At 38.7% G+C, this 1,153,433-nt stretch overlaps 7 protein-coding genes, 2 long non-coding RNA genes and 2 pseudogenes across 19 annotated transcripts; 6 read left to right on the plus strand and 5 right to left on the minus strand.

Moving 5' to 3' along the window:
• Nucleotides 1-20,838: 20,838 nt before the first annotated feature.
• FOXA1 (forkhead box A1) lies at nt 20,839-25,922 on the plus strand. The gene is made up of 2 exons (XM_081148497.1): nt 20,839-21,355; nt 23,600-25,922. Exons 1-2 carry the CDS (start codon nt 21,284-21,286, stop codon nt 24,932-24,934), a joined length of 1,407 nt encoding a protein of 468 aa, XP_081004623.1. The 5' UTR covers nt 20,839-21,283; the 3' UTR covers nt 24,935-25,922.
• A 34,622-nt stretch (nt 25,923-60,544) lies between these two features.
• Nucleotides 60,545-330,891, minus strand: MIPOL1 (mirror-image polydactyly 1). 4 transcript variants are annotated; one of them, XM_081155067.1, is made up of 14 exons: nt 330,668-330,880; nt 310,322-310,366; nt 301,969-302,106; nt 301,308-301,386; nt 283,814-284,024; nt 281,799-281,937; nt 280,396-280,501; nt 266,466-266,595; nt 247,684-247,717; nt 247,254-247,424; nt 220,920-221,027; nt 163,003-163,097; nt 105,366-105,596; nt 60,545-63,151 (listed from the first exon to the last, which is right to left on the minus strand). In XM_081155067.1, exons 4-14 carry the CDS (start codon nt 301,324-301,326, stop codon nt 63,085-63,087), a joined length of 1,311 nt encoding a protein of 436 aa, XP_081011193.1. In that variant the 5' UTR covers nt 301,327-301,386; nt 301,969-302,106; nt 310,322-310,366; nt 330,668-330,880; the 3' UTR covers nt 60,545-63,084. The 4 variants fall into 4 exon arrangements, with proteins under 4 accessions (XP_081011193.1, XP_081011194.1, XP_081011195.1 ...); XM_081155068.1 differs by lacking the exon at nt 310,322-310,366 and having other exon boundaries at nt 330,668-330,891; XM_081155069.1 differs by lacking the exons at nt 60,545-63,151; nt 105,366-105,596 and adding an exon at nt 140,680-140,786 and having other exon boundaries at nt 330,668-330,870.
• LOC308563453 (monocarboxylate transporter 13 pseudogene) lies at nt 143,798-145,237 on the minus strand (annotated as a pseudogene). The gene is made up of 2 exons: nt 144,743-145,237; nt 143,798-144,654 (listed from the first exon to the last, which is right to left on the minus strand). The product of its transcript is annotated as a monocarboxylate transporter 13 pseudogene (transcript).
• A 9,046-nt stretch (nt 330,892-339,937) lies between the features above and the next one.
• Nucleotides 339,938-802,781, plus strand: SLC25A21 (solute carrier family 25 member 21). 3 transcript variants are annotated; one of them, XM_081155130.1, is made up of 10 exons: nt 339,938-340,428; nt 604,794-604,842; nt 664,121-664,204; nt 751,774-751,840; nt 757,596-757,655; nt 760,833-760,940; nt 773,234-773,398; nt 792,156-792,337; nt 793,225-793,277; nt 796,308-800,462. In XM_081155130.1, exons 1-10 carry the CDS (start codon nt 340,359-340,361, stop codon nt 796,367-796,369), a joined length of 900 nt encoding a protein of 299 aa, XP_081011256.1. In that variant the 5' UTR covers nt 339,938-340,358; the 3' UTR covers nt 796,370-800,462. The 3 variants fall into 3 exon arrangements, with proteins under 3 accessions (XP_081011256.1, XP_081011255.1, XP_081011257.1); XM_081155129.1 differs by lacking the exon at nt 796,308-800,462 and adding an exon at nt 802,700-802,781 and having other exon boundaries at nt 340,008-340,428; XM_081155131.1 differs by having other exon boundaries at nt 340,008-340,428; nt 799,579-799,659.
• Nucleotides 800,469-814,357, minus strand: PAX9 (paired box 9; the record flags this gene model as incomplete). The annotated part of the gene is made up of 4 exons (XM_081155109.1): nt 814,011-814,357; nt 812,622-813,248; nt 809,550-809,692; nt 800,469-800,723 (listed from the first exon to the last, which is right to left on the minus strand). The coding sequence occupies exons 1-4, from the start codon at nt 814,012-814,014 to the stop codon at nt 800,469-800,471; spliced, it is 1,029 nt and encodes a 342-aa protein (XP_081011235.1). The 5' UTR covers nt 814,015-814,357.
• Nucleotides 814,358-882,807: 68,450 nt separating this feature from the next.
• On the plus strand, nt 882,808-884,585 carry NKX2-8 (NK2 homeobox 8). Its single transcript, XM_081149714.1, has 2 exons — nt 882,808-883,084; nt 883,720-884,585. The coding sequence occupies exons 1-2, from the start codon at nt 882,922-882,924 to the stop codon at nt 884,268-884,270; spliced, it is 714 nt and encodes a 237-aa protein (XP_081005840.1). The 5' UTR covers nt 882,808-882,921; the 3' UTR covers nt 884,271-884,585.
• A 33,184-nt stretch (nt 884,586-917,769) lies between these two features.
• LOC308563371 lies at nt 917,770-940,241 on the minus strand. Its single transcript, XR_013999783.1, has 4 exons — nt 940,039-940,241; nt 927,899-927,996; nt 927,474-927,571; nt 917,770-918,862 (listed from the first exon to the last, which is right to left on the minus strand). It is a non-coding gene; the product is annotated as an uncharacterized lncRNA (long non-coding RNA).
• On the plus strand, nt 939,561-943,299 carry NKX2-1 (NK2 homeobox 1). 3 transcript variants are annotated; one of them, XM_081150364.1, is made up of 3 exons: nt 939,561-939,676; nt 940,357-940,736; nt 941,653-943,299. In XM_081150364.1, the coding sequence occupies exons 1-3, from the start codon at nt 939,600-939,602 to the stop codon at nt 942,387-942,389; spliced, it is 1,194 nt and encodes a 397-aa protein (XP_081006490.1). In that variant the 5' UTR covers nt 939,561-939,599; the 3' UTR covers nt 942,390-943,299. The 3 variants fall into 3 exon arrangements, with proteins under 3 accessions (XP_081006490.1, XP_081006489.1, XP_081006488.1); XM_081150363.1 differs by lacking the exon at nt 939,561-939,676 and adding an exon at nt 940,120-940,250; XM_081150362.1 differs by lacking the exon at nt 939,561-939,676 and having other exon boundaries at nt 940,184-940,736.
• Nucleotides 943,300-978,250: 34,951 nt separating this feature from the next.
• Nucleotides 978,251-989,137, plus strand: LOC308560857. Its single transcript, XR_013999395.1, has 4 exons — nt 978,251-979,244; nt 981,781-981,956; nt 987,187-987,429; nt 988,849-989,137. It is a non-coding gene; the product is annotated as an uncharacterized lncRNA (long non-coding RNA).
• A 104,994-nt stretch (nt 989,138-1,094,131) lies between these two features.
• Nucleotides 1,094,132-1,115,328, plus strand: MBIP (MAP3K12 binding inhibitory protein 1). Of its 2 annotated transcripts, none has more exons than XM_081133016.1 (9): nt 1,094,132-1,094,346; nt 1,098,018-1,098,137; nt 1,099,909-1,100,133; nt 1,100,230-1,100,326; nt 1,103,079-1,103,144; nt 1,103,392-1,103,544; nt 1,107,311-1,107,408; nt 1,113,276-1,113,314; nt 1,114,537-1,115,328. In XM_081133016.1, exons 1-9 carry the CDS (start codon nt 1,094,218-1,094,220, stop codon nt 1,114,642-1,114,644), a joined length of 1,035 nt encoding a protein of 344 aa, XP_080989142.1. In that variant the 5' UTR covers nt 1,094,132-1,094,217; the 3' UTR covers nt 1,114,645-1,115,328. The 2 variants fall into 2 exon arrangements, with proteins under 2 accessions (XP_080989142.1, XP_080989143.1); XM_081133017.1 differs by having other exon boundaries at nt 1,114,540-1,115,126.
• A 30,204-nt stretch (nt 1,115,329-1,145,532) lies between these two features.
• LOC308560977 (RNA guanine-N7 methyltransferase-activating subunit-like protein pseudogene) lies at nt 1,145,533-1,145,897 on the minus strand (annotated as a pseudogene). The gene has a single exon. The product of its transcript is annotated as an RNA guanine-N7 methyltransferase-activating subunit-like protein pseudogene (transcript).
• Between the last annotated feature and the right edge of the window lie 7,536 nt (nt 1,145,898-1,153,433).

Here is a 1,153,433-nt window from a genome sequence, read left to right on the forward strand (position 1 = left end):
TTCAAAAGCAAAATGGGCCCGGCCAGGCGTGGCTCAGCGGTTGAGCATTGACCTAGGATCCAGGCGATCGGGGTTCGATTCCCAGTCGGGGCACATGCCCAGGTTGTGGGCTCGATCAATGACTCTCTCATCATTGATGTTTCTATCTCTCTCTCTGCCTCTCCTTTCCTCTCTCTGAAATCAATAAAGATATATTTTTTTAAAAAAGCAAAATGGTAAAATTCTATTATATAAAATTTATAATTTATTTAAAAGAGTAAATATCTAGGAATAATATAAAAAATGTCCCGCCTGGCCAGTGAGGCTTGGTGGTTGAGCAGTCACCTATGAACCGGGAGGTTCCATTCTAGGTCAGGGCACATGCCCAGATTTCAGGCTCAGTCCCCAACAGGGGGTGTGCAGGAGGCAGCCAATCAAGGACTCTCTCATCTCTGATGTTTCTATCTCTCCCTCTCCCTCTCCCTTCCTCTGTCAATTTAAAAAAAAAAAAGAGTCCTAAAACTACATAAATAAAATTTTTTAATTTTCCTGAAGGACGTAAAAGAGACTCAGCTAAATGAAGAGAGAGTTAATGTTCCTTGGTGAGAAGACCAAATATTTTAATTACATCAGATCTTCCCAAAATACTGTATTGGTTTAATACCAGTATAATCAAAATCAAAATATATTTTGAACTTTAAAAAGTAATCCTGAATTCATTTCAAATAATAAACAGAGTAGATTAGACAAATTTTGAAAAGGGCAATGAGGAAGCACTTGTCCAACAAGATAATTAAAACTTATCAGATACAAGAATTAAAACTGAGACCTGCTGCTAAAATCAACATATAGACTGAGTGAGCAAAAGAATTAAGAATAATATGGCTTCTGTTATAAAGACGGCATTAAATTGGTGATAAAAGAAGAATTCTTACTAAATTGTGCTAAGGCAAATGGTTGACTATAGTATGGGGGTATGGCGAGGAATTACACTTCATTTTACGGCATGCTTCAAAATACAATGGATTTAAGACTGAGATGTGGAAAATACGTTCTTATTTTACTTGTATTCTTTGCTTAGCACTTATCCACATTCTTGGTTGGATTTCTTTATATCAACTCCTAAGAGAATTAATTTTACAATTAGATTTCTTCATTTGCCATTTAATATGTGAAATATGAAGAAAAAATCCTACTTAGCCTCCAAATATAGTCATATTACTTTTAATCTCCAAAATATCCTTACTAATTCTCAAACCCAAGACCTATCTACATGCAAAGCTCTCATCTGTGAATCTAGGCAGCTTCACCACTGACCAGACCTTAGACAATTCAATTCTATCTGTAACAAGATTTCATGTTAAAAAGTGAAAATAGTAATCTTTTGCCTCTTTTCCAGGCCATAGTATATGAACATTAGAAATGATTTCTAGAGCCCTTAAGGAAGTTTCCTTATTTTAAAAATGCTGTATAATCCTTCTCATAGTGTTTTGGCAATTATTGTTAGCACAGGTGGTAATATGTCCATCCTGACACCATCTGCATTTCTTCCTACAAAAGACTAAAAGGTGGTAACTGGAACAGAACAGACCTGAAAAACATTAATACCTGATGAGAATTTGACTTGACTCTCCCAACTGCACTTCCCTTTTGTCTCTTAGTCCCTGCTTTGTATTCCCTTCCCAACTTCTCCCAGGCTTGTGGTTTTCTACTGAAGTTTAACAAGTGTTCATTGTTCAACATTCCTCATTACATTCTCTGGCCTTCTTCATAGGAAAGTTGCTCTTTATATGTTAAAATAAACCAATAGGAAATAGAACTTCTAGTTTAACAGGAACTTCTATTATGTTTTCAAAGTAGGTGGTATCCCAATACTAAATAGGCCAGTCCATCAAAGCTTGGTGCCCCACTCACCCCTCAACTCTGTAAAACATGTAAAATCATTTTTAAACATCCAGTCTCAGCAGAAAATAACATGCTCTCTTTTTCTTGGTAGTAAATTATTTAAAAGAAAGAGACTAGGTCCAGTTTGGAGATACTAAAGGAAAAATAATGTAGCCATCCCAAAAGGAGAAAGTATTAATCTACAAAAGGTAACAAGACTGTTGCTCACAATCCAGGTTGATTAATTTTATGCTCTACTTTAAAATGGGAAAGAGTGTGCTTGAAATCTTTGCAACCTGAGCATTAATTTCACTCTCCTCTTTTTTCCTAATTATTGGAACTCTGTGCCTTTCCTTCCTGCTGTACCAGGGGGTTCAATATCTAAGCAATGAGGTAATGAGAAAGGTCAATAGCCAGCCTTCTCTCCTGTCCCACAAGATGTGGTCAGACATAAGGAAGAAGTTCACTGGCCAAAAATGACCAAAGGTACAGGGAGGGCTACCTGTGTGAATGCTCTAGATTCTGGAACGGGCTGCTCTCTGGTTCTTGCAGGTATGGCTGCTCCTGCTATTAGAACAAAAGATCCAAAACTCTACTCTAGACTCTAAGGTAGAAATAAAGAGAGCAGACCATCAGATGACTTGGTTGCCAACACCATGAACACTTCACATAGGAAATGAGTCCTTCATAAGTTAAGCCTAGTTTACAGAGTAATACACTAGAAAAGGATTGTCAGAGTCATACATTGGGAATGGAGCCAAAGCTTCAGTTGGTTACATGGATTAGTTTACCTTGACCTCCACTATAGGGTCATGAGTACCTCAGTGGGAAAAGATGACCCACTAAGAACAAGATTTAGGTTCTCTTGGATCCATGGCCAAAGATCATCTCAATTCACTTCCTAAACTTTACACCAACATCAACTTCAAAAGCACAGCACTAAAGTTCCAAAAGAAACATTTAAGCCCAAGGGCCACTTATCTAGTAAAATCATCAGCATTGCAAGAAAAAGAAAAATATTCTGGAAACAATATTTGATTTTGAAATATCAGTAGTAGAAACAAGATCTGTCTGTGCACTGATTATAATTAATGAAAAAGTCTAAAAGGAAATATACAAACATTTTAACAATTTTGCCAAGAAAATGGAATAACAGTAATTTTTTCTATTTTTCCACACTTTCTATAATATTGGTTTTGCCACTTTTGATCCTAATTATATCAATAATACTAATAACAAATAACATATATTATGCTGGCTTAAAATGATATAGGAAAGAAAGAAAAGCTGTTTTCAAGCTCAGAAAAAATCTTTTTCTAAACTATTCAGAAGCCCACAGAAATTTCACTAAACGTCTTTTATCATTCTGGCCAGAAGAATCAGTGAAAAGCTCCCAGGCAACAACCACAAAAGAGAAGTGAGAGAGAAATCCTAGGAGAGATCCAGAGAAAGTAATTTCCCAGTTCTATGTCTAAACACCACACAAGTCTAGACTGACCTCTGAACAGTGCATATGTGAGACAAACTAAAAGCAACATAGCAAAGGCTTAAAGAGCTGAAATGAAATTTAGATGAACATAACCTCCAACCACAGAGAGTGAGATGGAGTTTACAATGAATCTAACCTGTTGAATTGCCTGCTAAACAAACAAACAAAATCAACATTCTTCAGAGGGATATAACAGAACCCAGAGTCTACACAACAAAACATTCACAATGTCCAATATATAACCAAAAAATATTTGACATAAAAAGATATAGGAAACCTGACCCATTTTCAAAGGCAAAGATAATTAACAGATGTTAGTCCAGAGATGACCTAGATGTTGCAATTATTAAACAAGGACTTTAAGGCAGCTATTATAACTATGCTCCATGAAGTAAAGGAAATATGCTAAAGATGACTAAAAAGAAAATTTTAACAGAAAAATTTAAAAAAAAAAAGAAATATTATATCTCAAAAATAATGATATTTTCAATAAAAATTTGACTAGCAGAAGGGAGATGTCAGCGGAAAGAGGTAGTGAAATGGAAGACAATTCTTCAGAATTTATGCAACATTTAAAAGAGAGAAAGAAAAGCTTTAAAAAAAGCCTCAGCCCCAGCCGGGTGGTTCAGTTAATTGGAGCTTCATCCCATGCACCAAAAGGTTACGGGTTCAATTCCCAGTCAGGAACATACCTAGGTTGCGGGTTTGATCACTAGTCAGGGTGCAAATGGGAGGCAACTGATCAATGTTTGTCTCTCACATCAATGTTTCTCTCCCTTCTTCTCTCTAAAAATCAATAAAAACATGTCCTCAAGTGAGAATTAAAAAAAAGAAAAGAAAAAAGCCTCAGAGCCCTGTAAGACAGTATCAAAAGCTTTAACATTTGGTTAATCTGTATCCCAAAAGGAGTGGGGAGGATGAGGTGAGAAAATATTTGAAGAAATGATGTCTGAGAACATCCCAAATTTGAAGAAATACATTTATAGATTCAAGAAGCTCATTACATTCCAAGTAGGATAAAGTCAATGAAAACCACATGTAAACTGCTGGAAACCAAAGACAAAGATAAAATACTGAAAGCAGACAGAGAAAAACAACACATTATTTATAAGGAAAACATTTGCAAAGTCCAGGATATAACCAAAATGATCATGGACTTTCCATCAAACACCACTGAGAACAAAAGACAGTGAAACAGGATTTATAACACACTAAAAGACCAAAAAACTGTCAACCCAGAATTACATATCCAATAATCATATTCTTTAAAAACTGATGGCAAAATGAAGACACATTCAGATACAGGAAAACTAAGAGGATCACTTTCCAGCAGACTAGAACTTCAAGAAATGCTAAAGATAAAGTTCTTCAGGCAGAGAAATTATACCAGAGGAAAAGTGAGTCATCAGAAATGGCAACTATCTGGGTAAGTTTAAAAAACAAACAATTTTTATCTTGTTTTAAAAAGTTGTATGAAAAATTATAACATTGTCGTGTGGGGTGTTTGTATACACAGATGTAATGCACAACCACCACCAAAAAGCCTGGGACAGGGGTGGGTAAGGGAACTATGGTTGTTAGTTTCTGCATTTTATGTAAACGAGTTCAATATTAACTCTAGACTGTGAAATGTTAAGGATGTATATTGTAATTCCTAGAGAAACAATTTTTAAAAGTACATTTGTAATACTCTCAACAATAAAATTAAAAAATAAAAAATCTACAGGTATCATTGTAAAGTAAAAAAAAAAGTAATGCAAAGAGGTGTAACTGGCAAGTCAATAGATAATAAGATAAATACAAAAATATTATTAAATCTTAGAAAATATTTTAGACTAAATAATAATGAAAATGCAACATATCCAAATGTGGTGGAAGCTAAAACAATGCTTAGAAGGAAAAGCACTGCTTAAATCTAAAAGAAAGGTCTAAAATCAATAGCCTAGGATTCCACCTTAAGAATCTAGAAAAAGAGGAGTAAAGGATACCCCAAGTTAATACAAAGATAAAAGTATATAGACATAAATCAATCAAAATAGAAAACAGAAAACTAATTGAGAAAATTAACAAAGCCAAGATCTGGTTCTTTAAAAAATATGAACAAAATATTTAAAACCCCTAGCTAGACTGTTCAAAAATAAAAGTGAGGGAACAAAAGTCAATATCAGGAATGAAAAGAGATTTTCCCTACAGATCCTAAGGACAGTAAAGAATAATAAGATAATATAATAACTTTATGCCAACAAATTCAACAATTTAGATTAAATGGGTAAATATTTGAAAATTGCAACTTGTCAAAATTAACATTGAAAAAGCAGAAAATCTGAATAGTCCTATATTAAATAAACTTATTCATTGCCAAAAATCTTACAACAAAGAAAGTTCAGGCCCAGATGGTTCTCTCAAACACTCAAGGAAGACATAACACCAATCTTACACAAATGTTTTCAGAAAATAGAGTAAGAAACTCACTTTCTGAGGTTTGAATAACCCTAATACCAAATCTGAAAAAGGTATATATTTATTTTATTTTATTTTTTTATAAATATATCTTTATTGATTTCAGAGAGAGGAAAGGAGAGGGAGAAACAGAGACAGAAACATCAATGATGAGAGAGTCATTGATCGAGCCCGCAACCTGGGCATGTGCCCTGACCAGGAATCGAACCCCGATCACCTGGATCCCAGGTCGATGCTCAACCGCTGAGCCAGCCGGGCCGGGCAAAAAGGTATATTTTTAAAAAAGAAAATACATACCAGTACCCCTCATGAGCATAGATGCAAAAATCTTTTAATAAAATATTAGCATTCAAAACTAAAACTATATTTTTTAAAAGGGTAGTATATCCTTATCATATATCATTTACCCCATGGTTGAAAATTTGATTTAAAATTTGAAAATCAATATAACTCATAATATTAACAGAATAAAAGAAGATAAAAATGATCATTTCAAGAGATGATGGAAAATCATTTAAGAAAATCCAATACCCATTTATAATAAAAATAAATAACTCTAGGCAAACTATGAATCATAAGGAACATCCTCAAACAAAGAGAATTTACAAAAAAATTTATAACTAACATTATCTTTTTGCTTTCCTCCTAAAACTGAAAAATAGGAAAAATGCCTCAACTATTACTTACCACATCTATTTAACATTGTACTGGAGGCCCTAAGCCATTACCATAAGGTGAGGAAAAGAAATAAAAGGAATAAAAGGTGAAAAGGAAAACTGTCTTTATTTGCAGAAGATACGATTTTTTAGGTTAAAAATCCCAGTGAACCTACAAAACAATTAATAGTGCTAATGAGTAAATTATCAAGGTTGTACAATAAGACAAGGTTAACGCACAAAATCATTGTATTTTTATTTACTAACACCAAAAAACTGAAAAATAATGCCCCCCAAATATAATACTTAAAAATTAATCTAACAAAAGATGTCCAAAGTCTGCACAATGAAAATTATAAAATATTGCTAAGAGAAATTAAAGGCCTGCAAAAATTCACAAACCATGTTTGTAAACTGGAAGACCCAATATTGTTAAAACGGCAGTTCCCTCCAAATAGAGCTATAGATTCCATGCAATCCCAGTCAAAATTCCAGCAGGCTTTTTTATAGAAATTATAAGGTGGTTGTAAAACGCATACACAAACTCAAATGACTTAAAATAGCTAGTGTGATTTTTAAGATGAAAAAGCTAGAGGACTTACACTACCCAGTTTCACCCTGTCTGTAGTAATCAAGGCAAAGGTCCTGGCAAATCATCATGCTGAGTGAACAAAGCCAAACACACAAAAAAGTATCTATTGCATGTTTCCATTTATACAAACTCTAGAAAAGGCTACCTATTCTAGGGTGTCGCACAGAAGACCAGTAGTTGGTCGGTGTGGTAGGAAGTGGGGAGAGCAGGTGGATAGCGAAGAGGGCAGAGGAATGAGAAGGTTCAGTTACCTCGTCTCCAGTAACTGTTTCAGACTCACATACATCTGTCCCAACTCACCAAACTGTACACCCGTACATGATACACATCGTATGTTCTGCACATTTATTGACTATAAACCATACCTCTGTAAAACTGCAGATAGGGAAAAAAACACAATCTGTTAAACTTTTATATTTCATGTTAAAAGAACTCTGGAACTCCTTTCAGTTCCCTCAGTGGCAGTCTGGGGCCTCAGTGCCAGAATCCTTGCGTCCCACGGCCCACCCAACAGCTGGGGGCCGCACTCAGGAAGCAGCTCCCTATTCCAAAATCAGGCACACAGACCCCAGCGCTGGAGCCGAACGTCACCTAAAGATGTTTATGGTTTGTCTACAACAACCAGCCCCTTTGGGGGGATAGCAGAAAAAGCCAGGGAGTGGGAGGCGAGGTCCCTTCCACGGTGACCTTTCGCCCTCCACAGCCCCTCTGATTCCTGCCCCTCTTTGCCTCACCCGCCCCTTTTCTACCCTCGCTGCCTGGGGGTCACATCTGCCCGCTTTTCCCTTGCACCCGGTTTTCAGGGCTCCGGGTCCCCGCTCAGCCCGTGCTCCCCCCGGTGCCGGCGCAGCCCGGCCGGGAGTCTGCCGGGACTCCGCCGGCTGGAGCGGATTGGAGAGGCGGGGCGGGGCGGGGCTGGGCTCCGCGCGAAGGCCCGCCTCTCGGCCCGCAGCCTCCCGGGCCGAGTCGCCGCCCCGTCCGCGGCCACGCTCACCCGCCTCCGGGGACGCCCGGGACCCGCTCAGGGCGCAGGGGCGTTGGCTCCGCGGCGCTGCCGGGCACCCAACCGGCCGGCGGGGCGGGCGGGCGCGCTCGCGGCCCCGCGGGGTGGGAGCGCGCTGGGTCGCCTGGCAACAGGCCGCGCCCCCATCCCCACTCCCACCCCGCCCCCTCCCCACCCTTACCCCCCCACCCCGCCCCCGCCCCGGCCTCGCGGGCCCTCGCGCCGCGCGCCCTCCCCGGGCTCTCCGGCCCCGCGGAGCCGGCCCCCGAGCGGCCTCGGCCTCGGCGCGCAACCCGGCCGGGCGGCCCCGCCTCTCGCCCGCGACGGCGCTGGTCCCGCAGAGCCTCCGGACTGGAGCCGCTGTGTCTGCGGATTCACCGGCTTAACCAGCTGCTGTCTCGGCACCCTCGTTCCTCCTACAGTTAATGAATAATGCTGGGCCGCGAAACTTAAAGCTTTTCTTTAAAAAACAAAACAAAAAAACCCACACCACTATATGTCTGCATGATATGCTAATTAAAGGTATATTTTCGCGGGGGTGAGGGGTGGGAGTGTCCATGCTTTCCATCTGGAGCCCAACTCGTAAAGAGAATTTTGAAATCAAAGGCATGAGATTCGGGAGAGTTCCTATTAAATATCAGGTTCCGCCATATTCAGAGTGTTTGATGCCCAAGAGAAGAGAAGAAAGGTTATACGAGGCAGTAACTGGCATTACCTATTAAAGCTGAATGTACACACGCTCCATGCGCCAGCAGTTCCACTCCCGGTAGAAATGCGTTCACGTGCGCACCAAGAAACACCAACACCACTATTCACTGCAGTTTCATTCACAATAGCTGAAAACTAGTAACAACCCAAATGTCCATCACAAGCAGGATGCATAAATCACTTGTGGTATAAAATGCAATAGTATGTATGCATGAAGGAAATGAATAAACTTCTCTGTGGATAACAACATAGATCAATCTCTCACAAATAATAAAGTTCAGCTATAGAGCCAGACACAAGGGAGTACATTCTGTACCATTCGTATCACATAAAGTTTAAAACCCAAGTCAGCAAAAACTATAGTGCTTATGGATGCGTGCTCAGTCGTTGTACTACAAATAAACACAAGAAAGTAATAACCATAAGAGTTAAGAGTCATTTGGGGGGGGAGGTGATGGTGAGTGGGTGGGCAGTACAGGAGTCCTGGGGTGTTAGGGCTGTTCTATTTTTTAACCTTGATGATGACTGCTTGAGTTTTTTTCTTTGTGATAAACCATTGTTTTCAGTTTTGTTCATTTTCCTGTGTTATATTTCACCAACGGATGTAAAGAAAAAGAAAAACCAGTTAGATGAAATAGTGTAGGTGATAGTTCTTTGCTCAGTGCCTGGCACTTAGCAGGCCCTCAAATATTTATTTTATATCCCTCTACTCTCTACCAACCTCTCTTTCTCTCTCCAAATTCTTAGGCAACTAATAAATGAGATCAGGAAAGTGAACGATTAAACCACCTGTGAGTCCTCCATGAGGTTCCAGGTGCTGGAAGGGAGCAACACAGCTTCCCAGGAGTACCAGAGAAAAGAATGGTCAGTATTGCCCAATCCCCTGGTGCTGGGCCTCAGAGCAGCCCGGTTGTAGGGCTGGATGCACTCAGGCACTTCCAAGTCTTCTGGCGGAAGCTCTGGCTCTAGAGGCACCTGAGACCAGGCAGGCAGCCCAGCTTTGTCACTTGGGCAAGTTGCTTCCTTCTCTGTGTTTTTGCAACTTCATCTGTAAAATGGAGACAATACTCTTACCTTGAAGGTTTGTTGCTTTACTCCCTAACGTAATAAGTTCAAAAATAGTTGCTGAATACCCACAACACGAAAAGCATTCTACAAAGAAAAGCCATCCCTGAGGATTCATGGCACCTGCATCGCACCCCACTGCCCTGTGGGTGCTCCGCGTGGGCAGCTCTGCTCTAAGTGTGGCAGTAACCCCTTCGGACAATAAGAGAATTACTTTTCTGTGCTAATTAAAATAATGTGCAAATAACCAAAGTGCTTAGGAAGCGACTAATTGTTCTTGGCACCATCCTGGATACTGCACAAAAATAACATATAGGTCATGTTCCTAACCTGGAAAAATGTGAAAATTAGCGTAACCTTGAAATGTGTCTATTGTATAGTCAGGAAATGATTTAAATGGTAAATAAATATTTTTCATTAATACTTTTTATTATAAAAAATGGTAAAATAAGTATTCAGATATCCATATCATATGGATAGACCATAGGATCATAGAGATTGGCTTCTGGGGCAGAGAACAACAGGGCAGAGGAAGGAGCTCAGAAGAATAGCAGAGATTAACGGGCAAAGCCCACTACTCCAAGTTGCCTGTACTGTGTTAATCCACAGAAACTAATGTACTGAGACAGCTTCCCTGCCTTAAGGCCCTCCCCTGGCATTGCTCACCCCCAGTCTACTCACCCCGTTTTTCCCCCGGTGACCTGATTAACATATGCCAGACTCCCCTTGGCTCCAAAACCCAATGTGATTCTAACACTTCAGATTGTGGAGTTTAAGAATGGACCCCTGAGAAGTCAACCTTCACCCTTCCCTGGGGTGCCTCAGAAGTCTGGTCACCCAGCCTAATCTCAGGATTTTTAAAATTAGATAAAAATAGCAAGCACTGAGCAGAAAGAAAACTGTGAATAAAATTATCCGTTTGAAAAGAAAAGATACAAATAACACTAACAAGCCTGGTCCCAAGCCGGTATACCTGGCTGAGAATTAAGGGTTTATTTTTCTTGGAGGTAGTGGCTGGTATTTAGCATTCCAGTTACACTTTACACTTTCAGAGGGATTTGCTTATGTGTTCCCCAAGTATGGTAATGCACTAGAGATCTTAACTGAGTTTGAGGTCAGAACCATTCCTTTTCTAAAGGTAGACATGTAAGATTGTTGGATGTGCTTTGTAGCCTAAACATTGAACTTAGAGAACCAATGCCTGGTTTATCCTTAGAAAAACTAACAGCTCTCCCTAAGTAAGCTGTAAAAACAGAAGCTGCATTTAGCCAGAGATCGCTTGCTGCCGGAGACTTCTGCGCACCAGTCTGCTTCCCCCAAATGCACCTCCCCCAATACCAATCCATGGAAAAATAATAAGCTTTGAAAATGTGTTGTTTTTCTGTTCTCCAGTGAAGGAAATAGTTTTTTTACCCACTTGGTTCTTATTATTCAGTAAACCAGAATTCAAAAGCCTATCAGAGCCTTGTACACAGAAACTTTTTAGCCCATCAAAGCCCTGTCTGAAATTTGTGGGTCATTGTTCATCGAGGCCAGGAATTCACCCCAAAACTCCAACTCTTCCAACTCATGAATCTTCACCTCAGCAGATGAATCTATATCTGGTGAAACCCTTTTGTGGTTTGGTCTTTTCATACAGTATATATTGTTTGTCTTAATTAAGCCTTGGCACCCCACTAAGCTTTCTTGCACATGCAAGGCAATATTTAGGGTCTATTAGGTCTATTAAAGACCCTAATGTTAAATTTAAAGGACCCATCATAAACCTAACATGCTTGCTTCATTTCAGATGGACTTAGATTCCAAGAAGAAACTTTTTTAGGGAATCTATATCAAATAATTCTAAAAGACAGTAGCTAAAACTTCCTTGTGGTAATATCTTGGGTTCTGAGGATTTTAGAAAATGACTTGAGTGATACTTCTCCAAATGAGTCCTAAGAGGTTTCTTCTAACTCTGTCCAATAGAAGAGAATCTAGGGAGAAAGGAAAGTGTCTGGGTAAATCAGGGGTCCTGATTTCTCATATCAGTGCTCCCCAACTTCAAGTGCTGAAAGTGGAATGGCCTCCCAGGAGCCCAGACACTTCCTTCACCTTTCTTACAAGGATGCTTCCTGGACTCAGGACCCAGGTCTTGCCATTGGTGCCACAGCCAGGGAGATGGTGCAGGTCCGCCCTGCCTAGTGCACCTGTGCCCAGGAGAGCATCTTGGGAGCTCTGGGGAACCACATCTTCTCACTCATCAGTGGGAGAAGCGATTTGTCTGGCTGTCCTCTGGTTCTCTGTTGCCTGGGGAGCAGGAGGCATGGGAATCTCTCATCTCTTTGCGCCTTGAGCCTCCTCCCTCCAGAAGGTCCTTAACCTGTGCCTTGTGCACTATCCGCACCCTCTGCACCCTCTTTGGAGTCGCATTCCTTCTGCCAGCTCCACAGTGCGGGAGACTGGGAGGGGATTCTAGGCAAGGTCGTGATGGATGCTGAGAAGTGGGCTGGGCGAGACACCAGGACTCACCCCCCACACAGGAGTTCCCTTTTCCTCATGGACTGTAGCCAGGAGGGACCCCAATTTCCAGGGAGCCAGGCTGGTAACCACCTGCAAAAGACCTGTGAAGGGGAGGGGCGAGCACTTGGATTGCAGGTCCGCAGTACTTGCCACTAGGTGTTCAGCATCCTACACCTCATAGGCTCTTTAGTTTTGCTACCATTTAGTACATTTGCTCTGCACACAATTGGTGTGAGGTAGGCACTAATATACCTCTTTTAAAGTTGAGAAAACAGAGGCTCAGAGAGAGCAAGTATCCTGCAGAGCGTAGATTCGAATCCAGTTGGATTCCAAATCCCATGCCTTAAACATAAACCCTATTGTCCCTATCAGTTGCATGAACAAGCCAGGTTGGAGCTCGTGTAATGAGAGAAACCCTCAGCCTCAGTGAAGAAGCCAGCCCTGCCAGGAGAGTGTGCCCAGCTCTGTGCCTCCTATTACCTGAGGAGACTTTGCCTGGGCTTGCAAACTGGAAGACAGGCTGCTTGCTGTCTTTCGAGATGCTGGGAAGTGAAAAAGGGAAAGGCTTTTGCCCAAAATTTACCATGAAACATAGACTACAAAATTAGAGCAAAGGGAAGGGAACTCTTCTTCCTAGTGCCTATTCTCCCAAAGACCTCTGCCCTTCCTGAGAGACACAGCCTCATCCCCAGCTCCAACCCTTCCTAGATTCACACAGGTCCTGGTTCCCCTGGGTGAGGTCATCCAGCCACTCCAAGCTTTGTTCCTATAACAACGGCTGGAAGTTGGAGTCCAAGCCCCTCATTTGGAAAAGAAGGGAACTGAGGCCCAAAGGGTCTTCCCTGGTTCCCCAGAAAATTTGAGGTTGGTTGGACCATGGCCAAGCTCCCCACGGTCTCCAACACCCTTTCTGAATCTCCTCATATCCTCTCTAGTCCTCGCTTCCTCCCTCTCCCATCTCTTGGGACAATGGCCTCGTTTATTCTCATTCCAACACCTGCAGGAGTTTTAGAAGCTTCTGCCCCAGTGTAAACTGACCTTCAACCCGAGCACTGCGCACTTTATTTATTGAAACCACTTCTTTTGGTGGGGTGTGAGGGGAGGGTCACGAGGAGGTCAGAGGAGACCAGCAATTCACAATAGAAGGTATTTGGCAGGAGGAGGCTGGTGGGATGAGAAGAGCGAGATCCACCCAGCTGACTACATCGTTGAAAGCATTTGAAAGAAAACAAATCTATACCAGATCAGCTAGAACCCTAAGTCTCCTAGGCAGAGGGCTCCATTGGAGTTCTGAGTCCCTCTCCCAGGCCAGGGTGACCAGGGTTGGGGTGGGTGCAACCAGAGTAAAAAACCATGGTCTGAAAGCAGGGAGTTTGCAGCACAGATCCTGAACCCTGGCACAGCCCCACACCACTGGGTGCTGGGTGCTGGTGGGGAGTAGGGGAATGGGACATGAAGAACACCAGAGGTGGATGGAGCACCCTGCTGCCAGGTGGCTTCCTGAGTGACAGTAGCCAAAAGAAAAGGAGGCACACGTGCTTCCTCTCTCAGGGACTCCCACGCCTGCTTTCATGGCAAATAAAACTTCGGGAGGGGTCTCCAGTAAATACTTTGCAACAAGGCAGGTTCAGAGAGGTTGGGTGGTCTTTTAAGAAAATCATTACACCACACAGGTAAGGCGTGGGGAATAAAATGTTTTGAATGCTAAAGATGGGGAGGCAATTAAGGTAAATGCCTGATCATTTGGACCACGCTGCCATCGCCACCGTGGCCGAGAGCCTGGCACCCAGGAGGATATCAGTAACTCTCACTGTGCAAACTCAAACCCGGCGCAGCCCCCGCTCCAGTCGCTCTCAGCTTTGGCGTGGGAGGGCGGCACTCCTCACCCTAGAAGCCCAAGCACAACCCTGGGCTAGCAGAGTTTTGCTGCAAGACTTTCCTTCTCACTACATGAGCTCAGCTTCATTTGTTTGCCAATTTAAACATATTATTTAAACACAGACGTTTCCTTTACAGTACCAAGTAAAACATTTTGCTTGATGGAAAGTTGATGGGGTTCTTTAACTTTTAATCAATATCTACTATTGAAAAGTATAGCTGCTGTCTTTTCACAGTGGGGTGGGGGAGTGAAATAATTGCCTTGGGCCACATGTTGATGGCCCTGGATGAGCAAGAGAGCTCTGATTCTGCCAAGTCCAGGTACCCATGAGGTGAGGGCATTTCTGACTTGATGTCACCCTGGTGATTTTGCTTAATGGGTGCCAGGGGAAGATCCATGCCCAGTGGGCCTGGAAGTCCAGGGATCCCAGGGCTCTGAGACCCTGGCCTTTCTACCAGACATAGCTGTCTCCATTCATTCATTCCTCTTTTGGTCCATTTATTCCACAAGCCCACTGGGCTGAGAGAGCCTCTGGTATACTCTCACTTGGAGACTTTGGAGTGAGTAGATATGGTTTCTAGATGCCAGCATCATTTCCCACCTGACACCAGCCTGTCCAGTGTCTGGATTGGGTAGTTAGTTCATTGATTGAGTCAACAACTCTTTAGTGAAAGCCTACTATGCTCCAGGCTCTGCTCTAGCAGCAGGGACCACTGTGGTCCCCACCCTCAGAGAGCTTCTAGTCCAGCAGGGAAGACAAATAAAATGAGAAAGACAGACATGGAGTTTGCTTTAGGGGACTGATAAGAGCCTGGCAGGGATCTGGAGCAAGGTGTGGACCTAAAAAGAGAAGAGCTCATTTGATTGGGAAGGTCTGCAAAGTCCTCACCACAGAGCCAGGGAGGCTGTGCTGGACTTGCCACCTCAGACAACGCCCAGTGTCGGCAGCTGCATTTACTCTGATGCATTTACAGGAGGCGTTCAGAAAGTGGTCAGAGTTCCTGCGAATCCTGCCAGTAACCCAGCAAAAGGGAATGCTGCCAAGGAGGCTTCTTCCCAGTGCTTCTCTTTAGAAGCAAACTCACGGCAACGTGAGCGAGGTACTCATTTTGCTCTGCGGCCAATAGAACCAGAAAAATCAAACGACTTCAGACAAAGGCACGACTTTGAAAACAAAACTTTATTCTGACGTTAGTTCTGAAATCACTGCTGGAAGTCCCAGAAGCCACTCCGTACAGTGTCCTCCAATTGAGTTTTAATTTTAAGTAATGAATGTAACCACCTTCCAGCCATGCCAATAAGTTAGTCTTTTGTCAGTCCAAAGCACAATTTTAAAATTAGGTGAGAATCAGGAAGCCAACACAATGGGGGGGAAAAGCCTGGCTAGAACGCGTTTTTACATTTTTTTCCATATGTTGGATATGATTTTTTTTATTGTTACAAAAGCTTTGTTAAATAGAACTATGTAAATTTGAGGGTAATCACATTTGAATAGCCAAAGTTAAACCACCAGTTCTGATCAAGAGGCCGTGGGAAAGTTCCTCAGTACACCGTGTGGGGTGGGAACCAGGGGATGAAGGGGGCAGGGTGTCAGCACCTGAGAAGCTAAACAAGCATAAACTGTTCAGGAAGGATCTAAATTTATGCTGGCAGCCTGGAGACGAGAGATGACATTCATTGAGTTTTCTGGGGCCCTCAGCTTCCACCACAACTTCCCATTATCTCAAGCTTCTCCTTGGGGAGGAGTCCAAGGCCCAAGTACCCTCACTCAGGCGTCCAGCCTCCCAGCTTTTCCCCATCCCACCCTCCCACCCCCTGTAGCAGGTGGGGGAAAACGAGGGATCCTAAAGGGCCTCGCCCCAGTCTGTGACACACAGTAGTCCTCTGCTGCTCTAGATCCTTTCTGCTCTCAGGCCTAAAATTTGTCACATTTCCCCCTAATTTCCCAACTCTGTCTGAGGTGTGCATTTCCGTTCCCTCCCCTAGGGCCACAACCCCAACGGTTTTCAAGCAGCCAGAGGAAAGTATGGGCACCATTGAACAGAGACGGGGCTGCAGGGGCGCACGGGGTGAGGAGAGGCTGCCTGGGACGCGGCACTTCCAGAGCCGGCGCAGCCCGACCTGAGCAACGCGGTCTGTAACCCGGGACACGGCTGCCTGCAGGTGCTCGCAGGCTTCGAGGAACCAGGTCCGGGCAGGGTGCCGTGTCGGACACTCAGGCCTCGAGGGAGACAGGCTCCTGTTCCCTGCGGAGGCCCGTGGGACAGTTACTCCTTCCTTCCAAGGCCAGTGATTGCCCAAGAGGGCACGTCGTCTTTCCCAATCTGCCTCATTTGAATACATGAAAATGCAAGTTGATTTTGGCAAGGTGATGCTCGTTCACAGCCAGATGGACCGTTTTGTCGCCCAAGGGTGAGGCCAGGGGCGAGGAGTAGCTCCGGCTCCAACATCCGGCTGCGGGCGAAAGAGGCCCGCGCCCCCCGGCGGCTCAGAATCCCACGGCGGCTCCCGGAGCAGCGGGGGAAGGGACAAACCCAGAGGTAAAGAATTAGGATTAAAATGTTACACTGAATGCTTTTTAGTCAAGTGGAAGCACTACATGTGTCATATGTATTGGTCCCCACACACCTGCACCGACCAAGGAGCCCGGGAACCTTAGACTTCTGCACAGGGAGCCGCAGGGCAGGGCCCGGTTAGGTGGTCCCAGGGCCCCTTCCTCCTGAGGGTCCGATGCCTTGTGAGTTGTGAATTAAGTTCTTAATTAAATATTTAATGACAGAAGGAAGGTCAGGGAAAGGTACGTATGAAGAGAGAAAAAAACGGAAAGGAAAAAAATAAGAGCCATCGAAGGACCGAACAGGAGCCCCTCTCCGGGCCCCCTGCGCCCCTCCCGGCCCCCTGCGCCTCGGGCTGGTCGGGGCGGCCGGGCCCCGGGGGGGGGGGGGGGCTGGAGGCTGGAGGCAGGCTCCGGGGTCCGCCCTCTCGGAGCCCCGGCCCTCCCCAGCCCCGGCGCACACCTTGGCTCGCGCAGGCCGGGCGCGCGCGAGGGCCGACGGCCGCCTCCAGCGTCCCAGGCCTTCCCCAGTCCTAAACTGGCCCCGGGTCCCAGCCCGGGTCGGCTTTAAACCGCGTCAGGACAACAGGTCTTAGTTCCATTGCCTCCGATTCTCCCCCGCAGGCAAAGGAGTTAAGCTTCTTAGCTGGGCGGCGAGCGGGGACCACCCTGCGCCGAGCGTGGCTGGGCCCGCGGCCGAGACCTGCCCGCACGCCCGGTCGGGGGAGGGTCGGCGGGAACGGGAGCAGCCTAGGGAGCGCCCGAGCAAAAAGCGCTCGAGAGGCTCCGGGGACCACCGCAGAGCCCCGCGCCCCGGCCCTGCTTTCTGCCCCCTCCGTGGGCCAACTAAACGGGAAGGACCGCGGCGCCGCCCCGGGCAGCGGCGGGGCCGAGGCGCGGGCCCCGGCCTCTCGTTCGTCTCTGGCCGCCGGCACCCGCCGCTTCTCCCTGCCCTGGTGAAGATCCATGGAGGGGGCCCGCGGCCAGGTAATGCTGGAAGGGCGCGGAGGTGGCCGAGTTTGGCCGCCGCTTCCACTGGGAGACCAAGCAAGGCGCGGGCCCTGAGGGCGTAGGAGGCTGTTTCCCGGAAGGGCGGGGCCGCTTCCCCTTCCCTGGGGCGTCAGGAGTACCCCGCACCCCGCAGTCTTGCCAGCCCGGGCTTTTCTACCTGAGGAGCCTGCCTTTCCCCGTGCCTGGGGCGTCCCAGACCCGCACGGGCCCGTTCTTGCCCAGGTTTGGCCTGGGACTCCCCAGGAGCCTCCACGTGGCGGCCCTAGTAGCGCCCCAAGGCTGAAAGCAGGTCTAGTCCCCTGAAAGCGCAGCAGTCTCCTGTACAGCGTAAAGACAGGGCCTATTTGGGAGAAGAAGTTGGAAACCATCAGGGTGCAGCAGCCACTCATGCCACCTGTCTGCCGACTGGCCAGCAACCGGGAGGCAACAGGTTTATTTATTTGTTGTTTGTTTTCCAAATCAAAGATCCGGCATGGTCCCGATGATTCACTTTTAAACCTTGAGGAAATGACTGGCTGGCTTCTGAGGTCACTAAACCTTCACCTCCTAAATCTGTTAGGTGTCTTGGAATACCGCCACTGAGATGGTGAGAGGCTGGGAGCTCACCGGGCTGCCACCTCTCCTCTAGGCCTTTCGGCAGCCAGCTGAGCGAACCAAAATCTCTGGCCGAAGGAGGCGCGCGAGGTTCCCGGCTCCTCCGGCGAAGCTTGGTCGCGCCGCCGGCTGAGAGAGTCAGTGTTGCCTCCCCACGACAGGAGGCGCTGTGAGCGCGGTAATTCCTCCGGCCTCGGCCCCGGGAACCCCCAAGCTGTATCAGGGCTCTGAAGCTGACCGAGTCCACTCTTTACCACCGGTCCTGGGTATTGAGGAAGCTCTGGAGAAACTTCGCTTTGACCACCCCGCTACGAACAGGGGGCTTTATTTTTATCTTAAGTTGACTTTTTTTTTTTTTTGCGATGAGGCCTAGTAGATTTGGCAAATGGACTAAAAGAGGAAAAATACTTGCTTTCATTGACACCCTTTAAGGTGAAAGCAGCCCGCCCCCTCCCCCCTTAAAGCACCGGTTTCTTGTGCACCATAAAAGCTGTTACTAAGTTGTCACTACCCATAGAAAAATACCCTAGTCATGCCAAGAGGGCGTTGGAGATCACCACCGTAGGAACCAGGAAGCTCATTAGCACTGAAAGGCCCTCCCCACCCCCACCCGCCTCCCCCGCCCCAATCAGGCCCCGGAGCTAAGCATCCCTGTTCTTTACAGATGGAACCAAGGTCCTGCTGCTGACGGGAAGCATGTGCAGACCCACGCGGTTGCAGATACGTTTACACAAAACCGATGGGGCTGACTTGCAGTCCCAGGGGCAGGCTGTATTTAGGGAGGGCTCCCCCTCTTCTGATTTCCAGGTAGATCTAATTTCACTCTCATTCCTTTCCTTACAATGTGACATCCCCCCCCTTTTTTTGTTAAAAAATGAATTGTAATCCAATGCTTTTATCTTTTTTTATTTCCTTAACTGCACATCTTCACCCGGTCCTGCTCCCCTGCTGATTTAAGAGATTTGTTTGGTTCAAGGATTTAACGTGATTCTGTTGCCAGATTTCAAGGAAGAAAGATTTAAAAGAACAAAGCACGGGGTGGGGTGGGGGGGCTATCTGTTTGGAAGACAAGTTAAAACACATTTCTCAAAATGAGATTAATAACATTCTAAAAACTTTGCCAAACAAGAATATTTTCTGGATTCTTAATCATTTTAGAAAGACTTCATTTTATTGCTACTTAAAGAAACCTAGTGCTTCTACAGAGGCTACGACACACTCAGAAACATATGGTCACACTAAACGCACACACACACACTCAGAGCCACACTCAGAAACTCACACATGCACCATCACGCAACCTATCACCAACGCAGCGCCTATGGCCCGGTCACTGCAGCTGGTTCGCCTCAGGACTTGTGGGCAATCCACTGCCAGGGCCTCAAAGGAGCCAAGGGACTTTGTTCGGAAGAGAATTTCCCACCGATGTCCGGGACCGATTAGCAACCCACTGAGCGCCTGGAGTCCCAGCCCAGCCCCTCCAAGCCCGAGATGGGGCCGGGCGCCGCCGCGGACCCCCGCAGGCTTCGGCCTGGCTCCTCTCTAGCCCAGTAGGTGCGCTCCCGCCGCGCCGCCCGGGCTCTCCCAGCTCGCTCGCAGTTTTAGGGAGATGTCCCCTCCCCCTGACCTTTCCCTATCAGAAACCGGACGGTCGCCTCCAGCTCAGTCCCCAAGGCTGCGGAAGGGGGGCGGGAGGAGGGGCCGGGCGGAGGGAGGCCGGCCCGCCTCGGGTCCGCCTGCCCTATCACACAGACATCTGCTCTCAGCTTCTTCCTCTTCATGATTGCTACCGATGACAGGGGAGTAGAGCAGACCGAGGCGGAAAAAAAAGTTATGTCATAAAGGTATAAAACGGTGCTGTGACTCACCCGCTCTTAGCCGCAGGTATGGGTTTCGCGGCAGCGCCTCCACTCTGCTAGCCCGGAGCCCGGGTCGGCCTCCGGCCTCGGCGCGGCTGCCTCAGGTGCCGAGCTCCTAGGGACCGGCCAAAAGTGGGACTTTTCCCTTTTTCGAGCCTGAAGCCCGGAGGAGCGGGGGTGGGGTGGGAATCTGTATTCTCCCGTTTCCCGGGGCTGTACTTTAGGTCAGGATCAGGAGAGTGGGGGCTGGCAGCGGGCAGGAGGGCAGGAGGGGCGCGGGACCCGTGCTGCCCGCGCCCGGGCGTCGGAAAGGTGGCGGGTCCCCCTGGGGAGGGACCCGGCCGCTCCGCCGGCCCTGCCCCGCCAGCCTGAGCTCCAGCGCCACCGCCCCCAGCCCTTCTCCGGCCGCGCGGGTCCTACCGAGAGTCGCGCCAGCTCGCCCGCCCAGCCTATTTTTCTTTTTTCGTCTTCCAAAGGGGGTTACACCCCCTACACACACACACCACTCCCCCCTCCCCCCAGCCTCCGGGCTTAAACCAACTACGCTGCTTTGCAAACAAAGTGAGGGCCGCGTTTGGGGGAGGGGGCTCGGCAGGAGGGGGCTCGGGGGGCGCGCGCGGCGGCGCCGCGGGGCGGGAGGCGCGGCGGCTGGGCTGGCGGGCGGCCGCCTCGCAGGTGCACCTCGGGCTTTGTAGGTGCGAGCGTCTTTGTGCGGCGGACAAATGGGGAGAGGACGAGGAGGTGGGCACTCGAACGACGTAAGATCCACATCAGCTCAACTGCACTCGTCTCACAGAGGCCGCGCGCTCACTTCCCGCGGAGGCGCTCCCGGGCGCCGCGCTCCGCGGCCGCCTGCCCCCGCCCGCCGAGCCGCCGCCGCGCACGCCGCGCCCCTCCGCGCCCGGCTTCCTCCTCGCTAGGGCGGTGTTGGGCCGGCGCGGGCGCTCCCGGGACCGCGGTCGCTCGGCTCCCGGCCCCCCGCCTCGCCCCTCGGGGCCGCCCGTCGCTGTGCCCCGGGCTGTGTGGTCGCATCGGGCAGGGTGGCTCCAGGATGTTAGGAACTGTGAAGATGGAAGGGCATGAGAGCAGCGACTGGAACAGCTACTACGCGGACACACAGGAGGTGAGAGACCGGCGGCAGGCGGGACATGCTGGGGGCCCGTGGGTGGGGAGGCCGGGCGGCGGGCTGGGGGCGCCTCCTCGATGCCACCGCTGCCCGCCCACCCGGTGTCGCCCCGGGCCGGCCTTGGCCGGGCCTCGGAGCCGGATCCACCGCCCGGCGAGGGAGGCCGGGACGCCGCGCTCTGCGCTCAGCGCCCGGAGCGGACGGAAGGATTTCGGGCTATTCTGGGCTCTGAGAGCGCCCACTCTGGGAAGCACTTGCCTCTTCCTTGTGGAGAGCCCGAGCCGGAGCCGGGCGCGGGGTGCCGCGGGTTGGCGCTGGCGGGAGTTGGAGGCCACTCTGAGAAAGCCATAGTTTGCCTCTAAGGGCGGCCTCTTCCTCCCGCATTTGAACTCGCAGATGTCTTCTGATGAAAGCGCGCTGCCGCTAAGTTGAGCGCCTTAATAAGGAACCGATTCCGAAATTTTATAAAACTTCTTCAAAAGCCGTTTGGGGGGAAAGTGTGCTCGTTCTTCTCAGGACCGCTAGGTGGCGCTGGTGCAAGCTGACTTTTCCTCCGGCACTTGGGGTGAAGAACCTGTTTCTCTTCATTGTCCCCATGGTGGCACGTTCATGTAGTTTATTTTACAGCGTGCACAAAGGGATTGCGAGGGAAGTCAGGTACGGGCAGGACCACTACCAGTAGGTTTCTCTGGAAACAGCTAGTGATTACCTCAGAAAAGATTACCATTATTGAAAATGCTTACTGAAGCTGCCTTGGACAATTTCGGGGGAGAGGAAAAGACAAAAAAGTGAAAAATAGTTTGAGAGGGACAGAAAAATATGCCATCAGGAAATATTTTATGGTAATTTATTTAGATTTGTATATTTATATCCTCACCAACTTACCTCGAGGTTATTTGCATACCATAGCAGAGTGTGTGCCTAGTTAAATCTGTTTGGTCACCTTTTGTTTTAAAATGAAGTCCTATTTCCTGATGAAAGCAAATGTAAGGATATCATTATTTTTATTAAGTTATCAGAGAAGTAGCTGTTACATTTATGGACTCTATATTTTTTATATATCTATTGCATTCCAAAATTGCTATTGATAAGGGTTTTCTCCTACTGATAATTTTAAAAGGAGCTCAGAACTCTTTCTCAGGTTTAATTCAGATGCAGTCATCTCCACCCACTAGTCAATTAAGCCCTCTATGGAAAAAGAGGTTTCTTACAGGTTAAAGGTGAGAATTGGGAAGTAAAAAATAAGTAGACTTTGATTTTGGAATTTTAAAGTATTTTAAACTATTAACCAGGGTTTGAAATGATCAACAGCAACATGTCAGTGTGTGAAAGAGAATAATTATTTCAACAATTGTGTCACAAAATTTTCAAACGTTAGGGGGCTAGAAATACATAACGAAATTAGTGCAAGTTTTTGAGTGGCTTAAAGAGGGATCCATGTAAAGTCATCTTAAAGTTAATTGATGTGGTGTATTGATAGTACTAGCAACCCTTCCTACCCCTTCTCCTGTTGTAGGTCTCTTTTAAATTTTTTCCCGAAACTTAACCTGTGAGTTTCTTTCTCTCTTAATATTACAGTTGCTACAGGTAGATGGAAAATACTACTTAAAAATATAATAAACAACAAAAAGTCACCATTTGGCAAAAACTGCTAAGACAGTAAAGCCAGTTGTTGGGAAATGGATGGTGGTATGGCCAAGGATGCTTTACTCTCTCAGGAGAGTTTAATTACTAGCCACCCCACAGGTCCGCAGATCCGAGGCTGCTATGCAGTCAGCCCACCTGGCAGGTTTAAGTGAGATAGGTGCCGAGTTGGTGCCCTGTTGCCAACCCACAGCATCCTTAAGGTGAAGAGGGTCAGAGCTTAATTCTGTTTTCGGAGTTTAACCTCCTTTTAACCAAAGGGGCACGTACTTTGCGGAGGTGGGTCTGGGGTGGAGGCCGGAAGGCCGCCTTGTTTGGATGGAAGAGGAGATGGAGGGACCCCCAGAAGCCAGCCCCTGAGTCTGGCGTGTAAGACGATTACACCTCTTCCTGGGGGACATTTGCTGTGAGCTTCTTTCATGCTTGCCACGCAAGGATTTTTTCCCCTGCAGCGAAAGATATCTCTTTGCTAGTTTTGGGGAGAACCCCAAAGGTTTGCCCAGGGTAGGGGGTCCTATGCTTTGCTCCTCTTGCCTTGGGGTTTGCGCACTGCTAACCCTGCTCTTCGGGGCTCTTCACCCATTTTCTCTGCTCCAGGCCTACTCCTCAGTCCCAGTCAGCAACATGAACTCGGGCCTGGGCTCCATGAATTCCATGAACACCTACATGACCATGAACACCATGACCACCAGCGGCAACATGACCCCAGCTTCATTCAATATGTCCTACGCAAATCCGGGCCTGGGCGCTGGCCTGAGCCCCGGCACGGTGGCTGGCATGCCCGGGGGCTCCGGGGGCGCCATGAACAGCATGACAGCGGCGGGAGTGACGGCCATGGGGACTACGCTGAGCCCCGGCGGCATGGGCGCCATGGGCGGGCAGCCTGGGGCCTCCATGAACGGCCTGGGCCCCTACGCCGCTGCCATGAACCCCTGCATGAGCCCCATGGCGTACGCGCCGTCCAACCTGGGCCGCAGCCGGGCTGGGGGCAGTGGAGATGCCAAGACTTTCAAGCGCAGCTACCCGCATGCCAAGCCGCCCTACTCTTACATCTCGCTCATCACCATGGCCATCCAGCAGGCCCCCAGCAAGATGCTCACGCTGAGTGAGATCTACCAGTGGATCATGGACCTCTTTCCCTATTACCGGCAGAACCAGCAGCGCTGGCAGAACTCCATCCGCCACTCGCTGTCCTTCAACGACTGCTTCGTCAAAGTGGCGCGCTCCCCGGACAAGCCGGGCAAGGGCTCCTACTGGACGCTGCACCCGGACTCGGGCAACATGTTTGAAAACGGCTGTTACTTGCGCCGCCAGAAGCGCTTCAAGTGCGAGAAGCAGCCAGGGGCCGGGGGCGGGAGCGGGGGCAGTGGGGGCGCCAAGGGCGGCCCCGAGAGCCGAAAGGACCCCTCGGCCTCTGCCAATGGCAGCGGCGACTCACCCCTTCATCGGGGGGTTCACAGTAAGGCCGGCCAGCTAGAGGGCGCACCGGCCCCGGGGCCCGCTGCCAGCCCCCAGACTCTGGACCACGGCGGGGCGACCGCTACAGGGGGCGCGTCGGAGCTGAAGACGCCGGCCTCCTCAGCTGCGCCCCCAATCAGCTCTGGGCCTGGGGCCCTGGTATCGGTGCCCCCGTCCCACCCGGTGCATGGGCTGGCGCCTCACGAGTCCCAGCTACACCTCAAAGGGGATCCCCACTACTCCTTCAACCACCCCTTCTCCATCAACAACCTCATGTCTTCGGATCAGCAGCACAAGCTGGACTTCAAGGCGTACGAGCAGGCGCTGCAGTACTCGCCCTACGGCGCCGCGCTGCCCGCCAGCCTGCCGCTGGGCAGCGCCTCGGTGGCCGCGCGGAGCCCCATCGAGCCCTCAGCCCTGGAGCCGGCCTACTACCAAGGTGTGTATTCCAGACCTGTCCTAAACACTTCCTAGCTCTCCTAGACTAGGGGTTTATTTGTGGTGAGCGTGCCGGTAGCAGGAGAGGGGGAAAACAAAAGCAAATAAAACCACACATACCAAGCCGACGACAGCGTAATAAAATACCAACTATTTTTATTTTTTTTGTGTGTGTGCACAATCTTTTTCCCAGTGCAAAGGACTGTTACTTTGTTGTTCTTCAGATGCCTAGTGTATATTATTTGGAAGAAAACCAACCCCAGACCAACAAAGGTTTTTTTTTTTCCCCCTACAAAGTTGAATGATCCACATGTGTATATATAAAATCCTCCTACTTCCGTATCCCTTGCCCTTTCTTTCCACTTTCCCCTCCAGACACATTCTAGTGTGTGCAGGTTTTATTTAAAAAAAAAAAAAAAAGAAAGATGGTCACGCTTGTAAAATATTTGTTTGTACTTTTATTCCCTTCTCACCTGGCCGCCCCCCCCCCCCCAAGCACAAAGTTTACAGGTCTATGGCAATACTCTTAACCGTAAGAACCGAAAGGGTGAGGAAACAAGTAGACACATGGGCTGTTAAAAGTATTGAAGGACAGTACTGCTAATTATGCAGCAAAACATAAACAGATTATAAACATCAGAGCCATTTGTTTTTCTGCTTACATTTCCGATACATTCAGATAACAGATTTCTTAAAATGAAGTACATACGTATTATGTACTGACTTATTTATGCACATGCTCGGATATGTAGACATCCTCCGTATATTTACATAACACATAGAGGTAATAGGTAGGTGGTATACGTTCTGCATTTGCAAGAGTTGCCTGACCAACAAGTTACAGAGACACCCCCTCCTTGTCCTCTCCCCCCACAGAGAGCCCTGGGAATCAATTCCTCAAGAATTGCCATTCTCATTAACTCTGCTCCTTGCTTTGCAGAGTGCCATGGTCATGTCATTCTGAGGTCACGTAACATGTATAAAATTAGCTTCAATGTATCTATGCCATTTAAAGAATATTTTTCTCCAGAAAAAAAAAGGGAATATTACAATGTTGGAGGAGAGATGTTATAGGGAGCCGTATTTCAAAATTTGGTTCCAGATTCCAAAATCCAGTTGATTGTGGTAATTTTAATTATTGTCATCGTGTGCTTGTTCATGCAGTGTTGATGCACTTTTCACAGTTGGACATGGTGTTAGCATAGTCAGGCGGGTTTCAATATTCCTCTTTGCTTCCTCAATGTTAATTTATTGCATGGTTTTTTCTTTCTTTACAGTCGAAATTGCTTTAAATGATGGTTTAAAATACAAATTAAAATGTTAATTTTTATCAATGTGATTGTAATTAATTTGATTTAAATAACAAAAATAATAAATTTTAAGCCGTGGAATATGTTCTTGATCATTTGCAGTTAAGGACTTTAAATAAATCAAATGTTAACCCAAAAAAAAAAAAAAAAGATTTTTGTTATTTTCATTAATTAAATCCAAAATAGATAATCTGAATATGGTACTTTTCAAAGTCTGGCGCTGAATGTAAATAACAAAAAGTAAAATAATCTAAAACAGAATTGTTTTGTTTATGTTTATTATAGGAACATGTAGTTAGTAAAAAAAAAAAAAAAAGGTTAAAGAAATTCAGTAAAACTGGATAGATAAATTGAAATAATATCCCAAGAATTGAGATTAAGATTCTTTATTCCAAGTAATGTTTACTTCAGTTTTTGACATGGGCTTAAGCCTACTATGTTTCCTTTGAGCCTTTCCACGCTGAAATCAAATACTATTAAACTACCTTTCCCCCTTTCCCAATATATCATTTTCCTTTATCTGAGAAGAATTTGAATGAGAATAAAATATCAGATGTGGCTGTTAAAATTAAGTTGTCTACAACAGAGAATCCTGAACCCTCTTTACATTAAAAGAGAAACAAAACATAACCATCCTGGTCACGTTGGGGAGGGGGGGACAAGGGAGACCAGTTAATTCACTCCTGCAGGGAAAGCTTTGTGCCAGCAGGACATTTCACTAGCTCCTATTCTGAGTTGTGTGAATATATTTTTAAAATATTGTTTCTAAAAATATCGTTCCAGAGAACTTAAAGCTGATGATCTGTTTGCCTTCTAAGAAGCTTTTAAATGCAACTTCACACCCCTACAGTTGCTTGAGATCACAAAATCATTAATCTCCTTTGATAGTAGGCTCACTTTCCAGTCCACCTATTTCTTTGTAAGTCTTGGTAGGATTGACACCAACAATAACACCAGCAGCCCGGGCAGAGGCTGGCCTGCCTGAGCCCTGCTGTATGAACTCCGTCCTGCCGGGGCTTGAACTTGGACAGCCCTTACTTTGATCGCCCCACTCCACACCGCGGACAAGATAAAAAGAGCTGTGTGAGTCCCTTAATTGTCGCGTAATTGCCTCCCCAGATGAGAGAAGGGGTGCCATGTAGCACTTGAGAAAAATCCAGAAATCCCAAACCCCCACTCTCACCTCCGCTAATGAAAGGAGGAGAGGGAAATGACTGGTTTGAGTAATTTCAAGGCCTAATTTGGAGGCCTGGGAAAGACACTAAAGGTCCAAAGAGGATAACGCTTTCAATCCCGACATTTATTTACGTTTAGATAGCGGGTAAACAAACGCTGGGAAATTTGAATTACAAATGTACCATCGGGCGCGAGCCTGGGCCTCGGAATTTCCCGCGGCCGCGGCGGACCTCCCGCGCCTTCCGAGCGGTGCCCCCGCGTCGCTCGCTCTAACGAGCAGCCTCAGCGTCCTGCCTTCGCGCACCAGGCTCCTCCGCCTTCGCTCCCGCGCTCTCACTGCGCGGACACTTTCTGTGGGCTTTCGGGGCCGAGGAGCCTCGGGGTACGGCCCACGCCCGCTCCGCAGACCTGCCTGAGGAGCTAGAGCGGTGGACGGCGGCGCGGGGAGGGGGCCGGCCTCGCCTCGGGGGCTTCTCCCCTGGTCTTCTGCCGCCGCTGGGCGTCTTCCGCGCGCCCGGCCGCCCCTGGGCGCTGCCGTCTGGCCCCAGCGCGTCGGGAGTCGCGCGGGCCGGGCCAGGGCCGCCGGTGGCCGGGGAGGCGGGCGGAGCGGGACCGCCAGCATCTCGAGGTGACGGGCGCAGTTAGCTCCTCATTGTTTGGGCATTTTCCCCTTCTAGCGAATAAATCTTCTGTTGAGCCCGAGCCCTAAAAGTCAACAAAGAAGGCCAGGCCCCTCGTCGCGGCTCCCGCGGCCCCCACGCCCGCGTCGCCGCGGCTGCTCCCGCTGCGTAATCCTTCGCTCGGAAACCCGGACACACAAACGCCGGGGAGCGCGGGGCGGCGGCGCCCCGGGGCAGGGGAGCGCGGGGCCCCTCCAGCGCGCTGCCTCCCCGCCCCTCGCCCCCGGCTCGTCACCGCGCCCCTGTGTCCGCACCTGGGACGCTCCCGCGGACCGCGGCCGGAGCGCGACGGCGGGCGCCGGGCCGCGGGCCTCCCCGCGCGCCTCGGTGCGGAATTTCGCCAGAGGTGGGGGAGGGGTCCCCCAGGAGGAGGGGGAGAGAAGGAAAACCCTCGCTACACACTAGCGCGCGGCGCCCGGGGCCCTCGGAGAAACACGTCTGGGGAGTGAGCGTAGCGCCGAGGAGGAAACTTCAAATGTTACTTTCGCCTTGTTCCAGGCCTGAGACGTTTTTCAGGCGCATAAAACGCGAAGACAGCTGAACTTAGGTAAGGAGCGAGGAAAGCTCACCAGTTGTACTCAGCAGAAACCACACGACGTAGAAGTGTTCCCAGGTAGAAGGCAGCTCAGTCTGTTTTCTACGTGATGGCAAATACTGTGTTTAAATGAAGGGTGATATTTAATTTACATTGTCCCTTCCCGATCCCCCCCGTAGCAGAATAAACTGGTGAGAATTATTATGGGAGGAGGGATTAAACAAACAAAATCCTATTAAAGTCCTTAACTTCTGTTTTCATTTTCTTCAGGCTAGATACCCAACTGATTTCACTGAAAGAGTAAAAAAAAAAAAAAAAAAAAAGGTAGCTTTTTTTTTCAGGGCTGATTTGAAATGGCCTGGCACAAAAGTATTCCTGGAGTGACAAAATTTTATCGCGTTGTTTTGGCACTTTAAAAAGTCGATCTCGATTCCACAAAAATGCTTATTAAATGTATTTATAAAAACTTCTTCAATCAATACAAATTCCTTTCAGTGCAGACTGAAGTAGGAGGCCTGTAGCCCAAATTCATTAACCTTTTCTCAAGATCAATTGGTTTTCTGTTGATTTAGAGGTAATGTTGTAGAATATTTAGCTATAATGTATTTAAGTGTGATACCTCAGTATGTCGAGAGGAAAAAACTCATTGAAAAGATAAAATTGCTTAAGCTATTTATTAGATGTTTATTAAATTTGTAAAAAATATTTCACTTTCAAAATTAAGTTTTAATTGTTTATTTGAATTGTAGTAAAATGTGTTTTGCAACTAAATGTAGTTAAGATAACGTTTAATTACTTCAAGATAATTATGTGTAAAAAGGTAATTATTTGTAGGCTATCTTGGGCTAAATATGTAATTACATTTTGCTGAAATTTAGAAAGACGATTTTCCCCAATAATAAGAATCATTAGCATCAATAGAAACACATGAGAGTAAGAATGTAATAAAATGAAACAACTTGTAAGATCTTACAACCTTCCTATTTAGAAATAGAATCCATTTGAGGAGGTACAAGATTTTTTTTTAAAGTAGCCATTTATGCAAATTTTATTTTCTACTGATGACACTATCCTATCCAAATAACATTTAATAATAGATTACTTTAAATATTGGGGTGTTTTCCCCCTTCCAGATAGTTAAGTTCAAGGCCATAATGGTTCCACTAGTGTTTCTCCTTTTAGCTCCCAGCCTAGCTTGGTTCATTGAACTTTGGACACGTCAGGCTGCAGCCCTCACCTTTTTTTGTTTGTTTGGTTTTTTCTCCAGCCATCAATCTAGCAAGCAATAAGGGGGTTGGAAAATACCCACACAGTTTAATTTTAACTTGAAAATGCATACATTTTCCTATTGTATGTTTTTAAATACCTGACAAGGGGGAAATCCTCACTATGCTACCTTTCATTTTCTAACTTCCTCATTTCTCCAATTATGTCCGCTGTAACTACAGTGTAAAAGCAAAACTCATGGTGAGCCTGAGCTCCCCTCTACAGCCCTGGAAAGTGAGGTGCATCCCTCCTTCTAGATGCCACTTCATGATACTTTTGGGTTCTGTATGTTCTAGTTAACTTAGAGTATAAAAGCAGAACATTGCCCCCCAATATTCAGGAAGGAAAGGGCTTACATAGAATAACTGCTTGAGGACCTAAGGATCCAGGTGGGATGCTGGTGAAGGCACATCAAGATCAAGTTCGGAACCTGGCCAGTGCCATGGCAGGCCTGACTCAGAGTTCTAAGCATGAGGTTGCTTTGGGTTGACTTTCTACTTCTCCAACTGTTCTTCAAGATTATGCATCAGGTTTTGTTTGTTTGTTGTTTGTTTTTAAATTCCAGCCACCAGGAAAAACAACCTGAAAATATCCCCCCCCCCCCCCAGCATTGCCTGGAAATAGGGAACAAAACATTCAACTGGAAACCTCCTTAGTTTTTTCCCCTCTCCCATGAAACTTTAGTTACTCTTTAGCTTGTCTAATCACGTCCCAGGTCAGTTCTCCTTTCTCTCTCTCTCTCACAATCTCCCCCCCCCCCAAGGGTGGTTATTTTTAAAACACAAACAATTTAACGAGAAGAATGTAAGGGGCTTTGTGGTGGTTTGTTTCGTTTACACATTTACTTTTAAGGACCCTTTATGCGGGGAGGAAAGAGGTTCCCGCCCAAGGAAACCTTGGAGAGCTGATTTTCTTCGCGCGATTCAGGTGACTAGGGCGCTTTTGTAACGTTTGTCCAATTCTAGGAGCCTTGGGCTTTATTCCCATAGCCCACCTGCTAACGCCCAACCCAGCAGCCGCCCAGTCCCGAGCGCCAGCTCCCGCAGCCTCGCCGCCGCGTTCCTAGGCGGAGGCCGCTCCCGCGCTCCGGCCGCAGCGAGCCGCGTCGCAGCACAGGCGCCGTCCAGGTTCCCTCGCTCCTCTCACTCACGCTGCCTTCTGCTGACACGCGCTTCCTTTGTGTTATGCCTGGCTAATATATTAATGGGGCGGATAACCCGGATCCTTTGAGGAGAGATGGCAGGGGGGTGGAGGCACGGGAGGGAGGGACGGGAACCCAACAGCTAGCTCTAGCCGCTGACCCTTGAGCCAAAAGAGTTCAGAGGCTGGCGGGGTGGGGAGCGCAGGATGCCAGTCGAGCTGAGGGAAGTTCACGTTGCAGGCACTGAAAGCAAATTTACATGCTTGCAACACTTTTTTAGAAAATGTTATCTGACGTTAATGTGCTGTGGTGGGTTCAGAACAGCGAGGCCGACCCCGCGCACGCGGGGGAAGCTGCCCTGCGGCCTGTGTCCGTCCGCCCTTTCCACGCGCGCCCCGCCCTCGCCCTCGCCCCCGCGAGATGGTGTGGAGTCACAGGTGAACAATCCTGTCGTCGTAAGGATGCCCCTCTTTGAGGTGTACACCTTCCGAGACCCATCGCGTTGTAGCTAAGTCAACCACCTTAGATGCTGGGTCCCAGTGGTTAAAAATAGGCCCCCGACCACCCTGGCGGGACGCGCTCAACCAGACCCCCTGCCTTGTCCACCCTCACCTCCAAAGGACAGTCTGACCGCCCAGTCCGAGGTCTTCACCGATTAACCACAGATGGAACCTATGCGCTAGGCCACGGAGCGGGAGCGAGGAACCTCGACCCCGGGATGGATGCCCGGTGCCCGGGGAACGCTGCGGGGTTGTCTCCCGTCGGGGCCTCCCGGGCCCAGCGCGAGAGCGAGCCCCCTCGGGGCAGGCGTGCGGCCCCGCCCGGGCGCCCGAGACGGCCGCTGCCGCGGGCGCGCGGCCCGACGTGGTGCTCCGCGCCGAGGCGGTTCTCAGCCCCTCAAAAGCCCCGGCTTTCTTCAGCCGTATGGGCCGCGAGGTGAACAACAATGCCCGGGCCCCTTCACTTCAAAAGCGGCGATCAGGGGAAAGGCTCCCCCAGAGATTTTCTTCCTCTTCAGCCTTTCATTCCTGTTTTTTTTTTTTTTTTTTTAAAGGCATCAGCAACTCCGGGGCCCGGGCGCGCCTAATGCCCTTTGATGGGGATTGAATTCATTATCTCCAATAACACAATTGTGCTTGGCCAACGAAAAGAGCAAAGCGGGGCTCTATCCCGCCCGAGGGGCCCGGCCGGGCGGGGCTGGCAGGCGGGCGGCGAGCTCCTGGGACCGGCTCAGGGGCGCGGTCTGGGCAGGACGGGCCTGGGCTGCGGCTCCCCGGGTCCCCGGGGCGCAGGGGGCTCGGGCCCCCCGGAGGCCGCCGGACGGATGACGCGGCCCGCAGAGGCCGCGCGGGCGGGGCGGGGCCGCTCCCCGGCTCGATTTCTCTTTCGTGCCTCCCTTTGCATCGTTCCCCGAGGGCTGCCCGAGGGCTGGGCGTTCACTCTCTTCGGTCTGGGCCTCCAGCTTGTGGAGCAGTCCCTGCACCTCGGGCGCGACCGCCACAAAGGCCACCCTGCGCCCCTGGATGAGCGCGAAGGACTGAGCATTCCGCCGCGCCGCCCGACCCCGGCGCCCCGGGCGCAGAGCCACGTTTGCTCGCAGCCCAGCCCTGATAAAGGGGCTTTTAATCGGCCCTGCCCTGGAGCCCACGCTGCTCAAGCTGTCCCCACTAGCGGTCACGCCACCCACGGGCTCTGATGGCGGCACGCGCTCCGGGAGCCTGGGCGGTGACGGCGGGGCGCCGCGCCTGGCACGGGGGCGCGGGGTCCGGGGGCCCAGAGCGCAGTGCCGCCCCCCTCGCTTCCCGCTCGGTGGACACGGCCGGGGACCGCGCCCTCCACGTGAGCGCCTCCTCCCGGTCCCGGTTCCACCGCCATCCTCGCCCTTTCAGCCCCCTCCAGCCCCCGGCTTCTCTGCTCTGCTGAGTGCAGAGAGGCTAAAACAAGCACGACCACGTGCCTTGACCTCGTGTGTGTGTGTGTGTGTGTGTGTGTGTGTGTGTGTGTGTGTGTGTGTGTGGTGGGGGGAGAGGGAGGAGAGAGAGAAATTCCCCAGGAATCATGATCAAAGAAGACTTCTCTATTGCTTGGTGTCTAAAATACGAGTTTAAGTCATCCCATTATTGGGCATACTCCCTACACAACCCTATTTCCCCCTCACCTATTGCTGAGAAAAGTATGTATTGCAGCTTTATTTCAATCGGAATAAGAATAATAATAACAGAATTTAAAGTGCCTTTTTTTTTTTTTTTTTTTTTTTGCAAGAACACTTATGGAATGCTCAAAGGCAGTAACCATGGATTAGTTCCTGCCAATGAATCATGTCTATCCCAATCTTCAAGCGATCTACTATTCAGCTTTCTCTTCGGGGAATTTGAGCCAGCACAAGTATAGAGGGGTGTGTGTGCGTGTGTGTGTACATACAATTAGCCTGTGAGACTGTCCCCAAAGCAGGAAAGCAATAAATTGATATGCTGCTCTGGGGTAAACCAAGAAAAGCATTTTAGATTTAAGACTTTCTGCTAGGCACCTTCTCATCAGGAGATAATAGGAATTATTTCATTCCCTTCAGCATCAGTAGACTCACAAATTTACAAAATTTACAAATTCAGCTCATGGAACTCTGACCAATCCCTTCAATTTTTAGGCCTAGGCCCTTGGGGAAGGGAGAGGGGAAATTCCATTGTGATAGATGAGACTAAAGGGAGTATTTCAGTTCTTTTCCCTTTCCTTTCTCTTTTTTCCTCTTTTGTCTTATAGGACAGCATCCTGAATACAATGCACAATAAAACACTACATATTTACTCTTGTGAGGTCTTTATGATTTTCATTTACATCAAAAAAGATGTAAAATATTGGCCTTGCAGATAGTCTGAGTCTCTAATAAAGAAGTTGTTGGGTCATGCTATCATTACCTGAGCTATTAAACTCCAAATACTTATTAAAGTTATTAAAGAATGAGTGGCTTCTCTTCTGGACACTTACCCCACTTTTTAAAAAATATGTTTTTATTGATTTCAGAGAGGAAGGAAGAGGCAGAGAGAGGTAGAAACATCAACGATGAGAGAGTTAGCAATCAGCTGCCTCCTGCAGGCCCCCCGCTGGGGATCCAGCGGGCAACCTGGGCATGTGCCCATCAAACCGTGACCTGCAGGTTCATAGGCCTACGCTTAATCACTGAGCCATGCTGGCTGCTGGGCTTTGCCCCACTTTTTATTAACTTATTAAATAATATGTCTGAATCTTGGTGACTGATACATTTACAATGCAATGCTACTTCAGTCACCTTTTATGAAATCTCTTTTGTAACATCAGGTGGAGGTTCAATCTTCATCCTCAGTTGTGATACACCATCCTTCACCCAGTGGGCTGGTGGGCTGCTGTGCTTCCTTTGCCTTTTCATTGTCACATGTTTAGAAATACTGGGGAGAGAAAGGCATTTATATGGGGTGAAGAGGGCAGTGATTTAGATTTTAAAGATTAACAATTTGAATCATTAACACAACATGTATGACCAGAATAACTTCTATGTAGGTATAGCTATTTGGGAATTAATTTTTATGATTATTTTGAAGACTTCAGAGTAACCATATTCTGGACCCAGTGTAAGAGCTATTCCATGAATAGCAATATGTTCAAAACAACCACCAAAAAAGCTTTAATTCTGACATATATCCACCAGACCACAGAAGCCACAGGATAGTCCTGTGGTTTATCACATGAACAATTTGTTGAGTGCCAGAGCACACATAAAAGATTATGTGACTTCTGATGAGTTGGGCACCACAGGATGGATGAATTACTAAACAAGATACCACAATTTTCATGTCTTTAGCCAAGAAACAAAATTAGGAGGGAAGGAAATGTAAAACATTTCAGTAGAAATGAGAATTCACTGTTATTAAAAGTACAACCTCTTGAGCCTTGAGGTTAACTGAATCATGGGACCATAGAATATAGTGATGGAAAATATTTATTTTCTAGTCCACTCAGCTGCAAGATTACTCCCCTCAGAGTTTTCCTGATCCACATCCAGATTTTAAATATCAGGAATTGAAGTACTCTCACTTTTTGTGTTTATCAATATAATGACAAGCAATATATTCACAGGGCAAAACATTTTGCCAGTGGAATATTTTCTCTGATATTTATGTAGAGTCCACTTACATTTTAAGTATGCCTCTTTGAGGATCCATTTTTATTAGGTCTCAAACCTGTTTCAGATACCTGAATGCCTGTCTCTCTATTTATTTAACCAATCTATACACATTTACTTTCCTTAGTTCCCACCTAAGATTGAATCAAATAAGTGCTCCAGGTGGGAAAACATTTTTAACATGTATAAGCATTTAGCTTTATATTCTTAATACTGAGAAGGGAAAAATAAAGTTAAACCTTAATAGTTTCTTTGAATTATACCAGCTTTATAAACAGGAAGCTTGGTCCATTTGGGAAATGTCATCCAAATGCTAGGAGTTAGGTTATGCAGCCTCCTCACCTTTTTAAAAATATATATTTATTAATTGATGAGAGAGAGAGACAAAGGAGAGAGAAACATTGATTTGTTGTTGCATTTGTTTATACATTTATTGGTTGATTCTTGTATGTGCCCTGACCTGGGATTGAACCTGCAACCTTGGTGTATCGGGTGACTCTAACCAACTGAACTACTTGGCCAGGGCAACCTCCTCACTTTTTGAATATGACTATCATAAGAAATCAAAGGACCTCAGCTTCTTAAAATATGGTAAGTTCATATTATAAGAATAAGACCTAGAAACCAACCTAGGGGTTGGATCATTTAGAAAAAATTCTGTTCTGGAGAGAGTTGACTATTTGTTAACTTGTGGCTCACAGATTTACATGTGGCCTGTCAGAAATATGTTGGAGTTTAATATAATAAAGAGACCAAGAAAGTTCATTATAAAACTTCTGAAGGAAAGCTAAACTTTTACATTTCAATCCCAGAGGTGCAGGAGCTGAGGACTCAATGCTGCATTGTGATTTGGAGTCTCAAACTCAAAACCAGACTCTGGACTCTCAAGGAGTAACCCCTTTCCTGTATGGTGATCACTGAGCCATGCTATGCCAAGTAGTAACACTCCAGGCTACACCCATATCTTAAGTTACAGCATCTTGACTGAGTCAGGCAATTAGAGGAAATGCTTAACAATATGACAAATATTTCACTTTGGAAGTATAATCATAGCAGGAACAGATTGTGAGTTAAGTAGGGAGAGCATATGAGAAATGATCTCTACTGCATTCCACTCACCTATCTCATCTTATAAAATAGAATAAGTGAAAGGGAAATTGTAATCAAAATGAAAGGTTGTAAGGCCTCTGGTGACTCAAAGAGTGACATTAAGAAGTTGTGTAATAATATTATAGTTCATATAAATGCACTGAAAACAAAATTGCAATGATATCAGCTCTTAACAAGTTGGTGGTTGGGTTTTGAGATGGGCAAGTTCTACCCAATCCTTGTTTCATATGGTATAGCAGGTGAAAGTGTTGGGTTTTATTTAAATCTTTGAATGAGTAGAACTTTGACAATATTCAAAGAGCCTTCTTAAATAAAATGAAGTCTGCACTTTTTGGGACCTTTTTCCCCCCAAATATGTTTTTTGTTTGTTTTTTTTTAAATAATTGATTTCAGAGAGAGGAAGGAGAGGGAGAGAGGGAGAAACATCAATGATGAGAGAGTCATTGATCAGCTGCCTCTTGCATGCCCCCTACTGAAGATCGAGCCCGCAACCTGGGCATGTGCCCTGACCGGGAATCGAACTGTGTGACCTCCTGGTTCATAAGTCAGTGCTCAGCCACCGAGCCACGCCAGCCAGGCATTTTGGGACATATTTTAATGTCATAATATTTACTTAAATTTGTTACCAGATGATGCTGTCTGTGGAATTACCTGAGATTTTAATAATACGCATAAATTACCTTTAATAGAATAAAGCATAGCCCTTTTTATTTAGCTTTATCTTCAGCAACAGAAGGATGGTGTCGTAGCCAGCGTTCAACCTGAAAAATATAAAATGTAGAACTTAGATCATTCTCGACTACGCTCAAGGCCCCTAAAAATGGACTTACCATTTTATCTTGAGGGGTAATAAATAATGATTACCATGCTGTGACTTTGTGCGTGTGTGTGTGTGTGTTTTCAACTCGGAATAAACTTGTTTTCAAGAGAAACAAGAAAATAGAGATTGCGGGGGAAATGGAAGGGATGAGAAGATGGGGGGGGGGAGGTACCACAGCAGAAAAAGCGGAAAGTATCGGGTCTTACATGGACTCGCAGACCGAGGGATCGGGGGTGAGCGATGGGACGGAGGCAGTTAGTGGCTGGGAGGGCCAGACGGCGAGCTGAGCGAGGGCCGGCGAGAAAAGATTTGGTGTCGTCATAGCAACGCGCTCAGCCCTGCTCCCCCTGAAGCCCATTCAGCTCTGAGCTGCCGGAACACGTTTTTAATTAAAGCGTATAAAAGTTGTTTTGTAAGGACTTCTCCTCATCCGATAGATTTCAAAATGGTTAATCAGGCTTCATGTGCTTTTGATGCTCACAAGAGCAGGGCTCGGCGTGCACAGAAGCTGCGGCCCCGCTGCCTCTCGCTGTCATCTCTCAATCACACCCAACGCCAGCAACCAGGGGCCATCCAGTTATTTAGATGCACAGAAGCAGAGAACTCAAGTGGGACTGGGGTCCATTTTATGACTTAAGTGGAAACGTTAATGTTAATTTTCTTTGCTCTAGAAACTATGGAATTCATACGTCTGGATGGCTGTTGTCTCTGGTAGATGTCTGTTTAGCTTTTAAAAATAGCAAGATTTTTTCCTTTGGGAGACACAGTTCAAAAGCCAAAATAAAAGTTACAAATTATTTGTATCACATAATATTTAATCTAGTAGCCCAAGAAAAAGTTTTGTTTGTACCACTCTTATATGACAAGATGGCAACCCATCCTATTTTTTTCAGAGAATAAATGGGCTCTCACTACTAAATTGCCCATAAATCAACTATATACAGCAACAGTTGCAGCTTTTTCTTTTATAAAATGGATGATTTAATAGAAAACAGCATCTTTTGTTGATTCACCAGACAGCTTCTTAGCAGATAACTCAGACCTTCTCCAGGCTCTCTCATCTGCCTCTCTGCCACACCTTGGCGGATGGTCTAAAAAAGAAAACAGAGAAACCATTTCCCTGCCATCGGTGCCTCCCTCTGCCCTGCGCTCCAAGTCGACATTTCTCTCTCAGTCCTGGTGTCTCCTACGCCCAGTCTGTCCCCTCACTGGGACAAACGTGTCCACTGAAGTTCTTGGTCCCAGGCTTTTCTTCTCCTGGTTTTCACTGCTTTACTAGCATCTTTACTGTTTCTATTTCCAGTGGCTCCTTCTCCTCAGCTTCAAAGTCATAATGGTAATCTCTATTTTAGGCAGAAAAAACTGCTTATCTTGGTTTCACAAAATCTTCCAGTTAACATTCCCTTGCTCTTCTTTTCCCTACAAACTTTTCACATGAGTGGTCTTCACCCGTAGTCTCTAACTCTCCACAGCCTTGCAATCTGACCTGTGGCCCCATAAACATCTTTCCTGAAGATCATCAGTGATGCCTTGATTCCATGGGGTTTTTACTCCATTTTTTTTCCCCTCTGAGTCTCAAACAGTCTTAACAGTTCTGAATATTCTTAGTAATGTTGACCACTCTTCCATCGATGACCCCTCAGCACCTGCCTGTCACCATCTTCCACCTCCACGTGACTGCTTTTCTGTCTCTGTAACTGTCCAGTGTAGCTCCCCAAGGCTAAGCGCACGGCCTGAGAGAGAAAAACAGTCCCTCATACTTGTAAACTGGCTGGACACTTCCAGCCAGGCTGTGGCATCTTTGGGAGTTCATCTGGCTCTCATAGTTAGGCCTAGATGTCCACCTGTCAAATGCAAACAATTTCACTGAACTCCAGTAATAGACAAGGCCACTCTATAACCATAGAGAAATGAGACAAAAAGACCACTTTGTAATTTTGTCTATGAGCAAATAAAAAGAAAGTTACTGCAAACAACAAAAATAGTAAACATTTCTCCATCTTAGCTAATACTAATACTGTTGCTTCTTTACAAATTAAGCTTTAGCTTTGCTCTTGTCTCCCTTCTAGATAAGATTTCTTAAGATGCCCAATCATAGAATTTCCTTCACAGCATCCAATTCAAAGTCTCACTTTTTTTTTTCTTTTTCTAGAGAAAGAGGACGGGGAGAGAGAGAGAAAGAAGGGGAGAGAAAAAGAAAGAGAGAGAGACATCAGTGTGAGAGAGACTCATAAGTCGGTCGCCTCTGCAACCAAGCAAGGTACATGCTGGTGGCCTGAATCAAACCCTGGACCCTTCAGTCAGCGGACAGATGCTCTAACCACTGAGCAAAACTGCCCAGGGCTCGTCCCACTTTCTTGAACCCTCCCCCAAATCACCTAACAGAAGCCCAATCCTGTAAGTCCTTTCTAACACCGTCTTACTAAAATGCCACACAGTTCCGTATGGTATGTGGTCTCCTTTATCTGCAACAAGGAATTAACCTGACTTGTTCCACTGTAGGTATGTCCCTGAAGGTCTTTGGCTAGAGGACATTGATAGCCCTTTTTTTCCCTGGTTTCATGGCTTGAACTATCATATACCAAAGTAAAGAATCCTTATCCTCCAACAAAAACTCATCTTATTTCTATATCTGCCTAAAAGGTATTTCCATGAACATGTGATACATTTAAATTACAGCGGCACATTTCTCTAAGCTACAAGGCATGCCTCCTCACATCCAGATTTTTCTCATTTCCTTTATCACTCAGGCTTGAAAAGTTGTCATCATTGACTCACCTTTTCTATTGTCCATACATCTGCACTTAATCATGTACTCTAGCAATACCCCGATTTCCCCAAACTTTCCTTCCTTGACATTCCAAAGGTCACAATTTTAGTCCATACTGTCCACTATCTGTTGAAATAGCCTCCAGGAGCTCTTTGGCCAGTTCTTGTCTGTGCTCTATGTCTAGCCTAATATTCCTGAACAATAGCTTTGAATGAACACAAATAAATCCTAATCTCTTGAGGCCAGAGTTTTCACAGAGGTTAAATTAGGAATTATATATGAATAAACTGCATGATTTGTCCCCCTTAGAAAAGATAAATGCCAATGCTGCACACACGGAATGGGGAAAGCAAAAATACCCTGGTCATCACAGGATTGTGTTTTACGTGTTGGGATCTATTCTTTGAGAAATACAGAGAAAGTGAGGTGCATTTAGAATATTCTTGATTAGATAAGAACTGGAACATGCCTTGTGATGAATGGTTTATCCTGGGGATGTTTAGCCAAAGAATGAACAATTTATGTTACATTAGAGGATACTATAGTTATATCAAGGATGTGTTAGAGAAATTAGATTATTTATTGCAGCAGAATGAGGGCCAGAGGTAGAAATTTGAGAAGATTACAGATTACAACTCATTATAAAGACATTTGTAACATAGTTATAGATAGGGTAGAGTACCTCAGGAAATAGTGAGCTTATCAACATTGAACATTCAAATGTAAACTAGATGACCACTTAGGTAAACATTTCCCTCTAGTTCATGCTTTAGTTAACTAGTCAATATTCATTTATCTTACACATTTGCCTGTTCTGGTGCTCTCATTCTTTCTTATATTACCATGATTCACTCTGTGTCACTTTCCATTTGCCTAAACAACTCCTTTCAGAATTTCTTCTAGTGGAATTCTGTTTTGTGATATTATCTCATTTTTTGGGTGGACATTTAATTGTAGGTTGTTGATTTATTTTTTATTTTTATTTTTTTACTTTCAAAAGATATTTCATTTTATTCTGGTTTCTGTTTCTCTGAGAAGTTAACTAATAGTCTTATTGTTACTATTTTGAAATTCATGTCTTTTTATTCTTTTTTTCTCTTTTTTAAAGTCCCTGATAATTCTAACATCTAGGTCATCTGTGGGTCTGGTTTTATTGGCTATATTAACTTTTTCTCATGGTTCTTTTTTCTTTCATTTTTAAAAATTAAATGCCAGGTATTGCGTATAAAAGAATAGTAGAAACCGGGATTCAACTCTCAAATTCATTCTCTTACTCATATTTTATGGTTTGACATATATTTGAAGTCACATTATGGTAACATTTATTTTTCTGTAAATTTTGGTTGATTAGTCAATAAAGATCACCTGGTTAAAAATTATAATTCTAGAGGAGTTGAATATCTTGGTACTATTTAATCTAGCATGTTTGTTTTACCTAAAGGACAGAAAGCCACAGATTAACATCATTATGAAGAGCAAACATTCAATTTATGATATAGATTAGAAGGACATTTTAAGCTAAAGATTGTTTGAAAATAGCAAGAATTGGAAATGGAAGTGTGTTAGTATTAAATACTTTTATAATGTCTAATGAAAGATTTAAAAATGAATATAATCTGAATTTATATTCAGAGCTTACACATGTAGAATGCATTGACAGAGGAAGTGACTGGTGCTGAATGACTCTTTTAAGAAGGACGTTGAAACATGGTCCCCTGCTAAAGGAGGCAAAAATGGAAGGATGTGATTCATACTATAACTTGTGGGATCTTTCAGTGGAATGGATGGAACTGAAGACAGGAAAGAGTTCAAAAGAATAAATACAATGAAGCCAAATGCCATTTATTTACTTTTAAATGTTATTTTCAGACAGTTAAACTGAAGAAGTCACAAATTGTATTCTTGCAGATAATTGTAGGAGGAAACTTCATGGCATGGAGATAAAAGATTTGGCTGCTATCTTTGTCTTCCTGAATTTCAGGGCTAAATCTCCATTTGAGATTAATTTATTTGTTAATATAATAAACACATTTGTTGAACAATCGCTATGTGTAAAGCATTATAATAAATACAGAGTTATATTAGGTAATATTTGATCTCAAAGAATTTATAGTCTGATATGAGTGATGAGACAAAACAGTTATTCAACTGTGGGGAAAAAGTAGAAAATGGCAATTTCAGTTTCTGGAGCATAGTAGGTGCTCAATAAAGGTTTGTTGAATAAATGAGTGAATGAATGAATGGCACAGAGAAGCAGATATAAATACTAAGAGTTCAGAAAAATTATATGTGGGAAGATCAAGAAAGGCTTTTATACAGAATATGACAACTGAGTAAGACCATAAATGTCAGATAAATCTAGCTACAAGATTGCAGGGAGGGGACAATTTTAGGTGGGAACAACAGTGTCAGGAAATGGAAGCCAAAAAGTTCAGGATACAGAGGGAAAGGGAAAGCTGAAGCATGAAAGAGGAGGTTCAGGAAGCTGAAGCTGATAAACTAGGCTGGAACGGAAATCTGGAGGGTCTCGCATGCGCTAAGGGGTTTGGAGTTTATTCAGTAGGTCATATTTAGAATTAGAAAGATAAGGCATGGACAATAAAATATTTGAATCACTTGAGGATATATGGTTAGAGGTGTAAAGAGAATTATGAAAAAGATGGAAGAGAGGAAGGAACGAGAACACTTCATCGGGGTGTACTTGGCAACTGAGACTGTGGAGCTCCGGAATAGAAAGGAAAATAGAAGAGTTCAGGGTCAAAGCTTTTTATAATGCAAAAGTGTAGATATATCCATCCTTCAAGCCCTAAGGCTCTTGCCAAAAGGATTCATGTTATTGAGCTTGTATGAGTGAAATGCAATTTATTCACTAACACATAAAAAAATCGATTACTATCATTAGACTTAATTATGCTATGCGATGTGATGTTCCTTATTAAATTTTTTTTTCAGATGCAGCAAGTAAGGGTTAGCAGACAATTTCCTGGGAAAAGTAGTCTATGTTTTCTCTCTCCATTTCTACATTTTCATCCACTTCTTAATTCCCTGCAATCTGGATTTTGTCTCATTACAGTAGAAACTGCTTTCATTAAAGTCACCGTGGACTCCTTAATTGCCAATCCCAGTGGCACTTAGTTCAAACGTCATCTCCTCTGGGAAGCCGTCCTTAATCTCAAAGGGAGGGCAAGATGCCCTTTCGCCTGCTCTGTGAAGGCTTTCTAAGACTACTTCTATTATAGTACCTATCATGCCGTATTATAATTATCTGCAGTTATATCATTCCCTCTGGACTGTGATTTTCATGATGGCAGAAACTCTCTTATTCAACTTTGTATCTCCAGCACCTGGTATGGTGTTGTCTGAATTGCTGACAAATACAAACAATAAAAACCCCTCTATTAGCTCTTTCAATTCTGTCATCTAGATATACTTTTAGAAAAATACGGAGGACTTTCATATATATATATCAGAACAGACACGTTTCACCTGAGAACACTACTTTCACCTCCACTTGTATGGTAAGTATTGTGAGACATTAAATGATTAATATATTAATAAAGTTAAAATGTGTTACAACTTGCCATAGTCTATTATCCATATTTCTTGTGACTCTATGCTATTGTGATTTCATTGGGCAAGGACTATTTGATTTAGCTAAATATTTTTAATTGTTTCTTATGTTCATATGTTCTAGTTAGTGCTGGAGACTCAGATATAAGAATTAATATAAACAGCCCAAGTGCCCATCAGTAGATGAGTGGATAAAAAAGCTGTGGGACATTTACACCATGGAATACTGCACAGCTGTAAAAAAGCAGGATCTCTTACACTTTGAGAAAGCATGAAGGGACCTGGAGATTATTATGCTGAGCAAAATAAGCCAGTCAGAGAAAGGCAAGTATCACATAATCTAACTCATATGTGGAATCCAATAAACAAAATAAACTGACAAATAAAATAGAACCAGAGGCATGGAAACATGGAACAGACTGACGATTCTCAGAGGGAAGGGGCGGGGAAAAAAGAGATTAACCAAAGAACTTATATGCATGTATGCACAGCCCAAGGACAAGATATTATGGTGGTGAAGGCCTGGGGTGAGGTGGGAACCGGGTGGAGGGGGACAGTGGGGGGAAAATGGGGGACATCTGTAATACTCTCAATAATAAAGATAAAAAAGAATTAATATAAATAAATACCTTCCATGGAATTTATGCTATAATTTACTTTGTAAATTTTATCTAACATAGTTTTGTCTACTAATATAGCTCATAGTCAATAAAGATGCTCAGTATTTTATTACCCTAGTTCTGTTGCCGCATCCTTACAGCTTTGAAATGTAATATGTAAAGACCACTATTGTCTTCATTTTTATAAACACACACACACACACACACACACACACACACCCTCTTTTACCCAATTTCACAAATACTTTGAGAATCACCAGAATCCATATATGTGATAGTTTGGAATTACCTTTGATTCTTTCTCTCCCTTTTGCTCCTTTATTTCAGTTTTTGCCGAATTGTTTCTTCTCGTTATCCTCAAAGTTCACCATTTTCATTCTTTTCTTTGACAAGTGTTCACAAGCGGTAGAGCTAAACTTCATTGATTTCACATGAAGATTGGTGGGGCTCAGGGAGAGCCACGCTGCCCTGATTTGATATTACTTGTAACAAATGTCTTAATGTCCTCATATATTATGTATATATTCCATATTTCTAAAAAACATATTTATCAAACTAATTTAAATAACTGTAGCTTAAGTGAATATACTATGTGATAATAAAATATGTGACCAAAGGAATCTGTAAATGTTTTGCTATGAATTTTTTTTTTGCTAAGAAATGTTCGATTTAATAATGCTGAAGATAGTTATTGAGTAGAGGAGTTGAGGACACATCTATTTAAAAATCATGTTCATACATATTTTTTTAGAATAAATGAATATATAAGCTTATACCAAAATTTAGTTTATGACTTTTTTTCTTAATGTAACAAAAAAATCAATGAAGGAAATTCATTTGTATAATTACAAGTTTATTAGTAGATGCATTAAAGAAAATTTAAGCATTCCTATAAGCAGTATTTTTAAAGTGTCGACTTAAAAGTTGTTTTTGGAAATAGTTTCCTTGGTTCTTATAAACAACTGGTCTGTTATGATGGGGTAGCAGCAATGGAGGTTTGGGGTTTGCTGTTAAAAAGAAATGTGGAGCATCTATGGATTTAGATACATTAAAAGCATTATGAAGACTGCAACAGACTGAAAGGAAAACTGGTGGAAAACTGGTCTTTAAACTTACCTCATCACCATTCTTAAGGGAAACTTTTCTGACTTCTAATTATTCCTTACTTCTAATAAAGTACAAACTATGTATACATGGCAATGTTTTCTAGTAGGGGAAGCTTAGACACGATTTTCAAGAAATACAATTTTTAGGAAATAAAATATTCTTTACAGTGTATCATTTGTTAAGGAATTAAGAATTAGACCTCTAGTTAATAAAGATAAAAGAAATTAACAGAATTAAATGTAAGATATATGAATATAAACTGGCAGTACATTTATTTAATTTTAAAGATATCAGAATTAATATATTATACAAAACCACGTATCCTTAAAAGCATAGCATAATTGCCTGCCACAGTTATTTTAATATACTTCTAAGATAAATTTTTAACTCAAGAAAGCAAGGTCTGGAAGGGGAAGAGTTAAAAAACACGAAGCAACAGTAACCCCATTTAGATAAGGGGATAGATGGGTGGAGCGAGGGAACAATACACTAAAGTGCTTTTCTTTCACAGATCTTGGTTCAAATTAAGGTTAAATTCCACAGGAGGATGTGTTTTCCCCATATGGAGCCTTAAAGGCCATGCCGTTGTTTCCCACTTCCCAGAGAAGATATATGTTAACACAAACAAAGCATTTCAAAATAAATTTAACTTTTATAGAGTGACTCATGCCCTGTGGAGATAAGGTAGACTCCCAGTCACCTGTGTTTAATCCAGGCCGAAGAGCTTATGCCAAGGGCGCACTGACAGGCTTTCTTCCTTTGGCGAGATGGCAGTAACTTGGTAGGGACAAGAAAGGGTCTTGGTTTTTAAAGGCTCGTTGGAATGACTCTGCCTTCCTCCCTGTGAGCACAGTTTAGCATTTATGTACTTTGGAAGGACAAAGAGGTGAGGTAAGTCTGCCAAAATTGGAACCTGTGCTTCTGGGAACCTGTTAGTAGGTCAACTGTTACAAATGTGTGAGAAACTGCAAGGCAGCGGTGGGTACTAGAACTCTGGGAGCTGGGCCATAAACAGCTTTATTAGAGCTGCTGCTTCTAGCTCTCAAGCGAGGAGACGCGATGTTTAAAGTGCCACCGAGGATCACTGTTATGCCATCAAATCGGCTTGGGGGGAAGGGGCAGCCTAGAAAGAGACATGCTTTCCACTAGAAATATTCACTTTACAGTTTATAGAACAAGTGTCTTTAAAACTTTTCTTCGAATAGTGTTCACAGGAATTTATTCATCTCTCTCTTCTCAGGAAGATAAAGTATTTCTGTAAATAGTGCTTTCTCCCTGTTTTTTCTTTCTTTTCTCTTCATTAACTAGAGGCCAAATTCTTAGTTCCTTATTCTTGCAAAATGTCCCTGAATTGATGGCATTGAGCATATGCACCCCTTTTCCATGTGCAAATCCACGGATTCACCTGCAGATGTAGGTTAGTCCTGCGGCACGTGAAGGAGCTCCTTCTGCAAGAGAGGGAAACAAAACCTGTCTGTATCCGTCGTGTCAGACGTATCCGACCATACAGAACTTAAGGTTTAATTTATTTTCTGGATTCATTCTGATGAAAGGAAGGAAATAAAAAATCTATTTAAAATGTAAATAAAATAGAATAGCATTCGCCCTCCTCCTCCACTCACTAAAAAAGGAGGTACTGACACAGAAGAAACTTGATTTTAAGTTTATGAGAGTTTCTGAAACATCTCTTTAGTTTATCCATCTGCAGGCCACTAATATTGATACTAGGTAAAACATCGTTATTTATTCCAAGATACTTATTTCTTTATAGTCCCAATTTCCTTCTTGTGCTCTGAAATAAATTTTTAAGAAACAGCATCCATCTTTTTATGGTAGTCAGTGACTAACAGAAGAAACTTTTCTGACCCTAAACTGTTAGACAAGAGTAATGAGATTTCTCTTCTCGGGCTATGCAACACTGAATCCAAAATTCAGAAATCAATTAACTATTCAGAGAGGAACACCACAAGGGGGCAGGTGAATCCAGGCTAGGTCCTAGGTGAGAGGGTCCCAGCACTGGGAATTCTGGTCAAAAGAGAGGAAAGATGAGATGAAAGTTAGAAGCAACTCTAAAGGTAATATTTCTTCATGAACATAAGCATTAGATCTGGGTCATCCAAGTGGAATTTTATTTAGAATATATCCAACGGCATTAATTACAGTATACCAAGAAAATAAATGAAAGAAATCAAGCCAGTGTAGTCACACATAGTAAGCACTTAGTATATTTGTAAAGGCCAAGAGTATGGTTTTGTGAAGAGGAAGACTATTGCTAAGAAGAAATTCAAAATTTACTACAGGGCAACTAGGGTATGCTTTGAAAATAAATTGTAAGTATCAAATAATTAAAAAGGTATGTGAGAAGATATTTTTGCTTCAAAGTGATTTTAATAACCAACAATTTCAGAGCAGAAGTATAAACTTCAAATAATAGAGTTATAGCAGTTCTTTTCTCCCACATATGAATTGAGAAATTAATTTTAGGTGTTACAGGAAAAATAAAAGTTACTGCTTAAAAAGGTTATTTAAAGAGTCTGCTTTGATGTTCATTAGAAATTAAACTTAACCTACCAATAGGAGGTAAAAATTGAGATTAAAAATTACTTCTCTTAAACAAATATTTTAAAATTGACACCAGCCATCTCCTGTGAGACTGTCCATGACAGTACCTTCAATGGCCAGCCTATGCCTACTTTTTATGCCAAGTAACCAGGGTTAATTCTATTTGCTAAAGCTGGAAATTAGCCCCAGTATCCCGTTTATATCTCACTAAGGAAACCCATTTAATTATTTGATGTGGTAGATAGTATGTTATTTTATCTTTCACAGATTAATGAAATGAAACACATAGACTATTACAGCATAATATATAGTATAATATAGTAGAGTATTATGTATAGTATAAAATAATATAGTGCAATAAAAGAGTATTACATAGTATAGTATAACTAAGTATACAAGCTTTGTTTCTTCCTGGTGGTTTTTATGTAGTTTCTAATAACCATTAGAATCTTTCAAGTGAACTTTTAAGTAGCTCCTCTTATTTATGATAAAACCGACTTCTTATTTAGGCCCCTGCGACAGTTTCCCGTAGTAACAATGTAGGCGTCACGGCTATTATACATCTATTGCTGATGAGGCCGCCTCCTAATACCCTGTAGAGCACTTGGGGGCTGCTGCACGTGACATCGTTGGTTTCATGATCCCGCAGCACAGCACCCGCTGAGCTAGGCCCTTCTGAAAGCAACCCCCGGGCCCGTCCCGATGCGCCGTAGCCTGTGTCCTCCGCTCCCCACCTGCGGCGGCCGGGGCTGTGCCCCCTCGTGGCCCGTGGGGGGCCCCTCTCCCTCGTCTCCCCTCATCCGCCAGCCGCAGGGGCCTCCGGGGCGCGCTCGCCCGCAGGACGTGGACGCAGCTCCTGCAGCGCTTGAAAGGATAACGCGCTGGTTTTTCAACGTGAAAACGGGATGGCTTTTAAAAGCTGCGCAGTCCAGGGCTGTGTGCACATAGTAGACATTCAATAAATATTTGTTGATTTTATTTATTCTAGAATAAAGAACGGAGTGACGAGTCTTTTTTTCTTCACTGATGTGCTATGGTGGAGCCTGTGTACAAATGCATTTATGGGTAAATATTACTGGTCATGGTCATTGAAAATGTATTAGAGGGAAAAAAGTCTGGATCTGCAGGCTGTTGGTTAGGAATAGTAATGATTGGGAGTATGTTTTTTGTTGTTTTTTTAAATCCTCACCTGAGGATATGTTTTTATTGATTTTAGAGAGAGAGGAAGGGGGGGAGAGAGAGAGAAACATTGATTGTTTGCCTCCTGCAGGCTCCCCAACCAGGAACTGCACCTGCACCTGGGCATGTGCCTGACCGGGAACTGAACCCGCGCCCTTCTGATGAACGAGAAGACGCTCCAACGGACAGAACCACCGGCCAGGGCCGCGAGTTTGTTTAATAAAATACTCTAAGTATAAAATAGTAGATGACAGGCACCATAAAATAGGGTTTAACTGAAGAGCATGCTGATAAATTATTTGGAAACAAAGTGGCTACCCCATAGTTTTTGAGTCAATCACAGGCTGAGGGCTTAAATGGCTGACTCCATACACCAAGGCAAAGGGCCTTTTCCTGACGCAAATAGGGAGAGCACTGTGGCTATGAAGCACTGAGCATATTTAAGCCCCTAACACTGCCCTTGGTGTACGCTCCTTTGTAATGTCACAAAAGTGTTTATGTATATTTTATTGACAATTGAGAGGTCTTGAACATACAAAATAAGGATTTCTTCCAAATTTCAAGTAATGTGTAACTTTTAAAGAGTTAAACTCTGTACTCCTATCATTCAAAAGAGCATAACTGATTTATTTCCTTTTCTGGTCACTAACAGTAAAAACTGTTTCTGAGCTTACAACATGTTATATTTTGGCTCAAGGCAAATTTACAACAGCAAGGTTTATGATAAAATCTGTCAAAACATTAACCATGATGGCACAACTTTCAGCTCTTAAAAGAAACAAGGAAGCAGGCGCTTAGGAGTGGATACACATTTGTACTTCTAGCTCTGAATATGCCTGCCTAGGTCACACTATGAAAGTTATTTAATGCCTTTGTTCTCATTTTACCCAAATGTGACAGTTCCGTGAGGTGACTATGTGTTTTAATTAACTGGTTTCAAAAGGATAAGAGATCCTAGGATTAAAGCTCTAATTCTAAGTAAAAAATTACTAGCTAAGAGAACTTCAGATGTTCAAGACAAAAGCTAAGACTATAGCATTTTCATTTCTTGTCTGATACATGTGGAGAAAAATTAAGTCTCAATATAGGTAATGTCTTCACCTTTTGGCTACTTTAAGACAAAGATGATTCACCGGGCCGTGTGCCAGCATTTGAGCACTATTTATTACGGTGGTTTTAATTTAAATGATGTTGGTAGTTTTGGTTTATTGTTGCTTGACAAGGAAAGAAACTGTATTTCCTAGAAAATTACTAATGCTGTTAGAGAAAGTGAGTCAGTCTGCTGGTGATCAAGTGTAACCAAAATAGCGAAGCGGTGCATGCTAGAAACAGTTTCAGGGAAGCACATGCTCTCCTGAAACATGGAATTTGATTAGACACAGCTAGGACAGAGTCAGGAGAAGAAACTCTTCTTTAAGGAACTTAAAGGTTTTCTGTGTGTCAATGTCATGGTCATACGAGTAAAATGCAGTGCATACTGTATGCCTGGTTGTTTCAAAAAGACTTTGCTATAACTGACCTATTTATTGAAGAATGGAGTGCTTTTTTTTTTTTTTTTTTAAGTAGGAGTTTCATTCAACAAGTAACATGATGAAAATTGGTGGAGACTAAAGTAGAGATGAGATAAAATTAGTAACTAAATATTAATTTTTGAAGTTGTAGTTTGGTGGGTAATGTTCATGCACACATTATTTTTGCTCTCAAATATCTTTAAATGTGGTTCAGGTAAATGAAAAAATAATATATAACTAGATGATAAAATTTCAAGAAAGTTTATTAAAATAATCAGAATTCAGAAAACTTGAGTTACTTTTAGGAAACAAGGAGTCACTAAGTAATGGTTTAAAGTGCGTTGAAGCAGTCTACGGCCATGGCGCCCCGACCGTGCCTGGTCTTGTCTGAAGTCCCCGAGGCGCTCAGAGGGCAGGCGCGCCGCACAGGCTTCCCACCGCTGGCCTGATGCTGTGTTCGCCCGAGTTTTGACACACTTAGTTCCAGAAAGCAATTTGGTTATTACTGTTGTTCATAAAGATTTACATAGCCGATTTCGCGGTCTGGGGATTTTGCATAAACTTTCCAAGACTACGAAACCATGTCTTCATTTTATCATAGAGTGAAATGTCAAACTTTGGGCTGTATGGGACCAAAACTTAATAGCTACACAAGAAATTCTGATTTAAGAAAACCAAACCTAACCAAATCAAAACAAACAAACAACAACCCAAAACTCCAAAACTTCTCACTTTAAATTGACATGGTTAAAAGGTGAAGTCTTCAGGTGAGCAGTGTTTCACCTGGCACATTACCAGATAACATGACATAATTGAGTATTTTAACACCACTATTTTAGGAAAGGATACTCAACTCTTAATCTTTTAATGTTATATTATTTTTTAGAAAGATGGGTCACACGAAGGCTTATAAAACAAAAGTATATTCTGAAAATTTAGGTTTCATTATTAACAAGAATGATTGTTCATCAAATATTGACCTGGGAGAAGAAATATGAACAAGACCGGACCTCCGACCTCCGGAGCTGCCGCCTGGAGGGGGACAGCCCGGGAACACGGCAGAAGCGGCCGCGGGGCTGCGAGGCACAGGGAAGAGACCCAGCTGTCACTTGGTGATGGCTGGGGGGAACTGGGGAAAGCTTCAGGCAGGTGGCATAGAAGTATTCCTGAAGAATGAATTGGACTTAAACCCATGAAGGTGGACTGACCGAGTAGAGGATGACATATGGCAAATGAGCTAAATAAAGGAAGCGCAGGGTAGGAGCTGAAATGCAGAGTATGCCGGGAGTACTAGGGTCTAAGGTGTGAGTAAGGATGAGAGTCGCTTTTAGTAGTTTTCTTGCCATTCACAGGAAAACAAAATAATGTGTCAGAACTTCAATGCATGATTTGGGCAATTGGTTCTTTAAAAAAAAATCCAATATGGGCCCAGAAAAATCTTCCTAAACTCTAAAAAATAAAAGTACACATATTTCATCATTTGATTCTAGAGCCAATGAAGCCACTGTTTGTCTTATTGCAACTTAAAGACAATACCAAAGGCAATATAGCAGTATTTCTTGAAAAAGTTGTTGCAATTTTTATAAAAGCAGAAGTAAGATAATGATTTTTGGTATGATTTAGGATGTGAAAGGAAACTTCTGATTTCAAAAGTTTTTCCTCACTTGTACCCGACAAACAAAATTATGTGTCCACATTCCTCTCTGTCACCAAAACAGAAGGCTGGAACTGCTCTTTATAATATAACCACAGGCTAAGAACAGAAGATGCAAAAAGCTAATCTAATTTCGCAAAGTGGTGAGACTGTGATATAAGACATTGGCAATCAGTGCATGCGTCAAGAGTAGCTCTTCAAAGCAGCAGCGGAGACATTTTATGTCGGGTTTTATGTCATTGTCAAAGCTGCATTTGCAATTTCTCCTCCAGAATTATATTCAGAACTGGCTTATGACTTGGAGAAGAAATTCATTCTACTCTTTTAGTCACCTGGTTTTGTTTTCAAAACAATATATTTAGAAGCACAATGAAGCTTAGAGATTTAAAGTCAAAGCTTGACTTCAGCAAGCCCAGTGTGTACAGAATCCATATGGGTCTGAGAAACGTTCCCTGTGACATTGTCTGGGGCAGCTCCCTAAGCAACCAGAGCTGTTGGCTTGAAAGAAAAGGGCCACGTGAGGCAAAGTATACTTTACTGATGCATTTGGCAGCTCCCGCTTTTTCAAATATTATGTAATTTTGGTTCCTCCATTTTAGGCAAAGTTCCTGAGCTTTAAAGCAGCCATGCATTTTGAAGTTTCAGTTACAATAGGTGTGCCTTTTGAAATGAGAGTCACTTCTTAATTTAAGGTCCTTAGGTGCACTTTGGTTAATTTCTTTATTTTTGTACATAATTTGAAGGCTGCTTTCTGGGGAGCAGTTGTAATAGGCAAGAGTGTCTACTTGTCTGAAGACATATAAATTATACATTTTAATGATAAAACCAGAAGTGTTGATTGCTGCCGTTTTCTAGGTCTTGCTTTACGTGGAGCCAGTGTTAAAAGTTCATTAGCTAGAGCTTAGCAAACACAATGGCTGAAGGAATGGAGTTACCACACAAGTGTTTAAATTCCATGTCGGATCCCTAGCTACAACGGAGAAGAAAGTTCAAACAACAAAACAGAGTTGCAAGGTCTGAACTTGTGTGTCACGGATACCTTACTCATCGCCAGGCGGCTCTCATTCAGGGCAGCCAGGCCTCCCAAGCAACGTGGTTAATTGAATAAGGATCCTGAACATTTGGCTGCAGATAAACCAAAGTGGCACATGGCTCATAATTCAAACATTTCATTGTAGGCAGCTGTTAGTTTTCTTGCCCAGGCTAATTTGGACTTTTCAGTCATAATTCTTTTCTCTAGTGAAAAACTACTTGTAGTTACTGGTGGGGACAAAGAGCTGAAATTATAGATCTTGGAAGGTAAAATTATTATCTACTCATTTTCATCAGGTATATAAGTGGCACTAAATTTGGAACTAAATCCAGAACATTTTATTAGCAGTACAATTATTTGTGTGTCTATGTGTTTGTGCACACTCGTGTGTGTATGAACTTAATAACATTCAGCCCTGACTACTGTTTCTTGCTTTGATAGACCTGGAACCTCTCTCAGTAAGCAACTAAAAATACTGGGTAGAAAAATGACAACATCTTCTCAAATGCATCAAAATTTTGGCAGGTTGCTAAGTTGGTATTGAGAGGCCAAAACTTAAGTAAAACCGGGAACTCTCAATAGTAAGTGAAGCACAAAAGGGAGTTTTTACCTTGAAAGCATTTGCCTTATGATAGGGGTAAAGTTGAGCTTTGACATCCATAACCTTCTCATGGGGCAGGGTGTAGGGACAAAGTCCAGGGTCTCTGCAAGGAGAGAAATCTTGAACTCAGGCTATAAACAAAGGATTAAAAAAAATTTCCCTATGACTTTTTTTTTTTAAGATTCCACATATGAGATAATACAGCATTTGTCTTTCTGTTTTATTTCACTTAGCATAATACCCTCAAGGACCATCCATATTGTCGCAAATGGCAGGATTTCCTTATTATTTTTTATGGCAGAATTATATATATAATCACAGCTTCTTTATGCATTCACCTGTTGATGGACACCTAGGTTGTTTCCATGTCTTGACTGTTGTTAATAAGGCTGCAATGAACACAGGGGGTGCAGATACCTTTTTGAGTTAGTGTTTTTGTTTCCTTTGGAAATATTCCCAGAATTGGAATTGCTGGATCATATAAGTTCTATTTTAAATTTTTTGAGGATCCTCCATACTGTTTTCCACAGTAACGGTGCCAGTCTGCAATCACACCAACAGTGTACAAGTATTCCCTGTTCTCCACATCCTCAGTGGCATTTCTTTTATCTCGTCTTTTTTATGATGTCCATCTTAACAGGTGATATCTCACTGTAGTTTTGATTTGCATTTCCCTAATTACTAGTGATGCTGAGCATCTTTTCATGTACCTGTTGGTCTTTCATGTATCTTCTTTGGAAAAGCCTATTCAGGTCTTTTGCCCATTTTAAGTTTAGATTATTATTATTTTTGCTATTGAGTTATATGAGTTCTTTTTATGTTTTGGATATTAACCTCTATGTTTACTTCTAGAAGATTTATGGTTTCATGTCTTACATTTTAGTCTTTAATCCACTTTGAGTTGATTTTTGTGAGTGATGTAAGATAGGGGTCTAGTTTCATTCTTTCCATGTGACTATCCAATTTTCCCAGTTCCATGTATTGAAGAGACTGCCTTTTCCCCACTGAGTATTCTTGTTAAACATTAGTTGACTATATATGTTTAGGTTTATTTCTGGGCTTTCAATTCTGTTGTAGTGATCTATTTGTCTGTTTTCATGTTAGTGCCATACCGTTTGAGTTACTATATCTTTATAGTATAGCTTAACATAAGGAACTGAGATGCCTCCTACTTTTTCTTTTTTCAGGATTGCTTTGGCTATTTGGGGGTCTTCTGTCATTCCACATAAATTTTAAGGTTTTTTCTACTTCTGTAAAAAATGCCATTGAAATCTTGATAGGGATTGTATCAAATCTATAGATGGCTTTCTGTAGTATGGACATTTTAACAATAGTAATCCTTCCATTCAATGAATGTGGATTCACTATGAATTTTATACCATAAGCAAGCCCCCATGTCAGTTTTCAACCCAAATTATCTTTATTTAAGTGGCTCAGTAAAATTCAAATTAAGATTTTTAAAGTACTCTAAAGCCTGTACATGATGCCAGGTGACTGGCAGAAGCACATGCAAAGCCTCTGTGGAGGAACCCATCTCAAACCCAGGCCTGGAAAAGTCCCACTAAGGATAATTCTAAGAAATAGAAGCTCAAATTCATGAATCACCAAACATCCAAATAAATTAGGTAACATAAATGTAGCTAGCAGAAATAATAGAAAGCAAAATTGAAGCATTAAATACTTGAGATATTAAAATAATCAGAAATTAAGAATATAATAAACATGTTTAAAATGTATAAGAAAATTTAAGAAGGGATTGAAAATGAGGTGGAAAAAGAAACCATAAAAATTACCAAATAGATTTGAGGATGAAAGTAATATAACCTCCAGAAATGAAAAATGTAAAACTCACTAGAATTCAGCTTTCAGACACAACAGAGTAGTTTGTGGCAGACCAATGCTCCTGCCAAGAACAACTAGAAAAGCTGGATCAAATACAAAATGTATCTGTTTAAAAGTGTTATAGAGGGGCTGAAACAAAGACAACTGGAGGGATGAGGATTCCAGAGAACAGAGAGGTAAACTGATGACATGCAGCTGCTCCTCCCTGGAGGCATTTGCTGGGAGAAAGTGACAGAATGATAAGCTGGTTTCTGTCCTGGCAGAAGATTGTTACTAGGGACAGAGAAACCACCAGTGCTTTGGCAATCTTGCAGGGCTGGAGTGACAGATCTGGAGAGCCAAAGGGCCTGAAACACATGCCTAGTTTCCCTTTCAAAAAACTTGTCAAATTCTCAGGTATCCTAAGTGGGAGGTTAAAAAAAGCTCAGATGAGAATATCTAAAAGGGCCCCAGTGAAGATATCACTTACACCTTTGAAAGCCCTAGTGAGATGCCACAGGAAGAGAGGCAAACCAGAGAAAACTGAGCTTTATTCAAAATACAACCCAGCATCCATTTGGCACAATAACTGACTGGATTATGATGATTAGCTTCCACTCAAACTTCCCAACAGAGGAAAGGCTAAGCCCTCTCTGGAGGAAGACAAAATCATCTGAAGGCTCAGGATGTCCCACATTCAATCAACAATTAAGAGGCATGTCAAGAGACAGAACCATACATCTAGAAATCAAGAAACAAAACAGACAGTAGAGAAAGAACCACAGGTGGTTCAGATATTGGGGTTAGTAGACACAGACTTTTAAATAACTGTGACCAGAATGTTCAAGAAAACAGAGGCAAAGGAGGAGACAATATAATTAGAAAGATGAGTATTTCACCAGAGAATTGGAATATACCCCCCAAATCAAGAGAAAACTGTAAAATTGGAAAATATCAAATCTGAAATTTAAAATTGAATAGATGGCTTTAGCAGCAGAAGACAGGATTGGTGAAATGAAAGGCGGGTAATTTTGAAAATTCAAAACTGATGCACATAGAGTAAAAAAAGATAACCCAGAAGAGAGTGGGAATGATATATGGGAACAGGGTGAAAAAATATATATAATTGGAATCTCAGAAGGAGGGGAAAAGATATTGATCAAAGATTTCCTAAAATTGACAAAAGTTATCAAGTCATAGATTTAAGAATGTTTATGAACTCAAGCAAGAAATCTATGCCCTGGTCAGTTTGGTTCAGTGGTTGGAGCATTGGCCCATGGACCAAGGATCCGAGGTTCAATTCCCAGGCAAGGGAGCGTGCCTCTGTTGCGAGCTAAATCCCAGTTGAGTGAGTGAGGGACACAACGAATCAATGTCTCTCACATCGATGTCTCTCTCTCTCTCTCTCTCCCCCTCTCTCGCCCCCTCCTCCCTCCCCTCCACTCTCTCTAAAAAAAAAAAAAAAAAAAATGGAAAAAACATCCTTGGGTGACGATTAAAAAAAATATATATATAAAGAAGACCACATCTATGCACACAATAAAAATGACAAAAAACAAAGAAACAGAAAAAGTCTAAAGAAGTCTAAAACAATCATTGAAAACAGAAACTTTACTTCAGGGGAAGAACATTCAGATTGACAGCTGATTTCTCAACAGGAAAGAGGGAAGCTGGATGTCAAGAGGATGACGTAAAGAGTTATAGGAGGACACATGGAAAAATCTTTAAGGCAGCCAGAGGACATAGTACACACAGAGAACAAAAGCAAGGATGACAGCAGGAATAAAGCAAGCCAGAGACAATAAAGCAACATCTTGAAAATACTAGAGGGAAAAGAGGTTAATCTAAATTTCTATATCCTGCAAAAAACGTTTTTCACAAAATGAAGGCAAAAGAAAAAAAAAAGGAGATTTTCAGACATACAAAAGATGAAAGAATTCTTGCCTCACAGCCCTGTGTTAGTGTAAATGATAAATACTTGAGGAAGCAGGTAAATGGCAACAGGTGGAAACTGGGATCTGCACAAAGCAAAGCACTGGAAATGGTAAATATGTGGTAAATATAAAATAATGTTCTTATTTTTAAATCTCCTTAAAAATATTTGACTGCTTAAAGCAAAAACAATATTGTTATTACTGTGTCCGTATGTAGAAGTAAAATGTGTGACAATAAGATCACAAAGGCCATACATGATAAGACTTTCTTTTTGGTTAATCCCCACCCAAGGATATTTTTCCACTGCTTTTCAGAGAGAGTGAAGGGGAGGAGAGAGGAGAGAGAGGGCGAGAGAGCCAAGAAACATCGGTGTGAGAGAGACACACCAATTAGTTGCCTCCGGGACACTCCCCAACTGGGGCTGAGGATCAATCTGCAAATGACGTACGTGCCCTTGACCAGAATCGAACCCAGGACCCTTTAGTCTGCAGCAGACGCCCTAACCACTGAGCCAAACTGGCCGGGGCAGGACAACATATTTTTTTAAATACACAGTAATGGCAATTTAGATATTACCAATTTATTGAATCTTTGCCCTGAAGACTCCTATGGCACCCCCTCACCCCGGTCCTCTTTTAGCCATGTACCCTAAACTTGAAACTCTAAGTTCACTACAGGTGATAGAGCGTTATGCAGTTTGTTTCTGTTTATCTTCTTATGATCAAGTAATCAAACCCAACAGAAGCAGCGTTTTTAGATTTCACTGTTGCTTCCACTGACACATTCCACAATGAGTAGAGGTACTTTGTAGTAGACTTGAATCAGTCTATTATTTTTTAATTAGAATTTGATCTCCCACCTTAGGGTTTTTCTAACCATTTACCAAAAACAATGTTTCTCTTTAATATATTACTATACTTTTATTTTATATCTAAATAGTTTAGAAAGGTCCCTAAGGTACTTAACAAATTTGTTCATATTGACTTTTATCTTTATTAAACTGGTTAAGGAAGTCAGGTACAGTTTCACTGTGAACTTAATCTGTTGCCTTCCTGCAGTCTACTTTATAATGCATATCCTGTCTTCAGGAGTGTACACTTATAAATCTGATTACGATCAATGTATAAGAACTGCACTGAAATATATAGAATTTGCAATAGGGGATTTTATGTGACTAAAAAGTAAATATATATTTTAGATACTTGAGTTTGTGCATTAAAATGCACCTTTGATAATAATTAGTTGAGAAACTGGTGGCTTCCAAAGTACTAGCATACTGTAAAACTATATTTAGAAAACAAGAAAATTAAAACAATGAAATTAACAATTACTAGCATACTTCAAAACTGTATCTAGAAAACAGCAAAAAAAACCCCAATAAAATATGTATATTACATTTCTGCAAATATTAATAGCATTCAATATTTTAATCATTCTCAAAAATACATTTATCATTGTTAAATTCTATTTATGAAATTTTACATTAAAAATAACAAAATCAACCTTTATAAATTTTAAGTACATAATAAAAAAGGAAAAACTTTTCAAAAAGGTTATTCTAGCAGAAGGATTCCAAGTTTGGTAACCTGAGATGCTACTCTGGAACTTATGCTACTAGTTCAAATATGCAAGCTCCAACTTAACAAATGTTTAAAATATTTGAGCTTTTAAAACAGAGCCAAAATAAACCACATCTTTTCTAGAGATGACATATTTAGCTAAGCACAAGCAATATAAATCTTTCAACCATTCCATGTATTTGTATAAAAACCTCAGAAACCATGTGCATTTCTAATAAAACATGAACAAAATACTGAAATCACTGGAGCCTAACAGTTGTCTTACAAATTAATATTTATAAAAGGCAAGTGTACTTTTCTGCGTGTGACTGTGTGTATATACTGGTGTATATAGATATATACATGTGGTATATGTCTATGTATACAGATACGTATTATATATGTAATAGGTACAAATAGACAGTTTAATTGTCACTAGTAGTTAGCAACAACACAATGCTATGTTGTGAAAAATTTGGGTCCCATACAAACCATATGTGAGAAGAGAAAATGTGCAAGCCATGGCTATATTTTAAAAAAATGTTTTTAATTGGTTTTAGAGAGAGAGGAAAGGAGAGGGATAGAGAGATAGAAGTATCAATGAGAGAAGCATTGATCAGCTGCCTCCTGTATGTGCCCCACTGAGGACTGAGCTGGCCACTCTCATCTCGGGCCCGTGCCCTGACTGGGAACCAAACCGGTGACCTCTTGGTTCATGGGTTGATGTTCACCCACTGAGCACACCGTCCGGGGCCATGGCTATTTTATCGTTATAATATGACTCATTAAAACAGAAACTTTAAAAATAATTATAATCTTTGAAAATACTACACATAAAAATGCTTTTCTATGCAATTATATCCAAAATAAGACAACAAATTTTTAATGTTCTAACCCTTTTCTGTGTGAAGGAAAAAAACCCTCCAAAACAACTTAATTCTCTCAGTAAGTGATTTAACAAGAAGATTCTTCAGTTTATTTGAATAAGGAAATATAGAAGGGATTCAGTTTCTCATTGAAAAGGGAAAATATTTTATTAGGTAAAACATTTTAAATAATTTTAACATATGGCTTATTTATAAAAGTAGAATGAAATTTTCTCATATAAAAATAACTATTGACTTCACTATAACTGCTTATGTCTTGCTTATAACCAATAACTTGCTTATAGCTTGCCTATAACTGGCTTTATCTCTAACAGTTGCTCCGGGAGGTAGAGTGAGCCTTGAAGTTTAGGCTTCCATTTGATAAAACAACACTGTCAGTTTTTAACATAAGGCCAGCTTAAAATAGTAAAAAGCAACTCAAGGGTTTTTTTAAATTAACAATGAATTGTCACAATATTCCTAATTAGTGAAGGCTAAGACAAAGCATGCTGCTCCTGTAACCCCAGAGAGGTAGCAATGAAGTGATGCTATTTACATCCATGTGCCATTCACATTATTGTGTTTCATTGAAAGAAATGCACACAAGCTTGATTTTTAGAGATTTCATATATAAGTGTATAAAAGAAATGATACAACAACAGAAATTATACAAGTTCAAATCTTTATTAAAAAGAGTTTTGTTTTTAAATTTAGAGGGGTTTGGAGACCTATGGTTTGCTTGGAGATTTAGTCATAAGCCCTCAGTGGTAAGTCCCAGCCAGTCTTTGGCAAGTTCCTGGCCTTTCTGTTTCCTCATCTGTAAAACGTATGTAATAGTAATAACAATAATACTAAAATTATCATCATCATCATGTGGCTGATATAGATATAATTTATTATTGTTGTTATATGGCTGATAGGATAAAAAAATATATAAATGCGAAAAACCTTTGCAAATCATCAAATGCTACACGTTTGTATTATTTTCCTGATTTTCTTCTGAACTACTTATTTTTCCAAGAAACGATTTCTCATGTTACTGTAGGGATTACATTTGATGTTTAAAGCAAACTAAAAAAACATCTCTGGGCATCTTTAAATACTTCTGAAGTTGCTTTATTATTGAATATGTAGAGAACTGATCTTCAGTGAACAAGGTTATCTCTTCATACAATAAAAAGAGACAATTTGAAACACTGTTGGTGCATATTTTTAAGTGCAAGAAATCAATTAATGAGAATAGTTGTCTATAATACTTAGCATTGTAATTTTGTAGACAACTCATTTTCAAGGGGATGTGTGATATTTTGGGGTGATTACCTACATCGAATAATAGTGGATGTTTGAACTGTTTTGTAAATTTAACTTCATAATATCCAATTTTATAGAAGTTCTGAATACTGATTACAGGAACTGCTGGCTCTAATCTGATCGTTTAGGTATAGAGAGAACTGTTTGGAAGTTGTAAAATGTCTTTATGCCACTCTACACTTTGTGTTTTATAAAACCCCAAGCAAAATAACTCAGAGAGACTTGTCTGTTCTTCAGGACTAAATGGATAATTCAAGTGTCCTTGTGACATCTCTGAAGAGGATTCAAGAATGGACAATTTCGTGACAAAATTTTTCTCTTTACTTACCTTCGTGATTTGTTCCTTCACAAGTTGAGCTGTTATGTTTCAATTAGAGCTCAGGGACAAGACTCCATGTAAGACCAAATTATTTAAAATTTCTCTGTTTATATGGCCTATGAGAGGCTATAATTCTTTTAGGACTATAGAGAAGATCCTGGTAGCTTACTTTTAACCCCTGTTGTTCTTCATTTTCTAATTCTCATAGTATAAAATAATAATTAAAAGCAGGCAACGTACCTTAAATTCAATGGGATGATTCTAACTCTCAGTTAATGTAAGGATTTAATGAGGAAGAAACTGGGGTAGCCTTCCAGTTCCTCCGTCACTCTGTGATAAAGCACCTTCCACCTTCCTGCAGAATAAAAAACCTCAACCGGACAGTCTCCAATGGTGTAGGAAGGAATGGTGCATAAATTAATCTGTGCATGTCTTGAAAACAGGCAATGATAGATCATTTACTTCAACCTTAAAGATGAATTAAGGAAGTGTATGAACTTAGAAAAATTTTCACTTGCCTACAAAATTTTTCATGAATTCAGTCTCTGCTTGTCTTTTTCATCCAATTCTAGACATAGTCATTTTCTATTGGCCTCTCATCTATTAATCTTAAAAAATGAAGATATGTCTCCTATAGCCTATATGTAAATCTTAGTTTTATTAATAATTTCATATGGTTAGACATGACTATGCTGTAACTATTTTAAGTTCTTTCTTAAATAAAAAAAAACTATGTAACCTGAACCAAACTGTAGGTTTGCTTTTTTCCAAGACCATATGTTTTTACATTATAATTTTATTGTATATTACATATTGGATTCTCTTCCTCCACAACAAAAATTCAAGTGGTAATCTAATTATCCATCCAAGCATTAAAAAATATTGAATTTGCAAGTACACATGAACAATATCCTCTTTTCATTGAAGACAGTCTGCATTGTTTTTATTGAAACAAAAATCATTCCTTGATTAGTATAATTTTAATGTACCAAACTCTTATTAAAAGAAATTATACATTTAATTCTTAGTATCTATACTTAATATTCTTTAATACTAACAAAGATTACATGCATGCATTGAAGGAAGACTAGATACTCTTATGTCTGAGCTTCTCTCATCAGGTAAGAAATAAACTCTATATTGAAAAATGCATGTATTTGAAGTTTTGACCTTACACAGCAGATTAAGGTTTAGACATATTTACTTTGCTGCATTTTGATTCAGAAAGGGCCATATGGGAAGATATGATCCCACCAACTTCACAATGTTTTTATAATAGTCTCTCAGTAAAAAGAGCTTTATTAAATATAGTGAGACAGAAAATAGTTACAAAATAAACTACAACTTTATAGCTACCCATTGGTAAAAGCCTACAGTTAATACATTTGGATAAATAACTCCAGTCAGCAACAAAGTGGTTAAACATTTGTGATTTGATTTTATCTCAGCTTGGAATGTGGTTGGAGTGTCCCACTTCTAACAACTGTTTGCTAAGTTAAGGCTTTGGTGTTTACACAGTGCTGAATGAAGCAGCCTGGTCCCCAGATGTGACTGCTTCCCAGGCGGCCTTGTTTCAGTCAGATCACGGTCCGCACGGTCCCCGCTCCAACCTTCTTCCTCAGGACGTCCACCAGCCTTTCCAACCTGGGGGGGGGGGGGAGAAAAAGGGGAATATATAAAGTGCAATTATTGTCAGGAATGTTTTGGCTGAAAAAGGACAGTATTTGCCTGTGACCAAGCAATCCGGGTAGTCATGTTAAGAAATAAAGCGTCGCTGTAAGCAAGAGGCACCGGTGTAAAGTGCCAAATATTTGAGGTTAAAAAACAACAACAACAACACAAACTTTAACCCAGATCTTCAGATTATGTCAGCAGGAGATGCTACATGAATACAGAAGATACTCATTTCAACACTTACCTCCTTGTGTTAAGGTGGTGAATCTATGATTTCCTATGCAGTGACAGGGTGACACAGTCAACGTAGAGAGTTTCAAACTGATTTTTACCTAAGAAGTACTGATTTCAATACAGAAACGCTAGCACTCTTACATCTGTTACTTAGCTAAATAAGTGACACACGAGTATACTGTACAATTCTTATAAGTTAAATGTCTTTTTCACAGAGTTAGCTGATGAAAATCCAGCCAGGAATTAGGTGGCTAGTGGGAAAAACTTCATGTCTCAGTGGCATGAAAATAATTTAAATATATACAAATGATTTGATGGTCCTAAAAACAGGCTTTCTGTACTACATTTAAAATCTTTCTATTCCTGAGTAGTATAAACAGGTTAGAAATGATTACATATGCTTTTTAGTCAAAGGTAAGTGATTTTTAGTTAAGAACTCACCCATTATACTGAAAACAGATGAAAAGTTCAGAAGGGCATTCTGTAGTGTTTTTAGGCTACTTTATGGGAGGGAGACCACATTCCTGTGGACCAGTGAGAGTTTTGCTTGACAAAAGACGATGGAATCAGACCATTGATTGTTTTTTTTCTTTTAGTTTCTTTACTGAAAGTATAAAATGTTAACTAAAACTTGCTTGGTGTTATACATAGAGAAATCATCATTATAAGTGAAAATCGTGCCTAGTAGTTTTTATATACACAGCCTTCCCTCCCTAGATTGCTGAGCAACAGCCTCGTCTGCTCCAGCCTGCCTCATTTATATGGGAGCAGCTTGCTCATTTATATGGATCCATGCATGAGGGTTCTTTGCAAATAAACTTAGTACAGAGCTAGACACTAAAGGAATGAAGGCATTCTTAGTGTCATACACACTGGCTCAGACACACTCATCAGCTGCATCCAACGCTGAAAACTAGCTCCAGGTTACTGGGTGATTCTGCATATATCAAGTCCTGTTAGAAAACACAAATGTGAAATGGAAGAATCTGGTGCATCAAAAAATCTTTGCTTTGAGAATGTAGCAATGATCTTAGAGTGAAAATGCAAATCTGTCCTACATTTGTTACTACAAATTTCTCAAATGTAAGCTACACTTAAGTATTATACATTCACAGCTTCAGCCTATTGGTGCAAATACCTGAACTAGAAAATTCACTGGACAATTCACTCTCTTCATACATCAAGTTGTATAAGTTGGACTATTGACAAAAACTAGTGCTATCCTATTTACTCTGAATATTATGATTCACAGGATTACATAAATCCTTTAATTTAGACAAAGTTTCACTAACTTGAATTGTGGAGGAGGGGGAAGAAAAATGTCAGTATGAAATTTAAAGTGCATTGTTAAAATATGATAGTAACTTGAATGAACTATTGAGAAATAGCTGCCAGTAGAAATCTGCAGAAGACATCAAGAGCCTCTCTCTGCATATATTGTAAAAAGTCAGGAAATCATTACTTTCAAGTTGGTTAAATACATACCTCCTCCACAAAATCATCTGCACTATTAAAAAACTCCCTCGTAATGTAAAAGTAAACTTTATTCTGCATAACTATTATTATCACCACAAGTTCTGAATCGTTGGAATCCCAGATTACTGAGATGAATCCGAGTGTGCTTCTTTTGGCTTCTCCTTTACAGATAGACAGGCTCCTCTTACTTTTGTTTCCTTTTTATGCATTAGGACTTTTTTCAGTTTAGAACTAGAACAAAGTGCTAAGGGAAGAGGTTAGGAGGAAATACTTAAATATCATGTTTTGCAATGTCTTTACTATATTTCAACAATTACTAGATCAACCACATTCTCAGTTTATCCAGGTTGAATGATTTATGAAAATTTGATCTCAGAAATGAGAAAAATGTCAATTACTTAGTTTTGTGAAAGCTTACTGACTTCTGAAACACAATGGAGCACCTATTCCTTCCTGTAAGGAATGAAATGCACCTGCCAAACGTGCACTGTGCCAACAGGAAGGTTGGCGTGCATGTCTCTGGAAGCACCTTGCAGGATTTGCCTGCAGGCTACTCTTTACTGTCCAAATCAATAATATTTTTAAAAAATTATGTCGCTTACTAGAACAGGCTCCAACTACTTTACATTTTACTCAGCAATTGCTTCCAAGGGCTTCACGCAATAGGAAAAAACGGTTAGAGCTAGGGTTAGGATTTCCTTATTTTAAATACGAAGAAACTGAAGCACAGACAAGTAAACTTGTATGCAAGGTTCTGTGGTAAAACAGTGACAAATCTGGGCCTAGCTTCCTTGTTCTTAGTTCAAAGCTACTTCCACTAGGGTTTGGGTGACTGGAAAATTACAGATTTCAGGTTAGAGGTTAATGGATTCTTTGTCTTAACAGCTTCATTAAAATTTTCCCTCAAATTCTTACTTAAGTCAAATTGGGAACACATTTGTTGGTTTATTTCATCTATTATTTTAGTAACAAATTATAGAAAAGTAAATTGATGGCATTGCACATAATTAGGATTTATTAGTTATAACCTATTTTTGCTATAATTTCTATATAAACTTAAAAATATACTTACAGCTATATTCTAGATAGAAATCCTATTTCAGCAATAAACATTTTTATATTTGGTACGTGTATATAATATGTATATAGTACAACAAAATACATCTTTTTTTAAATTTTATTTTTAAATTGCATTTATTGGGGTGACATTGGTTCACAAAACCATACAGGTTTCAAGTGTACAACCGAACAAAACATCAGCTGCACATTGGGTTGCGGGCCCATTGCCCCAAGCAAAGCCTCTTTCCGTCCCCATTCCCCCTCCCCTTTGCCCACCTCCACCTACCCCACCCCCTTCTCCTCTGGCTATCACCACACTGTTGTCTGTCAATGGAAATACATAGTTTTCCATCAAGTAAATGAACCATAAGTTATTTACAATTTTCTTAATTGGTTTACTTTTAATTTTCACTCTTACAGAATACTGTGATATATTTTAAAAGGCAAGTAATACTTAATGACTACTTTGTGCCAGGAACTATGAGAAGCGATTTATGCACAGATTTATTTTTCATTATAACTCCATGACGAAACCAAAAGTAATCTGATCAGAGCCACACTGCTAGTGGGTTCTGGATGCAAGGCCAGGTTAATTACCATCCCGCATCTGTCCGGTGCTATACCACTTCCAAAAATACTGCGACTTTTAAGGCTTATTTCTAAATTTTTGTGAGCTTGAATTACTTTTATTGACTTGATAATTTTGTGGCAAAGTGGCAGAAAGGATTAAAAACAGAACAAATTCCTCATTTTGAGAGAAATTTTTGTACTTGTTAATGTGAGAGTAGCATTCTTATCAGCTCATCAGTTTTCTCCAGAAAAAACACTCCTATTATTTAGGCAATGAGGTTACCCCATCAAACATAGTTGTCTTAAAGTGTTTTATTTCAAGAAGAAAGAACTGGGGAAATTCAAGAGAGATGGGTAACAACCATCCTCCCAGCAGAGAAGACAGAAAAGCCTGGAAAAATGCTGCCCCTAGAGTGTTCCGTTAGTTCCCAAGATCTTGCCCTCCTTCAACCATGACGGCAGGGTGAGGCGACTTGAAATGGACTTTTTTCTTTTGCTATGATGCTGTTCTTTCTCTGATCTTTTAAATGTCTATTTATTTTATCACCTTTTCTTTACACTTTTCATGATTTCCTCAAGAGATGTTATTTGCTTCCTCAATTCCACTTAAACGCTATGACTTCCAAATACAGATCTCCATCGCAACTCTCTTCTGAGTTTCAGACTCATGTATCCAACCGCCCTCAAGTCATTTCCTCTTGCTTCTTATCTAAAACAAAACCTACCTTCTTTGTATGTTTCAGTATTTCTTATCTTGATTAATATTGCTGTTCATTAATTCACTCAACCCTTAAGTTGAAAAAATTTAGAGAAACTTGATACTATATATGTGTATGTGTATTTCCTCACTTCAGTTTGAACCTGTGCAAACTTTGTGATGAAACCACTAATGAAGACAGTGGGAAGCAATGAAAGGGCTTTAGCTCATCTAGTACCATTATTTTCATTTTAGAAATATCACATTGTCAAGAATGTAGGGATGGGATGGAGGCAGGTTGGCCCATAGGTAGGGAGGAAGTCCAGATAGTGCTTTTAAAAAAAAATAATCCTAGTAAGCACAACAATGTGTATCTACTTAAGACCACAAAACTGTACATTTAAAAATAGTTAAAATAGTAAATTTTATGTTATGAAGATTTACCACAAAAAAAAAATCTTAGGAGATATGAACCAGAGCTGAGCTGTGCAGATGGCAAGGAGGGGTGAATCTGACAGATATCTAGAGTATGGAACCGAAAGGACCTAGTGACTGCTGAGGGTCGGGTCCGGGGGATGTGGTGGTCAAGACGGATGACTCCCAGGTGTCTGGTTTTGGTGACTAGACAGCCAGCCATCTGCTAACCAACACAGTGGAGAGGAAGAGCAGTGGAGAACGAATTCAGCTTGGTACGTACAAAGTTGAGACGTTGGTGGGACAGTTGGTGGGCTCTGTATGTAAGGGCATGTGTTAAGAAGGGATTCTAGGTTTATGATGCGGGTTTCCGTTCAATGGGCGAGCACTCACTCTGTAGTTTCTGTGTACCAGGCACTGTTCCAGGCACTGACTGTTCAAAAAAGAGGACACGGGCCCTGCGGAGAAGACTGTGGAAGACACTGAAGTAGAGGGAGGGAGGAGGCCTTTGTAAGCAGGCTCCGGGGCTGCGATTATAGGCATGACTCGCGGCGCCGTCACTGAAAACAGGCCTGGACAACTTCTCCTTGAAGGCTGAAGGGAAACGTGGGAAGGACACAGCTGTGGGCCATTCTGAAGGTGCGGAGGAAGTGACCTGGCAGATCGTCCCTGCCAGGTTCAGTTTCCCCGTGGAGTAGGAGGTGGGGTTCTCTGCGAAAGCACAGGGCAAGAGGAAAAAGACGCCTGGAGGAGAATGGGGACAGTTTAATGGGACAAGGAAGGGAGGTGATCTTGGGCATGTAAGGGAACGTTAAAGGTTACATAATTTGTAGGAGACATTGATCGTCATAGTAGTATAACCCCCCCATTAGCTCTATACTTTCGGGGTAGATATGGCTCTAGAGGGCAAATTATAGAAGTTATAGGTAAGTATGACACAGGGCAAGTGGGCTGAAACACAGCGTGGAAGGCTGTGTCCTGGGGAGAAAATGATTAAACCTAGAAGCCAGACTGGGTGGAGAAGAAAGCAAGTCTGTAAGGGGCTGGCAGCTTAGGAAAAAATGGAGGGAGCAAGGGGCTAGATGTTGTCTTGATCTGCATCGAGGCTAAACAGCGAGCGTGCTTGAAATAAGCCTGTGGTTATTGTCAAAGAAGCAGCTTTGATCTTAGGATTTCGATGTAAAAAAGTTCTGAGAGATCTACAACGTCCACTGTAGCTGAAGTGGAGAGGAGGTAAAGGTCGTTAGCATTCACAGAGGAACAGGACAGATGACTGACACCGATGCTGACATTTCTTAGCGTGAACGTCGGGGAAGAGAGGGCGAGGCACTGAATCAGGTGCCTGAAACTCACACTGAAGGAATGGGCCGAACAGCAGATACCGCTGACGTGGAGCGACAGAGAGAAAGCTGGATGCTCTCATCTGACCACATGTGGCGTGGAAGCAAGAGTTTCTAGGCTGTGATACCTGGCAAATGTGACGGATTTGTAGAGCACGGCTTGCTGAAGTTGATGTCATGCCTAATATAGTTCACTGCCCACAGCCCTTACTCTATTTTTAAATTAAAATTTAATTATTGTTCTGTGTTTCAACTTTCAAGATATATTCACTAAAAAGTTCATGAGTCATTCTTTATCAAAACCAAAAAATAAATTCCAAAATTTTACCAACCTAACAATACTATGATGGTATCGTGCATTTTGTCTGACCCCCAAAAGACATTTTTAAAATGGAAAGGGTTCACTATTAAACAGATAAGGGCTTACAAATAGATCTCACTTTTATAAAACTTTAAGCCTAAAACATTTTGTGTGTGTTTTTGTCAGCAAGTCAGTGTTAATAATGAATTGCGGCTGATTTAGACATGGGCATAATTTATTTATCTATAATTGACATTATAACAACAATAGTTAAAATATGATTTCAACTGTAATTAGACTAGAGTAAATGAAGAAAAATTGATAATCAGAGATGTGGGAAGCCAAAGTAATTATCACAAGAACAATTTACTGAAGAAAAAGGAGGATATACGACAATTATTTACTATATAAATTCATGTAAAATATTTTGAAAGGATGCCACAAAAAATAGAGACTGCAGATGAACATCACTTTTAAGATTTTTATTGTAAAACAGATTATCAATGCAAATGGCTAGGGACATTTTTACTTATTTTTAAATTACTTATTTTGGGGGGTTATCTTAAAAATAAATTTTTAATTGAATTTATTGGGGTCACATTGGTTAATGAAATCATATAAGTTTCAAGAGTACGATTCTATAACACATCATCTGTACATTGTACTGTGTTCACCATCCAAAGCCTAGTCCCCTTCCATCACCATTTCTACCTCCCCCATCCCCTTTCCCTCTGGTAATCACCATACTGTTCTCTGTGTCTATGAGTTTTGTTTTTGTTTTCTGCTTAATTCCTTCACCTATTTCACCCAGCCTCCCAGCCCTTCTCCCCCCTGACAGCTGTCAGTCTTTTCTCTGTAGGAAAAAATTTTAAAATATCTTAACAAAAGATTGTGTTAAAAATATTAGCCTAGGTTAAAGGACTTAAGTAGACACTTCTCCAAAGAGCACATACACATGGCCAAGAGATATGGAAAAATGCTCAAGTCACTAATCATCAGAGAGATGCAAATTAAAACCACAATGAAGTATCACCTCACATTTGCCAGAATGGCTGCCATCAATAAATTAACGAACAACAAGTACTGGCGAGGGTGTGGAGAAAGGGGAACCCTAGTACACTGCTGGTGGGGATGCAGACTGGGGCAGCCACTATGGAAAACAGTATGGAGGTGCCTCAAAAAATTAAAAATGGAACTGCCATTTGACCCAGTGCTGCCACTTCTAGAAATATATCCTAAGAAACCCAAAACACCAATTAGAAAGCACTTATGCACCCCTATGTTCATAGCAGCACAGTTTACAATAGCTAAGATCTGGAAACTGCCCAAGTGCCCATCAGTAGATGAGTGGATAAAAAAGCTGTGGGACATTTACACCACGGAATACTATGCAGCTATAAAAAAGAAGCATCTCTTACCCTTTGGGACTTGGAGAGTATTATGCTAAGTGAAATAAGCCAGTAGGAGAAAGACAAGTATCACATGATCTCACTCATATATGGAATATAATGAACAAAATAAACTGATGAACAAAATAGATCCAGAGACATGGAAGCAGCGAACAGACTGATGAATCTCAGTGGGAAGGCGAGGGTTGGGGAGTGGGTGGGGAGAGATTAGCCAAAGAACTTATAGGCATATATGCATAACCGGTGGACACAGACAATGGTGTGGGGAAGGCCTGTGTCCGGGGGCAGAAGTGGGGTGGAGGGGATCAATGGGGGGGAAAAGGGGAAATCTGTAATAAAAAAATATTAGCCTAGTTAATGTCATAGATAAATTTACATGGATATGCTATAACACTGAGAAGAATCTAGCATTCATCTCCCTGTTAATCCTCATATCAAGATCTTTGAGATTAAGTAGAAACCTCTACCATCCCAAACACAAGATAATACTCAGGAAATAAAGCTTACAAAATTACTATGGCTCTTGAAATGATTTTGGGCCACATCTTTCCTACACTTCAGATGAAAAGATTCCATAACATTTGTTTTGTTTGGGCCAGTCATAGGGCACAGGTGTGAAAGTAGAAAAGTTAGTCTTTATTTCCCATAGACCTATGCCTAAAATAATTTGGTAATGATAATTATTAAAATGGAATTCCAATAGCAGTAAAGAAATCTAGAGGGAGAGACAGAAACCAAAATCAAACCAAAAAACAAAACCAATGCTAAGCAGAAATTTACCCAAAGGCACTTCTCTGACTTCCCATCAAGAACCTAGTCCCCGAATCTTCTCTTCCCTTTGACTAAATACTAGCCTTTAAAAACATGATGTTGTTTTTAAAAATAATGTTATGTGATTGAAAGGAACTGATTTCCCCCACTTTAAATGGGGAGAGTATAGGGGCTTGTTGGAAAAGATGTTAAGTGAAATTTCACCCTAAGTGAGAACTAAGTTAAGGTTACCCTTTTTGTATCAGGAGGAATTTAGTTAATGTGACAATAATTACTGATTCTTAAAACCAGCATCTTTAGCTCTTTTTTTGATTTTATAACTTGTCAGGACAGAAAAACTAAGCACACAAAAGAATGGAATTGCCATAGATGTGAATTATTTATGCATCTTCAACAGGAGAAGCACCAGAGTAAACAGCAAGCCGGCAGCCCTGGCCGGTGTGGCTCAGTTGGCTGGAGCATGATCCCTGTGCACCAAAAGGTGGCAGATTCGATTCCCGGTCAGGACACATACTCAGGTTGCGGGTTTGATCCCTGGTCAGGGCATGTACGGGAGGCAACTGATCAATGTTTCTCTCTCATATGGATGTTTCTCTCTCTCTCAAATCAATAAAAACAAACAAAAACCAAGCAGGCATATGTAGGAAAAATTTGATAACAAGGATAACCATTTTAACTATTCCATTCAAAACTCTTGATTTTTAAGAGTTGAAATGGGGTATGCTAGTGGTATTATTTAAAAAGAATGCAGATTTTAAAAAAATTCTGGTTTTTGTGTTTTGCCCTGCTCCGAAGTTTAAAGGACAGTCCATATGAACCTCCCCCTAAGTTACATGTGAAGCTACAGAGAAGACCTTTGTGTCTTTTAGCCTGAAACGGATTGTTTTGGTTATGTCATTGTCCACTTAAAATATCATTTTCTCTACTTTTAGAGGGTCTTTTGTTTAAAATTAAGAGTGATAAGTCATTTCTTTCTTAAATATTGTTTTGAAAATTGCTGAATTATATTGTGCCAAAAGTGTTTTGTTTTTTTCCCTATGGAGAATTGATCTTTGGTTTCAAAATAAGGATACAGTAAATAGAAGTTTGGAGTTTCATCTCATTCATGGTATTTTTAGACTGCTGGGTAGTCACTGCTTCTTTCTGGCAGTATCAAATGCAAAGTTATCAGATTTAAATATTTTACATAAAGTCTTAAATTTTTTAAAAATATGTTTTTATTGATTTGAGAGAGAGAGGAAGGGGGAGGGATAGAGAGATAGAAACATCAATGAGAGAAATATTGATCAACTAGTTGCCTCCTGCACGCCCCCTACTAGGGATCGAGCCCGCAGCCGGGGCATGTGCCCTGACCAGGAATCGAAGTGGTGACCCCTTGGTTCATGGGTTGACATTCAACCACTGAGCCACACTCGCAGGGCAAAGTCCTAAATTTTTTATATGAATAAAAGAAATTAATCCTTCTAAAACATTAAAATTTAGCTAAGTAATGTAATCATGAAAAGGCAGATTTCTCTGAAAAGTTTTATACATACTACTGATAGAATATACATTATTTATTTAGAATTGCCATCACAACAACATATAAAAGGTAAAGCATTATAAAGGTCTATACCATGCAGGTAAAAAAATGAAACATATTTATACTTCATACATTTCAAAAATAGTATATATTCCAAACATATACACTTTTTTAAACTTTAGTGTTGACACTATTACAGATATCCCCATTCCCCCCACCTTAACTTGCCTCCACCCAGTCCCTCCCCCCTCCCTCTGGCCATCACCACACTATAGTCTTTGTCTATGGGTTATGCATATATGTTCTTTGGCTAATCTCTCCACCTTCTTTTATCCAGTCACCGCCCCCCGCCTCCCCCCCCACGGACAGCTGTCAGTCTGTTCCACATATCCATGCCTCTGTTTCTATTTTGTCCGTTTATTTTGTTCATTTGATTCCACATATAAGTGAGGTCATATGGTATTTGACCTAACTGGCTTATTACACTTAGCATAATAATCTCCAGGTCTATCCATTCTGTCATAAAAGGTAAGATTTCCTTTTTTATGGCTGTGTAGTGTTGCATGGTGTAAATGTATCACAGCTCTTTTACCCACTCATCTACCGATGGGCACTTGGGCTGCTTCCAGATCTTGGCTACTATAAATAATACTGCTATGAACACAGGGGTGCATATATTCTTTTGAATTGGTGTTTCAGGTTTCTTTGGATATATCCCCAGAAGTGGGATTGTTAGATCAAAAGGCAGCTCCATTTTTAATTTTTTGAGGAAACTCCATGCTGTTTTCCACAGTGGCTGCACCAGTCTGCATTCCCACCAGCAGTGCACTACGGTTTCTTTTCTCCACACCCTTGACAACAGTTTGTTGACTTGTTGATGGTGCCATTCTGACAGGTGTGGGGTGATATTTCATTGTGGTTTTAATTTGCATCTCTCTGATTAGTAATGTTGAGCAGTTTTTTCATATGTCTCTTGGCCACCTGTATGTCCTCTTTGGAAAAGTGTCCATTTAGGTCATTTGCCCATTTTTTAATTGGACGGTTTGTCTTTCTGGTGTTGAGTTGTACAAGTTCTTAATATATTTTGGAAATTAACCGCTTACCGGATGTCTCATTGGCAAATATGTTCTACCATACAATGAGTTCCCTTTTCATTTTATTAATGGTTTCTTTTGTTTTGTACTTTATAGATAAGGAATTCTGGATGCATAGAAAGACAAGCATTTCTGAGTTTCATTTCTTTCTGGTATCTCATTTTTATATGCCACTTGTAAATGCCAATTCTGTTCTTTAATATCCATTCACTTCACAGTTAATACTTTTCAAGCACTATAGAAGACTTGAAATTGAATCACATATATCTTTTTTTATGTGTTAAAGTGTTAGTATTAAAGATTAATGGGCTTTATTCTCAGTATCTAGATTAGATTATTCATTGGTGGTTACTGACATAGAAACATATTAACTCTTTTGAGCTGACAGGGCACTATTTAGTAAATTGCCTTAGAGGACTGAGTTACAGTGATCTTAAATGTGAATTACACTTATGTTCAAATTTATTTACAGTGAGTAATTTATTCACTGATGGATTTTTCATGTGACTTCCTTTCCAGGTGTGGGGAAACTTTTTTCTGCCAAGGCCATTTGGATATTTATAACATCATTTGAGGGGTATACAAAATTATCAACTTAAAAATTAGTTGTGAAAAAAACTCCTAGATTTATTGAACTTTGAGTCCTGCCTGCAGTTGCTGTGGCAGGGCCAGACCAAATGATTTTGCAGGCCGTATACAGCCCGTGGGCCGGACGGTCCCTACTCCTGCTTTACACTTCCAGTATTTGCACTGTTAACAATACATATAGATTTTTATATTCTAGAAACTGCCTTAAATTTGGCAGCAAAGGTAATAAATAAGGCCTCATATATTTATAAGGAGTATGACTTACAGAGTACTAGATAGCATTTTGTAAGGCCAATGAAAACTATTTCTTAATTAATGGAGCATTCTCACCTGGGTGTGAAGAACAGCCTTATACCTGCCTCCTGATAAAACTGATAAAATCCTAAAGGTTTTTCAAACATACTATAAAGCATGATACATAAGAGTTGTAATTTATCATTATTTTTCCTTAGATTAGGTTGTGTTTGGTCAACATAGTAGTGTTTATGTCTTCTGCTATATGTTTTGTTACCTAAATTTGGTAGAAATACTTCTTTTGAGTAAATAACCTAGATGATATTAATGAATAATTGCTATAAATCTTTGCTAATCGCCCATGCTCATCATGTGCGTTTTTAAACAAAATAATTACAAGAATTCTTTCCCCATCTGCTTTCAGCTGCATGACACCCACCTAGCAGCCCGGTTTAGTTAGTTCTTCCAGGTGATACCATCTCAGGAACTGATCCGCCGTTTGCCCAGTAAGGAGTTAGGAGTGACACTTGGAACCACAGCCTTGGCATCAGCCTGGCTTTGAATGGCTTGAGGTGCAGCTCGGAAGAATAATCTTTGTCATTCAGAATGACTTTGGACATTCTGACTTTCAGCACTAAACTCTACAGAAAGAGTTTGATTATGTGGGAAACAGGGCCATGTAACCTAAACTGCCGTCATTCCGAAGACATTCCCATGGGTATTTCAATTATTCCCAGAGAAGGAGCCTCCGAAGCCCTTCCCTTCTTTTACTCTTCAGTGTCTGGAAGCCAATTTTGATGAGTTTTATATCTGCTATCACACAGTGCTGTTCTCAAACTCAACTTAATATTTTTTCTCATAAGTTCATAAGTTAGGGTTACACAGAAAGAAAATGAAATTAGTTCTTAGCACTGAACTAAAGTCATTCTATTAATGGCACTGTGTTATTCCTGTTAGGCAGAAAAATCCTAAAAATACCGCCTATTTCTTCACTCCTCACGTTTCTCTAGTCACCAGATCACAGTGTTTTTCTCCACGGTGTTTCTGATACGAATCCCTTCCTGCACCCTGGCTGCCGCCAGCGGCCTGCACCAGGGCCCGGGGTACTGAGAGGGCGCCCGGCGAGCACTGGCCTAAGGCGAGCCCGCTCCGGCTGACCCTCCCCAGGGCTAAGCGAGACTGATACTCCTAAAATGCGACTTCCATTAAGAAACCTTTGCCGCTTACGAAACTCTACAGGGGCTCATTCCCTGTCACACGCACTCTAGACGCCTTTGCCTGCTTTTGAACGCATTCAGTAACTAAGCCCAGCCTAGACTCTCTGATGTCATCGCAGGAACCTGGGCTCCTGCCAGGCCGACCTTTGCACTGTCCCCTCTTGGCACCTCTGCTTCATTTATGCTCTTTCCCTCCTCTCTCCTGTCTGTTTCTTCAAGTCCCAACCATTCTACAGGACCAAGTTCAATTTCCTCAAGGCTTCCTTTCCTCCAGAGTTCTCGCACTGAACAATTAACAGGTTATTCAGTACCACTGCGCTCTGTAAAATGACAATAAGGCAAAATAGAAACTAGATGTTACTAGTGTCACATCAGATGCAGGATATGAAATATTCTCTAGCTCAACAAATCCAGGAATTTGTGCCTTCTCGAAATATTTAGCTACAACTACGTACAATGAAGTAGTATTTGGAAGTAACTAAATACCAATGCTTTAAAATTCTTGTGGGCAAGAACCATATAGCCCACCTCTTATTGATTCCATCAAATTTAATAGAGAGCTAAGTACCTAACAATATTTTTGTGAGTTGTCTTTATATCTTGTAATAATAGTAACAGAGATGAAAACATAATCCTAATTTACTGCTTGTTTTCCCCTATACTGGTCTATATTTCTCACTAAAATCCAGTATCTTTCCAATTTTTAATTCCACATAGTATGTAGTCAGACTAAGCAGAAACTTTTTGTATTCATGTTTACAATGAAACAGCTAGGAGAACAGATACTGCCAGCTGTAATGGAACAAGTTAAAAGAGCCAGTCTTCTTCATAGTTGTTACCTTTTGCCAAACAGTTTCCATTGGCAGTGTGCTTCTAAAGCTTATGTACACACACCCATGGACTTAAGTCATTCATATTAATCTGTCAAAAAGTGCTGGTCCACTACTTTGACATGCTTGCGAGAACAGAGCATGACTTACTATCCTCAAAGCAAGCTATTAACTCCTGTCTAAACTTTCTCAATCTGAACTAGACCATAGGGCAACTCTTTGAAGGGAAGCATACTCTGCCTTTTTGAGCTTTACAGCATTCTGCTCTATTATGTGCCAGTGTCTTTGAAGGATATAAAAAAGCCATATTTAAAAAGTATAGAAATTTTGAATAAAAATTCTCAGTCCTTATACCATAAGAAGTACATCTGAATTAAATTCTATATATATCCTTATATATACAGAGTTTATAATTTAGGTGATTCTTATGATAGAAAGTATTTATGATGTGTTTTATAGTTAAAGGGTAAGGTGAAATGTTAATCCATATACTATAAAAATCCCAGCACTATATTTCTCTTTCCCATATATCCAAAGAGATTTAAAATCTGCAGTTTTTCAGTTGCATCTCCATAAAGAGCCTAATTGCTTTTCTAATTAACAGAAACTTTTTCTAAAAATTCTAAATAGTTTTTAACTCAACAATTCCACTTCCAGGAATTTGTGTTCTCTGCAATAATTGCAGATATGGGCAAATATTTAGCTGTAATTATGTTCATTGCAGCAGTATTTTAAAACAACTAAGTAGTAACAATAATGAATTAGTTAAATAAATTATGGTAAACCATATGATAGGTTTAAAGTCATTTAAGTTATTTAGTAAAATAGTATGGACAATGTCATGGATGGTCATTCATAACATTTAGTGAATCAAGTTATATTGTATGTACTATTAAATCATTTTGTCAAAATGCCAAGTTGCTTAGCAATATTTAATTTTTTTCCTAAAATTAATGTATATTGCTTTAGTAACTTGCAAAAATACATACTGTGGTTAAAAAGCATTTTTAAAATGTTTGGTCTATCAAAAATGATATTATTTAATATTTCTCTCAATAAAGATGCACACGTACTTAGCCACTACAGTGAACAACAGGCGCTTGGAAGAGAAAATGCCACCTCCTTCTCTTCCCGTTCTCACTTGGTTTTTGTTGAACCCTCCACAGGTTTGGGGGTTCTGTGAGGCTGCCAGAAAGCATGCGGCTTAAAAGTTACATGTGGCTCTAAAGTATTTATATTTAGTACCTATATTATATAGATTTTACAATTTTACTTAATAGCTAGAATTTTCCTAGAAAAAACAAATTAAGGGGACATATGGTACACAAAGATTTAAGAACTACTCATTTCATTGTTTTTTAACATGAATAAAGGCTGTACAATTTTGCTAATTAAGTATTTACAAATAAAAAATTATTTGAGCTAAAAGACACACTTCCTTATCCAGTCAAAGCTACCTCAGTACCTCCCTTTAATCTCCCACACCCAAATGAGGCCAAGCCAGCCTGCGGAGCTCAAACCGCTCGCTGTTTTGATCCTGTTTGTCTATCCTTGCAGGGTATTTGCTTTGGAAGAGGAGATTTATGGTTGAAGAACTATGACTAAATAGCTTATTTGCGAAGATAAACCACCCAGAATTACTATTAAGGTATAAAAACAATTATCCACGGAACTGCTAATTAATAAAAACAATCTTTTGTTTAAAAGAAAAAAAGTACACAAAGACCAAGTTTATAAATAGTTCTCATGCTTTTTCTATGCACTTAATTATAAATAATTAATCTCCAGTAGGCAACTCAAGAGAAGGCAAGGTGCCTTAGTTATCACAAAATGCTACAATTTAACAAATGTAAACCTGACAATGTAAAAAAACAACAAAAAAACCCCTCTGTTCAAAAAATAACATAAGCAAAGTTTTAAATGGGGGAAATGTTCACAGTACATATAACAAAAAGCTAATTTATTTACTATCCAGACTTTATATTAATTAATAAAAATTAACAGTCTATTACAAAAAATGGGAAAAGGTCATAATGAGGCAGTTCACATAAAAAGAAAAACATACTGCAAATAAAAATACAAAAAATCGCTTAACTTTATTCATAATTTAAGTTAAATAAGCATATTAAAATGAGATATAATTTTCACCTTTCTGATTGAAAGGTTAAAAACATTGATAACACTAAATAGTGGTGAAGCTTGGGAAAATCAATATTCTAATAGATTATGAGTTGTTCATATAACCTTAAAAAAGTTTACTGATTTCAGAGAGGGAGGAAAAGAGAGAGAGAAAAAACCACTGATTTGTTGTTCCACTTATTTATGCATTCATTGGGTGATTCTTGTATGTGCCCTAACATAGGATAGAACTTGCAGCCTTGGTGTGTTGGGCCAGCACTCTAACTGAGCTACCCAGTCAGAGCCTCATATAACTTTTTAAAAGAACAATTTGCTAATACTTGGAATTGAAAAGGGAGACATTTTTGAACCTTAAAATTTTCATTTCTAGAAATTTATCCTATAGTTCTATTGCAAGAACCATAAAAAAATATGCTTAAGAAAGGCTGTTCACTTGTAGCACTGTTTGTAACAGCAAATTAAAAAACCTAAGTAAGCAAAACCAAATTCTTTTCTCACAGAATTTGCACTCTAGTCAACAAAATATATATGTATAAAGTAATTTTTTAAGATTGAAATTAAAATTTTACAATGTTTTGTACTGGCTGGAAATGAACAATCAGTGGTTATATATATTTTGTAGGAAAATTGATTATATTTTACAGACTGAAATTTCCAAGTTAATTCTTTTAGCATTATTAAGTTACACACATTTGCCTTTACTTTTCTTGGGCACATCAGTATACATTCTTATTCATGAGTAGGCAAAATGCTTTGCTTAAAACAGATCAGATTCACAGAATTGTGAGGAAAGAGTTTTTAGGGAGAAGTTCAAACCAGCTTGTATTTGGGCTACAATGAGAACTTGATGCTCTAAAATACTTTTGTTTCTGCAGTTTATCTTCTCCTTTTGTGGCTCATCCTTCAAAAGCTACCTGCAGGCTGTAATAAAAGGACATCTTTTCCAGAGAAAACCATAAATTCCTCTTTCAAAAAAAAAAATCCTTTATGTGTGGCCTTTGGTTTTTTCCTTTTACTTAACCCAACTAATAGGTGGCTAGCATCTCACTAAGCATAAAACTTAACTAACTTGTGAGATTCCAGGAAAGAACTTTAACAACAATGGAATAAAGTTTTGGGAAGTTTTTGAAATATAAAAAGCTCCTACTGTGACAAAACCCTCACGATAAGTTCAGCCTGGTGCATTAAGTCACGACATGACCTGGCATCATAAAGCAGCATACCCCATACGTACAACAGCTACCCTGACCAGAGGCTTGGCATAAATATTAGTTTGAAGAGACTGTTATTTAATACAGTTATTAAAAATCCTATTTAATCAAAGAAGTTATATGCATTGCCCATGGGCACAGACAATAATACAGTGAAGCCTGGGGTGGAGGGTAGCCGGGTGGAGGGGGCAATGAGGGAAAAACAAGGGTGGGCATCTGTAATACTCTCAAAAATAATAAAAACACAAAACAACATTTATCACTCTTTTATAATTTTCTGTTACTGAAACTTAAACAACTTTTGATATGCCATAATCTCTTAGAAATATTATGGTAAAGAAGCCATTAGGAATATTCTCTGCCCCTTCCCACTGATCCTCCCCATCACTGAGGAATAGTCAATATACCATCATAGCGGGATGAGTGAGATCTTGTCCCTAAATTTCAGCGATTGGTACTCTAGGCACAGAAACAATGTGAAGTCTTCAGCAGGTATCCATTTGTTAACTTATCAGGCCCAACTATCTTTTTATGGGAAAGAAGGCTATCTTCAGAATCCTTTAATGTACAATTTCAAAATTCAGAAAGCTCTGGAAAACTAAAAGTATTTTTATAACTTTGCTGCAAAAACATGTAGTAGCAAAAATCTGACCTAGGATGACAAATCATATATTTCAATGCAGATATATTCATATGTTTGGATATAAGGTGTTTTCTAGAAAAACTGAAGGTAGTATACAATAAAAGAAATATACATCATATTACCTCCATAAAATTTTTTAAAACTCTAAATTCTGAAACACATATAGCTATAAGGGCTTTAAATGAAGGATGTGGACCTGATTAGGTTATTTCCTCAGTAGGTGAATATTATATATGCTATAGCATAGTCAATATTTTAAAATTATAGTTTGGGGGCGCTGAATCTTAATTTAATTTTTAAAATATATTTTTATTGAATTTATTGGGGTACATTGGTTGATTAAATAGGTTTCAAGTATAAAATTCTATAATACATCACCTGTGTATTGTATTATGTGCTCACCACCCACAGTCTAGTCTCCTTCCATCAACATTTATCCCCCCTTTACCCTTTTCTACTTCCACTCACACCCCCTTCTTTGTGGTAATCACCATACTGATGTCTGTGTCCATGAGTATTTTTTAAAATATGTTTTTATTGATTTAAGAGAGAGAGGAAGGGAGAGGGATAGACAGAAACATTGATGAGAGACATCAATAAGCAGCCTCCTGCATACCCCCTACTGGGGATTGAGCCAGAAACCTGGGCATGTGCCCTGACTCGGAATCGAACCAGGGGCTTCTTGGTTCATGGGTCGAAGTTCAACCACTGAGCCACACCTGTTGGGTTGTTTTTTAGTTTGTTTGTTTTTTTTTGCTTAATTCATCTATTTCACCCAGCCCCACCCCCAACAACTGTCAGTCTGTTCTCTGTATCTATGAGTCTGTTTCTATTTTATTCATTAGATTCCACATATAAGTGAAATCATGTTATTTGTCTTACTCTGACTGGCTTATTTCACTTAGCACAATACAGTCCAGGTCTACGCATGCTGTTGTAAACAATAAAGTTTCCTCCTTTTTTACTGCTGAGTATTATTCCATGGTGTGAATGTCCCACAGCTTTTTTATCCATTCATCTACTGATGGGCACTTGCACTGTTTCCAGATCTTGGCTACTGTAAATAACACTGCAATGAACACAAGGGTGCATACATTCTTTTGAATTGGTGTTTCAGGTTTCTTTGGATATAGTCCCAGAAGTGGGATCGCTGGGTCAAAAGGCAGCTCCATTTTTAAATTTCTGAAGAAACTCCATACTGTTTTCCACAGTGGCTGCCCCAGTCTGCATTCCCACCAACAGTGCATGAGGGCTCCCTTTTCTCCACATTCTAACCAACACTTGTTGTTGGTGGACTTATTGATTATAGCCATTCTTATAGGTGTGAAGTGATATGTCATTGTGGTTTTAATTTGCATCTTTTTGATGATTAGTGGCATTGAGCATCTTTTCATGTCTACTGGCCATCTGCATGTCCTCTTTGGAGAAGTGTCTATTTAGGTCCTTAGCCCATTTTTTTTTTTTTTAATCCTCACCTGAGGATATTTTTTCCATTGCTTTTCAGAGAGCATAGAAGAGGGCCGGGGGGGGGGGGCGCGGGGGGGAGAAACATCAATGTGAGAGAGACGCATCGATTGGTTGCCTCCGCATGTACCCCTCAGGGATTGAGCCTGCAACCAAGGTATGTGCCCTTGGCTGGAATTGAACCTGGGACCTTTCAGTCCATGGGCTGAAGCTCTAACCACTGAGAAAACCAGCTAGGTGGGGCCTTTGCCAATTTTTTAATTGGATTGTTTGGTGGTGTTTTAGTTCTCTATAAATTTTGGACATTAACCCCTTATCAGATGCATCATTGATGAATACGTTCCCTCATTCAGTGGATTTTCTTTTCATTTTGTTGATGGTTTTCTTTGCTGTGTAAAACTTTTTAGTTTGATGTGGTCTCGTTTTTTCCCCCCTTGCATGAGGATATATATTAGAAAAAATACTGCTACAAGAAATATCTGAGATTTTACTGCCTATGTTTTCTTCTAGGATTTTTATGGTTTCAAGTCTTACATTTAAGTCTTTAATCCATTTTGAGTTTATTCTTATATATGGCGTAAAGAGGTGGTCTAGTTTCATTTTTTTGTATACACTGTATCTGTTAAATTTTCCCAACGCCATTTATTGAAGAGACTGTCTTTACTCCATTGTATGCTCTTGCCTCCTTTATCAAATATTAATTGATCATAATGGCGTGAGCTTATTTCTGGGCTCTCAGTTCTGTTCCATTGATCTATATGCCTGTTTTTATGCCAGCACCATGCTGTTTTTATTACTATGTCTTGTAGTATAGTTTGATATCAGGTAGTGTGATCCCTCCAACTTTGTTCTTCTTTCTCAAGATTGCTGAGGCTATTCGGGGTCTTCCGTGGTTCCATATACATTTTTGGATTGCTTGTTCTAGTTCTGTGAAATATACTATTGGTGTTTTGATAGGAATGTGCCGCATCTATAGAAATTCATAGCAATGCAAGTCTACCTTAAGAAGCAAGAAAAATCTCAAATAAACAGTCTAACCTTCCAGGTAAAAGAATTAGAAACAACAACACCAGTGACAAGAACAAACAAAGCCCAGAGTAAGTAGAAAGAAGGAGTAAAGATCAGAGCAGCCCTGGTCCGGGTGGCTCAGCTGGTTGGAACGTAGTCACATACACCACAGTGGCTTCAATCCTCTGTTGGGTCATGTATGGGAGGCAACTAATCGATGTTTCTCTCTCTCTCCCCTCTCCCCTCCCCTCTAAAATCAATAAAAAAAGCATGTCCCTGGGTGAGGATTAAAAAAAAAAGATTAGAGCAGAAATAAATGACATAGAGACTAAAAAAAATATATACAAAAGAGGGACTCCCGCAATAAAAAATAAATAAATAAATGAAACCTAGAGCTGGTTCTTTAAAAAGATAGACAAGATTGACATGCCTTTAATCAGACTCATAGAGAATAAAAGAGAAAGGACCCTGAATATTAATTTTAGACCATTTTGCTACGGCATGCTCTAACAGGCAGTCAAGATTCCTAGCAACACAACCCACAAAGTTAACAGAACATGTATGCTTTTCACAACTATGAAACCTCCCCTGACTGACCAAAGTCTGAAATAGGTATCCTTCCTAAGTGCTCCCACAGTAGCACACACTTCCCTGTAATAACAGTCAATCTCACTTTGCTAGATTGTAAGCTCAGTGATGGCAGGTGCTGCCTCTTTTATTTTATTTACCAGTGATTCTCAGTGTCTAACTCAATGCATGGTAATATTACATACTTGATTAAAATAATAATTGAATTTGAGAAGATATGCTTCAAAAAAAATTCTCAGTACTTTCAAGTAATTCAAGGTACTTAGAAAAGGACAGGTACTACTTTCATTCAACTTTCATCTTTTCATTATTTAAAGCTCTTTTCAGTCTTATTTTACCAAACTATTTTAACAGCTGTCCACTCACTGACATTTCTATTGTGGCAATAATCATGTTTACTATTATTTTAACTTATTTTTTGGTAACCTTTTTGGTCAATAATTTGGTCAATGATTTGTTCTTTTAAATGTTTCTTTTGAAGTATTTAAAAGTGTACTTTTAAAGTGTTTAAATATTTATATTTGATAACGTTTTTTGCTAAATTTCCATTGCTATTGATTTTTTTTTAAAACCATGCTTATCACTAACAGCATCAATATCAACAACAAAGACGGAAGTACCAATAAATTGCTACACTTCAGCATATATTCAAATAACATTGACTGGCTTTCTACATTAATCTGAGCTGAGCACCCTCATTATTTTATTTTTGTCATTTTTACTAGTAGGACTAATTAAAATCTTAACTCAGATTCTCTGTACTCATCCTGATTTGAAAGAGGTAAAAATCCAATTCCTCCTTCCGTGCTTCTTACACTAGCTAGAGGGACTTTAAATTTTACAATTCAAATTTGTAAGTAGAAAGCTGGCCAGAACTGAGAGCAGACAGAGAGATCCTGCTTACTCCCTGTTCATGATCATTAGTTTCTGAATATGCATGATTCTTGGTACTTAATTTTGGCTCAGGCTTTGCTTTCTTTAGAAGTTTTAACCCTGCCATGACCTCTGGTTTCTTTAGGCAGGATCTTGTATATTTTCAGAGGATTGTGACGGTATCTTAAGGTCAGATTGTGGTTGTCCGTTTTCCCACAATTGTCACTGCTCATGAAGCAATATAATTAACTGAAGGTCTTACAGACTACCAATTTTCAGCTACCTAAGGCCCAATAATAATAACTTTAAAAAGCTTTGAGGGAGGTAGCTTCTAATTCTAACATGGCCCTCAGTGATCTGTGCCTCCTGGTATTCACACCACTGTGTAATCCCCTCCCCACTGGTGTGGCCTGGACCTAGGTGACTTGCTTCTAATGGGAAGAACATGGCAAAAGTGATGGGATGTCACCTCTATGATTAGATTACAAAAGGTTGTGACTTCCTTTCTGCTAGTTCTCTCTCTCTCTCTCTGGTTCTTTCTAATGAAGCCACCTGCCATGCTGTGAGATGCTATATGGAGAACCCACACAGAAAAAAACAAAGAAGGCCTTGATGCCTTGACTGTGAGAGGAACCGAGGCTTTAGTCCAACGGCCTGTGAGAAGCCAATCCTGACAACAAACATGTGAGTTATCGAGAAAGCAGACCCTTCCGATCAGGCCTTGAGATGACTGCATCCTTAGGCAGACCCAGAGCCAGAGGACCCAGCTAAGTTGCACTGAGATTCCAGACCCACAGCTAGTGTCAAATAATAATAGCTGTTTTAAGCCACCAAGTTTTGAGGTAAATTGTTATATATCAATAGTAGCTAAACTAATAAAAACCTCAAAAGCAAAACATTTTTTTTTGCCCTAAAACAAAATGTAACATAAGATTATGGTTTCAAATTATATAGTTGTCTGGTTAATATGAGTCCATTAACTGATACATACAGCAAAGAAGAGTTCTGGCGCAAAGTATGGACCCATATGTGTGAATTACAGTTTTAAAACCTACACTGATTCTTGGCAAGATGGTTCACTGAAAATGTTTAGATAAAAAGTTATCTATTCTATTGGAAGGAAAAAATATACTAACTAAAATAGTATTGTTACATTATACCTCCTATTGTAGACATCAAACATCACGGGCTATTAGCCGGCCTCTTCATATAGCCTAATGGTTAGGTTATCATGCTAGAGAACTGCAGGTTATCCTTTTTTCATTAGAATATTTTTACAATAAATATAAGATATAAACCCCAAATGCTTGCTTAAATGGACCTACTAACAATCCTGAAGGATCACCTGTTATAAGTGTAAGTCTTTGAGCAACTAAGATATCAAGGATATCTACTTAAATGTTTTGCATGCTACTTAAATTTTACTCATTTAAAATGTGTTAGAGTAACCAAGGAACTTATACACATATATGCACAACCCAAGGTCATGGACAATGGTACGGAGAGGGGCTGGGGAGGGGGGTGGGACAGGGTGGAATGGGTCATTGGGGAGAAAAAGGGACATCTGTAATATTTCAAACAAAAATAAAAAAATAAAATTAAATGTCTTTCCATGTCAGCTCTGTTCATCCCCTAGTCTTCCCAATCTCAATAAATGGTATTTATTCTCATCTATCAGGTTGCACAAGGCAAAAGCGTGGCAGTTCCCCTTCACACCGCGCAGCCCCGTTCACTGCCGGGCGCCCCGGAGATCCCAGCCCCGCTGCTTCTCTCCGCCTCCAGGGGCGCCCCCACAAACGCTCCTCCTTCCTAGCGCGTCTCGGCCTCTGCTCCTGCCCGCTCCAGCTCCCCCTCCACACAGCAGCCGGGGTTAGTCTTTAAAAATGCAGATCCGAGCATGTCTCCTGGTTAAAATCTAAAAACGACTTCTACCGCTTGTAAGATGAGGTGAAAAAACAAAAACTGCCCGACGGAAGCCCTAACAAGGGTTACAAGGTTCCTCGAGATGCGGCTCTGGCCCAGCCGGCGTGGCTCAGCGGCTGAGCGTCGACCTGGGATCCGGGCGACCGGGGTTCGATTCCCGGTCAGGGCACAGGCCCGGTTGCGGGCTCGATCAATGACTCTCTCATCACTGATGTTTCTCTCTCTCTCTCTCCCCCTCTCCTTTCCTTTCTCTGAAATCAATAAAGATATAATTAAAAAAGTAAAGATATATTTAAAAAAAAAAGAAAGGCAAAAAAAAGATGTGACTCTGCATCCTACACCACCCTCTGTTTTGGGTCCTTGCTGTGCTCTCTAGCCCCAAAGATCTTCCTTCAGTTTCTCCAACATGCCACGCTCTCTGCTTTGGTGTCCATGGAAGGTTTTTGCCTCTGGCTAACTCCTATTTATACTTAGAAAAAATGTCTTTCCCTAATACAAATCTAAATTAGATCTCCTGTTATATCCTCTTTAGTTCAGAAGAATTTTTCCTTATTGCATTAAACACAACTTGTAGTTATATACTTATTTACATGGATATTTAATACTTGTCTCTCCTGAAATGCGTGCTTGATGAAGTCAAGGAACAGTATGATTTTGCTCTCCAGTGCCTGACATAGTGCCTAACACATAGTACATATATATTTTTTGCTTTTTATTGAATTTATTGGGGGTGACACTGGTTAACAAAATTATACCGGTTTCAGGTGCACAATTCTTCAACACATCATCTGTACACTGTATTGTGTGTTCACCACCCTCAAGTCCAGTCTCCGTCCATCACCATGTTTCCCCCCATCCCCTCCTCCACCTCCCCCACCCCACCTCCAGGCAATCCCCACACTTTTGTCCGGGTCCATGAGTTTTTTTCTCTCTCTTTTTTCCTTTTTACAATCCCTCCCCTCCCCACCCAGCCCTCCAAACCGCCCACCCCCAGCTGTCAGCCTGCTCTCTGTCTATGGGTCTGTCTCTGCTTCTCTTGATAGTTCATTTTGTTCATTACACAATACATATTTTAAAAACATTTGTTGAATAAAGAAATGGCTAAAATTGTTCATGATCCTGCTTACTGTAATCATAACTGGAAAATAATTAAATCATGGCCTTTCATCTATCAGGAATTTTCTCTTTCACCTTTTTTATTTAAAATAAATTACATTTGTTTTTGAAGTATCTGGCATGGCTGTTATAACTCATCTATTTACTTCCTCGATCAATTCAGTTGTAATGATTTGTACTTAGCTCTTCACTTTATAGTAGCTAATAACAGCCACATCAGCCCATTATAAATACAAACGCCACTTTCTAGTAGCAAAAGGGGTATTTCTGAAAGTGATAAAATGTATCAGGGAAACAGTATTAAAGTTATGTTATATCACAGTAGAGTCTCAGTAAAGAATTAGGCAGCCGGATGAGTTAGCTCTTTAAGTCTTGGTCAAGTTTTGAGGGAAGCGGGTAGTAAAGGGTGTAAAACATATGGGTCATTTGACTCTGGGTGGCGGGCACACAATGCAATATACAAATGATGTATCATAGAATCGTACACTTGAAACTTATATAACTTATTAACAATTGTCACCCCAATAAATTTAATAAAAAGGGAAAAATAATATGCCTGTGCAAAACGTAAAAAATTAAGACTTGGTCAAATTAATGAGTAATGAAATATTACATTAAGCAGGAATTATTTAAAACTGAGCAAGATGGCATGACTGCTAAGTAAATTCTTTGATGAATTCATTTTACTCCTTTCTAAACACATTCACTTAATCAGTGTAGAGTTTATTGTGTTTAAATTGTTGCTTAAATATTACTTAAGCATTTTAATGCATTTTTGCTATCTTTCATAATATGATATAGAAAATGTACGAAACCAATATAAAATTCAGTTACTAAGGATACCAATTTTATTAACAAGTCCTCCCAGTTTCACTTCCTAAACAAGAAATGTGATTCATATCTATTAATTTGCTCAAAGATACCATAACATGTAGCTCTTCAGAATAATTACTTACAATGTATTCCCAGGATATAAACATTTTCATTGTTTTACTATTCACTGGATTTATTATTCACAAAATTATGAGCAATACTACAACCAACATATACCACACTGTGAGTGATGTATTCTATGAAAGCCAAATGTTTTCAGAGTTGGTACAATCACAACATGCCTCTTTTTGGACTCGTGTTCACTTACAGTTTGCTAATAACTGCTGCATAGTGATAGGAATTTGTACCTTACAAAAAGATTTTATTGATTTATTAGTTACAGAATATTCTAAGCATACTCAGTAAACTGGAAAAGCTAGCTCTGGCACTATGATCCTATAACAGCAAGCTGTGGAGTACTTCAGAGCAAAATCAGAGTGTTGGCACAGGAAAAAGAAATGGTATAAGCTGGAATAGTAGAAACTAATATTTGGCAAGTTCTCTAACACAAACAAATCAGGTCTCAGAGTTGTACACTTTGCTCATGATGAGAAAAATATTTACTTAGTATTTTAAAGGACTGTCAATTATTCTATAATAAACGATTAAATATTCTTTCCTGAAAAATGTTCTCTTATTTGAAGATCTGCAAAGAAACCATTAACATTTATTTAATATGCTAATACATACTTTTTCTAGCAAATGATTCATTTCTTTCAGTAATATTTCCTAATTTAACTAATTCAGGTAATTGATTTGACTTTAACGTGTATTTGAGGGGGGCTAATTAATAAAGACCACAAATATTTTAACATATGTTTTTGAGGAAACAAATGTTTTTAAAACTGTATGTGCTTAAATCTACAAAAAGTAAAAAGGGTATGCAAAACTATATATTGAAATTCCCTCAAGCATCATTTTTTCATTTTGTAATTTAAAAATGCACAAGAGATCATGTAGCCAAAGGTGGTAATGTCTGTTCTGAGTTCTTTTTTTGAAGCCAAAGCATAAAATTAGTATTAAACATTTTTCCCTTTATTATTTTATTTTACTATTTTGTTTTATTTATTTTATTTATTTTATTTTATTTTATTATGTTATTTTATTTTATTTTTTCTGTATTAAGACTTTTAAAAGGGACTAGTGTAAGGGCTTCTGAGTGCGTATGAGTGAGCAAAGTGGAAGTGAAGCTCAGCTCAGTTCCGCGTGTCCATGACTTCATCTCTTAGTTGATTTATCATTCAGCTGAACACAGATGGCTAACATGTTACTTTTGAGCATAATTTTTTTTCTTTTCAGTTGTAAGCTGTTTAATTTCCACCCCTATTGGACCACTGAGTATTTAGAGGAAGCAGAAAGTATACCGATGTTGAAACGGAAATTAATGAGGGGCATTAAAAGTAAATTCACCTCGATTCTCTTCACCAGATCTCTAAATTGTGTTCATTTGATCAGACTACTCACATTGCCATTTTAGTTGCTGTTACTTAAAAAAACAAAGTTAAAGACAAAAAAATTGGAATAGTAATAATACATGTTGAGTCTAGTTTTACATATATTGAAGTAAAAATCAAAACACCCATAATGTGTTATTTGTGGAAATATTTTAGTGAGTGGAAGCTGAAAAACCACTATTATTTCATTTTAAAAGTAAAATGTTAAGAATTCCAAATATCCTTTCACAAGCAGTTATTTGTCATAACATATTATAAAATTTTAATCTACTTTCTTATATGTATTTAGTCCCTAAGCCAAACTTAATATGCCATTATAAAACTTAATAAATTATGCTTTTTCTTATTACAACGGAAGGCAAACACCATGTGATGCTACATATTATTAATATTAAAGATTGTTTTTAAATAAAATTTATAAAGCAATCAATGCAAATTAACTTCTTTATCTTATACCAGTGCAAAAAAAAAAATGCTTACAACTCTACCTAGAGAATGTGCATTACTATTAAAGGGACTTAAGAGTAAAGAAAGGTTGGGAAACATTGCTGTGACATTGCTGAGGTTTTGGATCATTTTAAACCCAGAAAAATTTCAATTAAGGATAGAGGAAGTGAGTCACTGATTTTCCTACTGCCAAGTGAAACGCAGCAAGCTTGAACAGCTGGTTAGTTTTATTAAGGTATCTTATTAAGATGGCTTATTAAGCTACTCACTGTTGTTTTCATACGGCTTTAGGTTGATACTAAACTTTAAAGTGTAGGATTCTTTCCTTCCTAACTTTCATAAAAGTCATATATAATTAGCACTGAATGAAATTTTCTAATGTCAACATTTCAAATTTTGATTAACAGGGAATACAAATCAACCTTATTCAAGATTAATTCAAAAGACAGGTGACATCCTTTGGGAGACCAGTAGAGATAATACATCAATGCACCTTCAAACTTCAGACTAAGCCAGGGACCTACAAAGTGAAAGTAATATTCCACTTATTAAGCTGGCACTGTCAAGGCAATTTTCTCTACCCGATTTTTCTTTGATTCATAAAAGCCATATATTCTGAAATTGAAATCAACATTTAGGGTCTAGAACACAATTGCAACCCTACTATTGATAGATATGATGACTGATCTACACAGATGATGGAAATAAAAACAAAGCAACAGTTGACGGAAGTGCAGGTAATGACTATGACGTAAGAAACAGAAATTCAGACAGAAATTCAGGCTTTCTGGACAGTATATTAGTAAAAACCTGGCCCGATTCCACAGGGTGGGAGGCAGCACATTTGCTCAACTCCATCATTTCGCTGTCGTGTCTGGACATGAAACACCCTTCAGTAGAAATCACGCAAGCCAGGGTTACTTTTCACTGTTATTACTTTTTGAGTAAGGGTAAACTAGGGGTGTTTTTTCCTCCATTGGTGTCTTTTTCATCTTTTTTTAAAATATGTTTTTATAAAATATGTTTTCATTGATTTTAGAGAGAGGCAGAGAGATAGAAACATCGATGAGGGAGAAACATCGCTGGGCCGCCTCCTGCACGCCCCCCACCGGGGACTGACCCCGAAACTGGGACCGGGACTGGCAGCTCCTGGAGCACCGGCTGACGCTCAGCCAACGAGCCACACCGGCCGGCCTCTTTCTCATTTTTTATAGAGTACACAGGGCTAGAACTGGGGTGAGGTGAATTAGGCACTAAATTTAGATGAAGAATTTAAGGAGGTGTAAAAATCCCTTCATTAACCAAGATAAATAATATTTTAATGCAGTATTTTAAAAACCCCAAATTAACCAAAAACCCCCACCTCTATGATACACAAAATATTAAATTTTAAATAAAGGATAAGTAGCTAGTCTAATATTGATAAAGTCTCAGGCAAAATTTCTTTACATTGTAGGGAGTTTTTTTAAAAGATGAATTTTGATAAAAGGCTGAATGGTTAGGTCTATCTCCTATCATTTACATAAGCACATATATTTGAGTAAGAAAAATTTCTAAAGTAAATTTAATAATAAATCCCTAAATATTGTTTGAAGGCACTCGACATCCTAAATCCCCATATCTAAGCCCTCTCTGTTTTAAGCTTTAAACTCCTTGGTTTATGCTAAGTTTTCCCAAACTAGACTGACTGATTCTAGTGCCAAAGTAGCTTCTTTTAACTCATTCTATGGCTGATGGATACTCTTTGCTTGAATTAATTACACTGGGGATTATAAGGAAGTGATTTTCTTTTCTTTTTTTAAATATATCTTTTATTGATTTCAGAGAGGAAAGGAGAGGGAGAGAGAGAGAGAAACATCAATGATGAGAGAGTCATTGCTCGGCTGCCTCCCGCACGCCTCCTGCTGGGGATCAAGCCAGCAACGCCCGCAAGTGCCCTGACCGGGAATCGAACCCCGATCACCTGGATCCTAGGTCGATGCTCAACCACGGAGCCATGCCTGGCCAGGCAGGAGGTGATTTTCTAATTCTATCATTATATCTACATATATTAACTGCTATTTTTATTTAAAAATATTTTTTTCATTGATTTTCAGGGAGAGAGGAAGTGAGAGGGAGAGAGAGAGAAAAACATTAACATGAGAGCATCAGTGAGCTGCCTCCTGCATGTCCCCCACCAAGCCCACAACCGGGGCATGTGCCCTGATCCAGAATCGAACCAGCAACCTTTAGGTGCATAGGATGACACTCAACCAACTGAGCCACACTGGCCAGGGCAACTGCCATTTTTCTGTACAAAAGGGCTTCTTCCTTTCCACCCTCCATCTTTTTAAAGCATCTTTATAGACTCTAAGATACACATTTAAATATTCCATAATAAAATAGTTCTTGATTTGATGCATAAATTGTCCCAAATTTGGTCAATGGGAAACTTTTCAAGCTGGTTCCCATGTCCTTTTGACATAACCTTACTAGTCTTTGAGTACTTCTTGCTTTCTGGCATAAAAAGATATTCTAGACTCACTGTAATTTCGTTGCTATAGACCTGAGAGCTCTGGTATGCCCTAATAGGAAATGTATTTAAAACCTAAAATCTGGGTGTTAGGTGTGTCCATTGCTTCTAAGGCCTTTTCAATAGATGGAACTAAGAAAAAATACATAGTTTTAAAATCATGAATTCATATTGATTCAAATTTAACATTCGGTTTCTTTTTCTTCATTTCAATTCAATTTTAACATTACAATTTCTTTCTCCTAATACCACTTATTTTACAGTAAAAATCTTGGCTCCCAATATTATTTATTTAATTCCTCAGTCCAACAATGTACATAAAACGATTTTAAAATCTCACCCAGATGGCGTGGCTCAGAGGTTGAGCATCAACCTATGATCCAGGAGATCAAGGTTCGATTCCTGGTCAGGGCACATGCCCGGGGCTGTGGGCTCCATCCCCAGCAGGGGGCGTGCAGGAGGCAGCTGATCAATGACTCCCATCATTGATGTTTCCATCACTCTCTCCCTCTTCCTTCCTCTCTCTGAAATCAATAAAACCATATTTAAAAAAATCTTAATAACCAGTAGAACAACTGAGTATAAATATCCTGAGCAAAGTTTAAGATTTCTTTGTATTTCTTTTTATCCTTAGAATATATGCCACTAAGGATGTATAGTCAAAGTCTGATGATCAAAAGATACTTGAATTAATTATTTTCTCTTCACAAGTATCTTACCGATTTACTATATATACAGTTAGGTACATTTATGTTTATTTGTATGTACTATCAGGTTTTTCAAATATTTTGTTTTATTTTATTTCTGAATATTTAAAACATACACATGGTTCAAAAGTCAAAACTATATAAAACGGCATAATCAGAAAAGTTGCACTCCTATCCTATGCCTGTATCTATTTCTCATCTGCCTCCAAAGGTAACAATTTTTTTTAGTTTTTGGTTTATCCTTCCTGTTTCTTTTACTCTTATTTCTCACATAAAAAGTAGTGTATTATAAGCACTAGATTTTTTTCCAGTTAACAATATGTCCTACGCTCATTCAGTATCAGTTTATAGACTTTTTTCTTTTTAACTGAATTTATTGGGGTGACATTAGTTAATAAAATTATACAGGTTTCAAATATATGTGTCCCAACTGGGGATTGAACCTGCAACCTGGGCATGTGCCCTGACCTGGAATGGAACCCACCACCTTTTGGTGTACGAGAGGATGCTCCAAATAACTGAGCCTTACCGGCCAGGGCAGTCTTTTTTTTAAATGGTTGCATGGTATTTCACTATGTAAATGTGTCCTAGTTTATTCATCTGCTCTCCTATTTATTTGGGTTGTTTCTGTTTGCTATTAAAAATAATACTGTAACATGTGGAATCTAATGAACAAAATAGAAACAGAGGCATGGATACATGGAACAGGCTGACAGCTGTTGGGGGTGTGTGTTGGGGGACTGGATGAAAGAAGGTGAAGGGATAAGGGATTAGTTAAAGAACGTATATACATAGCCCATGGACACAGACAACCGTTGGTAATGGCCAGAGGAAGGGGGGGGGTGAAGGTGGGGTTGAGGTGTGCAAAGGGGGGAGGGGAATGGGGACATCTGTAATAGAGTAAATAATAAAAATAAAGTAAAAAATAAAAATACTATAATTCTTACATTGTTTGACATTCAGGATAGATTCCTAGGAGTGATTTTCCTTAGTCAAAGGATAAATGCATATGTAATTGTTAGATATCATCAAATTGTCCTCCATAGTGGTTTATGTCATTTTGCATTCTCACGAGTAATGTATAAAAACATACAGAATCCTCTTCATTCCAGTTTCTAAGATCTATGTGAAGGCTCTCTTTTTCCAAAATTACATGGTGTTTACATTATGTCTCTGAGACTAAAGTATTATTTTTCTCATTTACTATTGCTGGTTCAGATGAGGTGATTATAACTTTTTATTAAAATGTGTAAGTAGAAGATATTCTTCAGCCAAGGCTTGCTTTTATAGAGCACATTATACTTAGCAAAGTATATTTGTGCACAGACATTCTATTTGATCCTTGGCAGCCGTGCTTTGCAGTAGTTAGGGCAAGAGCATCAGCTCTGCCTTCCAGATGAGGAAACAGAGGAAACGCAACTTAATGACTTGTACATGCCCAGTTTACGACAGCCAAGGGTTCTGTTAGTTCACTGATATTTCCACTAGGTACTAAGTTGCCTCCCTTTTAACTTTCATTCCTAGCCTTTTAATTTATTACATATTAGTGTCACTAGATAAAAATATTTGGAATACAAGCTTACTTATTATATTTGCTTTACAAATAATAGAAATATGAAAGCTATTAAGTTATTTAAGTTCATATTTTAAACTTATTTTGGAAAATTAAGCTTAATTTGTTTGGGTTTAGCTTAAGAATTTTACAAACTAAAAAGTGCTAACCAAGTGTAATAATAAAATTTATTCTGGAAAAATACACCATATTTAAAGATTCAGTTATGTAAGCATAAGTAACAAGTTGAATACAGTGAAATACCTTTTAATATATAAACAATTAAGAATTTCCAAAAATCTTAGGAAATGAAATGCAAAATAATAAGAATGTAATTTCAAGACTGTACTGAAGTTTAGAGGCTTTCTTTGTCCTAAATAATGTCTCTTCATTCTCTGGAGAGGTGAGAAAAATGTTCTATTCCAAGTATGAAATATTTTGGCCTAAGTTTTTAATTAGATTGACTCATCCTTGAGAATGGCAACGTATTTATCCTACCTAGTGAGTGTCAAGGAAATATTGAAGGGTAACAGTAACAAACATTGTAAATCAAGAGTCCTCGAATGGAAGCAATAAAATCAACGAGGGTAACGACAGACCCCAATTCTGGCCTCTTTTTCACAGTGTAAACTGTTTTCCATGAAACACAATCTGTACGTTTGTCATTTATTTCTGAAGATAAATGTCGTTTATTTTTCAAGTTGAGAAATAACAAAAAGACTTTAGACCCACATGCAGAAAGTACTCCTTTTACCCTTTGCTGACACTGACCGTCTGCCCACTTAAAAATGACCCCACAGCTTTCCGTTATTAAACCTTTGTTTTGACCTATTAGTATTCACCAAAGGGCCACTTTCTAAAACCGCGCGCTGAATAGACGGGGCTGGAGGTGCCGTCTGCAGCTTCAGAGCGGCGTTTGCGCCGAAGAAAAGAGCTTTGTGCTTCCAGGGCCGAGCGGACGCCCCCGCCCGAGGCGCCCCGGGCTCCCCTCTCCGCCTCCGCCGGCTCTGCCCCGCAGCCACCGCCGGGCCTTAGCCACATTCTGCGCACGGCCGTGTGAAAAAGAGCGTCGGAGAGCCTTCCAAGGCCAGCGCGTGCGCCTGGCCCCCGGGGCAGGGTGACCGCAGGGCGCGGGCAGGCCGCAGGCGTCCGCCCCGTCCCGGAACCGCGCCGCCCGCCTCTCCGCGGGCACCGGGCCTCCCGCGGAGGGGAGCGCGTCCCCAAGGCTGCAGGACGGGGCCGCTCTGCACCTTAACTTTTCAAAATTCGTTACTTTTGTTATTTGTTACTTTTCCCATCACGCAGCTTGACAAAGGGCATATAACACAGAGGTAACACGTGCTCGCACAGGCTTGGAGAACACTGTTAAATGCGGCGAAGTGTCAGATGATGATATTCCAGGAACTGTTAGTTTGAATGGTGTATGTGCTAAAGCAATAAAAATGTTAAAATCAGTAACAAAATATTGTTTACTATGTAATCTTTGGAGTCTTATTTTACACTTTTAGCCAGTCTTTCTACAGAAACACCTAATAAAGTAATTTACAGTAGTATAATTATTTTTTTAAAATTTATACTTAGTTTAAGAAGTGAAGTAAAAACTATCTCCGTTGAGCTGTTCAAGAAGACAGGGGTGGGAGAACGTAGGTTTACAGTTGTAATACAAATAAATAATACAATAATTAGTAATAATACAAGAAACTCTGTGTTTCTCGTACTCATAACTACAAACCTACCTTCCCCCACTCCTGTATATAATAATAAAGGGGGAAAGAAGGTGCATTTCACCTGCCACCATACACTACATTGTCACAGAATGATTTTTTCTCTAATGTAAATGATCAAGAATGAAGCTTATGTGTGGACAATGTTTATGGTTTCACTATCAGACAAAGTTACACTGAAATAAGCCAAAGACTGGTTCTGTATTTATCAAGGCCAAATGTGCACATGGGCACATCTCTGACCAACTGGGGAAAAATAAACATGGAATCTTAGGATCCAAGTGAAATCTGTATTTCTACTTGTTCTGGGGCACAATTTACTTTTTATCCCCTCAATTATATTTTGAAAGAAAAACCTATGTGTTGGAAGGAAATAGCCATCAGATTTTAGATGAGTACACTGAGGATTTATTTATTAAATGAAAAGAAGACCATACAAATACAAATGTAGACATTTTCTACATTAACAGATAGGTACATTATATCTGATCTTCTATGTGTTTAAGAATAGAGAAAGCAAAGGAGGAAGCTCTGAGTGAGTTCTCAAGTATCATGAGGTTCAGCAACAGCCAAGCAATGATGAAAACTTCTAACAATCTAGTTTCTACAATAGCTTCCTTTCCCCCTTACTACAACAAAAGTATTCTTAAGTACACTACTGCTACTGTTACCTGTCCTAGGAAGTTCGAATCCCCTATATCTTATTTTTATCAATTTAAAAACTATTCTCGGGTATAATGGGTGAGTTCTATTCTCACAGAAGCACCCAGGAGCTATGAAGCCTGTCTAGGGTTAAACGGTAACAAGGCTTTTAACTGGAGCAAAGAACAGAACCAAGGAAAAGGATACTTGTTTGATCACACAGCCACTCTAAGAAACTTACATTTCATGTATGTGTGAAAATCCCATCTCTGAGGTATAAGAACTCCTGTTGCATTTTCTTAGCCTGTCAAGTTCCAGTTAAAATGTACATGATCATCATTAGGTGGATCCTACAATTTTCCTAAAATAACAGGAATTCCATTTGTCACTTTTAATTACTGTAACAATGGGATTAAGAAAAAAACAACAAAAATTCCTGCATTTTATTTAGTTTTAAACCTAAACAGAATGGATCTCTCTCCTATTTCAGTCTTTTGTTCTCTATCCCTCCCCACCCTGCTCATCTGAAACGTTTCCTCTACGTTAGTAGGCAGATGTATCCTACCTCAACTCTAGACCATCTACTGAAAGGCTCTGATAAAGCAGTAGATCAAATGTGAGAAGCCCTGTGGAAATTTCACGTTCAGTCCCTACTTTCATGCTCTTTGTGATTCACTCCATAATGTTAACTACAAAAGGGAACTTATCAGGGGAAGTGCTGATTCTTAGGTTTAGAGATTCCCTTTTCTTCTTTAGCCTGGATCAGTCCCTTTCCATTGCACTGGGATGTCTCAAATTTTGGTTTAGGCTCCAATTTTAATAATCCTACTTTAATCCTTCCTTGGGAAAAAGGAATGACCTAGACAATTAAAACAATGCTTCTTTTCATGTCAAAGTGAGACATTTCTGGAGCAAGGTGTAAGCCAAAATTCTTTAATTTTTATCAAGAAGTGACTATAATTATATATCTATCAAACGTGGTAGGTATCTCTATAAATAAAGTAGCTCTAAAGAGACCCGCTTTATATACTCAATGGATGAGAAGATGATCCACTATACAAATATGTAATGGAATTAAATTTTTAATAAAATACATACTTATTTGATAAAGTACAAGACTTATATTTCCTAAGTTAAATATGTATTTAATTTAAAGACATGTGTTATGATTTACAAATCTAGAATATTAAAATCTTAAAAGGATATCATTGTCCAAGAATAAAAATTAAGCATGTTAGTTGTTGTACATCTTACAATGACTGCTTAGGAGTCATCTGAGTCTGTCTTCCATATATAAATGACAATAAAGCTATATCTAATTAGATCTAGATTTACGGTGTGTCATCTAAAGCTGACGGGGGTGTTCAATTGTACATAAATTATCACAAATAAATGAACCATTTGACTGATTATTTGCTGAAGTATGTTTCATATTTCAGAGAGCTTTTAAATCTCAAACACAATAATTTTTTTGAAGAGCAATTTAAGAAGAGTTTTAAATCCTTCCATTTATTAGTCAGACTGATAACTCAAAGTCAACTTTCAACATTTATTAAATATTGATTTAAACTTTATGCTGAGTTAAGAATTTATGAAACTTATTCTTTGATTCACTCAACAAGTATTTATAAAATGTTTAGATGTCTAATATTGCCTTGCAACTTACAGTCCAACCAAGAATTTATAGGGAAAATATCACAGGTAAAGTTAGTAAGAAACAGGATAATTGAAAAGACAATGCAATTATAAAAATTCACTGATAGCTTTCATATTAAACTATGTAAGAATATTTTAGCACAATTATTTTTCAGTATGACTAAATTCAGATTCTGGAACCAGCAACAAAACTAAAAAGTTTGGAGAAGTCTTTTGATGAAAATCGTAGGCTTTTCTTTTTTAAAAATAAGAATAGCAGGGGTTTTTTTCTTTTTAAATCAAGAATCTGTGGAAATGCTCTGTTCCCCTTCCCTGCACCCAGAGTCATCTACTCTGTTTTATAATTCAACCTGCAAACAGATTAAGCAGCTGAGTTTGTGGAAAGTATGTTTGCTCTACACTAAGAACCCTTGTGTGACACTATGGCGACTCCCTTGACACCTCGAAGAGAGCTACAGACAGTTCTGACTCATCAGCAGGGAAACCAGGCTGAGAATTCACAATTTCTTTGTACCCTCAACTTCTTCATAGAAATCAGTATTTGGCGAAAAGGCAGGAAAGATGTTTTGTTAGCTTTACATGTTCTTCTTCTTTTTTCCTGTCAACACCACCCAAAAGACACAGTGTGCCCCATATTTTAAAATGAAATGTTTTGTATTAATCTTTGATACTTTAATTATGCAGTTAAAAATTAACAGAATATATACAAATTTTAAGTAACTATTTTTTTTTTAAAGAAAAATATTGAAAGAAAGAAAATTTAAAGAGTGGATACATTTTTTCTTGAAAATTTGTTTAAAATTTACATTTTTTCCTATATATTTTGTCCTATATGTTATATAGTTACAATTTATGAGGGAATTTGAATTGTATCAGTGTAAATCTGGCCCATAGTAAAGATGACATGTGATAAAAGATATTTTATAGTAAAACCTAGATCTTCGATAAATATTCTGACCTTACAAGCCTGGCTGTAAATCCTTTTAAGTAACTATGTGTAGCTTAGGCATGTTAAATATAGTCAAATACATTTAAAAAATCCTCTAGAAACTTTTGTTCTAGGCCACAAGAAGCCTATTTGTGGATGGAAGCACAGATAGAAAACAAAGTATAGTAAAATGAACCACAGGGTTTTAAATCTCTTGTGATGATAAGAACATCAATTAATGAATTGGTGTATCAGTGTTTTCTTTAATAAATGAGGATCACGAAGGGTCCTTGGAAAAACTAAGAGTTTTTCTTATAAAGTTCCTGTGCTCTCAACCAGCTCTTTAGTTCCTCTTCCTCCACATAATTCTCCCAAACTGAGCGCATGCAGGATCAGCAAGAGAGCAATTTAAAGCTAAACCACACCGTGCTCCTCTTCCATAAGCATATACATTTTTAAAGAGACATATGTTAGGAGAATAACCCAAGGGAATGGATTTTTGCTGGTGAAACTTTAGGCATTATGATACCTGGGCCAAGGAGCTATTTTTGGATAATGAGGTCTGGCATTCATTATATTTTGCTCTTTAAGTGACTATCTGTCTATAAATATTGGTTGATGTATGGATGGCAATTGTGCACAACTTTCCTTTCCAGGAATACTCCCATAGGTTAAAACATTTAAGAAATTTTTTGACTCTGAAAGAAAATAAAATATAAATTTAAAATTCTATTATTAGAAATAGTATATGGCCTCTCTCCACTATTACTGAAGATTTCAGGAATTTTAAATGTAATTAAACTTAATGGAAGTTGGTGGTTAGACCAAGAGTTAAAAGCTGATCACTAGGAAGTAAGTTCCCAACTCTGAGGGGAGTGTGGGGAGTGGAGGTGCCAGTGAGGGGAGGGGGCATGAAGGGTCATAGTTTTCAATGAAATTGGTAAGCTGTGGGTACTGGAGTGGAATAAAAATTTTGAATCTAGGACTTCACGCAGATCCTAGCACACCTGAAGTTTTCATGTGCCTTCCTGACCGGCCTGCTTTTGCTTTGTTCGTCATTCTAGCACACTATTAAATTGTTCTAGTTCATTCGTTTATAAGCATTTATGGAGCGTGTACTTTACAGAGGCATCTGTGCGAGTATTTGGAGGAGACGGGAATAAACAGATGAACAGAACACTGCCCATGTCTTGGGAAAGCTCGGTAATGGGTAACTTAGCAGGGGGTGAAACAGACAGAAAACAGATATAAGAATGGTGATTACACAGAGATGATTGAGACCTCTAATAAAGGTATGGACTAAGTACTATGACCACGACAAAGAATACAAAACTAAAGAAACATTTTAGGGGTAACATTTAGACTGGACTTCAATGAGTAACAAAAATTTGACTAGGCCCTAAAAGGGGGGAACATGTTCTGAAAAGAAACAGCATGTGCAGAGATGGTGGGGGTCTCGGGAGGAAGCGGTGCTGGACAGACGGGAGACGGCCGCTGACAGGCCTCACGCGTCACGCTAGGTTGTTTACGCTTTAACCTGCAGGGGAGGAAGAGCCTCTGTAGGTTTTGAACAGGGAAGTAACATAACCTGGTTTAAGTTTTAGAAAAGCCAACTCCAGTGGCAGCGAGGAAGATAAACTTGAGAACTACAGGCAGGCAAACAAGTTTTCTGAGTGTTCCAATAGCCTAGGTGGTGACGCTGAGGCCTAAATCAATGCAGTCAGCGAGTGAGGGTGGGTGGAGAGTCGGCAGGTGCTTAAGCAGTGGACAAAGCAGAGGCTGATGGCTGAGTGAATGCAAATGGTACAAAAGAGTGAGGGGACAGGACAGCACTGGCACTGCTGCAAACCATTAACGAGGCAGGAAACACAGGACGGGGAGGGCTTCATTTTCCAGGGAGTAATTCTCAGCAAAAATACTGTGACAGCACAGAAGAGAGTCACTTAACTTTCTAGGAAGTTGGAGAAGACTCTGTAGAGAAGAGAAAACTGAACTAGTCTTGCTGGTTTGAGCAATTGATGATACTAATAATATAAAAGAATGCTTATAATAGTAAGTTAACTGGTATTTTACATGCATTTTACATGCTATCCAGTTTATTCCTCACGCTAATCTTGCCTGTGAGGCCAGTGTTACTGTCCGAATCTTCTAACTTAGGATCTTTTGCTTCTAGGGTTGAGTAATTTGCCCTCGATCTCACAGGAAATAAGCAAGAAAAGCAGGGATTCAAACACAGGTCTGTCTGACTAGACTGCAAAGCCTGCCTCTGTCCTCCGTGCTGCACTGGATCTCACAGGATGGCTAAGCTTCTCACGGGGGAGAAGAGCAGAAGCTCCCAGCAGAGGAACCAGCGCATATAAAGGCATCAGTCCTGGAAGGACAGAGCCCTTCTAAGGAGTGCGCGCCCTGGGGAGTAAAATGATGAGAGGAGGGAGTCTGTAACAAGCCTAGTTCTAAAAGCATTACAGACATTATCTCATATGATTCTCTTTTTTCTCATTTCACAATTTATTATTTTTTTCCTTTTTATTGAATTTACTGGGGTGACACTGATTAACAAAATTATACAGGTTTCAGACACACAATTCCACACACATCATCTGTACATTGTCTTGTGTGCCCATCACCTCAAGTTAAGACTATGTCCATCACCATTTACTATGAAGCAGGACTATTACTGTCCATGAAGGAACAGTGTTTTGAAATAAAATGTCAAAGTTCATATACATACACATTCTGAATCTGAAGGCTGAGTTTTTGAACCACTATGCTGTGTTGCCGAAGATATATGGCCATCTTTTCTTATTTTTTACCATGATCATATATTACTTTTATAGTAAAACTATAATTAGAAGTGGGGCATTGAATTTAACAGTTAGGAAATTACCGGTAATCTTAAGAACAATCCCAGTACAGGAGCTAGTCATTGTGTATTGAGTAGCAGAGGAGTAAATGAGAATGGAAAAATTCAAGGCAGTGAATATAGATCAGTTATTCAAGAAATTTGGTTGTGACAGGAGAAGGGGAAACATGAACATTTTAGTTTGAATTGTAATGATTGCCTGGAATACTGGCATATTTACAAAGAACCTTCAAAAATAACTGCTAATAAGAGAAATTTAAGATTGGCTAGAGAATACTAATATCATCTAACAAAGTCATATAAATTGGTTTCCTGGAAGGTTACCCTCTTAAATCCAATAAAACAGGCTGATGTTCACATTAACTGCAATGAAGATACACTGCCCAATTGAGGGTAATTAAAAGTGAAATATAGTGGACTGAATGTGAAAAGGAAAGCCTGACAATATTTCATCTAAGTCTTATTGCTAGAAGTCGGAATAAAAGATTAAACATTTAAATTAAAATTACTTAACATTTAATCTCATAAATGATATAATTGTTGCATTTAACCTCTGTTCATGAATTGATGCAGTTCCACTAAAAAGTTTTGATCTGTTGTGATTAAATGTGAAGAATAGGGCAATATAGTGTGCTTTTCAAAAGGTTAAACTTATTCAATTTAAAGCATTATCTGACATGATGTTATTTCTACTTCTTGGTGTACAAAGTTATTTCTTTAAAAATTATAATGATAGTTGATGAGATCTAGAAAGTAAAAGGTTGACGTGGTAACATTTCCAAAGAACTTTTTAGAAATATAATTGTTCTCTGGGAAACACTTGTAGGGAATTTTAGCTATGTATAGAAATTAAAAGATTACGTATAAAGAATTACACACAACTGTGAAAATAATTACACTTGAAATTTGTAATTATTTGTAAATTTTAAGCAAATAGAGCTAAATCAGATCCTATCAAAAGTTACTGATTTATATTTTACATGAGGTAAAATCTACCTATGTCTTGGTGTTTGTAGAATATTAATGCACATTGTGAATAATTGATACAGTTTCTGACTGAATATAAGCCCAATAATTAAATCTATAAAAATATAATACCATAAATCACAAGTCTCAAGGCACACTGATAGCACAGATTAATATGTGTAATTCCTAATCTGTTTTAAAATGGTCTTGACCAGAGATTTACCTGACCTTGGGCTAGTGCTCAAAACATAATTTCAGGAATGTTGGGGAAATGGTTGAGATGATTTATTTTCAAATAAAAAGTGGTGAGAAATAAGTAACCTTGAAGTTAGCACTAATTCTTCATACGGTGAAACTAAAAAAAGTTGTTAAGGAAAAAGGTTTGTCTTAGAAATTGAAGGTGATTAGGTATATGAATGATGTAATGCTATTAACAATACATAGGGAAGGGCTCAGTTAGAATGACAAATTCTATTACATTAAAGCTGCGTTGGAAATTCTCCTACAATGTTCAAGTCCCATAGGTTACCAGGTGACTTCTTTGTCTGATAAATTTTTTGTTAACATTTTGCTGGCTATCATAAGGACTGACTTATTATGCAACTTTATTTAAATTTTAATAAAAATGCAAAGATCATTGAAAATTAACAAATATAATTATGCACTGTGAAAAGCTGTACTGAATACTTCTGAAGAACACTACACTGAAAATCAATTACACTGCACCTCATTCTGTGTGTTCAGGGGTCTCAGATTACAAAGTCACAGATGATCTGAATTCAAGCAGGATTATTGTGAAGCTAAATGAGTCAAGTTGGAAATTTGACTGCCTCCTCCCCTTGCTAATAACTTTATTACTTATGAAATGATTTTAATAGTATGGGCTCCATACACTGATGAAGATCAGATATCACATAAAAATGGCTTGCCCTAAACAGTAACCACGATTCCAAACTAAATGTTTTTTTGATCCCAAATGTGGTTATGATAGGCAGTCAAAAAAAGTTCATTTGGCTCAATGAACTTTTGTCTTAAAGTATTAGTAGCGCGAATGATAAATAATATATTATTTAGTTGCTAAAAGAAAGTGTTTTTGTTGTGCCCATGCTTTTGAAATAGTGCGAGATCATTTTACTCACTTCTGGACCTTGTCATTGGCCGCCTGCGAGGCCTCCAGGGCGTGCTGAAGCTCTAAGTCCATGTTTGCTCGGTCTGCCAGGGCTTGCTGCAGTTGGGAAGCCAGTTCCTCATTTTGTTGCTGAGTGATCGAAACAATGTTCTCTCTATTCTTTAAGGCTTCTTCATAGGTACTAAGGGTATGGTTAAACTGATCCTTCAGATTTTCTTCTTGGGATAAAGATTTGTGCAAACTGACAAAATACAAAAATAAATAATTTAAACATAAATATGTAGGCTGACTGACCAGTAAGCCATTTAACAAAAATCTCCAGTTAGAAATATACATTTCTAAAAATCAATAAAGACATACTTAGATGAGTAAATGAAAATAAGTTTTACATCACAATATTACATTGATAATTATTTCTCTGCTTCTAGGCTGAAAGCTACGCAGACAAATGATTATCCACGCGATCAAGACATACAAAAAGATGCTGCAAGATGTAAATTGAATTATATCAGTGTAAATATTACATTCAATTTTCTTTAAAAGGAATAGCAGAAACTTGAAAAATAAAGTATCTTTAGGCGACTATAAGAATACAATAAGCCGACTGCAAAGAAGTGAGACGTAAGAGTGGGCATCATCAGTTTAGTAGATCCAGGGTCTATTGGGCTGAGCACTTAATGAGAATGAATGAAGTTTGTACAAATACCAATCAGCCTCATATAAAGCATTTTCTACTTGTCATAGCTGAGATATGAAAGAAGTTAAAATCATTAGTCAGACTGCACAGAAATAATATGTATTCGGATATATTTTCTTTTCGTTAATGGATCTTATGCCAAATACAGCCATTCATTAAGTTACACAGAGAAATAGCATATAAATTAAGACTGAATGCAGAAGAAAATGCAGACAAATAGAATCCTAAAATGCTAAAGGTCAAATCTTTGATATGTCATTACACCTACCACCTGAGGTTATTTTGAAATGGCACCAAGCACCTCACTCAATTAAATAAGGACATTTTGAAAATATAAATATTTAATAAGGGAAATTTAAAATCCACACAGGAGATGTTCTTTTTTATTAAATAAAATCATTTCAGTATATGCATACAAAAGAAATGTCGACAGGAGACTTAAAGTAAAACAATCTAACTGTATAATACAGATTGATAATGTGAAAGAAAGTAATATAATTCTTGAAGCTGCAAAAAGCTAGTCGGGGAACTTCCAGCACCGGCCGAATATCTCGTCTAATACTTTATTTAAAACTCTTCAAACTAAAGTAATTATAAATTTCTTCCTTTTGTTTAAGTAACCGGCAAGCCTCTCCAGTGCGCTCACTGTGGAGAAGGTGTCACACAGATGTCAGGACCTGAAACAGGGACAGTTAGAATTCCAAAAGAAATCATTTCAGGACTCAAATTAGTTCTTAAGAAGAAAGACTGCTGCTACTGTGGTCAACTGATTACTGCATGTAAAACAAGAATGGTGAAGAGTGCCACATTTGTAGAGTGTAAAAAATTGCCTTTATAGTTTTCACCTTATTTATCTCTTATTTCATTCTTCTCAGTTCTATGGACCCACACGTCTAAAGACACTCGTCCCCTGTCCATTTTCCCCTGCTATGTTCTTTCGCACTTTTTGCATCCTTCCTATTCCAACCTCAATTTCCTTCAGCCCACCTCTTTGTCTATTTGAAAGATCCAAGAAAAAGAGAAACTAAACACAAACAAAACAAAAAGCCTTGAGAAAGACAAGTCTGTTTACGTTTTTTAACCTTTAAAATATTATTACTTATATTTTAATTGTTAATTATATTTTAAATTACATAAAAGGCACAAATTTAAAGTATTCAGCTTGACAGAATGTAAAGAACAAAACACAGAACAAACCCACAAGAAGGCTGGCTCCCAGGGTTCCCTCCCAGTTGATTCCCCTCCCCCAATGTAATCACCAGTCCAACCTCTATTAAGATTAGTATTGCCTGTTTCTGAACTTTTGTCTGGCTTCTTCGATTAACATAAGGTTTATGAGATTCATCCTGTAGTTGCATGTAGTTTATTATTTTTTATTGCTATGAAGTATTCTCTTATATAAATAACCCACAAATTATTTAACCATTTCACTATTGTTGCTATTAATATTCTCGTAAATGTCTTTTGATGGACCTAAGTACTCATTTTCCCCCAGTTTTATTGAGATATAATTGATATAAGTACTCATTCCTGGAAAAGAATTTATCCATATGGTGTATGTATGAATATTTAGATTTAGTAGATGCTGCATATAGTTTCCCGAAGTGGTTGTGCCAATGTACACTCCCCTCAGCAACGTAGGAGTTCCAGTTCAAACATACTCCCTTAGAGTGGGATTGCTGGTCTTTTTAGCTTTAGCCATTCTAATAGGGCTGCAATGATATTTCATTCTCTTTATGTTTTCTTTTGATGAATGTGATTTCTTAATTTTAATGAAGTCCCATTTATCATTGTTTCTTTAATGGTACTGCTTTGTGTGTCCTATTTAAAAAATCTTAGCCTACTCCATTTCTTTATATTTTAATCTTACATACATGATCTCACTTAAAACTCACAGTGGACCATCTTAGTTTGGGAATTCTGCATTTGTCTATATCTAAAACACTATTCAGTATGCTCTAACCAATTAAATATTAAGAATCAATAATTCAGCTTTAAAATCTCATGATTAAGATCATGATATCCTGACTTAGTTCCTTAGTTGTTCACCTCCTAGTCTTCTATCACTTAATCTAATATTTTTGGCAAATTTATACGTGATTATGATTTTTCTCTCAGATGAACCTGTGACTTTAATGCTCAAAAGCTACTCATCATTCAAAATGCCTTGGAAATCTTTAAATTCCCATCAAGACTTTCGCAAATAGAAGCAGTAGCTGGAGTAATCTTTTAAAAGATAAATTAGGTAATGCCACTTAGAATTCTGCAATAGCATCATATTGCACTCAGAATGAATCTCTAAAAATCATAACAACAAATTACATATTTTAACTCAACCTCACAACCTATGAGAAGTCCTGTCAATATATATATATATATTTTGACTACGAGTTGAAACAAATAGAGGTAAGTAATTTAACTAACCTCACACACCTAGCAGAGTCAGAAGTGGAACCCACAGCCTTTCTCCCTGGGCCAGACCACTCCTCACTACTTGCCATGAGCCACGAAGCCCTGCAGCACCTGTACCTCCTCACCTTTTAGCCAGACATTACGTTTCTCAAGCACACCAAGCTTTTTTCTGCTTGAGGCATTTGTTCAGTGCCTTTCCCTCTTCCACAAGGTCTCAGCACAAATACTGCTTTCTCAGATAAACCTTTTATGACTATTAAATATAAATTTTGACGTTCCCTCTTTGTTACTGTCTCCTTAACCCTAATCTTTTTCTTCTTAGAACTTATAATAATTTGTAGTTTTTTTTAGTTTCAGTTTGTGATTTACTCCCCAACTCCAACATATTAATACTCCATTATATTTTTTACACAGGGCAATTATACTTTATGGAAAAGACTTGTTCCTTAAGAACTTCAATAAGTCAAAATGTATATAATTATAAAGACCTTTACCTACAAAAATCAGATGAAGTACAGGTGCTATATTCCCAGCACATGTAAATCTATAATCTCTGAAGCACCCTTTTGTTTTCGTGCTGTCTTCCCCCTCAGAGTTCTCTTCCCTAAACTGACAACAGGGCCACACTGTTTAGCTTTCTTCACTGAGTAATATCACATTTAACTTCTTGTCAAAGGTGTTGATCTTCAGGTGCATTTTCAGCATGATAGCAGCATTAAATTTCCTGGCGCTTCAATAACACTGTACGGGGAAATATTCTAAGTTACAGTAAGAATCATGATAAAACAACAACAGAATAGCCGTTAAATCTCTCTTGGAATTTCCTAAGCATGTAACCAATAGCGTGGCTCACAAAAACTGACACAGGGTGGCAACTACCTGGTTATCATGAAGGTAAAGAGGTAATATCATAAGTGTCAATTCACTCTTCTAGTTTTAAAGGTTTGTGATTCTTAATAAATTGAACTTTCCTACTTTAGTGTAGAAAGTCAGACTTTAAAACTATTTTTGCTTAGTACTTTCATGTTATCATAGTTCCAACCCACAGCAAATGAGACTGCACATCACTCCTGTGCTGCTCACCGCACTGGGTCCAAGAGCAGGCGGGGCAGGAAACGCCCTTCAACGGGCACTGCGCCAGCAAGTGGCCTGTGACAGATTTCCTTTCCGAAGTGGCTCTGCGTTCACTTCAGTGTCTTCTAGTCTATACCCTCATGTCTGTGGTCTTAACTATTTTTCTGGTCCCTGAGTCTTTGTACCACCTCAGCTTAAAATACTTTGGGATTTTCGGGTTTATGACTCACTTTAATGTTTTGCTTGCAGATATTTATTTACATTCTCCTCAGCTTGTCTGCTAACCAGTTTCTCTCTCAATTGTAATGTCACACATGAATTCAGCTTATTCTTGCAACTAGTACTTTTCCATCTATACCAAGTTTTGATGTTACTTTTCCTGGCTTCCTCTCTTGTCTCCATGATCAGATATTACTTAAGTCCTTGCATGAGATCACTTTACTCCCATCTTACAATATGCACCTACTCTTCTGCTTATGTTTCATTTATTTATAGTAGCTGTTCAATCAATAGTTTGTCCATATATACTGTTTTTAAAAATGGAATGAATATTTTTGCATTAAAAATTTGGAGGTAAGCTACCAGAGTATATACCAGTGATTTTCAACCTTTTTCATCACATGGCACACATAAACTAATTACTAAAATTCCGTGGCACACCAAAAAAATACATGTTTTGCCCATCTAACAACAATAAAAAGGTATAATATTGATTCACTCACATCAGATGGCTATTGTTGTGTTGGCTGTTGTCATTTTTTTATTTGACAGTCTAAGGGAAAAGAAGCCAGTGTCCCTGACTAAATAGTCGGGTATTGCATGTTTTAAAAATTCTTGTGGCACACCAGTTGAAAATCACTGCTATAGACCAATAGTTATTAACTAGGAGTATTTTGTCCCTCAAGGGACATTTTGTAACATCTGGAGCTATTTTGGTTGTCACAAATGGAGGTGGAGATGCTGCTAGCACTTAGTGGGTAGAGGCCAGAGATCCTGCAATGCAGAGGATTCTCCAGTCCAGTATGTCAACAATGCCAAACCTGATGCAGATGAAGGGATGCTGGGTTTGGACTTTAAAGAGGTAGATTCAAATTTCAGTTCTGTCATTCACTCTGTATGTCCTTAGGAAAATATCCATTTGAGTATTAATTTCCTCAACTCTAAAATAATGACAAAAATCCCATGGAGTTAATATGAGAACAAAATGAGGTGATCTATCTATGTGAAAATATCTAGCCCAATACCTGACAAAGAAGAGGCATTCATACATGTATATTTTTTAAAAGAAATAATTAACTTTGTACAAAATCTTATATCATACTCAGACATTTTAGAAATACTTTGACGAAAAACAATTGCCTGTTTCTACAGTTTTTTTATGAATTGGGAGAGTAAAACTAGTTTTTCTAACCTTTATCACTGAACTGATAACATTCTTAAATCATTCTGGAAAAAAAAGAGAGGGAGGTTTGGCTTGGTTTTACTTAATTAAAATAAATAAAGAGCCCGGCCAGGAGTGGTTCAGCAGTTGAGTGTCGACCTAAGATCCAGGTGATTGGAGTTCGATTCCTGGTTGGGGCACATGCCCGGGTTGCGGGCTCAATCCCCAGTCAGGGGCATGCAGGAGGCAGCCGATCAATGACTCTCTCATCATTGATGTTTTTCTCTCTCTCTCTCTCCCTCTCCTTTCCTCTCTCTGAAATCAATAAAGATATATTTTGAAAAATAAATAAATAAATAAATAAATAAATAAATAAATAAATAAATAAAGACGAAGGTAGGAAAGGGAGAAGTATTATGCTACCTTGTTCTAAGTGTACATTTTTTGAGAGGACAGTGTCTGTTTTAATTTCCTTGTTTACTAAATCAATGAGTTTGATCTGAATTTCTGACCTATACAATTTGCCTTCTCTTTGAAGATCTTTTAACATTTCTTGTAAGGCAGGTGTACTAATGCCAAATTCCCTTGGTTTTTGTTTGCTAGAAAAAGTATTTCCCCTTCACTGTTGAAGGATAAATTGATTGGATATGGAATTCTAGTTTAATGTCCTGAGTGTTAGCCTGACATTCAAGGTGCTCCAAAATTCTCTTTTCTTTTTAGACTTCCTCTTACCTAACCTATGAAATAATTTTCTTCTAGCCAAATATAAGCTGTCTTTGAAGATGCTCTCACACATTTCAGTTTGGATTACTGCTCACATGGTTGCCTCCAGATGAATGCTCTGTCCCTGTCCCTCTTGTCACTACACAAGATCCACATGAACTGCCACAATCGTCATGAGGCACACTCCACACCCTGACCAACGAGACACTCCTTCTTCTAAGCTCCCATAGCCTTTCCATATCCCTTAAAATATAGTCACCACTTTATACTATCCTTTATAGCTACTGTACACTAAATTTATCTCCCCTGCTAGAGTCTAATACTGTTGAAGGAAGGGACCATGTTTTACTCTTCCCTGTTTTGTTCTAGGGCCAAACACAGTGGCTTCTCTGTAGGAGGCATATAAAAAGCATTTATTGAACACTGCTGCTTAAATGCTCCATTTGAACAAGGGGACTCTAGTATTATAGAAGAACCACATCAATTTTAGTTCTCTTCCTTTTCTCATCTTAATGTGCAGCCCTACATGCCCCACTGCTTTCCCTCACCCACTTTCCATTCCATTCCATCTTTGGAGAATATTTTTGAAATAAACTTTCTGTAGTCTTATTTATTTATTTATTTAGTTTCCCTCGCACAAAGAGATATACCAGAAAAACATATCCCTAAGGGAAATGTTGAGATTTTACTGCCTATGTTTTCTTCTAGAATTTTTATGGTTTCGAGTCTTACATTCAAATCTTTTATCCATTTTGAGTTTATTTTTGTGTATGGTGTAAGGAGGTGGTCTAGTTTCATTTTTTTGCATGTACCTGTCCAATTTTCCAACAATATTTATTGAATAGACTATCTTTACTCCATTGTATGTTCTTGCCTCCTTTGTCAAATATTAATGGCCATAAAGGTGTGGGTTTATTTCTAAGTCTCTATTCTTTTCCAATGATCTATATGTCTAGTTTTTATGCCAGTATCATGCTGTTTTAATTACTATGACCTTATATTATAGTTTGATATCAGGTGGCATGATACCTCGAACTTTGTTCTTCTTTCTCAAGATTGCTGTGGCTATTCAGGGTCTTTTGTGGTTCTCTATATAAATTTTTGGAATATTTGTTCTAGTTCTGTGAAATATGCCATTGATATGTTGATAGAAATTGCATAATCTATAGATTACTTTGGGTACTAAAGATATGTTAATGATGTTAATTCTTCCTATCCATGAACATGGTATATACTTCCACTTATTTGTATCTTCCTCAATTTCTTTCTTCAATATCTTCTACTGAAGTACAGGTCTTCTACCTCCTTAGTTAAATTTATTCCTAGGTACCTTATCTTTCTGGATATATTGGTAAATGTCATTGTTCTCTTAATTTCTCTTTCTGACAGTTCATTATTGGTGTATAAAAATGTCATTGATTTCTAAATATTAATTTTGTATCCTAGTACTTTACTGAATTTATTTATCAGTTCTAGTAGTTTTATGGAAACTTTTTTGCACAGCAAAGGAAATGAAAAGACAACCCACTGAATGGGAGAACACATTCACCAATAAAGGTTAATATCTAAAATTTATAAAGAACTTATAAAACTCAACACCAAAAAAACCCAAACAATCCAATTAAAAAATGGAAAAAGGAGCTGAAGAGGACATACAGATAGCCAATAGACATATGAAAAGATGCTCAACGTCACTAATAATCAGAGAGATGCAGATTAAAATATAGTGAGATATCACCTCACACCTGTCAGAATGGCTATCATCAATAAATCAATAAACAACAAATGTTGGTGGGGATGTGGAAAAAAGGGAACCTTTGTGCACTGTTGGTGGGAATGCAGATTGGTACAGCCACTGTCGAAAACAGTACGGAGTTACCTAAAAATTAAAAATGGAATTGTCTTATGACCCACTGATTCCATTTATGGGAATATATCCAAAGAATCCTGAAACACCAATCAGAACAAATATATGCATCCCAATGTTCATTGCGGCGTTTGCTATAGTAGCCATGATTTGGAAGCTGTCCAAGTGTCCATCAGTGGATGAGTGGATAAAAAAGCTGTGGTACATTTACACAATGAAATACTACTAAGCCATAAAAAAGAATAACTCTCAATCATTTGCACCCAGTTGTGTCTGGCTCAGCAGTTGAGCATCGAACTAGGATCCAGGAGATCACAGTTGGATTCCCGGTCAGGGCACATGCCTCGGTTGCGAGCACAATCCCCAGTCGGGGAAGTGTAGGAGGCAGTCAATCAATGGCAACTCTCTCATCATTGATGTTTCCATCTCTCTCTCCCTTTCCCTTCCTCTCTCTGAAATCAATAAAGATATATTTAATTAAAAAAAAAAATCTTACCATTTGCAACAGCATGGATAGACCTAGAGGGTATTATGCTAAGTGAAATAAAGCCAGTCAGAGAAAGACAAACACTATATGATCATAGGTATGTGGAATCTAATGAACAAAATAAACAAAATAGAAACAGACTCATAGATACAGAAAATAGACTGACAACTGTCATAGGGAAGCTGGGGAGCTGGGTGAAAAGGTAAAGGGATTAAGCAAAAACAAAAGAAAACAAATCTTCATAAAAAACAGACCACAGTGTTGTGCTTACCAGACGGAAAGGTGGGTGGAGGCAGGTAGATGACAGTAAACGGGGGATAAATGATAATGGAAGGAGACTAGACTTTGGAAGGTGAACACACAATACAATATACAAATGATGTATTTTAGAACTGTACACTTGAAACCTATATAATTTTATTAAACAATGTAAACCCCAATAAATTCAATTAAAATTACAATAAAATAACCTTTTTGTATTAAGATCCTTGAAGAGTCTTATGCAGTTGTAAGAAATAATACAGAAAGATCCCTGGTGTCCTTCACCCACTTTCCTCTAATGGTAACTCTGTAAAATTATAGTATAATAACACCACCAAGATACTGCATTGGTATAATCACGATACAAAAGTTACATCACCACAAAAATCCCTCATGTTTCCTGACATCCCTTCCCCTCCTTGAACCCTAACAACCATGAATCTGTTTCTCATTTCTATAATATCATGTTAAGAGTGTTATATAAATGGAAAGGCTATCTTTGGGATTATCTTTTTTCCACTCAGCATAGTTCTCTGGGGATTCATTCAGGCTGTTACATGTATCAGTTGTCAGTGTGTTTTGAGAATATGGTCCATTATTTCTAAATTACCATTTGTATGTGTGTAGAGTTGTTCATAGTAATCCCTTATCATTTTTATGTCTGCAAAGTCTATAGTGATATCCTCTTTTTACTTCCTGATGTTTGCAATGTTTCTTCTCTCTGCTCTTATGTGCTTTTTTCCTGTTCTTATCTTTATTATATTCTTCCTTTTGCTTGCTTTGCATTTATTTTTCTGTTCCCTTTTTAGATTCTTGAGGTAGGATTTTAGATTGCTGATCTGATACATTTCCAATTTTCCTAAGGTATGCCTTTAGTGCTATAAATTTCCCTCTCAGCACTGCTTTGGCTATATCCCATTAATTTTGTCATGTTGTATTTTTACTTTCATTCACTTCCATGTATTTTTTAAAAAGTTACCTTTGAGAATTCTTCTTTGACTCATGGATTATTTAGAAATGTGTTGTTTAGTTTCTATGTGTTTGGAGATTTGCCTGTTATCTTCCTGTTACTGGTTTCCATTCTGATTCTATTGTGGTCAGTATTATTTCAGTTCTTTTAAATTAACTGAGGTTTGTTATGACTCAGAATATGATCTATCTTGGTATACATTCTGTGAGCATTTTAAAAGAGTATGTATTCTTCTTTAGCTCATGGCCTGTCACTCCAATCTCTTCACATAACTTTTTCCTTTGTGTGTGCCTCTCAAAACTCCCCCTGCCTCCTTCTTAAAAGTAGACATGTGATTCCATTTAGAACTTACTTTGATAATCCAGAAAAAGCTCCTCCTGTCAAGTTCCTAACTTAATCACATCTTTTGTCAAGTAAGGCAACACTCTAAGGTTCTAGTAATTTAATGTGGATATACTTGGGGGACCATTTTTGGCCTACCACAGTCTATAATATTGATAAATCTTTAGCCAGGCTAACTAAGAAAAAAAAGAGAGAAGACACAAATTACTAATATCAGAAATGAGAGGTTGTTACTACTGATACCGGGGACATTAAAAAGATAATAAAAGAATGTTAGGAACAACTCTATGTCCACAAATTTAATAGCTTAGATGAAATGGACCAAATTCCTTGCAAGATACAAGCTATCAAAACTTATACAAGGAGAAATAAATAATTTGAATATGTCTTTATTAACTAAAGAAACTGAATCAATAATAATATTCCAAAAAAGAAAGCACCAGGCACAGTGGATTCATCAGACATTTAGGGAGGAAATAATACCAATGCTCTACAATCTCTTCCAGAAGGTAGAAGCAGATAAAACTGTTAACTCAATCTATGACGTAAGTATTACCCTAACACCAAAACCAGGTAATGACATTATAAGAAAGGAAAACTTATATACTAATATCTCTTGTGAATCTATAGATGCAAAAATCCTTAGCAAAATAGTAGCAAATCAAACCCAACAACATAGATAAAAGAATTATGCACTATTACCAAGTGGGATTTGTTCCAGGTACGCAAGGCTGGTTCACCATTCAAAATCAAATCATGTAATACACCATAAAACAGTATACAGCGGCAAAATAATTTGATCATACCAACAAATATAGAAGAAGCATTTGACAAAATCCAACACACATTCATGATTTAAAAAACTTTCAGCAAACTAGAAATAGAGGAGACATTCCTCAAGTTGATAGTGAACATTTTACAAAAAAAAACCTGAAGCTAATATAGTACCTAATGCTAAGAAAATACTTTTCCCAAAAGATCAGGATGTCTCCTCCCACTACACCTATTCAACACAGTTCTATAAATCCTAGCTAATGCAATAAGACAAGAAAAAAAAAGGTATAGATTGGGAAGGATGAAATAAAACTGTCTTTGTTTACAGATTACATGATTGTGCCTGTAGATAACCTAAAAACAAAACAAAACAATAACAAAAATTCCTAAAACTAATGAGTGATGACAGCAAGGTTGCAGGATACAAGGTTAATATAAAGTCAATTGCTTTGCCATGTAGCAGCAGTGAACAATTGTAATTTAAAATTAAAACACAATATCACTTACTATCACCCCCCAAAATGAAATATTTGGATATAAATCTAACAAACTATGTACAGAATCTATATGAGGAAAACTCTGATGAAATAAATCAAAGAAGACCTAAATATATGGAGAGATATTCCATGTGCATGGTTATTGTTAAGATGTTAATTCTTTCAAACTTGATCAATGGATTCAATGCAATTCCAATAAAAATCCCAGTATATTATTTTTATATATTGACAAACAGATTGTAAAGTTTATATGGAGGGACAAAAGGTCCAGAACAGTCAACCCAATTGAAGGAGAACAAAGTCAAAGGACTGACACCACTCAATTTAGAGACTTATTATAAAGCTACAGAAATCAAGACAGCATTATACTTGTGAAAATATAGATCAACTGAAGAGAACTGAGAGCCCTGAAATAGATCCACACAAATATGGTCAACTGATCATTGACAAAAGAGCAAAGTCAATTCAATGAATAAGGGATGGCTTTTTTTGAACAAATGATGCTGGAACAACTTGACATCCATATGAGAAAAAAAAAGAATCTAAACAGAGAACTTACATCTTTCACAAATGTAACTAAAAATGGATCATGGGCCCAAAGAATAAAATGCAAAACTATATAACATGTAGAAGATAACACAGGAGAAAATTGAGGTGGCCTTGAGTTTGTAATGAGTTTTACATATGGCACTCAAAGCATAATCTATAAAAAATGTAAGGCCTTATTAAAATGAAAAATTTATTTATTTTTCTGCTGTAAGACGCACTGTTAAGAGAATGAAAAGACAACTCACAGACTAAGAGAAAATCTTTACAAAACACGTATCTGATAAAGGACTAGTATGCAAAATATACAAAGGACTTAAAACTCACCAATAAGAAAACAAACCACTCAAAAAATGAACAAAAGATCTGAACAGATACCTCACCAAAGCAGAAATACAGACGACAAATAAACATATGAAAAGATGCTCAACATCATATATCACCAAGGAGTTCCGAATTAAAACAATGAGATATCACTATATACCTATTAGAATGGCTCAATAAAAACTAGCAATACCAAATTCTGGTGAGGATATGGAGCAACGGAAACTTTCATTTATTGGTGGTGGGAGTGCAAAACGGTACAGTCACTTTGAAAGACAGTTTGGCAATTTCTTAAAAAGCTAAACATAATCTTACCACATGATCCAGTGACTGTGCTCCTAAGTATTTACCCAAGAGTGACGAAAACCTATGCACATACAAAAACCCACACATCAATGTTTATAGTAGCTTTATTCATAATATCCCCAAACTGGAAGCAATCAAGAGGTCTTACAATAAGTGAATGTATAAACAAACGGTGGTACATCCACATAATGGAATATTATTTAATGATAAAAAATGAGCTATCAAGCCATGAAAATACCCAGAGGAACCTTAAATGCATATTACTTAGTGAAAGAAGCAAGTCTGAAAGAAGACAACCTGGAAGGCTACACACTGTATGATTCCAACTATATGACAGTGTGGAAAAGGCGAAACTATAGAGACGGTAAAAAGATCAGTAGCTGCCAGGGGTCAGGGGAAGGGGGCGGAGGATGAAAAGAAAAGACACTTTAAAATAAAGCTGTGGAGCCATGTAATGGTGGACATGTGGCATTTTGCATTTTTCGAAACCCACAGGACTATACAACACAAGTGAACCATAACATAACAATAATGTATCAATATGGCTTTATTAATTTTAACAACTGTGTCACACCAATAAAAGATACATGTAGGGGGGAGGAAGTATATGAAAACTGTACTATCTGCTCAATTTTACTATAAATCTAAACTGTTTTAAATAATAAAGTTTATTAATTATCTCTCCCCTACAAACACACAGAGAATAGAAGTGAAGATTAGCTAACCGTAAATTCAGCAGGAATCAAAAATGACATGGGACAGAAAGCAACAAGGGCAAGCATGGCCAGCGATGGTGGAGTGTCCAAATCAGGGCTAATCATACCTGAAGTCATTATGTCTGTTATAATTCATTAGTGAAAAATTAAAGCACCTCCAGTGGAGGGCTTATCAGGTCCAGTAGGCTATATCTGTGATCAGGTATCACTATATTTAGGTAGCCAGTAGACAACCTGTTGGAAACAGTGTAGAAGAAATCCTTGCACAATATTAAAGGTTGGATTAAATCACCTCTGGACATAAGTGATCTCGCAATGCTGAGGCCTAGCTAAATGCAATTTACTATAATTTGTCATCCTAATTCTGATGAGCTGGGCTGCCCCATCTAAGAACAGTCACAAGAGAAGAGTTTAATCTGCCTAAGGGTCAGTTCTCCACAAAAGGATTTTTGAGGAGCTCAGCACACACACAGTAGCTGATTTGCAAATGGCTAGCAGTTTGCTCAACTCTTGAAAAGTATGCCCCATACCAACTGCATAAATAACATGATGATTGTACTAAAACTGTAAAAACAGCAAATAACCGACTGTTTGTACGTAGTGTAAATATTTTCAGTTAACAATCCTCATTAACTCCCTTAGGAAGAGTAAATCATGTCCTATACTGATCTCAGATATCCGGTCTAACTAAATTCGTTTTATGAGACCACTGTAAGTGCCCAGTGCCTGATCTATGGCTGTTGTTGAATAGCTGGTTGGTTAACTGACCTGTTGAATACAGGGGTCAGTCACTATATGCATCGTGGAAGCATGTGCTTTGATTTACTTGGAACTGGGTGGCTTCATGGACACCTCAAGATCTGCTTACTCTCTCCCATGAATGATGACATATATGGGGACTCTGCTGGAGCTACAGCTAGACTGGTCACTAAGCACACACTTCAAATGATTATAAAAGCTATACTGGAAGGGATGTGACTTTTGAGTTGAGATTTAAAGATAAGAGTAGGGCTAATTAGAGAAAGGGTAGAGAAAGAATTTAAGGCAAGGAAAGAGCATGTGCAAAGGTCCGATAATGAGAAAGGATGGCCCAAGAGGAAGATGAAGTCCAGTTAGCTAGTGTTAGTGTTCAGAGACCAGCAAAAAAGTGGTGGGGCTTAGGTCACAGAGGGACTTTTTGGAACATAAGAGTGTTTTGTCCTAAGGCAAACAAGAAGCTTCTGAAGGATTTTAAAGAGAGGGTAACAAGATTTGTCTTCTAAAAACCCATTCTGGCTGGGGGTGTTCTGTGTACCTCCGTTACCTGACAGGACAAACAGCCTCTAAGTAAGACTGACCTTGTTCCTCCCCTGAGTGCGACAGCTCTGGAATTTCAAGAAAACAAGGAACTATACTGAGGTTCAAATTTAGGAAATATAATCAAATTCTAAAACTCACCTTATACACTACTTATGAAGATTTTTGTTTGTTTGTTTTCTGTCAGGGATTCTGACTCACTAAGTTCTAAAGATATTCACGTACGGTCTTGAATGGGACTTTTCTTGGACCTAGTTTGGGGATCACCTCCTTTCAAATCAAATGTGCTTGCTGTCTTCACTTTCTCAACTTCTACTCAAGGCTCTCAAATCTGCTCCGTCCACAATGCTCCAATGATCTGGTTGCTAAGTATAAAAGACATTTTAATCTTTACCTTATTTCACCTATCTAAAGGCAATTCTTTCCGGAAATGCTTTCTTTCCCTGCTTTCCATGAAAATACTCTCCTGGCTTTCTCTTTTGTCAAAAGTATTTCTTAAAGCTTCTCAATTTGCTTTTAGAGCTTCTTTTCCTCTACCCAGCCCTTAATTCTTGGTGTCGTGTCTTCTGCTCTCATTCTACCCACTCTCACTTGATTTCAACCCACTCCCATGGCTTCACTCAATCACCTATATAGCTAATGACTCCTAACTCAGAAGCATTTCTCTTCAGCTGTTTTCTACTGTGAGCACCAGATACACATAACCACCTAGTAGGCCTCTCCACTTGACCATCCTGCAAATATCTATAACCCAATATGCCTAAAACTCAGTCCATGATCTCATTTTATTCTCTTGAAATCAGCCCTTTACCCGTCCTCCCCTCTCACCAGGCACCAGTATCGGTGTTCAATCTCCAAACCTGCGCATCACCCTTGACATCTATTTCTCACCACACAGTCCAGTGAACCCTTCTGATTGAAACTTAAATCTCCCTCGCATCTCTTGTTTCTTTCCAGTGCCATTACCATTATTCTTAATTTAGAGTGCCTGCTATTCTTCCGTTAATGGATTACTGCAATTGTCTTTCCCTTGCTCTTTGCCTTGCGTGAATTTTCTAAAGCACAGCTAGGAATGCCTCACTACCGGGAATAAAACTCTTCAATGACTCCTCACTGGTCCCAGGACAAAGTCCAAATTCCTTAGGTAAGCTCGAGGGGAGTGCGTGGAGGTGGAAGAGGGTATAGGGGGATAGATGATGATGGAAAAAAAATAAAGAAAAAATTGAAAAAATTTAAATGAAAACAAACAAACAAAAACACAAATTCCTTAGACATCATTTACGATGCTCTTGGTGCTTTTCCTTTCAGCTCATTTCTCATTCACCTACTTGCCTCCATACTCCAGCCAAGATGAAGGACCAGGATGAACATGCCCTAGAGCACTGGCTCTGTCTACTTTTATTTAACGAGCTCCTACTCCGCCTTCAGATCTCAGCTTGGATTTGAGTTTCCCCAAGAAATCTGACCTGTTGTCCAGATTAGGTTATCCTCTCACGAGTTCCTAAAGTATTCTAACCGTTCAACTGGATAGATGTCAAACAGTTGCCCCCCTGACCCCCAACGCATTTGACATCTAGTGCTTGGGAAAGTTTTTTGTTTTTTAAAAATATATGTTTATTGATTTCAGAGAGAGGGAGCGAGAGGGAGAGAGAGGCAGAAACATCAATGATGAGAGAGTCATTGATCGAGCCCACAACCCAGGTATGTGCTCTGACCGGGAATCAAACCGCGATCTCCTGGATCCCAGGTCGACGCTCAACCTGCTGAGCCATGCCCGGCCGGGCAAAGGAAAAGTTTTAAATAAATATTTAGGGAATTGACTAATTAATTACTGATTCCTTAGGCCTGCTTCATGTGGTTCTTAATTTTTGTATGTCTTTATGGCTGACTAGAATCTTTGTAACTGGTGTGAGCCCTGTGGAGAATATAAGTTATAGCTGTTTAGTATCGGTCTGTAGTTAATCAATAAGGCTTACAGGTTGATTGCTTTGTGAACACGAAGAGTAATAAAAAGCCTAAGATTTTAAGATTTTTTTTTAAAAAAAAGAAAGAAAGAAAAGTAAGCAAAAATAACTTTCATGAGGTATGCTATTCTGGAGGGGTATTTAAATTGACTCTCATTGCTATAGCATCATTGTGAATTTCAGTAGTTTTCCTGGAATACTAGAAACAGGTGCTACTAGAGGCCCCCCTGGTGGCTGAGTGAACATCTGCTTGTAGAGAAATAATCCGTGAATGGGGTCATTCATTCAATAAATATTTATTGAGCAACTATATATATAGTGTCAAGTACATAGTAAATGCTTGTGGATACAACAGTAACAAAGGCAAATAAAAATGTCAGATCTTACAGAGGTTTTGCTCACCATTGTATTTTAAGTGCTTGAAAGAATTGCTTACTAAATACTTGTGAATTAATTAATGAATGTGTCTAAAGCCTAGCTTCTAATCTGAATCATTCTGTACTTCCTCACATCTTGAGAGCCTTCCATTCTAGAGGCGGTTGCAAGGCAGATCCACAGAGAAGGAAGAAAAAGGGCTGTGACTCAATTCTCCTGGAGGTAACCTCTACATATTTCTGATTTTCCTTATTTCTCTGATTTTAAAATCACTTCCCCCCATAATTTAGTGTAACCACAATAAGTATTAGCTTGTATAATTTCAAGCAGTCTCTTTATAGTGAATGGAGTTGTAAGAAAATATCTTTCACCATAACTTGGTGATTCTGGCTATGGTAATTATAAAGAAATGTTATTCACACACACTAAGATGTCTTTAATTTTAGCAAATTTCACATGTGCTCTATACACCTTATTTAAAAAGAATCGATTTGTTATTTACTTTGCTGCTGTGTTTTGGCAGTTTCTCTGTACCATATGTGAAGAATGAAGACTTGAATAAAATCAGCCCAAGCTTCTCTCAGACAGCTTTATCTACATGCTTTAGGGATTATAAAGATAAAAGTAAGGTTATTGTTTCTTTGAGAGCTAACTACTCAGTAAAGCATTCATTCGGGTTTCTTCCAAAAGGGAATGCTTGGTTTATCAGCAGTCTGATAACACTAAAACATGCCTTATGTCACATTCATAGACATCAGAATTCTTTCAAAAAATGTACCTAATGATCAGGATGAATGTCATTTACTTTTGTTTTGGTCTCCAGGGAATATTGTTTACTTTGCTTTAAAATTTATGTGAGTCATTTTGGCTATATGCCTTTTTTAATTAGCTTGAAGGAAGCAATCACTGGGGAGAAAGCGGAAATCAATTCTGATCCGATATTGATAGCTACTGTGCTGTAAACTGTGTGTCCTTTCTAATTAAATGTAAACATGTTCAGTTCTAAAGTCCAGCAGCGATGACAACAGTCACTAGGAAAGATTGCCTAAGTACTGCTCGGCTGACCCGCCTGGCCTTTACTTCTTTCATAGTCGTGCTTGTGTAATCATTGCTGGGGCGAATGCTGGTTGTAACTGGCTTTTTTTAGGTCATCTTCAGAGAAAAGATTTGACAAGAATGTAGAGTGCTCTGTAATACCTCAAGTTACTTATTAACTTTGTCCTTCTGATAGCTAATCAATGGCATTGCACAGAGTCAAATTTGTTGCACTAAACTGCCCCCCTGCCCAAAGCCAAGTCTTGGTAAATATTTAATGGCAGTAAAGGTGTTTTGCTAGTTATCAAACTGATATATTAAAGGACTCTTAAAAGCAACTTTATCTTGCCTTCCCTTCCATAAATAATCTGCTCAGCAATATAGTCTGTAGGTATAAAAGCATTTGGATTTCATTTTCTTAAATATCTTTTCAGAAAAAGACCAAATAAGAATTAATATTTTTAAAATGCTCATTTTAATCAGTACTATATCACAAAAATGAGAAGGAAAACAAAGTACCACCAAACTTCTCTCCTTGGTGAAACGTCAACTCAAAGCATAAAACAGCCAGGCCCTTTCGCTTTACTAAACCCCAGAGCAGACTTGCTTAAAACCGGCTGTGCAGCTGCTGTCGGGAGAGGCTCAAAGTTTCTGTTGCTACACAGAGGCTGTGTGCTCTGTAAAAACTGGACGGCACTTGGATTTTTGCTTTTTATTCAACATAGTAAAGCTTGGGTTTATTTACATCTTTACCTTCTTAGTTATCTATTGAATTTCAGGCTTCCTTGTTTTATTTAATCTAACTCCTAGCTAGGCAATAAAAAAATGACAGCTTTGTTTTTTAAATAAAAAAAATATCTTCAGACTCAAGTTTTATGAGAATACTTGGAAATTGCTTAGGATCGTTCTTTTAAAAAGGCTGATTTCTTTAAATTTACACTTATTACACGCTTACAGATTTTAAAGAAAATTAACACTTTTTTTTATCCTGGCATATATCTCTGTCTAAAAATTTAATACTAAATACTGATTGACTTATGAAGAATAAATTTTAATAGCCTAACTTTAGAAAGTCATAAGTTATCTCCCAAGTATCAAATAAGAGCTGGTGACTCAAAGCATTCTACTGTATTAATGATTCTTCAAGATGCATCCTACATCCAAAGGGTTAAAAATTTTTAAAAACTGTGAGAGTAAAAAGGTTAAAGTTAAATTTTCAGAATGAAAAAGGTTACAACTGTGCCTGACTTGAGGTGGAAACTCTGGATTTTGCAATATTGGAACGATCTGTTTATTTTACTTTGTGGTGATCTGAAAGGAATGTTTATATATTTTTTTGCCTGAGATGACTGGTGTATGGAAGAGAAACAACCTCCTGCTATTAGTGACATTGAAGTTAATCTTTAAGATATTACTACTGATGGTCCAATAGCTCTCAAGGCAAGATTTCTGTCTTTTTCCTAAAATCCTAATAGTTAATTAGTAATACGGTATTGTATACTTTGAGAGAACAGGGAGCATGCTCCAACTTTAAAAGTAGTTTCATTTTGTACGTTACTGACCTCAGCAGGTCAAAGTTTGGAAAGGTGGCACAGAATATGTTTTTAAATTAGTATTTCTGGTTTCATCTTTTGAAGACATGTCTACATTGATTTTGACCTCTGAAGTGTTAAGTGATATAATGATATTTCACTACTTCTCAAATTTTGGCCAGAGACCCAGGGCAGATCAGAGCTACAGGCAGGCCAGTAGGCACATGTCTGGGACTTCAATTTAAAATGGTCACAAAAATCTCACTGAAATAAATTAAAAACATGGTGCTCGTTAATTCATGTTGCATAGGTAACCAATTACATAAATGGAAAAAATGTACATTGGGCGTAGTGCACTAAAATAGGCACATCAATTGGAAGTTTAAAACAATTTTTTTCTGGCTCTGATACACAATTGCATATTAAAACGTATAATGACAAATCTCATCAACTACACTTTACCTGCCGGATAATTTTTCAGACCAAATAATATATGGTGTGATGCCACAGGTGATTTAGTTCTAAACCATTTACTTCCTATCTTCAGAAACTGTCTGGTCTGGAAAATTTCAAAGTACAAGTAGAATGAGCTATGGGAGTACACAATAGGGGGCCTAACCCAGATTGAGGGATGGGGGCTTCTTGGAGTAGATGAAGCTGAGTCTCGGAAAAGAAGTAAGAGTTGCTCAAACAAGGATAAATAAAGGATATTCCAACTAAAGAAGGTTGTGGGTATCGGCATGGTGGTATGAGAAAAATTTTGCAGGAAATATATAACTCATTATGCACTTACAAATATGGCCAGTCCTAAAAAGAAGCCTTCATGTATGTGTAAAATGGGGAAGGCAGAAATTATCTTAAGAGGGAAAGAGTGTTCTCCTACTTTCCAGTAATTTCTGAAACCAAGAAAGAGAATCACTGGTGCTCTGATTGCTGGGAGGCCAATGTGTGGGAAATCTTGGGTCTGGTTGAGGACATGCTAATATCATTCATTCATTCAACATATATTTACAGAACACCTACTTTGTGCTAGGCACTAGGCATAGAGCAATGAATAAAAGAGACCAAGATCCCTACTCTTGTGAAACTCTGAGAATGAAGTGTATGCTTTAGCAAAGACACATCTGGCAAATAAGGTCCCTTTCTGGGACCTCACCTACAAGCCCTAGTCCAAGAGGCTCTAACCTCTCACCTATTTTCCACTCTACCCTCTACATCAAGACTCCCAGATACCAACTGGTTGTTTTTTATAACTAATGCTTTATTTCAAATTTCATGATGAACCCTCTTTTTATATTATATGTAGCTCTGAAATAAATTTGCTGTGAGCAAAGTATAGAGTGCTATAATATGTTCCTTTTAATAGTAAAGATAAATCAGGATATTATGCAAATACCCAAAATAATATTAGCTACAATTTTTGAGAAAAATTCATTTGTAAAAACCATTCCTTGAAGGTAGCCTATAAAGTGAGTTTTTACATATTTATGATTATTTTCCAAAAGTATTCTTATGAGAAAAAAATTAGGATGAACTGAAATATTTTGATATTCCAAAAAGGTCTGAAATCATAAATACTAGATTTTATAATACTTTAATATCTCTATCTATGTGCTCGTGACCACTGACTGTAGGAGGCTTACCTTTGGGAATCGCAAACATAACTCCTTGATCTCTTTGAAGCAAGTAAATTATCAAAACAAAGCAACCAATCTAACAAACCAACAGCTAAATGATATAGCAAGGAAGTTGGTTTTTTGGTCTTTAACGGCCAATATTTAGCTAGTTTTGGACTGAAATTTGTAGATTACGGTAAGATAACACTGCCACTGAGCTTTCTATAACAAAGAATGTCAGGCTAATTCCAATACACAAGACTGTATTTCCTTTAGCTGAAAAATTCATAGCTACAACATGTGTGTTTTTATTTAATAAGTTTCTCTTATAGGCATATATTGAACTTATTCATAATTATAAGTGTAAATACGGCCCCAGCTACACTTTGCTCTTTACTTTGAGAATATGCTCTAAACAAGTATCATGTAGTGGCATTTATTTAGGTTGGGAACACCCACTTGATCTTGTTTCCCGCTTAAGAAAATACCTGCTAATTGAAAGGCAGATTCATCCAGGGAAAAAGAGAAAGGAACACTTATATTTTAATGGGTAAAAAACTGAAAACTGGCTTTCAATTTATTTTATTCTGTTTGTTCCTGCTGTGGGTATGATGAACATACAAACTAAAAGCTGCCAATATCAATATCATGTAGAATAAACCTAAATGTTCATCTACAAGGTATTAATGAGACGGGGCCTCTGTGATGACATTGTCAGCATAGACTATTATTTTGTGATTCACTGAAGCACATTCCAAAACAGAATACAATAGCAAATGATTATTTATTGTAATGATAAAATGAGATATAAGTGAAATAAATCCAACTTAGCAAATAAGAATTTTCCAAATTTGAGCTACTAAGATCATTATCACAATTAAACAGATTTTAAAAATTAGAAATATAGTTTTCATGAATAAGACAATTCTAAATGTGTATGCATTTCAAAAACATCTGAGTGTCTATAATGTACCAAAGGCACTACTAGCTAATGGTATAAACTGAGTAAGAGCAGCCCTCCACTTAAGAAAATTCAGAGTGTAGTTGAGAAGGCCAAAAGTTACAATATAAACAAGGAGGAGGTACCTCTAATTTGGCTGGTGAATGGGAGGTGAGGGAGGCAACAGGTTATTTAGAAGAGAACAATTCCTAAAAAAAAGCATGGGACAGCATAGATAAAGGCACAGTAGCAAGAAAGAACAGCTGTGTCCAACTATAAGCAGCCTGGAGGATGGGGCCTCAAGGAACTGGAGAGAAAGGGCAAAAGAAAAAGCTGAAGAGGCAGTCATGGGGTAGATCACTAAGAGTCTTAAAAACCATGACATTATTTTGTGGAAATGGAGGACTTTTACAGAAAGGGTTTTTTTGCTTTTCTTTTTGTAGTGCTTGAGAACTGGCATTTTTATTTTTATTTTTAAATTTATCTTTATTGTTGAAAGTATTACAAATGTCCTCTCTTTTCCCCATTGACTCCTTCTACCCCTTCTGCCCCTGCCCCCACCACCCCTCCCCTTCCTGCCCCAGGCCTTCACCACACTATTGTCTGTGTCGGTTTTAAGAAGGGAAATGGCAGTTAGGAGTGGGGAATGGATCTCAAGAGAACAAAACTGTAGAGAAATTATTTAGGAGGCTATTTCAGTAGTTCAAGTGAGATATAATGAGGATCTGAATAGGGTACCAGTAGTCAGTCACTATAGAAATGAAAAGACAGATTCAAGAAATATTTAAGAAGTGAAATAGATGGACTTAGTTGACTAGGCATTCAGAAGGAAGAGCTGCTTTTTAAAGGAGGTTGCTGCCTTGGGTTTTAGACATTCTGAGTTTGGGATGCCCATGAAACATTCAGAAGATAATTTTCTATAAAAACTGACACTAAAGAGAAAGGTCTGGGCTGCATAACTGCACTTAGGAGTCCTCAGCACATAGGTGAGGGTTAAAATCAGAGGAATAAGTGGAGGCAGTCCACGGAAAAGACTTAAAGAAAAGTTATTATCATAAACAATGAAAAATTCCAAAGACATAGTTATAATAAAATCACAGTAAGGTTTTTTTCCCCTAGAAGAGACCATCTAGCTCCCATGTGCTCAGTATTGAGAGAAATAAGAGAAATGTAAGACTTATTTCTTAGCTAACACTTTGCCAGTACTTTATTTCTCACATGGATGTCTATACAGATGGTTTTTCTACATGGCTCCCACATCACAACATAGAGCTTTATATTTTTATTCTTCTTTATTTTGACACTTTTGTTATCACTTGTCAGCAACAGGATCATGAGCAGTGATTGAGAGGTGAAAGAAGCGTGGGGTTTGTGGTCAAAGGACCTGGGCTCTTCCATTTATCTGTCTGACTGTGGGCAAATTACTTAACTAAATTTTAGATTCCTCAATTGTAAGACTAATAATACTGCTTACTTCACATAGTTGTTAGAGGATCAACTTAGATTATGATTATGAAAGAACTCTGCCAAAAGTAAAGCTCTATATAAGTATTAGCTAACACCCTCACTATACCTTCTGTGGTGGACTACCTAGAGAGCATGAGAAGTGAAGGTTGGAACTAGCCCCAGAGAAGGCAAAACTTGAGTAGACCCAGAAGCCTATAACCCAGTAGAAGTAAGGGATGTGGAACTACGAGCAAAGTTCAGGTCAGAGAGCATGCAGAGCCATGGACAGAGCCAGTAGACAGAACACAAGTTTCCATGGATTGACAAATCTTTATACTGGAGCAACTGTATGACCTAGTGTAGAAGTATCTTATGTTAGTTTTCTAGGTCAGGGCTAACCAGACCCATGTTGCAGATTCTGATAAATGGCTATTGAAAATCCTCTCTTGATGATACTATCTCTTTAAAAAGAACAGGATGCTTTAAATCACACGTCATAAAGAAAAAAAAAAAGGAATTCTGGCCTAAGTGACAGACATTCAAATTTTAAATTTTGGGGACAGGTAAAGAAAATGATGATATTATTGAGTAATGTGAGTTTTCATCAATGAATAATTCTGACTAAATAGCTTAGACAATGTCAATAATTAAGAGAGAACATTGCATATGCAAAGAACAATGAATTTGGTTAGGACACTTTAGTTCTAACTCTATCCTTGCCACTAACAAGCCATATTACCTTGACTGATCCTGTTTTTAACTTCTCTAGGTCTGATTAGAAATCTGCAGATAATAATAAAAATGAGGCCTATTGTTTTATCTACTGCCTTCAATAAGTTCATTGGTTTATGTTGTTCATTTGATTCCACATAGGAGTTAGATCATGTGACACTTGTCTTTCCCTGACTGGCTTATTTCACTTAGCATAATATTCTCTAGGTCCCATCATGCTGTCTCAAAGGGTAAGGGATCCTACCTTTTTATAGCTGCATAGTATTCCATTCTGTAAAAGTCCGAGAAGATGCTTGATATGATTTCAATCTTCTTGAACTTCTAGAGATTTGTTTTGTGTCCTAACATGTGGTCTGCCTTTGAGAATGTCCCATGTGCACTTGAGGAGAATGTATATTCTGCAGCTTTGGAGTGAATGTTCCGTAAATGTCAATGAAATCCATATGATCTAGCATGTCATTTAGGGTCACTATTTCCTTGTTGATTTTTTGTGTGGAAGATCTATCCAGTAAAGTCAGTGGGGTGTTAAAGGCTCCTACTATGACTGTATTGTGGTTGATCTCTCCTTTAAAGTCCTCCAGAAGTTGTTTTTTTTCCAGCCTGTGTGAGTCTTTTGTTTTGAGGTGGGTTTCTTGTAGACAGCATATATTTAGGTCATGTTTTCTTATCCATTCAGCTACCCTATGTTTTGATTGGAGCATTTAATCCATTTATATTTAAGGTTATTATTGATAAGTACTTATCTATTGCCATTTTATTTCTTTAAGCCTATGTTTCTCTTTCTCTTTATTTCTACTTCTTATTACAGCAGTCCCTTTAACATTTCTTGCAATGCTGGTTTGGTGGTGACAAACTCTAGCCTTTTTTCCCCCTTGGAAGCTCTTTATTTCACCATCTATTTTGAATGATAGCCCTGCTGTATAGAGTAGTCTTGGTTTCAGATCCTTGCTTTTCATTATGCTGACTAGTTCATGCCATTCCCTTCTGGCCTGTAGAGTTTCTGATGAGAAATCAAAGGACAGCCTTACAGAAGCTCCTTTGTAGGTAGCAGATTGCCTTTCTCTTGCTGCCTTTAAGATTCTTCGTCTTGAATTTTTGGCATTTTAATTATCATATGTCTGGGCGTGGGCCCCTTTGGGTTCTTTTTGCTTGGGACTCTCTGTGCCTCCTGAACTTGTGTGAGTTTTTCCTTCACCAGGTTAGGAAAATTTTATGCTATTATTTCTTCAAACAGGTTTTCTAACACTTACTTTCTACATATTCTGGCACTCCTATTATGCGAATATTGTTATGTTTCATGTTGTCCCATAGCTCCCTTAAATTGTCCTCATGTTTTTTAATTGTTTTTTCTTTTTTGGTTCTCTGATTGAGTGACTTTTTTTCCTACCCTGTCTTCTAATTTTCTAATCTGATCATCAGCTTCCCCTAATCTGCTGTTTATTCCTTCTAATGTATTTTATATTTCTACTATGTCATTCTTAATTTCCTTCATAGTTTCCATATCTTTTCTCATGCTGTCGAGTATCCTTATGATCAGTATTCTGAACTCTTTATCTCATAGATTGCTTATCTCCATTTCATTTAGCTCTTCTTCTGGAGAATTCTTTTGTTCTTTCACTTGGGGCTTGTTTTTTTTGTCTCTCCATTTTGGCTGCCTGTTTGGATTTGTTTCTATGTATCAGGTAAATCTGCTAGGACTCCCAATCTTTTGGATGGTCTCTGGTGTAGGCCAATGTCAGACACTGTTTGTGACTGGCCTTGAGTACCCTGTTTGAAGCTTTAGGTACTCCACAGTTTGTGGTTCCCTCTGCTGGGGCTGGGTGCTTTTGGAAAGGACCAAGATGCCCACCAAGTTCTGCTTTCCCAAGCTCTGGGACCTGAAGCAAATCAGGTAAGGACTTTTCGAAAGCACCCAGAGGCTTATTGTTATTCAGTCTCTCAATGAGCCTCAGGCTGTAGAAACTGCACAAAGTGGGATGGCTCATTGCTATTTAGTCTCTTATTGAGCCTGAGGCTTTAGGAACTCCACAGGGTGGGGTGGGAGGTTTTCAATGGGTGGGGCAATTGCGCCCCTCTCCCCCCAGGCAAAAGATGCTTGGAAGGTAAATGTCTGCCTGCTGCATGGGGGAATGAATAAGCACAGGAATCCAGTTAGCTGCCCCCTGAGCTCCATCCCCCAAACCAGCACCCGTAGAATCTCCTCACACACCTCTAGTCCACTCTGCCCTCCCTCTGCTGGAGCACACCCAACTCTTGCATTGGTCCTTTAAGAGGGTGCCTGCATTTCTAGCCATCTCTCCCTGGCAGACAGAAGCCCTGCTGCTTTTCACAGTCAGATGTTATGTTCTCACCTTTCCTAGTTCGGGTGCTCTGGGATTGGGAGCCCAGCTTGGGGTTTAGACCCCACACTTCTCCGCAGAAACCCCCACAGCTGAGATAACCTTACTGACCTTCAGCTGCCACTCGTGGGAGCCCAGACAGCCCTCTTGTGCCTTTGCACTTCCTACCAGTCTCTATGTGGTCTCTGCTTCACGTCCTTTGTTATGAGGGTGCTCTTCAGTTGATTAATCAGGATGATTTTCCTTTATTTTAGTTGTAATCCCAGTTTGGTTCTGGGAGAGTGTCAGTGTAGCTTCTACTCTATCTGCTGCCATCTTGGAATCCAAAATCATGCCATTTTTGTTTTTTAAAATATAATTTTTCCAGAACTCTTTCAGCCTTAAGATTTTATAAGATTAATGTTTAATCAAATACAATGAGTACATGTTCCAAATTCTATTATGTAGTATATGAAAGATTAATTATGGGAGCCTAAGAAAACCATGAACCCTCTCCCTGTTTCACTTTTTAAACCATTTTTACAAAGATAAGAACACAATAATCAGCTCATAAGAGGTGGAAAATAAAAAGTGCTTATGGCCTTGATATGGAAAATACAAAGATTAGGAATAATAATAATATTATAATTGCCTATTATATGTCTAAGAAAGCTTTTAAAATTTCTTAAATTAAAAAAAAAAAATCATCTTCCATAGGTAAATAAAATGCACATTTACATAATTCATTTCTCAATCCATTACTGCTGCTTCTTAATACCACTGCCTGGTTTCTGAAAGGCAATTCTTAAGAAGGCAGTTTAACCAAAAATACCTAAGGAACAAAGTTTAAGGAAGAAAGAATGAACATCCTGCTACTTGACATTAATCACATTAACTCAGAGTACATAACAGACAGCTATGGCATTATTCCTAACTGGAAGACACTGAAATTAAAGCTCAGGGCTTCAAAGTTAATGGGAGTTGCACAAAATGCTGTATGTCAACTTAGTAATATGCCCCTAAGTTATTGTTCATGGATAGTGCCATTCCTCTGCTTAATCAAGAGTTAAAGCATGTGCAGGTATTCCCTATTTTTATAATATTATTTCTGACAATAAAGATAACAGCTATGAGAACAGTTTTTAGCTGGCTAAACCTGATGTACTGGTTTTGTTAATAAAAAATTCATGACAATTAATGAAATGGATCTATTAAGACAATCCCCCAAAGTAGTACAGCTGCCCCACCTACAAATGAACTTCTTATGACCTGTATTATCCAGAAAGAACTGTAGTAACTTGCTCTAAAAATTATTACACACAAAAGGTTCAAACCAAATCAAAGCATTACTCAGAAGTTGGCAAGATACTTCAAGTGAGGAATGCCTGATATGGCCACCTTTAATCAAGTTTTCATTTGCTGTTCATGTTCATAAGACTATTTCTGTAATTTGTGCTTTTCTAGCATATTAAATTTTAATAAATGCAAATCTACATTAAAAATCATTTTAAGATATTAATAACTAACACTTGGCTGTGTTCCAGATTTTGTACTTTGTTATTCCAACTGCACTGAAAACAGAGACTGTTGAGTAGCCATATCTCTTTCTTTTCATCTCAAGTCCTTAGTGCTCAAGTGCTAGGCAAAGAGAATAGACAAAAGAACTTTAAGGTTCATAATGATTTGTTTGATATGCTTTGACAAATACAACTAAGCAGAACATTTATTTTATATAGTTTCCCCCTTAAAAGTAATCCTTTGCTTTAAGTCATGCTTTGATTTTTAAAATCAGTTGAATGTCAATTATTTTTCTACTATATACATATATTTTCTCTCTCATTAAACAATCCTATGCACAACAATGTGAATGCACTTAATGCAACTGAACTGCACACTTAAAAATGGTTAAAATAGTAAGTTTTGTTATATACCTTTTACCACAATTTGAAAATGCCACTTGCTAACGGGAAGGTATTTCCTAGAAAAGCTCCTGTTAGCAAATAGCTGTGGTGGAAATTTTCTATCTACAGACAACTTATTTTTATTCTTGGAAATGGAAAGCTACTTAAAAACAACAATAAAGAAGGAGACTGCCTTTTTCTACTTATACAAATATATGTTTCAAATCCACTGACCCCCCCCCCAAAAAAAAAAACACCAAAAAACTTCAAATAAAGTTTAGGAGATTTTCAAAGTCATGTATTAGGAAGTTGAAGATTTAGAAAATATAAAGAAAAATATGAAAGAATCAGTTCAGGAGGTACAACATCTGGCAATTAGAAAACTAGAAAGAGACATCAGAAAGAAAGAAAAAAGGAGGGGAGAAAACTATCAAATAATCTTAAGAAGCATTTCTCAGAGATGAAAGACAAGAATTTTCAAACTGGAAGCACCTATAAGTGCAGAACACAATAAATGAAAGAAGAGCCACTCTCTGACACCTCCTTCTTAGACGCAAGAACACCAAGCTGGAAAAAAGAGGTAATATCTCTTCTGAGAAAAGTCTACAAAGGAAGACTGATTTGAATCATTGTAGAATCAGTTAGTGGAAGCAGAAAAGGAAATGAGTAATACCTTAAAAGTTTTGAAGAGATGTAATTTTTAAACTTGAATTCTGTATTCAGAAAACTCTACCATCTACCCTTTCCTTTGGAAGTTACTTGAACAGGGAATAAGCAAGAAAGAATCTGAGAAACAGGGAAACCAACCCAGTAGAATGATGAAGAGATATCCTGGGATGACGGCTTGCAGCAGCCTAGAGAGCAGCCAATAGGTCCAGGTTATAGCAGGAGGACAGAGGGCTCTGGTGAAAAGGGAACTATATACAACAGAAAATGAGAGTGGCGAGATGAGAAAAGCTGAAATAATAAAGCACAAGATCCAAGAAAAAGAAAGGAAATCAGAAATTTCAGACAGGATGAAACAACTGTACAAGAAAGTCATGGCTCAAATAAGATACACAAAATATGGTGTAACTTCAAGTATTTGATGGAGAAAAAACAATCCTTTTGTCTCAATCCAAAGAACATTCTCTTTTGGCACAGGGGCTGACAAACTCAATCCAAAAGAAAAGAACTATAATTTTTTTGAATACCACATGGCCCAGCATGGTTAATAATGTTGCTTTCTATTTTTCAAATAGGAAAATTTTAATTCTTAAACATCACCTTGTACATAAAGCAGAAAAATTTCATTCCTAGTTCCACTGAAGAACAGGTAGAGAAAAGAAAATTAAATTCAAATTCTCCTCCTTCATTCAACTTGTTGAATGCTTTTCATAACAATAAGAGTTCTTTAAATAATCTATGTGCTTGATATTTCAATGTTTTCCAGAAGTCAACATTTTGTCAGTGTTTATATGATACACATAATTATTTAAAATATAATCTAAGTGTGTGTATACCTTATTTGAGTATTGTGACAAGTATTGGTGGATTAATGCCTAAGATTTATTTCCATTTTTAAAACTGATAATATTGATAGCAGAACCCATTAACGGAGATTAAAAGAAAATGGAATAGAGCTATTGATTCTTAGAAATGACTTTGACATGGCAAAAATTTCAGCAACCTGTCTGATCAAGTACTGATGTATAGAACGTGAAAAATACTTCTCAGGTGACAGAAGAAAGAATGTGGTCTTGCTGCCATTCACTCCTTTGTTGGCATAAACCAACAAATTATTTTAAGGTGGTCTTTGAGACTTTCATATGATTTAGAAAATTTTCAAGAGTTATGTAAAAAAAAATACCTAGAGAACTTAAACTTGAAAATATAAAGGAACATGTCTGCCATGGAATTTCAACACAGTATGTATTCCTTAACAAATATTAAGGCAAAATCTGCGAGAGATCTTCACATACGTGAAAGACTACTGATTCTGAAATCTGAGATCCTGTTGTTCTTTTAGTCTAATTAATAGCGTAAAGGAAGACTTTTCGTTCTCTAAGATCCCTTTAGGATGTTTTATACCCTTGCTTAACCCTACCCCACTGGTTTTAAAAGCCAACAGCACAATAAACAATATTAACTTCCTTGTAAAGATTTTAAGACTATTTAATATGTAAGGAATAAAGTGAACTATTGAGACATTGAAAGCTGCTAATGATTTTGCTAGTTGTTATTAACATGTATTTATTGGTAAATCAAAAAATCATTTAAGAAAAAAGTCAATAGTTTAGTCAAATAAAAAGAATTTTCCTACATATTAGAACTTATTTATAATAACATCAGTTAAAACTAATACAATTTCCTGCCAGTGACACAGTAGGCACTTTATAAACTACTATGATACTAGAACTTAGAAAGACTAGTGTCAAACTAAATAGCATAAACACCCTGATTCACGTTCTTGTTTAGAGTATGTGTTGGCCTCTGCAACACTTCTCCAGTCCTACATCGGCCCACACTGGCTACGTAAAGGCTGCCCCCCTTCAAAGGAAGGTGAGCAAGCATGGAAGAGTCATAAAGGACTATTAGACCTAACTGGGATTTTCTTTCTGTTGTAGTGATTGACGTAATAACATGAAACACAGCTTTAAAGAGAAGCATTTTGTTTTCTGATAGTCAGACTTTTTTGTTTTGTTTTTAATTTAAGAGCATATCCAGTTTGCAGCCATGCGATGAGGGAGGTATTCTATAACACAGCCTATTTCTTTAAGAATTGTTTTATAAAGTCAGCCATCAGGAGTCCTGGACTCTGCCTCCAAATTTTGCTCTTCTGTGTCAATGGTCAAATCACCTTACCCATTTAGTTCATTTACCAGCATTAATCACTGTCCATCTATCCATATATTGAAAAGATAGGTACCTACATCCTTTAACTTCTTTGAGCAGAAAACACTCATTATGCTTATATTATAATTATTATTTAATTCTCACCTAACGACATGTTTATTAATTTTTATAGAGAGGGGAAGGGGGAGAGGAAGGGAGGAAGAGGGGAAGGGAGGGAAGGAGGGAGGGGGAGGGAGAGAGAGAGAAAGAGAGAGAGAAATCTATGTGAGAGAGGAACATCGATCGATCGTCTCCCGCAAGCACTGTGACGGGCCAGGGATGCAGCCTGCAGCCTAGGTATGCGTGCTGACCGGCAAACAAACCTGTGACCTTTCACTGCACAGGACTCCTCTCCAACTAACTGAGCCCCACTGGCCAGGGCTGTACAGCCTTCTAAAAGTGTGATAAACATTTCTAACTGAGATTAGAGCCAGAAACCAGGAGAACTACAGCCTAATCATCTATTCATCACACATATTATTATTAGGATCTCCTATCATCTGGACAGTATATATTAAATCAGAAGCTGGAATAAAAATTCAAATAAGACAAAGTCTCCGTTAAGGTAATTTTTGTGAATGATGTGAGATTAGGGTTGTTAACTTTTTATATATATTTATCCAGTTGTTCTATCACTATTTGTTGAATAGACTTTTCTTTCCCCTATGAATTGACATTATCCTCATTGTTGAAAATAAACAGACTACCAATTTTATTCCTGTTATCAATGTGGTACTTCTATCCTTTCATCTGTACCAGTGACTTGATATCTGTGACTTTATAGAATATATCTTAAAATCAGATAGTATAATTCTTCCAACTGTTTCTTTTATAAAATTCCTTTTGTAATTCTAAATCAATTGCATTTCCATATAAATTTTAGAATTATGTTGTTGATATCTACAATAAAGAGTGATGTAATTTTCCTTAGGATGGCGTTAACTACAGATAAATTTGGAAAGAATGAATATCTTAGCAATACTTAAGACTTAGAAAAGTCTTATTGCTTATGAACACTGTGTATTTCTCCATTTACTTAGGTTGTCCATAATTATTTTCAGCAACCTTTTGTAGGTTTCAGGGTCGTGGTTAATTCATCCTTAAACTTTTCATAATTTTGGATGTGACCATAAAAGAAACTAAATTTTTAAATTTCATTTTCCAATTGTCCACTGCTCATAGGTAAAAATGCAATTGACTTTTGTATACTGACCTGCATTCACTTGCTCTAGTAGCTTTTTGGAAGATTCCTTAGGATTCTTTATGTATGCAATCGTGCTCTCTGTGAAAAAGCCACCTTTACTTTTCAACTTTCAAGGATTGTGACTTCCTATCTGAAGCTGAATTGAAATGGTGAGTGGATATTCTGGCCTTGTTCTAGATCTTACAGAGAAAGCATTGGTTCTTTATCATTATTAAATATGTTAGCTGTACATTTTCCCCTACATGTTGTGAGTCAGATTGAGCAACTGAATTGAATTTTATCACAGTTTTTTTTCTGTATCCATTAAGATGACTTTTTCCTCTATGCTGTTAACATGGTGAATTACACTGATTTTAAAATGTTAAACCAAAGTTGCATTGCCAAAAAGCAGTATACTTTTTACACACTGTTGGATCTTATTTCCCAATGTTTGTTGAGGATTTTTCGAGTCTGTGTTCATGAGGAACACTGACCAGTAGATTTTGTTTCTTGTATGCCTTCACCTGGCTTTTATACTAATGTAAAATTGACGTCATCAACTGAGCTGTGAAGTTCTCCTCTAGTTTCTGAAAGAGTTTGTATTAAGATTGTTATTATCTTCCTTAAATCATTGACAAAATTCACCAAGAAGACACTTGGGCCTAGAGTTTTATTGTGGAATGTTTTAAATTATGAATTCAATTTCTTCTTCTTTTTCTTAATCCTCACCTGAGTATATTTTTTTCCATTGATGCTCTGAGAGAGTGGAAGGGAGGGAGGAAGGAAGAGGGTGGGGGGAGAGCGAGCGAGCGAGAGAGAGAGAGAGAGAGAGAGAGAGAGAGAAACATGGATCTGGAAGCCTTTTATTTCATGTTCATGCCTAATTGCCCTTGTGATAACTTCCAGTACAACGTTAAACAGAAATGGTGAGAGTAGATTCCTTGTCTTGTGATCGAAGGAGCAAAGCACCAGCCTTTCATCATTAATTATTATGTTACCTGTGGTTTTTTTATAAATGCCCCTTTCAAGGCTGAGAATATTCCCTTCTATTCCTAGTCCGTTGAGGTTTTTGTTGTTTTTTTTTAAATCATGAAAGGTTGTTGGATATTGTCTAATGCTTTTCTGCATCTATTGAGATGAGCATGTGAGTTTTGATTTTTATTTGTTTTACTTGTATAGCATTTTGTGTATATTTAGTTTTATATTAATGTGTATGTAATGTGCATGTATATGTGATAGTCTATTTTATATGTCAACTTGGCTGGGCCACGGTGCTCAGACATTTGGTCAAACATTCCAGGTGTTTCTATGAGGGTGGTTTTTGGATGAGATTAACATTTAAATTGGTGAACTTTAGTAACTAACGCAGATTAGTCTCCATAATATGGGTGGAGGCCAGAGCTTGAAGCCAAGGAGGAGGACTGAACAGCGGGCCTTAAAATCTCCTGGATTATGCCCAACAGGCTTGGGGCTTGATTGGGACCTGTGACCCCTTCTTTTTGATTTCTCCCTTTGGGAATAGGAGTGTCTAGCCTATGGCTGTGCCATTTTACATTCCCACCAGCTATACACCAGAGTTCTGGTTTTTCTGTATCCTGACCAAAATTTGTTATTTTCCATTTTTTATTATATCTATCCTGGTGTCTATAAATGTTAACTTTAACGACAGAGCTTTGCTTTACTTTGAGTTAGTTTAGGATGAGACACAGCTCGGACTGAGCACAGGTGGAGTTCTTCTCTACCAGTATATCTCCAAGCCTAAACTTGTGGCTCCAGTGAACTTACTGCAGCTCTCTTTAAGGTCGATCTCACGGACTATATTATGAAGCAGTTCTACGAGGCCACATTACAACGAAAGCTGCAGGACAGTCTTGTGAATGGAGTGCAAGACACCTCTTTTAAGGAATTTTAAAATCTAGTTTCAGATCACAGTGGGTCAAATGATAGCTAGGCAGAGTATATTTATTTCAATTTTTACACCTTACCAGCTATGAAGAGTATGAAAGAAACTAAGAATTAATGTACAGGTCAAAAAGTATGAGAGAAGTAATAGATAATTCAGGAAATATAGTACAATATATAGTATAAGAAACTAGCATACAATTATTAACTAAATGCTTTTAAAAATTTTTAATTGATTATAGAGAGAGAGGAAGGGAGACATACTTGTGCCACTTATTTAAATTTTATTGATTGATTGAGTGATTGATTTGAGAGAGAGGGAGGGGGAAGGGAGAGAGAGAGACAGAGGGAATCAGACAGACATTGAGCTGTTGTTACATTTATTTATGCATTCACTGGTTGATTCTTGTATGTGCCCTGACTGGGGATTGAACCAGCAACCTTGGTGTATCAGGGTGACACTTTCACCAATTGAGCACCCCACCAGGGCCTAAATACCTTTGAAAATAAAAAGTACTATATAGCTAGGCACAGGAAAGAAGTTTAGAATTATATATTCCAAAATATCATGAAAACAGTTGTGGAACTAAAAGCTCATTTTAATTTTTGTATTTTTGCATTTTATATTATATATATATTATAAATAAGTTTTGCATGGATGCTAAAAATGTTATAAAATACTTTGCACAAAATAGATATTTATAATATACTTACTGCTTTTTTTCTTTTCTATGCTGATTTCTAATTTTACAATATTAATGATGACTATCATATAATAATAAAAAGGGAGTATGTGAAGACTAAAGTGAATGATGTTCTAAGAAACAATAGCATCTAAATGTATATATATAAACATTAGAAGTAGAAAAAGAGGTAACTTGAAAAGTTCATTCAATGTTGTCTCACGAGAATGCAATCAGCAAGATTCTCACCATGGAAACTGTAATAGAACAAAGAAACCCGTTTTTCAACAAATAAATTATAACAAAAAAATAAAGGTGCAGTGGAAACATATAGACTAAAAAATATGTATCAACAAACTGCAATGTGTGGATTTTCTTTAAATCTTGATTAAAACCTACAAATTAATAAGACACTATGACAATAATGAGACAACTGGAAGTTTAAACTCCGACTGGCTATTTGATATTAAGAAATTAATGTTAAATTGTTTTTAACTGTGCTAATAGTATTATGTGGTTATGCTAAAATAAGTACTTATTTTCTTAGAGATCCATACTGAACTATTTATAGATTAAATTACATGGCATATGGGATTTACTTTAAAATGCCCGAGCATGTGGGTATGTGCATGAGGGTGTGGATGGAACAAGACTGACTGGGGGTTTATGGTTTCGGGGCAAGTGATGGGGGCGTGTTGAGTTCATTCTGTCTGCTTTTGTGTACTTTCAAAATTTGAAAATTCATTTAAGCTTTTAAAATGCATTAAATTTCATGTAAATTACAGAGTATATTTTTGGAGTATAAATTTCATTTTTAATGTTTTAAAGAAGATGTCCCAGATTCCCAAGGCTCTGTATCCCTAGGGAACACAGATTCAAAATTAAGTGCATGTTAGCACTCAAATTCCTGCAACTTAATCTCAGTCCCATACTGTAACTGATGTTCCCATTACAACTTCTTCACTTTTGCGTGTCCTGTTCTTCTAGACTACAATGCCCTTCCTCCTCCTCCTCTCTTCCTATCAGAGTCCTATTTTTACTTCAATTTCCAAGCATTCCATAAAACTTTGCCTATTTCAGTCTGTATAATTTCTCCCTTCTGCAACTTTCCATGGTAATATCAAATTATTTTATTTAATAGAATATAATCTTATTTGTTCATTTTGAGTATATTTTTTCTTTCTACTTAATTATAATTTATTGAGGGTAGCAATTGCATCTTATCCTTTGTTACTCTATTTTCCATAGGAGACTGCATAGTCTGTAGTAAATGTATATTCTTAATAAATTCATACAGAACTGACAATGGCTATTTGGTTAATGATTACTTCTAAATATGGTTAATGTTATATTAGTGGTTGTGTGGATAAAACATCAATACTACAATATACAAGTAAAAATAATGAGTATGTGGATAAAATTACTTTTGGGCATAGTATTTACCTTTTGTAGTCTGACATATGATATAATGCTAAAGCTTAAAGGTTCTAAAAGAAATTTTGAAGTAGTCTATTTATAAATCCAGACACTGACTGCAGTTGTAATCTATATAGTTTGGTTGAACACAGACAAAGACTGTTAAACTCCAAAGCAGGTCATATTCTATTATCATTTTAACATGTCTTTAACTTGGTCTCAGAGGTGTGCTTTATGTGATAACATATCAAGCATATCCAAATCAGGAAATAATGCAGAAGTACCAGTTTTGCTTCAGCAGTGATTCTGAGAGAGGCAGGGTTGGCAAAAGCTGTCTAGTACATAAAGTAAAAGGCCCAAGGAGCAGACGGGTTAGGTAATATTTATACTTCTGTTACTGGCCCTGCTGTGACCTATGGCAAGTTAGTTCATAGCTCTGTGTTTCAGTTTCCTCATCTGTGAAAAGGGATAATACCTCCCAAAGATGTTGAAGAGATTAAAGAAGATAAAGTATGTATGGAAATCCAACACACACGATAGAAAGAATTAGACACATAGCTTTAAAATTACATCCTTATTATTTTCTGGGGTAGATTTTATAACAGAAAGCATTGTGAGAAATGGTATATGTTGAATTTATACTCTATAAATATATGTTTTTAAAAAGGTAGAAGAAAAATGAAAATATTAATTTCCTAATTCTCAGATTTCTAAACATTGCAATGCTCCCATGTGACTAAACAACTCCTGAAAATAACTGGTTATCCAAAGCTAGTCAAATCTAAGTTCAAGCACATCATTTTGACTAAATATATTTTCAAAGTGTCCTACAACAGGGAAAAAATAAACCCTTTAATTCCAGTGAAAATTTGTTACCAATGAAAAATCAAATAATTCCATATTGCAATCACAATATTGTATTTGAGCCAAAATGGAATGTATTAACCGAATCTCAAAGAAAAGTAAATTACAACTCAGTATAAACTCAGCATAGGAATTATAATAACAAGAGTTGACTTTTATTAAATACCTAAGTCTATACCCAGGTAGTGTTCTTGACATGCATTATATCATTTTACTTTTTTCTCAAAAATAATATGAGGCAGGTATTATTACAATTTCAATTTTACAGGTTGGGAAATTGAGGCTTTAGATAGGTTAATCACCAGAATCTACACCATCTGTCTTCCTGTGGTGTTCGTTCTGAATTAAAACACTATATTCTATCAAAAGAATGAATGCAAAATAAAAATTTTACAAATAAAAAGATAAAGACCCAATTAAATCAGATTTAGAAATAAAGTTTTCTTTATGCAAAATATAATGTCTATTTTAAAGTCTATTTTTATGTCACCTTTTAATAATGTTACTAATTATAAACCAAAAAGAAATACCTATTAAAAACCAAGTCAGGACACAAAAGATTAATACTTGGTGATTTTTTTTGTTCGTTTTTTTGAGGTTCTGATTATTATCCAGTTTTCTTACTCAGTTTTATCTCAAAGGGGCATCTCTCTTTCCCACACACATGTCTTCAGAGAAGAAACTTAGCAGGCAACACTAGAGATCATTTGTAAAACACAGTAAATCTCTTGGCCTTTGATTTTCATAGTTGATTCACAGCTCAGTGGAGCAGGCTAACTCTTGGATTCTGCAGAAAAGGCTGTGGAAGCAAATAGGAGATAGGAGTCCTCAACAAAATGCAAAGGGTTGGCACCCACATCACAGGAGCCCAGGCCTACTGTGGTGGAAGACAGATCAAGATGCTTAAGGCACTGTGGTTCTGTGGGAGCCAGTGCCGCAGGAGGAGACCTGGAGCTGCCAGTCTTGGCTTTCTGGGTCTTTTAGGAGTTCAGTCCTCTCCCAGCTCTTCCTTGAGCAGGGGGACTTTGGTATCCAGTGGCTCTGTGACAAGGTCCTGGGGCTTAAAGGTAGGAGCTGAGCAGCAGCAGAAGTGGGGCAGAGTGATGAGAACTCCACTCCCTACAAGAAGGAAGGCCCCAGCCACCATAAAAGCAGCTGTGTAGGTGCCTGTCACATCCTGGAGACAGCCTGATAGAGGAGCCCTCAGGAGTCCCCCGATGCTTCCTACCATCCCCTGATGCCACAGTATCTCCTTCCAGTCCCCACCAGGTGAGGCAGCGTGGGGAAGGCCAGTGGGGTCAGGGCCCCTGATGCAAAGCCATAAGCCATGGCTAGAGCCAGCAGGGCTGTGGGAGCCTGAGCCATGGGGAACAGGGCCAGTGACACTCCAGTCAGGGTAGTGCCACAGGCCCTGGGACTGCCTCTCCTAGCCACCCCAAAACCACCTGCCCCACGAGGACAGAAATGGCAACCACCGAGAGCAGGAAGGCAGCAGGCAGCGGATCCCAGTCCAGGTCCCGGAGATGGGCCACCGGGTGCACACAGGGAGTGAAGCAGCCAGTGCTGATCGGGGTGAGAGCAACAGTGTAAGGGAGGAAGGGGCCGTGATGGGGGAGGGGGGCGAGCTGGGCCCCAGGGCCAGGCAGGGGGAGTGGGCGGAGGGAGCGGCGGCCACCAGCAGCAGGGTGCCCCGCCAGGCATCGTGGCCGAGCAGCCACTGGAAGAGGGGGGCAAAGGCAAAGGAGGAGACGCCCGCGCCAGTGAATGCCAGGCCCAGGGCCAGGGGCCGCGGGGACCGCAGGTGAGGCGGGGAGGAGACAGGCAGGCCAGGGTCGGAGCGAAGGTCTAGGCCCGCCCGGCGCTCAGGTGCAGGTGGGCCGAGGCGCTAGCGAAGGCGGCGAGCAGCGTCCCCGGCGCGGCCAGAGGCCCCCGCCAAGGCCCGGACTCCGCGCTCAGGGTGCTGCCCGCTGGGCTCCGGGACTGCCGCACGGCGACCCCCGCGGGGCCATGCGGGGACCCGCTGCCGCTCCTCCGCCGCCGCCACAAAGCCCGCGCGGAAGACGCTGAGGAGCGGGCAGCCTGGCCCCGCGCCCCGGGAAGGGCTCGCGCGCCCCCACCCAGGGAGGGAGCGGGCCGCGGCCACGGAGAGCGGGCGGGAGCAAGGCTCAGGGCGCTCCTCCTCCGCGCGCCCGGGCAGGAACGGCCGGGGAAGAGCGCGGCACCGCGAGCGCTCGGGGCCGCCGCCAGGCTGCGCGAGGCCGGCGCCGGTCTGCAGGGGCGGGGGCGGGGCGACCCGGCCCGGGAACTGCCCGCGGGAGCCCTGGGCGCGGCTCCGCTGGGCGCCCGGCGGGCAGGGCGCGGGCTGGGGCGGGAGGCGGAGGCGGAGGCGGGAGCGGCTGGGTCTGGGCCCCGCACCCGGGCGCACCATTCTCCGGGTGGATTATCTATTTTATCGTTGCAAGTGGCAGCACCTGGCCACCCTGGCCACGGCCAGCATCCCTGCCCACAGCTCGCACGGCTCCTAATACTTGACTTTTTAATTTCATCTTAGTTTTCAGGTAAGAGTAGGATAAGCAAAAAGTGGTTATTTCAATCCTGAATCATATAGAACAAAACAAAACAAATATTCAAAAACAAATGAAACCGAAACAAACAGAATCAGGAAATGTATACAGCTTAATGGAGTCAACAGTGTGTCCAACTTTCTAGAACAAATTTAGAAAATTTTCATCCTTTACAGTTCAGAACAGCTAACCAAGCTTGACAGGTCAACTAAACTTTACATGGATTTAAGTGAATTAAAATAGTTATCAGATCAATAATGTCTAGTAAAACCAAACAAAAATCCCCAGGCTTTTGAATTTGATTGTTTTGTATAGCAACTGAAATTGTTTATTTCTGATCTAATCAGAAGCAGTTATTTGGGGAAATACCTGGAACCATATTAATAGAATACTGATAGTCATAAAGCCCTTATAAGCCCAAAGGGAACAAGATATACTGAACAATAACATTAAAAACTTAACAACTAAGCAGAATAGCAAATTAAACCCCAATAAACTCAGAAGTTTCACAAATATCTTGGGTTTGAAATAGAGGAACAAAATATTTTTATGTTGACAGTTCATGGAACAAATTTTTGTTTGGAATTATGGAAAAAAGTTAATTAGCCTATTTTTACCTTTGCAAACTTCCAAGGACAACTACTTCTTGATTTAAAATGTGAAAACTCTAGCTATTTCATATATAATTGAGACTGGAATATTTACACATCTAAATGCCTAACTGCAGGTAAACATTTGTCCTGTTGGGAGAGGCCCAGGTGGAAGGGCCCCATGGCAAAATGACAATTAAGTCCCGGATGTCTGACTGTACTGCCAGTACCACCAAGTCTTAAAAATATTGCTGGATCATCATCGTCATCCTCAGTCAATATTTGCTAAGCTCTTTAGGACAGCAGTGGCATTAGAAAGTTTATAGAAATCAACAGTAGCTCAAAGATCTTTGTTTATTATATCTTGTTCTGTATATTAACATTATTTTTTGATTTTGCTATCAATGAATCAGAATGTTTCTGAACAAAGGTCTTCAATTATTAGCTATTATTTCCATTTGTCAAATATTTTAAAGTAGTTCAGATTCAGTAAAACTTTAATGCATTTAATAATACATATATGTCATGTATAGAAAGCAAAGAGAAAACATTTATAATTCAAATATGCTACATAAATCTAGTTTACTGAGTGAAGTCTCTTGAAATACGAAGGAATTCTCTCCTTTCACTGTCATTTCTGGTCATAGTTAATGTTCACAGGGTTAAGGATTTTTAAAAGGCACCCTTTTCCTCACTAACCTGTCACGGGCCCCTGCTTCTACCAAGTGGTAGAAGAATGTTAAGATTAATACTTCTTTTAAAGTTGGTAATGTTTTTCTTAACATTTTATTATTTAAAAGTACCTGAATTTATGAAATGTGAAGCACTTTAAAAAGTGTAAAGTATCTGGCAAACTAAAAGCCTAAGTGAGGTTATCATTTATCAGGATCTAACTAAAAATGTGGGTGAATCTACACTTGATTGTCATTCCCTTATATATCTCATCTTTTTCATAAAGCACAACACTAATCTACTAAAGAAAATGAAGTTCAATATCATATATACATACATATCTATTTTTCAGATTGCTTATTTCTACGCATAAAATTTAAGTTGTGCAGGTTATTATGAATAAAGATACTTTTATTTTTTATTTTATTTATTTCAATTTATCTTTATTGTTAAAAGTATTACAGGCCCCCTTTTCCCCCCATTGGCCCCCTCAAACCTGCACCCCCCATCAGGCCTTCACTGCACTATTGTCTGTGTCCATGTGTTATGCATATATGCATATAAATTCTTTGGCTAATCCTCCCCACCCCCCTGAGATTCATCAGTCTGTTCCATACTTCCATGTCTCTGGATCTATTTTGTTTTACAAACTCATTTTTACATAAAAGTAACACACATAAAAAATTCTAATACTTTATTAGTGTATAAAATGCAAGTTAAAATTTCCTTTCCTCTTACTCAGCACACATACAATAAATCTAACTGCTAGAGTCAATCTCATTTCCCAAAAAACCTGCTGTTAAAGTTCTGATGTATCACAATGTTTAAGCATATATAAATATGGTTAGTGTTATGTAGGCATGTCTACTATGAAGAAAAATAAAGGAGGGTAACAAATAGAGCAATGCAGTGAGTAGGTAGGCTCTTTTAGATAGTGTGTGCGGTCAGGAACATTTAAGCAAAAAGTTGAACAAAGTGAAGGAGCAGACTTGTGCTCTTTGGGGGTGGGGGCAGATCATTCCAGGCAGAGAAAAAAGAAGTCAAGGCTCTGAGATGGGAGCATTCTTAAAATGTTTGAGATGATAAGGGAGCTAATGAGGCTGGAATGAAGCAAGAGTAGAAACATGTTAAGCAATGAGGTTAGAGGGGCATCCAGGGGCCAGGGAATATGTCTATTTGTACAAATACTCTTTTTTTAAAATAAATAAGATCACAGAATACACCTGGGGTCACAAATTTAAATGCCTATATGACAAAGGCACATGACTGTAAATGCATGAGGTAGGCAGGATGGGAACTGTGGTGACATGGAGAGTGCATGCCCCTTTTAGACAAAGTAGCTTCTAATTAGCCCCAATATTTTTAGCTTTAAAAAATTGTTCAAATGCACAGGTGTGATGGTTAACTTTATGTGTCAACTCATCTAGGCTATGGTACCCAGATATGTTTTTAAACAGGAGTCTCGATGATGCTGTAAAGGGATTTTTTAGATATGATTAACATTTATATCAGTAGACTTTGAGGAAAGCAAATAACTCTCCACAATATGGGTGGGCCTCAGCCAACCTGTTGAAGACTTTAAAAGAAAGGCTTAGATTCCCCCAAGGTAGAAGGAATTCTGCATCTTCGGACTCATGACTGCAACATAAACTCTTCTCTGGTTCTCCAGTCAGCAGGCTTGCCCTGTACATTTTGAACTTGCCAGCCACCACAACTGCATGAGCCAATTTCTTAAAATAACCCCCTTCCCCGTATATACATAGTCTATTGCTTCTGTTTCTCTGAAGAACCTTGACTAATGCACATGCCATAATCCTAAGGCTCCCATGTTGGCAGATATTCCAGTTTTTATTTTGACAATTAAATTAATATTTTTAAACCCTGTGCTGACTAAAGAAAACACTCATAGGAAATATTTTATTTTTTTCACGATAAGAAACAATACTACAATGAAAATGAGATAATGATATTGTTTCCTTTTTTTTTTTTTAATTTCAAGAAAGGTAAAATTCAAACAAATGTTTCTGATAATGGTTTTTGAATGTGAACACTGTTGGCCTGGATAAAATAAACTTTGCTGGCAGATGATATACTACTTTATTACCTGGAGACTTTGTTTTGCCTCACACATCTGCAAACAACTAACTAATATGCTGGAATAGGTCCATGTTACATCTAATCACTTCATTCAGCGCGGAGCTATTATTATATTCATTTCACAGACTACCACTCTGCAGAAAAAAATTTTAATCTGAAGAAACTTTCAATCTGGTGTTAAATTTGATTGTTCATTCATTTGTTTGGCAAATATTTACTGAAGCTCTGCTATATATAATTCCCTTGGTAGGGGAATTAAGAGAACAATTCATACAGCCATCACATGGGAAAGCAGGAGTTATGTATTGTGAGAGAGCCACTGTGAATAAGTATGATAGTTTTGGGTAGAATAAAATAACTTCTGGGTGACGTCAGATCAATGGCGGTGTGAGAGATACCCTTGTCCTTTCCCCCTGAAATTTTGACACATTAACCAACTATAATTCAATACTATCATTCAACAAAGAATTCCCTATTCAATACAGAGGCACGCCTGAGAGACCCGTGCATTGAAACATCTAAAGGTGAGCAACTGGGAATAAGTGGGAATAAGCAGGAATAAGTGGGGAGCCAAGAAGGGAGGAAAGCTCAGATGGCCCTCAGACACAACCCTGCAGCTGGAGCTCAAGGCTCAGAGCAGTGGGGAGAGGGGAAGAAGCTGGCAGTAGCTGGTGCTTCCTTCAGTCAGGAGGAACAGAGAGCTTCAGGGGCCAGTCCAGCATGGTGAGCAGAGTGATTGAGCCAGCAGAAGCCTGACAGAGTGCGGGATTCTGCTGTGCAGATATCCACTGTCAGGTGGGGGTGTTTCTGACAAAGAAATGGAACCACAGAGCTCCGCAGCCCCTTGAACTCCCAAAACTCACTTCCTGTTGGCCTCAGTGTAGGGTCAAGGAACATTTTATCTGTAAACCAAGAGCTATTGCAGTAGAACTTCTGTTTCCCTCTGTGACTGATCTCCAGGATTGGTGCTTGGGGCTAGACCCATGGAGGTCCGGGGATTGGGGTCGCCATTAGGGTGAGGGCAAAGTAAATCCCACCCCCAAGTAGCACAGCTGTACTATCTTATGGAAGCCATGGAGGTCAAGTTTGGGAGAACACAGAGGTAAAAAAAATTGTAATTCACACCATCTACTGGAAAATAGTAGAAAGAACTCTTTAGAGAATGCTACTATCAGAGGGAAATTTATGCCTAGACAAAGGAGAGTAGCAAGTACCATGAATAACCATGGTAACAACGATGATCAGAAAGAAAATAAAAAATCCTCAGAAAGCAAGCTGGAACACATGGAAATATGTGATATAAATGACAGAGATTTCAAGGCTGCAGTTCTGAAAATACTCAATGAGATGCAAGAAAATACAGACAGGCAATTCAGTGCACAAAGAAAAGAAATAAATGAACAAAACGAGTACTTTACCAAAGAGATAGAAATTTTAAAAAAGAGCCAATCAGAAATACTGGAAATGAGGCATGCAATTAAGGAGATTAGGAATGAGCTACTGAGCACAGAAAACAGAGCAAACCAGATGGAGAAAAGAATTAGTGATACTGAAGATAGGAATCTAGAAATGACGCAGAGGGAAGAAGAGAGAGACATGAGCATAAAGAAAAATAAGAGTTCTATGGAACTACCTGACTCCATCAGAAAAAGCAAGATTAGAATAATAGGCATTCTAGAAGAGAAGGACAAGGGAACAGAGAGCCTATTCAAACAAATAGTGGATGAGAACTTCTGAAACCTATGGAAAGAACTAGATCTTTGAACCCAAGAAACAAACAGAACACCTAGTTACCTCAATCCAAAGAGGCCCTCTCCAAGGCACATTGCATTAAAACTGTCAAAAAATTAATGACAAAGACAAAACTCTCAAAGCAGTCAAGGAAAAGAAATAAGTGACATACAAAGGAAAACCCATCAAAATTTCATTCGACTTCTCAGCAGAAACTCTACAAGCCAGAAGAAAGTGGAACCAAATATTCAAATGTCTGAAAGAGAAAAATTACCAGCCATGAATAATGTATGCAGCAAAATTATCCTTCACATATGAGGGAGAAAAAGAGATGTTCTCAGACATACAGAAGCTGAGAGATTTTATCACCAGAAAATCTCCATAGTAGGAAATACTCAAGGGAGTTATTCTACCTGAAACAAAGAATATAAGGTCACAACACTACGAGTAAGATCACCAAAAAACATAACACTTTTTTTTTTTTTAAATATATCTTTATTGATTTCAGAGAGAGGAAAGGAGAGGGAGAGAGAAAGATAGAAACATCAATGATGAGGGAGTCATTGATTGAGCCCGCAACCTGGGCATATGCCCTAACCGAGAATCGAACCCCGATCACCTGGATCCTAGGTTGATGCTCAACTGCAGAGCCACGCCCAGCAGGGCTCACTTCTTAATATATATGCACCCAACCAAGGAGCACCAAAGTATATCAAGCAACTACTTACAGAACTAAAGGGAGAAACAGGTCAAAACACAATCACAGTTGAGGACCTTAATACTCCATTGACAGCTCTAGACAGATCAACCAAATTATTACTGTTACAACATAAACAGGGATAATTTGTGACAACAAAAACATAAAAGGGGAGCGGGAAAAGGTCTGAATTGTCAAAGGAGGATGAGTATCAGATGCACTAGAAAGAAAGAAAAAACTATTGTATATATGCAACTTTATTTTTTATAAACCTAATGATAACCACACACCCAAATCCCCAAACCAGGACACATAGCTTAAAAAAAGACATTGAGGAAAGGAGTATGAAATACCACCAAACAAAAACAACAGACAGAAGTACAAAGGAAAAGAACCAATGGAGGCACAGAGCTATCAGAAAACAAGAGATAAAATGGCTAGAGGAAATCCTCATACATTAATAATTACTCTAAATGTAAATGGTCTGAATTCGCCAATAAAGAGGCACAGAGTAGCAGAGTGGATCAAAAAACAAAACCCAACCATATGCTGCCTACAAGAGACATATCTAAACTGCAAAGACAATGGTAGATTCAAAGTAAAAGGGTGGAAAATGATTCTACAAGCAAATAACATCCACCGAAAAGCAGGTGTAGCCATACTTATATCTGACAAAGTAAATTTAAAGATAACAAGAGACAAAGATGGACACTTTATAATGATAAAGGGGACACCACATCAAGAAAACACAACACTTCTTAATACATATATACCCAACCAAGGAGGATTGAAATATAAAAAGCAACTAGTCACAGAACTAAAGGGAGAAACAGGTCAAGACACAGTCATAGTTGGGGAACTTAATACTCCATTGACAGCTCTAGACAGATCACCCAAACAGAAAATCAATACAGAAATATCAGCCTTAAAAGAAATGCTAGACCAAATGGACATAACTGACATTTACAGAGCCTTCTATCCCAGAACATCAGAATATACAGTTTTCTTCAGTGCACATGGAACATTCTCAAGGATAGGCCATATGTTGGTTCACAGAACTAGCATCAACAAATTCAAGAAGACTGAAATTATACCAAGCATATTTTTTGACCACAATGCCTTGAAATTAGAAATCAATTGCAAGAAGGAAGTAAAGAAACCCACAAACACATGGAGATTAAACAACATACTACTAAGAAATGACTGGGTCAAAGAAGAAATAAAAGATGAGATCAAAAGATACATAGAGGCAAATGAGAATGACAATACAACATATCAAAACTTCTGGGAAGCAATGAAAGCAGTAATAAGAGGAAAGTTTATATCATTACAGGCCTATCTCAAGAAACAAGAGAAATCTCAAGGAAACAACCTAACAGCACATTTTAAAGAACTAGAAAAAGAACAAAAGCAACCCAAAGTCAGCAGAAGAAAGTAAATCATAAAAATTAGAGCAGAATTGAATGAAATAGGGAACAAAAAGACTACACAAAAAATTAATAAAACAAAGAGGTTGTTCTTTGTAAAGATTAATAAACCTGACAAACCCCTGGTTAGACTCATTAAGGAAAAAAGGGAAAGGACCCATATAAACAAAATCAGAAATGAGAGAGAAGTCACCACAGACATCACAAATATACAAAGGATCATACTAGAATACTATGAAAGACTATATGCTACCAAATTCAATAACCTAGAAGAAATGGGTAAGTTCCTAGAAATATATAACCTTCCTTGACTAAATCATGAAGAATTGGAAAATCAAAATATACCGATCAGCAGTGAGGAAATTGAAACAACCATCAAAAACCTTCCAAAAAATAAAAGTCCAGGACCAGATGGCTTCACCAGTGAATTCTACCAAATGGTCAAAGAAGATTTAAAACCTATCCTTCTCAAACTCTTTCAAAAAACTGAAGAAGAGGCAATACTTCCTAACATATTTTATGAGGCCAATATAACTCTGACACCAAAACCTGGCAAGGACAACACAAATAAAGAAAAGTACAGACCAATATCTCTGATGAATACAGATGCAAAAGTCCTAAACAAAACAGTAGAAAGTACAACACAGCAATACATCAAAAAATAGCACATCATGATCAACTGGGGTTCATTCCAGGGCACAAGGATGGTTCAACATACATAAATCAATCATGGTAATACAACACATTAACAAAAGAAAGGATAAAAATCATATGATCTTATCACTAGATGCCGAAAAAGCATTTGATAAGATACAACATCCATTTATGATGAAAACATTCAATAAAATACGAAGAGAAGGAAAGTATCTTAACATAATAAACACCATATATGATAAACCCTCAGCTAATGTCATACTTAATGGTGAAAAACTGAAAGTTTTTCTTCTAAGATCAGGAACAAGACAAGGATGTTCACTCTCACCACTCTTTTTCAACATAGTTTTGGAAGTCCTAGCCAGAGCAATAAGGCAAGAGAAAGAAATAAAAGCATCCAAATAGGGAAGAAAAAAGTAAAACTGTCACTTTTTGCAGACGACATGATTCTGTAAATAGAAAACCCTAAAGACTCCACCAAAAAACTATTAGAAACAATAAGCAAATGCAGTAAAGTTGCAGGATAAAAAAATCAATGTACAAAAATCCATTGCCTTTCTGTATACTAACAAAACTTCAGAAAAAGAAATGAAGAAAACAATTTCTTTTGCAATTGCAACCAAAAGAATAAAATACATAGGAATAAATTTAACAAAGAACGTGAAAGACATATATTGAAAATTACAAAGCATTATTAAAAGAGATTGAAAGGACAGCAAAATGGAAAAATATCCCGTGTCCACGGGCTGGAAAAATCAATGTAGTTAAAATGGCCATATTATCCAAAACAATATACAGATTTAATGCAATCTCCATAAAAATACCAATATCATTTTTTAAAGAAATAAAATGAGAAATCATCAGATTTGTATGGAACCACAAAAGACCTCAAATAGCCAAAGCAATCCTGAGAAAAAAGAACAAAGCTAGAGGTATCACGTTCCATGACTTCAAATTATACTACAGAGCTACGATTATCAAAACAGCATGGTATTGGCACAGAAACAGACACTCAGATCAGTGGAACAGAATAGAGAGCCCAGATATAAAACCACATGTAAATGGGTAGACAATTTTCGACAAAGGAGCCAGAAACACACAATGGAGTAAAGAAGTCTCTTCAATAAATGTTGCTGGGAAAACTGGAAAGCCACATGTGAAAGAATGAAGCTGGATTAGTTTGTCCTCATATAAAAAATTAACTCAAAATGGATCTAAGGCTTAAAATGTGAGACCTGAAACAGTATGTTACAAGGAAGAAAACATAGGTACCAATCTTACAGATCTTGGTCTTAGAGAACATTTTATGAACTTCATCCCAAAGGCAAGGGAAGTAAAGGTAAAAATGAATGAATGGGACTGTATCAAACTAAAAAGCTTCTGCACAGCAAAAGGAACTGACAACAAAACAGAGGCGGCCAATCAGATGGGAGATAATATTTGCAAACAGTAGCTCCAAAAAGGTTTCATTTCCAAAAAATATAAAGAATTCATACAACTCAATACCAACCAACCAAACAAACAACCCAATCAAAAAGACGGCAGCCTGGCCCAGCAACTGAGCATTGACCTATGAGTCAGGAGATCGCAGTTCGATTCCCAGTCAGGGCACATACCCAATGGGGGGCGTGCAGGAGGCAGCTGATCAATGACTCTCTCTCATCATTGATGTTTCTGTCTCTCTCCCTCTCCCTTCCTCTCTGAAATCAATAAAAATATATTTAAAAAAAAAAGTCGGCAGAGGACCTAAACAGACAACTCTCCCAAGAAGATATATGAACAGCCAATAGATATATGAAAAGACGTTCAACCTCACTAGCAACTAGGGGAATGCAAATCAAAACTACAATGAGATCCCACCTCACACCTGTTAGAGTGGCTATTGCCAACAAGACAAGCAATAACAAGTGTTGGAGAGGTTGTGGAGAAAAGGGAGCCCTCATTCACTGCTGGTGGGAATGTAGACTGGTCCAACTGCTATGGAAAGCAGTCTGATGATTCCTCAAAAAATTAAGAATAGAGCTACCATACCACCCAGCAACCCCTCTCCTAGGTATATACCCAAAAAACATGAAAACATGTATTTGCAAAGATATACGCACCCCTATGTTCATTGTAGCATTAATCATGGTGGCCAAGACATGGAGACAACCAAAGTGTCCTGTGATAGAGGACTGGCTAAAGAAGATGTGGTGCATGTACGCAATGGAATACTACACAGCCATAAGAAAGGATGAAACACTGCCATTTGCAACAACATGGACAAACCTTGAGAATATTATGCTAAGTGAAATAAGTCAGAAAAAGTTAAGAACCATATGATTTCACTCATATGTGGGATATAAAACTGAAATTCATGAACACAAACAGCAGTGTGGTGGTTGCCAGAGGGAAGGGGGTAGGGAGTGAGGGGTCCTAATATATAGTGACAGGGAAGATATGACTTCGGGTGTTGGGCACACTGAGCAATATACAGATCTTGTAACATAGAAACCCACACCGGAAACCTGTATGTTCATATTAACCACTGTCACCCCAATAAATTTAATTTATAAAATCACTTCTGGTTGAGAAGACCAGAAAAAGATTAATAGTTGGTATTTAAATTGTGTTCTGAAGGCTCAATAAGAATCTGATAGACAGAGATGAAGTAATTCCAGAAGAATATGTGACATAAGGGAAAGCACTGAAGTGGGAAACTTCGGGGGGTGTCTAGGAAACAGTGAATGATTCGTTTTGGAAGTACAAATAATAGTCAATTCACTATAACAAACATTTGTTGAGTACCTACTATGTGTGAGGCAGTATGAATGAAATTGGAAGGTAAAAAGATAATTGGTGAAACATTAAATCAGAAAGAATGTCAAGGGTTCATGACTGCTAGGTTGAAGAGTTTGGAATTTATTACATAGGTGAGGTGGTATTATTAATTCTGTTGATGGTTGAGTGAGAGGATGAAAATATTATGTTTCAGAAATCTTAAGAGGAGTAAGGAATGGACAAGTAGAAGGAGTAGCAAAAAAATCCTGGGCATGAAATTATACAAGTCTGGTCCAAGGTAGGAACTTTGAAAAATAACGTGGAAAAATAACAGACATTGCAAGAAAAAAATCTAGCAAAATTTGATTACTGAATAAATTTGTGAAAAAGAACAAATCCAAGATTACCTATGTATAAGGCACTTGTAGAACACTAATAATGGTGCTTTCAAGTGCCAAGACTAAGGGAGACATTTTACTTTTTTACCTAACAAAACACAAAATTAAATTTTCTCAAACTGATAGAAATAATGTTAATAGGTGGCAAACTCCAGGAACTAAACTTGGCAAGGCCATTCTAACTCTGGGCCTTTTACAAGTCACAATTATTAAATGGCAAGATATTTCATAAAATGATCTTAAGAGAAGGCCGAGTCATTTTACAGAACAGAGAGTTGAGAGTTAATGATGAATTTTGGTCTTATTCTTGTCACTTACTATTAGAATAAGGCACAGAAAATAGTGAAATCAAATAATGCAAAAAATGTCTTCTGGATACAAGGTCATACAAGATAGAAAACACTTCAGTAGAAATAGCCTCTTTACTAATTTGTTTCCTTATATCTTACTAAAGTAAAAATTTTAAAGTAATTTTATCAAACATACTATTAACATATTTCCTTTGTACAGTCCTTTACAGTTTTCAAAAACATACACATATCTCCTTGATTTTCATAATAAGCAGGTCAGATATGATCTCTATTAGAGGTAAAGAAACTGACATTCAGAAGTTAAGTAACTTATTAAATGTCACATTCTATAGCATTGAGCGGAGGAAGGAAAAAATCTCTAATAATTATACTTCAAATCACTGGACTGATAAAAAATGAAAACGTTAAGGCTTTGTTTTTGAAATTTCATTTTAATTTTCTTTTTGTTGTGCATTTCAGAGCCACTAATACATACATATGGTGACCTGAACAGTAAAGGTGAAGCAAGCTATACATTATATATATATATATATTTAAATATATCTTTATTGATTTCAGAGAGGAAAGGAGAGGGAGAGAGAGAGATAGAAACATCAATGATAAGAGAGTCATTGATCGAGCCCGCAACCCGGGTATGTGCCCTGACCGGGAATCGAACCCCGATCGCCTGGATCCTAGGTCGACGCTCAACCGCTGAGCCACGCCCGGCCGGGCAAGCTATACATTATAAAGGCCTTGAAAATAGGTACATTTTAATGGTATAAGAAGACAGTTCTTGATTCTAAACATCACCAAAAAAAATTAATCTATCTCTTATGAAAAGGTGACAAAATTCCACAAAATGTTAGAGTTCGAAAAAGCCCACATGTCAAAGTTAAAGAAACTGAAACCTAGTTTGGAGCTCACCTACATTTTCTTTGTTCTTTTTAATACTGGTTTAGCAGTACGGGACTCTAACACAGCTCCACAGACAGTTCACTCTTATGGAAAATGGAGATGTGACAAGATGGTTATGTCGTGGGGTAGCCCAATTAGCACAAGTGATTAGCACACAGAACTACTGAGGCCAGGAGCCAGTGTTCAACTGCTCTTGATGAAGGATTTGCAGTAAGAACACTGTAGCTCCACGGCTGGGGTTTGCGTGCCATCTTACCCGCATGTAGTTCTTACTGAGAGAACATCTGGTTCAATAAGAAACGGTTGCCACCATAACCACCCCCAACCAGGTACTAGGGACAGTAATATTTCTGTTTGCTAAGAATTGCATACAGACAGGCAAAGATTGTACATAGAAAGTCAAAGAACCATACTAAATAGAATTTATAAAAAGGATGTAGAGAAAAATTAAGAATTTCTCTCTCTCCAGTATATTTTACATGGCCTCTATCTTTATGGCTTCCAAGATTTTGAAATGTACATTACAACCCCAGTAAGTAGCGTTCATGTTTAGTCTAGTTTTCACTATATCAAACCCGTAAGTATTTTATTTACTTATTTAAAAAATACTAGCACACCACAGGAAACTTACTATCATAAAATAGATCATTCCATTCAGTATTTGTGGTCAAAAATGAAAAATCTGCCATATTCTGAAAGACATTACAAATTCCCCCATGTAATTATACATAATAAAAAATTTAAATATAAACTGCTGTTATTACAAGTAAGTATATTAAATCCTAGTCTATTGGCACCAAACAACAGAGTCTAATTCTTATATACACATTTGAATTTACACTCTTTAAGCAAAAGAAAATATAAGGAAGCACTATAAAATCAGCCAACACTGAAACTGAGGCAGTCTCTTGATTAGAAAAGAGTCTGTTATTATTATGCCTCCTGAACCTAGGAATGCAGCACTACAGGTTTACAACAACAGGAAAAAGTCATTACCAAGTACTAATCTAACAAATCTAACCCTTACCAGTTTAAGAAGCTTCCCTGTTGGAACTGTTTAGATTTACAGTAACAAAGCAGTAGCAAATGAATTCAGCGTTCGGCTCAGCAACAAGGAAGTACTAGTACTTTCTTAGCACTTTTGTAATAAAGGAAATTTATTTTAAATCTTATATTGTTATTCCTCTCCTGCTATCCCTTCTGCTTAATGTGAAAGAGCTTTCCGTTATAATGGTAAGTTTAGTATCCTTACCTGTTCACCTCATTCCACCAAAGGAAACAAAGGCCAACATTTCCTTTTCTTTGTATCTCAAATTATACAACTCAAAGGAAACGAACAGAAAAGAGAAACTCTGAAAGATGTGGTTCCTATTCCTTATTTCCATACAGGGAGATGCAATGCTCAAGCAGCACTAGCTCTTAGTATAATCCAGCAAAAGAAAATAATTTTTTTCAGGAAAAAGGTCAACATCAGCAATTGGTAGAATTAAAGGCAAGGTAAAATGAAAGTCACCAGCAGATTTTAATCTGCCCCTAAAACTAAACATCCTCCTCTGCTTTGGCTGTTGCATAGTTGAGAGCCAGGCTTATTCCTTTAGTTAATTAATTAATTTTAGAGAGAGAAAAAGGAGATCGATTTGTTGTTCCACTAATTTATGCATTCATTGGTTGACTCTTGCCCTGACTGGGGATCCAACCCCCACCCTGGCATATGGGGACAATGGTCTGAACTACTGAGCTACTTGGCCAAGGTGGGGACTTATCCTTGAGGCTAACTCTCTTGCTGTTTCATTGTACACATGCAAGCTGTATACTGATTGGCTCCAGGCTCCAGCGCCATATGTATAGGTAAGTATAAAATTTGAAATACGCAAAGTGTATTTTTTCTTAAACTTTGCTAAATAAAATCCATTATGAATTCTTTACACACACACACACGAAAATTACAGAATTAGTCTTGGTTTTCTTTATATAAAAATGGAACTTTTGTAACAGGAAACGGGGAAAAAAACTAACATCTCTATGAGACGGTTGTGTTTCATGTATTGATTCATAGCCACTATGGGTGTGTAAGAAATAATGTGTACTTTCAATTAAGTCAACTTGAACCTGAATGTAAACTTCCAGGAAATTTAAGCTTTGTTGTTTCTGGTAATTGTCTCTTTCTTCCTAGAGTTTTATATCCCAGGGACCTTATACCTATTCCATTTAAAATAAATTTCTGTACATCCTCAGGGAACATTCTCTGTACCTTTAAAAAACTGTGGTAAAAAAATAACATAAAACTTAACATTTTAACCATTTTTAAGTGTACAATTCAGTGGCATGAAGTACACTGACAATGTTGAATAACTATCACCACTATCCATTTTCAGAACTTTTTCAACATCACAAACAGAAACTCTACCCACTAAACAATAACTCTGCAGTCTCTTTCCCCAGCAACTGGCAACCATCATTCCTCCCTTCCCCTAGTCCCTGGTAATCTCTATTTTGCTTTCTGTCTCTATGAATTTGCCTATTCTACATACCTCATAGAAGTGGAATTATATAATATTTGTCTTTTCTTTCTGGTTTATTTCAATTAACTTGTTTTTAAGAGTCATCCATGTTGTAACAGGTATCAGAATTTCATTAATTTTTATGGCTGAATAATATCCCATTGTAGGTATAGAACACATTTTGTTTATTTGTGTATCTGCTGATGGACACTTGGGTTGTTTCCTCCTTTTGGACAATGTGAAAAATGCTGTTATGAACATTGTTATACAAGCATCTGTCTGAGTCCTCGCTTTCAGTTATTTTGGGTATATCCCTAGGGGTGGAATTGCTGGATCGTATGGGAATTCTATGTGTAACTTTCTGAGGAACCACCAAATTGTTTTCATAGCAGATGCATCGTTTTACATTCCCATCAGCAATGCACAAAAGTTCTCTGTACCTTTTTGTTTTGATAAAAACATGGGTCTCTCTGAGGCTACAACTTTCCTATTTTTCTTGAGGCGATACCACACATTTTTTCATGCATCACACACTGTACAGTTTTATTCCTTTGCTACAACTAGTTATATGTCACTCTTCATTTCAACATGCAGCTTTTATCCATCTATTGTTAGGTCACTTTCTACTATGGCACTTACGGTCAGTACCCCAACCTGTGCCAATATTTTCAGGGACAATATACAAATGGGCATTTAATAGTTTAGTGTCATAAATCTGACTTCAGAGCTAGTGACCCTCACCTTCTCTCCATTTCAACCAACCACTTCTCAGGCAATGCCTTCAGCATTGTCACTGCTCAGATCCGGTGCTTCACCTCTGAGATCTTAAATAGCAACGTTCCACTCTCCAACTATGACTTCAATCCTTTCAGCTCTTAAATTTTCTTATTCCCTCCCGATTTATTCTATAATCTCCTCAAGATTTATGATTCCTTGATTTTTCCCTTTTCTCTCAGTACATGTCCCTTCCATTTCAGTTCCTGCCCTAATTAGCTTAGACTATCCCTCATCATTTCAACAACTCTTCTGCTAATGTACCCTCAACCACTGTCCTCTCCATAATTTTAGTCCTGAAAATTCACAGTTCTCACTCATGTTGATCCTTTGCCTTCTGTGCTGCTATATAAGGACAGCTGGATGTGTTAAGTTACACAACCATACAAACTAGAACTCATACCTATTTAGGGCATTCGTTCCCAGATTAATCTTCGAGATTGCCTGACTTTGCTCTTCTTATCTTTATTTGGCTCTTTCCTCCCGTTGCCTTCAGTAGCTCATCTATTATTCCTTTCAAAGCCTCCTGACTTCTCACTTCAGAAGCCCACAGTGGCCCTTGCTTCACAGAAAAAAAACTACTCACTGAGAACTGAACTTTACTTATACTCACAGCTATTTGCCTCTTCTTCGCTCCTGTCCCTGAGCACAAGGTGATCGTCTTTCTGTTCAAGGCAAACTCTCCTTCAGATTCTAAATTCTACCTCATCCCACTTCTTTAGAAATCTTAGTTCATGAAAATTCTCTCTAGTGGCTCCTTCTAATTAGTCATAAGTGTGCTCAAGGACCTGCCATTTTTCAAAAACCAAAACCAAAATCCTTAACCTACCTTCTTTCGTCTCAACTATCTTTCTCATTCATGTTTCTTCAAAAAAAAAAAATTATTGATTTTTACAGAGAGGAAAAAGGGAGAGGGGGAGAGAGAAACATTGATGTGAGAGCGGAACCTCCATCAGTGGCCTCCAGCCTGCCTCCTATTGGGGACTTAGCCTGCAAACCAGGCACGTGCTCCCACCGGGAATCAAACTGGTGATCTTTTGGTGCAGAGGACGCCGCGCAACTGAGCCACACTGGCCAGGGCTCTTATTCACGTTTCTTTAAGGACTACCCAATTGCCAAACTGCTATGCTTCTTTACCTTTAATCGTGCTTCATCCACAGAAAACTGGCTTCCATATTCCCTGCTTTATTAAAACCACTGTGGTGGAGGTCATTAATGACCACCTAATTTCAAATAAAAAGGATACTTTTTGTCCTTACCTTAACCATTCAGCAATATTTGACTTTTTTTTTAATGTCCTTCCTTGGCTTCAGTAATATTATATTACTGAATATAATATATCTTTTTTCAAAAAGCAATGCAAGATTGTCACATGCCTCTTGGAATTCTTGGACACTGTCACTTTATCGACACAGCACCTGCTGTCCTCTCTCACAAGGATGGCAGGAGAAGGTTCCATAAAAATTCTCCTTTCTATGGGGTGAAGCCACTGTGTACCACACTGTAGCACCTAAAGTCTGGGCACAAATCACACAGTACTCACGTCCTAATAAAGGGTTTAATACATGCTCTACCAAGAAGAGACCCCTAACTTAATGCAGCTAACTAAAATGTGCGTGTAAAGCAGTGGCCCTCAAACTTGGCCCCGCCTGGGAATTTCTAGGGAGCTTTAAAACACACTGGTAGTGGAGTGGGGGTCACAGGTTATCCTGTGCGATGGCATTCCTTTAGAAACTTCTCATATTATATTGTAATAGGTGAAAGGCTGTTATTGCTGATATTCATGTACTATTTTGAAAATACATGTTATCATTTTAGAGGTAGCATTTAGGTCAGTCAGTAGTTCAATGGCTGACCAGGCTCTATTCAGACAACTGGTTACGAGTTATATAAATTTTACAAGTCTGTTGGGAGTCTAAACTTAAACCTTACCAAATGGAGGGAGGAAAGGAGGTAAAATAATAAAAATTTTATGCCAGAATCATTTTTAAATTTCCAAAAATGTTTTAAGTGCATGATGTGTAATTTCATTGATTTATTTCCTTCTCACCACTGTAAAATCGGGTATCAGCATCTCCCAAACCAATACTCACTTATGCCCAGGCTAAAAAGAATTTTACCTGTAATAAACTCGAAGTGTCTGGATTTCTTCTTCCAGTTTTTTGTACTGTTGAACTGCAGTTTCTCTGGCTTGTTGCATAGCTAACAACTTTGCCTGCAAGAAATCAAATATTTTAAGAAATTTAATATTAGTTTGATATACAGTTAAAATATAGTACTACAGTATGAATAGGAGACTTAAATTGCTGTTAGTTTTAAACCTGTCAGTATTTTTAGGAGTGTTTAATAATTTCCCACAAAATAATCCAATTATATCAATAACAGAAATACTGCAGACTTGAACCTATTAAATATACCAGCTTTACTCATTCCTGAACTTCACCCTTATTCATCTGTATCATCAGATATATGCCCTTCTGCAATGTTTAACTTTATACACAGAATTCAGAATGTGGAACAGGGGGCCAAAGCAATATCTAGAGCAGAGATAAGCACACTGGGTGTTTCAGATACAAATTTACTGTGGCTCCACTGCCTGATCACACTAGATTTTCTTTTAACTTTATTAATAGTAAAACTCAGAAAATTCTAAATATGTTGTTAAGCTATCTTTGATATTTAACATGAAAACACACACACACACACACGACTGATTCCCACAGATATAAGTTAACCTTCTCAGTTCCTTTTCTGCAGGAAAGTCTCTAAAGGGAGGATGGGCGCAATCTTGAGTGTTAAAGATATTTTACTCAGGAAACGCTATTGTTCCGAGCTGCCTACAACATTCTAATTCTAAAGGGTCTGCAATCAGTTTTTCAACAGAGTTCAAACTAGTAATTTTAAAAGAAATGCCATCTTCCAACCATCGTTCCCACTTGATTTCAGGCATAGCCAAAATGTTCTCAACATAACTTTTAAAATATGGCACAGGAAAATCAGGTTTCAGTTTTGTTTACTTGGAGTTTAATGTGCATAAAAATGTTGTCCTTCACTTTAAATGGTGTTTGAGAGATAACACAGAGCAAATTGTTATCACACATATCACAAACTACACTAATGGCAATAAAGGCAGAAACTCACTAATTTTGCTGAACTCATATGAGTTCACTGGAATTATATTTTGACACAAGGATGAAGTCATAAGAAAAATGTGAAATCCTGATCATAGTGTAATATAATAAGAGATCATTAGACAATGCCACTTTTCTATTTTAATAATGGAGAATTATAAAAACATACAGCAGTTTGGATCTTTGTGTATAAATTTAGGCACTAAATTAATTAATTTGCTTTCCGTTTGGGGTAGAGTTACCTTACACAATGGAATACTACTCAGCCATAAGAAAAGATGAAATACTGCCATTTGCAACAACATGGATAGACCTTGAGAATATTATGCTAAGTGAAATAAGTCAGGAAGAAAAAGCTAAGAACCATATGATTTCACTTATATGTGGGATATAAAACCAAAACTTGTGGACACAGACAGCAGTGTGGTGGTTGCCACAGGAAAGGGGGCTAAGGAGGTAGGGGGCGAAGGGGACCTAGTATACGGTGATGGAAGATGATTTGACTGGGTGGTGGGCACACAGTCAATATACAGATCTTGTAGCATAGAAACTCACACCTGAAACCTATATGATCCTATTGACCAATGTCACCGCAATAAAATAAAATAAAATTAAATTTAAGATGTCTGAACACTTGCTTTAACATGTCACATTCTAGAATTATAGATGAAATATTCTCATAAATTATTATAAAGCATTTAAAATAAAAATAGGTGGCTGTTTCTTAATGCCAATAATGAACAACTTTGCCAACTTTCAATATACTATAAAATGTGACTGAAATAGTAAGTTGGAGGACACAGATACCTACTGCGACAGTGGCAAGTAAAAAAGAATCACACAAAAAAGCACATATCACATTAAACTTACAAAACGTCAGACATCCTGTTGCATGTATCTAAGGAACATCAAATATTAGACAGGTAACAGAGAATTTGCTAAATAAATGTTACCTTAATTGCTTATTCTGATTTTTTTTAAGCTGGTACTTCTAGGGGAAAAAAAACACCCCCCAAAATATAAACCCATGTTCTAGCAGGAAAATGCCATAATGAAGATTATGCTTAAATTTCTGCAATTAAAATAGAATCATGAAAACTTTATTTTAATTCCTAAGTTTTGGGTAGTATTGAACATTTCACTTCCTACATTTAGTTGGTTATGCAGATGTGGTGTTACTTCATAGCAATCAACTTAATTTCTCAATTCTAAACATCTAATCTTCTGTCTGGGCGCTGGAGCCTTGCCTTCCAAGCTCTGATAAACTTTGTGGCTTTACAGCCTCCTTCCTCTATCAGATATGTTCTTATCTGGCCAGCATATCTCTTTTTTGAGGGGGAAATACCCTTACTCTATGCCACAGTGATCTTGTTCAGTGCTGGGAGCTAGGATGAACTCAGGTAGATAGGATCCACTAGCCCTAAGGAGAAAACAATCCTGATGACATCATTTGTGTCCCTGGGTCCCCGAGGGCCAGACAAATCCTCATCCATTTCTTGGACTTTCTGGGTACAGTCATCCTTTTTGTCTTTTGGTTTATGCTAGTTTGAGGTGGATTTTTGTTATATATACTGTAAGAAAATATAACTACAAAAAATAACTAATTTAAATGTGCTGTTTCTTTTGCATTTCCTAGTTTCATTATTATTAGCATATAATTCCAACATGTTACAAGTAAAACATATTTCATATCACAGATATTAAGAAAACTAACAAATCAGATTTTTTTTTGGTTTTGGCCCATCATGCTTCCCATACTTTTGGCAATTGTTTTTTATAAAAACTGCATGCATTCATTTATTTATTTTATAATCACATAAAAATATATGCATCTAAACCCCCCCAAATTCAAAAAATATAAAAAATATACAATGTAAAGTAAATCTTTCTGCCACCTCCAACCCTCAGTATTACAAATTCCCTCCTGATATTATTACTTACCTGTTTGTTGTATATCCTTCCAGAAATAGTGTACACATAAATATATGTATATTTGCAACTAAATATACCTATCTACAATATTGATGGCATTTACAGTTCTAAACCTTATTTTAAATTGAAAAATGTTTTGCTGTTTTGCCTCCTTAAAAAAAATCCTCCACCCCAGCACATGTATCACACTAACTAGTCACATTCCCTCCCTTCCTTTCGACCCCCAAAATGAAACACTTGCATGAATTTGGGTTCATCATTTTCAAGAATATTTTATACTTTCACTACATAGTTATGTACTTATAGATAATATATCTTATTGTTTACAGGTCTTTAAACATTATACAAATGATACTCTAAATATTTCACAGACAATTGCTTTTTTGGCCGGTATTATACTTCTATTATTCTTATTGATACAAGTATCCTTTCTGATAATACTTATCTTCATACAAAATGTTCCCTTGTGCACCACTATAGTCAATGCCCTCATTTACACCCAACCTGTCAACCACTTATATGATTTTTATCCCTATAGTTTTGCTTTTCCAGAATGTCGTATAAATGGATTCATATAGTAGGTAGCCTTTTGAATATGACTTCTTTCACCTAACTTAATGCTTTTGAGATTCATTCATATTATTACATGTATCAGTTCATTCCTTTATATCACTGAGTAGTACTCCATTGTATGGATATACTATTATCTGTTTATCCTCTCATCATTTGATGGACATTTGGGTTGTTTCCAGCTTTTGTCAATTATTTAAAAAGCTGCTATAAACATCTGCATATAGGTAGTTTTGTGGAAATATACCTTCATTTCTCTTAAATAAATACCAAGGAGTGGAATTGCTAACTCCTATGGTATGTGTGTATATATGATATATATATATATATATACTGTTTATATAACATATAAACTTTATAGAGTTATAGAGATTATAAAAAAACTGCCAAAGTTGTAGCCTAAATTTATATAACCTTCAAGAATCTGTGCTTAACTACTAGTAATGCCACTTGTTGAATGTCTACTATAGGAGGTTGGGCACTATACCAAGTGCTTGAAATACATTACTATAGTCTATACTCATAACTACACTATGAGATAATTCCTATTATCCCTATTTTACAGGTGATAAAATGAGACTTATGGACATTAAGTCACTTGTAAATATAACACACAGCTAGTGACTAATACAACTCAAATATAAATTCAGGCCTGTTTGGTCCAAAGTACATTGTTTTTGCCTCTTACACACACACACACACACACACACACACACACACACACACACACGTGTGTGTATATATATGTACACACATACCTATATACACATACATATAAACAAATGTATATGTATGATAAATCAACCTATATTCTCAAGAACATGACAGATAAGAAAAAATATTATTCAGTGATTTGAAAAACAATACAAATGTGTGCGTTGACAAAAACTTGATTCATTTGTAACTGTCACAGCCACACTTGCAGGAAAAAGGACAAGCAGAAATGTACCAGATACTCTTGAGCATGCCACCTATTTATTTATATTGAAATATCATTGACATACAATATTATATTAGTTTCAGGTGTAGAACATAGTGATTTTACATATACATTATGAAATAATCCCAATAAGTCTAATTACCAGTTGTCATCATACAAAGTTGGTAAAATATTTTCTATACTCCCTGTTGTACATTCCATTCCATGACTTCTTTATCTTATAACTAGAAGTTTGTACCTTTTTTGATTCCCTTCACCCATTTTGCCTACCCCTGAATCCCCTGGCAGCCATCTGCTCTCTGTGTCTATAAGGTTGTTTGTTTTATTTTCTGGTAGATTCCACATATAAGTGAAATCATATGGTATTTATCTTTCTCTTTCTGACTTATTTCACTTAGTATAATACTCTCAAGGTGCATCCATTTTGTTGGAAATGGCAAGACTTCACTCTTTTTTATGGCTGAGTAATATTTCACTGTGTATATATACCACATCTTTTTCCCCATTCATCTATGGATGGACACTTAGGTTCATCCATATCTTGGCTACTATAAATAATGCTGCAATGAACATAAGGGTGCATATATTTTTTCAAATTAGTGTTTTCATTTTCTTCAGATATATATCTAGAAGTGAGATTGCTGGATCATATGGTAGTTACCATTTGTATATCTATTATCAGCACTACACTTTTACTCCAACCCACATTATAGATGTCAAATTTTACATCTTTTTATTTTATGTATCCCTTAACTAATCATTGTAGTTACAGTTGATTTTACTATTTTTGTCTTTTTACCTTCATACTAGATTTATATGTGTTTCATCCACTACCTTTTCTATGTATTTGCCTTTACATGGTAGAATATCCTAGAATATCCTTCCTTTGTATCTTTTATTTCTAGTTAAGGCTTTTTTTTTTTTTTTTTTTTTTTTAGCTTAATAAAACCCCTTTAACTTTTTTTTGTGTGTGTGTGAAGCTGGTGTAGTGGTGATGAACTCCTTTATCTGGGGAACTTTCTCCTTCAATTCTGAATGGTACCCTTCCCAGGGGAGAGTATTCTTAGTTGGAGGCTTTTCCTTTTAGCACTTTGATTATATCATGCCAATCCCTTTGGGCTTACAGTTTCTACCATAAAAATGAACTGTCTTATGAGGTTGCTCTTATGTGTAACTGTTATTTTCTTGCTGCTTTTAAAGATTCTCTATCTTTCATTTTTGGCTTTAAATTATAATGTGTCTTGGTATGGATCTCTTTGGGCTCATCTTGTTTGGGACTCTCTGTGCTTCTTGGATAAGTATATCTGTTTTCCTCCCCAGGATAGGTAAGTTTTCAGCCATTATTTCTTCAAATAAGTATTCTACCCTTTTCTCTGTCTTCTCCCTCTGAGATCCCTATAATGTAAATGTCCATATGCTTGATGTTGTCCCACAGGTCCCTTAAGCTATCTGCATTTAACTTTTTTTCTTTTCTTTCTGTTGTTCTGTTTGGGTAATTTCTATTTTCATGTGTTCCAAGTCATTGATCCATTCCTCTGTATCCTCTAGTCTACTGTAGATTCCCTTGTGTATTCTTTTGTTCAGTTATTGTAGTTTCAGCTCTGTGAGTATTGTTTGGTACTTTCTTATATTTTCTATCTCTTTGTTGAAGTTCTCAATGTGTTCATCCATTCTTTCTTCTAGTTTGGTGAGCATATCTATGTCCTACTTTGAACTCTTTATCAGGTAAAATACTTGTCTCTGTTTCACTGAGGGTTTTTTCTGGGGTTTTACCTCATTTCTTCATTTGAATATGTTCCTTTGTTTCCTCATTTTGTGTGACTTTCTGTGTTTATTTCTGTGTATTATGTTAAACAGCTATCTCTCATGTCTAGAAGGAGTGGCTGTGTGTAGGACATGAATCTTACCATTTAACCTTGCTCTAGCTCTTGGTTGTCTCTCAAGCTCTTTCTCTGACTGTTTCAGACCCACAGTGTCCAGAATTGCAGTCCCCCATGGCAACCTGATCCTGGTGCTCAATGGGCTTCCCCTGTGTCCTCTTTGTGTTCCATCCATTGGCTCTGACAGAGTCTATCAAGCTGTGTGGGAGGCTAGAGCTGCTTGCCAGCAATGTCTGTCAGGTTGTATGAATGACGGGGTAGGGCAGGGCTGTTTTCCTGCCTCTGTTAGCAGGTTAAAATGGGGGTGCAAAATGGTACCCTTCTGCACTGATGCCACTAAGGTAGAGGGTGCTGGTAAAAACGGTGTCTGCCAGTGTACTATTCCCAGAGAGAAACTCAACAGATTCCTGCCCCTCTGGCAGATGCTTCAAGCCTAGCTGTGAACTCTTTCACCTATGGTTCAGGCTCCCCTCAAACTGTTGCTTTTTATGCTGTGTCCTAGGGCAAGTAAGTCTGTGCACAAGCCCTTTAAGAATCTTTTTCCCCCGCAGTCCTGTGTTTCTCCTCGGTGTGAGTGTGGTTTTCAAAGCCCAGTGTCTTGGGGACTCATCTCTCCAGTAGAGGAGCTGAGGGCTATGGTGCCTCTGTGAGATACAAAACCCCTGCTCCTTAAGGAGAAAATCCATTTATATGTATATTATTTCCTTTGTTTTTCTGAGGTTCCATCCAGACTGTGTGGGTCACTGTACCAGAGGAGGGGCTTTTGGTGAGAGTGTGTCTCTGCCGCTCCTACAACTCTCAAGAAAGCCCTTTTATTCTTTGTTGTGGAGTGTTCAGCTAGTTCTCAAGTTCTTATCAGAGGTAACTGTCCCATACATAGTTGTATATTTGTTGTGTCTATGGGAGGAGGTGACTTCAGGGTCTTTCTGTGCCACCATCTTGAACTGCCTCGCCATGCCATCTTTCTACATATCACTCAAACCTTTCCACATATAATTATCTTTTTGTTCTTTATTCTAACTCCTCAGTCTTACTCCACCCTCTACCCAAATCCTGCCCAAGGTAAAAATGCAAGAAACTTGTTGCTGCACTTCTGATAATTATGTACATTATTTACATTCAGCTCTGATCCATATTATGTTACTGGCATGAAGGGGTCTTATAACTGGGAGTCATGCGTGTATTTAGTCGTAGTAATGGGAAAAACTGGGAGTCATGACTGCATTTAATATTAGCGGGATCTTCTGCTTCTCCAAGTCATGTTCAAACTGTATTGCTGGTGTATCTCTTTCTAATAGTAGGAAGAATATAAATATTCTGTTGCTTACTCCATCAAAATTTGCCTATAAAAACATTTGTCTTAACTAAGATGTTCTCCTAAATCCAATAATTTTAGTATTGTAACAAAAAAGTATTCCAAGGCTATATAATCACAATTATACTCTTAACACTCTCTAATCAAACTTTATAACGTTATTACCAAATTTTATTGAATCTAAGATGCTACAGATTTTAAAATATACCATAATTTTATGCAGAAAAATCAGGTCAATTATACTTCTAAGATATCATCTATTGCAATAAGTGTATGGCAACGTCAAAATGTGAAATGATACTAACCCAATATATTTTCCTCCTACAAAATAATGAAATTCTCTTCTGAGCAATACCAAAGTATTTTTTTCTGCTCACAGTATGTATTTTAAAATTCTTCTCATCTCCTTGCCCCACTCACAAAATCCCCACCTTCTCTTTTTTTGTTTTCTCTATTAAATAAAGAAAACTACATCATTCCTAATCCTTTCTTTTGTTTTTTTATATAAGGAAAATGCTGAAATTTTGATCGCAGTCTCCAATGGTGTCTCTTACGTTTCTTCCAACTACCTTTCATATTTTCTTCCCACCATGTAAAAGGTATTGTTTAAAACACTGGGAAAGAGCAGCTGAACTAATTCCAGGTGAAATAATGAATCAAATCATCATTTGACAACAGTTATTGATAATAACGGAAGTTTACAGTTTAATTAGTGTGTTTTGTATCTTCAGTATCCTCTCAATATACCTTAAATTTTTTTGGTAACATCTTTTTTTCTTTCTGCTTTCACTGAGATATAATCGACATAAAGCACTGTATTAGTTTCACAATATAATGATTTAATGTACATGTATATTGCAAAATGATTAAGATTAGTTAACATTCATTACCTCACATAGTTAAATTTTTTTCTTTTGATGTTAAGATTTAGTCTCTTGGCAACTTTCAAATATATGATACTGTACTGTTAACTTTAGTTACCACGCTGCACATTACATCTCCAGAACTTATTTACTTTGACTAAAAAAAAGGTTGGTAACTCATGTTAGGTTAGTCATATAATTAAATGTCTCATTATTCTTAAACTGTATACCTTAAAAACTGCCATCCAAACAGGACAACCATTTGTACTGCCATTGCATTAAAAATGAACTGTTTCCTTAGAGGTTTTTTCTAGTAATTTAGAATGATAGACAAAGAAAAGACTACACTGTTCATATCACTGAACACTATTTGTTTTGGATTTGTAGAGAAACCACTTTTATCTTACTTTAAAATCTTGTTATGTTTGGTTTGAATGTGTTTTTAATGGTAATAGTTTTATATAGTTAAGCCTCCCTTTGGTAACTCCAAGACCATTAATGGAAGTCTGTTTTTATCAGAGAACAGAGGCATTTGATCTTGTGTGTGATAATCTGCTAAATAAAGAAACAGAGAGTACAAATTAAATCACAGAACCAAATAATTTTAGACCTGAAAAGGATCTTAGAGGTAATAGAGTACCCTACTTTTATAGGTGAGAAAACTGTTGCTAATACAACATGTTTAGGGAAACATTTGGAAATTGTCCAAGGTTTCATAGCTGGTTAGAAAGGAAAGTGGAAACTAGAATTCAAGTATCCAAAAAACACTGCCTATTCTACTATATGAAACGGCATTTCAACATGGTATAATATAATATGTATGTTAGTTGTTTTAACAGAACTGTTTTATAGTGTAATTATAAATATATAAACTGAATTATTAAACACATCTATAAGATATCTAATTAGATACTTTTGAAAAATAGGTGCAGTTAGACAACTGCTCAAACATATCTATTGCCACCTGAGTATTTGTCTTTTTAGTCTCTGGAGCAGATTAAGAACCTAGTAAAGAAACATAACTAAATATCTTACAAAAGGATATCCCCCAAAATTAAAAGCTAATATCAGAGGAATAAAGAAACCAGATTTCAACATAGCTCCCCTTCACAGAAAGACTTGGATTGCTTACCACAGCATATTACCGAAGTGTATTGTATTGGTCTTTACGGGTGATTCTTTACAGGCGATGTTTTTCCTCACCCCGTGCCTCCCAGACAGGGATGAGCAGATTCCTGACTCAAAAGCAGTCTTAGATGCACTGTATAGTGATTTAGTGACACGAGAAAGGGAAGAAAACAGTTTGTAAAAGAAACAGAAATTAAAACATTCATAGGCAAAAAATGATCCACAGGCAGTAAGCAGAGCCCATGAAACAGAAAGGGAAAGTTGAGAGAAGAATGCCAGACAGTACAGCACAATGATTAAAAGCAAACTTGAGTTTGGCCACCAGCAATTACAACTATAACTCTGAATGAGTTAGGGACTCTAAACCTCAGTTTTCTCATTGGTCAGATGGGGGGTGATAATACTCATCTCACAGGATTATTATGCAAGGATAAAATGAGGTACCTTACAATATAGGCACATTAAAGTGAACAAATATGTAAGCTGTGTAATAGGAACCATTGAATCTTTCCTGTTAAGTTACTGTGGACCCTGATGTCAGTAAGGAATAGTATTGGACCAAGTAACAGTTAATAGGGTAGAAGGGAAGAGGCTTAAAGTGAAAATGCAAGCCACATGGTAGTCCAGAGCAGGGTCATTCAAGTCCAGACAGTAAATATTTTAGACTTGCGAGCTAGTCTCTGTTGCAGCTATCAGCTGTTGTAGATAAAAGCAGTCATAGACAATATGTAAATGAACAGGCATAGCTGTGTGCCAGTAAAACATTATTTACAGAGACAGGTAGCGGGTCCAGAGGCCATAGTTTGCAGGCTATGGATCTAGCATATCAGACACAGGTTTGCATAAAGCTCAGAATATCTCTGTTGGTCTTTATAAGTTTTGGTTAAGTTGTTAGGCACCTGAAACAGTGAAAAATGGAAATGCTGACCACATTTTCAATACATTTGTCCTGTCTAAAATGAACATATTTTTGAATGTAATGAAACAAAATACCTGAAGTTCACAGTTCTAGAACAGTTTCTTCAGGACATATAATGACAGGAAGGAAAAAGTCTATTGGGGTGGTAAGAGCATGTGCTCACATGGTAGCCTTGCACTGACAGGGAACCGTCTCACCAGGGAGGTTGCTTTTACCTATTACATACAAAGGAAAACAAATTTTAAAAATCCTGTAGCTTTTAGTTTTATTTAATCTGATGTTAACATAGTTTCAAGAAAATTCTTTTTATGAGTATTTGCATGGCATATTTTTACATATCGTTTTTTCCCCCCATCACTTTTATATGCCTAGGTTTAGATGTGATTATAAATAGTGCATAGTATTTTTTCCAGTCTAACATTTTTTAATAGAATTTATTGGGGTGACATTGGTTAATAAAACCATACAGGTTTCAAGTGTACAACTCTTAACACATTGTCTGCATACTGCATCATGTGCTCACCACCCAAAGTCAAGTCTCCTGCCACCATTTATCTCCCCTTTGCCCTCTTCCACCAACCAACCCTCTCCCACCCCCCTTTTTAATGTGCATTGTGTTTATATCCACCATGATGCCTGCTGCTCCCCAGCTCAAAAGCTTGTCTTCTCCCTCACTCACCAGTGGGTCTACTGATAAATTTTTTTTATGAAAAACTGAAATGTAAGATGAATAAGATAACTCCTATAAAGTTAAAAATTTATTTGAAATATGTTTATAAAGTATCAAGTAGAACATAAACCATACCCACGACAGTAAACAAATCTGATAAATTACGTCATCAGTATTCTGGTTTTGATGTAACAGGGCACATTCTCCCCCTTTAAACTAGTTCTAAAAATTTTAACTACCACTTATCTGCCTTGCCCTCAAACATTCTCATAAAATGGGGTGTTAGTAGAACATGGAAGGGAAGGTTTGAATTTTATTTATGATTACTGTATTTGGTATTAGATCTATGGGTAGCTGGCTGAAAAGGTCAGGCATGACTGTCTGGGTGTGACCCAGAGCCACTGTCAATGCCACTGTACAACATCCATGTTGATTATGGCTACATCCAGTTTGAATGTTTGCGGAACGTCTACCAGCTGTGGTAAAATCATAGAAACAGGTTTTGAGTAGTACCCTGTCAAATCTACTAAGATAAGAAATGAATTACATTGGGTCTTTGGGTTCTTTCTTTTGTATATATGTTTGTTTTCAAGTCCCCCTTTCTTTGCTAAGCAACTCTAAGCAGATACTTTGACTCAGTGAATACATATTAAGTGGCCTATGTATATCCAGTTCTGAGACAAAACTGACTACTCTTGGAAGCTATGAAACATATTTTTGTGAAAGCAACAACTGGCGTTTACTGTGCACTTAACACATTCTAGGCACCAGACATTAACTTCCATGTATTATCTCATTTAAGTCTTTACAATAATGATATCAGTTTGGGTTTATCATCATCTTCCTTTAACCTAAGATTTATGTTAAATCACTTGCCCAACTGGGCCTGTCTGACCATAGAGCCTGAAGTGTTAATTTCCTTGCAAGGTCTCAACATTCTTTTTTTTAAAAAAAATTTATCTTTATTGTTGAAAGTATTACAAATGTCCTCCTTCCCCCCTTAATAATCCCCTCCACTTTGCACGCCCCCTCCAGGCTTCACCACACAACTGTCTGTGTCCATGTGTTAGGCATATATGCATATAAGTTCTTAGGTTATACTCTTCTCCATTCCCCCGCCTTCCCTCTGAGATTCCTCAGTCTGTTCCATGCTTCTATGTCTCTGGATCTATTTTATTCATTGGTTTATTTTGTTCATTTGATTCCACATATGAATAAGATCATGTGACACTTGTCTTTCCCTGACTGGCTTATTTCACTTAACATAATATTCTCCAGGTTGCACCACACTGTCTCAAAGGGTAAGGGATCCTTCTTTTTATTAGCTGCATAGTATTCCATTGTGTAAATGTCCGAGAAGATGCTTGATATGATTTCAGTCTTCTTGAACTTGTAGAGACTTGTTTAGTGTTGTAAGAAGTGATCTATCTTTGAGAATGTCCCATGTGCACTTGAGAAGAATGTATACTCTGCAGCTTTGGGGTGAAATGTTCTGTAATGTCAATGAAATCCATCTGACCTACTGTGTTATTTAGAGTCACTGTTTCCTTGATTTTTTTTGTCTGGAAGATCTGCCCAGTAAAGTCAGTGGGGTGTTAAAGTCCCCTACTATGACTGTATTGCTGTCGGCCTCTCCTTTAAAGTCCCCCAGAAGTGTTTTATTTGTTTTTTCAGCCCGTGTGAGTCTTTTGTTCTGATGTGGGATTCTTGCAGACAGCCTATATTTGGGTCATGTTTTCTTATCCATTCAGCTACCCTATGTTTTGATTCATTTATATTTAAGGTTATTATTGAAAAGTACTTCCCTATTGCCATTTTATTTCTTTATGCCTATGTTTCTCCTTCTCTCTATTTCTACTTATTACAGCAGTCCCTTTGACATTTCTTGCAATGCTGGTTTGGTGGTGATAAACTCCTTTAGCCATTTTTTTTTTTTTTCCCTTTTCCCTGGGAAGCTCTTTAGTTCACCATCTATTTTGAATGATAGCCCTGCTGGATAGAGTATTCTTGGTTTTAGATCCTTGCTTTTCATTACCTTGAATACTTCATGCCATTCCCTTCTGACCTATAGATTTTCTGGTGAGAAATCAGCTGAGAGCCTTAAGGGAGCTCCTTTGTGGGTAACAGATTGCTTTTCTCTTGCTGCCTTTAAGATTCTCTCTTTGTCCTGAATTTCTGGCATTTTAATTATGATGTTTCTGGGCATGGGCCTCTTTGGGTTCTTCTTGCTTGGGACTCTCTGTGCCTCCTGAACTTGTGTTTCTTTTTCTTTGACCAGGTTAGGGAAGTTTTCTGCCATTATTTCTTCAAACAGGTTCTCTAACACTTGGTTACTTTCTACATCTTCTGGCACTCCTCTGATGCAACTATTGTTACATTTCATGTTGTCCCATAGCTCCCTTAAAATTGTCCTCCTGTTTTTAAATTTTTTTTTTTGGTTCTCTGATTGAGTGATTCTTTTCTACCCTGTCCTCTAATTCGGTTGATCTGATCCTCGGCTTCCTCTAATCTACTGTTTATTCCTTCCAATGTATTTTTTATTTCTACGATGTCATTCTTAATTTCCTTCATACTATATCTCATAGATTGCTTATCTCCATTTCATTTACTCTTCTTCTGGAAACTTCTCTTGTTCTTTTACTTGGGGCTTGTTTTTCTGTCTCCCCATTTTGGTTGCCTGTTTGGATTTGTTTCTATGTATTAGGTAGACCTGCTAGGATTCCCAGTCTTTTGGATGGTCTCTAGTGTACGCTAATGTCAGACATTGTTTATGACTGGCCTTGAGACGGGCCTGTTTGAAGCTTTCGGCACTCCACAGCTTGTGGTTCCCTCTGCTGGGGCTGGGTGCTTTTGAAAAGGACCAAGATGTGCACCAAGGTTTGCTTTCCCAAGCCCTGAGTCTAGAAGCAAATCAGGTAAAGACTGAAAGCACCCAGAGGCTGATTGTTATTCAGTCTCTAAAGAGCTTCAGGCTGTGGAAACTCCATAGGGTGGGGTGTGAGGTTCACAATGGGCAGGGCAATTGCTTCCCCCCCTCCCTCCCCAGGTAAAAGCTGCCTGGACTGTAAATATCTGCGTGAGAAAGATGTCTTCTGATGTACAGGGCAACAACTCAGCACAGGAATCCACTTAGCTGCCATCTGAGCTCTATGACCCAAGCCAGCACACATGGATTCACCTCACACAGTTCTAGTCTACTCTGCTGTCCCTCTACCGGAGCCCAAGGTGAGTGGCTGCACACAAAATTTTGTGTGTTGGCTCTTTAAGAGGGTGCCTGCATTTCCAGCCATCTCTCCCTGGGAGACAGAAACCCGGCTGCTTTTCACAACCAGATGCTACATGGGTACCTTTCTCAGTTCTGGTGCTCTGGGATGGGAAGCCCAGCTTGGGGTTTAGATCCCAGAGTTCTCAGTGGGTATCCTCCATAGCTGAGAAATCCCTCTGGACCTTCTGCTGCTGCCTGTGGAAGCCCAGCCAGCCCTCTTGCACCTCCACACTTCCTACCATTCTTTATATGGTCTCTGCTTCCCATCCAGCTAGTCTTCAGTTGATTATTCAGGATGGTTTTTCTCTATTTTAGTTATAATTCCAGTTTGGTCCTGGGAGAGTGTCAGTGTAGCTTCCACTCAATCTGCCACTTAGTTCCAGTTGGAAGGATCCTTGTAGAACCATGTTCCTAATTTTATTTTATTTTATTTTTTATTTTTATTTTTTTTCATGATCAAGTGGCATCCATTCCGGAGACAAAAGGTTGGTACCATATTTGCAAATCAATAAATGTGATACATCACACAAACAAAATGAAAGGTGAAAATCACATGATTATACCAATAGATGCAAAAAAAGCATTTGACAAAGTCCAGCAACCATTTAATGATAAAAACTCTCAGCAAAGTGGGAATAGAGTGATATTTCAGCATAATAAGGCCATATATGACAAACCTACAGCCTACATCACACTCCACAGGCAAAAACCAAGTGTTTCCCTTAAGATCAGGAATAAGACAGGGATGCCTGCTTCCATCACTCCTATTCAACATAGTACTAGAAGTCCCAGCCACAGCGATCAGACAAGAAGAAAATTTTCCACTTAAACCCAGAAAAGCATTAGAGGAAACAATGTGATAAATGCCCTATCTCCCCTGACTTTCTCTTACTACTACTAGTTTTGCTGTTTCCTTGCTTATGTGTGATTTTTAAACATTTTCACTTTATCTTTTAAATTTAGGCTTCATTTTGTTGCTGAATGACATTTCCAAAAAAAAAAAAGAATCTTTACGTGGAAACTCTTAATCCAAATGATCTTAACCAACTTCCCTAGTTTATATAACTTTAACTCTTTACTGAGTCTCTTTTAACAAAAATTAGGTACTTCATCTGTTACTGGTTTCCAGATTCTCTAAAAAGTATACCAAATGTTTCAATCACAAGTGTCAACTTAAAATGCTGCTTCATCAGAAACTACAATTTTACCAGGTGTCAAGTGAGTAGATAGCCACTGCTGCTGAGTAGTGCCAAGACAGGAAACCTCTTGATATCCCCTCTTTAAAACAAAAAAACTGCCTCTGTAATGTTAATACTTGCCCTCCAGTATGCTTATCTGAGTCACCTATTGGAATGCATATTCTGAGAAATAAAATCTTATCTGAGGCTAAGCTAGCTAAGCCAATCAGTTTAATTCAGTTCACCTGTGGTTTGCAAAATCAGTGACTTTTGCTGTATACCTGTCTCCATGGAAGTATGTCTCTTAAAATGTCAGTGTGTTTGCCAGTAAAAAAGCCTATCTAAAAGTTACGAAATGTGTTTGCCAATCTAGGGAATGCTAATTGCTCACTTTTAATTTTTCTCTTTACCTGATCCCTCCAGAACTTGGCAGTTCTTAGTGAGTCATGGCAATATATTTCTTTGCATAAATACAGTAAGACCAGTTCCATACTGTGTAGTCTTATTAACCAAGACTTTGACTGGAATGCCATGTCTAAGAGAGACATACCTAGATTGTGGATATCACCAGAAAGCCTTAAGGAATTGAGATTGACTCTCAAACTGATTGAAGCCAATGGCAGAAATGACCCGACACCTTGCCTGGCCACATGGTTCATGGCAATCTTTCCAGGGAAGAAAGGGCTGTTGAGATGAACCTCAAAACACCTTTGGGGCCCTAGCTGTTTTCGCTCAGTGGTTAGAGCATCTGCCCACAGACTGAAGGGTCTCAGGTTTGATTCTGGTCAAGGGCAGGTACCTTGGTTGCAGGCTCAATCCCAGGCCCTGTCCTGGGCAAGTGCAGGAGGCAACCAATCCATGAGTCTCTTTCACACTGATGTTTCTCTCTCTCTCTCTCTCTCTCTTTCCTTTCTGCCCTCTCTGAAAAGCAGTGGGAAAAATATCCTTGGGCCAAGAATAAAAACAAACACTTTTGGGGTCCTCAAATTTGGAACTTGAGGACATGACCCAAATTTACAGGTGTTCCGGGCACAGCCTGATCGCAACTGTGGCCTTGGCTTCTCTGCCCTGAGGGGCTGACTGCTGACTGAAAGTCAATCTAAAGATTCCTTATGAATAAGTGAGATTCTAGCCAGACAAATTTGAGAAAGCCTGTATCATCGATTTGATCAGTTGCTACTCTGGTTGTGTTTATGCAAATAATCAAGTCAAATTAAAACTGGACTTGTAGTGGAAAAGACTCAGGCCGTACACCGGAGGAGGCGAAAGGAGACCTTTATAAACGCATGCGGTCCCAGAGGGGGCAGTCTCCAAATTCTGGGCCCCGAACAAAGGGCTTGGGTCAGCTTTATAGGGTCGGAGGTCGGGCCTGCTTTTGGCGTGAAAATAGTGGGCGAGGTTACAGAGGTTAGATAAGGTTACATGTACATTCAGGCAGGTAATCTGATACCTGAAATGGGGAATCTTCCTAAAATGGCGGCGGTTCCTGCCTCATTTCCCCCCTCTGATGCTATTGTTGCTGCAGCAATTATTGCATCATGATCCACGTCCCTATCCTCCGGGTCTTCAGTTTCCCGGAGTCCACGATAATGGACCTGCTGAAGGGCTAGAATCTTGGCGGTGGCCCTTCTGGTAACAGTGGTTTCTAGGGTCCGGATGGCCGTTCTAATTACATACGGCCCGATAGATATTCCTGTTAGGATGATAAGAATGGGCCTGATTAACGGAACGAGCCACTGAACCCAGGCCTGAGTGTCTAGGCCCCAATTCCAGTTCCTAGCCTCCTCTCTGCCTCTCTGTATGCTTCCTTTTAATTCCTCATGATTCATGTTACTTAATGGCCATATTAGGTCCCAACATACCTGCCGCCCGGGTGGTCCTTCCTCGGCACTTCTGAGCCTGGTAGCCCCTAGTTCCCTGCATAACCCCTGTCCAGTGGACCTTATTATTCCAGGTACACTGAGCCTTGTTTGGTTTTGCACAGTCTGGTGGCATGTCAGTGCTATAGGAAAGGGGCTTCCCTCAACTACATACGATACTATACCCGAGAGTCTTATTCTCTCTCTCGGGGTGCTGCACTGGCACCGGGGCACTGTGATAACGGCAGGGGCACTTATAGGAAGCAAACTATATATCCACACAAACAAGCAAAACTGAGGTATAGTCCTCCAAGGGCTATCTGCCCCCACAGGTTCCAGTCCTGAGGTGCCGTCGCTGCCAGTCCTACTCCAAAGATTGTGGCGAGGAGCCTGGCAGCTGCGAGGCGCCATTCTGGACAATGATCCATTCGTGGGTCGGTCCTTTCCTTAGCTTCAAGGAGGGTAGCCGCGGCTGGGGCCGGTCCTCAGGTTCTCCGTTGACCTCAGGATCGGCTGCCCTCTTGACTCTGGTGTGATGAACCCAGGGCGCTGCTCCTGCAATCGGTTCCGAAGAGATCTCGTCCTGTGTCCAGATCCGTTCGTCCTCCCCCGGCAGTTCCGCGGGTGGCCGTCCGCAGAGATCTGGACGGGCCAGGACCCGAAAAGACCAAGGCGCGTGCTTCCCTCCCGCCTCTGAGCTCCGCAGACCCCCTGCGGGTCCCTCACCGGTGGCAAAGCGCCTGCACGCATGAGTTGTTTCCCGGTCAGGGAACCAAAATGTAGCAGAAAAGACTCAGGCCGTACCCCAGAGGAGGCGAAAGGAGACCTTTATTAATGCATGCGGTCCCAGAGGAGGCAGTCTCCAAATTCTGGGGCCATGTTCCTAATTTTAAACAACAACTCTTAAATGTTTATTTAAAACAAAGCTGAAGATGACTAACTCAAGTTTCAGTTGTCTGAAAATGTTTATTTCATATTCATTTTTGGAGGATATCCATGCTGGGTATTTAATTCTAAATTGCCAGTTATTTCCTTTTAGCACATTGAAAGTGTTATTATAATGTGTTTTGACTTCCATTGCTCTGTTGAGAAAACATCTATAAAAGCCTAAATGTTACTCATTCAAAAGTAATCTTTTTCCTTTGGCTTGCTACTTACTGATTTTCTCTTTGGTATTACAATTCTTCTACTTCGTTATGATCATTATGATGTGATTAGGTTTGTATCTCTTTTTTATCCTGCGGATGAATATCTTTCATTAGTTTCAGAAAAATTTCAGTCATTTTCTGTTCTTACAATACTTTTCCTAGATTGTTTATATTCTCTCCTTTTGGGACCCCAAATAAATGTCTATTGCACTATCTTACTCTAAATTTCCTAACTTTGTTTCATTTATCGGTGTTACAGTATGGGTAATATTTCAGATATACTCCAACTCATATGACTTTCAGTTCACTAATTCTTACTTCAGTTGTGTGTAATCTGATGTTAACTTCTAGAGTGTTTCACTTAAAAAATGTTTTCATTTGATGTGATTCCCTTTCAGATTTGCCTGGTATTTTCTAGAAAACATTTGTGGTTTACTCATAGTTGTGATTCATATTCTATTATTTTAAAATGTTTTTATTGATTTTGGAAAGAGGAAGGGAGAGGCAGAAACATCAATGAGAGAGAAATATCGATCGACTGCTTCCTGCATGGTCCCCCCTTGGGGACCAAGCCCACAACCAGGGCATGTGCCCTGACCAGGAATTGAACTGGTGACCTCCTGGTTCATGGGAAAGCGCTCAACTGAGCCACACTGGCTGGGCTCATAGTCTATTTATTTAAACATTCCTTGAAGCATTTCATAGTATCTATTCTTTAGACAACTTTATTGTTTGGTGTATGTGCAAGCGCATGTGTGTGTTCTTCTACTGGGTTTGTTGTGTCTGTTGACTTTCATTCCTGATGGATTTCTCCCTTACGTGCTTGACTGATCTTTGGTTGTGAATTTGTATTTTCCTATTATCATCTTTGGGAATCCTGTTGGACTGAATTAGGGATGCTTTCTGTTAAGGGTTTGTGTCGCCTGCCTGGCGTTGCTCAGCAGATTGAGCATCAACCTATGATCCAGGAGATTGTGGTTCAATTCTCAGTCAGGGCACATGCCCAGGTTTCAGGCTCAATCTCCAACAGGGAGCTGTGCAGGAGGTAGCCAATCAATGACTCTCTCTCATCACTGTTTCTCTCTCTCTCTCCCTCTCTCTCTCCCTTTTTGTCCTGAAATCAATAAAAATATATCAATAATATATAAAAAAATGGGGCTGTGTCTATTTCATCAAGGAACCAGGGGAGACAATTCCTTAAAAAAGTTTAAGAGGGCTCTGGCCAATGTGGCTCAGTTGGTTGGAGCATCGGCCCATGTACTAAAGGGTTGTGAGTTCAATATGCCCAGTCGGGGCATACACTTGGGTTGTGGGTTTGATTCCTGGTTGGGGCATGTATGGGAGGCATCCAATTGACGTCTCTCAATTGATGTCTCTCTCTGACATTGATATTTCTCTCTCAAAAAAAAAAAAAAAAAAAAAATTAAGAAGCCTGGATTAATGCTGGTGTTTCTGGCTTAGTTTCTTACTCTTGCTGCTAGTCCAAGGATTGGGATCCTAACTGAAGTACAGTGGAACCTTGGTTCTAGAACGTAATTTGTTCCACAAGGCTTTCGAGAAGCAATTTGTTCAAAAACCAAATCATTTCTTCCCACTAAAAATAACATAAATTGGATCCATTCCAGACCCCAAATGATTCCCTGTTTTAACCTTTTTTTTTTTAAAACTTTAAAAAATATATATATCTTTATTGATTTCAGAGAGAGGAAAGGAAAGGGAGAGAGAGAGACAGAAACATCAATGATGAGTCATTGATCAAGCCCGCAACCAGGGCATGTGCCCTGACCAGGAATCGAACCCTGATCGCCTGGATCCTAGGTTGATGCTCAACCGCTGAGCCACTCCTGGCCGGGCTTTTTTAACCTTTCTTATATGCAGTACATGTCTAAGCTCTATCGTTGTTCTTAGAACTTTTCACTTTGCTCCTCTCACTAACCTTCTAAAGACCCATGGCAACTTACTGTAACCATTTAATAATAATAATGAGCAACAAAAGCAAAAAATATGAAAATATTCACAGCACAATTTTCTGAGATGTTAACAACATGAGGTTTAGTGGTAAACTGATTCATACTTGCATGTTCTCTCCTTCATTTGTTGCCAGAGAGATGTGTGACTGATCATATAGGTATCAGCATGAAATAGTTTCAGGTCAAGAACCAAAGTTTTGTTCGACAACTGAGATATTTTCCCTCAGTGAACAATTTGGTCAACCACCGAATTGACTGAGATGGGAGACATTTGAGAACCGAGGTTTGACTGTACTTCTATAGATGTTTTCCCTTGGTGCAGCTGTGGACCATCTGTTTGCTTACTATATATAGTGAGGGGTTATCTTAATTCCCAATGTTTTTGAATTAAAGTCTTTGGAAGATTTCCTCTATTTTTTTCTGAGTCTAGTGATGCATGAAATTTATATTTTGTCTATGACCTGGCAGGTTATCAGCAGAAGAGCCCCTACAGTGTCTTCTTGCCACACTGTAGGAAGGAGAAGTCTATAATGAAATTTAATACATTTATACCATCAAAAATAGACCAAACAGTCTTTATAATTTAATGTTTAAAATTTTTACATTTGGCACATTATTTGGGCTTATTTATTTATTTCAATAATTTTCCTGAATTGCTTTCAAATAGAAAGATACAGAAAAAGTTTTCAGATTGCCATTTGCTAGCCCTTCTCTGAAACAACCACCATGGGGCTGTTTGGTCTAAAATCCAAATATATAAAAGGCAAGTAAATTTGGATATATTCACCCTAACAATACTTTTCTCTTTTAACACTGTTTTATGGAAGTACTGACATACAAAGATTGACTACATAAGAATTATGATCAGATGTTAAGAGCATCATGAGATAAATTTCCAAAAGCATCACTTTTAAGGTCTATATTAACTTGTATGCCATTAGTATTTCTTTTCTTTCCTGTCTTTAAACAATAGTCTCTTGTTCTACACTAAACACAATGTAAATTAAGAATTAAAACTATTTTAAACAATTTAATGGCCAGAACCAGTGCTCACTACAGCAGCGAGTACTGACTGAGTCATAAGTTTATCCTATGTCTGTTCTCTAATAACTGCCATATATTCTAATTTAACAATAGAGGTTTCATAGTATCACTTTTTTTTTTTTAAAGGGAGAAGATATGCAATTCTTTAGTCCATCAAATATTGAAAAGTAGAAATTGAAACATTCTCCATAACTGCCTTTAACAGTGTGAACCTATCAGTGACAAAACAAAACAAAACCACAGGATAGAAGAACCACTTGGTAGGAAATGATTTACTTAAACCCTTTCAGTTTTCCAGGTTATAAATAAGAATGTCAGAAACAGATTCTGCACTCAGAACTCTCGACTAACAGTTCAGTAAATAATCCTGAGTCTGCGCATTTACTACTCTGCAAACTGCTTCTCCAAATTTAAACATGCCACACATCCTACTGTGATGGCCCTAGGGTTGATACCATTTACTCCAGCTTCTAGCTCTTTTTCCAGTCACTATCAATTACTTTCAAATCTTTTCTTTGTATTTTTTATTTTTATGATGTCATAAAAATATTTGCATATCATTTACATTTTAAGTCTTAAGTAATTTAATATATTTGTTTTGAGCCATTCCTTTGTGCATTAATTCAGACTGTGGAAGCTTAATCTTTCCATTGAATGAACCCTATTCTCAGGAAATACTTATCATGACCTTAAGTTTGTTGCTAGTTAGATGTTTGGCTCCTGAGACTTCCTGACTATTCCTCTGAAAGTGATTCATACTGACATGTACAAAATCACTGATCACCTCACTGGCTTCACTAATAACCCACCCATCATTTAATGATATTTGCCCTTTTTAAGATCTAGAAAACAGGTCAATCATGTCATATGTATAGTACTCAGAGAATACCTATGAAATTACTGAGTTTCTGTCTACCACATCGCTTGTTAATGAGGTCATTTCCTCAGGAAAAAAATTATATGCAAGAAAACACTTAAATCATCAAGGGGAAAGTGAGTTCCCCCCAAAAGTCCATTCTCCTTTCTCATGGCACAATACATTCCTTTCACTAAGCTTGCTTTCTTTGGTACTACCTAAGAACATGAGCACACAGAGAAAATTAAATTCTTATTTAAACTCAAGAAGCAAACATTTCCCAAAATGACAATATTCCTCTCCTTTACACTTGAGTAGTAAACACTTCTCTACATGCCAGTGCCCTTCTACTTAGTTAGAATTTTAGTCAGCAGTATTTTGTTTATTTGTTCAGGATCGTGTATATTTTTTCACTACATCTATAATACACTTCAACACCTGAACACCTGCTGAACTAAACTTGTCTTGCTGGCAGAAAAATTTAAAATTATGCAATCTGCAATTCAGTCCATGGCAAGCACTTGGGTAGAATTTCTTCTATACCTTTCAACATACCTAGCAACAATTAGAGAACTGCCTGCATAGAAGTATTGCCAACTGAAAAGTTAGTGAAGCGAGTTTAATCAAGTGAACTTGACTAACAGTTTAGCTAAGGATTTTTCAGATACACAAATTAATTAAGTACAATAATTGTTTTCTATCCAAATAACCTTAATGCAAAATTTTACGAATGCATTAACAGGGAAATCAGTATTATGTGATTTATAATTACTAAAAATAAATTTTTCATTCATTAAAAAGTTTTTATACATACAGGCTATAAAGACAATGTAAAAGACTATGGAAAGGGCTATTGACAAATCAGCCATGACAACCAGAAAACTGTATTTTTAAAGAAAGAGTCCATCCTAATAAATTATATTTCACATGCAAAATTTAAAGTAGGAGACAAACAGATTTTACATGTAAACACTAATATGTAACCAGCAAAAACTCATTATAAAAATATAAATATAAAGCTTTACCACCAAGGCTATATGAAAGATAATTTACTAAAAATAGTTCATAATTAAATTGGGTGCTGTAAGAATCCAAATAAAATAAATGTTAATTTATAAGTCTCTCATTTGTGAAACTGTTTTCCTCAGGTTTCTAAGACTAAGCCAGTAAATTTTCTATTCCTTTATTACAACAATCAACAAGAAATAACCAAAGCTACCTGAATTAAATGCATTTTTTTTAAAAAAAGACCAAAACACATTTTCAAGAAAAGCAGACCAAGCAAAATTTCATAAATAAGCTAAAAGTTTTTTTGACTACTCTAAGTTGACATATAGGCATTAAAAAAACAACAAAGTTTTAAGAAATGACAGTTTAGTTTTCAACCAAATGAAGAGGAATTTCTAAACCTGATTTCATTTCTGCTACTAAATATATGTAGTAATTTAAACAAAAGTTCTGTATATGAATGTGGAAATTACTTGAAAGTTGTGTCTAGGCATGTGAAAAGCATAAGAAAAGAGATTTCCCTGTTTCCTTTTGGATGCTGCAGACAACAGCAACCCAGCCTAGGGCACACTGCTGCGGATTTTAACTGTTGTATGGAACTACTCAAAATGCTTTTGATCCATTTTATCTTGCAAGTTAGCAAAGAAATGTTGCAATAAGAAACACCAACAAAGATCTGAAAACGTTAAGCTCTGGATTACCATATTGTGTTCTCCTGCCATTCAATGCTCCATACAAAGGCAGTGGTGTTCAAAGTAAGGGGAAAAAAAGTGGAGGGAGAAAGAAAAAAGAGAAACTGGTCTCAGAAAGTGCAAAGCACAAAGTAAATAATATTCTTCTACATCCCTTCTTTTTCACAGATTGGATGTTAAAAGAGCTGCAGCAATTAGGCTTTTGTTAATTACCAGCTGTTGAAACAGATGTGTTGACTATCCTTATTAGTCAACAGCTGGGTGAGAAGAACAATTGGTGCTCCCTAAAACCAACAGCCAGCTGTTCTGCAGTAATTATCTCCAATTAATAATACAGGTGATAAAGGCAAAAGCTCCTGTCTCTCTGTTTCAATAACTTTGGCGGTTTCAATAACTATGGCTTTATGATTACACAGCAATAGAGAATACATTTATTACAACAAGGAAGGTTGTATATTAGAGTTGCATTAACTCTATGGTAGTTTCCATTACGCAATTTCTGGAGAAGGAATCAGGCAAGTGCTAAAAGTAGAAGCAGACATTCTGTAGGCTTTTATTTATCATATTTCAAATGTCACTGCCAACTTACTTCTCTAGTACTAACAATAATAGCTAAGCACTTAAGTTCTTTGAAAAAGAGAAGCATAACTAAAATCTGTTCTTTTTGATTTCCAGGTGTTTTCACTGATCATATTTTATATTCATTTCACTGAAGCAATATATTTCCTCCTGGTATACCTAAATATCCATGTCCTGTTCCCTAGCTTACATTTCCTAGGTGACTGGAAGAAGCAATTTTACCAAACTCAAAAGAATTTATTCCATAGCAGTAAACATTATTTTATGTATACAAGAGATCAGCAGAACAAACAAGCAAGCAGGAAAACAAAAAATAAAACCACCTTTTATTTTGTAGACACCATTTTATATATAATATTCAAGTTTCTAATTATGATGATGTTAAAAAAGAAATGTAATGGAGCATATTGATAAAATAGCAATCATTACATGTTTTAAAAAAAATAGCTTTTCCTATTTTCTATTGTTAAATGTTCATATTAAAATGTCACTTAAAAGAAATGTAAAACAAAGATTTAAACAAGCCAGGCATCCATCTCTGTCCTACAAAAGAGGTGTCTACAAGACTTTACAACCATATCTCTTCACTAATTACAGAACACTTAGAGACACTGCCCTTCTGAAAACCAGGATTAGAGCTGGATGAATACACCCTTTTCACAAACCGTCCTCACGCCTCTGTTGGGTCATCATAAGCAGCTTGTTCTTCCAGCATTAAATAGAAAAGCCTACTGATGATCAGTTCTGAATGCCTCAGTTAGGCATCAGGACAACTGACATGGAAGAAACTTTAAATAACAGGTAAATAAATCATTTCACCAAAAAAGTTTGTAATAAAAAATAATGAACAAAAACTTTCAAAAGCAATATTATTTAGGTTGCCACTTGGGCACTATGGCTTTCCAATATGAAAAATATTTGCTGGAAAACTCTCTTCCCACATTCCAAGTGATTACGGATCCTAAAATAGGAATTTCAGCATTTATATAATTACAAATGACAGCTAAGCACATTAACAGAAAAGATTATCCTTTTCATGAGAATTTGTGATATTTAAAATTCTATTATTTATAGGGAATCTCCTGATATATAGATGCTAGCAAAATGAGTAAGTAGAGGAACAAACTGTAAGCATTTGAGTTTCAGAATCTTCATCAGGCCATAGAATTTACTCTGTGATTTCTCAACTGTAAGAAAAGACCAAACTTCTCAGCACAGTAGCAGTAAGAGCAAATATCTTCTGCGCTGCCCTTGGAGCCGTGCTCCTTTCCTTCTGTACTGTGTAAGAATATCGGAAAAGCACACCAGTGATAGAGCAGCTGATCATGCTTCTGTCTTCTCTGCGGACATGAACAGGCGCGGTTCTCATCTAACAAGCCCACACGTTTCGTTAGCCATGGAGGGCAGCCATGTCTCCACCTGAGCTAGAGTGCTGTCCTCTCATTATAGCCCAAACAGGGCAGGCAGGAGTGAAACCTATTTTGAAGCCATGATTCCTAAGCTCATTGCTCTTTAAAAATAAGCCAAGAAATTTATATCCTCTCCTCTCTGCAAAAAAATTAATGGCAATTTGTAGTGAACATCTGATTGCTGTACATAATTCCTCTAAATATAAAAATATAAAAATACCTAGGCATAACCCAGAACAGTACTGAAGTATTCAGAGATGCTTTCAACAGGGGACACTTGAGATATCTAATTTTCACACCCATTTCAATTTAAGAATTTTGCTGTATGATTGCATAACCTGGGACAAACACCTGCATTTTCTCATCCATAATGTATGTCTCACTGCTCAGCATGCCCTGCCCACCTTGCTCATTGGCAGACTCCTAAAGCTCCTCCCGGGTAAGTCTTTCACATCTCCCCCAAAGACTGTTCTTTTTGCTAAGCTTCACTTCACCTTATGAGTATATCTATTACAGCATTCCTCTAATTCTACCTGGATTTTCTATACATCTACCTCCTCAATAGAGGGCAAATTTCTTTTCCTTTTTGTATTCCCAGTATGTAGTATCTAAGTGCTCATGAAACACTTTCAATGAATAAATATAAATATTAAAAATAACAAGGTATCTATCTCTAGGAATTGTTCAAGAAGTAAACTTTTATAAAGATATGATTTATTTAGTCTAGGATGACCCACCATGCATATCCCCATGAATAGGAAAATCTATCTTCTTAACTGAAAAAATCAACTTGGCTTTACTGAATCTCATATTCAAGACACTAATTCCAGTTTTACATTCCCTCATAATTGGCATACTTAATAAAGGAAGAACTTTAAAAGCAAAAGTAAGATGTGTAAAAAACCTCCTCTATCCTCACCTTCTGCAGTTTACTTGGAATTATTTGAAACTGTAGTTCCATGCCGTATTTTGGATTTTTCCTGTTGCATGTAACACATTTTGAGAATCCTTTATCAACTATCCAATTAAAAATGATCTTATCACCTTATCACTGCTTTAAGACATACTGGCTTCCATTAGTTATCTTAGTCTTTCCCTTTTTTTGAGATTTGTTACACTTTTCTTTTGACTATCATAATTCAAGAAATTCCCCAGAAATGATCAATAGGTACTTCCTCACTTAGCCTTACTTGTTACAAAACAAGTCTTTGTTAAGTCCTCCTGTATAAATGATATTTTGGCTAGTTACAGGACTCTTAAATTGCAGTCTTTTTCTATAAGATTAATAAACATAGTTGTACTGCACTACTTTCCAGTTTTGTAAGTGAGAAATTTAGTAAAATTATGATGCTCTTTTCTTTACAAACAATTTTATACTGGAAAGATACAGCATTTTCTCTTCACTATTAAAGTACAGATTTTACCCAGATATGTCTATACATTTATCATATGTATGTAAATTTACATAGGTAAGTATGTAATTTAAAATTTTATTCTACTCAGTCTTTGTATACTTTAAATTTGATAACCTGAGTTTTTCTTTCCTTCAAGTGAGTTTTCTTCTATTATTTCTTTGAATATAGTCCCTCTTAATCTACCCTTTTCAGTTCTACAGTTATTTCTGTTTTTCAAATATTAGGTTTTCTTTGTCTATTATTTCATTCCATTTGTTTGCTTTTGATTAGTGTTCTTGCCTTTGTTCTTACAGATCACTAATTAGACTTTGTCCCTGATCATTTACTTTATGAACAATTGCTAGACAAGTCACCATATCTTTTTAAAAATGTTGGTCTATTTTGATCATTCTTTCAAAATAACTCTTCACTGGCTGCCTCTCAAGCCTACTCATATTGGCTGGTATGGGTTCCCTCACCACATCTGAAAACTGGCCTGTTTGGAATAGTGGGGATGAGCAAGTGTAAGCGGTAAGTCGTTCCTTCACTGGACAGATTGCAAGTTTCTCCCTAGGGCCAGTAATTAACTGGACACAGATAGCTTCTTTCCAAGGTAAGAGGACCTACTGGAGCTTGGGTAGTCAGGGCAAAAACCACCTTTATTCTATCACTTCTTTCCCTATTATTCCTTCAAAATTTTAAAGATTGCATTTGTCTTCCTTTTGTACAAGTGGCAGATAGTAATCCTTATAGATCATAACACTGACTCCATAGGGAGTTAGTATTGGTCCTGCACAGTGTTCACTGAACTTTGTCCTTTCCTTATCAATGTGCTCTGGTCTTGGTATTTTCCACTGCCAACTATATATCTACTTTATGCACTTCATGAAATACACTAAACCTCTATGTCAAACTTCCTTACCTTACTATGTCTGCCCTAATTAATTCCATTAAAATTTGTGAAATTACTTTTCTCCAACTCTTGATATTATCAAAGTTATGTTATCACCCCTCCAGGAAAGAAATCTTTACTGCATGCCTAATTTCTACTTTACCAAATATGATCTCCTCTGCTTCACTTTTAGGAACCCGCTCTACAACATGAGTGGTCCACAGGCTGACCAATCACTTTAGGAAACTCCTCCATGGGACATACAAAGTCCCGGTCTTTGGCAACAGGCACAGAGGTTGTAGGGAAGTATACAATCAGTATGGTAATACAAAAAACTATGGCTAAAAGCAATACTGGTTTCAGTGTCTGAGAGATACAGTATAGATTATCTGCCTCCTGCAGCTGCTGTTTCTTCTCTGGCCACTAAGGCCAGCAACCATGACTTGCAGTTCATAATCATGGATCATCCACTACTGCGTTATCCCTAGTGATGACACTTAAGTTCACCATAAATACATTGTCATTGTAAGAGTTCAAAGTTCAGCTTTGACTTTCTCTGTGAGTTCACTGTTGTGCTTTGTATTAAGATAGTACTAATTTAACTTTTAACATTGTGAATATTATGAGGTGCTTTCCAAGAGTTCAGATAATGAAAATGAGAATGACAACAGCAATGCGAGCATGACCCAGACATCACCAAAAATGAAGGCCAAACGGAAGGACACATACAGCTGGATTAGGAAAATAAATAACCCAAAACAGAATATGCAGAAAAGAATTTGGGGTTGGGCATGTTGGAGATGTGAAAAGCAAGTAATTCCAAATCAGTATTTTTGATTCCCCAAATTACAACCAGGAACAGCAGCTGCTGAATTAGCCTGGGGCTACTCTATGGAACACACAGTGTGGTATTGTTTCCTTGGTTGTTCAATGAAGATGAGTAAAACTACATATCTTGACTCAGTGGTTGCAACTAAGATGTCTCATGGATAAACAAAATAGGAAATTTTGATAGGAGATGTGCTGGCCCCTGACAACATAGAGCTGACTCTGTGAGTGCTTAATAGCAATCTCGCTTTCTACAGAGTATCCAGTGATGTGCCAAATCACAATAACAAAAATCATTCTTCCTACCTATTAGGTACTTTTATTTGAGAGAAAAAATTAGGTTGTTACCTGTATTTTCAAATCTTCTATATCCTTTCTGATTTTGACTTGTTCTATCAATTACTGAGAAAGATGTGTTAAAATGTATCGCATGATTGAATATTTGTCTTTTCTCCTCTCCATTCCATCAGTGTTGCTTTACATATTCAGAAGCTACTATTAAGTGTATAGACTTAGTATTGTTTTATTTCCCTTTGTTTATAATAATGCTTCTTGATTTAAAATCTACTTTGTTTGCTATAATTATAAATATCTCAACTTTCTTTTAGCATCTGCATAGTGTTTCTTTTTCCATTCTTTGTTTTCAACCTTTTGTGGCATTATAATATTTAAAGGTATATTTCTTGTAAGTAGTATATAGTTGGGTTTTGTTTTATTATGTAGTCTGACAACTTTTGAGTTTGAATTGGGACATTTAGTTCTTTTGATTAAATAAATTACCCTTAACTTTACAATTATGTTTATTATTTTAATGTTGGTTTCCATCTGACCCACGATTTTTATGTTTCTTTTTCTCCTTTATTATCTTCTTTTGAATTATTAAAGTATATTCTATTACACCAATAAGCCCCTCTATTAGTTCCTAAATATGCATGGTTTAGCATACTTTTCATATACATTGTTTAGCATACTTAGAAATTCTAACTTGTTGCCTGGCCAGGCGTGGCTCAGCGGTTGAGCATCGACCTAGGATCCAGGCGATCGGGGTTCGATTCCCGGTCAGGGCACATGCCTGGGTTGCAGGCTCGATCAATGACTCTCTCATCATTGATGTTTCTCTCTCTCTCTCTCTCCCTCTCCTTTCCTCTCTCTGAAATCAATAAAGATATATTTAAAAGAAAAAAAAGAAAAAGAAAAAAATCAATCATGATTAAAAACAAAAAAAAAGAAATTCTAACTTGTTTTCCTAACATAAATAATATGAATAATTACTTTTATTACTTCCCCAATAGAGCTCAGAACATATAGAGTCCATTACCCACTTCCAGGCATTAGGGTTATTTTTGCCATGCATTTAAATTATACATACACTTTAAACCTCAGAAGACATTACTATTATTGCTATGAATGGGCTACATTAATATGTTAATATCTGCCAATACTGCCTTCTGGTTGCTCTTCATTCCTTCTTACATTTCTGTGTTCATGATTTATTGTTTTCCATTTCCCTGAAGAACTCTGCTTACTATTTTTTCCAAGGCAGTTCTGCAAATGACTTATTCTTTCAGTTTTTGTTTGTCTGGAATGTTATATTTCACTTTACACCTTGAAGGGTATTAATCTGGGTACAGAATCTACACTGGCAATTTTTCCAGAGATTTTAATGATATCATCCTACTATCTTCTGCGTCCATTATTTCTATTGAGAATGCGGCAGTCATTCATTGTTCTTTGACAACCGTTTTTCTTAGCCTGTTTTTAAGATTTTTCTCCTTATCTCTGAAGTTCATCACTGTACTATACTGTGAGTATGTGTGGTTTTCATTAATTTATCCTGCCTGGAGTTCTTAGAACTTCATGAATTTGTGATTCGGAAGTCTTCCATCAGTTTTAGTAAAATCTTGGCTTATTATCTCTTCAACTTTTGCTTCTGTCCCACTGAATTCGTTTCCTTCAGGGATTCCAACTACATATACATTGGGCTGTTTAAATCCCGCTTGCCTCTTCAGCTATGTTTTATGGCCCCCACATTCTTTTTTATGCCTGTGATTCCCTTTCAAAATTTACTGGCAACCTGTTATCTAGTTTAGTAATCCCATCTTCTGTTGCTAAATCCATTTAATAAGTTGGTAATTTCATATATCTTGTTCTTTGGTTCTAGAATTTCTATTTGATTCTTTTATAGAGATTCCAATTTTCTGTGAATTGCTTAATCTGATTATTCATTTTCTCCATTTTGTGTATTTTAATCATAGCTATTACCAAGTCCTTGTTCATCCAACGCCAACATTTGGATCAACTTTGAGTTGGTTTATACAATACGCATTTCTCTTGGTTTTGGTCATGTGTTCTATCTTTTCGCGTGCCTTGTAATTTTCAACTGAATGCCTGTCATTGTGTGTAAAATAATGATGGAGATTCAAGATATTACTTATTCTAAAGAGTAATATGCCTTATCTATGCCTGGCAGATGGAAAAGGGGGCTAATCATTTAATTTAAACAAGAAGTGTGCAGTGTAGATGCCAGTTTGTAGCCTCTGGTTCATATAAAGGAGCTGCCCATCCTGCTTTTCCAAGACTTTCTGTTTGTTTTTAATCTCCTAACCTGTGTAGCTCCTTATGTCCTGAAAGTGCTACTGGATGTGTGCTTGGTGCCCCCTCCCCTCAACATCACCACCCAAAACCTGCCGATTTTTCATATTTTTCAGCAGTGACCTTACATGAACATAAAGCTGGAATTTTCAGATTTCTGCCTATAGATAATTAACAAACGCCTACAGGTAAAAGTGGCTGCAGAAAACAGTTCTTCTTTCAGGTTTTTTTCCTTCCACTGTCTTGGCCACTCTAGTTCTCATTTCTCTAACAGCTTTCTGATGTCTTCAAATGATTTTTCTTTTGTTGTTCTCAAAAGTACTGTTGGAGTATTGTAAACCACTCTATCCCACTGAGAAGCAGAAGCTGGAGCTATTTTAAAAAAACAAAAAGAAAACAACCAGATTTTGCCCTGGCCAGGTAGCTCTGTTGGTTAGAGCACTGTCCCGATACACTAAGGTTTGGGATTCAAACCCTTGTCATGGCACATACAAGGATCAACCACTGAATGCATAAGTAAGTGGAACAATAAATCCATCTTTCCTTTTTTTTCTTTTTAAGTTTCTTTGTCTTTATTGTTGAGAACATTACAGATCTATCTTTCTCTCTCTTCCTCTCTCTCTCGAATCAATAAGTAAAAATAAAAGACATTTTTTGTGCGTGCGAATAAAGGATTCTCAAGAATAAAAAAAAAAAAAAATCAAAGGTTAGAAAACAGGATGCAGAATATATACCATAAAAATAGATGGAAAAAGAATAAAGAAAGAACTAGATTATGAGACAGTCAATGAATTCAGTTTAAAAACCATGGATATACCCCATGCAGACCATATGACTTAGCCATAATATATGTATCTATATAAATATGTCAATGTATGCACACACACATATACAAGTTTAACTTGTGATTATCTTTAAGAGTTGAAAAGGTAAGGAATAGAATCTAAATTCAGTTTTACTATATCCAGCATAAATGCTTTTAGTCATATATTATTATTGTGGAAACAGGTTTTGGTTTGTTTTACCACCCTTTGTTCTTTCTTAGTTCTCCTGGTAAAATAATATTTCAAATTTATTTTGGAAAACCATCTGTGTTATTCAGAGTTCTCCAGAGAAACACAACCAGTAGGGTTCTAAGAAATCCTATGATCTGCCTTCTGCAAGGTGGATACCCAGGAAAGCCGACGGTGTAGTTCAGTCTGACTCTGAAAGCCCGAAAACCAGGAGAGTCAATGTTAACCCAGCCTGAGTCTGAAGCTGTAAGAAGTAAGGGAGCTCATAGTGTAGATCCTAGTCTAAGTGCAGGAGAAGACCAATGTCCTAGCTCAAACAAACAGAGAAGGAATGAATTCTTTCTTCCTCTGCCTTTTGTTCCATTCAGGCCCTCAATGGATTGGATGATGCTCACCCACATTGGGGAGGGCAATCTGCTTTACTGAGTTCACCAGTTCATATGTTAATCCCATCTAGAAACACTCACAGACACACCCAGAAATAATGTGCAGCCAAATATCTGGGTACCCTGTGATTTAGCCAAACTTACACAAAATTAACCATAATACCATGCATCCTCACTCAGACTCTAATTTTCGGGACAGACCTAGATTGTCCTGAGGCAGTCTTACATTTTTCTTTTCAAAAATTTTTTTATTGAATTTATTGGGGTGACATTGGTTAATAAAATTACATAGATTTCAAGTGTACAATTCTATGATACACCATCTGTATACTGTATTGTGTTCACTACCCAAAGTCAAGTCTCCTATCACCATATGTCCCCCGCTTTGCCCTCTTCTACCTCCCCCACCCCCTTTTCCTCTGGTAATCAGCACACTGTTGTCTGTGCCCGGGTTTTCTTTGTTCTCTCTCTTAATCCCCTCACCTTTTTCACCCAGCTCCCCAAACCCCATCCCCTCTGAGAGCTGTGAGTCTGTTCTCCATCTATGAGTCTGTTTCAATTATTTTGTTCATTAGATTCAAGTGAAATCATGTGATACTTCTCTTTCTCTGACTGGCTTATTCCACTTAGCATAATGCTCTCTAGGTCCATCTATGCTGATGCAAAAGGTAAGATTTCCTTCTTTTTTACAGCCAAGTAGTATTCCACGGCGTAAATGTACCACAGCTTTTTTTATCCACTCATCTACTGATGGACACTTGGGCTGTGTCCAGATCTTAGCCATTGTAAATAATGCTGCAATGAACAGAGGGATGCACATATTCTTTCAAATCAGTGTTTTGGGTTTCTTTGGATATATTCCCAGAAGCGGGTCATAAGGCAGTTCTACTTTTAGTTTTTTGAGAAACCTCCATACTGTTCTCTACAGTGGCTGCACCAGTCTGCATTCCCACCAACAATGCACAGGGGTTCCCTTTTCTCCACGTCCTTGCCAATATTTGCTGTTTGCTGACTTATTGATGGTAGCCATTCTGATAGGTGTGAGGTGAAGTCTCATTGTAGTTTTAATTTGCATTTCTTTGATGATTAGTGATGTTAAACATCTTCTCCTATATCCATTGGCCATCTGTATGTCCTCCTTGGAGAAGTGTCTATTCAGGTCCTTCACCCATTTTTTAATTGGATTGTCTGTTTTTTTGGTATTGAGTTGTATGAGTTCTTCATATATTTTGGAGATTAACCCCTTATTTGATGTATCATTGGTGAATATGTTCTCCCATATAGTAGGTTCCCTTTTCATTTTGTTGATGGTTTCCTTTTCTGTGTTAAAGCTTTTTAGTTTAATGAAGTCCCATTTGTTTATTTTTTTCTTTTGTTTCCCTTGCCCTATGAGATATATCAGAAAAAATATTGCTATGGCCCAGCCGGAGTGGCTCAGCAGTTGAGCACTGACCTGTGATCCAGGAGATCCCAGTTCAATTCCTGGTCAGGGCACATGCCCAGGTTGCAGGCTTGATCCCCAGTGGGGGGCGTGCAGGAGACAGCCGATCAATGACTCTCATCATTGATGTTTCTCTCTCTCTCTCTCCCTCTCCCTGAAATCAATAAAGATCTATATATATATTTTAAAAATACTACGATAAATGCCTGAGATTTTACTGCCTATGCTTTCTTTTAGGATTTTTATGGTTTTGAGTCTTACATTTACGTCTTTATTAAATTTTTATTCACTATATTTCATTCCTTTGGCCACATAAATTATTTCAGAGATAAGTGAATAAGCACATAACCCCTAGTAGTTTAATCCAATTTAACAAGACCCAATTCCAATATTTCTATTTTTGATAGTTTGTCTTTTCTTTCAAGACTTCAACTGGGAAGCATATAGGCTAAAGCTTCTACTTCCATATAACCCCCCAAATTAAGCAAATACATAGAGGAAAACAAACAAAATCCAGAAATAGAACACAACCTTTGGAGTCCTATGCAAGGCTCTCAAAGGTAAAGAAATAAATGAACTACTGCCACACACAACATGGATAAATCTCAAAATCAACATGCTGAAAAATGCCATACACAAAAGAATACATATTATATGATTCCATTAATATAACTTTCACTATAAATTTATAGTGAGAAAAAGCAGATCAGGGGTTACCTGGTGGAGGGATGAATAGCTGGAAAGCAGGACAAACAATCTTGTGGTGGGGTGATTGAATGCTCTGTTTCTTTACTATGGTGGACACATCTGTCCAAATGAATTAAACTATACCTATGATGGGTACATTACTGTTTCTGAATTATACCTCAGTTAAATTGACTGAAATAAAAGTTAACAAATGAACGAAAAGTCATCTCTAAAAGTTAGCCCTATCCTTGATTTTTTAGTCATATGAATAAGTTTTATTTTTGCTTTGGCAATTTTGAGTGTCATTTTCTGGCCCTTGAAACAAGCAAACCCTATCTAATACAATTACATTAGGTTCACAAAACTTACTATGGTAATTAAATGTATTAATACATTTTTGAAAGATAGTCAACAATGTTTGAACAAAAAGGCTTACAGATGCTTAATGACTCAGCTTTCTTTTAAACAAAAAACATGATTTTTCAAAAAATGCTGATTAACTCACGTTTTATTTTTAATCTTTTCTAAGAATACAGTCCAACAATGTTTCTTAAGCTATTACATTGTTTAGGAAACTGTTACTTAGTGATTTTCCTGATTACCGATTAGAAGTAAGCATGAAATAATATACACATAATTCTCTAAATAATGTTATCGTCCATTTCCATGGCTATAATCCACATCTTTGGCTTTCTCTCTTCTTGATTCAATTGTCTTAATTTCAATCTTAACATTTATTTAATTATTAGAACATCTTTTGGATCTTAAAGTTTTCCCATTTCCCCTTTATAATTATATGGGAAAATATTAGTTTTAGAGAAATACGAAATTTATTTATTTATTGTGTTATCCTCACTTGAGGATATTTCTTTCATTGATATTTAGAGAGAGAGAAATGGGGGGGAGAGAGAGGGAGAGAGAAACATGGGTGTGAGAGAGACTCATCTTTGGTTGCCTCCTGCACACACCCCACGTGCCCTGGAGAATGAACCTGCAACCCAACTATGGACCTTTGACTGGAAATCAAACTCACAACCCTTAGGTGCTCTAATCACTGAGTAACACCTGACAGGACAAGAAATATGAAATTTAAACATGCAATAGCTTAAGATTCAGGAAATCTGCCGTATATGTATACAGAACTATGGTCTCACAGCTAGGGAAGTTGAAAGTGTGCTTAAGACACAAACATTAACTTTTTGTAAAGGAATTATAAATCTTATATAACACAATAAAGTAACTATACATGAATTATGCTGAAACTTAGGTCACAGATATATACTACTCATTAATAAGAATTACCACCAGGACAAAGTTGACACACCCAATAGAAATCCTGTATCACATTTCATTATTTAAGTCAAGCAATTTTAGTTCCTGGAAACAAATGTGCTAGCAGAACTAAGAGAATGTTTTGTCCCTCTTACTTCCTCATCAGAAAGAAATGAAAATGGAAGACTTTAAATAAAATTATTTTTTTCTCAGTGGTTTCCTCTGATCAAAACAGTTCTTCTGATTTATGTTAAACTATACACAATATAGTAATATTATAAATCCTTGTTAAACTATTTTAGTTATTTGTCATACAACTTAGGCTACTTAAAATAATTCTACTGCATTTCCTATGTTGAAAACACTTTTTACTTTTAAAAAATTTTTAAATCAATTTTATTTAAATACACACACACACACACACACACACACACACACACACAAATGGGCCAAATGACACTCAAGCCTGACAGGGCTGCAATCTTTTTAAAGAATGTAATAGTCCAAAAAGGCTAAAACTTATGGCTGATTCAGCTCACAATATCAACCCTCTTCAAGCAGCAACACAATCACTAGCAAACACCTTATGGCCACATTTTATGGGTACTGGAGATTCAATGAGCAATGAGCCACAGCCCTGCCCTCCAGGAGCTTACAGTGTATGTAGCTGGAGAGAAACGAAACATCCAGAACAGACACAAAGTCCACACATGTATCCCAAACAAAAGCAATTACTGGCATAAATCATCACATGTTTTAACAAATGAGCTGTAGGAATATCTTGGCAACTATACACTACATCAAGTTTCAACCTGACATGCTTTTCTCAAGTTTTCATTATCTTCCAGATGAAACACATTATTATTATTATATATAATTCCTTTAGGGTACTACCTGCAGTTGAGCATTATCCTCCCAGACGGGTGCCAACACCAAAATGATTTAGTTTTGGAAGTAGAATATCTTTTTTTTTTTTTTGCAGCTTTTATGTAATAATATTAGTTGAATTTGTTTTAAAAAGTAATACAGTAGGGAAATTGTAAATTGCTTCTGTCTAGACAAATGAGATAATTATAGTTTGTAATTCAAGTCTATTGAGGTGCTGGGTTTAGGACATATGTGTAGCCATCATAGACTGTGAAGTATATTGTTAAAACTGTATTCATATTTAAAGCTGGTAAAATCAATTGTTGCTTTTTGTTCAATACCTAAAAGATAACTAGTACTAACTAAGCACTTAACACTTTTGAGTCAGTGGTTCTGTGATATACTAGATTAACAACTATCTGAACAACTATCTAAAGAATTAACACCTAAAGAAAATAAGACCTAGAATAGGGGTTCTTAAACTGGGGCACATGGATGGGCTTGGGAGGGAATAAACTCCTTGAAGCTATATGCAAATTTCTGTGTATGTGTGTTCTTCTTGGGAGAAATTTCAAAATTTGCACTGGTTTCTCAAAAGGGTTTCAAAACACAAAATGCTAAAAACCAGTTATATTGAGAAATAAAGAATACCAATCTCTTATTAAAAGACACAATTACTCCTTTTACACATCAACGAGGCTTGAAATTAACTGTAATATCACAGAAATGACTTGCTACTATAATCAAGAATTGAATGTAAAAGAAACACATCACAGAACATAAGATATCTGACCTCTCTCTATAATAAAGAGTTCTGAAAACAAAACAAAAAACTTAAAACAAATTAAAAAAATTAAACTTTATTAGACTTTATTAAAGTGTCATAGCTCGGAATATCTCAATTTTTAAAATAATAAAGCTTAATTAATATGTAGGTTTCATTTGCCTATTATAAAATAATAAGAAATGTAGAAAATAATTGTTTAAAAAGTACATGTCTGTAAAATGGAAAGCAATGATAAATAAATTAAAACATCAACCTATCCAAACCACTTAAGAAGGCGTAAATTAGCCTAAAGGGAAAATCACATTTAAAGATTTATAAAAATGCTTTAAAAGAATCCCTACTAGAGGATAATAAATTAACAAAATAATATAATAAATGTCAGGCCATGTTTATCTCTCTCCAAAAAGGTATTTAAATTTTCCCTTTCATTTTTCACAAACTTCTTTAAATTATGAATTAAAAATACATTTGTACAATAAACATTTTCACCAGTTTTTTCTAGTTAGTGTACAAAAAGCAAAACATACATAAATGGCTTTGTTATATTATAATCCATAGATTACAAAAATCATGCATAATCTAATGCACATATGTAAGCATATGAAGAGATAAAATGTATGAGAAGTAAATGCTTGCAACAGAAAACTGAAGTATAAAGTTTAGTTCCTTTTCTGCATTAGAGAAACCCCAGCCATCATGAGGCTTGTGCCATTCTTAGGCCACTTTCAGGCAGATTCTGAAAAGCTGGAAAGTAAACACAGGTGTTTGAAAACTGGAGCGGCCGTCACGGACAACCGCAAACACCCTTCACTCGGAGTGGCAACGCCTCTTTCCTGCCCTCTGTTTTTTAAAGCAATGCCCCAAAAGAAATGTCAAATGTTTCACCTTTCAACACCTCAAAATAAGTAAGAGCTTAAAGTATTGTTTCGCAAATCTCTAGCAAATAGATAATTTTTTCACTACTTTTAAATGAGGCCAATTAAATATTAATCACATAAAATAAAAAGTAGGGTTTCTGAAAGGATTACCACCACCCCCAAACTTATATCCCCCATTCCACCATATTTTTTTAGCCTTTTCTTTAATTTCTAAGAGCAAAATATTTTGTTTAACCACATTTAGATAGTTTATTCTGTCATGAAATTTTTACAGAAAGTATCTGATCTATTCCTGTAAGTTTTAACACAACAACTCAGAAATAAAAAGAATTAAAAAAAAAAAAAGTAGACAAGTACCTTTCGTTACCATGCAAGGAAAGACTTAGACTTAGAAAAATTCAAAACCTGAAAATATGCAATTCTCTTTTAGAAAACTGTGTCCGAATAGATACTTAAATAGGGGTAGAAACTGTTTACAAGGAAAAAAAAGCAAAATAATTTCCAAACTGCTCTAGATATGGGACTTATATTCATGAATGGAATCAATTTTCTAATACTGAAATCATTTAGTTCCTATAATCTTATAAAACAGCACCCCCACCAAAGTAAGGAAAACGTTCATTAACAACTGATGAGCTGCTATCTAACTAGTGAACGTAAAAACCAAAGTGAATGAGGTTTTTATATTTTACCATAATCATCAAGAAGCAGGTGGTGTTTAGAGAATGGCCAAATGTCCATCAGCTCCCAAGTTAGTCTTAGGGTTATTTTGGGAGGTTCAGTCCTACTCCCAGAACTCCACGTACATTCCTTTGTGCGATTCCCAGGAGCGCTGCTCAGTGAAACTGTATGTGTATTTGATTATTCACAATAAAAACCAGTACTTTCTCACTGCTCTAAGTTTTTTTGTAAATAAATAGAGATATTTGCCTTTTAAAATGATAAAACAAAAATTAATCATCAGGTATAAAATTATGAGTCAATAACATTTTTATATTAATATCTACATTTTTTTCCAAAAATTTTCTCAGATATTTTATAATTTGCTCTTGTATTACCTTTTTCCAAAATGTAAAAAACTAATCAGAGCTGCATAATATTTGGCTAATCAGAGGTAATCAATTGCAAATGAGAGAAAAGTGAATAAATTTGTTCATCTTGTTCAGATCCACCCGTGCACTGCTTCATCTCACAGGTGAAGGACATTATATAGCGTTGAGACAAAATAATGTTAAGTTGTGACATAAGCCAACAAAGTAAAGAAATTAAGAATTAAGTTTGACATTTCTTAGCTGAGTCCACTGTACTCAGGTATTACAACACACACACACACACACACACACACACACACACGCACACACACACGCACACGACACCTACAGGCACAAAGGAGCAAGGAAAGGGCAATATGTCAGCCTTAGAAGTTAATTTCCTTGCTTTTGTTGGTTTATATTACCATCTAATATTACGTAAACAATCCGTTCCTAGGCAATTTATTTTTTCCTCTAACATAATGAGCTGAGTCCGTTTGGACGCTAAATATCTTTCAGCATATAAAAATCCAGCTTAACACCCACAGCAACAAAAGCTCTTTAAGGAATGCCACTTAAAACTTAAATTTGCAAAAAATAGAAGATTATACAATATTCACTTAACTGGAAAGAACACTATTACATGTATTTTACAACCTCTCAGAAAGTGAAGGTAATTAATACAGCAGAATTTATTAAAAAATAAATGGTTTACCTTAGAATTTTTAGGGCTTATTAGTAATTCTTTCTTGGTCTTTCTAAAAGTAACTTATTACCTAAAAACTTATGGATCTAGATAAAAAAGTCAAAATAAGCAAGTAGCAAAAGTTAGACAGTAACAACTATTTAGAGTAATATGTGAATTTAACTCCAGAGTTAAAAGCCAAGCATCATAAAATGGAGCAAATATATAGTGGACAAATGTACATTTTGATCACTGTGATTATGACTTAATTTCATTATCCTCTTATTCTAGTAAAAACAAATACTGTAGTCATTTCAGTATTTAAAAGAATAATTTATGTAATAATATTCAATTTAAAAAATTAGCACTTTCAGAAATAAGGACATAAATGCTCATATGTCTTCAGAGTAAAATGCACAGAAATGATCCTGGGCCTCAAATAGCAAGTGTTAAAAGGAGGCGAAGATTTAACTAAATGGTCCTAAACTACAAAGAGTACTAGAAACAAGATACTGGACTGGAAATGCTTCCATGGAATAGATAAAACTACACAGTATGATTTTGTGAAATTATTAAGTAGAAATACAAGATATCATTCAGATATAATTGTGGTTGTGCAAGATTTGAGGTTAATATTTTCTAAAGAAAGGGTTACAAGTTATTAAAACTCCTGAGGCTGCTATTTATTTCTGAAAGTGCTCAAAGTTTTTTCAAGACTTTGAAATATATTCTAATATATATTTAATATAAATATACAATAAAAATATTGGTGATATGCTTTTTGTATTAAACTTTAAATATTAAGCATTAAATTATAGGATGTTTTAAAATGTACCTATGACCCAGTAGGCAAGAGTGACTTTTCAAGATGCCTATTTTTGTTTCAGTTAAAATTAAAATCCATGCTGTCTAATCCTTGGAGTCAATTTGTAATTAAGGGGATTTGATGAGAGACCAGGCGCTGAATTAATGATAAAATTTAATATCTGTTTTAATGCATCAACATAACAGAAAAACTAACACTGAACAACACAATGAAGTCATTTTGGTGTAGAGGGCATGGCAACAGCTATGTCAATTTGTGAATGTTAGTTTTTAAAAAATAATAAATGTATACGCCAAAGTTCTGTAGGTGCATTACTAAAACTGTGTGTCTGAAAAAGCAATCATCAAAAATGCTACTAGAATATTGCGTGGTACAGAAAACTACACTATTAAACATGGTTACTTTTACTGAGAATTTTATGCAATTTCTAATGAAGGACTTAACTGTTTTCCATCATCATGTCTGAAATCAGAAACATTTTTACTTAGTAGCCAAAGTAAATTAATTGAATTTGATAATCTAAAGTTTGTTTTCTAAAATATATTTTAGTTTAGGTATAATGTAAATTTTAAAAATCCATCAAATTAACTATCACAGCATTTTAAATAACAATCTGATTTTATACTATACTTTTCATGCTATTACTACACTGCAATTCAAGACAGAACTTAATGTATCAGTCTAAATCACTACAGCCTTATGTAGGATTTGGTTACAGTAAACGCTAAAAATGAAAGAGAAAAATTTCTTTTGGCCAGCATTCTCCATGTAGGCTTATCCAGCCTGCCCCCAGAGTACCAAGAAATCACTTTAAAAAGACATAAAATTGATAACCCACCAAAATATTGACATCAGCCCAACACTGAAATCAAGTAGAAAATTAACCAGAACTAAAATTAAAAAGCACAATTAGCAAAAAACAAATTATTTTCATAAGCAAAAAATCTATAGGCATAAAAAGTTAGGGACATATTTTGTTCCTATTTTACTTCTAAACACCAAATCTATGTCAGCAAGTTTTCAAATTCAGTATAAGATAGTCCAATTCAGTTGGCTTTGGTCAGACTCAGATTTATTATTTTGAAAACATCTTTTGATGATTCTAATACATGCCTCTGTTAAGAACCAATAACCTATACTCATTACCTAACAATCAATTAAGTGGGCCTCTATTCCTTTTAAAGGTATCTAGAGTATAATTTTCAACAATGTATCATGAATATCTGCTCTTTCATATCTCCTTGGCCACTGTAATACCAAAAGTCAACAGGTTATGAAGAAAAAAGAGGAGTTGATACTGACATGAGAGCTGAAGGCAAGGGGAAAGTACTGCGAGCAGAAATAAGACAGACCTGAGAGGAAGTCTTGGGAGCACTGAGAGTTTCTCATATATTCCATTTATTTTCATATCAGTGCTAACTGTTATTAAAACAACTTAATTTTTCCACACAAACCCCTCTCCAATTTGGCCACAGACAAGAGGACTGTGGACACAGACAAGAGGACCATGAACATAAAGGATGAGTAGGCTTATGTGGGCAAAGGAAGTAGGGCAATAGGTTATGTTGGGTATTTTAGTCAGAGGAGATACCAGGTGCAAAGACAAGGCGATACAAAGACTGAGGAAAGGTTCCAGAATCTACCTAAGACCAGCTCACATAAAGATTAATCTGTGCGGCATGTTTAAAATTCAGTCTCCTACTGAAAGTATTCATTTTGTTTAATTTTTTGGCTTATTACAAAATGTATAAGACTGGAAAGAATGTAATGTAATTTTATATTTCTATCATATACCAAACTAAAAATCTCAAATTCCTAAAATATCATGAAACTAAAAATTAGAAAAATGTTAGTAACTAATATTAAGAGAAATTTATATGTAAGTATTTACAAATATTACATATGTGGTTTGCCACTGATAATCTCCCCAAAAGTTTCCCACAGTAATTCAGTATTCCTTCCATTTAAGAAGTTATAATTCACAATTGTTTCAACTGCACCTCATCAATTTTTAATGTGTCTTGATGGACTTGAACTTAAACAGGCTTTGAGTACTTGGCTATACCTGGTGCTATACAGAGCCACCCTTCAGTGTAATTAATTGTTCATTTCAGAGAGCCTACAATGAATGCTGTCATAGCAATTCCCCATTTGGTATGCAAAGACTGTAAACCTGGTTTGCTGAGAGTCTTGCTTGTAATGAAAGACTCTCTCAAGAAAAAATTTATTGTATGAAAAACCAAGTCTGGCATGGGAACAGAATGCTATTAGGAACCAGGGCAGAATCTCCATTTCCCATGTTCAGAATTTGTGTTTTTAAAGCATGGGCTCCTATTTTTCCAACTGACTCCTTCATAATTTCAGATTGCACCTGGCCTACAGTAGACCACCTGACCCTAACCCTACCTCAGAATAGTCTTGCTCAGCATTCAAAGCTTACTGGCCCATACCTCTTTAGTTTCCCAATTCCAAATTATTAAATTATTATCTGATTTACCAATCTCTTTCAGCTAGGACATGGACGTTGTCATCAGCTAGCTTTGGGTTAGACAGCCACACATCAGCTTTCTTATAAAAGGAAAATGGTTGACGAAACAAGATTTGACTCTGGGTGGTGGCACATAATGCAGTATACAGATCATGTATCATAGAATTGTACGCTTGAAACCTATACAATTTTATTAACCAATGCCACCCCAATAAATTTAATTAAAGAATGGTTGAGAAAATGTTTGCTATAATCTCCATTCTTTAAAATAAGTCATCCTCAATGTTACATTCATATTATACTCTAATCCTTGCACTTTTACTTTGTAACTAAGCTCCTAAAAACCATAATGTACATGCCCTGGTAGGTGGCTCAATTGGCTGAGCGTCAAGGTTGCTGGTTTGATTCCTGGTCAGGGCACATGCCCTGGTTGCAGACTTCATATCCCCGTGGAGGGGGGGTGCAGGAGGCAGCTGATCGATGTTTCATTCTCACATCAGTGTTTCTCTTTCTTCTGCTCCCTTCCCTTCTCTTTAAAAATCAATAAAAATATATTTTAAAAAATAACCTACATTTTTTCTACTTTTAAACTTTCCATTTACTCTTCAATTTACTAGATTTAAGGCTACCACCACAACCACTTAACTAGAACTGTGAAGACAAAGCAACCACTGCTCTCCTAATTGCCAAATCAAATGGGCACTTTGATCTTGATTTCTCTGTAGCATTTGACACTGTGAGCCACTCTCTTCATGGAATTTTATTCTATTCTAAATTCTATGATAACACAATCTCTTGGTTATCCCTCTTATCTTTCTGACTATTCCTTCTGAGTCCCCTTTGTGAACCACTTACATTTTGCACTAATAGTAAAATGTTAGAAATCACTATTGTTCCATTTATTTCTCTTCTTCCAAATCTGACCTCTGAATATTGCCATACATTTTAATGATTTGAACTACAACCTGTACAAGGCCTGGTATAGTTCTCTCCTTCTCAAGCTAATTTCCTGTCACTATGCTTCCCACTATATGATAACATTCACTAAGAAACATATTGGAAAGTTACTCTACTTTTATTTAAAATATATGTAAAGCATTAGAACTGTGCCTGGCACTCAGTAAGTGCTATCTGAAGGTAGAGTATTATAAATATAATTTTAAAATCAGTGACAGGAAAAGTGACAAATCAAATCCAACAGTTTATTCAAGAAATTGTTCAACATCAAGAACTCAATAAAATTTGTTATATCCATTAATAAAAACTTTAAAAAAATAATTCTATAAAGAAACTAGTTAAATATGACGAAACAATATTCATCAAAATCCAGCAGATAAAATTTCCAGGCATAGGATGCAAAGAGCTGGAACAACTGTCACTGTATGTTACCAATAAGAAAAGCTGAATAAAGCACAAGGTCATAACTTTTCTCAAGCTCATTAGAGAGATAAGCTCACAGGAAAACCAGACAATCTTAAAGGAAGGACAAGACTCCAAGGAGAAATGGAGATTTGCATTTACTGGTAGGCTCTTTCCCACACAGCTCCCCTAGGTGCTCATGAGAAATATCAAGGGCAGGGTAGAAGACCAGAGACAGCTTCCCCCCGATGATACACACATGTGGGGTGTTTGTGGGGGGGGGACTGGCTGCTGCTAAGGAAGGAGGAAAATCCTCCCCCCTCTCCCAAGCAGTCCCTTCTGTGAATACAGCAAAAGCCATGTATAGCTGAAAAGGGACAGCAAAACCCTCAGGGAACAGGAAAACCACACTGTTTGGGAACGAACTCCCTCTATCCCTGGGTGAGAGGCAGGATACAGATCCAAGTTCCAAGAACCTGTGCCAGTACTATTAGTTTCTGTAACTAGGAGAGGGGCAGGAAAGTGTCCTATACAATACCTGTCACACATACAAGTGAAAGTGTGGCTGCCATGGAAAGAACTCTGAGAAGCCTCGCCCCAAAATATAAGCACAAAGAGACTGTCTTAAGGTCGAAGCAGAGAACTCTTAGTCCTCCAACACTGGATCATAAACCAGAATTCTCCTGCTGAAAGAAGGGTAAGAATACAGCGTGAGCATCCTCTGAAGTTCAAGCACAGAGTCAACTGAAAACCAAGGGGAAAGCATGAACGCTGAGAAAAATCCTCCAGCACGTAGGCTTCTATCTTGAGCATAAGGCAACAGCAACCTGCTACTAGAACAATTTGAAACATATGATGCATGGGCAGTAACCACAGCAATAACAAAACCCAATTCCAGCTCAACTCCTGTGTGGATCAACTCAATGCTCACACTACTGGACTAAAAGGAGAACCATTGTTTTATTCACAATGACCAGCATTCAATAAAAAATTTTGAGACACATGAAAAGCAAAAGCAAAACCAAACTGTCAAATGACAAAGCAATCACAAAACCAGACTCAGAGATGACCCACATATTGGATCTATCAAACTCAGACTTTAAATTATGAAGGAAACAAGAAAGTCATGGTAAATGCCAAACTAATTGGTGCAATGCAGAATCTATTCCCACTAAAATTATGTGTGAGAGAGGGATATCCACTATTGTAATTCCTAGTCAAGATCAATTAGGCTGGCCTAGAAATGTGGGAGGAGAAAGGGAGATATTATTAGTTTTCTTTATATATCTTAGCACTGTTTTCACTGGATATGGTGAACTTGTTAATTTTTAAGTAACTTATTTTGAAATAACTTAAGGCCCATAAGAACTTGCAAAAAGCGTTCCTGTGTAGCATTCATTTAGCTTCTCCCAGTGATGACATCATACATGTAACATAGTAAATTGTCAAAACCAGGAAATTGACATTGGTACAATGTCAGATATAGGCCTTATTTAAATTTCATGTTTTTACATTTTCGCTCCCACCCTCCCTTATAAAACCAAAATAGAGTATTGTTATCACACTACAAAGAAACCTCCTGTTACCCTTTAATAGTCATACCCTGTTCCTAACCCTAACTCCAAAAAAATATGATCTTTTCCCCATCACAATGATTTTACCACTTTGGAACTTTTATATAAATTGCTTCATATAGATACAACCCTTTCAAGTTGGCTTTTCTCATCCAGCATAGTGCCCTTAGGAAGCATCCAGGTTGCTGCATGTATCAATTAACTTTTCCTTTTTATTGCTGAGTAATAATTATTCATTGTGTAGATGTAGATCCACTGACCCACTGAAGGATATCTGGCTTCTTTCTAGTTTGTGGCAATTTCAAGTAAAATTTGCTACGAACATTTCTATATATGATTTTTGTGAACACAGATTTCCATTTCTTTGGGATAAGATCCACGAATGCAATAGCTGGGTTGCATGGAAGTATATATTTATAAAAAACTGGCAAACTGTTTCACAGAGTGGCTGCATCATTTTATGTTTTCACCAGCAGTGTATGAGAGATTCAGTTTCTCCGCATCCCACCAACATTTGGTATTAAGAGTATATATATTTTAGTCTTTCCAATAGGTGTTGATGTGGTAGCTCACTATTGTTTTAATGAACATGTAAATTTTAAAAGAGATATTTCATTTTTTAAATGTTTTAAAAATAATAAATTAATATATAAGATTTCTGGATCCTTTTGTCATATATTCTGCTTCATTAATCCTGAAATTGAGTCCAGGAACCTGAATTTAAATGTTCATACTGTTTATTCAAGTACTCTGCTTATGGAAATCTATCCTGCAAAAGTAACATATAGTCTAAAGATTTAACTCTCATATATCATTTCTCAGGAAACTATTAGAGAACATGCTCTATCAAAAGGAGAGAATAAATCAGGTCAGAGAAAAATAGGGCCCAGGAAACAGGTGACCCAACATAGGAGAAGCAAAAAGAATGTACCAAATAACAGTGAAGGTAGGTTCTAGGACTGGTAATGTCCCACAGAGCAATCAGTTCATAGTCTCAAAAAAAAAGGGCAACCAGGGAACCAGGTGGCTACTGCACACACAGTGGGACTACATCACAACTGAAGAACTCTAAGCTAAGGGAAGCCCAGTCTTCTATAAATATTGCTGCAGCAAACCTGCCTGACTTTTGCCTGAGAGGGAGATACTGTTTTATAGTATTGAGTAGTAGACAATATTCTGCTTCAGTGGAAGACACTATCTCTATCTTCCAAGGCTATTTGCTAAACAAATATTCCTTAGAAACATAGTTCAGAACAAAGAACATTAGAAATGCTAAATACACGGATGGGGTGGGGCAAAAGTAGGTTTACAGTTGTGAGTACCCAAAACACAGTATATTCTCGTATTATTACTTATTACTTATTGTATTATTTTCCATATGAACAACTTTAAACCTACTTTTGCTCCACCGGTATAGTATAGGCCATATAGAAATATTAAAAACCCATGTGAGAATTGTCACTCAACATGGTTAATTTAGAGAGCCACAACCATCATTTGTTTTTAAAACATTAAATAGAATTTAAAATGCTTTACTACAAACATGTCATTAGAGTATTTATATCCTTACATTTTGCTTTAATTTCAACCTCTTCATTTTGAAGATATAAAATAATTTGACAGAGATGATCTAGTTTGTTAATGGCAGAGCAAGGTGAAGAAAACAGGCGTCTGACACCTAGACCAATGTTCTTTCTACACCCAATGGAATGGTAGGCATTAGGCATAATGTGTCATACTTTATAGATAGACTGTCCATACATTTTATCAATTGTAACAATATCTCTGCTCTCATCTTAAAAATGTGGGGCCCAACACTCAGAGAAGTTAATTGACTTAACCAATGCTCTACAACTAGTAAATGGGAAATTCAGAACTTTTAAATTTGAAATACATTACTAGAATTATGTACCTGGAAATAATCCCCAAACCATACCCCACAGACAGTAGATGGGTGGCATCATTTGAGCATATCAAAGGCAGTCCACTAACATGGCTAACATAGGAAAATGATTAAGAACTCAACCTAATATATGATTTCATCATAAGAAATTACATTATTATTTACTATCAAGTACAAAGGGTGTTTGCTAAATATTCAGTCTCCAAAGAGTTTATCCTGCAGTGACCTCTAAATAGCAAAAAACAAATAAACAAATAAAAATCTCAATATTGCCTGGCCGGGTGTGGCTCAGCAGTTGAGCACTGATCTAGGATCCAGGAGATAGTGGTTCGCTTCCTGGTCAGGACACATGCCCGGGTTGCGGGCTCAAGCCCCAGTCGGGGGCGTGCAGGAGGCAGCCAATCAATGATGACGCTCATCACTGATGTTTTTTGTCTCTTTCTCCCTCTCCCTCTCCCTTCCTCTCTCTGAAATCAGTAAAGATATATATATTTTTTAAAATCTCAATATTTTTAAGCCAATAGTAAAAAACTAGAATTCCCGATACTGTTCAATTCATGAGCAAGTAAACTTTAGCACAAAATAAAAATCCTTCTAGAGAGTTTTAGTTGGGCAGTTAGTGACTATGAAGACAATATTATACCAGAATAAGTCCATGTCCTCCATGTCCTGAATTTAGTAGATGCTAATATGTTGACTTCAACTAGGACAGATTAAAATTTATTTCTGATTTTCAAACCTTACTGATCATGAAATATGAGTTCAACAATGTGCTAAATTGCACAAGAATAGCAACATGAAATAGCTACTGATCCCTTATGCTTGCTTTTGATTTAGGGAAGATGACATGTAAGCAATCAACTAATATCAGAGAAAGAATTAAATAAAAGCCATAAAAGAAGTAACGACTAGAGGGAATTAAAGAACATGACACATACGAAACTCTAAGGAGTAGGAGATACTGGGGTTTATGAATACTAAAGAGAGATAAATGGTTCCAAAAATAAAAAATAGAAAGAAAATAAAAACCAGGCTAAAACTAGTGTAGAGTCCTAAATTTCATCCTTGGGAGGTTTAGCTTACATTCCTTAGACAATAAAAAAGCAACTAAATTTTTTATTTTTCTAACCACTATTTTACTCTTGCTCTTGACAGTTACTTTCTCTTTGTATGTGTAAAAAATTATTCCCCTTGTTGCTCTCAGTGTATTTAAGATATTTCATTATTACTGTTGAGAAGTCAGTGAGTTTAACTGCCATTCCTTTGTAAATATGTCTTTTGTAATGGCTGTTTTTAATAGTTTGTCTTTAAATCTGATGTTCTGCAATTTCTTCTAGGTTGTCACACTTAGAATTCATTTGGTATTCCTAGATCTGAGGTTTGTTTCATTTGACAGTTCTGGAAAATTCTCATTCCTTACTTCTTTGTATCTTGCCTTTTCACTGTTTCCTGTATTATCTCCTCTAGAACTCTGAGTAGATTTATTTTAGATTTTTTCACTCTATCTTTTGTGTCTTTTAACATCATTTTTCTATTTTGTACTTCTTTGTCTCTCTGACTTCCATTTCCATACTTGTTCAACTGTACCTTCCAGTTCATTAACAGTTTCTTAAACTCTGAAATCTGCTGTTCAACCTACTTGATGTTTAATTTTAATTTTTGTAAGTTCAATCTAGTTTTTCCCAAATCTCCCTGATCATTTTTAGTCATCTTCCTTGCTCAAGCATCTCTTTTGGAAGATCTCACTTAAACACTTATATTCTATTTGATTACGTACGTGATTCTGCCTCCTCATGTGTTTACTAATGTTCATTAAAGGAAGTAACTGCTTCTCTTACATGTGTTTTTGATAGCTCAGGGTCTCTGAAACTTTATAGGAATATTAAAGGCCCAATGTGAAGGTAATTTGCGTTATCTGTTGTCTACAGGCCCCTTCAGGGTAGGACTACTTCAAATCAAATCCTCAGCTTTTAGAACCACACAGACAACAAAAATTCAGGCAACCTGTGTGGTTCTCAACCTGCCTGAAAGGGGGCTGTGGATAATATATTCTCAGTGCTATTTTCCCCTTCCGTAGTCAAGAAAGTCAAGATACCTTGTTGTCTTCTTTTGTACAAGGGGACTGACTCCTATACACCTAAACGCGAATGCTGTGGCCACCTAGGAGATCAGCTTCAGGAGAGCACACCTCATGTGCACTCTCTGGCTAACAGACTCTGGGCTCTGTCTGCCCTATGTCTTCCCCTTGAAGCCATTAAAATGGAAGCTCAGATTTACCCACGTGTGACGAATGCACTCAGGGTAAAAGACCGCTTCAGGCAATCATTTATTTTCCATATTTTGTTGTGTTTTCCCATCCCCATTTTGTTTAAGGCCTTTTCAAATTCCATATCTTCCTACCTTCTCAGTAATGTTGTTGTAAAATATTTTTAAAATATAACTTTTAACCATCCTTTTTCATTGTCTTTATCAGGAGGGTCATTCAGGATATCCCTATTTTCTTACACTGCTGAAAATACAAGATTTAGTGAAGGGTTTTCAGTAGAAAAGTGTTACCTGTTTTATAATGATAGCTAATGGAAGTGTGACAATTGATTAAAGAGGAGAGAAACTGGGGACAAAAATTAAGTTAGGAGGGTACCATTGTCTAGATCATGAACTTGACGGAGGATAGAGGGAGGATAGTTAAGAGAAAAAGAGAAGGAATCACTGTTGCAGAATTGACAAAACAAATGCTAAGTTGCTTTGTGATGGGGAGAGCTTGGAAGGATACAATTATGTAATTGTATTAGTTATATCTAGGAGTATGGTAGTACCATTAACTAATGGATGTTAACTGATGAATAATAGAAACCATTAAGAGTGATTTAAAATATCCGGCAGCCCGGCCGGGCGTGGCTCGGCGGTTGAGTATCAACCTGGGATCCAGGCGATTGGGGTTCGATTCCTGGTCAGGGCACATGCCCAGCTGCGGGCTTGATCAGTGACTCTCTCATCATTGATGTTTCTGTCTCTCTCTCTCCCTCTCCTTTCCTCTCTCTGAAATCAATAAAGATATATTTAAAAAAATAAAAAATAAATAAATGAAAATAAAATAAAATATCCGGCATTATTTCTGTCACCAGAAAAAGAAATCAGGGTATAGGTGCTTAACATTCTCAAAGTGTTCCACTGGCTAAGGGGCTTGATGATATTAAAATGACAGGCCGGCTTCTCTTCGCATTCTTTTCTTGGCTATAAAATAGCTGCTGCAGCTCCAGGCAGTGAATAAGTGTTCTAGGCAAAAAGAAGAAAGGAATGGTGCCTGATGCGCCTGTCCTATGTCAGGGAAACAAAACCCTTTTCAGAGACACTCCAACTTCTTCTCCCACCCCTACTGTAGAATTCCTCTTATGCCTCATTGGCAAAAAGGAAGGCTGAGAAGGTGTTTACCTTCAACAGCTTCTATAGTAAAGGCAAACAAAGAAAAACAGGATTGGGAATAAATCTTAAATTATACTGTCAATAGCGTTTGACTCAGGTCCTGACTTCTTTCCACGGAGAACAGAAGGCTTAGGGAGTCAGATCAGGGATTTGGCTTCAGAGTTGTTAAGGTTAAGGAGACATTAAGATATTCAAGTGGAAGGCGTACAAGGCAATCATTAGGATATAAACTATAAGTGATATTACAGGAATGGATGAAATTTAAAGAGACAGGCCTAAAATAAAAATAAAAAAGAAAAGAAAACAAAACCCCCACCAAATGCTGGCAAGAATGTGGAGCAAGAGAAACTCTCCTTCATTGCAGGTGGGAGTGAAAAAGGGTACGGCCACTTTAGAATATAGTGTGGAAATTTCTACAAAACTAAACATACAACCCAGCAACTGCATTTACCCAAATGACTTGAAAATCTTATGTCCACACAAAAACATGCCCACATATATTTATAGCAGCTTTATTCATAATTGCCAAAATCCAGGAACAATCAAGGTGTCCTTTAGTAGGTGAGTGGATAAATAAAATGTGGTGCATCCTGAAAATGGAGCATTACTCCACACTAAAAAGAAATGAGCTATGAAGCCACCAAAAGATATGGAGGTACTTTAAATGCATATTCCTAAGTGACATTCTGGAAAAGGCAGAACTAGGGAGATGATAAAAAGACTAATGGGTGGCAGGTCTTGGGGAGGCAGGAATAAATAGGTAGAGCACAGAGGATTTTTGGAGTAAAACTCTTCTGTAGGATACTACTATGGCAGATACATGTCATTTACATTTGTCAAAATCCATAGACTATACAACACTAAGAGTGAACCGTAATGTAAACTATGGACTTTGGGTTACACTGATGTAGGCTCATGGATTGTAACAAATGTACCCCTCTCTTGCTGGATGCTGTGGGCATGTGCATGTAGGGGGGAGAAGGGATATGTGGGAACTCTATACATCTGTGAACCTAAACTCCCTAAAAAATAAAAACATTTTTAATGGAGAAAAATAAGGAACTAATCACATATTCCAGGGGCTCATTTATACTTTAGGAATACATAGAAAAAGAGGGACCAGCTAAAGAACAGCGATCAAGAAAAGAAAATAATGAGGATATAGTAACAGAGAACTACAGTATTTCAAGAGGAGAAGCTGAGAAGATTGAAATATGTTCTAGTTAGGTTGACTAGGATAGAGAGCAGGATAAGGAATGGTAAGCTTCACAGGTTTAATCATCAGAGGTCACTTATAATCTCAGAAAGAATTGGTTCCAATGGAATTAGAGTGGAAAAGTCCAATCGTAGAAAATTAAAGATATGTGATAAGAAAGATAAATAAATAAAAGAGGAAAGAAGGGCACATATATATAATTTCTTAAATATTTTTTGCAGACTGAAAGCTCCTAGAGAAAGTAACCCAGTCTGTGTATTTCTGGATAATCTAAATTTATTTTAAAAACATTAAATGTCCAAAACTGTATTCTTCAAGAAACTAATTTGTTAACGTAAGTGGATACATTTTAAAGGAATAAATAAGATGGGTGTTTTTTTTTCCAGTAACTCTCAGCCTCTCATCCTGTATGTACAACTGTGTTTTAATTGTTACTTGGGAAAATTACAAATATAAAAGTACGGAAACAGTGTCATGCTAGCAATTTAGCTACTATAATAGTATAATTCCATACTACTTCAAAAATAATGTATAAATGATCACCAAAAGTTCAATTTTATGTTTTACCACACACACAAAATAATTTAGAATGAATTTTCTGGTCATTAGAATAAACATGTTATTCAAATAGCACAAGATTATTAAAAAGTATTTCCTTGTATGATAAGTGTGTATTTGCCATAATTATCCATTGGAAAGTCCTATGTAATGCTTGACCATTAACTTAGAATTTTCCTAAACATATCTCTAGGACTATTTCCTTCAGGAATTTCAGTGTAACACAATGAAATAAAACATGGATTTTTAGTTCTCACTCTATTCAAGTTTACCTTTATTAGTGATATTAACAATAGTACTGTTTATGATAAAATACTAGAAATATTTTTGACAAGCTGAAAGCTCCTAGAGAAACTAACTTAAAAAAAAAAAGTCTTCCTAAAACTCATTTTAATACTATCTAAATAGTAAACCAGTTAGAAACAAGAGAAATGATAGTTGTAAGGAGATTGTAAAAGTATTACTGCTCAGAAAAAAGACAAACAATTAATTCATCAGATAGCTTGCTAGTCAACTTATTATTCCTAATTTACATGGTAACTTGAAGATACAGAATACAATAATAAAGCACTAAATAAGGAACAAAATAAGAAAAATTTAAAAACTGATTTAGAATAAAGCTGATGTTTTATAAACGACCTAATTTTCATAATAAATTTAAGGTTTCACATGAGGAAATATGGCATAAAATAATGAAAAAGTGTTATACAAAACAGACATTTTTACTTTTATTTTTATTTTTCCACATCCATAATCATTTATTTTTCTTAAATTTATCTTTATTGTTGAAAGTATTACAGATGTCCCCCTGTCCCCCCCATTGACTCTCCCCACTCAGCTCCCACTCCCTCCCCAGGGGGAACCTCTTTAGTTTGATGTAGTCCCATTTGTTTATTTTTTCCTTTGTTTCCCTTGCCCTAGGATATATATTGGCAAAAATATTGCTACGAGAGATGTCTGAGATTTTACTGCCTATGCTTTCTTCTAGGATTTTTATGGTTTTGTGACTTGCATTTGAATCTTTTATCCATTTTGAGTTCATGCTTGTATATGGTGTAAGTTGGTGATCTAGTTTCTTTTTTTTTTGCATGCACCTGTTCAATTTTCCCAACACCATTTATTGAAGAGACTGTCTTTATTTCAGTGTATGTTCTTGCCTCCTCTATCAAGTATTAATTGACCATAAAGGTGTGGGTTTATTTCTGGGCTCTCTGTTTAGGAACCTACTGCATGGGAGAATTTATTTGCCAATGATACATCTAATAAGGGGTTAATTTCCAAAATATAGGGTGTCCCCCCAAAATGTATACACACACTTTGAATAAATTATAAAGGCAGTGTTTATTAAAATACATTTCATTCTCAAAATTGAGGTATCAGCTGTTAAAGTATTTATAGATTTTTTGGGGGGACACCTTGTATATAAAGAACTTTACAACTCAATACCAGAAAGACAAACAATCCAATTAAAAATGGGCGAAGGAGCTCAACAGACACTTCTTCAAAGAGGACTTACAGATGGCCAATAGACAGATGAAAAAAATGCTCAATGTCACTAATCATCAGAAAGATGTAACTGAAAACTACAATGAGACATCACCTCTCACCTACCAGAAAGGGCTGTCATCAATAAATTAACAAACAACAAGTGCTGGTGAGGATGTGGAGAAAAAGGAACCCTTGTGCACTGCTGGTGGGAATGCAGACTGGTGCAGCCACTGTGGAAAACAGTACGGAGTTTCCTGAAAAAATATAAGTGGAACTGCCTTTTGACCCAGCAATCCCACTTCAGGGAATATATCTTAAGAATCCTGAAATACTAATTAGAAAGAATTTATGCACCCCTATGTTCATTACAGCATCATTTACAACAGCCAAGATCTGGAACCAGCCCAAGTGCCCATCAGTAGATGAGTGGATAAAAAAGCTGAGGTATACACTTACACAATGGAATACTACGCAGCTATAAGAAAATAAGGCTCTCCTACCTTTTACATCTCATGGCTGGACCTGGAGATTATTATACTACGTGAAATAAGCCAGTAAGAGAAAGACAAATACCATATGATCTCACTTATATGTGGAATATAATGAACCAAATAAACTGAGGAACAAAATAGAAACAGAGGCATGGGTACATGGAATAGTCTGACAGCTGTCAGAGTGGAGGGAGGTGCTGGGGGACTGGATGAAAGAAGGTGAACGGATTAGTCAAAGAACACATATGCACAGCCCATGGACGGAGACAACAGTGTGGTGATGGGCGGAGGGAAGGGTGGGCGGGGGCTGTGTGGAGGTGGGTAAAGTGGGGAAAATGGGGATATCTGTAATAGTGTCAACAACAAAAATGAAGTTAAAAATAAACAATGTTACTTTCAATTTGCAAGTATATATTTAAAATTTATTATACCTAATTTTACTCATATAAGAATAAATTCCTTGGGGTAATTAATAATTACAACAATCTACAGAAGCCTTTTCCATTTTTTTCCGTCTATAAATTTGAAAGAAGAAAAAGTGCATTAAACAATAATAAAAAAACCCACCACTGACTGAGAGTTTCAAAAGGAAGCTAAGTACATTTTGTACAAAGATATGTTTTCAACCAAATCTCATACTTTTTGGACATGTTAAAAATATATTCCACATCAAAATGCCCACATTTTCTCAATTTTGATAGATAATTCAGGCTTAGTGAGGTACAGTGCTAATGCCATAATATTCTTCTGTAATTGGCAGCAAAAAAATGAATTAAAGACAACAAAGCACTTATACAATCCTCCAGACAGCACATCTTTTTTTCTGCACAATATCAACAATGATGGGTTTTTTTTGTTTCCCCTGGATATGTTTTTGTTTTTACTTTTAACCCGTTCATGAGATTGTTAGCACCTTGAGGGCAGGGACCTGTACTAGGTCACAAGAACTATCTATGCTAGGAACCGAGGCAGTCAAAAACATCTTAAGAAAAAAAATATATAATAGTGTAAGTAGAATCAAAATAATGTCCTCATTCATGATTATTGGATCTATATTACAATGAAACAGAACTTCTTGTCATGAAATGTACACATTAGTTTCAAATTCTAGTAGAATATGTTTTCTTTTTTTGATAATAAGCAACATTTTAAGTACCATTTCAATTCCCAAACATATTCACATACCCTTCAAGGAGTGTTAGTTCTGTGGGTTACTAATACTAAAAGTCATTTAAAAAACTAATGTAATAAATACTGATGGGAAAAAAAGGTTCATGATTTAATTTTTTCTTCTAGTGTGGCCATTTTTTATTCACTACAAAAGTTAACATTATAAAAATCTGAAACAGAAAGAACATGTACCAAAAGTTATTAATAGACCACCACTCAAAATTCAGAAAATATGTTGTTTTCATGTACACGTACATGAGATAAGATAATACCACAGCAGAAGGGTGCTGTATCTGTGTTTAAAGAAGGGGTTGTTGGCAAACACCACAGCTCACTTCTGCTGAAATGTACACAACTGATATATGCAGCACAGAAAGCTGGCACCAAGGGCTTACAACCTTAATTTGCCTGCAAGAAGGAACAGAGATTTACCTTCAGAGCACGTTCTTGATTGTTTTCAGCAGTCAGATGTCTCATGTTGTTTGCTGAAGTCTGGTTCTGCTCTTTCAAATGATGAAGCTCCTGCTCCAGCCGTTTGCACTGCCACAGGGGAAGAATCCCATTAAGTAAAGGAGTTGTAACATTTTTTTCACCAAGCCCCATGAATTAATGTACATAATGCCATTGTATTCTCTAAAATACAAGGTACCTTTTGCAAAAAGAACGGTAAGTTAACAGTACTGTTGAATATGAGTACAGTTTATAGTACTCTGTTCAACTGCAACTTTCAGTTCGTTGCTGTTTTTTTTAATAATCTAAACGTTACCATGTAAGTTAGAAAATACTCACTATTTTTATAAAATTAAGATCAACTACACTTAAAAATTTTTTTCATTAACCAAATACTTTTCATTATATATCTATTGGCTGAATATAAAGATGTTTCTAAAGATCATATTGGGTTCTAAATAAACTACAATATGGTGTTCTGTTTTGAATTTTTATTAACTTTTGAAAGTTAAAAATATAAAAATATATATTATGAGGTTTTTCAGGTTTTTAGAAATATCTAAAGAAACAATTGTGCAGGGAAAAAAGTGGCAACCACAGAGTGCTTTAAGACTTGGAAATAACTAAGGAACAAGTGTTCTTAATTTCTATTTTGACTACATCTTATTATTAAATCAAGTGATAACAAACATGTGAAATGACTTTCTTTTTTCTTTTTTTTTTTAAAATATATCTTTATTGATTCCCGAGAGAGGAAGGGAGAGGGAGAGAGAGAGATAGAAACATCAATGATGAGAAAGTCATTGATCGAGCTCACAACCCGGGCATGTGCCCTGACCGGGAATCGAACCACGATCGCTTGGATCCTAGGTCGACGCTCAACTGCTGAGCCACGCCCGGCCGGGCTGAAATGACTTTCTGACCTACTGGGAACATATGAGAATATGAGTAAATAATAATTATGAATAAAAGCATAAATGGGCTAACAGAAGTATCCATGTTCAAAAAAATCATTGAAATGTGCCATTTGCATATAAGATCTTAATACAAATGTATCAAACATTTTACACAATAATTGTACAGATTATAAACTGATATGCTGCAAATCAGGACCATACAAACATACATGGGGAAATTGGCTAAATAAAGTACTAAATCCATCTTTCAGGAAAAGGTTAAAAATCCCTATCGATTTTTAAATTAGGATATTTAATTAACAACCAGAAGTAATTTACACATATTGATGCAAGATCTAGATTATTTGACAAATGGCTAGTTGTCATAATAAATTAAAAATCATTATTATGCTATAATCAAGATGCTAGCATAATCCAAATTGGCATTTCTTACTACTTTAATGTCGATTCCTTCTGCCTCTGGCCTCTATAATATTCTGCAGTCTGTATCATTATTTCCTAACCTTGAGTAACATACAAATCCTTTTCAAAAAAAGAATATTAGACTCTTGATCTTGACTTAAATTATATGATGATGTTTGTATACAAATACAATTAATATGCCTCACCATATTAATACAATTGTAAAACTAAAACACATTTATAAATTAAATAAATAGCCACAAAATAAAAACTTTTAAAATCAGTATTAACAAAGTAGATAGAGCTTTTGCTGAAACTAAGTTCTGCAAATACAATATAGAGTAGCAGATGCTCTCACACTACCACATCTATTCCACTATGTGTTGTGCAACAACTTAATTCACCTATTATATTTTTTAAAGTTACATGAGTAAAATATTTGTGACATGACATCACTTGGCTCTTATTTGAAGGGGACACATGATTTACAAATTAAACTGTGTATCTGTCTCTTTTTAGTTTTTAACAAACTACTTGGTTGCAATGCAATCTAAGTACAAATGTGTTTAGTGAAGACACAAATCATGAGGCTTGAAAATGAGTAAGACATAGCGGCAAGCACTGCAATCCAGTAGAAATATTTTACTAGAATTATCCTCTACACTTTCAATTAATTTTAGCACAAAATTATTATGCATTAAGTATTAAAATGAGGACTAAACATGAACTATGAGGTTACAAAGGTGGGGTAGATAAATTTGGCTATGGGGTGGGGGTAAAAGAACATTTCATGGAACAGATCACACGCACGTTGCGCTATCTGGGCCACACGATTTCATAAGCTGAGAGAGGAGAAAGGGGAAGGAAACAGGAGAAAAGGGATGAAGGTAGAAAAATCTGGTAAAATGAGAAACCGTAGTTACAAGTTGTGTGACCACCTATTTTTTGTATTCCCAAGTAAATAAAAAATGGCCCAAGGATAGAGACTTCTTTCCTATCTACAAAAAGATTGTACATAGAGAAGACTTCTTTCATATGCACAAAAAGAATTCACTCACTCTAGCTTGAGAAATGTTTTTTAATTTCTTCATGAGGGTTAAATTCAACATTCACCTAGCAATCAAATTGTGGGGAGCCCATAATAACTTTGAACTAAATAAAAACCTACACAAACGTTCTTGTCAAATACACTTTTGGATTTATATTTAACTATATTTAAGATTTCTTTAGATTTATTCAACCCTGTATTATTTCTTCATTTGATGTTCTTTCATTCTTTCTGAAATGATGGGGGGAGGCACTCCCAGGTCAAGTTTTAAAAATACTGTAACCAAAGAGATAAGTAAAGCTTAAAAACAATAAAGTTAATTTTGCACTGAGCGCATTTATCCAGAGGGCATTTATTTATCCACATTGTATACTTGGGCTCAGTTTCCATACAGGCAGCACAAGAGGGAGAGAAGATAAGGCCCAGGACCAAAGTGGCAAGTGTACCAAAGGGCTACACTTTCAGATGTTTAATGATCCTCCCTGTTTTAATGAATGAAAAGAAACAAGACAAATGCTAGAGAAGATGTCCCTAAATCACATAATATATAATGGTTTTAGACAGTTTCCTTTTGAACTGACACAATTAAAATAACACAGGATCTTCCCTGTTCACATTCTACCAAATGCTAATATTCTTAAGAGTTCTAATGCATGGATCTGACCTAGGAGTTTTCTTATATATTTTATACTTTAAAAAATTTTAATACTCAAATTGAACTTAGGTAAATGCTACCTGTCTATGGTTGTTCACAGTGTCCTTGAGAACTAGGATTCTCACTACGAAATGCAAAAGACACAGATAGAAGATTAAAAAGTTAAGTAAAATTCCTGTAATTAAGAATTTGAATTAGAAGACCAAAAAAATTTATCTTTTAAAAATGTGTGTGTGTGTGTGTGTGTGTGTGTGTGTGAGAGAGAGAGAGAGAGAGAGAGAGAGAGAGAGAGAGGGAGAGAGAGAGAGAATTTTCTGGTGTTGCCCATTGAAAAAGGCTAGGAACAACAGCAAGCCCAGCAGCAATGAGCATCCCTAGTACCTAGTCTGTGGGTTCCAAGTACCATTTCTGACTAAAAATAAAGAACTCCATGGATATATGGCTGACTCAAGGTCTAGGACAAGAAATGTACAATATGACCCAGTAACATCTGTTATTGGCAGAGGTTGTATTAACTATCAAAACTGAGGAACTATGAAAGACTCAGAAAGGACTCAGGAGCCAACCTGAAAAGCTCCCCCACTAGTTAAAGATAAGACAATTTGAGCACCAATAAGGATAGTAACTGCAATATACTGACACATAAAATGTTTAATTTATTGAATTTATAACAATAAAAATTTTAAAAACTAATTGTCATTGTTGAGTGAATTGTCAATGTGAGTGAACTAAACATATAGTAAGCCAAGAATTTATGCATGCCTTCTAATATGAACTTTACCAATAGGTAATCGAACAATAAATAAGATGACTATAAAAATATTCAAGGTTATAAAGAGAACAGGAATGTGTGATTATCACAATTTTGAATATATACTGAGCTCTAGACACTGAGACCTGCTAATAACATAGTTCTTTCACAACAAAACATGTGTTTCCAGATGAAACAATACAAAACTACCTGTAAAGTAGTCCTATTGATAAAAACTAATCTAAATCTGATCAAGCCTCTAGATCAGAATGCCATATTTATAGGAGAAGAGAGAAGACAGAAACATATTAAATGACATAACAGAGAAGCAACGAATAAGCTGGGAAACTAAACAAAAATTGACTGTTTATTTAAAACATAAATTCCAAAAGAAAAGAAATAGAAGGGGACTTTATAAAGTGTTAATTCAATCATTTGCAATGTATGATTCCTATTTACATACAGATTCAAAATGAAGAGGAAAAGTTACAACGTTTAAGAGATTATTTGAACTTGAAAACCAATTAGATGTTTCATAATATTAAAGAATTATTATTCATATTGTTGGGGTGATAATGGTATTGTGGTTATGTTTTAAACAATAGTCTCTATCTTTTAAGAATATAAACTATAAGTCACATGTAAAAGGGATATTTTGTCTGGGATTTCTTACAAAATAATATGAGGAGGAAATGAGTGGAACAATCTAGATTAAAAAACATGGATAGTAGTAACAGGGTAAAAATATCTTGGTTTATGACTCTACGCTCTCTAAGCTCACTGATGAAAAGAAAATTAAATTTGCCTCTATGAACAAACAAAACTAATTCTACAACATGACAACTAAACATATAAAAACAAAAATTTATGGCAAATTTTTATAAAATGATTTGGCCCATAATTACTACAAAATCTGTTTTCACCAGTGATTTCTTTTTACTCATTGTGAATTCTGAAGAATTATATCAAGCAGACAATACATTATGATTTTGTTTTACTTTATGTTTACTTTCTGAAAGATAACATGCCTTCAGTTTTTAACAAAGTTCTCTAATACTAAGTGTTCACAGCTGCTGTTTCTCCTCCTCTACAATCTGCTTTCAGTCACAGATCATTTTGATTGTATCACAATCAAACATCTTCCACTTGGATGCTATACAACTCTTTCCTTTGCAGACAAAAAATAATACCAGACTCTTCCAGTCAAAACAGAAACTAACTTTGGTGTCAATGTGAATTATGTACATTGAACTGCAGATGTTTGGAAGTACTTAGGATTATATAAATAAGTTTTTATTTCTGTTCACTTAGAAAAAATTTTTAAAATCACTTTCTAGATTTTAAAATAATAACTAGAATGTTTTTCTCATATTACAATAACTTGGAATAAAGAGTTTTCAAGTTCAAAAAGGTACCTTGTTTCTTCAAAGGCCCTGGCAAAATATGAACAACTTGGTTTAAGTGAATATATAATACTCAGAGGTTTAAAATTACCAAAGATTAAAAAAGAAAATAAGTATGTGATTTAGTCCTTGAAACTGCATATGATACAGCTGAAGTGAGAGTGTGTTTGGTGTGTATAAAACATAAATTATTCAGTAAATATTCATTGAGCATCCATTCACTAGGCTATACACAAACACCCACCAGGCAACATGCCAGGTGATAACATATTTCTACATATTTCTACATGTATATCTTAATGATATTTAAACACTTCAAAAACACCATGTAAAAGTAAATAACTAGGGGTTTAAAAACAAATACAGAACTTCATACTAATTTTAAAATTATATTATTCAAAAAGACTAATTTAAATAAAAATTTTTAATCAAAAATCAAAAGAATTAGTAAACATGACAATTATTTAAAGAGATATAAACATAGATATAGATATTTATTTAGTATACTATGATATTAAAATAGCATTTCTGTAATGCTGTTTAAGATTATTATGTTAGCTGTACTTAGGAAAAGCTATTCATTTGAAAAATTGTGGTTTGAGTCTCTATTTTATAAAGGTTAACAGATATCAATAATGATAGTCAACTATAAGTGAGAAATTAGTATCTGCCAGGCCTTGCTCGAAGGACTTTCCATGAATTCTGTAAATCTTCATGTAGATTCTATTAGCTACCTCTTATTCCATTTTATTTATTTTTATTTTTGACAGTATTGTGGATGTCCCCCAATTCTCCCCCTCTACCCAGCTCCCACCCCATCCCAGGCCTTCACCACTTTATTGTCTGTGTCCATGGGCTATGCATATATGAATACATGTTGTTTGATTAATCTCTTCCAGTCCCGCCCTGTCAGTCTACTGTATGTATCCATGTCTCTGGTCCTAGTGTTTGTGTTTATTTTGTTCATTAGATCCACATATAAGTGAGATATTTGTCTTTCTCTGACTGGCTTATTTCACTTAGCATAATAATCTCCAGGTCCATCCATGCTGTTGCAAAAGTAAGAGTTGCTTCTTTTTTGCGACCGCATAGTATTCCATTGTGTAGATGTACCAAGCTATTTTATCCATTCATTTACTGATGGGCACATGGAATGTTTTCCAAATCTTAGCTATTGTAAATACTGCTGCTATGAAGATAGGGGTGCATATATTCTTTCTGATTGGTGTTTCAGATTCTTAGGATATATGCATTTCCATTTTTAATTTCTTGAGAAAACACTATACTGTTTTCCATAGTGGTTGCAACAGTCTGCATTCCTACCAGCAGTGCACAAGGGTTCCCTTTTCTCCACATCCTTGCCAGCACTTGCTGTTTGTTGACTTATTTAAGAGACCTATCCTGGCAGGTGTGAGGTGATACCTCATTGTCGTTTTAATTTGCATCTCTTCGATGATTAGTGACTGAGCATTTTTTCATGTCTATTGGCCATCTGTATGTCCTCTTTGGAGAAGTGTCTATTTAGGTCCTTTGCCCATTTTTTTATTTTTATTTTTTGTTAATCCTTACCCGAGGATATTTTTTGCATTGATTTTTAGAGAATGGAAATGAAGGGGAGAAACTGAGAGGAATACCGATGTGAGAGAGGCACATCAATTGGTTGCCTCCCACACACACCCAAACTGGGGCTGGGACTGACCCTGCTACCAAGGTAAGTGCTCTTGACCAGAATCAAACCCATGACCCTTCAGAGGGCTGACCCTCTAAACACTGAGCTAAATTGGCTAGGGATACCCTTTTTTTAATGTTTGTTGTGTGTGTTTTTTTTAATATTCTTTTATTGATTTCAGAGAGAGGGAGAGGGAGATAGAAACACCAATGATGAGTCATTGATTAGCTGCCTCCTGCATGCCCCCAACTGGGGATGGAACCTGCAACCCGGGCATGTGCCCTGACCCGGAATCAAATTGTGATCTCCTGGATCATAGGTCGATGTTCAACTGCTGAGCCAAGCTGGCCCTGTGGGCTGCCCATTTTTTAATTGGGTTGTTTGTCTTCCTGGTGTTGAGTTGTATAAGTTCTTTATATATTTTGGAAATTAATCCCTTATCAGATGTGTCATTGGTGAATGGGGTTCCCTTTTATTTTTGTTGGTGGTTTCATTAGCTGTGCAGAAGCTTTTTAGTTTGATGTAGTTCCATTTATTTTTTCCTTTTTTTTCCTTGTCTTAGGAGATGTACTGGCAAAATACTGCTATGTGAGATGTCTGGGATTTTACTGCCTATGTTTTCTCCTAGGATTTTTATGGTTTTGTGACTTAAAATCTTTTATCCATTTTAAAGTTATTCTTGTGTATGGTGTAAGTTTCATTTTTTTTTGCATGGATCTGTCCAATTTTCCCAGCACCATTTATTGAAGAGACTGTCTTTACTCCATTGCATCCTCTTGTCTCCTTTGTCAAATATTAACTGACCATAATGGTGTGGGTTGAATTCTGGGGCGTCTGTTCTGTTCCATTAATCCATACGCCTGTTCTTATGCCAGTACCAGGCTGTTTTTATTAAAAAGGCTTTGTAGTATACTTTGATACCCAGTACTGTGATCCCTTCTGCTTTTTCTTCTTTCTCAAGATTACTGAGGCTATTCACAGTCTTTTTGTTATAATATAAATTTCTGGAATATTAGTTCTAGATTTGTGAAATATGTGGTTGGCATTTTAATAGGGATTGTGTTGAATATATTTAATGCTTTGGGTAGTATGGACATTTTAATGATGTTAATTATTCCAATCTATGAACATGATACATGCTTCCACTTGTTTGTATCTTCCTCTACTTCTTTCTTCAATGTCCTATAGTTTTCCAAGTGCAGGTCTTTTTCCTACTTGGTGAAGTTTATTCTTAAGTACATTATATTTTTTGTTGCAATGGTAAATGGGATTTTTTTTTAAGTTTGTCTTCCTGAGAGTTCATTATTGGTATATAAAAATGCCCTCCATTTCTGGATGATAATTTTGTATCCCACTGCTTTTACGAATTCATTTATTAAATCTAGTAGTTTTTTGGTGGAGTCTTTAGGGTTTTCTATGTACAATATCATGTCATCTGCAAATAAGGACAGTTTTACTTCTTCCTTTCCAATTTGGAGTCCTTTTATTGTTTCTTCTTGTCTGATCGCTGTGGCCAGGACTTCCAGTACTATGTTGAATAAGAGTGGTGAAAGCAGACATCTCGGTCTTGTTCCTGATATTAAAGGAAACACTTAGTTTTTGCCCATTGAGCATGATGTTGGCTGTAGGTTTGTCATATATGGCCTTTATTATGTTGAGTTATGATCCCTCTAATCCCACTTTACTGAGCGGTTTCATCATAAATGGGCTTTGGATTTTTGTCGAATGGTTTTTCTGCAATTATTCATATGACCATGTGATTTTTTATCCTTCATTTTGTTTGTGATGTATCACTGTTATTGATTTGCAAATTTTTTTTTTTAAACATATCTTCACTGATTCCAGGGAGAGGAAGGGAGAGGGAGAGAGAGAGAGACAGAAACATCAACGATGAGACAGTCATTGATCGAGCCCGCAACCCAGGCATGTGCCCTGACCGGGAATCGAACCCCGATCGCCTGGATCCCAGGCTGACGCTCAACCGCCGAGCCACGCCCGGCTGGGCTGATTTGCAAATATTGTACCAACCTTGCATCCCTAGAATAAATCCCAGTTGGTTATGATGTATGATCTTTTAATGTATTGCTGGATCCAATTTGCTAATATCTTGTTGAGGATATTAGCATCTATGTTCATCAGGGATATTGGCCTATAATTTTCTTTCTTTGTAGTGTCTTTATCTGGTTTTGGAATTAGAATAATGCTGGCCTCATAAAAAGAACTTGGAAGTCTTCCTTCCTCTTGAATTTTTGGAATAATTTGAGGAGAATAGGTGTTGTTCTTTGAATGTTCGGTAAAACTTGTCTGTGAAGACATCTTGAGTCCAGGACTTTTGTTTGCTGGGAGATTTTGATTAATCCTTCAATTTTATTAGTTGTTATCAGTCTATTCAGGTTTTCTGATTGACTTCTGGAAGATTGTTTCTAGAAATTTGTCAATTTTGCCCAGGTTGTTCAATTTGTTGGCATATAGCTGTTGGTAGTACTTTCTTACAATTCTTTGTATTTCTGGGATATCAGTTTTTACTTTGTCTCTTTCATTTCTGATTTTATTAATTTGGCTTCTCTCTCTGTTTGTTGATGAGTCTGGCTAGGGGTTCATTAATCTTGTTTATCTTTTCAAAGAACCAGCTGTTGGTTTCATTGATCTTTTGTATTGCTTTTTAAAATCTCTATATCATTTATTTCTGCTCTGATTTTTATTACTTCCTTTCTTCTTCTTACTCTGGGCTTTTCTTGTTCTTTTAGTTGTAGAGTTAGAAGGTTTATTTGAGCTTTTTCTTATTTCTTAAGGTAGTTCTGTAATGCTATGAACTTCCCTCTCAGAAATGCTTTCAATGTGACCCATACATTTTGGTTTGTTGAATGTTTGTTTTCAGGAATTTGTTTCCAGGAATTTTTTTATTTCTTCCTTGATCCTCATTGGTAACCCACTCATTGTTTAATAACATGCTATTTAGCCTCCACGTATTTGAGTGCTTTTGAGTTTTTTACTGTAGTTGATTTCTAGTTTCATGCTATTATGATTTGAGAAGATGCTTTATATGATTTCAAACTTCTTAAATTTGTTAACACTTATTTTGTGTCCTAACATGTGGTCTATCCTTGAGAATGTTCCACGTGCACTCAAGAAGAATGTATACTATGCAGCTTTGGGATGAAATGTTCTATAAATATCAACTAAATCTATCTGATCTTTTGTGTCATTTAAGACCTCTGCTTCCTTGTTGATTTTTCTGTCTGGAAGATCTAGTCAGTGATATCATTAGGGCGTTAAAATCCCTACTATGAGTGTATTGCAGTCGATCTCTCCCTTAAAGTCCTCCAAGACTTTTTATATATTTAGTTGCTCCTATAGTGGGTGCATATATGTTTAACAGGGCTATATCCTCTTGTTAAATTGACCCCTTTACTATCATGCAATGAATGTCTTTGTCTTTTGTTATGCCTTTGTTTTGAAGTCTATTTTGTCAGATATAAGTACTGCTTCCCCAGCTTTTATTTTCATTTCCATTTACATGGAATATTTTTTCCATTCCTTCACTTTCATCCTGTTTGAGTGTTTTGTTCTGAAGTTGGTCAGAGTATCCCATTTTATAGAGAAGGAATCAGAAGCAGGGAGTATGACTCCTTCAAAGTCATGTCACTGATAAAAAATAGGATTCAAATTCAGACAGTACTATCTAACTTATTAACAAAATATATAGTGTACACACATATATACAACAGCAAAAGAAACAGATAGAACTACAGAAAAAATTAATAATAAACATTTTAAAATTTGAACTTTGAGCAATTAGAGATACAGATAAACTATAAGTAGTACAATGATCTGACATTAGGAAGTCAACATAGATCAAAATGAAATATGGACTAACTAGTATATAAAATTATTACCTTTTAACTCAGTTCATTCATACCCAACAGAGTCTATGCTAAGTTAATAATAAAGAAAACTAGGCAATTATTTCTTACCTTTTAATTGTACATTCTAAGGCTCACATAGTATCTAAAATCATAACACTTTTTAGAAATATAAAACAAAAATAGCTATTCTTTTATTACATTGGAAGTGTTCTCTTTTAAATGAAGGTCTTATAAAAGCTACATGTGTATGTATACATATACACACTTATATACTCATATTAGTATATTAACATATATATTATGTATGAATATACAAAAACATGCCCTTTGTATAAAACTGAAATCATCAGGTCTTCACATGAAAATGCCAAAAGTATCTATTTCTCCTTTGTATAGATTGTAAATTCCAAGATGGTAGAGCCAACTGTATTTGTTTATTGATAAACAGTAAGCAAGGTACCTAAAACATAGGTGGTATTAAATATGTATTTATTACTTTACTGTACACCCTGCTTATAAGTGGCATTTACTCAATCATCCTGCTAAACTTGAAAATCATCCTAAACTCCTGCTTATCTGTATCCTAAAATTGGACCAAGTCCTAGTCCTTCAACATGCTTTAGTCTCTGTCCCCACTGTAATACCTTTCATTCGGCCTTCAAGTTTCTCAATAACTAGCAAGTGTCATGCCCTCAGTCTAAAGCCCTTCCAAACTATTTTCCATTCTAGCAGTCCCCAAAGCTGGCTGCAGATCAAAATTACCAAGGCATTTTCAAAAAAGAATCAAACTAGACTGCTATCGTCACCATATACAAAAATTAACTCAAAATGGATCAAAAACCTAAATATAAAACATGAAATAAAGTACTTAGAAAAACACACACACAGAGAGTAAATTTATGGACTTTGGTGTTAGAGAGGATTTTGTGAATTTGACCTCAAAGGCAAGGGAAGTAAAAGCAAAAATAAAGGACTGGGACTACATCAAATTTAAAAGCTTCTGCACACCAAAATAAACTGACAACAAAACAAAAAGGTAACTCACCTAATGGGAGGATATATTTGCAAACAACACCTCTGATAAGAGGTTAATATCTAAAATATATAGAGAATGCTTACAATTCAAAAACAAAAACAATCCAATTAAAAACTGGACAGAGGACCTGAACAGACACTTTTCCAAGAAGACATACGAATGACCAAAAGACGTATCCAAAAAAGCTCAACTTCACTGTTAGGGAAATGCAAACAAAACTACAATGAGATCCCACCTCACACCTGTCAGAGTGACTATTATCAACAAGACAAGCAATAACAAGTGCTGGAGAGGTTGTGGAGAAAAAGGAACCCTCATTCACTGCTGGTGGGAATGTAAATGGGTAAAACTACTACGGAAAACCATACGAAGGTTCTTTGAAACATTAAGAAGAGTCACCATACGACCCAGCAATCTCTCTTCTGGGTACCTACTCAAAAAACTTGAAAACATTTATTCACGGAGATATATGTACCCTTATGTTCACTGCAGCACTATTCATGGTGGCAAGACATGGAAACAACGGAAGTGTCCTTCACTAGATGAATAGACAAAGAAGTAGTGATACATATATACAATGGAATACTACTCAGCCATAAGAAAAGGTGAAATACTGCCATTTGCGATATGGATGGATCTTGAGAATATCATGCTAAGTGAACTAAGAGAAAAAAGGCAAGAAGCATATGGTTTCACTCCTATGTGGGATATAAAACAGAAAGCAACAAAGGAACAAACAAGAAAAACATAAAAATTCATAGACACAAACAACAGTTATGGTGGTTATCTGAGGGAAAGGAGGGTGGGAGGTGATAAAGGGGGTCAAATATGTGGTGATGGAAGGAGATTTGATTTTGGGTGGTGAACACACAATGTAATATACAGATGATGTATCATAGAATTGTATATTTGAAACCTATATAATTTAATTAATCAATACCACACCGACAAATTTTAAAAATTAATAATGTAACATACTAAACCCATTGGGAATTTTAAAAGTATGTGTATCTGTGTGTGCACATGGTTTGAAGTTGCATGTCAGAGCTAGTAAGTGTTCCAGACAGCTATGTCTAAAATACAATTCTGATGACACTAACTCCTACCTATCTTGATTTTCTTTATTCGCCTTTCCACAGCTTGCAGAATTAAAAACAAGTTTTGGAGAATGATAGTAGCATTTCACAAACTGGTCAGACCCACTATATATTTTCTTATTCCCCCTCAATTGCACACTTTTCTCTACTTCAGACACACTAAATTATCCACAGTTCACAAAATACAAACATTTGTTACCACTCTCTTGCCTTTGTGCAAGTTTTTTAGATATGTCTGATTTATCTACACAGCACCAGACCCCTTCTCACTGGGAATGCCCTCTGCTTGGCATTCTCCCTCACACCCACCTCCGATCCCAGGGCCAAACCAAGGACCTGGTTCACTGAAGCTATCTAATGCATGTTTATTAAAAAATGGTGTGATAGTCATTTACTGAAATCTTATTTTTTCCACGTACATTTCCTTCTAAAATTAAAGGAATATGCCACTAGACAACATGTAGGCAATCAGCATAAGAATATAAAATCTGGCAAAATTATATGAAAATAAGAAATTACTAAAATATAGAAATGTGCAAAATAAGTATTATGTTTCCTAAGATAAAAAATATATAAATTTAAACTGTGACTATTTAATGACATGCTCTTTAATTGAATCCCAAAGAAGAAGCATAAGTGTAAACATCTAAAACCTTGGGATACAGCAGCAATGTGGTAACACAAGAGGGACCATAACAACAATAGAAGTAGTAGTAACACACCAAGATTCCAGATAGGAAAAATAGTGCCCCAAATGAGAGGAAGGACTTGGAAGTAGAGAACAAAAAAATGTATCAAGATAAATGGGAAACTTTTAAAAAAAAACACACACATAAGCAAAACCATTTTTTTTTCTTTTCTTAAATTTATCTTTATTGCTGAAAGTATTACAGATGTCTCCCTTCCACCCCCCTCCCCCACTAACCCCTCTGCCTCTCTCTCCAGTACCCCTCCCCAGGCTTTCACTGAATTATTGTCTGTGTTCATGAATTCTGCATATATGCATTTAACTTCTTTGGTTAATCTACCATCCCCCGCCTCATCAAATATGTCAGTCTGGCACATGCTTCAATGTTTCTGGGTCTATTTTGCTCATTGGTTTATTTTGTTCATTAGCTTCTTCTTAAAGACGACCTTTCAGCATTTCATGTAATACCGGTTTGATGGTGATGAACTCCTTTAGCTTTTTCTTGTCTGAGAAGCTCTTTGTCTGACCGTCAGTTCTAAATGATAGCTTTGCTGGGTAGAGAAATCTTGGTTGTAGGTTCTTGCTTTTCATCACTTTGAATATTTCTTGCCACTCCCTTCTGGCCTGCAAAGTTTCTGTTGAGAAATCAGCTGACAGTCATCTGGCAACTCCCTTTTAGGTAACTAACTGCTTTTTTCTTACTGCTTGTAAGATTCTCTCTTTGTCTAGCCTTTGGTATTTTAACTATGATGTGTTTTGCTGTGGGCCTTTCTGGGTTCACCTTGCTAGGAACTCTCTGTCCTTCCTGGACTTAGAAGTCTATTTCTTTCACCAGGTAGGGAAAGTTTTTTGTAATTATTTTTTCAAACAGGTTTTCAATTTCTCACTCACTCTCTTCTCCTCCCAGCACCCCCATTATTAAATGTTGGTACTCTTCAAGTTGTCCCAGTGGCTCCTTACACTATCTTTATATTTTTGGATTTTTTCTTTTTGCTCTTCTGAGTGGATGTTTTTTGCTTCCTCATGTTCCATACCACTGATTTGATTCTTGGTGTCCTCTACTCTACTTCTGATTCCCTGTAAATTACTCTTGATTTCACTTAGTATATTCTTCATTTCTGACTGGTCCTTTTTTATGTTGTTGAGGTTCTAATTTCCTTGAAATTCTCACTAAGGTCCTTGAGCATCCTTAAAACCATTGTTTTGAACTCTGTATCTAGTAGTTTGCTTGCTTCCATTTCATTTAGTTCTTTTTCTAGAGATTTCTTCAGTTCTTTTATTTGTGACATGTTTCTTTGTCTCTACATTTTGGTTGCTTCCCTGTGTTTGTTTCTATGTATTAGGTAGAGCTGCTATGTCTCCTGGAATTGGTAGAGTGGCTTTGTGTAGTAGGTGTCCTATAGGGCCCAATGGCTCAGCCTCCCCAGTCACTGGAACACTCTAGGTGCTCCCCTGTGGGGACTGTGTGCACTGTCCTACTGTAGTTGATCCTTGGTTGCTGTTGGTATCACTGGGAGGAATTGATCCTCAGGCCAATCAGCTGTGAGGACCAGCTGCAACTACAGCTGGAGAGCTGCTGTGCTGGAGACACCCCTATGGAGCAGGATTTGCTTTAGTGGGGCTTTGGTGCTCACTGAGTCTGCCCTTTGATTGTGTCACTTGTGGATGTGGTAGGGTTGTAATTTGGCGCAGTTGAAGCTGACCACTCGTTCTTGCAGTACAGAAACTGACTGAGCGATATTTTGATTTGTTTCAAACTGAACACCCACTGAAAACATTCCCCTCCCAATTTCCTATAACTTTCCATATATCTTTTCCTAGTATCTGCAAAGTTGGTGATTTTCTAGCATAGTTAATGGGAAATAAAATTAAGTACATAAATTCCTAAACATTTCCTTAGCAGTGAAATTTCTCCCCAGGGTTTGTAATATGTAAATGATAACAATGAGTAAATTAAAAGTAAATTAGTAATAGTCTTTATTAGTTAGCATCTAATAACTTTTTGATCTTTTTTGTACAGTTATAGCCTTGTAATGCTGAACTCTGTAGTTAGCTAATGGCCAGGAAAACAAAATTCAGTAAATAATACCATTGTAATGAGGTGGTTCTTAAGTAAACTTCAATGGATTTTCTAAAAATCCATAAACAAACAACAGTATAACCTAAATGTTAAGTTGGCAGTTATTGCACAAAAGGATATAGACGCTTCTGGTACTAGTGTAAAAGAAACACAAAGCGGAGTTCAGGAAATGGTATTAGTACTCACTGGATGCTAGCCATACTTTAATAGTTTATTAAGCTGTTTTTCAGCTATTATATTCCAGGAATCACAGATACCTCTCCTTGGTTTGCAAACTTTGTTTGTTTGCTATTATAAATGTTGTAATCTCTATAGAACCGTCAATTACTTAAGTGCTCATTCTTAATTTTCCTGTTGTATAATGAATATTGCTCAAACATTGTTAAATCCTAATAGAAGCCACTCCAACTTCTAAGATTACTATAGGAGAAAAACTAAAATGTTGCATGACAAATCCAAGTATCAACAAGGTGAATATTATATAAAAGTCATTCTCTTTCAGAGATAAGACTCTAATTATCTTTGAATATGTAAATATGATAACTAGTGTTCGCCGCAGAAAACAATACTTGGGGACAGATTTGCTGACTACTGTAACAAAAGCTTTGGAAACCTGGAACGGTTCTCAGGACACTTCCTAGTTTTTCAAGAAAGGCAATCAGTTTTACTTTTTAAATTTTTAAAAATGTTCTTGAAATTGTTTTATTGATGTTTATATGCAAGGCTAGGAACATCATCCAAACCACTCAGCAGTGATTAATTTAAGAGCTATCTCAGTGAAAAAAAGTTTATGTTATATTCAACTCCCCTGGAGTGAACTACAACTCTACTTTTCTTCTGGCTTAGCTGTTTCTCTTATGTACCTTCCTTGTACTTTTGTCATCTGTGGTCTTTGGAAGCACTTTTTCATTGCTAAGAGGCTTTCATAAATTCTTAAGCTTAATGCCCTTTATCAGCTCAATAAAAAAAACCTACCTCACTTCCAGTGACACCTCTCTCTGAACCCTCTCTAGTAGAGCACATCTCCTCTTTCACATGCTGTTTCTTCAGAGGTACAAATAAGAAGTTGCATTGCCCTGGTTCCCAACTGTCATTTCCAGCCCGACTAATCCTTCATTAAACAACCCTTTCACTTTGCAAGTTTCTCTTATGCATTTAGAGTGTGTGGTCCAGGGGCTAGTACTGGTCAGAAATGATACTGAGATGAAGCTAGTACTAAAATGCATCGGAAGCAATTAAACATTTTAGAGGAATTTCACAGAGCAATTTTAAGGCTGTTGAGCCCAGTAACAACAACAAAAATGTATGCATGAATTTTGCATGTTTAGATACTTTTCATTTCATTTTTTGGTAATTCATTTTTATATGTTATAAAAGCCATAATACCCTGGAAAAATATTTGTAAAGAGCTGGTCCTTCGCTGATTTGGATGACGTGCTTCTCATCTTGTGCAACTGTGACCTAACATCAAGCTAACTTTCCTATATTTTAAAAGAAACATCTTTCCAACATTCTAGACCAAAGCAACACTTTTTTCACAATTTCTTGACTCACTTATTCTAATAAAATCTACCTTCAAACCACATCCAAACCAGTACCTTGTTCTTACTTCTCTTTAATTCTTAACTCTGAAACTGCAGTCTTGGATCACAACAGTCTATTCTACCTTCTTACTAAAATGGCTCTTTACTGTTCTTACTGAAATGAACAATTCCTCTGGATGTGGATTTGCTTCCCTGAATGCAATGCTTATGCAAAATCAGCCACCGCTGACTCACAGAATACCTGTGCTCCCACGGGATCCCACACAGCACTGCTCCCACACACAACCCGCCTCACAGCAAATCAAGTGTGACGCCGTGCCATGCTCAGGGAATTCACTGATCTCACTATGTTCCCCATTATCTGGACACAGCTGACTTGATAAAACAGTGGAATGAATTTCTGAAGACTTGGTGATAATGTTAGTTAGGTGGCAACACCTTGGAAGGCGACAGTAAGGTTCTACATGATAATGCATATGCTCTAAATCAGAGTATGATACTTTTTATCCACAGACAGAATTCACGGGTCCAGGAATCAAGGGGTAGATATATGAGTGGTTTCATTCACTACCACCCACAGTGATCCACTAGCAAAATGTTAGCTTTCCATTTCTACAAACAAGTTCAGCTAATCCAAGTGGTCTTGGTTCTAACGAGAGAAAAACTTCCACGTAGAGACAAAAATTCTGTTGAACTGGAAGTTGAAACTGTCACCTGGCTGCATAGAGCAATTCATGCCTCTGATTCAATATGTAAGAAAGGAGGTTATTGAGCTGGGAGGGGCAACTGATTCTGACAACCAAGGTAACTAGACTGCTACTATATAATGGGGGTAAGAAGGACTATATCTGGAATACAGGAGATCCCCTAGGGTATCTCTTATATATCTAGCTTATATAGTATATCCATCTATATCTAGAGAATGTGTCTTTAAAAAATGAGGGTGAAATGGGGGGCAAAAAGGAAAAAGAAAATGCCTAAAGATGTTATTCAAGTTAAGAAAAATAACACAAAGTGAAAATTTATTCCAACATGAAAAAAAGTACCTAGAATGATAAATGTATAGACAAAGACAGAAGAGTATATTTTTACTTCTCATAATTTCTTTGAAAGACAATTTATTATTTGAATCAAAATAAACATTAAAATATATCAGTATATCTAAAGAATGAAGGAAAATGAAATTTGGCTATTTTAAGATTCTTACAACTTAAACCATGTGGTACATTTATTAATATTAAGAAGGTTGTGAGAAATGCCATAGATTGAAAAACTAAAAATTGTTAAGATGACAATTCCCCTTCACTCTAATGATCTAGAGATCCAATCATATCCCAACAGGCTTTTTATGGATATTGGAAATCTGATTTTAATATTATAGGAAAATGCAAAGAATTTATAATAACTAAAACCACCTTAAAAAACAACAAAGTTGGAGGACATCAGAATTCACAGCAATCAATGCAGTATAGTATTGGCATAAGGAGAGACAAAGGGATCATTACAATAAAATAGTATGTCTGTAAAGAGACATATACTTATATGGTCAAGTAATTTTTAAAAATGTTACCAGAGCCATTCAAAGAAGAAAAAAAAAGCACCTCGCATTTTCAACAAATAGTGCTGGAACTGAATATTAACTGTTAAGAAAATAAATACCAAACTTGATCTTATACCATACACAACAGTTAACCACAGATTAAAAGTAAAAACTAAAACAATAAAGCTCATACAGAAAAAAATAGGACAGTATGTCTGCAATTGGGGTGAGAAAAGATTTTAGACAAAATACATTAAAAATTGATTTATTAGACCATCAAAATTGAAAATTTTGCACATCAACACAGAATTAAGAAAATAAGTAAGAAGAAAATGGGCAGAAAGTATTCTTAAATACATATGTCTGACAATAGACTTCAGAAGAGGACTCTTAAAAATAAAAAATAAATATTAAAAGGTTAAGTCATCCAATTAAAAGATAAACACTTCTCCAAAGTGGACATACAGATGACTAAGAGACATGTGAAAAAATGCTCAAAGTCACTAATCATCAAAAAGATGCAAATTCAAAGGACAATGAGGTGTCACCTTACACCTGTCAGAATGGCTCCCATCAACAAAACAACAAGTGACAAGTGCTGGTGAGGATGTGGAGAAAGGGGAACCCTAGTACACTGTTGGTGGGAATGCAGACTGGTGCAGCCACTACGGAAAACAGATGGAGAGCCCTCAAAAAATTAAAAATGGACCTGCCATTTGACCCAGTGATCCCACTTCTAGGAATATATCCTAAGAATCCCAAACCACCGATCAGAAAGAATATATGCACCCCTATGTTCATAGCAGCATTATTTACAATAGCCAAGATCTGAAAACAGCCCAAGTGCCCATCAGTAGATGAGTTTAAAAGCTGTGGTACATTTACACTATGGAATACTATGCAGCTATAAAAAAGAAGAATCTCTTTCCCTTTGAGACAACATGGAGGGACCTGGAACATACTATGCTAAGTGAAACAAGCCTGTCAGAGAAAGACAAGTATCACATGAACAAAATAAACTGATGAACAAAACAGATCCAGAGACACAGAAGTGCAGAACAGACTGACAAATTTTAGAGGGAATGTGGAGGTGGGGAGTGGGGAGAGATTAACCAAAGAACTTATATTCATAAGCTATGGACACAGAAAATAGTGTGGTGAAGGCCTGAGGGGTGTGGATGGGGGCAGGACTGAGGGGGTCAATGGGGAAAAAAGGGGGATATCTCTAATACTTTCAACTACAAAGATAAATTTTAAGAAATAGGCAAAAGACCTGAACAGATATTCATATATATATGAATGGCCAAGAAGCACATGAAAATATATTCAGCATCTTTAGTCATAGGGAGATGCAAATTAAAACCACAATATATACCATTACATACTCGCTAAAATCACTATAATTAAAAATACCGACACCAGCAATTGTTGGTGAGTATATGAAGCAGTCAGAACTCCCATAAATATCTGATGAGACTGTAAAATGATACAATAACTTCAACCAACAATTTGTTAATTTCTTTTAAAAATAAATACCTACCAACCTTATGGCCCAGCAATTCCACTCTTAGGTATTTAACCCAAAGAATGAAAATGTATGTCCATAAGAAGACAGAATTTTCATAGTAGTCTTAATCATAATAGACAAAAACTGGACAGCTCCAAATGTCCATCATCAAGAGAATAAATAATAAATGTAATTTTATACAATGAAACAGTACTTATCAACAAGAGGAACAAACTACTTATACAAAGAACAACATGGATGAGTATCACAAATATTTTGCTGTCACCATATCAATCACTTATATGAAGTCTGAGAATAAGCAGAATGTATCTATGGTTAAAAAACATCAGAAAGGTTGTTTGGGTGAATCAGGAGAAATTGGCAGGGAAGGGAAACAAATGAGACTTTCTACATCTTTATAAAGTTGTGGTCACATGGGTATGGGTATCTGTCAAAACTCATCAAATTGCTGATTTCATATTTATGTGTTTTATTTGTGTGTAAATTTTATCTGAAATCACAAATGTGAACAGATAAAAAGTAAACATATTAACAGTGAAAAACTCAATGTGTAATGATTACTAAACCAAAAAACATACTCATGAAAATCTATTTTACATTTATATTTCTTGAAGATATTTTCCCCCAAAATTACAATTTAAAAGTATATTTTATTACATATTTTAACCTACTTATAAGATTGTTATAATTGTTTTACACAATCAGATAACGTTAATGATGAGTTAATATATAACTTTGGAATTTTTTTCAAGGGATTATAATACTGAAACAGACTACCAGTAACAATAAAAACCACCTTCCCATGAATCTTTTCAAGGTATCGACATTAATATTTAAATTAATTCTAGGAAGTGGTTTGAAAATCTGATCTTTTGTGATCCCAGAGCTTAGTATTATGATAGATGAGTCAAGTAGCAATTAGTCAAACCAACCTGAATGCAAATGTACAAGCACAGCTACAGAGTCATTTTCAAAAGAAGAGTGAAGGCCTTGATATACTATGTTGAGAATGCAAGTTTATTTTAATGGTCCTGACACTTTGGACTAAGGACAAGTAATCTGCTGTGAATGACATATAGAGATATCTTTACATTTTTCCTGCAACATCTGTGTAAGCACGCTGTATAAGTTTACTAGCTATTCGGTTGCATGTACTTTTGTTTTTGAAGATAAAATTTAGCAAAAATATAATCCAATAAAATGTTAACTGAAAAATTTCCTTATGAAATCAAGAGATATACTAAAAAAAAATAATTTGAATTTTTGTACCCAAATAAGTTTATACAACCACCAAGTGGTTTTCTAAGAATAATACTACAAAACTTCAGTTCCCTCTGAAAAGTCCTATCTTTAGAATAAAGATGCTTTCATGGTACAATTTTTCTAAAAAGGCAATTTAAAAATACTTGATCCAGTTTTTCTGCTCTAGGGCTATTCCCTAAGGAAATAAACATGGATATATATAAAAATTTAGCTACAAAATGTTCACACTATCAAAAAAATAGAAATAAAAATAAACACCTTCTCAAATGGCAGATGAGTTCAACAAATCTTAATATATCCACATTATAAAATCATAAGTATATCTGACAAAATAGAAAATCAAAGTGAAAAATTAGGTTACCAAGTAGTATGTGTGATATAATATGCACTGAAAAAAAGACAAAGAATCTTTATATTATTTATAGAAAATGAGTTTATGAGCAAATTTTCCCTTTTTCTTGTTTATCTCTATTTTCTGAAGTTACCTGTAGTTTTAAAAGTTGTAAAAATTTTATAATAAGAAAATGAAATGTTATTAGAACAGATCAAATATCAACAATATATTTTAGCAAGATGGACTGGTGAAAAACATGCACAGGCAAACAACTGTATGATAGAAAAGCAAATTAACAAATTGACATGGGAAAAATATTAATAAAAGTTTTATAGTCACTATAATAAAGAATGTGAAACATGCTTCCTACTTTTCCCGAAAAATGAAACTCTAAATATTATGATTTATTTTCCTTTCAAGTACGAGCATTTTGTCAAACTTCAGTATCTTGCATCTATTATATGGTAGGCACTATGCAAATTATAAGGGATACAAAGTAAAGGCAATACTACTAACAAAGGAGAGACTAAGAAACTAGGTTATCTTTTCCTTTGCTACTGTGGAAGTTTAACTTTGGTGGTTAAATCACTGGCCAAGATATTGGGTTTGCTCTTCAAGTGGATTTGTTAGTATTTGTCACACTCCCTAATCTGCTTTTACACAGCGACCTTTGGTCATAGAGAATATCAAGTGAGAAATTCAAACCGGGTGAGGAGTGTTCTAAACAGACTTCTGGACCTCAAAATACATTATTATATTCATCTTCTCAGACCTTCAATTCTGTGCCTCATACAATAAAGAGAAAATTATTTTTAAATTTCTAAATTAGTTATACCTTTCCCTCAGATGTGTTCCCTCTTTTACCACTTCTGGATCTCTCTTGCTGATATGTAGTAAAATATCCAATGTAGTTATTTTCTCCAATAAACCAATATAACAATTACACTGAAAAAGATCTGGAATACGTTAATCCTACTAATTGCAATGGCTTCAAAATCTTTCTTTCAAGTGTCCTTTTCTCTTGACTACAACTCACAGCAGCACTCCAAATGAACAACTCAGACGCAGGGACTTACCAGTGCTTTACTGTCCTGGGTCCTGCCTTCTGTGTCACTCATGACGCCTCCTCCTCTTTAAGCAAGAGAGACTCCAAGGCCCAGCACTGTAATAACTCCCTATCCCTTTACCCATTAAAACCCCACCCAAGTTAAAATAAAAACTGTAGGACATCATGCTACACTCAAGATCTGAATCTTGCTTAAAGAAATCACGCAACTTTCCTGACAAGTTTCACCTTTAAATCATTACCCTAATTCTCATACAGACATGGTAAGACAAGTCCTCTATCAAACAAATGCTAATGGTAAAAGTTTCAATTCATCCTATGAAAGAGTAAGGCTTTCAATTCTCTGTTTGAAACAGAAAAGGCATAGAAGAATTTGAATAAATAAGAGTATAAGAGTTCATCTAAAAAGAATAAGATTTTAACATTTCCATTCAGAACTATAAGACAGTAATTAAAAAGTTTATGTTTATAATGATTATGACATAAAAATTATAATGATTACCACTTGGGCCAGAAAGCTTGAAAAATATGTAAATTAAAATAATTAAAATAAACAAGAACTGCTTCTCCATAAAAACATAATAAATGCAGTGATAGATAATATATTACAGTGAGAGATATTTATAAATGAAGATATGCTGCTAAATATTACCAAATAATGATTTCTTTATATTTTATTATATAAAAAGGCAGTGAGCAAAGAAAAGAGGAAGAAGGAGTGAATGGCAAGCAATATTTAATTAGGCTCTATGTGTTTATTTTTAGTTAACTTAAAGTATAAATGATAAGCCTGGCCAGGCATGGCTCAGGGGTTTAACATCGACCTAGGACCCAGGAGACCACGGTTCGATTCCCGGTCAGGGCACATGCCTGGGTTGCGGGATCATCCCCAGTCAGCGGCGTGCAGGAGGCAGCTGATCAATGACGACTCTCCCATTATTGATGTTTCTCTCTCTCTCTCCCTCTCCCTTCCTCTCTCTGAAATCAATAAAGATATATTTTTTAAAAATTAAATAAATGATAAAAAATCAAATGTTTGACTTTATATTAAAATTATTTCCAAGCACATAAAAATAGTTTTGGCTATCTCTTCAATATAATATACCAAATGATCCAAGACTGAATACACTTGGTAGAGAATAAAATGGTAATAACAGTTGCTCGTCTTAAAAGTTTAAGGACTTTTTCCAACTCTAATCTGAAGATAAATGTCAAATCTCCACATCTACACAGGATGAAATCACTTGTGGCAGAACAATGCTCCAGCTAAGGATAAGAAAAGCCAGATAAATTAAAACATTATCTGGCCCTGGCCGGTGGTCTCAATGGTTAGAGCTTCATTCAGCCCACGGACCCAAGGGTCTCGGGTTCGATTCCCATCAAGGGCGGACACTTGGTTTGTAGGTTCAATTCCCGACCCTGGTCGGCCTGAGTTTTAAAGACTGAAGGCATGGGCCAGGGCAGAGAAAACCAGCTTTGATCACACAGAGGGCTCCTGTGGGAGGACAGAGAAATTATCTAAGTTTTTGGCAGTAACACTGGACTGAAGTGACAAAGCTGGAGATTTGAGAACTTTTTCCACCTCAAATCATTTGCTAAACCCAAACCTTGAAGTAAAAAAGCTAAGTCCTAAAACCTGAAAAGAATGATGGCGTTTTCCACAATTTTCCAATGCTGAGGAGACAAAAACTAGAATATAGGATCTGCCAGGAATAGCGAGTACACAGTTCTCAGTGTGGGAAGGAAACAATTGCTGGGGAGGACCTCAAGTAGACCAAGACTTACCGAAACATCCACCATGGGAGAATCCGTGGGAGATACCAGCGCACTTTAGACAGTGATAGAAATGAACTAACGAGAAACATTTTATGAAGTAGGAGAGAAAAGGGATAATTGCTTAGGTGATACCCTTAAGCAGGCAAGAAAAGATGTGAACTAGTGCAGAAATAGAGGTGGCCCTTAGACAGATGCACGTAGTAAAAAAAGGACATAAATTAGAAAAGTCAGAGCTATGAGTCCAAATGCAGGTAAGCTGGTGGATGGAATGGTGGGGACAAGCAGTTCTTTTTTCCATTTGGTAGGAGAGGGTAGACATCTGAGAAGAAGAGAGAAGAGATAAAATGGGCTCTAGGGGGAAGAATGAATGGACTAACAGAAAGCGAGAAGACTGTCTTGGTAACACCAAGGGCCTGCTTGAAGAAAGTGGTCATAAATTTAAGGGAAGCTCATTTGGAAAATTTCTGTGATACTGTCCTGCCATATAAATCTGTGAAGATGTAGAACAGGCAAAGTTAAATTTATAAGGCTTAGGTTTTGCTGGGTGAGTAGGACAAAGGGAGAGAGGGCCAAGAGAACTAAGGTCATGTTGTATTAAGGTTGGTGATAATTATAGCAAATTATATATGAAACCTGAGCTAAAGAGGAAAGTAAGAGCATAAGAGGCTTGAGGGACAGGAAAGCAGATGGGAGAAGATCCATAGAAATAGGTGCCAGTGAAGTTGAAAATGTACTACAGTCCGAGTTCTAGGATAAGTGATCTGGAAAGAGAGTGAGTGGTGGTCAGAAAGTGGGAAGTTTGAAATTGAGACTGGTAATGTCCAAGGATAGGATGTGATCGTAGGGTGGATGGCAGAAGTAGTGTAGAAGACATGATGTTTGGAGGAGAAAAATTCAAGATAAGAGGCCAGGATATTGAAAAATCATTTACGTAGATATTTAAATCATCAAGAACTATGACAGAAGTAGGCTGAAAAGAGACAGTGAGAGAGATCCTAAAATCTTTAAGCAATGAGGGACGCGACATAGGAGTGTGTACACGAGTGCAACAGGAGTATGTACTGGGTGGTAAAACGCATGAACCTTAGAGACAGAGGTGTTTAGAGAGGAAAACGAAACAGTGACCTAAAAACACCAACGAGGAACAAGCCTCAGCATCCACTGGAATAGCTGCCTGGGAGGGACACAATTCCTGCTTGAGAGGACTGCAGTGGAAGCAGGACCTCAGGATGGTGATCAGGTTTCAGTTAGAGCAAGAGGGTGTAAGTAATGTTCAGAAAAGAATACACTGACAATTTGATTCATTTATCAATATTTACTAAAAGGCATTGAATTAGGCACTGGGCATAAAAGAATAATAAAGATATAATCTCAGCCCCCACAAAACTACGACTCAAATAAGTCTCATGTTCGAGTGATTACATTAAAGAACATAGTTATATTTTTATAACGAGCTAACAGCTTATTAAGAAATGAGGATGCATGTATTTGAAGAATGATATAATAGAAGCTGTGATTATTTTAATGTATCTACCACTGTGATATTAATTATATGGCAATAACTGATTTAAGAATATGTGGGGGGAAGTAACTTTTTAACAATAAAGGCAGGGGCAATGGTAAGTCTGTGCTTTCACAGATACATGCAGTTACCTGAGACAAAGCAGCGTCGCGCTCTTCTATCACTGCATTCATTTCTTCTGCAGTTATTCTCTCTTTACATGCCTTGGTCTTGCAGATTCTATCCACAATTATAGCTCCAATCTTCTCAATAGCTATCCCTGTGTCTGCATTGTTTATTCTGTTCAGTAATTCCTGTAATGTCTACCAACACCATCATATGTTAGTCAGACATGAAGTTTTAATATATTTTATTTAATATAGGGTTTTAATTAATAGGCACATGTGAATTGTAAATTGACTGAGTGAAGTTATTGAATTTTCATATTGCAGCAAAGATGTACATTATTAGTGTGTCAATTCTTCTTTTCCCCACATCTTAGTTCTTGAAACCCACTCAATTGAACTTAAGCCTCTAAGATATAAGACTGACATCAAGAAATCTCCTCAGAGAATGGCTTACCATGTCATTTTCTTCAGGGTTAATATTTTCTAGCCTAGAAAAAAGGGACACAGAAAGCCTGATCAGTAGCATTTCCTTAGTGCAGCAAAATGAGTTCGCTTTTTAAATCTTTAGAACCTCAAGTAATTTCATTCGACTAGTCTTTAGAGTCAACCATGACACTGAACATATTAAAGTGCCACCTGCTCGACTCCATCTTTCAATAATGCTCCATATCTTCTGCACTGACTTCAGACTGTTAAGTTATTAATGTTTACTGCTATATATGACTACAAGGATCAATTGTTCATATGTGCTCAGATGAAGAAAGTTCCCCAGTGATAGGAGCATTCATTCTCATCATTACATTTATTCCTGGACTTTCACTTCTTACCAGAAACTGTAATTCCTCTGTTTTTTGGACATCATCACAAATAAAAGCAAGTATTTTTATTACAAATTTTAACTATGTTACCTCCAAAGCAATGACAAATAATTACCAGTAAATTTGACTTGAAAATCTCCCACTGCTACCTATTTGTTAACACAAATATATAGAAAGGCTGACCAAAACTGAACGACATTTTTTAGAAGACTAATATTATTTTCTTTTTCATTACATATATAGAATTATTCAATTAGGGACAAAGAAAGCAAATTGGGTCCCCTCAAAAATTCACATTGTCGTAGAAGAATCACAGTGCTTACAGAAATGACTGTTGATTTGGGACTGAAGAAATGCAGTAAAAGGGAAAAAAAGTCTAAATGACATATCTTAGAAAATGTCTATAATATAATTTAGGCCACCACTAAGTTTGGTAAATGAAATGAAAATCTGTAACGAGTATTAGTAAAATGATGTAGATTTTAAAAATGGCCTCAATTATTTTAAAATTCTACTAGAAGGTTTAGATATCCAAGTTCCGGGTTTTTCAAGCCCCCCGCTCCCAATTCCTGTGCTCCTACTTACCACAAAAAAAAAAAAAGGCTACTAGAAAAAGATAATGGAAGACACCTAATAAATTTGTTACAAAATTATTCCAAACTCTACAGTTCAATAAAATAGCTACATTGATGGAAAGTACAAATTTTGGAACACTGAATCTTAACAGAAAAAAAAAAAGAAAAGAAAAAACTTTCTACACATATTTAAGCAGTATAAGTTAACAGGAAAATACAGTAATTTTGAATTATATAAACTTATCGTATCTCAAACTACTGTCTTCTTGGATTCACATTTTAACAAGGGTAAACATTCTCATGTTTTCTCTTTTTTCTCCTAAAATAAATGAACAGTTTCCAAATACCTTGTTTCATAAAAGCTTTTTCTATAAGAACTGTGAAGATGATCACTTATTTTTCACTCAATTAAAAAGCACAGTGGAAAAGTGTAAGATAACAGAAGTCTTACAGTTATTTATGGTCATGTAAAAGCATCTGAAGAACACCAGTGGCATGCAACCATCAGTTATTGATTGGGTAAATATGATTTAAAAAGTAAGCCAGGAGGGTGAAGATGGCGGCCCTCGCTCCCAGCCATGGACTTGATTTACTCCTAAAATCCTACGCAGCCAGCTTGGAAAAAACAGAGAAACATACCTGAGTGGACAGAATGCGAGTGGGGAGCACTGAAGAAACATCACGGAGTCTGGTAAGAGAGGGGGGCGTAGGAGGGGGAGTCCCCCCTGAAGCCTGTGCTGGGCTCTGAGCCCCGAGGCTTGGAGGCTGCAAAGTTCCCTGCCCTTGGGAGTGTGGACGGCATCCAAATGCGGGGATCGCACACCCTGAGCGGACGAGAGGGGAAGGAGCGCCCCGTGCACAGGGCAGAGGGACCCAGGGGAGCGGTGTGTCCCTGAGGAGGGGACTGCGCCTTCTTAGGAAACAAAGCCTCTAATGGCAGATGGTGCCTTCCTAGGAAACAAAGCTCCTAATGGCGGACGGCACCTTCCTAGCAAAACAAAGCTTCTGCTGGCGGACGCACCCCTATCTAATGCTCAGTGTGCTGACCATAGGAAGGGCTGTCCCAAGGTGTGTGGCACCTGAGTGGTAAGGGACCAGAGGACTGCGCTGAGCATCCGCACACAGGGACCCTCTGCCTCCCTGTGGGGCACTGTGTTGAGCCCCAGAAAGCACTGAATCTGCATGGCGTGGGGGAGGGGAGGAGCCTTCCCACCCTGATCTCCGGGTGCTGAGAGGCTGGGATCTGTGACCAGCCCTTAGGGGCGCCATGGTGGCGCATGAAGTTGCCCCAGCTTTGCTGAGACCAGCGGTGCAGGGAGCTGCATGGAGCTGACTCTGGGTCCCCTCCTGCTGGGTGGCTTGGCGCACAGGCGGTGGGACCTTTCAGGGCGGACTCTCTGCCTGTGTGCTTTGCGCGTTTTTTGATTCTGATCACTGAACTGACCCCCACCTTCCCCGCGTGCACTGCGTGGACAGACCAGTGAAGGCTGGGATTGGGGTCTGCACAGTGGACCGTCTGAGGGGCGGGCCTGGTGCGACCAGCCAACCAGAGCTAGGAAGGGAGGGGCGGAGCCCACTTGCCTCTCCTGCAGCCCGGAGCACCGCCCCCAACAGGAAAGGGGTGGGTCCCACTCACTGAGGCCCCAGACACCCCTGCAGGGCACAGTCCTGAGGGGGAAAGGAGAATAGCTCACTGGAGGACATTACAAGAATAAGACTCTCAGGGACTATTGTTTGGGAACTGGAGGAAAAGCTGAAAACCCTTGCTGGGGGCAGGGCAGGCAAAGGACTCACCAGAATGTGTTTTTAATAGAACCCACTGGGCCCAGGCTGCTGAAACAGCCAATACACAAAAGGCAACAGGCTGAAATCAATCTGAAACTGCAGCAGGACAGAGGCTGGGGAACTAGAATCAGAGAACAAGGTAGGGACTAAGGAGCCGGTGGTGGAGCAGAGACTAACTCCCACAGAATGAGCACCTGACAGCGACACCTCTAAGGGGAGTGATACCCTGAGCTACACTAGCCACCCTGCACTCTGAAGACTCTACAGAAGATTCTGGAGTAAGACCAGGCAACTACAAGGTTGCAAAATAGCTGACAAGAGGAGGTGGTCCACGGACAGCCTCAGATCAACCATCTACCTAAGGACACCAGAGCCAAACCTAGACAGCTCCTCATATTGAGTGATACACAAGTACCTCCCAGGAGAACAGAAATCACCACACAAAACAGTGACCCGCAAACAACACAAGCGGCTCAGAAGGAAGACACCTGTTTGTCTTTTTTTTTTCTTCTTCGTCTCTTTTTCCCTTCGGAAGAAGAGGAAGGGAGAAAAAATCATTTGTTTTTTCTTCTTTTTAAATTTTATAATAATTAAAAAATTTTCTTTTTAAGTTTTAATTTTTTTTATCTCTTCAAAGAATTTCATTTTGCTTAGCTTGTTTTTGGTTTTGTTTCTCTGTTTTGTTTTCTTTCTTTGCTTTGTTTTGTTTTATCCTTGCTTATAATATCAAGACTTTCTTGATATTTCTGCTTAATGGCTGGGACTTTATCATTATAACCAGCAAGTTTACTGCTTTCCTCTATAGTTTCCCCAAATCTCTTATTGGACTCCCTCCCTACCCAGGCTTTATCTCTCTCTCCTCTCAATCTATTGGCATAACTTTTTTTTCTTTCTTTTCTTTTTTCTTCTTCTTTTCCTTTTTGCTTTTGTTTTCCTCCCTTCTGTCTTCCTGTATTTTTGTTAGATTGTTAGTTTCTCTTATTCTATTTAATGTATTTTTAGCTTTTCATTTTCAACTATTATCCTATTCCTATTCTCTCCCTTAACTGTTTGCTGGCTGCTCTTTCAAAATCTTTTCTCTGCCTCTATTATCTCCCAGTAGCTTCTCTATTTTTAACATTTCAGTTTATTATTATTATTTTCTAAATTTTAGTCACTATTAACAACAAAATACTTCTATCTCTCTAAGCTTTACTTTTCTTTCTCTTTCTTTTTTTAAGCTATTTTTGTCTCTAGAACTTCTGTTCTCCCTTCACGCTCCCAGTTCTGGTTTCACTTGGGTTGTCTTCATTGTGACTGTCGAGATATTTTGTAAGATACCCCTTGTTTCCTGGAAGTTTAGTTGGGTATTGTCCTGCCTTGTCAGCACCCATACAACAGCTTACATGACAAGGTTCAGGCTGTGACACACAGCCAATCTGAGAGGAGAGTCCTCCCAAGGACCGGTCAACAACAATCTAGACCCAACCACAACAGCAGAACCCAAAGAACACGCAAAAGGGACACGCCTAGAGAGCAAAGAGCTCAGAAGTATAAGGAAAACACACCTCTGGGTTCCACTGGACTCACAATACAAAATCCCTCCCCACAAGACTGGGAGACAGCAAATAAATCTAATATATAGATACAAACACTAAGACCTACCAAAATGGGGAGATAAAGAAACAACCCCCAAATTAAAGAAAAGGAAACACTGCCAGAAAAAGACTTTGATGAGATGGAGTTAAGCAAGTTTTCAGAAACAGAGTTCAGAATATTGATTATACAGATGTTCAAAGAAACTAATAAGAAAAACAAGGTACTAGATGGTAAGATTGAGGAACTTAGTGAAAACATGAAAAAAGAGATACATACCATAAACAAAACTCAGAAAGACATAAAGAATGCTATATCTGATATCAAGAATGCACTGGAAGGAATTAAAAGCAGGCTCAATGAAGTAGAGGACAGAATAAGTGACTTAGAAGACAAGGTAGAAAAAAATCAATCAGAGCAGCAAAAAGAAAAACCACTTAAAAAGTATGAGGACAGTCTAAGGGAGCTTTGGGACAACATAAAGCAAAATAACATTCGCATTATAGGAATGCCAGAGGGGGAGGAAAGAGAGCAAGGGATACAGAATTTGGTGGAGGAAATATTGAGAGGAAACTTCCCTATGCTGGCGAGGGAGAAAGCCACACAAGTTCAGGAAGCACAGAGGGTTCCAAACAAGAGGGACCCAAAGAGACCCACTCCAAGATACATCATAATTGAAATGGAAAATGTCAAGGACAAAGAGAAAATATTAAGGGCTGCAAGAGAGAGACAAGCAGTGACCTACAAAGGAACCCCCCTAAGGCTGACAGCTGATTTCTCAACAGAAACTCTTCAGGCCAGAAGGGAGTGGCATGAAGTTCTCCAAGTAATGAAAAGCAAGAACATGCAACCAACACTGCTTTATCCAGCAAGGCTATCATTTAAAATTGAGGGTGAAATAAAGAGTTTCCCCGACAAAAAAAGGCTAAAGGAATTCAGTACCACCAAACCAGCATGGCAAGAAATGCTAAAAGGACTGCTCTAAGAAAAAGAAAGAATAGTGAGAGAAAAGTACATCAGCATAAAGGGGAAAAATGGAATTAAATAAGTTAATATCAATAGTAACCTTAAATGTAAACAAAATAAATGGTCCAATCAAGAGACATAGAGTAGCTGAATGGATAAGAAAACAGAACCCAAATATATGCTGTCTACAAGAGACCCACCTGAGAGCAAAAGACTCACACAGGCTAAAAGTGAAGGGATAGAATAAAATATTCCATGCAAATGGAAAGGAAAAGAAAGCTGGAGTAGCAATTCTTATTTCTGACAAAACAGACTTCAAAATAAAGACCATAACAAAAGACAAAGATGGTCACTACATAATACTAAAGGGATCAATCTAACAGGAGGAAATAACCCTTATAAACATTTATGCACCCAATATAGGAGCACCTAAATATATAAAAACTTTCTTGGTGGACTTCAAGGGGGAGATTGACAGCAACACAATCATGGGGGGGACTTTAACACCTCACTGTCAGCACTAGACAGGTCATCAAGACAAAAAATCAACAGGGAAACACAGGCCTTAAATGACTCACTAGACCTAATGGATTTAATTGACATTTACAGAACATTTCACCCCAAAGCAGCAGAATACACATTCTTCTCAAATGCACATGGAACATTCTCAAAAACTGGTCACATGTTAGGGCACAAGGCAAGTCTCTACAAATACAAGAAGACTGAAATCATATCAAACATCTTTTCGGATCACAATACCATGAAACTAGAAATCAACCACTATAAAAAAACTCAAAAATATTCAAACACATGGAAGCTAAATAGCATGCTATTAAACAATGAATGGGTTACCAATGAGATCAAGGAAGAAATCAAACACTTCATAGAAAATAATGAAAATGAACAGACAACAACCCAAAATCTATGGGACACAGCGAAAGCAGTCCTGAGAGGAAAATGCATAGTATTACAGGCCTATCTCAAGAAACAAGAAAAAGATCTAATGAACCATCTAACACAACAACTAAAAGAACTAGAACGAGAACAGCAAGAAAAGCCCCGAGGAAGTAGAAGGAACGAAATAATAAAGATCAGAGCAGAAATTAATGACATTGAAACTAAAAAAAAATACAAAAAAATCAATGAAACCAAGAGCTGGTTCTTTGAAAACATAAATAAGATTGATGCACCTTTAGCCAGACTCACCAAGAAACAAAGAGAGACAACCCAAATAAATAAAATCAGAAATGAAAGAGGCGAAACAACAACTGACCCAATAAAAATACAAAGGATTGTAAGAAAATATTATGAGTCACTATATGCCAATAAACTGGATAACATGGGTGAAATGGACAAATTCCTAAAAGCATACAACCTTCCAAAGCTGAATCAAGAAGAGGCAGAAAGCCTGAATAGGCCGATAACAACTAATGAAATTGAAGCAGTAATCAAAAACCTCCCAATAAACAAAAGTCCTGGACCAGATGGATTTATAGGTGAGTTTTATCAAACATTCATAGAAGAATTAACACCTATTCTATTCAAACTATTCCAGAAAATTAAAGAGGAGGGAAAATTCCCAAACACTTTTTTTGAGGCCAGATTCGTCCTAATCCCAAAACCAGATAAAGACACTACAAAGAAAATTACAGACCAATATCCCTGATGAACACAGATGCTAAAATCCTCACTAAAATACTAGCAAACCAGATCCAGCAATACATTAAAAAGATCATACACCACGACCAAGTGGGATTTATGCCGGGGATGCAAGGCTGGCACAACATCCGCAAATCAATAAACGTGATACATCACATAAACAAAATGAAGGACAAAAATCATATGATCATATCAATAGACGCAGAAAAAGCATTTGACAAAATCCAGCACCCATTTCTGATAAAAACTCTCAGCAAAGTGGGAATAGAGGGATCATACTTCAACATAATAAAGGCCATATATGACAGACCTACAGCCAACATCATACTCAACCGGCAAAAACTAAAACCATTTCCATTAAAAACAGGAACAAGACAGGGATGTCCACTTTCACCACTCTTATTCAACATAGTACTGGAAGTCCTCGCCATAGCCATTAGACAGGAAGAAAACATAAAAGGTATCCAAATTGGAAAGGAGGAAGTAAAACTGTCATTATCTGCAGATGACATGATATTGTACATAGAAAACTCTAAAGACTCTCTAAAAGTACTACTAGATTTGATAAACGAATTTGGCAAGGTAGCTGGATAGAAAAATTAACATTCGAAAATCAGTGGCATTCTTATATACCAACAATGAACTTTCAAAGAGAGAAACTAAAAAAAAAAATACCATTTACCATTGCAACTAAAAAAAAACGATACCTAGGTATAAACTTAACCAAGGATGTAAAAGACCTGTACTCGGAAAACTACGTGACACTGGAAAAAGAAATAGAGGAAGATTTAAACAAGTGGAAGACTATACCATGCTCATAGATTGGAAAAATTAGTATCATTAAAATGTCCATACTACCCAAAGCAATTTATACATTCAATGCAATTCCTATTAAAATACCAATAGCATATTTCACAGATCTAGAACAAACATTTCGAAAATTTATATGGAACCAAAAAAGACCCCGAATAGCTGCAGCCATCTTGAGAAAAAAGAACAGAGTGGGAGGGATCACGTTGCCAGACATCAAACTGTACTACAAAGCCATTGTAATCAAAACGGCCTGGTATTGGTACGACAACAGACATATAGATCAATGGACCAGAACAGAGTCCCCAGAAATAGACCCATGCCATTATGGTCAGTTAATATTTGACAAAGGAGGCAAAAGCATACATTGGAGTAAAGCCAGTCTCTTCAATAAGTGGTGCTGGGAAAATTGCACAGATAAATGCAAAAAAATGAAACTAGACCACCAACTTTCACCATACACAAAAATGGATAAAAGACTTAAATGTAAGTCACGAAACCATAAAAATCCTGGAAGAAAAATAGGCAGTAAAGTCACAGACATCCCACATAGTGGAATTTTCACTGATACATTTCCTAGGGCAAGAGAAACAAAAGAAAAAATAAACATATGGGACTACATCAAACTAAAAAGCTTCTGCACAGCAAAAGAAAACAGCCTCAAAATACAAAGGAACCCCCGGTCTAGGAAAACATATTTGGAAGGATGTATCTGATAAGGGGCTAATTTCCAAAGTGTACAAAGAACTCAGCAAGAGGAAGACAACCAACCCAATTAAGAAATTCGTAAAGGACCTGAATAGACACTTCTCCAAAGAGGACATATAGATGACCAAGAGACATATGAGAAAATGCTCAACGTCGCTAATCATCAGGGAGATGCAAATTAAAACCACAATGAGGTATCACTTCACACCTGTCAGAATGGCTCCATCAACAAATCAACAAATGACTTGTGCTGGCAAGGGTGTGGAGAAAGGGGATCCCTAGTACACTGCTGGTGGGAATGCAGACTGGTGCAGCCACTATGGAAAACAGTATAGAGGTTCCCCCCAAAATTAAAATGGAGCTGCCTTTTGACCCAGTGATCCCACTCCTAGGAATGTATCCTAAGAATCCTGAAACACTATCAGAAAGAATATATGCACCCCTATGTTCATAGCAGCGCAGTTTACAATAGCTAATATCTGGAAACAGCCCAAGTGCCCATCAGCAGATGAGTGGATAAAAAAGCTGTGGGATATATACACCATGGAATACTACACAGCTGTAAAGAAGAAGGATCTCGTACCCTTTGGGACAGTATGGATGGACCTGGAGAATATTATGCTGAGTGAAATAAGCCAGGCAGAGAAAGACAAACATCACATGATCTCACTTATATGCAGAATCTAAAGAACTTAATAAACTGATGAACAGAATAGATTTAATGACATGGAAGCATAGATCAGACTGACGAATGTCATAGGGAGGGAGAGGCGTGGGTGGGTAGAGGGGGAGAGAGTAACCAAAGAATTTATGTGCATCTATGCACAACCCAAGGACACGGACAACAGTAGGGAGAGGGACGGGGGAGGGGGGTTGGATGGGGTGGAACGGGTCATTGGGGAGATAAAGGGACATTTGTAATATTTTAAATTAAAAAAATAATAATTAAAATAATTTAAAAAAATAAAAAGGAAATTATATGTGATGAGAAATATTTACTTTAATGTTATTTTTTCAATGAAATCAGACTAAGAGTTTATCATGGCAATTGCCAAATAAAACTCAACTTAAAGTTTTAAACTTCACAATTAATTTATTAAACTTGATAATTTAAAATGTAAAAAGATACATTAAATTGAGCACTTAGATTGGTAGATTACCCGCAACTTTTGCAAAAAAATTTAATTCTCAAGGTTATAAATCTTCCTTTTCTGTTTCAAGGAATTACATATGGTCACGAAGAAAATAACAGTGTAGGCAGGTTACCTAATATGTGTATTTCAAATAACACAACAAAGAGTTTATGGAATTCCTATGTAATACTTATAAGTTTTTTTCAAGTAATGCAATGTGAGGAATTATTACTTTAACAGATGGTTTCAATGTTTCAAATTAACATCTTTCAACATGATATTGCTAAGATAATTGTAGGCAGTCTAACATTAAAATACCCTACTAACAACTAAAATTTTAAAAAATTAAGGTAAAATTTTCTTATCAAAGGTTATTCTGGCCTGGCTGGCATGGCTCAGTGGTTGAGCATGACCTATAAATCAGGAGGTCACATGCCGGGGTTGCAGGCTCGATTCCCAATAGGGGGTGTGCAGGAGGCAGTGGATCAATGCCTCTCATCATTGATGTTTCTCTCTCTCTCCCCCTCTCCCTTCCTCTCTCTGAAATCAATAAAAAATATATAATTTATTTAAAAATATATATTTTTTATATAAATAAAAAGGTTATACTAAATCCTTGGCATATGAATTTAGCATTCAGACTATAAATAATTTATGTGATTATCCTTAAAAGTACATAATATATAGTAATTGATCATTTTCCTGATGAACGGGAATCATGTTTGGTAAGTATGCCAGGTCTGACATATAGGGCACAAGTGAGCCACTTAGCATTTGAATCTCAATTTTGCTTTGCTAAATTATACTTTAAAATTGAAGTCAGTAATAGTCATTTGGAGAAAAATAAAACTTTAATAAAAATCAACAAATGATTATTTTGAGATTTGAAAGCTTAAATAGAAACAAAGTAACTTTCAATACAAACATAAATTTGGAAAGAGAAAACGCCAATACTTGCATTTCTCTATTTGTATTCATTTAAAAGTCTCAGAAAAGCCCAAGCTGGTTTTTCCCAGTGGTTAGAGCCTTGGCCCTCGGACTGAAGGGTCCAAGGTTTGATTCTGGCCAAGGGCACATACCTTGGTTGCAGGCTTTATCCCTGGTGCCGGGAGGCAACCAATAGATGTGTCTCTCTCACATCAATGTTTCTCTCTCCCTTTCACTCTCTCTGAAAAGCGATGGAAAAAATATCCTCAGGTGATGATATAAATAAATACATAAATAAATAAATAAATAAACAAATAAATAATAAATAAATAATAAAAGTCTCAGAAAATACTTATCACAGATATCAAAGATCAACTACATTATAATTTAGTCTCAGCTAGATTATATAGAGCAAGGACAGTAAACTTTTTATGTAAAGGGTCAGATAGCATTTTAGGTTTTGCCACATGTTCTCTGTCACAGCTACTAAACTCTACCTTTGTTGCACAAAAACATCCATAGGTAATATATACATGAACAGGTGTGGTTGTCTTCCAATAAAACTTTATTTACAAAAGTAGGAGGAAGGCTAAATTTACACCACAGGTCCTTTACTTTGTTGGTCCCTGAATAGAGCACTGAAAAATGAGACCAGATTTTTTGTTTGTTTTTAAAATATGTCTTTATTGATTTCAGAGAGAGGGAGAGAGAGAAAGAAACATCAGTGATGAGAGTCATTGATTGGCTGCCTCCTGCACGCCCCCTACTGGGGATCAAGTCCACAACCTGGGCATGTGCCCTGACCAGGAATTGAACCACAATCTCCTGGTTCATAGGTTGATGCTCAACTGCTGAGCCATGCCAGCTAGGTGAGACCAGGTTTTTTATGTTAACACATTGTAAGTGCCAATTCAGTATATTTGACATATTTTTCTGAGCTGGATCATTCAATGTCTAGCTAAAGATTATTCATAAAATAAAGTGGTTTTCAGAAAGTTAAATTCAGCCCTACAGTCAGTATATCACTTACTTTATCACTTAAAGAAAACATAAAAATTAGACAAAAAATAGGCCTTTAAGAAAAAAAGACAATATAAAACAGTTATATAAGGCATTCAATTTTTATGTAAAACGCCTTTTTAGGTTTAAGATTTACTAGCAGCATGTACAACGTATAAAGTTTTACTGGTTTCATAAAGACTTAAAGTAATAGTGTTATATGAAATATAGCTAAGAAAGTATAAATTAGATATCAATATGAGATTTACAATTATACACAAGAATCTCAACCTTTTTTAAACTCTAAATTATGCCTGCAACATTCTAACTCGACATAGTCATGATAATTAGTAAGAATTTTGCTGAAGTAAATGTCCATGGGCTCAAGTTTCAATTGATTTCCTATACCATGCAAATTCTGACTGACAACCTTGCACTCTAAGTGAAAAGACCCGTGCATGAAATGTCACATTTCTTGATTTATCCCTAAATCACTCAATATCATGTCTTTCCTTTCCAAACCTACAGTCATTCACCTTGCTCAATGGAAAGAAGCTAAAATTTGGTGTGGAATGCTAAAAGAACTAGTGATCAGCTAATCAGAAAATTCTGAATTGTTTGCTTTATGCTCGGCCTCATTTTTACACAGTGCCATCCTTAGTACGTTAAAGAATTCACCAACAATAACAGAGCGACTGAAACAATATACTGTGATCTCAAGGGTTGGAATATACATATGCAAACATGTCTATATTAGTATGCATATGCAAGTCATTTTAACTTCAGTCCTTTTGGCTTTTTTCCTATTTTTAGATAAAAGGAAAAAAGGAGAAAGCACTAAACATTCAAGGGGAAAGAGAATGCAGAGAAGTGGCAGAATAATAAGACAAAACAGACATTAAACATAAAGATGCAAAGAGATCAGAGTGGTTAAGAAAAGAGAAAAAAGACTAAAGAAATCTGAAGATTATAGGAAGCAAAAAATAGGGAATTAAAACAAAAGAGATGTGAAATAATTTATATATAATTTCAACCTATACTCCAAATGTGCTTTCCATCAAGCAAAGCTCAATTATAAACTGGTTTTATCTTAACAAGGATTTAGTCTAAATGCACCACTGAAAGTCCAGAACCTAGACTTCAGCTAAGTAGAAAGAAACCTGTACAGTGCCATTTAAAGCTATGCTGACATACTTGTCTTCCTTGTTGTTGTTTTCCTTATTTACAGTTTTTCCTGATCCTCCACATGTACCCCAAAATAATAATTCATGAAGAGATGACTCTAAACTGCTCCTAGGAAGCAAAAGTTCTTCATATCAGTTAACATTATTTTAAGTATTTATGTAATATTTACTTAATGTCTTCTTCCTAAGTGGGGACTATAATGCTGTGCTCTGAGCAAACAGAACTGAACCAGACACATAGTATACGAACATACAGAAATCTTAAAATTAACAAGAAAATGAACAACCTAATTTGAAAAGCTGATCGAATATATAGACACTTTAGTAAAGAAGATATAAAGGTGGCAAATAAACATAAAAAAAGATGCTCAATATCATTTGCCACTAGAGAATGGTTAACATCCAAAACAAAAAACAAAACACACACACACAAACAAGAGTTCCAAGTACTGGTAAGAATGGAAAGCGGCAAGAACTCTGATTTATTGCTGATAGGAATACAAAATGGTACTGTGGAAAAGGGTTCAGCAGTTTCTTGTCAAGTTAATAGATCTAACATATGTTAAAATCATTGCTACTAGTTTTAGCCAACTAATTTGAAAACATACATGCACACAAAAACTGTATGCAAAGGCTTACAGCAACTTTATTCAAAATCACCAAAAATTAAAAAAAAAATCACCAGATTAACTAATCCTAGGATAGAATGCCAACTATGAATAAGAACCTGACTACATTACAAATATATGGTATAACCTCACTTCAGGAGGTAGGGGGAACAAAAGAGCCAACCTAAATAATTTTGGGAAGTGGTATTTTGACTGAAAACTATAAGACTCTACTAAGAAAACTATACATAGACAGCGTACTCTGGTTGGTAAAGTTGTTTCTCATGGAGATATGGGTTAATGATTCTGAAAGAGTTATAACGTATACCAGGGTAGAACAAATACATGAGTAAATGGATGGTGCAGGGTGGGAGTCAGGTTTCTTACTGTTAGAAAAATTACACATAAGGAAAAAGGGGAAAGCTAGAATGAACTGGATTAGAATCAGGGACAGCCTGGCCGGGCGTGGCTCAGCGGTTGAGCGTCGACCTAGGATCCAGGCAATTGGGGTTCGATTCCCGGTCAGGGCACATGCCCGGGTTGCAGGCTAGCCGATCAATGACTCTCTCATCACTGATGTTTCTATCTCTCTCTCTCCCTCTCCTTTCCTCTCTCTGAAGTCAATAAAGATATATTAAAAAAAAAGAAAAGAATCAGGAACATCAGAATAAATTTAGGTTTAGCTTAATTAAGATACAGATGAATAGATACAACATTACAGTTATGTGTGTATACATACATCCGTTAGTCTACATACATACATTTCCTAGCTCTTTCTTCTGATTGGGCCTAGAAGTAGTCACACCCAGCAACAAGGAGCACACCTGGCATCAAGATCTTGGTCTCTAATACCATTTTCCAATAAAGGGAATCAGGTCTTCTTGGAGGAATGGCTGATTCTGGAGGTGGGGGGAGTATATCTCTAGACATCCCTATAAAACATAACCCCCAAAGCATCCTGAAGTGCTAGAAAGAAAGAAAGTGCTCAAAAATCAAGAAGATAAGTACACGTCAAAGGGATACGGACATCAACTGAAAGAGTTCCCAATGGCTAAAGATGGAATGCTCCATGTACCAAAACAAATAACAGTATCAGATTATAAATCAATATCCACGAGTCCATATGACATAAATATGGGAGCAGAAGGAGCAGAGAATTACAAATAATTTATGTAGACATTCTCCCCTGGGGAAAGCAGAGCTCTAGTAACCAACCTCCTTCCTCCTCTTTCCTTGAGTAAGGGTTGCACTTAAGTGATTTGCTGCTAAGAGTAGAGTATGAAAGGAAAATGTGGGTGAATAATTTTTAGTGGAGAGGCGAGCACTGCCTCGAACAGGTGATGAAGATTAGCATCATCATTTGTAAGTCATGTTGATAACATATAACTATGAAATAATCTGATGAGAATGGCACTTCACTCCTGTACCCTCTTGTCCTAATAAAACAATACCTCAGTCTAACAATGAAAAAGACTTCAGAAAAACCCAAATGGAGACATTCTATAAAATAGCCGACCAGTACTCCTGAAAACTGCCAAGGTCATCAAAAACAAAGAAAGTCTGAGAAAATGTCACAGCAGAGAAGGCAAAGGAGACATAGCAACTGAATGTATATGAAATTCTTGATAGAACCTTGAAACATAAAAAGGACACAAGAGAAAAATTAGTGACATCTGAATAAAGGGTGGAGTTTAGTTGAGAGTTATGGAACGATGTTGCTTTCTCCTCTGCGGTGTGTACCATAGTATGTAAGATAACAATAAGGGAAACTGGGTAAGGGTTATGAAGGACCTCTCTGTACTAATTCTGGAACTTTTCTGTAAAACTTTTCTGTATTCTTTTAAAAAAAGTTTATTGGAAAAAAAGTCCAAATAAATGGGGCAGAGTGAGATCTGAACACAAAAATCTACTTATCCCATCATATAGCCAAATGAACAGTCAGTAAAAATGCAACAGTAAAGGAAACAGAATATTATATAGTAATTTTTTTTTAAGTAGGCACAGGGTAGAGGGTGGAGAAATGATGACTTTGGCCAGGTCTACCCAACTTTCCCTTTTACACATGAACACAGGTATAAGAAGAGAAAACTCTACAAATCCTGAGAATTTTTCACTAATAACACACAGCTTGGAAATAACCTGAGAGACCAATGAGTTGAGTAGATAGCCCAAAGAAAAGTAAAAAATGTCCTTCCTGAGTAGAAGTCTGCATTACTGAAGAATCATTATAGAAGAAGCAAGAATCATCAGGGTTGGCCAAGGAAAATTCACCAGTACCATATAAAAACAAAGAAAAGTTCTTGACAATTTAAGCATGAGGAAGATGACGAGACATAACATGTCAACTATGAATAATACACCACAAACACATGACAAAACACCACACAAAAGAGACAAAGTTCATAATATAAAAAGGTAACAAAATCCAGGGGAAGAAGAAAATTTTCCTCCCAGGCATTTTAGAAGAACACAATAAGAACATGACTTCAATTTAAAAAGTTCAAAGAGAAAATGCAAAAGCAAAAGTGGGAATAAAAAGGGAAATTAAAAAAATTAAAGAAACAAGTTGAGAACCATAAGTAAATAAACAAACAATTCAATAAATGAACCAGAAATTGCAGGAAAGGGAAAAGTAAAAATTGAATTTTCTAACATAAAGGAAAGGTTTGAGGTTATCACAGTAAATGCAGAGAAAAAGAGGGATTAAAATAATTACTGAACAGATAAAAGATAAGGGCAAAAGTGCCCCTTAATAAGAATAACTGGAATTTCTAAAATAGAAAAGCTATAGGTTTTAATTAAAAAATAGAATAAAATAGAAAACCTAAAAAACAGAATAGAAAATCTACAAACCTAAAATTTCCATGAAATAAAGGAAGAATCAAATAGTCCTCAGAAAGGTTAGCTGTGGATCCAAAAATATTACTATAGACTAATCAACACAAACATCCTGATTCAGTTCTTCTACTTCAAGAATAAAGAAAGAATCCTGCCCGGCCGGGCGTGGCTCAGCGGTTGAGCGTCGACCTGAGATCCAGGCGATCGGGGTTCGATTACTGGTCAGGGCACATGCCTGGGTTGCAGGCTCGATCAATGACTCTCTCATCATTGATGTTTCTATCTCTTTCTCCCTCTCCTTTCCTCTCTCTGAAATCAATAAAGATATAGTTAAAAAAATAAAAGAAAGAAAGAATCCTTCAGATATTCAGGCAGAAAAGAACAAGTAACCTCAAGGGAGGAAAAAAAAAAATCTGATTAATCTCAGACTTTTCAGCCACACTCAATGCCAGAAAAAAAAATTTTTTTTACAATGTTTAGAATGAAAAGTATTTAACCCAAGAATTTTATTCATAACCAGTTTGAATATATGGATACCACATAACCAATCTGGGGCATGTTAAATCAGAGAAATGAGCCTTCCCTCAAAAACCTGTTTGAAAACAGAAATTCTGTTACCCTCAGGAATTCCCCACAATAAAAAACTCAAGCATAAAAATGCCATTTATGATAAAAGTGCCAGTGTTGATTATTCAGTCCTTTTTTAAAATATGTTTTTATTGATTTCAGATAAAGGAAGGGAAAGGGAGAGAGAAATAGAAATATTAATGATGAGAGAGTCATTGATTGGCTGCCTCCTGCACGCCCCCTACTGGGGATCAAGCCCGCAACCTGGGCATGTGCCCTGACAAGGAATCGAACCATGACCTCCTGGTTCATAGGTTGACACTCAACCACTGAGCCATGTGGGCCAGGTATTCAATCCTTTTAAAGATTATGATTAAACAACAAAGGGGCACTTTGGCTGTAGAATATAATACAACTTTTACAAAAATTTTAGAAGAATGATAAAGCAAAAGAAAACAGGAGTTTAAAATTACTTATTTCATAGCTGAGGGTCAAATATTGTTTACGTGAAACTGCATGTTTCCAAAAACTAAAAAAAAACCCTGACAAATCCAACACTTTAATGTTTTTCAGACTCTTTTCTTAAATTGAGATGGCTCCTTAGGGAATTATATCTTACTGAAAGAAAACATTGAAAGAAATTTAACAATTTCTTCAGTTTCACTTCAATTAATTAGTACTCCTAAATTCTCATATAGCACTTGCTACAAGCCAGGTACTTTTTAATATTTATTAAATCATTTAGTCTTCATAATAACCTCTATAAAACAGACACTATTTACTCATTTTGTAGACAAAAAAACTGAGTCCCAGAGACTAATCTGTCCATGGCTGTACAGTTAGGAAGCAATAGAGCCAAGATTCAAAGACAGATGCAGGGCTCCTAACCTCTACACTGTGTCTCTCAAATGAAACAGCATGTAGAGAATGTTTTGATTTTTACCAAATTAATTGTATGTATGCATCCATTCTACAACCAACTATCCATCTTTCCAGATAATAGTGTTTAAATATATAAGCAAAGAGAAATGTTTGGAATTATGTTTCCCTATTAAGATAGTTATCTGGGAGAAGAAAGTGTAGCATTTAGGTAAACTTTTTTGTACCTTTATTTGTATTTTCTCTACCAGTCTTCAAAAAAAAAAAAAGCCATTAATCTAAACAAAAAACAAATCATATTACCTAATCACAACTTGAATACTGTCCTGTTAATTATTTAATGATTATTGTCTCTCTAATGAGCCATGTTTTAATCAGGACTTTACTGTGATCCCTCACAGAGCCTAGTACAATGTTGAACAGAGCAAACACACAGTAAGTATACTGATGGATCATAAAATATTATATTACAGCATTTCATCTATCTGACCAGTAACACATTTCTAGATGCTGTAGTGTCTTTCTACCCAAAGTGGACCCTTTAAAATAGCGTCATCTGTATCACCTGGGAGCTTGAAAAAGCAGAACATCAGGCTCCACTCCAGACTTACTGAATGAGAATCTGAATTTTAACAAGATTCCCTAAGTGACTGAAATGCACATTAAAACTGGTGAAGTATTATTTCTAGGGCACTGTTTCTGTAATTGTGATCCATTGTTTACCTATATTAGAATCATCTGAGTTGCTTGTTAAAAATGCAGATCGTGAGACTCCATTCTATTTTGGGTGTCACGTTTAAGAGCCACAGCTAAAAGTAGTAAAATGGAGTAAAGAACAGGAATGAGCATATGATATAGGGAGCAGTGAAAGAACCCAGGTCGCTGAAATAAATCCAGAAAGTGATAATAAGAAAGAGTGAAGAAAGGACATCGACAACAGAACTATGAAGTCAGGAAAGTAGCTGTACTCAGAGTGCTGTGTGTTTCTTTTCTTTCTTCTTTTTTTTTGGGGAGGGGGGTGGTAACCGTTACTTCTGACATGCAAACTACTACGGCATGCTGGAAGTTTTAGAAAGACTGTGGGGACAGGGAATTTACCACTGGAACACACAAGAATCAGTAACATTTCTGAATATGTAACCACCACATAATGCATGCACTTTATAAATGCCTCTAATGTCATATAGTTTAAAATGTGTACATACACTTTTAGAGACATTTCCATATGCTTGGCTCGTGCAATTGCTTCATCTCTCTCCTCATTGGCTAATTGTAGTCGAGACATAATAGCTTCATCACGTTCCCTTTGTGCAAAATACACCTCTTCAACCAGAGCTACAAAAATTATAAGCCATAATTAATCAGAGAAAATAAAGGAGAAATGCATACTTTTCGCAAAAATAAAAAGCAAAAGTAATTTTTATTCACCTAAATTGGTATCAATTAATCACTTGAGAAAACATTTTTTTTTTAAAGCTACTGAAAATTGAGCTACCATTTCACACCCAAAAAAACAAAAATTAAAAGGTCAAATAGTAACAACTATTGTAAGCTTGTGAAGTAAAAGAAATTCTCACATATACTGCAGATAGGTCTATATATTTCTGCAACCATCAAGAAGAATTTGATGATGTTTATTACAGTTGAAGATGTGTGTAGCCTATAACCTGGCAAATCTCCTCTTTGGTAGGTAGGCTACAGAAATTCTTGTACATATGCACAAGGAAACATGTATAAAAATGCTTATTGCAGTGTTATATAATAGCAAAAACTTAGAAAAACACACAAATGTCCAATAACAGAAGAAGGAATAAACAAACCACTTTACATTCAAAATGAAATGCTAGCCAGTATTTAAAAGGAATTAACTATGGACAAATCTCAAAAATGAAATTTTGAAAAAAATAGCAAGTTGCAAAGTAAGACAACTATACCTCTTATTTATGGATAGACACAATAAGTAAAAATATTAAAGCAAGCATGGAAATGATAAACACCAAAGTCATGATGGTAGTTACCTCAGGAGGATGGTGGAAGAAGGGGAAAGGAAAAGGGATCAGGAAGCATAAGCAGGAGCACAGCTACGCTGCACATCTCCACGGGCATCATTTACATCGATTATAATACAGTGGCATCACCTAGATTTGTGCAGCACTATGTGGGGAGCTTTGATGTTATCTGATACTGTCATTTCTCAAGCATAATTTCTACTTGAAATCTTACATAAGTTTTAAAATATCACTAAAGCCTGGCCAGCATGGTTCAGCAGTTGAGCATCTACCTGTGATCCAGGAGATCGAGGTTTGATTCCGTCAGGGCACATGCCCCGGTTGCCAGCTCAATCCCCAGTAGGGGGCGTGCAGGAGGCAGCCGATCAATGACTCTCATCATTGATGTTTCTCTCTCTCTCCCTCTCCTTCCTCTCTCTGAAATCAAGGCATATTAAAAATGAAATGAAATAAAATAAAATATCACTGCAATATTAGACAAAAAGGGGCTCAAATACCTGGATTACTGAACCAAATTTTATTTATAGTCAAGCCACAAAATAAACATAGAAAAGATGTTTAAATGCTCTTTGAGTTCATAAAACATTGCATTTCTGCTAGGATTTTTCATAGATTATTTCACAGTTAATCAAGAAATTTATTTCGTATTAAATTATATGTAGAAAAGAAACCCTGATAATAAGTCGACTACAGTCATCCTTCAGTATCCGCTGCAGACTAGTTCCAGGACCCGTGTGGATACCAAAACCCTCAGATGCTCAAGTCCCTTATATAAAAATGGCTTAGTGTTTACAAAAAAAACCTCTATTTGCATATAGGCGACAAGAGAGTATGCCTACGCATTACTTCATTCACAGGGACTCAGCGTGCTTGACGTACGGCAAATTCAAGTTTTTGCTTTTTGGAACTTTCTGGGGATTTTTAAAATTTAAATATATCTTTTAAACTTCTTTCTTTACCTTAATTTCTTTTCTTTTTAAAAATATATCTTTATTGACTTCAGAGAGAGGAAGGGAGAGGGAGAGAGATAGAATCATCAATGATGAGAGGGTCATCACTGATCAGCTGCCTCCTGCATGCCCCTGACCCGGGCATGTGCCCTGACCGGGAATCAAACCACGATCTCCTGGATCCTAGGTCGATGCTCAACTGCTGAGCCACACCCGGCGGGGCTAATTTGAATATTTCTGATCAGAGGTCCGAATGCAAATGCAAAACCTGGAGACAGAGGTATTATCTTCTTTTTAATAAGAGTATAAAATGGAACACGAAGTGGCAAAGCCAAAGCCAAAACCACTTCCAACATGCTGAGCCTAAGGAAAGAAAAATATTCATCCATCTACCCACCCATCAAATGTTTTTTAGGTTCCTGTGGCGGTCATCCATTGAGTTTTAAGGAATATAAATATAGTGGTCTAAAAAGACCTCATCCTGGAGAAAACTATTACAAATAGAGAGAGTAGAGAGAAAAACAAACCAAAAATTAAGTAGGCACATGATTGATAGATGATAGATAGATAGATGATGATAGATAAATAGATAGATGATAGATACATGGTAGATGATAGATGATAGATAGATGATAGATAGATAGATAGATAGATAGATAGATAGATAGATAGACAGATAGATATGGATAACATAATGGTAAAGGCTTTGAAGGAAAATAAGGGTCTGTAAGAGTATTTTGGCAGATGGGGAATAAACTTAAGCAGTTTGTCAGTTTCTTAAAGAAACGCCTATGACCGTAAGATTCAGCTATTCCATTCACAGGTATTTATCTAAGAGAAATTAAAGCATGTGTCCCTACAAAGACTTAAACACAAATATTCATAGAATCTTTGTTTATAATAGCCCCAAACTAGAAACAACCCAAATTTCTATCAACAGATGAATGGATAAACAAACTACACAACAAATTGTGCTGAAACAACTGGATATCCACATGCATAAAATCAAATGCCTATAATCAATAATTTAGATAAGGTTAAGAGATTCTTGTTATGAACCTAGCTTTTGGAAGAACCAGTACTTTTCAGCACAATTATGTAGTATCATTTACTTTTTTTAAGGTAGTATCATTTACTGCTCTGTGGCATTCTGTGGCTATACTATTCATCACACTATTTTCAAAGAAATGTTTGCCCATAATGTAGTACACAATAATGAGTTTTATTTCCCCTTTCTAATTGTATACAATCTCCTTCCAGGTAGGACACACATAACAGCTTAGAAAAAGCAACATGGTGTATTAGGAAGAATTTCGACTTTGATTGAGATCCAATGTGTTATACTAAACTCAGGCAACTTGTTTTTGTATAGATTCCATTTCTTAAATTATTTTAGTTGCAGTTCGGGTGTATAAAATTAATAATACCACTATTTATGGTTGTGGGGAAAAATTAAATGAGATAATACAAGAAAGTTCTTGGCCAAATAAAGTGTATTCTCAACATTAGTTCCATGCCATCCCTACCATCACCAACCTCAATCCAGACTCACAATCTGAGTTCATTTCTAGACTTATTAAAAATGTGATTTTGATTAATTTGGACCATTTATGTATGTAAAGAATACTATTCAAAATTCCTCACTTTTTAGCCTTTTTCCCTGGCATGCAAAAATTATAAACAGGGACTAAAAAAAATTATTCAGAACCCATTCTATATTGCATACTGCATGTTATAATAGCATAATAGTTTGTAAAAAAATATCATGATATTCTAAGATATTTTACATTTTTTACATTTAAAACACTTCTAATTTGTAAGTCAGACAAGATGGACAATATGCTGCTAAATAGTGATCAAAGCACAGATTAATATGTATATCACATTATCCTGAAATATTCTGGCACATGGAAAGGTTAAAATACTAATTACTAAATCTTAAATGCCGATAGGCTTCCTATCACTTCTGTAAAGTATGATGAAATCTTTATAAAGTGACATTTAATGTAAACTCTGCTCCACTTTATATACGATAACATTTGATGGAAGGGGTAAGGCTAGCAATATTTAGTCTAGTTATTTCTATGCTTAAAGATAAATGCTTTACACCAAGGGTTTATTTATTCCTGTGTGATTAAAAAAACACATTATTTTTTCCTTTATAATGCTAAATCAACTCTAAAGATGTAAATAATGTATGTATTTAATAAAAAAGATTACCCTTTGAGTATTCTAAGCTTAAAATTTAAAATGCCATAAGACACACACATAAAGTCAGATTATACATTTTATAAATGCTAAGAATTTTTCCAAAATTAAAGTATTATTGAATAATAATTTTAACACCTATTAGATTTTAAGTAAAATTTGATTATGAAAAAAATGATTCTGTCTAGAATTCAGTACTCTTAAAGGATCAATATGCAACTCTCAAACATTTTTAGTAAAGAAAACTTAATTGTAAACACTGAGCTTTTCCAAGGTGGATGACTATTACAAAGTTCACTAGAAAATCAATATAGCATTTTAGCTGGAATTTGCTCATTAAACACCCGCAGCTCTACTGCAAATTATGATGGAATGAATAAAGCAAATACGCATGCTTCTTCCTTTTTATTAAATGTAAAATCTACTGTTAATTGCATCACGTATGTCATACAAACTTTTGTCCTTAACTATTAAATAGAAGCTTTAACAAAAGTCATTAGAGATTCTCTTTCTTTGACTTGAATAAATTTCAATATTTGTTCAGTAAAGGTTCACAGCAGTTAAATTACATTAACAAATATTATTAGCTACTGTGTAATCCAACCAAGTAAAATACTTATATTGTAGGTAAAACAAATCATTGGGTGTTTACAATAATATTTGGATATCTCCATTTTTAAACATGGTTATCAAATATTGTATAATTCTTAGTCAAATTCAAAAAAAGATTCAGAGAGGATCACCCCCACCACTACCAAATACTCAAATTTGTTTAGTAAGCTAATTGTTTTCTAATATGGGCAAGAGTAAATATGAAGAAGCTGAACCATACTACGTATGAGTTTATTGAGTCAAGACAAAGTACATATTTTCTTAGTAGAACCGAAGTCTATTGACAAACCCATATTGTACACTTCTCAAACTACTTTCAAAATACAGTAGGAGACAGTATATTGGAAAACATTCTAGTTTAAACATTGGATCATGATTCTCTAAATAACATAATTTGGAGGATAGACATTGCCTGGGAAAAAGAATCTGTTTGTTAACATCCTCAAAGTAGTTATGTAAATAAAAAAGGCTGAACATAAAGAGGAAAAAAGAAATCAAAAGGATTTGATATTTGAAACATATAAAACAATCACTGATTATAATTCGTGTTCCAAAAGTCTAAAAACAAATATAACATAGATAACAGCTTTGTAAAAGAAGGTCTTTACTATACATGAAAGAATGTCATAGTTCCTGAATAGCTACTGTTACTACTGCACATGATGTTAAACAGATTCCTTGCAAATATGATAGTGTTTTAAGACACCATCACATATATATTCCAGAACCACCAACATTATACTAGGTCTTTTAATTTCCCTAAAAATTGTATTCTCCTCTCTTTATATATAAAAATTGGTTAATGTGGATTTAAACACAGATGGTAAATGCCCCACGCCAGGAGAAAATTAACCAGCCTACTCCATGTAGTTTGATGCTTCCATTTTTTGCATTACAATGCTGGATTCAACGTTTTACTTCAGAGATTCTTTTAAAGAGGAGATGATTATGTTTTTCTAAAGTTGGATTTGAATGTTCAATATTTTATATGATTATTTTGTAAATAACCTTTTCTGATAAAAGAGTAATTCAGGCTTATCGTATAAATGCAAAGGCAGAAATTTTACATAGCTTGTAACATTCTGTGTATATTTAAAATAAACAGAATATGTCCCTATATTCTTCAGTATTCTTGAAAAAGATAAAATATTTTATATTGTACATGAAATTTTATCATTTGGACATGACATGTTTGACTGAATTAAAGTGCTCCTAATATAAGATTTTACACTGTTTCCAATTATTCACTATATAAACAACACTGTAATGGACATCTTTGTACACAAATCTTTACATATGTACTTAGCTAAGTACTTAGGAAAATTCCTAGAAGTATGACTACTACATTAAAAGTTGGCATTTTAAGCTCCTAATATATGCTTTAAAATTTTCTTCTATAAAGTAGCTATAAATTTATAAGTCCTCACTTAACCTAGTTGATAGGCTCTGTGACTCTAAGAAAAACAATGAATAAAGACATAATTTTACTATAGGCTAACTGATATAAATAAGAATTAAGTGCCTATGACAACTCATCAATGTTGAAACAAAATGCTACTGAGGACCTGCTGTACTTACTGATGGTATAGGAATTGCTAAAGATTAATTAGAAAATTATACAAAATATGTTTAAGTAGAAAAACTATAAAACAAGAAGTTTTTTTGCAAAACCCTCAATTACTAAATATAAGTATTTAGTACATATAACTCAAAGGCTATATAAGAACACTTTCTAAAAATATGCTTTTTACATTCAAACATTTAATATATCTCATATTAGAACTACAATATTTAATGTTAAAGAAGCTTATCTGTGAATTATTATAATTAGCATCAATTATCTTATACTTCTGAAAAACAATTTTAAGAAATATTTAAATTATTTTCTGTACAGAATATCCACTTTAAATTTTAATAGATACTAATATGAAAATTCTGTGAAATATAACTGCTACCCAAACATTTTAGAATTAATTAAACATGTGGAAAAGACTTAAGAATCATTATCTGAAAAGTTTTCTGTTATTTTTATGCTTTAAAACCTTATTTGATATGCTCTAAAATGCTTAATATCATGCTAAATTCCACAGAATGCCATACCTAATAAAATATTGCCACTTGATGATTGTTATGTATACTGGTGTCTCTGTTTCCCCAACACTTACTTTGTTTTCTCCAGAAAACAAACTCTTGTAGGGAGAGAGGTTACAACATCGGCCATAATCTATTCAAAAGTATTAATTGACCTGGCACTTACTGTAATTAATCCTGATTCATGCCCTGGGACTCTGCAGCCAAAGATAATATAATCAACCTCTACTTATCAATATTTCTAAGTGCTGTATTTCACAGAGATGCGCCTTTTTGTTTTTATCTGAAATGACTGGTCATATTCTTGGATTCCTTTTCCTTCCAAAATAAAACATGCAGATATATAGATATGTATGTAATGCTCCATTATAATTTAATTATGTTAAAGCATTTAAGTGTAAGATTAATGATTATCACATTTATGCCCATTACATACACAGAAAAATGAGATTCCAATGTGTGTTCTTTCTTAGAAGTATGTTATTTTCTTTTCTCCTGATATATAGAACTAATTCTTTTTCTTAACCACTGGGTCATCAACATCATCTGAGATACGGTATAGGTAACAAATAATTTTTTTACAAGAGAACAATGTAAACATTTTCTATTACACAACAATTTTTATTTTTCCATGTTAATTAGTTGGGGTGTCTTCATATATTTGGTACAATGGTAATTACCTACCTATACTTTTAACATTTACATTGTTAATCTAAACAGAAAAACTTAAGCTGTAAGTTTCAAGGGATCCTATGTTCTGATGCTTTGGGCTTCAGAACATAAACAAATTAACATTCTCTGTAATAGGAAGGGCTTGACAGTATTTTTTTATTTATTTATAAAATATCATTCTAAATTTGAGCACATAGAAAAGAATCTATCTTTTTTTTAAAAAGCAAATTAAATGCTTGCAGAAACAATGTAAGCTAAGCAAATTATGTAACCACTGAATTAAATTATATGTAAAATATAACTTAGATGACAGGTAGGTAGGTAGGCAGGCAGGCAGATACATGATAGAAAGATAGAAAGATAGAAAGATAGAAAGATGATAGATAGGTGATGATAGATAGATTAGATAGATAGATAGATAGATAGATAGATAGATAGATAGATAGATAGATAGATAGATAGATGATAGAGACAGATAGATTTATAAACATAAGACTTAGGAACTAAGGAGTTCTTTTGGCTAAAACCCAATATTGGCCTTATTTCAGTTTAATTGGAAGAGGATCTCAAATTCATCTTCTCCATGAGACATCAGGAACCTGGATTTATCTTTGTACCAAAGGTTAATAAGAAATGTGTCTGCAAAAGTCAAACAGCATTAAATACTAAAAACTGATTATTATTCTACAGGAGTTGTTCTGTCATTCATAATCTCTCCATGCTCCAACCTTCCACAGCTAATCTTTAATGGATGACATGCAAGAAGGAAAAATAACTAACATATAAAGCAGAGACTCTAACGTGAGCATTAAAAAAAAAAGGCTTTTAAAGAAACATAAGTATCTTAAATATCACAAAAATAACTTACAAAAAGTAAATAAATACTCTTTTGGCAAAATTCAAACATCATCTGTATACTGTCGATGTAATAGAGGAATAAAAATTAAGAGACATTAAACACTAGACAATTCCCACAGAGACGGAAAAAAGAAAGGTTTAATTGAACAAGTAATTTTTAAAAGTTGTAACCACATCACTGACCTAAGAGTAAATTAATGGATGCAAATCAAGCCATACAATACTCTCTCACTATCAAATTCAATTTATTTATGTAACACAAATTTTGAAGTGTTTGTGGTTTAATCATTTTATTTAAATGAGAAGACATGCTTACCTAAAAGAAAAAAAGTCAATGTTTCTGCTATGCTTCTCCAAAATATGCCCTAGTATTTGAAGGTCATATATGCTAACAATTTTCAAATAATATTACCCACATATATAATTTAATGAGTTAAAACACAGTAAAAAGTCCTAAACAACTACTAAGAGATACATTTTTTTCCAATGCTAACAAATAGGGAACGAGCTGGTCATTTCAGCTTTTGTTAAGTAAAGAAGACCTACTTATTACACATTTTTCTCCTAGTTTCTTTTTTTTTTTGGTAGAGATTTAAAACACACTTCTCATGTTTTTAAACTTTTTAAATAAAATTAAATCTGAAAATCAAGAAAAACTAAAAACTACAGAGAATAAATAAAAAATACTCTAAAACCATTTTAAAAAAAAATTCATATCAATTCTTTCTGAAATAAAACATACACAAATAGCTCTGGGGCAGTTACTTATATTAGGTACACTTTGAACATGCCCCTCCTCGATCAAGAAGTGTTGAGAAAACAAGGTGGTGACATCATCTCATTGTCATAATTCCATTTATTGAGTGTGCCAATGGGTTAAGCATTTCATAAACATTATCTCACTTAAATGTCACAGCAACCTATAAAGTGGGGTTTAGACAAAGTTTAGTGAGGCTGTCACTTACACAAGATAAGTGGTAAAAAAAACCCACAAAAAACAAAGGTCTGAATCTGAAGTCTGAGCATTGAACCACCCCACCCACTGCAATGTGGTATTATGAGTAAGAAGTGACTGCACACAAAAAGAAATGCTTGATATTACACATCTGTCTATCTGCTGATGTATATTCAGTGCTTAACACAATGCCTAGTACATAACGGCCCCTCGATAAAAATTTCTTGTTTGAATTTTTAAAAATTTAGCAAATTTCTATACAGTGCCTAATAAAAACAGTTGATGATGGTGATGTCAATAAAGGATGGGAAGGAAAAAGGGTAAACCATTTGAGATTTTATCACAATAAAGGATACAACTCAGTTTAAACTTTCATGAGATCATATTAGAATGATATAATTCACATAATGTAAAAACCATCAGGGAAGCAAAGGAAACAGGCTTCATGCTATTATAACAATCTACATGAAGGCTTATTGTAGGTACACATTAGATTAAATCCCAAATCCTTTGTTTCTCATTTCTTTTATTTCAGATTCACATGTAAGTAAAATGCACTAGTACTAATACATATATATCATCAGTAATTTTCCTAATCACCTAATCCTTTGTTTCCAATTTTTTTCTTTCACTTTTCTGTTAATAAACTGTGAACCATTAACTTTAATTAAACGCTAAACAGTGCCCAGCCAGTGTGGCCCAGTGGTTGAGCATCAATGGGACCCATGTACCAAAAGGTCACTGGTTTGATTTCCAGTCAGGACACTTGCCTGGGGTTCTGGGCTCAATCCCCAGTGGTGGGCGTGCAGCAGGCAGCTGATCCATATTTTTCTCTCATGGATGTTTTTGTTTCGCTCTCTCTCCCCCTCTCCTTTCCCCTCTCTTTAAAGTCAATAAAAACATATTAAAAAAAAAAAAAAAAGCTAAACAGAACAAAAATCTTTTCAAGACTTCTGACATCATCAAAGGTTTAAGAATTCCATAAAAAGCCCGGCCCACATGGCTCAGCAGTTGAGCATCGACCTAGGATCCAGGAGATCAAGGTTCAATTCTGGGTCAGGGCACATGCCCGGGTTGCAGACTTGATCCCCAGCGGGGGGAGCGCAGGAGGCAGCCAATCAATGACTCTGTCTCATTATTGATGTTTCTATCTTTCCCTCTCTCTAATTTATAAAAACATAAAATTAAATTTTTAAAAAATTTCATAAAGATAAAAATAATCAAATATTAATATTAGCTACAACTTACTGAGTACCATACCAGCTATATACTAGGTATGTTTATAAATTCTCTCTAATCCTTAAATAATCTGGTAAATTAGTTAATATTCACATTTTACATGGGAGAAAATAAATTTGGAGTCTAATGGTAACTTATCCAGTCAGTCCCTATTAAGTCAAAGCTGTGACTTGAACTTGGGTCAGTCTGATTCCAAGGCTTTTGGTCTTTCCATTACTTCATTCTGCCTCACACAGAACTGGGCACCTTTTGTTTATGTGGTTTTGATTATACTAGATTCTTATTCTTATAAATTATGCAATCAGCTGGGAAGACAAGATGATGAATATATGTGTGTGTGTGTGTGTGTGTGTGTGTGTGTGTGTGTGCGCGCGCGCGCGCGCGCGCGTAAGTTACATAATATACATAAAAACACAAAAATAAGTAAGGGGCAAATCTGAAACACAAGAAAAAACAGCATGGGTAAAATGTCAAGATTTGATCACAGCCATCACATGCATTTCATAAAATTTTACTTTATATGGTTCTTTATGCATAAACTTCTTATAGGAATTATTTTAAGATTAGAAAGCAAGTAACTTTTTTAAAAAAATCACATCTTTTAAAAGTAACCTTTACTTTTTCTATTACAAAATCTAATCCATGCTCACTGAAGAAAACCTGAAAAGGCAGAAAACTGTTGACTGAAATAGTAATATATCCATTAATACCACCAAAATTTGCCTCCTGTTTTTTTAATTGATTTTTTTTTTAAGAGAAACGAAGGAATAGGGAGAGAGAGAAACATCAATGTGAGAGCAAAGCATCAACTGGCCGCCTTCTGCATGGCCCCTACCAGGGATCGAGCCTGCACCCGGGGCATGTGCCTTGACCGGGAATCAAACCGTCAACCTTTCCATGTGACGGATGACATCCACTCAACTGAGCCACACTGGTCAGGGCTGCCTGTTTTCCCCTATTTCTTTCACTTACTATTGTCATAACAATTCTTATATCAGACATTCTTCAGAAATTATTTTAATTATTGCATGATGTCTCACAGCATAAATGTTCTTTATTTAACCATTCTAGTATTATTTGATTGATTTTAATTCTTTTGCTGTCATAACTAATACTCATATATGAATATCCTTATATATAAATCTTTATATTTTATATATTGAAATGAAACAACTCCTATTTCCTTGAATACCTGAATTTTATTAACATTTCATTTGAAATATCCATAGACATATATATATTTGTATCCTACTTGCAATTTCCAATGTGTAGTTCAGGATGTTCTTGCATGTATTTTTTAACGTGAAATATCTTCACTTTTTAAATATTTATGTTCTGCTTAAGTATATTATAATACTTAAATATATGTGCATATTTGTAATATACTTTACCAAATACACTTTTTATTTTGAATATAAAAATGAGCAGTGATAGAAACAAACACCCATGCTTATGTGGATTATTTGTTCTTTCACATGACACTAAATAAAACCACAGTCCTATAATGTTCCCCTTTCTATTCAGGCACTGACATAGTTGTTTTTGTCATGGTGCTTTGTATTTTGACCTCACCTAATACTTACTAGGTGGAAGATAAGCTATTTACAACTGTATGCACAATGAGAAAATATGAAAAAGTTTATGAGTCTACCAAGGGTCAGTTAATTTCTTATAGCTTCAAACCAATGAATTTCCTAAGCAATTCAGATTTTTTATTTTCACATATTACAATAATAATTCTCTCTAATGTCACAAGTAAAGTATCTTTAAGATTTTTTCAATAAAATAGAACTGAAATGTTAAAAAGTAAAGATACATTCTGAAAATTTATACTTTAAATACTAAGTAGTTGGTCATCTTTTTAAACTAGATTGCTTTGTCCAGAGAAAAGATGTAGCATTATTATTTTCATCATTTTAGGAGGCTATAAAAACATACTAAACATGTTTCTAAAATTTAATATTTACTAAAAAAATTATCATTAATGATAAATATTTAATTAACAAGAATCATAAAGCAATCAAATACTATTTTATGCATGTATGATTCATAATTTAGTGAAAGAGAACCCTTAAATATATACCAATAAATATTTGAAGTACATGATTAGCTACATTATACAAAAGTTTAAAGAGCAAGTAATATTGCTTGATGAGTTTTCCTCTCCAAGAGATAAGTGAGCTATACAGACATATTAATCCATGATTTTCAGTAAGTCACAATGGCCTAAATCTTATTAAATTACTTCTGTAAGATACATGCAAAGTTAAATTTTGATGCAAACACCTTAAAACAAATGTACTTTTTATAACACCTTCCTAGCAAACAGCATATATAATTGATTATAAAAAGCCAAGAAACTTTCAAATTGTGCTAAATTTATATATGAATTATTCATTTTTAACATACTGTTAATTTTCCTTAAAATATATTATTCTCCTATTTCCCCACTTAAAAAAAATCATGGTACTTTAACATTAACAGAAAAACAACCATCCAGGATTTAGCTGGAATAATTATTTATAGTCATTTTGGCTATATTTTCATAGTGATGTTTAATTCTACTTTGTACAATAATATTTTGAAGACAGGTTATATATGCTAATGTCTCTGACATAAAATACCATAATTCTTTCATATATGCAACCAAGGTTAAGTGGCTCATAAAGTATGATTCTATAACTTCAAAGAAATCACAAAATATAATTATTCCTTAAAATCATTCTAATTGATATAAAAATGTTAACATAAGTAATCTCTAAAATGCCTCTGAATGTTAATTGCTATTTTTTTATGAAATTTCTCTTTCCTTAACACGCTAGGACAGTGCGAGGCAGTCACAGTGACATATGTGTGTATATAGATGAGAGATCATAACTATTGAGAATCATCTGGCCGTATCTGTAATATACCACAGACAAATTTAAAAATTTCCTCCTTTCAAAGACCTGTAAGTAAAGATGGACTCAAAACATATTTAAGGGAGTCCTTTGTAATTTTAAACGTTGGTAACCTTTCACTTTAAGCTTCTCAGAGAAAACAGTATTTCTATCTTCATCCACATTATCAGATAAAAATTTATTAATTCCACAAAATAGATTTTAAATTAAATGTAGGTTTCCACTGGCAATGAATATATGACTATCTTCATACAAAGGAGAAGTATTTCCTCTCAACGAGCTAAAACAATAAGTGGTATTTGAACTGCTGGTTGAAAGGTAGAGGCACTGGTAATCATTATTTCCCCTTGTTTGTTCAGGCCCTTCCAACAAAACAAACAACCTTTTTGTGATTGGATTGACATGGTGTTAACAATGCATTTAATGCCCAAATCAGTATGAATACAGGTAAAGCTCTCACTAATACCAGAGCCAGGATGTTAAAGCCACCTATTTTCTAAGCAGCCGAAAAAAAGAAAAAAAAAAGACAGAGCTTCCCCTCCTTTGGCAAATAGCTCGTATGCTAGTGTTCACCAAGCCACATAATATAATAACCTTGTGCACATTTCTTAAGGCCATATGTTAAAACTCATCTACCATACCTGCTGTCTTTTCAGCAATTTGAGCTTCAGTTGCTTTCTCATGGAGTTCCAGCTTAAGCTTTAGTTTTCTCTGTTCTTTATCTGCTTTAGACAGTTTTTCTTGAAGCTTAAACATATTGAAAAAAAACAGATTCTTACCTGACAAATATCTTGCACAAACATAATTAATCCCAAAGTAAAATTCTGTTCTTTTCTAATATAAATAATATTACATTTAGCTACCTAAATACGTAACTCCAGAGATTAAAAATCCACACAATAGTTAAGGTTTAATATATTTTATAAAGTAATAATTACCTGTGATGACATAGAAATTATAAAAACTTCTTTATATACTTTGTGTGTGTGTGTGTTTGTATGTGTAGGTAAATACAATTAATGACGGAACAACATAATTATTAAAAAAAAGCCAAAGACTTAGGAGGGACTATTCTAAAAAAAAAAACAGAACAGCTTCTCTTAGTATTTTTAATATTTTGAAACAAACTTAAGATAATAATCTTAGTATCTGAAACCAATCTCTCTTTGAGAATGCTATCCATCATATTCCATTTAAATTGTCGCTGGCACCTGATTCAGAATTGGCATGTAATAAATAACTGCTAAATGAAAGGACAGAAAACATCTCCAGCTCTCATACAGAATCCCTCCAAATGGTTTTTGTTTTGTTTTTAAATTCCTCCCTCAGCTTTTGTCATTTGTTTTGTTTTCCATCTTACATGGGCAACATTCCTAATATCACCCTTCAGTTTGATTAGGTCAACAACTAGAATATTAAAATCAGACAAGTATGTGGAGGTTAAAAAAAACAGAAGGCATAGAAAAATGAACATTATTTAATAACATTATTTAATGCTCAAAGGACTGTAACTAGAAACAATCAGAAAAGGTAATATGTGACATAACAAATTGGGTTGGACAAAACACAACAGTATAAGATAAGGTAAATGAAGATGTTGCCAAGTCTTGCTACTTTAAAGTTTAATTACATATATTATTGAGGTAAAATATAGGGCAAAGATACTAATAAAAAAAAGTAGTTAAGAAAGTAACATGAAACCAGTGCATTAAATTTCTCATTCTGCAAAATACTGAAATACAAAGTTTGACCACAGTAAAACCTGAATGAATCTTTTTTTATATATCTACTTGAGGTACCATAGATTTATGAAAAAGGAAGTGATATTACAGGCCAGCAAAGGCAGGCAACCAAAGAAATTTCTCTTTATAGCCAATCTCTCAACTCATTCATACCCTGATGGCATGATATGGCAACGACATAGAGCTGCTGTTAGAAGATAAAAGTACACAGTAAAACTGAATTATGATGGACAACAAAGCAAGTTTAGGAGGTCAACAGCTAAAAGCACACTGTACAATTAACAGGTTTTTCTATAAGGTACCTTTTCATTGCTTGCTCTGAGAATGTCCAATTCTGTTTGAAGAAATGCTATAGTCTTCTCTTTACTTAAGTCTGAAGTAACTTGACAAGGGATCATACATTCATAATGCAAATCACCATTATCTGTATGTTCCATAGTGCTGTAATAAAGAAAGCCCCTATTATACAACACAAACATGACTTCTACTAGAGAGGATCTATAACTTTTACCCTTCAAATGGGGAGAGACGAATTTAATTTTAACAATAAATATATAAAATTACTTAACTTTAAATTTCTCTTGTTATGCACTAAGAGAATCCTATGGGTGAAAAGAATAAATGCATCAATTTCATACAGGTGCTACTCTATCAACTGAGAGAGGTAAATTTGTGGAAAGCATTTAGTAACATCTAGAGAGACTCATGGTTCTGTATACTTAAAAGAATTCAGGTTTTAGGGGCTGTGAATATTAATTCAATCTGTGCTTTGGGTAGAACTAGATACATTTCTCACTTTTCTGAAAGTGGGAACAGTAATCTTACCTTTTTTCAATTTGGTTGACAGTATAATATTTTCATTATTAAATTTAAAACATATTAAAAATGAAAACCTTTTCCTGTAACATTTAAGGGTAAGCAAAATTTTTTTTTTTTTTTACATTTTGCATGCTATTTGAGAAAAGTATCAAACAACTTATTAGCAAGTAGTATAAAGCAAGAAAGGGAAAACAGACACACAGTTTTTGAAGGTATTTTCTATTTGTAAGCACAGTTACACCTTAGAGACTCTAAGAAGAAATTAAGCAGTGAGGCCTGGGACAGTCAGTGCAGCTCTACTTACCATGTGCATCTTCTGTTGCAATTGTCCTAGATAGATATCTCATATCCTGGCTTTAGCCCAATCTCTAGTATCTGTTTTTCTCATGTGGTTATAAAATGTTTATCACCTCTTCATTCATCCCTACCCCTAATCCCCAAAAGTGTACCCCGATCTGTACTTCAGTGAGAATATAACTCATTGTTAAGTGGTAGGAAAACATTAATATATCTACTGAGTAATTTCTAAGTAAGTTGAAATAGCTGCTCTTATGTAAAATTATAAAAATGTATTCTATAAAATAAAATTTTATCTGAACTGAATATTACTATATTAGTCACTAAAATTGTTCTAATGTAGTACTATTTTCATAATACATGAATAATTATCGAAGTACCTTAATCCCACAGGTAAAAGTCACAGATGTCACAAATTCAAGTCCCTTCATGGGACAGGTAAGGAAGGTAAATGAGTAAAAGCTGCAGAATGTAAAAGAGTACAGAGGCAAATGAAATGTACAAGGCCCTTTTGTACAAAGCATTCAAATTCATTTAAAAAAAAAAAAAAAAGCTAACCGAAACCACATCTTTGGCCTTATTTTGATCTGGAGCTACTGGGTTTGGGCTCTGATTTTGAAAAATATATTATTAATATCAACTTGACAGTTATTTCCAGATCCATAATAAAACGTCACAGAAAACAATATTTAACTGAAAAGAATAAAACCTCATGGCCTTTATTCAAACTCATCCTGTGCATTTTCACTTAGCGATCTAGACCAGCGACTTTCAACCCATGTGCCGCAAGAATTTTTAGAACATGCAATACGTGACTAGTCAGGGGCACAGACCACTTTTCCCTTAGATTGTCAAATAGAAAAATGACAACAGCCAACACAACAGTAGCTGTCCAGTGTGAAAGCATCAAATTAATACCTAGTGTTTCGTCAGATTGGCAAAAATAAATTTTTTGGTATGTCACAGAATTTTAGTAATTAGTTTGTGTGTGCCATGAGATGAAAAAAGTTGAAAATTGCTGATCTAGACACATCATATTGACATAACAGAAACAGTAGAAAACTCTGGTAGATTCCCCAAATTCTAATATGTTAATGATACGTCAAAGTTAACTCACACCGAAAAGAATGGAGAATGCAGGGCGGGAGGGGGGCAAAAAGAGTCCTCCCAGTTCTTACACTCTCCGGCCGCTGGCACTCACTTGGATTTTGCAGGAGCGCAGTGAGATGCCTCAGCACCTGGATGAGGAAAACTCCTTGACTTCTCTGGCAGCTGCGTGTCCTCGCGTGTGGCTTCATTAACTAATTCGCTGGATTTCTGACGCATGCTTCCCTCAGAATTCTCAGTCAGGGGCTCGTCTGGCTGTGTACTTTTATTTCTCCCTGTAGTCTCAAGGTCAGTATAACGATGGGCTGTTTAAAACAAAATAAAAACACATGAAATGTGAAACACCGTAGCTACATATTGAATCATTCAAATAAATATTCTTGTAGAAATAAGTGCTCTCATAGCTTTACACATGTACTTATTAGTTGTCCTACTATTGTAATCACATAAGTATATACAGTGTGGTTCTGCCATTAATATTTCCATTACCACAGTGAGTGAGCACTTAGGACAGTGGTTTAAACCTTGGCTTTGGGTTGGAAAAACCCGAGGAGTATCTAGAAATCCTACAGCCCAGGCCACATCTTATATTAATTAAATCAAGATCTCTGGGAGTGATCAGATGACTCCAGCATGCAATCAAACTTGAAAAGCATTGATTTAGAGGTATTATTTTCAGATTACTTTTTCTCCCTAAACTTTGAAAACTAGGTTGCAATAAATTAATGATTATAGTGAAATGATATTGTGCCTGGAACTCCGATATTAGACTGCCTGGATCAGAATTCCAGCTTTGCCAAGTGTATAACTTCGGGCAAGTAACTAACCTATCCACACCTCAGTTTTTTGTTTTTAAAATGGTAATACAATAACACTTACCTCAGGTGCTGTGAGGATTAAATGAATTAATACACGCAAAAAACTTGGCCTACTGTCTGGTACGTCAATAAATGCTATTATTTTTGTAATCATCATCATCATATTATAAAATGAATATTAGAATTATTTTTAACTCCCATTCCATCAGGTATGTATTATACACTAGAGGATCTGTTTCGCAATGCCTGGCTATCTCATAAACATTATTTTAAGCTGTAACTAGTATTTTAAGCTGTTTCAAAAGAATAGAGTATATCTGATTTTTTGGAAGAAACTGACACACATTCAAGTGCACAAAACAAACTCTTTCACCAGTAAATCAGATCAACAGGAACTAACATTGATTATAACTAGGACTTTATTATATCCAGAGAAACTTTAAAAAGCAGAGCTGTAAGAAGCAGGTGAATATCGTCTGCTTATTGATGATGCTGTCTCCAACCAGCCAAATCTGAGGTAGTTTTAAAATAAAAACAGAGAGGGGCACTTATAAATAGGTACCTCTCACAAAGTATTCTTTCTTTAAAAAGAAATACTTTGCTTGTATACGTGCTGAAATTAGGTACAGCCAGTTATAAACCCCAAGTCTGGACACTGTCTTATTGGTGGCTAAAGCTAGAACAGAAACCATTTTTAGTAAATTACTCTTTATTTCACTTTATTTGAGGGAATGAATTGGGAAAATGTGCTATCATAATTAAATACTGTAAGATATCTATAAAATTTCAACATTATATTCTATGTTGATTTAAAATTTAACAATTTTAGGTTTCTGGAGATTATTTGTTGCTTCTTGACATTTCAAAATGTTTTGGTTGGCTTTAGCTGTTCATCATGCAGCTTTTCTAGAACAGGCTGGTACTGGTCACATGCAACCCCCAAATCTGAATGAGACATTTTTATAAATGGACTCTAAGGTATACCACTGTATCACTAAACCATGCTTTCCAATACTCCATAGAATTTATAATTCAAATGAAAGAATTCTAAGTAGCAATATCAAATAACAAAATGTTCCCAGGGACGTATCAAAAAGTAACTATTAGGGCCTATACTATGCTCCAGTTTATGAGGTACAAAAGTTCATCAGAAAGTAAAACTATGTGCCAGCTATAGCTATAAATAGCCCCCAGTTGCTTATGCCAATACTATACCAACTGCTTCAGAATCTTAAGTCATGACTCTTTGACCTGTTTTTGAGACCAAACTTTGCATTATCTACAAATTGTCCCATATTTTTACCTCTGTATTTCTGGGTCTAGTTTAGCATCTTTCTCCTCTCAGTTTTTTATTCCTAACATTCTAGTGTTTAGTTTACCCCATCCCTGATACCTGTACTTGTTTACCACAATTATAACCTCTCTTACTTCCGTGTACCTAATGTAAATTTGTGATTTGTTGATTTCTCGGCAAATCAGGGCCTTTTCAGCTGTGACTGTGCTATTACCTCCAATCTCAGAGAGAGGTGGGAGCTGCCCAATAAGAGGACTCCTTGCTGATCCCTCCTGCACTGTAGTAATTAGAACCCTTTGTAGTATTATTGAAATGAACTTGACAAGTCCTACCACACTTCTGGATTTCAATTCTAAGTGTTTAATATTTTTGAAGAAACCTGCACTCTGTTATTTGACTCTCATTAATTCTGGATGTTTTTACTCTTGTTCTGTATTTTAGATTCCTAACTATAACTGTTCATCGGACATTTGGAACCTGCTCTGCAAATCAGACTATCCATACTCTTCTATCAAGACTTTTACTTTAGAGTAAACAAGGCTGATTTATAAAATTTTCCTTTCTGTCTGCCTTTTTTTGCCTATTTTAGCAAATATTGCTTAAATCCCCCGAATGCTCTCAATGTTCTTCTACTCTGCCATATTGCATCATCCTATATCAGAATTCAGCCATTTGTATATAAAGTCTGACCCCTCTCATTTAGTCATTAATTTAATAATTCATGGAAAACCTACAGTGTGTTGTGCCCTGTGATAAGTACTAGAAAAACAAAAACAAGTAAGAAACAGTACCCCTCTCCCCCCAAGGATTCTATAGTGCATTGAAGAAGGCGAGCTGATCTAATAATATGAATACAATGTGATAAGGAAGGATTCTGCTAGGGCTTTAGAGACCAAATACAAATGGCTAGATATACTGATGCTCAAAGCTAAACTCTGGGAAGATTTCACAAAGGCATTTGTTACCAAAAAAAAAAAAAGGACAAGTAGTGAAATGCCAAAGGATTTGAGGTATGAGAAATACAGAAAAAGTGACAGACTGTAAGGAACAGGCCCTAAAAAGAAGGAATAGATTTACAAAAAACAAAAAGTCATTTCTTATATTGAAATTAGAAGATGGTATAGTCAGGAAGTGAAAATTTCCAAAATGAGCAACATGTAAAAACGAAGTCCACGATGTGGTTTAACTGGCAATGGGTTGATAAAATAGACTGATGGCGAAGGTACACATAGAGGAGGAAATCAAGGACTCAGGGTAACGAAACGTCAACTCTGAAGACACTGAAGTCGTTCAGGAAAACGGCAAGAAAGGGAGAGGAGAAATGAGAGCCAAATGCAAAAGGCTTCATGGTCTACATAAACATGCTAAGGACAGAGGGGAGAAAGGTGACAAGAAGCGACTGTAGATAACAGTCTCCCCCCCCCCTCTTTTTTTGGAAATAATTTCAGTCTTATAAAAAGTTGCAAAAATAGTACAAAGAATTCCTATATACCCTTCATCCAGATTCCCCAAATGTTACCATTTCACTATACTTTCTTTATTATTCGTTCTCTCTGCATCTATCTATTTATCTGCCTGCCTACACATATATAATTTTTCTGAAACATTTGAGAGTAAGTTGCTTACTCTCAAATTGCTTGACTTTTCAAGTCAGATTTTAAGATACTACTCTATCCTATTGTATTGCCAAATTTTCTTTACCTTATTTCAAGCCCAACTTAAATTTAATTTCTCAGTTAGTACCTTCTCCAACCGAGAGAAAAAAATAGCACTTGGAGCCCGGCTGGTGTGGCTCAGTGGTTGTGTAAACCTATGAACCAGGAGGTCAGGGTTCGATTCCCGGTCAGGGCACATGTCTGGGTTGCGGGCTCGATCCCCAGTAGGGAGCGTGCAGGAGGCAGCCAATTGATGACTCTCACCATTGATGTTTCAATATCTCTCTCTCTGAAATCAGTAAAAACAAAACAAAACATTTTTTTAAAAAAAATAGCACTTGGAGACTCTAATTCAATCTTCAATTATTTTTCCTGAACTCTACAACCCAGGAGAAAGGTCTTTATGAAGTGATAATTGGATGAAGCTATTAAGAGCTTTAGTTGAGATGTCTGTATTGCCCATCACTTGAGAAAGCATTATATATGGAAATATAAACAGATAAGTCACTAAAATGCAACATAAAGTGAAGTTATAGGTATGTTTTGCTAACCAATTAGATAAACGTTTAAAAGAACATACTCACTTTTAATTAAAACTCTTATCTGCAGGCAGACAAAAGCTTAAAACTAAAACTATTGATTCTTCTCTCCTGCATGTTTTAAAACAGAAACTCTATAACCTTCTTTAGTAATTTGCTTCAGTGTTTAATCAATGTCATTGTTAATTGTTTCATCATTAAGAGTATTACTATTCAAATTCATAACTCTGAATGGACTTAGAGAATAAATTATCAATCTCTTCTACATAATTCATAAGTCTCTGAGGTCTAACTTGCCTCAGAGTTAAATAATAGAAATTTTTTTATGACAACTATCAGGCTTTTTATTTATTTGCTCTTCTATGGGCACACTGTATAATTTGGACATAGAATTTGACCACTTCAAATATATTCCCCAATTCTTGCTATTACTATCTAATGCTACCACTGCATGTAAACTTATCCTGTGACCATTGAAAAATGTTATAGAAGACTACGACTAGATATTCCTCAAATGGCACCTATAGCTAGTGCTAGAGATAGATTACTCACTGGGTCAAAATGAGCGGACTTAGTGAAGATATTTTTTGGAGCCTTAATATTTAATACATGTGCCTAGGTGGTCTGCAGTATATGCTTTGAAGTATATGCTGTGTCCCTCTAGTGACTTTCATGCCATTTCCAAAGGACTATTTTCATGATCTAACAAATTCTCTTACTTCTGGAGGTACCAGTACTGCCAACTATCTCAATGCTAGCCTTGTTATTAAATTCTCAGTTCCTTAGTCTAGAAAATTAACAGTATTATACGCCATTTCCTATTCTAGGAAAGAAAGCTTTAGAATCCCCTTTGAGTTAAAAAATCCAGACAATTATACATTAGTCACTGTATATTATGCTCGTTAAATTGATGCTACACAAGAAATCATGACTCCTGGCCAAAAGTAACTTATTTCACAACTACTATACAGAAGTGAGGAGGCGGCTAGAATCAAATAGGGATTCTTAGAGGCTGGGAAATTCTGTTCTGTCTGGCTTTGTAAATAGTTTGTGACAACTGGTATCTGTGTAAACGGATTTGATGGTCCCCTGGGGGGTCAATGCTGTTTACAGAGCTGTTTCTTCAGAGTGGTTGAGCTAAAATTGTCTCTAGGGATCTACTGGGGTTACTCAGAACACCAACATCCCAGCTACCTGAGAGCTCACTGGCAAAGAAAGAGAAAGGGGAACAGAAGTACTATAGGCAAGTACATTCAAATAAATAGATTTCTTGCTCCTTCAGATGCAGGTGCTACTCAGGGAAATTTGTATCCAAAATGAATCATAAAGGAGGCAATTTGTTAATGTGCTTTCTGACACTTGCTAACACTTCCTTAAAACTGTTTTTTTATTTTTTTAAGGTTATTACTTATACTGTAGGATCTGATTTCATAAATATAAAAATAAAAACCTCATGTTTATTGTTTCTTTTGTATATTGTCTGCTTCTTTTTTACATTGTCTATCACCACATTATATAAGAACATCAAAATGATACAAAATATTATTATTAAATAGATGCAAATTTGATGTAATAATGGGATTACTATAGTAACCCCACATTTTAAACAAAAGATGTTGTCTTTTTCTCAATGGTTAAAGATTTTTCTAAATGAATATTAGTTTCAACAAAATCAGAACAACAACCAGTTAGTGGCTCCAAATAAATTCTACCAATTCCTAAAGTTAAATGTAGGTTATCTATTGTACATGTGCATAGATACTACTTATTTCCTCTACTAAATATTTCTGACTATTTGTTTTCTTTTTTGGGGGGAGGGAAGTTTTGCTTTACATATTTACATATATGGTTTTCTCCCCCCAAACATAAGAGACCCCAGAAACTTCTGACACATCACAGTAGTCATACCTAATACAAATGTGTACAAGAGAAAGGTTCAGACCTTCCAACTAGAACACTGCTGTATTTAGATCTTCCACGCAGAACCAAAAGCATGGGCTCTTAAGATGGACTTCAGGGCTTTAATTCTGGCTCTACCACATCGCTGTATGACTTTTAGTAAATTACTTAACCTCTCATCAATTTCACTATCAATAAAAAGTACAAAATAATAGCAACCACTTCAAAGGGTTGAGAATTAAATTATTTAAATTATACAATCTCTTCGAAGAGTGTCAGCCCAGAATTCACACTCCAATACATGTTAGCTATATTATCTGTGAAAATCTGTATTGCTGAAAGCAAAATATTTACTTATTAAAATAAGAAATAAAATGTAATAAGAAAATTCTTATTAAAATATCACAATACATGGACATGAAAAACAAAATGTTACCTCATTCAATGAAACATAATAGAAATACTTGATTAGGTTAAAACTTGTAATTAATAAATAATGGTTTAATAAAGTTTGTACCAGATTATAAAACTAATAAATTACAGTAATAATAGACTTCAAAATTTGGAAATTGACAATAGCAAAAGACCCTGAAAGAAAATTCAATCCCATACAAATGAAATTAATAGTATAATTCTGTAAATTCAATCCCATGGCAGGAAAATAAGAAATGTAAAGAGCATGTTCTATAACATACTTTGAGCACTCACTACATTGGCACATGATATTAGATATAATAAGGACCATAGCTAGTAGATCACAGCTGCTTATCATTCACACATTCTCATTTAGGAGTCACAGTAATTATGTAACTTTTGACTCTTTGATTTAAAAAAATGCAAACTCGTTTCTTAGACACTGTATATTTTGTATATGCTCTCAGGGGTTTTTGAATTTTTTTTTTCTTGAACTGCCATAAGAGGAAGAAGAAAAAAGAACTGTAATTTTCATTTTAATTCTCCATACTCATTGCCACATTTCAAGTGCTCAAAGCTAAATGTAGGCATTGGTTACCACGTTGGAAAGCACAGAATCACAGTCATAGTTCTATAAGGCGTATTTCATTTCTTTATAGATGTATGAAGAGAGAGAGGGGAAGTCAAAACCACATGGGGAAGAAGAGGCTGGTTGTAGCTGTGAGTGACTGAACTAAGGTTTTACAAAGGTTTATAAAGCTGGAAAATCATGAAACGTGTCAATACCACATAATTTAATCACTTGGACATGACATTAGACATTCAAAATAAACTACATCCTGTACATTGTTGTATATCTAGATAAACATGTCAAAATGAAGTGGTGATGAGTTATTTCATTTTTTATTAAGACAATTCAATGACTCAGTATATCATGTGACAAGTTCTCCATTGCTTAGTCATGGAAATTACTGAAATTTTGTTACTTGTTTTATTGTAAAAAAGCTATTTAATGTGGTATCACTGCACCAACTTTTTTAAAGTTTTTGTTTGTTTCAATGAGTCTCAAATAGTCATGAACACATCAATATTCATTCCATACGGGAAAAAGGTCAGAATTCTGTGTAAAAACTAAGTTCTAAGTAAGGTTGCAGTTTTTAAATTTTAACACCGTTTCTTATAGAAGGCCATGAACAGAGTACAACAGTGTAATCTCCTAAAGCTTAGGCTACCTAATTAACTTATGAACATATCACATAAAATAAAGCTTTGTAAAACTTTTATCATCCTATTTAAACCATTACAAATATTACTTAGGCTGAAATGACTGTGAAAACTATCCCCCCTTTATTCTTTTGGTGTTCCAGTGATAGGAACTATTTGGCTTACTTACTATATATTTCTAACCTTTTCAGCCTTTCTCAAATTTTCTTACTATAAGACTAATTTGTATCAAGCAATTAAAAATGTAAATGAACGAGGTAAATCTTAAATTTCTACAATTTCAGGTAAAATAGGTTTCATAATTTTATATGTTTTAAGTATGAACATACACTGATTGTCCATGTATTCGACAATCTCATAAGTCATTTATAGAAGGTAACTTTTCCAATAATGAGTATAAAGAGAAAAAATAGATTTTCTTTATATGTGCCTTTCATTTTACTTAAGAGCATTTTTAGGTTTGGAAAACAAAACAGAAGAATCACCAGTCGGATACTAAGTGGAAATCACTGAAACACAATGTTAGTTCTAATGGATGGATGATTGTGTTTGGTCTTTTGAAACTTTGAAGTATAGGTAAGTCTTGATCACACAAATTAATAAATCCTAAAGCTGGAGTTAACAATAACCATTACACCCAAATTCTGCAGCTTAGCCCAGCCAATTTTTCAAAAGGTCAGGTTGTGAACTGGAGAAGATCAGGGAGGTCCACCGCATAGCTTTGTTGCCAGGCATCTCTCGTCTGGATTGTTGCAGGCATTTATTAGTATTCGTCAGCAGACTCAACAGAGCAAACAAGAAATTCAAGCACGAATAATAAAATGAAATGCTGCTATATAACCCTTTGTCATTCAGCAAATATGGGACTTTTTAGCTACATTGTTCCTAAACCTGGGTTACTACTTTAATTTTTCTCCACAGTGCTGTCTGAATGAGTATGCATGTGTGTTAAATGCAGAGCTCCCCTAACAACTGCAGGACTGCCATTTAATCTGTTGGTAGATGGACCATTTCCTGTGGGAACCCTAGCTATGATTTCCAGATCCACCAAATAAATCTCAGATTAAGATTCCAAATGAAACCTGCCTTTGGCAGATAAAAAATGTCAAGATGGATATAAACAGTAAAATTATAAATTATCTAGGTGTTGCATGACAAACCAATGTTCATTTTTTTTGTTGACATGTGCCCAGATATCAAAACTATATGAGACATTCATCAAATGTCACACTTTCACAATATTGGAGGCATCATTAAAACTGTTTGACTAAGGACCTCAAAGTGTTTAAGCAGTAGCTCAAAAGTATATTTGTGCAAAGTAGAAGAATAAATTTACATATCAGCAGCAGCTCATAAGGGATGGGTAAATATTCTGTTTATCTCTCATTGTAATTCAGGTTACTTTAAATACAAGGTTTTAGGAAATCATTATACTCTATATGGCATCATTACATAACTTTCTATGCAAATGATGTGTGTTTTATTCAAATTTACCATTTGTTTCTCCAGGAAAACAAAACAAAACAGAAACATAAAAGGTAGAGATTCCCATTTCATTAATCAACTGTGCCTACTATACTAGTGTCATACTAGTCACCATAGCATCATCAGCTCCTTGTTAGAATTAGTATTTTTAACTTTTAAAAAAAGCATTAAATACCTGAGACCAAAAAAAGGCCTGAGAAAAATAAGTTTGTTTTTTTAAAAACATGTGTTTATTTAAAATGACTCCACAGAGGGGCAGAGACTTTTAAAAAAGAAAAAGATAATAAAGGACCAATACAGAACATCTTAGAGAGCAAACGGCCTATTAAAAATGCAGAGGAAATCTCTGATGCTGGTCTCAACTGCATTCTCAGGAGATCAAGGACTGCTTTTTTAATGAAAATTTTTGTTGTGTCTTTGCTCTTCTTACCTGAACTAATGCAGCCTGTCCTGGTCTTAAACTCTGTACTGGTTGATTATAAAATATAGGCAATGAAGGTTTCTGAAAGGAAGCTATCAGATTGCTGAATTGAAATCATTAGTTTTTTAACTTTAAACTCTTAAACGCAATTGAATAAAAGGCTTCAGTGACTCTAAATTTTGCAACGTTAATTTTTTTATAAAGATTCAAAAACCATCTAACCTACTTAAAATAAAAATTCATTGAAATCGCAAATTCTTTACAGCAATCTGTGGAAAGGATACAGAATACTCTAAAATCCATACTCAAATGTTAGAACATATACAAAAGCCTGAATCCTTAGGACTATGTATTTGGTCTGTCTTTCCTATCATATTTCCTCCAATACATGTGTTGGTTCAAGCAAACTAATGCTGAATAAACCCTAGCTATCTCCACTTGTTAGGAATCAATATTAGTCTGAAAATCTTGAACACTGGGGTAAAATAGGGAAAAAATAGGGAGTTAATTGAAGAAGGAAATAAGGTCATCTGGTTCTTAACTTTGATTATATTTCTATAATAAAAATGCTCAAAATCAATAAACATTACTGTGCTCTATTTAGAATACATCAAATTACCTCAAGTACACAAGTGAAACTATTGAGGAAAATTTAATTTTTAATTTAAAAAATATTACATTTGCAAAACTAACATATTCACTATCTCTACAAGTACAATTTTATCTGTTTGAACTAATTACTTTGAACTTTCACCCACTAGCATCCTGAATTTAAAGTACCAAAAAGTTTTGATATGTGAAGGCTGGGCTCACTCAAAACATAAAAATGAAAGTCAAAACAGAGTTTTCTAAAATAATTAGTTTTTACCATACATCATCAGCACAGTTTTACCACTTATCAAAGGATTATCAATTTTACTCAAAAGCTATAGATTAGAATATTTTAAATTCAATCGTTTAGACTATGAAATAATCTAAGCAAGCAATTTCAAAATTTTGTAGTCTAAACTGTTTGTTTCCTTTTTCATATTACCCAAGAAAAAATACAAACACAAAAGGCAAAACAAAGAAAAAACTGTATCTCAAACGTCTCCCAAAAAGATTAGCATAATGTCCAACAGGGTAAATTTTGATTAAAACACACACACACACAATTGGAGTATTTGGTAACTCCCCCAAAGTATTTTTTTCACCTATCAAATTTATTTATAACCAAAAGTAGTGAGTAAATGCAATAAACATAGGCACATCAGTCCCACTCCACAGCCAACCTGGACCGACTGTGTAAACGGCCGTAAGTTCGGTTTCTACATCAATGCATATTGACTCAGATCTGCAGAATCAACAAAATGCCAATGTACACTCAGGACTTTATAGCAGTCACACTAAAAGTGACAAATATAGTCACTCTGGAGAGCACAATCATCTTAAATGTGATAAACTGAAATTCTAATTTCTAGAAAATTAAAGATTCAAGATCATATTAAGATTTGTATCATACATATGTGTTCCAGGAAGTGCTATGGCACGAAAGAGCAATAGCTAGAAGCACATGAGGACATTTATCAAAGAGCTCAGAGTCTTGAGGACGAAGAATTTAAAACAAAGCAAAAACTTTTTAAAAATTCAAGTAGTTTTTTATTTCAAAAAAAATATTCATATTTTCATGGCCTCAGATAAACTTGAAAGAGCTTGTATAATAAAAGTAGAATTGGATTTCTATAAATCAAAGAAATAGTCACAAGTTGTACAAAGAGAAGAGCATGTCAATAGTATAGAAATGGGGGAGAAGTGGCCCTATTCAAAAAAAGAAATTTACCATTTTCCTGCTTATTCTGCTTAGCAATTATCATTTTTATAAAATGAAGCATCACAGGTATAGTAAAAATTCTATATGAAGAGTATAGACTGATCTGATTTAAAACAATCTAAATTGGGTAAAAAGAAATAAAGATTCCTATCATCTCACAAACTTTTCCCTTATTAAAAATGTATGGGTAGGTTCATCAACTAGAACAAATATCCACTGCAGTGGGGGATGCTGAGAGTGGGGGACATTGTGCGTATGTAGGGTTAAGAAGTAGGGTGTATAAAGGGAATTCTGTACTTTTTGCTTAATTTTGCTGTGAACCTGAAACTGCTCTACAAATAAAGTCTATTTAAAAAACTGCGAAAACTTGGCATAAATTAACAAATGTGAATTATTTGTATCAGAAATGATGAACCTCAAAACACAGTTCGTAACAAACTTTATAACCAGTTAGAAAACTAAGTGTCCTTGTAAATGTTTTTTGTTTTTTTGTGTGTTCATTCCCCTTTCCTACCGTGGCCAAGAGTAGTTAACAGAATCACTCATATCAAGCTTAAAAATAAAGACATCCAGAATCCCATGTACTTTAATAAACTTATTTAAAATAAGATAATTTTTAAAATAAAATAGTATAATCTCAGTCATTCTTTTAAGAGTTGCCTTGCCATTTCCTCTGGAAATAAGTCAACTCTTGCTGGCCAGCTGCCAGTAGTCCTAAAACCACTCTCTCAAATATTCTAGACAGTCATGTGTAAGAAGTTACCAGCACTCTATTAAGTTAGGTACTATGGAGATGAATAATAAATTTAATCAGACCTCAGAAATGTTCTTTAATCCCTCTATGACATATGGAAAATTAAAAGTGCATTCTTAAATTCATACTTGCCAAAAGGGAAAAGTACATTGTGTGAATGATGCCAATAGTCTGAAGATTTTTATCGCTATTGGGATTTCAATACAAACAAAATTAGATTTTACCCTAAATGCATAGTACTGATTATATATTCCACTCTATCAAGTATAAATATACTAAATATAAGCTATACTACTTTGAAAATAATCGTTTGTAATAATACTGTGTGAATATTGTATGCGAAGCTTCTTATAAAACTAATAAGAATTTCAAATTGTTATTTATGTTTCCTAATACTTTTAAAACTTTTTTTATATGCCTACTTTCACAACTGAATGAAATACAATGACAAGCACCACCACCACTTATTTAGGTCCTGTAAAATATGTCAACAATCTTTTTTTTTTAATCTGTAAAAACCATTATCATCATCACAACTACTGAAAATAATCATTCTGGTATATGAAATACATATTAAATCAACTCATTTCCCATTTCAGGTATTGGAGAAGGGCTTTTACATTCACAATCCCTAATCTTCAAAACAGTCCTAAAGGAAATTTCTCCTCTTCCAAACACAAGAAAACTCAGGCTTCAAAATAACTATGAAACTTGTACCCAAGTCCAGATAAGTAAGATAATAAGTGGAATATTAACAAAATTGAAACCCAGGTCAATCTAGCTCCAAACATGCATTCTTTCTACTGTAACATTTTAGTAAAATTATTAAATACATTGGTTCTCCAGTGCAATTCACCTTCTGCTTTAAAACAAACCAAAGTAAATTATATTACTTATTTAGGGAAAATACACCATTACTTACTAGAAAGTCAATTATTAAAAACAATTCAAGTCCTGTTATTTAACACAAAATGTTTAATTATCCAGATATTTTCAAAACCTTGAATTTCATGATGCCTAGGAAATCATTTTTTTTCTGCCAACAATCTAGTTGGTAGAAATGGATGCCCATTCTATGCAACTTGACATTTCTTTCCCCGCTGCTTTAAAAGAAAATAGTTTATTAAAATGATATGAGATCCTATAATCATATTTTAGTCACAATGATCAAAGACACTTAAAAGCATCCTAGATGTTTTTCTATAGATGTCTACTTTTACAAAATGCTTGCAAGTTATGAAATAGTTTTAGGTATAATTCAACTACAGGACAACAGACAGAGAGAAGGTAAAAAGAATATATACTTTGTGAAGGCAGAAAGATAAATGAACCAATAATAAAAGAGATTGATGGTGGCATACAGGTTCCAAATGCCAAGCAAAAATAAATAGTATTCTGACTCAAGAAACCAATAAACCACTTACAAGTTACCTTTTGCTAGGTTTTTGTCCTAGTTATTTATTTTGTTTGGTAGAAGAACCATAAGAATCACGGCTACAAAAGGTTAATTGCTAGTTCATTTCTAAAATAAAGAGCACATTTGCTTTTTACCTAAAATCAGTAAGATAAGATTTTTAAAATATTTGCTAGCATCCAATAAACCACATGGTAAGGACTCAACATAAGCAGTTCTATAAGTAGTTTTTTATCCAAATTTCAAATGAGTATAATGATTTAGAACCATGCTTACTTTTTTAGCTTAACAGAAAATAGTTTAAAAACAATCCATATTTAAATTGAGCTTAAGTGAAAATAACTACTCTGTACATAAATACACATTAAATATGATTTCCTAAAATAGTAAACTTGAAAATAATATTGAAGAAACCACAACACTGAATGGTGTTTATCTAAAGCTTCCCAAGCTGTGTGATTCTCATCATCAATTGGTAAGAAATATTTAAAATAGAGCAGACTTAATATTTAATTTGGGTAGGCACAGTAACCTTTTTTAATCTATCTTAGGGAACACTGACCCCTAAAGGTTCTAAACTTAAATATGTTTTACAATATACTAAATTTAACTGGCACCCAGACCTCATTTTTACCTACATTACTGTAGGTATGTATACTTATGGCATACACGTTTAATCATAAATAATATATAAGATATTTCCAGTGGACTGCTGTTTCTGCTAATTTAATAGAAATCACCAAAATTTAATATAAAAAATATCCAGAAAATTTTTATACCATTCCAATTAATTACTCATAGGAGATTTTTGACCCCCTTTTTTCTTATACAGTAAAGTAATAAGTAAATGCTAAAAAGGGCTAAAATCACATAACAACTCATTCTTTCTGAGGGCTAACTTTACATGCATACTTGGATTACGACCTTTCTTTTTTTTCCCCCTTAAAAAGCAGGAAAAAAAGAATCTTGGGGGAAAAAAAAGTTTTCATGAAAGGGCACAACATCATTTACTTCTTGAGAAGCCAGAAGGTGTTACTAATGCTCACTGGGCATTACACATTTATTCCCTCACATATTGCTTCCATCAGCTGAAAATTTCATTCATTCAGGTCTGTTTTCTAACTACATAAAGAAACCTGGACAGCCCGGTCGGCGTGGCTCAGCGGTTGAGCATCGACCCTGTGATTCAGGAGATCGCAGGTAAATTCTGGGTCGGGGCACGTGCCTGGGCTGCGCTCTTGATCCCTAGCAAGGGTGTGTGTGTGTGCAGTAGGTAGCCAATCGATGACTCTCATTATTTATGTTTCTCTCTCTCTCTCTCTCTCCCTCTCCCTTCCTCTCTCTGAAATCAATAAAAATATATTTAAAAATAAATTAAAAACTTAAAATAAAAAAAGAAACCTGGACATGTTTTATAGATGTCTTCTCCCATCCTACCTATAAACGTCAACTTTACATTTTCCAAACTACCTACAAATGACAAAAACAAAGAAAAATGTAAATGGTTATATTAATATAATATACCTCATCCATTCTTTGACTTAAATATTCAGCAATGTTTCTACAATAAAGTTAGGAAAAGAATAACTACTTTAGTACTCCTCATAATGAAATTTGTAAGAGGACACAAAAGCAAATCTGTGTAATGCAGATTGTAACACAAATTTTTAATTAGCTCAATATAAAAAAAATAAGTAACATTCAATAAAATAACTATTGATGAGCTAGGCTATGAACATTTGTGTAAGAGAGTTTTGAAGCAATCTGTAATTTATGGTAAGTCCCATGACCAGTGATATAAAGGAAATGACCATGTAGACTTCACTGGTTTAAACATATCTGTTATTACTAAACTCAAAAGATCTTACATTTACCTGTTTAATTTTATTCCATAATACTGTTTCATGAACAGGCCCTTTATAAAATATATACTTGTCCAATTCCTATTTCCAATGTCAAAAACATGCCTGTAAAAATGCAAATTTTCTTAATGCTGTTTAGTCACATCTATTGTGGTCTGTTTCTTGCAAACTATGCATCCGTGTCTTTAGCCCTAAAATCATCCATCCTTTTGATGAGCATCCTAGAACTTCAGCAGCTCCTTCCTCTGCATCTTTCCTGCTTGTTCTACATTTATGAGAAGAATTTCCTCCATAGCCTCTAGCTCTTCAGGTATATTAAAAATAATTCCTTTGGCTTAAAGATCTGGCTGCGTATAGTTTGAACAACATGACTTTTCACAGTAATGTGACCTCTGAATAGGGAACATAAGTAACATCATTATTTACTTCCTTTTTTCTCATTTTGTACATAAATGCAGTAAAACTGCTTTGAGTGCTTCAGAAGAAGACTGCTTGCTTGCTTGTTTGCATAAATGAATAAAAACAAGTAAAACAAACTAGTTCCCAGGTTCACACGTATGTATCCTTGACACAAACTTATATAAAGAGAGTAGACCAAAATTAAGTGTCACGAAGTCCATACACTAAAACATTTAACTTTGTATTAAAAACCTTTAACTACCTTACTTGATATTACTTTATACACAATTTGGTTATCTCGATTCTAAACTCATAACAAGCAGCTAAAAATCACAAATAAGACAGAAGTTGTTAATGGTAGGCAGAAACAACAAGAAAATTTGTAACAGTATGTAAATAAAAAACAAACGTAGAAATCAGAAAAAGGGATACTGAGGAAGCACAGCATCATTCTATTCCTGAAAAGAATGTGTAATTATTAACTTATTTAGTACAATTATGCTAGAACAATCCCTCAATATGGCCTTTAACCTTCTGAAAAAGGTAAAGGTTGAAATATGGTGAAAAAGGAGCCCTGTTAGGAAAGGGAAATCCAGAAAGAGAGAAGGATGTGTAATGTGTTGGCAATAATCCTATTTTTAAATTATAGAACTAGAGAAAATAAAAATGAAGGGCATAAGGTTTAAGCCTTCAACTATATGTGATACTATAGTCAGAATGGTCCATTTCCCAAGGATTCCAGATTTGCAACATTTTACTATAAGACACCTCAATTAAACACCTAACATTTTTTAAACCTCGCTCTTTATGGCTCTATCTTGCTCTATAGCCAGATGTGCCCTCTTTATCTCTCTCTCTTCCAGGCCATCTCAGTCTGTCTTTCAAATTGTTTCTGTCCCTGACTGTTCTCTCCCTCTGCCTGTACATACGTGTTTATCTCTCTCTCTCTCCTTGTCTCTGTCTCCATCTGCACATCTCTGCATGTCTCTGTCTCTCTGACTGTCTCTGGCCCCCTCTGACACCATCTCTCTGTGGGTGTGTCTGTCTGTATGCCTATGCCTCTGTCTCTCAGTGTCTTTCTCTCTTTCTCAGCGTATCTCTCTGTCTCCTTCTCACTGGGTTTCTCTTATTTTGGTTTCCTGGAGTCTGGGTATGTGTGTGTCTTCATGTGTGTATCTATGCACATGTGTTTCTCTCTGTGTCTCCCTACTTGAGTGTAGGCTCCCCCTTACTGTTCTGCATCTCTTTCTGTTTCTTTCTCTGAGTGTACCTCTTTATGCATCTCTCTCCCAGTCATTCTCTCAGTCTCTCCCATTTTGTGTCTCTCCCTATGTGTCTGTCTCCCTTTCCCTCTCAATACATCTTCCTCTGTGTGTGTCTCTTTCTCTGTGCATGCATGTCTTTTTCTGTGTATCATTCTTTGTGTCTCTTTTGCAGTATGTGGGTCTCTTTGTGTGTGTCTCCTCCTTTGTGTCTGTGGGTCCATGTGTGTGTGCTTGTCTGCCTGTCTAATATATCGGTTAGAACAAACATACTTCATTCAGTGCCTTGAACTAGCACAACACCTGGGGTTTGGTATTAATACCTTAAAAGTCCTTACCTTTTGACCAGTCCTCCATTTGTACTTCTGCTCTTGTTTGCTCTGGCAATATCTCGGGTTTTTGCTCCAAGATTTGAAGCTAAAATAAAGCCAACTCTAGATAAATAAACTTAAACAATATATCAGAACACACCTAAGCCTTACCTTTGTTTAAAAGAGAATTTACAGGATAAATGATTTTCTAAAACATTTATAATGGGACAATTAACTGTATTTCAACAGACAAAATTAAATCTTTTTTCTCAGAAACAGGTTCTTTCTTTTACACTTATATTTTAGTAAATATAGTTCAGATTAAGCTTTTAGACATTCTTGCTCCTTTGGTTAGAGAACCATTTAATTTATCTAAGTAGGTCTTCTCCAACTATAACTTCAACTAGTTAACAAAAATAAAGTTTCTAGTCTATTTGTTATAAACTTTACACCAAAAATTTCAAATTTACTAATTCGAATTTACAATGTATATTTTCATATTAAATATATTATACTTGTAAAATATTTAAAAATGCTTTTCTGATTTTTAAAAAAAAACATAAAGACTATCATTAACTTGTGGAATTATTAGTGTTTCTCTCTTACATTTGATTTCATAATAAACATAACAAAAGCTCTGCAAGTTTTTTTGTGTGCATGCTTTTAAGGAGAATAAAATTAAATTTACCTCACAGCTAGAACTCGGCAATCTTTAAAAAGTCCTCAAATAAAGCTGTAGTAAGCTTCTCCTTTTCCAATTTTCTCTAAATATGTTGATCTGGAGTTGGCAATCTTTTTCTAAGTTCCTCATTTACTTTTGGATTAGCTGAAAATATAGGAAGTTATTAATATCAAAGAAATATGTTCTAGTCAATGAAGCTATTTCCCTACATATTGCCCAAAAAGGTTAATAATAATTGCAGTCTTTTAATAAGAGATTCATATAGCAAGACATGTAGAAAATACAGTCTTTAATAACCTCTGGAGTATTTTAAAACATGTCTTATAGGCCTTAATGTGCTTAGTAATATACTATTTAAAACCATAATTTTATCCCTCTATAATATACAGTCACTCTTCCTCATCATTTACCCAGCTAATGAATGCCAGCAATTAGTAAAATGTAATCCCATTGCACAATCATTTTAATGCTTTTAGCACTCAGAAAAGTAAACACCAAATTAATACTGCTCAAGCCATATCAGATCCTAGTTGGAAGCAAGCAATTATAGTTCAGCTCCTCAGGTGTAATTAAATGATTGGAATGATTTAGTTCCATAAATGCAAGTTAATTCATAAGCAAGCAACAAATATACTGGGAGTAATTACAAGAAACATTGACAGTCTAAGCAGGGCTAATTCTTTCATGAGGCTGACATAGTAAAATGCTGCCCTCTGCTGGGCATATAAGTGAATATGTCAGATCTGAGAACAAAACCATCCCCCTGCCCCATACCTAACTTAAGCAGCCACTAGAAAAAAATCGTAATAGTCAATATATCAATTTGATTTCAATCCTTACACAAAAATTTTAAAGTATGCATTATATTGTGATAATTTCTACACACCCTGGTAATTAATGCTTTTTCCAATCAAACTCCGAATATGAGTCCCAAAACATACCAGGCTATTCCTACATGTCTGATGAAATTAAATCATTCACATATAACTTTGATAGATTACAAGTGAAACTTCTAGTACCCATCTGGACTGCCAGGTCAAGGCTTATATGCTCTCATAGGTGAACCCTAAGTGAACTGTTACAGAAAATAATGAAACTATGCTTTGTAAGTACTAAAATTCACACACACAAAAATAATCTCTGAAAAGTATAAAACAAAATACTTGTTATTGTGACTATATATAATAGTCTAAAACTAATTGTTTTTAATGAACTTCAATAACAAAAGTAAAAGCTGTAACACTGGTATAATGTCATTATAAGCATATTTTAAAACAAAGAATAAGAGGTAGCCCGGCAAGCATGGCTCAGTGGTTGAGCGTCAACCTATGAACCAGGAGGTCACGTTTCGATGCCTGGTAGGGCACATGCCAGGGTTGTGGGCTCAGTCTCCAGTAGGGGGCATGCAGGAGGCAGCTGATCAATGACTGTCTGTCATCACTGATGTTTCTCTCTCTCTCTCCCTCTCCCTCTCCCTTCCTCTCTCTGAAATCAATAAAAAAAAGAAAAACAGGTAGGACAAAAATAAAATGCGTCTCACTTTTACTTAAGCTATCCCCAACTTTTTACTTTCTTAGGCCAAAATACAGAACAAATTTACTTGTATACTAATCATATGGCTCTTAACTAAACTTCTCACACTAAACTTTAAGGAGCTTATTTAATATACACTTAAGTTATGCTATAATCAGTAAGTCTGTGTTAACACCTGTATTTGTAGCACTAAACCCAATCAGAATCATCCCTTAGATTTTCTGCAAAAATTGAACATATTCTCAAATATTACTAATAACACAACAAATGTTTAATTCTCCAATAAATGTAAGTAAGTGACACTTGCAGAAAATAATGTTTAACACTACCAATATTTTGGGGCAGGGTGTGAGCATTATTACTCTTCAAATATGCTTTCAAATACACTAAACTAACCATATTCTAAGTCCTATCCTATGAAAACTATACAAATAAAATAAATCAAAATATTAAACAGTCCTGTCACTAAGTTTAAAATGTACAGCACATTTGCTTTGCCCTTGATGTCACAGTCTTATTTTTCAATTCATATCTTGTACACTGTAAGTTAATTGCTTTTGGAAAGTACTTATTATTCATGTAAAAATTAATGTGCCAATGTGTTTAAATCCTCTTAAATGAACATTCGTGCATCTTCCTTCTTTAAGTACCAATGAAATCTGTCAAAAGACATCAATGCAAAATGATATTAAAGAAAGTTCTAATAGAGATTTTTTTGTGCTAACACAAGATTTTCATATTCACTAACTTTACTTAAATTCCATTAATTTTTTAAGCTACTTTTAATAAATTCACCAAGTAAAATTTTTAGGCCCCATAGTCTGTCATTTGTGTTCCAGCTGACATTATGAATATTAATAACAGTGTTATCCTGATTAAATAGGCTTCATATGAAATCCCTGTGAATCCTATAGCTCAGACATCTCATTTTTCCAACTCTTTATGAATTTGGATTCTGACATTAAACTGGAAAAATCTTAAAAAACAGATTTAATGGCACATTTGCATAATGTCAAGCAAAAATTAGATGTTCTAATGAATCAAGCTAATTACAACTTATGTGCCTACATACTGTAATAGGAATAAAAGATTTCTGTAAACATGCAACATATTTTACACTTCTATTCATTTTAGGACAAAGGATTAAGACTAATAAAATACTGATTTGTTTTCTTAAACTCATCTTAAAGATTTGATATCAATAACTTGTTTTAATAAAAAAATTACATATTCATGTGGGACGATTTAATACTAGACATCAGGTAAATTAGGCTTCTTAATAAAAATGCTAACTTATTAAAACAGACAAAATATAAGTTCATTGCTTTACCACTATTAATGTATACCAGGTTCGAGTAGCAGAGTAAAACTGATTTCCAACTAAAGCTTGTTTATTTATAAGCTGTGCTGGAAAAAAGTACCCATGTTAAAAAACAAAAAGAAAATCTTTAAAATAACAGACAGAACATACTATATAGCATCTGTTAAAATCTTCTCAATCACAGATTCCTAACCTCATTCCAAATTGTTTTTAATTCTCAAAGGAAGTGAGTCTTGTTATGTAGAAGAAAGAAAAAACAATAATTAAGGAAACTGCATACTCCCTTCTTTTTATAGGTACATGTGAATCTGAATATATGTGCCAAAATTTTGTAATTTCAAAAAATATAGATGGAAAAAATTTAATCAAACCTCTCTATGCTTGCAAGTGTGCCTTGACTCTCCTAGTTTACTTAGCAGTAAAACACCAGTGAAACAAAATCTGTTCTAATCTGCCTAAAAAATTATAGGTGATTCCAACATTTATCTTGTAAAATTAAATGCCTTTTTGATAGAGAGGAATTCAAAAATGGGATTTCATTCCCCAATGTAACACCAGCCAGGATTTTTTAACACTTATTTTACATATGAGATGCCATTCCTACTTTCCTCCAGAAAAGCCACATTATGGCAAAGGTTTTTGGCTGACTCTGGTTAATGGCATTTTTCCCCCTAATGCCTCCTTATTTTAATCATAAATTTGTGTAAATTGAATCCAACAGTATCAAACTAGGAGTCATTTATAGTACGGCCTCATATCTATCTATAACTCCATAAAACTCCAAATTTCGTATTTCCTAGATTGAGAAATGTTGATAATTTCTGCACTGAAATGATTTCATTAACAGGCCAAAGGAGAGCCAAATATATTATCTCATAACTCAACATATACAACATATAGATATGTTCTATTGCTGCGTTTTCATCTTAATAGACAAAAGTCTCTGAAGTAGCCACAGTCCCTGGCCCATTCTCTACCCAAAAGCATTTCACTCACTGTGCCTCACAGCACAGCCCACTCCCTCCCCACCGAGCTGCAGACAACCCAGGTTCCTGAGAACCAGCGAGGGCAAGAGGAGGTTCAGGGAGAAAGGGTATGAATAAAAGCGGCCCCATACCTCAGCTCTCAAAACTTAAAACTGCATATACTATCTGACCCCTCAGTTCCATTCTTAAAAGCATTTAGAAAACTAACGTATAAAGATACTATTAAAGCAGTATTTATTTGTAAGAGAAACTACTCATGCTCTAGTCCTATGGTACATTTTTCTGATCACTGAACTCGCCAAGCTTTTCCTTGACTCAGAACTTTTACATTTACTGTATTTCCTCTGCTCAGAATCCCCTTTTTTAGATCTCTAAACCATTTTTTCTCGTCATTTTAGGCCTTGCTCAAAAGTCATCTCTTCAAAAAGGTTTTGCCTGGTTATCCTATTAAATAAAATAGAAATTCCTTTCTCATCACACTACCTATGCTACTGCTGCCTTCATGGAATTAATTTGAGGTTTAGTTCATTGTTTTGTATACATCGCAGCCAACTATGCACAAGAAAAGTTACATGCAAGCAGGCCCTGATTTTCTCCTTCATCTGTGTCCTTAGAAGCGTGGTTGGCATACAGTAAGTACTCACTCAGTGCTTATGTGCTGGACAGACAGGTAGATGGGCGGGTGGATCGATGACTAGCAGAAAAGCAGACCTAACATAAATGTTCGTCAGTGGAAACCTGCTAGCCCTGGCCAGGTGGCTCGGTTGGTTGGGGTGCTGTCCCGCGCCCCAAGGGGTTTTGGGCTCCGCTCCCGGTCAGGGCACATACCTGGGTTTCGGGTTTGATTCCTGGGAGGGCAAGTACAGGAGGCAACCCACTCACGTTTCTCTCACATCGATGTTTCTTTTTCTTTCTCTCCTTCTCTCTCTCAAATCAATAAAAACGTATCCTCAGGTGAGGAGTAAAAAAAAAAAAGAAAACTGATAAAATAAAATGTAAGAAATATGGACTATGTGTGGAAGATTCTTTCAGCAAGTATTCGTTAAGCACCAATATATTGTGTGTCGGACACTATTCCAGGAATTAGATATAAAGCGGTATATAAGACAAATGAATTTCCTACCCCAAATATGTCTTGAGCCAAAACAACATAGGTACAGAACGTGGATAAATTTAAAAAAGAAATAAGATTATACTCCCATGTGCATATATGATCGACTAGTATTTTTATTGAGTACAATACACAGTAAACTACCAGTGGTTACTGTGAAGAAACAGCCTAATAGATGAGGTGGAAAGAGTGAGAAAATTAAGAAAAGAAATATGTCTATTTCACTTTATATCTATCTGCATAGTTTCACTTTTTTTACCATGCGAATTTATTATTTTTAATTTAATAATTAAGTATTTATTAATAACTTTGGAATTCAACAGGAAACTTTGAAGGAAGCCACATTACATCTGAGAGATCCAAAATGAACATGGTAGGGCTCCCCTGAAACTCTAAAAAAAATTATTATTGCCTAACTAACCTTTTATAGTTACTCTTTGTATGGTTGTTTCTTTGCTTGCTTGGTTTAAGTACAGTGAAAAGTTAAAATTAAAATAATATATGGCAAGAATATTTAGAATAGAAAAGTTAAAAATGAATGAGTTTCCTGAGAATTAAGCAAAGAGTTCTCAAAACAATCACATTTCTTGTTCGATTAGGGATTATTTACAATAGTCTTAGTGTTTAGGATTCTAAAGTTTAAAAATTTACAAGTTGTTCTATATTATGACGCTATTGTTTGCTTGTCACAGATAGTTCCCCTGTACTATATGCTTTAGTAATCAAGAAATTATCCAAAAAAATGAATTCCTTCCCATCACTGAAGGTCAGAGGGACATCAAATTAAGAGAAAATAAATACATGGCTTTTACACTTCCAAAACTTGGAAGGCAAAACAATATGCCACTTGGAATACTGCAATAGTTTCAGCGCCAGTTACAAATGACACTTTGAGAATGAATGTGACATTGCATAGCCTACTAATATGTTTTTTAAAAGTAAAACTTTAAAGATAGTATTATTTTCAGAGAGTCAATCAGATACAGGATTTTCTAAAATGTCCTACAAGGTTTTGCCCTAGGCTAAACTAAACTAAATCACTTAATCTAGCACAGAACAAAATATAAAAACAAAGTCAATTTATGGAATACTTTCTTTAGGAAACAAACAGCCTGTTTTCTTAAGATTCATGTGGGTGCCAAGTTCTGATGCAATGACACACTCTTTCACACAAAGGCTTTCGTTTCCACACAACCAACTGAAGTTCTTGGCAAATCAAAAGTAAAAATGTATTAGAGCAAGTTAAACAGATATATAATGACAACTGGTATGAGCAGCCATTTGAAATAAAATCAGACAACAGCTATTAGAAAATGTCTTTCTAAAATAAAGTAAAAATAATCATATCTGGTCTTCATTCATACATCATAATGCATACTAACAGATTTTAACAAAAAGCATATATATGAAAATCGATATACTCTGATAATAAGTTATATTTTTCATTTTGAACACTTGATAGCAATTCATACATTACATAATTAATACAATGCTTATATAATTTGCTAAAATTACAGTATCTAATAATTCCTAATGGACACTGCTACATGCAAACTATTCATTTTACTTTTTTAAACATGCTAAAAACAACTTTTTAGTTACAAAATATATTAAAAACAAAATCTTGCCCGGCTGGGAGTGGCTCAGTGGTTGATTGTCGACCTAGGAACCAGGCGATCAGGGTTTGATTCCTGGTCAGGGCACGTGCCCAGTTGTGGGCTTGATCAATGACTCTCTCATCATTGATGTTTCTATCTCTCTCTCCCTCTCCTTTCCTCTCTCTGAAATCAATAAAGATATATTTTTTTAAAAAAATCTTTAAGGAAAGTAAACTAAATGTTAGGCTTAGAACTCTAAAATTTCTTATTCAATATGAAGAAAGTCACAGTCGCCAGCATCAGTTATCTGACAAACTACAAAAGCTTGTAATTTCTTAAGAATCAGTCTTCATAAATGTTTTCATTAATGGAAAGTATTTAAGAATAATATGGTCCTAAAATAGATATTCTATAATTAAGGTATATTAAAAGTACAATATGAAAAGGAAAAATATTAGAAGCCAAAATATAGAACTTCCTTCAATAAACTTTTATTCTTCTTTCATTTAAAATTATAATTTCAACTATAAACTATATGTATTGTATTATCTCTTCTGTTCATCACACTATAGAGTTTCTTAGGACCTAAAAATATATGTTCACTAAAAATCTATTTCAGAAAATACATTTAAAAAAATCCCCAAATGGCAATTCAATTGAATTAAAAATATTACTTACAAGATCAATAGTACTATAACTGTACAGTGTTCCAAAGTCTTAAGTAAATTGAGCAATGTGTGATGTTAATTTTTAAAACATTTTTCCAAAAACACTGATTATCTTCCATTTTAAAAGGTAAAAATTTTACTTCTTTCAAGAAAATTACATCTCTATGATGTGTTGATTTATATAATTTAACCACGATTACTACAAAATGGCTTTATGAATAACTTGATATTTTATAATACTAATTGTGTAAGAAAATCTTTTATAAACTGTAAAAAAAAAATGGAGAGAAAAACTGAACCTTATCCTCTCATAAATATTAAAATATTACAAAACAGCAATTAAACATCACAAGCCTCCTGATGGAAGTGTGTATAACACTAATAAATATTATGCTGGGGTGGGAGTGGGCATAGAGAATAGGGGGGAGGAGGGCAGGATTCACAGGTCAGGAGGTCAGGCAGAATATGAGGGTGTAGATGAAATAAGATAAACTAACATGAACCCTGAAGGATAACTGTTGAAGCTGGGTAATGAGTACATAGAGGTTCACCATTCTGTTTCTCTACTCTTGAATATTTGCAATTTTCCAAAATAAGTAGTTTCATCAGTCTCATGCATGATGAATACACACACACACACACACAATATACATATATATCATGCAACAAACAAATATTGCACATCTTTCTCAAAAGATATACACACACTCCTTACATGGATTCTATACTGCATGTCATCTAGAGAAAAGCCTACAAATTTCATCTTAGCATGGAGGAACTGAAAAGAAAATATCAGTTAAGGGATATGTACTTTATTTATTAAAATGCTTTGGAATTATTCTCTGACCTTAAATTTGGCAACTTCCTGAAGCTAGGACCTTATGTTACCAATAATGTAGTGCATATGGGAAATAGGTTAGGTACACTCTGTCACCTTTAGCAAATATTTTCCTCATCAAGCTACTTAGAGACCATCTGCTACACCCTAAAGCAACATCCTGTTTAGGTAATCCTACTGACTTGCAATATAAGTAACCAAGTTTATCATTTGTTGGAGCCATAATTACATGAATCATTCTGTATGCCAAAACAACACACCACTGATGAAAGAAATCAAGATCTAAATAAATGGAGAAGCATACCATGTTCATGAAGGAAGATTCAACATAGTAAACACGTCAGTTCTCCTGCAAAGTAATCAATATATTTAATGCAACGCCAATTAAAATCACAGCAGCATATTTTATAGATATATACAATGTGATTCTAAAAATTAAAATTGCTAAAACAATTCTGAAATGAAGAATAAAGCTTGAAAAATCACACTACCCAACTTTAATATTTACTATAAAGCAAAAGTAATCATGACAGCCTGGCACTGGCAAAAGAAAAGACACTTAAGTCAAAGAAACAAATGAGGGAGTCCAGAAATAACCCCAAATAAATATGGCCATTTAATCTCTACCAAAAATGCAAAAACAATTCAGTGAAGAAAGATTCATTTTCCAATAAATAACTACTGGAACATCATATGGGGGTGTAATGAAATAGGTCATAGATCTAAATGAAAGAAGCAAATCTATAAAAATTTTATAAGAAACATAAGATAAATACTTTCTTATATACCAGCAATATTTGATTGGTATTTGAAATGAGGTATAAACCTAACAAAATATGGATAAGATCTATATGAGGAATATAAAACTCTGATAAAAATAAATCAAAGAGCCCTGGATGGCTTGGTTCAGTGGTTAGTGTGTTGGCACCCGGACCCGAAGGTCTTGGGTTTGATTCCCAGTCAAGGGCACATACCTGGGTTGCAGGTTCTCCCCGCCCTGGTTGGGGCATGTGCAGGAGGCAACCAATCAATGTGTCTCTCTCACATCAGTGTTTTTTTCTCTCTCTCTCTCTCTTGCCCCTTCCCCCCACTTCCTCTAAAAAGCAATGGGAAAAATATCCTGGGGTGGGATTAAAAAAAAAATCAAAGATCTAAATAAAGAGAGATATTACATGTATATGTAAAGGAAGATTCAATATTGCCTAGATATCAGTTCTTTCCAACTTGATCTACAGATTCAGTGCAAGAATAAGGAGTTATTGTTTAATGAATACAAAGCTTCTGTTTAGAATAATGAAAAAGTTATAGAGATGGACAGTGGTAATGAGGCCCAATAATGTGAATATAGTTAATGCTACCAAATTGCACACTTAAAATGGTTAAAATTGTAAGAATGTTATATACATTTTACCACAATAAAAAATTCATAGGAATATACAGATGAAAAAAAAATCAATTTACATAATAATTAAAATGTAAAATTAAAAAGAAATTGTCAGCCCGGCCAGATGTGGCTCAGCGGATGAGTGTCAACCTAGGATCCAAAAGATCTTGGTTTGATTCCCAGTCAGGGCACATGCCTGGGTTGCAGGCTCGATCCCTGGTGGGGGGAGTGCAGGAGGCAGCTGATCAATGATGACTCTCTCATCACTGATGTTTCTATCTCTCTCTCTCCCTCTCCCTTCCTCTCTCTGAAATTAATAAATATATATATATATATAAAAGAAATTGTCAGAATGGACTTTAAAAACCCATGTACATGTTTACAACAGACTCATCAAAAATGAAAGGGATCAGTAGAGGTAAACAAAAAAAGGATGTATACTATGCAAATATTAAGCAAAAGACTTTAAGTTATATTAATTTGAGGCAAAGTAGAATTTAAGGTAGAAAGAGCATCACTTCATAATGATAAAAGTTTCAATTTATAAGGAAAGTAAAAAAGTTAAAAATGGAGCTGCTTTTGACCCAGTGATCCCACTCCTAGGAATGTATCCTAAGAATCCTGAAACACTTATCAGAAAGAATATATGCACCCCTATGTTCATAGCAGCACAGTTTACAATAGCTAAGATCTGAAAACATCCCAAGTGCCCATCAGTAGATGAGTGGATAAAAGAGCTGTGGGACATTCACATCATGGAATACTACGCAGCTGTAAAGAAGAAGGATCTCTTACCCTTTGGGACAGTACGGATGGACTTGGAAAAAATTATGCAAAGTGAAATAAGCCAGGCAGCGAAAGACAAACATCACATGAGCTTGCTTATATGTGGAATCTAAAGAACTTAATAAACTGATGAACAGAATATTCAATGACATGGAAGCATAGATCAGACTGACAAATGACAGGGATGGAGGGGGGCGGGTGGGTGGAGGGGGAGAGAGTAACCAAAGAATTTATATGCATATATGCACAACCCAAGGACACGGACAATGGTGGGGAGAGGGACTGGGGAGGGGGATGGGATGGGGTGGAACGGGTCATTGGGGAGAAAAAGGGACATCTGTGATATTTTAAACAAAAATAAAATTTTAAAAAAAGGGAGAGAGAATCAAAAAAACAAAAATTCTACACGTACATGAGCATAACATAGTCTCTATATATGTAAAGCAGAAACTCACAGAACTGTAAGGTGAAAGTAGATAAATCCACAATATGAAACAAGACAAAAAACTCAGAATATAAAAGATTTATACGTCATAAACAAATCCAACCTAACAAATGTGAACATAAATTCTGTCTAATATCCAGAATACATATTCTTGTTAATTAGCACATGCAATAGTACAATATTGACTATATTCTGGGATACAAAGCAAGTAGAATCACATTTCAAATTAAAACATAATAGAGCACCTTCTCTAACCACAATGTGATACTAGCAATTGGTAACAAAAAGAAAATCCTGCCAGAGCTGGTTTGCCTCAGCTGTTAGAGCCTCAGTCCAAGGACTAAAGGCGTCTGGGGTTCGATTCTGGTCACAGACTCAATCCTCGGCCCCTAGTAGGGCCGCGTGCGTGAGGCAACCAACTGATGTGTTTCTCTCATCCGTGTTTCTCTCCCTCTGTCTCTCTCCCTCTCTTCCATTCTCCCCCCCCCCCCCGAAAAAATCAATGGAAATATCCTGGAATGAGGGTTAACAACAACAACAAAATCCTCACATGTTCAGAAATTAAAATTCCCACATACTCAGAAATTAACAAAGTTACCATATGTTTACAAACTAGGAAATAACACAATGAAAAAAACTGATATTCAGACAATATTTTGAACTCTACAATAACAAATTCCACAAAGCAAAACCTGTGAGATGCAGCTAAAGTACTACTTGCGACCAAGTTTATGTCCTTCAATACATATATTAGGAAAGGAGACTAAATGAGCTAAGCATCCACTGTAAAAAAAAAAAAAAAAAAAGTAGAAATAAAGCAAAATAAGCCCAAAGAAATTAGAGGGGGGAAAATTAAAAAAAAAAATTAAACAGAAAATAAACATAACATTGAGAGGATTAACAAAGCCTAAAGCTGGTTGTCCGAAGAGAAAGATAAACTGAAAACTCTGGGAAAACTGATCAAGAAGAAAAGACAGAGTACAAAAGAGTCAATATCAAGAATAATGAGATTATTAACATCTTTTTGGCAATATATTTGAAAATTTAGATGACAGACAAATTCCTAGCAAAAATAACATACCAAAACTGACTTAGTAGCTATAGAAAATTTGAATAATCCTATAACTTTCAAAGAAATTAATCAGAAGTGGAAAATATTCCTGGAAAGTAGCATATTCTGAAATTATTAGTCTAATCTTATTTGGAATTATTCCAACCTTACTTAAAAATTTCCAGCCTGGTGGGGCGTGGCTCAGCAGTTGAGCATCCACCTAGGAGCCAGGGCAAAAGCCCAGGTTGTGGGCTTGATCCCCAGCAGGGGGTATGCAGGGGGCAGCTGATCAATGACTCTCATCATTGATGTTTCTCTCTCTCTCTCTCTCTCTCTCTCTCTCTCTCCCTTCCTCTCTCTGAAATCAATAAAGACATATTTTTTAAAAAAAAGGATATAAAAAGTGAATCATTAATAAGCACAAGTGCAAAATTCACAAACAAAATATTAGCAAACAGAAACCAGCAATATAGGAAACGCAATAACGCATTGTGACTAGGCTGTATTTATGCCATTACAGGTTTATTCAATATCTGAAAAGAAATTAATGCACTCATTACACTGACATTACAGAAAAAAATCCAAGGGTAGGCAAAAACTTATAGACAGAAGCAGCATCTGATAAAATTCAACATGTAGTTCTTTAAAAAAAATGTATTTGTATTATAAAAATATAATAATTTGATTAACAGGTATCTTAAAACTACTAAGAAAAATCCTCTAAAAATGATAAAACGTTCCCTTGATACTGGAACAAATCAAGAATCCTGGCTGCTTACAGTTCTTTCAACATTTACAGTTAAGGTCCATTACAACAATGCAAAACCCCTAGGCATAAAAAATACAAATTTATTAAGAGATAATTTATTAACCAAAATAAATGGAGATATTTACCAGGATTATGGACTGGAAAACTCAAATTAAATGCAGCCAAGCTAATTAGGACTCGGGCAGAGTTGGTGGGTTAAGCAATCTATAAGGGCCACTAAAACATTGGAATAAATTAGAAGTATGATGCCAACTAACTAAAGTTTCCATATGTTACTCTTTACCTAACTGGAAATTTAAACACATTCCTCAATAACATCTACTACGCATGTAGCTGCACTTAGTTAAAATTCAGAAAGCAATCCATGGCACTTTTCTAGGGATATATTACCTAATTTTGAAACTCGTAAATATGCTTCCCAAGAAACTGCTGGTTCAGAAGTGAAAACAAGAACTGCAGAAAACTGAAAAATGTTTTGCAAAATCTTTTTCAGATGTTTCCTTCAACTGGTGAGAGAAAATTAGTATTTTAATCTGTTTCTGTAGAAAAATTTTACGATCATAAAATCTATTTCTTCCTACCCCCACTAAGTAAATGTTTGACCAATATTTACAGGTTGAAAAGGGATACCCACTTATGTTATCTATACATACGTTCATGAAAGTACTTGTCACATTGTGTATTAATTATTTACTTACCTGTCTTTCCCAATTAAGCAATCTGATTTAAGGCGGCTTATATTTCTCATTGTTCTTTCTGACTCATAACACTCAAGAAATGTATGGTGGATTAATAAAACCTCATTTTATAGATAAGGCTCTAAGAGATGTTCATTGACCAGGTTATAATCTGACGACTAAGAAGTAGCAAAGCTACTCAATTTATCTATTCAGCAAATATTTATTGTTCTAGGTCCTAGATTCTAGGACTAACCTAGACCTGCTGACTTTCCATAAACTTAGAAAAAACCCCTCTACCTTAGTTTTGTAATGAAATTAACTTTCATAGGATTATAGCAAAAGGAGAAACTCCTACTGCAAAAGAGCTCACTACTGAACCAAAATGGCCTGTCTCGTGTATAGGGAGGAAGACAATCTCTTGTTAGTTTAATACGTTTTACTTAGATGGCCTCTGATCAGTTAAAACAGGAATTTAAAGCTATAACAAGATAGCAATACTGAGAGAAACAAATTTTAAAATTACTAACCATTTAAGTAATTCTTTAACTTTCAAATAACTTCAATTCAGGACACTTGGAATTTTCATGTAAAAACTTCCTAGACAGTTATTTCTCAGTTATAAACATCAAAATGTGAAACCTGTACATTTGTAATCACACTGCTAAATAAATAAATGTACATTTTATACAGAATTCCAAGCATTTTCTGCCCCATAAACAAGTATGAAATCTAGTGGGTTTTTTTTTTTCAGTTTTCTCATTCACACCTAATGTGTGATAGTAATTTTTTTTTTTTTAGCAATTCAGCTGTTATTTAGTGTTGCAAAGCATTCACCTAAGTTTTCATAGGAAGAACACTTTTTAGAATAATTCCATTAGCTTATTTAGATGTAATTAAATTATATAATTAATTATCACAGATATAACTGGCATAAACAGGTTTTGTGACAAACACAAGTAACTCTTGGTAAGTATATAAATCAACTGAACCAGCAGGAACAGAAACATCTACAAGAGATCAGTGCACTAGCCTGAGCATTAAGCATACCATAGCCATCAATCAGTATGTTTATAGCAAGGGAATGCAGAACTTTAGCTATTCTGGTAAATCCTTTAGAAGCCATTTAAGGTAATTTTAACTGTATATTGAATATTTGAAAATATTTTTGCCATTAGAATACTGACAAAGTATAAGGATAGACCAAGAGAAACTCAGCAACTCTACCAAGAAAAAATCCACTGTACACATTCCCCACAGATGACTAGTAAATAAAAAAAAATTTGTTAAGGGACACAATTTTACTTTACCTATAGTTATGCAACAAATAGGCCAATTACTTAATTGTATTAATATATGAGTCACTTAAGTTTAACCTTAGTAATACAGGCATACCTTGGAGATATTGTGGGTTTGGTTCTAGACTACTGCAAAAAGGTGAGTCACATGAAGTTTTTTATTTCCCACTGCATAGAAAAGTTATGTTTACACTATACTGTGACCTATTAACTATGCAATAGCATTGTGTCTAAAAAAAAACCCAATGTGTGTATCTTAATTAAAAAATACTTTATTGCTAAAAAATGCTAACAATCACCTGAGCCTCAGCAAGTCATAATCTTTTTGATGGTGGAGGGTCTTATCTTCAACTTGCTAAAAAATGAGTATCAGCAAAGTAGAATAAAGCGAAGAGGAATAAAATGAGTTATGCTTGTGTTTCACCAGATAACTTGATCTTGTTGGCTAGAGAGCAATAACATTAGTGTATAGCGCCATCTAGTGGAAGAACATACAAACATTTCCAGAGCTTATGTTTCAGTGTTTTTAACTAATTTCACAATAATCAAAACAAAACTGACTTTAAAAAAGGCCAGCTTTTCACTCATGACGGGTAATTACTACATTTTCCCTAATCAATATGCTAAACAAACATTTTCCATTTGATCAGTGATATTTTTGAATATTCAGGATATTTCTGAATATTTCTTCATCTTTTAACAAATTTTTCCATAGGAAAAAGAATAGTGGCAGTTCATTCTGCAAAGGAAAAACTTAGCATTCACATTGTTCCTTTAATAGGAAAAAATACACAAAACTCACACCACAAGAACACAAGTATGGAGCAATATCCTGTGAAAAAATGCCAATGTAAAACTCTCTTCAAAGTTCCTGTGGTCATAACAACAAACACTTTGTTGACCTTTCCCCAGTAATAAAAGACATAATAAATAATTTTTGTATTTTAAAAAAAATTTTGAAAAATGTTAATGTTATAAAGACTTAAAGACTATCAAAAATTCCCTCTTTAATTACTATTTTTAAAACTATGTGAAAACATTCTAATCACTGATATAACCAAACTTCAAATCCAACTATTTTTTGGATACAAAATATATAAATTTAACTTAATAAAATCCTGCTAGAATCAGCTACCAGCATAAAGAGCAACAATCAACATACAGATTTTTCCTCTTAATATTTTTATTTCCATATCTCTGAATAAATTCAATATATAATTTAAGTATATTTCTCTTTATGTTGTTGATTTAATTAAAAACAATGTTAATTAGTCCACTACTCTGTAATGTCAATTCACATGAATAATAAAGCTATCATACATTAATATTTTAATAATATCTAAGAATTTAATACCACTCTAATTAATATCTCTAGTGCTTATTGAGCACAAGAGTTAGCAAAAAAGAACATGTTTTAAATGAACAAGCCAATGTAAAAAATTTTGATGAAGATGCTGGCTTATTTTGGAAACCTTAACATTTTCAACTTTATAATTTTTCTCTGTTTAGGGTGCTTATTTTATAAATCAAATTATCTTTAATTTTTCTTCCTTCTGGATGCCACGTGAGGCTAAAAATTTGAAGCAATTTAATAAACTAGTTTTTAAGTTATTTCAGACTTTTGACCTGAATCATATCCCACAGGTAACCCAAGATTTCTGCTATCCTTGGTAACTGTCAGATACTTCAAGCAAGTTCATGCTTTATCAAAACTACCATCTTGCCTAGACTCTAGTAATAAATCACTTATTCTGTTTATAGGAACAAGAAATAAAACTGTTTCCTTTTCAGTTAAGACAAGGTTGGAGTTTTTTCCTAAGGGAGTTTCGTTCAGAAACTAGGAAGGCCTCCAATTATTCAGAAATTAGGAAGCCTTAAGACAGTGAGTAAAGTCAAAGATTGCTGGCTCTCTCCCCAAAAACCAACCTAGGAAAACTAGAAAAGAGAGATGGCCTCATGGACCCAAAGAACCAACCAAAAACTTCAAGAAATCCATGTGTTAGTTGTCCTGAAGGAAGCATGTGGGAGATGATTATAACCGTGAGTGAAGAGCAGACACTGGGGATGCTGAAAGATTAGGTTGGAGAAAAATTTGTGTGGCTTGCATCTCCAGCATGTTGCCTTAAGACAATTGATGTGTGCCCTACCAATAACCCAAGCTGCAAGTGCCATGAGGGTAATGTCAAGGGAGGGCAAAAATGCTACTGGGGTAATGAAATGAGATCTGTCTTAGAACTTGTGGGCTGCTTTAACAAAACTAAAACAGACTGAATGGCTTATGAACAGATATTTATTTCTCATAGTTCTAGAGCCTGGAAGTCTGAGATTAGAGTGCCAGCATGGCTGAGTTGTGGTAAAAGTCCTCTTCTGGGTTGCAGACTGCCCACTTCTCATTGTATTCTCACATGGTAGAAAGCAGAGAGGGGAAGCAAGCTCTCTGGTGACTCTTACAAGGGCACTAATCTCATTCATAAGGGCTCTGACCTTAAGACCTTATCGGATCCTAATTATCTCCCAAAGGCTCCACATCCTAATATCACATCGGGGTTTGTGGATGAAAAAGGGCCACATGGTAACCCTCACAAGCTCAGGGAAGGCCTGCATGGTGGCCTTTCAAACTCAGAGACCCAAAGTAACCACAAAAGATGGTCTGAAATTAAAGTTTTAAACATAAGCAGTTTATAGTTGGTAGCCATGTCCTGAGGCAGTATTTTTCCCTAACAAAGGTTAATTTTCACCTTAACTAAGCCTGTCAGTAGTCTTTTGCATCTGAGATAACATTCCTGATTAACACATGCCTTTGCAAAACAAAGTAATTTCCCCTTTTTCCAGGCCCTCAATGCACCAGTGCAGAGATCGTTTTTTGATACCTTAACTGTTGACTGTTAACTATCCTGCACCCACTTATGTAAAAGAAATATTGTCTATCATTTTACTTTTTATCCAGTCCCAGAGGTTTCCCCGGCTTTGCTTTCTCCCACCTCGCTAACCTATCACCAACAGATTTCATGTGTAACCCACTTGCATCTTCTCCTTTGAACGTAATCTATAGAGCAGGGTGCAAAACTACCATTCTCTGGAGCATTATCTCAATCCCTTGAGATTCTGCTTCCGGGCAACTGTAGACAGTTTGGTTCAAATAAACCCACAAAAAATTCTTCACTACTTTGAATGTTTTCTTACGTTAATAGCGTTACGGTTTCAACATATGAATGGGGGGGCACAAACATTTAATTCATCACAAGTTCTAACCATCATTTACTTTTTTACCTTTTCCCCTTCCAAACCCTAGACTGGGTGGCTTAAAACCATAGCAGTTCTTATTCCTGAATGTATAGGAAAACTGCATTCTTTATATTTGAGTTGTAGTAAAAGTAGTGTGCATAGAAGTGATACAAGCCAATTTCAAGAATCACCTTCAAGGCATTCTGTGAAATATTTAGCCCTCTCTTCCCCTCCTGCAACGTTGACAATCACACTTGAGACAGTGGCATCACAAAATAGAAGGAACTCTGATCTGTAAGCCAAATTCTTATGGGTGAGAAATAAATTTGTTTTAAGTCACAATTTGGGGGTTGTTAGTGCAACACAGCCTTTCTGATCCTAGTACACAACTTGGAGACTGCCACCTTCTCACCTCCAGTTCTAACCAGAGGGGCACCTTGGTGCAATAACAAATGTCAATAGAGATCCTGCAGTGCTTGAAACTCTCTAACTCCAAGCTCATCCCATCCCCACTCTTCCCTCTTTCAGAATTACACATATATTCTTTCTCTCTCTCTCTCTAGCTTCCTCACTCTTCACCGCCAGATATTAGAAAGTAACTAGCCATTTTTTAAGAACTCAAAAATAACAGGAAACATTTTTCAATATGATTACTTACTTTTCAGTCTTTGGACAACTCACTTAGAAAATTAGAAAGGGCTTAAAAATCATCATTTCCTTTAAAACAAACACCCCTGGTTACACCCTGTAATATCCACTAGAACTCAAAGTTGATCCAATATTAACATCAAATGACACTGAATCCTTGATTTTGTAGAGGTTACTAATGATAGAAAAAAAAAGAGATATAAATTCTAGGCACTGCCCAAATGGCCATATCCTATAGAAAATAGTTCAGAATACACTAAAACAAAAGTAGAAGGAAGGGCAGAAAAGATCACCATTTACAGTCACTACCAAAATATAAAATATTCTTAAAATCTTAGTGTGGTCCCTTTGTCATTTTTGTTTTACATATTTATATAGGTGTAATCAATGTCTACAGATACTTGATTTTTTGCACTATTAATCACAAACATTTTTCTTCAAATCATTTTAATGGTTGTTTAATATTCCACTGATGGTAATACCATAGTTTTCAATTATGCATAGCGCTAGAAGCAACATCTTTATGGCAGCTTTTAAAAATCCCATTTACATTAACTGTGGCAATGTTAAAAACTAGTCTAAAATTTTATCCATTAACAAGCAAATAATATGGTCTTTTGTTTTTCATAAAGTATTTCCTAAAATCAAGAATATATTTTAGAAGACAAACTATTCCAAAAAACTTTAGTGAAGAAAATAATTTCTCTAATATTAAAGGTATATTTACACGTAGACCAAACATCACCTTCCAGACCAACCAGTTAATAATCATGTGACAATTTTTTTTTTAAAATATCTTTATTGACTTCAGAGAAAGGAAGGGAGAGGGAGAGACATAGAAACATCAATGATGAGAGTCCTCATTGATCAGCTGCCTCCTGCGCGACCCCGACTGGGGATCGAGCCCGCAACCCGGGCATGTGCCCTGACCATAATCGAACTGCCATCTCCTGGGTCCTCGGTCGATGCTCAACCGCTAAGCCACGCCCCACCGGGCCACAAAATATTTTAAATGAGATTTTAATTCTAAGATGGTTAACAAACAAAAACATAGGCATTTAAAGGTGTAAACTTAGATTTTAATTTAAAGAGATAAAATTAACATTTGTATGAAATAAAGACAATAGAAATTAAGCCACTGAAATCCTAAACTGTTTCTGACCAGTGAAGAATGACAAAGAAACTCAGTGAGTTTTTGTATACGAATTTCCTAAGGTACAGTTCCCTTCCCAAATGAATTAGAATAATCTTGCCCACTGTGCCAGCTCATGCCACTGAATAAAATGTTCTACTTTGGGACTTCATAAGCTATATTACACAGTATCTGCCGCTCACATGCTGGTCATAAGCTATTTGACATAAATTAAGGAAATGGTTTCAATTTACATTAAATTTAAAAGGTAATAAAAGTATTAAAGTACTAATTAGTTTCAAGACATGCTGCTTAAAGAAAATTACTTCAGAAAATATTTCACTAAAAAGAAGAAATTTAAACATTTAAAAATGTTTTAGGTTACATGTGTATGGTTGAGACTTAATGCAAAATAGCATTTCAATACTCCAATACAAACAGCATCTATATGAAATTACCATTCAAATACCACCAAAGTAAAATAATAATGGAAAAAGTTCTCTAATTATGTGAGGAACACTTTTATTCTTGTACCCTAACATAAAATTACATGATCTCAGGTCATAATTAGTAAGACATACTTCCTAATAATGTTTTAAAACATTATTTAAAATAAATAAATACATAAGTAACAAAATACACACTGTAGGAGAGGGAAAACTTTTTCTCGATCCTCTTAAAATCCCTGGCTGGAGTGGAATATTAAACTGACAACACGGATTAACAGGAGAAAAGCATAAAAATTTATTTAATGTAAGTTTTATGTGATAAAGGAATCTTCATAAGGAAATAAACATCCGAGAAATGGTTAAGCCTGAGCCTTTTTATACTAGGTCAGACGAAAAGTAGAAAGTCCTGGAAAATGTGCTCGGGCAAAGGGCATAGGAGCCAAGAGTAGTAAACTGGGGGAAACATAGCAAGGACTGTTCCGTTGGGTTCCTCTAAGCCTCCTTAATCGCTCTGTCTTTGGAGATGAGTACGCTCCTTCCCCCTAGGTACCGGGAGGGCACCTCTCACCAGAGGGTCATATAGGAAGTGCTTCAGGGGAGTAGAGGGAGGCCAGAGAGTCCTCCTTGTACCTGCCATTTCTCAGATTTCTTTGGCCTAAAATATTCAGTATGCCAGTGCCATATTCTTGTCACCTTGTGCACATGTTCTGAACCCTGTCAACACAAAATGAAAACATCCTACAAAATACCCTTTCCTCATTATATATTATTTAGGATAATAGAGCACAGTGAAAAAACCGTGCAAGTACTAATCAAAAGAAAGGAGTGACTATATTAATATCAAACAAAATAAAACAAGAAATATCACCAAGACTAAAGAAGTACATTAAAGTGTTTAATTCTCTAGCAAGACATAAACAATCCCAAATATGTAAATACTTACCAAGAGTGTCAAAATACATGAGTTATGATGAAAAATCAGACAAATGCCTAATTATAGTTGGAAACTTCACCACACCTCTGTCAGCAATCAGGAGAATAAGTGCCCAGAAAATCAGCAAAGAACAGAAGACTCAGAATATCAATCAACTTGACCTAACTGACATTTATAGAAAACCCCAACCAATATGGCAGAATACACAACCTTTTCAAGTGCACATGGCACATTTACCAGAAAAGACCCTATTCTAGTCTGTAAAACAAACCTTAACACATTTATAAACATTAAAATTTTACAAATAATGTCCTTTTACTACAACAGAAATAAACTATAAATCAGTAACAGGACGGTATCTCAAAAATCCCCAAACACTTCTAAATAACCCATGGTTCAGCCCTGGCTGGTGTGGCTCAGTTGGTTGGGAATTGTCCTGTGTACCAAAAGGTTGCCAGTCAGGGCACATGCCCAGCATGCAGGAGGCAGCTGATAGATGTTTCACTCTCACATGGATGTTTCTCTCTTTTCCTCTCTCACTAAAACTCAATAAAAAAATCTTAAAAAAAGAGAAAAGTATTATCCTTCAAAACTTTGAAATAACTGCAACACTGTTCTACCAGATGATAATGCTGGTCAAGAAGGCTGATGCTGGCAATGTTAGGGGCAGAAATAGAATAGTGGGGACTAGTTGTAGTTATAAGAAATATTAACCATACTCTGTTAACTGTGATGGTTCTGTTCTTATTAGAGAAAGCACATTCTAACCTGGCTTTTATGTCCTGGGGCATGGCAGTTAACCTTGGAATGCGTCCATTCTCCTTTTCTGAAAACTGACTACCATCTTGGAAAGATTAACCACCTTGTTCCGAAAACAATGAAGGCACCCGCCTTTTGTGATCCACAGCCAGCACTGCCTGTAACCTGTAACCATTCCTACTTCCCCATGACTGTAATTCCTCCTTTCCCATGTAATCTTTGTCCTTCCACCCCATATAAGCAGCTGGCTTATGGGGCGAATTTTTGTGGGTGACTCCCTGCTCTCCCATATTGCCAGCAACATTGGAATAAACACTCATATACAATTCAACCCAGTCTCTGCTTAATTGGCTCAAGTAGTGACAGGCAGCCCGGGCCTATCCCTTTTTCCAGTTCAGTACATTCATTCAATTTTTTTTCTTCTTCTTTTAGGTAGCCTATTTTTGTTTTCTTTCTGGAAACCTTTAGAATTTTTTTTTTCCATTCTTGGTGTTGTGAAATTTTACAAAAGTGTGCCTATTGGTACTTTTCTACTTTGTTTTAATACCGAGCACTCTAAAACAGAAGCATAGAATGCTATACACATCTAGTGTTTAATGACGGTTGTTTTGGTTGGGGTTATAGAATTTAGGGTAATGTTTTGCTGTCATCTTTTTATTTATTTATGTTGCTTGTAAGAGTTTATAACAAGCATATATTGTTTTATAAAAACTATGCCATTAAAAAATAAAAAGAATGCCCCATAATATTAACTAAAGCTTTAAACGTGCAAACTTTGATTCTATAATTCTAATTCTAGAAATCTATGTTCTAGCAAAGGGTGCAAACATACATACGGGAACAAAACTGCAGTGCTGTTTATATTAAAAATTAGAAGTAGCACCAATATTTACCAATTAGGGTCTGGTTAAACAAAGTATGGTACATAAAAATACTATAAACACTCTACATAAGTATATTGACAGATATATGTATAAAATATTAGTAAATGAAAAGGGGTAGTTATAAAGCAGTAAAATATAACCACTATTACATTAAGAGGAAAATAAAGCAAAAAAAACACCTACTGCCAAAACCATGTGATTAGATACATATACACATGTAAGTAAATGAGTAAAGGTCTGAAAAGATACATTTCCAGGATGCAGTAGTCTACAATAACCACTAAAGGAATGGTAAATGTACAATTTTCAAAATAACAGAGGTAAAAATGGAATAACACAAAATACGAATGGGTGAAATGACCCAAATACTAAATGTTTCAATTGTAAAACAAGTATGTCCCACTGGATTTTTAAAAATCCAATTCTATACACATTAATCAAAAGAAGGCTGACAGAGCTATATCAAAATCAGAAAGAGGTCATAGCTTCAAGACGACTCGGGAAACATGACAGCTAAATAAACATGAAATCTGGACTGTGTCCTAGAAGAGAAAAAGAACACTAATGGAAAAACTAGCTGGATAAAGTGTAAAAACTAATCTGGATAGAATGTATAATTTAGTGAATAGTATTATAACAATATTAATTTCTTGATTTTGAACATTCTACTATGATTATGCATTGCGTGAACATCAGAAGTAGTGTGAAAAGTTTACAGAACTGTCTGTACTATGTTTGCAACTTTTTGCTGTCTAAAATTATTTCAAAATAAAAAGTTTATTTAAAAAATCAGACTGAACTTTAAAACAAAAAGCATTACTAGAGATAAAAAGGGATACTTATTAATAGGAAAAAAGGTTCAAGTCATAGGAAGACCAATTATAAAATTGTATGCTTCTAATAATATGACCTCATACTAAATAAATCAAAAAATTAACAGAACTACAAGGGAGAGCAATCCACAATTACACTGCGAGATTTAACACACAATAAATTGTCAATAATTGTCAATCAATTACTCACATATAAATGTGTAAGGAAAGAGAAGATTTTCACAAAGCCCGCCTCCCCTCCCCCAAGGCTTTTTCCAAGCAGGTCAACTCAGAACCTGGCAGCTGGCTTCATCAAAGTGAGCAAGCAGGAGAGTGCCAGCAGAAATGAAGTTATAGCCTTTTGTAATCTAATCTCATAAGTGACACTGACCATTTCTGCCATATTCTTTTAGAAGTAAGCCTCTAGTTCCAGTCTACCTTCAGGGGAAAGGATTACATGAGAATGTGAATACCAGGATTATCCCAGAAGGCTGCCTATCACAAGTAATATAATGGAAAAAGCAACTGGAATGAATACAAGTTAGGAGAACTGGATTTTAGTAACTACATTACTAAATACAACCTCTCAAGGCATCAGTGTTTTCACTAAAACAAACAAAGCACAAAAAACTGAGGGTAGCCAGGATGACCTCCACAGTCATTTAAATTCTAAGTTCTAAATTCTGTGCTTCCCCACTGTGTCTTTAGGAAAGGATTATTATTAGAGATAGTTGGTCAAAATGCCTCACTTTACAGAAGAAAACCAAGTTCCAGGAAAGGTTAACACAGAGAGGTAGTAAGCCATATTTAATCTGCTCTTATGCCCAGTGTTTCTTCACTATAGTTCACTGCTTTTGCAATTAATGCCCTAAAACAGCTCTATCCTCTAAGTCTCAAAATCCATTAAATTCAAAAGGAGGAGAGAATAATACAATACTACGAAAAGTAACAAGAATCGATTAATGTTGCTCCTTATCTCTTTTTCTCTCATCAACCCTAAAGCTATTGCTGTAGGTGGCATGTGAGAAGAAAGTGAGCTACCCTCTGCCCATCCCAGTCCCAGGGATCTGGACATTTTAGTAATAACAGTATTTGCTGGCAGTAAGGCATAAAAGCAACAGGTAACAGATCGTAGCAGAGAAAGAGTCTCTTTAAACAAAGTAACCCTAAATGAAGTATCTAAAAATAGAAACTGCAACCAGAAAAGGCAAGTTTTGTCCCCATCAGAATCCTGGAAAATGGTATCCCAGAGGTCAACACTGCAATGTGACGCAGGCAATGTCCAGGGAGTAGGTACTCTAGGCAGCCACTGACAACAACTGGACTGACAGATATAGCCTTATCCACACAGAAGCATCAATCAGGATCTAGTACCATTAAACATTTGTACTACATAAATACCCTTTTTGCTCCTATGTGAGGTCAGGAGCCAAGAGGGGAGGGGGGACTCACTTGTTAGAAAGTCCCCTCCACAGCACATACCCTTTACTAGCCATAATAACTTGTAGTAAGTTCAACTCTGATTCAATAAGTAAAGTGAATCCCTGGTCAGTGTGGCTCAGTTGGTTGGGCATCGTTCCGTGCACCAAAAGGTTTGAAGGTTTGATTCCCCGTCAGGGCACATGCCACAGCTGCAGGCTCCATCCCTGATAGGGGAAGTGTGGCAGGCAGCCAATTGATGCTTCACTCTCACAAAGATGTTGTTCTCTCTCCTTCTCTTTTCCTCTCTCTCTAAAAATAAGTTTAAAAATATTTTTTAAAAAAAAGAAGTGCAGTGAAAACATTGCATATAAGTACAATTGTTTTGTGTGGAAGTTATAAAGCAGAAGGTATTTATACTAGTCAAATTTTGTGTGTATGTGTGTATATATATGCATATATAAATGCAAAACTGTGTCTACAATTTCTATGTAAGAAAGGCTCAAAGGTAGTAGCTGGGTTGTTGGTGGTAGGTGAGGCTTACTGGTTTATCTTACATGCTGTGTTTGCATAACAATCAAGTTCCATTGAAAAAATTCAGTTATCCATATCAAAGAAAAACCACATTGATGGAGATTACATGCAAGATTCTCATTAGTTTTAGTATATACCTAAATATATACTAAATTCACTTCTATAAACCACTTAAAAAAAGAAAGTGTTAGCTTGCCCGGCCGGGCGTGGCTCAGCGGCTGAGCGTCAACCTAGGATCCAGGCGATCAGGGTTCGATTCCGGGTCAGGGCACATGCCTGGGATGCGGGCTCGATCAATGACTCTCCCATCATTGATGTTTCTATCTCTCTCTCTCCCTCTCCTTTCCTCTCTCTGAAATCAATAAAGACATATTTAAAATATATATATTTTAGAAACATCAGTGATGAGAAAGTCATTGGTCATTGATCGGCTGCCTCCTGCACACCCCCAACTGGGGATCAAGTCCGCAACCCAGGCATGTGCCCTGACAGGGAATCGAACCCCGATCACCTGGATCCTGGGTCCACGCTCAACCGCTGAGCCACGCCCGGCAAGGCAATAAAGATATATTTAAAAAAAAAAAAAAAAAGGAAAGTGTTAGCTTAAAATGTTAACATAAGCTGAAATAGTATTCAAAGAAAGTGTTTGATGCTTTCAAAAGTTTTGTGATACTTTTGATACTGAGTGAAAGGCACGGAGCCCAAAGTAAGAGATGACCTGGACAGCCCAATGGGGCACTTAAGGAAGACAGAAACTTCATCTTGGGCAGGGGTGCCAGAGTTGAGTTTCATGCCCAAGCCACTGGCAATTACTTCCCATATTATGAATATACGCAATCGGTAAATATACATTTCAATCAAGCCTTCCCAAGATGGAACAGCTGAAAAGACAATACCCATCCCAAAGTATTATAGACAGTATTTTATGTTTTTTTAATACTTTTTATCCAGAGCTATCTGGATATTCACCCTTTCCCTAGCCTTTTATGCAATATCAAAGAAGGCTTGTATCTCCTTTCTTTTCTCACTTCTTACTTCTCTTTTGTTCCTCAGCTTTAAAGGGATGGGAGAAAGGAAAGAAGCAGTAAGAACAGCTTAGAGAAGTCTCAAACAGGTCTCTAATTAGTCTTGAGGTAAAACTGGTAAAAAGTAAAGAAAGTATGTTTAGGGATTTAAAATTTAACCCCAAAATACTACAGCACACATTATTTAATACTATTATATATTTATACTTTTCCAACATAGCCCATCTCAGTTAATGATTCCACCACCACCAGTGAAAAGATTAGTCATTTTTGAACAGTCATTTTTCCACATAGCAGCAGTTAGAAAACTATGAAACAAGAAAGAAGGGAGGGAGGCAGGCAGGCAGGCAAACAGGAAGGCAAACAGGCAGGCAAAAAAGGAAAAAAGGGGAGGGAGGGAGGGAAGGAAAAGATGGGAGGGAAGGGAGAAAGAGAAAGAAAAAGAAGAAGAGAAGGAAGAGGAGGAAGAGAGAGGAATAAGCAAACAAACAAACAAACAAAAAGGAGGGAGGGAAGGAAGGAAATACAGAGACTGAATATGGCCTGCAAAGCCTAAAATACAGGCAGCCCTAGCTTCACACAGTACTGCTTCGACTGAAACTCTACAAAGCAAGGACTGCCTATATTTACTGTCTGGCTTTTTACATAAAATGTGATGACCTCTGTAATAAAGGATATCCAAATGGCCAATAGACATATGAAGAGGTGTTAAATATTATTAATCATTAGGGAAATCAGGGGAAAACCCTAATGTGATATCACTATATATACCCACCAAAATGGCCATTTAGAAATAAATAAGATAATACTAAGTGTTGTAAGCATTTGGAGGAGCCAGAATCCTCAAACACTGCTAAAAAGGAGTGTTAATTAACACAACTAATTTGAAAAACTCTTTGGTAGTTATATCAAAAATATACACCCGCATATCGCGTAATACAGCCATTTAACCAGTAGGTTTATATCCAATAGAAATGTATACATATGCTCACCAAAATACTTATAAAAATGTCCATAGAAGCCCTATTGGTAATAGCCAAAAACTGGACGGTATGCCATACGGCATAAGAAAAAACAAACTACTGCTACATAACTTGTATAAGTCTCACAAATACAATACGGGCAAAGTCAGACACAAAGGACATATACAGGATGATTCCATTTACATAAAGTTAGTAATTGATAAATTCACAGAAGATGTTAAAAATCAAGATAATGGTTATCTTTGGAAAGGGGGCACAAAGTGGGGCTTCTAAGAGGCAAGTAATGCTCTTTTTTGATCTAGGTACTGGATGTATTTTGTGAAAATTCAGTGAGCTGTACACTTACGATTCATGCACTTTTCTGGAGGTCTATTGCCCTTTAAAAATTAACACACACAAAATTTCTATAAACTCTGTCTTTGAAGGAAAATTGTGTACATCTCCCATTCACTTTTCTGATTTGGCATCGTTACCTCTCACCAATGAGATATCTGCAATTCCTGCTACCTAACACAGAAGTCAGCTTTGTTTTCATTAATTTTCTTGGTATACCCAAGAAATGAATGAATGTGTAGCCCAAATGAATATGTAGCTTAATTCCACGCTAGATCCCAGGGAGAAACTTTGAAAAGCCAACACCTTGTGATAGCACGCTAAAAGTATGTGGGGAAGAAAAGAAAACCTCCTTGAGATGTAATTTTATTTGGCCCTTTGTTTTGGTTTACCTTTGTCTACTAATATGGTGATTTAATCTCCATAAAATGTTCAAAGGAACTTTTCAAAAACCCTGTTCTTGTGGGAAGTTTTTCTTTCCACCATCCTGTCTACTAATGCTGTTATCTTGTGTTTATCCAGTTCCTTCCATCCGTGGAGCTTAAAGTATTTCACAAATACTGCTGGGTGGTGTCACCTTCCAGTTAGAGAAATTTGGGCCAAGAGACACTGAACCAAAAACATTCAAACAGCACCTTCCTACAGCATGGCTCAGTGTGTCTAAACAGCCAGCGCATTCTTCGCCGAAAGTTACAAGTGTTAGAACTGAAATACAAGACGATTAAGTGATTCTCAAGGACGCGGAGTCGATCATAGGTCAAACCAGGGCTGTGTCCTCTAACTCACTGCCACTTAAGGGGAAAACAAACAAAAACCTTCACCCTTCAATAAAACGCTCAGCTGCTGAACACTTATAATGGAAACAAGCGAAGATGCGTAAGTCACACTCAGAAATATGACCCGCGCACCCTCACCACGCCGACCTCCCCGGGAGCCCCTCACTCCGGCCGCCCCGGGCCAAGCTCCACGGGATGCAGGTTCCGCGCTGCCCCCGCGCCTTCCCCACGGAGGCTGCGGCCCGAACGGGCACGGCCGTTCCACGCCCACCCTTTCTTTACAATCGCCCAACCCCCGCCCTCCCTGCCCCAGGCAAACCCTTTTACCTGAGATGCAAATATAACCGCCCCGGAGCCGACTCCGAGCGCTCGCCAAGAGTTTCTCAGGCCCGCCGCGCAGCCGCCGCGTCAGCCAATCGCGGCTCACTGGGAACGCCCCGGCCCGGGGCTCCCCGGCGCGAGGAGGGGCGCGCGCCCGCCTGGGACCGGGAGGGGCGCGGCGGCGGGGGGAGCGGCCGCTCGCCGCGCGCGGGGGCCCACGGGGAACGGAGGCGGAACGGGCTGGGAGCTGGGCAGGCGGTGCGCAGCGGGCATGCGCGTGCCGAGCGCTCGGCCGCGGGGCGGGGTCTCGGGCGAGGGCGCGAGCTTGGCGAGTCCTCAGAGGAGCTCGGAGGGAAGAGCCGGCGCCGGGTCGCCGTTCCCCGCGGCTGCCGCGCGGCGCTGCGACTGTCGGCGCCCAGACGACCGGCGCGACCTGCGAAGCCAAAATACTGCCTGCACGAAACCCCGTCGGGTTAGAGGAGGAAAGCCGCGCGGTTAAAAACGCGCCTTGTAGCCTCGTCTTTAGCGTTGCCCAGGCTCCCCAGGAGCCGGCGGAATTGTGGTTTCAGGGTTTTGTGTGTGGTGTGAGGGGAGAGGGAGAGGGGGTGGGGCGCGTACTGCGAATGGGTGGTTGGAAGGAGTGGCCCAGAGTTGGACTCCGGTTGGGTGACCAAAAACGGTACCAAGGTCCCGGCCAAGGAATGTTTCGACCAAAAGTTGGACGTGTAACCTTTTTGACTTAAGTACTAGAAAGAGATCTGGATGCTTACGTTCGTTATGTGGATTCCTTAAGACAAAATGTTGAACTTTCCCGAATTGAACGAAAAATGAAGGCTTCAATTCGTGTACCTCCGCTGTTGCAACAAGGAGTGGCTGGCGTAATTAATTAGCTGTTATAATTCAAATGTGGTTCTCTTGTTCACGTATTAGTATTGTTTTTATAAGTGTCACGTTAACTCCTTCAGACACCAAATATTTTATTCTATTCATTCAGACACCAAGTATTTATTGAGCACATACAATGTGCAAGGTTCTCTTCTGCGTGTCGGATAATAAGCAATGATAATTGTTACAGATAATAGGCATAATATGAAGGGTTGGCAGTTTCCCAAGTTAGTGGTTAAAGTTAATGAAAGGAACTTACATACTTTGGTAAATGTAAGAAAGGGGAGTGAATAAAGAAAACATGAAAAAAATGGATGTAAATTAGTTGGAACATAATAGGTTATAAAATTAACAAACTTTGTTATATTGTAATGAATGGGCACTGTTCTGAAGAGGTTTGTTACAGAATAAGCTTTGAAATGCATTTTTTCTTTAATTCAGTAAAGGTTTGAGTCAGGTATTTATAGACACTAAGGACCATAAAGATATATAAAACAAAAAGAGAACTGGGATAGTTTATCAGAGTAGGTGGCAATGGTGCTCCAATCTGGAACAACCACTTATGAAAAGGTTTAGGACCAACTCAAATGATGTGTGTAAAAAATAATAAATAAATAAATAAATAAATAAATAAATAAATAACAGGAAATGTTGCTTTTCCTAGCTAAGGGATAACAAGAAATAAGAGGGAATAGTGATCACGACATTAAGAAAATTCCAATCAAATAATGAATTTATGGGTTAAATTTAGAGAAAGTGGTTATACTATTTTTATTTGGGTAAAGGTACATTATTAATCCTAGTGTTTTTTGTTTTGCGGTTTTTTAAATATATTTTTATTGATTTCAGAGACAGGAAGGGAGAAGGAGAGAGAGAGAAACATCAGTGTTGAGAGTCACTGCCCAGCTGCCTCCTGCACGCCCCCTGCTGACTGCAGCCCTTGCAGGTGCCCTGACCCGGAGTCCAACTGTGACCTGGATCACAGGTCCATGCTCAGCCAGGCCAGCAGGGCTAATCCTAGTTTTTTTAAAGCTCATTATCTGGGTACTGAAAGTCTTCAGGGTAAAGAGAAAAACCATGTTTTGTTTTCTTCGGGTAGTCTGTTTTTTCCTTCTCCCTTTTTTATTCCATGAGTTCAAGCATTAGGCCTTTTCTCCCTAGTCCTTTCTCTAACCAAGTACCTGAGGTAACTCTTTTTTTTTGTTTTGTTTTGTTTTTTGTTAATCCTCATTGAAGGTTATTTTTATTTTTTTAGAGAGTGGGAAGGAGGGGCAGGCAGAAACATTGGTATGAGAGAGACACATCCATTGGTTGCCTCCTATCCACCCCCACGCCCCAAGGCTGGGGATCAAACCTGCAACCTAGGTATGTGCTCTTGACTGGGAATCAAGCCCTCAGACCCTTTAGTTCATGGGCGGAGGAGGCTCTAATCACTGAGCCACACCAACCAGGGCCTGAGGTAACTATTGCTCTTTTCCTTAGCTAATTTTTTCCCAACTCCCTTGTACCACCACCTTCACTCACATACGCATTTCTTCTTTGTCCTAACAGTTGCCAGTCTACAAGAAGTGAAAGAGAACCAATTAGAGCTTCTTTCCTCTTCTCAAGCTAATTATCAAAGGTATCTGTGCCCTCAGTCCTCCTACAAGCAGGGCTTTTGCAGAAATATGGATAAGGATGAGAGGGAAAATAAAATGAACCCCTCTTTCATTACAGGGAACAAAAGATCAGACAGTGAACACTCCGAAGTCCATAAGTATGATCAGCCTCTGAAAATGTACCAAGCACTTCAATCAGTTCTAGAAATGAAATAATAGAAATGAAATAATATAAATATAAATGAAATAATATAAATGATATAAATTCTCAGTAGCTGAGAATGCCTTGTATATTAGTCTGGGCTGTCTAGAGAAACAGAAACAAATACACACACACACACACACAAATACACAGATTTTTACTGTAAGGGGTATCATTTTAATTTGCAATTCCCTGATGATGTGATGTTGAGCATTTGTCATGTTTATTTGCCATCTTTATATCTTTAGTGATAAGGTGTATATTCAGATATTTTGCCAATTTTTTATTGTTTTCCCTATAAGTGTGTTTTTATTACTGAGTTTTAAGATTTCTTTGCATATTTTGAATACATATCCTTTATTGGATATGTGTTTTGCAAATATTGTCTCCCAGCCTGTAGTTAGTCTTCTCATTGTCTTAATAGTATATTTAACAGAGCAGAAAAATTTAATTTTAATGAAGTCTAACTTCCTAATTTTTTCTTTTATGGATTGTGCTTTTGTTGTATTTAAAAAGTGATCACTGCCCTGGCTGGTGTGGCTCAGTTTGTTGGGCATCCAAAGGTGGGGGGCTGTGTTGATTCCTGGTCAGGGCACATGCCCAGGTTGCAGGCTCCATCCTGGTAAGGGGCGTGCAGGAGGCAGCCAATAGATGTTTCTTCCTCTCCTTTTCTCCCTCTCTAAAAGTCAATAAAAATATTTTTTAAAATAATAAAAGAAGTAAAAAGTCATCACCAAAACCAAGGTCACCTAGACTTTTAACTTCTTATAGTCTAGATTAATCACTTTGGGTTGTACGTTTAGATCTGTGATCCATTTTGAGTTAATTTTTATGAAATCTGTACATTCTATACCTAGATTTATATTTTGCATGTGGATTTCCAGTTGTTCCAGCACCCTCTGATGACTGTCCTTTCTCCACTTTTGCTTTTTTGTCCAAGATCACTTGATTCTATTTGTGTGGGTCTATTTCTGGGCTTTCTGTTCAGTTCAGTTGACCTATTTTTTTCTCATGAATACCACACTGTCTTGATTATTATAGCTTTATAGTATTCTTAAAGGTGAGTAGTGTTAATCTTTTAACTTTGTTTTTCTCCTCCACTATTGTATTGGCTATTCTGGGTATTTTGCCTCTTCATATAAACTTTAGGATCATTTTATCAGTAGCCACAACAAATAACTTCCTTAGGTTTTGATTGAGATTACATTGAATCTTCAGATAAAACTGGAAAAAACTGATACCTTGGGACAATATTGTGAGCCTTCTTTTCCATATATGTTTGACCTTTGAAAAGATGGGTGTGAACTGTATGGGTCCACTTACATGTAGATGTTTTTCAATAAATATATAGTGACCCTCCATATCCCCAGGTTTTGAATTTGTGAATTCAACCAACTGTATGTGAGAGCCAATGTAAGTTATAGGCAGATTTTCAGCTGTATCGGGTCAGCACCCTAATCCTCATGTTGTTCAAGGGTCAACTGTACATGTAATGTCTTTCCACGTATTTACCAGCTTATCAATTCTTTGTTTATCAAAGTCAAGGATGACACAGCTTTTTACTCTGAATAATTTTACATCTTGATTCTTTTCTGTATGGGTAAAAACGCTGAAATTTAAATTAGACCATAATAACAGCTAGTGATCCAGAAAGGGCCTCTTAAATTATACATACTTAGGTTAAATAATACATCAATCAAAAACTCTCAAAGTGATTTAGGCAAGTTACTTAACCTCTGTGCCAGAGTTTCTTCATTTGTAAGATGAAGATGAGAATATCTGTGTCACAGGGATATTGTGAATGAGATAATAAGTTACAAAATGCTTAGCCCAGTGCATGGCATAAGGTAAGCATTAAATGAATGTTATAATTACTACAATTTCCTAGGTAGGCTGACTGTGGCCTGGAGGTTGCAGGTTGCTCTTCACTCTTCTAGAATCTCTCTGATTTTCCCCTCCCCTATTGTTTTAATTTGTTCTTTATAATCTGCTGTGAACCAAGATTTTAGTTGTCCACCCTAGGAACCTTTTAAGAATTGTGTCTAGCCTAGCCAGGCGTGGTCAGCAGTTGAGCATCGACCTAGGATCCATGAGATCGAGGTTCGATTCCCAGTCGGGGCACATTCCCAGGTTGCGGGCTTGATCCCCAATGACTCTCTCATCATTGATGTTTCTGTCTCTCCCTCTCCTTTCCTCTCTCTGAAATCAATAAAGATATATTATAAAAGAAAAAAAAAATCTTAAAAAAAAAAAGAAACTGTGTCTAAAATTAGTTCTAAGTGAAGGCCTGGGAAGCTCCTAGGAGGAAAGTGCAGGGATTTCTGCATGTTTACTGCTCAGAAACCATAACTCTTAGATTCCCAGCTGTGTCCCAAATAACAGAACTCTGTCATATAGGGGTGGGCAAAAGTAGATATACAGTTGTGAGTACTCAAAACAGCGCTGATTCTTGTATTATTATTTATTAATGATTGCATTATTTTCCATACAGCTGTAAACCTACTTTTGCCCACCCCCTATAAATGACCTCTATTATTCCTATCATAGTGCAATAAAATATTGAAAAATGTTTCCCCAGTAATTATTTTGTTCACACTGCCCAGTAAAGTTCCTTGGAATTTTGAAATGTTCTGGTAGGTGATGGGATAATTGTCTAAAGCCACTGAGACCTTAAGCAGTGATGCTCAGACCGTAGATTTTAAAGCACATAAGAGTCTGTCATTTGCAAACAGCATTTTTAGATACTATTGCATAAAAAATATATACAATAATAGATCTTTTGAATGGTTCAAGAGTTACCTCTTCTACAGGGTAGGGCAAAAGGAGGTTTACAATTGTAAACCTATTCCATAGATGGACTCCATGCATGCAAAATTCTGCATTTGTGTGTCTATGTGTGCACAGACAGTGTGTTTAGAAACCTGAAGAAAAGAATCTCTGGGCCTACAATAGCTATGTATCTTGCAGTGAATGGTATTTTAAAATGTATTTCCCGTCGTAGTATGTTGAGTACCATGGGATTATATTGCATTTTCTGGTTAGACAACTAATGAAGACAAACTTCAGACTTGAAGAGAACAAAATCATTCAACGTGAGCAAATACTGGCATTTTAAAGTATAGCTCTTGTATAAGCCACTATTATTTTTATCTTGAACAATAACCTATCCAATGGCCCAACACAACAACTTTATTTCAAAGGGACATTAAAGAAATTGTCAGACATTTAAGTTTAGTGAATATATTGAGGTTCCTGAAAGTTTAATTTTCAGCCACTCTACAAACTAGTAAATCAATAATTTAATTATATAGTTCTCAACCAAGATCAGCTAAATAAACCAATCATTTAAAAATATAAGCTTGACTAGAGGGAAGGGGGGGTGTATAAAAAGGTAAAGGGGGATAAATTATTGTGGAAGGAGACTTGACTTGGCATGGTAAACACACAATATACAGATGATGTATTGTAGAACTGTATACCTGAAACCTGTATAATTTTATTAACCAATGTCACCCCAATAAATTCAAAAAAAGTAAGCTTGATACTTTAGGGTATTTTCTCTAATACCAGAATATTACATATTATATAAAATAATTATATAAAATAATAAAAAAGAAAGAATAATGTGATAGATTGAGTCTGAGGAAACTGAAATAGTAGGTCAAGTACATTTTATCATCTCCCCCCCCCCCCCCCCCAGTGCTAAACCTCCCAGCATTCCAATATTATCCTCAGTCAAATCTGGCAATAATAAGACACATCCCATAGTCAGAGCTCTTAGCACATTGGGTACTTGTTGACTCTGGACTGCCACTGGCTGATTCCCAAGCTCCAGAATGTTCTTACACCTAGGCTCTATCTCCTCAAGTATTCTAAATTACATGTGATATCAGGCCTTGCTCTTGTTACTCAAATCTGTTCTAGTTCAGAGAGATTAAAAAGAGGTAGCAATTTTCTAATATACTTTTTTAAAAAAATATATACCTTTATTGATTTCAGAGAGAGGAAAGGAGAGGGAGAGAGAGAGAGAGAGAAACATCAATGATGAGAGAGTCATTGATCAAGCCGACAACCTGGGCATGTGCCCTGAACGGGAATCGAACCCTGATCGCCTGGATCCTAGGTCGACGCTCAACCACTGAGCCATGCCTGGCCGGGCAGCAATTTTCTAACAGGGTATTTGGAGGATGTCTGAGAGGGTCTTCTGAATGAATCCATAGGAGTCTTGAGAAATTGAGGGCTTAGTGAGATCACAAGCATGCACCCACTTCCTCAGGATAAGATTCAGAAATTAAGGTACTCTTGAAAATAACAAGTAACATCAAAAGGCTGACTTTAAATCTTGACCAGGGAGTATTACTGTATTTCCTGAAATAATCTAGGGAAGGTAAAATTTTACTTACATTGCAAGTAAGTAATGGTTGGATTGCCTCCATTAGATTATATGCTCCATGAGGGATTTTAACTATTACATTGCCAACACATGGGAAAATGCTGAAATTTAGTAAGCTCTCAATGAATAAATGTGGAATTTGGTTCAGTGTGTGCCTTGGGGTTTAATAGTTGGCTTTTTTTTTTAACTTAAAAAATTCCCTACTTATATATGAGTAAATAAAGTTTATTTGGGGGCATTTAATTATTTTAGGTTTCTGTGTGACAGAATCTAGTTTGGCCTGTGGTTAATATTTAAATATACAATCTCATTGCTATTAGAAGATAGAATCCTGGAATTGAATTCCAGCTATACTATTAACTCATTGTGTGACTGTGGGAGACTCAGTGTCCTCATTGGAAAATGAGGGCCATGTTTTCTATGAGCTCTGAATTGTGATTTTAGCGTTTAGTATAAAATAGGGTTTCAATATTTGTTGAATAAGTTATCCTATATTTCACTCACTACCTCATATTTAATTAGTAAAAGACTGACACATTGCTCAAAAGCTTTACTCTATCTAAATAGGACAAATTTCTGAAAACTTTTTGGTAAACATTTCAAGCTCAGTAATTTTAATAAAAAATATAATCGAATATGAGAAACTTGGTTTTTGCATATGTAATCACATAAGCAGCAAGTCTCTCCAATTTTTCACTTTAAACTTGTCAGATATGATTAACAGATTTTAATAGTTCAACTTAAGTAAAAACAGTGTATGAACTAGTTTTTGTATTTTGTGCATTTAACTGGAAATCCTACGTATTAAATTGAACCATATTATGTTGTAATATTCAATGGTTTTTGTCTTCAAAAATGGCAATTTTATATGGTTCAAACAAAATATATTTAGTATTATATACCATGTTTAAGAAATAATATAACAATAGGGGTACCAGTTTCTCATTTTCCCTTTTACTTGTATCATCTCCTCCTGCCTGTTAGCGATGTGGTATTTTTCTAAAATTTTATTTTTTCTTTCAGTTTTATGTTGTATTGATTTCAGGTGTACAGCTTAGTGGTTAGACAACCATATACTTTACATAGTGTTGCCTTTGATATTTCCAGTACCCCAACTAGCACCATACATAGTTCTCACATTATTGACTTTATTTCCTGTGCTTTACCTACTTCCCTGTGACTATTTTGTAACTACCAATTTGTGCTTCTTAGTCCCTTCACCTTTCACCCAGTCCCCCAAGCCTTGTCCCCTCTCTGTGTCTGAGTCTATTTCAATTTTGTTTATTTTGTTCTTAAATTTCACATGAGTAAAATCATATGGCATTTGTCTTTCTCTGACTGACTTATTTCAGAGCTTAATACCCGTTAAGTCCATTAAAATTTTAGAATCTGTTTTTCTCCTCCAGAGCTTTTGCAAGTTGTGGTTTTAAAATAGTGTAAGTTAGTGCCCTGGCCGGGTTGCTCAGTGGTTAGAGCAAGAGGCTTCCGACTGAAGGGTCCTGCTTTCTATCCCGGTTGGAACCGATCACTGTGTCTCTCTCCCATTCATCACTCTCTCTCTCTCTCTTTCTTTCTCCCTTCCATTCTCTTTGAAAAGCAATGGAAAAAATATCCTTGGTGAGGATTAAAAAAAAAAGTATAAATTAGTACTTTTCTTTTGCCAACTATCTAAAGGGCTAGTATGAATAATTAAACTTTGTATAGAGAATACACTGGTAGTTCCTTAATGTTCCTTGTTTAGGTCAGTGGTTCACAAACTTGACTGTTCATAACAATCCCTGGAGAACTTACTAAAACACAGGTTTCTGAGCCCTTTATCCAGAAATTCTGGTGCAGTAGGTCTGGGTGGAGCCATGTTTGCAAATTCCTACATCACATTGATGTTGCTGGGTCTTAAGATCCTACTTTGAGAACCAATAACCTGTGGGGTACTCAAGAGACTTATTTGTAATAAGGCCTCTTCTTTTTTGATCTTTCAGCAAGTAAAACTCATATTGAGAAATTTAAGATAAATTCCCTTAAGCCCAAACCATTTTTTTTTTTTTTTTTTGGTACAGCACTGCATTAGCTCAATTGTAAGATAACTGTAAAGTGGACTTGCTTTGAGTTAGTTGCTACAGCCCACAAGTTCAGAACTAGCTCCAAGGAATGTATCCACCTGCCCCGGGTTTAGAACTGCACGGAGCTCTGGCTGGCCCGGCGGGGCAAGGGTCGTCCCAGCGCCGCGGTTGGAACGCCGGCAGGGTCACTTCTCCACTTGCGCTATCAGAGGCAGCACGTGCGGCCGAGCGAACCGCTGGAGGCTCCTGATAGGAAGGCGCGTGGGCGCCAACGCGGGAGACCAGACCCGACCCGCCGCGGGGCCGACGCAGCGCCGTCCGCGACTCTCCCCAGCAGGGCTGCTCGAGCAGCCGAGGGCGCCGAGCGGGGACGGCAGGAGCCCCTGGAGAAGCGCAACGCGCAGGTTCAGACCCGCAGCAGATCACGCAGCGAGTCTGCGCCCGGAGCCGCCGCGGCGGAGCGGCCGCGGGATCCCCGCCCCCAGGAGAGGCTCCGCCGGCGGCCCTCAGGCCCGCGAGCCCGCCACCCCTCAGCCCCGCCGCGTCTCGGGCCGCGGAGATGTCGGCCAAGGCCGACGTCGGCTTCGTGAAGGAGGCTTCTCGGCAGATCGTGGCCGGTGGTTCTGCTGGTAAGGCTGCCCGCCCGCGGGCTAGTCGCTTTTTATCTGTGCTTGTTTGTCAGACGAGTCTCCCCAAAAGTTTTGCCTTCTTCCTCCAAATTCCGCGCTGCCGCCGCGGAGCCCGAGCCGGCGGAGCGAGGGAGCAAAGGAGGCCGGGAGCGGGCGGCGGGTGCCCTGGGGTCAGGTCGCCGAGGCGCTCGCGTCGGCCGCTCCGCTCTCGGGTTCCCCGCCTTGTCGGTTCCTAGCCTGAAAAGCAAGGTAGGCAGCCCCAAGGCCTGCAACTTGGAGGAGGCCTTTTTGCCTGGCTGGCTATTTTACTCGAACCGATCCAGTTTCTGTCAGACTTAGTTTTGCTCTCAATTGTAGCCTCTTTCTAGTGAGCTAATAAAGATCTTGCATAACTCCTGCCTCCCCCATTAAAATGTGTACTTCAGGATTCCACAGGTCTCATTGCATACTGTGCTTGCTTGGGGCTGTTCATGCCTTAAATAGGCTTATTAAAATTAAATGCATATGTTAACACATATAAACACCTTTGATAGAATGAGCTCACATTAATTTATGGAGAGTTATGCTGTGTGAAAAAAAATTTAGAGAAAAATCTGTAATACTAATCATGGAAATAATTACTAAAAGTGGCTAGAGAAAGTTACCCATGAGATTATGTTATGTAAACGTACGTTAAAGATATTTTAAAATATAAATTAGGAGTTGATTGAAAATTTATCTTATGTACTGTGATGCATTTTTATTATAAATATAAAATAATTACTATAATTCACTCATCACCATAAAACATTTATATAAATGTAGATTTCTTTTAATAAAGTATGGTAACTCTAATAAATCATATTAAGGCAATGAACTTCCACTAATAAAATTTATTTTCAAGTAAATTTGGACTTTTTATAAGGGACCACTACAAATTACGGCCAGTTTTTATTATGTCATGAACGACTTGCATCTCAGGGGTACCATGAGCAGCCAGATGTATCACTTACAATCTGTACATTTTCATAAAGATGATATTTCATTAATATGGCAATCAAGGCATGAGTTTATTATGTGTAATTGTGCTATGTCTATCCATTGTTATGTCGTCAGTGGCTCCACATCTACTTTTTTAGTTGTTTTCCTGTAGTGATGATGAATTTACACCAATTTATTCAACATTTTGGTCAAATTCCACAATATTCAAGACTCCACCAGCTGTCCCTGACTCACTTGGTTCAGAGTCCATGACCCTGATCAAAGAAAACTCAGTTGGCCCAATAGGAAAGTGAAGTTAATTGTTGAACATCCTAAATTATGACCAATTATTCACAATCATCTGTATATTGGCTTAGATGATCATACTATGTATTAGACACAGCTAACCTCAGGGGATGTTAAATGTAGGTCAAACTCTAATCCTACTTAAATTGTTTTTTGGATGATAAATATATGGCACACATATAACATATGATTCCACCATGTTCTTACAATTATAACTAATATGAATGAAAATTAGTACATTTATTAGATAAATGAAACATAGCACAGTTGATTTATACATTTAGTACTGTTTAATTATTCATAAATGATGAGAGTGATTTTACACTTTGATCACAGTGAAAAAGAATAATGTTTTCTTCTACTTGGCCAGTTACATTTTCATGAAATTTTATATTTATTGGACTTTAATAAATGCAGGCTAATTATATTATATAGGCTAGGTGAAGGGCCAAAAAGAAATTAATATACAAGGAGTTAGAATTTTAATAAATACAGAAAATGGCATGTGAATCTTTAGCACCGGAGTGCTGATCACTGATACTGTCATCATATGTAACTCCTCTGTGTATGTATGTGTGTATTATGTGATCTTTTGATGGTAAAAGATAAAAATACTTCCTGGATTTCTTAAGGGGAAAGAAAAAGTAGCTGGGGAGGTTTATTAGAGAAATACCAAGGTATCTCATGGAATTCGGGGTCTGGGATGCATTCCTGGAACAGGTGGAATCAGGAGCTGTAGCACTGAGGGGAACTCGTGAAGTGCACTCTTGCCATCTCTTCTTTTTTCTCCTTGTCAAATGGTTAAGCATTCCCAAGGCAGCAAGGTGGTGGCTAATAATAGGGCCACAAGTAATATTACTACAACTTGTTAGGATGGCTTGCTATACTTCCATAGATTTTTCTGGTGAGGAGTAAGCATGGCCAAATGGATTCAGACAGTTAAGTACTTACACAGACAGCAAAAGCAAGTCATTCTGGTGTCATTTTCCTGTGTCCTTTGTTCCACAGATAGCACCAAAGCAAACCGACCAGATGATAGACCGTCTGAGCACTAGGTCCCTCAGAGCCACAGCCAACCACTTTTATAGACTTACGCTGAAGTCTGTAGCTTTAACCTAAGAGGGAGTGAGGTGGAAATTCTTGTGCTCAACTGAAACTAGGGAGATGGAGGAGAAATGGCCTTGTGGCAGCCTTCCACAAGATAATGGGAGAAACAGTCTATCAGCAGCTCCTCAGCAGTCTGCTAATCTTCCCTTAGGCTAGAAGAAATCACAGGACATTCTGCCAAGACTCAGGCCAGACTGTGGTTAAGCCTTGCCTACATGACCTGTGTGGAGATGTGCAAGGCTGTCCAGGTGCCATGCTGTGGAGCTGTTTCCCTGTGCTCTCCCGGTCTTTTTATCAGTCTTCTTCCTTAGGTTGTCTGCTCGTCAATCGACATGACTGAAGATCTTCCCCAGTAGCTTCTGAGTTTATATGCTCTTGATCTCTGTTCTGTAGAGAAAGAGACTGACTTGCTTTTTTTTCAGTTCTAGTGTAAAACCTTAAGGGAAGACTCAAAATAACCCAGTATTGGTCAGGGGCCCACCTCTGCACCAATCAGCTACAGCCAATGCCCATGTGGATGGTGGGGGCGGGGGTTGGATGGGGATCTCAAGGGAGATTATTTTCCAGAGAAGCTACATACATCATGAGATGGGCAGTAAGTGTCTTTTATAATGATATAAGCCTATCTTTTCTTAAAAGATGGTTCATAATATTTGTATTTAAAAGACCAAAGAGATTGATATACTGACAGTTGCTTGGACAATCACATCTAAAGACTAGCCTTGAGTTTGTAGCTAGCTATTATATGTAGATATTGTTACCAATGGCAACTTTGTTTTATATATATATATATATATATATATATATATATATACACACACACACGTATGAAGTCAATAATATATATGTATATGTATATATAATATATATGTGTGTGTATGTATATATATATTATTGACTTCAGAGAGAGGGATGGAGATAGAGAGATAGAAACATCAATGATGAGAGAGACTCATCAATTGGCTGCCTCCAGCATGCCCCCCACTAGGGGATCAAGTTTGCAACTCGGGAATGTCCCCTGACCGGGAATCTAATGGTGATTTCCTCGTTAATGGGTCGATGCTCAACCGCTGAGCAACACCAGCTGCGCCCAATGGCAACTTTGTTTTGTATGATAAAAGGCGTGCACAAGATAGGTCAATAGGTACTGGAGTTTTGCAGCCTTCTAGTCTGCATTCTCAGCTTCAAGTAGTAGCATCAGATTCAGGTGAGAGAATAGAAGCCAGTGATGAGAGCTTCAGGAAGATCCCCAAGGCTAACACTATAGAGGGGTTAAGGATGGAAATGAGAAGAGGCCATTGGATTAGGCTCTTGGTGCTCAGTGTGGTCCAGGGATAAGCAGCAGGGCCATGGTAGCACCTGGAAGCTTGTTAGAAATGTAGAGTCTCAGGCCTCACTCCAGACCTACCGTAGGAGAATCTGCATTTTAGGAAGGTCCCCGAGACATTGGTTTGTACTTCCAGGTTTTAGAAGCACTGCACTAGAAGACCTTTGAGAAAAGAGAGTCCACAGAGTGGGAGCCAGATTGCAGAGGGTTTCCTGTTAAATTTTTTGGTATTGTTGCTGACCAGAGAGAGAAGAATGAATTCTTATTCGTGCCTTATGGGTCCTCAGTTTAGCTTTCAGGTTTATTTTCTACCCCTCTCCTACGCATTCCATTTGGTTTCTGCTAAACAGATCTGCTAACCATACTTGAATGTTGCCTGTATCTTTCCACCTGTATTTCCAATGCCTGGAATGTCTTCCCCTTGTTTTCTCTACCTATTGAAATCCTATCCATTTTCCAAGGCTTAGCTTGAAAACTATTTTCTGCATAAATGTTTCCCAGATGGCCTCTACAGTCCCATCCAGCTTTAACATTCTCATTAACATGTGAATGGTACAAATAATAAAAGTTGACTAACATTTATTGAGTCAATACTAAATGCCAGGCCCAGTTCTAAGCTTTACATGTATTAGCATTTTTAATCCTTACCACAGCTCCAGGATGAAGAAATGAAGAAACTGATGCGCAGAGGGCCTAATTAACTTGTCTGTGGTTGCACAAGCTTGCAGCCATTTCTATGGAAAATCACGATAGGAGAGGGACTGGGGGAATATTATTCCTATTGACAGACATTTTTAGAAGTTGGCGAGATCAAGTCAAGTATGCTATCCCTTATTATCTCTGTATCTCTTATTAATTTACATCCCTTAGGAGAACTTTTATCTACAAATACAATCCTTATAGTCTTTCTGCTAAATAGTATCTTGCTCTTTCCAAATAGTTTCTTGTGTGTGGACACAAATTAGCTTTTAGCCCAAAGAAAATACTCTATCCAGGGCCTCTAAGTGCAGTTGAGCAAATGGTTGCCTGCAAAAGGACTCTGTCCACTGGAGCAAGTGGGAACTGAAATGTAGCCCATGCTCTGATTCATCATCTGTGTATATCAGAGCAGAGATGCGTCCACCTAGGGGAGAAGGGACACCTTTCTCTATTTCTCACAAAGACCTCAAATGGATTGGCAGCAAACCTGACAGCACCACTGACTGAATTTCCCCAAACTTGCTAGAGCTCCCAGAGTCCCTGGGCCTCGACATCCCCTAAATTCAACATCATTACACTGTCTGTTCATCAGCAGGGCTCCAGATCATTTCTCTTGTATGCAAATCTCTTCCTTGGAGCCAGGAACATGGCTCACCTCAGAAGCTCTCATGGGCCATAACGACCAATTTGGGCTCTTCCATATGTTTCCAAAGCTCCTGGGGTTCTTACCTCATGTCATTTAGGAACCTTTTAGGACCACTCAGATGGTTTTTTCCCCTCCAAGTTCTCATAGTGCTTTTGTACGCAACCTCGGAATCTCCCAGAGTCTCTGATGAAGTCCCCTTGGGTCCCTGAGTATATGTGAAATGTGCATTGTACTGATGGGAGAGCATCCAAGACTTTCAACCTAAAAAGATTACTAAAAAGGTATAAGATAATTTTAAATCTTATTTTTTAAACTCCCAATCTTATATATCTTTATTTTCACAAGATTTCTACCTTTTCTTACCCTAACCCATAATAGTTAAAATGCAGTTAAAAGAAACGCCTTAGCAGGCAGAATGTATACTAGTAGTCCTCTGGATTTTAATTTGAACTGGGTAATAAAAGGGTTGATGCACTGGGGGGTAACCAAGGTTAAAATTTTGATCAAGGAAAATTCTTTTTCAGAATGGGTGCAAAGGGGACACACATGTGATTTGGATAAATGGCACCTTTGGAAATTTGGGATTTGAGAAACTGCAATTGTTTGATAATAAATAGCAGGTTGTACTGAAACAGGTGAGCCTTTATGACACATCAAAGGGAGGCTGGAACCCATTATCTGGGTAATTAGGGAGGAAAAATCCCCCTTATTTCAACCACATAGGAGGAAGCAACTCTACTGCTCAAATTAATTATAAAATACCTTTAAGGAATGTGTTTTAATTAAAATGTAGTCTTGTCTCTCTTAAAGAAAATCTAGATCTCAAAAGTATGAATTTAAGAAGAAATAAAACATGAATTGCATAACCACATTTCAAAAGCATTTCTTATTTTACTGTCCTTAACTGAACGACATTTTAAAAGTAGAAGTACAGTATATGGGTATATGATTCAGTTGGTGTAAAACAACTTCACAACATTTTAGGAAAGCCTTATTAAAGCAGCCCTTTTTTACCTCCCTCCCCCTGCAGGACCCCCATCCATTCTTGACTATGACATCTCAGAGCAATAAGAACCTCGTGTTTTAGGTACACCATAGCAGGTACTCAGAAATATTTGTTGACTGTATTAATGAATAAATATCAGAAGCACAAGCCACAGTATATTATCCTTAGGGTTCTAGTATCAGAAAACCGATACTTGCAACAATGCTTTCTTTCAACAATATTTTCTTTCATTGTAACCATTCAATAAACTCTTCTGAGAGAGGTCCATGATAATTTTTTAAATTTATGTATCATTTTTCATTCCAGGACCCCAGACTGAAAAGAGATGCACAAATTATTTTCAAATGTTTTCAAATTATTTTCAAATGTTATTAAAGTAGGTGGTATCTTAAAATGGCAACGAATGAAACCAGGTTAAGGGACTTCTATAGGATTCTTCATAATTATTCTAGATTTTAACTGATTTTTTTCCCTACCAATTGACTTTTCCTTTTAAATGATTATGTTTCTGTCAATTATTTCCATACTTTGATGTGATCATGGTTTATGCTCATTGTAAGTATTCAGCTAGGTCTGTATCTTTTGATTGTTACCCATAGTCCTTGTATTAGTTTGCTAGGGCTGTTTGAACAATGTTCCACAAACTGGGTGACTTTTAATGACAGGACTTTATTGTCTCGCAGTTTTGGAGACTCTACAAGTCTGAAATCAAAGTGTGGGCAGGGGTGGTCCTTCTGGAGGCACTGATGGAGAATGTGCTCCATGCCTCTCTTCTAGCTCCCGGCAGGCAGTTGCCAACAGTCCTTGTGCTCTTTGGCTGTTGTTGCATGGCTTTCTCTCCCTGTTTCTTTCTTTGTGTTCAGATTCCCCTCTTCTTATGAGGATACCACTCATCAAATTAGGGCCCACCCTAATCCAGTATTACCTCATCTTAACCTCTTTACTTCTGCAAAGACTCTATTTCCAGATAAGGTCACATTCTCAGATACCAGAAGTTAGGACTTGAACATTTCTTTTGGGGACACAATTCAACCCACAACAGGCATTCAATTGTATTTTTCTTTTCATATTGTGTTTCTCAAATTCATGTCACATTATCTCAAGGTATGGTCCTGTGTTTCTTTTACTTTCAATGTAAAACTTTGTGGAAAGTCCCTCACTCAGTTTTCAACCTAATGTGATTGGCATCTCTGACTTTACCTTTCTGCTAAAACTGATAACTACTGGTTTTCATTCCTAATTTTAGTTAATATTTGTGGAATTTCACATCTCTGACCAATTATTCTTTTCAAAGTTGTCTCTGCTGTTGACTTTTACCCCCTTCTTTATATCTCATAACTTTTTTTATTGTTCCCCTTCTTTCCCTTCCCTCAAAAACTGATGTTCTGCTTCCAGTCAAGGTGGCTGTGTAGGTAAACACTGTGCTCACCTCCTCCCACAACCACATCAAAATTACAACTAAACTACAGAACTAAAATTCAGAACTGCCTGAAATCTAGCTGAACAGAAGTCCTATAACTATCGATATAAAGAACAAGCCACATTGAGACTGGTAGGAGGGGTGAAGACGGGCTGGTTCTACACCCACACCCATTTTTTACTGGTGGTTAAAAATCAGTAGGGATATCACAGCTGTGGAGGTCCCCCATGAGGAGCCAGGGATCTCAGCCCCGAGCTCAGCCCCTCAGCCGAGGGTTCCAGTGCTGAGAAGAGAAGTCCCCATAACTTCTGGCTGTGAAAACCAGCAGGGATTGTAGCTGAGTGAGATGGAGGCTGCTGGACTCCCAGGCATTCCTTTCGAAGGGCTCACACATGGACTTACTTGAACTCACTCCCTCTGAGCTCCCGTGCCGGGGCAAGAGCTCAAAAGGTGCCAGGGACACAAGGGGAGGACCTGAATTGTCTGGCTTCGGGGTGAGGGCTGGAGAGGCAGCTTTCTCCTGGAGAGAAGTGCTGGTAGAGGCCATTGTTCCTTTGCTGAGCCTTCCCTCTGCAGGTGCAGGCCAGGCCATATCTGAGTCTCCATTAACCTAACACTGTTGGCCCCACCTTGATGATTCCCTGAGACCCTGCCCCACCCAACTTGCTATCTTACATACGCTGTGTACAAGAGACTCACTTCAGGTCAACGGACAACACAGATTAAAAGTAAAAAGATGGAAAAAGATATTTCACGAAAATGGAAATAAGCAAACAAAACACTGGGTAGCAATACTTATACCAGACAAAGAAGGAGCCAGCAATTCTACTTCTGGGTATTTCTCCAAACAAACCCAAAACACTAAATCGAAAAGACATATGCATCCATGTGTTCATTGCAGCGTTATTTCTAATAGCAAGGGTATGGAAGCAACTTAAGTGTCCATCAATAAATGAATAGATAAAGGAGAAATGGTGCATGTACATAATAGAATATGACTCAGCCATAAAAAAGAGTGAAATCTTGCCATCTGCAACAACATGGATTGTGCTGAGTGAAATAAGTCAGAAAGAGAAGGACAAATGCCATATGATTTTACTGATATGTGGAATCTAAACAACAAAGTAAATGAACAAACAAAACATAAACAGACTCATAGACACAGAAGACATTTTGACAGTTGCCAGATGGGAGAGGGTTTGAGAGGATGGGTGAAAAAAATGAAGGGATTAAGAAGTACAAATTGGTAGTTACAGAACAGTCATGAACATGTAAAGTACAGCATAGGGAATACAGTCAGTAATGTAATAACTATGTATGGTGTCAGGTGGGTATTAGTTTTATCACTTCCTAAGTTATATGAGTGTCTAATTGGTGGGTTGTGCACCTGAAACTAATATAATGTTGTACATAAACTGTAAGTGAAAGAATTAAAAAAAAATTTTGTTCTGCAGATTTCTAAAGTTTTCTGCCCTACACCCTCTGTTATCTCCCTGAACAAGCCCATCTGCTCTCTGGCTTCAGCATTATCCATTTGCAGATAACTATTGGAGCTATAGGTCCAACTCCTCTGTGCTCTGCAGACAAATTTGTAACTTAAGCAGTAAAATTAACATGGAATCAAGAATCATGTGGACTCTAGTGATTTTCAAAAATGTTTCAGAGCTATATTTTGAAACTGATAGTAGACCCTCCAATACCGTTTTCCCTTTTTGTGGAGTTGTACTTGTCCTTACTTTGAGTTCAGTCTTTCCCATTCATTCTTTTTGCTGTAGTAAGAAGTTATAAATGAATTTCTCTGGGTGTGTGTTTGGGTTAGGTTGATCCTACCTAATTATCTAGTCAATAATTTTGATAAGACAAGTGGGAAACTAGAAATAAATCTTAAGTACTAATATTTATTGAATAATTATGTGCAAAGCGCTGAACTTAAGTCATTGATATTAATGTGTAATTTCTTGAGAATGAGGCAAGTGAAGGTCAGAGAAATTAAATAACTTGCTCAAGGCCAGTGACAGAGCATGGACTCAAACTCTGTTCTCTTTGCTTTCCAAGCTTGTATTCCTACCCACTACCCCACCCTGCCTCATAGTGTGCAGAATGAGAGGTCAGTTTGGCAGCTGCATACAGAGTTGTTACCTTCACAAGGCCTCTTGTCTTCCTGGTTGGGTTAATTATTGGAGTTGCTCTGGAACTCTAGTATTGATGAACAAACAGGGTCTGCCCTTGGTGAAATAGGCCATTTCTTGTTTTAGCCAGATCTTTAAATGCCAGCCATAGCACAAGTATGAAATTCTCCATAGTACCCAGCCAACATCAATGGGCTACCCCTTTTCTGCCAGCCCTACAGGCAATTAATTAGGAACGAACTGAGTCTCAATAATTGAACCCTTACGTAACTAGGCAAGATACCAGAATGACTTACTGGAGTGAGAACAACCCCAAAGCAGACTGGACAAAGCTGTCTATGAAAAATGAGGGAATTTAAGTCTCATAAGATAGGTGCGTTGAGCCTTTTTGTTTGCATGAACCTGGTAGCTTTAGGTTAGATGCAAGGGTGAGTTTAGTTGAATGTCCGTAAAAACTAGAATGGACTATTGTAGGAGGAAGATATAACTTTGGAGAAAGAATAGTAAAATATATGCTTCAATAGAATTAAATGACATCTAAAATAGAATTGTGGCCAAAAGTTTTACATGCACACACACACACACACACACACACACACACACACAGATTGAGACAGAGAAAGAGAAAGGGAAAGAAAGATGAGACATGCCAGTATGCTAATTTTTTTGAAAAGTTACCAATATTTATGGGTCATCGTGTGTTCCAAAATCAGAGTAATACAATTATGGGAAACATTAGTTTTTATTATTGTTGCTGTGGCTGTTGTTATTATTATTTTGGAGAATGATTATAGAAATAGATTAAAACACTTTGAATAAATTAAATTCCTGGTACTTCTCCAGAGATTTAAGAATGAGCGGGGTTATTTTGGAGCTTCCTTCTAGGGCGGTACATTTGCTTGGCTCCTGTGTCTCAGTGGGCGGTCACATCTGAATCGAAGAGCTCCATGCAGTACTTGTGCATACCTATAGATGGCACTGTCTTCCCATAATTTTGGTAATTTGCTTTTTTTTTTAAAAAGGAAAAGCTTTTTGCAAATAGATGTAGAAGTGTGTTAACTTCTAATTAGATACCACCATTGTAAAACATTTGGAACAGGTGTCCTGCATAGATCGTAGAGGATCATACATTTGAAAAATATAGAGGACTGTACTTTTGGAATTAAAATTAAGAGAGATGGAAGAAACTATTTATGTTGCCATAATATTTATATTCTGTGTGGTGGTCTTGCTTTCATAATTAGAGTTCTGGACCAAACAAAAATTGTTAATAAGCTTAGCATAAATGTCATATTAATTGCTTGTAGGTCTTGGAGATTACCTTGTGAAAATGAAACTCCTGGAGCACATAATTTTGTTTCTCTAAATTTTCAGTGTTAGAATGTGTATTACACTATTAGTAAATTATAAGCTTCTGTGAGCAGGACCTAGAGTGGCAGGACCTGCCTGAGGCAGTCACTCACAATACCATTTCTTGTTTTAATCTAGTGAGCTTTAACATAAGAAAATGAGTGATATATGTGAAAAATATATTTTTTTTAAACATGAGTTATCAAACAGGATTTTTTTTTTAGATTAATACATACTGTATTGTGGTTAGTTAATGGGAAATACGAGAAATCCTTGCTCTTGTAAATGAACTTTGAACCACTAGATGGCAGCATAACTTTTCCATATCTTTTAAAACATTTTTAAAAAATGATTACTAAACTAATTATTTTTCCTCTCTTAATGAGAAATCTATACAGCTATGACATTTAAGGAAAATTATAAAGAAGTTGAATATATAAGAAATACTAAGCCTCTTTTAGTGATTTTTTTATTGAGCAATTTGTTGTACTGAGAAAACATTTACTTTATATTAAGTTGAAAATAGGAATGTGATGATATCAAAATTGTAAGACATATCATTTATCTTTTCAGTATCTTTTTTTTACAGAAATATGACTTTTTTTTTTTTTTTTTTTTACTGTTTCCTTCATGTTTTCATGGAGATCTGCATTAGCTTATACCTTCTAATCTTTTGAACACACATATGCTGGAGACTAGAAGGTCAACAGAGAAGCAAAGAAGGGGAAAAAAGAAAGAAAAGTAGAGACACTGGCACCTAAGTTATTATTATTATTTAAAAAAGCAGTGGTAATAATGTCTATGTGATCCTTGCTGGATTTATATATTTCATAGTTTAAAAATGCAGTATCTGTCCATTCAAAGTGGGTATTTAACTAGCCATTATCCAGTATTATATGTATTAAAAGTGCTTTCATTGGTATGCTTACGTACTATGTAATATCATGTTACATTCTACAATGGATGCTTTTCACAATTTAGTTTTTGTGTGTGATTAATTTTTAAAAATTATACTGGATCTATTTCTTGTTTTTTAAGTCCTGTGAAGAGTGAGCCCCGTTTAGGTAAAGACCAAGTCTTATTTATTTTTTATCTCCATGCCTAGCACAGTGTTGAGACTATAATAACCACTCAATAAATCTGCTTTTATTTAAATTGCATTTACCACAAAGCAATACAATTCTATCGAGACCTGTTTTGCTTATGTGCCATAAATATGGCAGAGGTAAAGAAAATACCTTTTAGTTTAGAAGCCAAGTACTTTGAACTCTTTTGTAGCATCTTATTTTGTCGATTGTGGAGGGAATATTCCTTGTAGGAGTGATAGTTTCACAGAGCAGCACTAAAAATAAAAATTTTATTTTTTGACCTAAGGTGTAACTCAGTGCAAATGGTTCTGTGCTAAGCAGTATGATTTGCTTTCTAGAATGGAATATAGGACATATAATCAATATTAGATGCACAGTTGCTGCTTGTGTACAACTATATACAGAAATGTATTGTAAACTCAAAAAAGAAATCTGTTACCTTTCTATGATTTATGTAAGTTAGAAATGGATGGCAAGCTTTTTTGTGGGCAAGCTAAAATATTTTTAAAGGACTCACAGTTACCATATATAGGAAAAACATATAAGACAATGTATAAGGAAAAAGTAACAAATGCAGTCACCATGGGTGAGAAAAAATATAGTTTCATGTAATGCCATAAATGTGTAGGTTGCATTCCAGAAATCTGTAGTTTTAGGTTAATGATTTGCAATCAGGGTGTATTTCGCTCTAGAACAATGTTATGTACTTTGTGGATGAGCCACAAAAATCTTATTTTTTAAAACTTGTACTAAGTGTGAAATACCACTAATAGGAGCCCTGAACCCCAGGGCATTTAGGACCCTTAAGCCAAACTCTAGGGTCCTGCGCCCTTCTGAGGTTCACTTCCCTGGAGATTTCCAGGGATGTAAGCAGTAGAGAATAAGATCGAGCGCTCACATGTGCAGATGGCCTGGTGCCTTTTCTTTGGCAATGAGAGAGGAATGTGCCAGAAGCCAAGAAGAAAAGGGTGTGAGCAGGACCAGGAGGGCCATTTGAATGAGGCCTCACGTTCACAGAGGACCTCATAAGTTTAAACTTTTGACATTTCTTTCAAATAAAGTTAGACATAAAGTCCTTGCCTTTGTCATTGCAATTGTGTGTGTTAAAAGCATTAACATGTGAAATGTAGGGATCTAAAATAAGCTACGTTTTAATGAGGCTGTTAAGTTGGCATATCTTTACTTTTTGCATATTGAGAGTCTTAGTAAATTGAAGCGTCTTAGGACTCTTTCAGCCTCCGAGAGACTCATCCTAAGGGACAAGGGTGAATGGATTCCAGCAGTTCGCACTGCAGTTGTTCCTGGCACATATTTGTGCAGTGAACAAATGGGCAGATGGAGGAGTGGATGCATGTGTGTATGTGTGTATGTATGTATGTTGAATAGTCAGACAGCAGAGGAGGACTGAAGGGGAAGTGTGAACCAAAGAACTGTGTAAGAAAGGAGGCCTCAAGTGTGGAGAAAATGGGGGTTGCAGTGGTCATTAGTATGTATAGGTTGTTAGCAAATTAACTATTTCTACATTGGAAAATGTCTGCTTTTGTGTTATGATTTGTGCAGTTTATATGAATATATATTTTTGCATTTGAATAAACATGAGGGAAGTCATATTTAAAAAAAAATACATATCTTTATTGATTTCAGAGAGAGGAAGGGAGAGGGAGAGAGAGAGTCTTCGTTGATCAGCTGCCTCCTGCAGGCCCCCGACTGGGGATCAAGCCCGCAACCCGGGCATGTGCCCTGACCGGGAATTGAACGGCAATCTCCTGGATCCTAGGTCGATGCTCAACCGCTGAGCCTCGCCCGGCCCGGCAGGGAAGTCACACTTTTAATACATACATTAGCATTGTATAGCTAAGGAAAGAGTCATATATTTAATTAAAAGAAAACTAATTTTTATATTGTTTTGAACTGTGACACTGACATGTTTATTTAAATGTAAAAATGCATAATATTAATTGTTAAATAAACTTGATGTAGAATAATGACAGATATTAAAACATGCTCTTCTTATTTCTGTCAGTAAACAGTTAGCTCCCTGAGGCTAAGAATCATGGTCTTTTTGGTCCCTGCTCTATCCCCAGTGCCTAAAACAACCTGGCGTAGGGTAGGCACTCAATAAGTATTTGTTGAATGAATAGATAGATGACTAAATGAACACCAATTTATTCTGGTTCTCAATTTTGGATGTTAATTTAAAAAACTTTAAACCTTCCATCAAGATACTAGAGCATATGTTGCTTCTTAAATGAACTGAAAAAGCTGGTGCAGTCCCCTCCATGCCTAATGCATGTCATCCGTGGTGAGAATCATCGCTGCTCACCTGCCACCAGGTTCAGACATTACTCCAGAAACCATGCACTGCCCAAGATGTACGATTCCTTTTATTCCTATTAGCTGCAAAGGGAGAAAACAGAAATCCAAAGGGTCTTAGTTTTCTTGCTCTGATTGTTCTAAGTAGGAGTCAGTCTTGGAGGGACTTTAATCCTACGTATGTAAATTCCCAGTGATTCTACAAGCCTGGATACATGTTTTCCTGGATCTTGACTATGCATGAATGTGGACTTGTTTCTTCCCAACACCTGGTTTCCTAGGAATGATAATAAGAAGTATAGACTGATTGTTAAGTTGCTTACTGTTTGGAGGTAGGTTTATTTTCTCAAGTTCAAAGGTCACTGTGTAGTTGTATGTTTTTTAAGTCAATCTCTCTGCTGACTCACTTCCACATGTGTTGTAGACATACAGAGAAACATGTAGTCACATGACAGGGTACTTCTTCAGTGGGATCATAGCAACCTAATCTTAATTTTCTCTCTTTTTTTTTTTTTTTTTAAATATATCTTTATTGATTTCAGAGAGAGGAAAGGAGAGGGAGAGAGAGAGATAGAAACATCAATGATGAGAGAGTCATTGATCAAGCCCACAACCTGGGCATGTGCCCTGACCGGGAATCAAACCCCGATCACCTGGATCCTAGGTCGACGCTCAGCCGCTGAGCCACGCCTGGCCGGGCTTAATTTTCTCTTCTGATCTATTAAGTTCCTACTTTGGTGTCCCAAAGATTTATTTAACTCATTTGTGTGTGTGTGAATAGAAAAAATACATACATATATATGAAAACATTTATCTACCTCATTTTTGTTCTCAGATCTTTGTTTTGGAAATTATATGGCTTTCCAAAAATAGTTACATAGAGGGCAGACTTTTGAGTACATTTATGGGAACTAAGCAGTGAAATAGGTACACATGAAAACAATCAACAAATAGAAAAATATGGCACCTTGTCAAGAGACATCCATGTTTTAATAGTGAACTTCACCTTACAAAGAGAGTAGAGGTAATACAGGGAGGGGGTGTCCTGAGGGGATTTGGATGCTCACCTGGCTTCAGATTCCTACTCTAACACTCACTAGATTTGTTACCTTCGGTGGGCATTTTAACATTTCTGTGCTTCATCCATAAAACAGAGATACGTTGCCATCTACTTCATAAGGTTGTTGGAAGGATCGGTTGGGTTGATACATGCAAAATGCTTATAATTATGCCCAGCACTAAGTAAGTGTTAGTTATTTTTAATGGAGAGGGGAAAACGTAGAAGTATTTAGGCATATTCCAAATATTTAAAAATATCTTCATAGATGAGTGACACACCATGTGAACATATGCTAACTATAATTCTGTTCTACAATTTATAATGTAAACTGTATTTTTTTTGTTTACCTTCTAGAAACCTAATCTTATTTTTGCTTAATTCTAATTTGGGGTGATAGAGTTTTGTTTTGTTCTCAAACCTGGATATCATTAATATAATCTTAGTTTTCACCAGATGTAGTGGTCTTTCTATTCCCAAAATAGAGTCATTAGGCTGCTTCTGGAAATTTCCTTTTCAATATTTTGTAGAAAGTCTATAGGAGTGATTCTCAATTCATATCCCACAGGTCATCCTATCAAATAACTTGGGTCACTCCCTTCCCCCAAGACCTACTTTCTTTAAAGGAGAAAGGCGCTTATATTTTTGTAGATATTCAGTTATATTTGTCATTCTTAGTACCTTTGGGAATCTTAAAATTGCAGAGCATTATTTGGAGCAAATTTTATCAAGCATTATTAACCAAGACAAGTAATAAAGACCTTGTTCTTAACTTAGTTATTTCAGTATCCCACCCCAGCGACAGAGACCACCTGATTGACAACTGATGATTTATAGGTTAACTAGGGTCTTTCAGACCTTTTCCCAGGATTTGAACGCAAATGAATACCCACGCCTGTAATTAGCTGTCTCTCCTTTTCTCATTAGTGTCTGGATTTTTTCCCAGTCCCTCACCTCCAAGGTTCAGTGCTCGCACACAAGGACTGTCCAAGGGTATCTACCATGGCACCCCATACTTTTCTGACTTTTTGTCAATAGCCTTCTAATCTGATTTTTAAAAACCCTGATTTTATTCTAGGAAAATTTCACTGTAGTAGCTAAATCGATAAATTTAATCAGTTGCACTTTATTCGGTGGCATAGGCTCCAAACAGAGCCTTTCCCCACAAAAAAGTTTATGTTATGATAGGCCAATCAGAAAAAGGTTTGGCCTAAACAAACTGGTCCTGTCTCCTTTATTGTCCCAAATGTTGGAGAAAGCACAGCAGGTATCTTTCATGGAACCCCAAGTATCTGATCCTTGCTGCTAATGGTTCTAGAACTATCAGTCAAATGCCTTCTCATGTTTCATCCTGGTTTCTCCCAAGCAAACAACACACACCCACACTCACACGCATGAGCAAATAAACATACACATCAAAATACTTTGTAGCTTGGCTTTAAGCTGCTGACCTATTATTTACGGGCTGACATTATTATGTTACTGTGTACACAATTTGATTTTCAGAAATATTTTTTGAATTAGTTCTCCCCAATGTCCATGAACTCATTCAGAAAACATTTCTTAAGTGCCTCGTGTATACTAGGCCCTGTGATAACAGGTATGTGTGGCTGATCTGAATTTAACCGTGAGGAATGTATAGCATAGGAAGGGTGGTAACAGTTAGCTGAGTCTGCTTGCCAGAGGCTGGTGCTTAGTTCACCAAGCTTCTCTAAAATGTGATATTTTGCTTTTGCAAGCTGGTTAGACACATTGCATTAAAATACTGCCAAATTTTGTCCCTTTTTGTCCAAACTTTTCTAACTTGAAAAAGGAATTTCAGTGTGTAAAACTTTCCATTAGAAGGCCACCTGTAAACTTAAAACAGTCAAACTGTTTTTTCAGCTGCCTGCATCTCTGGTTCTCAACTGACTAATACTGACAGGTAAAGATGGCTTTCCCCTGAGAAGGGTTCTGCTGTTTGTGGTTATTCCGTCACTAGCAGGAGGGACAGCTCCCCTGATCCGAAGGGAATGCAGAGATGCCATTTGCAGACAGAATCATATGCTAACTAGCAACTAAAAAATAATAGCCAAATAATGATTTCATTGTTCCTTCCCGTGTCCATGACAACGGAGAGGTATGCAGCTAGACCAGAACATTGCCTGGGAGTGTTCTTTGCCTCAAACACTACTATTTTGAGAACGTTTTCAATTTATTCTGACAATCAGGCTAAGGAGAAAAATGGGCATTTCTAGTATCTTGCTAATTTTAGTGTTTCTATGTGCCTGAAGATAATTCTCAACTGGCACTCTCACTTGCCCTTGAAAAAGAATCTGGTTTATAGCATAGCCCCGACCGTGGTGGCAGTCAGTGACAAAGAGTTCCCACTGTTCTGGAGTTCTCTCTTAGCCCATGAACAGCGGTAGGACCTTGGGAGAGTTTCTTAACCTTTCTAATTGTCAAGTCCTTATTCATAAAGTAGGAATTAGTAACAATATTTTCCCATAGAGTTAAATGAGATACTGCACTTGAAGTGCTTAGCTAGCTGCTGTGCCCTAAAATGGATGGTTTATTGCTGTTATTAGTCATCTTCCCTCTAAGACCATAGAGTTCCAAGGCGGTGGTTCTCACCTTGATTGTCCCTTAGAATCACCTGGGTAACTTTAAAAATCCTGATGCTAGGGCCACACCCCAGATCAACTAAATCAGGATCTTTGGGGGTGGGGTGGGGGTGGCAGGACTTCCATTTAAAAATTGCTCCAGCTGATTCCAAAGTGCAGTCTGTTAAATCAGGTTGAGCAATACTGTCCCTGAAGGTGGGGTCTGTGTCATATTAAAGCACTCAGGTGAAAATGTGTGAAAAACTTGCTAACGTGGATATTTTGAAAAATAAAAGCCCATATGATCTGGATAAAAAGAAAAAATGACACACAGTACCTTGCATATCTTCTTATAGGTATTTTGAGTAACTGAATAGGGGAAAGCTAAATTAGGTGACTTTTTAAGGGGCCACTTACTATCAACATCATGTAGAACAAATCCACTAAGAAAGAAATGGGAAATTATAAAAGATGTTAGAACCCAAACTTTGAATGTGAGAAAGTTATACAAGTGGAAACTATACTAAAGTCAAATTACTTTTATATTTAAAAAATTTTTTTGAGTTAATTAATTGGCAGAAGTAGTAATAGAGATAAATCTGTGCTATTTTAACACAAAGATCAGTATAACTTCAAACACTTCCCAATTAGGTCATATCTGTGCTTGTTTAAATTTTGGGGAAACCACTGGCAATACAAGAATACATGCTTTTTATGTTGCTCATGTTGAACAGGCATCATTAGCCCTCTAGTATAGCATTAAACCTTTTGGAACAGGAAGGCTAATATCTGAGATAAACTCAGTTGTGTTAACTATATAAGAAAATTTGAATTTCTTCCTGGTAATCCAGAAAAACATTAATTATTAAGTTCTCAAGATCTTATAAAGTTTAAATCAATGATATCACAAGAGTTAACATTTCCAAAATGATTTCTTAGTCCCCAGTTCTTTATTTTCAAAGTGAATTTCTCTGTATTTCAACATATCACATTATTTTGGTGAGCAAGTTAATTCCATTTTAAGCTTCTTCAAAAGAATTTTTAAAATAAATACTTTATCTCACATTCAGTATCTGTTTCTCTGTGTATATAATTTTAACCTACATATACAGGGTGGGGCAAATGTAGGTTTACACTTGTTCATGTGGAAAATAATACAATAGTTAATAAATAATAATATAGGAATAACATCAATTTCTCATATTCACAATTCTAAACCTATGTTTGGTCCACCCTGTATTGCTGCAATCATCATAATAATTACACTTGTTTACTACTGTGAGTTTTCCAGATACTTTTGTACATGTATTTTTTTTCATTTCTCACAAAACCTCAGTGAGGGTAGAGGTAAAAAAAATAACCTCATTTTACAGGTGGGAAAACTAAGGCAGTTTATTCATAGGCAGTTTCAGCTGAACCAGGACAAAAATTCTTGGTTTTTAGTTAGATGGTCCTTTCACTAACTCATTTATACATTGACCAAGAATTACCAAGCTGCAGCTATGTGCCAGCTGCAGTTCTAGGCAGTGGGCATCCAAGAGGAGTAAGACACACTTCATGCCTTAAAGTAGTTCCATACACAGTTCTGCAAAGTTCTTAGCCTGGATCTGTTACCAAGGCAGAAAACGTGACCTGAGATTGCCATGGCCCACGCTATCAACTCTTCCAAAACATAGGCAGGAAGAAGCAAAGAAATGAGGTGGTTCAGAAACCCATAACTACCACCTTCTACAGTTATATTTTGTGACATGATCACATTATAGTTTGATGCAAGATCAGCCTGGACATTAATATCCTTTTCAGCTGGATTTTTGTGTGTGATTTCTGTCCATCAGGGAAAGCTATGGTGTTTTTTTAAGAACGTATCATTCAGTGATGTTTTAATTTGTTTTTCTCCAGCTTTTCAATTGCTAATGTTTGTTTACTTTTGGAAACTGTTTTGAAGATTAAACATCTTGATTTATTTTTAATGCTAATTTATCTCACATATTAACTGGTTTTTGAAGTAATCCTGTTGCTGAATTAAAATACTCTCACCAGACACAAATGAGATTCTACAGTAAGGTGTAGAGTTTACGTTTAATTAATTTCTCTTTAAAATATATTAATTTTTTGCTGGTTGTAAAGTCTTGGAGTGAAGTTATTAACTGTCTTTTGAAATTAGCCATATTTATTTTATTTTAAAGCATAAAGCAAGATTCAATTAACTAGATAGAACTATTTCAGTTCTTGTTGAGGATTCATATTTGCCCTAAAGGAAGGAAAGTTCAGAAAGAATATTATTAGTTTTTCAGTTACTGAGTGGAAACATTTTATGTCTTGAAAATTTTCCTTGCATTTTTTGCAAATTAAAAATATATGAAGAAATAAAGGAAAGGGCATAATGTTGAAAAGTTAAAATATAAGTATTGTTAAGCAGCAAATAAATGAAATATCTTATTCTTGTATGAAACTATTTTAGCTTAATGTCAATAAAGTTTAAATTAGTTCAGACTTTTCTTATTAGAATAAATGTTTCCTTTTAAAATGCATGATAATCATAATCAAGACAAAATTTGTCCTGTTATTTATTTTCAAAATGATTGTACATGTTTAGCAGACTTTTGATTTAAATCCCCAGTGATATATTGGAGACAGATGTTTAGATGACCTCATGTTTAAAGTAATGTTATATTTGGACACAAGATTAAATTTTCCTTAAAATCTTTCCTTATAAGTTAAACTGTGTGGTAGTATACAAAAACTAATCAATGATTTGCAGTGGATTAATGCAATTCCTGTATTTTAAATAAAATTTTCTATCTTTTATGGAATTCCACATAGTACAAAAGAGCTGATTATGAAACAGCTGTTTACAAATGAAAATATTGTTTTTGGCTGGCCAGCTAAATGAGAAACAGATTTGAAAAGTTCCATGAATTTGAATGCAAATGTACCATATCATTTATACCGAACCAAAGAACATTGGTAAAAGACTGCAACATGGTTTACCAAAAATATTCTGTTCAAGACTGTTTCATAGGATATACTATAAGCATTTAAAATAGTTTTTCTTTTTTTCAAAACTAATTTTTCCTTAATGAAAATCAATATAACTATAATATATAGTTAGTATATTGAGAAGGCTTTTAAGGAGCTCATAAACAACACTTAACATTTCAATGAAGAGAAATTAGCAGGTGAAGCTATTAGAAATGTTTAGGCAATTGAGTAGAATGAAATAAGTAAAAGATATGAGATATTGTTTAAAGACAATAAATTAGTGTATGTGACAAATGTGTGTAAGGCAGAGCTATATAGGTATGAACATATTGTCTTTTTTTTTTTTTAAACATCAATGATGAGAGAGTTGTCACTGTTCAGCTTCCTCCTGCACAGCCCTGACTGGGGGTCGAGCCTGTAACCCGGGTATGTTCCCTGACCAGGAATCAAACTGCGATCTCCTGGATCCTAGGTCAATGCTCAACCACTGAGCCATGCCTGGCTGGGCAACATGTTGTCACTTTAAGCAGCAGCTAGAATGTTATACTGGAAATCACATTACTGTGGAAATTATAATTTAAAAAATCTGGTGCAATGGAAACCTTAACATTTTCTCTGAAATTTTAAAGTTATTAAGAATTATTTATTTTGAAAATTAGTTTACATTAAAAAAAATAAGACTTAAAGACCTTATGAATTTTGAATATGACTATTGAATACCAAAGTACATAATCTGCTTGAGGTTGCTCATGACTTAAAACTTCTAGGAGGCCCAGCTGGCATGGCTCAGTGGTTGAGCATTGATCCAGGATCCAGGAGATCGCAGTTTGATTCCTGATCAGGTCACACACCTACGATGTGGGTTTGATCCCCAGTTGGGGCACATACAGGAGGCAACTGATCAATGTCTCTCTCTGAAATCAATATTAAAAAAAAAAAAGCATATCCTCTGGTGAGGATTAAAAAAAAACTTCTAGGAGAGTTATTGTTTGTTTATTTCTTTTATTTTACCTTTATCTCTTCTACTGTCTTTCTCCTTGTCTCAGTTTTCTGAAAGTGTGATCATGTTTCTGTAATAGCTTTTAAAAAAACCACCTAGGGAATAAATGCCTTTTGGTGGGTGAGATATTAATTTGGTTCTGTTATCACTATGACATAGCAACTGTTAAACTCCCTAAGTGGTTGATAATCACTTAAGAGAGAAGCAAGGGGAATCCGTGCAAATATTTTAAATAACAAATTTTGGGGCAAAATGAAGACAAGAAGAACCTAGGAATGCAAGCAACATAAGTAAATGCACATTAAATTGGAATACTATTTTATGGATATCGATAAATGTGTCCTTAATGGATGACTCATCTTTAGCATACTTGAATTGTTTTCTACACTGTCTATTGAGTGTCCGTAGTTAATGAACACTTGTAAAATTCTTTCACTGATATACAGACATGCTAAATGATAGTAGACTTTAATTTTAAAGAAGTGTTGATGCTTTATGGCTCCTTTAATGATATATCCTTTACTTTTGAGAATAGCAGAGATAGTTGCCACCCCTTTCATAAGGCAGAGTACACAATCGTGATGGCTTATCCCATCCCTTTGGCTTCACTCATGATCCTATAATGCAGCAATGTATACAAATCAAGCAGCTGGCACAAATAAGGATGCATTTAAGAGCCACTAAAGGAGGTTTTCTTATTTACTTATATTTCACCCTAATATTTTCACACACTTGACATAAATAATAAGAAAGTTTTAAAGAATTTAATCCCAGATATCTGGCTGTAGAGCCCGCTCTCAAAATCACAAAACTTTTCAATTTTGTCAATTAAGCTAAATTACTAAATTATGTGCAGAATTAAGTATACTGTTTGGAGCAACAAAGAGAGTGCCATAGGATTCAAACTTACAGAAGACTTGCAAATGTGATGAAGGAGATCCAATAAAAATGGTGTCGAGTGAATTTGCTGAGGGACAAAAGGGAAGGAATTGTGGCCCTGACCAGTGTGACTAAGGGGTTAGACCGTCGGTCACAGGTTCAAGGGCACGTACCTGAGTTGCAGGTTCGATCCCCGGCCCCGGTCAGGGCATGTGTGGGAGGCACACTGGCCAGTGCAGACAATACTATGCACCTGTGAGGTCTTCTACGTATGTCTGCCGACTGACAACTGTGTTGGTTGGTACCAAACAGTCCAGCACAAAGCATCTTGTTTAGTATGCAGCAATGAGCTTGGACTAACAGCACCAGAATGGTCACAGAGAGACCTCATAAGATGAAATGTCACCATAACAACATGTCTGGCCCTAGCCAGTTTGGCTCAGTGGTTAGAGCACTGGCCCACAGACTGTAGGGTTCTGAGTTCGATTGTGGCCAAGGGTTGCAGGCTCTATCCCTGGCCTGGGTTGGAGCGAGTGTGGGATGCGTCTCTCTCACATTGATGTTTCTCTCTCTTCCCCCCTCTCTCTCTTTCCCCCCCCTTCCACTCTCTCTGGAAAGCAATGGAAAAAATATCCTTGGGTGAGGATTTAAAAAAAAGCAACAACATGTATCTGACTCAATGACATGGCCTAGTGTTACGCCAAACAAATTCCTTTTTGTGGCTTCTTTCATAGAAACTCACAAAGATTCTGAGGTTAGTCTGTATGACTCTATTGCAGAGGGAGTTATGTAACTTCTTTACATATTTAAATTAAGTGTGACATATACACATAAAAATTCACGAATTTTAAATATAGAGCTTGACAAATTATTCCAAGTTTACAAATTTGTATAGCTATTACCCCAGTCAAGAAATAGAATATTACCAGCAACCCAGAAGCCCCGCCTTGTACCTCCCTCCTATCATTACCTTCTTTCTCTCCCCCAGCAGCAGAACATTTATTTAACTTTGGTTCTTTCTTTTTAGTGGCCAGAGCGCCTCAAACTTCTTTTTCGATGAGGTGTATTAGGAGAACCCTTTTATAATCCGGCCAAAGCCAGCAGCTCCTTTTCTATGGTTATTTTCCCCATCTGTTTAGAATTCACATCCACATTGTTTTGTTGCCTCATCTAATCAAGCAAGGGAATGTCTCATATGTGCTTCATAAACTACTTAATTTTCTGAAGTGGTCACTGCCAGGGGCTTAGTGAGAAACCACCAAATCAAATCTTCTTTGGCTATAAGTCTCTCAGGGCTGGTGTTTCTCAGAAGAACCATGCCATATGCACACGCTTCTGTGAATTTCATGAAATAATTTTCTTTTAATTTCTGCTTAGGTCAGAGTTTCTATCATATTTGTACTTGTAGTAATACATTTTATTATTTTCCTTTAGATTTACGCTTTAAGCATCATAACATGTTGCATAAGCTTGTTATAAGTAGAAAAGTTAAAAATTATCAAAGGATAGATCCAGTTCTCATGTTAATGTGGAGCAAAGGTTTTGGTGCTTTCTCAAGGACCAGTGTCATGACCTCTGTGGACTCTCACGGGCCATTGCTTTCAGTTAGTGGGGACAATCTGTTACAAAATAGATCTAGGCTGCCTTAATAGCAGGACTCAGCTTAATTTTTATTTTTTGGCATTCTTATAGGATACTATGGATATTGAGCCCTTTTCTAGAAAAAAGTCTTTCAAAAGTTTGTGATAAGTGCCAAAAACATTGATTTTGAGAAAAATTATTAAAATAATTTGCTAATATATTTGGAGACTTTAATTCAGGCAAGAAATAAATATATATTACTTAATTATATTTATGAGAACTTTGAAACCTTATATAATTAGAAAAGACGCTAAACCTATTTTGAGAGGTATAGGTTCACTGTGGAATACTCAGTCTGACTTCTGGGTGGATTGCTTTGAGCACTCATTTAAAGTATATTTAATACAGTGCCTCTGTCTCAATGACAGTCTATGGGAATTGGGGAAATGCATACATAGTTTTCTTCTATTCGGGACCAAATCCTTTTATTATCTTGAGGGCTTATGGTTTTTGAAAAGTTCAGGATTGTTGCTGGTGTAAAAAGTGCTTCTTAGTCACTTAGGAATAATCTCGAAAGGAACACTGGGTAAGTCTGGGTCGTTGCTGAAGGGGGAGCATCATGTTTTCCATTTTCTCACCCCAACTGTGTTCTAATCCAGACAAATGAAACTGCACCAGATAACTCTTGCCAACAGAAAGGTCAGGACAATAGCATCTCCAAACTAGATGCTGACCTGACACTGTGCATAATAAAGCGCCAGTTGTTAGGTTTCTCTGGGTTGTCAATCCAAGAAAGTGATATTTATGGGACTGCGGAGTATAGCTGTCATTATATGAGTGTTATGAAGTCAGTGTTGGAGGAGAAGCCGGGAATTTCTTTAAATAGAAGCCGTGGTTGTAGCAGCGGAGTTCTCTACTCTCAGACTCATCCTTCTAGACTAGCTCTTCCCAGGAGATCTTTCTGCATTGATGGGAGTGCTCTGTATCTGTGCTGTCTGTTATAGTAGTTACTAGCCACATGTGGCTACTGAACATTTAAAATGTGGCCAGTGAGACAGAGGAAATTAATTTTTAATTTTATTTCATTATAATTAATTTAAATAGCCACATGTGGCTAGTAGCTACTGCATTGGACAGCACCATTTAGATTATGCACCTGTGAAAACCAAGAAATGCTGTTTAAAATGTAGACTAATTGACTAATCCACATTGATTTGTAGATTTACTTTGGACTGGGGGATTCCTTTGTATTAACACATCAAAATAATACAATTCAATCTAACTCATGCTTCACTTTAAGAGATAAAATTCTTGCTAAGCAACATAATTTTGGGGGACTTAAAAACAACAGATATTTATTGTCTCAGTTCTGGAGGCCAGAAGTCTAAAATCAATGTGTCGACAGGGCTGGTTCCTTCTGGAAGCACTGAGGGAGAATCTGGCCCATGCCTCCCCTAGCTTCTGGTGGTTGCTGGTAATGCTAGGAATTTTTTGGTTTAAATAACACATTATTTTAAAACCATTGCAGTGTGGGTATTTCTTAAAGAGCAATGCCTGCTGACCTGAAAGTAAGGAGATACAGAATGAGCATTTCTGTTTTTATAGGACAAGAAAAATACTCTTCCAGTGATTAAACATAGATTGTAACATAACTTTTCTCTTTGTAAGCTTGCTTGTCAAAGTCTTAGGTCTGTTATCTTAGAATTGCATTCTCATTGCTTTTCAACTGGTAACAAAATATTTGGTTTTTCCTAGTCCTTAAAAAATTTAATAGCCTCTTCTTATGACAACTTGATATGGCCCTTAGTAAGTGTCAGTCTAGCCCTTCTTTACCAAAATAATTCCACAACTATTCAAAACTAGAATAAGAAGTTATGTTGGTTTTAGTCCACTTCTGGCTTCCTGACCAGATTTTGAGTTTTCCATGTGCCAGTGTGTATTACTTGAGACAAGACAGTTGAGTATAGCTGTCAGCTAGAGAACTGGTCATTGTGCTCTTGAAACTTTACTTTTTATTTGATCAATGAAAATATTGGATTTTAGTTTTACACAAGTAAAAAAAAAACAACACACAATTCGAGGCCTGCTCTGACTCTGTGCCAACAGTTAGTAATTGCCACACACTCTTTCCAGCTTTTGCCTTTGAGGGGAAAAATGACAAGAAAATCACTAGAAGTCAAAGACAAGGATTCAGTTACAGAAGAGGTAAGAATTGAGAGGGTGCTGGAAATGTCTTATGCAGCATTAAAATTCAAGTCAAAGAAATTGGTTTTGGCTAAATTGTAGGTATCCATGTAGGTATCCATAGAGGTATCTCTCTAGAGAGGCAACTGATGAGCAATTTTTTTTAGTTTTACTTTAGCAGAACCCAGTGTTGGGCAAGCATATCCCTTTAATATTAGTGTTGTAGAAGCATGTGTTTCAGTAGTTTCCTGTGGATCCTGGCAATTTTCTTTCAAATCATATCCATTTCCATGGTCCTCTTCCCAAACACAGACCTGTAGCAAAAATATAATTTATTAACTTCCAGCAGGACCTCTTTCTGGGAACTCCATTAAAGAAACAATGAAAGAACCATTGATTTTTAGGATTTTCTTTAAAGGGAAACTAAAGTGTCCCTGGAAGCTCCTTGAGGGTAGGGAGGTGATTAGCACACTCTGAATGTCCCTTTGTGCCCTGCATCTAGCAGCCACTTTGTAAATGCTTGTTGTGTTGCACCAGACTGACCTGTTCATGTACCCATGTTGCTATAATTGAACTGTACCCATAAATCAGTGTGGTGACAGTCTCTTATTTGTATGTTGCATTGCATATATTGTATATGATACACATGTACATTCTTCCTTGCCACAAATTCTTCTCAGTGTCTCGGTAGCTTGTAACGTGAAATGTACAGTTACAATGGTAATGAAGCATCACAGAGAGTGAGGATAAATGCTGGATGTAAAATTAAATTCCACAATGAGTTTCCTCCCTATGGGTGTCCCCCAAAAATGTATACACACTTTGAATGATTATAAAGTCACTCTTTATTAACATACACAGTTCATTTTCAAAATTAAGTGAGTTGTCAGCTGTTAAAGTATGTATACATTTTTTTTGGACACTCTATATAATGATAGGGGCATTCATATTGGTCAAATTCCATTTCAGTGGCTCTGGTAAAGCACCAATGCTGTTAAGCCTTGATTGATGGTTTTGTAATGATGTCCCATTGATCCAGTGTTAGTGAGCTGCCACTTCTGTGACAGTCAGTACAACCAATGCTCATTCCAGCCCTTATTAATGACAAAGCTATTGAACTCCTGATTGTAGTATATACACAGCAGGGAGAAAAGCCATCAGCCAGACAACAGTGGAACAATGTCCTGACTTATGATTAAAATAAAAATGTAGATAATATTTTTAACCTAAGTTGTGTGTAGGATTAAAAAAAAAAGATGCAATGAAAGACCTTGGAACCACTTCTTTATATATTACCCATATTTTAAAATATTTTTTAAAATCCTCACCCAAGGATATATTTACTGGTTTTACAGAGAAAAGAAGGGAGAGAGAGAGAGGGAGACGGAGAGAAACATTGATGTGAGAGAAACATCAATTGGTTGCCTCCCGTACATGCCCCAATCGGGGTTCAAACCCACAACCCTTTGGTGTACTGGATGACAGCTCCAACCAACTGAGACACCCAGCCAGGGCTTACCCATATTTTTGAAATATATGCTATCATCTAGGAGACTATAGGTCAAGAAACATAATTGCTCCTCATATATATGAGCAAATAATATAATTTAAAAAAATTGTTAGGTTCCTTGATTTCCTTTTGAAACATATTACAATGAGATCTTGTCACAGATTTGGACAGCCTTCAAAGTAACAAATACTGTGTATCCCAGTAGACTCCTTCTCACTCTGCTAGGCCATAAAAACATAATGGGTATTTAATGGGTTCATAGACTTGGAGTCTTTTGAAATAGCAAAAGACTCCAAAGGGGTTTCTAAACACTAGAATTCTCCACTGAAGACTGTCTATCCCTAATCATCCTCATTCAGATAGAATGTATTAAGTGCTTGCTAGTTGCTAAAAAATGCGAGATGGATACTCCTTCTGGAGCTAGTTATTATATGCAAAGTAATAGCATTTGGATAAATGATTTTCTGCCTCTTAACCAAATTATAATTGTTCTTTTTTTCTTTTAAAATAATTAGTATCCTACCATCAACTGGAATGCAGGATTTACCCTCACTTATCCCTCCACCAAATAACACAATTAAAAAAAAAATCTAACCCAACCTACAAACAAGTAAGTCAGATAATTTCATGTTTATTTTAATCCTTTTTTACCTTGTTTACCTCTGTCCTCTCTAGACTCATATTTGAATTCCAAATCATAGAATTTAGAGGTAGAATGGAACTAAGGAATCTAGTCTACCCACCTTGTTTTACAATGGCCTAAGGAAATCAAATGACTTTTAGAAAATCTTACAGATAGCCAGGGACTTGTAGGTTATAGACTCTGGACCCTTGGAGAATCTTTCAATAATTGTTCACATTGATCTAAGTATTACCCTGTTCTATATGTGACTTCCCAAAATTTATGCATTTGCAGCTCTTATAAGGAGAGTCCTTCTTGGACAAATACATTGTCTAATTTCCTAATTTTACACATGTGGAAACTGACATTCTAAGATGCTGTCACTTGTCCAAGGCCACACAGCTTTTTAGTAGTATAAACAGGACTAGAGCCTTGCTGGCCTGACTTTTACCTGGTGCAGAGCTCCTTCTGTGGACAGTCATGTATCCAGATTCCATCTGCATGAAAGCAACCCTATATTTGCATGAAGGTAACAGGTGTATGCAAACAGACCCCAAAAGAGATCTTTTTGATATTTTCAACCCTGGAAATCAAATCCCCCAGCTTAAGGAAGAAGTCATTATAGCACAGCCATATACTCAGGAATAGATTTTTATCTTTACTATAGGTAACAATAATATACTGGGAAAACCTGCTTAGTGGTTATTCCCTGTGGTATAACCCTAACTACTAATCTCAGGACTGTAGTCTTTAAACTGAATTCTCTGTTGACAGGAATATTGACAGATGTCCTTGGACAAAGATGCTATGAAATAGAAAATTCTGTTATTATTCAAGGTCCTCAACCAGTACCCCATGAAGGAAAAATAAAGTGAAGGAAGTACCTTAAAGAGGATACTATTATTTTTTTCTTTTAAAACCAATACAACTTAATTTGGGGAATTTGGAATGTAGAAAAGCATAATGCTAAGCGAAATAAGCCAGTCAGAGAAAGACAAATATCAGATGATCTCATTTATATGTGGAATCTAATGAACAAAATAAACTGACAGACAAAATAGATCCAGAGACATGGAAGCATGGAACAGACTGAGGATTCTGAGAGGGAAGGAGGAGGGGGGAGGGAAGAGATCAACCAAAGAACTTACATGCATATGCATAAATCATGAACACAGACAATAGCGCCGTGAAGGCCTGGGGAGGAGATGGTAGTGGGGAGGAAGGGGGGTCAGTGGGGGGAAAATGGGGACATTTGTAACATATTCAACAATAAAGAGAAATTAAAAAAATTAAAATCACTAATAACTGTACCACCCAGTCAGTGATAATCATGGTTATTTTGATATATTTTTTCTAGTCTTTAGTTTGTGTGTTTATAACTATTTATAGGATTCTCATGATACAGTTTATAAAGTTGCATATTTTTAAGTAAGGATATTTCTGTCATTTTTTATTATGAGTGTAAACAACACTTTGTAATGAAGGTATTCCACAATGTACTTAATCAGTCTCCTGTTGTTGGATATATTGTTCTTTTCAGTTTCCACTATTTACAACAACATGCCATTATATTAAGTGGGAAATTATGAGAGCTTAGTAGGAGGGAGTGTCTGGTGGGGCAACAAGCATTAGGTAGCATGCCGGTTTGCAGCATTTTTGTGTTTTTTTTTCCGGGAGGGGGGTTCTTTTGCTTTTAAAAATCACTCCATAACAAGGAAAATCACATTCTTTAACTTTCTGTAAACCTGAACCTCCTTATCTTGTCAGTTATACCTGCTTGTTTTTATTCAGTTGTTGATTGCAGTTGAGGAATTGGAAAGACAATTAGTCCAAAGCAGGCTCACTAAGCCTGGCTCCATTTCAGCATGACTCCTTTTTCCCTCCTTCTCTAAGTCCCCCCCTGCTCCCCCAAATAAATTAGTCCAAGATGTCACTTTGGGCATTTTGCAATAATTTTGAAGTCTCTCCTTTTTCCAAATGCTGAAGTTTTTCAGATATTAAAATGCTATAGAAGGCAACCAAGTTATTTTACATTTTTTAATATTCTCACTCATAATATTACATAAATAATTTCCCATTATCTGTGAATATAGTCCCTAAGGGTTCATAGGGCATATTTTTTTCCTTTTTATTGAATTTACTGGGTTGACACTGGTTAACAAAATTATACAGGTTTCACAACCCATCATCTGTACACTGTATTGTGTGTTCACAACCTCAAGTCAAGTCTCTGTCCATCACCATTTATCCCCCCTATACCCTCATCACCCTCCCTCAACACTCCTTCCCCTGCCCACAGCAATCACCACACTGTTGTCTCTGTCCATGAGTTTTTTCTCTTTTTCTTCTTTTTTGTTCAATCTCTCCACCCTCTAGCCCCCAAACTCCCACCCTCCAACAGCTGTCAGCCTGCTCTCTATCTCTGAGTCTGTCTCTGTTTTGCTTGTTATTTTATTTTGTTCATTAGATTCCACATATGAATAAAGTCATATTGCACTTGTCTTTCCCTGACTGGCTTATTTCTTTCATTGAGCATAATGCTCTCCAGGTCCATCCATCTGTCACAAAGTTTAAGATTTCCTTCTTTTTTACAGTTGAGTAGTATTCCATTGTGTAAATGTACCATAGCTTTTTTATCTACTCATCTACTGATGGGCACTTGGGCTGCTTCCAAATCTTGGCTATTTTAAATACCACTGCAGTGCTCGTAGGGGTGCATATATTCTTTAGTGTTTTGAGTTTTTTCGGATAAATCCCCAGAACTGGAATTGCTGGGTCAAAAGGCAGTTTCATTTATAATTTTTTGAGAAAATTCCATACTGCTTTCCACAGTTGCTGCACCAATCTGTATTCCCACCAACAGTGCACAAGGTTTCCCTTTTCTCTGCATCCTCACCAACACTTGTTTGTTGATTTATTGATGGTAGCCATTCTGACAGGTGTGAGGTGATATTTCACTGTGGTTTTAATTTGCATTCCTCTGATGATTAGTGATGTTGAACATCTTTTCATATGTCTATTGGCCATCCGTATGTCCTCTTTAGAGAAGAGTCTATTCAGGTCCTTTGCCCATTTTTTGATTGTGTTGTTTTTTGTTTTGTTTTGTTTTTTGGTATTGAGTGAAATTGAAGTAGTAATAAAAAAAAAAAAAAAACGCACAAAAACTACCAGCAAACAAAAGTCCTGGACTGAATAGCTTCACAGGTGAATTTTATCAAACATTCAAAGAAGAACTAACACCTATCCTTCCCAAACTGTTCCAAAAATTTCAAGAGGAGTGAAGACTCCCAAGCACATTTTATGAGGCCAGCATTATCCTAATTCCAAAACCATATAAAGACACTACAAAGAAAGACAGTTATAGGCCAGTATTCCTTATGAACATAAATACAAAAATTCTCAATAAAATATTAGCATGTAGGATCTAGCAATACATTAAAAAGATCATTCAACATGATCAAGTGGCATTTATTCTGAGGATGTAAGATTGGTACAATATTCACAAATAATAAACGTGGTACATGACATAAAAAAGTGAAGGATAAAAATCACATGATCATATAAATAGATGTAGAAGTAGCATTTGATAAAATCCAGCACCCATTTATGATAAAAATTATAAGCAAAGTGGGAATAGAGGGAACAAAACCCAATGGAATAAAGGCCATATGTATGACATACCCACAGCCAACATCATACACAATGGGCAAAAACTACAAGTGTTTTCCTTAAGATTGGGAACTAGAGAGGAATGTCCACTTTCACCACTCTTATTCAACGTAGTACTGGAAGTCCTAGCCACAGCAATTAGAGAAGAAGAAGAAATAAAAGACATCCAAATTGGAAAGGAGGAAGTAAAACTGACACTATTTGCAGATGCCATGATACTGTATATACACAACTCTAAAGATTCCACCAAAAAACTACTAGAACTGATAAATGAATTCAGTAAAGTAGCAAGTACAAAATAAATATTCAGAAGTCAGTTGCATGTTTATACACCAATAGTGAACTCTCAGAAATGGAAACTAAGGAAACAATCCCATTCACAACTGTTTCAAAAAGAATAAAATACCTAGGAATAAATTTAACCAAGAAAATAAAAAGACCTGTACTCAGAAAATTATAAGACGCAGAAGAATGAAATTGAAGAAGATACAAATTAGTGGGAGCATATACCATGTTCATGGATAGGAAGAATTACCATCATTAAAATGGCCATACTACCCATAGCAATCTATAGATTCAGTGCAATTCCTATTAAGATACCAATGGTGTATTTCATAGAATTAGAACAAATATTCCAAAATTTTTTATGGAACTACAAAAGACCCCAAATAGAAACAGCAATCTTGAAAAAGAAGAACAAAGTTGGAAGAATCATGCTACCTGATATCAAACTATATTACAAGGCCATAGTAATCAAAACAGCATGGTACTGGCATAAAAACAGACATATAGATCAATGGAGCAGACTAGAGAGCCCAGAAATAAACCCACACCTTCATAGTCAATATTTGACAAAGGAGGCAAAACATACAATGGGGTAAAGATAGTCTACTTAATAAATGGTGTTAGGAAAATTGGACAGATATGTGCAAAAAAATGAAACTAGACCACCAACTTACACCATACACAAAAATAAACTCAAAATGGATAAAAGACTTAAATGTAAGATGTGAAACCATAAAAATCCTAGAAGAAAACATAGGCAGTAAAATCTTGGACATTTATGGTAGCAGTATTTTTCTGATACAGCTCCTCAGACAAGGGAAACAAAAGAAAAATAAACAAATGGACCATATCGGACTGAAAAGTTTTTACAGAGTGAAGGAAACCATCAACAAAATGAAAAGATGACCCACTGAATGGGAGAACATATTTGCCGATACATCTCAGAGGGCACATGTTTTACCCCAGTGTTATTCTCTCAAGAAGCAAGTGTCTATTTGATATTGGATTTTAAATACTGAAGATATAATGGCAAGTTGTTATTAGGTATAGTACCTATACTTTCAACTTATTTTGTAAAAAGAGCAAGTTTTGAGCAACTTCAAGGTTAGTGATATTTTCATTTATGGTATTTTGGGAAATAAGTTCTCAGTCATTGGAGCACAGGAAAGTCAATAAAACATTTGGACCACTGTTAGTGATCAAGGCAAAGAGAAGGAGGGTGCAGCCCCTCTTTGGTGAAATCTTTTCTGATAGCCTGAAATGGAATTACGTTTTCTTTTGTGTGGAATCTAAACTTTGTTTATGATTCAACTATTATACTCATTATACTGTATCATATTATTTATTTACATGTCTCCATTCAAAACATACATGAGGCTACTCTGTGTGCACAGTGTGCGATGTGAATCACGCCTCTGAAGATGTGCAGTGTATGTCTCTACATCCCCCAGAAAACAGCACCTTGACAGAATGAATTGTTTTTTGGACATTTTTGTATGCCTTGCACTTAGCACAAAGCCCTGTTCATGGTAGCTGTTCATTATTATTTTTTTTTGAATGAATAAAGAAAAGAATGAGCTACTTTCAAGCCACATTCCTCTCTCTACTCCCCAGACTATGTTTAGATAGTTGGTTTCCTCAAGTTAAGAATTTAGTTACGAAAATTTACTTGCACAATCACCATCAGATAGATTCAGAACTGATGAAACAAATGCACTGAAAAAAATTTTTTGAAAGAATTGTTCTTGGAAAAAAAAAAATTGTTCTTAATCTAATGCAGCATTTTCCAAAATGTGTCCTGTGGAACACTAGTCCTGCAAGATGCTCTTACATAAAAGTGTTTTGGGTTAAATAAATTTGGGAAACATCTCCTTTGTTGGAGATTAGCAATGTAAATTAGCATTCTTAACAATTCTGAGAAATTGGGTAGTTACCTGTTATTTATATAATTCAAGAGTTTCCAAGTTTATGTGACCACATCTACTTATTAATTTTCTGTCTGTCTACCTACCTACTTACCTATCTCTTTTTAAGAATAAGCATATATTGTGATTTAAAACCTTGGGCGTTGGGACCAGATACACCTGGGTGGAGTTCCGGCTTTGCCACTTACCTGTTGTGTAACTTTTAGCAAATAATTTCTTGAAGCTTTAGTTTCCTCACCTGTAAATGGATTCAATCATAATATCTACCTTAAAGGATTACTGTGAGAGTTAAATGACATAATACATAAAAAGTGCATGCACAATGCTCAGTGCATGCTTTATGCTCAATTCATGTTAGCTGTTTTGCTTACTATTTGCTGTATACTTTGGAAAACAGTGACCCACAGGTAGATGTTTGAGGGGGTGCTATAGAATTCTCTAATGTTGGTTTAGTCTATTCAGTTATTTCACTTATTAATGAGTGACTTCTCAAGCCAGATAAGTTTTCCTTCCACTGTGCTTCTGTTGTACTTTGTTATTTCACATATTTTGTCCTTATATTAATTCTCTCTTATAAATCTTTCTATCCTATTTCTGATGGGAAGGTTTTAAGGATATTGATGAAATGGAAGATGCATTTCAATGGCCGACAAAGATGGTGAAGGGTCTTAGAAGCCACTTCTTATGGGGAGGTGTTTAGTCTGGAAAATAAAACATAACGAAGGACTATACCATGAAAGTTAGGTTAGACTTCTGCGTAACTCTGCAATGCATAATTCGGACCTATGGGTAAGAGTTACAGAGTGGTTTAACATAAGGGACGGCTTATAAACAATTAGAGATATTCAACAAGAGAAAAAAGAATTATTCCTTATCACAAGAGACATTCTCAGAAATGTCAGGAAGGAGTTTGAAGACCTAGAGGTCACAACATCGTCCTTAGTTGTTCTGGAGATAATAAAAATGGTTAAGTTCCTCAAGAAAGAAAAATGTTCTCATAATGAGAAAACAAAATTCTCATCACAAGAAAAAAAATTGTAACTGTGGGGTGATGGATATTACCTGATTGTGGTTGTCATTTCACAATCTATACGTGTACCAAATCACTGTGATGTAGCCCTTAACCAGTACAATGTTGCATGTCAAGTATAGCTCAACAAAGCTAGGAGGGAAAAAGAAAAATGTAAGATAAAGAGTGATGAGGGGATAGAAAGAGAAACTGTTGTCAGTAGAAATCAGAAGAGTATAGACCGCCCTCTGGGCATTAGGGGGCACTTAACGAAGAACATGACTTTTGGCTGGTTCTTGAAAAAGAGAAAGAATGGAGCATGTGATGAGATGGGGTTTAAGGAAAGGGGTCCATTTCTACAGCGTGAATTCCCCACTCTTAGTATGTAATGAAGTCAGCACTTTTTTATTTAAAACGGATTACACGCTGGCATCCACATATTATAAATCATGTGCCTCTTTTGCTCTTTTTACATTTCCCTCTACTCATTTGCATGTACAGGCAATTTTATTCCCACCCAATAGCCCAGCAAGATTAGGAACTTTAAGTGAGCTCATGTTCATACAATTTACCACAGGGTAAAAATCATGCCCCATCATATAATCAGCCAAAAGGAAGGAACAAATAACCGAAGACATCATTGCTCCAGGAGGGCATCATAAAAATCAGGGCTACTCTTTTCAATAATTTTCATGAGCTGTGTTTAGGAGCAAGTGTGGTCTTTAAACTTCTTGCCCAGCACAAGTGGTCTGGAGTTCTGAAAAAAATTGAAAGCCACTTTTAAAGGGTGCGTGGTCACCCTCAGTATGCCGTTTGGGCATTTCCTGAAGTCACTAAGATTAAAAGGCCTTGGCCATGATACATTTTGCAAAGATACCTTTTACTAGTTTCAGACTGTCCCGTCCTCATTTAGCAAGTGACCTCAGTTCTCTAACACACATAGCTCTCTAGTTTTCCCCTTAGAAGAGGAAATAATAGTGCCTATATCAGTTAGGACATTTATAGTCTTCAAGGTGCAGCATAGACTTTTCCTACTGATTTCTATGTGGAGAAACTTCTGTAGCGTGTTCTCTTATTATTACTGCTGGGCCTGCCGATGGGATTGCTGCCACCTACACACACCAAGAAGCGGGGGCTATTAGAGGAAGGGAAGGGGAAACTTCTCTTAAGTCTGATTTATTTCACAGTTTACTTAAATAAAAACTTTCTTAAGGTTTGAATTACTGAATTTAGAAGGTATAAAAATATTATCATATTATTGTATTTTGGAGGTTAAATTTTAATATAGCTTTGTAGCTTACGTTAAGTGTGTTCTTCATTTAATAGATAGATAAAACAGCCCAGCTCTAAATGTTTTCCCTTGACTATTCCTGCCCCCCCCCCCCCAATTGAGCCAACATGCCTGGTAATGGAACTTGAGGAACAAGCGGACACTGTTGTTTGCAGTGTCTTTTTATTCAAGGGACCAAGGTGACGACCTCAGACCTGGGGCTCCTGGGCTCCTCCTGCTGCATCAGTAGCCTCACCTGTGTGCTCTGCACTCAGTGTCACGCTGTGCTTGGTGTTCTTTGTTTCTAACTCTGGATGAAATCTGAGCGGGCTTAAAATAGGCATTGCTTTCTCAGAGAACTAAAGGCAGTATTGGTAAATATTAAGTAAGTCTCCTTTGGTCATTTAAAACATTTGTCATTTTTACTTTTTTATGATGTTTCCAAGACACATTTGTTCAAATGACATTAAATGCATGTAAAAATACATGCTTCTCATGAAAAGGTCTAAAGCCCAAATGTTTAAAACACAGGTTAAACTTGGAAGTGGTAGGTGAGGAGATAATTTTCTTCAGTAACTTTTATATAAAAACTTCTATTAGAGGAAGGGAAGGGGAAACTTAAGTATGATTTATTTCACAGTCAGTTTACTTAAATAAAAACTTTCTTAAGATTTGAATTACTGAATTTAGAAGGTATAAAAATATTATCACATTATTATATTTTGGGGGTTAAATTTTAATATAGTTTTGTAGCTTATGTTAAGTGTGTTCTTCTTTAATAGATTCACAGAAATGTTTCTATCTTATTTTCTATTTCTGAAGTTTGAACCTGCCTCTCCTTCAACCACTTTTGTTGTTAGAGCATTGGTCCTTTATGACTAGTCTGTAAGACTGAGCACACCTTCTTTTTCTCCCTTGGGTAGTGGCCCTTTTGAGTTTGAACCCCACCTTGAAGGATGTGGGCTTTTATGTATTAGGTCAACAGAGCTGTTCTGTCAATGAGGAACCTGTCCAACAGCTAACAAGAAGGTAACTTTCCTGGTTCCTTCTAGGCTTCTTTTATAGATCTCAATATACCAGAAGGAGAAAAGGTATTTTGCTAAACAGGGTGAGAGTGCAAATGGTGCAACAGTGCCTCCCCAGCCTCTGGTTCTCAGGCTGATTCAGAATGTATTCATTCCTCTTTGCTTTGGATCTGAGAAATGGCTACAGTAGTAATCTGTTCAGTTTGGGACCTAGGGATTCCAAATTAGCATATTTGTTTTTTGAAAAAGATAAATTGCTCAAAAAGTTAGTGCTTTAACAAATCCAGTGCTTTAACATTTATCTTAGCTAAATATAGTTTTTACCGTAGTCATTTGAGACTGTATTGCATTTCATACTACAAAGGTTTTGCCCCTTAAGTCCTATAAATGTAAGACTGAAATAATCCCCCAAGAAGCACTTCCCCTTAAGGTTCCCATTTACGTCTCTCCACCCACTCAGTTTGGTGGTGGCCCCCTGTTTGCCACAGTGGTCTCCTCTCTTCTGCTAACTCATACCCTCCGGAAGGACCTAACACTAGGGTAATCATATCATTTATCAAGATTGGTACTGTGGAGTTTTTAATAATTATTCTTGGAGAAGAGGCATCAGCTGGCACTGTCCTGGAATTTACTGTCACTCTAAAGCAGAACAATGCACAATGAGATCTATATAGTTGATAATACATTATAAATTTACATCTATTTGCATTTTAACAGAACTTAATGCTTTAAGTTAAAATAAAGCATCGAGGTGGTGGATTTTCAGGTATCAATTACGGCGTAAGGAAACCATTCAAGTCAAGAGAATGTAGAGCCCTAAAATAGAGTTCAGTGAATTATTCTGCCTGAATTTAAGGCTGACTTTATTGACTACCTTAGTAATTGCCTCAATCCTTAAATATCTTCAAAATAAGAAAGTAAGTTGGACTGTTATTAATAACAAAATGAATAAGTTAGCTGTGTATTTTGCCTTTGTTGGGGAGGGAGGAATCCACAAAAAATATTTGTCATTTTGTGGATAAAAATATTCGTTAATTTAATAGAGGATATATACTATCTTAGTGATTGGACCTTCCTTCAAAATTGACAAACATAAAAATTATGTGTTTGGTGAGTTTTATGTGTCCTGTAGCTACTTCTTTTTGCTTTGTTATTCTGAATTTTTATTCTGAGATTGTTCCTTGTATTTCAGCATTTAAGAAGGAGATGGCAGTATTGAGCCTTGGCTCTGACTTGACACTTTGAAGGAGCTTAAAATTCTTCATAAAGAAATATCACTTCAGCTAAATTCAATTTCATATCTTGGGATTTTATTTTCTGTCCTCCCTGCCCTTTGTAATTACATATGGAGAAGGAAAGAGTGCCCTAATATATGTTATATTAGATATGTCATACAAGATACTATTAAATTACTTATTCTCATTCCTGCACATCTAAGAATGCCGATTTGTGGGCCACATAGAAACAACCCCCTTCTCAAATAAAATGAGGGCCAGCTCTAAAATGCAAAAATATGTTTACGATGTGCCTGTTCTCCTAAGGCTTTGACAGGAAGAATTAACTTTACATTTCCAGAACACAAAACACTTCATTGAGCCACATCTTACGGTGAGTAAACTGCTCTCTGGGAATAAATTTTTTACCATTTCTCCTTTTAGGGCAATAGGCTACTGCTAAGAAAGTGACTTTTTTCAGGGTTGATGCCTTGAAAAAAAGTTTAGATGATGAGAGGAATTATTTACTTAGTCTCCATTCACATCCGCTGTTTTGCCTGCATTCCAAGTTTCAAAAGGATGATTCATGTACCTTTTAGCTTCATGTTGAAAATAAAATAAGTAACAGTGCCCTTTGTCAATATCAAAAGCAACTTACCAGTGCATTTTTTTAGGTTATGAACTATGAGAAGGATAGAATACTATCACGTATAGTTGTAGTAAGTTGTTTTTAAAAGTATAAGCCAAGATTACCAAACTAAGCTGCCATGTCAAAGGATCTGAAACAGCAGTTGGAATGGCACCCAATACGACAAGCTCTGTTTTGAAACACTATCCTGCCATGCTTAAAATATGTATAAGCAATATGTGAGATTATGCGGTTTTCTTTGAAATCTGGGCAATTAAACTGCATGCACAAAGATGTGTAATTGTTTAGTTTGATTATCATTGAGTGTGGGATTTTCTTTTGTACCTTAATTTTTATATGTTTAAAATTATTGTTGAAATGTTACGTGACGAATAATTTATGGATTTAACTAAGCCAGCAAGTCTATTTGGTTTCCATTATAAGTGAAGGACCCAACAACAACATCTTCATTTCATATTGTTCCGATAAATTTAATGACATTTTTTTTTTTTTTTTGAACCAAAGGGAAATTTCTTCTCAGCTGGATTCTTTCACTGTAGGTTTTAATCGCAAACTTTGAAAATGAGAACATAGCTATTATTTTTTATTAAAAGGATATGTTCTGGTTAGTTTGGAAAGGCCTGCGTAGTATGGGCTTCCAATAGTGTGTCTAAGGACTTAAAAAATGTAAGGCTGAAGTTAGAGAATGTAACCTATGCCTCTAGTACCAGTGTATCTTGAGTGTTGTAAGATGCACACAAGACGAATGTTTAGGCATGGTAAGGCAGTTCTTACTACTCTTCAGACTCTAAGCGTAGGCTGCTTAAAGATGAGCTGCTCTGGCTAGGATGTAGGTCTATAATTCAGTACCAAGCTCATCCTGTGAAGTGGGTAGAAGTGAGAGGTTGTATGTTGTGTGCCGTGATACTCGAAGCACAGTGTCTTACATATAATATATGTTCACTTAATGTTTGCTGGCTGATGTAAGTTTTATGACTGCCCATGCTCATTATTTTCAACTGTTTTTTGAAGAGTTCATCTTTTAAAAATCCTTTTCGACTTTCTTATCCTGTATGTTATAGAATTGTTATTTTGGACAAGTTCTACTTTACATAAATAAGTCTAAATATATTTTTATTACATATATTTTCATATTTTAATTTTTTTTTAAAAATCCTCACCCAAGGACATTTTTTCCATTGCTTTTTCAGAGACAGTGGAAGGGGGGGAGAGAGAGAGAGAGAGAGAGAAGAAATATCGATGTGAGACACATCAAGTAGTTGCCTCCCACTCTCACTCTGACTAGGGCAGAGACTGCAACTGAGGTATGTGCCCTTGACCAGAATTGAACCTGGGATCCTTCAGTCCACAGGCCAGCACTCTAACCACTAGCAAAACCGGCTCGGGTTGTATTTTAATTCTTAATGTACATTTTAAGCAGAGGAAACACTTGAAATCTTTAAATGTTTTAGTTGAAATGCTGAATAATTACAATTATAGTATCTGAAGCATTCATTGGTTTTTAGCCCAGTTAGAGTGTGCTTCAGACTTGCTAGATATGAAATCTTATACTGGTATAGAATGAAGCAATTCATTAGACTTGAAGTTTCAGTCATGCTTTAGTTGTCTCACCAGTATTTTAACCTCTTAAATATCTTGAGGCTGAGTGCAGTTATCAGTAGAATTTCCTTAACTCTTTTGTCAGCAGCTTGAATACGCACCATGTCAAAGTCAAATATAGTCTCCTAATCCTAGATGAATTTCTAGGAGGCACAACTAGTGCTAGGAAAATGCTGTGTACTTGAATGGTTAGTGTTTCTACATAAAGTAAATAAGCCGTGAGAAGAGCCTTTGAGTTCTTTGGAGTTATGCAATAATGAGATTAAAAAATCAGCACGTTTTCTCCCTTTCCTACCAGTCCTTCCAGTGTCTTCCATGCAGGGGAAGGCCTTATATACTTTTGCTAGTGATGTGTGATCCTTATGGAAAAAAACTTCCTCTTGATGTTTATTCATTCATATGTTCACCAGACTCTTCTATAAACTGGTGATGTGGAGGAAGAGAACTGAGAAAGCCCTGTCCTGTTTTCAATACTTGTATTATCAGTTCTTGGCTAACTTCATTGGGGCCTTGGCAGTGCTGCCCCCTGGGACCTGTGCTTCATTATGGCATGTAAAGAGCCACCTCTTTTAGCCAAGCTTGTCAGGATATGACCCAGGGAGAAGACGCCAAAGAGTCTAGGACACTTGGTCTTAAAGAAACTCTCCTTAACTGAGTGGTCAGGGTATACATATTAGCCAAAGACTTGATGATATGCTGGTATCTAGCCATCCCACATTTAGAGCAGGTTATTATTCTGGATAAAAATGTCATTATTTCAATCCTTTTGGAGTCAAAACACTTGTTATCTTCAGCTGAAGTGCCTATGGTGTCTAAGATATATACCCAAAAGAAATCACGTAACATAATTTTACCAGACTACCATAGAAACTTGATTTCAATACAAAGGACAAAGCATCAAAATTTATCTTTTCTGAAAAACAAAGATGAAACAAACAATAACCCTCCCCCCAATAAAATGACATTCTATTTAAGTTGCCCCACACCTCCTCATAGCTACTTCCTTCCATATACTAATTAGAGTGAAACTCTATGCTACATTGATAATGTGAAATTAAAAAGATTGCTTACTCACTCTGAAAAATAGCATGTTTTATTAGAACAACCTCAGAAGGTCATTAGAAAAATGATTTAAGTATTGCACAGCAACCAATAATAGTGTCTAGTAAAATTGGATTTTTTTTTACCTTCAAAGTTTGTAAAATACTTGGTCTATTTAGAAAACAAATGCATTTAATTGTTTCCATCTCTTAAATATGTCTAGTAAGTTCAGTTTTTAGTTGCTGTACAAATAAATTGTTCCTAGTTGCATTGCTTTCTTTCAAACATCATTTCAAATTAGGGCTTAGTGTGGTTTGAACATTTTGCCAGAATAGCCATCCTACTTTGGTCTGAGGGTGGTTGATTACATCTATCTTTTCCAGCTTACAAATGCCAATATATTTAGAGGAATGCAAACCCAACCCTGAGACTATTTGTCATCACACATTGATTGTAACTCTATGTTTTATTATGGTACGTAGGAGGAAAAGCAAACAATTAAAAGTCTGAAGAAAAATGGAATGTCGAGACATGCTAAACATTTTTATTATATCACCTTGTTTAACCTTTTTTCCCCTCTACCACTTTTGATGCTTAATTACCTGGATTATTAAAATATATAAAAATATATTTTTTCATGTTAGACTCATAAATAGCTTTCACTATAGTAGCAAATATACAAGCTGGTATAAAATATAATGAATGTAAGAGAGAAGTTTAGCATTGTTAGTTCAAAGCATAAGATTTAATAATTATATATGGTATTCTCCAGATAACTAGAGAAAAGGTTCCGAGGAAAGAAAGCAAACTCAGTGATAAAATATAATTGGTTTCTGCCTACATGTACTGTATTCTGTATCTATATTTGCCCAGTTTGTGTACACAATCTTTGTAACCTACCCTATCACTATTTTATTGTCATGAGGAATGGAATTAAAGAGTAAAGAGACAAGAAATTGTTAATTCCACACCAGATCCATCCTTCTAAACAAAATGGCAAGGTAGAGACATTTGGGAGACAGGAAAAGAAGGTGTATGTTTAATTTCTGTGTACTAGAAACTAGTAGACAGCCATAGCTAACATGAGTATGGTGAATGATTTCAGCCTCCTGCTGCAATTGCTTTTGGCCTGTTGAAATCTGACCTATCGGAGGTGTGTGTGGAAGTGCTCAGAATCACTTTATGAAGCTTCCTTAGTGTGACTCGACATTCTGAGAACTGAGCTGGAGTTAAGACTCCCTGGGGATTTAGCCCCTACAGCATCAAGGCTCAGGTGCTTATTGGGTGTTGTACCTTTGTATCCATCCCTATATTTTTGTTTTCATTTTTTTATAATTAATAAGATAGAAGGAATTTATGTTAATTAGAGTATAAGCTAAGCTGCCATAACAAAGAGACTAAAATACAGTGACTCGAGAAAGAAAGAAGGCATATAGGAGTTTCTGTTCCATATCAAGGAATGTAGGTTACTTTAATTTTTCCTGATTTCCCTAGAATCTGATCCCCATATGCATAGTAAAAGCTGGATTACCAACCCTATGGCCTTGTCCCAGCCTGAACTGGTGGTGGTGGGGTCACAAGGAGGGAGGGGCAGCAACTTCCTTAATAAAGATGTGACCGGAAATTGCTTACATCACTTCCTGCCCCATCCCATTCGCTGGAACTTAGTCATGTGGCCACGATAGCTGTAAGGGGCTCTGGGACGTATAGTTGGGGACAGGCAATCATGTGTCCAGCTAAAAGTAAGTAGTAATGGTGGGTTTGTTCTATTACCAAAAGGAAGGAAGAGGAGAGTGAATATGGAGGACAGTTACTGTCTCTCCAAAGTTGTCTGACAACTGTGATCTCTAATTCAAATTTCTGATTTTCTTTATTTCCAATCCTATTTTCTTTCCCCCCCATTCATCCTCACTCTTCTTTGCTTATTGCTTTCACTCCCTTATTCTATACTATTGTGATGGCAGTGCTAATATTTAGCCTAAATAGTTAGTGTTCACCAGTGACCTGTTCCCTACAGAGGAGCCTGTAGCATTTCTCTGGGCCTGCAAACTTTAGGTTAACTTTTTTATTTCATATAATATATTGCTCTCATCACCTTTAATTCTTTTGGAAAAGGTGAAGTATAGGGAAGGAAGAGAGGGAGGGAAGGAGGGGAGGGAGAGAGGGAGGGAGAGAGAGGAGAGAGGAAGACAGAAAAAGAGAAAAGAAACCAAAAGGGAGAAAGAGGGAGGGAGGGAAGGAAAGAATGAAATTAAATGAAATGAGAATGTGTATGAGGTTATAAAGGTGGGGATTTTTGTCTGTTTTGTTTACAGCTGTATTTCCAACATCTAGAATATTGCCCAGTTCATTGTTTTACTCAAATGATATTTGTTAAATGAATGAATGAAACAGATCTATTTTTTCATCTCACTATTTGTCCTCAAGTTTGTTTCAGACTTTCAGCTCATCAAACATTCTAGTTTTCCATTGGAAAAATCTTTCCCGAATGCCAAATAGTTAGGAATTTGCTATCTGCAAACTCAGCTTAGTATTGTCTCGAACTGCCTCTTGATAGCAGACTTAGTTTTGTTTTAGTTGGATTTCATCTTTGAATAAGATTATAATTAGTTGTTTCTCTAAGGGATGGTTGAAATAGGCTTATTATATATGAGAGCAAATGTACAGGAGGCAACCTATACTTTAAACATAATTTGGTTTTTCTGAGGAGAATGAACCGGTACAGGTAAGAATATGGCATTCATTATACTAAAATTATTATTTCTAATTGACTCTATTGTTTGACTGTGTTGGCTTCTCAAACCAGAAGGGAGTACTGTAATAGCAAGAGAAAAGGGATTCTCTAAAACAACGGCCCAATAGCCAGAATCCAGAACCACTAAGGAATCCATGGATTCCCCTCCCCCCCTTTATCTTAAACTCTTTTCAGAGCCTCAGACAGCTCACTGTCAGCCTTTAAAAACTAACATCTGCTTTATTTATTTTCTTTTTCACCCACATGGAGTAGCAAAAGGAACCTTAAAGATTCTAAATCTTAGTAGTCTGCGGCCTAATTGGGGGGTAGACAGGAAGGTGATTGGTGAAGCTCAGGCTTCCTGTGCTCTTTTCAACCAGAGCAGGGTCACTCTTATCATTTTAACAGGTTGGGTTCATTAGTAAATTTTGTTGGAAAAAAGTGTTCTTATGTTAATAAAAGTTTAGAAACTTTCCATTGAGCTCAACTTCCTTATTTATAGATTAAAACACTGAGGCTTAGAGAAAAGTAATTTTTCAAAGATTTCAAAGGCAGAACCAGGTCCAGAATTTCCATCTCCGCCCTCCTGGGATGGATATCTTCCCACTACGCTCTGCACGTACTGCTCCAAAGCACTCTTATATCAGCGACTCATCATTGTTCAAAAAAGGAGCAGGGTTTTACTTTGGAATTATATAGTGAAGTTTGGCATAAAATAAAAAACCAGGTCTTCCAATAGTCTTAAAACTCGAGTAACATGTATGATAAGAGTTGCTTCAAACAGGCTGTTGCTCTATTGTGAATATTATCAGTTATTAATAAACAGTTGTCTGGGAATGAAATACTTTAATTGCCATGGATTTAACTGACAATGACTGAGCACAATATGGTGGGTCCTTTACGTAACTGAATCTTATGCTGGGGAGGTTGTGTGGGTTGAGCTGACCCTGGCTAAGTAAGCACAGGGGCTGGCCCCAAGGGAAGTCCGTGAGGAGTGGCCCCATCACCCTCTCTCCTCTGCTTTTCACCCCAACCAGGCGGTGCCTTCCTTATCTTTATCATAACTTGGATCTATATATGTTATGTTTTGGGTTCTTAGAAATAAAAGATGAAGATTCCTTCATGCTTAGAAGAGCCCATGTCTGCCCTATTTCAAGAGGATTTGCTTAATACAGCAGAATCTGATGGTAATAACCTGTTCTCTGTAAGACTATTAGGTAATTTTGGTAAATGTAGAAGTTGCCTTCCTCCTGCTATTTAGTATCTTATTTTGCATTTAATAATGAATCAAGTTCTCTAGGGACTAGTTTTCTGGCTAACTAATGCCTTTGCAAACCAATATAACCCCATAACATAAAACATAAGTAATAGAAGTTCACAGGAAATGAGCTCTTGGGTTCCCTTGAGCATGGTTAGAAAGTCTGAACTAGTGTTCACAAACTATTGTTTTACAGCAATTATTCAGTTTTTTTCACAAGTATTGAAACGTTCTTCATGGAAAGCACAGGTCAACTTAAAGTCAGAAGCCTTAGTTCTTGGAATACTATGAAGTTGTAAAAAATACTAATAAAGTATTTTTAATAATTTTGTGATTGTTCACTTTCATGAAATGAAATTAAGCTAGTTTGGTTTTAGACATGCAATGGTAATTTTCACGTCTGTGTGAGAAATCTAACTGGCAAAATATTACTTATATTAAGTTTCTGTTTTTATTTTCTTTTATAAACACCCCAGATTATTAATAAAAAAGAATTAGTTAACTATTTGGCAGTTTTGCAATGTGAAGAGCTGTGAAGGACTGAAGGTATAGTCCCTGCCATTATTTCCCATTCTGAGAGATGCCTCAGGAACCATGACAAAACCCAGCCCTATAAAAACCAAGTGACTTGCTTGCTCTTGGGCAGGTAATTTGAAGTAGAGCTAAGGCTACCACATGGGTCTCCTGACTGTACGACATCATTTACTTTCACAACCACTCTTTTTGACAGGTAAAGAAAAAAAGATTTTTCAAAAGGCCAAAATTGCCTTTATATATCTTGGCTTTGTATTTCACATTCTAATGACTAAGATCAAATTTCACTGGAGCAAGAAATTAGGGAATGTCCCAAATCTGATACTTATTTTTCCTCCCTCCCTCCCTCCCTCCCTCCCTCCCTCCCTCCCTCCCTCCCTCCCTCCCTCCCTCCCTCCCTCCCTCCCTCCCTCCCTCCTTTTCATTTTCATTCCTTCCTTCCTTCTTTGGTTCTTTCTTTTTCTTTTTGAGCAGAGGTTTATTGCTCAACTGAAGCAGAGTTAGTTGTCATGGTAATCCCCTCCCAAAGCAAAATAGAATAATTCACACCATCATATCTTTATCCCTGTCTTGGTCTGAAGCAATAAGGTCCCCCCATTCACATGATACATTGTCATCTACAAAGCTGTGAATTTCATGGGGACCAACTGATTGAAAGTCCTCAATTTATAGGTGAGGAAACTGTGACCCAAACTCTGCTTTTGCAAAGTGGGACAAATTTAAGAAAATAATAAACACATATATTTAGATTTCTTCTCTTATTTTCAATCAAGGAGGTGAGTACATTTAGTGAGATGATAAATTAAAAAGGAGGAAAGGAAGTGATAGACTATGATGAAATGGTCAATATGTCAGAAATTAGGGTGTGGGGAGTGAATGGATGGAGATAGGGAACAAAAAGTTGAACACTGAAGATATAATACCTTTATCCATTTTAGATGTTCTCCCTTCTGTTATTGTGAATTTGCAGATCAAAATGTGAGAACACAAAGGGATTCATACACACACACCATGATAGAGCTCATACCATTTAATTCCCTATATATAAGTGATTTTCTGAATTTTGACTCATTGCTATAGCACCAAGGCCTTAATATCCTTTTTCTTTTGTAAAATGAATCTATAGCTTTTCTTCCTGATGAATTACTTAGTGCTAGCCTTTTAAACTGTGCTTTAAATAACAAAACAGTTTATTGTTCAATTCTGCTCATTTTTCTTGCTTATGTGGAAATAATGAATAAACCATAAAGTGGATATTATATAATGAAATTAGCAAAGCTTCCTTTTCAAGTTTCTTGACATAGTTTCTGGTTCAGTAATAATGGTTAAGAGTGACTTAATGATTTGTTTGTTTGTACTCTATCCTGACACCAAGGTTTCTGTCACAAATGTTTGTTTTATAAGAATAAAAAAGGCATTATGTACTCATGGGCAATGAGTCCATTAACAAATTTAAACCATCTTTCTTCATACACTGCACATTATGGGAGCTCAGTGGTTATAGAAGTTTGTAATACAGCTATCGGACATTCGTAACACTTCAAAATATCTTACATTTACATTCTTCTGCATCATACCACAGTGCTGTCATTGTGGGAAGCAGAAAGGGAACAACGGTAGCATTCCCGATTTACATCTCAGGAAATTATGGATAACAGAGCGTAGGAGGCTCCCCCGTGGTAGTGGAATAGAGCCTTTCTAACAGGTCGACTCTGTCATTTTTTTGCCTGAACTTGGACACTGTTGAGAATGACAAGGGCTACTATTAATAATTATGCTGGGACAATAGGTATGAATGTGGACTGTCCCAGTGAAACTGAGACCCATCGTCACTTTACTAGGATCCACAACTGATTCTCACATATTTCCATTTCTCTATGATTCTCAGACCTCACCTGTGTTGTATATACAAGTATATGCAAATACATAATAATGGTCATAGGAGGGAAATAGCTAGGTTACAGTCCTGGAAATGTCACTTATTAGCAGTGAGTTCTTGGGCACGTCTTAAACACCTTAACCTCTCTCTGCGAGATGGGGATGATAGTAATACTTATAGGAATGTTGTATGAATTGAATGAGTAAAATTCTAGCACTTAGTAGGCACTATATGTATTTGATAAATAAAAATGTGTTAACTACTTTTTAAACAGAAAAACTTAGAAGCTATTTAGCTAAGAACATGTTTTATTTCCAGAGCACATTTCTGAATCAGTTCTTGAAATACTGTCTACCTTGTACTTTGAAAATCTATGCCTAAAACTACAAATGTCTGTGCTAATGCTGTTGGGCGACCAATCTGATCATTGTTTTAGTATGTAGCACTATTAACATACACCTGGTAAGACAGCAGTAGCAAGCTAATTTTCAACTTGGAGCTTTTCAAATTTGTGATGAAATGAGATTTCTTAGTAATTTTATTAGTAATTGTAAGTTCTACAATTTTATGAATTCTACTAAGATAATTCTATTAATTCTATTCTGTTTTAATAATAGAATTTTATGTCTTTTATGATCCACACTCTGTAACACTTATGATTACTCAGTTTCTTCAGTTTAATAACTCAGGATATCTGGTTTTTCCTTTTGGAACAGTCTTGGCTTATCCTCACACTGACTCTCCTCTTTCTTTCTGAAAATTAAAAATGAAATAAAAATTACAGTGTAAAATGGGAAACATGAAGAAAGGCATTTGACCTGCAGTTTGCATTGTGGTGATTTGGCCCCACTAGGACACCTAGGGCTTCTGTTTTGTATTCAGGATTGGACAACTTATTCCCTATTAGCCCTTCTGGTTTGCACCTGTTCAGTCAGGCCACTTCTGCCTAAAGTCATCGCTGATTTGATGTCCAGTACACTGAGATATTCATTATCTATTTTATTTGGCACATGAATGATTCTAAATCTAACATTTCCCTGTGCTTCAGAGTTTGGCTTTACTCTCCATTATGTGGCTAAAATGGCATACAGTTCTGAATTTTTTTTTTAATTTTTTTATTATTTTATTATTGTTTAAAATATTACAGATGTCCCTTTTTCTCCCCAATGACCCGTTCCACCCCGTTCCTTCCCCCTCCCCAGTCCCTCTCCCCACCATTGAACCAAGAATTCTTTGGTTACTCTCTCCCCCTCCACCCACCCGCCCTCCTCCTTCCCTCTGACATTCATCAGTCTCATCTATGCTTCCATGTCATTGAATCTATTCTGTTCATATTTTCTATCCTCTGACGTAAACTACCATTCTTCTTAATAATCCCCCAGCCTTCCCAGTGATAACAGTGCCACAGCCCGGGGAGGTAAAGGAGCAGGAAATCCCAGGGAACTGGGCAAAGTCCCAGAAGAAAGAACCACATGTGTAATACATTTTCTTGAACACTTTTTAAACAAAGTAAATTTTCCAGTTCTAACCACTGCAATTCATACATATAATAAAGTTATATTGTTTTCTAATCATTTAATATTTAAACATTACTTCTAAAATTTGTCAATTATTTTTATGTTATCTCACCTGACACATTACATTTGTGAAACAGATATTTCCATTGTCCTCATTTCACAGGTGAGGAAACGGAAATGTGAGGAAATTCACATAAATCATTTAACACAGTCAATAAAATTAAAAACTGATACTATTAATAATAAAGAAGAAAATAAAAATCACCCATAATTCATTTTATTACCCAAATATTACCACTGTTAACCTTTTAGTGCATTTTCTCATTTTGCTTTTTTTATACGTATATGGGTGTTTATATAAACTTAAATGCATAGTTTAACATAATTAAAAGCACTTCTGTATTCTGCTTTTTAAAATTATCATTATATTGTAATATCACTTAAAAATCTTCGCAAAGCATTATTTAAATCCTATTGCACCACTATAAAGTTTATCAGACCATTCTCCTATTATTGAACATTTACTTTTTAAAAATTTTTAATAATTAAAAATAACATTATGTTCAATGGTTTTGCATCTGAATAGTTTCCATTTACTTAATTATTAAATTTTAATAGATATAGAAGGTTTTTAAAGCATAAGGTTGTATCCTTACCCACTGGCATCACTTGTGATAAATGATTTTCATTAGTAGCATTGGCCAGGATTCGGGGTATATTCTGTAGCCATCCAACAGTGAACAATCTACTTGCAAAGGGAGTGAGTGAGTTTATGACTGTAGCCTCATCAACATTTGTGTGTTCACACAGGGCCAGACAAGCAGACTTAGAAGAAATAAGAAAGAAAAAAAAAACAAATAAAAATGTAGAGTTTAGTAGAAATTTTAGAGGTGGAAAATCATATCTGTATTGGGAGAAAGTTAGAGAGTGTCTGGGGCAATCAATAATTGTGCTCTGTATAAAATTCCTCAACATCCTAGACCTGTTTGGTCTAGGCATTTTTAGATAACATTAGTTCCTTACTTCACAACACACAATAAAAGCCTTTCACAGTAAGCGAAACAATCCTGTTAGATCATTTCACTGAATGTCTTAGTTTATAATGGCTAATTAAGTTGGTCAGGGGCGAGAGAGGAACAAATGGGCTGGGTGAGATAGGGAATGATAATAACAGCTAACACGTATTGAACTCTGTGTTCCAGCCGCTGTTCTAATTCTACAGGGAATGTCTACAGTACGAATCCTCTTCTGCGATCAGGTAGGTATTTTCCGCATTTTACTCATGTGGAAACTGAGGTTTAAGTCAGTTGTTCAGAGTAGGGGCTGGCTCCGCAGTCGGTCACCGTTCTGCTGCTTTGCGGTGTCTCTGGCGCACATGCCTGTACTTGACCCATCTGCGCCTCAAAGGGAATAGAGAGAGAAAGCAGCAGGGAGCGCAGGAGGAGGCTGGCGGCTGGGTGGCGCTGAGCCGAGGGGGCGATCTGCTGGCTTTATCTTGCCTCATCTCCAGTGCCAGGACTGGGTGATGCACCAGTGAATGGCATCTGCCCCTCAGTCTTAAGCAGGAGATAACCAGGCCAACAGCCGTCTATTAAGTGTCTGCCCTGGGTCGGGTGGAGGGGAAACAGAGGAGGAAGACGTAACCCAGAACGCAAGAAGCTCATCGTCTGAAAGGAAACTGGGCGTGAGAAATAGGTCTGTATCACACTGTGGAGTGACAGAGAAGGATGGATAGGACAGCAAAGAAGAGGGATACTTTTGAGAGGAGGTGACGTGTGAATTGGGATGAATAAAGTTTGCCGGGAAGACAAGGGTGAGAGGGCCTGCTAACAGTGCTCCTAGCTATGGAAGTTGAGGCATCACCTGTCTTTTGTTTTTAATTTAATTTAGGAAGAGTGCAGTGCTATATTTGGAGTTAGTCTCACCTCCGTTCTTATCAGCTTGGTGATGTTAGACAAGTTACTTAATCTCTCAGAGCTTTGGGTTCTGAATCTGGGAAAGTAGGGGAAAATTACGTTTATTCCACTTTGAAGATTAAAGAAGATACAGATAACTTCTTAGTACAGAGCCTGTCATTGTTGATGCCCAGCACATAGTAATTATTAACACCCTAGTTATATTATAAAAAGAACATAAAAAGTGTCTTAGAACAAAAACTTACTTACCTCAGGGTGGAAAAAGCCAGGCAAGGTCTACCAAATAAGTGAGGGATAATAAAGATAAAGAACCATCCTCCTGGAGTTCAAATTTCATTTATGGCTGCTAAACTGAGATTGCTAAGAATAAAAGGCCTTAAAAAGACTCAGGAGGGTTCTTGTGACAACAAATGACTGTTACAACTGAATATTTTGATGTGTTAAGTGTAAATTACTCAGAAGCATATGGATTAAATTTCCTTTCAGCAATGCACAGGCTTAAACATTAAGGGGAAGGAGACGTGAGAACAGGCCCTATTGGGTTAGGAACTCTCTGATGTTTGCCCCAGGAGGGTTTTAGGTAGACTCGCAGAGGAACGGCTGAGAAGTGCTTCCTGGGGAAGGTAGGGAGGAGAAAGAGCAGGGAAAGAAGATCATACCCTTAGTCCAACTTTGGGGAAGTACAAACTATTACAAATCAAGGTGGGCTCGGCTCCAAAGGTTTAAGAAGCATTTAATTTAAAAAATTAAATTCTCCCCCACCCCCAGCTTTATTGAGAAATAATTGACACATGCCACTGTGTAATTTTAAACACACAGCATGATGGTTTGATTTACATATATTGTGAAATGATTACTACAATAGGTTTGGCTAACATCCATCTTCTAATATAAATGCAATAAAAAGAAAAGAAATAAAAACCATTTAAAGTTGTATTAGGAGATAAGGTAATGTCATTAGCCCAGAAAATGGTAGATTATCTTTTCTTCATGTGAATGATAAAATTCAGAAGAACTCTGTCTGTTAAAAGAGGTAATAGCCTAGAAAAACCAAACTTCTTTTGCAGCAAAAATGGACTTGAAAAGAAGTCATAGTTACATTCTCTCATTTTATAGACAAGAGACTTGAAGCCCAGGGAGGTGAAATGACCTCCCTAAAATTCCCCAGTGAGTTTGTGACAGAGCTGGGAATAGAAATTTAGGTCATCTAAGGAATTTTACACTCAAGGAAATTACTTGACTTGGTCAGGGCCATACCCTGAACAAAGTGGGCACTGACGGGATTTCAGTCAATGTCTTTCTCACTCCAAAGGCCACACAGTTTTTATGACTTCACAGTGCTGCTTTACAGTTAATTAGGCATTATCTTATTACAAAGGTAGTTCACGTTAAATTATGACAGTATAGAAGGATGTTAAGTGAAACCTGAGTCCCCTTCCCTCTCAACAATCCTATACCTCACTCTACCCCCAAAATCCCTGTATTCCCGTTCCTTGAAGGTAAATACTGGGAACATTTTTTGGTATTTACTTCCAGAAGTTGTGTGTGTGTGTGTATCTTTTTAAAAAGTTTTTATTTGGAAAAAAGCTCAAACTTACAAAAGAGTTGCAAGAATTACAGAAAAAAATCTTTACCCAGATTTACTGCTGTTGACATTTTGCCCCATTTGCTTTATCATTTGTTTTCTATAGCTATGTCTGTCCATCCATCCATCCACCCATTGATACTAATTTTTTCCTGAATGGACTGAAAGTAAACGTCAAATATTGTGGCCTTTTAATTTCTGTTTTAGAATATTCAGGCTGCTATAACAAAATACCATAGACTGGGTGGCTTATAAACAACAGAAATGTTTTTCTCACAATTCTGGAGGCTGGGAAATCCAAGCTCAAAGTACAGGCAAATTCCATGTCTGGTGAGAATCTGCTTCTTGGTCCATAAATTGTTGTATTCTCACCATGTCCTCATGTGGTGGGAGAGGTGAGGATGCTTTCTGGGATCTTTTCATATAAGGGCACTAATCCCATTCATGAGAGCTCCACCCTGTTGACTTAATCATCTCCCAAAGGCCCCACCTCCAAATACCATCACATTGGGCATTAGGATTTACCATATGAATTTGGCAGAGACATAATCATTTAATCTATAGGAATCCCAAAATACTTCAGTGTGTATTTCCTATGAGTAAGGATATTTATAAGCACAATACAGTTATCAACTTCAATAACTTTGTCCCTGATACAAATTTTTTGTAAGATTGGGCCAACAATGTACTTCATGGTATTTTTTTTCCCCTTCAGTACCAGGTCTAGTTTAGGATCATGTATTATACTTGCTTTTTATATCTCATTTAGTCCCTGTTGATCTGGAACAGTTTTTCAGCAGTTCTTTATTATTTATAACATTGGCATTTTTGAAGAATTTAATAGACTGTTTCTTGTTTTGGGTTTGGTGTTTCTTTCTGCATTTTTGGGTGGAATACTACGTAAGTGATGCATTCTAGGATATTACAACTAGAGGCACACAAGTTTATATGTGCCTCCTTTGTGATGCTTATTTTGAACACCTGGTCAAGGTGTTGTTCATTGCTACCTTTTTTATGCATGCCCTTTCTACAACATGGTTTTACTGAATATCATAGTTATTTCAATTCAACAATATTTATTGAAGACCTATGTGCCATACACTGTTTTAAACCCAATGATATAGCAGTGATCAAAACACACAAAATCCCTGCTCTTATGGAGCTTATATTTTATTTTGGACATATATTTTTAATATGTAAAGTTATTTCATTTTTCAAAAAATTGGATAATAGTATTTTACTTTGTTGCATTTATGTACCATAGTTTATTTAACCAGTCACCATTGGTGACATTTAGCTTGTTTTCACTTTTTTTTTTCTGTAACGAATTATGTTACAGTAAGCACCCTGCAATGTGGTATATTCATCTAGATGCATATATGTGTATCTATATATATGTGTGGATGTTTGTGTGTGATTGTATGTATATGTGTCTGTGTGTGCATGTTAGTATGTGTGTATGTGTGAATGTTTGTATATGTGTGAATGTTTGCATATGTGTGCATGTACAAACTTTTTTAACTATAGCATAATTCCCTAGAAGATAAATTTATGGTTCAAACAAATTTGTTTTTTCCATTTTGATAGATACTACCATTTTCTCTAATTTTTGTTCTCCGGACAGCACTTATATCTCCCCATTCTCACCAAATTGGACACCATCAAATGTTTTCATCTTTTCCCTACAAGTAGGTACCATCTTAGCTGGATGGTAATGAAGAGTCCAACCTTTTCCTAGTCTGGTGTGTAAAGTGCCTGTTTGTTGCAGCCCTACAAGTCTTGTCCTCCAAGAGACCTGCCTCTGGTGAACAGAGCTGATCACAGGGTGGCTACTTCAGAAAAATTGCCCATTTTTTTTTTGTGTAGCCTTATGAAATATAATTGACAAAAATTGTATTTATTTAAGATGTATCATGAATGTTTTGATACATGTATACATTGTGAAATAATTAACATAGTAAGCTAATTAACGTATTCATCACCTCACAGTTACTTTTTTGTGAATGTGAGAATAATTTAGATCTACTCTCTCAGCAAATTTCAAGTCTACGATACAATATTTTTGACTATAGTTACCATGCTGTACATTAGGCCTCCAGAACTTGTTCATCCTAAATATCTGAAGCCTTGTATCTACCCTTTGACCAATAATTCCTCGTTTCCCCCACCCTGCTGCCCCTGGTAATCGCCATTCTACTCTCTGCTTCTAAGAGTTCAATTTTTTTAGATTCCACATATGAATGAGAACATGCAGCATTTGTCTTTCTGTACCCAGCTTTATTTCACTCAGCATAGTGTCCTCCAGGTTCATCTGTGTTGTTGCAAATGACAAGATTTCATTTTTTAAGGCTGAATAATATTCCATTATGTTTATATAGGGTGTCCCAAAAAATGTATACACACTTTAACAGCTGATAACTCACTTAATTTTTACTCCTTTTCAGGTTAACTGATTTGAAATAATGGGTGAAGCCAGATTAAGCTTTGAACAAAGAAAATTTATCCTACAATACCATTAGACTTTTTTTTATGGGTATACATAAAACATAAAGTTTACAATACAATACTGGCAACAGTCAACTTGTTGAGGACGCACCACTACTGAACGAAATGATTCTTGATGTTTGCAATTCCATTGCTTTGTGTTAGCAGTGCCTGGACCAGAACGGTCATCAGTTTGAAAACAGGCAATGACAAAAAAAAAAAAAATTATTTCTGTAGATTCTTTTAAATTTTGAAAATGAATTGTATGTTAATAAACACTGACTTTATAATCATGCAGAGTGTGTATACATTTTTGGGGGACACCCTGTATATACACCACATTTTCTTTATCTATTTATGCACTGATGAACACTTACGTAGTTTCACATAAGATGTGAAGTGATATTTCATTGTGGTTTTGGTTTGCATTTGCCTGATGATTAGTGATGTTGAGTACTTTTTCATATACCTGTTATCTTCTTTTGAGAAATGTCTATTCAGATCATTTGCCTGTTTTTAAGTTGGGATACTTGTTTTCTTGCTATTGAGCTATTTGAGTTCCTTATATATTTTGGATATTAACTTTTTATCAGATAGTTTGCAAATACTTTTCGTCCATTCTGTAGATTGTTGTTTCACATTGTTAATTGTTTCTGTTGCTGTGCAGAGCTGTTTAGTTTGATGTAGCCCCATTTATCTATTTTTGCTTTTGTTGTCTATGCTTTTGGGTTTATATCAAAAAAATCATTGCCCAGACCAAAGTCAAGGAGCTTTTTTCCTGTTTTCTTCTAGCAGCTTGCGTTTCAGGTTTTATGTTTAAGTCTTTAATTCATTTTGAATTGATTTTGTATATGGTGTGAGATAAGGGTCCAATTTTATTTTTTCTGTATGTGATTGTCCAGTTTTCTCAACACCATTTATTGAAGAGACTGTCTTTTTTCTTTTGTGTGCTCTTGGCACCTGTGTCAAAGATTAGATGAATATAAATATGTAGATTTATTTCTAAGCTCTCTACTCTGTTCCATTGCTGTTATATATCTATTTTTATGCCAATGCCATACTGTTTTGATTACTGTAGCTTTGTAGTATATTTTGAAATCAGGCAGAGTGATGCGTCCAGCTTTGATCTTCTTGCTTAAGATTGCTTTGGCTACTGTGGGTCTTTTGTGGTCTCATATGAATTTTAGGATTGATTTTTCTATTTCTGTAAAAAACACACCAAACCATTGGAATTTGGTAGGAATTGCATGGAATCTGTAGATCATTTTGGGTAGTATGGGCATTTTTAACACCTAATTCTAGATTGAAATCTATTATGGAAAGAAATCTTTAAAATTTAAATTCCACACTTCACCACATTGCTGTGATGTAGGAATGTTATCTAGGTCTTAAAGACATTTTAGTAGGAAGCTAATGAAATAGTATAATTATAGATAAATAACTGAAAATGTACATTTAGACACAACACTTTTATGCAATTTTCTGTATGATATGAAGAATGTGTTAAAATAGTGTCTCCAAAATTGCTAGAGTATCACTCAGATATTTCTGAAACTTATATAAAACTAAAGAGAAAATATTTGTTTATGGCAGATGACTATAGAATTATTAAAACTGTTTAGCTAGATGGCCTGATCTCTCCTTAAGGTTATTATTGAGGCTTATTTGGTAGGGGGTAGTTGGGTGGAATTCTGCCACCTTGGGAGGGAAAAAAGTTAGATTAAATGGTTTGTTTGTTGAAGAAACCATTAATTTTTCCATTTATCCCTTACCCCCCATTCCTTTCCCCCCCTTTTCCTGTAAGTCGTCTCCCCTCCATTCATCCTCCAAAAAGGAGGTGTGGATATTTTGAAAAGGAAGCCTCTTTCTTACACGCTATGAATTTTGCCTACAATGGGCTAATTGCCAAAGCAGTTGGCCACCTGTGGGAGTAATTAGTCACTTGTCAGACCTTCTGAGGTTAGTCAATTGCAGTTGCAATTTATTATACACACAGTTTTGCATCCACAAATATCTATGGCTGTTAAAACCACCCATAGTGAAAGAAAAGACTGGGCAGAAGTTTTAAAAAGTTTGGATGTTTCTTTACATTTATAAATGAAGTTTGAGTAACATTCAGCTCTATTCTTTTTATCTCAATCCAGAGAAACTGGAGTTTGGGACACTGAAGTAAAAGTATTTCAAAGTTACCCTACTTGGAAGGGTGAGCAAGAAACAAGGTCATGTTACCTCCATAATTTTACTTGATGAACTAAAAATGAATCTTGATTGGTTATATTAGGATTTCAGTTTTCTGTAGTACAAATGTGTATAAAATAAAATGAGCTATTTTATATTTAAGGTAATTATATCAAGAACTTTGTTCTCATGGGTGAGCAGCAACATGGATAACAGCCATCTTGGTTTACCATTCTATGGTTCACGTGTTATACTGTTTTTGATTACATCCATGGAAGGTATTCTCCATTCTATTAATTAAATTAAATGTACTTATCACCCGGCTGGGCATGGCTCGGTGGCTGAACATCGACCTAGGATCCAGGTGATCGGGGTTCGATTCCTGGTCAGGGCACATGCCAGGGTTGCGGGCTGCAGCCAATCAATGACTCATCATTGATGTTTCTTTCTCTCTCTCTCCTTCTCCTTTCCTTTCTCTGAAATCAATAAAGATCTATTTTTTTAAAAAATGTACTTATCAATGGCTGCTATTATTAGCCATGCTTCTAGGAAGGAAAGAGTATATAAAAAGATGAGCAAAAGATAATTCAGGTAATTAATGTTTGTGTGTGTGTGTGTATGTGTGTGTGCATGTGCATGTGTTAGGAACAGGCAGGTAAAAACTAGCATGTAAATATATCATAATTCTCTTGGGTACAAGAAAAACAGAACCTCACTCAAGTTGCCTTAAACAATGAGGGGTATTTATTAGTTATTGAATAATTTTAAAATATCGTATGATAAATGTGAGACTTTTCCCAATAGCTTAACACTGTTACCAAGGACCCAGTTTCTTTACATTTCTCTGCTCTACTTTGTGTAGTGCCTGCTTCCTCCTGAGGCTGGTTCCCACCATGACTCTCAGAGAGGAACCATTTTTCCAAACAGTGCTCAGCAAATGTCTCCTTGAGTGTCATTAGCCCAGATTGAGTCATGTGCTCATCCCTAAAGGAATCACTGTATCTAAGGGGATGGTGTGCACTAATTGGCTTAGAGTCCAAGAGCAGACTTCTAGAGACAATCCTGCTTAAATAGTGTGGATGGGAAATCTGAGACCTAGGTAGGTAGGGGGAGAGGCGAGATGGATGCCAGCAACAACTACTCACTACAACAAATAATAGTAATTCAAATGCTGCAGTAAGGTAGAGACATAGTACTGTGTATGGTGGGTTGGGTATGGATTGAGACTATTACTGCAGTAGTTACAGGTGCATCAATGTTCATATTCCTAAGATGCTAAAAAATAGGGACATATTAGAAGGGTTCTATGACTTCCCATGTTACTAGAAAGTCCGTGGCCACCAGTGCTTATCAGTTAGCTTGTGAAGACTTTGCTTGATTTTCAGACTATGACCCTAGCTTACTGAGAGAAATAACAGAGGGAAATCTGAGGGGAGTGTATATGTATGAATGTTTATAAAATTGAACCTTATTATTTGCAGATTTAGTATTTGTGAATCTGCCTACTTGCCAAAATTTATTTGTAACCTCAAAATCAATACTTGTGGTGCTTTCATGGTCAGTCACAGACATGTGCAGAAGGGTGAAAACTCACTCATCTGAAGTGCATAATTCCAGCTGAGGTTGAACAAGATGATGCTCTGCCTCCCTGTTTAGCTCTCATGCTGTAAACAAGTGTCCCTTTCATGGTCTCTTTAGTCCGTGTTTTTCACATTTTTGTGCTTTTTTGGTTGTAATTTCACTGTTGAACATGGTCCCCGAGCATAGTGCCGAAGTGCTGTCTAGTGTTCTTAAACACGAGAAGGCTGCGATGTGTCATGAGCAAATTTGTGTGTTCGATGAGCTTTATTCAGGCATGAGTTATAGTGCTACTGGTTGTGAGGTCAATGTTAGTAAATCAACAATATGCATCAAATAAGGTGTCTTTAAACAGAAACACAAACTTTTTTTGCAATAAGGTTGCATACTGATCAGTTGATGAAAAGGTTGTGACCAGAGGCTCGCAGGAACTTAACCTTGTATTCCCCTTAGGAGCAATGGGTTCAGAATTCGCTAATTCAGGGTTAATGGTGACTATATTTATAGAGTGTAACTCAGGCAAATAATAATTGATGTGAATATGTGCCTGCACTTAAACAAATGAAGAAAATATTATCTGGGTCCAATATCCAGGAAGGGATTTAACTTCAAAGTTCTAGTATGTAAAGGTGTAAACAATTCATTTTTATTCCTGATAGTTGAATGGAAGTTCAGAATTTCTAAATAGTCCGTTGGAGGACCATGCCCAGTCTATCTGCACGCTACCTTTCTCTCCATCTGGACCCTTCCAACTATATTTTCTCTAAGTCCTCTGAAATTATAGGCCAGGACTTAGAGGCCTCAATTGATATTGAAACTTAAGTAGCATCAGCCTCATAGGATGTAATTAAAAATAACACACGATGAAATTCAGTCTTGCCACAGACCACATTTGTTGCCTTCCTCGCCCTAGTACCTTAAACGAAATGCAGTCAAAGTTTGAGCTGCAATAAGAGTGAGCCTCACTAACTAAATCATGATGGGTAGCGTGAGGAGGTGTCTTCTGTATCTGGGGCTCTGCTTGCATCATTCCATTTGACTTTTGTTTCGCTCAGGCTTGGGGCTGTGTTGCCAGCAGCAAGTATGCTGACTGAAAACTGTCACAACAGCGATCATTACAATCCGGGAGTTGAGTTTGACTAGAACATATGTCTTCAATTTTAATAGCTCAGCTTCCCAGATGCCCTAAAGGAGAATATTGCCTGAGAAGGAGCTTTTCATGTAAGAATAATTTGTGTTAAGTAGCTCAGTGATCTGTTTGTTAGGTTAGAGCTGACAGTTTGTTTATATTTCTAAAGGGGTATGATGAATGGGGGAGAAGTTGATGCTAATTAGCCTAAATTGTTCCTAAGAATGTAGAGGGCTTTGCCAGTTTCATTGTTTCTGTTTCTTTGCACATTTTAAATAATTGAATGGAGCTCAGACCATTCATCATAATATCAGGCAAGATGGAAATAAATGAATTTAGCACGGGTCCACATGTGTGATGGAAGACGTCACTTTATAGGGCAATTAGATAAGACATCAACTTGGGGCTAATGCAGACTATTCTAATCCATTTGCATAAAAATATCAAACTTAAATGTTTTCATTTACTCCATTAATTATCTCTGTCATCATAGGAGAGTATAGCCCTTCTTTCTGAAAACCCACCTATCTGCATTAAAGAAGTAATGCTGTGGTATAAAATTTTGGCCCTTGGCATCTGGACAAGATCTGTGGCCATATTTTCTAAGAATGTTCCCTCCCTTCCCCCTGATGTCATTAAATACCACCAGGAAACCTGTTTGAGGATGGGTTAGCACCTGGCCAGGTAGATAATAAAAAAAGCGGCAGAGGAACATTTTTGAAAGTTGGGAATCATATAATGACGTGAATTCTTACTGAATTCCACAATAAGAGCTAATGGTCTAGTAGGACATATTTTAGCTATTTTTCAAGAGTTGTCATGTGTTTGTTTCTCATATATGCTGGGTTATATGGTGATACGATAAGACTGCGATGCAGCTTCCTATCCGAGTTGAGCCAGCATTTCCTCTCGGTAATAAGGTTAGCATGAATGGATTATTTTATAAGACTGTAGGAAAAAATATATGTAATATATGTGTTGTTGACACACATATTTTGAGAATTAAAATAAGAAAAATGAAACTAAATTTAGAACATCTATGATATTTTCAACCTTTTAATCCTCATTGGAGGCCATTCTTTTTTAATTTATGCACATAAAATGCCACAGGAAGAGATGGTATAAATTTGTGGACTGTGGAGAATGAGTGAACATTTTTGAATCAGGATCTTTAAAAGGGGTGAAATTTGAGTATGATTAAGTTAGGAAAAAGCCTCGCTCACGGCGGAAGTCAGAGACTCTGTATACATTATGGGCATGTCATGGCTTTTAAAAAGTTATGTTAGACTTCTCTACAAATTGTGAAGGAATTTGTATAACCCCAAACAAAATTCTGTGTGGTTCTGAACTTTTCCAAAGTTGAAAAAAGGGAGAGCAATAATGCTGGTTAGTATTCCGATCAGAAGCAAGCCTTGCTGTCGGGTGGGCTGGTCGCTTGCACTGCCTGGGTGTTTTCTTGGTCACTAGTTTTCTCAGGAGGAAATGATCCTATGGCTTATGCTAGCCACGTTTGTGCATATATGCCCTGTAATTGGCATTTATTAAGGAGACCTTCAGTTTGATGGATGACTGTCAGAGCCCAGCCTGCTGGCTTTGAAGAGAGTTGACTTTGCTTGAGTTTTGTTATATTAACTCATTAGAACTCTGCACTACTTCAACCCGCTCTTTGTTTACTTTCTTATAATTAAGATTTTTGAACAATCGATTTTCAGAGACTTGGCAGGGGCCCATTCTCAACTCGGAGACTCTGTCTGACAGAAAGGTATGCGACAGAACGTATATTCACAAGAACCCCTGAGTATTAAAAGTAGGGGTTTTTTGTACTCTCTTTGGTTAGCTGCCCAGTTTTAATTGATTTTAAACATAAAGTGATTTAATAATTATCTTTACTATATATCATTAGCTGCATTATTCCTCAACTTTTTTAAAAAAGAGAATTCTACAAAAACAACAGCTGCAGAAATATTTTCAAATTAGAGTATTTAAAATTAGAGCATGTATTACGATATTTTAGCAACAATGTAAGCAAATAATTATGAAAGACCGTCTGAATCTAAAGATACATTTTCAAGAGGAAAAATGCTTGTATATACTTAAACATTCAATTGTGAACTATTAATAAGTACCAATTCTTTTTTAAATTTTATAGTATGAAAATTCCCCAAAGCTGTGGTGACACATTTAATGTTAAAACTGGTATTTCACTGTTTCTTTTGAAACCCCAAAGAAAGTGCACCTGAAAATGAGGATCTTTTCCAATATCCATTGGTGAGACAAACCGTATTTCCTGTTGGGCTTGATGTAACTCTCACAAACTACCTGGAGAAGCATAAAATGGCAATGCTGTGTTTGATATGTGTTTTAAAAAATATTTTTAGCTGCTGTCTACAAAAACTGAGGGCTTGAGGAGAAAGGATGTGCTTTTACAAAAAGCAAACATGGTTGGAGAGTGTTTGTACTGAGATTCCAGACTCATTCATGGCTGTCTCATTTCTGACTTGTTATAACTAGTTGATGAGTTGATTATCTGTGAGGTCTATTTAACAAAGCTGGTACCTTGATGAGTAGGGGCATTCATTACATCATCCCAATATCAAGATGAGTGAGGAAGGAAAATAAAGAATGAATGAGGAAGGAAGAAATAAGTAGCCTCTATTTGTGAAAATGAATATTGTGCTGGGTCATAATTGAAAGGCAGCGCTCTAAGTAATGAGTTCTTAAAGTAATTTTATGGGGAGTGCTTCTGTAGAACAGTACTAAGTCACTTGACTAGCCTTTACAGCGGGAAAGGGAAAATGAAACTCAGTTGTTTTCAGGTCACAGATAATTCAACTTTCCTTACTTTCTAAAAGGAACTTGAATCAGCGGAACAATGTTTAGACTTCTTTGCCAATGAAGACAAGCTTTTAAGTTTAGTGATGAAATTGATTCATTTTTATTTCATTCAGATGATGGAAAACATAACTAATTAGCTCCTTATTTGGTCCATGATGCTCAGTTAATGTATTCAAAGTTATTACTAGATTTAAAAAAAATGAATTTACAGGTCAAAAATTCTTTTATTGTGGAGGAAACTGGCAGTCATCAAAAGGGCCATTAAAAAACAGTTTAATGAAGAAATATGTGACTGTTTAAGAAAAGCGTCTAGTCTAAACTTAGCAGGAGGGCCATGGATCCCTTTTTTCTACTAGGCTGCAACAGTATAAGAAAATAATCTTGCATCTTTTAGGCTTCTGCATAAATTTTCACTTTAGAAAATCATCACTTTAGTTGCACAAATAAAATATAATTACACATGGGAAGCCTGAAGCTAAAGTCAAGTCCTCCTACTAATTTTATATTAAAATGTGTGAAATTTTATCTTTTTATTTGATGTATTAGTGGTAACTAAGATTTTAATTTTAAATGTATTTTTGCTTTCAACCTAAAAACAATGGCTAGCATTTATTGAAAGTGTCCTTTGTAACAAGCACTTTTAAGTACTCCACATGAATTAATTTATTTCATCATCACAACCCCTTGAGGAGGGTACTATTATTATCTTCACCTTAAAGGTCATAAAACTGAGGTATAGAAAGAATAAGTTAGTTGGCCACCATGACACAGTCAGTAAATGGTAGATTGGGGATTTGAACATAGACATTCTGACTTCAGATCCAAGGCTCTTAATCATTCTGTAGTGCAGCCTTGAGTTTGGTTAAGTACCTGAGGATCTCTACACAGACATCTAAATCTATCAAATAATAAACTTGTCTTTATGCAAAAGACATTTTGGAACAGTATTTCAAAGACTGGGAGAAATATTCCTTTTCTAGAAGGAATATTATGTTAACGTAACTATACACATAGTAATATCCTTTTTTCTTAATTTTCACATCCCAGCTCATGACTAACTAAAGGATTATTGGCTAGCAGTGTGATCAAGTTTGTACTATATGTGATTGTCAATTTTTGGGAGGGACAGGATTTGACCTATGGCCTATCCAAACAGTTGTAATATTGAACCATGTTATAAGAGTTCTGCTTTGTTTTAAAAATACGGCTATTATTTTGAAAATGAGATAAAGCAATAACAATAAAAAGAAAATCTAGACCCCAAGAAGTAGTTTCTATAAAAATTTGTCAAGTTTTCAAAAGTAAGTGTTTTGAAGTCTGTTTAACAAAGTCCAGAAATATTTAAGTTCAATAAAGGAGACTGGTTTTTATCACTAGACTGGAGTAATGAATTCTGGGATAATCTAAGCTGATTAACCTTAAAAATAGTTTTATTTTTGTAACTTTAAGAAAGAGTCATTGCAGAGTTGAGTGGATTACAGCTCATAAACCTCACTGAAGATAGTGAATGTAAAGGTATAACATTCAATACATTTTCAAATTTTATTTCAAACTCCTAGACAAAGGGATTTTGATTGTCTAGATACCTTTGAAGTATCAAGCAGAATTTGGTGTCCACACATCCCTGCTGAGGAGGGTAAGAATCAATGTTTTCACCTCAATGTAAAAAACCAGAAATTGTGCGCAAAGATAAAACGATATTTTTATCTTTCTTGTGAAGAAATGTAAGCAGTAGATATAATTTTTAGTGTTTATTTATTCACCAAAAATTGATTGAATGTGTACTATGCATTGAGGCTACTGGAGTGAGCAAGGCAGACACCCCTTTAATGAACTAACATTCTAGTGAAGGAGACAAGAATAAACAAAGAAATAATATATTGTTAGATAATCATAGAAGTTATGAAAGAAAGTTTAGCCAAATAAGAAGATAGCAAGTGATGTCATTTGGGAACATGGAGTGGTATCTACCCTAAATAGAGTGGTTAGGAAATGCTTCTCTGAGATGCTGATACGTATGCAAAACCTAAATAATAATACAAAGTAACAGTGGCATTTCTAGAATATTTATCACCTAGTATAAATAATTTCTTAACACTTCCCTCCTCTTTAGACAAAATTGTTTTTAGTAACAACTACACAATGAAAAGAACGATAATAATTGTCAGAAAAAAAACATGGACAATGAGGAAAAGCTATTGAACTTCATGTATCATCATGCCAGTAACAAAATTAATTTAAATAAAATAAACATTACAAAATGATTTGAATTGCCCAGCCAGTGTTGCTCAGTGGTTGAGCATCAACCCATGAACTAAGAGATCGCTGGTTCGATTCCTGGTCAGGGCACATGCCTGGGTTGTGGGCTCGATCCCCAGTAGGGGGCATTCAGGAGGCAGCTGTTTCTCTCTCATCTATATTTCTATCTCTATCTCTCTCCCTTCCTCTCTCTCTAAAAGTCAAAAAATATATATATTTTTAAAAGTAATGGATTAGTACTTTTTTTTAAAATATGTTTTTATTGATTTCAGAGCAAGGAAGGGAGAGGGAGAGAAAGAGATAGAAACATCAGTGATCAGAGAATCATCGATTGGCTGTCTTCTGCAACCCCCCGCCCGGGGATGGAGCCCACAACCTGGGCATGTGCCCTGACTGGGAATCAAACTGCTATCTCCTGGATCCTAGGTAGATGCTCTCAACCACTGAGCCATGTTGGCTGGACTGGATTAGTACTTTTTAATTACGTCATTGTATATTGTAAAAATAGGTTTTAGAGCCCAGCCGGGCTTGGCTCAGCGGTTGAGCATCGACCTAGGATCCAGGAGATCGGGGTTCTATTCCCAGTCAGGGCACATGCCCGGTTGTGGGCTCGATCAATGACTCTCTCATCATTGATGTTTCTATCTCTCTCCCTCTCCTTTCCTCTCTCTAAAATCAATAAAGATATATTTTAAAAAAAATTGATTTTAGAGAGAGAGGAAGGGGTGGTTGCCTCCCGTACACACCCCGACCAGAGAGAGAGAGAGAGAAACATCGATTGGTTTCCTTGCATACACACCCCTGCCAGGGGTTAGACCCAAAACCTGGGTATGTGCCCTGACCAGGAATGGAACATGCAACTTTTCACTGTCTAGGATGACAGTACAACCAACTGAGCCACACCAACCAGAGCCTACATCATGGTCTTTTTTATAAAAGGGAAAAATAATGTTATTTGTTTCACTGTTTTAAATTTCTCTTTTTTTTGGAACAGCTTTATTGAGATACACATGCTGTATAATTCACCCATTTAACTTGTATCATGCAGTAGCTTTTAGTATACAAATAGAGCTCTGCAATTGTTATCACAATGTTAGAACGTTTTCATCACCCAAAAGAGAAACCTCATCCTCTTTATCAATCACCCCTTGTTTCCCCATACTCCCCCATTCCCGCAGCCCTAGGAAAACACTTTCTGGGTCTATAGATTTGCTTATTTTGGATATTTCCTATAAATGGAATCATAAATATGCTCTCATTTGTGTCCAGCATCTTTCACTTAGCATGATGTTTTTAATATTCATCTATATTGTAGCATGTATCAGTACTTTATTCTTTTTATTGCTGAATAATATTCTGCTGTACGGATATACCATATTTTATATATCCATTCATCAATTGGTGGACATTTGGGATGTTTCCACAGTTTCGCTATTATGAATACCTAAATCTATTATGAACATTAATGTACAAGTTTTTATGTGAACACATGTTTGTATTTTGGGGGTAGATAGCTAGAATTCCCAGGTCATATGTCAACTCTATGTTAAATCTTCTGAGGAACTGCCAGAATGTTTTCCAAACTGGATGATACATCATTTTAATTTCCCACCAGCAATGCATGAGGGTTCTAAATTTTCCATATTCTTGTCCACACTTGTAATTATCTGACCATTTGATTTTATCCATCCTAGTGGGTGTGAAGTGGTAGTTTGTTGTTATTTTAGTTTGCATTTTCCTGCTAGCTAATGATATTGAGCATCTTTTCATTTTCTTACTGGCCACTTGTATATCTTCTTTGGCTATTTGTAATTGCATTATTTGTCTTTTTATTATTGAGTTGAAAGGATTCTGTATATATTTTAGATTCAAGTCTCTTATCAGATATATGATATGCAAATATTTTCTCACATTTTATTGGTGGTTGTTCCTTTTTTTTTTTATATGTAGTGTTCTTTCAAGGCAAAAATTTTTAATTTTGTTGAAGTCCAATTTTTTCCCTTTGTTGTTTGTGCTCTTGGTGTCATATCTAAGAAACTATGGTCTAATCCAAGATGATAAAGATTTACACCTGTGTGCTTTTATTATGTATTTATATTTTAATTAATTTTCAATTTTAATTTTTATGTATATCAATTATACACTAATTTGAAAAGATATATGCCTCTCTATGTTCAATGCAGCATTATTTACAATAACCAATATATGGAAGCAACTTAAATGTACACTTATGATCTTTTCTAAAGGTTTTATAGTTTTAGCTCTGGCATTTAGGTCTTTGGTACATTTTGAGTTGATTTGAGATGAGGGTCCAACTTTATTCTTTTGCGTATGGGTATCCAGTTGTTCCAGCACCATGTGTTGAAAAGACTTTTCCCTCATTGAATTGTTTTGGCACTTTTGTCAAAAATTAATTGAGTGTAAATGTGAGCGTTTATTTCTAGACTCTCAACTCTATTTCAATGACATATGTGACAGTCCTTAGCCCAGTACCACATTGTCTTGATTACTGTAGCTTTGCAGTAATTTTTGAAATTGAGAAGTGTGAATTCTCCAACTTAGTTCTTCTTTTTGAAGACTATTTTGGCTATTCTGCCTCCCTATTTGGATTTCCCTATATTTTAAATCTTGAACACAAATAAAAATCCCAAGAAGTGATTTTTAACATGACAGAACTGAAGTAACTCAAGTTCTGTTTCTTCATCTTTTCAATCACTGTGCTACCACAATTTATTTCAAATCTATTGTTTAAACTGAGAAATGTGGTAACACAGGGGTTAGAGACACAAACTATCCAAAATAAACTGTAACTATTCTAAATCTACTTTAGTTATTTACTTTTGAGATGAATGCAAGTATCTCTGTCTGTGTTTGTCTGAGGGCTACCTCTATACCTGGGAATTCTCCAAATCAACTTCCATATAGAATATAATGTGTATTAAAGGACAAGTAACGAATTTTTGTGGGGGAAGGGCAGTATTTTTCACTAATGTTGTTTAAAATTGCTGATGATTATGTTTAAGTTAGTTTTACTATTGTTATAAAACTCTCTAAATTGCCTGTACATCCCACCCTATCATCCCACCCTTGGGATGCCACCGAAGAGGAGCAAATCATTCTGAGATCTAGAGGAAGAGCCTTCCAAGAAGAGGGCACAGAAATATTAAGCCCTTTCATTACAAGTGAGTTTGAAAATTTTAGGAACTGAAAGAAAACCATTATTGCAGCTAGTACAGAAGTGACAGGTGAATGGGAGGATATGAAGCTGGAGAGAGTGGCAGCCAGGGCAAGTAGTGGCTTATAGGTTGGGCCACCATATGATTTATAGTTCAAACTATGGCACTTCTGAGAGTAAAAGGCTACTGTTAATTACAGCAAGACAACAGGTTTAATGGGACTGTCCCAGGAGAATTAGGATGAATAGTCACTCTGCTTAAAATATATGGCACAGAGTTATATTTTCACTACCCATAGAACCCAACCCAAAAGGACAACTGTGATGAAAGCTAAAAATACTTAAATGCAGGTCAGCAATAGTATAACCCAACACCATTAGTATTTGTGAATTAGGGAAGCTGAACAGTATGTACAATGTAGTGGTTTAGAGCAGTGCTTCTCAAACTTTAGCATACATAAAATCACATGGAAGGCTTTTCAAAACACATGGCTGGGGCCCATTCCCTGGAATTATGATTCAGTAGGTTCTGTATTTCTAACAAGCTCCCAAGTGCTACTGATACTGCCAGCCTATGGAGGTCTAGACTTTGAGTAGCACTGATTTAGACTTTAGAGACTTGGTTTGTATTTCAGAGAGTTTTTTTGGTTACCAACTGGGTGGTCTTGGGCAAGTCAGATATTCTTTCCACATCTCTCTCTCTCTCTTTCTAACATATGTCTTTATTGATTTCAGAGAGAGGAAGGGAAAGGGAGAGAAAGAGATAGAAACATCAATGATAAGAGAGTCATGATGGGCTGCCTCCTGCATGCCTCCTGCTGGGGATTGAGCCCACAACCCAGGCATGTGCCCTGACTGGGAATCAAACCATGATCTCCTGGATCATAGGTCGAAGCTCAACTGCTGAACCACACTGGCCGGGCTCCACATCTCTTTCCTTCATCTGGTAACATGGGGATTATAATAATCTCTGCCTTATACAAGCGTTGTGAAGAGTAAACAGTATAAAGCAGCTGGTATTATCGTAAGCACTTAGCATGTGTTGTTATAGTTTGGAAGAATACTAATCATGATGGATAATATTCACTAGATAATACTATGCACATGTTTCAGACACTGCATTGTAAATCAACTCTAGAAGTTCACAGATGCAGCTGTACATACCCTAGAACAATGTATCAGTGCCTGGCACATGGTGGGCTCTTAATACTTGTCGACTAAATAAACAGATTTGTGAACTCACTTAATAGTACTGGGTGGACTGAAAGAACTGATTCTCATTCTATTACACCTCTTACTTTCAGAATCTACAACCGTCAACAAAGTGAAAAGATAACTCACTGAATGAGAGAACATAATCACCAATGATACATCTGATAAGGGGTTAATATCCAAAATTTATAAAGAACTTATACAACTCAATACACACAAAAACAAACAATCCAATAAAAAAAATGGGCAAAGGGCCTGAATAGACACTTCTCCAAAAAAGACTTACAGATGGTCAATAGACATGAAAAGATGCTCTGTGTCACTAATCATCAGAGAGATGCAAATTAAAACCGCAATGAGATATCACTTCACCCCTGTCAGAATGGCTCCATCAACAAATCAACAAACAAGTGCTGGCGAGGATGCAGAGAAAAGGGAACCCTCCTGTACTATTGGTGGGAATGCAGACTGGTGCAGCCACAGTGGAAAGCAGTATGGAGTTTCCTCAAAAAATTAAAGGTGGAACTGCCTTTTGACCCAGCAGTAGATGAGTGGATAAAAAAGCTGTGGTACATTTACACAATGGAATACTATTCGGCCATAAAACAGGAGGAAGTCTTACCCTTTGTGACAACATGGATGCACCTAGAGAGTATTATGCTAAGTGAAATAAGCCAGTCAGAGAAAGACAAATACTATATGATTTCACTTATATGTTGAATCTAATGAACCAAATAAGCCAGCAAACAAAATAGAAAATAGAAACAGACTCGTAGATACAGAGAACAGACTGACAGAAGGGAGAGGGGTTGGGTGAAAAAGGTGAAGGGGTTAAGCAAAAAAAACAAAACACAGAACTCATAGACACAGACAACAATATGGTGATCACCTGAGGGAAAGGGGGAGGTAGAAGAGGGGAAAGGGGGGTAAATGGTGATGGAAGGAGACTTGACTTGGGGTGGTGAACACACAATACAGTGTACATATGATGTATTATAGAGTTGTACAGGTGAAACCCATATAATTTTATTAACCAGTGTCACCCCAGTAGAGTCAATTAAAAAAGAAAAAAGTAGTTTTATTTAAGTTGCTATACTGAATTTTAGCTGCATTAAACACAAAGTTACAAAATACCCCTTACTTGCTATTACAAAAGAAATGCTTAAAGAAACAACAATCCCTAATTTCTATAGGAAAAATAATAGACTAATCTACTGTGAAGAGAGACCTGCAGAATGAGACCTGCTAAATCAGATCGGAATGGTTTCAATTTTGTCCAGTGGCTGTGTGATTCCCACCTGGCACCTGAGGGTGAGTGGAGAAAGAAAGAAGGAAGGAAACATTTTTAAAATTTTTTTCTCTCTCTTTCTCTCTTTTTTTTTTTTATTAATATATCTTTATTGATTTCAGAGAGAGGAAAGGAGAGGGAGAGAGAGAGATAGAAACATCAATGATGAGAGAGTCATTGACCAGCTGCCTCCTGCACACCCCCGACTGGGGATCGAGCTCGCAACCCGGTCCTGTGCCCTGACCGGGAATCAAACCCCGATCGCCTGGATCCTAGGTCGATGCTCAACCGCTGAGCCACGCGCGGCCAGGCAAGAAAACATTTTTTGAATACCCGCTATGGGCTAGGTTCTTTACCACGTGCCAGGGGATTTACAGAGACTAATTCAGTGCTCACAGTCAACATGTGACATAGGTGGGTATCACCATTCCCTTTTCCAAAACTTAAAAGGGACAAAGGAAGAAATAGGTGGAATCAAGTTTCTAATCCAGGTATGTCTATGAAGCCCACTCTTTATTACTACCTGTGGAGAGGGCAGTTTGATGGAAAGTCACTATGGTTTTCCAGCACTGTAGCAGAGTTGCTGCATTTTCATACTTTCCTAACTTTTTTTAAATCCTCACCAAGGATATTCATTAATTTTAGGGGGGGGGGAAGAGAGAGGGAAAGAGAAAGAGAGAAATGAGGGAGAAACACCAATTGGTAGCCTCTCGTATGCGCCCCAAGCAGGGATTGAACCCACAACCCAGGTGTGTGCCTTTACCCAGAATCAGACCAGCAACCTTTTTCGTTATGGGACAACGATTCATCCAACTGAGCCACATAGCTGGGTCATACTTTCCTAGCTTTTACTAAAGACAGTGTAGGTACTGAAGAGATTCTAATGTGGTAAATTGAATATGATTTCCTAATGAGCCTTTATGTTCATCCAGGGGTGACCCAATTCATCCCATAATTTTCTTTTTTATGCAGCACCTTACTTTATAATTTTCAGTGCTGGAAATTGGAGCATCAGTAACTGAAGTGAAAAATCAAAGAGAACACTGAAAATGTTTTAACTCCTAATTGGTATTGTATTTTATCACCCTAAGCAATATAGAGCAACTAAACTGTTAAGGCAATAATTATTTTTGACTTAATAATGTAGCCCTATATTTGTAGGCCTTAAGCATAAATAAGGCAATGAGAAATTCTTGTTTGATGTAATACTCTTGGGAGACAGTGACCATTTGGAGATGGTCATATTCTGATGGACAGCAGCAGGAACAGGACATTATCAGTGGACTGAGTGTTGGTCATGAGGTGAGACCATTGAAGGTGGTGTGCCTTTGGTTCAAATCATGTTGTCACAGGTAGAATAAATAAATTAATTTGCATCAAAGCCAACTTTGATGCAGTTGAAATGAATCACTAATATTGCATCTTGTGTCTGTTACAACTGTCCAAGAGGTTACATCTGATGTTATATCTAACATCAGGAGGAAACATACCCAAGCGTTAGAGAGAGTTAAAATATGCCTTTAAAAAAAGCTCTTCTAACTAACTTAGATGTCATTGTAATGCCTGTATAACTCCATGATTTTTCTTATGTTCTCAAATAAATTTGAGAAAATTCACAAAGGCATGTTATTGGTAATATGATCAGTGTCTAAGAGTGTCATTGGTAGTAACTATTCTTAGAATTAGATTTAGGGGGTTGGTAAAATATTCCTCCAGCTTAGGAGCATCTTGAATAACCCCCTACTTTACTCCAAACTAGATGACGGGATCAAACAGAATAGATAGAGGTAGTAAATAACATTAAGCAACTTAATTTATTTATTCTACCCATGACTTTTGGATTAGCCAAAGGCAAGTATGTCTCTGAACTTTGCCAAGTGTAGCTTAGTTGACGTTGTTACTATCCTTTTAACTGGGCACAATTTGGAGCAAAGGATGCCTATAAATTCTGTGAGATGTCTTGATTATGGAGTATATCAAATTTTAATTTCTATCTGAGATGGCTCACACTTCCTCTGTGGTGAATGAGCCAGTCACCAATAAGTACACAGCAGATCACATAGCCTCTTGTGCTGGTGAAGGGAAAGACATGTAAGTAAATACATTTATTTGTTCAATCAGTATTTATTAAATACCTACCAAGTACCAGGTGCTTAGTAGTAATTAATATGACAAACGTGGTCTCTGCTTTTATGGAGCTGTGAGTATAGTGAGGAAGACACTGTACACAATAGTATGTGATAAGTGACACAATAGAAATTAGGGTGATTTACAAGCATAGCTGGGACCTTTAGCTAGTTTAGGGTAAAGAACGATATCCTTAAAAAAGTGACATTTGAATTGGGGATAGGCAGTGAGAACAGCATGTTTCAGTTGAAAGCATGGCAAATTCTAGGGACTAAAAGATGCTCAGTGTGACGGAAGGGAAACTAAAACTTCAGCAGTGGGGAAGTAGGCACAGGCTAGATAGTGAAGGTCTTTTAAGTTGAGGTGTTTGGACTTGACCGTAGGATAACAAGAAATTACTGATGGGTTTTAATGGAGTGCCATGATCACATTTTTGTTTTATGAGGATCACTTCAAGAAGGATTATTCCAATGGCTATGTGGAGGGAAAATGGATTGGATAGGTGCAAGACTAGTGGCAAGGAGACTGACTAGGATGCTGTTTCAGCAAAATTTGTCAGAGGTAACAATGACTTAGGGTGACAGTGGAGATGGGGATAAATGGATATCAAAGTGATATCTGAAAAGGCAGATTGACAGGACTTGGTCATTAATTGGATGAGACAGAAGAGTCAAAGAGATCCTTGGATTAATGATTCAGGCTACATGAGTAGACACCAAAGGCCAGGAACATAGGGGGAAAGCTAGGATAGGGAGGGAGAGAGAGAGCTCGCTTCTGAACATGATGCATGGGAGGGCTTACGAGATACCAAGTAAGCTGTTGTTTATTAGGAAGTTAGATGAGTGGGTCCAAAGATAAAAATATGAGGGTGACCAGTACATGGATGCTAATTGAAGTCAATGGAGTTCCCCAAAGTGCACAGAATGAGAAAAACAGAGGGCCTGTGACTAAGCCCTCAGAGAAGCATCGACATTTAAAGGACCTTTTACAAAGTGATGACTTAAAGATAATATTAGATTAAAACATTTTTAACTGTTTTTGAGAAAAGGAGGAAGGCTTGTGAGCCTGAGAGTTTCCTTTCTTTTTCAGAACTGATTTCCTTTTTCCTTTCACCTCAAGTGAAGTCACACAGACTCTAAGTCAGAGTTTCTTCTGTTGTGGTTAAATTGATTCTTGAACTCAAACCATTTTAAGACATGCAATGAAAAAATGGAAAATAAAGGAAAGCCAAAGCATCAAATTATCCATGCCTAAAACGTTTTGAATTTAGCGCATAATCAAAGCAATCATAAAAGGCAGTGCTGCCAACCTTCGGTGATGGCCAAAGAAGGACCTTGCTTCCCTTCCCCCTTGTACTCTGGACTTCCAATATCTTTTCATTTAAAAAACCCTTTAGAGATATGGATCTCTTTGTATTCTCTCTCCCATCTTGATCTCACAGGTGTGTGGCAGAAACCAAGAATAATGGCTCCCAATTTGCTCTGTAATGGCTTGTAAAGGACTTTTGACTAAATGGCAGAGCCACTCTCCTTTTTTATGTGGACGAACCCATGTCCACAAACCTTGATCTTTGGTGCGATTGCCGCGGAACTCTTAACACATGGTGGACCTATTCCTTATCCTGACATATCATCCCATTTTGTTTCTGTTTCCCCCTGGGGAAGATCGTGTGGTTTACATTCTTTTAGCAGCCCTGGACACCAAGAATGTTGAGGTCAGCCCAACTGGGGAAGTGAAGGAAAGAATGTCAGTTAACCCAGTGGTGAAACCTTGGGAGTGTGCTCCATAAAGGCCATTTTCTCCCTGTTTTTCTTTTCTCCCTTTTGTATATTAACCACAAATAACCCACAGCCTTTAAATCAGCTTCCTAAAAAGCCACCGACAAATGTTTAAAGCATCTCAACAAAGTTTCCAAAGAAAGTCCTGAATAAAATTGTTTTTGTATCATGACCAATATATCAGCTTTCTTTTTTTACCGACTGTCTCCTGTTGATGCAAAATTTACCAAATCTTAAATCAAGAAATGTAGCAGAAGAAATGGTTACATTTATTTAAGGTAACTTATTTTAAATGAAATAAATGGATGCTTAGAGTAAGATCAAGGAATGAGCGACTTGCATGCCCTCCAAAGCAACTGGACGTTTGTGTGTTTTATGGGTAACTCTCGCTGAGTATAAAGAAATATCTTTCTTGTAAAAATTTAGAAAACGTTTGTAAAATATCTTTGGATTAAAATCCTTTTGATTTAGGAAGAAGGAAAGCAAAAGCCCAACAGAGTAGATTAGCCCTGAGGATGTTGTTTTCAGCAGATTTCAGTGACGGTTTTTTTGTTTTTTGGTTTGCTTGTTGTTTGTCAAAAGCTGGGGATTTACTGAAAGTTATGTTAATATTCTCATTTGTATTTGGGCAAAACACACAAGCATACTTACATATACACACATACATAAAAGTAAAAGTTCTTTCCCTTTAGGAAGTATTTTTCATACTATCTAGCAAAGATTGTGAATGACATGTAAATAACCAGCGTTGGGTGGTATGCGAAAGAGCAATATATGCATTTGAGTATTTTTATGGACAGATCTTCTCCTTATGCACCTGACATTTCTTTTGAGACATATTTCCATATACTGTGTCCCATGTTCTACAATTCCTTTGTTATTCATGCCATAGAGATTTTCATAGGTTCATAGATTGTGCCTCGGTGTGTAACTTAGTGTGAAGATAGTCAAGTAAAGGCATGGACAAAGGGAAAGCAAAGCAATTCACTTGAAGTACAGAGACCTTTCCAAGGCCGAAAAGTAAGCAAAAGCAGATGTTGTAAAGTTTAGAAAATCAAGACATTATTTTCCTGTTTCCATTGAATTTTTTCTAAGCACATTATAAATAAGCTTTGAAGTAATACAAAGTCCTCTGTTTGTTTTGTTGATAGCATCTTTTGTAAAAAACTTTATCAATGCTTGTTTAAGTTATAGACTAAATGATATCTCAGTTGGTAAAAAACTGACTATATCTGCTGGCAAATACAATGCTACAATGCTGAAATTACTTACAATGTCTGAGTCACTTAGGTATCTATTTAATTAGATCTTTGGGGTTTAATGTTAAACAGCTCAAATGTTTGATGCTATTAGAATACAAACATGAGACCTCAATATTTTGTTATTCATACACTTTACATTTAATTTTATATTATGGGTACTTTACTTTGCAACAGAGAGAACCTTCTTTATTAATCTTTAGAATTATTCTGAAAGAGGGTGGCCTAAGTATTTGAAAATAAGCCTATCTATGTCACACTCTTGCCTTCCCCCATTCTCTAATGCAGACTCATACTAAACTTTTAAAACTCTTACAATGTGGTCTCTAGATATGAAGGCTGTTTTAAATGAACTGTCATTCTTTAGATTTGTTTTTAAAACTTAATATCTAAAAGACCCCAGTGGAGAGTTCATTGCCAGAGCAAGGTGTTTGCTAGCTCAGGGAAGCTGCAGGACAGGTGCCCATCCTCACAGGCTCCCACTGGCCCTCATCATTTGGAGTCACTGAATGTCTTCCAGCTGTTAGAGAATGTCTCAGGCTTAAAACGGCATCCCTGCTGAGGACATTTTCAGGGTCTCAGCCAACTCTGGAAATGACTGGCTGCTAAAATATGGAACGAGGGAAATCAGTTTATATCAATGACATAAACCATCATCTGTCTGTTATTACATTCATTCAGCTGGGTCACATATGACTCAATAATCAAATTACCACCCTATATATCTTAAATCTGCATGTTCATTTGACGACCATGTGAACATGGGAAAACAAAGATAATCTAGGCTGTCTTCTCTTTATTTTGTTTTCTTTTAAATGTTTCTCTTTTTTTGCACATATAAGTAAAATGCTTGTAAATTTTTGAAAGTTATGTAATATAGAAAGCGAAAGTCCCTAGTGGCAGCCTTCTTCCATTCCTATCACTTGGCATACAGATGTTGTTAACAGTTTGGTGTGTATCAATTATTTCTTAAGAATTAATAGAATTTTCTATTTTAATACTGTACTAATACAAATATCGCCTTTAAAAATAATTTAAATGAAAAATTAGCTGGATGTCTCAAAAAAATTAAAAGGTATAAAATTTAAGTGGGGAAAAATAAAGCAATCTGTTTTTTCTTTTGTTATTCATGCTTCAAATTCTTTCAAGTAGCATTTGATACAGCTTACGATAAAAACCAGGGCAAAGGAAAACATGGCCAAGAACCATTTAGAAAGTGTAAAGTAAAGAAAACAGAAATATTCAGAGGAGAGGGGAGATGGTAAGAAGTGCTGGTGGTGGGAAGCTGTACCATTTGGTATAAAACGTTGCACAAAGTCTACAAGTGGTCTTTGTACTTCTTACTGGGATGCAAACAGAAATCAGTTCCTTTGAGAAGAATTTGCATAGGTAACTTTTATCTACATTCAAAACATGACTCGCATGGGGTCCACATAATTAACGATGCTGTTTTCAGGCAGGGACAATGCCTCACACAACTTTGTGTTTCAAGGACTTTGCTGTCCAACAGCCCTAAACACATTTGCTAGAACAGTAAGTGATTGAAGTAGTGAATGAAGCAGTAAGAGTATTTATAATGCACATGTGTTCTAACTATGATTGTTTCTTATTATTGCTTCATTGACCATTAAATTTAAGAGCATAATGTTCAGTTTGTTACTGCTTTTTAAACAAATATTATTTGGTGGCACAGTTTTAGGCACTATAAATATAATGTGTGCAAGACAGTTTGTGCCCTCAGAGAGCTTATAATCTAGTGGGACAAATAGATAAGTAAAAAAGCCCAGCTACACTATGGAGAGATAACAGACAAATTCAGGGTGCTGTGAGAGCCCACGGGAAGAGTAGCTGATGCAGATCAGGGAAGTGGGAGAGTCACAGTGCTTTACAGTCAAAGCAGCTCCACAGGCTGTGTACAGTCTAGGGTGTATAGCGTCCTGTGACCCTGCCAAAGAAGGGAAAAGAACACTTGGATTCTTGAAGAGCGAGTGGTTCTCTTGACTGTCAAATATTTCAGGCAGGATTTGACAGTAGCAGAATGGTTAAAGTCCTTTTAATTATTCAAAATTGAGGCTACCAGCAGGTATCTGTCCAAGAGGTATTCTGAGCTTTAGACTGAAGAAAAGATACACACTAAGCATTATGTAACAGGTATTACTGTAAAATCTGATGTATCAGGTCTCAGCAGGAAATGTCACACTGAAAAGGCCTAACTGAAGAGAGATTAATGGAAAAACTATTGACAAGTTGGGCAGATTTAAGGAGCCAACAAGGGACAGTGCAGGACCAAGGACTGGCAACAGTGGGAAACTGTTACCACCCCTGGCCTTGGCCAAAGCAGGAGCAGAAGGCTGCCTTAGAGGAGCAGGACCTTAACTAGAGGGAAACAGTTTGAGGCCATGCCTGGAGAGGATGGAGCTGAGGAAATAAATACTCAACCTCTCTCTCTTCCTGCCTTTGAATTTTTATAGGTACCTCCACTGATCAAACCTGACTGGAAACCAGAAGACAAAAGGGAATGCAGTTGACAAAGCCCTTGGAAAGTAGCCTCTAGGGAAGAAAGCCAGATTGAAAGGTTCAGAAGAGTGGATCTGGAGGGGCAAATGAAGAGTATCTAGCCCAACCGAGGGCCCTGGTTTCTAATTCCATCAATGGAGAGCATCCCATTTTCATTCAATAATGGGTGTTAAGTTCTATGTTGTGAAATATAGAAAACATCATATTCAACCCTGGAAAAGAACACCAAGTCATTAGACACAATTTTCTTTGTTATAGGAAAACAGTTTTCCTTGTTGCTAATTCTGAAGTGTTTTATTGTTGGCAATGCTACAGAAAGGGTTAAAGATTTATCCACTTGTATTAAGTTGCGTATATGGAGTAATAGTTATTTCTTCTTTTTTTATTTTCTAAAGTAAGATGCTACCTGACCAATCTGGACAGAAATGAACATTATTTCTGGGGAGATTAGGAGACTGATTCTAGACAGGATTGAATAACTGGATTTCTGGGCCTCTTTCTAGAGATTTATAGAGATTTTGTATTTCAGATCTACAAAGGTTTTATTTATTTGTTCACTGGTGTGGAAGAAAGGCAGGAAGTTATGTGGACACTACAGTTGTATTCCAAGGGTGTAGAAGTCCAGAGAGATGATTAACTTCCATGGTCAACTAGGGAGCAGTGAGATCACAGGAGGCCACCCTGGGTTATGCCCAAATAAGACAAGTCAGCAGTTGTTTTTGTTTTTTAAAACTGATGCCATAGTGGGCAGTCGCAGAGCATTTAACTAGGACACTGTGTTTCTAGAGCCTACAAGTGCCTGTTGGCTTCAGCAATGATACTAGGAGACAGCCTGTGTAGCAGGGGCAGGCTGGACTGTATAAACCTGAGAACCATGGTCAAGAGTGACACCTTCTCCCAGGACTAATATGTCACATAAGTGTATATGGTTTTTATTATTATTGTTATTATTTTTGGTACTTAACAATAATATACCTGATGGTGACTGTGTTATCTACACATGCATGCATGGTTGAAAGAGCGACTTTATAAGCAATGGTTCTTGTAAACCTGCAAGGCAGTTTCCTGATTTCTTGTTTTAAGTGATATTTCTAGAAACTGTTCTTATTATGACTTTTCCTTTTTTGTAGTCAACCAGAAGCCTCAAATCAATCCCTGCTTGTCACCTACTTCTGACTGAGTATGGGAGGCTCCTGACAGTGATGCACTTTCCCAAAATTCACTAATTCAAAGGTGTCTTTAGAACAGCCTGAGGATATATGGAAATCACTCACTGGGTGCCTGGATGAAGAGTGCTGACAGAATTTGAGATTGATCTGGGAAAAATATAATGAGAATGAAAACGCAGTATTTCACAGATTTCAAGATACATTTTCTTGAAATCAGGGTGTATTTTATAATTGCTGTAATCTTACAAATATTAGCAGCATTTTTCTTCTTTAGTGGCACATGCAAACAATGGTGCATGTGATGATTGATGGCATCTTTGAGCAGTTAAAAATCTGAACCTTGAAAGGAGGTTTGTATTGAAACAAAAACAGACATATAGATCAATAGAACAGAACTGAGAGCACAGAAGTAAACCCATGCCTTTATGGTCAATTACTACTTGACAAAAGAGGCAAGAACATACAATGGGGTAAAGGCAGTCTCTTCAATAAATGGTGTTGAGAAAATTGGACAGGTACATGCAAAACAGTGAAACAAGACCACACAATGCAGTGAGCAGATAATGCTTTGTTGAGTTGTACATTTGAAACCTAAGTGGTTTTGTGAACCAGTGTCACCCCAATGAATTCAATAATTAACTAATCAATTAATTAATAATTTAAAAAGTGAGATTTAATAAAAAGAAAGGACATTTGAAATATAATTCGGGTATTTCTCTATCTTGATGGACCAAAATATATCTTTAGAACTAGAATATAACCCAAGAAAGCTGAAACCTAGTTAATTCCTAGTTAATCTGGTACTAATTTTGTAATGATAACCAAAAATACTGTTTTAGGAAACATTCTGAAGCTGCATTCTTGCTCAGGGCTTATTCCATTTATAAGGTAGGTCTTTAATGGGTAGGAAATAGAAAAGTGTCTGCACGTGACCCAAACATTTGTCTTCTTTCTTATAAAGAAATTAAAAAGGAATTGTGTACATGTAGTTTATATTAAAAAGGGAATTGGAACTTGATACCATATAACTATTCAGCAATGCCAGGGTCTCTGAAAAAGTTTCTGATGGACCCAAGTTGTCTGGTAATGACACTGATGTATTGTATTCTGAAGTAGGATTAATTTAGCATGGTTTTCATTTCATCAATACCATGTAAACATCTTTACTTTGTTTCTGTACTTGCCAAGAAACCTTCTAAATTAGCTTTCCAGGGGATTTATGCCCTTGAACTTCTATTGGGTGTTTTATAAGTGGGTAATCACTTTGGAATGTGGCTTAATATGATCATAAATGGACAAATATCCTAGTATCTTTCTCCTTTCCCTTTTGTATGGTCACTCATCTTTAGCCTGTCTTGCAAAATTGTTTGAAAATTCTCCTTTCATAGAAAACCTCTTGCTATTTCAAAGTCTTGTGTGAAGAGTCCTTACCCTGGAAAAACTGATGTGACAGCTTGGCCAGTGAGGAAGTCAGCCCAGGATTAAGAGGAGGTGAACCTGACAAGGGCAACTTGCTTCTCACCTCTACACCCTGTCTCCACTGACAAGGACCATTTCACCCAAAGCCTTTCTTGATTCCGGTGTACGTGGTGATTCCACAAGTATCTTAATCATTTCCAGGCTTGCTTATAAATTGTTTTAGAATAAACAGTCTCTTTTTGTACCTTACTATGTACCAGGAACATAGTGTGCAGTTCTGGTCAGCAACCCTCAATGAAGACATGATTAAAGTGAAAGGATCCAGAGAAAGTTCACTAACATGGGCAAGAGAATAGGCTTCTATATGGATTAATTAGCTTACATTGGTGAATTCATTCATTAAATTTGTTCTGAGTGTAGCATAAAATGAAAAGGGCTCTATTTACAAAGGAAGAAGGCTAAAAGGGGATATGATTAAAATCCATAAAATTATGAAAACTGTGCTTTCTTATTTATTGAATCCTGGCATACTAGAACCCAGGGCACTCTCAGAAGCTTAAAAGAGATCTATGATGAGTAGAAACTTGTGGAATGCATTGTCCCAGGATGCGGTGCAAATTGAAAATATACATAGATTTATTAAAAGTTTAAATACGCTCATGAATAAAAGATTGGGGAAACAATGACATTTCGGGGTATGTCCACAACTCTTGAAAGAGATCAGACTTACTCTTCCACCCATGTCCCTTGGTTTGCCATCAAAGAATGAATATCATGGTGAATGGGCCATTGGTAGGCTATATATTAGAGTTTGATTAGGCATGTATGACAACTGCCAAAATGTGGGGTAAAAACTCGACTCATTGAATTGACTAGGTTCCAAAGACATGTAAGTAAGATAACTGTGTGAATTCTAGGGCACTGGTGGTGGAAAGTTGTGAAAGAGTGTACCTTTTACACTAGGAGCAGCTGATCTGTGCTATCAAAAGAGCAAAGAATAACATGCACATGTTAGACACAGCCAGAATTAGGGGTCATGTGACTGTCTCTTTCATAGACCACCGTGTTGCTTGTGTCAAGCCTTTTTGTGCAGAGAACCAAGGTTTTGTCTGCAATTAATGCATAATAAATGAGACCCAGCCATATACTATATAAAAAAAGAAATGAAAGTTTCCTTTAAGCTATATCCTTTTAAAATGTTCCTGGAAAAGGACCTCGATTCTTTTATTTAAAACAACACTGGAAATGTGGTAGAAATATTTTTGTAGTAAATTTTTTTTTACAAATACATTTTATTGGCATTCTTTGTTGTCTCTCCCAGTATGAATTAGTTCCTGACATGATTTACTTCTGTTTTCAACGAAGAAGGCTGAAACTAATTTAAATTAAAACAGCCTGCATTTCTCTTAGAATGCATGTGGTACTGTTTCTCACCTTCTATCTTTGCTGAAGATAATATATATTTTCTTTCACCAGTTTGCTAGCATGTTTTAAAAGGACATCTCCACATGTGTTCCTATGCATATATCTGTACACACATGAAGGACAGAGGCATATAAAAATTATGAGGGCATAATCTATTATTGCAACAGATAGTCTATAATACATCACAGCCGGGTTATGCTCTCAAGACTTCATCTTATGAAATGGTGGGTGCAGATAGGTGTTCTTAAAGACCATATCCCTTAAATCTGAAAAGGGATAAACTCTCATAATCTATATTTATCATATAGTTAAGTATCAAAAATAGTAATAAGAAAAATACCTTAGGTTTTTTTTTAAGAAGACTTGAACTCCTTTATTTAGCTCCTAATATTGGGAGTCTCAAGAATAAGAAAATGTAAAATTGTGGTTAGAGATCTTTTTCTCCCATATTATTTCCTTATGGTCTTCTGATGTCTTTTACATGAGATATACAAATTAGGTGTTAATAAGAAGACAAGGCCTATACAATATGTTCAACTGAACATGCAAATAGATGGAATATTAGCATCTAGAAGTATTTTTCCAGGCAACTGACTAAAATGGTTTTAAAATCAATTAACACAATTAAATCACATCTTAAATTTGATACTGGCCCCACCACAGTGGCTTAGTTGGTTGGAGCGTCATCCCATGCACTGAAGGGTTGCAGGTTCAATTCCTGGTCAGGGCACATACCTGGGTTGCTGGTTTGATCCCCATTGGGGCCCATATGGAAGACAACTGATTGATATTTCTCCCTCACATCTATGTTTTCTTTCTCTCTCTCCTCCCTCTGTCTCTCTCCCTTCCTACCTCCCTCTAAGCATGTCCTTGGGTGAGGATTAAAAATTTTTTTTTATACTAAATGATTTCTATATATGTGGTACGATTACATATGATGTATTAATATCAAAGAATGCAACCAAAACAGAGATGGCAAAAGTACACATAACTCTTTCTAAAACATTCATTTAATGAAAATCTTCTGCAAATAAAATTAACACACCTTAATTTGTTATAGTGCTTTGACAATATAAGAAGCACTTTATTACACATTATTTCATTTGACCCACCAAAGAACTGGTTGTGAATTATCACTCCTACTTTATGGACAAGGAAATTTGTCTCAGTGAAAGCACTTTAATGAACATCACAAAAAATCTTTTAATTGGCCTCATTTTCTTCAGGCTTCTCTCCTCTGTTCCATTTACCACATGGCTGCCAGAGTGGCATTTCTTCTGCTTAAAATCCTTTGACGACTCCCCATTGTGTATATATTCATGTGCACAATGTGGTGACTTATGAGCCCTTTACTCACCTGTACCTACTGATGTTCAAATCCAGGAGCTGGAAAACGTTTTCTGTGAGGCACCAGATAGCAAATATTTTAGACTTCATGGTCTATACATCTGCCAGAGCTATACAACTGTTGTTGTAGCATGAAGGCAGCCATAGACAACATGCAAACAAATGAGCATGACTGCGTTCCAATATTTACAAAATAGGTGATAGGCTATATTTGGCCTGCAGGCCAGTTTGCTGACCCTTGATTGTGTATACAAGTCAATCCTTTAGAGTATGGGAGGAAAACATCAGAAATTCTATTCTATTTATATTTTGTTTTTAATCCCATCCTCTTGAATTTTAATTTTATGTATGTATTTTATAATGTACCTAATATATTCATTTAAAAATCTGTATATTCAGAGCACATGCTTAATTTTATTTTTTACTTATAACATTTGTATTTTATAAGATTGAGAGACTAACTCTCTGCTCCATCAACCCACACCCAAGCTCCTAGTAATTCTCAGGACACACCAGACTGACTTCTACCTATATGCTTTTATTCATGCTTATATTCTTCGGTATTTAGCTTGCTCTTTGCTGTTACTCACTCTTGTATCTCAGACTTTCCATCTGGAACCTTTTTTCTTCTTGAAGTATAATTTTTTGAAATTCCTTTGATTAGGGTCTACTAGAAGAAAAACCTCTTTATTTGCCTGAAAACATCTTTAATAAAGATACCTTTGCTGGGTATAGAATTCTAGGTTGGTGTTTTTTTCTCCCTCAGCCATTGAATATGTGATTCCACTATCTTTTGGCTTTCATTGTTTTTGTGAATTCAGCTGTCAAACTACTGCTGTTTTGGTGGCAATCTGTTCTTTTTTTTTCTCTGGCTGCTCTCATTTTGTCTTTTGGTGTAATTCCATTTCACTGTGATGCTTCTTCAAGTGCACTTCACTTTATTTGCCTGTCAAGATTCATTCATTTATGAATTTGGATGGATGTCTTTTATCAGTTCTAAAAATTTATTAGAACTGACAGTTTTACTTGTTTAAATTTTTGTCTCTACTCCTCCCTTCCTTCTGGGACTCCAGTTAAATATATGTTAGCCCTCATTCCTTATCCCACGTATCATAACCTCTCTTTCAGTATTGTCATCTTTTTCCTTTATGCTGCATTCTGAATAATTTCTTCTGCCTTATTTTCTAGTGTGCTAATTTCTTCCCCTCTGTGACTAGACTGTTGTTGAATTCATTCATTGAGGTTCCTTTTTATTTAGAAGTAATGTCAAAGATTTAAAACAAAATTGGTTGCAAAAGTAAGAATAGTATAAAGAACACCTGTAATCCCTTTGCCAGATATAACTATTAATAAGATTGTGCTCCATTTGCTTTATCATTTATGCTCTTTCTTTCTCTCTCTATGTATAATTATTACATTCAATATAGAGATATATGTGTGTATATGAAAATAATTTTTCTGAAGCATTTGTGGGTAATAAGTTACATACATCATGACCCCTGAGTACTTCAGTTTATTTCTGAAGAATAAGGGTGTTTTCATGTAACTACAGTAAAGTCACCAATTTCAATAAATATTGACATGGTAAATTTAAATTTAACAGTTAGAAAGTATTGGTAAAAAGCTTTTATTTAATCTGCTGCCATATTTCATTTTTTTCAGTTGATTTAATAATGTCCTTTATAGCATTTTTTTCCCTTCCAGTACAGTGTACAGCCTACAGTCAGGTATTGCATTCAGTTGTCATTTCTCTTAAGCCTCTTTTAATCTGGAACATTTACTTAGCCTTTCTTTTGACATTTACATTTTGGGAGACCATAGCCACCATGCACAACTTTTAAAAATAGATTATTCCTAATTGGGGTTTGTCTGATGTTTCCTTGTTGATTAGATTCGAGTTATGTATTTTTGCCAAAAATAATGCATCAGTGAGTGATACTGTTTCTTTCTCAGGGGTCATACCTGGAGGTGGTGATACTAATTTTGAACAGTCAATTTATCCACTTTATTCACAGTATAATTACTGCCTCCCTTGCAACTAAAAAACAGTTTGTGTGACAGTACTTTAAAATCATACAAATATACTGCTCCTGAGAGGGGGAAATGGAAATTTCTTTTTCAAAGGGTATAAAGTTTGTTATGCAGGAAGAAATGTTCTAGAGATCTACTGTACAACATTGTGCCAATAGTTAACAATTCTGTATTGTATGCTTAAACATTTGTTAAGAGGGTAGATCTCATTTCTTGTTCTTACCATAATTAAAAACAAAATCAAGCCTATGTCAGTAGAAGATAATAAAGTCAAGTAAATAAATTAGCTGTACACACAAAACCAAACAAAAACAATAAACCCCAATATCCTGCTCCTTATAAAAATCTCACAATAGATATAGCATTTACTGATAACTCTTGCCTGATCTAATCCTTACTGCAATAGTTGCAAAAACTATCCATTTTAAATTTATTTTTGAGTTCTAAATGATCTATTCAATTCTTTTTAAATTTTCTAGGCCATATTTTGATATTTTTCTTTTGCTTTCAAATTTTATCCCACTTAAAATTTTTTTTAAATATAGTAAGAATAAATTTTTTATAATTATATCCAATGATTCGATACCTGAAATCTTTGAAGATCTGTTTCTGCATTTTATTGCTTCTGCTGTTTCTTGCTAGGGTACTTTTTTAGAAAGTGATGTGAGTTTGGTCTTCAGATTTACTCAAAGGACATCTTATGGTTACTACTTCTTAGGAACTCTCTCCCCTAAGCTGCTTGGCCAAAAATATATATATATACTTAGTCCCCTGGGGTATTGGGTGAGTTTATTTCTAATTCACCCTTTCCTGGATGATATAGCCCTGTGGGGAAAGAGTTTAATATAGAGATCTCTTTCATTAGTCTCCTCACTTTGCAGTACCTGAGCTTTGATTTCTATTTCTCTCACCCTGAGAGGTCTACAAATGAAAACTCAAGTACCTGAAAAATGTCCAGAGCAAAAGCAACTCCAGAGCTCTGCTCACCTCTCTGAGCTCCTGCTTCACTTAGATTTTAGCATGGTTATTCCATAGTTTCTTGTCAGCTTTCTAAAAGTTTTAAGATGTTTTAATACATTATCCAGTATTGTTGTTTTCAATGGGAAGACTAGTTTGAATAACTGAGGCTGCCATATTTCCTCATGCTATCATCTCTACATTGAGTGTGTTTCTCCACCTGCTCTGTCTCTCAAACACCTCCTTAGGTTTCAAACCTCAGTTCATGTGTCACCTCCTCCATAAAGACTTTCCCGAATAAATGTGTCTCCCAGAGTACAATAGATTATTCTCTTAATCTACTTTGCTCCAGCATATACGTTGCTTTTACTACGTGGTTTGTTTGTTTTGCCTTCCTCTGTGTCTCTTCCAAGGAAACCGTAGTTCTTTGAGAGCAGGTACCACATTTATACATTTTTGTATCCCCAAGGCCTAGTAGTATGGCTGGCATATAATAGGCCTTTAATAGATGTCAAATGAATGAATGAAGGCAGATCCAAATTCCCGATGGACTGTACTCTTTGAGAACTGGTGTCTTATTTGTCTTTGTGACCTCAGTGTTTAGTGCAGTGTCTGTCACATAGTAGGTGTCTAATAACTATTTGTTGACGTAACTTTTTTTCAACCTGGAATTGAGATAGGGACAGAATGATTAGTGCAGTATGTACACCAGGGGACACAAGCGGGTTAATTCATAGAATGGGGTGTTGGTGATGTTGGTAGCAATGGTGGTAGAAATACTGTGGAGTCCTGAAGGGATATAATCTGGTTTGTCTAGCCAAATAGAAGCAAATTTTGTAACATTTTGGTATTTATAAGTCACAGTTATTCAGAGATTCAGGCCAGGGAGGAGGATCCAGATAGAAGGCATAATTGAACCAACTCTAGAACTAGAAAAGGTAGGTAGTGACGCTCAATGGCACAATGCAGGTAGCTTCAGAAAAGGTCTTCTTTGGCTTGCATTCTGGTTTTAGGATTTGGTTGTTGTGTGCGACCTTGGTATGTTTTGAGCCATACGTGGGCTGCTTCTTAAGGCAAGGCAAACTTCTTTGGGGTTAGCCATTGTGTCAAGGTCTAAATTCTCTGGAGAGAGCTTTTAGTTATACCATTCCAGCTTTTAAGACTTTAGAATTCAGCTACTTCTAGCCTGACAAACCTGACTACCCCTTTTCAATAAATGCCAGTCAAGCTGAAGTATCCACAAAGCCACAGTAATTGCTGCTCTTGGCCCTCCCTATACATGTGTTCCCCAATTTGTGCCCTTGCTGTTACGTTTTCCCATTCTCCTATGCCTCTCTTTGTGTCTACTCAGGGTTTAAGGTCCAACTAAAAATTCACCTCTGCTAAAATACCTTCTCTATTACTTCAGCCCATTGACCAAACTCCTAGAGCTTATCTGAACCCTCAACATTCTGCATTTAATTATATTCAGTTTTGTCCTGTTTCTTAATTCTTTCCCAGTCTTGGTTGTTGGACCCTTAAAGACTCTTGTATTCACCCTGGTGGGCCATTGACCTAATTGTGGTACCTGTTATGCACTCAGGAAATCCTTGTTAATCTGTTGAGTACAGATAGAGAGCAGTTCCCACACCTCTCTAATCATCCTGTCCCATATGTGCTAAAACCTCAGAGAATTCTAAGAGCTGAATTGAATACAGAATTCTCTTTGTTTTATTTTATAATTTTGTTTTACAAATGTATGATAGGAGATCATGTGATTTTCCCAGCTTCAGGCATTCACAGACTTAAATCTCTGAGAGTAGCAGAGCCAGAATTACAATCTAAGGATAATGGCTGCAATTTAGGACTTATTCTTTTCATGACTCTTCTGTGAGAACACAGGCATACCATCATTTACCCTATAAGAGGTAATATACCATGGGCATGTGGTGTTGCTTTCCTTTCCTGACTTCCAGTGCCTATAGAACTTGGTTTAAATCAACACATTGGTGAAAGTTATACCAATTGGATTTGTTTAATCCATATGCAGTTAAAATTAAAGAATCACCAAAACAAAGTATTTCATTACTTCTCTTCTGTTTACAGGTTCTTTTCACTGTTTTATTTAGACTGTCACAGCTACTCTGTATATAGCAAAACCTATCAGTGGATTATTGTACATGGGGTTTCTACAGGGGGGCATTGCTGTTCTGACCATTTTCCCATGGAAAGCTCTGCCAGCCCTTACAGTGCCCTGGTGCTTTAAGTCTACTTCTGGAGGTGGCCTCCCCTTAGGCGGTCATTCCGAAGAGCCTTTCAAGAACCTGAAATGTTGCCATTGGAGCGTTTCCCAGAAGGAAATTGAACCACAATTTTTTGAAGTGCAGGGAACTCTCTACCAGGAGTATGTCATGTGTCTAGACATATTCTGATGTGTTTTTCATTACAATAATGCAATAACATGGGCTGCACCAAATGATAGGGTAAATTCATTAAGACTGTTTTTGTGTCCATTTCTTTCACAATACTCAGTGAAAAGGGCACTCTGAACTAAGAACTACCTATGTGCAGCATCTGCCCTCTTGTTTCCTTTCTCTTCTAATCTTTTGGTACTTAATTTTCCCCCTATTTTTGTTCTTCACTTTTCTCCAAGTAAAGTAGAAAAGTAAGAGTTTATCAATTTGACTGTATTTTTCAGCTGATTAGCGAGAAAAAAAGAATTATCCTGAGCTGACTAATAAAGAGCCAGGAATTACCAATAAATCAGCAGTTGCATAAGGGAGGGAATGAAATTCAACTAAGGAAATTGGGATCTCTGCTGCCATGAAGAAAATAAATGAGACAGTGTAGAATCATTATAAAAAGACTGGGTGGTCTACAAGAAAGAGGGCAGATTGTGCAAACTGACATTTGAGGAATCAGCCTGAAGTGTTGCTGCTTGGGACTAGTGCTGTTCGTTGATGTCATAGCAAAATGTGCTTTATTTGTGGAGCACTTGAGGAGGGCTGGCAGACAAGGGAAGCTCTGAAATATAGGAGGGCTTAACCTCTTTGTCTCTGAGGTGTGCTTCCTATTTAGAATGGAAAGTTCAGAGACCCTTACCGTAAGACTCTGCCTGGAATCCCAGCTGGATTGTCCCTGCTCCAGCAGGGATCATAGCACACCTGCAGGGAGAGGGCTTTCTCTTCCAACCACCTGCATTCACTTCCTGGTGCATACTTTGGTTCCAGGGGTGGCTACCACCCACTACCAGCTTCAGTTTACAGCTAGAAAAAATGGCTCTGTTGGGCAAAACATCCCCTGGCTCAGGCTGCTCTCTGCGGTTTGGATTTCTGGTACCATTGTCTTAACCCACTGAACTTCCTGGCTTCTGGGCTCTCTCTTGCTTTTACCTCCAGGATTGCGATGCTTCTCCTCACCTTGTCTAATTTGCTGAATTATACTCTGTTTTTATTTCTGACCACAAGTAACCATGATTGCCCATGTAGTTGTTTCCTGTTTTCTAAATGTTGGGGAACTTGGAGCCTCTATTCCAACATTGCAAACTCGGTGGGCTGTGGACCAAATCTGACCTGCAGTTATGTTTTATTTGCCACATGTAGGGCTTATTTGTATGGTGTGTGTGTGTGTGTGTGTGTGTGTGTGTGTGTGTGTGTTTTAATGGAATCAATTGCTAATATTTTAACAATTGGAAGATTTCACATTAAAATCTAGATTTCTGATGAAAAACTGAAAGATTTGGCAAGCAAAGCCTGAATTGGTATATCAGTTTCTCCCTTTAGTTCTTTATAGTCCCACCATGCTCTGTTTTATTCATAGTTATTATTATTTTTAATATAATAGAGTTAAGAGAGAAATGAAATATTTATTTTATTTCAGCCTTTGTAAATGTTTTCCGAACAATATATCCTTCAATCTTGTTAGCTGCCTGATCCCTTTAAAAGCACTTGACTTTGTGACCGCTAATTAGACCTTGCTGGTGTGGAGCTTGCTAGGTGTTGGCCCTAGGTTTGGATACAGAACTATTACATGGTTCTCCTCTAGTTTTGACTGTACCCACTCTGCCAGTGCCATCACCTGGCTATCCCAAACTAGCTAATGGCCTTACCTTTGGATGACATTGGAAGATGACATTTCAGATGCCAGATTCTATCCACACGGGACCCTGTTTATGCTTGTCAACTTCGTGAAGACTTTCATTATAGAAGATGATACCTCTGTGGCCATTTTCTTCCACTGGGAAACACCCAAAGAAAATTTGTTCCTCATGTTTTTTTGTTTGTTTTTTGTCGTTTGCTTATTTATTTGTTTCAGTTAACCTCTCCCAAATGGAATTACAGCTATTTTTAAAATACAATTCTAATTCATATAACCCCATACACCATCTGAAAGCCCAACCTAGAAACAATATGTCTTGTCTCAGAAGGAGGGGAAGAATAATTTGAGTGATAGTATATCACAGTAACATATTGAAAAGTTCTGTCACATGATAATGAATCACTACATAATAGTCAACAATACAGACTCTGGAGCCATACTCTTTGGAGTCATATTCTTACTCTGTCCCTCTCTAGCTGAGTATAACTGCGGACAAGTTATTTAACCTTTTGACTCAATTTCTTCATCTGTAAAATGGTAATGATAATACTAGTATATACTTCATAGAGATGGTATAAGGGTTAAAAGCTGTTTATGAAGTGCCTGCAACTTAGTAAATACTCTATAAATGTTGGCTATTACTATTATTTGAATGTCTCCTATGTGGTAGGCTGTTGTGTTAGATACAAAAATAAATAAGACATGATCCTTACCCTGAAGAAGCATGTGGTTACATATATGAGGAGATACTTAAATAATGACAGTAAAGTATGAGCATAACCAGAGATGCATTCAAGTTATAAAAGTGACTAGGGAGGAAGAGACCCCTATTTGGAAAGGTCATAGATGGCTTCATGGAGATGTTTAGCCTTTCTTGAGAGAAGAATTGTTTAGAGAAGAATTCGAGGGAGAGGGAAGAGGTCACCAGCAGTTCAGATACTATGCACATTCATCTGATCTAGGAGTGCAAGGCCAAGCAAGGCTCTCAGGAGCAGACAGACAATTGGTGCCAATTTGTACATTCCTCTGAGTGGAAAAGGACCATCCAGTCTCCCAGACCAACTATCAGCTTCTGCAAAACTTGATCTCATGTGATAGGTCCTCAAAAGATCTTGCGATGGCCCTCAAACCCTAATGTCCCAAAACCCAATCTGTATTTCATATATTATTATAGTGCATATCAGAGCTGCATCTGTCTAGACCAGATAATGCTGCTTCTTACCAGTGACAGAACAGAATCCATGTAAAACTGGAAGAGGCCTTAGATATCATCTGGTCCAGTCCCTTCATCTTATATCTGAGAACATTAAAGCTAATAGAGGAAAAGTAACTTTTATAAAATGATAGATTACCATATATGATAGACCTGGACCCCAAAGAGATGCCTTTATCATTTCATATTATTTCATGGAAATGACATGAAACAAAGATAGCCACATACACAGGTTGGTCAAATGAGTTAAATCTTTACCAAAGTAAAGTTTACTGAAAGAGTAAGGGTCACCCTAATGGTAGGAGATATAAAAGCGTTATTAGGTAGTATGGACTGTGTTTTTCATTAGAAATTTCTGGCATTTAATAAATATTTGTTGAATTTATTTCAACAGATCTGATTGACTTATATGAGTATTTTAGTAAATGTGAAGACTAATTTGCCATTGATATGCTTCATTTGTTTTTTTACAATTATTTAATAAAATTTTGAAAGTTTTGGATGAATAGACTATAGTTCTACTATGACTTGAGTCTGGGAAAGTCTGGCTCTAGGATCTCATGAACACGTTCCAAATTCAAAATTGCACGGATATGATCATTGCCGCATGGGTAGAAAGCTGTTCTTATGCCAAATATAAAAATGAAAACCATTCCAGGCCCTATGAAGTTTGGGCTGAAGGTTCATCTGTGCAATCTGTGTGGGTATCTGGGTTCTTGACATTAATTTGTTAAGATATTATTAGTGTTTTAGATCTCAATATGTATATGTTGTTAAAATGGAAAATCCACTCAAAACACCGAAGGAAGCATCCACTGATGAGATAGAGTTAAAAATCCAGGAACGAATATTTTACCAAAGAGAAGCTTTTACTTGTATGAAAACAACATCAAATAAAAAGTGACAACAATGTAATTCATCAGTAGAGAGAGAAAAAGATAATAACATTGGGTTTACTTCCAGTTGCACATAAATATTCACTAGAATCAGTCAATGTGTAAGCTTTTTATTTTCAAAGGATTGTTATATTTTATCTTATAGTTGCTAAATGTCTGTTGATTTAACTGGGAGAATTTCACAAAATTTTCAGATCCAGTAACTTTTTGGCTGAGGGTATGAAAACGGAGCTAGAAAAATCAAAGGAAATTGCACAGTTTACTGTGAAAGTTCTTCATTTATAACAATTTGTCCTTTTTGTAGCCGAACTTGCTAAAATTTCCCTAACTTAAATTTATCATAAAATTGATTGGTTAGAGAAAAAAAATAACTGTATAAGGGACAAGGAATTCGGGACCCACCTGGAATATTGCTTTAGGTTCCAGCTGTCATAGTGTATCACAGATAAAAGCAAAACAAAATTGTTTAAAAAAAAAGGCTGTAGTGAGGAATGTCAAGACTGCAAAAGCTAAAAATAGTTAGAGAGCCCATGACTAAAGAGACATTATTGAAGCCATGTACACATATTTGAAAGTTCTAAATCCAAAGGGAAGAAAATGGCACTGCATTACTTTATATACAATGGTTAAAATTTAGAGAGGGATTTACATTAAATTTCAAAATAAAAAATAAATTTGTGAAATCTATCTAAAATGGTCTTTGACTTTCTTTTGAGATATGGTTAAACAAAAATCCAGTTCTCAGTGTGTAGAAATTTATCTAAATGCTTCAAGAGTGGAGAATGAGAAGATTTTGAAGTGTGCATAGTCTTTTTTGGATCCAGGAGTAAAGTCAATACCTTGGCTAGATAAAGATTTTCGGAAATTTGTATGAGAGAAAGAAAACCCTGATTGTTTGGAAAGATGTGATGGATATGGATGAATGCTTGCCCCTTGTATATAAAAATAAGTTATCTTTCAGTGTTGACTTGGCTAAGACTCCAAGTCTGGAGTTGGAGGTCAGTGCACAGCAGGGTGGCAGCCAGAACGTGTGGGCCTTTTGGGAAAGGGCAGGCTGGGAGAATGTGTAAATTATGGAGATGTGTGTGTCATTTTACATGTGCGGATTAGGTATGTTATTTTATAGAATTTATAATACTTAAGAAGTCTCATGGTGTCTTCACTTAGGCCTTTACCTAGTCTTTACCTAGGAATCTCTGTCTCCAGTCTTCAATTCTGGATGGTCATTCAAGTCTGGATCCTTAATGGAGATGGTTGAAAGATTAGGCTCATCTAGGAGCCTACCTGGAGAGCCTATGTCCTGCCTCTCCAGAAGAAAGGTCTCGGAGTAGACAGATTTCTATATATCGCAGATCAGGTCTACCAGGAAGAATGTCCCAAAAGGGCTAGGAGCAAGTTTTAAGACTTCTAAGTCATATGAAATCCTAAGTTGTCACTTCTGCATTCTCTGGCCAAAGAAGCCACTGAAGCCAGCCCAGATTCAAGGAGAATGAAACGAGATTTCACCTTTCAGTGGGAGGAGCAGTGAGAATTTGTGGCTACATGTAATCTACTTCAGGCTGCCCTCTGTCACAGAGTAAACACTCTGTTTATACCCCTACATTCCTACCATGTGCAAAATGTAGTTAATGATCTCCTTCCCAGTTTCCCCCAAATGCTCATTCATTATGGCATCTTCTTGAAGTTTAATACTCAGTATCTATTATGGACTGAATGTTTGTGACACCCCAAAATATATGTTGAAATCCTAACCCCTAATGTGATGGTATTAGGGGCTGGGACCTTTGGGAGGTAATTAGAACATGAGGGTGGAGCTCTCGTGAATGGGATTAGTGCCCTTAAAAGAAGAGACACTATACAGATTGCTTCCTCTCTCTTTGCTCTCTACTACATGAGACATGGCTAGAAGACAGCCATCTGCAAACTAGAAAGTGGGTTCACACCAGAACCAAGTCTGCCAGCATCTCAATATTGGATTTTCTAGGTTCTAGAACTGTAAGAAATACAGGATGGGGCAAAGGTAGATTTATAGTTGTTCACATGGAAAATAATACAATAATTAATAAGTAATAATACAAGAATAAACTCTGTGTTTTACATACAACTGTAAATCTACTTTTGCCCCACCCTTTACACATTACTGTTTAAGTCACCCAGTCTACAGTAATTTGTTATAACAGCCTAAACAAAGATACTATCTAAATCAGGTTCAGATATAGAAGTACCTTGTGTGTGATTTCTCAGGTGGAGCATTCTCTGGCATAGTTCTTTTGATATAAAGGCCTGTGAATTAGAGACAAGCTTATCATCTTTACTCCCACCTAATACACCTAACATATGACAATAATCAGGAGGCACAAAGTCATGAAGGTCTATAGCAATTCTAAATTCTACCTGGGCAGATGTCACCAGTTCCTTGATTAAGGCCCAGTCCTTCTCCCTGGAAATGATTCTCTGTAGCTCTTGGATTGCCCTCTCAGCTTTTGCTTCCACACTCTGAGTTACTCTTCCTTTTTCTTTCTATGTTTGCAAAGGAATAACCTTGTCAGTCTGACTCCTGCCAGTAGAAATTTGGGGATCCAATTCCTCTTTTCCTTTTGGATTGTCTTTGTGCCTTTTAGTCAAAGCTGATACAATTTCTTTTAAAAAAATTGTTGGCTTCTTGTGTATCAAAATATAATCCACTTAATTAGACAAAGACCACATCTGCATTTTATTCCAAAATCTTGCCCTTCTCAACTGTACGCTGAAGGTCTGGGACTGTGGGAAAATGACTTTAAAATTCTTAGAAGCCTATTATCTAGCTGAAAAGGCCTGTGAGGCCCAAGTTTAAGATTCTTAGAGGCTTGATTGTATAGCAGAGAGGGTCTAAGAGGCATACCTGTATGATGCTTAGAGACTTACTCTGCACACACTTAAATGTTTTGGAGGTCTCACCAAAGGGTTTTGGAGCCACACTCAACATCTTTGTTCTAAGGTCATTCTTCATTTGTAGGGCTCTAGATTTGATCTTTGCCCTGAAGCACTTTTCTTTTTTTGTTTTGTTAATCCTCACCCAAGGATATTTTTTTTATTGACTTTTTTTTTAGAGAGAGTGTAAAGGAAAGGGAGAGACACAGAGACAGAGATGTGAGAGAGACACATTGACTGGTTGCCTCCAGCATTAGCCCCAACCAAGCCCAGGACCGAGCCTACAACTAAGGTACATGCCCATAATTGAACCCAAGACCCTTCAATCCCCGGGCCTAAGCACTAACCACGGAGCAACACCGGCTGGGGCTGTCCTGAAGCACTTCTAACTTGAGAATATTTTGCTGGGAGACATTAGAGATGAGAAATAATTTTATTTAAAACTAGAAATTCCTAGATTTTTTCTCTCTTCTAAATTCTGCTTAAAAACATTTTACTGATTAGTTTTAGAAATTTAAATAACAAATTATCTCTGATGATTACTTAATTTAAAAGAGCACAAAAACAAGCATGGAAAAATAAAAACATTTTTAAAAGACTCAAGACATTTAACAATTGTAAGGAAAATTTAAAAATATTAGATCCCAAATCCAGGTGTAATAATTCCTGTGCCCTTCCCCTGAAGAGTTAGAATCAGAGGGTAGAGTGCATGGGTCCTAGACTCGCTAGTTTTAAATGTTCTTCAGGTGGTTTTGGTGCATTCCATGTTGGAACCACTGGCCTAAAGTTCATACTATCTATTCTTCAATGTTCTGTAACTCCATCACTGTATCAAGTTATGCGATGAAAAACACCTTTCTTTAGTCCTGCATTTAAATGCTTTAACAGAACTATAATGCTGTGAATTCAGCTTTTATCATAGTAAGAGAAATTTATTAAGTATATAACTTGACTTTTTGGATTTAGTGGCAACAGTTCTGTTTAAATAATTCAAATAATAGTCTTAACCTGAGAGTGAAAGATGAAGCCATGTAAAACCTCCTTTCATGTTGCATTTCACAGGGTGTGCCGCGTACCCCTCTCATCCACCCTTCGCTCTTCTTCAACCTGCTCCGTAACTCTGGGGCTGCCTCTGGACTGTTCACTGGGCTCCCTTGTCCTCTGACAATGCGTTGAGTTCAGCCAATGGGAGCTCCCGGTGGGAGATTAGACAGGTGGGAGCAGAACAAGGTTACAGTATTTATCCGCTGTCTCCCTCCCTACCTCCTGGTCACAGTGGTTTTGCTACGTTCCTTGCACAAAGAGAACAGCTTCTATCAGGCAACCCTTTCCATGCAGCTGTCCTCTCAGGACCTGGCCCTCTCTTGCCCTTTTAGGTTCAGGGGTGGGAATGGCTTCAATTATCTCAGGGGAGTGAAGTATCTATTGTTCATTTCCATAAATGCTGCCCATATATTTGTAAATAGTCCCTTTCTTAAACTCTTCTCAGATTACCCCGTTTTCATTGGCCATCTGTTTCTTACCTATCCTAATGGAATCATAGGTCATCAAGGCCCGGGAGTTCAGTCCAGGTGAATTCACTTACTTTCAAGGGAAAAGCCTTTTCTAAATGCTGGGCCATTTCTAGTATTGCCATGGAGCTGGGAAATGAGTTCTTTCTTCTCCTTCCACTAAAGCCAGTGCATTTATCAATCATATTTCCTGTTTGTAGTTTCAGAAACCAGCGGTGCTATTTCAAGTCGCCATGCTGTCACACACAGTATTCCTGCCCCCCCCCCCTTCCTCAGGTGATTTTCGATAGCAGAAAACAACTCTGGAATATTTCTTCAGAACATTATTTTAGAGAATATTTATGAAGTGCCTAGATTTATGGAGTGTGAATAAAGCAGTGAATAATAAACGAAGTTCCTTTTCTCATGCAGCTTTATACTACTGGAGGTCCCCAATATTAGAGAGGTAAACAAATACATGAACAAGGTAATTAAGATAGTACTAAATCCAATGAAAAAATAGAATAGGGTAAACTGAGTGATAGCAACTGGGGTGTAGGAAATAGTTATTTTGGATTGAGAAACCTGAAGAGTAGGTATTCTCTACTGTTGCCTGAAATAAGAATCAACATAGTACTTTGAAAACCAGACACATAGGCGGCAAACCTGATTTTTGTTTGGAAAACTAAAATTCTGATTTGCCTTATGCCCAGAAAGTGGGCCATTCAAACCTTTTACTATTAGAGGCTGCAGGTTAATATTTTCATAGGAAGCTACCTTGGATCTGATAACTACGTGGCTCTCACTTGAGTTTTGCAAGGAAGAGATGGTTTTGAGTTGGAAGATGGGCCAGATTTGTCATCTACGTCTGTTGAACTGAATGAATTCTATTAAAGCTGCTTGTGCTTCCAAGACTTAGGACAACCAAAGAATATATGGTCCTGTTTTGCTATATTACAAAAAAGGTGGCCCTCTAGGCTGAATTAGAATAATCCAAGGCACCTCTCTCACTTGGTAAGCAGAAGGAGAGCTGGTTTTCAGCTCCAACTTGCCCTCTCTATTGTGAATCTATACCCAGTGCAAAAACTGGTCAACTCCATGTGCTACACCCCCAGGTAATTATGTGGAGTTACTTAGTACGTAGGTGAATATACATAAAAGATGTCCAATTTCTGAGGAGAAGCAATGTTTCTAAAGTACATTATTTTTGAAAACTTTATTCAAGGTACACTTTATTTTTCTACTTTCCGTATTATATATTTTTGCACTAATATTATAAATCACTTTGAACACACTTCACACTATAGGTAAAATAAATCCTGCCCGGTAGCTTTTGGAAATAGTCATAGACTATTACTTCATGTGACAGTCAGTCCATGTTGCTGTCATACAGGTATGAAAAATTATATTACTGTAGTATTGTTAGGCTTTATGAAATATATCACATGTTTACAGCTACAGATAGTCTAGAGCTGTGCTGTTCAATACAGTAGCCACTAGCCATGTGGTTATTGGGCACTAGAAATGTTGCTCATTAAAATTGAGCTGTGTTCTAATGTGAAATACACACCAGATTTTAAAGACTTAGTACAAAAAAATAGTGCAAAATATCTCAATAATTTTTATGTCGATTACTTATTGAAATTATTATATTGGATATATTATGGTAAATAAGATATATTATTAAAGTTAATTTCACCTTTTTAAAAAATTGGCTACTAGAAGATTAGAAATTACACATATGACTCCAATTATGGCTCATTATATATCTGTTACCCAACATTGGTCTAAAGTGTGTAACTTTTAATTGTTATTTTAATGATTCTTGAATACTTTGTGATCTGTGATGACTCTCAATCTTTTTTCATTCATGATTTTTTTTTTTTTGCTAAACTTACTGACTTGATTTATTTAGTTACTATGTGTTGAAGCATTGGAATTTCAAGAACATTTGGCAGGTTATGTTAGTACTTCTTAACCCTGGTTGCTTTATAACCTTGTGTGGAGATTTAAAATAAATAAAAATTACATTAAGCCTACCCCTGCTGTTTCTGACTCAGAAGGTTTATGTGTGGGTGGGAGGAAGAGTGGTCTAGCATATGTTTTATTTTATTATTTTATTTATTTATTTCATCATCATTTATCCCCTCTATGCCCTCTTCCACCCCCCCCCAGCAATCATCACACTGTTGTCCATGTCCATGAGTTCTCTCTCTCTTTTTTCTTTTTTCTCAACACCCCCCCATCACCTCCCCTCTACCCCCCAGAGCTGTCTGTCTGCTCTCTATCTCTGATTCTGTCTCTATTTTGCTTGGTAGTTTAGTTTGTTCATAAAATTCCACACATGAGTGAAACCATATGGTACTTGTCTTTCTCTGACTGGCTCATTTCACTTAGCATAATAGTCTCCAGGTCCATCCATGCTATCTCAAAGGGTAAATATTTTTTCTTTTTACAGCAGAATAGTATTCCACTGTAGAAATGTACAACAGCTTTTTTATCCACTCATCTACTGGTGGACACTTGGGTTGCTTCCAAATCTTGGCTATTGTGAATAATGCTGCAATGAACATAGGGGTACATATATTCTCTCAAATTCTTGTTTCGGGGTTTTTCAGATAAATTCTCAGAAGTGGGGTCACCGGGTCATAAGGCAGCTCCATTTTTAATTTTTTGAGGTATCTCCATACTGTTTTCCACAGTGGCTGCACCAGTCTGCATTCCCACCAATAATACCCAAGGGTTCCCTTTTCTCCACACCCTCGCCAGCACTTGTTGTTTGTTGATTTGTTGGTGGTAGCCATTCTGACAGGTGTGAGATGATATCTCATTGTGGTTTTAATTTGCATCCCTCTGATGATTAGTGACATTGAGCATCTTTTCATATGTCTCTTGGCCATCTGTATGTCCTCTTTGGAGAAATGTCTATTCGGGTCTTTTGCTCATTTTTTAATTGGGTTATTTCTTTTTTTGGTGTTGAGTTTTATAAGTTCTTCATAAATTTTGGGTTTTAACCCCTTATCAGATGTACCATTGACATCAGTAATATGTTTTTTAAAAAAACCTCCTACAGGTGAGTCAAAGTTGAAAATAGTTTATGAGGCTACAAGAGGACATACTATTTGAAGTTAAGGCTGCCAAAGTAAAACTAGAAAGCACAGCTGCTCTAGTTATTGGCCTGAGTGGCTAAACCTAAGGTTCCCACTGAGATTCAAGCCTGTAAAAGTCTGAGTGCTCATCAGACATTAGCTCCCATGATCCTCTCAAGAACTCCGAGGATCATGTTCACCTGTGTTTCACAGATGAGGAAACCAAGGCTCCGAGAGTTTAGGTAAGTACTTTCTCATTCAACTAACACAGAGTGAAGTTTTGAACCTTTCTGTGGAGATTTCAATTGTCAGATATCAAAGGCAAGTAGCCAGTGACACATCTATGGTTACAGACAAGCTTTGCATTTTTAAGTCTGTTGAATAGTGTAGCTCTCTTTTGGTGGTGCCACCTTCTCATCGGAGGGCAAAACTACACTTTGTTTTGAAAACAAAGAAGATGTGGAAAGTTTGTATTGCCTCTTTCCCTCCCCTAATCTCACAGCTTTCCTCAGGTAGTAGTTGATTGAGACACATGACCCAGTTTACGATGACAGTAGTTTCCTACCTATGTGTTACTATAAAGTGGTGGTTAGTGTATGAAAAATGGCACAGCCACTGGGAGAAATATGTATTTGCACAGTCTACCTTAATCTTGCATAATCTAAATGTGTTACGGTTCTCATGAGTTCTCAGGAGATAGCATTTTTCCTGAAGATTTTCCTTGGCTTCCTTTCAGATATGTTGAGGGCAGAATAAAAGCAGTGGTCATTTTTTAAAAGAGCCTAAATAGGTGCACAAACATTATAAACAATGGGAAAACTTTGTGAAGGGATTTGGAAAGAAGTTTTTAAAGAATAATTTTCTATCTAAAATCTGAAGAGTCTTCATTCTTTGGATAATTGTGGTGAGTCCCATATTAATTTTAAAATTTGCTCCACCTCCCCAAATATATGGCCAAACCAAAATATATATTCCTTTTAGGGATGGTATGAAATTCAATACCTACAATTCTGTACATTTAACCTATTTGTCTTGTTTTCCCTGATAAGCCTGATAAAGATAATTTGAAGCTTGGCATAGAGTGTGCAGTACATTGAAAACTGCATCTATTTCACATGAAGTTCAGGAAAGGTTTTGCTTTCTGTCACCTTATATAGATACTGATAAAACACTTTTGTTTTCTAAGATCAGAGCAACTCAAAAACATAAGATTTCATTTTGTTTTCAAGTCAATCTGAACTTCTTCATTGCCCCATTTCAAAACTGTGCTGGGACTGATTTAATAGTTCTTGCTATGTTACATATTTTCTGTGGTTCTGGAATGATTGTGCTGCTTGATAAGTAATTGCTCAGCGTTCATTCATTTATTTTTGCATTACCATCTGGGTTTAGTGAGACGCAGAGCCTCCTGCTTTTGTCTCTTAGCAAAGTTCCCCAATGGTCCATGGTTTGCTCTTTGCTACATTGCCACTTTAGGTCATGTTTTTCTTTTTGCTTCCATACTTATGACTTTGTTCTGGTTTCACAACAGTTGATTAGTATCAGTTCTCCTTGTGTTCCTGCACAAAATGTACACTTCAAAACAAATCTCAGTTGCCGGGACAAAGTGTCTTATTTGCATATTTCAAGGCTCTGGACTTGACACCCAGGCTTTATTTCCCCTAGTCTGCAGTGTGCTCTTCTCAAACACACGTGAATTGACTTCTAGATTGGTTTGGGGTTAATATAACCCCAGATAGTGTGTGTTTCTTTAGCCTCAATGCCTTTCCAAATTCTTTGACTCTGAGTTTTATAAGTTATTGAACTCTTGGAAAGAAGACTAAATTTTTTCATAGTTCTTGTATGAGAGATTTCTTTGAGATTAGTGCAACTCAGTAGTTGCTTAGAGGCTTTTGAACTGCAATGTCTTAAAACAAACTACAAGGCCAAATGTTTCAGATAACATTGTCCTTTTTAAGACAGGCCCATGGAACCATTGGGGAGTAGGACAGGGCATTGTTTGAGGCAGAAATATTTCAACATTTCAGCTGCCTTTTTTGTTGTTAATCCTCACCTGAGGATATTTTTCCCATTGATTTTTTAGAGAGAGTGGAAGCAGCATGGGGGGTGGGGTGGGGAGGGGAGAGACATCAATGTGTGACACATTGATTGGTTGCCCCCCACATGTGCCTGGACAGTGACTCTCTGGTGCAAGGACTGACACTCTAACCACTGAGCATTTCACCCAGGACAACATTTCAGCTGCCTTTAACAGTATGATACACTTTCAATTGTTTTCTTGTTTCTGCAAGCATTTAAGAATACTCTATCCTGTATAATCTGATGATAGAACTTATAATTAATGAAGGAGGGAAAAAAAAGTAAAGACAGAGTACAGTTATGAATGTATACAGACTTGAAGAAATAAATCCAACATCTCCCTCATGGAAACTTGATCAGCAACAGGTTTCACTTTACAAACTGTTATCTTGTTTGCACTTTGATATTAATTGCAAAGTATCTCTAACAGTAACTTCAGAATTTTCCATTATTATTCAAATTACTGTAGAAAGGATTTTCAAATCCTTTCTATTCTAAAAATGTGTATATTTTGCCATCTTTATTTTTCATTTTTCAGTTATAGTTAGCGTGCAGTATTATAGTAGACATTATATAACTTACTAAGTGATCATTTCGATAAGTCGCATACCCATCTTATACCATACATAGTCATTAGAATATTATTGACTGTAGTCCCTATGCTGTACTTTACATCCTCATGACTATTCTGTAACAACCAATATGTACTTTTTAATCCCTTCCCCCTTTACACCCATCTCCCAACCCCCTCCCACCTGACAACCATCAAAATGTTCTCTGTATCTATGAGTCTGTTTCTGTTCTGCTTGTTTGTTTGTTTTGTTTTTTCATTTCAGTTGTTGATAGATGTGTATTTATTGCCATTTACTGTTCATATTTTTCATCTTTTTTTCTTCGTCTTCTTAAAGAAGACCCTTTAAAATTTCATGCAATACTGGTTTGGTGGTGATGAACTCCTTTAGCTTTTTCTTGTCTGGGAAGCTCTTTTTAAAAACATTTATCTTTATTGTTGAAATTATTACATATGTAACCCCCCCACCACCACCATTGACCCCCTCTGGGAAGCTCTTTATATGTCCTTTAATTCTGGGTAGAATAGACTTGGTTGTAGGTCCTTGCTTTTAATCACTTTGAATATTTTTGTCTCTCCCTTCTGGCCTGCAAAGTTTCTGTTGAGAAATCAGCTGACAGTCTATGGGAGCTCCCTTGTAGTTAATTACTGCTTTTCTCTTGCTGCTTTTAAGATTCTCTCTTTGTCTTTAACCTTTGGCATTTTAATTATGATGTGTCTTCGTCTGGGCCTCTTTGGGTTCATCTTGTTTGGGACTCTCTGCACCGTCCCGGACTTGTATGTCTCTTTTATCAGGTAAGTGAAATTTTCTGTCATTATTTTTTCAATAGGTTTTCAGCTTTTTGCTCCCTTTCTTCTCCTTCCATACCCCCATGATGTGAATGTTGGTATGCTTGAAGTTGTCCCAGAGGCTCCTTGCACTATCTTCATATATTGGGATTCTTTTTTCTTTCTGTTGTTCTGATTGAGTGTTTTCTGCTTCATTATATTCCAAATCCCTGATTTTATTCTTGGTTTCATCTACTCTACTTTGATTCCCTGTAAATTATTCTTCACTTCAGTAAGTGTATCCTTCATTTCTGACTGGTTCTTTTTTATGGTTGCTATGTCCTTTTTCATGCTATTGAAGTTCTCACTAAGTTTCTTGAGCATCCTTACAGCTATTGTTTTGAACTTGGTATCTGGTAGTTTGCTTGTCTCCATTTCATTTATTTCTTTTTCTGGAAATTTCTCCTGTTCTTTCATTTGGGACCTGTTTCTTTGTCTCTGCATTTTGGCCTATTCCCTATGTTTGTTTCTATGTATTAGGTAGAGCTGCTATATCTCCTCGACTTGGTAGAGTGGCCTTGTGTAGTAGGTGTCCTGTAGGGCCCAGTGGTGCAGGCTCCCCAGTCACTTGACGTGAGTGCTGCAAGTGCACCCCTGTGTGGACTGTATGCATTGTCCTGATGTAGTTGAGCTTTGGTTGCTGTTGGCAAGGTCAGCCACCACCTGTGCTCTGCCTGGGACCACCTGTCATGAACTACAATGTGATCTGCATGTGGCTGCTACTTGTGCTGGGCTTGGAGGAACCCAGGAGAAGCCAAACTGCAAACCAAGGTTGATGCTGCTAATGTGAGTTCTGGGACCACTTAGCAAGAGGTATGGGGTATGCAGAGGCCAAATGCTGCTTGTTTGGGAGATTTTAGGAAAGTCTAAAGCATGGGTCAAGAGAGGCCATTTGTATGGAAAAGCCACTGGAAATGGCTTGGGTGGGCCTGAAGGTCGGGTAGAACAGGGATTTCAAGGAATCACAATGGTAGGGTGAACAATGTGAGTCAGGTTGATGGAGATTTAGATATGGCACTCACCTGTCAGCTCTGTGTGTGTGTGGGGGGGGGTATCTCAGAAATGGAAAAATGCACCTGTGTCTGGCAGAAAACTGCACTCTTAGCTCTTATCCTGATGCCAGATAATTCAGTTTCTCCCAGTATGTCCCTGCTTCCTTTTAAGCTGCTCTCCCAATGCTGGAGCTCAGAGGAAGTGAGTCAGAGTAAGTCCATGCACAGCTCCTTTAAGAGGAACTGCCTGAGATTCCAGCCATCTCCTTCTCCTGTCTCCCTGAAACTCAATCCCTGCTGGTTTTTATAACCAGAAGTTAAGGGGATGTCTCTTCCTGGCTCTGGAACCCTGGGCTGGGAGGCCTGATGTAGAGGTGGAACCCCTCACTCCTCAGGAGGCACCTCCTAATTTTTATTCACCACATGTGGGTGTAGGACCAGCCCGTTCCTCATCTCTGCCCCTCTTACCTGCCTCCATGTGGCTTTTTCTTTAAATCCATAGTTATAGCACTTACATTCAGCTAGGTTTCAGGCTGTTCTGAATGATAGTTGTCCTATAATTTAGTTAGAATTTTGATGTGATTGTGGGAGGATTTGTGTGCCAACTTTACCTGTGCTGCCATCTTGACCAAAAGTCCCTAAATAACTTGTAAAAACGTGTATTGAAATACTTCAGTTTAGTAAAAAATGCTATTTTCAAGGTATTAAACACCCCTCTCCCAACTATCTGCATGGTCCAAAGCATTAACATCTTTCTTTAGGGAAAGAAAAAAAATAAGGCCAATATATGTCATAGTCAATAATACTGTGAGAGTAAGCCAGTTAATCTGATTAGACCAGCGATTTTCAACCTTTTTCATTACATGGCACACATAAACTAATTATTAAAATTTTGCAGCATGCCAACAAATATATTTTTCCTGATCTGACAAAAGAAATAGGTATAATTATGATTCATTCACATCAGACAGCTATTGTTGTGTTGGCTGTTTTCATTTTTTAATTTGACAATCTAATGGAAAAGAGGTCAGTGCTCCTGACTAAATAGTCAGGGATTGCATGTTTAAAAACTCTTGTGGCACATCAGTGTGCCTCTTGTGGCACACTGGTTAAAAATTGCTGGATTAGACAGGCAATTAGACTTCATATATGCTCTAGCCTTCCTATTCATAGTGATAGATCTGGGAAAACTTGGCAGATTCTGTGGTGAGATAGTGAAGGCAGACCACTTGTATTAGAGCTATGGTTCTGCCACTGACTAGCTGCTTGATGTTAGGCAAGTTACTCAACTTCTTTATAATTTTGCTGCCTCATTTGCAATGAGGATTATAATATACCTAACTAATGGGGTTGTTGTGAGGATTAAGCAAATTAATTTACATAAAACACTTAAAACAGGTCTTGGCACAGAATAATCCTATATTAAAGTGATAAATGTTGTTACTTTTAGGTAGAAAAGAAAACATTGGTAATAAAGTATCAGCATAACCATCTTTAGTGTATTTTCAAGTACTGGGACACAACACAATCCCTGTAATTCCTCCATCATCCAGAGGGAAAAGATCATTTCACAGATGGTCTGGAGTGGAGAAATTGGGACTCTTCAAAAACCCCAGAGTGAGTTGATCACAGAATCAGATAGAGAACCCAGGTTTCCTAATTCCTCATCAGGTGCTGCACCATGATCAGTATGAATGACGTTGAACAATGGCTTTGCTGTTCAGAGCCTGACCTTCCAGGTCCAAATGGAGATTCCAAGACAAACAAACATGAGTTCTTGTTTTTGTTACCCTGGGGTGGAAACTGCTTGAGACTTTGGGGAATTAAACTCATTACTTTGAGTTTCTGAATGTCTTGGGGTTTCTTCAGACTCAGTTCCTGTCATTATTTTGTGGTTCTCCATGAAATGCATTCTTTTCACTTTCCAATTTTGAAATGTTAGTGAAGTTTTTTCCAGCAGTTGGTCTTTTCTTTCAACTATATATGCTCTCACAGACTCCTTTAAATGATGGGAAGTAATCGATTAAGAAAATAATTACAAAACATTATAGAATCCATTAATTCTATGATAATGATTCCCAGAGATCTCTCCTTCATAACTGTAGTAATTTAAAACACACCTGTATTACCCCACACACTTTCATATTCCCTTGAAAGTGCCAGTATAGAAATTTGATTATTTAGCTTCTTTCTGTGGAGAACTGCATATACAGAAATGTTTGTAAATTTTAGAATCATGTAACTTCAGATTTGAAAGGGGTCTTTGGAGACCTCACAAACGAGTGCTTTTAAAGCTGTGCCCCATTGAGTTCCTGGCACTTGTGGAGCAGTGTGCTATGGGGTGAAGGCAGGAGGGAACAAGAGTGTCTACCGTTTTCATTTCCCCAATACAGTTTTTAATATCTTGGTCATCTTCATGACATTTCTTTTTTTTTTTAAAAAAAGGGAAGGTTTTTCTGTTGGAACAATGTTTGGGAAACATTGACATTTCTATGAATATATATATATCTATCTATATCTATATCTATATCTATATCTATATCTATATCTATATCTATATCTATATCTATATCTATATCTATATCTATATCATCTATATCTATATCTATATCTATATCTATATATATATATCCCTTTAGTATAAAGTAATAGTCTACTATTAGTTTTTAAGAGAAGAAACATGCTTAAGTTTGTATTTAATAAATAAGACAAAGTAAACATTTTGTTTTAAATTTTTTATATATAAGGAAACTAAGATCATGACATTATATAAAGAAGGAAAATTAAAATACATTGAGTTAAAAATATGAATAACAAAATGGAGAAAATTGCCTTTAATGCTTGGCTTATGGGTTTTTTTTTGTGTTTTTTTAAACATACTTTTATTTATTCCTTTAACTGCTGAGTGTCCACTGTGTGCTAGGCTTTGTTTTTGGCACTGGGGATATAATGGAAAGAAAGGCACAGTTTCTACCTACAAGAAACTAGTCTAAAAGAGGGCACAGGCAAGTGAACAAGCAATGTGATAAAGGGCGATAAGTGCTATAGTCTGGGTAAGTGCAGGGAGCTTCCAGAACATGGAGAGGCACTGTCTTCTATATGTAAGAGATGGAGACTAGTCAGAGAAACTTCCTGGAAAGTAATATCCTGAAATGGGACATCAAAAGCAAATTAGCAGAAGTAATTGGGAAAGAGTTTAAGAGGGTCGCAATTTGCTTTAGGCAGAACAACTGAAGTGACAGTGAGGGGCCACACAGGGGGCTGGTCGAAGCTGAGACAGGAATGTGGGGAGGAGTGGAAAAAGGCTAGTGTGAATAATGTTGCAATAAATATTAGGGTGCATATATCTTTTGAAATTAATGTTTTACATTTCTCTGGCTAACTACCCAGAGGTGAAATTTTTGGATTATATGGTTGTTCTATTTTTAATTTTTTGAGGGACCTCCACACAGTTTTCCATAGTGGTTGAACCAATTACAATTTCACCAGCAGTGCACAAAGCTTCCCTTTTTCTCCACATCTTTGTCATGGTAGCTAAAATATAGAAGCAACCTAGGTATTCATCAAAAGATGAATGGATAGTGACGATGTGGTGCATATATACAATGGAATATTACTCAGCCATAAAAAAAGAATATGAAATCTTACCATCTGTGTCAACATGGATGGTATTATGCTAAGTGAAAAAAGTCAGAGAAAGACAAATACCATATGATTTCACTTATATGTGGAATCTGAAAAACAAAATAAACAAACAAACAAAACAGAAACAAACTCATAGATACAGAGAACAAATTGGTGGTCACCAGATGGGAGGGGATTGAAGGGATGAGTAAAATAGGTGAAAGATTAAGAAGTACAAATTGCCAATTATAAAAACAGTCACAGGGATGTACAGTACCACACAGGAAATATAGTCAATAATATTGTAAAACTGTGTATGGTGTCAGATGGTTACTAGACTTATTTGGGGTGATCACTTCATAAGGTATATAAATATCTAACCACTATGCTGTACACCTGAAACTAATATAATATTTTATGTCAACTGTAATTGAAAAATAAAAAGAAATAAAAAATACAATTGCAATTAAAGAAAGAATTTTAAGCAGATTTACTTAAATTTGTAGTTTAAAAGATCATTGGCTGTGATGGGGGAATCAATTAGAGAGGGTACAACTGGGTAGTTGGCTATGCATTTGTGTCAGGAGAGTGGAGTTGGTCTTAACTAAGATGAAAAGTGGAGAGGGAGAGAAGTGGAAGCATTTATCTATGTTAAGGAGGTGAAAAGTAACAAGACTTGCATTGTATATGTGGTTAAAGATACAATGAGTGGCTCTGAAGATGACCCCCGGTTCCTGACTTGGACTGTTGGTGGCTGGTTGAGCAGGACTTAGAAGGGGAGCAGGATTTGGAAAATGGAGTGATGCTATCAATCCTGAATGCATCAAATTTGGATTCTCAAGGGTTAAAAAATGGCGTTGTGTCATAAGGAATAGAATACATGGGTCTGAAGAGCAGGAAAAATGATCTGACCTGGTGGTACAGAGTTGGTAGGCTTTGGCATGTTAGGAAGAAATGGAATATGTAAAGGGAAACAAAAGACAATGATAGCTTGAGTATCATGGACTCATTGTTATAAAAAATATTCACACATGCTCTGGATTACACAATATGTTTCACCAAAGGCTGTGTGAACAAAAGTTTTATAAATCATTTTTTTAAAAGTTTGCTGAAGAGATTAGTATATTTAAGAATCGAGTAATGTGAAGAATGCTTTTTAAATACAATTAATATTCTCCTAATTTATCTTTTTCAGAAAGATTTTGCATATTAAATTTTTTAAGAAATCAAGTTATATCTAAATGACATTTCTGTAAAGAGTTAGGAAGTGTACCTGGAACTCAAACTACATAGTTGTTTTTTATTTTAAAAAAGAAACTTCAAAAAAATGAGAGTCTAAGAAATTCCTTTGAAAATTGTTAGTCATCTTTTGGAGATGGTAAAATTAAATTGTTTTTATTTCATTTGTAAAGTTCTCTACCTAGAAGAAATTGGAGGACATTTGGGGAACAACAAGAATTTTTCTTCCTCAACATAACTTAATATTTTTGCTTTTCTTGGAAATCAGAATAGACAGTGTGCTATGTCCTGAACTCGGCTTCCAACTAGCCATGTGGCAGTTGAAGCAAAAAATGTTCACATTCTGCACTCTGTTTGCTCACCAGCTTTAAAAACATATCAACAAACTGAGAGTATTGAATTCATGTGTCTGTTTTTCTATGGCAAGGAAAGGTTACCCCTTAATGTATTATGGGGGAGAGATCATGGATGAAGAACATAACACGGGAAGTACTTTTCCTAACAGAAATTGCTTAAAGCCCAACTTCTCCACTTGATGTGGTGTGAGAAATGAGGACTGATTCACTGAAGTTTTCCTGACCTCCTTACACTCATTTCCCTCAAGTTAATCTAGTTTAAAGAAAGGATATTTACAATATTTAGATTTAATTTGGATTAGAAGGCTTTCCTAGTTTTTGGTAGTGGTGCTGTTGAGACAATTGGGATTCTTAATCATTTAAGCGAAAATGTATCTAAACTGTCACCTGCTAAGTTCTGCATGATGAGAAAAAAATTGGTGTTCAATGTGCCATCTGAGTTTTTACTTAGCTATATATTTCAGCCCATTGCTGCACTTGACTGCCTTGGATTCTGCTAACGTCACCTTACTGGACTTGAAACAGGAAGCAGTTTTCCCTTTTACATGTTTAGTTAAATATCAGAAAATTCTGTAAGGAGCAATGTTGCTCCTACTCAACAGAAATTGATCACATCTGTGTGGTGGTGAAAACTCATGCCCTACCACTCACAAACCAATTGCTTCAGTGTTTTAGCACGCCACATGGACCACCCTCTCAGAGACAGCTAGTTATAGACCCAGACTGACCATATTCCTAGTCTGCAAATAATGAATTAGTTTTGAACCCCTTCTCTGTCAAAGGCACCGAGTTACTGAAAAGTTTAAGGCAAAGCCTCTTCCTTCAGGGACTTACAAACTAGTTAAGTAGCAAAAATAAATACATAAGATACATGAGCTACTCCCCCCGGATAGAGGCAGTGTGTCTAAGAGCTGCATGTTAAGCCCTTTGCTCTTTTCTATCTGCTTTCTCCTTTAAGCCTGCAAGTATGAGGAAAAGTATATCTCCATCTCCAAAATTCTGCACAGTCTAAACCCATATTTACTTCATCACTAAATTCTGGAGTTCTCCTTTTGAATGTCCCATACAACCTTGAACTCAAAATATTAGAATGAATTGTCACCTTCCCCAACGCTACCTTCACTTCTTAATCTGTTGTCTATTTATGTGATTGCTGAAACCTTAACTATAGGGATCTACTGGACTCTTCTCCATACATTTTATCAATCAGTGGGCACTTAGAGTTCTCTTTCCTCTGTTTCTATCACTTCCTTTCTGGTCTGTCCACTTCCCCCAGTCTGTACATCCACCATCTGAGCCTAAGCCTCCGTCCCCTCTCACGCAGTCTACTTTGATAGCCTCTTAATTGGTCTTCCTATCTCCGGCCTTGTCTTCTTCCACAGTAAAAAGTAAATTTAATGATGCAATTCATTTGTTATTTAAGTGCCTTTAATAAATTTTAACAAATAATTAGTTTCTTAACTAGCATAAAAGGTCATTCTCACTAGCTTCGTCTATCCCCACAATGCCAGGCATATAGAACTACTTGTAGCTCTTTGACCTCACCCTATAACAAATTTCTGCCTATCGGCCAAAACCCACCTCAAGCACCGGTACCTCCAAGAGGCTTTGCTGAACCTCCCGCCATGCCATGTCTGATTTACATGGTCTTTGCAGAGGCTCCAAAAGCCCTGTATTTACCTCCCTTACTGCACAGATCAAACTTTACTATAATTGTGAAGTTACGTTTCTGTCTCTATATTAGATACCAAATAGATTCTTGAAGGCTGGAACTTAGCCTTTAGTTACCTTATATTCCAATGTCTATCATAGTATCTGCCACATAGAAGAGGCTCAATAAATGCCTCTCAGATAGGCACATCTGTACAATGGAAGGCTACTCAGCAACAAAAGTAAACATACTAGTGAAACATACAACTATATACCACAACATAGGCGAATCTCTGAATAATTGTGCTGAGTGAAAGAAATCAGACAAAAAAGGGCCCATACAATAGGATTCCACTTATGTAAAGTTCTGGAAAATACAAATTAATCTGTAGTGACAGAAAACAAATTAGTGGTTGCCTGGGGAGAGGCAGAAATGGGAGGGTGAGATAACAAAGGGGATGTGGACACTATGGGGGTGGTGAATATGTTCATTAGTATCTTGACTTGTATTGGTTTCACAGGTGTATGCAAATGTCAGAATTATCAAGTTGTACATTTTAAACACGGGTGGGCAAAAAGTAAGTTTACAGTTGTGAGTTCATTAAACACAGAGTTGATTCTTGTATTATTATTAATTATTGTATTATTTACTTCTGTTATAGCTATAAACCTACTTTTGTCCACCCCTGTATATGATGTTTATTGCATGTCAATTATACCTCAGTTAAAAATAATGCCAATAAGACAGAGGAATGAATGCCTTTAAACTTTATTGGGACATGTCCTCAGGGACTTGGGCAAAGAGGCAGGATTGTATCTGCTAATTACTGTGGTGCTTTGACAGTGGAACCCTGTGTGTACTTGGGCTACTGGTCCCCACCCCCACCTTACATCATTGTACCTCACCTGATAACTACTTAGCAACTGTTCCCTGCTTCCCTGGTGTCAGATTCAGTTGTGTGGGGTATTGGAAATAAGTGAAACTTTGAATCATAGGATTATGGATTATTTTCTAGAAGAAGCAAAAAAGGGACTGGAAAAGGGCATACCCCTTGTCCATGTGGTTGTGGGGTGGGGGTAAGGAAGGTGTACAAATGGCATTGATGCTAGGAGACCCAGGCCATATTGGGAATACAAGACCTTCGCTGTCTGTGACTCTGAGGGCACAGGAATCTCTTTATTAAGGAAAATGGAAAGTCACAGTTCATAAGATCCAAAATGCCCCCACCCCAGTATTTTTCTCATTTTCTGAATATTCTCTAAACTCCTCTCTCTGGAGATACTTTATTCTGTAATAAGAAATGAGGTTTAAAATGGAAACCTCTTAAAAGAATGAACATTTTTTGTGATAATTTCAGTTAAAGTTTAAATAATATCACATCTTGCTTTTTTTATTGGAGAAATTATAAAGTAAGAAGGCACATAATACTTGAGTTTGGGAAAGGAGAGAGAAACACAAATGCTGAAGGGGAAGCTAGAGACAAAAAACCAAATTTTTCAGTTTATAATTTTTTCAGCTCTATTATTCTTCATTTTGTACCAGCAAATAGAAGGTGGGTATACCCTATGTCCCCTCAGAAGTCTTGAGTTCAATGGATGTGATTAATATGCCTAGAGATAACAAAGGTGAGTGAATGATCCTTTAAGATACACTTTGCTATACCCGGCCAAAGAGCATGACCGCCAGGAAAGCTATTTCAGCTTCGGATCAGTCGGGTAGCCGTATTTCTCAATTTCCTTTCAGATAATATAGTGACTACAGAACGGGGAACTCAAGAAGCACACAAAAGTATTTGATTATACTCTCTCCGTATCCACTAGAAGCTTTAAGTTTAAATTAGGACAAGAAGATATATGCAAATGGTACAATAAAAGAACAGGAGCAAAAGAATCATAGAAAAATAGAAAACATCTGCAGAATATAGAAACATCTTCCTAAGTGATTTCTCCTGTCAGTGTGCAGACAGTATTTTTGAAGTTACTCGGTTGGACAGAGCCATATGGGGTTAGTTTGGGAAGTGATTTCTGGCAGCATTCTGAAGGAGGAGGGACATGTGTTGACATTGATGATCTGTGAAGACTTCTGGGCTAGGCGCGCATAGAAGTAAGAGCAAGTGACTGAAATTCTCTGGAAATGTGAAATATGATGAGAATCAGATACTGTTGAAATGTAAGCTAGACATGTGTCAGGAGGACAGCCTCAGAATATGAGCAAGAAAAAGGGAAGAAATCACCATTAATGTTTTTCAAAAACATTGTTAATAGGACAAAAGGAAAAGATAAATGTAATTAGCATGAAAAGGGGGAAAAAAAGAGATGGAACACCAGTCTTGGTTGATAAATTATCAAGTAATGGCTTCTTCATATGAAAGCAATGCTGGTGATTTTAGGCTTTCCTTGTGTAGAGGATTTGGATAAAACTCAGAATCAAATTAACTGTTTTTTTAAGAAGACTGATAATTAGTAGCAAAAGTAAGATTGTGGTGATGGTTCTGGGGAACTCAGTACTGTATACTAAAGGGGATCTTTTGAAAAGTTAAAGTCTGTTACATTGCAACAATAACCAGAACCTAGAAATTCTGCCAAAGAAGGGGACTAGGCCGGGAATGCGTGCCAGGCTAAAGAGCAAAATGACTTCTCTCTTAGTAAATGTTTGAAAAATTTATAACAATTTGTTTCACCAAGAATTCTGAAGCAAAGTTCCTCACAACTTCCCTAAACACTCAGCTATTCCCCCGCCCCCTGTTTCCCCACCTCCACCCCACTCACCTCTGCTTTGAGATTGTCATTAGTTTCCAACCTGTCATGATGTATGTCCCAGGGCACATTGTAAAATAATTTGATGTTCATTTATGGAGAGAGAAAACATTTCCTAAATCTTCTTTCCAGGCCACCTGTAAACCAGTGACAGGGCTAGCTAAGTAAACAGGAAGCCAGGATCCTCTGCGTCAGAAACCAAACACACACAAGAACCAGCTCTCTGGGTAGGTGGGTCAGTCATGTCTGAACATCTGCTTTTCTTAGCCTTTTCCCTCCCTTGATGTACAAAGTCCTTAACTTTCTTTATTCATGTGAAAAAACTTTTCCCTTTGTTAATAATAAAATGGAAGCAGATCTGGTTGATTTGAGCTTTGAAATTTTGGAAAGGGTAGGAAAATAAACCAACCAGATCATTGATTGAAGAGCATGCAAAAGAATACATTATAAAGAGATAGGCATTTTGGAATTTTTTTAAACTAAGAAAATATTTAGTTCATCTTGTTGGTAAATATTGGGTATGTATGATAAAGGAGTTAACAGAGCAGGTGTATTTTAAACTGCCCACAGTAACCAGGAAGGAAGGAGGAAATCCACATATCATTGCATGGGGAGAGTCAGTCAGCTTGAACCTCTGTATTTCACTCCATATTCCTGATCTGTAGTTACTTTTTGATTATAGCACAGCCTTGGCAGAAGAATCCAACTTGCTAAAAGTGTTAAAAAAAATCTCTGGCATTTCCTGTTGGTTGGAAGCTGTTTGGCTTTCTGCATTACTATTTTGTGTTATCATTGGCCAAGCACCTTTGCTGGGTAGAAAAATACTGGTGCAAATTTTACTGGCGAGGTGGGAGTAGAAGCCATAAAAATTCTCAATTTCCCTTTTAAAAACTTAACTCATTTATCCAAGAGCAATGAATACAGAAGGACAAGAGATTTTAAACTTCCCGTCCATCTGGGTACAGCAGTGTATTTTGACTCCAAGCACAATAAAACAACCTTACTTGCTGGTGGTATATGACATAATGACCCAAATATGTTTTTAAAAAATCATTTATTGCTGTACATAAACAGCGAAGTTAGCGCAAGGGATGATAAAATAACACGGGTAATTCTTCCTTTAGCTGGGAACCATTGGCGGCCCATTAGGATTCCAGATGTAGCTGTGTGTGCTTTTCCATTTGTTTTCCAATGTCTAGTGCTTATGCCCTTGGTACCTTGACGGTGCTTGTCAGGCATGTTGGCTTTTCAGCTTGAGGTCTTCCTTGGAGAAACACACTGATCAGGCTCTGGGCTATAAAGCACGCTATTGTCTTGGGCCCAGTTTGTTGAGAATATAAGACCCAGGGCAGCCTCCTGCCAAAGGTCAAATACCAGCTTGACCAAAGTTCCTCAAGTCAACACTGGACCTCCCCAGACTAGAGATACTTCAACTCTTCCTGAAGAAAAAATGATTTTATATTTTTGTCACTCTGCAATAACAGAGATTGTTATAGTACAAATACGCTGAAATGCATTTTGATAAATTATTTATTATAGTTTCTTTTGTGAAAAACAGCTCATCACAGGGCCAGAAGCCTATAGATAAAATAAAAAATAAAATTTATTCCAAAGTTTGGGGCATTTATAAAAGTAATCTCACAGCCCAAGAGATGGTTAATAAGCAGTAGTTGAGGGTATAGTTGTAAAACTGTACAGATAGAATCATTGTATTTTAGGGAGAGAAAGAAAAGAGTTAAAAATAGAACCATAGCTAATTTAGCAAGTGCCCTGACTGCCAAAAATGCATGTCTGAAATCAGGTGGGTGTTTCTTTATGAGTCACTTAGCCAAATGTAAAATTTATAGCCCAGCCTTGTACAGGCTCTAGCAAAGATTCAGAGCATCAGTTTATTACAGAGCTACTATTAAGGATGCTTAAAATTCCCCAGCTTTACACTCCTCACCCCAGGGGTCTAGCCTTAGCTAGTTATGATTGGGCCTGGCCCAAATGCTCCTATTAGGCAGGGATTTAAGTATTCGACAGTACAGTTAGGCCCTTTCTGTGCAGCTGAATGCTCTTCCTCCTGGGGAGCTCAACTCACCCCTCCTGTGTCCAACAACAGCAACTTCCCTTTGCTTCTTACCACTTTTCACCTGTGCCCTGACTTAGCCAATAGAAGGAAATAATGCTTAAAGAAAACAAAATAACTAGCAGATGGTGGAGTGTACTCTGGGATGAATAAATTACAGGGGAGAAGGGGAAAAGTGAGTTGGTGGATGTACACTGCTGTATTTGTCGCCTGACATACAGGATGCTCAGCACGATGACCTCAACATGTACCAGGTTCACCACCATTAATCACTCCACATAATTCAAGCCAGAAATTTAATGAGCCCAAGGGATCAGTGACCCCTTGGAATGGGAGCTGAGAAAGTGAACTAGAGGCAAAATATAAAATACAAAAGTGGCTCCAGATAAGGTGGCAGTGGCTTCTCAGTCCCCAAGAAACTCAAGTGATTTTAGATGGGCTTTATCCCTTGTGGAATCAGATGGAGTACAATCATCTGAAGAGCTACATCCTCTATGGTAGGTTCATTCTCTCTAATAATAGTAATAATAATAATAAATAATTATCCTCCCGTGGCATCACAGTGTCATTCAGGAAACTTTTCTAAGTTGCTAAATGGAACACAATGCTCAGCCTTTTAGAAAGCAGATAGTTTATTAAATACATCATCAAAATAAACCATGGGATACCTGTAGCACCATTTCTTTGACAAATCTGAGATTTAAATGTAATTTTTATTAATAAAGAATTTTTTAGCCCGGCTGGGCGTGGCTCAGCGGTTAAGCATCGACATAGGATCCAGGCGATCAGGGTTCGATTCCCGGTCAGGGCACATGCCCGGGTTGTGGGCTGCAGCCGATCAATGACTCTCTCATCATTGATGTTTCTGTCTCTCTCTCTTCTTCTCCTTTCCTCTCTCTGAAATCAATAAAGATATATTAAAAAAAAAAAAAAAAGAATTTTTTAGACTGAAGAATTTGACACGCTCCTAACCTTCATCCATCTATCCATCCATGGTACATTCTTCTCAGTCAAGCCATATTGCTTACAGCTATATCCCTAGGATAAGGGAATAAAAATGTACTTATATCTTTCAATATCCTCTGAATAGTTTTATCAACAAAGGATACCAAAATAAGAGGGGATTAGAAAACAAAAGTAAATAAAAAATAAACTTAGTTTCTTATAGAACCACTGAGCAATTTCTGTTAGGTATGCCCAGTTTCATGGAGGCCCTGGAGTGACGAATACCAAGTGGATAAACTTTGTTCCAGTTGTTACGTGTTCATTTTTTCTCTTTGTTGCTTAGTTGAGTTTTTCTCACAGCATCTTTTATTTCAGTTCCCTCGGAAAATATATTAAGATGAAGATTTTTGAGGTGGAAGTAACCCAAATGTCTATTGGTGGATAAATGGACAAAGAAAAAATGTAGCATGTACATGCAATAGAATGTTATTCAGACTTGAAAAGGAAGAAAATCCTGTCATGTGCTACAACATGGATGAACCTGAAGGATATTATGCCAAGTGAAATGAACTAGTCACAAAAGACAAATACTTCAAAAAAGTATGATTCTACTTACATGAGATATTTAAAGTACTGTAGTCAAATTCGTAGAAACAGGAAGTAGTTGTTGCCAGGGGCGGAGGGAAGGGGAAATGGGGAGTTGTTATTTAATGAGTTGTTATTTAATAGGGACCTACCGTTTTGCAAGATGAGTAAGTTCTGGATGTTCATTGCACAACAGTGTGGTTATGCTGAACACTATAGAACTAATCACTTAAAAATGAATAAGATGGCTAAGGTCATGTTATATAATTTTTTTTATACAATTAAAAGAAAAGATGAAGACACTGATTTTATTTCCTTTACCTTTTTACTGTTGATTAGAACAGTCCACTGGTGTACATTGAGATTGGTAACTGTTTAAATCCTCCCCAAAAGCAGCAAGACATGAAATGATTTTTAAAATAAACATTTTATTATGAAAAATTTTAAATAATTACTGAATAATATAGTATAATAAACACATATATCCATTACCAACTATAATATTATAACAATTATAATTAAGTTATAATTGTAAGTATAATTTTGTTAATCTTGTTTTATCTATTTCTCCATCTTTTTTTCTGGAATATTTTAAAACAATAAATGAATTAGTTTTTAATTATAGACTTGGCACTTATTTCAGAAACTCACAATGCATTGTTTAAAGATCTTGTCGCATAAAAGTAATATTTGAAATTTATATGTAATATATTTTGTAGGACCTTACTTTCTTTAAATAGAAAATTCAGATAGCTTTATAGGAAAAACTATGGGGAAAGTCTGGGATTAAAGAAATAGGAATGCTGAATGGGAATGACCAAACCCTTAGGACTGAATTTGTTACTGCTTGGGAAATGCTAAAGAGGAGAGAACTAAAATGTTTAATTTTAGGAATTGGGAATTCTATAAAGAGTACATATTTGTTTCTTCTGAATACAATATGAAGTAAAATCTTTTTTAAAATGTGGTTGTTTTAACACTACTGCCCAGAGAAGAAGAAAGAGCTGGACTGGGCTCATCTACTGACCAGCTGGGTGACCTTGGATGAGTTACTTCATCTGTCAGGGCCTTAATATCCTCATACATGATATGATAGCTTTGGACATGATAGTTGCTAAGGACCTCTTCAAGTCAAGAATTCTCTGATTTGAGAGTAGGAATAAGTACTTAACTACAAAAGATTTCATTTGATTTAATTTATGGCTGAATTTTCTGTAGCAGTGGCCTGAGCTTTTGACATTGTTGCCACTGTTCACAGGTTATGAAAGCTGAGACATCATCTCGTATTTCAGCCATCACCAAGTGAAGAGGCATCTATGATGCAAAGTAACCTGTATGTTAGTGTACAATAGTTGCCTAGACATCTTTGTAAGTTCTTTTAATTAAATTTTTATAGAAGTTGATATACCTATTTATATTCTACATCCATCTTATATACTAAATTTTTAAACATAATGAAAATAATATATAATGAAATATTGTAAACTAAGGAGTTACTTCATTACTTTGAGTCAAGGATGTTTTTAGAACAGGAATTTCTTGATTAGAGAATTTAACAGGAGAAAGAAAAATGTGTGGGAAATATGTGTTGACATGGTTGGCTGCAAGGGTGTAAACTGTGTGATTGTAAGAAGTGCTGTTTACACCTTTCAAGTGCAAATGTTCTTCAGGGTAGTCTGTGTTATTTCATCTATCTGATCTCGTTTTCACACAGAGCGCCATGTCTTTCTTTAATGAGCATGTGCAGAAAGCCTTGCTGCTTGGAAGACTCAGGGTTGTTGGAAAGTGGCTCTGTGTTAGCCCAGAAGAAAATGTGGAAGAAGGTGGAGGAAAAGCTTAGAGAATCCTAATCTTTTGAAACTCCATTCCCCTTCAAAACTGTCCTGCTCATCCTCAGGGTAATCATACATGATCAAGGAAACAAAGGAAGTAGAAAAGTTCCATTTGGTGTGGATTTTGCTTCTTAACAGAAGACTCCCTTGTTGAATAAATTCTACAAAACAAAGTTGGATCAGATTCCCAATCTTTAGATACCCATGCTGAAATGTTGGATGGCTGATTTCAACTACCTTGAGCCACCTGGTGCCCATTTAACCACTGGGATTTGGAGACCTTTGACCTTACCCAGAAAATCCAGGACCTTCACCTATATACAGCTTGACCAACCAAGTGGTTATAGGAACACTTATCAATAAATACTTATGAAAGGTATGAAGCCCTCAGTCTATGACATTGGTCACTGTGGGTGTCCATTTTCTCCCATCCTGCTATGTGTCTTCTCTGAGGCTGAGCACTAGGTCAGAAGCAATGTTCCAAACCAAGAAATTCATCACTGTTGCTAATTTCTTAGTTTCTACTAGATTTATCCCTGGAATTCTGTCAAGAAGAGAGAGGAAAGTAGTAATATCTTGGGAGACTAATCCAGAAAAATATAAAAAATATAAATATGGGGCAAGACTTTTTCAGTGTAGATTTGGAAAACATTTGTTCCCAAGATGGAACTCATTTAAACACAGCAACCAAAGGATTATTCCAGGGTGGAGAAATATCAGTAGTGACTGAGAGAGCTAGAGAGAGATCAGGATCTCATAAGAAGTATTTGAGAGGAAGAGAAGTGATTTTCAAGGAGGCAGATTCTTCTTTCAGCATAGGGATTCTATCTGAAAGTACTGCTCTAACACTGCTTACGGAAACATGTCTATGGAGAACTGAATTGAGTTTGATCTTATACTTTGACTCTGTAATTAAAGATGCACTAAGTGGCTCCAACTATGCCAATTTTCTTGATAAATCTGAATTAATGACATTTGCCTACTGCCTAAGATTTACGCAGTAGCAACAGCAGGCTTTGTGTTTCTGAAAGGAAAGCACTGACTATGCAAAGTGGTGGGGCCTTTCCTCTATTGTACCCTCCTCTGATTGCAGACAGCTAAGAATGTAGACTTGCTTCTTGTGCCCTATCATTTGAAGATCTTGGTTAATAGAATTTACATTAACTATCTGAAGGGAAAAAATTAAACCTTCCTTTTATATATTGCTTTTCACTGAGTTCCTCTCTAATCCTTAGGTCAATTGTACATTGTTGATTTAGTTCCACAACACAATTTCTAAATAGAAACCCCAAACATGATATCATGATATATTCTCCATTTAAGAAAGGTTGACCCTCTCCCCCCCAAAGGATCATAATGCAGAAATATTTTGGAGAAATAGCTCATGTAACCCCGCTGTTTCTGTTATTCTGATATGCTGGCAAGCAGTAGTTAGGATAATTGGCAAGGAGGAACAAGAAATACTATTTAGACTTAGTAAAGCTACGAAACTATCCTACTAGAAAGGTAAATATGTCATTTTTTGCATCCAGCAATAATAATTATAACAAAAACATCTGAGACTTTCCCCTTGGCTTTATACCACCTAAGTAATTTTCTTTAAAATATTAATTTTCTGATGCAATCTTCTCTCCTTTTCCTTTTTTGTTGGGAACTAAGTTGATTGTAACTTAGTGAACTGAAATGCTCAAAAGATGTTATTTTATTGAAGAAATATTATTCTACAATTTAAATAGTTGTTAGTGTTAGAAAATATGTTACTGTTATTGTTTTTTCAGACATTTAAGTATCCATCCAGTGGTATAAAAAACAAAAATTCAATTGTTTTTTTTCAAGAACTTAACACCATATAACAGATAACATTTTTTATTTTTACATTTAAAAATAATTACTGGAGCCTCATTTTATTTTATTTTATTTTTAAATTTATCTTTACTGTTGGAAGTATTACAGATGTCCCCCTTTTTCCCCCCATTGATCCCCTCCACTCCACTCTTGCCCCTTTCCCAGGCTTTCACCACATTATTATCTGTGTCCATGGGTTTTGCATATATGCATATAATTTCTTTGGTTAATCACTTCCTGCCCCCCTGACTCCCACCCCTTCCCTGTGAAATACATCAGTCTGTTGCATGCTTCAGTGTCTCTGGGTCTATTTTGTTCGTCAGTTTATTTTGTTCATTAGCTGCTTCTTAAAGAAGACCCTTCAACATTTCATGTAAAACTACTTTGGTGGTGATGAACTCCTTTAGCTTTTTCTTGTCTGGGAAGCTCTTTATCTGACCTTCAATTCTAAATGAAAGCTTTGCTGGGTAGAGTAATCTTGGTTATAGGTCCTTGCTTTTCATCACTTTGAATATTTCTTGCCACTCCCTTCTGGCCTGCAAAGTTTCTGTTGAGGAATCAGCTGACAGTCATATGGGTGCTCCCTTATAGGTAGCTAGGTGATTTTCTCTTGCTGCTTTTAAGACTCTCTGTCTTTAACCTTTGGTATCTTAATTATGATGTGTCTTAGTGTGAGTTTCTTTGGGTTCCTATTGTTTGGGACTTTTTGTACTTCCTGGACATGTATCTCTATTTCCCTCACCACGTTAGGGAAGTTTTCTGTCATTTTTCCAAATAGGTTTTCAAGTTCTTTCTCTCTTCTCCTTCTGGCACCCCCATGATGTGAATGTTGATATGCTTGAAGTTGTCCCAGAGGCTCCTTATACTATCATTATATTTTTGGATTCTTTTTTCTTTTTGCTCTTCTGAGTGGGTGTGCTTTACTTCCTCATATGCCAACTCTCTGATTTGATTCTTGGTGTTCTACTGTTCTACTCTACTGTTCATTCCCTGTAAATTATTCTTCATTTCTGTTAGCATATTCTTCATTTCTGACTGGTCCGTTTTTATGTTGTTGATGTTCTCACTAATTTCCTTGACATTCTCATTAAGTTCCTTGAGCATCCTTATAACCATTGTTCTGAACTCTGTATCTATTAGTTTGCTTGTTTCCATTTCATTTAGTTCCTTTTCTGGAGATTTCTTCTGTTCTTTCATTTGTGAGATGTTTCTTTGTCTCCACATTTTGGCTGCTTTCCTGTGTTTGTTTCTATGTATTAGGTAGAGGTGCTATGTCTCCTGGAGTTGGTAGAGTGTCTTTGTGTAGTAGGTGACCTGTAGAGCCCAATGGCTCAGCCTCCCCAGTCACCTGAGCTGGGCACTCTAGGTGCTCCCCTATGGGGGCTGTGTGCACTGTCCTATTGTAGTTGAGCCTTGATTGCTATTGGCATCACTGGGATGAATTAACTCCCAGGCCAGCCGGCTGTGAGGACCAGCTGTAACTACAGTGATAGTGCTGCTGTGCAGGAGACACTGTTATGGAGCAGGATTTGCTTCACGAAGTCTCCCCCTTGAGCATGTCACTCATGGATGTGGTAGGATTGTAATCTGGCACAGTTGAAGCTGACTACTGGGTGCACTGTCTCTGGGACCTCCCAGGAGGTGCAAAGTCAGCCTCTGCCTGTGCCCTGTCCAGGACCACCCAGCATTAGCTTCACAGCAATCTGTAGGTGGCTACTACTTGTGTTGGACTTGGAGGTGTCCAGGAGAGGCCAAGCTATGAACCAAGGCAGGCTGCCACTAGTGCCAGGCCTGGGCCACTTATCAAGACATATGGGGTACGCTGAAGCCAGCTGCTGCTTGTTTGAGAGATTTTAGGGAAGTCCGAAGCATGAGGCTAGAGAGGCCAGTTGCATGGAAAAGCCACTGGAAATGGCTTGGATGAGCCTGCAAGTAGGGAGAGGTGGGGTCTCAGGGAGTTACCAGGTTGAGGTGAAAAGTGTGAGCCAGGTTGATGGAGATTCAGGTATGGCACCTGCCTGATGGCTCTGTGGGGGAAAGGGGCAATGGCCTTTGCCAGCACTTCAGTCTAAGAAAAAGCTGCCCCTCAAGCTCTTTCCCTGATTCCAGGCAAGTTAGTTCCTCCCTGATTGTCCCAGGTTCCTTTCAGGCTGCTGCCCCAGCGCTGGAGCTCAGAGGGAGTGAGTCCCAGTAAGTCTGTGAGCTGGCCCTTTAAGAGGTTGGAACTCCAACAGCTGCAGCCTCCCTCAACCTCAATACCCACTGGCTTTTACACCTCAGAGTTGCGGGGACTTCTCTTCCTGGCACTGGAACTCTGGGCTGGGGGTCTGGCTCCCTTGGGAAACCTCCACAGCCAAGATATCCCTCTGGATTTTAAACTGCCACATGTGGGTATGGGACCTGCCGGTTCTGAGATTCCGCCCTGAGTCTCTGCCCCTCCTACAGGTCTCTATGTATTTCTTTAATTCCTCAGTTGTTGGACTTCCATTCAGATAGATTTCAGGTGGTTCTGAATGATGGTTGTTCTGTATTTTAGTTGGAATTTTAATGTGGTTGTGGGTGGTGGCGAGTACTGCATTTACCTAGGTTTCCCATCGGATGTCTATTTCATTTTTTTAAAAGATTTTTTCATTGATTTTTAGAGAGAAGAAAGGAGAGGGAGAGAGAGAGAAATATCAACCTGCTGCCTCCTTCACGCCCCCTACAGGGGATTGACCCTGAAACCTGGGCATGTGCCCTGACCAGGAATTGAACCGGCAACGTTTCAGTGCACAGAATGACACCCAACCAACTGGGCCACACCTGCCAGGGCTGGAGCCTCATTTTATACAACTACCACAAACCTGCGAGTGATTTGTCCTTTGTTATCATAGGCAAGCGGAAGCATAAATAAAGTGCTTAAATAGGGAGGAATAAAACTAATGATGGTGATTGAAAAATCCAAGGCAAAAGTCCACAAATAAGAAGTGGAACCTGAAGGACTTGAGTAATTTATTTTACTCTGAAGAGTGTTAAACACGGAAACCTCTTCCTCAGGAAGACTCCTGTGCTCTGGTTCTTCATTATAATTGTTTTTCTTCTCAACCACTATTGGTATGCCAAGGTTGAATTAAGAAATAAAAAGATTTACACTATTAAATACACTTGTTTGGGGGCTCAAGAAGTAGTTATTCCCTGGTTACTCTTCATAGGAAAATCTCTATACAAAAACTGATTTTTACAGATATTTGGGAATTGAGATATAATATATCACTTCAAAAAAACTTCAGAAATAGTGTTTTAAAGTTAAAATATTAAAGTATTTTCTCAGCATAGACACTAAAGGTTATTCCTATAATATAATTATGTATTGAGTAATTATGTCTTGAAAGATTTAATCAATTGGTATTTGAAAAGGTTTATAGGTAAAGTTTTTAGAAGATTACGTTTCTGGAATTTTTTATACAGTGGAATTTCTGATGCTACAGTAAATTAAAAAGTTGGATGATTTTCATGTGCTATCCTATTTCACTAATACAGAACAACCTTGAACCACACTAGAGCAATAATTACTTAACCTAAATCAGAGACCAAGCCAGGCCAAGCAGCTGTTTTCATTTTGTTAGGAGATCCATTTGATTTACTCTTTTAGTCAGCTTTCATTACTGTAGAAGACAAAACTTCACTTGAGTTTTTAACCCTGAATTCTCTGCCTTGTTTGCTGCCTGCTATAAAATTGCATGGTTGAGCTGCCGCAGCCGCTGAACACGCTCCGGAGCTACTGTGGTATTGTGGGAGGCTCCACTGCAGCTCGGGAAAGAGGAGCTTCTCAAAAACAGATAAAATCTAGGTCCTTCCCACTGCCCTTTAAAAAACAAAACAGAACAAAACTGGCCATCGTTATTCTCATTATAAGAAAAGTCTTTTGGAATGAATAGCTGGTTCGAGTTTCTATGGCAGCAGAAATCGTCATCTGACGTTGTCACCAGCTGTGTCATAGCTGTGCCGTCTTGGAAACTAGGGAAAGGAATGTCAGAGACACAGAGATGGGAAATTTGAAATCAAATATGAATTCCTGGAAGCTAGATACAGACGTATAGGTATTAAGTCATTACCCCTAAAATTATCTCTTACGTGTTATAGCTTATCCTCTTTTAAAGTTTGAAACCAGTTTTCCTAGAATTTCTAGAAATGAGGATGCACAAGTATTCTGTGGTTTGTGCCATGACTTTTGTAATTCTATAAATGTGTAGTCCCCACTCTCTTCAATGAAATTAAGGTGAAACAATATTGGGATCTTGAGACTTCATGGAAAAGGTAGCTTAAACCATTTGAGATTGCTGTCACTTGGAGGATAGGGAACCCTTGGAATTGTTGGTGCTAATTAAATCTGGTTTTCTCTCCCCTCAAAGCAATCTGTATCAACTCCTTAAATAAACAGAACTTGGCAAGACAGTAGGTTCTCTGTGGCTACATGGATTGGCCTAAGTAGAATTAACCACACAAAGACAACTATTAAATGGTCATGATGAACTTTTTGACATATTTCTGCCATATTACAGACCTGTGTTTCTTAACCACATTTCTTCCAGAAAAAGAATTTCATGGTTAAATAAATTTTGTAAGCACTTTTTTAGAATAATCACAGTACATGGTATCATATTGTAGCTCTGAGAAATCCAGCAGAAAGAAATCTTTTAAACATAGTTTAATTTAGTGTTTCCCAAACTTATATGAGTATGAAACACTTCCCCCCCCCACATGACACCATAATATCCCTCAAAGTAGTTTTGGACACCAATTTAGGTTGGGGTACATGTTATATTGATAGTATCTAATTTAATTATTTCTTAATATGCAAAAATATGTGAAATTTAAAGTTGTTAGGGGAAAGGAGCTCCTTTTGGTTCATTTTTTTTTAAATAACAAAATACTTCAGAGTTTTTGCTGCTGCTAGCTAAGAAAGCCAATGGGACATTACCAGCTTGACCAAGACTCTTCATAAATCCCTTATTAAAGGGTAGTCATTTTGACAAAACCCAGAGAACTGTAATGATGCCTCTTCCTTTTTCTAGCCAACTCATAACAGTCAGTGTTGGGGAAGAGTCTTATTGAAAATAATTGAGAGGCTAATAATATGTAGAAAAACAAAGATTATTTCTTGTGGTACAACAGAATCTTTACCAAGAGCCATGGATTGCATCTTGGATGTTAGCAAGCCACACAGAGAGAAAGCTAGTTGAAGATTGCTTCTTTATTTCGGAAGTCTAATGTTGAGGAAGATGACAGATATCCTCTGGATGCATTTCTATTACCTAAGACATAGTGGATTATATCTGAGTTAGCTCCTGACCTCGTAGTGAAGTGTAAATTGAATGACTGTATGCCCGGACTGAGGCTTCTGGTATTCACTACCTGTTCTTTTTCCACCCCAGCTGGAATTTATTTACTAGTCTCTTTATCTCACCTCTTTTTTCTTTCTCCTTTTTTTTTCTTTTTCTCCCTTGCTCCCTCCCCTCTCTCTCTCTCCCTCTCTCTGTGTGTCTCTCTCTTTTTCTCTTAGGAAGCTTGAACAAGAGTTGCTAAAACTGCATCTGCAACAAGCAAATCAAGGGAACCTAGGCCTGAAAATCTCTGTCTGAAGTTTACCCTTTTCGTAGTCAATTTAATAAAATATGATTGACATTTGCTAGCAAGTTTCTCCTACAAGAGTGAGGAGGAAGCCAGATGAGAAGAGGACTCTTTAATTTGAAGAAACATGTCTTTTAGTCTTTTTCTGGCAGAGCTGTAGGATATATGTGTTTGTTATCCTCTATTTAAACTAATATAAGTTGTTTATCACTTGGTGTTGAAACAGATATTTCAGCCTTGCTCTTGGCTGAATGTGAACAGAAATTAATTTGCTGTTATGACAATTGCATTAATTATCAGCAGAGCATTAGTGAAGTAGCTGGTGGCAAACATCAGGCCATTGCTGCCATCATCACCATCAATATCCTCAAGCCAATACAATAATAATGTCTGTATATTGTATTGCTTTCCATAGTTTCAAAATTACTTTCACTTATGTTATCGCATGTTCTTCTCAGAACAATCTCAAGAATTAAACAAGGTTGAAAATATTATTTCTATTTTAGATGTGAGCAAAGTGAGGTTCAGAAAGGTTCAGTGACTTGCCCATGTCACAAAAGTTCATGACTGCTGAAGCTGAGACACATTAAGATTTTTCTGATATCCAGATTCTTTCTACTACTCTATACTGTCTAAAGTAGTATAGTTCTGACTTGTAGTTTTCATTAAATATTTTGTCTGTCACTGATTTTAATAAATGCTCGTCTTGCTTTTAAGCCTTTAGGGTGTTTAAAAAATCCTTTACGTTTGACAGCATTTACTTTGAATCTAGTTATATGTTCAATGTAGTTTTTTTCAGTTATTTGCAAAGTAAATAACAGCTTGTAAATTGAAAGATTTAAATTTACAAATGCAAAGTATTTTCTAAAAATTATGCTGCCTCATGAAACAATGAAAACTTTCCCCCCCATTTCTGAAGCTGGAGATATGCACATGCAGAAATTAATTACATCACAGGACAAAAGATTAGAAGTCAAGTACTTAAATTTCTAACCTGCTGCTTAATTGTGTAGCTTTTCTTTTCTTGCTTAGATCAAGTACAAATAAGCCAGAAAAGAAGTCAACGAATATATACATTCAATAATAATGCTATTAGTCTGCGTAAAAAGCAACATTATTTTCTTCCTCTGATAATCCTTAAAATTCAGTAAACATTTCCCTTCATCCCAAAGTGCAAATGTATTGAGACACCCACTTCATGTTTTGTCTAGTGGCTTATGCAGACTTCATTTGGAGAAACCGTGTGCTAAAAGTTGAATTATTTATGCAACTTGCTGACATTGGTGTATAAAGAAGATACCTGTGACTCACTATATTAGTGGGGTGTGGTCCTTAAGATATGGGTCCAGTCATGGGTTTCACAGAACCATCTACACACTGCCCTCAAATGACCCTGCTTGGAACCACCGGCACTCCCATGTGACAGCTGACAGGGATTAGGACTCTTGTCCTGTGCACAAGAGGTGTAGGGTATGTTCAGCCTCAATATGAAACAGATGACTCAGTTATAGCACAAAGCACAGGAGAGAATAGGCCTGCCTCACAGAGGTCAGATTTCCATGAGCAAAGCTAAGCATTGCAATGAAATGATGGATTAGTTCAGTTAGGCAAAATCTTGCTTACTCACTTTGCCCAAATTAACACATTTTTTTGTCCTTAGTGATCTGGATAATTACTTCATTTCGCTGCTGTCCTCTGTTTGAGGAGGCCTGGCCTTAGCCAGTAATTAACATGGCCTGAATAGCAATTTGTCAGTCCAGTTCAATTCAGCAAATAAATTTATGAGCACCTAGTACACGTTAACTACTATGCTGTATTTTGAAATTCAGAGGTGGATAAATGTGGTCCTTGTCTCTAAGGAGCTCACAGACTATGCCAACAGGGAAGAAGCAGGCTCTTGTTACCACTGTAACACTGTGGCAAGGGCTACATTAGGATGGGGAGACAGTGTTCTGAGAGAACACAGGAAAAATGTTCATCAGCAGTCAGGGAGGCACTGTGCGAAGTCGTGTAAGCAGGAGGAGAGTATTTGGAAGGGTGTTCAGGAGTTCAGCATTCATTATTTACTTTTGAGATTGTAAATGTCAAATAGCAGAGAATTAAAGCTCTTGCATACAAAGGCAAAGATAGTTTTAGAAGAAAAGTTACTGATGAATCAATGATAGAGAAGAGGGAATCTATTGTTTTTAATGTCTTTACTATTGCTAGGGTAAGCTTGCGCTCTTTATAACAGAGGAAGTAACTATGAACTCTTGACCAAAGGTGCAGGGAAATCGGATCTTTTTAAACACTGATTTTTTTTTTTAAAAGGTTCCTCTTGAACTTTAGAGATGGAGCACCAATTTAAAACAAACACACATTCTTAAAGCAGCACATGGGTGCCCAATTGTGCCCTAAGGCTTTTTCTTCCATTTAAAAGTTCAGTCTGAAGTTTTTTGGCAACATAGAGAAGTCCCTACATAGTAAGCTATGCTAAGGAAAAGGTTGACTTTTGGAATAAAGATTGACAGTGAGATCCCCTCCAGAAAACCAACTGCAGCAAAGATTGTTATAGAATGTCACTCAGGTTTTCACCAGGGGAGCACACCCATCCTGGAGGTGTGTTCAGCCTGTTGGTAATCAGAGGCAATGTTTGAGAGTTGGGCGGGTGCCCTGGAGAAGTGATACTGGACAGGGAAAAGCACACTAGAGGAAATCACCTTAAGTTGGTAGTCAAGCCTGCATCAAGGGTTCAATTAGGTTATCTCCTAACACCGCTTCCAGTTCAATAATGTTGACTAACAAAAGCATTTGCTTGGAGTAGTTTGTCTAGAAGTGATTTGTCCCAATCCATTCATTTTTCTCATTCCTATTTAGACAACATCAGCATTCAGAATATTTGGGCAACGTCAAACATTGTTTCCTGAGACCACAAAAATAAAGACAATCATCTCAGATTCCAGATTCCATGATTAGGGTGATGTTTTAAGAGGATTAATTGGAAATGTGTGCATAGGCTGAAGATATAGGAAAAACCCAAAGCAAAAGGTTTAGCCAGAAAGGTTTAGTAGAAAAAAGTAAAAAACAAAATAAGAGATATACAAAAGGAAGGAGGGACAAGATTAAGTAACAATTGAATGTAAGTTGAATATTGTACAGAGTGGAGTTGAAGTGCTGGTCACAGAAACCACCAACTGGAAAAGTTAAAAAGTGAAAATAATTTGAGAAGAAAAGGGGAGAAAGACGAAGTGTTGATTTAGGACCAGGCAGGCAGAGAGGGGCAGAAAGGCAGAGACGGAGAGATCTGTCTTACGTATTGATAATGATAAAAGAGTAGCCTGCTAAACATGTGTCTCGTGATGGGGTCTTACATGGAACTGACCTTCGGAAACAACCGGTTTGGAATATTGAACTACATTCTCTGTCCCTGTTCTTCTCACTCTTGTTCTAAATCAATGAACACGTGGCTTAGATTGAACGTCGTAGCATTAATTCTTTTTTATAAGGAACATTTAAAACTGCATCATGTTGGATTTTTAATAATGGAAATATGCAAAAGTTACTTCCTAATGTGATCAGTGTTGGTATAATATATGTAAAATACCCTTATTACAAAATAAGTTTTTATATAATTAGCTATATTTTGCATTCTAATTATCATTAAAAACATTATTTTAATGAGATTTATACTATACAAAAATGATAGCAATCTCTCAAATTTCTTCTATCTCATCAATGGATTTTTAGAGGATTTTTCATTTTTTGAGTAATAAAGGCATATGAACCCTACAGGAAAATAAATTCCCTATAAGCCATCTAATTCTCAGAGATGTATTTTGGAAACAATCCCCCCCCCCCCCAACCCCTTTGTCACCTAACATTGCTATTTTTTTAAGATGCTGTATTTCATTTGGAAATCTTATCTCCAAGGAGCCTTACTTTATGCTTCTGATACACTCTGCTCGGCTTGTAAGAATCCCTTGGGAATGTTCTTCTGGAGAGAGAATCTCCCTTGGACGTACTTTTTCGATCCCTGTTATTTCTGGACCTCCCCTGTTCTGTATCGAGGCACAATAGTTACTGGATAAAGTTAACAAAAGCACAGATGCTATTATAAGCTCTTTCCTGGAACTTACTCTAGCACCAAACTCTCCTTCCTCCTCCCACTTCCAGCCTCACCAATTTGCAAGTTGTCCCATTTTACCTCAAGCAGGGATTTAAAATCTGTTAGAGAGCTCAACCTGTTGATTTACAGAGCTGAAGTCTGCTCACAGGAATCATCTGTAATGGGATTCTTTACTCCCTGGAGAGATATTATCTAGCAGAGCTGTAAATTACTGAAGAAACAGAGGAGGAGGGAGGGGGAGTATGCTCAGTAAAAATATCATATACTATTGATCAGAGCAACTGTTTTTTAACTTTTTATTTTCACCATAAAATTAAGTGGTTGTCCTGGAAAAAGAAGAGTGGATATTTAAGAAATTGAGTGTACTGTATTTGTTGCCCCATTTACTTAGTATGCAGTGTTTTGACTTGTTTGTTTTACTAGTTGTCTCTTAGGAAATCCTCCCTGCCTACCACTGCCTGGATTTATTTTTAAGGCATTAGTTTTCTATAAGTCTCTGCGACAGTGTATTTGATTCTGACTTGCAGCCAGGAGCCATCACAATGCACCCTTTGCCTTCTCTGCATTATCCCTGAATCAAAATACAATGTTGGCTTGATCAAAGTAATGTACAAGGTGTACTAATATTAAGTTCTAAGTGAAAATGTCCTAAATACATTGCCAGTACAATAAACTAGCCAACAGAGAAATAGATAACCTCAGGAAATGTCTGGCTTAACAAATGTATATCTTTAAATTGGAAATCTAATTATTTGCCTTAGATTTGCATTGCTGGGAACCTAATGCAAGACCATGTTAAATAAACTTATTATTTCCGTTTTTCATTTAACCTGTGGGTTGTAGTATGACCAATCTGTTTTATATCCTCAATCAACAGATGATTGTATTTGGTAATAATTTATCAAGAATAAAAATCTGTTTTTGAAACTAATCACCTCATGTTAGGTCTGCCCTTTTTCAAAACCACCATCTGATATTCATTTTGTCTGCAAGACAAACATACTGATGAAAATGCATATACCACAGGATACAGCCAGTGGAATGAAGCATTTCCACTCTTTGTATATATTTAGAACATTTTCTGTTTTCCCAACACATGGACCAAATTTTAGTATTAAAGAAAAAAATCAATTTCACATAGTAAAAACAAATTGAACAAGTCCATTGTGTCTTTCTAATTACTTTGTAACAGAATGTCCAGTGGAATTTGGGGTCAAATCAGGTCATATCTAAACTCTGTGATTTGAAAAAATGTGACCTTTTTCATGTTTACTAGTTTTTTCCAGATTGCTGGATTAATCTCTAAATGGGAAATACTAAATTTCATGTATTTTCTAAGTCTTTTAAGTTGTTTTCAATTTATAACTTTTGTTTATGTACAAGTATCTTGAGATGTTTTCATTTTTCTATTAAATCCATCAATCTTACTATGTAAAATTTACCAAAGTGATACATGGATTATAATCCTCTAACAATTTTTTAAAATTTTTTTATTTAGGGCAAATAACTCTGCCCTTATTTCTATAAACTAGCTACATTGACTGACAGTTTTGGCACTGGTTCCTTTGGAAAATTAGCCAACATTCCCAAAACTACATTATTAAAAAAAAGTTAACTTCTTCAAATATATTCAAATTTATACTAAATATTTACATGTGTTTTTTATTATATATTTAACTTTAATTAAAACTATACTTATTTTATCTTACATTTTAGGCTGTTATTCCATATCTTTATTTTATTAATGAAGAGAGTTGAGGCTACAGATTTGATTCTTTAGAAGATACCTCTAGTCTTTTCCCCTCTTAGTCCATCTAAGTCATAAATCTAGCACTTCACTCTCCTTCTTTTAAGCTTTCTGTGGCTCCCCAGTGTTTATAGGATAAGAAAAGGCTCCTTAGTCCTTCCTCATCTGGTTGCACCTATCTTTCCAGCTACAGTCCTCCCTCTAGTCTCAATGATCCCTTCCTCGTTTCCCTCTGTAGGCCCCGAATATACAGTCTTCTGGAACTTGATATCCTCTTACATGCTTGTCTAGCTTCACCAGTTGTCCCCTTGACCTCCCTCGTTTCCTTTCCTAGCATATTCCCTTAAGTTCAGGACTTAATGTTATATTCCAAGAGGTTTTCCTGACTCTGCAGGCATGACTCAAAACTCCCACTACCAATGCCTCTGTTATGGCTGTGTTGCATAGAATTTCCACAGTATTAGGAAGATAGATGACAAGCAAGTAAACAAACAATTTCAACTTGTGTCAAGTGATATAAAGGGAATGAGTATATGCAATGAGAAAGAAAAGTAGGAGTAGGCTACTTACTGGTCAAGGAGGGACTCTCTGAAAAAATTGCATTTAGGCTGAGACAGAAAATATAAGAAGGAGCCAGCCATATAAAGTGTGGAAGGAAAATGTTTCAGACAGAGAGGCACATACAAAGCTCTAAGATGAAGAAGAGATTGTGTATTTGAGCAACTGAGAAGAGCCCCTTGGTTCAAGTGTAGTAATCAAGGGGACAAGGGCATGACATAAGGTTGTAGAGCTAGATGGAATCCAGATCAGGTCGATCTACATCATTGAAGGCTTTTAAGTAAAGGAATGTCATGAATATATTGCATCTCTTGATGCTGTGTGGAGAATAGATTGGAGGGGAACAAGAATCTCAGGGAAACCAGTGAAGAGGCTAATGCACAGGTTTGACCCACCACTATCTTCAGAGTAGTTACTAATAGTTGTGTCCCTTAAACAGTTCTTTTGAAACCTAGATGAGGAAATACTTGATGATATTATTATTGCTGTTACAATAATAATGCCCTTGGCTGGAGAAGTAGTATATATTGAGATAATGCAAGTGGTATAGTCTAAGAAAGGGAGAATAGATTTTTCTCTTAAGTGCAAAGTGGAGGGTTTTAAGCATGGAGGGATATGATCCAAATTGTGTTTTAAAAAGGGGTATAAAAATGGGTTTGAAAATTGTGTCATAGAAGAAAATAATAAGATAGGAGGCTATTATAAAAATCAAGTGAAATATGATGGAGACTTAAACAGGGTTATGACAATGGAGATAGTGAGGAGTAGGCAGATTGAAACATGTTTAGGATTGGAGTGGAGGTGGGGAATATGAAAGATGAAGATGTCCCTGGTTTCTTGAATGAGCAAGTGAGTGTATAGAAGTTTCATTTAGTAAGATGGGGACACTGTTGAGGGAAAGACCACTAGTTCAATTTTGGAGACATTAAATTTGAGACATTTGTGCCTAAATAGAGATTTTTTAAAAAAGTAGACAGCTAAATATATGAATCTGAAAATGCACATGCATATATGTATTTGTAAATTAAAGATCATACTATGAATATTATTCTACTGTTTTATCTTTTTCATTTAAAAATAAATTATGGAAATGTTTTCATATCTGTAATATAGATTTACTTCATAAATTTTTAAAGTTGCACATTAGTCCAGCCAGTGTGGCTCAGCGGTTGAGCATCGACCTGTGATCCAGGAGATTGTGGTTCAATTCTTGTCCAAGGCACATGCCCAGGTTTCGGGCTCAACCCCCAGTGGGGGGCGTGCAGGAGACAGCCAATCAATGACTCTCTCTCATCATTGATGTTTCTGTCTCTCTCCCTCTCCCTCTCCCTCTCCCTTCCTCTCTCTGAAATCAATAAAGATATATTTAAAAATAAATAAATAAAATTGCACATTATTATAGTATACCATAATTTAATCAACAATTTCCATATATGGTCATTATAATGGATAGTATTGCATAATTTTACAAGTATTTCTGTAGGATAAATTTTAAAAACTGGAGTTGCTGGATCAAAAGGTATGTCCATGTTGAATTCAGACAGAAACTGCCACCCTTGAAAGGAACTGCACCATTATCCATGTATTAGAGTGCCAGTTTCCCTAACATTGGATTCTATCCATTTATATTATGTTTTATAATTTGAAAGGAGAAAATCTTACCTTGGCGTTATTTTACTTTACCTTTTCCTGATCTGTGGTGTTGACCAGCTTTTCATATGTTTATTAGTCATTCTATGTTTTGGTTCTATGCTAAAGGATATGAAATGGTTCTAGAAATATAAAAGCAAAATAATATTAAAATATTTAAGAGAACAAAAATGATAAATGTAAAAATGAAAGAAGAAAAGAAAGGAAGGAAGATAATAGGGAAGAATAAAGGAAGGAAGCAGAGACCTGATTACTATTTATTTGTTTGTTATTGGATGACATGAGAATTTTGGAGAGTGGTTGGTAAGGAGAGGGTTAAATATTTTACAAAAATGATCATTTATGCCTTTGCTTGTAAAAGTCGTACATTAACAAAATATTATAGTGTGTTTTTTTTAATATGTCTTTATTGATTTCAGAGAGAGGAAGGGAGAGGGAGAGAGAGAGATAGAAACATCAATGATGAAAGAGTTATTGATTGACTGCCCCCCTGCAAGCCCCCAACTGGGGATCAAACCTGCAACTTGGGCATGTGCCCTGACTGGGAATTGAACTGGCGACCTCTTGGTGCATGGGTCGACACTCAACCGCTGACCCACACCAGCCAGGTAGAACTCAATGTTTTAATGTCTCCTTTTTTACCTATATCTTAAGAGATTTTTGAAAACAAATCTGCAAATGCTCAAGAAACTTTGATAGTTAAAGAGAAAGTTAATAAGGACCTTAAGAAATATTTTTTTCCCTTGGAGCAGCCCAGTGTACTTCATAGAGCAGCTACAGCAGTTATAGCAAACTCAGTAAGAGGTCTCCCAGAGCCATGTGTATCCTGTTCTATTAATAAAGGAAATGTCGACTAGGACACTGGGGATTAGACACAACTAATTTTCTAAAATGCCATTGAGTTGATCTTTATCTGTAAAGCCAACACAGACATACGAATGGTTAAAACGAGCTCCTTGCCTCTCAGATTTCAGTGGATAAAGTCTGGTGTTTTATTTCACACTCATAGTACAGCAACTCTGAATGGTAAGAAGTCTTATTTGTTGAAATAAGACTATTATTTTCAAATACTACTCCAATTATTAGGGTTCTTGGAGTATGTATTTTTAAATTAAAAAGCAATTTAACTTTTGTTTAACTAGACTCTGAACTCTACATTCCACCACTATCCCCCCAAGAAGTCTGATACTGTGCTCTCAGTTACAAGTTCGTGGTGGTTGGACCAAGTTGGCATGTCCCCAAAGCACACTGGCTTTTTTGGAGACTATTTATGATCAAATAAGTTTTGTCATTCCAACACTAGGAATGACAAGTTAAACACAGCCCAACACTGTGATTCTTTGTGGTGACTCTGCTGACTTCAAGAGCAGTTGTTTTACATTGAATGCCCTAAGTGGTGGGTCTATTATGAAAATTGAGTCCTTTAAGCCAAATAACTATTATTAAAATTGGGAAGTTTGGCTACCACACACATGCAGACACTGTTCTAAAAAAATGTTATATGTATTAAATGATGGTATCATAAAATAATAAGTCAGAATTTGACAAAAATTTATCAAAACTCCAGAAAGTATTGAACTTTCTGTTGATGCCTTGAAACTGAGGTTAACTTCTGTGATATTTACTACTTTCTGCATATACAGTTTATACTATTTGTGGACGTGTTATTATTCAGACATATAATTTAGATTCTAATTTCCTAGTCATCTCCTTTTAAGGGTGATAGAGGCAGAAGTTGCAGTGTTAAATTTTTTATAGTAGGTTAATTATAAGTGTGATGAAATATGTAAATTACATGTACAGAATACGCATTTGATGCATCAAGATAACATAAAAATGAAATTTGATAGTAGTAGTTTTTAATTTTTATTCTTAAATATTACAGCTATGTTTTCATGATATAGATTGTACATCAAGCTATCTTCTAACATCAGTGATCATATAAAAGATCTTTGGATTTAATATCCTTGATTTCACTCTTAATGCATGGCCCCAAAGTCCTGACAGGTACTAATTTGTCATTTTGCTGAAGCATGGACTGGAATTGCTTGTACTGGATGGGAGCAAATCATGTTAGCCAGGGAGTGAGCCCAGCTGACTACTCTGCAAGAACTTAGCAGGGCAACTTGGTTGTTCCAATCTGATCATCACTATATTGTAACTTCTGTGAAGAGTAAAAAGTTAGTTTATTTGTGAGAAGTTGACCAGAGAAAAAAGCTAAGAGCTAAATGGTATAATATGAGGTGAGAATGCAAAAGCCTATGAAAAGTGATACTTATTTCACTATGATTTAGTTATATAAAGTGACCCTAATATATGCTCTACAAAGAAGTTAGAAGTGGTTTATGAATCTGTGCTGGGTGTGATCTAGCCAATAGAAAGATGGCTCATCAAGTAAGGGAATTTTTAGCAAAATTGAAAAGGCCATTGACGTTTGGCATGAGAGCATTTCATCATTTTGGATAATAAATGGGTTCCCATCTAGTAAGTACTTCCAACAGTATTTAGCACATAAACACTATACAGGTATTAGCTGTGAAGGTGATGGTGATGGTGATAATGATGATGATGTGATTCTGGAGGGAGCTGTGATTTGAGAGAAAACTGACTTCTACAGGCACTTCTATACACCAGATATCAAGGGTCTGCTGTATTGACTTCAGTTAATTACAAGTATATAAAAGTAAAATGTTTGGTGTGGTTTTATCGACTTATACCCATCACTGCTTATTCCTATAGAGGGTCTCATGAACCTCAAAAGACGAACATCTCTATTACTTTTTCAATTATCTCAATTAGAGTCCCTGGAGAAAAATGTATACAATTAGGAAATGATTTAATATGGGCACATAACCCATAGAATTTAGAAACATTCAAAACGATTATTTTAAACATTTAAAAATATTTTGGAGTTTGGCTATCTTTTTTTCAAGCTCTGTCTGGAAAATCTCTCCTCTCTGACGCATGCCTGGTGGATTGCTTCTCTGAGTCCAAATCCCTCTTCTCGCTGAAGCCTCCTCGGCTCCCTCAGGCTCATGCACCCCTCCCTCTGCTGCCCGAGTACCACTGGCCCCCACCTCTGTCCACGTACCAGCAGCCGCCTCGTTGTGGCTGTTACATCCTGGACTGTAATAATTTGCATTTCTCTCTTATGCTCGACTGCAAGCCTGTTGAGAAAGAAAGTACGTCCTCACTAAATATATGAATGAACCTCAAGTCATTTCACATATGACAATATGAGATTAAGAGAGATCTAATATTTCAAGTAATGCAGGTGTCAGGCAATTGCCATGTCAGAAAGAATATAAGTTTCTCCTTCCCAGCCCTGCAAAAAAGATTTTGTTATGAGCTGATAATGCACAGCTGCAGTCAAGGAGAGTTGATTTTGTAAAATATTTATTGAGTCTCTCTCTACTGCATTTCAGGTACTATGCTATTGCATTTCACATGTTTCATCTTACTGAATCCTCTCAACAATCCCATCAGGTATTACTTGTTTTTCCCTCAATTTTCAGATAAGGAAATTAAAGCTAAGAGAGACAGAGGCACAGGTAAATAAATGGCAGGGTAAAATTTGAACCAGATGTTCGGACTCCCTAAGTTGAGTTTTCTCCCCACCATTCTATCCAAACTAAGTTTTTGACCACCTATACTAGACAATTGTTTGAGTTCTAAAGACACTTTTCACACCATGTCAACATTTCTTAAGTTGTTAAAGCCTACAAAGCTATGATATATTTCGCGAACCTTGTCTCTCCCCACTATCTCTAACGTAGATTTATCGTTGATTTTGCCTGTCCTATCCTGTCTTGTAAACATTAATGCCTGAACTAGTTGGACCACTGAGAGGGTAATGTCAAGACATCAATCTATCTGTAACATTCATTGAGCATTCTATGACTAGGCTGTTGCTTTTATGGGGGGGGGGGAGGTGCTTAGGAGGCACCAAATGAGTCAGAGAATTTTCATTACATTTAGACACCATACTAATTCAGAGATGTCACCAGTGATGGTATGTTAACTTTAGGGACAACTGGAAGATTCTTTCTTTTCTTTCTTCTTTCCACCAGATCTTTCTGATTTAAGATTTTTCATACAAATCCAAATTAAATTCTTTAATATTTAGTATCCCTTAGTTCCAAGGAAATGTATTAAGCCTGTCACTGAGGTAAATTAATAGATTGGTTCTGAGCACCTGATGGAGTGAGATTAAGAAAAAGAAAAGGGCCCGGCTGGGGTATGGCTCAGCGGTTGAGCATTGACCTAGGATCCAGGAGATCAAGGTTCGATTCCCAGCCAGGGCAGATGCCTGGGTTGCGGGCTTGATCCCCAGTCGGGAGTGTGCAGGAGGCAGCGGATCAGTGACTTTCTCATCACTGATGCTTCTATCTCTCTCCCTCTTCCTCTCCCTTCCTCTCTCTGAAATCAATAAAGATATATTTTTTAAAAAAGAGCGTGTTTTTTTTAAAAAAAAAGAGAGAAAAGGGAGAAACAAGAGCAGTCATGGGAGGGGAGAAAGAACTAAGAGAAGGCTTGTGCTTGCCCTGCACCTGGGCTTGGATTCCTCCCTCAGGCTTTATCTCCAGGCGCTTCCTCACATAGAGAACTGCCCTCCTGGACTCAGTTTGTCTTCCGTTTCAATTTGTTTACTGAATTTCTTTGGTCACACAAGAATAGATGTTGTATTAACAATAAAATATATTTTCAGCTTTTGTTGTAAAATTATTTTTTGTTCTAAACAATCCTTTATCTAATTTCACCATAAAATAATTCAGACATAAAACTGAGGAAACAGCTGTAAAGAAGGAACAAAAAACATTAACATTTAATCAAAGCGTCTCTCCCTTCTCTAGCATCATCTCTTAATTAATGAAGATTTGAGTGTATCTCTTTGTAAGGCCAACTCTGCATTACTTCAGGTGGTTAAAGTTATGGGGTGCCACTCTAGCAGGTGGATTGGGTGGCTGTGGTGAATCGTCATGAGATGTAGTTTAAAAATCAATGGTAGCCTGGCCCACGTAGCTCAACGGTTGAACATTGACCTAGGATCCAGGAGATCAAGGTTTGATTTCCAGTCAGGACTCATGCCTGGATTGCAGGCTCGATCCCCAGTGGGGGGCTTGCAGGAACCAGCCGATCAATGATTCTCTCTCACCATTAATGCTTCTATCTCTCTCTCCCTCTCCCTTCCTCTTTCTGAAATCAATGAAAATATATATATATATATATATATATATTAAAAAATCAGTGGTAAAGGAGGTGGCTTTATATTGATGTGGCTCCAGTTGGCTACAGGAAACTATGTGAGCTTTAGGGCTTTACATCCTCTATTGCAATGGCTGCCCCCCTCCCTCCCCCCTGGCACACACGCACACACACACACACCTCCTTTGTCAGGTTGTGTAGGGTCAGAGCAGCATCCAGACTATATATCTAACATGTACATATTTCACACAAATTTGGATAAAGAGAGTTGAGTCAAATATCTAGAATTCTATTCAGTAATTCAGCAGAATAAACTCTTGTTTTGGAGTGGTGATATTTGGAGCAATGAGAAGCCTGACAAATTAGTTTGATAATCTTTTCCAACAGCCAGCTTTAGACAGTCTGAAAATTTGTACAACCCTTTTAGCCTGATAGTTTACTTGAGGGTGGTGAGAAATGATGTTGGGAGATTGCATAGCAATCATATAGACAAGTTCTTCAAAATAATCAGAAGTAAATGCAGAATCATTGAGATGACAGAGATTTTAGATGGAATTTGGTATATTTAAAAATGTGCTTATCCTGCTTTTGTTGAAAAGATGAATGAATATATAAATGGATTAACTATTGATAATTTCTTCCCTTAAAGTGTGCCAGTAAAATCAAGATAGATGAATACCTTTTTTTTTTTTAGTCAAGAAAACCAGATTTCTTGGGCAAATTATGCTGAGTGGCCTGAAAGTTCTTAAGGCCAAAATAAGTCCCAGGCCATCAGGTCACTTTTAGCCAAGCCTTTTGCATGAATGGTTACAGAAAGTGCTGCATGTAATCTGGCCAAGCTACGTGATGGCCAGTTCTTGGAATAAAAATTGTGTCTCTCATCTATCTTTCTGCTCTCTAACTTATTCTCTGGTCTCTTCACATTGGTAAGTGATCAAATGACTTAGCATTAGTTGCCATTGTAGAAAAAATTATGTTTAAAAAAATTGATTGGTTCCAGGGTTATGCCATTTCTTTGTTTTAAGAGATTGTGGGTAGGGTGCATAGTAATCTTAGTAAGTATTACTGGAGGAAATGGCAAATTAAAAAGTACTTAAGTTAAAGTTCCTTGGTGAGTAATACTATATTTACTACATTTCTGTGATTCTGAATTTTTATCTCGTGTCAGATTTGACATCAATTTAGTATACCTCTTTTTTTTTAAAGCGGAACTACCATAAAACGTATATTTCTTTGTAAAATAATTCCAATTTTAGAAACATTAAAATGTGGGAGGAAACAGGTATTAAGGAAATAATTTTGTCTGAGGTTTGTCTGAGATTCTGGAGCAGTATTTTAGGAAATTAAATATTGATCAACTTAGACAATATGGAATTTTGCAGAACCTCTTTTTTCCCCAGCCAGTATAATAAATTACTGAATGGCTGTACTAGAGGTTTCCTTGTCATCAATCTTGGTTTTCACAATTTTGGTAAATCTTTTTACAGGAACCTTATTTAGTAATTTGTTTAATAAGTTTATAAATATGTATGCTGTTATACACATATTTTTAGATTGGCATATAATTTGCGGCATAGAGAGAAATATAGGGCTATTATCCTTCAAAATAAAATGCTGAAACTAATACATGAAATTTTTATTCAACTTTTGAAAATACTATAAAAAGTTTAGAAAAGGAGGCCAATGACTGCACTTTATCATTAATGTAACAACAGTGGGAAAAGCCCACACTTTTCAAATGTGGGCCTATGGTAGGCTGAAGCCAAGAACACAATTAATTTACCATTACCTAGCAAATTCTTTTTTAGAAAACTTTATTGTAATTTGCTCAATAAGTAGATAATGGACTTTATTTTTTAAGAAGAAAAAGGGAAAAATATTCTAGAGATACAATGGTGATATACTTTGTTTTATATAGGCAACATACATGTTATCTGTGTTTTATGGTATAATTATTTTCATTTTGTGTGTAATGTGCTTTAATTCCACATGCACTGATTTTGTATGTGTATATTTGAAAAATATTAACTTTGAATCACATTTTACATACATATATATACATATATATGCATGGAAAGTATACAGTATATTTATTTATAAGGGAATATAGATCGCAAAACATACTTAAGACAAATCTAATCCATAAGTGCAGTATTTAAAAACAAAATGTATGATAACTAGGTAAGTGAGCTCAATTCTTAACAGATGCTGTATTATGTTTCATAGTATGTAACAAACCTTTTTGTTTTTAACTTTTGTGTATCATTATACTATCCAATCATGGCTATTTAATAAAGTACAATGGATGACTATTGACGTAGTTCTTAAAGAATAAATAAGAGAAACCAAACAAGATACTACATTGGCTACAGATGGGATCTAAGAACCAAAAACAAGAGGTTAATGTTGAAGAGCTTCCTGAGCTTCCTGTGGAAGTCAGTCAAAATGAGACTGAACCTAAAGACTTGCATCTCTGACCTTTGCTGTCTCCAGAAATCTTTTTGTCATGATGTGCATGCGTGTGTGCACAGAGGTATGAAAGCTACCTAGATGGAATAGTTTGGAAAGTAACATAAAGCACCGTATCCTTAGAGGATTGGTGATTCCACATAGGTCTGTGTCACTTGAAGCACTACCTCCCATCGAATAGCTGGTGGAGACCCAGAGCAGAGATCTGAAGGGATGGGTATGGATCATAATGAATTCCTTGGCCTTGCCCCATTCTTATCCCTCTTTCTAGAAAGACCTCCAAAAGGTGTTTTAAGTATTATACTAAGCAAAATATGCCAGTCAGAGAAAGACAGATACCATGAGATCTCACTAATGTGTGGAATCTAATGACAAAATAAGCTGATGAATAAAATGAAACCAGAAGCATGGATGCATGAAACAGACTGGTGGGTGCCAAAGAGGGGGTTGGGGGTGACTGGATAAAGAAGGTGAAGGGATTAGCTAAAGAACATATATGCATAGCCCATGGACAATAGTGTGGTGCAGGCCAAGGGAGGGGGAGGCGGAGGTGGATGGAGGTGGGCACAGGGGGTATTAGGGACATCTGCAATAGTGTCAACATTAAAATTTTTAAATACAATATATATATGTTTGTGTGTGTGTGTGTGTGTATATATATATATATATACACATACAGTGAGAAAAAGAAATTAGAAAGCACTACTGTGTAATAGTTATGAGATTGGGCCTTGGAATCAGCAAACTTGCTTTGAGCCCTGGCTCTGCCCCACTGGTTTCTCCACAGCAGGTGCCTCTGACTAATGAGCTATTTACTAGGCTCTAAAGGGTGGAAGGGAGGATGTGACTTCCCAGGGGTTCTGCAGCTGGTTCCTCTTCTGGAGGAGCCCTCAGCAGGCTATTGGCTACTCACGCCAGAGGCAAGAGGTGGTCGGAGAATGGCTGGAACAATTCTGGATTTTGTTGTTTTTTTTTCAGAGGTGTTCACCTGATCATTAGCAAAGAAATGGTGGCACAGAAAATGTTCAATCCATCCATCTTCCTGTCTGGTGGCTTTTTCAGTTACCCCATGAATTACATATTTTCACTGACTTAACACATAACCTTGGCCCAGGTGCCCTCAAATGCAGCAATAACATGAAATCCATGTGTTGACTTTGCAGCCATTTTTATTTCTGTCTAAGACAGGTTTCAGGTTAGTAGATAAAACACTCTTGACATCTTTAATACCCTTTACAGGGTCTTTTATAAATAATAGTTGTCAGTTGATAGTTTTTCCCCCAAGCATTGATGACATTTCAAAATAGAATTTGGTGTGTGGCTGCATGTTGTTCTTGGAAAATAAAGACGAATTATTTACATGCTCTACCACCAAATACCTTTTTCATTATTTTGCCATTTAATAATGTTGTCTTAATGCCTCATAGAACATGTGGCACCAATAAGCTAATCATAATCAAAGAAAACATTGATTCTAAGAGTGGTTTGTGGCAATACTTTCTACTGGCATTATGCTTACAGAAAGAAAGATTATTAACACTTACAGTGGGTGAGTTCTCAGAGTGCTTGGTCTTGAGTGGAGTGGGGTAGTGTTTTATTGGAAAATAGCACACATTAAGAAAGGTATGTATCTTAAGTGTATGGTTTGACCAATTTTACCATCTGCATATGCCCACCTAACTAGTGCTCAGAGCAAGAAACAGGCATTACCCAAACCCCAATAACCCCTCTTGTAACTCCTTCTAATTACTATACCCTGTAAGAAACCACTAACCTGACTTCTACCATCATAGATTAGCTTTGCTATTTTGAACATTATTGGGATGCAGCCATAAAGTGTGTACATTTTGTTCCTGGCTTCTTTACACAGCATTGTGTCTGTGAAATTCATTCATGCTGTTGTATACAGTTGTGATTTGTTTATTATAACCACTGCTGTCTAGTGTCGCATGAATACATTATAGTTTATATTGATGAGTATTTGAGTAGTTTCCAGTTTTTAACTAGTTATGAATAGTGCCATTATGAATATTCTTGTAAAGGTATTTTGGTGAACATATGAACATTTCTGTTGGGTATATAGTGATGAGGGAGAGCTGCTAAAAACTGTTTAAGTGCTCAGCTTCAGTAGATGCTGCCGGTTTTCATTATATCTATTACCTTTCAAAAATGCAAACAATCCCTGAAGTTCCACTGCTACATCAAGGTTTCTGAACTATAGACTGAAAGACTTACTGGAAAGGCTGCACCAGAATATCATGGACTAGTCCTTGTCTCTAATAAGGACAGTGGATCCACATAGCTGTATACTATATACACTATATTCACTAGACTGATATGTACAATTTGTAATCGTTTCACCTGAATGTTATTGCATTTTATCTGATTAGCTGCTCTTGGTTTTCTCCTTGCTCTTTAATCATCTTTTCCCTTCAGCACCTATCACTGTGCTGTAGATACTCCTATTAACTCCATTTTACAGATAAGGTACAGAGAAGCTAAGTAACTTGCTCAAAGCTATGTAAGTAGGAAGTAGGGGGGATGTGTGCACCTTCTTTACATGTAAATCATATTAGATCTTTAAAAGCTGATCAGATATAATCCTGAAGACCAGACCTGTGTTCAGAGAAAGCTCATAGGGCTGGTAGAGTCCTCAATTCCACAGAAGACAAAGCATTTGGACAGTTTACAGGAAAATATCTGAGATGAAAGCTTTCTGTCTTGTAATATTTACAGATGCTAAATTCATACCCACCTCAGTGAGCATAGTAGAGACATGGTTAAAAATAAGGGCGCTGGACCTGGCCTTAAATCCCCATCACCCCACCAGAGAATCAAGTTCTCTGAAGAAAACACATCAGACCTGTACTTTCCTTATGATGCTTTTTGCTGGGGTCTTGCACTGAGGGCAGGAGTCATGTCACAGTCAGTTGTATTCCCCTGTTGTGCCTGGTGCTGTTTCTTTATGATAAGTACCAATGAATATTTGTGTCAGGAACAATGAAATACTTGATATTGTATGTTATTTACTATTTATACCTCATCTACTTTTAAAGGACCAGAAACAACTTGCAAGGGAAAAATATGGTATTTACATGTTTTGGGGCAGTTGAGATAAGAGGATTACTACATTTAGGAAGTGACTGACTAAAAATCCTAGTAGTTTAATGCAAAGTAGAAAATATGCTGAGTAAAATGACTCCTATTTTCTGAGAGGAAACAAATACATATCTTGGAAATATTTGTTTATATACCTGTCTTCCCCCTCTAGACAGGGCAGCTTTTTGTGAGTGGGGCATGTGTCTTATTTAAATTTGTATCCCTAGAGCCAATCACAGTGTTTAACATGTGGCACCTGAGTGAATGAACGAACAAAGGAAGAAAGAAGGAAGGAAAAGACGAAGGAAAGCAGAGAGATAGTGCATTTCTCGGAACTACCATTAGAACAAGAATGTTGGAAAGACTGATACATGTCAGTTAAATTATGACTCCTTTACTTGCTAGATGTCTTCCCTTGAGCAAGTTACTTAACTTTTCTGGGCATCAATCTTTATCTATAATGTTGATTAATAATTCTAACCACCTCTTAAAGATTGTATGAAATAATGCATGCATTTAAAGGTCCTGACATATCATGATTACTTGACAAACATTAGTAATTCATTCACTTAGCACATTTAATCAGGGGCTACAACATGCTGGGCCCTATTCTGTGTGCTGAAGCTACAGAATTTAGCAAAACAAAGTCCTTAGTTTTATAGAGCTTACGTCCTAGTGGGGTATGGAGGCAGAAAAAAAATAGCCATATAAAATCAGAGAGTGGTAAGTGCTATGAAAAAAAGATAAAAGCCTGGAAGGCATCATGGTGGTGAGGCTGCTCTTCTCCACAGAGTGGTCAGAGAAGGTCTCCGGGTGAGGTGGCCTCTGAGAGAGCTGAAGGAAGGAGGGGATGGAGTGTGGAGGCCTCAGGGAAGACAGACCAGGTGGAGAAGCAGTATCTGGAAAGGCCTTGCAGTGCAGAGTGTGTTGGATGTAGCTGCGGACAACCAGGAGTCCAGTGGCCTGAAACAGAATGAGCAAGAGGGGAGGGAGAGCTGAGGCTGATGAGAGCAGGTGCTAGATCATGGCCTTGTAAGGACTTCTGAGTTTGGTGGGAAGCCACTGAAGGGTTTTGGGCATGGAGTAATGGAACCTGATTTGTCGCTGTAAAGGATTATTCTGGCTGCTATGTGGAGAAAAGATGGTAGCAAGGTGTGATTGGAAACAGAAGAACAATTAGGAGGCAGTTGAAATATCACAGACAAGAGTTGTTGGTGGCTTAGACCGAGATGGTAGCAGTGGAGATGGGAAGAAGAGATCAGAATTGGGTGCATATAAATGTAGGCTTGATTTGGTTTCTCATTTTGGAATGCATGGGGGTGAGAGAGAAAAAGGAGTGAAGGTAAGCGCTAAGATTTTGGGCCCAAGGAACTAGGTCAACTGGAGTTATTGACCAAGATGGAAAGGATGGGGAAGATTTTTCTTCTGGGTGGTGGAAGTTGATGGAGGAGAGATCAAAGATTCTTATTTGCGTATTCTCTTATCTATTTATTCATTCACTGCTCATTGATCTGCTGCTGTATGACAGATCAGTGAGGGGGAAAATGACAAAAACCTTTTCCTTTTAGAAGTTTTCATTCAAATGCAGGAAGACAATAGATAATAAATAATACATTAGTGAACTTGCTGTTACTGCCTCAATTCCCTTGTGAGTTCTCAAACAACTTGCTTCTAAAACCTTTGGGCCACAACATCTTCTGTTGTCTTTGATGATACTTTCTTTTCAATTTGCATCTCTTTTTTTTTTCCAGTCCTCTTCAGATGCAAAAAAATAGGCTCTTCTTTGGCACACAATTCACACCAAATGCTCACTCTAGACATTATTTGTAGCTGAATTCTCCATAATGAAATATAAGTGTACATGCTTATCTAGACTTAGTGCTGTTTAGATATGTATGGAGATGTGGTGATCTAGTTTAGGGGTACTAGCTCCTTCCTGCTTAATAGTAACTTGTCCCAAGTTCATAATTTATTCCAGAATCATCTTGACAATTTTTCTACCTCAAATTTATATTTCTTTGGCCATGCTCAAAACCTGTATAGCTTTTTGCTCACCTCAGTACTCGTTAGTGCAGCACGTTCCACTGTATTTCATATTACTCTAAGTCCAAAAGACAGACCATGAAAAAAGTGTTCTGCGATCAATAGGTTTAAGAATGCCACATTTTATCTATCTCACTTGGAAATTCACACTGTACATGACCATTTTTAAGGCTCTGAGAAGTCTCACAGTAAGAAACTTGTTTAAAACTGTTTGCTCAACATGTCTAACGCTTACTTTATCATAAAATGGGAACTTAGTAACATTCTGCAGAAATAGTGTTCCAGAGTTCACACTTGGGGAAAATGCTGAGTGGGCTGACAGCTTTGTAGGCAAGAAATCCAGAGAAATGGGTTCCAGTATTGAAGCTGGCTTTGTTTGTGTAACCTTAAGCAAGGCAGTTAACCTCTCTGTCCCCAAGATTTCTCATTTTTAAAATGCTGGTAACAGCACACTCTCTCCTAAGTTCGCTTTGGGCTTTCCCTAGTATGTCTAAATGCATAAAATATGAATGAAAGCACTTTATGCACGTTTAAGTAATATAGTTTAAATTTTACTTTACATGTCTCTTCAGTCAAGCATTTAATTTCCATCTCATGCATATTCTAAAGTAATATTTATTTTTAACTTACATAGTAATTTTATTGCCAAGTTAAGTTCCTCTCACCAGCAGTCTAATTTGTGCTTGTTATCCATAGCAAAGTGTAAACTATCCCCTCCTATAGGAAGTCATCCTCAATTCAGCCTCCTCCTCTCTGTCCCCTCTGTACTCCTTTGGTCACTCATTGAGAAAGTCTGTCCCTTCTCTGGTACGTAGCTCTGCAAGGGCACAGACCATGTCTTCATTGGCTGGCACATAAAGCAGGAGTTCAATTAATATTGCTCCGAATCCTAAATTGTTCCATTTCTAAGAATTACATCATTCTGTTTTCAATTTTGGTACCCACAAAACTGGGGGAGGGGAGCTCTCTTTCCTTCATCTTGAGTGTGTTTATCATCAGGGTTCCCACAACATAATCCTTCACTGGCTTTGCTTTGGTTCTAGTTCTGAGAACAAATTGTCCTGTGGTTCAGGGCACTGCCTGCTTTCCTACTGAGACTTGGGCTGTCTCTTCCCTCTCATTCCTTCCTTTCCCTTAGTGAAGTCAAACACTGATCAGTAGAAGCAGGAACGACTCCAAGGCTTCCTTCTTTCTCCCTTCTTTTGAAATAATTGCTCTTCCTTTGATCCACATTACTATTTTTTTTAATGTACTCTCTGTGTAATTGTCACCACATTCCTGTGTAAAGACACTTGGAGGAGGGAGAGCCCATGGCCCTGTCACTTCACCTGTGAGTCTTAAGTTAATGATGACAACCTGGCTCACTAACTTTTGAAGCTGTCTCCCTTTCACCTCACTCTTCTCTCCTTTATTTCTTCACCTAATTGTTTTGGTTTCTTTGCTCATAAGTTCTCTATAACACCATTTCTTCATACAAGCAATAGCCTAGGGGAACCTAGGAGAGAAACACGTGAACAGTAAAAAGACCAAATAGGATCTCTCCTAGACACTATGATTAACAACTTACACTGGCTGCTCACAACAATATATTATTATCCCTATTTTACACATGAGGAAATAGAGTCACAAAAAGGTTAACTTGACCAACATAGAAAGCAGAGAATCCAGGCTTTGAAACTTGGACATTTGGCTCCAGAGACCTTTAAAAAAAAAAAAATCAATATATATATATATTGATTTCAGAGAGAGGAAAGGAGAGGGGGAGAAAGAGAGAAAGAAACATCAGCGATGAGAGAGTCATCACTGACCATTGATCAACTGCCTCCTGCATGCCCCCCACTGGGGATCGAGCCCACAACCCGGGCATGTACCCTGACCGGGAATCAAACCACAATCTACTGGATTCTAGGTCAATGCTCAATCACTGAGCCATGCCGGCCAGGCCAGAGACCTTATTTTTAAATCCACTCTATTATACTCCTACCAGATGCAGTAGGAAGTTGTTAATGTCTGATGCTGGGCATCTGTGAGGACCTGAGCAAGATGCCTGGCATGACTTTAGTGTGATCGAATGACGCACAGAGAACTAAGAAGATGGATGCTCGGTGGGCCAAGAGAAGGTAGCTGGACAGAATAGTAGATATTAATGAAGACTTTAACCAAGAGAAGACACAAAGGGTGTGATAGACTCTGAGGGCAGGAAGAGCAGAAGCCAGCTATGGCAATGACAGCAGAGAGTGGTTGGAGAGATAGGATGCAGAATGGTTGAAAACTTTGGAGCCATGGGTTGGAAACTGGGCTTTGCCAATTTTAGCTGACTTGTAGGTGGCTCATCTACAATGGTGCTCAAATTGCAGTAGCTGACAGTTCCAAGGTCTGAATGACAGGTTGACTCTACATCATATACTGCTTTCTTAAAGATATTTTCAAGGATTTAGAGTCTCTACACTATATTCTGATAAGCTCATCAAGTTTGGGACAGGATCATGAGCTTTCCTCCTGATGAGGAGAAAATATGTTTCATATAGTTTGTGGTGGCTGGCATGGACTCTATACAGAATTAAGTGTCCTATGCCCCTGTTAGTATTCCTGTTCCAGACAATGCCAAATAGTCTCAAAATCTGATATTAGATAAGTCTTTTTATAAGACTTAAGTTTTTCTGTACACTTCAACTCATTAATTATAAGCTTAAAATGGTACTTTATCTGTGGTTCTAGATTTTACTCAAAGAGACATAGGCATTCTCTATATTTCTAGAACGCTGTGATTTAAAAAAAAAAAAATTACTTTAATAAAGAGCAAAACTTGAAACAGAGTTTTCAAAATTCACATTGGGAATGTAAGAGCTATTGTTTCGCCCTACTTGCCTCAAATTATAAAAGAGAAATGGACTTAAAGGAAAACTTGTATAATAGTAAAGCTGGGTAAAGAGGAGGAACAATTGATAGTTATCCAGGGCACCAGCATGTTACACAAAAGGTCACCTCTATGAATGAGTCACTTGCAGTGGGCCCACAAAAGGTATACACCACAGTAGCAACAGATGATTGCCATAGGGCTGACTTCCGAGGACAGTGGGTCCTGTTACCTGTGGGCCTTTGGTGCACCAATGGAGATCTGGTGGTCCTCCTACCCCCGGTGCCTCCCTCTCCTCAAGTGTTTGGTTCACATCAGTGTTACATGAATATTTAAATAACACCAGTTTGAAGGGACCAAATTATTAGTTTGCTTGGGTGCTTGGGGAATCCGATGTTTTGGTCAGAGCTGTGCACTATCTAAGGGAACATATTAAACTGATAAATGTTAATCTATTAACCTGATATTGCAAAAATGCTAAATCTAACAACTTGGATCTTTATGATGATAAAATACAGAGGCATCATTGCACAGACCAGAGAAAACTATGACCAGTTGAGTGTTCTGGTCTAGAGCCTGCCCCTAACCAACACTGGGATTTATGCTTATCATTTGAACCTTGTATCAACTGCATTTTTTATTTTTATTATTATTTTTTAAAATCTTGCTTATAATACTTCAACAGTTCCTAATGATAGGAGTACTAATCAAAAAGTTTCTTTGGAAAACTATGAAAAGACATACACTTCCAGGTAGAATATATACCAAGGAAGAATATGTAATAATATTATAAAATCTCACAGATTTGACTAAAGCAGATGTTTTTCATGAATTCAAAGCATTTTATGGCTGAAAGGGATATCAGAGAGTAGGTAAGGTCTAATTTGCTTCCATTGAAGCCTAGAGAGGTTGCTGAAGGTCGCAGAGATTTGTCCTGATGTTTAACATTGACAAATGTTTGGAAAACACCTTCTCAAAAAACTCATTGCACCTGGAATTGCAAATGGAGCAGGAAGAGGGAATTTCAGTGCTTTCCCTAAGTAGCCTTTTAGTTGTTTCCAGCTTCTTTCCTTTAAACATGAAATGAAGGGATGCGTTTATGAGTTTTGCTGCCTGAATTTTGCCTTGGTGTTTATTTCAAGTGAAATGTTGCAATTACAACTATACTTCTCACTACATATTTTTTTCCAATGAGTTTGGCTCAAAAACTCACACTACTTCCTAAATATTATAAACATCATACACTATTTATTATAGAAAGGGGAAACCTCAAACCTGAACAGAAAACTAGCTTGAATCAAAATTAATTTGAAAATCATATTGGAGGCTTAGAAGGGCAGGGTGAAACTCACTCACTTGATCACAGCCAGGTTTTTAATTTTTTTTTATTTTAAGTTTTATTATTGTTTCAAATATTACAGATGTCCCTTTTTCTCCCCAATGACCCGTTCCACCCCGTTCCTTCCCCCTGCCCAGTCCCTCTCCCCACCGTTGTCCCTGTCCTTGGGTTGTGCATATATGCACATAAATTCTTTGGTTACTCTCTCCCCCTCCACCCACCCGCCCTCCTCCATCCCTCTGACATTCATCAGTCTCATCTATGCTTCCATGTCATTGAATCTATTCTGTTCATCAGTTTATTAAGTTCTTTAGATTCCACGTATAAGCGAGATCATGTGATATTTGTCTTTCGCTGCCTGGCTTATTTCACTTAGCATAATATTCTCCAGGTCCATCCATACTGTCCCAAAGGGTACGAGATTCTTCTTCTTTACAGCTGTGTAGTACTCCATGGTGTGAATGTCCCACAGCTTTTTTATCCACTCATCTACTGATGGACACTTGGGCTGTTTCCAGATCTTAGCTATTGTAAACTGTGCTGCTATGAACATCGGGGTGCATATATCCTTTCTGATGAATGTTTCAGGATTCTTAGGATACATTCCTAGGAGTGGAATCACTGGGTTGAACGGCAGCTCCATTTTTAATTTTTTGAGGAACCTCCATACTGTTTTCCATAGTGGCTGCCCCAGTCTGCATTCCCACCAGCAGTGTACTAGGGTTCCCCTTTCTCCACACCCTCGCCAGCACATGTTGTTTGCTGATTTGTTGATGGAGCCATTCTGGCAGGTGTGAAGTGATACCTCATTGTGGTTTTAATTTTCATCTCTCTGAATGATTAGCGACGTCGAGCATTTTCTCATGTGTCTCTTGGCCGTCCGTATGTCCCCTTTGGAGAACTGTCTATTTAAGTCCTTTGCCCATTTCTTAATTGGGTTGTTTGTCTTCCCCTAGCTGAGTGCTATGAGTTCTTTGTACACTTTGGAAATTAGCCCCTGATCAGATTCATCCTTGGCAAATATGTTTTCTCAGACCGTGGGGTTCCTTTGTATTTTGAGGCTGTTTTCTTTTGCTGTGCAGAAGCTTTTTAGTTTGATGTAGTCCCATATGTTTATTTTTTCCTTTGTTTCTCTTGCCCTAGGAGATGTATCAGTAAAAAGTCCACTACGTAGGATGTCGATCACAGCCAGGTTTAATGCCCAAAGCTAATTTTAGAGGAAGAGCCCCATAATGTCCTCTTAGTCAGGGTCCTCCAAGTAGACATCAAACTGGGATTAGATGTGCAAGGATTTTACTAGAAGATACCAGGGCCAGCTTCATAGGTGATCTACCCATGCAGTTGCACAAGGCCCTGAATTTAGAATACTTGGTTTAATACTCTATTATCCCTGACTCAAAACTTTTTTATTCCCCTATCACCAAAACATATTTATTCAGGAAAAAGAAAGGGTTACAATCCAGTGCACGAAGATGTGGAAAACCACATGCACACATGTTGAAATTCTTCATAATTTTTGAACAAAGGGTTCCGTGTTTTTATTTTGTACTGAAATTATGTACTTGGTCCTGTGAAAGGAAATGGGGAGGGAGCCAGGAGAGGTAGAGTAGTTCTGTCTGACCCCTATGCAGATCTACCCTGAGTGAAGGTGAGAGGAAGGGAAGGGGGATGGGGGACGGGGTGGAAGCTCCTAGGCTGCAGTGCAATCTGAGGAAAGTTTGGTCTGCAAGACAGTCATAGGAGTCCTTAAGCCAAATTGGCAGTCAGAGGAGGAAGTTAGATAGTTACCCAGGATACCAACACATTACACAGAAGGCCACCTCTATGAATGAGTTGCTTGGGGTGGAACTCTGTCTCCCAGGAACCTTCCTGCCTCAGCGCTGCTGCTGGCTCAGTCATTGGCTGGGAGCAGCCATGGGAGGTGTGCAAACACCAGGATGGAGTTCAGAGCAGCAGCAGGGGCCCTAGGTAATTTATGCTCCCTGCTGGAGGTCTGTGAGATACACTCTTACGACTCCTCATAACATTCCCTAAGTTCTGCCTGATAACTCTGGAGATTCCAAATTAACATCAGTACCCGTACTAGTTTCCTATTGCTGCTGGAACAAACTGCCACAAACTTGATGGTTTAAAACAACACAACTTTTTATCTTATAGTTCTGTAGGTCAGAAGTCCAACATGGATCTCATTGGGCCAAATCAAGGTATCAGCAGAGCTGTTTCCTTTCTGGTAGATCTAGGGAAGAATGCATTGCCTTATCTTTTCCAAGCTTCTGGAGGCCTGCATTCCTTGGCTCATGGCCCCATTTCTCCGTCTTCAAGGGCATCATTGTTGCATCTCTCTGTGCCTTTATTCTGTAGTCAGGACCTCCTCTGACCACCACTGGGAAATGTTCTCTGGTTTTAAGAATCCATACAATTAGAATGTCTCCCCCAACCCCTGAATTAGATAATTCAGGCTACCATCTCATCTCAGGGTCTTTACTTTATTCACATCTGCAAAATTCCTTTTGCCATATAAAGAAATATATTCAGGGGTTAGGATGGGACATCTTTGGAGGCCATTATTTTGCCTACCACACTATTTTTCCGTTTAAACTAGCTTTCTTCCCAAATTTCTCTCTCATCCTTTTTTTTCTTTTATTTCAAGGGGTGTTTTGCTTGTTTTTGTAATGAAAGAGGTGGCAGTTTGTGGCATATGCAGTGGACATAAGTGATATTGATGTCAAATGACTGACTGAACGAATGAAGCATTGTGTTTCACCTTAAATTAATGGTAGGACTCTTAAAGGAAAAATTACAAATCTATTAATTGTGCATGTGTGTTGTATAATTTCATTCTAAATATACTTTTGTTCTCAACACTGCACTTACATGAAATCAGAACACTTGGGAGTGTTTTGAAGTCCTAATACCCAGGCCCACAAAGTACCAGTTAAATCAGAATTCCTGGGGCTGAAACCCATCTATGCTTTAAAAAGCTTTTGGGTGATTCCAATATGTAGCTCAGGTTATAATGTTTTATATGCTTTAAACTGTGTGACATATTTTTAACTTGGGCAAAGACAACTGAAAAGCTTTTAACATTAGATTTTTCCATAGTAGGTACTTTTTCTACTGAATAACTTTGTTTTTTAATCTTTTGATTGAATTTATTGGGGTCACACTGGTTAACAAAATTATACAGGTTTCTACAACCCATCATCTGTACACTGTATTGTGTGTTCACCACCCCAAGTCAAGTCTCCTTCCATCGCCATTTATCCCTGCATACCCTCCTCCACCTCCCTCTACCCCTCTTGCCCCTGGCAATCTCCACACTGTTGTCTGCATCTATGAGTTTTTTCTCTTTTTCTTTTTCTTTTTTGCTCAGTCTCCCCAACCCTACCCAGCCCCCACCCCCTACAGATGTCAGCCTGCTCTCTATGAGTCTGTCTCTATTTTGCTTTTTAGTTCAGTATGTTCATTAGACTTCCCATATGAGTGAAATCTTATGGTAATTGTCTTTCTCTGATGGGCTTATTTCACTTAGCATAATGCTCTCCAGGTCTATCTATGCTTTTGCAAAAGGTAAAATTTCCTTCTTTTTTACAGCCCCATAGTATTCCATTGTGGAAATGTACCACAGCTCTTTTATCCACTCATCTACTGATGGACACTTGGACTGTTTCCAAATCTTGACTATTGTAAATAATGCTGCAATGAACACAGGGGCTGTGTTCATCTTTTGAATTAGTGTTTCAGGTTTCTTTGGATAAATTTCCAAAAGTGGACTTGCTGATCATAAGACAGTTCCATTTTTAATGTCTGAGGTAACTCCATACTGCTTTTCATAGTGGCTGCACCAATCTACATTTCCACCAACAGTACATGAGGATTCCCTTTTCTCCACATCCTTGCCAACACTTGTTGTTTGTTGATTTATTGATGAAAGCCATTCTGACAGTTGTGAGGTGATATTTCATTGTGGCTTTAATCTGCATTTCTCTGATGATTAATGATGTTGCGCATATTTTCATATGTCTCTTGGCTCTCTGTATGTCTTCTTTGGAGAAGTGTCTATTCAGGTCCTTTGCCCATTTTTAAATTGGATTGTCTTCCTGGTGTTGAGCTGTATAAGTTCTTTATAAATTTTGGATATTAAGCCCTTATCAGATGTATCGGCAAATATGTTCTCCCATTCAGTGGGCTGTCTTTTCACTTTGTTAATAATTTTCTTTGTTGTGCAAAAGCTTTTTAGTTTGATGTGATGCCGTTTGTTTAGTTTTTCGTTTGTTTCCCTTGCCTGAGGAGCTATATCAGAAAAAATGTTGCTGTGATAAATGTCCAAGGTTTTACTGCCTATGTTTTCTTCTAGGATTTATGGTTTCCAGACTAACATCTAAGTCTTTGATCCATTTTGAGTTTATTCACGTGTATGGTGTAAGTTGGTGGTCTAGTTTCAACTTTTTGGATGTATCTGTGCAATTTTCCCAACACCATTTATTGAATAGGCTATCTTTTCCCCATTGTATGTTTTTGCCTCTTTTTGACTATAAAGGTGTGGGTTTATTTCTGAGCTCTCTAGTCTGTTCCATTGATCTATATGTCTATTTTTATGCAAGCACCATGCTGTTTTGATTACCATTGCCTTGTAATATAGTTTGATATCAGGTAAAGTGAGTCCTCCAACTTCATTCTTCTTTCTCAAGACTGCTGTTGCTCTTCAGGGTCTTTTGTAGTTCCATATAAATTTTTGGAATATCTGTTCTAGCTCTGTGAAATGCAGCATTGGTATCTTGATAGAAATTGCATTGAATCTATAAATTGCTTTGGGTAGTATGGACATTTTAATGATGTTAATTATTCCCATCTGTGAACGCAGTATATGCTTCCACTTAAATGTATCTTCTTCAATTTTTCCTTCAGTGTCTTATAATTTTCTGAGTATAGGTCTTTTACATCCTTGGTTAAATTTATTCCTAGGTTGTTTTATTCTTTTTGAAGCAACTGTGAATGGAGTTTTCATAATTTCCCTTTCTGGTAGTTCATTATTGGTGTATAAAAATGCAACTGATTTCTGGATATTTATTTTGTATCCTGCTACTTTACTGAATTCATTTATCAGTTCTAGTAGTTTTTTGGTGGAATCTTTAGGGTTCTGTACATACAGTATCATGTCATCTGTAAATAATGACAGTTTTACTTCTTCCTTTCTAATTTGGATGCCTTTTATTTCTTCTTGTTGTCTGATCGCTGTGGCTAGGACTTCTAGTACTATGTTGAATAAGAGTGGTAAAAGCGTATATCCCTGCCTTGTTCCCACTCTTAAGGGAAACACTTCTAGTTTTTACCTATTGAGTATGATGTTGGCTGTGGCTTTGTCATATATGGCCTTTATTACATTTTCCCTCTATTCCCACTTTGCTGAGAGTTTATATAATAAATGGTTGCTGGATTTTATCAAATTCTGTGTAGAAAGACATCTATTTATATGGTCATGTGATTTTTAGCCTTCGTTTTGTTTATGTGGTATATCACACTTATTGATTTGTGGATATTGTACCAAATTTGCATCCCCGGGATAAATCCCACTTGATCATAGTGTATGATCTTTTTAATGTATTGCTGGATCTTGTTTGCTAATATTCAATTGAGGATTTTAGCATCTATGTTCATCAGAGGTATTGGCCTATAATTTTCTTTCTTCTTTGTGTCTTCATCTGGTTTTGGAATTAAGATAATGCTGGCCTCATAAATGAGCTTGAGAGTCTTTCTTCCTCCTGAATTTTTTGGAATAGTTTGAGGAGGATAGTTGTTCTTCTTTGAATGTTTGGTAAAATTTGCCTGTATAGCCATTTAGTCCAGCACTTTTGATTGCTGGGAGTTTTTATTTTATTTTATTACTACTTCAATTTTACTAGTTGTAATCTTTTTATTCAGATTCTCTGATTTTTTCTGATTTAGTTTTGGAAGATTATATGTTTCTAGGAATTTATCCATTTCGTTCAGATTGTCCAATTTGTTGGCATATGGTTGTTTGTAATATTTTAGTACAAACCTTTGTATTTCTTTGGTATCAGTTGTTACTTCTCCTTGTTCATTTCTGATTTTATTTATTTGAGTCCTCTCTCTTTTTTTCTTGATGAATCTGGTTAAAGCCTTGCCAGTCTTGTTTATCTTTCAAAGAACCAGGTCTTGGTTTCATTGATCTTTTGTACTTTTTTTTTTTTTTTACTGTATTTCATTTAATCTTGGTCTGAGCTTTATTATTTCCTTCCTTCTACTCACTTTGAGCTTTGTTTACTGTTCTTTCTCAAGTTCCTTTAAGTGTAATGTTAGATTGTTTATTTGAGATTTTTCTTGTTTCCTGAAATAGGCCTGGAATGCTATGAGTTTTCCTCTTAGGACTGCTTTTGTTGTATCTCATAGATTTGGGGTTGTTGTGTTTTCATTTGTTTCAAGCTATCTTTTGTTTTCTTCCTTGATCTCATTATTAACCCAGTCATTGTTTAGTAACATGCTATTTAGCTTCCATATCTGTTTGTTTGTTAGTTTTTTTTCTTCTTGTGATTGATTTCTAGTTTCACGTCATTTTGTCAGAGAAGATGCTTTATATGATTTCAATCTCTTAAATTTATTGAGACTTGTTTTGTATCCTAACATGTGGTCTGTCCTTGAAAATGTTACATGTGCTCTTGAAAAGAATATATATTCTGCTGCTTTGGGGTGAAATGCTCTGAAGATATCGGTTAAATCCATCTCATATAGTGTGTCATTTAAGGCTACTATATTCTTGTTGATTTTCTGTCTGGAAAATGTATCCACTGATGTGAGTGCAGTTTTAAAATTCCCTGCTATGACTGTATTATTTTCAATCTCTGCCTATATGTCCATCAGGATTTGCTTTACATATTTAAGTTCTCCTATGTTGGATGCATAAATGTTTATAAGGGTTATATCCTCTTGTTGGATTACTCTCTTTATCATTCTTTGTCTCTTACTATAGCTTTTGTTTTAAAGTCTATTTGGCCAGATAAAGTATTGCCACCCCAGCTTTTTTTTCCCCTTTCCATTTGCATGAAATATCTTTTTCCATCCCTTTACTTTTAGTCTGTGTGTATCTTTCGTTATGAGGTGGGTCTCTTGTGGACAGTGTATATATGGGTCTTGTTTCCTTATCCAGTCAGCTACCCTAAGACTTCTGATTGGAGCATTTAAGCCATTTAAATTTAAAATGATTATAAATAGGTACATATTTATTGCCACTTTATACTTTTAATTATGTTTTTTTTAAATATATCTTTATTAACTTCAGAAAGAGGAAAGGAGAGAAAGAGAGAGATAGAAACATCAATGATGAGAGAGTCATTGATTGAGCCCACAACCGGGGCATGTGCCCTGACCGGGAATCGAACCCCAATCGCCTGGATCCTAGGTCGACACTCAACCGCTGAGCCACGCCCGGCTGGGCTAATTATGTTTCTATGTTGTGTTTTCTTCTTCCTCCACCTGCCTCTCTTTGCCTCTCCCTGCCTCCGCCTGCCTCTGCCTGTGGGCTGCCTATTAGGCTCAGTCACTGAAAGAGCCTTTGACTGTACTCCTTAGCAGGGTGTAAGCTTCACATGGTGGGGCAAGAGGGAGTCCAGAGAGTGGGGCTATTCCTTTTCCTTAGGTTGATGCTGCATGGAAGGGAATGCTCCACCCAATAAAGATGGTGTCTGTAACATGGGAGAATGACTTAGCACAGGGATCCTAACGTCTCTTTCTCCAGCTTTCTCCCCAAAGCCACAACCTCCAAACTCTCTTCATGCAACTCCAGTCCACTGCACCCTCCCTATGGGAGCCCAGGGTGAGTGGCTGCAAAAATTTTTTTTATATGTTGGCCATTTAAGAGGGTGCCTGTATCTCTAGTGGACTTCTGTCTCTCCCTGGCAGACAGACACCCTGCTGCTTTTCACAGCCAGCTGTTATGTGGGTTCCTCTTCCCGGCTCTGGTGCTCTGGGCTGGAGAACCCAGCTTGGAGTTTCAACCCCACATTTATCAGGGGGAACCCCTTGTAGCTGAGATAACCCTCTGGAACTTCAGCCACCTCCCATTGGTATGGGACCAGCACTATTCACATCTCCACCCTTCCTACCACTCTCAATGTGCCTTCTTCTGTCAATCCTTGATCATAAGCTAGTGTACAGTTGGTTATTCAGGATGTTTGTTCTATAATTTAGTTGTAATTCCAGCGTGGACCTGGGAGGAGGTGAGTGTAGCTTCTACCTTCTCCGCCATCATCTTAGATCTCTCTTGTATTGAATAACTTTCATTTGTAAGATCTTAATAGACTGATGAATAGTAAATAGTTTCATTTATCAGAAGCAACCCATGATCTATAGTCCAAGACTTAAAGACACCAATAGTTTATTTGCATTTTTAGGATAATAGAGGATAAGTTATGTCCTCTCTTTCATGTTCTCTCTCTCAAAGCCTTTACTATTATTAAAACCTAAAAGCATTAACATTATAGGACTTAGAAGTAAAATAAATAACAGACCAAGCAGATATTAAAATTGCACAAAATAGAAAAATAAATCACAAATTAAAAACTTAGAATAAATATATATGTAGGATCCACAATTGTAATTAAGAAACTGTGGGACATTTACTTTTTCTGGTGTTAAATTCCTATGATCCTAAGATTTGCTGCCAGCTGGTATTACTTTAAATTGGATAAAACAACACCACTTCAGCACACTTTGGGAAGTATTTTGGGATGTCATAAAAGTAATTCCCAAAGAAGACTTCTGCCAGACACGCAAGGGTATCACTTCAGACAAACTGAAGGAGCCATTTGACCCAGCATCAGGGAAAACGGAAAGAGAACTTCAGTTATTTGCTTATTTAACTATTTTTAAAGACATAATTAGTTCTATTGAATTATTGCAGTGGAGGAAGGACAGAAATATGAGAACTAGTGCAAAGTACGAGGGGAAATAAAGGCAGTGGCAACTCAACTTAAAAATTTCAAGAGTTTAATAATATTGAAGCAAGGACTATATTGGTTTAATGGGTTGTTTCCTTTTGTTTATTGCTGGACAGTAAACAAGAGGTTTAGAGGCCTCTGTAGGGAAGAGGTGTTGGTAGGTTCAATGTACCTGTCATGCTCTGTTCCTGGTGCTGCTCAGGGCCAGTTGAGGGCAGATCCAGACAGAAGAGCGATAGTGTTGGTCTCTGTGTTTGTTCTTAGATGACGGTGGGTCCACCTGACACTCCAGGCTCCCACTCAGCTATTGTAAATGGATTTATTTCCCCTCTAGAGCATGTAAATCTCCTTAGGAGAGAACAGTGAGGATGCATCAAACTGCAGACAGAGTGTTGAGACTCATGTTTCCTCTTCAGTGAATGGTCACGTTCAGAAACAAAATTGATTTTCCAGCCACTTTTTTGAATACACTTCACAAACTTCCAAGCTGTTAATGAGGACCAGTGAAAGGTCTGATTATTTTCCCTTCTCATGAAAAATTGGATTCATCTGCTTTTCTCTACCTTTTGTCCTTGAATTTCTCTCCCAAAGGGAATACACAAACATAAGAGAATGCAGATTCTTTGGGGCTGGCTTTAAGATATAATGCATTTTCTTTTTCTAGACATCTTTCCAAACTGTGAAGCAGCTATAACATGGTTTTAGGAATGACATCTCTCCTGCCCCATCTGGCTGCTCAGGGTATACCCGAGGTAAATCAGTTATTAGAAAGTGAAGTGTCTTCTTTGTAGAGAACTCATTATCTCTGAGATGACACATACTGGGTCTGGCTGATTCATCATTTTGTGTAAGTGAAGAAAAGCTCTTCTCGTTACCAATGAGATGCAGAAACTCTCTTCTCCTTCAGTAAATAGAATGTTTTCCTTGCAGACTTGTTGTTGCAGTTCTTGTTGAGTGTAGTTATTTTCTGGGTTTATGGTAAACTTAGGTGAAAGATTGTCAAGTGACCACATTTGGGGGATTGATGAAGTGTTCTGTTCCCTCCTTATAAATTCACCCTGAAGTACACAAATTTTCTGGGGGTCTTTTTTCATGAAGAGAGCTGTATTAGTCTTCCATTAGTTAACATTTATGATGAAAACAACAATAAAATTTATTGTCTGAAACAGAAAATATCAATCCCTCATACCCAATTTGTCTGCTGTACTTTGGTTCAACCTCAATCAAAATTGAGTCAATCAGGAATGACCTCATAGGGTCACTAACTCCAAAATTAATTCTGGTTTTAATGATATATGTCTCTAATTTATACCTAAAAAGTGTGGACCACCTGTGTTGTTGACTGGTTGTGATCATCTTGAGACCTAAGGGATTTGTATCAAGAGAAAACCCAGACATGCAGGATACATGTTCTTTAAAGAAATCTTATAAAAGTTATTTTCTCAATGAAATCTAAGTTACTTACTTTTTATTTTATAAAGCCATAAAACTCATGGCTTTTAAATGATTGAATATATGTTTGTGATTTTTTTTTTCACTAGCCTCTTTCCTTATAACCCTTCTCCAATGACACCATTCATGTAGCATAACCACAGGCCTTTTAAAGCACATTTCATAGACAGGGCTACGTTTGGTACTGGGCTGTAGCTTAAGTGATACAATTTTTTAGAAAATAGCAGAATTAATCAGATATATTCTGGTGAGCTAGAAGTCAATGTTTATGATTATTGTCTAAAGCCAAACAGGAAAATGTTAAAGCAATAATAAATATGCACTCTCTCATTCCAGTATACCAGCTTAGGCAAATTTTTGGCTGGAAAAGCATAAGTGAGTAATTAGATAATTGCTGCCTTGATTGAGCTTAATAGGAAACATTTCAATTAGGCTAAAACTACACAGAAAGGAAGTGGGTTTTTTACAAAGGGAAACATTCCTTGTCATGCAACTGTCAGCTTGTGCCCACACTAAGAGATGGGATTAAGTGGATCTCTGCAAAGGAAACAAAAAAGAAATGATTGCAGTAATTAGACCTATACTTAAACATTGTGTCTTCTGATAGAATTTCTTGATGATTCTAGCTTCGATAACGCAGCCCCTATAAACGTCTTGCCTGTAACAAATTACTGCCTTAAATCTGTGGCAAAACAAGTTCCTGGAAAAAAAGTTATGATTTTCTCATACTACAAAAACTAACATTCTAGAATTGCAGTCCTCTTCGCCAAGCCACCTGCATGCTAGCAAATAATCAGAAAGGCCATTTGGGGCTAGTTTGCATGGTTAATAATTTCTCCTTAGTATACCTTGAGTATATGTATCCAGTTGCTGACTCAGGGCTTGAGCCAGATGTAAAAAGGCTCCTTTCTCAGAACAAGTGTCCAAGGAACAGTGCTATTCTCAATATTCTGGAGGTTCAAGTAGTGATATGACTCTCTGACCTGTCAACATAGGAGTTTTATCCATTGGGAGGGCACATGGGTCCACCCATAGGTGGTTAAATTCTTGCAGATGATGTAATTACTGATGCAGTATTTCGGCCTCTAGCAAGTTGCAAAGTGCCCAGCCCAAAGCTTCACACATACAGACATTTAATAAATCATTACTATTATTTTGCTGTTGCTTTATATGAAAAGGAAAATAGCTTGAGCTCTCGCTAAATGACAAAAAGAGAAGCTACTTATAGAACACCAAACTACTATACCACCTCTGTAGAAATGTGATATGCCACCCAAGTCTCATAAAGATATTGTCAAGACAAATGTGGGTCTCATTTAAGGTATGCTGAGTCCCAGGCACTGATGTAACTGAAACAGCCCCAAAAGGAGCTCCTTCCTTCTGCCTCTCTTGGGAGGGCATCTTCTCCTCCGGTGTATCTGCCGTTACAGGGGAAACAGCGGGAACAGCCCAGGTTAGGAGACGGCAGCACTGAAGAGGCCATTAATGTTCTTGTATTGTGTAGTGGTTAAGATCATGGACCTTGGAATCAGGTAGGTCTGGTTTTTCATTTGGGCTCTGCTACTATCTCTGTGATCTCTGGCAAGTTACTTAACTTTTCAAACCTCAGTTTCTTTGAGTATAAAATGGGAATAATGATATTACCTCCCTCCTAATTGAAGTAACGCACAATTAAGCACTCAAAAATTCTTGGATCCTATTATTACTAGAGGGCGGGAGTTCTGATAACAGAGCACAGTGCTTAAGAAATGCTTTTTGAAGTCATTGGTGCCAAGGGTTTGCTGCCACATGCCCTTCTCTTCCCAGCAGCCAGGTTTGTAAGCATTGAGTGCCGTGGGCCAGGGCCACCTCGCGTCCGCGTCAGTCTGGCAGAGTGTAAGGACTGAAGCCAAAACCGAGATGAGCTGAAACCCTGCATCCAGTGGCCGCTGCTGAGTCCTCCCACTTCTGGTCAGTGTTATTCACAGTCTGACAGGTGGGCCATCTCCCACTGTGCTCAGCAGCTTTGTACAGAAAGCAGTGCCCCTTGCCCGTACCCAGGTGAAGCAGTCGGGGGTGTGATGTTCTTTCGGTGCTGAGGACTAAAAACGCTCCATCTGACTATTTACTCTATTAGGACTTTAACATAAAACAGGCTTCAGTTGCAGTTAACTTTTTGGCGTCCTTTTGAGGGGAAAACTGGAAGCTGTTGAATAGAATGATTTGCATTGTTTCCTAGAACATGGGGGTAGGGACGCCAAGCCCATGACCATAAGGTTAAAGAGTTTGGGCCATGGCTGATTTTAGATTCTTAAAATAAGAGTCTTACATAGCAGTACCTTGTAGTTTGTATAGTAGCATGGTAGTGAAAGTTTCTTTGGGGGATACGTTTATAAGCATTTCATGCACCCCATACAGAATTATTTCTATTTCTTTTTTCTTTCTTCTCAAAATTAACCATGGTAAATTGAATGAAAAGGAGTTTCAGACTTTCATTTAGTAGGTGAGGCCTTAGTTAGTTTTTTTTTTCTTTGGAGTAGTGGCCTACTAAGTGAGGAAGTACAGAGGATCCCCAGATGAGCTCCACAGAGAGAGCTGGCATCAGTTCCATGGAGAGAGGTGGTGACAGTGCTGTTAGGTGCTGGGAGGCCTATGTGTGTATTTCCAGGCCTTTGCTTTTCGTGAAGAGCTGATAGAGGTTTGTTCCCACTGTCCCCATTTGTCCTTAGACTGTTTACGATTAATTTTCCTGTGTGGAAATGCCCCCTGTTGTGGAAAGACTCAGGTGCCGTGTGCACCCTAAAGGACAGATATGTCTCGTCTTTTCTATCATACTCTTTCTTACGTGGTTCTGCATTCAGCACTGCGCCCTTTCCCCAGGAACCTCTGTTCCTGAGAGTTTCACTTTATGACAGCAGCTTGACTTGCTGCCAGAGAAGCTGGAAATGAAGGAAATTTAAGATAAATATCAATGGTGATTTTTTTTTTCTTGGTCATTCTCTTGCTCTTTTTTTTAAAAAAGGAAAATCATATGTTCATATCCTAACTTGTCCCCATAGAGGGTCAATTACAACCAGTTGGCTGTAAATCCAATCCAAGAAAAACACTGAGAGAAGGAACTGTAGCACCAGATACTAAGGGTCTCTAGAACCACTATAAATGTTAAGAGCGTGTCAGCTGTGAACTAAGGGCCTTTAAGCGATATTTTAGGACCAAGCACTTCCCAGCATGGCCCCAAATGAATAAAAATTAGCCAGGCGTTTTTGTATGGTTAGGTTTTTTCTGGAAACTTTTAAAAGTTAAAATAAAGCCTCAATTAAGACTTCATAAATAATGTGATAAAAGTTCATTAGCAGGCCGTCCATAGTCAAAATGAAACTAAAAAAACTGGTTTGGTTAAGTCCCTTTCCTACCCAAGCTCTTTGACATCATCGCACCTCTTGTGTACCTAAGCAACTTCCAGCATTCAGCACTCCTCCCCTTGACATCTAGAGAGAAACAGTGTATGTTAAGAAAGGGAGTCTTCACAAAGTTAATGGTAATAATAACTATGTTTTAGAAATTAAAAAGAGTTTTGAAGTTGGCAGCCCATGGAATACCTTTTTGCCAACATCTAAACCTCAATTAGTGCACATGCAGTTTTGAAAACCAGAAAAGTTAGGAGGACTTAAAAGTTACTGAAGACAACAGAGATCCTTCCCTGCAGCAGCAGTCACTCCCTGCCCAGGGAGAGCTAATGGCAATGCAAGCATTTTTGGCCCTTTAGCCAGGTGAGAATGGAGATCTAATTTCTTCATCCTACATATACATGCAATATGAAATATGAGCATTTGAAAATAGAGCAGTAAAGACCCCATGCCAAATGGCAGTAATTGCTTTCAAAAAATTTATTTTTGCATTCTTTGAGACATTTTTCTTCTATCTAATAAGCTTCTTGAAGACATTCTGGCGATGTGCTAGAATTCTAGGTGGTTGTCCTATTATTGTCAAACTATGTGATGGTTAGCAAGTAATTGAACCTCTGTAAGCCTTAGTCCCTAATCTATAAATCAAGGTGTTTAATTAAAGGTTTAGATGACCATTTCCAGCTTTTACATCCCAGAATCCGTGCATCACATTATCCATTCAACCTCAACCTTGACAGTGAATCAGAACCAACTAGGGAGCTTAAAAAATTACAGATACCTGGGCCCCATCCCGCAGAGGTTCCAAATCAGTAGGTCTGGATGAAGCTTTTTTTAAAATATATTTTTATTGATTTTTAGAGAGACAGGAAGGGAGAGGGAGAGAGAGAGAAAGAAACATCAACAAAAAACATCCATCAGCTGCCTTCTGCATGCCCCTTCCTGGGGATCAAGTGCGAAACCCAGGCATGTGCCCTGACGGGGAATAGAACAGGTGACCTCTTGGCGTGTGGGATGATGCTCCACCAATTGAGCCACACTGGCCAGGGCTGGGTGAAGCTTTTAAAAACTTTTAAAAAGTAGATGTACAACCAGGGGTGAGATTGCAATGCACAGTTAACTTTTTGCCAGGCACTTCTGTGTTCCTAGGTAGAGCAACCTGATATGTGGTGAAATCACTTATGAAAACGTCCCATTTTGGCTTTTATATCCTGGATGCCCGCTTCCCTTGGACAGTCTTTTGAAAACCTCATGCTTTCATGCTTTCACATTACAAAAAGGCAAGCATCCAATATATCACCTCACCATTCAGATAAATGGTAGAAGGGTGTGTATGCTAACTATGACCTGTGGAAAAAGCATATCCTGTTTTATCTAGCTCGTAAAATTGTCTTGAGGGGAGACATTCAAGCTTGATAGGAAGGACTAATTAAGGGATAAAGAAATATTAGGCAATTTTACATTCAATCCTTGTAATTAGATAAGCATCGAAATTCCATTTTATAGATAACAAAAGTAGGTCTCAGTGAGGCTTACCTCTCTTCCCCAAGATTACACAGAACAGGAGTGGGGCACTCTTGTTACATCTAACTCATGAGCCTGTGATCTCCCCATAAGGCTGTGTTGCTGCAGGGAGGGGAAGAAGGGTCATTCTGCATAAACAGGGCCTTTCAAGCGCTTCTATGGTCATTCTTACACAGATCTATCTAGTTGGAGGACTGCCCATGGTATACACAGTCTTCATTCCATAATTCAAGAGCCCTTTAACTTGGAACTTTAGGAAAGTAATGAAAGAGAATACTTGAGAGTGCTCAAACCCAAATGAAAGAAACATGGTAAGGCTGGGATAAGACCAGCTCTCTTAAACCCAACTGGAAGTAAGATAAATCATTACTATCCTTCTGGAAAGCAATTTGGCAGTATATATCACATTCTTTGACACAGTACTTCCTCTTCTAGGAATCTGCTTTTAGGGAATAACCATTGGTGTGAACTAACATTACATAAAAAATAATACTCTTTAGAACATTATGTATAGTTGGAAAAAAGGGAAAATCTAAAAATTAGCGAAGGTGAATAGTTCACTACACTTAAGTACATCCATATGATGAAATATGTCGCATCAGAAATAATGCTTATGAAGAGATTTTAATGAAGTGAGGAAATATTAATGATATTATGTGAAAAAAGGACACAAAACTATATGGTATGATCTCAGCTATGAAAATAAAGGATGTAAGCATTAAAAACTCCAAAATGTTAACAGTGGTATCTCTAGGTAGTAGGATTATAAATAAAGTTTATTTTCTTTATACTTTTTATACATTTAAAATTTTTTTGTAAAATGATCATGTATTATTTTAAACATTAAAACATGCTTATGAAAAAATAATCATGGAGTTTGGTTAGAAAAAGAAGATTGGACAGAAATAAATTAGGGATAGTAGACCAGAGACATGATTTCTAAATAAATCGAACAAACCCACCAAAATGCCATTTACTCTGGTAAAAATCCTTCCTCTCTGGGCTGCATTATCTCCATGTTTATAAATTAGGGGAGTGAATCAAAGGAATGTTAAAGACCTCTTTATCTTTAAAAAAGACTTATTCTTATCACAGCCTTACTATAAAGAATTCCCATTTTCTGATAAGAACAAAATAGAAGTGTTATCCAGTAATTTCTCTAGCCTGACTTTTTTTTTTTTCCCCTGCCTTGAAACAGTAACCAGGCTATCGCAGAGATTCCCATGGTGTTTCAAGGGCATTAATAGTTTTGTGACATAGGGAAAGACCAATTCCGATAAGCATATGGATACATAAAGACAAAGTATGGCTGATTATATACTCTAAAGGTATCCACTGCTACAGCTGAATCTGGGTGAATTAGAAGCTTAACTTTTGAAGCATTTGTGGGATTGCAAGAAGCCAATGGAAATCTTTAATGTTAAAAACAAAAAAATAAAGAAATGAGCAGCCAAAAACAAAACCAACCAACCAAACAAACAAAAAACAAATAACAGAAAAACAAAATAAAACAAAACAGAAAAACAACAACAAAGAAACAAAACACCCACTCTTCAAAAAAATTTTCCCCCAATCCCCAGAAAACGGAAATCAGAAAGGACAGTGGTACATGATGGGATCAGGAGACATAGACTGAGGATTGCTGTAATTTGAGATTGTTAACCTAAAATTTCTGAATTAACCAAGATGGTCTGTAGGGGAGTTTACATTATCTCACACTAGTTATGCCTTAGGCTCCTGGTAGAAGGAAACCCAAATCCTCTAGTAAAGTGACCTCACTGCAGACTGTCAGGATTCCCACAGACTGAGTCTACTTAAATATGAGCTCATTAGGATTCACCAAGTAAGGTGAAGGCCCAGCAGGGTCAGGACATTGGTTACATACAGTAGGGTTCAGTAAATAAGTGAATGGATTGAGGACAATGGGGATAATAGTTCTCACTTTTGGAGATGGATGTTACTGATATGAAAAGGGAAAATATAGAATATACCTTGTGGCATTAGATTCAATTGCAGATACTGGGTGAATTTATGACTTTTAATATATGTCGATAGATCTAGAAATAAATATAATGTAAAACTGTGTCTATACAAACATGCATGTATGTATCTGCATACATATATTTTGTTGCTCTGTCCACTTGAGAGTGCCTGAGAGATCTCAGTAGTAAAGAGCGCACCTAATACCTAGATCTTCATTTCTAAATACCATTCTTCACTAAAAAGTACCTGGAACTCTTTGGAGAAATGGCTTTATTTCAGGCTCGAGGCAGGGATAGAATAAGATAAGCTTGGCATGCCTAATGCCAGAAAGTAAGGATATACTCAATGGATGATAGGGAACTGTGAAAAGGATATATAAAATAGTTTGAAAGAGCTCTAGTTGGCCAAATCTGGGAAAATTTGAGCATTAATATAACAATACTAATGGATTCTATCACACTGAGTAAAATGGGAATCCATGAATTCTCAGTGATATAAATAAATAATTTAAAAAGTACATGGAGATAAGAGAAAGTTCCTTTCTATAGTAGAATGATGACTATTAAATGTAGAAGAGGTAATATATTTAGGTAAGTATAGCAACAATTACAGTAATAATTCAGTCAAGGACTAGCAAGATATGCTAAAATTTGACATCCTGTGCCTCCCATGTTGTCCTGAAATAACAGCATAATGATTTTAGAATCTGAATCTTATCATGAAGAAGCATCATAAAAAAACAAATTGAGAAGCACTCTACAAAACCACTGACCTGTAATCTTAAAAAAATGGTAATATCATGAAGTTTAAGAGAAGATTGAAGAACTGTTTAAGACTAAAGGAGATTGAAAAGACATGAGAACTAAGTGCATTGTGTGATCCTTGATTGTATTATTTGCTATAAAGTACATAGATGAGACATTTAGAGAAAATTTTGAGATCTCTGGATGAGGGGTTAGGAAAATTCTCTGTATTATTCTTGCAGCTCTCAGTTTGAATTTATTTCAAAATAAAACATTAAGAAATCATTACATATTTTTTAAAAATTACCAGATAAGGAATGAGAGCCATTAGAAACAAAAAAAACAAGAGACTTACACCTATGAAGGTTTTAGATGTTTGAATTGTAAGGTAAGACTTTTAAATACTGTTATAAAATATTTAAAATAAAAGTTGAAAAATAAAAAGTACACAAGGATCAAGAAACTTTAAAAAAGTACTAGGCAGATAAGAAAAAGAACCAAATTTGTAAAAGTGAAAAAAAGTTGATGTTAAAACATCAAAGTCTAGGCCAAACAGAAGATCAAAGAGTTGAAAATAATATTAGTGAACTGGAAGAAAAAGCTAAAGAAATTATCAAAATGTGGCGCAAAGAGATAAAGAGGATTAAAAATAGAATTGAGCCCTGGCCAGTGTGGCTTAGTTGATTGAGCATCATCCCATGCACCAAAAGGCCACTGGTTCTATTCTTGATCAGGGCACATACCCAGGTTGTGTATTCAATCCCTGGTTGGAGTGGGTACGGGAGGTAACGATCGATGTTTTTCTCTCTTTCTCCCTCTCCCTTCCTCTCTGTCTAAAATCAATAAAAACATATTTTTTAAAAGGTAGAATTGAGAAGTTAAGAGACATGAAGAGTACAATGTAAAAGTCCACTATCCGTCTAATAGAATGCCCATATGATATAATAGGGAGAAGAGCAGAGCAGCAATATTAAAAAGAAATAGCTGATGTTTAAAACAGATGAAAAATATAACTCTACAAATAAAGGTAGCACCACTATATACCAAGCAGAAAAAATTTTAAAGTATATACATAGATATATCATAATAAAACTGCAGAACACCAAAGACAAAGAGAAGACCTTAAAAGCAGCCAAAGAAAAAAGACAAGTTGTTTAAAAAGTAATGAAAGTCGGAAATGAACAGACTTAAACAGCAACAGTGGAAGCCAGGAAACAGTGGAATAACATTTAAACATGCTGTCAACTTAAAATTTTGTAGCTAGCAATACTGTATTTCAATAGTGAAAATGAAATAAAGATATTTTCACATGAAAACAGAGTTTATATGTAGTAGTATTCATATATTGAAGCCCTAACCCCAATATCTCATAATGTGAAGGTATTTGGAGATAGGAACTTTAAAAAGGTAATTAAGTTAAAATGAGACCATTTGATTGGACCCTAATTCAAACTGTCTAATATATTTAGAATAAAAGATTAAGATACCATGGGTACATATGTGCCCTGAGTTGACAACCATGTAAGGACAAAGCAGCTAGATAGTTGACCATCTGCAAGCTAGAAAGGAAGGACTCAGAAGAAATCAAACCTGCCAGTACCTTGATTTTGGACTTTTAACCTCCGGAAATGTGAAAAAAGAACTTTCTGTTGTTCAAGCCATCTAGGCTGGGGCATTTTGTTATGGCAACTGTAGCAAATTAAAACAAGTAGGTTTCTTTCCACTTACCAAAGAAACTTTAAGAATCACACTTTATACTTCAAGAAGGAAAAATGACCTTGTCAGGAATGTTTGAGGAGAATTATTTTTTTATTTCATGTATGCAAGTTCAACAGGATAAAAATAAGTTCACTGTGTTGTAATTTTTTAGTAATATTTTACTATTTTTTTACACTGAGAGTTTACTCATTAAGGAGTGTTCACACTAAGAATGAAATGATACTATGAATAATACACAATGAATAATTTTAATTATTAAATGAGTCACACTCTTGTGATGGTATATTTTATAACAATTTCTTCATGGCATACATTCTTTTAAAATGAGTTTAAAGGATTCTAAAATCAGTTCTAAAGTTCAGTTTGGTGCTGAACTTTTACAATTGCCTATAAGAAGTATTAAGACCATATAATGTTGACAGTATCAGACATTATTCATCTTTCACAAACACTTTTCAGAATATTTGACTATATAGGATCACTATAGTCATACCCCAAAGGGCACAAAGTCATAGGGATGGCCAGTAGAAAACCTACTGTTGTTTGCACAACACCAAAACAATTATTCAGTTCAGTGAAACTGCGAAGAGTAAATTAATAAATCAGCCTTTTGGGTATTGAATGGAGCAAACACTCAGTTCAGTGTTTTCCTGATAGTTGTTTATCATTGTATATACCTAGTCTATGCTTTATTAAATAAATGCAAGGTAAAGAACAACCTTTTCTTCTGTGATGGTCTCATCCTGCAAGCCAGAAAAAAATGTCAGTGACCTTGGGGCTGCCCTACAGGTAACTTCTATTAAGTTAAATCACTGGACTAGGTCCTGGTATATATTCAGAGGACACTGTCCCTGCCCTCTGGGTTTTATAGGGGCTAATTATTTTTAAGGAAATTTCATTGTTTAACTGAAAGAGAATTAGCTTCCAGGGAGCAGGTTAGGAATTTATGTTTCCTTTAATGAGTCTTTCTGGTCTCAGAGCTTCCTGGGGTATATGTCTACAGATTTTTGTTCTGCACAGGACTCTTCTCTCTCTGTACAAGTTAAAAATGAAGATGAGCCCGGCCGGGCGTGTCTTAGCGGTTGAGCGTCGACCTAGGATCCAGGCAATCGGGGTTCGATTCCCGGTCAGGGCACATGCCCGGGTTGTGGGCTGCAGCCAATCAATGACTCTCTCATCATTGATGTTTCTCTCTCTCTCTCCCTCTCCTTTCCTCTCTCTGAAATCAATAAAGATAATTTTTTTTTAAAAAAGAAGATGATAGCACCATATTTAATTTATACACAAACATTTTGAAATTGGGTTTTGAGGGCCTGGGTTTTTATCCATGTTTGATTACTTATTTAACCAATTAGAAGATTGTCTTTAGACAGTGTAAGCAAAGTTTTTAGAGTACTACTTTAGCTGGTTGTTTAGGATTCCTCAGTCTTCTATAATAATTTTTACTGAAAATGTTGGCTGGCTTGTTTACCAATACAGTAATATATGCTTGAGGGAAAAGGCCCCGTATTGTGTTTTGTTTGAGTACCTCAAAGAACCAGGTACTTAGCAAATACTTGGGTTTGGCAAATACCAGCATCATGACGTCTAACGTGTTACAGCATATTGTTATCTTACGGTAAACTGTCATTGAAAGACTGAGAATAGCTGCTTGATAGCAGTGACCAAAGTTAGCTAACAATGCAATGATCCTAGCAATGTGTCTCATTTGTGGTCACTGACATCATCTGACTGTTTGGGGAAAGAACATTAATTTTCTATCTAGTTGAGAATAACCAAGTCTAACTAGGAAATGATGTACAATATATAAAACTCAATCTTCCAAATCAAGTAATTGTATCATTCTAGAGCATACTAACAGTATGTGGGTATGATATTTACACACATATATATATTTTTATCTTTATTGTTAAAAGTATTACAGATGTCTCCTTTTTTCCCCCTTATTGACCCCCCCCCCGGAATATTATGCAGCTGTAAAAAAGAAGGATCTATTACCCTTTAAGACAGCATGGAGGGACCCAGAGAGTATTATGCTAAGCAAAATAAGCCAGTTAGAGAAAGACAAATATCACATGACCTCACTTATATGTGGAATCTAATGAAAAAAATAAACTGACAAACAAAACAGATCCAGAGACATGGAAGCATGCAACAGACTGATGAATCTCAGGGGGGCCTGCTGAGGGAGATTAATCAAAGAACTTATATGCATAACCCATGTGGGTATTATATTTTAAAATTCTATACTAGATTAGACTTTACACTCTACATTGAGGCATTAGTATCATCAGAAAATAGGATTTATATAAACAGATAAATATTATCCATCAAAACTGCCATCTTAGAAGTGTTGCAGCAGTTCTGCCATTGCTAACAATTTTTTTGTTATACCCTTAGATCCAGTTTGAGTCACAGAAACAATACCTTATAATCACATCTTGATTTTAACCCATATGATATTCAGCTTGATCATGTTAATTCCTGTGGTTGCTTCCAAACAACATTTGGATTTTTACAAAATTTAAATAAATTCTCAAAAGAAAAGCTTTGTGATCACTGACAGAGGTAAAGAAAGAAGAAAGAAAAAAAAGAAAGAAAGGAAAAGGAGAGAAAGAGAGAGAGAGGGAGGGAGGGAAGGAAGGAGGGAGGAAGGGAGGGAAGGAGAAAGGAAGGGGAAAAGAAAGAGCGATCTCTGAGGGCATATCCCAAAGAATTCCTTACAGTGCTATGTGAAATGAGAATGCTAATGCTATCTATGTATTTGTCTCAACAAGACCACAACTTTGAAGGAGACAAAATCTGTTTTCGTTTTGAAAATTAAGTAACATCTTCCGTCTCTCTTTGAGAATAATGTGTAGTGTACATAATAGTGCCATACACTATGCTACACCATGATAAGATCTAAGAAAACAGACTTTATAAGAAGACTCCACTTGCATTAGAACATATAGAAATTCATTACGTTGTCACATTTTCCTCCAAAGGCTGTCCTGCTGTAAGAGAAGAGAGGTAGCAAGAACCATTCTGTTTCCCCAAGAGTTTGGGATGAGCCAGTGGCAGTTGTTCCAGAGCTCAAGATCCTCATCAGGAAAAATCATTTATTTCTGTTGGCTTTGTGACATGAAGGCAGACACCTCCATTAAATCTTTTTAAAAATTATTTATTAAAACACTTGAACATTTACTGTGTGTGAGTGGGTCTGCTAAGCAAAGAAAATAAAACTTTCTTCCTCTCTCGTCAATTAAAAAAATGCCTCATTTGTATCAAGTACAGGAAGGAAGTGTTTGTTTAAAAATGAGCCAAATACCATCCCCCAACCGGCCCAACCAAATTTCAAAACCAAACTGTTGAGGACAGAGCAGGGCAGGCAGCGGATCACTAGATCACAAAATAAATTTTAAAAGGATGAAACAAGTAATTAAATCAGGTTAAAAAAAGTCGTGCCTTGAAAGCAAACTGCTAAATATAAAGTGTAATATGTTTAAGAGGAAATGGAGGCCATGTAAATACGTTGTCCTCCATGCGCACAAAGGGAAAACCAATGATTCTGAAAAATTCTGAGTAACATTTACATGTGTTCTGGCTGAGAAATTGAGAGGCTGCTGGTAGGGAATGGAGCCCAAAGACATGCATTCAGCAGGGAGGCAAGAAGTGCTTTTCACACAAGGCTCTCTAAGCAAGAGGATGGACTCGCACAGGGAGGCAGGTGTGGCAGCAAAGCAAGGGAGCACGCCTGAGGTGCAAATCCTAAATGAAACTTGGTTCCTGCTGAGGCTGAGCCTCTGCCCCAACCTGGTGCCTGGTGAGTGACTCAGCAATTTCCAAGAGCCCTAGCTTGAACCAGCCTCGCCCTAGGGGTGGGGTCCTCCTGAAGCTTGGGGTAGCAGGAGAGGTGAGATGCAAATCCTCTTACCATATCCTGACCCCACATTGCACAGACACTTTGCATTTGAGTTGTTTTTACCTACAGGCCATGGCTTGTCCTTAAGGTACCGCTAATCATTTCATTTCAATAATGCCTAAAATGTGGGCTAAACAAAATCAAATAATACAAGCAACAACACAGAGAAGTCTGAGAAGTGAATGTGCAGCTATGAGCCTGTAAAGAAATTTGAAATATGTGAGGGTTTTCCTACTGAAATTACTCAGGTCTATGGGGGACATTCTGACCACCCTGTGCCCAATGCTGATCTCACCTTTTATGTTCTCATATGACATGTACAGGAGGGGGCCCCCATCCCTTGTTGGAGACCTGCCTACAATTATTTCATGGGCTCAGTGCATGTTCCTTCTCTCCTGTGCTGCGTAATTGGTGGTCTGCTGTACACTGTGCAGATGTTCTCCTGTGCTATTTCATGATTATTTTTCAAGTGGCCTCTTAGTCAAGGGATGGCAGGTCAGCACATGGAAACATCTGCTCTTACCATTTTTCTAAGCAAACAGCAGATGGCATTGCTGCTGTCCTTTTGATCTGGAGCAAAAACTCCCATGGCTGAGGTGTTGGTTTACATTGACGCTGCCTGGCAAGGGACTGCCTGAGGGTTTGCCTCCCCCAACGGTAGCACTGCCTACAGATGTTTTCTCTGCAACTCTCATTTTTAGTTTGTTTCTTCCTGTGACTCTACTTCTGCAGGGTGTCTTGAACTTTGCTTCTTCCTCCTGTGACTGTTACTTGATCGCCCCACTGTTTTCAACCATGGTCCCCAGGTTTCCTCCCATTTGTCACCTGTTGAGTTCTACTAGTGTTGCCTAAGAGAAGACAGTAGAACTGTCTCTCAGGGTCACCTCAGGATTTGGGCACTGGATATGCACCATGGACTAAATAAGATTATTTGGGAAATAGCTGAACTACCAAGTTTTTTCTAGGTGCTTGCTCAGCTAAACAAGACCATCTTAAAGGTGCATTTTAAGAGTTGGGTTTGTAAAACTTTATAATGTATGTGTGTTTTTTTAAATTTGTACTCATTGAACAACTCCTGTCTTTACAAACAGTGCAAATATACCAAAAAAAATTCTTTTTCAACTGTGTTTTCTAGATGGTGTTAACATGTTGGAAGAAAAAAATATCTTCCTTGGATTTCTCCTTGATTTATATTGGATTTTCAATGCATATATTTCATTGTAGTGTAACATTTAGTCATCTGTTGTACTTCCTCATTCTCTAGCATCTTTCTTTGGTAGGTGTTTCTTCCTTGATGTCATCAGTCAAGTTCTTTATGTATGTCTTTATTTCTTCTGCCTGGCCTCATTTGTTCTATCAAGAGTTTTGGGAAATTTCAATTCCTTCATTTGAAAAATGGGGATAATTAAAATATTTTCCTTTTAGGATTGTTGGGAGGATTAAATGAGGTTATATATGGCTAGAAAGTGCTTTTATTTTTAATTTTTAAATACGTTTTTACTGATTTTAGAAAGAGAGGGAGGGAGAGAGAGAGTGAGTAAAACATCAATCGGCTGCCTCCTGCACGCTCCATACTGGGGATTGAGCCCACAACCTTGGGCACTTGTCTTGACCAAGAATCAAACCCACAACCTCTCAGTGCATGGGCCAATGCTCCACCAACTGAGCCACACCAGCCAGGGCTAGAAAGTGCTTTTAAACTGGCAGTCATCATCATCTTCTTCCTCATCTTCCTCATTGCATCATTGATAGGTCAAGAAGTCAGAGGACCCAGCTTGACTATTCCCTTGCTGAAATTTTGGGCAGTATTATTTTTTATAACTGGTCCAAGTTTGATTTCCTCTTATTATCTACTGGTTTCTTGTTTTATGTATTCAAGCTCTGCATTAATTTTTTTATATCCCTAGAGAACTATACTCAGATACAGTTATTAAAATTTTAAAATTTCATTTGATATAAATATTATAGATTTTGGCTAAAAAATCCCCAAGTTCATACTTGTTAAACATGGTATAGTAATTACCACATTTAAATATTTATTCTAATCTTCACCTTTGGTTGTTGATAAAAGAAAAAGAATAGAGCCATATTATCAAGCCTTCCCATAGAAACCGATATACATTGAAACATGCTGCAGAGAATCCTGTGCCTTTCCACGTGTTCCTGGCTTGCTCACTCTCTCATTAGAGTTCCACCTCGGATCTGCAGAGTCTGCTGATACAAAATGGCAGGCATGCACGCACTCTGGATTGCTTCTTATGCTAGCCAAGCTACGGTAGGTAGCTCCATTCAATTTAAGTTTTATGCAGCTACTGATGTCTGTTTATATGCTTGCAAAATTAGACTTCAGATGGCCCAATTTTTTAGGGTATGTAATTTTCCATAGCAAAATATTTGGAGTCTCAGGAAATACAAGCTTTTGGAGTATTCAGCAGCCCCCTGAAGTTATTAGAAAAAAAGCAATAATACATGTACCTACTGTTTTTAAAGACAAATTCTCAAATGCATAAAAGTTGTCAAAATGAAGGTCTGTACACAGCCACTCTTCCAGAATTATATTAGCAAATAAAAAGGGAGGGGTAGAGGGGATATTTAAGAGAAAGAGTGACTCATGTTTCTAACAAGAAAAGGCAGTCACTGCCTGTGTGGAAACAATGCAGGAGCCCGTCTGTTAACGTCTAAGTCATTGTAGAAGTTGGGATTACTAAGAGTCAGTAAAGTTTAAATACTGGTGATTAGTTTACGTAACACTGGAAAAACAAATCTCCTTCTATCTTTCAAACAAATATTTCTGGTGAGCCCATCCCAGTGTCCTTTTGTTTCACTTCCACTCAACTCTCTTGGAGTTTGTCAAATCCTGTTATTAATATGTTGCTCTTTTTTCTCCTCATATGTAGCCTTAGTCACTAATGTGAACAGGCTGTCCCAGAGGCTTGGGTATTCTTAGATAACTTTAGTACTACATTTGACTTTATCTTTGCAAATTTTGATTTCAAAATTTGATTTGCCACACTTCTTTTTCCTTCTGCCCAGTTAGCCTCCCAATTTTAATCATTTAAATATTTTTTGTGTGTGTGCTATTTCCTTTCCTCTTTCTCCTCTGAGCTTTCAGTTCATTTCTTCATTTACTTTGTTTCCTTTAAGCTTTAAAGCTTATTTTGGCCCTGGCTGGGTAGCTCAGTTGGTTGGAGCATCATCCTGCACGCCAAAAAGTTGTGGGTTTGATTCCTGGTCAGGGCATGTACCAAGTTTGCAGGTTCGATCACCGATGGGGCATGTACATGAGGCAACTGATAGATGCTTCCCCCTCACATTGATGTTTCTCTCTCTTCCTTCCTCTCTCTCTCAAATCAATAAACATATCCGTCACCGTGTTTGGTGAGGATAAAAAATCCACTTATTTTACCATCCATTTGGATTTGTTTAACCACATGTTATAATTTATTGTAATTCAAGTTTAATTCTTCTAGGGAAAACCTTTTCTCTTATTAGCTATGTAATATTTTTTGAATCAGTCAATTGGTCAATTTTCAACTCTAGGAGATCAACTCCAAAACTGGCCTTCCCTCTCTCCTGAACCCGAATCTGCCTTCCGCATCCCCTGCTGAACATCTGTACGTTGGTTTCCCTCCGACACTATCAGTCCATCACGTCACCGTGTTTGGTGGTGAAACCCGTTAGTCATCCTAGTCGGCACGCTTGGCATTTTCTTCGCCTTGTGCCTCCGTGTTTCACATTCAACCGGTCACCACATCCTATCAAGTCAGCTTCCTGTTCCTCAGATCGCATTGCTCAGTTCCACGATCGCAGGCCCTGCATTCACTCAGCCCCTCGCCACTTTCTCCTCCACCGTTCCTGACTGTTAACTCATCTTTCTGCCGTTGCCACCATCCCCTTCCCTGCCCCTGCCACATCCAGTCCTTCTTACAGCTGCCATATCTTTCTTCTTAAAACATGGCTCTAGTAGTTGTTTATTTCTGCCCCAAATCTTTCAGTGCTTCTCTACTGCTTGTTCCTCCCTCCCCAGTCCCAACAGCCAGGCTTGGGTACTGGTCATGCTTCACGGCCTGTGCAAACACTACTTCTCAATGAAGCCATCCTTGATTCTGCTATGTTGCCTCCAAGCCTACTGCTCAGTCTTCACTTTACATGTTCCTCTTACTCTGTCAATAGTTACCTCCCCTTATAGCTTATTGTGTATATTTCTTTCTTTTTGGCTAGAATTTAAGATCTGTGAAGGTGGGATCATTACCTTAATTATTCTTGTATTCTCTGTGGTTCCCAAAGAATGCCTTATACATGCTTGGTACTCGATAAATATGTTATATGTTGAAATGTGTATATAATTTTATATATATATATAATCTCCAATATCTTCACTGATTTTCTTTTTAACCAATATACACAGCCAGTGTTTCATACTTTTGCAATATTCCAAGAATCAGGACCTCCCTTTCCTAAACAGGACTTGTACTTTGAGAAAGAAAGGGAACGAATCCCTGAAAAGTCTGCTATTATCACTTCTGGATTAATGGGGAAATGCTGAAGGAACCTGGAAAGTTCATTTCACTTTGCCTTGCTGAGCAAGCTTATATATTTACCTGAACTTTAAAAATCTTTTTATATGTTTATCTCCTCTGCTAAGAGGTCTGAATTCTTATGTGCAGAGATTGAATATATTCAATGTGTAAATGTTGAATGTACAAATGAATATGTAAAAATAAATTTCATAGCCCAGGCCAGGTGACTCACTCAGTTGGTTGGATCCCATGCACCAAAAGATTGTGGTTTCAATTCCTGGTCCGGGCACATACCTGGGTTGTGGGTTTGATCCTGGGTCAGGGTGAATACAGGAGGCAACCGATGGATGTTTCTCACATCAATCTTTCTCTCTCTCTCTCCTTTCCTCTGTCTCTCAAATCAATAAAAGTCTGTCTCTGGGTGAGAATTTTAAAAAATCTACATTGAAAAATAGATTGTATAAATGTAAAGAAGCTGGAAATTTTAGCACAATTTCTCTTAAGATCTCTTCAAAGAGTAAAAGATTAGCAATATACCTAACCCATAGTAATTTGTTACCTTTATTTTTAGTTCAGTAGAAGGAAACCTGCACGGAAAGATTAGGTTGAACTATATGAAACTGATGATTTTTGAGTATTTTAACAAAATAGCAATTTTACATAGTCAACCTCCTGAGGCACAGAGTGGGATCAGTCTTGAATCTCTAGAACTATATGTCAGTGCTGAGGATCTGTGTACAGCTGGATTTTTTTACACCCTAAACTGGTTTGCTTTTTTAGTTTTGACTCAGCCTATGGAGATAAAGTGTTAATTAGTAATGCTGTTCATTTGTCATTACTGGTAATTATTGGCTTAATTCTCTGCTAGCTATCGGTTCATATTAGTTCATAATTAGTTGGGTTTATTATACTAGTAATTAAAATATCAAATTAATTGAGTATTTCCTTTGCTTTGAAGTTGCCCTAAAGGTATATACATGTCTTGTCTTGACCCTGACTCAGTAACTTTCATGCTTGTTGGTGAATTATGCTCTTTGGCTCATCCATTCATTTATGATTTCATTAGCAAACGTTTCTTGAGCACCTACTCAGCACATGCCATCTCAAACAATGTAGGGTTCCTGACCTCAAGGAGAGATGGTATGAAAAGTGCCAATCCTATGATCTTTGTTCAACTGACAGTCACCGTGATAATCATTATTATAGTGGTCACCATCCCAACTGATAGTTATATTTTTAAAATTTCTCTTTATAATAAAAAAAACAAACATTTACACATCATTTTTTCTTCTTCTGACATTTTCATGACTAAGGAGAATGACAATCCAAAGGAGATGGCTTCATTAAGTAAATGCTCAATTGGATCAACTTCATAGGAATTTATTTAGACCTTTATTCAAGGTATTCAGAGACAATGGAATCTGGAGCCTTGCTCCCTCCTCTGCTCTTCCCCTGTCCTAAGACTCTAAAGCATCCGAGAAACATTTCACCTGTGAGAGCATGGTTCAAAACCTGAACCACCAAAACCCTCTTGTTGGCATCTGCCTATATCATCTGTTTGGGATGGAAGATTTGATGTATAAAAGTAAGTGTCTAGGACTTTGAGGGGCCCTAATACTTAGCTCAGTTGGCAGTAATAAAAACCAGAGTGTGATTTCAGGCCTCTAAGTGTCAAGTAGATTCATGGTGGTCCAGCCCCTCATTTCACGAGAGTCTTCCATAACCCACGGGGGGAACCAGACTGTAATACAGGAGATTAAGAGCTAAACAAACCTATTCCCACTCCTGGAAAAGCAGCTCTGCCCATAAGCTCTAGAGCAGGACCCTGGATCATCAACCTTGGGCATCAAAGGCCACATATTTACTTGTATAATTCATTTGTATAATTAATTTGTACAGAAGAATAATATTTAATCACAAAATTTAATTGAAATTGTTATGATATTGTGAGAAGAGGAAAAAGCTGAATTTTCTTAATTTCTACACTACTTCTGGCACCATCTTTTGATTTTTGTCTCTGCAACTTCATAATTGAGAAGAAATCAAGCCAGAAGGAACTCTAAAGACCTTTGTTTATATTAAACTTATTAATTCTGCTTTATTGAGAAGACTTGACCCCTTTGGCTGCATTATCTTGGGAGTGGTCTGTATTTCACTGTGTTTTCTTTGATATATGTACAAGAAAATACCAGACCCTAAAATAAAATCCCTTGCTGAGCTGCTTCTCCCTGGGAAAGAGTACACTTTATGGCCAGATGGAATGGCATCATGTCTCACTGTTGGGGTAGAACAGAAAAGACAACATCACTGAACACTTTCCATTCTCATTCAGCGGAGGCTCCTTAGTTTTGTCAGGTGCTGTAAGTTGGACCCAACACTGAGCTGCAGCTCAGGAGACAAAACAGTTGGAAAACTTGGGGAAAGGCTCTAAGGGTCAGTGAAATTTACTGTGGGCAGCTGCTGCTTCAAAGCCACTCTCTGTGCAGAAGCCTATTAAGAAGTAGTAGGTTACGTTCCTGCCGTTTCCCTCAGCATGATGGATGATGCTCTGAAAAGAGAAAAGACTTCCTGTTCCATGGAGGTGGCTTTCCTCTAGGCTGCTCTCTGCCTTTCTCAGGCTCTCTCTGTTCCGTTTCTAACCATTGAATTCACTGCTCCACTACATTTAATAATAACCTGGGTTTGTCAGGAATGACTGACTGTGACTCGCCAGTGACTGCTTGTCAATCAGCAGGACCTCCCACTCTCAGAAGAGGGGCTGAGCCGTGCAGTTGGAGCAGGGAAGGGCAGTGAGGGAAAAGAATCAGGTTGCATAAAGAAGAATAACAGAAGTTACTTTAGAATTGGCTTGACCTTTTTTGCCTTCAGAAACATTTTCACTTTACCTCATGTTAAGAGATTATTCCTCCCTGGCCTTCTCTCAGGCCCTGATACTTGCCAAGCCAGCCTCTACCACAGAGATTTTGTACATGCTGTTCCCTCGACTATGCATGCTCTTCCTTCCTTGATTTGCCTTCGTTACTGCTACTCTCTTTGCATTCACAGTTTATGGAGAAACCCCTCAGCCTTCTTGCTTAGGTCGGAGCTCCCAAATCGAGGTGCTCATAAGACAATGCCCCTTTCTCAAAACTCTCCTCCCCGCCCCAACTGCAAGTTTCTCAAGGGCAGGAACAATGGCTGTCAGTCCTCACTACTGTACCTTCAGTGCCCACTACTCAATGTATGTTTGTTGCTGCTGGATATAGTTGACATTTAATTTCTACATTATTAAGAGAGCAGAAGCTCATTATATGCTTTACAGAGGCATAAATAGATACACAACATTCATAGCATGAGGTACATTTTAAGAGCAAGTTGCTTGCTTAGTAACAAGTATAGCAGCCCTTCCTTTTGTGTGTGAGGAAAGATTGTTCATAATTAAAGGACAGAAAAAATCTTGTATCTGCATATCAAATGGATATATCTATTTTGAATAAAGTTCTCTCTTAATTGACTCTATCAAACAATGACTATTAGGTGCTGGTGTGTTTAGGACAGACTGTCCTTTGCTGTTGTGTGGAGATGACTAACATAGACAAGATCCCTGCCCTCCTGAGGATTATCATCTAAATAGGGAGCATCTGATAAAGACCAGAGAAGAAAGTGTTCACTTATAGGAATGTGGGAGAATCACAATATGTAGGAGAGGAAGATCTGATCCTCTCCCTTTCTAGAGGGTCCAATCTGTGGAACCGTGAAGATAAAAATGTAACTCACTCTCAGTTACTGGTGACACATATAGATCTACAACCCACAAATCTTATGATTTCATTCTAAAATTAACCCAGTCTTTAAAAAGAGGATATATCAAGATTCCTTACAAGATTTGGGGATGGCAGCAAGGATGGATGCATTTTGTTGACTGTTGTGCTTAGATGGAGTTAAGTATTCAGGAAAATAAAACTTCACGTGGAGGTTTCCCTTTTCTATCTAATTTAGAGGTTTTTCCTTCCCTGTGAAATCACTGCAGGAACTTCTCATGGTGCTGTCAGGAAAGGAGAAACTCAAGGGATCAAGGTCTGGTTCCGCTTAGCCCTCCAACCAGAATAGCTCCAGGTTGATTTAGAATTTTAGAATCTCATTAGAAGAAATCATTTTGCTGCAATGATTTGCTAACTTTTAGTTAGACTACAGAGCCCAGAAATTCTTACACAGGGCAGATGACAGTAGTCAGTAAATAGGAATGTCAGAGAAGCAGGATGATAATAAACTGGGAGGTGTGACTATAGTGTGTAGACAAGGAAACGAACAGTAACATTTCCTATAGGAAAAGCAAGACATTGATAGGATTTTGACACTGATCCACAGGTCAGATGGGACATTAGTTCAGACTGTGCTGAATCTACTCCAGAACACACAGGGTTCTCCCTTGAGGTAACTGAGTTGAATAGAAAAGAAGATAAACAATTCCTTTGATCAACTGAGGAATTTCCTCAAATTTGCCTTCCTGTTGCTTTGGAGGTCCATTCTCTATGGTAAAAATAGTGGGGAGGGTTAGGATGTCTGTGAAGTCATAGAACAGTGTTTATGGGAAACTCCCCCCACTTTTGGACACTTCCTTGAAATGTTTCTTTAAGATAGTAAATGAGGCAGAAAAGCAGAAGAGAAGCCACCTTGAAAATGGGGATTCAGCTGTTCCTCATGCCAGTGACACTACCAAGCTATCCACTCTCTTACATTCTGTGCAGTTCTTATCCCAAACCAAAGATATATTTACAAATTGTTGTCAGATGGCTCTCTTATAGACTGTGACTTATTTTATTTTTGAATATTATATTAACTAGAAATGTAATATTTTCATAAGAATATGAAAAGTATTTGTCATAACTTAACAGGAACCTCTCAGAGTGAGAGAGCAGGAAATAAAGCCAGAAGGAAACTATTTCTGGTCTAGTGTACCCTAAGAAATATTGGACTTGTTCTAGAATATTCTGTTCTTATTTCTGAAAGGATAAATAAGAATGCTATAGTTTTTATTTGGAAAGTATTTCTATATGTAATTTGTGTGTATCTGTATACCAAAACCAAAATGAAATTATTCAAACATTGGCATGTTAGAGATTATGAAATTCTCTGTAAATATCACTATCTTGCCCTGGCCAGGTAGGTCAGTTGGTTAGAGTGTTGTTCTGATACACCAAGTTTTGGGCTTAATCCCTGGTCAGGGCACATACATGAATCAACCAATGATTGCATAATTAAATGGAACAACAAATGGATGTTTCTAAAATCAATAAATCAATCAATAAGTAATTGTTTAAAATATCACTGTCATGGGATCTTTGTCCTTTGTTAAAAAATAAGAAATTTAAATGTCTATTGACTATTCTTAAAAACAATAAAAATTTGTATCTTAAACTATCAACAGTTATAATCAAGATTCACTGATCTGGTTGAGAAGAGAATTATTTTAAAAAGAAGTCTGCCTAAGATTATAATTTAGTGGAGCAGAAAACATAGCTAATAACTATGGAATTGTGGATTTATGTTTATGTAGAAAGTCATAGTGATTGTGATATGAAATATGATGTCCTTTGATTGAAGCATAACTCTGCTCTGTAGGTTGGGACCAAAAGGAAGCACTTTCAGTTTATTTTGAATTTGATCAATTCTGAGGATTCCAAAAGGGAAACAAAGCTAACAAATATTTGCAAAAAGAATCAAATTAGCACATCTGATGGCTAAGCGATCCGTATCTTTTGAAAGTAACCACAAACATTTAAAAGTGAATATGGAGCCCGACCAGCGTGGCTCAGCGGTTGAAGATCCAAGAGAACAGTGGTTTGATTCCCAGTCAGGGCGCATGCCCGGGTTGCGGGCTCAATCCCCACCCAACAGGAGGCAGCCAGTCAGTGACTCTTTCATCACTGATGTTTCTATCTCTTTCCCTCTCCCTTCCTCTCTCTAAAATCAATAAAAATATATTTAAAAAATAAAGTAAAAGTGGATATGAAGTAGATAATTGGAAGACAAAGTTAGAGCCCAACCAGAACCATTCCTTTAAGTAACTTAGAAAAGGCTTTTCTCAATTTATAGAAACATCCTCATGGCTAGAAAAAAACAAAGTAAACTAATAAATCAGAACTAAACTGATTAAACAGATATAAGAAAATCATTACTCTCCCCCTCACAAGCAAGTTTGTCATTCTGGTAAAACGAAGCTGAATAGATTATGTTGATGTTGAATAGTTTATCTTCTTGAAATGCATAACTAAATTATAGTTCTGGGTGAGCACACTAAGTGGGATTATGTGATTATACTGTAGGCACCAATTCTACTTATATTTTTATTCTCTAATGCTTCATACCTAAGCATATTGTTTGAGTGTTGACAAGGTAGCAAAAGTATTACTTTGTCCTTTTACTGCACCTCTCATGAGAGGATCTTTAAGAGCTTTACTCACATTAGTGTGTTATTCCCAGGATTACTCTTCCTGTTGTATAACTGAGGAAACTGCTTCCCATGGATATAAGTAACTTGTTCAAAGGCTCAAATCAAGTCTCTAATGTGGCTACAAAGCTGCTCCTGATTCCAGGGCTTGACTGTTCCGCCCTCAAGATTAACACTCGAAGGAGGCATTCTGCAATGGCTCTCACCCAGAGAATGGTCATGTGGACCCTATTAAATTAAGAATTTGTGAAAGTACATGAAGAATCTGTTTTGTAGAGCCATTTTGTACAGAAAACGTTTGCTGAGCAAATGCAGTAATACACATATATAGAAAAGTGGTTAACTTGCTGCGTAGAAAGGTTGCCAAGCATTTCATGTTCATTGGCTTACACTCAATATGCTGATTATAAACAAGCTATTGATTCACAAATTAAGGTGCATATGATTAAAAACATTTTATTGGTATTTGGTTGGAGTCCATGGTAATAAGTATTTATGAGAAAATAATAAAACTATATTCATTTAAAAACATATTTGCCCATTTTAGTTTTTCATGGACTTAGATTAGGAAATTCTATATGTGCATAAGCAGTCTTGGAAAATGAAAGCACTAAGTATTCTTTGTATATATAGCAAAAGTGCAATTTCAAACAGAGTTTTCACCGGAGAGATGGAGAAGAGAACTGTGGAATTGTGAATGCAGCCAACCTAGTAGACAAGAAAGGCCATTCTTCACTGAGTATTTCAAGTGTCTCTGCACTTCAGTTAGCAGCTTTCTTCACAAACAAAAAACAGTGCTATTCTATCTAGGGGCCCTTTGGGCTGAGCCACGTAATGAGGGGCCTCAAAGTCAGTGCAAGCCCAGCCTGGCTGGGAATGAGGGTAGATTCAGTTCTCCGCATGAACCTTCGGTGGCTCATTTTGCAGGAAGGGTTAAAGGTTCTAGTGGCCCCATTTCCCACCAGCAAAGAGTCAAAACATGCCTTCTCCCAAGAGGGTACAGAATGCCAGGGACAATAGCCTGCATTGCCAAGCACATTGATTCAGCTATTTTCACAACCCCATGCGTGGTTTTGTATCTTTGTGTTGAAGGCAGATAGAGCTATTATGGTCCCTGTATGAATAATCTATTATTTTAAAATATAAATTTTCCCATTACTCTGTCAGCCATAAATACCTTCTTTGCTAAAATGTTGTTCAGAATCACCACAGTCCGAGGAGGGCTGTATTATATCCTCTGTTCACATGACCTAAGCAGCATTTCTGCACGACTTTGGGGAATAAAACAGGAAAAAGGGGGGAAATATTTAAAATAGAATAAGCTTAATGGCTTTTTCACTTATAGTTCCTTCAAACACTTTAATATACTATGAGGGGGTACGTACTAACCTTTGGTGGAAAGGGAAGTCTATTTGTAACCGAAAGAAAGTGGAAAATATTTCTGGAGCATTTTGACTTTCTTTCAACCTCTTAAAAGATTCAAAAAATATGGAATAGTAAAATAAAAACTCAAAGGCTGCCAGCGCAGGTCTCACAATAACTTGTGCCAAAACTAAAATTGCTGCTATTTATATTAATATAGTTCTACCTCACTACCAAAAAAAAAAAAAAAACTGGCTTAGTCAAAAGAACATATCTACTACCTCCTCCTCACATTCTAGAGTTAAAGAAAGCAGTAAAATTATAAATTATTAAAAAACGAATTTCATTGTACTTGGTATGTCTAACCCTTAAAAGAGACTCATCTTTAGAGACAAGAAAGGCTGGATGGTTACATGGCATTCTATTATCTTTAATCAAACTGGGGAATACTTTCCAGATTCCTTCCAAATAAAGCATATGCTATTACTATATTTTCTGGTTATTTTCCAGATATTCCAGCTACTGATTTATATTTGATGCTATTTGATTAAGTTTTAAAAACATTGTGCTAAGGAATAAAATGGAGCCTAGTAGACAGAAACAAGGATATTAACACTAATAAAAAATTTATATGTGAGAAAAATAACTTTGGTAGCAGGCTTGAGAAGTGATGAGTGGTAGGAGAGAGCGGGGGCAGTGAGCCTCTTTGAAAACTGTTGCAATTGTCCCGACAAATGATGAGGAGATCTCAGACCAAGACTGTGAAGATGGAGTTGAAATACTTCCAAGATGTGGCATTGTTCATAGGCTGGCCTTGGGCTCTAATTCCTCTTCTATCAATTCTATGGGAAATGTTTTTTCTATCAGAAGTTATGTTTTAAGACTAGAGGTAGGAGGGAAGGTGTCTGTCCTAGAGGAAGACTCAAAACTGCCTCAGCATCTGGTGGGTCAAGGAGTTTAGAGTAGAGGGTCAGGGAATACTTCCTGTCTCCCCAACTTTAGGGAGGGGCTATGTCTCTCTACTTCTGGTATAATATTCATGTGCAAAGGGCATTTTTGAGACACTGTTTCATCACTCTGGAAGGGCCTGCATGTCCCTTGCTCCCGCCCTATATGGACAATAGCTTTGCATGTCCACTGGAGAGCCCAGCTGCCATCTACTCACCAGCAATGGAGCATGGATGGCCCAAAGGGGAATGGTCCCAGAGCTTGTGGGACCAGACTGAGGCTAAGGTCAATAAGGGGTCAGGGGTAAGCACTATGCCTTTTAGAAGATCTTCCTGGCCTTGTATAGTGTGGCCACTTTCTCAGCAAAGCCTCTGAGCAGTGTTTTTCCAGGCGTGGCTTTGGATGTCTTGTGTCTGAAACACCTGGGGGAGTCTTGCTAAAGCTATCGATTTCCAGGTCTTAGCCCAGGCCTTCAGAATCAGATGCTCTGGAGGTGGGTTTTTACAAATTCACTCAGATAATTCTGCACATGAAAGTTTGATAACATTGTCTTAAACCTCCTCACCTAACAGATATAAATTAATTTTAAAACTAGTACAGTGACAATAGTGTTATTGCTTTCAGAATCCTACATGACCAGTTAGGCTCCTGTGTGAACCTCCCTTTTTCTGATACATGTCATGAGAGTGGGTCTGTGCTCAGGGTGGCCGGAGAGTGGAATCACCAGTGCTGTTGAAGTAGGTGTTTCCACAGACTTTCTTGCTTATTTTGGCTGTAACTGTGTTTGATGATGCTGAGCAATATTGTGCATAACTACAGACTGTAGTTTTACATTTTTCGCTCTGGAGGGATTTGCTGTAAAGGTACTGCCAGAAAAGAAATGAGAGGATAATGCTGAGGCCATCTCCAGGGAGAGTGGCTCAGAGAAGTGAGGGAAGGAAAAGACTGAGGTGGCAGGTTAAGGCAAAGGGGGTAAAATACAACACAAAAGAGAAGGCAAAAGCGTGACATCAGCACAGGGTTCACGTTGCAGTGTAGGGAAGTTGTATGAAAAAGGAAGTCTCAAGAAATAGAAATAATTATTATGTTGTTATGACTTGAAAAGCATAGGCATTTATCTGGTATCACCTCTACCTTTTTCTTCTCTCTCCATTGCTCATCACTGGCCCCAAACAGAGAGATCTAGTTCTGTTTTATGAAATCAATTTTTTTTAATCCTGACTTGGTCTTCATTGTTACCCTGGAAATTCCAGATTGCTTTCTCAGTCACAAGCACATGTCTATGTGTGGTTAAGTGGGCAAACTACTGAAATGAAAAGAATATAATTAGATAAAAATAAGGTTCACAAGACTAAAAATAAGGATGCCATAAATTGGTCAGTGAAAATGGATTATGGCTATATAAACACCTGACCTTCTTTTGGATTAAATTTTTAGATTTCTATTTTTTCATGTAAATTAAATAATCAAAAACAAAAAAGGCACACCCGTGCACCACTCTACCTTAGGTATTTACAGGTTTCACACCTACCTAGTCTCAGCTGATGTTCAGAACAGTCCTGCAGAGAAGCAGGGAAGGAGTCCTTGTCCTGTTTGGACAGATGGGGAACCTAACAGCCAGAAAGCTTAAGTGACCCGCTGGACACTTTCTGATCAGCAAGTGGCAGGAGCATTCCAGCCCATCCCTTCTGGCTTCGAGTTCAATGGCCTGTTCTCCAATGTGCCATCTTTTCTCTTGCCTTAATATTCAGGAGAAGATAGACATTAGAATTGCTTTTCAGTCACCTATTATTACTAAATATTTACCGGAATATCCATTATGTGTTGGTTTGTTTATTGGGACCAAACAAAGAAATTGTGCACTAATTTGTGGAATCTAGATGCAGGAAATTCAAAGATATGAAGGTGAAAATGAGCAAACAATTGAGTTGCCTTTCTGCCTTTCATTCTTTCCTGTGGGTGTCTCAGGTCAGGTGGGGACATGTGCCCTTTCTTCTCCTTCTCATTGGCTTTGTGGATAGCCTATCTTTTCCATGGGCCCTTAGGCCCTGGGAAACACGGTAAAGACTGGACATGCTCGGGCTCAGAGACCTTATTCTCAAGGTTGTAAAAGTAGGTGAAGCATCACCCCCTCCACCTGCAGTCAGTGGGCACTATAGAGAATTAGAATATTTAAAGACATTTCTTGGGGTTTTAGAAAAGGTGGAGAGGAGAATGTCCTAATATGAGTGAGTAGAATCTATACAAAGGGCTTGGGATCTAGCAGTCCAACGAGTCAACTCCACTTGCCTTCACTCTATCTTAGGATTCCTGGTGGAGGGGAGGAAGGGAGGACAGTGGGGCCGTTTGATGGAGGAAGCAGTGAGTCGGCTGCCCTCTCAGTCGGTATGCCTTTGGAGGAGTGGGGCACAGCAACACCCACTGAAAGCAATACTGAGGCTTGAATTCATGCCACACACTCTGTACTCCCTCAAAAGACATTTTCAGCTGATAGTTGAAGTAGCCACAAGAAGTACATGACAGTGATTTTCTTGCTCCATGTTTTGAATGGTAGAATCATTTATTATCTAAGCAACTAAAAGGCTAAAAGTTTGTGGAATCAATATGCATAATCTAGCAAGACAGTTTTTCAAAACAAGCCTGAAGAAGGGTGTTATTCTACTGAGAGGTTGGTTGCAGAAGACAGTTTTGGGGTGTGGTCTTGTTTCTGGAGGCTTCCTGCAGATGGTTTGGCTCTTTCAAGTCTGTTCTGACTTATCTGTGTGGTGGCCTCATGTAAACCTTTGGAAACCAAGTGGCTTCACTCAGTGTCCTCCTCACTCCGGCTCCTCTGCAGGTGTGTGTGTGTGTGTCTATACACATGCATGTGTGAGCCTGACAGTGTGATGTGGGAGGAGATTGTCAGTCTCCCATGTCTGGGTAAGGCCTCAACACCTGGTGATGAGACTAGTTTCCACAAGGCATAGTTAATAACTCTTAATATCTCCGATGTCAGGAAGCTTGCCTCTGAAGGAGTGCTTGGCATTCATTGCGAAAGGACCATAATGAAGCACATACCTACAGGAAGACTTCAAAGGAGTTTCATCTTTGAGATTCCTAAAGGGACAATCTCTTAAATAGTTCCTTAATTATGGAACTTTTTTCAGACTCACTTTACTCTTCAGTATGTGAAAGAAGTGTGTGTACTGCTTACATAAGGCAAAATATAAAATTGGATGGTGTTGGAGCTGTAGTTGTCTGTTTCTGAGTGAGTGCTGCTTGTCTCAGCCAGGAGGGCCCAGGGAACTGGGTGTACTTACCTGCTTTGATTCTGGCACGCGTTCAGCAACGTGGGCCTATGGAGGCGGTTGTAGGTGTTTGGCGGTTTGGCCCACTGGGAAACACCTGGAAATGGCTTAGTTGAATTATCCTTAGTAGCTCTCTATGTGTATGGTAAAGGCCTAGTGGCTGAGAGGGAAAATACAAGCCTGAAGTTATTCCTGAAGACCTTCTTCCTTTTTTCTCTGGTAACACGTAACCAATCATATCCTAAGATACGTGTGTTCAAGGCAAGCAACACTATAACTTATCACTCCCAATGGAAAGAGTAGACTTTGCTTAGAGCTATTGAGGAGAAAAAGATATATATAATTGAACGTAAGCAAAATGCTATATAAGTGAATATCATTATAACAAAAAGGTCTGTATAATAAAATAATTCTCATAATGGGTCCAGAGTCTATACTAATGCTCGTTGTTAAGGTGGACATAGTGAATTTTGTTGAAAAGAAACCAGTTAGCAGGGACACTTTTCTCATCATAAATATTGCTGTTGCTGTGTGACATTTATACTAACAGCTGCATTTGAAAGCCTAATCAAAGTTCAGTTTGTTCAGGCAATATGATTGGTTTCTCAAATGTGGGGCTTTTATGACATTTTAGTTGTGGTTGATGAAAGACTCTTGGTGCTTGTCTGGAGGGAGCTGTCAGGACATAGAACTGGCTGTGGAGCAGGAAGGACTTATAGAGATTATCTGTGGTACCCTGACCTCCACCCCCAAATAACTTATGTTATAGGTGAAGAAATAAAAATCCAGAGAAGCAGATTCCCCTATCCAGGGTCACACAGCATGTTAGTGAGTGAACCAGGACAGGAATTCAGGCTTCCAGCCAAGATCAGACTGGCTCACCCCTGGCTTCAGCTGTAAACACTTGCCCCCAGCATCCTGATGGGCCCTGAGGAAGGCACCTCTTGCTCCCTAGGGCCTCCGCAGGTTGCAGTGCCTCTTCTTGAAATAAATCTTTGCCTGTAGCAGCACTTGGCCCAGGAATGATGGGGCAGCAGGAAGTAGGAGAAAGGAGGGGTTGGGGATGAAGACCATGGAAGAGTGTCCTGTGTCTGTAAAATAAGATGGACTTGCTTTTGTGACCTACTCTGGCTCTCTGGTAGCCAAAATTCTTTGAGCAGCAGATGGCATCATTTGAACATGCATTCAGCCTTTTAGTGTGGTGCCTTTCAGAAATACAAATTGGGGTGAAAAACTCTGACTTCATTCTGTTCGTACGCATACAGAGAACTTGGGGGTGCCTATGACTTTGGTCCTTTTATTTGTACAAACTGCTTATGTTACCATGGGCAAGCCACATGACATAATATATAAAGGAAGGTATCTATTTTTGTCACTCTGAAAATAATTGTTAGATGATAAGGCATTTAGCATAAAAATTTCATAAAACCAAATTTCAGATTTTTTTTCAGCTTCTATGGCTGTCTGTGTGATTAGTGAGTTATTCTGCTGAGACCCTTAGGGAATTCATAAATATTGATAAAAATAGTTTGAGTTCCCATATATCTAAAAACTATCATACTTCCTCTTCAGGTACATAAAGTAGATGTGTGATGAATATTCTATTTGTTGAAAGAATGAATGAATGAAGGAATGCTAGGGAGCTAAAAGTGGCTAAGTTAACAGAGATTGAGCTACTTAAAAAAAAATAGCAACATTAGCTTGATGTTATTTGGTAGACACAGTAAGGTACAGTATGCATTACTAACCTCATTAAGTTCCAAATAAAACTCTATACTTTACACTATTTCTACAAGAGGTTTTATTAGATTTCCTTAACTGGTGTCATATTTTTTGGCCAGGGCATTTTCAACCAGCTTCACATAAATAAAGTTCTATTTTGTCACCATGTCATAGTAAAATAAACTGCTTGTACTATGCATCCCAGCCAAAGCCAGAGCAGACGGGGAAAGGATATAAATGTGTCAGTATTCGGGGAGAGAAAACACATAAATGCACATGGTGACTCTTAACTCTGAGGCTCAGCGTGATCCTAATTCATTTGGGTGACATTTAGAAAGCTACTCCCAACATAAATAATATGAATATGGTGGGGGGTATCTCTGACAGACACAAAGTTGAAAAAAATGGCCTGAAAGAATGCACATCAGATTTTACAGGTGCCCGGAACCTTAATGTACAGTGATGGATGACCTTTTTGCGAAGGTTGACATAATGCTGAATGGAATGTTTTGTTTATATCTGGTACCGAGTTTATTGACCAGCACCAAAGGGTAGGACCAAGCTGAGATTTGAACAGTCTCTACTTTTTTCATTTTGTGGAAACTGTTTTCTGTGTCCCACCCCCTCACAGGCAACAGTTCTTAAGTTGTTCCACAGGTATCATTCCACAAGATGGATTACTCTTTTTAAAAATAATCTTAGGCCTAAGTATTCATTACCAGAGGTGCAATTGTTGACGGGTAAATATGAAAAATTAGGCAGAGAAGGTTTTTACCACATTTATCATATATCTTTAATCTTGATTTGTCATCTCTAATGTGTCTACAGTTAAAATTCCCATGATTAATGGTGAGTTGCTACCTATAGATAAAAATGGTGAGAGTACCTATAGATAAAAATCACAAAACTCAGAAATATAAGAGACCAACAAGACAACCAAGCCATCTGAATGACAGCATAGATTTGTCCCCACGGTGCTCTTTCCCACGTGGATGGAAAAAGTTATAATGAAAACCAAGGAAAACTTTTAGTATCAATCCAAGTGATAATTTCCTCTCATCGCTTAGTAGGAAATTATCACTGTACGAAAGCAATCCCTTTTGGAAAATTTTCCAAGTACTTAGCATAAATTATTTCCTTAAAATGTCAGCCATTATACCTAGTTATTATAACCTCTTGAGCAATGCTATATATTCTTCTTTCTTGATGGTTATACCTTTCAATTTAATTTTTTTTGTTTCCACCTTCAGTCACTTTTAGTTTGATTGTTAATTCTTTGATTGTTAGTTTAGTTAATTCTTTCATTTATAATACTTTTGGATGCCTACACTGTGCCAAGTTTAGAGGATCATACAAAGATGCATCAGGCAAGGAACTTTCAAATGGCTTAAAGAGTAGATAAAACAGGTACAGAAATGCCCCCAATATAAGGTAACATGTGATCCATCTCTTTAGAAAATTACAGATAGAGTTGGGGGGTGCAGATGCAGAAATGATCACTAGTTTTTACTGAAGGGCCCTGGAAAGACTTCCTAGAAGAGGGCCTTAAATAATGCTGGGAAGTCACTCTCCAGAGAACAGGAGGAAGTAGAGAAAAGCGATGGAAGGCACAAGGGAAATGAAGAAAGTCACAAATAAGGGAAGGAAGCAAGAAGCGACAGAATTAGAAAACAATGGAAACATAAGTTAGGACCAGATCAGCAATGACTTTGAGAAGCCAAGCCAAAGAGTTCAGGCTTTCTTCTGTAGTCGGTAGGGAGGAATTGAAAGTCTTTAGCAGAAATCGACTTGATCAGAACTGTGCTAAGGAAGAGAGAGCTCTCTAGGATGAGGCCAGCTGGGAGGCCTTGAGGAGCAGGAGAGAATTCCTGTAAAAAAACATACAGGAAGGGCGGGGGGGGGGGCAATGGAGTAGAAACATGAGGCAGTAGTCCCATAAGAGGATCAGAGACTTTTACTGGGGATGATGCATTAAGATTGACTTTCAAGGTTTCGGTCGAGTGACTGGGAGTCAGTAAAAATGCTAGCAGGTTCTGAAGAGATGGAATGGCAAGTTCAGTTCTGGACACCAGGATAATCTGGTCCCACAGGGTTATGTTGCATATGTCTTTGAATCTTCAATTGCTAACAAAGTGTAGATGCTGAATAAAGTCAGAATGTTATTTGACAAGCAAATTGCCCCATGTGAAGATGTCCAATAGGCAGTTGGAAAATCAAGCAATTCATAATTTATTTTCTCTCTTTGCAATGTCTGGTACATCGTACACACTTAAGCATATATTAAACATCTAATAAGTTTTATTTCTTAACCATAAGAGTGGTTAAAATGCATAAATGGTAAATAGATATTTTTAAATAAGTTTCTATACTATTGTGATAATTTCCAAAATGATAATTTATATCCTCTCTTTCCAGTTTATGCTGAACACGATATTGGAACTATATGGTCTTATGCTGAGAAAATTTTGATACCAAAATTTTCAAAATTGGTATGAAAAACCATACCAAAATTAATTTCTGCCAGTAAAGGACATTAACTTTCAGCCATTTATCTGAAATATGAAATAAAGAAAGTTACCTAAAAGTATTTACTTCTTTCGTTTTGTCATCTATTGAATATTAAAGTGGGCACAGACTCATGTTTTTCAGTTTGAAGCTAACCACTTACAATTTTTTATATGCTGTTTTGTTCTGTTTTGGCTTTTCCTTAGTCTTCCATATTCCTGACTTTATATATGCTTTAAGATTTGTGACTTGATTTTATCAACTGTTTATGCCATCTTCAGGTTTATGCCATGTTCATATTCAATGTGGATCTTATCGGTTACAAAACAGAAATATTAATGCAATTCTTGTTATTTAGCCTAGCCTGCCACTTATAACAAGTAGCCCCAAAATACCCTGCTGTATTTATGTGAAATTCAAAAGTTAATAATTAAGAAACATCTTAAAGTTCAAGCACATTGCTGATTAGTAATAGCTTATAGTATGTCTTGTTATCATTAACCAAGTATTTCCTGACATTCAACCCCTGATAAGCAAAAGCAGTGTTGAGACATTGACCATAACACAGGCAACTGATACTTCAAAACCAAATAGGTATAAGTAAAGATAGAATAACAAAATGATAAAAATCAAATTCCGTAGCACCGATGAAGAATTCAGAGAACACTGGGTAGCCACATCTTGATGATAGATGAGTAACCAGATCTTAATGTTCTGTAAATACCCAGTCATTTGAGTGAAGTCTTCTTGAATATCCTGTTTTTCATACCTGAAACATGACAACTTGGAGACTAAGCCCAAACTATAGAAGGTGTAGTCTTTTTGCCCAAGAGACATGTAAATATAGGAATCTTTAAGAACATCAAATAATAGACAACTCCCCTCCCCCCAAAAAATAGGTGCTCTATTTCCTGTTTCATTATCTGTACTGCCAAGAACTGAAAGGATGAAGGCAATCTTTCATTTCACTGTGATCCTCTTTTTTTAGGTTCATGTTTACCCTGCATTCATTGTACCTGAAGCAAGACTACCTGGAGCACAGGCAAAAATGAAGCCATTGCAAGTTTCCCCTGTCTAGGCTGTATATAACCAGTGAATCATTCTGTGGGGTTCCAGAATGCAGAATTGCAGCTAGTAAAATCTCTGGGTACCCCCAAAGCCTGTAATCTGAAGCTCTGAACTGATTCCCTGTTTGTGTGTAGAACTGCTATATATCCACAATGGTAGATCAAGACTGATCTCGCAGATATGTATTTTCTTTGTAGAAGATACCGGGCTCCCACAGCCGTCTATTTCCACAGTAGGGAGAAACAGGCTAATAACATGGATTTGAGTAAGTGGTTTGGTGTGCCTGGGTTTCACTCATTCATTTGTTTATTCCTCTACTGATTTATTCTCTCATTCATTCGCTCACTCACTCATTCATTCATTTAGTCACAAAAAGACTAACAGAATTTATTATCTTAGGCACTGAAGTCGAGATGAAAAAAATTATACTTATCCTTGTCTAGTAGGACACATACAAATGAACAACTATATGATACGGTGTGATTCCCTCTAAAATAGAACTAATATGAGCAAAATGTTAAGGGAAATGGAGAAAGAAAATATGTACCCTGATAGGGTAGGTTAAGAGAAGGCTTTACAGTAAATCAGTGACTCCCAAATGTGCCTACTGAAACCATGCCTATTCATGATGAACTCTTCACTGGGTGGTATGAAGTAAGAAACGTAAAGACTGTGTCTTCCTCAAACTAATTTTAATTAAGTCAAAGAACTGTCATTTTAAAGATTGTGTTCTTTCTACTTCTGTGCTGTTGAAATTTTTTCTTTCTTTCATGAAATAATGGCGAGAGTTGATAAGGCCAATCTAAAACTTTTTCTTACTTGGCAAAATAAAAAGTTGACAACTCTTTGTTACTCCTCAAGATTAAAAAAAGATTACTGGTATGTGAAATGTTGTAGTTTGAGGACCACCAATATTTGAGCTGACCTTTTTTAGGTTGATCTATTTCCCAAATCTTGGTAACAGTTAGAAACTAGTAAATCCAGGCAGTTATTGTTTTCAAAATGTAAGACTAACCTGAAACTATAATTTGCTTTAAAGAGGGTAAGGTGTCTCCACAGATAATTCTGAAGAGCCAAAGTTATCACCGAAGAAGCTTTTGGCAAACATTTCCCATTCACATCCTCTTTGTGAACTCCTGGCAGTCAACCATGCTTTACCACAACACTGACCCTAGTTCAACATTAGAGAAAGAAACACGTGTAGTATGGACTGCTGTCTGCTTCAGTGAGTTAGATTTCTGTAATAAGTGGATTTGTTTTTGCTTCCACTATAGTCATAAAAAACTCCAAATTCATCTGCCTCACTGATAATCGCTGGATTTGATGAGGTTTATTAACATCTACCACTCATCTGAAAGCCAAGTTTTCCTCACTGTTCCCCATCCATGGCAGAACCCTGGAGATGTGACCAGAGGGTTGCAAGTCTCACATCCAGGGCCCTAGGGTGTGCAGGTAGTGAGTGAATGCCCTAAGAAAAGGGCCAGCGCCACAGTGCCCCTTCCTTGGGGTCCTGGGCACATCCAGTACAGAACAGGGTTAAGAGCAATAAATATGTCCCAAATGGGTTAATTTTACTCTGCATTAGTATCAAAATGGCAATTCTTACCCAGCCACATGGCAGTGTATTTGAAAACAATGTGAGCAGGTACATTGATATTTAACTATTAAAATAAAATATTTAACTGTTCTTATGTAAGCACACACATAGTTTATTTGTATAAATCTCAGACTCATTTCTTCCAGGAGACTGGCCTTGTCTCTATTTCTAGAAAGAAAATAGTAGCATGAAGTTGGCATTGTTTTGTTTTTTCTTGCTGTTCAAATAAAAATCACAGCTCAACTGCACAGTTTTGCAATGGCCAAAATGTAAGGAGAACTAGCCTATTTTCTTAGTGTATCATGATGTGCCTAAAATTTAGACTTGCAAAGTGTAAGAGGGGACAGAGTTTTAAAGATAGCTTTACAGTTAATTTAAGTTTCAAGAAATAATTTTTTATTCAATCATGGCACTTTGGGATATTTTAGAGATCAAATAAACTTTTCCTTTCATTTTAAGTTTGAGGAAACTGAGGCTCAGAGAACATAAATAACTTTTTCAAGAAGGCATAACCAGATCTAGACTATATCAGCTCAATGGCAATTGAGCTATTTTAATATTATTACATTTTAATTGTTTGTTGATGCATTTGCAAAACAATTCTTTGCAGAAAATCTGTTTCTTGCACAAATATTTAGACAAAATAAATGACTCTGTTTAATGAACAAGTCTATGGATAAGGAAACCCTATATCTTTTATTTGCTCTTTGACATGGCCCGAATAATTGACAGGGCCTGTGCATTGGTTAGTAGGGAATTCAGAATTTTGAGACACAGTGTTGCAAAGACTCAGAGACAGTGCCTTGGAAAGAGAAGTGGAAATAATATAACTAACCAGTTGCCCCTAAATTCCCTGTTCTGTTATTTTTTAATGTTCTCACTCTATTTTAAGTTATTATATTGCTTAAATCCTATTTCTGAACACAGTTATTGATTGCTTAAAAATAGGCTGTCTTGATGATAATTACCTATTTTCTTTTTTTGTAATGGCAAAAGAGAAGTCAAATTATTGCTCTTTTTGTGTAATTTTGTGGCTTAGTCACCAAAACATTGTCTGTGAGACAGGTAGAGAAGGCTGCTTCTGTAAGGTGTGGCAGGCGATGTTGACTTCAGATTGCCCCCTTTTTTCTTCTGGAGATTCAAGGGCAGGGAACACTCACAGTGTGGGTCCAATAACCATAGCTGAAGAAACCTAGGAGTTAGGTTATGGAGCCTTGCATTTGACTCCTGGAAAGCTGTTGTGGGGGAGCAGGGAATGTATATTCCTTACTGCCTGCTTGGGATATCCTTCCACACTCTATGACAAGAGTAGAGGGAGGGACTCAGGCTTTCATTCCTGGGATTCAAAACAAATGATTTGATTACCCACTGCAATGAGAATATAAATTGGAAGTTAAGCTGTGGGGCAAGTTGTTGCTGACCTAAGGCAAGTGGTGATTAGTGTAACACCAGAAAGTTAGGCAGTTTCTCTCCCTGCCCTTGAATTAGAATGAAAACTCCTGGTGGCCAGGGACTATGTTTGTTTGTTTGCCATTTGCGTCTCCTAAGACATGATAGGAGCTATGTATTAGTTTGCTGGGGCAGCAATAACAAACTGGGTGACTTAAACAAAAGAAATTTATTTTCTATAGTTCTAGAGGCCAGAAATTCCAGCAGGGTTGGTTTCTGGTGGGATCTCTCTTCCTGGCTTGCAGACAGCTGCCTTCTCAATGTGTCTTCACATGGCCTTTGGAAAAAAAGGGAGATCTTTAGTGTCTCGTCTTCTTAGAAGGACGTCAGTCCTATCAGATCAGGGTCTCACACTATGACCTCGTTTAACTTTACCTCCCTAAAGGATCTGTCTCCAAAATACAGTCACACTGGGGGTGCTCAGGACTCTAACCTATGAATTTGAGGAGGGGACACAGTACAATCCATAACAAGCTAACAAAAGTTTATTGGATAAGTTGCTGGATAAAATAAATGTTGGTATTCCACAACAATACATGATAATGGCTTTAGAGAGGTATCTTGCAGAAAATTCCATGGTCGAGGGTTTCCCCAAATGTGTTCTAAGGGATACTCTCAAGATGCTCTGTGAGAACAGGATTTGCATAATTTAAATAGGTTTGGAGAACTCTGCATACTACATCCCTCTCTTGGAGAGTCAGATTATACATCAGCATATTAAAGTTTCTGACATATACTTCAGAAAAGAAAGCTGTTTTACTGTATTTAACCCACAGTTCCATATGTTGTACCCACATATTGGATACAGAACCCCACCCCTCTTTATTTCTTTCTCTCTCCCTCTCCCTTTCTCTATATACACACACACACACACACACACACACATCAGTAGATGTCCTTAAAGAAACCCATTGCTTCTTTGTCCTTCAAGAAGTCCATTGCTATCTATATGCCCACTTTGGAAAGTGCCTCAACCCATGCTGAGCAGCAGTGTTCTCAGGGCTGGGGGCAGATTTCTAGTTTATGTTTTTCTTTTGCATCTCAACTCAACTCCAGACTCTCAGACAATGGGAATCTGGAAATGAACATTACTATATAAACTTACCAGTACTATGGCAGTAGCAATAAAAAGAAAGTTGTTTAAGGTAAAAATTGATCCCATAAATATGGACATAACTGTAAAAAGGAGAAGCCATTTGTTTGGGCCTGGGGCCTGGGGGGGGGGGGCTGAAGGATAGAGGGGAAGAGGGAGGGGGAGAGTCTAGGAAATTCCTGAGAAAGAAAAGGAGCTCATGTGAAAGATGATTTAACCTTTATTGTGCTTTAAAGACAAATTTAAAGCTTATTTTTAATTGGTTTGGTTTACAAACATTTTCATTTGTTTATTAACTTATTTTAGTGCATGACATGAATTTAAAAGCTTCATTGAAGTACCTACAAATATCGGTAATGGTATGTAAAAGACAGGACTTGTGGTAAGTGTCCACCACCAGAATCAAGAGGAGAGTGAAGACAATTGGGTAGATGACTGTAAGTCAAGATCAAAGGCTCTTGTATTACATCTCAACAAATGAGATAAGTTTCTTGAAACTGCCTGAAAGTAGGATACTTTTGATTGTGGTGACTGAGTTAAGTCATTTTTCCTTAGTGATGCTCTCAAGGAAAGAGAGCTGGATTGGTAGACACTGGCCTTTTAAAGAATCTACACCCAACTCTAGGCTTAACCTGGACCCATTACTTCATCTATCTAATAATTATCTAATAATTACCTATCTAATAATGTGGAGTTTGGACAAGGTGGTTTCTAAGTTCTCAACCAGTTTTCAGGTTCTGTGACTTTTATCCATTAGATCAGTTATTGTGAAACAGGTATATAATGCAAACCACATATGTAAATTCAAATTTTCAAGTAGTCATGTTAAAAAATTTACACTAACTATATTTCAAGTCTCAATGGACACGAATGGCTAGTAGCTATCTTATTTAGCTAGACAGGCTCAGATATAGAGCATTAGAAAGCCAAACTTTTCATTACTATTCCATACCCTGGAGTAACTTTACTTTGTTTTTCAATGTTGGTTATTTTATTATATTCTACTAGATGTCTAGTAACTTTCATTTTCTTCAAGGAGGTTTTTGTTTAATAATTTCCTATTAGTTTTTCCTACCTCTTTTCCACTTAGCGCTACAGAATAGTTTTCTCTGAGTGCAGGCTTATCAGTTATGCCAAACTAAGTGTGATTTTTTGGTCACTTTGCTAAGGATAAAATCCTTTGCAAAGATTTTTATCCTTGCTAAGAATTATGAGCTTAACAGAATCCACTTGCGGTCTAATGTAGGACTGAAACTCATGCTACCATATATATTTAAGGAAAGTATATAAATCTATACACCAGCTAACCCTAAAAATCTATTGTTTTCTGACTTGTATTATCCCAGCTAACCAGGGTAGTGAATTTAAAAAATTGGAACCTTTGACTTTCTTTACATATTCTGAGCACCAAGTATATCATGCATAAGGCAGTACTTATAGCTGTGTCTGCAGTTGCATGTATACATGATATAGATTTGAAGGCATAATTGCACACTTAGGAACTGGGATTTCTAAACTGATGTGTCTAAATTTCCATCAGAGCTAAAGCTCCTTCTTATTAAGACTATATTTTTCTGTGCTCTTATAAAATATTCATACTTTGGAGTCATGATGGTTCCTTCTTAGAAGAAAAATAAGTATCTAGTTACTAATCCAACATTCCCTGAGAAGCTCTCACTATTTCTATATACGTATCATTTAAAATAGAATCATGCCTAAAATGTGTTTTGGGTGCAATACTTCTAAAAGTCTTAAAAACAGCCCCTTCTAAGAGGAAAAATGAGTATCAAGTTACTAACCCAATAAAACCTGAGATGCTTTTGCTACATATGTTCAGATATATATCGTTTAAAATAAAGTACTCCCTAAAATGTGTTTTGAGTGTCACATTTGAGAGGGAAAATGTGTGCAGGTGACCAAAACTCTCTGGTTTTAGTGGCATAGAAGTAAATCAGACCTAAAATACCATCAGATGTGGGTGTCTGTATGTGAGACTGTTTTGGAACAGTCTGTGTCATGCATTTCAGAGTAGACATGATAAATCATCATAAGCTGAGGACCACCACTGTGTTTGTGGAGCAAAACCCCGGCCTTTCTCTGCTGGATAATAAACGATCGCGGAGCTGGAAGGGAGTCATGTGTTTCACACTGGCCGGAGACAAACTATCTTTGAATCCAGCCTTCTTAATTCACCTGTACACATCCTGCATTATTACTCAGGTGCAAAGCAGAAGTGCTTTTTGTCTTTGAGGCTGAAAGACCCTTTAGTTTAAATTATGAACCTTCTCTGGGTTTCTTTGAGAAAGTAAAATAAATGCTGTAGTGGTTACTAGTTGTAAACAGTTCTTAAAATACACAGGTTCTGCCCCATTTCCAGTGAAATGCTGTGATTTAAGAATGCCTGTTTATTGTTACTTGGTGTGCAGCTGCGCTATGCAGGTAGATGTAACTGGATTCTCGTTCTCATTGTCACTTATGGGCTGTTTCAAAAGGCAAGAGTTGAAACAGCCTAAGAGCAAAGTACTAGATAATTTTTAGAAACTTTTGCTGAGCACATGAGGTGGGGTGAGGAGGATGGGAGGATACAGAATTAGGTAAATTCACAAGATTAAAAACACCACCACCATATTATAACCCAGACTGGGCAGCTCAGTTGTTTATAGTGTCTTACTGATACGACAAAGTTGCAGGTATGATCCCCAATCAGGGCACATAGAAGAATCAACAATGAACGCATAAACAAGTGGAACAACAAATCCATGTTTCTCTCTCTCTCTCTCTCTCTCTCCCCCTTCCTCTCTCTCTAAAATAAATGAATAAACACATTGTAAAAGAGAAATAGTTTCCAGAATGAGGTTGCTACATGACAGACTGAAAAAAGGTTATAATATTATGCCAAATAAACACATATACAATATTAAAACATGGCCCGAGTACAGGTTGGTTTGTGTTAATAGCTCATTTCCATTATCTGTCAAGTTGGATTTCATGCTCCGGCCACGACAGGCTGACAGCCGAGAGGGATTATTAAGATTGCAGGGGTGGCCATCTTTCAGTGGACTGCTAGGCTGGACAGTTGAGTAAAACCAACTGTTACTCGGATTTTAATTAATTGGACATTTGAGAATTGTGACAACACATTTGAAGTAATGATTTATGGAAGAAAAATTTTACCTACTCGGTATTTTGCAGGTCTTTTTCTTAAGGCTGATTATATCAGGCAGGCAGATGCGTGTACAAAATAGAAATTTAAGGGACCATATGTTAATGTCATTGAAAAATTTAAAAACACAAATACTAAGTTTTTGTTGGAATTACTATTGCTGTTATTTACCTATGGGTTGTATATGACTTTATTTATGGTACACTTAATTAAACTTAATGAATTACATTTAAGATAATCACACACACACAGTCTTTCTCCTACATTGATAATGGCCAGTGGCTAGTAAATACAGAATTGATTTGGAAGGAAGAGGAGTTAATCCTTGAATGCGCCTATAGTAAGATTTCAGACACTGTTTCAAGCTTCTGACATTCTATTTTAATATACATTTTCATATATTAGTACAATGTGAAAACAAGTAAATTTGCATTTGAAAACTTGTTTCATACATTATGTATGATTGCTGGTGTCATTCTGCTTATTTCTTGTTCTGAATCTAATATTTTTGTATTCACAACATTCTCCAGGTAGGTATATTCACTAATTTATCTGTAATTATCTGATGCTTTTTATTTTGTACTAACAAAAGCATGAACATCATTCACATCATAGGTACATCATAGGACCAGAGAGTATGTTGCTAGCTTGCTTATATTCCTATATCCAAACTCCTAGATTTTGAACAGTGACTTTTTTCAACTTTTTTTCTTTATTGAATAACATTAGGTATGCTTTTATTGCGATAAATACACATAATATAAAATTTGCCATGTTAACCATGTTTAAGTGTTTAGTTCAGCAGCATTAAGTGTATTCACATTGTTTCGCAGTCATTAACTCTCATCTTGAGAAACTGAAACTCAACCCATTATACAATGACTCCATTTCCCCTCCTCCCAGCCCCTGGCAACCACCATTCTGCTTTCTCTTTCTATGAATTTGGCTACCCTAAGTACCTATATAAGTGGAATTATACACTTATTTGTCCTTTTGTGACTGACTTGTTTCATTTAGCACAATTTCTTCAGGGTTCATCTATGTTGTAGCATGTGTCAGGATTTCCTTTCTTTTTAAGGCTGAATAATATTCCATTGTATGCAGACACCACATTCTAATTATCCATTCACCTGTCGAACACTTGGGTTGCTTCTCACTTTTGGCTGTTGTAAATAGTGCTGCTTAGAAGGTGTGCATACAAATATCTCTTCTAGTCCCTGCTTTCAATTATTTTGGGTCTCTGATCAGAAGTGGATTTGCTTGATCATATGATGGAAATTTGTTTTAAATAGGCTAAAAATGAGATATATCACTTGGGTACATGGTATCAGTTCACATTTTGTGCAATATTCTTAACTCCGCTTTCTTCTTTAAAATTCTCACTTTGTTCATTAACTGAAGGTAATTTTCCTCATCACTCAGCGGTATTGAAACAAGCATGGGGGCATTTTAGAATGAGTAACGATCTCTGCTTTTATACTCAAAGGTAGTGCAGAAGAACTAGGATAATTGTCTTGGGCAGAGGAAAGAAGGTTTTCTGTGGACCTAAGTTTAGGGTACCCAGTCTTGGTTCCCTGTTTTGTTGGTTTGGTTTCTGCAGTAATAATGCTCATTGTACTTGAAAAATGACAAGCGATGGAATGGGCCGGGAGAAAGGGAGAAACATGACATTTATCACTGCTAATGAGGCCACCAGGAAACTCTCTGTGCTTAGAATTGTTTGCAAATGTACAGTGGTTTTTGGTCGTAGTCACTTGTTTGTGCCTGTGCAGGAGCTGGCCACTGGACTCACCCTTCCAATGCTGGAGCAGATGTCTTTCTCCTCAGTTTGGCTGAGGAGGGGAATGTCCTTCACCATCTACGGTGTTTCCTTAGATGCAGTTTGCTCTTTTCCCTTTGTGGTTTCCCAAGTCCTAACCATCTCTACCTCCTTGGGGAAGTTTTCCTTGACACCATCATTTCCAGATCCCCACCCTGAGCTAAAGGCAGTTCCCTTGCTCTGAATTTTCATAGCAGTCTATCTGAGCCCACTGTGGCTGTCAGTTTTTTTCTGCTACTTGTCACATGTCTTTCCCCTCCCACTAGTGGCAGGCTCTGGCTCTGGTTGATCCTGTCTTGTCCCATAGCACTCTGGGCCAGGGTGCCACGTGTGAACAGACTTCAGGACCTGATCCTGACAACTGGACTGCGGGGACAGAATCCTTTACCTCTTCATCAAGGTCACCTGAAAAAATACAGAGGTGGGCACAAGATTGTGGCTCTGTGATGTGACTGGAGTGAGAGTAGGGCAGAGCTTGTATTTATGTGAATTTGGGATTTCAGAGGGAATTAGGGTGTCCTTTGAAGCAAGCCTCTCTTGCCAGTGAACTAGGACCTATCAGTTTATTTTTTCTCCTTTTATTCCTTCTCTTATAAATTTACTAATAATTTCAAACAATATAAAAATCTGTTACTATATATTCTCTCAATCAACTAATCAAACTTCTTCTAGGAGATTTCCGAGCCAGCCAAAGGATACTTGCTAACTGGAAGGCATAGTCAGGTGGTCTAGGACACAGCCCTGTTCTGTCTATGAGTTTTCTAAGAGAAACCATTCTGACCTGACATGGCAGAGCTTTCAGGTGAGGTACTAAGTAAGCTCTGTGGAGCCAGTGGGGTTATGCTGGTATGAACCTGGGCCATCCGGCAGTTCTGCAATTTCACGAGAACTCAAGTCACAAGGGGCGGTTGGCCTTATTCCCTCATGTTGCAGCAGAGCAGGGACCTTGAGGGACAGAGACGGCCCTCCACTAGTGTAATGCTGGGAACAGTTCATTCATTTGCTCAGAAATAAACTTTTAGATGTCTAAAATATAGTATGAAATAAACCCAATTATATTAGCCAAAATATTAGTTTTTAAAGTTGAGCATCAGTATAGTATATAGGATAGGCCTTAGGTACCTGGTTAGGTGTGAGTTATCAGGTTAATACATAAGATGAGAACAGGACACTCCATGATTAACGATGAGGCAAAGATCATTGATAGGAAAGCATGTGTTTATGAACCTCTCTCACCATGTATTAGCTAAAAACCAGACCAGCTATCTAAAAACGATATAGCTGCTTGATAAAGCAAAGCAGATCTAGAGGAACAGTGGGGTACTTGCATGTTAGTAACCTCAATCAGTACCCACTTATGGAATAACAAGAAATAGGGGATAGATGTAGGCCTTGGAACACTAATAGGGAAGGTGAACTAAAGTCCATTTCCTAGTGTAGAAAAATATAACCAAACCTTTTATTTAGGAAATTATGGAATCTCACAGTTGGAAGAGACCAAAAAGTCACTGGGGAAACTTAACTGATGTAATAGTAATCCTGCCTTTGCTCGCTTACATCGAATTGGGGACTCATTGCCTTCAGTGGCAGAAGCTCTCTGTTGAAACCATACCTTTTCCCAGTCCCAAAAGATACAGGAGGCAGGGCTCAAATTTAGTAGCCCTTCTACTAAAAATGCTAGGAAGAAAAATAACTATACTTCTGCGCATAATATTGACATTTGAAAATTCCAAATGTACTGTTAAGAGATGTGTGTAAGTAGTGTTGGGTGATTTATGTCCCAGATACAGACAGAACTTTACAAATAGGCTGTCACTTGATTTCATAAAAATTGTTTGCCTGACAGAGAATAGACTAGTGTGACCAGGTTTGGCAGAGCATGTCAAGGGAAAAGAAGTTTGTACAATCCTTTTTTTCACTGTTGTGTTTTTCACCACTGCTGGTCTTGTTTCTCATCGCCCCCACTCCTCCAAATTTTCTTTTTGGCTTTGCAGAAAATGAAAATCATAAAATTTGGTTGCCTACTTAGGATAAATCGCCCCAGACACCTTTCTTTTATCTTCTTTTCAGATGTGTGTGATAGAAATCACAGATTAAAATAATGTGTTCTTTTCCCAGCATGCCTCTGAGACCCCAAAAAAACGACTCCTGTCTGCCTTCTCCACTAGGTGCCAGCACAGCTCTGCTCCCTGCTTTTGTTCTGTTCTGATGGCACTTCGGCTAATCGTGCATCCTCTTTAGCAACAAGGACTTCGAGTGTCTGGTTTATTTGTTTTGTTTGTTAATTTTTACTAAATTTGACCAAAAAGATTCACATTAGACTGGCTTTCTAATCACTAAGAATTTCAGTTTCAAACACTGTTCAAGGTACGATGAATTTAACTCATTACAAGTAGCAGGATCTTTCATTTTTCGTCCGAAGTCAGTATTAATTGTGAAACAATGGATAATCGTCAAATTACTGAAAATTAAACAACTGTGTAATATAAATAAATTTAAAGAGGCATGGCATATTTATAAATAAGAACAAAATTTTAGGTGCTCACCAGTTAGTTATTCAGGAATTAGTTTTCCAACTTGATGACAATTATTTCTCTTTTAGAGTTGTGTTTGTAATTTGATGTATCATTTGTTTTGTTTCATCAAATTACATGTTCAAATTTATTTGAAAAATTCTTATAGGTTTCAAAATGAAGATAATACAGTTGTTTGCTTGTTATAGAATTCTATGTATGAAACAACCTCTAAAATTAAGTTTTTATTTTCACCTACTCCAAAGGTTTTGTTATTTTAAAATATAGTTTTTAAAATATAAACCTGAATTTTTCAATAATTATCAGTTAATATTTTAACTACTAATGAAGTGTAGCATGTAAAATTATTCTGTGAACAGTTTTATTTAATTTTGTATATCCGAAGCTATATAAGAAAATACAATAAAAACATCCCTGCCATAACTAAATATATACCATAGATCTTCTATTCAAAAATACCATCAAAATGCAAATTAATGTGGTAAAAGTATTTCTTTAAATAGCGAGAATGCTATGATTCAAGATGTATATCAAAATTCTATAAATTTCAAATGTATTTGATGTTATATTGATAGTGTAATTTAAAGCTACAGTCAGTATTGTTGTCATCAGTTCTATTTTTTTAATGTTAAATATATAGGCAAAGCCTTTTCTGTACAATTATGTGAAACATGATGTTGGAAAATGATGAGAGCCATAAAATGTCGACTTCCTAAACTGTATATTTTGGCTCATGGCATAGCTTGATTTCTAAAAACATGAGATTTCTTTCCTCTGTTTTATGGTGTATTATGGGATAGGACCACTGATGTTACTGATCACACACATTGTAGAAAAGACCACTGTGTGCTCTGAGAGTTTGGTTTGATACGACTTAGTGTCATTTTGAGTAAAACTTGGATTATTCAAATTTCAAGAACCTTCTGGACCTATGTAAATATAATACATACTGCATAATTCTGTTACTTCCATTCTGATTGTTTCTTTTAATCTGTAGGAGTATTTTGTGTTCAGAAAAAAAGAAAACGGAAAGCAATGAAGTGCTGTTTAATCTGAAACAGAGGTTTTTTAAGTGCAGTCTCAGAAGCAAGATCAAATGACCTATCCAGTCATTCCATATCTGTGATTCCTTCCCGGGACTTCTCTCGAGTTTCTCAGATCGGCCCAAACCCTGGCTGGAATACTGTATTCTGTACTTTGTCGGTTTTCGGTATCAGGCAGTCATAGTATGGTCAAGATTCTATCTAACTGCAAAGATTGTTATCTATAAGTTTGAAATTCTTTGTTGCTATGAAGTTCAATAAAAAGATTTTAGTGTTGAATTCAACCCAGACCACAGAATAATTAAATTCATTGTTTCTGATATGTTGCATGGGAAGATATTATGTAATTGAGTTGCTTGCATCTTTGCAATTTATTTTCTTAAAAAAAAAAAAAAAAAAGTCAGGCTATTAACTATATATGGCAATTAAAGAAAAGTGCACTGAATATCCTGGCAATACATCACTTTTTTCTGTGTTTGATTTAGGCGTCTGTAAAAGGACACCACTTATGCCTTTATAGTTAAAATACTGTCATTTCCATCATATACCCCTGTTTTTAGGAGTTTGGGTTTATAGCTCAACCATTTAAAAAAAATCCAACCTATATTCAGATTAGTAAATTTCTTAATCTGGAAGAAAACTTTAAAAACTTGAAATCAATGTAGTTTTATTCCTTTGAATTTGAAAGAAACCAAAAGAAAAAAAAAATCTCAGTGGTTTCTAATATAGTTTTGTTTTTCTTCATCTGCAAACTAGCTTAATTGTACAGTGAGATAATGTTATACCGTATTAATTCGGAGAGACTGCTGATAGTTTTTAAAGTTGACTGAAATTCAGTGTAATTATGAAACTTTTGCAATAAGCATTTTAGAGTCTACATTTTAAAATTTCTTGTTAGACTCCCTTTCTATGAAACTATGTGGGGAAGTAGGTGTGTCCACAGCTAAGGTGATTTTTAAAGTCTATTTCAGTACCTTGTGGAGAGCTAATTCAGTGATGCAGATCTCTAGGAAAGTCTGAAGTGAAAAGGGACCCTGAGTATAAAAAAAAATGCAAAATAGCCAGGAACTAGATTTCCTACTTTCTTACAGTTCATGTTCTTAGTGACTAAAATTGTCCATGTTTTCTATCCATTTAAGACTTTGCTCTTTAAGTGTTGCTAGTGGTGCTGGTTCTTCCAAGTCCCTGTGTCTTCTGAGTCCATTTTGTTCCTTTTGGTGAGATTAATAAAACATAAGCAGAACTGTATACATGTACAACTTATTTACATATGTGTATACATATTGAATACTTTCCTCTCAAAGAACCCATTGGTCTATTTGATATAAAATACTTTTTTTAAAAAAAAGGCTCCTTCACATTGGACAACAAGAGGCTGTGAAAGTGCCAGAAAGGAGAGGGGCTGAATTCTGGGAGATTTGAGAAAGCTCCAGGTAACCCGGAGATGGTACATCAGAAAGATTTAGTTGGACAAGAAGATGATTATGGGAATGAGAATGAGGGATAGTCATGTTTACCCGACAGAGCCATTTAACAAAAATGCTGTCTTAACAGCAATGCATGGGAATATATTCTTTTCAATCATCTTGCAGTCAAAACCCTCACAAAAGGAAATGTGCATGATAGAGAAGTCATATTTATATGTTCCCCCCCTGGTTCCAGCTTATTGGATTAGGAAAAAACAAGCTGTCTCTCTTCACTTCTTTTAAATAGAGAAACATGGCTTTTTTTTTTTTTTTCATAAATGTCTGACCACAAATTTAAGTTTACTAAAAATTGTTACAAATTATATTAGAAACAGAATTTTGCAACAAAACCTCACTTCATAGCAAAACCTGTTATATGAAATAAATATATACACCAGACACATGTTTGAGGGGACTTCATTGATTATAAACAGATTCATAATTTAAGTAGTAAATTTTGTTAATGTATTTAAAATATGATTAGATTCTCAAAAATTTGGTTCACATAAAATTTTTCAGACACACAAGCTGAAAGTCATGAATGATTACTATCTAAGCACAAGAGAGTTAAATTTGAATATATTACAGGTCGGTATATTTCAATGATGCAGTGAGAAAAGTAGATTTCTGGTGTGTTTTTTATAAATTTGTGTTTTGCTCATCATAAGCCGTACCTGTATATACAATCCTAACTTGACTGTTTTTCATCAGGTTCTTGTTTAGAAGTTTATGAGATTAGCTGATTGCTAAGGAGCCCAAATTTCTTCATGGTTAATTCTGTTTGGTCATTAAAATGAGTAAAATAGCCAGATGTGATCTTGGTGATCAAATTGGATTGACTGTTCAGTGATCCAATTGATTGTTTGGCAATCGTTTGTTATTATGTATTGAAAAATCAAAATCAATCAAGCAAAAGAGAGCCTATTTGATCCCACATATAGACAAAAGCTTGGTGGGATGCATACTTAGGAGGGGGAGATACAGAGATTCCAAGGATCCCACCCTGCCGTTCCTCTAACACTGTCCATAGCTTGATGGTCTCCAACAGTGCCTTGCTTGCCTCATCACACAAACAAGGTGGTCTTTCCTTTGCAAAGAGCTATGTCATTTGGCATCAGGTAAACCTGCCTAATTAGAGTGCTAGATTAGTAGACTCCTATGGAGTCCTGGTCAAATCCCTGGGCACAGTCCACCCTGTGCCACAGGGACTTGATTTGTTGCCATCCATGAGTCAGTTTAAATCAACATCTAGGTGTTGCCAGGAGAAGGCTTCTCTAAGAAAGATAAAGTAAGAAGAGGTTCAACAGTGGGACTGGTATATAACTTAACAACATGCTTTCAGGGGCTAGGTTTGAGAAAATAATCTAAATCAATAGTAGAAATGTAGACCTCTCAGGCCTCATCATAGCCTTTCCTGAGGACTCAGCGGGAAGGAAAACAGGCCAAATATTCTATGTAGTCCCTGAAAAAAAAAGAATAATAGTGTTCTCTCCAGAAAATATCCAAAGTAACAGATTAAGAAACAAAGGTATTTAGCTCACCTATACTTGATTATTATATACTGTTGTTTCTTTGTTTCTTAGCTATCTATCAGAAACTCAGTCCTCAAAACAGCAATTGACTGCCTCTGTGCCATTAGTCTTTGAGCACTTCCAGTTCTTTCTCACCTCCCGGCCGCTGCGTCCACTGTGCTCTGCCGGGACTGCTCTCCTGCCTCTTGGCATGGCTAGTTGTTTTTCCAGTTGGTAAAACTGGAAATTTTCGAGACTCTAATCTGTAATCTAATATTAGATTTAGAGAATCTAATCTGTAATGGCCTGTCTCTCTCTGCCCTGTTACTCTGTCTCATTATTTTTATGTTTGTTTCTTTCATGATCCAAAAGTATGTCGACATGGTTTCCTTTATTATTTGTTACTCTCCCTCACTGTATTGCCTTCATCTTGAAAAGTGCCGGGGGCATAGCATGTGGTGAAGGAGAGTCAAAGGAGTGAGCGCTACCTTCTGAATTTACGCACCGCACACATGTTGCCAATAGGCAGCCCAGGTCCGGCGGAAACCAATGCCACTCTCCACTCTGCCGCAGTCACTGGTTTGCAGAAGCATGTTTGCTTTTCCCTTGGCGCTGTTGCGTGGCCATTCTTAACTTAGGCCGGTGTCCTCTGTAGGAGAAGGTCAGTCAGGGAACACCTGCCCGCTCCCTATTACCCCAAGTGAGAGCAACACTTCTGAGGGCTCTTCACTGGCCGTCTTCTTTCCAGGGGCCCAAGACGATGGAAGGCAGCGAGACAAGGCACTGTCCGCGTCACTTCGGTTTAGCCAGACACAGTAGTTTCTACAGTGCGACTGCAGGGTTTTGTTCAACAACAGACATGCAGTCAACCAGCAAAAGAAAACTTCACAGTGCTCTGAAAGGAAGCAAATATTTAGCGTACTCTCTCCTGCCTTTATTTTTTCTTTTTGTGTCTGGAGCTGCGTCGTCATGTCTGTCTGTCCTTGCACTGTAGACAGGACTCTGGCTGCATCCTTGTACTTCCAGTTACACTGTTACAAACGAACGACCAACAGCAGGAGCGTCCAGGCAGCGGGGGGAAGGGGAAACGGGTGTCCTCCTGTATTTGAATGTATTATGTATCTAAATGAAAACCAGTTAGTGATTCTTCTAGAACAGGAAATTGAGATATTACATGATTTTCTTCTGGATAATTTAAAAAGGTAAATGGAAAAAATAAAATTCATTTTAAAACTATCATATTGAAGGCCCTCCCCCACCCCCTAATTTAAAATAAAGCCAATATGTATACTTATATTACTGTTCTTGGTATTTCTGATGATTAAAAAAAAAAAGAAAATAGATCTTGCCTCACAATCACACAGGCACTTTAAGCAGATCTGTGAAGGAAAGTTCCCAGAGAGCCTTTGGGTGATATTTCCGTTTATTCTGAGAAGTTCTGGTCTGTGATTTAGTTATTGCTTTACATTGTCAACACTTCTATCACAAATCAGTTGCCAAATGTGGAAAAATTGTCAGTGGCTTTGAAAGCAAATTCAGGGTAATAGTATTCATTTTAAAGGCTTATCTATCTGCCCTGGGCAACACAGAAACTGAGAAAAGGCAAACAGTACAAGCAGCGGCCAGGGTAGGGGGGAATGGGGAGGGGCCGTAGGGGGAGGGTCATGAAAAGCATTCCGGTCTGTTTGGGTCCTTCACAAATCCTGAGGAGATAACAGCTCATCCAGTCAAGCCCATTCCTTACTTTCAGGAAGTGCTGTGCAGGTAAATGAGGAAATTATTTGAAGAGGGATCATGATGGGTGTGGACTGTTTGTGATTCGGCTTGGGAGAAACGCAGATGCGAATTTCTTTAGCCTGACTAGGATTGATTTCCCCTGATGGGCTTCTCACAACCTCTGTGATTGTTGGCCTGAGGTTTGTAAAACTGATAGTACAGCTAGATAAAAACCCAGTACCAGTAGCCGAAGGAACTGTGGGGTAATTTACCTTGTAGTAACTATTCCATCATTTAGAAGCAAATTGTTTCTTCCTTGACATCCAAGGCATGCAGACTTCTACTCTTTAAACTTTGAGGACTCTCTAAAACACCCTTCTGCCTTTTTTTTTTTTTTTTTTTGAGTCTCTAGAGAATCCAAATATATTTGTTTTTTAAAAGAAAAGTCTAAAAATATGTTATTTTACAGAGACTCTGGGCTGTAAAATGGAGAAGATGAAAAATCTTTGACTGTACATAACATTCTTTCAGAGTTTGATATAAACGCTTATTACAATAATACTTGAAGGATGCTACCCTCCTTCCAGGTGTCTTTGCTAGATTTGCAAGGAGTGTTTTATTGTCTAAAATATGCTATAGTCTGATATCATCAAGGAGATGGCAGTGAGGAAAACTTGGAGTTAAACCATGTAATCAATCAGATTTGAAACAGTGACAATAATGAAATAATGTGGCTCGACTCCACTAAATATTCATGGTGAATATAGATGTTAGGTGGCTCCCATATAAATCTGTTTGCTCCTAAAAATAATTTAGTTACCAGGGCTAACCTGGAAAGAGAATCATAGTGTGCAAAGTGACACCATCTTTCACGTAGTGAGAATCCTTCAAAACAGTTACTGTCTTAAACTTGGTGTCAGCGAACAGGGGACCTCTCAAGCTAAGCTCTGAGTCAGTCCCTCGCCTGGGCAGCTTGCTCCATGCCAGGAAAAAATGAAATGGAAAGATGTGAGGGATGAAGAAATTTAATTATGATTCAAAATGATCCTGTTAGGAATTACCTATAGAAGATTAAGGGGCTTAGCCAGAACAGCATTCTGGGTTTGTGCAGACAATTAGGAAACCTAGACCAGCCCAAAGCTTTAGAATCCTGAATAGATGTTTGAAGGTGGCCGTGGCAAAGTATGGAATTTAGAATGGATTGAAAGCCTTCTGGCTTCTCTGGAATTAATCATCCCCATTTAAAATATGCTGATAGGATTCCTGAGAGTCCTGGTGACAGCCTCCAGGAGAAAGATGAGGAACCGGGAGGTTTTAGCTGCTGGGGATGGATGGATGGATGGATGGATGGATGGATGGATGGATGGATGGATGGATGGACGGACGGACAGACTTGACAGGGGTAGTTGTGAGTAGGTTGTTAAAGTATTTTGTGAAATAAAACCCCAAAAGTGAAACATCAAGCCTACTAACATGGAAATAGCACCTAGAAAACATAGGAAGTGCTTAATAAATGTATCTTGAACAAAGGTTTGGGAATAAGTTTTAAAATGTCAGCTCCTCTACAGTGTGTGTGCTTGTGTGTGTGCGCATGCGTGTGTGTAAAATCTAATTAGACAGCAAAAGTGAGACTTTAACAACTACATTTTATAAACTAAAAGCAGAGAGTTCTACCACCTTCTTTTCACCCCGTACGTCCTGGAGAATTGGAAGTTAAGTGGAAATGGCATAGGAACTGGGATCATTAATTTCAGTCAGTGGTTGGTGGCTGGTGATTTATAGCTTTAATATAAATGAAGAGTTAATTCCCAAGGGATGACATTCTTTTAATTTTTTTTTATCTCCCAAGATAGAAGAGATACAGATTTCTTTAAAGGGAGAATTTGAGTCTACAAATTTTAAGACCCTGGAATGTGTTGCTCAGAAAGTTGTATAACTTACTAGAATCCGTGGGCTTGCTCTTGCTTACCTTAATTCTAGAGATTCACCTTTCTAAAGAGATCTGTTCACCTTTCCAAAAAGTGTGTGAGGTGCCTGGATTAAAATCAATAGTAAAAGGCCTCTGCTTTGCCTGAGATTCAAACAGCTGTTCTCTACTCAAGTCCTGGAAGATTAATAATCACGTAATTTCCACCTATTGTCCAAATAAACCTTTTTTAAAAGACAGTTTGGGTCTAACCAAATATTGATTTTAAAAACAGTATTTTGGAACTTAAAAAGTCTAGTTAAAGTTTGATACTTTTCTAGCTAATCTTTTCCCCCTTTATCCACTCTCCCAAATGCTAGCTTGTAGCTGAAAGCTCTTCCTGGGGTTTGCTTTCAACTTTCAGCCATGCTCAGCATGAGAGAGCCTTATGTTGCTAAATTCTCAGGATCCAAAAATCTCCCGACCATCTCTGTTATTGATTCCCTCTCTCGGTAACTAAATGGATTGCTGTGAGTGAAGAGAAAAGAGAAAGGAAACCTCGTCTGCTCCTTTTTATCTTGACATCTACAGCGCAGGAGCAGAAAGGGAAAAAATACGGCTGTATTGCTGAGTGTCATTTCCCTGGTCAGGAAGCTCCCCATCCTGGGACTTGAGGAGGGGACTGAACAGCTTCTCGATTCCTCTAGCTGAGCTCAGACATAGTTCTAATGTGGAGGTGGGTGGAGGTTTAATGAGTTTAGCTTCTCCATTTGGTATCTACTTTAGCTTTGAGTATCTTAGCAAGGAAAATTTTGTGACTATCTTTTCAAGGGCCTAGATATTTGATAATGAGATGTGTGAGCAAAGCCTAAGTAAAGTTTTTGAGGAGACAAAGGAATTTTATTACTGTTGACCTCTCAAGATGAACAATAGTTCTGCTGTTGAAGCTGATATGCATCAAACACCCTGGCATGGAAATGTCCATGTTTGAGCACTTGAGAGCTGGTGGCAGAACCCTCAAACTCTCTGTCAGGAGTTTCTCTCTGAAATCCAAGAGTGGTCAGCCCACTTGGAGCTCATGCTCGCTGCCCCAACTTTACAGACACAAACCAGACATCTTCTTAAGTTCTGTCCTGTGTAGGAACCATCTTTCCATCATGCAACTAAACTCAGTTTTAATTTTAGTTTCTAACTAGATCTGATTAAGGGTGTGTCCTGATTTTAATATTCAATTCACCCTGCTTTCATCTTGGGATTTAAACTTCCATTAGAATAACTACAGTAGGCTTTGAACTTTAATGTGATTTAATTAATGCTACCAAAAACAATACCTAATATTTATTTAGGGCTTTTTTTTAAAGCTCAAAGTATTTAATGTGTTTTTACTTATTTAATCCTTATAATATCTTGTTAGGAATATTAGAAGTAGGTCTTATTATCTTAATTTCATAGAAAAAGAAATGGAGTCACAAAGTAGTCAGGGAGTTAGCAAATGTTCTGAGTTCCAAGTGCACTCACAATGATTTTTCAGTTTTCCTGCCTTCCCTTCTCAGGGGACCTTGTTGCTTTGCTATATACTATAAATACATTATGCAGTGTATAGTTTTACTATTCTCAGGCCCATCAAGTTTAATGGGGTAGCCTGGCGTGGTTCCTAGAGCAGGATCATGTACATGATAAATATTACTTTATAAGATGATGTATTTTGGCTTGAATATGGTTTACCGTTTAAAAAATGCAACAAAAGGGAGCATGTCTTACTTAATTTTGTTTCTCTAGCACCCAGAATGGTGCCTGGCACGTAGTAGGCACTCAATAAATATTGTTCAAACAAATGAAAACATCATATTAAAAAGTAGCATGATAAAGACCAGAAGACTATTAAGACAAATAAAAGGAAGTACTACTTCACTCAGCAGGAAGTGCTCAAATAGGACAACCTACCTCCACATAAATCCCTTGGTTCTTGGTGAGGATCAGCCACTGATCTGGGTAGAATGTAGCCCCAACCAAGTATTCTGACTTATGGAGTTACTGATCTTTAGAGCGGAAAGGGCCATTTGAAATCATATAAGCCTTCTCCTTGAAAAACATTTTTTAATAGATCTAGAAATTGAGATTGTATTTCATTTTGCCTTTAGGAAACACAAATTACCACACTGACAAATTTACTTTTGAATTGCTTCATTGAATTATCTAGGGCGCTTTTTTTTTCTTACTTGTATGGAAGAATTTGCAAGACTGAGGTGCAGAAAGCTTAAATGACTCTTTGGGATCACACAGAGAATCCATAGCATAATCCAAAAGAATCTAATAGTGAATGGACATCAGTGTCAGAATCACCTCTTTCATCAGGCCTTCTATATTGCAAAACGTCTCTAATTAGCACAAAATACATGATTAAATTCTCAAAGTCCTTGAAAATTAACTGTATAGTTTTTAATTTAAAAAAACTATCTTTAATTACAGGTGACATACAATATTATATTAATTTCAGATGTACAACATATTGATACGATATTCGTATATTTTAGGAAATGATCACTGTAATAAGTCTGGAACCCATCTGATACCATCTATAGTTATTACAATATTATTGACTATATTCCCTATGCTGTACTTTATATCTCTGTGACTATTATTATAACTGGAAAATTTAAAATTTAGCTATTCCTTTAAGGATATACATATGGATTTTTGCTAACTTTTTAGTATTACAAGTGTTACAGTGAACATTTTTGAACCATATGTGTTTGTACACATTTGTTATCATTCCTATAGAAAAGACTCCTAAATGTAATGTACTTAAAGTTTGATAGGAATTGCCAAACTATCCTGCAAACTACTTCTACTCTGTACGCTCCTAGCCAACAGTGTAGCATCATTTCCTATTTCCACACAATTTTAATTTAACTATATTTTAATTTGGCATCACCATCCAGAAAATGATGCAGAGCAAAAATTCTGAGAGGCATTTTAGTTGCCCCTCCCTTATATCCAGTCAGTTAATAAATCCTGTCAATTCTAATTCCATGTCTTTTGAATTTACCTGAATTATTGCCTTAGATTCCTAACTGTTCCTCCCTGCTTTCTATCCCTCCTTTAATAAATTCTCCACACTTAGGCATCAAACATGTAACCCCAATGTATCTCTTCTACTTAACATTTTTTAATGGCTCCCCATTGCCTCCATAATAAAGTATTATTATGAGCCTCCCAATCTTCTGGTTTCTGCCGAATCATACCAGTCTCACATTCCTAGGAAACTTCAGCTCTCCACTCTGGCAAACTATCCTCACTGTTGCTCAGGTGATCTCCTCTGAGAAGTTTCTTATTCACCTGCAATTTAAATTGCCTGCTCCTCAGAGAAACAATTTTCTACTCACAGTTAAAAGTGATATTTGTGATTTTTCACTGCATAAATGAAAATAGCATGACTTTCAATAATCTATTTATTCCTTCAAGGAGTATTTACTGAGGGCCTAATATGTGTCAGGTATAATCCCAGCCTCCCATACTTTAAATAAGGGAGTCAGGAAATTAACTCAATGTGCACTGAACTCACAAGTGGAAAAGCAAACTGATCCACTGGAGTCCGGAGGAGAGGTGTCAAAATTAGATAGACCACTTCAGGGAAGCCTCCTTAGAAGAGGTGATTTTTGAGCTGAATTTTGAAGAACAAATAAGAACTATTGAAAAAGGTAAAGGGACAGGTGATGTAAGCAGAATACAGAGCATTTGGGAAAGCCAATACTCAGGTGCCTAACTCCCTCAGATAGCTATAAGAACTTGGATATAGTTAGATGGGCATATGGGGAAGAGCTTGGTGGGGAGTGGCACTTGAGATACAGGAGGATGCCAGATCATGAAGGCCTTCATGATTGTGCTAGGTCATGAAGGTGCTAGATTGAGAAGTTTAAACTTCTTTGTAACAGTCATTGAGCACCATTGAAGGATTTTAGGTAGAAAGATGAGAGGCTTGAATTTTGTCAAAAGATTATTAGAGTGGTGGAATGAAGAATATACAGGTTTGGGCTACAGATGATAAAGCAGGGGTTTGATGGGGGTTTAGATGGTCTCAAGGAAGGAATACTAGTTGTGTAATTAAGCAGGTAGTTCAGGTTTTATATAAGGCAGTGGCAATGTGAGTGAGGAGGAGTAGACACAACCATAGTAAGAAGGTAAACTGGAGAATTTGGCTATTGATTTGGATGAGGGGACTGAATGAAAGTGGAGAGTTTAACCTGATTCCCAGTTTTCTGATTTTAGCAACTTGTGGAATAGTGAACATTAGTTAGGTTCCTGCCTTATTTTAAAATCGCACTGGTTTTTAAAACATTCAACAGTAGAATACTGTTCATTGTTATTCTGAGAACTTGGCTAATGTTGATTTTCGTGGTGTTTTAAGCTTACCAAAACTTAGTGGCCTAAAACAACTTATTAATATGTCTCCTGTTTCTGAAGATCGGTAGGCTCAGCAAGGCAGTTCTCACGTGGGGTTCAGCTAGCTGCACTTGATGCCTCTTCGTTGGCTGTCTTGGGCTTCCTCACAGCATGGCATTCTCAGAGTAGCTCATCTTCTTACATGGTGTTTGGCATCCCCCAGAAGTGAGCGTTCCAAGAGTTCAGGTGGAAGATACAAATCTTCTTATCAACTAATCTTGGAAGTCATCTGGTGTCATATTCTATTGATCAAAGTAGCTGTAGACCAGCCTAGATTCAAGAGCATGAAAGAGGAGCCTCCAGTTCATAAAGGAGGAATGGTTGACATATATAGAGGGAAGGAATTGACTACAGCCATCTTGGAGAAAAGATATATTACAACCTTTTGTGACTCACCTTTCCCCCTTCAATATTTTTTCTGTACCCTAAAGGTAAAAGACTTACAGAACCACCTTTATTTAAAAACATAGGATGTTTTTCAACATTCAGTATTTACATGATGTTTATTCTTTTTAACATTACAGCCAAGCCGGCTATTTCTAACCCATACAATTTCTATCACTTTTCCATTATCACACATAAAAAAAAACTTCTTTTATTTAATATCGTCTAATTGGAAACAGACTTTTGAGAAGAAAAAAAATAATTACAGTGTTTACTTTTTCCATCCTTCTCAAAGTCAGGGACAGCCAATGAACTAACACAATGAAAAACACATTTAAAACATTATTAATCCAAATAGAGTATCTCTATAAAAGGCCCTGTTAAAAACTACTTAAGGTGGGACTCTAATTCTTTACCTTTTTGTTAGGAACAAAAGCCCCATGAACTGTGAGTGGGATGGTTCAGTATTCATTTGACAAGTAGTTTTTATAGACCGCTCTCTGCCAGGCACCTTGCTAGGTAGAAAGGAGTTCATTCTCCGGGAACCTCAGAATATGCTACTTGTTTAGAACAGATTTTTTTTTCAATTATATTTTATGGAGGCCTTACATGCTGTTACATACTAAATTACCATCACTTTGAACTTTCTATAAAACACTATGATGTTAATGTAGCTGTTCCTTATATGTCAATAGACTTATATGAGATTGTTTTATGGTGATGTGAAGTTTTCAGAAATGCTTCAGAATAATAAATGCAACATTTCCATTTTCTATGTGTAGCTATTTCTAACAAGCCTGCCATTATGCAGGATGAGGGAATTCTTTCTTTACTTCCCTCTAAGTGCTGTTGATATTTATAGTGTTAGTTTTTCCTGCAAATAAACTCCTTGAACAACTAGGCAAACTGTTCACATTTCTCCAGAATGGTTCGTAGCCAGGAAAATGGGGTACATTTTAGGAAGAGGATTTTCTTTGCAGGGATTTTGTTCTGATTGACTAACCAGATGGGGAGTCACGGATTTGAAAATGTTTAGCTGAGCAGTTCGGCATTCTCTACTGGGTTCCACAGTAGGATGCCAAATAAAAATCACAATTTAAGCTGTTATGAATTAATGAGAGCCTGCAATACACATACCTACTCACTCTAACCCAGACCTAAATGTGCGTGTACCGTGGATGAATACATCTGAGGGCAAACATAGATCCGCAGCGTACGACATTTAACCTCCCATTAGTTAACCATGGTAAAGTTTGGAAAAGTGCTCCCATTATTTTAAAAAACCACTCTATTTAGAAGCTTAATCCTGTCATAAAAATTGATTGAAATCTGGCAAAAAATAAAAAAAATAGTAATCAAATTAACCACATTTTATTTAAAAGCAAAACTATCACGTTTAATGTTTCTGGCATTCTTCCTTAAGTGAATTAGTTCTCTTTGGAGTACCTGTTTATTTTCCACATGTGAGTATTATAATTTCTTACGCTGTGAATATTGCCGGGACTTATGAATTATTCTGAGTTGTTTTAAAGACAAGGGTATTCACCTGACGTTGTCATAATGAGCCAAACTGTGTATCTGGAGGGAGAACCTACCTCTCTCTGGGAAAGATTAGACGCTTTAGGAAGTCGGCATTAATACCTCTGGGCCTCTAGGGTGTCATTAAGAAATCACGTTGTGGAGCCTTACCTTCAACTGCCTCAGATTGTGTGCTAGGTACCAAGAATTCCTAATGAAGGCTGATTTCTACAATGCAAAGAGAACAAGAGTAGTTTTTTCCCAAGTAGCTGCTCACTCTCTACCGCTGCGGATATTAGCTGTCACAGCTGCGATCTGAGACACCACAGAGCATATATTTCATTATCCATATTTTGGGGGACATGTACAAAGCTGGATTCAAGTCTTTGGGTTGCTATTTCCATGCTTGGGTTAGGTAAGAGCATTGCGGTTATAATGAGTTTGCTTTAAAAGATAAAGTTCTCCCCCACACAAACCATTCGCTAGACTCCGTGTCAGTACAGTTGCCTGTTTCTTGATCATCTAAATAGATCATCAGAATCTCCACTGAATAAAACGGGGACACGCTCAAGGGTCTGAAGCGCAGGCTATTGTACAGACGCCCGCAGAATGCCTAGCCCTGCCGCAGAGCTGTCAGGATCCTTAGTGTTTTCCAGGAAGACAAACGAGAAGAGGAGCCCCCCGTCCCTCCACCTTTTGATCCTTAGAACTGCAAACACAGAGGTGGCCCTTGGAAGAGACAATCAGTGATAAAGAAAAGGTTCAGGTTATGTCTGGATTGAAATAGCTACATATGTATTGAAAATGTTCAGATTATTTTAAATGTCTAAAATTTCACTTTAGCAAATCAATAATTTGACTTGTTTTTTGTCCATCAGCGGCATTAGGACAACCTAGGAAATACCTTTCATGCGCCAAAATGAAGAAATGAGGCATATTCTGCAGGGGCTTGGTTAGTATAACTTTTCAGTGAGAGAGAATCGCTGTGCAAGTGCCCTCTTTGGATTTAGTTGGAAACAGAGCAAATAGTTTTCACAAGTCATTTTTTTGGCGGGTGGGGGCAGCATAGAAAGATTAAGGATGTATTCAAAAATATTTACTTTATAAGTGCCAGTGTATTTAAATACCTAAACTGCTGCGGGAGCCAGGAGCCAGCGTACTAAGTGATGATGTCTTCCAAATCCGCCAGCGGGTCCCCACCGGGCGCTCTTTCACACGCTCATTTTAGAACTTTCCTTACCTACGCCCCGCCCTCCCTGCTGTCTCTTTTACCTGACCTCTCGGTTATTTTATTTGGCATCTTAAGGTAAATGTCACTCCATCTGTATCCTTAAATAGTTCTGACAAGTTCCCTGATATTGTCACACCTTCTTCTTCCGATTTATCTTTCTTCTTCCTCTTCCAAGGTTCTCCATCTTCTGCTCTATCTCAAATGTCTTCCTTTAAACTTCGTCTAAAAATCACTTTTTTTTTTTTTTAAATGCTATTTGTGTTCTAAGAAATTGTTGCCTGCCCCAAGGTCAAATTGTGTGGGTTTTCATTATCATTTAGCTAAAAACATTTTCTAATTTTTGTTATGATTTCTTTTTCATGACCTGAATTATTTTAAATTGTATTCTTAAATTTCTTATTTACTTATTGATTTTAATATAATTCAGTATGGTCAGAGGCCACAGCCCTGATTTCTGTTTCATCAAATTTATTAAACTAGTTTTGTGACCCAGCAGATGGTCTATGTTGTAAATGTTTCCCGTACACTCTATAGAATGTGTGTTATGCAGTTGTTGAATGGAGGGTTTTATAAATGTTGGTCTGGTCAAATTAGTTGATGATATTCAACTCTTCTATATACTTACTGATTTTCTGTCTTCAACTAACAACTATATCTGTCTATTTTTGTTTACAGTTCTGTCTGTTATTGTTTCATGTATTTTGTTTGTTTCTTAATATGTTTTTTTTTTATTTGAGAGAAAGGAAGGGAGGGGGAGAGAGAGAGACAGACAGAGAGAGGGAGAGAATCATCCATGTGAGAGAGAAACATTGATCAGTTGCTTCCCACAAGTACCCCAACTGAGGACTGCACCCCAACCAAGGACCAAACCCACAACCTGGGTATGTGTCCTGGCCTCCTGGGAATCAAACCAGAGACCTTTCAATACATGGGATGATGCTCCATTTGAACCACACTGGCCAGGGCTGTTCCATGTAATTTGAAGTTGTTATTAGGTGAATGCACCTTTATGGTTATTGTGTTTTTTGATGAATTGACCCTTTTATCATTATAAAATGTCTATATTTATCATAATATTCTTTATTCTGAAGCCTACGTTGTCTAATATTAACAGCCATTTTGTGTTTTTTTAATTAGTGTTTGCACAACATATTTTTTTCTCCTTTTAGCCTATCAGCGTTTTTGTATTTAAAGTGAACTTCTACTAGACAGCACACAATTGGAGCTTACTTTTTTATTTAATCTAATTGGACAATCTCTGTCATATAGTGATTTAAACCTTTTACAAGTAATTTAATGATGGATATACTGTAGTAGGGATGAAGATTACTATTCTGCTGATTGCTTTCTTTTGCTACACTTTTATTTCTTCCTTCATCTCTTTATTCTTACATCCTTTCGGATTGAGTATATTCTACTATTGCATTTTATTATCTTTATCACCTCACTAGCTATACATTTTTAATAGCTTTATTCAATTTTAATTGATATACAAAAAAATGACCCATATTTAATGTATACAATTTGATGAGTTTGTACATATATATAAACCCATGATTTCATCACCAGAGTCAAGGCAATGAGCATATCCATCATCTCCAAAAGTTTCCTGTGTCCCTTTGCTCTCAGTGTGTAGTAAGGATACTTAACATGTGCTCCACACTCAACAGATTTCTAAGTGCACAACCCCACATTGTTAACTATAAGCACTATGTTGTATAGAAGATCCCTAGTACCTATTCATCTAGTACAACTGAAACCCTGTACCAGTTAAACAACTACTCCCCACTTCTCACTCCCCCCAGTTCCCTGGCAACCATCAATCTATCTCTGCTTTTGTAAGTTTGACTCTTTTAGATTCTTCATATAAGTGGTGAATCATGCACTATTTGTCCTTTTGTGGCTGACATATCTCACTTAGCATAATATACCACATTTCTTTATTCGCCTTTCTGTTGCTGGACATTTGGGCTGTTTTCACATCTTCACTATTGTGGACAATGATGCAATGAATATGGAAGTGCAGATATCTCTTCAAGTGCCTGATTTCAATTCTTTTGGATACTTACTCAGAAATGGGACTGCTGGATTATACGGTAGTTCTATTTTTAATTTTTTGAGGAGCCTCCATTCTGTTTTCCATAGCTGCTATACCATTTTATATTCCCACTAACACTGTTAAAGGGATCCAGTTTCTCCACAAATGAGGTATAGGAGGAGTGTTCCCCAACATGACAGAAGTCGTATCTTACAAGCCCTCAGCTAACATCATGCTCAGTGGTGGAAAACGGGAAACCTTTTCGCCAAATCAGGAACAAGACAAGGATGCCCACTCTTGTCACTTCTATGCCACACAGTACTGGAAGTTCTAGTCAGAGAAGTTAGGCAAGAAAAAGAAATAAAGGACATCTAAATCTGAAAGGTAGAAGTAAAATTATCTCTGTTTGCAGTTGACGTGATCTTGTACATAGCAAACCCTAAAGACTCCACCAAAAAACTGTTCAAATAAACAAATTCAGTAAAGTTGTAGGATATAAAATTAACATAAAAGTCAGTTGCATTTCTATACATTAACAATGAATGATCTGAAAAGTAAATCAAGAAAATAACCCCTTTGACAGTATAATAGCAACAAAAAGAATAAAATACTTAGCAATAATCCTTGGTGATAAAGGACTTGCACACTGAAAACTGCAGTACATTGATGAAAGAAACGAAAAAAGACACAGGTGAATGGAAAGACATCCTGTGCTCATGAATTTGCTTGATTAAGGGTTCATGATATGTCAATGTGTATTTTTACTTAATTTAGTCTACTTTCAACTACTATGGTACCACATTTCATATTATGTAAGAACCTCACCACACAATGTTTCCATTTTTCCATCCTTTGTGCTACTGCTGTCAGGCACCTTATTTTACCTGCTATAAACCGCACAATACATTGTTACTGTTTTTTTTTTTTTTGCTTTAAGCAGTCTATTGTTGTTTAAATAAATTTAAAAATAAGAAATATTCTTTTACATTTCCTCACGCATTTATCATGTCTGATGTTCTTCATTGCCTTGCCTAGAGCCAGATTTCCATCTGTTACCATTTTTCTTTGCCTATAGGACTTCCTTTAGGATTTCTCATAGTACAGGGTGGAGCTGGCAAATTTGAATGCTCTCAAATTTTGAGTGGAAAAAAGTCTTTATTTTACTTTTGTTTTTTAAGGCTATTTTCCTCTGGATACAGAAGCCTAGGTTGTCCTGTTTTTTCTATCAGTACTTTAAAGATGTTTGTTTAATGTTTTTGGCTTATAAATTTCTGATAACAATTCTACTGTCATTTTTATCTTTGTTCTTCTGTACATAATGTCTTTTTTGGGGGAAGGCTGCATCTAAGATTTTCTCTTTATCATTGCCTTACCTCCATTTGAATATAATTTGCCTTGGAATGATTTTCTTTTTCTTTATTCTACTTGGGATTTTTTGTGCTTTTTTTTTTTTTTTTTTTTTACATTTACAGTGGTCCCTCGGTTTTCGAATGTGATCCATTCCGAAAGACTATTCAAGTTCTGAAACGCTGGAAAACCGAGGGATCCACAGCCGAGGGCTGGGCCTCAGGATCTTGCCCTCAGCAGAAGCCGCGGGGCGTGTTCGACTCCGAGGTGTGTTCAAAAACCGAAGCGTTTCCTTCCAGGTTTATGGCGTTTGTAAACCGAAGTGTTCGTCAACACAGACGTTAGAAAACCGAGGCACCACAGTAATTTAATTTTCCACATTTATTTTTCTTTTATTTTTCTTTTATATACTTTTTATTGTTGAGAGTATTACAGATGTCCCTAAATACATGGTTTATAGTTTTCCTTTAAACACTTGATTATATTTACTATAGATGCTCTAAAGTTCTTATCTGCTCATTTCATTCCCTCTCGTTTCTGGGTGTGTTTCTGTGGGCTGACTTTTCTCCTGGGTATGAGTCTTGTTTTCCAGAATGTTTAATTTTGATTGGATGCTGGACATTGTTACGTTGTTGAGTGTCTGGATTTCTCTGTTCTTTTTCAAAGCGTTTTCAGTTTGTTTTTCAGGCAGTTAAGTTATTTGTGGATCATCTTGGGTTCTTTCAAAGCCTGTTTTCAAGTTTGTAAAGGTGGATATAGTGTAGCTCTTATCTAGAGCTACTTTAGCCCAGCATAAGGTTTGAGCGCTCCACGTTTTTGATGACATCTCTCTACTCTGGCTATTTAAAATGTGTGAACATATCCCAGCCCTTGTGAGCTCTGTGAATATTTTAGCTCCAGCTTCCTCATAGTTCTTTGCCTAGTCTTGTAGAATCTTATTATATCTATGTGCACCCTACAATTTAGGAAAAAACAAACAAACCAAGAGGACTCCCATGAAGTTTTCTGGAGCTCCTTCTCTGCATAGATATTTCCTATTGGATATTCTGTCTTCCGAATTTTAGCTGCCTTGGCCTTCCTGAGTTTTAATCTTTGTCTCCTCAATTCAACAGGACTATGGTACTTTGGTTGGGTTGTCTCTTCCTCCACTACACTTTAGAAATTGTTTCCAGGAGAAATGCAGAGGCTACCATAGAGATAAGGTGATTTGTTTCCCTTCAGGAAAAGAGCTCTGCACTGATGGTTATCAATTGTCTGAAAACAACTGCTCAATATTTTGTCTGGTTTTCTAGTTGTTTTTGGTGGGAGGACAAGCTCAATTGTGAGACCAAATCATGGACAGAACTGAAGTTTCAATACTATAATTTTAAAAGTGACTTTTAAATCAAAGTATAGCATACATACAGAAAAGCCCACAAATCATAAATGTTCAGCCTAACAAAACTTTGACAAAGCAAACGCACTTATCCAGCATTTCAGAGTGTAATCAGCACCCCGGAAGGCCTCTTTTGTCTCCTTCAAGTTGTTATGTCCTTCCCAGGGAGGGAGGTCAACCATTACTCTGTTATTACTACCCTATATTAGTTTTGCTTTCCTTTTTTTTTTTTTTTTAATTATCTTTATTGTTGAAAGTTTTACAGATGTCCCCTTTTCCCCTACCATTTACCCCTCCCACCCTCCTCTCACTCCCTCCCCAGGCTTTCACCATACTGTTGTGGGTTATGCATATATGTATGTAAGTTCTTTGATTAATCTCTCCCCCACCCCTTCCCTCTGAAATGTCTCAGTCTGTTGTATGCTTCAATGTCTCTGGGTCTATTTTGTTCGTCAGTTTATTTTGTTCATTAGATTCCACATAAAAGTGAGATTATGTGATATTTGTCTTTCTCTGCCTGGCTTATTTCACTTAGCATAATACTCTCCATAGTTTTCTTTCTTTTGAACTTTATAGAAATGGAATCATACAATACGTGTTTTTGGGGTCTGTCTTGTTTAATGCATTATTATATTTATGAGATTCACCCATTTTGTTTTATGTAGCTCTCTAGTTCATTCATTTTCATTGCAGTAGAGTATTAAAATGTAAATTAATTTATTTATTCTACTTGTAACTGTCTAGTTTGAGGAAATTATGTTTATTACATTATCACTTATACATGTCTTTGGATGAACATATATATCTTTTCCTGTTGGGTATATTCCTAGAATGGAATCGTGTCATAATGTAGGTGTGTATTCAGCTATAGCAGATCCTGCTGAACAGTTTTCAAAGTAGTTTTACTAACTTATAGTTCAGCAATATATGAGAGTTTCAGTTGTTCTACATCCTCAATAACATTTGTGTGTGTGTGTGTGTGTGTGTGTGTGTGTTTTCATTTTAGCCATTTCGATGGATGTGTTGTGGTATTGCATTGTGGATTAATTTGTATTTTCATGATAGTCAATGAATTGGAGGGCTTCTTCATATGTTTGCTTGTATTAAATGACTCAAATCTTCTACCCTCTTTTGTTCTGACTTTTTGTTATTGATTTGTAAGAATCAGTTACATGTTCAAGATAGGAGTTGTTTGTTGGTATACATATTACAAATATCATCTCCCACTTTATACCTTTCCCTTTCAGTTTCTCAATTGTTGTTTTAGTGAAATTTTTTAAAAATTAATATAACCTAATTTATCTTTTCCCCTCCTTTATGTAGCTCTTTCTGTGACCTATTTAATAAATCTTTGTCTACCTCAAATTTCTGAAGATTGTCTTCTACAGTGTTTTTCTTTAAAATTTTATTGTTTTACTTTTGATGTGTAGATGTACAACCCATCTGGACTTGATTTTTGTATATAGTGTAGTGTAAGAGTCAAGATCCATTTTTCTTCTATATGGATATTCAATTGTCCCAGTACTGTTTACTGAAAAGACTTTCCTTTCCTTCCTGTTCTTCAGTGGCACATTAGTTATAAATCATATTATCCTATATGCATAAGTTTATTTGTGAATTTTAAAATTCTGTTTCATCAGTTTATTTGTTTCTCCTTATGCCAATATCACATTGTCTTAATTGCTGTAGCTTACATTTTGATATATACATTTATATATTATATATACATTTATATATATAAATATATATATTTATACATATTATATATACATTTTGATATATAGTATAAGTTCTCTAACTTTGTTCCTTATCACGATTGCCTTGTCTCCTCGTGGCTTTTGCAGTTCCATGTGTATCTTGCATTTCCATGATAAGAATTAGCTTGTCAAATTTTCATAAACATATTGTAATTTTTTCTGTTATATTGTAATTTCATTTTAGCATCTCTAAGACCTAGCATGTGCTTTGCATGTACAAAGTGCTCAATATATGTTCTCTGGATGAACAAATGAAATAATATTCTCTTTAATGGAGAAATAATTGCTGCTACTCTGTTCTCATTTGGAGGCAAAGTTCATTCGACCCCAATTTCTAGCTTGTATGTTAGGAGAAGAGGTTGTGAAACGACCTTAAAGGAGGACTCACTTTTTAAGACTGCATTAGACCTAAAATTCCTTGTTGTTTTATGGAACAGTTAAAAGCTAGCAGTTAATCACTTTCTCATATGTGATTGATTGTAAATCATGAATCAATAATTATCAATGTAATTTATTTTCCTAGTATATAGATAGTATGTAAGCAATATTTATTGAACAAAAAATTGATGAGTGGATTGACTTTGGTGAATTTTAGAATTTCTTTTGGGTTAAGTGCCATAACATTTCCCACAGTGTCTGCGGAATCACTGTGCTCATTCTTTTCTGTTTTTGTGGCTTTTATCTACTGTAATTATCTATAAAACCCAAACTGTACCTTCAGTATATAAAACACATTTGTCTTTCCTATCCATGGCACTTCCTCCAGGGACACTTAAAGAAGGTGTGATGGAAAGTCCATGCTTGGGAATGGCCCAATTTTTTGAAGACACATGGTACCTTCTCAACATGTGGAGTCTCTCAAATAATATTTACATGAGTTTGTTTAGAGAGTCTGTTAGGGTAGCTGTCCTGATTATAAAAACTAAGTTTCCATGATTTTAAAATGATGTAAATATAAACACAGTTAAAATGACTTGAATCCATATTTTAAAAAATGATATCACATTCCTGCCACCTGTATATGAACATAGAATTTCAAAGGAAGCCTGTTTAATAATTCTGAATTTTCTATGGAAGTAAAAGTATATTTGATATCAAGAGTTATTTTACCCAAATCAATAGTTTTTTTCCTGCATGTGTCTCTGTAATAGGATATGTGTGTGTGTGTGTGTATAGATATACATATATATTCCTGTCATAAATGTAACTAGGAAAAAAGTTTATAGAATTAACACAGTATCTGGAAAAAATGATAACTGGTTTACTTCCCCCCATACAGCAGAACTTCAAAACTTGCTTCCTCAGCTGTATTTTGAGTGTTTGTGTTTATTTGACTGATTTCCAGAGTTGAAATGAGCAATCAGAAAAGAAAACTCTGGAGAACTGACAAAACAAAATATCTTCAGGACATCTATACAGAATAAGAGCTTTTATGGTAGTGTCATTTCACTTACAGGGGATGAAATTCATTGGCAAGATCTTTACTTTCATTCATCACAATTATTTGTCTTTTTGTCTTTAAGTATGTGATACAATAATGTGGTCTGTGGTCTTTGGTAAGGAAACATTTTGATTGCAAATCAAGTGAGGATATATCTCTGATTCAATCAAAATTCCTACTGTTTGTTCTTTAGCCTCCCAAATAACTACCAACAATGTGGCATTTGATTATTTCAAGTCTTTCTATTTCTCCCATTCAATGGAAGGGATAGAAGGAAGAAAATGTAAAATGTCAGGAGACAGGGAAATGGCTTTGAACACAGGAAGTACCATTGTGATATTCTGACCCTAACTAACATTATTCCAATGTTAGTTTTCTATACCTCTTAACAGGTGGTCACCAAAGGTTAAAATGCACTTAAAATTAATTCTGTGCTTCTGAAGATGGGTTAAAAGTTTTTACCCAAAAAGATGACTCCATAAACAAATCATGCTCAGACACGTATAAAGAAACCTAATGAAGATATAATCTAATAGCAGCCCCCTAATTCCTAACATGGAAATTACTGTTTCGCTCTTACTGGGGAGCAGCTTGAAAGAAAGTATCACATCTAATGGCAAAGAGTGTTCAGTATAGAATTTTGGTTTAAAAGGATTTAGCGGGGACTTGAATCTGAGCTTATGAGAATGATACATTTAACTTATTTACCTTTTTGAGATAAGTATTTCCAAGAGCAGTGGGAAGAACATGAGCTCTGCACTAGACCCTTCCTCTTTTTCTCCGTTTCCCCGTGTTTTAGTTGCTATGTAGGTGTTCTGACTGATCACATAAAACCTATTTTCACAGAAGAGGGTTGTTAAAAAAAGAGAGAGAAAGAAAAATTTATGTGTCTTACACTTAAAAGGATCTTTTGGGCTTTTCCTTTTACAGCTTCTCTCTTTTCCCTCCCATTTGGGTTTGGTGGGTTTTGTATGTGAATGTTTTTCATTAGTTATTTTTAAAGGTAATAAACATGTATGACAAAGTTATAGCTCCTTCATTTTGTTTCTATTTTACAGTTGTGTTGGTTTCTGATCATTTACAATGAGAAAGTATGAAATTTATTTATATTAAATCGAAGGTGATTTCTAAAAATGGCTCTAGATTTGCACAATTATTGTGGACAGTATTTCCCTGCCCTTGGAGAAATCCGTTTCAAGCCCTCTGTGTTGAGCGTCTCATCCTGCAATTCTGAAAACAGTTCTGATTCAAGTCCAGCCAATTCCCTAGGTCCAGATCGGGAGTCTGTAATAAATTTTATTTTTCAGGAAGGATTTAAATCAACTTGAGAATGATAGCTTTTCAATAAGTTATTTAGGAAACTGGGATTGTTTGAGAAGTACTTGCTTATCATGTTGAGTTTTGGCATTTTGGAGGAAAACCATGGCATCCTACAATCGTCCCTTGATCTCCATAAAGACATGTGATTTTGGGCGGGTGACCCGTGGGTCCAACTCAGTGTAGCAAGGCTGCTTGTGGACATCTGGAGCTCAAAGTATGCCTAACATCTGCTATACTGATGTTAAGATTTTTTGTAACTTTTTCAGCTCAATCTTTATAGTAAATCTTATGCAATAAGAAAGCTGGCCTGAGCTAAGGAACTTTTGGGGCTTTCCATCTTCTATTCTTTTCTGGAGAGTGTATTTCCGCATCACAGGCACGTAAGAAGTCTTTGTCTCTTCCCCAAGGTCTAGTGGCTTGAACACTGTAGATATTCATGCAGCAAAAGTGCTGCCAAACAACACACCTCAGATTCTGAAAACACTTGTAGTCATGAGATGGCAGAAAATAATAGGATTGTGATACCAGTCTCCATTTTTTTTAGATGAGAATATTTAATTTGCCCTTAGCCAGATTGTAACTGATTGAAAATAAAATTTGCATTTCCTGAAACTTCTATTTTATCTGCAGATATTTTAATCTTTCCTACTAATGGTACAATACAAATGTAAGGTACCTGTGGCGTTTTATATAATTAGCATTGTGTATCTTAGAACTTAATTTTTTCCTTATAAATAATATTTCACTAATGTTTGATTAGGAACTATTTAAACCATAGATGTTGTCAGTTTGCGTCTATATTTTCTGTCTTATATACATAGCTTAGAACCCAAGAATTGAAGCATCTTTCAGTGCTTTCTTAATTCCTTGGTTTACTTACCCGTTCAGCGATACTCAGTTGCCTCCTGTGCACCATGCATTGGACAGATGCTGAACATCTATCGCAGTTTATGGATTCTGGTTTTTGAGAAGGTCACAGTTTGGAGGGATACGTACAAATTATTATAAGAAACAAAGTATAAATAGGGAACTATGGGAAAGGGGCTTCACTTTGTTTGGAGGCTCCCAGGTGACCTTCATCAGGCAGACAAGGCACACAGAGCATTCCCACCCCTGTCTAGAGAGCCAGGGTAAGACAAAACCTGCAGTTACTTTTGTAGGGCCAGAAAGCAGGAGGCCCACCCAGGAGAAAGAGTTGAAGATTGGAGTCCTGGACAAAGAGATGGGGTTTGGATGAGTCATTGTCCTACAGGTAGCAGGCAACCATTGAGGTAATGGGTCAGCAATATCCGATATGCATGAAGAGTGAAGAGAAATTTGAAGCAGAAGGATCCATAGTAAAGGATGTTGTTAAAGTCTAGTCAAGAAATAATGAAGGCCTGATAAGCATGTAGAAATGGAGAGAAGAGAAGAGATATGAGAGAAATCAGAGTTAGAAATCCCAGGATTTAGAGACATGCTTGTACATGAAGGTTAAGGGCATCTAGGATCAAGTCCAGGTTTCTGACTGTTGCATGCAGAATGTGTGGGGAGAGCCAAAGGAAGAACAGATTGATGGGGGGGCGGGGGCTCTGGAAAGAGAGATGAGAGATTTTGGTCTGGTCAGATAAATGTTGTACCTGAGAGACATCTGGGTGGAGCTGTCCAAGAGGCAGTTTAAAAACTGGGTCTGCTCATTAACTGCTGCTGGGAATGTAGACTGTACAACCGCTCTGGAAAGCAGTGTGGCGATTCTTCAAAAATTGAGACTAGAGCTACCATACGACCCAGCAATCCTTCTCCTGGGTATATACCAAAAAAACTTGAAAACATGTATTTGCAAAGATATATGCACCCTTATGTTCATGCAGCATTATACACGGCAGCCAAAACATGGAAACAACCAAAGTGTCCTGCGATAGAGGACGGGATAAAGAAGATGTGGTGCATGTACACGATGGATTACTACTCAGCCATAAGAAAGGATGAAACACTACCATTTGTGACAACATGGACAAACCCTGAGAATATTATGCTAAGTGAAATATGTCAGCCAGAAAAAGCTAAGAACCATATGATTTCACTCATATGTGGGATATAAAACTGAAACTTGTGAACGCAAACAGCAGTGTGGTGGTTGCCAGAAGGAAAGGGGTGGGGGGTGGGGGAGTAAAGGGGGTCCTAATATACAGTGATGGGAGAAGATGTCACTTTGGGTGGTGGGCACACAGAGCAATACACAGATCTCGTAACACAGAAACCCACACCTGAAACTTGCATGTTCATATTAACCACTGTCACCCCAATAAATTTAATAAAGTATTATTAAAAAGAAAAAAGGCAAAAAGCGAGAAAAGCAAATAAACAAACAAAAATTTTAAAAAAATAAAAGCTGGGTCTGGGCCTTAGAGAGATCAAATGCAGGCATACAGATCCGGAAGTCAACATTTGAAATGCGGTATGCTAATTACCTTAATAATTGCTATAATTCTGCCAAGGTCTATATCCATTCTTTCAAAATCAATAGAACTTCAAATTTATGTTATTTAAACAAAATCAACAATTTATGCCATTGTGGCATACAGTTAGATAGCACCTCTTTATGGATTTCAATAGACTGCACCAGCGTCTTCACGTTACCCAGTTGCTAAACACTGAAGTGTATTTAAATGAAACTTCAATCAAAACTGCATTAGAAAAACATTGTATTTTGTTTGTTTTGTGCTAGAACAGTACGAGGAGCTTTGAACTACGTATACACAAGAAAAATGAGGAATCTTTAGATATATCCTCCTGACAGTGGGGGTGTAAAATAAATTAATTTTCAAGAGGACAAAGTATACATAGCCCAAATGAGAAATTATCTCTTCAAGAGACAACACCTGAGCTTTTTTTTTATGCCATTTTCTGATCCCCAGGATGCTGTTAGCATCGTCAGAAGTCACTTGTGCTGACGACAGTCCAGGTCTTTAGATCTCTGTTCTTTTCTCGGTGAAATCTTCTCATATTACTGAGAATCCAGGAAGTGCTTTAATCAATGGTTATATTTTTAACCTATAAACCACCTTTTTATTTCTTTGTTTTCTGAAATCTTACCAAAACTTTTGGACACTTCTTTGTTATTTCCATAGTCTTTCACAGAAACCCTTAAATCCACTTTTTTTTTTTTTTAATATATCTTTATTGATTTCAGAGAGAGGAAAGGAGACGGAGAGAGAGATAGAAACATCAATGATCAGAGTCATTGATTGGCTGCAGCCCGCAACCCGGGCGATCGAACCCCGATCGCCTGGATCCTAGGTCGACGCTCAACCGCTGAGCCACGCCCTGCCGCGCTAAATCCACTTCTTATCTGAAAAAGATTTTAGGTATGCAGGCAGCAATGTTTCTGCAGTGTATGACTCTCAGCTTCACTCTTGACGAATTATTTAGAGATGCTGATTAGGTTACATTGGGGGCCTTGACCTTCAGGGACTTTGCCGATTTGTCCTGTGGTCACCGGTCAGTTTTCAAGGTCAACAGACTGGAGCAGTGCTAAGAGAAGCTATCATATAGTGTGTAACTTGTCTTGAGATAGAATATTGACCCCTCTTGTCATTAAAGAGGACACAGGGCAGATTGCACAGCCAAGGATAATGCCTGAAAATGTGATAACTCTAGGATGTCGCAGCAGGAACCTCAACAGTTGTTCAATTAAAGTAGATGTTCCACGGAGGAAGGGACATGGCATGCATCACAATAAGCTGACAGGCATGATTCTTTCACCCTGCAGGGATGGGTCTTACTCAGATGGCCATGTGTTTCTTAATTAGAAGAGTTTGTTTCCTGACAAGAGGAACAGTATTATTTTGTTTCATAGTAAAATGTTGATGGTGGATTTTGTGTGATTATCTTCTCTTTTGGTTCTAGAATTGTCTCTAGCATCTTCTCATCCACTCCTCTTCCCCTTTTTGCTATACTTCTGACATAATTAAGTTTTGAGGGAGAAGAGAGAGTGTGGGAGTTTGCCCTTGTTAAAGACAGGTTAATTCTAGACATGGCTTTACATGTTGACATTTCCCAGTTAGCTCACAGCTCATAGTAGAATTCTGCTGAAACTGTGCCATGATATACTGCCAGCAAGTGGGAGTGGTGAAAAATACTAGGAAGGCTAGTGACGGCTAAAATAACACAAAATAGTAGTGCTGTCATCACCTGTTTTGAAAACACAGACCTTACCAAAAGTGCAACAAGAAGACCCCTACATATTTGATAGTATTTTAAGGAGAATAGTTAGCTTGCATCATTCTGATTAGTTTTAGGATGAATAAAAAATAGTAATGTTTTTTAAAAAAGGAAACTAAATCATCTTGTACTAAACAAGCTGGCCACCGGATGGTTTACCTACCCCTTTATTTATTTTTATTTAAAATGCTTTGTCTCTATTATTTCTTGCAGTTTGAAATCAACTTTCAGTTTCTTTCCTTCAGGGAAAAGACAATCATTTAGTCTTTTAAAGTACTTGCTTTGTGTAATAGCCAAATTTCAGGGAAATATAAATTAAAACCACTTGTTGTGATTAAATCTGAAACTAACAAATACCTCCATGCATGCAACATAACCACTTTCTTTACTGACATGATTATTTGGTGCAAGATACCCTATTTGTAAAATGTTTGCATTTGGCTCATCATAAAAGGTGTTTTCTTTTTTTTCTCTCTGAAAAAACACCAATTAGCCCTGATTATGTGTTGTCACTCACTTTATGTTCTTTTTCCAATGCAAAGAAAAAATAAACAAAACACAGAAGTTGGTCTTAAATATCAAAGATGAAACAAGATGAAGGAAAAAATCCATTACCCTATGGACTCTTGGAAATGAAAATATAAAGTCTCCTGGAATAGCACTGCTTTATGTAATGTTGCTGCGAAGCACCGGCAAAAGCCTGTTTATATTAATCATGCTTTCCTGTAGCTTCCATTGGCAATCAACTGCTGCCTTTCAGCTGTAAGGGCTTACCTTACAGTGATTTCTGTCACTGGGTAGTACTGGAAAATGTTTTCACAAGCCTCGAATATTCCATATGGAGACTATCCTGTCTCCTAAAGCACTGACCAATCATTTATTAATTTTTGTTATGGTGATTAAAACCAGTCAGGTATAAGGGAACCTGGAAGCAAATGAAACGTGTATTTATTCTAAGCCGGAAGATTTTCTTAGTCTTTCTCATTTTTAGAAAGTTTATGTTCATTTGTTCTTGTTCACCTTCTGCCAATGTCAATGTATTTGGCATTTAGCTTTTAGGTAAAGTATCTGCCTTGGAAAAGTTACTCATTAAGAGAAATACTTATATAACTGAAATTGTACCATATTATTATGACTTCTCATTACACGACTTAGCGACATTCTGCATAGTCACGTGCTGTAAATGCCTAATATTTCTTGGAGTCTTTCGATCCTTGTTAGGCTACCCCTCAAGCCTTACTTTATTGTGGTAACTGAAAATATTCTGTCTTCCCTGATTCTGAATTCCCATGTCTATCAAAGACGTACCCATATGGTGCTTCCCATTCATGTTTCAATATTTAATTTGATATTTAAGATAATCAATACTTAATATTTGTTGTGATTAACTTACGCTAAGGAGAATTTAATGATCCATAAAAGGTTCTTTTGGCAACACTGTTTACCATAGACTAAGAAATTCTTCACTCAGACCTCTTAATTTCTGTTTCCTATCATTCATGGTAGAAAAGGGCTAAACATCTACTCAGACAACTCTTTTGAGCCTTGAAATCTCAGTTCAGACATCGGACCACTTCTACCTCTACTTTAAGATTTTTTTCTTCCTAAGATATGTTCTGGAATTTAATTATCTAAATAATATAGAGGCTTATACAGTAGCCTTGGTGTTAGGAATGTCCTTTTTTTAAATATCATTTTCTGATCCTTAAATCCATAGTGTATAAGTAACAAGTTTTTGAAATGAGAGGGAAAAACGTGACCTTAAATACTGAAAACTTAAAGTTTCATTACTCCCTAAAGTTGCATTAGTACTGGAAGTTATGTTATTACTGTCATCTCTCAATAGGTCAAACAGGCTTTCTCAGCCAGTGGCACAAGGAAGGCAACCCAGGCGGGTGGCTGATGGGGAGGGGAGGGGACATGTTAGAGGGAAGCTGTCTCCTATCCAGGGATTTATTCTTTTCTTAAGATGCTATGGCAACATAGATTTTTTTAAAAGTGTATTTCTTGTTCTCAGAGTGCTCACAGTCCAGTGTGGGTGGAGAGAATGAGGAGCTAGATGGGTGAATAGAACATTAGAATTCACTGAGATCCATTGTATGAGAGAGAAGGGGTGCACCTAACTTCACTGGGATAGTCCAGGTTGGTCAGTTGCCTGAGGAGGAGGGGATTGAGCTAATATAAGCCTTGACTTCAGCCAGGCAGAGGCTTAAACTCTTTGCAAATGTGTGAGCACACTTTTACGCACACAAAAAATTTTATGCATTGAATATTAATTTGTGTTTGTATGTATGTTAGTTTAAAAATAATCTGTAGATTTATCTTAAAATGCAGACTATACCAATTCAGATTGAAACTAGGAATAGGCACTTTTGAATGCCTTTTTAATGAGACTGGATAGTCAATAATGCTTTCAGTCTTAATCCACTAGGATGCGATGAGGGCCTGCCGCTTCTAAGGCAGCACCAAGTGCAGCAGAGTGTGGGGAAGAGCTTGGACTCTGAAGTTAGATGGGCTTGAGCCTGGACTCAGGCTCTGCCACACCAGCTGCGACCTCAGGCAGGGATCCCGGTGCATCTCCATTCCTTGCACAGCCTTGTGGCTGGAGGAACAAATGTATGTAGATGGCTCAGCATGGTCACTGGCACATAGTATTTGTGCCATAAACGTCAACTATTTGTTGAATTATAGAATCGGTGACATTGTTATAAATTCCGAAGAGTTAGTGAAATAGATCTAATCCTTTCTACAATTAGTTCTTGTGGTGAAACTGAACTTTCTTGGCAATTAATAGGTAGTTTGTTAGTTTTAATTCCTAGGATACATTTTGTATTTAAGGTAGAAATTTATAATAATAAGAAATATAGTATACCATGCAGAGAAGACATTTTATAAATACATAGATGTAAAATAATATGTCCTTGTAATAAGTACACAGTAACTATGTATATATATATATATACACATACACACATACATACAGGGTAGGGGCAAAAGTAGGTTTACAGTTATATGGAAAATAATACAATAATTAATAAATAATAAAACAAGAATAAACTTTGTTTTGCATACTCACAACTGTAAGCCTACTTTTGCCCAACCCTGTGTGTGTGTATATATACTCTTTAGGAGGTAACTTCAGTTCAAAATAGCAAAGTGGCTAAGAGCATAGAGTTTGGAGCCAAACTAATTGGGTTTGGTTTTCTTTTTCTATAACAAATCACCCCAAAATTTAGTTGCTTAAGACAACAGCTATTTTTATCATTTCTCAGAGCTCTGTGGGTTGCTTGGACTCACCCGGGCAATTCTTCCGCTGGTCCTGATTGGACTCCATCATGCAGTTAGGATGAGAAGGTAGCTGGGGCTGCCGTGGCCTCGATGACTCCCTTTCATGGCTGAAAGTGGGTCCAGGCTGTTGGCTGGGACTGGAGGGCCTCAGGTCTCCTTAATGTGACTTCTCCATGTGGCTTGGGCTTCTCAGCATGTGGCAGCTGAGTCCCAAAAAGAAGTGTACCAGCTTCAGAGCAAACACCAATGTGCAAGTGACTTATCAGGCCTTTGCTTGCACAACACATGCTTAATGTCCCATTGTTCACAGCAAGTCACATGGAGAGAGCATTTCACCAGGGCAGGAATCCTGAGAAGTGTGGTTTATGGGTGACCACCAAAGTAACGGTCTCTACAAAAGGATTAGATCCCAACTTTGCCCTTTAATAGCTATGTGACCTTGGGCAAATTATTTCTCCTTTCTGTTAGCCAGTTTTAGTAGTGGTGGTGATGATAGTAGTAGTTATTGTAAGAATAATAGTAGAATTATTATTAGTAGTAGCAGTAAGTTTTAAATTTCAGACTAATCTGAGCAGTGTAAATGAAATCTTGTGATGTCTTATCTGGGAAGTGAATCATTCTTTGTCCAGCATCTCCACACTGTAAAATCTTCCCTCCCATTAGTCATTTCGTAGCCATCTTGGTTATTAGATCGACTGTCAAGGTATGGTAGTGCTTGTGTTCAAGTAACCCTTATTTTACTTAATAACAGCCCCCAAAGTGCAAGAGCAATGAAGCTGGCAATTCAGATATGCCAAAGGGAAGCCCTAAAGTAGTTCCTTTAAGTAAAAAGGTGAATGTGCAATAAGATATTTTGAGGGAGACCACATTCACATGACTTTATTACACTATGTTACAATTGTTCTATTTTATTATTAATGTTAATATCTTACTGTTCATAATTTATAAATTACATCATAGATAAGTATGTATAGGGAAAAACAGGGTTCAGTACTGTTTGTGGGCTCAGGTATCCCCAGGGGGTCTTGGATGGATCTCCCTCAAAGAAGGAGGGGCTAGAAGGAGTAATAGAAGAAATTCCAGCTTCGGAATAGAGCAGAGCCTCATGACAACTGCTGATTTAGTTTTACCAGAGCTTTAAAAATCTATGGTATTTTGATTCATAGAACACTAACCAGTTGAGTTTACCACCACCTCTTTTTTTGTTAATTCTGACCCAAGGATATTTTTCCATTGATTCCTAGAGAAAGTGGGGGGGAGCGAGAGAAACATCAATGTGAGAGACACACTGACCACTGAGCCACATCAGTTAGGGATACTTTCCCTTTTATCACATTAAAAACTACCAAAATTTTACTCACAGTTCAGGAAGTAGAAAATACACATTGAAAGATAGGCCCAACTAATTTAAAGAAGCAAGTGAGAATTTACAAAATACGATAAATGGAGCTTTGATTTAAAGAGCTCTTCCTGGTTCAGTTAAGAGTTTTACAGATCATTAACTACTTGACAGAGCTGTTCAATGCAGAAATAATTATAATTCCAAAATAAGCCACTAATGAGTGCTTAGCACTTCCATGATCCTTCTAGGGGAGTACCACAAATAAAGGCTGAGAAATACTTAATAATATTTTTAGGTATTACTGGGATCAAAAACATCTACCCAATCCCCTCAGGTAATACAGGATTATTTCACAATTCCCATATCAACTTCTAAATATCTTCGTGATTAATCCCTTTCTCTCCATCCCACCACCACTTCCCAGTTTCAGGCACTAACCTTTTCTCATCCAAGTTCACGTCAAAGCCTCCTGCCTGAACTCACGAATCCAGTCTCTGCTCTCTACGTCGGCTGCCAGTGTTCTCTCTCTGAAACATAGATGAGGTCCTGTTGCTACCACGCCACATCTCATCTCCCCCCACTTTGATGCCTTCTTCTTTCCCACCTGTAAAATCCCTGCTCAACATGATGTTCAAAACCCTCTATACTTTGATACTCAGTAAATGCTTAATAAGAGATTATTAAATAAAAGAATGACCCACCCGGCTGGTGTGGCTCAGTGGGTTGAGCACCGTCCCATGTGGACGGTTAGGAGGCAGCTAATCAATGTTTCTCTCTCATGGATGATCTTTCCCTCTCCCTTCCTCTCTCTATAATTAATAAAAACTTTTTTTTAAAAAAAGGAATGACCCAATGCAGGGTCTGTTGTAATCTATTTATGGAGAAGTGTCTATTGGATTCTAGGAATAATAATGATCTATGATGATCCCTAGACTTATACTTGCATTGTCTGCTAGGTTTTTAAAAAAATATTTCAGATGCGATAAGTAATATCTCAGTTAATTTTTTAGCTATGCTTCCCCAAATAAGAGCATTTGACAGTTAGATAAAATCTAAATAATTGAGAGTAGCACTTACACATCTTTACTATGCATGATCACAAGTTTTATGTGGGAGCATTGGCACCCTCTACTAAGGCTCTGATTTGCATAATAAAAATGGTTGATGAAGCAAAGTAAACTACAATTCTCTGGAATGGTATCATTATTGTTTGTACTTAGCTAGAAGAATTTGTATTATGCTTTCAATTTTAAAAATCAGTATATTCCCTTGTTCCATGAGGTAATTAGTTGTTGGTAGTTTATTTGGTGGTTCACCAGATATATAAAGGGCATTGGATATTTGATAGTAAATTTACAGGAGAAATACTTAGATTTTTTTTTTTGATGACTGTGTTCTTATTAACTTCTTTTAAAAATGCTTAACTATTATAGTCTTTATCACTTTTTTTTTTCTTTCTTTTGCATTCAACTTCACTGTTTTATCTGAAATGGAGACTGTGAGCTTGGGGTTTTATTTAAAAGACTCACAAATGCAGATTACTATGTCTTGCTACAATATGCAGGAAGGGATGTGAAACTGACTTAAAAGCAAAAGCATCATGTCTGGGTATTGGTGTTTTTCCCCAGTTGTGGTCTACTTCCTCTTCTTCTCACTTGTGGACCTGGATGGTCTCATCTCCTCCCATGGCTTCAGTGGCCATCCACATGTGCATGGCCCCCAAATGTGTGTCATCCCATTTGGATGTCTAGAAGGCCCCTCCCACTCAATGTGCTTGTAAGATGATGAGAAGACTCATCATCTCCTCTAATCTGTTCTTCAGTGCATGGCACCACCATCTATTATTCTCAACCCTCCTATACCCATCCTTCCTCCTCCTTCGTACTTAATACCCAATCCATCCTTTCCACCACCTCCCAAATGTCCCTCAAGTCTTTCTATTTCTACCCTTTCAGGTCATGATATCCCTTACCTGAATTATCCAATTTTCCCTGGCAACCCTGCCTCTGATCCATTCTTTCACTGAAGCCTGAGGCCAGAAAGCAAATACATTGATCATGTTAGTTACTCCCCCTCTTAAGTCTTTTCATTGATTTTTTATATTCTTTGGGATAAATTTAATGCTCCTTAACATAGCAGGAAGATTCTCTAGTATCTGGGTCTCTCCTATATAACTCTCCATCCCTATTTTAAAGGACTCCCACTCATTCCATGCTCTATCCCACACTATCCAGCAAGGCATCTGCTACTCACATATGACTACTTAGATTTAAATTAATTAGAAGCAAGTGACAACCTCTGGCTGGGTAGCTCATGTGGTTAGAGCATTGTCCCAATACTTCAAGGTTGACAGTTTGATCACTGGTCAGGGCACATAGAACATTCAACCAACGAGTCCATGAATAAGTGGAACAACAAATCTCTCTCTCTCTCTCTCTCTCTCTCCCCCTCTCTCTGTCATCAATCAATAATTTAAAAAAAAAAAAAGACAAGTGAAAACAAAAAAAAATTACTATTTTTTGGTTATCTTAGTCACATTTCATGTGCTCAGTAGTCACATGAGGCTAGTGGCTGCCATGCTGGACAACATGGATTATAATAAAATATTTCCATCACTGCAGAAAGTTTGATTGAACAGCATGGTGCTTACTGAAATCTTTTCATTTCCTGGACCTTTGCCTTCTTCTCTCATTTATAGTCTTTTATCCTTTGCCGGGAATGCTTTCTAATTCTTTCCTCCCATTCCCCATCAATGCTTTGTGCTTTTCCACCATCTTTTATTTTTAAAATATACTTTATATTTTAGATTATCAATGAGAAGCTAAGAGGGTTACCATACACCTTCTGCCCCTACACATACAGACACTACCTCCCACTATCAACATCCCCACCAGAATGGTACATTTTTTTATAATCGAAGAGCCTACCCTGGCACAACACCACCCTTTTAGTTTATATCAGGGTTCACTCTCAATGTTCATCCAGTGGGTTTTTACAAATGTATATGGCATGTATCTATCATGGTAGTATCATAAGGAATAGTTTCACTGCCCTGAAAATCCTCTGTGTCCCCCCATCATTTTTATACAATTCCACCTCTTGAAATTCATTCTTTGCTCTCCCAACCATATCTTGTCTATCCTTCAATAGCAAAGCAAATCCAAATTAGACTGTGAAGCCTTCCTCCTCTAAGGTTCTGTGCAGTTACAGAGTGTGAATGTAAAGTAACCAGTACTTTTTAAAATGAAAACTAAATAAGAATTAGTTCACTCATTTAAATATTCCTCTTTTGACTAGTAGCTTCTTTTAAGGCATTGCCTTAATCAAAATATTTTTTGGACACCCACTCTTGAAATACTCTTCTGAAATAATTTGTCCTTTATACAATGATCAATTCATTATTCTGTGACATTTCTTTTTATAGTTAAGGTGGTGTGATCCAGTCTGACCAGCGTCTGTACACACCACTCTTGGTTTCATCTGATATTCTGTTCTTTCTAGAAACTGAATGGAACTTCAAAATTACCACTTTAGGTTTCTAAAAATTACATAACACAGGCTGAAGTGAACCCTATAAAGTCCAAAAATGTTTTAAACCATAGCAAGACCTTTTTAATGTCTTTGTAGATAGTGAAGGTGACAACTTAGAAAAGAATATCTCTCACTTTTGTTGGTTTGTTCTGATGTTTGCTTAGAAACAAATAATGCACACCAAAAACCCGTACTCTACTTTCTTGTCCCTTCTCAGATTTTTACGTTGATTTAATGACCACCCGGCATACTGCTTGCACTGTTAAGTTGAACTTATTTTCCAGTTTTAATTAATATTTTATTTGTTTATATATTGTACCTTGAAGTACATGATAAAAACTCCTTAAAGGGATGCCCTTATTCATTTTTAGTGTCTTCCCCAGCACCTCAGTTACTACTACTAAGAGTTAATAAATAATTAATACTTTTCAATTTCCAAAGCATTCCTAGAGATATAATTTCAGGTTTCCTTACAGAGTCCTGTGAAGTAGGGATTTTTCCCACTGATCCCCAATCTCCAGTCAAGAGAAAGTGGAAGCTGGGACATGCAGTGCACCATTCTGGGTCTATAACAAGTAAGCTAAAGGCAGACACAGGAGCTGTCCGGTCACTTTGGGGATTATAGAGGATTCAGTGGCCTTTCTTTTATCCATGCTAGAGATGCATCTTTAAGGGACCAGTGCAGACCCTAATAGCCATTTTCCAGGTGTTGAAAGAGGTTAATGACTTGTTAGAACCCAGCCCTTTCACTTCATCATGAATGCTTTCTAACCATCTTGGCCATCAGCACACATAGGCACCATGCAACTTTACTGGGGCTTTTTTGGTTGTATGTACCCCAAATTTTTCTCTTGATTTCAATACAAATTATAACAGGGTTCTCTCAGAGGCTGGGTTTTTGAGGAATTTTATTTTCTTACATACATGTCTCTGGGAGTTTTCAAGTATTTAGAATGAACGTGTTGCTTTTAAAATTAGAAAAAGTTATTAATTGTTTTACTTGAATGATTTAAATTCTAATAACATATTTTAAAATAGGAGCAATTGTAAAATTTAAAAAAATTTAAATACTACATACTGTTAAGAGCATTCTTAGTTCATTTTCTTTCAAATCAGAGCAGGATAAGTATTACATTTCACCTCTCAAATGTTACCTTTTATAATCTGATTGTCTACTTCTGCCTCTTTATAACAAACCACTTTATTTTCTTTTAAATTGTCACCCGAGGATATTTTTCTATTGCTTTTAGATAGAGTGGAAAGGAGGGAGGGATGGGGTGGAGGTTGGGGGGTGGGAAAGGGAGAGAGGAACATCAATGTGAGAGAGACACATCGATCGGTTGCCTCCGCACCCCAACCGGTGCTGGTGAAGGAACCTGAAACCCAGGTACATGCCCTTGACCGGGAATCAAACCATCGACCCTTAGGTGCACGGGACGACACTGTAACCACTGAGCCACACTAGTCAGGGTCAAACCACTTTATTTTCAATGTGGGAAGAGACTCACTCTTTACAGTGGAAAGTCCAGGCGACTTCTCCTCGTCCCGGGTAGCTCCACCTTTGTTGTGTTCTTCCACACCACTTCCTCTTTCTTAAGCCACACCCTGCACATTCCTCCCTTTTTTCTATTAGTATATAATTTGAGATGTATCCATTTCTCAAGCTTGGCGACAGTTCAGGACCAAGGGACAAGGTCACAGAGATTATAGACTGTTGAATGTGTGACAAGGCGGCTCATAAAGAATCTAGTCAGATGTCCTTCATTTACCTTTAATTAACTACAGCTGCTTTTTATGTTTTGCGCTGATCTTTGATCTGCTTTCCCCTTCAGACCTCTGTGCACAAGGTAGTTAAAAACAACTAGGAGGCCAATTTTAAAGACAAAAAAGAAAAAAGAAAAAGAAAAGAAAATCCCTCTGGGGTAATCAAGTGACAGTGGAAGCAGCCATGAGCTGTTAGCTTTATTCATTAGAGAACTTAAACATGTCAAGAAATAGAATAATGTCCCTGCTGTTAGATCAGCCTCAACAATGAAGATTACAACAGCTTTGGGACGCGTGAGTGGGCAAACTTCTTGTGAAAACAAGTTTATAGAGGAGCATTTTACTACATTGGCACAGAGTCTGGCTTACACAGTTTCATAGCAGTAATATTGGTTCAATATGCACTGAGAAATTTGGCCCTCTAAGAATGGCAGATTTACAGTGCAACCTTGCTCTAACCCAAGTGGCCTCTGCAATTAGCTTTAGAAAAACTTCCTTCAGATTATATCATTTGAACGGACAGCTTCTGCTACACCACATCGCTTTCGCCTAAGCATTTACTGCAATACATGATTCAGAGTAAATTTTAGTTTGGTAATAACTTTATAAACCTTGGACTCTTTCATAGGTCTAGGTAACTGATATAGTCTCCTTTTGAATCTTTTTTTTTTTTTTTTTTTGAAATCAAGTGTTCCTTAGAGCAAATAATCTTGGATTAGAGCTGAAGAACTGTCTTGGAAGGAAATTTATTCTAATCACATATAAATGAGTTTCCTTGTGTCACTTTTCTCTTCTTTATTGTAATCTGTATTGTCCTTTACAACAAAGGACCCATTGTTTGAGGGCCCTTAATAACATGAGAGAACATTGATTTAAAAAGGAGACCAGGAACGTCCCAGTCCTTGATTTTCACCAAGCATTTTCCGTTTTCATGGTGGCTCTTCCTCCTCGTAAGTTCCAGAAAAACATGTGCCCTGTGAAATGTCTTGTAACCTATGAAATTTAAGAGAAACAAACACCATCCTATATTTCACAATTCTTTATCCTTAATAGTGACATTTTTGTTCAAGACAAAATTAGGAAGGGTCTTTGAGTTGCTGATGCATTGCAAGTTTACCCAAATTATATGTTATCGATTCATTTCTTTCTCCATACCTATTGACTTGTGTGTAGTCAAATTATGAGTCAGGGTCAGGACTTCCCTTTGGCAAAACCCATGGCTTTTTCCCAGTCACATCACTTGCCTCTTTTTTTGGATCTTATAATCATGCCATGGGTCTTGCCCTTCAATATTCCTGTTAGAGGATGTCCTTTCTCAAAGGACAAGAACTCATTAGTAGGAAAAGCAATGTATGTGGGAAATGCAGACCCTTTGTCCTCAATTACCTGAGTGTTTATTCTAGCTACTCCATATTTGAAGTTTAAAAGAACTTTTTAAGAACAAAAAGAGGACACACAGTAATACTTTATATCTTTTCAAACCACAGCAATTATACTCTGTTAAGATCTAGAATTAACATCTATAGAGTAGGGGCACTTATGTGTCTGAAATGTCAAAAGAGGGAGGCAGGAGAGCAAGATTCAACTGAAGGGGAGGAGCATAGCCCCTGTACTCAATTCAGCTAGTTGTTGCCTTGTAGGAAATTCACTCAGGGATGCCAGATATTTCAGTTTTTCAACTAACCTGGAAATCTGTGGGGGGAGTTTTTATATAAAAACTCCTGATTTCTAAATGTTGACAATTCATTTTTAAAAGAACACTATGTGAACTGAACAAAACTCATCTATAGACTATTTTCTGAAGGTAGTGCCTCCATCTTCTATTCAATGTTTACTGCTTGGGCAAGCTATGACATGGCTTTCAAAAAGCAGAGAGGAGATTTTGAGTTCCTTGTGGATGACAGTATGTAATCAGAAATGTTCATACAAACTGACCAAAAAAATGGTAGCAAGGTAAGTTATACAAACGCCTGCAGAGTGATGACTTACAGTGCACTTTCACACTCTTTAGGTGGGTCCTCAGGACAACAGCCAGCCCTGTCAGGCCAACAGGACTGTTTTCTTTTATTCCCATTTCCCAGAGGAGAACATTGAAGCGCAATGAGTGGTTTTTGGTTATTTTCAAGACACAAACTCTTTGGAGGAATTGTTGAAAGTCATGGACTTCCTCTTGCATAAAAATGAACGCTAAAATATATATATATATATGTATATATATAATACCTAGGAATTCATAGACATCTTCCTCTTTCCAAAGTCCAACCACAAGTTAAGAACCCTTGGAAACTTGGTACAGAACTTAAATTGTGGTTTGCAGAGCGCTGTGTGTACATGTGTGTATCTCTTTCTACTACATAATGCTTCCCCTCCTCAGAGAAGAGCTGAGACAGCAGCCACCAGAGTAGAGCCTGCCCAGGCTGAAGAGTCGCCTGCACTCTCATGTGTGCTACTATAGCCGGGATGGCTGCGCTCTGGGATGAGGCTGAGACCGGGGAGATGACCTCAGCAGGACAGCCAGAACCCTCATCACCATAGTCTCTAGAAACCTTAGGGTCATCTGAGAGGCCTCAGAGTTACAAATAGTAAAAGCTACTATAAGAGTAGCCACTATTCATTCCATGCTTGTATGCCAGGCACTGTGCTGAGTTCTGAAATCAGTACAAGTTTTTACCTCCATCACTCGGATAAGAAAACAGCTAAACCAAGATTATCATCCTGACTCTGGATCTCCAAAAATTGGGAGAAGTAATACATTATGGAGTTGATTTCTTTACCTTCCATGCATACTGTTGTGTCATTTAAAATGAGATACCTGCCAAATTAAAATGAGCAAATGCCAAACATGAAACTTACACAAGATACAGATTTAATCATATTTTTATGTGGAAAACTTCAGTACTCAAGAGTGTATCACCTTAAAAGAAGTACGTAACTCATTTTCCATTTTTAAAAACTGTATTTTGCAATTACAGTTTGAATTCAATATTATTTTGTATTAGTTTCAGGTGTACAGTATAGTGGTTAGACAATCATATACTTTACAGTTTTCCCCCAATATTTCCAGTACCCACCTGGCACCATACGTAGTTATTACAATATTATTGACTATATTCCCTATGCTGCACTTTACATCCCTGTGACTATTTTGTAACTACCAATTAAGAAGTGCATAACTCTTAGTGAGTTATGTAAACCTCTTGTTAGATGAATAATCTTGGAGTTCATGGTACATGAATAATGTTTGTTATGCAAAGTGTGCATAGAAGATTAATTTGCTATGTGGATGATACTTGAAATAGAAACTTAATTTAAATGAAGAACTTGAATTTTAAAAAATGTTTTACTATTATTTAAATGATAGAAAACTGAAATAAAGAGTCAACATTTTTCCCCTCTATATTCTTTGGAGTAATTTCCACTTAAAATTTTATTTAGGTTTAAGACAGTATTTTATATTACAAATCCAGTTTAAGTACAACAAACTCTCTGTTGTCATTTGTTAAATACAGTTCCCCACTAACTGGTATTTCTAGGGCTCAAAAATAAAATAAAAATAGATATTTTGTGATTTTTTTTAAACCAGAAGAGATTCTAAAAGTGTGTGATCTAATTGGTTTTCTTAGTATTAAATATATTTTATAAAATTCTATTTATTTTTAAATGCACAATTCATGTATAGTGTTTATGCTTATGAAATTAGCTTTTACAGTACATCTCTTACCTTAATCTTTCTAGATAGTTTGCCATAATTCAGGTTAACTCAAAATAACATCATTTTATTGCCTTTTACCCCATATTAGTTGAGATGACTAATCCTGTTGCAATTACACCACCACTTTGGAAGTTTATTAGCTTCCATTTCATACTTTTCCTGTTTATTTAACTTCTGCCACTGCTTCTTTTGCTCATATAAAAGATTATCTCATTCTCACCTTTTTGCAGGGAAAAGGTGTCACAGATCTATTTTTAAATCTTACAAATCAATGAGTGTCCTTTCTTATCAGTCTTTCCTCTTCTCCATCCTTCCTGCCCTAGTGGTCCATGCCTCCTATGTTCTCCTTTGGATTCCCATCTCATGACCTAATGCCTTAGGTTTTTCCTTTCTCTTTGATTTTCCATGAGGCAATGTTTGCACACAGCTGCTCTGTAATGTATAGCATATATTGGCTTGAGAATGGAAATTTCACTTCTGTAAAGTGGTTTGGGATACACTCTTGTGCAAGATGCTATGCCAAACTGAATTGCGGATTGTAGCAGGCAGCCAAAGGTGCCTCTGTTTGCCCCTCCAGGAAGCAGTTTACAGTTTGGGTAATTATGATGCTCAATTGCAATGGCTTCCAGAGTTGTTATATAAACCTTTCAAGCAGGGAGTGTGTCTTCCCTATTTTTGCACACCTTTCCTGATACAATAAATACTTTATAAATGACAAGTTTAGGTGAGGCAGGCCTTATCCACAAGTTGACACGACATCTTATGCTATATATGCATGTTTAAAACTTGAGCCATCTCCTCCTTTTTAAGCTTGCCAGTCTCACAGGAATATAGATTAACCAAACTATAAACTAGAGTTCCTTTTAGGAAAATGTTTTTGGTTTTTTGGGGTTTTTTAGATGAAGTGCAATTAATTAGTCCCAGTACCGTTGTCATTGGATGATTAGCAATGTAAAAAAGGAGTCAGTTAATTAGGATTAAAACTTAATTATTTAGAAAAGGAAGTAGTAAGAGTATTATTTGAATGTTCTAAACCAAGTCTTATTTTGTAAATTACAAAGAAAAAGATGTTTCAAAGAGATTTAGCACTCTGAAATTCTCTTTTCTATAGCCCTCCGCCTAGGAGCACACCTGACCAAAGCCCCACCCATCACTTGACCACAACCTTTGGCCTATAGTGATTGGCCCAGGGATTCACATATGATCAAAGTGAGGCCAATCAAAGACCTTCCAGCATTTCTTTGTTGCACCAGTAAAGAAGAGTCCTGCTTGCCTCTTGCATCTTGAAGATGACAGGATGGGAATTGGGGGCTCTCTGAGGTGTATACCTCTGCATTAGGAAAGCTCTGTCTCAGGAGTGAATAAAGACAAGCAGGGACAAGCAGATGAGGGAAGGAGAGAGAGAGTCTGGGAGCCAAGCATCTCTGCCATTTCCGTCATTTCAGTTATGAGCCAACAAATTCCCCCTTTGTGTTTAAGCTGATTTGCCTTGAATTTTGTCTCAAACAACCAAAACTGCCCTGGCAAATTATTTTTGTTGGAATTGACTACCTGCATGAATAAGAAAGCATTGTTTCTCTCACACACATTCCTCCAGCTGTTCACTGCTAAGGTGAAACAGAAAATATGGAATATGTGCTTACCCTGGAAAATGCCATTTTAAGCCACATGTTACACTCTGCGGTGGAAGAAGCAGTACTGTTTCATTTGTTAAACAATGGGATTTTCGACTCTTTGCTCATTTTAATAATTGTATTATTGTTCAACTTGAGCCATATCTTCCACATCCACTTTAAATCTCTTGTTTTTAAATTCAGTTCTCAATTACTAGTGCTCCAAACCCATGCCCAGGCCAGAGCAGCCTTTTGTGAGCCCAGTGTAACCTCACAGCCCTGATCTCCACATACTTCATTATGTCACCCTTCTTGTTTTTGGAAGAGAGGGGAATCCTCTTTCCTCCATGGTGGTAAGTTGAATTCAGTTCAGAAAAGCTGACATTTGTGAATTCATAATATAGTTAGCAACTCTGTGATGGTGCTGTTTGATTTGGCGTTTGTATGTGTCAGAGTAAAGCTTAACTGCTTTAAAGAGCCCCAACATACAGTGGCTTAAAAAATAAAAAGATTATTTCTCTTTCATGTAACAGTCTTGCTATTAATAGTTCCAGTCAGCAAGGAATCTCTGCTCCTCATAGTCACTCTGGGACACAAGTCCTTTCCGATGGTTGTTCCACCATCCGCCAGGGCACCGTCTTGTCATCTGTTAGATGTAACTTGAATCACTACCACACTGAAGTTCCAGTTGGAGGAAAAGGAAATCAGGTATGAAAGAGGCATAGTCATAGTCTTAGGCTCTCTGCCTCTCACATTTCATGGGTGAGAACTTCGTCATATGGCCACACAGAAGAGATGCTGGGAGAGGCCATGGTATATGCTGGGATATACCACGGGCCATGGAAGAAAGAGACAATGGATTTTGGTGGAGAGCCAGATTGTTCCCGAACTGTAGATACCCTTTTAGATGCTGCCATTGTTTCATGTCTTCTATATTACTTTAGTGCATAAGAGAAAAATTAGGAAATTAACCCTTGTAACACCAAAGTAAAACATGAAAAAATTGGAGTTATAACAGAAATATTGTTCTTCACTTTTTATTTATTAAAAAATTATCTAGTTGCTAAATCTAGTCCTTGAGTGAATGTATAAGTCCCTCCTCTCCTACGAAGTCATCCACAGAGTATTTATAAAATCTGAAAAACGTATAATATTAATTTACCTTTTTACAGATTGACAATGCCCCCATGACATTATGTCTGTTATTCTATGTTTTTAGATTTTGTAGGCACCGTGTAGAATTCCAGGGCACATTGTCATAGTTTTAATCTTCAACCATGAAGGGATTCTTCAAGTGAGAACACGTTTTAAGTTGCTTGACAAAAAGTTAGGGCTGCCTTCCCTAGAAAAGATGATTAAATCTTTTAAAATATGGATTTCATCAATTTTTATCTAACCTCACTTCTATGAATATGAATGTATTCATTTATTTTTGAGGACTTAATAATGTAGTTTCAAAATCTTTCAAAACACTTTGTTTTGGGTCTTAAGTAACCCATTTTTGGAGGCTCGTATTTGTTTGTGTAATTGTTTTATTCAGTGTTTCACACTTTCAGCATTTCTATACGATGTATGATGGTGATTAAATATCTTAACTTCTTAAGGTGTACACATTCGGGTCATTATAGGATCTTAGTTAAATGTTTGTGAGACTGTCAACTCAAGGGAACCTTGAAGACCAAATCAAAACGAAGAATATCTGCTGGACCTAGTTCAAGGGGTGGCGAGTGTGCTATCTGTCCACTGATGTAGCTGTTCACATACTTGGTATTACTCAACCATAGGATCAAATTTTTGTTTATTACACATTTATTCACCATGTAGATGATGTACCATACCTTGTCCTAGACACTGGGGATACAGAGAAAAAACTTTCAAACTTTAGGTACAATATATTAATAAAATTGGGACTTAGTAGTTATCTCAAGGCTAACTCCATCCCTTATCTTTCCAGCTCTCCCCTCTAATATCCTGACTCATACAGAACCAACAAGATCTTACCACAGTGTCCTCACCCCCTGGCTTAAGTTCCATGCTCAACCGCTCCTTTGGCGCACATTCTTTCTTTTGCCCTCTCTCACTTACTCATATTCATTTGCGAATCTCATTCTGTTTTAATCTTACTCTGCCTGCACCCACACAACAAAATGTGGCTGCAGAAAATGGCACTTTTAAATTCATGACTGTTGATCCTCGGGTGGATCCTTAATGCTCCCCAGTAATCATACTACATTTCCCTGGTCATCCCTTCCCTCGCTCCCACAGGTAACTATTTCATACCTTCTCGCTGGTCTCTCCAGCTTTCTCTCCCTCATTCTGACTGTCGGCTGATGACCCTCCTTCCTATTCTCCTGAGAAAATAGAAACAAGCAGAGAGAACCAGAATCTAGAATGATGCTGGAAAAACTATGCACACAGTAGGCACTCAAAAAGTATTTGGTGAATGAGAACCCTCTTGGATGTGTATCTGTCTAACACCTAGAAATCTGAGATAAAGCACACTTAATGTTGTATAGTAGCAAGAAACACCCCATGGTGTTCATTGGAATGGAAGCCATGGGGGCAAGTATTGTTTCTAATGAGTTAGTAATTTAAGAATATTAACCGAACTCAAACATTATTATTTAGATAGTGTTTCTATAAGTAGTAATATATGCAATGCTATTACAACTGAATATTTGTGTTATGAAATTCATCTGCCATTGTGTTTATGTGATGTCTTACACTGTCATATCCAAATATTGTTTTTTAGCCAGTCATTATTTTACATGAAGTGCAATCCTTTTCACTTTTGCAAGTTTTACATGTGGAAATGAAGATTAGCTTTATCGTACTTAGTAGAAGTCCTGTGTGATTAAGCTGTATGGATGTCTACATAACTGAAAGAGGAGTCCCTGAAACTGAGTCAACTTTCTTTTTACCCCCATTAGCCAGACCTTGGTAAAGACTGTGGTATGTGGAATTTACCCAAAACACGAAGCTGAATAAGCTGGAGTTCATGGGAGCGTGGCACAGAGGCGGGGGTGGAATGAATGGTTCAAAAATAAGAATGTGCATAGCTGTGGTGCTAGATTACTCAGCAAATGTACCATTAGGAGCTCAGACCTAAAGGCAATTATTAAAGCAGTGTGATTAATTAAATGCAGGAAACTTGGCTATATAATAACGCAATGGTGGCAAATATTTTGAAAGTCATAAGTCTTTTACTTCATGATGAATAATATGATTGTAAGAAATAATATAATTAGAAGAGGGAAAACATTGTAATTTTATCCTGCCTTTTCTTTGATGGTAATTGGTGTTAGTGACTTATAGAAAAGAAAGAACTAGCTACCTGTGACCTAAAAATCTGAATTCTTTACCCAGCAAGTTGCTGTGTATTTCCCTAGGGCCTTCTTCCTGGTTCTGGACTTCTATCCAATGACTAATGGCAGAGTTGGCAGAGCCATTTTTTGTTTGTTTGTTTATATTTAAATAGCATTTTATTGTTTCATACTGCTATTGAAATTAAAATAGCATTTTGTACTCATTGGAAAGTGGCTGGAATGTTCCTTTTTTTTTTTTTTTTTTTTTACTTACTTCATTTGTATTGTTGACACTATTACAGGTGCCTTCTCTCCCCACCTTTGCCCACCTTCATCCAGCCCCTGCCCTTCCTCCCTCTGGCCTTCACCACACTGTTGTCCCTGTCTATGAGTTATGTGTATTTGTTCTTTGTCTAATCCCTTCACCTTCTTTCATCCGGTTCCCCAACACCCCCCTCCACTCTGACAGTTGTCAGTCTGCTCTTCTCTTTTAAGGGCCTCATACCCTTGGAAGAGAGCAAGGAGAAGAAACTGGAAATTAAAACTCTTCCTATACTACTATGCTTTCAAAATCATTTGAACCTAATAATAGGCTAGGCAACAGAATTTGTGGTTAGACTGGGGCAGTGTTGTGCTGGTAAATGTTTAGCAAGTGGCTTTCTGGAAAACAAACAAACAAAAACTCTGATATATGGCCTTTGCCATTTTCCTTAGTGTAAGTGCTCCCACCATGGCCAATTTCAGGCCATTCAGATGATACCACAAATGCAAAGTTGCCAGTGCACACCAACTGGCCTGTAAGAGCCAGCTTCAGTACATGACTAGAGGGGCAGAGGGACAGAGTTCTGCTCCTGACTCTTGTGACAAATAGAGTGCTCCTTCTTCCTAAGCAATTCAATAAAAGAAGAAAGGAAAGTCAGTATGGTTAGAAGTTATCAGACTTGAGAAGAGACTAGAACTTAATTATTTCAACCACTAAAAAGAAAGGATAAGTATGTAACGTGATAGAGGCGCTGATTATTGCTGTAATTACAACTACAGGGTAGGGCCGGGGGTGGGGCGGAAATCGGGTAGAGGGGACAATGGGGGGAAAAAGAGGGGACATCTGTAATATTCTCAACAATAAAGATAAATGAATAAATAAAAATAGAGGTCCTGGTACTTGGCAGGCTGCCCTCCCCTCATGCCATTGAGTCCTAACCCGACCTTCACTGCCCTTCTGCGTTTGCTTAACCTTCCAATTTGAAATACTAGTGAGCTTGAACTTTTTTTTGCTTTAGATAAACAAAATATGACAAAGCTTTTTCCATTTTTATATTTAGCATACACACATATAACCCGTAAAACAGGTGATACATATTTCTCCGTTTTATTTTCACTTCCTTCACTTTAAAGACATTTTTATATACTTCTAAAGGTATTTTACCATTTACCAGCCTAATCCACAGCTTATTTTTCCCCTGATGTTTCTCTTGCATTACTGATTGTGTTAAAGTCCATATATAGAAGTTAACTTTCCATAAAAGATCAAAAAGGCTGGAGGGGATCAATGGGGGGGGGGGGAAGGGGACAGCTGTAATACTTTCAACAATAAATTTTTTTTTTAAATGGGGCCATTTGCCTAAGTGCACTTGGAGCTTGCTTGGGTTCTAATATAGAATTTAATAAACAAAAAATAAAAATAAAAGAATAACTTCTATTGAAATAAAATACCAAACAGTAATTTTTAAATATTACATTGAGCTAAAAGTGAGTAAAAAAATTACTATAAAACTTTGTCTACAAGTGAGATTTTCATTAATTTAATAATTTTCAACCTTTCTGTCTTTGCATTCAGAGTTTTATTTTTTATAAAATCTCACTTATTTTTAAGCTCTGCCTAAACTTTTCTCCCTCCTTGTACATGTTCTATCTACCATGATTTCTAGACCATAATGTATGCATATGTTTATGCTTCTGAAACATATTTTTCTAAATTTTTTGGGGGGGTGAACACTGAATCTTTTTATTTTTATTCTTTTTAAAAAATTGTTATTAAATTTATTGGGGTGACATTGGTTAATAGGATAATATAGGTTTCAACTGTACATTTCTATGATACAAGGTCTGTATATTGCACTGTGTTTCCCCCACCCAAAGTCAGGCCATCTTCCATAACCATATATTAGGCCCCCTACACCCCCACACCCCCACTCCCTTCCCTCTGGTAACCACCACACTGCTGTCTGCATCCAGGAGTTTCAGTTTTATATCCTACATATGAATGAAGTCATGGTTCTTACTTTTTTCTGACTTTTTTTCCACTTATCATTTTCCTAAATTCTTACGGCAATTAGATAATAAACTCTATGAGAGGAAGGATGCACTGAGGAAATAACTGCACTCCCTTTAGATATGTGCTAACAGCTATTGCTCAATATTAGTTTTGTTAGAAAAATACATGCCAATAGTAACCATCTATGAAAATATTTGCTTCATATTTTTCAAGGAAGGCTGTGGCTTGCCCAAAATCATAACTTTTAACAACATCTTTCAAACATGCCAAATCACATTGCCTATTTAGCCAATTCTGTGTGCATAATATTAATTTACTGTGCCACAAAGGCAGTATGCCTCAACTGTTATTGGGGAAAAGCATAATATATTTGATTTCCCTTTATGAGTCTCACATTGCTTATAATTCAATAGGGCTACCACATTTTCTGGGCAGGCTATCAAATAGGATGTTGTAATGATTTGCTTGACTAGTAGAGTAGGTAAAAAAATTTCAGTTCTGTCTGTCGCTGTTCTATTTTTAAATTTCAGATATGCAGTGTTTAAAACAATTTATTTCTCTGTGGTTCTCCTTAAACAATAAAAATATTCTTTTATATTTTAAAGAGTTAAACATGTTAAACAAAATCAGTTAAAGTAATGGTTAGAACAGCATGAATTTCAAAAAACAAAAGAGAAGTCTTAGGTTTAATTTGAAAATGCCCAGAAAGGGGCTGTAGTGCAATGAAGAGATTTTTTGGCTTGATGAAAGGGTGGCATAGGTTTTACCTGTAACTCATATCTTGGGGATGCTTGAATACCTCAATTCTCTGTCTGTACCACTATCCCTTTGCAGTTCATGGAGATGTTAAGATGTTTTCTGCTTTATAAAATGTTACCAAAATTATCTTTGGAATATGTCTGTTCTATTTAGAGTCTACCTATCAGTAGACTTACTTCCAATTTTAAACATTATATAGATTCCTTGAATGATTGAACCTCTTTCTATAAACTAAATTCATAAAACATCTTCTGCACACCACAGAGAAGGAATCTCATCATTGTTGTAGGTTTATCTTTTTATATAATTCAGTTGCTTTTTTCCACAAATACTTATTGAGCAACTGCTATGTATCAGGCATGTTCTGAGTTCTTAGTGCATATCGGTGGACAGGACAGACAGATCTCTGTCCTAGTGAAGGTTATATTCTAGGGGGAGAGACAGGAAACAATAAATATAATAAAGAAGTAAATAATGGAATGTGTCAAAAGTTGGCAAGTACTATGGAAAAAGGAAATAACACAGCAGCATGAAGAGTTGTATCCATGTCGGGGAAGGGGAGACAGGCTCTGTGCTGCAGTGGTCAGCGTTACTCACTGACTGTGTGGGGGAAGTTGGTTAGGTAGGACCTGGGGGAAAACATTCCAGGGAGAGGAAACAGCTGGTGCAAAGGCTGAAAGATGGAGTCCTCCAGGCAAGTTTGGGAAATGGAAAAGAGGCCAGTGTGGCCAGAATAGAATGAGTGAGTGGGAGAGTAGGAAGGGAGCTGGTGAGAGAAGTAATCTTCATTACTTCTGACCCAGGTTCTGTCTGTCTTTTTTCTGTGTGAAATAGGGAGCCATTGCTGACCAGAGGATTTACACTTCTAAAGGAGCATTCTGGCTGCAGGGTGAGAACAGGTGGAAGAGGTCAGAGGTGGAAGGAGGGAGACCTGTTAATGAGGTGCTGCAGTTAATCAGCTGAGAAATGATGCTCCTGACTTGGCCCAGAGGCAGGGCAGTGGAGGAAGTGGGAGATGGTAGAAACCTGGATATATTTTAAAGTAAAGCCAATGGGATTTTCAGATAGATTGGAATAAGGTTTTGAGAGAAAAAAAGAGTCCACGATAATTATAAGGTAGAACAGGTTGTTTTTTGTTTTGTTTTGGGGTATTTTTTGGGGGATGGGTGAAAGGGAGGAGGGTTAGGATCCAGTTTTAGACATGTGCATTTTGAGATGATTTTAAATATCCAAGTAGAGATGTCAAATAAGCAATAAGATATTTAAGTCTAGACTTTGAAAGAAAAGTCTAGACTGGAAATGTAAATTGGCGAGTTGTTAACATATAGATGGGAATAAAACCATGGGTGGGGTGAGATCACCAAAGAAGTGAGTCTAGATAGAGAACTTCTTGAGTGCATTTCATGTATTTGACATTTACTCAGGGGGCCTATATATATAAAGTTAAATACTCTCTCTTCTTAAAGAGCTCATGGTTTGTATTTGACCACACATTTTCACAAATCTAGAAGATGTCATTCACGTAGACTACAGGGTCCGGATATATATTTCTCTATATAATTAGCCATAACATGGTATGATAAATTCTATTCTTGATATTTGTAATGTAATATAATTGGTAATGTAAAATATAATATAGTAATTGTTACGTAATGGTATTGTAGAGAAAGGAACAGTGAATTGACATAGTGATAAGAGAGCACAGTAAATTTAGAATACTCTGTTCTCAAATAATATATATTAGAACAGATTAATGTGTGATAACATTGTGAATAGTTAAAATTAAGACCTTAATTGAAGGATCACTTGATATTATTCTTTAATAAACAATGTTCAAGTCAACTTTCAGGCACCCTGTTTGTCCCACATTCTCCCATCCTGTTGCTAAAAAGGCTACTGAAGGCCCTTGCAACGCTGTTCTGGGGTGAAGGCAGGGGTGGAGGGGAAGGCAGGCCTGGGAATGAACCTCATCCTCCGTTTCTGTACCTTAGGAATCCATTAGGAGTGAGCAGGTGTGGGCTACGTCCCACAGTCAGCCAGTCGACAGTGTGGTAGTGCACTTGCCATTGGCTCTTTTCTATGGCCCAGGTTGAAAAGGGATGGGTAAAAAAATGGATCTTCTGCTTTATGTTGAAAGCATTTTAAATCTCCAAAATAAGAACCCCAGAAAGGATGGGAAGAGATAGAGGCTGGGGGAAGGTTTGTGACAGAGCAATGTTAATCCTTTCCCTGAAATGTTGGCCCAGGTGAAGGCTTGTACTTGCGCCGATTCAAAGACGGGAATGCACTGGCCTTGCCCATAGTTGTTCACATCAGAGAGAACGTATGTTAAATGACCATCGCTGTGTAGCGACTGCAGGCAAGGTAACTGTTATGATAGTTACTACTGCTCCGTCTGCTCAGACAGTAGCAAGGGCGTTTCACAGTGGACTTGCAAGAAGCTATAGAAATTCTTCCTCACTGTCCAGTGGTTAAGATCATGGGCTATGTGGATTAAGACGACTACCTGGCTGTGAAATTTTAGACAAGTAATTTAACCTTGTGTGCCTCAGTTATCTCAGCTGTGAAATGGGAATAAGATTGCTTTCTATCACAAAGAGCTCTTGTGGGGATTAACTGAGATAACCTAAGTACTGTTTAGAACAATGCCTAGCACACAGTATATACTTAATAAATGTTCTCTATTAAGCTATCAATCTTTTTCTTTATTTCATGTTTGCTGAAACTGAGGCTCAGGATTTGCCATATTATTAGGTGGTGTAAGGGATGCTGAAAACTTTCTTTTCCTCTTTTCTTCCTTCTTTTCTTTCTTCCCTTTCTTCCTCATATATCGGTTCATTGTACTGGACTGAGATACAGGAATTCCTGCCTAGTGGATTGGGATTTAGGACATCAGACTACTTTTCACTTTCTTTTCCCTACAGCCCCACCTCCCTGGTTGTGCCAGGGCACCAATAAGTACTCATTCACACATCTTGCTTCCACTGCAATAAAATCATATTATACTTTCGGCTTTTGCCACTAGCCTACATCTATTAGCTGTCATGTCGGAAGTCCCAAGTTTTTTATTTGAATCTTTCTACTTGAGAAATCAATAGGGCCAAGGAAATAAGAACCAGTGTTTACATAAGTGTTTATTGGACTTTTCTTTATCATCTTTCAGGTCTTGTAGAAATTTGCCTGATGCACCCCCTTGATGTGGTGAAAACCAGGTAAGGTTCTGCATGAACAAGTTTTATTGACTTTGGCTGATATCCAAATTAAGGTCTGTCAGAACACTAAATGCTAGAACTTGTCCCAGGCCGGTAGCTTCTCCCAATAATGGCATTTATATTTACTTCTTAAAGAAAATACTATTTGACAGATAAAATGTGAACAGTGAAAAGCATTTTTGGATTGAGGTCATCTGAAGGTATATAATATTTTACTGCTTTCACATGACAACCATAAGGTATGATTTGTGGCTAAACTGGTTAAGTGAGGTAAATTTATCAAAATGATGTAAAAACTAAACTTTATCCAGTGACTTATTACAGCAGACTTTCATTTAGCATAGCATATAATGCCAAATGAAAATTTACAAATGAATATTTACGGTCTGAAAGTATTAAATAGAAAATATCAGAAATAAGCAATTTATAAGTTTTAAATCATGTGCCTTTCTGAGTAATGTGATCATACCATCCCCCGCGGTCCTGCTCAGGACATGAATCATCCCTTTGTCCAGCATCTCCACACTGTATGTGTAGTACAATAAGGTATTTTGAGAGAGAGAGAAACCACATTCACATAACTTTTATTACAGTATACTGTTGTAATTGTTCTATTTTATTATTAGTCATTGTTGTTAATCTCTTACTATGCCTAACTTATAAATTAAACTTTATCATAAGTATGTTTGTATAGGAATAAACATAGTATCTGCCCAGTTTGGTACTATCCATGGGTTCAGTCATTCACTGAGGATCTTGGAGGGTATCCCCCACAGATAAGGGGGACTGCTGTACTTGATGAGCCAAGCTGGCCATTGAATGGACATGCTGCTTAATTTACCTAAAGAGGCCACAGAATCTTAGGCTGATTGCTGAAAGCAAGGGAAGGTGACTATGGCATGCACGTCATATTACATTTCTAATAGAGGTAGAGAAGATGAGCATTTGGTCTCTGCCCTAGCTCAGGCTCTATAACAAAATACCACAGACTGGGTGGCTTATGCAACAGACATTTATTTCTCACAGTTCTGTAGGCTGGGAAATCCAAGATCAAGGTGCCAGTCAATTTGGTTCTTGGTGAGGGCCCTTGTCCTGACTTGTAGACAGTCACCTTTCTGTATCTTCACATGGCAGAGAGAGGGAGTCTGATGTCTCTTCTTTTTCTTATAAGGACACTAATCCCATTGTGAGGGCTCCACCCTCATGGCCTCATTTAAACCTAATTACTTCCCCAAATTCCCAACTCCAAACACCATCACATTGGGGGTTAGGGCTTCAAAATATGAATTTCGGGTTTGTAAACATTCAGTCCAGGACAGCCTCAAGTCACCAAACCCAAACCGAGAAAGACCAAAACCACAAATTATATTTAAATATGTGTGCACTCCCTGGACTATCTTTTTATAGGGTTCAGAAACAGAAAGCAAAATTCACTGGCATGTTCTTCTTAGACTTTGTGCTAACTAACTTTCTTTGAAAAGCCAGACTATTTTGTCTAGTCTTGCTGAGGAATAAACGTGTATTTTTCACTGAAGGGCAATTGCCTAAATTTGTGAAGTATTCAAATGAGCATGGAGGAGAAACAAGAATGACTTAAACAAGACATCATATTGAGCCCAGCCGGGCGTGACTCAGCGAGTGGTTGAGCATCAACCTAGGATCCAGGGGACTGCTGTTCGATTCCCAGTCAGGGCACATGTCGGGGTTGTGGACTCGATCCCCAGCAGGGGGCGTGCAGGGGGCAGCTGATCAATGACACTCTCATTATTGATGTTTCTGTCTCTCTCTCCCTCTCTCTCTTCCTCTCTGAAATCAATAAAGATATATTTTTTTTTAAAAAAGACATCATATTGAAATTATGATTACTCAGTCGCTCAATCCTTCAGTCATCCATTTAGCAAACATGTATTGCGTGTCTAGCACGTATGGGCTCCAGGCTAGCTTTGCCCTCAAAGAGGTCACAATGTGATGAGCTAATAAAAATCTCATCACAAAGAATTTCAAAAACTATAGTACAGTTGACCTTTAGGCAAAGTTGGGGTTGGGGTTGGGGGTGCCCACCTCTCCCACAGTTAAAAATCTGCGCATAACTACTATATCATTTCTTTGCACTGGCGTTGAATAGAATAATTCTTAAAATGGATGTGCCAAATCACTGGGCTTTCTGTCTCCCTTGTTATGATGATATTTTCATGAAAATGGCATTAGTTTATTGGAATTAGTCACATACCCTTGCCTAGCTTCAAGGGGGAGGGGAAATACAATCCTTCCAGGTGCCCTAAATGAGAAGGAAACTGGATCTCAATGGTATTTGAGCTGCATAATAATAAAAAGTATATTGAATAAAAACCCACAATCAGAGTAAACTGAAAACTCAAAATATGTGTAACTGACTTTGCAGCAGAAATAGAATATGCAAGATTGGTAGCATTTATCACTGGGGACTAACACACAGGTGATAGGCACTAGACAGGACAAACTAAATAATGCTAAAAGCTTTTCACTATTATATTGTATAGGAAATAACTACCTTTCTAAATAAGATAAGCTGTAAACTATAACAGGTAATACAGGAAACCATGTAGCATTAGTTATTTGAGCAGGTCACTTTCCTAAATGACATCCAAGGGTTCTAAGTTATTGCAGGCATTGTCCAAGTGGGGCATGGCACACAGCAGGCCAAGCCTCACTTGCTTTACAGCTTTTTTTGTGTGGGATGTTTTTCCCTCTTCTTAGATATTTTTGCTGGGAGGGTGGTGCAGTTAATCAACCTGAGTATAGAAATGGCTCTTTTCCCACAATATCTCATGTGCTGGAATATGGCAAAATAAATGTTTACTCTTTTGTTTTGTTTTGTTTTTTAATATATCTTTATTGATTTCAAAGAGAGAGGGAGAGAGAGAGATAGAAACATCAATGATGAGAGAGTCATCATTGGTCGACTGCCTCCTGCACACCCCCGACTGGGGATCAAGCCCACAACCTGGGCATTGAACCCCAGAATCGAACGGCGATCTCCCGAATCCTAGGTTAAATGTTTACTCTTGAAGTCTAGTTTTTTGGGGTTCCATTTGTGCCTAACCCTTTTCTTTGTTGAATGAAAGGTAACAGATTCTAAAAATGTATTTCCAAATTATTTCTTCATAGGGATTTTTTTTTCACTCTGTAAACGATCAATTCTGCTACCCCAGGCTGGAGGGATAAAGGAAAGTGGTGATGTTACCAGAGGCCAGGGACCAGGGTTACCTGGTATAAGCTAGAACCATAGCAAATTTGTCTGTCTAGTGGTAGCTGGAAACTCAGAGGAGCACAAGCCACTGCCTAAAATTCACTGCCTGAGGTAGAAAAGGAGGGAGAGAAGTACTCTGACCTCTCCTTTTTCCACACTCTGCAGTCTCCCATCAGTGCTTCTATATCTGAATGCATGGAAGCCTGGGAAGCCCAGCCTCGCAGCGGGCAGGCCCTTGGCCTAACAGAGCAGAGCAAAGCAAGTAAAGAGTAAGAAAAGGGTCTGCAGACAAACAGCACCAGGACTGACATACTGTCATTTTAGTGGGGTTTGTAGAAAAGAGGACATAAGCGTGCTTTTAAAAAATTGAGATATAACTGGCATGTAATGTTATGTTAGTTTCAGGGGTACAACATAGTGATTCCATATTTGTATACATTGCAAAATGATACCACAGTAAGTCTAGGTAACATGCATCACCACACATAGCTACAGTCTTTTTTCTTGTGATGAGAACTTTTAAGATCTACTCTCTTAGCATCTTTCAAATATACAATACAGCATTATTAACTACAGTTACCATGCTGTATATTACACCTACAGGACTTATTTTATAATTGAAAGTTTGTTCCTTTTCACCCCCTTTACCCATTTAACCCACCCCCTACCCACAGGCTATGGTACCCATCAACCTGTTCTCTGTATCTAAAAGCTTGGTTTTTTTTTTTCTTTCCTTTTTTTTAGAGTCCACTTATAAGTGAGACCACATATTTGTCTTTTTAAAAAAATTTTATTGAACTTATTAGGGTGACACTGGTTAATAAAATTGTGTAGGTTTCAGGTGGACAGTTTTCTAATACAGCATTTACGTATTGTATTGTGTGTTCACCGCCCCAAGTCAGGTCTCCTTCCATCACCATTTATTCCCCTTCACCCTCTTCAACCTCCCAACACTCCCCTTGCCCTCTGGGAATCACCACACTGTTGTCTTTGTCAATGAGTTTTGTTTTTGTTTTTTTTTCTTTGCTTAATCCCTTCACCTTTTTCATGTCATATTTGTCTTTGCTGGACTTATTTCACTTAGTGTAATGCCCTCAAGATCCGTTTATCTTTCCTGTTGTCACAGATGGCGAGACTTCCTTCTTTTTTATGGATGAATAATATTCCATTATGTATATGTCACAATATACATATATATGTCACATATATATATATGTCACATTATATATATGTGTCACTATACACACACACACACACACACACACATACACCTTTATTGATTTCAGAGAGAGGAAGGGAGAGGGAAAGAGGGAGATAGAAACTTCATTGATCAGTTGCCTCCTGCATGACCCCCACTGGGGACTGAGCCTGTGACCGGGCATGTGCCCTGACCGGGACTTGAACTGAGATCTGCTGGATCCTATGTTGATGCTCAACTGCTGAGCCGCGCTGGCCGGGCTATATGTCACATTTTCATTCACTGATGGACATTTAGGTTGCAAGCATGCATTTTCAATTCATCATGCTTAATAGCAACTCACTTTGTATTTTATGAGATGATTAAAAGTTATAATCGATAGATCTTTTATGGAGAGATTATAAGCAATGTGGCATTTGGTTTTATATAGGAAACAGCTTTTCTCATCCATGTAAGTATAGCTCCAGGAATAGACCTAATGTAAGCATAGGCTAGCCACATGAAAGGTGCTTTGTTCTAAGTGTCCTCATCATATTTTAACAAAGGAGATTTGGCTACAATGCTGTACACATGACAATTAAGTAGAATCATAGTCTCCTTTGAGATTTTCTCCAGATACATACATATACACTGTTTTATAATTCTGTTCATATACAGAGAACTTTGTGTACAACTGTTCATGGACCCTGTCAACCTATAATGGTCGCTGTAGGTTGGTGCCAGTTGGTCGTTGGTGCCAACTCATTGCCAACAGGAATCCTCAATTTGGGGTGTGGTGAAGAAGGAAACTTTATTCAGTGTGAAATAGGTCAACTGTGATACAGCATAGCTGTGAAAACAGCACAGCTCTGAGGCAGCCCTGGGGCCAGGCCGTCTCTAACTAGACAGCTCTGCTCTGCTGCTAGCTGGCCGGCTCTGCTCCTAGCTGGTCTGCTCCGTCTGTGCCCATTCACTCTGCGCCTGTGGTGTTTCAGCTCACCCAGGGAAACTCAGTCTTTGGTGGAAAGGGAACGTGTGTTTTCAGAGACAGAGGGGAGTTGACTTATATGGAGACAAGTCCTCTCCCCTGGTTCCTGATTGGTCTGTCTTCATGCAAATGAAGACTCCAAATTCTCACAGTTTGGTCCAAAAGGCACTGTCCCGATTGGTCAGAATGGAGCTGCTCTGATTGGTCAGTGGAGATGTTGATGGGGATATAGCTGTGCAGCTCCAGGCAGATGGGAAAAGCCCCAGTCCTATTGGTTGAAATAGGATTCCAGGAATCCTTTCTAAGGGCTGGCTCAGATGGCAGAAAGAATGCAGGCAGGCAGTTCAGTGCAGGTTCTCCCTGAAGTATAGTTTGTTTAAGAGGGCCCTGTGTAGAAATGGCTGCTAAGATCTTTTTTTTAATTATTATTTTTTAGGTATCCTCTTTCTCAGGGTCCACAACACTCTGGTTAAGAACTCATAGCTACGAATGACAAAAGACCCTATTTACTTGTATAACTAGAAAGACCAAAGGTGGCTTCTGGCTTCGTACTCTCCAGGAATTTAAATAAAATACTCAGTAATATCTCATCTCTCTCACATCGTCTCATCCTCTCTGTTGCTCTCGTTTTCACTCTCACTCTCTTCCTTTCTCCCCCTCTCCTTTCAGCTTTCCTTTTTCTCTACAGGCTTCACGTTAGGGTGGCTTCTCTCACTGGGCACCAGATGGCTTGGCATTTCTTTGTACTCTCTCTGAGAATAACCTAGTAGTTAAGGACTCTAGACGGAATCCATCCAACCAGAAAACTCTAGAATTAGGCTGCTTGGGTTCAAATCTTGCTTCATTACTTATTCTCTGTATAACCTCAGGTAAGTTACTTAACTTCCCTGTGCCTTAGTTTCCGCATCTTTAAATGAGAACAATAATAGTATCTACAATAGTATCTCACAATAGTATATTGTGAGAAATAAATAATATATATCATGTTTAATACTGTTTCAGTGAAGGAAAGGAAAGGAGGCTACAAAGACAAATGGAGTTTATAAGGTAGTCAGGGAAACACGAGGGAGAATACAAAGTGTGGGAGAGGGAAATGCTTAATATTGGGCCAGACAGTTTCAAGTTTCCAAGCCGGAAGACTTGTGTTATGTGAGCACCGCATTTAAACCCTTCCTGAGAAGGGTGTTTGCAAGTAGAGAGTCCTTCTGGGTCTGAGGGCAGGAGAGCGTTGGTTTAGTCTATGTTCCTTTTGCTGTCATTCCGCTCTCCATGTTAGGGCCGTGTGCTGACATTGTTAGGTAACCCCCATGGCTAGCACAGTGCCTGGCCTCCCAGAGCTGCCAGTGAATGCTGTTGATTAAATGAGTATTTGGTAACAATCAGAAATAATAGCCCTAAGACTAGAAAGTGAATAATATGCAGCTCTGTTGTCTTCATTTTAGAAATGTGAGATTTTATGAAAGAGGGTGAGAAGTAAGAATCTGTTGAAATAGAAAGGGAGAAATTCATTGATCAGATGGTGGGCGAAAACACCTCAAGCTGTGGTGGAGTTCCAGTGGCTGAACTGGGAACGAGTGAGGTGGGAGGACTTCCCTGGGTGTGCCAAGGCAAGAGGCGGGTGGACTGAGCCACACGAGGGATTGAAGGTGCCGAGGGAGCATGTGCGAAAGCTTTAAGATGGACTTCATGTAGGGCTAAGGGAAATAGAATGCATGACACGTATGTAATGTTAAGTTTTCTGAGAGCCATATTTTAGAAAGTAAAAAGAAACAAGTAAAATTAATTTTAACAAGATATCTTATTTAACCTCATACAGCCAAAACATTGTCATAGCAACATGTTAACCAATATAAAAATCATTAATGAGATATTTTATGTTCTTTTTTATACCAATCCTTGAAATCTGCTGCATATTTTACACTTAAACCACATCTCAATACCGACTCGTCAGTCACATTTCCCATGCTTAGTAGTCACGTGTGGCTATCGGGTTAGACAGCAGAGGCCTGGAGTGTGAGTGATGGGAAAGGAATTCTTTCAAGGGAAGGAGATGTGGTCCAGGGGTTTTTTGAAAGAAAAACACTCTTGCTTGGAGTGGGGTTGGCAATTTTAAATAGGCAGGGTCCTAGATGGGAGGGAATTTTACTACATATGCATTTGAAGGTTTGTACCTGTGTGCAGAAAGTAACATTCAAAGCCCAAAGATGATTGAAGCCACAGTCCGGCGGGGTTTAGCTTACATCCTGTTCACACTTTTGTTTTCAGGAAGGGAAATGGTTCACTGTGCTTCAGGAAAAGAGAATTATTGAGGTGTTCATTCTGCCCACCCCTTCATTTTCATCATTTTTGTTTTATTTCATTTTTGAAAGGGGCATAAATCAGGTGCGAACTAAATTAATGACTGATCCTGTAAGGACCGATCCTTTAAAAGCACGTGCTGTTGAAAGGCTGCAAGGCATGTGTTCCCCTGGGTGCTGGGGAAGGTAAGACGGGAGAGGCAGTTCACATCTCCTTGTAAACATCTAGTTAGAGGCTGTTGGTGAGTGGACAGGCCAACACATACCTTGGCTTTCATCCTTCCTCCCATCAGGACTTAACTTGCACTGAAAAGTCTTATCATACTTCTCTCAGAACATATTAATCACTGCGTGAATTCTAAAGACTCACACGGGTTAAAAAACTTGGCAAATCTGTGTTGTTACATATGTGCTTATGGGGCTTCTACTGGAGCTGTGAGGTTGATTTACACTCTATCCGGGGCCCCCAAACCCCGCTGAATCTGAAACTCTAGGGGTGGGGCCTACCAATATTTATGTTTAACACCCTCCTGGGTGAATCTTAAGCAGCGAGCCCAGACTGGTCACTGGGTCAGCCTTTGGAAAACCAGTGCTGAATACCCTATAGGCAGTTCAGTAAAAAATCTTTATGTAAAGAATGTCTCGTGTGTGTGTGTATGTGTGTGTGTGTGTTTGTGTGTGTGTATTAAACATCTCATTAACCTGTGGTTCTTATTGGTTTCATTTATGTGAACTGCTTTGTTAGTAGTGGGTGGAGGTAGAAGGGCAGAAGTTTCCTTGAAGAGTTCACTCTGTGGTTTGTGAGAATGAAATGGGAATATATTATCTACAGCCAGGAAAACACACATTTTGTCCTACTGAGTGGAGTTACAGGGGCAAAAATCACTGCCAGAAGATGGGAGAAGAGTGAGTATTGGTTGCTATGGAGAGAAGGTAAATGGCTCTGGTGGGTAAAAAATGGTTTAGAGGCATAAGCCCACCACAAACTTTAATAAAAAGAGAAATCTGAGGATGGACTATGGTGAAAGTCTGCTTTGTGGGGAGCCCAGCAGAGAGCAAAGAGCCAAGGACTGGGGAACATCTACAGCCTCCCTTCATGGGGGGGCAGGGAGGCTCTGAACTTGAAAATGAACACTTAATTTGGAGGTTGGGTGGGGCTTTGAACAGCCATTGGGGCCAACAGAACAGCAGGATGGAAACAAAGGAATGAAGAATGCTTTTCCTCAATAGATCCTCTTTTTAAAAAGGAAAGGAAATTTTTTAAAAATGGGAATAGAACAGTGGGGAAAGATTAGGATGGAGTATAGAGTGAAGGTAGTGGAGTCCATAGGATTAAAAAATATATTCACAGGGCAGCTGAGAGGGTTATTTCCATATGTTAATGATTTGTCCATGGTATAAAACATTAAGATCACATTAAGTGCTAGACCATGGTTATGCCTGATTTCTCACCGTGCATAGAAGTTCAGGGCTAGACCACTGTTGTGCGTTGTTTCTAACCATGGAGAGAATGTATCTAAAGTAAAGCAAGCAAGGAGTAGAATCCCATTCCTATATACTATATTTTTATTAAGACTTTGTCAGATAGCTAATTTAGACAACTGCAACATATAATATGAAATGGTTACAGTATCCCCAAATACATGTGAGTGTAACTTCAACTTTACTTTTGAAGTTGCGTAACTCTTCTAGCATTTCTCTGGGATCTGTTTCATGATTGAAATGTCTTTTTGTAGTTACTGCTCCAAAGCAAGGAAGTACTGGGTGGTCGGCACGCAGCAACTCTGCATTGATTATGTCATTCTTTTCCATGCAGTCATCATTAAAGAGTTTATTTATTAACATAATCAAAGAAAAACAGTGCACACAATGGGTAATATATTTGGAAGGGATAGAGGTGACAATGAAATATGTTCTGCTTGGCACATTGTAGGGCTGCAGTGAATATATGTTAAGGGAATAAGTGTGTGCTTTAAAATGACATTTGCTCCTTCCTATGTGCGTTATTACAGATTAAATTCATCATGGCTAGTGAGTTCATGGCAAACTTTAAAAGGTCCCACACTTCTATAGTAGTTTAATTCAAAAGACTGATATAACCTCAGCACGATCCTAAACCCAGAGAAACAATCCTGTTTTGTGCACTGTTCAGAAAGCTGCACATCTCTGCTCTGGATAGGTGTCACTTTCCAGAGAAGGCAGGAGGTTTGGGGATGATGGCCATAACCCATGAAGATGATTCACTAATACATCTTCTGGTATTTTTAACTGGACAGTGTTCTGCCTCTCTTTGGGATAACAAGGGCTGTATCAAAATTGTGGAAAACTCTGAAGGGTCCACACTGGAAAGTCTTGTTGCTCCCTCACATTCAGTGGCCCTTCCTGCTGAACAAGCTTGCAGTTGTTTCCTCATCATAGGGAGTGTTGCATGGACGTGGGCTTTGCTGCTACTGGACAGTTTGGATCCTTCTCCCCCTGGCCCAGCAGTGATGAGGAGAGAGAATGAGAGGACACCTATGGACCTGTTGCTCTGAATCAGTGGGGGACAATCGGTCCCGAAGATCATATACAGAATAATCTTGCTACCATAGACTAAAACTATTTTTCAGATTTATTAATAAGGAGGAAATCCTCTTTTTTAAAAAGAAATCCAGCCCGGCCAGTCGTGGCTCAGCGGTTGAGCTCTGACCTGGGATCCAGGCGATCGGGGTTCGATTCCGAGTCAGGGCACATGCCCGGGTTGCGGGCTGCAGCCGATCAGTGACTCTCTCATCATTGATGTTTCTATCTCTCTCTCCCTCTCCTTTCCTCTCTCTGAAATCAATAAAGATATATTAAAAAAAAAAAAAAGAAAGAAATCCAGTCAGCTCCCTTCATATAAAAATAACAAAGTTCTATTAGGTTAAATCAACTGTTATCTTAGGCTGTTGTTTCTGAATTTCCTTTCTTCCTTTCTTCTCCCTCCCTCCTTCCCTCCTTCCCTCCCTCCCTCCCTCCCTCCCTCTCTCCCTCCCTCCCTCCCTCCCTCCCTCCTTCCTTCCTTCCTTCCTTCCTTCCTTCCTTCCTTCCTTCCTTCCTTCCTTCCTTTTTTTCTTCTTGTATGTGGAATTCTTTTTAAACTTGCTCCCTAGAGGAACATGCTAATTTTATGACTCACATTGTGGAGCCTTTGTAAAGCATTTAATTTCTGCTCAAATTGTGTTTTTGTCTAAATTTTTCAAGTAAAATACAGTAGCTATTATTCCTCAGCTAATTAAATAAGCTGAGAAGATTGTCCCTGAGCTAATAACATAAGGTATGTTCTGTTTTGAAACCTCTCTCTTCCTTCTGCTAACTGCACAGATGATCCCAGCCTGGAGCATGAAAAGTGCCCTATGTGTTCTTTCTATTTTCTTAATATGGTTAATATACAGTATTACATTGACCTACACATTCTTCATGCCTGTCAATGAACTTCTCCAGGCACCTTCTTTCTTTTTTTGTAAGCTGAAAGGTAAATAATTCTTAAATGGGTTTCTTTTCTTTTCTTTTCTTTTCCTTTTTATCCTAACCTGACGATATGTTTATTGATTTTAGAGAGAGAGGAATGGGGAGAGAAAGAGAAACATCAATCAATTGCCTCCTGTACGTGCCCCAAAACCCAGGGATGTGCCCCGACCTGGAATCGATCCCGCAACCTTTAGGTGTACAGCAAGACGCTCCAACCAACTGAGCCACCCGGCCAGTGCTTAAGTGGGTTTCTTATCATTGCCAAGGGAAAGTAAATTCTAGAATGAGTGTCAGCATGAAGACTATCTCCTGTTCCTTGCCCCACCCCACCCCCCAACCACCCCCAGGCACATTTAGAGTTTTATCCCAATTGATTTTAAATTTTCAGCAGCTTCATTCATCTACTTATTTAGCCAGTGCCCATCCCAGGTTCCCCTACAATGAGATAATCTGCCTTAGTCAGGCTTAGATTCCAATTTTAGGTAATTAGAACTTAATGTGACAATAAAATATATGAATAAAATAAACTGATTTAGGATCATTTTGAGTTAAAAACAAAGGGGATATTTTTCTCAGTATTTTTTATACAATCATAAGCTTTTCTCAGATAACCTATTTTAAGTACAGGTTTGGGGGTGGATTTGGAACTAATATGTCTATTTTCAGCAGCTATTCAAAGGCTATTTGAGATAAACTCTAGTTCTAAATTCAAGAAATAAAGTGAAAGTTAAACATTTTTGCTAGTTTTTTGGCTATAGTACTTTTTTTATTGTAAATGATTTCGAGTTAAGCTCTAAGCAATTTGCCACCAGTGAAAATAAAATTGTGTTTTCCAGGGATGTTTGCTCTTCAACTGCATTTATTTAAAAAAAAAAAAAAAAAAAAGCCCACAATTTAAAAATGGCCAAAGGACCTGAATAGATACTTCTGCAAAGAGGACATACGGATGGCCAAGAGACATATAAAAAATGCTCAAGTCACTAATCATCAGAGAGATGCAAATTAAAACCACAAGGAGGTATCACCTCACACCTGTCAGAATGGCTCCATCAACAAATCAACAAACGACACGTGCTGGCGAGGGTGTGGAGAAAGGGGACCCCTGGTACACTGCTGGTGGGAATGCAGACTGGGGCAGCCACTATGGAAACAGTATGGAGTTTCCTCAAAAAATTAAAAATGGAATTGCTGTTTTACTCAGTGATCCCACTCCTTGGAACATATTCTAAGAATCCTGAAACATTAATCAGAAAGAATATATGCACCCCTATGTTCATAGCAGCACAATTTACAATAGCTAAGATCTGGAAACAGCCCAAGTGCCCATCAGTAGATGAGTGGATAAAAAAGCTGTGGTACACACCATGGAATACTACGCAGGTGTAAAGAAGAAGGATCTCGTACCATTTGGGGCAGCATGGAGGGACCTGGAGAATATTATGCTAAGTGAAATAAGCCAGCTAGAGAAAGGCAAATATCACACAATCTCACTTATATGTGGAATCTAATGAACAAAATAAACTGACAAACAAAATAGGACCAGAGGAGCAGATACATGGAACAGAATGACAGATCTCAGAGGGGAGGGCCTATGGGGCCAGGAAAGATTAACCAAAGAAATTATATGCATAGCCCATGGACACAGACAATAGTGTGGTGAAGACCTGAGGTGGGTGGGGGCTGGGTGGAGGTGGACAAGTTGAGGGTATGAGGGACATCTGTACTACTGTCAACAATATAAAATAAATTTTAAAAAACACACCAAAAAACAGGTGCTTGTCTCAAAATGTCTGGAATATGCCTTAAAATGACATGTGTCATGGAGGAAACACTTTAGGATACTTAGCTGGACTCTTCCTGGAGCGTGAGAAAACTTGTACATGTTGAGAAAGAAGCTGCTTGAGAAGAGAGAGCTCTAACTGTGAGCTGAACCTCAGAAGCTCAGGCCATGGCCACGGGAAAGCTGCCTTAGAGTTGAGCACAGAGTGGGAATGAAGCCTAATGAAATCTAAATTGTTGGGATTGTAGCACAGCTCAAAACTTTGGTTATCATGGATATTCTAGAAGATTGTTTTTCCTCTTTGTGAAGCAAAAAGAAAAATCATAAATTTAAGGCTGATAATGTAATACAATAACTGTGAACCTTGACCAAAAATTGATAAAACTGTTTAACATTCCTGGAAAATCGATTAATCCTCAAAATATTCTTGTTGAGATGGCTAAAATAGCTGTATTGTTTTTGCTTTGCAGTCAGGGCGCAGCTGAGATTTAGTTTTGACATAATGAAGAAGTTTGCAAGATGATAAATAGAGCTGTATAGTCTCTAGATGCAGTTCCACATACTCTGGGCCAAGTTCCTACAGAAGAAAATTTTCCCATTTGGGGGTTATTGAATAATATTTTCTCCAGTGAAACTTTTGTGAGTACCTAATAGGTTACATACTTTCCTTTTATAGCAAAAACAATCCAAAATTAAACTGAAAGGCCTCAGTTTTGGGTAATGAAAAGCTATCCAGGATACGTGTTTCTCTTTTTTTATGAAAAAACAACCTATCATGGTAGATGTATCACTATCAGATATAATTTTGTACTGCTAAATAATCAACGAAAAATATAGGCTTTAGAATTGTCGTTATCTCTGTATTTGTGTCCTTTTAAATTCTGAAAAGTAACAAGTACACAAAGAGAAAAGTATTGATTTTTTTTTTTTTTAGATGTTCTAAAGCGGGGTCTGGTTAGAATTCTGACTGTTTTCGTTTCCAAAGGAGGGGTTAGCGGAGATGATCCCTTTGTGGCCAGGCTTTTAGTGTCAAGGGAGAACATGATTAACACACATCAACTCAGGGAGGCAATGGAAGACAAAGACTGGAGACCAGAGGTCTGGTTTCACACTGCCAGCCCCAGCTGTGTGAGGCAACAGAACTGCTCTGGGACTTGATTTCTCACCTGGAAATTAAGGATATATTTCCAAATGATCTCAGAGGTTCTTCCAATTTGATATTCTATGTTTCTAAAGCCATGTTTTCATTGCTTAAAAATAACATGATCTTAATACATATCTCGAAGTGGAACTTCTCTATTCCTTGAACATGCCAAGCTCTCTCCTGTCTCAAGACCTGTGTGCTTGGTGTCCCTTTTGTTTGGAATAACTTGCTCCTTTTCAGCCATCATACCTGGGCTCAGTTGTCATCTCCTATGAGACCCTTCTCTGGCCGTCTCATCTAAGGTGTCCTCCTGTGTTCCTCTTTCTCATTACCCATTTATCTCTGCTCTAGTCTCCTGATCTTGTCAAGTCCGTTTGTTTGTGTAATCATTAACTGCCCACCTCCACTGGGATGGAGGGTTCTGAGAGCAAAGGACCCTCTTTCTTTAGTTTACTGCTGTATGTATACAGTGTCTAGAAGAGCGTTGGTACAAGGAGAAATTGTCATCTGGACCTGGGGTCATTGAACCTCTCTCAGTTCTATGCAGTCTCTGCTGCCAAAGTTCAACCCCCTTTCTTCAGTCCACTGCATGGATGACCACCCTACCCCTAGACCAGGGAGACAACACTCATTCTGAGGGACGTGAGGATTGGTGGGCAGGATGCAGGTGACAGATGGGCCTCATGAGGCCATCCTGGATGCTCTTTAGGGAATGTTTTTAGTGAACATAATATCTTATTTTTACCTACACAATTCATGAACCTAGGTTTTTTTATTTTATTTAATTAATAGTGCCAGTTGGAGTAGGCAGAGCTAGTTGCATTCCTCGAGGTAGTTCTTTTTGTTAGCTTCGTAATTGACCTCTTATTGAATTAAAAGGTGTAAAAATATCGTTTTAAATTTTTTATTGAATTTATAGGGGTGACATTGATTAATAAAATTATATAGGCTTCAGGTGTACAACTCTATAGTACATCGTCTGTATATTGTATTGTGTATTCATCACTTCAAGTCAAGTCTCCTTCCATCACCATTTATCCCTATACCCTCTTCTACCCCACCCCCACCTCCACCCTTTCCCTCTGGTCATCTTCATACTATTGTCTCTAAGAGTTGTTTTCTATTTTGCTTAATCTCTTCATTTTTTTCACCAAGCCCCGCAACCCCCATCCCCTCTGATAGCTGTCAGTCTGTTCTCTGTATCTATGAGTCTGTTTCTATTTCGTTTGTTAGTTTATTTTGCTCATTAGGGCCTTTTGCATTCCTCAAGGTAGTCCTTTTTGTTAGCTTAGTAATTGGCCTAACTCTATTGAATTAAAAGGTGTAGAAATATCTTTTTTTATCAGAATTTGTTAGGTATCTTAAACTTTTTCTCTGTCAGGCAACCAGGATTAGTAGTATCAAGTAGGGCTCCAGCTCTATTTCAAAAAAAAAAATAATGCATGACTTCCAAAAGTAATATTTTCTAGTCTCTTCTCCTAGAATCTGAAAGAGAGAGAGAGAGATTTATTAAGAAAATGCTAATCACTACTTCTGAAGCAATAATCTTGGAATAGTTTTTGGATTTATGCTGATGGTTGGTCCTAAAGAATTACAATTTAGTATTTCTGTTTCCATGTTACATACTGAAAACTTAAGTAGGTTATTTATTTGATCTTTTTTTAGTACTAAAATGGGGAAATTGTTAGGTTTAAAAAGAAAAAAGAAATGACCCTGAAATTTATCTTCAGGTTGAAGAATTGGAAAAGAACTATTGTTTGCATTTTGATTTCTCAGAGTGTGAGGATACTGTCCCTGCCCGGATGCCTGCCAAGTTCAGAAAGAACATTTAAGAGTGTTTTTTGGGTAGCACAGGGAGGGCCTAGCATAGTCAGGGGGTTGTATGCGGGTGTTCCAGGTTTCAAACTGTAGCAAGGGAATGGGAGAAAAGAGAGAAGCATTCCCAAATCAAACATAACTCTCAGGAAATGAGCCAGAACACCTGTGAGAGGTCGGGGGTCAGAAAATACAAACTCAGGGTTCAATATTTTGATCACATTACACAAAAGAAAATGGTCATAGATAGGGGAGAGAAGAAAACTGAAATTTTCTGGAGAGGGTGGGAACTAAGGACTCTGTCATTCTAAAATGTTTTTCTCCCATGACTCTATGATGTTTCAGAAAATATTTCCAGAATTGACGCTGAAACTTTCCGGTGGCCTCTTGTTGCTTAAACATCAGGTTGAGAAGCTATTTGTTTCTTTCTGTTAACTCCCAGAGGTTCACTCTGGGAACCTTCTGAAGCCATTCTTTGGCCAGTGCTTACAGGGCTCTGGGAGGGGGTGGAGGAGGTCCAGCAGTCAGAGATGGAGGGACATCACAGCCCTGAATCACGGGCCATTCACTGCTTTGGAGAGAAAAGTGGTTTGCAAACATGACTTCATGGGACCTCCTAGTGAAAAAGAGGGTGTTTTTTTCCATCTCATTTCTCAGCTCTAAATTCTCTGAAATCTGCCTGATTTTTGCCAGGTGTCAAATTATAACCCTCCCTGTCAACCACAAATGACTAATGATGAATCTAATGACTGCGCAAAGTTCGAAATTCACATTCACATTTTAACTTACTGGCTACATTGTGTTTTCATAAATTGTGAAAAAAAAATGTTTCCCTGAAAAAGCCAAAAAAAACAAAGTTTTAGTCTTGATTGCAATACTCACTTGCAGTTGTTGACCCTGTAGGTGCTTGAAGTGAAACAAAATGGGAGCGGAGCTGCAACTGGCCCATCTTCAAGCCCAAGGCTCCTGCCCAGCAAGTGACGCCAGTGCCCCTGTCCTAGGGGGAGTTAAGTGATGTCAGCACCACTGGGCAGAGCAATATTTGACCCTTAAACTGCTTCATCTACAAGCAGCTGTTTTCCTCCTTTCACCATTCCCTGAAGGAAGCAGGAGGGCTGAAATATCTGATCGTTTTTAATCCCCTTAGATCTTTTGAAACTTTAAATGAATGTGGACCACTTTGGTCACTGGACACTTACTGATAGGTAGTCATTCTGAAAAAGCCTCTGCAAAATTTTCTTTTCTTTCCCTATGTGTAAAAGGAGCAAAGTCCCCCCCCTCCCTTGAGTTTTCCCTGTATTTACTCCTGGCCCCAGTGCGTGCCTTGAGAGCTCATAAAAACAAATCTGCCTGTAGCCAGGCCGCCGGTAATGGGATCTGGAGCCTCTCTCCACAAGGTCACCTGTTTAAATAGAGACTCCCGTGGAGCTGCCTGAAAGGTGTTTCCATTGGAGGGCCTCTCCCTCACTTGCTCTCGGAGTCCTTTGGAAAGTGAGCTTCCAGCGCTGGTCCTGTCCTCCAGAGCACTCATCAGATGGCCATCTCCCTTGCAGTTAAGAAATCCAAAGTCCCAAACCCAGGCAGTTCCAGACCCCAGGCAGCAGATAAAGCACACTTTAGACTTTAAATGCAAAGAATTCCCTTTAAAATTAAAATAGAACCATATTTCATTTGGCTACTGGAGTGCATTATAGAGTCATCAAATAGTGGTAAATGTGAAAAGACCTCGTGGAAATGTGACGCCTGTAAAAATCATTGTGAAAAAAAGATGCCAGTTGTTCCCAGGAATGAAATGGCTTTTGCACCAGCAGCAAGCTTCCTTGGATAGCATAGCAGACAAGCCTCTCCCAAATTACATAAAAAGAAAACAAGTCAAATATTTGTGATTCTCACTTGTTCTTTACATCTGATTCCACATTTTCTGTGTGGGGTATATGTCCAGTGACCAGCTTCCAATCTCCATAAGTCTTTCTCCTTCCTGTCCCCACAATTAAGCGCAGTTTCTGCTTCATACAGATTCTAGCCGAATTCACTCAATAAATGGCCCTGTTGCCCATCTCTGCCGAAGCAGCAATATGCCAGGGTGTAGGGATCTCAGGACTTCCACATATTGGTCACTGCCCCCCTCCCCAGTGTCTGGCACAGCCCTAATTAGCTACAGAGTTCTGCAAACTGGTGCCAGTGGCCCCCTTTCCATTAACTTCTCCCAAGTTAAACAGGGAGGGTGTCTTGGCTTCAGCATTTCAGTGAGGTTGTCCCCCAGCACTCACTACCAGAACTAGGAGGCTCCAAAATCCCCCTCTCTCCTTGCAAGCCGTGTCTGAGCAGCCAGCACTCAAGCCTTAGCTGAGATCCAGATCAGGACTGGCCTGACTGCTTTGGAATCAAAGAATGAAGTCAGGGTAGAAACAATATACAGAAGGACAAGCTCAAGAGAAGGAGAGCAAACAAAGCCAGCAGTTCCCGGTTGGAGTCATAAAGCTCCTACTTCCTTTACGGACTAACAATAAACAGAGTCAGTCCAATCAGTAAACATTCCTCCTCACACGAGTGGGGGTTTGTGTTCAAAGACGCCAGATTGGATGCTGCCCTCCCCACCTTGCTTTTCCCTCCCCCCAACTTAATAGGGACCCTAAAGAAACCTCCTTCTTTGTAAGGCTAACCATGGTTTCTCGACCTCGGCTCTGTTGATACTTTGGGCCGGTTAATTATTTGTTGTGGTCCGTCGTGGGCTGTGTAGAATGTTTTAGCAGCTTCCATGGCCTCTACTCACTAGATGCAGGTCGTCCCTTCCTCACAGTGTGACAAGCAAATGTCTCCAGACATCGCCAAATACCCCTGGCGAACAAAATCACCCTCCACCCCCGTTGAGCACCGCTGGGTTAAACAATGAAGTGAACCCTTTGGCCTCGTGTGTAACAGGCATAAATGCTGATGTGTGCCGAAGGTCATAGATACCGGTGAGGCATCAGAAAATGATATGACCTGGAAGACACGGTGCTGTGTTTAGGGAGCTGCTCCGCAGATGGGAGAGCTGCGATTCTCAAACTTCAGTGTGTGTCACAGTCACCTGAAGGGCTGGTTAAACCTCAGACGGTTGGGCTTCACCCCAAAGTTACTGATTCAGCCATTCTGGGCAGGGGCCAATAATTTGCATTTCTGACAAGGTGATGTTGATGCTGCTGTTCCTAAAAACTACTGGGCTGGGCCTTCTGGATTGACACTTGACCTACCAATGGCGAGGAGGAAGCTATGTTGTTTTAAGCCTTCTACGTGCCTGTATCTTCCTCTTCGTTGCCTACCATCCAGTGTCATTTGGCCTCTTTTTCTCAAGATTCCCGTGATGGTGCCCCCCACCTTTGACCTGTTCTCTCTGAGAGATGCCCCAAACATTCCCCAACTACTTGACTCCACTAAAACTTTCTGTTTGTGCAAAAGACACAATCACCCTCCTAGACTGCAGGTTTCTGTACACTATAGGTTTCTTAACAGGTGCTTGACTGAACACTGTAACCCTCCATGATCCTCCTGGGTTGATGAGATCAAGTCCAGACTCATTGGTATGACACGCACGGCCTTTCAAGGAGAACCCCAACCTACGTTTTTCAGAATCCACTGACTCTGAAGCACATACATTCTATCTACATTAGACTATCATTTGTTACTTTCCAAACACAACCTGTAACTACACATAATGGTGATAATAAAAATCATTAGCAACTACCTTATCGAGCATTTGCTATGTGCTATGTATAGTTATTTACTATGTTGTCTATTTTAATTCTTCCTAAAAACCCATGAAGGAAGCACTATTATTACCCCTATTTTACAGATGAGAAACCTGGAACATAGAGTCAAGAAATGATGTAAAGGAGACAGCCAAGATTCAAACCTAGGCAGTCTGACTCTATACATTGGACCTTTCTGGACTGGTACTTAACGTGCCACTGGTGAAGTAGGTACAGATGAGGCAGCTATATTGATTTAAGCATTCTTTCTCCCATCTTTAATTTTCTGTGTTAAATACAATATACACTTTTTGTATTTGCAATGATTACTCTTATCCAGCTTCTCCTTGGGGAAATTATCTCACTGTTCAAGACACAACTCAAATATGACTACTTCTGTGAATCCTCTTCACCTCCAGGTTGAATTAACCATTCTTTCCTCTGACACTGTATAAGTTTGTGTATGTGTGTGTCTCTATAATGTATATGATATGTATGCTTCACACCATAATGTTATTAGATTTTTGTTGTCCCCTCTGTGAGAATATGAGACCATGTCACATTTATATTTGTTCCTAGCATCTAGTATTTTGTGTGATACCAAACAGATACTAACCAAAGGAAAGTGCTAACCAAAAGTGCTAACCAAAGGAAAGAGTTAATAAAGGAATGATATATCTCTACTTTAAATATTGCTTTAAATGAACACAGGTCACATTAATCTACCAGTTATCAAACCTGAGTTGAAATGAACACTTATACATATACTTCTGGTTTCCAGAGTTTAAAAGATTTTCACTCTGCCTACTTTTGTATAAAATTGGGAAAACAGACAATATATGGACTGTGCTCTCTAATCCAAGTGGAACAAAAGCATGAGATGCATAATGCAGCAGTGTTTGTTGGAGGGTCTCAGAGGACACCTAAGACCTCTGAAAAATTGGGTGTTAGCTGATAAAAGTCCCAGGGATCCTACCATTAAAAAGCTGTGGCATTTGTCACTGGTCCAGCAGAACCAGGAGTAGCCAAGCTGGAGTGACTGCAGCCAACAAAGTGCATTTCCCTGTGTAACCAATTATTTAGCTGAGTAAGCGCACATTTGCATGTCCAGATGGGCAGAGCAGGGGCTTCTCTGGAGTGAGGTGGCGGCCGAGCCCGCACAGGAACTGGGTGTGGGGACCTGGGCTGGAGCAGGAGTCCTGGGAGCTGAGGGAACCAGGCTGGTCCTGGCGCTGCTTAGCAAACTAGGAAATGATTTCTAGAAGTTAGAAATGAATGCTCAGATATAGGACACACCTAGCCACGCCGTGCTTCAGAGAGGGCTGTTTGTTTATAAGAGGTTGATAATTTGATGAAATAGCGTAGTGTTCTGTTGAGAAGTGTTCAGACAATCTTCTGCGAAATGCTTTACTTGAGTACGACATTCACTCACACTGCTTCTCAGGTTTTGCAATTTTAGAGTTGTCCTTGGGAGATTTTAATAAAAGCAGAGCCCTGCCAGAACATTTATCTGGAATATGTGATTCATATCTTATCATTACCATTTTCAAACGAACAATTTCATCATACTATTTCCTCTTGAACAATTGTTTTGGTTTTAGTGCCAAATGCCTTTGTAATACTCTGTTTTGTTTGGCTACTGAGACAATCTTAAAGTTAAGCGCTTTACAGTGCTCCTGATTTTCACAATACGAATGTCACAATTTATTAGCAAGGATGTATGTTCTAACAGATTTACAACTTTCCTTTTCCAGAACATGGAAGCAATTTGATCCCGTTTCATGTTTATGATATTCATTATATTTAAATTCAGTATATTTGGTTTCCATGTAAAATTTTAGGAGTGTTTCCTGTATGGTTTTTAAATATATATTTTAACCTGAATATGATTAGCTTTGTGTTTATCTTGGAAATATTAGAGTGACAATTTTCTTATCCAAAGCTTTATGTATTATGACTAACACATGATGGTAGGCTCACAAAGAATACTATGACTATATTCTTAACACACAAACGAGAGAGCCAATAGAAATTTGTGAGTTTATGTGAAGGTACACTTCCATTTTTCTAAGTTTTTATATCTTGTGAAAATTACATATTTCAGGTAATATATATATATGTGAGGCACTCTAAATGAGCCAAGTTCAGTTACATAATGCTAGGAACTCTAATTGTACTTTCAGCTGTTAGAGCCACATAATGCACAGGAATTGCATTGACATTTTAATATGCTGTCACTTTAAGATACACCATGAAGTGTGAACAGAGCGCAGGGCACTTTAAGCAGGTGTGTCTAATTGTTAGTTTGGGGGTGTGTTTTTTTCCCTAAGTAGCAATGTGTAGTTAAGAAAAGATGTAGAGCCAAGGAAGAGTGTTTCCATGCGGAGGCAAACTAACCAGGTTCACTCTTGCTGGCTGGTCGACGCAGAGTGGACCTCATCGTCATTTCTGTTGTTTTTCTGTGTGTAGGTGGATTTGCTTGGTGGGTCCTTCCATGCAGCAGAGGAAAGGATACATAGCATGCTCGCTTGGATAGCACTGGGTGTGTTTCCAGTACTTTTTGGCTTTGAGTTAAAGTCTGCAACTGCAAAAATAATCCTAAATTTGGGGGGAGGAAGACCTATTTTATCATTTAAAAATATGTAGCAGTGTTTTCACTAACTCTTCCAAATGTTTAATATGCTTGGTATCCTTCCAGAATACCATGTTCATTATTTAGGAATTAGGGAAACCTCCTTAAAGGAGCTGATGTGTCCCAGGAAAAGACTTTGTTTGGGGATGTGGTCATCATCTTGGCAAGCAAGCGAGCAAGCAAGCATCAGTATATATAAAGCAGCGCTTCGTGGGGTTCCAGGGATTAACAACTCAGAGAAGACCCTTAGCTGCTCATTTGGAGGACACACATTAAAATGTAAGTCTCTTTTTTTTATAGGAGACACAACATTTTGAATACCTAAATACTATGCCATTAAGAGTAATAATTTTCATAATTTTCTAGTTCCCATTTTTTGGTGTTTATCATTTTATTTTTTAATCAGCCATATTCAGTGGATTAATTCTCCTGACACTGAGTTGAGCATTTTGTTACCAAGCAAGCTATATTATTCATAAATAATAGTCTGCCTTCACCCAAACTAACAGGTGCCCTTGCTCCTTAATATGACATGGTTTTGAGCTATGGAATATTCCAAGGCGACTTCCTTTCTGGGTTCTCACATTCTTCCTGCTTGATTATAGAAACTCATGGTATCAACTTGTTAGCCAGGCTCTAGTTAGGTAAAGGAATTCTGATCAATTTGCTCAGAATTGTCTCCAGCTGTGCAGGTTTCCGTCCTTGGTTGAACAGAAGCTGACCAAACTTTCCCTTAATTGCTTGCCTCTTTTTGTTCAGCCACTGAAATTAGGTGTGATTGGGCCCTAACAAATCATGTGACACATATGGCTCCCAGGTTATCTTACATACTTTATTTTGTGCATAGTAAAGAGTATGTTTAATAAATGATTAATGATTCTAGCATCTGTTAGGTTGTTCATAATTAGAATATTTTCCTTTAAGTAAAGATACCAAGCAATTTTCAACACTGTACTGTAAAATCTTAAATTGTATCTCTTATTTATCTTAAATTGTATCTCTTAAAGAGGATTGTAGAATGTCTCAGTCTTCACCATTTCCACCGTTTCCCCCGGGAAGGAATCAGTGAAGAAAACAGGATTCTCTGTCGCCGGCCCCTGTCCCTCTGTGTACTCCCTGTATTATGCATTAAGTATGAATTTCTAGTAGTAAATGCAAAAGTCCCAAGGAGCATAATCAAGACCAAAATATTGCTTCCTAAATAGATGCTGAATCTCTGCTCTCCGTTTTGGTGGAATGGTGCTGAAATTTACTCAGAGATTTTAGGAGGCTTTTGTGCCCTGTGCTACGGCTCTATGAGATGCCTGGGGAGTACAGGTGATGTGGAGAGAGTCGTATGTTATAACAAAGCAATAAATTATCATTCAGTTTTCCAGTGTGGTTACAATGTGCCCTGGTGAACATTATTTTTGTGACAGTGAAAGACAAGGTAGACAAATCTGAGTTCTGATTAAGTAGCTTTCTGTGATCATAAAAGTTTTTCTTAAGAGAGACTGTCGGTGAAACCTTTCTTTCATCTTCTTCTACTGCTTTGTGTAACTGGTAAGCTACGGTATGGAAAATAATTTTAGTTTTAGAGCGAGACAGGCCTGGGTTCGAGTCCTGACTCTATGACTTACTAACCTTGTGAATTGACCAATGACTTAACTGATCCCAGGTTTTCTAATCTGTGAAACAGAGGTGGCGATATCCACCTAATGGAACAGTTGTAGTAGATGCTATGATGTATGTAAAATGCCATGCACTTTCTGGGAAAGAGTCAGTCGTTGGTAGCAATCATTATTTCTCTGCAAATATGAATTGGTGTAATTGGAAGCATGCATGACTATCTTGTTTGCTTTCTGAGCCGGGGAGTCAGGATAACATCTGTTTAGGTAAAGTTCAGGCCCTTCTCCAATCTTTGGAGCTCAGATCCCCTTTACCGTCGGGATAAAGTTAACGCTCCTCAGTCCTGCTTACAGGGCTGTCTCGACGGCCTTTGCAAGCTCTTTCCTCCTGTTCTCTGCCATTCTCCCTTCCCGCACGGTGTACCCCAAATACCACTCCTTGCTCTGCTCCCCCTTCCCTTGCCCATGCTGCTTCCCCTGTGTGGAACAGCCTTCTCCCTCCACCTCTTTCCCCCCCCAACCCCCCTGGCTAATTCCTCTTCCTTGGGCCTTTGCTTACACAGCGTGTCCTCTGGAAGGCCTTCCCCTTGTGTGTCAGGGTCACGCATGCACCTGCTACTGTGTGCCCCTAACTTTCTCTTATCACAGCACTTCACATACAAAGTATTGCAATTAGGTGTTCGTTTACCTGTGTCTACATGAGACCGAATGTGCTGCGGCCATAGGAGGTGTATATCCTTCATTTGATCCAGAGACTGGCACGTAGCTGGAAAACAACAAAGATGTGAGTTAATGGATTCATTCATTAATTAAGCAGCGAATTAACAAGTAATTGAAAGTAAGTAAAATTAAGTGCAACTTTTTAAAAAGTATAAGCCCTTGATTCTGAGAAATTAACTCAGCAAGATAACGGTTCCTGATGAGTCCATTATGGTTCTGGCATGAATTTTAGCAGGAAATAGCTCTGGGTAACTGATTTTCAAGATCCACCAGAGACATAGATAGACTGTCCCAAATATTAGCGTAGCCCAAAGCTTTGGAAATGCTATTTCTCTCTTATTTTATTTTGTATCTCTCAGAGTTATTAGGTGAGTGTTTTATATAGATAGGTAACCCAGAAATGTTCATTTCATTAAATTGATATAAGACAACCAAGTTCTTACTTCTCCCTTTAGAATGGTATTGGTAAAATAATTTACTTCAACTGGAGTTACGTTGTTTTGACTTATCTCAGACTAACAGTGATAGCTTTTGCTTATTATAAAACACTGTTATTTCCTTAACATGAGATTTGCTGACTCGGGCTGTCATTTCAAAACTGTGTAATTCATCCCCCTGCTGTCCAAAAGAGCCATGCTTTAAAAATAAAAGTACTTATTATGGCAGTGTCTCATAAAATTATCCCCCAAAGTCCTCTTCATATCAAATGAAAGGGGCACGAAAGCAGATGGGCAGATGGGGACAGGGAGGAGTAAGAGAACTATCTAGGGGTGTACCTGAGTAGTCCACACAAACTTGCATTCCTATATTTTATCTTTAAAATGTATTTTAATGTTACATTACACTTTGTAGTATATCAACTTTTATATTTATCCGAAATATTACAATAAATTAGGAGCTCCAAGAATATTCACAATATTGATTTTACGATTTTGCAAATCTCCTGCTTTCCTTAGCTGGAAAAGCATAGAATTACAAGAATATTTTAGGAGGTTTAGTGTGATTAGCTGGGCCTGAACTAACAGGGCGAGAAATGAAAAGTTAGAATTTAATCAGGTTATAAAAGTGGCCCTTCAAAAATCCCAAACTTAGACAAAAACAAAACACACACACACACACACAGGAATGAATTTGAGCACAAGGGATTCCAGACAGCCTGATTAAATTTAGTTTCACAATTGTCTATTGATCTCTTAATATGTGAAAGAGAAATGAGGTTTTGCTTGACCTCACCATGTCCTGATCAACTATTAAGGAAGCCATTACCAAAATAAGAAATGTAACTTGAAAAATATAACTGATTTTCTTAGGCAAAGGACTGGTATTGATTCCGTGCACAGGAATCTTTTGTCAGCAAGAGAAATCTGTTGACCATTTGAGGATAAGAATGGCTTTACTGCATTACTACCAAGAGTAGATGAGACCCTGGTCTGGGCCAAGTTCCGTCTGGGGGAACTGCATTCCACAGACCGAAGCGCTGGAGGAGTTCCGTGGAGATCCCGCACGCTCCCTCTGGTCCCGTCCCTGTGGCAGAATGCTGCTGACAGCTGTTGGACAGCTGAGGCGATTCACCTCCAGAGTTGCATAATTTGGAAAGTGCTTTGGGATCCATTCGGTTGAAAGGTTGTTAATTATGATGATTTATTGACGCTGGAAACGAATCTGGGCCTTGACAGTATGGAGAATATACTTAATGTCTAATTCTTTTGCCTGTCCCACTGGAAAGCCCCTAAGTACAAGACAAAAATTTCTAACCCTTTTGTGCTTTATGAATAGGGTCCACAGTTGTGTAAAGCAGACTATTATTGACCTTTTGAGGTGGGGGATAACTTAAAGAGGAGAATATCTCAGGGCTGATGGATCATAGTTAGCCCTACCTTATGATTCTCTCCATTTGTAGTGTGTTTCTCTAGCTGCTTTTTGCCACCTGGTCTTCCAGCTTAGACACCCTGACTCTCTGTCTTCCCCAGTGCACACATCCATCGGGAAGGTCTCTTAAGTCTGCCCTCCTGCTCTCACTGCCCTTTCCCCGGCTTAGCCCTTAGCACCTCTTCCCTGAGGCCTGCCTTCCGCTCTTGGTTCCCATTCAAACCTAGCCATTGCACTGCTTCCAGAGCTGTCTTCCTAAAACAAATTAAAAAAAAAAAAATGAAAGAAGGCAAAAAGCTGAAAAACATCCTATAAAAAAAAAAAAAAATCTAAGCTCCTTTGCAAAGCCACAGACAAACCTCATGGCTCCAGCCTTTTCCAGCTCCACAGTGACCTTCTCACCTTTTCCTCAAACATGCCGTGCCCTTCTCAAATTCTATGCACCTTTAAACATAAAAATCCACCACCTGGAGGGTCCTCTCTTACCTGCTTTGTCTGGAAGACACCTACTCATCTTTCAGCGCTCCTCAAATGTCACCTCCCCCCCAGTTCGACCAAATAGAATAAGGGGACGCAGCTACTTGGTGCAGCATTTATCACTTTTGTGTGACATTCTTCTGTCGCCAAATCAATTTCCCCTATGAGACTGTATTTGACAAAGATGGGGACTATGCCGTACTCATTTTCAGTGTCCTCAGTAGACAAAGTAGGTACTAGTGAATGAACTAGTGAATGTTATGCTCAGTTACTACTGAATAACCTGGCTTCGTGTTCTTGACATTGCAAAATGTATAAATCTGCTGGCTGTGTATTTTACTGGAATTCTCAGATTCACCTGAAAAAAATATTTCTAAACATCAGTTTATCCATTCATCCATGCACCTAGCCATTCACTTCCAGACGTTATGGTATACAGATCTGAGTTCCTTAACCAAAACTCTGTGTATGTTGGCGGAAATGTAAAATGGCAGCTGCTACAGAAAACAGTTTGGAAGCTACTAAAAATTTTAAAACTAGAACTACCCTATGACCCAGCAATCCCAGTTCTGGTTATATAGCCAAGAGACGTGAAATCAGGATCTCAAAAAGATAACAGCACTCTCATTTTCATTGTAGATTTAAATATATATATATATATATATATGTATATATATATATGTATATGTATATATACACATATATATATCTTTATTGATTTCAGAGAAAGAAGGGGAGAGGGAGAGAGAGAGAGAGAGAGAGAAACATCAATGATGAGAGAGTCGTCATTGAGTGGCTGCCTCCTGCACACCCCCAATTGGGGATGAAGCCCACAACCCAGGCATATGCCCCTACCAGGAATCAAACCTTGACCTCCTGGATCGTAGGCTGACTCTCAACCACTGAGCCCCACCCCGCCCTGCCAAGCTGTTGATTTTTGTGACAGCATTGTTCAGAAAAGCCAAAATATGGAAACAACTGAAATGCCTACCAACAGATGAATAGATAAAGAAAATGAGTCTTACTCAGCACTGAACAAGAAGGAAATCCTGCTTTTTGCAACAACATGGATGAAGGATATCATGCTAAGTGAAATAAGCCAGTCACAGGAGGACAAATACTATATGATTCCATTTATATGAGGTATCCAAAATAGTCAAACTCACAGATGCAGAGAGTAGACTGATGGTTGCCAGGGGCTGGGGGAAAGGGGGAGTTATTGTTTAATGGGTTTAAAATTCAGCTATGCTCTATGAATAAGACCCAGAGCCCTGCTGTACAATATGGTGCCTATAGCTAACAATACAGTATTGTGCATTTCAAAATTTGTTAAGAGGGTAGATCTCATGTTAAGTTTTCTTATCACAAAACATAAAAACAAAGGGGCATAAGGAAACCCTAGGATTTGGAGTTGGATATGTCTGTTACCTTGATTGTGCTGATGGTATCATGGATGTTTATTTATGTTCAAACTCATCAAATTATATATAGTGAATATGTGTAGTTCTTTGTATATCAATTGTACCTCAATAAAACTTTTAAAACCCCTTGGGGACAGATATGTTTCAGAATTCAGAAATTTAGTATTTTATAAAAGTAATAGAGTGTACTTACTTATCGTGTGTATTACAAACACCCCAGTAGGGTCTGGCGTACGGCTCCATACTCAAACACAGTAATTCTGACCCTGAACGTATACACATTCACACTAATGGAATGCAAACTACAAATAGCCTCACTTCTTTTTCAGGTAAGGTTTTGCCACCAACTGAGTTTGCCACAAACTTAGGGGAAAATCATGGTTTTTGGATGCTTTGGGTGTTTGGGTTTGGAAACCTTGGAAAGGGACTAGGGCCTGTATTTGTATTTGCCTGGTCATTTATCGTTCACCTCCCACCTCAAAGTGGAAACTTACTGGGGCCACTGACTTTGTATCACTAGTACTAGAACTGTGTCTGACATGTAGTATGTGCTCAATAAATTTCTATTGCATGTATGGATGATAGATGGATACATGATTTTAACAAAAGTCTGGCTTAATGTAGATAATCCAAATAATGGAGACTACTATGTGTTTCTAAGCATTATTTTTTTTCATGGACTGTAAGTTCTCATGGGTCTAGGGCACTTTGTTTTGATCACATCTTGCTCGCTGATGCTTTGTATATAGTTTAATAAGTGTCGTCTGCATATGAAGAACTATAAGCTCCTTTTACAACTAGAAAGTAGTAGTTTGAATTTTTTGAAAAAATTGAAATTCCTTCTAGAAAGTTCACTAAGTTGCAAAGCAGAGTCATGCGGTTTGGGGTTTAAAAGTAAACACTATCAGTCACTCTTCACTGGAGCTCTGGGTATAAAGGAGCAAATAAATATCCTAATCACCATGTTTTAGAAATATATTACCTTACACTCCAGTTTACTATCCATGTCCAGTGCTGAACTATAAACTTTTATTTCCCTCAAACAAACCCCCAAACATTTATCACATTAAAAATGAATCATCTGTTATGCTCCAACCATAAACTGCATAATAAACAGAGGCAGGAATTATGATCTCTGGAAAACTGGAGAAGCGCCGGTGTGCGATCACAATATTTCACCCCATAAATCTTCAAATCCATATTTACATTGAATTCCCAGACTTGCCCAGACTTGTCAAGAGAATGTCTAAAATCCTAGCTAATTGTTTTACAAGAATAGATGGAAGCCCATGGCAAGTCCTATTTGTTTAAAGAGGAGTTTTAGGCAAATCTGGTAATTTGGCCATCGATTGGATCATGTTCTTCTACAAAAGTTTTATTTGAAATAGTTCAACTTGAGACACTTTTAAATGTGGAAAAGTTCTCTGCATTCCTGAAAATCCCAATGCCTCATACATGGCTTGGCACATTTTAGATTTCTCCTGTGTGTAAGCAAGAACATTTTTAGAATATGATTTGACTTATGGCGTATCTAAGTTTATGTACTAGTTAACTGGAGTATAATTTCTACTATATTTTAAAATGAATCTCAGGGACTTAAGGTTTGCATCCACCCATGTGGATGTTGTATTTGATCTTTATATTTTTCTATATGTTTTTTTTATGTACTCTGAAAATTATGTCTACTTATTTTCAGAAATCCATCCAGTTCTATGTTGCTATTCTAGACAATTAGGACAGTCAGATTTATAAATTAATATAAAACAAATCTATGCTTGATTCTCTGGGAGAAGTGAATTTTTCCAGGGTTGGTTTGAGTTAAATTCTTAGCTTGCCTTATATTTGTATGCTCCTAGAAAGATGGAGAAGCCACTTTGCAGGCTGGCTTTGTACTGTGTTTACATGATTACAATAGGTCAAATCTGACATGGCGTTGAAAGCAAGTTCCTTTTGCAGCTAATTAATGAAATGCCGCACAAAGCATGCCATCACCTAATAAAAACATCAGCTTGTGAGAAATGTTTACTGCCCTTTTCAAAAACTTCCCCTTGGATTTGGGCATATGGAATATTACATTTCATGTACGACTCTGGCTTCCCGTGCAGCTTTCGAATACTTGCTGTGTCCCCACTGAAGGAGAGGTTCTGTAAGGAAACTATTAGCCCTTGGCTAGGCTCTCAGGCTCATGATTCAAAATGACCAGCATTCATTAAACTTTATTACTGAGCTGCATGAAGTTTCTTTGGATTAGGAGACGGCATGACCCTCTGTCCAGATTTTTGAATGGTGCTGAAGCTTTTCATTAACCTGGAAGCCTTCTATTTACATGGTTCACAGCCTGGTCTCAGCTCACTTGGAGGTAACAAAGGGTGTCGGGACAGGAGGGCAGTGGGGGTCCCGCTTCTCTAAGGCTTCCATCTGACTCTGATCAGGTCAGCATTTTAACTCCTGCCTCATTAGGTAAAATAAAATGGAAATGATTGAGTAGTCAGGGGTCATATTTCAGATTTGACTTCATCTCTTCCTCACACCTTCTCTGGGTGACACAGTTTTATGTGATCTGGTTTGCTGTGTTCTCCCCTTGTGTGCTGCTGGCAAGGCTGGCACCCACCTGCACCTCTGCTAACAAGGGCACGTGGAAGAAAACAGTGGGCGCTGTGCCCGCATGTTATCTGGAGCAGGAGCAATTCTCCTTGAAATAAAACTTGTCATAAATAAGAAAACACTCTTATTTCTGAACCCGAGGGGGAGTTGTAAATTAAGAAGGGTGTGTTCTTAAGGTGTGACAAGAAAATGAATGCTGAGTGAATTGTTACTAACCTGATTAATGTTTCATTCACATGCTAATAATTAGATGCTTTTGAAATAGCTGACTTCTTTAGTACTATAGAGCATTACAATCTGTAGCTTTGCCCACCTATAATGGGACTAAAGTGATATAGTGTGTGTGCCTCCTTATGTAACATGTGGAAAGGACACAACATCGCCCCTGTAGTATTTTTATCAAAAATGTTTATGTTTAACCTGAAAAATTGTAAGGAACCAATCAGTCAAGTTCAAATTGTGGGACATTCTACAAACAGCTGGTCTGTATTCTTCAAAAAGGTCAATGTCATGAAAGACCAAATAAAGGCCAGGGAGCTCTCCTACATTACGGGCTACTAAAGGGACATGACAATTAAATGTAATCTGTGCTACTGAGTACAATGAACAAGCTAACTAACTAACTAACTAACTAACTAACTAAAAAGAATGTTATTGAGGCAATTGGAATGTGAACTGAATATTAGATAATATTACTGTACCAGTGCTGAAGTTCGTGAATGAACTGATGCCATTTGGCTATGTTGGAGAATGTCCTTATTTTCAGGAGATACATGTCAACGTATTTAGGGGGAAAGTGTCAGTGTCATGATGTCTTCAACTTAATATCACATGAGTTTGCAGAATATTCATGTTTTACACAAACACACACACACACAGAGTGAAAGAGAGGGAAAGATAAAATGTGTGGCAAAATTTTAAAAACTGATGACTCTAGATGAGTTTTAATAATGAGATTTATAATATTTACCTCACAACTGTTTCAATAATTAAACTAAAATTACGGAGGCAATGTGACCAGCACACTGCTTAGCTCAGTGCGTTGCTCCTGCTAGTGGTGTTAGCAGCACAGTTCTGACAGTGTGGCCTTCCTTAGCTCAGCCCAGAGTTTTGACCAGGCAAGGCCCTGCCTGGCTAGGATTCCTTGATTGAATTGACAGCTAGTGTGAATATTCTTACTTGACATATAAATTTTTTAACCAAAGATTTCTGTATAGTATTAGCCAGACCCCAGTCTATATGGTACCAAACGTGTCCCCCAGCAATTTCTTTCCTCTTCATATTCAGGGTCAGCCCCCTGAGAATAATAGATCTCAGTGCATCTGACCCCTGGCCCCACATCTTCCTGCCTCCTCCTGCGCGGGTTTCTGCTCCTGTAACACTCTGATGGGAGCTCCATGTGGGAGCACCCCTCGATATTCCGACTTTCTTGTTTTCCTGCTTATACCGAAGCTTGCGATTTCCTCCTCACTATATGCCACCTTACACCCAAGCCACTTTTTCCTTTATTGGCACCAATAAAGGCAGGTTCTGTGTTTAGCTGTAAAGAATGGGAAGCCCTCCTTTCCAAATAAATCAGGAGTGTAATCCTACAATTTCATCTGGGACCCGAGCTCCTTCTGTCTTATAACTTCTCTATTCTTCGTCTGTGGCTTCCGTCATTTTGCAAAGTCACTTCATGGTGCCAAATGGCTGCCAGGGCTCCATCTGTAGGTCCAGCTTCCAGGTGAAAAGAATATGCTTCCCAGCTGAGTCAGCCACCTCCAAAGTAATCTCCTGGGAGCCTCACCTCAGAATCCCTGCCAGCACCTCACCAAGTTGCATGGAAGGTTGAGAACTGTAGTCTTTCCCTTGGGCATGTTGTTGCCCCAGATGAAATCGGGGAATTTATTAGGAAGAAGGAAAAAAAGAACATTGGCTAGGCAGCTAGCAGTCTGGTGCTACATCACTGGGTCAGATACTTGAGTATTGACTGTAGGCTGAGGGGGGAATGCATAAAAACTAGGACACATCTCCCCTAGCAACTTACAATTTATTTAAGGAGGCAAAATATGTGGAAAAATTAGAAGAAAATTTGATGCTAATTTAATTGAAACTTAGAAAAGAGAGAGCCAAAGTCTTTAGGCAGGGTTTCTTGGCTATGCATAAGATTCAGATAATAGATATGGTAAGAGAATTTCCCAATGGGAAGAAACAGCACAAGTAAAACACAGAGGAAATGAGTCGCCTGGGTCAGTGCCTTGGCCTCACTTACCAACACAGAAGAGATGGTGTGGAGAAGAGCAGAAACTAAAATGGCAAGTGGAATGGGGATGGATTATGGAGGATATTGTTCCCAGACACAGTGTTTGATCCTGATGAACTAGGCAATATGGAGCCATTGTAGGTTCTTGAGCAGGGTATTAGTTAGGTGAAACTGGTATGATAGAAAGACTGTTAGTTACAAAAAGGGGTGAGTAAAGAGGCTGGAATTAATAAATGGGCATAGGTGTGAGTTAATATAGGCCCTGTATTAAGAAATCAGTGGAAATGGAGAGGAAAGGACTGATATCTGAAAGATGTTTGAAAGAATATTTGACGATGAGGGAATGCAAAGAAGGAAAAATACAGGATGATTCTGAGGTTCCTGGCCTGGGAGGTTAGTGGAGCCTTTGGGAAAACTGGATAGTTATGAATTCTGGAGGACTTTGTACACTTGAGGAAGATCTGTGGAGAGTGGGTAGAAGTGACAGAAGTGAAAACCCCAAAGCCATTACTACTGAGTTAATTGAGACCTGAGTGATGCTTTTGTGGGTTTAGCTATGTGTATTTTTCAGTTAGAAGGTGCCCACTAGATGTGTGTGTGTTTTTTAAGGATAATGCCTTCAGAAGAGGGACAACTGAGGTTTTTGAAATCCTTATGCATGACATGTGATAGACAAACTGAAGACATGTTAATGCTTTATACTTCAAGAAACTCAGGCTTACTGTGTTAATTCATAAGAGAAAAGAGAATTTCATTTACTCAAAAGTTCCTAACAGAAAAAGAATTTGCATTTAATTGTTGTTTATGTCAAATACATTGCCATACATAATTTCATTTCATTCCCCAATAATCTTATTTTTAGAATCAGAAGAAGTGCCGCCCTTGGTTACACAGCTAAGTGGTGGAACTAGCATTCAAACCCAACATACTAATGTCAAAGCTGCCACTGTTTTATGCTACCCCGCTTGCCTTCTAGCTTTTTTCTCCCTTCTTTCTGGCTCATCAGATACCAGATCTAATGAAAAATTATTCATCTACAAATTTGGAACTTACAGCTTATTGAAATTTAGAAAGACTTTGAAAACCTTGTGTGTTATATAATTTTATTTTACAGTATTAAGTGAGGAAACTTTTGGGTAGATATTTAGTTGTTCAGAGCCTAATCTAAGGAAATCGATGTTATCAGGCCATGCATTTCCAGAAATTTTATGTGATTAAAATCTGTCCAAAACAAACTGATTTGTCTGTTCTCATTAACGAGGCTAGTAAGGAATTTTCTCAGGTTACCCATTTGGAGAACTTTTTAAAAATTATGTTGAAAACACTGAAATATTTGGTAGATAAAAGATTGCAAGTAGGGGTAACATGACAGTTATCTTGCTTTGGAATTTCAAAAAATAAAGACAAACAAATATATTTGTGGTTGAAATAAACTTTTCCTTCTGTTATCCATTAGAAAAGTTTCTTGTCTCTAATTACAAAGGGATTGACTCTCATGGGTTTTTCCCACTCACTTCTTGAATAATTTGTCTTTTAATGCTCTCGTTTTCATTCTGTACCATGACTTCAGTTCTACTCTGACACGTGACAATGAAACCTGTCAAAGAATGTTCTCATGGAGTTAGCTTTGTGAGCCCCCGTTTCTCTCTAGAAGGTCACCTCTGTGGTGCTGTGGGGACAGTTAGGGCTTAAGTGATGTCTTTCCCTGCACGTCACAGTCCATTTCTCACAAATTTTTGACCATCTCCCAGAAGTGAACTAGATCCTCTGAATTTCCAGAGGACATTTCTTTTGCATTGGAGTGTTTTGTCCCAGTTGTATTTGACATTGTTTGACTGGATTCAAGGACAGACAAGGGAATTAGTTTCTGATATGTCAAATTAACTTGTCAGAGCTGAAGGGTGTCATTTAGTGTTATGTACAGTGTGGCCTTTTACTAATTGGCACTACAGGAAAGTTAATTTCGTTCCCCTTGGCCAGTTACATTTAAGCTGTGGACATGATTTATCAGCCAAAATACTGTCATTATTTAAACAAACTAGTTCTTTGCATTTCCAGTTCTGTGTTCTCTGGGGAACATACCCACCTCGTAGTAGATACTGAATGGATGTTTATTATATCCCCCCTAGTACATACAAATGCAAATGCTCTCTGTTCTGAAATTTGGTTTGAGAGAGGAGTTAATGTGTTAAGACCATGGGGATTTATAATACAATTTGTCAATATAATTTGAAAGAGAGCTTCTCACGGTTGACTGTAAATGCACTTTAATTACGGTTTAATAACCTTCATATGGAAAATGGAGAATTACTGTAAGTGATCTTGGTTAACCTTCAGTGACTCCTTTAAAGGAAGCATCAAATAAAAATATCATAACTATATTTTATATAGTAATTATGTGGATTAAAGAACTTCATTCAGCTGAATGCACTTTGGCAGATTATAGAACACACACTCCATAGCAAGTGAGATGTTGAGAAAGCACTAACCTTGTAGCAACTTGAAATTTCCATTTAGAGATGAGTAGATGTACTGGTATAATGTACTTAACCAACTAAAATGCTCATTAAAGGGAAAGGTGTGTTCCTTCTGGCAGCTAGTGACTACTAATGAATGCATGACTTCTCACTTAACTCTAGAGATAAGCATCACTGTTTCATGCTACCTTGAACAGGAATGCTGACTAATGTGCTGAACAACATCTCCCTGATACTGTAGCCTAGAGTACCAAAGTAATGTAAATTGCTTCTACCAATGATCTTTTCCCATCTTCCAGCCTCCCTGAAATTTACTCTGTTCCAGTCCAGACCATCTTTCTAGGGTGTCAGGCTTATGATATCACATCCTGTTCCTTACACCCCGGCAACATTACTTCGAGTAGGCTACAGCTTGGCAGGAAGAGACCATGCGATCATGCTCGGTAAAGTCTGTATTACAGTCCTGTCTTATTTAGCAAAAGCGACACAGTCTTAGTAGATGCTAGGTGGCCAGTCAGGAGGTGTCAGTGCTGTTGGCCTCAACAGGGCCATGGAGCTGCCAGTACCTGCATTTGAGAAAATACTGTTATGCTGCACTACAGCTCTTTAAAAATGTGCACTTATTTCTTTAGGAAGAAGGTAGGAAATTTTTACAGATATCTGCAATCCTCTGTTTTCCAGCTGAACTCCACATCAGCAAGCCCACACACTCACCCAGAGGGGAAAGCAGAGGGAGGGTCCTGGCTAAGAGCACTTCGCCCACCTCTGGCCATCTCTGCTTCTTCATAGCACACCTCTTGACTCTGACTTATTTCTCTCCATGATTGCCCTTGGTATTTGTTTGGGACCACAATCATAAAACCACTTACTTCCATCAACTGCTGTGGCACATCTGTATCTATAATCTCTTCCTCTGTTTCTGTGGTGACGACGTGGTTCCCAGTGCTCATTGCTAATGGAAACCTGGAGCCCACCTGCAGGCCTTGCTGCCCTGTGAGTGAGTAGTGGAGATATAATGGACACTTGGTCACACAACTGAAGAGTTCATTCTCCAGAAAAATTGGAAGGACAAGACAGCAATAAGTCAAAGCTTGAGGTCACGGTCTTGGAAGGTTTCCCAGTGTGATGCAGTCAGGCTTTGTCTATATGGGTGAATCTTGGAAGTGTAGCGTGGTCACAGGAGCTGAGAAAACCGGGGAACCGCAAAGCCAGGGTGTCCACTGCTGCCTCGTGCTGTCTGGTCCCAGGCTCAGGCAGCCCTAGGTCTCCCTACATTTGTTCCACCTCCATCCACTTGCCCCATCACTTTGCCATTGTTCTTTATAGAAAATATATTTTTACTGATTTTTAGAGAGAGAGGAACAGAGAGGGAGAGAGAGAAAAACATCAATCAGCTGCCTCCTGCACAACCCCTACTGGGGATCCAGCCCACAGCCGCAGCATGTGCCCTGACCCGTAATCTAACCAGCAACCCTTTCACGCATGAGATGACGCCCAACCAACTGAGCCACACCAGCCAGGGCTTTGCCCTTGTTCTTAACCTTCTTTCTCTTTCATCCCTCGGTCATTTACCGTCTGGATGTGGCTGCACAACTCTCCAGCACTCCAGAGCCTGTTCCCTGATGACATGTCAGGCTTTAAACCAAGCATTTAACCTCTTGTCCTCACAATCCCTACAGCAGCTCTGGCTTTCTTCTCCATGCAGGGTGGTGACTGGAAACTCACGTCCTATTTAATGTCTAATCTGAAATCTCATGCCCTGGCCAGTGTGGCTCAGTTCGTTGGGCGTTAGCCCGAGCACCAAAATGTTGCCGGTTCAATTCCTGGTCAGGGCACGTGCTGGGGTTGAGGGCTCATCCCCAGTAGAGAGCATGCAGGAGGCAGCCAAACTGCGTTAAACATTTATGTTTTTCTCTTCCTCTTCTCTCTCTAAAAAATCAATAAGTATATATATATTTAAAAAATCTGAAATCCTCCCTCTTCTTGCTCTTCCACTGTTCCCCTCCTTTGTGTGTGCAGCACCTCCTCTTCATCCCACTCAGGACCACATCCCACTCAACTCCTCCTCCTGGTCCTCCACCCCCTCTCACTTCACTTGGCTCTCAACTTGGATGCCCACAGTCAGCCATTTTAGTCACGTGTAATCAAAGCTCCATGATCTCAGGTCCCACAGCAACTTGGCAATACTTCTAATTCATTTCTTTTTTCTTTTTTTTTAATATGTCTTTATTGATATCAGAGAGAGAGAGAGAGAGAGAGAGAAACATCAATGATGAGAAAGTCATTGATCGGCTGCCTGCTGCAGGACCCGTACAGGGGATCAAGCCCTCAACCCGGGCATGTGCCCTGACCAGGAATCGAACCTCGATCTCCTGGATCCTAGGTCAGTGCTCAACCACTGAGCCATACCAGCTGGCTAATTAATTTCTTTTTGAATCCTTACCTCACTCTGCACAGCAGCAACTCCACAAGCCACCAATCAGTCCCACACCTTCTAGTCACTCTCTGCTGATGACCTTGCTTTCTTTCTACTGCGGAAATTAGGGACATCTGGCAAAAAAATCCTCTACTCTGGCTTAAACCTGTGTTCCTCCTTTTGTCTTTATTTTTTTTTTAATTTTCAATTACAGTTGACATACAATGTTATATTAGTTTCAGGTGTACAACAATCTTTTTTTTTTTTTTTTTTTTTTTTTTAAGAGGAAGTATCTGGTCTATTTTCTAAGATTAGTTCCTCCTGCTTCTCCTTTTCCAGGACTTACTCTGTCCTGTCTTTCTTTGACTTCCTCAATTTTCTAATCTGATTTTCCTGACTACAAATATTCTTGTCTCCCCCATCCTTTAAAAAAATACTTCCTTTTCATTCCTCTTTCTGTTGTTCTCTCTCCCTTTTCTTAACCACCAAACTGGTTGATGAAGCGTACTCACTGTCCACATCCATCTTCTCTGCCACCTGCTCATCCCCATGCCGGGGTGCTCGGAGGCCCGCCTCCAACATCCCACTGAAACTGCCCTCTCAAACATGGGCACATGCCGGGCTTCAGTCTAGCAGAGCTCCGAGGTCAAAGCTTAGATCCCTCCACCTGCGTTACACAGTGCTTCTGTGTTACCATCCAACACCTCCGTGTTTACGAGCTACGTATTCTATTAGTCTGAGAGTATACGTGAAATGCAACAAGATTGTAATGGCCCCAGTTCTAAAGCCTTCAAACTGACAGATGAGAATGTGAATTTATAGAAATATTACCTACTGTTCACAAGACAATATTATGAACAGAGTTTCACTCATACATCATGAGAAAACTATATCATGCTTTCCCATAAGATTCGTGGTTCGAACCAAATTGGATTGTAGCGAATACCAATGGATGCCCTAAGCAGTCCACATTTTCTCCTCCTGCTGCTTATTGTCAGCAAGTTCCAGAAGTAGCAGATCTCACATTGGCAGCAGTTGGTCCATGCAATAACAGAAGAGCTTCTTAATAAAAGCACTCCTGATTTATACAGACACTCCTAAATTATAATTTCATAGAGAACAGAAACCACATATTCTGCATATCCACTGGATTTTCTTTGCTCCAAACATTAAACAATGGAAACAGGATATGGATGAAGGTAGAGACTGGTTAGGTTCATTTTGCCAACAATAGCAGTGTCCACTCTGTGAAGATATTTGGTCAGACTCTAGAGGGGATGCAAAGGTAAGTTGAGATGAACTCCCTGCCCTCAGGGAGCTTACAGTCAAGTAGTAGAAACAAGACAAGTCGCTGTATGTACAATTGATGGTGAGTGCCACTCAGAGGAGGGAGGAACCAGTACGTGGGAGGGGGCTCCACTTTAACCCCCAGCAGGAGAAGGTGATCCTCTGTGAATAATGAAGACTGAGGAAAAGCCAACAGATTTGACCTCTATGAAAACACCTGTTATTTAAGAAAGGCTATTGAGAAAAGGACACTTTGATCTAAAAAACCAGAAATATCTCTGAACAAGTATTTTAACAAATGCTAAGCTATTAAATTCTTATTTAGAAAACATTAGGTCCTTGTGAGTTTGTCAAGAGTGAATTGTATCATTTTTGTTTTCTGGAAAGTGCCTTTTTGCAGGCTAAATGTTTGTATTAAGATATTTCTACCTCCTTGGCATTGTGTCTGCTTAGAGGCTTTATGACCTAAGACAGGTTTCAACAATGTAGGCAGGGGCCGTCTCCCTCTGGAGATAAAATGCCTTGTGTTTCCCGCAGGAGGTCTAGCTCTCTCAGGCGAGTTTAATAGCCATTCAGGCACTGAGAAGATCTTATCTTGTGTCCCAATTGGTTCAGGGTCACTTGCTGGCTCACATTATATTGAAATGTGGGCAGAAAGAGGGAATAATTTGTTAATGTCATGTAGGATGAACTTGGTTAGAAAGGGAAGTGTACCCGATTTATAATAACACAAGTGTTTCCTTGCTAATCCCTTGGCAGGTTCATTATCTGTGCAGCCCCGGGCAATGGTTAGCCTATCGTGAAAGTGAAATTTAACCCTCAGCATGAAATTAATCCTCAAAGACTTATGTCTGCTCAGTCTAGAAATAGTACATACTAAGTGATTTTATAATCCCTGCCTCCTTTTGCATAGGTGCTAAATTGTTATCAAGATGTTACAGTGCATAGTAGGAAATTGATTTTTGCTTACTTTAGAAAGCTGGACAAATCTATAAGAACAAAGGCTGATTTCTTATTTCAAGGTTGCACTTGTAAACCCGACATTGTGGGATGACTGCTTTTTAAGCATTTATAGTGTTACCATTTGTTGGTGATCATACTCAGGCTTGCACTGCGTTTTACCTAATATATAAAATAATAAAGAATTTTTGGAAAAATATCACTGGACAAGGAGGCTCTTTCGCTCAGCTTATTGGAGAGTTGACGTGAAAAAACTGGGAAACGGTGAGAATGCCAAATGAGTGTGAATGGTTCCTTGTAGAGTCAGGGAACCTTTAACAAGGGTTTAAGAGTAAGAGGAAGTGAGGCTGTGTCCCTTTTCCTGTTTCACAAGACAGGGCTTATTCTTAGCCTTTTCATGTCTCCTTCTTTCCAAGGTGCCTGGGCAGTCAGGGAGAGAGAAGGGAGGACAGGTTAGGATTGAGAAGGGGTGGAAGAAAGCCAATATTTACTGAGAAATAGACATACCAACCATTTTACACAAATTGTCTTATTTAATCCTCACTGCAAACAGCAAAGTAGGTATCATTGTTTCAGATAAAAAAACAAAAGGGTTTAAGTTTGCTGTCCAAGTTTGCGCATTGGGTAAGTGGCATAGTCAGGATTTGAACCCAGGTCTGTATGACTCCAGAGCCTTTTCTGTTTCCACTGTATCACAGAACCTGATCTAAGAAAAGTTAAGACTTGAAAAATCAATGAAATATTGCCTGATTGAAATTCACTCTTTTCCCCTCCCCTCAAAAAAACTGCAAGAGATCCTTGCAGTTTACCTAGTTGCAGTTTAGAATATTACTATTCCTCTGTGCTAATTTGTATTTTCTTTTTATGCAACATGATGGCTTATTTTACCATATTCTTAGTTTGCTTGTAGTTCTATATACTGCATTATTACAAAATTAATCCATACCTTCAGTCGTTGCACTTTAAAAGATGGTTGTGAAATAAATGCATAAAAGGCCCAGGGGTGGGGCATAAATGTACCCTAGACTTTACAGAACTCTTTATTCCTAGATATTTTAAAGAAATTGAGGGTCTTTTGAATTTAGGAAATATATCTGATTTGCTATTTTAATTCAGCAAATGCACATTTATTAGAAGTTTGATACAGCTTCGTTGTCTACTTTCCACAATTTTAAATGATGTTTCCATGGACAAGGTGGACTTTTAAAAGAATTACAGCTGTACCTGCATGTATCCCTACTTTGCCAAATCCCTTATCAAATCTGCGTTCCAGATTTTGGTTCTCTCATGCCTGGGCTATTTTAACATCCTTATTTACTATTGCTTCCTGTTGGTTGACATTGCCTGTCACTCTTTTATGGGAGGAAATTAAATTGGTCTGGCACAATTTTCCCTTCACAGAGCCAAGTTTAGTGGAAGCCAATGCCCTTTCCTAAATAGACACAAATCAACTATTTGATCATTTAACTCTCATTTCTGCTTATTGGTTAGGTACTTACTTCTTTTTGACTCTATATATACATTTTTTCTGAACTTCTAGAATATTCCTCTTAAACTTTCAAAAATCGTAAGTTAGTTCTTAGGAAAAGGTTATAAGCCCTTACTGATATACACACAACTCCTTTTAAAACTCTAACAAAGCTCTTTTCTGTGCTGGGTTAACATCCCATCCACCCATGAAAGCCTTCTGCTCACTGCCCCAGAACTGTCCCTCTTGGCATCACAAGTTAACTGCTTCCAATAAGTTTTCTCCATTTAACGCCATCTATTCTCCAATCCATCAACTCAATTTGTATATCCTATCTCCTTTAGGCGTTTATTTATTTTCTGTGTGTGTATATATAAAACTTATTTTAATAGTACTGTATATTTACTTTGAATTCCCTTCTCATTGACTCTGATTTTTAAACTTCCTTGTATCGCATCTTCTTTTAGTGTGCTTATGCCTGGTATAGTTTACTATGTACTTTATAGAGGGATTGAAAAATTAACTTTAATAGGCTGAGATGGAAGTTTTACATTTTAGTGAAATTAGTATTTTTTTCTAATTTTAAACAAAGTAAATTATTCAAACTCTGGTAAACCATGAGCATTTATTTTAGTAAAGTAAAAATAGATTATGTTAAAATGTTATTTGTTGTGTAATCACACAAGAAAGGGTGGCATCCACTTGGTTTTCTGAGATTTGTTTAGTCACTGTAGAGTACACAGAATGTTCCTTTGAAGTGATGATTTTCACAAGGGTAGAAACAGTTATTTATAGTGTTTAAAAAAATAATCTTAAAAAGGCATAAAGCTGCAAACAGGCAGTAAAAATTTGTTGCGAAGTAGAGATTCTTTTGAGTACCCAAGAATGCCTTCCTGTTGGCATTTGTTTATAATTTTGTTTGTTTTTCTAAAATTACTTCCAAATTGTCAGCCTGCAGAAAAGCATGAAAAGGTGTAATAATCACACTTCAGCTCCGTTAAGTTAATACAGAATATTATGGAAAATTGTTTTAACTCTCGAAAATCCCTCTACAACTATAAAAGTGCAAATGAGATTGTCCCTGCTGTTTTAGCCAGGCCTGTGAGCCTCAAAGCAATAGGATATTTATAAGAAAATTCCAGACATAGCAGTGCTGCCATGATCCATATGACCCAAACTTTCCAGTTTTTGTCTCTTGTCCTGTCTAAGGAAAAACAAAGAGGCATAAATTTAAATTGGAAGCTCTCAGATCACAGTTATGACTCATTATAATGAAGATATGTATATTATTTTATAAAGTCATTAGGCTGATTTGGAAAAAAAAGCACTTTTTAATTTTCACCACACTCTGGTGATTTTCAAGTAACTATCTCTCCATAACAGCTTCAACTTCTCCCCAGCACTGTCCTGAGAAACTGGCTATTTGCTTTTTCCAGTGAGGCATTTGTTTTTTTGTTTTTAAGACTATATGGACAATCCCTTATGTTTGGAAGATTTTATTTAATTCTTATCAAACTAGCAAAGACAAGCATGGAAATGACTTGAGCATATTTATGTATTGACCTTTCTCAAAGCCTACACTGGTATCTTCAGCTGCAACTTAAATAACTTGAAGGAAAAGAACATTGTGTATTTTAGTCTTCTCAGTGTTCCAAATTTGGTTTGGAATTTAATTCAATAGAATCCATTTTGAATTTCTCAGACAATGTTTTGCCTTATAGGCACTGTAACTTCATTCTAAGCATTGATACATCACATAAAAGATTGTTCAAGAAACATCAAGGAGCCTTGGCCAGTGTGATTCAGTTGGTTGGGGCATCCTACTGTACACCAAAAAGTGGTGGGTTTGATCCCTGGTCAGGGTGCGTACAGGAGGCAACTGATTGATGCTTCTCTCACATCAATGTTTCTCTCTCTCTCTCCCTTCCTCTCTCTCTAAAATCAATAAAAACTGGCATAATAAAATTACCTTGTGATAGAAACTCATTTTATTTTCAACCTATAAACAACTCAAGTAATGAGGAACTATACAATAAGTAGCACTAAGCTTATAAGAAGAGAACTGAATTTGAAATGCAGAATATTTTCCTAATTCTTGTACCTACTCTATGTACTAGAGATGTTTCCCCACAATTTTTCATAATGCTATATACATTAGGGTACAACTGTAGGCAAAAAAAATAGCTTTTTAAGTCAGAGCTTTCCAATAGGAATATAATGTGAGCCATACATATAATTTTAAATATGCTATTAACCACATTTTTAAAAGTCCATGCTTAATAAAATACTTCTTATAGAATGCTATGGTTAAAGTAAAGTTTAGTCCTAGCAAAATGATGAAGTTGTGTTTAATGGGAAAAGGTTTTACACATCTTTAGCTTTTATATTAAATCTAAATTAATTAAAATGAATTTATTTCCTTAGTTGCTCTAGCCACATTTCAACTGCTCACTAGCCACATGTGACTAATGACTACCATATTAGACAGTGCAGTTTTAAGCCTTTCTGGATTTCACACAAAATTCTAGTGCTATTTTAATAGTATTTTTGTATGTAGTTATTGTTTAGAAGAAACACGATCAAATAAAGATAAATTACTTTCTACTCCTTGACTAGAAGTCAGTGTAAATAAATTGCTTCTGTGCTGGACAGATTTCTTTCTTTTTTAAAAAAAAAAATTAAATTATTATTTATTTAAATAGATGGTGTGTATTTTTTACCTTTTTTAAATTAAATTTATTGGGGTGACATTGGTTAATAGGGTCTCATAGCTTTCAAGTGCACATTTCTATGATACATTATCTGTATTGTGTGCCCACCACCCAAGTCAAATCATCTTCCATCTCCATATATTTGACCCCTTTACCTAACCTCCCCACCCCCTTCCCTCTGGTAACCACCACACTGTTATCTGTGTCTATGAGTTTCAGTTTTATATCCCACATATGCGTGAAATCATATGGTTCTTAGCTTTTTCTCACTGACTTACTTCACTTGGCATATTCTCAGGGTTTGTCCATGTTGTCACAATGGCAGTGTTTTGTCTTTTCTTACGGCTGAGTAGCATTCCATAGTATATATGCACCACATCTTTATCCAGTCCTCCATCGCAGGACACTGTGGTTGTCTGCATGTCTGGGCCACCGTCAACAATGCTGCAATGAACATAGAGGTGCTTATATCTTTGTGAATAAATGTTTTCAAGATTTTTAGGTAGATACCCAGGAGAGGGATTGTTGGGTCCGATGGTAGCTCTATCCTTAATTTTTTGAGGAACTCCCAGGCTGTTTTCTATAGTGGCTGTACCAGTCACTGGAAAGTGCACTTATTTCCGTGGCTTTAGCTATGCATGTGAGTGCTGGGAGGCTTGGCAGGGAAAGGGGGCAAGTGTGAGAGAGAGGAGAAAATGGCTATTTGATCGAGCTATGACTTTAAAACAAACAAAAAACCCTAGGTAACCACCTCTCACTTTGAATCCCATCGTGAAATCATGGTAAATTTAATCTTTTGCATATATCCCAAGTCATGAAATTGGTGATGTGGGATACTGAGCAGGTCAGTGTGGGTTTCCTATAAACGGTGAAAGGCAATGGTGATATTCCTTAAGGATATATTCATTTGGAAAAATAACTGTCTTTTAATCTTAAGCTTATTACAGCTTATATAAAACATGAAACTTTAAAACTAAATAGAATGAAAATATATTTTTCTCTCATTTTGTCTTCTCCTTGGGGAGGAATGTGTTTTCTAGTTCCCCTTTTTCAGAAATAAGAAAAAGGGCCAACTGTTATCACCAAAGACTTACTGATATATTAGGATAAAATATTTAGAGAAAAATCAACCCTAAAAAATGGAGTTTGAACTATGTACCTGGGTTTTCACACAGGCAATCTTTACAGTGCCTTAAGTTAGACACTTTACCACATGGCCTGGCCCAGACCATGAGAGATGCTTTTCACCTGTTGAGATGTTTGGTACAGTAATAAGTTTTCATTCATTTGGGTGCTTATGTAGCATCTTTTTGTTGGGAACTAAGGACAGTAAAAGAATGTGAATGATACCAAGTAAATGTGAAAGAGAACATTGTGATTAGTTCTTTGAATGCAGAAATATTCGTGGCATATTCAGGTTGGCACAAAGAGGTTTTTGCCCCAAAGACATAACATGGCAAAAACATGTTTCTGTGTTCATTTATACTTTTTCCCTCTTTTTGTTTTTACGAACATTTCTATTTCTAAATGTAAAGAGTTGGCTTCCAAATGATGTACTAGCATCAAGCCCTGCGTACGGTGCGCAGCCCTGTGGAGGGCAGTAAGGTTCCCTCTCAGCAGCGAGACAAACCACGAGGGGGAAACGCAGCGGCGGACGGTGGCGATCGCACAGATGCGGAGGCGGGAGAGGGGAAGCCTTCAGCAGAAGCGAAGGTGAACTTTTCGGTAGACGCGGCTTGAGGTGCCCGCTTCTGTGTAAGTGGCCATCGCTCAGTCTGGGCTGAAGGGGTGGGCTTGACGGCCACGTTTGCACAATGACTCCATCCCCTGAACGTGGCTAAGCGAGCCAGTGGGGGACAGCTGTGATACGGTTTCATAGTGACAGAACCTACTGAAAACAGGTGACACTTTCAAATTGGGATAATTTGAAGAGGGTCTATAAATGGATTTCTTGCAAAGGTAGGTAAGGGCAGGGCGTAAGGAAATCAGAAGGGAGAACTCAGGATCCCGGGGCTACCAGTAGCAGGCGGTAAAGTTGTCACTACCTCTAAGCTCAAGTGCGTGTATGAAGGGAAAGGTTACCCAAACTTGAGAGATGAAAGCCGTGAAGAGAGGGCTCCTTAAGAGGAGCAGTGAACTTCTGTTGACAGAGACAAGCCTGAAGAGGCCTCACAGGAAGGAACCAGATACATAAATACCACAAACTCATTTTCCTCCCTTCCTCCTGTCACCTGCCAGGCTCTTCACTGACCACATGTAACTGGAAGGCAGAGAACATGGGCGTCTTTTGATGTAATTCATTCAGGTCAGCTCTCAGGGCAGTGAACAGGGTGCAAAGGGGTAGAGAGGGAATCTGGAGGAGCAAATGAAAGCTATTTGGCCATGTGGTGGGAGAAAGAGTGAATGGTGGGGACTAGACTTGTGTCACATCACATTACACCGAGGCTGGGTGGTTCCATCAAAGTCAGTCCTGTGGGGGAGCAGAAAGAAGTATGAGTGACCAGAAGGAACTGGTCTGCACAGAACACAGAGAGAGGCCGAGGCACTACATTGTTGATTCTTGAATCAGTTAAGGCAAATCCAGCTGCAGCAACAAATAAACCCCTTCAATTTCAGTGGCTTACCCCAGTAAAATATACTCATATAATAACAGTCCAACGTGAGTATTTCCAAGTGGTAGGAAGTTTTCCTCAGTGTGTGATTTAGGCACCTTTCATCTTGTGCTCTGTACTCACTGGAGCTCCCTTCTTGCAGGTGATACAGAGTCAATGTAAGATGTAGCTAGGCTTGATCTAAGCTGTGTCTTGCAAAGAACATCTTGCAGGTAGAACAGGAGAGAGAGTGGAGAAGCCCCACTCACTTCTTAAAAGCCTCAGTCTGGAAGTAACACACATCACTTCGCCTAGATTCCACTGAAAAGAACTAATATTACCTACACCTGGGTGTAGAGGGGGCTGGGGACCTCTCTGCTCACCATCTCCCTGTATAAATATCTCCCAGCATCAATTTCACACAACAGAAAAGGGAGCAGGGAGTTTTAAGTAGACAGCTTATCACTTCTGCCACAGTGCCTAATGGATTTTCCCTGTCCCCGTCCCAGGTCCCAGAAAAGTTCATTATACCTCCTTGTCACACATGGTCTCTGTAACCTCTTCCTCCCTCCCTGCCTCCCTCCAAAGTGTGTAATCTTGAGACATATCAGTTCTAGCAACCAAAGCCCTTGATGAAGCCATGTGTAACAAAAAGTTGTCTGTTTATGCTTCATATTTCTAGAATATTCAAACCTGGTATTTTTAAGAAAATTTTCTTTGTCCTATTTGCACCTGAAAGTCTGGTACCTTTAATTGTATACTTGTTTACCTATGGTAAATTTTTCCTTAAGTCATAAAAACTTTCAGAAATGTTACAGCTTTTCAATTCTCTTGATAGTTGGAACTCAATCTGACACAAGTAATATTACTAAAAAAAAAAAATGTCTATTTGAACCAATCTTGATTGCAGAAAGTTCTCTTGGTATTAGTCATTATAAAAATGCTCATTTGAAAATGCTCATTTCTTCCAATCCCTTTTTTCCAAGTTGTCTACATTCAAGGGAATGAAAAAATTAGGGAAAACATGCCAACAATTCTATAAATTATATGAAGATTTTTTTAAAGAGACAATTCGAAGTATGGAATTGCAGCTGTTCCATGATTTCTGCCAAAATTTGACCTAACGCACATGAGTAGGAGGGGGCTTAGCAGTTCCAATTCCAAAAGTATTTTTACTGGGAAGTAGAATCCCTTGCAGTGGTCCTCTCTCTCTCTCTCTCGCTCTCTCTCTCTCTCTCTCTCTCTCTCTCTCTCTCTCCTAATCCCAAATGGGTTAGTGCAATACTACCAGAACCAGCAGAAAACCACGGTGATTTAGTCAGAATTCTGAAAATATGTAGGTTTTTCAAAAATCACTTTCATATTTTTCTCAAATTTTCAAGCTAAACTTGCATCTATGAGAATGTAAATAACAGAGACCACAAGTCCATGGGGAAGAAGTGGAAAACAAACACAAAAACACGGAAGGGCATTTTATTTACAGAAACAGGAACAGAATGCACAAGACAAACGGGAGCAAATGAAGAAGAGGTTGTTGTGGCTGGTGTCAGCAGTGCTTTGTGACACCATCCTCACCCTCAGCTTAAGTTATAAATTAGTTCTTAATAAAGGACTCGTTAGTAAGCCCTTGAAGCAGCGAGATCCTGAAGGGACAGGTGCACACGGAGCAGGGTCATCCTGAGCAGGACCACAGAGCCAAGGGGAGCTCCAAATTTTTAAACCTACCCTTCACACTTATTTGATGATTAATTGAATGACAGTGAACTGAGTTTTATGGGACACCCCCAGAACTCTCCCTCACAGGAGCTTGAAGAGGAGGTTTCCATCTTATGTATTCGCCATCAGTTTCTTACTTGGGTCTCATTTTAAATGAATGCTTTATGTTTAGTTTTTAAGATTTTAGGGAACCTAGATTAACCAAGATATCCAAATATCTGCATCTTAATTTGTAGAACAGAGAGGGGTGGTTTTTTTTTTTTAAAGGTAATTACATTCTAAAATGCAAGGTTGCATTTATGTAAAAACTGCTAATTGGAAGATCAACATTTTATAAAATTAAATGACTTGAACTGTCTTGTAGTACTTTACTAACCTGCCAAAGTACCCACCTGTAATTCTGCCAAAAATATTAGTTGTTTTTTATTAAACATTTGGGTAATTAGCGAAGCACAGCTTTCTGTACAAGTTCTGTAGACAGCTTAAGCCCGCTCCTGGGTAAGAGTGATCCGAGCATCTCTTCGGCTTCTGGTGTTCTAAGTGATTTTTAATTATTTTCAGTGTGTTGTTTGATGATAATAAGGAAAGCACACCCTTCCACTGGGGCTCTCTTGAGTGTGGGCTCAGGGCATAATGGGATATTTATTATCAAAATATTTAGTTGTGAGAAAGAGAAAGGGAGAGAGGGAAAGGAAAAGAAAGGGAGAGGGGAACAGAGATAGAGAGAGTTATAAAGCTCATTAGTTGATATTGGCCTTGAGGATATTTCCTAGTCACACAGTGGGTACTCAAATGTTTGGAAATAAATAAACCTCATAAAATAGGTGGTAGGTAAATATAGAAAAAATCTTTTGGGGGTTCAGAATGTATCAACCCAGTTGTTTACAATGAGAGAGAGGGCTGAAAGTAATCACATGATGTATTTTGCTCTTCAAATAAGACCACATCTAAATTCTTCTACAAAGATGTCCATCCCACCTCCCCATGAAGAGATCTCTCTCCACCCACAGCCCATGCTCCTAACAGTGAAAGCTCAAATTAAATGAACACAATTGGTGCGTCTCTGAACCCTGGCTCTCCCCAGCACAGTTAATTCAGGACTGATGTCCTTAGAGTTCCAGGGGGAAATGTCAAAGGTAGTTGACAGATTGCATTTTCTGCTTTTTGACAACTGAAAAAGCTTGGGTTCCCAGAACCAGCTTTACTGGTCATTCACTGAACTAGAGAGGCAAATCTGCAGTACAGCTGAGAGACTTCAGTAAACCTATTCCTTCTAGTGTAATGCCATTGTAGCTTCAATCTGATACTTTTTCTGATTTTCTTTTTCAAGTGATTTTAACTCTATAAGGAACTGTGAAACTAAGGGGCAACCTGAGATGAGACCATATGTGTAAAAATCCTCTCATAGTTAAAAATGATTTACAACTAAGCAAGCTGATTACCATTTCTTTGTCATTTGGGGGTTCTGTCCACCTATGAAATGCTTTCCAAAACTGTGTCCACATTTAAAAGTAATAACAACTCATCCAAATCTTGGTAACATATGAGGTCAATCATGCTATGGTGATAAAAACAGTCCTTGAAATTTTCCTCAATGATAAATTTAAGCATTTTTTTCTTCCTTATTAGTCATATTTCTTTATCTCCATTCCTCAGTTTTCTTTCTCATATAAGCATTTATGCTTACTAATGCAAAGAAACAACCCACTCTTTTAATTTTTCTTTCTTTGACATTATTGAAAAGTATCCTTCCTTATCAATGCTAAGTAAACCATAAAATAGGCACATTTGATCAATTAAAATAAAGTGGAACGGTACGGTAGGTCTCTGGAGACTGTGTTCTCCGACAGCTCCCTCACGGGGATCCTGGCTTATGGTCTCTAGTGCATAATTATTTTCTGTGAAACAGCTCAGTTCCCAGGGCCAGTAAGAGGGTTCTGGTAGATCTGACTGCTTTATAATTCCCTTTTCTGGAAATCCTTTATGGAGGCCAGAAACCAAGAACTTCATTCTCTTCCTGAGCAATGGGCTGATGTTGAACAGGTAAGAATGATGTTGTGAGGTTCTCTGTCACCAAACAGTAGGTGCTATTGGTGAAGGCTAGCACCCAAGGAGGTAGGTGGGAGGGTCAGAGAGAGAAAGAATATAGTTAACTTTTCTCTTTTGAGGGGAGGGTCCAGTTTTTTAAAACTGTAATTACTTGGGGATTATGGGAAAACTTTGATACTTACAACTATTATAATTTTAACATTTGCTGACAAAGTTGATGTAGCCCTCTCTATTCTCGTTGCCTAGATAATGGGTTTCATTTCCGATCTGCGAGCTCTCCTTCCCTCATTCCCACACACAAGTTGGTTTCATGCTAATGAACCACTGAAATGGCCACACAGCTATTTCCCAGTACACTTGGGAAAATGTAGGTGGCTGCATCTGGCGTGAGGTCATTTCTTGACATTAAATGTGAATTTAATGGAATGTATGTATCATACACATAAGTGTATTCAAAGAGTGGCAGTACTGCCATCTAATATTAAGCATAGTTTTATAATGTCACATGCATTTTACAAAGCAAAATGTCTGAAACTCATGCTAGTCAAGCTTTTGTTTAATTGAGACCAGTTTATGCTTGGAGCATTTTAATTATACAACCATGTCAATTAACCTATTTTATTACTTGTAGCTTAGGATTATTAGATTTAGGTTGTAATCTCTAATGATCATTTGTCTCTGACTTGTTAACTAGCATATTGTCATTAAAATAAATTTTAGACTTATATTGTCAGTACATTTAGTTATTATCCTGTAAGTATTATACACAGCTGAAAGAACTTGTGCCAGATCATAGAATAAACTCTCTTATGACAATTCATTTTACAATGTCAAATTTTATGTAGATTCAAACACTAGAAATACCATATGTTTTTTAATTGTGTAAGATGCACAAAACTAGATCTATTTCACCACAATAATCAGGGACACATAGGTAAATGTTTATTGTCACAAAATTTGTGGTTGGCAAAATGATGAAACATTTATAGGATATTTAAGTACTGTTAAAGTATAAATTATAAAATGTACAGTCACAGAATATCAGACTTTAAATCTTGGCCTATGAAATGAGACTGCAATTAGATGTATCTACGATCACAGGAAATTACTTAAAGTATAATCAAGCTACCTTGGTTGATCTGATATTTCAGGGAGATAATATTTTTGAAGCTTCGTTAAGAAACGTGTTCAAAATTACACAGCACAGATTTCCATTGCTTTTGTGGCCTTGCCAAGATGTTGTTACTTTATCTGTAGTAATTATCTAGACTGACAGAGCACTCCAGGTTACATATTTCTTCAAATTATAAACTGTTTTATAATCACGGAGAGAAATTTATTGGTCTTCTTTACAATATCATAAACGCTAAGTCAAAGCATAGCCCAGCCCACCTAGCCCTGCCTACACCTAGTAAAGACATTCACACCTTAAATAGGCAAAAGCTGTCTCAATTTTTGCCAGATATAGGTTTCTATTTCTTTTAAAAAGAGACTCTTCTAGGAAGATGACTGAGCAACAATCAGGAAAAGTCTCTTTCTTTTCCCTAAATTTTTAGAATAATTTGATAAACAGCCAAATATGTATGAGTACAGCTTTGAACTTGAGTCAGTGAGCACTGCTGGGGCAGAGCCAAACACAAAGCGCTTGTGGGTTTGTTAGCATTATTTTATGGTGTTAATTGATGCCAGGCCCAGACTGTGAACCCAGCAAGCAAAGGCAATGCTTAAATCACAGGTGAACCAAGCTCCTAGGATCTCTATTTGATATTTGTATTCTGCCTTATTTTATAGTTATTTACTAACACCTCCCTGCCCCCACCTGTTTGTTCCCTTCTAGAAGGCAAGATCTGTGGCTTATTCATCTTTGGGTCCGTTCATCTCTTAGCCTTGCCCCGCCTGCTGAGGATCTCTGGAAATGTTGAGACAGAATTCTGTGTCTGGAACTGTAAACTACACCCTTCCAATGTGATTAAAAGACTCGTACTATCGTTCCGAAGACAATGTCATTTGACTGAGTATCATAATCTGAAATTTAAAAAAATACCCAGAGCTAACTTTTTTTCTAATTACCATTCACAATCACCACGTACTTAAAATTGGAACAATAAAACTATGGACAGAGAGAAATTTTAGAAGGAAACCTTTCTTTCCAACACTTGCTGAAAACAGCCAACAGAATATTTTCCCAAATCAGCGGCCCTCTCACACCACCATCTGAGTGGTCCAGCTGCAGGGCTGGCAGATGAAGAAGCCTGGGCTCCTTCTGTGCTCGGTCAGCCTCTCGTGGGATCAGGGGTTTCTTCTCTCGGGGAAGATTCACTGGTGACCTTCTAGGATTCAGGAAACAAATGTACATGGTGGAAATTCTTCTAAAGATGTGCTTTCTGGGGCCTTTCCCCAAAGTTTGTCCGTTTGTCCCAACCTCAGACGTGTCTTTGCATGTTCAGTCTTACCTTGGCCATGCTCAATCAACCAGTAAGAAAACAAACATACTATGTAGGAGTAGCATCTTATTTGGTAAGATAGGCTAATTACAGTGAATTAAACTCTTTATTTAACCTTCCCACAGTTATCCTTTTAATGTGTTCTATAATTGCAAACCTTTAGTCTGTTAATCTCTGATTCATTAGTGGGTTTCTTAAGTGTTTATTAAGGAACACATGAACATTCTGGTAATTACTGATAATCTTTGTTCATACACATTTACAAAGATCTCTGCAGGGAGTTTCATTAGGTTCATCACCACTTAGTCAGTGTACAATTTTTATTAGCAGTCTCCACCCCTATAAAATATGGAACTTTGGGCTTTACAAAACCAAAAGAAATGTCTCTTCTCTCTTATGGCTAACAAACTCAAATATTAAGTCTGTGTGTCACTGATATTTCAAAATCAAATGTCTTCTAATGTCTGCTGTCCCATTTTACTATTAGGAGAAAGGCAACAGAGATTAAATTACAATCTCACCAGTGTTTACTAGTTATTGGTGGCAACATGGAATTATAGCTGGTGGCTCCTAGTCTGTTTCAGTTCCCCAAAGTGCCTAACCCCTTTTGACACAAAGGTGTTATTTTTATGAAGCCCAGTGCATTATGGTAACATAAAATTCCACTCAGGAAAAACAAAATGCCATTTAGGACTGTCTTGGGTGATAAAGGTCCCCTTCATCCCTACCCTAAACAAAACCAAATCTTCCTGCCTCGTCTTTGATAGCTGAAATCCCTTTAACAGACTAGTTCTGAGAAGCAGTATATCAAATTAAAAGCCCCGGGAAGGATAAATAATTGATGCAAATTCTTTTCTGAGCACAGGGTTGAATAGGGGAAGGTAGGACAGAGCACAAGAATACTATTGAATTAGAAAATGACATGGGAATGATGCTAGAAATAAACTTCACCTATCTCATGGCTTTCCTCAGGATTAGTGGCAGTGTCAAAGGGATGGCTTGGACCAAGTTTTGCCCCACCTACCCCCCAAATCTCCATCAGTTCCCTACCTTAAAGCACCACAATTAATCATATGATCTAAGTAAAAAGCTGAGTGCATACCATGCAAATAATAGCTTCAGGACAAATCTCATTGCCTACCCTAATCTGATTTTTGCAACTCAATTTTTCCCCTTTATACAAATATATAAATTACATATATATGTATATATACACATATACATGTGTGTGTGTATGTGTGTGTAGCTCCTAAAGCCTTTTCTCCCAAGAATAGACTCCATTTGACATCAGTATTTTTTAAGATGACAGATTACAAAATTACTTTGAAATTTTGGAATTCTCAAACAACCTCATTCTGTGGTTTTTATGGCTTTCTTATGTCCATATCTTAAGAAGTGCTCTGACAAGCTTACACCTAAAGAGGCATTTCTGTGTTGAGAATCAACAACAGACTAGCTTAAACTTTGATGTCACTGACTAAGCACACAGTTAAGTCAGTGGGAAATGCTGCAGTCATGGTTCTTGACCAGCTTAGAGAAAATTCTTTTAGTGAGTGAGATCATTCTTTGACTTTTAAAAATGTATTTTTGTGAACATTGAGCAGCCCTTCCTTGACCTGATAGGGCAGTTCCCTTCCATTTATATGGTGTGCAGTATTTTGTCCCCTGGCATCTCAGATGATGGGGTTGTTGGCTACTGGGCAATGGAGCAGAGGGCTTGGGCCACACTCCTTTCCCTTGTGTTTCATTCTGACCGGATGTTAGTCACTGAATATTTCTCGAGTGTTATACTTCCTTGTCCAACTTGCCAGTTTGGCAGCAATATTTCCTTCTAATTAAAGAAGTTACCCAGATGGAGATTCCAGATATATTTAAGCTGCTTTATTAGGACCATGGAAAGATTCAACCTTTTCTTCTAAATACAATCAAGAGTAGTATGGCTTTGCCTTTGTAATTTTACAAAGAGTTCTATTACGTAACTGGAAAACTGTCTTCCCAAGCGTACAGAGAATTTGTTAACACAGAATGTAGCTTGGAAAATGCTGATGTAGAACTTCAATCCGAGAAGGAGAGACCTTTTAAGTTGCTGAAATGTAGTGGAGAGGAAGAAGGAAATTGCTGTTTTACATGATTGACCAAAATGCACTGTAATTATATCAACTTGAAACAGATTCCTTAGAAGAACTGATAACTCTGTGATCGCAATAAGTCATGTGTAGTGGAACTAAATACTGCATGTACTTTCTCTGCAGTGTAGACACGCAGCATGTGAGATGCGCAGTGGAAGAGTCAGCTATTCTTGCCTTAGCCTGTTTAATGGGACCTCCGGCTGCTTTAGCAGTAAAGAGTGGTGGGGAGATCTTACTGAGGAATTACTGTTTCCCATGCCTGCCCATCCTCTCACATTGCTCGACAAGACAGTTGTGTACTCTCCTCACGTAACGATGCTTTGATGTTGCCACTCCTGTTTGTAATTAACAGAGCATCACTCATCAGACAGTCAGCGTCTAAATGGAACACTCCTCAAGGATTCCACTGACTGTCTTTGTTGCCTGTTCTAATGTGGATGGGTAAAACTTAATCACAGATATTTAACCCAAAGATATCCCTCCCCCTCCAGTTTTCCCTCTTTCCTCCAGCATCTCTACGTCAGGCTGTTTTCTGTCGGCCACAGTCAACCCATATATAAGAGATCATCTCCACTAAGAGTGAATCTAGTGTCTAGTGTCTACTGTCAATAAAACTCATTGGTTGACATCTGATACTCTGAAACTCTATTCCTAAACATTATTCCTTGCATATAGTAACCATCTGTTTGCACCTAACTCCCTCACCTACCTAACTATAAGCTTCTAAAGGGCAGGATTGTCTTACTTCTTTGTAATGCCTCAAATAGTGGAGTGCCTGACATATAGTAAATGTTCAAGAACTCCTATCAACTTAATAAATAGTGGATTGGAAATGCCATCTGTCACATTCTGAAAAAAGAAATTGCAACTAGTGAGTGAAGTGCCTAGACTTCAATGGCCAGGTTAGATAACAAGTTAATGATGAAATAACTACAGTATTCTGTATTCATCTTTGCTTAAGCTGACAGAAGACCTGCCTTACCCTAGCATGGGGACATCACAGGCAAAGCCGAAGTCTACCCCTCAGGAAATTTTCCAGTCATTGCCTGGGTCCCTCTGCTGACTCTCACAGCCCCTCCTAGGACCAGAAGCATGTAATTGTGAAATAGCCATGTGGAGTTAGCTGAAGTGCTCAGCTGAGGAACAGGAAAGTGCAATGACCTATATAGTGCTTTGACTTTTATCTCATAAATACCCTCCTCTAACCCTCTCAGGTTTCCACCCACCCTGAGCAGCTGAATGCCACCAGCAGTGTGCTGTGACACCTGTCCTAAAGGAAATTCAGGAAGTGGCCATGGTGGGGATCTTTTCCTTCACTTCTCCCAAAAGGACAGCTTTTCCTCACTGGCCTTTGTTTCTCTCAGTTCCCCACCTGAAATGCTTTCTCCTGGCTTCTGCTTTCGCCTCGCTGAATCCTACAGGACCAGCTCAAATCCCTTCTCCTTCTTGAAATCCTTCCTGGTCCTCCTCAGGAAGCAGTAATTGCTCCCTCGGATGAACACCTGGACAACGTGTTGCTGATGCTACTTGACATTTTGGCTATTTTTCCTTATATTGTTCATTATTTTATCTCATTTATTTATTTGTGCTTCTTGAGAAATAACATCCTGGGTTTTTATAAAACCTGTAGCATCTTATTTTATATGGCAAATATTTTTAAAATACTTGGTAATTTGGAAGAAAAGCATCTAGAAAGAAATTTGATAGAGGTAAACAAATTTAATAAAAACTAATAAAATATTATGAGAAAAACCTATTAGCATGTAATGCTTTTATAATATATAATATTTAAAACTATTTTAAGTTATTTTCTTAAAAGAACAGTTAGAGTCTTCAGCTTCCTAACTAGACATAAGAAAATGTTTCATACTCGGCAATGAATATAGGTTACAAATATGCAAATACAGAAATGGAGATTCTGTTATCTCATCTACATGCAGAATTCCAGAAACACCAAACATGGTCCCTCTACCTGACCATCAAATCATGTTCTTGATTCTACACAGAACTGCTTACTGAGTCTTCTGGGCCAGTGATTCTACACACCAGATGCACCTCTGGATCCAGACTAGTTTAAATGAGCTTCTGATAAGCTCCATGCAATTTAAATTGTAGAGATATAGTTCTTGCCTAGAAACTAACCTTCTAAAAATGATCATGCTACTAGAGCAATAAGTTTGATGAGCAAAACCATTGTAAACATGAATATCTATGACATTTTAAGCTTTGACAATAGTAGGTCTAGGGTTGTGGAATATTACTTGCTGGGTTGAAGAGGATCAATAGGTGGTCATGTTGAATGTATAATTTTTAAAAACCCATTTATTTAAAAAGAAAAAGGATTGCCCAATAAGTTCATCCCTTTCATTACATTTTTGTTGCTGCCATTCATATTCTGACATTATTATCTTTACCTAGACTGTTGTATTGGTTCATGTTCTGCCCTCCATACTGTCATTCCAATTCAACCATTCAGGCAATAAATATTTTTTAGGGATTTATATGTGCCGAGCACTATGCTGGAAGAATTAACTCCCTCCTTTCAGGATAGCTAGTCTCCTAAACAATCAATCACATTCAACAAATCTCCCCTTTACAAAATCATGTGTAAGCCAGCCTCCCTTTCCAGTCTTATCATATACTTGTTTTGTTCATATGCCCAACTGCTTCAATCAAAGTAAATTATTCACTCTTTTCTGTGATATGTGTGTCAGTTTTTAGCATAATTCCCTGGGGTCTAGAACTACAAAATAAATCACTCTTAGAGGTAGAAGTTGTGTTCCTATTATAAATCCAACAATCTGAGAAAAACATCTCAAAATAGACAATAAAAGGATTTTGAAAATTCTTTTTTAAAATGCTTGGTAAAATTGTGGAGGAAAGTACAGAAGGGAGAAGGACCTTAATTCAGAATTAGGACACGGAACTTAAACACAAGGAGTAGACAGACTAAAGAAACCTGAAAGCAGAGAACAACTGGGATGTCAGGAAATGAAAGCACTTGTCATAAATGTCTTTAGAAACAAACCACAGGTTAAAATATAAAATGAAGAAGTTAAGACCCTCCTATTGAAAACTTCCATGTTTTGAAGGTTAGAAATCTGAGATGCATGATTATACCCAAAGAGAAGAAGAAGAAGAAATTTAGCATTCTAAAATGGGACACATTTTTATGGAGCACCAATTGTATGCAGAGCATTGTATTTCTGTAAAGATCCAGGCAGCCTGAGCTACCCTCAGTGACCAACTGCTCCGTCATGAAGTAGCGAGAGCAAACTGTATCACAATACAGCACCACTCTCGCTCCAAGCACAGGCTCCTGTCTGCCAAAATGAATTCCAAACTCACAATCAGGATCAAAGTTAGGCCATATTAGCTGCTCTGTATTTTTAACCTTTGTATTAAATTACCATCAAAGAGCACTAATTAAGATAAGAAATAGAGCTGCTTTGTTTCATATGCATCTTCAGATTTCTGAATTACACATTAAAACAATCGATGACATCTGTGTATGCTTTTCACAAAAGTAAAAAGCATAAATGCCTCAGGGTGCATCTGTCTGGCTAACCAACAGACTGGGGGAAAACCCTTTCTACAAGTTTCTAATAAAGTACAGAGAAATATAATAATTTTAAAGGTTACAAAAATAAGGTAAAGGCTATATAAAAATAAATCAATAAAATCTATAACAAAAAAAAGAATATTTTGGATTAACCCGAAAAAGTTGAGTTTCCTAAGGCTTTGAAAAATGAGAAAAACCATTTGGCAAAATTAGTAACTTGGATTTTTAAATTTATTTTGCTTTTAGGTTCCAGATTCAGAGATGTTCAACTGATCCAAACAGTTATAAAAGCTTAGGAGACAGCTTTCGAACAATTTTCCAAACAGAAGGGTATGTATGGCTCTTTATATATGTTGATATAAGTATTTAAATATATTACTGCATAACACATTTTCTCATTTTGAATGAGATATTTTCCTAGTCTTATTAGGGGAAAATGTTTAAAGGAGTGCCTCCTTACGTTTTTATGTCATTCTTGATATGATTGAAAATTAAATGTATATACAATAGAAACTACCATAAAAAGAATATTAATAATTAGTTTGATGACTAGAGGACAATTTCTAATTTGTGCCATGAAGGCTTTTTAGAGTTCTCAATAACTAGGTCTATGTAAATGTAACACAACAGTTTCTTATTTTGATTCTTAAGTATGTTGCCCAAATGTGGCCCTTGTTTGCATTGTGGCTACAAATATTCAATCAAGACTGATCTATGTCAGAAATTGCTGTGTCAAATTTATTATCTTATTAGATGAACAAATAAAGAGAATATTTTGGTTATATAAGTTAAAACTGTATTTGATATATAGATTCTATTAAAGACTTTATCCAGCACAATCTTCCAAAGGTTATTCAATTTGCTTTTTGAGTTGTTTTCATAAGAGAATTGGTTGAAAATAATTATACAAAAATGTAATACAAAAACAGTAATAATAATAACTAGTATATTTAGCCTCACTATGTATTAGGAATTCTCCTTACAACATCGTGAGGTAGATCCTATTAGGATCCGTTCCAGGTGGACACATGAAGAAACCAAGACTCAGAAAAGTTAGTAATTTTCACATGTCTGGTAAGCAGTAGATAGATTAGGGACTCAAATCTAGGTCTGCTTGAGCTCAAAGCCTGTGCTCCTAACTGCTGTAGTTCACTACCTCTCTTGGCAGATTGCACTGTGGATACTGTTCTGCTAATTGCTTATTTCAGTTAAATATATATCATAGACATCTTCCCATGACAGTATATTCTTTTTTTAATCATTATTTTTTATTTTTTCGGTTAGAGTTGATATACAATATTATATTAGTTTCAGGTGTACACCCCAGTGATTAGACATTATAAAACTTATTAAGTGATCATTCCAAAAAATCTCATACCCATTGGACACCATACATAGTTATTAGAATATTATTGACTATATTCTCTATGCTGTACTTTACACTCCCATGACTACCCTATAACTACTCATTTGTACTTTTTAATCCCTTCACCTTCTCACCCACCCCTCATACCCCCTCTCATCTGGCAACCTTCAAAATGTTCTGTGTATCTATGAGTCTGTTTCTGTTTTGTTTGTTTATTTTTATTTTTAGATTCAATTGTTGATAGATATGTATTTATGGCCATTTTATTGTTCATATTCTTGATCTTTCTTCTCCTCCTCCTCCTCCTCCTTCTCCTCTTCCTCCTTTTTCTTAAAGAAAACCCTTTAATATTTCACATAATACTAGTTTGGTGGTGATGAACTCCTTTAGCTTTTTCTTCTCTGGGCAGCTCTTCATCTCACCTTCAGTTCTCAGTGATAGCTTTGCTGAGTAGCGTAATCTTGGTTGTAGGTCCTTGCTTTTCAGCACTTTGAATGTTTCTTGCCACTCCCTTCTGGCCTGCAAGGTTTCTGTTGAGAAATCAGCTGACGGTCTTATGGGAGCTTCCTTGTAGGTAACGAATTGCTTTTCTCTTGCTGCTTTTAAGAGTCTTCTCTTTGTCTTTAACCTTTGGCATTTTCATTATGATGTGTGTTGGTGTGGGCCCCTTTGAATTCATCTTGTTTGGGACTCTCTGTGCTTCCTGGACTTGTGTGTCTATTTCCTTCACCAGATTAGGGAAGTTTTCTGTCATTACTTTTTCAAATAAATTTTCAAAATTTCACTCCCTCTCTTCTCCTTCTGGTATCCCCATGATGCAAATATTGCTTGAAGTTGTCCCAGAAGCTCCTTACACTATCTTCATATTTTTGGATTCTCTTTTCTTATTGCTGTTATGATTGGTTGGTTTTTGCTTCCTTATATTCCAAATTCTTGACTTGATTCTCATTGTCCTCTACTGTTGATCCCCTGCAAATTATTCTTTATTTCTGTTAGTGTATCCTTCATTTCTGACTGGTCCTTTTTTATGTTGTTGATGTTTCTTAAAATTATCAGTAAACTCCTTGAGCATCCTTATAACCATTGTTTTGAACTCTATATCTGGTAGTTTGCTTGCTTCCATTTCATTTAGTTCTTTTTCTGGAGATTTCTCCTGCTCTTTCATTTGTGACATGTTTCTTTGTCTTCACATTTTGGCTGCTTCCCTGTGTTTGTTTCTAGGTATTAGGTAGATCTGCTATGTCTCCCGTACTTGGTAGAGCAGCCTTGTGTAGTAGGTGTCCTGTAGGGTCCAATAGCTCAACCTCCCCAGTTACCTGAGCTGGGTACTCCAGGGGCACCCCTGTGTAAGCTGTTCGCACTGTCCTATGGTAGTTGAGCCCTAATTTATTTTGGCGTCACCCGGAGGAAATGATTCCCAGGCTAATCAGTTGTGAGGATCGGCTGCAACTACAGCAGAAGAGCTGCTGTGCAGGAGCCAACCCTATGGAGCAGGACTTGCTTCAGTGTGGCTTTGGTGCTCACCAAGTCTACCCCTTTAGTGTGTCACTCGTGGAGGTGGTAAGGTTGTATTCCAGCGTGGTCGAAGCTAACCATGAAGTGCACTGGCTCTCGGCCTCCTGGGAGGTGCAGAGTCAGCTTCTGCCTGTGCCCTGCCCAGGGCCACCCAGTATGAGCTACAGAGCAATCTGCAAATGGCTGCTACTTGTGTTGAGCTTGGAGGTACCCAGGAGAGGCCAAGCTGTGAACTGGCAGGGGGGTGCTGCTAGGGCTGGGCCTGGGGCCACTTATTGAGAGGTACAGGGCATGCTGATGCAGTTGCTGCTTGTTTGAGAGATTTTAGGAAGGTTTGAAGCATGAGACAAGAGAGGCTAGTTGTTTGGAAAAGTCACTGGAAATGGCTTGGATGACCTCGCAAGGAGGGTGGGGTCTCATCCTACAGGGCAGGGCAAAAAGTGTGAGCCAGGTCAATGGAGATTCAGATATGGTGCCTCCTGTGGGCTCTGTGGCAGGGAGGGCTTTGTCAAAGGAGCAATGGCCTCTGCCAACACTTCTGTCTGAGAGAAAGCTGCCCCTGGAGCTCTCACCCTAAATCCAGACAAGTTAGGTCCTTCCTGAATGGTCTAGGTTCCTTTCAAGCTGCTGCCCCATTGCTGGAGCTCAGAGGAAGTGAGTCTGAGTAAGTCCATATGTGGGCCCTTTAAGAGGATCTGCCTGGGGCCAGCAGCCTCAGCCACATTCCCCCTGTTTTTTACAACCAGGAGTTGTGGGGACTTCTCTTCCTGGCACTGGAACCCTAGGCTGGGGGTCTGATGTGTGGCTGGGACCCCTGGCTCCTCAGGGGGAACCCCTTGATCCCCAGGGGGGACCTCTACAGCCAAGATATCACTCCTGATTTTAAACTACCACATGTGGGTGTGGGACCAACCTATTCCACAATTCAGCCCTGCGTTTCCACCCTTCTTACCAGTCTCCATGTGCTGCTTCTTTAATTCCCTGGTTGTAGGACTTCTGTGCCTTTAGATTTCAGGTGGTTCTAGATGGTGGTTTTTCTGTATTTTAGTTGTAAATTTTGATGTGGTTGTGGGAGATGCCACCATCTTGACTGGAAGTCCAGCACATTCTTTTTAACAATAGCATAGTAATTTATTTATCTACCTGCTGCAATTTATTAAATTAATCCTTTTTGTGAAACATTAGGTTGTTTTCAGATTTTCACTATTATAAGCAACAGTACAATAAATATTCTTATACTAGTTTTGCCTATTTGTGTACATATGTATATATTTCTACAAAATAAAGTTATGAATTTACAGAATCAGATGTTACAATTTTACACCTTTAGTGTTTAAGAGTTCTTATTTTTCACACCCTCTCAAATGCTGGACATTATTAACCATTATTTGGGATATCTGTCACTCACATGCATCTCTTGTTTATAACCTAATAGGTGAAAAACAAAACTATTTTAGTAGTATTCCCATGATGTAATGGGAATTGAGAATACTTTTATATCATGAAGTATCATTTATTTTATGAATTGCTTATTTATGCCCTTTGCCCATTTTTCTTAGATTAGATTTTTTTATTGATTTGTAGGAGTTCAGTATATTGTTATAGGTGCTAATCTCTTGACTATTACATAGAATGTAAATATTTTATCTAACTTATCATTTGCCTTACAACTATGTAATGCTTTATACCTTTCAAACGTTTGTACTTTTTAAAGATTGTGATTTTGTGATTATACCTGTCTGTTTTATTTTGTTATATCTGATCTTGATGTCAAATTTAAAAAGAAAGACATCCCCTAATCCCAAGATTATAAGCATTTTTTTATGGTACTTTTTACACTTAACTCTTTAATCTACATAAGAATTTTTTTTCATGTTCAGTGTGGTAGATAGGAATTGAATTTTATTTTCAAATGGTTAGTCAGTTGTCTAAACACCACTTGTTGAAAATCTATCCTTTACTCACTAAATGGAAGTGTTAGTTTTTTCATGTATTAAACGTTCACATATTATCTAATTTTTCTATTCTGTTCCTTCATTTCCTGTTCTGTCTCACTAATTTATCTCTATGTCAGTATCTTACTGTTTTCATTATTTTATCATTAGAGTATTTGAGGAATATGTAAAGATATGCCCTGCAGTATAAAGTTAAACTCTATAATGGTGTGCAGAGCCCTTCTAATACAACATCCCTTCTTCTCCAGGCTCATTTCTCACACACAGATCTGCTCTAGGAATAGCAAATGTTTCAGCCTCTGGTATCTCACACTCTCATGGCTTTGCATGCTCTTCCTTATTCCTGGAGGATCAACCCCTTAATCCGCACAAGAAACTACTGCTGTTCATTCCAGGGTGCCCTCAGGTTTCACCCTCTCTGATCATCTTGTCTCTACCACATGCTTACTCTATGGGTCTTGCTTTCTTTATATACATATGCTATATAAAATATAGTGTGCATCACCCTGATTTATTGTGCTCACTTTCTGTCTCCCCTCCCCACCCTAAGAATGTATTTCCCTAGGGGGCATGTCTCATTTCGCTCTGTATTCCTGATGCCTGTATTTGGCACTGAGTAGAGAGAGTAAGTGTGCAATTAACAAATGAATCAATGTCGGCACACCAACATCATAATGATGCAAAATGAAACAGAAATGATAATTCTTGCTATAGACCACCCCCTCTGAAGTTACGATAATGATCTTGGTGCCTGATTAATATTTGGAGGTCCCCTAGTGACATAGATCGGCAAGTTCTTGCTGTTACACTGGTGGTGTGATACCTAAGTGCCATACATTGACAGTGTACCTGTTCCATAACAATTAAGATCAAAACTAGGTTCATTTTACCCAAAATATATATATAAAGAAGTCATAGTGTATTACATAATCGATAAATATGTCCCGTTCCAGTAAAACAGTAGTGTCAGCTTTGCCAAGTTCTATAAACTGTAACAGATATCTCTGAATTGGATGTGGGAGTTCCTTCACCGGGCTCTTCATTTCATGTGTGTTTTAGGAAGAATTTGATGTTTCTGCTTTGATATCAAGTACTAAAACAAACATACTTGATGTGTGGTCCTTGCATAGTAAAATTGGCTTTTTCCTACAGTGTACATCTAATTGCTTCTAGAGCAAATTGACATTCTTTCTGTACTGCCGTTAGATCTGGACATGTTGTTAGCCAAAAGCCAGAATGCTCCACTCCTAGAGATGGAAATATTTGTAAAAGAAAAAGCTGCCTGTTATTTTTGATACAGAGTAAGAGCATTTCATCGCCCTAGGTTAAAAAAAAAGTAGAAAAGAAACCTTTAAACACATACTGTGTTTAATTTTTTTCCTAGCAAAAGTAGTTCCTCTTGATTTTCTTATTAGCTTTTAGAGTACAAAAGATTTTCTCACTCAGGTGCAGAGAGGCCAGTTCGGTATGTGGTCTGCAAGGAACATCGCACTAATCCATTTGACTCTTAGCATACTTAAGAGAATTCGTAGCTCTTGGTTTTTTTTCTATCTCCCCCAATTTAAAGGTCTTGAAAGCTAGTCCTTTTCTGTTGTTTGAAAACAGTAAACTTTGTTAAGACACTTAGAATATGCACAGACACCCCACTTCCTTCTGTAAGAAAGGGCAGTGGTGGTTCTTAGAGATGCATTTTCCTACCTCTCTGCCCAGAATTCACGTTTTCAAGAGACAGTACTCAGTGAGCAGCGTCCAAAACCCTTACTGTTCCTAAGGTTCTTTTTCTTCTAAAAGCATAAGTACATTGTACTTTCATTAAAGACATAGTTTTTCCACCAGCTTTACAGAGGTGAAATTAACTTAAGTCCGAAACAAATACTTTCCAAATTCTGAGTAAGAATTTCTATAGTATAAATCACCATATTTAGTTAGCTTTTACCAAAGAGGCCATCACTGTTTTTTCTAAAAAAGAAGAGAGAACTCAGAGGAAAGGAATTTGTCACTGTTGAGAGTACCTCCATCATCACCATGATTCATCTTTCTCTTGTTTGACAAAAATAAACTAACAGGTCCATCTATTCTAATTGTGAGCTCAAAAAGACACAAAGGTTTATCTTGGTTGATTAGGTGCCTTTAAAACCAATAAGGTTTGTTCTGTACTCTCCCAAGAAAGAGTGGCTGGTATCTCTGTTTGCCGTGTGTCCATGCATCGTGCCTCACTTCTGCTTGCCTCAGAGTGTCTCATGGATGTTTTCTAGACTCTTTCTTACTTGTCCTTGCAATAAAGCAAGTGACTGAGATGTTCCCAGATGGGCGAGAGGACTATAACTATGCTAATAAAAACCAGGACTGTCCACCCTCTTCCTCTTCCTCCCCTGCAAGTGCCTAGTGGCCATTCTTCCTGAAATAAAGTGTTAAACAGAACTTAAGATTAGTCTAGTGACGTATGTAAGGACAAGAAACTAATATTTATTTTCTCCACATACAGGCACTATACTTGGGACTTTTTCATTCATTATTCTCAACACCGCATTGTTCTCAACTCAACACAGCATCATTATGTCTGTCTTTTGTATGAGGTAACTGAAGACCTGAGAAATAAATAACTTGCCCAGAGTCACCCAGATATTAGTGAGGGACCATTTTTTCATTACACTATACCACCCTTTACTAAACACCAAATTTTGTTATTTTGACAGTGTGGAAGTAGTGGCTGAGAAACCCCAATTTTTAAATACCTTTGATATATACCTTCCCTCAAATCACATAGCAATTCAGAGTAGCTTTTATCTCCTCCTTCAAGTGAAGTCTGAAAGCTCTGAGAGGCCAGTACATGTTCAGTCAACCAAATCTTGTTGATTCTGGGGCATTACCACAAACCTCTAACAACTCAAGACTTACTCTGATCATTGCTCCATCCCTTGCAGATAGCTCCATACCTCTGAAAAGTTCATGGTTTTCCATCAGTCTTCTCTCATCCCATATGCTCCTTAGCTTTCTTATGAGAAAAATTCTTGGGCATTGGTTTGCCCAAGGCAAATAACTAGGAAACAACTAGGTCAGATTAAACTTAGTTTCAAATGAGAAACATGTTGATTGCTGGTGCCTTCAGGAATACGGTGTTCTTCAGAAAGTAGAAAATATGTGGTTGCATTTGGGGGGTATTTGAATTGTGTTTTGTTTCACGATTTGTTTTCTGTAACCACTGATGCTGCCCCAAGTATCATCTTACAATCAGACCACTTGGTGATTATAATATTTTCTAGTTAAATGACATTTAAAGCCTAGTTTTATGAGCTCCAGCATAATTGGCTAATTTGGTAAACTCCAGATGTGTGAGATAATGTGCCACTCATTCAAGTGCCTTTCAGACAGCATAAATGGCACAGCCCCAGGAGGTATAATCACTCCCTCTTGTTTTCATTAAGAAGGGGAATGAGTGGCTTTTGACGCAGACAAAGGAAGTGGGGCGTCTACAACTCAAAATCAACAACAACCTGGTAAGATTTGGACATTTTCTTTTTATAGGTGAAATCGCTCTAAGATCTTTGGCTTAATTTGGTGTCTTAGTGGCTCTACTTTTTTAAAAGTGGTGTGTGTAATTTAACATGGCCAGGTGATTTTGAAAACCATTCTGAAAATAAAAAGAATGACCCCTATAGAAACTCCCCTGAGTAAAGTAGTCTCTGGAAAGTAGTCACATGGAAGTGAGGAGAAGCAGGGGTGTGCTAATCCTAACCCACGGCCAGCTATGTTGGTTATTTGAGCAATCAGCAGCTGCACAACCTAAACCAAGTTCCAACTTCACAAGGCCCAGGGGTGTCACTGCTGCTTTTTCTTTCTACCCACTTCAGCATCCAACAGAAACCAGCTCATCTACCTTGCATTTTCAAACTGAAGTGAGCGAGTGGTTCTCAGCATTGCTGTTCCCCGGATCCTGAGGCTGGTCCCTCTTATCTGCCTATAGATCCAGTGGAGTTCACATACAGCTGAGTCATGGGTCACTGTGGACTCACTGCCCCTTAAACAATGGAGTTTTCACTCCGGTACATAATTACAGAATGTACCGCGGGACCTTAAACAGATATTCTGCAGTGTACATCAAGTGTGTGTTGATCATTGGCTGTTGACTGGGTTTGCAAGCCGGGTTTGCCCAAGTGAATTCACTCTTCGGTGGGTGCCAAATGTGCACTGTGGCTTCTGTGATGAGTTTCTGGTGCCTTGAGTACCTTGTCTCCCTTCTTTGTTGTTTTACCAAAGAGGCCCTTCCTGGGACCTACTGGACCTCCCTTGAGTACTCTCATTTTGTTTCGTTTCCAGCTTTATTGAAATATAATTGACATAAAACATTGTGTAAGTTTAAGGCATACAATGTGATGATTTGATACACACACATATATAGGGTATCCCAAAAAAGTATATACACTATTTGAATAATTATAAAGGCAGTGTTCATTAAAATATATTTCATTTTCAAAATTGAGCTATCAGCTATTAAAGTGTGTATACATTTTTTTGGGACACTCTGTATTGAGAAATAATTACCACAACAGAGTTGGTCAACACCTCTTTCACTTCAAATAATTACCATTTTGTGTGTGTGTGTGTGTGTGTGTGTGTGTGTGTGTGTGTGTGGTGAGAACATTTAATATCTACTCCCTTTATTACTATCAAGGATACAATAAAGTATTGGTAACTCTAGTCACCATGCTATACATTACATCCCTGCTCCTTTGTTATGTGAGGAGGAGAAGGAAAGCACTTGCTCCCACACTACAGAGTTCAGCCCTGGCCTACCTAAGCTTCTGAATGAGGGCACAAGTGTCCTCATTAGCTAGGGGAGAAAGAGGAAACCAGGAAAGAAAAGAAAAGGTGAGAATTTGGAGAATAAACGACAGCAAATCTGTCTGGCAGGTCTCAGCGTGAGGGGCCTGGGTGGAGAACATGTACGGCGTCCAGTAGACTGAAGCCATTTCTCCTTCCAAGTCTTCTCCTGTTTTGAGAAGAGAGAATATAGGTGATCACAATTCAGGCATGGGCTTACTATTATTTTTCTTGTATAATCTGTGTTCCTTTTAAAACTGGTTTATCAATGCTTTCGTGTATTATTCTCACAAATTTTCAGTCATAAGATATATATAATTGCTTTTCACAGAAAGCGTATGCTATGTTGCTAAGAACTTTAAACTCTGATTATTTAGCAATTCACAATTGAAAATGAAAGGCTGAAGGGTAAGGAGGAAGAATATTGAAGAAGCATGGACAGTAGCTTATTCCAATATTTTTTTAAGTCAGGCAATTAAACTATTGGTGCATGATTTGGCATTTCTGTTTTATCAGATTATTTTACAGCACTACTATGGCAAATAGTTTTTGATTAAAGCTGTGTTGGCTGTAAATAGTTTTTACAACCAAGGAGTGGATAATGAATTTCCAGAGTGCTCAGAAAGCCGTGTCCTCGGTGCTTCAAGGCCCCAGAGTTCTGTTTCCTTTTCTAAATCAGAGGTCTTCAGTTCTGCCCACAGAGTGACCTTTAAAATGGTTTCAGCTCCTAGATTTCCCTCCTGTCATCACCACAGATTGCTAGCTGACAGTCACACTCCGACTCCCCCAGCCCCTCACTAACAGTGATTTCTGAATTACTGACTGGCCTTTGGCAAGGATTTAACTGTTGCCAAAGAGTAAGTGAAAACGTTTGCAGGGATGTCAGCCCGTCAGCAAGGCCTGATTAAGAGACCAAACACAGCCTCTCTCCGCTTGCAGTGCTGACAAGGAGGAAGGGAGGACCAGTTGTTTGGATGGAAGTAGTTGTCTTTCGGGGAGGTTTGTGTCTCAGTTCAGAGCTGGAGCAGATATTCCCCATGTTTTATGGAGTGTTAATGGGAGGTGAGGAGATTCCATAGTCAATGGGGGATATCCCACTGGAAATATTTTAGGCTTTTATTTTGAGTCATTCTGGATTTCTGATGGGCTAGAATCACAGTCACCTCGGGGAAAAGAATATGTCTTTACCAAAAACAAAGTCCTTTTTCTAGTGATGATTAAGCTGAACATTTCCAGATGAACATGAGAAAGAAAATCTAAAAACTCTTCTACCTTTCCCCAATTCTCTTATTATAGAAAGTACCTTAGGCATGATTTGAAATAGACAAGGTTAAAGGAGTTAATCTTTTGTCTTCATCATTGATTTCATCTAGTGTCTCTAATTTTGTAGAATTACATCATTCAATATACTATCTTTTTGGTAGGATCTTCTATTCCTGGCCATATGCAAATTTGATCTCATTTTATTTTCCTCAGAAATTAAAGGTCTCATAAGAAGTTATGTACACACATACACATTCACACATATGGGTATTTAAATTCTAGTTGAATTGCTTAGAGATTAGATGGCTACATTTTCTTTGTAAATCCCATGAGTCAGATACCATTGGAGAATCCATGAGTATTAATTATGATAATTTTACTAAGTTCTGCTTAGGAATCTGTTTAATCACTTAGTTACACTGCTATCATGGCTCATCCTGAATTTTTTGTCTAGTCTCATGACGTTAGCTTTACCTTTCCTCCAGGCCTTGGAAAGGAGAAAATTCAGACATTATTGTTATAATAGTGATTATATTCTGAACCATTGTTATCCATTTTAGCCCTTTACTGTTTACAGAGTGTGTCCACATGTGTTTCCTCACCTGATACTTACAAGAATGCTGGCAGGTAGGAATGTAGAGAGTATTAACTCTAGTTTTCTAGTCAAGAAATTGATAAAATATTAAAGGACTTGCCCAGCATCTCACAGCTGGTATTTGTTGGGGTGGGGACTCATCTGAAATCTTCTGCATCCTATACCATGTTCCCTACTCTATCAATAACTTAACAGTGATATTAGTAATAATAGAAGCAACACCTGAGATTTACACTCTTTCCATTATTACATATTCAAAGCAGTCACATATCTCATCTCATTTGGCAGAATAGCATTTGGGAGAGGTAGGGAAGAGATGATGTGGTTGGTTACATTCTACAAACTAGAAAACTACAGCAGAAGAGAATTTAGTTAGATTCCCAGAATAATAGATGGGATCCTAAGACCAGCACTCACAGAATACAAAGGTATAATTTCTTTTAAAGAATAGTTTATTGATTTTTAGAGAGGGGAGAGGGAGAGAGAGAGAAAGAAACATCAATGTGAGAGCATATCGATTGACTGCCTCCTGCACACCACCTACTGAGGATCGAGCCTGTAACCTGGACATGTGCCCTGACCGGAGATTGAATTGGCAACCTCCTGGTGCACAGAATGATGCCCAACCAACAGCCACATTGGCCAGGGTCAAAGGTATAATTTTTTAATGGTATCTTGGGCAAGTGAAATTGGACTAAAATGTATTTTGAAGTATGGCACCATCATCCCATGAGACCAAGATAAAGGCCCATGATCCTTAGGACAGAGCTGACTTCAAAAGAAGTTACAGGATTCAGTGTAAGTTTAAGGCTCAATGCATAAACTAAACTTAGTTATTTGACCTGTAGATGTCTTTGCCTAACTCAACTTGAGTATTGGGTAATAACCAGGAAGCATGAAACACAAGATAAAGCATTTAACTAAAATTCCTTTGGTGAATTGTCAGAAGGAGTGAAAACTCTTTTAATTGCTATGTATGTTGAAATATGTGATCACTAAGATCTAGAGCAGGTGCCTGCTGTATGCAGTGTCCTTGCTCTCCTGCTGATAAACACTATGTTCATAATTCTTCTGTTTGAAGACAGAGAACTCATAGGAAAACAAATCCCTAACACACAGTCTCAGTGGTAACAAAAAAATGAGACAAAGTGTGAGATGAGCTTTGGAAACTGTTAAAGAGAGTTTGTCAGTTTATGTTACATGAATGAATTCTTTGATTTCTTTACATTAAGTCTTTCTTACATTAGAAGAATCAAGAACCAAAATGAAAGAAAAGAACATGCTCTAGCCTTGACTGGTGTGGCTCTTTGGTTGAGCATGTCCCATGCACCGAAAGGTCACAGGGTTCAATTCTGGGTCAGGACACATACCCAAGTTGATGTTTCTCTCTCTCTCTCTCCCCCTCTCCCTCCCTCCCTTTCTAAAATCAATAAAAACTTAAAAAAAAAAAAAAAAAAAAAAAAGAACATGCTCTGGTGTCATTACCAATTTGTTTCCTTTAAATTTCAGTTCACAGGTCAATGTGCATTTTATAATCCAAGTAACAAAATTCCCAGAAGTTGGCACTATTTATAAAGGAACCAAAATTAAAAGAATATTGTGATGCAGTCCATTAAGTGATAGGACATACAGTGACAGAGTATGCCTGAAACTATGGATAGTACCGAGCCTTATTAATACTGTTTTCTCCTATACATACATAACTATGATAAAGTTTAATTTATAAATTAGGCAATTTCACAGATGGAAAATTCATTCTTACCATGGCTCTTAGCAATCTCAACATATGATTTTTTTTCTTTCCTTATTAAGTCAAGGACTTTCACCTTTTTTCTTAAAGGAAGCAATTTATGACTTTTCTTTGTCATATTTGAATTGCCAGCATCACTACTCTTGTGCTTTGGGGCAGTTATTAAGTTAAATAAGGGTTATTTGAACATAGGCACTGCCATAGGATGACAGTCAATCTGATAATCAAGAGACCTACTAAGTAACCAACAGGCAGGTAGCATATGCAGCATGGGTGCACTGGACAAAGGGATAATTCATGTCCCAGGTGGATGGAGTGGGGGGTTGTGAAATTTTATCACACTACTCAGAATGATGCACAATTTAAAACTTAGGAATTTTCATTTCTGGGATTTTCTATTTAATATTTCAGACCATAGTTGGCCATGGGTAACTGGAGATGTAGAAAACACTACTGTATCAGTAACTAGAGATCTAGCTTCATGTGTAAAATAAAATATGTGTTAGACTATGAAAATGTTTCTTAGCCACTTATTCACTCTTTAATCCCCATGAGCTGTCTTTTGTCTTCACTCATATTTGCAGACTTCTCTCTCAGAAGCCACCACAGGCCTCCTGTCCTTTTGTTTAGAATCTGAAACACTGAAGATTGTAAGATGCGCTATTATTTTATGTACCATTGGAAAAAATGATGGATGACAACTAAACTCCTTGGAATGATTTAACAATGGATATGGGTTTGAGTGAGAAGGAATAATTTCAAATGGCCTTCTAGTTTTTGGCATACATGTCAGGTGATGGACAAATTATGCCACTTGCATATTCAGAGATCTTTGATGATTTCCCATTGATCCCTATGCTAGGCCACCACAACGATCTCCCCAGTGATCCTCACCTTCTTATGTTTATGGTCTTGTATAATCCCCTACTTTTACGCATGGACTAAGCTTACTGATTTTCTTCTAATGAAGAGAATATGGTAAAAGTGATGAGATCTTACTTTTAACAAAACTATATCAAAGACTGGTTTTTGTCTTGGTGGCCTTGTCTTACTGTTCTTGCTCTCCTGCTTTCTGGCTTTTTCATTGCTTTGAGGTAAGCTCCCCTACGGAGAAACCCATGTGGCAAGGAACTGAAGGTAGCTCTGACCAGTAGCCAATGAGGACTGAGGACCTCAGTCCAACAACAACATGGAAAGAACTGAATCCTGCCAACAGCCACATGAGTGAGCTTAGAAGTGAGTCTTCCACCAGTCAAGCTTTTAGATAAGACCTCAGGTCCAGCTTATAGTTGACTGCAATCTCATGGGAGACCTTGAGTCAGGGGTGCATGCTAAACCATGCCCAGTTTCCTGACCCACGTAAACTCTGTGCTAATAAAATTTTGCCACTAAATGTTGAAGAAATTTGTCAAACGGAAGTAGTTAGGTAATGCAATACACAAGAGCAAATCTGAAACCCTTGACATATTTATTTGGGGCCCACCTTCCCACCATATCTTTTTCTTAACTAGAGTCATCTCATGCATCTTATTTTCAAGCCCTTCAGGACCAATTATAACTCCTTAAATAATTTTTCTGTACATATTCATCAGCCAAGAATGCTATTTCCCCTTTTGTTCAGCTCTGGAAATTCTGGTCATTCATAAATGTCCAGGTCATATGCTGTCTTCTCTTTGATGCCTTCTCTCATCATCCAAAATGGAAATAATTTTTTCTCCATCTGTTTTCATATGGCACTCTGATTCTCCATGACAATATATCTCTCCCCAGTCAGGTATAGCTGGATCAGATCTCACATATAAGTTTTGGAAACTTGGGCAAATTATTTAATCTCATTATACTTCGGTTTCTTCATTTGTAATATGGAGATAATACCTACTTGACTGTATTGCTAGCACTCAGTATAATACTGTAAATTAGTATGTAAACATTGTAGTTAGTTATTCATAACTACAAGTGGAACTCTGATGAAATCATTTTTGGGGCTCCTAAAGTGTATCACACAGTTCTTTGTGTATAATCATTGTCCAATTTAGGTTTGCTGAATTTAATTGAATGATTGATCTTTTCATATACTCAGCTATTCTAGCCACATTAATACAGAAAATAAATATAGTCAAATCAGAGCTAATATGAAGAAAAATTTATTACCTCCATGTTATCTTTAAAACCCATACTCTAGAGATAATAATTTGTCTCTATCTCCAAAAAATAGCATTTTTGTAGCAGCTTCAGGAAGATAGTAGAATATCATTCATGATCATACTGGTATCTAAAGGTAGAGGGTTGGATTTTGGCATATGGTGTTTAGATTGAGAGGACTCACCACTGACAAGTGTTGCTGGATGGCTTTTAGGGGCTTTAGTTGGGGAAAGTGGAAGGGATGATAAAGACCCAAGTGAAGGGCAAATAATCTGCCTACCCCGATTGTTTAGAATGTGCTCTGTCTTCACTACTATACCTAAGACATTGCCTGCTTAGAGTTTAATAAGCACAGGGACCCAAAACAGTATAAATAAAAATCAATATTCTGGTCAATAAAAAACAAAATAGAGTAAAAACAAATGTATCTTTAAAATAGAATCAGAGACAAATCAAGAATTAGAATTTTAAAAGTCAATATTAACACACTTTCGGCCCCAGAAACCACAAACAACCATCCTGCTGAAAACAACTATAAATATTGTACAAACTACACAAAACTACTTTTTAAAGACATTAGAGAACCAGTAAAGCAGACAGAACTCCTGAGGGGCTACAAAATCTGAGGGCAGGAAGCCCACCTCAGTGAGCTCTACATTCAGCCAGGCTTTTTCCCTTAAGGCTCTGGTAAGTCTTGTGAGAAAGGTTGGGGAGGGAGTTGAGACCAAGTTTTGGGTGAAGAAAGGAGGTAGAGTTTGCATTCAGGGCTGCTAAATGGCTAGCACCTAAGGATCAAAAATCCCAGGGTAGAGGGAAGCTTGAGAGAAGTGAACCCAAAGATCTATATATAATTTCACCTTGAGACACTTGCCACCTCCTCAGCTGCATGTCAGCAGCAAGACAAAAACAAAAACAGAAGCTGGGGAGCTATAGAAATGAGCAGAAATTTCAGCAGCCCCATGATGCTGAGGAGACAAAGGTTAGAGTTCAAGCCCAGTCAGACAGAAGAATTCTGGCAAACACTCCAGGTGTTCAGTTGATAGCCTGGATGTTCACTCTCAAGTGTAAGGGCTCTGCCCTAGAAACATGAGGAAAACAAACACATTGTTTAGGCCTACCAAAGCCAAGATCCAACCCTCAGCAAAATGAAGGTGACCTGCTCTACTACATCTGTTTGCTGGAAGAAAGTTTATTCCTCGTTGGAGGAAGATACCCTCATCCAGAGGCTCTTTGATTTTTTTCTTTATGCACAATGTCCTAATTCAATAAAATAAAATTACAGGGCTTTAGGAGGGAAAAAGACCAAATAACCGAATATCAAGAGAAACAGAAACAATAGGTGATTCAAATTTTTGAATTATCAAACAGGAACTATTTAATTTAATTTTCATCTTGGTAAAACATACATAACATAAAATTTACCATTTTAGCCACATTTAAGTGTACAGTTCAGTGGCATTAAGTACATTCATTTTGTTGTGAAACCATCTCCACCATCCATCTCCAGAATTCTTTCATCTTCCCAAATTGAACTCTGTACTCATTAAACACTAACTCCCCATTTCTCCCACCCCCTCCAGCCCCTGGCAACACTATTCTACTTTCTATCTCTATGCATTTTACTACTCCAGGTACCTCATATAAGGGGAATCATACAGTATTTTTCTTTTTGTTACTGGCTTATTTCACTTAGCATAATTTCTTTAAGGTTCATTCATGTTGTACCATGTGTCAGAATTTCCTTCCTTTTTAGGGCTAATAGGCCATTGTGTGTATCCACCACATTTTGTTTATCCATTTATATGTCAATGGTCATAGGGGTGGTTTTCACCTTTTGGCTGTTGTGAACAGTGCTACTATGAACATATGCATACAAAAGTTTCTTTGAATCCTTGCTTTCTATTATTTTGGGTATATACGCAGAAGTGGAATTGCTGGATCATGTAATAATGGTATGTTTAACAGACAGGAAATTCCTTTAAAAGATATAATATGTTTAAGAAAGAAAAGAAAACATGGGGAATTTCACCAGATATATGAAATCTGTTTTAAAAAGTACTTGATTGGGAATCTTGAAAAATACTGTAACAGAAAATAAGAATTCAGTAGGTGGGTTTTCAACCCATGTATTATATTGTCAGTATGTAATGTGTTAATCGTTTTGTAAGTTCTTAAATATTAGGGACCATGTTTTATCTTACTATGCAGTAGTAGGTACTATAATTGTAGTAGTAGTGTTGTAATTGTTTCATTAAATAAGAACAGAAATAATTATAATACATATTTTTTACAGGAGAAATCATAAAAATTTTTAAATTTCATTTTAAGCAGTTAAAATAATAACTTACCAGGTGCCTGGCACTTTGCTGAGTGCTTTGCATACATATTAACTCAATTCTCAAAACAACCTATGGGTGAGGAACCTTCATTTTGCCCGTTTTATCAATGTGTCAACCAAGACCAGAAAGTTTATGTAACTTTCTGAAGTTAACTTTGTAAAGTTTATGAAACAGAAACTGTTCTGCTTTGGCTGACTTGCTAGTTGCAAATTTTAGAATATAAATGGAAAATTAAGAAGCTAAATTGCTTGGTCACATCTGCTAGGGCACTAAAGTCTTCTCACAATGTGACCTTTACATTCTCTCAGATGTTCTTTCTTGATAGTGGGACACTACTTAATATACTTTGGCATGGGCTCTTTTATGCATATTTGTCGCATAAGAAACACCACTGAGATGAACAGAATGTCCCGTCTTCCTCCTTAAACTCCAAATTGCTCAGGGCCACAAAATACAAACCAGGGCTTTAAAGCTGACACTTTCATTTCCTCCTCTTATGTGTGTGGATCTCATTTTCAGGATGCTGACATTTTACCTTTCTTACATCCCTGTCTCCAGGTCTTCCTCTACTCCTTCACCTGTCTACAATGTTTAATCCTTTTGCTACACCTCCTCAGAGCATGATGGCTTTTGATGGCCAGTCTTCTCCAGTGATAGGACATTCCTTGGGGAAATCCATTTGCTTTCAGCCTTGGCAGGGAAGATCATACGTTTATTACATAGAACAAAAGGAGTATTCATCGGGGCTTTAAGATTCCCAGTGTATTTGCCTTCAGCTCTCTCCTCCTCAAAGTCTTTATTCACCCAGGTTACATTTCTAAGTGTCCCACTTCCTATTTTATTCTCTTATTTTGGACCCTCCAATATAGAAGACTTTCTTTTTCCTTCCTCTTTTTCTCTTTTCTCTCTCCCCTCTCTCTTTATCAAAAAAGAACTACTCATTTCAGACAGAAATTTTACTTTGGTCATTTTTTAAAATGAAAAGAGTACCTCCTTTTGTGACATTGGGCAGAAGCATTATTAAGTATCCCTTCATTTCTCTCTGGTGTGAGACCCAATTCCTTCAAGTTTACAAAGGCTTTTAGATATAGGAGGTGATGGGCCAACAACAGCACCAGTCCAGCTAAGAACAGATAAGAATAAATAGCTACATCTTTTCTATATTTATGCTGTGTCCTTACCAGTCTTAGAACACATAACTCAGCAAGCAAATAGTACTTAGTGGCTGTCCGTGTGCACACAGTGTTCCGTTAGGCCCCACACAGAATACGTCAGAAAGACACAAGTTCAACCTTCTAAAAGCTTAATTTTGCAATGAAAGGAAGGACTGAATGAGTAAAAATTACTGTTTCAGTTAGATGATTCTATTAGCTTTTGTGAAAAAGTCCTTCTGAAAGCATCAGCAAAAATGGTAGCGATCCGACCAGTTGGAAAATAGCTTTGCGTTTTCAATGCCTCCGTATCTCGTCGTATCTCTTATAGAGCCTTCCTCAACCACGGAGAAAGACCCACAAAAACTCTGAAGGGACTTTCCAGACAGAAGTAAACTGTCCCCATAGGCAATAAAAATCTTCAAAGTCTCCCTTTCGTTGAACTTGTTGCTTTTCCTACGACAAATGGACACATCAAACATAAAATTTAATTGAGACACACTAAAGTAAAGGTCTGGCTTTACCTGAATGGGAGAGGTTACAGCATTCCATTAAGGAGACAGCAAGGTGCTAACAACACATTGACTACTTTATATCACAGTATATTGAACTTCTAATCACCATCGACTGTTTGGACCATCATTTATTTAGGATTTCAACAGCCTCCCGTTAAGCTCTGCTGTGTGATTCTATTTTACATTTCTTTTCCTGTGCGTTTGTTTTAATTTAAGAGCCTGTGTGCATATTGACAATTCTTTGACAGCAAGGGTAAAACCACCAGGAGTATATCTGTTTATTGAGGACTGACAGCTTTATAGCTAACATAAAAATAATCTAATGTTTATTGGGGCAAATGTTTGGGCTGAGGATTAAGTGAAACTACTGAATAGAGAAAACCTTTTCATCCTGTTCAGACTTCTCAAATAAGGTTTGGAATCAACTACATTAAAACTTTTTGTGTTGATTTCTTTAAGGCTCCTCCCTGAATTCATCCCACTACCTACACCCCTCCACTTCACTACTCCAAATTATGTTTTACAACAGGGGTTTTGCAAGACGTAAAACCTTGAAAAGGAAGATGCTACCGTGCAGAGGTTCACTGCTCTAGAATTTACAATGGCCAAGCAAATTTTCTAGATAACAGTAAAGCAAAAGCCAAACCACATTGCTCATAATATAAACTACCTTTTCTGCTGTTTTCTATAACTTACATATAATAAGCGCTCTTAATTTTTTTGTTTTTGTTTTTTGTTTCTGTTATTTTTAATTATTGTTGGCAAGGAAGAGGAACAGAAATTGTTTTAAATTGTGGTGAAGGCCTGGGGTGGGGAGGCGGAGGGGAGGGAGTCAATGGGGGGGGAGGGGCCATCTATAATACTTTCAACAATAAAGATAAATTTTTAAAAAATAATAAAATAAAAGTAAAATTAAAAAGGTCTGGGGAAAAACTAGTTTTAAACTGTTAAGGAGTTGTGTGTTTTCAGTTTCGCCTTTAGCCAAGTAACAACAGCGTTAGATTGTTGTCTGTTATTTAAATGAGATATTTGAAAGGTTTAAAAATAAGCTATTTTCTCTATAAGTGGAAATATTGCCCATCTGGGAATAATCTATTAAAGTAGTTCATTAAACTATTGTTACATTAACAATGCTTAACTTTACTTTTTTTTAACTTGATATTTATTCAAATGACCACTAATACCCTTTTCCTAACATCTTTCTTCCAATATATAGAGAAGCATTTTATACTCATCTAACTCATCCTAGCAATGTTCAGGTCAGCTATTACAATTCCTCTTTTTATCACACACACACACACACACACACACGCCCCTGATCCTATTTTGCACTGAGCAAAATAAATGCGAGAAAAAAATTAAGCAACTTGTTAAAGGTCGCTAAGGAGTGGCTACAGAGCCAGAAATGGAAACCAGGTTTACTAGCTGAGTCCAGCACTGCGAGCCAGTTAAGTAAAGTTCATTTTCTCTTTCCCTTGAAAAAACTGTGTATCTCCTGACAACGCTGATACGTGAACATTCAACTAGCTCAGTGTTCAGTTTCATCCCTGGGACTAACAGACCCCATGGATATGGGTAGGTTTTGTGTAAGTGTTCTGTGTATCATGCATGCAATGCTAACACACCAAAGAGAGACTGAGAAAGTCAGAATCTTGCAGCAGCTGAGAGGTAGCTTTTTTAAGGAATCATGTACCAAATATGCACCTAAAACTAATTAACATGTCACCACCAGGCAGTAGTGAGCTATTCAAGGGTCAGGATCCTATTGCACCCATCATGGTGTCCCCGGGACCTGACCCAATGCCTGAATCATGGATGGAATTCAACAAATGTTTGTTGAACTCAACTAAACTATATTTAAATTTTTAACTCTGTTTAAATAGATTTGGTCTGTTTTTTAAAAAAGGAAAATACAAATTTTTTATTTACTAAGTGGCACACTTAATTTATTCCTCAATAGATTCCATTTATTCTTAATTCCTTTCTGCATCATGTCTAGGGTGGTGATGATTGCCTACATTTTAAAGTGTTACACTGTTTTTTCATGCAGAGATTTCTCGTAAATTGGTAATTATTGTGTTTATGGAATTTTTATTTTGTTCCTAGAGCATGAACTTGTTAGCTCGTCTGAGAGTTAACTGATTTAGAGGCTTGTGGGCCCTTCTGATTAGTGCAACACTTCCATTCTTAATAAGCGAGGGACGGCATCTCTTCCCTTGATCAGACATCACAGTTGTCCTTGCCCATATGTCCCGACTTCTGGTGCGCTGAAACAACCCTTAGGCATGAAGTTCTGCTTGTCCTGAGGGGGTCATGTACATGCTGTGCTGCAGGTGCTGAGTCCTGCTCTTCTTCCCCGCGCCCTCCAAGCCAGTCTACATGAACTGCCTATTAGTTTTCAGCACAGTTCACGCCACTGTTTGGTTCTGTGATTCATTCAGTGAGTTTGATTCCTGGTTTCTCCTGTGGGTTGGTGACAGGAATCTCTGCATTGCAAACAGTTGACTACTACCTGTCATCCCAAGAAGGACTGATGCTGGACTTTTGTTCGAGTCTGTTAGGCAAGTAGATTTGTGGTGCCAGATACGCTGCAGTCTCACCTCAAGAAGCTGGACTTTCGAAATCGGCCTAGGAATCATGTAGCTCACATTGTCCGCAGCAAAATGTGGATCACAATGGATTGGCTTACTTGTAACTTAAATTGACCAAACTGACCACTTTATTTATGATCCTTAGGAATTAATAATGAAGTAAATTATTTTCTAAGCTGTATACCACTCAGCAGCATTTTAAAATCATGTCCTAATTTTTAAAACAAAACAAAACAGTTTCACCCAAAGCTCCCATGACAAAAAGAGAAATTTAAACAGATGAATTTAATTGTATCTTTAAGGTTATTATAATAAGCTATAGTTATATAGGTGGCCTGAGAATTCCCTCTTTTCCCCTTGATTCACAAAGTCATAATAAATAAAGTTTTCACCGGGATGGTCTAGTCACCTCCAATAATATAAGCATGGTGTATGGTGAAAATAAAGGCAGCAAATGAATAGGTTTATGCTGTAGGTAAAATTTGGATGATTTGAAATTTATGAGACTTTCATGTTGATTTTTTAGTCAATTTTATGCATGAGCCATTGACATAAACAGACCTTTAGTTTTTATTACTTGAACAAGAGTTTTGTTTTACTACAATGTTTAAATACATCATTGATAAGCAGCTATACAGTTAAATTTTGATTCATTATAAAATCATATTTTTAATTCTGTTTCAATCTGAAACCAGCACATTACATATTGGTGGTGTATGTCTGTTAAAAGAGTCATTGCATTTTGCTTTATTAAAACTTCATTGAAGTGAGAGGTTTGAAATTTGTTTTCTCCTTTCTCTTTCTGAGGAAATGAAAACATTTTAGAGAGAGATGAAAAAGTAAGCTTCCCTAACTAGGAAACAGCTCCAGCTCATTCCCACTCCCCATCAGCGCCCTTGCACCCGCCCGACTGCATGTGTTCATTGCCTGTGTGGTATTTTAGCTACACTAGCCTTGGCCACAGACCTTTTTTTTTAATGCATTCGCCTTGATTCTTGCTGATTGACGCCTCCATCTCTATTAACGATTTATTTTCCTTTGAGGTAACATCATGTTCACTTTCCAAGGTTGTATTTTTTTCATAGCCCAATAAAATAAATGTGTTTCATGAACTTCTTTGATTTGCTTCTACTTGCCAAGGTTTTTCCTGCTCCGTTACCAAGCCCCACAATGAGTATTTCACTCTGGGTCTCTCGAAGGTGTGTGTGAGCCGACGGAGTTCCATTGTATAAATAAAACCAAGCCAAAACTTGCCATTCACAAGATAAAGCCAGGAGAGAATAAAGGCCATATGTCAATCCAGAGAAAAGACTGGCTGCAGTTATTTTCCCCTGCTTGGTGTTTATAGTCATTTCTATGGAGACTGCACGTGGATTTCTGAGGATTGAATTTGACCCTGGGGATGTACACAAGGAACTCTGAAAACAGTTGGTCCATTAACTTTGGGTTCATCACATACTTAGGCTTGTCCTTCTTCTTAACTCCTAACTGCAAATAACATGACATGTATGAGACCGTCATGGTATTCATGCCTGGGGATTTTTTGTGTGTCTTGGGAACAGGGGAGGGGCAGAGGTGCAGGAAGAGGCTCCTCCTTCAGGATGGTTGTGAGGTACAGAATAGCATGTGCGCTTCCTCGCTGCTAAGAGTTCTTCCCCTTAGTTTATTTATTCAGGTTTTTCTATTAGTGACTGCCAGGACCAAAAGCGATTCACCTATATATCTCTTCTATTCTTAACCGCAAACCCCCCCCACACACACACACCCACCCTACCTCTCTGTTTTCTCTCAGTAAATAGCTGATTAGGGTATTTCAAATTATGAGGAAATTCTCCTTTTGCATTCCCTACAAGTATAGAAGGATGATCGGATCACAGTATCTTTGCCTATATGTTGCTTTTTACATCCAGACCTTAATTTTGAGCTAAACATGTGTCCATACATGTATGCTTAAAGATAATATTTTTATTTTACTCAGATTTGGGGGGAAAAACAAAAACAGAAAAATAAAGCCAGTTGAGGGGGTGAGGGCACTACAGGGAGGCAAGGATTAACAAGAACATGAAAGAGGAGTTTAACGAAGAGAGAAGTGGAAAGAACTGCCTTTAAGATGTGGGGTGTAAGAAATGGTAGGATCTGTGATAGTGGTAAAAATGTTTCCCTCGATGGAAAGTCTCATGGTGTTGGGCACCTGAGTATTATTTCAGAATGCATGATACCAAAAATTAATCCTATACATTCTTTTTATTTTTTTAATGAGAGTGAAGTATTACAGGGTGGGGCAAAAGTTGTTTGCATGGAAAATAATACAATAATTAATAAATAATAATACAAGAATAAACCCTATGTTTCCTGTACTCACAACTGTAACTCTACAATTGTTCCACCGTGTATATTGGGAAGATGAAAGTGCTAATTGTTTTTGTGCTGATGGATTAAACTTTAGACTTTTAAATACCAAAATTCACAGCTCAAATGTAAATTAAGCTTTTGGTACATAAAGTTATCCACTTAATGTGTCCTGTTCTAGATTTTTCAGGGAGTCATTAGTTGGATGGTGTTCTTTGCTTGCCCTGCAGTTGCTTACACTTTGGACATTTCACAGTTTATTAGCAACTAAAACACAGACCAGTTTTTCTATTTATTTAATACTTGGGCCCCCATTTTGATGGGGGAGGAGTATGTTCCTGCTTGTGACTGTGGGTTTTCAATTATCCATGTGGTCTGCCTCCCATTAACAGGAATAATTGGGAACTGGATGTACAAAAACCAGATTCACAGCCATCCAAAAATTCTGCTAGAAATATGAATTTTACAGTCTCCTTTTAGTTTCTTCAAAAAGATCATGTCTTTGTGAATATTTCAGATGTGAGACCACAGATACTCTTTCACACACACATTTCTCTCTCCTCAAATGTAAAATCTCTGCTTCCTTAGGACTAGCATGGGACTCATCACATGAACCACGGGCATAATTTTCAGTTCTCTAGTAGCATAGTTCTGTGGAGGACTAGTTCCAACTATACCTCAGAGTATTTATAAAAAAGAGAGCACTCATCTAGTTACACTAAAATTTTTCTCATACTATCATTAACAAGACAGTATGCAATCTCTTTTTTAAAGTTTTTATTGAAGTATAATACAGGAAGTACACACAAATGCACAGCTCCAGTGAATTTTCACAAGCTGGACACCCCTGTATACAGCCCTGAGGTCAAAAAATGGGCTATTCTCAGCTCCCAGAAGCCTCCTGGTGCCTCCCCAAAGTCACTGCTGCTCCCCACCCCCACCGAAGGGACGGGCCATCCCAATGTTGACTCTTTTTAATTTTCAAATATCCCATCGTTCTCTCACCAGGTTTATTGGCTGATTTTTGTGGGAGAGCAAAGGGGGGTGGTTAATCCCCTATGGCTGACTTCTTTGCATTGTGGGATTTTTCTAGCTGTTAATTATTAACTTTACCTTAAAATAAAACTTCCATTGTGTAAGGAGAAAAACTCCATGAGCGCAGTACATGTGATATAAATCACTTTTATGTCTGTGAAACAGCTGAGTTTACATTTTTATTACATTGTTTGAAAAAGTATCTTTTCATCTGGAAAGAATCAGTTTAAAATGTGATTGTCAACACAACTAAACCAGTTTTCTGTTTAAAATGGCTGCTGGTGGAGCTGAGAACTATAATTAAGCCAGGTTTTTCTTCGTAGACATTCGCTACTAAAACCTGGAGGTTTTCTGTGATTTGTAAAAGAAATTTCTAGACTTTAAAAGGCAGGGAAGGTGTTTTTGTTTCGATAGAGGAAGCAAATAAGTAATGGACAAGAATATTATTGTAAAGAGCAGAATGTGTCCCTGTGAAAGGTGATGTAATGGGGTAGTTTTCAGTTAAATTTAAAGTAGTGTAGGTGTTTATAAAGTGTTGCCTAATAGGAATCATTTACCTTGAAAAAGATGCTTACTTATTAATTAGCAACTTACAGCATCATTTTTTTTCTCTAACAATTTTCAGATTTAAATAATTCTGGAAGGATCCTTTTAGAAATATACTGCAGTTCAATTAGATTAACTATTCTAATATAAGTATAATCAATGGTTTTAAAGTCTAGTCGTTTGCCTATGTTCACTATTTCTTGCTATTTATTTTGAAATTTTAAAAAGGGAATGACAGGTCGTTTGGTGCTATATCTCGCTGCATTTAATTTTGAACTCAGCTATTAAGTGAAAATTGATATATAACATGCTTCTTTTATTACTGAAATACTATCTTTGGAAGATGTAGTATAGATTTTGGCTATACACATCCCCTTGCTTACAGTGCCGTGATGCTGTGACATATGTAGTTTTATAATAGTCCAACCTTCCAAAATTCCTGCTTTGAAAAGTTTATTTTTCAAAATGTAGGGCAATCATCGCCGTGCAATTGTGTGCGCTAGCTAACCTTTCATCTTAAAGCAGATTTCCCAAATCCCATTATTTTGTGGTTTTTCTTACAGAGAACTTATTTTTACACCCTCGAAAGTGTTGCAGGCTTTTTGGAGAACAAAAATTTTCAATAATTCATAATTGAGTAAACTCTTTGTTTAAATATGAGCAGAGCAAAGACCATTTTGAATATCAACTATCGGTTCATGTGCAAAAGAATTGTGAATTAAGAGTGCTTACTCCAGAGTGGGTGTTTTTTGGTGTGCTTTTTTTATGAGCTAAAGCAGAATAATTTCAGCATTTACCTGGCAAGAGCAGATGTGGCAGAACTTCAAAGGCAGAGAGAGAGATACAGAAGATTTACAGATTTAAATCGAATAATGCACCAACCCTCAAAAATTAGGTTTGGAAAGAATTGAAAATTTTGCACAAATCTGAAATCTTTGATGATGATGATTTATTTTGGTTTGGACATTTCCTTTGAGCTAGTTAACAATTATTATTCTGCTTACTACTTTTGAATTATTACTATAAATACGCTTACATCCTAAGATGCCACCTCACTTCAGAAAAAAATTTAACCTTAAAAACACTTCTAAATACTGGAGTCAACGAATGTTAAGTGCTTCTCCAGGAAGCTGCGGGTCTCATCTTGAAAGCTCCAAACAGTACCTTGTTCCAACCTTCCTCTTTTTATCAGCTATTGATTTGGCTGGAAGTATACATCTTCACTAGAAAAAAAACCCATGAAATCTAACTATAGTAAGAAGATGAATTTTTATATGGGCAAGATGAACATAGTTTCAAGCTTATCTTTTAGTTTTCTATGTATTTTCTTTTTTTTTTATTTTTATTTTTATTTAAAATATTACAAATGTCCCTTTATCTCCCCAATGATCTATATATTTTCTTAAACATTTTCTATTTATCCGGCCCTGCGTATAAGTGAGTATATGCCTAGTGACAGGCATAGGGTATAGTGAATGCCGCCTGGATTCTTGGATGAGGATCAACAGAATTAAATTCTTTAGGAGGGAAAGGTGCTAGCAAAATGAAAGCATAAAGACCACTTTAAATACATGTGTATATCAAACTCTCAATAGTTTTCTTAAAAAAGAAATTTCATGTTCTTCCTTCAGTCCAATCCTTGTCCTTTCTTCCCTGAAAATACTTATAGATACTTCCCCACCTCTAACACCCACCCCCCGAAAAAACAACAACTATGAAATACTTTAAGGAGAACAGATTATCAGTAGCAGAACTTCAAACATCAAAGGACTTCTATTCATTTCATTGAATTTAACTATTTATGAGAGATTATCATAGTAATGCAATGCCAGAATTAACTCCAAATAATGAAACTTCCTGTTAAGTTTTTTATTTCTGTCATAAAGTTAATAGTTGTATGTATTATACTTATCAGCCCATAAATGAAATTAAGTGGATATTAGCAAATAAGTCAAATGTTAATTCATAATTGAAATAAAATACATATACAAAAACAAGAAGGAAACATTAGGTAACTATCTTTTTTTTCTGGGAAATCTGTAGATATTTTATTTGGTTGCAGACACAGTAAAATGAGCAAAAGCAAATCTACAAAAATCCTGTTTTCACCTGGAATTTATAAATTTGACAAGTCCATTAAGCCATAACCTCTTATGGCTGGAAAACTGATCTTTTCTAAGTAAGTAAAATAACTATAGAGAAAAAGCGGTGACTTACTTTTCATGAGGGCCAAACCAGTAAGACAAGTTTAGCTTCTCAGGAATATGAGGTCTTCTTAGGAAAGGAGAAGAAAGATAGATGACAGCAAAGCACATATTTTCAGTATTGGTAGAATCCAAAGATTTCCATCAAAACTTTAAACATATGCACAGACACATTCCTTAGTTGGCTGTGAAATTAAAGGTGCAATTTAAATGCTAACTATTTCATAGAATTACAAGAGAATGTTTGGAGCCGTTTGGTTTCTGTGGTCATCCAGGATGGAAAGGTGGCGTGGCGCTGGGCTCAGGTGATCCCTAAAGGGGTGGGCTATGGGGAGGCAGCTTCCCCGGCGCCTGCCTCGGTGGCTCATCCTTCCGTGACCGTTGCTCTTTGTTGAGAGTTTTTGGCAGTTTGCAGCTTCAGATAAGAGCCGCTGCTCTCAGGTAATGCCCTCGATCAGAGCCCTGATGACAGACTGTGGAGTGCAAGTTTTTTCAGGCGCTCTGTTTGCTCAGTAATCCTTCAGTGCCAATCTCCTCCACAGAGTGAGCAGGACCCATCGGTAATGGACATCAGCCATTAAGCTCATAATATTTGTCACATATCAGGTTACTGCTTTGTTACTCTCCAATGATGAATGGATGCCGTTATGCTTTAAGAAAATAAAGCAATGCTAGAAATATGTCCGAACTTATAAAAGTAGTCGCTTTATTTCTTCCATTTCTAGAGAAATAAAAACAGAGTGCCCCACAAATGCTAGTCTTTTTCTTTCGAAGTATGGAGCGATGTGCTTTAAGTTAGTGTTTGTAGTTGCTTGGGGTCCACAGCAAACAAATAATTCTCAGAGTATCTACACCATGTTTTGCCTTGGTTTGATACAGCTAAGTTTACATGTTGCACAGCATACTGATTAAAACAGGCAAAGAAACCATTTGTTCCTGCATGAAAAAACCCCAAACAGGGCATGTAGATGTTAAAAATCACATAAGGCCAAAGTAATTCTCCATCTTAGCTATTCCTCTGTTAAGCAGACATGTTTCTGCATCACAGGAAGAAGAAATCATTTTTAAAGACTTCTTGATATATTTCCTTAAGAGATCGTCCCTAGAACATGATATTCTACTCAATATTATTTTGTACACAACATTTGCATCTGTTTTGTTAACATACTTATATAGTTATTTGGAATAATATTAACTACATTTAGTATGCAACGAGCCGTGTGTTCTTTCTTTTCATCTTTTCTACATTAATGTCAATTCCAGCATTAATTTTTGAATTCGTCAAGAAAGTTTGTCTTTTTTGAAAACATTCAGAGGTTAAATTCTGGAACTGGCATGCTAAGTATTTTTTAAAACTCTTAATTTCATCTATTGTTTTTGTAATTTAAAATAATTCCATTGGCCCCTTGGTAAAGAAAAGGAAAATTAACAGTGATAGCCCTGTGGTACATAATAAAAGAAGACTCTGTCCAGGATTAGAACAAATGACTGCTCCCTACCCCACCCCCACAGTCTCCATGGCTTCAGGATTTCCTGAGTAGAGTATATTTGAAGAGGCACTTCATGGGCTCTATCTTGATCACCTTTCTCCTTTCCTCCTCTCCTCTGCTCTTACAAATAATACAAAACTCCTTCCAGTCACCGGAGCGGGTGTCTGGGCATTATGCAGGAATCCAGCTCATCCGGGGCCACTGAGTAAATGTGTAAGAACATGGCCCCCATCCCTGCCCCAACACTCCAGATTTCTTTATCAAGGCCTTCAGTGTTGATTCTGCAACCCTCAAGCAAGAAAACTGGTGGAGGACAGTGGCTGCGTGTGTTTATTTTATTACCACAGGCTCATAATTGCCAGAGAGGTGAGGGGCCTCACCTCCATCAGTTCTAATTGCTGTGAAAGCCTGTGGGCCTCCACTGAGGCCGAGGCATGGCTCAAAACATTTCCTGTGCGGAGGCTGGGGCCTGGGGTGCAGGGCGATATTCCAAACTCTTTCAAAGTTTCCCCACCTCACCCCACCCCCATTTTTATGCCATTTCTTCTCCTTTTTAGATGGCCCTTAAAAGGCGTTTTAAAGTGCAAGGACATCCAATAGACTGAAGGGAGCAGTAAATTACACAGGATCTCTGTCTAAAAGAAGAGAATTAGCATGATCTTGGGATTCAGGAAGAACTTTGCAGAGACATTGTTGGAGGGGTTAAACCGTCTAAGAATTTCTGCCCTGTCTGCAGAATGATGACCCTCGTCAGAATTTAGACACAAATCAGGAATATTCTGGAATTCATTCCGTGGCAATTCTCATGACTGGTTTTCCGACAGAGCTGTTCTAATCAGCCTGCTCTGAATGGGCCTGTCCTAATTGGAAAAATGTTTTAGAATGTCTCTTTTAGTGAGTTATTTATAGAAAAGAAAGTCACCCCTGGGTTGCCCGGCATTTAGATTCAACTATTCAAAACTGGGTTGTTGTTTTTTAATGCCAGCATAGCAATTGTATTTGAAGAACAATATAGGGCTTGAAACGTGCCAAACAGCAGGGAACAAGAATAACCTTTAACGAGAGCCTACTCTGGTGCTGGGTCCTTTATACACATTGCATTATGTGATCTTCACAACAACCTTTGAGGTAGATTTTATTGTCCCCATTTTATAGGTGGAAACCAAGGTGCCCGAGGTCCCACAGCTAATAAATAAATCCAAGCGTGTCTTACTCCAGAGCCCACGCTCTTGCCTGTGCACCAGGGTGCCTCCCAAGGATCAAACCCACTGGCAGGGTCTTAAATAACTAGAAATATCCCACTTGTCCCCAAGAATGTTCAGCGATACCACATTTTTAGTTTCTATCAAAATGCTTCACTTATCAAAGCAAAATTTCAGTGTCTATTTCTAGCTGGTCTCAGGTCACAGAATCTGTACATTAAGCATTTAATAAAGACCTGTAAGAGTCCCTCCACTCCACCGCGGTGGGACTTTGTAATATAAACATGCGTTATAGAATGAAAGCTCAAACATCCATTTTCACAGGTGTTACCTGTGCATGTCTGCTCTTGCACCTCCATCATTCTTCTTGCAGGGTGACTACATCTGGCCCCTTGAATGTTCTTTCATCAAAAGAATGCTTTAATATAGGACTTGAGCGTGCAAAGACAACCAACTTCAAATTGAACTTAAATTATGTAGGATGCTGACACACTGATCTATATAGCCTGCTTTTCATGTTGTAGTTTTAAATCACATAACAATAGTAAGGCTAATAATAATTTGTATTCCAGTAGCACCTTTCTGTAAGAAGCTCAAATAGCTTTATGGCCATTGTCTCAGTAATCCTCTGCCCATCCCTCTGGGGTAGATGAAGGGGAAAATAGACGTCTCCACTTTTCACGTGCAGGTCAGGCACAGCCGCATTACCTTCTTTTTTTTCTTTTTTTTTTTAATATATTTTTATTGATTTCACAGAGAAGAAAGGAGAGGGAGAGAGAGAGAGAGAGAAACATCAATAATGAGAGAGTCATTGATCGGCTGCAGCCCACAACTCGGGCATGTGCCCTGACTGGGAATCGAACCACAATCTCCTGGATCCTAGGTCGAAGCTCAACCACTGAGCCCCGCCCCGCCAGGCTGTCTTCATATCTTTAAAATGGGATTCATGATAGCTGGCATTAGATAGCAAATGGCACATAGTAAGTGCTCAATAGATGCTTTCAGTTCCACGTCTCCTCCATTTTTGTGGAGGTGAGAGAAAGACAAAGTTGAACCCCTCCTGTTTGGTCCCTTCTGCTACTCCCACTCTTGTGTCTAGAAGTTGTCTGGTTGGCCTTAGCTTACACGTCTGTTCCTAAAAGGAAAGGATGTGTGCTTCCATCTGAGGACCCCTGAGGTTTCTGCCCCCAACCCAGTCTAGCTCTCTCAAATCCTGACGAGATTAAGGTTTGCCCCAAAGCTAAAACTGAGGAAGTGAGGGTAGTTCTAGACTGCATGATGTGGTCTCAGGCCACTCTCACTTAGAGCCATTGTCACTCATGAATTAATTCTTGAGATGTCTCCAGACCAGAGAGTAAGAGCAACCAGGGCCAGCATTCTGATAGCATGTGGGTCATCCAGACTGCATGAATGTGTAACTTTCTATTGGGAACCATTGGACATCTTGCATAACAAGCCTGATTTAAAATACTGTCTCTTGTACTAATAGTCAAGCTGGTCAAATGTGTCTGAATTCTGTGCTGGAAAATGCCCAAAACTACAGCTTGGTTTAAACATTCCCCAAATCTGCAGTAAGAACTCATCTGTGATGCCTGGGCTTATCTGCTAAAAACTAATAACTTTCATCAACAAAGTATCTGACAACCTGAGTAATCATGTTTGATGGTACAGGGAGGCTTCCAATAAAAAGGAAAAAGAATGTTCAAGCCCTTAAATTTTCCATCATATTTTTATTTTTTTAATTTTAAAAAATCTTCTCATCCCAGAAACACAATATAATTTTGGGCAATGCGCCTCACTGAGTGCTGAAGGCTCTGGGGATGGAACGGGGAACAGAACCCAGGATATAGTTCCTGGTGTGCATTAATTCACAATGACTCCTTTTCCAGCTCAGGGTTAGCTCCAGACACCCTGGGGCCTCCATTCCAATGGTAAGAGTGCACCCTCTCCAATAGCAGTTTAAATGTGTCTTTATGGAACCTGCTCTTCCTTTGAACAATTAGAACTCATTACTTTAAGTAACAAAGTGAGGGTGAGTTGACCTCCCCGTCCACTCATGCCACAAATTTAAATTCGTGCCCAATTCAACTTAAGATGATTGAGCACAATAGAGAATGTTTTAGACACTTTTCATAGCTTGCATCATCCCAGAGTCAATAAAGTTACCTAATCACTTAGTTTCTACTTGCAACCGTTCCCATGCACATACACACACAGCTTGGCCCTGAAGGGCAATTTTGATGTGTGTGGGGAACCTGGGTGAGCAGAGGTGCTACTGCTGCTGCTGTTTAAACACACTTTTGTACCTATGCAAAGGCTGGTGATGAGTGACATTCTCCTGTGAGAGTATCCTTAGATGCAAACTGTGCATCTTTAGATGATGCCAAGATCGAAATCCCTGGGCATGCCTTCTTCAGAAAGTGAAGTGGAGCTGTGTGAAGCCAATACAAATGCTAGGGGGTGTAATTAATGCCGCTATTGTTGGGAATGCTTTAGGCAGCAGAATGAAAACATGACTGATTAGATGCTGTTGCATTAAAAGCAGGTTCTGTACAGGGCGCTGTTCTCTGAGATGTTTTCCATGTGGGCATTTTTATATACATGCTGGAAATGTTGCTCATGTATTTATGTCACTTAACAGAATTTGTTAGGACTGACTGCAGGTTTTCTGAGAAGTATGTTAGGTGTATACATTGGTGTCTGGTTTATACTGTAAGTTGATAAAGAACCGGGCTGTGCTGGTTTTAGTGTGGTGCAGGGCACACCAGCCTGTGAGGAAGATGCCACTGATGGATGTGCCCCTGCTCCATTGGTCCTGCCATCTTCCAGACTCTTTCCAATTCTAGGTCCTTTAATCCATCCCTCACCAGTTCGTGGTTCTTCTGGAACATTCCTTTGGTTCTTTCTGCCTCTCCATTCCCACTGCTACCACTGTAGCTGCTTTGACTAGCCTTTCTGTTTCCTTCCTCCTCCCTCTTCTCTTCTGTGTCCACTTGTCCTCAACATCGCTATCATCATGTCTTTCCTCTGCCCAGGAAGTTAAACAGGCTCCTCATTGCCCTCTGTGCCAACTCAGGTTTGATACTACTTTACACTCCTACATATTTTCATTTCCCCCAAGAATCGTCTTCCATCTATTCGAGTGGGTCCCCTTCATGACCTTCACATCATGCCTTCACTCCAGCATTTTCTCCTTTCTTGGATACCCTTTTCCCACTCTACTTGTGCAATCCTACCCATACCTGAAAATCTAGATCAAGCCCCACCTTAACTGAGCCTTGTCAAACAACTTCCTCCCTCACTAAACTTCATACACAAAGTAGCTTTTCAGTTACATTCGAGGGGTTGAGAGCAGAAAGTGGAGGGCACACATACTGACTTCCCAGTCTGGTAATCAATGTTCAGAGAGCAGGGGCCTTAACTTAGGGTCTACAGACCTCTGGAGGTATGATACTGTCAGCTGGTTTTTGTGTGGACATGTGTTTTTCTGGAGAGAATCTGTAGTCTTCGTTGATTCTCAGGAGTCCTTGACAGGAGGGAAAAAAAATAAGATTAGAACCATGGTTGCTGTTAGGAGGTATAAAGGAAATGTTAGGGTGCTGCAGCTGCCCTCGGTGTTATTGGGGTCTTAATGAGAACTAAACTTAACCTCGCGTGGAACAACAGAATAGAGTTTTTATCAGGTACTTGATTGGGTGGAGCTAAAGGGAGAGCCACAGGTTTGAAGACTTTTGCAGTAACCCAGGAAAAAGATCATGTGGGCTGTGGTGGGTGCAGGTCCTGGGGGAATGGAGGGGAGGGGCTCAATGAGGAAGGAAGAAATTATGGGACTCAGGCAAGGGTGGAGGTAATAGGCATGAAGTGATAAAAGACAAATCAGCTATGCGATCCCAAGGGCTCCTATAGGGGTGATGAAGAGACCTATGTTGGCCTCTGAGAACAAAGAAAGCTTTTGGAAGGGAGAGGGTGTTGGATCAAGTTGGAAGGGGAAAGGAGACATCAAAATGGACATGTCCCCTGGCTCATCAGCACCAAACAAGACATTAAGAGAGAGATTTGGGCACCATCCACATGGTCTTGTTCAGGTGTTTTAGTCATGCCTTTAGCAATTGTTGAGGTCTCGGAGGACAGACACTTCTACTTTTTTTGTTCCTGAGTGCTGGGTTCAGGTCACCCAGGTTTAAAGCATGTCTGTACTACTTTGTGAAACCAAATGCATGTATTCTTTCTAAGCCTCCATCTCTCTTTCTCTCTGAAAATAGGAGGTGCCTACCTTAGCAGGTGACTCTGAGCATCAAATTGAAAAGTATATGTGTATTTATATGCTCAAGCTGCCATTAACAAAATATCACAGGTAAGATGGCTTAATAACAGTTCTCACAGTTCTGGAGGCTAGAAGTCTGAGATCAAGGTGCCAGCATAGGCCATTTCTGGTGAGAGTTCTCCTCCGAGCTTGTATATGGCCACTTTCTCAATATGTCCTCACATGGCCTTTCCTCTGTACACACGCAGAGACTGAGATCCCTGGTGTTTCTTACTTCTTATAAGGACATCAATCTCTTTGGTTAGGGTCCTACCCTTATGATCTCATTTAACTTTAATTACCTCTCTAAAGGGGTATTTTTAAAATATCATTGCATTGGGCATACGGCTTCAACATATGAATTTGGGGGAAACACAAACATTCAGTTCATAATAGTATGTAAATAGCTTAGCTCAGTTCATGGCATGAAGTAAGTGCTCAAAATACGACAGGTCCCTCACTGTCCCTCATTCATTCATTCAACAGTGTTTTTTAATTGCAATTGATGTACAATATTATATTAGTTTCATATGTACAACATAGTGATTAGACATTTATATAACTTACAAAGTGATTACCCTGATAAGTTTAGTAACCATATGCCACCATACATATTACTACAATATTATTGACTATATTCTCTATGTTGTACTTTACATCCCCATGACTGTTTTAATAACTGGCAATTTTACTTCTTAATCCCTTCATCATTTTTTTAAGTTTCTTTATCTTTATTGTTGAAAATATTACAGACGTCCCCTTTTTACCGCCATTAATCCCCTCCACCCCGCATCCATCCCACCCGCAGGCCTTCCCCGTAACAATGTCTGTGTCCATGGGTTATGCTTATAGACATATAAATTCTTTGATTAATCTCTCTCCACTCACTCCCCACTCCCCACCTTTCCTCTGAGATCCCTCAGTTTGTTCCATGCTTCTATGTCTCTGGACTCATTTTGTTCACCAGTTTATTTTGCTTATTAGATTCCATATATAAGTAAGATTATGTGGTACTTGTCTTTCTCTGGCTGGCTTATGTCATTTAGCATAATATTCTCTAGTTCCCTCCATGCTGTCCCAAAGGATAAAAGATCTTCTGTTTTACAGCTGCATAGTATTCCATGGAGTAAATGTCCACAGCTTTTTTATCCACTCATCTACTGATGAGCACTTGGGCTGTTTCCAGATCTTAGCTATTGTAAACTGTGCTGCTATGAACGTAGGGGTGCATAAGTTTTTTGTGATTGGTGTTTCGGGTTTCTTAGGATATATTCCTAGAAGTGGGATCACCGAGTCAACTGGCAGGTCAATTTTTAATCTTTTGAGAAACCTCCATACTGCTTTCCATAGTGGCTGCACCAGTCTGCATTCCCACCAGCAGTGTACCAGGGTTCCCCTTTTCTCCACACCCTGGCCAGCACTTGTGGTTTGTTGATTTGTTGATGGTAGTCATTCTGACAGGTGTGAAGTGATACCTCATTGTGGTTTTAATTTGCATCTCTCTGATGATTATCGACGTTGAGCATTTTTTTATATGTCTCTTAGCCATTTGTATATCCTCTTTGGAGAAGTGTCTATTTAGGTCCTTTGCCCATTTTTTAATTGGATCGTTTGTCTTCCTTTTGTTAAGTTGTATGTATTCCTTATATATTTTGGATATTAACCCTTTATCAGATGTGTCGTTGGCAAATATGTTCTCCCATACAATGGGCTCCCTTTTCATTTTGTTGATGGTTTCTTTTGCTGTGTAGAAGCTTTTTATTTTTATGTAGTCCCATTTGTTTATTTTCTCCTTAGTTTCTTTTGCCCTAGAAGATGTATCAGCAAACATATTGCTACGAAAAATGTCTGAGATTTTGCTTCCTGTGTTTTCCTCTGGGGTTTTTATGGTTTCATGTCTTACATTTAAGTCTTTTATCCATGTTGAATTTACTTTTGTGTATAGTGTAAGTTGGTGGTCCAGTTTCATTTTTTTGCATGTACCTGTCCAATTTTCCCAACACCATTTATTGAAAAGACTGTCTTTACTCCATTGTATGTTCTTGCCTCCTTTGTCAAATATTAATTGACCATATGGCATGGGTCAATTTCTGGGTTCTCTCTTCTGTTCTACTGATCTATATGTCTGTTCTTGTGCCAGTATCAGGCTGTTTTGATTAGATTGACTTTGTAGTATAACTTGATATCTGGTATTGTGATCCCTCCAATTTTGTTCATCTTTCTCAAGATTGCCGTGGCTATTTGGGGTGTTTTTAGGTTCCATATAAATTTTTTTTTTTAATCCTCACCCCAGGATACTTTTCTTTCTTTTTTTGTTTTGTTTATTTTTGTTTAAAATATTACAGATATCCCTTTTTCTCCCTAATGACCCATTCCACCCCTTCCCATCACCCTCCCAGGTCCCTCTTCACACCATTGTCCATGTCCTTGGGTTGTACAAATATGCATATAAATTCTTTGGTTAATCTCTCCCCCTCCACCCACCCGCCCTCCTCCATCCCTCTGACATTCGTCAGTCTCATCTCTGCTTCCATGTCATTGACTCTATTCTGTTCATCCATTTATTAAGTTCTTTAGATTCCACATATAAGTGAGATCATATGATGTTTGTCTTTCTCTGCCTGGCTTATTTCACTTAGCATAATATTTTCCAGGTCCATCCATACTGTCCCAAAGAGTATGAGATTCTTCTTCTTTACACCTGCATAGTAGTCCATGGTGTATATGTCCCACAGCTTTTTTATCCACTCATCTACTGATGGGCACTTGGGCTGTTTCCAGATCTTAGCTATAGTAAATTGTGCTGCTGTGAACATAGGGGTGCATATATTCTTTCAGATTAGTGTTTCAGGCTTCTTAGGATATATTCCTAGAAGTGGAATCATTGGGTCAAAAGGCAGTTCCATTTTTAATTTTTTGAGGAACCTCCATACTGTTTTCAATAGTGGCTGCACCAGTCTGCATTCCCACCAGCAGTGTACTAGGGTTCCCCTTCCTCCACATCCTTGCCAGCACATGTCATTTGTTCATTTGTTGATGGTAACCATTCTGACAGGTGTGAAGTGATACCTCATTGTGGTTTTAATTTGCATCTCTGTGATGATTAGCAACGTTGAGCATTTTCTCGTATGTCTCTTGGCCATCTGTATATCCTCTTTGGAGAAGTGTCTATTCAGGTCCTTTGTCCATTTTTTAATTGGGTTGTTTGTCTTCCTCTTGCTGAGTAGTATGATTTCTTTGTACACTTTGGAAATTAGCCCCTTATCAGATACATCTTGGGCAAATATATTCTCCCATACCATGGGGTTCCTTTGTATTTTGAAGCTGTTTTCTTTTGCTGTGCAGAAGCTTTTTAGTCCCATATGTTTATTTTTTCTTTTGTTTCTCTTGCCCTAGGAGATGTATCAGTGAAAATTCCACTATGTGAGATGTCTGTGACTTTACTGCCTATGTTTTCTTCCAGGATTTTTATGGTTTCACAACTTACATTTATCCAGATTGAGTTTATTTTTGTGTATGGTGAAAGTTGGTGGTCTAGTTTCATTTTTCTGCATGTATCTGTCCAATTTTCCCAGCACCACTTATTGAAGACACTGTCTTTATTCCATTGTGTGCTCTTGCCTCCTTTGTCAAATATTAACTGACCATAATGGTGTGGGTATATTTCTGGGGTCTCTGTTCTGTTCCATTGATCTATATGCCTGTTGTTGTACCAGTACCAGGCAGTTTTAATTACAATGGCTTTGTAGTACAGTTTGATGTTCAGTAAAGTGATCTCTCCCACTCTGTTCTTTTTTCTCAAGATGACTGCAGCTAATCAGGGTCTTTTTTGGTTCCATATAAATTTTCGAAATGTTTGTTCTAGATCTGTGAAATATGCTGTTGGGATTTTAATAAGAATTGCATTGAATTTATAAATTGCTTTTGGTAATATGGACATTTTAATGATATTAATCCTTCCACTCCATGAGCATGGTATAGTCTTCCACTTGTTTATATTTTCCTCTGTTTCTTTTTTCAGTGTCCCGTAGTTTTCCAAATACAGGTCTTTTACATCCTTGGTTAAGTTTATACCTAGGTATCTTATTTTTTTAGTTGCAATGATAAATGGTATTGTTTTTGTAGTTTTTTCTCTCTGAAACTTCACTGTTGGTGTATAAGAATGCCATTGATTTCCAGATGTTGATTTTGTATCCAGCTACCTTGCCAAATTCGTTTATCAAATCTAGTATTACTTTGATGTGGTCTTTAGGGTTTTCTATGTACAATATAATGTTACCTGAAAATAATGACAGTTTTACTTCTCCTTTCCAATTTGAATACCTTTTATGTTTTCTTCCTGTCTGATGGCCGTGGCAAGGATTTCCAGTACAATGTCGAATAAGAGTGGTGAAAGTGGACATTCCTGTCTTGTACCTGTTTTTAAGGGAAATGGTTTTAATTTTTGGCCATTGAGTATGATGTTGGCTGTAGGTTTGTCATATATGGCCTTTATTATGTTGAGGTATGATCCCTCTATTCCCACTTTGATGAGAATTTTTATCAGAAATGGGTGCTGGATTTTTTCAAATGCTTTTTCTGCATCTATTGATATGATCATGTGATTTTTGTCCATTTTGTTTATGTGATGTATTACATTTATTGATTTGTGGATGTTATACCAGCCTTGCATCTGCAGAATAAATCCCACTTGGTCATGGTGTATGATCTTTTTAATGTATTGCTGGATCCGACTTGCTGGTATTTTAGTGAAGATTTTAGCATATATGTTCATCAGGGATATTGACCTGTAATTTTCTTTCTCTGTAGTGTCTTTATCTGGTTTTGGGATTAGGATGATGCTGGCCTCATAAAAAGAATTTGGGAGTTTTTCCTCCTCTTGAATTTTCTGGAATAGTTTGAATAGAATAGGTGTTAATTCTTCTTTGAATGTTTGGTAAAACTCACCTATAAATCCATCTGGTCCAGAGCTTTTGTTTGCTGGGAGTTTTTTGATTATTGCTTCAATTTCATTAGTTGTTATTGGCCTACTCAGGTTTTCTGCCTCTTCTTGATTCAGCTTTAGAGGTTGTATGCTTCTAGGAATTTGTCTATTTCACCCATGTTGTCCAGTTTGTTGGCATATAGTTGCTCATAGTATTTTTCTTACAATTCTTTGTATTTCTGTTGGGCCAGTTGTTATATCGCCTCTTTCATTTCTGATTATATTTATTTGGGTCCTCTCTTTTTGTTTCTTAGTGAGTCTGGCTAAAGGTGCATCAATCTTATTTATCTTTTCAAAGAACCAGTTCTTGGTTTCACTGATTTTTTTGTTTGTTTGTTTTTTTAATCTCTGTCATTAATTTCTGCTCTGATCTTTATTATTTCCTTCCTTCTCCTTCCTCAGGGCTTTTCTTGCTATTCTGGTTCTAGTTCTTTTAGTTGTGTTAGATGGTTCATTAGAGCTTTTTCTTGTTTCTTGAGATAGGCCTGTAATGCTATGAATTTTCCTCTCAGGACTGCTTTTGTTGTGTTCCATAGATTTTGAGTTGTTGTCTGTTCATTTTCTTTTTTTTCCATGAAGTGTTTGATTTCTTCCTTGATCTCATTGGTAACCCATTCATTGTTTAATAGCATGCTATTTAGCCTCCATGTGTTTAAATATTTTTGAGTTTTTTTACATTGGTTGATTTCTAGCTTCATGACATTGTGATCCAAGAAGATGCTTGATATGATTTCAATCTTCTTGAATTTGTAGAGACTTGCCTTGTGACCTAACATGTGGCCTATTTTTAAGAATGTTCCATGTGCACTTGAGAAAAATGTGTATTCTGTTGCTTTTGGATGAAATGTTCTGTAAATGTCAATTAAATCCATTAGGTCTAGTGAGTCATTTAAGGTCTGTGTTTCCCTGTTGATTTTTTGTCTTGATGATCTGTCCAGTGCTGACAGTGGGGTGTTAAAGTCCCCCACTATGATTGTGTTGCTGTCAATCTCCCCCTTAAAGTACCCCCCAAATTTTTATATATTTAGGTGCTTCTATATTGGGTGCATAAATGTTTATAAGAGTTATTTCCGCCTGTTGGATTGATCCCTTTAGTATTATGTAGTGACCATCTTTGTCTCTTGTGATGGTCTTTATTTGAAGTCTATTTTGTCAGAAATAAGTATTGCTACTTTAGCATTTTTTTCCTTTCCATTTGCATGAAATATTTTGTTCCATCTCTTCACTTTTAGCCTGTGTGAATCTTTTGCTCTCAAGTGGGTCTCTTGTACACAGCATATATTTGGGTCCTGTTTTCTTATCCATTCAGCTACACTATGTCTCTTAATTGGACCATTTATTGCATTTACATTTAAGGTTACTATTTTGATATCAACTTATTTAATGCCATTTTTCCCCTTTATGCTGATGTACCTTTCTCTCACTATTCTTTCTTTTTCTTAGAGCAGTCTTTTTAGCATTTCTTGCAATGCTGGTATGGTGGTACTGAACTCCTTTAGCCTTTTTTTGTCTGGGAAGCTCTGTATTTCACATTCTATTTTAAATGATAGCCTTTCTGGATAAAGCAGTGTTGGTTGCATGTTCTTGCTTTTCATTACTTTGAGAACTTCATTCCACTCCCTTCTGTACTGAAGAGTTTCTGTTGAGAGATCTGATGTCAGCCTTTTGGGGGTTCCCTTGTAGGTCACTGCTTGTCTCTCTCTTGCAGCCCTTAATATTTTCTCTTTGTCCTTGACATTTGCCATTTTAATTACGATGTGTCTTGGAGTGGGTCTCTTTGGGTCCCTCTTGTTTGGAACCCTCTGTGTTTCCTGAACTTGTGTGGCTTTCTCCTACCAGGGAAGGGTAGGGAAAGTTTCTGTCATTATTTCCTTCACTAAGTTCTCTATCCCTTGCTCGCTTTCCTCCCCCTCTGGCACTCCTATAATGTGAATTTTGTTTTCTTCATGTTGTCCCAAAGCTCCCTTAGACTGTCCTCATGCTTTTTAAGTGTTTTTTCTTTTTTCTGCTCTGATTGACTGATTTCTTTCTACCTTGTCTTCTAAGTCCCTTATTCTATCCTCTGCTTCATTGAGCCTGCTTTTGATACCTTCCAGTGTATTCTTGATATCAGATATAGCCTTCTTTATTTCTGTCTAATTTTTGTTATGTTATGTATCTCTTTTTTCATGTTTTCACTATGTTCCTCCATCTTACCATCTAGTGCCTTGTTTTTCCCATTAATTTCCTTGAACATCTTCATAATCAATACTCTGAACTCTGTTTCTGATAACTTGCTTAACTCCATCTCATCAAAGTCTTTTTCTGGCTATGTTTCCTTTTCTTTAATTTGGGGGTTGTTTCTTTGTCTCCCTATTTTGGTAGGTCTTAGTGTTTGTATCTATATATTAGATATATTTGCTGTCTCCCAGTCTTGTGGAGAGGGATTTTGTCTTGTGAGTCCAGTGGAGCCCAGAGATGTGTTTTCCTTATACTTCTGAGCTCTTTGCTCTAGGCGTGTCCCTTTTGTGGGTTCTTTGGCTTCTCTTGTTGTGGTTGGGTCTAGATTGTTGTTGACCAGTCCTTGGGAGGACTCTCCTCTCAGGTTCGCTAATTGTGTGTCACAGCCCAAACTTTGTCATGTAAGCTGTTGTATGGGTGCTGGCAAGGCAGGACAATACCCAACTAAACTTCCAGGAAACAAGGGGTATCTTACAAAATATCTTCACAGCCACAATGAAAACAACCTAAGTGAAAATAGTACTGGGAGAATGGAGAACACAAATTCTAAAGAAAAAAAAGGTTAAAAAAAAAAAGAAAAGTAAAGCTTAGAGAGAGAAAAGTATATTGTTGTTAATATTGATGAAAATTTAGAAAACAATAATAGTAATAAGCAAAAATGCAAAAAATAGAGAAACTACTGGGAGATAATAGAGGCAGAGAAAAGATTCTGAAAGAAGGCCAGCAAAAAATTAAGGGAGAGAATAGGAATCAGATAATAATTGAAAATGAGAAAATAAAAATACAATAAAGAGAATAAGAGAAACTAACAATAGAACAAAAAGACGGGAAGACAGAAGGGAGGAAAACAAAAGAAAGAAAGAAAGAAAGAAAGAAAGAAAGAAAGAAAGAAAGAAAGAAAGAAAGAAAGAAAGAAAGAAAGAAAAGAAGAAGAAGAGCAACAACAAAAAGTTATGCCAAGGGGTTGAGAGGAGAGAGAGAGATAAAGCCCTGGCAGGGAGGGAGTCCAATAAGAGATTTGGGGGAAACTAGAGAGGAAAGCAGTAAACTTGTTGGTTATGATGATAAAGTCCCAGCAATTAAGCAGTGAATATCAAGAAAATCTTGATAGTAGAAGCAAGGATAAAACAAAACAAAGCAAATAAACAAAACAAAATAGAGAAGCAAAACAAAATTCTTTTTATTTTTAATTTTTATTTATTTATTTATTTTTAAATATATCTTTCTTGATTTCAGAGAGGAAAGGAGAGGGAGAGAGAGAGATAGAAACATCAGTGATGAGAGAGTCATTGACTGGCTGCCTCCACCCCCAACTGGGGATCGAGCCCGCAACCCGGGCATGTGCCCTGACCAGAAAATCGAACCCCAGTTGCCTGGATCCTATGTTATAGCTCAACTGCTGAGCCAAGACCAGCTGGACCAAAATTCTTTTTTTAAAAATAAGAAAATAATTAATTTTAAAAATTATTTTAATTAAAAAAAATTATTATAAAATTTAAAAAGAAGAAAAAACAAATATTATTTCCCCTTTCTCTTCTCCCTAAGGGAAAAAGAGAACAAACAAACAAACAAACAAAAACAACAACAACAACAAAAACAGAAAGAAAAAAAAAGACAGTCAATCAGGTGAGTTTCTTCTGGGCAGCTTATGTTGTCTGTGGCTCACTGTTTTGTGTGCTGATTTCCGTTCTCCTGGGAGGTACTTATGTATCAGCCAATGTGAGGAGCCATCTAGGTTTGGCTTTGGTGTCCTTAGGTAGATGGTTGATCGGAGGCTTTCTGTGGACCACCTCATCTTTTCAGCTATTTTGCAATTTTGTAGTTGCCTGGTTTTACTCCAGAGTGTTCTGTAGAGTCTTTAGAGTGCAGGATGGCTAGTGTAGCTCAGAGTATCTCTCCCTTTACTTACAGGTTTTGCTCTCGGGCACTCACTATGCAGATGTTAGCCTCTGCTGCACAGCCAGCTCCTCAGTCCCTACCTTGTCCTCCAATTCTATTTCCCGATGCACTGCCTTGCTACAGATTCAGATTGATTTCAGCCTGTTGCCTTTTCTGTATGGGACATTTCAGCAACCTGGGCTCAGTGGGTTTGATTAAAAAACATTCCAGTGAGCCCTTTGCCTGCCCAGCCCCCAGCAGGGGTTTTCAGCTTTTCCTCCAGTTCCCAAACAATAGACCCTTAGAGTCTTATTCTTGTAATGTCCTCCTGTGAGCTGTTCTCCCTTCCCCCTCAGGACTGTGCCCTGCGGGTGTATCTGGGGCCTCAGTGAGCTGGACCAGGCCCTTTCCTGTTGGGGTAGGTGCTCCTGGCTGCAGGAGAGGCAGGTGCTCTCCACCCCTCTCTTCCCAGCTCTGGTTGGCTGGTCACACCAGGCCCGCCCCTCAAACAGTCTACTATGCAGACAGCAATCCCAGCCTCCACTGGTCTGTCCACCCAGTGTACTCTGGGAAGGTGGGAGCTAGTATAAGGATCAGTAACTCAGAAACGAACAAAGCAACACAGGCAGGGAGTCCACCCTGCAAGATCTCACCGACTGCGCACCATGGCAGCCTGTGGGAGGGGACCCAAAGGCAGCTCCATGCAGCTCCCTGCACCACTAGTCTCAATAAAGCTGGGGCAGCTCCACGCGCCACCCCGGCGCCCCTCAGGGCTGGTCACAAATCCCAGACTCTCCACACTGGGAGCTCAGGGCTGGAGGGCTCTCTTCCCCTTCCCCGTGCCATGCAGATTCAATGCTTTCTGGGTTTCAACACACCACCTTACAAGAAGGCAGAGGATCCCTGTGTGTGGCTGCTCAGTGAAGTCCTCTGGTCCCTTACTACTCAGGTGCCACATGCTTTGGGACAGCCTTTCCTAGGCCAGCACTCTGAGCATTAGACATGGTCACATCCGCCATCAGAAGCTTTGTTTCCTAGGAAGGTGCAGTCCCCTCCTTGTAGGCTCACCCCTCTTCTGGGTCCCCCTGCCCTCTGCATGGGGCACTCTTTCCCCTCTCCTCCACTTGGGGTGTGAGATCCCCACTTTTGGATGCCAGTCTGCACTCCTGAGGGAAGGGAGCTTTGCAGCCTCCAAGCCTCAGGACTCAGAGCCCAGCACAGGCTTCAGGGGGGGACTCCCCCTTTCTATGCCCTCCCTTACCGGACTCTATGATGTCTCTTCAGTGCTCCCTACTCACACTATGTCCACTCAGAAATGTTTCTCTGGTTTTTCCCAGCTGGCTCTGTAGTATTTTAGGAGAAAATAGAGTCTGTGGCTGGAAGCGAGGACTCTCCTGCTTCTCATAGTGCCGCCATCTTCTCACATCCACATAAATTTTTGAAGTGCTTGTTCTGGATCTGTGAAATATGCTGTTGGTATTTTAATAAAGATTGCATTGAATTTATAGATTGCTTTGGGGAGTATGGACATTTTAATGATGTTAATTCTTCCAATCCATGAACATGGTATATTTTTCCATTTGCTTATATCTTCCTTTATTTCTTTTTGCAGTGTCTTGTAGTTTTCCGAGTAAAGGTCTTTTACATCTTTGGTTAAGTTTATTCCTGGTATCTTATTTTTTTAGTTGCAGTGGTAAAAGGGTTTGTTTTTTAGTTTCTCTTTCTGAGAGTTCATTATTGATGTATAAAAATGCCATAGATTTCTGGGTGTTCCCTTCATCTTTTTTACCCATTGCACCAACCCCCTCTCATCTGGCAACCATCAATTTGTTCTCTGTCTATGAGTTTGTTTCTGCTGTTTATTTATTTTGTTTTTTGCATTCCACATATAAGTGAAATTGTATTGTATTTGTCTTTGTTTCACTTAGCATAATACCCTCTAGGTCCATCCATGTGGTACGATTGAAATAGTAAGACCTCATTCTTTTTATGGCCGAGTAATATTCCATTGTGTATATATGTACCAAATCTTTATCCACTGAATGAGAGTCTACTATGTGTTTGGTGCTATGCTAAGTGCTGAGATAAATGTGAATCTGACAGAGTGTTCCCCTTTAAGCTATTCTCAGTCTAGTCAGAGGGAAGATACATTAATTGATGATGACTATAGTGATAGATATATCCACAGCTGGAAAGGCGGGTGTGGTGTTCAAGAGCAAATTACACCTGATTTCACCTACCCCTGGCATCTAAGGACCAAAGGCCCTATGTGGCTTTCTGCGTCACCATGAGAAAAACACTGAAACAGGTGAGACTTACAACACTTCCTAAAGTGAGGAAAGCTGGTAGCAACATCTACTCATGGGCAGTGGAGCTGTCCCATGCCAACATGAGAAAGCAAGAAAGCACAGCCAGGTGTATGGTGAGGCCTCCACCCTCACTGGTATTGATGGAGACCTCCATTCTTTGACACCTGGACCCCTCCTTAGCCTGCTTAAGTGGTCTCATTTTATGGCATCTGGCTTCCCGCAGAAGTGATTCAAGAGGTAAAGAAGTGTGAGCAGGTGCCCTTGAGGTTCTGAGGTGCTGGAACACTGCTTAGCTGTTGCCACATCAGGAATCAGGAGACTGACTGAATCTAAAGATAACATGGAGGGAAAACCGCAGGCTCCAAGAAGTCTACACTAACAGGAGATGACTCCTCAGATACCATGGCAATGAAGAAGAATTGGCGCAAAGGTCCTGGAAAAACTGCCCTCCACACCAAATCGTTAACTCACTTTTCCAGATTTTAGAATTGTTGAGTTTCTCTCCCTTTGCACATAAAGTTTTCTTTCAAGCTCTTTAAAAGAAACCATCTTTTCCACCTTGGGAGGCAGGTTTGGGTTCTCTCCCTATCTCTTCATTTGACTGCCTTTTGAAATAAACTTTTTCCTTGTTGCATTAAAAAAAAAAAAGTAAATGACACCTATGCTGAGTCTTGACGAAATGGTAGAAACAGCAGGTGAGAAAAAGAGAGTGTTCTAAGCAAAGGAACAACCACATGCAAAGGTGTGATATATGAGAGAACATGGCATGCTCCAGGACAATAAGTGATCTGGTGTGTCCAGAAGACAGCATGTATGTGGGGGAAGTCAGTGCTGGGAAGGGAGACAAGCAGATGGTGTAATAGCTCATACTCTAACCCTGAAAGTCCTGGGGAGCCACTGAGGAATTGAAGGCAGGAGAGCGACACTTCCAGATTTATGTTCAAATTCCACTTCTTGGGTTCAAGTCCAAGGTCCATCACATACCATCTTTGTGACTCACGTAATTTACTTAATCTCTTAGTATTGTTTTCCCATCTGTTAAGTGGAGATAATAGATAATAATACCTACTTCAGATGGTTGCTGTGATGTGATTAAATTGATCGACAAGTGTAAAGCTCTCAGTATCTGTACATTTAATATGCTCCATAAATGTTATCTATTATTATTATTTTAATAAAATCACTCTGGCAACAGGGGAAGGTTTCAAAGTGGAACGAGACCCACAAGTACAGATCCATTAGGAAGCAATTACAACCACTCGGATGAAAGATTGTGGCCTTTTCCGGTTCACTGTGCCTCAGATACGGTGGCCTCCTTTCTATTCTCAACTCCATCAAACACACCTCTAACTTATTCCTCTGAATTTGTAATTTCCTCTACCCAGAATGCTCTTTCTCCCAGCTCTGTGCAGGATTGGCTTCTCATCATTCAGTATTCAGTTTGAATGTAGCTTTTTCAGATTTATTCTCTGACCATTCTAGCTAAGGCAAATCCCCTTCTGATCATTTTCTATGACATCAGTCAATTTGATTTCCTTTATAGAAGTCATCACTGTCTGAACTGTTATTTTGTATTTATGTATTCATTTTCTTTATCCTTCACTAGAATGTAAGCTACCTTATCTATCTGTGTAGCTAGAATAGGCCTGTTCATGGTAGTGCTCAATAAATATATTTGGAGTGAATGAATGAATGAACATTTGAACTAACAGATGGGAAAGAGGAAGGAACAAATATACGTTGAGTAGTCATTGTACTATGTATTTTTAGTGTCTTGTGTGCAGCCTTATAAGTTGGTGGCCTCATCATAACATTAGGAAGAAACTGAAGCTCAGAGAGATTTGTAAGTATGTAATTCATCTTTCTACACACCATCCTCCTCTAACCGTAGTATGTATTATAGGAGTGGGGAGGAAAGAGTAGATGTGACATATGTGTGGGAGATGGAGTCAGAATGCCTTGGAGAATGAGAAGAGGGCTGAGGAATAAGCCTGGTTACACTGAAATCTAAGACAAAAAGGAGGAAAGTGAGTCCACTGAAAGGACAGTCAGAGAGGTAAGAAGTACCCCAGGGGAGGGATTTATCATGCAAGCCGGAGAAGAGCAGTAAAGAGCAAGGAAGCGTCATCAGTGTGAACACAGCCGACAGCTTACTGAAGGAATGGGAGTTCCCATTATGTGTGGCTGTTGGAAGATGATGACTTTGGGCACGTAGTTTCAATGTTGCAGTCAGGGTAAGAGACAGAATATAATGAGTATAGATTGTCTTTAAAAATGAATAAAAAAGATGAAATCATTGATAGAGGCTTGTGAAGTGTATTAGTTTCCTAGGGCTGCTGTAACAAATTAGCACAAACCACATGACTTAAAACAACAGAAATGTATTCTCAAAATCTAAAAGCCAGAAGTCCAAAGTCTAGGTGTCTAAATCATGGACTTGGTGCCTTGGTGCCTTCTGGATGTTCTGAGGGAGAAACCATCCCATGCCTCTCTCCTAACTCCTGGATAGCTGCTGGCAATCCTTGGTGTTCCACAGCTTGTGGGAGCACAACTCCAGTCTGCCTGCATCTTCGCTTGACCTTCTCTGTGTGTCTTCTCCTTTCCTGTCTTTTATTAGAACACCCATCATTGGATTTAGCCCAATCTAATCCAGGATGATCTCATTGCAAGATCCTTTAATTATATCTGCAAAGGCCGTATTTTCACATAAGGTCACATTCACAGGTACCAGGAATTAGGATTTGGACATATCTCTCTGAGACCACTATTTAAACCCACTGTAGAGGTCAGGCGGTGTCGTGTTGTTTTGTTTTGTTTAAGATGAAAGGGATTTAAGTTAGGTTTCATGAAAGAAAGGGAATAATTGACAGATCAAAACCTCTGAGGAGGCATGAGCTGATGATGTCGGTAGAGAAATACACTCTAACAGGAAGAGGTATCTCTAATTCTCTGAGACAGGACATGTGAAGGTAAATAGATCTGAAGGTGGGGAGCTAAATGTTGACAGATATCCTCCCTGATAACCACTATTTACTCTGTAAAATAGAAGGCAAGATTATCTACTGAGAATGGAGAGGGAACTTGAGAAAAGTGGTGTGAAGGTTAGAAATAGCACCTGTGAGAATAGGAAAAAGACCAGGAACTCATAGCAGGATTGTCAAGAGTCATTTTGAGCTCCCAGTTGATAATGGGCACCATACATTTGAGGTGGTACCAAACTTCAGGTCATGTGATATGAGGATAGGAACAAAAAAAAAGCAGTTGATATAAATTTTTAAGAATTGATGGATTGCCCAGCCAGGCATGGCTCAGCAGTTGAGCGCCGACCTAGGACCCAGGTGATCGGGGTTCGATTCCTAGTCAGGGCACATGCCCAGGTTGAGAGCTCGATCCCCAGTTGGGGGCATGCAGGATGCAGCCTATCAGTGACTCTCTCATCATTGATGTTTCTATATCTCTCTCTCCCTCTCCTCTCCTCTCTGAAATCAATAAAGATATTTAAAAAAAAAAAAAAAAAGAATTGATGGATTGAGTGTGGTTGCAAAAATAAAAATAAAAATTACCAAGCATAAGAAAAGATGGTAATCCATGAGAAGTTCTAACGGACTGAGATGAGTAAGAAAAATGAAAGGAGCAGGTCCAGGTGAGGTTAAAAAGCAGATATTATTGAACCAGGAAAGTGAGAGGGGCAAGACAAAGATAGAAAATTTGCTGGTGACAGGTATCTCTAAGTGTCTCAATTCCAGGTGATGCAATTCCCAGGCCTTGGGAGAAAGTTGCTAAATTGAGGTGGTGGTAAAGGATTTTGAAATTAAGAAGTCAAGGAGATACTGAGCTAAGGTGTTTGGGTGGGGAGGGGGAGACTGTTAGATATGATGGCTAGTATTGATGAGTACAAAGTAAATGAATTTAAATACTCACTAAAGGTGGGCAACTGGCACAAAGGTCTCTCACAGCCCTGAGAAATGGGAGAAAATAAAATGAATACCTCTCTGCTTGGAGATGGTCAAGATATGTCCAACCAAATGGTTACTTAGTTATAGAATATAGAAGATTTTTTTGTCTTTGAATGAGTTTCATACACATGCAGTCTTACAGATCCTGCTTTCAATGTTTATGCCATTGACTTCCACAGTGGAGAACCCCATGCAGCCAAATGCTAAAGCCAGTATCTCTTTTTCCACAACTAGGGTTGACTGTTTTGGACTTGCAAAGCCTTTAAGTATTTGTCAGCTTGTAAACTTATATAAATTAGCTGGGAAAAATCTTTTCTAGAAGGCTATACAGACTTCACATTTTTGGTTATTTTAAATAGTTCTTGTGTGTAGCTCTAACTATTCTGGGAAACAAAGTTAAACACAGGGCTGAGTTTCTACTCTTCCCCTTTTCCACCGTTGACTTCCTGAGTGGCAATCATTTACCTTTCACTAAGTATTCACTAAATACTTCTTTTTACAAGTCCTGTGGGAATTAATTTCTACTCAAACAGTTCTTTAGAAATGAGCAATTACAGAATGCCTCATTTGCAACTCTAGAGTGAGGGAAATAAAACCTCACGAATGGTAAGAATACAGAACATGATTATTGTTGTGTTTATTAAGATTGTTATGCTGCACAAATGATTAAGATAAGATTGTACATAAGCACCAATGGGATCAATTTTAAATTATTTTAAATGTTTCCTAATACATTTTAAATACTGGTTATTGCTAAAATAGAAACATCAGCATTTTCCTTTAATTTGTACCAATTTGTTTAAATAAAATGACAAGATAGTTGACACAACTTGTATTATTAAGGAAAGAAAGGCTTCTGGGATTAGTCAGTGTCCTCACAAGCTAACAATCTGAGTTCTTATTGTACCTTTTTGTTTTTCATTTAAAACTAGTCACTAAAATACCTCAACTTGTGTTGGTAAGATGGATATTGAGCCTTCTGTTTCTTTTTGAATTTGGAGCCCAGAATACATTGTTATCATAATTTTGCTAGCAAACTATTAGTTCTTTTCCTCTTCCTGGCTTCATCTGAAGTGATCTCAGAAAAATTACTGAGGAAAAAAAAATTTATTTTTGTCTGCTTTTTAAATCTTTTCTCCAGTGTAACATGGAATAATATCTGCTAACATGCAAGCCAAAGCAATTTGCAGAAACTAACAATATAATCAAAGAAATCAAAAGCATACAGTAGGTGACTACTCTCTATACCTGCTGAGTAATTGATTAGACTGTTAGAATTTACAAATGTCAAGTTTCTACAATATATAAAACACTTGCTGAATATTAAAAAAGGAACCAAATCCTTTTGGTTCAAGAGTTTACAGTCTAGTGGAGAATTATAATACATAAATCACTACAATAAATGGCAGAAGGTGACATGCTGTTAGAGGAATACAAAGAAAGCACTCCCAGAAGTTCTTTCCACAGAGGAAAGAAGGAATTTGAGCTGATATCTGGGCATTCCCTTCACTTGCTCAGTTGAGGTAGACATTAATCTGAGACATCTACAAATGTCCATCAAATAGACATTTAATATAACTCATGTTTCTTCATTACATAAAGCATCAATGAACACCTCTGAATCTTCTCCTTGTTGTAATTCTGTTTTTCCCCACTGTCATGCATGTGTGTTTGTGCATATGTATGTATATGTATATATGTATGTGTGTGTGTGTGTGTGTGTGTGTGTGTAATGGTTAAGAGCACATTCTTTGAAGTCAGAGAGACCTGGTCAAGCCTCAGTGTTTTCATCTCTATCCTGTTGACAACCTTAGTGCTTTCTACATAGCATTATTATGAGAATTAAATGAAATCGCATAGCAGGGCTTCTGGTAAGCATTCAACAAATGTTACTATTATATTTGCTATTACTATGCTGCTTCTTGTCAATACAATGAGATTCTGAGCTCCTTTAGTAGGGGGACCATTTGTTTTTCTTTTTAAAAAACTTATTCAAAACATAGCTCTATGCTTCCATGTCATTGAATCTATTCTGTTCATCAGTTTTTTAAGTTCTTTAGATTCCACATATAAGCAAGATCATGTGATATTTGTCTTTCTCTGCCTGGCTTATTTCACTTAGCATAATATTCTCCAGGGCCATCCATACTTTCCCATAGGATCCTTCTTCTTTACAGCTGCGTAGTATTCCATGTTGTGAATGTCCCACAGCTTTTTTATCCACTCATCTACTGATGGAAACTTGGGCTGTTTCCAGATCTTAGCTATTGTAAACTGTGCTGCTATGAACATAGGGTGCAGACTGACAATTGTCAGAGGGATGGAGGAGGGTGGGTGGGTGGGTGGAGGGGGAGAGAGTAACCAAAGAATTTATATGCATATATGCACAACCCAAGGACACGGACAATGGTGGGGAGAGGGACTGGGGAGGGGGATGGGACGGGATGGAATGGGTCATTGAGGAGAAAAAGGGGCATCTGTAATATTTTAAACAAGAATAAAATTTTTAAATAAATAAATAAATGTAACTACAATAAAAATTTCAAAAGCAAAACAAAAACATAGCTCTAGATTTTAAGCACATAATAGATATATATTGCTTTGACTTTTCAACTTTCTAACATATTTCCTCTGAGACTGGTGAAATCAGGATGAGTCAAGCACAGAGTCTTTTTCTATCACTTACTCTATTTCTGACTTACCACTGTTATGCCCATTAGGGGTCTTCCCAAATGAATATTAATTTGGTGACATGGGTGCCTAAGATGGTGAGCCTTGTGTCCCAGTGGTGTTTGGGCACTGACTCATCACTCACAGCTGAAAAGACACAAACATTCCACATTGTTGTTTAGCCACCCAGAGGTTTTTTTCATCTCAAAAATCTGTCATCATGCATGCAAACAGGCAAAGTGTTTAAAGTTTATTTTGAAAGAACATGAAATCCTCAAGAATGCTGGTAAATGTGAGATATTTTTTTCTTTAACAGAGTACTTCAACAATAAAAAGACCTTTAGCCAGCTTTTCCTTCTGAACAATGTTTAGTGATCTCCCAATTTCTTAATTCATAACATCCACTCACCGTCATGCCTGTGCATGGTGAAAACTAGAGATATTCTTGTGCACAATTGGTTTGTTCGTTTCTAAAAATATATTTTGCTTTTATTTTAGTGTGCTTTGAATTGCAACAAACGAAGATGTAAGTTAGTGATTGTTACCATTCCCAACAGCAGTGCGGGTTTCTCACCCTAAATTATGTAACACTGAACTGCCAGAGAACTATGCAGGAGACCCTGGTATTCACAGATTTAACACTCTAGGTTTTGAATATTTGCAATCGACCATGAAGGTTTGTGATGTGTTAATTGGCAGTTTTGCTGAGGTTCAAATTTGAATCACATGTACTTTGAAGCTAGCGTTAGGGAATGATTGAGGAGCTAGTGAGTTAGCCTAGTCAGCCATGCAGCATCCCTCTCCAATCAGATTTTTTTTGTTCTCTGCTCCTGACGTAGGCAGTAACTCAGTGATTAAAAACTTGGGTTTCTGTGAAAAAAGAAAACAGTCACCTTATGAAAGATAAAATAAGTAAATCTTTCAGAAATATTTGCTTGATTTGAAAAGATGGTATGTTTTGGAAATACATGTGTCTCAAAAACAGTAACAACAACAAACTAATTCTTTAAAAAGTGAGGATCCTGTGCAAAATATCTGCATATTCAAAGATTTGATGATTTTTTTTTATGTCTCAGGATTTATCCCTTGCAAATATCAAGAATTTCCAAACATGTAGTTTGGAGGTCTGGATGAGATTTTGAAATACGAAAACATTTTCCTTGCTTTGATTCTGATACAGCTGAAATATGGCTGCTGAGCGCCAGGCTACCAGAGTTCTCTCTGACCTCTGTGAAGGCCCTCAGTGGTATGATTGGCTCCTGGAGGAGCCCATGCAGCCGTGAGCAGTGGCCTTGGCCTCGAAGTGGCACACTCTGGGGATGTGGAATCAGGTATGGCGGGCTCGCCCATCGTTTGGCCCTGAGGAATATGGTGCCCGGCCTGATACAGCTTGTGAACTCAGACTTCTGAGCATCAGTAATCAGCACTTATCAGACAGCGGTGAGGCCAATGGACCCAAACGCTGAGCAGTGTGTAACAAGTGTTCTCTGATACATTGCAAAATAAGAAGACAATTTTTGTATAGCTTAAGTGTATTTCATTTAAAGGGATATATACTTTATTAATATTTTATGTTAAAATGTGCTTTTTAATAAAATGATGGAGAGAGTGGCTGATAGATGGTGTTTTTTTGTTGTTGTTTTTTAATGTTTCTTACTTGACAAGATTAAAATTGGGGAATTTTATATAAGACTTCCCCAAAATAATTTTTTTTTGAAATTTTGCTTATCTGGGAACTCTGAAAGACTATGTGTGGGTTCTCAGTTTAGCAAGGGAGAAAGTTCTCTCAAGAGCGCAAGTTTCTGCTCTCAATTAGGAAAAGACATAGTACAACCTCTGGGATTTTTGCACGGGAGCATCTGAGTCCCCAGGTCACACCTGAACCCAGCTCTTCTGTGGCAGTGTGTTTCATTGCCACTCAAGCTATTAGACCAGCTGTGTTGATATATCTTGAGACATTTGAAGTAAGTGATCTTTGTTCTGATAACAATGGAGGGAGTTGTATTTTGCATTCGTAAACCACATCAAAAAATTCATTCTTGGCTATCATCCAAAAATGACAATTAAAAAAATAAGATTGAGTCAGTGATTTATTTTGTATCTTTTCCTTTTTTTAGTTGTAGTATTTCTGTTTTTGTAAGACACATACAGTACTTGAAGAATGCTAAGATTTACAAATTAAGGGAAATATTATAATCTTTTAAAGCATATTAAAGATTTAAATATAACCATTAAACTGAAGACCAGATGGGCTGTCAGATAACAAAACTTGAGCTAACAAGATATTATTCCTGAAAACCTACATCTTCACCTGCTGTTTATCACAGTGGAATGTTGGCCTATCAGTTGCTGCACTGTGGAGTCAGAATGCAGCACCTTGGACCTCCCAGGATAGGCCTTTACATGTAGACTTCCTCGGTAAGGAAGAGAGGTGAACTAGGATTTCATGAGAGTGTAAGGTGGACACCAGAGTGTAAGTTCAACATCTAAATAAAACATATGCAGAAAGTCAAGAGGGTTACAAGAGTAACAGAAATAGCCAACAAAATTTGAAGACTGATTATACATATAACATAATTACATATGGCAAAATGAACTACAGGCAGCCTCTAAATCTACCTATGTTCCCATTAAGAGAATGTAAGTAAGAAAGACGTAAGTCAAATCTGATTTCCTCATAGTAACAGTTATAATAGGGGATTATATGCCTCACCAAGAGTATGATGCCTAACGTTTTCTAGAAATCATAAATAATCAACAACAAATGCTGTGTGTACATAGTGTAATGCTTTCTGAAATAGATATAAACCAAAGCAGAGCACTCCTTCAGGTCCCAGTCTCAGAGACAAGCTCTGTCTAGACTGGAGCCCCTCCGCTTGATGGGGATGGATTCTAGTCAGCTCTGAAGACGTTTCTGCCGTGTTCAGATGCCAAAGTCTCTGACCTGACAGGAAATGTAGCCTGTTCGTTCTTCAAACAAGGCACCATGCCAGGCCCTGTGAGGATGCGGCACTAAATAAGGTGGAAAACATTGTTCGCCCCAGAAGTGCAAGAATAAGAATAAGAAGTCTTAATTAAAGAAATGTAAAAATAGATATGACGCAGCAATTTAAGTATTTTGTTGCCCCTTGAGGTTTTATATTCTGAGAGATTTCTTCAGTTTCCTTGTCATGAATTCTATTTTTGTAGGGAAAACATGGGTCTACATATTTCAAAAAAGAATTTTAAGCAACTAAGGGAAGTTTAAAAATCCTGATATACCCTTGGGAGAAGAAATATGTAAACATAGGCCATCCAAAGATAAATTACCATCCTTATTAAGTGTTTGGATAATATGGAAATAATGGGGTAAGAGCAGACTCTCCTTAGGATTTTTAGAAATTTAGCTGTTTTGTAATCACTAGTATTTTATTTTAAATCCTTTTCCAATATTGATAGATGAAAAGTTTCTAAATTATAAATGACCTTCAAAACATATATGGTTTTAAAAGCAGTAATACCTGAAGGACTATTGAAAACTCTTTTAAAAAAATAAAAAATAAAGAAGGCAGGAAGAAGCTTATGGAAGTGATGGGTATGCTTATGGCATAGACTGTGGGATGATTTCACAGGTGTATACATATCCCAAACTTATCAAGTTGTTTATATCAAGTATGTACAGCTCTTTGTATGTCAATCATACCTCAATAAAGAGGTTTAAAAAAGAAAAGAAAACTTCTTTAAAAACAAGCCTTATTCATGAGAATATTGAAAGGAGACGGAGAACATATGCCTGCGCTGACAGTTTCCAGAGAAAGAAAAAAGCTGTAATTGTTGGAAATGTGATAGAAGTGTTAAAAAAAAAACCAAAAAAAACCAAGACAGAAAACAAAGACAAAGAAACTTGAGTTGCATGATTGGGAAAAGAGCCCCACTATTACACTTCCAAATAAATTTGTGTTATCCACAGACAGTTTAGTAAAACCCTATCATCTATGTTTCCTCTGTCTTCAGCTGTGTAAGCATTATAGAATAAAGACACTGTAGCACATGGCTTTTTTATCACCTCTAGTAATTATAATGGCAGCTATCATTTATTGGGTACTTAGGCAGGCATTATGTTAGCCTTGCGCCTGTATTACTCATTTTATCTTCTAAACAACCCTAAAATCCGGCTTCTGTTCTGATCTCATTTTATGGACATGAAAGCTAAGATTTAGAGCAGTTAAGTAACCATTGTTGTAGACTCTGGGAAGATTTGAACCCAGGTCTGTCTGAAAGCAGCTTTCAGTCACCTGAGAGCAATTTGTGTCTTATTGCCCCGCCAGAGGGATTCCAGATGTAGTGGGGCGACAGTTAGAAAGTTGGGGTGAGTCAGAGGGGTGACACTGGAATCAGAATGAGACATGGGCCATTAAAATAATTCTAAATATTATTTTATTAAAAATAATAGGTAATTGAGCCCAAATCCTTGTCAGTATACTGATTTGGGTTTTCTCTTTGTGTTTTAAGGCTATAGCACTAAGAGAAAGTGACACGGTTGCTTCTCTCCTTGTTTGCTTTGATGCTGTCGCTGATATTAAGTGCATCTCTCTTGCTTGCTCATTCTCAAACTACAGCTCGCTTCCTCCACTGCCTTCTCTAGGTGAGCAAGGTACCAGGCCCCTCCTTCTCCGCTGCTTAAAGTACAAAGCCTATCTTAAATGCACGGAAGCCATTAAACAAAGGCTGTTATTTTCAGTGGGTGATTTCAGGGCCACAGGTATGTGAACAGCCAATTGAAATCCCAAAGATTCTTGGAGCTCTGCAGGCAGCCACAGGATTACCACATTGCAAAATTCATTGACACCGTGCCACAGGAGTGGGCCTGCGTGTGTGTCAGGATTGCGAAGGCCCAACCCCAGCAGCATCTGCACTACCAGATGTCCAGTAAAAAAGGGTTAAAGCCTCAGATCTGAAGCCTGTTTTGCTACCTCCCTACAAAGTGCCCTGGTGAGATGAGCCTTGGTGATTACCTTATTATTCATCACCTCCCAGCAGATACCAGCGGGCTTGATGTGCTGGGTTAGAAATCCACTTGGGTGTCATGTGTCAGCTAAACAGGCTTAGTTACAATAGAGCCTGATTAGTTTTCACCTTGGCCTCATAAAATGTGGCATATGTATTAGCATAATGGATTAGTTGGAAAAGCGCATTCACCATGAGAAGTGAGTAAGTGCAGTCCTGGGATTTGCACATTTGATCCTCGGTATATTTGACTCATTCCAACTTTTCAAGATTTCATGGTTCCTTTTTTTCCCTAAAATAACTAGTTTCAGATTCTTGCCTTTTACTTTTACACTCACTTTCCCAAAGTATAACACAGAATTGATTGATTTGATCTTCATAGCCTCTCCAAGGCAAATCATAATACCACAATCTACCTTCAACTCTAAAAAAAAGGTAGGTACTTATGATTACATACATGCCACCATCCTGTGAGTTTAGACCAAAGTCAGATAGTCAGGATTCACTCTCGGTTGATGCAGGATTCACCCACAGATGTAGAACTTTTCTCTGGCTAGAATGCAGTGTGATAGCATTTCTGCTTCCAATTCCATTTCATTTTGTTAGCACTTCCTGTATAAAAGCTATTTTATGAAGCACTATTAGAGGTACCGGGTAGATTTTTTCTAATCCCTAATCTAGGAGTATGAAATCCACTAAATTATTAACAAGCATGAGAATTACTGAATATGAAATAGAATCAAATTAGAAGAAAAGCTTGGGTAAGACAAAAGAAAGAACTAATATTTGAGTGTCTCCAGCATGCCTGATGTTATGTCCTAATTGTTTATACTTATAACTATATAATTGATAGCTGTGTCATTATGAACATAAGTATCATCCAAAAATATTGGCATGTTGGAGACACTGAACCCCATTCCTAGATACCTGCTGGGTACCACACATTGTGCTGAATGCATTATGCGCGTTATCTCATGTAATCCTCTCAGCAATCCTACAAGGTCCCTTTCTAGAGATAAGGAAATTTGGTCTGGTTTTGTGTGGGAAGAGAGTTTGATTTTGGAAATGCTGGATTTCAGTTCCCAAGAAGACAGTCTCAGGTTCCAAGAGGTATCAAGCTGGCAGTTGAGAGTGAGAACCTGCAGGCCCGGACAGACTTTGAAGCTGAGTATTGTCTGTTGAGTAATGTGTATTGCCATCTGTATAGAGGAGGAGTTGAAGTTGAAGAGAGTAAATAATGTACAAGTGAGAGAAGGGAAAAGGCCAATGACAAATCCTTTTGAACACATATGTTTGGGGGGTACCAGGGGAAAAGGATACACAGGAGAAGCCATAAGAAAAACAAAAAACACAGAGGGAAAAGTCAAACATTGTAGTATGTAACTTCCAGTTTTAATTTTTCTTTTTTTTTTTAATTTATCTTTATTGTTGAAAGTATTACAGGTGTCCCATTTTTCCCCCAGTTGACCCCCTCCACCTCTCTCCCACCCCTTTCCCAGGCCTTCACCTCGTTATTGTCTGTGTCCATGGGTTATGCATATATGCATATAACTTCTTTGGTTAATCTCTTCCCATTCTCCATCTGCTTTCCCTCTTTCCTCTGAAATATGATTGTCTGTTGCATGCATCAATGTCTCTGGATCTATTTCGTTTGTCAGGTTCTTTTGTTCATTAGCTTCTTCTTAAAGAAGACCCTTCAACATTTCACATAGTACTGGTCTGGTGGTGATGAACTCCTTTAGCTTTTCCTTATCTGAGAAGCTCTTTACCTGACTTTCAATTCTAAATGATAGCTTTGCTGGGTAGAGTAATCTTGATTGTAGGTTCGTGTTTTTCATCACGTTGTTTTTCATCCCTTCTCACCTGTAAGGTTTCTGTTGAGAAATCAGCTGACAGTTGTATGGGTGCTCCCTTGTAGGTAACTAACTGTTTTTCTCTTGCTGCTTTTAAGATTCTCTCTTTGTCTTTAACCTTTGGCATTTTAATTACGATGTCTTGGTGTGGGCCTCTTTGGGTTCCTTTTGTTTGGGACTCTCTGTGCTTCCTGGACTTGTAAGTGTATTTCTTTCCCCAGGTAGGGAAGTTTTCTCTAATTATTTTTTCAAATAGGTTTTCAATGTCTTGCTCTCTTTCTTCTCCTTCTGTTATCTCAATGGAAGAGATCACTGGAAGTTGAGTCACTGTTGAGTCACTGGAAGTTGTCCCAGAGGCTCCTTACACTATCTCCATATTTCTGGATTCTTTTCTCTTTTTGCTCTTCTGGTTGGGTGTTTTTTGTTTCCTTATAGTCCAAATTGCTGATTTGATTCTCAGCATCCTCTACTCTACTGTTGATTCCTGTAAATTATTCTTCATTTCAGTTCGTGTAGCCTTCATTTCTGATTGGTACTTTATTATGTCATTGATGATCTCACTAGTTTCCTTAAAGGTCTTACTAAGATCCTTGAGCACCCTTATAACCATTATTTTGAACTCTGTATCTAGTAGCTTGCTTGGCTCTGTTTCATTTAGTTCCTCTTCTAGAGATTTCTTCTGTTCTTTCCTTTGTGACATGTTTCTTTGCCTCCGCATTTTGGCTGCTTCCAGGTGTTTGTTTCTATGTATTAGGTGGAGCTGGTATGTCTCCTGGAATTTGTAGAGTGGCTTTGTGTAGTAGGTGTTCTGTAGGGTCCAGTGGCTCAGCCTCCTAGTCACCTGAGCTGGGCCTTCTAGGTGCTCCCCTGTGTGGGCTGTGTGCTCTGTTCTGTTGTAGTTGAACCCTGGTTGTCGTTTGCTTCACTTGGAGGAATTGACCCCCAGGCCAATCAGCTGTGAGAATCAGCTGCAACTACAGCCAAAATGCTGCTGTGCTGGAGACACCCCTGTGGAGCAGGATTTACTTCAGTGGAGCTTTGGTGTTCACCAGGTGCGCCCCTTGAGTGTGTCACTCGTGGATGTGGTAGGGTTGTAATCCAGCGTGGTCGAGTCTGACCTCCAGGTTCACTATCTCTGGGGCCTCCCAGGAGGTGCAAAGTCAGCCTCTGCCTATACCTTGCCCAGGGCCACCCAACATAAGTCACACAGCAAACCGTAGTTGGCTGCTACTTGTGCTGGGCTTAGTGTTGTCCAAGAGAGGCCAAGCTATGAGCCAATGCAGGCTGCCGCTAGTGCCAGGCCTGGGGCCGCTTATCAAGCTGTATGGGGCCCGCTGCTGCTTGTTTGAGAGATTTTAGGAAAGTCCTAAGCATGAGGCTCAAGAGGCCACTTGCACAGAAAAGCCCCTGGAAATGGCCTGGATGAGCTGCAGGTGGGGAGAAATGGGGTTTCCGGGAATCACCAGGGAGAGGCCAAAAGTGTGAGTCAGGTGACGGAGAGTCTAATATGGCACCTGCCTGCCGGCTGCGTGAGGGAAGGGCTCACCAAAGGAGCAATGGCCTCTGCCAGCTCTTCTGTCTGGGAGAAAGCTGCCCCTCCACCTCTCACCCCAATTTCAGGCAGGTTAGTTCCTCCCCGAGTGTCCCAGGTCCTTTCAAGCTGCTGCCCGGCGCTGGGCTCAGAGGGAGCGCGTCTGAGTGAGTCCGTGCGCCGCCCTTTAAGAGTCGCTGCCTGGGACTCCCGCACCCTCCGTGTCCCTCAGCCTCAGTCCCCGCTGGCTTTCACAGCCCAAAGTTGTGGGGACTTCTCTTCCCGGCCCTGGAGCCCTGGGCTGGGGCCCAATATGGGGCTGGGACCCCTCATTCCTCCGGGAAACCCCTACCGCCGAGATTCCCTCCCTGGTTTAAACCGTGGCACTGGGTGTGGGCCTGTGGCTGTGTCTCCGGGATCCAGCCCTGATCCGCCCGCGTCTCCGCCCCTCCTACTGGTGTCGGTGCTTCTTCAGCTCCGTGGTTGTAGGGTTTCTGTTCAGCCAGATTTCAGGAGGCTCTGAGTGCTGGTGGTTCTGTATTTTGGTTGTAATTTTGATGTGGTTGCAGGAGGCTGTGGGTGCAGCTGTTACCTACACTGCCATCTTGTTTCTCCTCCTGTTTTAATTTTTCATCTTTCTTAATATAGTCTGAGTTTTCCAGGCTACAGAAGACTGGAAGCAAAACAGTAAACAATGATAAACAGTGTTGGTTTCTACTCTCTCACACCCATCAGCTAGGTCACTGGTACTAGTTTTTTTCTTTAGACCTCCAGTTCCAGCCATCTTCTGCTGTGTAACAAACGACCCCAAAACATTTGGGCTTGAAACAACCACATTGTTTCATTAACCCATTTTGTGGTGCTTTCTCTTTGCTCCACATGGTCAGCTAGGACAGGTGGAGTCAGATGATCCTTTCTGAGGTGGTCTCTTCACCCACACATCTGGTGCTTCAGAGCTCCTTGGCATTTAGCTCTCTCCATATGGAGGCTCATTCTTCAGGGCCTGGGCTTTTCAGAGCATGGTGACTACATGGCAGTTCAGAGCATCAAGAGCAAACATTTCAAAAGAAAAGAAGTGTAAGTTCTAGTTGCAGAAGGCGTGAGACCCAAAACTGGCCCAGCATCACTTCTACCATAGTCTATGGGTCAAAATAATCATAGAGCCCAAAAAGATTGAAAGAGAAGGGCCACAGACCCTCCTACTCAACTAGTTCCAGAAGTCTACACAGAGGGTCTCAATATGCTCAAGAGCAAGACAGCCAGTTATCTTGTGGTCCACCGTGTTCTTCCTCAGGGTTTGGATCCCCTGTGCAGAAGGGCTTCTGCACCATCTGAAACCATGCAGGATGCCTTGTCACAGACCCTGCTAGGGAGGCTACCATCAAAGCAACACTTTAGGGGCATTCTCTCCCCTTACTGTGAATGCTATGGTCACCGCCTGAGCTGTCGGAGCTCCAAATACATCAAATGCTGGGCCCTGTGCCTGTGTGTGTGTGTGTGTGTGTGTGTGTGTGTGTGTGTGTGTGTTTGGAGTGTGAATCTAGAATCTTTTTTGTTACTATTACTTTGGTTTCCAAGCAATGCACCTTGTGCTTTAATGTCTCATAAAGATCATATATGAAAATCACCCTTCCTAGACTGACTTTTATTCTCCGTTGTTATGTTTTTAATAGGAGTCCCCAGCACTCAAACCCAGTTGCTACTGGAGTCTGGGTCAGGAAAGCAATCTCAATGAAAGGCCACATTCTGACCCAAGGCTAGGGCATTGTTATTGGACCAAGTGAAGGTGTCTAGATGGCTCCACCCTAGGGACGTATTTTGTCCTGGGAGGATACACAGTGCCTATAGTAATGGACTTGATGGGGCTGCTTTTTCTGGTCTTCCCAATGTGTTCCACTGTGTCTGGCTCCTACATGAGCACCACTTTGAAACAAGTAGGCACCCCACCCCAACAGTGAACATCTATTTCAAGTTTGCCACCTCCACCCAACACCTAACATGGTCCAGCAGGCATTTCTTTTTAAATTTTTTATTTTATTTTTTCCATCACCATTTATCCCCTCTATGCCTTCTTCTACCTCCTCCCACTCCCCTTCCCCGCACAATCACCACACTGTTGTCCATGTCCATGAGTCCTCTCTCTCTTTTTTTTTATTTTGCTCAATCCCTCCACATCCCCCCAACACCCTCTACCACCACCACCAGAGCTGTCTGCCTGCTCCTTATCTATGAGTCTATCCCTATTTTGCTTGGTAGTTCAGTTTGTTCATTAAATTTCACATATGAGTAAAATCATATGGTACTTGCAGCAAACATTTCTTATCCAGCACTAGCAGCTCAAGGTTCTTCCTGTGTCACCTCCAGTGGCAGAGTGACTAAGAGACACATAGTTCTCACTGAAATGATTCATCACCTTTGTAATTAATCAGGTATTTGTTAATAGTGTAAGATCTTCTTCCTCCCCAATGGACTATAAACTCCACAAGGACAGGGGAAAAGTTCCTGTGATTCACCTCAGTATCTGCAGCACCACCCAAGCACAGCTTAGCAACACTTGATAAATATTTGTTACATGAACAAAAGACAGATGATTGAGTGAATGCACAAATAAACAAATGTTCTCTCTAAATCCTTCCAGAGAAGAATCCAGGTCTGGGCCTGGGCGGTACTAATTCAGTCCCACCCCAGAATCAGTGTGTCTATTTTTTCTTTAGCTTTTGGAAGTCTACATTGAATATAATTTAATTACCATATTTCACTTGTTTTATAAAATTGCAAAGTTAATTTTTGAAATTCCAAGATCTCATTTTTTGCTTTGCATGGTTTAACAGGCTCTTTTAAGCTTGAGGAACATAATTATGACATGATGTTCACCTTTTTACGACAGTCGTAAGCTCATACATCCACATAACTACCAGGGTCTATGCAATTTAGGTAATAGGTTTATTTTTGCTAATGATCTGAATAAATATGTTGGATGAATTCAATGTCATGTTCTTAAACTCTACTTTATGCTACAGAGATACAATAATACTAACATTTACCGAGGGCTTGTCATGCACTAGGCACAGGTGTAAGCTTTTTACAAACATTATCTCAGTCCACATACCAACTCAAAGAGACTGGCATAACATCCCATTTTACAGATGAAGAAACTAAAGCTTAGAGGGATTCATGTTCAAGGTTACACAATAACTGAGTCAAAGGGCTAGGATTTAAATTAGGATTCAATGCTAGATTTACATGCTTGATGGCCTCTTTATACTAGAATTGATTACAGTTTATATTTTCGAGCTCAGGTAAATTTGCTGTATTCAGGGAAGTCTGAGTTTCAAAATACCCATGATTCTTCTGTTACACACTTAGTTTCAAATTCTTGCTATCCATATACCTTTGGACAAGTCTCCTATCTGCCTTTCCCAGGAGCCAGACATAGTTTCCATCAAGGGCTGGGCCAGGACTGCAATACCAATGAAAGACAGCACTCTGACCAGAGCTGCCTCTCCCCTCTTGCTGGCAGTTACTGAGCTGTTTCCTCAAATAGAAAAAATGAATTAAAAAAATCTACCTTAAGATTAGCATGAAAATTAGATGACATAATGTGTATAAAATAACTACCTCAGTGCCTAATATGTCATAAATATCCCAATACGAATTGGTATTGATAGGATTATTATTACTGCTGAGATTTCTGAATACATGAGACCCATTCTGTATGATCACTAGGGGAGAAAGCAGCTCAGTTCTCTAAGAGGACTAAGTAACATTGGTGGTGTTGCCTTAACTCAGTTTATCACATATGGTTTACATATGCAAGTACAGCCCGTGTTATTGAAATCTACCCGTGATCCCTCATGGCTACCTATATTTTGAAAGGTTTTTGACACTATAAAAAGGGGCAGATTTGAACTGTACATTTTCTCCTCTCTCATTTATATCCCACTTTTAAGCAGTAATGCAAAGAGAAATCTGGAAGAAGGAAGGAAAAAAACAAAAACTAAAATTTATCCCAAATATTATATATAAAAGATAAATAATTAGCACCTAATAACAGAGATCACTATGTCCTTGTAGTCACCCAGTCTGTTATGCATCAATTTGCATATCTTTGTAGTTGTTTGATGATTTGGTCAAAGTTTACTAAAAGCCACAATAGTTCACATTTTTATGTATTAATTTTTATTCTCACAGATGAATCCCATTTTAATTCTTTTTTAAAATATGTTTTTACTGATTTTTTTAGAGAGAGAGGGGGAGAGAGAGAGACATTAATGAAAGAGAGAACCATGGATTTGTTGCCTCCTGCACGCCCCCTACTGGGGATCCAACCCACAACTCGGGAATTCGACTTGACCAGAAATCGAAGTGGTGACCTCTTGGTGCTTGGGATGACGCTCAATCAACTGAGGCACACTGACCAGGGCCCACTTTAATTCTTAAATTGCTTGTAAGCAAATACAATGTCAGGAGACCACAATATTGATTCTCGTACTGAGTTCTTAAACTGGCTCTTTTCCAACTTGCTGTTTGGCCTATGAGAAGTCAGTTACAGTTATTGGTTTGTTATGTTATCTACATAATGCATCTCATGATCCTCCATGAAAATTTGTGTAGATTAACCGATTTTCAGTAATTGTTGCAAATTATTTACAAATGCTCATTAGCAGGCTCTGACTTGATTAGGTCAGCTTTAAAATGAGCCAGCTCTATAGAGAGTAGTCAACAGTTTCCTGGTTTACATCTTTTGAGAGAAAGGAGCTTAGTTGCTGCCCCTTCAAGGAAGTTGTCTGAAGTGAATGCTATGGTGAAGACATGTCTGGCACAGAGCAGGACATTAATGTGATAAGTGCTCAAAAGGAGAAAAAAAGGGACAAGGGAGAGTAGCAAAGTCACACCCCATGGGCCAGCCGTGCCAACCTAAGCAAGAGAAAAATGCTTTGAGGCTTCTGTTTGGATGCACAAACTGAATGGTGATGGGGCACGTCTAACTTTTCAGAAGACGACAGTGAGGGCTAGCGCTGAGCCCCACAAAGGCCCAAGATGAAAGGGAAGAGGAACATCTCTGTGGCTGTAATTAAAGATGCCTTTAAGCCTGGTCTAGACACCAGTTGGTTTTCAAGGAACAGGCTCTGCAGTCTCTAAGAATCTGCCAAGCAACTTTGGCAAGAATGAAAAATAGTAATGAGGCAGCAACCATTTGAATCCTTTTTCTTTGTATTTTCCTTTCTTTCTCCTCTTTCCCTTCCTTTCTTGTTTCCTTCCTTTCTCTTCTCCTGCGATTATCTTTCCTCCCTTCCTCTTTCCCTCTCTCTTTGGGATGGAGCCAGGCATTCTTCTGAAGAGTATTCTAGATGCACACTCCAGCATTCCCTGTCATATTAGATGTGGAAATGAGGATGGGAGGTGAAAACATTTTTTAAAATTATGTGTAAGGTAGCTTTTTGCTCTCAGATGTCTCTGACTAAGCCATTCCCTTTAGCACAGAAAATCCTGGGTGTTTAGACAAAGTCTGGGTGTGCCAGTGTGAAGCTGGCAGTTCCCTCCCTGTGACAGGCAGGGAATGGTGCTTAGTTTTGTGTTTAATTTTAACTTTTCACTGCCACTAAATTTTAGAGGCCTTCTTTGGTAGGGACCAAGCTTCCCCTTACCTCCATAAGACATGCAATAACAAAAATTGTAGAGTCTCTTCTCCAGATATTATCATCTACGAGGTCTTTTCTCCTCCCTTGCTTCACAAATTAACATGGTAATAATGTCAAGTAATTATTTAGCCATGAGTGGTAAAATGTGACTTGGGTTGGCTTTGCCATGGCCTTTGATGATGTAGAACACAGCCATGCAAGGGCTCTGTCCTCAGTAAGCTGCCAGCAGACAGCCAGATTCTTTCCTCACTTACCCAACGAGAAAGCATGCATGGGAAGATGTACAGCTAATCGTTTACCGAGATGACATAGGAAAAAAATGTCCAAGGACTTAAATTTTTCACTTTTGTAACTGCTTTAGTCATTACTGTCTGGAGATGAGAGCTCTGTGCTGTGAAGGGAAAATGGGTGATTTTTCGCTCTCGTATTAACTGAGTTATTCTGTGATCCTGCCCTTTGTCCTCTCCAAGACTTAAATGAGGTCATCTTAGGCTGAAAGGCAATAAGAGAACATGAGGGCTATGAGGGCTCACTTGTAACCAAGGGATTGTGTCAGCAACACAAAACATTTAGAGCCAGTATGCAGAGAGTTTGTCAGATCAGAGAGTTCCAAGACAAGAATAAGCATTTCCATGTCAGCACAATGATATATCCAACTGAGAACTCTGAAATGGAGATGGTGTTTACAGGGAGAGGGTCTCCTGGTTTTCTGAGAAAGAAACTGGATGCACGTTTTAAAATACATCCCCTAGATTTAGATAGCAACTTTCACACAAAATAAATTGAGAGTAGGAAGGGTGCCCACTCCAAAGAGTATATTTGGAAGAAAAGAAAACATTTCTGAAGGGATGTGTAAGACAGGCCTGCTGGGGCAGGTTTCCACTCAAAGGGCTTTTAGCACAGTTTAAAAAAAAAACCACACAAAACAAAAAAAAACCCTGCAGGAGCTGCTCGCCAGGGGCTGAAAGGTCATTGATGAAATGCTGCACCCTGAGTCCTGTCCAGGTGCAGGCAATGCTGGCCCTCAGGGTGCCATTTCAGAGCCCAGACTGAACACATGATAACAAGGGAAACACTCACACTGCTCTCTTCAGGACCATGTGAACTTCCAGCGAGACCAAAGACTTCGGTTCCCACACTGCCTCTCAGTGTGCACCTAGTTCTCATGCTAGAAGAGAAGTTCAGGCCCTGTGAGACTTGGGGTAAACAAGATTATTCTCTTCTCAACTGGAAATGCAGCTGGGACTTGTTGCTGGTTCTCCCCCTGGTCAATGAACTTCACAGTAGAAACCTGGAACCTCCTTTTGCATTTGACCCGGCTAGCCCAGGAGAAAGGAAAACTCATCTTGCTACTTAAACAGTTTTGTCTTTAACATGAATACTTTCCAGAATTTCCAGACATGCCTGGATACCTGACATAATTGGCTGCATTAGAGACATCGAAAATACAAATATCAGAAACACTGCACCGTCTCTTGGGCTGTGCCCTGTGCCTGTAGCAAGACTGCCGGGGCCAAGTGCTCAGGTTCATCTTGACTAGACCTGCCTGCCTGGGAGGGAGGGAGGTTTACACACACAAAACTAACTGCTCCTGCAGTGGGCTACTAAAGCCCCAGCAGTAACGTTGAAAATCATGCAGGTAATCATGTAAGGCCCCAAATTCACTTCTTCAGCAAAATTACTGCAAGAGAGGAATTGGGCATTAAGCTGAGGTTAGTCCCCAGCGTGACCTCACCTTCATGAAGGCTCTCTCCTCTGAGCCGCCAGCAGCTCACCATTTGTTGAGTGGCTGTCGTGTGTGGGACCCCCAGGGCATTCATTGTTGCACACACACTTTTCTGTTACTTAATGGAAAAGGCAAAGCCTGTGCATTAAAGTATCTCTCCCTATCATCTTGCAGGGAGTACCTAGCCCTCTACTCTGGAGGAGGGTGTGCCTCATGCTGTACATAGTGACAAATGCTTTTTCCAATCATTTCACCACCATTGTGACACTCAGGTTAACAAGCTGATTTGAAGGAAAAGAAGCTTTGGGCTGCAAAATATTTTGCTTTTGCTCATGAAGCAGAAACTCTAACAAATGCCAGTGGTGACCTTGGCATCAACAGTATACAGAATCAATACTAGTCCATTTTTAGAGGTCATGCCATCAAATTTTGACTATAAGCAAAACCTAAAAACCATTTGCATACTCATAAACATTGAGATCATTTTTTTTAAATGTAGTACATACAAGAAAGAACACAGTAGATCTTTAATGGGCTGGTATGAAAGATGTCAAAATATATTAGGTACAAAGGCAAGTTGTAGAGCAATATGTATAGCATGATTCCTCTCGTGTTTAAAAACATTTCCCTATATGTTCATATGTTTGATATGTATAAAAATGTTTGAAAACCTCCAGAAGAAATCGAATGGTCAAAGTGAGGTCCACAATAAGTACAGGAATGGGGAGTGTTGGGAAATGCTCCAGCAGTTTAATGTTGCCACTGCATCCCTGTGTCCAGTGTGTTAAACTTACAATTTTTTAAATGGCTTTGTATTTTGTATGCCTTTGGGTGCTTTTCTGCAATTGTGCTAGAATTCACTTTTATTGTGTTTTAGAAAAGTACTGGCCAGTGAAAATTAGAAATAAGAAAAAAATGATTCCTTTACCACGGAACATTTGAGAAACTGTTATAGGAACCTGAGCAAAGAATCCTATTTTTACTTTTAGTTCATCCTTTCCGTCCTTACGTATTGTTTGAGTTTTACCTTGAATTTGTATTATTTTTATGATTAAGCATTTGGAAATGTTTAAATTTGGTTTTAAGAAATTGTACCAGGTTAATGGTTTTATCTAGACAGACTTCCTTGACACATTTGTCCTCAAACCTCAATCACAGCATCTCTTGAGCGTTCCTCACGCTCAAAACTTGCCCAAGCTTCAAAAAGAAACATTTTTGGGGAGGAAGGCCAAAGGGTTCGAAGAGAAATGGACAGGCACTGACCAATCAAGAAAGACTGCTCATTTTGCAAAAGAAGTTTTCTACATCTTTAGACACAGCTGGGGTGAGATCTTCTCTCACACATGAGAGGGCTAGGCTCACTTCTCATTAAGATCTCCTCACTGGATTACAGACCCAAAATCCTCCAGGGAGCCTTGTGAACCACGTAATGTTTCTCGCTTTGCATCTTCAATTATGCATCTTTGATTTAGCTGACAGATGTGAAGCAGCGTGCATAGCCAGGCAATCCCCTGGTGGCCACACATGTGCAAGGGAGGCGGCAGAGCACCGTCTTCCAGCTCCATCTGGCACCAGCTTCCAATCACTCAGAACCTTTCTTCTCCACCCACCTTCCCTCAGCCCCCAACCCTCTGTTCCTTCTCGAGGCCCTGGCATGGATTGGATGGACACACCCACTTTTACTCGAGCCCCTGTTCCCCCTGGAGGGATTCCCAAAGCAAATGGGAATGGTGTGCCAATATGAAGGGCCACCTCCTTTATTACGGGATGGCACATCCCCAGCATTCCATCAAACTTTTCAGTATAGAAATCAGGCCAAATTCTGGCTCCTTCTCAAGCCATGGCTGCCAGGACCATGTAGAGAAACATCTGGCTGGATAGTTGGAAGTGCTTGGCTCAGCCGTGCAGGAAATCCACTTTCAGCCCTGAGTCCCAGGGTTTCATTTGCCGTCCTGGTAGGGATGCCAAACCTCTACACATAATCCACCTGGCCTCCGAGGGGAGAGGCTCTAAGGCAGTCACCAGGAACATCAGCTGGTGGCTCGATGGGCTATTTCCAAGTCCCAAGGGAGTATGGGTCCCAAGGGATCAATTACCATCGCCACAACGCACTGCCAGAGAAGGAAGGGGAAAACCACCATGTATGTGACTGTGCCTGTATGTGTGCACATATGTGGTTCATGGGATTGTTCAGTGCACCAAATGTCTGCTTTCTGAGCACAGTGTTGGTTTTTCATGGTGGGTGGTAACTGAATTCCTTTCAGGTGTCACACTATTCCTGTCTTCAGTGAATAGGAGAGCTCCAAGTCTATGGCTGCATGAAAACTGTTCCAAGTCAGATTTTTCCAAAATGTAGTCAGATAGCAGATTTGTCCCCATTCATTATTATTTCATAAAAATGGGGGTACAGTTTGGGCCACAGTTTTTCAAGGGTCAAGACTAAATGGACTTTTCTGTTTAATTTCCTTTTGTGCTGTTTAGTTTAGAATTGCAGATAGAAGTTTCTATTAATTAAAAATGTTTATTTTCCTACACTATTTCCCTGACAGTTACAGTTTTAATCTTGAATACCCATTTTAAAGTTAACAGTTATGATTATTGAGTGTGCATTAGGATTTTTTGTTTTCTCACCCCTAAGGTCACCTGAAAATATGTAATTATTCCTCCTTTGCCACACATTCTGCTATTGGTAGTAAGAATTTTTCTATGAAAAGCCTTGAATTCTGTAGGAAGATATATTAAAAAAAAAGTAGAGTTAATACCTTTGCTATTAAATTTTATTTTTTTCTTGTATTATGCTGTTCTCCCTTTTTTCCTCTTTTGAGCACTGCCTTTCTCTCATATTTTCATGCCATCCATCACCTAATATTTTAGGTGCTGCCAGTGTGTGTGCTGTGTGGTGTGGGGCCCTGGACAGACCATGGGCTTCAGGACCAGAGAGCCTGGGTGTCAATCCCATCTCAAGTACTTCCTAACTATGTCAATGTGGATAAGTTACTTAGGCTCCCAGAATCTTTCTTTCTCCATCTGTTAAATAAAGATGAAATAAGATTATATATGTTAAACAACCCTCTTTAAATCTTATTTCCTTCCCCACTAATGTATTTGGAACATATTTATCCTTACCCATCTCTCTTTCCTTCTGTTATGACCTTAAGGAAGTGAAAGAGTAGTAGGTTTACAGCAATTGGTTGTTTATACTTGTGTGTGTTTGTGTGTGTGTGTTACACATATACACAACAAAATGGCATGGATGAAACAAAGCTAAATTTATCTTTAGCCACATAAACAGAAGTATTACACTTAGGACCAGGAAGCAATGGTCTTGCTCAACTATACTCTCAGCCCACACTAAGTGTGAATGTTCGTCCAGGAACTCTAAGGTAGATTGATGAGGGGTCTGGGCTCCTGTTATAGGAAGAGAGGCATCATAGTGTTAAATAATTATCTTCAAATATTTTGCAGTTTCTCAAGAGGACTGGAATTAGACTTTTTAAAATATGACCTGGTATGTTAGTCAAAGTTTTCCAGAGAAACAGAGCCAACAAGATAGATGAGTGGATGGATAGAAGATAAGTCATTGGCTCATGAGATGATGGAGGCTGGCAAATTCAAAATCTGCAGAGCTGATGTCCCACTTCAAGTCTAAAAACTGGAACTATAAGAGCTGATATCTCAGTTCAAAGGCCATGAAGCAGAAAAATTCTCTTACTTGGGGAAGAGTCACCTTTTATTCTATTCAGGCCTTCACCTGATTGGATGATGCCCACCCGCATTATGAATGGCAATCTGCTTTACTCGGTCTACTGATATAAATGTTAATCTTATCCAAAAACACCCTCAAAGAAACACCAGACTACTGTTTGACCAAATTTGTGGTCCAGTCAAGCAGACACATAAAATTAACCATCAGACCTGGTGATTAGAATCAGATGGAAGACACCTGAAAAATGGAACTGAGCTCAAGGCAAGAGGCTCTCTCTGTCTCCAATGGCAAAGTCATCTGAGGATTGGATGGACATTCTGAAAGGATGTCAGAACTTGCATGCACTGATCAGAAGCCAGGTTACTTGACAGGGACATTGTAGAGAGAAATCTAGCCTCAACAGAGAGGATTAGGGACTCTGTGGGCCCTTCCTAGTACAGAGATGCTGTGGTTTTAGAATTCTATATTTAATATTGCCTTTGCTTCTGGTCTTACCAAATGATTTGGTTATAAATCTTCAGTATTATCACCATGTGCAACTTCTATGCATTAAGTTCCCTATAGGGAGAGGAATGAATCTAAAGAGCATGAGCTATTTTTAAAACTAATTTTTAGCACATCCCAAGAGACTACCTTGGAAATCATGGTTTCTCCATTCTCCTTACTTGAAGAGCAAAGCAAAAGCTTGTCACTGCTGCCTTAGATTCTCCCAAAATGTAGTGATTTTTCCTAAAGCTCTCCATTTCTGAATTTTCTCTCTCTTTCCAATAGATTGCTCCTCTTCTAAATACAAGTCCTCTTGGCTCAGTAGGTAACTTGTCAATGAGGCCTTCCCTGGAGACCCAATCAGAATTAGTAGCCTCCTTCCATCCCACACAGCAAATAGTTACCCTCCTGTTTTATTTTTCTTTTAACTTTTCACTCTCTGGCATCATGTTTTTATTGTGGTAAAATAGCCATAATATGAAATTTACCATTTTAACTATCTTTACATGTACAGTCAGTGGCATTAAGTTCATTCTCATTGTTGTCCAACCACCATTAATCTCCAGAATTCTTTTCATCTTTTAAAACTGAAACTCTGCACCCATTATATACTAACTTCCCATTTCCCCTCCCCCAGCCCCTGGCAACTACCCTTCTACTTTCTGTCTCTATGCATTTGACTACTCTAAGTACTTCATATAAGTGAAATCATAACATTTGTCCTTTTGTGCCTGACTTACTTCACTTAGCATAATAGTATCTTCATGATTCATCTGTGTTGTCACATGTATCAGGGTTTGCTTCCTTCTTAAGGTTGACTAATATTGAGCTGTATATATACATATTACCTTTTGTTTGTCCATTCATTTGTGGGTTGTTGATTAGTATTTGGATTGTTTTCACCTTTGGGCCATTGTGAATAATGCTGCTATGTTCATTTGTATACAAATATCTGTCTCAGTCCCTGCTTTCAATTCTTTTGGGCATATGTCCAGAAGTAGAATTGCTGGATCATATGGAAAATCTATGATTAGTTTTTTGAAGAACCACCTTACTGTTTCCACAGCAGCTGTACCATTTTACATTCCCACCAGCAGTTCCAATTACTGCACATTCTCCTTATCACTTGTTATTTTCAGGGTTTTTTGGTAACATCCATCCTAATGTGTGTGAAGTAGTATCTCATTACATTTCCCTAATAATTAGTGGTGTGGACCTGGCATGATTTTATTCATTTGTTCGTTGCCTGTACATTGCCTGACCCCCCACCAGGACCTGGGCTCTGTGGGTATGGGAAATGTGTCTGACCTGTTCACTGCTTTATCTCTAACCCAGAGATCCATGACTAGAGCTTAGCAGACACTTATTTATTTGTTCAACGAATGAATGGATGAATTTACTGGAGAAATTCAAGGCCCAAATATGGGTCTTCAGACATTCAATTTCCTGCCTGGCACAATAAGTAAAGGTAACCTTTCCATTACTCAGTATTCCTTGAAAAATGGGAAATTCTTTGTGCTTTTCCTGCCTCATGGACAAATTATACAGATTAGTGGAATATTGTGGCCGGATCTCTCCAGCTTACGGACTTGATCACTGACAAAATTATGACATGTTTGTTATTCCAATGACCAAATTGGATGTACTGCTGTTAATTAGAACCAGGTGTATATTAGCTCAAGAAATACTTGCTGATAAATAAGTGAATGGTCCCCAAAATGTTAACCTAATGATAACTAAAAACACAGACTGCCTGTGAGGGACATGGAACTCCTTAGGACAAAAGAGCCCCAGACAATTAGTGGTTTGGGTGGGAATTGTAAACACCAAGATTAGTCAGTAATTCACAGGTCTTTTTTCTTCCAGTAAGTAATCAATGTAGAAGCTAAACCTGTAGGCACACTCCCCATGCAGTGTTCCTTCTCTAAAGCTCAGTCACCTGAAGAACCCCAGAGGAGCCTGGCTTCTTTGTTGGTTCATTCTATAAAGCAGAAGGAAAGTATTTTCCTACATTCTTCAGCTCAAACAGCCATAGGTGTGGTTCTGCTTGCTTTACAGTGGAGGCTACTTCCTGTTGTACCTGTTCTGCAAAGTGCACAACTGTTAGCAGAATGAGAGAAAAGTAGCCTCATTTAAATTTTCTTCTTGTGTTTAAGCAGTCAAAACATGCTTTATGCCAAACAGTATTTCTGCTAGTCTTGATAGACAGAGGTAGAATGAAATATTAATCTGCTTTTAAAAGATGTGGGCAAGATAATAATCTGTTTCTGGCATGTCTCAGTGTTGTTCCTCAATAAACCAGAGAGAAAACCAAGAAGTAGGAACAAAGTCCCTCTAACGGGTGTTGGGGAGATGCGACCTGCTACCCCATCCAGCAGTGACTGATGGTAGTAAGAATATCTATAGCTTCTTAGTTTCTGAGGCCAGAGATAGCCGCAGTAGAGGCATGGGGCACACCTATAATTTGCAGTTTGGGCTCAAAAGTGGGTGCACTGTAGGCTAGAAAGTGAGGAAAGTGAGGGTGATTTCCTGAAGCTCCTGGGGGAATTGCCTGATGCTGCTGCTGAGTACTCTAGCCTGCATCTTAGCAGGCATGCATATATGCTAGAGCAGCTGTAGGTCATTAATCTAATAGGGAATTATGTTTCTCTATTTTTCAATGTACCTTCTGCATCAGAATTAAGGTGGTGTTAAAGATGCAAATTTCAGAACCTCTACTCAGACCTATCAAATTCACATCTCTGTAAGTAAGACACAAGAATCCTATTTTTTAGCAAGGAAAAAACAACAACAAAAAATGCCTCTCAGGTTTCATTGGCTATAATTCAGTCTCATGCTCATGTCTCATACAATTAGAGGCACGTGATTAGATCAATCATGCCAGGCTAGTGAGAGCTCCTCTTCCCTGAGCACGTGGCCTCAACGGTGTGAGCACTATAGAAGGAGCTTCCGCTGGCGCAGAGAAGTGATAGGGCTGACCCGGTGGGTGAGAATGCTGTTGGTTAGGACAGGTTGGTAGTTGATAATAACTCACATGAAGTCTAGGCTTCTTCAGTTGCCATTTCCGGAAATCTACTCATGTTCACTAGATCAAATGCCCCAAACTTTCCTTGTTTATAGCCATTTGGTGAAGTCTAGGTGATTCCAGTGAAACCAGGAACCTGGCATTTGGTGGGAAAATAAAAGAGATTGATCTTGAAATAGTTTAGAATGCCAGGTACAATTTTCTATTCATAGTACCATCAGGCTGTGTCAGTGGGAATATAATGCATTTATTCTTTTTTCAACAAATCTTTACCGAGCACCAATTATGTGACAAGTCCTGTATTTAGCCCCTGGGATACACCAGTAAATTAAACAGACAAAAGCCCCTGTCCAGTCCTCATGAAGCTGACACTCTAGTGGGAGAAACTGAGAATAAATAAAACAAGCAGGTAAACTGTAAAGCTTGTTTGAAGGGGATAAGTTCTATAAAGAAAAATAAAACAGGCAGAAAGGGTAGATAGCACTAAGGTGAGAGTGTTGCAATTTTAAATAAAAGAGAGGTGAGATCAAGCTCACTGAGAGGGTAACATTGGTGCAGAGTTTAAAGAGGTGAGTAGTGATCCACGGGGTATGTGGAGGAGAGGATCCTAGATAAGACACAGCAAGTGTAAAGGCTCTGGGGTGGGAGTGTGCCTGGTCCAAGGAACAAGGTCAGTGGGGCAAGAGGAGAGTGAACCAAGGAAAGAGTAGTAAGAGATTCACATTGCCTGGGGCCTTTGAAGGGGCTTTGGTTTTGCTCTGGGGGGGATGGGAGAACATGGGAAGGTTGGGAGCAGAGGAGTCACATGACCCACCTTTTATTTTAATAGGACTACTCCGTCACTGCATTGGGAGTAGAATGTAGGGAAACTAGTTAGGAGGCTATCACAATGGTTCAAGCGAGATATGATCAAGGCTTGGACCAGGGTAACAGAGATGAATAAGTGACAGAGAGAACCCCAGTTACATGCTTTCTAAGCTTCTGATCTGAGTGGCGGGAAAGATGCAGTCGCTATTAACTGATCTGGAGAATATTGTGGGTGGAGCAAGTTTGTGGAGGGAGAAGCAGGAGTTCATCTTGAACGTGCTAATCACGACATCCAAGCGGAGATGGTGAGCAGTACGATGCTTCCCAGTGGCCTGACTGGCTCTCTCTATGAGAACACAAGTCAAACAACATTCAAGAGCAGAGGTTTGGGAGTCAAGTAGATCTGGGTTCTTATCCCCACTCCACTGCTTACCAGCTGTTTGACTAGTAGGAAAACTGCATAACTTCTCTGGGTCTTCATGTACTTGTCTATAAAATAAAAAGAGTAGACTCTTTGAATGGGAAAACAGATGTAAAGCATTTAGCACAATGATTGCTGTTTTTGTTTCTGAAGTTTCTCTCAATAGACTCAGTTTTATTAGAAGTCCACCAGGGGGCACCTCAAGAAATTAATGTGGAGCCCACTGTAGTAACTGGCGGCCATGAAGGTAATGCATTTCCAAATGTGACGTGTACTTTGGAAGTAGTCTGCTCAGTGCTCTTAGTGAGCAACATCGTTGACCTCAAACACGCATGAATTGGTTGTAGCAGAATTCCAGAACAGGGTGTGAATTCCTAACGCACTGGCTCACACACTTAGGTGAGGTTCCATTTGTGAAGGACATCTCTGAATTCTGAGGCTATCTGTCCCAGCTGCGGTCATATATAGCTCTGCAGCTAGGGCAAGCTATTAAATCATGTTACTTACAACAATGTACTAACTCATTTCCATAAGCACTTGTAAGAGAGCTGGCATAAACATACATCTCTATTCTGGCAGGGATGCTTTAGAATTAATTTGCTCACCTCTGTGCCAGCGGTTTTTCATGGTGTATAAACAGCTAACACATGGTTAAGACAGAATTCAAACCCAAAGATTGTGGCTCCAGCCCACTAATCATATTGCCTTTACTTATAGGTAGCATAGAATTAATGCTAAATACCAGATAAAGAACAGGAGTGGCCATTGTCAAGCAATTTATAACCTGGATTAAATATGGTAATCATGTCAATAATAGATATTCTATTCAGTTAAAATCATACAACTCATTCAGACTATTAATATGGGACTGAGTCATATCTGTGTATACATGGATCTATATACATATGTGTGTATGAATATGTATATACAGGGATGGGCAAAAGTAGGTTTACAGTTGTGTCATTCTTTTGCGTTAATAAAGTCATTATGATAATCATACTCTGCATGTCTGTTTCTATGAGAACTACTGTAATCTACTTTTTCCCACACCCTATATGTATATACATTTCTTATTTGAATATAAGTATATTCAATATAATGTTGATTGAGTGTTACTATGTGCTAATATAATGCAATGTGAAAGGCAACATCTTTCAAGTATTGCAGGCAGGAGCAATATCAAGATTTTGTCTGCCATCTCAGAGAACAATTCTTAGAGAAAACTGTCTTAGTTGAGTTGGGGATAATGGGACTGAATCAACACTTGACCCTAGAAAAATGTGTTTAGTTTAGTGTTGAGAACAAAACATATTGAACGAATGAGTGAGTAAATAAATAAATGATAATTGCTTCATGATGGGAAAAACAGAAATTAAAAATGGAGGTAAGGAAAAAGGGATTGGTGAGAGGATTAGGATGATTAGAATGGAGAAGACTTTCTTCAGCGGGGCTTATCAGAGGACTTTTATTTTTAATTGATTCAAGAGAGAGAGAGGAAAGGGGAGAAAGAGAAAGAAACATTGGTTCATTCTTCCACCCATCTATGCGTTTATTGGTTGCTTCTTGTATGTGCCCTGACCGGATCCAAAACTTTGGTGTATCAGGACAACGCTCCAAACAACTGAGCTACCCAGCCAGGGCAGGAGGACTTTTTGACTCCATGACCAGGTTCTCTTTCCCTCTTTTCCTCTTTCCTGGCTTCCATTCAGTCCCTTTTTTTTTTTTTTTAGTTCTATCTTTGTAGTTGTCAACCACATGAGTGAATGACTGCTCTTAGGATTCTTTTTTCCTAGTGGAAATGAGTTCACTATAATAAGCAAGGTAATCTACTGTCACTGAAAATTAATACACTTTTGCATAGTTAGTTCTAAATAAGTCTCTTCATTTATAGATTAATGGAGCAATGGACACCACACTCTACCCACTTTGGTTGCTTCTCAAATATCTTTTTTGCTTGTTCTTTCCTTGGCATTTTCCATCAAGGTTCTGGTTCTTATATCACGCTAATGCCTTCCTTGGGCTGAACTGTGCAGCATGTTCAGTGCACAGAGGACCCTGCCAACTTTCCAGGGAATGGAGCCATAGACCTACCTCCTAAGTGATACTGACAGCTAAACTAATTATTTGTGTCTTAGAAAATCAAAGTTGTAGTTTATTTTAGACATATCAACAAAGTTTAATTGTCATGGTAAAATCATACTGAAAGTTCAGTTAAACACGTGTGTTCCGGAAAACTTTAAAGAAATCCTTCATATAGCATATAATGAAAGTGGTATGGTTTGGGGTAGCAAATGTATTCGAGGACCATATGCAGAAACTTAATTGAATTAATTCTCTGAACTGAAAATAATAGCTATATTTTTTTGTGCCTGAAGACCTGATATGAGTTGAAGCAGGGAAAACTTGTTAGTTTTATGTTAGAATGTTAGCTAAAACTTGAATTATGTTGCACTTCCTTGAAGTTCCATTGATTCTTTTAAAGAGAATCTGTGTCACTTTTTAAGCTGCTTTTCTTTCTCTCCTTTGAAGGATACACAGTTTTCCCTCTCTTCTTTGCCTAAATGAAAATGGCCCAAGATGCATGTAATTTTGAGAGCTTCAGATTGCAGATCCTACATAATTCAAATAACAGAGCCATGAAACCTCACTCTTTCATTTTGATTTTGTGAATCAGTGTAAATGATGTCAGGATAATGCCCTAAAGGTTTGGTGTCAGGGCCAGAATTCTGCCCTGGGATACACAACCCATTGAGCTATGGCAGCCGTGCACATAACCCAGGGCTGAGAGCCACCCTCACTGTTTTAATTACAGAGCTACAGCATGTGGGTAAGAAACTTGGATTTGACAACAGCAGAAGAAAGAGGATATTGTATGCCTTCAATCAGCTTTGTATTAGGAGACCCTTAAAGGGAAAATTATGTGAAAGAAAGGAGGAAGAAAACAAACTAGCAAGATCCCTATTTCAATATAATTTGGAGAAAATGACTGATTTGGGTTGGTCATGATGCCAGAACAGATGACTCAAGGCTTCCAAACAAGAAATGGAAATCAGGAGGATGCCTGAAGCCTGAAAAAAGAGCAAATTGTGAAGATATGATTGACTGTAAGGCTTCAAAATCAACTGTACCAAGATGAGCTTGGATCATTGCCCAGAACAGAACTGAATGGTGATGTTCATTTAGGTCCTGACTGTTGAAACAAAATAAAATGTAGTAATTGTGCTCTGTTGGGTACACAGACGTGTTAATGCCTTCCAATTTCCCCAACTGGAGATCTGGTGTCACTTTCCCTGTCGCTCCTATTTCATGCTTCACCGGTGAGTATTATTGCTGCTCTGGACGCTTGCTGAACGCCAGGCTTTTGGCAAAGAAGTGGGATCCAGGTGAAAGCATCCTCTCATGCTGCATGTGAGTGTGCTGCAGGTGGCTTGGAAAATGGCTTTGAAACTTGGAAATTATTTCTCTGATTGGCCTTTCCAGGCTCGGATGATGTGCATCTCGATCTGGCAGTTAGTGTGATGGTTGCTGGACCTAGGCTATGAATCTTAGCAGTTTGGGCCCCAAAGCCCTTCTCCAACAACCAGGGAAAGTTTTGGTTTCCATGGGCAGCAGATTTGTACATTGATCTTTTTCTCTCTTATGTGGGAAGATAATTTATTCATGGATTCCTGATACTCATTTCTCAGGAATCTATCAGTTGAGTTTTATAAACTTTCTGAGGGACAGCAGGGTATGAGTCCCCCTAAAGGTCTTTGTGAAGCAGCTACAGTTGCCCCTCCTCCTGGGGCTGTGATGAGGAGAAGATTCCCTCTTGTTGCTTCTCACCCCAACACCCTGCTGACCAGCTGGCCTGGAGGAGCCCTCCAACTCTACGGTACACATGACTTCCAAACAAAGCTTTTCTACATTCTAAATTAAGAAAAGAACAGCAAAACCAACTCAGAGGAGGGAAAGGAGGGACAGACAGCACATGTAATTTTTCTGCTCCTTTTTGGTTTCTGCGCCTGAGTCCAATATTGACTCTTCCGTCTATTCACTATTTACCAAAATCTTCAGAGTTCAGTGGCTGACTTAAGGCAAGTAACTTTTTTTTTTCAGCCATCCAAATGGACTAAAGATGTTGTCAGGTACAAAATGTTTAATTAAGGATATCTCTAGCCTCTTCGGATGCCTACAATTTGGAACTTAAACAAGGTAACCTAAGATCAGAGCCTGCTAATGAGAGCCAGCAGGAAGGCTTCCTCAAGGGTTTGACTGGCTGTAAATGAACCACCAAGATGGGACACAAACTTGAACTCAAAGGAAATTCCACATTTCCTTGCTTCATACAATCAACATCTTTCCATTGATTGGTCTATGATCTTGGAGCCACCCAATATGTTAAATAGCTTCACACTGTAAAGTGAAGATGGGGGAAATGAGGGGTAAAATTATTTCGTGAGGTTTGGCACAAATCTGTATTTCAAATAATCTGTGTGTGAGCTGCGTCTTTGAGAACACGTGCAGTGCAGTTTGATCTTCATTTTATAGAGGTACATAAGTAATACAAGGTCTGTTTTGATTATACAATTAAAAACAAATGTGATCCAATATTGTAGTGCTCTGTGCCTACTTATGTTTCTGAACAACTCTCATTAGTATATGAACCATTGTGATCTAATGGCTTTAGAGACCTGAAACCCCACCGTCATATTTGTTTCTGAGCTTCTCCACGTTCCATCTGAGGTATGGGGCTCCCACAGGTAATCATCCTAGTGGAATAGGGTTTTAGTGTGTGGTGGGCTCCTCAAAGAAATCATCTAAAACCATTTTTAAAATGGTTCTTACAGTCTCCCCCTAAAAGCTTTGTTTAACATTTAACAACTATCTTTGCTATGATTATTATTTAAGAATTGTGACTTAAGACTTTTTCAGAAATGGAGTGTTAAAGGCTATTTGTATCAGAATATTTTTAGCTGTAGGTTAATAGAAGACAGTTGAAAGCTCAAATAGTAAATATTTGTTTTTAATTTCACATAATCATACATTCGGAGGTGGGATACCAAGACTGGTTAATTCATTCCCCAAGGTTCAGGTCCTTTCCATCTTTCTGCTGGCCATCCTGTATTGTGGGCAATACAGTGCACAGGCCCTTCATGCAGCTAGGACAACATCCAGCAAAGAAGAGGGACTTTTCTTCCCATGTGCCTTTTTCTTACAGCATACATTCCTCCCCCATGATGGTCTCATGGGCCAAGTTTGGGTCATATGCTAATGTATGTGACAGGTTCCACTAGAAAAGGAATGGGACCACCATGATGGGCTTGAAAAATTCTGCTTCATCCCCTGGACTGGAGAAGGGCTTTCTTCCCAGCATAGGGGATGATGAATACCTGCATCTGCACCCTAGGAATCAAGGAGGTTAAAGGGGTATCTGTTAGGTGAGCAACGAACAGAGCTCTCCACTGACTTCTTGGATAAAAGTTTTTATTTTAATATTTAGTATTAGTATTTCAGTGTCTTATCATGTTATTGAAGCATTGTCTTTCTCCCACACTGACAGAATTATCCCGGTGTGCCTCTAAGGGCAAAAGTTATCCTAGGTTTATCTTAGGGACTCCTTTTTTTCTCTCATTCTGATCCAACTAGAAAATATTTAATCAACAACTGAAAAGCTTTAAAAAAAAATGATCTTTTTCATCTCAGCCCAAATCTATCAGTTATGCGTGTAGTGTTTCACATTACTTTAGAACAGAATTGAGTGGAATGGAATAGAAACCTGATTTTTAGTTGCCATTTCTGCTTCCTCCTAAAATAAGAAGTGACAAGACATTTTTTGCAACAGAAGTAACTTTTCAAAAGTGTTTATAAAAGTAGCTTTATTTCAAGAAAAACTGCAATACAGTGTAGCCCAGTAGTCAAGGACATGGACTGTGAGGACAATGAACTTAATTTGAGTCGCTGTATCTTATTTGGCAGTGATGTGATGATGTGATGTGATGATGTGATGTGATGTGATGTGATGTGATGTGATGTGATGTGATGTGATGTGATGATGTGATGTGGTGATGTGATGATGTGATGTGATGTGATGTGATGTGATGTGATGTGATGTGATGTGATGTGATGATGTGATGTTGAGGCTTCACTTTATTTTGATGTTCAAAATAAAGAACATCATCATACCTACTTCAAAGGCTTGTTGTGGGAGTTGAATAAGATTAAAATATGTCCATTTGCCTTCATATATTTATTCTTAACAGAGTGGCTAGTATGTAGTAAGCATTCAACAAATTTTGGCTATTTTTACTTATAACAATATCAACAAAAGTATATAAACATCCAAGTTAACATTTCCCTACACATGATAGTTAAAATCAAACTCATTGCTTTCAGAAGAAACAACTTTGAGAAACAAAACATGAGGGTTGCTATATAGTTTATACTTCAATATATGGGAGGTCTGGCATTGGTTCTTGTGCCTCTTCCAAAGAGCTCTCCAACTGGCTTGATGTGGATCAAAACTTGAAACCAGAGTGGTGGCTTTACTTTCTTTTCAGGAAAAGAACTGCCATGAATGCTACATAAACATTAGGACCCCCTTTCTGTTGATCCAGCAAGGGTCAATCTGCTTCTTGAGAAGTAAGCCGTCTGAAGCATGTCGATATGGGTGTCACAAATCTCTTAACTTCCCTAGTTATTGTCCCGGTAAGCTAAGTGTTCTGTATTTCAAGCCAATACTACATGGGTGCAGAAAAATTTGGCAGAATGAACAGTGCATGTGGATCTAAATGTCAGTTCTTCAGCAGACAAAAATGTATGTTCTTCATAAAACATTACAATTCCGTCTTGTTTCTCAGAATCTGTATGTCATACTTTACATTAGAAAAACTTTCAGTAATTTTCTAATCAAGTCAGAAAAATAGCTCATCAGCTTGAGCTTTTGCCTACATTCTCATGTTCAGATTTAGGGTGTGTCTCTTCTGATTGGCCCAAGGACCCATGTAAATTGACAAAAAGTGCCTTCATGTGAGAGGGACATGGAACTGAGGTACTGCAGGTGCCAGGAGGTTTCCTTTTTGAATCTAGAACTTTTGGTTGTAAGTAGTAAACCCAACTCAAACTTATTTAAGTAAAAAATGAAGTGTATATTAAATGTAACTGGGTATCTCAAGGAACCAAAAGCAAAGGAAAATGCCAATATTCAAGAAGTGTTGAGATGTAACTGGGCTTAAATAAATCCTGGCAGCAGAGTCAGACTCACAGTACCAGGGTTTCTCTTTGTCACCTTGTGTCTCTGTTTCCTTGAATGGTAGCTTCTTTCTATTTTATCAATGCACATTGACTTCCTTCAAATAACAGAAAACTGCCTTTGATTTTCTAGCTTTATAGAGCTTCAACCACACAGAGCAAGACCGGCTTTTTTAGTTCTAATTCCAAAATCCTGGAGGGGGAACTCAGCTAGGTCTAATTTGGATCAGATTAACTGGGTCAAAGAGACGAGATACCATTTGGATCCATTTGGTGAGGCGCTCAATCAACCACTGCCTATAAGCAATACTAATCTGTTGGTTCCCATGGTTAAAAATAAATGTGGTGGGGCAGTTCTTACCAGAAGTGTTGCCAGCCTGACTATTCCAGAGATGTTCACTATTGCATGAATATCTGTGAATACATTGCAAGGAAGTAGGTAGTTCTAGCTTCCCATTTGCCAGCAAAGACTGCCTATGGTCTTTGAGAATTTCCCCGTTAAGCTATCCATTCATTGTTAGAAAGTTCAGGATGGTGGGATGGCTGGAGGCGGTGGGGGAGGGGGGGGGGATGATTGCACATGAAAGGAACTGAGCAGGGAGAAGGGAAGAAGAGCGCATCAAGGAAGCATTGCCAACATGAAGCAGAGGGCTCTGGACCTCCCAGATCTTTTCAGATTAAATCCTTATGGTTCTCCCAGCTGCCTTTCTTCCCTCCTACCTTACACCTCTTTTTAATATTTTCTCCCATCATTTTTTAAATGAAGACCTTCTGTGTTACTTATAAGACTTCTGTCCTCCAGAGAAGCAGTGCTCTACTTTAGGCAAAAGTTTGAAGTAAAGCAGAGTCTGTCTCTTCGGAAAAGTATTTTCCCATGTTCTCTTGTTCTTTTTCTTAAAATAACAAAACCTGAGGGTTGTAGGAGACCAACCTGGAAGGCCAGCAAGTCCATCTATTACTGTGTGTATCCCATTTCTGGCATCCATGACAAGTGGTCATTCAGACTGCTTGACCACACACCATAAACGGGCACTCACCGCTTTTCAAGAGAGCCCAGTCTATCTCTAGATATTAAGACTACTTCCTTGTATTAAGCTCCTACTGGGACAAAAATATGTCTCTCCTTGTTGCTTGCACCTGTTGCTCCTAGTTCTACCACCTGGAAACAAACAAGTCTAATCTCTTTCCCACACACTCCCCTTCCAAGAGATCCATTATGTTATTATCATGTTTCTCCCTATGATCTTTCCTCTTCAGGCTGAGCAACTGTTCTTCCCGTAACTGTTCTCTGTCATGTGGAATTTCAAGTACCTCGATTAACCAGGACACTCTGTTCTAGAAGCTTTAGTTACTTAAATGTCCCTAACTCCACCCCTTCCATAACCAGGCATAATTTTCCAGATGTGGAAAAACCAGCACAGAAAGAAAAGAACTAATAATCCCCTTCATTACGAACGTAGAACTTCAGGAAAACCACATTTATCTTTTGGGAAGACCGAACCTATGCTTAGTCACTCTCATACTGAAAAGTATATAATAATTAATCTATAAAGAAATTTAAATGCTAAAGAGTGGTGGTACTTAAATTTTACAAGTGAATTTCAGGCATCAGTAATTGGAAGGAGGGGGGGTGGGAGGAATTTGTGAATTCTCATAGTTCTTCAAAGCACATGTTTGCTTTACTTCTGCTAGTACTATCCACTCACTGAAAAATAGTGGGCAGAGTGAATCCACAGCAGGGCCTCATCTGATTCCTTTCTCCTTCTCCATGAAATTCATATGCCTCACAAACATTTGTGTTCGAGTTATACACACACGCATGCACACATGCACATGCACACGTATGCACAGTCTGGGGTGAGCACTCTAACAGACACCCATCCCTCAAGGAGCTAACAGCTTAAAAGCTGTAAGACAAGCCTTTTGCTCCCCTCACTGAAGGGTGCCGTGTAAGCCAGTTCATTAAGGAGGAACAAGAGGTCACCATGTTGGATTGGGTAGCACAGTAGGTTAGTCTGAATAAATTCTTAACTTTCTTGCTCCAGAAGCACAGCTAGAAGCAAAACCCAATTTGAAGAAGTTGGAGTGAAGCTTGAGGGGTCAATCAAAGAATCTCCAGCCCCATGTAAATTGGCCATCCTACCATCCCAACATAGGGACACACCGAGTCCTGCCCTTATCTATAGTCATTTATAGGTTCATCAGGAAAACTGATTATTTTGAAAATAATGCAGGATATTCTCTTCTATTTATGTATTTCCATGTTTAAAATGAGGGTGTGGCATGCATATATATACATAAAGATTTCACATCAGACAAATTTAAAACTTTGAGTCTTAAAATCTAATATGAAATAAGTGGTAACTTTTTATAAATATTATCATATCTACTCATTATTTTTTCTGAAAACATCTGAATATGTTTCAAGCTCCTCAACATTGGCAACAATAACTGTCCAGACCCTGTGAAATTGCATATCAGCAAGGGAGTTTGACATTCCTCTTGTCAGCAACATATGTCCCTGACCTACTCTATGTCCTACTCCATCTCTATTAAGGAAGTTAAAAAATTATAACAAATCAGGACAAGCTCAGGAGCCCAAGTCCCATGGCCAAAGAGCTTCTTAGGTCCCTTGTGTTAGTAAAGCTAAAATTGAGATTTTAATCGCCTTGTTAACCTTAGAAAGTTTGCGTCTAGTGGGCTCAGGTATAACCCTAACCTCATTTAGTTACCATAAGGGAGGAAATGCAAGACTATAAATAGCTTGAAGCTACCTACCACACAACTAAGAAAGTAAATTCAAGATTCTTTATATTGAGGAGAATCAACTTCATCTTTAAGGTACAACTCATGTTGTATTTAGCAACTTACCTAAGAGATTCCAGTCTCCTTGTCATTTATTCTTCTTCTGAACAATGTTAATAAATGCAGTATTCATAATCTCTTTACTTTAGAATTAAAACAAAAGAAGAGCTTTGGGCAGTGAGGCTCAGTTGGTTGGGCATCATCCTGTGCACCGAAAGGCTCCTGGTTCAATTCCCCTCAGGGCACTTGCCCAGGTTTCAGGCTTGATTCCCCAGTAGGGGGCTTGCAGGAGGCAGGGATCAATGTTTCACTCTCACACTGATGTTTCTCTCTCTCTCTCCCTCTCCCTCCTCTCTCTCTAAAAGTCAATTTAAAAAATCTTTTAAAAATAATAAAACAATGGAGGACTTCAAAATTGGTGGCTACATTGAATAATTGGGAATACTTTAAGATTAGTTGCTTTATCTATAAACAGAGACAAAATTTCCTGTTTTCTAATTTCTTTATATAAAATATTTTATTTCTCCAACAGGTTGTTTGGTTTTTACAAGGGAATTCTACCACCCATATTGGCTGAAACACCAAAAAGAGCCGTGAAGGTAAGTAGTGTATGCCTTCCCACCAAGAGAAAATAGACTACAGTGATAACCTCAGTGTTAAAACATCCCACAACAACCTGTGGGATATGAATGTGAATTAAACATAGATAATAAGATTGTTAATGCAGAAATTATAGCATGATTTTTATTATAATTAGACTTGATGAATCAAATTTTGGCTTGTGGAGTTTTTTTCCAGGTAAAGACACTCCCTTCTAATGAGGGAAATTATATAAAAAGCACAGAGGTAAATGAAATTCATGTAGTCAAAACACAGCAACCACAAAGTAGCTTGGACTTTTTCTCAAAGCAATTCATGAATTTTCCTACAAAGCAATAATTATTATTAAAGAAAAAGAGTCCAGCCTGTGTTGCTCAGTGGTTGAGCATCACCCCTGAACCAGGAGGTCACGGTTCAATTCCCCGTCAGGGCACATGGCTGGTTGCAGACTCGGTCCCCAGTAGGGGGTATGCAGGAGGCAGCCGATCAGTGACTCTCTCATCACTGATGTTTCTCTCTCTCTCTCCTTCTCCCTCTCTCTGAAATCAATAAAAACATATTTCTTTTAAAAAAAAGACTGCTGTTAAAAAAAAGGGGGGGGGGAGAGAGGGGAGAGACAGAAAAGCCTCTCTCTTTAAATCATTCCCATTTTAGGAACAGAGCAAAATAATACACTATATTTTCTTGATATGATTCTCACATAACACATTTATTTGGCATGCTAACTTCATTATCCCAATCCTCTGTTAAAATTTTCTATTCTGGTTTTTATAAAATTATTACTTCCATTACCCTGCTTCCATCTTCTCAACCACATAACTATGGAGTTTATGTGCTACTTACCAGTTCAGTATCTGGATAGGAACACAGAGGTCTGGCAGGACCTCCGAGGGAGGAAGAACTAATCTGATCACTTTTTTATATGTTCTCTCAGACAAAAGTCTTCATCACAGTGACTCTGACTGGCACTGACCCCCACACTCCCACCGCTGACAACACTAAATATGGCTTTGTCTTTCTATAGTAAGGATAATATAAACTTACGCTGAAAGACTTCCTTTCCAGCTAATGACACAAAGCTCTTTTTCACATACATTACTCAATTCATATTCCCGATATTCCTGAAAGGGGCAGCTTATATACTTTTACTCAGCAAGTTAAGAGGGTAACTAGATTCAAATTTTTGATAAAAATACCACATATATACAGAGACACCAAACTTTTACATTATGTCAAAATAGTAACTTAATAGAATTTAATTCAGGTCTAGAATTCAGAAAACAAGCTTTAAAACACACTTTCTCTATAAATTCATGCTCTTTGTTGCCATAGTTTCTGTGATTTTTATACTATTACCTCAATACAAATTTCATTATGAGGATCTGAATCTCAGTGGAGAAGCTGGAAAAAGTTCACCAAAATACACAAGAGGGCTGAACTGAATTATGAAATGGCTTCACTTGATAAAAGATTGCCCAAATAAACAAACAGCAGAGTTCCTGTCCAAAAGGAAAGTCACTTTGTCTCCATGGAATAATATATTCATTTGTTCAGTATTTTACATGTATAAATAAAGTAAATTATAATTAAAGATTTTCCTGGAATACTTTTCCTTAATACTATACATTGGAGACCAGTTAAACTTTAAGAGGATTATGGTTTATCAATGTTGAACAGTCTTTTACAGAAGAAAAAAAAAGTTGAGCTTTACAAAACTGAGCCTCTATTCAAAAGAAAGCAATGCTCCCTGCCAGAACAATGGTTAACAGATGAACTTTTGGGCAACTGGCTATGGTATATGTGTCCCAGACATCTTGTTTCAAGTAGTTGTTACCTTAAAATTATTGAGACATATGGTAAGTATGTTGGCTTTTTAAAGTATAACTTGGAGTTAAAAGTGTATCTTTGCCAGATGGATAGCACTATTTTTTCAACACAGTTTATGAAAACATTCACTTTATAGATATTTATCTTAGAACTTGTGAGGAAAGCAATCATCTGATTGTAACAATTTCATACATCATAAACTGCTTCATTGCATGTCATCAAAGTTTACTTCAGAACAAATATTCACAGACCTTACCATATATCTGTGCATGTGTATATACACACACATGCACACATATACACATATATGGTCTATGAATACTTCATACATATATGGATGTGGATATGGATTGTCCTTTGTACTGACATGTCAGTTACAATCATTACTATAATCAGAAACAATGTTCAGTCTTTTCTGTACTTTTTTCTTTGAAATAAGATTCATCATTAAAATAATAAGACTCATTGATGCTAAATAAATGAAACCTCCTCTTTTAAAAATTAAGACAAATAGTATTTCAGTTAGCAAAAGGACATGGAAACCTCGAAAGAGACCAGCTGGTTCCTCAGAAATGGGAGGCGCTGTGTTCCAGGTTCCAGGGTCTAGTCTTGAGCATCACAGTTCTAGAAACACCATATTTCCGTGACCAGACTCTCAAGGACTACCCATTGCTAACCAAGTTCATGAGAGACTATAAATTGTGAAGGCTATTTGCTAACCACTGTCCCTATACCTGTTATAGTGTCTACACATAGCAGATGTTCAATGGACATTACATGAGTAAATGAAATATATAGAAAGAAAAACAGAAAGAAGATTTATGGGTTTATAACAGGAGACATTCCTGTCCTGTTCCCCAAAATTCCCACATCTCTTATTCAGAATTTCTTGAAGGCCAAGACTTCCATTTCCAGCCAACATGGAATAACAGGGACCAGATTTACTCCCCTGCCTGAAACAGCAACAACAAGAAATGAACAAATATGAAAGCACAATTTTAAGACACCGACATCAGACAAGGAAGGATAGAAAGATGGGAAACAGAGATGAGCTCTATGGATTGCTCCACTCACTGCCTTGAAAGAGTTTCCAGGCCCAGGGGCAGGCTATAAGGCAGAAATATAGACAGAGCCCAGTGGATTCCCGGGGTTGAGAAGGAGCTGAGAGGCTGGGGAGGGCAAGGCGGCTAGAGTTCACTGGACAAAGTACCAGAGAAGAGAGAGCCGCACACAGAGAGAACTCCGAAGATCTGCAGAGGGACCCGTTGAGTTTTTAGCTGAGAACTGACCAGTGCCTGCATGTAAGGAAACTAGCAAGGCCTGAGAAAGAGCCGTCCAGTGAATTAGAGGGAACAGTGCTCCTAGACACACAAGGCTGAGAACAGTACCTGTTCCTACCAGCCAAACCTGAGGCTTCAAAATGCACAAGGCATCGAATGGAGTACTCAGAAGGGGTTTGCCTTCCTAGTAATGTAATGACAGAAAGTCAGAAAAACCCACACACACATCTTTACACCAGAAGGGAACAAGTAGTGACGCCTTTTGTGTAGTCCCTCATCTCCCAGAACTTCCCTGAACCCAGTGAGGAACCCTTAGAGCAGTGGTGCCAAAATGTGGGTCGGGAACCATGGGCCATGAAATCAGTTTAATGAGTCACTAGATGTAGTGGGTCTTGACCAGAAATTGTTTTAATGCAATAGAATAGAAACAGTTACACATAGTAAAGAGGTAAATATTGTTTTATAATGATGCTTTGTTTCAGTTATAAATACACAAGCACTGTGTACATGCATGTGAGTACATGCATCTGTGTTGGGCAAATATTTTTTTATGTAGATTGTGGTAAAAAAAAAGTTTGAAATCTGCCTTGAGGCACTCTGGGCTCCCAGGGTGAGGAAAGGCAAGGAGACTTCAGCAGCAAGAAAACTCCAGGGCAGAGAATCTCTCTCCAAACCACTAAGGATCACAGCTCAGCAGCGAGCAAGTATAGTACTGTGGTTAAGAGCACACACAGACCTAGGAGCTAGAATTAGGGGGAATCTCAGTTTTTCCACTCACTAACTACAGGACATATATCTAGAAAATGGGAATCACGGCTGTATTAGAACTGTGACCTGATGATGTTTAATGGATTAAACGCAGGAGCACATGTTAAGACCTTAGCCTGTTTCCTGGACCACAGGAGGCTCTCCTGAGTGATACAAATACATAACTAAGGCATTTAGGTTCCTTCAGTAGCCAAAGTGAAGACAGGAATGGAAACTAAAATTTTCTGAAAGTGTCCTATGTGCCAAGCATGTCAGGAAATTTTACTTAAATGCTCTTATTTAAGGACTGCTCTAAAAGGTGAGTTTTGTATTCTTGAGGGTTAGAAAGGCCAGGGAACTCACCCATGCTTTCACAGCTAAGTAGTATAACCAGGATTCAGGCCCAGGATTGCTCCTGTCAAAATCCCAGCAAGGTAATTGTCAAAAACAGTTACCTTGATGACCATAAAAGGGAAGAAAAAATAAACTATCTTTAAAGCTCAAAACTATAATGCATTTCCTTCCATGGTTAATGGTTTCTAGTGCATCTCTCATCAAAACAGTGGTGGTCCCTGGTGGGATTACTGTAACACAGGGTATAGTTTCAGGGTTATCACCATCCACTGCAATGTTAGATCAAGAAGGCAGGGATTCTCTTTGTTTACTGCTACATCCCCAGTGCCTATTAGAACACAGAAGGCATCTAATAAAATATTTGTTGAATGAGTAAATGAATGAATCCCATTTCTAGAAAAGTCTACAACATAGTTAATCTAAAGAAGCATAACACAAAAATAGTTCATGGGTCTTTAAAAGAATGAAAATCTATCTGGCCATGTAATGACTCTTGGGATACCCAAAGACTCATTTGAGGCACGTCTGCACCACAGAACTACCTCTTTCTAACAGTAGAGTATTATTTGATCCCCCAAATCTATATTTTTTTCTTGCTTCATTTTACTGGGTTAAAAAGTATTAGAGTAGAAGACATGTGATCACAAAATACCCATGCCATTTCTGGGGTCTCGAGAAACAGACTAGCAGAACCTAAGAGAGTACCTTATCAGAGCCCCTTGTGGCTACCTAACAGAGTGCCCAGGAGCAAAACACCATGTTCAAGCAGAGTTGTTACCCAAAAAGGTTAGAGAGAAAAATGTATTTGGGGTATGTTATACAAAGTGATTGATTTGATTTGTCTCGCTAGAAACTCATTTTCACAAAAATTGTATTAAACATCATCTACTGAAGGAAACAACAAAATCTTCATCATCATCACATTTTAAAGGAAGGAACAAGCAGCTCTTTTCTGCTCAGGTGGAGGACAGTCCGGCTTTAAGCAGGGATAGACTAAATGACATCATTGGGTCCTTTTCTAGTTGATAATGACACCCTCATCATCACTGAGTATTGGGAAATTTCATGGAACAGTAGAGATACACAGCAATACAAATGTACATTGAAGCTGAGAAGTGGATGTCTTTTTCAAATCAGTTAGATAATTAGGCATTCACTCGGAAGGCAATTCATAGAGAAAACAGAGGAGACCAAAGATTTCAGGTCTTTATGCCTATAATTTTGAATCACTGCCATACAAAAAGAAGTCTATTGATGTCTGGGGAAACTGAAAATGGTCATGGTAAATGGAAGCTGTATGGTTCATTTACTGCTATAAAGGGTTCCATCAGCTCTTCTGTAGGTTATTATAGCTGGATTTGAAAATGCGAATGTTAAAGTAAGATCCAATAGCAACTACCCGAGACCAGATTAAAAACTGTGTTCGATGGTTTATCATTTTTTTTAATGCTGGTTAATATAATGATTTACTAAAGAAATTTGAGTCAATTAAAGGGTTTGTTGCGGGAAATTGTTATAAATCTCTGGGTTTGGTTTTGTTTCACAGTTTTTCACCTTTGAGCAGTATAAGAAATTGCTAGGATATATGTCACTGTCACCAGCATTGGTAAGTGAGAATATTTATTATACTTGAGCGTGTGTGTTATTTCATAAAGCAAAATCTGGAAACAAAAAGTCTTTTGATTCCCCAAAGCCAACTGCTAAAATATGAATTTGCGTTATTCAGTGTTCAGCTACTTGTTGAAAGCCATCTTCCTAATAACTTACAGTTTGGCTATTTTATAGCACCCAGTAATGAATTTATGATAATAATGATATGTGTAGAAAGGCTCATATGAGATATGGTCAAGAATGTAAAGTAAAGAGTACATTTGTCAAAAACTCTTTTAAAGCCAAAACATGCATGTTTACCTACTGCACATATCTCTGCAAAAGCCAAGTTGCCTAAAATTATTTCCTGGCAGGTCACAGATGCGAACTCAAGAGTCTTTTATAGTCAAGGAGAATAGTGATCTTACAATGACACATCTCAACTATTACATGAAAATTACTTGGTGATTTGAACGTTTCCCGGCACTACTCCTTCCCTTCTTTGGTGGCTTTGCCACTTTTCACAGAACGAGTTAAATTATATTGACCGAGTGGGTTCTACAATATATGTGTGTGCAACAAGAGCCCCAGAGAGCAAATGCACTAATTTCTCCCTTCACATCTGCAGAACGAACAAAACAAAGTCTGAGTTAGCCCTCCAATTGAAAAATCCCCCAGCCTGCCTGCTAAAATGTACCTCAACATTCAGAGAGGCAGTGTTCTGAGCTTCAACTCTTATTACTTTACTTGTAAAGATTCATTTCAGAATATTTACTCTGCCAAAGAGACTGTCCAAGAAGTATCTGTTATTTAAACAGTCATGCATGTCCCTTTTCTAGAATGATCCTATTAAGAAAACTAATTGTATGGCTTAGTGTTATGACAAAGAAACCTCTTGTCTAGCCTCCTACCGAAACAAGGTGGCCTCATATGAAAGAAGTGGTAGCATGCGTCCTAAAATTAGCTAAGTTATTTTTTTAATTCCTTGGTGTCTGTCCTTAATGTCACTCTTAACTTTGAAAACATCTTGTTAAAAAGAGAATTTAAAACCTTTCTAACAAAAGACAATAAAATATGGTCTCCAGAGGACCAGCTGGCTGTTCCTGTGTGGAGCATTGGTACCATGTGAGAAAATGCAGTTCCTTCAACTCCCTTGGGGACTGAAACAGAGAAGCATTTGGCCACTCCAGCTACCATAACCGAATGCATGCGAACTGTATACAGTTTTCCCTTTTTCTTGAACTCATTTATTCCAGTTTCTTTTTGATACAGCTAGACACTTAAAACAGCCATTAAATGTCCCTGGTGCTCTCACATGAAAAGCTGAGGGGGCTGGGAACCCAACTGTTACTGCTGGTCTCTGGAACAATCTAAGTAATATGATCTGCTGATAGCTGATCAATCCTTTTGACAAGGGACTGCTGAACACTATTTCGACAGCAAATGTAGCTGAGTTTATAGAACAAAAAAGTGAATTACTTGGAAGATTGCATATAGTAATAAAAACCTGAACATCTGGATTTTAGCTTTTTCAGTCAGAAAAGTTTGGGACTAGTATTTTTAACCCCTGCCTTTGGCTTCCATCATGGAAGCCCGAGATCCATGAATAAAATATTTGGTCTGTTACCTTATACAAACATGTTTAAAATTGTAATGAAGGGGCATGAAAGAAAAGTATCATTAGTTACTGGAATCTGTATACAACGCCATTCTTCCTGTCCACCTATATGTGCAACAAAAAGAATAGTGTTTGTAAAGCACTTTACAAAGGGCTTTCCCACATGATTTTGGCCCTCGTAATAACCCTCACAACAACCTTAATAACCTTAGATTAGATATGATTGTCTCCATTTTAAAGATGAGAAAACTGTGGTTTATAAAATATTCAGTGATGTAGACACAGAGTTGAGGCTAGCACATAAGGCGTCTTAATGTGGATTTTGAAAAGGCACCCCTTTATTCCAGCTGATGCCTCTCTAGGGCTCTGGCTTGGCAAGCGGGGTGCAGGCTGGAATTCAAGCTCCACACACACCTTTGTGCACAAACTAATGTACATGGCAGCTCTGGTCTAAATCAGCCAGTAAGTGGCAGAACCGGGACCTACCCAAACCTCCTAGCTCTGGATCCTTGCCTCCCCTTCTAAGGTTATAGAACAGTCCTTTGTCCCTTTTCTCTTTTAGTCTCTTACTTGAAGAAATTAGAGACTCCTGATAAGAGTTGTCTGTTCTTTACTCCTCACTGGCTTTTTTCCCCTCTTAGGTGCATATAGTACTACCTCTTCTCCTAGAATTAGAGCTTCAGCACTAAAGAATTATTATTTTTTTTAAGCATCTGTTTTTCAGGTTCGAGGCTTTGTTTCATTTTGTTTTCCTGCTCTGTGTGTGTGTGTGTGTGTGTTAATCATTGTGGTTATTTTTTATACAGATTTTCTGAAAAACCTTAAGTGTTTACTTAGAGAAAAATTCTAGAAAGTTGTTCTTTCCCAGTGCAGAAATTCTTAACAGATAGCAAATAAGTGACTGATAAATGTTCTAGATTTTCGTTGAGGCCTTCAGAACCTCACCATTTCCGCTCTCATTCCTTGGCTTCTAGGTCTAGAAAAATAGGGTGATTATTAGTTTTTTAAAATAGGGAAAGGATGAATAAAAAATGAATTTGTATTTGATAATAGTCTAGAATAGTGACTCTAAGAATACAGCTATAAAATTAAACGTTTTCCATTATACTGTTTAGTTACCTGAAATTTCACTTTTAATAAACTCTTTATCTGTGGTTCTGCTCCTTGAATTTTTTAATCTGCTCAATAAATGTATTTAAGTAGCTATTTTAAAATGAAGCTCTCCTTTTAGAAGTCAAGCTCTCTTTTAATTGTTACATGTGCAGATGTTTTAGTATTCACCTTAGATCAGTATAACAACCTTTTTTTTCATTAAAGGAAAAAGTCATTGTTGATGGGGCTTTGACATTTTATTTTGAATTGTTAGGATGTGGTTTTCAGCTTCTGTAATTTCTTCTTCTTGAATTGTCAGCATCTAATCAAGAACCAAAGCTGTTTAGTAATGGTATATGGTGCATTTATGTAAGTTTCTCCATTCTCATCATAACATTCAGTTACACATTGTTCTGAGTAGGATGCTTAACCCAGTGCATATGATAACTTGTCTTAAAGTATTGGTTGATTTTATTTTTCTAGACATTTGCCATTGCTGGATTGGGGTCTGGACTAACAGAAGCCATTGTGGTTAACCCTTTTGAGGTAGTAAAAGTTGGCTTGCAAGCCAATCGGAACACATTTAAAGAGGTAATCATTTAAGGTTTTCCTATTGTTGAGAGAATGTAAAAAAATATTTCTAAGTATATATATAAAACATTATGAATCTAGCTCTTATTCACGTGCTAAGTTACATAAATTTATTGCTAAAGAAGTAGCATAAGAAAAAATCAGATTTCTCCCACAAGGAAAATGTTAACAAAAATGCACTAAAGTCTGATGGACAAACACATGTTTACACATTTTTAGAGTTTCAATGTAATCTATAATGATTTATTTGTAAATGTTTTCCCTACATTTGGCAACACTTATATTTCACATTATACTAGAATAGACTATAGCAAAAACCACCGAGATGATATTATTGTGTTTCTAAAAAAATTTATGAAGTCATTTTAAAAATTACCTCACCCTTTTCCCTACTCCACCCACAGCCCTCCTTCAAAGGTTCTGATAATCTGTCAAGCTTGTCTTTCGGTTAAATCCGAATGAGCAAGTTACTAAACCTGTGTAGACATCACCACTCGGACAGTAACGGGTCTTGACACTGAATCGCTGGTGCATGATGTTGCGTGAAGACAGCTTCCCTAGGTGTGCGCTGCCTTCACTTCCTTTCAGTTGCCTAATCATTCTGTTAACCCATCGAGTCCAACTGCTCTTGCTTGATTCTTCTGGGTGCCAAGCACCGGCAGAGCAAAAATAAGGGGATTGGTATTCCAGGTCCTTCCTTAGCATTTTCATTTCATTCCACAACTGGGCAGCATGTGGTTTAAATTGGTTTGAAGTATCTGCTGGCCTGAATCTCTCTGTAGAAAAATCCCCCTGCCTACTACTTAGGCAGCTGCTAGTGGGTGGAGACCCCCTTGCCCCCACCTCGCTTCCTGCCTGCTGATACTGCGTGAGAGCTCCCTGTCAGCTTCTTGAGCAGAGGTGTGGGAAAGGAGAGGGGCCCTCCTCACCTGTAGCTACCAAGGCCCGAGAAGGACAGGGTTGGCCCCCTACAGCAGATGGTATCCACTCAGATGAAGTCAATCCTAATTAAGGGAGATTTTTTTCAAGTTTCAAACGACGTCTTAATTGCAGTGATACATGGCGCTTCAGCAAAGGTTGGAAATCCCTGTATTACTCTAGTCTTTGTTTCTGTTTTGCCTTCTTTCTATTCTTCCTTGAAGGGTGAAAAAAAGATGGTGAGGGATAGGAGGAAATGAAAGAGACACCTTTCAAATGCCCTAGCAATGTGGAGCATTTAAAACGGCTCCCGTGGAACCTGCTCAAGAAAAATTTGATTTGATAGACTGGGAGAATTACCAGCTAGAAGTAAATTTTGGAATTCCCCATCCAATTCCTCATTTTACCTATTGGGAAGCTTGTCTTAGAGCCGCAATGAGAAAACAATAAACATGCCTCCAACTGCAGTCCTTTATCAAGGCAGCAGGTAACCAAGGGCCACAAGTGGCACATGGCACCAAGGAGCACTCACAGGGATGGAAGTAATGTTATCACAGCACCTCTGCTCATACCTAACGTCTTTTCTCTCCTCTGCCCTCAACGAGGTTCTACGCTGAGGCCAAGTAAGAGCTGTTAATGTTTTGCATGTGTGAAGGCCTTGCTAGAACATGGTAAACAGCCTTCCAGCCCAGCACGAGAATGCTGCATGTGTGTGCTCCCTGCTCAGTTACACGAGTGCAGTCTGTGTAAATTGTTTATGTGTATGCAGCCATGTTTTGAGTGGAGAAGAAAGGGGCACTTGTTTGGGATCATTTCTTTTGCATAATTCACTGAACTGGATTCGTTGTCAGATATTTACTTAGACAAAGTAAAAGCTACTGGGTGCATTGTAAAATATTTGCAATATTACTTCAACTAGTCAAACATCAGCAAAGTAGGGATCACATAGGTCACACATGTCAGCATCTATCAGGACTCAGCAGCTGAACTGAGGTGGCACTTACAGGCAACACTGATCAAATTGAAAGTAATTAGTAGTACATAGTCACCCAACATAAAGTACTGGGACTATGCCTATTGCAAACAGTATCTGAAAGAGATGACTCAGTAAGAAGAGCAAATTTGGCCCGGCTGGTGTGGCTTAGTGGTTAAGCATCGACCTATGATCCAGGAGATCACAGTTCAATTCCTGTTCAGGGCACATATCCGGGTTGCGGGCTCCATCCCCAGTCGGAGGTATGCAGGAGGCAACTGATCAATGACTCTCTCATCATTGATGTTTCTATCTCTCTCCCTCTCCCTTCCTCTCTCTAAAATCAATAAAAACATTTTTTTTAATTAAAAAAAAAAAAAGAAGAGCAAATTTGGATCTAGTTACTTAAAACTACCCGTCACTTTTGGCAATGCAGCCATTTCCTGTGTCTTTTGTCTGGGGCCCATTAACTCCAAAACCTTCCTTCACCAACCAGCACTTTCTTTTATCCAACAAGGAGATACCCTTTTGTTAATCCGAACCTGTGTTGAATTCATCCAAATATTAGGTGTGCTCACTTCAGCATTTGTATGGCCAAGAACAATTGCTGCTTTCTTCACTCTGAGGCTCTGCAGGTTGTCAAGAGGCATGAGGGTGGGGGTGGGATTGGAGAAGGAGAAGAGGAAGGAATTAATTTCATGCCCAATGCATTTAAAAATTATACTTCTTTTTTTTAAGAAAAAAGTTTGAATTCAAGTGTAAAGGTAATGCATATTTATGTTAGAAAACACCAAAAAACTATGTATTTCTGTGTATACATATAGGTGTATAAATGTACTAAAATGATTCAGAACACTGCTATCCAATAGAAATGTCATGTGAGCCATGTTTTCTAATATTTATATTAAAAAAGCAAAAGGAAACAGATGAAATTAATATAATACTGTATTTTATTTAATCCAATATATTAAAAGTATCATTTCAACATGTAATCACTCTAAAATTATATGAGATAATTTACACTCTATTTTCATACTTAGTCTTTAAGTTTCATGTGTATTTTATGCTTATGAGCGCATTTGAATTTGAACTAGAACATTTCAAGTGCTGAAGCGCCACATGTGGGTAGTGACGTCCTTATAGGAAAATGCATGTCTAGGAGAATTAATACAAACTCCTCACTGGTTACCTCTACAAAGCAGATTGGAGTCCAAGAGAGGGAGGCAAGAATTTAAGGGAATGGCTTTGTGTAGTTGAATGTTTAACATGAGAACATATCAAGTATTCTGCGAACATTTACTCTAAAAAGTAACAGTTGTTCATCATAAAAGATTTAGAAAGTACAGAATAGTAAAAAGAAAAGTAAGTAATCCAAAAGAAATGTTCTAATGGCTCTGTCAGGATCAAGCCTGCCCTGAGGGAGAACCTTCCCAGATGATGGGGAGCAGTGGGAGGGGAGAATGACTTGCTGGCCCATCTTAGGACTCAACCAGGTTCCTCTATTGTTAGGAAAAAATGATAGTAATAGCCACACCAAATGGTGTAATGAGGGTTCAACAGGATATATATGTAAAGCTGTCAATACAGTCTGACATACAGTGATGGTTTATTGTGTTAGTAGTTATTATTACAACATGCTTTTTCTGCAAATTTAAATGTGATGATATATACAAAGGTCTTAACACAGCACCTGGTACAAGGTAGGCACTCAACCAAAGATAACTATTTTTAGATGCAAGTTGATCTTCTAAATCATTAAGTTCAAGTAGAGACAGGTGTATCTTGAATTATTGCCCCAATTAATACTGAGCAGTCACAGCTGGCACCAGTGTGGCATGAAAATAGCTTACTGAACAATGGTCAGTCTTTTTCTTTAGGTCATTCTCAGATGCCAATAGGATCCATTAGGCTGAATTCTTTATCAGAGCCTGAGACCTGGCAGCCTAGTTCCAATGCCTGTTGACAATATCTTTAAACTAAGAGCAGGTCCACTGTCATTAACAATAGTATCTGGGTATCTGCTTACTGTAAATAACTAGCATATAGCAGCAGAAGTTAGAGATGAAACTAAAAGCATTTGAAGTCACTCTGGAATGAGTTCTACCACAATTGAGATAGTCTTCCTCTGGAATAGTCCTATAAAGTTATTGTGGGTTCTTGATGAAGCCTCTTTAGTCACTTCCCATGGAGGTTGTGAATGAAGCTCATTTTCAGCCTTTTCAGTGGATTGCAGCTACCAGCTGCGGTGGAACATGAACCAGATGGGCAGCCGCAGAATGATGGTTTGACAACACCTTTAAGAAAAGCAGAGCAGATTCCCCAGAGGCTTATTTTGCAGGTAGAATACTCTTGTTCTGCCAATACAGTGAGTTTCTCAGGCAGCATGTCTCACCCTCCTAGGTGTGAACCACCCTGGATGCTGCATAGTAACTGTGGCTTTTCCTATTTTGTCAGCCTAAGGAGGTGAGTCACAAACTGGTCCTTCAGACATGAAAATTTCCTAAGAAGTTGCTGTCGTTGAGAAAGGCTCTTCCGTGGAAGACAGGCTAAGGCAACAGTAGTCAACATTACACTTAACATTACACTCAAGTCTCAGAGGCAACGCAGAGGGATGAAGTAGGAGCAAAGAACTGCCACGGGCCAGGGTGTGCAGAGTGTGGTCTAGAGGAGGTTGGGGATGTAAGTAGATGGCCCCCTTGTCCCTGTGGGGAGAGCATGGCTGACAGTCAGCCAGAATGGGGCCCTCTGAAGCATGCGATCCAGAACAGGGGCCCCCAGCTGGGGTTCAAGGGCATTACTGGCTGAGAGCAGAGCCCCAAGTGCAGTTCCCATCAGGATTTCCCAGGAATGACAGGTACTCTGCTGGCTCCAGCTGCCTGGGTTCTCCCCTCTGTCACCTAGGATTGATTCTCTAGCCAGTCAGAAGTATGTTATCCATAAAATATGTCTTCCCACCCAGGTTAGCTGTAAACTGTTCTAAAAATTTAAAGGAAATTGTGGTCAATTTGGTTTCTAAGACTTCTCTCATATTCTCCCAGCTTCTGTATAAAGTATATCAATAGATGTGCTTGTCTCTTCTCCCCTTTTTAAATTGCCACCATATCAGTCAAAGACTATGAGCCCTGCCACACTTCCTTCAATTCTAATACCAGAATCTTGGCCAGCATCTTAAAATTCACAGAGAATATAGAAAACCAGTCTCCAAAAAAAGAAAAGAAAGAACGAAAACTAGCCTGTAACTTAAATATGCTTGACCTTCTGTGGGGAGCAGAGCAATCATAGCTTTGTCATGCTCTGGTTTGGTTTGGTGGGTGTAAAAACATGTTCAGATAAATTCCTGATAGACCCAAATTCTCCCTGTCCTTCAAACTAAACCCAAGGAAAGTGTTGTTCTGGTTTGTAGTCTTTTTGGTTTAGGACTAGCCAGAGGATTTCTCCATTGGAGATGGTTTGCACATCCATTCTTGCCCAAAGTGTGACTTTGTAGCTTATTGTCCTTATAGGAACTTTCTCCCCTCTCAAATGGATGGACAGTGTTTTATTTGTATATTTATAAGAACCGGAAGCCTCATATCAGTTGTGCAAAGCCAAGCAATATTTGGCTGGCATGCTCTCTGCTAGCCTGGAAAATGTGAATTTCTCCCCAGGAGCAAAATCTTGTATGAATTGTTTCCCAGTTTTTCTCTCTACTTTGAAATCTACTTCAAAGTTATTATTTGGCTAACGGGTTATGTTTTCCTTCCCTTGAGGTCTATAGGATTCGCTTCTGATGTGTGGAGGGGGCACAGGTTTTCCTTCTAGTCTGTCATTTTTATCTGCATTACATATGAATATAATCATTCTCACCCCCAAACATGAAACTAAACCTTTAGGAAATTGCAAAAGCCTCTTTGGCCTCTACTTAGTTTTGAAAGATGTTCAGCCCAAGAAAGGAATAATGAGTCTTCTGCATATGCTCTTTGATTATAATTTTAAGGATCAATGACTAGAGAGCAAATGTGTCATTGATTGTGGAATCTTTAAACGTAGGGACTTTTTCATCTAATTTTGGATAATAGCAATAAATATAGTTCTAAACACTTTATCCTGGGAGCTTAATAATCTAATAGAAACCAATTGGATCATATATGATATCACAAAGCTTAGTGATTATTTCCTCCATAGGCAATTAACAAATGTTTAAACTTAGATATATTATGTAGAGTCAACATAAAGTGAATAAAAGGACTGTATTTTGTGATAATCTCTTTCAAGAAGATGAAGTTCAGCCCAGTCTGTATGGCTCAGTGGTTGAGCATCGACCCATGCACCAAGAGGTGGCACAGGTTTGATTCCTGGTCAGGGCACATGTCCGGATTTTGGGCTCAATCCCCAGGAAGGGGCATGCAGGAAGCAGCCAATCGATGTTGATATTTCTACTCATCGATGTCTCTTTCTCTCCCTCTCCCTCCCTCTCTCTCTAAAGTCAGTAAAAACATTTTTTTTTTAAAAAAGAAAGAAGATGAAGTTGAGTTATATAGAGAGTATGTGGCTCTGTTTACAGATAGTGTGAAAAGCCAGCTTCAAGGGCATGTAAACATTCATGAATGATGTATTGAGTTAAATTCAAATTTTTCCTGCATTACTATGTGAAACACTGCCTGGAAACTGTTCAGGACATAAATTATTTCTTTCCAGTCTATGATTCTTGTGGGCAGAAAAGTGAATTATGTATATGAATCCATTCCTATAGTTATCTTTCAACAATACCTGAGGCAGCAGCCAAGTTGCCTCTCTATTATCATTTACAGAAAATAGACTTCAGTCTTTCATTCAGCTGTGCCAGGAACCCTAGATTTTTGCTTTCAGAATTGAGACTTTGAAGTGATGATAATCGCTACCATTTACAGAACATCTACTACATGCCAGATACTATGCAACATGCCTTACATGTTTTTTTCTGCTATTTGATTTTTTTAGAAAACGCATGCAATTCTGTAAATTACAAAAGTAGTACATGGGTGTTGTTGTTTTTCACAATACAGAGCTATCTAATGAAAAATAATTGATGATTTCTGCCAACACTTCCCTCTAATCCCATTGCTCTGGTAACTGCTCAGACACACATGATATTTCAAATCCTCCCATTGTCCCTATGAGGTGGCTTTATCTCTACTTTATTGATAGGGAAAATCTAGCCCAATAAAGTTAATGGCTCTAAGAAACTGGGCATGAACATAGAGATTTCTTTCTAGTCAACCACACTGCTTTCATTAGGATTAAGAAATGCGGTTAATTAAAAAGTTTAAGGAAAAATCGAAAAAGTGTTTCTGGACCCAGGAAAAAGCAGCCATGTCGTCAGTTTCCTCTTAGCTGTTTCCCTTGTGCTAAGGTCACCACCTCCCTTGCTCTGTCGATAGTACACAGTGTCAGTGTCCTGCCACCCAGAGGGCCCCCTGCTCCTCCAGGGAGGATTATTTGGCATCAACTTGGTGGTAATGTAGCTCGTGACTCAGCATCTGGGAGAATTTGTTTACAGCAAAGCATTCTTCACTCACAGGTTGTTTTAAAATAGACCTCTCTATCCAATGTAAAACTCTAAATACAATATAATGATATTTTTGGTGTCTTTTAGTCTATAATCGTGTCCTATTCAAATAAACTGTAATGATGAATTAGTGAAGTATCTAAACTAACAGAACTTGTGAATGTGGGATTTTTCAGCCTGATTCCTTTCCTTTCACTTACATTTTGTCCTCAAGGTTTTTCTTTTTTCTTTTCAAATTTATGAAAATGCTTGAAGACTCCATTTAAGTAATGAAAAGCATAAGTGATTATCTATCTCCTGGAGAGCAAGGGTATTTTCCTACCTAAATGTAGCAGTTGGGTCTTCACGTTTTAACAAAGCAGTGTTTTTCTGAAGACCTGGATATGGATACTCACTTCATTGTATAAAGGTCTCATATGGTTTGCTTTTCAGCCATGTGATGAAATCCAGTGCAACACTCTTATTCTGTTGGCTCTAAAATGCAACAAGATTCACCTTGCCTTAGGAAGCAGTAAAGGAGCAAATGTAGAACGTGCTGTTTTGACAAGGTGGCCAAGAGCTCTTCCTTGGCTTTAGGGACTGAGAAACCCACTGACACAGCCCCCCTCACCTGAACTACTAGCCACTCTCTGATAGCTATTTACCTGGGGAACAGCATCCACCACCTAAAACCTCTGTCTCTGATCTCACCAACTAACCAGAGCCAGCTACAGTCAGTCGTTGTATGGAATAACTCCAGAAAAAATAGCTTAAGCTGCCATAAGTCATCTCAGTGATTTGTTGGTAATACTGGCCTCAGAGAGTAAGGAATCAGTGCCCCAGAGTGGTGCCTGGGAGCATTGTATAGGCAAAGCATCTTCTCTTTCCATTAAGCTACTTAAGGACTTTTAAAACAGAAATTTGATTTCATATTTCATAATTATCATGGAATATTCTCATGAGTTGATATAAAAATTATCAGCACATCTCTCCAAATAAAAATCAAAGCAAAAACGTTTACATTTCTAGAATATGAGCAAAGTACTGTACTGGACACTTAGCACAGTGTATGACACCTTAGGAGGCACTCAATAGATGTTATTGAATAAATGAAGCATGGAAAGAACAGGGAGTTCTCAGAATTAGCAGTTGGCAATAGCAGAAATCAAAGTTAAAGAAGACCTTGAGTTCCTTCAAATGGAAATACTTCTGGCAGGGACCAATGAACTGCATTTTCTAGGACCAATGTGGAAAGCAGTATGGTATCACAATATTAGCTACATTCCAGCCCACTACTCTTCCATGTGTGCAGTTCTGGTGCAGTCAACAAAAGGTACAAGTAGGAAAGCTAGAATGCCATTTGGCCCACAATTGGTAAGTAAATATGAAAATTGGAGTCAATCTAAATATTGGAAGGAAACCAAACTGTGGGTGACCTGCTGGGTTGGATAGTATTGGAATCATTTGGCTGATGATGCTAATCAGTCACCATTTGGTTTTGAAATGGAAGCCCAGTAATCAAATAAGTTTAGTAAAATTCCTTGTGTTTACAGAGATCTAGTCAAAATGATTCTATATTTTCCTATTTAAGCATCCTAATGGAAGTCATGTTTTGCCTTTCTAATTAAATATTTGTTTACATGTGTGTGATGCAACATCCCTGAATGAAGCAAAAAGCACACTTCTAATTTTTATGGGAATGAGAGTTTAAGTTTTCCTTAATTTCAAGGCCCCAAGTTGTCAGAAAAAATGTATTTGTGTTATTATGTATCTCTTACCTGTAGGAGTTGGATTATCAAACTGAAAATCTTACTGCGTATGTATAACAAGAATGAGTCCACAGAATGTGAACAGCACTGGATGAAAAGCAGAAATATGGTTAAGCCATTTACCAGTGTTTTCACTTTAGGAATATTACTTAACAATCCTTGGTTTCCTCACCTGCAAAATGAGGAAAATATACCTGCTGCCCACCTTACAGGTTTTTGAGAGAAGTAATCATGGTAGGATGGCAGAACTGTACAGAATATAAAAATAAGAACTTGGAGTCATGGGCTTGATACCACCACTCACTCTGTGATCTTTGGCCAGTAACTTTACCTTAGTTTCCTAATCTGTCAGATGGGGGTAATGATAATACTTACCTCACACACTTGCTGAGACGATTAAATAAGGTGCTATATGTAAGGTACTAAGAATCTATGATAATAGATAATATTGATGAGCACTTACTGTGTTCCAGGTACCTGGTAACATACCGTGAATGTGCTCTCTGAGCTGTAAACTGTGTGAGACAGAGGCCCAGTTAGTGTGTTTTTCCATTCCCAGCCTTTGCTTCTGTGTGGCCTTGCTTCTACAGTCCATAAACTTATCAGCAAGAGTTCTTGCCCCTGATTCTTGCTGAAGGATAGGAAAGAGGATCTACTGCTCGGAAATCTCTAGCCCAGGGGTTGTATTTGGGTGAGCCTCAGAGGAAACAGGCTTGTGATTTGCATCTGGTTGCATTTCTTTTGCACTTTGTCTCAAGGGTTCTGGGTTTTGGACAAGGGAAAGGATAGTCAGAAGGAATGAGAAGGAAGAGGTTATTCATGTCCTTCTCCTTTGAGTCAGCCTCCACCTTTTGATTGTCATTACCTGTTATTTAATTATTATAACTACATTTTTATAAGCATAATTGCTATTATTAACAGCTAGCATACAGTGAATCCTTACACAAGACAGAGTTCATTGACTTACTTATCTTATGAAAAAGATAGTATTATTATCATTATTTCACAGATGAGTAAACGGAAGCTAAATCAGAGGGTGAAATAATTGTCTGAGCTAGCAAGTGGTACTGCTAAGACTCAGACTTGGGGATGCCTGGCTCTGGTCCCCTACTTCTAGCTACTGTACTACCCTTTGACTTACTTAATGATTCATAACTAGAATTCAAACTCAACAAGTCACTTGAGTTCAAAATCCATGTGCTATGTATACTTTTTTGTACTCACCTAACACCCAAGCCAGTGAAAATCAGACAGTAGGGCATCAGTACATGTCACTTGAATATTTGTTCATCTTCACCAAGATCTAGCCAATAGAAGTCTTGTTTTTTAATTCTGATAATTTAGCACAGTAGGATTTTTAAACAGTAGAAACATCTTTAGATCTGTTTCATTTAAAGAGAGCTATGTTAATCTGCACTTTCATTCAAAGCTGTTGGTTCCTCTGTTGCCCTAGAATCTAGTTGGCCTCTGAGTTCTCGTCTTCATGAACATCGAGGCCTCAGAGTGGGTGAGGAGGGAGAGAAAGCTTGGGCTAGATGCAGGAAGCATCACCGTTGGTCAGACTAGACCCAGGGAGCCTCACTTCCTCCCTGTTCCTGCCAGGCCCAGGAGAACCGTCACCTCTCCTTTCCGCTGCCCTGTAGGTCACCTTCCTCAGGGTGAGAGAGCAGTGCCTAGCAATTCACTCAGCACTTCCAGGGTATCTCCAACAGAAATGAACTTCTGCTCAACTTGTCCTCAAGTCTATTTTGAAAACCAAAATAAACAATTTGGGTTGATAGTCAATGTGCCAGAACACAAACAAAAAAGTCCCATTTTATAAAACAGAACGAACTCTAGCCCTCTGAGAATTTTTGGTTCTCCTATATGAAATGTCTTTTGTTTTTTTAAGATACATTCTCATGTGATTTTTTTCATGTTACCAAAAGGATTTCCTTAAGCTCAATATAATTTATTATAATTAATCCTCTAAAATGAAAAGATGAAGTTGAGTGTAAAGTTGTAACTAGAGTTTTAAAAACATTTATGAGTAAAAACTATGGGATTTACTATATAAACAAACTCATTTAATGTATCATGTTAATGACATAGCTATAAATACAAGTGAGATGAAAAGCCATAATTGGATTTGTACTATTCTGTTCTGCTGATGCAGCTTTAATTGCACATGATAAGAAAACACTTTAGTCAGAAAGCACATCAGAGTGCCGGGACCACTCCAGCAACCTGCTCCAGTCAAATAGCAAACAAATGTCACGCCAGCCGCTTGCCTTATGTGCAAAAAAATAAATACTGGATATTTTTTCTATTTACTGTTGAAAATTTAACAAGAAGAGATATCCTTTGTACTGTACCTCCAAAAAAGAAACAACCTTTAAAAAAAAAACCAACAACATATAAGTTGCTGTAATTGTATTGTAATGGACTATAAACCTCATGTTCCAGAAATAGCAATAGACTGGATTCCAGCAGTCAAGGTATTTCAACCTTGGGTAATCAATCAGAGGACTGGAAAGGAGTAAATTAAAGGTAACCCAGTACTCCCAACACCATTGATTTATCATTTATCACAGCAAGTAATACACACACTGATTACCCACCCTCTGGAGGGAGTCTACAATCAACTGCTTTTTATCCATGCCCAATTTCTAGCCTAGCACCTGTTTAAACTACTGAGGCAATGTAACGTTCACTTTAGAAAACAGAATTAGAAAGGTAAATACACTGAATTCAGGAACCAAATATAAATTCCTTTTGGATTATACACAGTTATGGATTACCAGTATCCATATGGCTAATCCTCTCCATTAGTGTGGATAATCCAGAACTGGATGCAACTATTAACATGTTGAAAGTGGTGGTAATTATTACATGACATTAGTTTCACTAATTCCACCAAAGATGTCTCTCTTTGCCAACAATCTTCCCTTTAAGGCCTGTTGTTATGCATGCAATTTTGTTTACTTTTGGGGTTTCCTAATTTTAAAAGCATGGATTTAGACCTGATTGTTCATTTTTGGAAAAAGAAGTCCCTAATAATTCTGGCTTGAAGGGTAGCTAAATAGTAATGTACTCTATTTCACATTCCCAAAGATGATCTTTCTGGCTTTGCCCCTGTCTCCTGCAGCAACCATCCACTATGAGCTACGCAAGACACATCATTAAGAAGGAAGGTTTGGGACTCCAGGGCCTCAACAAAGGATTTACAGCAACTTTGGGACGTCATGGAGTTTTCAACATGGTTTATTTTGGCTTCTACTTCAATGTCAAAAACATTATTCCTGTCAATAAGGTAACTACTTAATAGATTAAAATCCTGGAGGGAAAAATCTTATCAATGCTGATAGCTCCATTTGTAGAGTGTTTACCAAGTCCCGGTCCCCATGCCGAACACTGACATCAGTTGTATAACCTGACCCTCACTCCAGCCTTATTCATTGTGTTCTTATCCTGCTCTGAATTTGGAAAAGTAAAGCTTAGAAAGATCAAGTCATTTGCCCCAGGGTCACACAGTAAGTAGCAAAGCAGAGACTTGAACCCAAGGCTGATACCAATTACATTATACCTGAATGTGCCATTACACTTGAATGCTTCCCATTTATCACTACTGGGAATTTTTAGAAACGATGTTATGACTTCATTGTTATCTCAAAAGCATAACTTTCTCAGAAAGTTTAAATTTTTTATGTCCTAAATAAATTCGGAACTCATGAGGAAAATTGTCAGCCTAAAATTGAAATCTTACCTAGATATTAATTTTTAGATTTGCCAAAGTTCATTAGGACAAGCAGTAAATGAGCTCTTCTAGAATCATTTGCTCTTGAAGCAAAATAATAATAATTACTATTATTTTTCAAATGGTAACTTACAAATGCAAGCAGCCTTTCAACTTCTAGAAGGTAAAAGTAGCACACGATATGCTTTAAAATGAGCATCTGAGCTTTCATCCAGACTTCCTCCACCATCCTGTCACTTGCTTACAATGAAAATTGCGGTCCTGGGAGCAGCAGTTGGGGAAACGTTTTTCACGTGCAGGCAGTTTCCCACAGGGCTTCAGCTTTTCATTTCGCTTAGTACAAAAGTACTGAAGGACTTTTTATAAGCCATAAAAGCATTTCTAATGTGGCTATTGCCAGACCCTTCAGTGAAGTTATTTATACCTATCTTTGCCCAGCTACCCCCATATTCTAGGCCAAGACCTATCGCAAGTATGAGAACAGCTGAACCCCAGGCATGTTCTGTGTTAACCATCTGTTGTCATTACCTCACTCACTAGCCAAAGTTGTTAACCAGGTTTCACTGTATTTGGAAATCTCATTTATTGAGTAGAAGCTTATGTTTTGTTGGTCTGAAATCTATCATTGGCCACAATATATATAGATCCTCCCACTGACTGACAATTCTGACTCTGGTGGTCCTCAGAGCTCTTCTCCTGTTGAGTTCATGAAACACAGAAATCGAGTGCAATGAACACTTGGTCCTGGATGATGTGAAAGACTTCAACTCTTAAAATTCTTCTAAAGAATTTTAGTTGGAATAGGTTAAACAATGTGAGGCCCAGGGCAAAACAAAAATGTGAGATCCCTTGTTCAAAAATTAAGAATTTCAAGACAGCAGTGGCAGAGCAATAAACCAAGCATGGGGCTCTTCTTAGAATAGGCCCTGGTGACTGCTCAAGTCACACACCCATGAAGCTGACCCTGTCTTTTAGACTCTGAGATGCATAATCCATACAACAAGGGTGAAGTGTCTTGGCCTCCCTTTCTCCAGTTATCCAAAAGCTTGAAACAGATAGAAATTATACACAATGAAATGAATTATATAAATTATTTATGTATATTATATAAGCATACAGGGTGAGGCAAAAGTAGGTTTACAGTTATTCATATGGAAAATAATATAATAATTAATAAATAATATGAGAATAAACTGTGTTTGCATACTCACAACTATAAATCTATTTTTGCCCCACCCAGTATGCTTTATTACATAGATTTGTGCATGTATATTAATGCATATGTTATAATGAACCTGGTTATATTTTTTAACAAATTCAGAAAGATCAATAAGATTTATATATGATCATATATTGCTAATGCTTAAGAATAGCCACACATGCAAACTTCATCCTACAATTAATCAATGCACTTAACTTATTAAAATGTTGTACATTATTTAAAAAAACAGGAGCTTAAACATTCATTTTTTAAACAACATCATGGTATTCTGAAACTGTGGAAAGAGCTTATTCATCTTGCCAGTTCACAGGAATGAGATCATACTGGCCCTCACTGTCCACACTAAGGATTCTTTTCTTTATCTGAAGAGCACTGGGAAGCCAACAAAAGATTTTAAGCAGAGGAATTACCTGATCACTCTGGCTGCAGCATGGAAAATGAGTGGAGTGGGGGTGGTGAGGGAAAGGAAGGGTGTGACATGGAAATGATTTCAATGTGAGATGCTGGGGTATTGGGCTGCAGTGTTCATGGTGGAGACGGTAAGAAATGGACAGATTTGGGAAATCTTCGGAAGGCAAACTCTATTGGATGTGATGATGAAGTCTGTATGTATATTGAGAACAGGGGTGGTGGTTAAGGGGGATGCCTAGGTTTTTGGCTTGAACAACTGAAAGGATAATGGTGTCAGTCACTGAGAAAGAAAACCTTTGAATGAGAAAGAAGTTTATAGGAGAATATTATAGGCTTAGCCTAGAAACTGAATTTAACCACATTTGGAACTCCAAAGTGCAGCTGTTGAGTATTGATTGTGGGTCCTGGGGCTTGAGAGAAGATCTCAGTTGGAGATGTCGACGCTTAGAAATCATCAGTATACCTGGGCAAATATACCTTTACAGGATGAATGGCTTGGGCCAATCACTTCACTGGTCTGAGCTTCAGGTGTTTTTTCTTTAAATCTGAAAATTAAGAAGCTAAGATTGTTTCTTCTTCCTGACAAAATTGTTTTGAGTATTAAAAAAAATAGTATGTGAAGTTGTTTGTGAATTTTATAGTGCCATAAAAGTGTTCATTGTGGTGGTGCTGATGACAGGGATGAGGGAAAGAGCAGAAGTGGCAAACTGGTGGTCGGAACAGTTAGCATGGGGGACTGCATGAATAATTTTTCCCCAGGACTGTTTCTTTTGCACTTAAATGAACATGTTTTTTCTTGCCTAGAACAAAGTCATTGATTTTATGTGTTCTGTAATCTAAGCCTGATTCAAAACTGGGAAACCAGTATTCTTTAAATTTAAACCATAATAAATCAATCCTTTGTGAAGAGGAAGGTATGATAATCATTAAAACATGTTGAAGAACGTCATCAAGTTGTTAACCGTGAGGAGGAGGTGCTGTTCCTTGAAGGCTTTGTTCCATCTTTGCTATAGGCCGGCTCCAGCCACATGCTTTGGGCAGTTTGTTTACAGGGTTATTGTTTCAATTCCCTCACCCAACAATTGGTCATTTCGTTGTTCCAAGGGAATTTGAGATTTCACCAACCCTGAGTGGCATGGGATAGTTCTAGATTTTTCTTTAATTTAATATATTTTAAAATCTATGAATTGTCTTACAGTGTTTTTTTATTTTTGAAGTATTTGATTTTACAAGAAACTGTCCGTAAAGATTATCTCTGGGGAGGGGAAATTGGGAGTTGTGTGTGTGTGTGTGTGTGTGTGTGTGCGCATGTGTGCAAGTGTGCGTGGGGGTTCGGGGGCAGGAGAAAGCAAGCAGCAGTGGAGGGAAAGTAATTTTTCTTTATACCATTCTGAGCTGTGGGAAGCTTCTATAATAAGCATGTAATAAATCAGTGAAAAATTTAATAGAATCTCATAAAATAGAGTACCTAGTTAACTTTTTCTCATTTTACTGAACTCTAGGGCTATATCTACAGAGTTAAATAAAAACTTGAGGTTGTAAGCCCAGATAACTGAGGTTAGATATCCACCCCTGAAGTTTTCAACTTTAACTCTTCAGATTGGTGATCTCTCATAGATACATTTTTCAAGTTATCACAGAAATATCCTGACCTTCTGTGCCACTTCATACTATTAAAACCATTTTTGTGGGCTCCCTGATTTTGCCTGATCCTCATCACAATAACTGCCATTTTCAGATCAGGAGACCAAAGGGAAGTTGAGGCCCAGAGCTGAGAGTTGGTGGAGTAATTTCCCTGAGGTCATACAGCAGGGAAGGGAAAGACCAGGGGCCAGAGCTCTTCCCCCTGAACCATGAAATGTTTTAACTCTACATCTTACCTTATATTTTGTCACACACAGCTACCTCTTAAAATGGTTACTAACATTTAAATAAGTAAAATAGTTAGAACATCCAGATAATAAAACCAAATTTCTCTTGTACCTCATCCAGACCTGTAATCTGAAGCTCCCTCTTCACGTCCTTAGTCTCTACCCCATAGAAACATAGAATTACAAGACACAGCCCTGGAAAACCTGGGGCTTAACAGCTTGAACATGGTGACCTCTCAGATTCATTTAGGATCCAGCTGTTCCTACCCCATCGTGAATAACTGACTACAATAGAGAAAGACTGCTTTGGGCATTAACTGGCCATGGAACTCATTTAATGGAGGCACTAGTTTCCATCTTGCAGTAAATGGAATGGAATGTCAGTATGAAGAATTATCCCTTTTCCCCGGAAAGAGGCCATCACTTCTCAAAGTAAAGCCCACTAGCAACAGATATCGATTAACTTAAATGCTGACATCTTTTTCAAATATCCATGGGAGTAAGCTTGCATTCCAAAACACAATTTCTTTCATTCCCCTTCCAAGTTGGGGATAGTCGGAGCATAATATTTGTGATGCTGACACACAAATGAGATTTAAATGTTGCGTGTCTTTAATAACTTTGTCTTCTAGATCCATATTTACTGTTTTTCATATGTTGCCATAAGCAAAATAATAATAATGATAGAAATCACTATCTAAAGCTCATGACTGTCAACAGGATAAACTGTGCTTTTGGTTTGCATCCTAATTAAGCATGTTTGTAGGTTATTTTGCCAAAACAAAAGACCTTTTGTGTTGCATTTTGCCATGATATAAATTACACATGTGGGTTAGAAATATTCTAGGAGAGAGCAATTTTTCATATGTTCAATCTTTCTTACTTAATAAACCATTTAGACCTGTCCCTGTGGTCATTTTACTACAGACAGCATTAAGTCAAACATATTTTATTTTCTCCTGAGGTAATATTCATAAAAGATTACCTTTTTGAAATGCAAATGTTTTTTCTTTTGATTTTTAATATTTTCTTTGTTTTGTAAATTCTGTAGAAAGCCTGCGGGTGGTGCCAGACCCACTTCAGTTTATCAGAAGGAATGAGGAAATGTGTTTGTTTTGTAATTTAGGGCTATATCCTTCCCTAAGGTGCGCATTATGCTGAATGAAAAATGCACCTTTGGGTTCAAGTGGAGAACATAGTCAGAGCTCTTTGTATTTTGAAAAGGAGAATCTCAGTAGAATTAGATCATAGTAGGATTTAACATGTAACCGTTTATTTTTCTGATTCTTACACGATCATTGGTCTTACCAATCATCCGGTAATGGGAAGGGCAAGAGCATTAACGTTTCATTGAGTACAGCTCTCCTTTCTGGTGACCAGTGGGTTAAAACTACAAGTATATATTATCTACATAATTCTAGGACATGTGACAAGATTCTGCCTTAAAAAACAGTATCTTTCATTGGCAGTTTCCACAGACTCCCTGCGGGGGGTGGAGGGGGTGATATGGGAATGGCAGAGGTTCAGATACTTTCTTAAATAAACTCCGGGCTAAAATTTTCCAGTCAGGCACCACCCAAGTTGATGGAAATGAGGTGTAAGTAGCTTTAGACTCTCAGTGGGCTCCTATTCATTCATCCCAAAAGTATTCGTGGCACATCTGCCATGTGCAGGGCACCATCTCGCTAAGTGTCAGCGCTGCTTCTGCCTTAATGGGGTTTATGGTCTAGCAGAGGGGACAGACAATAAACAAGTCATTACACAGGGAACTGAGTCATGGCAATCATGTTAAGTGCCATGAACGACAACTCTCAAGCTGTGGAAATTCATAACTAAGAATCCTAATCTAGGCCCATGGTGGGCAGGGCGATGTTTAGGCTGGGACTCAAGAATGAGGATTAGCCAGGCCAAGAGGAAGAGGAAGAACAGATGTGTGACTCCCCTGAAGCAGAAAGAAGCTTGGGGAAGCTGCGAGAAGACAAGGAATGAGGGTAACTGTATATGGTGAACCATGGGGGAAGGAGGCAGTGGAGGCTGCAGAGGGTAACTGGGCCAGAATGTTTCAGTCAAGTAATAGTCGGGCAGTTGATTCCCCTTTAATGAATTTGATTGAAGGGTCGTGTCAAACAAACATATTACGTAAGTAGAACTAAATGACATGGGAAAGTTTCATTTGTAGAAGAAGTCTAGAAGTAGGATCTCGTGAAATAAACTTGGCTCAAAGGCTTCTTGATCATATTCCTACCTCCATATCAAGGCATCTCAGTGTGTCTGGCCTGACTTCTCAACCTTTAGAACTTTGTTTTGGGAACCTGGTTTGTTAGTTTTCCTTGGGGTCAGTGCCTTTATTGAGGCAAGGAATAGATAAAGCACACCAAAACAGAAAAATACTACTGGGTTCCCAAGGAGATATATTAATACTTTTCTGCATTTTGTATGATAATACTCAGTGATATAGTTGACTCTCAGAAGGTATTATCTACCCATGTAAATAAACATATATATACAATATTGGTAAGAGAAACAGAGATGTATATGTGTATGTATATATATATATACGTATAGATACATATATATGTGTTTGTATGTATAAAATAATCAAGTGATAACTGTTATGCTTAAACCCAACCCATTTTGACATTGTATGTATTTTATAATTTGAGCTAAGTGGATAAGACCTTTAAAATTATTTTATATTTCATAACACTTTAAAGAACGGATAGCTTAGGGGGAAAAGGAAATTTTCATGGCTATTTTCTGAATGGCTACATTTAGATGCTGAGCTTTTAACAAGACTTTGATTTCATTCCAAAGCCTAGAGCCCTGCAAGGATAGGATCTTGGGAATACTCCACATTCCTTAAAGAATGCTTATCAATTAAACCATCTCATTTTAGTTAGTGACCTTCTGTGGAGTAAGGAGCTAGCATTTCCCCAAATTATCTCACATGAAGAAAAAACAAACACTGTAATAGATTCTTCTGATAACTGTGAAATGAAAACGAATGTATTTTTTCCTTATGCTTCACAAGCAGGTATTTTCATTGGGAGACAAATAGTATGAGGCCATGAAAGCAGGGTGGAAATGCTTTTGTCAAAGTTTTTTGAACAAAAAACAAAAGGGAGCCAAGATTAGAGAAAATGAAAAGTATATACTGAGAGCTGACTCTACTCCTAGTTGACTTGGACCCACTAAAACTTACAATATCTAAAATGCAAATTTCTTTTTAAAAAAAGGCAGTTTACTTTCAGTGAAGCTGCCTCCTTGTTCAGTTACCAGGAGACAACTATGATTTCAACACACCACATCGTTTCCATGATGACCACTGCCAGCGGTGGGGCAGGCAATGCTGAGTGGCAATCATTTGCCTTGCGGTTGTTACCAGGTGCTTAACCACTGTGTGTAATTTACCTCCTTTGTAATTGCTTCTGAGACCTTGGTTCTTTGTGTAGTATGTCTTTATAAGGGAGAGAGAAAGAATTTCTTAAACACCTATGATTTAGACACACAAAGGTGAAGGTGGCATGGCTCAGCCCTTTAGGAGGATTTGAAGGCATCTTCAGAAAGAGCATCAAAGTGTGGTGCCCCTCTCCTGTAGATCCTGCCAAACACTGAACCCAGGCAATCTGATGCCAAAGCCCACGCCCTTAACCATTGTATGCTAATTCTTTAAGTGTATGGATACATGAGCTTTTGAGTGGTTCCTTCTTCCGAATATATTCACAGTTCCTCAATCCCTCTTCAGAAATGTTTTCTGGTTCTCTGTGCAGTCTGTCCCTTCCACTATAAATGCATCAGATTTGGCCAAGTCAGCATTAGAACTGAACACAATACTGCAGTTGTAAGTTGATCAATTCAAAGTACACTAGGATCAACCCTTACTGTGATCTGAACACACGCCTTTCTTAATGCAGCCAAAGATAGGACAGAGATGAATTCTTGGGGTATTTGTCAGGGTCTTGGAAGGGGGTAGAATGGGTGTTGTTTTACATCAAGATGTTGGCATGTGTAAATCTTTATGGTCAATTAAAATCCCAGATTACATGAACAGCAGTCAAATCAGGATTCTCTCATCCTGAACTTGTACAGTTTGTATTTATTATGATTAAATTTAATCCTGTGAGTTCAGTCCAGTGCTGGAGCTTTCGATGATAATTTTTAGTTGATGTTGAGCTGCTCATGTATCATTCTAGCTTCCCCTCCGAGCCGTGTTATCAGCAGGTCCAATGAGCAGGCCTTCCACATCTTCGCCCAGGCCCCTCTTCAGGTTGCCATAAGGACACAACCTTCACAGAACCATTTTGTTTGTTTAGCCAGATGAGGATTCTCCAGCTATACTCCCATCCATCCTCCATTCAGTGTTTTATGAATTCGATGTCTTATTAATCAGGATAACATGGGAGACTTTTTCAAGTGGTTTTCTGAAATCAAGGGTGATTTAAAAGGAAGTGAAACTTTAAAAAATGTATTACCAGAATGGGTTTTCTGCAGTTTCTTTATATATCCAGACTTGATGTCTGTATCACCTCTTGCTTATAGCCTTGAGGAAATGAGCCTCAAACTATTGATGGTGACGGATTTAAATACAGAATTGATGTGTTTTGTTAGCATAAACTGACAATTTGTAATATTATGGAAATAACTGTGATAGAGCCTATTAAAATTGTTTTTGACCACATGTTTATATACAATCTAATTACTGAGCAATAGATTTATTAAAATGTTCAAATTTTTTTTAATCATCCTGTTATGGTCATGGCATTCTCATCATCAAACAATTTATTCACCCACTCAGGGAAGAGGGAGAAGAGTAAAAGAATTCTGCAAAGAGATGTTTTGTGATACCCTGAAAATCATGTGACTCCTCGTAGGATTACCATAGTGTCTCTAATTTTTTTATCCAAAGCATTTTATGGCAATCTTTTTTAATCACTTCTGACCAATACTTTTAATTCTTGAAATGGCAAGTCTATTTTAGCAAGTTTTGACAAACAACATGAAATCCACTTTAGGATCATCCAAGGCCAATCCTGAACATACATTGATTTCTTTCTATATGCTCATTTGAAGGTTGTCTGAGTTACCAGGGTATACTGATTTCAAGTTAGGTTTTTAGGAACTCTGTAAAAAATGACTCAAAGCAAAAATAGAGAGGATCTCAAATTTTGTGTGGTACCAGGAAGAATTAAAGGGTGAGTGAATTGCAGAGAGCAGAGGAAATGTGATTTGGGCTGACGTGAGTTAGGAAGACTCAAAGACTATACGTTAATGTATATATTCATGCTGAGCTCCTTTAAATGAACTTTGCTCAATCATGCCTTGTAGGGAGCATCAAGCTTTTTGGCCCATCTCCTTCACACCCCTGGTCCTCACTAGCTAACATTCCTACTTCCCCCATCTTTCTTAACCCACTCTTTCTGGCATGCCTTTGTATGGAATGTCTTCTTAAAGATGCCAAACCTTAATCACAAAGGCCTGCAAGATGGGCAAAGGTTCTCTGTTTATCTAGCTAGCAGCCAGCTGGCCAGTCACTAAGCAAGGCATCAAAGCCCATGCCAGGGAAGGTAAAAGGGGAGGCATATGCTATTTTTGAATCAAGATATTTTGCCTCTCTGCATATTAACTCCTTAAGTGCCATTGCCTTAACTTACTGGTGCTATCTTTAACTATTGGCTATATAGTTGGATTAGATGGTTAAATTAGTTACAAATATGTATTGTGTTGATTGTTAATATTTTGAGTCATGTGATCCCATTTCTGATGACTTGGAGCCTCGTGTTGAATTTTTAGAAGTTGTGGAACATCATGGCTGCCAACATTTTAGGATAACTTACTAGTGTCTCTTGTTAAGCTTTGGGGAGTCTATAAATAATATGTTCTGTCAGGGAAACCCATCGATCATCCTGAAGAAGGGCTGATAAATACATCTCTTTGGCTCTGCGTTCACAAAAAGATCACAATGTGATGGAAACAGCCAGAGAGTTCTAGTAAGAGACCTGGTGTTAATTCCCAATTCTGGTACTTATCAGTTATCCATATCTTTCTGGTAAGTTATACCTTCTCTCTGTCTCAGTTTTCTCATTTGTAAAATGGAATGTTAACCTCAGCCTTAAAATGTTTTCAGGGGAAGTATTAATTTTTTAAAACTATGAATATTGGGTTTTTGTATTGCTATCAATGCATGTAATAAGCATTAACATTTCAGGCTACTCAGCTCTAGTTTAGTTATAAGTCCCATATTTTATGAGAAAAATTAAAAAATATTTAAAAGAAAAGAGAAAAGTTCATCTGTAGATGAAGAAATAACATACTATTTATGAATAAATATTGAAAAGGAACTGTGTTTTTTAAGCACGAGGAAGAAAAGGTTATTTTAATAATGGTTTTTAAATCATGATGGATTACATCAAGAATGGTGACAGTTGATTGCTCCTGCAATTGAGCAAAAAAATTAGAGTAAAATAGTTTATGCTTATGCATGAGGAATGTGGGTTAGGAACAAAGAGAGTTTTTTGATTGATGACAGTTGGAATAAATTATGGTAGTAAGTTGGGAATTTTTAATAACTAGATTTTTCATCAACATTACTATTTATTTACATAATTAAGATGTGATCCATCTAAAATATTTTACTTGGGCTAGGTGACATTCTTTTTTCTATCAATTTTTTAAATTCTTTTATTTTGTTATAGTAAAAGCACTTAACATGAGATCTACTCTTAACAAAATTTTAAGTGTACATTATTGTTGACTGTTGGTACAATGCCACTCGAGCTTATTCATCTCATTTAGATGAAACTTCATGCCAACTGATTAGTAACTCCCCATTTCGTCCTCCCCAGCCCCTGGCTACCCATTCCACTCTTTGAGTCTATGAATTTCACTATTTTAGATACCTCATATAAGTGGAATTATGCAGAATTTGTCTTTCTGTGATTTGCTTATTTTGTTTAACATAGTGCTCTCATGGTTCATCCATGTTGTCACATATTGCAGAATTTTCTCCTTTTTAAAGATTAATAGTATTGCTTTGTATGTATAGGCCACATTTTCTTTATCCATTCATCTGTCAATGGACATTTAGGCTGTTTTGACATCTTGGATATTGTGAATAGTGCCGCAATGAACATAGGAGTTGCTAATATCTTTTTGAGATCCTGATTTCAATTCTTTGGATAAATACCCAGAAGTGGGATTGCTAGATCATAGAATAGTTCCATTTTTAATTTTTGAGAAACCTTCATACTGTTTTCCATATAGGCTACACAATTTTCCATTCCTACCAACAGTATACAGGGTTCTAATTTGTACACATCCTTTCCAACACTTGATGTCTTTTGTTTTTTAATAATAGCCCTTCTGAGAGATATGAAGTGATATCTCATTGTGGTTTGATTTACATTTCCCAAGTGATTGGTAACATTGAGCATTTTTTCAAATACATATTAGTCATTTGTGTATCTTCTTTGGAGAAATATCTATTCAAGTCCTTTGCCCATCTAAAAATTATGCCATTTGTTTTCTTGGCATTGGGCTGTAAGAGTTCCTTGTATATTTTACATACTAATGCCTCATCAGATATATGGTGTGCAAATATTTTTTCCCATTCCACAGGTTGCCTTTCTACTCTTATGTTTCCTTTGCTATTCATAAGCTTTTTAGTTTGACATAGTACCACTTGTCTATTTTTGTTTTTGTTGCCTGTGCTTTTGGTGTCATATTCATGAAATCATTGCCAAGACCAATGTAATGAAGCTTCTCCCACATGTTTTCTTCCAGGAGTTTTATGGTTTCAGGTCTTACATTTAAGTATTTAATTAATTTTTAGTTGATTTTTGTGTATAGTGTAAGATGAAGATTCATTCCTTTGCATGTGGATATCCAGCACCATTTGTTGAAGACTATCTTTTCCCCATTTTGTAATCTTGGTACCTTTGTTGAAGATTAGTTGACTATATGTGCTTGGATTTATTTCCAGGCTCACTACTATGTTGCATTGGTCTGTACATCTGTCTTTAGTCTAGTGCCATACAGTTTTGATTACTGTAGTTTTGTAATATGTTTTGAAATCAGGCTGTGTGATACCTCCAGCTTTATTTTTCTTTTCAGGGTTGACTTGGCTATTCTTGGCCTTTTGTGATTCTTAGTCTTGGTACATGTACATTAGAAAAGGCAGGCACCTTTCTCATTCTTCATGAACTGGCCTCATACAGGAGAAAACCCTCATGATTCAGTCTGACTAGAGGGTTTTGGGGACCTGTACCAATGTTTTTCCTCCCAAGGGAGAAGCGGGAAGCTGTTGTTTTTTCTGCTCACTCTGTGCTGAGCAAGGAGAGATATGATGTCTACCAGTCCAAACCTCCATATCAGTGCTCCCCTGGGTGGCTAGATTGCAATGGTCCCATCAGGACTCCAAAACTGGAAAGATGCCAGTTCTTTGGGAAGCTGCAGAGAAGTTGGGGTGTTGGGTACACAGATCAACTCTTTGCCCCTCAAAGGAGAAGCTGAGAGCTGGGATTTTTCATCCACTTACTCTATGTTGAGCAATAGGGAGGATCTATTGCATCTACCAGCCCACATCATCACCTCCCTCCTCCCTCAGGTGGCTAGACTGTGCAAACACATTAGAGCTCCAAGGCTGGCAATACAGAAGCCAGTCCTCTGGCTAGTCTCCTCAGAAAAATTGGGGTGCTGGGCATGCAAACCAATTTCTTCCCTCCCTTTGGAGAAGCTGGGAGCTAGGAAGTCTTCCTGACTGTAGGGCACTATACTGGGGGTAGAAACTCTGGTGGGAATCTCCCTACTGACTTCCATGAGTCGCTTTGTATTTACTGAGGGTAAGGGAGACTTTCAACTAATTTTTAGATTTCTCACACAGAGAATTTGTACATGAATTGTTACCAAATCAGTGTATTTGTGGGAGGAAAGAAGGTCCAAATCTTTTTACTCTACCATCTTGCTGATGTCGCTCTTTAGGTTAGGTGGTATTTTGAGTTCACTTCTAATCTTGTGATTCTAGGATTTTATTTTCTACCACTTAAGTCTTCCCTTGAACTGAGAGGTGATCTCCTTGGATGTTGAATTAGACTATAGCCTGAGAGGCAAACATGTGTCTCTAATTCTACCGGTTAATACCTGACCATCTCTGGGCTCCTCAATATTTTGGCTTCTTTGTTTCTAAATAATAGAATCTTGGCCCTCTTTTTACTCATTCAAAATTATATCCCCTTGAAGGTAGGAAACTTCTGTAAGCCTTGGTTACCTTATCTGCTTAGGGGTGTTGTGAATCTTCAATATATAGAAAGACTGGCATATAGTGAGTGTCTTAGCATTATCATCATCATGGTTTTCCAATTTTAAAATAAACCAATGGAAAAGGAAAAATGATATTCTAGGTAATATGATTCTCAATCCAGAGGGCCAGCCGTTCAGCTAATGCATGATGACTTGTAATAATGAGATGTCTTCTGTTGACTTCCTAAGCACCCAACAAGTGACTAAGTTTTTAAGAGGCAGAAGCTAGGTACTTTCTCACAAGACACTGACAGTGAAAGCCCAGGAGTAACTTCGTTCACCCTCCTGCATGTTCTCCTGCACTTTGTTCATTCTTCCACTTTAGTATTCATTACACTGCACTGTGATACTTGATTATACACCCATCTCCACCCCCTCTCTGGACCATTTACCTTCACACTTAACCCTAGCACCCAGTGTAGGACCAGGCATTTATAGACATCCAATAAATATCTGTTGGATGAATGCACAACAAGTGAATTACGGATGAGAAGCAATATGATGTAATGATTAAATGCATATTATTAGGGGTCAGAAGAACCTGAGTTCCAATCCAGACTCCACTTCTTCTAACCAGTATGATCTTGGACAGCTGGCTTAACTCTTCAAGTTTCATGTCTTTGTCTGTACAATGTTATTACATACCGAATTCCTAGGGTTCTTACATAATATACATGTTTTGTATATTTTTTGTATATTACATTATCTCTTATAAGTAACTATTATTAACAGTACCATTATTTCTCATAATGAAAGGTATGAAAAATAATATAAATATTACATGTATGTTATTTTATTGCTCCTATTTATTTTGCTATTAATTTTTTGTTATTTGTTGCTATGGTTATTTACAGTAATGCTGGAGTGATTTACTGATAGCCAGTATAGAACCACCCATTCAGACTATGTAATAAGTATCACTTAAGCCCAACAACCTCACAGATGTGCATTCTTGCTTTGGACTGAGCTGGGGATAAGAGAGGTTAAACAGTTAACAGCATTGCCTTTAGTTCTGCAGGCTTAAAGAAACAAAGCCCTGCTCCCACCAAAGAAATCTTTAAAATGCTTCCCATCACATCCAGAGCCCCTTAGAGCATCACTTATTGAGCCCAAGGATCCAAAGAGATGGACCGTAATTTCAGTTAAGCAGTGGTTCTCAGACTTTAGCACCCATCAGAATAGTTTGGAGGACTGTTTACACAGAATTCTGGGCTTTATCCCCAGAGTTTTGGAGTCAGGGGGCCAGGAGTAGAACCCCAATTTTCATTTCTAATGACTTCCCACATGATACTGATGATGGTGTTTTGGGGACCACACTTTGAACCATTGAGATCATAGACATCCTTGAAGTATGAGAAACCTGACTCCAGAGTGAAACACGTGCAGAAGCCTTTTCAGTAAAGTGAATTGCCTGATAACCCCTGTAAAAATGAGGGCTTCCTATTTTCAGCCCCCATGTTTTCTACCCTGTACTGCCCTTTTCTTACTTTTTAAATTTATTAATTGGGGAAATGGTTTCATGAAGTTGTTTTTAAATTTTATGAGCCTGATAAAATCTATAGACACTCTCTCCAGAAAAGTCCATATATACATTGCCTATAATTTCGGGAGACTCTTGGACACCTCCTCCACCAGCCCACCCCTGACCTTTAGACATATCGGTAGAAAAACTATGCCCTAAAGCAAAGTCTTGAGCTTACTCGAATGTAACAAAAATTCCCTTCTTATACTTAACCTTTTGGTTAAGTATACTCACCTGAAAAATAGGAATAATAATAATACTTCTCACTTCAAAGATTATGAAAATTAACTGATTAATACATGGAAGAGCCTAATTTGAAAACCAAAACCACTAAATACTACCTTTTTTTTCTCTGTGTAGTACTGCTACAACAATCTTCATTCTTGTGGCAAGTCAGTGCCTCTCCCTACTAGGGGAAAAATCAGAAAGTATAAGAAAGAGCCCAAAGAGCAATTTTCAAGAACTTACTCTGTGCCCATTGCATTATTTTGCTAAAATCTGGTCAGTCTGCCATGTTGTTTCTCTTTGTGAGTCACTGAGCAATGGGATCTAGCAAGCCCCAGGCCTGGCTCTGTAACCTGAGAGTCTCACTTCATTTGTCCTGAAATACTCCACTTTTCGAATGTCCAGTGCCTTCTCATGCCCCCATGTTAATACCTCCCAACAGAAAGACAAGAATATAAAATTCTAATAGGGGTTCATTTCCATACTAGAAGACACTGAGTCTTGAGAAATAGTGATTAAAAGTTAAGCTCAATTCTCATTGTTTTTACAAAAATAAATATGTTGATAGGCCAATCAGCAGACACTTATTTAGCTCCTACTGTATACACTGTGCAAGAGGAATAACATGCTTCTGTGCTGTACCAACTCACAGTCCAACAGGGAAGATAGATACAGCAAAAATAAACCCAACACAAAGTGAGCCATAGCAAGGACAATGATTGTTCAGACAGTGTTTCAGGAGTACAGGAGAGGGAGAAATCACTTCCGACAGGGATCCATAGAAGTCTCTTGGGCAAGGTGATATTTAAGCTGGACCCTGCTATAGGTGAATGTTATGGAGAAGGGTGTTTTAGGCTGTGGGAATCTTTTGAAGAAAAGCATGGAGTAGAAAAAAGGCTTGTATAAACTTGTGACATTATGATTTAGCCAGGGTAACAATAGTATGGGTTTGAGGTGAAGGTGTAGAGCTTGAGGCTAGAAAGATAAGCTGGAAGCATATTGTAGGAAGAAACCAAAGGCCAAGTGAGGAGCTTTGGCTTTCCTCTCTATGCAGCGAGGAGGGATTGAGGGTCTCTGAGTAGAGGGATACTCAAAGCAGATCTGTTTTAAGAAAAAGAATCCTGGTGCTGCCACGAAGACTAGACAGTAGAGGGCAAGAAGAAAGAGAGACCTGGTGAAGGTAGGGGGATCTGAACTAAAGCAAGAGAAATGGGAGAGTAGCATGGAGGGGACAAAGAGGAGAGGCACTTGAGAGGCTGCATTTGTTTGGGGATGATTGATGACATACAACAACAAAAGTTGAGGAAAGCTGAGAGGGCTCCCCAGGCCAAATTGCTACATAAAGCAGACTGTGGTCTCAGAGGAAGAGACTAGCTAGCGGCCCCGAGGCCATGTGGCTAGGGATACCTCTTGGCCAGCCCAAGAAGACGGTTCTCCTTCCTAGAATGCCCAGAGGGGCAGCAATTGACCATCTGCTTTGCCTGCGTGAAATATCAAAATCACCTTTTCTGAACATGAGGTCCTCAGCCTAGCAGCTTCAGAAGCCCTGAAAGTTTTTTTTTAAGAAAAACAACTTTTAGGCACTTTTCCAGGTGAATGTGACCTGGGAACCCAAGTGGGTCTGAGGTGGGGCCCAGACATCCATATTTTGTAAAGCTCCCAGGTGATTCTGATGCACAGCTGGATTTGGGAACTACTATGGGAAATGTATAGAAAACAGAGAGTCAACACAAAGTGCCAGTGAACACTAGGATGGCTTGAAGACCTTAGGTTTTGGTCTCAAGCACCATGACCGTCACTGAGTGTCTTAGCTTACCCTCCATCTTCCATTCTAATCCTCAGCAAACACATCAGGACATAGGAGAGGCTGCATGCTTGACAAGTTCCCCTGAACTTCCCAGAAGGACTAGTGCCTACAAACCATCCTTTTCACTCTTGTCCTCATTTGAAATAGAAAGAGAGCTTGGCTGCATTAGAGACACCATGAGAGTCTTATTACAGGGTGTTTTCAGTCTTTAGAGGTCAGGCTTCATAATATTACCACGCATTTTCTGCCAGACTTATACAACACCCATAGGATTTTCATTGCTATTATTGTTTTTATTTCTCAGAAAAATCATACAGTTCAAAGGTAAGGCAGGTGTTAAAAACATCCCTTCTACTCACAGGGCTCTGCATGATCTGGTGACTTGGAGAAGGTCAGACAACCAGAGCTGGTCCCGAATCCTCCATCCTCCCGTCCTGAAGCTCCACTCCTGCTTCTGTGCCATAATGGAGAAGGGAAACATAAAGGAATTTTTCTCTCCTTGTAAAAGAGAAAAAGTAGGAGGAGGGGGATTATTTAAACACACCTCACTCACACTGCAGTCACTGCATTGTTTTTCCTGTTGAAACACCCTGTTGGTTTTTAAATCCTTTTAAACCTACCGGCACCTGTATGGCCTGGATCCAAGAATTATTACCGAACCTCTCACTTTTTATATCTAGCCACATAGGAGTTTCTGTGATGGTATCTGGCTCTTGGTTCAGTTGAAAATTTCAAAGCTTCCAGAAGTCTTTTTTCTTCCATAGAACTAGAAGCATGCAATGCTCAGACCTGATTTTTTTTTTTTAATTGAGCAGATATGTTTCCCCCCTTTTAGTTCTCCTGCTGGATAAAATAATATCTTGGCATAACCTGAATTGTTCCTCATAAAAAATACTTCTGAAATACTGACCAAAAGAAAGGATAGGGGGCAGATGGGGAGTCTCCCCCAGCAGCTTATGATATGTGAGGTGACCTCTCTTCAGGGCAAGAACTAAGGCTGGAAACATAATGAGGACTTCCCAGCAAATTCATTATAACAAAGCATAATGTGAGCTCACTGGGCACAAAAATAGGCTGAAGGAAAGTGACTCCCACATAAGACCTAATTAAATACTTTGATGTCAGAAAGCAGAGCAGGGAGGGGTGGAAAATCAAATCAGACCAAAGTAAAGACTTAAATTTAAATGGAAAGAAAAAATGTTTCTCTCCACCACCACCCCTCCACCACCCCCTTCAGCCTCTCTGTGTCTCTGTCTCTCTCCTTTTCTTCCTTTACCATGAAGGAAGGCTAAGATTCAGGAACAATGGGTTGTAAATTCTTCAGCCAATTAGTCCAGTGACTTACTACTGTTTATAATGCACAGAATATCACAGGCTGTTTTGCGGCCTCCCCAAGTTGGTTTGTTAATAACAGGAAGCTAGCACTTCTCAGTACAGTGGATCAAGCTACACGTGAAAATAAATGCAAAAAACCTGGAGGGGAATAGAAGCAGACCGAGAGTAGCCTTGATTTAATTTAACGTTTGGGGGTCCACACACAAATGAGCATTTTAGTAGGCTTCATGGTGGAAGTTGCTGTCATTTGTAAAATATTCTGGCCAATTAGCTAATAGTGTGCTTGGATTTCTCCTGTTTTGATACAGTAATACTAAGTACATTGTGAAGCCCAATTATACAAATCATCCCCATATGCCATACCAGTCTTTCTTTATGAACTGTGTTTATAAATCCTGTGTGAGGAAATGTGTACTTCAGCAATTTAGACCATGTGTAAAAACATAGCCAATGGGATTGTCAAGAAAACAAGTTCCAGCCTAGGAAGTCCTAATGTGTTCCGCTGGAATAACAGGAGGGTGCCGAGGAGCGCAATGCTCTGCTTAAATACATATTGCTTTATAGTGTTTAACCGATTTAGGGGCTTCCGCTTCCCTTTCTAATATGTTATTCTTCTTTTCTTTTAGGATCCAACCTTGGAGTTTTTGAGAAAATTTGGGATTGGTCTTCTCTCGGGCACAATAGCCTCAGTCATTAACATCCCTTTTGATGTTGCCAAAAGTAGGATTCAAGGGCCTCAGCCAGTTCCTGGAGAGATCAAGTACAGAACCTGTTTTAAAACAATGGCAACAGTCTATCAGGAAGAAGGGTAACACATTCTTATTTTAATAAATGAGCAAGACTCAACGATTGTCCAAACCCTGTTGTACTTCCATTTCAACAAGAGCCATTAAGCCCTCCTGAATTGGGTGTGTGTGAGAAGCTCTTGGGAATAGATGACAAACTTTGCAAGATAACACAATAATGAGATGTTGGCAGAACACTCTTACATCATCAGGAACCATGAACTGCCAGTACAATGTGCTGCATGTTTGTCTTAAAATGCTAAGGTGAACTTTTTGCTTGTTGGTTTACATAACATGCTATTGCATATCTTACGCCCTATTAACACATGGGCAGAACCATTGTCTTCTGACTGTAAATCTAATAAAAATGTCACCTAATTATATTCTCCTGGGAGAATTAAACATGAGAGTTCTGTGAAAGTAGTTTTATTTTTAAAATGTAAAGTGTGTGCCTTTTTCTGCTGGTCTTTTTTTTTTTTAAGTCTTACATCAGTGCCTTCCCTCCTCACCCAAGTCTTATTCTCAAGTAAACATTTTTTTACTATTTTTATCTAAACTGCATCATATTTCCTTATGTGAAGGCTGAGTTTGCAGTCTTTTAAATTCAATTACAAAACTCACTTTGTCTTGAAAGTAAGACCTGTCTTAAAAGCAAAAACCATCATGCTGATGAAAATCATATTTCTGATTGGACAAGACCAGCATAGCTTGGGTAATAAAGAATTAATGAACTCTTTCCCCTTGTCCAATTTATTGCAGAGACTATTTAGGCAGATGCTGTCTGGTTTTGGATCTGTATAATTTCAAGTAAATTTTTTTATAAAGGCAGGGTTAGCATCTCAGTAAAGCTGAGGTAAAACTCCATTTTGTTTTCAGAATAAGAATGTTGCTCTTTTCTTTTCGCTTATAGGATTTTAGCTTTGTACAAAGGCCTGCTTCCCAAGATTATGAGGCTTGGACCAGGTAATGGTGTTTTTATTACTTATATCCTTCCTTCTTTGTTAAGTTCTAGTGTCTCTTTTTTTCTTATTTGTGTCTATCAACAACACAATAAAAGTTTATCCCACTGTGAAAGACAAACCTTGAGGATATAGAGTTGCCTATGAGTATTCAAAATACCAAAGGCATTAGAAATGTTCTACCTTTGTTTATAACATACTATTTATGGCCTTGCTGGAGGCTGATGGAAGCCAAAGCCCAGCTTAAGTCAATAGGAAAGGATCCACAGCCCGTTGGAGTTGGAGTGAGCACCCAGGTATATACACCACGGTGGCTTCTGGCAGAAGTGTGTGAGGGACCAGACCAATAAAAGTCCCCTGGCGCTCCTTGTTCATTCCTGCTCCTGCCTCAACTTCACTTCAAAAAGAGGAAAGGAAGGCCGCCTTGCCTTCACGAACAGCAAGAGCCACTGGTCTTCACAGTCACCTCTGGGGAGCGCTCACCTTCCCGGCCTCTGTCAGCTTGACAGTGGAGGCTCCTGGCTCAGGGCCTTACCTCACGACGCCAGCCCACAAAAACCGGCTGCCATTCCCTCAGGGAGAGTCAGCTGCCTCTATGTAAATAGATAAGAAAATAACTGCTACAGACTCAACTGCCTGGGCAAATAGTCTTGAATTATAAGCAACCTTGTGAATAAGTGCGGAAGTATACACTAGACCACACATATTTTTTTACCAGGCCACACTCACCTACTTAGACATCCTGGTTATGTTCCCTAGAGCTTTCCCTCCCCCTGCCCTCTCCGCCTTTGCCATTCCTCCGTTAACACCGGTGTCTCCCTCTCCTACCACACTCAGTCACATGCACATTTACCCTTAAATCTCAGCCCAATGAATCAGCATTTCTACCAAACTGAGAGATAGAACAAAGTCTATAAATTGAAGCTGGTAAACAGTTCACATTTGCTTGTATTTAAAAAACACTTCCTCAATTCCAGTTCATCTATTCCAACTTTTCTGGGCATTTAAACATGGATTTTGCTTCACATTTAAGATTCAGACCCGCCTTCTGTTAGTCTTTGGCCCGTGTGTAAAAAAGAATCCAATAATAAGAATATTGGTGATTTAGTGCAACTCTCTCGGCAAGTATGTGGTGTTTTTCCTTCACCACACAGTAAAAACCTGCTAGTAGACCTAGCATTAGAGAAAATCAGAGGACTGGCCTTAACCCAGCTTTCTCAGAGGGGTTGGGCCTGAAAAGGGTGATGACCCTGAAGAGTTTAACTGTAACGGTAATTGACTGGAAACTTAATCCAAAACTCTTTAAATAATCTGACCCCAAGTTTTGTTAGAGGCTTGCAAATGTTTGGTTGGCTTTTAAAAATGTTTTTGCATGAGGTGTCCTGAGTTGCTGTGGTGTTAAACCCAGTGGAAAGGGTTGTTGTGAATGTACTGTCCAAGCTAAACAACACTGAGTAACTGGAAATCTCATTCCAAGACCTGGCCTCCATTCTCATTCCAAACATGCAAGATCTACCAACTTCAAAGTAAAGAAAGGTAGAGAGAAAGGTAAGACTTTTGAGTTAAGGATACAATTTTTTAAGAGAAAGAGAGATTAAAAAAGAAAAGAAAGGTGAGCCTGAAATTTTCCTCCTTCGTTTTGGAGAAGCATCTCGTCTTGTTTTTATAACAGCCTTAGCAGCTCTATGTGGCTACCGATAGAGGTCCCTCCCATGAAGGGAGAATCTTGAAGTCTGTGGCTTAAACTCCAGATATCACTAGGCTGAAAACGAGCCCAATTCTGTGTGTTCTTGTCTTACCTTGTGAATAGTTAATAAGAGTAAACACGGCAGTTATATACATATCAACAACCCTGTGCAGTGTGTCCCGCCTTGTTTGCCAGAGCGCCAAGAGGGCTACAGCAGTGAGACGGGTCTAATAGAGTATCTTCATGGGTTAAAAATGAAAATTACAGGCAGATAATTATCTTTGGTATAAGGTTACACAAACATGTGCAGCCTGTAGATTTTTTTTAAAGCATATGGCAATGTGTACAAAAGAACTAAAATCAGAATCAAGTTCTCTTTCTTTCCATCAGAAGTCAGTCTTCTGTTCGTGCAGCCAAGTCTTCTCTCAGTTGTGCTGAGGATATTTGTCCACATTTTGATTTTGTAATAGTTTTCATACAGACATGAAAGGCGAAATCGAGATTGTCTTAAAGGACACAGGACATGTGCAATTTACTGCATCAGATAGAACACAAAACCGCCCACGTACGAACGCTCTCCTGATGTCCAGGTATTCGGCAGGCTCGGCGCCTGCTTTCCTGTGGCGTATTCCTGTTGACATATTGCACAGTGAGCCTCTTTGCAGCCAGTTATGTAACTCTTCACTACCAAGACAAATGGTGCTCTCAGGACACCCAACCCCTACTACCGAATTTTCAAGTACAATCCATGTATGTCCTAGGCAGATAAAACGAAAACAAAAGGAGGTTGAAAGCTAGCTTAGTTTTGCAACCCCCCCCTTTTTTTTTTTTTAATATTCAGAAGCTATTTTTCACATTGCAATCCAAATTGAAAGCTGTAAGAGGAAAAAAGCACACTCATTCGGCAAGCAGCGACTTAGAGATTTTCTTCTCGGATGCAGCTACGACAATGCTAATTATGGACTGAAAAAGATAAATCCTTTGCCTACATATGAAGAACCTGAGGCTTCTGTTCACGGGAAAGCCACATGCCCTTACATGACTAAATGTCTATATTTATTTACTTTTAAAAATTAAAAGTGCCTGAAAAAGAATCTGATGAGAAATGATGAAAGTTACAGAAACTCATGAGGAAAAAATGTATTTGGAGACTCAAGATGGTCTTGATTTTGCTCGGAGAATTTTTCACAGTAGTTTTATATCTATGTACTGGATCTCAGGAACTGATGATTCTGAACAGCCCCTGCCCAATAGGCTGCGTGGGACTTCATGGACTCAGAAGCTGACTGGGAAGGACAACACTGTTTTATAGGATTTATGAGAAAAACCAGCTCTTTTCTTTTCTAGGTGGTGCGGTCATGCTGCTGGTTTATGAACATACCTATTCATGGCTTCAGAAGAACTGGTGATTGCCTATGAAGTGCTTTTACCCCTGGAGATAATGCATATTTGCTCTACAGCACCTTGAGGCTATCAGTCAGCTAAGCTGATACACTTACACATTCTAATTACACAATTCTATGCAATTATAAAAGGGAAGACAATTTAAGAACAACATCTATTTTAATACTTCAAAAATTATCTTTAGACAATTTGAGACTGTAGTTATGGCTATATCAATAAAATTATAAGAAGAAAAATAATATGAAGCCATGAGTATGTAAACAATATAGAAAAATAGCATAGAAATCAGAAATATTTCATAAAAGCAATATAAAATTGGTGACCTATGTTTGTTTTTTTGCATTGCTTCACAGTGAAAATCTGTTGTGCTGATAATGATTTTTCCCCAAGAGGCCAAAAAATACTTAAAAAAAAAATTAAGCCAAAATTTAAACAGTTTTTATAAGAATTAAACTCTTCCATAAATAATATTTAAAAGTCACAAAGAAAATATTTTAAAAGTGCACTAAAATGCCTTTTTTAAATGTTGACTTTTATGTTAAGATCTGTTTGGTTTTCTAGTAATAATACACATCTCAGCTATATTTTCCTAAATCTACTTTATATTTTGCACTGTTGTTTAAATTAGGTCATACTTTAAAATTCTGATATTTGAAGTCTTTTATGACAAATAGAAAACACGAAGTTTTATTAAACTACTTTCCTTCACCTAGTTCCCTTTGAAAACAAGTTTTGTTGCTGAAATATGTTCAAGTTAAATCACAAATTGGAACCACTCCTTGGGCCCATTTGTCTTTCTGTATTTGCATCCAAATACCTTTGTTCAGAACTCTTGCCGATGCCATTCTTTAAAAGAATGTTTAAAGTACATTTCCAGGTTATTAGTTACAGGTGACAGCTTCAGGTGTGGAGTCTGCTATTTGCAGTGTTAAAATATGTATTATTCAGGGAAAATAACATTTCAAAATAGAAGTACATTCTTAGCATTTCCAAAGATTCCTGTACTAACATGCACTCCAAAAAATATCTTCGTTGCCTTGATATAACCGAAGGATTTTATATCTTCATCCTTAAGTGATGCTACTTCAGTAGCCGAAAGTCAACAAAAATATCTGCATGTTCTAGGTGACACTTGTTCTTAACTACTACTATGGGATATTTCTACCAGGAGGCTATGTCACTAAAGCATTTTGAAAATACAAATAAAAGATAACATGGTAATTATTACTTTTTATTAATTTAGAGCATTTGAAGTATAAAAATAAAGGCTTTTTGACATACTGTATATACATACACAGCCTTCAGTTGTACATCCTTTCCAGCATGTTTTTAATTTATAGTCCAGCCCAATATTCAAAAGAGGGTCATTTAAAGTAAGAAAAAACAAGAGAAATAAGAATGTGTCTGTTGCACAACTGCATTCTGTCCTTGCAGGTAATACTCCTGCGTCCTGTGACAGAGAGTACTGCCTGCACAGAGGCCATGAAATCGAACCTTTAACCTCTCCATGTGGATGGGATGGGAAGGATCTCTGAAGAGTGCATTTGCCAGTTAATAAATAGTTTCACCCCTTAAGAAACAGAGGAAATATGTCAACATTAACCAACAATAATAATGTTCAAAAATCAAACAATCCCAACCCTATATCCCATCCCATTTTCCTTCTCTTATTTTTTAAAAGTAGCTTTAAACCATAATTGCTTTGAATAGCAAATTGTACTTGGGGTTTCCATTGTCTTTTTAAATTTATTTCATGCGAATTCACTGTTGCTAAGAAAAGACCTAGAGGGGGGGAAAAGAAAGAAAGAAAACTTTGATATCATTAATATTAGATTTTTTAAAACACAAGAACCAGAGAAATTATAAATAGCATAATAACAAGAGATTTCTTAATTTAGATAAAGAAAATAACATTTAGTTATGTCTCCATACAAACAACTGATAGTTTTTTAAAGACTTCTACTAGCCACCTAAAAACACCTGATAAGGAATAACTCTGTACCTTACGTCGGTCTTTCTGGACGGCAGGAGAGTCCCTGTATGGTATGGTTTTAAAGTCTCCACCAAGATATTGGATTGGCATCTTTGTTCCATTCAGTTTATAGTCTATTTTCTCACCAGACTAGGAACCCCAGATGTCATAGGAGTTTTACAAGATCAAAGGGAGACTAAGGCCCTGAGAGTTCATCTGCTCCTTCTGCTTGTTCTCCTGGAGTTATAATCCTGTTTCCAGCTCTGAATTCCAGGTGCTTTAGAAACAACTGCAACTCAAAGCTCTCTATAAGATACCTGCTGCTTGGAGAAAGCAGTGCCTCAGACATAATTTGTGTCAGAAATCTGCATACTGTTTACAGCCTGGTGATTTGAAAACCCAGCTAATCTAGCCATCTGAGATTTAAATGAAGCCATGAAGCTAATGTGAAGGAACTGGGTAGGTAGGAAGAAACCAAAGTCACCTAAGGAACGCATCTTTAACACCCATATCTAGGGATGTGCCCTTTTAGTTATTGCACAGAAGTAATACCAAAAACGCGCAATATATTAATTTTCCAATAGATGAATTGTACCAATGTTTTAAAAAATTATTTTTAAGCCTATAGTGCCAAACAGGAAAAACTTTCTAAACAGAAGATAAAAAACTGTAGAATTTTGCCCCAAGAAAATCAGTTGTTTTAAAATGCAACACATAATTACACACTCACACACACATATACCCCACAGCTCTATTATTAACATTAAAAGTGGCCTAGAAAGATTTATCAGTTAAACTGTATCCTGTAACTCCAGAAATGAATAAAGGGAAATTTTAAAAATTAAATAGCATTTGTATTTCTAATACCACCACCAGTTTACCTACATGTGAAACATGCTTCTGTACAACAATGTAAACTTCACAGCAAGCCATTTTTACATTCATTAGAGCAGAATTTTCCATTTTCTTTAAATTACAATGTAATTTTGGGCTGAGATTGCTGAACACACAGGTAAGCCAACAATAACAGTACAATTTAGTTTCACAGTGGTTTTCTTAACATAAAGTTCATTTTAAGTGTCTTTGCACAGAGTTTCACATTAAATGTTAAGTTTCTAAGTGACTTCCTTTAGAGCCTTCTTGTTCAGATATTTTCCACCCTCTTGTCTTTGTGTGTTTGGAATGCGTGTTGTCTGATTAGGATACGGAATGGGAGAGTGGCTTGTTTTATCTGTTGTTCAGATCCTCTGCTGTAGAAAGAAAATGTCCTTCGTGAGATGCTGAAGCCTTCACTGCACACACAGCATTTATGGAAAGTCCAGGTCCAGGAGCCTGAGCAGCCCACCACCAAACAGAGACAAAGACGTTGCCAGAAAGTCACCTTTGCAAAAAGAAAGAAAAAAATAGCGGGAGGGGGGGAGGGGATACCCCATGGAATGAAAACACAAATGCACCATCCAGAGTCCATATTTACAAACTAATAGAAACTATAAACATCGTCATATTTGGAACCAAGTCAAAACACCAGGAGGAGCTAAATTCAGATATTGCTTGTGTTATACATATATTCTCCAACAAAATAGGTCGCCTCTTAAAAATAAACAAAGGATCACTCAAACAAATCAATTATTGATTGGTTTCCTAAGGATGAATTAAGGTTTATTTGGTCACCTTATTTGATTAGAGGGTGTAGCATAACTTTTTTCTATATGTATTTTCCTTTATTGATTTTGCAAAATCTCAACAATTGCACGTTTCATAAGGTCTGGTTGATTTAGAATAAATATACACATGTGGTTTTACCAAAGACTCGTTTAAAAAGTTCCTTAAGCCCTTTGAGGGGTGCAGGTTTCTTCACTGCATGAGAACAGTGTGTGGGCAGCACAGATGTCTCATTCAGTCCTTAATATTGCTCTTGTTTTTGAATTCTAACGTCATGTCAGGTATTCTGTGAGAGAGAAGTTATGGCAAGAAATATTTAGGTGTCATCAGCACAAAGGAGGTGAGTCTGTAAAGCCAGCTCTCCAGGCAGAAGGGTGAGAGGGCAAGAGGGGGGAGATCCGAAATCAGGGCAGCGGGGAAGGGTGTGCTGACGGGGACCCGGGTGAAGCTGCTGCGGACGGAATTTCCAATCAGAGTGCAGAAGCTGTGACAGAGTGACTACCTTCTCTGGCTGCCTGCATTCCCTTGAACGCCAGCGATGTGGGAATGTCACAGTTGTGGGGGGAAAGTGGGGTGCCACTGGCATGTTGCCACCCATGTCCAGCAACATAACCGGAAGGAGCAGCGCTGTAGGTCATGTAAGGTGACACTTGGGCCGGGGTAGGATAAGGAGCCATGGTGGATGCTGACACAAAACTGCTCACGGCTGGGAGACCACTTGGTGCCTAAGAAGAGTTGGAAAAGAGAAGAGGTGGAAATAATCACATTACAATAGTAGACATTTCACAGGTTCTTGGAGAGAAGCAGACTTCAAGTTCTAAGTAGTAGTAGCTACAATATTCTGACTCTACTTTCTGATTTTTTTTAGAGTTGACCTCAAGCATATTCTAAATGCATTCACAGTCTTGCTACTTAAACAAACATAATGCCAACAGACAAGATATTATTCTTTCCACAAAGGTTTTGAGGAGGCTGTGACCAGAAAATTCACAGTATTTGCTTTGCAATTCAGAATTATAGGGAGGCAATGCAGGGTGAGGAAAGAATTAGTGGTGATTAAATACTCTTAGAATCTGTTCTGCTATCCATATGCCTTTGTCAACCTTCCCTGTACTTCGGTTTTGTTTGGCTCTTTTGTTGAGGCATTTGTGAAGGGCCTGGTTGGTATAACTTTCATTTCCAGTAAAAAAAAAAAAAAAAAAAAGGCACAGAGCAGGGTTGTCAGCTTAGAAACTCAAAATGAGCACAACTTTTGTTAAATAAAACATGGGCAGTATTTTAAAACATCGCGTTGTAAATGCTTGTTGGACAAAGAACATGCAAAATTAGACAGTTTGTCTTTTAAGAGTTTTTAAATTAAGGTTGGGGGTATGTTTTCCAGAGCTATTTTATCAAAAAGGAACCTGGCTATTCCAATATAAAAGAACTGCTATGTGTGGTTTTGAAACTGGAAAATTTGCTTACAAAGTTTTGGGGCCCTGTGATGTGAATTTTTAAAAGCCACATGGATAAATCTCTTGAAAATAATTTACATGTAAAATCTCAGCTTGCAAACAAAATGCAGAAGCTCTGGCAGGCACGTCTGCCTAGAAACCAGTACTCTCTTGGCGTCCAGTTGTTGTTGGTATCGTTACTATTAACAACACTAAGAACACCCCAAAAACACCCCAATTTCCAAACTGATTCTAGAATGAACACTCAGCATCCTTCTTCAAGGAACTTAATTTTTCCCCTCAATTTCTACATTATTTAAAAATAAAGAGTAATTCCTTTTTCCTTGTAATGATGTGAATGAATTAACATATTTTCTAGTGAAAGTAAAATGCAAATAATAGGTTTATTATTAGTAAAACTGACTTAATCCTTAGAAGTAAGTAAAGCAGACATATGTTAATTCGATGCTTTTTCCAATTCAATTGCAACAAAAATGGTTTTCTGATTTAATTCATTTGGTTATTATTTTCACTTCCACACCTCTGTGAATGCAATGGTGGGGTCTCAAAAATGATTTTCTCAATTTAGAGTAATACTTGGAGTAGATTATATGCATGGGTATAATTTAACACTGCTCATGAATTTCTGACAAAATAAGAAAAGCGGGGGGGTATTAACCTTGTGTTCTTGCTCTATAAGAGCATGTCCCTCCTGTTCTGTTTGTCGAAGTGCCTGTTCTTTGAAAAATGGGGAAGGAGAAAGGAAACCAAGATTTCTTGAGTATGTCCTGGCACCAAGAAATATTCAATATATTTTGTTGACTAATGAGGATTGTGTTGTACCATTGAGTTTATAATAATTATAAGATAATATATAGAGAGTACAACACAATGTTGAATTAAAATTAAAATGTATTACAAGGGTCCCAAAGGGTGATACTGTACTTTCAAACAAAGAAACCATTGCACATCACCATTTAACATAAAATCTTATTCTCTTTTTATACGAAATAATATAGGTTAAGGAATTTAGCCATTTACCCTAGGGCAATTGGCAAGTCAGTGGTCTGTGTTAAAAGAAGTTACCACTCCTGTCTGATGCAGGATCTTCTGTAGCAAATATTTTTTGCTTTCACTGGACAATGAAAAGACAAACACAAGTTCATCTCAAACTAGAGCATCTTTTGAGATAACATCTGGTAAAAGATTCTTTCTTCTTCTGGATTCTCATTTCTCTATTCTCATTTTGTTTCTTAACTTCTAAAAAGATCTGTTTTCCTCTCTGAGAATGGCTCCCCAGAGGAAGGCTCAAAGGAGGCGCCTCAAGGCTCTCGGCAGATGAGTCTGAAGACGGTGAGCTATCAAATTGCTGAAGAAATCTACCACTGCATCGAGATTATAGTTCCGATCGTGTTTATTTAGGATTTCCCTAATAACCTAGGAGAAATTAGTTTGGAAAGGACTCATTCCACTTCAGGTAAGGAAAGGCATTTGCAGCTGCATTGGGCCTCTTCCATCCAAGCGTTAATTAATATTTTATATTATTGATGCCACTGTACACCAAGAATCATAAAATAAGGTTAAGATTAAAATGTTAAGGATAAAATTACTTTTAAAATAATGAAAACGAAAACTTTTGCTCAACATTTTACAAATGCATAAGGTGAGACTGTTTAATGCTATACATGAGAGAAACAACACTCTCATTGGCAGGAAAAAATCTGTTGGTGAGTTCTCTTCGCTACCACAGCTAACTTTTTTCTACCCATTCTTTTCATCTTTGTATTTTTTCTATCATTCAAAATGACAGTTCTCTCTGAAATTCTTGCTTTGTCATCTTTCTTTTCCTCCCCTTGCACCCTTCCCTTGGAACCACTGCTCCTTGATGTGCCCCCTTATTTGGGGCTCAACTGTTTTGTTGCATTGTCTACAATCCCTTTACACGCACCTACTTCTTTTTTTGCCCAGAACTGTTCCCCCCGAGAAGCCGGGCTGGATTACAGCTCGCCTTCAAGTTCCTGGGGTTTAAGGGGAGGCCAAACACTGGATTCAGGCCCATATTACCTTCAGGTGCCTTATTTCTTCCATGACTATATTTGTTTGTCAAGTGTAAAAACACTAATTTTTCCATATTTGTCCAATTTCTCACACTTAAGGCATCACACTTGCTTTCATGTTATTATTCCTATTAGTAAAAATATTTCAAAGTTCTCTAAAATCTGCAATATAGTTAATTTTAGTCTCCTTTGTATTGCAGAAAGGAAAAGTGGAAAGGGAAGCTGGGAGAGGTTTGACATCCACAAAAAGGCAAGGGGAGGCCAAATGTTTGCTTAAAAAAATCTTTAAACTTAGTATAAAAATAGCTCTGAACTTTCCCTCAGGTTAAATTATGACTAGATTTGGAGTGAAAAGTTTTGTCTTAATTTTTCTTTTTCTGTTTAAAGTTCAGATTTAGAAATTTAGGGAAAAAAACTGCCACCTTCACTATTCATACTAGTGACTCAATAAACATGTCCATTTTCTCACTATTAATTTTGAAACATGACATTAGTAAAAGATATAAATCGCTACTGGGTAAAGTGATTGTTATTTATGAAGCAATCCCTGAAAGAGTAAAATTTTCCACCACGAGGGAAAACAACTATAGGTAGCACTGATGTTTATTTATTCTTTCCAGTGAAACAGTACATGACTTACATTCCCCAAACCTGCTTACTGTTTCCAGTGAAGGGCATGTAATTAATCTGAAAAGCTAGTTAGGCTGAGTAGAGACTACCAAATGTACGCCATAAATATAGTGGGAGCAAACATGCTAAATTACTCTATTTAATTGAATTGTAAATATGATTTATAAATCAACCAACATATGGAATCCCCAGGGAAGAGTAAACAAACTTTCCAAATGAAACCCCAGCAATGGGCATGTAATGGAAATCTCATTTTTGAAAATGACTTTACCTAAAGATTCCATAAATAAGACCTCAGTCCATCAACCCCCTTTTTTATGCAGATCTTCCTTGAAACCAATAAAATCCTTTCCTTCTAAGAGCTGTACAAGGGACTTCTCTGAAGCAAATTAATTACTATCTGATTTTGAGAATGAGATTTACTAATGCAAAGTAAATTAGACCAAATTGCATAGCCTGGAAAAAATAAGTCACCTGTTTTGCTGAATATTTTTAGAAAAAGACAGATTTTATCCCACTGACATTAAAGGATATTGTCCTGAAAATAATACATAAGATGCAATGTAGTTTAGTTAAGGTTATCACAAGAAAGAATGAAAAGTGTGTGTTCATTTCACATGCTCTAAAATGTTAGAAATATAGATTTGCCAGTTCTTAAGAATATCTTTTTAAGTGAATATGTTCAGAAGTTGTATTGGTAGACAGCTAGATTATAAACAGTTTGAGGACAGGGACTTGCCTTAATCATCTCATATCCCCACAAAACAGGACACATTATAAGTGTTTCACAATCATATGTATACTTAAGTTAGAGCAGCCTTTTGAAAGCAAAACATGTCATACTCTTGTTCTAAAAAATGTAGGCACCCTTTATCACAGAACAAGTGTTACACTTTAATAAGCAAAATGAATAAAGCTGTTGAAAAAGTAAAGAGAAGTTCTAACCTAGCCATTTCATTATCTGATTGATGGGTGGTCCATTTTTTCCTACCCCCTAGAATATGGAGATGCATTAGCATCCAAACACTAATGCCCACAAAAAAACAAGCAAGCCAAAAAAAACAGGCATGACAACTGTTCGTCAATCAGCGGTTATAGATTATTCTTCAATTTCTGGGAGTTGTCTACTCAACATTTTCTCTCTTGAAGAAAACACAAATATCAGTGCCAAATCCCTTAATGACAATCTTTTATCCACTCACCAGTCCTACCTGGTCTCCCCTTATAATGAAATGAGTTTACCTTGGTTTTATAATGAAGTAGATTTAGTCGCAAATAGAGATGTGTGCTTCACCTAGAATTTCAACCTCGATATGTATCATGAGCAAGAAAATGGTTCAGATTTGAACATAGACAAGATTTTCTCTCCTTTTTGGTAAAATCATTTTTCTGTAATTCTAAATTTCTTAATTCATTATACAATGACAGTAAAACAAACCTGACAAAATGAAATGACAGTTGTAAATATGGTTTCAACATTCATCCAAAGGATCTTAATTATGCTTAGTTATCCCATTGCAGATCTAAATGTCTCTAGGTAATAGAAAGCTGCTATTTAAGTTTTATTCTAAATTTTATGTTTCCAAATTGTATTAAAATTGATGTACCCTTTAAAAATTTTAATTAGGTTTTTTGTATTTTATATGACATATTTTACTGATATATAATCATTAATTTTGTTTTGAAACACTAATAGTTAAAAGCAAAACCAGGTCAAAGAACATTTTATATATTATATAACTTTATGAATTTCAAAGACTCTCTATTGGCATTTGCCTGGGATTGCATTCTCTCTACAAAATGATAACTTATTTAGCATAAAATTAACTTTATTTGATATTAAGAAAAATCTACTGCAAATTAACTTATATTTTCACAAGAACAGTATATCTACAAGAACAATATGTCTGCAAGGACCGCCAGTTTTTAAAATAATGCACTAGAAAGTTGTATTCAGTATTTTAAAATACTATCTTTATTTCAAATACAATGTGCAAATGAATGTCTCATAAGACTTTCAGATCAATTTATTTCTCTAAGTTCAACTATTTTCACACCTCTGAATTTTTTCTTAAGTTAGAGTACTTATAGACCTTTCTTCACTTCTAACATCTCAATGTGTAGATAATATTCTATTAAACTTGCTGAGTTAAATATATACTACCCAAAAATGAAGATACTCAAAGCTTATAAATCTACCATCCAGATACTTTAATTAGAGGACCAGATAGGCAATATTTTTTTCTGAGAAAGTATGCCCAATTGTAGAACATTTTTCAAAAGCTATACAACTGTTTATAACTGTTTAAATAAAATGAGGCACAGACTCACTAAGTACCTTGTAAAAGGATAGTTCTAGTCCACCCCATTATTCTCTTTTATTTTTGCCATTCAATTGCACTCAAAAGAGGTTTTATGATTTCAACAGAAAAGAACCAGCCATTAAGAACCAGAGAACATTGTTGCCATTCAGAATTAGATGAGATTAGAGGATTCTAGCCCAAAATATAATGTGGGTGAAAAAAAAGACAAAATTGATAAATACTATTTTTCACATGTCCTCAGAGGTAGACAATAAGGATTTCTGAATGGCACTCTAAAATATCAATTGCAGTGTAATATTAATGTGTAAGGCAAATTTTAATATTCTAAACTAATGTTTTAAAAACAAAAGATAGGTGTGTGTGAAACAAATGTGCATAAGGTTCTAATTACTAGCACTCTTTGCATTTAAACTGAAAATGGAAACTAGATTATAGTAATCAATTCTACCTACAATCAGTTGTCAATTCAGCCTCTTTGGTAATTTCATAGATGTCTTCTGGGAATAGATTATGCTCTAAATCCTATAATTCTGAATTCTCAATTTCTTCCTTTATATACTAAAATAAAACAGGGATCATACAATATCACACTATTTAGTAACAACCATAAATGCACTGAAAGTATTATTGTAAAAATGTTGAGAATATTTTTTACCAAAGATTTCAAATTTTGTTCAAATACAAAGATATATATATATATACACACATATATATATATGTATATATATATACACATACACACAACACCCTTTACCTTTGCATATTCAAGAGTACATATAAATGTATAATTTTACCCTCAAGGAAATCAATGTCTAAATTCCAAAATTGCTGGTTATGCCTGTATTACGGATATTTGAATTACAGCGAATTACTTAATTGTAGCTAGGTGTACATCTTTAACTTTTGCTTTAAACTGTGTTATTTTTCAAAATGTATAATAAATTATTATAAGAATAAAAATAAATTCCAAATTGCTCGCAAAATGATAGTCTAAATTTGTGTCTACTTAGCACACCTTTAGCATTAAGCACTATTTTGATAATTGTAATAGAGTAACCACTGATTTAACTGTCCTTAGAAACTCTTCAAGTTTTGAAATTTTACATCATTTGGATTCGCATATTGCACTTAAGAACTTTCCAAATGTAAAATTGATATAAATATATTTTGCTTCTGGAAAAAATGTAACTTGTTCTCTTAAGTATTTAGAACAATACTTATTTGGCTCGGCTTACTTGCTTCTTTAAGATACTTATTTTTGTAAATCTGAACATTTAGTGATTTATATTCAGTGGATTAAATGTAATCAATTTTTAATGTTCAGAATATACAGAGTAGGTCATTCAAAACAGTGTTCTATTTTTATTTTAAATGGTTAGTTTAGTTTTGAAGTGAATGTATAAATTAACCACTTCTAAACAAGTTTAAATACTAGACCTCTAATTCAAAAACGTAAAAATAATCATCAATGTTTGGGGATTATGAAACTGCTTTATATATAAACTGGGTTCATCAAATATATGTGGGAATTAGAAACTATTTTTTAACTCTATTCTTCACGATGTTATTCTAAGAAATGATGACCTAATAAAAATCACTGCACACCTGTTAAATGCTTTATACTATGCTAGCTGCTTTATATGCTCTCCTATTGTTTGTAACAAAATACCTTGACACTTTTGACTATGCATTCTCTGAACAAAGTATATTTGATTTAAAAATTTGCTTGTTTATAAAAGTTAATCTCTAATCCCCACTTATAACCACAGGTGATATTTAATGAATGCTTTCCATGTGCCACACGTTTGCATTATCTCACTGAATCTTCACAGCATCTCCTGAGGTTGAAACTATTATTTCCCCATTTCACAGATGAAGAAATTAAGGCTCTAAAAGTTTAAAAAACTTGCTTAAGTGGCGATGGTACCAGAGGATCAGAGTTCCTAACCATTGTATATACTGCCTCTTCTTTACAAATTAAAGGCCCTTTAGCAAAAGAAAATGACAAACTTTCTTATAATTTCTCGTTGGGATTCTTGACAGCAGGAATAGACTCAGGAAAGGGACTCTCTTTCCTTGCTGCTATTTTCTGTTAAACGTATCACGGGAGAGCTATTAATACGTATCTGACTCTGTTTTAAAATAATAAGAGAGGGGTGAGGAAGTGGGAATGGGTTTGTGAGAGAAAATAACAACTAGGATTTTCTCCCAGGTGACACGTTCCATGTACCTAAAAAGCTGGTTTTTACAGGTAAGAAAAAATTGAAAGTTTTAAGACTTCAAAAGAATCAAATGAAAACTAGGTGTTTTGAGGCTTTGGAACTGGAGTTTGATATTAAGAAATTTGCAAACCTGCCCAGCTCCGCTCATCTGCGCAGAGAAACCTTGGGTGCCTGAGGGTTCTCTGGTTTGGTTTTGAGAGCTCTGGCTTTGAACTCCTGGGTCTAGCGTGGTGATGAACTCAGAACTCTTGGGCTTTTATGATTGTGGTTGCTTCGTCTTTCTCAGGAAAAAAAAAAAAAAAAAGGAAAGAGGAGAGGAAAGGAGAGGAAAAGAGAAACACGGGTGGCTTAATTTTTCTTTAGGGGAGTGGGGGAGGGACAGCGCGGGGGGGAAATTAAACGGTCCACAGCCAGTCCGTATAATTTGAGGTTTTTCTCACTAAGCTCCCTTGGGAGATTCCCGACTTGACTTTTACTCAGGAAATGGTAACTTTATTAAGTTTATCTGGCTGCCCTCTTCTCACCGCCGCGGTCCGAGCGCGAGGCCGGCGCGGGCGCGGGTGCGGGGCCTCCGCGTGCGCTCCGAGGCCTGGGGCCGCGCGGCCGCCTCCGGGAGCGCGCTCCGCGGGCGAGCCCGGCCCCGACGCCAGCGGCCAGAGGGCTTCCTGACCCGCCCCGGGGCGCTTCCAGGCCCCGGCCGCCCCGGCGGGGGTCGAGACCCAGCCGCGCCCTCGAAGGTCGGGGCCTCTTTCCGGCCCCACTCAGCCCGGGCTCGGGCTCGTGCAACGACCCGCAGTCGGCCGGGGCGTCCCCTGCGCCGAGGTCGGGAGGGGACGCGGGTCCTGCGTCCCTCGCCGCCCCCGCCCGCGGCCCCCGCCTCCTCACCTGGCCGTACTTGGCCTCCTGCTCCAGGGCGCCCTTCTCCAGCCCGTTCACCGCGTGCGGGGCGGCGGCCGGGAAGTTGCCGCGGCCCAGGCTGCTCCACTCCTCGACCTTGGGGCTGTGGTAGGGGGAGCTGTCGCTCACTCCTGGGGAGGGGGAGAAGGCGTCAGGCTGGAGGTGCGAACCCCGTGCCCCTCCAGAGGCGCGAGCCGAACCCGCGGCCAGTGAGCGCCGGGGCCCCGGAGGCTGCGGGCCCGGGAGCGGCCGCCCCGCCGGCAGCCCCGGGCCAGGCGAGGTCCACTGCCGTTCGCAGCCCCGGAGCAGGCCTCTCGCAGCTCTCTCACCCACGCCTGCGGGGGGAATTTTTTTAATTTTTTCCCCAACCGGCCTTTGATTTCCTCCTGGCTCTTCTAGAGAAACCAGTGGAAGGAACCTGAGAGCTTTCTCACATTTTTCTCAAATCGGAGAAAGAACCCGTGAAGCTGGAAGTACCGTTCTCCCCGTCCTAATCCAGCGTCGCCTGGGGCTTGAAAAAAATGTGGGAATGGTGGGGACTGAAAAGGGAGCGAGGAGAGTCCTGGCCTAACTCTCCTGTGCTGGTGCGCGGAGACGTCCAGGTGAGTGCCCCCTGGGCTGTGGGGACCTCGTAGTTCTGTCAACAGATGGAACAAAAGACCTGCAAAGTTCTTAGCAAACATGACGAATGCTGCCTACAATACACACGCAAAATATATGTGCACAGGTTTTTGCCTTGCGTGTGGCCAACCTTGGTGCTCTAGCTCTATACATGAAATGTGAGGGTTTGTGCATAGGACTCAAAAAATAAATACTACGGTTACCACTGTAAGTACCACGTGTGTCAGTGGTAAGGTTATACAGAGAGGGTTGTTTTGGTTTTGGTTTTTTATAATATAAAAGGTTAAGAAAATGAAAGTAGAATTAGAAAAAAAAAAAAAGAGCGAAGCCATCAGTTATCCTTTATGTTCTTAATAGAGATGCAAAGAAAATTGTGTGGTGTAAACTGATTACAATACCTAGGGGTGTGCGTATTGAAGCACTGGCATCTTTAAGTGGCAGAGTGCAATTTTAGAGAGATGTTGGGAGACCACGAGCAGTGTGTTTTTGTCTTTGGGACCTAGAGGTGAGGAACAAAGTCTGACAGAGCCGCTACAGCTTGATTTTTAAAACTTCCATCTGACACAGTGCTTGGAAGCAGGGATCATTTTCTAGAAATAGCCATTTATAGAAACAATCTTTTTATATGCACAGACCTGTCAGAAAACAGGTTGTCTAAAGCTGGCATCCAGAACCAACAACATCTAGAATGAAGAGTTACTACTCTCAACAATCCAATTCTTTTCCAACTGACATTTGGTCTGATTGTAGGTTCCCTAGGGAAGGAAAGTTTTCTTTTCAACTCTGTCAGTCTTCTTCCACTGTTCCTCCCCTTCTCCAAAGAGTGAGATTGTGTTCCAATTTGCACCAGGAAACTGTATTTTGGCCCAAACTGCCAGTCTCTCTTTGCCTTCCCAGACAAAAGGCAATCGGTAGGCACAAGCCTGAAGTTATCTTAAGAAATTGAGATCCCCCTGCGAGCCCCCATTTCTGCTGATCTCACACTTTCCCATGAACAGGGGCTTCCTTTAAATGTCAGTGAGGTCAGTTTATCCTATAAATCAAGGGCAAACTCTCTCCAACTAAAGCTCCAACCAGCTCCGAAGGAGACAAAACTGAACTCCTAGAAGGATCTTATAAATTCACAGTCAGAGAACAAGATGAGAAATCGGGGCTCGGCTTTAATTACTTAAAAGATAATTGTGCCGACGTGGTGGTCACCAAGAAAGGCAGGAAATGATTGAAGAAACTACCCCTCCCTTCCTATTTAATTTTTCCTCTGCACATTTTTAACTTTTGGCTGAGAAATTAAGGAGGTGGACTCCTTATCTCTGCAATATTTAAATTCTACGCCTAGGACATTTTGACATTCTTTACTCCCTACCGAGAAGAGGAAAAAAAAACAAAAAACCTTACGCTCTTGTTTTGTTTTGTTTGTTTTAACCACGCAGTAAATGAAAACAAACTCGGGCTCTAGAGGAAGCCCGAGTGAGCCGCAGGGCTCCGCAGACCGTTCTTACGCCGCAGAAGAGACACTTAGGGCCCGGCAAGGTCAAGGGTGAGAAAGGGAAGGAACAGTGGGGTGGCACCGTGGAACATGAGCAGGGACTAGACCTCCGCTCGAATTTCCGGGGGCCGAGGGACCCTAAAAGGAAGCGGCAGGCGCGGAGCAAACAGAAAAGAACAGGAGAGAGGCCGGCAGGGAATCGCCATGCATTTTGTCTCCATCGCGGCGGCGGGTGGTGCCACTTCCCAAGATGATACATATGTATGTGGAGGTCTGTTAAGCTAAGAGAAAGAGAGGGAGAGAGAAAGAAAGAAAGCAGAAAAATAGCCCCAGACTGAGCAACGCGGTAACATGCAAGTTGCTAGTAGTAACTTCGGGACCTCCGTTTCCGAGGAAAATGAAGTGAAGCGTAAGAATGAAACCAATTAGGTGACATTTGAACTTCCTGCCTGAGCGAATTTGGCCTGATTGCTAGAATCCTCGACAAGAATACTGCAATTTCCACAGGGTGCCCGACTCCTCGCTGCCGCCTCTGAGCCCAGACAGGCCGCCCTCCGCCGAGTCTGCGGCCGGGCAGCCCCACGCCGGCTCGGGTCTCCCGGGCTGCGCCCCAAGTCCGGCCCCGGCCGCGCTCCCCAAGAGAGCGAGCGGGGCTGAGGCTGCGGCGGCTCGGGAGGCGGGGGAGGGTGGAAAATGCGAACCATGTGTTGGGGATGGGGGGATGTTATGGGTCTGGTAGTTTGAGATGAGGCAGGAGACTGTGTGTGGCAAGGAAACCAAGGGCATGAATTTCAAGTTAATGAGATCAGGACACCCCCTGGGAGGACTCCTTACATTTCCAAAGGAAAAAGCCCCAGGTGGTGGGATCGACGAGGGCGGAGGCCTCAAATACTGAGACCTCGGCGAGGGTTTGGGGGGCTCTGCACAGCCTCACGGCGGACCCCGGGCCTTACCTTGGTCGGTGATGGAGCGAATGCCCAGGATGTCGGTGACGGAGTGGGAGGAGGGCCAGGTGCGCGGCATGGCCACCGAGCCAGGGATGGCGGGCACCCCGGGCGGCGTGGGCACCTTGGCGGCGGCCGCCGTGATGGGGCTGGGGTAGGAGTAGATGTGGTTATAGGGCAGCGCTGGCTGCGGAGCCGGCTGGTGCTGCTTGTATGAGTCGTAATGGCCCTGTTGGGCCAAGTTGCCGATCTTGTTACGCAGGATGCGGCTGATGGAGCTCACCGAGGGCACGTTGTATTTGTCACATACGCCGTCCGCCAGTAGGCGGTCCCGGATCTCCCAGGCGAAAATGCCGGGGTCCCTCTGCTTGTAGGTCCGGATGTGCTTCACCACAGTGGGGGTGGTGACCCGAGGCTTGCTGCCCCCGATGGCTCCTGGCAAGATCGAGCCCGTCTCGTTGTAGCGCGCCAGGATCTTGCTGACGCAGCCATGAGAGACCCGTAGCTGGCGGCTGATGTCACACGGTCTGATGCCCAGTTGGGCCAGTTCCACGATGCGAAGCCGGATGGCGTTAGGCAGCGGTCTCCCGTTCACGAACACTCCTCCCAGCTGGTTCACCTCCCCAAAGGCTGGCTCTGCAAAACAAACACCCGGCGCGCGGGGACGCGCACCCGCAGTTTGGGACAGCCGCCTGCCGCTCGGCCTCCGCGCGCGTCAGGGGGCAGGGCGGATGCGCGCGCGAAGGACTAAGGAGGGACCCGGGCTTTCCTCAAAGCTAGGGTCCCCGAGCTTTGCAGAACGGCCCCAAACCGCCGCGGTCGAGTCAGACCCCCTCCCTCATTCCGGCGGTGCTTGCGGCCGCTAGAAACAAATAAAGCGGTGAGCAGGGTCGCTCCGAGGGTTCTGAAGTCTCGCAAGCAGGCGGGGAATCGGTCTTGACGCCTGCGACCGGCTCCTACTCGGCTACTCGGCGCTAAAGTTTTTGGGCCGCTCCCCCTTGATCCCCAGCGCCCCGCCTTGGGGACCTGCGCTATTAGACAAGGTCTTGGAGAAACGACAGGGCTTTTTCTTTTCTGTTTTGTTTTCGTGTGTGCATGTATGTGAAACAAAACTTGGTCTGCCACTGGGGCTGCGGGGCTTGCTGATGCCACCGCTCCCTTGTCTTAAAATCAGAAAATGGCATCAACAGCAACCCAGTAGCCAGTGTTTAGACTGAACTGCTGTGCGCCTCTGACCCTTAGCGTGTTCCTACAAGTTGTAGGAACACGAGCAAAGTCAATAAGGAGAGTGTGAACGCTTAGAGGTGCGCACCCTCGCGCTCTCTTTCCCTCCCTCTCTCGCTTGCTCCCTCCCTCCCTCCCTCCCGGGCTCTGACAGCGTCCCCCGCCGCCACTCACCCATTGCTCCGAGCAGCACACCAACCGGGCCCCAGTTCCGAGCTCCCAGAAAGAAAGTTTTCGCACGGCCTCAGTGGCCCAGCCTGTCGCTGCCCCAGGCCGAAGGTGCCTCCGCTTCTCTCCGGGAGGAGGCGGCGAGAGTGCAAAAGGAAGGAGTTTAAGGAAGTATGTGCCCGGCTGAAAGAGGCTTGAGTTCTGCATTTCAATCTAAGCAGCAACGTGGGCTGGGCTGAGCCGGGCCGGGCGGCTCTGTCTATCACTCACTGAGGACACGCCCCCCAAAGAGGAGGGCCCGAGGGCGAGCCGCGTGGTGATTGGTGCGGGCCGGTGAGCGACAGCGCGGTCCGGGAAAGTCCTTCCGCTGTCTCCTCGAGCTTGCTCCGCACCTGGGTGACTAAATACAATGAAAATTGGTGTTTGACACCTTCCGAGGAGCTACGCAAATAGACAGCAAAGTCAGGCTGATGAAAATGCTGAATAAGCAAATTAAAGCGTTTGATGCCAATATGAGAGACTCGGAGAGGGAAAAGGCTAAGGAGACTTCTTTGGGGGACAGTCGGAAGTCTTAGAATTGCTCCCAGTCCCCACCACGTCAAGCCAGGTGGCGAAAGCGAAGGTGTGGAAGGTAGGCCCGTCCGAGAGACTAGGAGGTTTAGGGGACACTGAGCCAGAGGTGGAGGCGACACTTACTGCCAGGTGGAAACCCCTCCTCAGCCCCCGTGACTAGCTGCACACAGCAGTCTCTAGAGGAGGGTTCATCCAGGAGCGCGGGGCCGAACTTTAGCCACGCAGGCTCCAGGCGGGGGGCGCGCGGTGTGCAAAGAACGTAACCGCATGCGGCTGAAGCGCGCGCACAGGTCCACTGGTTGCCTGTGCATGGGGCACACTCGGCGGAGGCAAGAGCGCCGCTGCGCTCAGCCAAGGTGCTGTCCGCTGGTGCTCAGGGCAAATATTTGCCTGCCCCCCCCCCCCCCCCCCAGTAAACCGCTGCAAAGGGGTTTTGTTTAAATATGAGAGAGACTTGGTCCGGAGAAGATGAACACCCGGCCTGCATGTGTATGTAATTCCCGCGTCTTCCGTTTAGCTACCAAAGGCCCTGGGGTTCAGGCTACCTCTCCGAGTTTCCACTTTCGTTTACCCTAAATCTAATCTAAAGAGTACAGTACTCTTTTGGGTGGCCAAAATTATTCACATTTTGAGTGTGGGTTATGGAGAACGCTAATCAAAATTTTAAAACAACATGGGGAACATTTTTAATGAACTTGAGAGCTGTACTGCTTTGGGTCTATGATACACATACTGCTTGCTACCTGACAGTCATAACGCCCCTCTGCACACAGGATTCGGGCTGGTCCTCCCACAGTCCCAAGGGATGTGTGTGACTCTGGTCTACACCCAGGGAAGCTGACCAGGCCCAGATCCGGGCCAGTAAGTGACAAGAATGCAGGAAAAACTAATGATCTTTTTGAAGCTAATAGCAATCTCCAGATCCTTACTCTTCTATAGTGAGCACTCCAAGTTCAAATTTATAGGTATGAAGGTTTTGAAATATAAAGGAAAGATGAATCTAACGCGCTTAATTTTTTACCATTGGGTTCTTGTAAAAAGTCCCACAACTAGAAATACAGTACTTGAAATTGTCTGCCCCTCCAAATTGTTTAAAATCTCTAAGTTTGACTTGATAGAGATTTCACCGGGTCTGGTCCCCAATACCTGTTGTGTGGCCCCGACAAGCGCTTTACAGCGCGTAGGTTCTTTGGGGATCAAGCAGTTAGAACCAGCAGCTCCTTCTTGGGACTGGCGTGCAAATTAGTTAAGACTGCGATATCTCCGGGGGGCTTATGATTTTGCCTTAGGCTTGTTTGTAGGAATAAGCATGCTGGGCATCTTGATCAAGAATCCCCCTGACTCTTCCCCCAAAGAAACACATAGTGAGTAGCAACCTGCTGTGCGCGGACTCTGCTGTGCTCCAGTGCACCCAGTGAACGCTTCTCGGACTCTGCTGGGCTGCCGGGTCGGTAGAAGGCTGTTCCGCCCTGAGACTGACAAGACCCAGTGCCCCGATGTGGGTCTATGAGCTCTGGGAAGCCTTCAGCCCAGAATGACCCAGAGACTCGTGTTGTTCAGAGTCCGGGTTAGGTGGCCCTGACACTAAACTCCTCGTTCCCTCGTCTTCAGCTGACTCATCTCCCGCGTTCTTGAACAGGTCCGCCGCTCTCTCTCCATTTCCACCTGCTGGACTTTGCATTGGCCGTGCGTGGTCTTAGCTGCGGCGGAGCCCTACTCCGCGGTAGCGGGATGGCGACATTACGCCTCCAGGGGGAGGGCGGACTAGAGCGTTTCGCGCTCTCAGCTGAGCGCAGTCCCTAGCGCGCACATAGAATCCTTGGTGGTTTGGAACACTAAGTGTCCGCGGCCAGCCGAGGCTGGGGCTCCTGGGGCAAGAGGAGTCGAAGCTTCAAGGGCTCCTAGAGGAAGGGACTGATGCTGAACCCTCCTGGGGACGCACACCGACTGCTCTGGCCAGGTAGCAGGCGGCTGGATGAAGGAGAGACAAGTGACCTGAAAAAGGGACAGAGACAGACGGAAGGAGGGGGGGAAGGAGGGAGAGACTAAGGGATAGTAAGCCTCTATGGTAGACGTAGGGGTACAGGATTGCGAAAAAGAGCAAGGGTCAGCTGGGGTCAGTGCCCCTTGTTTACTGCCCGCTCCGGACCCCGGAGATCACACAGAGATCGGAAGAATTTCGACTAAAAGAAATTTAAGACCAAAACCAAAACACAACCAGTACGGCCTGCAGCTGACACAGGCTGGGGAGAAGCCAAAAGCCCTTTCCAGGGCGCTGTCGAGGCCTCCTCTGAGGGAGACCCACTCTCTGGGTAAATATTTATTCAGTGGGAGACTGGAAACTGGCCGGGCGGGGCGTGTGAAGCAGGGGGCCACAGCGGGGAGAGAATCCGTAGGCTCAGCAGTGACCCGGACAAACACATCGGTCCGGCCCGAGGGGAGTCAGGGCCCGGGACTCCAGAGGCGGCTCAGCCTGGGCACGCGGCTGGGAGAGCTTTAGCCGCAGCGCGCAGTGTTGGCCGGACACTGGCCCTGCCCCTGCGGGCCCAGGCCAGACGCTGTACAGTCTTCATAAATCTGTCAGCTGTCCCAGTGCCTCGGGCGGTCACCTGCTGCGCCCCCTCCCTGCACCAGCGGTGTCTGAGGAGAGCTGCCGACTAGGAACTGGAATCTAGCTCCTTCCGAGGTCGGACCCGGGCGCTACAGGCTGTGCAGGGAGCGGGGAGCCCTCCCCTAGCTCTCCCCCCCTGACTGACGGACGCCGCGGGCTGCTCCGCCGGGCGCCTGCCTCCCGGGGTCTGCGGGTTAGCGACGGCTGCGGGGGCTGGGGGTGAGGGGATAGCTGGGGGGGGGGGTGTTTGCGCTGGGGAGGGGTCCTGTTTTTCCCAGTTGCATTTGTGAAGAGCAGAGTTGGCAGAGGAGAATATTAATGAACAGATTCCTCCAACTTTGCCCCCTGCCCAGAACAAACCGGGCCCCGGGTGAGGCCCAGGCGACGGTGTCCGCCGCTCACCCTGCTCGGGGAGTTGCAGGGATCTGGAGCAGCTAGGATCTGAGCTCCAGGATGGCTTCGAAGCACAGTGAAAAGCACAGTTCTTTTAGCCGTCTGAGGGGGATGCGGTGGAGACAGGAGCTCGCGTCCAGTTCCCTCACGGGAACGCCTCTTCTAGGGTAAGGAAAGGGTTCCGCGCGGCGTAGAGAGAAAAAGAGGCCGGATTTCTCCAGTCGTCTCCAAACTGTGTTGCCAACGCTGGGGCCGTGGGTTTCAACCCCGGTCCGCCTACTGCCAGGTCCCGGCCTTACAGGATCAGCGGTCGCTTCTGCCCCCTTCTTGCTCTCCTAGAGACCGCTGCGGCAAGTGGCGGCCCACAGCGCACCTGGTCCCCAAGGCGAGGGAGGGTCCATCCTGAGCTGAAGCCGGGCGGATCTGCGCTAGGAACCGCGTCTGGGGCAGGGGCGGCGACTAGAGGGACCGGCCGGGCGGCGAGGGAGAGAGCGGCGCACTGACCTGCGGGCCTGGGCTTTGCGGGGTTTCGGACGCGGCGGGGCGCACCAGCCCAAGTAGAGGCCGCAGGGGCCCCCCAATAGGCGCCGGGAAGTTTCTCCCAGGGTCGCCAAGCGCTCCCCGAGGCCTCTCCGCCTTCCCGCTGACAATGCTCACGATACAAGACCCTTTCCCCAGAAGGCAGCAGCCCACCAGGTCGGTCCAAAGCGCAGAAATCCTGCTGCAGGCCGTGGGGTAGCCCCCGGGGCTGCGAGCTCTCCTCACCCGCTTTCTCCTTCCAGGGCAGGGGAGGGGCCTGTTGCCGCCTGAAACCCGCTGTTAATTCTCCGCCTGCCTGTTTCCGATCACTCGGGGTTGGCTTTTCTGTTTGCTCACTCCTTCTGTTACAATAAAAACAATCGACATTTCTTTTCAGTTTCCCCATATTAGCGTCACTCAGTAATTGTCCCCCCCCCCCCCCAAGCTGCAGGAGAGGGATTGCTGGTACCCTCGCATTGGAAGGTTTCCGAGAATATAAGCAAATCTTCCCTAAAGACTTTAGAGTAAAAATAAATAACGGCCCGGGAAATTGCCGTGACCCTAGCATCACTTTCTGAACGCAAATTACACCCATTTTTCAGTTTTCAACAGAGGAATTGCTTTCAGAAGGACTGCGCAGGGCCCTGTGTGATATGGTTACATTTGTTTATTAAGTCCTCAAATGAAAGAGAACACATTTTTGTGCAAGGGGCAAGACTCGCGGCTGCGGGGTGGCAAGTGCGGTCAAGGATCCGATCCTGGCTAGGGGAAGAGGCAGGAGGACCCCGCGGGGAGGCCGAGCTGAGCCTCCCGCCAGAGGGAGGAGGGACCTCACCCCATCTGGGCCGAAGCGCCTGGGAAACCACGCCGCTCGGTGTCACAGGAGGGTGCCGCCTGTGGTCACTCCACAGCCCCAGCTGCCGAGGCTCAAGAGAGTCGCAGCTGCGCGTGAGAAAAGCAGGCTTTCGGGGTTTTTTAAGACCCGGCCCGCAGGGTCGCCGCGAGAGCCGTGGGGCAGCCTCTTTCCGAAGACCCGATTGGCCTAAGGGCTGTCTGGAAAAGATAAACGCGGACCAGGCCGCGCCTCCAAGCCGCGGGTTCGGCTCTCTTGCAAATGCAAAGCCCCCCGGGCCCCGCGCCGCCGGGAGCTGCAGTCCAGTTCCTTGGGCTGCGGCTTTATTGCGAGCACGGGGTTGCCTGCAGGCTCCTAGGAGCGGAATTAACCCGCGGGCCGGAGTCTCGGTACTAAGCACGGGCATTCCTCCTGTTTTCAGTGATGCAGAGAACCGGGGCTAGCTCGCTTCGCGGTCCCCCAGAATTGCGGGTGGCACGGCGTGACCGCGAAACGCTCGGCGAGTCCTCGCGCCCTGGCAACGGACGTAGCGGCGGGGCTGGCCGGCGCAGTGCTCTCGAGGCGCAGGATGTCCAACCTGTCGCCTTCTCGGGCTAATTCCACCACCGACCAGCCCAGCGCCGACCGGAGAGCGGAGACTCCAGCTACGCTGTCCTCGCTTTCCCTCGGGAAACCGGATTCCGGGACTGGGAGCAGAGAGGCAAGGTCCGAGGCGCGCAAAATTTCCCGCGGTGTTCCAGTCGCGAGCTACCCCTCCCGGCCCAGTCGCCTCGTCACAGCGCCATCTGCAGGTGTTAGATTTGATCGCGCTCCCAAAGTAATTTTTGCCAAGGTTGCAAAAGGCCTTTGAAAATGGACTGAACTTCGATAGACGGAAATTTTCAGTTCCCCTTTCCAATTCTTCCTCCACCCTCAGCTTCCACTGGGCTCCAAATCCCCGTACCTTTCTTCACCGCGCTCCACGGCAAACCCCAGCTTCAGTGTTTCCGAAAGCCCATCCCGCGGGATGCCGAGGCTGGAGCCTCTCGTGGTCCCCAGAGGGACTAAGGCCAGGAGCTGAGCGCTGTCCCTGCGCTGATGCGGGAAAGCGGGAAAGCGGAAAGGGAGTAATGGGCCCACCCTTCTCCAGCTCATCCTACCATTTGCTGAGGGCTCACAATGTCCAAGCAATCTTACGAAGGAGGTATTATTATCCTCCCTATCTCGCAACAGATAAAACAGACTTAGATTAAATAAGAGCACACAAGACACTGTGGTTAAATGGGATCCCGCGGTTAAGCAGACGGGGGTGTGAACCCCACCATGCCCTGAGTGTCCTTGCTCTCCTCATTTCTCTATTCTGCAGGAACAGCTCACCCTGAAGCCGCAAGAGAAGCCCCCTTACCGTAGGTGTCTGTACGGAAAATGGACATCCCCACTCCACTCCACGCTTAGCGAAACCTGCCTACGACAGAGGGACAGCACCCTACCCTCCTCGCCGCGGGCACAGACTCCGCGCCTCCCAGGGGGCCCGGACTGAAGGGGCGAGGGAGAGAGACCCGGCTCAGGCTCCAGCTGCGGGCACTGTCCCCTCCTGGCCCGCGCTACCCAGAGGTTCGAGGTGCGGACTGCAGCGACTGTGGGAACCCGTGCTGTCCCCCTGGAGCACCTGGGCAGAATGGCAGCGAGAGAGGCAGGACAAAGACCGCGAAGAATCAGGACTGAACAGTGTTACGCTGAGATTTGTTCACTGCCTGCCAGACACACCCTCCCGGTGCGCTCTCCCGGTGTGGCAAAGAAATCCACATTTGTCTTTCTTGAGAACTCATTCAGGTGTGTGCCTGTGGGTGTTTCTTTTTAAGACCACTGGAGTGGGGACAACCCAGGTGAAGCCGAGGTACAATAAAATCAGAACCCTTAACACAGGGAGCTGGACCCAAGTGGCTCCGAAGTGCACGGGGCAGCTAGCCACGTTCCCTCCCCGGGTTTCCTTGCTGTGGGGTGCATCTTGGAGTCTGGTTCAACTCTTTTCGTTAGTCTAGATACGGCTGAGAAATAAATAATTTCGTTAAAAAAACCAAAATGATAAAGAGATTTCAACACAACGTGAGAGAGGTGGTAACCAGGACGGGAGAAAGCCGCAGTGTTAGGGGCTGGGGTCACTTTTACTGGCCTGGAGAAACCTTCTCTAGCTGTGGCCTGCGGGCAATTCGTTTGGTAGTTGTCCACTGAATGGAGACTAGGGGAGGAGGACTCCTCCCAGCGTGGACCGAGGAGCTGGACTGCAAAGTCCCAAGCTGGTGTGTTCAGGTTTAGGTCAGAAACTGCGCTCCACATCAGGATGTGGCTACCCTCGTCTTGACTGGAGTCACCAGAGCTCCGCAGGCCAAGGGATCCTGCCTGTATTCTTGCAGCAAGATGGGCATTCCAGCGATCCGCGGCTGGGGCTCCCATGCCCTGCCTGGGCTCTGTCCCCCAGGGCTGGATAGGCTCAGGTAGGCCCCTCTGCTCCCCAGCCCCGAGAGGCCCACTTGCAGCATCCAGGTTACTGCCTCCTGCGTCTGCCAGGCGACAGTCCTGTCAGTCTAAAAGCTCTACCCACATGCGGCCAGCAAGAAAGCTGGGCTCCTGCTTCCTCCACACTGGCAGTGGCATTTGAGACAAGCTGTGTGTGAGAACCAATGGAAACACAGAGTGTAACCACCTTTCCCTGGACACAACGGGAGGGCAGTTCTGGGGAAATTGCTGAGGGACCCAACGATGTGATTTTCAGTGGGTACATGGCAGCTAATGAAAAGAAATGTGAAAAGGGGGTAAACAGCCCTGGCAGGTGTGGCTCAGTTGGTTGCACGTCCTCCGTGGCAGATTCCATTCCCAGGTAGGGTGCATGCCCAGGCTGTGCCTCCATGGATGGGGGTGCAGGGTGCCTGCAGAAGGCAGCCAATGTCCCTCTCTCCCCCTCTGTCCCTTCCTCTCTCTCTCAAATCAATAAAAAATTAAATGAATTAATCTTTTTAAAAAGAGGAATAAACATAGCATCTCTTTTTTGAGACAATCTGTTTTGAATCCCCCCCCCCATCGTGGAGAAAGGAGGGGGAAATTACTGCCTTCATATGACTCACTTTCTTTTTCACTCAAATGAAAAGTTTTAAAATTAATATAAATTAGTCCAAATTCTTTTTTCAGGAAAACCTGAACAAATACTATTGGTTTTGTCCAGTACATGTATGTCCTTTGTGCAGATGTGAAAAATATTGTTTAAGGTTTGTTTAAGCTGCAAAGGAATTTGCACATCTAAAAGCTAGTCACACATTTTAAAATGTGTACATAGATGTTTAAGTGCATATCTTAATTTTGTAGATTGACTTTGATAGTGTACTTAATAAAACTCATTTTTAGTCAAGCATTGAACAAAAATCATTATAATTAGCAAGGCTGAGTATAGTAAAAACAAAGAAAAAAGAAACTACTTGAAGGAAAGTCAGGAACATGAAGGGTTTTTAGACAGTACTGTTTTGCACTTGATCCCATTCCTACAGTTCTGAGTTATTTCAGCTCTTACATACTAAGGCATTACAAGTTTGATTCTTGTTGGATTACATCCAGCCTTTAGGTTTAATGACTGCAGGGGGGAGAGAGGATTGCAGCAACCAGAGATTAGCACAAGAACTGCTGGGTCCAGGTCTTACCTATGCTGTGGAGGTTACCACAGTGCAGCTACCATTCTTGACAGACTCCCAGGGAACAGAGGATTGCAAGAACAAGGCTGTTGCTGTTTCCTGCAGAACCAAGACGCTAGCCTGTGACAGTGGCTGGCCTGGGAGCCACTTTCTAGAAGGACAGAAAGCCAAGGTCATGACCACAGGGGACCTTTAAAAAGCCTCTAGCACCTTCCTGAAGGACCAGAGGTGTGAATCTGATGTCCTGGCGAGCTGACAACACAAATTCCCAGAGCAGTTTTTATTGCCTAAGCGATTCCTATACTATTCCCTTTGGGGTTGCATTCTGCCTAGCCACATGGTTCTGTTCTTGAGACACCCCTTTCAGTGGGGGACGAAATAATGACCCCATTACTCAATGTAAAAACGTTCCATAATGCTAGTTTAAGCTAAAATTTTTAACCCCTGAGAGCCAGGAAATAGAAAAGTTAAAACTATTTTAGTTGGGTTAAATCACCCTCGCTGCCCAGGCTGTATAATACTTGGTATATTTACAAGCCTCCCCAGCAAGGCCATTCCAGCAACCAGGCACTGCTGCTGCTGTGTTTAAAGGGAGAGCGCTGTAGTGCCACTTGACTGGGTAGATTTTCCATTTGCAATTTGAATGTTTCATGCCAGTGATTTCCGTGGTTACTTGCTAGATGAAAGTAATGCACTACAGGTATTGGTAAATGGGTTTAAAGATAGCAAATTAACTTGTAGGTAACAAAAAGCCAACTCAAAACAAGATAGAGGCATGATGTAAATGTTTACATACCTCCGGGATCTTACAGACACTAAACCCAGAGGGTTTTATCATTCAAAACCAGTTCTATACATTTCTTCAACTCTGACACGAAATGGCAATTGGCATGAGTAGTGAGTAGGTGCATTTTCCTCAATTTTTATTTTAGAGCTAAATGCGTGTATCCATCCATAGTTGTTTTTTGTTTTTTGTTTTTTCCAAAAGGAGAATATACAATAGAAAGATGTGTTATTTAAGTTTTGTGCTTGGAATTTCAGACATTGCTAAGTTACATATAAACTATGACTTTCAGAGCCTCCTCCCAATTGTCCTCTTTCGGTGGAAGTGTAGTCAAAAGCTGTGAATGAGTTTTCCTTGGGAATCAGACTTGTCCATATTTTAGCTGTGAAATAAAATCACCTTAAGGCTTTCTGTTTCTCAAGAGCTCCTTATGACAAAAAAAAAAAAAAAAGGAGAGACACTAGAGGGTTAACTTTGTAGAGTTATGTGTAAGATGAACCACAGCTTCTGACCACAAACTTGCATGATCTGTGTGTTTCATCATGGAACTGCTAAGTCACATGAGGGCTTGGGGGGGATCAAGGTATTAGGTGCAGTTGGAGGCATTATTGTTCCTATTAGAGCAATTTAGTCTCATTGGGGGAAAATACGCCCTTGGGGTAAAATATATATTGAGTTATATAGAAGGAATGAATAACATACCCTTGGATGATACTACATAAAAGCTGCATTTTTTCCCTCATAAGGGAAAGTTCCTTGTGTCAATAAAAATGATGTGGCCAAAGCTATGCAGTCTGTACATGTCATCTGTACAGAACACAAGGCATAATTTGGGATTTCACAATTCTATCAGCCAGCTGTCCAAAAATACTTCAAACAAATATAATTGTAAGCCACCCCTAAAGACATACTTCTCATCATATAGTTAAGCTTTAATGAAGCAGATCACCCAGGAAAGCAAGTGTAGAGGAAATCTGAAGGAGCACATAGGATATTGGGTATGTTTTCTAATGAACTGCATGTCTCTAAACAGAGGAGACTAGAAGAAAGAGAAGTATGTGTATGATGCACTGTCCTTTTACAATTTTTTTGACATGAGAAGTATTTTTAAAACCCACTTAGGTTATTTCCATGCCTTTTTCAGAATATTGTTTGAGGGAGAGCTCAGAAAGGTGAATCCAAATGAATGCTTCTTTAGTAACTAAGCCTTCCTGTCAAATATGCTTAAGCAGAGCCAACTGTGAATGTGAAGATAGTGAACATCGTACAGAGTCCAAATGGCAATTTGGGGGGTGATGGAAGAAAAGTGAAATATTTTTGTTGCTAATTAAAATAAAGACACATTTCCTTTATATCACCCCCTTAGGGCATCTGGGAAAAGCAAAATGAGTGATGGGATTAATAGCAGGGGGATACAAGCGTTGTAAATTAAATTCACTGCTGTTATTGCTACAACATTTCTTGCCAGTGCATTTTTGTATGTATGTCTGTGTATCTCAAAAAGTAAACGTGATGATTTCAATTATAGGAAAAATTTTCCAACTTATCTCTGAGTAAGTTGTTCTAAACTCAAAGAGCTGAATTTAGATCCCTTATTTAAGCTTCTGAATCTGATAAAGATACTGTGTTCAGCCTATGGAATGCTTTGTAGGTCCACAAGCCCTTTTCCCACTATCCTTCCTGGAAGTCAGTGCTAAACTGAGGAAACACAGACTCTTTCTTTTGACGCATCATATCACTATGCCTACGGACATGGGAATGTGAAATGGTAACTGAAATTACTGGAACTTGTACCCACTAACTGGAGGAAACTATGGACAGGAGAGGTTGCCCTTTCATTAGAACTGTATCCTACACTTCTCTTTTCTTTTAGCTCCATCTCTACACCTTTCTCTGATATCCTAATTTCTCTCTCAAATACACACACATACCTATACACTCCCTAGAAGATAGGAGTGTTTTTATAAGATTTTGATTTTTAAAATGTTCTTTTCTAGTTAAAATTCCATGAAATCCCTGAAATATCTTAAAGCCCACCAGGAAACTAAGCATAACATTACTAAGATGAGTTCCAGTGAGGTCATAAAGCAGTTAGCATTCTTCACATTAGATGCTTAAACCACCATAAATGCATATGTGCCTAGATCTATCTCAAAGCTTATATTTTAAACAAGCCATGAAAAGTATGTCCAGACCTTTACATGTTTAGGAGAAATTAGCATGAAGCTAGCACAAGGTCAACCTTTGCCATCTGTACTTACTCACAAACCCATTTGCCCTAAAATCAGGTAGAGTGACCTTAGTTATACAGCACTAGGGGAATATGGGCTTCAGTCAGTCCGAAGTGGAGTTTGGGGAGATGAGAAGCTACTCAAAATTATCAGTGTTTTGTGGCTGGTTCTTTCTGTGATCAATGGTTTAAGTCCACATGTGCGGTTGTACCAGAAACAATAACTGATTTTGACCGAGCTCAGGCTAGTTTTTCCTGGAACTTTCTTGGCACGTCAGTTTTGGTTCTTCTCTGCAGTACAGCGCTGAGTGCTGATCTCAGTTTCAGTTAGGGCTGCTTCATTCCTTCACAAAGGAATGTCCCGATTGGAAGGGGGATGGGGATTGGTTATTCATGTGACATCTCAATAGCTCTAAATACCCACTGAATGAATATTTTAGACAATTCACTCCTCGGGTCACATGCCAAATAAAGTTTGCCTTTTTGCGTCTTCGACTTATTTTGCACAGCTTAGGGAGCATATACTCCAACAACTGTTGAAGGTAGGTTACAAGACCTTCCAAAGAGGAACAAAGCCTCTATCCAAATCTGAACTCAGGGTATGGATGTGCTAAAAATGGATGGTTAGACCAAAAACATTGTTATTATTATTATCTTTTCTACAATGGTATTTCCAGAGAAGAACAGAATGTGAATTTCACTGCTTTATTTGCAGGGATGAAGGTCAGCGTGTCAAATTGCAGATCTTGGGTCCTCAATAATGGGCCACTGTGTCTAACCTCCTCAACTTCTTTCCCCCACTTATAGGAAGGAACAAAATAAAATGTTTTGTAGAAGTTTATATTGAAATGAGGTCAGGTAAACTAATGACTGCTTGGTATTTTATGACAAGTTTTATAACCTTGGAGTTGCCATAACTTTCAAACGATCATCAATAAAGTTTTATTGCGAAAGGGTCGCCATGTGTCTGAATGCTTTTGCACATAGTAAAGGCCTGCTGCCCCATTGGCTTAGCTCCCCAGCCCCTTTTCACCCCAGTCATAAAGTCTTCCTCTTTTTATTGAAGGTTGAAAAGTCCTCAAGTCTGTTCTCCTTCATGGGGTTGGCAATTCAGGGACTTAGTGGAAATTATTTATTCACGATTAAGTGATGAATGCAAGAATATGTATTAAGGCTTCTACGTTTAGGTTTTAAATGGACTCAGTAAACTAAACGACCATCTTTGGCGGGGGGGCGGGGGTGGGGGTCTGAGGATCGTTTCCTTCAGAAACGCCTGCTGGAATGCTCCGCTAGGTGTATCTGTACACCCCCAGAGGGCGGCCATTAAATAATTAGGCGCTTAGGGGTGGATAATAGTCTTCTCAAAGACAAAGCAACAAGTTCTTTAAGGCTCCTCTAGCCGGACCAGAGGATCTTAATGATTTAGGAGACCTCGTATTCTGTCCTATCCTGACTTGTCCCAAAGGAGGGGAGGATCGGACCAGAGCTCCTGTTTGCCCGATTGTCCCAGATACATTCCCAGAAACCTCCCCAGGTTCAAACCGAGAACTCCAAGGGTCTAGTTCACAGCGTCAGCTCTCGTGCTGAGCTCAGGCTCAAGACCGCGTCCCCCAGCCCTTCCTCGTCTGGCGTCAGATCTTACGTGGAAATGAAGCTGAGAATACTGTCCTGAGATTTGGAGGAAGGGAGCTGTAACGAAAAATTACACAGGAAGGAAGCCTCCGCCGTGCGCGCTCTTCAGGCAGCCGCTGTGCGTCGGGCGGGGGCCGCGGCGGGGAAGGGGCAGGGCGCCGGCGGAGCGGCGGGAGGCGAGGCGAGCGGAAACCCGCAACACCGGCCCACGCACCTGACCCGTCCCGGGACCTGAGTTCAAGAGCTTGCCGGGGGCAGGCTCCCTGGTGCGAAGACCCTCGGCTCCTTACTTTTTCGTACCCACGTGTGCAGATCCCCACCCCTGCCCACCCCCAATGTACGCGGCTGGGCCGGGCGAAGGAGTCATCGGTGTAGACCGCCCTCGCCCGGATCCCTCGCAACTCTCACAGCGCGGTGAAGCCGCCCCTTCCCAGGCTCGGCGTCCCGCACCCGGCGGTGCGCGGCCTCCGGCTCAAAGCCACGGGGCCAGCGGCGCGCCCTGCTCCCGTGGGCAGCGGCCTCCAGCGCCCGGATGCGGGAATGGGGCCCGGAGCCAGATCTGCGGAGCGCAAAGGGCGGGAGCGCAGCCGAGGCCCGGCGCACCTCCTCCGGGGCCGCGCTCCCCGCCCCGCGCCGCCGGGAGCCCGGCGGGCAGGAACCGCGCGGACGGCTCTAGGACTTGGAGCCGCCTACTCCGAATCGCTGCAGAGCTCGGACCTGAGGGTTTCTTTACCATGTTTGGTGCCACTTTGAGCGGGCTCGGGGTCCCCGCGGCAAAGCGGGTGTCGTGGGGTAAATGGCTTCCAGCTCACACATCTCCCACCAGCGACCGGCCGACGCCCCGTCCCCGGCGCTCCCACCCAGGCGCCTAGAGCAGCCACCGCCCAGCAAATGGCGCCGGGTCAGCAGGCGGGAGCGGCCCAGGTGGGGTTCCGAGTTCGCGCCAGGCGCCCGTCTCGCCCAGTGCCACGGCTCGGAGCGCCCCGGGAGCGCGGCTGGGGGTCCGGCCGCGGCGCGGGCGGGGGCCGCCGACGCGCGGCTCGCGGAGCTCCGGCCGCGGGAGCTCGCCGGGGACGGGCCAGGCGCGCAGCGGGCGCAGCGGCGGGCTGTGGCGCCACCTCCCGAGGAAACCTCGCCGGAAGCGCGCTCCCCGGGCGGCCCGCGCCTCGGTTACTTCGGGGTAGCGCTAGTGCCCCCTGTCGCGCTGTTTCCCCTAATAACGCCCCCGATATACCTCCAGAAATACCCGTGCTAACAGTTACTAAGCCGGTGGTTGGTGTCCTCCCCAAGCGAAGAAAGGACGGTCCTAGCTCCCGGGATGACTTACTCACACGCACGCACCCAGCTTCTTGTGCCACCGCCTGGGGAAGGCGCAGAAGGATGCGATGGCCCCATCGGCTGCCAAGGCATCTCGGACCCTCATCGTGTCCCCGAGAGCCAGGTCCCCTAGACTACAGCAAGCAGTGGGAGGAGGTGACTCGGGCTGACGGGGTGTTTGTGGCTCCCGAGGCCGGTTTCAGGTTGCAGTGGGGTCAAGCCTCCTAGAAGGGGTCCAGCTCTGCTCACCGGACTTGGGCAGTCAGCCTGTCTGCGGTCACTTCCACTCCCTTCCCTGGGTTGTGCTCAGCCACTCTGCACCACGAAAGAGAAAGTTTTCCTCCGTTTCTACCAACAAGGTTAGAACCTTTTGAAAGTAACGTTTTTAAAAAGAAATTGACAGTGAGAGCAACACATTGAGAAATGTAGAAAGAACAGTTTTTAGAGTTAGGTTTCTGATGTTGCAGTCGAGCCCCCTACCCCCCTTCAGGGGCACACTATTCCTGAGTTCCTTTCTCTGGCTTCATTTCTTGCCTTGTTTTGAAAACTTGCTTGGGCTTCTCTGTTAGTGAGCACTGTTCACTTGAGTGGAGTGATAGCGGATTAGTAGGTTATTTCTCTTTGCACATGAATAGCTACTGTAGCTACCTTATTAGCATACCTTATTAAAATCTGCCAAGGGTGGCTGTGAAGGGAGAATCTCAAGGTGGAATCCTAACTTCCAAATTATCTCTGGTGAACGGGCCATGTTCTTGCTGCAATTATCATGCTCTCTGAAAAGTGCCTGGGGAGGTGTTGCTGCGCTCTTAACACTCTGGCCAAGGGGCTATAGGTAGCTATCCACATTAGTCTAGAATGGTACACTCATATATTCATATTTATTGAGCACCTGCTATGTGTCAGGCACTGTGCTAGGTGCTGGGGGTACAATGACAAAGAAGAAAGACATGGCCTAGCTGGACCATTTGGATGATAAAATACTGACCTTAGCTTGGAATTCTCTACAGGGCCAGCCATTTCTTCCTGGCAAAAGACAAATTTTTGTTTCCATCCTCAAGTGTCCTCAAATACAATTATTCTCTTTAAGTCAAGGAGAGGGCAGCCACAAGACAAGTGAACCTGGCTTCCAAATTCCTAAATCCAGGTATCTGAAGATCTACCTCTTGTTTTAGATTTGAATGATTCACCCACCATGGTGTGGTCTTTCTTAAAGCTTCCGTAAGAAAATAATATCAAAGGCAGTGAAATGCCCACACAGAAAAAGAGATACTCATAAGCAGTGGCAGGCAGCTGGTTCCTCTCAAGGATATCCTGTTGTAACAGAGCAAATGCTGCATGCTGCACATTCTGGCACCCACTTGGCAGGGCAGGGCACCTCCCTACTTATCTCTCAGCTTTTCACCCTTCCTTCTTTCCTAGGGCAAAGTACAATTCTTCCATTCACATAGTGTAAGCTTTGATAGCCTACTAAAGATGTTCCACAGGCCCACCCAAAAGAGATCTGCAGGAGATACTCTCTGGGCCCTTCAACATCAAATTTGGAAAGCCCCCAAAGATCAGGCAAGAGGGAAGGCTCTGGATGGAAGGAATCAGCCCTCCCTCAGAGCCCTGCTCCACAGGGAGCTAGAGGGGTTGTGGTGGATTTGGTTCCCAGCTTCATCCCTTGAACCTTTCCTTGCCACTCTTTTCAGAGGCCTCACTTCCTGCCCCTAATTGGAAGCCACAAACCACAAGCTCTTGCAAGGTCAATAAACCTAATTTCCTTTTTTTGATAAGGCTGCTAGAATGAGGGAATGCTTACTTCTTACATTTGCACATTTTGTAAAGCACTTTTACACATATTATTTCACTTACTAATCTTGATAAGCTTTGACAGCCTACATATAGAGACTCCGAGGCACAGAGAAATAAAGTGACTTTTATTCAAAATGGAAGGAAAATGGAAGGTAGCAGAGCGCTGGAGCAAAGGTTAAGAAATGTGGCCTGGGTGATGTAAGTGGTTGAATGGCTCATTCACTCATACATCCTTCAAAATAAACACTTTTTTCTTTTAAGCATATACTGTGTCAGGAACTGGGCTCATTACTGGAGATATAAAGATAGATAAGCTGTTGTCCTTAGTGAACTCACAGTTGAGTGAGGAAAGAAATATGTAAAAGTATATTAGCAATAAAAAAACAATACAATATTGCCATGGAGCTAGCTAGACACAAAATGTTGATAAGAGCCTATTAGCATGCTCTTGTATTTGTGGAAAATATGACAGAAAAGATAAGAAATATGGAAGAAGATACCATCAGTATACAAAAATGCCTTAAGTAGATAAGATAATACATCATAGGTAACACTAATCAATATATGGTAAGTATAAAATTCTACCTTCAGATACAAAATAATTGCACAAATGTATGAAGGGACTGTCAAGGATGGCAGCATAGGTGGACTCAAGGCCTCCAGTTGATTACAAGCTCAACATAAGCCCAGTATGTTAATGTTCTTAGCTTGAGCTAAAGACTAGCATATCCAACAAAGGGCGATTATTCTGCTCCACTGGGATCAGAATATGTCTCACACATTCTGGGCTCCATACATTTTAAGAGGAAGGTTGACAATGGGAGTGTATGTGTTAAGTGATGCTACCAGAATGGTGAAAGAATTTAAACCAAGCCTATTAATCACTGATGGAATTGGGATTGTTGATAGAGACCAGAAGACTCAGGAAAGATGGCATAGCTGTCCTCAAATACTTGAAAAGCATAGAAAATATGTTGAACTTGTTTTGTCAAAGGAGCACAGTCAAGGTTTTCTCAGTTTGTAATCCAGAGATTGATGGAGCAAGTCATCCTCTATGAGCTTGACTATCTTTTCCTAGTAGATGCTCCATGAATGTAGTGGCCACATCTGTCTTGTTTGCTCAGCAACCCCAGCGCCCCTAGTAACCCACCCATAGAAGACAGTTGATGAAATTCTGTTGTAGGAGCAAATAAATGAATTATTCCATGTGGCTCCAAAGGACAGAACTCAAGGGCAAGAGTATAAAGCTAGATGACAAATGAAGTCAATTAATTTAGCTATTAATTAGGATAATTGATGTAAGTAAAGATGCATAATTCAGATTTTTTTTTTTCTTCAACCAATGCTCACCTGTTTGGCAAGGAACTTTTATTATCCTTAATTTTTTTTCCTCCCTAAGAGGAGCTAAATAGGCCTTACTGGACCTTGGTTGGCAGTCTAGCTCCTTGATAACTGGAGAACTCACCAATATATCGGCTGTCCTTGATCTTAGCTGCAATTTAGACCTGTAAGAGGCTATCCCAAGAGGATCTAAGTCATTTAGGGGAAAGGTTGTTGAGGTTTCACTGTAGTCTTTCATTAATTCAGTGGGTTTCAAAATTTTTCAAGGGATGGCTTGCATATTGTATAAAAATAGTTAGCAATATTTTAACTATGCTGGTTCTTCCAATTCATGAACATATGGAATACCTTTCCATTTCTTTGTGTCTTTTTCCATCTCTTTTAGTAATGCTTCATAGTTTTCAGTATCTAGATCCTTCACATCCCTTGTTATGTTTATTCTTAGGTATTTTATTCTTTTTGTTACAATTGCAAAAGATTTTTTTTTTCATTTCCTTTTCTTAAATTTCATTGTTAGTATATAGGAATGCAGTGGATTTTTGTACATTGATTTTGTATACTGCAACTTCACTGTATTTGTTTATTATTTTTAATAGGTTTTGGTGGAGTCTTTATAAAGAACCTGTCTAAAGATTCTATATAAAGAATCATACCGCCTGCAAAAAGTGACAATTTTACTTCTTCTTCCCTAAATTGGATGCCTTTTATTTCTTTCTCTTATCTGATCCCTGTGACTAGGACTTCCAATACTGTGTTGAGTAAGAGTGGTGAGAGTGGACATCCTTGTCCTGTTCCTGATCTGAAGGAAAAAGCTTTCAGTTTTTTACCATTGAGTAAGATATTAGCTGAGGGTTTGTCATATATGGCCCTTATTATGTTGAAGTACTTTCCTTCTACACCCATTTTTATTGAGTGTTTTAATTATATTATCCAAAGCAATATACGAATTTAATGCAATCACCATCAAAATCCCAATAACATTTTTTTATAGAAATAGAAAAAAAAAATCACCAGATTTGTGTGGAAATACAAAAGACCCAAAACAGCTGAAGCAATCCTGAGAAAAAAAGAATGCAACCAGAAATATCACACTCCCTGACTTCAAATTATACTACAAAGCAACAATAATCAAAACAGCATGGTACTGGAGGTAAAACAGACACACAGACCAATGCAACAGAATTGAGAGCCCAGAAATAAACCCACATGTATATGAGCAAATAATTTTTCAACCAAGGAACCAAAAACATACAATGGAGAAAAGAAAGCCTCTTCAATAAATGGGAAAACTGGGAAGTCACATGCAAAAAAATGAAACTACACTGTTTGTCCCCATATACAAAAATTAACTCAAAATGGATCAAAAATCTAAATATAAGACCTGAAACAATAAATTACACAGAAGAAAACATAAGTACTAAACTTATGGACCTTGGTTTTAGAGAGGATTTTTATGAATTTGACCCCAAAGACAAGGGAAGTAAAGGTAAAAATGAATGAATGGGACTATATCAAACTAAAAAGCTTCTGCACAGCAAAAGAAACTGCCAAAAAACAAAAAGGCAGCCAACTGAATGGGAGAAGATATTTCCAAACAACAGCTCTGACAAGGAGTTAATATCCAAAATATATAAAGAACTCATACAACTCAACACCAAACAAACAAACAATCCATTTGAAAAATGGGCAGAGGACCTGAACAGACACTCATCCCAAGAAGACATACAAATGGCCAATAGATATATGAAGAGATACTCAATTTCACTAGCTATTAGGGAAATGCAAACCAAAGCTCTGATGGGATCCCACCTCACACCTGTTAGAGTGGCTATTATCAACAAGACAAGTAATAACAGGTGTTGGAGAGATTGTGGAAAAAAGGGAACCCTCATTCACTGCTGGTGGGAATGTAGACTGTACAACCACTATGGAAAACAGTCTGGAGGCTCCTCAAAAAAGTAAGACTAGAGGTACTATATGACCCAGCAATATCTATTCTGGGTATCTACCTGAAAAATTTGAAAACATTAATTCACAAATATATATGCACTCCTATGTTCACTGCAGCATTATTCATGGTGGCCAAGACATGGAAACAACCCAATTGTCCTGCGATAGAGGATTGGATAAAGAAGATGTGGTGCATGTACATGATGGAATACTACTCAGTCATAAGAAAAAATGAAATACTGCCATTTGTGACAACATGGATGGATCTCTAGAATATCATGCTAAGCTAAATAAGTCAAGAACGAGATGATTTCACTCATACGTAGGATATAAAACTGAAAGCAACAAGTGAACAAATAAGAAAAACAAACAAAAACTCTCATAGACACAGACAACAATATTGTGGTTACCAGAGGGAAGAGGGTGGAGTGGGGTAGGAAAGGGTGAAGGGGATCAAATATATGGTGATGGAAGATTTGACTCTTGGTAGTGGGCACACAATGCAATATACAGATGATGTATCATAGAATTGCACACTTGAAACATATATAATTTTATTAAACAATGTCACCCCAATAAATTTAATTAAAAAAAGATAGCATTACCCCCCTGTTGTGGAGCTATAGGACTGAGTAGCCCTGGAGTTCCAGAAAGTTCAGCCTCTAAACTATTGGCTTATTTCCCCCAGATATAATGGCCACATGCCCTGACCAAACTGTGGTGTAAAATTTAATTTGGATAGAACGACTTCCAGCTCTTATCAGACTGTTGATTTTTTTAGCAAATCAATTATACCTTACTGTTTTCTCTCTACTGGTCTTTTTAAAAAATTTGTATTATGTATTGGTTGCAGGTGTATAGCTTAGTGGTTAGACAATCATATACTTTACATAGTGTTCCCCTTGATATTTCCAGTAGTCCAACTGGCACCATACATAGTTCTCATAATATTATTGACTGTATTTCCTGTGCTTTACTTTCTCATGACTGTTCTGTAACTACCACTTTGTGCTTTTTAGTCCCTTCACCTCTTTTACCCAGTCCCCTACCTCTCCTCTTTGGCAATCACCAGTTTTCTATCTATGAGTCTGTTTCAATTTTGTTTGTTTGTTTATTTTGTTCTTTAGATTCCACATATAAGTGAAATCATATGGTATTTGTCCTTCTCTGGCTGACTTACTTCATTGAGCATAATACCCCCTAGGTGCATGCATGCTGTTGCAAATGGTAAGATTTCATTCTTTTCTATGGCCAAGTAATATTACATCATATATACAGGGGTGGGCAAAAGTAGGTTTACAGTTGTAATACAAATAAATACTACGATAATTAATAAGCAACGATACAAGAATAAACTCTGTCATTTGGGTACTCACAACTGTAAACCTCCTTTTGCCCACCCCTGAATGCCCCACAGCTTTTTTACCCACTCATCTATTGATCGGCACTTGTGTCGCTTCGATAGCTTGGCTATATTCTTTTGAATTAGTGTTTGGGTCTCTTCAAATTAATCCCTAGAAGTGGTGTCACTGGGTCAAATGGCAGTTCCATTTTTAATGTTTTGAGGAACCTCCATACTGTTTTCCACAGTGGCTGCAGCAGTCTGCATTCCCACCGGCAGTGCACCAGGGTTTCCTTTTCTCCACACCCTCGCCAGCACTTATCATTTGCGTATTTATTGATTATTCTCTCTACTGGTCTTTATTCAGAGTCCTAACAAGTAACATCTCCCTTAAATTAGACATGTTTCAGTTGGTCAGCAGGTCTTGGAGGCTCGCTAGTTCTTATAGTTCTGAAGACAGATGAAAAAAGTGGATGTTGCCAAGGGATGCTAAACCCTGGCCTTCAAAATGCTCACTTATTTCTCCATCACATCAAGGTCAAGAAAGATGCGAGACATCAGTTCCTCTGGTCTCTGTCTCCTAAAGCAGTAACATTTATTGTCTATGGAGCATCTTAAAATACTTGTGGAGTAACATTATAATAGAGGAAGAGAAACAAAAGATACCTATAGCTCCACTTTGCCAAGGAGGAAATTCATTGTCCTCTCCCTCCCATCTCCCCTCATGCACAGAATTAGTTGTCAGAACAGATGCTTAAATGCTGCATACAACTATCTCAAAGAAGGCACACAAGTAATACTAGTAAAAGCTAATATTTATTAATGTGTCCTCTGTACCAGGCATTGTGCTAAGCATGTAACATTTCTCTTTCTAATCCTCACCCAAGGATATTTTTCCCATTGCTTTCCAGGGAGAGTGGAAGGGGGAGAGAGAGAGAGAAACATCGATGTGAGAGAGACACATAAATTGGTTGCCTCCTGCTCATGCCTCAACCAGGGCTGGGATAAGCCTGCAACTGAGGTACGTGTCCTTGGCTGGCATCGAACCCGGGACCCTTCAGTCTGCAGGCCGACCCTCTAACCACTGAGCCAAACTGGCTAAGGCTGTAACATCTCTGATTTAATCTTCACAACAGTCCCGTGAGAGAGGGCCTATTATGATCTTCATTCCACAGATGAAGAAACGGGGATTGCAGGAGAATTAAGCAATTTACCTGAGGTCACATAGACATTACATGGTGGACTAATAATTCAAAGCATTTTTGTTGCCAGGTAAAGATTTTCTTACTTTTCTCTGATGCTAGTATCATGGAGAGATGGAAACCAGAGGAGCGCAACTTGTTTTATGGCCATCATTTTACTTCTATTTTAAAATGTATTATTGTTAAAAGATATTTTGCGTAGTAGAGCTTATACTTTATTTCAATTACACAGATTTCTTGGTGATTCAGCTGCTTTGAGAAGCCACATTTTGTAATATGTAATTGTGTCTGGAAAGTGTTGGATCTGACCAAGTAATATTCAGGTTAATCACATTTTGTATCTGCTTCCTTTGATGCCGGTTCTGTCTGAGCCATGAATAGAGTTTGAAAGGTCTTCCAACAGCCAAACCGCCCTTCATCTTCTGAATCCTGGAAGCAGCACCTTAGGCTTCTTAAAAAGAAAAATAACAGCAACAATAATATCACTTATGCAGTACTAACCTATGCCAGGCACAGTTCTAAGCACTCACTAGACCCCCATGAAGTAGGTATTATTATTAGTTCCATTTTACAGGTGAGGAAACAGAGGCAGGAAAGATCAAATAGCTTGTCCACGGTCACGTTAAAGACATTATTGGCACTTTGGGGTAGACCCAGTTGTGTGCTATAGGCTTGGGAGAGTTAGTTATTAATTTTTAGGACTTTAGTGATCCAGTTGTGAAACTCAACCATTATTAACAACCAAATTGTATACAATTAGTTTCTTAAACAAAGTAATAAATATTGAAAATTCATTATTTCCTATTCATATTACTTCATTTTCCTGTCATTTGTGTTCTTGAGGTTACTTATGTCTCCTGTGTGCATATGGTAGAAATGCCATACAATGACATTTAATATAATGGTGTGCTACTATGCATCTCTTTCCAATTCCATGCTTGATGGCATCACATTGGTAGCTTTACATTTGCTATGGTGGAGTAGTGACACAAGAGAAAGCAGCAGTTGCTCCAAACAAGGCTTTTTTTTTCTCTCCCAGAGAGCCAGGTGTTAATAGCATACCCCTTCACAGACCTCTAGGTGCAACACTGTAAGCATGGGACCTGAAGAACCTAAGGACAGATGAAGTTATAAAATATTTTTAAAGTGTGGTTCCTGGAGACAGACTCTCAGATTTGAATCATGGCTTGGTCATGTACTGGCTCTAGAAAAGCTAACACATTGCCTCAGCATTTGGAGCTCCTACTCTTTGCTAGATGCCAGGCAGAGTAAAAGTCAAATTTGTGTAGTTTTAAAAACATTTTACAATCCACAAAATAGAAAAGATTCTCAGGTGACGATTAACTGCAACATACATATTAATTTTTTAACGCCAGTAGTTGCAAATTCTTACTAAAGTTTAGTTTCAAAACTTACTAAAATTACTAAATCTTACCTGGCTTAGGAATATTTAGTGGCAAAACCTTAAGGATCTCAACTGGAGTTGTGCATAATATAGTTCCTTGATGACTACAATAGATTTATCTTCTTGAAAGGGAAGGAAGAGCCATCCAAAAGGTGTGACTGTGCCCATTTATGAGTTGATCTAACTCATTCATTCTTCCTCCCACATGCGGGGCAGAGAGATGAATTTGACAGATGTCTGCTACTCAAGGTCTCACAACAAATGGGAAGAAACAGCTGTGCAAACAACTAATTACAAATAATGCAAAGAGGAGCAGCATTCTACCCCTCATGTTAAAATGCATTCTTTAGGGTAATAAGAATGCAATGATTATTTTGAAGAGATAAACAATATGCTAAATGTTTATGTGAGAGGGTATAGGAAGACATGATTAATTCTGACAGGCCAAAATTAAAGGCCTGTATACATTAATCTAAGGCTGTTACTGTGGCAGTCTTCTGGCTGTTCTTAAGGGAAGGGTGGATTTGTATGTGTGTGTATAGGGGGTGATTCTTGGGGTTTTTGTTCATTTTTGTTTTGTTTTTCATTGCTTTACTGAGAAGAGGACTGAATTAAGCACATTGTAAGGTATTCTATTTGTAAGTGATCATGAAGTGTGTGGTGTTCATTGTAAATAGCTCTGTACTTGAGATTTAGGAGAGCTGGATTCACGTCTGGTTTTTGTCACCAATTACTTTGGGAAGCCACTTTCCCTCTCTGGATCAACTGTAAAATTTGGGGCTTCAATAAATGATCCATAAAGACCTTTTGAACCTAATACCCTGAGATTACCTTGAGATAAAATGGGGGAAAATGAAGACTTGTATTGAGAGACATTTTTATCTTATAAGATCCCTAGACTTGACTACTCATGTTGAGAATGAAGGAAAATATAGGGATGTTGGAGATCAGGATTACTATCCATGCTGTTGATGAATTGTTCTATCAAAATTTTTCCAGGAGCTGATTGCAGTAGTCTGGCCCAAGATGCACTGAGTCATGGTAAGACAAATGATGCTATAAAACAATCCCAAGTTTAACTGTATTTCAGCTAGGTCTTAATTCTTTCAGACTGTACATTACATTTTCGGAAGAGGGCTATGGTGTAGGAGTTCTTCTCTACATGTGTGGATTTAGAAAGCCTGTCTCTTAAATGCTTTTCTCTTACTATCACTCTTTTTCATATGAAACACCTATTTTATTTAGACTTGAACTTTCTTAAAATTCTTAATTCATATTACTCTCTGCATCCCTTCTAACATCCCCACCATCCAGCATATATCTCCCAGGACTTATTATCTGTTGTTGCTTCCAGCAATGTGATTTTACTTACACAAATTCCCAGAAAACCAAACACTTGTACAGGTATCATGAAAAGTTACTGATTAATTTTGTGATTTTTCCCCTGGTCTTTTTCTCCCCATGTGGAACTCTCATTGGTTTCAAAGAGTTATAAATTCACCCTTGTTCTGTGTGTCTTTTTTGAATACCTGGGAAAGAGCTGTTTCGAAAAAGCATACCTTTAACATTGCTGGTGTTGGAAATGCTTAGAGGTCAGAGGCAAGTGTGGGTGCACATGTGCAGCTCACATTGTGAGGCAGAAGGGGCCTCTTGCTGAGTCTCACGTGCCATTCAGAACTAGTGTTATTTTCTCAGACTGGGAAAGCCTTAAGGTTTCGATCAGCTATTTGTCAGCATTAGCATAAGAGATGTGAAAGTCCATCTCAACTTGGGTGCATTGTTATGATCCGAGGAACGAATGTGTTATGTCTTGACCCTCAGATATTCATGCATCTCCCATGGTGAGGCTAAGAAATTAAAAACACAAGGTGTGCACACGAAGTCTGCATCTATATAGACCAGGGTGAATTTCAGAAGACTCCCACTCACATGACTCACCAGCCTTAATTACCCAGGTTACTTATTTAAACAGCTCTGGTATTTCCAAGAGTAAAATATTGATTGAGAAGAGGGAAAATATTGGTGGAGAGGAGGGCCCATTCTGTTGTTCATGAGTTAGATGTTGATAGAGGAGGAAGGGATCCAAGATCCAGGCAAAGGAAATACAGGATTAGATTTCATTAAAAAAAACACACACACACAAAAAGGCTCAGGGGGAATTTATAGCCTTTTATTATTACAAAGGCAATATATGTGTAGCAAATTAGAAAATTAAAATAATCATGAATTTTAAAAAAACATATTCCTACTAGCAAGAGACAACCACTATCAATTTTTAGTGTATATTCCTCTAGGTCTTTTTCTGTGTGTGTGTGTGTGTGTGTGTGTTTGCTAAATAAGATCACACTGTACTTGCTTTTTTACTCCACAATCTTTACCTTTCCATATTAGGATGTGCTCAGTTTTTATCCTATAAAATAACTAGATGAAATTCAGATTTCCCAGGGACCCCAAAATGCCCTATACAGGATTTACCCTAGGACCCCTCTGGCATCTGCTTTTGTAGCTCCATTACAGACTGATTGAAGAGGCTAAGCCAGTTGTCCTGCAGGCTGTCACCCTTTCTGGTTAGGCTGTTTCCTCATGATGTTGTTTAGCCTGTTCCTCTACCTAGTCTGTCTTCTCTAAATTGAAAGTTTGACTTTTGAGTTGAAGGTTTGGAGTGGATCACAACAAATACCTGAAGATTTTGTGAAAATCAAGAAATCATAGTGATGTGCAAAAATACATCAAATGGCCCTGGCTGGGTGGCTCAGTTGGTTGAGCATCAGCCATACATCAAAAGGGTTCAGGCTCAATTCCTGGTCAGAGCACATACCTAGCTTGCTAGTTTGATCACTGGTCAGGGCACATATGGGAGGCAATTGCTTGATATTTCTCTCTCACATCTCTGAGTCTGTCTCTCTGTCTCTCTCTCTCCCTTCCTCCTTCTCTAAAATCAATTTGAAAAAAATATCCTCCAGTGAAGATAAAAAAAATAAATAAATCAAATACCAAGAAACAGGGGGGAAAAAACACAGTAATAAGATCATGGAGGCTGGAGCTGGAGGAGTTTACTACGGTCATGGGAGAGGGATTCCTTTGGGAGTTCCCAGAAATAACAGGGAGACACTAAGTGGGGGCTAAGTTCCCAAATGGACAAATGGAGACCCAGAAACATTGCCATTTGGGCATACGTATAAATGTGATCTCAATTATATCCACAGGCTGGTAACATTTGGGTTACACCTGGAAAGATGTTCAAGATATATAACGATAAAGGCGATGCATGCACATGGTTATGTAAAATAAAAAGTAAATTCTCCCCTTTCCTGATCCCCACTGTCCCCCACCTTGCTAATAGTTTCTGCTTCTGCTTTTGTTATAACAGTTATCATTGTAATTTAGAAAAATATAAGTATGCTTTTATTTCTTATTTTTATCAAATTAGGGCCTTATACATTGGCCTCTAGGTACAAATGTGAGGAATTTGGAACTTGAATGGCCTTCATCTCTCTTTCTGCTTTTAATTCCTATTTTTGAAATTGCATTAGTATTTATAGTGTTTACAAGCTTCTTAAATCATAGCTTAGTCTTTTGTCCTTTGTCAATAGGATAACTATAGTAATTAAAAAATAATGTGGAACATTTAGAAAATTATTACTGCATGAATACAAATCTCTCTAGAGAAGAAAAGGTAATGTTCAATCTTGAACATTTTGTCACTCCAACGAGAATCTTCCACACACCTCTGACTAAAAGATTTTCGCTTCTAAATCTTCCTAACTCATGTTTTCTTCTTTCTTGGCTTATTTTTAGATTTTGCTGGTTACTTCAGAAGTAATTTTTTCTTATTGGGTGTGTGTTTTACTAAACTTACTAAATTCTTATGTGTGTAAGGACCTGTCTTTAGCTCTCACATCTGAAATTTGACTGGGTATGGAAACCAGGTTCAGAGTAGTTTCCCTTGAAATTCAGGGACTGCTCCATTGCTGTCTGCAGCTCCATGCTGTCAGTGTGAGTCGGCTGTCCAGCTGGGTTCCTTGGCAACTGCCAAAGGCAGGAGGGCTTTTCTCTGGGGGAAGACCTTCAGAGTTATCCACTCCTGGTGGCTTTGCCTCTTTTCTGAGCTGTTGTGGGAGTCCAGGTTTACCTCAAGTTCGGTGTTGCCTTTCTTGGTCACTAGTAGACCTCTCAGACATATTTCCTAGCCCTCTGGAAGATAAAAGTGGCCTCACTGGCCATTCTACTTACGGAGGGAGAGAGCAAGCCCCACTCATCCCAGTTGTCCCAATTTTGATTCTTTAATACCTCAGACTGATTTGTAAACTCAGAGCTCGCATCACCTGAGTGACCCCCTTGCAACTGCCTTTATCACTGGAGTTTGGGCTTTTGTTGCCTCTACTGTATCTTCTCCATTCGCCAAATGTCTTTCTTTTTCTATTGATTAGAATTCTTCAAATACTTTGACTAACTGAAGACTCTTAGTCTTGTTTTCACTGCTCTAATGGTTTGAACTTAAAACCTAATGTTTTCTTAAAACTAATGTTTTCTTAATCGTCTCAGTGGGACTTTGGATACAGTGTGGCTGTGCAGAAATGCAAGACACGCTGTTTACTGAAAAGTTCAAAAGGGAGTGGTATGTACATATACACACACATCCAGAGAAATGTTGGAATGCTAGTGTGGTGAAAACTTAGCACTGGTTATCTTGGGTAATAGAATGCTGATTTATGGTTACTAGATGTTTTCATGCTTTACTTTTGTAATGATAATAAAAACAAATGTGTGTGTGTGTGTGTTGTGAAGGAAATCATGGCCTTGTCATGTTCAGATAGAGAGCCAGATCATAAACTTACTCAGCAATGGAGGTTTTCAGTTGGTCTGTAACTGTCTTTTTCCTTCCCTACAATGAAATGCAATGCAAACCATTTACATGCACCCTAGAGCCCCTCAGCAAAATCAGATTAAGAAGATGAAATATTTACTAGCACTTACTATAGAAAATGCTGGGCAGTACAACCTAAGGGGTCTGCTCCAGGTGAGGGTAGACCTGAGGAGGGGACAGTCGCAAAAGGCTGGCTCTGAGTTAGATCTATCCAACAAGGTCCAGTCTGCTTTGTACTAGAGGGTCTCCCAAGAGACTGGGTAAGTTCTGGGCCTCCTTCCAGGTGTTCTAATCTCTGAGACTATAAATGTCATGTTACCCGTTTAATCGAATTCCAAAAGAGCTTCTTGGCAGAAAAATATGGGAACTACTGTGGCAGATCAACTACAAAGACAAACCAGTTTATTGGTTTGGGCTTCAGAAGAAACACTAGATGAAACTAAAATTTGCTATAAGAAAAATGTGATAAATCTAGTATTACTTAAAAGCCTCTAAAGCAGTGGTGGGTAATGACAATAATAAGTTGCATACCTCTTCCACGTGCACAGCTTCTGCCCTGTGACTTCAAAGCGAGCTCGTCAAGTTCAGGGGGAGATGCACAGCTCTGCTGAGGAGATATTTATGGGGCTGTTATGGCACCTAGGATGTTCCTATTATACTCACCATTCGAACCTCCAGATTTCCAGGACCACAGAAACAAAAGACTTGAGGCATTTTTCAAAGGGGGTTGTGCCTTTTCCTATAACACAGTGATCAGGTTTGCACTGTTATCACTCAATTTTGAACTCTTGGCATTAATTCCACTTATAGTACGTTGGCCCATTTTAATGTGGAGAAACAGAACTGGAAAAGCCCTTCAAGCAGCCGTAAGTGGAGTAGACTGCTGGTGGCTCTATTTAATAAATGTCACCAGACAAGAAATATGTTCACCTGCACATTTAGTCTTAGCAGAATAAATGAATCTGATAGCCTGGTTTGGCTCAGAGAGGACCATCTCTTTAGTATGTCAAGTCTGGGAGATCACAACGGCCACACTGTTGGCTAGAGGTCAGGGAAGGGCTGTACTGCTGAGGGGAGTAATCTTCCAATCCCCAGAGGCGGTGGGGGAAGGACAGAGTGGTGATGGCGGTGGAGCCCATGTTGAGGTGGGGGGATCATCGCTGGGCAAATAGCAGCTGCAGCCTCTTCTCCTCCTTTGCAGGCTCTCGGACTGCAATAGTGCAGAAAAAATATCCATAAGAAATACGATATTGACCACTGGAGGGTACAAGAGTCATTAGAAAAGGTTGAATCAATCAAGATCGGGATACTTTAAAAACACTGTTGGAGAAATTCCAAATTTCAAAGAGGTAAGGCTCTCAGAGACTACTGGTGGTGGTATTTTGTCCCTTCAAATTCTCAGAGTGATTCCAGCATTAAAAGCAAGAAAGGAACCTGGGGTGGAAGTAACTGACATTGAGGTGGTTTGATATCCGTCAGGCTGGTAGAACGCAGATGGAAGTTAGGTCTACAGAGAGGAGGATTTGGGGAAATTACACGTATGAGGTAAATGCTTTCAATGTGCCACTATTTCAAGACCAAATGCTATTTTGAAATTCTGCTGTTGCAAGTTGCTTCATTTTGCAGACAGTCACGCAAATAATAATAATGGTAGGGTTCTTTGTAGTTATTCTGTTGTGTATTTTAATCCTCACCTGAGGATATTTTTTCCATTGCTTTTCAGAGAGAGTGGAAGGGGGAGAGAGACAGACAGACAGACACATCGATATGAGAGAGACACATCGGATGGTTGCCCCGGCACTCGCCTTGACTGGGGCTGGGGATCAAGCCTGCAACAGAGGTACATGCCCTTGGCCAGTATCGAACCTGGGACCCTTCAGTCCTCTGGGCTGACTCTCCAACCACCAAGCCAAACTGGCTAGGGCTGTGGTTATTCTTCTTGATGATTATCTATGTCTTAGATTCTCAAACTTTAATTACCACATACGGCAACTGGGAATCTTGTTAAAATGTAGATTCTGGTTCAGTAATTCTGGGGTGGGGTCAGACCTACTGCTTTTCTAACACGCTCCCAGGTGATGCCAGTATTGTTGGTCTGAGGATTACACTTTGAGTAGCGAAGATTTAAGATGCTGCAAACTACACATTATCCATTTCAGCAGCCTGTCTGCCCTAGGTAAGCAGAGACATAAGCCTGGTTTAAATGTGCAAACTCAAAAAAATGCCTTACTGATTTCCATCTACTGAGTCTGAAGGAATCAAGTCACTTATGGAAGGGTTTGATTACCTTTCCACTCTGCCCATTTAGCCTCCCTCCTCCAACTTTGCAACCACGCAAATGTCAGGCATAGTGCCAGGTGCACCCAAGTTTTCTCACTCACTTAGTTCCAGTCTTGAATCCATAAATTTAATGAATTCTTATCACAGAAAAATAAGTTTGGAAATTTCTTTTCCTATCTTCTTTTCCCACCCCAAAATGAACTCAAGTAATTAGGAAAAATGTTTTCACTTTAAAGAGTTTTGTAACCTATTTTGTATATCAGAGGAGAGAAAAAAATGGGTGAGTGATGCTGGCTTTAAGATATGACTGTAAAATATGTCTATATATGTGCATGTTGGTTGAAGATTTCAATTTCTTTTCTTTTGTTCCATGCTTATCTTTTGTTTATTTAATACAGGGTGTCCCGAAAAATGTATACACATTTGAACAGCTAATAGCTCAATTTTGAAAATGGAATGAATTTTAATAAACACTGTCTTTATAATTATTCAAAGTGTGTGTATACTTTTTTGGGGACACCCTATATTTTACTTTACAGCAGTCTGGATCTTAAGTTACTTCATTATTACATATGCTAAATATTATAGGACATTTGTTATAAGCTCATACTGCTATTATCATATCTAGCAAAAATTATTGATATTTCCTTGGCATCATCCAGAACTCAGGCAATATTCAAATTTCCATGATTATCTAAAAAATATTTGTTAGAGATGGTTGTTTAAAGTCTATGTATTATTTGGTTGTTGCATCTGTCAAGCATCTGTTAGGACTCTTTCTTTCTGTTTCTTTTTCATGCCATTGGCTGTTGAAGAAATCAGATCAATTGTCCAATAGTCTATCTTGTAGTAGTTTTAAAATCTATCAGATGTAGAATAAGGATACCTACCTACGTATATTGAGAAATCATTTGAAGCACATAGAACCTATACTAGCCCAGTCTTAAGATGGAAAAACAGGACCACAAAGACTTTGAGTGATGTGCCCAAGAACATCTGAAACTGAATTCTCATATTCTAATTTCTTACCAAATTATGTTTCTACTAAATGTAGATGACTCTGTGGTTTTGTTAAAGTGTAAGTATGGTGGAATATAGTGAAATATGTGATTTCAAAAAGTGGGCTTACCACTCTGGCCAGTGTTACTCAGTGGTTAGAGTGTTGGCTTGAGCACAAAAGGGTCAAGGGTTCGATTTCTGGCCAAGGGCTCTTGCCTGGGCTGTGGGTTCACTCCCTGCCCTGGTAGGGGCATGTGCAGGAGGCAACCAATTGATGTGTCTCCCTCACATCGATGTTTCCCTCTCTCTCTCTGGGAAAAAATATCCTCACGTGAGGATTAACAATAATAATAATAATAATAATGGGGTTTACTTATTTCACTTTGCAAGTAATTTAATAAAATTGACTATAAGTTCCATGAAGACAAGGTTAGGTCTGTCTTATGCACCATACTATTCTTAGGGTGTGACAGAACCTTGCATAGTTTAATGCCCGAAGAGTCTGTTGAACAAATGAATGAATTAATGAGCATACGTTGTGCTTCACCAAAGTGTGACAGTGCTTTAAGCTTGAACAGTGCCTCATCCTCTACAAACCTCATGCGTATAGTCTCTCATTTGATCATGCAACAACCACATAGGACAACTACTGCAACCCCCATTGAACAGATAAAGAAATAAGATGGAAAGCATTACTCAAGCATGTGTTAGGCATAAATAAAAGTGAGACTAGGTTCCAGGATGTTTGCATTTCATCAGTGGTCTGACTCTTTATACAACTTCACCCACTCCGATAACACAGATGTGCGTGATACTTCACAACTTGCAAAGCCTCCTAGCTCCCTTGGTCTCCTCAGCAACCACCCAAGATGGGAGTGATTATCCCCACTTTATAGAGGAGGAAACTGTGCCTAAGCTGCATTACTAAGAGGAAAAGCCTAACTCAACCTCAGGTTTTCTGACCTCAAATACAGTTTGTTTTCTACTGTAAAACCAGTTACACCCCGTCTCCTGACTGTCCCCTGCCTTATTCCACTGTCAGACACACGTCCCTCACCTTTCCCGCTTCCCTGAGTACATTACTATTCATACCACTCTCGGTAGCCATGGATTGTAATGGACATGCTTATATTGCATATCTCCCTCTCATCTGTACCGCGCCAAGCAGTTTCTTATCATTGCCCTGTTACCTCCCTTGAAGCAGCAGCAGCTTTCCTCCTCATACACCTAGTGTTATCCTCTTAAGCAGGGGAGGCCCAATAGACGGCATTGACTGTCGGGGCATCTACCCTGCCAGTATTTTGCATCCCTCCTATTTCTAACAGGAATCCAGAAATGAATGAACTTTGCTATTTGGCATAAATTATTATGCATCTAAGGTGAGTAGCTGTTTAAGAGGCTGATAAAAAATAATTTGTATTTCCAAAACCAAATAGGGAAATAAAAACAGCATTATCAAATGGCTGGAGAGGCAGCGGGTGCTTAGATGTTAACAGGATGGTGAAAATCTGGCCACTTGGAGAATACATTCATTGCTTTGGGGGCATATACTCACACACACCCCTTTTATTTTTCCTTATAGTAAAACTAACTGCTCGCCAGCCATTTAAAATGTTTTTCTGGGTTTATTTTTAAGAGATTCATTTTAAAGGGGTTGGATACTTGTACTTCTTCTATTTGCTCTTAAACTCAGGTCTCAGCAACGTGAGAATATAGGATTTTGGGTGTCCACCCCCACTACACCTTTGGAAAATTACTTTGAAACACTTGGAAGGTTTGCATTGGCGGGAGGGCTGGGGGTAGGGGAGTTTTATTATGCACGTTCTTTTACGGGTTGTGGCCAGATATTTTCAATGTGCGCTTATCCTAGTTTTATGGAGTCCTTGGACCCTGTGGGTAGAAACATCTGGGAATAAATGGTTGACTGCGAGCTATATGCTATTCTGCCTGGGAAGAAATACATTTGTGTTGCATTTAAAATTTAATGAATTATTCACATGGGAAGTAATAACTTAATAAGAATACTAACTACACCTAAGCAAAATGAGAGATTTTTTTTTTTAAGGCTTTCTACTGGCTGTATACAAATGTTTCACTTGCGTTTTATCTACATCCATATAATCGAATTGTACAGATTCTTGTCTTCACAAAAATGATCATGTCTCCCTTTGGAGCATTGGGAAAGAGACTAAAAAGCGAATGAACGAACAATTCTGCCACTAAGTCCTTACAAGGGTTGAGCTGAGATGGGACATGAAATTGGCTTTCCCGGCGCTCATTTTCTGAGAGGAGGAAATTGGCATATCAATGAGGAATTCCTCTCTTGACAGCCTTTTTGATTCTACAGTTTCTCAGACTTCAGTGCTATAATAAAATGACTCTAAAATGTTCTTGTAGCACTAAGCCCTTTTCTTCCTTTAGCTTCACTTTCTCCTCTCCTTCTCTGCCTTTTTTCCTTCTTTCTTTCCTCCAACTCTCTGGGGGGAGCTCTGACTCCCCTCAGCATGCAAGGATCCAAACCCAGTCTCCCGCATCAGTGCGGTGCCCCGCGTGTTTGGCCAGGGCGAGCTCCCGCTCTGAGACAGTCTCATTGTCGCCTGCTCTGGGCTGCGTACCGAAAAGGGCCCTTTTTCTGCAGATAGGATAAGCCTTCTGGACACAACTTTACCAGCCGCCTGAGGAACAGTCTGTTGGTTTGCACTAAGAGCAGCCTGTGAGGAAGCAGCTGAAGAGAGAGCTCCTCCTCTGGCTGGTGGCCGCTCCAACAGGGAGCTATCACCATCTAATAGATCCCAGGGTAACAGCAGCTCAGATGCTTATGGCAGGACTGAGCCTGGGTTATATCCAGCTTTGATTTTGCTCTTCAGATTAAAAGTGATCCAAGTCGAGGAAAGCTAGGAATGAGAGCACAGGAGAAAAGTGGGAGAGCGGGGAGAGAAAGAAAGGACAGAACACATGTGCATGTTCAAAACCCTAATAGGATTGGGTGAGAGCCATGGAATACCTGGTCCACTGCAATTGCAAAGTCTGCTTTCACCATCAGGAGTGGGGTTGGGCATCTGGAAGTGATTTCGCTCTGTGATTACCTTTGGACTGCAATGCTTGTTGGTTCTTTACTAACAAGCAAGCACAGACCCAGAGCGAGCCTTTCATGCTAGCAAGCAAACAAGCCATCAGGCTGCAGATTTCAAAACCAGAGGCAGGAGGCGGATGTGAAGTGGGTCAAAATTCTTCGACTTCTCGGGGGGAAAAAAGGTTGCGAGAGAAAGGGAAAAAAATGTGCCTTTGTCTTCCTCAGTCCCTCTCAAAGCACATGGAAAAGTCAACAATCATTTCATAGCTCATATGTCCCCCCATGTATTTCTAAACTTTGGGAATGCAACTTACACAGCCTCGGGCAAGCAGTAAAAGACACTCTACTCAGCTCAACTCCAGAATGTAAATTTGGTGAGCAAAATGTCTGTGGGCCATCTTCCTGCTGAAACACCTGGGGACTCAAGTCTCCAAGCAAAAAGCTCTGAGACCATAGTCCCGTTCTCTGTCCAGATTCCCTCAGAAAACACCAGTTCAAATATGGACACAGATGAAAGAGGTGAAACGTGAAAGGTCAACTTCGCTTCTCCCAATCCATAACATTTTGTTCGCTGCAAACTTATGCAATATAACCTGTTCTAATTTTCAGATGCTTCATTTTGATGGAAGCCAAATACCAGCCACAGATCTCCAAAAACTATGATTATAATTTAGACACATTGGTGCCATAAAGAACGGTCCGGGAGTTTTTAGCATTGACCAGTTTTAATTAATCACATGGTGGGGAGCAAACCAGGCTTTAAGAGCTTATGGTTTGAAAGAAGTACATTACATTAAAGACTAGAAATGGAATAATAATGATAACAATAAGTGCCAATATTTCTTTAATACCTATAATGAGTCAGGCACGATCTTCTACTTGGTTCAAGCAGTGGGGCCACGTAGGTTTTCTTTGGCTTATTTCCTGTCACTGGGACACCAGCCTAGCTGGAGCCAGGTTGCAGCCTCAGGAGCAGTCCACTCTGTCCTTGCTAATTGGTGGATTTCTCAGCTTTCTCCCGCTCTGTTTAGTATATCATGATTGATTATGTTGATTGGCTGGGGAAAATGAAGAAACTTTACACTAAATTTTTATGTGTTGAATAAAGAAGCAGGAATAAGGCAGAAGCATTCACTCAATGAACGGTGAGAAGCAAGACAACCCTCATCCTGCCCTCGGGTGGCTCACGGTGCGATGGACACAGCCCCCAATCCAGGAGTGTGGGTCACTCCTGCATCTAAGGATCTAGAGACAGGGAGCAGCCATGTGGCTCTGCAGGACAAGGAGTCAACTCAGGACAACACGTCTGCCAACCAAAGAATGGTGAAAAGAATGAAAATCTTTATTTGGTCTCTGGAGGTAACATCCAAGTGGGGAGCCCATTCTTAATGCATAGCCAACATCTTTCAAATCACCTCTCAACTTCAGCCACTCTCAAAATCCTCCTCAGTATTGGCAGCTGCTCCTCCTAATTCCCTCTCAACTCCCAGGGCAGGTCTCTGACACAGCTTTTCCTCCTGCTTCCCCTCCCCCTCCTCCCTGTTTATTTCTGATGGGCATCATCATGCCCAGGAGTCACATACTGGCCAGCATGGGCCACACTGGCCTGTAGGTTGTTTTGCCTGGTTTCTATAACGATCAACAAATTTTGCACAAAAATCCAAATTCTGGACTTGAAAATATGATTAGATCTGGTGCCAAGTGGGGGAGGAGGGGTGGGCTATGTTCTGGCCTCGCAACAGCTGGCTGAGCTGAGTTCAAAGCTTCACCCCCTTTTGCTTCTCAGGCCCCCACTCTCTGCTGCTTCTACACTGCTCCAGTCACCTGCTGCATCTCTGCCTTGTCCCAGCAAGCGTTTCACTGTATGGCCCCTGTTCTGGCTTCACACCACCTCTCAACACTGATCCGAAGATGAAAGAGTCGGGAGGGAACCACGTAGACAAAGCCCGGATTTTCTTTAAAGGACAGAGTGGAGAGAGGGAGAGAGGCAGTGAATACACACAGGAGAGAGATGTTTGTAATTATTACACGTAAAATTGCAAACTTTGCAAACTTTCTTTGCCATGAAGAAAAACTATACACTTTTGTTCTGTTCCTGCAAACACCATGACTGGGATGATAAAGCCTGTATCCTTAACCACTAGGAGGCACCGCCTTAGTGGAAGGTGTCCTGGTAGCCTGGGGTCGGCTACCAGGACATGTGGGGTCTGCTTACCCATGTCAATACTGTTAAGGGGCCCTGAGAGCTGCCCCAGTGACATGGGGAGCCTGGAAAGAGTAGTCTAAGAGCCCTTGCTCTGTGGAGTGGAGTGGCTCTGCTCTGTTTTAAAAAGGAAACCAGGAATGAGCTGCCGGGTTTGCTCTGGCAGCGAGATGCGGAGCTTACTCAGGAAAGGAAGACCAAGGTTTATTATGATTGGGTAAAGCCCTTAATTGCCACTTTGGATGGAGCTTAGTTTTTAAATTCATATTCTGTAACCAAAGGGCCTCTCCTCACACAGAAGCACTGCAGCCAAATTAGTGGCTGGTCATCTTGTAAGAAATGGCTATTTACTTTACTTTTAGTAAAAGCTTCTTGGAATTTTCCTGCCTCCTGCCTCCTGCCTCCTGCCTCCTTTCAATGCCCCGGCTGCCAGAGGATATTAACAGGAATGAGTAGGGTTGAACTTTGCTCACAGCCATTTGCCTTTTCCAGGGGCCTGTTTTTTTTTCCTGGGGGAAAAGAGCATGGCTTCTGGCTCCTTCCAGTCTGCCATACCTGGTGGCCTAGCTGCTTTGGCAGAGCCAGATCCCAATGATGGGCCCTTTGGTTCCACTCCAGAGATGATGAGCCTCAGAGCTTTTCCTCCCAGGGAACAAATGCCAAGAAGGGCAAGGGGGGGGGGGGGAATGCATTTACCCTGTGAGAAGGGGCTGGAAGTGAGGAAAAGACTTTGTGGTCCACAGCTACACACTGGATTTCTTCCCTTTGTTCCACTCCCTACCCTCTCCCACCCTGCTATGGACCCCGGGAGGCTCATATCAACTGGATCCATGGTTCTCTGGTTTCCCTTGGGGTTTGGCCAGTGTAGAACACTGATAGAAACTGAAGTGTGGGGATATCATTCTCTGGTCCCCATCCTATGGAGGTGCAGCTCTTACCAGGAGACCCTCTTCGTACAGCTTGCTCCATTCAGATCCTCGATACCATGTCCTCCCCTCTTCCTTTCAGGTTTGGGGCAGTAATGGAGCCTCGCTATTACCAGTCACCGAGTGGTATCCATCTGTCCTGTCCACACCTTTGCAAATAATTAACTTATTAATCTCTCAAGTTATTGTAATTTGAGTGTGCCATCTTTTCCTTGGAAGATACAGCTTTCCTTCCCTAAGAAGATCTTCAAGAAGAAGACTGCCTTTCCTCAGGATCAGGGAGGCAATCAGCTAGTATCAGAGCCTAGACTGCTGTGTGCAGAGGAGAGCCATATTCCTCTCCCCACATGCCAGAGGGTAGGGATGGACCTTGCTGTTTATTGGTAACGTCGAGTGGGACCAGGTCCCCTTGCTCTGGCAGGACTCTCTTAGATTCAGATGAGAGCCACTCTGGGACAGGACACCCAATCTTCTGATTTGCTGGCAAAATCTCCTTCCTTGGCCTGAGCCCCTAGGCCTGTTCTGGTCCCTGTGCATTAAGAAGATTTAGACATTCCAGTAAAGAGCCTTGAAAGTATATGTTCTTATTGACTTTCATCATTGCTCTTCTGTCTTCATTAAGCAAGGGTGAAAATGGCTTTGTGTAGTACCTTTTCCTCCTACAGGAATCTCAGCTGGGTTCCCATGTGCTCCCCAGTAAATCTCCAAAGAAAGTGTCACATGTATGTGGCCTTCCTCCATGAGTTCCCTCTCTACTCTGTAAAGAAAAGCTGGACGGTCTCTCATGTCATACAATAATTGTTGGAAAGAAGCATAGGAACAAAGACACACGTAGACACACACACGGCTTTTCAAGGCATAGGAACCTCTTCTGTGTATAGAAAATCTGTGACTTCTTAGTTCAACAAAGACAATTTTAAAATACTTCAAAGAACCATGTACAAAAGACCTGAGGTGAGGATGGAGGGTCAGGGACAAAATGAATAGGAATAGATGAGTGTAAAAATGCAGGTTTCACCAACTCCTCCAGAAAGCAGAAGAGGGAAAAATACTCTACAACCAATTATATGAGACCAGTATTACTCCGACGTCTAAACCAGTCAAGAACATTACAAGAAAACTAATGAACACATCTGATAAAGAACTTGTATCCAAGATGAGAGAAGTTACAAGTCAATAATCAAAAGACAAATTATACAATAAAAAATGCAAAATATTTTAACCCACACTTTACCAAAAGAAGAGATATAAGTGGCAAAGAAATAGATGGAAAGGGTACTTAATATCATTAGTGTTTAGGGATGTGCAAATTAAAAATCACAATAAGATAGTTCTAAGCACCCACTATAATGGCTAAAATTTTAAAGATTGAAAATAGCAAATGCAGACAAGACTGTGGTGCAATTAGAAATGTCATCCATTGCTGATGTGAATGCATACTGGTATAGCCACTTTGAAAAACAATTGGGTAGTTTCTTATACAATAAAACACCCACTTACCATACAATCCAACAATTCCATTCCTGGATATTTCCCACAAACACCTGCAGCCAAATATTCATAAGAGCTTTATTCATAAAAGCCACAAAGCAAATGTTCATCAACTAGTGAGTGGGTAAACAAATTTTGGCACTTATATGTATGTGAATTCCATCCACAATGGAATTCTACTTAGAAATAAAAAGAAATGGGCTATTAGTACATGCAGCAACATAGATGAATTCCAAAAGCATTTTGCTAAGTAAAAGAAGACAAACACAAAAGACTACATACTGTAAAATTCCATTTATATGACATTCTAGAAAAGGCAATACTGCATAGTTGCCAGGGGTTAGGTGGTCTGGAGGAAGAGATTGGCTGCAAAGGAGCAAGAGGAAAACTTTTTGAAATGATGGAAACATTCTGCATCTTGATTATGGTGGTGACCATATGACTGAACACATTTATCAAAACTCATCCAATGCTACACTTAAAATTATCAATTTTATTATGTATAAATTATTTCTCAATAAACCTAACTTTAAAAAATAATAAAATACAAGTTTGTTACTCAACTAAAATTGAGCCAAATTAGCTAGTCTTACAAGTTAATGAAGACACAACCCCCAGTTCCTTTCTCTTTCTTCAGCCCTGGAAATCCAGTAAAACATCCCTGTTTTAGATCTATCTGCTTTCTTCTTCCACTTCCATCTCCACCTGTGATCTAAGCTCTAGCTTCCACTTCCTTAAAGGGGAGAGAGAAAGATAGTGGAGCTCTGGTCAGTCACTTACTAGGCAGGACAATAACCTATTAAATGACTAAGAGATCTCACCCACCCCATTCCCATCCCTACTTAAAAAATGAACCATTGGGTTTTTACTGGTGCATATCATTGTATCAGCTCAGACTCATAAGATGATGATTCTTATAAACGAGTAAAAGAACATCATCCCACCGAGTGGACAGACTGGAACAGAGAAAAGAATAAGGGGAGTATTCAGTCTTGAGTCTGTCATTTGCTAATACTTCCTTTGAGCAAATACTTTAAACCTCCTGTGCTTTGCTTTCTTTTTTGTAAAATAAGGAAATAATACCTGCCTTGAGAGGTGTCCATAAAAATTAAATGAGACATGTATTATGTCAAGAATTTAGTGCATAGAATTTCTCAACCAATAATTGTTGTCATCATCATCAATTCTTTAATTAGACTCAATAAAGAGTGCTCTAAGAAGTCAAATGAAATATGTGGTTAAGCTAAGAAGAAGTGAAACTGGAGTTAAGATGGTTATTTTATTTTATTTATAACCAAGGCTTGTTCTATGAAGGATTAAGGCAAGTTATTAAATATGCACAAATAAAAGGATAAAAATAAATAATTAAAGGGGCCTATAGCAAGGAAATGTGTAGTAATATTAATACCAAGAAAAGTATACCCAAGGATCTTGATAGCTGCTATGGGTGAGTCACAAATTTGAAATTTTTCAATAATTCAATGTAAAGAGTTTCAAGATTAATACTTTCCACTAGCTACAAACAAGCAAGGTCATGAGGAAAATGCATATCCTAAGGTCTTGGTAGTTGCTGCAGTGAGTCACAAATTTGGTTCTGAAATTTTTGATAATTCAGTGCAAAAAAGAAAGATATACTGAGCTTCAAGATTCACATTTTCCATTAGCTACCAACAAGCTAGGTCACAAGAAGTACATATTTTCCTTACACCCAAGAGACTTCATACAGAGGAAAGAGAGTCATGAAGTGTATGGCAGACCCCCATAAATTCAAAAGTGAGTCTCTTGTAAAACCCTTCAGTGTAGGCCAAAGCAAGATCCACACTTCTACAAAAAACATGAGACTCACATGGTCTGGTATAACCCTAAGGTAAAATTTTAAAATATCTAGAGGAATGTCTGCCTGTCTTTTCAAGCCCTCCCCTATAAATACTTCTTGAAACTTATGATGAATGTTGGAGATTAGAGTTCAAAATTGTAATGTCTGACAATCATCTGAAGGGTGAATTGCTAATTAAAGGAAAAGACAGTCACTAGCTAGGAGTAGAGTTAAGATCCTTTGAAAATTAAGGAGTCTAACCAAAACCCACCTCTGCATGGAAGTGGGATGAGAGACAAACTATGGGCAGGGTTAGAAATGCTCCTAAGAAACAGTCCTGGGGCCTGCTCTGAGGAATTGGCAATTGAGCTCCAAAGTTCTAAGCTATAGCAGAAGACCATAATGATTTTAGCCTGGAAAGTTTTCAAAGCAGATGTTAGCAATCACCCTCCATGGGCACTGAAAAAAATCTCAATAAAATACACATAGAATTTCTAATTTTAAGCAGTGTAAGTTCTGGTCAAATACTTCAAGATGAATTAGTTGCAAATCAGTGAAATTCACAGATAATGAAATGATTTGACCAGTGGTAGGGAATTGTTGGCTATAAGCCACATGATGTGTAAAGCACATCTGCCAAGGATAATTAATTTGGTTTAGAGAGGTTGGTCTTTCTTTCTGGGAACATTTAGATAGCAGGGTCAAAGTAATTATATGTATTTGAGATAAAAGTAAATACATACATATATTTAGTTGATATATATTTATATTTTAAATATACAAATATATAATTTATGTATTTTTATATTTTATAAATATATATTTGAGATCAAATTAATATATATATTTAGTTGAGATAAAGTTCACATATCATAAAATGAGCCATAAGTCATTTAAAGTATACAATATGGTAGGGAGTTAGTTCATTCATGATATTGTGCAACCATCACCTCAATCTAGTTTCAAGAAATTTTTATCACCCCAAAAATAAACTCTGTTTCCATTAACTAGTCACTTCTTATTCTCTCTTCTTCAGTCCTTGGCAACCGCTAGTCTGCTTTCTGTTCTTATGGATATACATATTCTGGATATTTTCTATAAATAAAAGCATACAATATGTGGCCTTTTGTGTCTGGCTTTCAAGATTCATCTACATAGTGTCATGTGTCATTCCTTTTTATGTCTAAATAATATTCCACTGTATGGATGGGCCACATTTATTTATCCATTCATCAACTGATGGACATTTGGGTTGTTTTCATCTCTTGATTACTGTGAATAATACTGCTATAAATATTTATACAAGTATTTGTTTGAATAACTATTTTAAGTTCTTTTAGATATATCTAGGAGTGGGATTGCTCTATCACTTGGTAATTCTACATTTAATTTGTTGAGGAACTGCTAAACTGTTTTCCACAGTGGCTGCATCATTTTACTCCTTTTTTCTTGTCAGCAATGAACAAGGGTTCCAATTTCTCCATATCTTTGCCAACACTTGTTATTTTCTGTTTTTTATTGTGGTCAACCTGTGAGGGTAAAGTGGTATCTCATTGGGTTTTGACTTGAATTTTTCTAATGACTAATGATATAAGCATATTTTCATTGCTTGCTAGCTAGTTATTTGTATATGTTGGGGAAAATGCTTATTCATGTCCTCTGCCCATTTTTAAATTAGGTTGTTTGTCTTTTTGTTGTTGAGTTGTAGGAATTTTTAAATATATTTTTTATACTAGATCCTTATCAGATATATGTTTGCAGCTATTTTTTTCTCATTCTGTGGGTTGTCTTTTCACTCTCTTGATAGTGCCCTTTGATGTACAAAATTTTAACAAAGTCCAATTTATCTATTACTACTTTTTTGCTCATGCTTTGGTGTCATATCTAACAAATCATTGCTAAATCCAAGGTCATGAAGATTTACCCTTACATTTTCTCTTAAGAGTTTTATAGTTTTAGTTAGTTCTTATACTTAGGTCTTCAATCCACTTTGAGTTAATTTTTGTATATGATGTGAGGTAAAGGTTGAACATCACTCTTTTACATGTGGATATCCAGTTCTCCCAGCACCATTTGTTAAAGAGAGTAGACCATGTCTTTTTGAGGATGTGATAGGACAAGATTTTAAATATGATTGGATGTGTTCCTAGACCAGAAGTTCTCACATTTTTTCAGTTCATGATGACCTCAATGTCTCAGAATTTTTTCATGGTGCTTCTAGGCCAAAAGAAATATGTAATAATTTCATATATTATAAATAGTTAGGGTCAAACAACTTAGGAAGTATTTATGCTCTAACAATTTATAACTGTGTTTAAAAATATTACACATTAATTGAGAGAAAATATGATTTTTTTATTTCATTCTTAAGTAACTGACAATTAATAAATGTGTGTATGTGTTTTGGCTCTGCATAATTTTCCAAACTCTGGATTTAGATATGACGCTCACTTCCTGTTCTATACTGATTTTTCACAAGGTATTTGCTTTTTATTACAGTAATCACTTAAAATCTAACTTTGCAAAGACACAATGGCTACAAAAGGAATGTAATGCAATCTTCAGCTAGTAGTTCATACAGTTTCTGATAGATATTGAATATGCCTGTGTTTTCCTCAGAAGTTTAAAATATTCTGCAGTGAGCCTGTGAGTTTGCTATAGTGCCCAGTGCACCCCAGCACACAGTTGGGAAACCACGATCCTAGACTTGTGGAGAACAATTTAAAGCAGAAGGCCAAAGAGACATAGTTCCATCACAGGAAGCTCTAGAAGGGAAGGCCGTTTAAGAATGCCCAGAACACTCAAAAATGCAAGTTGACAAGATCCTGGTGTGGAAGGATAAGGGGAAGTTCACAAAGAAACCCTGATGAGTCCAGACCTTAAAAACATGTACCATTGAGGGAAAATGTGTATGTGTGCGGAGGAGACATAATATTAGGTATAAACCTAAGAGGGTGGCCCAGATAAGTAATGGCAGGGCTGGAAAAGTTGATGTCCCAAGTGAGGCAAGTCTGACAAAAAGTACTTAAGGCAGCTAAAAGGGAAATTAATTTTCAGAGTAAGGAAAGTATTTTTAGAGCGAGAAAGATTAAAGCAGGGGTAGGCCAAATGTTTAGGCTGTTGTTGTAACGTTTATGGAGGTCGGAGAGAAATACGAACCTCTGGTTGAGTCTGTCTCCCTCGTCGGGGAGGGTGTTTAGACAAAAAGAGAAAACCTCAGGCAGCACCAAGGCACGTGCGGGCCCAGAGGCCTGGATGGGCTGCAGCAACAAGCAGCTGCGAGCAATCAGTGCCTCAAACCACAAACGCTTCATTCTCACTCTCGAAGTTCTTTACTGACCCAGTCGGTTCTCTGGGTGGCTGTCCTCTCTGTGTGGGCTCAACATTCCAGGTGACTTTGGTCTTGCCACACTGTGACACTGCCGTGTGCTTCCATGCGGGGGGCGAAGGGCACAGAGAGCCTCACACAGCTCTTAAACGCTTCCACACAGTCGTGATCGTTTTCACGTTCTCTCATATCTCATTTACCAAAACAAGCCACGGAGTCACCTGCTCTGAGGGAGTGGGAAGGGGCAATCCCCCTGAGCACGCGGAAGAAGAGAGGCTTGGGAATATCAGCGAGCGGCAGCAATGCGCACCACCTCTGCCTTCTTTCTCAATTCTGCAGCAAGCCTACGTTTCTGACACTTGGAACAAGTTTTTGGGTCATGTACAATGAAGGGATAGCGTAAACAGAGGGTTTTCCTTTGACCCTTTCCTTCTAAGTGGACAGAATCCATTCTGTAGCCTTGTGGTTTGCTTACCCCTCCCCTCAATCCTCCCGGTCACGGTGGTCTAGGCAGGTAGAATGAAGGGTGCCCTCTGCACCATGGCAAGGCAAAGGGAGCAGGACTCTCGGGTGGAGGGGGTGGATTCTGGGAGCTTCAAAGTGGAACACATGGCCAGCAACTGAGGGCAGGTTCATTTGAGAGCCTAGGTTATTCTGTTCCCTGGGCATTTAAGAGTGCTGCACCTTGGCTAAACAATGGAAATGGCTATGTTGCTAGGTCGTCCCAGTAGCTGCTTTATGGGTAAGTAGAAAAGCCAAATTTATGGGCAGTCCCTTTAGACTTATTACAAACACTAAGAATCCCTTAAGGTTAACCACAGGAAGATCCTGTTATGACTATGAACAGTGAGGAACATTTGCAGCTCTGCATCTCTCTTTCCAATGCCTCATCCACTTCCTGAAATACTAGTGCCCAAGAAGCTTTGCAGCTCCCTCTGTGCCTGACTTCACACTCTGCTTGGGCCTGGATCCTGGAGTTGATTAGACTGAACCAAGCTGTAGATCAAGGAAGGAGGTGTGTTGGGTCTCCGCTTTAGTAGTAACTCTGAAAGAGACATTGCATAACCTCTAGGTATCCTAGAACTGGTCTCGTGGAGTATTTGAGTTTATAATAGCTCACCATCAACCCTAATTTCTGGCATACATTTTGAGATTCATCACTGCTGTTTTATCAATGACAGGAGTCCCTGCTGTTCACAGTTGGTAAAAATCTCAACTGAACTTGAATGCTCTTGCCTTAGATACAGACTTTGGCAATGTTAAGAAAGATGCAACTGGGGAAAGACATTGTTTCCACTTTTCTCTAAGCTGTCCCTTATGTATAGCCCAACAACTAGAAGATTGAGTGGATCAAAGATTGGCTACAGTTCTGAGGAAATTTAGTACTAAATTATAATTCCAGAAGAAGACTGAAAGTGTAGCTCCTTCGCTGATTCTGCTGGTGATCTTGCCCGCAGAGGTCCAGAGTTTCTTGGGCAGTTTTGTGGCAGAGTTCTTACATTGTCAATCAGTGGAGGTTTGGGTGCACATGTTTCTTGGTAGTGACACAAGAAAAGAGCCTGGTATTTTTATAAGCATCAGCTCCAGAAACTAGAACAGATAATCCTGCCTCATGATGCTGTTCATCTTACTCAAAGGAGACACATTTATGGAGCAGAGAATCCTTTCGAAAAATTGGCCCCTTTTCCCAAATAAATGATGTGTGCTTAACTTCCAACAGCCAGAAGCCATAAATTAGAAGAATTGGGAAAGAACTCTGGAATATATGGTTGAATTGAACTCAATTGTACCAGAAGATGTGTATGAAACGAGAATGGAAAAATGAATAATATGTTGCAGAAAGAAAAAAAAATGTGCCTGGAACTGCAGGGATCTGCCAGGCTCTAAGTCTCAAGCTAGCCAGTCCCTCATTTGGGGAATTTTTGCATTAGATCCATGCAGATTTCAGGGAAAGCTCTAGAGGGCAGCAAAGACATGTATGGCTTCCTTGATGAAGAAGGTCACATTTAAAAATGCAGGCTAGCAACATTTTTTGCATACGATGACAATATTTAAAAAAATTGATATCTGGGTTAAAACAGAATTCCAAATTATTATGGAAATACAGAATTTTAGGGCTAAGAAGTCTTGTAGTGTTGTCAATTTGTTCAGTCCTCTCATTTTACCTAAGAGGAACCAGCCCTGAAGGGTGAGATGATTTTCCTAAGGTCATCTAGTTAGGGGCAGTTAAGACCGCCCTCCACCACCTCACACTCACACACATACATGGATGAGCTCTCTCTCTCATATTTAATCCAGGTTCTAGAAATGTTTTTCTCCATCCTGAAATCATTCGGTCATTATGGAGGTTTGAGTTCAAGCACATACTTATGTCCTATGAAAAAAGGACTGATTGGCATTCTTAGGTCTGAAGCTGGGGGTTTTGAGTGCTGTAATTAAACTTGGGCAGAGGGATTGGTTCTCCAAAGAGCCAGATCTAAATTTCCTCAGCCAACACTTCCAGGCTTTGGACTCTAGGTGGCGACATAGGACCTTTGTTTTACTTTCCATGCATGTCCACAGTCTGGACACTTTCAGGAAGAAACCTTACTATTTTGGTTCTTTACCCTAGTGAACTAACAGCATTTTCTCTTAGCTAAGCTAATGACAAAGGCCTGAATGCTCACCTCTTAGATATTGTAATTATGTTCACTATAATTCTCTAACAATGGCTTATTTAACAGGTCATACTCTGTTGTGTCATATTTGGCAGTGTCCTATCTAGAAAGAACATTTCTATTTATTTTTAAACTTCATAGCATTCATGTGGCTGATGCCTCTTTCCTGAGCCGCCTCTGCCCCCTACTTACTGTCTCCAGCTCAATCACACTGTACTATTCTACCTACCCCTCCAGTCTCTCCCGTGCCTCCACCAAACATTTTAACTTAGTGGAACCAGTTTCATATGGGCATAAAGATGATTCCGAAAGAAAAAAAGAGCTCAGAGGATAGTCCGGAAGGGAGAGAGTGACATTTCGTGCATTTGTTTTCTGGATTCATAAGAACTCTAGAGCAGGGTTTCTCAAGGATTGTTCTAAGAACCATGTGGGGTGCTGTGGAAATGCAGAATTCCTGAGCCACACTCTCTGGGGGGTGGGTCCTGGAATCTATGCTTGAACCAGAGCTGCAAAGAAACTGCAGAATTTTTTTTGGTCAGCTGGTGGCACCATTTCCACCTTCCTTGCTGCTGCTGGTTTACTGGCCCAGTGCCTGATTTCCGCTGCTAAACGTGGAACCTTAAAGTTCATGAATGAAGACAGCCACCCATCTCCCAGCACCTGTTCTTCCCTGCTTTCCCCTGGCAGTAACCTGACCCCAGGGCACCTAAGGAGACATGACTGCAAAGATCATATGGAATGGAAAGAACATGAACTTTGGAGTCACAGAGAATCAGGATTGAATTTTGGATCCATTGTCAAGTCCTTTACCCTGCAAGGGCTTCAGTTTTATCAATTAACCATAATCACACCATTTGGAGATAGCCTACTATTAACATTGGGGAAATTGTTTTTCCGGTATATTTTCTCCCTTCCCCCCCCCCATTTTATTATTATTTTTTCATTTACAGTTTACATTCAATATTATTCTGCATTAGTTTCAGATGTACAGCATAGTGGTTAGACAACCATGTACTTTACAGAGTGGTCCCTTGATATTTCAAGTACCCACCTGGCCCCATACATAGTTATTTCAATATTATTGACTATGTTACCTATGCAGTAATTTACACCCCCACTTTAAATTTTAGAGATTAAGCAAAAAAGAAAAAAGAGAAAGAACTCATGGACATGCACAACAGTGTGATCATTGCGGCGGTGGGGGGGAGGTTTGGAGTGGGGGCAACTGGGAGAGGGTATGGGATAAATGGTGACGGGAAAAAATAAAGAAAATAAAGAAAAAATAAAAAGGAAAAATTAAGAAAAATATGATTTAAAACTTCACAATATACAAATATATTCTCATTACAGAAATTCAAGTTATATAGATGAGATTAAAGTCCCCTTTAACATTCCCAACCCAAAGTCCATGCCAAGTAGGACTGTGCTGTACGTTGCTTTGGAACATGCTTCTGTGACGTGCTGCCAGGTTTCAGGAATCCTTCCTAAGTGTTAGTACGTTTAGATCCATTTCATTCTTTTGAACTGCTGCAGAGCACAATCTTTTCTCTAGGACTATAGATTCTCAAAAACTTCTGCATACAATTTTGTACACTTCTCTTTTCTTCCTACATATGTGATGAATATTTTCTCATCTCATTATATATCCTTCAGAAAACATGATTTTAATGCTTTCACAGTATTCCAATATATAAATATACTAAAGTAAGTTTAACAATTGATTTACTAATTCTCCATTTGTTGGGTATTTAGGTTGTTCTCCATTTTTGATAATTGTTCCTTTTTAACAATCAACTCAATGCCTGCTTACCCCCATGGCTCCCCTACTTAGGGAATGTGTGCATCTATATGTTTTTATATAACCAAATAATTGAGGTGCGTGAAAAGTGGCCGACAAGGTCAAGATCATTTTGTAGTTTCTGCCATCACCTCAGGCACAAACTGCTCTATGAATGAGGATGGATGTTGAATTTTAACTCAAACTTCCATTGAAACTCCACTCTCCTCAGCCAAATAACTGAAGCAAAATGAAGGTATTTTTCCAGAACTATTTACTTTGAGCAGGTGAGCATTTTCACAATTAGAAGGGAAGTTTGCAATCAGTTTCTTTAATGGAAAAGGCTCTTATAGAATTAATCCATGCATGGCTCAGAGGAAGTAAGACTCTCCGAAATTGATTGGATTAAAGGGGCTCCTTAAAATCAGAAATACTTGGGCACTCATCTCTTCCAATGGGTGATTGACAGAGGTCTTCAAGCCATCATCCTTCACGGGAGGTACTTGGCACAGAGTCGTTGTGATTTCAGAGCCCTCTGGGTTAGGATCAATTAAATCTGTAAATAGAAATGAGCTGCCATTATTATCCCTAAAACGATACCCAACACCTTCACCTGACCCACTCCTGAATCATGTGGGAGTTACAAACAGGCTTGCTGCCCTTGAGAGGGCACAGCCAGATGCAAATGCTGGGAGTAACAGTCATCGGAAGGGACGTGCTGGGTTTTAAGTGAAACATGAACTTGAGTACCTATTTTGTCCCTCTAAAAATACAAGCAAGCAGAAAACATTGCCTCTACTCTTGAGGACATGTTAATCAGATATTACTAGAACAACAGATAAAGCACGAAAATAAAAGACTTCACAGGCAAAATAAAGTGCAACAGTGACGAATGGCAGTTGCAGATTAAAATAACATTGAGAAGGAAATGAATAATGTTACTATTTGCCACATGTGAAAGTAATGTGGGTATTGTAAGTATTCAGTGTTTCTCATAGAATTTCAATGCTCTTTGACTCAGAAGAATTTATATAATTTGGGGTTCAATTTAGGTTTTAGGATTTTTTGTTATTTAACGTCTCCCTTTGGGAGTGTGATTAGAGGGATGGTCCTTTAGCTCAAAGGAAACTGATCTCTCTGTGTTCCTCTCTCTCTGTCTCTTTCTCTCCCCCCCTTCCTCTCTTCCCCGCTTCCCATTCACCCCTTACCAGATTCACCTGGTCCAAGGAGAAAGAAAAATAGGACTTTGGACACTGGATTTACACAGTACTATCAGTCGTGGCATCTGTGATTCTCCTAACACCTTCCGTAATGTTGGGAACATGGAATTGCTGTCTCCCTTCTACAGAAGGCAAGTGAGGCAGGAAAGAGTGAATGGCTTGCTGGCCACCCAGCAAGACTGCAGCAAAGTCAGGATTAGGACACAGGGCTTTTTGAATTCCACAGTACTCCTCCTTTCTCTTCACCCCTCTTTTACATTTTGGGCCAAATGCTTGCTTTCTTTCTGGTGAAAAGCATTTCTTTCACTAGTTTTTAACCACAGGTCAAAAACCCACCCTTTGGCCATCTCCTGGGTGGAACTTTGTTTTCAGTCATTCACTCCTAACTCCACAGGGTGATAAGACACTGGGTCTCCAGGGAATTGGTGCTGGGAGCCTGAGGGTGAAAGGTCACCCCCTTCTCCAGCCCCTGTTCTTCCTTTGGTGAGTTGTCAGGCAGCCTCTCAACCATTGATCAATCAACCCCGACCACAGCCTGCCTACCATGCAGCTCTTGCTGATTGTATCAGAACAGGAATCTTCCTCCTCAGCCCGTCTGGCCTCTCCCATCACCTCCCTGCCTTTCCCACCATTCTTTCTTTACCTTATTTTCCTCTGGCCCTCGAGCCTCAGGAGTAAGTCACTAGCTTTCTGCTGACTCAGGAAGGTTTCCATGCATTCGCACTCAGCACCTCATCTATTGCAGTCAAATCAACCCATAAATGGGGAATGTTTTGTGCATATGAGATAAATAGTGAATGAATCAATGGATAATGGCCATAGGCTTTTAGAGTCAAGAGGAAACTTGAGATCATTTGATTCAACCAATTCATATTTACAAATGAAGAAACTTAAAGTTTAAATAACTCTAGCGTTATACAATTATTGACAATTATTAACTAGATCTTCTGACATCCAAAGTGCTTTTATTCCCCCACGAAACCATCCAGTTTCTACTTATTGTAAGTCTTTTTTAATGATATTTGTCTAATTCCATTCACTTTTAATTTTAGAGATAACAATATATTCTTTTATTTAATTAGAAAATTGCATATTATCTCTCAACTTTGTCCACTTATAATAACATTATATGGCTCATACAGTGTTTTAGAAACATAAATTTTTTCTTTAATGTTAAAGTAATATATGTTCAGCCTGTTAAACTTATGAAGTAAAGAAAGAGATAAATAAAAAATAATAATTATCCACTTCCACCAATCAGAGATAATCATTCTTACTGTTTTAGTATATTTCCTTCTAGTTTTCTTACACTTCTTGCATTCTTAAAATAATGCTGTTTATAGTTTTATACTCTAAGGGGGTTTTTTGTTTGCTTGCTTGTTTAATGTGATATTGTAAGTCTTGACTGTATCATTGCAAATTCTTTGTACACATGATATAAATAGCTACATGTAGTCCATTATTTGATGGTATCATAATGACCTTAACCACCCCCCTAACCTGGGCACCTAGGCTACTTCCAACTCTCCATTGTTTCAGGCAATGTTCCAATAAAGCCTATTCATAAGTATTATATATAGTCCTAATCTTTTCTTGGAAAACATTCCTAAAGTGTGAATGGGTCAAAAGCTATTTACATTGTTAAGGCCCTTGATACATTTTACCCAACTACTTTGCAGCTAGGTGGTGCCAACTGGCACACCTACACCAGGCTTCAGAGTACTTTTTAAGATATTTTCCTAAAAATAGCATCTCATTTTTATTATCAGTTCAGTCTTGACTGGCCCATGGTCTAAAATAGTAGCTGCCAAATACCAGTTCTAAACTAAAATTGCAAACAGGGCTCACAGCCCCCTCTGTAACTGGTGGTTGTGCTCCACACCGGTCAGCCATGTCCCCACCTTGGCACTGCAAAGGCCGGTTGGCACCTTTTAAATTTTGTTTCTGACTTTGCAAACTTACTGTATTAAATGTATTTGAAGCCTACTAAGCTGCAGACAAAAGGCCATGTGCCGAAACCAGAGGCAAAGTGCAGAGGGCGAGATGGTCAGACAAGCAGCAGGGAGGGCAGAGTGACTGGCGCTGCGGCCACGGATGTGTGCACAGCCCGTGGGCACTCCCAGGCCCGGGCATGGAGCCGGCTCTGGAGGCTCCGGCGGCTTTTCAGGGGACACTTTGGCTGCATCTTCAAGGTGAAGCCGGGGCCGGACAGAGGGCCTGAGCGCAGTGGAGGTCAGCCCTGGGCTCTAGCACGGTCTCCACCTGTGACCCTGGACAGTCACTTACCTTCTCTGTGCCTCAGATTCTCATCTATGAAAAATATTAGTAATATAAACTAGTTCATAGACTGGGAAGGAAAACAAGGTAACACAGGTCAAGTGCCTAGAAAACTGCTTGGGGTGTTGGGAGAGCTCAGAGGGCGCCAGGCAGCGTGGTCAGCGCAGCCGGAGCGTGGAGGAGGCGCGGGACTGGCGCAGGGTGGGTGAGGGCCTCCCAGGCGGTCCGAGAGGACGCGCTTTACCTTGCCGTCCATGACTCTCCTCAGGGTGTTCGGGGCCTGGGGGTTCACCGTCTAGAGGCAGGAGGCTCAACCGAGAATCCCCTCCGGCTCCTCCAGCGCTGAGACGTGATTCCCACCTGAGGGCAAAACACCTGGGTCTCCTCTGGGCCCCTTCCACGTGGCGTCCCCTTGCGACCAAAGGAAGGCGCCTTCCCTGCCTCTGGGATTCTGAGTGGGTAACTCCCACCCAAAGGCAATAATTCTTTCAATAATAGCAAATGATTTAGCTAGAGAACAGATTCCTGGAGCAGGAGTGTATAAAAAGACCCCCAGTCAGGAGAAAGAGGCCTTGGGGCTTTCCGCCCACCGTGGGCCTGGGCCTCACTGGGAGGGAGTGTGGAACGAGGAGGACTGATTTGGGCCGCAGAACGCAGGCTCCGTTCCCGGCCCTCTTTCCTCTTGCAGCTTAAAACAAACGGGGGAGGCAGCGGAGGCGCAGCGGCCGGGGGCAGCCCCGCCCGGACCCCCGACGACCCGGCCGGCGCTGGAGCGCAACCGGGCGCCCCTGCCTGCCCCTCGCTCTTCCCGGCCTCAGCCTTCCTGCCCCCACCCTGGCCCCCTTCCCCTCTCCGGCTACGCTCAGCTTCTGTGGAGGCAAATTTGTCTCCAGAGATGCGTTTTCCCCTCGGACGGACAGACAGACAGGCTGCCAGAAGGGGAACAGCCGTCCCACCCAGTTTGCACCAGTCGCCCTGGCATAATCATGGTAGTGCCCGCTCTCCCTCTCAAAGGTGTCCGTTTGGATCATCAATTGCACAGAAACTCTATGGTCACACGTATATTAAACATTGAACCCCCACGGCCAAGGGCTGGGCCGCTTTTTTGTTAAATCCGCAGCGCGGTGCCACGAGAAGCGCCCGTCCGACCGTCTTCTGTACTCGCCGTGGTTTAAGCTCGGACGGCAGTCCTGCCCCACGAAGGCTCCGATCTGAGCCTCAGTTTTCACCTCTGTGAAGTGGAAATCATGCTTCGCTTCTAGGACTGCAAACAAAACAAAGGAAATACTAATTTTCTGTTCTGGAAACTGTAAAATACTGTGTAAATGTCATTTTCCAGAATTCGATGCAGTTGTTACACGGTAGGCGTTGAATGACCGATGAATGAACTGATAATGAGAAATGAGCAGCCCTCGGTGGGGAGACGATTGATCTTCCAAAAATTCCAACGCTATCCCTAGCGATCAAAACTGATTTGCGCCGGGCGGGGTGGCTCAGAGGCTGAGCATCCACCTAGGATCCAGGTGATCGCGGTTGGATTCCCGGCCAGGGCACGTGCCCGAGTTGGGGGCTGATCCCCAGCAGGGGGCGCGCAGGAGGCAGCTGATCAATGACTCATCATTGATGTTTCTGTCTCTCTCCCTCCCTTTCCCTTCCTCTCTCTGAAATCAATAACTATATAAAAACAAAATTTAAAAAACTGATTTACAACACAACCTTGATGCTAGTCTATAGAGAAGATAGCAAAATAAACCTCGCCCACAGGCTTTCAGCGAAGGCTGGAAAGGAAACCAGTGGAAAAATACAAGGGATGTGGTAAATGGGGCTGAAGCACGGCTGCCGGTGGCACAGGAGTCGGGGTCTTGCTGTGACTCCAGGCTGACGGGTGACAAGAGAGGGGCAGGGCCTGCCCAGCCTGGTTTTCTGGTAAAGATCGTAATCTTTAGAGAGAGCTGATGATTCAAACTGGATCTCTTGATTCCTGTTTAACCCGGGAGCTGAGGGACCCAAGGGAAGTTCATTTTTAGAAGGATGTGGAAATTCCTTTGTCTGTGCACTTTATGAGCAGACTGGTCCCTAAAAGGCACATGAAAATGCTAATCTATCTATCTGATTTGAAAGGGAAAGTACAATTAGAAAACAAAGCATTGAAGTTAACAGTTTTCAGCCTGGGTTTTAGAATGTATGGTTTTGGAATCACAGAAGTCTGACTTCCATATCAGATTTAATTTTCACCAGCTAGAACTAAAAAGGGCGGGGGGGGGGGGATCCTGACAAATAGGATGAATCTCAGTCTCAACGAAACAGCACTAAATATTGATTCTGCATATTTCTGCTAATACTGGAATTATCCCAGAACCAATTGGTCATTTGGCAGTTTGAGGCAGTTAAGCCCCACATAAATTATACAGGCCATGGGACCTTTCACTGAGTGATATTGGATGTGAATAAAGCATGCCTTTTCTTTCAGAAGTAAAAATCTTAACTTAGAAAAATTAAAACCCAGCTTGTCAGTGACTGAATTGCCCATTTATTTCTGCTTACCAGGTGTGGCCCTCTCTGGATGTCAAGGGCTAGGATTAGATGAGGTCTTAGAGCCCTATGGGCACTGTTGGTAACACAAGGATGGCAGGAGAGGGAGACCCTTTCCTCAATCAGCCTGCAGTCTAGTTGGGCTGACAGGACACAGCAAGAAGACAAGTAGTGGCAACCATTCCGCTGCTCTGGGAAACTAGTAAGAAGCAGAGCCATGATAAACGCAGAAAAGCAAAACCTTACACAAGCTGGGAGAAGATGCGGTACTTTTGGGCTGTGATCGTTCAAGTTCGGGCAGGAGACATTCGATAGTTCTTTCCTGCTTGCTCAGTATCATTAGACATGCCCTGGTGTGGGACAGGCTCTTAACCTGCCACTTCCTCTCTGTTCTGATAATCTCAAACAAAGTAGCAGTCTTGCTCACAGAAGTTGATAACTCATGTGCCTGTGCTCAGACTCCACAGCTTGTGTTCTCATCCCTAAGTCACTGTGGTGCCCTGGTTTCTCCTGCTTTGATTTTCTCAGGGTGCCCATCAAGATGACCTGTTCTTCCCCACCTGGCCAATGCATCCTCCTAGGAACCAGAAACGGCACAGAAAGCTCTCCCGCTCACCTCTGGAGTATGAGATGGCCAAGGAAGTGACAGCCTGCAGCCAGGCACCATACTCCTCCAAAGATATATGGCAAAGCTACAAGCTTTGGAGACAGAAACATTCAGGTTTCTGTACTGGTTCTGCCATGTGCTGGCTGTTTGATTCTGATACTATCAGAGTATCAGTATTTACATCTGCAAAATGGGGATAGCATTAAGCATAACTCCCAGGTTCTGAGGTCTGAATGGGCTACCTTTCATAAAATGTTTAGCACTGTGCTTGGCATACTGTAGCTTCTTTTGCAGAAGTGTGAAAAGAACTGCACAAAGGAGGCAGTCATTGACCCCTCAGCTCAAGGGAGAGCTCCAGAAAGAGATTTAACCCCCTTGGGGAGACTCATCCACAATTAGCGGCATAGTGATAACAATGAGGTCCTTGAAGAGGAGCAGTAATATCAAGGCAAGACCATGAACCTTCCCTTGTCAGAAACTATGGAAGGTGTTCCGGTTAACTGGATAGCCTACATAAGAGGGAGTGCTCATCTCATTGTTTTTCACACAATGAAAACTGAGTATTTCTTTTTTTAAACTTTATCTTTATTGTTAAAAGTATTACAGATATTACCCTCCCCCCTTGACCCTCTCCACCCTGCTCCCAAAAACTGAATAATTCTTGAATATACTGTATAATAATTATACTATAATATATATACTATGTAACACATATCACATGCAAATTCTCAGTTTTTCAAATAATATTATAGTTCATCTGTAATGTCAAAAGAATGCAAAATACAAATTACTTTTGGGGGAAGGGTAATTCAGATAATACTGCAGGATCCTTTAGTGCTCAGAGACATTACTTTGCATATTAGTGCTCTTTGAGTACAGTGAGTTGAATTGTGTCCTACCCAAATATATGTTCTAACCTTGGGTACATGTGAATGTGACCTTATTTAGAAATAGTAAAACTTGCAGGTGTAATTCTTAAGATGAGGTCATACTGGGGTAGGATGGGCCCTAAATCTAATGACTAGCGCCCTTCTAATAAGAAGAGAGACACAGGCCTGGCCGGTGTGGCTCAGTTGGTTGGGCATAGTCCTTGTGCACCAAAAGGTTGCCTCCCATTCATTTCCCAGTCAGGACACACGCCCGGTTGCGGGCTCGATTGCCAGTAGAGGAGGCAGTGGATAGATGTTTCGCTCTCACATCAATGTTTCTCTCTCTCTCCCTCTCCCTTCCTCTCTTTAAAAATCAATTAAAAAATCTTTAAAAAATTTAAAAAAAAGGAGACACAGAAATACAGACACACAGGGAAGAAGTCTATGTGACAACAGAGGCAGAGACTGGAATGATGCAGCTGCAAGCCAAGGGACACCACGGGTTGTGGCAACCACGAAAGCCAGGAAGAGGCAAGGAAGGATTCTCCCCTGGAGCTTTCAGAAGGAATGCGGCCCTGCCAGCATCCCGATTCAGACCACCAGCCTCCAGATGTTTCGGAGAATAAATTTCTGTTGTTTTATGCCACTAGATTTGTGGTACTTGGTTATGACAACCCTAGAAAATGAATAAATCAGGTAATTTGATGCAAATAATTTGATGTCCATATTTTATTACTTGTTTTCATAAAGTTGAAGTTACATTTTAAGGAGAAATGTTCCTTAGTATACTTGGAAGCATACTCATTTAATAATTTTACACTTTAAAAAATAATGCTTTGCCTGGCTGGCGTGGCTCAGCAGTTGAGCATCAACCTAGGATCCAGGAAATTGTGGTTCGATTCCTGGTCAGGGCACATGTCTGGGTTGCCAGCTCGATCCCCAGTCAGGGGCATGCAGGAGGCAGCCGATCAATGACTCTCATTATTGATGTTTCTATCTCTCTCCCTCTCCCTTCTTCTCTCTGAAATCAGTAAAGATATTTTTTTTTTTAAAAAAGAAGTCACTTCTCTCTTTAAAAAAAATTAAAAATAATGCTATATTATTTAAAAGTGATGTGCATATCAAATTGTAGTACATAGTAATGTGCTAAATGCCCTGAAAGAATTCACAATTAGACACTCATGTTCAGTGAATACAGTTGTAAGGCAATTCAGCATCCCTACATTGTAAATTTTCAGGAGTTAAAGGAATGGGGTAGTGTGACGCCTTTCATTACTCCTCAGCCAACCACCTTACTTTAAAACTTTTACTTTTTACATTAGCTCTTATCTGGACTTGCTGGGACTAACAAAATGAAGTCCCATTTTGAACAAAATGCTTTTTTCTCCTAAGGTAAAAACTTAGCATAAAACTCTGAGCATGAGAAAGTTCGAGTTGCCTTTTATTTACAGTCTTTATCAAGCAAATAATATTCATATTTCAAATTATGCAAATAAGCATTTACATGATAAATCGTAATTGCTCTCAGACAGCTGTTTATAATTGGGTAAATGAGACACACTTTTAAATTGTCTAAATACATACTTACCCATGTTTACATATTTATACACTAGACTCTAACTGTTCTGAATCAGCTGTAACCATCTATTGTGTCTTATCACAGACCGAAGGAGAACTTTTCATACAAACAGCAAAACCCTTTTAACTTGCTCTGAGGCAGAAAGATTACTAGTTCTCTCAAACAAACAGCGACTTCTCTCAACATACCCCTTGCTCACGGCATCTCCCAATGCCTTAGGCAGGAAGTGCTTCTGCATCGCCTTGATCAGGCGGGAAATTAATCCTGACTCATCTTATCTGACTAGATACACCTGCGGCAAAGAAGAAACACGGGCCTTCTCATGGAGTGAGTTTTTCCTAAAACAGTCCAGTTGTCTTATATTTAGTAATATAGCCTTATGTTAATAAAAAAAAAAAATCAACAGGTATTTCTTTTGAGAAAAAGCAGAAATACAGAGACCAGTGCCTGTCCTGGAGAGGTTACCACCAAATTAGGAAGATGGAAGGAACACTCGTGAAGTGTCCTGAGAGAGATGAAAAGGAACAGCCGCCGGTGTTGAGCTAAAGGAGTTTGGAAACCCAAAGAAGAGGGTAGAGTGTGACGCCTTGTGTGAGGTGACCTGGGGTTTGAGGACTCTGGGGGCTGGCTCACTTCTTCCTGTGGAGTGAGGACTGTCCCATTGCTGTGTGGCAGCCACAGAGGAGGAACACAGGGCTGGCAGAATCAAAGGCACAACCTCCCTCCTACCGTGTTAGCAGTTCGCAGGCAGCCAGGGGAGATCCAGGCACCTGAGGTGAGTGACAGCCTTGCCCTGAAGCACCCTTCTCTCCTCTCCACTTTCCACAGTAGATAGAGAACTCTACACTTTCTTTAAAAATCTTATGGCATTTCCCTTTGCTTTCTTAAAGGAGTCAACGTCTGCCTGGTTTCTGGTCCTCTCCAAGCAAATGCATTTGTTTCCAATTCATCCGATTTTGTACTTACGTGGTGTTTTGTACGTGCTGAAGAATGAACCTTACTACAAGATGCTCTGGCTGAATTGAGAGGACTCAGATGCTACTTCAGGGGTTCACACACTGCGGAGGGTGAAGCATTGGGACTGAGCAAAAACACCTGAAGCAGCTACAGGGGCACCCAGACAGGAAAACAGGAGGGCTTGGGAGACAGGCCTCTATCCTTCCGTGAGGTTCAATGAGAGGCCTTGTGCTGCGAACACAGATCTAAGAGCGGTAAACAGCAAATAGGCCTGAGGCCAGAACTGTGAACCTAGAGGGTCTGGGTAATGCCAAAGAATTTAAGGAAATCTCTTCTGTAGGCAGCTTTTTCCTCACTCTGTTAGGAGAAGAAAGCTACTTCAGGGACTCATAATGTGGGGTGTGCTGGAGAACCCTAGATTAGGAAAATATGGGATCCAAGTCTGGCTCTGTGAGATGCCGGGCAAGTCACTCAACCTTTCTCTGTGCCTCAGTTTCTTCTGTGAATTAGATAAAGGTCACTTCAGTTCTGTGACTAGTGATCCTAAGTTTATCATAGCACATCACCCCGTGCCCACGTGAATGTAAAACTCTCCCTTTCCACATGTATCCCACCTCCCCAATATACATTATCATCTTAGCAACAATTGCCACAATTAATTGAGCACCTGCTAACTGTGGGCAAGAACCCCGACAGGCCCTTTATGTAAAATATCTTATTAATCCTCATAACAGCCATATGAATTATTATTTGCATTTTATAGATGAGAAACTGTGGCTCCAAGAAATTGCAAGACTTGACTCAGGTTTTATTGGACAAGCCAGACTTCAAACCCAGATCTGGTTCTTTCTGTCTGACCCCCAAATCTGGTGCATGTTGGAAAGAAAAATCAGGTTGCTTTTTCTGGACTACGCCTTATGCTTTCCTAGATCAGCCTCAGCACTAGCTCAGTGCCTGGTATTCATGAGTTACTCATATATTTGTGGATTACAGTTTTCTCAAAAATTTTGCTTCTTAAGGGACTTGTTTGCACCTGATAATAAGACTGGGTAGGTGAGCAGTTTTGTGTAATTCAGTGGACCCCAGTTATTGCTTAGTCACGCTCATGAAAGCCTTCTGGATCTGCTAGGAGTGAGACTGGTGGCCGCAGCGTCAGAGCACAGACCTCCTGCCATTTGGGTTACATCTGGAAGAAGAAAGTTGTCTGTGGCACTGAACAGAAATAAGAAAGTTGCCCACCACCTTGGCTCCCTCCTGAGCAGGACTCTGGGTGGCTGGCCCAGCTCCCCTGCCCCCCAGATCCAGGTCTCCGTCCCCAGGATCAACTGGGACCACCTTGGGTGGTCGCTCCCTCGGTCATTATGCACGTGCGGCTTTCTGCCTATTGACATTAGGGGATGTGCCCCCACCTTCCCTTTGTTTCACCCTCCATTTAAGACACATTTGTTCTCACTGGCTTTTAACTGGTTTTCAATCTATGTTCATTGCCGTGGTGAGTTATCTTTTTTAAAAAATGCAACTTACAAAGGGTCTCTGTGCCGCCCAGTTAGCATTGTTAAGCTGTTTGGAAACAAATACAACTTAAACCAGATGAAATCACACTCTGCTCGTCACTGAGATGCTGCTAAAAAGCAAATCACAACAGGATTCCTAGAAATTAGCTTCTGTTCCCTACAAGGACTTTTAAAATGCTGCAGGCCTTCTCTTTTCTTAATTGGTATCTGAACAAAGCCACCCTTTCTTCTCCACACTTCCTGGTGCCGCTCAAGAGGTGACCAAATCAACTCCCCGCCACTGGCTTCCTTTTACCAACTCCATCCAGCTGGGAAAAACCTTGGCCGGGTGGAGGTGGGTGACCACCAGGCTGAAACAGGCACTGGCTCTCTCCTTTTTCCCTCCCCTCCACCCAGTCACTTCTGCATCTGGTCAGTGCAAATGCCTCTGTTCACCGAGTGACACCGGCAGGCTTCCCCTCCAGGCTGCCCACCCCTTGGGGGTGCTCTTGAGGCCAATCAGCTGATGTGAGAATCAGGACCCTGCTAAGGCTTGAATAACAGAAAAGTCTCAATAATGGCAAAAAGAGAGCGTGCACCATGAAAAGAAATATTCATGCACTTTTCCTAGTGGTCCTATGGAAGAAATGATTGAGAGGATAATTCATGAAACCTGGGTGGTTTTATTTTTACTTTATTTTAGAAGAAACTAGAAGGCTAAACACACCGGACATGATCTACTAATCATGTGGTATAACCTCCTGCATTTGGCCTCTGAGCTTTCACAAGGTTTGTCATTCTTAATAATCATTGTAATAACATGTAAGAAATAGAATGTCTAACTTTAGGCACATATGTTATTTCTTTAATTTTCCCCCTCTAAATTTATTTCACAGCCCAATCCTTTTGCTTAAGGAAAAAAGGTCCCTCTTTCTTTCTTTCTTTCTTTCTTTCTTTCTTTCTTTCTTTCTTTCTTTCTTTCTTTCTTTCTTTCTTTCTTTCTTTCTTTCTTTCTTTCTTTTTCTTTCTTTCTTTCCCCTCTCTCTCTCTCTCTCTCTCTCTCTCTTTCTTTCTTTCTTTCTTTCCTTCTTTCTTTCTTTCTTTCTCTTTCTTTCATAGCCAAAGACTAAGAAGCAACTAAACTCCAATGTGTGACCATCCATTTCTTTCTCACACCACAAACCACTCAAAGTGCTTAAGAACTGAGTTCCTATTACGTATCCCAAAAATGTGCATGTCCCGATGCCACAGCCATCCAGGAATATATCAATCTAGTTTTTATAAACTACTTCTTTTTTTGAGGAGCTGGTAATGAGAATGAGCAATAGAAATACACTGTGCCAGACATGGACGGTCTTTGTAGTTGGCTCATGTAGACCAGGGACAGAGAAAAGCTGGAAACTGTAGGGGAGTGACTTGGGATTGATTATAAATTAAATGAAAACCTAACAAGCAGGTGGAATACAAAAATATAAGTTTTGTGTAAAATATAATATAATGTAATGTACTTTTTCAATACCAGTTTTCAATATAAGTGAAGCACCCTCTCTTAAATTTCCTCATGTTCATGTTACAATGCAAAATGTTATTTTAAGGACGAGCCAACAACAGTTTAGGATAGATCTTGTTAAACAAAAGAAACTTGTTCAGTAGAAGAAATGGAGAATTTTTTTTCACTTAATTAAAGGTTATAACCAATTAAAAAATACAAACATATATTAAACATGATTTTATTATCTTGGGGATGCTCAAGCTATCATTAAAAACATCATCTAGCCCTGGCCCAGTGGCTCACTTGGTTGGAGCATTGTCCTGTACACCAAAAGGCTGTGGGTTCAATTCACAGTAAGGGCACATACCTAGGTTGAGGGTTCCGTCGGGGCAAGTGTGAGCAACCGATCCATGTTTTTCTCTCACATTGATGTTCTCTCTATCTCTCTCTCTCTCCCTTTCCCTCTCCCTTCCTCTCTCTAAACATATCCTCAGTGAGAATTTAAAAAAAAAAAAGTCATCTAAAAAAGTATAGCCTTATCATATATAGTTGTGTTAAGTACATAACATACATGTTTTAGTAGCACAATTCCCTTAAAGTCATTACTTAGTTGTTTCCTAACTTGAATAAGCCCAATTTATGGGTTTTAAGATTCAGAGCAAGACAAATGAAACAATAAATTTCTCCAGAAATTCTAAACATTGTTCTTCATACCCTGTTGCAGAGATAAAGCTAAACCTGAAATGCCCAGTGCTGAGCTTTGTCATTTATATATGTGTCTTATGTCCCCAGAGATAGTTTCCATGGTAAGCTCCCTGTGCAAGAGAAGCAGGGTGTGTGGAATGTCTCCTTCCAATGAAGAACTTTTCACTGACAGTGATAAAGGCCAAGAACCTCCCTCTCACAAATGATTGAAAAACAGAACACGAAGGACATTTTTATTTTGTTTTGTTTCCTTTGTGTGGTATGTGACTTCAGTGCAAATACCCATTTAATCAAGAATACAAAGACAGCCACCTTTGCTGGCTAAGGGATTTCCAGAGCCTGCAGTAAACATACACAGCTCTTTTACTGTGCTTTGTGGGAAAATCCCTGCAGGTTGTCACTTCATGCTCCGGTTGTGCATTTTTGCCTCCCCCTGGAAGAGGGAGAAAGATTTTTCCAAAGGAACATTTAAAGTGAACTAAACAGAATTTAGAAAAACTGAAGTGCTTTAACAGCTGAAATTTATCTACCATCACTTATATTTAAAATGTTTGAGATATAATTGACATTGGATTAGTTTCAGGTATACAATATAATGATTTGACATATGTATATACTGTGAAGTGATGACCAGAATTAACTTAGTTAACATTCTTCACCTCATAGTTACAAATTCTTTTGTGTGTATTGGGAACTTTTAAAACCTACTCTCTTAGCAACTTTCAAATATATTAACTATAGTCACCATGCTGCATATTACATCCCCAGGGCTTATTAATCTTATAACTGGAAGCTATTGCCATTAGTTTTAGAAATATAAAGACAATGGAAAATAATACAGAAGCCACTACTGACTGGAACTTTCCAGTTCATGCATTTTTTTTCTCTTCGAGATAAATTGAACCTGTAGCTCTAAACCAGCACAGGCTCTGTTTCTCTGTCACCTTTTAGTCATTCGTTTCTAACACCTTCTATTACAATAGGCTCTCTTGCTCCTCTTTAGGTCCTCTTCATTTTCCCTCCGAATTTCTCCAGTTCTAGGGCCATCACAGTCTAACCGCTTTCAGATCGGGCCTTCAGCTCGGCTTCTTCTAGGTAACCTATCCTGACTCAGGCTGCGACGAGTGTGCCGCACGCTGCAAACCTTCCCAAATGCATGAAGCATAAAGTGAGACTTTATTACTACCGCTAGCGTCATCACCAATGAGAAAATGGAATATTTGATTCTTTAGTCCTCTGAGATACTGTGGTCCTTGCCTTTACCAATACTAACAAATACTTCTCCAGAATAATAATAACTGGTATCAAGCAAAGACAGAAATAATACCTCACTTATGCAACCCTTTTAATGCAAACCTTTAAAAATTCCAAAGTTAATTTCAAACAAAGTGAAGGTATAAAAAGGGGGCCTCATTTTGGGTAATTTAAGAATAAATAATAGCTGGCTTGAACTTCGGTGCTGCTGGTTATAAGTACGCGTGGTAGGCAGGCCCGTGTGAGGTACTGGGGCACTATCAGCAATTATGCTCCTGGGGTCAGTCTGCTCGGTCAGTGTCTGCATATGACATTCAGTGTGACTCAGGGCCTAAACCTTTATTGTGTAAACATCAACAAGGATCCCATGTTATATAAATTATATCACTCAAGCAAAGGGATATAAATTGGTACCTTAAAAATAAAAGATTATTAAAAGATGAGTTCAGCTCTGGACAAATAAGATTTGGCACCCTCCCCAAGATGGGTTGTTATGTTCATTCTGACAACTGACCTTCCATGCCATCACAGCTACCCTAACCACACCATTGTAAGGGAAGAGAAAAATCAGAAATATTTAATAAACTGATAAACTAATTAAAAGTTTTAAAAAGGTTATTTGCTGGTGGATTTGGGGGGGGGGGGGTGTTTTTTTGGAAATAGAGACTACAGGTATTTAATTAAGTACGTTTACTTTTACATTCATTGAATCATTTTACCCCCTTTTTTCTTGTATGTACCTAAACAACTAGATAAACATAATAAGAGGAAAGTGTTTCTCTTCGAAATCAAGAACAACAAAAAGTCCACGTAAAGTCAGTATTTTTAAGAAACTTAAGGTGGGATCTATCAAATCTTGTCATTTAACATTAAACAGTAAAATCTAAAGCCCATTCTAAAGATGTACTAAATTCCCGGTCTGAAAGTAAGTGCTGTTCCTTGTCCTGTCCGGTGTGTATATATCAGCAGCACAACTAAGACAAAGCCGCAACCAGGCTGGACCACAGCCAAGCAATTGATTATTAGCACTAAAAGGGAAATGTTTACTTATTCATGGCAACTAGCTTTCCGAAGGAAAGGCAAAGAGGTCTGATTTCAAATGCTGCCTTTCCTTTCCATCCTAAAGCCGATCAAGATCATTCGCTTCTTCTTGGGAGTGTCAAAAGCCCATTTTTATTTTCCTTTTGCTGTTTTAACCAGAATACTAATAAAAAGGGAAGAGCAGTTGCTATGAGGCAAAGAAAAATGTCCTGGCAGTTGAGGGCCCTCCATCTATCAAGGGGAATTTGTGATGTTGCCTCTCTTCAATACTGTATAGATTTGCAGGATTTTGTGAAACACTTAACTAAAATGGAAGGATTTAAAAACAGAACACAAGACATAGATGCAATCATTTTTTAAAAATCAAGATACTTTAGTTTTATTTCAGAAATTTCTAGTCTTAAATTCTTAAGCACGCAGCAGTGCTGATCATTTCAGATAATACTTTTGAAAGGATGATTAGTGCCGACTGCTTCAATACTTTCCCTACAGCACAGATGTCTGAAGATTAAAAACTCTTACTGGGGTTTAGATGAACTACCTTCAATTACAGGGAAACAAATACTTATCCAATTAAATAATAATATTCACAAGCTATGTTGAGTTGCAAATAAGTGTCCAGAACACTAAACAATATTTTAATATCTGGAAAGACTATCCAGTTAGATACTTATCTGTGACTCTAAGAATCTCTTACGAATTGGAGGCACTTCATATAGATATTTTCCATATGTGCAAAACTTAATATCTTAACTGCTTTTTCCTATTGACCCAATATCAAAACAATTTCCTCCTCCCATGTCTTTGAGTTTATCTGATGTGAGGAGGCAATAATGAAAGCATCTTTCTCTGATAATTCTGGCTCTCCACCCACTTTCCCCCGCTTCTTCAGAAGGCACAGTTTAAATGAAACCACCTCCTGGAGCCCCCAGATCCTGACTCTTGGAGATAATTCAGATACAGCCCCAAAGCAGAGTTGAGAGGAAGACTGACTAGCACAGAGGCACCTGTGAAGGGGGGAGAAACCCAGAGGAGGCAGGGAAGTTGCAGCCCTGTCTGGAAGCAGGAGTTACAATGTTTCCCTGGGATACTCAAAACACAGACTCTGGCCTGGGAACAGTGTTCCCAGGTCAGGGAAGGTGAGACTGGAAGTAATATTTGGAGCTAATCTCAGAGCTCGGTCCTCCCCAGAGTACAACAGCAAGACGGGGGATGTATCTCCTCTTTGGGAGCCAAATACTAAGAGTAAAAGCAAATATTTGGTGCTGGAGAGCCCTTAAGAACTGAAGAGTGCCATTTACTTATTTCTACACGTCAGTGTGGGCTTAGGATGTTAAATAGATTAAAAGGCTAAGAGAGGTCAGTCACTTCAGGAAAGATTCTGCATTTGCTTCTCCTGTTGGTTCTCTTTCCAAAATTGTTATCTACCCCACTCCACTCTTGTGGAGGGTCCTTCGGAAACTCAAAAGATGGCACATCCTCTCCTAGAATATTCTGGAGATTGTGGAGTCAGAGTCCTGGGGATGAGAGTTCCAGAACAGGAGGCTAATACAATGAAGATGATTTTAGAAAAATTTCAGAGACGTGGAGTCGTGAAACTTGTAGGGTTCTTAGAAGTTATCAAATCAGGTCCCCTCTGTTTCAGATGAGAAAAAAAAAAAAAAAAAAAAAAAAAAGCTCAGATTGAAGTGATTAGAGCTAGTTAGGGAGAGAGCTGGATGCCACCGGACTCCCAGGCCAGAGCTGCTTCTCTCTGACAACGCCTGGAAGTTCAGACCCTAATTTCGGAGTCTGTCCTTGTCAGTGCCCTCCTTTCACCTCTCTCAGGAGATGGGCTGGCAGAGGTTGCCAGGCCTGGAGCTCTAGCCAAAGAGAAGTCCACAAGGCCCTGGGCCAGTCTGTGACCTCACCTACCTCTAGGATGCAGGAGCTTAGGTGTTGGGGCTGGATTTCCAGCTCCTGCCACCCGCATAACCTCCCCCCCCCCCCCACTGGTCTACCCGCGGTTCCCTTCCTCCCCATCTTAGAGAGGACAGCCAAGTCATTTCAATTTAATCGTATTTAAAAAGACATAACTAATAAATCTATTGCCTGGGTCGCGCAAAGACGGCCAGCAGAGTCGATCCGTGCTCCCAATCCCATTGAATCCCATTGAAAACCATGACAACACAGGACAAGCTCTGATTTATCCCGGCGCGCTAAAATGCATTGTGAGCAGGCGTCAATCACGCATTATTTCGGACTGAACAAATGCAAAATCTTGACTGGAACAAATGCTTCCAACAGGTCCGGGGCGTCGAGCTCCATTTCCCCTTTGTCCGCGGCCTAGCAGTTGGCCTGTATTGGGATTGCCTCCGCCCGACCACCCAGCGCGCGGCGCAGCCCCCGGCGCTTTGGGCACGCTTGACCGCGAGGCTGCTGGGGAGGGAGCGCCAGGCCCCGCGCGGCGCCTCGGCGACTGCACCGGAGGCAGGTCCGAGTTCAGCAAGGGTGGACCCGGCCACCCAAGCGCCACGCCCCTCACTAAAGTTAACAACTAAAAACCCAACGGAGGAGAGGCCTCTGAAAGTGCGCTCGCTGAGCAATAGACTCTAGGGCGGCCTTGACGAAACTATGGGCCATCAAAATGTATCCACTCCGGGGCTTTCTGAGCCTTGTACATTGCTCATTTCCTTGGGTTGGGCTGTGGGGACGAGAAGATCTCGGAGAAACCCCGGGCAGGCCGTCTTTTCTGCGCATATAGTTCTCCCAGTGGGTCCATTACCTGACCAAGGCCGGCTGCTGCGACGGAGCAGGGAGCCCCAGCTGGAGGCCTGCTTTGGGGCCCAGGACGATTTCCAGTCACCCGGCCTGACGTTGGGGCCGTCGAGCCGCGGCGTACAAGCCGAGCTAGAGGTTCTAGCGACGCCAAAGGGGCCGCAAAGCCCTCGGAGGCCGCCGCCCGTGAATTCTAAAGCGGGCCTGGGCTCACCGTGCGGGGCTGGGCCAATGAGTCGGGCACTTCGGAAGGAATCGCTTGGCGGGTGTGGGGAAATGGGCGCTGAGCCAGGGCTCCCCGGACGCTGCCAGCCCTACCCCTGCACCCCTAAAGTTGTGGGGGATGTTTGGGGTGTGGGGAAGCTCCTAGTGGCCTTTAAAACCCTTGGCCCAGAAGCCGGCGGAGCCAGGCCGCTCTTCTGTGCCCGCCTGAAACTTCTCGCCTGCGTCCTTAGAGGGGCCCAACCAAAAGGAGAAAAGAGCGCGAGCCAGTTTAATGCCGTCTTGTAAATCACTTCCCGGATAATCGCGGGAAACGAACACTAGCGCACAAGCTCGAAGGAAAAGCAAACGGAATAAATTCCTGCGTGCTCGTAAACCTACCGGTGCCGCGCCCACCCATCCCGGCGCTCCCGTGCGGCCAGGCCCTGGGTCGGCCAGCGGGAGGAAGCTGGGGTTGGGCAGGCGGGTGGTGGCCACCGCTCGCCACCCAAGATGTTATTCACTGGTAACAATCCCCATTATCTGTCCCCACTTTGGGCTAATCAGACAGAATTGCTAATGCCGAGGGTTGCTTCCTGCAGCCTCTGGGAGGTAACGGGGCGCCGAGGGGCGGGGCGCGGGGCGGGGCAGGGGGCGGAGGTGGCACCTTCCGGGCTTGCCCCGGCTTTGGGCCAGCACTCATTCAGGTACTTAACACCCTGGAGACCCAGACCTGGCCTTTCAAAGCACCCCGGACGGGAAGAGCTGTTTATATAGACAGGGATTCCGCTGTCAGCGCGCTAATAAGATAGGCAGCGGCGCCTGGGGCGCGCCCCTCACGCCCACCAGTAGGAGCGGCGTCCCGCGCCGCCCCTCGGATCCCGGCCTGACCTGCCGTCCCCTCCTCCACCATGGCCACGGCGGGACGCCTCGGCTTCACCGTGCGCAGGCTCCTGGACTTACCAGAGCAGGACGCGCAGCACCTGCGGCGGCGGGAGCCCGAGCGGCGCGCCCCGGGTCCCGGCCCCCGCCCCCGCCCCACCTGGCTGGAATCCGAGCGCGGGCCCTACGCGTGTGAGTGAGCCGAGGACAGCTCGGAGGGTGGAGGGGGCAGCAGAACCCCGCGCCGGGCCCACGCGGGGCTGCATTTCCTGTGTTGAAACCGTAGGCTCCGTTCTCAACCCCCTAAGCCATGCGTGCCTCAGTCTGCAGAGCCCGAGAGCAGATCCCTGCGCCTGGCACTAAAGCCAGGTATTTGGGCTTGTTTCTAGGGGTCAGGACGTTTAATATTTAAGAGAGGGCCGCCCTTAGATGCCTGAAAATACGGCCACGTTCTTCAGTCCTCGGTGTGGAGCGGGCAGAATCGGCGAATTTAGGCTGCTGGATTCAGGGCTTTGCAAACTATAGTGCCCTCGAGCCGGAGGTGGCCCGCTTGGTGAGCCGGCTTGCGGTAAAGTCATCTGGCAGCCTGGCGACCAGTGTGGACTTAAGAGGGCCCCAGATGGGTTTCTTCTGGGGGCGCGGTCTCAAGCTGTGGTAATAAAAGGTCACTGAATTCTGAGGGTTGGGTGGTAAGATGTGGGCCTCACCCCCAAAGCCGCGGGAGAGCGATGCACCCTCCGGCCGGTGGCTGGGCGCCCGCGCGCTCGCAGCAGCCGCGCGCGGAGGGGCCAGCGCCTCACCAGGCCGTGTCTTCTTGCCGTCCCCAGCCTCGGACGAGAGCAGCCCGGAGACCAGCCCGCCCGACGCCTCGCAGCGGCCGCCCGCTCGGCCCGCGTCTCCGAGCTCGGACGCCGAGAAGACGAAAAAGCGGCGGGTGCTGTTCTCCAAGGCGCAGACGCTGGAGCTGGAGCGGCGCTTCCGGCAGCAGCGCTACCTGTCGGCGCCCGAGCGCGAGCAGCTGGCTCGCCTCCTGCGCCTCACGCCCACGCAGGTCAAAATCTGGTTCCAGAACCACCGCTACAAGCTGAAGCGCGCGCGCGCGCCGGGGACCGCGGAGCCGCCCGACTTGGCGGCTGCCGAGCTGAGCGCCGCGCCCGGCCTGCTGCGCCGCGTGGTGGTGCCGGTGCTGGTGAGAGATGGGCAGCCGTGCGGCGGCGGCGGCGAGGTGGGCATGGCCCCCCGGGACAAAAACGGCGCGCCCCCAGCCGCCGCCTGCGCTCTGCCCGGCTACGCCGCCTTTGGGCCCGGCTCCGCGCTCGGTCTCTTCCCCGCCTGTCGGCACTTCGCGCCCCCGGCCCTGGTCTCTTGGAACTGGTGAGGCGGCTGCCGCGCGGGCACGGGGGCTGCCGCAGACTTCGGAGTGCGCTCTGCGGCCGGAGCAGGGCCGGAGCCGGAGACCTGGAGCGCTCCCCGGGCCCTCCCACCCGGCCGGCCCAAAGGCCTTGGGCGCTGGGGTCCCCTGCCCGGCTTTCCCCAGCCAGCGCTTAGGGAACGCTCACCAAGATTTCCCCCGCCCCCGTCTCCTTTCCCTCGACTGCCAGCCTCAGAGCTAGATTTTATTGCTTGAACCTTATTTGTATGGAAAGCAACTTATTTTTAAAAGAAATAGAATATTTTTCCTCTTTGTGGTACTAGAATAAACTGTGTAGGGTTGGGTCCCCTCGCGCGTCTGCCGGGAACGCAGGTGAGAACTGTGTTTTTCTGAGGCCCGGTGAGAGTTGGGTCGGAGTTCCTACACGGCTTTAGGAAGATAAGGGGGGGGGGGGGGAGAAGCAACTCTGGGGTCCCTGTTAGTGGGAGGCGGTTCTGGCCCGAAGGGACTCGGAGGCCCCTGTGGGTTCCCGGAGCTGCTGGCCTTTCACACACCGAAAGCTGATCCGGTGGGCCCCGGCCAAGACAGGGCAGGAGCTGCTCCTCAAGGGTTCCCGGGCGCTGTGCTGGGCGGCGGGGCCCAGCGTCCTGCGTGGGGGCAGCCCCGGCTTGGCTGCGAGCCCTTGGTTTCTGGAGAGCGGCAGCCAGGGCTCAGGGACCCAAAGAGCACCAGGAGCGCTTCCAACCCTTAGTTCAGTCTTCGAGTGCCCCACCTGGCAGCTGTGATTTCCTGCCTCTTCTTGGCTCTCAACACCTGGCCGGGTGTATGGTGAAGAAACCAAACTGCTGGGGAGTATCAGTTGAGGGAGGACCGGTCTGGAGAGCCTGGTGGCTGGACATAGGTGTGGAATATACTGGTGGGTCTCATTTCATCCCCGGTCCCAATGCATCCTAGGCTGGGGGATCTAGTGTTTTCACCCCTCCCTCACTGCTCTTTGCCTGGTAGATGGAGCAGCAGAGCCTCCTAGGCAGTGGTCACTCTTTGGAGAGCAAGTGAGGGCCTCTCTCTGCCTGGCACCCACTGCAGGGAGCTTAGCGGCAGTTTGGGGCATCAGATCCAGGGAAGGGAGCAAGGGCTAGTGAGGGCTACCAGGAGTAGGCATGGGGCCTGTTTGGGGCCCTTCTTCTTGTTCCAGGAAGAGGAAGAGGAAGGGTGGCTTAGAGGGTGTTATCACCTGAGGTTTGGGGAGATGGGAGAGAGAAGAGGGTAGAGGGGGGAAGGCAGTGGGGTGTTTGGGTCTCAGCTGCTGGCCACCTTGCCTTCCATATGGATGCGGTTATCTTAGAAGAATCTCGATCCTTAAACCTCCTTTTGTCTTGGGAACTGAAAAGGGCATTGTCAGGCCTGAAAAGGACCTAGACAAAATCTGCACTGTTTCCATTCAGGACTGTTTAATCAGTCCCTGGTGACAATGTAGTGGGTGTTAGGGAGGACAATAGTATCTTTTTAAACCTTGTGGCCTTCAGAAAGACAAAGGGCTTGAATTTTATGGGCTTACAACTTCGATTAGAACGGTACCAGTGTGCAGGGGAGATTATCAAATTTGTATCATAAAACCTCTTTCCTATAAATGATTACTGGGGAGGGAGCATGGACATTGTAAGACATATATTGGAAATACCCCTGGGGACTTTCTAGTTAGCCCTGACAGAGCAGATGGGAAAGGAAAGGAGGAAAGGATTTCTGAAGAAGGCCTGCGCTGGGACTTGTCCCTGTGGTCAGCTGGCTGGGTGCTCCATTCTTCCTGAAGGGGTGTTTACTCCAAGAATGGAGGTAAAGATTTGTAGCTTGTTTTCTGCTCTTGATGGTGACAAGGTCCTGAATGTTCTTGGGAAGGAGATGCAAAATTATCCAGTTCAGTCTGTCTTTTCATTTCCTGGAGCTCCAGAGAAAGCAAAGTGGAGAGAGCCTATTAAATAATGAGGCCCATAGGACTAAGAGGTCTGGACTATGGAGAGAAGCTCTTCCCAGGAGGCTCTTTGGGAGAGCATGTCTTCAACCAAATTCATCCAGAGGTCTAACCAATAAGGAAAACCATTTATCTGCTTCCCAGGAAGGTGGTCAGAGCCATAGTCGGAAACTCACCAGCAAGCCAGTCTGTGTCCTGGGCAGGAGGAGGGCAGAAATTTCCTATAACATTAGCATCAGGAGGCATCAGGTATAAAATGTTATGTGCTTTCTCTTTCTCTTTTTCCTTCAGACTCTTTCCTTTAGAGAGAAAAGCCGTAAATGGGAGTTAAAATGGGAATTAAAAATGCACTCCCATCACCACCAAACCATTTTAGAGACTCGGGCTGTCATTTTCTTCTATTTACACCTGTGATAAGTGGAAAAGATAACTGTCAGTTTCCTTGATGACCTAAAAGGTCAGTTTTCCCAGGAGCTAACAAGAGAAACTAAGCCAAAGGCCTCTCTACCAGCAGCTGTGAAAACAGGGTCTCCCTCCCTAGGTGAGAGTGTTTCAATCCTGTCACCCATTACCAATGTCACAAGGCAGAATCACATTCAGCAAACTTATATTGAAACTTACTGTGCTCCAGGCATTGTTCTAGGCAGTTTTACAGTTGATCTCACAGAAACGTTATGCCCCATTTTACAGATAAAAAGTGGAGGCTCAGTGTGTGGAAGCAAGTGATTTGGCCAAAGCAGTTGTAAGCCTCATAGAATGTTACCATTGTCCTCCGTTTAACCCACATTTAAGCCTCCCTGAAAACTTCTCTTAAGAACAATTGTAATCTTGATATGGTGACGATACCCTACCCAGCCATCCCAAACTCGCCTTATGGATAGTCTGGAAGGATCAGAACGCATGCCAAAAGCACTCTACACAGCTCAGGGCCACTCGCAGCTGATCATGTGATCTCACAGTATAGTTGCTAACATTTTAAATGTTTCCTGTGGACCAGGCAATATTCTAAGTTCTTTTACTCATATGAACTCATTCAATCTTCACAACAATCCCCTGAGGTGGTACTATTATTCCCACTTTACAGATGAGGACACTAAAGGCCAAAGAGATGGTAAGTAACGTCCAGGGTTGCACAGCTAGAAAGTGACAGAGGGGATCTGAACCCAAGCAGTCTAACTCCAGATGTCATATCTTTCAGCACATGGTGGGAATTATTTTCCATTTTTTGTTTATGTTTTTTTCCCCCCAGTTGACAGACCTGGTTATCTTACAGATGCTTCTCTAAAAGACATGTTTTAGCATCCTTTTGTCTCTCTCCCCCCATCCCTCCCATTTACCAAACCTCAGCTTTTGGACACTGCCACTGTGTTTTCCCCATCTGTTTGTGTGCATTCTTGTCCAGCTGTCAATGAAACACAGCTCTTGTCCGCAGGTCACAATATTTTCCTGTGACTCTCATTCCACCATTCTTCCAGAAAAACATCTGCTGTTGCTGTCTTGACACCAATTGTCTACTCAGGGTTTGGCTTGCTGCTGACTCTGATAAGCTCCTCTAAGCTTTCCCACCCCGCAGGCTCAGATCCCTGGGGAGCTTTATGACTGCCTTCCCTAGCCCTTTCCTCAGTCATCTTTTTCCTTCCTAAGTCTCCATTGTTCTCTTTATTATTAAATATCATCCTCTTCACATTTTCTCTCTCTTCTTCCATTGTAAACATTTTTACTTCACCTCACTTAAGTCTCTTGTGGGTGGATATTGCAATTTTCACTTCAATTTTCTTTCCTTATTGTTCAGAGGATCTTACATCTTAGCACATCTCTTATTTGACCAATTTAGCACTTTAGAATCTTAGATAATGTGCTACTGATGGGTAGAGGGAAGTTATTTGGGCTGAGGTTAACCTATATATTTCCTTCTAACAGTGGTATTTAGGTGTTTATTGTTCTCTTGCCTTGTTTACACAATTTGCCTCTTCAACACACACACACACACACACACACACACACACACACACACACACACACACTGCACTACCTTTAAAACATTTTAGACTTAGAAATAAAATGCCCAGGCAGGATAGTTACGGGCTTGGCATGGTTAAATTGTTAGCCATGTTTATCTGTTCTGGGTGCTTGGGTTAGCCAGCCTAGGCAGGTGATCTGTAAACATGAACAGTAGACAGTCAAAGGAGTCGTTGGAACGCTGAGAAAGTACTGTACCTGCGCCAAGGCACGATCATTTCTATGCACGTGATTGCATCACTTAGTCTTTAAAAATCTGCACAAGAAATTGTATTTCTCCAGGTCACTCATCACTTTTCCAAGCCATGATGTGGGAGGGACTTTACTAAATAGTACCTGAATTGCTTACACAATTCCACTTCTGCACCTGTTAACTTCCCTCCAACCCCCAGCTCAAACTAATAACTAAAGATATGTGACGTATCCCTTTCTCCTGTCTACCCACCATTCATGTTGCTCAGCCTGTAAGCCCACCAAAGTGAACAGCATCCCCTCCAGTGCTGATCTATAGAGTGGTGGTGTAACCAGGAAGAACAGAATAGGTTATTAAACAGTCACACATTTCCCCAAAATTTCAAGCACAGGGGTTTTCATGCTTTTCTAAACATGCAGTAGAGAGTTTTTATCAGTTATGCAGAAAAGTAACATCACATTTTGCAGGGAGAAGATCATTTTATCTTCACTATTCTGCCTTATGGACCAATGGAAATCTCTAGGTCTTTATTGAGGTCATGTAATTTCCAAAGCTGTTGTAGTTTCACTATAGTTTCTGTGAATAGAGTGTTGGGAAAGAACATCTGAGGAGACTTTGGTCATACTTAATTTCCTCCTGCATCCTGACTGGGTGGTTCTTTATGAGTCAACAGGTTTTCAAATGCATTTTCCCAGTTAAAAGCTCTGAAGGACTATCCCTTTTCTCTCCTTCTAATACCAACTTCCCCCTTTCCCTTTCCTGGATGCTGGATAGGATACTTGGCAGAATTCACTGGGAAGGGGAGCGGAGGCTGATTGCAAATTAAACTGGAGACAAAAGTGCCAAACATCCATTAAAAGGGCCCTTGAATCTTCACCTGAGAAGCCTGTTATGCCTTCTTTCTCTGGCTTTGCTGAAGGATAGTGCTTTAAGCAGCTCTTCTTCCTAAAGAAGTTATCAGCTGAGGTTTAAATTACCTCTTGGGAGGTAAATTCTCAACTAGAGGCAACCTGGAATCATCATAACATGTCAAGGTCTGACACAGTGAAATGACAAGAAAGCTTTCTACAACAAAATTGAAATTTAGAGCAAGAGACATAAAACACCAGGAAAAAAAAAAGAATCCTAGCATGGTGAGCAAAGAAGGAAATGCTTTTCTGGGAAATTTTTACTGCCTAATTGAAATAATAGATTCTGTCATCTGTCTAATCAAGTGTTTAATGGCACTCCTAATTCACTGGGGGAGGGGCGTTTCATATTTAAATTTAAGTCAAACTTAGAGTTAGGGTCAGATTTTCTGATTTTCCATATTTGTGGATAAAACATCATCTTAAGGCTAATGACTTTATCAGTTTGGGACTTACATAAAATAGATCTCCCAGAATTTTGTTGCCCAGGAAACATTACAAGAATCTTCTTTGCCCAACCAGCGTGACCCAGCGGTTGAGCATTGACCTATGATCCAGGAGATCGAGGTTTGTTTCCCAGTCAGGGCACATGCTCGATCCCCATCAGGGGGTGTACAGGAGGCAGCCAATCAATGACTCGTTTTCACTGATGTTTCTCTCTATCTCCCTTCCTCTCTCTGAAATCAATAAAGATATATTTTTAAAAAAGAGAATCTTCTTCACCTCACTTGTCACTGATTGAGAGAAAAGTGAATGTGTATTTGAACACTTCAGGTATGCCTAATGACTGAACAGCCTAATTCCATAACCGCCTTATTACCTTTGAGATTTTAAGTATGTAAATATTCTATACATGCATATAATACACATACAACTGGGTATGTAGCAGATTTTGAAAATGTTTAGTTCTTTTTCTTAATAAGAAAGAAAAACTCTATAATCTTACTTGTGAGACCATATAGGGTGGATATTTGGTTCTTTTCATTCTAAAAATAACTTTTCTTTGTAAGATAATATGGAAAATACAGAAATGTATACATCAGCTATGCTCTTAAATATAGTCATTTTCATACATTTGGTTTTTCTTTTTTAAAAAAAAAAAAAATCTTTATTGACTTCAGAGAGGAAGGGAGAGGGGGAGAGAGAAACAGAAACATCAATGACGAGAGAGTCACTGATCGGCTGCCTCCTGCCCGCCCCCGACTGCGGATCGAGCCCACAACCCAGGCGTGTGCCCCAACCAGAAATCAAACCTCAATCTCCTGGATCCTAGGTCAACACTCAACCGCTGAGCCATGCCCAGCCAGGCATACATTTGGTTTTTCATTAATACAATAGTGTTGTAATGAATAAGAGGCTTGGGTAAGCTATTAAAAGTTCAGGGAAGAAATTTCATTTGTGTCATTGTAAATTATAACTATAAAGAGAAATGAATGAGATCATATTGATTTGTAAAGAACGCTTCTCCTCTATCCTTCAGTTTCCTCCTCTCTGCAGCCTCAGATTGTTCCCTTTACCAAGAGTCATGGGCTGGGAACCACAACCATCTCTGCCCTTAACAAGGAAAAGAGCCAAACCATGAAGCAGGACAAAAGGACATAGACAGATGAGCTGGCTGATAGTTTCTTAGCATGAATTCAAACAGGGCACTCAGATTTCCCGGGAAGCAGTAACCCACCAGCTTCTGATAAATTATGGACTTCTGAGAGCTCCACTACCCAAAACCCCTGCCTGTGAAGCCTTAGAAGGGTAGGGCAATGATTAATTCTAAATTGATTTTAGGATATGTTGCCTTCAGTCCCTCTGAAAAGGCACCTTTGCAGTTTGTTTAGCATTAACATTCTCCCGTCATTTTCACTATGTCATCCTCAGTCAGCTAATTTGCAGACAACAGAGGGAGGCTGAGAAACTTATCTAAACTTAGGCATCTAGGTGTGGGGATTCTGGCTCCAAGGAAGGTGAGAACTCTAACTTCTAACCAACTAATGACTCTGTTGGGGCCACACAGGCCCACCTCTGCACAGATGTAATAGGTCATCATTGCATATAAGAAAGACAAAGGTAAAAACATCTACCAAAAGAAATCCAAATTTACTCTCTTTAAATTGACCCTTAACCCTATGAACATAGCTGTCTATGGTTGCTTTAAGAAGACACTACATCCCCATAACCTCGTGACTCTTATTCAAGACTTCCCTTCATCCTGTTTCTAGGAGGTCTTCACCAAGATCTCCTTGCTTCCCACCTCTTTACACACTACAGCTTTGAACCTTCAGAACATTTCAGGAAAGTCTACTGTGCTTTATCATCCGGCCATCATGGTGCCTTGGAACTTTTTTTTAGACTATATGTTTTCTAGGAAATGCTATACTCTACAGGTCACTACATCTTCTTTCTTTCTGCAAATGAGTTCAGTTTCAGAACTTCTTCTGTATCTATAAAGCTTTCCCTAACCGGTTGGAATGCAAATCAAGAATTCACCTAGGTCCATCCTGCCTAAAGCTGCAGCTAAACTCAGGACTCTTTAATTTAGAAGGATAGAGTAGAAAGAACATGGACTTGGGAAGTGATCAATCCTTGATTTGGAAAAAGAAAACAAAACTTGAATATTGGTTGCCACGTTAATTGTGTGAAATTACCTTTAGTCTCAGTCCCTAAGACCTTTATCTAGAGATAATACTATCACATGTGATTAATATTAAGTGTATGAATAATGTCTGATAGTTGGCACTGAATAAATGTCCCTACTCCATTCTACAAAATGCACTTCAGTCTTTTGCATACATCCAACGTAATGTTCAATTTGCTTAGTTTATTATAGCAGTTAGCTCAGACTAAGTTTTAGAAATAACACAACCCCAACAGCTCAATGGCTTAACTGCAAAGGTTTTTTTCTTATTTATGTCACATGTCCCTGCAGCCCTGTACCTTTCCATTTTCTCTTTGAGACATAGGCAGAAGGAACAATCCCCTATATAGGACATTTCATATATAGGAGAAAGAGAACATATGATGGCTGCTAAAGCTTCTGATTGAAAAGGGCATACATCACTTCTCACATTTAATTTGCTAAACAAAGTAACATGATCAAGCTTAATATCAGCTGGGCAGGAGCGACAGTGGATATTTTGAAAAATAAAACAATCTAGCCCTGGCCAGTGTGGCTCAGTTTGTTGGGCATTATCCTGTGCACCAAAAGGTTCAGTTCCCAGTCAGGGCACATGCCCAGGTTGGAGGGCTCGATCCCCAGTAGGGGTAGTGAAGGAGGGAGCCGATTGATGTTCTACACTCATATCAATGTTTCTCTCTCTCTCCCTCTCTCTTTAAAAATCAATTTAAAAATCTTTAAAAAAATACAATCTACTACATTTGTGTTCTTAAATGTTTAATTTATGACCAAACATACATGCTTACAATGTTAATTATTCCTTCAAACTTCCAGAAGAAATATCACAATGTGATATTTTACACTATAAAGTATAAACTGCATATATTATATATTTTATACTATAGTCTCCAGAAGAGTAGGAAGTATGTCCACTCCCATTATGTTGGACAATATCTATGGCACAGGCTCTTGGTGACATTTGGGAGAGTGGTCAATACCCAACTTTAAAAGCAGGTAGGAGGACATCAGAAACCAAGAGCACTGACCATGGGGGCCCTGCGTTTAGCTACTTAGCTCAAAGGCTACTCCTGTGGAGAATCTTCTGCCATGACTCACCTGTAGGTGATAAAAATCCCTGCAAGGACTGATTGCATTCTCATTTAATGTATTACTTATTATTCTAGGAAGTCTACTTATATCACAATATGGTATCAGAACAATGGAAGGACAAATAACACAAATTTGAAATGCCAGAAAATAAGTTTCTCAATCCAGCTTCCATATAAATCCACAGCATAGCCTCGTCTATTACCTGATGGATAAACACACATCAATATAAAATCTGTTTTTAATTTAGGACCATAATTTATTTAACCAATTCTCATTAATAAATATTTATATAATTATATTATACATAATGTAATTTTACTGTTACATAAAGTACTGAAATGAACATTTTTATAGACGTTGTATATCTGCATCAGTATTTCTCAAGGATAAATGGGGCTTGTTGACTGAAGAAGAATGTACATCTTTAAGGTTTTTTATTTCAATCCATTGGTCCTCTGACCCTTGATAACTTCCAGTCCCCTTGATGCCCTCACTTCCCTCTTTATCCAACTTAAATTCTATGACCAATCATTATAATTCACTCCCTTGAACATACTCTCAATCCCTCGACCCCCTCATTTCATTTTTCACAGGCAAAACTATAACTCCTGTTAAATCTAACTCTCCATCTACTCTGCAAACCCAGGCAGCACCACATGGCTGGAGAAAAACACACAACCACACTGGTTGGTGCCACTTTACATTTATAACCACCGACTTCAAATGGGTCCTTAATGTTGCCAGGCCATCACGAGGGGCGTCTCCAAACCATTCAGTCTCCCATTGTACTCCTTGATTGTTTCATACCATTTTGTTTCTCCTCAACTTCCCACCTCCTCCTCCCCAGTCCTTACACTCAGGTTGTTACTACACTGTGACAACTGAAGTAACCAGAAGAGAGATCACCCATAGACTTGTACCATCACATCACTGCCTTACAGCCTCATGCTCGGCCTCCCAGCCTATGGTAACACAGGTGAGTGGTCCCTGCCTCTGTCTACTCCAAGGATATCTCTCCAGGGATTTTGCTCTCTTGCTTATGCATGATCACTTTTTTCTCTCTATTGCATCATTCCCATCAGCATACAAACCTGCTGCTAAATCCCCGATCTTAAAAAAGTATTTTCTCTTGACCCTCCTTCGCTTGCCAACTATCACCCCCTTTTAGCAAAACTTTTAAAATACTTTTCTATACTCCCAGTCTTCAATTTCTCTTCTTCTTTTCTCTGTTGTCATAATCTTTATTGAGGTATAATTTGCATACAATAACATTAACCAATTTGATGAGTTTTGATGAATTTAAACAGTCATGTAACAACCACTACAATTAAGATGGAAAACAGTTCCATCGCCCCAAAAATGTTCCACATGCCTCTTTGTAGTCATTTCTTCTCCTCTCCCCCAACTTCTGGGAACCATTGACCTGATCTCTGTAACTATAGTTTTGCCTTTTGTATAATTTTATATAAGTGGAATCATAAAGTGTATATCCTTTTTGTAAGACTTCTTTCTTGTGGCATAATACTTTGTGATTTATTTATGTAGTAGTTTTTATTTCTTTTAGTTGCTTTTGTTTCTTTAAATTATCAATTTTGGGCTATTTTGAATAAAACTGCTATGAACATTCACGAACAAGTCTTTGTGTGTACATAAGTCTTCATTTCCCTTGGGTAAATACTTAACAAATGTAGTTGTTGGGTCATATAAAAATATACATTTAACTGTAAAAGAAATTGCCAAACTGTTTTCCAAATCGGCTGCAGCATCTTGCATTCTCAGTAACAACTATGAGAGTTCTAGTTGCTCCACATCTTCAACACACTGGGTTTGTCAGTTCTTTTACATTTTAGCCATTCTAGTGAGTTGTGGAGGTATTGCATGATACTTTTAATTCGTATTCACTTAATGACTCATGATTTTGAGCATCTCTTCACATGGTTATTTGCTATCATATATCTTCTTTGGTGAAGTGCCTCTTCAAATTCTTTGCCCATTTAAAAAATAAACCAGGTTGATTGTCTTGTTACTATATTATAAGTGTTCTTTATGTATTCTGGACAAAAGTCTCTATTCTATCAGATGTGGGTTTTGCAAATATTTTCTCTCAGTCAGTGACTTGCACTTTTATGTTTAATGTTGTTTTACAAAGAGCAAAAGTTTTAAATTCTGATGAAGCCCAATTTATTATTTTTTTATTCTAACTTATTTGTTCTAAGAAATCTTTATTAACCCAAAGTCATGAAGATTTTTTTTCCTAGAAGTTTTTCTTCTAGAAACTATATACTGTTAGCTCTTAAATTCAAGTCTGTAAGTCATTAGGAGTTCATTTTTGTTGGGAGGTAAGGAGCAAGGTGTGTGTATGTGTTTGTCTAGATGTTGTTGCATTGTCAGTATAAGTGTTTCCTTATATCTTTTATTCCCAACTCTGACCATACATAAACAGTCCCAGCGCTGTTATTAAAAAACTATTCTTTCTCTTGCCCTGGCCAGGTGACTCAGTTGCTTGGAGCATTGTCCCATACATCAAAAGATTTGGGGTTCAATTCCTGGTCAGGGCACATACCTAGGTTGTGAGTTCAATCCTTGGTCAGGGCGTGGGTGGGAGACAACCAATCGATGTTTCTCTCTCACGTTAATGTTTTTTTCTCTCACATTCTCTCTCTTCTTCTCTCTGTAAAAAATCAATAAAATCATATCCTAGGGTGAGGATTAAAATACAACAACCAAAAAACTCTATTTTTTCTCTTTGAATTACCTTGTAACATTTTGTTAAACATCAATTGATTTATGTTTATACTTGTAGCAATATCACACTCTTTTGATAACTGTAGCTTAATTTTTTTAAATCCTCAGCCAAGGATATTTTTTCCATTGCTTTTCAGAGAGAGTGAAAGGGGGAGAGAGAGAGAGAGAAAAAGAGAGAGGGGGGGAGAAAAAGAGAGAGGGAGAGAGAAACATTGATGTGATGTGAGAGAGACACATCGATTGGTTGCCTCCTGCCCATGGGCCAATGTTCTAACCACTGAGCCAAACCGACTAGGGTGATAACTGTAGCTTTACAGTAAGTCAGGAAGTCAAACAGTGTGAATTCTAAAACTATGTTTTTTCTCAAAATTATTTTGGATATTCTAGTTAATTTGCATTTTCAAATAAATTTTTAGAATCAGCTTATGAATTTGTATTTTTAAAAAGTCTACTAGGATTTCGATTGGGATTACTTTGACTTTATTGGTCACATTTCTGTTTGAAATATATTTTCACTGGGTATAGGGTTCTGGGTTGACAAAGTTTTTTTCTTTCTTTCAGTACTTTCAAGATGTTGTTCTATTGTCTTCTGGCCTGTGCAATTTCTGATATTAAGTCTGCTGTCGTTCTTTACTTTTATTTCTCTTTAGGTAATGTACCTTTTTCTCCTGGATGCTTTTAAGATTTTTCTCATTATCACTGCATTTCAACAATTTGGTTATGATGTGCCTTAAAGTTGAGTCCAGAATAGCCTTTATTTTGGGCACTAATAGTTTTATCACTGAGGCATGATCCTTATGAGGATTCCAACCAATGTATTATGGGATCTCTCTATTTTGGTTGGTGGGAATATGAACTCCTTCCAGCACTGTGTGGTCTCCAGGAATTGTTCTGGCTACTTTTTCCCCAGCCTTGGTGAGTTTTCTCTCATTTATGTGTAAATAAGTACTTAGCCAAAGACATAGAAAGGCTCCTCTGCTGATCTTCAGAGCTTTTTCTCTATGAAGCACCCTCCTTTTCAGTACTTTGCCATATAGATTCTAGCCATCTTGGTAGGTATCCTCAAGCTTTGATCTCATTCTCTTTATCTTAGTGGGAGCTTTAGGTTCTTTGGGTTCACCTTCCCTGCCGAATGGCCTGAAACTTGCTCTAAATAGGGAGCTAGGAAATACTAACGCTCATCTGGCTTGTTTTCCTTCTCTCAGTGATCAGTCCTATGTTACCTATTGACCAATGTCTGAAAACCATTGTCTCATCTGTTTTATCAAGTTTATTGTTATTTATAGCTGCAGGGTAGTCCCTATTGCTGTTAATTCTTCATGGTCAAAGGAGAAATCCCCCAGTCTCCTATAAACTTATTCTAATAAGCTTTTGCCCCACAGTTCTGCTGAAACTCTTTGCATCAAGGCAACCAATGATCTTCAGATTGCTAAATCTAATACTGCCTGTATTTAAGATTCACAAAAGACTTTAACTCGCCTATGGAACTCATAAAACTATTCTAGATGACATAAGTAGGGTGATGTGTAAGAGCGCTAAGTAAAATTGTGTAGCACTTTAGGTTAAAATGAAATTAGTCATGGATTCTCAAGACTTTCCTAGCATGAGGCTCACCTAGGTGAAATGCAACATATTTTAAAATGTACCTGGGATTATGTTTTTATTCAGGCATGGTGAGGGCAATAGATCAGGAGACAGTTGCCATTGAAAAGGTAGCCTGTTATCCTTGTTTCAAGAGGAGTGAAGTGTAACACACTACCAGGCTCAGTCAGGAGGCAGAAGGAGCAAAGGGAAAGAGTGGACAAAAGATTTTATTATGGTTTTTTGGAGAGGAATGAGCTAGGTAAGGTAAGCAATGATTGGGCATAGGGTTGGATAGTTTGAATCATTTCAGTGGGCTCTGGGCAATAGGGGTGGTCCTTAGTTGTCCAGTGTCTGGTCCTGGGGTGATTCGTGCAGAGGGATATTGCTTCCTGGAGTATAAAAGTCAGCTAGAAAAGGTGGTTTGGAGCATGGGCTCTGGATTGGTTAGTTTGTGTATGGAAGGCATGTTTGCAGGCAAGTTATTTGCTATCTCTAGGAATTAGCTAATTCTGGGAGGAGCAGTGCCTCCCCTGTCCACAAGGTTCCAAGATGTCAAAGCATCACAAAATACATATAATAAAAAGCATGTTAATACACAACAATAACAAATTGACCTACCTCACAGAGATTTACCTTCATGAAGAAATGAGAAAGGGGAGATATAATGATTCTTGGAAATTCTGGCCCAGCCTTGGGTCTAGAGGCCAGGGATCAGAGCATTGCAGTATATGGGCCACATCTTCTCTCAGCTGGGTTACTGTAGTCTCTTGCTTGCTTCTGGCTTTATTTTCCTTCTCCATACTGAATTCATACTGATGTTTATATGATACATGTCTGATCATGTTGTTCAACTGCTTAACACCCTGCAGTGACTAGCCACTACTTGTAGGATCCAAACAAAACTTCCTAACATGGGATATAACTATTACGTATCTTCTTTCCTTCCTTCCTTCCTTCCTTCCTTCCTTCCTTCCTTCCTTCCTTCCTTCCTTCCTTCCTTCCTTCCTCCCTCCCTCCCTCCCTCCCTCCCTCCCTCCCTCCCTCTCTCTCTCTCATTCTTCTTTCTTTCTTTCTTTCTTTCTTTCTTTCTTTCTTTCTTTCTTTCTTTCTTTCTTTCTTTCTTTCTTTCTTTCTTTCTTTCTTTCTTTCTTTCTTTCTTTCTTCTATACATTTTTTTAAATTGATTTCAGAGAGAGGGAGAGATAGAAACATCCTGCATGCCCCCTACTGGGGGTGGAAAGAACCCACAGCCCAGGCATGTGCCCTGCCTGGGAATCAAACCCTGACCTCCTGGTTCATAGGTCGATGCTCAACCACTGAGCCACACTGGCCAAGCTATTTTCATTTCTTACTGTGAGCCATTTTCTCCTCCCAATGGCCGACACTCACCAAATCTGCCCCCCACAAAAATATAGTATAAGAAGTTATACTGAATTTCCCCCAGTTCTTTAAAGACATCAAATTCTTCTTTCTAGTTCTTCATGCTTATTCCCTCTTGTTCTATCTTCAAAGGGTCCTTCAGACCTTGATTCAAAGAGAGGTTTTTCCCAATTGCCCCCCAATCCCAGTCAGCTTCAGGGGACCCGCTCGCTCTGCACATGGCACTCCATGCTCCCCATCACAGCTCTAACCACATCTTTATAATTGTCTATTTACTTATCTTAGTTGCCATGAGGACTTGGACCATGTATTGTGTTCGCCTCTGTATTACTAGCACCTAGTATGGTGCTTGGCACATGACAGCCTTTCAGGACACTCATGTAAAATCTGCATGAATGAATGAAGCAGCAGTTCTCTAGAACCAGGCCTGGGTGGTGCAGGGATGAGACCTAGGGGTTCCCAGAGGGATCTGAGCTGGGGCATTGGTTTAAGAAATGCCTCAGGCTTCTAATCCTTTTTCTGAGATGACTAGGGTTGGGCCTTGGTTGGGGAGATCATAAACCTTCACCTCTGACCCTGAATTAGAACCAAACTGCTCTCCAGGGAAAGAAGGAAGAGGAAATACAGCGTTTTCTTGCGGAATTCCTTCTTAGTAAGTTCACTCTGGGTCACTGAGTTCTTTATGCCCAAACAAATTAACACACCCATGTAGAATAGTGAGGGCTGTGACCTTAACCTGGTTTAAATGAAAATAGGGGTGACTACATGAAGAAGACGCGTCAGAAGAAATCCAGTGTTGCTAAGAGACAATAAAACTTGGAACACTTTAGGAACTTTCAGATATTCTTCTTTAATTTCAGCACTGGATAGGTAGAGGTGAAAAATAGTACATCTTTATTTTTCTGAAGCTATAATCTAAGCCATATTTTCCAGAGAAAGATAAAGTTATAAAAGATTTGAGGAAGAAATCCATAAGGCTGAAGAAATCTTTCTGTAGAAAAGCAAGTTACTCAAACTCCTGCAGAGGAAAAAGAGGTGGGAGGAGGGTGTGGAGTGCTGAGCAGCTGTGGTCCATTTGATTGAGTCCTGGACTTGGGGACCTGGCCTGAAATTGTAGCAGGACGCATTAGGTTAGACAGCAGGGAAAGTAAGCATATCTCTCTCTCTCTCTCTCTCTCTCTCTCTCTCTCCAGACACAAACACACACACAATAGCAAATTGATTTATAACTATAGTAGTTTGTTTAAAAAGCAGCTCCATTCAAAAGGGCATCAGACCATTTTCTAAGGCAACTTCAAGCATTTGATAACAGATTTTTTTTTCTTCCTCTATAAGTTCCTTTTGCAAAAGAAGAGGACTCTACATGGTTTTATTTCTCCTGTTCAGAGTTCTGTCAGTGTTGTTTCCTCCACTTCAAGAAGATGGTTTTAGAAGTTGTGGGAAAAGAGTGAAAATCACTTATAACATCAAACCATCATCAAAAAAGCAACCATGCCGATATGTGTCCTCTGTACAATATATTAGGACTAGAAGGTGGGAATGGGGACAGGGTGGTCACCAAGAGCAGGGGTGGGTGTGGGTGGGGTTCTTCCTTGTTATTATGTCCAAGGAGGCCTGAATTTGGGAATGACATATCTGACTGTAAATATCTGCTATCAAATCCATTAGCATCAGCCAGAGTTAGATCTAGTGGGTTTCAAGATAAAGGCAGCTTTAAGTGAATGTAATTTAGGCAAGGACTTGCTAAAAGTTAGAGGATTACTAGCAAAGCTCGGACAGGGATTTGTGCATTTTAGATAGCTGGGTTAGAAAACTAATTGGTAAAGTCCTTTTCAGTACTTAGATTCTGTGATGCTATTATTTATTCGTGTGTGTGTGTGTGTGTAGGACACACTGTGTGTAGAGTGCCAGCTGTGGCTATTTATTACTCTGAGAATTACCCTTCTCCGTGCTGTGGTTTCCACTCCACAAACTGCCTCTCCATGAACACAGCATCTGTAGCAGCAAGAGTGGCTTTACAGCCTACCCTGACCTTTTTGTTGCCGATGTCGTTTAGTGTGGGCTGGGGGTGGAAGGCAGCAGAAAGGAACAAAAGTGTCCCAGCTGGGAGCAACCACCTGGGAGAGAGCACGTATCCCACCTAGAAAGGTCACGATTCCCTGATCTGTCCTCCTGTGATGTATGAAGCACCCCAGCTGCAGGAGGTCAGAATTCTACTGTTTAACTATTTTATATGCCACTTTTCTTGGCTTCCCTGTGCCTCCACTTTTGTTTTCTATTGTTATTTTAAATTTTCTGGCTTACTCCCTGAGTCCTTAGGACCTGAATTTCTCTCTGGCCCTTGGCCTATGCCACTGTACTAATTTTCACAATTGGTTTTCTTTCAAGGAAGTGTTAGCAAAAATTGAGGTTTTGGATAAATGTGTTCCCAAATGATAAAATGTATGGTTATCATATGTTTATCTACCTGTGAATCCTTTTATTTATTTAAAAAACTAAAGCCATGGTTATTGTACAAAACCAGAGAAGCATAAACAGAAAAGTGTCAAATAACAAGTTGTTTAAGAGCTAAGTGACAGCCAGTTGAATTTTTCTGATGGCAAATGGAACATGCGCGGATTTTAGAACAAGGAAACTTGGGTTCAGAGAGTGGTTTTGTTGTTTCTTGACTTCAGGCCATTAACAGCTCAGGAAAAGTGAGGCGAGAGTTAAATGTGGCTCCACGTGGAAAGCTCTGCTGAATGTAACCACCAATAAAGGGAAGAGGCTTCTGCACTGAATAGTCAGGAATTGGAACATGATGGTTTTAAAAATGCCTGTACATTTTCTCTCTGTCCCCACCCACCCTACCTCATGCCAAATACTAAATCTTGAAAAAAGAAATAAAGTGGGTAAGAAGAGGACTATAATGAATCTGATATTGCTTTATTTAGAATAGCCTTTAGAGCAGACAATAATTTCTACAAAATAAAAATTTCCTAGAGCTGAAATACAACTGGATGAAAAGAATGGCTCTTTATTATGAAAAATCAAACTCCTCCAGTAAAGCATTTCATCCCCCCAAACAAACAAGGCTCTTACACCTCTGTTGGATATCTGCCTCTATGCTGCATGCTTCAACCCCTAGAGGGCAGCATGCCCTCAAAGAAACGCACCCAGGGTCCAATTAGAAACCATTTAAATGGCCAATTACCTTCTTGAATTGTTTTTTATAGATCTTAAAAAAAGATCCTCAGAAATCTCATTAGAAACACCAAAAATTTATAAGAGTATTATTAGTTTCTAATAACTACCACAGAAGTATGCTTTATTGACACCAGGAAATAAATAGCATTACAATACCTGGGAAATTAAGACACCTGGTGAGCCTGAGTGGCCTTTACTGAAGGACTCTGATCAGGAGGAAGCACCTCTGGCTGCTCAGATGGAGTTTGCATCTCGAAAGTGACTTCCTGTCATAACTTCTCTGCTCTCTTCAAACTTCAGGGTGACCAGGCAAGTGTTAGAGGGCCTGCTCTTCCTCACCCCACCCACCTGCCTCCTTCACTTTCCTTCATTCTTGGCCTATTAAACACCTGGGCGATTGATTCAAGCTGCTGAGACTGGGTTCTTAGCTGCCCTTCCTTGGTTTCCAGGATTAACTTTTGCTTTCCCTCATTAACACCTTCATCACTGCCTCACACACAGCAGAGAACACACGGGCCCCACCCACAGTCAAACCACAACCCCTAAAGATACAACAAAGCCCATTGCACACACGCCTCAGAGACTCCAAGCCAGCTTTGCCCAGGCTCCTTGGGCTCATCTTGCTGGGTTCTGTATCTGGGGCTCCATTCTGGCCCCTCAGCATCTGCTCTCTCTTCAGAAGCCCTGGGTTGTAATCCAGGCTCCACTGGTAATCAGGGCTTCATGCTTCTAGTATGCAAAGTGAAGGATGGTGCCAAGCGCCTTCATCCAGGCTGTAGAGAGGCAGGTAGGGATTACCAGTCACTTTGATGCCATAATCATGCTGAAGAACTGGTTACACAGTTTCTCCTATTAATAGAAAGCCATCAGTGAAGTTGCTATACTAACTCTAGTTTGACTTTTGGATTTTTGGTGACACTGTTGTTTTCTTAAAAGGTGTTTCGGTTTGGGTGGATAAACAGTTTTCATCCATGTATCGGATGTTGCTAAAACAGGACACTAGAGTTGTTTCTTTTTTTAATGAAAAAGAACCTTTCCAATATTGAAAGGCAGTATCCATTAATTCAATCGAACATTATTTTCATAAGCAAATATGTTTGAAAAAATTAGCAAGTAAATGCATAAATAAATTACCCACATCGAAAGCTGTTACTGGCAGATATGATAACATGTTTCCTGTTAACTAGTTTACATTTCTTTTGAAGTGAATTTCTGGCTGACAGTGTTTATGTCACAGATGGTATCCTCACCTGCTTCATTAAGGCCTGTTTAGAATACAGTTCTAATGTAAGTTTTATTCCATGTAAAGCCACCTAGAGATAATTTTAAATGATCATATCGACTAACAAACACGTAATCAAGAAGCTCTTAAAATTTTATTAAAATTCAGGTTTCTCACCATTAGCAAACCTGCTTCATTAACATATTAATAGATAATGTTCCTGCTCATAATTAGCATGCATTTTCTTTGCATCATTGTAGTTGAAAAAATTTCAGGTGGAGTTTGATAGAAAAGTTTTTTGTTTTTTTAAATTTCTGCCAACAAAGCACCAGGGGAAAACAATTGAGGCTCCTGACCACCATTTCCATTTTAATCATCTGCTTCCTCCTCCTCACAATTTTTGCTCCCTGAACTTTGTTTCATCATTGATTTTCACTGTATTCAGCCCACTACGGGTCATAGATGCAATAAGCAATGAACTCCAGGCAAATGGGCGAGGATTTGCCCCACTCACTGAAGGACAAATACTACCTGCAAGAGAAACTCCAGATACAAAAATATTTGCATCTAGTGTTTGAGAAAAGTGAGAATGTTAAACTAAAAAAGAAGCTCTTTTTTCTATAAAATCAAATAATTTTAAAACCACTTGTTCAAAATGTCAGTGTATAGAAGAGAGCTTAGAGTTCGCTATGTTTCCATTGAAAGGGTAATATTCATTTTAAGGAATGGCATCTCACAGATGGCAATAATTCAAGGACCCACCTGGGAGAGTTTTTTTAAGTGACCAAAATATTAGATTAAGTCTAAAGCTGAGATCCTCAGACTAAAGCCATATTTCGAAATATTCTCACTGAAGTGATATACGGGTTGTGATACATTATCAATTAAAAAAATGGAATTAGTATTATCTCTCAAGGTCACAATCTCATCTTAAATAAAAAGAAAAATTATATTTATACTAAAATAGCAACTATCTTCTAATACGGGTTCAACAGTTAGCTAATGCTATTTACCAAAACTGTTCTGAAGTCACACCACTTTGTGACTTTAGAGTTCATCTGTGACATGAAGCAGAAGCTGCTCTCACATTCTAGGCATATTGGACCCCCTTGTATGGGTCAGAGATTAGTTTTACTTACAAGGATCACACATTATACCTGCTGCATTTCAGGTGTAGGTTCCAGTGTCTTAGGTCTTAGAGAACATCTGGTTGCCCAACTCAGGAGCAAACGGAGGCCCAGAGAGTTCTCACTAGGTTTCTCAGCTTGTTAGAGGCAGGGTTGTGGAGAAAAATTAAGGCCTCCTGATTCTTTTTTAGAAAACCACATCTCTCAGAGAAAAAATGAAATGCTGTCTATGAATTATTAAGGGGTTATAACATGCTTGCTGTGAGGAAAAGTACAACGAATATGGTCACAGAGAATATTCATCATCCACCCAGGATACCAGCTGTTTCAAGGGAGGATTCAAACTCAGCACTGAAGGCTTAGCCGGGGCCATCAGGACAGGTGCTGCCTCTTTGTCTTTTTAATGACATGATCCTGAACTAGTATTCCTCATTGATGAATTAAACTTACAGGATTTAGTGCAGCACTGTCCCCCTAGAACTCTCTGCAATGTTAGATATCTGTACTGTCCAGTATGGGAATCACTAACCACATGTGGCTCCTGAGCATGTAGAATGTGGTGAGTGCAACTAAGAAACTGAGTTTTAAACTTTATGTAATCTAAACTAATTTAAATCTAGATTGCCACGTGTGGCTGGTCACTGTTGTATAGGACAGCACAGATTTAGCATATGCCATGGAGGAATTGGATTCTGATAATGTCAGTGAGCTAGAGACCCCTGGTGGAGGGGACTGTTATCTGCATGACACGGAGTCTACTTATTAGTAAGGTGGGTGATTCCTTTTTCTAACATGCAGATATTTCAGGATTGTTCACATATTTTGATTCTAACAGGACCACTTAGTATAACATGCAAATTCTCTAGGCATTTACAGGATTGAATAATAGAGAATTCTAATTTTTATACTGAATGGTGTTCACTGAGGTGACATCAAGTTTCTGTTATTAGCTTATTAACAGCACACTGACAGGACATGAAAATGGGCTTGAAACACTGCATTTTGGCTGTCTGGCATGAGTAATGAAATGTCCTAGGCTCCCCGGCAGGCCAAGCAGCATTCTGTCAGACAAATGATAGTCTCAAGCTGTATGACATGAATTAAAAGATGCTACAGCTTGGCCAAAGTCTGCCCAAAATTAAAGACAATGGCTGTTCGATCACTTGACTAGAAATGAACTGCCAATGTTCTTTCCACCTCCTCGCTGACACACACCACACACAGTTGCCTCCATAAAGTTTAAGTAACCCAGTATCCTTATATTAGCTTTAAAAGGGGAGACTTGGGGTTTTTTGACCTCTCTTAGAAATTTTGTCCCCTAAAATGGAATTTGCTGATATACTTGGTCCTTTCTGATTTCATTGCTTTCTGTACAGTTTGTCTTCCTCTTTAGCCATCAAAGGCCCTAATTACTCAAATCACAGCCCCTATATGTTCACTCTTCAGGGAATCGAGGGCCCCCTCTCCTTTCTCTGACCATTCTTATCTGTTCACAAATTCCATCTTTGCTTGACTTCAATCCTACGACTCCTGCTCTTGATGGAAAATTCTTCAGGTACATACCTATGACGAAGACTGCTAGTTGGCCTGAATCGTCAAAAGTAATACAGCCAATTTTAGCTAGCACATCCTGAGCACTTTCCAAATGTAAACTTCTTAAAACAGTGCTCAGCGTATGCTCGCTATTATTATGTAGAGATTTTAAAATCTTATGTAGCCAAGCTCATCATTTCTATGGCTTGAGTTTTCTAACCTATGTAAGCAGTTCTCCCCCTACCTCGAGGTTATCCATGTACCCTCCTAAATACCTATGGATGACTTTACTACATACCTAGAAAGCCACTGAGATGCTATTAAAAATAAGAATTAATGAGAATAATTAAATTGGTAAAGTGGCTAGACATAAACTTTTTAAGAAAACAGTAATAACTAATTAAAACTAGAACAGAATTTTAAAATTTTTCTTTAATCTTTAATTTAAATTTTGATTGCCATGTGTGGCTGGTGGCTACTCTATTAGACAACACAGATTTAGTATATGTCATGGAAGAGTCAGATTCAGATAATGAAAGTGAGAGAGACACTGAGTTAAAACATACTCAGGCATAAATTGAACAAGAAAGAACCCATAGAAAAAAATTATAACATTTTATTGAAGGACATAAAAGAGACATGAATCATTGTAAAGGCGTATTGTGTCATGGTTGAGAGGATGACATGATTAAAAATTACTTTTTTTCCAATTTAATATATATATTTAATTCAAGTCCAGTCAAAACCCCAATAGGATTTTCTCAGAAATAATACATATATTTTCTTGGAACAGAAATGCACATGTGAAATATATATGTGCATGTGTTTATATGCACAGACACGTATTCATGTGAAATAATAAATATATCAGAATTGCCACAGAACATTTTTTAAAAAGGTAAAATATGTCCCAGATTTAAAACCTACAGAGCTTCTGTGGCCAAAACAACATGATAATGACACATAGCTAGAATAGGCCAAGAACTCATTAGAAAGTTCAACCATAGCCTGGCCGGAGTGGCTCAGGGGTTGAGCATTGACCTATGATCCAGGAGATCGCGGTTCAACTCCAGGTCAGGGCACATGCCTGGGTTGCCAGTAGGGGCATGCAGGAGGCAGCTGATCAGTGACTCTCATCATTGATGTTTCTCTCTCGCTCTCCCTCCTCCTTCCTCTCTCTAAAATCAACAAAGACATTTAAAAAAGAAAAAAAGGAAAAGAAAAAAAAAAGAAAGTTCAACCATAGATCCAAGTTCATATGGTAAATGTGTTATTTCAATTCAGTAAGAAAAGAATAGTTTAATGAAAATGGTCCTGGCAAAAATCTCAATAAATCAGGGGGAATCCCCAATTTCAATGTGTCACTTTTTAGTGTATCGAGTGTATCAATTAAGAGATGCTGGACTAGGAGAATCTTCTGCATAAGATTGCTAGTTGAAACCTCTTTTTTTGCTAAAAATATATAACATATATTTTTTCTATCTTATAAAAAAAGATGTAAGATAGACACTGATATTCTTCCTTCTTAGATAAAATGTTATCTTTTCTAAATAGTGTGGGTGACTGGAGATACAAGGGAGATTAGAGCTCCAGATTTAAAAAATTCCAACATGAAGTTCTGTGGTACCTTATTGGTTTACATTTCCTCCTGCTCTGCTCTCAGTGCTGAAAGCCCTGCGTGCCGGGAATGTCCCCAGTCCAAGGCAACTGGACAGGTGGCCATCCTACAAAAGCTCTTCTTTCTTATAAGCTCAGATAAACTATAGGAAAAAAGGGTGACATTTTGAGCCATAACTTTGATGAGGCTTCTAATATGAAGAATCATTGTCAGCTTGAGGAATTTCTAATACTTTTAATTATAGGCAACACTATGTGAAATATTGAGTATGGGTCCCTGCAGAGAAAATCAGTAAAGTATGTACATGAAATTGCCATACTAATTGACAGGGATATGTAACAAGTGAAGATATCAAACAAATAAATGGTAAATATTTATAAATAGCAAGTTTAGCCAATTAGGTGATTATTTTTTCTGTCTCTGAGCACATTAGTTGCCAGACTGCTAAAAGCTAGCTAGCCAGTTAGATGAGTGAGATCAATCTATGACAGGTCTTCAACCTTGAATTTCAAAAAAAATTATTTCACTTTCTTTATTGTTTTTATCTACTTAATTTTTAATCATCTACATTTAGTTAGTATTCATGTATGTAAAAATTATAATGAGAAAGATTGATTCTTACAAATCTGAAAAATTCATATACATTATCATAGACTTGAAACAGATTCCTTCTTCATTTGAATCATCAGATTTTAAGCTAGCTCTATACTGAAGCCCAGCTGTGGTGAAGTAGAAAGAGTTCGCACTTTGGAGTCAGACAGTTTTAATCGCTTTGTGATTTGGGGCAAGTTACAAAGCCTTTATGATTTTAGTTTCTTCCTCTATAAAATGTGTATAATACCAAATATCTCAAAAAATTGTGTGAGAATCAAATGACATTGTATATAAGCTGCCTGGTGAGTAGAGGATCCTCAGGAACTAACAATGGCACATACCATAATTAACAGTAAAAATAGATGATGCTAAGATGCAGCATCTTAGCATCATCTACAGAAATACCACTAAGTCAGGCAACTCTAAGACCAAACTTGTGAACAGAAACAGACTCATAAATACAGAGATCAGACTGATGGTTGCAAGAAGGGAAGGGGGTTGGGGGCGGAGTGAAAATGGTGAAGGGATTAAGAAGTACAAGTTGGTAGTCACAAAATAGTCACAGGTACCAAATAAGGAATATAGCCACAAAGTACCGAATAGGGAATATAGTCAATAATGTAATAACTATATGGTGCCAAATGGGTACTTGAAATACCAAGGAGATCACTTTGTAAAAAGTATATAATTATCTAACCACAATGCTGTACACCTCAAACTAATACAAATTAATACTGAATGTAAACTGTAATTAGAAAAAAAAATAGATACATTGTGTAAAAAATATATCAAATGTTTCACTTACTAGCCTGATCTTGAATTACACACTTAACAACTTTGACTTTCAGTTTGCTCATCTGTAAAATGGGGACAGTTAGTCCCTGTTTACCTCAAAGGATTTTGGAGCTCACTCTGCACCTTATTTTGAAGCTCAAATGAGATAATATTCCCCAGCGTACATTGATATCTGAAGTTCCAAATTTTACAATTTTAAAGAAATGTAAAGAAAACTCTGATTTCCAACAAGGGGTCTCATTCCTGATTTGCTCCAACGGTTTAAAGTTAACAGTGACTTGATATCATGAGAGGACCCTTCAGCTTAAAAAGTGACATTTTGGGTTGAAGCATCTTGTATAATGTTTTACTCTTTTCCCTTGTCTGGAGAATGGTATGATAAGAAGAGTATACTTATTTCCTTGAATGAATGAATGATGACAGTAAATGAACAAAACTAATATGATGCTTATTTCACATTATATTTCTTCTGAAACTGGATGTATGTTAGACTCTCTTTTTATTTTATTTTTATTTTTAAAATGATTTTAGAGAGAGAAGAAGGGAGGAGGACAGAGAGAAAAATATTGATTGGTTGCTTTCCACATGCATCCTGACCAGGGATCAAACCCACAACCTGGGCTTGTGCCCAGACCGGGAATCAAATGGTGACCTTTAAGTGCATGGGATGATGCTCAACCAACTAAGCCACACAGGCCAGGGCTTGGATTCTCTTTATAAACAGAGCAAATAAGACAGAACAGGAGTCAGCAAAGTTTTCCTGTAAAAGGCTAGGTAGTAAATATTTTCAGCTTTGCAGCTACATAGGATCCCTCTTTACAACTCAACTCTACTGTTGTAATGTAAAAGTGGACATAGACAACAAATAGACTAATGGGTATAACTGTGTTTCAACAAAAGTATGTTTACAAAAACAGGTAGCAGAGGTTGGCCTGTGGGCCATAGTTTTTGACCTCACACTTAGAGACTCATTGGTGGGCCATTTGTGCCCCACCTCCAGGACTGCTGAGTCAGAAAAATGGACTGAGGTCACTAAGCAAGGTTGTTAAAGCAAGAGAGACTGGTAAAGAATTGAAAATCATAGTAGCAGTCATCATTCCCTTTTATATCAAAGAAGGCCTTAAATATTTGGAAATATTGAAATGTGGCATGATGTCTATATATTCCCCAATTCTGAAAATTTAATGACTTTTAGTTAATATGTCATATTTTCACTGACCAAAATAACTGGCAGTAATAGAGAGGAAAAATACATTATCTTTTTATTTATTTTATTTTTTATTGAAAAAGAATTGACATATAACATTATATCAGTTTTATGTGAACAACATAATGATTCAATATTTGTATATGTATGAATGATCACTACTATAAGTCTAGCTAACATCCATCACCAAACATAGTTACAAAATTGTTTCCTTGTGATGAGAACTTTTTAGCAACTTTCAAATATATAATACAGAATTATTAGCTATAACCACTATGCTGTACATTATATCCCAATGACATTTATGTTATGACTGGAAGTTTATACCTTTTGACCCCCTTCATGCATTTCACCACGCCCTGGCAACATCCAATATGTTCTCTGTGTTTCTGAGCTTGGTTTTTCTGTTTGTTTTTTAGATTCAACATATAAGTGAGATCATACATATTTATCTTTCTCTGACTTATTTCACTTAGCACAATGCCCTCAAAGTCCATCCATGCTGTCGCAAATGGTAAGATTCCTTCTTTTTTCTGGCATACATACATACATATCACATTCTCTTCATTCATTCATTCATTCATTCATTCATTCATTCATTCATTCATTCATCCACAGACACAGAGGCTGTTTCCATGTCTTGGCTATTGTAAACAATGCTGCAATGAACATGGGGTGCGAATTATCTTTTTTTTTTTTTTTTTTAAATATATCTTTGATTTTAGAGAGAGGAAAGGAAAGGGAGAGAGAGAGACAGAAACATCAATGATGAGAGAGTCATTGATCAAGCCCACAACCTGGGCATGTACCCTGACCGGGAATCGAACCCCGATCGCCTGGATCCTAGCTCGACGCTCAACCGCTGAGCCACGCCCGGCCGGGTGGATTATCTTTTTGAGTTAGTGTTTTAATTTTCTTTGGATAAATACCTAGAAGTGGAATTGCTGAATCATATGGTAGTTCTACTTTTAATTTTTTAAGGAACTGCCATACTGTTTTGCATATTAGCTGCACCAATTTATATTCCCACCAACAGTGCACTAGGGTTCCCAAAACATCCTCACCAACACTTACTTCTTGTCTTTTTTATAACCACCATTCTAACACATGTGAGTTAATATTTCATTGTTTTTCATTTATACTTCTCTGATGATTAATGATGTTGAGCACCTTTTTATGCACCTGTTGTCCATCTGTATGTCTTCTTTGAAAAGGTGTCTATTCAGATTCTCTGCCCATCTTTCAAATGATTTTGCTATTGAGTTGTATGGGTCCTTAGTTTCTTGCCCCTTAAATGAGGCCCTGGCATGGCCAGCTACATAATTTGCAGAGCCCAATGCAAAATGAAAATGCCAGGAAAACAGTGCCACCAAACTTACTAAGTATAAAACATTACAAAACCAAATAGTCTTACCATATGACCCAGCAATTGAGCTCCTTGGTATTTACCATAATAGTGAATACATGTCATTATTAATTTGTCCAAACCTGTAGAATGTACAACCCTAATATAAGCGATGGACTCTGGGTGATATTACATCAATGTAGGTTCATCAGAGGTAACAAACATACAACTCTTGTGGGGGCTGTTGATAATGGGGGAGGCTATGCCTGTGTAGGGAAATCTCCGTACCTTCCCTTCAATCTTGCTGTGAACCTAAAACTGCTTTAAAAAAGAAAGTAAAGTCTATTTTAAAAATGGAAGATGGGATTGTCCCCTTGACAAATTTTGCCCACTATTCTTCCTTGGATAGGTTGTAACTACATCTTATATTAGTTATTGATTCATCAGATTTTGTCCAAGAGGCCATGGAAACTTTCAGTGCTATGATTCCACTATCTAGCATCACAGGAGGCCTTCATTACCCGAAGCCCTGTTCTATCTGTCCAAAGAGAGTCTCTGTCTTTCACCTTTTCCAATTCCTCTATCCAGGGCACTTTTTTCTCAACTAGTGTTCATATCAAGCAACCCTATTTAACCTTTAATGGTCAATTCTACTGTCTGTTTGAAACTATTTCTTCTTTTTATTCAAGTCACTATGGCTGGATTGAAATACTCTAGTGTGTGCAGATTTTGTAAGTTATTCTTTTATAAATAATTATATCTCATTTCTTTCATTTCTCAGCAGAAGCTTAAAATCAGACATTTTCCAAAACACCAATTAGAAAGAGCTTATGCACCCCTATGTTCATAGCAGCACAATTTACAATAGCTAAGATCTGGAAACTGCCCAAGTGCCCATCAGTAGATGAGTGGATAAAAAAGCTGTGGTACATTCACACAATGGAATACTATGCAACTGTAAAGAAGAAGGATCCCTTACCCTTTGGGACAGCATGGATGGACCTGGAGGGCATTATGCTAAGTGAAATAAGCCAGGCAGAGAAAGACGAGTACCACATGATCTCACTCATACATGGAATATAATGAACAAAATAAATTGATGAACAAGAGATATAGGACCATGGAGCAGTCAGACTAATTTCAGAGGGAAGGTGGGGGCGGGGAGTATGGGGAGGAGAATAATCAAGAACTTAGATGCATATATACATGACCTATGGACACAGACAATAGTGTGGAGAAGACCTCGGGCGGTGGATCCCGGGTGGAGGGGATCAACAGAGAAAAAAAGGGGGAATATCTGTAATACTTTCAACAATAAAAAAAATCAGACATTTTCACCTGAATATTAAAATAAAATTATAAAACATTCCTTAAAGAATCAATGGAGGTGAGAGACAACAAGATGGCAGTGTAGGTAACTACGGTCCCTGCCACCTCCCACAACCACATCAAAATTACAACTAAAATACAGAACAACCATCACTCAGAACCTCCTAAAATCTGGCTGAACAGAAGCCCTACAACCAGGGAACTGAAGAAGCACGGAGACCGGTAGGAGGGGCGCAGACAAGGGTGGATCCGGGCTGAGTCTCGAAGATGTGGCTGCGGGCCCACACCTGGTGCCGAGGTTTAAACCCGGGAGGGACATCTCAGCGGTGGGGGTTTCCCGGAGGAGTGAGGGGTCCCAGCCCCACATCATGCACCCAGCCAAAGGTCCCAGGGCTGGGAAGAGAAATCCCCACAACATTGGGCTGTGAAACCAGCGGGGACTGTCGCTGAGAGACACAGAGGCTGCGGGAGTCCCAGGCTTTCTTCCTAAAGGGCCCGAGCATGGACTCACTCAGATGCGCTCCCTCTGAGCTCCAGCCCCGGGCAGCAGCTTGAAAGGAACCTGGGACATTCAGGGAGGAACTAACCTGCCTGAAATTGGGGCAAGAGCTGGAGGGGCAGCTTTCTCACAGACAGAAGACCTGGCAGAAGCCATTGCTCCTTTGGCGAGTCCTCCCAGCACACAGCCGGCAGGCAGGCACCATATTTGAATCTGCAGCACCTGACTCACACCTTTGGCCCTGTCCTATTGATTCCCGGAGACCTGGCCCCTCCCCACCTGCAGCTCATCCAGGCCATTTCCAGGGGCTTTTCTGTGCAAGTGGCCTCTTGAACCTCATGCTTAGGACTTTCCTAAAATCCCTCAAACAAGCAGCAGGGTGCCCCATACGGCTTGATAAGCGGCCCCAGGCCTGGCACTAGCGGCAGCTGCATTGGCTCATAGCTTGGCCTCTCCTGGACACCTCCAAGCTCAGCACAAGTAGCAGCCAACTACGGTTTGCTATGTAGCTCATGCTGGGTGGCCCTGGGCAAAGGACAGGCAGCGGCTGACTTTGTACCTCCTAGAAGGCCCCAGAGACAGTGCACCTGGTGGTCAGACTCGACCACACTGGATTACAACCCTACCACATCCACAAATGACACTCAAGGGGCGCACTCGTGAACACCAAAGCTCCACTCAAGTAAATCCTGCTCCATAGGGGTGTCTCCAGCACAGCAGCTCTTTGGCTGTAGTTGCAGCTGGTCCTCACAGCTGATTGGCCTGGGGGTCAATTCCTCCCAGTGATGCCAACAGCAACCAAGGCTCAGCTACAACAGGACAGTGCACACAGCCCACACAGGGGAGCACCTAGAAGGCCCAGCTCAGGTGACTGGGGAGGCTGAGCCACTGGACCCTATAGGACACCTACTACACAAAGCCACTGTACAAATTCCAGGAGACATAATAGTTCTACCTAACACATAGAAACAAACACCTGAAAGCAACCAAAATGTGGAGGCAAAGAAACATGTCACAAAGGAAAGAACAGAAGAATGCTCCAGAAAAGGAACTAAATGAAACAGAGCCAAGCAAGCAAGCTACTAGATACAGAGTTCAGAATAATGGTTATAAGGGTGCTCAAGGATCTTAGTAAGACCTTTAGGGAAACTAGTGAGATCATCAATGACATAATAAAGCACCAATCAGAAATGACGGATACACAAACTGAAATGAAGAATAATTTACAAGGAATCAACAGTAGAGTAGAGGACACTGAGAATCAAATCAGCAATTTGGACTATAAGGAAAAAAAACCCACACCCAACCAAAAGAGCAAAAAGAAAAAAGAATCCAGAAATATGAAGACAATGTAAGGAGTCTCTGGGACAACTTCAAGTGGTCTAACATTTGTATTATTGGGGTCCAGAAGGAGAGGAAAGAGAGCAAGAAATTGAAAACCTATCTGAAAATATTATGACAGAAAACTTCTCCTACTTGGTGAAAGAAATAGACTTACAAGACCAAGAAGCACAGAGAGTCCTAAACAAGAGGAACCCAAAGAGGCCCACACCAAGACACATCATAATTAAAATGCCAAAGGTTAAAACAAAGAGAGAATCTTAAAAGCAGCAAGAGAAAAGCAATTAGTTACTTACAAGGGAGCACCCATATGACTGTCAGCTGATTTCTCAAGAGAAACCTTGCAGGCCAGAAGGGAGTGGCAAGAAATATTCAAAGTGATGAAAAGCAAGGACTTACACCAAGATTACTCTACCCAGCAAGGCTATCATTTAGAACTGAAGGTCAGATAAAGAGCTTCACAGATACGAAAAAGCTGAAGGAGTTCATCACCACCAGACCAGTACTACAGGAAATGTTGAGGAGTCTTCTTTCAGAAGAAGCTAATGAACTAAAGAATCTGACAAACTAAATAGATCCAGAGACACTGAAGCATGCAACAGACGGTCATATTTCAGAGGGAAGAGGGAAGGGGGCTGGAGGGTGGGAAGAGGTTAATCAAAGAAGTTATATGCATATATGCATAACCTATGTACATAGACAATAATGGGGTGAAGGCCTGGGGAGGGGGTGGGAGCAAGGTGGAGGAAGTCAATGGGGGAAAAATGGGACACATGTAATATTTTCAACAATAAAGATAAATTAAAAATAAATATATGAATAAATAAAGTTCAGCAATTGCTGGGGGAAAAAATCAATGGAAGGAATGAAGAACTGATACATGATCCTCATTATGGTAAGTGAAAGAAGCCAGGCACAAAAGACCGCATATGATTTGATTCTATGACATGTGTAGAATAGGCAAATATATAGAGGCAGAAAGTAGATTAGTGATTGATTAGGGCTGCAGGTGAGGAATGGGGAGTGACAATTAATGGACATGACATTTCTTTTCGAGTTAATGAAAATGTTCTAAAATTGGATTGCTGTAGTGACTATACAACTCTGTAAATACACTAAAACCACTGAATTATAGATTTACAATGGGAAATTTCTATGGTGTGAAAATTTTCTCTCAATAAAGTGGTTTAAAAAATAAAATCAATGGAAAGACAAGCATCATATGATTTCACTCATATGTGGACTCTAATGAACAAGATAAGCTAACAAACAAAATAGAAACAGTCTCATAGATACAGACTGAGAACAAACTGAGAGCTGATGAGGGGTGGTGCGGGGCTGGGTGAAAAGGTGAAGGAATTAAGCAAAAAAGAAAAAAGAAAAAACTCATAAACACAGACAACATATGGTGATTACCAGAGCGGAGGAGGGTGCGGGCAGGTAGAAGAGGGTAAAGGGGGAATAAATGGTGATGGGAGAAGACTTGACTTCAGGTGGTGAACACACAGTACAACACACAGATGATGTATTATAGAATGGTATACCTGAAACCTATGTATTTTTATTAACCAATGTTACCACAATAAATTCAATTTAAAAAATAAAATAATAAAATAAAACAATAAAATAAAATAAATGGATACAAGCTTCTGTTGGACATATACATCTAATTCTAGCTCCCTCTCTTCTTCATCTCTCATTTTCTCTTCCTTTTTGTAACTTTCCATTTTTACCTTCTAGAGTAGCTTTCTAAAACTTGTCCTGTCACTTTAGAACTGAGAGCATCCCAAATTTTCTTTAAAAGTGCATTAAATACATGAAAAATATGAACAGAGACACAATGACAAAGTATAAAATTATTATTTGTTTTATGATATCTTTCCTAGTTCCTTTAAATTGGTAAATATGTCTAATAAATTTTAAACATGCCCATATGTTTGAAAGGTTTATTTAAGCTCTTGTGACACTTCACTTGTCTTATGAAAATCATCTAAGCAGGGGTAGAGAAGGGAGCTGGCCCAAACTAGGGCTGCTGCTATGTCCTGAATGTTTGTGTCCTCCCCAAACTCCATCATGGAAGCCTAATCCTTAGTCCCACAGTATTAAGAGGTGGAGCCTTTGGGAGGTGATTAGGTCATGCAGGTGGGGCTCTCATAAATAGGATTAGTGCCCTTATAAGAAGAGTCACATAAAGTTTGTTTCCTCTCTCTATGTTCTCCACCAAGTGAGGATACAATACAAAGATGACCACCTGCAAACCAAGAAGCAGGCCTCACCAGAAACTGGGTCTTTCAGCACCTTCATCTTGAACTTTATAGCCTCCAGAATGGTGAGAAATAAATGTTTGTTGTTTACCCCACCCAGTCTTTGATATATTTGTTACAGCAGCTCAAACAAAGATAGCTTCTGAGTGGGAGTACTAAGGTCAGCAGAGCTGAGACCCCAGGTTTCACAACCATTGGGACAAAGTTGCTGCCAATATCAAAACTTTGGCTACATAAGCAGTCCCTAAACATATATTAGTTGTCTGGCTGTAGGAACTGAGGTGAAAAAAAAAGCAGAAGAAAGCTAAATGTAAATTAATGACAACTGACATTATTGTCCACCTCTATGGACAAGGCATTGTGCATATTCAGTTAATCCAAACAATTCTATGGGGTATTATTATCTCTAAAATGTAGAGAGACTGAGACTCAGAGAAGTTAAATAACCTGCCCAAGGCCTCACAGGTAGTAAACTAATCTCCATGTATTTGATGTTAAGAAGATATCAAACCTCTAATTCAATGAAGAACCCCAGAAAATTACTTGTCTATCCCAACTCCCAGAGAATAGGTGGGACCTGCAGTTCCATTTTGGAGCTCACTAGTTGTATGGTATAGAATTAAAACTGGTATTATCATCAATGAGGTAGTTGTTTTCTTCGTATTTGTCTGTTCCAGATTGCTGAATCTCTTCCCCAAGTGTGCAAAAATGCCCCTTAGATCTTTAGCTCATAACAAAGGGAACTATGTCATATTACTTATTTTAAACTAACCCCTCGAGTGCTGTGATTTGTCCATCTTTGATCAAATATTCCTCCCAAGCAGTCTGATTTTATGAATTTTCCTGGGCTGTGTTAAATGGCATCCCATTAGCATCAACATGAATGAGGAGCGAGGGGTGGGCTCAGCACAAAAGCATGACCTCTTATTAGTTGCTATTCTGATACTTTATTTGTCAGCACTGATTCAATGGCAGGGAGAGAAGGCTCATAGGAGATTATGTAGAAAGACTAAGCTACATTTTACAGCTTTTCCCAAGCCATCAGGGTAAAGAATTGACTGCTGCTTACATCCATAATTATATGTGGCATTTTGGCTCTGTAATTAAATTCAAAATAAATCACATGCAGCAATTTGTTAAATTTAAATAATGTTACAAAAAAATAAAAAGATCAGTGAATGAAATGAGCTTTTGAACTTAGGGATGATTTGAGGAAAGACTGTCATTCATTCAAAGTAGCAGGGTTTGGGGCTGTAAAAATAAACTCAGTAACACTTAACTCTTTTGAATCTAAGATGTGATGAGGCCATTAGAATCTGTGCCATTGGACTGGATTATACAGGAAACAAGTGCAATAAACCGTCATGTACAGGAAATTCAAAACTGTAAGTTCAAAATAAGTAATATTAATAGACTGGTTTCAATTTCTTTTCCAAATGATTTAAGGTCCCTTAAGAATTACACCTAATATTTATTAAAATCTAATGGGATTTTCCCAGTCTTTCAGAAGAAGCCAGGGTACAAAGAAGAGATTTATCCAAATTAGTATCAGAACTAGGATAAATCAAAATAGCTATATATAACAGCAACAACAGTCCTTCATGCTTGCTGAATATTTTTTGGTTAAAAAGAAATCTCATGTACATTAAATAAGTACATGTATCCTGAGAGAATCCAGAGAAAGACTTCTGATTTGTGATCACTTTAAGGTGCCCCTGTCAGTTGGGGCAGACAGACAGAGCAGACAGGGCGAATGGGGTAAGCCAGGGCTAGATTTGCCCAATGGACGTGATGGGCAATGAGAAAGAAGAACACACGGGGATTTTCCCCAGTGCTGTCACAGAAAGAACCTCAGGGCCTAGAGCCTGGACAGTAGACATGAATGCTGTACATGAAGTATCATTCTGGAGCGCAGTGTGCTGGTGTGGCTGTAGGTGTAAAGGCTTCTGCTTCTCCACTTGGGTGGAATGCCAACCAAAATATTTTTCCCATTATCCTTCTGGGTTCTTGGCTGAGACATCCCTGTAAGAAAAAAAAAAACAGATTAAAGGGAGGGAAAAAAAATAAAAGTTTAATAACATGTGTATTTTCTGTATATATGGGAGATACCAAGGAAAACTGAGTAACTCTCCAAAATGCTTGAAGCCACCACCTTAAATATCATCTTCAGCTGAAGACAAAAATAAAAATAAAAAAAATAAAAAATGATGTGGGGATGGAGGAGGAGTCAGTTATGGGAGGTTAACAGGAAAAGCACAGCACACAAAGGTAAGGTTGTTATGCAGATCTCAGTCCCTGCCTTCCTCTTCGCTGAGAGTTTCTAGAGATAAGGGCATTCCCCGTCCCCTTCCTGGTAGGGGGAGGGAGACGCCCTTACAAATGGAGATTTCCCTTACAAGTATAAACGTCTTTTACAAAGGTTAGCTCTACTTGGTTTTCAGAGTTTCTCCCACGTCAGTTATTTCTTAAAATTAACGAGCCTAAAATAATTCTTATACCAAAGAGACATTTTGGGGTGACAAATTCTGTTCCCCTATAGCTCCTAGGCTATGAACCTCCACAGCATGTTACTATACTGAATACTGTGGGCAATTGTAACACAACAGTAAGTATCCGTATGTGTCATGCTCATGCCATTGTAATAACCTGGTTATTATGTAACAGAAAAGGAATGGAAGGGGAGACCAGACAATATAGGCATGCCATTTATACAGCTTTGCAAAAAGCTGCATTTAACATTCTCTGAGTCTATTCCCCATTGATTGATGAGTGAAGGCACTGGACAAAGGTAGTTTGCATGTGCAGTAAAGGTCTGAGTGACGTGGAAAGATGCTTTCCCATCAATCACACCTGGAAACAGGTAATTGGCCAGAATAGGCATAGCCACTGCAAGCGTTGGAAATCTAAATATTTAAACTTCCAAACAAAGGAAGTTTCTTCTCCTCTGTCTCTTCTCTCTCTGGTGCACAGGGGTCCCGGCTCTCCTGTGGTACTGGGGGGTGGGGCTTCCCTGTGCCCATGTGGGTCACAGCCATGTGGGACTCCACACAATGGACTAATGGACTCTAATTCTAATTTGCTTGGATGCTAAACTATACCTGGCTGCAACATGGAATGAAAACTTTGGACACTGACCTAGTTTCTGGCTCTGCTGGAACCCCAGCTGCACCTTTTCCAGGACTGGCTTTGGAACCTGAGAAATGTAACTTCACAGAAATAAAGCCTTCTTCCACATCCCATCCTTCTATATGAATCTTAGAAAATTCATTTTCTGAGGATATCGCAAGAACCTCACTCCCATGAGCCACAGGGGAGTTTTATTCTCCAGTAACAATGCTACAACACTACAATGGCTGCTATGTCACTAGGCAATAGGAATTTTTCAGCTCCGTTATAATTTTATAGAACCACCCTCATATATACAGTCCATTTGTAACAAAGTGAAATGTTCAGACTCTCTGACTCCTTGTTCAAGCCTGCTTTGTCTCCATGGCCTTCAGGTTAACAGCTTCTTGCATATAGACATGCTACTCATTAGAGAAATTCTACTTTAGGCTAGAGTTTACAAAAACAGCATCTTACCAAAAGGTGCCTATTCCAAGGAGGTAAGTGAAATATGTACAAAAGTAATGATTGTTTATCAAAGATTTGCAGGAAGCTATGACTGGACTCACATCAACTAGAGTCAACAGACTAAGAACAAAGTTTCACGGTCTTCCTTGGACCCCTGCTGGTGCCTAGATGTCTATGGCTGTCAATCACCTCTTGCCCCTCCACTTCCCTTGACATAAAAAAAGCCTGAATTCTGTACTTTCTTAAAATAGCTTTGAGACACCACTAAGTCTTCCATTCTTCTTAGTTGGCACCTCCTCCATCAATAAACCTTTCCTTACTCCAGACTCTGATGTTTTGAGTTTTGGCCTTTTGAAGCATCAGGCATAGGGAATTTGGACCAATGACACATTATTAACCAAAATGTTGTTATGTGGCGCATGACTGTAAAAGAAAAATTAGTACCTAGAAGTGAGGTGCTGTTGTAACTAAACCATGTGGTATTTGGTAACGTTGATGTAAGACTGTCCAAACCTATAAAAAAGATTAAGAACCTCTTAATCTTATCTACAAAAAAGATTAAGGACCTCTGATCTTGATATATCTCTCCACAAAAATTTAATGTCAAAATGTGGTAGATTAAATATAACCATACATTTTTTTTGCTCTAATTTAAAATTTTCATTAATACCTGGAAACTCATTCATGAAGAACCTTATATCTCTGGCTTACAAAAAAAAAAAAAAAGAATCCCTGGTTTCAGTATTGATATATTTTTGCTAATTTCAGTTAACCCTTTCCATCTACAAACATAGTTCTTTATTTAGCTTATTAAATTATTTTTCATTGTTCTATCTTTAATTATTGCTCTTGTTTCAAGTGCTCATGACTTATCTTTATAAGCACCAACCATCTATATGTAGGCTCTCTATGCTCTGCCTTTTATTATCACTAGCTTCTTACTTGTCATTTTCATCTTTATCTTTTTCTTTAGCAAGCATCTCACATATTTTCTACATATTACTAATTCAGTTTCCTTTAGTGTCAGTTTAATTCTTCATAGACATACCACTTAAAGGCAATGTGTGTTACAGTGATGTATATTAATTATTTCTTAATAAAACTGGGGCAGAGGGGTAGGCAATGTATGGATCTGGTTTGAATTCTGATCAGATAAGCCATGGACTTGAGGAAATAATTGTTGAAACAATTAAGGAAATCTGAACATGGTCTGGGTGTTAGATGTGCTAAGAAAGTATTATTAGTCTTACTAGGTGTGATGATGGAATTGTGGTTATATTTTTTTTCTAAAGAAAAAAGAAAAACTATGTTTCAGAGATCCAGGTGAAATTATATTAACTTTGAAATTGATTTAAAATATTTTAGTCCAAAAAATAGTTGGGGGAAGACAGACTTAACAAATGATTCACAAAATGTTGGAAACTATCTAAGATGGGTAATGAGCAAATGGTGAGCATTATTTTAATCTCTCTACACTTGTATGTCTTTTAAACATCCCACAATATAAACTATCAAAATTGTGAAAAAAGGTCTGAATTTTTCTGCCTTTAACACAGATTTAATATATGCTAGCTATTTCATTGTTTAATGAATCATCCTTAAATCATCCCACTTGCTTTATATTTCTGCCTGCCTTTCAATCAACATTAGTTATATCATCTTTTATGTTCTTATTTCATAGAATAAGTTCAATTTGTTTTTTGAGAACACTAAGTAGATGTCCTGTTCTTACAGAAAACATTTTTTAAAAGTATGTACTTCTAGCCCGGCTGGGCATGGCTCAGCAGTTGAGTATCGACCTAGGATCCAGGCGATCTGGGTTCGATTCCCGGTCAGGGCACATGCCTGGGTTGGGGGCTCGATCCCCAGTTGGGGGCGTGCAGGAGGAAGCTGATCAATGACTCTCATCATTGATGTTTCTATCTCTCTCTCTCCATCTCCTTTCCTCTCTCTGAAATCAATAAAGATATATTTTTAAAAAACCAAAAAACTATATACACTTCTTGCCCTGGCCATGTGACTCATTGGTTGGAACGCTGTCCTATATACCAAAGGGTTGTGGGTTCAATTTCTGATCACAGCACATAGATAGGTTGTGAGTTCAATCCTTGTTCGGGACACATACAGGAGACAACTGGTCAATGTTTCTCTCTCACACTGATGTTTCTCTCTCTCTCCCTTTCTCTCTCTCTAAAAATCAATAAACATATCTTCAGGTGAGGATTTAAAAAAAGTATTTTCTTCTTACCCATCTTAGAACTATTTTCTCCATTTTTCATTTTTCAGTACCTTTTCATATTCCTTGTGTTAGTTCACTTTCTTCTTATCCTCGAAGGAGAAACATTCTCCAGGCCTGGTCTTCCCCATTAACTCTGAAGATGCCTTCATTGTCCCCCAGGTTGTTGCTATACTTTTCAGTCAGAAGTCAAGTTAATATAAATTGCAGTAAACCAGAATCCTAGGGCTCATGAGAGGGAAAATGAAATGCTGAAAAGCCCAAGCAGAAGAACTCCATCTCTATAGTATCTCTCCACTGTGCCTAGTGAAGCTGCTATGCTGGACGCTAAATATCTGTATGGGGAAAGCCAATACTCTGTTTCTTTTTGGCCAGTTATTCATGTTAAGTACAAATGTCCAGCAAAGTCTATCAACTGCTGCCAACTTCATAGGCCTCAAGGCCCTGCCATTTCTTTCTTTCTTTTTTTTTTTTAATATATCTTTATTGATTTCAGAGAGAGGAAAGGAGAGAGAGAGAGAGACAGAAATATCAATGATGAGAGAGTCATTGATCGAGCCCACGACCTGGACATGTGCCCTGACCAGGAATCGAACCCGGATCGCCTGGATCCTAGGTCGACGCTTAACCACTGAGCCACGCCCGGCCGGGCAGCCCTGCCATTTCTTGATAGTCTCCCATTGCCACTCATTTTAATAACTGCTAATTTGCACTAGTGAAACGGAACCCAAGTTGGTTCCATTGAACCAAGTGCTCCTGTGTGGTTTTGTAATGTGTTAAGAGGCAAGGCTGAACTACATTTCACAGAATTGTCTCTCCTATATGCTTCAGTTAGGGTGGGCCACAAGAGACATTCTTGTATTGAATTTGAAGGACAAAAATGAGCCATGGCCATTTTTTTAAATATTTTGTGTACATTGTACATTGTCATTTACCTACTTGCTCATCTTGTTGGTCTGCCACAGCTCCATCGTCCCCTGGAGCCTCCTTCAGCCTTGCCAACTCCTAGGCCATGTGTGTGTTTAGCTCCATGACCAAGGGCAAGTTTCTCCTGCAGGATACCCATGCCATCAAGAAAGGAGGCAGTGAGAACTGACACAGTTCATCCTTGTGTGTTTCAGGTCATGTGGATCCCAGTTTGTCCCTTCTCTCCTGCACTTTATTTTTATTTTATTTTATTTTATTTTATTTTATTTTATTTTATTTTATTTTATTTTATTATTTTATTTTAATTTTATTTTAAATCCCTCTTCCCTTTCCAACTGCCTACACTATTAGCTCCAAACTCCAGATGTGAAATTAACAGCTTTACAGAGACTTCTAGACCAGCTCCCACAATTGAAGTCAAGTTTCTTTAACAAAGCACATGCACTCTCTTTCTCCCTCTCCCTCACCCTCACCCTCTCCGAAATATACCTCAATATAGCTATCTATATCTATGTATCTTATCTATCTATCTACTATCTATCTATTTCCTGGTGACTCTGCTTCTTTGATTGAATCTTGACTGATAAAGCTCCCCATCTAATCCATGACCCATGTTACTTCCTGTTATTTCATTTTAAACTTTGGAAATACTAGTTGGTTTCTCCCAAGTTTCTTCAATTTAACTTTGTGGTTATTTTGTTGTTTCTCAAAAGGGGGCTTTCACTTCAACACTTATTGGTGTCCTTCAGTCCAGCTGAATGTGCACTTTATTTAACAGAAGTGCCTTTACTTTGCCTAGTAAATAAGAAGCAATGATCAAGCCGTGAGGGATTTAGGCATAACCATCTTCTTCAGCTGCCTCCTGGGAGGAAAAAGATTGTCCACCCAAATCTAATTCTGTATGTTCTATGTCCATACAAATGTCACTCTATTAATTCTAGCTCTTGGTTTGAAGAAGTTTGCAGGGAATAAAAAAATTAAGGCACTTGTTCCACTTCCCGCCATGATTGAGTAGCTAATACCAAGCATACCCTTCCACTGTCCCAAGAAGGAAACTAGACAAAACATAGGAAACAACTTTGCAGACATTAGACCATAGCTAGTTCAAACCTGATCCCTGGGAAAATAGAATAAATGAGTAGAGCTCTATGATCACTCCAGCTTTCTGCCTGCAAGGACAATCTGGACAATGACACAGGAAAGAGATCCCAAGCAGTATATGGTGGTCTTGCTAAGTTTAAGAGACAGAGATCAAATCTTGAAGAGGGGGAGATAGCTAGGATGTGTGGGACAAGGCACTAGAGAGGAGGGAGCTATGTCAAGAAAGAGTTCCAGAAATATACATAGCATCTCCTGGAATTTTTGCCTAAATAGAAGCAGCACATAAATAGGATGAGATTCCAGAAGGCCAGGCAATTAATTGAGCTGTAAATTTAAAAGTTCCTGTTGGGCTAGGAAGTGTTTGAGTTCTAATAAGCCAAAGTGAAGAGACCTTATTGACACTAGGGCATTCAGTAGGGATCACAGAATTATCATACCTTAGTGGTAGAGTAACTTAACCATAGAGTAAGGCTACTTTAGCCCTGACCTAAGTGCTTAGAAGTAAGCTCTGAAAATGAGCAAGCTGATCAGCAAGTAAATATTGTGTCCAACAAAACAAAATCCAACACTCGGTGAAGATGGTAATAAAATCTAGACAGTCAACAATGTAGCATTCACAAATTCTAGCTTCCAATTAAAAAATGAGTAGGCATGTCAAAGAACAAAAATATAACCCAGAACCAGAAAAAAAAATCAGCTAGAAAGAGAGAAACTCCCAAATTATGGAGATAATGGATTAGCAGATAAGACTTTAAAACACCTATTATAAATATATTCAAGAATTTAAAGGAAAATATTAACATAATGAGTAGGAAGATAGAAGACATAAAAACAATAAGTGGAACTTCTGGAGATTAAAAAAATACAATGCCTGCAATTATAAGTTTACTTGATAGCTTAAGAAAAGAGTAGACAAGACAGAAGAAAATATTACTAAACTTGAAAAGATAGCAATAGAATCTATCCAAACTAGAGCACAAGGAGGGGGAAAAATAACAAATACTCAATGATCTATAGGAAATTTTCAAGCAATCTAGCATCCTTGTGATTTGAGTCCAAAAAGGGAAAGGCCAGAAAAATTATGTGAAGAAATAAGGTCAAAAACTTTTCAATCTGATGAAAACTATAAGCTGCATATTCAATAAATTTAAGAAATTTAAATTGTGATGGTCACAAAGAAAATCATACCAAGATGCATAATAAACAAATTGCTGAAAACAGTGACAAGGAGAAAAATTAAAAGCAGCCAGAAAACCAAAGATAAGAATGATAGGAGAATTCTCATTGAAAATAATAGAAGGCAGAAGACAATGGAATAACACCTTTAAAATGCTGAAAGAAAAGAAATTGTCTCATTAAACTGTATATATTAAATATGTACAGCTATTTGTAATGTCAATTATAACTCAATAAAGTGATTTGAAAAGAAAAAGATTGTCAACCTAGAATTTTATATCCAAAAAAAATTCTTCAAAAAGAAGGCAAAATAAAACATTTTCTGACCAATAAAAAGTGACAGATTTTATCACCACTGCTTACACTACAAAAAAGGTTAAAGGAAGTTCTTTAGAGTGAAGGAAAATGATATCAGATGGAAAATAGGACCTACGTAAAAGAATAGAGTGCCAGAAATGGTAAATATATGAGTATATATAAAGGACCATTTCTTTGTTCTTTAAATTTAATTTTTAAATACTAGAGTGTTTATAACATATATAGAAGTAAACTGTATGACAATAGCAAAAATAATGTGAAGAAAAAAACTGAATTATACCGTTGTAAGGTCTTTACATTATGTATGAAATGTTATAATATTTTAAACTATGGTAAATTAAAGATGCATACTATGAACTCTAGAAAAACCACTTTTAAAACCAGTTGACCCAGTGGCGATGTTGAAGTAGAATAGTAAAAATACTCAAGTACCAAAAGAAGGCTGAAAGAGAGGGGTTGGGGAGAACAAAGAACAATGAGAACAAATATTAGGTAAATAGCAGTAGGGTGGAATTAAACCAACCATAGTAACCAACCATACTAAACCATATTTTAAATATATATGGTCTAAATACCCTAATTAAAATGCAGAAATCTGGATAAAAATAGGGAGACTCAACTATATGCTATCTATAAGAAAAAGATTAATATAAAGTCACAAATGTATCCAAAATAAAAAGATGGGACTCTGCTTCATATATTGACCAAGTAGTTCCTATTAACCAAATCTTTCACAGGTAACTATAAATTCTAAAAAAAATGTAAAAACAACTATCTCTACGCCCCAGAGAGTAACCAAAAACAGACAGAAACTAGAAGGGAGTCATTTGGATGAAGGGAGCAGCGTTGAAGGAGTTTCTGAATTTTACGGCTTTTCTCTGAAAGAGAGATCACAGTGGAAATAAAAACTCAGTTAAAAACCTGCAGAGCCTCTGCAATGAATCATTCAAGATGGGTGCAGTCCAATATTACTATGAGGAAAAAAAGTAAAAGAAAAACATACACAAAAGATAACCAATGGATACCAGCCCCAGGATGACTCAAATGTTGAAATGATCAGACAAGGATTTTAAGCAATTATTATAACTATACTTAAGGACATAAAGGAAAATATGCTTGTAACAAGAACAAATTGAAACTATAAATAAGAACCAAATGTCAGGACAGCAGCCTCAGCACATGGTAAGGTTGTGGGGCTCAGGGCCAAAGTGAGCTGGAAGGCCCTGAAGAATCCAGGCCAAGAATTAAGTTTAGCTTGCGATGCCTGCAATCAGAATCAACAATTTGAAATTGCAAGTTTACCTGATGCTGTCATGTCCTCTTCCTCCAATTTCATAAGGTTTCTCTCTGTGTAAGAACCTCTTAGAAGCATTCATCTTCCAAGGCCTGATCATTACATACTGTGGGATAAATTGAATTATTGTTACAGAATTGTCAAGTTAACATTGTTGGTGTTCCAAAGTCCAACCACAGGTCTCTTTTCTGCTAAAATGTGTGATGATGACCAGGATACTAAGAGCCAATACAGCTTATACTGTGCTTTGGGGCTTGGGCTTCAACCTTGTATGTAGTCATATTGATTGTGACAAAAAAAAGAACCTATGAGCTTAGCTATAAAGTGTATGAGAGGCATTCTCTACTGCTACATAGATCAGGATGATAAAGTCCAGCAGTTTAAGCAGGACCTATGCTTAGTGAAGTTAAACAACTCCTATTGGATAACTTACAGCCTCAGTAGTGTGGAAGATGTTGACTAAACAGGTACCAAATCAATGAGTCCTTGAATAGCACTTCCACTGGGTTCTCTAACCATGCATGGCAGATCCTGCAAAAAATACACGCAATGGTAGCATTGCACCTGGGAAGCATTTACTATACCAACCAACTTGACAGACTTGATCATATATGAGAGAAATTTCTTTCTCTTTGAAAACATGTTGTAAAATATCAGCTACCTAAAGCACAAATAGATCATTGTACAGTTATTAATAGCTATACCCATTGTCCTGGAAAGAAATCTTCAACCAGACTTTCAAGACAAAAAATAGATCTAGACAAAACAATGAGAGAAACATTTCGTTAATTTCAAAAATATGATATTCAACTAAAGGAAATTGATAAAAATATGGTTTTATTTTGTAAGTAATAGTTGTTCAAGGTTATTTATTTATTTTAAAGACACATATTTTTACTTTCCAGAAGTTTTTTTTTTTATTATTGATTTGAGAGAGAGGAAGTGTGTGAGAGAGAGAGAGAGACATCTGTATGAGAGAGAAACATTGATTGGCTGCCTCCCACCCCCTGTTTGGGAATCAAACTTACCACCTTTTGGTGTATGGGATGACACTCCAACCAACTGAGCCACACTGATAAGGCCTATGATTTCATTTTACAACATTCTTCCCACTCCCCTGGGCGGGAACATATAGCTATTTAACAAAGGTTTTGATAAATTTTCTGCCGGCTGGAGAAGTCAAGCCAAGCAATAGTTACCCATGTTTGATTAGCTAGTGAGACAGGTAGAAGAAACTCTGTTAAGACACATTGTCCACAAGTATGTTATGTTTTGTTGTTGAAGCTTAATCAAGTCATCCATAAATGAATGGATTGGTTATGTTGGTGGGCTGTGTGGATGATTGAAACTCTTGAATGCTATTATAACTCTTGAATTCTAAGGGTTAAAAATACCTTTATTCAAGGGTAAGAATTCTGATGGTCATGACAACAGTAATAATCTTTACTGAATGATTATTGAATGTTTAGTGATCTGATAGAGCATGAAAATATATACTCAATCTAAACTAATTATAAAAACTTTAAATATAAAGACTCAATCTAAACTAAGTTATTTTCCATTACCAGAATCAGAACTTTGAGTCAAAAATATACACTTAAAACAACCTTTTTAGGTGAGTCTTATGCACTCTAAATGAAAGTGAATCTTAATAGTTTTTCATATTGTCTCATAGGTCACTGAGGCTCTGCTTTTGTTTTTAATCTTTTTTCTTCTGCTTTTCAGGTTGGATAATTTCTATTGATCTGTTTTCAAGTTCTTTATTGTCTTCAACAAAGTTTCTTCTGCCACCTCCAATCCTCTCTTCAACTCACCCAGTGATCCTTTTTTCATTTCATATAAAGGGTGGGGCAAAGGTAGGTTTACAGTTTTGAGTATAGAAAACAGTTTATTCTCATATTATTATTTATTAATTACTGTATTATTTTTCATACAAATAGCTGCAAACCTTCTTTTGCCCCACCCTGTACCATACAGCTTTTTAGTTTCTGAATTTCCATTTGATTTTTAAAAGAGCTTCCATTTCCCTGATAGGTTTCCATCATTTGTTCAGTTATAATTACAATGTGTTGATTTGTCTTTGAATATATACATATGTTTATATAATTGCCTCTTTAAATGTACTTTTCTATTAATTTCAACATCTTGGTCATCTAGAAGTATGCTTTTATTAACTGCTGCTGTCTCTTTAGAATTTGGGGACTATCTCTTATGTCTTCACATGCCTAGTAATTTTTTATTATAATCTGGTCATTGTGAATAATACATTTTAGAGTCTTTGGATCCTGGCTTTTGTTATTCTTCTTTGAAGAGTATTGATTTTTATTCTACCAGGCAGTTAAATTACTAGCTGATTCCCCCTTGAACTTGTGGAGCACTGGTTTTACACATTGCTAGGTGTATTTATATTTCCCCTCACAGTAGAGACCAATCTTTTAGTCCTGGGACACTGCCTTCCTTGTCTTCCAAGGCAAGATTTCTTGTGATGAAGAGCCAGAGGTATTCATCAAATCATTCAACTGACTAAGGATAAAATGTCAAGCTCTCCTGGTCAGCTTTCACATTCTTTGGTATATTGTTCTCTGCTGTGCTCCTTGGAATCTCTCCTGTGCATATTCATTTCAGGAGGCAGCCTGTGATTTGACTGGCATTTAAATCCAAGTTTTAGGTCTCCCCCACCATGACTGCCCACAACCCTCCACATGGGTTCCTCTCCTCTGGCATTTCCCTACCTTAGTTTTCCAGACACTCTTGCAGCCTCTAACGCTATTGCCAAGCTAAAACAAGGGGCTTTTATGATCACCTTCTATCTGCCCTGGGCTCTGTGGTCTGAGTTGTGCTTTCCATGGAACAGCTTTGTAAAACTGGACTCTTACCCTGTGAGTGGTTCCATTAACAACTGGAACCCTGTCAGTTTCTACCTGCTTTTGGTCCCTTTCCAGTGCCTTCATATAAGAAGTGTGTGTGTGTGTGTGTGTGTGTGTGTGTGTGTGTGTGTGTGTTCTGGAATTGATTATCTGAAAAAGACTCAATCTAAACTAAGTTATTTTCCATTACCAGAATCAGAACTTCCAGTCAAGAATATACACTTAAAACAAGCTTTTTAGGTGAGTCTTATGCACTCTTATGCTGCTTAGATAAACTTCTGTGCTTAACTTTATCTTTTTAAGAAGTCATCTTTACAGCAAAAAAAGAATTTCAACTCTTTAGGTGCATTAATCATACTACTTTAACAATAAAAATAAAGCCCTACAAGCACAAGAACTATACTCTCCCCCACAGTGTGTTCCTTATTACTGGACTTGAATCTGTTTGTTGGAAATCAGAGAAACATTGTAATAAAGTGGGAAGTATACAGTGTGGTCCTATAATACTCAGTTGTTAGGTTTTAAATGTGATAACGCCTAAGGGGAAAATCTTATAATATCAAAATTACTATAGAAAATCCTATCAATTTGTGACAAAATTTTGTGTATGTAATTTTATACAGTATTTTTATGCATGTTGATGTTGAGAACTACTGAGCTAGACAAAGGATTATACAAAAAAATTCTCTAAGCAGGTGAGTGGACATTCAAACTATGTTGCTGTCAAAAGTAACTACAAAATTAGAAGGTGTGGAATGGAGGATAGGTAGAGAATTCTTAAAAGTTCCCATTTGTCTAGGCTACGACTGCTCTTGTATTCTGGAATATTACACACTGGCAATCAAAACTTAGCTCTGCTACTTACTAGCTATGTTATCTTCAGCAGTTTACTTAACCTTTCTGAGCCTTGGTTTTCTTATCTACAAAAATTAGAAAAGTACTATCTCTCTCTTATAATACAAATGCCAAAATGCCTGGAACATTTCCTGGGACATGTCAGAAGGAAGGGTCTAGGACTTTCCCTTTATCTAAGTGTGTTTGCCAGCTTTATTTTCAAAAAGCCCAGGAAAATGCACTTCTTACAACTGGTTTGGAATCCAATCTATGTTCTACTAATTATTTTTAAAGGGGGCAAGATTTCAACGAACAACTTCAACTTAAACACAAGGCAACCTTTTGAAAACTTAGATTGTAGTTACCTTTCACTTTCCCAAAGGAATACATCTTGGTGAGTAATTTATAAGAGGATCAGGCAAGAAAAGGACAGACATGATAATGGCAATTACATCCTGGAAAGGCTTAACATAATGACTATAGAATGTCTAATTCTGATATTTCTACATAGAAATATACTGACTGCTGTTCTGGAAGCTATCAGTGGTAGTTCCATAATTTCCACATAATGTACAGTGAGAGGTGACAGTCTTGTATGCCTCTGGGGCGGATGGGAAGCAGGGCCATGAAACTGTACTTACACAAGATAATGGAGATAAAACTTTCACATCAGAGGCTGGAGGGAGTTCTAGAGATTGCTGGAAGACAGCTAAGCCCTCCCAATTCTCCTCACTTTTGTGCTGTTCCTGGAAACAATGTAAGCCAGAAGACAGTGGAGCAACATCTTTAAAATATTGCAAGAAAAAAAATACTGTCCACCTGTAATTCTCTACCTAATGAAAATACCTCTGAAAAATGAAGATAAAATAAAGACGTTTTTTGGGTCTGCAAAAGCTGAAAGAATTCGTCACCATCAGACCTGTACTACAAGAAATGTTTAAAAGAAATTCTTCAGGCAGAAGGAAAATAATACCAGATGGAAATATGGATCTACTGAAGAGCATCAGAAATAGTAACTATGTGTGGAATATAAAAGATTCTTTGTCTTAGTATTTATATCTCACGGAAAGATAACAGTGTAATGGAGAGTTTATAATACATTTAGAAGTAAAATGTATGACACCAGTAGCACAAAGGCGAGAATTGATATGACTTTATGATCAGTTGGATGAGGTAGGGAAAAAAAGGTGATATTTAGGTTTCTGGCTTGGGAATTACTTCAGACTAATTTTATCTCCCCAAATTCCTATGTAGGGAGGGGGAGATGTTCATGCCATTCCCCTAGATCAAGGACAGAACAAGAGGCACGTTGGGGCAGGGTAATGAGTCCAGGTTAGGGTATGTTACATTTGGTGGACATTCACAGGAGGAGATAAACAACTGGAAATAGAGGCCTGAAGCTCTGGAGAGAGGTTGGCTAGAGGTGCATATTTGGAAACCATCAGCAATAGCTGGCAGTTGAAGGTATGGAGATGGGTATATGGTGGAGGAGGAAAGTCCTCCAACAATGGAGAAGAAATGGGCAGAGACAGAGGAGAAGAGCCATGACTGAATGGTGGCTCTGAAGCAAATAAAAGAATTTTGAAAAAAGAGGGGATTAGCAACATCAAATGCTGCAGCACAGTGGGCACATTTCTGAGGACATATCTAAGCTTTTCGCATGGTCCTTAAAATCAAGTACCTTAAAATCACAAATGTATGCAACAATTAGGAAATCATTCAGTTAGGGTGAACTGTCTCATTAATGTAACAGAGAAGTACAATAAAGATTCATCCATTTATTTCTCATATTGAGCTCCTACTGTGTGTCAAACATTTAGTTGTTGGAAGAGGCAATTGGGCTTTTAAAAAGGAAAAGTATGACTTAGTCATGGGGGTAGGGATAATGATATTTTGGCTAAGTGGAAAAGAACAAAAGCAGAGAAATTTAAGCATATGGGGGGGGGGGGAGAATTCAGTCTTGACAAGAGTACAAGGAGGGGGAATAATTGAGGAGAAAGCCTGGCTGGGTGAGTTGATGCCAGAGATTAGAGGGCTGGAAAAGGAAAAGAGCCATGACTGAGTGGTGGCTAGTCCCTAGTGTGGCTAGTCCCAGAAGTATTCTTGCTCCAACATGCTTTAGAGGCTATGCCCCTACCGTTGCAACAGCAGAGCCTACTTGTGTCAAGCAAGTAGAGCCATTGCTTTCTTCCAGCTTTAAACATGAAGCAAGCACGAGTTACTTTGCTAGCCACCAAATATATGTTGAATTGTCATCAGATGTGGAGAGGAAATTCTCATAACAAGATTCCAAGGCAAAGCATAATTAGAGAGGGCTTTAAGTATCCCAGCAGCTACCATGGCCTGATCTACTCACCAGATCTTTCAAATGGCAGGTGCAGGAGGCTGAGTGGTCCCAAGAGTGGATCATAACCCATATTGTAGTTGGATGAGGTAGGAAAAAAGGTTGATAGTAGTGCTTTTGGGTAGACCAATTGGGAGCCGGAAATATGGTCGGGTGGATAATATGGTAAATATTTAGGTGGGAAAATTCATAGCAGATGAGGATATATTTTTTTTATCGATTTACAGGGAGACGGAAGGGGTAGGGAGAGAAAGAGAATCACATGAGAGAGAAACATCATTTGATTGCCTCCCATGTGCCCCAACCGAGATGGAACCACAACCTAGGCATGTGTCCTGATCGGCCTGACCAGGAATCGATTCCGCAACCATTTGTTGTAAGGGACAATGCTCCAACCGATTGAGCCACCCTGCCGGGGAATCAACAGTGCCTATCTTGCCCGGCAGACCTAGTAACAAAGCTTCCCCAGAACCACCCAGAGGGTGAAGTTCCCCCAGTGGCCGGAAGAGGGCGCTGCGGATCTCCTCGGTCTGCAGCTGTGAGAGACACGGAGTCCTGCGGGCTGAGAGGGACCAGCCTTGGCCACCTCGCAGGGAACGCACAGCCGCGGAGACCTCGCGGGGAGCGCTGGGGTTGCCACTAAGGCTACCTGAAACTTTCCCCCCGCCGAGTGTTGGGGGCCAGGGGAAGGATGGGAGGTTGGAGAGTAGAAAGGAGCAGAGGAAGCATCCGCAGCTCTGCTAACGGCTTCGCGGGAAACGCGAACACTTAAGCCCGTGGACGCACTGCTGGGCCGCATTTTAATGGGAGATGGAAGTTGAAAGAGCCCCAGGTTTCAGACACCTAAAGTTGAAAAAGGTTGTACAGGTCCTGGAGCGAAACAGCCTTGCTGTCCTGAGGATCCTTCCAGCGCCAATCCTTTCTGTCTCAACAGCGGCTGCAAAACTTTCCTTCTAGCGGCACGCGCCCCAGATCGCCTCCGTGGGTGTCCCTGCTCCTTAGGAGGGGCGCTCCCGCTCTGCCCAGAGTATGGTGGAATCACCGTGTCCACTCTCTCCCCCGCTTAGAGGCTCTGAATTTAAACAGTGAAGAAAAACTGGGAGGAAACAAGCCGATCGCTGTGGGGCTCTGGCTCAGCTCGCGCATCAGTCTCTTATGGTGCCCCCACTGGCCTCGCTGGGTCTGCGAGCAGCTGCCCCCCCCCCCAACACACACACTTCCCACCCCTGTCTTGGTTTCTCCGAATTTCAAAGAGTGCTGCTAGCGCTGAGTTCCCCAATCTCTCTGCATTGTAACCCAGTCCCCAAATTCGCTCCTTCCCCAGGGCGCCCCTGGAGTTAGTGGAGAGGGTAGGAACTAACTAGTTCCTACCCCTTGGGACAAGTTGAATCTAGGCTTGAATTGCGTGACATGAAAATAGGCAGGTTTCAAGACCACAGGTTTCAAGCTCTTGGAAGGCTTGGCCTGACGGAGGACAGGGTGCTCCATCCCGAAGAGCTGAAGGCGCGACTCCTCCAGGAGGAATCTGGCCTTCGGTGCACAGCCTCGCCGCCTGTTCCACCCCCGGAGCACGTCAGTGCAGGGAGAGGACGTCACGGGAGCCACCCTCTGACACCCTCGGGGCGCCCCCGCCCCCACCTCCCAAGGCCTGCCCAGAGCCCACAGCTTGAAAATAGCGTCCCCCAAAGGAAGATTGACCTCAAAGAGCCTAGAGGGTCAAGCCGAGACGGGGAGCCCTGGAGAGAGCGCGCTTTAGCACAGGTCTCAGAATATCTCTTCCTCGCCTTCTCGGGAAAGCTGCGCGCAGACCTTGAGAGCTTCCCGATTCTGGGGCCTGGGAGAAGGGCCAGCAGGGTTCCGTGAGATCCTTCAGGGGGAGGAAGAAGCCGTCCAGAGCAGCGATCTCCAGCACGGGGCCGCGTTCCCGCTCTCCGCTCCACGGGCGGGCTTGCCTCGAGGGAACCCGGGAGCCCAGCCCAGCCTGGCTCCGGAGCCTGCACTTGGCTGAGGAAAACGTGCCCTCCGCGGGCCTGGGCCTGGGTCTGGGCCTGGGCCTGGGTCTGGGCCTGGGCCTGGGCCTGGGCCTGGGAGCAGACGAGGGACCCAAGAGCTTCAAGCAGAGTTAGAGGCCTGGATTCACGGTTTCTATAAACCCGTTGCAGAACCAGAAGTAATTACCCCTTCTGTTTGCTAGCAACTTCTATGATTTACAGACTCATGCACATAATTTCATCCTTAAATACTTGAATCCTTAGCACAACACAGGGTAGGTTATAACTATTTTTACAGCCTAGGAAACAGGTGCTAAAAGGCTTTATTTCCTAAATTCAGCATTTCTTGAGGCACCAGAGGCTTCAAGGGTAAATAAAATAGGGTCTTGCCCTGGAGGAGTGGAAAGGCAAGGAAACAGCATCCCAGCTTATTCTGGCTGTGATTGGAGGGGATCCAGGGTGTGGTGGGAGTCCACAAGAGCTATATATACCACACAGCTGAAAAGCAGCAAAGCAGGCTGGAACCCCAGGACTTGTGACTTCTACCCCCCCCCTCCCCCCCCCAGCACTTGGAGATCGGGAAATGGTGTAGAAACCCACACACAAACTTTTATTACAACTCTCTATCTGGGCTGGATCTGGAGTAACACTTGTCACCAAATGACATATTACTTGGGTGATTTATTGTTAATTTGTAAACTCCATGTGGGTGGGAGCCCCATCTTGTTTGTCAAAGGCTGAGTTTTCAGGCCTAGCACAGAGCCTGGCACAGAGCCACCAGCACTCAAAAATTATTTGTTGAATGAATCACGAATTGCGATAAAACTCGAAGCAAAATAACATCACCAGGGAACATGGTTGCTCACCACCCAAGAGGAGGTGTGAAGTACCAAGAAGGGAATTAGAAAAATGTGTGTGTGGGGGGTGGTGGTGGAGAGAACAGCATTCCCTTCTCATTCCCCACCAGGCCTGAGCCCTCTGTTCTAAGTTCTCAAGGAAGTCACCATGGAAGGAGAGGACAGTTCTTTTCCGCCACGCGGGTGGTGGGCAAAAGGGGATTGCAATTCCAAGCATCCTTGACCCGGCCTGGGCCTGGGCCTCCCGGTGTCCTAGATCCCCGGGGGATCGGAAACAGCTAAGTAGTGTGGCAGGGCCTGAGATGGGCGTGTGTGGCCGCACCCGGGAGAGCTCCTGGAGAGATCAGAGCTGGGCCTCGGCCGCCACTGTCCTACCGCATCCACCCCGCCCCAGAACGAGTTAGCTGAGGGATAAGAGAAGACCCGCGGGCCCTCCAGGGTGGACTCGGGGTTCCCAAGTTGTCTTCTGCAGCCAGGAAGAAATGACTGTTTAACCGGGGCCGCCCTATTAAAGATGACTCCGGGAGGCGGCTGAAAGGACATCCTTTGATCAGGCAGAGGTGTTGGGACCAGGGAGGGACTCTCAAAGCTTTTGCTTGGACAACCTCGGAGATAGAGATATCAGCTTTTCCCCCACAAGACGCCTTATTTCTTAGGCTTATTCTTGGCAGTGCAGCGCATCTGGGAAAGAGTGGAGAGCGGCGTGCGTGCGTGTGTGTGTGTGTGTGAAGGGGTAGGGGTAGGGATAGGAGAGGCCCAGACAGTCTAGACCGGCTGGTGCTGATGCCTGGGTTTGGGGTGGGAGGGCTGAGGGGGGAGGTTGTCATACAATCCTAGTTTGGGGGGGAAGGGTGGAGAAGGAACCGTAGCCCCCCCGCCCCACTCCCTGGAGCTCCCGCTCCTGCTCAGACACAACGCCTGCTGCGTGGCTCCGGGTCCCTGTCCTCTGCAAGCCTGGGGTGGGTGCGTAGGCGGGGAGCTGGGGGCCACGTGCGCCTGTGCCTGATGCAGAGCTGAGAATCCGCTGAGGGGCGAAAACCCAGAAGTCACGGCTCAGAGACTATGGAAGATACATCCAGTTCTTCCCCACACTCAGATTCAGGGCCTTAAGGGCAGAGGGAGGTACTAATGATAACAATATAGAAATCTCCAGCGCTGGCACTAAACTTAAAATTTTCCAAAGCTTCCTACGCACTTGTATGTGCTCAATATTATTTGAATGTCACAAAAACCTGTGAAGAATTGCCTCTGTTTCTAAATTGCATTGAGATTGAGAGAAATGTTCAACGTTCTGCACTTGATGTTTCTTACACTTACCGATAATATGACATAACGGAGAAAGAGAAAGAAAAGAAATACGGATTACCGGGAAACCCACCCCGCCTTGGCATGAAGACCTCACTGGAGACGCAGGCCTGCGGCTGGAGTCCCGCCTGCAGATAAAATCTGTGTTCAGTTTTGTCCGCTCTCATTGACCATTCGCTTGAGCCCAGGTGTCTTCCCTCCTTGCTCCCTAGGCTTAGACCTGACATTGACCAAAGCACAGTTGACGGGGTCTGAGTCCCTCCTGAGAGCGCCCCCCAGAGAAACCCCTTGGAAGGAAGGGCTAGGGGTCGGCTTGGCACGTGTCTTCGCAGCACGAAGGACAAGTATCTCTCGGTAAGCAGAGGCACAGGGCTGCTCGCCCCAAAGCCACCAAAGGGGCCGCGTGGAAACGTGGGCCTAGGAGGGGGGCGCTGGGGGGGGGGGTCCTGAGCTTTCTCTCCCCTAGTGAGGGACGTAGGTGGCGAGGAAAGCAAATGTTAGTATAGAAGTTGGCTTTGTTTTGAGGGAGTGCAGAGCACTCCTCAAGGAGAGGCTTGAAATAAAAAGCCAATAAAAACCAACTTTCTTACTACAATTGCTATTAATGGAAAAGGCACCTAACCTGCTGAATTATATCGTTCAAAGTGCCTGTTCATCATTGGGAGTTCCTTTTCTGCAAGGAGGGGAAAGAAAATTTGAAAACAAAAAACCAAATTCAAGATGCCTCCTTAACCGGCTCCCGCAGCCTCTTGGAGGCCCCAGCCCGGCCAGAGACCTCTCCCCACTCCCAGCCCCTAGGGCGGAGAGGAAGCTAAAGCAGCCAAAGAAAACACAACACAGAACAACAAAACGTTTAAAATCCAAGGGCAAGAATCGGAGTGGGTCTCGGGAATTGCGCCCCGCAAGGCTACGCTCGGTAGTCGGCTCCGCCAGAGGCCGGGGCCCGGCCGGAGCGGCGAGCAGGTGCCCGGGCCCGGCGGCCCAGCGCAGTCCACAGCTCCTCCTCTCCAGGCGCCCAAGGACCCTCGAGGCGCGGGGCTCACACTTGAAGCCTGGGAACTCGCAGACAGGAAACCCACTTCCTCCTAAGCAGTTTCTTGCTCGCCGGATGAGAGGAGTCCAATTGAAGCAGAATGATCCTCATCTACTAATATCCAGCGTGGCCACAAAGCGACTGGCCATTTACGCTGCCACTTTAAACAAAGATATTTGGTTATTCCCGGGGAAGCAAGTGCACTTTTGCATGGCTGAGCTCCGCGCGCGGAGAGCCTCAGCCCAGCTTCCCGCCCCGGGTTGCTCGCGCTCCGAGGTTCGCCCCCTCCCTGCGGGCCGGGCCGCGGGGGTTCAGGCTCAGTTCACTCCGGACGCTCCCTCCCTGAGGCATCAGAGGGGAGATCGGCGCGGCCCTGGGCGCGGGTGCTGGGGCTGTGATGTCCTTGGAAAGTCAGCTCCAGTCCCAGAACCCCGCGCCTCCAGGTTATGGGCGAGGGTCGGGGACACCAGGTTTGTTCGAGGTGGGGCAATTTAAGTGAAGGCCCCTCGAGTTAATACTACCCTCCCCCCGAAGCCTCCCAGCTCGGTGGGCCAGTGTCGCGCTCGCCTCGGCGAGGGGTGGGGGTGGGGTAGGGAGCCGCTGGCAGGGCGGGGGTGGCGTGATGCGGGGGTGGTCTGCGGAGAGGACCCTGAGCTGGGGGGAGGGGACTCGGGGATCTGGGCAGCCTCCCGCGGGCAGCGGATCCCCTGCTCAGCGCCCCCTCCGCCCGCCGGGAATCTCTCCCGGGCGGAGGAAAAGGGGGCGGGGAGCAGAGGTGTCCCTCCGTCGGCGGCAGAAGCAGCAGACAGACTGACTGACTCGCAGCCAACAGTGCGGCCCCAGGGTTGGTCCCGACTCGCGAGCTCATTCGCTGGCGATTGGGGCTCGGCGCCGCGAAGTCCGATGTGGTCCGAAGGCGGTGGGAAGGCGCGGGGCTGGGAGGCCGCGGCGGGAGGGAGGAGCAGCCCCAGCAGGCTCAGGTGAAACCCCCGGCCCGGCCCTCGGCCCCCTCCCCGCCCGCGGAGCCCGGGCCGCCCCGGGAGTGGTTCACTTTGTAACTCCGAAAGTTGGTTGCGAAGCAGCGCGCACCTTCCCTCCCGCCGCCAGCCGCCCCCCCCGCTGCTCCCCACCCCACCTCTCGCCCTCCCTCCCTGCGTCCCCTCCTCCTTCCCTCCTCCGCCCCCTCCCCCGCCTCCGCCGCACCCCGCAAAATATGGGGATAGGGGGGTTCGGGGGAGGGGGAAAGAAATGCCTCGGGTCTCGTCGCAGCCCCTCTCTCGCTCCCTCTCTCCCCCTCTTGGAGACCTAGAAACCCTGACAAGTGAAACTTAAAGGTGTTTACCTTGTCATCAGCATGTACGCTAATTATCTCGGGCAAGATGTAGGCTGCTATTGTCTTGTTGCTTTAGCGCTTACGCCCCGCCTCTGGTAGCTGCCTAAAACCTGGCGCCGGGCTAAAACAAACGCGAGGCAGCCCCCGAGCCTCCACTCGAGCCAATTAAGGCGGACTCGGTCCACTCGGTTACGTGTACATCCAACAAGATCGGCGTTAAGGTAACACCAGAATATTTGGCAGAGGGAGGAAAAAAAAAAAAAAAAAAAGCAGCGATCTTCGCCTTCCCCCTCTCCCTTTTTTTTCCTCCTCTCCTTCCTCCTCCAGCCGCCGCCGAATCATGTCGATGAGTCCAAAGCACACGACTCCGTTCTCAGTGTCTGACATCTTGAGTCCCCTGGAGGAAAGCTACAAGAAAGTGGGCATGGAGGGCGGCGGCCTCGGCGCTCCGCTGGCGGCGTACCGGCAGGGCCAGGCGCCGGCCGCGGCCATGCAGCAGCACGCGGTGGGGCACCACGGCGCCGTCACCGCCGCCTACCACATGACGGCCGCGGGGGTGTCCCAGCTGTCGCACTCCGCCGTGGGGGGCTACTGCAACGGCAACCTGGGCAACATGAGCGAGCTGCCGCCGTACCAGGACACCATGCGGAACAGCGCCTCGGGCCCCGGATGGTACGGAGCCAACCCAGACCCGCGCTTCCCCGCCAGTAAGTGAGGCCGCCCCGCTGGGGGCCGCGTACTAAGCGCGGGAGGAGCGGGGACAGCGGCCCGAAAGGTGCGGTGCCTGCCGGCTTTGCGCGGGGCCATCGGGGCGGGCGGCCCGGCGGCGGCGCCGGGGAGTCGGGCGCGGGAGCTGGGGATTCTTCCCCTTGCTAGGCGGAGGGGTCCCGGAGGCGCCCCGGAGCGGGACCTTCAAGCGGGCGCTGGTGCTTGGCGTCTCCCAGACGAGGCCGCCTAGCAGCTGTGCTCTGCGCCGGAGACCACGGAGTGGCCACACAGGAGCCCCCTTAACTTAGGGAGTGGGGGCGAGCAGGGCGCCTAGAAGTACGGCCTGGCGGGGCGGGAGGCTGCCTCGTTGGGACGCGCTCAGGCGCGGAGCCGGCCTCTCCCCAGTCTAATCAGGTGGGGGGGCGCGGGGCTCCGGAGCCGGATCTAAATGGGGCCAAGCGAGCGGAGGCTCTGGGGCCGACACCGGAGAGCCGCCAAGACGCAAACCGTCCGGGGGCTCTCGCTTTCTGAACACTTCTATCTCCTGAGCTCCCAAAGTTGGGGTCTTACCGTCGAACCCCACCTCCGGGCCTGGGCCTACTTCGCCGCCGGTGGCCCGTTAACCCCGCGACTCGGGCCAGGGTTGGGTAGCAAAGGAGCCACTGTCCTTTTTTTTGGGTGGAGCACTGAGACTGAGGGAGGTAACCGGGCTTGAGGCGGAAACTCCCCAGTCAACCCCTCGATGGCACGGCCAGGGCAGGCGCTGGCGATCCCCGCTGCTGGGTCCCTCAGGGCGAGGGGGCCTCGGGGAGGAGGGCGCCGTCGGGGCCGGGCCTGGCAGGCCAAAGGTGAGGAAGGGAGAGGTGGCCCGGCCCGGCCCGGCCCCGGCCGACGCTGTGCGTTTGTCGCTTACAGTCTCCCGCTTCATGGGCCCGGCGAGCGGCATGAACATGAGCGGCATGGGCGGCCTGGGCTCGCTGGGGGACGTGAGCAAGAACATGGCCCCGCTGCCAAGCGCACCTCGCCGGAAGCGCCGGGTGCTCTTCTCTCAGGCGCAAGTGTACGAGCTGGAGCGACGCTTCAAGCAGCAGAAATACCTGTCGGCGCCGGAGCGTGAGCACCTGGCCAGCATGATCCACCTGACACCCACACAGGTCAAGATCTGGTTTCAGAACCACCGCTACAAGATGAAGCGCCAAGCCAAGGACAAGGCGGCACAGCAGCAGCTGCAGCAGGACAGCGGCGGCGGCGGAGGGGGCGCCGGGTGCCCGCAGCAGCAGCAAGCGCAGCAGCAGTCGCCGCGCCGCGTGGCGGTGCCGGTCCTGGTGAAAGACGGCAAACCCTGCCAGGCGGGCGCCCCGGCGGCTGGCGCGGCGGGTCTGCAAGGTCACGCGCAGCAGCAGGCGCAGCAGCAGGCGCAGGCGGCGCAGGCGGCGGCCGCGGCCATCTCTGTGGGCAGCGGCGGCCCCGGCCTCGGGGCGCACCCAGGCCACCAGCCCGGCAGCGCGGGCCAGTCTCCGGACCTGGCGCACCACGCCGCCAGCCCCGCGGCGCTGCAGGGCCAGGTCTCCAGCCTGTCCCACCTGAACTCCTCGGGCTCGGACTACGGCACCATGTCCTGCTCCACCTTGCTATACGGTCGGACCTGGTGAGGGGACGCCGGGCTGCGCCTAGTCCGGCGCCCAATCTCGTCGCTTCCCCTCCGGCCGACCGCACTCACCAACCACCCGGCTCTCCAAGCGCTTCGGCTTTTCTTAAGAACCTGTCTGGTTTAGACCAAGGGAAAAAATACAAAGGCCAAACTGCTGGATGTCTTTCCTTTTTTTCTTTTTCTTTCTTCTTTTCTAAAATTTGTGGGATTTTTTTTTTTTTAAAGAAAATAAAAACAACCAAGCGAATCCAATTCTTTAAGGAATCTTTAAACAGAGATGGACATAACAAGGACAGCTTTTGGGGTGTCTTTTAGGTGATTCAAATGGGTTTCCCACGCTCGGGCGGGGCATAGTTTGGAGAGGCCTCTATGCTGACATGGCTCCGGACTCTAAAGATCGCAAACTTCACTCTGGGTACACTGTGCCAGCAAAGTGGACTCGCTTGTAAATACCAGGATTTCTTTGAAGGGGAGATGGGGACTGGGGAGAGGAAAGACACTTCCACAGAACCCACTTGTCACTAACACAAAGGAAATGCCCCCCTTCCAGCAAGCTGGGCTGCCCAGGCTCAGCCTGCCGGCCCTGGCTAAAACTGTTTTATGTTTGATGTGAACTTGTAGCTGTAAAACGCTGTCAAAAGTTGGACTAAATGCCTAGTTTTTAGTACTCTACATTTTGTTGTAAAAAAAACAAACAAAAACCAACAGTCCCTGTCCTGTCCCCAGCCCATCATATTTTTTATGGGCCTTGACAAATCTGTGTATATTATTTGGCAGTTTGGTATTTGAAGCGTCAGTCCTTTTCTGTTGTAACTTATGTAGATACCTGGCTTAAATATAGTTCCTAAGAAGCTTCTAATAAATTATACAAATTAAAAATATTCCTTTTCTGATTAAAAACCCACCCTTTGTTTGGCTTTAAATGGCATTTTTGGTTGGGGGGGTCATCATTGGCCTGATTGGATTCGAATCGTTTAGGGGCTCAAAGGATCCTGAACCAGCTCCGAGGTCCTGGCCTTCTGCCTCCAAATTGAGTAGAACCAAACCTTGAGCAGTCCTGGGACTTGGCAATAAAGAGGAGAACCGCTAAAGTACTTCCACCAGGCGGGAAAGGGAGGGCGGAAGAAAACTAGACCAAAGGATTAGTTTTCAGAGCCAGACTTCTGTTTTTTGAAGGTATCTACTATGGTCTTACACAGCTAAGCCAATAGCCCTGAGTGAGCAATTGTTTTTACTTAACTGGCTGCCCCTGTAGATTTCAACATCAATCTTTTATTCCTAATCTGCAGCCTCGTCTCGCTGGAATTAGAATTCAGTGGGAGGTTGTTCTCCAAAGTGGAAAAGTCATTACTGGGTTTCATCACTGAGCAAGGTTGGCCGCGGATCCCCACTTCTAACAAGGCCTCTCTGGTCTCTCCGGTCTCTCTGACTTCGGGAGGTGTCCTCGTCTTGGGACATACACCCTCCCCCACTCCCCACTGGACTTTGGGAGCTGGGCTTTCTCTTTTTGTTCTACAAGTTTCCATCTCTGGGCTCCTAAATCTTTATAGTAACTAATTTTCGCCTGTTCCCAACTCTCCATCTCTCCCTGACCACCCTACCCCCACCAAAAAAATTAAAATCTTCCATGTTTCCTCTTACCTCTTATCTCCTGGTTTCTTTGGTGCCCAGATGTGGCTATTGGGGTACTCTTTAGGTTACCCTGGGAGGGGTGGAGAAAGCAGTGGTTCTGTACAGAGAGAAATCATAGTCCCTAGATAGGCTATTGTCCCTTCCATGTCATACCCTGATAAACCTCCTGGGACATGGCAGAATGGGCTGCCGACAGGTGCCCTCTCAGCACTTTTTCGTATGCCTGAAAGTGTTTGATTGTGGGGGATTGATTTATATTTATCATGTACTCACTTCTTGTCTAGGATTTCAACTTTTTCTTTTCTTACCTCTCCCGTCTCCATCATTTCTTCCTCTCTTCTTTTCATTTCATGGAATCTCCACTTCTCTTCCTGACTTCCACTCTCACCCCTCAAGAACTTGTAAGGAAAGTTCCCAGGCCTTGGGCCTTTTTCGGTTACTGCCGTCTTTTGGTTGATTTCCTAGGGGCTTCTCTCTGGTGGTGCCTTAGGACTGGGGACCAGGGTGGGCTTCCTCCCCTCAGATTCTGCCTGCTTGAGGTATGTTTCCAATATCGAGAAGAGATTCAGAAGGATGGTTGGTTGGGTCTAGGGAAGGTGATAGTTGGGGGAAATCTCAAAAGGTGAGGCCTGCTGGAATGGGCAGCAGTGATCCTGGACAGGGTGTGTGAGCGGTCAGTCACCCAGCTCAGGCAGGGGAAATGTCTGGTTCTAAGGTCCCAATTCCCTGGGTGTAGAGCTTCTGATCAACATGGCCAGTGCTCAATAAACAAGGCTATGTGGGGGACAAGATGGGCAGTGTCCGACAAATGGCCAGGGCGGCTGCCATCCCCACCCTATCCTAGCCCAGAGCAGGTCCCTGACAGTCAACTTTAACGGCTGTGGTACTCTCAGCCTTACAACCTTTGCAGTAGATGGAGTTTCTATCAAATGCATTCTTCATCCTGTTGGTTAGAAAGAGCAAGCTAAGTTTACTTGCAAGTCTGTTTACTTGTTCCGGGGAAGGGTAAATTCAATCGGTCTGCGGGTGGGCCTGCAACAAACAGGGCCTTGGGTCCACCAGCTCTCGCTTCTGTCCAGGAGACTGTGGCTGCGAGCAGCAGTCCCGGACGGCAATTTGAAGCGTCTTGATAGGGAAGCAGGTGCACGCTCAGCTTAGCCAGGGACGCAGCTGGAGACAACCCCCCACCCCACATCCTGGTCAACCTCTGTGAAGCCGATAGTGTCTTCCCCTGGAGTGGACCTCTCCTAGGACTCCAGTGTCTCTGGCCTGGGCCCGTTCTGGCCTCCCCTGAGGGAGAAATCCGCCTTCTGGGGACGCTTCCGGACCTGAAATGCCTGGAAGAGCCCGGAGCTTCCCCACATGTGGCGGCTGCGCAATTCGCGGGGGATCCGAGATCCCGGAGAAGCAGAGCGCCCCCACCTAAGCACCCTACCGGTTTCTAGCCCCGGGCGACTTAGGGGAGTGGGGGAGATTTTGCAGACAGTATTCCCCGCTTCCTCCTCTCCCCCACCCCCACTCTGCCCTGTAAACAAGAGGACTTCCTCGAGAGCCCTGGAGAGAGGCTCTTGTGGCTTCGGGGCCTGAAACCCCAGGCTTGGCTTGTTTGATGTTTAGCATCCCAGAGCGCTCCCCACTCCCGCCCCAGCCTGGGAACCTGGCTCTGTTGGTCGGAGAGGCCGAGAAGCAGCCTTCTCGGACTGGGCCGGGTTCAGCGGAACCGAGAAGAGCGGGGTTAGATGCTCTGAGCTGGGAGAAGGGGGCCTGGGCTGCTCCCCCCCCCCCCACGGGGCACGAGCAGGTACAGCTGGAGTCCTCAAGGCCAGGAGTGGGGTGGGGGACGGGGAATGCCTCAGCAGCGGCGCAGCAGCTCAGGCAGAGGGGCTGCCAGGTGGAAGGTATCTAGCTTAGAGCACCCCCCCCCACCACCACCACCCGAATGAAATCAGAGCCAGGCCGCAACCGACTTCTGGAGAAACGCTCGGGACACTTATCCCGGGAGGCGGGGGAGGCCCTCGCGCTCCAGTCCAAGGGCCTCGCAGGAGGCAGCTCGCCTTCCCACTGCTAGGGATTGGCCTTTCAAAGAGGAAGACTTGCTCCGGAGCCTTCCAAGGGATTTTAATTCCTTCCGAGGCTGGGCGAGGCCTAGGCCTGGCAGCGAGGTCTGCGGTTTTGCAAGCCCAGGGAAGACTTCTCAGCCGTCGCAGGCCACCGCTGTTCCAGCTCGCTCCCCGGCTCGTGGGCGTCGGTGAGGGGCTGTCTCCAGGCGCGAGTGCACAAAAGGTAGCGCGAGTCTCTTCTCAGGCGACCCAAGCCAGATAAGAGGAAATGAGAGCGGGGTTTTCTGACTTCCAACTCATTAGGGACCAGGTAAGGTCAATGCTTTCTCTATTATGTCTTTATCTTAAAAGCGGGTCAATTTAAGATAAGGGAAAAAACGTCCAGGAACTGTGTGAACTGTGCTGATAAAGACTGACCCCTTTTCTGAACTAAAAGCAAGCCAGGCAGACCATTCATTTTCTATAAACAAGAGAGTTGTGAGAAGCGGCCGTGAATTCTGATCGGATGTCTCCTCTCTCTAGACCTCTCTTCCTCCCCCCAACTGTTAAGGGGAGCAGGATGAGCAGGGATATTATTTGTGGAGAGCTAGAAAGCCTGTTGGGAAATGTGAATCTGAGATTATATGGCTCTTAGGCATGGTTTGCTGACTTGTTTGTTTCAAATCCGGCTTTCTTTTAGAATAGAAGGAAAATGACAGACTCGAGTATTGAGAGGAATGAAGCTGAATGTTTTCCTTGTTCAGCGAGACCCCTATTAGGAGAGCCTGGACACCACCTTCCTCTGGCCCTCCCTACCTTCTTGGCTGGTGTGTCTGTGGTTGTGCAATTGTATTCTTGCAGCATCAGGCCACCCTCTGTTGGGCCATTTTGGGTTCCTGCCTCAACTGAGAGTTCAGAAAGTTTTCTCTGGTGTTTCTTTGGCCAGCAGCTTCTGGAAAGAGTGTCCTATTTGTAGTGAGCTTGTACACCCAAGTGGCTGGAGGAATTGGAAATGGGTGAGAGTAGAGGAAAGATAGTGTTTTACTGAGGAGAGGGCCAGGGTCCGCATGCCTTCTCCCCCATGTAGTTGTGTTTCTGAACTTTTCCTGATGATTCTCAAAGGAATGGAGGAAGAGCAGGCTCGGGAACTTGACAGCACAGCTTCTGCCTCATCTGAAGCTGTAGCTGAAGTGACTGGCTGCGTTTCCCTCTGACAGTGACCTAATGCCCTCCTTGGAGGGCATCTAGGAAAGGCCCCAGGCTCCTCATATGATAGTTTCCCATTTGGTCTCTGCTTCCTAAACATGTATTGTCTTTGTTATTACGAACTGTAACAGTTTGAGGAAGAATGAGGTTTAAATGCATTTTCCTGTTTTATTTCTTTTTAGTTACTTGCAGGACACCGCAATATAATCTGTCACTGTTAATGCTCTGCTTGAAATGGAAAGAAGCATTTTAAAAATTGCAGGGAATAGGTCTTGCTAAAGAGAACTCTTTCCTTCAATACAGTAGTGACATCTGATTCTGCCCACTCTGTATGTAAGTATAAACGGTTGCATACAGACACCTGTCTGTGCATGTGTTGTAGAAGTACATGCACACATGTATCTATCTTATATGTCTATTTTATAATAGACCTAAAAAGAAAAATTTTAATATAGGATTCTCTTAGATGCAAGAAAGTTGAACAGATTCATTACCTCAATTAAGATGTCACGTGAAACCGAGGTTCCCTGAAAAAAAAAATCAAGTAAACAAAAACTTTCCTTAGTTTTGCCAACTTTGAATTGGACCATTAATTTATCCTCATGTAAAACTGGAGAACTAATTATATTATGGGAAAATATTAAAATTTATTCTTAAAGAAAATGAACTTGTCTGAGACACACAGCTGTAGATAAGACTTCTTGAAGCAATCTATAATAAAACATTGTTTTCATTTGCCCCACCTACATCGTCCACTAATAAAAATTGTTCATATAAATTGTTTGTTGCTATTGCCAGTTAACAAAAACAAATGGAAACATTTCTGACCCTCGTTTGTAGCAAACACTCCCCACCCTCAGCCCCACCCCAATCTGGACTTCATGGAGAAGTGGAAGTAAGAGGGCAGGTGTGAGTGTAGTCTGACAAGAAAAAGACAAACTTTTCCTTCTCCCTTCCCCTCGTTCATACATTTCCAGGAATCCTGTCTTTGATTGTACATGGAATTGCCAGTAACACCAGGGTGTTGGCGCAGTGTTAAACATTGTATTCCTAGGGATTTTGATGACTGCTGATAGTGTCATTTCTACAAAATCAAAGATGTCGGTCCACTTGAAAAGAGTCCTTGGATACCTTTCCCCAGTCTCGAAGCGCTGTAGCTTTTCTTGGGAAAGTCACAGAGAATCGCAGGGCCTCTACATTGCCTAGCACTCTCTCCCCCAATACTGCTGCTTGAAGGTGTCCATAGGTCTAGGAAAACAAGGGTTTATTTGGTTCCAGTGCCACTGACTTACCCGATCTCCCCAGAACACACAGGGCTGACTGCATGCACTCAGATGTAAACCTGGGAATTACCGTAATGACAGAAGAGAACTGAGAGAGAGCTGGTGCCCCTAAGCTAGCTGCTTACTCTGTTCTAACTTAGGAGACCAGGTCAACGATTTAACATACCTGACTAAATCTGTGTGTGGAGCGAACCCAGTCATTTAGGGTCCCTGCAGGTGCCCCCAGAGCACCAGATTTCTAAACAGACTTGGAGGGGCAGTCTCTTTCAGAGGAGACTCTGAAACCTCAGAGGATTAAACCCCTCTCCCCCGCCTGGCGACTCCACGGTGCCTCAAGGTCTGCAAGGGTGGGGACTAGGGGAGGAGGGGCAAGCTGGGAATGACAGCTTCATCCTTTCGGAGTGTGCTTCAGAAAGAATTGCAACCTTTGCAGCACAAGCGTGCACAGAGCACACGTCCCCGCCTCTAGCCAAGGCTAGAAGTTGTAGCTAGTTAATTACTCCTCACCAACCTGCGATATTACCTGAAATGTTGATTACTGCTCCCTGGCAGGACTGCTGAGGCTGAGGCCTAGGTGTGGTAAACTTTGGAAGTGCTGCAATCTATCACACCCACAACTCGCACAGCAGGTAAAGCTCAGATATCTGTCTGCATGTCACATGGGCTTCATACTGAAATTAAATGGGAGAACCTCTGGAAATATGTAACAAAATGTCAACCCATCCACAGCCATAATCTAGCACTAGATGGGCGCAAAGTGAAAATCTTTGAGATGTATGGTAACATATAAGAACTTCATTGCATCCCTCACAGTTGACGTTAACCTTCCTGTATGAACTGTTTTCCAACAACTACAATACCACACCAACCCAAAATTAGTTGTTGAAAATTTTTGACATGGCTAAATACTTAGATTTTGTTGGTTGGGTGTCTATGGAAACTGGGAATTTGCGTTTATGGTTCTGCTCATTGGTTAAGACATGAGAGGAAAGGAGAGAAAACTGGAAAGGAGGGGAAGGGAGGGGAGGGGAGGGGGGGGAAGGGAGGAACAACTGTGCCTAGTGAAAGTGTGTGGGATTCTGCTGGTGTTTTTGATACAGCTGAGTCTTGCTGGTTACGGCTGGCCTTAGGGTCAAAGTGCTGGGGCAGACTGGTAGATAGAATGTGTGGTGTGTGATGTTTCCGGAGGGATGCTAGTGGGGAGGGCAGGGGAGCCTGCTGGGAAGCAGTGTGTGTACCACGTATTTGCCTTGGGCTAGTAATACAATGGCAACGTAATTATCTAGCTGAAACATTCCCAAATAGCAAAAAGTTTCAAAATAGACAGACCTCCCTGAGAAGAGAGGGAGCTGGTTACAGAGGTCTGCAGCCATCACCATCCCTTTTTCAATACATTTTAAACAAGAGGATCTGGGGAGTGATTCCGATTCAATACACATAATCAGTTTGCAAGTCTTATTTCCATTTGAAAACAGGGCCATTTGCAATCACAAGAGCCGGACACGCTGAAAGATAGGAGCGCTTTCTGAGCAGATGATGGGTGACAGAATCTGCAGGCAAGCTCTAAATATTTTCTTCAAGCCCCAGACCTTATGCATCAGTCTTCAGTCCCGTTGTATTTTGAAGCGAATAGTTCTGTTGAATATATAACTTAATTGCTTAGAAAATCCAGACTCCGTGTTTGGAGGGGGGGAGGGGAACCCCGACAAAAATGGTGAGAGAGAAACTATGTGTGTGCTTCTCCCGGGCGCTGGTTGAGGCATTTAGAGAAGAGTACACGGGTACAAGATTTGATGGAAAATTCAAACTTCTCTCTAAAGGAAGGGCCGCCAGAAGAGGTTGTCCGAGGCTAAAATTCGCGGGTTGGAGCTGCGAAGCCCTGCTTGTGTGCGGCGGGGCCGGCCGGGGGTCCGCGGGCCGGGCGCGGAGCTGCGACCGGGGCCCAGGGCCCGGCTGCGCGGCCTCCCGGGGGCACCGCCAAAACCCGGGGCTCCTCGCGGCCCCGCGGTCTCAAGCTGGTTGTGGGAGGTCTTAGCTAGAAGTGTGGGCACTGAAAATCTCCGGCTATTTTCTGGTCTTTCTCGTAGAAAGTTTTGGTTTCCAGGCCCAGGAGAAGCAGCTGTGGGGGACCGACCCCTTCCCGCCCGCGGACTCGCCCTCCTCGCCGCCCTCGGGCTCCCCTGCAAACCCGGCCGGGCCCTCCCCGCCCTGCCCCTGGCTTTCCTTCTGGCGCCCAGCTCGCGGCCCCACAATCTGCTCCTCTCCAGCGCCCCCCCCCAACCCAGGTCAGCGGGTGGTTTCTTCCTCCGGTTCCACTCCCCGAACCCCGTCGGCTCCCCGACGCCTGCCCCCCCAACCCCTTCTGGAGCCCACACCAAGAGGTCTGGTGTGCAGATAAGCAGAAACTTCCTGTGAATTCCACCCAGCATATACAGGTATTAGTTCGCTGGGTTCTGAAGGTGATCGAAACCCTAACTTGAAGGAATTTTTAAACCGATCTTAAAACACGATCTTTCTTTGAACAAATAAAATCAAACAAACGAATCGCTATTTCCCTGAGTTTTCCCAAAGAAAAGGGAGGTTTTTGTCTTGGCCCAGATACCAACATCTAACGAACTTTCTAGTTGTCTGAAACTCAAACTAATAACAGTATGTGCTCAATGCCCATTCCTTTTTTATCTCAAAAGGGGGTAATTTATTAACCTCAGGTTGGTATCTCTTAGGCAGGCATCGTGTTTTTAGACGTCCTTGCAAAACATTTTTGCCCCTGGGAAGATCTCGGGAGAACCAAAAGATGGAGGGGGCGTGTGTGAGGGAATGAGGGGGGATTCTGCACAAGTCCTGCTGACTGGCTCAGTTTTTCTGCAGACTTCGTCCTAAAATCCCCGGTGTTCTCTTTAAACAGTTGTCAAATTATAGAGACCACAAAGATATAAAGACATCTCTCTCTCACTCACACACACACACACACACACACACACACACACACACAGCTATAAACTGTCTAGATCTTTTTCCTTTCTAGAATCCATTCTCTGGATAAACAAGAGTGGTCCTGAGGCACTAATTCACTCTGAGCCAAGGGGGAAAGGTCAGTCCTCCCACCACCAGGGAGCCTCTGGCTCTCTAGCCTCTGCCCTCTAGCAGGAGAGAACTACTAGAGCGGACAGGAGCGAGGGCGAGGCCGGGACCAGCAGGACCCAGTCTGCCAGGATGAAGAGGAGCCAGCTCACCCACCTGAGGCCAGGGCCCCAGCCCAGGCCTGGCCGGGTAGACAGAGGGGCACGCAGGAGTGTGCCCCGGAGCAGCGGAGAGCCAGAGCGGGCTTCCAGGGCAGAGAGTTTCAGCCACCTGACCCCCCACACTGACATGAGACTGCACGACCATGTCTAGGAGTGGCAGTTGATGTGAGCTGGTTCCTTCCCACCCTCCTGGATGCCCCGGGAACAGAGGATACACAGCTCAGGATCGTGGCCTCATCGGGAGCAATCCCAGTCACGGAGGAGAAACCCCAGTCTGTCTTCCTCAGGGAGCCCCCTCCCTGTCTCCCAAGGCAGATATGGGAAGCCCTTCCTAGGGCCTGATGACCACCTGCAAGAGCGTCATATTCTTGTATTTACAACCTGCTCTGACAGTATTACCTACTTTTCACTAGTTTCCTTGCTCCCCCCCCCCCCCCCCGTGTTCTATTTCTACATTTCAATGCACTCGTTTCACTTGCTCCGTTGTCCAGTTCCAGCCTCATAGCTCAGTCCCACTTCGCAGGCAATTCCGTATCATTTTCCTAATGTCACTACCAGGAAAAGCAGATGGAGTGGACGAGCTAAACCGTAAAGCACGAGCGCCAGGAAGGCCCACGGGGGAGGCCAGTTGGGGGTAAGAAGACCAGAGAACCGCCAAGGTTACCCTGCCAGAGGACTAGGGAGAAAAATGACAGAAGCAAAGAAGCCGCAGCACAGAGACATTCAATTAACGTCGGTAGATAAAAAGGAAGGAGCATAGCCGGACCCGAGGCGTGGCCTGGCCTGAGCAGGCGTGGAACCGGGTGGGGAGGAAGCAGATGTGCGCGTCGCGGTTTGTCTCTGAGCTGAGAGGCAAACCCAGCAACCTCCCTCCCCGACTGCCAGAACTGTGAGAACAGGGGCTTTCTGCCAGAGCAGATTAGAGGGCCACGGAGCCGAGCGGCCAGTGCCCGGGGTTAGCCTGCCAGCCTCCAGCCTGGCCAGCTCCGAGCTCTGCGCTCCGGGGAGGAACAAATCAGGGGGAAGCTGGAGGGCAGAGGGTGAAGCCACCCGGAGGAGAAATAGTGGCTTCTGGAAACTTCAGTGGAAACACAAAAATCCTTTCTTTTGCACAAGTGCTTCACCTCCCCCACCCCTTCTCTGCAAGTGAAGAGGGGACTTAGGAAAAAAGGAGAGCCTCTGGGTCTTTCCCGACCCTGGCGGGTGTACAGCGCCCCCTTTCGTTCCTGCCAGCGCGGCCTCGAAGGAGGTGCCACGTGGAGGGAGCCCCAGCTGCCTGGGAAAATAGCAGGGCGATTCCGCTGGGACTCCGAGCTGAGCCTGCCCGGCTGCCCTCACCTTTGGGTTCCGAGCCACTTCCCAGGATGGAAGGCGGGTCCCGAAAGGGCGACCGGTTTCCTGCCTTCGGTCGGACCTGGTCTGGCAGCGTCTCCCCTCGCGGCCCCTTTCACGGGCCGGGCGCGCTCCCCGGGGCGCTCGCAGCCTCCGAGCCCCGCAGCAGCGGCGCGGGCGGAGTCCCGACCCGTCCTGCCTCCGGGGGCTCTGCCCCGCGGGGAGGACAAGGGTATCCCGCCCCGCCCTGCCAACACCCCCTTCCAAGACCCGACACCCCCCCACCCCCCCACCCCCAGCCGGGTTGGGGGCTTCTCCGAGGGGCCTGCATCCCAGGGCCCTTCCTTTTTTTAAGGATCTCACATACTCATTGTGATACATTTTAGCTGCAACACATTAACCCCTTTAATACCCCGGCGCGACACCGCTGGTGAGGCCCTCATTCGGTCGGCAACCACGGAAAAGCGCATTAGAGACGCCTGCGGGCTCCCTCCCGAAGGGCGCGCGAGTGAGGTGGGGGGAGCGAGCGGGCCGAGCGCCGGCCAGTCGGGGCTGCAGGGCCGCGGCTCAGGCTCCCCGCCGCCGCGCCCGCGGCTCGGCCCCGCACCAGGGGCAGCCAGCACCCCGAGCCCGCCGGGCCTGGGCCGCCCCCGCGAAGGACCAGCAGCCGGGCGCGCAGCCCCTCCGCCCGGCGCCCGGCGCCCGGGTTCTCCCTCTTCGCCTCGAGCGCTCGCCCTCCCTCCCTCTTTAATATTCTTCGATAATTTCGGAGGCAAAGATGCTCAACTCTGGGGGGAATTTGTTTCATCTCTCCTAAATTCAGAAAGGGGGTCTTCAAAAGTCCTAATGTGCGTGTGTTTATTTTTTTTCTAGCGTTCAAATGAATGCGAAGCCACGGACCGAGCCCCGCCACTCATTTGGGGTTAGCGTCTCCCGATATTTCACACGGAAAACAAAACCAGGTCCCTCTTATTTGTACTTGTCCTTAACCTTTGCGGCCACTGCTGTGGACGCGGCTCCGTCCCTTCTCTAATAGATTTTACCGGGGGCTGGTGACAGAGAACTGATTTCTTTTCTATTAGGGTTTAGCACATCTTTGTGGAAGGCCGGGGAATGACCAGGGATTAGATTTGCATCTCTTAGACGCCCTGTGTGGTCTTTGTGCGGAGCTTGTAACTGTTAAAAATGACTTGTTCGGAAGCGTGTGGGCTCTCATCGCGCTCCTTTGACAGAGGGATTGTGAAATTCAGATTGGCCCTGTAGGATTTAGCGCGCAGATTCCACCTGAACCCTAAGCAATTAGACCCTAATCTCACTGCAATCATATTTGAGTTAGGATTTGTTGCACTTTGTTTACTTCAATTAAAAGCAGTGGAATAATTTTTTTTTTCAGCCTTTAAAGTGAAATCTCCAGGCGTAAAACCTCAGGACTTCTTAGAAACGGTTTTGGCGGTGATGAGATTTCTTTTTCCGCACGTTTCCTCCGGGTGCTCCCGCCCGCCCCTCCCTCCTGTAAATAACTGGTTTCTTCCCCAGTTGCCCGCTTGTGAGCGGAGCATCTTCGCAGGGGTCGAATTCAGGTGGCGGGGACCGTCCCCGCGGCGCCCCAGCTCCGGGGCAGCGCGTAGGTCCCCCGGGCGCCGACCTCCCGGACCTTCGCAGCGGGTGGGTCCGGGCGGGGGCTCCGCGCAGGGCGCGCGGGTCCCGCGTCTCGCTTCCTGCGGCGGAGCGGACGCTGCGAAGGTGCCCGGCGCCCACCCGCCGCCTCCCGGGGACGGCGGAGGCGGCGCGGTGACTGCGACCGCGGCGCGGGGACCGCAGCCGCCCGGAGGGGCACAGGGCAGCCTCGACGGGCTCAGCCTCGGCCCCGCGGGAGGCGGACGGGTGGGCCTCGCCCGCGCCAGCTCCTCCCGAGCGCGGATACCCGCTGGGCGGGCGTCGGACGGGGCGACCCGGCCCGCGACCCCCAGGCCCCCGGCCTCTGGACTCTGCGCGCCAGGCTCCGGGGCCCGCGCGCCCGTCTGCCCGGCCCGCGGGGCTGCCGAGGGCCAGGGGCCCGGGCTCGCTGGATCTCAGCGACTGTCAGGGCATCTAACCCGCTGCGGTCCCCAGGGTCGCCGGCGGTGACTGTCTGTGGAGCTGTGTTCCTCGGTCCCCGCCGACGTTACCGCCTCCCACCGGGCGCGGCTCCGTCACCCTTACGGCCTCAGCGCGTTTGGGGACACGCGGCAATGGCTCCGGGTTACAGTGTTTTCCATTTCGATTCACGACCACTTATGGGCTCCTACCGACTTTAATTCGGTTCCCTAAATTTCTGCTTCGTCTTTTTTAGCTACTACTAAGGTGAAAGTCAACACGGCATGTAAACGAGGAGCTTCGGGGCCGCAGGACCTCAGCGCCGTTCATTTGAGGGGGGAGAGGGAGACGCCACATTTGAAACGTCCCAACAAACTTTTGAACAGCAAGTGCTTTCATTGTGACTCGTCACAGAGGGGGGAGAAATATGTGGTTTTAACATTTTATTCCATAAGGACGAAGGAAAGCCAGCCCATCATCTACCTCTGTCTGCCTTTGCCACGAAAATGTTCTAAATGGGGAGAAAGTACTAAGCTGACGCTAAATGCTGTATAAATGGGAGCAGTGCTGAGTAGTTTAAGTAAGTGGTGCGCTCTCGTATTTTCTGAGGTGGAGTCTATTTTAAAGAGACCCGTCTCCGGATAATTCTTAAAGCTAATTATTCTTAACTTTATTAAGAATTCTTAAGACAGGGTGGGGAGGTGGTCTTGGGGTTGGGGAGGTAACTGTGGTAGTCTCTGAGACGGACCAGGAGAAGTTTGGGTCTGTTTGATTGAGGATCCCTGCTTTAAACCAATCCTGTGTGCAGTTTAGTGCAGGTTTTCATTTGTGAATAGGAACTGTATCGAAACCCTAGTGTGACCATGACAATTGGGTAATCACACACAAGGCATCTTTGCTAATGGAGAGATTCTGTAAATATGTTTCTAGTGAATACATGGATAACAGTCACAGTGGAAGGGTCAGGTGCCACAAATCATAGATTACTCTGCCAAGGGTTGCCAGCCATCTGAGGCTTGGAAGGACATTAACTGCCTTCACATTCTCAGAATACTCTCCTCAGTTTGTGATTTCACTTACTTGACCCTACTTCTGTTATTAAAAAGCTGGCAGGCACAATCAAGGGCAAGCAGGTTGGCTACCTCCTCCTGGCAGCTCTCCAATATTCCCATTTAGCTGCCAGGAGACAAGGAGAGGAGCAAATTAGTTATGTAATCCTGCGGTAGCATCTAAAAGGTACCAGGAAAACTTTAGTGGCAACAGGCAAGTCCACCAATCAGCCCATTTCTAAATTCTCCATATATATATATATATATATATATATATATATATATATATATATATATAAAACAAATCATTCTGGGGGAATTCACGCATGGGAAGGGCAGGGAGGAGAATGATAAGAAGTGACTTGGGTCCAGGAGCTGACAAGCTCCTTGGAAAGTAAGTTGTAGGTATGTTACTTGGTAGTTCCGGTTTTGAAAACAGCCACAAATAGAAATAAGATTCTCATTACTAAGAGGGAGCAAAAATCAGGAAAAATGTCCCTTATTGGATAGTAGTAAGGAAAAAGTCAAGAGCTTTTAATGAAATCTGGAGGATGAGTACCTCTTGTCACTGGAAAAAACTTCTGGCTTTTCACATTTGCTTTAGTAGAGAAATCATTGCTAACTTGCTAAGATTTAGGCACCCAACTTTCAGAGAAATGTGAAATTGAAATTGTATAAAAATAGTTTTTTTCCTAGATCAAATAGAAACAAGCAGGTATCTGGCATACAGGGACATTGTAAAAGCAAAATACATCTCTAATGTTAGTGTTCTTTTCTTAAGGATGTAAAAATCTAGGAGTATAACCTAAAAGAATTGTAAGTGTGAAACAAGATGTCCTGGGTTCTCTTTGTTGTCAGGATAGGCCCTTTCCTCATACTCCTACACTGGAAGTGGCTTCAGGATCTAGAATGAACTATCATGACTGATGATAAAGTCACAACTTTTACTAGTTGTTACCATGAAAAGTAGACTGACTTCATCACTAAAGTCTTCTCCAGGGGATTTGCTTGTGTGAGAGGCCTTTTAGTACTTTTTGAACAGAAAAGTACAATTCACTGGAGTATGAGTGTTCAGGAAGACTAGCAAAGTATATTTTCAGAAGAATATTATATTTTCTAATATGTCAGGAGGTTTCTAGATGTGAGATATAAAAAAACTAATTTTTTTCAAAATTATACTATCATTACATTAGCATATTCTTAAAGAATGGAGATGATATTACTCATCTACATTACCAAAGGGGAAAAATATTTAAAAACCAGATGACAGATTGGTGCCTTATAATTTAAACAATACTGAATGGTGAACAGTCTTTCAAGTTCATTTAAGCAGGAATGGGAGAGAGTTTCTATAAAAGTGAATAAAAAAAGATGTTATTGTAGAGATATGCCTAACCCCCTATTTTATTAGCTTATAATGCAAATCATTACTTGTTCTGCTACTAAGGACCATTTTAGTGTAATGGATTCATTTCAGATGAATGCTGAAGAAAACAGAAGCTGAAGTCTTTTTCTAAGTTCATGAAGAACTTTCAAATTGCCCCACCCAAGTTGGAGACATAGATATATTTTTTCTTGCTTTTTAAGTTATGAAGTTAGAATTTATGCTGATGAACATTTTCCATCTTGACTAACATTTCCTGCCAGAGAAGTTTTGTGTGTGTTTTTTTTTGTTTTTTTTTCAAGAAGGAAATTCTAAGCCTGTGTGGTTTGGTAGTGGTCACATTTCACATTCTTAAATTAGAGCTGTAGACAATCATACTCTTTTTTCTCCCTTTGTGTATCTGCTGTTATCAGTTCCACTGTGGTGTCTGGCACATAATAGTTGTGCAATAAGTTTGCTGAATGAATGAATTTATGAAACATTTTCACTATTTCCCTTGTTGTAATCTTTTCTGATATGCAAAAATGTAAAGATAAAAACACATAAAGAGCCCGGCCGGGTGTGACTCAGCGGTTGAGCGTCAGCCTGGGATCCAGGCGATCGGGGTTCGATTCCCGGTCAGGGCACATGCCCCGATTGCGGGCTCGATCAATGACTCTCTCATCATTGATGTCTCCCTCTCTCTCCCTCTCCTTTCCTCTCTCTGAGATCAATAAAGATATATTTAAAAAAAAACACATAAAGATAAAGGAGTATGATTAATATTTTTCTTGTTTTTAATGTGAACAAAAAATTGTTAAAATTTCAGGCTAAAAATGACAGAAAAAAGGCCCCATTCTATGTAGTTAGCAAGAGAGGAATTTCTTACATCCCTCTGGCCATTGAAATGAAAACTGGGGACATGTTATAATGCTTAAAGCAAACAAGCCCCCTAAAGCTTAGATATAATGCAAAGTGAACCCTAAAAATTAATGACTTGGAAAATTCTTAGAGTTAATTTCTTTTTTCATTCCAGGCTTAAACGTTCTATGGCACACCCACTATTCAAGACCTTTAAAATTTAAAAATTCTTCTGAAGTGGTGAAGGAACAAGAAGGTCACAAATTTTATCATTCTTTTGGGGATGGGAGTGGGAACTGGCCAGTGCGGTATCATATACTATAAAAGAATTTAAAAACTAGTGTTGATTGTTAATGGTAACACCACATAGGGCTGCTCTATAAGGAGGAACTCATTAGTTGCAACAGAAGCCACGGCTGCTATTACAGTGTTCCCAATTTCTACCCCTTAGTGCACAACCTTCACACTTGAGGAGGGTCTGCAGCTTTGGGGCACAGTGGAACCAGGGGAGTGGAGTCAGGAAGGAATCAAAGGATTGCAAGTGGCTTCAGAGTTGAGATGCCCTGGCCTTCATACAAGGGTGGGCAAAAGGAGGTCTACAGTTGTGAGTACGCAAAACAAAGTTTACTCTTGTATTACTTATTCATTATCATATTAGTTATTTGTATTACAACCGTAGACCTCCTTTTGCCCATCCCTGTATTGGCCCAAACAGCTATGAGAGCCTCTCTCCACTGACTTGGGGACTGGCTCAAGATTATGTACATTAACATGGGGAAGACCATACTAGCAAATCCGTTTCTATTTTGATGTGAAGCCTTTTAGCAATATGAGGGTATTATTCAAGTGGACAATGTATGTTTATGTATCAAGGATGTCCCTGGTTTCAGCTTAGCGTGCTCCCTAGAAGACATTTGCATCTAGGCAGCATTTTCTCAGCAAGATGGGGGACACTAAATCTTAAATCTAAATTCCATTTATTTAAGGCTAAAAATCCTTATTTAAAGCACTCACTTGGCATGATACTTTTATCACTTTCTGTTTATATCCAAATATACATTTATACTCTTAGCAGGTTACAGGTCATCCTTCAACTTGTGCTCCCAATAAAAGAGAGCTCTAAAAGAGAATGTTCATCACCAATGTCTGAACAACGATGACTCACAATTTACCCCCAACATTCCCCTCTTCATTCACATGTAGATAGGAGTTGATATTTCATCACCAACTTCATGCCAAAATCAAATCACTATAGTGAGAGAGTGATTATAAAATTGTACTTAGGGAAAGTAGTCGCTAGAAATGAAAAACAGAAGTTGATACAAATATCCTGCTCTCAATATAGATCCATTTTAGACTTATGCAGAAGAACTAGGGGATATTACCCTAAGCTGTAAAGATTGTGATAGGAAAAAAATATGGTAGTCTATTTATTAATTTTTTTCTTCAGTCAGTAAACACTCACTGAGTGCTTACATCAGGTGAAATAATAGGCATGGAGAAAAAGATATGTCTTTGACCTCAGAGATAATGAATTTGAGGAATCAGGCCTATAAATAGACAACACAGTTCAATGCAACTAGTAAAGGAACGTGAGGTCTGTGCAAAATGCGGTGGGATCTCAGGGAAAGAAGCATCTATACTGGGCAGGAGGAGCAAAGGTAATGCTTGTGCTCACTCTTGGAGAAGCAGAGTGTTATCAGGCATTCCATTTGGAGGAAACAGCATGTGCAAAGGCCCATAGACCATGAAAAGCACACCACTGTCCAGGGAATCATATCTACTTTATATTGCTGGAGCAGAAAGTGTGAGGAGAGAGTTGGGAGTAAAACTGAAGGGGTGGTATGGGCAAAACGTTTTGAAGACCCTAAATGCCTGACTGAGAAGCACAGATTCATCTCATAGCAGATAGAAAGCCATTGAAGAAGTTTGAACACAATCAGATGTGCATTTCAGAAAGACCATTCAGTCAGCAAATTGGAGAATGAGTTGGAAGTGGGGACAAATTAGTGACAATGAGACTATATGGTGGTTGTTTTTACCTGCCTGCTTGGAAGAAAAGTGCTATTTCACTAAATAGAAACAAATCCTCAAGCCCTGGCAAGAAGGAGGGCATAAGGATATTTTCCACAGAGGCATCTTTTTAAGGAAAATGCCTGTTCACACTGGGTAAAGGTCACTGATTAATTTTGCACGCCCCCTACATATCTTTTAGGGTCAAGGGTGCATTGCTCATTGTTTTCCTTAATTGTATGATTGACATCCACCTGAGCTATTTCTGTTACTGCATTGAAAGTTTGGGTAGTGTTGGAGAGAGTGCTACCAGGAGTCAAGAGACTTGCCTCTAGTTCAGATTTACATCTTAGTCTTTGTAGGACTTTGGGGAAGTCACTTTACCTCTTTGGGCCTCAGTTGTCTCAGTTATAAAGTGAGGGACACAGTGTACATTATTTGTAATGCCACTTTATTTATATCATGCTGTGATTTGTGACTTTGCACTTATTAATCTCTCCTAATGTTTATTTCTTACCTCATCTCCATGACCTTTCACAATTTTAAGAGGAACAGAAATATTTGAAAGATAATTCCAGAATGTGTTACTTGGGGCAAAAATTCTGTTTATATTGTACTTCACTAAATACACTTAGCCTTTCTCCTGGAAATAGCAGGATGTTGGTAGCCTTCTTGAAACTGTGGACATGAGCCACATTTTATCCTCATGTGAACAAAAAGAAAACTAATCACTTTCAACATCTACTACCTCAATTAAGAATTTAGCTCTAATTTTTAGGTTATAAATTTTCCAAAATGATTGCTTCTCAGGGCAGATAACTGTATGTTTTCAGAAAGCGAGTATATGGATAAAATTGTGGTCCTTAAAATTATAGAAAGTGTATGGCTTCTAATAACACTTTCCTTATTTAAAATTCCACATTTCCTTGGAAACTTCCTGTTATTTAATGCTCTTTTTCTTTTTTTTTCACTTAAGGGCCTGTTTACATTAGTAACATATCTTCTAGAGCTCTGGGAGTTCATAGGGTTTGTACCTACAAAGCAGCACAGCACTGTTACTGTGCTTCAGAGACTTGCAGGGGTCCCACGGCAAATCAAAATGTTTTTAAATGTATGACATGTGTGAAGTTGATGAAAATTCATGACTTTTCTGTCAGGGCTGCTTGAGCTTAAATCATCAGAGAAAGGTGAGTGCCAAGAATTTTATTTAATACTTTTAATTCTGAAATCCTTCCCACCCCTTGCTCATGTTCCCTTGTTTTAGCTCTGTTCTGGTTAGTAGTCTGCTTTAAAAAAAAAAATTAGCTGTATGCTCTAAATTGCTTTTCAGAATTTTCTGCTTAAACCATGGCTCAGATGTATAACTTTAAAGAGGAATTTAAATGTGGTTTGAGAATGTAATCATGTACTATAGAACATGCAAAATACATGTGAAAGACCACATGAGTGCTGTTAATTTAACTAATTATACTTTATGCTTTAGAAATATTTTCAAATTTATCTTTTAAAATTGAAAAGAAAATATTGCAGGAAAATTTTAAGAGATATAAAAGCCAAAGTGCTGTGGATATTGAGATCAGCTGTTTTTAAGTAAAAATCCATTCAAAGCAAAATAAAAGGCATTGTGTAGTGTGTGCCGGCTAAAACTGAGAACACAAGAGCATCGCAGTTAATTAGAACCAATCAACAGGATGCTTTGCAACATTTCTCACATGAACACACCATCTGATCTTCATAATACAAGTTTCCCACAGTAGCTGCAAAAAGAGTAGAAATAAACATATGAGTCATTAAAAGATATTATGCATGTCAGTTGTTCTTTCCAATAATTATTTTTAGGTCATTGTTATGAAAATAAGATTATCAAAATCTCCAAATGTTGTTCCGTTTGTGTTTTAGGGAAATAACCTTCATTATATATTTTTGTTTTACTTTTACATATATAAAAATGTTTGAACTTGAGGAAAAACATCAAGTTTTGAAAATAAAATTTAGTGCATGTATTTGAATTATATGATTTATGTATGGTTATTGTACTTGTGAAAGATAACTGGGCCTTTTCTGTACTGTTGAGCCATATGTTGTGAATGATTAATTAGTATTTTACAAATAACAAAGTACTGCATTTTAGCTATTTTCATATTAAGAGAATATTGACCTAAGTTAACTGCTTTAATATCTGTATCATATCTTAAAATAATATGCAATACGTAACGCTTTTATAGTCCTAGAATTTATTCAATACTTGGTTCTGCTCAAAAGTTTTACTATAGTTTCATTTGTTCTACATCAGGAATTGTTGTACTAGGCCAAAAATATTGCTCTTGTCATATTTTCGTGAAGTTCATAGCCTGTTCGTTGTGAATAACATTTGCTTTCCCTCCCCCCATTCCTGTGTGTGTGTGTGTGTGTGTGTGTGTGTGTGTGAGACAGATTCTTTGTTACGTTGCCTTCTCACATTAAAGGTAGAGCTCCCTCTGGGCCACTGAGGTGCTTCAAAACAGATTTGTAAGATGGTTTGTTAAAAATGTTTAACTTGAATTAGAAATATACACATCTTGATGGTAGTTTTATCTCCCTCATAAAAGCTAATTTGTGAATTAGCAGGTGTCCCTTTTAGAGGCAAAAATAGCTGTGAAACTGGTGCTATTAATAAGAGAATTGTCTTCCAAATGAGTCGATGATTCCTTCTCCTGTATTTATAAAATACACCTCACTGACGGGAGTAATTTACTCTTCAGACTACAGTCATCTCTTGGCGAAAGGAAATCTGCTTTAGAAGAAAACAAGCAGAGTTCGCTTTTGACTGTTTTGCTTTTTTGTTTGTTTGTTTTGTCTTGGTCTGTATGTTCTCTTTTTTTGCATCACACAATATTTTCCTTCTTTCCCTGCTCTCAAAAGAGCTTTTTACTAAATATTTTCTTTCTTGAGTGCTCATTATATATTTCTGTAGAAAGAAAAAAAAATAGTTTTAAAGAACTATCTTCTCTCTAGCACTAAACTTTTTTCTTTGTGTTCTTCTTTGCGCAGATTCGATCTACTTCAGTGCAGGAGGGTGTCTCTTAGCTGGGTTCTCTTTAGGAAATTTACTCTTCCTACCGCTTTACAGAGACAAGTAGCTTTGATGACAAATACTTCAGTGTGCTCATCTTACAATGCAGAAAAAGGCTATGTTAGGATGTAAATATCTTTTCTGACTAAAGAGCCTATTAAATACATAGTCATATTTGTGTTTAAATTTTTAAAATCTGATATATTTTTATGTCACGTTTGGAGTACTAGCTACAAATGTTCACTGATCCAATAAAAAGCAGTTTCAATAAATAACAGCCCCAAATTGGCTCTGTTGCATTTAGTGTGATTTATAGGAATTGGAACAATAATACCGTTTAAATGATTATTAAAATAACTCTGCTTATCTCTAACGTCATTATTTCTTAAAGCAAACAGTTTAGACAGAAAAGTCATTTGATAAAAATAATTGGTTCGGGCGAAATGGGACACACATTCTTCTGCCAGATACTCTAACTTCAGTGGTACTTCATTAGACACAATTCTCATTCCTTGTAAAGTCTTAAGAAAAAAGCCATGCTCTTTATCTTTTTAAAATTATATTATTTTAAAAGAAGTAAACAAATATAGGAGAATGGAGTAAAATCTTTAACAGAATTTACTGGCTGTTATTCAATTCTTTAAATTTTTTCTTAGGGGACAGGAATGTCATATGTTTAGTTTCAGGACAAAGGCACCTTTTAAAATGAAGAGCTTAAAGAAAATCTATAAAGAAGTTTGTTAATAGAAAGTAGATGAACTAAGCTTTTGGTTCTAAAAACCATCTAAAATTTTGTTTCTACAAAATTACAAAATGACCAATATTTAATGAACTTTAGAACCAATATAAGGCTAGTCTTTAATAAAGAGTATCTTTAAAAAAAAAAAAAAAAGCAGTTATGAGCAACTTCTGGAATTCACTTTGGGTAATATGTCCAGGAGGCGGCACATTGTATTACTATTTTTCTATGGTTTTCTGGGGGTAGAGCTGATTTAACTCAGGAGTTAAGAAAACTTATGTTTTGGAATATTTCCAGGAAGTGGACTTATGCAGGACTAGTATTAAGCAATTAAAAACAAAAACAAAAACAAATACCTTAGAATCATGCAATATTAATGCACTCATTTAGCACGTATTATTTTGCTCAAAAAATGTTCAACCGATACAAGTCAGGAATTAAAACAATTCAGGTTTTTATCAATGTTATAGAGTGTTCTTTTAATAGTTTAGCAATTAGTTAAAATCCCCATGCATGTGATTCATTAATATTCATTTTTATATTTTGAGTCATATGTATTTAAAAATGTCAGATAAGTAAATACTATTAGCTGCATATTGTGTTAAGGTTTTAAAAAATCTATTGTAAATTTGTTGAGTTCATTTAACAGTGTATTTACATTTATGTTGCTTTTTAATCAAAATAAAGGTGCTAAATTTAATACAAGTCATTATTATTTTGCTCAAGTTGCAAACATTTTGTTAAAATGTTTTATTTGGTAATGAAAACAATTTCACAGATATTAATAAATCTTCATTTTCTTGACTGTTTTTCTATTAATTTTAAATTTCTCTAATAATATAAATACATTATTTATTTTTAAAAGAATGAGTTAATATGTTTAGAATTCAAAATCACCCTAATAAAAGAGTTAAAAATCTTCAACAGGATAGTGAACTATTTACTTGGCTTTAATTTGTCTGGGTTGTACATGATATAACAGAACTAACTAGTGGAAACTAACACAAACCCGAAATCAATCGGGAGAGTAGTCAAGAAGGAAAAAGGGAAGAGTTGCAGGAAATGATATTTTCCCATCGGTGGTGAGGCATGCATACATTAAAGGCATAAAAGGCTGCAGGGGGAGAAACAAAAGCTGTATACTTAGGATTCTGCAAGTCTGAATTAACTAAATAGAAAAAAATGAAATAATCTGCTTAAACTTGTGCACTAATAAAAAGCGAATCGCTTTTGTTAAATATGCTTGGTGTGATTATCAAGCAAATTTTTTTTCTCTCAGACATCTATGAATAAAACATGTGTTTGAGCATTAGGTAAACAAACAATAAATGGATGAGTTCAGTTGCAACATAATAACATTTTATTTAGAAAACATATATAATCATATTTGTATTGGCAATCCAAATTTAATGACTTCTTTCGGTAAAATTAAAGTGCCTCACAAATAACATCTTACGCATAAGGATCGCTTATTCTTTGCCCATTTTTTCTCTTTTTTCAAAGAATCAGATTTTTAAGGTGTCAGCTGAACCATACATAAACCAGATGAAGCACGATTTCTCAGAGGAGAAAAATTCTTTTGAATCATCTTAATTTTAGGCTACAGATGTTATAAAAATACATTTTAAAATACATTTCTGAGACGGAGAGAGAAAAATGTTAAGTCTGGTGTCGCTTGGGCTGATCTGAACAAGGCTCTGTGTGTAGCTGAACCGCAGTCTTTGGCTTCTTAGCCATTTCATTAACACTTCTTCTGTAAACTATGAATGAGAAGAAACCATTTACAATAAGGAAAGCAAACAACAGAATGAATTTCCTCTGTTGGTGTTTTGTAAGACTGTTAAACAGAAAATGGAGGGAAGAACTCTCTTTAGACGATATCACTTAATTAAGTAAAGCATCCTAATCAGAGTCCCCTCCAATTGTAATGACTGTAGGGAGTCAAGTACATTTCTGTCTATATTAGAGTATCTAACTGCAATGATTTATTGATATTTATTTTAGAAGTACAACACAAAAGCAATAAACCAGAAGAAGCAGGGAGAGAGGGCACATGCCAGGCTTACTGCAAGTACAACCAGAGCACTCCAATAAAATTCCCGATTTCCTTGTGGGAGGTGTCCCTTTCTAAAACGAGAGCACACCTTTAGATGAGAATGTTCCTTTCCTGCCTTTGGCTTCTGCAAATAGTCGCTGTGATGTTCCTTCGTCCACGGGGTGAATCATTGATTCACTTTCTCCACTGAAAGAATCAGCGCAGATGAGCAGATGAGCACCTGCAGGGACATTACTGGATTGCATTCTACACTGATTTTAGTCTTAAAACACAGTTTCTCTGCATGGGAGAGAGATCTGAAGGAGAGTAATAAACATACTGTATAGGCAGGCAGGCATTGGCTGCCCTCCAAGCTGCACACAGCACAAACCTGTTTATCTGCTACGTTTCACAAATCTCAGAAACGCGAATAGTCAGGTAAGCGCCTGGGTAAGTGAGTCACACTAGGGAATCCGACCAATATTCTGACGAGAGAAGACTGTGAATCCAAGGCACTGGGGCAAATAAACTTGTATTGTAGAAACTGTGCATAATAAAGTTGATTGGTGGTTCAAAGGAGAAAATAGTCTATGAATTTGAAGAGGTATCCAAACCCTGTGGACTTTGGTTGGGTATTTACATGCAAGTTGTCTGCAGAATTGAGTTCAAAAATATACTCTCACCCACATCGCTCCAATAATGGGGGCCATATGCCTTTGAGTTTCATGTTAGTTGTCAAGATAATTTATTTCTGGATGCCTGGATCTCCAGGTGTGCCTTAACACCCCAAGTTATGCCAACACATGTATTTGAAATTAAATTACCAAACATGCTTAGAACCTGTTCACTTTGTGGAAGCAAACTTTTCTTAGGCAGTTACATTCATTTTTATAACTGAAGGTGAATTGCTTGGTAATAAGAGAATTAAGCAAGCAAAGGTATAATTCTTGCTATATCACTGCTTTTTATATTCCTTTTAATTTTTGTTATTTCTTTCTCATTTGCTAATCTTTTAACCCGTCTTTTTATTTCAATGATTATTGTGCGTTTGCTTGCAAGTGGAAGTTCTTAAAAAGTTTTGGGGCTAACTAACCTCAAAACTATGCTTTTGTTTTGAAGATCTCTTAAGATTGTTTATGAATTTCAGGCTTGGATTACTTCCATAAACTATACCTGGTTATAATCAAGACAAGAGGAATGATCTATTTGCTTGGTATGTCAGTCTACAGCTTCTAGCATAAACACCCCATCTTACTACCAAGGAAATGTAGGTTTCTCTACATTTGCAAACACAAAATACTATTACAAAAATACAAGCTATGATGCAAGACATTTAAATTAATGTTGTGCACCCCTCAACTTTTTTCAGCATTGCAGACAGAAAGACAGATTGCTAAAACCTTTTTCATGCTGGAAATCTTAGATTAGTAACCAAAGACGTCATCATCCTAGCAACCAGAAGTCTTGAAAAAGGTAGGTGACCTGGAAACTGATATTCCACATGAAAATTTGCTGCCTTCATGCTTCTTGATTAAAGCCTTGCTTCAAGAGGACCTACATTTGAGTTTATTGTCAAATCGTATCTACCAATTACTTTTCTCTTGCCTTGGTGTTTTCTCATCTTCTCACTTCTTGTCTCAGGCTCTGTTTCTTCAGGATCAGGTTCGGAGACTGACTGGATGGCTCCAGGTATCAGGATTTGAAAACCTGGTATCAGAATCTACCACTCTGTGTGAGTCTGCCCTGAGCAGTCTTGTCTTTAGCGACAGGACACTTAATTAATATGGACACATCTTTTCTTCTTCACGTCCTCCTGGACTTGTAAAATATGATACAAAGTTTTTCATGATTTTTAGGTTGATTGTACTGGAAATCTTGCTGGAAACACAAACTACCAACTAAAATCCATTCCTTAAAAGATGCATGCAGGGGAAGTTTGTGGGCAGTAAAGAGTGACATTAAAATTATTGACAACCTCATCAACAGTCTGAAGGCTCAACATTGATTTTTGTAATCACAGGAAATTTTACTCAGCTTTCTGTTTGAGCTGGAGTTTGAGATTATGTCCACAAAGGTGAAGTTGGTTCTATGAACCTCAATTAAGGTTGACCATAGCTCTTTACTCAGCCGTAAAGAATTCTTTTGGAGGATTTTTTAAATGATGGTTATTCTGAGTCAAAAATGATCACTAAACCCTATGCAATCTATACACTATAGGAACCTAAGAAATAAAAGACTGGCAGCAAGTGAGTGTTTTAATTATAGAAACAGTACAAACAAAATATAAAGTAAAAAAAAGTTTCTTTCCCCCTGGCTCCCTCAATGGCATTCCCCAGTGGTAACCATTAATAATACTTTCTCATATATTTTAACAGACATTTTTAAAATTCATATGCAAATTCTATTTTTTATAATCGTCTCTCAAGGATATATTTTTCTTGATTTTAGAGAGAGAGGAAGGGAGAGAGCAAGAGCAAAACGTCGATGTGAGAGAGAAACATTGATGTCTCAAGTGGATTGCTTGCCTCCAGGATGCACCCAGACAGAGGATGGAACCCACAACCTTTTGGTGCACAGGATGACGCTCCAGCCAACGGAACCACCTGGCCAGGGCAAGCATATCTTCTTTTAAATCACAAATGAAATCATACAATATATTTACTACTCTCAACTTGCTTTCATTCACTTAGCAGTATATTTTGGCTATCGTTCCATGCTCTACACATTCTTCCAGAAGCTGCATAGGATATAAAATAATATGCTATTATGGATATAACAGTCCTCTATTGATGAATATTTCAGCTATTTTTTAGTCTTTTTGCCTTTTTCAAATAATATTTTGGCAAACATGCATGGTTTTTTTTTGTACTTTTATAAGTGTATTGGTAGAATTAATTGCCTGAAGTGAAATTGATATATAAAAACACATTTACACTTTTTGAACGACATTGCACATTACTGACACAACAAAAGAGGTTGCACTAACATCTTTCATTGATAGTTTTTGAGATCAATTCTGTGTGTGACATATCTGCCTGCCATTCCATCTCTTCAAATTTGACTCAACATAGTTCAGTGGCAGCTGGAATGACCCAGTGGAGAGAAAATCCGAATCCTCAGTGGTTTATGTGCTAGGACAGAATCATGGCTGGGAAGGAGGCAGCGTGGGATGGCGAGGAAGAGCCGGGAGGCACGGCTGCCATCCGTGTAAGGCCCCATTTATGGCCTGTGTTTTCGCCAAGGCTCCCTGCCTGCAGCTCCCTGACAAGAGTGGGGCCACAGGGAAGAATCAAGAGCCATTCACACAGTCATGAGAATGGAGATGAAGGTGAATTAGAACCACGTTACACACACGCGCGCAAATCGCCCTCTCTGCACAGAGTCTAATCCAGGTGTGCATTTAATTTACCTTTACTCTCTGTCTTAGGTGGGGCTTAATTGAAAAAAACAAGTTAGTGAAAAATTAGCTGTCTTGCCACAGAAATGCTACTTTTCTTGGACAGAGATGCAGCTCCATAAATGTCCCAGAACACCGCAGCAAGGTGGTTTGGGGAAAGATAGGGATAGGATTAGATTGTGAGAATTCTCCGGTTACTTCCATGAACTGGGAGTATGAAGTTATGAAAGAAAGAGGTAGAGGATAAATAACTTGTAAGGAAAAATGTTGATGATGATAAAACGGTGTCGGGAAATTGTTGAAGAGTGATATGATCATCCCACCAACCACACAGGGACAGGAAAAGCCTCTGGTGGATGTGGGGTAATTTTACTTCCCTATCTATTCCCTCACTGAATCTCCTCACTGCTGCTGCTGCTATTACTACCTTTTCAGCTCATTGCAGTCATTTTTATCCATAAGGCTACGTCAAGTGAGAAGCTCTGCTTACCCAGGACCTACTGGCAAGGGAGTGGAAACAGAGGTAGATGACCATGAAGGCAGGTGACTCACTACCTTCCATTCGCCGGTTCCCTAATTGCTCCCTCTCTCCGGTATTATTTAGTCTCTTAGCTGGTCTCAAATCAGTTCTGTGGAAAAGTATCTGAAAAATCCTGGTGATTTAAGAACAAGACTTCCAGGTATGATAAAGTGACCATATAACTTATCTACCTGAAACCTAGTATCAGTTTCCTTTTTAAAGTGCTAGGGAGTCATTATTTTTATGCAGTTACTGCACAAAGGTGAATGTGTTAAGCGAGCTATTGCCAGCAATCAGGGCCACTTGTTACATAACATCAGTAAGAGGGACTCAGGTGAGAAACAACTCTGATTATAGGTATTTAGCCCAAATGTACATCCGTTGTTACTCTTTAAATGTATTTCTTTTAGCAGCTAATTGAAATACTTTATCAGTGAAAGTCTTGACACAACAGTTATATAAACACGCATATGAGAACATGGGGAAATTAAATAAGACTTACAATGTACACCTTAACAAAACGATGGCTTAATTTGCGCTCTCTTTGTAATTTTAACTAAATATTGTGGTGAGTAGTTCTTACTTTAAATCCTAAGTATATGGGCATTTATTACACACAATATGAAAATACTTCAGGAGGCTTGTGATTAACGCTGTGGTATTCAGGCACGGTTTATAGAGACTTTCAATCAAAGACAAAAGGCCCAAGTGGATGATGAAACACATAAAAAAGATGTATGTGTACCACCAAGGCCTTAATTCAGACTTGCTCATATCAGCTCAGTTCTAGCTCTTGGCTCATCAGGAATGTCCCCAAACAAGCCTTCTCTGCACCTGGCCCATATGGATTGGTCTCCAGGGTAGGGTTGCCAGATTAAATACAGGATGCCTCATTAAATTTAATTCCTGAGAAACAATGAATAATTTTTACTATAAATATGTCTTAAACACTCCATGTGACAGACTTTGGCAGACATATGCCCTAGTTTTATGAGCTTATTCTCTGAGGCAAGACGCCTCACAGGTTAGAAACTCCCAAATCCAAAACTTCAATCTAGCCCCATTGGATGCTGCTTCACCCTCCATAGCTTAGGCCTGCCTCCTCCTAATAGAGCATTTTGTTTAGGCTACATATTTTCAAAGAATTTTTTAAACCTTACTGATTGAAGGGAGCCATTAGCTGCCTTGCCATCAATTGTAATACAGAGAAAATTCTAAAATCTACTTCTCTTTCTGCTAACTTTTCAGAGGCATGTCCTTAAGATTTGGTGCTAGATTTAAAAGGGTGAACAGATGTGGAATGAGATAGGCGGGCTCCTTCAGACTTGGTTTATACCCTTGGATTGGTCTCTTGGGCTGTGATAAAGGTAAACACTCAAAGTTTATTTAAAATTTTCTAAGTGAAGTCAAATACTACTACTAACAAAACCCAGAAACTAAGGAAATGGAACAGCAGTGTGGTGCAAGAAAGAATAAAAAATGTAGAGCCAGCAGATTTGAGATTGAGACCTGGCTCTGTACCTGAATGAGCTGTGAGATCCTCGGCAAGTCATTTAGCCTCCATGAGCCTCAGTTTTCTTCTCGATAAAATGGGGACAACTATGAAGAAAGATACTGTATGTAGAAATTATTTGTAAACTTCAAGTTCCATCTAGATGTTTGTGTTGGTGATAATGATGAAGATGAGGACCAAATTATAAAGAGACATTATAAAAAGTCAGTCACTAAAGAGATAGATTTTTATAAAGAGATATTTTAATTCAGACTCTAAAATTATTATTACCTACTTGGTTCACAAGAATTATATACATGAGTATTGTTCTTATATGGGTTGAGGAAAGAAAAAACCACAAAAAACTAACCTAATTCATTATACTTTTAGAAGAAAGTTCACTAAAAGACTTCTTTGTCTAAAACTGGGATTTTTTGGAGTAGAATGTTTTATTTATTTAGAATCGAATTGAAAAATGGATAACAGAGAGGCGCATGGAGAAACATTTTGTTTAAGGTCTTTTACTTTTATTTTGGGTCAGCACTCACTCAACAGCCAGTCTCTTTATTTTGTAACAACAGCCTCAGACACATTATTATTATTACTATTGTTGTTATTATTTAGCATAACAGTTTGGAGTTCTCAATGCACAGAGAAGGCTTTCATGAGGTGTCGAGTGTATCCATTTGCTCAGTGATAAAGCAGAGGGAACAAAAGAAGGAATTGGACCAGAGGTCCTCTCTCGCCCTTCGAGCGCTGGTGTCCTATGATCGAGGAGAAGGGTGAAGGCTGCTGAAGGACTGAGCCCAGGGCATCAGGTGGCAACTCTGATTAAAGGGTATTTATCCTTGTTTAATGTTACTTCATTTTTTAACTACACAACCAATATATATGACTTCTAGAAAACTGGAGAATGTGGGTAAGCATAAAGGGGACCATAACAATTGCCTCTGACTCTACGTTCCAGAAGTTTGAAAGCTCACAGAGTATCAATTTGTGTTGCTCTGAGCCTCCACGTGGGAGTGCAATGAGATCAGAATTCACCCCACTCTGTCTGCACCCCAAGGGGCCCTTATGGTGTTCTGCACCCCCAAAGGGCCCTTATGGTGTTCTGCATGGCAGTGTTCCTCCACAAATGCATTTCAAAGAAGTCTGGAAAGTGGCATAGAGAGTACAACTCACTAACTCCTGCAATGACAAGACACGATAGAAATGTAGCCATTAGATTTTAAAATTACATTTCTCATAGTGTATTTTCTTTCACAGACTCTCTAAAGTTCTGAACAAACTATAAAACTTCTTCAAAGAAACCCAGAATATGTTAGTGCTAAAAGTCTGCCATCAAGGTTTCAAAAATTCCTGAGCTCCATCTCAGGGTCTCAAATTGCTTTCCTTTCCCTTCTAATTTCCACACTTGGTCTTGAGTGTAAGCGAAATGGAATCCCAGCTCTAGGCTACAAGTGTCCCCACCTTTAGAATTCTGAATCATCTGACTGACCTTAGGGACTGAGAGGAGGGGCGTCGAGTGGGACTAGCCCAGGACAATTACAAACCTTAGTTATTGGAGCAGAGTAGTTACTGCAAGTACCTCAAGGTCAGTCACAGTCGCCCAGGCCCAGATGTCCATGGACTCAGTACTGGGTCTCCTGGAAGACAGAGAGGACTGTGAATAAAAAACAGAAGACCCATCTTCACCGAGACTCTTCAGACTTCAGAGAACCAGCCATATTGCTTCGGTAACATCTGATGAGGAGAGTAGATGGAAAGAGGCACCTCCCTCCCCTGCGCACGCTGGCCTGTCTGTGCCGGAGGCGGAGGCGGCAGCACCCAGCGCAGCCAGCAGCAGTGTGCCCGGGAGAGCGGTGGGTGGGCTGGTGCTTGCGCAGAAGGCAGCGGTCCCCAGGCGGCACGGGCCTGGGGGAGCCCCGAGGGCGGTGTACCCAGCAGGGAGCCAGCAGTGTTCTAATCTGCAGGAGATATGGCTGTGCCCGCCAGAGGTGGTGGTACCCAAGAGAGCAGAAAAGCATAAAAAGGGCATCTCCCACAGGAATTACAACCAAGTGCTTGTGAGACACACCCCAAGCCCTCCCTTCTCCTCCCCCTCCCTGTGTGTGTGTATAGGAGGGCAAACTCTAAAGGAGACTCCATTTCAGCCACCTGATCTCTCTTCGTCCCTAAAACCAGTCAAACAGTTGTTACTACAGTAATAAAATGACGGTCCTTTCCTAGCATTTGAGTAAGCTGGTCCTGGACGTAAGGCCCCTGGTTTTCTGTACTAGTTGGATTGGATCCAGGCATCTCCACCTTTCACTCCTGAATTTCTGGGCTAATAGTACTATTTATCTTGTAGGATTGTTAGGAGAATTAAATGATATAATACTTGAAAAGGGCTTAGAACAGCACCCGGCACATAGTAAGCTGTCCTCAGTATCAGACACTGATTGCTGTCTAAATTCATCTACCAAACAGGCCCTGTTTTCTGCTTAGTGTGCTGTGAGAGAGACTTAGGCTTACATTATGACTCACCGTTTACAAGCTCTATGTCCTTGGACAAATTAAGTTCTTGGTAATGTCCCACAAATATGCAGTACATTGTGTGCCCATGCTGCAGACCCACTAATGAAGACCTTGAACCTGGCCACGGCCTGCAAAACGTTCAGCGCCTGGAGGCTTGGACACAGGCAATTAAACAAGCAAAAATAATACAGAGCTGTCAGAGTAACATGCTTCCCCAACCTGAGTTGAACCGATAGATTAACCAAACAATTCAATACAGTAGAGAACTGTAAAAAACGTTACCTACGTGCTTTAAATGTTCTATCTCCACTTAAGCAGGTCGGGGTTGTGAGGAGAGGAGGCATACAGAGGGTCCCTTACAGCACAGGGCGATCTTCTGGGGCCATGAGGAAGCTCTGAAACGAGAGAGGTGCTGGTGGCACAGCATTGGGAATGCACCAAACGCCCTGGGATTTGCCCGTTTTAAAATGGTTAGTTGTATGTTATGTGAATTTCACTTCAAAAAGTCAAATGCACATTATTTTTCCAGTCTTTTGATGGAGGACTAAGAGCTTTCCTTTAGGTAGGTGGCAATAATTCAAAGCCTCAGTCATTTTTCTGGCATAAACCGCACCCATGATATATATTTTTTTATTTCCAGTTTTAATTTTTTTTAAATTGGGGCAAGAACTGAGATACCTGCAAATCTATCTCAGAGTAGAGCCTGTTTGGATGTATGATTTCTTCTCATTTACAGCTTCTACATCCATACACAATGTGAGAGCAGTTTTTAGCAGCTCACACTTATTTTTCTGCATTATTTTTCTTTTATACATTTTTTTCATAGAAACCAAGTTTCCTTCTGTACTAACTTTATGGATTTACATAATGTTTTATTGAATAACAGTTATAGTAACAAGTAAACTGGTATAAAGTAAGTTTGGAACAAACACCCCAGGCTCCTGTTAGGCCTACAAGGCAATTCAAGTAATGATAGCAGAAGTAAGGTGCGTGTCGTGAGAGCAGTTTACCACCTTTGGGCACTGGTGGGGCCAGGGCTGGAGTCACTGGGCTTCACAAAGGAAATGATGTCTATCAAGGGAGTTGGTTAAGCAGAAGTCAATTTTGAGAGCATTTACAATACAACGGATGCCCATGAGGAGATTTAACTTGGACTTGGGGAAGTGGGACCTAACCAGAATAAAGTCCAGGAGGTAGTATTTCAGACACTGGAAACAACCAGAGACAGAAGAGAACACTTACAATGGAGTAACAGCAAGAAGTACGGCTGGGTTGTGGTGTGCAGAGGGGATGTGTTGAAAATGAAGCGGGAAGAGAATTTTGCAAGCCGCATTAAGAAATTTAGACTTTATTTTAGAGACAATAGAAATCCATGGAAAATTTTACAGGGACCCCCAACCTAGCCAGGGCAATTCCCTTGACAGAAGCCAACTTGGACCCAAATAGCAGGAATCTAGTCTCCCTAGAACATTACAAAAGGTGCACAGTGGAAGAACTTAAGAAACGGGTGCCTAAACCAAAAAGGCCGAGTATGATACAGACCATTCAACAGAAACAATGCAAAGATCCTTCTGAATTTTTAGAAAGGATCTATCAGGCCTATCAAAAGCACGCTGATGCTAACCCACAGGCACCAAGAAATGTCTGGATGGTAAACTGCTCCGGATATCAGAAGGAAGCTCCAACGTTTAAAGGGGGTGTTGGGAGTCAGTCCCTCCCAGCTGGTGGACATAGCCTTTAAAGTTTACCATGCCCAGGAAACAAGGAAGTTAAAGCAGGCCACCTTTTTCTTAGAAACAGTGCAGGGAAGCCAGAAGAGGTGGAACCCAAAAGTAAAGGGAAAGACCCACTAGGCACTAATCAATGTGCTGATTGCTTAACGGAAGACCATTGGAGAAAGGACAGCCAGGAACTCAAAAAGAAAAAGAGAAAGCATAGAAACCCTCACTGAGAAATGTTAGAAAGGAATGACAAATCTGATGACAAATGAGGAGGCCCAGGGCCTCCCCTAGACACCTCCACATCGATTATTATTTCCCCACAGGGGCCCTGGTACAATTAACAGTGGGGTACAAGCTAATTGACTTCCTCATAGATATGGGAGCTACATACTCAGTGCTAAATAAAAAACTTACCAAGAAAAGTCCAGCTGTGGTGACGGTTACTAGAGTGACCAGCCAATTAGAAAAAACAGGCATTCCTTCAACCTCTAGCATGCCAGCTTGGGGATCAAAAACTTACACATAGTTTTCTCTGCATCCCAGACTGCCTCATTCCATTGTTGAGCCAAGATTTACTTTGCAAATGGCATGCACAAATAACTTTTTCCCCTGAGAAGCAACAGTTATATTTAGGAGTCATTTCAGAACATGCTCTTCAGCTCCAGACGCTCGTGACTTGCCCAGAAGGACCTGGAGATGACCTCTTCCCACCCGAGATCTATGAACAGATTGATTGAGCTGTTTGGGTTGACAGAACCCCAGATAGGACAGTTAACATCCAACCCATAAAAATTAACCTAAAGGAAGGGCTGTGGATCCCACAGAAGAAATAATACTCTCTTTGTATAAATTCTTAAAATCAGGATTAATTCGGCCATGCCTTTCTCTCTGTAACACTCCCATTTTGTCAGTCAAAAAGCTTCAAAGACCACTATTCATTTAAAAAATCTCCCAGAAGCTAGAACAGGCACTATAGATTCAATGAAAACATCTTAGAAACCCCAATCTATGGGGAAGACTAAAAAAATAAACCACACAATAAAGAAGACCCTAGTGAAAATACGCCAGAAAACACATTTGAAATAGGACCAGGCATTGCCTATTGTCTTATTCCCAATTAGGGTAGCACCCCAAAGTGGACCTAACTTAAGCCATTTTGAAATAGTTTATGGGAGACCCTTCCAAATTTCTGTTTTAAGAACATACCCTTTAGATTTAGAACATGAATCAACAATCAAACAATATGTATAACATTTAGGGTAAACACTAGCAACTTTGCTCATTGCAGGTCTATCTACCCATCTGACAAGCCCTTACACCAATTCCAGCCAGGAGATCGAGTCTTACTAAAGATCTGGATGAGTCAAGGTCCTGAACAGCAGTTAGCCAAGCAAGGGCCTGGTCCCTGTAACATCCTACTGACAACGCACACTTCCCTAAAGCTCACAGGAATTAAACCTTGGATCCACCAAACACGGATAAAGTGGGCACCAGCTGAACAGGACTTGGATCTTGCTGCTGCTGTTGATACTGCAAGGGAAAGCTGGACCTGCCCTCCTGAAAGAGATTTAAAATTCCTCTTTCAGAAAAGGGCAGCACCTTCCAAAGCTAAGTGACAATGTTACTTTTATTATTATTATTATTTTTTGACAATTGCTATACTTTATCCCCAGGCTTGGACTGATAATGCCTTTGTCCCCATTTCTGAGACAGTGGCTTCCTAGGTGAACTTATCCCGCTGTTGAGTGTGCCACCCAAAGCCCTGCTCAGGATTAGCTCATGGGGATCCGTTAGTCTCTCCAGTTTCTGATTTCACTGCAATTCTCCCTGCTATACTAGGCATAGCCCTGACTCAACATTTGATTGCTTGTCTACACAATAGGTCTCACCTTGGAAGACCATCTGCAACACTGTCTCCTGAAATATGAAACAGTCTACCAGCTTTGCTTGTTCAGCAGTGCCGTCCTCTAGACACCAGAATGCTGCCTTCTGAAGACAGCAACCTTTCTCCCTCACATAAAGGCCCCCCTTCATTCTTGACCCCCCTCTTCCTTTAGTAGATAGTGAGAATCTCTGGTCCTAGGGATACGTAAGACTATGCCCTTTGACAGCAGGAAGAAATTACAGAAGATGAGGACTTCACTCACTTACCCTTGTAAGGTTACAAGGGTTCAGAATTTTGAAGGGGGGAACCGTTACCACAGACAGTCAGTGAAGCACCAGGGAGTCTCCCCCATTGGCCAAGATGGCATTGGGGAAGGTTCTTACACAGAGTGGGCCAATAGCTAGAAATATGAATGGATAGGGTCTGAACCTGCTAAAAGCTAAAAATATGAATAGACAGGACCCAAGCACACCAAAAGCTAGCAAGATAATTGGATAGAAAAAAATCCTTCCCTTCCCTATCCTTGTAAGAACCTCGGGTTTGAGCAAGAAGAAGAGATGGTCTTTGGAATGGAGAGAGTTGGTCTTTGAGATGGGAGTCCACCATTCTCCCAGGTCACATGGCACCTGAATAGAACCTCTTTCCTTTTGCACCAGCACCTGCCTCATGAGTTTGGCTTTTGTCGAGGCAGGCAACCAAACCTCTGTTTTTTGTTCAGTTACAACTTCACTCAAAATATCTCAGCCTTCCTCTGTTTTTCACTGAGCCAAGATGGGTGGCTTCTGTTCATTGTGGAAAGAGGCTATCTTCTTCCAATGGCCTTGTTTCAATTCTTATCTTTAATTATTAAAATAATTATTAATAGGGTTAAATACTTAGTCCAATGCTTGCCCACAGTAGGTGTTCAAAAATGTTAGTTTCCCTTTACTTAGTTCCCATTTTCTCATTGCTCACCTCTAAGCTATTTCTCTGCCATCACCACCACCCCTTTTTTAGAACTTTGGTATATTTCTTTCCAATGTTGCTATGTTTTGGGAAACATACTGTTTGTACTTTTTTTCACTTGCTTTTTTAATACGAGCATTTACTTGTCAATATTATTAACTATGATTTTTGATGACTGCTAGACATTCCATCTTACTAAGCTTTACTTGGTCATTTTTCCATAGATGCTCATGTGTTTACAAATAAGTCTTTGTTCGTATTGCTGATTATTTTCACTAGGCTTCTAGAAGTGGGATTACAATGGTAAACATTTAAAGAAGAATAAGAAAGCCAGTTTGACATTAAGGATTGGAAGTGATACTGCTGTTTTCTCACCAGCACAGTACTAACATTTCAAGTCCCATTGGTATTATTACAAAAGGAATGGCTTATGAATCTCCTTCATTTTTTACATTTTGTAAGTAGCATCACTTTCACGTAACTTTTTATAGTGTTACACACTGTTCAGTCAAAACTATGTGGATTTGATCTCTGCATTGTAAAAGTTTACAGTCCAGCCCTGGCTGGTGTAGTTTAGTTGGTTGCATGTTATCTATGCACTGAAAGGTCACCGGTTCAATTCCTGGTCAGGACACATGCTTGGGTTGTGGGCTCCATCCCCAGTGAGGGCCTGCAGGAGGCAGCTGATCAATGTTTCTCTCACACATTGATGATTCTCTCTCTCCTTCTCCCTTCCCCTCTCTCTAAAAATCAATAAAAATATTTTTTAAAAGTTTACAGTCCAAGAAAGACATACTGATGCAGGCAGTCTAGGGCAATCACAGTTAAAGGAGAAGGACCCAAGTACATTTGTTACATAGACTGAGGAGTGAAGACCAGTGGGGACCACCTGAGACACCCAGCCTTCACCTGGGCCAAGACTGTTTGGTCTGCTCATTCTTTCTGAAGGTCTCTTTGTAACCTATTTCCTCCTCTCTTACAGTACATGATAACAAGTGGCTGTTGTCAGAAAGGTACTGTAACCACCACATGCTTTGTTCTTTAACTTCTTCCCCTTGTACCCTCTTAAACCACCTTTCCCATATTATTCAGGTCCCCAACTAACCCGGTCCTTAATCAGTGGCAGGTGGGGGTGGAGTGGCACTGGTTTGAAAAGCTTACTGGATCTCCTGTAGCTAGTCAGTTGTGTTTGGAAACCATAAGTCCTGACCATGGCTGTCAGACCTCCCAAACACCATCTGCTGCTCATCCGTCATCATCATCTTCAGGTACTGTGCTCATCTGGCTGGGCCTCCTCCTACCACCCTCCTCTGCAGCTGTCCCATGAGTGCCTCCATCCTTGACATGAAAAGAGAGCCCATCTAGATTCCAGGAACAAATCCATCCTTGTCTGTGTCATTCCCACCGATGAAAAAAATAACATTAATAGCAACAACAAATATTTAGTGAGTGCCTACTATTATTCATTTAATTGTTGGTCATTCCATTCCTGGCCATGACGAGACATGCTGTAATTTACTCCTGAAGAGATATGATGACACATGTGGACAAACATATTAGCACATTATCACTGGCATCAAAACGAATATCCTCTGTTTACCCAGACAGGCCTAAGGGAGGGGGGAAAAGCAAAAAACTTACTTGTGTCAGTGCTCTGTGCCAAGTCCAGGAATGGTGCTTGACCTGCTTCATCCAGCGAGCCAAATACAAAGTTGGAGGTTGTCAAAAGTCAAGGTGTTGTCAATAAGAATATTCACTAAAATAAGGACTTCATTCTTGGGCAGATTCTTTTTCTGTGGAGTATCTAATCCCTTTACTTAGTTTTTTGTTCTTCTTGAGCCTGATCTGTAGTTGTTTTACTGTATTTCAGCTACAAGGATAGTAGAAATAAATTAGAAAGAACTTTTTATAGCTTTTTTTTCTATATCGGATTCATCTAATGTGAACTTCTTTTTTTGATTATGTGGTTATGCAGTCATCCATTTTAGCTCTCTTACCACTGACTATCTGAGAGTCAATTACCATCAAATATCCATCCACTCAGGATGAGTTACAAGTTATGGCATGTGCTTGGTGAACAATGCTAATGCAATTTATTTTACTGTTTACTCTCTCATCTTGGAGTAATCAGCTAGTAAAACAAAAATTATAGATTGGTACTTAAAAAATTCTGTTTGTAGAGATTCTGTCCCATGCATATCAGATTTAAATTTCTTTTCAAATTTATTTTACTAATTATACTTTCTGTGCATAAATTACATAATCATGTCCTTGGCTCATTTATCCATTGGGATATTGGTAGTATTCATAAATATGTTTAAATAAATTTTCATATGCTTGGAGATATCTATTTTTCATTTTTGGTGAATATTTTTTTGTTCTTATTCTTATTTTTATTGCTTAGAAGTTAAATATTTTTGTAACTATATTTGACCATTTTATTTCATTTCTTATTTCTCCTTTTGCTTCAATTATAAGAAAATTATCACTTTAAAGTGGTACTAAAACCCTTATTTTTCCCAACAGGGTCCATTCCCTACCATCCTTGAGATATTATACTGATACTCTCTGGGCCTCAGAGCCCAGGAGCCATAACTTTTTAATACATTATTTTCACAAAAGTTGAATACTTGTATTATGACTTCACCTGAGCAGTTATCTGCAGAGTGCATTGTCCATCTGTTTGTCCTAAATTTAGAACTATTTGCCATGTTTTCTGATGTCTAAGAGTTCTATGGCTTACTCCATTCATACCTAAGTTGGTACTCAGATTCACTCATTCACTCACTAATTCATTTATTTATTCATTCACAAATTCATTAATTTATTCATTTATTATTTATGATTTATGACACAGAGACTCAATGGTAGCCCCCAATGAGCCCAGCTTCCTAGTGTTTACCCGTGAGTGTGAGTAGGGCCTATGACTTGCTTCCAATTGATAGAATGTAATAAGAGTAATATGTTCCTCCTATAATTGTGCTACATAATAGAGGACTCTGTCTTACTAGAAGATTCATCCTAAAGACTGTCCTTGCTGGCTTGAAGTAAGTGACCATGCTGTAGAAGCCCACTTGGTGAGGAACTGCAAGCAGCCTCCAGCCAACAGCCAGGAAGAAGCTGGAATCTTTGGTCTTAAAGCTTCAAGGAAATGAATTCTGCCAAGAATGTAAGTGAGCTTCGAAGGGGTTCTTTCCCCAGTTGAGCCTCCAGATGAGACCACAGGCCAGCTGACACCTTGATTGCAGTGTTGTGAGACTCTAAGTAGAGAGACCTTTTAAGCCATGCACTGACCTGAAGAAACAGATAATAAATGGGTGTCATTTTTAGCCACTAAGTATGTGGTAATTTGTTATGCAGCAACAGAAAATCAATACACTGCATTATGTTAAATACCACATATACATTCTCTTAGTGTTTGAAGTAATTCCATGATCCTTATACTAATATTATTCCCATTTTACAAATGAAGACGCTGAGGCCCAGGAATTTAACTGGATAACATTCTTCTCTCAACCATTGTACTATCATGGCACATTTCATTTAAATGTATTTCCTTATTTCACAGATTCAAGTTTATCACTGTTTTAAACTTATCTCCTGAACATATTGACTATATTTAGAAGTCCTACTAAGCACACCTAGTACACAAAGTAGATGCTTTTATAAATTCAACATTATAAAGAACTTTCTTTAACTCCTTTGTGCTGTATTTTACCATATGGCTCACAGAAATAACATTAGATTCATAAATAAGAAAGTTTCTCTTTTGTGTTAAAACAGTGATGGATTTTGAACTATTTAGAAGGAAGAAAAATTATGACTCGTAAAAAGCCCCAAATTCCTAGAAATTTACCTGGCATTAGAACACTCAAGTAAACATAAATTAGAAGGTGATGGGTTTGGGATTCTGTCTTTAACTTTGCTGAAAGACTAAAACATTTTATCCTGTCTCCTAACTTTCCCATTTCTGATCAAGTATAAAGAAAAATTAGGAAGTGGAGAGATTTAAAAATGCTCTTTATTTTAACAACTAAAGTCTTATTTGGTTCAGTGTTCTGAGGAGCTGACATGGGATTGCGACCTCACTATAGGGTCTTTTTTTTTTTTTAACTTAAAAATTTTTTTTTTGAATTTTTCATTTAAATCACTTTTAACTTTCAATTACAGTTGACATAAAATATTATATTAATTTCAGATGTATACCTTAGGGATTAAACATTATATAACTTACTAAGTGATCATCCTTATAAATCTAGTACCTGCCTGACACCATACATAGTTATTAAAATATTATTGACCATATTTCCTATGCTGTACTTTATATCCCACGACTATTCTTTAACAACCAATTTGTACTTCTTAATCCCTTCACTTTTTTCACCACCACCCCCAAACCTCCTCCCATCTGGCAACCATCAAAATGTTCTCTGTACAAGTCTGTTTCTGTTCTGCTTCTTTGTTTATTTTTAAAGATTCATTTATTGATAAATTTGTATTTATTGCCATTTTATTGTTCATATTTTTTATCTTTCTTTTCTTCTTCTTAAAGAAGACCCTTTAACATTTCATATAATACTGGTCTGGTGGTGATGAACTCCTTTAGCTCTTTCTTGTCTGGGAAGCTCTTTATGTCGTTCAATTCTAAATAATAGCTTTTCTGGGTAGAGTAATCATGGTTGTAGGTCCTTACTTTTCATCATTTTCAATATTTTTTGCCAATCCCTTCTGGCCTGCAAAGTTTGTGTTGAGAAATCAGCTGACAGTCATATGGAAGCTCCCTTGTAGGTAACTAATTGGTTTTCTCTTGCTGCTTTTAAGATTCACTCTTTGTCTTTAACCCTTTGCATTTTAATTATGATGTGTCTTGGTGTAGGCCTGTTTGGATTCATCTTGTTTGGGACTCTCTGCACTTCCTGGACTTGTGTGTCTGTTTCCTTCACCAAGTTAGGGAAGTTTACTGTCATTACTTTTAAAAATAGGCTTTCAATTTCTTGCTATCTCTCTTTTCCTTCCAGCACTCCTATGATGTGAATGTTGGTACACTTGAAGTTGTCCCAGAGGCTCCTTAGATTATCCTCATTTTTAAAAATTCTTTTTTCTTTTTGCTGTTCTGATTGGGTGTTTTTTGCTTCCTTATGTTCCAAATCTCTGATTTGATTCATGGCTTCACTTACTCTACTGTTGATTTCCTGGAAGTTATTCTTTATTTTGGTTAGTGTATCCTTCATTTCTAACTGGTTCTTTTTAATGCTGTTGAGGTCCTCACTAAATTTCTTGAGCATCCTTATAACCAGTGTTTTGAACTCTGCACCTAGTAGATTGCTTGTCTCCATTTTGCTTAGTTCTTTTTCTGGAGTTTTGCTCTGTTTTTTGTTTTTTTGTTTTTTCAGACAGGTTTCTTTGTCTCATTTTGGCAGCCTCTTCGTGTTTGTTTATATGTGTTAGGTAGAATTTCTGTGTCTCCTGGGCTTGGTAGAGTGGTCTATTGTGTAGGTGTCCTCAAGGGTTCAATGGCACTGCCTCCCTGATCACCCAGGCTGGTAAATTCAGTTGTGCAACACCCCCTCCTGTGGACTCTGTAGACCCTCTTGTTGTAGTTGAGCCTTGATTGCTGTTAGCACATCAATGGGAGCGAATTACTCCCAGGCTGATCTGCTGCAAAGACTGGCTATGACAACCAACCACCATGGATGAACAGCTGTGCAGGGGTCCTCCCCACAGATTAGGACTTACTTGAGCAGGGCTCTGGTATCCACTGAGTGTGTCACCATGGAGGTGGTTGGGTGATGTTTTGATGTGGTCTGAAGCTGTCCACAGGGTGCATTGATTCTGGGGCCTCCTGGGAGATACAAGCCTGTACTTAGAAGTCAGGCTGCTGCACCCCTGCAACTGTTGAAGACAAACACACTCAAGGTCAGTCTGGGACCAGCTTTTGCCCCCGCAGATGGAGTGGGACCAGAACCTCAACCCACTACAAATTAGCGGTGGCTGCACCCGCCCAACTCCGAAAGACAAAGTACTACTGTGTCTTCTAATGAAAGTTCTTTCTATTCTGCAGTTATCAGATGTTAATTATTCATACTGCATGTTTGAGGGTCTTAGAGTCAGACATTTACCTGCAATATTTGGAACACCAGTGGAGGTCTATACCAACACAGAATTTATACAGCAGCTGGTGCTAGTCAAAGCTAATGATGGAATTTCAGTTTAATAAAAAGACCCCCAACTGAGTACACCATCTTGAAAAAAGTATACTTATCAAATGGCTTTCAATCAGTTCAAGAGAGACACCTTAATTGGGAAGAGGAAGCTTTTCAGAGCAGTTTGTCACCGTGCCAATTCCAGATCAATAACTCCATGTTTGCTCTTTGGTAGACATATCTTTTACTCCCCCCTCCCCTTTTTACTGAATTTATTGAGGTGGCATTGGTTAACAAAATTATACAGGTTTCAGGTGCACAATTCTGCAATACATCATCTGTACACTGTATTGTGTGCCCATCACCCCAAGTCAAGTCTCTGTCCATCACTATATATCCCCCCCTACCCTCTTCTACCTTCCTTCACCCCCTCCTCCCCCAGCAGTCACCACACCTATATTCTGTGCATTTGGATAAGGAAGCCTTTGTTTCTTTTGACAATGTTAAATGATATCTTCTTTTAGTTCACCTCTGTTTAATAATAATAAACATGAGCAAAATTTAGACTTGTGATTATGAAGGTCAATATTGTTTTTAAATTTTAAAATAAATTTTATACTTTTTGTAACAGGAAAGCAGTGCTTATGAAATTTTTATATTTCAAAAAATTGTTTCATTGAAAGTAAATTATATAAGTAAAAGTACACTATGGTGGTTTAAGTATAAGAACAATATGCAGAGCAATGATGACGTGGATTCATATTTTGGAGAAGAATGTATAGAGTCATCTGCTAACAAGAAACAAAAAGAATGGGTTTATTTTGGAGGAAAGATTTGGAAAACTAAAGAATAATGTGACTCCATCATCAAGTCTTAGTTTCCTTATTTGTTAAAAGGAAATGTTCATTCAAACTGGTGGCTTTCAAACTGTTTGTAGACAACTGGTCTCAGTGATGACAATAGAGGGCATTATGCATTAGGCAAGACAGGTGAAGGAAAGGAGGGTGGTGGACACGGAGCCTAGTATGAAGTTCAAGGCAAAGTTTGAAGGAGAGGGCCCTTTCTCACTTCAACCAGGGCATATCTTCTCTTTTCTTTTTTTCTCTTTTTCTCCTTCTTTTCTCTCTCTTTCATCCCTCCCTCCCTCCCTCCCTTCCCTTCTCCATTCTCTCTCTCTCCATCTTCCTTCCTTCTTTCCTCCCTCTCTTCAAAAATCTATATCTATTTATGTAGATATAAATTAGCATATAAAAGTATTGTTTCTGTATAAGATTTCTTTTTTAAAAACAGGGCTTTACTGCTAAAACATAATTTGAGAATCACTGGACTAGACAATTCTAAGTGCTTTTCCTTCTATGAATTCCTTCCTTCTAGTAATTCTTTAGTTACTGTTAGGATTTCAAGTTCCAGAAACAAAATAATAGATGAAATTAAAAACCTTTTAGAACTCACAACAAATACCTATCTTCATTAATTGTAGTTATGCTAAGAGGCAAAGCCATGGGTGAAATGGCATGTTGCAGACCCCTACAGACATATGGGACTAGGATTAATAGGTCTCTCTTTTTTTCTGAGTAAATATACAGAACAGAGCCATGCTCACATAGGCACTTAATCTAATAGATGATATTTGGACAGACTGACAAAATTGTAGTCTAATTTTAAAAACCAAAGCCTCTTGCATTTAGAGAATCACATACTGTAAGAGTCAGTGGGATACTTTAAGATAATTTTCCTCATTTTATATATTTACTCATCCATTAAGTCAATAATTTTTTACTGAATTTGAGTGTGTCTGACACTATGATAAGTGTTGGGGTTATAGTACATTGTCCCAATCCATATAGAGATTATGTCTTAGTGGAGGAGACAGCAATTAAATAATCATACACATAAGCATATAGTTACAAATTTTTATAAGTGCTATTAAGTAAACGAACAGGGTTCTCTGAGATCATATGTTAGAGCATACATGAGAACACTAGGCTGGAGAGAGCACAAATGACTTACCTCAGTCACTGAGCCATGTGCTGCAGAGCTGGCACTGAACTTAATCAGGTGTCCTCTCTGTCTCACCAGCTTCGCTGTGGCAGTTTAGGCCAAAGGTACAAGCTGAGTGATGGAAATCAGACATCTATGAGCCCCTTTCCTGGCTTCCCCACTACTTTGAAATGCTGGGCAGCCTTGAGAGGCACCTAAGTGTCTGCACTAAGAATGGAAGCTTCAAATTTTCAAAAATTCTTTTCACCTTTTAAGGTCTCTCTGCTTGCAGTGTGGTTGGCTAGAGGCTGAAAATGGTTTGCAGAGGTAACAAAGTCTACAATTAAAGAAAATCAAGTGTTTGGTGGCTACAGCAAGACTACTAATTATTAAAACTTCAGGCTGCAACCAGGTTCAACAGCTTCTTTGAGTCTACTTTGTCTTGATACAAGTGGTTTTCTTTCTATAGAAGGTTCAGTCCAAAATATACATCAATTTCCATTACAAGCCTTTGCACAGGTAAGTTTACCAGACCTATCAATTAGAAGAAAACTCAAGTTAAACCATCATTGTTAAAATTATCAACTAACGGCAACTATAATGAACTCATTTCTTTGTTTGGAGCCTGAGCCTGTTGGGATAACTTTCAGCTCATGGATAGCAAGGAGTTTGAGATTATTTTCTCTGGAAAGAAACTGAAGAGTGGGATTTGGGTGGGTGTGGTTGATGGCAGGTTCATATACTTTGGAGATCTAAAAAACACACACATTGAGAAGCTTTGCCTGTTTCCATGGATGCCATCTACCTATGGGAAGCACCTGCCACCAGCTGGTAACAGTTTAAGTCCTTTTTAATGTTCAATAGGATAGGTGATTCATTTGTCTCAATCTACAGTCTAAATCTTAGTCAAGTGTCATGAGTTTGGAATGTTTCATTTGTTTTTATATGATCAGATTTGCACTCTTATTATATTTAGAAATTATTTGCACAGATATACTACCTATAAATCTTTGCATTAATGAATAAATGGGGTTATAGTATACATGTTGGGGTTTTTAGTACAGATGATTTTTTTCCTTTTGCAAACCCACTACCTTCACATCTCCTTCCCCCACCGCATCCCATGCTATCAAACTGGCTTACATATCTCCATAGTTTTAATCCATGCTCATACAATCCTATGGAAGCACATATGTGTACATAAAAATATATATATTCCCATGCATGGGTTTTTTGGGGCCATTTTTAGAAAAATAGGATCATATTATGTACTCTTCCTACAATTTGTCTTTTTTGCTGGGAAATAACTCAGGAGAATGTCTCCAAGTCCACTGGCATAGTCTAGTTTTTACTACTTCTATAATGTAGCTGCACTGTGACTTACCTTATTTCCAGTTCTCTGCTTTATGAACAATGCTGTGATTAACTCCCTGTACATGTGTCCTTGTATACCAAGGCTTTTCTTTTTATAGGATAGCTTTCGAGAAGTGAGAATTCCAGGTCAAAGGATATGGCTATTTAGTTTTAAAATGTTGCTAGATTGTTTTCCAAAATATATTGTAACAATTTTCATTTCCATCAGCAATAATGAGAGTAGCATTTCTCCCTGTATCCATGCTAAATTGGAAGTTATTGTCCTTTTTAATTTTTTCCAGACTGATGGATTTAAACTTCACTGTCACTTTATTTTCCATTTCCTTAACTACTGGTGAATTTAATATCTTCATAAATTTGTAGGCCATTTGGTTTTGCATCTCTGCAAGTTGACAATTTAATTTTTTTTTAAATTTTGTATTGTATATTGGAAAAGCTAGTTGTATAACTTTGTAGTTTCATCTTTGTTAAAAAATTTTTTCTAAATTTCTCATTTGTCTATTTTTGTTATTTGAAATATATATTTTTATATAGCTAAAAATTTATATTTTTTTTCTTTTACAGCTTCTAGGTTTGTTGTCTGGGTTATGAAAATTTTCCCATATTTGTACCTTCTTGAAGAATGTTTATTCTTTTATTTTTATGCTTAAGTTATTGACCCATCTGAAGTTATTTTTGTATATGAATAGTTCAACTTAATTTTTATACATCATTAAAACATAATCCACTATTTCTCACTGAATTGGACATTACCTTCATTATGTATTAATTCTTATATATATTTGTCTGTATGGAAATAGTACAATAATTAATAAATAATATTACAAGAATAAATTTTTTTTTGTGTACTCACAGCTGTAAACCTACTTTTTCTCTACCCTATGTGTATATTATATATATGTATATATATTACATACACACATACTTCTGGATTCTATGTCCTGTTCTACTCATTTGTCTATTCTTATGCAAATGCCTGATTTGTTCCTAGTGCCTTTAAGAGATAGTCTAATGTTTGATAAAGCAGGTCACTCCTAATGATTTTTCTTATTTTTCTATTTAAAATACTATTGGGTAGCATGGATCAGACTGACGAACTTCAGAGGGATGGAGGGGGGTGGGAGGTGGTGGGGAGAGATTACCCAAAGAATTTATATGCGTATATGCACAACCCAAGGACTCAGACAATGGTGTGGTGAGGGACTGGGGAGGGGGTGGGATGGGGTAGAATGGGTCATTGGGGAGAAAAAGGGACATCTGTAATATTTTAAACAAAATATAAAAATTAAAATAAAAATTAATTAATTAATTAAAAAAAGAAGTCAATGTTAAAAATATATATGCACATATAGTTGTTAGTCATCAACATTCAGCAATTCTGTATTTTCCACAAGATAGTGTTATAAAATTAAACACATCATGATTAAAAATAAATAAATAAAACACTATTGGGTTGCCTCTTCAGGGCTTTGTCCCTTTGAGTGAGCTTTGAGGACAATGAGTGTAAGCACAAGTCATATGTGTCTCTCCTGGACAGAAGCTTTAGGAGTCCAAGTATGATTTGCCTCATTCTCTTTGCCTATCTTGGTGATGGCAGAAACACTTGTTGAGATAAAACTTTCTTCAGCCTGGGTTTCTAAGCGACAATGATGAGCGGAACCACCCTCATGATCCACATTGGACATGTAGAATGAGGGAGAAATAAACTTTGGTTATGTTAAATCACAGAGACAGTGAGTTTGTGTGTTACTGCAGTAGCACCTAGTTTATTCTGACTGATGGAATCGTGAGACTTAAGTCAGATAATATGTATAAAAACACATTCCAAAAGCAGTAAATATTAGCCAATACAATTAACATTACTAGCAAATAGCAACTATAATGAAGCTATTCTTATGTCTGGAGACAGCGCTTTATGACCATGTGGTTTATTTTCAGGTGATTAAGAAGATACATGTACCAGAAGAAAAGTCTGTGCCACCTGCTCAACACTGTAGTGAGAAGTTCAATGCCTATTAAAATGCAAACCATTTTGCATTGATAAGATGATAGCCTATTAATGTAAGGAAGGAAGTTTAGAACACATTTGAAGATAATGGCTTATATTAGGTATTGTAAACTGGTGGCTACTTTACCAAACCTAGGCAATAGATCAGAAACACACACACACGCACACACTTCTGGCTTCTCTTGAAAAAACTGGAAGACCTTGAGACTGTGAGGTCATATTTCTGCCTTACCCAGACCTTTGGTGCTGAGTAACTGCGCTGTCTAATTCACCAGTATCCCCCACCCACCCCTTATTTTCTCATACCCTGTCTACTTTGCCCATTTATATTTCCTACTGGCCCAGGGTTTATATGAATTGTGACCCCTGGGTATTTATAGAGAAGGAATCAGGAATCGTTGATTATTTCTTGAGTAGCAGGTAGAGTGAGCTCTAGGTATGAAGAAGCTAAAACACTACAATGGAAGGGCAGGTGAGGTACTGACGCCTCAGCCATTTGGTGTCTTTTTGATAGACCTCGTTAGTGGAGGAAGAGACATTTCTTTCCCTGCAGAAAAAAATAAAAATAGACCTGTGAATCTCAGCAGCAATTTTCATCAAGTCAGTTCTAGACCACATGGGATAATTATCTCAACCCCCCTCATAGGGCGAGAATTACAGAAATGCCATTAGTCAGAAAACAAATTTAGGAAAACATTTGCAAAATCTCTTGTCCCTTTGGAAGAATCTTAATACAAGCTATTAAACTGTCATTACAATTTGCAAACTGAACCTCCTCCAGCTTTTATTTAGTAAGGGGGACCCGACAGAAAAGGGATTGGATAGAAAGGTTAAGAATCTAGAGTGTTCAGTGTATAATTCCTATCCCCCAAAGTCCCTCTTTTGTTAATCACATTCATTCTGGCTCTATTTTCATTAAAAGAAAAAAACATCTCATACCACTACCACCATAGAGTCTGCTAACCGACTCCATTCTCAAAAGTAGACTCTCCAAATAAAAAACATGCCTCTTGTTACATGTACAACCAATAAAACCAAACCAGCCTGTACAATTTAATGTAGCCTCACTGCAGACTTCCAGAGTACCTAACACTATTTTATTAATGTCCTAATTTAATTCATGGTACTGGTAACTATGGTGGGTATCTGATTGCTCCAAAGTAATGACTGTGTCTTCTGAATTCTCTGGAACTGACAGTGGGATTGAGAGTGGGGCATTCTTGGATCTGTAATGAGGTACCTCTTTCTGTTTCCTGATTTTTTTAAAGGTCATGGAGAGTTGGTTGAAGAAGAGGGGAACATGGAATATCTGGTGTGAGATGATCTAAAACTCAAATTTACCACATCAACGAGATGTCACTTCAGTTCTGTTTATTTGTTGGACAGGAAAGGGGTGGAAATTAAAAAAAAGTCTAGAGTAACCTTGTGGATTAAAGACTTTCTCAAGTTAGAGGCAAGGACTTTCCACCTGTATTTTTCAAACACAGACTTTTTAAAAAAATTAACTTTTCAGACTTTTAAAAAAATTAACTTAAAAAAAATTAACTTATCAATATTGTCTGTGGTCAAATGCAAATACCTTAGAAAACTGCATCATTGCTGATACCTTGTTAAATAGCTTTTTCTTCTTCAAGGAGAATAAAGATCATTTTCATAGAACTGTTATATAACTTCAAATGGAATAAATACAATAGGTAAATGAGTTGCTTTCTATTTTCATTCTACTTATAGTGGAGGAATTTTTTAAATTATTTTTATTCTGGATGTTAGTAGCTTCCTTCAAAAAATACTCTGGAAACCTTCTATAAATGAAAGAAATGTGTATACTATGTAAATTCAAAGTGTGCTGTCCTCATTTACCCAGTGGAATTCAAAATAAGCCCCAACTTGTGAACATATTAAAGCAGATTGAAATGGATATTAGCAGGATTTGTAAGGAGAAGCACTCCAGGCAGTCAAACATGCTATGCTCGAGAACTTTGATAATGTTGTTTTACTGATAATTACCTGCCGGCTGTCACCTCGAAGTGGGATTTCATGAAGGTTCCAGTATTTAAATATTATATTCAGAGCCAAGCCTGCAAAGACACTTATACCAATCTGCCCACGTCCATTTTATTTCACAATTATATGTGTCTCTCCTCATGAAAAGCAATGCAGTTAACTCCCTTTTAATTGTGTTTGATCTGTGTGAGCAAGAGAACATCAATACCAAGCTCCCGCTTTCCTGGTCCAGAGCAGGTCCTGCCTTCTCTCCCCGCCAGACATCAGCAGACAGCAGAATTACTGGAAAGCAGCACTTTCTGACTGGCATGAATATTCATCTGTCCTCAAAACTGGTTGCTGGGGCAAAACAAACACCCCCCACTTACATTAACTAAAGGTGGTTTAAATGGAAAGGACCACCTTATGTGGTCTCCTGGGCAGCTTGTGCTTGCAGGTCTTCTGCTCTGCAGATAACTTCTTTCTCTCTGCCACTACCTCCCCTCACACTTTTCTCCCCTCATACTGAACTCCTAATTAAATTTAACAGTTACAAGAGTTTAAACTGTATACCTTTTTAATTGTGTCCTACTTTGTATTGGCTGGTGCACAAGTCTGAAAATGGATATTACAGCTTTTTATGATATAATATCACCCTAATTGGTGCTTCATAGGCCGTGGCTGAATTCTTTTCAATTAAGCTCTAACATACAGTAACTGTTTCTCTCTGCAAATGCTGGAAAGCCATTCACTAGAGAGGACTGGTACTGCACAATTCCGAAGTACCTTAATGTGTCAAAAATGTTTTGTGAAGAAAGCTACACTGTAAATGCAATCACCTACATTGGTGTTCCCATTGTTAACTGGGAGTGAAAGTATTGCTAATTGTCCTGCGTTTTAGCTGGGTTTTTAAAGCATTATGTAGTAAGTACACCGGAGGGTCAATTTGTGAAGTGAAATACTTAGCATGCAAAGCGTAATACAAGATGCTGTGTAATACTTGACCTCTCAGCATAATAAATGTAGCAGTGAAACGCTGTGCATTCAGTACTCACTGAATAGAGCCTTCGCAATGGAACAAAACCAGAAAATGTTCTCTTCATTCCTTTTTTTTTCCACTAAGCGAAAATTATTCTTTATAATGGCCATTGCAGCAATTAGCTGGCATTTGGTAGAATAAATGTGCAGAAATAGCAATTTCTTATTTTAAATGAGATTTTGTATGGAGCCTGCAAATTACTTGAGGTATATGAATAATTGTGCCTTAGCTTTATGCTGCAGAATAGGGTGTGGGTGGGTATAAAGATTTCCTATTTGCAGTTAAATGTTTAGACATTTTATTATTTTAATTTCACTCACAGTCTGCCTGGATTGACCCTGCTTTCCCATTGATCATTTCATGTGCGCCTGGAAGCAAGTATGCAGATGGCGGGAGAGTCCCAATTAGTGCACCATGTTTTTTATGAATGTGACATGTAAGTGCAATCAGGTCTCCTCTGGAGGCAATGGCGGTGCTTAGACTCTGGAATCCCAAATCAATACAATTTAATAATCTGCAAGGAATGAACTTTTATCGATATTGTCTGTGGTCAAATGCAATTGGAAACTTCATTAAATTTTTATCCAAAGTTTTTCACGTTATTGAAATGCATTCTTCCAGGTATTTGTGATTCGTCTAATTAGCCTTAAGTAGGGAATTTTTCTCTCTCTCAAAGTGACTCAGTTAATTATGTCCATATATTCATAATTATAAGATGGATGAGTTGGGTAAAACTGAAATTATGAAATCTGCAGGGAGATTCTATGAGGTTTAGGATGTAGACTACAAAGGTGGGAGGAGGGGATTTGGAGCAATGAGACGCCGCATCCTGCGTATTCCGAGTTTTCTCTAATTCACTAAGCATTTGGACCCAGCAACTTCCAAAAGCTGGTTGGAGGCAAGCACGCAGTGAACAATAATAATAAAAGAGCAAACACTGCAAATATTAAGAACACTTGACTGAGGTGTTGAAAGTTATTTTTAAATGAAAAGTTCAAGAGAGTATATAGTTTTTAAAGGTTAACTATTAAAACAGTAAAAAGAATAGTTTCTTTCACCCCCTGAACACCCCCCCCCAAGTTCTCCTACCGCATGTATTTTAGCCAGTTTCTTACATGTCCATTTCCCACATTTTAAGTCCTTTCTTCTTATTCTTGTTCTTCACACATTTTACCTGTATATTCCAATTATATATATTCTACATGATATCTTATGTTTTAAGAATTTTATTTTTCCCTAGGCAACTTTTCTAACTCAACAACTTTTACATTTAAAATTATGTTTTGGGTTATTTTAATAAAAAGACAATCAACCCTAATTTTTATTTTACCTAAGACCTAAGCACAGGCAACTTTTTAAGTCAAAATCATTTTCTTTCTACCATTGAGTGATGCCAAAAATTCCTCTGCAAAATGCTATAATAAAGCAGCCCATTATCACATGACCTAGCTTACCTTTTAAATCCAACCTGTGATACTGCAAAATTGTAAATAGCCCCAATTAGTTATTATTAATCTGATCTGGGCAGAATAATGTTCTCAAATAGCAAGTGGGTACCAATCCTTATTCCCTCTACAAACAAGACTTATCAGCTCCTCTTCCTCACAACAAGCCCCAGGGAGGGTGCTGGGCCGTAACAGTACCATGTTTGCCAACGGTTATGCTCAAGATCACACTGCATAGCCACTGGCCAGAAAGAATTGTACATGGTTTCTGTCCTATTTTAACTCCTCATGATATTTTTCCCCAATGGGGCCAAAAAAAAAGTCACAATCAGTTTTAATGTTTAAAATGATTTATAGTAAACCTAGGTAGTTGACTGCAAAATAAATTTAATTTTCTAAATTGTATAGATCCTCCTCAATTTATAAGATTACAATATGATAAACCCATGGTGAGTTGAAAATATCCTAAGATGAAAATGCATTTAGCACACCTAACCTACTGAACATCCTAGCTTAGCCTAGTCTCTCTTAAACATGCTCAGAACACAATATCCCAAAAACCACTGGCAGCACAGTACACTGTAGAGTATGGGTTGTTCACCCTGGTGATCGTGTGGCTGGCTGAGAGCTGAGGCTGGCTCCAGGTGCCCAGCACCATGAGAAGTATCTCACCACATTGCTAACCCAGGAAAAGAGCAACATTCAAAATTCAAAGTCCAGTTTCTACTGACTGAGATATGCTTTCACACCATCATCAAGTTGAGAAATTGTTAAGTCCAGCCATCGTAAGTTGGGGACCACAAAGAAATGAAATGAAAGAAAGTGAGTCACGATATTTTCTTGCTCATTCCTTTCCAAAATGCTCCTCCTGAAACTTTCCAAAGGAGAGCATGGTGGACTGAGGGTAAAATTTCATCCACATGCAGGTGCCATGTAACTGTTTGAGTAAAATACTGGTGTGTTAGAGCAGAGAGAGGGCAGCTGTGTGTTTCATATTGCTGTTAGTAAAGAGCAAGGCCTAGTCATGGTATCACCTGGATAATTCTTTTCATAAATTATTTCATGTCATTGTGATCATAATATAAATCTTCACCACATCCTGAGAGGTAAACAGGGGGCTTTATAGTTAATAATAACAAAATAAGTGACACAAAAGTGTTGTGTATTTCACCTGGAACATTTACCAAAGTGTAACCTTTCTCTTTCCAAAATTGAGTAGTATTTATGTAGGGGATTTTTGGGGGGTTTTGATTTTAGAGAGAAGAAGGGAGAGATATATATGAAGAGAAACATCAATGGGTTGCCTCCTGCATAGGGATAGAACCCACCACTTGGGTATGTGCCCTGATGGAATCGAACCCGCCCCCTTTTAGTATATGGGATGACGCTCCAACCAACTGAACCACATGACCAAGGACATAGGGGATGGTTTGAGTGTCTGCATCAAGACATAGCCTTTCTTTTCCTGTATCCCAAGGGAATGTCCAAGAAAACACCTAAAGTTTCCTTGGAAAACTTCAATGAAGAGTTGGAGCTTCATGTGGTTCACTCAAACCAGATGACTCCATTTTCCAAATCTGTTCTTGCTCTCCTACATCCTGCGTCCACTTGGGATGGGCTCCTTTGGAGATTGCCTCCTCATTCCCACTTCTGGTTATCCAACTCCTTCTCTTTCAAGTTCTAAGTCAAATGGCCTCTCCTCCATGAAGCGTTTTCTGCTGTCGTACTTAGAAGGCATCCCTCACTCTTCTGAACCATGAGAGCAATTTACCTCTCTACCTCTTGTTTTTTGTGTGTGTGTACATTTCATAACCCTGTTTGACTCTAGGTTTCCTGGCAGGGGATCATGTCCAAACTAATTCCAGTGCCTTACACATTGTGAGCATACAATACGTACTCGAGTGTGTAAATTTTACGAGCAAGGTTCTGACTGGTTACCCATTATTATATATGGGCTAAGAGTTCAGAACAACCAAAGGAATGTCAGCATTCCAGGAATGACTTAGCCTACACTCTAGAACACATCATTGAGCTTTTCCGATATTCTCGGGAGTTTCCAGATAGCAGGCAATTTCTGGGGCTTAGATTTGTCTGGATCAAAGATAAACTAGTTCACAAATCAGTTGGGAGCTTTTGCTACTCCCACAACTGCTGTGCAAAGAAATTCAGAATATAAATTAGCAATACTTCTCAATCAGCCCTCAATCATGAGCATAGTACATATGGATCTTTGTGACCTTGGACAAGCCGTATAATCTTTCTAAGCCTTGGTTTTCCCCATCTGTAAGTTGGGGCCATAATGCCTACTTCACATAGTTGTTTTAAAGATCAAAAAATTAAGTGTCTAATGGATAGAAAAGTGGTACCATTGTGGCAGCGCTATTGAGAGTCATATGATACACTTTGTCTTTATTAGAAAAGGATGGCCCTTTCTCATCTATCAGAAAATTATTCTAATAAATATATAAATCGATGATGTCTATGAATTGACTGCACTCCCTTAGAATGTGGTACCCTTCTGTACTATACAACTGTGCACAATCACCCAGTATCTTGGTGATAATAATTATAATGATGATGGTGGATCCTTCTTATTTTTAACTGTCTGATGAAGTTTTGGCACTATTCCTGTAACATGAGAAAGTCCTGAGAGATGAGGCTACTTTAAAAAAACACACATATCTCACTGTATTATAATTATCTGAAAACAGTTCTACCTCCATTACTAGACTGTGTACACAACATGAGGGGAGGGGTCAAGATCAGGCCCTGCATATAGTAAGTGCTCAATAAAAGCTGGTTGAGTGAATAGCTGAGTCTGCACCTCCACCACACTCTAGCTTCTTGTTTCTTCTCAACACACCCAAGAGGTGACAGGTTGAGATGTGGTATCAGAAAAAAATAATTTCCTATATTTGATTTTTCCTTCTCTCAACACTTTTAAATATTTTAAAAAGCAATTGCTTCATATTGAATAACCACAATATAAATTTGAACCATTAAAAAGTTCTTTCCTGATGCTTATGCTATATTGAGCCTGAGTTTTCATGTTGTTTAAAGTCCAAAAACTTCAAGGTACACATAAAGTCCCTTGTGCTTCTAATAGTGTCCCTCCTATGGCAAAAAAGTTGCTGTGGCATCATGGGACTTTTTACTTTGTCCCCATGTCTGGAGACATAAAAACAGATAAATTCTAATGAACCATAGTCTCTTTTATGGATGTTTGTCATTCTGCTTACCTGGCAGAAAAAAATCAGTTGTTTGTTTTTTTTTTAAAACAAACAAACAAACAAACAAACACTAGTAAAAGCTAAGTAACATTTTTTAAGGGGTGCATACCAGGAGCTACAGCAAACATTGTATTGTTGGAGAAACTATTTATTATCCCCATGGTACTGAGCAATTGGACGGTTCTCTTAAGTTATATAACGATTCCGGGAAAGAGCAGAATCAGAACCCAGGTCTGTTTAGATCCATAATCTGAGCTCTCAGTCCTCCTTCCCCTGCTTTCCATCTCTGCCCCATGCAATAATGTGCCTGAGGGGGTGTCTGTGCACCTTGATGGGAGCTGCTTACTTAGAGCAAACCGAACTCCAGGGGCTGTGGGCAATGATACACGGTCGTCTGGCAAAAAGCACCATTTCAAAAAAAATAATTGACCAAAGATCCCATTCCTCCTAATTCTCTGTGGTGTGGGCTGTGTGGGGAGAGGCAGTTCGGGAATGGAAGGAGGCAGAGAGAAGGCACAGGCATCTCTCTCACTATGGAGGGAGGGCACTTTCACACAGCTAAGCAAAGAAATGACCTTGCACCAGGGAGGGGGCCAGGGCGGAAAGGGCCAGCCCACCTGGGAGCTGTGGCTGTGGACCTGAGACCCAGGGCACCCCAATGCCCGGGTGTGCAAGGTGAATCCACACTGATGCAAGGAGCCCAGAACCCGGCTCCTGGAGAAGCTTACTGCCTGGTGTTGGGAGAGAAAGAATGGCAATGTCTCCCACCCTGACATACATTTTCAACATGAGGGAGAGAGTAAAACTAAACAATTTACTCAAACAGGTAAAACTTCATTTGATAAACCCCATCATGATATTCTCTTCAAGTTTTATTCAGCACTTATACCGGCAGTTCTCAAATTTGGGGTGTAAATTAATCCGAGAGGGGCTGTTGAAATGCATGTACTGAGATCCTCTCTCCTAAAGTTCTCCATCTGTGGGTTTGGGTGAGTTCCTGGGCTCTGCCTTTCAGCCCACGCCCAGAGAGATTCTCACATCCCTCAGTCGAGAAGTCAATTCTGAGAAAACCAGCCTGGAGTTAGGCAAGTGCAGAGAGAGCTGGTGTTCTGTGGGGTTATTTAGGGTGAAGTTTACTAACAATATTCTCCAGGAATTCTCATCTGTGGAGAGCTGGAGATGGCTAACAATGTCTGAAGCTATTGCCAAAAGTGTCCTGTACTCCTTCAACACCTGATTCTAGGACAACTTGAGACAGGACTAAGGGAGAAACTTGCCCTGTGTGCGGGGGAGAGGGTGCACCAACGTGCTCCCTACTGGTCTCACTGGGCAGGCTTCCAGGCACACCCTGCAGGAGGCAGGCAGAAGGACCCCTCAGCTTCAAGGAAGACCTTCTGAGAGAGGGCTCAGAGGATCTGAAAAATTTCTTACAACAAGTCATTCATTCATTTGACAGCTGTAGAGGCCTCAGGTATCTGCTTTAGGCCCTGGGCCCTGCGCATGCTTTTCCCTCTTCCTGCAAGGCCACCGTCCCCCAACTTTGCCTGGTTAACTTTTCTTTTCCATACCTGGCCTCCCAAGGAATTCAGTTCCCCCAGATATGCCCTCATGCCTCATTAACCTGTGAAACAGGATTCCTAGATTTACACCTGTCTCCCTCATTAATGAGCTCCACGGGGGCAGGGACTGTGTTTTGTTTTGTTTTTAACTCTGAGTCCCTTATAAAAATAATTTTATGAAATCTAGTTTTGTGAATGACACTTTGTCACATTTACAATGTACTAGTCTAACAGAGTGGAATATTTTTCTGTTTATAAATTATACAGCAAATTTTATTGGATAGAATGTTTTAACAATTTTTATGATTTCTGTAAAGGTGTAATTGATTGGTTTCAATTTTGTATTTATAATAGCATTTTAAGGAATGTTCTGTTGTTAATAGCTAAGGGTTATAGAATGGTTTAGCCTTTTAGAGTATATATTTAAGGTTTGGGAAAAGGTATTTAATAATCAGTAACCAAAACTTTACTTATGACTAGTACCCTAATTCTAACATTTATTCCCTTAAGTATGAAATTGCTAAAGAGAGATTTAGAGCAACTAAATCAATATGAACTGCAGAGATTTTAGACACTAATTGCTAGTCATATAAAAATCAAGGCTGACATGCCATTGGAGGCATCAGTGAAAGAATGGAAGAGAAAAATTCTAAAAGACCTTCAGAAAGATTGGGGGCAATTCTAAGCCAATTGAAATAATCTCATCCCATGCGTAATGCTAACATTTAAAAATTTAATTACTAGAAACAAAAATTAAGTCCACCATGCTGGCAAGAAATTATAAAATAAATGTTAATATGTTTATAATTTGAAAAAATAGAAAATGACTGAATTTAGAAGTAGTCAAAGATGAAATGCTCAATTTTTCATTTTTTTTCTAGCTAAGATAAGTTAAGATGTTTTTACCTAGTTGTATGCACCAAGTGACTTGAAATGAAAGGGCAAATATGCTCAAAGATGCATGAAGTAAGTTAGGAGGTTCAGAAGAGATTGGCATAATTAAGTGAATCATTAAACTTCATGTTATATGTTATCATGAAACTAAAATTTGCAAAAAAGGATTTAAAAATTGGTTAAAAATTCTAAAAATGTTAAAAAATAGCTAAAATAAGAAATAAACTAGGAAATAATGAAGCAACAACATCGTATACTAAGGCTAATATGCATCTTGGAAAGTTGGTATAAACAATCTTTAAGTTCTAAATAGTTAACAAAACTGTAAATGACTTTTTAAAAATCTGCATAAGACTGAATATTTCTAAGGAAAAAAACTAAAACTTTGGGTAAAATATTTCCATAAGAAGATTAAACTACATTTAGCTTTGACAAATTAAAATTCTTCAAAATACTGCTATGAAAGGCAAATGAAAATTGATCAACTAAAACCATCCTATACAAATTGTTGCAAATTATAAATAGTTAAAAGAAACATGTTTTTGGTAAATAATTACATTTGGTAAATTTGACAAATTAGTGATTCAGTCAATTAATCATTTGATAAATTAGTTTGGCAATGTTGATTTTTGGCCAATTGGCAGTTTCTTTTATTTGGGGTTTCTTTTATTTACCATTATATCTCCAAAACTTGTTGCAGTGATGGCATGCAGGAGCTACTCAATAAATAATTGATGAATAAATGAATGAATGGACTGTGCTGGGTGAGGAGACACAAAGGAAAACAAGACTGCCAGGGCTCCTGGCTTCATGGAGCTTGCATTCTAGGGTGAGTTGTAGCTCAGCTGTTTTCTGTTACCGGTTATGTAACTACAGTGAGACTTCATCTATGTGTTGAACTTGTACTTGGATCCTCATGAGCAGGTTGATGTTACTGTTACACTATATTTGGGGGCCATTTAAATGGAAATATAAGGTCTTTCCATAGAGAGGTGAAAAAACTTTTCAAATAGGCCAGAGTAAGGCAATATTGCACAGGGTTGTTCAACAGTAAAATTTCTACTAAAATGAGTAAAACTCTAAAGGTAAGTTCTTGTATATGTGACATTCACACAGCACTTCATTCTGAAATGACTGCCAAACAGTCTTGAGTGATAAAAGCAGGTGAAGAGTCAGGAAGAGCCAGGTCCCCTCTATCCCCGTGAGTCAGGGAGGGAGCACTCACGCAAACATCACCCCAGAAAGTCACAGCTGGGTAGAAGTCTCTTTTTATTTTGTTTTCTTCTTTTTTCCTTCCTCTTCAACTCATCTCCTTGCCCATGATGAGAATGAAAGGAGATAAGGTAAGCCCATGTGGAGCGTCTCAGAGCAGATAGCAGACAGGTGGGATGTATGAGTGGGGAGCCCGAGCGCTGGTGCAGGGCCCAGGTTGCCGCAGGCGAGCGGAACTGGTACAGTAAGAGCAGGAGGCTTTTCCTGTGCACTGAGTTGGAATTAAACATGCTAATTTGAGGTCTCTTTCAAGTATTTTATTTAACTCCATTGGCCTTTAATTCCTTTATATTGCATCATTTAATGTAATGTTATTTATATATGAAGCATGTTATGCTTATTAACCAATGTGTAAAAATCCAAAGTACAGATTTTCTGTAATGGGCTAATTACAGGACTTTAAAGCCACCTACTGAGTTTTGCTGAGCTTCACAACAGGTTCACTGAACTGGATAAATTTATTCAAACGTGTGGAAATGAACCCCATTCTATGTGCAACGGTACTGGGAAAACACACAAATTATACCTCAATACCAGTTTAATGGGTCAAACAGTGAACCTGAATACTGAACTTCTCTACATCTGAAAATAGTGGGAGCCTGTGGTAAGAAAGGGAAGTGCCCATTCAAAGGAGCGTCTCCCTGTTTGTAAACAGGGTATTAAAACAATGAGCCTGGCGATTAGCAGCGAGTTCTCCACACTCAGAAAACAGAGGTGGGTTGCCTTCCAATGACCTTGGAAAATACACAACTTTCATAACCAAACCTAAGAGTGGAACGGAGTGACGAAAGCTCAGCAAACACACATCTCAAGCGCAGCCCTTTAATCTTTCCTGTCGAGAACAAGAGGCACATTTTCTTGTGTTGTGCGTGGTTTAGGAAGAATTCAGCACAGAGTGTTCAGAGTTAGAAATACAAATAAGGCATAAATATGTGGTGAAATTAAACACTCTTCAAACCAGCTTTTTTCCCCCCAGAGCTTGATCAAACAACAGGGATACGTTGATCATGTTAGTATTAATTCTTCATTAATCCACTCTCAAATGTTCTTTTTCATTTGAAAGTTTCAGAGGATTTTGGACTCCAGTTCCACAACACCATATTTAGAACTATTATCCCCATTATAAAAATACAGAGATTGGGGGACAAGAATGGAGACAGAGAGAGGTTTGAGAACTTTGTCAGAGACCAAACTGAAAGAAAAGACTCTATTTCTTATGTTGCATCATTGCCAATGGCAGTACTGTTTTCCAACAGATAAATACACCCAAGCACACACACATACATATATTCATATATGATCATTTATATGCCTTAGATAAAGATAGACATTGCTTTTATTCTTTGATAGCTTCCTGTAGTACAGGTAGATTAATTTTGTCATGGAAGAGAATAGACACTTCCATGTCTGACACTTGTCACTTCCAAGCCTGAAAGAGTTCCAGGCTTGTCCTCAGGGCACTTTATTTACAATGTACAATCCATCCAGTGGCTGACAGTTGGGTGTTGATAACCTAATTCATGCCCGTCTCTTCAGGGACATGCTGGTGTGCGTAGCTCTCAAAGCAACAAAGCTGGCAAGTGCCACAAATCCCAGTAAGAAAAGAGTTCTCCAGGAGATGAGGTGTGACGCAGGCCAGCCTCACCAAGACTCTTGGACCAAAAAAATAAGAATTTAAATATGAAATACTAAAATTTAACACATGACTGAAACAAAATAAATGGTGTTCCACTGAAAGCATTTGAGGTAATTAATCAATGCTGTGTTTGTACATATCATTAAATATATTATGCTCAGTTTAGATTTGATTTCTATGCTCCTTTTATAAAGAGTTAAAAGAAAATACATTTGAATTCACGCTGATACCGAAAACATGCTCCTAGCTTCTAGTTTTTTGGATTTCACATCATTTCCATTAACAAACAGCTATTTGCCCTCTAATAAAATATGTCATTATGCTTTATTCACATCGCACAAAAGAATCACTGAAAAATCGCCCCAATGATGGCCAATAATTACACATTTTGCTCCTGTGCTGGCGATGAAGAGATCTGTTCATTGGAGAAAGCAGGTGCTGGGGCATCTAGCTAATAGTCAATGTGTGCCGTGGTAATTAGCCACTGCGATTGCTAAAATTAACAATTAGCTAACATGCAATTCTCTTTTTTGCAGGCTGCAGTTTACTTTGTATAATCCTTGCATGTTCTTAGTAATTATTCTGACAGCTTATTATTTTTATTTTTTCTGGTTTGAACACAGCTTTAACATTTGCATTGGGTGACCCAAATGTTCAACAGGCAGGGGTGAGACAACTGCTTGACTAGGCATTTTTCTGAGGCACACATTTGGTTGTTTTCTTAACTTTTCATTGTTGGGGAGGGGAGTGGTGGGTGAGAGCAATGATTCCTTTTTGGCAATTGTCTTCTCCCCCGGGGCCTTCCCCAGGGTAGTGCATCCTGATGCTCTTAGAAGGGAAACTGCCCAGTCAGCAGCACTTTAGACTCAGGGAACAACTCCAGGGATGAAGCACCTCAGTCAAGCTGGTCAAAACATCTTTTCATTCTTCTTGCCTGGAGTGTGTCTTTGGTTAATGCATTCGCTGCCCCTGTACGACGCCCTCCACCCCCTTATCGAGGGAGGAAATGTAGCATTTTGTGTGGATTGTTCTTGTCTGGAGCTATATGCTGAGATAATTTTTTGCTGCAGCCTTTTCAGTGGAATAACCCTGAATAAGCGTCAGCCTACATGTGAAAGAAACAAAAAATTAAAAGGCAAGGGGGTGATTTGTTTCCAGATACCCTCTGGGAGAGAAGTGCAATGGAAGCTTTTAAAGCATTCATGTAAGTTAAATTTCAGCAACAAATTAAGCTAACTGCTATTCCAAACTGTTTTCCTATGACTGCCAACTTCTTATGAAGTTACCAAAAATAGAGTGGTATATACAATACAAATGTTATATCATAGAGTCTTAGAGTCAGAAATCCAAACTGTGTCTCATTGGGCTAAAATCCAGGTGTCTTCAGGGCTTCATTTTTTTCAGGAGGCTCTGTTTCCTTGCCTTTTCCAGCTTCTAGAGGCTGCCCACATTCCCTGGCTCATGGCCCCTTCAAAGATAGCAAGTTGCATCTCCCCCATTGTTCTTCTGTAGTCATGGCTCCCTCTAATCACAGCTGGGGAATATTTTTCAATTTAAGGACATATGTTATCCATTGGGCCCACCTGGATAATCCAGAGTGATCTCTCTATCTCCAGGTCCTTAATTTAATCACATCTTCAACACCTCCTTTGCCAGGTGAGGTGACATATTTACAGGTTTCAGGGATTAGGACATGGACATCTTTGGAGGGCCATTATTTTGCTTATCACACAGGCCAACGAAGAATACACACACGGCAAGTATGTGCTTCTGTACAGTTGTGAGTCATTGCCCATTTAATGTCAGGGAATGGGATTATTTAGGAGTGGTGGGGACCGGGACAAGGGGCAGTGAATTTCCATGGTTTCTATAGATAATACCTCCCTCTCACGCTGGGTTTCTTAACTCACGCATGGAGCCAGTATAGGCCATGCTTTGTCCTGTTGCTCCCAGGCTTCTGGGTACGCAGGGCCTCCTCACCCTCTTGGTAAGAGCTCCGCCTTTTAGAGTACCTGCTTGGCCTGGTTAAGAGCTATTATCGTGTGTGCCGTGCTTTATTACAGTGTTGGGCTTACTGTGCGAATGAGCGACATGGATCACTGTCCATAGAAACTCTGAGGTACACAAAGAAACACAGCCCACTGCAGTTCTGGCTTCTAAAATGCAGGAATGGGGGAGGCAAAGCACTGAGTTCCTGAGAAGTGCTGAGACCTTGCCCATGCATCAGTCTGAGTTAAATGTCAGGGCTCAGAAGGACTTCAGCAGACGTTAGGATAAGCCAGGGAACTGGCCTTAGGACTGGCTGCAGAGGCTGAGCAGGGCCTAGTTAGCAGGAGAGGTCAGGGAGGTGGGCGATGGCAGAGGTTGGGGCCAGACTTGGGTGGTAAAACATAGCAACATATTCTGTTTGTTTAAGTGGGAAGAAACTGAAATGAGCAGAGTCTGCTTAGGAGAGTTAGGGGGACAGGAGCCACCCAGAGAGGGAATCACTACTGAGTTTAGCTAAGGTGAGATCTCAGAGTCTCAGATGTTCCTTGCCAAGTAGCAAAAGACATGGGGGTACTGAGGTGTGCCTTGTCTTATGAAAATCTACTCAAAATGGCAATGTGTTAGATTCTTCGCTTTACAAAAAAATTCATCAAATGAGTTGTTGATATAGTGACTCTTCTTATATACTATTTAAAACAAAATTGTGCACAAAAAATGTATTGTCCACTCCCAGCAGCATATCTATTGTGTAAAGTGAGCCATCTACACAAACCAAGGCTCTTGAAAAACAGTGGACTGAGGGATATTTTGGGAAGCATGGAGCCAAAGCTTAAAAATGCTCTGTTAAAATCTCAAGGTGTTTGCTTCAACTCAAGAGGCTGGCCAGGGTGTGGGGATAAAGTTTGGGAAAGGTGAAACTTCTCCAGTGGTGAGGCAAGGTAATCAGAATGATGGCAATAAAGCAGTACATTTAAGGAAAAATGTGTGCCAGCAAGAAGCCATCTCAGCAGAGGATTTTCCTTATCTCACATGAGAGCAAATGTGTTTACACAGACTAACTGCACTGGCTTAGAGCACGCACACATCCTTCTTTCTGCATCCATGACCCGGCACTGTTTCTTCACTGCTGGCCTCTTACCAGTATTAGTATTCAGGTCAGCATTTTTATGTATGTATGTATGTATGTATGTATTATTTATAGGTGCCAAGGCGCACTGTGTTGGAAAATAGTTTCGGTTCCCAGTGGCAGGCCTGGTAGAGTTGGGAATAGAAACTAGGATTCCTCAATTGTTCTCTGTGGTTGGTCTCTTTGGGCTGGATGTTCACAATATGGGGGTGGGGCCTGGCTGGGCATAGCTCAGTAGTTGAGCATCAACCTAGGATCCAGGAAATTGTGGTTCGATTCTGGATCAGGGCACATGCCTGGGTTGTGGGTTCAATCTCTAGCTGGGGGCATGCAGGAGGCAGCTGATCAATGACTCTCTCTCATCATTGATGTTTCTCTCTCTCTCTCCCTCTCCCTTCCTCTCTCTGAAATCAATAAAGATATATTTTAAAAATAAATTAAAAAATATGAGGGTGGGGGGAAATGAGGAGTTGTTGGGGGTGTAGACGTGGAAGGTGGTGAAGTGGGCATGGGGGAGTGGCAGGGGAGAGGGAGAGGCTGGTATCTTATGGGGCAAAGGGCCATGTAACCCCAAGTTATGGTCATCATAGAAGATTCTCAAAGACAGGCTTCAAAAATGATTAAACCAAAGACTCTTGTGGCCAGGGATTGTGAAGGAGAAGGAAAATGTCAAAAGTCACTACAAAGGAAATGAAAGGCCAGGGAGCTAAGCAGCCAAGGATGGGACTACTATCTTCATTCTAGATAGTTTTTGTAAATGGAGCAATAAAGAGTCAAGTTTACTCATGCTAAAATTACATAACTAACCTACCTATCAAGTGCAGCATAGAACAGAAAGCGTAATTCCTTAAGTTGTTCAGCATAAGAATCGTTATACTGAGCCTAGAGCATTTTGTTGGGGAATGCTGTGCCCCCCAGGTATACAGTCAGAGCCACTCCCACCTTTGCCCCTACTCCAAGCTGCTCTGTGATCATCCTGCCAGCCCCTTATCTCACCCCTCTGCACCAAGAGAGTTCACTATTAGAATACAGCCTGGCATTGGCAGTTGGGTAGGTCACTTTAGGGAAGATGGCAGTGTAAATGTGTTGTAGGTCCATTCAGATCAATGACATCCAGTCCAGGGCAAAATATCAAGTAGAAAGAATAAAAACACAGAGGACGAGTGCGTGTGTGTGTGTGTGTGTGTGTTTTCTAGGGACCCTCAGAAATGCATGCTCTTTTCATTCTTTTTCAGTTGGCGTCAGCCCCAGTTTTTATGGGAGCTTAGTTTCCTCTGCTTGCATTTAGAACATAGATTGGTAAAGCTGCATTTGCTCCTCGCTTATGTTGGACGACAGAACAATGTCTTGTTTATGGATTCCACTTTTCCAACACGCTCTTTGACACTTTCTTTCTTCCTTCCAACCACTACTGTCAGAACAAGATATCCAGCACTGTGCCATAGTCTTAGGGAAGGTTCTACACATCTTGAGGTTACTGGATGTGGAATCAAGGTCAACGAGGTCACTGGGTTCCTGTCTGACCCATAGATTATTAGTCTGTGACTTTGGGGCTTCTTCTAGTATACAGATTGTACAGTGCTCAAGAACCGTTGGTTCAAATTGAGACACATTAGCTTCACAATTAAACCATTTTAGAAGGGACATCATTGCAAAGCTTGACCACCATGGAAACAGGAAATACTACTTACATTAGATCAGGAAAAGAAGACGCTGGTATCCAAAATGTAGGCTTGTATGCACTAACTCTTTACATCTTCATCAGTACCATATGGGCAGTGTCGACCACATGCTATCTAACCTGAGCTTTGCCATAGCTCAGTGAGAAGCAGAGTCTTGTTACACAATAAAATGCTATTGATTTTACGTCTCTCTTTAAAATGTTTAGGAATTCAGGATATTTTATTAAGACTCTTAAATATAGAAATCTAATTTTAACTCTTACCATTAAATGTCTCCACACTAGTGTTTTGTATGATTTAATGAGTGGCACCAGTTATAGGACACACGTTTACACTCTAAATTTATGAACTGGAAAGAAAGTACCAATACACTGAGTAACTAATGAGCTTTTTAATGATGAGAAATAGATAAAGCTTAAAATGCAGAATGCTTATCAAGGACCTCAGACAATAGCAAAGTGGAGCAATTTAGAAGTGCTTACCAGGGGCTACTGCTGTGACGGCAAGAAGTGAACTATTTTAAAGCAGTGCTTTTCATACATGGGAGTAATTTCTATATTTTTAAACTAAAATTAAATGTCCTCTTTTCAATAGACTTCAAAATACAAATAACCTAGTGACACCACTTGTGATAAAGCAAGATAAAATACGTGTATAAGGGGAGAAATATCTGAACATCGACTTGAGGTGGCGGGATCCCGGATTTAGAGGCGGTCTGGCGGTTGAGACATGACTCAGGGAAGGTTTTTCTTGGAGTAGCTTTAAACACAGGCGCACTTTCTGGAGAGGATGGCGGGGCCCTGGCTGGGCTGACACAACATTGCCATCTCAAGTGATTTATAGCAAGTCTGGACTTCCAAAGAGTGTCTGAAGTTCACTTGTGGTTACCTTTTTTATGCTCTGGGGCATAAAAAGAATGAATACAATAACACCCTTGCTGTGAGGGCTCTTCATCTTGGGACCTCTAGAACATGCTACCCCGGACCTGTAGTGCCATGTAGTGCCAGCATGGGACAGATGAGCCACGTCAGAGCACACAGGTCCACAGGTGCTGTTGGGATCTGAACCTGCCCTCCTCAGTTTGAAAGCTCCAAGTCTAAAGTCCCGTGACTCAGGAGTAAAGGAAAGGCTGGGCTGGGCTGTCATAGGGGGGCTTTGCCTGTTGCTGCGCTTGTGAATAAAGAAGCCAGTCGGGCTTGTCTTTTCCTTCCCAGGAAGTGAGCTCTCCAGCTGGTTCATTTGCTTGCTCTCCCTTGGACAAGGGCAAGGCCCCTGGAGTGTGCGGCCTTCATAGTTTCTGAGATGCAACGCAAATCTGTGGGCCCTAGAGTTTAATTCTCTGCAGTAAACAGGAGAGGTGGCAGCCGAAGGAGCAGGGAGAACTCAGCCCAGGAGCTGAGCTGCTAGACAGGCCGCGGGTCCTGGGGCGAGCATGAAGTCCTGGGCGCGTCAGCCCTGGGTGTGAAGCCCAGCTCCGCAGCTTTCCACACGCTGCTTAATGTCCCTGGCCCTTAGTTCCTTTATGTCTTGTGAGGTTTAAGGGGAAGCCCAAGTAACATTGTCTTCACCATTTGAAGAGTCCAAGCAGAGTGCTGGTCCAGAGGGAGGAATAAGTCACTGAGATCAACCCCGCCAAAAGCCGATTAGCCCTGGATTCTCATCCAGGATAACGTTCTGTGTTTGTCTCCAGCTCCCCTCTCTCCTGTGTTCTGACTCGTCTCATTTTTCCTGTTTCTTAACTCCTCACCTCTTTACTCCCTTTTTCAATCCTGGAAATCCCCTTTGATCTTAAAACAAATCACCAAAAACTTGTTTAGTTCAAATTGTTTGACCAGTAAAACAAAAGTTCTCTGACATCACTTCATAACAACCTACACTTGGATTTACTTGCCTTTCTTATACAATACGTTAGTGCAGGATTTCCAGATAAAATACAGAACCACCAGTTAAACCTGAATTTCAGAAAAACAAGAAATATTTTTTAGTCTAAGTACGTTCAAGCAGTAGTTGTATTTTTATTTACAAATCTGGCAGCCCTAGTTAACTGTGAGCAAAGTTTTCCTTGATAATATCTTTACTTTGTTACTTTTACATTTTGCCAACCCCCAGAAAGATTTTATTTATTGAATCGTATGTCTTACAATCAGACTCACTCATATAATGCAAAGAGGCACAATTTATGGGTTTGTTCTAGTTTGTTTTTGCCAGGTCTCTTGTCGGCATGTATCTATGGTATATGACCTTCACCTATGTAGACACGAGTTTTATAGATGGGGAGACACTGGGAGGAACAAACGTTTCAGAAGGCATGGGGGACATCCATACTCCATGAAATTTAGTAGTCATATGTGTGGTGGGTTCAAATCCAGGGCACCACCAATTGGGCACCTCCACATACTCATTTCTCCTCTCTTTTAGAGCTACAATGACAGGCTGCCGGAGCATTGGAAGAGGCTATGACTGCAGCAGGCAGGGGTCCTGTGAGTTTACAGATAGAATTTAGGGGGTCCATGAATTTGGATGGAAAAAATACATCTTTATTTTTATAGTCCTTTTCAATTATAGGTGCAGGCAATAAAAACAATAACTATTAGTACCTGCAATTGTGTCATCAAGAGAAATCACAGATTTTTTTTATAACACATTAAAGTTATTACAGATATTAAAATCTTAATTACTCATTATTACTTCAAAATTGTAGGAGTTGCTAGATGTATCCATAGACCTTATTATTTAAATCAATACATTTATTAATAATAAACAATAAAGAAATTGTTATATAGAAATTCATTTTTAAAAATATTTTGATAACTTTATTTTAATAGAACATGTTTTCTTTGTCATCCTGGGTATTTTATACACTTAAAAACATTCTGAGGAGACGTCTACAGGATTCATCAGATTGCAAAGGATTCCATGTCACACACAAGAACGACTGAAGAACTGGACTAAAGGATGACCTGAGCTTGTGCATGTATAACTTACTTTCCTAGGTCAACCATCTCCAAGGCAAAATAGGCAGGACAACCCTCATTTTCTCCTCTAAATACATTGTTCAGACTGCAGACTAACTGCCCTGAAGTGACTTCCAAGTTGCCTTTCATTTTCCAGTTACCTGAATTTTACCTGCTTAGACTTTTTTTCAGGGGAGTGTGATTTCTGGAGAAGTACAGAGGCTTTAGGAAGACCCACAGGAGTAAAAATAGCAAAAGAAAAAGAATTATGACCAGAGCCCAAGTTTACCTTCCCTGCTTGGCTCCATTTTCAAACTCAATTAGGGTCACTATAAATCCAATATGCACAAAACTACATTAAATAAACTATTAAAACCCAGCAGGGCATGAGCATCGACTCAGCGGTTGAGCATCGACTTAGGATTCAGGAGACCATGGTTCGAATCCCGGTCAGGGCACATGCCCAGGTTGCGAGCTCTATCCCCAGTCTGGGGCGTGCAGAAGGCAGCCGATCAATGACAGCCCTCTCATCATTGATGTTTCTGTCTCTCTCTCTCTCTCCTTTCCTCTCTCTGAAATCAATAAAGATATATTTAAAAAAAATAAACTATTAAATATAAAAATATGTTGAGTAGTACAGCAAAATTGTGTTTAATTGATAAGTTTTGATTCAATCCCTGGGCACTTGCTACTTTGGATGCAACTCCTCTCTACAGCCTTGTTGGTGAGGTTCAGAACTGGAAGGATGGGCTCCAGTTGAGGAAGGAGGTGACTGATGCAGAGAAAAAGGAACCTTTTACTGCCCACACCCCTTTGTTGCTTGTGAGCTACCAAGGGCTCTGGGAAGGTCATGGGGAGGCAAGGGGCCTAGAGATGGGGGGCTGCATGCTGGAAAATGGGTTTCTTGCTGGGTGGGAAGTGGGGGTGCCTGATCCTGGCTTGGAGCAGGAAGGGGGGCACTTGAATGAATGCCTGGGGGTGGACTGAGAGAATAAAGCCACGAAGGGACTGGTCTCATTAAAGAATCCATTTCCCATTTTCGGCAGTTTGCTACATTAACAAGCTGAGCTGTGAAAGGATTAGATCCGCTAAGTGAGTGCCTGTTCTGTGCACCATTGCAAAACACATTTCAGAAAGCGGTGGATTCGCCTTAAATGAGTATCTGCTGAAGGAGCACAGCCCTAGGAAAACAAAGGGGCGCCAGGGTAAGCTAATAATTCCTGCTGTGCTTTGAGGGCAATGAAATGACTGCAACCCTGAGAACTTTTTCTCCCTCCCCTGCAGTTGGTATAAACATAAGAGCCATTTTGATGATCATATCGACACCTCAGCAACAAGTGCTTCCCAGGTGCCAGCAAAATGTCACTTTCCAAAGGGTTAAATGAACCAAAAGGCCTCAACCTCAAATATTCTTTTTCTGCACACATTTAGTATGCATACCTATTAAACAAAACAATGGGCGTAGATTCATATCCTGTCTACGAATAATCAAATGACACAAGCACAAATCTGCCACCAGCTGCTTCGTCCCATGCTATGCTTTGACTGGGCGGGGAAAGCCAAGTTGCGAGCCGGGTCTGGCCTGACTCAGGCCGTAACTTGTGAGTCCTGCTATTCTAACCCTCTCTCTTGAACTGCTTTTCAGCCTGTTTGGGAGCACACAGCTTGGAGCAGCAGGGAAGTTGCTTAGCAAAGGGCCACCCACTTGCCTATTATTCCTTCCTTGCCTGTGACATGACACAAGAACAAAGTAGACATTAACCGCTACATTAAACCCAGAAAGAAAGTAATCAGTAACCTGCTATTCCCTTAATAAAGGGAAACACATGCAGTGTGAAATCCAGAAGACTCATCAATAGCCGCAGACAATGCAATGTGCCAAACAAATTGCAAATCAATTAGAATCCTTGTTTTCTTTGAAATGGTTCACTATATCTAAAGCAATTACTCCTTCATTAGACCTAATTTAACAGCATGACTGCCCTGGCTACAACTGGCAGCGTCTGGCTATCAAATGGAAGAATGGCAGCTTATTTCTGTCTGTCTGTGAGTCTAGCACCAATCAAAAAAATTGAATTCCTTTATATGAGAGAAACTTTTAATGAATGGGTAGATAATTTGTCCTAATCCAAATACCAATACCAGAATGAGGATACCCCCAAAGGGAAATTAAAGGAGAAAAGAATTACTAAATAAAAATCTTTAATTTAAAAAGTGCATTTATTTTCTTCTTTTATGCTAGCTTCGAATAGATAAAAATGGCATTTAAGTACATCAGATCCTTTTAGCTTTTCAATCTGAAACAACTCTTGGTACTAGTCCTAGGACATTTGAAAAGAGAATCCTTAACAGAATTGGAATATTCTTGTAAATGGTCACCAAGGAAAGCACTAGCTCACTTTATTTTTAAAACTACTTAAAGTAGCTTTATTGAGGTTCAGATTTTGACAGATGTATACAGTCATGTAACCTCGACCCCCAATATAAAACATCACCCCAATTGTTCCCATGTACCCCTTTGCAGTTGGTCCCTTCCCTCACCCCTGACCTCAGGCAATGCGAATCTACTTTCTGTGAGCCCATTTCACTTTTAAGAACAGTTTCCAATCATGTAGTTTTCTATGGGACTGGAAAAATAATTTAAATACAATTTTTCCACCAGTTGGGGAAAAAATGGTTTTGTCCTTGCTTGAGGAGGCAAGCAACAGTCTCTTAGAACTGAAGGTGATTACGCACTTTTTTGAAAGTAGATATGCTTAGAGGGACCAAAATCTTCCTGAGAGCTGAAGTAAAGATTCCTAAATGAACTGAAAACAGTTTAATAGTTACAACTTGTTATTACATTGCTAAGCCGACAGGCTGATATTTCTATTTTCTTCTCTTTGAGAATAGTCACAGTTTCAAGAGTTATTTTAAAAATTTAATGTTCCTGAATTAATGTTTTTCTGACTATAAAATCAATTCCATTTTGATTACATGAAATTCCAACATTACAGAATTACAAAAAGTAGGTAGGAAAGTCCTCGTTGTTGCATTCCTCTCAGTACTTTTCAAATATGCACAAAGCCCTATGTATAAGGATGTTCTTTATAGCATTGTGGCAAAAGAAAATTATTGGAAGCTCTGGGAGTCTGAGACTTAAATTAAGTCACACATATTCCTACTTCCTTCTTCCTTCCTTTGCTTCCCTTAGAACCGCTTTTACTCCCCTCCCCTCCCCCTAATCCTCCCTCTTCACCTCACATCAAATGCCTTTTCATTCTTGGCGTCCTTTGCCTTTCTTCTTTTTTTCTTTAGAGCTCAGTGCAGGAAAATTCTTGCACTGAGGGTACCCATATATTTTGCAGGCTAACCAACCCATTTCCTATCTCCTACTCCTCAGAAGAAAATATTCTGCCAAAGCTTTTGCATGCTTAACATAAATTAGTACAGTGTAACTCATCTTGCTCCTTTTAACCTTTCACTATTAGCAGTCACTCCGTCAAATTATTGTTTGTTTCTATTGGTTAGATTAATACTCGTAATTTACTCTAGTCAATCAATTAATCAATTAATCAATGAGCATTCATTGAAGGCCTGTTTCCCAGGGAAACCTGCTTGGCTGACTCTGAGAGTTGATCTGTAACTTTAATGTAAAAGCATTTATGATGGCAGGGGATGGGATGAGGAAGGTTTGAGATTTGATCACCTTGTAAAGGTGATTTATTTGGTACTTAGGCTAAGCAAACACTGAGATGAAAGTAAGAAAGAGTGCGTTCCCCCTTTTCGACTCTAGGCTAACTTTAGAGTGGAGAAGGCTTTATCATGGACATTGCAGCTGCTCTAACCCCAGGGCTCCGTTACAAATGAAGTGGCCTTGGAGAAGCAAGATGCTAGGACTATCTGAAGAGCATTTTTTATTATTTAGATAAAAATCTTTCTTAACCAATGGCTATTTATGCTCTCCAAATTTGTGTGTGCAGAGGATGTTTGTGTAAAGACATATTCACATCTTTACACAAACTTGTCTTGACTATTCATGTGCACCTCCTCCCAGTGCTTTGCCATAGTTTCAACACGATTGTCAACTGACAAGTGAGTGAACACCTCGTCTGGGCCCATGGCAGGTCACAAGGTGGTAGTTGAGGAAGAGATAAGTGTTGGTCTCCAACCAACGAGGTGGCAACCACCACATAATAAATACTTTTGAAGAGGGGAATGGCAAATTTTATCCTTTGTGAGGCAAAGAGACAGGAACTTTAGGGGTTTCAGGTAGTTTCCTAAGAAAGACAAAAATAAAATGAATTTTAAAACTTCCCGCTAGAGAGCTTTGACAGAAAAACCTTCACTCATAATTTAATATCCTATCATATTTATCATCACTGCTGGCAATTTTAAATTGTTAGCAGTTGTTTAACTTTTTTTTTTTTTAAAAGCAATGTCAGGCCAAAATGAACTATCTTATGACTCTGGCTTATATGCTTTGTTTGCATCATTTGTGCACATGACATGGAGACCTGCTTCTTGCTAATGCACAGATAAAAGCCATAACGGAATGGTGACAGAACAAGTGAAGCCTGCCATTCAAAGTGAGTATGGCCCTTTTGTTTGCTCTGCTATAGAAAAGTGAATAGATAGGTCTTTTGCAAATTTTCAGGGCACCAACTTTTTATCTACCATCCCCAGTCCTGTGAGTAAGCATTTTGGTTACTGAATTTGTTCATTGAATCTCTTATTGACTATTAATATCAGAATTTTACCCACCATGGACGAATGATAACTAATACGGTTCTTCACAGAAATGCAGGCGTCCTCTGTACCAGCCTCTGGTGACTCGGCGTCTTGCACGAGTCATATCATTCAGCTTCAGTTGCTATAGCATTTTCAAGAACCTCTCTGTTCCCGTCATAAATTATCTTTAAGTGAAAAAAGCCTCAAAGGAGGTCTGCAGCAAACTGTATCAAATAATGAATTTGTAAGCAGTAGAAGAAAACACTTATCTTACTTATGCTCTTCTCCCATCGATTGTTCAGTGACCCTTCTTTGGGATACAGATGAGCATAACCCTGAAAAATGTTTGTGTTGTCTTTCTTTAACTGGCAGCCTGCGGGCTGCATGATCTAATAAATATTGGCAGGGCCAAATGAAATAATATAGAAGAGCTTCTCTTCTTTAAAGTCCACAGACCAAGAGACTCTTGTCACTTGTTAATATCTCCATCAAACACTGAAGTGTTACCATATGTGATACGACCACGCAATCAAGTAAGGACCGATTTGTTGACTAATTAAACCAACACAACAAGCTCTTTAGCACCTACAAGTGACAAGTTTAGAGCAGGCAAGTGGAAACTCTCAATTGAGCCCCCTTTTATGAGACTATCATGCCAAATTCAATTCTGACTGAGTAGTATTTGAATGTACTTGACTTCCACCATGTGCTGACATGCTTACAATAATTCATCATGGGTGACAATAGCCCAATATTAGAGATTTATGATATACACAAAACAGTTACAAATGAAATGTAGCCTAACGTGGGTCTGCTTTTCTTACCCACTGCCTATTGATATTATAATTAATGGTCAATTACTTGGGGAAGAGAAAATAGAAAATAGTCATTACTGGTTTCAGTCATCATTGAATTTTTTTGGGGGGGAGGGCAAAATCTTGAGGTAAATGAAACCATTTCCACCGTGTTTGAGGGTTGCTTCAAAATAATAAACAAATATAGAAGCCTGATGTTCATCATTCATTTTAGCCATGAGAATGAATTAATAATAATATTTTAAAGGAAAGTGAATGTAAGTTAAGTGGTCTGAGAAGTGGAAAATCACTCCATGGTGTACCTTTGTGTGAGTAGATAACACATACATGTTATATCTGTGTGCATATATGCACCTTCCCCCACCTACCACATGGATGTTTTAGATTCAGTTTCCATGTTTGTAAATTGAAGCAGTCTCACTAATTTATTTCTAATGTCCTTCCGATCCCTAAAATTTCAAGGCCTCTGATCTGATCTCTCCATATCCAGGTGAGTAAAAAGAGAGGCAAAACCCTTTCTATTGTGTTTGGTGTGCAGTCAACCTCCCCCCTCTATCCTCTCCCTCTCTACAATCACTTTTTAGTACTTTATATGCACATATCCAGATGTTCTGTACCCAGCTCCAACCCTCTTCTGACTGACTTCACTCTTGCCAAGTGGATAATTTCACTTGTGGATAACCAAGAACTGACTGTATTCGTGTAAACATAACACATACAGATATATGAGTCACATTTTCCAGTCCCTTCCTGCTTACAAACACATCAGCTCAGAAGGCACATTAGCAGTAGTAGGTCCACCAGAGGCTGTGGAATTAGCTAGGGAAGCTACAAGTCATGGCCACTTAGTCGAGAACTAGCCTGTATCGTGGGCCCAGGCATAAGTGTGTTCTGCTTTAGACAGGTCCCAGGTTCTATGCATCCCAGAACTGCAGGTCAGTAGCCTGCATCCTAGGCACTAAATGCCTTCTGTGTCGCACTAGTGAAGGAGTTGCTCTGGGGCCAAATATCTGACTGGGAACAAAGGTCAGAATAGGTAAGATAACAAGTAAGTTCTCATCAAACTTTGAGGTTGACCTCCAGACCCTAAGTGGCCACATCCTGTCCATCAAAAGAGCTGCCTGGTAATTCCCCAGCCTTGAGTTGAGAATGACTGACAGAGCTACCTGCAAGTCCTCCTGCCTTCTACCCCCCCCACCCCCCTCAAAGAGACAATCTTCTTATTTTTTCCTTAATTTCTGGTTGGATTTTACTTATTTTCAGTAGACAATATAGTCACATAGTTTAAAAATGATATAAAAATACATTCATTAAGAATTGTTCATAGCTCTGTCCCTCCCTACTCTATTTCCCATATCTTTTTTGGTAATTTTTTTTATTAGTTTCTTGTATATTTCTCCAATGTTTCTTTAGGGAAGTGTAAGCAAATATATGTATTTGTATTGTTTCCTTTTTCTTAACCAAAATGTAGCATACTATATGTTGTTCTGACCCTTGCTGTTCTTCCTTACCAACATACACCAGAGAGATTTCAAAACTAATACAGAAACTTCAGTATCAAAAATTAAGCTTTATTCTGGAAAGGGTTTCTTTCAGGAACCCTGGCCCTCTTTCCTTCTCAGGGGAACCGGTTGGAGCAGAGCAGAGGGAAACTGGAACCTCTACCTTAAGCCCAGAACACGCCTGTGAGAAGCCCTCTCCTGCTTGTGGGCTCCTAGCTCTCCATCTGCCCTTGCTGCCCGAAACAACCTCTTTTAAGTGGCCGTGGGACATTCTGAAAGGTCACTGCTGTAGCCTCGACTAGTTCTGAGCTACTTGGGACTTTAGTTTTTCCAGACTAACTACACTCTAATTATTTTCTAAACAATACATACTGCTTGTTTAATTTGCTTCTTTTGTTTTAAAATTCTTTATATGTTTATCATTTGGAAATTTGCAGAACAGAAGAAAATTAGCACCACTCAATACTGGGAGAAAAACATCACTATTATTTTGGTATACAGTCTTTTGGTTTTATAAATAAGGATCATACAAAACATGCTGCTTTGTCACATTTATTTGTTTGTTTATTTTTAGTTCCTATAGTTTTAAAAAATTAATATACTCTATTTTTTAGAGTGGCTTAAGGTTTACAATAAATTAAGTGAAAAGTACAGTGTTCCCATATATCCCCATAGCCTTTACTTTTTAACAAAATGTTTTATTGATTTTTTTAGAGAAAGAGAGGAAGAGAGAGAGGGAGAGAGAGAAACATAGATGAGAGAGAAACATCCATTGGCTACCTCCTGCACAACCCCTACTGGGGATCTAGGCCGCAACCCCAGGCATGTGCCCAGACCAAGAATTAAACTGGTGACCTCTTGGTGCTTGGGATGATGCCCAACCAACTGAGCCACATAGGCCAGGGCTACTTTTTTAACTTAACTATGTCATAAACATTTTTGTAAGTCCTATAACTTGATTTCTTAAATATTTCATAATATTCCATCACACGTATGTATAACGCTTTAATCAATCTCTTATAGTTTAGGTTGCCTCTCATATTCCTTATGTTCATTATTATAAACAACACTACAATCAACACCCTTGCAAATTAATCTTTGTCCAAATCTCTGATTATTTTCTAGAGTAGAGTCTTAGAAGTAGAATTGCTAGGTCAAAGACATAGGCATTTTTAAGGCTCCAGGTTAGTTTAGATCTATTTTAAACAAAACACAAGGTAGTTACAGAGACCTAGTAAAGCAGGCCCCTGGGGTTTTCAACCTTAAGCCTTAGACACCCAAAGTCAACTCACGAAAGTGAGACACTTATCCAAGTGAGTGGGAATCCCTGTCCTGGGTAGTGAGAAAATGCAGGGGGAAAGAGCTGCTGGAGGAATGCAGAGCCCATTCCGGACGTGCTGCAAAATACGGCATTTTCTTCCCTCCCTCCCTCCCTCCCTCCCTCCCTCCCTCCCTCCCTCCCTCCCTCCCTCCCTCTCCTTCCTTCCTTCCTTCCTTCCTTCCTTCCTTCCTTCCTTCCTTCCTTCCTTCCTTCCTTCCTTCCTTTCCCTCCTTCCTTCTTCTTTTTAATCTTCATCTGAGGATATTTTTTCCATTGCTTTTCAGAGAGAGTGGACAGGAGAGAAGGAGAGAGAGAAACATCAATATGAGAGAGACACATGGAATGGTTGCCTCCCCCACATGCCCCAACTGGGGTGGGGATTGAGCTTGCAACTGAAATACGTGCCCTTGACTGAAATCGAACCCTAGACCCCTTAGTCTGTGGGCCAGCCTCCAACTACTGAGCCAAACTGGGCAGGGCACGGCCTTTTCTTTATACCAAGCACTCTGTGGGCTTTCAGCCTAGAAGGCTGTGTACTGAATTGCAGGCCTTATTGTGACAGTAGAAGGTGGAAGACAAGGCTGTGGCCACCTGCAAACAAGAAGACCCATATGACACTTAGAAAAAGGGCAATGAGATTGTGTTAGGGTTCTCCAGAGAAACAGAACCAATAGGATATCTATCTATCTGTCTGTCTGTCTGTCTACCTACCTATTTCTTTATTATAGGAATTGGCTCGCACAGTTCTGGAGGATATCGAGAAATCCTATAATCTGCCTCCTGCAAGCTGGAGAATCAGGAAAGCCGATGGTATAATTCAGTCTGAGGTCCAAGACCTGAGAGGCAGGGGGCCGCTGGTGTAAGCTGCAGGGTCCAAAAGCCCAGGAGCTCCAATGTCCGATGTCTGAGAACAGGAGAAGATGGTTGGCCCAGCTCAAGAAAAGAGAGAACTCACCTTTCCTCTGCCTTTTTGTTCTATTAGGGTCCCCAGAGGATTGCATGGTGTCTCACCAATGCAGGTGGATCTTTTCTCAGCCCAATGATTCAAATGCTAATCTCTTCCAAGAACACCCTCACAGACACACCCAGAAGTAATGTTTTACTGGTTATTGGGCATTCCTTTGCCCAGTCAAGTTTACACAAAAGTTAACCATCACAGAGAAACAGTAATATCTTCTTGATGCCAGTATTCCCAAACTGGAATATATTTACCACTGTTTTTTGATAGTATAAGTGTAAAGATATTTATTTTAATGATTATAACTTTATTTTGTATCAGAAAAATTAATGATCAACATATCAAACCCATGCTATTATGAATGTTATTTCATCAGATAAGTCTTAAGATAAAAAATAATAACAAAAGGAACTTGGTTGAAAGTTCTTTCAAAGAAAACCATAAAGTAAATAATGAACAACTGATGTGCAGATATGGCAAAATATATGGTTTACAAAAGACCAAGATTTGGGAAATCTTGCTTCCTACAATATATGTATTTCTAAAAGTACAAAATGTTTTCAAATTAAATTGCTTTAAACTTTCAGATGTCACTAATTTAAAAGACCTTATGATGAATCATTTTGTAACTTGATTCATCACCACAATATAATTACTCTTTATTGTAAATGTCTTGAAATTTCATGGTTTGGCTTCAAGTTGCTTCAAGAGAAGGACATATATGTTTCAGTTTAGAATCTTAACAAAAGGTTGGAGGAACACTAGTTTCTGCACATCATATGCATGAGACACATAATTCTTTTTTAAAAAAACTATGCACATTTTTAAAAAGTATATGCAATTTGGAGAACTCTGGGTTTATGGGTTGATAAGATATTTCTCATCAAAAAAGAAAATCTTAGCATGTTTGAAATATGGTAATTCTCTTTAGTAAATAGAGAAATCAAAAAGTTCCGGACAAGAGTAAAGTATTAGGTTTTTAAATATGTACAGACACGTATACTTTCACTTTTATTTTTAGATGCAAATTACTGGGAGAAGGGATATTTTCATGTTCAAAAAACTGAGAGCTTAGATTTTTAAAAAGTCCATTAGTTTTAGTTTCTTTCAAGGTCCAGAGGATTTTTTTGCAGGCTGCTGCTGAGATCAGATGGTCTCTAAAGAAATCAATCCAATTTCAATAGAAGAGCTATGCTGTGTTGGGATTTTTAATATCATCCAATTGCTAAATGACATCAGGGCTACTTTGATTTAAAAGGAGAAACATAGACAACTCAATGTTCTTAAGCCTCTACATTCTCACAAGATCAGCTGACTAAAAATGCTTCCCCAGAGAGAAAGAATACATTTTCCATGATCACAGAAAATCAACATTAATGAAATAACATCTGTACCAATATAGAATGTTATTTATTAGGTAATACTAAACATAGTGATAATGCTCTAAGTGAAGGCCACGAGAGTAAGGATGAAGCATATAAAACTTATTTCTGCATTGTTCCTGAAATGTGACTCAACTCCTGAGACCTACAGGTGCTTCTTTAGCCTCTTACTCAGGGGAACCCATAACTATACTCCCCAGGTTTGGGAGATAACAAGAGAACAAAGTCATGAATATAGAGGGCCATCAGTAAATCCAAATCTAAGAATGTGCTTCTCTTGCAAAAGGGAGAGGGAAATGAATTCTTATTATTACAAATCCTCCTCAATAAAAGTTTTAAAGAGTGTAATCTAGCAGATGTGACCAAATCTCTTATTAATATGATGTTACACCAGTTTATAAGAGATAAGAACAAAAAAGAAAAGGGTTTCTAGTTTCCAAGTTGCTCAGTTATAATTTCCATTAACAATTCCTCAACTCTGTCTGTCCTTTCCTGCCCACCCCAATGTATTTAATCAGTCCTTGTAAAAAGCACTTGCTAGAAAGCTCTTAATGATGGCTGTGATTTATAATTTTGAAGATGTCTAGATCAGGTTTCACAAATTGGATTTCTTGGAACCCCATTCCTTAATGATGTTAATTGGTGTTCCATGAAAAAACTGTTCAAGTTGCACCTGAAACTAATATAATATTAACTGTCAACCATAACAGAAAAATTTAAATTAAAAAACATTTAATGTTCAGTTTGAGACCCAGGATGGCCAAAAGGCATCCCTCAAACCCCTGATAGACACAGCAGTTGAAGGAACCACTTATAAGGGTCTCAGGCTGCATTTTGCTAAAACCCATCTTTCCTGATGAATGTAAGAAGTAACTTTGCAATATTTATGTCTCTTTTAATTATTATTTCAAGCTGTAAAAATTATACAAATAACACATGCTAATTATACAGGAATATAAAATATAAGTACATTTAAAAATAAAGTCCCTATATTTCACCACCTAGAAATAATTACTTTAAAATTTTTCTCTGTTCTTTTTATTTTTTCCTAAGCACATATGTGTATTCACTCTCATGCACACACATTTAAAAAAATAAAGCAATGACAAGGCAAGAGGAAAAAATGTCATTATGTTAGTACTTTAATAATTTAAATTTGTTCACTCAATAAAGATTTTACAATATCATCTTTAATAGCCATGTAGTATTCCATTTATAGATGTTTCATAATATATAAATAAAGCTCTGCTTGTTGGATATTTATGACCTTTGAAAGTTTCTGTACTTTGGAAACACATTCCACCAGGTTAATGACTCTAAGAAATAGGTTACAGAGAAGTTCAAAATTAAAAGCAGGAAAACTCTTTCTTTCCCCTTTCCTGCCCTGCAATACCAAAACTATATAACTACTAAAAATCAGAAATATGGGACATTATTATTTATAACTTATGCCCCACTCAGGTCCAAAAGGAATCACAATAAAAGACTGTGTCTTTGCCAGGCCAGGTATGGCTCAGCGGTTGAGCGTTGACCTAGAATCCAGGTGATCAGGGTTCAATTCCCTGTCAGGGCACATGCCCGGGTTGTGGGCTCGATCCCCAGTCGGGGGCTTGCAGGAGGCAGCCAATCAATGACTCTCATCACTGATGTTCCTCTCTCTCTCTCCCTCTCCTTTCCTTTCTATGACATCAACAAAGATATATTAAAAAAAAAAAAAAAAGGCTTGTATCTTCCATTGTTACTTTTTTTATTTTTTGAAATATCATCAAAGATGTTTATTTAACCCATTAATTAATGAGGAAGCCAGTAAGATGTCACAACTGGTCAAAGGAGATTTAAAAGAAACACAAGTTTATATGAGGTAAAGGAAGGCTTAAATAAATTTACTTACAATTAGACACAAAAACTTGTCTATCTACAGGTCACAATCAATGGCAGTCTAACAAACACAATGGATTTGTAATATGGAAAGAATAATTTGCATTAATATCAGTTTTATACAACTTAAAGGGTTGTCAAATAGCTCAAAGAGAATTAAAGAGAAAGACAATTTCAATGGTTGAGTTAGGCAAGGCACCCACAAATTCAGATATATAGAAAAATGTCCATTGAAAAGATTTGTTTTGGCTTTGGGTTTTTTGGGGTTTTTTTACAATTTTTCCTAGCAGAACTGTTAAAAACAAGACACCAGGTTGATGAAGCCACTTAGGCTAAGCCTCACATCACCAAACTTCCACTGTTACTTTTTTTTTTAATATATCTTTTTATTGATTTCAGAGAGAGAGAGGGAGAGAGAGAGAGAGAGAGAGAGAGAGAAATCAATGATGAGAGAGTCATTGTTCGAGCCTGCAACCGGGCATGTGCCCTGACCGGGAATCGAACCCCGATCGCCTGGATCCTAGGTCAATGCTCAACCGCTGAGCCACCCCAGGCCGGGCCCACTGTTACTTTTAAAAGCAATCAACATACATCCTGCCTATGAATACCATGTTTTGAAAGCTCCTATGTACTAAACAAATAGCATTTAGTAAGCGTTGTCAAAACTTCCACTTCAGTATTAGGTCCAGTTTTCATCAATAGCCACTTGTTACCAGAGTTGCACAGTAATATTATAAAATCAATACTTTATAAAGTGAAAAAGCAATAAAATTAAGAAAGTATAGTTCAGCACTGTTTGTTACTGAGTATCCCATAATAGTGGTTGCCACACCATCACAGGTCCTTGCGAAACGCTCCCTCAGCAGTAACTGCCTGGCCTGTAGGTTTGATAACAAAGCCAAGTGTCCCAATTGTATCCCCAAAATGCCCATGACACCGGGGACAGTCAAACCAAGTTTCTTATCACTGTGATCTAACCAGGGTTTTCCTAAGGAAAAGGTGATATGTAACTTTAACCAAAATCAAAGAAGTGTGATGTTTTAGTTAAACTTTCTGAACTACTGACTATAGCTCATGGCCTGAGACTAGATCCCACTTCCTGTTCCCCTTTACTTCCTTTTTGGGTAAGAAGTTCTGGGTCCCAATCTGGAGGAACCCAGAGCTGCACCAACCCACTGCCTGGTGTTCTAGGTCTTCCACAAACTGGCTCCAGACAACCTTCTGAGTCTATTTCTTATTCTTTTCCCTTCCGCATTTGGCCCCTTTAATCTATTCAAAACACAGCAGTTAGAGTGACCCTTACCTAGTATGTAAGTCAAAGCATGACTCCTCTGCTTAGAACCCCGCAGTGGTCCCTCCTGTGACTCTGAGTAAAAGGCAGAGGCCCTAAGGCCCTCTCCAAGGCCCAGCTGCCCACTACCACTTGGAGCTTGTTGCTCCTACTCTCCTCTTCGCTCGTTTCATTTTCCCCACACTGGCTCCCTCTTCCTGCTTTCTGAGTTCCCTTCTTCTTCCACCTCAGGGTTACACTTACTTCCTCTGTTTGGAATTTTCTTCCCCCAGATCACACATGGCTTGCTTTCTCAGCCCCTCAAGTCTTTATGCAAATATCTTTCCAACGAAGCTTTCTCTGGCCATCCTACTTATGGCAGATAGAAATATATGGCCACGATATTTTGCAGCTCCTTTCCAGGGTGGGATCTATTTTCCCACTCCTTGAATCTGAGCTGGCCTTGCGACTAGTCTGGACCAACAGAAAGTGGGAAAACTGATGTGTAGGTGGGTTTCAGAGCCTAGGTGTCAGGAAACTTTGCAGCATCTGCCTTCATTCACTTGGAGGGCTCAGACGGCACCCAGGCCCCCCCCCCATGAGTAACACCATCTCAGATCCCCCCCCTCCCCCCCCGCAAGCTGCCCCAAGCCTGCTGTCATGTGAATGACTCCAGGCAAGATCAGAAGAAGAACCTCCCAGCTGAGCTTAGACCTAATGATTGCTCCACATAGTTGTGAAAAATAACAAATGCTTGTTGTTTTAAACCACTAAATGTAAGGTTTGTTGTATAGCCATAAATAAGTGAAGAACTTCTTAAAATTTCAACACCTTTCCTGATACATATTTAATTGTGTGTCTGCCTCTACTAAGTAGAATGGAAACTCCACAGGACAGGGATTTTTTCTATTTTGTTAATTTCTGTATCTCCAGTGCTTAATACAGTGCAGTCAATGGAATTTCAATAAATATTTATTAAAGGACTGAATGAACAGTTGGATAGATGGAGGAATTAAATGTAGATTTGGAAAGGGCCTTGTGCATCCTCCAACACAGCACTTTTTTCAAATGAGGAAACTGAAACTTCCTGAGATTAAGTGACAATTTCAAGATCCTGGAACCTGGATCTTCTCACTTCTTGTACAAAAAAGCTCTATTTTCCCACCATATTTTTGTTTATTAAAGTCCTTTGTATGTTAAACAGAACTACTAAAGCAAATTACAGAAACCCAACTTAATAAATAAAGGGAAGGTTTATGAATCATGAAGCCAGCAAGTCCAGAGGCACATCTTCCTTCAGACATGGCTGAACCAGGGCCTTAAATGACATCTTCAAAGCTCTGTCACTCTCTCTCCATTTCTTGGACAGACTCTATCTACTACCAGACTGATAACTCCAGAGAACAGAGACAGTCTTCCCCAACAGCAGTTCCAGACAATGCCTGGGGTTGTGTCTGGTGCCCATTCTTGAACTCACCACTGGACCAGCGGCCCGGCTATCTTCTTATTGGCCAGGCCTGGGTTGCTTTCGTTTTGGGTGGAAGTGGGGAGCAGGCTCACTCCCATCTTCATCATATAAATGGGCTCCCCTGGGAAAGGAGGATTGTTACCAGGAGAATGGAGGTAAGTTGTTCCAGATAGGCTTAAACTCTACTTGTCTGCTTACATTCCGCTAGAAGCACTAAGTAACTAACTGTAGGTATAAACCCTCCCGGGTAATAGGAAAGACATAGATACCATTGATTTTCTCTCATGAAAACCTTAGGGTCCTTGCAAGTAAAAAAGCAGGAGATATTTCACATTGGGTGGAAAAGCAGACAGAAGTAATGGCCAGGCTTTCTTTAATTCTCTTGCCTGGTTCCAACCAGTTTTCTACTGGCAGGTTTAGAATTTAAAGATGGGATGGGGAGGAGTCCCCATCAAATAAGCCTCCACAACAACATCCATGACCTGGAGTAAAAGCAAAGTGTATTGGAAAACTCTGCCTTGAGGAGAGAGATGGGGGGGGGGGGGGGGAGGCGCTACACTGTTTCAAAGTCACCATGTTTAACACAAAAATTGAAAACAAGCTAAAATGAGAATATACAACATCCATTATTGGGCAGAACTGAGAGGAGGGAAGGGAATCAATATGCCTCAGCAATACTTAGGAGATGTTTTTCATCTGGAAAATGATCTTAGGACCACTTTTGCTATTTTGAAATCCAGCCCAAGCACTTGTGAGAAGATGGCCTTTTATATATTGCATTTTGCAGAGAACTATATATAGTTGGATACAGTATCTTGACCTAAAGGGGGAAAATGAAATAGAGAGAAAAATGGTGTTTCTGGCTTTTCGACCAAAAAGCAATACGTGGCAGAAGAGAGAGAGCAGAGGCTGCAGGCTTGGCTCAGTGGTGCTCGCTGGTTGAAATGTCATTATCTGAAGGATTCTAGACATCTGCATTATTTTGCATGAGCTTCCATCAGCAAGTGACTTAGGGTAGAGCATGGAAAGCATTGTTTTTCCATGTCTTAAAACCATCTTGTCCCAGTTCTTGGCTTTGAATGTTTTTGGGGGTGGAGGGGTGGTGCTGCTGAGGAGAAAAGGTCACTGATTTCCAAAAGGTTAGAGGTTCTTTTTTTTTTTCTTTTAAAGAATAACATTTCAGCTTGATATTATTTTAGTATTTACCACTCTGCATTGTCTTAGACCTCATCTTGGCAAAGGGCTCCTAAACAACTGCCACTTTTAGCATTGCTGCCAAAAGGCGCCCTTCCACAATAAAGCATGCTGTGCTTTGGCAGGAAATCAATAAAGTGAAAATCTGTCCTCATCATCCATACATTTACCATCACAATCAACAATCAAAGGCAAGACCTGGGTTCTTTATCCACAGGCTCCAGCCTCCCAATTTTCTGCTATGAAAGGCAGCATAAATTAGAACCCTTGGTTCCTGTTAGCTGGGCTTAATGGGTATGATTTATGAACCATTAAATGAGGTTATGTAAATTGATCCTTAGCAGAATGCTAGCGCCCAGGTGACAGGTGCAGTGCGCTCGTCCACAAGGGTTCTGTACAAATCAGATTTCAGTGACATTCAGTTTGAGGAAAGAGAAATATGTTGTCAACAAGGAAGTGATTTAAATAGTGCTCTGGGTTTGTCAGCAATTATGCCTTTCTTCTTAATTGCTGCAAACTATATAAATTCTAATAGGAAATAAATTAGTAATTTACCAGTTAATGACAAGAGGAATAAAGGAGAAGGGCTTAGATTTTAAAAGCCAGATTACCAGTGAGGCCACACACTTGGGTGATTTCACTTACGCTGTTAAAGTTGAAGAGATGCTTTAAAGCAGAAGTATAAACTTTGACACACACAACAACTAAAATGACATTCATTGCAACAGAAAAGAAACCTGGGTTCACATAGAAAATGCCCTTGCGGAACTGCTTCATGCGTTCCATAGAAACGGACATGCCCCAGGGTTTTATTTTATCATCATTAACACCCTAAGCTTACAACAAATGGTCTTTTTTAACCACCTGCAAAAAACTTGCTTTATCTTTAAAAATGTTGGAGTAAAAACCATGGGATTGCAAATCTATTATAAAAATGAAGGTGAGCGTTGTGGCCCATGTGGCAGGGTTTCAGCTTCTCTGCCTTGTTTAGACAACAGATGGCTCAGCACTTTCTGCTGTACCCTTTGCAGTAAAAAGAACAGGCGTTAGTGAAAGGAGCAGGCTTTGTGTATAATGGTGATCTCCTCACTTTGAGTCTCCAAACTAAAGGCCCAGTTTAAAAAAAAAAAAAAAAGAGCCCTGGGGGAGCATATATGAATTAATTTCATTAGCCTTGAAATAAATTAAAAAATCTCAAATCCATTCCTCCCCGTGGGCTTGCTGCCCCTGATCAAGAATGTGGCGGCCTTCTGAGAAAGGTTTCTCCTGAGCAAGTCAGTTCAATATCATCCCGGGCTTTTGTCTGAAGCTATTATTGTGCCTGTTTCCATGAGGCTGACCCTGTAAGAGGACACATATGGATGTGATAGTAATGTTCCCCAGTCCCTGGCTGAGCCTATTAGAGCTCCCAATGGGGGGTCTGCACCACTCCTCTTAATAGTCATTTCTGCCTCACGAGTGCAGTTGTTTATGGACAGGGGAGATGATTTGAGCCACTGTGGCCCTATATGAAAGAGTGACGACAGGGCAGAGGTCACATGTTTAAAGAGGGTTGTAACTGCAGCCCACAAGGGAGGCTCTCCCTAGCAAAGGAGAATATTAAGATGTCATTTGTAAACTTAGAAAAGAGGCCCAAGAGGCCACAAGTGAAGAATTACACAACTACTGGCATCCATAGATGACTTCAGTGTTGCCAGGTGAAATAACTTGAAGCTAGTTATGAAAAGTAGTTTTATAACTAGTAGAGGAAAAAACACCAGGGGACCCATGCAGCAGTAAAGCCCCTACTTAGTAAACTTGTGGCTGTAAGCAAGTTATTACCTTTAAGGTTCGAGATAACAGCCTTATCTCACAGGATTCTGTTGTGGAGATTGAATAAGATAATGCATGAAAATACCAACATACAGCAAGTGATCAATACAAGACAGTGTGGGATACTGAAATATCTATTATCTATCTATATCTATCATCTATCTATCTATCTATCTATCTATCTATCTATCTATCTATCTATCATCTATCTATCATCATCTATCATCTATCTATCATCTATCTATCTATCTATCTATCATCATCATCTATCTATCTATATCTGTCTATCTATCTATCATCTATCTATCTATCTATCTATCTATCTATCTATCTATCTAATCTATCATCTATCATCTATCTATCTATTCACCCATCCAGAGAGCCCTCAGGTTTCTCTGCTCTAGAACCCTGAGCTACCTGCTTTCTAGATGTCTCTGTCCATTAAACACACCCTTTAGTGTCAGATCTACATGTTCCTCTCACTCAAACCAACCAAGACCCCAATTGCCCTCCACATTGTTCCACCATTGCCTCCTATCCCGCATCTTTGCAGAAACAGTATGTCAATTAAAAGCATGATTCTGAATCGTGTCATCAGGATTTATATCCCACCTTCCCTACTTGTTAGCTCTGTGACCTTGGACAAGTTGACTTACCAGTCTGTGCCTCAGATTCCTTCCCTGTAAAATGGGGTTAAAAAATAGTACCTACTGCATGGTGTTGTTCCAAAGATGAAATGAGTTAACATACTGATGTGCCAAGTACAGAGCATGGCACAGAGTAAGTGCCATGCACAATTGTTATACTATTATTATGACAGTATCTTCTACTTCTCTTGTCTGTATGTTCAGATATTCAATCACCTGCCTGGAAGAGGGCACTAACATTTACTGAGTCCAGACCACAGAGCAGGGATTTTCCATACCTTGCTAAGACCTAAAATGTGCATTTTATTCCCACTCGATAAGTGAAGTGGAGGCTCAGTGAGATTAAGTAATTTGCCAAGAATATAGGGCAAATAAGTGCAGAGCCAGCATTTAGACTCAGGTTTGTCTGATCCCCAAATGCATGCTCTTTTCACTGTACCTCACCGGTCGAAGACAGAACATTCACAGATATGGGAGAGAAATGAGCAGGAATACCTATAGTAGGAATTCACCTCAGTAATGGTGCAAAGAGCACTTGGCCCCAACTCCCACACTCTTTAAATTTTCATTTCCTCCCTATAAAAACAGAGGTGTTGTGGAGGCTTCCAAACCATGCTCCCCAAGCCCTTGGGTTTCTTCCAGATTGCTCAGGGGCCACTGTAGAGGGGAGGCCTAGCAAGCAGAACCTGGACCTTCCATGAGCATCTCATGGAAATAGAGTAGGCATTGGGACTCTGGATAAGGTGTTTGACAATATCAAGATCAAAGAATCAGCTCTAACATTGAGTATCTTTTTCAAATTATAGAGAGTGAAAATATAACCCCAATCTATACTGAAATAATGCTCAATTCAATACACATTTCTCTGGTTCTGTTACATACAAAACACTGTGTTGATTGTTAAATAAGCAACCTTCCCTTTCCCCCAAAATGGTCTTATAAGAACTCTCTGCTCTGGCTGAGTGCATTCTCAAGATGCATTTCTTTCAGGAATCATGTTTTCAATTCACTTAAAAGCCAGAACGTGAAATGTTCCCCTAAAGCTCTTAACCTTTGTACTTTAGATCCCCATTTCCCTGAAGAATATTTTTACCCCTTCCCTTTCTCCATGTTTGATCAGTGCCCTTTATCTTATGAACACAGCTCTATGTCCTAAAGAGCCTGACACTTTCCTGAAAGTTTAATAAATAGTACTAAAGTGAACAGCCACTGCCCTTTGGGTGACATACTCCAAGCACTGCCAATATTTTCTCTGTTTTCAAGTCTGGGCACCAGTCCTCGGCATCCCCCATCCTTACTAAGGCAAGAACTTTATTCTAAGAGAAGGCATCACTTGCTAATTGAATTAGCCTCCCTTTCTGTGTTTTGATTCAATGGAGATTACTTCGGGAATTCAGCGGCTCCTCTGTGACTTTGTTCCCAGGAGGCTAATTCTTCCCAGGAGGCTCTAGAAACTATTCCCTCCCCCCTTCTTATTTTTTGGAAGAGAGATCAACAAGGAATGTGAGTCTCAGTGAACATGGCTGGGTGGGGGACAGAAGGCAAACGACAGGCTGGCTTTGAATGAGAACCGCAAGGAAACGTCTCTGGCTAACCCACCGGGCAGCGGGTGAAGGCTCATTTTCACTTAAGAAAATTGCTTTTGAAGGTTTTGGGAAAGGCACTATATTGCAACAGCACTCAGCTTTAAGAAAACCCTGGAGACTGATCTTATGGATTGAAGAATTTAGAGATTCTGAGAGTCTGATAATCCCAGAATATCTGTGAACACTTCGGTCTATAAGAATAATTGGGTAAGCTTGACTGGCTATTGCAGAAATGTCTGTGTGTATGCCTGTGTTTTGTGTGAGACCATCTCTAGCTTCACAATCTAAGTCAGTGACTCACAACTCCAGCTGCGTGCCAAAGTATATGGGCACCTAAAAAAAAGGTGACATACATAGAGGTAAATTTAGGCTCCATCCTTCAAGATTCAGATTCTGGGGAGAGCCCTGCATCCCCTGTCTTTGAAAAGCTCCCCAGGAGACTAGGTTGCCCAACCAGGCTGAGAATCATAAGTCTAAGCAAAAACAGGCCCTGGAGACCCTCATCATATTTTTGGCTCCACTTACGGTTTTGTGCTCTGCTGAGCATCAATCAGCTGCATGCCACACTACAGTGACCAGGTGTCAGACTGGTTGATTGCATTTATAGAATATAGTCATTGCTTTCTCTGGCCTGTTAAATTCACTGCTTGGGGTTTGTTTCTAAAATAACCACTTTTGACCATAACACAGCTAACTCCAGCACAGGGAGAACTCTGTCTTAGTTAATGCAATTGAATCTCTGTGTGAGGTTATTTATGCCCTCTGGATAAAGGGCCTGCTTTAGCAGAGTACCAGCATCATCTTTAGCAAACTTCAGGCCCTATAAAGACATTTCATTTGACACAATGGATGACACCAAGAGGCCACAATTTCAGTTCTGTTGTTTTCTACTGTGAACTATTTCTTGAGGCAAGAGATCAATAGACTGCATCAATCTTTTCACATTTTTTTAACTTGAAAAGTTGATGCCTACTATAATGCATCAGGAAGCTTAACCCTGTGGTTTAGTACCAAATCAACAAACCTGCTTTAGTGTCAGACAATAGTGCTCCTGGGCTACAGATACAACAGGTGCCTCCTCCCCCAAACCCGCCCCATACACACAATTCATTGGACATAGTCATCAGAATTGACTCCTATAGACCCCTTTGTATAATGTCACTTCTCTCGCAAGATTTCCAGGGGCTTCCTGGTGTCAATCATTTCAAATGTAAACTTATCTAGTCAGGCCAGCCTTCTAATCACACAATAACCCTTGTTGTTTCTCAACATAGACCCTTCCCCTCCTCACCAAGACAAGAAGAGCTACAGAACTCTTATTCATGTCTAATGCTGACTGATACCCATCCATCTAGAATTTGATATCCTTCCCACTTCTGCCTTGAACTTGGGTGGCTGTGGCCAGCAGGGCTGGAGCTATATTTCCAGATCCATTTTGACTCCACCCCAAAAACAGCTGCTTTGTGCAGTAACCGCCCCCCCCCCTTTCCTATTTTTGACTTTGACAATATCCATTTGGGTCCCAAGAAATCCACTGCCCCACCTGAGTCCTCCAAAGCATGGCTCAAAACTCCCACCTTCAAGAAGACCTTCCTATGATTAACTTTATTTCATGTTTGCATGTATGGACTAGCCTGCATGCACTGTTTGCAATAACTTGCCATGGCCATGAGGACTCCACTTCCTCCAGCCACACACAACCTGTTTGCTGGTCTCCAACCCAATCCACCATCCTTGTCCATAGTTCCAGCACATGAGAAGCAGGTCTGAATGATTAAACCTTCTCATTTCAAATGTAATGTTTGCTCTTTCAAGATAACTGGTGAGAATGCGTTGATGTGCTCTTCAAAATGAGCCTCTTTGTAAGAGAAAACAACAACAATAAATTTATCTGGAAGATGCAGTGACAAAAAATCAGAACAAATACTTAATCTAAAGCTCTTGTACACTGGAGAGGATGGCTTGGGTTGAGAGAACAAAAGTCTTGTGCAATAAGAAAAAAATCCTTTCCACCTAGTGGTTTCCTGGGATATTGCTATTATAGTGTCTTTAAAACTGTCCACAAGTTTGAGCCTTGGCTGGCTGGAAAATATAGCCCTTGAAGCTACACTGTGGGCTGCGTGAAGATGTTTGTTCTGCAGGGGGCAGATGGGCACTTCTCAGGAATTGTGAGCTGTAAGGTTTTGTCAGGAGAATCAAAGTATTTGACTGATAGTATCACGTTTCTTTTACCTTCACCAGGGGATGTCATTCAGGTGATTGAGAATACTATCAATGTTCAATTCATTGACTGTATCAAATATAGAAGAATTTAAAAGAATATTTACTCCTAATGATCCAAATGCTGTCATTAGAATCAGCAATAGTCTACTTTTAGGAGTTTTAAATAAAATTAGGAAAAAATATAGACAAGTTCTAAAATGAAGGGTTTTTTTTATTTAAAAAAATAACAGTATGCATAGTGTGGAAATAATAGGGAATCCCTGTAACACATATAAAAATTGCATTCTGTTGAACAGCAGTGAAACTGAAGACACTGGAAACAACATAACTATTCACTCCTAGCATCATCCTACTCAGTGATGTGAAACCTTTTCATCTCATGGCACAGAAACTAATTACTAAAATTCTGCGGCACACCAAAAACATATTATTTGCCAATCTGACAAGAAATAGGTATAATTTTGATTAGTTTACACCAGACAGCTATTGTTGGGTTGGCCGTTGGCTTTTTTTTTTTTTTACTTGACAATACAAGGGAAAAAAGGTCAGTGCCCCTGACTAAATAGGCAGGTATTGCATGCTCTAAGAATTCTTGCCTCTCACCAGGGACTGGTGGGGCGCGGTGGAGAGGAATCGGGCCACATGCTACATGTGTGACTCTGCTGGTCTCCTCACTTCTCTCATGGTCCACATAGACTTTGATTCATAATCTTTCTCTCATGACACTCTACCCTACAACCTTTTAGCAATAGCAGCTCCAGACAAATGGCTCGTTCAGTTTGTATTTTTTAATATAAATGAGAGAGAGAGAGAGAGAGAGAGAGAGAGAGAGAGAACCTAATGGGCCTAGTTTATCTTTTTAAACTAGGACACATCATGAATTACTGGACTATAAGGGAGCTGCTCTTATACCTGGAACCTCTCCTAGTCTACCAGTTGTGAGGCAATCATAAGATCTACACAGGGTAGGGCTAGGAGGAAGGCAGTTTCCCTCAAAGTGGGCTGTTGACATGGCAGCTATTTTGAGGCTTGGCCTATCCAGAACTGTCCCAAAGGGAATAATTGCCACCTGAGTTTACAGGGATGAGGGTCACTGTGATTGGGGGTTGCCTAGGAGGCTTCACAGGCACAAAGGAGTTTGAAGCATAAACTTTGACTGGCCTACTAAAGAGAGGGCTGAAAAGAGGGTGTTATAGACAGAGGAAACAGCATGTGCAAAGGCACAGAGGCCTAGTTTGAGATTGCACAGCACAGAAAGAGCAAATCGTTCTGTATGGTTGAAGGCCAACCCTGTGGAGGAGCATAGTGGGAGATGAGGCTGGAAAGGGAGGAAAGGCTAAACTTGCAATTCTGGGCTAGAGGCAATAGTACCCCACTAGGAACATGAGGAAAGGACGGAAAAGATTGTTTTAATTTTTTTGGTTGTCATGGTGACTAGGCATTGTTGCTGGCCTTTAGTAGGTGAATCTAGGAATAAGAAGGACCTTCTGCAGAGAATTAAATTTCTTCAGAGAAGAAAATTGTTGTGTCCCAATTGCCCACAGAGTCATCATTTGGAAACACTGGGCTAGACTGTGAAGACCCTTCAAAGTCATGCCAAGGAATTTGGATTTTAGTCTCAAGAAAGATGGCAGTGAGAATAAGGAATCTAGAGTGGCTTTCAGATTTCAGGTTGGGCAGTTGGGTGGGAGGTGGTTCCAGTCATTGAGGTTAGGATTATGAGGGGCAAGGAAGAGGTGAAAAATCATAGGAAAGATGATGAACTCACATTGCACATGTCACATTTAGGTGATGTTGTCCAAGAATCAGTTGGGATGTGATGCACAGCTCAGGAGAGGTTGGAGGAGACCTATTGATTTGGAAGTCTTCAGAATATCATGGGTAGGGGAAGTCATGGGCCTGAATGAGGTCATCCACAGTGAATGTGAATTCTGGATTATTCAAGGTCAATTTTTAATCTCAGGAAGATTTTCCCGCTTTCTATTCAGTGTGTTCATAGGAAACACCAATTAAAATTAATTTCAACTGAAGTAAAACATAATTAGGAAGATAAATTTGCTGCCAAAAGTATAATGAACTCCAGAACAGAATGTAAAATTGATTTTAGCTCACTTACCTGATACATTTATATGATGCTTTATCTTTCTTGATTTTATAAAACCTAGTAAATTAGGGCAGGAAATAGTTTAGAGATTTCAAGGAGATTAGTAACAAAAATAAACAAAAGTTAGGTCTCCCTCTTCTTTCTTAGGGATCTTTCCCATTTTGCCTGGGTGATTTGAACTGGTTCCTCATTTAGCTGATGATTTTCTGACATACTACAGAGGGGAGTCTTCACTTGGAATATGCCAGACACAAACTTCCTTTCTCCCCCCACTTGCCATGGAAATTATATTTACCCACTATTGTTAGTCTGAGCCATGCTTGCCCAGATAGAAGGGACAATGCATTGTAGGACATTTTTATGATCTAGCGATTTAAATCTTAAGTTTCAGTAGAAAAAACCAAGCATCCTGAATTGTTGTTACATTAACCTATAGAGTAGAGGCATTGGTTAAGATAATCAATAGGTGTAATTTTCAATAACAGTAGCAGTGTGTTTCTCACCACTGCTAGAAGCATATAGAAGTTCTTGGGAAGTATTCCATTATTGAAGTTCAGACTAACTTAGATTTTCAGATTGTACTCCACTGAGTTGAGTCAGATTGTATCACTGGGTTTAAATAGACTGGAGACATGACTGTTTCCTAAGACAATATTTGGCCTGCCTTTGGGTCCTCTCAGGGGGGGTGTGGGCACAAAGATTGATTATAAGCTTTTACTTTCCTTAGATGACCTGCCATTCATTTGACTATCAAAGCAAAAGTCCATTTGTAATGGACAGCACAGAATATCTGCACTCCAAATTCTTTCCAGAAGGAATAACTTGGAGCACTCTGTGGATAGATTCTTATCTAACTTAGTTCTGAGAAACAATATTCACAGAAGGTCACCTGAAGATAATTTCCCTAGATGATTGTTTCCCAAAATGTCATCTTTACGTTTCCCTGAAATGTAAACAGGTATTATATGAGAAAAAGATAAAATTATTTTGCCCTGACTGGTGAGGCTCAGTTGGTTAAGAGTCAACTTGTGCACCAAAAGGTCACCAGTTAGATTCTCTGTCAGGGCACATGCCTAGATTGTGGGTTTGGGGGTGCATGTAACCAATCAATGTTTCTCTCTCTCTCTTCCTTCCACTCTCTCTAGAATCAATAAAAACATATTTCTTTTAAAAAAAGGTCAGCCCTGGCCTGTGTGGCTCAGTTAGTTGAGCATCATTGAGTGCACCAAAAGGTAGACAGTTCAATTCCTGGTTAGGGAAACTGATCTATGTTTCTCACATCGATGCTTCTCTCTCTCTCTCTCTCTCCTTCTCTCTCTCTAAAAAAAAGATCAAATTATTTTGGTAAAATTCTGGGTTAAACAAAGTTCCTTTACTGAAGGACTTCTTAGAGCATTTAATCCATGTTAATGTGCATGTAAATATCCAATATAATTTGAATATACAATATTTCCCAAATGTACTTGATCACAGAAATCTTTATTTTAGATTATATCACAGGGAATAGTCATGTTCCTCAGTCATATTCTAAATTTTACCCTTGGATCACACCAGTTTGTCAGAGTTCTGGGCCACTGGCAACCTTACTCTGCTCTTCCTGTTATAAAAGTACTTTAAATTTAAGGTACGTGATCAGCCTATATTGAAAGACACTGTGAAAAATAGCCCTATAGTAGTCACTATTATATCTAATATAGGGCTACCCTGGAATACATTGTCTATAGCCCAGCCAGTGACTCTTTGTGAGAATCCATGGAAACATTTCTCTTAAGTCAATACAGGGATAGTTTTGTGTCATCTAAGCAACTTTTTTTTTTTTTTTTAAATCCTACAGGCACTATAAATTTTGTAACTGATTTTTTTCTCTCTTTGCATTGATTTCTAGAAAGTTCAGAGTGAAATTTGCAGTCTACCTCAAACAATGCTACATGACTTTATGGTATACACTTTGTACAAATTTTATCTTGGCTAACATATTATTTCTTTCCCATACTTTCTACTTGTTTGATTTCCAAATTTAATAACCTAGTTCATTCACTATTTCTCTTTTTTAAAAATTTTAAAATTGAATTTATTGGGGTGACATTGATTAATAAAATTATATAGGTTTCAGGTGTACAATCCTGTAATACATCATCTGAATATTATATTGTGTGTTCACCACCCAAAGTCAAGTTTCCTTCCATCACCATTTATTCCCCTCCTTACCTTCTTCTACTCCCCCTACCCTTGGTTCATTCACTATTTCAACAAATACTTATTTAACCTCTTCTACGGGATAAGCATTGGCCTAGGTGTTGGAAATACAATGGCAAAAAGATATATATGGTCTTTGCTCTCCAGATATTATAGTCTACAGGTAGATAGACTAGCAAAAATACCATATACAGTATCCAGTGTAATAAAGACTGGATGGGGGAAGCATACTAAGAATATTTACCCACCTTGGAGAGATAAGGAACACTGATGAATCTGCTAGATACAACCAACAGGAATAAGCTTCTTCAAGCACACTGGTCTTCAAACTGCCCTGGACTCCTCCTTTATGCTATGGTTAAGCACTTTGGTGCCCATCTTTTACCCAAGCTGCATCCAAGCATGGCACCCCAGTGTTGCATTTTTACGTTGGTTCCTCCTGCTTTGGTGCTTGGGCTTGTTCTCATTTCCTAACAGGAAATGCCTGTTCTCCTTTTGTGTTAGGAGATTCTGCCAAGTCCCAGGGGTAAACATACTTAGCCTTGGATAGTCTGTGTTTCTACAAACCCACTGGCTGGAGGCCCTTCCATATCTTATAAACTAGACATAGCCATAGAGAAGATACAAGGAGGGAGGAAAAGGGCTAGAGGACACACATTTTGGACATACCTACATTTACAGGAAAGAAGAACTAAAGAAGGATCCAGAGGAGGAGCTGTCAGAGAGACAGGGGGCGCAGAGTGGCTCAGGGGCGAGGAAGCCTCAGGAGAAGAGGATTTTAAATGTATACGGCTACAGAGAATTCAAGGAGGTTAGAGATTGTTATGCAGCCATTGGATTTGGTGATGCGATAATATCAGGTAATGACACCCTCCAAGGAGCAAGTTTAGCTGACTGGTGAGGATACAAAGAGTTAAGGGATTATACAATCCAATGTGATTGTGGGTGGCGAGGCAGTGGAAACAAGCATGGACTAGCTTCTTGACAATTTGAGGAGTAGAAGGAAAGCAAGAAGTAGGGTGGTACCTTAAGGGAATAGCAGGGTCAGGAGAAGGTTGGTGCTTTTTTGAATGACCAAATGCTTCACCCACATACATTTCTCATCACAAAAGACTGCCGAAATGTAGCTCTGCCACGGTTGCCGGGCACTGGGATAATGCATACAGTCAACATTCTGAAATGCTTCTTAAAAGAGCACTTGAATCATAACCTAAATTTTTAGGAGGGGCAGTGATTTCTTATCCACCGTATCTTGATCAAACTTCAGATAGTCTTAACCTAATATTTGAAAAGTGAATAGTTTAAACTCATTAGCTGAGCTGTTCCTTTGCAGTGGGGTAATAGCCAAACAGTGACAACGAAACAGAGAATTTTGCAAGCAGAGCACCTCTGCTGGCAGCAGCAGCCCAGGGTGGCAGCTGTTCTGGATGAAAGGCATGGACTTGACATGGGAAAACAGAGGGCAAGTCTGAAGGGTGAAGGTGAGGATGGTCCCCAAAGTCTTCTTAGATTGTAAGTATGGGATATAGGTCCATAGTTTACGTAATAGGTCACTGGAGCCAAGAATTTCCTGGTGACTTCTCTCTCTCTCTCTCTCTCTCTCTCTCTCTCTCTCTCTCTCTCTCTCTCTCTCTCTCACACACACACACACACACACATACACACACACACACCTGTACTACTGTTCTACCTCCATGTGTGCCTGCTGAGGTTCAAGCCTTCCCTCACTTTGAGATCATTCTACTTTCAGAAAAGAAACAGACAAGAGGCCCTGAACTGTTTCTTCAGATTCTTTGCTTGGCTGTCTCTATGGGTCTGCTGCCCAAATGGTTCCTGACCCCTTGTTGCCTCTCATCTACTCCTTCACTGTTGAGACATGGCTTTCTCTCATCCCCACTGTAGGTATTTGCTCTACAGGGGCTTGTTTCCTCCACTGCTTGTCCTTGGGGCCCTCTCCCCAACCTGACATTTCACCCATCACCCTTGCCTTGCCTGCCTTTCCATGAACCAGTGCTTGCTCATTGGGCCAAGGACAAGCTAAAAATAATGTCAGCTAACTTTATCAAGTGTTTACTATGTGCCAGACACTGCTATAACTGCTTTATGTGAATTATTTTATCATCTTAGCAACTCTTCGAGGTGATGGGTTTACAGATGAGGAAACAGACACAGGCAGTTGAATCAAATTGTCCAGGAGACATATCTAGGAAGTTTCAGAGCTAAGAGCCTGGCTAGAGAGCCCATGTTCTTAACCCTTATAATATATTGCCTCATTTATAAATTTAAATGAAAAGGACCAGGGTCACAGAGAATTTGTCTATACTACTGGAGATCAAAAGCCAAGGCAGAGGCTGGGTATCAGAACCGTTAAAGTCCAGGCCCAAGGCCTCAATAGACAGAGGAAAGCTCCACTCCATCCTAGTCCAATAAGGGCTTCCTTTGGGAAAGCCCATCAGAGGATGAAAAGGTAGGACTGGGGAATGAGGAAGCACCCAGTTGGACAGGAGATGGAGGAGATTAGGGCTGTATCTGCCCAATCCAATTGTCCTCATTGTCTTTCTTGGATCTACTTTAGAAACCCTGTTATGAGTAGAATTGTACCCTTCCCAAAAGATATTAAAGTCCTAGCCTCCAGTACCTGTGAATGTGACCTTATTTGGAAATAGGGTCTTTGCATATGATCAAGTTAAGATGAGGTCGTCAGAGTAGACCTTAATCCAATAAGATTATATCCCTATAAAAAAGGGAAATTTGGACCCAGAGGCAGACACACAGGGAAAACTCCATGTGAAGATGAAGCCAAAAACTGGGGGGATATAACTGTAGGTAAAAGAGAGTCAAAGATTTCCAGCAAGGACCTAGGAGATAGACATGGAACAGTTTCAACTTCACAGTCCTCAGAAGGAAACAACCCAGCTGACACCTTAATACTGGGCTTCTAGCCTCAATAACTTAGATAACAATAAGTTTCTGTTGTTTAAGCCACTCAGTATGTAGTACTTTGTTATAGAGCCTTAGTTAACTAATACAAAACCTAAGGCCAAGTTCCCAACTCCATGCCCAACTCAGGTATGGCTGAAAGGTTCTGGGCTGTGGTTCATACTCACAAGTCATAAAGCTCTCTCAGAATCCTCCTTTTCTAGGATGGAGACCCTGGAATAGCAAGAAATGAAGGTATAAGAAAGGATATTTGTGAGGAACTATGGCCTTTCAGAAAATAGGTGCACATTAAGGCAGTGTTTTCACACTTAACATGAACTCAACTGGTATTGTGCCAGCCATCAGCTGATAGACCCACTATCTGTCTCCAGACACAAATCTGTGACATGCTCATTTGAAGAAATAAACACATTGCTTATAAATCAGCACTTGTCAACACTCTGCACTGCAGCGCAGGTGGATCAGAGAGGATGAGCTGCATGTCATTCTAGAGGAAATGTCTGATATTTATGCCATGACTTCATCTCATAAACTGGACTATCAAGAGATAGAAATATAGAGAACTGGAAATACATTTACATCTCAGGAATTAGCAGTCATGGAAAAACCCTGTGAAAGAAAAGTAAGAAAAGTTGGTGCTTTATTTTGGAGATCTCTACACCACTTGCAAGGGTGCACACATAAAGATGGAAGCTTTCTCACACAGTGATGCGCATTCTGACCTCTCTACTTGTCTTTTTCACTCTTCTAGGACATTGGAGTAGTAGGGCCAGATTTGTAGGGTTAATCTTAGTAGCATAACATGCCCACACCATCAGTATGTGAGTGTGTGCATTACGTGGGAATCTGAACAAAATGGGACATTGAAGTCTGTAAGTGTCTTGGTATCTGTTAGAAGTTTTGGAAGCCTTCCTGGAAGCTGCTGTCATAACCACCCTCAGACGTCTGTAAGGATTCTGGGTACAATGGTGTGAAAGCCAGAAATGCAGAAACGCCCAACCTGTGCAATCATATGTTGACAAGCTGCATCGGAATCAAAGTTAAGTAATCAGCTGTGCCCGAGGCTCACACCAAGTTGGGTTTCACAGTCTCAAATTCAGTTTTCTCGGGGTCATAAGAAACAATCCTGAACCTGGTCTAGTAGAAAGGCATCTAGGCCTTGTTTTCTTTTAATCAATAAAATTTGCAACTAACATATACATATAATATTGATAAGCACATGTCTACTCTAGTGGGAAGAAGACTGCCAGGGAATTGGGAAGCCTGGGCCCTTGTTCTGAATGTAGGGCCCCAGGCAATTCCACCTCTCTGTACCCCTTTCCTCATTTGTAAATTTGGACTTGTACCCAATAACCTCAAAAGTATCCTCTAATTCTAAAACTTCACAGTTTTGTCTCTAATCCCAAAATATTCTGATGATTCAATAAATATGTAATTTTTATCATATTCTCAAGAAATAATTTTAGAAATCAGAAAGAACAAAATTATTGCTATCACAATGGAAGACATTCACCCTACATTTTCCTATTATCACTTTGTGACCTACAGTAACTTAGATTATGAGCATCTTATTATAAATTATATAAGTGACTATTAATATTGAACAAAATTCTAATAATAATAGTAATATAATGATGCAATATTGTGTAATACCCATAATAATCAAATAAATATCTTTTGGCAGGTATCGGTGGATGTGAATTAGGAGTAGAATGACAAGGGAGGGCATAATTACCCAGTTTGGGGCCAATTCCCTATTTCAATTGTTCTTATAATTTCAGTGGAGCTTTCGCAATGTTCCTGCCTAGAACTGCTGTGTCATTTCCTTAGGTATTGTCAAGTGGCTGCTTTGCTCCATCCCAGAAGAGAAAATGTTTCACCGGTGATCAAAACATCCATTTTAATCTACAAAGTCCATGGCAGCATTTTCTCTATTATTATGATTATTATTGAAAATTAAAGGTGCAATATTAAATATTTTCAGTGGTAGAAGCTATAGAACTTTTACCTTTTTACAAAGAGGGGAATACAATATGGCTGTGATTACCCGCCGCTTGTGTGGGACAGCCAAGGCTTTCCGTGAATGGACTTTCTCCTGACAAGCTCTTAAAAGGTTGTATGCTCGGCCTTAGCCTTTAAGCACCGTGAACATTTGCCATGGGTGGCAGCCTTGAAAGCCCTATCGCCCATAACAAAAGGGTATTTTCCCCCTTTCCAGGGTCAAACATATGCTGCATACTTCCCTGTCAGCCCTGGCACTGCGGCCAAGCTCCTTTCACAGCACAGCATACATAAAGCCTGTAATTACCAACTGCAGGTAGTGGCCACCTGCTCATGGAATACAGAGACAAGAAAAATGTGGAAGAATCTATAGCAAGAATTCTCCTTTGGAATTGGCCCTGAGAGGCCCTGCCAGTGAGGGTTTTAGAATAGTTATGACTTTTAATCAGCCTCTGTTTGCTCACCGAACCGGCCGTTTCCGAGTCAGAAGGTAATCATACACAGACAATTATGGAGTCAAGGCCTTTCCTAACACACACAGCCAGGGCATCACTCCATAAAATTCCATGCTACCGTATCCTCCGGGCTAACTGCATGCTACTTTCACAGCTACGATGTGTCTGTTCAATATCCATTTAGGTGTTTGATTATGTAGTAGATGCTGTTGTGCGCCGCCCAGATCCCCTTTGAGGACCAAGGCACTTATTCTGTCAGCTACCGGGAGTGTTGTCTGCTGAAGATCCGTAGCTGAGAACTATGTGGGATGGGCTAAGGTGGATTATCCGTTCTCCAAGACTATGGTCAGGAATGTGAATGAGGGCACAGTTGCTTACCTGACTACCCTTTATTTTCTGCTATGAAGTAGCAATTGACTTGATGTTGACTCCTCTCTGCCCCAAAGGGTTCTGATGTCTTTTTAGGACTCAAGGAATCTCACTGAAATGACTCTTGCTCCTCTTTGGGTTAGAGGGATTCTGTGTGGCAATCTTTCCCTTTACTACTCAACATTTATTGAGTTCTAGCTGTACGAGAGAGAACACCCCTAGGCATGTGCAGTGCAAGAAATAGGACACATACAGCTGTGTCAGTACTTTCTGTTACCAACTGATTGCTCTTAGACCATTGCCCAAAGTGCCGGTAATACTAGGTGTTTAGGACTACCAGGTTTATGTGAAATGTTCTGAAAGAGGTTCTTTGTCTTTGTTCTTTCTCAAAATTATTTTATTCATTTACTACTTTCAAAATTATTATTTACTAACTACTGTAGCAAAACACCCTCTCTTGCCCACCAGCAAAGCTACTTGCATTAAAACACTCATCTATTTTTAAAATTGGTAATATGGTCATATGGTCCTAACATAAAAAATTGTAATTATATATGATGAAATCTCCTCCTGCCCCTGCTTTTTATCTGCCCAGTAAAAATCTTGACTTCACTCCAAAACTACAAAACCAGGTTGTTTTTCTATCCTTTGTAAAACATGGTAGCATATCAAATACATATCTCCTCATTTTGCCTTTTTCATCTAATAATATGACTCAGAGATCTTTTTTTTTTTTTTAGTTACTTAACATTCAATAAAAATTACTCTTTTTCAAGAAAGATCCAGAGCCATCTGTGCCGATGGCTAGGGTGGAAGCCACATTGTCTAAATTAAGAGCAAGATAGTAGACCAGGACATAGGTGGCCTGCAGGGCAAGGGTAAGGTTATAACCTCTGAGTCACCCTAGGTCAACACAAGATAGAAAAGAAGGGAATGTTGAGATTGCTGCAGTCGCAAGGATGTAATGCGAGATCTATATTCAGAGAGAGCAGGGTCAAAGCACACGCACAGGCTTTGGAATCAGAGTTGCATTCAAACCCCCTGTGAGCCTGGCTGGGCGTGGCTCAGTGGTTGAGCATCGACCTAGGATCCAGGAGATAGTGGCTCGATTCCCTGTCAGGGCACATGCCCGGGTTGTGGGCTCCATCCCCAGTCAGGGGCGTGCAGGAGGCAGCCGATCAATGACTCATTGATGTTTCTATCTCTCTCTCTCCCTTCCTCTCTCTGAAATCTATAAAGATATATTTTAAAAAAACACAAACCCCATGTGAATTAAGTAACTTTAGGCAAGTTACTTAATTTCCCTTACATGTTTTTATCTGTGAAAAGGGGGTAATAATTATAATAACCACTTTCAGGGTAGCTCTAGAGAATAAATGAGGTAATGTATAAAAAGTGCTTAGCACAATGCCTGGCACATAATGACGGATAAATAAATTTGCAGTTGTGTTATAACTCTTAAGGTTAATGAGGAAGATTTCCTTGAGGTCAGAGAGGGAGATACCAGCCATCAGGCAAGATAAGCTTGCCTCAGCTGGAGCCACGGCCTCAGGGCCCGGGGTGAAGAGGCCTTCTTCTCCGAGGACAAGGAACCATGAACCAAGAGTTGAGGGAGTGAGCACAGCCTAAAGGCCCAGAAGGAAGGGCCTTACTTGACCCTGGAGGTGGAAATCACCATCAAGGAACGACTGGTTTTTCCGTGGGCTGGAGAGATAAAAGATAACTTTAAAAATCGTATGCCTGGAACCTGCATGATTTTTGCTTATGCTAGGTTACCAAAGGTTGCTTGGAAAATCAAATTTAAGCACTAAAAACTGCAAATGCTGATGTAATAGGGGGAAAATGTTATTTTTCACATGCACTCACTACCCATCTTCAAAAAGCACAGTCTTTTGTGGGCTCTGATGGGTATGGGCATGCAAGTCTGGGGAAGTGTTGAATAATTCTGTATAGTAGAGGGAGGAAGCTTGTGAGGTTGAAGTACAGTGGAAAGGACCTCAGGGAACAAACTGTCTGATCAAGATTGTTAAATTATCCATAACCCTTCCCTAATATCCCTACAAAATCTTCAGTGAAGTCATCACTCAACCATGCTCGTGGTGTGAATGAATCCTTTCGGGCAGTGTAGAGGTGCCAAGCTGTGTGTTAATACTGGTAAACGGTGAAAACAGACTACATCTGGGGAAAGCTGCCATCGAATTTCCTGACATCCTTTATGTTGTGAGCGTATGTCCATCTCTTAAATCAGCCACCTCGGGAGTTTGCTTCTTTGACTAAAAGTGCATCAGGCAGAAGGTTTAGGGGAAGGAATGTTCCTGAGGCTATTAATTCAAGCAACAAATATTTATTGAGCACTTATCCTGTGCTGGGTGCTGTGCTAGGAACCAAGGGCACAGAGATAACAGAGATATGGTCTTTGTTGTTCAGATTCTCTCGGTCCAGCGAGGAAGGAGGATGAGAAGCAGTGTGACCAGGGATGTGATGGGGGTTCGCAGAGGGTGTTATGAGAGCACATAAGAGTGGTGCCAGGAAAGGCCCTTAGAACAAAGGGAAAAGCCAGTACTGCTGAGCAAATCCTGTACAAGCAAAGCATTATGCTGGGAGACATTTGTATTGCCTTGTGAGCTAATGATCCAAAATGAAGTAATTGAAACCCAACATTCAGAGAAGAGGCAGAAGGATCTGAATATTGCTCTTTTGGGCCCCTGGTTTCCCTCCATCCCTTTTTCTTTCACCCATCTCATCTCATGGTTTCTGTAATTTGTTTCCAGAGGAGCCTGCCCCAGAAAGAAACCCTGAAAAATACTATGAAGCTGTTGGATTTTCAAAAACAGGTTGAAAGGAAAGAGGTGGTTAATTAATTAAGCATAGAATAGATTCTTTAGATGACAGGTTAGTTCTATTCAAGTACAGTGAGGCATGTAACCTAATTGACTTCATAAAAGAATTTGCATAAACCCAGAGCAAAAAGATTTCAGAACAAAAAAAGTATGTATTTTAAATGCATTATTATTATTATTATTATTATTATTATTATTTTAATCCCCACCTGAGGATATGTTTTTTAATGCTTTTTTGGGGGGTATGAGGGAGAGAGAGAGAGAAACATCGATATGAGAGAGAAACATCAATTGGTTGCCTTCTGTATATTCCCCAACTGGGGACCAAATCTGCAACCCGGGCATGTGCCCTGACTGGGAATTGAACCCACAAACTTTTGGTGCACTAAACAATGCTCAAACCAACTGAGCCACCTGACCAGGGTTGAATGCATTATTTTTAGATGCAGCACTATTATTAAGTAAAAACATGGAGATGATGAGGTGATTAAATTAATGAGACATTTTATAGTTTACATAGTAAAATTTATATATTTCAGATGAGTAGTGTCTTTAATATGCATAGATTTGAGAAAGCATATATTTCACTATTTCTGAAACAGATCAAAAAGTTTTTGAGATTTTCTTTAGAGTCAATTGGAGTTTAAACAAGAAACTAGAAACATGATTTTACAGTACTAAGTGGCAGTGGCATAGTAAAAAGAATCAGAAAGACCTAAGTTCCAATCCTGGCTCTGCCATTTGCTAACTATGTAACCTCAGAAAAGTTTAGCCTCTCTGTGCTGCAATTTCCTCATCTCTGAAATGGGAATAATAATGTCAAAATATTCAGAATTTCTAGGAGTAATGAGATAATACAAGTTTTTAGCACTGGGATGGGTACATATAGTAGCTGCTCGACAAATCTTCCTTCTCCTCCCCGTTTGTTAAGTTTTATTTTGACCTAAATTTTTTCAGACAACTTATTTATTATTCTTAAATGTTAATGTTTTGCCTTCACTGAGGATCTGTAAAGAATATGTTATCAATTCAACGCCTAGGAATTTATTTTCTAGAAATACTCAAACCAACGTGCAAATGAATATTTATAAGGATACTGGTTACAGCACTGTTCACAAGACTAAACAATGATAAAAATGGCCCAGTGTTCATCAGAAGAAGAGTGCTTAAGTAGCTTATGGTGCATCTATATAGTAAGGGGTTCTGCAGTCATTTAAATGAATGTTAAATCTGTACAAATTGTATAGTCTATACAAATCACACAGATTATGTATTTGTATAATATTGAATTGTTTACCACGAGTATGTGCATGTATTACTTACAAAATTAGAAAACAAGAGAAAATGAGAGGGGGAAATATTAACTCCAGATTCCAAAGAAAACGCCAACAAAAGGAATTATAAATGTGTTAAGCAAAGTCTATAATCAGTGCTATATTCAGCAGCACTGGGCGTCTAACGCTTATTTGGAGAACATACGGATCTTGGTACGTATATTGTGAAACAGTCAGACCTGTCAGTTTAGAGCCATACCTAATGTTGTGACTACTACACATACTCTAGTTTCATACTCCACATGTACCTACAATACATACATATTATATACATACAGTAGTTACACCTTCCATGTAAGATACAGCAAGTGCTATGTGATTTTAGGGCTCCTTGGAAAGGCTCCCTGCCAACAGTGCCCTTACTAGCTTATTAGGACCAGAAATTCCATCATTAAGGAGTTTAATTTCTTCAGATTAAGGGATTATCTGATATTAAGATTCTTCATTGAGGGTCTTTCTTATGTGTTCCTACAGCATGCTATATATTTCTGTCCGAAAGTATATATGGATTTATTGCCTGTTTTCTATTTTCCCCACAAGACCCAGCTCCTCCCTGAAGGAACTATGCCTTGGTAGCTCTGTCCCCCAGTGCCTTCCACAGGCCAGGCACATAGAAGGCCCTCAGCATGTTCAACAATTGAATGAATGCTCCTATGAAACACATCACGTAAAGACTGAACCTGTTGTTACTCCAACTATTGAGAAGTTGAATTGAAAAAAATATACATGTGAAGGCATTTTGTAAACTATGAACCACTATACAAATGCATATTGTTATTATTATTACTATTATCTTTATTATTGGAATCCATTTTTTCTTAGATTATTTCCAAGCAGTGTATTTTGATGGGTGGAGATATAATATTGAGTCTTCTCTATGTTACAATGGCAAAAATTTCTTACCCATCCTCTATCTGCTTGCATTCTAAAGAGTTCAACCTGCAGGAAAGAGGGAGCTGTGAAAAGAAATTCACAAGGGAATGTTTAAACTCTGTAAAAACAGGCATGAGTGAATGGTGGGCAAGGTTTGCATGGGAGCAAGGTATTGGAAAATAAAGAAGGTCCTGAAGCCCCAAATAGCACTTCTTATCTCTTCCAGAGTCTTTGGTCAATGGTGCTTCTCTCTAAGAGATGGAGTTCCTGGGCTCAGGGCTTTTGTCCCTGTGAAAAGCATGGCTTTGCTCTCTAGGTTGCAAAGAAAATGTTTTAAAACTGAGATTTTTGTCATTAGTTTCCCAGGAAACCATTTTGGTTCTAATGCTAATTTGTGTACCTGACTGTTTTTATTGAAAATGGGGCCTTGGGGAGGGGAAGCAGAGGGAAAGACTGCTTTGGGTCACTGCCCACCAAGAGGGTGCCAGGCTGGGAGTGCCAAGTCGACTCTCAGCTCCACCCCGCACTTGGTGCCAGTTGGCACCAGGCTTCTCAATTGAGGTCACCAGAGTATGGGGCGGGAGATGGAGACTCATTTTCTTTTCTTAGTTCTGACCCCAAGAGAGCAGAGGTTGGGACCGGCAAACACTCACTGCGGTCTGAGTTACAGGGAGCCAGCAGACAGGCCTGAGCAAGACAAACAGCTCATGTCTTAAAAGTGTTCTAAGTTTCCTGCTTAAGACTTTATTTTTAATCTCCTCCCTCAGATGGAATGATGTCCCTAGAGGGTGTGGATACCCAGAGCTTACCTCTACCAAGGCATCTACAAACGAACTGTATTTACATTTCTGTGGCTTTTTCTTTTGGTGACTAGAGCCTCCTGATGATGGCATTGGAGGGTGTGGCTTTGCATGCGAAAGAATGCAGCATTCTCCCTAACGCCTTTAATGTTCCCTAGAGAGGTAGCAGTGTTTCAGCTACAAATGGCTGGGAGAGAAGCAGGTTTGTTAGACGCCACCGACAGTCCTGAAGCCCTGCTGGCTGTGCGTGGCTCAAAAGCAGGAGCCATACAGTCAGGCCTGGCCTCACAGCTCTGTGCAGGGCACAAGGAGACCACAGTTAGCAAGGTCTTGGTAAGAACCATTCCAGTGCATGTAACCACCAAGGATGAACTCTGGACTAGCCTGCAGCTTTCTTCACTGGCAAAGGTTCTCGTGGAGACCTGGATAGCACCCTCTCTAGTCTAGACCTGTACTGTCCCCTACAGTAACCACTAGCCACATGTGTCAATTGAGCACTTGAAATGTGGCTAGTCTGATCTGAAATGTGCTATTAACTGTAAATTACACACTGGAATTTTGAAGACTCAGTATGAAAAAAGAATGTAAAATATCTCAATAGTTTTTTATATGGATTACATGCTGACATGATAATATTTTGAATAAACTGAGTGAAATAAAAATATATCATTAGAATTAGTTTTACTCGTTTTTTTACTCTTCTTATGTCTACTGGAAAATTAAAAATTATATGTGTGCTCATATTATATTCATTCATTTTCTCAGCCAATGTTTAAATGAGCACCTAATGTGCTGAAATAAATAAGGCCCAGACCCTTCTGTCAGACACTCCCAGTCTGGGGGAGGGCAAGTACTTACAGAGCAACAGTTGAGGTGAGTGCTGGAACAGAATAATGTCCACAGTGCTGGTGGAGAGCAACAGTAGGGAAGGCTTCAAGGAGGAGGTGAGTTTTAGATACACAGGGGTTTTAGCAGTCAAAGGAGAAGAAGACAATGATGTGTGAAGAGGCACAGATGTGGGATATGCCTGGCATGTTTCAGCAAAACACAGGCAGTTCAGCTGGATTCAGCCTTAAGTACAAATGGGGAGCCAGTGGCAGAGATGAGACTGAAAAGATAGGCCAAGACTCCAGGTTCTGAAGCGTCTCTCATGCCATGAGGAGTTTGCACTAAGACTGTGGATCACAGGCTGTCTAATTGTAATGGGCTGAGGATTCCTTGGGGAGCTTTTGAAAACGCCACACATCCAAAGACTTGATCCTGATGAGCCAGGCCTGGGAATTAGCATTTTAAAACTCAGCATTCCAGATGATTCTAATGCAAGATTCTCTTTGGAAAATGCTACTGCAGGTAAGGGGGGTTTAGTTAAGCAGTGACATGATCATGCTTCATTTAAGGACGATACTCTGAGAACACGAGGCTGGTGGATGGGTTGAGGGAAGCTGTAGACTGTGGACTGTTTCAGTTATCAAGATGAAAAGTGATGAGGGTCTAAATTTAAGGCAATGGAAGGTTAAATGGGAAGGGAAGATGATTGCTAGAGGTATTTGGTCAAATTGTTGGACCTGTTGACTGACTTGGTTCTTGTTTGGATCTTTGGGTCTTGCCCTAGTAACACATCTGAGCACTGGTTGTTGTTTATATTCCAGTTTCCCAAGATAATGCTCAGTATACTTCTACTCTCAGAGGAATGGCACGCTGCCAGTCACCTTCTAGGTTAATAATTAACTGGTTAATATCCCAATGGCAATTGATGAAATTCAATATTCATTCGTATTAAAACCCCTAATATACTAGAATCAGAAGAAAATCTTTATAACATGATGTAGAACATGTATCAGAATGGAAGCACAAACATCAAATTGAATGGCAAAAACATTGGAGGCCTTCCTTTTAAAGTCAGGAAGAGACCAAAGGTGTCGCTCTAGGCAATGCACCAGAAAAAAATGTGTACTTTTGGGAAAGGGAAGGATGCCAGTTTTATTTAGTCTAAAAAAAAATCCAAAAGCAATTAGACTAATAAAATTCAGTAAGAGGAACAGATAAATAATAAAAACACAAAATTAATTGATTTCTGACAAAATATCAAAGACAGAGAAAAACTCATGTACAATAGCCCCCCCCCCATCCACTAATGTACATCACAATCTATATCAAGGAAAACTATAAAACTTTACTGAAGTACAGAAAAAAAAAATTTGAATAATTGGAAAGAAAAGCAAGGTCCCTAGAGGAAAAAATTTCATGTTGTAAAGATGACAACACTCTTTGAACTAGCCTATAAATCCAATGCAATTCTAAAAAACACACAAATCATCAATTTTGGAGATTAAGGGGTTTATAAAGTCATAAGTTTTATCTGGAAGAATAAATGTGTGATAATAGTAAAAAAATTCTGAGAAAGAAAAATACTTACATTGAAGAATAAAAATAACTTCATAACTTAAAAATTACAGAATATCAATTCCAAAATAGATATGTGAACCCTCAGAACTGAAGTCCCAAAACAGACCCAGGTGTGAACTACAAATTACTATATGATGAGAGGCATTTCCAATTAGCCAGGAAATGAATGGTTTATTCAATTAAAATTATTATTAATTATAATTTTTGGAAAATGAAATTAGTGTCCTATCTCACATCATACCCTAAATAAATTTCAAAAAAATTAAAGATTTAAATGTTAAAGTATTGACACCTCACTCTATTTGAAATATATATATATATTTCCTACCTTGATTTATTAATTGATTTAGCATAGCACATATAGTGGGTGCTGCAGTACAGTGCCCAGGTCCCTTTGTTGGCACAGGCCCGTCCTCGCCCCCCTGTCTCCAAGAGTGTTGACTGCTAATGGCTCACAAGGTCATTCCTGGTGTGACATGCCCTTAACTTAGTATCTCTCATTTGGGGAAATTGTGCCCCTAGGAAATATTTGGAAATATCAGGAGGCATTTTGATTGGGGTTTGGATGGGGAAGAGAGTGCAACTAGAATTTACCTGGTAGAGGTCAGGGATGCTGCTAAACATCCTATAATGTGCAGGACAGCTCTCTCTAACAAGGAATTATCCAGTCCAAAAAGTCAACAGTGCTACTGTGGAGAAATCCTGATTTAGCCAAAGGACGCTTTCTTGCTCAATGTTACAACCCTTCCTCAGGGCCAATCCACATCCAGTGCACTGGTACAAAAACCTGGCTCACCCCTTTGCCTCAGTTCGGGATAACTCCAAGGGGCCAGCCCAATACCAGCATTTCTTACAGGATTGGCCAAAGTCTCTATTGCAAATGCTTTGCAGTTCAGTTTTTCCCTCTGCCTAATCCTGCTTCCCTCACTTACTTACTGGTATTGTTTCAATAAATTCCCCCAGTAAACATCCTGTGAGCAAATCTCTCTCTCAGAGTTTATTTCTCAGGAAACTGACCTTGGACAGTTGGCCTCAGGAATAGTCCTAGGAAACTGAATGTACGATAGGATTTTGAGGCTGGGTAATGCACTGTCCAACTAGTAATCAGGACCCCATAACTAGTGGTAAGTGAAGTACTGACAGGCCCTGGAGTGCTATGTCAATGCAATTGTTAGACCTTTTACAAGCAGTGGACTGGGGGAGATGCCAGTAGAAAGGGAATATACCGACTGGCACAAAATCTCAGGTGTGTGAGAGGAACAGGAAAAGTAGTCCTTATGGACTGTGAAATTGTTTGACTGTTGCTGGGTATTAGCAATATATTTGAGATTGAAAGAAAGCGAAAGGCAGAGGGATACTTAATCACCAATTTAAGGCAAAGTGTGGAAGTCAGAGGGCCTCCTTGGCTGTTAATAGTTTCTCACTTCCTACAGCTGGAGAACAGGAAATGCTGAGGCTCAGAACCAGGAATTAATTTTAAGGATAGAAGAAAATGGTTGACTTCTTAACCCAAGTAAGTTTTCTATACCAAGATCAGGGTCCTGATTGAGACAGAGTGAGATCCTGGGACTTGAGATGGGAACACCTGGGTCATTGCACTCAAGAACTTTAAAAACACTGATGAGGCCGAATCCTCTAGACCTGCAGAAGGGAACCATTCCTGCCTGCTAAGGCTAGTGCCCCTCACGCCTCACCTGAAGATTATGCAGAGGGCTGTAGGCTAGATTACACAGTTCTGCTCAGGATCCACACCCACTTTCCCTCCTGACCACCACACCAATAACTGATCAAGTCACAACATAGCCCAGCCAGGGAAGTGCTGGGCCAGTAGGGAAGGAAAGGGATTATATGCTCACGGATCTTTGGGATCTAGTCGAAATGTATTGAAGAAGCCAGGACAGTACTATGAGATTTGATCTTAAAGATTCTGGATAAAAGGGGGTGGAATGTAAAGTTGGATAAAGGAGAGTTTATCAGTATAAGAACATTCGTCTGGGACACAGGATTTAATTCCTGGCAAGCAGCCCAGGAGACAGTGCTAATGTCCTTATATGCTGTAGGAAGCTTGCAAAAAGCAATAGCCCACATTAAACAAGAAGTCTCTGACAAGATGGAATCAAAAGACACAGAGAAGTGGGTATGTCAGAACAGATATACTACTTAAGACTGGAAATAAGCACATATAGAGAGGGCTTGGAGTACATTCTGTTTACCAAAGTGATAAAGAATGTGCTGGTGAGGAGGCCACCAGCATTGTTGAGAAGCTGTCCTCTGTCTGCTGTGGCTTGTGACAGAAAATTTATTAGAAAATTGGTAATAGTAGAATGGGGCTGATAATATCTTGAAAATAGGCAACATGGTGGAACTTAACTGTGAAAGCAAGATGAACACAGTTCTTTTAATGAGCAGTCATGTCGGAGTGGCAGCCAGCATGGTATGACCTTCAGAGAGCCGTGGAGATGGTTAACAGTACATGGTATTTCCAGGGGCAGGAAAGATGGGCAGCGGACAAGGGCATTGCTTAATTTATACACTCAATGGAAACCAAGGATGAATGATCAAGAAGTTAGAAGCAGCCACCCCAATAAAAAATTAAAACAAAACAAAAAAACATGCCCCTCTGTCTGGTTTTGGACCTGAGCCAGTTCTCACACCCTGAGCCCATTCACTGAATGAGAAACCATGACTCTGCAGCATCGTGGCTGGTATATAGAGTAGTGATTCTCCAATCCTTCCCCAGTGAAATCTATGCCATTGCTAAGGTAATTGTAGAGAGGGTAATGGAGACTAGCCAGACATTTTGATGACAGTTGAACACAGGGTTTGAGTTGACACTAATATCTGGAGACCTGAAGGGTGTGAACTACTCTCTTCTTAGTGGGGAATTTGCTTAAGGCTAGACAAAGAATGGGGTCCTGACCAGCTCATCCTAGGGCCACTAGACCTGAGATCCAGCTGGTGGTCATTTTGCTAGTCAGTGAATGTTTGTTTGTAATGAAGATATTTGGGAGTGGGAAGGATCTTCACACTTTCATTCAGTCTTCTGTGCAGTAGCATCTATCATAGTTGGAAAGGCCAAGAGGGAGCCTCTGAATCTGCTTCCTCACATGCCGAGCTTATTAATCAACAGCACTATCACATCCTGGGGAGAATGGCAGAGACAGTGTCACCCTTAAAGACGTAAGGACGCAGGGGCCGTGGTTCCCATCATATTCCCACTTAATTCTCAAGTCTAGTTCAGCACAAAAAGTAGGTGAATTCTAAAGATGGCAGTGGACTGTGGCAAACTCAATCAAATGGCAGTCTGAACTGTAGCTGCTATAAGATGTAGTATCCTTGCTAGGATGATGAACACAGCCTTGGTACATGGTATGAAGCCAGTGACCTGGCTAGTGATCAAAGTAGTGTGCATTCATGGGGGGCAGCTAATGGTGCATATTTACATTCTTGACCCAGATTAGATGAACTCTCCCACCCTCTATCTTAATATAATTCTTAATATAATAAGAATGTTCCACAGAACATCATATTGGTTCACTATATAGTAGTTACAATGAAAACCCAAGGGTAAAAATGCTGTCAATGAAAATGCCGCTCTTTCTTATTTGCTCACACCAGACTTGCCTCTAGGCTAGTGCCTAGACTATCGTCTCATCTTATTCCTGCCAAACACCAGTGGCTGGCCCCACTGCTGCCCTCACCAAGTCTGCAAATAAGTGGCAGGTGATCTCCACAGGCTTCTAACAGGCTATCAGGTCACATAGTACTTTGCTTGGAAAAACTCACTTATGTATCTCATCACTGATCAAATTCAAGTACTTCATATTTACAGTTTAAAAGCCTAAAATGGGTTAGTTTATCATAGCCCAGCTTCATGACACTGATGCATGTGCTTGTACCGAGTGGCTATGAGCTTGGTGCTCTTTGATTTAAGTGCAGGAAGCTTTTATTTTTGAATTTCTACCTACTCATGGCAATACATCAAACAATCAGTTTTAATATCTTTAGGGTTAAGTGCACTCATGTAATTTAGAATTAAATGATTTTTATTAAGCACTTTTACAGACTACATGCTATACAACTCCACTGATTAAGGATCATGGTGACTGCTAAAACAGCAGCCCCCATGAATTAGGGAAGCATTAGTGAAATGCATTTTCTGAATACATCACAGAATACATTCAGTACTAAGTAACTCAAACGTCACAAGAGAGTCCGAATGAAAATTTCCCTCCACAAAGCGAATACACAGATAACTGTGGGTCATACGGGATTCTAATGGTGACATATCTCTGGTTTGTGGTCTTTCTTCTTCTCCTGGACTATATTCTCATCCACTGCACTCTCACCTCAGTCCCACGCCCTTTGGCGTCTAAGTTTAGCTGGTTATTTCTCTTTAAGGGTGCTAGGAAATGGGAGCGGGAGTGGGGTAGCAGTCAATCAGCCCAGGCCCTGCTCCTTTTGTAAAAAATTTACAGTAGACCTGCTCACCAGTAGAGGGCAGCATAAATCTGTTGCCTTGCACATGCTCAGAGAGGCTTTGGGTTTCACCCTTCTCTGAAGGCAGGCAGGAGCCTAGGGGTGTGTCTGACAGGTGCCACTGGGACACCATGTGATTCTGAGTGCTGTTGAACCCGGTCATATCTCCAGTTCCTGGCTACTTGATCAAAACTAATGAAAACCTCTCTTGCCTACTGTTTCAGCTGGCATGGTTGCAGAGGCCATGTGAAGATGGCTGGGCTCGCTCTAGGATTCTTTGGAGAATTAAAGAGTTTTATTTTTGGCTCAGAGGTGGCTTTTTTGTTTTGTTTTATTTTATTTTGTTTTTGTTTGTGTGGTGTGTGTGTGTGTGTTTGACTTTCCCCTCAAAAAGACAGACCAAACTTAAATTCTTAAAAGAAATTACTCAACTTGTGGCATGTGAACTAGCAAATGTTTCTCTTTACCTCCATCAGAAGGATATGCAGAGTGAAAAGAATCTTATTGGAACTAGCATTCATTCTTCCAACTAGCCCAAGTGGTTCCTTTCATAAAGCGGTCAGGCTTCAGTCATAAGTAGAAAAAATTTCTCAGCATAATGATAGCAGGGGTTGATGGTAGTGGCAGCCCCTAAACATCAAAGCCAAAGCCTAGCTGATAGGAGAAATATTCTTTCCTTTATGGAAATTTGGCTAACAAAGTAAATGCTTGTTATTACAAGCTGCACTTACTTCACTGGTGACACATCTCTCACCAGCAGGGAGACTGTACTCTCATCACATTTTCTCCAGGGAACAAAACTATTCCTCTGTATACTATGGACTGAGTGGAGAACTTCAACTCACATCTGAGTCATACTTAAGGTTTCAAGTGCTGTAAGGAGCCAGAGAGAGACGCTTCCTCCTGAGAGGTGAGGAAGGATCCGTCCCAGAGAGAGCAGTGGGAATCACTTAACTGGGATTGTTGAAGAGGGGTTTGAGATGGGGACTGGGGTGGGGAGACCAGAAGGAGGAGAAAGAACACAGGTGGGGAGGGCACCTCTGCCAGAAGTGGGCAGTTGGAGGGTTGTGGAGGCACTATCCTTTTGTGTTCCTAATTCTGCAAGGCCCTCTCCCTTGGTTGGCACAAAGAAAATCTAAATTAAACTTTTATTTCTCCCTGCAGCACCATTTAGGCAACTGCCTGATTCCCCAGTAAATAACTTAATTTTTCTATATTATGGTCTGAAGGGCTTGGCTTCATGGAGGCTGGCAGGCTTAGAGAATTTCTCTAAGAGCTTTCAGAGTTAAGGGCCGGAGGAACACTGTCTCCTTTCTGTGGACTGCCTTTATCACAAGGAAGAGACCAATGACCCAAGATGGTCATAAGCACGAGAGGCACCAAGGCTAATTTTTTCATTCTCTGTTGCTCCCTGCTTATAATTTCTGTGGGGTCACTAAAAGTTAAAAGCAGATTTTGTTTCCAACTTTCCTTCCAACTCAACTATTTCCCCCCTAAGGGTTTGCCTTTTAGTTTTTTGTTGCTGTTTCTTTTTTGTTTTTCACTTTGAAGGTTTGCCTTTTGGGGACAGCTGCCCCTCCTCTGTACTTCCACACACTGTGCTCACACTTGCCATAGCATCTATCAACACTACGGAAATTTCCTTTCTATACCGTGAACTTCATGGGGGCAGAAATATTGCCATTGTTTTCCATGGTTCTAGTCCTAGTGCGTCTCTACGCCTGTACAAAATAGGTGATCAATAACTATATGTTAGATAAATGCATGAGCAGATGTACTTGCCTTATCACATTTAATCCTTACAGTTTCTATCATTACCTCCCACTTAGTGAATGTAAAAACTGAGGTTTAAGCAGTTACATAAATTTCTCAAGATTACACAGCTAGTATATAATTGGGGAAGAGGCAGAATTTGAATCGGGCCTTTAAGGATAAGTAGAATTTCAATAGGTAAAGACAAAAAAGGCAGCTCTTAAGAGGAGGGACGCACATGAGCATAAGTAGCACACGAGCACAGCAAGGCAGAGGTCACGCGTGGGGCCTGGCTACTGTGAACAGGTGGTGTGCAGTGTTGGCTGGAAAATAAGGCCCGAAAAGGAGGTTGGAGCAACAGTGAGGAGATAATAAGAGGAGATAACACTTACTGAGCATTTAATACCACCATCACAATTCTAAACACTTAAATGTAAAAAAAAAATACATTTATAAATAGCTAATACATGCACACGATTTAAAAAGTTTAAATAAATAGAAGGGCATACAGTGACGAGCAAGACTCCCTCCCCTGCCTGTATCTTCCTCTACATTTTGGCTCTCCTGGGGCAGCCATTGCTACTGGTTTTTTTGTATATTCTTCTTGAGATTCCTGTTCTATGTATTTGAAAGCATATATGTATACATTTTTACACAAGGGGCCATGTACTAATATATTGTTCTACTTGTGTTTTTCATTTTTGACATATGAGAGATCGACTCGTATTTGGAGCCACCGCACCCTTTCCCACTGCCTCCTGGCATTCCATTAAGCGGATGTGTTATAATCCGCTTAACCAGGTCCTTCTAATAGACGGTTAGGGTGTTGCAAACCTTTTGCTATTACAATCAACTATATTGAATAGCCTTATGTGTTTTGCTTTCAATTCATGTGTGAGTATATTCATAAGCTAATTCCTAGAAGCAGAATCAATGGGCTGAAAGGAATAGACGTGTTAACTTTTCACAGGTATTGGAAAATTGCTCTCCAGAGAAGTTATGCTTCTTTACACTCTTACCCACAATGCGTTATCAAACTTTCTGATCTTTGCCAAGCTGATAGGTCAAAAATAGATTTTCACAGTTGTTTTAATTTGTATTTCCCCTATTATGAATAAAATGAGCATTACTTGATGTATTTTAAACATAATTAATTTTTTTTCATAAAAATTTATAACAGATAATATTGATTTAAATTAATTACAATGTAATTTAAAGTTTAAACATAATTTAAAATAAATAATATATAAAATATTTTATAAAATAAGAATTACTTGATATATTTTTCCTCTTTTCTGTAATTGTGTCCATATTCTATTTTAAATGTTGCTTTTTTTGTTCTTTTATATTGATTCATATGGCCTCTTTATATATTAGGGGGATTAGCTCCTTAGTACACATCTTATACTTTCCCCTTAATTTTTCCTTATTCTTCTGAAATTGTCTATGGTATTTTTATGGGTTTTTTAAAAATATGTCATCTCAGAAAATTTTATACATATACAAAAATAAAATAGATTTATAAATTTTTATGGATGAAATACCCAGCATTATCAATGTATAGACACCCTAATTCATTTATTACCATCCGTCCCTGCAATACCTCTCTCTCTCTTCCCTGATGGATTATTTTTAAATAAATATGTCATTTTATGTGATTTTTGTCTATAATAATTTTAGTCCTGTAGTGACTTTAATTTTTGTGTAGTTAAATTTATTAGTCTTTCATTCTGTGATTTCTGGTGTTTAGGTCACCAGAAACTCCGAGAATATATAAAGTCACAACAAACTTTTTAGGTAAGTAATGTTTCAAAGCTGAGCAAAACCGAGCCCCAGAAAAGTTAGGGTACCTTGCCTTTACCGAGCACATAAAGGGTAAAAGTTGGGACCAAACTGACAACCTAATGCAGGGCTCCCTCTCCTGACCATCACACCACCCCTGCCCAGCGAGGCTGTCATGGCCATGCCGAGCACTTCTGAGGCCTCCTGTTGGCACTCAGGTCCTTTCACGGCTCTGAACAGTGCAAGTGCACCCAAGTGGTCTGCTCCACAGTGGCGGCTTGCACATGAGCCTTCTAGGTGGTGCGCTTTGGAGGGAGTGTGGCTCTGTCACAGGCCCCTTGAGAATCTCATGAAAGTTCCTGGGCCCTGGTTATAGAAAGCATGCACCTTACACACACACACACACACACACAGCTGTAAGAACAGCCTCCAAGGACTTGCTTACCTTCATTCTGTCATCTCTGTATTAGGCAAGGAAACAGGCTTTCAGTTGTCATGAATCTGGATTGGATACTTATCAGGGGTTTTTTGCCATTCAGTTCCCTAGAGAACAGTGAGGTTTGATTATATTTGTATTTGTAGGCAGGCAAAGATGACCTATTTAATCAATACATCTAAAGGCTAAGAGGTAAGCTATATTATTCAGGCTCAGTAACAAAGCTTATGCTAATTTAACCTGACATGTACCATGTTAGGTTAATATGATTTGGATTACATGTATCATTTTTAGAAATTGATGTTTTTGTTGCTGGTTTCTCCTGACATCTTTGAACTATAAATATAGAATGCACTACTTCTACAACAAAGAAGGTAATTCTCACTAGTGAAGGTAATTAATGGTTATTTGATCATATTACAGCTTAGAAATGATGTTTTTGCTACACAATAGGTTTCCTAATTGGTGATCTAAGGATGACCATGTTCATTTTCTGCTGATAGAGATTTCCTACTGTGCATGGCATTATCTCTTAATACTGTGATAGCAGCAAATAATGGTCGTAGCTAGTAAGAAAATTAATTTACAATGCTTCAACAATCATTATAAAAGACCTAATAATGCCAATTTAGGTGTAGGATGAGTCATCTAATTAGTTAATTAAACAAGACCTTGCTGTCAGTATCCTACAATGGGGCATACTGTGTTTGTAGGTGTTTGATAGAGCCAAACAATGCCGAGGGAAGGTAGATGAGCTTACACTGACCCCCACTAATACATGTGATATTTACAGTCATGAAAGCACAAGCAAAAGCAATCGCTTTACTCAAAACCAGGACCAGACAACCAGATTTTAAATAATTTTTATTTTGTTCCTATTTTATGAGGAAAAAAATTTGCCAGTTTATTTGCTAGCTTTACAGCTCCCCAAAATGTCCTTAAATCTTGATTTGATTTCTGAACTTCAAAATGTTCTCACAAGTTTATTACCCTTTAGTTTTTCTTAAAGAAAATAATAAAATCACTGCCATTGGGTTGAAAACTACCAATAGCTCCGTTTATTTAACGACTCTTAGTTGCAGCACTTGTATCTAATTTATGAAACGTGTGTACTCCTATAGGCCATAACAAAAATGGGGTTGCTAATTTTAATTAGCTTGTCTAGCTGGTGGTCTCACATAGCTGGGGATTCAGAAGTCCCAGTTACTTCTCCCCTTTCAGCCTTTGTTATTCCACACTAATAGGTTTTTGTATTTTTAGTCTGTCTTCATGTGAGAAGTACCCTGTCCCTTCAGTGAGTTTAGCTGCTTTTCCCTAGGCCTTGCCAGATGTCTTGCTTCTTTTTTTTTTTTTTTTTGTCTTTTTTTGATGTGGGCTGGAGGGGAGCATAAGGACAGCCAGAACATCACATATTTCTCATTCGAATGCAACATAATTGTTCAGAAAGAACATCTATCTCTACCAATAAGGTGAAATAGTCCTTTTCTAACTCCAGCATGGAATAACTAATTTTAAATGTTTTTGTATTATAAAGTAGAAAGTGATTTCTTTTCTATATATTTTTTTAAAAGGTATTGAACAGGATTACAATAAAAGCTATCTAATGACTGAGTGGAAGCTCAACCTTTTCTTAAAGAGTTTACAAAATCACAGTAGATTTTCCTTCTGTCAATTCAGATATTTATAGGTCATCCAGTCTGGCCTTCTGCCACAGTGCACCTATAAATCCCTATTTTAAAATATTAATTAACTTTTAAACATAAGTCCTTTGGCTCTGGACACAGTACTGCCTATATCACGTGACTGCGGGGAAGAATGGTGTTTCTTGGGATAGGTATTGTTTGCCAAGCTGTACCCAAGAGCCCTACAGAAAGTAGAAAAAGACATTATGAAGACGGAGCAGACATTTTTATAAGGTCACTTCATTCAGACTGGAAAGTGGCCAGCACAATGTCATTATTTACAACAGGATCTGGAGACACTTGAGGAAATTACAGACCATTTAGTTTTGATTCCATTGTGGGGGGCAAAGTCTTAGGAAGTATTTTAGGAGATTAAATGGGGAACACTGAGAAAAGCACAGCTTGATGAAGGGTAACCAATGCAGTCTCTGGAATGAGAAAGTCATGCTTCGATAATTTTTTGACTCTTTGAGGAAGTAAATGCCAAGAAAAGCAAATGAATGCCTTAAAATTCTGTATTCTGAATGTCCAGGCCATGCTTGTTAGTTTTGCTCGACAAATTAGCATGCACAAAGAAGTGGTTCTTAAAATTGGAGAAATGCAGAGACAAAGATTGAGTGTGCATTAAATTGTTTTTAAAGTGAAAAGGAATCAGGCAAATATACCTTAGTACCAAAAGAATTTTACTGAAACAAAGACAATATAGTAGTCTACATCAATTGATACACTCCATTGTATTTACCACTAACATAAACATCATATTTTTTGTGCATTTATTATGCAGTTGTGTAGAATTTTCCTATAAGACAATGGGGAAAAATAAAAATCCCTGACTTCCAGTAACATACAGTCTAATAGAGATAACACTGATTCAGATAAGTAGACAGAAAACTAGATAAACACATAAAAAAAATTAATAAGGTAGACTCTTGGATTGCTAGTAGTAAGGAAAACATTTTGGTTTTTAAAATTCAGGACAAGCATTCATAGTTTCCTTTTGGGCTGGGCAGGGTGAAGTAGAGTATCATGAAAAATTGTTTGGTGGAGAGGTAGACCGTATAACCATCAAAGAAACAAGCAGAGCAGGGCATTTTCTAGGGGTGAGAGTGATTTTAGAACTGTATGGGAGGTCACCCAGCTTGCCCAGTCTAAGTGGCCCTTCTAGGGCTATTTTCTAGGAGGAAAATGGCCCTAGAAAGATCATCTGCAACTACACACGAATAGGGAGTTGACCGAAAATTATTAAGGAGTAGACCAAAATTAAGCAAGTGACACGAGGGTATTGGATTATATCCCTCTACATCCTTTCAAAATCTAAAATACTATGATCTCCCAGGACAGACACTACAGATTTAGCAAAGATGGGACCTTGGAGACTCTCTTCTAATTAGACAGGAAATGTTTCCTGAATAAAGTGACCTAGGATGTATAACAGCCTCTCGAAGGCAAGATTGCAGATATCATAAAAGAGTTCACTGTATCACTGACATTTACTGAGTACTTACTATATTCAAAACATTATGCTAATCATTTAACATACATTATCTTTTACTCTGATTCTCTCTAAAATCCTAATAATTGGAAGGTACTATAATTCTCCCCCTTTTACAGCTGAGGAAACTAAATTAGAGAGAGAAGGTAACTTGCTTAAGAATCACATAGCCAGTAAGTAAAAGCTACTGGAGTCAGTTACTTTAAGCCACAATATGAAAGTGTCCCACTTCACTTGATCATAAGATTTAATCTGGGGTGCTTGGTAAAAACAGATATTCCAGGCCTCTCCCCTGATGCTTCTAGGAAGTAGCTTCTAGGATGGGACCTGTAAATAAAATTTTTACAAGCCCCCTAAGTCAGTCTTATAATTAGCCTCTTTTGGCAAACAGTGTCCTAATACCACAATGCCTCTCAGGAAACCAAATTACTGCATCCCTGAGCCTAGAAAATTCTGGCAGCTGGCAGGCTTTGTGATGGTAGGTCCAGCCTTAAAGAGGTTGGGAGCCTGGAGCCCCACAGCAGCATCAGCCCCGGAGGCTGCAGCCATGCATTTGCCTGTAGGACACACTCACCCTCCTGGCTCCATCGTATGTAAGCAAACACTCCATGGCTTCAAACAAGTCCCCTTGATAAACTACACTTCAGAGAACCAGGCCCCAGAATTCTCTTAAAAATTCTTACATGAAGTAAAAACAATAATAAAAATGGAACCAAGTGGAATCATCCAGGAAGGGATCCTTTTTGACCCAAACAGGGTGGTGGTGGTGGGGAATATAAAACAGAACAGAGAGGATCTTAAAATATCTAATTTTAGGGAGACTACAGTTGGTTAATACTTTGAACCTCAGTTATTTCTCATCTTTGGTGTCTTTGTTACCTGAATACTTAATTGATGCATAGGCTTTTTTTTTGCAATGAACAAAGAATACATTAAAATATGCAATCTATTTTCTTGATACAAGAACTCTAAAAAGATTACACATTTAATTAAATGCACCAGAACTTCAAAGAGCTGCTAAGGTATCAACACACTCTTCAAGGGATCCAGGGGAAAACTACCAATTACATATTCAAATAAACATACCCATAGTAGACTAGGGCTTATTAGTGTTCACACTTCAATCAATTCGACAAAGGTTGATTGAGCCCCCTACTATGTGTCAGACCCTAGGACAATGCTCTAAGGGGAGTACAAAGATGATACAATAGCTTCTATTTTAAAGAAACTTATGATTGAATAAATGAGATAAAACATTTACATAAATGACTCTAATACAAGCTCTAAATAGCATGAAAGACTATAGAAAGTGCTCAAGGCATTCAGATTGCTTCCAGGCTCTGAAAAGTCATCAGGGAGGAGATGACATTCGAGCTAAGACTGAAAGGATGAGCAGGATCTGTAGAGGGAGCTTATAAAATTCTCATTTGTACCTTTATGTTCTCATCTGTAAAATAGGGATAAAAACAGTTCTCACAGGCTGCTCTCAGCACTAGTTACAGGGTCCAGCCAGCTTCAAAGATAGTTCAGAAGGAATAGTTACTTCTCAAGAACATGTACACTTCCCACTACCTGTTATTAATTTACTTTTAAAAAATATTTCCAGGGTCACCTTTCAAAGCACTTTGGAGTGATAAAGCATAAGCCTCATAGTAGAAGGGTTACCTTTTGAAAACCCCACAAAAGTATACCATAAGGATGAATATATTACCTAGCTCTGTACAAATCTGTGGGGGGGGGGGGATGGGGGGAGGGTTGTAACTGGTTGCTCTGTGTTGAGGTGAACCAGGTAGGTAAGCTCTTTTCTGTGAGTAGAGGGTAAAGAACTCATTGCCCTCTTGGCCCTCTTGACCTGTTCAACAGAATGCCTCTCTCATCTGTCCTGATTGCTCTGGTCCCACTGCCCTACTTTGGTTCAGTGCCTTATCATTTCATCATTAGAAGCCTCACATTTCTTCCAAACAATCTCTTGGTCTCTAAGCCTTCCATCTGCTGTTCTTTTATAGAAACCACCATCAAATTAATTTTCCTAATGCGGTGCTTGATTCATATCACTTTGCTCAAAAGTCCTTCACTGGTTCTCTTCTGTTCTCCAGAGAGAATCCAGACTCCAGGGCCTGCCATTCTGGACTCTCTACAACCTGGACCCAAGACACTTGTCTAAACTTAAGTCCCTCCACACTCTCATGTCTGTGGCTTCACTTAGGTGCCTCTCACTGACTAAAACACTCAACCCCACCTTCATATATCAAACAGTAACCATCCCTCAGTTCCTGCTCAGCTTAACTCCAACCCTCCACCAATATTCTGTATATACTGCTTGGTACTGCACAGAGTTGAGTGAATGGCTACATTCGTTAGGATAAATAGCATTAGCTTTTTACAATATGATACAACAATACAATATTATTTCCTGCTCAGAGCTTTGATTATACAAATATTTAGTAATAATAATAATATTTAACATTTATTAACTACTATGTTTCAGATGCTATTTAAGTTCTTTACATACATTATCTCACTTTATCTTCTCAGGGATCCTCTGCAGTGGATATTTTATTATCCCCATTAAGAAATGAGGAAACGAGGGCACAAATAGTAACTTGCCCAAAGATACACAACTAGTAAGTTGGACTCAGGCAGTTTTACTCCTGATGCTTGTAATGAATACTCTATGCCAGCTCCAATGTTTGAAAAGTCTTTACTGTCTATAAAGCACTTTTACTTTTACAAAATTTTCATTTTGTCTTCGCAACAAATTAATGAGGTTAGAATTATTATCCTCTCTTTCCAAGTGTGGAAACTGAGGCTTAGTGGCAGGCCCAAAGTTATCTAGTGAGTCACAGAGTGAGGATTTGAGCACTAGAGGTCATTCCTCCTTATTACTCAAAGGGGTCACAGCATTAAGTCTTCACAATATAAACAAGGGTAAGCAGGTGGCAAGAATTGGAAATCTAGTTCAGGAGCTTCTCAAGATCAGTGTGTGAAATGAGTGCATTTCTGTTGCCAACTGGCCATCTGACAATGTAACCCAAGTAATAAACCAGGGGAGTTGCACTCACTGAGCTCTAATCTGGCCTTTTTTATTTCCCCTACCATGTTCAATCTCATTGGTTTGGGGGAAGAGTATTTGCTCCTCAGTTTCTGGGAAATGCCTCTTAGTTTATGTTTCCCCCAATAAGAAAAATTGGGGTGCAGAAATTTACTTGGGAGATGATTCTAGGAAGCAGAAGTAAAGGTGAGGGTGGGATAGGAAAGGAGGAGAGAACAATAAGAGGTGTGTTATCTAGATGGCTGCTGGGCAAAAGTGGCTCCATTACACATGGATCTTTGAGAAATATACAGAATGCCTTCCAGAATTGCCCACCCCAAAGGCAGAAGGCTAGAGCATTGATCTACTGCCTTTTCTCTCACTAGTTGACTGTGTCCTGGGGCCATTGACTCCATCTACTTCTGGGCTGTCTTTGCAAGTATGTCCAGTAAGCTCCTGGGGCAAAAAAATGAAACATATACATGCATGTTTGAAGTGAACAATATCTGCCTGGGTCTGAACTTGCATCTATTGTCCACCACAGCTGTGGCTGAGGGGATGCAACGTGGGGCACCAGAGCTTCTCTTATACCAACTGAATTTCATCTGAAGAATTTTTAAATCTCCCTATAGGCCAACTGGGGATTTAATTCTTTAGATCACTCTTTGGCAATATCCTAAAAGATCCTAAATAATAAAATATATATCCTAATCATAATAACATGCATTCAATAATATAGATCCTAATTACTTTAAAACTTCCCACTTTAAAAATGGGACCCATTAGTCAACATGAAGATAGCTCAGTCCTAAAGCTACCAGTCTGAATATATGTAAATTATTTGATTTTATGATAAATGCCTGAGGATGCTATTAAAAAATGATGGTTAAAAATATAAATTTGTAATGTAGAAAACAAAAATAAGTTTACAAGACTTTAAAAATATTTCAACTAGCACTAGTAGGAATTTTTTCCATGAATACAGTCTTAGTTGAATTGTAGTAGTATAGTAAGTAGGATAAAGAAGGAGACTTCAGAATCAGACAAGCTCATTAACTGAGAATATGAATTTGAGCCAGTGGATCAGTCAGATATTGCTGAAATGAAGTTATGTAACAAATAATTCCAAAATTTCAATGGCTTATGACAATAAGTATACATTTCTTGTACACCAAGCCTTTGGGAAGATCTGATCTGATGGGTTCATTTAGGGGTAGCTTGGCTTGGGGCCAGGCTTTGAATTAGGTGCAGGTCTACTTACACTTCTCCTCAGAGCAGCGGCTATGCAGGCAGGTTCTTTACACAGTGAACAGCAGAAGCACAAGAAAGAAGCCAGTTCACACAGGCATATTTAATCCTTGATTCACATCCCTTCTGCCCACATACCCTTGGTCAAAGTAAGTTGTATGACTAACCTCACATCAATGGGTTGAGGAAATATACTCTGCCTACTCTCGTGGGAGATGCTGAAAAGTCATGTGGCAGCAGGCGGCGGTGAAGAACTGGGAATGAAAATCTAATCTATTTGATCTATTAAAATTGGGATAATAATATTTACTTTAGCATGTGTCATAAGGCTTAAATTAGATAATTCATGTGACATGAATATTACACTTGTGGCACATAGTAATTGATCACCAAATATCAATTCCTTTATTTTATACCCTTCCCTAACCGTTAGGGAAAAGGTAAATGGAAGGAGTGCTTCCTTTCTTAAACTAAGTAGGAAAATGACCAAGCTTCCAAAGCAAACAGGAAACACTTTCATTAACTGATTTTTTTTCATCCTTGACCACCTTAATGTTTATTTACTACCACACTTCCTCCTACCTAACTGCAAAATAACCATCAAAACCAGGAAAACATCATCGACACACTGCTGCTGTCTAATTCTCGGTCCCACTCAAGTTTTCCCAGTTGTCCAAATAGTCCAGTAGAGAATTGTGCAATGCATTTAGTTGTCTATCATCTTTCATCTGGAGTAGTTTCTCAGTCTTTAATTGACTTCATAATTATATTAGTTTTCTACACTGAATAACAGCTGCCACATACATATTTATAATTTCTAGGTTTCTATGGATCAGGAGTCCAAGACTGGTTTAACTAGGTTTATGCTTCAGGGTCTCACCAGGCTGAATTCTGTGTGTCAGCCAGTGCTGTGGTCTCATCAGCTATACTGGGAAATATCTGCTTCCAAGCTCCTCCAGGTTGTTAGCAGAATTCGTTCCTTGCTGCTTCAGGATTGAGGCTTTGGTTTCTTTTTGGAAGCCACCCTTAGCTCCTAGAGACTGTCCACAGTTCCTTGCCATGTGAGCTTCTCCAACATGTAAGCTTATTTCAGTGAAGCTTACTTCAGGACAGTGAGAAGTGTCTCCTACTCTCCAGGTATGGAAACTGAAGTACAGAGAAGTTGAATACAATCAGGCCATAGTAGAGGCAGGACTTGAACCCAGGCCTCTTCACTGTTAGGTTAAACTCCCATTCGTTCTCATTCTCCTCACTTCCAGATTGGTTTCCTTTCCAGAATATTAATTCAACTAATTCCAGTTAATATGCCAAAAATACATTGGTTGATACTAGTCAGGATTATTAAGATTCCATAATAGTCACATTTTAATAATGAAATCTTAAAAATAAAACACCTTCAATTTTTAAAAAATATTTCCAATGTGAGGGAGAGAGAATTATTTCTTGAAGAAAAGGAATTTTGGCCTCACTGGTGTGGCTAGGTGGCTAAGCATCGACCTATGATCCAGGAAATCTCGGTTTGATTCTCAGTCAGGACACATGCCCGAGTTGTAGGCTTGATCTCTGGTGGGGGTGTGCAGGAAGCAGTCGATCAATGATTGGCTCTCATCATTGATGTTTCTGTCTCTCTTCTTTCTCCCTTCCTCTCTCTGAAATCAATAAAGACATATTTAAAAAAAAAAAAAAAGTAATTTTGTGCTTCTCCAATAAGAAGTGGCCTACTTGCCTTTCTTATGGGGTATCCAGAAACAGGCACTAAATTAAATTAAGTATGATAGCTGTGAAATGTACAATTAGCACACTTTTTGTTTTTAGTAAGTGTGTTAATGCAGATGAGTATTCCATAAACCAATCTCAATGTAAATAATCAAAAATCCAATACAGAAAAGCACCTTTTAAAAACTAAATTGGGATGAAAATTTTATAAGATATATTAGAATCAACATTCTCATACTTGATGTAGAGAAATAGGACTTACTGGTATTACTGTCCTACCTAATTATAAGATTATACCATGAACTAAATAATAAATATCATCAATGGATATATTATGATGGCAAAATTATGGGTGATTTTAAACATTTTTCTGTATTTTCTATGTATTCAAAATAAATGAATCCTTTTTGCAATCATAAAAAAAGTGGTTAAATATTAGAAAACACTAAGAAGGTTGTGTTCATAAGGAGAAGCTTTAATTGCTAAACATGTAAATAAAGCTATCCCCATGTTATGTTTCTGCATATGTAAATACTTGAACAACTTATAGTTTCGTTTTATGTGGGTACAATTAAGACTTGCTACTTCTGAAACTTACTATATAAAGAGCTTAATTTGAATGGATAACTATACTTTACTTTCTTATATGAAGACTTCTTGTTACCAGAGGAAGCAGCAGAGCAGCGGCTAAGAGCTTGGGCTCTGGATCCACCTCAAACCTCAGCTCCATCACCTAGCTGTGGAATGCTGGACAAGCCACTCATAACCTCTGTGGTTCAGTGCCCTCATCCATAAAATGGACACAATAATAACTCTTGTTTCACAGGGTTGTGGTGAGAGTTACCTGTGCTAAGCATTTAGAACAATTCCCAGATATGTATGTGCCATCATGATTCCTACCAAGTTGGAAGCCTCTTCAAGGTAGGGGAGATATTTTTTTCACCCCTCTACAGTACTTACTACTGTAACCTCAATAAATGAGTATAGAATGAATGATGGAATTATTTAATCTGAAAGCTGAAATTAAGATGAGAGCTGCAGAGTAAAACAAAAATTAGAAGTTTTATGGACTGTCAACTGTGAACTGTCAAATGTGAACTCTGTCAATATTCTTCTTTGGTTCCCTACTAAGAGCTCTGGGAGGAAGAATGCACTTCTAATTTTTCACTGTAAACTCTGGAGATTTTACTGAGTTTTACACAAATAAGAAACAAATTTAGGATGTTTATTAGCCAGAACTCTCTATGGAGGTAACAGAACCTCTTTTACACCAATTCTAATTAGTTAGTGTAAAATAATAAAAAGGAGATGTAAGTGGCTGTGTACAGATAAATAGCGGTAACACAAGAAGGGAGGCGCCGAAGCTGGCCTTTGGGTTCCTAGAATCAGCAGCTCAGGGGCGGCAGCTGTTTCCCACACGCAGCCTCTCTCGGTCTCAGTCCTCACCCTTTGCCTCTTGCTCTGTTTCTCTCTTCCATGTTAACTTTGTTCTCTCCCATTGCAGGCAGTTTCTGCGCAGAGTAGGAGACATAGCTGCCAACAGCCCTATACTCACATCATCAGCTCTTCTCAAACAGAGAGGAGAGAGATCTTACCCAACATCCCCCTCCTAAAACATGCCAGGGGAAACTTGGGCCCTGCTTGGGTATTTTGCCCATCTCTGGATTGTCATCATGCCTAGGGAAAGGATTACATAAAGTAGGTACTGGTCTCCCCTTCAGGGTTTGTTTTTGTGACTTGTTTGTTTACTTGGGCTGGTTGGGTTAGTTAAGTCAATTCTATATTTCCCCACGGGGTTAAGCCTCTGATGTTGCTCCTCAGGGAGCATATCTCAGGATATGTTGTCACTCTTTCCATGATCACACCCAGCCATTAACACCCATGAATGTCTAGAGTTAGAGGGGAAGTGGCTTCCCCTAACTCGGGTCCAGGGAGCCTGGACAGGCTGCTGCAGGAATGCCAAATATCAGGCAACTTTCTCAATATGTGTCTACTACATGAAATAACTTAAGGGATTTAAGAGACTATATTAAATTCTGAAATGTATTACACAGGTAGGACATAGACACTTAACTGAAAGTATTCCAAAGTAGGAACGTATCAGCTCTCTGTGAGGGTTAGATGTAGGATTTTATCTTTAAGTTCTTTAATTAAATTCTTTAAGTTCAATTATTATAGTTACAGCACTCTACTTAGAAAGCAGATAGAGCCCTACAATATCTCCACACTCACTATCCCTAATGTTCTATTAAATCAAAATATATATTATTTTGCTACCAATGCAAAGCATACAAATTAGTGGCTTTATTCTTTCTCTAGTTCTTACGAGTCTTCTTGGATTGGCCTGCGGGAGAATGAAGAAGTCTTGTGATGATTATTACATTAAAGCATGGTAAGAATTGATGTACCAGAAGATTTCTAAGCCACAGTGAAGGCTGATTGAAACTGGATGGCTTAAATTAGAGGTAGTCCAAGACAGATGGCCCTTTCACTCTTAAAGTTCGCAATATTAAAGGTATGGTACTCATTAATGTGTATATTCATAATATTTCAATGGACACCAGAACTCTTTCCATATAAAATGTTTAAGTAAATACCAGAGCTCTTCCCACTTAAAGATCTCAGTAATGGCCTCAGCACCTCGGGTACACACACTGTGCTGCCAGGCACTGCATATTTATAGTTCACTGTACATAGATCCTGTTTTACTGAAACCTCATGACTACAGAAGCCACCTGTTTACTAATCAGATAACAGCTGATCAATTTCCTAGTTAGACAGAAAGATCTTACTTTATTCACAATTTAGTATTTTAAACTAAATTCTTGACTTTTACTTTAAAGTCTTTCTACAATTAAAATCTCACACCTAGATGGAAGGCAATAAAGAATTCATACTAGAGATGTTTTTCTTCTCTATGGAAGTGTCTTAAAATCTGTAACTTTAATTGAAAATTGCGTACGTCCTTAGATCCAGCATTTCCACTACCAGGAATAAGCAAATTATCATGAACTTAGAAAAAAAATCTAGGTACAAGAGTGTTCATTACAGTGTGGTTTATAGCAGGGGGAAAAAAAAGAAATAAGCTAAATGTGCAATAACTAAATTTAAAATAAAATATGGCATATTTGTGCACTAGAATATTATATAATTAGTAAAAATTTTGTTGTGAAAGAATATATAATAAAGAGATATTCATAAGATTTATTTTAAAAGATAGTTATAAAATACTATAATCTCATTATTTAAAATGTATATATACATTTTATATATACATATAAATGAAGAAAGAATGAAAAATAAACATTATACATAGCAAAATATTAATAATGTATAAGTGAGGTAGCAGAATTATGGATTTTTTGTATCTTATATGTGCTTCCTAAATTTTCTATAATAAAGAAATATTTTATTTATGTAAGAAAAATAAGAAGTAAAACTTATCTATAATTGAGGCTTTAGGTATTAAAAACACTTGAACAGCATTGAGAACTCAGTTTCCCTTTGCAGATTACCTGTGCTCCTTTGTAGTGATTTCTGCCTTTTCACACTATTTCACAATTACGTCCTGGACTTTATTAAAATTCATAGACATATCTGATCTATATTAAAATTAACAAAAATCTTCAAAAGAGCTTGAGGGACACTGCTTTTGTGAGTAGATGGCCAGCACACTGAGGACAGACATTGTCCTCTTTCCCGTCAAAGATTTCACTGCTGGGCTTAACAGTGCCTTGCTCCCACCTACCGCTCAAATGTTGATTAAATCAGTGTTGAATGAATGTTAAACTCCTTGAAGTCCCGCTTAACTGCTGACAGCACCCTACAGGGCTTGCTATGCGAGGCACATAAACTGTAACCTGCCAAAATGAGAACCCTAAACTGATTTGGGGGATTATAATTAAGGACTGCCTTTGCTTTGTTGGCTCTGAATTAGATTTAAAGCAAACAGCATTGATCCCTGGAAGGAATGTGTATAAAGGGTTCACATTTGCCATATCTCAGTTGGTATTTTGTAATACGATTTTAATAGGTACTCCGCTTTGAGCTCATTTGCTATGATCCGATGTGGCTACAATAGGTTGGGTAAACTGTAAATCTCCTAGAAGAATGAAGAAGTGTGGAACAACTGTCCTGACTTTAAAGTGACATGCCTTTTGCCTAGTCCATTGTCCAAATGTATTTCAACTGCAGACATATTTTCTAAATTCAATTTATTTTTTATGTGTTATCCAACAAGAGTCTTATCTTCAGGCTCGCTTTTGTCCTGTCTGTCACTTCAGAAAGTCGAATCACCCACACAAGTTCAAGGCAAGGACAGTGAGCACAGCAAGCCCTTATCCAAGTCCAGTGTATTCTGTTCACCTAGTTTACTGCCTTACCATCTGCCTTTCATTCCTGGAGGACTTGCAATAAAGCAGGAGCCAAAGTAAATGCAGATACCCCACTGCTATCTATTTAACTTTCACTAAGTGAGTTAGTGCAGTACTCCGGGCCTGCTCAAAACCAGCCCATCATCTGAGAGTATTTACATAAGACTATTTGCATTATATTCCGACCTCTGCAACATTAGTATTAACTACTGACATCTGCCAAGTCTGGCTGGTAAGTGCTTTACAGTATCAATTCATCCCAAGCAAAAAGCATTGCTGAGAGCTGCAGTGCTCTTGTTAATGCCAATAAGAAGTATCGAGGCTCATATGACACCTAGCAGAAATTAGTACCCACATTCAAAGAAAAGTCTTTGTTATTTCCCGGAGTATTATGTGGACTTTATTGAGATGACTGCATCTGACACCTGCTGTAATATAAAATGCAGCTATAATTAGCCAACTGATGCTCACTGCAGTTTAGGTCGAATCCCTTCTGTGGGAATTATGCTTTAAAATATTCAGAACTCCAAGTGGCTCTCATTACATTTAATTTTAACTTAGAATTAGGTGGTCTAGAAAAAAAATTTAGGATTGTAATAGCCCCCTGCTGAATGCCACACAGCAACATGAAAACCCATAGGGTTTTTCCCCCCCTCTAAATTAAAAAAAAAAAAAATGAGAACAGCAGACTACACTAGAGCCTTCAATTGAAGTCTGGCTTTGCTTAATTGTACTTTTTGCACTCATCAGTCTCTCCTCTTCAGAGCAAGCTACAAAAATTGCCTGAATAGCCTAAGAAAAGTTTCCCACAGTCACTGGCCACAGAAAAACACTATTGTCCTTCCTCACAGTTTGATGGACAACATTTCTATAAATGGGTAGCCAGGCTGTCAATGGTACCCTTGCTGAAAAGGCAAAAGAAGAGAACAGATTCTGCCAATATCTGACAAAGCATGTTAACACATAATCAGGCATTCACTAGCCAGGCAGCTGCCCCTGGGACCTTCATCACACAGGTGCCTTTAAGCCATTTCCTATTCACAGATAAAGGAAACAGGCAGGAGATACCTGGGAAAGGAGCAGTCTATTATGGCTTGCCAAATGTCCATCTTCTGGGCTGTGTGTATAAAAGTAGAAAGGAAAAGGAAACTGTAGTTTCAAATGAAAAATTATAAAACAGCAGAACATTTATAAAACCTATCATTTAAACTGTGGCATTTTTTTCCCTTTCCCCATATTATTTTTGGGGGTAGGGGTGGGCTTTTTGTTTGTTTGTTTGTTTGTATAACATAGCAACACTCATATTTAAAAACAAAGGTTTTTTTTTTTCTCAGTGGCTTGTCAAATGTATTTGCCCCAAGCCCTTTCACATGCTAATGCTGAAATACTTACCTGGTCCAACTGAGTCACAAAGAATTTATTTTGCCACCTTAAGTGATTTTTACACACACTTACACTCCATTTCAAGATCTGTGATCAGTAATACCTGAGTGGTGAATGATGCTCCAGTAAAGCAGAAACTCTGGACCATGACTTAAGGAACCACCAAAATAAATACTTCAGGAGGAAGATTACCATTGTTCACGTCTTCGCAATTGCTTAGAACAAGAACATTAGTTCCACATTACGCTGATCTATCCAGTCAGAGGAAATATCAGATCTCAGGACTCCATTAAACCAATGGCCCCATTAGCATACACATAGGACATTTTCAAATTAAAATATTATGATTACTACCTTAAGGGTGTTAAATATGGATTTCTATTTTATTTCTTCATTTTCATTTTAGTTATTACCATTCTTTAAGATCTCCTATACTCAAAATATGGAGCAGATATAAGGAAAGAACTAGAACACAATTTTGAGAGTGATTAAATCCCCAGGGGACTTAGATTTGTTAAATATGGTCCTTGGGATACAATTTGAAGACTGCCACACTAATACCCAAAACTTTTCCTCAACAAGACAAGGTACTGCAAAACTACTGGGGAACTGCCCTGGCTTGTGTGGCTCAGTTGGTTGGGCATCATCTGGTGCACCAAAGGGTTGCCGGTTTGGTTCCCACTCAGGGCACATGCCTGGGTTGCAGGCTCAAACTGATGTTTCTCTCTCTCCCTCTCTCTCAAAATCAATAAAAAGTCTTTTTAAAAAACCTACTGGGGAACAACAAAATCAACACAGTGTATAAACCAAATGCCATGAATTAAAGTGCTGCTTTTTCTTCCGGCCGGGCATGGCTCAGCTGTTGAGTGTGGACCTAGGATCCAGGCAATCAGGGTTCGATTCCCAGTCAGGGCACATGCCCGGGTTTCGGGCTCGATCCCCAGTCGGGGGCGTGCAGGAGGCAGCCGATCAATGACTCTCATCATTGATGTTTCTATCTCTCTCTCTCCCTCTCCTTTCCTCTCTCTGAAATCAATAAAGATATATTAAAAAAAAAAATAAAGTGCTACTTTTTCAACTAACTTCTTGAGTGCTACTTATTTTGTATAATTTCCTCATCTGTAAAATGCATCGTTTACAGCAAATGGTTCTGGGGAGTAGTGGTTGCTGAAAGTTTCTGCCCTTAGGGTGGGAAGAGAGAACATCTGCTAAGTGGGACAAAACCAATCAAGGATCATGAACACTTTGGAAATATTAGACTGCATTCTCTGACTTAAATTTTATTTTTTTCTTTATTACTTTTTATTTATTTCTAGAATAAAAATAAAATTTGAGGTTGATTTTAGTTAACAAATCTTTAGTAAATTAGGATTTATTAATTTTATAATCCTTACAAATAAAAAGACAGGAAACTTTCCTTAAACTTAGTTCAATTCAATAATATTTAATAATAGCTTCTATATAATCATTGCCATTATCGCTACCATCCCTATTATATGCTAAGTACTTTATGTATGTTTTATTGTTTAATTTTCATAAAAACTCTGAGGTGGATACAATTACTATCACTGTTTTACAGATGAGGAAACTGAAGTGCTGGAAGATAGAGTAGTTTAACCTTCTTTACTCCTCTACTAAGTTGCAGAGTTTGGATTTGAACCCAGATGTGTCCCCTTCTAAAGACCATGCTTTTTCTATGAAACCATGGTTCATGTTTTAAGTAATGGAACAAAATAAATTTTTATTTACTCATGATTTGAAAATACAATATGCTCTTTTGTTAGGTAGCATATATACATATTTATATTTTGTGTGTGTGTTTTATCATTGTAACTTAAGTTAAATCAACCTTTTATCTCCAGGTAGAATAACCAAAACTTTTTTTGCATGGTTGAATTCAAGTTTTATTTTCATTTACTCTTTCTAGGGGGAAAGCTTTCATCAGTGACCAAATTTATACTTGAAAATTTTAACCAAAGACTACTTTTACCTCAAAGGCATGGTCTATCTTCCCAACCAGATTGAAACTCCTTAATGTCTATAAGGAACCTCATTTTCAGCTTTCTTAAGATTTTTTTGTGGCAAAACATAACTTCTTAGAAATTTCTTTTTTAAGTATATCCTAAAAATTCCTACAACTTAAACACTCCTCTATTCTGGCTTTGGTTGAATTTGCAGCTTCTCACTGTTGTCCATCAGGTCAGACATAAACGTGTTAGCCTGGTGTTCAAGTTCATAGAAAACTGATCCTAATGTGCACTTCAACCTCTAATCTCGCCCTTTACTTCAGCTGAGTAAATCTCATCTCTGCTTCTTCCTTGATCATTCCCATTTCTAGACTCTTAGTTACTGTGCTTCTTACTAGAAATACACGCTTTCCTTCTTCCTATCAATTTAAACCTAATATTTCATGTTCATCAAGGAAATTTTCTTAACTCACTCCACTCAACACTGATCCTTCACCTAATTCCACCTGCCCTTATTACTTTATTTTGTGGCCTATCACCCTTCATCTGAATGATATGATAGTCCGTGTCTTCCTCCAGTGGCTTCACGGAGCCCAGACCTATGTTTTCTACCAAATTATAGCCTCCACTGTGGCCAAAGACCATAAACTCAGAAGCAAACGAATGAAGGGTAAAACAGCTTGTCCAAGTAATATTACCCTACATTCAGTCTTTGAAGAAAGTCATCCACTGATGTCCTTCTAGTTCTACAACTAGAAAAGGAATCCACACTCAAGTTTGGCTTGAACAGAGAATGAATTAGAAGAGTTGCCATCCCCAATCTTTTCTAGGTGGCTGTGGGGCTCAGAGCACTAAATTTTCTGGCTTTTCTCCTTCTAAGCAAATGAGGGGAAAAGTGTTCCCGACCCCATCTGAAGTTAGCATGGCCATATGATTTGCTTTAGTCAATTAATATGATCAGAAATGACAAACAGCACTTCTAGGGAGAAGCTTTCCTAGTTTTACTGTTTGCCATTTTACTTTTTCCTTTCTGCAGTAACTGTGGAATGACGAAGATGGAGCCCCTTCTTCAGCCAGGGCCCCCAAATGAGAATAATGCGCAGCAGGGTCCCCGGTCAACTCACGATGGACATCTAATTGGAGCAAGAAACAAACTTGTCTTGTTTTAAGCCACTAAAATTTATTACTGAAGTATGATCTACTTGATGCTGCCTGATATAGCAGCTTACTAAAGTCAAGATGGGACTAAGAATGTCAAGATATGAGAAGACTGAAAAACAGAATGACTTGCTAAATTAAAGCATCTTCAAATATGATTCAGAAGTACATAAGATTAGGCATTAAATTTCTTAAACTGGTGGGTGTGGAAGAATCAAGCTCAATAGACCCTTCAAACGTCTTGCTGAGTTGTTTATAATTCCTTTTCTTTCTCCACTTTGGTACCATTGGACCTTCACACGCTACATATTATTGTGGAATATTGAAATTTTATACTGATCACAGACTCCACTAAAATCTTAGCCACCACAAAGTTTAGTGGTAGATTTTTATAACTTTTATATATGTAATATTTCTAGTTGAATATTAAAATATCATTTGTGTCCCTGTAGATACAGCTGCAAAATGATATGCATATTTGGCATCATTTTGCTGTTGGTATTGTCCAGGGCATCAAGATAAGGAATCACAGATCTGGCTTTACTAATCTACTTTAGAGTTGCTTTTACCTAGTTATGGCAAAAATACACATTATTTTCAATGTTATTTATTGTTTTATCTAGTTATGGTGTAAATGTGCATCTTAAAGCTTTATTTGTTTCCTTATATTTGTTAAAAAAAATAATATATATCTCAAGTTTCAAATGTGAAATATGAGAATGTACTGAGTATGCTCATTTTGTTTTTACTTTTATTCTTTGTAAGTCAGTATGCTGACCAATACACTCCCCTACAACTACATCCTCGCCACATGTAAGTACTATGTAGTTATGAAAAATGAAATGATTAGAAAGCAGAATGAAAGAATGGCACAACTGTCTTTTATTTCTCACTCTTGATGACTCATTGCAATATTTCCTGCCTCAATATTAAGTTTGAGAGCTTCTGAGAAGTATTCTTAGAATTCCAATCTTTGGGAAGGAATATGACTCAATTAGAGGTTTTTAATCATGATGATTATTTTATGATGATGATCTTATATGGCTAAGTTTTGCAGTTACATTGCACTTAGATGCAGTATTTCATTTTATCAAATCCCACATACTATTCATGATTTTATTATTGTACCTGATGTTTACAAGTTCTTTATCTAAGAACCTCCTCATTCTCAGTTGAAATGGGGATGTTATTTGATAGGTACAATGATAACCAGTGCCATCTGCAAAATATGACAAGAGGAAGGATATCAAAACCATTTGAAAGTGAGCCAGAATTCCCCATTTGCAATCTTAAGTAACCGACCTTGGAATTGATTCAGAAACCAGTCTTTCAGAGGTTATCTGCAATTCCCTTGAAGTTTCACTGGAGAAATCAAGACTTTAGTAACACATGATATTAAGGCATTAGCATCCTCCCACAGCAGAGGGAGGAACTAAGGTTATACCACCATCACCATTTCTAATAATATGCTGCTAACTAAAGATGGAAGCTAGCCAAGTTGCTTATAACTGAATTGTTTATTACAGTGATTGTAAAAAAATAATTATTTTGTAAAAAGATAACTTTAACCTTTTTTGCCATCCTCATTTAAGGTATTCAACTTATCAATGCTCGTTCAACCAATATTTATCGAACCTGAACTGTGCTGTGAGAATGAAGTCCATGGCGTTGCATAGTAGTAGAAGTCAGGTTAGGCTGTATGTAATAGGAGCAGCACAGAATATGCTGGTTCTCCCAAGGAAGCTTCCGGTGACAGGAGCCAGAGGATGCTTGGTGGCCAGGGAAGACTAAGCTTTTTTAAGCTTAGTCTTTAAAAAATAAGTGAGATTTCAGTTGATGTAGATGAGAGTAATAAAACAGACAAAATGAATGCAAGGGGGCAATACGGGTGGAAGAAAATGAGTATACTGTAGTAACTGCAGACCATTTATGCAAAAGGAAAATATAAAAACAGGATGCTTATAGTCAGAATTTTAGTTGTTGATAGTGATGGTTTTTTTGTGGGGGTGGTGGATTTAGGTACAGTGAAGTTGTCCCCCTTTGAGAGAGTCAAATCAAGTTCACAGAGAAGCAGAAGGAATGGTATGAGGAGTTTAGCCTTGGTAATAAAAATGCCTCTTCCTTGGAGTTAGAAACCACCCTTCTTCATTAAGAAAGAACATCCAAGGTCACAAGGTCTATTGTGTGTTTCCTTACTTTTCCCTTCCTCAACCTAAAGTATCTCAGCCTCTAAACCTATCTTTCCATGGATACATACATTAATTTCAACATTTATTGAGCATCTACCATGTGCCAGGAACTGTGCTAGGTGTGGTGTATACAAAGATCACTCAGCTATATCACTGTTGGCATACCATTGCCCAAGCATGGTGCCTGGCACATGACTGACACTCAGTAAGAGTCTGTTGCTTTAAGGTAGAGATGAGGAAAAATGAGAAAGCATAACTAGTTATCTGTGAATTTCTCGGTAAAGGAGGATGGTTATTATCTGGTGAGAATGGAAAGGTAAGTAGTGAATTAGATGTGGAGCAGAGAGACCTGAATACCTGCTAAGGAAAGTGTGCTAAGGAATAAACGGGAGATCAATATCAAGATTGCAAAGCAATGAGAACCCATTTGGAGTAGGATAGATTGATTTTTTTCAGTAGGCCACAGTACACATAGTGGTATGACTTTCTCCAAGAACACTATTTTAACAAAATTCTCAATAGTACAAAAAAAGGATCAGAGAAACACATAGAGGTAGGATGGCGATTGAAGGTGAGGACTGACATGGCAGAAAGAAAGGAGTTTAATAAATGCAAAGTGGAGTTTCTCATTTTGCTAAAGGCAAGCCCTCTCTCCCCCAAAAAACTTGGGGTTACATGATATTTCACCCATATTCTTAACCCATAAAAAAAGAATTACTAAATTCCTGTCCTATTCTAACATCATATTCCAGCATGACTACTGAAATATTTTATCATTAGTAAACTTGTTTTAGAATTATTTGTATTGGAATGTCCACAGAAGGTCCACTTATAATAATCCCCTATCCTAAAGTTTCATAAAACTATGCAAAGGTAAAATGCAACATATTATAAAAATAATATTAAATAAATAAATAATAGTTATTTCTCCATTTCAGATTCTGGAAACCACATACTATAAACCCTATAAATTCTTTTTTTGAATAAATGGGAGAACCTTTCAGAGGACATTAAATCTATACAAATCAAAGAACAGCCTCTACTGATTTAGCTACTGTCATGTTTATTTATGCTGCTTGTCTAGTCAGAATTTACATATCCCATGTTTTTGCATATTTAAAATGACTATAAGAAAATATGGCAAAATGACATTAGCTTATTCAAAAATGATATGATTGAATACATCACAATTCTAAAACTCTATGATAGAATTAGTAGCTTTTATTTTAAATCAATTTTCTAACACCTGGATTTTCCTCATTTTAGATAGTTTCCTAGTCTTAAAAGGAAAGAAGCTGACTACTCTGGTTATTCTGAATTCCTCTCTTTAGGGATCAGGTAGGTGGTCAGCATAAGCTGTTACATAGCAGTCAGGAAAATACTGTTCAAGAGGGTAAGAACTAAAATGTTTTTCAAGCATATGGAGTATGTTTTCCTTTGGGAGCCCTAAATTTCTCAGGATAAGGCTGGGTTTACACCAGACACTCAAATACTAGGGTGACTAGACTCCAAGGGTAGGTCTGTATCTGACTTGTTCACATCTGGATTTCCATTGCCGACCAAAGTGTCAGACACATATTGGTGTTGAGGAGGAAGGAAGCCAGGATGTCCAGAATTAGTTACCTTCAATTGTAAGGAACTATTGTAGCATTCCCTTGGGCAGTATCTTGAAAGGGTCAGGCAGCAAAAAAAAAAAAAAAAAAAAAAAAAATCTGCACTTTAACAACTGTCTTAATAATAGCACATGTTATTAAACACCAAAGAACTTTTGGAACGACTCACATTAAAAAAATTTAGAAAATTGCATTCAAATTATAGGTAATCTACATATGAAATCACTTGCAGTTAATGTGTTGCTTAATAGGCATACATTTGTTCGTGTAAATTTTGGTATTTTCTCTGCCCTTGATTTAACTAACTCACTTTTTAGAGAAAGTTGTTGTAAAACTGTATTTTAAATATCAATACCTTCTCTCTCTCTCTTTTAAAAATATTTATTATTATTATTATTTTTTATTGATTTCAAAGAGAGAAAGGGAGAGGGAGAGGGAGAGGGAGAGGGACAGAGAGACATAGAAACATCAATGATGAGAGTCATTGATTGGCTGCCTCCTGCACACCCCCTACTGGGGATTGAGCCTGCAAATGGGACATGTGCCCTAACTGGGAATTGAACTATGACCTCCTAGTTCATAGGTCGACATTCAACCACTGAGCCACACAGGTTGGGCTCTTTATTTTTATTTTTATTTATTTATTTATTTTTGAAGTGGATGCTGCTGCTGCCTGGGTTTAAGGACAGGGGGTAAAAAGAGCTTAAAGAATTTTGTTTATTATTATTATTATAATAGTTCAAAGCAATAACAAAACAGATAATACAGTTTATTATCTTCATGGAGATTTTCCAAGAGTTTTGGAACCCCATTTGTATTGACAAAAATAAATTAGATTAAGTTGGCTGAAAAAGGAGCTCTCCATATGAGAGTTCACCCTTCAGTGACTGATAATAACAATAATTTACCTAACTACTTTGATTTATAGTTTACAACATGCTTTCACATACTCTCTCAGTTGATTTGAACAACTTGTAAGTTAAGTCATGCAGCTAATATGAACTCATTGATTTTTTTCTATTTCCTTGATTACTCAAGCAATCCATAGTCATTGTAGAAAATATACAGAACATATACAGAAAAAGATCACTTTAAACCAATCACAGATAATATTTTGGTGAATTTCCTTTCAGTCTTTTTTCTATAAAACTATTCCAGTATTTGTCTTAACACTCCATACAGTTTATTTCATATTTTTCTTTTGACATTAAAACAAGAATTTTCCCACTTTGTTTGATTCTTTAAATATTATTTGAATAACTGAATAAGATACTTATGATTTTTAAACATGTATTAACAAAGATATTTTGAGTATCTTTATGGTCAGAACTTTTTTGTGTGTATTTCAGAATACTTTTTAGAATAGATTATAAGATAACATTTACCAAATATTAAAAGAAGTCACAGGATCAGAAGGAATTTGATTTTATGTGGTCATTCTTATTGCCTTTGAGAACAATCCTACTTTTACAATCCTTAAAAATCTATAGGAAGTTGTTCTTGCATCTCTCTTAACTGTTAAAGACAGAAGCCCTTAAACCACAGTTTGTATTGTCTCTTCTCACTATATTCTCTGGTGAAGAAATAAAACATGTAGTTTCTATTTTAGCATAATAAGATATTTAAAGAATATCATCAATTTTAATTATCGTTCTTTTTCCAAAAAGATGAAGATCTTAATAATAATAGTAGCAGCCAACTTTACTGAGGACTCGCTATATGCATAACACAGTGTGCCAGCATTTTACATGCATTAACTTAATAAATATAATTGCATGATTGAGAAAAGAGGTAAAGAGTAATCATCTCAACAATGAGGTGCAGTGAACCAATTTATCAGCACCGGAAGTAGGTTTAGGCTTCCCTTAAATAAATGTAGACTATAAGAAAAACTGCTAGTCAATCAGGAGATACACCAAGAGACAGTTTCTGATCTTGAGTGATGTTGTGGAATCTCTAGTTAGAAGCCATTAAAATGGGAGAGAGAAAACAATTGGAAGAAGGAACAAGTGATACGTTGCACTTTTCATTTATTTCTTTTTAAAGTAATAGGTGGCTGAAAATAGAAATTTTTGACAAGTCAAACTATCACTCAAGAGTGAAAACAAAAATGAAGATATTTTCAGACACATAAGAATGCAGAAAGTTTAACACCCACAGATCTTTGTTTTAAGATGTTTGGAGAGATGGATTTGTAACTGTAGTTCTTGAAGCAAACTTGGTATAACTGACGAACAAAATAGACCCAGAGACACTGAAGCATGCAATAGACTGATGTATTTCAAAATGATTCTTTTAAATGGTGTTAAGTCAAAGCCAGGAAGTAAACTTTTCAGAACAGTAGAAAATGAGAGGTAGAACCATTGTCAGGAACACCTGGGGACTGTATGTGCTTTGCCCAACACCCTCTCCCTACCCTTATAAAAATGTAGCCATGCTGGTATGAAAATGTAACCCTACTGGATTAGCATGAATTTGGCTTTCTTAATTCTGAAGGATGTTACCTGCGGAGAGTGTCACAACCTCTGCATTACCTGTAAGGTAATCAAAAGGCCTAATAAACATAATAAAAGCAATGATAGACCTCTAGTTCTGACCAAGATCAAGTAATAGGGTGCAGATTTGTCCTCTCACTTAAACTAGGAGGATAAAAAGCAAAAACAGAAGAGAAAAAAAAAGCAACATTTGTTTTCAGACTTTGGACAACAGGAAGCATAGACCTTCGGTCCATGAGAGGGGAAAAAACAAGTTGAGCCCTACAATTGCACCAGTTTATGGCCTATAGACAGTTTCCAGTCTGCAGCTCAAAGAGGTAGAATGCAAATAAACCCTCTCTCACTAGGTTGAGGAGATACTGATCACAGTTTGGGGAGACAGGAAGCTAGAGTTTGTGAGACAGAGTATTAGAGAAAAGGGAACTCTGCAGAGAAAGAAAGTTCTGGAGATCTGCAGAGGAATCCCCTCGAGTCTTTGACTGAGTACTGATCTAGGTACATGTGAGAGGAAACTATCCAGGACTAGAAAGTAATGGGCAGAACAATGTTCACACAGGGACAAAAATAGTTTGTGACTCACCAACAAGAGTGGAAAGCTCTTGATGCAAGGGGAATTGATCAGAATACCCAGAATGGGTGTCAACTTAGTTGTGCAGCTAAATTAGCCCTGGCCTAAGGCTGCTCTGGATATGCCAAGAGAAAGGTTAAACATAAGCCTCAAAAGCAGCCAACTGATTACACATAACTTAATTGCATACCAAATAAAACCCTGTTTAAATGAATGCTTCATCCAGAAAGTAATGGTGTAAAATTTATAATGTCTGGCAACCCCCAAAATTAGGAAAATATGACTCATAACCATAAGAAAAATCATTCAGTAGAAACAGACCCAGAAATAAAATGGTGTAGCTAACAGACAAAGATATTAAAATAGCTAATATAAATATGCTCTATATGTTCAAAAAAAATATGAGGAAACATGACCATGATGAGGACAAATATAGAAGATATAAATAAGATTCAAATGGAACATCTAGAGAAGGTAACTATAATGTAAGAAATAAAAAATAGACTAGATGAGATTTAGAACAAATTAAACACTTCAGAAGATAATACCAGTGAACTTTACATAGTAATAGAATCCAACAAGCATCAAGAGAAAAAGAATGGGAAAAAACTACTAGAAATCTAAGATATTATCAAGTGGCCTAAAATATATATAATAGGAGTCCCAAAAGGAAAAGATAGGAAGTGATAGAAATAATATTTAAAGAAATAAAAATTAAACATTTCCAAGATTAATGAAATCTACAAAAAGATCCAGGAAATTCAATGAACCCTGAGTGAAATAAAAATAAAGAAAATTAAAGCCCAGCCAGCATGGCTCGGTGGTTGAGCATCAACCTATGATACAGGAGATTGTGGTTTGATTCCTGGTCAGGGCACATGCCTGGGTTGCGGGCTCAATCCCCAGTGGAAGGCATGCAGGAGGCAGCTGATCAATGACTCTCTCATCATTGATGTTTCTATCTCTCTCTCCCCTTCTTCCTTCCTCTCTCTGAAATCAATAAAGATATATTTTTTAAAAAAGAAAAGTATGCTGAGGCACAACATAATTAGAATTTCTGAAAACCAGTGATAAAAAGAAAAATGTTAAAAGCAGCCAGAAGGAAAAAAGACAAATACAAAGGACCAAAGTTAGGATTTACAGCAGACTTTTCAAGAAACAATGCAAGAAAAAAAAAAGATAATGGAAACACTTCTTTAAAACACAGGAAGAAAAAGCCAGCAGATTACTTTGCTCAGCAAATACATTAAAAATTAAAAGCAAAATAATTTTTCAGAAAAACAAAAACTAAAGAAAGTCATTGTCAACAGATCTTCACTACAAAACAAGTTAAAGAAAGCTCTTCAAGCAAAGAGGAAATGATACCAGGTTAAAATTTGAACCTACACAAAAAATGAACAGCACCAGAAATGATGACTGTGAGGGTTAACATAAAATACATTGTTTTCATTTTTTGGTTTTTCTAAAAAACAATCGTGCAAGATCAAATAATCATTTTTTGTGGGAGGATACAACACATCAATTTTCCTAGCTATTCTTGTTTATTTTTCCATATTAACTTCAAAATGAAATTTACAGGTTCAGAAAAAGTATTTATTGATATTTTCATTGAAATTGCATTAATTTTGTATGTTAGTATGAGGAGAACTGTCAACCTCATGATGTTTAATTCTTAGCCAAGAATACTGAAGGTCTTTCAATTTGTTCAAGCCTACTTTGTTTTTCTCAGAGGTGTTTTACAGTTTTCTTCATATAGATTTTATACATTTATTGAGAAACTTAAATCTTAAATATTAGGAACTACTGACTTGTGAAAGTGAGTTAGAAATGTATACAAACTACCTCTGAAATTAAAATATAAGTCGGGCCCTGGCTGGTGTTGCTCAGTGGTTAGAGCATCAGCCCAAGGCCCAAAGAGTTGATGGTTTGATTCCCAGTCAAGGGCATGTACCTGGATTGCAGGTTTGAATTGGTCAAGGTGCAGACAGGAGGTAACCAATTGATGTGTCTCTCTCACATCATTGTTTCTCTCTCTTCCTCTCTCTCTCTCTCCCTCTCTTCCTCTCTCCCTTCCACTCTCTCTAAAATCAATGAAAAAAATATCCTCAGGGAAGGATTAACAACATCAAAAAAATACAAGTCAGGAAAACTGAGATTCAGTTTGTAAAGCTTGATTTACATGATTTTCCAAAGAAAACGTATATATTTTTTAAAAAGATATCTTTATTGATTTCAGAGAGAGCAAGAACGAGATAGAAACATCAATGATGAGAGAGTCGTTATTGATCTGCTGCCTCCTGCATGCCCCCGACTAGGGATCAAGCCCACAACCAGGTGCCTTGACCGGGAATTGAATGGCAATCTCCTGGATCCTAGGTGGATGCTCAACCACTGAGCCACAGTTGGCCAGGCAGAAAACCTATTTTTAATATAAGGTAAGCATTTATAAAAATAAATAAGGTGATTAATAACTATAAAAAATGAAAGGACAAATGAAAAAAGTATGCCTTTCTTCCTTTGAATGAGCCATTTCCTTTTAGTTGGCCTATCTTTTATTAAAATTACCAATTTACATAGTTTTTCTACATCTACCAATTATTGAGAGAAAGGTGTTGAGGTCTCCAGATATAATGGTGAATTTGTATCTTTCAGTTCTATCAGCTTTTGTTTCAGATATTTTGAAGATATATTGTTGGTGCACAAACAGCACTGTTAAGTCGTTCTGCTGAATTAACCCTTTTAACATTACATACTGCATTTATGATATCTATTTTGTCTGATATTAAAATAGTCATTCTGGCTTTATTTTATTGGGGTTTGCATAGGATACTTTTTCCATGTTTTATCTTTTTTTTTTTTTTATCTTTTGACCTATCTCTGCCTTTATATTTAAAGTGGGTTTTCTTTAGTCAGCATATAGTTAGGTCTTAATTTTTAATCAATCTGTCAACCTATGCTTAGCTCATTCACATTTAATGTAATTATTGATATGGTTGGGTTAAAATTTATTGCCTTGTTATTTTCTTTTTGTCCCATCTCTTTTTTGCTTCTTTCTTTTTCTTTTTCTGACTCTTTTTGAATTACTTTTATGATTCCTTCACCTCTCCATTATTAGATTATTATTTATATTTCTCTTTAAAATATTTTAGTAGTTGCCCTTCGACTTATAATTTACATCTTTATCACAGTTTGCCTTCAAATATTATATTGCTTCATGTGCAGGGTAGAAACCTTACAACTGTGTAGTACTTACAATTTGTTCCTCCTGATTTCTGTGCTATTATTGTCACACATTCTTTTTGTATATGCTATAAACCGACAATAATTTGCCACTATTTTTGCTTTAGACAGTTAATATCTTAAGAACAAATAAAAATAAGAAAAATTTCTTTTATATATCACTTAATTTTAACAATTTCTTAAGATCTCTTTATTTTTATTTAAATTTTATATTGTTGACACTATTACAGATGTCCCCCATTTCTCCCCTTTGCCCACCTCCACCCAGTCCCTCTCCCCCATTCCCCCCAGCCTTGGCCATCACAATACTATTGTCTGTGTCCATGGGCTACAATTTCTTGAGATCTTAATTTCATTGTGTAGATACAAATTTCTTTCCTGTATCATAGTCCTTTTGCCTGAAAAACTTCCTTTCTCATTTCTTATAGTACAGGGCTGCTGGTAATGAATTATCTTCATTTTGTTTACTTAAAAAAAAATCTTTGTTTCTCCTTCATATTTGAAAAGGAGATGTGGAGCCTAATATTCCCCATCTTGAGTGTGGGTCAATAACTTGCAACTAATAGAACTAGATGGAAATGACAATGAGAGAGTAGGCCCTAAAAGGCATTGTGGCTTGTTTTACTGGCTTTCTCCACAGTGGATGACAGAACCACCAACCAAAGCTACTCCACAATTTCTGACCCACAGAACCTGGGAGATAAGAAATGCTTGTTGCTTTTCTAAATGCCACTAAATTTGGGGGTAATTTGTTACACAGGAGTATATAAATAATATTGGCGTTCTCTAGGTTTTTTGGATCTGTGGTTTGATGCTTTTATTATTTTTGAAATTTTCTCCATCATCTCTTGAAATGTTTCTTCTGCCCCAATCTCTCTCTAGTCTCTTTTAGGGATTCCAATTACATGTATGTTAGACAGCATGGTGTGCTGCATGCTCTATATGCAGTTTTAAGGCACTTGCCAAATCATGCCCCACTTAAGACACCAATCCCAGCTGAGCAGTACCCCCTTCTCTGAGGGACTCCACAGAGATGTTTCTCTAAGCGCCTAAATTTTAATAATTCCAAACTCTTCCCTTTGTGCCCCCAGCCCTAGAAGGGTTAGCTGCTTCCTGAATTTGCTGACTCTGTAATATGTTATTGTTCCCTGTTATCTTTTCAGTTAATTAACAACTTATCCCAATTAAAAATTTTTATTAAAATTTTCTGTTAAAATAACAGGCATGGTTTTTGTCTCCTCACTAAACCTGGACTGATTCAAAAATTGATACAGAGTCCCAGTAAACAAATCCTCAAAGATGGAATTTTGAGATTGGTTTAGTTGTGTCCTTGGACTTGATTGTAGTGCTGAGCTTCTTGCTAATAGAAGGTGGAATGTTGCGATCAGTTGTATGACATGGCAACACAATTAGTCAATATTACTCTAACCTATTTATTCATGGAAGTTTTTGTTGAAAGAAGCTTCTTATAGGACTAGGATTCAGCAGAATAAACTTAGGAAAATGCTGGCTTAGCCACACTTCTTTATTCAACGTAATCTTTCCTAAACACATCAATCGTGTTCAAGTTGCTGCTCTTGTTTTAATGACATTAGGAATTTTTACTCATCATTTGAGCCTCAATCCTTGTTTTACAAGTGTTTATAGCTTTTCCTGACACAGAACCCAAACATCTCCCCAAAGGAAATAACTGGTTGTATTGCTTTATACATCCGTCCAATATAACCATTGTCACATTATATCATAGTTGTTTGTTTACACATATGCCTAGTCCACTGGAATTGGAGCTCTTTGAGACTCCTTGTCCAATTCATCTTTGTACCTCCAATGCTGATCAGACTATCTGGCATATAGTAAGTATAATTCATTTGCATGCATATTATTCATGATAATGGTTGTGGAGGCCAGCTATATTTATTCATTAAGAAAAATGTGAGCACTTTGAATTTGTTATTCCAGAAGAGGATAAACAGACATGCTTTGTTATTTGAAATAAATTATTTATAGCATTCTTACTATGTGTTACAATTTCCCTTTAAGAGTAGAAACATGTTTGTTTGTTTTTTCCATTTTAAAAATCTGTTCACCTTAGATAGGCAAATAAGTGCAGCTCAACAAGCATATACTGAGCAATTACTCTGCCAGAAACTGTGCTAAGCCTTAAGTACACGAACGTGATATATATATAACTGCCCATAATTCAACGGGGAGACAGATTCATAATCAAATAAATGTCAGTATCAATGTGATAAGTACAATAATGAAAGCATATACGAGTTGTAGGGGTAGTTTAGCAGAGAAGATAAAATCTTTATGAGAAGGGATATGAGGAAAGGTTTCCCAGAGACTTCTGAGCTGGAGTTTGAGGGAGGAGTAGGAGTTTTCCAAACAGACAAGAGTCAGGGGTATACATTTAAAATCATGGAGGCAAATTATAGTAAAGCTTTGAAGTAAAAACAGTTTGAGGAGCATTAAGCACCAGATGGTTTATTGTAGAAAATGAAGCTGGAAAATTAGGCTAAGGCTAGATCATGAGAAGAGTCTTAGTTGCCATTCTGAGGAACTTGAACTTATCCAACAGGCCATAGGGAGCCAGAGAAGGTAAATAACATTTATTTTTTGTTTTCTGCATTAGGAAAAATTGTACTACGGTACATCGAGCAAGCATCTTTTGAGCATAAAAAAAAATATCTCAGGCATTTTGCTGAACACTGAATTATTTAATAAAGTTGTACTTTTTTTTTTTAATCCTTACCTGAGGATATGTTTTTATTGACTTTTAGAGAGAGAAGAAGGGAGAGGGAGAGAAAGAGAGGGAAGCAAAATTAGGTTGGTCTCCTGCACTCGCCCCGCCTGCGGATCGAACCAGCAACCTGGGTATGTGCCCTGACTGAAAATCAAACCTGTGATCTTCAGGGTATCGGATGATGCTTCAACCAACTGAGCCACACTGGCTGGGGCAATAGAGTTGTGCTTTTAAAGCTCTTTATAAAGGACATTTTTGTTGATAAGGTAGATAGCCTAGATTTCAACTATTGTTTCTATCCTCTCAATAGCATAAACTTGCAGGACAGTATTTCTAACTCTTGCTAATGCCAAGATCAACAAACTCTTTGAATCATTTCTGTCAAGCAGCAGATTTTTCAGTAACCCACTTTAAAAACTGTAATTAGTCTTCTACAAAAGGCAAATTATTTCCTTTATTCCATTTCTAAATTTCATAGCTTTCATCATATTTTTGTTATACATTACTATCTATATATTTCTATTTAAAGTTAGGCCAAGGAAATCCACATCTTTTCAGTCTACAAACTCCTGTTTAAAATAAATAGAAGAAAATTTAGATGTTTTCCAAAATGAAGGTAATAGGCATCAGGAAGGAGCAAGAGTGGTCCCTGGAAAGAAGTATTGCATAAAAGAGTTAAATTCCAAGTATTATCCATGCTAAGTATTATTAATGCTTATAAATGGAAGCACAGAATTACTTTGTGCATCTGTTATCAAGATATGTCCTAAGGTATCAGAAAGCCTAAGAGAGCTAGTAAGAGTGTTATGCTTAATGTAAAGCTGGATGTAATTAAGCATGTGTGGTATGATTTGATAGATTATTTGCTGGGCCTGAGAATGCTCAAAAATATTTCCATATAAATTAATTGTAACTGCATCTTGGCTTTACATCATTTCGACTTATGAAAGGTTTGATGAGAAAGCTCTACTTTGGGGTATTGGGGGAAACCTGTATATAAATCAATGGCTATCAATTCTATATTAGGAGTTCAAAGAAACAAGTATAACTTGAAATTTCAAAATCAGTGATGGCAAATAAAGGAATAAGCAGTACCTTATTTATTAAAGATTGTATTCTTGTAATACACAAAACATGTTCCAAATGTGTTTCATACCAGTGTCCTGAGTATCTGAGGGGGGGGGGGAACACCATACTTAGATCAAAATGAATTATCTGAAACAGGTTGCTAATTTTTTATAAAACAAAAACTTCTAGTTACCTCATTACAGATATTCTCCTCTTAAGAGAACCAGAGGCAAAGAAAATATGTTAACATTCCAGAGAATCATGCCTTTAGGTTAGATATGGGATTGAGTGGCTTGAATGAGAAGGTTGCTCAATATGAGATTAGATATTGTGAAATCTTTTTCTGGATGTCTCTAGACATAGAATGGATTGTAAATTGTATAGCTTGCTGTGAACAAGGGAACAGACAAGATTTCTCAAGATCCTGTCAAGCCTGGCAATCTTTAGAAATGAAAGCCTAATTAAGAGGCTCCCTAGGGACAGGTCAAAGGAATTCTTTTATCCCTACTGCCCTTATTCCAGTTCCTTGATGCCTTGGTCCCCCCCTTTCATTCAGACGACTTTAAAACTGAAGAATACACATTGTGCAAGTTTCCACCTTTGCTTCCTCTACTGTAATTCACTAGACTATTAGAATTAAATATTTTAATTCCCTCCTCCCTTATCTCTAAACTGTTATTTTTAAGTGTCTTTGAATAGAGATTAACACTAAAAATTCTTCTAAAACTTGTTTTTTTCAATTGGACAACAAAAATGTTTTTAAATGTTAGACTTTGACTATGAGATCACAAAGCCCTTCAAACGTCTTTCAATAAAACTATCTGATAAACAACACTGTCAAATTTCAATTCCGATTCATAACCTCCTTCTAATTTAAAAGATTGTGCTGCAATGCAATACTTGGCTTAAATTCCTGTTGGAATTATATTGACAGTGTTTCATTTCTTAGAAACAGTTTTAGGGTGAACGTCTCTACTGTATCACTCAGATGCACGTTTAAAACTTGACATAATTATTTCGCAGATTTACAATGCCATTCCCCTGACAGTAAATGAGACATAATAGAGCAGTTTATTGTTTATATCCTCCTCTCCCTCGCAAGAAAAATTAGTGACGTTAATTTGTTTAAGTTTTAAACGACCTCGTAGAGATGAAAACGTTCCATCCAATTAGGAAAACTGCTTTTTCCCAACGTTTAGAAGTACGTGTGGCAACTGCATACACAGCGCCAAGTTAAAATTTCAACTTTTAATTTGGGACTAAAATTCTACCATTTAAGTTTCCTTTTATTAGCACTCATAAGCAACAGCTAGGGGTCCAGAAAGGCTTCACGACGCCAACCCTCAGCGGACCACACCGGCCGCCCCCAACCCAAACGCGCTATCCAGCCTCCGGCAGGTGGGCAACTACCCTCCCCGTCCTCCGCGGAAAGCTATACTGCACCTGATTGGTGCATGTGCCTGTCAGTCACTTCGAAAGAGTGGGTCCTCGAAGTCCCGCTCCCACCCGGACGCTATGTTTTTACGTCATCGCTGAGCGACGAAAGCAGAAGAGGGGAGGGGGTGGGGTTGTGAGCGCTGCTCTGTGGAGTTGGGGGCGGCCTGCGAAGGTGTCATGGCTGCTGCCGCTGAGCCTAGTCGCCCGTGCGTCGGTGACAGGAGCCTGGAGCAGAGCTGCAGCCCCAACCTCTCCCAAGAGGTGCTCTTCGAAATCTTTCGCTCCCTGCATACCCTGGCTGGGCAAGTGAGTGATGGCCTGTGGGAGTAGGGGCGCGGGAACAGCCGGGCCCCTCCTATTTTCTCTCGAGGAGGCGGGGAGGGGGCTCGGGGGCGGTGGAGATGGGCGACGGCGGAGGTCTGCCCCGGACTCGGCCCGAGTGGCCGAGGCCAGGGGAGGAGCCCGCGCCCAGCCGCCTGCGGTCGGAGTGAGTGTGGCCGCTCGGACCTAGTTCAGGACCCGTCGCAGGCTAGATTTCCTTGCAGCCCTTCTCCCCAAGAGTGAGTGAGGTTAGTGAAAACCCGGCTCTGAAAGGAGCCGGCCGGGAGAGAATGCGGGAAAGCTCTGAGGATTTGCGAGGCTCCTCGCGCTTAGGATCCCCTTTCCTCTAGTTTATTTATTATAGAAATTGATAGTTTAATACGGCCTGAGATTTCTGGAAAAGCTCTCCGCCTTTTTTGTATAATTTGCTCTTATGAGTCACTGACTTTGTTTCTTTTTTCCTTTTGGCCTTTGCGTGCATCGATTACCCTTTCAAAGGGAGAGGAAAAGAAAAGGAATTAATATGAAATACTTCTAAGCAAAGAGTTGTATGAGTTATCCGTGGTGGATACGGTTTGCATCAGAACTGTTGTTTAATAATTAGTTTAATTGGCTGTTAAATAGCTTTTGCAGAAACGTCATAATAAAATTGTGTTTAAATAAAAGTGCTCCTTACACTATTCCGGAAAGTCAAGCCACTATTTCGTTTCATGATGTAAAATGCAAAGCAAATTTTAAATGATAAACAACTTGAAAATAAGTTTGTCTGCTTTTCAAAAAATATTTTCTTTTATATCTTAAACGGAATATTTTCTACCTATAAAAGTTTGTTATGGGGCTGGTACTAGTGCCTGTAATAGGTACAGCAGGCTTTTGTGTCAAAGATAATGTTAATTTCTTTTATGAAAATAGAGCGTTTGTCTGATTTGTGAAAATTAGTTTTAAAAGCCTTAGGTGGATGGAGATTCAGTTTTTTAAAAATTTAATTTCAGTATTTTAAAAAGACCTAATAAGTTTATCATGATTTACAAAGAGCATTGCTCTAAGTTAAACATTCAGTTTGATGTAATGGAACAGTTATTAATAGAAATGTGCTAAAAACTGTAACTTTTAAACTCAGTTGTTTGTCATGCACTTATACATTAATATCTCAGTCTTAAGACCCAAAACCTGTAAATGGTTTAAAAGTTTGAGAAATTTTTCTCATGTGGACATGGAACTTTAAGTTTTGGGGTTTGTTTGTTTGTTTTAGAGATGAGATTTTTTTAAATGACGTAAAGAAGTAATTTTAACATGTCATTTGAAATATTTGGCATACTGAATTTTTAAAACTCATTTAAGATTTTGAACATTCAGGTATTCTGTAGGTACAAGTCCATATAATTAAAACTTACTTATGTCACCTGTCAGAAATGTTTAGAGTAAATATTTGGCAAATTTACTTGACACAGTGAAGTGACCATGTATGCAAGTGTTAAAAAATAAGATTGTGTCATCAATTAAATCCTAACCATTTTGATAATACTCTTTATATGTTATTGCTTAAAGCTAAGAATGGAAGCCAGAGTACTAATAAAATTGCCCCTGGAGAAAATCACTATTTCTTTTTTCAACAACTTTAAAGGTTTTTTTTTAAAAATGTGTGTTGTAATATGCCTAAATTCATTCTGTATAGTATCATTGTATTATTAGCTCTCAACAGGAAACATAAAATTGAATGTTAAAAAGTATTTTCCAACTCAGATTTCAGATTTACTGATTTTAACCTGTTGTTTGCCTCTGGATGGCCCATTTTACCAAGCTGAAGAATTATTTATTTTTAGCTTGGATTTTCATGTTCATAAAGTTTTTACTGAAAATGCATATTAATGGCAGACTAATACTTTTTTGAATGTTTTACAGTTACAAGTACTATAGGGTAAAAATGCATAGAATTTATATTAGTAAGAGGGAATTTGTTGAATAAATAGTTGGATGTGTTAGGATAGTTTTAAAGTTAATTTGTGACATTAGTGTGTGATCTTTTTAATTGCACTTCTTTAATTGCACTTGAAGGCTTCCATAATTCTGCTGAATTGAAATGAGAATAAGATCCAAATATTATGGTTTATTTTCTGTAAGTTACTATTTTCTCTAGAAAATTTGATTCTTTGCTTTGGGTAAGGATTGCTTGCTTTATCCCCAAACTGTATTCATAAATTTATATAGTCAACTATAGATCTCTTTGAGGACTGTAAAACTATAGTAATAATTTATTTCTATATATAATTTAAGCTGTTGTCTAACAGAGTCTTTATAGGCATTAAGTAACACAAAATTAATGTGGTAACCTTAATGTAAAACCTTAGTTAAATTAATATAAACTAATCTTTGCCAGTGCAGCCTACACAAAACTTCCTTTTTCTTTATACTTGTCTAATAAGGACTTTAAGTGTTTCTGGTCTCATGTTCAAAGAGTGGTAAATTTCTGTCATATAATATATAGTACTCATTCAGTGTAGTGCCCTTTTTGGGTAACTTTGAATCTCTTTGGTTCTTTGTACAGTTATTCATCTTTTTGTTTTATTATAATTACAACTCATAAGATCTGTATTTGAACTAATTTAACACTTGTCTTTATTTTTTAGGAAACATGACTAATTTTTAAAAATGATTTCTGACGAAATAATATAGTAGTTAACTTGATTCTACTATGCAGTGTATATCCTTACAGTATGTCATAAACACATGTCCCTAGAAAAGTTTATAGTAGTTCACTTTTATTCACTCGAAAGACTAGGGATGGAGGCTGTCCCTCTAAAATTTTTGCTGATTTTGATACTAATTTTATATTTAGGGTTTTGGTAGTTCTCCATATATAATTTTATTCAAATAGGTCACACTTAGCTAACTTATAAGAAATTGTCATATAATGAACCCTCACAGTTACTAGAAAATACTATTTAGCAGAAGCTCTGGTCATTCCATCCAGTCTCTGGCCATTTATTTCACTGTTGTAGAAAGGCATTTGTTTTTCAGTTTCAGATTTCTGCAGCTAAATAATAGTTTAATTTTTATTTGAAGTAGATAAACATGTTGCCATTTATTCCTAGACTTCATAACGTGAATAATTTTGATTTTTAAATTTTTTAATTGGTTAAAGTTGAAAATAATAAAAATGTGATTCAGAAGACATCAGAGTACTGATATACTTCCGTTATGCATTTATGTATATATTTCACAGAAAGAATGTGTATATCAGAACTTTCGTAAATGCCCCTGCCCTGTCTGGTTAATGCTATGGCTGGAAGCAGTAGGATTCTGAATAGGGCGAGCCTTTCTTGGCCTCCATCAAAAGGTTTTCAGATATTGAAGTGTCAAAAAACCCTCATCTTTTTATCTTTCTTGGGTGGTTTCACCCCCAAGATGGTCCCATTACACAGACCCAAGAATAGAATTAGAATGAAATGTCATTCCACTTTTTAATGAAAATTGTACTTTTCTTGGGCTTTTAAAATGGTGACTAAATAGAACATTTTAATGTATCATTAAAAACTTGATAACTTGGAGCTAAATAAGCATGTTACTCTTTAGAAATCTTTTTGTATGTGACAGTCCCATATATGTACAGCTTAATCATGTAATTTTTGTGATGTTGCTGGTTTGCCCTTTTGAAGCTTAATTTCAGAGATGATGTGGTGAAAATTACAATCGATTGGAACAAGCTCCAGAGCCTCTCTGCATTCCAGCCTGCTTTACTCTTTAGTGCTCTTGAGCAACACATTTTATATTTACAGGTAAATTCTTGTTTAAAATGTTAACTTGATATAGGTATAGGTATTAATTGTAGTTAAATTATAAGCTACCATATTTGTCAGTTCTATTTTAATACTATATTAATAGTATTAGTAATAAAAGATTACTTCATCCAGATTTGATCCAAAACTGTCAATTTATATAGTGATCAGGAGAGTTATGGGAATATAGCCCAGTAGGCCGATGTGGGAATAAAGATTGAATGAATACAATTCTATTCAATTCCAGACTTGCACTGCAAATTCAATGCAGTTGCATCTATGGTGGGTTATAATTAAGCAATAAGACACGGCAGGTGTGTGTCATGCTATGATAATGATTCCATGCCTTGGGTGAGTTTGGAGGCTCATGGAGTGCTTTCAGTGGTTCAAGAAGTGGCATTATCCCAGCATGACACATCCTGGAGTGTCTATTGCAATTAAACAGTTTCAGCATAGTTTTTAAAAAGAAAGTAATTTCTGTGGCATTAATGACTCATCTTAGTGAGTATCCAGTCACTATTTTCTCTTTTTCTTAACAGTTTGAAATAATTCATGCTTTGTATTAGAAGTCAACATAAATTGTTTTTTATAATAGTATTGCTATGTTATATTGCTATAGTATATCAGCTCAGTAACTGAACAGTATTATGATCTTACTGGTTTTCAATTGAATTGGAAATTTATGTAAGTTTGTAGTTTATCTCTAATCAAAATATAAAATATGAAGTGTTGAAAAGGTAACTAGAACTGTTTGGATTGGTCAGTTAGCTGCTATTAAAATGTAAGGTTTTCAGAAGAGTATTTGGTATAGCAAACAATGGAAATAAAATTGTAGGTATGAAAAAATAATTGAAACATTGATAAGTGTTGGTGTGTTTTGATTAATGGAATGGATGTTAATTTTCAGCCCTCTGTTTAATGACTTCATGGGAAATTTTAACTCTGTTTTTTGTTAAAAGTAATAGTTAACCCTAGTTTTAAAGGGCAGAAGCAATGAGCTATAGAACTCAGCTGAGGCCTAATTGTGGTGGGAACATGAGTAGTGTAATTTACATTATACAACAGGGGTTTTTTTTCTCCCTCTAGTCTAGTGATAGGCTTCTGTCTCTTTTCAGCTATGGATCGTGGTAGTTTTTTTTTTCTCCTTTGTTCATTTTCTTTGTAAAAATTTGATTTCATGACCCAAGAAGATATCTTGCCATGTCAGGAAAAGCCTGAGTGTTCACTCAGCATTAACACCTATGTATTTCATGTCTGTGCTCTCTCATTCACTTTGGCCAACTGCGATTTCAAGTGGAGAATCTCCAGTGATATAGTGATAATGCAGGGCTTTGCTGAGTGAGAGCACTGGCTCTCATGTTAAGGAGGAAAAATACTAAGCCTAGTGTTCTGAGGAGGCATTTGAATGACATGTTAATTAAGTGGTATTGGTGCCAGAGGCTGAGGCTTTGATTTGGCACAAAATAAAAGATGAGTGACAGAATGATTCCCTCAAAGAAAATTTTAAATTTCCTCAGGTTTTCTTTCTCTCTCTTTTTTTTTTTTTTAAAAAAAAACAACAGATTTATAGCAAATGATAATGGTCATAATAGCAGAGAACAGCAAACACTTATATGTGGTCAGATCTATGTATTCTGATATGCCAACTGTTTATATTTAGCTAATTGATATTAAATATTGCATTTATGTACCAGAAATTTATATGAATATGTTAAATGTATAATTAATTTATCAGTTTGAACCTCAGCAGATAGAATTGTGTTCTTCTCAGCCTTTTTTAGCAAAACTTCAGCCTCTAATTAAAGAGGAGAATACAACTGTTGCTGAAGAGATAGGAAAAGCAGAAACAGGGAACAAGAATGAAGTAGAGGCCACATTTCCCATTGGCAACCTACAGGAGGAAGAAAAGCACAAAGACTGTGATTTAGGAGATGTGAAAAAGGCACAGATCCATTTTGATCCAGAAGTAGTTCAAATAAAGGCTGGAAAAGCAGAAGTAAGAAGTTTTTTTTTGGGGGGGGGGGGGGAGAGTATTATTTTTAAAATACTGTTATGTTTGAATTGTTTAAACATGCATACTTATTGTTTGTAGATTGACAGACGAATATCTGCATTTATTGAAAGAAAACAAGCAGAAATCAATGAAAACAACGTCAGGGAATTTTGCAATGTTATTGATTGTAATCAAGGTAACTACCTAGAAGAATAATTTTCATAGAATTTTAAGAACAGTTTTTACAGTTACTCTGATCTTTCATTTGTTTTTAAAAATGAATAACATTAAGAATGCAATTTATTTCATGGTTTATTTAGAAACTAAGGCAGCAGAATTTCCTTCTATTTAATAATAGACTATATTGCAAAATGGTTTCATTTACACAAAAGTCAAATAAATGCCAACATAATAAAAGGCTAATGTTTACCACAGGTGAAATGTTTTAAAGTTTTTTTAGGAAATGAAGTGTGGGTAACAGGGTTGCGCGGTCTCACTAGTAAGAAGGAACTAAGTTATATAAATTTCATGCTATAAATGTGCTTATGAAATTATGATGTGAACTTACATAAAGTGAACTTACTAAGTTAATACTCCTCAAGAGGGAGCAGTTTTCTCACTACTCCTGAGCTGTTAGAAATGTTTTGTGTCATGATAAAGCCAATTTGTCATGAAGACTATGGTGCTTATGCTTTTTCCTTTCTCTCAGAGTGCATACATTTGCTGTTTTCATCAGTTTCTCCTTTTCCTCCCCAGTTGATACTATAGAATATTTACAGATCTGCAGGTATGCTGCAGAATACAAAATATTGTAAAGCACTGGCATAGATTACTCAGGCATCATAGTAATAATCAGAACAAGTAGTCTTATCAAAATTATGGAAAAGAGTTCCTAATTGGAATGAGCATTTTTCTTGTTGCCTCTAATATCTCATGGCTAATTATTATGAACATAGAATTGTCAGATGAACCTAGAATTGACTCTTAGCACATTGGTACACTGATTCTCTTAAAGAAATAATACAGTCTCAAGTTGAGTCCTTAATGCAGCCTTTTCTACTATTGACGTTATATGTGCATATCCTGTTAATTTTCAAAACAGGTGCAACAGTGGCAAAATCTCAGGTACTACAGTCCAACTGCAGGCAACCCATAAGAAAGGGTTTGTTGAGGGAGCAAGCACATGTGTCACTAATGTTATTCCTCTGCTCTCCCTGCTAACTCTATTATTATAAACCACCAGGGGATAAAAATTGACAAGAATTGAAATGCTCAGCAGGATTCCTTGGCCCATTCAATTCCTTGCTGGCTCAAAACAGTGCTAGCAAGAATTGCTGTGGAGAGTGACTAGCACTCATACATTCACTGTCTTCACACCATGCTGAATTTCTCTCTGATGGGTCATTTAATCTATATATTTAGAATATAGCTCCGAAATGGATGATAGCTCCTTTTTTTAACCCTTAGCCCCATGAAATGGTAGAAAGGGACTAGAGAAGTGATGGCCTTTTAAACATATTTTGAGGTGTCTCAAAACAAAAACAAAAAAAGAAAGAGAAACTGTTTAGTATCTATATATAAAAGGTAAGTGAATTTCACGTTTTATTCACACAGTTTGATTTATCAGCAGAACTATTAAAACGTAGACTAAAAAAATACAAATGTATTATTGTAATGTGTTAGTGTGTTCCTTTTAATACTTCTCAGTTTGATTTAATTATATAAACAGTGGCTATTTTTTAAAAATCAAATTCCATGGGGAAAAATAATTTTCTTTCAGTATCTCTTTTACCATTCATTTTATTATAAAATAAAGGCATTTTTTCAGAGAGTGTACTACAATGGATGGTTTTACCTCATGTAATTTAAAACATTATTTTACAATTTTTGAAATATTTATTATGTTAACATTTTCCAATAGTCCCCCTTGGTTTTTTTATTTGTTGATATCTAATTTGAAAGAAACTACTATACGTTTCAGCTTAGGAAAAATGGGAACAAATTTTCACAAGGTATCTTCTAAAATCTCATTTTTTGAAAGGGGCAGTATGGAAAGAGGTAGGTGGCTTTTGTGATAGGGATTTTTTAAATGAGCATTGGAAATCTAGATAAAGTGGAAAAGTATGTGTTATACTTGAGGTTTCAAGGTCTTTTTTGTGTGGAGTTCTGAAATAAAAATGTGTTAGATGTACAATTAATCCTTTTCATTAGATGTTCACTAATTTGATCAGTAATAATATGAAAAAATGCTGTATCTTTTAAAAAGACATTTTAGTAAAACTAATGAGTTCTATTTATGTATTTTATTTATTTATTTATTTATTTATTTATTTATTTATTTATTTATTTTAATACGTCTTTATTGATTTCAGAGAGAGGAAAGGAGAGAGGGGGGAGAGAGAGAGATAGAAACATCAATGATGAGAATGTCACTGATCGGCTACCTCCTGCACACCCCCTATTGGGGATGGAGCCCACAACCTGGGCATGAGCCCTAACTGGGAATCAAACCACTATCTCCTGGATCATAGGTCGATGCTCAAACCCTGAGCTATGTCGGCCGGGCAGTTCTGTTTATTTTTATGTTGAAGTAAAGTGAATAATGCTTCTTTGGCTTAGAATTAAAATATTTTCTATACTATGTAAATTTTTTTCCTCCAGGGGCCCAGGTGGTTTTTAGGGATATTGGTATTCATTAAAAATTATATTATGCCACTGAATGTTGAGGAATTTCCTATGTGTAAATCTGAAAATTAGTTAAGATTAGATATTACAAATTTTAGAGGTCAAAGTTCACTAAATTTTATCTTGTATATGGTGGTAAATTACTATTTAAAATTATATTCCCTTATTATGAATAATATGTTAGTATGAATTATTGGAAGTTTGTCAAAGTCGCATATATTTGAAGTTAAAAGTATACTTATACTCACTTAAATTCTCCTTAGAAAATAGTTGTGCAAGAACTGATGCCGTTTTCACCCCATACCCCGGATTTAAAAGTCATGTAAAAGGTAAGTATCCACTACATGATATCTTTATCACTGACAGAAGCTTATTCTAGATTATAAACAAAATTGAATAGAAATCCCTTTCCTATCTAAATTTTGTTTATTTTAAAACAAAACAAAAGATCCTACCTTCATACTTGGGTTTGTGGTTAGATGGTCTTTATGAAAAATATATGTATAAAGTACTGTTAAGGAGAAAGAATCTCTCATTTTTTAAATGTAATTTTAATCTCAAAATTTCTTAACTTAGTTTCTAGAGTTGTGAATACATATGGACCACAGACTCGACCTGAAGGAATTCAAGGGTCAGGTCATAAACCAAGCAGCATGCTCCGAGATTGTGGTAATCAGGCTGTAGAAGAACGGCTGCAAAATATTGAGGCTCACTTGCGGTTGCAGGCAGGTAAGCAGAGTGCTGGGTAATGCCCCAGAATGTACCTTTGCAAGTGGTTAAAGAAATTCCAGTTAACTTAGTCACCAAATTTTCATTGAGTACCTGTCGTGTACAAAACATTGTTTTGGCCCTGGCCGGTGTGGCTCTGTTGGTTGAGTGCCATCCCATTAGATTCCCGGTCAGGGCATATGTCCAGGTTGCAGATTTGATCCCTGGTTGGGGTGTGTGCAGGAGGCAACTGATTGATGTCGATGTTTCTCTCCCTTTCCCTTTCTCTCTCTCTGAAATCAATAAAAACAATATTTAAAAAAAAACAAAAAATAAATAATTTTTCTGGTTGGTGCAAAAATGAAAAAAACCCAGTCTTTGCTCTCAAGGAATTTACAGTTCATGCATTTATGCTCTTCTTCCTCTTACACTTCTCACCAATTTGAGCGTGTTTGTAGAATGGGGATAGGTTCCAAATACATCCTGACACTCTCAGTTTATTAAAGTCAGAGATGAAAAGTAATGTAGTCTTTTTCCTACCACCAATTTCATAACTTAACCGTGACCACTCATTCTTACCACCCATTGTCATAGTATTGTACAAAGTACAATACATTGCCCTTGTACAAAGTATTAATAAATGTGATCCTAGTGCTCAAGAAACTCTCAGTGAGGATTAGCATATAAATAAATAAATGCTGTAGAGAAAATGAACTAACATTTATTGAATTATACTAAGTGCCAGTTACTCTGAAAATATTATGCATATGTCAACTCACTTAGTATTTAACAGTACTTTGTGAGGTGTTGGTGCTGTTATCGTCAGGTAAAGAAACTGAAGTTCAGAGAGCTCAAGCAACATGCCCAAGATAGTAAATGACAGCTAGAAATCAAATCTAGATTGGCTGCAAAGCCTGAGTCTCCTTGTTTAGTCACCAGATCCTGTTGATTCTGTCTTCAAAATATCTCTTAAATCTGCCAACTTCTTTCTATCTCCACAGCTGCTACTCTAGTTAAAGTCACTGTGTTCTCTGTCTTAGACTGGTAGAAGGATGTTAACTGGTTGTTTTGCCACTGGACTTCCTCCTTGAGACCAGTTTTCTCCCCTGTGGCCCAATTGCTTTTTCTAAAACTCAAATCTGATCTTGCTACTCCCCAGCTAAAAGTTCTTTAATGGTTTCCTGTTGCCCATATATACATACCAAGCTTAGTATTTATTCATTCATTCCACAAACTGGTATTAAGTTCCTACTGGAAGCCAGGTACTGTTCCAGGCACTGAGAATACATGTGAACAAAAATTCTAGTATATAAATTAAATGCTACACTAGAAGAGAATGGCTGTGGATAAAAGAGCTTGACCAAGAGAAGGGAAAGGAGATTCAGATGGGTGGGGGTGGTAATTTTAAATAGCATGATCTACACCTATATTTTCAGCCACATCTCTGTGCTTCCCACGCTTCCCATTTTGCTGTGCTGGGGCCTTTACCCAGGCTTTTTATTCTACCCCTGCTTTTTCCTCCTGATCCCACACTCATGTAGATTACCCTTTATTATATAGTTTCATAGCACCTGGTATTCCCTGTCTCCTCTGCTAGACAGTAAGATCTATGAGAGCAAACTGTCAGGTTCATTACTGTGTACTTAGTGCAGTGCCTGGCACAAAGCAGGTATTAAAGTGTTTGTTGCAGGGAAGATTGCTCATTTTACCTTTTTAGATATGTGCAAAGTACAGTGGGGCCACAAAGTTAGTGGTCAGCTCTCTCAGGGGAGATTGAAGAATGGTATCTCTGGTACAGTGACATTTGATCTCATGAAGGGTTAGTAGGAATTTTTCAGCCATCAGGAGCAAAAGATTCCAAAAAGGACAGCACCTGCAAAAAAACAGAGGCACAAAATATGGTTCAGAGAATTTCTGAGTCCAGGCTAGCTGGCGTATTCGCTAGATGGAGGTAGAAGATAAGAGAATATGTAAATCTTCCAGGGTAGTAGAGATTAGCATTAAATTTAATCCCCTCTCTCAGAACTAAATGGACATAAAATATAGCTATATAAAAGGATTGACTGGTTTATTAAGTCTAATAGTATCAAGTAGTTAATTTTGAAAAATATCTGTTGAATGCCTACTATATGCCAAGCACTACCTAGATAATGTAGTCCTAGTCTCTGGCTTCAAGGACTTTATGATCTGTTTGGGAGAAAGACAGATTAATTAATAGTGAAGCAGAATATTAAAGGGGCTGTGAAGGAAGGGTACGGTAGGCACACAAGGATTCACCATGTGAAGTGATTCAGGCTATGCTTGATTGAATCAGAGAAACTTGAACTGGCTCTTAAATGGTACAAGGGTGAGGCAGAGGAGATTCTAGATAAAGGGAGCAATAAGACCAAAGTCAGATGAATAAGTTATTCATTTTATCTTATTCAATAACAAGAATAACTCAGATCCTAAGATAAAAACATGTTTCTAGAATTTTTATATTTAACAAGTTTATATTTTTGATATGAAATTTGCCCATATTCTTTAATTGCACAATGACTGTCTGGTCATTGAGCACCTGTGTAGTTTGTGAACTGACGCTTCCTAGTTTTGTGCAGTGCACAAGCTGCATAGCTATACCCAATGAACAAAACAAAATTATGCCCTCTTGGAGGTTAGAGCAGAGAATTAAGCAATAAATAAAATATACAGAATGTTTGGTGGTAGTAATAGTTTGGAGAAAAATAAGGGAAATAGGATAGGGAGTACCAGGTAGGGGGAGTTGGTAGCACTGGTATTTTTAAAAGGGTAGTCAAGAGAAGGCCGTACAAATAAGGTCTTGAGCCAAGACCTGAAGTTGGTGAGAGCAAGCTTTGTGATTATGCAGGAAAAGGGAACCACAGGTGCTAAAACTGTGAGGGTACTTGGCCTAGTTGAATAACAGAAAAAAGGAATGAAGTGGCTGGAATGATGTGAGTATGGGGAAAATGTCCAAATTGTGTAGGACCTATAGACTATTGTAAAGGCTTTGGCTTTTAATCTGAGTAAGATGCGAAGGTATTGGGAGGTTTTGCGCAGTGAAGTGACACTATCTGACTTACATTTTAAAAGGATTACTGGCTGCTCTGTTGAGAATAGACTCTATGGGAGCAAGGCAGATACAAGTAGATCAGTTTGAACATCATGATGATTCAGGGAGAGACAGTGGTGGTCTGGACCAGAATAGTTGCTTTGGAGGTGCTGAGAAATGAAAGAGTTTGGGATAAAATAATAACCTTGAAATTTGAGTAACCTTAATTTACCATCCCCCACCCTAGAAAGTTTGTTAGTTAAGAAATATTGTAAAGCTCCTCTTCAATGTTGTTCTAGGTTAAAGGAGAAAACATAGCATGTAGGGAGAAATGTGAATTGAAGAAAATGATACAGGATATCACAACCACTACATTGAATTGTCAATTATAACTGCATTTTTTTCCTCCCAAGTAACAAAATCTATCAGAAATACAAATTGTTCTATACAGGTACTATTCAATATCTTGTAAAATGAATTTAACATAAAGCAAAACTCCTAGTGATATAGGAGGCATAAATGGGGCTTGGGGAGAGGTGTAGTATAACTATATCCCATAGTGTATAATATGAAAATGTGAGCTAAGGATTTTATTCTAATGTACTCTTGTTTGTTTCTTTTCTTAAGTTTAAATATTTCCCATTCTTACACATAAGTATCTTTGCATGGTATTTTAAGAATAAAAATTGTAAGAAGAATTGTTCAGTAGTATCTCAGAATGTTTTTAAATGTATTTAGGTGGTCCAGTGCCAAGAGACATTTATCAGAGAATTAAAAAACTTGAGGATAAAATCCTTGAATTGGAAGGCATCTCTCCTGAGTATTTTCAATCTGTAGTAAGTATAAGTATCTTTTAAAAATAACTAAATGTTACTTTATTCTAGGATTCTTCATTATATAACAGTTTACTCGCTGATCTACTATATGTGAAACACAAAAATTCAGAGATGAACATAGTTCTATGTAGGGGGTTACCTACTTCTTTAAAAACTGACTCCATATATTGTACTACAGACTCATAATTTTTTTTAAAAGGAATTCTTTTGTTGTATATTACCCAATTTGTCAAATTTAAGCCATTTTCGTTACTTAACAAATCAGTATGGATAGTAGCATCCTGTCACTCTGAACTTGCTGTCTTATAAAACAAAGGCTTCTTCTGGGACCTTGCTGTGTCATTTATCCCTTCTGTCTCTTCACTCTTCACAGACTCCTTCCCTCAGCTCATATATGTTTACATTTCTCCCCCATACTAAACAAATAGGCACCTCGATCTGCCACCCTGCCTTTTTCTTTACTTTAGCCACCAGACCTTTTGAGACTAGATTGTCTAATTCCTCAACTCTGGCACTTATTTATTTACTCATTCATTCATTCTTATCTCTTTTCCAAGGACAATAAGAAACAGTGTGGTGCTGATAGGCATCTTCTTTGTCACGTTATCGTGTTCAGACAAATGATCCTGAGCTCATATTTTCCTCCATCTTCGGGGCGATTATCCACAACACCTGCCTTTTCTGAGATCTGGATGTTTTGTGTGTGTTTTTAAAGCTGTGGCATATTAGAAAAAACTAAAATAATGTAAAAGTGAACAAAAATTTTAAGTTTACTAAATTTTTAGTGATATTTCCTAAAACTTTCTGAAAAATTATGTATAATAGCTCACTCATATTAGCATGGATCATAAAGTCACTGGTGAAAATATATTTAAAATTGTTTTAGGTATAGCATCAATCTTTCCAAAGTCTTAAGTTGGGTATTAGAGTGAGGTATAGAAAAGAAGTATTTCCAGATAAAGAAGGCAGCTTACGCAGCAGAAATGAACAATGAATCTTAAAGATCAAAAGTTTAGAGTTTTAGTGATTTATTTCCCTCAAATTTAAAATGAGGTTTATTAAAGTACTAAGGGCTAAAGCAAGGATTAAATGAGATAATACCAGTCAAGCACTTTTCACCTACCTAGCACATGGTAAAACCTCAGTAAATATTAGCAGTTATTTTGTTTTCAGAAACTATCAATGAAGTGCCTGTATAAATATGGATAAGTCACACAATTCATCTTGCCTTCACTTGTCAATTTAAGAAGATTTGTTGGTTGTACTACATAATTACAAAGGTCTTTACACGTTTAGGATTAGTTTTTGGAAGTATCTTTCTAGGAAATTTCATAAAGATTTTATGCTTCCTTTTCCTACAACAGTCTACCATAAGTTTTCCCATTCTAGTTGCCTTCATTATGTGATCCCTAGGCATGTTATTCTTCTAGTTCAATTTCATACCTAGTTAATATAGTTCTTATGAACAATAGGCCTTATCTTACAAGAGAGTGCCAAAATATTAGATGCCTCCAATGAGACCTTATCCCATCACTTAGCTCTCCTCTCTGATTCTGATTTATAAACACTTAACATATACTTATTACATAACTTGGTTAACAAAAGAACAAATCCTTCAAATCATGATCTTGTTTTGGGGGAATTTGTTACACACAGGATAGAATGTTTAGGGTGTTTGGTTAAAGAGGTAGAAGTAGTCAGATTATAGAGGACCTTAAATGCTGTACCCAGAAGTTCAAAGCCTAAAGTTTAAATGCTGTTGAGGCATTTGAGCACAGAAGTGCCTTGTTCAAGTGTTATTTAGAAGATTTTTCTAATATTGTCCTGGGAGATAAATGAAAAGGGAGAGGCTAAAAGTAAGGAGACAGTATTACACTAGCTTAGATGTGAGGTCAGATCCTGAACTAAGGACATGAGAATGAGAATAGAAAAGATTATTCAGGAGACAGTAGGAAAGAAGAGTTGACAAATACTGATAATATTTGGAGAGACATAGAGCAAGAGTGACTCCAGTTTTGGTTGGTAAAATGATATCATTGATAGAAATAAAATCTGGAGGGGGAGATACTTTGAGGGGAAATGTGAATTTAAACTCATAGCAGGATATACAGATAAAAACATCAGGTAAGCTTTTCAAGATGTAGGACTTACACTTGAGACAACTGGGAGTCTGTGTAGAGGTGATCATTAAAACAGAATGGGTAAGAACACTAAGACTGTCAGAGGCCTGAGCTCTGAAACTTGGTGACTACCTAACTTCAGGGCAGGAAGCATTATAAATGTAATCGGTGTGATTAAAACTAGTGCTTTTAAAGGATATCCCCAAATCTATTAAACAATATATATTTGTTTAGAAGGGTCACTCCTGGATTAGTATTGGAAATGACATATCCAAATTAGTAGTGATCTATAAGGAAGCACAAACACTGAAAAGGTTTAAACATTCAGATTGACATTGTTCTCAAGGCCTGTGAATATATATGGCACAGGCCCCAGGCCCAAAGGGAAAAGAGATTTCATACTCACCCTTCCATACTAGAATGAATATGCCATCTCTAGGAGCTGCAGTCCTTGCTTGTAATAGAACCAGCTCTAGGATTGTCCTCACACATAAGAGTTGAGAACACACCCTGCAAAGAACATAGCACATAATTCATCACTCTCACCATCCTCATGCTAGGAGTACACACATGGCAATTGCATAATTTTACATGTCCCTCAAAAGTGTACAGAAAGACTACAAAGGCAGCACAGTCTTCTAGTTTCTGAAGTTAGAAAGCACAGGAAAATTGAGCTCAATAAACTCACTAAGGATTGAACTTTTGTTAGAAATTGAAATTCTAAACTCTGAGAAGATTTTAATTGACGTGTTTATCCAGATTCACATGTAGATGAATTCTAAACACAGGGAAGCCTCTTACTATTGGATAGTGATTATCATGGTAACATTGACGAGCAGCACATGACATTAACAGAAAAAAAAAAGATGTAAATTGTATTGGCTTTATGAAACAAAACTAGGCCATGTAAAGTTCTGTTCATTTATGAAACAGACATAAATCTCTAAAAAAAGTTAATGTCTATATAAAGCAGGAATTACCACAAAGATTAGTTTTTGTTGCACCTTTTAATGTGATCATTCTGAAGATCTTTATCCTTCACTTTCAACATAGAAAGCCTTGAGTGTGGTAATGTTTTTAAAAATTTAAGGGCATTGCTTAACAGACCATCTAAAAGATACAATCCTTATGAGTATTTCCAAGAATTGCTTACTGATTTTAAATTATGACCCTTGAAAACAGTAAGTATAACATGCTTCACAAGTATATTTCCACACACTTTGTTCATTTGATAGCACTTATCACTTGTAATTACATGTTTATATATCTGTTTTTCACACTGTATTTTGAATCTCTGAAGGATAGGAACTGTCTTGTTCACCTTTTAACACACAGACTATAGTATGCATTGAATAAATGTGAGAATGAATGGATAGGACTTGGCCGATAGTTAATTATTGAACTTTTGAAGGTGTGTTAGCTTTGTTCTAAAGCACTGACGAGATGGAATCTTAATTCCTTTCTTTAATGGGAACTCTCGGTCCTAAGGGAAGTGTAGGAAGAGGGGAGTTCTGAAGGCCAAGTCAACTTCATGCACATGGGCCATGCATGGTGGCGGTGAAGCATGAAGTGAACAACTGGATCCAGCTGGAAATTAAATTGCAAACACATTTTGGAGGGCCTACAAGGTCGCAGTAACCAGTTTGCAATTACAGTGTGACTGAGAAAAAGATACCTACAGTTTAGATTCTTATCTGGAGGCATTATGAAGTGTGAGTTGGAGAGAGATTGGATTCGAGGAAAGTGGTTTAGGAAACATCATTCACCACACCAGGGAGAAATGAAGGTCTGAATCAGCATGGTGGGACTAGAAGAGAAGGAACATTTAAGACAGTGCACCTGTAAAATCAGTCCTTAACAACTGATTACAAGTAAGGAAGGTGGGTTGTTCGTAGAAGAGACCTCCTTACTACTGAGTTTCCTTAGAGCATGGGTTCCCTCAACCTGTGTGTGTGTGTAAGTATAAGTATAATCACCTTTTCATCAGGACATGGGCATTATAAATGTAGCTATAAATTACCTGCCAAGCTAAAATAATGGGAGAGAAGAGACATTTTTAAAATTATGGCTGTCTAGCTGTTTATCTAGTGTGCTCTCAGATACTTCTCTCAGGTACCAAAACTTGTTAAAATTTCCACCTTGTTCCTTAAAAACAATAAATATTAAAGCTGGTCCAGTGTATCCACAGGAGATGTTTCTAAGTGTTCTACTTGTCAAAATATTCTGCTCAGATCTAAGATAAGCCCCTAGAGACCACATTTTACTGTATTTAGGTCATTAAACCACTGATGTCCTTTTTTCCTCATTCTGATACTTTTCACTGTATTTTCATGATACAATGATTTGATTAATCAGTGACATGGAAACTAGCAATACTTTATAGATTAAGCTGTTAAGAAAATGAGGGGGAGTATATTTTCATCACGTACATAAAAAGCCACTTCTTGGGAGGGTAAGAGACTAAGCAGTGACCAAATTAAAATATTAAGCCCTTACTGCCCTTACTCCCCACCAGAGGTATTTAGCTCAGTTTGACAAAGGAAGGAACATGTTTATATAAGCAGTTTCCCCCCCTTGTTTAATAATTCTAACACTTGAATGATTTCCCACTTACAACTACTAGTAAGAGGCACACCTCAATATTCTTTGAAACAGCTTTTGACACAAAGGAAATGTGACTTTTCACCTCTTCAGAATCTCAGTGGTCAGAAATTTCAGAATCTCCTACATTGACAGTTTCTTTGTCAAATGTACTAATATATTCCTTTGCCTTTTGCAAGCTTGTAGTTCTCTGAAACCAAGAACAGTATCTTGACAGAATTCATTAGGTCAAGGTTTAAAATGCTCAGCAGCCTGTCATTGAGAATGTTGTCAGCCTCACATAATAGAAATTTTACTCATGGCTTAAACAGTATGGAAAGTATCTTATAAAAGAGTAAGTTCAATGGAAGTGAAGTTCTCAGGATTAAAACATTTATTAGCTAAATCATGAATGTCAAAGAATTGGGCTCTTCCCCCTTTCAGCTCTGCTTAGTGTTGGCTTTTTCCTTAGGCAAGATGACTACACTACTTTCAGGTGTCTTGTCAAGATGCAGCAGTGTCCAGAGGAACTGCCACCTTTGAGGGGTTTCTCTTAGAAGTAAGGAAGTTATTTGAGAAGCTCTCCCCATAATTCCTAGCAGATCTCTCCTTACTCATTGGCCAGAATTGGACACATTCCCATGCCTGTCACTGACAAGACCAATGGCGTGGGATCCATCCACATTCCCAAATTACAGGAGCAGTGGATAGGTGCTCACAGGGCCAGTGTCCCATTACAGTCAGTGTGTACGTGTGTGTTTTTCACCCCTTGGCCTGGTATTCCACATTCTGTTTTCCTCTGCCTATTGCTGCTTCCTTTGTTCAATACCCTGGGATGGAAAGATTATAAAAAAGGAAACTAAGAAAGTCCCCAGAGCACCTCTTTCCACAAACACTCAGCCTCATTAGAAGCTGAGAATTAATTGGAAAGTGTATAGACAGGGATGAGCATGTTGCTGTGATGTTACTACTATATACTTTCAATATCTTTGGAGGGTAACTTCCAAAATACAAGAAAGTGGGTGTTGATTGCAGATAGTGCTTGGTGAGTTTGTGGGCTTTGTTTCTGCGGAGTCGTCCATATTTTATTCAGTACTCTATAAAGGAAAATTATTGTTTAGATTTTCTAAGCATTGGTTACTTAATAGCTTTTTACTTTTAATCTAGAATTTTTCTGGCAAAAGAAGAAAAGTTCAACCACCTCAAGTAAGTTACTGCATTTTCATTTTAGCTTCTGAAATAGTTTGATTAGTTTTGTACCTTACTTAATAAAAGTTTCTACTATGGTTCCTTTTTAGGTCATACCTTGGGATTGAGAACTAAAAAAGGGCAGCATAAATTAATGTACTTGAATTAGAGAAATAATTTTATTTCAAGGGCGTAGGATGACTCAGATGGGCCTAGTAAATACAAAAGTCCTTATTCAACTGTTAATAGTAGAAGGATATACAGTATTAGTTACAAAATGCTGAAAAATAAATGCCTAAGTAATTTAATTGCACCCGTTCCCCCTTTTGCAGACACCACTAAATAGCAGCATCTAAGAGTGGGGAACCCCATATAGGTCTGGCCCTGCCAAGGCAACCACAGGCAGGACTCGAAATTCACTAAATCTAGGAGCTTTCATAGCTAATTTTTAAGTTGATAATTTTGTATGGCCCGAGAATGTTTTTATAAATATCTAAATGGCCCCTGGCAGAAAAAAGGTTCCCTACCCCTGATAGAGGAATGTTTGTCAGTGGATGACTTCAGCCCTATCCACAGTAGATATATTAATTAGTATAATCATAATTAGAAAGGTTTTCAACCTTCAGTGGTGGTAAGGTAACTTTAAAGTTGGGGAAAACTAAAATTTTTTTTGGCTGGTTTATGTTTTTTAAGAGTAGCATGTTACCTATTTTTTTTATTATAAAATTTTGAGTTGATTTTTGAGAGCATTCATTCTTTCCCAGGAGAGGTAGTTGGTTGCAGTTGATCCATAAAAAGAGAATTTCCAGGTATTTTAAGCACTTAAGCTAATCCTAAACTTTTATTTATTTATTTATTTTTTTACTATTGGTTAGCCAGTTTTTTAAAAAGTTTTTACAATCCTTTTAAAGTATAAAAGGTCCGAGAGAGCTTTCATTAGGATAGAGAGAGAGAGAGGGAGGGAGGGAGGGAGGGAGGGAGGGAGGGAGGGAGGGAGGGAGGGAGGGAGGGAGGGAGGGAGGGAAGGAAAGAAGGAAAGAAAGATTAAGCCTTGTTATTGTATATCTTAAAATTTATGGTAGAGTCAACATGTATGGTTCAATTTAAAAATTATTCTCATGAGAAAAAAAGATATTTACCTTGCTTTTGGATATTTTAAATATTTATAGTTCATTTATCACTTTATCTGCATGAAGATACTTCAGAGTCTTATTCAGCAATTTGTGTTCTTTGTTTACAGCAGAACTACTCACTAGCTGAACTTGATGAGAAAATCAGTGCTCTCAAACAGGCCCTGCTTCGGAAATCAAGAGAAGCAGATGCCATGGCAGCTCACCACCTCCCATGAAAAACTCCTCTCATCCTTGTACTTTTTTATATAAATGTATGTAATTTGCACTGTAATTAATTAAATGGATGCATATTTATCAATGTAGACGTCCCTCTGAAGTCTAGGTTGATTTTCACAGGCGTCCAGCTTGCAGCAAGTAACCTTCCAGTATTCCAGTGAATTTTGAAATAGTTAATGCATTGAAATTAGCGTTTTTAGAATTTATTTCCTTCTGTTTTAAAGGAGGTATTTTTGAAATAACAAAACTTAATTTGAAAGTACATCTTTTATTATGTGTGTATATCCCACAAAAAGATGTTTTGAATAGTGATATTTATATTTGTAACACTTATGTTAACCAGTTTATTAGTTTAAATCAGTACTTTGTACATAATAGGCATTCAACAAAAAATTAATTGACCAAAATGAATTTTAAATGAATGGATACTTTTTTTTTCAAATGTCAGTTTTAATGTAAATAAACAGTAGATTCCACCTTTATCTCCTTATTGACTGTGTGACCTTAAGCAAGTTACTTATTAATCTAATCTTTCTTTGTGCCTTAATTTCCTTATCTGTAAAATGGGCATGATAATAATAGAACCTATGTTTGTCATGAAGAATAGGTGAGATCATCATGCACGTACAACTTTTGAAACTGGCCCAAGGAAAGTATTCAGTAAATGTTAGCTATTATTGTTTAAAATCAAATCTGTCTTCTGTAAGTTGTAAGATACTACAAATTATAGTACCTCTTCCTTGAGGGCCTCACTTTTTTTTACAGTATTCCAGTTATGTTAGGTGGTACATATATTTCCATAGTTGCAAATTAAACATTTAAAAGATGCAGCTACAGTCAAGAAGCAGATATTTAGGTCAAGAATTGTTTGGTCGTAAGAATCAGAAGTCTACCTAAAGTAGTTTGTAAAAGGGGAGTTGTTAAAAAAAATCAGAAATCTGGAATTTAATTGCAGGAAGTATAGATGGACATTGTGGTGTCTAGAAAGTCATTAGCAGTTTATCTCTGTGTCTAGCTACCTCTGGCTATTTCTCTCTCTGTCTAGTTCTGTCTCTGTCCTCTACCCACCTTGTTTTCTGCTCTCCCTCTAACTCCCTCTCCCTCACTCTTTTTCTTACACGTAATCACCTATGCATCTGCTTGCTTCTCTGTGAACTGGTTTCTCTGAAGGCCTCTTCATTTCTGCTTCCCCACACAGCTTGACATGTTAGTCCTGTCCCCATAGCCTTGGCTTGCTCATGCCTTGCAGCCATGATGCAGACTCTGAACCTAGTTCTGTAGAATCGAAGCTCCATTGAGCTCTGCTGCTTACCTGTCTTTGTATCTCTTAGTTCAAGTCCTTCAGAGACTGAATCTTGTTCAGTGTGGTTAGGGGTCTCAATCAGTTGACGACGATGGAGCAGGAACCTCTTCATAAGACTGCAGGGTACACACAACCTTGCACAACCATTGTGGAAGCCTTGAAAATGGAGTCACCTTGTAAAAAAGGGGGGTTTGGGAATCATTCCCAAGAAGTGGATGTACACCAGGTCAATTCCACTAACTTACCACTGCATTTTCACTGTAGAGGAAACTCATGCTTCAAGATAGTTTTGCTTAATGTGCTCCAGGTACAGCCACAAATGCCTGTCGCTCAGTCGCCATCCAGCCCTTGTAATCACGATCCTGCCAGAATGATCCCTTCTGGGTCTATTGGCACATTTTACTACCGTCACACCGCCAATGCAATAGGGAAACCGTCAATAAAAATAATCACTTAGGAAAAGAGACTGACTTAGGTTGGCAAGAAACCTAGGAAACAGGATCATATACAGGTCCCTAGTCTGCCCCTAAGTTCATGCCATGAGTCTGTTTCTTGATTCCTTTGGCAGTAGACACGTTTCTAAGTCATGCCTGACAGTCCTAGGGTCTGATCTGGCCATTAGAAGGGTTTCCTTTTTCCACTGTCCTGGCCTGCTCCTTAAAGAACATTGGAGTCTCCTCTACACTTCAGTGAATTTCTGGTGCCAGCATCCTTTTGCTACTTGAGTCAGAGGCTCCAGAAGAGGCCAAGACTCAACACCATGTTGGTGTGAGTTGGTACAGGTGCTCATTCAAGAGTAAGGTTCTCCTGGTGATAACTACCTCAGAAATTTAGTGGGCTTTCAATCACTGTCTTTTTTGAGGACATCATTGAAAAGGCATGTCAGGAATTTCTGTGGGGGTAAGCTTGCTGCTTAATCACCAGGCTACCTAATGACCATCTCTTCAGGATTTTTGTTACTCAGCTCTTAGGCCCTTTGTTGTTAATGGCCCTGTCCTCAAGAGAATAAAGAAAAAGTTACTGGAAAGAGGTTTGCAGGACAGGAGGGACTTCCCATGGCCTGTCCCTAAAAATCCCTCCTCTCCACAAGGTACATTCCAACCTAGGGAAGTGTTTTACTAGGAGCTCGGGGTGGGGTGGGGGAGGAAGTAAGTGATAGACATCAACATGTCTATCCCGTGGAAAAGAGCTGGGCTTCCCAAACTTCTAGCTGCTGCTAGATACCTTCCTTTCAGTTGCTAGGCTCCTGATCCCTGAGCTTTTCCAGTCATCAATAATACCTGGATTTGATCTTCAACAGTCTCAGCAGAAAAGATTTCCCGTGATGAAACATAAATATGTGATTTCCTGTTTTTCCCTATCTGCTTTTAGCCAGACAATCCGGTGTAGAAAACCCTCTTTGCCACTGCCTTTTAATTATGTCTAATATATTCCTACATTTTAACATTTGACAGTTTTTAAATCTGAAGCTTTGCCTTTAGTAACATCGTTTGTGTCCTAAGAGATTTTAGACAATTGTTAATTAGCTATTTTGCCATCTTTTATCTCCATACTACCAGTTTTCCATGGAATAGGAAAAAAAGATTCTTCTGGTGATAACTGTCTCAGAATTTTAGTGGGCTTCAGTCACCCATCGTTACCCCATCCCTCAGTCTTGACTCCACAGCTAGTTCTACATTTTCACTCAGAGGCTGTTACTTGCAGTTCCATTCCTAGCACTAATTTCTGTTTTAGGGGTTTCTTGTTTTCAGGAAACAGAAACCCAATTCTAACTTAAGTAAAGGGGTTTTGTTGAAGAATGTGGGTAATTCCAATAGCAGGAATTTCAGTCAGTTTTTGTCACCTTTTGCCCATCATTGGGCCATGTTGTCCTGATTGTGTGCATTTTCACTTGGTTTGTAATTTGGCTTCTCTGAAGATGTCGTCTTTCCTGCTTCTTTGTAATTTAGTTTTGCTCTAGACTTTGGGCCCTGTGGTGCTGCTAGCTCTGCCTAGCTCTAGCCCCAATGTCCCATGTTTGTTTCTTATGATTCAAAATCTGGGAAAAGGAATTTGTATTCTCAACTTGGGTCAACTGTCCACCCCTGGACCAATTAATTATCTGTGGCTTGGGTGCTAGGATCTCCAAGAACACTCACCCAGCCCTTTGTGGAATGCAGGGCAATTTCAACAAAGAAAGCATGGACTGTGAACTCTGACCCTGTGATCTAGACTGATGAACAGTTTACCTTCATGAGGTTTTTAGTTCTCTAAGAGATAACTTATATTTTCCATGGCTTTAACTGAAAACATTTTATGATTCTTTAACCAAAGAGATACCATCCAGGTCCATTGGATAAAATTTTAGTTTTTTGCGCAGTTCTAACTATAAGGATTGATATTTAATGACTTTTAATCATTCCTAATATTCTGTAAAAGATAAAGAGAAAATTTACTTTTTAAAAATAGAATAAAACATTTTTCAATTCCCATATAGGTCCATTGGACCCTTTTATAACTTAAGATACATTATGGGATCTCAATGATTTAATGTTTTCTATATCTTTTGAAATATTTTGCTATTTTATCATCCCAGGAATTATTTAATCATCACTAATCAATTATTCCCGAATGGAACAATGATAGAATCGCCTAGAAGAAGAACATAATGGTAAAATAACTTATCACTATTACATAATCCTTCAGTTTTCATTTAGCATTGCCCAAAGTATTGCATTGTCTTTCAAGAAGATAGGAAGGTCTGCAGAGACACCACCTGTAAAGTCTTTTGTTTTAGGCTTTCAATGAATACAGTTGAGAGTAGAATTTTTCATTTTAACCATAATGGCAAATAGAAGAAAATTAACAGGAATTTTCACACTTTTTTAAAGGAATCAAAAGGTGAATGCAAAGAGACAGGTGACCATACTGTAGATCCTAATGATGTTGATTAAGCTGACCAGGTAAGCAAAATCTCAGACCATGACTCTTCAGATGCATATTCTAAATGAGTTTTCGCAAACTCAAGAATAGATGAGTGAACCATATGTTTCTAGGGAGAACAAGGAAGTACAGTATTCTCATCCACTTATTCAACAGGAAGGGCTTCATCATGTAGTAGTTTACAAGAAGCTGAACCATCTAATTTTGCTAAGTGGATGGTGTGGTGGTACTCTTTCACCTTTACTGATGTTTATCCACCAACATTTACTTGATATAATTCCTAAGTTGAAACATTCTGAAGACAGCAATGTATACAAAGGTGATTAAAAGGAAGTAAGTGATGTAAAAATGAAAAAAACAAACAAAAAACCAGACTGATTGTTCTAATTGGCACTTATAAATCCAAAAATTAAAATGTTTTCCAATAATCATTACCCTTCTTCAACAAATCATGTCATCAAAGTTTTTAAAAAGTACTGCATCAAAGTTTTAAAAAAGTATTGCATCAAAGTTTTAAAAAAGTATTGCAAGTGCAAGAAGAATCAGAAGTAATGATAAGCTAGAACCTAATAGAAATGAATTTGAAATCTGGAGTCACTATTTACAAGATGAATATGTTCCAAGTTAATGCATAATAGGAGATGTTACATTCAACCGACATTTACCATTTCAAGTATATATGACGCCAAAGTCTAAAAAATGTGAAATAAAAATTGTTTACTATGCTTAAATCCTTATTAAAGTTTCTAGTTAAACTATCTCCTTCTACTTCTGTAAATTATTTGTAAAATGACTTAAATAAATATTTTTAAAAATTTAAGAGTCATTGGACCTGGATGGTAAATGATAATGACATTTGCTATATTTATTTCAAATTTTTATTTTGAAAGAAATAGGCCAAGTACAGGCATAGCAAAAATCACACACACCCCCGCCCCGCAAAGGAACCATAATTCTAAGGTTGGTGTGCATCATTCTCATGCATTTGTAAAGTATTGTTTTTAATGTATTATATTAATTGCATCATACTTAAAATTTGCTACTTTTCATTGAACATTGTTTTGAGTTTTAAGCATATTGATTTATGTAGATCTACTTTACCTATTTTAACTGCTTTTTAAGATTTCAAATGTATGAATAAACTAGTGCTTATTTGTTCAGTTCCCAAATGAGGGAAACTTAAGTTGTTCCCACTCTTTTTATTTCTTGGATGGTACCCTGAACTATGTGTGGTAGCCTCTAAGAGTAGGTAGCTTGCAAGCACATTGCTTCCAACCTTGGCAAACAAGCCATCCCAGAGATTTATTGAAATGGAATTATAAAACAGGGATGCAAATTAACAAGTTATTTATTTATTTATTACAGATAGAATCAGATACATCAAGTGATAGATAGAAAAGTATAACTAAACCTAAGATGTATGTTCATTTTTTAACTGTGACAATTCTGTTTCTTTCCTGTATCATCGCAGTTGATTTAAACATTTAGGGTTTAAAAGCATAGGATGTTTCCTGCTTCTCTGTCTCTGGATCTGTTTTGTTTCTTAGTCTATTTTGTTTATCAGATAAAGAACTTATGTGCATATATGCATAACCCGTGGACACAGGCAATAGTGTGGTGAAGGCCTGGGGGGGAGGTTGCAGGGTGGAGGGGATCAATGTGGGGGGAAAAGGGAGCTATCTGTAATACTTTCAAATATAAAGATAAATTAAAAAAAAGAAAAAGCATAGGAAGTATGCTTTGAAATTCACTGTTGCTGAAGAACTTCGGCCTTCATGTGGCAGCCTATTAAATAGGTGCTATTCACTGTCTTTTTCCCCCCTTGCTCTTGGAATCCTGATCTCATTTTTCTGTCTCAATAGAAAGACAAGCATAGATGAGCTCTCATGCCAATTAACAAATCTAGAGGGGGGAAAAATATGCCTGATGCAAAACGTCACGGCCTCTGACCTCTATTTGCCTTTATAAGGTAAAATCAGAAAAAGGGAATCAAAAGGGCATTCTGTTAACCTTAGTCTGCTGCCTGAGGCTATCAGCCCAATGTGCCATTATGATTAAAAAAAAAGAATTATGGAAAGTTAATTTATTCATTTAACATGTATTGAATAACAAGCTCTCTAATGGGGCTGGGTGTATACTGACACGTAGAACAGATGGAATCTCTGCACTCAGAAGCTTAATCGCTGTGTCGTTATCCAGGGTGCCGGCAACCCCAGTGGCCTCTTTTCAAGAAAATTAGGGGATCTGAAAATACCCAAGAAACATAACTAACATGATCAAGAGAATATATGAATTAAAACAACCAGAAAAGCTAAACATTATTAGGGTTTGTATATCACATTATATACAAATTACAGAAAAATCCTACTCAACTGGCTTGAACATGAGAGGATTTATTATTACACATGGGATAAGTCCAAGTTTGGTTAATTAATTCTTTCATTGTTACTGAAGACCCAGTTTCTCCCCGTTTTTCAGCTTTATCGCCTTCAGCCTTCATGGAGGCAGGATGGCTGCCACACTTCAGGTCTCACATCCAGATAAAACAACGTAGGATAGCTGCGAAGTATCTCCTCTCAGGTGTCTTTTTTGGTGAGATACTCTTACATCTCATTGGCCAGAACTGCATCACATGCACCTTCTTAACGCAGTTTCTGGCAAGGGAATTATATTTCCATGATTGGCTTAGACTACTTTAGTTCAGTTTAAAATAGTAAGCAACCAAGTGCCAAATGTTCTCTACTGTTAACTGAAAAACACAAATACAAATCAACCCAAGTAGAGGACAGGTATTGTGCAAAGCTCAGGGATATACAGACAATGATATAGATGGGAAATGACACTAGCTATCTGCAACTGGAAGTCTTCCTGATCATTTCTGGCTCTCAGTAAAAGAACTATAAATCTGAGACTTCAAATGGGAAATAAAATAGAAATTAGGAATTACTCAATATTTAAACAATATTTCATCAATGAAATACCATTACTGAAAGAACACTTTTCTTTCAAGAAATAAAAATATGCCCCTAACTCTGCTTTTTATTTTCCTAATAAGCCAACTTTTATGTCTTATGTCAATGATTACGAGAAATTCTTCTTGAATTAAATAATACTGCTGACAATAGGGAATTAATCCCTTGAATTTATAGAATGTGTTATGTTTTCAAAGTGCTTTCTCATACATTACTCTGAATTATATCTCATTCTTACTCTAGGAAGAGGTAAACAGCTGCACTGATTCCTCATTTTTTAGATATGAAACCTGGAATGTTTCAAAAGTTAAAAGATTTGTCCAAAGACTTCGTGGCTAAGTAGTTAAAGAATCAGGATTAAAATCAGATTACTTCATTCCTAATCTAATGCTTTGTAACTATTTGACAGTTTCATGCAACTTAAAAATACTTGATACTTTAAAATCCTGTGAAAAAAGAAAACTAAAAAAAATATCAGAATCTCTCTTGTGAATAAATTAAACTGTGATGTCTTCTTTAAATCTTACCTTCTCCAAGCTAGCCTCAGCTTTTATGTTCCTGAAATCTAATGACCTTAGATACATGTTAGGTTTAAATGTTTGCTTTCCTATCATCTTCCCCTATTAGGAATTCTACATATTCCATATAAACTCGGAACCCAGCAAGCTTTGGCCTAGACACTTGTGTGCCTTTAAATCCTATTTGCATCCTGATTGTGAAAGAGCCAAAAGTCAACTTTTAAAGGAACAAGATTATCTAAAATGGGACTCTCAAAGACAATGTTGAGAAAAACTTCACCAGAAGGGGCCTTGTGTAGGAAAAAAGACTCTTCTCACTTTCCTGAATTTCAGGAGAGTAAAAAGTGAAGATGTGTTTTAAACGTCACCCCTCATCCCTACCTTTCAAAAATGATGGATAGATGATAGGAAACTAAACAAAGCAATAGTTTCAAAGAAATGTATTTTCTAAGTAAAATCAGAAGGATGGAGCAAAAATTTCCTTAAGAGGATTATGAGCAGCCATTTCTCTTGAGGATTGCTGATCTAAATGGAGATTACAGATGGAGCAAAATTTCCACCTCCTGCAGGACCAGACTCCTCTATCAAGTGGACAACTTAAAGTCACTGCTTAGACGCCTTGAGTCATATCAAACTCAGCACTTCAGAAACTGAACTCCTGATCTTTTCCTCTGTTGGCTCCAGTCACATCTTGCACATCTCAGTAGATGGCAATTCTCTCCTTTCCAGGCCCTCAGGTAAAAAGACCACCTTTATTCCTATCTTTAACTCCTATCTTTCTTTCATACCCCACAATCGATTTGTCAGAAAATTCTGTCGTCTCTTCAAAATATATTCAAAACCCAACCATTTCTCTTGGCTTCACTGCCACCACCCCAATCTGACTCACCATCACACTAAGCCCCTGGCCCCCCCGCCCTGCCCTTGCCCCTCTGTTCTCCACTTTCAACACTGCAGCCAGAATGAGCCCTTAAAGTTGGAAGTCAGTGCATGTCACTTCTCTGCTGAAAACCCTACAATGGATTCTTAGTTCACTCAAGAGAGAAAACACAATCCTTCCCAAGGCTTACAGGGCCCTACGTGATCTGCAGGTCCCCTTTCTTCTCTGGCAATCTCCTCTCTCCTCCTCGGCCCCAGCCATGCTGGCCTCCTTGCCGCCTGGAATGCACCAGCCATGCTCCACCTCCCAGCCTGGAACACTGGTCCCCTAGCTGCTGTCCTACATCCCCTCAGATCTCATTCTAAATGCCACTAGGGGTGCCAGAAAAAATACAAGGCACCAGTTAAATTTGGATTTCAGATAAGCAATGAATAGCATCTTAGCGTATGTACGTCCCAAATACTGCATAGGACATACGTATACTAAATAATTATTTGTTGTTTATCTGAAATTCACATTTAACTGGGCATCCTGTTGTTTTGGTTTTGTTTTTATCTAAATTTGGCCACCCCACAATGGGTTCTACCCTGACCCAAGTACATCTTGCTTTCCCTCTACCCCCAGACTCCAGATTCCTCTCCCCTGCTCTATTTTTTTCTTTCCTCTTAACACTCAGTTTCTTCTAAGAAACTACATAATTTACTTAAATATCACATTTATTGTCTGTCTCCCTCCTCTGAAAAAAAATAATCTCCATGTGAACAATTCCAGCATGATTTATTTTATGGTTAAACAATTTTAGTTTTTAGCATCTTTCTTTCCCACTGTTTGTTGGAAGTTTTTCACGAAAACACTTGGAGAAACAGAGGCACTTCTATCTCTACACCCTTACTGTTCTTACACATCTAATACATATGCACATATGTTAATATAATTGCTTCCCAACCGAAGCTAACCATTTCCTGTAAACTATAGAAAAGAAATTTGTCTTCCAAAAAATACAGCAGACACATAACTCACAGAATAGAAAATCCCCATGGGGAAAAATTACCTTTAAAAAATCCTAACACTGATTGAATTTCCCAATTATGACCTTTCTTTGATAGCAGCCAAATACAGATATATACAGGGTGGGGCAAAAGTAGGTTTACAGTTGTTCATATGGAAAATAATAATATAATACTAAATAATAATCTAAGGATAAACTCTGTGTTACAGTTGTGAGTAGGTGAAACATAGAGTTTATCCTTAGATTATTATTTATTAATTATTCTATTATTTTCCATATGAACAACTGTAAACCTACTTTTCCCCACCCTGGATTTAAATTAATAAATGAACTTTTTTCTGCTGCAGCAAGGCCATCTGTTGAGTTCTAGAGTTCAATGCAATGTATGGAATATGTAACCGCCTTGTTCTCCGTTGATTCATTTATGTTTTTATTCACTCAGCACATTGTCTTTGTCTAGCCGCCTAGTGCACGGCACTGTGCCAGGTGTTGGGGGGAGAGTGGGAGAGGTACCTTGAGAAGGAAGCAGACTCAGGTCCTAGGGCCTTGGAAATCAGTTTAAGAAGCCAGTGGGGGGAGCAGGGGGAAGGCCTGATGGGACTCGAATGGCAGGAAATTACTCTGGCTTCTGGCTACAGTGTAAATGGATTACTATACTTAGGTACATGATACTTGATTAAGAAATTAGTATTACAAACAAGGTCTTAAGCTTAAATTCTAGGCCTCAAAGTAAAAATTTCAAACAGGGGTCCTTTTGAAGAAACCACAGTAGATCTGTTTTAAATAGCTTATTATGGTCTATTTCAATGTAGTTTTTAAAGTCATTATCTATATAGCAAACATCTGCAATTTTATTCAGTTCTGTGAATTTCTATTAACTCTAATTCTAAACCTAACCTTAACTTTCTAACCATAACCTGAGCTCTAATCCTAACCCTAGCCCTATCTCTAACCTTAATCGTAACCTAACTTCTAACCTTAACACTAACCCTAACCCTACTATACCTAATAGTAACCCTAAACCTAAACCAAACCCTAAACTAAACGCTAACACTAACCCTAATACATTACCTCAACCTGAAGATGGAGGTGAGAGTTTAAAATGGAGAAAAAGGAAGAAAAAACTGGCAGGAACTAACAGTTAAGAATATTCTCACTCAATCCAGAAGGAGGTGAGCCTTCATGCATTAACTCATTCAATCCTTACAATAGGCAGGGAGGTTACTGTGTTATTATCCCTATTTGCAGATAAAGGGCTTGAGATTCAGAAAGGTGAGAGCTGCCTTCTGTGAGGGGCAGGGCTGGTTGGCTGGCTCTCACCCACTGTCTTGGAAGCTCATGTTCTTGCGTCTACAAAAAGCTGCAACTGATTTAGGCAGCAGATGGAGAGGGGAAAGACTTCGGTTACCTTGAATAAAAACAGAATAAAGGGGAGAAACGGTCAGCTAGAGGAAAAGGGAAAATTGATTAAAAAATAAAGTATGAGGAATTACCCTTTTGATAGGAGCAAAAGAAATAATCACCTCTCAAATGAAGAGATATGGAGCTTGGAGAAGAGCACTTTTGCATTTTTTTATAATACGGCAAATGCAACCACAAACATAGTTTCTATTGCTACAGAATTCAAGAGATGGCCTTCTTGCTAAGATACTAACATTAAAGATAAAGTGTTACAGAAAAGAAGTCTACTTATTAACTTCTTAAACACAGCCCCTCTCACATAGCCAGGTATTTGTCATTGGGCAAGGAGGCTCGATCAGCATCCAAATCCTCTGAATTCCAACTGCTTTTAGTAGACTTGGCTTCCTGGCAAGGTCACATTCCTTGCTACAGAGAACAGTGGGTCTCCCCTCCCCAAAAGAAACTTGCACCCAGGCTTGTGCCAACAATTTTAGAATACAGGCTCGCTTTGGAGGGAGATCCAGCTACTCTAAAGAATCACTTTATATCAAAGATACAGTCTAATCCAGGGCCAGTTGGGCAACCAATGGGATCACCCACATATTGAGATGTGAAGGCCACAGGAAATATCTTCTTCCTGAAACCAGCCTCCCCACTCCCTGGGACAGATCTTAGAGTAATAAGGCCTGGTTGCCACGTTACCTGACACGTCCCATTGAGTGGTCCATCAGCTCCCGAAACTCCAGGGAACGGGACACAGATTTGGTGAGCTTGGACAGGAAGGGTGCAAGGGGAGAATGCTGGCCCATGTTCACCTGCCTCAGAGAAGGCCAGCGTGCCAGGAAGCAGGTGAGTCTATTTAGGTGACAAGAACCACGGCCGTACATCCGACATACCACAGAGTCTTGTGGACATGGTCAGCGTGCAATGTTTCTTGAATGATTGTTGAAGTGTCATGAGAAGTAGAGATTAGGGGTCAGCCCTTAAACTAATGCTTATTTAACAGGTTTTTCACTGGCTGAATCTGAACAAACAGAAAAACTGCTTAGTTGAGCACAGTGATGGTAAAGTGAAAGTATATCTATCCTCTCCGCGGGACATGGTGTGAGCCATGTGCGAGCTTTTCTCTTCTGAATATGGGTCAAGGTTTTTGTGCCTTTTTTCTAACAAAGCAGCAAAGAAAAAGATGGGAGAGAAGAATGGGGACAGAGGCAAAACCAAATTTAGTAATTCTCTCAGCCCCTGTCTGGCCTCTTTGGGCTTGCAGCTAGCATCCCTGAGGCAGGTAGGCTGGCCAACTATAAGTTGGTACTCCTATGTCCCCAAGGTGGCCTTTACCAAGGATTATATTAGCTGGGAGACTTACTTGCTAACTGGCATTAGCTAGTGGAAATGGAAGGGTGAGGAGTCTTTGAAAACTCCATGCAAAAACCCAGCAGCCAGTACACTAGATGCGAACAGGAGGGAAGAGAAACATTCCCGCAGTCAGAGCATTTTGCAGATAATTAAAGCAAAGGCTTTAATTCGCAGCAAGATGATTTTTAACATACCTGACACCGGGCTCGACTAGAGCTCTCTCAGTGTCTCTTCCAGTGTAGTTATGCTATTAGCTTTCAGAATATCCTACATGGGGGGAAACACTTTTCTTCAAGCTATTCTGTTTTTCAGTTATTAAAGAGCTTTGAGTTTAAAAGTTCACCAAAAAAACCCATCGCGCTCCCATCTCGGACAGACCCCTCGTCTAATGGGTAGTAGCGAGATCGCTCTTTCAGACACTACAGTCCACATTACTCAAACACCCAGGCACCCTACTTCACACGTGGAACAGGCTGTGCAGTAAACCTACTTGATCTTATTTCATTGTGTGCCTCAGGAATGTATGCAGGGTTTTCTTCTTTGCCATAGGAACAGATTTCTCCTTTGCAGTGTAGGAAGTGATTCAGCTCTAGGAGGCTAATTTCTTATAGTTGAGTGCAGGATCTTAATAAATAAACCAAAAAGTGAAGTGCTATTTTGAACAGCCCTCACACCAGCAGGAGGAATCGGTGAATGAGGAACCATGGAAGACTGTTCACTACATACCCATTTACTCCAAAATATTATTTGGATCAGCATTGGATATTTTTAAATAAATTATAAGTGATTCTTCTATCTGTATTAATTAAGAGCGTACACTACTCCTCAAGTGCCTTAACTCCCCCAGTGCCAAGCTTAAGTCCTCTGGACTAATTCTGATGCATGAAGAGCTGTAAAAACATAACAATGGTAAGCAACAACTCAGAGTGATTAAGAAATCAAGATGCGTGCAGGTGCTAGTAAAAAAAATATGCAGAAAGATGACAAATGGAAATTAGAAAGATCGCCCAGACATACTGTCAGAACAAGCTAAAAATGTAACACTTCACATATACTAGATTTATAACACATCTCACTTTAGAAGAAACTGTGCGAGGAGGAAGGTATGAAAAATATGAAAGAGGTGAAGCTTTTAGCGGAGGGCCTAGCGCAGAGCAAGCACCCAAAAAAGTTGGCATGAAACAGATGAAAAGCAGTGACAAAAGATAGGGATGGAAAGAAAATTTTTCTGCGGTCGTTTTAAGTAATTTGCAGCACAGAAAGGGGACTACAGCGTCTTTTGTCCAGGCCAGTAAATCTGATGAGATGTCTAGCTCTGTGTATTACTCAGGGATCGCCAGAGAAACAGAGCCAATAGAACAGGTGAATAGGTAGAGACTTATTGTGAGGGATGGGCTCACATGATTTTGGAGACTTAAGTTCAATGATTGCAAGATAGAAGCCTAAGAAAGCCCGTGGTGTAGTTCTAGTTCAAACCCAAAGGCCTGAGAACAGCAGCACCAATGGCCAAGGGCAGGAGGAGAAGGGCGTCCCAGCTCGACAGAGAACAGATTTGCCCTTTGCCCACCTTTTTGTTCCATCAGGCCCTCAGCAGATAGGATGATGGCAACCCACCACGGTGAAGGTGGTCTTCTTTACTCAGTCCACTGATTCGAAGGCTAATCTCTGTAAACACCCTCACAGACACTCCCCAAAATAATGTTTTATCAGCTATTTGGACATCCCTTAGCCCAGTCAAATTGACACATAAAATTTGAGATCACAATATAACTATCAACTTACAAAGCCTATTTCGGTTCAATCAATCAAATAATTCTTTCTGTGCCAGCATAATACTGTCTTTCTGTAATACAAGCCTGTTTGTTTCTTCACACACAGGTTTTTCTCAGTTTGGAGAACCTGTGGCCAATGGCTTCCTCCAAAGCCATTCTGAGAGGATGGCCCCTGGAATCTTCAGCCCAAGTTCTATAAACGGGAGGCTTCCCTGACAGAGGAGAAAGCAACCAACGTGTAGTGATGTTGAAGTGCCTCATTTTATCAGAAACAGAACCAGGACCCAGAAGCCGTCCCTTAGGGCTTCCCAGTAATGATCTCCCCCACAGTCTTGGGGCTAGAAAAGTCATCTCAGTAAGCCCTACTTTATTGGAGAAGATAGCTTCAGGAAAGCTGAACGTTTCAGATTTTGCTTAACTTTATCCCAACATGCAAGTTTTCTTTGTTGATAGGGTTTGTTTTTTTTTGTAGCAGTGGTAAATAATTTAAGTTTCTTGGCAAATGCCCAATGGAAAGCTTAAACAGTGTTTCCTTTGGCCTCTCTCAAGGAAAGCCCCTGCCCACAGGTTCAATACTGATTCATTAAACCAATTACATACTTTACTCCTGGGATAGTCAACATTCACTTCTACCTAAACATAACTGAGTAATTGGATTTTTTAGTTTGAGTTATAGAGTGAAAAACAAATACAAGCTAATTTTATGAAATAATCTTTAGGAGGAAACAAACCATATCAAAACAATTCTCTTTGTAGACCTTCAATTAAACTATGCTGTATCGTGGACAAAATACTCATCATAACTGGGAATAGAAAGGTATTGTTTCAAACCTATTATGTACAAATCATCTAATTTTTCAGGGTTAATGAGTGTAATTTACCCATCTTTGGTTACTAAAGGGGTTATATATGATGAACAAAACTTAAGAGTTCGTCCATTTCATTTCTGTTGTTGATTCACCTACATTTGTTTGGCTTTTATGTTCATGTAATTGATTTGTATAATTCTGTCCAAAGCAGATGGGCAACTGCTCATGACCACTTGCAAACCATTTAGATTATTGTTATACTGATGTTTATTCAAGGACAAATGGAGAGAACATAAAAGGTGTGATGTTCAACTTAGCATAACAATATCATGAAAAATCTATTTGGTCTCGGCAGTAAAATAGATTTTCTCTACCAATCAGCTTCATAAGTGAAAGTGAATTGCTCTGTCCATGGGGCTGGACTAGCTACCCAAATTAATTATGGTACAGTGTTCTAGTTCCACAGCATACTTCAAACTCTAGAAGAGCTTAATAAAAGAACAGTCATCTCCAATGCCATTTGTTAAATTTCACACTAAAGACTTCTACTTCTCACACTTTTAAACCAGAGAATAAAAAATTATAATCATCTGTTAAAAATAAGTAAAGAGATATACATTTGATAACCAAGAGAGCCATAGTCTACTCAAATAGTTCAGATAGCACTGATCCTAATCTTTTTCAATGAATAGATTTTTTTTCTGTGTTAAACCTCATACCTTTATAATCTTGCTTTGAATTATAATTAGTACCTCTGAAATAATTCAACTTCTATACAGAACCTTTCAGTTTCTTTCCTGGAAACTTACTATACAAATTTTTATATATTTTTCTATGTTTAGACGTAGCATTTTCATAAATCTAAACCAGTTTAAGGGCCAGTGTTTATTAGGTAAATACCAGGACACTCTTTTTCTTTATGCTACCAGAAGCTAATAAAGCTATTTCCTTAAAATCCAGATCAGTTAAAAATGCTTGGGTGTTTTAATTTTTCTCCTCAAGTGTTAATTAATGATCAACTCAGTCTACAATGCAGACCAGAGATGTCAAGAAGTTGCTTAAGATGTGTGCAGAAGAAGGCCAAGCTTAGAAATGTGTATACCTAAGGGATTGAAAGGAAAGCCAATGATCTCTAATATTTTGCCAAAGATCACTGTGGCTGAGATCTGTTAGAGATTTGCTGGTACATTTCCTTTCTCTGGGCATAAGGGAAGCCTGCATTTCTCAGACCCTTTGCAGCTAGTTAGGGACCGTGCAACTGAGTTCAGCCAATGGAATGTGGGCAGAAATGATATAAGCCATGAATGTGATGTGAGCCATTTTCTGGCTTTTTCATTATATCCCTAGTCTCTTCTTACCAGATTTTCTTTGAGGTAAGTTCAAATTTACAAGGGGAAACTTAGGTCTACTTTAAAATCCAGACAGAAATTTAGATGATTGGGGTAAAATTCTCTAAACCAGAACACTTTAGAATGCTTCAAGAATGAAAGTCGTTTAGCCACCCTAATAAAAGCTTCATAGCATCACAATAGCTCCATTTTTTAAAGCATGTGTGTCTTGGAAACTGGAAGTTCTACTTATAATACACACATTACTGAGAGTCAAGGATTAAGATACAATAATATAGAGAGGTTTTTAAAACTCAACCAGATGTAATGTAACCTTTTTTATTGATGACTGTTCAGACAAGTCAGAATTCCAAAGGCTTCAGGTTCACCATTCTGAACATGTGTATTCCTTGAACAGTACAGTTGGAACAGAGGGTAAGGGTGACTTGGTTGAATCTGCAGCAGCCCATGACATTACCTAGATTGTATTTTTAAATAAAACCTTAAAATGCAAGATTTTTATTGCTTTTTTCTGTCTATGACATTACCCGGGCAACAACACTTCAATTATTTCATCTTCTTATTTGCTTGTTGCAGATGAATGAGACTGTATTATATATACATTCATTCAATTTATTCATATCATAAGATCTACATTTATGTTCTCATAACCACCTACTGCCACTAGCCTCTTTCTCTAAGTGAAGGATTATTTAGCTTTACAGAAATATAAACAATGTCATGCTTTGTGCATATTAATATTTGAAACCTCAACCTAAAAGTCTACAGATTTTCAATGAAGGCTGAGACATTCAACAACTTCCTCTAAGGTGAACTTTAAGTCTTGCATTTAAGCATAAAATATATTTTCTTCTTTTGTTCACTTGGGTATATATAACTTTAAGTCCTTTAAAATGTTTTTTTTTCTTCTTTTTAATGTAGCCCGATCTCTTGCTTAGGAAAATATATTGCCAAATTTATCAATTTTCTGAGAAGTTCCTTAAACAACCTTACCTTATAAAATGCTTAGCACCACAGTGTGAGGGTAACTCTGCAGTGAAGTTATGTATTTTGTAATCCTTAAGTGAATAATTATTGGTTAAAGAATAGTTTCTTCCTAAGCAGGCTTTTGAATGCTGTGGTCCATAATGCCATCGGATAACCTCAGGGAGTGAATGAGCTTGTCACTAGGACATGTAATCCTCCAGGCAAAGAAGAAAATATGTTAAGACATAATTAAATACTTACTTTTGGGGAAAATATAGGAAAAGAAACTTCATCTTTTGTCGAACACACTTTTGTTAACCCAGACTTTGCCAGATTTGCAGCATGTCAGAACTGGTCTTTCCTTAGCCATTTAAGTGCCAAGAATGCATGCTCATTGTTCGGCCTAGTTTCCGCTTGCATGTGACAAAACAGCTAGCTGGAGAGTCAGCCTCGGTCAGTGTCTATTTAGGGCAAAATGTCAAAAAAGAATGTCCTGCATTTGGGGCTCAACAATAATGAACATGGCTAAATCTGAAAATTAACAAAAGAAAGTGAACAGCTTTTTAAATTCTGAAGAACATTCGATTCTGGTGTCCTTTTTGTTCTGATTGTTGTGGCTTAACACTCTGAAAAGACCACCTGTTGGGCAACTATTTTGTGATTGTATTAAATGCAGGGATTGCATAAAAGAACACTTTCCAAAATAACCTGCCATTATTATTCACTTATTTTATAGTAAATCTGCATTCAGAACCTGCATTAAAATATGAGGCTTTTCTCCTAAGTGGAAATTAAAGCTATAAGTTTGATGTAAATGCATACTCAGCTGCAAATGCATGATTTTATGGTCAAATGCATTATATTTAAAAATGAGTTCAAGTAAACTTTTGATATGGCAATTAGAGAGCATGTTGAATGAAGTGAAATGGTCAAAAGTGGTGCATAGTAGACAGGGAATCCCCTAGAAAATGACACAGACCAATAGCATATAATTGTTAGACTGACACAGAGAGACATAATGTACTTGGAGAAAATGACTGTTGCCTATTAAAAGAATATGATACGCTCAGCAATCCTGAAAGCACATTTTACTGGAACAATACCTCTGAATTCATGAATAAAAGAAATGCTAAAACATTCCTAGAACACAGTGGAAATTAAAATATTATTGTTTAAGTCCAATTGATGAAAATGAAAGTTTATGCTGTAAGTGATGACAAAGAAAAGAGGAAAGAATACTAAAATAAAAAGTGAAACTGTTCCTAAGACAAAAAGGTAATTTGCCATAACTATCTTCCTAGTAATTTTTAATATGCATTTGACATTAGATGTAACACATAAAAACTCATCTGTGGTGAGTTTTGGATGCACGGCTCTCTTTGCAGCTTTGTGGCTACTTAAAACATTGTGGTGGTCGGTTCTGTACTCCATGATTGTTAGGGGTGCCTGAGCCTTTTTGTTCTGATTGTTCTGAAAATGTAGAGTTAATAGATTTTCTAAATTTGAAAAAAAAACTTTAAAATATTTTTTAAATATTACTTTAAGTATTTTCTAAGATTTTCTAAATATTTCATATTTCAATTTAATTCTGATTATAGTCTTTTCCTCAAGATGATTTATTTCACTTATTTTCAAACTACTGTGCTTATTAAGTGATTATATTGTCACAAAAATAACATTCCTTTGTCACTGAGATATATCCAAAAAGTTTATCTCTCAGTTTTTCAGTTTCCATTCACTCAAGACTTTACTCCAATAATGTTTTTTAAAGTAAATATTTATTTCTGTTATAGTAAAAGAAAACTTTTCCTTGAAAGAGAAGGAAAAAAAAAGTTCTTCCTTAAGCCTTATTTCCGAAGTAGAAAAGATCATCAGAAAAAAAATTTCCAAGTTGATTAAGTTTATAAAAAATTTCGTTGTTGATTCATGTGAAATATAATGCCACATTTATCAATTTTCCAACATGTTTCTTAAAGATACTTAAGTGATATAAACTTTGAATAGTTAGTCAAAGTGTTAATTTTTTTTTTTTTAATCTCTCTCTGGTTAGATTTAAAGGAAGACTTTTTTCTGAGAAGTAAGCATATTTTGACTTTATATTTTCTCTGACTTTATTTTATGTTATTTAAAGAAAAGCAGAAAAGCTTACATCTTCCATATCCACAAGCAAAGATAATCCCTGATTTTCAAGAATATTATTTCTTTCCTTATGTTTCAGAGCATTATACAGGAAGATATAACATCAAAATACAAACTTGTGGAAGAATGCAGCAAAAAGCAAATATTCACAAATGGGGGGGGGGGACTGTCAATGAGATAACTCCTTTTCATAAAATTGGGTTTTCATGGTGAATAATTTTGTATGCACCCAAACGTCATGGGTGTGTCTGGAAAGGAGCTTCAGATACTGAAATTATCTGGCAATTTTAAATTTTAAATCTTGGATAAGTTTAGCTTCCTAAAAATGTTTTCTTGACATAAGTGCCACTCATGGAATACTCATCACCCTTCCATAAGAAAAAACACTATGGAAAACTGACAAATGACATCATGTCATAATTTAATGTTAGAGACCATTGGAAGTCAGTAACTTAGCAGGTTGATACAATCTAAAGCTGTTTGTGGAGATGTTCTATACCCAGGCTAAAATATTCTCCATTCTCCTAAGGAAAGTAGCATCTTATAAGCACCCTCAAAACAAACGCAAAATTATATAATATATAATAAATTAATATAAGAGGTCCCTGTTTGCTAATAAGACTGAGTCCATAAATCTAGTTAAATAGAATCATGGATATGAACTTGAGTTTATGTTGAAAAATAGGTTAGGCTTGGAAAAAAAGAAGTGTGTCTTTATGAGAGTGACAAAGGAACTGCAAGGGTTAATAAGAGGGAAAGGAGGTAAAGGGAAAGAGAGATGGAAATAAGAGAAACTGAGAGATGAAAGAAAGGATTCAATGGAAGGTATTGTTGGTCGCAGCCAGGTGTTAGAAACAAAGCTAGAAAAATGGGAACTGCTTCAACATGGAAGGGAGGTAGAAAAAGAAATGTATACCACATAGTAAAAAGAAAAAAAAAAAAGAAATAATAAAAAAAGCTTTCAGGCATTCCACAGAGCATATCTGTGAAAAAAAAAAAAAAAAAACGCAAGCAAGAAAGAAAAGAAACAGTGAAACTGAAATGTTCTCCAAAGGTATCTCGTCCAGAGGGTTTCATTGTGTCTTCCCTTTCACATCAAGAATTTAATTTTGCATTCCCTTTGTCTGTCTTGAGGCACATTTCTAGTTTATTCCACGGATTTCTTTCTCTTTCGAAGTTCTCCTTATTGGCTGAATGAAATGCATCAAGATCAGATCCTTGCCTAGTGGATTTTGCCCCAAGTTTAGAAAAGGCAGGGATGTCTTACTCACCAACATTTGGGTTTCTATGCTGTACCTGTAACAGCCACCATTTCCATGGCCTTTAAGACATTCTCCTTATGATGCTAATACTGACAGTCTCTGTACTGTGAGCTTGCCATTAATCAATAAAGCTCCTTCTATCCGTTCATGGAATGAAATATAATACATTGAATTGCTCTTTTCAACCCAGGGATGTAGCTCTGACCCGAGGATACATTTTTTCCCTGGTCCTCTGGGTCTGTCCAGGCTGCTGTGGGAGGTCCCAAGCATCAGGAGGGGTGATTAAGTTGGGCCATTCCAAACCTCTGCTTGAATAAACTCAAATTCCAGATTTCGCTCTGGACAGAACTAAGTCCTTCCCTATTCTTTGGCTGGTTTTGGCCCAGGGCCACATGAGCTTACCAAACTCTGTCTATATTTGCACCTTGGGGTAATTCTGACCTGAGCTAACCTGCAGTCAGGAAGGACACCTGTCCAGGCTCTTCCCTAAACTAGAGCACACCCGGGCAGCACTGAGTCTGGGGAGCCGCATCCTCATACGGCCTGGATAGGGAACTTCAGTTTCTCTCTCTGTAAATGCGAGGGCATCAGTTATTTCTCACTTCACAAGCATATCCCAAGTGTACAGACCCATTCTCTTCCACTGACCAACACCACACAGCATTTGCTGAGTTCCTGTGGAATGAAGACACTACGGTTCAGCTGATGAGGCCAGGCCCCACATATTGTGTCTCCGCTTCATGCCCATCCCCCACAGCTAACCTCAGGCAGCAGTCCTTATCCTGAGCTTCTCTCTGGTGCCCATGGCAACCCCATCTATTAATGCTGAAATATTACTGCAGGGTTTTTTTGTTTTGTTTTGTTTTTCCTGGAACCTTTTTGAAATGAACTTGTGCAGAATTCACAGCCGGAACTTACCAGCCTGAATCCAATCAGATTCTCTAAGACACACCATCTAAAAGCTGACTTATGCATTCTTCCTGATTAAACCTGCCATTTAACAAAAGCTTTTTACATTTCAGACTTCATTTTCTTCCCTTCCCTATTTTCTCTTAATTGCTTATGTAGAAAACTACTTTGGGGGCAAACTCTCTTGCAAACCCTTACTTTAGATTTACATGAACTCATATGTGTGGGTGCGTGTGGGTGTGGGTGTGTGTATGTGTACCTGCAGTACTTGGACTATGCATTTAAAAGCTTAGACATATTCTATATCTAGAAAGTTCTACTATGTAGTTCCTTTTCAATTTACTACTACTCTGGGCTATCATATTTACTGAATTGATATTAGTTAAGGATAGAATCTTAAAAACCTCCCTTGCACCAAAATGTTTTATAAATCGCTTAGTATTTGCTTATTTGCAAATTCTTTATAACCAGTTTCTTAAAAAATGGCACAAACATCAGTTTCTGCAAAGAAATTTGCTAGTCTAAGGGTAACATGAATATTTGAAAACATTTCCTGGCTTAACTTCTTCCCTCCCGGCAGCACCCTGATTTTAGGTACTCTCACCTTCACTGGACACTGTGTATTTACACAGTTTATCCATTCTTGCTTCTCTAATTCTTATTCTTTTGACTTTTTAAAAACCCTGTTTTGGGGTCAAATATATGGTAAAAAAAGGAAATGACTTCTAGTGGTGAGCACATGATAAGAGTATACAAATGTATAATTATAATGTTGTATACACCTGAAATTTATATAATGTTATTAACCAGTGTTAACCCAATACATTTAATTAAAAATAAAAATAAGTAAAAACCCTGTTTGAAAAAATTGTATTCATTTAATATGCCTGCCTTTACGACATCAAAAATCCTAATACTCCTTCACTCATATGTCACCCATTAAGGGAACATCTTTTATAAACTGCAAAAGATTGCCAAATGAATTAGAAGAGCCAGGACTCTACCCTGGAATCACCCACTGCTGAAATTCAGCCACTTCTTAGAAAACAATAGTGTGGGTCACCATAGCACCTCTAACGTCACACATCTAGGTAAGGCAGGAAATAAATGGAAAGATTTTCTCTACCAGAATTGGGAGTGGGAGGCGTGTTCAAAAGTTGGAAAGTAATGACCCTACATGGGAATCTGAACCAAAAACTCAGGGTTAGATCTTGCTTAATCATAAAAGATGGACAGGCCATTATCAAAGAGAGGGTCTGGTGAGCACCAAGCTAGGGCACGTCTTTGGGGTGGAGAGAAAGGCTGCCTCCTACAGCATTCTTGAGGGTACCAGCCACGGCGTAATTTCACTCTCTTCTGTGCAGACCCACAGTGAACCTACCAGGAATGCAGGTGAGACCTGGAAGCAGTTGCAGGGAAGAGGTCAGCCAGCCACTCCCTATGAAGAGATGCTTCTGGCTGCAGAAAGAAGTGAAACCTGGCAGGTTTGCTAAGCAAGGGCCAGGTAGCTACAGTAAGAGATGGTCTTTTTCTGTGAAGTGCTCTATTAATTATCCACGTGGGCAGGAATTGTTTCTCTTGAGCAGTTACTGATACAGATATTCAAACAGTTAATGAAACTCCATCTGTTTGAGGGGCTTCCAAGTGGGGGTGCAGGCTGAATTCATTAGTTTCAGATGTGAGGGTTTTTCTTTTTCTTTTCTTTCTTTTCTTTTCAGCAAGGAGAAAACCCACTGTCCAAACAAACAGCATTTGTAAAGTTCTGAAAAGACATTGCTATTGGAAATGGGGAGGGATAAAAGAATAAATGCTTTTGAGCAAACCCTACTTTCTTTAAAATGAAAAACAATGGTAAAGGTTTCTATATGTAATTAAAATCTCATTCTGAATTTACCATTGCTACTGGCTTCCAAAGGGCTCAATTAACAGGAAACTGTAAAGAATATGGTATTTTCTTTGAGATGCTTTAAGAAGTGCTCCTAAGTAGACAATAGGTTGGATAGTAGCTTTTACCTCCAAATGATAAGCAATTATGGTTCATTCCAGGGTAGAAGAAAGGGAGGTAAGGCTAAGAAAAGTAGGTTTGTAATATTGAAATTAGATTTTCAAGTGTGCATATTTATCATTAGAATCTACACCGAAATTCAGACAGAAAATGATACCTTTGTACAAATTCTAACTTTACTTAACTAAGAAAATTATGTTATTTCTTTAAAAATATGCTACAATCCCTCCCCTACCCAATTTACAATATTCCACTCACTCCAGGCTCACCTGACCAAGGTCTCCTTTCTCAGCCAGAGGTTTTCTTACAATCGAAGATGAAATGCACAGACCTGGGGATCATCTCACACACACCCATTGGTTTCCCAGGTGCCCGCAAGAGTGTAAGTTTTAATTTCAAAGTACTGAATGAGGCTCCCTAGGTGTGTGAAGACTGCAGCAAGCACAGAAGAGACAATGTATGTCACCCTGCATGTTAGGAAGTTGACAACCAAACAAGCCGGCCCTGGGCGATTTGATTAAGCAGTGCTTCAGGTGTCTGCCTCTTTGACTTGCTGAACATTGGATCTTAGAAATTCAGTATCTGAACCAGCCCCCTGCACCCCCAGGGCACCGCCAGGCCCGGGCTGCCCGCCATCCACACCTGGGCAAGGCCGGGGCCGGGCAGCCATTGCAGCTAAGGAGCAAAAGCAGGGACACCTGGGATGTAAAAAATCAAATTATAAATAAATAAATACCGGGAAACGACCTGTTAGTCTCTACCTGTGAGGACCCAGGAAGGCGCCCGAATTTTTGGACTGTCCCCTTGATCTCAGAAGCCCAGACCCTGGGAATTTTTTCCATTCCTTCTTTTCTTACAGGCTTTTTTTTTTTTGGGGGGGGGGGGGAGCTTCCTTAATGGAGATCTTGAACCGCAGAGCCGCCGTGTCAGAACTCAGATGGTTAACATTCACTTCTTGCTGTTTTATTGCATATTACGGTGCGCGCCCGAGCAGCGGGAGCAGATTCGGGCAATTACAATCAAGTCAGGGCGCGCGGCGCGGCGGAGCAACACGCGCATGATGAGGATACTGATGAGGCACTTACCGCAAACCCCACCTCATCCACGCTCATCAGCCGCAGCGTGTCACCCCGAAGGAGGCATCAGCTGCCTTCAAAAGGCTCATTGCACTGTGTTTACCGCTTCCCTCCGACCCACTTTTGATTTTACGGTCAGGGCTGGGTTCAAACAGCAGCTGCCTGGCGGGGACGGGCCCGCGGCCCCCGCGCCCCCCAGGCCCGGCGCTTTGTCTGCGGAGCTCTGGGGAGCGGGGGCGGGGGGCCAGGGGGCGGGAAGGCAGAGGAGTGTCCGGTTCCCTTCCTCTCGAAGAGGAATCCCTTGCCCAGAAGGGGCCCTTGATTAATTTCAAGCACTGGCTCGCAGTGGTGGCGTAATGGGGGGAGGGGGTCGAAAGGAGCCTTTCACAGCGCCCCTTAAACCAGTAGCAGGGTGGGTGGGGCCCCTCTCGCAGACTGAAGTCCCGGAAAGGTCAGTGCTCTGGGGAAAGACAGATCCAACCAGGAACGCCATTCAAGTGGTGATTTTTAATTCTTTCATCATCAGCTCGTTCTTGGGTGGTTGGCATTTATTAGCAATTTACAGGAGGCCTTTATTTCAAAACCTGTTTTTCGGCTACAGAAGGAAGCAGATATATTCCTAGTAATATTCCTTAAAACTATTCTTTGCTTTTACTACTTTAAACTATTCTTTGTTGCTTTGGGTTAATGCAACTTGCAGCTAACTACTTGGGGGAATCTATTTGTTTACATTGAAAAACAGGATCTGAAAATCCATTGCCATCATCTATTTTTCAACCTGTCATTCTTGGTAAGGAAAGGGCATCAGGCTGATACTTCTTTGCACATTTTTTATGGTGGGATTAATCAACACCATTTATTTTAAAGCTAAGTGCTCTTAATTTTGTCAAAACTCATCCTACAGTGTAGATCTAGACCAATCGAACTAATATCAATAAAAGCCACACAGACTTTCAATTTTTCAATCTTTTGGAGTCTTTTCAGTTCTCTCCCACACCCCCACTTTTTTTTTAAAAAAAAATTCTCACCCAGGGATATGTTTTTTATTTTTATTTTCAGAGAGAGTAAGGAAGAGAGAGAGAGAGGGAGAGAGAGAGGGAGACATCACTTGCTTGCCTCTCGTAGGTACTCCAACCAGGGATCAAACCTGCCACCTAGATATGTGTCCTGACTGGGAATTGAACCCTCAACCTTTTGGTGTACGGGAAGATACTCCAACCAACTGAGCCACACACCAGAGCCACACCCCGACTTTTGAATGCCATCTCAACCATCCAAAGTACCAAAGTGAGAATGAATGGTAGCACATGGCATTGAGCCTGGCATGAGGCAGGCACAAAATAAAGGCAAACTTCCTCTGCCCCCCAAAAATGATCTGTCCTGGAGACAGTGCCACATGCTGAACATTGTTCAGCAAGGGGCTTGGTGGACATGAGGTTCAGAGAGACAGGCCACCAGAGCCACAGATGCTGACAAAGGTCCAGGATTCTGGGACCTAGAAAAAAAACTAATGTATCTGATACAGGTCTGAAGTGCTCTTTCCATACTGGGTATAGGGTGCTGGGTGTCAGGATCCCTCTTTCTTTTCAATTTAATCACAAACACTGCTACTTTATTTTCACTATTTTTTATATGTGATTCTGAAGCAGTTGGCCTTAGGCTTTTAATGGGATTTTAACATGTTTATAAGAAGTGGAGAACCAAACTAAATATTTGATAAACCTCTGAGTTTGAAGAACTTTAATAATTATGAGAAATTAATTTACTTTTTCTGGTAAGTCATTTTACCTAGCCTTTGATGTTAAGTTAAAGAGTTTTCAGGAATTTCAGGAAAGGGACCCCGTGACCTCCATTCTGTCTCAGAGGCTGTGCTGGTTTTCTTTCCTTCTAGGTCCTATTCTCTAAGCCTTCTAAAACTCCTTTTCATGTTTCATGCCTGATATTCTGGTTTGTCCCTCTCTTCCCAAACTCTTCTATAGTTTCTGGGGGGTCTTTCCTAAGTTTCAGCCTACAGGTTGATATTGCATACTTGTATTCAAGGGAAAACCCCATGACATGGCCTAGGGTGGTGACCACAAAAGTTCAGAGCAGTGCTGGGCTTTGTTATCTCCACAGGGGCCAAGGCTAAAGGAGGCAAAAATGAGCTTACATTTCCCTTTATCACCTTAGTCCCCTCAACCTCCAGTAGGAAAGAGGAGGCTTGATGCCCCAAGAATATGTTTATTATATTATGGTAAGTGAACACTAAAGGGAATACAAACTATAAATGCAGGAAAAAAATGGGTGGGTACTATGGGATAGTGGAGAATTTTGGAAGGGTAGATTAAGAATTAACTCAAGAATCTCAGATTCATCTTAGTCTTTCCAAGTTTTGTCTATGGCTGATTTTCACTAAGTCATGTCTTATCAACCTTTCACTTAGTATTTCTTTTTAGAGGCCTTCTAGTAGATGACATCTATTGATGATATAAAGAGAAAAAAATGAGTATTTAGAACTTAGCAGTAGACTATGGAGAGGACTCATGAAGCAATCAGATGGATTTGCATGGACTTTAGCAACCTTCTCACCATCAATAATGCCAGCCTTGGTTCCTGGTTCTAGGGGTTACAAACATTACTTATAATTCTTTAGGAAATTTTAATATCATTGGTTGCATATGTGTATGTTTTAAATTTTTGTATATCGGATACCTTTCTATGTCTTGCTACTGATAGAAGGGGTGGGGGAGGCAGGAGAAGGACTGCCAATTAAAATGCAGCATAATAAATTCTAGGCAATTATCCAAACCAAATGAAAAGGAATTATTCATGTAGAGTATTCAGAGGAAATCACTGGTCAGATGGCTACTGAGTCTCCTAGTTTTCAACCTCTGACTTAGGAGTCTAGAGAAAAACAATCCTGCAGGATCCTTGCTGGAAGCTTCAGAGAAGATCCAGGCAAGAAAGAGGCAGTTTGCATGCGTGTATACACATGCAGCATGCACGTCTGGAGTGTGTGTGTGCGTGTGTGTGTGTGTGTGTGTGAGAGAGAGAGAGAGAGAGAGAGAGAGAGAGAGAGAGAGAGAGAGAGAGGGAGGGAGGGAGGGAGGGAGGGAGGGGGGAGGGAGGGAGGGAGGGAGGGAGGAAGAGATCTTTGTGGGGTCATCATCTAACGCTCTTTGTGATGCACATTCTAAATTAGGCAAGAGGGATGCATCTTTCAAATGCAGATCATGTTTGCATTAGAAGAGCAATGAGAACACTTGTCAGTTTCAGAACATTTATGTGCTAGAAGTACTGTTAGCAGAAGAGCAGTTTAGATAAATTCAAGACTTTTTTTGCTGATCACAAACATTAAGCTTCACACCTGAAGCCCTCAACCCCCCGCTGTGCTCTAATCCTAGCACCATTCACCCTTAGAGACTCAGAGTGCTGTGCCTCAGCTCTCAAACCTTTGATTGCCCTTACTTTGAATGCCACCACCTGCAAAAATGCCTTTTTATTCCCTTTGAGCCTCTTGAGAAGGAAGTAAAAATGATAATTCATGACAAACATTAATTAATTGTTTACAAGATGATCTTTTCTTTTTCCAACTTCTGTTCAGCAGACACGTTGAACTGCAAGATTCCACTCGAGACGCCAGAATTCGTCAAGAGGTCAGCATTGTTGTTTCTCACTGAGGCATAGGACCGACTGCAGGCCATTGTTTCTCCAGCTCAAGTGGGCCTGTCTGGTTCGAGTTGGAAGAATGGGGGTGACATGCGTGAGTTCCCGAGTATAAAAGAACTACCGGTTCTAGGAAGGAACGGGGGTTTAGCCACTAATGCAAAGTAAATAAACATTTTTCACCACCTCTTGCTCTGTGTGATTTTTTTTAAAGGTCAAGAGCTGCATTACAGTATTTCAAAAGCTTCAAATTATGTTTAAAGAACGTATCACTAAACTCACAGAAACCTTATCAGAATTTAGGAACCCACTGGGACTGTTTGGATCTTGAGTTTATCATCACTGGAAGATGGATTGTGAAAGGAATGCCGATGTCCCGTGGTTTCTGATATCCTGCAATTTGCTCAAAGTGAATGTTGCTCAAGTTCTTCTAAATTGTCTTTAAAACATGGAAAGAGTTGAGCCACTTCAATTGCAAAATGTCCTACAGTCCCCACCGGAGGCCGCCCATTCTGGACAAACAAGAACACGGCTCCGGGCACCTTCCATGACAGACACGTTCAATATGCACAGAATGAGCCATGTTCATGGGAAAACTCAAACTGTGTGAAAGAAAAAGAAAAGTAGAAGGCACAGGGTGGTTTTTCTTTTAAATTAAAGAATAAAAAGCTTACTTCAAGGCCACAGAGTAACAGCAGAAAGACTTCCTCGGCAACTGAGGTTTTCAGATTTCAAATTAGGAGCCCTTAGATCACGGCTGCTAGGCTAAAAATCAATTCTATATTTTCTGAGTTAATACGAAGGATTGCACTGAACCGACATGGAGACTAATAAGGTATGCAGAGGGAGGAAAGCAGCGCACACACAAATTCAGGCCTTAGTTTTGGCCATGATCCAGCACAATGATGTTTCAACCAGATTTGAAAAAAAATCAATAACATCTGTGGTGTAATGGTTAATTAAAGCAGCTCTTCAGCAGAGCTCAGGAGGAGAGGCTCGGCCTGAAATTCAGACAGCTGAAGCTTGATTATCAGGAAAGAATGCTTTTTTAGCTGTAAGTGGATAGGCCAAAAGCTGCAATGTGCCGAAATGGGGAGAAAAATTGCTTTTATTTTAACTTTCTTTAAGTAATCAATACATGCTTTTCACCTGTATTAGGGCACTGCTCAGCTCCAAAGCCTGTTACTTCACTTCAGCATAAATTCTAGCTGCTGTCTTTTGAAACTTAGGTTTAAAAAGATACCCCCATTCCCTGTAAAGCAAAAGAAAAGAATATGTAGGTGTGGGTGCCAGTCCTTGAGACCAGTGAAAGCTCAGGCTCTAGCATGGTCCAAAGGGTGTAATCCATGAGCTATGAGCAAAGCTGACCTGACCTTGGGGTATACAGAGGTCATAGCCAAAGTACTGAGGGGGCAAAATAAACCCACTAAAAATTCTCAAGGAAGCGATGAAGAGCACAGCCAAATTTCCCCCTTCTTTCTGTCTTCCTGTTGTTTTGAGTACCATGTTAGGGATGGTTTCTTTATATTTTTAAGAACAAAGGTCAAAGAATCAACAATAATGTCCCCTGGCCATTGATGGCAAAATTCTCTAAAGAAAAAGCAATTGGTAACATCCCATTTGACTATTTCCTTGGCACCTTGCTTTGGCTTCTATCTTGAGTAGAAGTGTCTACAAGGGCTACAAATTTCAATACTCCCTCCAGTCAGCTGTGCTCGGAAAGGCCAGAGTGAGGGTTCCTGAGCTTCAAGGGGGAGCGATGCTAAAGCAGAATCTTGGAGAATGAAGAGTTTCCAGGCAGACAAAGGAGAGAGCAGGGCAGAGAGAGCATTCAGAATTTACATACTACTTCTGTGAATTATAAGGCTGAGTCCAGAAGAATATATATGGAAGAAGTGACACAAATGTGTGTTTCCAAATGTGTGGTTTTTTGAAATCTTCATAATCTTTATATTTTACATTGGCTATCCTCATTGAAAGAACTATCAGGCCACACTCTCTTACTGGAGGTTGGAAAATTCATGACTGTGATCTGTTCTCTATATTAAATGTATTCAACATCTTCAGCTTCTCCTCAGCAGTCCAGTTTTCATCCCATGACTTTTCTTTTTTACCTTTCTCTGAACCTTTTTCAGAATCCCTTCTTTTCTTCACAATTTCAAAACATGAGCTAGATTTAAAGATGCCAAGGAGCTGGTCTGCCCAGCAGTGCATTGAGTATTAAAGTATGCCTTAGAAGAATGAATAATGATGCCTACCACTTTTCTTTTCTTTTTTAAATTTTTTATTTTATTTCTGTGTAAAACAAAGTCAGAACTGGAGGTCAAACGAGGAAAAGATACACCAAGTTCAAAGCACTATAAGACTCTGAAGTAGAAGTTATGCAATATAATCCACAGCTTTTTCAGGGAAGTGTTTATTCCCAGCAACCATCACATCTCTCCAGTAAGATTTTTTTTTTTTTAAATTCTCAAGTTCCAAAAAATTAATCTGTTTTCTAAAATCAGATGTAAAATTATGAACAATAGAAGATACATACAAATTTTTGTCTTGTTAACAAAGCAAACAGTTTTACTAAAACCTGGTAACACATATCAATAGTAACCAAAGGGAGGGTGTTGGTTGTAACCGTAGTTTCCATACTGGTGAGGGTAGTTAGGTTCTTGTCTGTTGACTGTGCTGCTAATTGTCACCCCAGGGTCCTCCATGCCATTGATTGGATCGATTGTCACTTGCCCCTCCCACCCAGTCTGCTATTCCTACCTCTAAACTGTCTGCTACCTTGCAACCAATTGTGTCTGTTTCTTTGATTCCCACCACCTCTACTCTTCCATTCCTCGACAATCAGAGGGGATGCAGGAGGGTGTTTCAGGTATTCCTGGTACTCTTTGCCATCTTCTGTGAATCTACCAGCAAACGTCTCTTCAAAATTTGGACCAGCTTCAGAAGTATTAGTCATTCTGAAATTCTGCCCAGGTGCTGTGTCTACTCAGCTCAACAGAGCTCTGTAGCTTGTGTTTCTTGTGAAACACGCAAGAAATCCACCTCTGGCCCACAACACTTCAGTCCAACTCCATAGCACCTCACCTCTCCAAGGTAACGGAGCCTCTACTGTCAGAATCTGACAACCCCCTTGCCTACCACTTTTCATTTTAAAAATGTTGGTCTCCGGGTGAAATCCTACTCCTCCACTTACTGTGTTATATTGGACAAGAAGCATAAACTTTCTGGGCTTCAGTTTCCCCATCTGAAAAATGAACATATAACAATAACTATCTCACCTAGTTGTTATGTAGGTTTAATGAATTAATATTTGTAAAGTGTTTAGAATACTGTCTGGCACAGAAGAACTGCTAAATCAGTGACTGTTAATTAAACCAGTTGCCATGACTTATTTAGCATGTGGTTCTGTGACCAAGCTTATTTTTGTCATAATTTTGCTTGTTCATTTTATTGTTTTAAATACTACTCACCAGTTATACAATTCAACCTTTCCCTGCCTTTTTATATGGATCAATTCTCCACTATCACTTTAAATTCAATTCTTGTCCTTCAATGTATTAGCAACTCATGCCAAGAGCAAATTATTTACTAATTTTTTAATAATTTACTAATTCTTATCCTTCAATGTATTAGCAACTCATGCCAAGAGCAAATTATTTACTAATTTTTTATTTCATTATCCATATTTAAATAATTTAAAAGTATGTTGCCAGATTTTCTTCCCAGCAAAGGAATGATACTTACATTCCTTTGGATAACGTCTATGGTTTTATATCTTGAGGAGTGACTCTCCATTCTTGCATTTGTTTTCCTGAATTGGCCTTTATGCTCTTCCTTGATAAACTGGTATTATTTCAGTTTTTGCAGCCATTTATTTAGCACCCTATCTTTAATTCTTTCTGGAGTAAAGCAAATATAAGTAATTAAATAAAACCGAAAGTGCATATATCTTGAGCAACTACCAATTTAAGCACCATGCTCTCTGTTGTGAATACCAAAATATAATGACTATTGCTTAGGATTTGCTTCAGAAATTAGCAGATTTAAATTATTAATAACATAAGTTTAGCACATCTATTAACAGATCTATTCTCTTGTGTAAAATAAGATGGGAGTTTAGCAGCCCAAAAGAAGGGAGCTCCAAAAATTTATCAAGGATCCAGAGTCCTTCTTTCTCTTCTATTTTGTTTTTCACCCTCAGGTCATCTCATGGTTCAAGATAGTTCCTGAAACATCAGCTACTACAACTGTATCCCAGATAGCAGGATGAAAGATAGAAGCAAAGGCAGGGAAGGTAAGGAGTCTTCCCAGGACTGCTGCTTAACAATTTGGCTTATATCTTGCCAGAATTTAGTCATATACCTAGCAGCATGGAAGGCTGGGAGATGTAGACTGTATTCTGGTGTCACTTGTTCAGCCAAAAGGTCATGTTAAAGTAATTGGATTAGGCCCAAGATGGAGTTGCTCATGCTAAACCCCATGTCAGTACACCAAAATGTAACAAAATTTCTATGCTTGGTTCTCCCAAGAAAGGAAGGCATAGGTCAACCAACTGCTCAGCACAAGTTACCTGACCCAGCTCCAAGACTTCCCTTTGTTCCATATAAGGAAAGCAACCTTGCAATAACCAATCTGTTTATCCTGGCATGACTTCCCTGCTCCTGGTCCTCCTGCCTATAAAAGCCCTTCATTGTGTTCTATTCCTCAGAGCTGAATGAAGCCAATAAGATCCTCAAAATTTACTCAGTTGAATATAGTTCTTTAATAGTCAGGGTTCTAACACTAAGGAAGAAGGGGAAAGTGAAATTTAGTCTCACCTAGTAATCTCTGCCCAAAAAATGGCTATGGCGCCTGGCTGGGCGTGGCTCAGCAGTCGAGCGTCAACCTAGGATCCAGGCGATTGGGGTTCGATTCCCAGTCAGGGCACATGCCCTGGTTGTGGGCTCGATCCCCAGTCGGGGGTGTGCAGGAGGCAGCCGATCAATGACTCTCTCATCATTGATATTTCTATCTTTCTCTCTCCCTCTCCTTTCCTCTCTCTGAAATCAATAAAGATATATTTTTTTAAAAAAAGTAAAAATGGCTGTGGCATCGAGGAGCTCAGAGTTCAGTGGCAACAATAAACATGCAAATAATTATAATATAGTGAAAAGAGTGCTAATTAGTTTTATGCAAAGTTGTTGGTATCTTTTCCTTTCTAGTCATTGATATGATCTACTCTTTTGTAAAGTTTTTTTTTTTTAGGGTTTTTTGGGTTTTTTTTTACTTCCTTTCACTGCTTGCTTTCCTCCAGCCTCCAGGTTGAACCAAGCACAGTGAAAGGTGGCTTTAATTGATTTCTCAAAGTACAGATGCCACTAATTTTCAGGGGCTTATATAAGTGTATGTCTCACTTACAAATCACAAAGTAATTTGATGGTAGGGAGAAGGCCTTGTTTTTAAAGAGAATGTACTTAGCTTGGAAGGTGCTCAACAGTTGGTGGTAGGGTGATTTCTTATGCTTGAAAAAGTGTTTTTTAAAGGGCATCCATTTCCTTCAGTCTTCTTTGCCACTGAAGAAGAATGTCCACTTCAGTTGATTTCTACCGAGATAGAATGGCTTGCCCAAAGTTTTAGTCTCACACCCTTGACCAAATAGCATATAACTTTAGGCATATCCTTTAACCTCTCTGGCCTGCATTCTCCTAATACACCTATCTTGAAGTTCAAACATGAACAAAAATGACAGTGATATTATGAATGAAAGATTAATTTAGGAAAATACTAATTTTATGTTTTTCTAAATGCCTTAGGATTTCTTTTTCATTTGGCAAGGAAAAATGCTATAAATATAGTAAACCTGGGTTCTCGAACATCTATCTCCAACAACTTGGTTTTCTACCAAGTTGTTCACCGAAAAAATGTCTCGGTTGTTGAATACAACTTCAGTTCTTGATGACAACCCTTTCATACTGATACCTGTATGATCAGTCATGAGTCTTTCAGGCAACAAGCAAAAGAGAGAATGCAGAAGTATGAGTCAGTTTACAGCGAAACCTCTCGTTGTTAACATATCAGGAAATTGTGCTGCGAATGTTTTTTAAGACACATCACCCTGACAAAGAGGTAGCAAACTGTGCGATAAACTTGTTCAATGATAATGCAGTTTTTCACTTCAGGTAAGTGTTAAAATGCAGGCAAAAAAACCCCATCATTGAATAGGTTTTTAGTGAGACACAGGCCCAGTGAGCCTGAAGCAAGCTCTAGTGGAGCAAAGAGACAAAAGAGAGAAAGAACCACAGAAGAACAGCTACCTGATGTTTTGATGGAAGGGGGCTCCCCTTCCAAACAATAACAGCCCCTCACCCCTCCATCCCTCCATCCCACCTCTCCATGTTCAGTCATCAATAGTTCCCAACATTAAAGGTAAGTTCTAGTGTTTATTTAAATTTTCGATTTTTGCTGCACATTTCATTTTCTTTTTGTGAAATTTTCATTAACATTTCATGTCCTTTTTGTTTTTAAAGTGTTTATAGATTAAGCAGTACATTAGGCATGTACCGTATATAAGAAAGTTTAAAACAGGGAATCATCTGGAGAGCTGGAATGGATTAATTCAATATCCATTATTTTTAATGGGAAAAAGTGATTTGGTTTTTGAACAAATCACTTCTCGAACAGCCTTCCAGAACAAATTAAGTTTGAGAACTGAGGTTCCACTGTATATACGATGCAGATAATTTTATAAAAAAAATAACAATACATACCTCAATTAAGATCAAATAAATCAATAGGTATAAAAATGCTTTGAAAATGTTATTATTTTTTTAGTCCTCACTCAAAGCTATGTTTTTATTAATATTTAGAGAGAGAGGAAGGGGAAGAAAGAGAGAAGCATCAATGTGAGAGAGAAACATTGATTGGTTGCCTCTCATGGAACGAACCCACAACTTAAGTATGTGCCCTGACCAAGAATTGAACCTGCAACCTTTTGATGTATGGGGCAATGCTCCAACCAACTGAGCCACTCATTGAGGGCTATTAAGCATTATATAAACACAAGCCAAAGGGTTGTATTATGCTCATTATATTAATAACATTTTCATTAGGATTCCCAAAGAAAGTAAAGGAGGTAGCTTCTGTTCTTATAGTTAGGGAGGAAACATACACGCATATAAAACACTGGGGAAATTTTCAACGCAAAATATAAGGATTAGCATGGTAAAGGCATTTCTATTGTGCGGAATGACAGCTCATAAATGCTGAGGAAGCATTTTAGTTGAAAATCAAGCAACACATATTATGGAGCATAATTCATTCATTGAACAATGGCTATCCACAGGAAATAATAGGAAAACAGTAGGAAGAAATATTAAGCTAGAATGAATTGTATAATACAGCAAAAGTGATACTAACATGACACAAAATCTTGCTGCTTAAACATTCAAAGCCTGTAGGTCAATTAAGCTTTATCAACTAAATTCCGTTTACTTTTAAGTGAAACTCATTTAACTTTTAGTTTCTGGATTTATTCCACTTGGGAGAATATTAAAACAGACTCATAATGATTAGCTTGCAGTATCACCAGCTAAGTGCTACCTATTACAGAGAATTTCAGCCTTTTATCAAGGTTTTATATTTGTTAGATGTGGGGTTTTGTGGGGTTTTTTTGAGATTTAACCATTATGCACTAAATACACCATTAGAAGAACTAATATTAATGCCTAGCACTTTTGATCTTTAAAAGCTTTTCATGCACATTAACAAATTAATTCAAGCAAGGCAGGTACTATATAAAATTATTCCCATTGTACAGATAGGAGAATAGAGCAAAATTGTTTAACTCAAGGCAATATTCACACTAGAGAAAGGTGGCGGTTGAGGTGGTGATTGCCACAATGAAATAAAAGAAATTTTTGTATAAGATTGCCAGATAAAATACAGTATGTCCCACGCAATATTTGGGACATACTTATACTAAAACAATGATTTGTTAATTATCTGGGATCCAGATTTAATTGTCTGTCTTGTATTTTTACTTGATAATTTTGGCAGCCCTACTCAAGAGGCTGCACTTTTCCATTTGAACCACAACTTGCTTTGAATGACAAAAGCTGGCAATGCCATTTTAAGAAACACAAAACACCAAAGAACTCTATCATATCTTTTTTTCACGTGTGTTTGTCTGTGTTAGCCAACTATTTACACTGAGAATTATGACATAAAGGAAAAAGAAAGATCAGGCAACCTAAAGCTTCCCTTCCTTTCAGTTCTTCCTTAATCATCAGTAAGCCTTCAGTAGGGAATTGCTAGAATGTGCATGTGTCAATAATTGAAATAAAAACAGCTGCATCAGGCCCGGCTGTGCTTGGCCCAGCTGTTGAACATTGACCTAGGATCCGGGAGACCTCGGTTCGATTCCTGGTCAGGGCACATGCCCTGGTTGCAGGCTCTGTCCCCAGTGGGGGGCATGCAGGAGGCAGCCGATCAATGATGATGCTCTCATAGTTGATGTTTCTATCTCTCCCTCTCCCTTCCTTTCTCTGAAATCAATAAAGATATATTTTAAAAAAACAAAACAAAAACAGCTGAGTTAGTTTTGTGCAGTATTTCCATTGTTTTCAAAGAGCTAAATAAATACACAAGCTATGAAATACAAAAGAAAAAAAGAAATTGTTGGATTCCCAAAATGTGTTCTGTACAGTGTGTCTTTTATTTTTTTAAATGCTCTTTTACCATTTGACTAAATAGTGGAATCAAATTCAATAGAAATGAATCATGTCTGACATGGACTAGGGACCTGCTGTGCCATGTCTAGGTCTTTGTTAGTTCTCCTTGAGCATCATAAATATGTCCTGACTTATGACCATCTGTCTTCTTCATTATTTAGTCTCTAGCACTCAGTGTCATCATATGTAAAATTTGCAGAACAGTTTCATACTTACTTATTAACCATACCTACTTAATTTACCTCACATGCTTATATGAGGTAAAGGATGTGAATGTTTGAAAACTCAAGTAACTACATTTACTCTCAACTCCCTGAAAGACAGAGAAAGAAAAACTAACACTGACCGAAAAATTAACAACTCATTGCCAGCATATTGGAGGATTTTTTTTTTTTACTAACTATTAGATTGAAGAAGCTGTAATGAGAAAAATAATTATCAACAAAGAGAACAGCTCCTTCTAACATCTATAACCAACATTTCTGGTTGGCTTATACAACAGCTATATTCTTTTTTTCCCTTCTCTGTCACCCCAGAAAGACTTGCTTTTCAGACATTCCAACGCAGCCACCTTCTCCTTCCTCATGCCTTGAATGTGAAGGTGAGAGTAAGACCACATGAAGACGTGCATGGGGATAAAAAGCCAACACTCTAAGGGTGGCAGAGTATAAAAACAAAGTTGATAACAGCTGAATCACCAGGACAATCTGTGCTACCTTCAGACATAATGAGTAAGTAAATGTTGTTACAGTCTATTCAACTGTTAGTTAGATTTTTTGTTACTTGTAGCTGGAAGCATTCCTAATTGAAATACCACACAGAAAATGATGGGAAGGTACATGGTCTCATCACTGTTATCTCTTCTCTGGCTTGGGACAAAGATGTAACTAGGTACCTTTCCACTCTGTGCAGATGCTGCATTTTGAAATAAATCATTTTTTATTTCTTTGATTACAAAGTAATTAGTGCGTATTGTAGAAAATTATATAAAGTCCAGAAACACACAAAGGAAAGATGAAATCACCCATAATCTTACAACCTAAAGATAATAACCATTTATATTTTTTTTTGACAAAATATACTTCTCTTTTTAATTGTTAAAAGTTAGAAGCATATATTTCTAGTTTGTCTCTATGAAACTACAGTTATATAAACCATGCACAAATGTGTACATTCTATTTCATAAAATAGAATCATTACAATATAATCCATGCAACTGTATATTTTCTTTTACTGTATGTTAAATATATTTTCATGCTAATAAACATCTGGTTGCATGGTGTGGACAAAAGGGGGCTACATACTAAACCTGACAAACTCAGGGGAGGCCTTCATGATGCTTTACAAACTCAGAGACCTAAAATAACCCCAAAGGATGGTCTAAAATTAAAACTTTTTAACTAAAAGCAGTTTATAATGTGTATTCATGTCCTAGGCCAGTATCTTCCCTGACAAAGGTCAATCTTTATCTTAACTGAGCCTGTCTATTGTCTCTTTGTATCTACAATAACATATCTTTGGAATGTCAAAGTAATTTTGCTTTTTCTGGACCCCTCAAAGTACAGGCACCACTCTGTGGAGACCAAATTCCTTCATTGTTATTAAGTTAATTGTTGACTGTTAACTATCCTGCACCCACCTGTGTAAAAGAAGTATGTGTCTATGATTTTACTTTTTATCCAATCCCAGAGGTTCCCCCCTCCTTTGCATTCTTCTGCCTCCCTAATCTATCACCAATGGATTTTATGTAACCCACATACTTTTCTTCTTTTGATTTTAATGTA

Source organism: Miniopterus schreibersii (assembly GCF_964146895.1).
Source record: "Miniopterus schreibersii genome assembly, chromosome: 1".
Taxonomy (NCBI): domain Eukaryota; kingdom Metazoa; phylum Chordata; class Mammalia; order Chiroptera; family Miniopteridae; genus Miniopterus; species Miniopterus schreibersii.

Bases quoted from the DNA above. Each gene is read 5' to 3' on its own strand.
- FOXA1 (XM_081148497.1), top strand. From the start codon at position 21,284: ATGTTAGGAACTGTGAAGATGGAAGGGCATGAGAGCAGCGACTGGAAC. The intron at 21,356-23,599 runs GTGAGAGACCGG...TCTCTGCTCCAG, and splicing joins ACTACGCGGACACACAGGAG to GCCTACTCCTCAGTCCCAGT.
- MIPOL1 (XM_081155068.1), bottom strand. The intron at 247,425-247,683 runs GTAAGCCATTCT...TGGTGTTGGTAG, and splicing joins ACCCTGAAGAAAATGACATG to ACATTACAGGAATTACTGAA. The intron at 163,098-220,919 runs GTAAATCTCTGT...GATTTCTTGCAG, and splicing joins ATCAAGAACGTGCTCTGAAG to GCAAAGTTGTTAGCTATGCA.
- SLC25A21 (XM_081155129.1), top strand. From the start codon at position 340,359: ATGTCGGCCAAGGCCGACGTCGGCTTCGTGAAGGAGGCTTCTCGGCAG. The intron at 792,338-793,224 runs GTAACACATTCT...TTTCGCTTATAG, and splicing joins ACAGTCTATCAGGAAGAAGG to GATTTTAGCTTTGTACAAAG. The intron at 793,278-802,699 runs GTAATGGTGTTT...ACTTCTAAAAAG, and splicing joins GATTATGAGGCTTGGACCAG to ATCTGTTTTCCTCTCTGAGA.
- NKX2-8 (XM_081149714.1), top strand. From the start codon at position 882,922: ATGGCCACGGCGGGACGCCTCGGCTTCACCGTGCGCAGGCTCCTGGAC. The intron at 883,085-883,719 runs GTGAGTGAGCCG...TGCCGTCCCCAG, and splicing joins CGAGCGCGGGCCCTACGCGT to CCTCGGACGAGAGCAGCCCG.
- NKX2-1 (XM_081150364.1), top strand. From the start codon at position 939,600: ATGTGGTCCGAAGGCGGTGGGAAGGCGCGGGGCTGGGAGGCCGCGGCG. The intron at 939,677-940,356 runs GTGAAACCCCCG...TTCCTCCTCCAG, and splicing joins AGCAGCCCCAGCAGGCTCAG to CCGCCGCCGAATCATGTCGA. The intron at 940,737-941,652 runs GTAAGTGAGGCC...TGTCGCTTACAG, and splicing joins AGACCCGCGCTTCCCCGCCA to TCTCCCGCTTCATGGGCCCG.
- MBIP (XM_081133016.1), top strand. From the start codon at position 1,094,218: ATGGCTGCTGCCGCTGAGCCTAGTCGCCCGTGCGTCGGTGACAGGAGC. The intron at 1,098,138-1,099,908 runs GTAAATTCTTGT...TGTTCTTCTCAG, and splicing joins AACACATTTTATATTTACAG to CCTTTTTTAGCAAAACTTCA. The intron at 1,113,315-1,114,536 runs GTAAGTTACTGC...CTTTGTTTACAG, and splicing joins GAAAAGTTCAACCACCTCAA to CAGAACTACTCACTAGCTGA.